At 43.7% G+C, this 1,130,773-nt stretch overlaps 3 protein-coding genes across 12 annotated transcripts; 2 read left to right on the forward strand and 1 right to left on the reverse strand.

The window, feature by feature from the left end:
• The first annotated feature begins 193,007 nt into the window (after nucleotides 1–193,007).
• On the forward strand, nucleotides 193,008–966,235 carry DAB1 (DAB adaptor protein 1). Of its 9 annotated transcripts, none has more exons than XM_037043158.1 (17): nucleotides 193,008–193,166; nucleotides 378,799–378,872; nucleotides 699,696–699,897; nucleotides 826,454–826,593; nucleotides 835,508–835,606; nucleotides 899,312–899,443; nucleotides 900,076–900,195; nucleotides 900,613–900,651; nucleotides 902,241–902,306; nucleotides 909,331–909,390; nucleotides 933,937–934,125; nucleotides 939,003–939,065; nucleotides 941,400–941,508; nucleotides 948,698–949,246; nucleotides 952,750–952,877; nucleotides 953,236–953,346; nucleotides 965,988–966,235. In XM_037043158.1, exons 3-16 carry the CDS (start codon nucleotides 699,831–699,833, stop codon nucleotides 953,329–953,331), a joined length of 1,857 nt encoding a protein of 618 aa, XP_036899053.1. In that variant the 5' UTR covers nucleotides 193,008–193,166; nucleotides 378,799–378,872; nucleotides 699,696–699,830; the 3' UTR covers nucleotides 953,332–953,346; nucleotides 965,988–966,235. The 9 variants fall into 9 exon arrangements, with proteins under 9 accessions (XP_036899053.1, XP_036899054.1, XP_036899055.1 ...); XM_037043160.1 differs by lacking the exons at nucleotides 193,008–193,166; nucleotides 378,799–378,872 and adding an exon at nucleotides 568,973–569,124 and having other exon boundaries at nucleotides 933,937–933,987; nucleotides 934,078–934,125; XM_037043159.1 differs by lacking the exons at nucleotides 193,008–193,166; nucleotides 378,799–378,872 and adding an exon at nucleotides 568,606–568,863.
• Nucleotides 966,236–993,383: 27,148 nt separating this feature from the next.
• C8B (complement C8 beta chain) lies at nucleotides 993,384–1,034,006 on the forward strand. The gene is made up of 12 exons (XM_037043167.1): nucleotides 993,384–993,614; nucleotides 1,001,213–1,001,369; nucleotides 1,004,319–1,004,460; nucleotides 1,006,396–1,006,537; nucleotides 1,008,999–1,009,131; nucleotides 1,011,507–1,011,704; nucleotides 1,015,190–1,015,430; nucleotides 1,017,448–1,017,576; nucleotides 1,021,698–1,021,861; nucleotides 1,028,444–1,028,597; nucleotides 1,030,893–1,030,961; nucleotides 1,033,113–1,034,006. The coding sequence occupies exons 1-12, from the start codon at nucleotides 993,502–993,504 to the stop codon at nucleotides 1,033,262–1,033,264; spliced, it is 1,794 nt and encodes a 597-aa protein (XP_036899062.1). The 5' UTR covers nucleotides 993,384–993,501; the 3' UTR covers nucleotides 1,033,265–1,034,006.
• Nucleotides 1,034,007–1,043,211: 9,205 nt separating this feature from the next.
• C8A (complement C8 alpha chain) lies at nucleotides 1,043,212–1,101,455 on the reverse strand. 2 transcript variants are annotated; one of them, XM_037043169.1, is made up of 11 exons: nucleotides 1,101,337–1,101,455; nucleotides 1,090,998–1,091,097; nucleotides 1,085,964–1,086,108; nucleotides 1,084,831–1,084,978; nucleotides 1,078,933–1,079,122; nucleotides 1,076,475–1,076,675; nucleotides 1,074,595–1,074,835; nucleotides 1,053,445–1,053,576; nucleotides 1,051,582–1,051,739; nucleotides 1,047,219–1,047,441; nucleotides 1,043,212–1,043,635 (listed from the first exon to the last, which is right to left on the reverse strand). In XM_037043169.1, exons 1-11 carry the CDS (start codon nucleotides 1,101,411–1,101,413, stop codon nucleotides 1,043,484–1,043,486), a joined length of 1,767 nt encoding a protein of 588 aa, XP_036899064.1. In that variant the 5' UTR covers nucleotides 1,101,414–1,101,455; the 3' UTR covers nucleotides 1,043,212–1,043,483. The 2 variants fall into 2 exon arrangements, with proteins under 2 accessions (XP_036899064.1, XP_036899063.1); XM_037043168.1 differs by having other exon boundaries at nucleotides 1,090,998–1,091,100.
• Between the last annotated feature and the right edge of the window lie 29,318 nt (nucleotides 1,101,456–1,130,773).

Here is a 1,130,773-nt window from a genome sequence, read left to right on the forward strand (position 1 = left end):
GTCCTTCATTCTGAGCTTGGGTCATCAGGTAGAAACGGCATTAGTTACTAAGATGAAAACCCCAGGAGTTGGTTTTAGCAGAACAGTAGGGTAAAAACAGGCATGCTTTGAGGAAACAGAGATTTGATTGGTGTAGAGGGCATGTCGGTGGGTTATGGTGAACCGAGACAGACAGGGACAGTTGTGATCACGTGTGTTCAGTCATACGTGGCACAGGGGGGATCTGAGGTCTGCTCTTTACCATCTCTGTGACCTTGGGCATGTTGCTTAAATTTTCTTCTCCGTGCTTCAGTTTCTCAGTGAATGAAATGGGGCTAATAACATAATCTTTGCAGGGATGAAACACAATGTGTATAGGAGCCAGCCACATAACAGGTATGACTTACTGGGATGCACAGGAGAGCTCTGGGTGGTGACAAGCTGAAGGCCACACCAGATTTCAGCCGGCAGGATGGCTGTGTCATGGTTAGAAGAGCAGAGGCTGGTGATGAGACACTCAGGCCAACAGTCACTGCTGAGGTCTAAGCCACAGGTGTCAAACGTCCCACGGGCTTTTGTGGAAAAGCAAGCATATTCAAAAGAGTAAATAAATAAAACTGATTTAAAAAATAAACGACAACAACAGAGCTGCTTAAAAGAAGAAGCAGGCAAAGAAGGGCCCCAAACGATCTCCGGCCCTCATCTTTGTAACTCCTGCAGGGCGTCCAGGGCGTGCACACGTCTCCGTGGGAAGCAGATGGGAAGCCGCAGACAGGAAGCACCGGGGTCAGTGGCTGGGGAGTGGGTGTGGCAGAGAGTGAGGTACTCAGAGAGAGCACCTTTGAGGAAGGAGGGGTTAGTAAATGTGTGAACGCTGAGTCAATGCATTCAGCTAACCTATTCCAGTCACTTTCTAGAGAACTCCTACTCACCCTTCAGAATATAACTCACATGTTGCCTCCTCCTGGAAGGCTTTCTTGACCAGATCCCTGGTGTCCTTTTTGCAGTGTCCCCCTCTGCCAGAGAAATTACCTCCTTGTTAGCCTGTCTGTGCTCCTGATTCTGAGCTGGCCTCTGTCTTCGTTGTCTGTGTAGACCCCCTTATCATGCCCAGCTCAGTACTTTATGCTTGTCTAGATGGTCCCGCTAAGTGAGTAGTGGGTGGCCTGATGGACGGGCCAGCCTGAGGGTCTGGAGGTAGGAACAGGGGCCCAAGGACTATAGGTAGGACTGGATACCCACTCCAAGGAAGTCGTAGTTTTGGTTAAGGGCAAGAGAAGGGGAGATGGGATGAAGACTAAATTTAGACCCTCAAGGACAGGAGACTAGTGATAGATGGAAGGGAACAGGGGCCTGATAGAACTGGAAGAGAAAAATAAGATACAAAAAGTACCGTGTGTCCAAGGTCCTGCAGGCAGGAGCCTCACGGTGGACCTCCAGCCGGGTCTTGGACTCACTGGCGGCAGCCTCCTTCCTATCACCTCTTCAGCCTTTTCCCCTTCCCTTTTCCTCCAGTGCCCTGTTGGAGAGAGGGCATGGGGCTGCCTCTCCAAAAAGACTTGTGGATTAAGTGACTGAGTGAAACCGTTTCGTCTTGATTCTGTTTCTAGATTTCAGCAGCTTGTTGAAATGGTGTTTTCCTGACCCCGCTTGGCATTTCAGCCAGGCACCATCTGTGGGCTACACAGTGCTACACATCACCACCGGCGCCTCCTCTCCTCCCCCGCCTCCCCCTTGCTGGTTCTGGGTGTCCCAGATCAAAGAGAAACATTGTTCAAACCGCAGATGAAGAAACAAGGCCGGCTGCCTTTGATATCGGGCAGCGGAGGTGCGATCCGCACCCGCCCCCTGCGTTTACTGCCGATGTCTGCGGCTGCAATATCCAGTCTAGGTAATCGTGTCTCCAGCCCCAATGCCGCTAGTATTTTTTATTTACGTATAAATTTTCATTCGGCTAGGTAAACAGTTCCAGGGTGCCCCCAGCGGACGGTGGCCGTGAAACGCGGGGTGCTGGCGGTCTTCATGAAAACGGAGCGCGGGTAATCAGGAAGGCCTGACAAGAGGCCATTATGCAGAGCACACCCTTCTTTAACTGTCCCTTTTATTGGAGTGGTGTAATTTCAGTTTCATAAATACTAAGCGGTGTACCGCTGGGCACTGGGGCGATCCATCTCATTCACCTTGGAAATTAAGGCGGCTGCCTTCCCTGCCTTGTTTCTCTTTGTCTCCAACATCACTGTAGCTGCCTTTAGGAATCAAGCCAGGATGTAAAGAATTCAGATCACTTTGTTTTTTACAAGGTCAGATTGCTCACGATTCCTAGTGGAGAACATTGAAAACCTTTTTATTGGGGGGCAGTCCTTCTCCTCGTAAATCTTTCCTTCCAGAAACAGTTGCAGTCCAAGGCATGAACTTAAAGCCCTAATCTTTGCTCAAATGATAAGAATAATATAGTAGCAATGATAGGGGCAGAAAATGCCAGGTGCTTGTAAGCACACCAGACCCGGTCCGAGGCGCTGCAGGCACCTCTGCTCGGCGGGTATCGCAGGCCCAGTGTTGGAATGAGCTCCCCGGTCTTGGGTTCTCCCCATGCCCTCTGCTTCACGGAAGAGGATGCTAAGACTCAGAGAAATGAAGCGCCTTCCCCCAAAATGACACAGTAAGAGAGAGGCTAAACCAGGTCGGGAGCCCTGATTTTTCTACTATGCTCTGGACCGTGCTGTTCCTAGGCTATGGTGGTGAAGATAGTGTGGATTTTCATAAGCCAATAATTGGTCAAATCGAAAGCAACAATATACGTGATAAGTGGTAAAATTATCACTTTGCTGACCCCATTTTGCTGTGTTGTGGCTTACATACATAGCACTGGAATGTGAAGTCATCCAGTGCCTCCTTCCTCTGCCCCAAATGTCCTCCCCACTGTGCTGTCCTCCTCCTCCTGCCCTGGGTTCCTTCTTGGGAGTCTTGCCTGACCCCATAACCAGTCCCTCCCATGTGCTGTTTGAGCTGCTTTTGCTGACTTCTCTCCTGATGCGATCACACTGTTCTGTAGCTTTGATGGCTCCACCAGGGGGTGGTGAGCTCCTGGAGGGCAGAGGTGGTGTCTTACTTGATGTCGTATCCCAGTGCCTGACCTGTGTTTGCTGCATCGATGGTGTTCAACACACGTTCATCGAATGAATGGAGTTAATATGTAAACAGATACATGAATAGCCTACTGTGTCGCCACTGAGGCGTTTCGTTTCCTTTCCCACCACAACTGGCAGAGTAGAATCCTAGAATCACGCATTTCCTGCAGTGGGTATCTCTGGCTTTCCTGTTTTTCACCCTAAGAGGGGTTCAGGGGGGTGCTGAACATTCCTCCCTGGTGCTCATTTCCCAAAGGGCACTGTTCATATATTTTTAACAGACCTCTTTGGGATGCAGGGTAGGGGTGCATCTTGCTCAGAGGAATCCAGATGGAAGAGAAGGATCTAAATTTACTCAGTGTCTGCTTTGTGTTAGGCTTTCTAGGTGTGCCACCATCTATAAAAACTCATCTTCCGACTAACACCTATGTCTCAATTTTTCAATGTATTTCAAGATACTCTGTATAAAAATATTAAGGCAAAGCCCTTCTTTAAATATACCTAAATCTTCTAAGGTTAGAGAGGAGAGGTGTAAAATAAGAAAGTCTTCTTGGAGAGAGGTTGGAATCCGTCATGTTGACTTCCGAGCTACGTGTGTTCCCTGTTATGTAATGGAGTTTTCTGTCCAGGAACCATGCTGATTTCACAGGTGATTCAGCCGGCAGATGTGAGTGGCATTCACTGAGCCCCAGTGTCCGACCGAGCTCCCCAGTCTTAGGTTCTTCCCAACCCCTGTGCCTTCTTTAAAAAGCCTGTCTGGCAGAGGGACCCAGCGGGCACATAATGAGAACTGATATGTAGGCAATGACGCTACAGCAATCCTTTATTTTCTTCACCTTCTGATGAATTGATTCGCAGTGAGGTTCCCCTCTTAAAATACTACTCCTTTAAGTGTTATTTAGTAACCTGGGACTTGGAAAAGTTACAAACTTCGCCCAAAAGTTACACACATGGCTAGGAGGTGATTGAGCAAGCATGTGGACCTGCGACTGTCTGATTCCAGAGCACTGCACAAGGACCTCACAGTACATTAGAGGCCTGGTCCGGTGAGCTGCTAGGGGGGAGCCAGGTGTCTAGTGCTGCTGAAGCCCCAAGGGGAATGGGGTAAAGAGCAAACAGTTTCTAAAGGAGAAGACAGTGTACTGGGCTTTGCGGAGTGAGTAGGGGGTTGCTGGCCAGAGAACAAAGGGAAGGGAATTCTGAGCCGAAGGAACAGCAGAGGCAGCAGCACAGAGGCAGGGGAGCGTGTGCCACATTCGGGAACGGTGAGTAGTTCCAGGGGCCAGGGAAACTTGGTGGAGGACGGCTGAGGCAGTGGGGACAGAGGTGGGGGACAGCGGCCTGAGGGAAGACTGGGGAGGTAGTAGGATGAGAGCTTTAGAAGCTCAAAACTTTAATCTGCGGTTAAGGAGCTGCCATAAAAGACTTCCGGTCATCATGGCAAGTGGCTGGATGTGTCCGTCTCCCACGGGCCTGACACTGATAGTGCCACTGCACCCCCTGTGACGCCTGGACAAGAGAAAGGGTGTAAGCTGTGGGACTTTCAGCAGTGGGCGTCAGGTCCCTGCAGCCACGTCCACTGGTGGGGGACTCCGCACCGAAACACTGCTTAAACCAACCAACCAACCAAACAAACAGTATATATGTGTGGTTTGTTATGACACACACATGCACACACGTGTGCACACACACATCATGACAAACATCAGTGAAAGGTTTGGAGACAGAAATTTGATTCCAGAAAGCGGCATTACCAGGGGAGGTCAGCCCACAGCATTCAGGGTCTCTGCTAATGAATTCCTTTCCCAGACCCCCTGTTTGAAATGGAACATAATGAGAGTGATGATTCCGCCCCATGCAGTGCAGACTTGGAAAATAATGCCTTATCATCTTCTAATTAAAAACACTTAAATACTTTAGTGGAAGTACATAATATACCCTAACAGGAAAAGTGGAGGAGGGTTGGAGGCATTAGGAAAAATAATTTCATTTTGCTGGGAGATTTTAGCACTTTTTAAAGGAGACTGGTTGTATTTAAAACATGAGGTTTTATATAGTGTTTTAAATTAAGAGAAATAAAACTATCAAGATCACCTGGAGCCCCTGGCTCTCTTACCTGCACAGAAGGCTGCAGCTTCCTAGTGTTTGCCTTGTGTTGTTGTTGAGAATGAACCTCAAACCCAGAGGGTTAGAGGGCAGATCTCTGGGTGGAGGTGGGTCCAGACACCTGTCCTGTCTGCCCAAGGGCCCACCACTCCGGGGTGAGAGGCAATCTCACACGCCAACATCGTCTATGAAAACAGATTTGTTTATTTCTCCTCCTGACTAAGTACCATTCTTTTATTTCACCGGCCTTCATTACATGCCCAGTACACAATCCCAAGTGAATTCTACCCATCTCCTTTCAGAGGTGGTCTCACAGTCATGTCACCAAACACAGCTACGCGGTTAACCCGCTTGTGTGGTGTGGCCCTGCGTTCAGGTGGGGTTTGCCAAACACGTTTCCCCAAGGAAACCATTGTTATGGATTCCATACTTTCCGTGATAATCCCATAATCATGCAACTTAAACATGTGTGTGTGTGCATATGTTTTATTCCTCTCTTTCTCTGGGGTACTGTTTATTTCTCCATTTTACGGACAGGAGAACTGAGGCTCAGAGAAGCAGAAGAGGCTTGCCCAGGGCCCCACTGTCCGGTAACTGGAGATCCCCAGGCTTAGACCCAGGTCTCTGAGGAAGCAAGCGTGAGCTTATCTGCTGCAACATGCTTGCCATCACATGCACTCACACTCGGAGGAGGGAATGGTTCCAGCCCCCAGCCTCTGCTTCAAGGCAGGAACTGCATCGCTCTTGTTGCAGCCCGATGTGCAGCGCTTGGCTCTTGCGTGTGGCTCATCAGTGGTTCGCTTTTTAAAATAGGATTGTTTCCGAACAGCTCTAAAGCAATCTCCTTTCCTCCTTGAAGCCAAAAGGAAGGCAGAGCCGTAGAAAGGGGACGGTGGAGCCAAGTGACATCCACGTGCATAGCAGGAAAGAAAGTCAGAGGAAGCCCCAGGCTTCATAGAAACCTTTAGACTCCGATTCTAAAGCAAAGAAATAATGACAATAATAATAATACCAGCTAACCCTTACTTGTGCCAGGATCATTCCATTTGATCCTTTCAATATTCGTATGAGGTACAATTCTTCCCATTTTCCAGATGAAGAAATCGAGGCTTGGAATCTCGAGATTTAAAAAAATATTTAAAGGTTTTAAACATGCAGTTCTTAAATAGGTGATTTAGGGTCCCCCTCTGGCCCCTGGATCTCCCCGACCTCTTTTTCTCCCCTGCTGCCCCTTCTCTGGCCACAGTGAACTTTTCAGTCTCACAACACAGGGAGTAGGTCGTCTTTTCTGGGGTCTGCCCCTGGTGATCTTCCTCTTTGGAATGTTTGGTTTAAACATGTGTTCACCTCTTGCTTCCTCTCTCCATGCTGGTCTGCTCCCAAATATCACCTCGTCAAGGAGAATTTCCCTGCCACCCCTGGTCATTCTCTATTCCTTTCTTATTGGTTGGTTTAATTTTTTTTATTTATTGACTTGAGAGAGAGAGAGAGAAAGAGAAACATCAATTTCTTTTTCCATTTATTTACGCATTCATTTGTTGCTTCTTTTCTGTGCCCTGACCAGGGATGGAACCCATAACCTTGGCAAGTCAGAACAATGCTCTGACAACTGAACAACACAGCCAGGGTCAATTTTTTTAATTTAAAGTAATTAACCTACCTCTCATTGTACACTTTATCTATCTTTTTCCATTTTTTGCACTCACACTAGAACATAAAAGCCGTAAGCAAGCATTGTGCCTAGTTTATTTCATGATGCACCACAAAAGACTGGAACAGTACCTGTCATGTTTGTCGAATGAATGATTTATTAAATGCATGATTAAATGTTACCATGGGCTAATCTCATTGTAAGAACGTTCACACAACTGAACTCACAGGGTAAGGACCAGGTCCTGAGTTTGCACTCCCTGTCCTTTCCACTAGTCAGCGCTCACTGAGCACCCCAGCACCGGGCTCTGTGAGGCATCCACCGTGAGGTGCAGCTCTGCCTCTGCGTGCAGAGCCTCGTGGTGGAGACCAGTCTGGGAAAAGAAGGAAGCATTATGGGTTAAGGAGCACAGGGTGTTGAGGACTCCTGAGCAGGAATATGTGGCCTTTGTCCCCAAGGTCTGGTGCTGAGTACCTGTCATGTATTTTTTTGTTCTTTAAGGTGGGCTTGCTTATTCCACAATTAAGAAAATAAAGAAATGAGCTGCTGGTGTGATGTTATTTTTTTTTTTCATGAGAAATACCCCTCCCACAGAGGCTGGAAAGGGGAAGAGGTGTAAGGAATCCGTGTGCCACCGCTCAGGGAGCTGAGGAGACGGAAAACGGGCTCATGCTGGTTAATTGACACCCAAGAACACCACTTATTGAAAACCACGACTTAGAGGTTTGTTGGAGTGGGTTCATTTTCTCCTCTGAGCCGCTTGAGTGGTTTGTGCTGGAGAAGAGTGAATTTCAACCCCCTTGAACGCCAGTCTTCCCACCGTCTACAAACTAGCCGCAACAGTAATAGGGCTCCCCACTCCTTCGAGCTTTCAGATGACGGGTGGCCACACTCCTTGGCTTAGCTCATCCAGGCCTGGAGATTTGGCCCCTGCCTGCCTCTCAGAGCTATCCTGTCCCCTCTGCACAGAACGATGAGGCCCAGCTGTCCCCTGAATGAGCTGTTCTGTCTTTCCTCTTTAGTCATCTGCCTGGAACCTCCTTCTGCCTGGACTGCCCTTCCTCTCTTTCACCTTTGACTCTCTCCCCACTTCGCTGCATTGTCTTTCAAAGGTTCAGCTCAGAAGAAGCCTCCTCCAGGAAGCTTTCCCTGACTGCTTCCCATTCCACCCCTTCTCCTGCCTCTACTCCCACTTTTGCCCTGCCACAGCACTGTCAGAATACCTTGTTCTTAGCCATCTCTATGCTATAACTTGTCTGTGTACTCATGTCTCCCCTCTCACTAAACAGGGGACTCTTTGAAGACAGAAATTCTGTGGGTTTTTTAACTTATTTTTTATTTATTTTTAACCTCAGATTTCCTGGAATCTTTCCCCAGGACCATGTAATTAGTGTGTATTGAATTAGGCCTTTGCAGACTGGTTGAAGAACTATAGATGACCCTTTATTTCTTCATACTTGATGTCTGAGGAATGGTTTGGGGTTATAGCTAGATCAATGGCTAAAGAGCTTAAAGAAAAATACTCTGAATGGGGCATAAACACTCCACATTAGAGTGAAAAATCCGGGGAAAGGAACCGACAGTGTGGTGTGGCTGGGAAACAGGAGAAGACTCTGGTCTTGCTCTGGTCTTGGCCCTGCCACTAATTTGCTGTGTGACTGCAAGCAAGTCATAACCCTTCTCTGGGCTTCTCTTTCCTCCTCTGAAAAAATGAGCCCATGGGCTGAGGATGGCCAACATCCCTTGCAGATTTAAAATCCCTGAGTTCTACAATCCTTCTCATGTCTTTAGTGCTTTTTTATGGCTTCAGACTTTGCATTACCATTTCAGTGTCTGCCCATGGTAAAAGATATGCTCGTTTACTGGGTCCTGAACTAGGGATAGACATGCAAGCCTCTGACCTCAGCAGGTAAACTTAAGAGTCCCCACCAGTCACATTTCTCAGAGAAAAGTGCATTCAAATGGGAGGAGAGAAAAGAGATGGGGAGTTATTTATTATGTTTTAAGGTTCAAAAATGTAAAGTTTATTCTTTATAGTACATTTTCTTACCTGTTTTCCCATTTTCTACCCATTTTCTCACTTAAGCTTATGAGCCTCCCTTTGAAGTAGCCATTCATGCAATTCACAAACATCCCAGCTCTCTCTTCTTTTAAGAGCGTAGTAGGAACATGATTTCTGTGCTGCAATGGTGGGGGGTACCAGGCACCCAGTTTTCTCCAAGGACTTGTGAGCTTCCAGAAGTAATGTCTGTGAACTTCAAACTGAGCATTTAAGTGCAGGTATCAGGCCAGCTTGGGTCTTCTGGTTCCTCTGCCTGGGGTGCCGGAGCGTTCCAGTCAGTGGCTATTCCATCAGCCTGGTCCTGGAGGAGGCTAAGACCGAGAAGAGCACTCAAATGCGCTGTGAGAGACACGGCAAAAGAAAAAATACCTTTGTTGCTTTAAGTCACTGACATTTTGGTGCTACTTCTTACTGCATCACAACTTAACATATCCTAGACTGTCACAGGCTTTAGCCCCATTTTTCACATGAGAAACTGAAGCTCAGTGAGGTAAAATACACAGACTTTCTTAAGGTCATATATGCCCAAGGCTGGGATTCGAACTCAGACCTTCCAGCTTCACATTACTGTTACTTTCCCTATACCACACTGCTGCCTTAATTAGCATTAAGTAATAAGTCTGATGTCATTTGAACCCATTTTTGGGGTCCCGATTTTCATGATGGATGTTTAGAAGATAAAAAAGAGATAGTGATAAGATCATAAGCTTTGGGGTTAAGCAGACAGAGGCTTGAGTTCCAGCTTTGCCCATAATTAGTTGAATGTCCTTGCTGTGTTGTTCAAATGTGGTCTCCTAGGTTTCTGATTCAACCAGTACTGCAGAGAATGGACATTCTTAACAGTAGGAAATTCTTACTGCTAATGGAATAATATCAAGCATCCGTGGCAGGATGGGTAGATATTTGGGGGTGGGGTCTGTCTTCTCAAAATTCCTTAGACCAGAGAGGCTAAGTGACTTGCCTGGGCTCATGTAAGTGGCAGAGCCTCAGTCCCCATCCGGATCTCTCTGATTCCTTCCAGTATGTCTCGCTCTCCTCCAGACAAAACTAGCTCGGCTAAAACCCCACCTCAGTGAGGAAGGAGAAGCACAGCCCGATTTTAATGCTTGGCTTCAACATGGAGAGCCTTCCCATTTCTGCTCTTGCTTGCCTTGGAGTGTCAAGTTGATTTACTCTTTGAATATTCCTCTCTTTTTTCATACTCTGGCTTAGCGCTGAGAACAGCAGGCATTGCCTTGGCAAGGTTACAGGATAAATTCGCTGCTTTTAGGACATCTGCATCCAGCAAAACCTTTATTTTCTCTCCCTTGGGCATAATCGTGGAAAAACACATCTGTTACTCGGGGTGCTTACCTAGCTGGGCTTATTTTCCTCCCATGGATGGCAAAACATTCTGTTAAGAGATGAGGAAAAGTTTACACACCCTCTGAAGTCACAGACCTCTTGTGTATTAAAAAAAATATCCCCAAGAATCTTGATTGAGTCATAAAATTTTATTGGAAAAAATGAGAGCACCACCTGTGTCCCAGAGCCCTTCAGTTCCAGGATGTCAAAGTCACTAGAGATGCTTTCGGTATCTTTTTTGATGAAGTCATACGGATGGTAGTTGGGAGTTTGACTGCACCCAGAAGACAGACTGCATCTCACAGATACCTGCCCTTCGACACATCTCCCCTCCCTTTTCATTGGCTAACCCATATTTACACAAGGATGTCTCCAACCTCATCCTCTCCAATGAGCCTTCCAGTGCCTGGGGAAGAGAAACAAAGACCAGGGTAAGAGTGAAAAGCTCAGTTCTACCTCATTCGTTCACTCATTCATTCATTTACCTCCTCTGTGCTGGGCACTGTGCTAGATACTGAAGACACACTGGTAATTCAATCCCTGACCTCACTGAGGTTTTAAATAGTGGAGATTTGAAGCATGGTGAGATAATTATATGGTGTGATTAAGTGATTACCTCATCATTTATTCAGCAATATTGAGCATTGGTCGTATGTTAAGCAGTGTGTTAAGTGCTGGGAGTACATACACCAGTGAGCAAAATAGACAGGTATGTCTGCCCTCATGAGGCTTACCTTCTGATGATGCAGGGTGATAATAAATGGAGTGTATGGTGCAGTGGCGAGTGGCCATGGTGCGCATTATGAGGCAAATTATGGTATAGTCAGTGGAGAGCGTGAGGGACAGCAGGCGTTGTTTAGCCAGGGTGTCCTGGAAAGGGTTCTCTGAGGAGCTGATGTCGGAGGGAAGCTCAGTGATGATAGCAAGGCCATGAGACTGGAAGCACAATGTCCTGTGGGGGACATCTGACCCAGGTCCGCTTGTGAACTTGATCAAGCTGCTTGACTTGTCTGAGCATTTGTCTCTTCGCATAGGCCTTGAGGAGGTCTAATGCCCTTCCTGCCCACCTCCTCCGATGAGGCACATAAACAGAGAAACTGTTCCTGAACAGGCTGCCTCACTCTCCTTACTTGGATCTGTGAATTATTTTCATTCCCCTGTTCTCCAGATGACCTAGACTCATGATAATCTCATAGCTTCAGTGGTGTAGATGAGAAGTCGAAGGTCCAGCTTTGAATCCTGCCACCAAGAAGCAGATGCCCTGAGTTCCCTGAGCCTGATTCTCTCTGTGCACTGGGAATGATGAGCGGAACCTGTTTCCTTCTGGCTATTGTCAGGACTAAGTGAGCTTGTGCGTTGAATGTCCTCTAGCAGGAGTTGCCCCGCACGAAGCACTCTGGCACCGTGTTTACTATACTCATGTCTCTATTATGATGTTTAGTCACATTAAAAATAACAGCAACACACGAGGAAGCCTTAACATATGTCTAGAATGTCATTGAGCCCTGGCTGGTGTGGCTCAGTTGGCTGGGCGTCATCCTGCCAACCAAAGGGTCACTGGTTTGATTCCCCATCAGGGCACATGCCTGGGTTACAGGTTTTGGGCCTGGTTGGGGCACGTTTGAGAAGGCAACCAATCGATGTTTCTCATATCAATGTTTCTCTTCCTCTCTTTCTCCCTCCCTTCCCCTCTCTCTAAAATTAAATAAATACAATCTTTAAAAAATAGAATGTCATTGATAATTAGCAGAATTTATTGCCCCCTCCTTTCTTCCTCTTGTCTCAGTTTCTTTCCAATGATGCTTCCCTGTGTTCTGTTTGATCCAAAGCCATGGTGGCAAGAGCTGGCATCTTACCTTGGGCTCAAGGGAGAGAAGACAATGAAGAAACTCTTTAACTTCCTTCTTCTTGGAAACTTTCATTGCACTTCTATGGAACTCCTGGCTCAATTCTAATCACGTTGCATATATATATATACATATATATATATATATATGTATATATATATATATATATATATATATATATGTATGTATTTGATCCTTATCTTGACACTATAAAGGACATTTGTCAATTGTCCCCATTTTATAGTCATGGAAACTGAGGTACAGCAATATGAAGTAACTTCTCCTTGGTCACTGAGCTGATTAGCCAAGAGGCTTTCCAATGGAAGCCTCCAGAACAAGAGTGGATATAGGTTCTCTAAGGAATTAAGAAGAAAATAGGTGCAAGTTCTCAGTGCTGTGTCTCTCTGAAGCCTGAAAGTGGCAAGTGTGGTACAGGGGGCAGCGAGCCCTGATGTAAGGGATGCTGAGCCCCGATACGTGCTGGAAGGCATGTGGGAGAAGGGTGGCCGCTGTCACTTGAGTTCTGCTTACTCTCTCTGATCTACCTCTCTCCTTCCCTGGGGCTCGCAAGCGTGTCCACAGACAGTTGTAAATTTCTGATCTCTGAGAAGGTGCTGCTGAAAGACAAAGTGAATCATTAAAAAGAAAAAATGGAGCCACCTGTGTCTGAACTCTCAGACTTTCAAGCATAGCGGTGCTTGGAGCCCTGCACTGCTTGTTTCAGAACCCCAGCATCCATAACTGCGAGCTTCCTACGCCCTGCCCTCTGAGAAGTGAGGCGGCCGCTGGGCCCCGAGAGAGGTAGCGTGTGGGTTCCCAGGTGGGGAAACAGCATGAGGGGGATTTGGTCCCCAGCCTTTGGAAACTGTTGATCTTTCCTCTCCCCTTTTCTTCTTCTGGAACAGCAGCTGGCTCTGAGGAATGGGAGTGCTTAGTCAATAAGACTACTGGCACACCCATGGATCTTTGGGGAGCTGAGGTCAGAACAATTACACAGCCCGTAATCCTTCTCCACCTTTCCCTGCTCTAGACCTGCTGGAATTATGTAAGATTGTCAATGCAAGCTTTGTTCTCCTGGCATCTCCCTCTTGGCATTTCTCTCCTCCTATCCATCCCTGTCCCTGTCTTTTTCATTCTCATTATTTTCCTAACTCTCCCTCTTTTCTCCTCCTTTGTCCTCACCGAGGGAGTAACGAGCCCATTTGATCAATATCAGGGCCATTCACTAGCATGCTGTGGATCATCTATTCACTCAGGTGACCGCACTGTGCAGGGGAAAGCTCGGGGAGTCAGACAGATGTGAATTCAAATCCCAGTAGGGGCTTATTTGCTATGTGATCTTGGACAACTCATTTAGCCTTTGTCTCCTCCTTTTTAAATATGAATAGAATCAGAAAATTTGTGTTTGTGATTGTCCCATGGCAAGTGATCTGCAGATGGTAATTATCACCATCCTTGTTGTTGGTGTTATTATTCTCTACAGAGAGGAGGTGTAGTGGTCTCTTCCCATCTGCCCCAGCCCCTCCAGACCTCGGCAATAATCATCGTTCCTTAAAGCTCTGCTTCTCAGGGCCTGAGCCAATAAGAGCAATGCCTGACGAATCCTGGGAGCTCTGTTTTCAGTGAAAAGACCTAGAAAAGTCAGGTGTGCAGTTACCCACAGTGAACGGGGCCAAGGAGGAAACCTCCCCATCCCCCCATGAGCAGCATTGGGCTACAGCTTCGCAATCTGACATCATGTAGTTCACTCTGACCACCCAGACTGCTCATGGTTCCTGGTTCCCCATCCAATTTCCTGCTGGATGGGAGGCCAGCCAGGAAGCCCCAGCATGGTGAGGCCTCAGTCCCTGGCAGTTCTGCATTCCAGAGCTCAGGGCCTCTTTCTTCTTTGGCTTGGGGTGCAGGTGACACTACAAAAGCCTGGTGCTGGCCAAGTGTGTTTGCAGAAGGCCTGGCATTTGGCTTCTCCGCTTGCCCAGTGCCACTGCATGAGAGGCACCTCTGTCGCTACCTTCCAAGCTATGGGTGATAAAATCATTTGAAGGCACTGAAAGAGAGAGGAACAGGATTTATTCGTAATTGTTGACCTCAGCAGAAATGTCCTGGTGCAGTAGAACTGAAAGAGTGCTGGATTTGGAATCAGAACACTTGGGTCTGAGTCATGGCTCTGTCACTTACTAATTATAAAAACTTGGGTAAGCCATTTAACTTCTCGAAGGGCATTTTCTACCATTAAATGTTAACAGTTGTTTAATGTGGATGCATCCAGCAAAGTGCTCAGTAATGCTGGCTCCTTCCTCTATTAAAACATTCTTATAGGAGTGGATATTTGTCATGGATTTCTGCTCTGCTTGGAGAGACAAGGTGTTTATATGATGCCAATTACAACATAAAAGGCAGCATGGCCATTGACGTTAGTGCAGGATTCCTGTGGGAGACCACTTGGGTTCGCATCTCAGACCTGCTTATTAACTGTGACCTTGGGCAAGTTACCTAATCTCTGTGTATGTCCATTTTCCCGTCTGTGAAATGAAGCTGGTGAATTAGCGCCTGCCTCATAGAGTTGTCTCGAGAATTATGAGAGCCAATAGACCTAAAATTCTTAGAACCTTAGCCATCAGTGAGGAGTCTTTGCTTCAGTGTTAGCTACTATTATAATGTGTCCAACTCCCCATAAGTGACCTTAAACTCCCCCCTTATCGAAAGACATTTTCTTTCTTTCACTCCCTGGACATATTTGATTGGACCAGGGTGGTCCTCAGAGAGTAAGTGAAGCTGATTAGAGTCCCTTCTCTGGTCATTTAGGAATGAAACCAAGTAATGATGTGTGTGTGTGTGTATGTGTGTGTGCAAGAGAGAAAGATTTGCCACAAAAGTGCACAGGAAGGGAAACAGAGAAGAGAGACCCACAAAGAGAGATGGAGACAGAGACAGAGAGAGGCAGCATCTTGTGTCCAGGTGCAGATCTGGAGGGAGGAAAAGAGAGACTGAAGACAACACATAGAGTGGGACACAAGTGAGAGGCAGTCAGGCAGCTTGATAGGCCCTGGTTCTTGTGCCTTCCAGAAGCCCAGCTGCATTTTGGACCTTGGCTTTCAGGGGATACTCCTGTGCTGTCATAACAGATCCCTCTGAATCAGTCCGGATAGGCTGGTTTATGCTGCGGTAATGGACAGCCCTGAAATCACGGTGGGTTAATGCGACACAGGTTCTGCTCGTCCCGTGTGCTGACTCTGGGCTCCCCAGGAAGCTCTTCCTTATGACCACCACTCGGGGATGGAGTCTTCATCTGGACGTGCTTCCACAACAGCTTTGGCTTTGGCAGCAAAGCACCTGTGACAAATGTGCACGGGCTCTACACCTTCCTCTTGGAAGTGACACAGGTTACTTACTTCTGCTCAGAGTTTCATCGACCAGACCAGTCACATGACCACACTTCCTGTACCACGTGCTAATAACAGATGCCCGACCTAAATTTAAACATTTTCCAATAACTGCCACCTCCTCTTTTCTTGTCAATCTACTTTCGATTAAGAAAGCAAATAAAGAAAAAGTCCTACCAAGCAGAAATGATAACAAAGGAAATTCTCAGTTTGCTAGGTGTTTGGAAGGTAGCTGGGACAAGCTGTCAGTGCTTTTGGTTCCAAGAGAAGGAGCAAACTAAAGGGGGAAAGCATTATAGATACTGGATGAGAGAGGTGGTGTTTGAGTTGGGCTCAAACTGAGCCCAACTATGGAGGAATGCACCTCTATGATTCCATTTTCAGAACTAAAAGTTGCCCATGATGTGGTAGACATTAGGGTCATGCAGGCTGGTGTCTGCATTCTTGCTTTTGGGGGACAACGTGAGCTGATGAGTGGCAAGCACTTAGCACATGGCATAGCACTGGCCAGCTGTTGAGGAAATGTTACTTGTCTTCCCTTATCTCCTTACACTACGATCTTCTTTTTTCAGTTAGTGCTGCTGCAAAGTTTTTTTCTTATTTTCCCTGGGGAATCTAAACACTTCATATTGGCAGTATCATTGAGAGCCATGTGATTGAAGGGTTTGCCATTTTACTGGGAAGACTAGTTCAATGGTTGGCATGACGTTCGCTTCCTTGGTGTTATAAGCCAACAGACTTGAGGCTCTGAGATACCATCTGTTTCTGAAAGCATTTTTTTTCTGGAATCTTCCCTGTGACTATCATGACTACTTCAGAGATACATTTTTTTTTACCTATTAGTAGAAATATGGAGATATTACTGTTTTTTCCTTAGGAATAGTAACTTGTAAAACTACAAACAAAGAGATGTAAGTGAAGGATAATGAAGCCTACTGAGATGGAGTTGTATTTCTAAAGCGCAGCTCTGAGAGCAGCTGCCCTCTGCTCTAAAACTACTGTGGGTCCCCAATGATCAGAGTGAAGTTCAGTGCAATCCCAGTAACATATCCCGTGGTGTTTTGTACTTCTCCACTTTTTGCTTTTGTCCATATCATTACTTCAAGTGGTGCCCTTCCTCCCACTAAAATTGACTGGACAGAAAAATATTTAGGAGCCATTTGGTTGCAAGTAATCGAAAACCCAACTCAAAGACTTAAATATTAGTGGAATGTATTGGCTCATGTATTTAAGAAGTCCAGAGGTATAGAAGAACTCAAGGTTGGTTTAAACCTGTGGGTCATCCATATCGCAAATGGATGTTCTTTCTGTCCCTTTGATTTACCTTTTATGGAGCCCAATTTTATCTCTTTGAGTTTTCAATATGGATGATAGTATCCTCATGGGCTACATGCTTCCTTCTTCCCTCAGGGAGCAGAGTAATATTTCTATTCATTCACTTCTGAACTAATTTCCAAGCTTCCTCAGATTAAACCTTTATAAATCAATTGCCCACTCTGGATTACTCTGGCTCGTTTAATGGGTTGCACTGACTGCCTTAAGCCTGGATTATGTGCACATTACTAAACAAATCACAGAGACAAGTTAACTTAAGCCAGTCACCCGCACCCTCACCCCCGAAATACCCACCTCAAACTCTACCTAAATTTTTCAGTTTGAAATTCCCAGGTTGGAATTTCCAAGTCTGTTAGAAAAGCCCCAGCAAAGTATGCATGCTAAGGCTGCAAGCATCAGTAAATCTGATACTGTCAGCACTCAACAAATATTTATTGAGGACATGCTGTGCTCTAGATACAGTCTTAGGCTTAAAGGGAGTCACATTTAGTGGAGGGGAAGGACAAATACAGAACACTTTGAGCATCTGCTCAGTTGCTATAAGGATGACCAGAGAAGAGGAGGGGACACGCATTATATATACAGTTTGGAGGTAGATGAGGTCAGAGAGGGCTTTCCAGAGGAGATGATGCTGAACTGAGTCTTGAGGGGAAAATTGGATTTAATTGGGTGAGAACACAGAAAGAAGGAAAAGGAAAGGATGCTATGCCAGATAGAGTGCCGAGTATGTGTGAAGGCAGAGCAATGGGAGAACGCATGATAATTTGGGGAATGCAACAAGTCCTCTATAGCACAGAGTCAAGAGCGTGGAGTCTGACATTGGAATGCCTGGTTCTTCCACTTAGTGGCCCGGGGATGGCTAAGTTACATGACCACTCTGGACTTTAGTTACCCTGTTACAAACTAGGTGTAATGATACTAGTAACTACTTCATTAAGACTGTTAGTGAGGACCAAATGAGTTATTATGTGTGAAGTACTTGGATAATGTCCTACCATAGAAACACTGGAAAAGTGTTGGCGATTATTACCATGGCCAGGGCTGTGTGTATGCATGGGCACACAGGCTTACTAGCTGGAAGAAATGAAATCTGGGAAGTAGATGGGAAACCTGTGGAAATTTGATGTTGTATATAACATAGTTTTGCTTTTCTTTTCAGCCCTGGAAGAAGTTCAAGGTCTGAGAACTATAAAGAATGTCATTGTTCTTTTCTAAATTGATGGTCTGCTGAGTCAGGGTTATTTTGCATGATCATGTCAATGCTATAATCTTATCATTATTATAATCACTGCTGCTTAGCAATTTCGTTAGCTCAAACAGTGAGTCAGGGTAGTTTGTACTTGAATGTTTGTGCTTCGGAATCAGACAGATCTATCTGGTTTGACTCCTGCCTTGTCATAGGCCTTTGTCTTTGGGTTCTCACACCAATTCTGGGAGCTAGTTCTTATCAGTCTCATTTTGCATGTGAGGAAGCTGAGACTTGGAGAAGTGAAGCCACCCACCTGCCGTCATACAGATGGCAGGGCTGCACTCCAACCCACGATGGTGGGAGCTAGGGATTTTTACTTCCGTGGTCTTAGTTTTTTCTTTTTAATCTTTAAAATGGGATAATGTTCATAACTACCCTCATATTAATGTGAAGATAAAATTGGACAATTAATTTGTAAACCAATCAACATTATGACTGGCCCAGAAATAGACCTTTTGATAAATCAGTTCTGAGGATGATGATGGTAATGATGACATTTGCCTTGATCATTCATGTATTTGATAAGAAGCATATTAAGGAATGGGTATGGAAACAAATGTAGGGAGGGAGGACCATTCATTAAGACTACTATGATAAAAGTTTATGATAATTAATTCAGTTAAAATTGCAAACCTCTAGCATTTTCCATTCCTGTCCTGCTATATTTTTTCCCCAGAGAACTTCTCACCACCTAATATACTATATTTTGTTTATTTACCTTTTCATTTTTTTTCATGTTTCCAGTATAAGCTTCATGAAGACAGGCATTATAGTCTTTTTTGTTCTTTATTATGTGCTCCACACCCCACCCCAGAACAGTGCTTGGAAATAATAAATAGTCAATCATTATTTGCAAAGTGAATGAGTTAACTTGCAAATTAATACATCAATTAAGAATTAGAGAAATGACATTTCAGGTTCCTTCCAGTTCTGAGATCCTATGATTTGGTGGGTTTTCATGTATTTCTCAATCATTTGTACTTTTGAAGGTTAGGATAATGAGAAGGTTTCTGTATCAGTTATTTTTCTGGAGAGGTCATTGGTACTTCATGAATCTCAACCCTTGTGTAGTTATTATTGTATAACCCTTGTATAGAGCATTATTCTCCAAGGGTTCATTTCTTAGGCTCAGGAATGACTACTGCCGTGTTTGGTTCTCATCACCTGTGTGTCACACGTTAATGTCATGTCCAAAAGCATAACATCCTGCTTCCTCAGCATAAACTCCCAGAGGGAAACCGCAGCCTGGGTTCTTGCACTCTCTTGTTAGCGGGCCAGCGGTTTGTAGTGGTTGACGCCACAGTCTTCTCACTTTCTCCTTTGATCTAGACAGAGTTCTGAATTGCTCTTCACATGGACTCCAGATCCTTCCCCTCATACTGTGTGGTTTCCCAGGACAATTCTGGTCACACCAGAGATGTTTTCTTAGCCGAATTAGCAACTGCCTTCAATCCTTAATGAATACCCTGCAGAAGAGGACTTAGTTTTTTATAAGCAAATGCAGATTCTTCTCATCACTCCCTGTCCTTCTGGCCACCTTTGATAAGACTTTGGTGGTGGTGGTGGGGGTGCTCTTGTTCTTAGTGTTTCCAGAGCTCCATGGGACTTCCCATTCACACATCTCACTATGCCCCGTCTCATGGCAATCCCATTCTGCCCTTGGCTTCAGCTATCAGCTCCTTGAGATGATGTCTCCACAGCCCAGCCTCTCTCCTGGGCTCCAGATCCTGCTTTTCATTGCAAGCTGGACATCTCCACCAGGAAGCCCCACAGTCTCAACATGCTCACAGTCGTCATCTGTGCCCTGAAGACTGCGTTCTTAGCCCAGTGAATGGCAGGCAGCACCATCCCTAGTTGCAGAGGCCAGAAACCTGTGCCACCCGTGAGTTTTCACTCCTCCTTTCTTTCCTACTTCTTGGCCTCCAGTTGGACTTCTAGGGCTGTGCCTTCAGCATCCCAATGATCCGCACATCTAGCCAGCCCCCATTTGTATATCTCAGTAACAGGCCCTCATCATACCTTTAACGTATACTTTTAAACCTCTTTGCCTCCTACCTTTACTTTCTCCATTCACTCAGTTCACAGCAACAGAATAATTTTTACAGAGTGCAGGTTCCACCATGGCACTCCCCTGGTTAAAACTATCTGTGACTTCAGCAGTCTAAGCCGCTTTATCTGGCTTTGAGCTACCCCTCTGCCCTGTCTGCCGCCACGCCCCTTAGTTTCCTCACCTACAAATTATAAATTGAATCCCTCTCTCATAGAGCCACAGTGAGGATCCAAAGAGCCAATGTATGTAATAGGTATCATATTTGCCAGCACAATGTCTGGTACATAGTAGGTGCTCAATAAATGTTCACTCTCTTCCTACCTTTTTTCTGAAACAAAAACCTGCCTCTCCTTTGTTGAAGCACAGGCTAAACCACCCCCTTCCATCTCTGTGATGACAGATCATCCAGTAATTAGGGCAGCAGGCAGTTGAAACTGTGTCAGCTCCCTAATGGTTCCGTTTCTAAGCACCTGGCCTAGTACCGAGTAAGGCATGTGCTTCTCTCCCAGCTCCTGCACTTCCTAAGAACCCTGGCCCTCTACCTGGGTTGGAAGGAAGGGAGGAAAAGGGCATTCCCGAGGTGCTGATGCTGTGGGCAAGGTTGGCTGCTTTCCATCTCTGCTCAGGAGGCTTTTAGGTGGGTATTTGGGCGTGGAGGTTAATGAGAAAAGCGTGAGTGTTAGAATCAGAGGATGTGGCTTTGAGTCCTGGCTCACACCCTTCCTACTCCTAGTCCCACAGGTTACCTAACCTGTCTGAGCCGGATTCCTCGGCTCTGAAATGGGGATAATACTGTTTATCTAACTGGGTTCTCAGATCAAATTAAATAATGGATGAATTACATAAGATAATTTCAAAGTGGAGATACTAAATATTGATATGAAGTTTGCTGTGCTGAACAGACATTTAGGGACAGAAAGTGCCATTCTCATAGCAGACTTTCTTTCCCACTTACTGTCTGGGTGAACTGTTAATGATCATCTCTGAGCCTTAACATATTTGTTTTTAAAAAAACAGGGATAATTGCCCTTATGCTTCATAGGATGAGCTACTGTATATATACATTGTTGGTAAACTGTAAGGTACTAATGATAGTTTTATTATTGTTATTCATGCTAATAGTAGTGGGTATACTAATCTATCTTTATTAAATCAGGACATGAATAATATTATTCTTAGAGGATAGTGCCCCATGGGAAGGTATAGGGAAGGGACTTAACTCTCTTTGTTTCCTCAAATACAAAGTTAAGAGGATGAGTTTGATGGACACTTAAAACAGGGCCTGGCACACAGTAAGAATGCAATCAATTGAAACAGAGCAAGTGCTTAATAAATACATGTTAGATAAATTAACGAGTGCGTGGAAAATGAGGGTTATTTCATGGGGTTATTTTGAAGTCTATGTGAAATGGTCAAGTGCATCCGATACTGTGAAGTGGAGCACGGGCAGGTCAGTCATATAGCCCAGTCTTCTCCTGTTGTTCCCACCAGAATAACTGCCTTCCGCCTGTCTCCGTGGGCCCTTCTAATGCAGCACAGATGCACTCCCCACACCCAGCCCTCTGGGGACAAGCCCCAGGCTGACTGTGAAGCCCGAGGAGACTGTGGTATTATGTGTAATACCAAGCAGAGTGATAGTAAAAAACACATTGGATAGTAAAAAACACTGTCTTACTGTATTCCTGCTCATTTCATACAGTCCAGTTAGGAAGGACACTGAATCCAGAATCAGAGGTTTATGATGGTTTAATCTACCATGTTCCTTTTTAGGTTCTAGAATGTTCAGCAATCTATGCAGACATCTTTTTAAGCTTTGCTATGTTTCTGATAAATGGTAATTGGATGTCTTGTTTTTCTACATGCTGAATTAAAGAAATAAAATACTCCTGCATAGAACTGAAAAGCATTAGGGAATCTTATAACTCACAACTTACAGACACAAGGATGCTTAGATAGGGGGCATCTACCACAGCCTCCCACCCAACTCTTTGACCTCACCCTTGGAAGGTCAAGCCTCTATGTGTACTTCCAGAGATGAGATACTGCTATTTTATTTGGCCTCTCATCTGCTGAGTCAGTATTGGCCTGCCCTGAATTTCACCTTCTTGATTCTAGTCTGCCCTGTGGAAGCTCACAGTAGAAACTGCATCCCTCTTTGTGGCATCCAGACTTCAAATGTTTGAGAACTGTGCTCTTGGCCCATTGTCTTTTTTTAATCATGCTAAGCCTGTCTTTAAATTCTTCTTTCTATATTCTTGTTTGTGATAATAATATACAATATTTGCCAATATAAAGGTTAATAGGCACCACACTCTGTCCTAATTGCTTTATGTATTTTTTTCATCCTCACCCGCAGCCCATGAGTATGAAATTTCCGTTGCCCCGGTAGTACAGATGAAGTGGTTGTGGCCCAGCCCAGCTAGTGAACAGCAGGGCTGGGACCGGATTCTAGGGTGCTGGCTGCAGTCTGCCAGACTCCTAACCCCTAGTCCATAGCCGCCCTTTTTTAGAATGTTGCTAATAAAATACTGTTAATATTATTATCATAGGTGTCAATTATTGATGCCTGCTAATTGCTGGAGTCTGCTAGGTGTTTTATATACATTAGTTCTGACCCCCACAAGAACTATGCAAGGAGATCTCCTTGTTTACAGGAAAGGCACCTGAGATGTGAGAAGCCAGTAATTACTGTGACCTCCCTCTTCTGTTTTATTGGTGAAACACTCATTCAGGCTTGCATTCCGCAGTATTAGACGAGTACCAGGCACTGAGATGCACAGTGTTAGACAAGACAGAGCCCTCTCCTCCTGGTATATTGGAGCAGGAAAATAGGCACTAAACCACTGGTTACACAATTGCTTATATCAGAAAGTTCACCTTGTGATGTTAACCACTCAAATAAGGAATTAACATTGTATTCAGTGCTATGGAGAAAAAATGAAGAGTATATGGAGAGGGGATCCAAGATTGTGGGATGAGAAGGAATTAACTATTCCAAGGAGGAGCAGAGGAGGGAGGGAGCACTGGGTATAGCATGGGCAAAGCCCTGGGGGTATAGGGATGCCAGGGGAGTCACCTGCAGGGCAAGGCTGGAGAAACAGGCCCAGCAGCCAGGCCCTGCTGAGGGCCAGGAGGGCCAGATGAGAAGTTTACCTTTTGAAATGATGGTCTTGGAACTTGCCTCAGGGGGATCCCACCAACCTGTAACTATGTCTACTGCTCCCTCTGAGCTGGAAGGAGATGACCTTGCTCCACTCTAACCCTTTATATCAATGCACTCGGTGCAGTTTCTTTATAGCACAAATCAGAGTCTATCAGGAGGTGGATTTGTTTAGTGCTTGTTTCCCCTCACACCCAGTTCTTTTTACTAAAATGTAAGATTGTTGTCTGTCTTGAAGGCCCTTAACAAGTATTAGGCGAGTAAATCTAGTATAATATCATTCTTAAAAGTCCACTCAGGCCCCGGCTGCTGTGGCTCAGTTGGTTGGAGTGTCACCCCATAAACTGAAAAGCTGTTTGTTTGATTCCCATGCAGGGCGAAAACCTATATTGCGGATTTGGTCCCTGGTCAGGGTGAGAGCAAGAGATGACCAATCCATGTCTATGTTTCTCTCATATGTCTATGATATGTTTCTCATATCAATGTTTCTCTCCCCCATCTCTCTCCCTGCATTCCCCTCTCTCTGAGGTCAATCAGCATGTCCACATGTGAGGATTAAAAAAAGGTCATTCAGCATTTGAAGCTAAACTTCATAGGTTTAAATCCAACCAGTGATCTTGCACAGCTTTGAAATACTGAGACCTACCAGTGCTTGGCCTACAGCCAGCATGGCTCAGAGTAAGTGCTCAACTAATGTTAGCAATAAAGAGTCAGTTCATTCCCGGGGTTCTTGTGAAGATTAAATGAGAGAATGCATGCAAATTGCTCAGTGAGCCCAGTGCCTACCTTAAAGTAAGCACTCAGTTTATTTATCTGTTCAAGTCAGCAATGGTCCAGGGTAAGCGACTGGAAAGCAAGTCTGTGTCCTCAGCCTCCTTGTCCCCTGCAGCTCCAAGCAACACACCGAGGAGATCAGAGGAGCAAAATACAGGATGGCCAGTCGGTGAGCAAACTCCACATCTTAGCTCTCTCAGACAGAGAATCCATGGCCTGCCTTCATGCTGAGTTTCTACACTGCCTGCCCTGTGCCAGCACTTCATACACACACTTCACAGAGGTGGCTTGAACCAAGTTCAGTGTCATCTCCATTGCTCTAATGCTGTCACTCCCAGCCCAGCAGTTTGAGGACGGCACTTCCAGATCTGGGGGCTGGCGTACTGCAGCCTCCAAACAGGTGCCATATTTTTTCGCCCTGCTCAGACAGATTGTGGGTTGCATGTTCATTAATTAAGATGAGAGTAATTGGTCCCAGCAAATAGTCTGCACATGAGCTTGCAAATTGTGCACACAACGAGGCCCCATGGTTGTTTCTCTCCCATCTCATATCCCTGTTGCTGGTTCTTTGGCTCCTGACTGTTTCCCCAAATCCCCAGGCCCTCGTTGTATTGTAACAGTTGAAGAATAAAGGGAGAGTAGGATTCAAAATGGAATTTCCTTGGCTTATTGGAAGCCTTTTTGTGCCCAGGGAGGAAAGAAATAATAAACCCCCGCAATTGTGTGTAATACTTCCTGATTTTTTAAAAATGCCTTCACTCATGCACTTTCATTTGCCCTTCACTTCATCACTGGGAAGCAGCTCTCATTATGCTGACTGTGAGAAGAACTCAGTCCATGGAGCTCAAGTCTTGCCTCTTCCACTTAGTAACTGCGGGAAGAGCAACTTGCTTGGGTTTATCGCGTGCCACTTTCTCAATGTCAAGTCGCAATGTAATTTAGGACCTGCTTCACAGGATTACATTATGGACCGTGAGAGATATGCAGGGGAAGCACAAGGTACACACGGGGTTCTCAAGGTTTTGGTTGCAAAGAGAGCCGCTTTACAGATGGGAACTAAGGACTCTGAGATGTTCAGTTACTTGGCTAAGATCTCTGGTTTGTAATGGGTTTGACAAAAGTTTAGACTTCAAGTTATCTAGTTCCTAAATGGACACTTAATACTCGCTACCGTGGACTGACTGCGGGCTAAGTGGCATCTGGGGTTTACACTGAATTTTGATGGCAGTGCTTCTCCTGGTCTACAGTGTGCTCTCTGAGAGGCTTTTCTGTGCAGGGAGCCCGGCTCCCCTGAAACATTTCCTCTGATTTTTCCCAGGATGAGATTAACTAGCAGCCATTGAAAAGGTGTCATTTTTCCCCTGGCACATGTTGAGATGACGTGTACCCTCCCATAGACGTTGTACCCCCAGGCCATTTTAATGTGCTGTGATTTGCAGCATTGTGACCCCAGAGCACTAAAAGGCTCAGCTGCTTGCCTTAGTTTCTGTAATTATTTTGTTCTTTTCTGTCCCTAAAGCAACTTCTTTGCTTCCAATAGAATGGGCCTCTTTTGACATTCTGGATCAAGGACCAGAGTCTCTCTCAGGCTGGGGACCGCCCATGTTGTCCACCCGGCTGCTAGACTGCGCAGCATAGCACCTATCACATGGAAATCCCTCAGTCGGGACCTGTGGCATGGATGAATGAACCAACTGTTGGCCAATAAATCAGGTTATTAGCTCATATGCTCAGATATTGGATTCTGGCCTTCTCTAGACTATTCCGAATGCCTGTTATTCCCATAAGCAGTTGTGTCCTTTTGGGTGCTGTCCTGACACTTCTTGCAAATGGCTCACCCAGATCCTGATGCAGGTTCTTCTGTAGTCATCTGTGGGAGGGTAAGCACAGTGTATGATGTCTCTTCATCTTGGGGTTGCAGAATTTCTCGAAGTAGAAAGCCACTACCTGACCAAGCATCAGGGCTGCAGTTCCTGGCAATATAGTGCGTTTCTGCCCTGCCCCCGGGGCAGAACCTGGGACCTGGTCTTGGCTTCCCAGGTGTCAACTCTGTGTGTTCGGATGTTGTTGAGCAGCAGAGCGGCATGGTGAAAGACGTGGACTTTGAAGAGGAATCTTAAGATGGCTCTGCGGAAGGTCTTTGAAGGAGAGAAGCCTGCCAAAAACCAGTGGAAGGCTGGTGGGAGGCCAGCGCCTTCCCTGGAAGCCCTCCCTGACTTTGCACAGGATTGCCCCATTTGAAAGTGACGGAGAGCCACAGGAAAAACCAAGCGGTAGAGAAGAAAGCCCTGGGTAGGAATTCGTAAGACTTGAGTTCACAAGGTCTGTGACCTTTGACAAGCTCTGTCGCTATTGGAGGCTCAGTTTGCTGATCTGTCCAAAGGGGACAAATTATTCCTGCCCTGAGTTACTATGGTGTGTTGTAGTAAAGCTTGAACAAGGGGATGGCTCAGGACGGAGTCTGAGAAAAACAACTTACGCTATGTGAGACAAACTGTTATTGCAGGAGAAGTCAGCAGCTATATATAGGATATATTAAAATAGAAAATGTTTCTCTGGACAAAAGGGCTTCTTATCCTGGGGACGAAAACCAGTTCAAGCCCAGAGCTAGTCATTAAATCAGTAAAATGATTTCCCTTTTGTTGGCCTCAGTTTCCTTACTATTTGAAATGGAAGTTAGATACAATGGTCTTTAAATTTTTACTAGGCACATGTAAGGATACTAAGTGTGGTTAGTTTATGGATAATAAATTGGCTTCATGGAAGAGAGGTCTCCCCCTGTCTTTGGGAAAGAGCATCACAGTTACTGATTCCGAACTGCTTTTTATCGGGTCCTTAGCTCTCTACTCACTTAGCTGTCATGTTGCCCTGTGAGGCAGGCTTTATTGTCCCCCGCTCCACGGAGGGGAATCAGCCTCAGACAAGGTGATGGGTTAAATTGCGCCCCCGCCCCAAATTCATGTGTTGAAGTCCTAACATCTACTACCTCAGAATGTGACCTTATTTGGAAATAGGGTCATGGCAGATGTAGTTAGTTAAGATGAAGTCATTGATAGGGGCCCTAATCCAGTATGACTGGCACCCTTATTTAAAGGGAACATTTGGACATGCAGATGCAGTCACACACACACACACACACACACACACACACACAGACTGCTGTACGAAGATGAAGGCAGAGATCACGGTGATGATTCCACATGCCCATAAATGCAAAGCACTGTCAGCTAACCAGGGGAGAGGCGTGGAGCGAATTTACCCTCACGCCCCTTCTGGTGGACCAACCCTACAGACACCTTGATCTAGGACTTCTAGCCTCCAGAACCGTGAGACAATAAATACCACTGTTGCAGCCACCCAGCTTTGGTGGGACTTTGTTACGGCAGCCCTAGGAAACTACTGCAGAGATGCTGAGAGTTGCAGAGCTGGTTTCCAAATCCAGATCTGTTTTATAGCAAAGCCCGTGGACTTGTCCTCGCAAACACCCTCTGTAGACTGGACTCTCAAATCCATGCATGTGAAGGAACGGGGCCAGTGAGGATGCTCTGGACTTAATCTCAGACTCTGAGCATCCTCTTCCTGTAGCCACGAATGGTCCTCNACTTTGTTACGGCAGCCCTAGGAAACTACTGCAGAGATGTTGAGAGTTGCAGAGCTGGTTTCCAAATCCAGATCTGTTTTATATCAAAGCCCGTGGACTTGTCCTCGCAAACATCCTCTGTAGACTGGACTCTCAAATCCATGCATGTGAAGGAACGGGGCCAGTGAGGATGCTCTGGACTTAATCTCAGACTCTGAGCATCCTCTTCCTGTAGCCACGAATGGTCCTCTGCTTGGCCTAAGGAAAAGGAGAGAGTCACTGGGTCCAAGGGTGCTGCTTCTGCCTCTGCCTTCTTGCTGGCAGTATTTGGGGAAGCAGACTGCCCCTGGCTTGGCCAGCTTCCCTGAACAGTGGCCTCTCACCGTTGGAATGTGGCCCCCTTCTGCTGAAGAACAAGATGCCCCACATTGGAATGTGATGTCACGGCAGGAGGGGATGTTCCAGCAAAGGTAATTGGGGAGAAGCTACTTAGGCTAATGGTGCTTTTTGTGTAATAGACCATGCGTGGCTCCTGGCTGGGGCAGTTGAGAATTGACAGTATACCCCAGGACTTATGAGCACTTTTGAAACCTGAGACGGGCTACCTGTGGGCAGTCCAGAACTAAGTGGGCACCTGGGCAAGGGGCCTCCCTTAAGCCCCATAGCAAGTGGGGAAAGAGTAGCATGGGACGGACCCTAAATTAGGAAAAGGAAAACAGTTAAGTCTACCTCCTGTGAGTTTTCTTTACTACTCACTCACACGGAACGCCACTTCGGACACTTCTGACCAACAGACAAGGCAGATTCCACAGGTCAACGAGACTGCCTCCACTCCAGGCCCGATGCCAGTCAGGGGTTACCCACAACTTCCGTTCAACGTGGCTACGCAGTCGAGGTTCCTGTGACCCCCCCCCATCCTTGGGTCCAATTAATTTGCTAACGTGGCTCACAGAGCTCAGGGAAACAGTTACATTTGCCAGTTTATTAGAGGACATGATAAAATATACAGATGAACAGCCAGATGAAAAAGTACGTAGGATGAGGTTTGGGAGGGTCCTGAGCATAGAAGCTCATAGAATTGGGGTGCGTTACACCCACCCCTACGGTGTGTATGTGTTCATCTGCCTGGAAGCTCTCAGAACCCTGTTTTGGGGGGATTTTATGGAGGCTTCATCACTTAGACATGACTGACCATTAACTCCATTTCTAAGCCTCTCTCCTCTCATCCCCATCCATGCGGATGAGGCAGAAAGTTCCAAGTTTCTGATCATGTCTCGGTCTTTCTGGTAACCAGCTCCCATCCAAAAGCCACCCGGGAGCTCACTCAGAGTCTCCTTGTTAGAACAAAAGGCAGTCCTATCAACCAGGAAATACCAAGGGACGTAGGAGCTCAGTGTCAGGAATCAGGGTCGACGGCTGCGCATTAGTACAAAAGGTGCTCTTAGGAAATAACGTGGATTTTAGGAGTCTTGTGTCAGGAACGGGGGGCAGAGACATGTTTATATTATATTATATTATATTGGATTATATTATATTATATACATATGAATATATGACATCTTTCATATAAAATATGTGTGTGTGTATATATATACACACACAAAAATGTGTGTCTGTCCAAAATAAGCCCAACCATTGTTAATATAATGAAAACAGTTTGCACAACATCAGTGTAACCTGGCAGGTAAGGAGAGTGGACTGGAATGTGCATCTGTGAACAGTGATGGCTTCACTGTACTGGTCAGTGGGGGCAGTGGCACCAGTTGAGTGGCCCTGTGTACTGTGTGGCCGTTGCATTCAAAATGACTGAGCAAGTAGACTAATGAATCTGCACCAAATTTTGCATTAAGCTTGAACGTTCCTCTGAGGAAACAATTCAGATGATTCAGAAGGTTGTAGCTATGGGCAACTGGTGATTGGCAGCTTCATCACGATAATGTGCCTGCTCATGCATCAGGTCTTGTGCAGACTTTTTAGCGAAACATCAAATCACCCAGGTGACTCAGCCCCACTACAGCCTAGATTTGGTGCCCTGCAACTTCTGGCTTTTCCCAAAACTAAAATCACTTTTGAAGGGGAAGAGATGCCCTGCATCAGACCATTGATGCAGGGCAGCTGATGGCGACTGGGAGGACTGTCTGAGGTCCCAAGGTGCCTACTTTGAAGGGGACTGATGTGTCATTGTCCTATGTACAATGTTTCTTGTCTCTTTTGTCCATCTTGTATCTTCTTCAATAAATATCTATTTTTCATATCACATGGTTGGATACTTCTGGACAGATATATATACATATATACTTACATATATATATATGTCTGTGTATGTGTGTATAATTTCCCCATCTCAACCCATGATCTCACAGACCCTCAGAAGGAAACTGTCCCCACCACGCACCTGCTGTTTCCAACTAAACCTTCCCACATAGAAGCTTTAACCGGTCCTTCTCTGTCCAGGAGAGGAGACAGGCTCAGAGAGACAAAGTGGTTACACAGCAGGGAGCAGGAAATGTAGGACTGAAAACCACTTTGTCTATAGGAGGCTGTGCTTTCCTGCTCAGCAGCACAGACCATAACACAGAGGAGCAGTGAGCATGAGTCTGGCTCTCTGCCTGCTTCTCAGCTCAGAGGGCTGGCAGAGGATGGCGAGAGAACTCAGCATCACGTGGGGCATAGTTTGAACTTTGGTTTTCTTCCCAAATCCCAGACCTAACCCTGTGCTTTAGCAGGGGAGCCCCTTACTGGCTAATGAAAATAGTCCGGACTCCTTAACGTGCACTCAGACCAGCTCTTAGCTCCTTTCCCACCCTCCCTCCTCCTCTGCCACTTTCCCCCACCACAGAGTCCACTGCCCCTGAATTGTGCTATCTCCACTCCTTTGCTCAGGCTGTTCTGTGCCCTGGCTTGGTGTGATTTCCCCTGCATCACATAGGAGTCCCTCTCAGGGGCCCAAAGTCCATCTTCTGTGTGCAGCTTTGCCATCCTCTCCTGGTAAGTTCTATCCCAGTTCTCAGCGTGGCAATGGCAGCCCGCATAGCCCAGGGACTGTGAGTGTGAGCTCGGGAGCCAGATGGCCTGGGATCAGAGCCTTGCTCTCCTCTTAGCTGTGTAACTGTGGGGAAATTTCTTTACCTCACATTGACTTTACTTTTTCTTCTGTCAAATGGGGATGGTGATGGGCGACTGTTCCACTGGGTTATTGGAAGAATGAAAAATGACAGGCATATACAACTGTAATTGAAAAACAAAATTTTTCATTAAAAATTCAAATAAATACATGGCAGGCTTATAAAAGACTCTATTTAGTATATTGGGTTATTATTAATTCTTCTTTGCTTGAATGCCCTGTTAGAACACGTGCTTCTGAATGGCAAGAACTATTCTTATTTGCCTCTGTGCCTCTTATACTTTCTAACACAGGGCCCGGTGACTGTTTTGATGGATACTGTTAAGCAAATAAATATATAAATAGTAGGAGTTAACTAGATGTTCAGTGACACTGCCACGTGTGTATCCAGCATCAAGCAGGTGATAAGAACACTAATAACAGAATTAGCTAATGTTTATTGAGTGGTTATTATGTGCCATGCACTGTTTTAACTCCTTTACCTGTGAACTCATTCAGTTGTCTTTATAACCCACTGGAGTAGTTACGATCATTGTCATTGTCATTAGATGGATAAAAGAACTAAGCCCCTGGGGTTTCCCTGACTTCCCTGAGACACAACAGCTAGCGTGTTGCAGAGCAGGATTCACCCTGGGTGCCTGGCTTCAGGACCCCGGCTCACGGCCACTGCGCTGCCCTGGTTCCAGGGAAGCAGAGGAGGGTCCTAGAGCAGCAGCCTGTGCTGGGAGGCAGGGCGGGGCAGGGCTGTGTTGGGAGCAGGTGGCCTGGGTTAAGTTCCTCACTTTTCTCTGCAAGTCAGTTTAAGTGTCTTTTTTTTAATATAATTTTTTAATTTAATTCTTGTTCACGTACAGGTTTCTGTCTTATATTCCCAACCCTGCCCGCCCCCCACCCCATGCCTCCTGCCTCCCTCCCCTTTCCACCCCCCACCCTTAGTTAGTGTCCATGTGTCCTTTATACTTGTTCATGTGAGTCCTTCCCCTTTTCCCCTATGATTCTCTCCCCTCTCCCCTCTCCCCTCTGGACCCTGTCAGCCTGTTCCGTATTTGAGTGTCATTGGTCGTATTCTGCTTGCTTGTTTGGTTTGTTTAGATTCCTGTTAATGGTGAGATCAAGTTTAAGTGTCTTAAAGGAAATGAGATAGAGCTGAGGCCATCAGGCAGCAGGTACGGTCCTACCTGAAGACTGGAAGGTGGATAAGAGGACTCCTTCCTTTAGTTTTGTGTTGCGTTCCTAGTGTCTAGTGGGATGCTTGACACAGAGTATGTATGTAATATGTGACAGTTGCATGAATGCATAAGGCTGCAGGAATTCCAAGGTTCGGTAGCAGGCACAGGTATCCAGTTTCCATTTATGTTACTGTAAACCGGTTCTCATCTGTAGGCCAGAAAGCCCAGGTTCGGGGAGAGGGGGCCTGGCCCATCTTTACCTGATGAGATTCTGCTTGTCCGAGAAGCCTGTCTCCCACCGTCCGTTTATGCAGCAGCCATTCTGACTGTTGCGCTTCTGGAGATCTGGAGGGTGGCATTGCTGTGAATGGCGAGGCCCACGCATGGTCTCAGCAGTGAGCAAATATTAACACTTTGAATCGGTCGCGCCTTCTTGGTGACTGGGAAAGCTGTCCAGAGGCCAGCAGAGAGTTATTACACCACAGCCGAGTGTGGGTGACAGAGTAGGAGCGGGCAGCATGAGTGAGTTTCGGGCAAAGATGGATTTGTACATGGAAACCGAAATCATATGGTGGGCTGGCTGGTGGAGTTGCAAAGTACACCTGGAAGAATGCCAAGAATAATGCAGATGGGCCACTGGCTGTGTCAGCCCGTGTTTTCTGTCATGGCCAACTGTAAAATGGGAAAATTAATAGTACCTACCTCATAGGCTAGTAAGGAGAAGCAAACGAGTTAATATAAATAAAGCATTTAGATCAGTGCTGAGTATGTTGTAAGCACTCAATGAGCTTTTCTAGGTACCATGAATAAAACTAAGACTAAGAGACTGGGTCATATCATCCTCACAAACCTTACAGGATAGGAACAACCAGGACATAACCGTTGTGCAATGTGATTAGGTACCATGACAGCACAAACACAGGGCAGCTCAGAGAAGGGTTTTCCTTGAGCTGGACTTGGAGAGTCAGGGGAGACCTCATGGGCGAAGTGGCACCATGGAAGAAATAAAGGAGCAGGAGGGGGCCAAGCAAAGGATGCTCCTAAGCAGAGGGAGTAAACAGCGTATGCAAAGACCTGGAGGCAAGAGAGTGTCCTTGTAGGAACTCAGATTTCCACTTAGCAAAATACCATAAACAGAGAGGCTTAAAACACTAGAAATTTGTTCTCTCACAGTTCTAGTGAAACCAAGGTGTTGATAGGGCCATGCTCTCCCTGAAGATTTTAGGAAAGAACCCTTGCTTTTTCCTGGCTTCTGGTGGTGGCCACCAATTCTTGGTTCCTTTGGCTTGCCGCTGCATGGCTCCAGTTTCTGCCTTGGTCTTCACAAGGCTGTCTTCCCTCTGTGGGCCTCTCTGTTTTCTCTTCGTACAAGTCACCAGACCAGGGCCCATCCTTATCCACCAGGACCTCATTTTAACTTAACAAATCTCACCTGCAAGGACCCTATTTCCCCAAAAGGTCCCCTTCTGAGGTTCTGGGTAGACATGAGTTTTGAGGGGACACTATTTAACCTAGCACGGTGGGGGTAGCCAAGGGGAGTGGAGGTGAATCAGAATAAAAAAGGGACAGGAGCCAGACTATGAAGCAATGAATAATAATAATAATAATAGTAATAATGCCTCACTCATGAACAGAATAATGTGTCGATCAAGCACCCTGTAAAGCAGTTTACACACATAAAAAGTAGACCTCCTTTGAAGGAGGGAGAATTAGGCTGACTGAGGCCAGAGGGAGAACTTGGAGCTCCGAGTTCATGAGGCGCACCATCAGTCAGGGTTCCGGGAGGAAGCAGATGGCACACTTGGCTTAGGATAATTCAGGGAAGGTTGCATGGAGGAACTGGTTATGGAAGTCTGATCAAGTTACAGGAAAATCACAAGAAACAGAACAGGGCACAAGGCTGTTACATGGGTCTGAAAGATGTAGATGAGGGACAGGTGAGAGAGTCCAGAGCCATAGCACTGTGTGAAGAAGGCCACCTTGAGAATAGCTGTGACCTTTGACTAAGGGAGATAGCCACCCCAAGGTGACCACAGAGGGAGGGAGCCAGGAAAATAATAGCCTGACTGGGTTCCTTCTTCCCTCTGGTCTCTTGTCAAGACCCCATTGGCCCACCCCAACTGGGAGCCAGGGGAATGGTGCCCACTGATGTAGTCCACATGTATCAGCTTCATGGGGCACTGAGCCGGGTGGAGAGAACTCGAGAGGCAGACAGACATCTTGCACAGGGACGTTGATGAAAATGCAGGGCCAGAAAATAGGCAAATCACAGTGTGATGAGAAAGATGACATAATCTAACATTAAAAATGAGCAAGCGATCTGGAGTGAGACAGGCTTACAGATCCCTAACTCATTCCATCTTCCAAGTATCTGTGTGACTTGGGCACACGACCCTCCCACCCCCACCCCGGCAGGGGACTTTTGAGACGATTATACACACCAGTGGGGCTGAAGTGCCTGCACAGTGCATGAGACGTTTAATAAATACTCAGTTCGCATCTGCTACTATCGGTATTATTATGAACAGCACTGAACACCTGTCTTCTGCCTTGGGCATCTCTTGAAGGCCTGAGGCAAGTCACTCCATACAGTACTAATGCATTAATTTGTACCTGGGTCCACTGAACTTGTACTTGTGAGCATCTGCTGTGTGCCCTTCACTGGCTGACATTGCAAACCAAGCTTCTCTTCCCACATAGAGCTTACATTCTGTTGAGGAAAACAGACAATAAGCAAAGAAAATAAGGTCACTAGACTGTCAGAGAATGCTCAGTGCAGTGGATAGGAGCAATGCAGAGAAGGGAGGCAGGGGGTGCCTGGGGTGGGGTTGCAATTGGAATACGGTGGCAGGAGGGATCGCTGAGAAGGCGATAGTGCACAAAGATCTGAGTGGAGTTGAGGGAGGAAGCCGGAGGGCCTGAGGGTGCTCGGGAGAGGGAAGGCCAAGGGCAGTTGAGGGAGGAAGCCGGAGGGCCTGAGGGTGCTCAGGAGAGGGAAGGACAAGGGCAGCGGTACCGAGGCTGGAACCCTCCGGAGCATCTGAGAAGCAGCAAGGTTGTGGCGCTGTGGGAAGTGGGTGGGAGGAGGTCAGAGAGGTCGCAGGAGCCAGACCCGCAGAGCCCGAGGTCTGTCAAGGATTACGTTCCACGGGACAGATCCTGCAACTCTGGACCTCTCCCATCAACTCGGTTCCCCCATCTGTAAAATGGGGATCTTTCAGTGATGGTAAGGGTCCAGGGAAAAGATAGGCTGTGATATTATACTGAAAATAATTATTAGGCCAGATAATGTTTTCATTGCTGGGTGGTTTTGCTTTAGGCCACCTGCCGCTGACTGCGGAGACTGACCCTGCCCTTGACGCTGTGGCCGTGTCGGACCATTGCTTGACAGCAGGCTGCCATCTCTTTTACCCAGAAACTCATCTTCTTCCTTTGCCTCTTTGACTGAGGGGCCTGGCTTTTAAAACAGCAGTTGCTTCCCCACTGCGTTTCATGCCTTGAACCCCCTCAGTGGAATTACAGACCAGTAATTCACGAAGGCCCGTTATTTCTTCTATATGCAATAAAGACTTTCTGTAGGTTATAGGAAATACATGTGCTTTTTACCGTCATCTGTGGTTCTTATTAAATGTATCCCCTCGGTGGGGGAATACCCTTGTGGTGCCAAGCAGTTTTATGTCCAGACGGCCAATGAGCTGATAATGGGTTTTATGTCTGGTTGTAACCAGCGGCATTGCAGGCAGCTACTCCTTCACTGCAGTCAGGACTCGTGGGGGTCTCAGCCCACAGCGTGTAAATACTTCTCATTAATGTGGTGGTCTGTGCTTGAAAAGAGAGAAGCTGGTGTCCCCGTGCACGTCAGCTGTTGGAAGTCTGGAATCCGAGAGGCCGTAATGCACTTGAAACCTGAACCAAGAATGAATGGCAAGAGGTGGTGAAAAAGGATGGAGTCGTAGAAAGGAGCACTTGGCACTGGCGGAGCCTTTAATTCATGAGTAGTTTTTTTTTCATTGTAGATGCAGACCTGCTCTGTTACTTCTCTTGGTAGGGGAATGGAAGGTGTGCACCAAGCACTGTACATATACCATGTTTTTGTATCTACCAGAAAATCCTTGTGACATTGTAACCCCCATTTAATAAATGATGTGAAAGAGAACTCAAGACTAAGAGACTTGCAGTTGATAAATAACTGAGCCAGGTTGAAACACAGGTTGGCCACACTGAGTCGGACAGACCAGCTGGTCATCCCAGAGAGCTTTGTAACACTTAGTGTCGTCATCTGTAAGGTTGAGATGATAATGCCACACCTGTAGGTCTGTGGCATAAAACACCTGCACGGTGCTGGTGTGTAGTCCGTGTTTGGCAAGAAGAAAGCCTTGACTTCTGGTTCCAGCTTTGTTCTTCTTTGTTACCTTCTCTCTCTTTCTTCCCTTCACTATTACATATGAGTGAAACTAACCCGCAAGCAATAGTGTGGGGCTGTGGCTTGGGTGAGACGATGGGAGGCAGGAGCCAAAGCTAGGTGGTGTCAGTAGAAAGTATGGAGACACCATGGGAGTCTTGGGCTTCATTCAGAATCACAGTGTTGGGTTAGCTTGCAGAGTGATTTCACAGAGAGTTATTGGAATGCAAATATAGAAATTAGTTTTCTTTTTAATCACAATTGGGAAAGGGAAGAGGGAAGTGTGGATAGTCATTGGTACTGACCGTGTGGCAGCTACTTGTATGTATTATCCTTACCATATTTTGAAGGGAATATAAGATCCATGAAGGCTGGAATTTTGGGCTGTTTTTGTATATACCACAGTATCTGTGGCACCTATGTCAACATGTGGCATGTAGTAGCTATCCAGTAAATATTTGCTGAATAGACTGTGGCTATTTAAGTAATAGCATAAGACTAGGCAAACACCTACCAGTCAAAGCCACTGAGCAACCCATGAAGATAAAGCAATCTGGTTGATTCTGTCTCTTATCCCCCAAAATACTACTTACATGAATCCTCTTCTCTCTGTTATAATACTGCATGTCACATCTAAAACCCCACCACATTTCACCTTTATTCCTGCTGTAGCCTTCACTTCATTCTCCACACTACAGCGAATCCTATGTCTTACTATGTATCCAGAAAGATTGTTTTTAAAACACAGTAATGTCTCTCTCTTGTTTAATATTTGTCAATAGCTCCCTGCCTTCCGAATGCTAGCCTACACTCGTTTGTGGTCACAGGAGCTTGCTGGGTCAGGCACACCAATCTTCATAGCCCCATGGGTCTCCTCTTTCTTTCTGGGCTGAACTATTTTCAGGTCCCCAAATAAGCCACACTCTTTCTTGCCTCAGGGCCTTTGCACATACTCTTTTATCTGCTTAGAACTGCCCAATCCACTCTTCATACCTCTGCAACAATCCCTGTCTCGGTGATCTCTATTCATTGTCATAGTCTCTATTTAATGTCACTTCAAGAGGCCTTGCTTGAAATCCACCTCATAAAGTTCCCCGGTTTATGACTCCACAGTGCCCTGCATGTCCTCTTTTCAAATATTAATAGTTTTTAAGTACTTGTCTTCTTCACCAGGCTTAAAACCTTATGGAGGAAGAGATAGAATATGTCTTGTTTACTCCTGTATATATTTTACCTCGTGCAATACCTGGCATATACTATGTGCTCAATAAATCTACATTGAATAGTCCTCATTTGATATTAAAGTAACCTGCAAAGCAAGAGCAATTTCATTTTCAGATAAAGAAACTGAAGTCCAAAAAGATTAAATTTCAAACTCATGGTAACATAGCAAATAGCGTATTTGAGTCAAATACAAGTCTGACTCCAAGAGCCATGTTTTTTCCTTTATTCCAAAATGAATTGTTCCAGAAAATTGAACATTCTGCTTACTAGAAAGTCGCAACATATATCATATGCTTGCTACCAATTTACAAAGAATCAAAATACACCAGACACAATCAGTTCTGATGACTCGAAAGGCCCTGCAGAGCCTTTCGGAGTGGCTGCTGAATGCGCGTGATTATCATTGGAAAGGAGAGTAAAATAGTCCAGGTTATTTATGTTTCTGTTTCTTCTTGGTTCTAAATAAATAGTCTTTGGCTAGACTTTCAACTCAGAGAGACGGTCTGGTTTACTTCCTGGCCTGAGACCCTGCCAGGAGAATAGCCTATATTTCTCACATATATGGAGTGCCATGAGGGCCTTCCATTCATTCTGCCATGGCTCACTTCAGCTCCGTCCCCTTCACTATCTAAGTTTCAGATTTGGACGGATGATAACGTGAGTAGGTCACCCAAGCTGAGGACGTCATTGCACGTGTCCCACCCATTCCGTGGGGTGCCACTCATCAGTATATCCACCAGGGGGCAGCAGCAGCAGAAAAAGCAGCCTCCCCCAGGCCACACTCCACACCACGCAGCCCACAGGGGAGCCACCGGCCATACGTGGAGCAGTTGACATACTGCACATGTTAAAACAATAATATTCGATTATATTTAGTTAAAGAATATAGATTATTTTTAAGTTTTCACCTGTTTCTTTTTACTGAAATGTAGCTACTTGAAAATTTAGGATTACCTATGTGGCTCACATTTCAGGGCCTGCACTATATTTCTATCAGATAACATTGCTCCATGCAACTGATAGAACAATAAAACAGCTTGCAAAATTACTAAAATTAGAACACAGCTTCAGTCTATAAATATTTTACACAAATCCTGTGATGTGGTAAGAATTAGAAGGAATTTGGAGCTTATCTAGAATGTCTTCATTTTGCAGCGAAAGACACTGAGGTGCAGTGAGATGAAGCAACTTTGCCCAAGGTCAGTAAGTAAGTGGCAGAGCTGGGCTTTGAACCCAGGCCGCCAGTCACTTTCCTCCATTCAATGAGCGGCCCGCAGAAAACAGGCACCATGGGACTCAGAACCCATCCATGGGAACCCCCCACCTTTCCGTCCCCAGCACCACTGCCTGGCATGTGGTAGGGGCACTTTTTAAATTGAATACCTACTTGGTGGGAGGTGCTTTATAATACTGCACAAAGGATACAAAGATCAGTGCCACTCACACTCTGTTTTCTAGAAATTCATGCTGTGGTCGAGAAGATACCTCATGCATAATAACCAGTTAAAATAATAAAACAGAGGTGTGGCGGAAAGCTAATATTCAACCTCACTAGTAATTAAAAGTGCAAATAAAACCCATGATGTTTCATTGTTTACCTCATTCATATTCTCTCTAGTTTCAATGGGATTTAAAGTAGTTCATAATCCTGTGTTAAAAAAATCAATAGAAAATAGAATCAATAGAAAAACGGAACAGTATTCTCTCTGTAAACATGGCCAGTGGGGGACAAGGCTTTAGCCTGAGTTAAGTGGTTTGGGCTCAATGAACTTTTCAGTTACCTAGTGTACCTTACCCCAGTTGGTGCGGCTTTGAAGAAATAAGTTAATTACATGCCATTGGATATTTATTATACATTGGACAAAACATTTATCTTCATTTAGTTTAAGGAAATCCAAAATTCCCCGGCTTTTCTCTAGTATCAACATAAGAGATTTCCTTTGGAGCAGAAACCAAGTCTTATTTTGAGCCCAGTGTCTTCCACAGGGCTTCGCACAAAATAAAGACTCAACTCAACAGAGCCTTGCTGATTATAGGAAAGGCTCACATTCCACTGTGTCAGTTATGGGTCCACGCACTTTACAAGCCTCTCTGTATGTGAGCTCATTTGCTAATCTCAAAACCCTGAGAATCTGATCTCAATTCGCAAATAAGAAACAGAAGCTCCCAAGGTTAAGAAGCGTGGCTCAAAGCCCTGTTTACCAGGTAGGAGAGCTGGGATTGAAACCCGTAATGTATCTGGTTCTAAAACTTGTGTCTCTGACCTGGCTGGTGTAGCTCAGTGGATTGAGCGCGGGCCTGTGAACCACATGATCGTGGTTTGATTCCCAGTCAGGGCACATGCCTGGGTTGCAGGCCAGTTCCCAGCGGGGGACTCACAAGAAGCAACCATACATTGATATTTCTCTCCTTCCCTTTCCCTCTAAAGATAAATAAATAAAATCTTTAAAAATAAATAAAATAAAACTTGTGTCTCTGTTTCATGTGAAAGAAGAAACATAAAGGGAAAGAGAGAGAAAGTATGCTAAAAAAAAGAGAAAGGGGGAGAGAAGGATGCAAGAGAGGAAAAACAAAGATGGGAGGAAAAGGAAGGGGTGAGTGAGTGTGAATTGAAAGACTTTTGGCTCCTAGTCCCAGAAGAAAGACAAAGAGAAGGGTCAGAGTTTCCCCGGAGAAAATGATTCCTGGCAATTTAGAGAGAAATTTTCTAAACCGGCAGGTTAAGAATTCAGCCACTCTTGGAGCCCTGGCTTCCCGAAGTTCCCCCAGGACGGCCTTCTCTCCTGCCTCCTCATTATTGTGGGAACAATCTGCATGGCCAGTAATGAGGGAATCTTAATGGCTGCAGTCTCAGGAGTGGGTAATGGCCTTGCGCGCGAGTCTCAGGTCACAGGTTCAGGCCTGGATGCTGTGGAGTGAGCCGTGGGGAGCTGCCAACTGTCCCCCTGGACTGACAGTCCATTAGCCCTTACCCCCTCAGCAGGGCAGTAATGAGAAGGGGAGGCCCGCTCTGCAGCTCCCTGCCAACAGATCATCGGGCGGGGGTGCGGCCTCCCCGATGGCCAGCATGGCCTGCTTTGACCCCGAGGAGCCTCCTCTCCTCACAGTTCTCCAGGTCTGCCCACCAGAACAGCTTCTGCCAGGAGTCGGCTCCTCCCGAACTCTGCTCTTAACAAAAGTGCATGTAAATGATTAGGAAGCCGATAGCTCTGGCTTTCCATCGGGACTGTCCTTTGTAGTTTCCGGTCGTATATGTCCATCTGTGCGCATTACTTCACGTCTATGAACCTCCGTTCCTCACATGTCATGAGGAATAGTAATACCAGTCTCATAGGTTTACCTGAGTTTTTGTTATTAGTAATCAGAGTTCACAGGGAGTTCTATGTGTGAGGTTCTGTGCGAGTGGCTTCATTCATGTTTTTTGATCATCTTCACAGCTCTACATGGAGACAGTACTTTTACCCTTAACTCACAGAGGTGGACACTGAGGCTGAGACTGAGGTAGAATTACACCTGCCAGAACTGGGACCCGAAGGCTAGTCTCTCTGACAAGATTTGTAACCCTAACCGCTATGCTACCTGAAGCTGTGGCTGAAAACACCGAGAACGAGAGCCTGACAGAGACTACCTTGTCAATGATATTTGTTATCCCCCCCCCTTTTCTTCTCTTTGACTAATATGTCAGCTGGAACACACTCAGAAAACAGAACTCTTTCTCAGTGTTTGGAACAGAGGGGATTTAATACAGGAGCTGGTTGCAGGGGTGTTGGAAGAGCTGAGAAGCCGAAGGGGAACATCGAAGTGACCCAGAGATCAGTGACGGGAAGAAGCCATTGTATTCTTTAGGCTGGAGGGAGGGAGAGAGAAGGTGGTGCCACCAAATCCCAAAGACCAGGGTCACCTTCAGAATCTAGAAGTTCAGAGAGAAGCCAGCCCTCCTGGAGATGTGATCCAAAGTCAGGAGAACTGGGGACAGAACTATCCTGACTTCTCCTTCTCTCTTCTGGGCACCCCACAGTGCCTTAAATTGGTCACCTGTACTCAGGAACTCCAGAGCAAAGAACTTGGGGACATATTATTTCCTGCCATCTTGACAAAGAAGAACAGAGATTTCAGAAAACAAAGAGGCAGGTGCCTGGTGCATCTAACAACCTTATGAAATAGGTGGGTCGACATTCTAACCATGGCACAGTAATGACCCCATTTTACAGATGAGGAAAGTAAAGGTGAGGCATTAAGCAGTACCAGAGATCCAAAGAGGGAATGATTAATCGCATGCAATTCAAGACATGCTTTAGAACGAGGGGGGCTTTGAGGATAGCGTGACTTCTGGGTGAGCAGGGTTTCACCAGACGGCTCAGCTTGAAAGTGCACTTCAGGCCATGGGAGCAGGAGAGAAAAAGGTCTGAATTCACACATTTCCTGCCATCTCTAAACATGTTTTGTTTTAACCTTACATTTCTCCTGGAGATTGAAGAGCTATGTGGTCCATGTTGTTTTCATAGTACCTTAAGGGAAGCGCTTTCAGTATTGAGTCCTAGCTCTAGACCCCCGGTTACACTGGCTTTGTGATACCCTTTCAGGGTGATGGAGAAATTGAGAACGTAGATGTTGAAACTGTTGCTAAGATCTGCCCGAAAGGGACTGAGAATTTTGGTTTCTCATTTGACCTCTTCCTGCCAATGTGCTGACACTGTTCGGTGATCCATCCCTTCCAGGGTATGTCGTCGGGACCCTGGACGTACATATTTCCATTACACAGTCCTTTGTACTGAGTTTGATGGGTAACCATGCTATTGATGTTACACCCTACATTTTCGCTGTTACTGTGCAACACCCTCTCTCTGATAGGTGCCTCTAGTTTCTCCTGGTTCCAGTCATCCCTCCACACCCCATGGATGGACTGCTTTTTTTGAAATGCAAATCTTATGGTAACAAGGCCTTCCTCATCCTCACTTAAAAATCCCTCCCTCAGTGGTTCCCCACACCTTCAAGATATATCTGAGCTCTTTAGAATATCTTGGCTTCCCCTTCAATTTCCAAACCCCCGTCCTTGAACTCTGACGTTCAGGTGTATTGAACTACTGACTGTACTGTCTCGTACTTCCATGTCAGCAGACTTTGCACATGCTGTGCCTGCAAAAATATCCTTTCCCAGCTTGTCACTGGCAATTCCATTGCTTCTGAGGGGATTCTTCCTGCCCCACCGCCTCATGTTTGCATGTGTTTGCAACACCACACATACAGCACCCGCACAGACTGCCACTCAGTATGTGTGGCCGGGATCTTTACAACCTCCTTGAGGGTCCGACACATAGTAGAAGCTGGTGGATACCAGCTACTGGGGGAGGGGGATGCTATTGCTTTGTTTTATCCATTTCTGCTTTCCTAGCACCTAATGCCATGTGTGGCACACAGTAGGTGTCAGATAAATGTTTGTTGGATGAAGAATTGGAGATTCAAAAATAGAAGTGAAACAAGACATTTTAAAAGTCTTCTCCAATATGCTACTGTTAGAGGACAGTTCTTGGCTCAGACCTGCTCCCAGGTAGGAGCACGCCTCCCACAGAGTTGGAAAGAGGCGCAATAGTGCTTCTGTCAGAGGGACACTGCGGGAGACGGCGTCTCTGCACGCCTGGCCCTGTCTCAGCAATTCACCACCCCTGCTCCTCAGCCCAGCAGCCACCTGGGACAGGGCCCCAGGTTCATGGGCAAACCGTCTTCCCAGGGCAGTGCTAACCTGGTCCAGGACAGAAAATAAGAAAGAACCTTGGCAAAGGATAATGAATATTTGTACTTTCTACTATTCAACCACCCCAAGGTCCGACCACATGGGCTTTTAAAACTGCCTCAGCTGGGAAATCATTGTGGGACACAAGCCCCTTTGTTAGCGCAGGGGCCCAGCTGACCACCCAGCAGTCAGTCCTCAGTGCCCTCTTGCTTCTCTGTCTCCATCTGGGAGTGGCTCACTGACCAGAGTCCCCTTTCCCCTCCAGCTCCGAGGCTGCATCCGTGCCCTACACAGAGCACCCCAGGAAGCCAGCACGTTAGAGGAAGCCTAGTCACCAGCCCCAAATTGTTGTCACCGGAGTCCCTTCTTTGTGAGCAGTGTCAGGGGTCTGTGCAGCCAAACTGCCTGGGGCTGGAACCCACACGCTGCACCCCTCAGTGCCCCAGATTTTGCAGCTGTAACATGGGGATGTTCTAGATGTAAGAGTAGCTTGGGTGTCAGGGTTTTCAATGAGTATGTATAGGTGATATACTATATACAGCTGTGCCTGATGTGTAATAAGCACCATATAAGTTTGTCTCTCATTAGCCATCCTCCAAACATATGCCGAGAGCCTGATATACATATGACAAATGTTGTTCTACATACCACGTAGGGAAACAGATGAAAAGATGGGCCTCCCTCCCCACAGTCTCAGCCTACACGGAGTGCGAGGCAAGTGAGCCAACGGTGGCCGTGGAGTTTGATGACTATGAACTGCAGGCTTGCAGAGGGTCACCAGGGCAGGACATCTGCCCAGAATTATCAGGGAGGTCACTGGGTGCTTCACAGAGGAGAAGGCACTGGAGCTCATTCTTAAAGGGGCAGCAGGAGTTTGGCAGAAGGAAGATTCGGAGCGGGGGCCCAGAGGAGCTGCAAAGTGTCCCCTGTGCCTTAGGGATGACAAAGCAGGAAGGGTGGGGGTGTTACAGGCGGGCAAAGGCCAGTCCCTGGGCCTCAGATACAACTTTGAGGAGCTTGGGCACAGTTTCTGTGGGTAATGAGGACTCCATCGGAGGAAGAGGGGAGAATTGCGAGGGACACTCCTGGTTGCACTTGAAGCTTTTATGTTTGTATTTAAGAGAAAAGAAATGAATACATCAAAAACAAAACTTTCATGAGATGGGTGTTAGACCTGAGTTTTAATACATTTAAATGGAATATTGGTTCATGAGCTAATAATCCTCTTTGGGCATGTGGTGTATTTTTAACTGTATGATTCTTCTGACCAAGGCTCTCAGTCTGAAGGAAACTCATTTAGCCTGAAGGTTCTGCACCAATTACATAGTTTTATAAGGTCAAAATAAAAGTTGGGAGTCATTTTATCTTCATCTGTACTCGTAGAAATTACACAGTTCCGGCTGCTTTAATGAGAAACAGCACCAGGAAGGGAGAAGTGAAAATGGAAGTGTCAGCACCGTGGGAGACGCCTCTGCGTCGGGTCGCGGGAGACGAGGCTGAGCGGGGCTGCGAAGGCCCCTGACGACCCTGCCGCTGCCTCCGAGCAAGTCGCCAGAGCTTCAAGGGGAACGGACTTGAAACACAACATCCATCCACCCTTATTAAGATTTAATCCTGCTTTCAACAGGATTGCAACTGTTATTAAATTAGATTTTTTTCCCCTTCTTTCTTAAACAGGATTTAACTTTTGCTTTCCTGACATCATAATCAACACGGAACAGACACAAAGGGGAAATTGTGTGACCACTGGCAATATGGACCTAGGCTTCACATGTAGCATGTGAAGTTATTAAAATGGAAATTAATTCTCTTTATTACAATCGTGCCCTATCAATTAATGTGGTTGGAGGTGCTTATGAATATGCAATTATTTCTGCTTCCTGCCTGCCCCTTATTCTCCGTGTGTGGAAAGCGTGGTAAAGGGGTAGGGAGGATTTTGGCTAGTTTTTCGAACACCGTTCCTCTCCGCTCCCTAACAACACTGATGATAATGGTGATAACTAGGCGTTCCTGGCTTCTTTCTGATGCCAAGCACTGTCCCAAGCACTTTACTTTCATGGCCTCATTTAATCCTCACAATACGATTTTAAGATGGGTATGTTTATTATCCCTGTATGAGGCAGAGGAAGACGGGGTGCACAGAGATGAAAGCAGCTTCCTGGGTCCTCCGGCATTCGGACTCCAAAATCTGGGCTCTTCACAGCTGTGCTATCCTGCCTCTTCCAGGCTCCAGGGAAGAGACTGAGGCAGGGTGTGAGTAGGCGGAGAGAGGATGTGGGGGACCTGGGTGGGATAAAGGGCTCTGAGTAGGGGGCACGTGTTTTAGAACATCGATTTTATTATTATTATTATCATTATTATTATTTGGCAAGGCCAAGAGATCAGGAGGAGACTACCATTAATTGTTATTCACAGATCCCAGTAAGAGAGGACTCACCATATCACAGGGGCCGTATGGGAAGCTCCAGGCTTGGTCAGAAAGGGGATTTGGGGGTGGGGAGAAAGCATGGGCAAAAGCCTTTATTGTGGTTTCCCCAGGAAGGAAAGAGAGGTTTAGGAATGGCTACTTTAATTATTTCAGCAGGCTCCATGGCATAGAGGCTATCTTCAGTCATCTGGTACCTGGCCGTGGGGTGAGGAAGGCAGACAGTGGCCTGGAGTGTGAGAGGTTAGGGGTACGGAATCTGGACTGGCTGGGAAGAGGGTCCCGGCAGTATTAAGACCCCAGATATTAAAGCACCAGAAATATGAAAAATAGAAGACATGTTTAGTAGAGCTCAGTGGGGGGGGGGTGCAGTGAGAGGCCCCCAGAGAGTGCCTGGGCTGGGAAGGAGGTAGGCAAGGTGGGGAGACAGGTTGGCCGGTAAGAAAGGCCTGACTGTACAATGATCTTTGTGAGGCCTGGTCAGGGGCAGGGAATTGGAGACATGGAAATTAAGCTTCAAAATATCTTTAGGTCTTTTGATATTATCCATAATGCATATTTAACATCATATAGGTATTAACTTTCAGGTGGGGAGGTGGTTATGGCTCATCTTTTCAGCTTGACATTTTTCTGCCCTGGGAATGCAGACACGGTCTGGATCAACCTTACACACGCAATCTACAGATTCTTTTTTTCAAACTGAATGTATTGGGCTTACAATGGTTAATAAAATTAAATAGGTTTCAAGTATACAATCCTACAACACATCATCTGTATCTTCTAATTTGTATTCCCCACCCAAAGTTCAGTCTCCTCTCATCACCATTTATCCCCACTTTCCCCTTTTCGTCCTTCCCCAACCCTGCTTTCCTTCTGAGAGTCACCATGCTGTTCTATATCTGTGTCCATAATTTTTTCTGCTTAATCCCTTCACCTTTTTCACCCAGCTCCCCGCCTTGACAGCTGTCAGTCGGTTCTCTGTATCGATGAGCCTGTTTCTGTTGTGTTTGTTTATTTGGCCCATGCAGATTCTCCTGTGAGACTCGCTCTCCTGGGATGGAAAGGCCTGGTTCACACCCTGTTTATACATGTTGGTTCCTCTGTAATGTCCCCTTGGGTTCAGTCTCTCTTCTAGTGCCATTTGCAAACTGTGGTTTTGGTGAGAGGGGCCTGTTAACCCAGGTGGGAGGAAACCTGGGTGAGGGGATCACAGTCATGGATGCTGTGTTTTCGTAGGTACGGGATTCCCACATGCGGAGGAGGGCCAAAAATCCAATCACCTTTTCAAAGGAAAGCCCCGAGGACCAGAATGGCTCAGATCAGCTATGAAGCGATGTCACCGAATTTCTTCTGTGGAATGCAAAGCGATAATTTGTGGGCTTCGTGCTTCTAGAACAATTGTAACCTAGAAACATTCAATCCTTCTCTCTGTGTATTTCTCTTCTGATTTTCCCTTTTTTTTTTTTAATTCTGGGATCTGGCACACTCGAACAAGAAACAGTCCCTGATATTCAAGTCGGAGAACTCTTGTATTCGTTTTCCATTATTGCCTAGCAGTCACTCCAAATTTTGATGTAACAGCACTTAATATCTCACAATTTGTGTAGTTCAGGAATCTGAGGGCGGCTGAGTTGGGTTCTTCAGGTTCCGAGTTCTGGGCTCTGGCTCACGTTGCAGTATTATTCAGGCCTGCTGTCATCCCAGGGTTGGACAGGGGCAGGATCCATCTGCAAGCTTATTCTGTGGTTATTGTCAGGATTTAGTTTCTGGCGGGCAATGGGGCTGAGGGCTCCGTTCTTCTGGCCGTTGGCTGGAGGCTGCCCCCTGTTCCTTACCAGGTGGCCCTCCTCCTAGGGCAGTTCACAGATAAGGCAGCTAGCTTTATCAGAGCTAGTGGACAGAGAGCCAGAGAGAGAGAGGGGCTGCCAGTTACATGAGGTCATTTTTTTTTATGAAAATGAGTCGTCAGAGCCATGTTCTAGCCCCTTGGTGGTATTTTTGTTTGTTAGAAGTGAGTGAGGAGGCCCAGGCTGCACTCAAGGACAGGAATTCACGCAGGGGCACCAGTACTGGGGGGCAGAGATGGTAGTGGTCCTTCCGGACCTCACACCGTCAGGGCTCCATCCAGCCATGTCCTTCCATTTCATGCCACCCCTAGACTTCACTCCGCCATATGCGGGTTATAACTCCGTGCCCGTGTGTCCCAGTTTGCCTGGAATAGGCCCAGGCCCTGAGCAGGATATTACGATTAAAGGGAAAAGAGTCACTCTAAATGTAAAATGACAGTACTGTGACTATAAAAGTGTCAGTAGACATCTTCTTCATTTTTATAAGGAAGAAATGGCTTGCTTAAGAAAATGTAACTTTGTCACTCTTAATTAATTTATTCAACAAATATTTATAGAGTACTTTCCAGACACTGTGGCTACAAAGTGGAATAAAAATATACCACTCTCTGTCCTTAACGGAGTCAGCGGCTCTGTGGAAGAATTGTGAGAGAGGCCAACCCGGAACATGGCGGGATGGGAGGTGGTGGTGACCCTTGGGTGTTTTTGGTGAATACACATCAGCTGGATGAAGAATGTTTAAATCAGGTTTCCAACAGGAAACAGGGGCCTCATTCATTCATTCACAATCAGAGCATTTATTTGAAGAAGTGTTTATTTCCACAGGTGAGGGTGTAAGGAAACTGGTGTAGAGTTGGGTGCGTGGCATTCAGCTGATACCTTCCAGGCCCCAGGCGATGAGAGGAGGCTGCAGCTCCCAGGATCGGGAAAGGGGAAAGCCCTGCAGCGTTGGGCTCCTTGAGAAAGAGGAATCTCCTGTGGAGGGCCATAGCCAGTTCTCGTCAACCTTGTGGGAAAGAGCCGACAGAATAAACACTCATTTCACTGCCTGTTTTCCTGTCATCCTCTGCCCACCCCGGCCAGGACCCAGAGGACCTGGCACAGGGGAGCTCTGGCCCATACAGATGAGCCTGCAGGGACACAGAGCTGAGTGGAGAGGTTGAAGGTGGGTCTGGAGGGGCAACTAGAAGCTGTCTGACATAATGGGGTCGGCCAAACCCTCTCCAGAGAAAGGGACAATGGTGAACTGGGGCTGGGGGAGGGGTTGTAATGTGTCCTGATGACTTTGGACTGAGAAATGTGACCCGAAACAAGAGGAAGGGAGGAGATGAGGCCAAAGAAGCAGGCAAGGTGAAACCGGAAGAGCTGGTGTTCGTGCTGCCTGTCACCAACGGACAGACCCAGGCGGGCCCAGGAGGAGGGGAAAAGCACCAGGCAAGGAAACATCTGTACCGTGGGAACCTGTAGCCTGGGAAAATGCCTGCCTACCCTGGACAAACAGACACCTGGCTAAGATCACAGTTTGGGGTGGGCCTCTCCTGTATAACAGGATGCAACTTTAACTTGAGCTTGACAAGATGTATCAAGAACAATGGTCAGCAGAAATGGCACCCGGCAACCAGCTCTAGCCAATCAGACTTTGACACCCTAACCTGTTACCCTTTGTGGGGTTTTGCTTAAAAATCCCGCCTTAAGAACAACGGAGCAAGTCCTAACCTCCCTTGGTTGGCTCCACTTTCTCCACTTTGCCCTGCAAGTGCCAACCTCTCTAGGTTGGCTCCACTTTTCCTCTTATTCCATGCTAATAAACCCTGTTCCTTAGCTCTCTGTGTTTCTCTGGTTTCTTGAGCGACTCCGACCTAACACCAACCAGACCCAATAAGCAGAGACAGGGATTGAATCTTTATGGTGCTTTATTCAGATGGCCAGTGATCTGAGAAGGTGGTAGGTTTGTACCCTAATAGACTGCTTTACCTTTCCTTTCAAGCCAGTCTTTTTTATAAGGCGGCAAAGGTGTAGGTAACGGGTCTGGAATTCGGGTGGGGGGGAAGTATAATTAAGGGATTTGGAACTCAGGAAAGAGGTTAATCAGATAAAAGCTGCAGGCTGCAATTTCCCTAACATCCTTTCATCCACTGACCGGTCATTTTCTTTATCTGTGTCCTGTGTCCTGGGCACTGGACTGTCTGTCCCTGGAACACAATGGCTTGGATACCGCCTTTATTGCTTATGTTCTCTTCTGGACCAGAAAAGTCAGTCGCCTGTGGTCTCCTGGAGTCAAGGTGGGCTGTACTGCAGTTTCTGAAACAATAGCTTTTTACATGCATTAACCACTAACTTTATTAACTACTACCTAAAGCTAAAATTTTCCAACTCTTGATTCCTTCATCAAAGGGTCAGGTCATGAAATCTCCCTGGGTCTTTTGCAACAGTGTCCTAACTGACCCAGCCTGTGCTCAGGAGACACCTCTGTAACATACATCCGATGACATCATCCCTGGTTAAGCTGTGCAAAAGAGCTCTTGACTTCTACCTGAAGGAGGTAGAAGAACTTTTGGCAGGGCACAAATGTGTGATCTCTGCATTATATACAGGGTGGCTGTGATGGGAAGGGTGGACTGGTTGGAAGGGGGCTGGTTCAAATTCCAGCTCCACCCCTATTGCCTTACGACTTCTTACAAGTCCTTTAAAATCTCTAGATCCTGGTTGGTAAGTGTAGCTTACAACTCCTGCTGTGTAAACACGAGGATTTGATGAGATAAGGGCATTTTAGAAAATACAAAATGATCGACATAAGTTATTAGTACACAGTTCAATGATTGATTTTAGCAGAATAGTAATGAGAGGAGAATTAGAACGTTAGACACCACCCACATGCCAGCCATTGTACTTGAACATTTTACGTGAAATACCCCACTTGCTTCATGCCATAGCCCCTGAGATAGCTGATATCTCGTTCTACAGAAGAGGAACCAGAGGTCTATTCTGATTACTACCTGCACACGCCGTGTCTATGGGATGTGAAGGTGAGTAAGAAATAATCCTGGTGTTTGGGAGGAGATCATAGTTATGGATGCTTAATCATTTTGATCTGTGCTCCTTACATTGTAACGGGCACTTGAATCACCCATCTGGCATCTAGTTACGATCCTGACTCACTAGTACTAGAGTCGGGTGAGAAATTCTGCCTTCCTAACATTCTCCTAGGATATTCAAAATACGTGGATGTTGCTGGTCCGTGGACAATGTTTTGAGAAGCAGAGTTTAGAAGGTCAGATTCAGAGTTTAGATGGTCAGATTCACACACTTGTATCAGCATCTGCAACCTGATACACTGAAACAGAGGGAAGATCTCTTACAGCAATTCCAACTTTAGGAAGTGGGGGAACTACAAAGGGAAAAACCATGTGCTCTAGTATTTGCCTGAATAGCAGCTGCAAAGGCCAGGACTTTTGCTTTAGAATTTAAACCTTCCCTTGTTTGGGCTGAGCAGGATATTGTTTTTCTGCCCCTTGGATATATCCCATTATGAGCATTGATCAAAGCAAACCTTTCCCTTTGAGGCTTAGGGCACATGTTAATGGCTTTGTTACTGGCATGTATCTGCATATATTTGCAAAGCAATTCAGCTGCTTCTAGGGGCAGGCAGGGTGGGGGCGGATGGCTGAGCCTGGGATTGAAGCATCTCTGAAAAGCGTGGCCCTTAGCATTTCAACTTCAAGGAAATCCAGCAGCAGAGAGCTGGTGTAGTCCTGGTGATGAGGGAACTGAGAGCTGAGTTTCCAGCTGCTGAGTAGGCACAGCTGTCCAGCGGAAATCTTTGCGGGGGAAGTTTTCCCACTCCAGCTCCTGCCACCCCTTCCCCATCTACTTTGCCCCCTGCTGCCCTTGTGTCTTCATAAAGCTTTCCTCCCAACAGGTCCCTTTCCCACTGAAAGGATTTCTAGTGTTCCCCTTTATCTATGGGAGCAAATAAATCCCTCCCTAAGTAACCAAGCCTCAGGTATGGTGCCAGCCTCCCCTCTACTGCCTCCTTAGAACTCCGTGTTCTTGCCCAACCGAAACATCTCTTGTTTTCTCTAAGCATTTAAAACTTTGCTTGTGTCATTACTTCTGTGAGATGCCTTCTCCTCACTTTCCTCACTCATGTTCAAATTCTGTCTATCCTTCAAACTCCAGCTCAAATCCTAGCATTTTATTCTTAACTGTCTCATTGCATGAATTCTTTGTTTATGTATTAGAGCTATCACAGGTCATTGTGTCTTCAAGGGCTGTGCAGGCCTAGTCATCTAAGGGTGGAACTCCCCTGCCCCCAAAATGGAATTTATTTATAAAAAAAGTGTACTTATTCTTACACCTTTAAACTTCAGTCACCTTCAAAGTACTCTCCGTTTGATGCAGTACTAGTGTGACATTTTTCAGCTGCTCAAAAACAATTTTTGAACTCATGGATATTGATGCTTTTTAGTGCTTCTGCCATATTTTGTTTCACCTCTTCCACATCAGCATAACATTTCCCTTTGAGGAATTTTTTCATCCAGGAAATAAAAGAAGTGTCACTCAGCATGAGTTTGGGTGAGTAGGGAGGGTGGGGCATCGGGGTAATGCCATTTTTTGGTAAAAAACTGCTCAATACTCAGCCTGGTGTGGGCAGGTGCATTCATAAATCACCCATCATGAAACGGGCAAACACATTGAAAGAGTCTTCAAAAAAATTTTACTGAAGCAGAATGCAGCCTCTTACAACAACACCAGCTGGTACACTGTTACAGATGGGTTCCTAGAACACTTGCCTAGGAAAGGGGGAAGTCTGTACTACAAGGGGCCCACCCTCCAGAAGACAATTCCTGTTTGGGGGGATATAGACATAAAACAAGTTCTTAAAAAACCTGTGAATGAGTGCATGAATGAATGAGTGAAAGATAAAACAGAGGGCTTCTGAACTGTGATTTTATAGCAACATATTTTTCCAGTGTATTCATTCTTTTAACACATACTTATTGAGCTCCCACTCTGTTGCAGGCACAGGGTTCTGGCAGTACGAAGGTGAGAGAGCCCTGGACTCGCGGGGGCTCTTCTGGGGGTAGGGCCATCTCATGTTCTTTGTTTAATTAAGTTGGCTACACTCCAACTAGTTGCTTAATAATAAATGATTTGAAAAATCTGAAAACATCTGATATTTTTACAGATCAGTGACCTGTTAGATGAACAGGCTAAATCTTGTTTAATCTGTGCTTCTGTTCATCAAAGCAGTCTTTTGGTGTGGAGTGTGACAGCAAATTGGATTGTACTTTCATTGTACTGTTTGCCTCCCATTTTAAAAATAAAAATGGCATATATTTATGGTAAAAACCTTAGAAATGGTAAAAATAAAGAAAAACCACTCAGTTTCACAAAAATAAAACAATGATTGTTAATATTTGGCATATTGCCTTTCAATATTTTCTTTCTGTTTTTAGAAATACAAACGCAAAGTTTGAACCATATTTTGTTTTTTTTAAACCTCACCTGAGGATGGGTTTATTCATTTTAGAAAGAGAGGAAGGGAGAGAGAAGAGAGTAACTGATCGGTTGCTTCCTGTTCATGCCCTGATGGAGGATTGAACCCACAACCTAGGTATGTGCCCTGACTGGGAATTGTACCCACGACCTTTTGGTGGGTTAGACAATGCTCCAACCACCCAAGCTGGGGCTTGAACCATACTTTTTGTATCCTGGTTTTACATTTTTTAACTCATTATTGCACTTTTAGTGTTTTTCCACGTTAAAAATTCTTAAAAATATTTTACAATTCCATTGACATTTTATTGTATGGCTATATCAGAGCTTTTAAACAAATTCTCTATTTTAAAAATTGCACACAACTCTACTATGCATCAGCATTTTTATGCATCAATATTTTTCCTGATCTTATCATTTTATTATCAATCCCGAAGTGGATTAAGTGAGTTAAAGGGGATGAAGATTCTTGAGTCCTTTCTTTTTCTCTTTAGTGATTCTTTTTATTAAAGATGGTTAATTCTTCCAGTCTTATTTGGATGAGTCTGGCCTCCATTATTAAATACCCCTTTGTAATGAACAGAGAGCCTGTGGGCTCCAAGCCCCCTCCCTCATTAAGGCACAGCAAGGAGCTTCCAAATTGTTTTCAAGACAGTGCTCCCATTCGTCAATATCTGCACTGCTGGCAAATGCTGCTGTTGTCCATTGTTTTGGCGATGGGGGGGGGGGTTGTAACAGCAAGGGTAAGTGGACTTGACATCAGATACACTGTTTTTAGTGCATCCAACCCTTATTTTGATCTTTCAACTAAAATATCCTGTACTTCTTTTGCTCTCAGCACCCGAGAAGAGTAATCCCACTGAGGCTGTGTTGAATTAAATTGAATCACCAGCTTCTTATTGCTTGCTGGGACAAGGGCTGCCCAGCCAAGGATATCTCAAGGTCCTGTTTCTCATCTTGGTTTGGTATTCATGCAGTTTTATAGAGTATAACTACTGTGAAAAGCAAGAATCGACTATATCTATTTTATGGGTTGCTGTGCGTAAGTTGTCTAGAGTAGGCGTGATTGTTATTGTGACTCAGAGAAGTTAAATAACTTGCTGAAAGTCATGTAACGCATAAGAAGAGCAAAGATAATAATCTGAGTCTTCCTGATCCCAGATCCCCCTTCTCAACCTTGGCTTTAGAGAGTCACAAACTCCGGGGGATTTTATAGATGGGTCAACCAACCAACAGCAGCAGCAACAACAATGTGGAGAAGGACATAGAGTTGTCAACTTTTATTTACCCGGGCAAGGACAGTAAAGGAAAAAAGTCTGTATTGACTATCATCATTATTTTATCAAGAAAAGTAATCTTTTTTGGAAGAAAATTAACAATTTTATTTTATATGAGCTAAGTCTGAGATACTTGTGAGTGATATAGTCAAAGATTTTATTTATTTATTTGTTTGTTTATTTATTTATTTATTTTTGAGCAGGATTTATTTTTTATTACAATTTTTAAATTGTTTTTAGAGTACAGTTTTCTGCCCTTTCCCCCCAGCCCTCTCTGCCTCCCTCCTCCATTTTCAATCCCCCCATTGTTGTCCATGTGTCCTTTATAATTGTTCCTGTAAACCCTTCACCCTTTTCTCCCTTTATCCCCTTCCCTCTCCCTTCTGATCACTGTCAGCCTGTTCTCAATTTCACTGTGTTTGGCTATACTTTGCTTGCTTGTTCACTTTGTTGACTAAGTTCCTATTAATGGTGAGATGATATGGTATTTGTCTTTCATTGTCTGGCTTATTTCACTTACCATAATGCTCTCCGGTTCCATTCATGCTGTCGCAAAGGGTGGGAGCTCCTTTCTGCTGAGTAGAATTCCGCTGTATAAATGTACCATAGTTTGTTGATCCATTCATTTACTGATGGGCACTTGGGTTGCTTCCAGCACTTGGCTATTGTAAATTGTGCTGCTATGGACATTGGAGTGCATAAGTTCTTTTGAATCGGTGTTTCAGGATTCTTAGGATATAATCCCAGCAGTGGAATTGCTGGGTCAAAAGGCATTTTTATTTTTCGTTTCTGATGAAATTCCATACTGTTTTCCACAGTGGTTGTACCAGTCTACAATCCCACCAACAGTGAACTAGGGTTCCCTTTTCTCCACATTCTGTCTAACGTTTGTTTTTATTGCTTTGTTTATGATGGCCATTCTGACCAGTGTGAAGAAGAAAAGTAACCTTAATATCATAAAAGTATGAAGAACTTAAGCTCAGATTTTTAAAAATCCAACTTATTCGACTTTATGAAAACTTACAACATTGTATTTCTTTTTCTCACTTCATCCAGAATAGGGCTGTGTTTCCAATAGATAAGTAGCCTTCAGCAGCCATAGCTCTGTAGGTTAGTCTAAGTTATTTCCCCTGATGCAGGCTTGAGATTTGTCACACACTCAGGGCAGAAGATTGGATCAAGTGGTATCTAAGATCATGTTCGAATTCCAAGGATGGTTTTAGAGTTTGGCCTATTTCTCCTTCCAGCCCAGAGACAAAGGGAAGGCCAGCCTCATGTGCCTTGGCTGTCAAGTCAGCAGCTGCTGGTCTCTCAACCTTGCCCTTGACAGAAGCAGGCGCCTTGCAATTGACTTCCAGGATAAGAATGAATGCTTAGTGGTGGCAAATAAGTGGCTGTAGCTATTGGGAAACAGAGCACACACATAAATCTCCTGTGGATCTATATTTCTTAAGGAAATTCATCAGGGAAGAGAGGTAACTCTGGCTCTGCCTCCACCCCCTCTCTCCTGCACCCTGCCCCAGGTGGATACCCTTCAGAAATGGAAAATTCCCATGAGATAAGTTAGCTTGAAGACCCTCCCACTTTTTACTCACCCATGAAACAGTAATCTTCCATTGTCTTGTCCTGGGCTCACTTGCTAATGCATAGATAAATTAATAAGCACAAGAACAATAAGGAAGAGCTAGTAACAAGTACAGATTACTAATGTGAATATGATACATTTGGAAGAGGTGCTAAACTCTTAGCATAGTTAACCTTCACAGCCTTGTGAGGTCATACCACCATCATCCCCAATCACAGATGAAGAAAGGGAGAACCTGAAAGAAGAAGTAACTTGACCCATTCTATCACGAATAAGTATTGTAGGAGAGGTATGAATTGAGCCCAGATGTGTCTCTCCAAAGCTCCTGCTTCTAACCAATACACTGAGCTGCCAGGCCTATACCATGGGCCCTCTTTTCTTACCATTTTCAAATTTTGTAACTAAATATTCAGCTTTTTCATTTCTCTCTCTTGGTAACCATGTAGGAAAATCGCCTGATCTAGGGCTTTGGCCACGCAGACATGAAGGGGAGACCTCTGCTTTTGAGAACCTGCATTCTATGAGGGAGAGATGCATACAGTGGCAATGATATAAAGCAGTCTGTAGGAGAGGTATTAGAGAGGTTGCATGAATGACATGCCCTCTGGGCTAACACTTGGAGGGTGAGGATGAGGACCAGCTGGAGGTGAACAGGAACAGTGCAGGATGTGAGAAGGGGTCCCAAGCAATCTTTGTGGTGGTTGAACCATGAGATGTATGTGAGCGATAGTGGTACGAGATGACCCTGCAGCTATCCAAGGGTCATATTTTGGAGGTGCTTGAGTACCATTCAAAGGAGATTGGATTTTATAAATTAAGTAGGCAATGGGGAGACCCTGGAGGTGTTTAGACATAAGAGAAACCTTATCAGAGATGAATTTGAAATAAATATATCCAAAATTTATGGTCCTAGGCCTTATACGATATCTCTTTAGATCATCTGCCTTTAACAGAAGGTGAGAAAGAAACCAAATCTATGACATGGAGGTGATAGAATTTCAGACTCCAGGGCAGGTGCATGGTTCTTAGTTCCCTCCATCAGACCACTTAGGTGGGTAGTTCCCAAATGTGGTCAGAGAGTTGAGGTGCTGGGAAGATCATTACAAATCCAGGTTCCTAGGCTCTGCCCTCTCATGGTCCTGATCTGGAATATCTAGCCTTAGGCCTGGGAATCCATGGCTTCAAAACTGGCCAGCTGATTCTAATAACCACTGATTTATACAACTACTTCTCACAGATGCACTGAAAATACTTCTAGCAATGTGAGAAATTTTATCTAAAGAGGATTGTCTCTAAAGCTCTGTAAGAGGTTATGTTTCTGTTGATGGGCATTAGTCAGGGTTGTCCAGAGAAACAAAACCAATAGGATAGACACACACACACACCCCTCCCCTATTGGTTTATGTTGATATATGTATATATTTTATTTTTATACATAGTTACACATAAGCATATGTTTTTCTATTTATATTACATGAAGAGATTTATTATAGATTTTGGCTCACACAATCATGAAAGCTGAGGAGTCTTAAGATCTGCAGCAGGCCAGGAGAACCAACAGTGGAGTTTCAGACCGAACGGTGGCAGACTTCAGCCCCAGGAGGATGCTTTAGTTGAAGTCTGAAGGCAGGGAGGAAAAAAACATGTCCACGCTAAATCCAGTTGAGCAAAAAGAAAGCCTCTTTCACTCAGCCTTTCTGTTCTACTCAGGTCTTCCAACTGATTGGGTGAGGCCCACCCATATTAGTGAGGGCAAAATCTGTTCTATTCAGTCCACCAATTTAAATGTTAATTCCACAGTGAAATACCCTCATAGACACACCCGATGGAGTTGTGTCTAGAAATAGCTAATTGCACATGACACAAAGAGGTAGGCTCACCTGGCCAGGGACACAGAGTAAGTGGCAGGGCCAGCTCAAACCTAGGGCTTCCTTTATGATCTTCCCACATTGTGACTCTGACTCGTGGCATATTAATTACTGGCAAAGGCATGCCGGCCTTCACGAGGTCTTCCCTGACCATCAGCGATTTTCTGATCTTCTGACTACATCGATTGGTATCTCTACATATAGGAGAGGCACACATTAACAAGTGAAAACCAGGAGATACGCTTGTACATAATGCTGCTAACAGGCAGCATAATTACAAGAGTGCTGAGAACCTTGCTTGACAAACAAATAGAAAACTCGTGTGCCAGCCTCAATATAAATTACACAGCAGAAGGCAAGGAAAAGCTGAGTTTGACAGTTGTGGGATAACAACCTTGAAATATACCCACACTATGTGAGGGGGCTTTGGAGGTTTCCTTTGGACTTGGTTAGAGACCATGCTAATGAACCATCGTAATGTTCACATTTTCGCAGGACCCACCTATATTTCTTTGAAGGCCAAGTTTTACCACAGTTGGGAAAACTGCTTAGTTAAGTGTGGGTTTCTAGTGCTTGATACACTTAAACCTTCCCAATTAACCAGAAGTCATTAGATTAATATGTAGTTGTTTGTCTTATAATATTTTCTCACAAACTTCTATTAATAGACTCATATAAATTATTGTTTGTATTTGTAATGTTTTGTAGTTCTCTCAGTTGACAACTATTTATTGACTGGTAAGCTTTGCTAATGACGAGAGTTGCAGAGACACACTATAGTCCATGCCATCTAGTAGCTCACCATTTTGTGCCATTGTTCTCAACTCTTCTGCCTATTAGATTGCCAAAGAGTATTTACAAAATTCTGGTGCCCAAACTCCCAACCCAGAGATCCTGATTTCCTCGGTCTGGAATGAGGCCCAGGAATCAGTACATTTTGAAAGCTTCCCAGGTGATTGTACCATACAGTAATTGTTCCTCTGGTGGAGGAACAATCGTACGACCAGGGAGGGTGTACTGCACTGAGTACAGGAAGAGAGACAGGTGCTCTCAATTGTGGGGCAGGCGTGCTGACTGCCTCTAGGGAGGACCTGGAGGTAATTTTATTGACATCTGAGGGTTTCAGAGAGGGTTATTTTTACTTTTTAATATAATTTTATTGTTGTCTTATTTGAGTTGCATTTTGGAGAATGGTAAATGTGAAGGGAAGGGGGAGAGAATAGCAGGTAGTGTATGCTAAGGCATTTGGGGGAAAGACATCAGTGTCTACAGAGAATTCTGAGTTGTTTAGTTGGGCTGAAGTATTAAGTGTATGTATCATCATTAATTTTTTCACTCAAGCAATGCTTATTGTGTACCTGTGCTGTGTGAGTCATAGTGTTAAGTACGGTCAAGGGTTCAGAAGTAAGACCAAAGAGATCCTACCCTGAACAAACTCAGGCTATTCAAGGACACAGGAATGATGATGAGGTTGGTGATGATGAGGTGATGATGGTAATACACTAGTAACTAGAGCCTAAAATGGAAACTTGACTAGATACTAAGATATAAAAGAAATGGGATTCCAAAGTGAAGTGTTATACTATATTGCGCAGATATTTAGAGGAAATGGCCTAAGGTTGAGAGACTGGAAAGGGAGGAGTTGAGTGATGGGATTTCCTTTGAGAATGTTCTTGCAGAGCCCTCTTTGAGTACAAGAGAGGCGCAGTGGGGGCAGTGGTCTACCTTCCGACCTCACACTGGGTGACAGGTGAAGAATTTACCTCCCACCTCCATCCCAGAGGGAACAGCCTGTGGTGGGAGCTTGGAGAACTGGGTTCTAATCTCTTTTCTCCCCAAAATATAGAGGGGAGGGGTCAGCAAACTTATTTTTTTTTAAAGGGCCAGGGAGTAAATTAGGCTTTGCAGGAGGCATGTTATCTCTACCATATATTCTTTGATTCTTCCTATCTTTTAAAAATGTAGAAACTCTTCTTAGCTGTGTGAGCTGTAGTTCGCTGACTGTTGATCTAGAAGAGAAAGAGCTTGAACCTTTGAGTAGGGAGCCCAGGAACAAAGATGAGGAAGGACCCACCAGCTCCCATGTAGGAGAGAGAAATATAAGCAGGGTGGCTATATGATTCATTATCCAAACAAGGATGCTTGGGAGAATGAAAGGGGGCACTGATAACCACCTAATTTAAGGAGTAATAGAGCTGGGGCAATAGGACTAATCCAGAACTCTCCCAGGAAAACTGGGATCTGGGGTTAGGTCACCAAGTACATGGATAAGGAAGCAGCAGCTAGAAGTCTCCAGGGCAGGGGGCCTTCAAACTCTGCTGCCCCACATAGTAACCACCAGCCACATGTGACTGTTGGGCACTCGAAATTTGGTGCTCAAATTGATATGTGTTGAAAGTGTGAAATATATCTGAGTCTCATATTAAAGGCTTACTATGAAGAAGAGTATAAAATATCTCATTAATATTTTGTATAGATTACATGATCATATTTTAGATATGCTAGGTTTAATAAAATATTATTTCAATTTCAATTAAGTCACCTGTTTCTTTTTACTTTTTAATATGTGCCTACTAGGAAGTTAAAAATGACATATGAGGACCCCCTTTGTGGTCCTCATTATATTTCATGGGACTGTCCTGCTCCAAAGCATCCTCAGAATTGCTCACTAGACCAAGAGGCAGTCTTCAACATTTGCAAGACCCAGAGATGCTCAAGCCAGATTGACTTACTATGGCAAGTACAAGTGAGGCCATTCCGGCAATTCCTGCCTCTTCTCCTTCCTTCTTCCTCACCTGCCACTCCCCGTTGGGGAAGGGAGAAGAGGGGAGTGGGGCAAGAAACAATATTTAGCTCACAGGCAGAGGCAGATCAGAGAAATAAATCAAAGAGAGCTTCAGCCAGCCATGCCCGATCCCCTTCTGTCTGTGAGTCTCCATCCTAACATGGCCAAAAAACTGAGAGATATAAGATAGGTACTAAATCTTGGTCAGGCTTTGATTTATCCCTGGGACTGGACGTTCTCATTTCTGAATTGAAACTGCATTCGTGACTTACAGATCTTGTAGCTGCCTGTTACCTGTAAGTAAGCAGGAAGGTCATGAAATTTTAATCTAGGGGCAGAGGGAGAGTTCCTCGCTGAATATATTTATTTTCTATTCTATTATTTATTTCCTAAGTTTTTACTATGGCCATTTTAAAACATGCATTAAGGCAGAGAAAATAGAATAATAAACTCATTTGCCCTTTATCCAGTTTGAACGGTCTCAACATTTTTCCCATTTTATTTTATCCATTTTTTTGAGCAGTAGAGGGAGGGACTCAAGTATTTTAAAGCAAATCACAGACATTATATTATTATACTCAGAAACACTTAAGTGTATACAGAATAAGGCTTTTGCTTTTAACAGAACTAATTTTATTGTAAGGGGACAGAAGGACAATAAAAAGTAAATATTTAAATATATCATGAATCATGCCTGTTAGCACACTGGTATAGATATTAACAATGGCAATAGACAAACTGCAGGGACTTCAGAGGACATTTAGTCTGGTCCTCTTTTTGAAGCTCATGGAGTACCTGGAGATTTGGGACTCAGGCCCAGTTCACTCTCACAAAACAAAAGCCTGCTTACTTGAATCTCACCTGGAGAGATTTGAACTTGGCTTCCAGGGGGCCTCAACTGTGTCTCTCTCTCACCTCCATGGCATCCCCTTTGCATTTCTGTTCTTCAAGCTGAGAATCAAAGAGGAGCTCCTCAAATGTAATTTTACCAGCAGATTAAGTTTGGAGGTCTGCGTGAGGCAAATGTCTCGGAGAGCCCTTAAATAATGCTTCAGGGAAAGGCCAAGAATGGGCAGATCCTCAAGCCATCAGGGTGCTTTGAGGTTAGAGGCTTGGCTTCTGAGGAATGGTTTATTAAGGGCTTTGGCCACGTGTGGACTCTCTTTGTGTTCCTCAGAGAGGGCAGCTAATGGCCTGGATTCTCTAGCAAGATGGACCTTCTGCCAGCCTCTTTGAAGCCACCTTTCTCAGACTGTCAGAGGAGGAAGAAGACAATCTAGACCACTGCTCTATGCCCCTGGTCCCTAGCTGCTGGTTCCCACAGATTCTAAGCGTGATGACAGCCTCACCTCCTGAGTTCACATCACCAGGAGGTGATGCTTCCTATGGCTCCAAACTGACACAGACCATTCTCCACTGCCCTTTCAGATCCACTGCTCCCTGCTTTCATCTCACCTGGTTTTCCAGTCGTCCCACCATACCTTCTCCTAAATTTGCCTCCAGACTCCCATTCTCTTAGGCCAGTTCTGCTCTGACAATACACATTTCCCACCTATCACCATCCTCTGTTTTGGTCCTTTAGCCACATTTCATGCTTTTCCCACTTTTTGTAGCTATGGCTATCTTATGCTCACATCCCTTTATTTCTCCACTTGATCCCTTGGGGTCTCAGATATTCTTATGAGTGGGTATTTCCCTCTCCCCATTCAGAAGTGTCCCTCCCAGTAGTTTTATTTGGAATATCTGGAGCTCTATCCTTGGCTCTACCACTTGCCAGCCATGTGAACTTGGACAGATTACTTAACTTTCTAATCTTTAGTTTCCTCATCTACAAAACAGTGATAATAAAGCAACTACCTCATAGGATGGAGGGCCAATCTATGAAAAACATTTAGAGCATTGACTAGCACATAGTGAACGGTCATGTAGGTTATATGCATGCTCAGCTCTTATTTCCAATACATGACAACCACAGCAGGAAGATTAGGCCTGGAGGGACCTCCAGTGTACATCACAGACTGAGGTCAAGCCACTCTTTCCCATGAGCCTTTAAGCTATGGATTTGAACTTGGGCCACAAGTTCCAATGATGTTTTTCTTATGGTAACTTCACTTCTGCAATATTTGATTTGTTGCTTAGCATCATTTTGGAACTAACAGGGTCTTGGTCTTTTTCTTCTCAGAAAACCTCATCACTTGAACAGTTTTACCCAATTTCTCAGCTTTGCCGTCTGGCCACCTTGGGAGAGGAAGGCTTTGTCTACAGGGCCTGCTATACTCTTTCCCTGGGAGGAACCATTCATAGGGGTCCTATTCTAAGTCGAGGTTGTTCATTTGCTGGAGATATAGGTGGGCTTTCTGTTATAGAAACAGTGATGATGGTGATGACAATGATGAGTTTGTCTCATGAAGCATTCTGTCACACAAACTTCTTTACATGGAGACACAGTCTCTTCCTCAGTTTATTGTCTGGTGAGCAAGCTCAAATATATTCAGAGCTCCTTACAAGAATTCTTGAGCTAACGGCTATAAAAAAGCAGAAGAAGGAGTGATTTTAGGTAATTAGTGGCCATGGCTTCATGTAGGAGTGGTATTTAAGCATCTTCTTGAATATATCCAGGAGAAAGGAGGGAGCTCATTAGTAAGCAGGGTAACCCAGCTCATGTTGCCTAGGACTACAAGTGGATATTTCCTACTCTATTGAATTAAATTTCACATTTCTCATTTTACCTCCTGGGATTATGAAGTCTTAATGCAGAATAATAATTCTACGGTTCTAGTGGGTCACCAGCTGAATGGAATGATGATAGCAGTTGGGGGGTGGTAAGTTTTAGAATCTTCTGAATATGAGAAAGATGTTATTTTTCCTGGAAGAAAAACATAATTGTAGGGAATATTAAAAAGAAAAAGAGATCACATATTTCAGCTTCTTAGGGGGGTGCTTAGTGATATTTGCTTTTTATTACTATTCTTGCAGTGACAAGGTTACAGAATCATAACCTTACCTTGTCAAATTTACCTTATTAGTAAAGGACACTGGACAAGTCATATCCTATTGGGTCTCAGATTTTTTATTTATAAACTAGAAAAAACAATGTCTACGTCATGATATGGTTATAGATATTAAATGAGGTAACATAAGAACTATCTCTGACCTAGTGGCTAGCTTATAGGAGTATTGAATAAATGGTAATTAATGACAGGCAGGCAATACATGTTAACTTATTCTCTTCTTCCTGTGCTAAATATTTTCTTATCTTCCAGAGCTGAGAAATGGACTACCTTATTGATGGCGTACAAGTTGTTAATAAGGCCATAAACACAAAAGCACGATTTTATTTCCTTTCTATTTTCTAAATTTAAAACCTAATGGTATAGCTTTGAAGTCATGGGCATTTATTCCAGCAGTGAATGGAGACTATATAGCTGGCCAAAGGAACTTTCCTGCAATTTAAAAATAAATAAAATATGAATTGCCCCAGTAGTCTGAATCACCCTTCGTTTTTTGACATCAGAATGCCCTGAGTCATTTTAGCATCTCAGAATATCAGAGCTGGGAGTCATCTTGGAGGTTGTAACACATGGGCCATTCATTTTATAGATGAAGTAACTGAGGCCCCAGAAAATGAAGTGACTAGTTCAAGGTCATGCAATGAGTTTGTGGTGAAGCTGAGATTTAAATATACATCCCCTAATTCAAAATACCATGTTCTTTCTATTGTATCACATTGCTTATCCCTAGAATAATAAAATTTTCTAATGATAACTCCATCTTACTGCCTAAACTCCAAGGCAATTATTGTACAACTGGATTTTTTTTACCTTCTTTATGTGTCATCTCTTACCCTGAATCTTGCCCAAGGATTTGGCAACACAGTTTGAGTTCCTCAGACAAGAGAGACTATAAAGAGTTTGGAGGAGGGGGAAATGGCAGTGTGGGCTTGGAAACTTGAAGTGATTATGAAAACAATTAACACCTTTTGATTCCAGAAAAGCGATTAATAAGGATTTAAATAGAGATTGAAGGTCGAATGAAATGAGTACTAACATGTTTGCAAAGATACATTGACTCAGATACACTGGGACATGTCTTCATCTCTTAGAGAAACAAACTACCTGGTAAGGCTTCAAACTCAGTGTCATTTAACCAGAGCAACCTGAGACCTTGCTAGTCTTGTGTGCAATGCAGTAAAAAGGAGCTTGATGAGGAACGTTTAAACGTTGCCTCCATTGCCTTTCAGACCTAGTCAGGCAGTGGGGGATTGGGATGGCAATTTGAAATGATGATGAAGACCCCATTGAAATGTGTTCTTGCAACATGTATTTTACCCGCTGTGTGCCAGGCATGGGGGTAGGCATCAGAAATCACAGCATTCTCACTCGTTTAGTCACTCAACACTTGTGTCATGTGTCCGTGAGATGCTTGAGATGAAATCCTGGGCTTCTTAACCATCTTTTATACCTTTATTTATTCACGCCATGAATACTTCAGCACCCTCTGGGTGTCAGGAGCTGGGCTAAGCCGTGCACATCAGATATTTTGGGCTTCCTGGATGAGATTGGAGGAAAGAAGAATCTATCCACCTAAGTCCTGTTTACCCTGGCTCTAACATTCTCACTGCCACCAAACCCAGAAGGAAGCCCCCTGGTAATACCATCAACTGGTTTGAAACCAGTTCCTACTGTGCTGCACGCACACTATCCCAAATTGGAATTTGTGACTGGTTTATTCTAGCTCACAGCACTGCCCTGCTTGCTCTCCAAACTCTTTTCATCACTCCCCAGTTTTGCCTCTCTCAGTAGACTGAATTCCCTTAGAATAAAAGTTGATCTTGTTCATCTCAGCATGCCCTCCTAAGACCTACCTGGTAAATTGTATACAGTTCTTCACTCTCCATTATTTCTCTTATCCTCCTACCCTTCCTGTATCTTTCGCTTTTCCAACTTCTTTCTTCTTTCTTTTTCTTCCTTCCTGCTTGCTTCTCGCCTTTCATTTTGTTTCTACTCCTCTCTCTATTTCTTATCCTAAACACAGTTACTGAGTCTCATTCATTGCACTAGGATGTGTAGAATCCTCAGTACTTGCCCTTTCAGAACTTCTAGACTCATAGAAGAGACAGCTGTGTACATAAAAATTCTAGTACTGACTGATGAGTAGTTGGTGGAAGTTAGGGCCTGGTGTAATAGCACAAAGATGGACTCAAGCCTAAGACTGGGCATGTGGACAACGTTTGTCATAGAAGGAAGTACCAACAGTAAGAGTTTGCCAGACCGAAAAATGCTGGGGTGTGGTGAGGAAGGATAGGCCTGGGCAGAGGGCATCGTATCAGCAAAACCCGTAGAGGAGCTACGAAGGTGCATTAAGGCTGGAGCCTGGATACCCAGTGAACATTGTCCCTGGTCGTGGAGATTCCAAGTCAGCTGGCCCCCAGGCCTTTTCTTGTCAGCTATACCTTTAAGGTAACTGGCCTCTGGATGAATGCCCATTCTGAGTCCCTGGCTTCAGTGGCCAGTGACTTCATACTAAATACATTGATTAAAATGACATCTGTGAAGGAAAATGAAAATGGCAAAAGTCTACTGCCTAGTACAGCCTGGAAAGGGAACACGGGCCTGTGGGAGGCACTAGGGAGGCAGGGCTTGTTACTAGGCAACCAGGCCCAAGGTTTGGGAACTCAGAGCACTTTAAGATATATGGACATTACCACATGCTACAACCAAGAGATGCTGACAGCTGGAGAGTATCCCTAGCTACTGAAGGGAAACCAGAAAGGGAAAGAGAAGGAGGTAGGAGGGAGGCAGGAAGGGAGGGAGGGAGACAGAGAGAGGGAAGGAATATGAGTTCTTAGATCGGTAAAAATAGCACTCAGAATTGGAGGCAAAGGCACAATCACTGTGATCAGAGTCTTACCTTTGAATTCCAACTATGCATGCAGGAGCCGTCATTTTCTGAGTCTTGGTTTGAATGATGTCTACCCTACCATTACTGTGGCGAGTAAGTAAGATAAGTTACACTGAGGTGCCAAGCATAGTGTCTAGCAATTTGTTTCCTATAAATGGGAGTCTTTTAAGTTTAGATAAACAGGTAGGCCCAGATGTTGGCTGTGACTTGCGTACCTGGCTGGGCGTGGAGGTGGGGCAGCTGACAAGAATGAGGAATGAGGCTCAAACTTGGGGGACCTGGTGAACTAAGCAGGTTAGGGAGACACATGGCATGAGACAAGAATTGCTCCTGGTGGCAATAGTACCGTCAACTAACCATCTGGTGACAATCAGAATGGGGTTTGAAGATGGGAACCAGAGTAGTGACATGGTAAAGGGGTTAAAATCTGAAGTGGGAAGCTGGGGCTCATGTCCTAACTCTACTGCTCGCTGAGCATAGGGTGTTACTTAATCTCTCTGAGTTTGAGTTTCTTCACCTGTGAGCTGGGGATAATTACCACATAGGGCAATGATGATTAAATGTAATATGCCTGTGAAGCAGTTGGCAGTGTGTTTGGAACAGAGAAGGCAGCAGCACTGCGGAGACTTGGGCCCCTTCTGCATGGGGCTGGGGCTCCTAAGCTACTGAGAGCACCTCAATACACCCTCCTCTGCTGGCAGTGCCTTGAGGGGCTGCTAGAGCCCAACGGGGGGTCTATTGTCTCCATGGCCACAGCAGGAATGATGGCTGCTGCTCGCTGAGCTCCACCTCGAATGCCAGGCTCTTCCTTCTTCACAAACTGCAGTGCCTTCCACCCCCTGGCAGGTGAGTAGCATAATTCCAGTTTAGAGGTGAGGCAGAGGCAAGAGGAGATTTGGGAACTTCAGCCGAAGTTGCCATGGCAGGATGTAAACGCTGGTCTTCCTACCTCCAGGGCTACATTCCTTCAATCAACCTACCTCTGCGTTGGCAGCCTGATGGGGAAGATGGCAGGACAGAGGCAGGCAGAGCATGACTTTGGAAAGAGCATCGTGCTGAGAACCCCCAGCACCCTACATCTGTCCCCACCCCTAGCACTTGTGTTCTCATTGTTTTCTGGGAGAAAGCCCTGCCTGAGCATAGGTGGAATTCTCATTTGGCAGAGAGCTGAGAGCCACTGATTTCCAACAGGGGTGTTTTAACAGCCTGTGCCTGATTGCACAGCTCTTGTGCTGATGAGACGTTTGTCATGGGCTTTCTGCCAAAGTGAGGCCCAAGTGTCATCCTGGGTACTCGCTGATCAAGAATTCCCAAAATGACAATGTGGTTCAGAAAGCACCCAGGTGCAAGGATGTACCAGAAGGGGATGGGGTAGTGTGGAGGGCTTGGGCTTTGGTGTGGGGACCGGTCTGCCTCCCATTCTGGTGCTGCCACCATGTGCCACTGTGACCATTGCAAGCGATTCAGTCTTTCTTAGCCCCAATCTGTTGATCTCTGAATGAGAGATAATGTGCACCAGGTCTGCCTTCAAGATCAGAGTTCTTTCATGACTCGGAATATGTCTTTCCAGCCCCTTCTTGCCTGTAAGGTCTCTTTTGAGAAATCAGCTGACAGTCTGATGGGAACTCCTTTGTAGGTGACTGTCTCCTTATCTCTTGCTGTTTCTAGGATTCTCTCCTTTATTTTAATCTTGGCTAATGTATTATGTTGTGCCTTGGTGTGTTCCTCCTTGGATCCAACTTCTTTGGGACTCTCTGAGCTTCCTGGACTTTCTGGAAGTCTGTTTCCTTTGAAAGCTTGGGGAAGTTCTCCTTTATTATTTGTTCAAATAAGTTTTCCACTTGTTGCTCTTCCTCTTCCCTTTCTAGTATCCCTATAATTCGGACGTTGGAACGTTTAGTCATGAAAGGCAAGGACCTACATCCAAGATTGCTCTATACAGAAAGCTTTCATTTAAAATGGGAGGGCAGATAAAGTCAAGTTCAAGGAATTCATCATCACCAAGCCCTTATTATATGAAATGTTAAAGGGACTTAGCTAAGCAAAAGAAGATAAAAAACATGTACAGTAAAATCACAGCAAACTCACAATCATTAACAACCACACCTAAAACAAAAAGAAATACAAACTAAGCAAACAACTAGAACAGGAAAGAAACACAGAAATGAAGATCACATGGAGGGTTAGCAACAAGGGAATGGGAGGAGAAGAGAGGGGGAAAAGGTACAGAGAAAAAGTGGCATAAATGGTAGGTAGAAAATAGACAGGGGGAGGGTAAGAATAATATGGGAAATGTAGAAGCTAAAGAACTTATAAGTATGACACGTGGATATGAACTAAAGTGGGGGGAATGTGGGTGGCAGAGGGTGTGCATGGTGGAGGGGAATGAAGGGGGAAAAATGCAACAACTCTAACAGCATAATCAATAAAATATATATTTTTAAAAAAGATCAGAGTTCTCCCTGCAAAGTAACACAGGAAGTTCTGAGTAACGGCAGGTACCAGCTATTATTTATTGTGCACATTGCAAATCCTTAAGCTCTGTGAGAGCAGGGACTGCATTTCCTTTCTGAATTTTATATTCTCACTTCCTGGTATTGTGCCTGATAAATAGTTTTGGATGGATGGATTGAGAAGTATTTTACAGGTAGGACCGACGGAACATGGTAGCTGGTTGACTAATGACAAGAGGCATAAAGATGACGGGGGGGAGGTAGTTAAGCTTGGGCAACTTAAGGAGATGGTGCCACTTGATAAGTGGGGGATGCAAGAGGAGAAGCAGGCCTAGTGATGGCTGTGGGGAAGATGAGGTCAGCTCTGAATATGTTGAATCATCTGTCCCTGTGGAACATTAAGGAGATGTTGGTTAGCAGATACATAAAAATGTGTAGAGTTCAGTAGGGTGGAGAGGGCCAGTAATGTAGCCCTAACTTTGGGAAATCATTCTGGCATCACTTAAGAAACCATTAGCTGCAAATAACAGAACACACTGACTCGAATGACAAAGTAGGAATGGCCAAACTGCTCTGCCAGCTCCACGCAGCCCGCTGCCTGTTTTTGCATATCGTGTTTTATTGGAACAAGGCCACACCTGCTTATTATGTATCATTATAGCTGCTTTTATATTACAAGGGCAGAGTTGCTGTTTTACAGACATGTGACCAGCAGAGCCTAAAATATTTACTCTTTGGCCCTTTACAAAAAACAAAAAGGAAAGAAAAGCTGAGCCCTGACTCGAATGATAAAGACTTACCCTGTCTCACTAAATGATGCAACTAGAGGTCAGGTTGTTTCCTTGGTTTAAGGATGTGATGGGAACCCTGGGCCTTCCAACTCACTGGCTCAATGTCCACCTCACTGTCCAGTTTCCATGTCACACTCCATCCTCCTGTGCCAGCTTTGGCCCAGGAGGTCCCCTTTCATGACTGCGAGATGACAGCAGCACCTCCCTGCGTCACATCTACAAATGACACATCCTGGTGCCCAGGAAGAGCTGTGTCTCTTTCCTGTGTCCTTCTTGTAAAAGTCCCCCACCTTCTCCTCATGTCTCTTGCTCCAGCATTTAATTTCAGGCCCATGTCCTTGCAAGGGAAGTGGTATTAACAGATTGGCCAAGGCCAGTAATGCTTAGTGCTGGCCATTCATTAGAATTACCCCCGAGACTTCTAAAAGAGAATTTGCATCAGTCACAGATACTGGGTTTTTTAAAAGCATCCTGGGTGTAGTGAGGATGGAGGGAACATTGAGTTAGGCAAGTCTTTTTTGAAGGGCATAGATGCTGGGAACACCAACATCACGGTTGACACAATATCCCTGGAGAAAACGCGGAAGACGTGGAGGCTGGGCCCTCACTCAGGCCATGCTTGTCAGGGGCCATTTTGGCAGCTGGGCTGGACCATACAATACGTTTGCCTGGTTGCAACATAACTGGAGGTATAAACTATGACCAAGAAGGAAAGCCAGACTTCAGAGACAAGACACGTTAAATATGAGGTCTGGGGGACGAAACGGAAATAGGAAGTAAGAAAATGAACCAAGAGTGTGAAGAGGTAAGAAGGGGGTAAAGAGGGTGGAGGCGATATGCTCAGTGGGGTGGATGTAAAGAGCAGGGGTGCCAGAGAGCAGGCCTGGTGGAAGGTGGGCTCCGAAGAGGAAAGACAGCTGTTCTGCAGAGTCAAAGGGACGGTGCTAGACCGGAATGGCCAGGACGCGTGTCTCTGCCTCAGGCCCACGGGCTCCATTTTGTGTTGGTCAGGCCAGCTGCGTCCTGCTCCCTCTCTTTTGACTCTGGCTCTCTTGCTGGAGTCACAAAAGGAGCCTGTAGCTTTGCTGATTAAAAACCATCAAACCCACAATAGGTTTATGAGGGCAAGCTCAGCACAGGCCCTTGGCAAAGGCTTTTCTGGGAAGAAGCTCAGGTCGTTCTGCAGTGACCACCGCTTCGCTGCTCCATGTCCCTTCACCTCTCTGTCTCTCCCTCTGTGTGTTCCCTCCTTCCTTGTGGGCCGGACGCCCTCCCGCCAGCCTCTGTGGTCCCTCCGTTTCTCATTCAGTCAGGCAAATCCCTTCCCTCAGTTCACTGACATCCATTCAGTCATTCATTCAACAAACATTAATAAAACATTCACCGTGTCTGGAACCAACCTGCTCTCCCCCTGAGGCACGGCGATGGAAGACCTCCGAATCTGCTGTCAGGAGACCCACATGGGATGGGCAGAGACAGATCTCTAAACAAGAGGTCAGAATTTGTGAGGACAAGATATGATTAGAGTATGATCTTTCAGGTTCTAGAACGAAGCAGAGGGCTGGAGGACCTAAGGCCCAGGAGCCGCCTCTGCACCTGTCCTCTTGGTGCAGGACAAAGCACCCGGCTGCGTGCATCCAGCCTCCCCTTCCACCAAAGAAACAGCGATGACCACTTAGACTTACCCATAGCGACCCCTAGTATATTAATATCCACAACATGTGAGTGTCCACAAAACTGTGTAACCTTACACAAAGACAGAGGTTTTGGAAGTATTTTATTATTCTTCCCCTTCTTGGCAGAAACACACTTCCTAAACCTTAAGCATACAGTTTTGAAGCTCAAACTCTCCTTTTAGCTAATGTAACAGGGTAGGAATAATATAAGCCTTGAGTCAAATAGTCAGAGCTGTGTTCAAAAATTGGTTCTTCCTGTGTGTTGCTGTATGTTTCTCAGGAATTTGCTTAACTTGTCTGAGCTGTTATGAGAAATAAGTGAAGTTACACGTGTTTAACATTTATTGAGTCTGGAGCCCTGGCTCATAGTGAGCATTCAGGAAACAATGGCTCCTATTATTATTATTAATTATATTATCGTCAGTGGTAATTATCATTGGTGTGCTGACAAACGTTCACACTATAGTCTTCTCACCAAAAGAAAGAAAAAGAAAGGACATGATTTGCATATTTGTTGATTTCTGTAGGGCAGCACAGCCCCCATGGCTAATTTCAAGCTAACAGGACATCACCAAAGAAGGACTTGGGGAGCAATGTGCACCCAGTTGAGCTGGTGGTATACACTGTGTTAAGCTGGTACAAGACAGCTCCAGGACACCATTGACTGTTATTAAACTATTCACATGAGACTTGGGCAATGGGACAGAAGCAAGGAGCCGCTGTGTGCTGGGAACAACCATCCAGACATATGGGGAGGAGTCTTAGCCTGACTGTGCCTGACACTGACCTTCTGACAGGCTCTTTGCTAGGGATGATCACTTGCATCTTCATTGAGGAATGGATACATGTGTACGGGGTTGTGATTAGTATAAGGAGGAAAACCAGGAAAAACTGTACTGTCTTTTGTGGGGTGTGTGGCTCAGGCCAGCACTTCAGTCTCTCCCTGGGAGAGACTGAACCTCCTGTTCAGCAGTTCTGGTCAGAGTGGGGGTGCTCGCTGTCTCTGCACAGGCACACCTCAGAGATGTTGCAGGATCAGTTGCAGCCCACCCCGATTCAGTGAGCTTTGTGATTAAGCCAGTTGCAATCAATCTCTTTGCTGGTGTAGGGTCCTGCCTTCAATTTGTAAAAAAATGCAACATCTGTGAAGCTCAGTAAAGTGAAGTTCCATGAAACAAGGCCTGCCTGGACTTGGGATCCCAACTGCTTTTCTAGGGTAAAATGAATCATGGTAACCACACTGCTTTAGACAACTTTGGAGTTTTCATACCCACTTTGTTATTTGATCCTCTTGGCGGGGAATTACGATTCCCATTTTAGAGTAAAGGAAATAGGATCTCTATTACTTAGAGTAATTTAGCAAAAGCTGCTGTAACAACCCTAACATCCCAATTGCTTAACACAACAAATGTTTATTTCTCACATCCCGGTCTGAAGTGGGTTCGGGGAATCTCCAAGGGGTGACTGAGGGCATGCCATTTGCCATAATCCAGGTGTAAGGCCCCAGGCTCTAAGGAAAGTTGGGGGAGGTTGTCTTCTTATGCACATGGGAAGAGGAACAGTAGGCTCTAATCAGTCTACACCCCAGAGGCTCAGAGGTGAGACTGGCGAGGGGGTCAGAGGCCTGTAGGATATACTCCTCTTCTGGGCCTGGCTCCAAATCTTCTCACACAATCTGCCATACCTCTCTCTTCCTGCTTATTGGGGGACCTGGCAGAAGACGCTGAACAGGGCCCAGGGATGGCAGAAGTACAATGGGAAAGAACCTGAGTCCCTCGATTGTCTCATGGAGCAGAGCCTTCCAACACACTTCAGGTTGTGATGTCAAAAAGCAACCTTTGCTGTTTTGAGCATCTGAGATTTGAGGGTTGCTTCAGCAGCTATATTAATTATCATAATTGCTGAGTTCTGGTTACTCAGCAGTAACCAGGCAATTAAATGTACATGGTCTGTCCAGAAGGTATCCAGCCATATGATATGAAAAATAAAGACATTTATTGAAGAAGATACAGGATACAAGAAACATTGTACATAGGACAATGATGTCTCGGTCCTCTTCGAAGGAGGTACCTTGGGACCTCACACAGTTCTCCCAGTCGCCATCAGCTGCCCCATCGTATTTTCCTGAATCTTATTAATGGTCTGAAATCTCTTCCCTTTCAAAGGTGATTTTGGTTTTGGGAAAAGCCAGAAGTTGCAGGTCACCAAATGTGGACGTAGAGGGGCTGAGTCACCTGGGTAATTTGATTTGATGTTTTGCCAAAAAACTACACAAGATGTGATGTATGAGTGGACAGGTTGTTGTGATGAAGGTGCCAATCACCAGTTGCCCATAGCTACTGAATCACTTGAATAGTTTGCATGGAGGGATATTCAAGCTTAATGCAAAATTCGATGCAGATTCGTTGCTCTACTTGCTCAGTCATTTTGAATGTCACAGCCACACAGTACACATGCTCACTCAAGGACATGTACTGCCCCCACTGACTAGTACAGTGAAGTCATTATTGTTCACCCATGCACATCCCAGTCCACTCTTCTTGGCTGCCAGGTTACACCGATGTCGTGCAAACTGTTCTTGTTATAGTAATGATGGTTGGATTTCTTCCAGACAGATCTCATATAAACATATAGTCATGTATTTGTTAAAAATACATTTGTGTGCTCAATAAAACTATTTTAGGAGGAGGCAAAGGAAAAAGGAGTTAAAAGAAGAAATAAACCATTGTGTGTTTCACCAATTACCTAAATATTTATGTTCTAAAGGGAAAAGAAAGAGATCAGAAAAAAATCATTAGATATTCAGGCTTATAAGGTAGAACGATTTGAGTTTGCCTCTTGAATGTCATTAAACTATGTGATCTTAGGCAAATTGCGTAACCGCTCTGTGCCTCAGCTGTCTCATAAAATGGGGATGGTAATGGCTACCTCAAAGGCTAATGATGTAAAGATTAAATGAGATGATGTTGGGCCTTGGTTTAAAATGAGGTGTTTAAAGTAGCTAATCACTTGGACTCCTTCCAGATCTCACATTTTCATTTACAAAGTACAGAGTAAAGGTTGCTGCACAGGCTGAAGCAAGAGCATTGATTTACTTCCCAGGGTTAGTCAAACCCAGTAGAGATTCTCTTCCCTACTCCCTTTGCATTACCGTTCAGAGGCCAGGAAAGCAGACCCATGATTGCCCAGGCCCACCGGTGATCATAAAGCAAAAGCCTGGCGAGTTTTACACTAAATGTAAGAGACCAGGGAGACTGCTCATATCTAGCCATTGGGTTGAACACTTTGCCTCTGGGAGCCACAGTTACCGCGTATGTAAAAATAGAGATGCCACAACCTTGTGAGAATTAAATGGGAAGGGGATTTGCAGGAGAATATCTAACAGCTGAATGGCAAATCATTCAGTTGGCAGTTGCCTGGAAAGCCTTGTTGAGGAAGATCTTGAGGTTTCCACTTCCCAGGCTGGGTGTGAAGTGGAGGAGGCGGTGGGAAGTGGGAGCCTGTGTGCTGTGTTTCCGAGGGCTCTGCAGGGCTAGGATATGATGAAACGTCAGCAAATGTTAGTTGAGTCGAGTGGAATTTGAACACAGTCATTGTGCCCCTCTCAATTTTTAAGCAAATAATTGAAGTGTAATATAAAGAAACTGAAATGGGATATGGGGAAATTAACATGGAAATCACATTGCAGGCACTTGACAAAACTAATTAAACTGGGAAATGCAGCTAGATTTTTTTTATTTTTGGTGCATAAACATTCTTCTTCTCTTGCAACAAGGGGGTAAAACCGACAAGTGTTCAAATTATGCTTTTATGTGTGTGTTCTTCCAAGCATGTGTGGTGCTTTGAAGTAGGCTCTGTTGTGTTTGTAGCAGGAGACTGTAATTGCTCTGAGAGTTCCTGGAATTTTTCAGATAGGTGTATTTTTTCCTGAGGTAAGGCAAAACATAATACTTCTTTCTGTGATAATAATAATAGTAATAAAATACAGCTGCTTCCTAATCAAGTCTGTGGCCTTGAGCCTTGGTATTTTCATCTCTAAGGTGGGACTCACCCTGCCTATGTTAGAGGCTTGTTATGAGGATTGTGTGAGCTAATGGATGTGATGGTGCTTGATGGTGCTTGTGATGAACAGTTCAGGACTGTTTACATATTTCAGATGAGAGTTACTGACAGGGGGAAGTCCTGAGGACACGTGCCAGGCTGCCAAACCTCAAGTACCAGATCTGCCACAGACTGGCTGTGTGTGCGGGCCCCATCACCTCCCTCTGTCTGCTACCTTTTTTGGAAAATGGGGGAACTAGCAGTAACAGCTACCTCCTTGGGTTGTTATTGAAATTACAAGAGTTAATAAATACCGCCCTGGCTGGTGTAGCTCAGTGGATTGAGCACAGGCCTGCGAACCAGAGAATCGCAGTTCGATTCCCAGTCAGGGCACATGCCTGGGTTGCAGGCCGGTTCCCTGCAGGCCAACTCCCAGCAGGGGACGCACAAAAGGCAACCATACATTGATGTTTCTCTCCCTTTCCCCTTCCCCTCTAAAGGTAAATATATAAATAAAATCTTTAAAAAATAAATTTAAAAAACAAAAAGAGTTAATAAATACCAGAACATTTAACACAATGCCTGCCACATAGTATGTGCTCAACCAATTCTAGCAATCATCATGCTTCTGATTATTAAACATGAGGGATTATAATTTAATTCACTAAACTTCTGAGTTCCTTGGAAATATCATGTGCTCTTCCAGGTGCTCCGACGATGTCAAAGAGAAGTAGAGCATACTGTTAGCCCTTAGGGAGTATGTATAACAGAGGAAAGCAGAGAAGAGTGTACCAAACACTTATTATCTTAAACAAATGTTTTTAAAAATTTTCCTCTATAAAGGGAACAAAGTTTTTCATATTATCAGATTTTCACATGCATTGTCTCATTTTATCCTAACAACCATATATTGTGTAAATTGGCACATATCCTTTGAAATAGGTAGGATAAGTCCCAGTGATATATGGTCCCCAGCAAGCTGTACACTGCAAAATGCCCTTGTTTCAGCATTCCTCCGACAGTATGTAGTGAATATTAAAAATGAAGTTGGAGCATTGTGCACTGTCCATCTGCACACTTCTGACGTGTTCCACAGCATACAGATTGAGGACCACCACCAGTCTGAATGGCTAGTGTGAGGCAGTCATAGTATATTGGAAATCCAGAGCACTAGGTTTAGGATAAATAGGTTTTTCTACTTTCTAGGGCTATGATCTTGGACTTTATTTGGTCAAATTCTCAGGATCTCAGTCTTCTTTTCTATACAGTGGGATAATCCTATCTAGCTTTCCAGAGTTGTTCTGGAGTTGAAAGGACAGAATCTTCGTGGATGTTTTTAGGCCGAGCTCACGTTAGGAGGCATGTGTGTGTAGTTTCTGGAATATATGTGCGTACATTAATACGTAACAGGCATTGTTTTAAAGTTTCTGCTATGTGATTGGCACGTGATGCTTAACCTGACCAACCCCTGAGACTGTGAGTCTTTCAGAACACTGTAAATCACTAAGTACCATGACATAGTTGTAATATAATAAGGGGATGTGCTCGGGGCTGTTGAGTGGATGCATTCAGGAACTGGGACTTGAACTCGTGTCTTCTGATCCCAAATGCCATGCTGGGACTTGAATACATTCAACAAAGTGGTTTGATTTTAGCGACATTGATATGCCTCAGACTGGTATAAAACTTAAGAACTTCTCAAAGTTTACTACAAGTAGAAGATGGAACTAATTTCCTTTCACTTTTCTTCATGAAAGCCACTTTCTACAAGGTCAGAAGTTCTGTGATCTGATCCCACACTTCATTTCTATCCTTATTTTTATGCATTTTCAGTTGCACTCTGAATTACTTTGATTTTCCTGAGCATAATCCGTGCTTCCTACCCTCCGTGTGAGAGAGTGTTCCTTATCCTGTAACTGCCCTTTTCATTGCTGACCAGTACATGCCCCGCCCCTTTCAGACTTAGTGTGATTCCTTGCTCCTCTAGAGATTTTTCTTCAACACCTCCACCCCTCAAGGTGGTCCGATTTTCTTTCCTCTAAGTTTTCATAATGCATTATATATTTGTATTTTTCTTGTCCTCATTTGAGGACATCCTTACTTTTTTTTTTAGAGAGAGGATTAGGGAAGGAGAAAGAGAGAGAGGAAGAGAGAGAAACATCGATGTGAGAAAGGAACATTAATCTGTTGCCTCTCACACACGCTCCAACCACAGACAGAACCTGCAACCCAAGCATGTGCCCTGACTGGGAATCAAACTCACAACCTCTCAGTTTACAAGATGAAGCTCCAACCCACTGAGCCACACTGGCCAGGGCTGTACATTTGTTGTTAAAGCCATTTTTACCTCCCCTCTGTATTATAATTATTTATCACATGATTCATAAGTCCTTAGCTTTAGTAATTTGGAGTTGGAAAGAACCCTGGATCAGGAGTGTGGCAGTTCTGGATTTGAATTCACTATTTTTTGTTGTGTGATGTTGGGTATGCCAGACATTCTGACTTATTTATTTCTTATCAGCAAATGGGAATAACATCTCCTTCTCAGGGTGTCAGGGTTACTGAGAGTTCTCTGTACAGCTTCTGACACATGGGAGGCACTCCATATGTAGGGGTTCTCTTCTCTTCTTCTGTCTCCTGAAGCACAGGACTTCTGTAGGTTACTAGCTGAAGTCCCATACACACACTTGCCACAGTAAGTGCTCAATACCTACTATACAGGTAATATAAACCAAAAAAATGGATGCACAGACTCATGAAAGAATACAACGTGGCTTCCAGAACAAAAATAAATAAACTTAAATGTGAAATGCCCAGTGTCCATGTACTTGGTATTTGGTTGTACTGCCTATTCTACTATTTCTCTTTCGGATCCACCTGGGGAAGGAGCACCTCTCAGACCCGCCCTGCTTTTACTCCTCCTTCAGCTGTCTCTTTTCCTTTGAGTGCACCTCGGAAGACACCACACTGCTCTGTCTGGAGTACACTGGCGGGGGGTATGCTAAAGACAGGCTACCTCCGGGAAGGATAACGCCACCCACGACTGACACAACTTCTGTCGCTGAGCCCTGCCAACGCCCCCCGCCCTCGTGCAGCCAACACCGAATGTGCCGCTGACATGCTGAACTTAAACAAGTTCTGTTGCTGACGCACTGAATTAAATCTACATCTGTGGCTATTAAAGTGGGAAAAAAAGATTAATAAAGTACATGTTGAAGCCTGAAAGAATAATTAGTGGAATGTTATATGTTTTGGCTGCAAAGCCGTCTCCACTTTTAGCAGAAAGCAGAACCTTTTTTCTAATCCTTCCGAGGATGAAGGATTGACTCGAACTAAATTGGTTTTCTTTGTGCATCTTGAGTTTTTTTAATGTTATCATTTTTAAAAATTATTATTTTCCAAATTTCAAGGAAGCTTTTAATCAGCCTCTTTGTGGGATCTCGTTGTTTCTGGATTTTCCGTCACTGCGGCACCCGATTAGCTGCCACTGGGGCCCTGATAAAAGAATGCACTTGAGTCGTGGGCTGCAAAGAGCTCAAATCACACATCTTTCACTGGGTGCATTCCATTGCTATCTGGGCTGCAACGGTGGCTGCTACCGGCCCAGCTTGCTGAGACGTGGAGTGAGTTATTGGTGTACATAATAAACTAACATCTGTATGGTGCATCTCAGAATGGGTGTCAGGGAAGCTGGAAGACAAAGCAGGATGGCATCATTAGGGCCAGATTTAAGACTCCAATTTGTGTAGCATTTGCATAACAATGCACAAGGGCAACTACTATCTGTTCCCTTTCAGGATGCACATGTTTCACCTTCCCAAGAACGTTCCTGAGGGAGGGGAGGCAGGGAGGAGGTGTTTGTGAAAGGCACTCGTTGAGGCCCAGGCTCCTTTCGGGAGGCTATAGATTCCCCTACCTTGCGGATCCCTGAGCTGCCCAGGCTGCCTCCCTGGCAGTAGTCATGGGTGCTCCGCGACCCGGTTCATGCCAGTACCTTCTCTTCGGGCTCTGGGTCAGCATCCAGACATGTTTTCAATCAACAAATATTTGTTAAGTATTTGAAGGTCAGGAGGTAAAAGCCATGGAGTTCCTTGAAGTACAGATAGGAACTCATGTATCACCTTGTCCACTTTTTACTGCTAGCCCTTCACTAAGATGGCTCCCCTTTGTGACCTGAAACCTCATTTTTCCAACAGGGACACTAATAATGCATATAAGTGTCAGCAGTCACTCAGTGCTGATTCTGTGAAGCAGAATGCTAGCATATTTAATCCTCACAACAGTCCTCTAAGATTGATGCTTCTTTCCTTTTTTTCCCTCTCTTTTTAACATATGAGGAAACTGAGGCACAAAGAAGTAACTTGCCAGTCACTCGACATCTAAGTGACAAAGCTGGGGTATTTCAGCATCTTGTTACCTCACATGACAGGAGCTCATCAATGTCAAAATGATAATATGGAACACTTCTGGGTGTCAGGCCTAGCGCCAGGTGCTGGGGATTCAGTGGTGAACAGAAGCAGACAGGGCCCCTGCCTTCACAGGACTCCCATAGGCTTAAGGGATGGGGATGGGCTCCGAAAACCCCCCTGTCACTATTTTGTCACTACAGTGTTGCCTGGAGAAAACACAGGCTTTGGAGCCAAACAGACTTGGTTTTAAATTCTGATGCTGTCACCTACTTACTGTGTGGACTTGGGCTAGTCTCTTAACATCTCTGAACCTTAATTTTCTAGTGGAAAAAACATAGGAACAATAAGTATCCCTGCCTCAAAGAGTTGTCTTGATAATTAAGTTATATCCTCATAAATGGGGCAAAGAGTTCTGAGCACAATGCATTGCCACAAGTTAATTTGTTAATTTCTAAACAATGGTAACTATTGTTATCATTAATCAACCAATACAGCTGGTATGCAGCCAAGCACCTGTGACCTGAGGAATCAAAGGGATCGGGCTACTTACGTCTTATTCAGTATTTTTATCTGGTGGTCTTGGATCTTGAGGCACCGTTTTTTTTGTTTTCTGTTGTACCAAGGCCATGCACACAGAATCCCTCCTGGCCACAGCCCGCTGTCTGGGCATCCGGACTGAGGGTCTCCACAAGGACATACGTGTTGCTGGTTTCTCTTCAAAGCAGCCCCCTTGACGTTGCTGTAGTAGCAGAATTACAGTGAACTCTGGCCACTTACTCACAGGCCCTGAGCAATGTGAAGGGCTGGGCTTTGTGTGTGCTGAATGACAATGACCTTCTCTGCAACCAGACACCAGCCCAAGGCTCTGAGTTTCCAACTCCGGTCTGGGCATTGGGGGAGACTCATGTATTTCTGCACTGCCTGTCAGGCCTCCCTCTGATCTTGACCCTTTCAACCCTTATATCATCCTCAATAGCTCACAAGGTCATGGACACTAGAGATCTTATGGGATGATGAAAATGTTCTGAACCCGATTTAGGGTGATGGTTACACAACTGGGTAGCTCCACCAACAATCATTGAGCTATGCCACTGAAATGGGTGAATTCTCCATGTAGAAGATGAACTGCAATGAAGTTATAAACACAAGTGGGACATGCATTTGGGGACACTGACGCTCTGGTCTGACCGAAGTTTCCGTTTCCTCACCTGGAAAACAGGGGTTCCTTATAACAAGTAGCTCACGTGTGGCTGAGAAGGCTGTGATATAAATTCTATTGTCAGTGGGAGGAAGGGTGACTGTGATAGTAAAGAAAAAATGGGGATGGGAGGCGGGGAGTTGGTGTGTGAATGTGTTTATTTTGCACTCCTCCAGAGGGAGGCTGGCTTTAGGTTTGAGATGCAAGTACATTTTTAAAAGAAGATTTATCTATTTATTATTTGCTTTTAGAGAGGGGAAGGGATGGGGAAAGAGAGAGAGGGAGAAAACATCAATGTGTGGTTGCCTCTCATACACCCCAACTGGGGACCTGGCCTGCAAGTCAGGCATGTGCCCTGACTGGGAATCGAACTGGTGGCCCTTTGGTTCACAGGCTGGAGCTCAATCCATTGAGCCACACCATCCAGGGCGTGGAATGTACATACACTTTTAAAATGTATGTACATTCATACATACCTTTTTTGAGCACCTCTCTGAGGCAGGCTCTCCTGCAACAACACTGTGTGAAATGCTAACGACAACGCAGCGCAGGTTTGGGATGTTTGCTGTGCTCCAGGCACTATGTAAAAATTTTTTAAGGATAATCTTATTCAATTCTCAACTCTCTCAGGAATGTTCTACTCTTTCATAGATGGAGAAACAGAGGCTCAGAGGTTAAGCAGGGACACCAGGTTAGGAGGAGGCAGACACAGGTCTCCCGGGACAGACTCTCTGCCCCAGCTGCTTGGGGGCCTCACGAGGGCACCTGTTAGAAATGAGGATTCTCAGGCCCCACCAGCACTACCAGATCAGAAGCTCGGGGAGCGGTGCCTAGAAATCTGATGTATGCGCCAGTGTGAGAAACACTGCTTTAGCCATGCTGTTGGTCTGGCCCTTTATCCAGGACTCTGCTACCAACCGGAGGAAATCGTGATGAGAGCCAGCTCCTGAGGGGAGTGAGTGCCTGACCTTGGAGCACCCTGATGCTGCCGTGCCTGTGCCCCAAGAGCAGGTCCTGTGCAGGCTGTGAGATGGCAGCTCTGCCTTAAAAAAACAGACCGGTTCTAAATGAAACCGTTTATACAAATCAACTCGATGGTAAGAAGAGTTGACCAGCTGCAGGGTCAGGCCAAGCAAGGGCAAGAAAAATGATAGTAACATTTATCCACGGCTCATGTTGAACCAGGCACTATGCTAAGAACTTTATATGTGTTATTTGGGGTAATCGTCCTGACAGGTCTAGGTGGACGGCACCATTATGGCCCCCATTAAAGAGAGGAGGTCACTGAGGTAGAGGGAGGGTGCGTGGCTTGCGTAGCTGGTTAGTGGCAGAATCAGGAGGTGAAGCCCTGCAGCCTGGCTCCCTCTGCTGCGCTGCCTCCACCCTGAGCACTGTCCCAGCTGGTGGCAGTTGCTTGGGCTGCTCCAGTGGCATCTCAGGGGTCTTCTCCTTTGTGCTTTCTGCAGAGACCCTCGTCCCTTACTTATAGGAAGCTGTGTAGAGAAACTACTGAGTCACCTCCTTCCTGCTATGTGTCCCAATGAGTCCCACCTACATTTTCCCCTAGATGGAGGCCAGGGACTTTCAGGTAAACCAAGAGTTTCCAGTGACAGATGGCACAGTGTCCCCAGCTCTGGTCTGCCCCAGAGTCAGAGCTGCATTTGAATCTCAGCTTTGCTACCAACGAGCTGTATGACTCTGGCCAGGGCACTTAGCCTCAATTTCTGCCACTGGGAAACATATTAGTATTTGTATAAATATGCATTATATACACATACTTAGGTATCATACATGAAAAATAATGCATATGATTACTGACCTCCCCGGGGTGGCTGGGAAGAAGGAATGTGAGAGTGTGAGAGAGCCTTTCAGAAAACTCTGAATCACTCAACCGCGTGAAGTGTTACTTTACTCTCTGCCTGTGTCTCCCAGCTTCTTGGTTCTGATTCCTTCTGTTACTCCTCTGCCTTGGCCTGCGTCTGTTATCTCAGTTCAAACGCAGAGTCCCGAGTGGCCTAGCACTAGGTCTGGAATGAATTGTGTGTGCTCATTTATTTCCCCAGCCTTCTCACCCCACCTCCCATCTTTCAGCCTTGAGCTGGGGGTGGCCAAGGAGGCAGAGGCTGGCAGAAAGGAGAAACGGACTCTGGACTTAGAACCAGGCAAGGCAGAACTGGACAGGGCCTCTAAGGAGGGGCTGTGTCACGTTCTGCTTTCCGCTTGTAAACTTCAGAACCAATAGGTGCTGAAAGCAGCCACCTGACAGGGATGACTGGTGACATTTCCCACGTGGCCACCCTGCCCAGGAAGCAACCACACATGCCAGTCAGAAGGCAATGACCCAGTGGACTTTCACTCTCAGCTGAAGGCCCTGACAGGGACCCAGGGGACAGGGGGGGCAGGCTGAAGGCTGAAGCCGACACGAAGGGCAGGGCAGGGCAGTCCCGACCTACACAGGTATCATTTATACAATACAGGGAGCCTAGCCAGCCAGGTTAATGAAAATCTCCTCACAGGGATCATATTTTAGAAGGAAGTAAGGACTTGCCTGTCTAAAGAAATCCTTGAGCACTATGGCTAAATGATGAATTGTTTGGGGAAATGAAGTCTGTCCCTACCCACAATATAAATTTTAAATAATGTGAATAATTTAAAGTTATTTAAATTTAAATGTATGTAATTAAAAAATTAAAATGTAAAAGTGCAACTTTCATCAAGTCAAAGGCCAGTGTCGAAAACATGTCAGCATAGAGAAGCCATCAAGATCGGGTGTGTTCTTTGAGGGCCCTCTTGTCCGTGAGCAGAGGGGAGCACAATATGCCCGACGGTCTGAGGATAAGGGACCTACTACGATGCCTGCTGTGCTGTGCCAGCCACTGTCACAGATGCGACGTCATCAAATCCCTACAATTACCCAGGGAGGGAAGGACAGGCCCCTGTTTCATAGGCAGGCCACTGGAGCGAAGCTCTAAGCATTTAAACAATTCCCTTGGGAAGTTACAGGTAATAAAACAAATACAATGTGATGTTTATTGATAGTACTTAGAATAATAACACACACTGTATGTCAGTCACTGGCACGAGCACTTCTGTCCATCCTCATTAATCCTTGAAACAATTAACCAATACACTGAAGAGTATCGTCCCTGTCTTACAGATAAAGAAAAGAACTCAGAGGGTAACTAGCTGGCCCAGAAAGGATACATGCCCAGTCAAGAAGTGGTTGAACTAGGATTCAAACCCAGATCTCTCTGGGTCCCAACTCTCACTTTTCTTTAATTTGTGTGTGTTGTTTGCTCCATACATGCTGTCTAGTGCTCTCCATACAGTTTGTGTCCTTTGGTATCAAGTCGTTTGTCTATTTAAGATGTGCGGGTCCACCTGTATCATACCCCTCACATTCTGTTTGCTGACTTCTTTGCCTTAAGTACCTAATGAGAAGCCGTTATCCCTACTTTATATCAATAGGTAATCATTCAAAGGCTTGGAGAGACATAATAAGTATGCAGGCCTCGCAGATGAAGAGCCATAAGCTAGGACTGTTAGACACAGAACTAGGATATTTTCTGTATCCCACTAGACCAGGGGAGAACAGAAGGTGGATTTTAGACTGATAGATATGTATAAAATGGCAGAAAACAGGTAATTTAGAAAGTTTACTATATTTAAAAACTGTAGAATTAACTGATAACCAACAGATACCCAAATGTGTAAAGTCCCCAGAAGTTTAAAAGAAAAAAAAAATCTTCTCAGACCATAACACAGGTCCCTGTCAGTTCTTCAGATAAGGAGGGAGTCGCAGACTAACAGAGAAAGAGAGACAATCTGAAATTCAGACCACAATGTTTTGGATGACTTAAGACTCAGGGTCAACATATTAGTTTCCTGTGTCTGCTGTAACAAATAACCATGAACTTAGTGGCTTGAAATAATAACAGTTTATTCTCTTGCAGTTCTGGAGGCCATAGGTTCAAAATCAGTATCACTGGGTCAAAGTCAAGGTGTCAGGAGGGCAGCACTTCTAGAGACTTGAGAGGAGAAACTTCTCCTCTGGCTTCCAGTGGTGGCCAGCATCCCAGTGCTTGTGGCCACACCCCTCCAATCCCTGCCTCGCTCTGCTCCTCACCTCCTCTCTGTTTATGTCAAATCTCTCTGTCCCCCTCTTCTAAGAACAGTAGTGACAGCATTTAGGGCCCATCGGGATCAACTTTCTATCTCAAAGTCCTCAACTTAATCTCATCTTCAAAGACCCTTTTTTCCTTAGAAGGTGTCATATGTAGGTTCCAGAGATGAGGACTCGATATCGTTGGTGGTCATTATTCTGTCCACCACAGGCACAGACGGAGGCCATGGCGCTCCTAAGCAACAGAGGGATAATCTCCTGTCTTTTTGTCCTTCACCTTTGGGAGCACCTCTGCTCTCCCAAGGGACAGCACTTCCTTTCCAAAATCATGCATCCTCACACCTGCTGGGAACTGAGGAGAGGTATGGTTCTTAAAAAAAAAAACCCTTTCTTAGAAGGTGAAGTGCTGGCAAAGGCTTAACTGAGACAGAAGGTGAGGTGGGTGGAAAGAGCAAGTAAGGGCCATGAGAAAGGTGTGGGTAGTTGAGGATATGAGGAGAGGACAGGGAGAAAAATTAAGGAAATGAAGAGAAAAGGGGAAGGGGGAAGTGATTAAGAGAAGAAAATGTAAGAAAAGGGAAAGATTGAGAATTTGGGAAGAAGACAAGGGGAGGAAAGAGAGGATAATGAGAAAACATGAGAGAGAGGAAAGGAAGGAGAGAAAGAGATTGACAGGCGGCAGGGAGAAAAAAGAGCAGACAGTGAGAGGAGAGGAATGAGGAAGGCTGAAAGGCAGGAAATAGGAGCGAGAGAAGTACTGAGAGAGAAAAGAGAGGCTGAGAGGTGCGAGGTGGAGCAGGCAGAGAGAGGAGAGAAAGACAGCAGAGCTGGAGCTTGTGTTGGGAAAGAAAATATTAAAGGCCTTTGGTCAGGTGACAAACGTCTGTATGTAAATACGCTGGAATAAACAGCAGCTGCAAGTTACAAATCACATTCATTGGCTGCTACAGTCTAGTAGTTGTCCATACAGATATTTTTTCTGGTTCCAGACCTTGGCTTAACAGAGGACAACATACTTTTGAAATGCCACATTATTTTGTAAGTACATTTCACGTCCAAAAGTTCCACTAAATATTATGTACTGAAGACTTATTTAGTTTCCATTCTGTGTAGCTCCCAGGCTTCAGCACCATGATTTTAAAATGGTCATCTCAATCACCAGTTTCCTGACATCCAAGGGCAGGAGAGACCTTCCCACTGACTGTTCTCCAAATCAGTCTTTCAGCCTCCCTTCCTCCTTTCCTCCCCTCTTTTCTTCCTCTCTCTTTTTTTTCTCAAGATTTCCTTTATTCTTTCTTCCCTTCTCCCCTCTGTCTTTCTCTCCCTTCTCTCCTTCACCTTTCTCCCCTTTTAAGTGTCTTTTCACAAGGAAGCATGACATCATGCGCTAGGGTTTCTCAACCTAGGCACTGCAGACATGTGGGGCTGCTTAATTCCTTGTCGAAGGTGGCTGTCCTGTGCACTGTATGGTTAGCAACATCCCTGGCCTCTATTCATTAGATGCCAGTAGCACCTTCATCCCTGTGTTGTGACAACAAAAAAGCTGTCAGCTGAGAGGCAAGATCACCCGTAGAGAAAGACCCTATTCCGTAGCCACATAGACCTGAGCGCCGATGCCACCCCCACCATGTCCTGGCTGTCAGACCTGCAGGTGCACAAGAATGGCCTGTAGGGCTTGTTGAACACGGAGTGCTGCCCCCACTGCTGGAGCTTCCAGTGCTGTAGATCTGTGGGCCGGGCCCTGAGAATGTGCGTTGATAACATGTCCCCTGACGTCACCGCTGCTGCTGGGCCACCTTGAGAACCCTGCCTCTAAACTTCCCGATCTTCAGGATCTTCTCCTAAATATAGAGTTAATAAGACTTCCCCTCTGGCTTATTCTTTGGATTAAGACAAATGTGCACCTAGATTCCCAGCATAGGATCCTGGACCATGGTAGCTGATCAAGGAAGCCCTCCTGAAGGAGGGTTGGTCTTTGACAGGAACTGTGAGGACTAAAAATGCAAGTGAATATGTTAACAGCAGCACACAAATGCCACCATTTTTTTAGAAAGAGGTTCAATGGCCTTTTAGTTATAAACTATGTGTGCTCATTCATGTTTTTCCCAGTGGGATCACTCCCCTGTGGTAATGGAAGATGAAGGAAGGAAGCCAGCATTACACCCAAGATCCTGGGAATCTAAAACTGAGACACACGCACGCATACAGGTACCAGAGGCACAGTGAGCATTGCTAGAAAACAATAGCAGGAATGAGCTTGGGAGAGGATCCTGAGTTCTAGACGGGGCTGCAATTGGCTGGCACCTTGACTTCAGGCTGAGCAGAGAGCCACTGTACCCAGCCAGACTCACAGACCGGGAGCTGGTGAAGAGGCATTGAGGTAAATTGGGAAATTCACAGTAATCTGTTACACAGCAGTAGAAGACTAACACGGCCCTGTGATTGGTTGGCACAATGGCTGTGACAGTGTGTGTGTTCCAGGACAAGGCATTGTGCTTCCACTCAACCTCTTATCTCCTTTGATGGTGTGAAAAGCCCATGGCCATGGAGCTATAGCCCCTTCTGCTGGGCCTGAGGAGCAGGCTGAAACCCAACAAAAACCTGCAGCCAACCCAGCCAGCCTGCACTCTAAGTGGTTACCCGCAGCTATGTACCTGGGAGTGAAGAAAAAGATGTAAGTCACAGAGTGCTGGGGAGGTTTGTCATGCTGTGATGTCGCAGTAACAGTAGGCTGTGACGAACACCTCCATCTGAGCAGCTTCCGGGCACAGGCCAGGACAAGAGGCAGGGGCTGTGTTGGGTCCTAGAGCAGCCCCCTGCCTATTCCTGCTTTGCTGTGCCTGGGCCTACGGCGTTCAGAGGTCAGCTCAGTGTCCCGACAACCGCTCTGGGCCTCTGTGCCCTTCCTGTTGGAGTCACCCCTGAGTGCTCTGTGCCCTGTCAGGCAGTCTCCTTGGGTAGGGTTCTTCCAAGAAAGCTGGCGCCCTGCCCCCTTCCTCCACCTTGTTCCTGGGGATATCCTCACCTTTGCCCACCCAAACTCTGCTGTTGCAGACACCTCCTGGGTGGTACATTCTCTTCTCTCTGTGACACAACAGCTCCAGCTGGCCTCTCGCCTTTAAACTTTCCAGGAAGATGCCAGGCACTTGCCCCCGAACTCAGAGGGCACAGGTTGTGTTCCCCCAAGAACCCCTCTGATGGCCTGGAAGCCCTTCCCCACCACTGGGGAAGGGAGAGATGATGACCAGCATTATGAGATCTCGCCAGAGAAATCCGGCTCCCAGGTCTTTCATCGGTGTCTGGCTTCTGTCTGTGCCCATTGGATGTGGTGACTGGATGAGGGGGCAAGTACAGAGCACATAACTGTCTTCTTCCCTGAACCTATTGAAAATAAGTGGCCACGTGTAGGTGATGCGCCTACAAAGAGGGGCATCTCCTGCGTAGCCACCACACGGTCAGCAAATCCACAAACTGATGTTGGCGTAAAACTACCATGCAGTCTTCAGATCCCACTAGGTCCCACCAACCGTCCAACCGTGTTCTTCATAGCAGAGAGGATCCGGGTATTTGCCTCTGTGCCTCATTAAGTCGCCATTCCTTTCGTCTCCTCCGACATGGAGCAGTTCCTCGGCCTCTCCTCACCTTGTCACTCTCGAGGCTATAGACTGGGTATTTGGTAGAATATCCCTCAGTTTGGGTTTGTCTAATGTTTCTCAAGGTTTGGTCCAGGCTCTGCGGTTTGGGCAGAGACATGACAGAAGCAGTGACAGGTTCTTCTCGTCACATCCAGTCAGATGGGGCACGGTTCTGGTTCGCTCCATGACTAACGTTCACTTTGACCACTTAATTAGTGACTCACACACGATTGGTACTCGGTGCTGGTAGGGCAAATGCATAAATAAAGAACTGTCTCGATCAGTCAGTCAGGAAACGTCACTGAAGTAACGTCAGATCGCATGGTGGGAGTTCTGAGCTCTGGTCTCAGTTTTCCACAAGTTTATTGTGCAGCCTTAGTGAAGAAGTCGTTGTGGACCAAATTGTGTCCCCTCAAATTCACATGTTGAAGCCCTAGCCCCTGTATTTGGGGATAGGATCTTTAGGTAATTACAGTTAAATGACTTTGGGGAGGGGACCTAACTCTATAGGAATGATGGCTTTATAACACGAGCGACAGAGATAGGGTTCTTTCTTTGTGTGTGGAGAAAAAAGTCTATGTGGGGACACAGTGAGAAGGTGAACACCCACAAACTAGGAAGAGACTCCTCACCAGAAATGGGATTTGCTTGCACCTTGATCTAGGGTTTTAGCCTGTAGAACTGTGAGAAATGAAATTTCCATTCTTTAAACTACCCAGTTTACAGTATTTTGTTATGGCACCTTGACCAGACTAATACTCTCCTGCAACCACATTCGCTTCATCTATGACACAGTAATAATCTGGATTAGATTAAGTACTTCTAAAGAGTTTATAGACAATGCCAATTTTTGGCACGGTGCTAATTGACATACCTTCCAAAAAGAGTTCTGTGGTTAAAAGGGTTGAGAAAACCCTAAATTTCCTATCTTCTTCCTGAAAATCTAAGAACATATATAAAGTTATAATAAACTCTACAGTGAAGCCCTGGCTGGTATGGCTCAGTTAGTTAGGTGTCACGCTGCAAAGACAAAAGTCGATGTTTTGATTCCTGGTCAGGGCACATGCCTGGGTTGGGACCTGGTTCCAGTCGAGGCATGTACGAGAGGCAACTGAAGGATGTTTCTCTTTCACATTGATGTTTCTCTCCCTCTCTTTCTCGCTCTCTTCCCCGCTCACTAAAGATAAATAAATAAAATCTTTTTTAAAATTCTACAGCAGAAACATAAACCACAAGCAAATCAATACATAAACCTTTTTCACATGTTTAAGTTTTCAGCCTTGCTAGATAGGTAATATATTATTCCCCCAATCCCAGCTTCTTTTCTTGTTGCTTGTTTTTCACAGATGGAGGAATTGAAGTTGAATCAGATCAAAAAGCCTCCACCAGGCATATAGCTACTAGGTGGCAAGCTCAAACTCCGGTCTGACTGTCTTGAAAACTCAGGCTCTTTTCAATGTGTGTATCATTTAGCATGTAATTTAGTTCATCCAACCCAAAAGCTTCTCTGTGGAGCTTTGGGGCAAATGGACAGAGTATTAATAATATTTGTTAACATTAGGCCCTGGCTGGCGTAGCTCAGTGGATTGAGCACGGGCCTGCGAACCAGACGATCGAGGTTCGATTCCCAGTCAGGGCACATGTGGGTTGCAGGCCAGTTCCCTGAGGGCCAACTCCCAGCAGGGGATGCACGAAAGGCAACCATACATTGATGTTTCTCTCCCTCTCTCCTTCCCCTCTAAAGATAAATAAATAAATAAAATCTTAAAAAGCAAAGCTAATCAAAATCAGTGGATTTAAAAAAAATAAAATAAAAAAATATTTGTTAACATTTATTGAGTATTAAGTATATTCTAGGCACTGTTCTAAGTGCTTTAAACATTAAGTAATTTGAAATTCACAACTAGTAAGGGGATTATTATCTCAGCTTTATAGCTGAAGAAAGTGAGGCACCAGGTATTAAGTTGTTCAAGGTCACATACAAGGTTAGAAAAGGTACGATCAAGATCTGAACCCAGCCTCATGTGGCTCCAGGTCCTACACCATCCTATATCTACATATCTTTATACTGCATGGCCTCTGGCCGTGTGCACAGCATTTCCAGAAGTACCGGGGAGAAGTTATAAAGAGGCAGCTCAAAGTAGGCAAAGGCTTTTTGAGGGAATTTTGAAAGGGCTTCACTCCCTTCCTAGCTTTATTCTTTCTTCATAAGACAGGCAGAATAGAGGGTTTTCCAAAGATACTATTACATTTTGTTTCTCTTTTGGCACTGATCATATTTAATACAATAATTGGTGCCAGATGTTTTCAGCTCTGTATTCCCCTACCTAGCATGGTGCCTGGCACTTGGAATATACTTGGAGTTGTTGAATTGAATTGGAGACCAATGAACTTCACCTTGTGGCAACAGTGAGGTCCTTCTCTAGGAACTAAATGCGATCTATATGGTCATGATTCTGCACTCGTTCAGTGCTCTCAGAATTAGATTCTTCTGCTGGTTGAAAATGCCACCTTTCCCCCCGCCCTCCCCCCCTGCCCTGTTAACACTTCCCCACCCTTACCCTCAACTCAGCGCTATTTCTCTAAGTTGTGGTTCATTAAGCTAATCACACTCCCCCACCCCAATTCTGGACACTCCAGAGTCAGCAATAGCACTTTTCTCTCCAAGAACGGCATGGCTCTAAAACAATTTTTTAAGGAAGAGAAAATTCAAAGAACCCATTACTTAACGAGTCATAAAATACTTATATTCACCATGGCTGGTGTTGCTCTTTTGGTCAGAGTATCATTCCATAAACCAAAAGGTTGCTGGTTCAGCTCTTAGTTAGGGCACATACCCAGGTTACAGGTTGGATCCCTGGTTGGGGGTCTTACAAAAAGCCAACTGATCAATGTCTCTGTCTCATATCGATGTTTCTCTCTCTCTCTCTCATCCCCCGCCCCCCCCCGCCACCACTTCCTCTCTCTTTAAAAGCAATGAAAAATGTTTTGGGATGAGAATAAAAAATAAAATAAAATTCATGCAAAATACTGAGAGACTCATAGACATTTTTTAATCCAACATGTAGTAAGACAGAAGCCCGGTGAGGTGGTGATTGGCTGAAGTTTGTGCACAGCTGGGAGAGGAGTAGAGTTTTCTTGAGCCTCAGATTTACGGTTTCCCACTCTTCTGTGTTGCTTGTCACCATCGGGAGTAAGATGTTGTCAGAGCGATCTGACATTTATGCAAACAGCTTAGGTCAACTAGAAAGGACCAATGTAAGGGCTCATGACTGATAGTCATAATTTTGAGAAAAGATGAAGAACCTGGATTTCAACCCAACACATGACTTACGTTTCCCATGTGTGGTATCCTCAGGAAACAAGGCTTACAATTCCCTCCACTATACTAATGGAACACACATTATTATTTATGGGATTAAGCCTGAGTTATCATTTATCAACCATCTACTATGTGTTAGGAGTAGCAGTAGGTTTTTAAAAAATACATAATCTCATTTAATCCTCACCACAGCTCTGAGTGGGAGATATAATTATCCTCATTTTTCAAATGAAGGACTGGGGCGAGGAGAAATTCAATGACTTTGCCAAGGTCATGCAACTTAGTTGTGGTCAAATGCTAGATTCTACCCCCTGTTGTCCACATGCTGGTCTGCTTGGGCTTCTAGACCCTTTTTCCTGAAAAATCGGATACTCTTAGTAATAGTTTGAAGACACTTGCTGGCCTCAATTTCGAGTCTTCAAACTGTTGAACTTTTCAAGGTTGTACTGTAACCGCCTTGTCCTGTTCCCCAGAGGGCCTCACTTTGATAACTGCGAGTTGGGGTTTGTTTGAATAATCTATTAATGTGGAGAAAATTACCTTCTCATTATGAAGTATTCTGTGTCACTTTAATACTAATTACTCTAACTGTATTTATTGAAGATTAATGACTGTGCAATATTTTATTAATAACTAACTGGCATTTATTATTGCATAAATAATAAATAGAGTGCCTCATTAAATATAAATGCATTTTTATTTGGGTACCTTCATTGCAAATGTTGCCAAAAATTTTTGCATTGATTAAAAATCTCATTAAAAGGGTTAGCTAATCTTGCCTTTGTGCCCCCTCCCATCTCCACCCCTCCCCAAAAGAGCCCCTGACAATTTTTGCACAATAGGTAGACTTGGAGGATTATTCATCAGCCTGTCAGGAGAAGCCCCTTTAACAATGCGTGGCTGCTGTGAATTCTGGTTGCCATGAGAACCTTAACTTTTTGCTCTTCTCTCATTTTGTTATGTTTACATTTTTAACCCTCACCCGGTGCTAGGAGGTTCCTACATTTACATCAAGCTCACGAGTACCTGTAAGTAGCTCATGGACCCAGAGGAGCAGAAAAGTACTGTTGAAATGTTCTTGCCTCTAATTTATACCCAAGGAAACTGAGCTCCAGAGAGGGGCGGTGACTTGCTCCACACCACACAGCTCTCAGCAAAGCGAGGCCCAGTGCTGGTTCCCTGACCACAGTGTTCTTTTTTTTTTTTTTTTTTGCACCACACTGCACAGCTCCAGTAGTTCTCAGCGTATTCTCGACTTGTGCCCTGGGTCTCATCCATCTCTCTCTCTCTCTCCTGAGTTCTTTGTGCTTTTCTTTCTTAAAAAAAAAAAATCACTAAAAAACCCAAAATCCCAAAGCTGCCTCACCTTGTTAACAGTCACATTCAAATTTTTCAGGCTGAAAACCCTGCCCCCCCTCCCCGCCCAACAATTGCATCATCTGTCCCCACCCTAAGAACCTATAGATTTGCCTAAGTGGTGCTCACCTAGTCTCCTAACACCCATCTGTTTGCTACACATATCATATCTGCCTCCTTTCTCTCCTTTCCTGACCCCCCTTTGGTTATTCTCCAGTTTCAAAACCTTCTGAGGGAGCTTCTCTACTGCCACCCCCGTCACACACATGAGAAGGCCAAGTCCATGCAGACCATGCAGCCCTCTGCCCCCCTGGTCTGCTATTTCTAGCTGGGATCTGTGAAGAAGTGAGGCCTTGCACCCCAGCTCCTGCAGCGCTCTGTGTGCCTGGGACCCACAGCGGAGTAGCCAGTGTTCCGGTCTCACGCTCTCTTACAGACACAACTGCTTTAGCCTCTGCAACCCAGACTGGACAGGAAGTGGAGGACAGATGTCCTCCCCTCCCATTCCTCTTTACTTCGAGGTCTCTCGTCTCAGATTTCTTCCTCTTTCAAGGAAAAGCGGAAGTCCTCATACACGTTATCCAGATACATGGATGACCAGCAGTATCTCCAGCCCATCGGTTCGGCATAGGGAAAACCTGTGCCTCTGTTTTGTCTCTGCTGGGTCACTGTGTTCTATGTACATGTTAGTCCCTTTGCTGTAAGTCTCGCCTTAGTAGTCTGAGGCCCTGCAGCCTCAGCTGTTACTCGGTCCCTTTACACCTGGAATGAAAGCATGCCTTCTGTAGTAAGTAATAGGCTTGCCTGTTTTCCCCAACACTGTGATTTTTTTAAAGGGCAGAGATTATTTTTTGTTTTGTTTTTATTTTTATAATTTAAATTCAGCAACTTCAACACTTAGGACAGGGCCTGGCCCATAGTAAGACTTCTAGTGATGCTGGTTAAATATTATCAAATGAATGACTACATGCCTGTTTCCGCTGGGATTGAGGTTGCAGGAACCAGTCAGTTAAGCTTTCTTTAGCCTATAGAATGGGGTAAGCCTTTGAATAGAGGTCTAGTCCAATTTCCAGCTTGAACCATCACAATGAGCTCTAAAACGTGACATTTGCATCTATTTCACGAAGACTCTTGCACTCTGTAACCCCACCCCCCCAATCCCGTAACAATAGAAGTCCTCATTCCACTAAAACTGTGTCATTTCTTTAGCGTTTTGAGGGTTAGAAACTAGGACAAGACTATCAGCCAAATGCAGCGGGTACCAGTGTACCGGCGGTATATCTTATCAGATATTCAAGAATGCAGCAAGAAATGTCACAGGGAGCTTTTGACAAAAATATTTAATTAATAGCAACAGCTACAGAAATGAATAACAGCATCCAGGCAATTACAGTGTTCAATAAACCGGCTCTCTGAGGATGGGGCGGCGGCAGACTACTGACTGATGGACTGCATTTAAATATGTTATCTGCTCATTGGAAAGACCCCGTGGGCCCCTCCCCTCCAGGACATGGCCAGCAATAGTATTATTGTTGTATCTGCTTTTTTAAAAAAATAGAGTAACAAATTGAATTATCTGGGAGAGAGGTCAGAGATTTCTGACCCTCTGAAATATTCAGGGTTTTTTTTGACCCTGCTGTACAATATTGGGAGCAACTGGAGGGATAGTGGAAAGTACCAAAATGTGTTCTGTTTCAGGGTAAAAGTGTTCATCGAATGTTAATTGAGGGTCAGTGGGGAAACTTATGACTCCAATCTTGGCTCTATGACCTTGGATAAGTTATGTTACTTCTGTAAACCTGTGGTGAAAGAATACTCCTGGCATATGACAGCACTTCAAAACCTGGCTGTTTCTTTTCTCTTAGGTAAGTTCCTCAGAGCTGGGGAGGTGGAATTTGACTTCCTGGCCACTGAAGGGTCCATGGTAGGGACACCAATACAGCTGAATTAAATGGGACTGGTGTAGCAAGAAGAACTCAGCACCCAGAAATATAGTAAAATACCATTATAAGGATCCAAGGGGAATCTAAAAATTGCATGTAAGACTCAGCGTTGCATTACTGTAAGGTTAACATGATGACGAAGGTGTGTGTCCTATAGGGAATAGAGCCAACCATCAACAATTTTATATCAAAATTTTGCATTCCATGGGACACATCATTGCAGGATGTTATTCTAAAGGAACTCATAACTGGTGGGAGTCCTAGAAATTAGCTGATACCCAGAGAATGCAGGGTCCTGCCTATCAATGTGATTCAAAGCAGCACAACATTTGGGAGACTGGTAAGTGTTTCACGGTAGGGACATGGACCCAGAGTACCCAGAAATAGTCTTTGCACTGAGCATGTTCATTTGTGTCTATGTCATCTGCTCAGCTGCGAGGCCTTTTCTACTCATTCAACAGATATCTAATGGGAAAACTGCGGTGTGCCAACAGAAATACTAGCCTCTGGGGGTGTGGTGGCAAGTAAGTAATGATCTAGCAGGAGTGGCTGACATTAAACACAACTCTGCACAGATAATTAAATGTGCCCTCAGAGCCATGGAGGAAAAGTAATGCATGCTGCAGAGCACGTAACAGGCAAGGGTCGAGCCTCTATCTCCGTCAGCCTCCTTCGTGACTCGGTGTAGTAAGTGCTCAGTGAGTTCTCATTGACCTGAATTGAATGGAACTAACAGTGAAGCTCCCCAGTTTTCTACCAGAGAGTAAACAGTGTTCTCCTAGAGTACTCTCTTATAGACATAATTCTCAGAGTTACAGGGGCGGTGACAGAAAACAGATTCTAAACAGGATATTATAAAAGAAATACAGAAAGGGGGCTAGAAGTGTATACTCCCACAGTAGAAAGAATCATCTGCCTGACATCAGGTTGACAGTGAGGGAAGTGACAAACTATAATAAGCAGACACAGGACCTATGAGCATCCTAGGGTTAGGTCACTGAGTACATGTCAAACCTGCTTACATACCCTAGTAGTTTCTAAGTGCTTCTCCCAGAATACAGCAGTTCATATTTATGATGAAAGCTCAGGAGGTTGAGCTACTTGGATTTGTTTGAAAGCATTTTGGGAATAAACACTGTAAGTTTTGCCCCGTTCCAGGTATTGCTAGTTACTCTTCATGTGGCCAGGTGTAAGACACTCATTCCCTCTGAACCTTGGTTCTTCATCTGTGGGGATGGACTTCCCGGTGATAGCCCAGAGGGTGGTGAGAGGTAAGTGCAGTGGCATATGCGAATGTGCTTTGTGCACAGTAAAACTTAAGTCCATCGCTCTATTCCAGAGCATTTCTCTAATCGTCAGATTTGGACTTCCAACTGACTTTTGTTCAGTTTCAAAAAGACGTCTCCCAAGTATCTCACATCACCACATTCAAAACCAGTTTCTGAGTTTCCACACACAGTGAGTTGTACTCAGCCTCTCCCACTAGAGTCCACTTAACTCCCTCCTGATTCTTTCCTGCCCCTCATCTCCCATATCCAGTCCACCAGCTAGTCCAAGCCGCTGTCTTGAATGTACTTTGTTATTTCCACCTCCTTTGCATCCACTTCAGTTTGAGTCACTGAGACTGCTTCCATCCGCCACTGCACCTGCACCCTGAGTGGCTTCTCGAACAGAGAAGGGAGAACAAAAGGGAGAACATCCCTTTTGCATCCTCCACCCACTCTTTACAACTACCAAGATGACTCTTTTTAAAACAAAATCCGTTTATGTCACGTCCCTGCTCAGAAACCTCCAATGGCTTTTTATTAGGCTTAAAAGAAGGCCAAAACTCCATGCCAGGGCCTCTGAGGGGCTAGGGAACCAGTGTCCTTCCTGTCTCCTCTTGGCTGGGTCGTCCCCCCTCCCTGCACTCACCTGGTCCCACTGACGGCTTCAACCTGCCAGGCGCACACCTATCTGTGCAGAGCTTCTGCACCACCAAAGGGGAGCTGCACACTATTCCGGGACAAGTTGGGACAAGAAGCAGGAAAATCCATTCAGAGGAACACGTCCCCTCCCTGGAACACAACTCCCTTCCTTATCAGGGAAACCATTTGGGGGCAAATCCTTAAACTTGGATGCTGGTTCTCACCAGTCCTTCTCGGCCACACTAAGAAGCACAGAGAGCAGAATATTTTCTTCCTTAATCGTGGGCCATGGAATTACACTTTCACTGCATCTTGATCCACACTGCCTAGTTTATTTTTCAATAACTTTGTATTCCTTTTTGGATGGAAGCTTTATTTTGAAGTATTAGACATCCATACAGAAAAGTGCACAGACCCTGTCTGTGGAACTAGATGAGTTTTCTCAGAGGGACACATCCTTGTAACCAGCAGCCAGATTAAGAAATGGAGCATTCCCGGCACTCCTGCAGCCGCATCCTGCCACCTGCCAGTTAACACTCCACTGAGGTAACCACAGTGCTGTCTTGTAACAACATGGATTAAGTGTGCCTGTCTTATATATATGTCTGGCACCTTTCACTCAACATTATTGTGTTACTTTTATAATCAGAAAAAAGGCTATTTCCTCTCTGTAAAAGGGACAGCGATCATGCACAGGCAGCTCAGGCTGACTGCTCGTAGACGCTCATTCTGCATTGTGCCCCTGTGTTTCTTTTGCCTGCTATTGCCTCTCTGCCTGCAATGGCCTCTTGTTTTTATCTTCCTAACCCTTGGGCATCCACGTCTCCCATTAGCCATCAGCTCCTCTGGAGACCTTTCTCTGGCTTACTGAGCCCAGTCCTGTGCCTCTCTCCTCTGGGCCTCCCTCCCCCAGCACCTGTATTTTCACTGTCACAGAGCTGCTCGCACTCTGGTGTCCTGGCTGGTACAAGTCCCCCTTGCCCACGAGGGACAACTTAGGGGCAGGAGCCATATTTTATTCTGTATCTCCAGCACAATACCTGGTGAGGGGTGTATATTAGTCAATGCTTGGTGAATGTAACTCATTGAATTAAAGCATGATAGTAGTGATATTTGCAAGACCAACTCAAATACAGAAATCTACTCATATCTTCTGTTATTGGAAAAGGTACTGATTGTCAATACTTTAGAGAATTCTCCAACTCTCATTGGAGGTAAGGCAATACTTCATTAAGAGCTTCTGCTTCTTTTAATTTCTTCCTGGCTGTAGAAATGAAAAGGAATTAATCCGCTCCACACATTGTTTTTATATGTGTGTATGTGCTAAACACTTTGCTGGGCATGAGGAAGCTGGGGAAAGGAGTAAGGGAAGGGGACAAACCTGCTTCACAGAGCTGCTATAAGAATTGAAGATGGTATCATAGAAAGTGTGTACTTGCCCACAGTAGACACCCCACTAATGCTATTTCTCTTCACCTCACCCACCACCCATACCAGTTGTGAGCTGGAATAGTACTATGACCCTAGAGTCCAAAGAGCATGGGGTGAGCCCTGGCTATGTACCTCAGCATCCTAAACCCTGATGTGTGTACCCAGTAAGAATGACTGGGCCTCCCATTTATCTCTTGGGAATTCCTCTTGGGACTACCTGGCCTGAGTCCACAGAGTCTGGCGCTCTGTTTCTGGGCCTCTTCTCTGGGGCCTGATCATTTGGGGCCATGACATAGCTGCCCCTTAGCTCCCATACTGTCTGCTACCTTCTCTTTTGATGCTGTCCCATTATCAGTCTGGACCTCTCAGGAGAAGCATCAGGTCTTGGAGACATAACACACCTCTCATGTTTAGAAAGACTGGGGGGCGGTGCTCTGCCCTCAGAGCCCCCCTGGCTGCCACAGATGAGAATAAGTCTTCCAAGATATTATCTGCTTGGGGAGGAAGGATGGCTAATCTCTCAAAGAAGAAGGGCCAAGAGCCTTTTCCTCAATGGGCTTTTATTAGATTTAATTTGCATAGGAATAAAGGATATATACATAAAGCTCATCAATCATTCTCAGACAGAAATGACTAAACAATAGAGAACATTCCAAGAACTCTGAGGGCTTATTTAGAGTCAGGGTCAGATAGACAAAGGGCCGTAAAATTTTGGGGAAACAAACTCATTTCATGCTTGGACCCTTATCATTTAAATTGAGGGTATTAACAAAGCAGGTTCCACAGGAATTTATGCATTCTTTCTTAGGCCTGATTGCCCTGGGGAACTTTCCCTTTCTAGCACAGGGAACTTTCCCTTTCTAGCACTCACCTCCAGCATTGTTTCAGGCTTAGGTTGAGCCGGGGAAGTAAGGCGGCCAAGAGATTAGGAGACATCTTACAGACAGGATGAGGATTCAGGCTATGTCAAAGCTGAGGGGCAAGGATCCATCACCCCTTTTATTATAGCCCCCCAAGCTCTTCCATGAGGGCCCCTTCATGACCGTGCCTGTCTTCGGTTGTCTCTCCTTTGTGGAATCTTACCCATCACTGGCTAACCAGTCATCCACTTGGGGCCAGGCAGGGTGAAGTAAAGAGGGCAGAGGCAGTGCCCCTGCCAGGGAGATAAACTTTGTCTCCTAAGTGGCTTAGGGTCCCAAGGTCTCTCACTGAGCCTTAGCCATGGCGGGTTACAGCTTCTAAAACCAGGCAGGGGGGTTCCCAACAAAAGACCTGTGTTGAGGCTCTTCCTCTGCCCCTTAGGGCTGGGTGCCCCTCCCAGTGAGTGAATTAACCTCCCTAAAATCAGTTTCTTCATTTGCAAATGAGCCTCTGTGTATAGTCCTACTAGGCTTGTTGTGAGGACAGAAACAATGTTTGTGTGTATGAAATTTAAAGTTGAACCAAGAAAGGGCATGGCAAATGCATGTTGTTATGCCTTGGGGAAAATTAAACAAAGGTGGACTTTGGTAATAGTAAGGTAACACCTGTGGAGTCGAATCCCATTTCTGTCAGTTACCAGCTATGCCATCCAGGGGTGTGCCACTTATCATCGCTCAGTCTACCTTGTAGGGTGGTTGTAAAGATAAATGTGATGAGATACGTATGATGTAAGAGTTTAACAAGTGCTAGTGTCACATCAGCCTCGCCATTATTTTGGACTCGGGTGATGTTCCAGCTTACCACCACCCTCAGATGCTAGCTCCTGGGAGCTGATGGCACCTCTGCCACCTGACCAGCTCCCTGTTCCTGACCTTGCCTTCCTCCCTTTGACACTCTCTCCTCGATGTGCTCTCAGGGTGCCCTGCAGCCTGGCTTGGCTGAATTATGACCGTCAGGGTTGCAAGTCACAAATAAAGGTCCTGACACATCATGGAGAAATGGTACATAATTTGTCTCATCCTTCCAATACTTTGACTTTCGAGGGGGAAGATAGTAGGGGTGGAGGGTGCAAATGATAATAAAATGTCTCAGAAATTAATGAGGTAATGGGTGAGCACATTTCTATCCAAATGAGCCGGGGTCATGTTCCCAGGAAGGAGTGACAAGGAGGAATAGTGAATTGAATAAGCTCCAAGTAGAGACCAAGCAAACAGGCTGCATAAATCCATGTCCAGTTGAGTCTTATTTCTGGCAATTACTTCTCTGAGCCTCCAGTCCCCAGGGCCCCATGTGCGTGGGCTTACAGATGCTCATTTAGCAGCCCCGGGTTTGACATCTTAATGTGTTCCTTTCCACGGTAAAAATGGATATCTGTTTTGAAATTCATACATGTTGTTAGTGGTTCCATCAAAACCTTTCTGTTCAAAGAAATGGAGTGAGAAGAAGGTCAGAGATGATGGCATCCTGGTGGGTTGGGAGGACAGCTCCCTAGAAGTCATGACACTGAGCTTGGAGTCCTGGCATCATCCTTTTATAGCTGTGTGACCAAGGGCAGGACATGCCACTTGTCTGAGGACAAAGAACAAAAGGTTTATTCATCCCTTTTTGTCATTTGTTTCTCAGATGGTTGTCAAAGTGCTTCCTGCTAGTGACAAAGTGAAGATGCATGTTGGAAAGTACTATAAGGGTGTGGGGGCTCTAGCCAGGGAAGGGCTGAGAGAACGACAACATGTCAAGTGCTGTTACATATATTAACCTATGTACTCCTCGTGTCTACTCTATGAGGTATTAGCATCTTTATCCCATTTTTTATACAGGGGAAAACTGAAGCATAGGGAATTTAAGAAACTTGTCCAAGGTCACCTAACTAGTAAGTAGCATAGCAGAAATTTGTCACACCTGACTACAGAGTCTGTTTTCCTCACAGAAGGAAGGCCTGGGGACTTCAGACAGCCTCTGAAAATGCATCTTCAAGTTGAGGAACCCAGGCTCCTGAGAAGTATGGAGGTGAAAGGGCCCAGAATGGAGCCTGCTGAGGTCTGCTTTGCTTCTCAGCTGCCCTCAGCAGAAGCCAATATTGGAAATGCCTGGTGATTTTGAAAGTACTTATATTTACTTCACTTTGTGAAGAGGCTCCAGAGTGCTTTGGCTGTTAAGTAATCAGAAGTCCCAGGAGTACTGACTGCCTGTGGTCCCCAACCCCATCTCTCCTAATTCCCCTCCACCATACCCCTGACTGACTTCCATCCACCCAGAAACTTGTGGTCTCCTTCAGCCCAATCAGCATTGTGCTGTGCCTGAATTGCAATCAGAGGAGGTAAAAGGCCCAGGGGATCCACTTTATTAGAGGCTAAGGAGGACTCGAGGGGAAAAAGAGTGTTGATGACAAGAACCTGTGTGGGGGGCTCCTCCCAAGAGGAAGGAACATAAGTTCCTTGAGTACTTGCCATGTGCCAGGAATTTTACATAAATAGTCATCTATAATCCTCAGAACCCCCATGAGAGATATATTCCATTTGAAGGAAATGAAACTCAGCCGGGTTAAGTGACTTGCCCAAGATGACCAAGATGACACAGTCATAGATACATCAGTGAGGATTCAGAACTGGAACCCAGGCTTGTATGATTGCAAATGCTCTACATTTTCTACCCTGGTGTCCTGCCTCTCCCGAGGTGACCTCAGGGCTCTTCTTCCCTGGCAAGCTCAGTCTGGATGGGGGCACACTTTCGGTTTTCTCACCATTCTTTCTGCTTTGCTGAAACAGACCCGTCACCTCACATATGTGGTCTTCACCCCTCCAGGGCACCTTCAATTTTAACACAGATGAGTCTCTTCTGCATGCAACTGGACTTGTAATACTCCCCTGGCCCTGAGCTCAGTGGGGCAACCCAATTGTCAGCTTTCTCCCATGTTAACTACTTAGTGGCAATTGCCAGAAGGAAAGGATAAGTGACTCTCACCCACCACATGCTCCAGGCATGCAGTCCCATTCCAAGTATTCTCACCTTTGTGGCTTCCCCTGCCCCATCAGTATCCTGAGTGTTTTTCTGTATAGAAATTGCTCCACTTAGGGGACACTTCAGCTCACTCCCTTTCCCTTCTCCAACTCTTCCACCAACAATTAAAATTTCTCTGGGTACCAGCAGAGGCAGGCAGGCATTTAAATGGTAAATTAGTGCAGTCTCATCAAAAACCTGGTGGTAAAGACATAAGCATCTTTCTGAGCTGAGTACCCTTAGCTTTGAACATCTCCTACGGCACTTATCACACTCTACCATGTATCATTAATTTGTTCCTTCATTCATTCACTTATTCACTTATTCATGTATTCATGCTTTCAGTCACTCATTCAGAAAGATTTCATAGCACAGGGGAAGGAGCTCATGCCTTTACTCTAGACATGTCTGAGTTTGAATCCTGAGGTTCTCAGCTCTGCTACTCGATTGATCTTCTATCGTCTCTATAACTAGGGAACCAATACCATCTGCATAACGTTGGGGTGAGGGTGAATGAGATCATGACTGTGACATGCATCATGTAAAAGGTAAGACAAAATAACCAACCACACGACTATAAGTGATACCATCATAGGAAATAGAATCCATATATGTCTGTGAGCTGGGTGGAATTGTCTATGCCGGGCCTGGAGCTGGAGCTCCCATTATCTGAAGGGCAGCATCTAAAAAGAGCAGACTGCTATGTGTGGTTCCAGGGGAAAGCCATGGCCAGTACATGAAAGTTCCAGAAAGAAAGATATAGTTCTCTTCACACAAAAAATTTGTAACTCTGTCATCTAATAAAAGGCAACACTGAGCAGTTTGTGGCAGAAGCTCAGCTCTACCCCTTACAAAGGGAGTGAACTTGAACAATTTATTTAAACTCTCTAACCCCCAGTATCCTTGTCTAGGAGTTAAGGATAATAACATTAACTCTCCTGGGTGTTTGGGTGAGGATTAAATAAGATAATGCATGTAAATCCCTATGCCCAGCATGTAGTAACTATTCAATAAATGGTAGTTAATTACAATGCCAATAAGAGTGCTAGTTGCTAACACCCTTTCAGAGGCATTAGGCTGCCTGAGCAGGGCCATGGAGAAGACATAGCTTGGGAGTCAGCCTCAGGAGGTGGCTTTGGAAGACAGCACCCTGATTCCTCCCTGTGTCGCAAATGGGAACTTTCAGAATTGGGGTGTCTCACCTCTGTGTACCCCATTCCCCACTAGAAGAGAAGGTGATGCAGCAGAGAACTTGGCCCACAGTCAGGGAGGCTGGAGAGAAGACAGTATAGCTGGTGAGGCTGGGCAGGTGGGGCCCTTCCCTTCCTCACATCTGTGGTTTTCAGGTTGCTGGCAAGCTGAGAGCAATCACAGTCCAGTGTGGCGAGTCCTCTGCTGGTGAATTAGCTCATTTAATGAGATCTTAGAGGTGTCAGGTGTGAAGGGCACCACCTGGAGGTATGCATAATACACTGTGTGTCAATTTGAACAAACTGGTTAATCTCTGAGCCTCAGTTTCTTTACTTATTAAAAAAAAAGGGTAACAATACCTACCTTACAGGGTTATGAGGATACAGCATGCTGATCCCCTGGTCATGAACAGCATTTGAGTTTCGGTGCTTGTGGCTGAAGAACACTGGCCACAGGTCTTTTCATATTCTCCCCTTTGGTCAGTGAACAAGTCTGCCCAGGGAACATTGACTTCTTCTTCCTCCAAGGCCTTATAAATCCTGGTGGAGCGGATACGCACAGCCACTTGTTCCTCTTTTCCTTTTGTTAAGAGTCTACTATGGGCAAGGAACCACACCAGAAACTTTATACGTATTTTGTCATTGAATCCTCACATCAGCCATTCATTCACCCATTTTTTAAAAATTATTAATTTCTATTTAAGATTCTTATTAAGTACATACTATGTTCCAGGCACAGTGGTAAGTAATAGAATATAGAGATAAATAGCACATACTCCCTGTCTTCAAGAAATACTACCTTGTATAGGAAGTTAATAAGCACAAAACTTGTAATGCGGATGTCATTATTTCCATAATACAGATAAAGAACAGAGGCTTAGACATGTATAAAGATACTGAAGCAGATTTTTTATCCCATTTCTACTATGCCTCCTTTAACCCTGAAAGCTATAGTTTCTAAAGTTGCTTTATTGAACTATATGCTTCACAAGTTGGACAGATGCATTTTGGTAAGAAAGGAGAGGGAAAGAGGGGGTAGACAAAGAGCAGAGAAATTGCAATTTAACCAGTTCACAGAACCTTTTAACAACTGGCCTCCACACTTCTTGCTGAACCTATTGAACTAATAGCAGGTTGGGGTGCCCAAATTATTAACATGTAGTTGGGAAATGTTCTTTCTCAAATGCAAAGTAAAAACACCTTGCCTCCCAACTCTAAGATCTCATTAAATGAGCTAATTCACCTACTGCTTAATTTGCTAGAAGTCCTATGAGTAATTAGACTGCTGACATCTTCCAAAATTATATTCTTAATTGTGACATTCTTTTGCATCACAATGAAGCTGCCCAGCCTTCTTCCTAGACTGCCTTTCTCCTCCCCCTGCCAGGGCTCCAGCTCCCTGCAGAAGAAAGGAGTGAGTTTTGCATTTTGCACACTTACTATCATGAACATAATTAGTGAGAAATATTAATTAGAAACACAAGACCACCCTGGAGATCCAGCAGAATATTTGAAGTAATGGATTTGGCTGTTTCATTTGTTTTTCCAAAGCTAATCCTGAGCCCTGAAATCCTGCAGCTGCTATTTTACCAGGGCAAGCTTCTCTTTCTTGATATTGTTTGCAACAATTTATAAGTGCTTACTGGAGCGGTGCTGTCTTGCTTTGGCTTGTAACCCACAACACAATATTTCACTCTTGAGATGTTACATCCATTTGTCACAGTAAACGTGTGTGCTCGTGTGTATGTGTGTGCTTGTGTGTGTTTGTGTGTTTATACTCTGGGAAAGAGCAGTGTTTTCTTTATATAAATAACGATATTCTGGGGGAAAATGTACACTGAGCCATTTCCCAGAGAACCACTGCAAACGCATTTTGGGCTCACTGTAGATAGACTCTCTAATTGCTTTGAATTTACTTTAGTACTTTACTGAGGATTGCTTTGAGGTGATTATGAAGGAATAAGGAGGCTTCTGCAAGGAGAATTTAGAAAGAAAATACTTAGGAGACATTCTATTTTTCAGGTTTCTGTGTGAGTGAGTCTCCAGTTGCTGATGAGTGACAGTGACATACCTTCCACCAGAACAGGGCCTGGAGTCCTCCTTGGAGACTCTTATTTTGGTATGACAAGTTCAACTGTGTCCTGGCTGCCCTGCTCTTCCATTGCCTGGGAACCTCTGTTGCTCTTACTTCCTGGCTGCTGGAGAGCTGTTTAGCATTCATGCTGGTACTTGGGAAGGCAGTTCTGTGCACAGGCCGCATTCTCTTCTGCTCTGCCCAGTGCACTCACTGGCCGTCTGGGATTCCCATCATTCAGTGCCCACAATATGTTGGCTGGATGCCTCCCCCCAACCTCAGTCTTTCCGTCAGCTTTAAATAAGGAGATTACTCCTGTGTTTGGGGAAAGACCCTTTCAGGTTCTCACTCCACGGCAAGCTTTCTGTGTGGGCTTTACTGTGGCATCTGAGCCTTCCAGGATCCTGTTTTTATTTAATATGCTAAAGGTAAGGCTTCTCTCAGCTACTGATTGTAGTAGATGTGTGTGCATCTGGGGTGTCAGAAATCTGACTCAGTGAGATAGAACGTTTGAAAGCTTATCTCTCCCTGTTTTGCCTTCCTCGGGAGGAAAGGCCAATGACCTAATTGAGTAATGAAAATGGACAAGAGGCCTCAGGGTGCACTGTAAGAGCAGGGATTTGGATTCAAGCAGACCTGGCTGCAAGCCAGCTCCACAACTGAAGAGCTCCATTGCCTAGGGCCCCTCCCCACTTTGAGCCTCCATTCCCTCTTTACGAAGCAGGACCATAAAGCCTGCTTAATGGAAATTAAATGGGAAAATGTTGGTGAAAGTTATAGACACAGTGCCTGGCGTACATAGGCTCTCAAGGAAGGTTAATCCTCATCTGGTATTCTGTTCCATCTTCTTTGAAGGGAGGACGTGCCCAAATTGAATCATAAAACAGAAACTAAAATCAGCAACCAGGAACAGAAGGCAATGAATGGGTGTAAGGAAAAAGGGGGAGCCGTCTGACTTCGTGATGATGGAGCATTCTGCTCTCTGGAGGCAGCTTAGGGAAGACGGGGTGCGTATCTTCCTCCTGGTCTGCCACTGGGCTTTTTAAAAGATACTGAATGAAACCACAGCTACAATACTAACCACTGTTTATGGAGTCCAGCAGTGGGCTTGTTAAGTGAGGTGCACACGCCAGCTCTAATCTTGACACCAGCTTGCTGCTGCATGTTACAAAGAGATAGCCACAAAGTCAGATATCTAAGAAAACATAGGGGTCAGGTTCGAATGGTTTGATTCTATATCTATGACTCCTGTTCTACCTCTGTCAAATATAGGCTAAAAAAGCACAGTGGTCTTTTAAGTGAACAACACAGTTGACCCTTTTGCTTAATATGGGTGCCTTACCTAAAATGGATTCTGGTCTAAATGGTGATTCACCTTTGCATCCCCCACCTCTAGTGCATGGTAACTGCCCACTTCAATGCGAAATAACTAAATAAACAAGGTGAACTGTAACTTAAGTTAATCACCAAAATAAACTCATTCCTCACCTGAGGAAAGAGCCAGACTCTGTATCCGGGACTTTATTACCCAGGAGAGCCTCCTGGTAGGTAGAACACAGCACCATCATCCAGAGTTCAGGGGAGAGAAATGAAGGTTGACTTCCCATCACAGAAGGAAGGGAATTTTCCATAAACCTCAATTTTTGGAATTGGATATTTACTTGCATGCCGGAGTTAGCTGCCAGAGAGGACACTGGAGAATTTTCAGAGAGCTGGTGGTAGAACTTGAATCATATCCTCCTCTGTGCTCAGATCTCCTAGACCCCGGTGGTGAGCATGGTTAGTCAGGAGCCTCATTTTGGGGACCAGTGTTCCTATCATCAAAGCCCTGTTGACAGTCGATCCACATGCACATTGTGGGACACTGTTCCATAGAACCAGCACAGAGCGGGCTCTTGGAGCCACTTCTATTTTCTTGCCAGCAAGTTGGGGCATTTGGAAACAGAAAAGTAAGCGAGGCCAGGGGAAGGAAGTCATCTTTATTGAACAGCATTCTGTTCAAGGCACCATCCTGGGCATCATGCAATATTCAGAAGTCAAGGGCATTTTTGTACATCGACAATGAAGTATCAGAAACAGAAATCAGGAAAAAAATCCCATTCGATATAGCAAAAAGAAAAATAAAGTACCTAGGAATAAACCTAAGCAAGGAGGTAAAAGACTGGTATTCAGAAAACTACACAATGCTGAAGAAAGAAATTAAGGAGACACAAATAGATGGAAGCATGTACTATGCTCATGGGTTAGAAGAGTTAACATCATCAAAATGTCCATACTACCCAATGCAATTTATAAATTCAGTACAATCCCTATTAAAGTACCAAGGGCCTATTTCACAGATATAGAACAAACATTTCAGAAATTCGTATGGAACCACAAACGACCCCGAATAGCAGCTGCAATTTTGAGAAAGAAGAACAAGGCAGGAGGGATCACAACACTTGATATCAAACTATATTACAAGGCCACTATAATCAAAGCAGCCTGTACTTGCATAAAAACAAGCACATATACCAATGGAACAGAACAGAGAGCCCAGAAATAAACCCAAGTCTCTATGGTCAATTAATATTTGACAAAGGGGGAAGAAGCATAAGATGGAGCAAAAATGGAATATTCAACAAATGGTGTTGGGAGAGCTGGACAGCTGGAAGTTGGTGGGAATGCAGGCTGGTGTAACCACTGTGGAAAACCGTATGGAATTTCCTCAGAAAACTAGAAATGAAACTTGCCTTTTGACCCAGCAATTCCACTGCTGGGGTTATATCCAAAAAACCCTGAAACACCAATCCCAAAGAATATATGCACCCCAATATTCATAGCAGCACAACTGACAAGAGCCAAATGCTGGAAGCAACCTAAGTGGCCCTCAGTAAATGAGTGGATAAAATAACTATGGTACATTTACACAATGGAATACTGTGCAGCAGAGAGAAAGAAGGAGCCCCTATTCTTTGTGACAGCATGGATGGAACTGGAGAGCATTATGCTAAATGAAATAAGCCAGGTGGTAAGAGACAGATACCATATGATCTCACCTTTAACTGAAACATAATCAACAAAAGAAAAAAGCGAGCAAAGTATAACCAGAGACATTGAAATTAAGAACAATCTAACTATAGCCAGAGGGAAGGGAGGAGGGGACAGTGAGAAGGGTTTTCAGGAACTACTATAAATGACACATGGACAAAACCAAGGGGGAGGGTGGAAGCAAGGGAGGGAGGTGGGTTTGGCTGGAGTAGGGGAGGAAGTGGTTGGGGGAAAATGCAGACAACCGTAATTGAACAACAATAAAATAATTTAAAAAATAAAATAAATCATGTAATCTTTACCAAGAGCCGATGACATACATTGTCCCTATTTTACAGATGAAAATATTGCTGCCTGTTCAATCAATACAGCTCATTGGCTCAGTATTGAATTCACATCAGGGACACCAGAGACGAAGGAAAATTATAATATGATTTTTGCCACATGTTTCAGGATATTGGTGATACTCTTTGGGTGGGGAAAGGCACACACAGACAAAATATACATAAAGCTAAGACGCTGAAGAATTACAGTCCCCTGCACACACATGCTCTGTCTCATCACTAAGATATAACTATTGCTAGCATTAAGGATGACTTCTTCCAGCATTTTTCTAAGATTTTAAATTTTTATTAAATTATTACTATACACAAAATTTAGAATCCTGTTTTTTTCACTGATCATTAGTTCCTTTTCCATATTATTAACTTAAACCCTGTAAACATAATGTTTAGTAACTGTATACTATTCTAACCGATGGCTGTCTCTTATAATTATTCTTTCCCTCCTTTTTCTTCTCCTTCTCCTCCTTCTACTACTGGTATTTCTTATTTACAGCTTATCTTTACTGAGAGCTTACAATGTGTTAGATTCTGAGTTAAATTCTTCCTTATAAAATCTCCTTCAATCCTCATAATAACTCTGTGAAAGGGGGTTCTCCTATTATCTTTGTAGAAACAAATATAGAGATGACGACTCTAATGCATGAAAGGTTAAATAATTGACCTAGGATAACACAGCTATTCAGAAGTAGTGGTAATTTTTTAACCATAAAGTGGTTAACACTGCCGTGTTTTTATTGTCAGGCCCCTAAGTTGATTCCAATCTTTCCTGTAATATCATCCTTGTGTACTGTGTGTGCGTGTGTGCATAGTTACTTCTGATTAGCTTTACAGAAGAGGAATGACTAAGTAAAAGGGTATGACTATTTCTCAGACTCTTAACATATGCAGCCAAATTGCTTTCCACTTACATTTCTGCCACCTGTATGATGTATGCGAGTGCTCATTTTATTACACATTTGTCAGAAATGAAAAGGGAAACAAGAACAGAAGTGAATGACCCTCTATGACTAACATTTCAGACAGGTATAGTATCTGAGAGTTCTGGGGCCCCAGGTTAGAATACGTCTATGAGGGTCTTAGGGAAGGCAGAGAGAAAGGTAGCCTAGGATGGGGGTGAGAATGTGTGTTGAAAACATTTAGAATCAGACACTTGGGTGTGAGACCCTCTCTACCAATTGCTAAGTGTCGGCTCTGAGATTTCAGTCTCCCTGTTTAACTTACTTCATTTGTTCCAATTGTAGGGTGGGGGGCATGGGTAGAATGGGGATTACGACAGACCTTGGAAATGTGGGATTGTTCAACTAGGCCTTAGATGTTGGGGTAGGATTTCAGTTGGTGAGGAGACAGCAGAAGGGCTTTCTGATTAGAGGTGACTCCTGAATCACAACCTAGAATCCATGGTTGGTTTGGGGACAATGGGAGCAATGAACACTCACAGAATGGGGCAGTGGCTGGCGTTGGCATGGCAAGCTTGGGTAGGATGTTGAGAACCTTAAATATCATTCCAGGGAGTTTGAACTTGATTTATAGATAACAAGACTCAGTGCTTCTGAGATAAGCAGCTTGATCAGATTTGTATTTTTAGGAGACAGCTCTGAATAAATAGGAAGCTAGAGAATAAATGAACAGAGAGGCACTAGTCAGGCAAGGTCAAAATAATCGAGGCAAGATACGAACAAGTCCAAATTCTTAGTTCGGAGAATAAGGTGACTGCAGCTCTAATAGAAATATACACACTTTAAGGGAAGCCCAGCAGAGGGATTAATCAATTTGCATCCGCAATAGGAGCCAAGAGAAAGAACTGAGAGAACTAACATGTATGGAGTGCACACACAACCACCTTGCAAGGAGGGTAATCTTACCCCATTTTACAAGTGAGTGAAATGAGACGCAGGTGTGTCAATCAACCTACTCAATGTTATGTGGATAGAAAGTGAAAATGTGGAAGTTAAAGCCAAGTGTATCAGACCCCAAATCCCAATCCACTCCATTACCTGTCAAGACATCTTAGAAGAGGCGGCCTTTCAGTGGAACCTTAAAGAAAACACAGTCTTTCTTCAAATGGACAATGATGGGTTGAAGAAAATTCCGGGCAGGGAAAACAACCTGGTGAGAGTCTGTGCAGACCTACTTTCAGGGGTATGTATACACTAGACTTAGCGCTCAGCTTGCTAATTGTTTATCATGTATCAAGCCTTAGTCTTAGTGCTTAACGCTTACTGGACCTTTGAATCTTGCCTACAGCTGACATGCAGGTAGGTACTCATTATCACACCCACTTTGGAGATGATCACATTGAAGACATGTAGCAATTAATTGAATTGCCCCAATTCGTACAGCTAGTGAGTGGCAGAGCCAACATTTCTCCTCAGATGTCCTAGTTCCTGCGCTCCTAACCACTTTGCAGCATGGCCCCATAAGTACAGTGTGGAGGCTAGGAGCCTTTCTTCCCTGGCCCCAAAGTGAAAGGACTCTGGAGTAAATCTATCTTTTTTTCTTCCCCTGAAAAGGATATGAATGGCTTTGATGAGGACAGAGGTCAACCAGGAAGAGCTGGGTATCACTCTATAACTGTTTTTAAATGAGTGCAACCATAATGACAGCTGTCGTTTCTAGACCATAGTGTCAACCAGGCCCTGTGTAGGAGGCCCCATAGATCTTCTTTCCTGGCCAGTCCCTGCTGGGTGTGTTGCATCAGGGGAATAATGACTGGCCAGGGCATAGGATACTGGTGTGGAAATGGAGGGAGAGATAAGCATCATAAACCATGCTAAGAATGTGGGCCTTGTCTTTAGGGCAGTGGGAATCCAAGGAAGGCTTTGAAGCCAGTGAGTGACAAAATCCTGTTGAGAGTTCAAACCCATCTCAGGTGATTGTTTAGCAGAGGAAAAGGAAACTGATTTAGGGAGTGTTAGGAGACCAGAGGCAGCAGAGTAGGGTAATCCAGATTACCTGATAAAGATCTAGACTAAAAGAGTGGCAGTGGAAATGTAGAAAAAAGAACAAATTCAAGAATAATGGTAGACTCAATAAGACTTAGTGTCTAATTGCATGTGAAGAGCACAAGAAGGCAGCATTAGGGATGGTACCTGCTTTCTGTTTTATCTTACTGGGATCCAAGGATTAAGTATCTCTTTGATTGGCTGAAAAACTGTATCTTAATAAAGAAAGTATATCTAATGTTGAGGCCAGGAGCAATACACTTTCTTTTTTCTGTGCAGAGAAAGCTAAAAGTGTCAGTGATATGCATGAATAATAAAAATCCAGATTCCTCTCACCTCTCTCCACTTAACGAGAAAAATTATTTTGTTCATAACTTTGATGAGCTTAATGACTGTTCAGAATCATCCCAAGCACCCAAACTGCCCAGGCACTGGGGAAATTATTAATAGTTTACTGGTGGACTTGGTTGAGCAAACACAATAAAAACAGGCTCGGTGTCATTGCATGCTGGAAAAGCAGATGGCAGTCGGAAGCAAAGCTACATCCGGCAGTTTGAAATTTCAAATTACATCGGTTTGAAGCTTTGCTCATGCCTCAGGCAAGATTTCCCCTCCAATGAAGGAGATGGAGTGGGGTGAATCCTTTAGTCCTGGGCTGGTTTGGAGAAGCTGCTGAATGGTGCCCTGCTTTGTATGATGCTGGGTGGCCTCAGAGCTGGAAGGGAGATGGGCTACTTCTGTCCCAAGTTCCAGACTATAAACCTGGAATGAAAGACCAAAGAAGTCCCTAGCTCTCTAGGACCTCATCAGCCCCACCTCTCTATTCTTACACGTCCTGTTCTCTTGGTCTCAGGTAAACTTTCCCTATTCCTCCCTCTCAACCTAGGACACAGGTCACTCACTGCTTGCTTCAATTTTCATGTGACTTTGTCAACCTGGCAAAGCCTCCTGCCCTCCCTTCTGTGTCTCTTTCACCGTGTTGCCTTCTCTCATAATACTTACCATCTTGGATTGCAAAACATACTTTGGTGATTGAAGGCTGTGAGATCTTTAGAGCTGGGAGTGGACCAATCTTCAGCACATCGATTATAGTACCTAGAATATAGTAGACACTTAATAAATGGTAGTTTTGTTGTAATAATAATTACTGGATAGTGATCAGCTTATGCTGTATTTGTATATGCAACATATGTAATACACACAGAAAAAGGGTGGGCATGTAAATGTGTACGTGATAGCCAGTATAGATGTGTGTGAAAGGAAGGTAGGTGGGGGGTATGGGCATGTATACAGGGGTTAGACTGCACATTGGTTAGGTGTTAAAGTCAGCTAAAATTCTAGCTATCTATCAAGTTACAAAAGGGTTTTTTTCAAAATATAAAGTCTGGGGCCCCACTGCCTGGAAATTCATGGAATTGATCATTTTTAAAGATCTTCACATATAATTCAGAGTGCCAACCAAGATTGTGAGCCTTTAGTTAAATTGATAAATATTTGCTGGTTGACCACTGCATGCTAACACTGTTGTAGATCCTGGAGACCTACTGGTGACCTAGGCACAGTCACTGCCCTTGTGTTGCTTATATTTATTGAGGGAGGGGAGGTAAAAAAAGCAAATAAATCAATGACTACCCAGAAGACTTTAAAATGGTATTGTTGTTAAGGAAATAAAATAGGACTTCCAGTCAATGTGTAGGTGCAGGTAGACATGCTTCACTTCCTTATGCAACTACAAAAAGAACTACAACTAAATCTCAAAATAAATAACACCCAGAACAGTCAGATAATTGAATTGCAGAGAAGTCTAACAACCGAGGATTTAAAGAAGCCACAATCATCCAGAAGGGGAGGAGGGGTGGAAATGTGGAGAGAGGGCAGAGAGGCAAGGAGACGTGGTGCGGTGCAGAGAGGTGGCAGTGGCAGCAGCATGGGCACAGGTGGTCCCACATGCACGTGCAGTGAATAAAAATGGGCAGGGATACCTTGGAAGCGAATGATCCAAGTCCCAGGCCAGAACTCCCAGCCCAGGGGACCATAACTTCTAGCTGTAAAAACCAGTTGGGATTGGGGCAGTGGAAAAATTGCCGGGTTTTCAGGAAACTTCACTGAAAGGGCCCACAGTGTCTTAAAACACACACAAACCCATCCATTCTGGGATCCAACACCAGGGCCACAGCTGAATGGGCTCCAGTTGCATACAGGGAGTGGGTGAAGTGACTGGAAATGGGGTAAGTGCTGGGAAAACCCCAGAAGCCAGGCAGTGGCATAGTGCCCTCTATGCCCCCCTACAGAGCCACAATGTGATGAAGTGAGTTGCCCCACCCTGGCAATTACCTAAGGTTCTGCCCCACACAATTTATAGGTTCCTTTTGCAGAGATTCAAAGCAGCTCTACCAGAGCAAACACAGGGAGGCTGCCCGATTGAAGAGACAAGGAAACATGGCCCAAATGAAAGAACAGAACAAAACCCCAGAAAAAAAAGAACTAAACTAAGTGCAGATAGGAAACCTATCAGATTCAGAGTTGAAAACACCGGTGATCAAGATGGTCAAAGAACTCATGGAGTGTGGCAACAACATAAAGGAAGAAATGAAGGCTACATGAAGTGAAAAAAAGAAAAATCTACAGGGAGCCAACAGTGAAGGGAAGGAAGCTGGGATTCAAATCAACAATTTGGAACATAAGAAAGAAACAAACATTTAACCAGGACAGAAAGAAGAAATGAGAATTTTAAAACAAATGAGGAGAGTATAAGAAGACTCTGGGACATGCCAATATTCAAATCACAGGGATGCCAGAAGGAGAATAAGAAAAGGAAGAAATTGAAAACTTATTTGAAACAATAATCCTGGCTGATGTGGCTCAGTGGATTGAGTGCCAGCCTGAGAACTAAAGGGTCACTAGTTTAATTCCCAGTCAGGGCATATCTTGGATTTTGGGTCACATCCTCAGTGGGGAGCATGTGAGAGGCAATCGATCAATGTATCTCTCATACATTAATGTTTCTCTCCCTCTTTTTCTCCCTCCCTTACACTTTCCCTAAAAGTAAATAAATAAAGTCTTTAAAAAAATAATGAAAGAAAACTTCCCTAATTTGGTAAAGGAAATAGACATACAAGTATAGAAAACACAGAGAGTCTCAAACAAGTTGGACTCAAAGGGGACCACACCGAGACACATCAAAATTAAATACCAAAGGTTAAACATAAAGAGAGAATCTTAAAAGCAACAAGAGAAAAGCAGAAAGTTACCTACAAAGGAGTTCCCATAAGACTGTCAGCAGATTTCTCACAAGAAACTTTGCAGACAAGAAGGCACCTGCAAGAAGTATTCAAAGTGATGAAAAGCAAGGACCTACAACCTAGATTAATCTATCCAGCAAAGATATCATTTAGAATGGAAGGACAGATGAAGTGCTTTCCAGACAAAGTAAAGCTAAAGGAGTTCATCATCACCAAGACATCATTACATGAAATGTTAAAAAAACTTATTTGAGAAAAAGGAGATCAAAACTATGAACATTAAAAGGGCAACATATTCACAACTCTCAATTGAATCTTAAAAAAGGACACAAAAGCAAACTAAGCAAACAACCAGAACAGAAACAGAAGCATAAGTATGGAGGTCACTTGGGTTATCAGTTGGGAGGAGGCAAGGGGAGAATGGGGGGAAAGGTGCAGGGATTAAAAAAGAAGAGTTGGTAGGTAAAAAATAGACAGGAGGGTGTTAAGAATAGTATAGAAAATGGAGAAGCCAAATAACTTACATGCACAACACATGAACAAGAACTAAGGATGAGATTGCTGGAGGGAAGGGGGTACTAGGAAGAGGGGGGCAGAGTGGGGAAAATTGGAACAACTGTAATAACATAATAAAGTATACTTGAAAATCAATAAATTTAAAAAAAATAGTCATGGAAATGTAAAGTACAGCATAGGGGGTTATAGTCAATAATATTGTATTGGGTTGGCCAAAAAGTCTGTATGCTTTTCTCCATAATATAAAAGACACATTTTTTGTAGCTCAGTGGATTGAGCATAAGCCTGCGAACCAGAGGATTGTGGTTCGATTCCCAGTCAGGGCACATGCCTGGGTTGCAGGCCAGTTCCCTGCAGGCCGTTTCCCAGCAGAGGAGGCACAAAAGGCAACCATACATTGATGTTTCTCTCCCTCTCTCCTTCCCCTCTAAAGATAAATAAATAAATAACATCTTTAAAAAAATAAAAGACACATTTTTCATTTTCATCAATAACTTTATTGACTTGGATATTTTGAGTATCTCGGCTATGTCCCACGTGGTATAATGTCTATTGTTCTCAATTAATGTCTTGATTTGATTGCTATCAACTTGAACTGATCTACCCACTATACCTTTCTTGAAATAGCAAAGCATAATATGCCAGAAATATTGCATATTTTCTTCTATCTTCAATATTAAAATGGCTACTCAAAAATTCACTAATCTTGGTAAGTCTTTTTAAATGCACTCTGATTTGACAGCTATCACAATACAATCTAACAAAATTCTTTCAAATGAAGTTAAAGACAAATAAGCACTCTTAGAGCCATCTTATGAGAAAAAAACAGACAAATATTTTGGTAAACCCAACAATAACTATGTATGGTGTCAGATGGATACTGGAAATATCAGGGGGAACACTTTGTAAATTATAAGATGTCTAATCACTAAGCTGTACACCTGAAAGTAATACACAAAAATACTGAATGCAAACTGTAATTAAAAATAGAATAAATTATGTAATGGCATAGGCAATGGTTGGGGTGGTCAGGGAAGTTCTCTTTGGGGATGGGACATTTGAGCTGAGATCTAAATGATGTGAAGGGAACAGTCAGATGAATACCTGGGGATGAGACTTGGAAGTAGCAGGAACTGGGAATGTGATGCCCCTGAGCCAGAAATAAGCTTGGCATATTTTGTGAACAAAAAGAGGTGAGTGCCGGGACTGTGAAAAACGAAGATATAGGGTGGAGTAAATGAAGTCAGAGAAAATGGCAGCGAGGTCAGATTATACAGGATATTGTAGGAAGGGCAAGAAATTTTATTTGGAATGATTGAGAAACCACATGGGGAGGATTTAAAGTGAGGGGGTAAAATGATCCCATTAGGGATTTTAAAAAGACCACGTTGGGTTGCTTGGAGAAGTCATTGCAGGGATGCAGGAATGGTAGTGGAGAGACTGGTGGTTAGGTGCAATCGTCTGAGAAAGAAGTGGTAATGACTCAGAGGACAATGGTAGCAAGGGAGGTGGAGACAAGTGAATGGTCTGGGGAGAGTTTAGAGGTAGAGCTGGCAAGATGTTTTCCTGGACTACGTAGGAATGAGGGAAAAAGGGAAACTGATGATAACACCCAGGTGTTAGAGTAACTAGATGGCGTGTGATGCTTCCTTTTGTAAGAGACATATAAGGGGGTTGTTTGGGAAATGTGTTTATTGTGTAGTAGGCTTTGTGCATTTAAAGTTGAAGTCCATTTGATATGCCTGTGTGTGTGTAGAATGTATATTTAGGAAACATATATTGTAGTCATGTCCTGAGGCTGCTGCAAAAATTGTGACAAATTTGGTGGCTTAAAACAACAGACATGTATTCTCTCAACGGTGTTTGTGGGTGAAAATCTGAAATGAGTTTCGCCGATTGGAAATCAAGGTGTTGGCAGGGCCGTGCTCCCTCTAGAGACATCAGGGGAGAATCTATTCCTTGTCGCTTCCTCTGGCAGCTGGCACTCCCTGGCTTGGGGCCATACCACTCTAGGCTTCAAGGCCAGCAACTTCAAATCCCTCTCTGCTGTCTCAGCATCATCTTCTCTTGTGTGTGTGTGTGAATGTTTGTATAAGAAATATCTTTTTGCCCCCCTTATTAGGATTTGAGTGATTGCAGCATTTAGGGACCACATGGATAACCAGAATAATCTCCCCATATGAAGGTACCTAACTTAGTCACATTGACAAAGATTCTTTTTGCAAATAAAGGCAACATTTGCAGGTTCCTTGGGTGAGGCCCTGTATACATTGAAGTGTGCAGATTATAGCTCAGTGGTGTGCAGGTATGTGTGTGCACACACTCGGGTCACATGTGTACCTGGCTTTCTAGGATTACATGTGTGTGAATGTGAGGACCTCCCTGTGTGGGTGCACCTCTCCTGTGTCCCCACACCACATGTAGAGACTCTGCTAGCCACATGGTTGCTACTGAGAAAGTGTTTATAAATGACATAGGTCTTTCTTGCTTACCCTGCAAATCCAGGTTAGCATTAGGTTCTGAGGCCATCCTAAAAAGAGTCCTCCTGTTTTGACTGTATAACTGGTTGTATTTATATCACTTGGATGGTCTATTTTAGTTTTGAAAATGTTTTAGATTTGTTTCCCAATGTTTATAAGTTTATGAAGCTCCCCTTCAAGGTAAAAACATGATGTGCCCTCCCCCTACTTACGGTGAAAATAGTTGTGCATGCTGAGTATCCATTGACAGAGGACTGTACACTAACAAAAAGTAATATGAATATCCTTATGCATTTGAATAAATGTTTATTTTATTAATTAATCTCAATGGCATCTACCTACACTTAAAAATACTGCTATATGTATGTACATGGCATTGTGTTTTAGGTGATAGGTAATGTTTGGTGTGTATGCATGTCCATGACACTTTGAAATAACTCAAAGAACCCTTGGGAAATCTGTATCCATAGTTTGGGAGATAGTATAGTGGAAACAAGATTTATAAATTAGTGTCCTACACACATAACTGACCAGCAGGTATGTCTGCATTGGCTAGCAGATTATTATTACTGCATAATGAAAACATAATGCCTTTGGTAGAACCTGTACTCTCATGTGAGTTCTAGGTACACCATTCACAGTTTTACTAAACCTTCATGCCCCACTTCTTTATAACCCAGTTGGCCCTGGAAGACACCGGATTTATGATCCCTGATATAAATGCAGCCATCTACAATTGGTAAAGTAAGCTGATATCTCTGATCTCATTTTGACTTCATAACCCCCACTACCACCCTGAGTTGGAGATAAGATATCATTTCTATCTTAAAGATAAGTTAATTGAGACTCAGTAGTTTTAACAATTTGTCCCGTGTCATCCAGCTGGTAAGTGGAATTGCTGTGGCTGGAATCTAAGTCTCTTGACTCTTAGAAAAATGCTTTTTCCCTCACAGTATACTGTCTTCCTTACAATTTGCCTGAACTCCAGATAAGCCCGATATTACTCTCAATGGATAGCCATCAAAATCAGATCTGAGGAAATAGTAGTAAATAACTGACCTTAAACAAAAGCAAGGGAGGAAATCTGCTCATTTCAGTTCAAGACACTAAAAAGTGGCAGTAAGTAATGTACAAGAAAGCAAATAATGGAGCTTGTAAACAACAGAGCAATTCTCTCCATGCTCAGGACAAAGCAGAGATTATTGAAGGCAGAGAGCAAACAGTAGAAACAATGCAACTGAAGAAGCCAGAGAAGATTGAAAGCTTGACTTGTGCGTGAACAAAGCCACCTCTCAGAGTATTTGTTCTGTTCTGTTTTGCTTTTTCATCTTCAAATAGTGTTGCTCACTCTTATAATACCCATTTCTTTATATTGCCATCATGAGGATTAAACAGAATCATGGAGACAAAAATGTTCTGCAAATAATACAATAAATAATAACTCTGATCTGAAGCCCAGGAGGCTTTCAGATAAGTATTTTTTTCTCATGGGGAATTAATATTTAATCTACGTGGTCATTGAAGTTTTTCTTGTTTCTCATAAAATATTGGGGGTTTATTATTAGGCCCTGGATATCTGTGGCAGACCTTAAGACAAAAATAAGTTGAAACTTGCACAGTGAGTGTTCATAAAGACCACTGGTCCAGACAATTAATATATCCAAGTTCCTGATGGATAAAATGTTGCAAATGTTTACATTAGGTAGTTAGATTTTTGGGTGGAGTTGAATTTAAGACCTAGTGAATGTCTTCATCTGTTGGAACTGATGTAACAAACCACCATAGAATGAGTGGTTTAAACAACAAACATTCATTTCTCAGTTCTTGAGGCTGGGAAGTCCAAGATCAAGGCAGTGACAGAATCATTGTCTGGTGATGGTTTACTTACTGGTTCATAGAAGGTTCATTTTACTGTGTCCTCACGTGTCTGAAGGAGTGAGAAAGCTCTCTGTGATCTCTTCTATATGAGTACTGGTCTGATTCATGTGTCCTCTGCCCTCAACTGCTAAAGACCCTGCCTTCAATTACCATCACAGTGAAGATGGGACTCCAACATATGAATTTTGGGGAACACAACATTCAGTCTATAGCAGTGACTATGGTCTTTGCATTTGAAATGCCTATATTTCTTGCAGATGTTGAGTAAGCACCAGCTTTTTCCAGCAGCTTCTGTGTAGTCTATTTATTGGTTTTAGCTAAAATGCTCTCCAAAGGTGACAAGTCACCAACAATGACAGTTTTCCTCAAGTACCATAGATATCCTTTTCTCATGCTCTGGTTTCTAGATTTGATTGTGACTTCTGAACAACATCTCAGTGAAAATCAGTGAGGGACATGGGAAAGTCTGTGGGTTGCACAGGTTTATGCGTAATCCCACCAACTAAGCTAAACCTCTGAAGGAGAGGAGCATTGGGAGGCTGTGATGTTCTCTGCCCATGCTTTTCTAACTGCTTCTGAAGCAAAGCTTTCTCACCTCTAGTTGGGATCTACTTTTCTTGACACTAGGGATTTATTGACTATAACCACCAGGGCACAAAACTGATTGAAAGTGGAAAGGTAGTAAACCCCCATTTTTTCCGAATCCAACTAGGCAGAAAGGTAACTAGAAAGAATTTTGGCTTCAGGGGTGCTTTCTGTGATGATTGTTGATTCAATTGTAAGAATTAAAAGAGAGAACATGTTTTTTAGAACCTTGTAATCTCATAAGAAGCAGTTTCTAACCTATCTTAGACTCCTATTTAACATTAAGAAATTTTGTGATGCATGGTTGTAGTTATACCTTGATATCTTTTAGATGAGAAAAGACATGATACTATAAGCTACAATCTGTAATAGTGTCAACAATAAAAACTACATATAAATAAAATAAAAAAATAAATAAAAACTACAATGAGTAGCATAGGGCCATCTTATAATAGGAGAAAGAAGGAGAAGGGTCAACTCGAGGAACATGTATAAAGGATGCATGGACAAAGACAATGAAGAGGAGGACTGAATGTGGGAGGTGGGTGGTGGGTAGGGCAGGGGAGAGTAGGAGGAGGAAATGGGGACAACTGTAATTGAACAATAAAGAAGAATTAAAAAATAAACGAGCTCAGATGTTAAGTGTACAAATATCACATAAAAAACACATTAACATTAATGGAGCTGTACCGGTACATCTGAAAAATTTTACTTGACATATACCAACACATTGTATTGTATTTTCTTTTCTTTTTATTTTTATGGTTGTTCAAGTACAGTTGTCTCCATTTTCATCCCTGCCCCACCCATCCTCATCTCCCACCCTTGAACCTACCCCCCCTTGGTTTTGTCTGTATGTCCTTTATACGTGTTTCTTGATGGCCCCTCCCCTATTACCCCCTATCATCCTTCTTTACAGACAATATTTGATGTATACACAGATTTGTGAACTCCTTGTAAAAATTTCTTGATTCTCCTGGGCTCTGTTGCCCATTGGCTCAGAAATACTGAATTCTTAAATTATTTTTGATTACTATTTGTATGATGATTAGGAAACCCCATTTTTCAGTTTATTCCTCAGTTATTCCATATAAATAGAAATTATGAAAAAGGTTTAAGAATTTATCAATGTCACTTTTTGGCCTCTGATCACCCAACAACTCAAAGATATGATAACACATATAGTAGTTGAAGGGGTTTTGAAGACATGAGGTCTTATGAGGCAGTGGAAGAATCCAGAGAGACCTAACTACATGAATGCTTGGGTTGCATTGTTTCTGGTCTTTGTATCTTTGAGGAAATTAAGCTTTCTAAGTCTCAGTTTCCTGATTTGCAATTTGGGCATATAGATACCCACTTTACAGCAGTGTTGTGAAGCTAAGTATATGATGGGCATTTGACAAATAGAAGCTATATTTTAACTCAACCCCATTTTACAAATAAGAAAATAATGGTCAGAAAGATCGAGACTTAGAGCACACACACACACACACACACACACACACACACACTAGTTTGTGATAGTGCAAAGCAAAAACCTCCTGACTCATACACCTGTATTTTCCTACATTTCTAAAATTTATGCTTTCTTCTCCCTGCTCTTAAAACATTCATACCAATTTTCTAGGCTGAAATTGGCAATTAGCCAACATATGGAGGTTTGTTTTTAAAAGAGACAAGGGAAAAACTCACAGCACCTTTTACCCAGATTCTCAGAATGGTTTTCAGTAGGTGCTGCTTTATCGCAGGAACTCAAACATTTGGTTTCTGCTTCTCCTTCCTTCCCTGATTCTGTTACCATTCAGAAAGCCCTGTGGTCCACAGCTAATTAAAGAGGGATGGAAGAAAATTATACCTCTGTTGATGCTGTTGTTTTAATCTATCTCAACAGCTTCTTAACAGCAAGGCAACAAGCAGTGGACTAAGAGGGAGTTCTCTCTGACAGAGAGGGCACAAGAGACCCTAGAACAATTTCCACAAATCCACTATTATTTCATTAAGTGACTTTTACACTTTCTATTGTTATAGATTCTCTCTCTCTCTCTCTCATACACACACACACACACACGCACACACACACACACACACACAGATAGTCTTCTAGGATTTGTTGAGTCTTAGGAAAGCAGGGAGCCCAGAAGAGAATAAAATACCATTTATGTCATGTATTTATTATATGCCTTGCACAATGTGTTTGCTCTCATATCCTCATTTACTCCCCACAACAAGCATGATCCCATTTTCTATAACAAAATACCAAAACTTTGTGCAGTCAAAATCACATAGCTGATTATTACCAGAGCTGAGATTCAGAACTATATTTTATCATCATCATTATAACCAGTCATTATAATTATCATTCACCATCTTCATTAAAATACCTAACATTTATTAAGCATTTACTATTGATTGAGCCTTCTTCTAGGTACATTGAATATATTAATTTATTTAAATACCTTTATATGTACCTCAACTGCTCATTATTCATAAAAAGCCCTATAGTAGGTATTATTATCATCCACACAATTTCCCAAGGTGATTCAGCTGAGGGCCCAATTAGTTAAATTCCAGAAACTGCACTCTTAGCTACACTACTCTGTTTGAATCCAAACCAGATACTTTCCAGCTCTATGCCTTGTCTCACTAGGGCTTTCAGGACTAGGGTGTCTTTCAGGAGCCTCATGGGACCAAGGTAACACATCTCCTGGAGAGTGTGACTCAGTTCAGATATACCTAGGTTAAAATCCTCTCGGCTATTGTAACAGTATTCATTGCAGCCTTGACTGTGGACAATGGTAGGTATGCTGTTCAGAATTAAACAGGTGAGCATTAGTAGATTATCTGAACTCCTTGGTGCTTAAAGGTGGTCTCCTTGGTGCTTCTTCTGCACTTAGAGTAGTGCTAATTAACAGGAAACGGGCAAGGCATGAAGGGAGTCAGCACCTTGGACAGTGCCAGTGGCTTCACAAACACTGCTAACTGCAATTGGCAGAAATTGACAGGGTCCAGAGGGGAGAGGGAAGAGAATCACAGGGGAAAAGGGGAAGGACTCAAATAAACAAGTATAAAGGACACATGGACAATAACTAAGGGGGGCGGAAATGGGAGGGAGGTGGGGAGCACTGGGGGTGGGGTGTTGGCAGGGCTGGGAATACAAGACAGAAAACTGTACTTGAACAAGAATTAAATAAAAACTAAAAAAAATACAGAAATTGCCCTGTTCTAAAGCTGAAACTTTACAAGCTCTTGACGTTCTTGCCCTAGACTCAAAACAGTGATAATTCATCTTTTGTGTGCACATAGTAACCTGAAATAACAACAATGCCTTATTTCTCATGATTTTGTGGGCTGGCTTGGGCAGTTTCTCTGCTGGTTTTCCTGCCCCGTTCATGCAACTGCATTCAGCTGCGGGGTCAGCTAAGATGAAATGTTCAAGTTGGCTTCACATGGTTAGTAGTTGGTACTGGATGCTGGCTGGCCCGCCTCATTTCCTCTCTATGTGGTTGTCCTATGGTAAGCCACACCAGCTTCCTTACCTGGTAGTGATAAGGCAACATTCTCCTCTTGAGATCTAGTTTGCAGAACTCACAAAAAGCCACTTCTCCCATGACTCTAATGGTCGAGAGGCCAGAAAATAGACTCCACCACAATGAAACAAGCTGTAAAGTTATTTGCAGCCATATTTAATTAATCACAGCTTCCTTAAAAAGGCTGATCAAGCTATATCATAGTGAGAAGTAGCAAAGTTCTTCCCTGATACTCAGTGCAATTCCACCCTAGCTCATTATGTATATAACGCTGCTGAATTTTGTTTGTTCTTCTTGATACTAATTTATCTGTGTATTGAACAAGCAATTATTCAAGATTATTTGTGAGACAGGCACAGTGCCAGTTTTCTAAATTCACATTAGCTTATCAAGTTATTACAAGAAGCTATCCGACTTTATCATTCCCCTCAACCCTCATTTAAAGAAGAAATCACTGAATCTCAGGAAGTTGAAGAAATTTGCATCAGTATGCTGTCAGCTCGTGGCAGTCTTCCACTTTAGTAGTTTATTTATCATTGGCACTTAATCTGCTGCATTGCAGTTCTCCATTTACCTGCCTATCTCCCCTAAAGATTATGATCTCCCTGAGGGCAAGGCTGTGTATTTCTCCTTTGTGCATTACCAGTGCATTGAATGCTGCTAGATAATTTGCAAGTTCTCAGTAAATGTTGGATGGAGAGATGAGTCATCTTTCAAATTGTGTACAAATTGTGTCTTTTCCTGATGAGTGTCTTCAGTTTATGTTACTTGAGCCCATGTGGCTTAGAATATCATTGGACATAATCAATAACATTTATCAAAAGCTTGTTAGATCCTGGAAATTGTTAGTAATTTTTTAAACTATCCTTTTTAACATTTATTTTTAATTTATTTTTAGAGAGAGGGGAAGGGAGGGAGAAAGAGAGGGTGAGAAACATCGGTGTGTGGTTGCCTCTCATCTGGCCCTCACTGGGGACCTGGCTGGCAACACAGGCATGTGCCCTGACTGGGAATCAAACCAGTGACCCTTTGATTTTCAGCCCACACTCAGTCCACTGAGCTACACCAGCCAGGGCTGTTAGTAATTTTTACATATTTATTTCATGTATTCTCACTATTTATGAGATAGGTATTGTCATTTGATTTTACATATGAGGAGCCAAAGGGTTAGAGAAGATGACTACACTGCTCAAGGTGATACATCTGCTAGGAGACAGAGTAGAACTTGAACTCAGGACTGTCTGAATCCTAAGGTCATATGTGTGATGTCTAAATTTTTTAATTCACTTGATTCTGCTGCTTTTTTGTGTTCTCTCCTGAAAGAAAAGTTTACAAGTTAATGTGAAAGGAAACTTAGATGAGCTGAAACCTCCCCATTCTCTACTGAATAAGATAGTAGGAAACTCCAAACTCTGTGTTCCAACTCCAGACTACCTTTCTGGCCTTACTTCCTACTCAGCACATCTATAGATTCACTATTCTGACAACATTACTCACCCTTCTATGATGTGGCCTCTGCAATCATATCTCTTTGCCTTTACTGATAACATTCCCTCCATTTTTCACACATTGAAAGTATTCTTAGTCTACATGACTAGCCAAAGTGACTCTTCTCTGGTAAAAACATTAAAAAAATTCTTTAGTTGCCATTAACCACCTATTGTCAATGTTTCTCCAGCAAATAATGTATATTTTTATGTAACCTGATTCCACCCCAGTTCACTATTTACATGACTATCTTCCACTAGAGTGCAACCTTCTTCATCTCTTTTTTTTTTCAGTAGGTGTGACATGTCTGCTAGGTCACAGGCACTATCCTACAGGGTAGGACTGTAGAAGTAACTAAGATGTCAGTCCCACTCTCAGGAAACTTATGGAGTTCAGCACAAAGAAGCCATTGAGTATTTTTGAGACTCAGTTATCAAAACAGCAAAAATAGTCAATAATACCTCATAGAGTTTTTTGAAAATTAAACATATAATAAATGCCTATAATAAGAGCTCAATATATTTTAGTATTATAAACTTCCCCCTAACTTAATTCCAGAAAGAATGTGTTTCAATTCAAAATACACTGTTGGGCTGTGGCCTGGTGGTTCAAGTTTGTTGGAGTGTCATCACCTACACAAAAAAGTTGTGGGTTTGATCCCTGGTCAGGGCACATACAGGAGGCAACTGATGGGTGTTTCTCTCTCTCATCTCTCTCTCTCTCTCTCTCTCCCTCTTCCCTCCCTCCCTTTCCATCTTTCTTCATCTCCCATCCTATCTCTCTAAAATTGATAAACATATCCTTTGATTAGGATTTAAAAATTACATCATTGAATGGATGGATGGATGAGTGAATGAGTGAAGCAAGACAACTGGGGTAAAATTCCTGGCCACAAGGCCAGAGAGCATCAAGTCCTTTCTTAGAGGCTCTGAGCCGCCAAAGCCCTGGAAAATATCCTCGCCTGCTACCCTAAACCCCACCCCAAATACCATGTCACCAGCTCCTCCCCTTCACAGGGGGCCCCAAACAGCTTGTTTTTCTCCTCTTTGTGTGTTGGGAGTATGTGATTTTACTGTCAGCATGGCGTTTCTAATGAAAGGCAAATGGTGTCCAATGTGACTTGGGAAAAAATGTACAAACAACAACAAAATTATATGTTCTTTTTTCCTGTAGTGTTCTCTGGGAGAACGTGTGACTTGTTTGCTGTCAATACGGCTTATAATGACATGGTGCACAGAAGTGCTGCCAAGTGTGCGCAGCATTCATTATACACATGTATTAAATGTAACGCGATATGAGTTTGGCAGCAGAGCAGATGAGAGCTGCCCTGGGGCTAATTTGGAGTTACGGCACCTCTTCCCACGGATGATTAAGGGGAAAGGGGAAGTGGGCAGTAGCATGGGCGTGTAGCAGGATGTTTAGAATTTTTGGGACGGATTCTGGGCTAGGTTGAAAGAAAAATCTTTGAGTTCAAAGGGTCCTCAAAGATATGTCTTTTTTTAGCAGTAATAAAATTATTATTAATCAATTCTTGAGTCTGAACTAAATTCCAGGCTTATAAAAGTTCCTGGAAATAAGATGCTTCACCAGCCTTAAAGAAGTTCTCAAGCTACTAGTACAAAGAGAAGTGGAGAGAGAATGAAAGTATGCTCTGATAAATGCACTGATAACTATGAGCTAAGGTTAGTATAGAACTACATAAGAGAATAACTAAACCAGCCTCATGTTACTTCCTCTGAGACATTTTCCCTGATCCCTCATATGTGACCAGGTCATCTTTCTATATGCTCTCATCACACTCTGGGATTTTCCTTCATGGTGCTTGGTCATGGTCTAAAGTTAGTTGTGTGTGTGATACTTTCGTCAATGTCTCTCTAGCTTCTAGACCGTAAGCTCCATGAAGGCAGGACCTCATTTATTGTGCTTACCTGATGTCTCCAGCACCTGGCACAGTCTTTGGCACTTAGTTCATGCTCCAATAATATTTGCATTTGAATACATGGATAATAAGATACTGTTGCATATGAGAATAATCTTGACGGGAATGGAAGAAGTAAGCCATATAAATGGGTGAGGGTAAAGGTGAGCCAAAGGTAGGGGCATGCGGTGTATATAAATGTATGTAAAACTACAGGAGTAAGAAAGTGCAGGATAACATTGAGAGAAAAGCAGTAACAATGAACAGTTGGGATTCTTAACTATATCATTCATGTTTTCTCTAGCAAGGCAAAAAATTACACGAGAGGCCAAATCTCACTGGTAGTTTCTGTGAGAAAATACACGGGAAACACTGGACTCTTGATGCAAATGTAATTTGGGAGGTAGATGAAGGTGAGCCAGACAGAAAAGTCACTAGTGTGGCTGTTGAATCAAACCATGTTCAAAGAAGAGTGTAGCTAAAGAATGTTTAAGAAATTTTTCTCTTATAGTGAGATGATAATAGGAAGGAGCATATCCATTGTCCAATTGATGAAGCTTATTGAAGGAAATAGCTCCAATGGAACCAAATTATTATAAGTGAAATGGGCTTATTAAACACACATTCCTACCCTTGGAAAAATAAGAGGAATAACATTAACAATGACTAATGGTTTTTGAGTAGTCATTATATACCAGCAAGGTACAGTGATAATTAGCTCACGTTCAATTAACTAATGAATGTGCAATAACATACCGTATTCACAACACCATAAGGTAGGCACTATAAAGGCCCCACTTAAAGATGACATAAGTAGAAGGAGACCTAGTGAGGTTAAGTAACTTGTTCAAGGTCATCTAACTAAGCAGAGGCATAGTCGTGATTTAAATTGAGATCATTTGACTCCTGAATCCACTTACTTAACTACCATGTTGCTGAACCAGGCTTTAAGACAGCCATGACAGACTGAGTCCCTCACTGTCTGGATTTAATCTTAAACACACTCGGCCCCCTTATCCTATGAATTCAACACTGAGTAACAAACCTGCCTTGCCCACTTATTGACCTTTCAGTAAAATGAATCGGGTCCTGCTGCCAACTCTTCATGGTCTTTTGATGTGCTTGCTATCACAACAATTCTCATAAATTTGGAGATTTGCAAATGTTTTAGGAAAGGATTCTTGGAAATAGTCAGCACAATAGGAGGGTGAGGGATTCAATTGACCAGAGATGTTGCTGGGGGGTGGGTGAGTCAGATCATGGAAAGTCTGATGTCACAAGGAATCTAACCCAATGGATACTTTCAAAAAGGAGGACATTGAAAACTTCAAAGGTTAAGGGCTTTCCACAGTACTCTGTAAAAACTATGTATATATGTGTATATATACACACTTTTTATGTATATATACACATGCACATGTATGTAACATAAATATGCACACTTAATATGTGTAATATATCTGCACATCCAAGGGTGGGCAAAAATAGGCTGATAGTTGTAATACAAATAAGTAATACAATAATTAATAAATAATATAAATATAAACTGTGTTCTGTATACTCACAACTGTAAACATACTTTTGCCCACCAAGTATTTTATATATATATACACACATACTATATACATATTAATATATTTTTATAATTAATGATAAGTATATAGAGAGATTTACCTTGAATTATATCAGCTGACATTTATTGACCTGTATGTACCTCCTATGCTTTGCCTTCTCAAGTATTATGCCATTTAATCTTCATAACAACCTGAGGAAGTAAAGTTATTATTTTTATGTTTTTCAGTGGGGAAAACAGTGCTCAGAGAGGTTAGGCCACTTGCCAAGGCCACAGTGTCACTAGCTAAGCCCATGTTTCCTTGTTTGTTCAGCTCTTCCGGGCGCGTTCCATTAACAGCCATGTGATTCTGTCTCTCTTGCCCGCCTCTACCTGTTTAGATAGCTCTGCAGACAGGTTCCTCTGTGAACTGGCTCATCTGTGAGCTTCTCAAGGTCAAAGCTGGAGTCCATTCATCTGTGTCTCCCTGGCTTAGCCCTGGTCCACGTCACCACCTTCAATGTTGCTGGGGTAAGTGAAGGAATGCATTGCCTCAGTGTACTGGTGTGTTAGACAATGGAGCTGGACTAGAACCAGGCTCCCTAAGCAGAGCATGAAGGATCTCTGCTCACCTTCCAAACTTCTCTGTTCTCTGAAATCTAACACTTGCAGCCAGTTCCTCTTTTTGAGTGAGTCACCAGATGCTGTCCTGGGGCATCTTTTCACAGTAGTTTCTTAATATTTAACATGGGCACGGATTTCTCTTTTTGTGAGTTTGCTTCTCTCTCTTACTGGCCCATAGCTCCTCAGGAGCTAAAAGGAGATAAAGGGATTTATATTTGTTGAGCTTGTAAAGCATGCCAAGTGCCACATCAAGGCCATCGTGTGCATGAGTTTATTTATCTTCATGACAATTCTTAGAAACAGTTATTTTCTGCTTTTAGGGAAGAGCCGATTTGAGCTCAGAGAGTAATATGATCTGAGTGCTAAGACACAGCAATCGAGGCAGAACTGGCATTTAAACCTGGGTCTTTCTGATGTCAATCCATGACGTGGGCACTGACTTTCTCACCTTAGCCTAATCACCACATGGCCTGGGCTTCCCCTGCCAGGGACACCAGCCCTCCCTCCTCTCCTACGTGCTCCCCCTGTATCAGGACCCGATGGCAGTGAGCCTGGCAGCACGGAGTGCTGCAGCAAACATGCGTTCTGGCATCTCATAATGTGGCTCAAGGTATGCCAGCGAGAGGAAGAACAGTTGGTGAACAGTTGGCGAATGGATATTTTTATGCAAGGGTTGCCTAGAGAAAGAGGGGGAAAGAGTGAAAAACTGTTTATAAAGAAGTGACAATTGATAAGGTCTTTGTTAGCTTTTTGGATTTAGATTTTCAAGTCCATTGCTTTGTGTTTGAAAGGGAACAGAAAGGTCCCTGAGGAGCCAAGCTCCCCAGCTTCCAAAACGTGAAGGCATTTAAGAAACCCGTCCAAGGCTGAGTGTGTTGAGTATTTTAATTATTTCAGCAAGGAACTCGAAGATGCTCCAAATTCCTGTGGACAGCTCCTCTCTGGGAACGTTTATATCGTGGCTTATCCATGTGCTATCTTATGAGTTATAGGATGACAAAGAGGAAAAAAAGGAAAAGAGAGCACCATGCATACCATATCTGGGAGAGTTGTAGCCACTTTAATCCCTTGCCTACCAGTCTGTGCCTTTCTCTGCACCTCAGTGTTCTCATCTGTAAAATGGGGGTAGTTGTATCCATCACAGTGTGTTATTGTAAGGATGTAAAATACACCCTTGAAACTTTCAAGCCATTTTGAAATAAGAATATTGGTTCTTTTTTAGAGCACTATTTTTAAAATAAAGGTCTCCATTTCCCTACCTCCTTTTATACATAAATTTATTCTGCCTGCAAATATAATACTTATAATAATAATAGCTGTGATTTTTCCAGTGCTTAGAATATGCCAGAACCACATTTTGATATATTTGATACTTGCAACGGTTCTGTGAGGAAGGTCCCATTCTTCAACTGAAATGGGAACTCAGAAAAGTTCGGTAGCATAGTCCAGGTCAGTAAGAAATTCCTGGACACTCAAAAACACTGGAGTGGGCAGGTTGGTCTGGAGTGTGAGCACTAACCACTCTTCCATGGTCCAGGAGCCCCAGAGTCACCCAGAGAGCAGACACTGGGATAGGTATTCTGTTATAGCTTGAATTATATCCCCCCACCATACATGTTGATGCCCTAACTCCCAGCAACTCAGAATTCAACCTTACTTGGAGATGGATTTCACAGAGTAATTGAATTAAAATGAGGTCACATTAGAGTGGGCCCTAATTCAATGTGACTGGTGTCCTTATAAAAGGCGGGTATTTGGATACAAAAATATAGAGGAAGGGAAGAGACACAGGAAGAAGACAGCCTTCCACCAGCCAAAGAGAGAGGCCTGGAACAGATCTTTCCCCAGAGACCCCAGAAGGAATTGACCCTGTATCACCTGATTTCAGACTTCTAGTCTCCAGAACTTTGAGACAATAAAATGCTGCTGTTTAAGCCAGCCAGCCAGTGGGTGACACTTTCTTGTGGTAGCCCTAGCAAACTAATGTATATTCTAGATCCCTTTTCTGGATGAGGCACCAGAAGAGGAAGAAACTAAGGTGACTTGCTCCAGTTGGTAAGTGGGATTGCTGAGATTTATACCCCAGTCCCCCTTTCCACTCCTGCACATAGACTGCTGGAAAGAAACTTCATTGGGGTCTGGAAGTCCTCTTGGCTTTGTTTACTGTTGTGGACCCAGCATTTATGAGGTCTGTCCAGAAAAAGTCCAGCCATTGTTAATATAATGAGAATGGTTTGCGCGACATCAATGTGACCTGGCAGCCAAGGAGAGAAGACTGCAATGTGCGTGTGTGAACAATGATGACTTCACTGTACTGGTCAGTGTGGGAAGGAGATGACATTGAGTGAGCATGTGTATTGTATGGCCACCACATTATAAATGACTGAGTGAGCAGAGCAATGAATCTGTATCAAATTTTGCATTAAGCTCGAATATTCCTGCATGGAAACTATTTGGATGATTCAGAAGGTTGTAGTTATGGGCAACTGGTGATTGGCAACTTCACCATGACAATGCGCCTGCTCATGCATCATGTCTCTTGCAGAGTTTTTTGGTGAAACATCAAATCACCCAGGTGATTCAGCCCCCCGAAAGCCCAGATTTGGTGCTCTGCAACTTCTGGCTTTTCCGAAAATGAAAATCACCTTTGAAAGGGAAGAGATTTCAGACCATTGATGACATTCAGAAAAATACAATGGGGCAGCTGATGGTGATTGGGAGAACTATGTGAGATTCCAAGGTGCCTACTTTGAAGGGGACTGAGGCATCAGTGTCCTGTGTACAATGTTTTTTCTATCTTGTATCATCTTCAATAAATGTCTCTATTTTTTATGCTGCATGGCTGGATACCTTCTAGACAGATCTTGTATATCATATCATAAACTAAAACGTGTTAACACAGTGAATGAATACTTTTCTACCAACTTATCTAGAGCCTCACCACAGGATAAGTGACTAAAAGCAACCAAAAGCAAAGCCAGGGGGATCACGTGGGAACAAGAAGTTCAACAAATCATAGTAATTATCAAGATAAAGTGTTTCATATCTTTTATCAGATACTTTTTAATCAGACACAATTATGAACAAGTTTTCAAACAAACTCATTGGAAGTCTTACTATGCAGATTGGAACAAAACTCCAAGGTCCTAATTCTTACTTATATTTGGAAGCCATTGACACACCTACCTTCCTTCCTCTCTGGTTTTTGCTTATGGAGGAGCCTAATTAGATGTTTTCTTTTCTGCCTCATCTACCTTTCTTGGTTTTCCTTTACTGATTTTTTTTCAGAAAAGCATTTTCCTTTACTTTTTTTTTCAGAAAAGCATTCTGTTTTTCTCTGTCTAGACTCACTCTTTTAGTAGCCCAATCCTGTCTTGTGGCTTTAAATTCTATCTATGTGTTTATAATACCCAAATTTATAACACCTGCCTAGACTTCTACACCGAACTCCAGACTTCACTATGTATTTACTACTACTTTACTACTTTACTATACCCAAGTAACTACTTAACATTTTCTCTTATCTATTTTGGTCAAATTTCATCTGAGTGAGGCTTACCTCATTTTTTATGGTCACACAACGATAAACACACTGCAATCTCTTTATCCTGTCTGTTTTTCTGAACTTCATGGTATGCTGGGTATCTTCTCTCAACTAAGTTGTCTCTCAACCATTCTCTACTCTGAACCTTCCCCAGGAGACTGACCTATATAAAATGCGTCAGTGGGCTCTGGTGCCCTAAGGATGAAGTGGGGAGGGAGGAGAGTGAGGTCAGGGGATGTTTTTTGTTGTTCCCTCCCTGTGATGTCACCTTGGACTGTCTGTGTCTCAAATGTTACTAACCCTTTAGTGGGGGCCACTCTACAGAACTCCCTTTCATTTAGTGTTCTGATATGGCTTTCTCCCGACTCTTCCATTCCAGCCCAGGGATATTAGCCTCCACTATTATTAGATCTGGGTTACTGCTCCATCCGTCAAGGTTTCCTTCCCTTGCCCACACCTCTATTAGTAGTCCTGCAGTTGTTCTCATTTAAATGTCTAACCAGTTTCTTGCTGGGACCTTGACAGATACACTTGATGATATATAAATGTTCTCCTGTTTTATTACATTTTATCTGTGGTGATCAGACCAGCTATATTTCCTTCCTTTAATATAGTAGACTTTTTTTTTATCATCACTAATACTCAGCTGAAGCCAAACTGACCCATCTAGTAATCTTGAACTAGACAATGGCCAAGTGCCTTAACTTCCTGGCATTTCTCTGTCCACCAGATCTTATACATTTTTATGGGATTTATATGACTGATATAGATTGATGCATAGTAGGCACACAGCAAATACTAATTAATAATTCCTTTTCCTTCTTCACCTTGGTGCATGTTTTTCTAGTTTCTTTTTCCTGCTTCATTTTGATTAATGCAATACCTTAATCTTCAGTGGAGCTTGTGGAGTAGCACAGTGTGTAATTTGCAGTTGGATAATTTCCTCATCAGTGGGAGTTGCTGTGCTGCTAATTTGGGCTGTATCCTCTATTTTAGTCCTTTGTCTCATTTGTAAAGAGCATACTGTATTGTTCCAACTTCCACATTTTTTTATGAGACTGTACATCGTGACTGAAATTGAGACTAGAAAATCCATTCCACCCTAAGAGTTGTCGATTACAGAGCATGTATGCAAAAAGGCACCATCATTAGGGAAAATCTAAATGTACCAATTTCTGCATAGAGGGGTCTTACTCTGCTCTGGGGTATAGCTTTGATTTGCATTCATTGGAGGCATTGTGAAAAGAACTAGACAAAATCAGGTTAACTGGGACCTCAGCTGCTTAACCTTCAGGGACTTGAGTCCAGTTCATAACAAGCAATGGCCAATGGACCTGATCACGGGAATAGTTTAGACAGAGATGGTGCATGGGAAGCAAGAAAGGTTAAATCAGGAGGGAGAAGATCAGCCACAAACCTCAATGCAATTGGCACATCAAAAAGGCTAAAAGCTGGAACACTGAGTGCCAGAGTTCAAGCTAGAGGTGGATATAGACCAGATTGTATATCCTAAAGTAGAGAGCATAAAAAACATCTTCAAATGTAGAAGTGGCAGTGGCAAAATAAGGTGTGGATATAAGCTGGGGCCTATTTGGGGACATAGTGTATGCAAACAGTCATTGCACCTCTCTAAGAGAAGTCTTCTTGTGGTTCCACCAAGTTAAAGACCAAAAGTGAAAGACTGCAAGTGATATTTTTTTTCTTCTTTGAGCCCTAGGAATCGTTTCAGTTAACAGGAAATGATGATCCCCACCTTGTCTGTCACCCAGGCCTATTGTCAGGATAAAATGAGATAGTAGGCATGAAAACATTTTATAAACCATGAAGCACTACTCAAAAGCAAGGATGCAGCAGACACTTCACTCTACGGAACTGAGCTCTCCTCAAAGAACTCACATTCCTGGTCAGTTGGAGTCAGACCAATTCTGAACTCCTTCTCCATGAAAAGTGTATTAATTGAGAAAGAAACTATAGTCAGAGGAATTTAAGCAAAAAAAAAAAAAGTCAAGTGAAGCGAACTGCAGGAAAGTAGGTTTGTGGTTGGGCTCTCAGGACAACAGCAACGTGGTCTTCAAACACAAACAACCTTGTTCGATGTGGACTGTCTTGTTCCTATGGTTCAGCTGCACTGGGCTCCCATCATCGCCCAACTTGCTCACTGAGGATGCAGCATGGTCACTGCACCTCCCAGACCTGCCACTTCCCAGCATTATTGCCCAGAAGGAATGGGCCCTCTTCCCTTAGTTCCATTTTAGAAAATCCCAAGAAAATTTGTACTGGCTTGGGTCACATACTCATTCCATGACCAGGGCAGGGGGTACTATGATTGGCACGCTACGTGTTTCAGGTCAAGGAAGAAGCTGTTCCTCAACTGTTCCTGGAAGGGAGGGTGCTGGAAGACAGAAACACAGATGCCCACCACAAGTATCTAATTAACACCACCTCCTGTGCACTAGGTTTTGAAGACCAAGACATCTGAACATTTTAGGAGGAACCCCACTCCACTATTGGAAGTACCTCAAGAAGATTGACTGATAGTGAATTTGTCAGAGTCCTGGTGGGGACCATGGTACACTCAGAAAGGGGATCTGAAGAGGCTTTAGAAAAGGGACTATTTACAGGGGTGTGGGAAGGGTTAAGAAAAACTAAAACAGAGTGGTAAATTATCCAAGGGCTATCATCAGTGGAAAGCCATTTCCATTCCTAAGCCTTTAAGGGAAAGGATGAGGGTAGGTTCTCTGAACCCACTAAGACATGTAGCTATAGGAAGGGCCTACAGACAAGAACTCTGGCCTTCGTATAAAGACCCTACCCTGCAACTGGCAGACCGATATAGAAGGAACTGGGGTACAACAGCCTTTACCCCTTTCCACTTGCCTGTCCGATGCTATGCCTCTCATTGGCCAGTCCCACCTAGAAGTCAGAAGTCAAGGTGCTCAGCTTGATGCAGTTCTTAATATTTAGATTCCTAGGTACAGGGCAAGGTAGAAAAGGTGATCTGAAACAGTGAAGGAAACATGTGCAGCACAAGGGCACATCTGCTCCCTGTGGCTTAAAAGTATGATGGGATTTTAAGACTAAAGGGGGCCTTAGGCTCACTCAGACCAGAAATCACCAACTTGTCTCTATCTGACGTTCAATTGTGTTTTGCATGGCTGACACAGTTTTAAAGAGAAAAACCAAGTTAACGATAGGCAAAAACAACCGTCAAATCTCAACTTTAACAGTCTTAAGTTGAGGATGTACTTTTCAGTTTCCCACAGTTGTCATCATTCCCTGTGCTCTAGTACCTGCCACTGTGTACATTCACATATCCTTAAGTGTATGTTGTGAGAACCTGTGATTAGAAAAGTCAACTTTCTTCATTTTTTCAGATGGAGAAACTGGGCCTAGAAAGGTAAACTCGTTTGCCCGTGGTTGTTCAGCTTTGGTGGGAATTCTGTCTCCACAGACAGGATTACAAATATGTAAATAAGAGGAACAGATAAAAAGTTATTAGTCTCCACCTTCACATATGGGAGCTGTTGTCATTTGAAGTGAAGCTTATGCAAGGATTCCACTTGCTCTGGGTGGTCCCAGGAGATGGGATAGAACAATGGGAAAGTGATTATGGTCAGTGCAAGTCAGGGCTCACAGACAGCTTTTCAGTGTGGACCAGGCTGCATCTATTCATTCCGGTTTCCCTTCTGTGCAGATGGTCCAGTAATAAAAAGTGAGTTGCCACTCAGTGAGGATGCATTGGTCTCTGTCCTTGGAGCCCTCCTCCTGTCCTGAGTGAAGCTGATGCTGAGTTGAACTGGAATGAGAAAAATGGGTCATCTTGGCTCTTTTTCCTGGATTATCTTTAATTTTTTATCCCATTTCTTTGGGTGGCCAGTGGACATGGTGGCTTTATTCTACTCCCAATATACGATCTCTACCCTTCCTCTTATCAGGAATCTAGAAGAGAAATGTGGTCTCTTTGCCTTTATCTGTTCCTCTCCAATACTTACCCACTTTCCCTCTTAGATTAGTCTCTTCTCTGTTTCTACACATGATAAGCTCCTTTCTATCTCCACATATTTTCTCAGGGTGTGGTTAGTTAAGATATTGGTTTGGTTACAATAATAGAACTCAAACAGCAGTGACTTAACAAGAAGGAAGAGGCATTGCCTTCTCATGTAAAATTAGAGCTGTGGGGCTGTCCACCTGGATAGGGTAGTTGAGTTCCCCAAGGTCATCAGGAACGCAGTTCCTTCTGTGCTATTGCTTCATCATCCCCCATTATCTTCATGATCAAAGATGACTCTTCTTTACCACAGCATCCTACCAGTTCTCACAAAGAGGGAAGAAGACATGCAGAACAAAGTCATCTTAGGGAGTCATCTACAATTCTTGTCATATCCTGTCATCCAGAACTTAACTGATGTGGTCATGTCTGGAGACGAAGAAGGGTGGAAGTAGCTTTTAGCTGGACAGCTGTAGGTTCAGTTAAGTCAAGGCAGGAGTGCATTAGTAAAAGAAGGAAGGAATAGATGGAAGCCGGGAGCGTTGGTATCACATGCATGTTGTGTTTTCTAGCCAAAAAGATCTTCTGCCTTCAGTGAAACCAATGCTCCTTCTCTTTTAGATACCAGTATAAATCTTCTTTCTTAAATCTTTTTCATAAAAACCATCCTTCAAGACTATCTTTAGCATTTGCTAAGAGAACCAGGTTGAATGTTGTGCCTGTACCAAGGAGTACATGAAGAGGTGGTTCAATGCTAATCCCACGGTCACCGCCTTTGTTATTTATTGGGCATCTATTAAGTACCGGGTGCTGTGCTGTGTTATGAGCACCACCCCATTTAGTCATTTCAACTGCTCTATGAATTACACTGTTGTCCACTTGCTAGATGAAAAAACTAATGCTATATGAATTCGCTTTTTGAAAGCTCTCAGGCTAGGAAGTGCCAGATTCAGAATTCAAATGCAAAATCCTTCTGGCTACGAGGTTTATTGCTCCTTGGATCACATTGCAACTTTTCTATAAAGAGCTTTGCAGGAGGAAGCTTCATAGAACTGAAACAACTGGGTAACTCAGTGTTGAGACGGTGGTCAGGCTAGTAATTCGAAGAAGATACACCAGGTAAAAAATTCCAGCGAACTTGTCCATTGTGCCAATTGAATTTCTAAAGGCAGTGCACTGCATTTTTTAAAAAATTAAATAGGCTACTCTTTCTCTATGATGTGTTTTAAGAAAATAATAGAGAGGACTTATTTCCCCCTCCACAATTCTTCCTTGGGGGGAAGGAGCGGTTTTAATTCTTCCTTGACCCCTTCCACAATTTTCTCTTGAGGGTTAGGAGCAGATTGAGCACTGTGTTTATGTATGTAACTATTAAAATAGATGCTCTGCCTATAAAAATGAACTTGTGCCAGGGTCTAATAAATTACGTGCTAATATGCCAGCTCCACAGTCTGCAGGGAAATTACAATCATTCTGATCAGAGTAACATAATTCCAAGACTCTCTATTTGTTTGTTCCTTAACTCAGCACAGCTGAGGACTTTATCCACGCTCAGTTTAACAAGCCTCCTTGATTAACACAAGGTGCCTGGTTGTGAACGGAGAATTGGAGATGACCAGTGGGGAAAACACAGGCCTTGCCCTCAAGGAGGCTTGAGCACAGAGGGAAAACAAAACGAGGGAGATAGATGATGTAGTGCCATGAGAGTTGCCCAAAAGGTGGCATGTGTTCAACATGCTGTTGATTTAAAGGAGAGAGGTTTACCTCTGAACTAAAATGATGGGGGTGGGCAATATCTGAGTTGAGCTTTGAAAGTATGAGCTAATCAGATACAGGTGAGATTCCAGGCTGAACGAACATAATATGCACAGACAAGGAGGCATGAAACACATTGTATATTTTGGGAAACACAGCAGATCAAGAATTTTACAGTATACATTGATCATGTCTATTTAAGGGCCTTGTTTGGTGGGTGACAGATTGGAGTGAGGGAGTTTAAGTAAGAAAGTGATCACATTTGTGTTTTAGAAATATCCCTGCTGGCAACGTTAGAAGGGCCTGGAGAAGTCAGGAAGGCTTGTTAGAAAGCAGTTGCAGTGATCAAAATGAGTGATACAGGGTACCCAATGTCTGGAAAGTGAAGCTGGACAGGGAGAACAGCTGACATTTCTTGAGGATTTACTATGCCAGGCACTGTTCTGTGTTGTTTGGTATAAGAACTTTTTTCATCCTCACAACACTGTAAGGAGGTAGATGCTATTATTGTCCCTATCTTACAGATGAGAAAATTTAGGCATTCTACCCACCTGAAAAATGGCAGAACCAGAATTCGAGCCCCATCTAGCCTCATAGCCTTTTCTTTTAAGCACTGAAAGAAGACACTTTCATATACTTTTCTTTTAACCCAGCAGAGCTATTGTTTTTTTTCTTTTAAAGGTCATTTATTTGTTTTTATTTTGGCTTCTAAGACCAATGCTGTAGTACATTAAATACTATTGTATATATGCCCTAAGGCCTGGTACTTCTATTTCTTTTTTTAAATTATTTTATTGTCGTTCAATTATAATTGCCTGCACTTACCCCCCACCACTCCCCCCACCCCAGCCTTCCCCCCTCCCTCCCTTGCATCCACCCCCCCTTAGTTTTGTCCATGTGTTCTTTATAGTTGTTCCTGAAAACCCTGAAGCGCTTTCTCCCATTATGCTCTCCCATCTCTCCTCTGATTACTGTCAGATTGTTCTTAATTTCAATGTCTCTGGTAATATTTTGCTTGCTTGTTTATTTTGTTGATTAGGTTCCTCGTATAGGTGAGATCATATGTATTTGTCTTTCACCACCTGGCTTGTTTCACATAGCATAATGTTCTCTAGATTCAGCCATGCTGTTGCAAAGGGTAGGAGCTCCTTCTTTCTTTCCACTGCATAGTATTCCATTGTGTAAATAATATGCTTTTCTTACTGACATATTAGGCTGGCTAAGTTTTCTTTGAAGGGCATTAGATATGCTGTCTGGAAGTGAATTAGGAAAAAGGAGAACAGAATCTCCTTGCACTTGACTAGCTCATTGACCTTGAAAACATAGTAATCCATGTCCTTCTTTTTGAAATAAAGCTGATCCTATGTACCTTATAGGATTATTCTGTGGATGTAAAGAACGGCATACATGTAGTGACAACCACAGTGCCTGAAACTTAGAATATAGTTCTCAAGTACTAGTTTCTTTTTCCTTCTTCCCTCTTGGAGGATACTAGCTCTTTTGTAATTCTTATTAAAGTTTTTTTTATCAAGATGAAAATTCTTAGAGTGTTGAAGATAAATGAACTACAGCTACCTCCAACAACACAGATGAATCTGGAGAAAATTAATGTTGGGTGAGAAAAGCAATTCTCAGAAGACCACGTATGCTATGATTCCATTTTTATAAAGCACATGCACAAAAAAGCAACCATATCTAAATAATGTATTGTGTAGGGATATGTGCATATATGGTAAAATTTTATAAAGAAAAGGATTGCTTTACACAGCATTAAAGATAGATATTGCTGCTAGAGAGGAAGGTGGGGAACAGGCTAGGGTGGCACATAGCTGGTGCAATGGTGAGGGTATGTTGATGGTGAGCACATGGATGTTTATTTTATTATTTTTCATCTTTTGTAGGTACAAAGTTTTACATGTATTTTATTTAAACACAAACACAATGGGAAATATATTCAAGGAGGGTAGATTAGGCTTTAGGCCTGGCTTGATTCAGGACCCAAACAAGGACCCAAAGCTCTGTCTCTTGCTTCTCCTCCCTCTAGGCTAACAGCTTCCTTAATCTGGGCAATTGTGCTTCCCTTGCAGCCCCAGACTCAGGTAGTTCTGGCACCCAGTTCAGCCAAAGAAAAAGTATGTATTTCTACACCAGATGAAGTGAAAGACTCAGAACTGAATCTCGTCTGCCCCAGCTGGCCTGTGGTGTCATGTCCAGTGCCAGAGGCAATCCCGAGACTGAAGCTTGCATTGATGGACTTAGTCTGGGTCTTATGATGGACTCATGGGTCCTGGGCTGAAATCAATTTGACTCAAGGCACATTAGTTAAGAATGAGGAAGACTCTGCTTCCTCCAAAGCCAAATTGGGATGTTAACACCACCCCAAGGAGTAGATGTCAACAGTAAAAACAGCAAATGCCCACAGGAACTGTTAAAAATACCTTATACATTTTTATTATGCAAGCAATGCATGTTTACTACAGTTATTCTTTAAAGTTTAGAAAATCCTGAAGACAAAAATAACAGTCAGCAGTAACCTTACAACTCTGAGAAAAACCAGTATTAAAGTTTGGACCTGTCTTCATTTCTCTATGGTGATGTTGCATTGGTGCTTGTGAATTCAATTATGTGAACTGTCTTTCTCTCACTTAAAAAATACATCATAACTATTTCCAACAGGCTATCAAAACTTTTGTGAAAATTTTATACATCTAGTTTTTACTCAACAGCTACTATTGAGCCCCTGTTTAGCATTGGAAATACTGAAATGATTGCCCCTGTTCTTGCCCTCAAGCTAAGCACATTGGTGGTCTACTACTGAATAAGCAGTCAAGGGGAAAATATATGTGAAACATTATTACAATACCATATAACAGGGCCTCCTACCCCAACCAGGGCCCCAGAACTGTGAGGACTCAGTCTCTAAGGAAGTGTAGGATCTGAGGAAGGTTGTAGAATAGAGAAGGATCTAGGCAAAGGGCCTGTCATGGTTAAGGGCATAGAGGTGAGAAGCACCACAGTGTTTCTTGAACCCATAGTACAAGGCACAAAGTGAAGAGAGACACAGCTGGAGAGGAGGGCATTCAAAAGGCTTGCACTTCCTGTGGGAGAAGCTGAACATTTCTCAGGGAGGCCACAGCTTATTCTAATTTGGGAATGTGGTCTGCATTTCTCCTCAGGCCACACCATGACTGTAATTGCCTTTCTTCCATACCCTCTGTGTGCCTATCAGCATCCTACACATTCTTTAAGGCCAAATAAAGCCTCCTTCACCCCCTAAGGGGAAGCCAGTTCCCTCCAGCCTCCACAGGCATTGGCTCCTCTTCTGCCACCATGAGCACTGTGAGGGTGTGTGGATACTCATTGCGTGCCCTACTCCAGATTGTCCTCCCTCAATGGAAGGTGCACTGAGGGCCTTGTTTAAATTATCTATGTGTGTCCAGCCACATCTGACATATGGTATGTGAGCCAGTAAAACACTATGGAACACAACTCTACCAGTGGTTTCCACAGAGATTTTTTTTCTCTCCATGGGATATTTGGAAAGGTTTTGGAAACATTTCTGGTTGTCATGACTGGTGAGGGAAGTGCTACCAGGCATCTATCCAGCAAACCCAGAGATGCTGCTAAATATGCTATAGTGTACAAGATGACCCCCACAACAAAGAAATACCCGGTCCCAAATGTCAATAGTGCTGAGGTTGAGAAAACCTGACATATACTGACTAAAGCATGGTGGCCCTTGGATGGATTATCAGAAACTCTCATTTCTGGTCTGGGCTCTGTGGACTTCCCTAGGAGACCACGGGCAGGTGTGCTCTCCCTGGGTGTCTGGGCTGTCATCTCTAGGAAGTCTAGTAGAAAGATCCTATGCATTGGAGTCCGATGAAGCCGAGCTCAAGTTTTCACTCAATGCTCTACCATCTCACAGGGCAAGTTATTCTTTGCATTGCAGTTTCCTCTTTTGTAAACAGGGATTATGGTGTCTACTTTGGAAAAGTATGAGGAATTGAAACAATTTGTGTAAACCATAACCCATGGGACCTGACACATGAAAGGTTCATGTGACAAAAGATGCTCAATCATCACCTTTGCTATGACATGACTACTGTCACTATCAATAGAGTAAGGGGCTTGGAAATGGATCTCTAAGGACTTTTCCAGCTCTAACAACCTAGGACTCTTTGATCTATTTTCTCTGCATATAAATGCTACATGTTTTCAACTCAGCTGCAATGGAAGTGGTAGCCAGGCATGTGTATCAGATGGGGTCTGAGCAAGTAACACATAGCACACTCAAACTGGGAAACCTGAACGTTTATGAAAAGGATTAGCATAAAGGTGTGGGCAATGTCTAGGAAACTGACAAGTGATAATGCAGGACCTCTGGGCTGCATCCCCTATGTCTGAGAGGATAAAGAGTAATCCATGTCCTTCTGTCCAGTGATTCTGTCAGTGATTCTCTACAGTATTGTGTCAGGCACCAGAATCCAGAAAACAGATATGTGGAGAAGGCCCCCTTACAGAGTAGTGTAGTTTTATGAAAAGAGCCAGGTGATAAATATCAGACTTCATCCTCTTCCTCCTCCTTCATCTTCTGGTGATGCCTCCCATTGTCTGAATTCAACAGGAAGCCAGAAAGCAAAAAGTCTGTTGGTGCAGACTTGCTGTCAGTTTCCCAGGACACAGATCCTAGTAAGAGGGTGGAGAGAGTGAATCTAAAAAGGCAAAGAAAATATCGATAACAGCATAGTCTTAGAGTTTGTGGAATAAGTAACAGCAGCCTGGGGTTGGGGCACTGGGCCTGCTACAAGAGTAAATATGTTAGTCCTCAGGCTCTTCTCAGGGGAGACAGAGTACCACATGTACTGTCTGCCCCACCCCGAGTGCCTCCAACCCCACCTTTTCCCCTCCCCACCCCAACAAAGACTCCATTCTGATGAAGACTTCAGGGACTGTTTTGAGTCATAGAAATCTCTAGGCTGGGAGGTAGGAAATAGCCGAGGCTGCTTTGGGAACGTGACTTGGTGGAACCCTGATGACCTGGGTCTCAGTTCTGACTTTATCACTTGCTGGGGTTAGGTTTCTTTACCAGTAAAATGATGTAGCATTCTGTAGCTTATAAATCTGATTTGTAGATTAGAAGTACTTGAAAAATATATAGTCCAGCCACGACCAGTATGGCTCAGTTGGTCGGAGTGTCGTCTTGTAACTGAAAGGTTGTGGGTTCTATTCCGGTTAAGGCATATACCTAGGTTGTGGGTTCAATCCCTGATCCAGGTGTCAATCCCTGGTTCAGGACATATGGGAGGCAGCCAATCAATGCTTCTCTCTTGCATGGATATTTCTCTTTCTCTTCCTTTTTAAAAAAATGTAAAAAATAGCCTTGGATGAGAATTTAAGAACAAAACAAACCAATGTAGTCCTGTGCTTGGCACCTTCTGAAACTAACACCATTTCATTTAATGAGGGGTTACTTAATGCCAGCCTTGTGCTGGGCCTTGGAGTAAAATCATGATGACTAAGGTATTGTCCCAAACTTTAAAGAAATCATAGTCCAGAATAACAGTTTCTGTCCTGGGACTGCTAGGGAGGTTATAGAGAGTCCATAAACCCCTTAAAATCAAATGCAGAAGTTTGTACACATGTAAGTATGCATATGCATTTTTCTAGAAAGATTTCATTGTATTCACGAAGTTAAGAATCACTGAGGGAGAAAATTTGAGGAGAATTCCTAAAAAAGCACAAGGTCATAAACCTCTGAGTCCATAGAACAGAAATTTAAAAAAAAAACAGCCAGTATTTGGTGCAGAGAAAATACTATTACAGGGTGATTCGTAGCAACCTTTTGTGGCTCTGCATGGAAAAATTTGGGCTAGAAGACAGAAGTTGCAAGAAGGAGATGTCAACTCTACACAATAACTTTAATAATCAGATTTGTCAGAAAATTGATTGGGAGGGACTGGAGAAGATGCTGACAGAATAATTAAAGGGCAGAATAAGTAACCTATAAAGTCCCTTTTAGCTCTCAGATTTCAGTATCTCACCAGGATCAAGTGTAAAGATGCTGGTGACTATGGTGGAGAATGAAGTATGCATTTCTATGCGTCTGTGCTTGCGCTGCCTTGTGTGGGGCAGCATGACTGAATGATTAAGTGAGATGTTGCTATGAGCTGAGAATCACTGGACCACTGGCCAGATACAGGAAAACAGATGAAATAGCACTGTTTGGAGTGTATTGCCAAGCTCATTGGTGTGTCCATGTGGAAAAGCTGTTCCTACCAACACAAGCAGATGTTATTAGACTTTTCCAAGCCAACTTAATAACCTTGGCTCTGACCAAGGCTAGGAACCATAAAAGCTTCATTTCTTGGAGGTACCCTAGTTCCAAGGAGTAGGGCCAATGATCAGTCAAATTTTAAAATACATTTATGTAAGAAATTTGAAATTCCAGGTGATGTGATTGATTCATTTATTCATTGAGCACATATTAGGTGGCAGAAATGCTACTAATCATTAAGCCACAGGCTTTGATGTTGGGGAGGGATCAAGTTACCATTAACTAGATGAGAGGCACTTAATAATCACTATCGGGTTTAATCAACCTTGCAAGGTGGGTATCATCTTCACCTTACATTTAGAGCAAACAGTAAGCAATTTGTCCAAGGGTTTGAAGATGTCAAGTGCTTGACTTTTGGATTCAAGTTTAAAGTGGAATCACTCCAAAGCCTGTGCTTTTCTCTACACTGAAGTCTGTGCCCTTAAGATGACTACAGTATTGTGTCAGACACACATATAAAGAAATACCTTCAAGCCTGTATGGAGTGTAGTAACAGGGTGGAGCAGGGGTTGTTGCTGAATGAGTGCTGAAGAGCCAGCCAGTTCTACAAGACTTGCTTGAGGAGTTAGCACTTGAGGTGAACTCAGAAGGAAGCACAGGTACAGACAGGATGGAGACCAGGAGGATAGAGCAGGGATTTCCAAGCCCAAGCAACAGGGTACCAGGCAAGATATGTGAAAGGCAGTCTCAGTTTGAGGAAGGACAAAGCCAGGATGGTGAGCATGGAACTTGGTTGTGGGATTTGAGGCTAGCAGAGTCAGTTAGAAAGAGATTATGAAGAACTCTGAGTGCCTTTGCTTGCAATATGAACTTTAATCTGTGCCAATAGGAAGTCTGAGAACCTGGCCAGCATTTGTCTGACATGCTTCATTTGCATGTTAGAGAGAATTACTTTCTATCTCTTAGAATGGTGGCAACGGAGTTCAGCATTACTGCCGTCTCTATCCTCTCCTCAGGCAGGAGCAGACTGGGTACCTATCAGCCTGTTCTTTCCATGGCAGAACTCTCTTTGGCTCTTTCTCCCATTCTGTATGTCTCCTTATAAATCAGGAGAAAATGCCCCAGGCCCAAGCATGGCTCTCTTGTTACCATAAATCGCTGTTGTGAGTGTGGTGGATGATAGGTTTAGGTAATTGCATAATATAAAACTGCTCTTGCCTTTCTCAAGTCTTAAGAATGGTTATCTGTGTATCTCCTTCTGCGATTTATGGCCATTCTGGAAGATAGGGAGCATTCTCACAGTCATTGCCTATAAATTATGTCCTTTCCCACTGGTGAAAACGCCTGATGGTTAATGACTATTATTTCTATTTCTATAGGCTACAGTCACATATACATAATAAATGTAGGCATGTTGGGTGGTGAGAGCCAGTTGAGCATGACGCCTTGTTCACAGGGCAGGGCCAATGGGGGTGAGGGGCAGGGGCAGAGGCAGGGTATGTGCTTCTCGGAATGGGCTCTTCCCAGGTGACACTGGCCTCTTCTCATGGAGCACCAGGAACCCTTTGCCCTTCAACATGCACCAGCCTATTATAAATTGGCTCAGCCATAACAGCTCCAATACAAATTGCTTGTGTTGATTTTTACCACATAATTGACTGTGCAATTAAGCTTACTCTTGCATTATACCTTCATTTTTTCTTGATTCTTAATCACAGCATTATTTCTTAAGAAGACACTGTTTTGTAATTTAATATCTCCAGCTCTTTTTTTGGTGCTATGTAGGCATCGTAAAAGGAATGTAACTTTTTTTAGAAAGGTATCGGGTTTTCGTTTTGGTCCTTGATCAGCCCTTCAGTAGCCGTGTGACCTCCAGCAAGGTACTGCATAACTTTGAATCACCACCCCCTCATCTGTGTAATGAGGGTGGCAGTAATCTTTGGTTTCACATTGTTGCAAGAATCAAATGCCTTGCACACTGCCTGGTACTTTATATTCTCAGTCGATATTTAATGAATGAATGAATGAATGAGCCATAATTGCAGGCTATTTATAGCTTAACCTATGATGCATCATGTTAGGGGCACAGCTAAGCCCAAAGTATAACGACTCAAGTCAAACAGAACCTTCTCTCTCACCAAACAAGAGTAAACAGAGCATTTAAGACAGGCGATTGCCCTGTCCTATGTCAATGGTCCTGATCCTTCCATCTTATTGCTCAGCCATTCCCCAGGGGAATGTTCTCTTCTGAATGGCTGAAGTTGTCTCAGCAACACAGCTGGAACCTCCCGGAGAAAAGAAAGAAGTGGAATGCAAGCAGTTTTTTTTTTTTTCAAAAAGAACGATGCACACACATCATTCCGTTTCTTTGCTGGAACTTAGTCTCATGATCATTCTGAACTACAACCTACCTGGGCGATGGAGTCTCATTTTGGGTGGTCATATGCCCAGCTGAAATTTGGGAGATCATACTAACAAATACAAGAAGAGGAAAAGGGATGTGGGGGATGATTTATAGTGTATATTGCATACAGTTACCAACACTTCCATTTGGAGGTCAGCTTTAACTCTACCTGAAGACAGCGTACTACCTTGTATAATTAGTTGTAGTTTCAAAGACATCTGTCTTATCTCTTCTCTAGAGTGAAACCTTCTTGGGGGTTTGGATCTTATTCCTTTTGGGGTATATTCCCAAACTTAGCATAGGATGTGACCCATCGTAGCTGCTCAGTGATTGTTGACTGACCAACTGATTGATTACAGTGTTCCCTGGAATGAGTGCTAAGAGGCTTGTGCGGAATGATAGGAATTTGGATCTATCATTCCATAGCGTGCATTCTACTTCCTCTTTCTTTGGCTCTATCCTGCACTTAGAGTAAAGCTGGCCCAGAGAATCCTGGTAGCCAACCAGCTCCTCCTTCACCGGTTACATATGAAACATCTGGGTAACATCTGCCCACTTTATTGCCTCATCTGCCCAGAAACACAAAAACAAAAATGACACTTGGCCTAGTCCATTTTTCAGGTGAGAAAACTGACTTTTTGAGTTCTTCAGTGACTTTCCTAAAGTTACCTAAAGAGTCATTGCATCACCGAGGTTGCTATCCAGCTCTCCAAACTCATCAGTACCCTTTTCATCATTCCATTGTGTTTCTTACACCAGATAAAAATAGTGTCAACGATAGCAAGTGTTTTGCTCTTCCTAATTTCTACTGTGTTTCACATCCATGGTCTTATTTAATCCTGGTTACAACCGTTTGAGTTAGTATCGTTATGGATATCTGTCTTTAACAGGTGAAGAAACAGAGACCCAAAGAGGTGATAAAATATTTTCTACCAGTAAGTGAAATTCTAGACCCTGGACTGAATTATTTGTAGCCCAATCTTGTTGGGTCTTTGCTCTGCAGATAAAGTGATTAGTACCAAAGCACATTGTAAACTGTTGAGCATCTCCAGCGTCAGGCACTGTTATTGATGTGTTATTGTTGGGAAACCCAAACCTGCACTTGAATCCACAACTTGGGAAAACTGCAGTATATTTTAATTATAGCCACTTGATAATCCTTTGGTATCGTGGGGCGGAGCGGGGAGGCTGTCCTATATCATGCCTAAGTGTCCCGAAGGAGGGAATTGCTCCAGGTCCATGAATATTCATCATTAGGTCAAAGCACAAACTGCATCTTCTTTTACTCACAGTAATCAGATGCTTACTGAATCACTGAAACTTTATAGTCGCTTTAAGCAGGTGAATGAATCATAAGCAAATATTAGGCATCTCTGCTATGGTTCTCTCTCCTCATCATGTGGTGATTCTAGCAACTAAAACTAACACTCCAGAAATGAAAAGCTACCATTTCTCTGCAGGAAGGCTGGCAGGCAACTATTTACAGGCCACCTCACACTGTCCTTAGAGCTTCTTGAATTGGGCCTTGCAAGGACACTGTCCATTTGTTTTTCATTTGCCTTTGATTTTCACATTAGAGGGAGTAGGATGGAGAAGAACATAACTAGGATAGGACTTTTCTGCTTAAATGCGGTCCCTGGCATTGGGGTCACTTGGGAGCTTGTTAGAAAGGAAGAGTCTTGGGCTCTACCTCAGACCCACAGAATCAGAATCTGACTGTTAGGAACTTCCCAGGCGAGTCCTTCACTCAGTAAGTGAAGAAGCACTGGACTCAGAGACTGCAGTTCCCATCCTACTCTCTGTCCCTCTCTGGGTAGACAAGGCACATCACCCTTCGGACCTCGGTGGCGGCCTTTTCTATGAAGTGACAGGATAAGGCATAGGCTTCAGCAGTTCTGAGTTGGGTTTCAGGAGGGTGGTTTTCACACAAATTCAGTGTAGCAAATATCAGCGAGAACGACACTATCCTTTGAATTTCTGAAACCTCTTCTTTTTGGAACTTGCTTATCCAAGAAATTATCTATTGAGTATCCACATGCAGCAGGCAGTGTGACCCTCAGTCTCCTGCAATTTGCTGCCCTAGACTTAGAAGGAACTGCCTCCTTCAATGAACCCAAGCCCAGAAACTCCAGTTTGTGTAGAGGAACCTCCAGGTGTGGATTCTATTGGAGAGTCATTTAGTATTTCCTGGACTTTTACTTCCTTCTATTGTCCTTTCAATATTTGTTTTTGTCATTACTTCTGTAGGCTGAGTCTTCTGTGTAAACAATAGTAATAGTTCAGCATTAAAAGGTGTTGTGTTAGACTCACATCAGGTAGACAAAGTTTCTTAAAATCTGTTGTGAGGCTGCTTGTTCATCCGTTTATGGAGGCCCCAATGTTTCTTCTAGACCCAGGGCTAGGTCGGCAGGACAGAGCAGTGGTAAGACAGAAGCCTGGCCCCAAATCAGATCATGGTGGGGAAGCTCGCCACGCTATTCACCAGACACAAGCTAGGGCGTGTTCCTTGGCCTCACATCTTGTTCTGCACATCTGTAAAAGGGGAGCGGGACGCTCTCTGAGGAACAGCACAAATGTGCTCACTACCCTCAAGGCTGCTGGGATGCTTGGGCAGCCGACTGGGGAGACAAGGCCAGGTTTGGGGCAAGGCTGTGGGTTCTGTCTTCCCTGGCCTGTGCTGCCCAAGCTTCCTGGGAGAAATAACTTCTAGGCTGAGACCCCAAGAATAAGGAAAAATGGACTAGATGAAGAGAAAAGTGGAGAGAAGGTAGAACAGAAGGGAGAATGTTTTGGGGAGGGTGAACAACATCTCCAAGTTGGATTTTTATTTGTTTGTTTTTTTTATTTTTTGGCTTTTCTAAACTGTCCTTTATAAATCACTAGTAAAGATATTAAATACAATTTAATTTGGGGGCTACCTTTTAAAATATATTTTATTTATTTATTTTTCTTTTTAAAAAAGATTATATTTATTTATCTTTAGAGGGGAAGGGAAGGAGAGAAGGAGAGAAATATTAATGTATGGTTGCCTCTCATGAGTCCTCCACCGGGAACTGGCCTGCAACCCAGGCATGTGCCCTGACTGGGAATCAAACCGTGATCGTGTGGTTCGCAGGTCCATGCTCAATCCAGTGAGCTACACCAGCCAGGGCTAAAATATATTTTATTGATTATGCTATTACAGTTGTCCCAATTTTACCTCCCCTCTGCCTGGTACCCCCCTTCTCCACTGATCCCCCTGCTTAGTTCATGTCCATGGGTCACCCGTATAAGTTAAAAATGAGAGAGAACATGGTGAGTTGAGTTATGCTGAACAAAACTCAATCTACTTGTACATCTGGCTTGTTAGGTAGTTCTTAGGACATTCTCTATAATGGGCTGAGTGTTTGTGTTCCCTTCAGCCCCAAATTCATATGTTGAACATCTCAGACTGCTGGCCCTTGTCCTATCATTTCTCCAGATCATCTCCCATTTTCTTCCCTCCACCTTCCTCTCTGCTTCCCCACCTGTCCCAGGGGATGCCGCAGGTACCGTAGATGCTGGTGGCCTTCTCTCACAAGCACAGTTTTCCACTCATCTTCTGATACAAATGGGATGCTAGCTAAGAGACTCCAGGCTGGGCTGGCTTGGCAGGCATAACTGACCAAATTGATTTCAGGGTGCTCTCATCACCCCTCACCCCTTTCTCAAGCAATCCAAGACCCATACCAGCTGGGGATGGTCAGGTAGCCCACACCTGGGCTCCTTCCCTGTGCGGCTGCATTACCACATAGTTCCACGATTAGTAGTATGTATTTTCCATCGATGTTTATGAAGCAAAAACTATGTGTCAGACCCAATTTCAAGAATAGGAGACACACAAGACAAGGCCTCTACTCTCCTAGAACTTACACTGTAGTCAGGCAAGGTAGCAATTAGGAAGTTAAAAAAAATGACTAACTCAAAACAGTATAAAATTGGGACAACGAGTTCTGGCTGATGTGGCTCACTTGCTTGCAATGGTTCAGTCCCTGGTCAGAGTGTGTACAAAGCAACCAATCGATGTTTCTCTCTCATGTTGATGTTTCTCTCCCTCTCTCTCTCCTTCCCTTCTCCTCTCTCTAAATATCAATAAGTGTGTCCTTGGGTGAGGATGAAAAAGTAGTGGTCATGAATAAATGAAACAGGGCATTGCAGCAGGGAGCAAGCTGAGGGACTAGTTGGCATTGGTCAGGGAGGGCCTTTCTGAGAACTTATTTGGGCCAAGACTACAAACAGGAGGGGACGGCCACATGAAAACTTGCAGGGAGCACGTCAGAGACAGAGAGAAGAGCTGGAGCAAGAGTCCTGAGGTGGGAACAAGCCTGGCTGTGCCACAGAAGAGAGGGAAGGCCATGTGGCTGGAGCACAGGGGACCTGCAGCAGGATGACGGGGGTCAGGTGTGGTTCGAGGGGTCAGCAGGGCCTCGAACATAGTAGTGTTTCAGGCCCTTCAAAAGAGTTTGCATTTAATTATTGAAGCAACTGGAAACCACTAACAGGTTCCGAGCAGGTGGGTGACATGATGTGCCCTATATGTTTAAAAGGGAAAAGGGTAATAATGAAATGAAGAGGCAGAGGAAGAGCAGGAAGAGTGGTTGGGTGGACATCACTGACTAGGCGAGAACAGATGGTGGCTTGGACTGAGAGAGGCAGAGGAGAGGGTTAACTCAGACTGTAGTCTGAGTTAAATGTGACTGAGGCCCAGGCTCCAACCAATGATCACAGATGGGAAATCAGTTGGCACACATGAGATATGGCTGTGAGAGCCGTACATTCACAAGGGTGATTATTACTTAAGGGCTTCTGTCTTTGGAATAATTTGCCTGTACGGCTTCATAGTTCACTACACAGTTGCCTTAGTGATTCTCTGAAAATACTCCCATTTTCTAGAAAATAAAACTAAGGTTCAAGATGATCAAGGTCACGCTTCAGGAGAAATATGAAGCCCAAGATTAAAAGCAGGTCTTTCAATGACTGCGACCATCCATTTCTTTCTACATCTTTGTTTAACATTATGCTCCATCTACTGCAAAAATAGAGATCTGTTTTGAGTTTCCTTCTCCACCTGCCAAGTCAGAGCTTTTCCCTAGAAAAGAACACTTCCAACAGTCATGGACACCACTCCCATTCATTATTTGCCTAGGGAATTTTTAAAAGATTTTATTTATTTATTTTCAAAGAGAGGGGAAGGGAGGGAGAAGAGAGAGAGGAACAACAATATGTGATTGCTTTTCACATGCCCCTTACTGGGGACCTAGCCCACAACCCAGACATGTGCCCTTACTGGGAATTGAACTGGTGACCCTTTGGTTCACAGGCCTGCATTCAATCCGCTGAGCCACACCAGCCAGGGCCATACCTACGGTAGTTTTTATGTGGTTATTTTTCTTTTTCATGGTGATCCTGACTCTGACTCCTTAATGCCCTTGGTAGTTACTTAACCACTTTGTGACTTATTTTTCTTGTCTGTGAAATGGGAATACTATTCATTATAAATGCAAGCACTATAAATATTACTGTAGTTACCTACACTGAGTTGCTATTGCATGTCAGATTTCATGCTCTGATCCTGACCTTGACCTGTAGACATTCACTGCTCCTGCAGTAGCACTCGTTTTCATTCGATAATAATCTCAAATGAAGATGGAAGCCTTAAACAACCATCTCAATAATATTTGACATTTTCTGAGTACTGGGTCATGGACTCTGGTGAATATTTCAGTCATTACCTCAATTAAGCCTCCCAAGAGCTCCACGATGCATATATTAGGGTTATCATGCCCATTTTACAGATGCAGAAAGTAGGGTTCAGCAAGATAATGCAATTTACCAGAACTTACACAGCTGGAATGTGATAGAGTCCGGAGTCAGCAGCAGGTCCCTCTGACTCCAGAACAGATGCTCTTCACCGCTCATCCCTCCTGTCTCCCACGGGACACCAGCTGTGCTTTTACGAATGCCAGGTTGTCGCTCTGATTATCCTCTGCAGCAGACATGAGACAGCATTGGGCCTGAAGCCGGTGGCAGGAGATGTATGTCTCAATTAGGCCTTGGGTTTAACTTCCAGAGAAGGAAAGGAGATGGAGTTTCAGAGGTTGCTAAGTGAATGAAATTGAAACAGCCAGAAATGGCTTGCCCTGGGGGAGACAGACTCATTGCTGCCTGGATCACAGAAAGTTTGTTTCATCTTTCAGCAGAGTGCTGAGCCAGCAGAGTCATGCCCCTGCCTTACCGACTGCTCAGATGGAAACTTTAAGGAGGCTTGGCAATTTGAACTAAATGAAGAGAGAAGGATCCATGGCACAATGTCTTCCATCTCAGGATAAGCCTGTCGCATTGAGACAAGGAAGGGCCATGTCCTGAGTGTGGATCTTAGTGTTAGACTGATGTGGGTTCCAGTCCTGGCCTTATTAGTTACTAGTCTGAGAAAATAAGATTCTTTGTCCATGAAAAATGACATTCCATACTGACTCAGCAGAGTTATAGAGAAGATCAGAGTATATCAGCAAAGTGCTTGATACTTAGCACCTAGTAATCATTCAGTACATGTTAGTTACTGGGGGTTATGCACATAAAGGGCCTGGAAGGGTCCCTGGAACAGAAGCATATTACATAAGCTATACTTTTTGACATTGACAGAATGTAACTCTTCCTCTCTCTAACCCTCTAGTTTACCAGACATCTGAAATAATACTACAACTAGAAATATAATTCCCTGAAAAATTCTGTGCCTTATAGAGGTTTCATTTAAATTATTGTCAGGTGACTTTAAGTCTTTTAAAAATCCACTTTTCACAATGAGATGCTCCCCCATCAAAATGGCCAAAATTAAGACTGAAAACACCAAATGTTGGCAAGTGTGGAGCTACTACCGTGCTCATGCATTGTGGGTAGGAGTGTAATGTGGTACACGCCTACCGCATTACGTAATGAGCACAAAGACTTTATGCTTTTAGAGCAGGTTTGTGTTCATAGCAAAATTGAAGGGAAGTTATAGAGATTTTTCCATATACCTCCTGTTTCTATACATGCGTAGCCTTCCCCATTATCAACATCCCCCATCAGAGTGGTACATTTGTTACAAGTGACGAACCTATCCTGACCCATCATTATTACCTAAAGTCTATGGTTTACAGTAGGGTTCTCTCATGGTGTTGTACATTCTGTGGGTTTGGGAAAATGTACAACGATTCACACCTACCACGGTAGAGTCATACAGAGTAGTTTCACTGCACTGGAGAAGTTTTTGCCACTAGTTTGCTCCTGTTGAACGAGGAGGTGACATTGCTTGCTTTGGATGGTTCCCTTAAGCTTGATGGTTGCTATTCACTTACTCATGTGTCAGTGAGGGAGACTGAGGATGGAGTTACCACCCTATGGAGCAGCTGTCCTCTGTCCCCAGATCTCAGGCTTCCCAGAAGAGAATGCTATTGTAGCTCTGGGGAAAGGTGCCTTCTGTATGCAAACAAAGAGAGTTAGCAAGTTCTTCAGGTGTAAGAAGGCAACTGTCCTCAGTGTAGTAACTTACTGTGAGCTTCATTTAATGGTCACAAGGTAGTCATCATCAGCCACATTTCACAGATGATGAGATGGGAAATCGGAGAAGTTAATTCATTTGCCTGTAGTCACGTAACTAGGTAGTAGCAGAGAGGAGACTTGAACTCAGCTTGCCTGGTTTCCAAGCTGTGACCTCTCGCTACCGAAGGCTGCTGGGAAGTGAGATGTCTTCTGGAGGACTTGAACTCTAGAATGCCTTTTTTCCTGAGAAACTATATGATCAAAAGTGATTTGCTATAATGAAAATTGTTCCTTTATCTTTATGGAGTTTTTTTTTTTTAAATTTGGGGCTAAGTAGGATTCTATAACTTGCTTTGGAGCCTAACCCCTATGAATAACATTATTTTAAGAGTTTATGTCCCAAGATTTCAGCCCATGACTTATAAACTTTTAAGATAAGCTTCCATCTTCAATGGTTATAGCTGATGCTCACACATGGCTTTGTTATTTGCAAAGTTCCTTTATGTCTGTGTTGCTGTGTGAACCTCGTGGCCATACTGCAAGACAGAGAAAATAAGGATAGCATCACTATATTCATTTGATACATGCCAGAGAGACAGAAGAGCAGTGCAGAAGTTTGCTCGAGGCCACACAGAGCCAAGGGGCAGGGCCAAGTGAAGAATCCAAACCCCCTGACACCTAGTTCAGCGTCTCTCATACCTCACTTGCTTTTTGTCCCATTTTGGCTCCAAGCCTCTAGGCCCAGGCTAATTTACATGTGAAATCTTGCACGTCCTTGGTAGGTGACCAATATGTATTATGCAGTTAATGAGATTAAGTACAATTTCAGTTTCGGTACAAAGGAAGGAGTACTCTTGAGGGGACCATAATAATTGTGCCTTTCTCAGAGGAACTCAGAGTTTTATGGGCATGGAGAAACAGTCCATCTGCACAGTGGACCAGTGTGCCTGGGAACTTCCACTGTCCTCTCCATTCTGTAGAGGAGGAAGGAACATTTAGAGATTTGATCCAGGGTCACCAGCACCCAGGCCGTCAATCACAGGGTCTTGGTGGCAGAGCAAGGAGCAGAACCGTGACTTCGCGTAACCATCCATGAGAATATGCTCCAGATATCACATTGTGCAATGTATTTTCAAATACCCCAAAGAGTTCTTGTCAAGAAGCAGGAATGGACATCCCATAGAACAGCCTTGAAACTCATCAGCAAACTCCATGTCCAAGGAGTTTCCAAGGTCAAAGGAAATCAGGGTAAGCCCTAGAGAAAACTCAGCCCTCTCTCTATCATCAGCCTATGACCATTTCTAAGTTTTTATCTGTGAAGGATCAAAACTTTGCCTTCTATATCTAGTGTATCAGAACTTTGCCCTCTATATCAAAACTTTGCCTTCTATATCTAGCCAAGCCTTCCATTAACTTACTTTGTGACCTTAATTGATTCTAGAAAAATTGTATTTTTCAAGTATGAAAGTCTTAGAGCAAGGATTCTGTCCTGTTCTCTGTGACCCCAGTGTCTAACCCAGCTCCTGACACGTAAATGAGGCTTGATGAATGTGTGAGTGAATAAAAATGGCACAGCCCCTTTGCTTAGGACGAGCAATGTTACCATAAATCCTGTACACTGCTTGCATGCATTTCTAGTGTGACCCATTTCGTGCTGAAAACGCTGGTTGTTAATCATCCCACAGGCCTGACAGAATGTAGTCACTGGCTCCAAAAGACCCTCCTGACATAGAAGGCCAAGTCTTTCTCTGTTACTCTGGAGTCCGAACAATGACTAATGGGCGAAGTTAGAAAGTGACAGTGGGACTCAATTCAAGCCATACTTCTCTAATTGTGACGGGTCCTTGGGTTAACTTTTAAAGTAGGCAGTAGGAGATCTTGATGAGAGACGGAATAACCACTAGTCACTAGAAGGGAAACTAGAGTTGAAGACCACTGAGTTCCTTCCACAATTCTGTGTTTATCAATCTACTATTTTATATGGAAAGTGTGCAGCTATTGGTCTTAGAGAATGTTGCTTTGAATCCGTTCTGAAGCTTATTAATCCTGTGACTTTAGGTAAATCTAATACTGGTACCATTGATAATAATGTTAGTAATAAAAATGATGGTATGATAACTGGCATTTATGGAGGGGCTGTATATGTCAAGTACTTTGTTAATGCTTTTTAGCCTTACACCAACTTATTGAATCCATTTGAAGGAAGGCCAATTACTCCTGTTCATCAGGTGAGTAAATGGAGGCACTGAGTATTGCAGGAACGTATCCCAGGTTCCCCACTGAGAAGGTAGCAGATCCAGCAATGTACACATCTGGTCAGACTCCAGCTGGAGTTCTCGGTCAACAAAACTCTGTCCCTCAGTTTATTAGACTGTAAAGTTGATACTATAATATCTGATCGTTTTTACAGGGTACTTGCAAACTTCAAATTAGATTGTTTTGAATTGACTGTCTCTTCCATCACCCAGTCAGATACTTGAAGTGTGTGGTTTACCTGGGTATCCTTCAAAGTGGCTGATCCACCACGGTGCTCATGAGCTGTTTTCTGAATAAATACACAAATTAATGGAGAGAATAATAAGAAACTGCTTTATGAAGAGGCAAGGTGTGATCCAAATGTTGAGATATTTTTTTGGTATTTCACACTTGTACTCAGCCTTGTTTAACAGGTTGTGAACTTGCCAGGTGGCCACTGAACGAAGAATGTACTTGTTAGTCCAGCGACTTTAACACCCAAATGTTTGTCTGTTATGAGTGTTCTTGCTAATTCTTCTCACCTCACTTGGATTATGTTTGATTTGCACTTGCATGAAATTTGGAAGTGAAAATTATGGCCTGTGTTTGTACTTTCTCCATTCCTACTGAAATTGTGTTTCCATATTGTGGAGGCATTTATTATTAATGCTATTTATTATTTATTAGTGCTATTTCTGGTAGAAGGAGAAACCAAAAAGTGTTTAACACTTAGCTAAATCATCAAAATCGCCCTGTGAGGTTTATGTTCTAGCCTGTTATACACAGGATGACTGTGAGACTCAAATTCATTCACTGCTACAATTTATTCATCCATTTACATTCATTCAACGTATCTCAGGGGCTGTAGGAGGGCCCGGCACATGACGTCACATCAGACTTGCTCTCTGTCCTAAAGTAATTTGGTGGAGGACACAGAGTTCAGTGAGGGAGAATTTTTACCTCACCTAATGAATGGCTATTGCCAGTCGTAGATGCAGGACCACAACAGATGCCTGTGCTTGACATTTGTCACTATTGATGCCCCAAAGTCATGGGTGCTTAAATGGAGAGGTGTGGCTTGCCAGCCTGATGCTGTCAATCTGTTTGTCTGAGGAGCTGGCTCCTGGGTGTTGGATCACACATGGCCAGTCTGTTTCGCCTATGCACATCATGCATCACTGTATGCAAAACAGACACAAGCTTAGACATCTGTCCCTCTCGGTCTTTCCGTTCCACTCTGTATAGAGAGGAGAATCGTGTGGAAAGCTTCAGGAGGTGGTGACCTATTGGACATGGGGTTATTCTAGGGTTTCAGCCTGAGTCTCTGCTGTCTGTCCTTGTTCTCTAGATTGTCTGTTTCCACTCCGACAAGGAAGGGCCGGGAGGAAAGAAAAGAAGGAAGGAGGAAAGAATAAAGGAAAGAAAAGGAAGAAAAGTTCTATAGTCAAAAGAAAGTTGAGGAATACAATGATAAACAGGGTCCTTAACTATAAAACTTCTGAGAACTTTTATCATGCTTGTGGGCGTCGTATGTTTAAATGGGGCTTTATCATCATGTGCATGTCTCAGCGTCCTTGTCCGAGGGTGTGTTTTTCATGGAACAAATAGAAACATCTCACAGGACGGGGGCTCTTCAGGGCAAAGCTGCTCTGGAAGTTTAGGCTCCAAGACTCTGCGCTCTACTCAGCTTCTGCTTCCCCTGTTTTCATTTCTTTCTCCTCTTTTGAACAGGGATTCCCAAACCCTTCCCTCCCTCCTTCTCTTTCTCCCTCCATCTTTCTCTGCCTCCTTCCCCACCTACATAATGGCAAGCCTATATTACCTGATGTGGAGATTAGTGTTACCCATTGATATTGTCATGGCTATGAATCTGACTAATCCAGCTCTTTCCCATGTATTCTGCTGGATACCCGTGTTGTGAGATGAACCACACACATGCATGTAGACACATACATGCACATATACACGTCTTCTGGGGGGGGGGATGTAGAAAATAGGTCAATTGGCACTGCAAGAAACGGAAAGACGTTTTTTACCTTGGGGTTCTTTATTTCTGGAGGAGCACGTGTTAGTACCCCACAGAACACATGTTAGGAAAACCGCTCTGACACCTTGAAATACTGAAAAGGGTGTCCCTATATCACAACCCCTAGGGACCGTAGGAGACCTGGAAATACTGGGACAGGACAAGCAGGTCTTGACTACCATTTGAGAGTCTATTTAATGTCATAGTGTGCAACTAGGTGAGAACAAGAATTCAGGTCTCCTTTTTCTGTTCCAGTTCTCATTTTATTATACTAGTAAATGGTCCCACTGAAGCCAACAGGGGTTTATTAGTGACTCCATGTACCTTCCTTTGTGCTTTGTACTGAGAATGATGTTGAAGTTTGCTCTCTAGTGGGGAAGGGGAGGACAGTACACAAACCAATGAATAAAATAGGTGGGCGTAGTGCCATGTAGAATAACTAAGCAAGATGAGGGCACAGACTGATAGAGACGCTGTGTCATAGAGGTGGGGAAGGGAAAGGTATGGTGACCTTTAAGGAAGTAAGAACCAGCCACAAGGGTTGATTCGAGAAGTACCTTCCAGGCTAAGGAAAATGCTGGTGCAAAGGCGGGAGAGAGTTCAGGGAAACCATGGGGCCAGTGTGGCTGGGGGAGAATGAGCAGAAGGAGTGAATTAGGTGGTGGGGTAGAAGGGGTGGCTGGGGCCTTAGGGCACATGGTATGGATATTTGTGCTATTCGGGGGTGGGGGGGTTGGGGATAGAATTGACCTGATTTCACTTAGGTTTTAAGGAGAGTTCCATTGGGCCTCTCTCTCTATGGGGAAGAGACTCCGGGAAGTGAGAATAGAAAGAAGCCTGGAGACCAGTGGGGAGGGTGGCACAGAGGTCTGAGTGAGATGATGGGGGGCTGGCCCAACACAAGGGAAGAAATTGGACCCTGGATCTGTGTGAAAAGCTCAGCAGATGGGAGGTGCTTTTCATTAGATGGGAGAAAAAGGAGAAACAGGGCAGCTCTGAGGCTTGGCCCTGTGGCTCAGGGGAGGGGCATCTTTTGAGATGAGGGGAGTGACATGCTTTTGCTCCCTTGGAACCTAATGTCTAGTTCGAACGTCAGCATTTTTACAGTGCTTTTATTTCTGTTGCTATAAAAGGAGCCCATGTTCTCGTATTAAAACAATGAAAGCAGTACAAAATACATACAATAAAAGCTCAGTTCCTCGATTTTTTTTCCAAGAGGCAACCGCTGTTACCAACTTCTCATGTCTTTTTCCAAACACAGTCTAAGAATATGCATGTGTGTAGGTGCGGGTATTTTATATTTACTTTACTTTTTTAATACAATGGTTCAGACTATATATTCCATGCTGTAGCTTCCATTTTCACTCAGTAATATATCTTAGAGATTAGTCCATACAGGCACATAGAGAAAGACTTCATTCTCCTAACAATACGACAGTGTACTTCATTGTACTGTCGTGTTATAATGTATTTAATTCATTCCTTCTGAAAGACATTAAGGTTGTTTCCGGCGTTTTGAGGTTACTGATGATGGGGTGATGAATAATATCTTTGAATGTGTATTATACACATGTGGAATTAGATATGTAAATTCCTAGAAGTAGAATTTGTGGCTCAAAAGGGATCTGTATATTTAAATGTTGGCAGAAGAAGATGGGCCGCTATGTCCATCCAAGATGCCAGTGTACGGCCCAGCAACACTGCGTGATGATGCCTGTCAAGGTGAAACGCCTTCATGATAATAACGAAACTAATGGTAACTACCATGTGTGTGATGCTTTATATTAGCCACAGTGCCTTGATAGATATCACTTATTTAGTCACAAAAACAACTTCAGAAAGTAGATATTTTGTATTCTAGTCTTTTTTGAGAGGATACGAAAACTTGGAGAGATTGACTAACCATTTGGCAGCTAATGAATAATGGAGCTGGGAATTGAACTCAAGTCTCTCAGATATCAAAGTCCAGAATGACTCCAACGTAGTGTTGCAGAAAAGAGCTTTCCCAGGCCACACTTAGGGTCCCCTCTCCTACAACGAACTCCCTGTCCCTGGAAATATTCAGACAGTGGCTGCATAAGAACTTGTCAAGAATGCTGTTGAGGGTGTGATAGCCTCAGCAGGAGGGTCAGACCAAATGATCTTCAAGGTCCCTGTTTGTACCAGAAGTTCATGGACTAAGCTAGGTCTCCTCTCAGCCTTAATAGCTGCATCAATAAAATGAAAATAATATTGCCTGCCTCTAACTATATTGGAATGTCATAAAGGTAAATCGGATAGTACACCTGAAGCACTTAGAGCAACTTAAGAAAAATAAACCCCGTAAATCCGTGCTGGCTGGGAGGAGGGTGGCTATAATGACGTGGAGTTGTTCGGTGCACTTGGCCTCCCCTGGACTTTGATTAGGAATAATTTTCTTCAAGTGGTTTTGTTTTAAATACAAATAAATACTAGTACACACACGTGCTTATTCACACACACACACACACACACACACACAGGAGCACTTCTTTCAAGTCACTGGCACATGATGTAAAGATTCACAGACTTTCACATTTTTATTTTTTACTTCTCTTTGCATCGGTAGCAGTGGGACCAGGTTAGCCATCTCACTGGGTTGTTGTGAGGACTGTATATGATAACCCCTATAAATTGCCATGTCCCCAGAAAAAATATATATTTTTTAAAAGTAGCTAAATTTCTATTTTTAAAAAGACTCTCCCTAATCTGACATCTAACCTAGTCCCTCAATTCACTCCAAGCTTTGCCATCACAACACTTTTGTTTATTATCTACTGTGAACTTCACAACACTGCAAGTTCAGTGGTATTTACTACCTCTTTTTTTCAGATGGAACAGATGCCAGAGCTCAGAGCGGTGAAGTTTCTCAGTTAAGGTCACCCAGCAATAGTGGCAGAGTAAGGATTAGAACCTTTCACCTGCCAAGGCCTAGCTCAAGCTTTGCTCCCTCTGGGCTCTGGGAAGACACCCTTGCCTGCCTCGCCCCCAGGGCTGCGTTTGCTGCCCCTTTCACGTGCTCTGCCAGCCCCTGTCCCATGATGTGTATATATGGCAATGCCCATGTCTACAAGCTGCAGTAAACTATGGAGCTGCTTGAGGGCAAGAATGGTGACATCTCTATTTTTGTATCCCCAGCTCTTGACACAGGGCTTCAGGCACAGAGCTGGAGTCAAAAAAAACCTCCTGATTTTGAGTGCTGATTATGTCAGGCATGCTATGAATATCTTGGACTTTGTCCCTCCCTACAACAGGGGTGGGCCCATCACTATTTCCTAGCAGTGGACATCGAGACTTGGGAGCGTAGTAACGTGTCCAGGCACACACAGTGAATGGAAGGACCCAGGACCCAAACTAAGTGTCGTCTCCCTCCAAAGTCTTGGGTCTTGAAAATATACCATCGCCCCACCCCACACTCTCAAGCTGTTTTCAGATTTTATGCTGTAATTAGCATAAAATCTGAAATATAATTTATTTGTGTAGATAGAGTTTTATTGGAACATAGCCACCCCATTTGCTTACGCATTATCTATGACTGCTTTTATTTTTTAAAACAGCTTTACTGAGATATAATTCATGTCATATAATTTACCTATTTAAAGCGTAAATCCGATTTTGAAAACATTGTGTCCTTGGGATGTCCTTGGGGACAGGCACCTCCCTCCAAGACTGGCTTACCCTGCAAGGGGGTGAATACCCCGGGCTCTCAGATCTGGCCATGGGCCTGGGGTCTGAGCCACACCTACTCAGTGGGGAGGAGAGGGTCACCAGGAGAGAACACAGGAGTAGGGCAGATGCGTTCAGAGCAAAGTGTTCAGACTGGCCTGGCTGGTGGGGGACCATTCCTTCCAGGGACAACCGGGAAGCCGCAGAGCTTAGTGCTCACTGGTGCTCCTGTGCGGGTTATGTCCCACTGCTGCCCGATGCCTTGCCCTACCTACCCTGTCTGTGCCCGTATCCTCCCCTGTAAAATGGGGCTCATCAATATTTTCACATAGGGTTATCTTGAGGATGAAATGAACTACACTTTTCAAAGCCCTAGGAATATTGCCTAGTATGTAGTGAGTACTCCAGACACACTGCTATTATCACACATTAAGAAATATTGGTTGGAACTAGGATATGGATGGATTTGTATGCCAGGCATTGAAAATCACCCTTGAGGTCGGAATTCTTGGGTTTTGGACCTGATGAAATCTGGGCTTCGGAGAGGTTTACCTGTGTTAAAATGTTTTAAAGTAGCAGGAAAACTGGAGTCAAGAGACCAGGGAAGGGGCTGCTGCCAAGGTCTTTATGGTAATCTCATTGTCTGGGAGAGACGAGGGCCAGCCCAGCAGACTGCACTGGGCTTTGTCAATGCCTGGCAAACCGCCTGCTCCCAGGCACTTGATTGGCTGTTGCAGCCCACGTTGCCCTGTCAGGGAGCACTTTTGCCTATTACTCTGTAGGAGGTAGGAATCATGCTCTCCCAGCTGGCTGGGAGAGTGTCTATCTTTATGGAGCAGTGAGGAAGGAGGCCTGGGGTCTGGCACAGAGTTGCCAGCTGAAGGACTGGCAGCTGGCTGGAAGCATCGTCCCCACCAAGCAGCTCCGCTGAGCGGGGCTCTATTTTTAAGGACGTCAAAGGGCTCACCTAAAAACCTCCTCCTGGGAGACAGCCTAACAGCATGTGATTATGCTGTTTCTGGGTAATGGTAGGCTCTGGGCTGGATTGCAAAGGCAGCCTTTCCCAAGATTAACTCCTGCCACACTTGCCATCCTCCCTCTTCCTCCCATGACAATAATTGTACAGTCTGTCTGGTCTTGGACTCTAGGGGCTCTGAGCTGATGGGCTGCTTGGTTCCTTTTCCCCCTCAGTGTCGTGCACACACCCAAGCCTGTAATACAGTGTGGGTGGGCTGGCTCCGACTTTGCCTCTTTATCCTGAGCGGGGCTTTGGTTAAATGTGATGCCCAATAACTTCAAGGGATCAAGTGCTTTTAAGAAATTTTTCTACTAAGAAGATGAGCTGGAGGAAATTGAAAGCAAGGCTGCCAGCTTTGATGTCTTAAGTATGAAATTTCAGTGGCTTACCAGCTGCCAAGCTCTGGTGTTCATGCAAGATGGGGTAAGACTTACAGAAATGATCACACCGTGTGCCCTATGGGTGAAAAGAAATCCAGGAGAGTAGAGGTCAGAGATCCTGACTTAGCGTTTTCAACCAGCCTGGGCAATCTGCTAAACATCTCTTTTAAGATGTAGATATTTGGTTTGGTATTTTTTCCATTGCAAAGTACATACTTATTATCAGAAATTTGGAAAATACGGAAAATCTTCAAGAATACAAAGTAGTAAATTTGCCATTCCCCAAAGAGAAACAGTTTGATCTATTTTCTTCTTTTTCTCTGATTAAAAAAAGGTTGATATATTAGTCTTTTTTGTTTATTTACCTTCCTACATATCTATCTGCATGCTTATTTAATTTAGCTATACGATTGCCCTTGTTTTCTGTTTATACGGTTGGTTGCTTTTATTTTTGTTTTTGCTCAGCAACAATGGCAATACACACTTTTCAAGTGAGTGCCAAATCTCTGCAATTTGCATGAATAATTACTTGTTACACCAGGGATTCCTCAGAGTTAGGGTGCAGGAAAGTCATCTGAAGAACTTGTGAAAATGTGGGGGTGGTATCTGGGAATCTAAATTTCAGCAAATATTCCAGGTGACTTTTGAGGCATGTGGCTCATGGACCACACTTTGAGGAACATTTACATCAAGCTAACTACTATGGCTATACTGCTCAGCTGAGTGGAGTTTTCATATACTTACCCATGTTTGTCATACTGGGTATTAAGGTCATTTATGTGTTTTTCATTATGTATAAACAGTGACACAATGAACATCTTTGACCATTCTTTCATCCATTTGTGTAGTAGTCATTTTTTGATTGCCTGGGCAAGGTAAGCATTTTTCCAGGTGCTGTAGAGACCAGAGATCAGACAGACGTTTATTGTTTCTGCTCTTATTGGCTTTTGCCTAATGGAGAGAAAGGCAAACTGAAGTGCAAACTTATATTATTGCAAATCATGACAAATGCTATGAAGGAAAAAAATGCTATGAGGAGGCAAGTCATTTAAATTCAAAGACTTGAAAAGCCTCTATGAGGAGCTAGCAGGTAAGTGAAGCTTGAAGGAAGAAGAGGAGTTAGCCCAGGTCATTTTTAAGACTTGCAGAAGCAGAATTATTGGATTAAACGGCAATGGCTTTTAATACAGCCTTTTTAATCCCCCCCCCTCTCAGTTTCAATGTGCACTTTCAAATGTACAGGATGCATATTGGTCAGGGTCCAGTCTGGAGAAGACACACCACATTTGGTATTTCATACTAATGAAGCTTAATGCAGGGGATTAGTTATAAAACAGTTTGAAAGTCTGAAAGAAAAATAGGGAAAGGTGAGGTATAGCAAGTATAGGAGGCAGGTACTACATGTACTGAGTGGACATAAGGAAATCCGGGGTGTTTCCAGTGCCCCGTGGCTTCCTCCTGCTACACTGCACTACTGAGGGTCTGGGGGACCAGCCTGCTCTGGAATCAGTGAGAGGGGCTTACCTGGGCAGGTACGGTAGGACTTGGGCTGGGATGTCCAGATGCTGTGCTGCAGGGTCACTGGCTGGTGATGGGAATGCTGTGCTAACACTACATGGCTGTTGCTGGGATTCCAGAGGCACCACCAGGCTGGTGCTGAGATTGTGCGGATGCTGCCAAGCTCTGGCCCTGGGATCTAGGAAGAGGCTTTGCGCTCTCAGGTGGGAAACTGCCCAGAGATGCCAGAGGTCCTAGCTGTCCCCTGCTGCTGGAAGCAGGAAGCAAGTTCCATCTCCTTTCTTCCTGTCCTCAACAGCATCCTCCCAGATGTCCCAATTGACAAACCCTAAGCAAAAGTTACCAGGCAAGACAATATGGGAAATGCAGATGTTGAGGTTCCCGGAAGAGCAGAAATGGGACCTGAGAATAAGAAGGCACATGACCAGTATACAGAGGTACCCTTTCCCCTGTCCCTCTTTGTCCCCTGGCCCTGTACACTGCTCTTGGGGACCAGCTCACTGATTATTCATTCAATAGTTCCTCTATCCTCAAAATATTTTCTTTTCTAAATGTGTGCATACATAAACTCGACGCTAAATTATCCAAGTCAACACTGTAAAAGCTGATTGTGCGTATGGATGATGTGTAGATGGACGGTGAATGAATGAGTCATGGCTGCTCCTAGGCATTGCTGCTAAGAATCTGGTACTAAGCTAAGACTATGTGCCTACAGTCACTTTCTAAACCAACCCTCACATTTGCCCCTGTAAATAAGCATTCTCACCCCCACTTGGCAGTGAAAGTGAAGCTCCAGGGAGTGAGGTGACTTGTTCATCATCATACATCTCCTAAGTCGTGACGAGACACAAACCCAGGTCTGTTCGCCCCCATAGCTGCTACTGCTTTAGGAACTTCTGTAATATAGGCCAACATCTAAAGGCCATTCTTCAATGATCCTCAGACGCAGGTGGAGAGTGGCTTGTTGAACATGCCTGAATTTCCATGAGGGTGTCTTGGTAGTAGCATGGAAGCTAATTGTCCCCGGAAGTCCAACGTAAGTGACAGCCTTGCCATTTGTGGCCACAATGTGGCTCCAGGCTCCTGTCTGAAAACCGTCTCCTGACCTTTTCCTAACACTTGGCATTTTAGTGTTCCCTTGATTACAGATCACTTACATGCAACACACCATTGACTATTTGTTAAAATGGAAAGTGGGGTGGGGGGAGAAGAAAAGAAAGGGCATGCTTTGCCAGAGCATTGCTGTGGAACAGTAGTTCCCTAGGTATTCATCTCAGTATGTCTAAACACCTATAATTAAACCAGCTTTGGAGCAGTGCCTCCTGGATAGGGTGGAAGAATCAATTCTGCAGCATTTGGATCTTGTTCTTTATATACAGTGCTCAGCAGTGAAGATGTTCAAAAAAAGATCAGATGCTGCAGCTCAAGAATGCAATTACCCACCTATCAGGGTGAATGGATGATGGTCTGGTCTTGAGGACATCCAAGCTCGGGGTAGCAAAGAGGGAGAGACAAGTGATGAATCTGGTGACCTCCACTTCTCTGTGTCTGTATCCCAGTCTCATTTCCTTGCTGGGAGGTTTTTTTTTTTTTCCTCCCCCTCCAATCTGGATGCAGCAATTGCTAGGTAACTTCCTGTTAAACAGCTAATTAATGGCAACTCAAGTCAGCTGTGCTATTTATGAGACTGAAATAGGCAGAGACACTGCTCGACGGGAAAAATAAGTTGGGATCAAGCTGCATCTTCTATATAAATATTTGAGCACGGCTGTCAGACGCCAGCAGCAGCCAGCGTGGTCTGCCTTCGCATGAATCACTGAGATGACCCGGACCTTCGTCGCGTTGACTGTAGCTAATGTGTGCCATATAATCTCGTGTGCGCGGAATGTCTTGTGAACCACATACACCATCAAGATACGGTTTTAATTAACATTTGCTTTTTAGATAATATACGCAATTTATTTTGGCAAGAGTTCATTGAATGTAAAATCTACATAATTAAGATACTAAACCTGCGATATTTTATTTTCTTTGCAGTTCTTTTTGCTAAATGACATGGATTCAGTAACAGTTATTACCCAGTAGATAGCTACAATGGGCGATCACAATTTTATACTTTCTTTCTTCTGTTTTTTTTTTTTTCATGCTTCTCTAACCAAAGGATCCAAAGTCATATAGTCAGCTTTTCTCACTTTTTAAGATTTAGGAATATCAGCTCTTTTTCTTAGTTTAATTTGACACTAAAAATAAAGCAAAGAATCTGTATTTATGATTCTCTTGCACAAAAATTAATACTATTTTATGAGTTTATTTTACTAAGTTTTTCACCACCATGATGGGACTCTGGGGCACGGCCACCTGTGAAGGGGCGCACTGAAAGAGACCTCAAAGATCATTAAGATAAACAAACTCCCCACTTTATGAAGACAGCCATGGCCACTGAGTCTGGGAGTGGACATGTGACTTGCCCAAGGTCATACAATAGGATGGAGCTGGGACAAAGACTAGAACCCTGGACTAACCCAGCTCATTTTCTACTGTTCCAGCTAGTTCCCTTTAAGAAACACCTGCCTCTACCCACTAGGTGCCTCTTCCTCCTCATCCCCTCTGTCTTCTAAACTTGGAAATACCTCTGTATCATGTAATATAGGAACATTTAAAAAAAAAGTGGAAAGTAGAGCTGGTTCCCCAAACACTTCCCACTATGATGAGCAGCGCAATGGCCGAATCCCAGTAGCTTTGTTCTCTCTGATAATCCGTATAACTGGGTCAGAGGGCTAATGACTTGGCCGCATGAATCCAAGCCATATGCCTCCATGATGGGCAGCATGCCCGCAGGGAGAGCCCTTTCCTGACGGAAGCCCAGAGCCTCCGCTGAGGGAAGCAGCAGCCAGACCAAAGCTGGGAGCGAGAAACTAGAACGGCCCCTGGTTAGGAGGCCATTTTATAGAGCCTCCCTCCACCCCTTGCAATCTGCTCTGTTTCTGAGCTGCCAAGTTCTTCTCAGACAGGCCCCTTGACAAAGGCCTTTCCTGAAGACTCGAAGGCACTCGGGATGCGGTAAGGCAGCGATGGCGCCCGTGTCAGCCTCTCCCCTCAGATCTGCAGTAAGCTGCTAATTAGTGTCAGTAATTGCTGGAGGAGAGGATAGCTGGCTGCCCGTCAGCATGGATGAGAAGGGGGTGCTAGCCCCCTCCCTTCCTCGCGGTTCCCTCCTCCGCAGCATTGAGCAATAAATCCATACCGGTTAAATCGGCTGCTGGGCTGCTGGTTGAAAAGGACGTCAGTGGAGTCGCATCAGGTTAATGGGTTTAGCTAATGTATGGGCATAAGGATGAGTAACTCGATCAGGCATCCTAGCCAAAGGCAGGAGCGCGGAGGTCTGAGAGAGTGCCGGAGCAGAGGGCGGCCCTGGTCTTCTGGGAGAGATAGCCCCCCAAATATGTTTCTTGGGCAGCTCTGTTTAAAGAGAAAGAAAATAGTGCTTTATCTCTGTGAGCCACATGCCAACAGACGGTGAGGAGGAATAGAGGGCTCACTTTCACGCAGACATAGGTCCTATAACTGCCACTAACATCCATAATCTGGGGCAGAGGATGAACACCAAGCCTCAGCTTTCCTACAATGGGCCACCCATAGGTTGAAATGAGCAAATACACATGCCATGCTCAGTACAGTGCTTGGTATAGAACTCCTGTTCTTAAAGTGAGCATGTACTAAATCCTATGGTTTAGGTTAGAATATATGCCGCACCAGGCATGTGGGAGCTTGTGCTAGTAAATTTCAGTATGCTCTCTTATAGATCCCGGAGGGCGCTTGCAGTCAGGGGAGACCTCAAGGGTTCTGATTATCCCACGGTCAGCCCTCTCCTCAACACCCCTCTCCTGTCTTTTTGGCATGGGCATGCGAGGGAAGCGTGAAGGGATGGTGGGCACCAGACATGTGCAGCTTCCTGCCTCTGCACCTCCACCGTGCGTGAGTGCCCAAGGTGGCGGGACAGAGAGCCCTGCCTGGGTCCTCCTGAAACATTCTGAAAGTACTGCAGAGCCTCCACAATATGGACCCAGAATATCCAATGATATGGAGCAGTTGTGCTTTTGCCTCCTATGCATGTACTGTAATTATAAAATAATGCTGTTGGGGGTGTGTGTGTGTGTGTGTGTTTCACCTTCCTCTTCCCAAAGATCCAGGTATTCTCTCTGTCTACAATATTCATTTGCTTAGTAACTGTATAATGTAGATTAAATTCTTACTTATACTATATGTTTGCTAAGAAAGTATGTATTGCCAATGTGCATACACATCTATTCATTTATTCCTTTGATAAATATTTACTAGGTGCCAAGTGAATTGCAGGAGTTTAGAGCTAGAAGGGACGTAGGCAGGCATCCTCTTCAGAGCTCCCAATTTAGAGAAGAGGAACCTGGGATCTCAATACGGCAAGGCCCACATTCCTGCTGGGCACCCTCCTCCCTGGTCTTCACTCAGAGCCCACGATCCACCAATATTATCCCTCCAGTAACAAGTCTCTCTACCTCTGTCCCACTGTGCTGCCCAGACCATGGTTCTGGATGGTCTGGCCATCTCCCCCTATCTGGCAGTACAGCAGCTGCACGTAGCTGAATGAAAAAGCACACAGCCAGGCAGCCTGATCATATCTCGTGACAATAAGCCTGCACCTCACGGGGTATGGCAGGGTAGTTAGGAGCTAAGCCACACAGCCAGGTTCTAACTGTGGGACCATGGGCAAATTACTTAACCTCCTTGTGCCTTAGTTCTTTTCATGTAAGATGCAGACAATGATCTTTACCTCATAGGGTTGTTTTAAGCTTAAAGAATTAAAAATACATAAGGCGGTGCCTGACACTATGCAGGCATGTGTTCACCATTATTGTTGGACACACTACACACTGTTGTGCAAACTCCTCTCCAAGCATGACTGCTGGTGCTCCAACCATTCAAACCACATTCCAGGCAACAGCCAAGGCAAGGGGGTTTCTGCCTGCTGAGTCAGCTCTTTTGAGGATCTTTCTCTGAAGCTTCTCACAACACTTCTGTTCACAGAATCTGGCTTCATGGACATACTTAGCTGTAAGAGAGACTTGGAAATGAGATTTTACTCCAAACAGTGTTATGCCCTAGTGGGGATACTGTTACTGAGGAAGAAAGAGGAGTGCAATATTTTCGGGCAATGGCAGACTGTATTATATCCACAAGCCCAAATTTAATGGACTCTTCTCTGCCCTCCTCTCACTTAACTGCCCAAGACCATTCTGCCCACCCTTCTGTATACATTTGCTTCTCTTGGCTTCTCCAACACCACACCCTCCTAGTTTTCCTCCTGCTTCTCTGGCCACCACATTTTTAAAATCAGTTTTGTTGTTTTCTCCTCCTCTTCCCAATCTCTGCCTGTTAGGAAGCCCTGGGTTTACTGCTGACCCTTCCTCTCTTCTCTAGCTACACTCACTGCCATGGTGGTGAGTATCCCACCCCGATGATGAACTCTGCACTCACACCTACTGTCACCTCCTCTCCATTTGTATATTGAGCAACCATCTTGATATGTTTTTAAAGCATAATTCTTGATTTCCTATCATAGGCGTTTCTCCTGCCACCGCCCCCAACTTGGCACATGAACCCTCCATCCATCTACACAAAGTCCGACTCTCTAGAAACCAGTCCTGATGGCTCCTTGCCCTTCAACACCCCCCATTCCCAACCGCAGCCCCCAAATAAATGTTGAGTCTACCCACCTCTTCCTGCCTCAGCTGTCACTGCTCCAGTGCAAGCCAGCAACTTCCCTCACCTTGACCACTGGGAGTCCCTCCTAATGTATCTTTCTATTTCCATGTTTTCTCCTGTGCTAGAGCATAGTAGTTTAGTGCAAGGACTCTGGAGCCAGAATACCTGGGTTCAAATATTAGCTCCAACATATATTAGCTCTCTGACTTAGACACATTTATTAATGCTTTTGTCTCAATTCCTTCAGCTATAAATTGAGAATAATAATATATCTATTTCAGATGGTTATTGTGAGCACTACAGGAGTTACTACACAGGGTTGGGCAAAAGTAGGTTTACACTTGTGACTAAGTAAAACAGTTTATTTTTGTATTGTTATTTATTAGTTATTGTCTATTATTTTTCAAGTGAACAACTGTAAACCCACTTTTGCCTCACCTTGTATGTATGTCAGTACTCAGAGCAAAGTCTGGCATATAGTAAGCACAATCAATAAATGTTACCTTATTGTCATTAGCTGTTATTCCATACATTTTTCATATAGTAGTCAGAATAATCTTTAAAAACATAATCATTCCTGTGCCTAAAACTCTCCAGTGAGTTCCCGTTTCAGCTGCAATGAAATTCTCACACACTCCCATGGCCAAATTGCCTACATTACCTAGCCCTTGGCTCCTCCCACCTCTGCTGGTAGCTCTCTGTCACTCACTATCTTTAGCCCTGCCTTCTTTATTTTAGTTCCTTTAATACTGCCTCTGCTCTTCCTCTGCCTGGAATGCTCTTCCCTCCGTCCAGCCATTCATAAGACTGACTTCTCTTTTTTCAGATCTCAGCTAAATTACCTCCCCCTTTGAAAGGCCCAGCGTGACCATGTGCCTACAGGAGTCTCCCTGACTTTGTAATGAACTCTCACCCTTTGTTTTCCATGGGGCTTACTACAAATTTCAGGTTTCTCGTTGGTTTGTTTGACTCTTGCAGTCTTAACTACAGTATGGGGTTTCTGAGAGTGCAGATCTCACTGAGCTTGTACAGTCATGGATCCCAGGATAGTAATGGCACATAGTAGGTATTCACAAGCCAGCTTGTGAATGAAAGAAGAGATGACCCCTGAGATGATTTTAAAGGATAAATGGGAAAGTCCCAGATACACAAGGAGAGGCAAGGATTTGAGGCAAAGAGAATAGCATTTGCAAATGCATTCAAATATGAAACAGAGTAGTGCTTTTCTGCTTAAAAAGTGTTGTGTAGCCCTGGCTGGTGTGGGCTTAGTTGGTTGGAGTGTCATCCCATACACCAAAAGTATGGGGGTTCAGTTCCCAGTCAGGGCACACAACTAGGTTGTAGGTTCAATCCCCAGGCTGGGTGCATAGGAGAGGCAACCAATCAGTTTTTCTCTCTTACCTTCTCTCCCACCTTTCTCTCTATCTAAAAGCAATACACATATTTTAAAATATTTTTTTAAAAATGTGATATGGTCTTCAGACCAGAAGCATCAGCCCAGGAGCTTGTTAGAAATGTAAAATCTTAGTCCTCAGCCCAGACCCACTGACTCAGAATTTGCATTTTAAGAAGATTCGAAGGTGATCCCTTTGAGAAGCACTGGTGTTGTGTGTTCAGGGAACTGGAAATAGCCATCGTGAGTGGAGCATAAAGTACAAAAGGGAATGTATCATCTGGGATGTAAATTCAGCTGCATGTGTCAGACCCAGGACAACAGTAGCTTAAAAACACCAGAAAAACGTATTCACACCTCATGTAAAAGTCCAAGCACATATGGCTGCTGTTTTTGCTCTTTCTCAGGGGTCTGATGCATTCTAAGCAGTCTGGAAAGGTGGATTTTCCTTTCCTGTCCTGCGATAAAGATTGAGATGCTGAGCTGCCGCTTTGTGGCTTGGTCGAAGCAATACTTCCTGGACCGCATCCCACAAGAACCATACTTACTACCTGTCAGACACCTGGCTAGAGACTGTGGACACAGCGTTAAAAAGGTGTGGGACCATCCCTCAAGGAACTCGGCATGAGTATTGATGTTGGGCTCTGTGTAACCGCTCAGGTTCCCCTCTCAGGAATAAAAGTCATCAGGGAACAGGAAGAGTGAGGGAGTGAAGCCATAAATGGCTGAACTTAGGGAGAAAGAGAATGAGGCGGGGGGTAGCTAGAAGATTTAACATTTTCTCCTTTAAGATATTCAAGTAAAAACATAATGACAGCAATGAATTCTAACACACTGAATAATACAAAAAAGAATCCATGAGTCTAAAGTGATACTAAAAATGGGAGAGGGAAAGCTCTTTTTACAGGAGAGACCAAGTAATACATGAGGAATGATAGAATTAAAAAATTACTATTTTTCAACCACTGATATAATTATTGATTTAGGTAAGCATGATTAACCAATGCTTAAACCATTGCATTAAAGTTTGTTTGGGCTAAGGATATTCATATACTCTCATATAGCATCCCACAGAGTACTGATTATTTATTCAGGAAAAAGGTACTATTATAACAAAGAAATCTAGTGAACACCATATTAATCATATGATAAACTGAATGTCACTAATTATGGGGTTAATTGGGAATCATATGACTCAAATTGAGGATCATTCTGAAGAATAACTAAGTGGCTTATGCTGTTCAAAAGTGTCAATGCTATAGAAAAAAAATGGGCTGAGGACCAGTTTTACATTATTGGCTCAAAGAAATAACAATTTAATGCAACACATGATTCTTTTTTTTTTCCTTTTTTTAATCCTCACCCGAGGACATTCTTTCATTCCTGAGAGAGAGACAGAAAGAGAAACATCAGTGTGAGAAATAAACATTGATCGGTCGCCTCCTCATATGCTCCCTGACCAGGAATCGAATCTACAACCTGGATCCGTGCCCTGACCAGGAATTCAGTCCTTGACCTTTTGGTCTACAAAATGGCACTCCAACCAACTGAGCCACACCAGCCATGGCAACACATGATTCTTGATTGAATTCTACATGGGAAAGAAATACTGAAAGATTATTGGGACATTTGAGGACACCTGAATACAGACTGTATATGAAATAAGAGTTCTCTAATGTACTGAGTCAGATTGCAATATTGTAGTTACTCAGGAATGTGTCCTTGTTCTTATAAGATACATGCTAAAGAATTTGGGGTTAAAGAGTCATGATGTTGCTAACTTATTCTCAAATGGTTTGAGGGGAAAAATAAAAATATACAAGGGAAGAGATAAGGCAAATGTGGCAAAATATTAAAAACTGGTGAATGTAGGTAAAGGGTAGTATTCAGGTATTAACTGTGTTATAACCTGACTGTTGAGCAGGTTTAAATTTTGTTTTAAATAAAAAGTGTTTTACCATCTCTAGCCGTCAATCCTACATAAACCAGGTTTGTATAACTAATGGATTCCCCAAAATTCACATTACTACTGGTATATTGGCTTTCAGTTCTTGAGTTTGGCAAAGAAAGAGTTCAGAGCCAAGAACTCTGACACAAGAGGACGTTTATTTAGCATGCAAAGCGAAAGTGCACTTGAGAAGCTATGAGTAGGCTGCTCAGAGAGCTGCCTTGGCCTCTTAGGAAAAAAGTCACGGAAGCAGAAGAAATGAGCCAGCTGGGCTGCATGGACTCAGGAAACAAGTTATACAGGCAGAAGAAGGGCCCTTGGAGACAGGACTAGCCCAGGACAACCTGCTGCAGCTGCCCTGGTCACAAGTCACGTGGGGACTGTTAGAGCTTAGGAGAAAGGAAGCAAAGTTACATGCCTGAAGCAAGAAGGTACAGGCATACTCTATAGAGAGAGAGTACACACTGGGTCCTTTGTCTTAAGAGTTTTTATCTGTTTTCGAAAGGCAGGAATTTTAGGGGCGGGGTCAGGTGAGAATTTCAATAGAATATTTATGAACTTTCCAGGTGTGTGCTTTAATTTGCTGATTCATCAAAATTAGCCTACAGGGTCAGGGTCATGGTCTCTACTAATTAGTAGGCATTAGGGTAGGAGGTCATTGGTCATTGTGTCTGGTCCTGATGCAGCCATGGCCTTTCTTTGTCTGGTTTTGCTGCTTTTCTGGACCTGGAGCAGAAACACCACTGAGGCCTAGATGTTATCTCTAGTTTTACCAAAACTGTGTCTATGGTCAAAAGACCTGAGGCTTTCTTCTCAGATTGTTTGATGCTGATCAGAGCCTCACTGTTTTGAGGGCTTAATGCCAGAGGGAGTGGTTGTACAAGGGAGTTGAGATCGGTTTGCATCAGCTGTTTGTCTCAGTTTCTCCATTTCACTTGCCATGGAATTTTCCTAGCTTTTTACTGTCCTGTCTCTACATTATTTGAGATTCAGTTGAGTCTGGCCACTTGGCTCTCAGCCTGAACCCCAGGAAATGGGGTTGGCCCCGAGCGGAAGAAACAGGGAAAGCTGGGGTTTTACAGCCTGAGGTTTAGCCTCTGTCTGAATCGTACTCACATCGTCTGCCTTCTCTTGGAGTGTCTGAACTAAAAAGCCATGAACACAGTGCCTGACAGACTGAGAAGCACTGATGATGAAAGACTGCTTTCCTTTTAAGCAAAAATTTGAGACTTAAAACTGCCTACTGTGTCTAGATCTCTTTCCTGCTGACTAGGGAGGGCCTGGTAAGAGGAGCAGATCAGCAGGCTGGGGTGAGAGTCTGGGGTTTTGTCTGCAGGGGTGGGAGTGTCAGTGTGGGGATGGGAGATAGAGATGAGATGAAATTATAATTGTGAAAGTTGGGAAAGGGTAGATTTCAAAGAACATTTTTAGTCACAGATGGTTGAAGAGAAACACAGAGAACAGGCCCCGGCACCTCGTCTTCCTGGCTGATTGCAGGGAGGGGGAGCTTGTTAATGAACACATTGATTTCCCAGCTCCTTGGAACAATAGCAAATGCGTTTTTGCAGTTATCAGTTGGGACCTCACAGCAGGTGTGGGGGATGGAAGGTGTTGGTTATTCTAAGTTTATCTTTGGGGGTTAGGCAAATACAGAGAGAATTTAAAGAGCAAGGAGGAAGGTCATATAATTGTAGCAAGAGAGCTGGACTAGGAGATCCCAACTTGACTTTCGGCCTTGCCACTGCACAGCTTACCCTCGTTAACTTCTAGTTTTCCTCATTTGTAAAAATGAGAATAATAATTTTCCTTTTCATGGATCATGTGAAACTGAACAAAAGAATTAGTACATATAAAAAGTACTTTGTCTAAAAAGTACCTTATCTTATTGTCTGTCATTTATTCAGAAAGTATTTATTAAGCACCTACTACACACCAGGGGTGTGCTGGGTTCAAGGAACATAACAATGAAGCAGAAAGTATTGCCCCTGCTCCGATGGAACTGGTTGTCTATCAAGGAAGAGGGGCATTGACCAAGTGATCACAAATGGGCTGAGATATACCAGCTGCTAGTGGGAGCATAAAACAGGCAACCCGGGAGGTCAGGAAGGACTTCTGAAGGAAGGACTGTGGTAAGGGAGGCCCATCATAAACAGTAATAGCACTATCCATGCCCATGGAGCCGGGTCAGGGAATGAAATGCTTACCCTGGTTGACCAGATGGACACAGGCTGGAAACCTTGTGAAGGAAGTATATTTTTTCACTGAGGAGAGGCAAGCCGATGTGTCCTCAGAGTGACCCCTGTAGTCTTGCCAAAGTTGCCCAGCCTTATCTGCTACGCAAACTCCCTGGGGACTGGCTGCCATCCTAGAGCAGGGCATTGTTCATTCTTGGAGGCTGACACCTTGATAACAGAACTCGAACTTTCTAAAAATGGTCAGGTAATTCCTGTCCCCACTCCCAAATAATGGCAGCAGGGGACTGAGGTCTTCGTCAGGGGCACCTAGCACCCTGCAGGGCACAGCCCGAGTGGCACCTCTCCGTGAGAGACTGCCTGTATCCCGATAGCCCAGTGCCTGCCATTTTCCCTAAGATCTTTGCCGCGAGCCTGTGCGCAGCGGCACTTGGGATATTTATCCTGAATCCTGGCTCAACACTGCCTTTTATTAAACCACCCTTGAGAAACAGGACTTCTGGAAGCGGGCAGGGTAGTCTAGGACAGAAAGCATGTGTCAGGGAGACGGAAGGTTTGCATTTGACTCTTTTGGGAATGTATTTTCTGAGCAGCCGCTGAGAGAAACTCAGTGCTGGGTATGGAGTGTCCAGAGGTGAATAGACTAGCCGAGTTAGGGAGCAGGATCATGAAACAAAGTCTGTGCATTGTGCCAGAGTTAAAATAAAGGTCGCATGAAAGTATTGTGAGTGTTGTGAAGAATCTTTTTGTCCTGTCAGTCACTCCTTGGGTGGTTTATGCAGATCAGCACGTAGTTGCCATTCGATGGTTCCTGGCTCCCTCCTCAAGCGGAAGAGCTGGTGGCAGTGGTCTGTGTATGTGAGTGCTTTGGGGTGGAAGGAATCGAACCCACTAACACCTAACAAACACACCTTCAGCTGCTTTGTGTTGGTATACCTTCATCTGCCCTAATTATTCACCCGTCTACAACACAGGTTGTGTTCTTTAGAGAGGTATTTCCTGAATACGACAAAGTGAGAGAATTTTCTAAGGACTTTCACATCTGACAACAGAATTAGATCATACACTTTTCATTTTGCCTGCAGGATCCAGAAGCAATTCCCATCCCTGTTGGTTTAGAACACATAAACTTCACACATAGATAAAATTAGGAAATAGCTTCTCTTTCATGAGGAAATTTTTTTATCAGGCACACTACTGGAGAATTCATATTAAAAGGAAGGAATAAAATCCCCACATTTATAAGAAACTGATGGTATCTTTGACTATCTTCCCCACAAGCAGGGGAATCTGGTATTTAAAAATCGAATTTTCTGTTTATGAAAGAATCCATTTGTTGAAGATATGGTGAATGAAACCATTATGCAAATATTATTTAAGTTAAAACAAAAAGCTCCACCCTTATTTTCAGTCTCTGAGACCAACCTACCCCCAAAGGGCCTGGACCAGGTGGGGAAGGATTTGAGTGGTTTTTTTGGAGTTAGTATAGTATATGCACAAGACATGTAGGTACATGCCAGGAATATCAAAGGTCCGCTGGTTATATGTTCTAAGCGCCTTATGTGCATTAACTCATTTAATCCCACAGCAAGCCTGTCAGTGAGGTGGCTGTGAGCATCCTTGTCACACCAGTGTGGAACAGAGAGGCCAAGTAAATCGCTGGGGATCACAAAGCTGAGAAGTGGTGGTGCAGGGATTTGATCCCAGGCAACAGAGCTTTAAGGTCTACAGATGAACCACTCTATGTACTGCTNAGTATATGCACAAAACATGTAGGTACATGCCAGGAATATCAAAGGTCCGCTGGTTATATGTTCTAAGCGCCTTATGTGCATTAACTCGTTTAATCCCACAGCAAGCCTGTCAGTGAGGTGGCTGTGAGCATCCTTGTCACACCAGTGTGGAACAGAGAGGCCAAGTAAATCGCTGGGGATCACAAAGCTGAGAAGTGGTGGTGCAGGGATTTGATCCCAGGCAACAGAGCTTTAAGGTCTACAGATGAACCACTCTATGTACTGCTTGACATCATTTTTCTTTCTATTAAGTCTTGGTCCAGAGCCTCCTATATGTGATAGAAAATCTTCATCGAAAAGTTGACTATTGCCATGGCTGGTATGGCTCAGTGAATTGAGTGCTGGCCTGTGAACCAAAGGGTCCATGGTTTAATTCCCAGTCAGGGCACATGGTCTGGGTTGCAGTCCGGTTCCCAAGTTGGGGGCTTGCGAGAGGACACCACACATTGATGTTTCTCTCCCTCCTTTCCATTATCTCTAAAAATAAATAAATAAAATCTTTAAAAAGAAAAGTTGACTATTATATACATGAGCGCTCAGTATCATTTCTTAAAACTTTGTGTGAATCTACAATTATCTTAAAATTTTATTTTAAGAAAAGTCGACTAGCACCATAATATCTATAAACAGTTTCTAATGTACAAGTGAATTAAAAATTAAGGTACAAAATGACCAATTTTAGAATTAACGCTACTCTGTAAGTGTTTAAAAAAATGGAATTATTCCAGCTGTTTTGTTGGTTGTGGCAGGCCTGGCAGTGAGATGGGTTGAAGTCCCAGTCACACTCTGTCTTAGGAAAGCCCGTTGTCTCAGCCTCCGTTTCCTAAGTGTGTAACATGTGGTCGTGATGCCTACTCTGCTGCAGGGTTAGGAAAAGGCAGATTTGAGGTCAGGCTTGTGTGATTCCAAGGTCGCTTGCTCTTGAGCCCCATGATGCCACCCTGAATGCAGGCAACAGGTGCCACCTGCAAGGAAGAGAGCCTAACAGGGCATGTCTTAGTCCCCTGTCTCTTATCCCTTCTGCCCCTGCTGCCGGCCTTCTGGGGATCTTTCTTCTTCTCTCTGCAGGGCCTGTTCTCAGATCGTGGTGTCAGCTCCGCCGGAAATGAAACCTGTTCTTTTCCCAGTGCCACTTGCTTCCTTTTCCCTGCCCAAATGAACTGGGTTTGAAGTCTGAAAATCTTTTTTTTAGACCGGCTGTTGTTGTGTGGCTTCTAGGAGGCTGCTGCCCCAGCAGGGTCTTGAGTGTCCGACGCATGCCAGGGAACTTCTCATCTACAAGTTGCCAAAGTCCCACCTCCTCTAATGTTCCTCCGTTTCGTACAAAGGGTAAGAAATGACTCCTCCATCGGTCTACGTAATCCCAAAGCTGCATTCTCATGCCATTTCTATGTCTATTTCCCTTAAAACTACTGGCCCAGGGGGAGGGAGTGGTACAGTTACGAGGCCACAGTATCTGTGAAAGGGGACGAGCTGGGCAGCCCAACCCTTACAGGGCCTGAGCTTCCCGCGGTGAAGGCATGTGGCAGGCTCTTGCCAAGCAAATCAAGATGCGATAATTGGAGAGACTCGGTGCTGCTAAACTGAAAAGTTTGTGAAATCAATTGAGAGAAAAATCAATATGGGATTTTTTTCTCCACAATAAAAAGACAAGATTCCCACACAATTAAGAATCGGGCCACGGTTTGCACACTCTGCCTGTCATGTTCTCTTGTTTCTGTGCCACAACTGTTCATCAGAAATAATTAAACATTTTCCCATGGGCAACAATTACTTGCTTAAAATATTATGAGTAAGGAGAATACATTTATAATTACCTAACCTTTCTGAAGGTGAAAATATATATTATCCTTTGATAGAGCAGAAAAAGGAGTTCCCGGTTATGCCGCACGGTGTGCTGTATATCTCCTGATTACACTAATTGCCTCAAGGAATGGAACGATAGTTTTTTACACGCTCAAACCTTCTCTTTCATTTTATGTAACTTTTGGGCATCAAATGATGGTCCCTCCTTCTTGTTGCTTTTGTAAGTCATTAGATAGCCAGCCTGCAGCAATCAGGATGCCAGACAGCATCTTGGGATTGCCCAGTGCTATACTATAATGAGAGGGGCAATGTCTCTCTTTTCTTTGGAGGTGGTTACATTGTTAGCCACATGCCACCAGCCCAGTGTTTCAGGCTTTTTGCTACTTGTCTGATTTTGCCTTAAACAGTGAGAAATAAAAATAATAATCACAGTAGTTAACAATGATTGAGTGCTCATGGACTGTTAGGCACTTCTAAAAGCGTTAGGTATGGTATCTCATTTAATCCTCAGCAGTTCCATAAGGCAGGTTACTGTTAATGCTCCCATTTTACAGATGAGAGGACTAAGGCCCAGAGATGTTAAGTAACTTACTCAGAATTGCACAGCTTGTAAGTGGTGAAGCTAGGGTTTGGCCCAAAGTCTGTTCCTTTACCCAGTACACTGTTTCTCAAACTTATCTATCGAGTCATTTTGGCTCGATATTTTCTGTTAACTGGAACAGAACATATTTCCTAAATTAATCAGAAAGCTGATTGTAATTGTGCTTTATGATACAGACCTTTTCATCCCTAACTTGTTTGGCCTTAACACTAGTTTTCACATCTACAAACATGTAATAATAGTAATAGTAGCAGCATTCATAATATTAGTAGTAGCAGTTACCACTTACTGAGTGTGTATCCTGGGCTGAGCATTTAACCTGGGATCTCTAGTCTGTGCCACATGTACATGATAAAGAGTCAGGGCAACTTCTATCATGCTTGGTTTACACATGGAAAAACTGAGACCCAGAAGGGCTCAGCAATATGCCCAAGGCCACATGGCTAGTAAGGTGTAAGGCAGGGGCTCCAAGGGATTTGCTTGTCTCACTCAGCCAGGTTTTCCCCATGAATTGCATTTCAGGCACTGTCCTCGGCTCTAGCAATACCATGATGAATTAGGCCTCGTCCCTGCTGTCAGTCAGGCACACTTGGTTGGCTCAGATACCCACCGGGTTTTTGGGTCAGCAGTTAATGTAGCTCCATGCATGCTCTCCTCTGAAATGCTCCCTGCTTTATTTTAGGTAACTCTTCCACAGGATCTAGAGCTATATAAAATTTTGCTCAGGTTCTGAGGAGTCTTTTTAAAAAGCAGTATGCATTTTTGTGTTTGCATACATCATCTGTATGAGGATGTTGTCTCGGAACTCAGTCCCTGTCTCTGATCTTATTTTCCTTTGCTCCATAACAGCGGGTAGTGAAGCTCAATACCCGGTATCAGCTCACCATCAGAGCTAGATTACTCGACGACAGGAATTAGGCTACAAGTACAACAAAATTTAAAATGTGGACCTCCCTCTCATTGAGTATAGTTATTTCTTATTTTGCAAATTCTCTAGACCGCACAGGTGGCAAACACAAGGCTGAATCCAGCCCTCCACCTTGTTTTCTCTGGCCGGCACCTTGTTTCAACTCAGCGGCAGCGCTGGGTTCCTTGCCTCTAGTTAAGGAGTAGTTACACTTATACAGTCCTAAAATTGCATTCAGCCCTTTGAGGAAAACTGAAAGACTGATGTAGCCCCCAGTGAAAATGAGTTTGACAATCCTGGGTCTAGAGGCAATGGAACAGTTGTCAAAGCCACAGCTCTGGAGCCAGACTGTCTGTCTTCAGGCCTCAGTTTCAGCACTTACCAGCTGTGTGACCTTGAGCAAATCACTTACCCTTTCTGTGCCTCAGCTGCCTCATTTATCAAATTAGCATGATAGAATCATAATGCCTACCTCATGGGTCTGTCCCGTGGATGGAAGGAGTAAATATGAGTCACTGCCTAGCCCAACAGGGCTTGGTGCCCGGTCACTATGTAAAAGTTGGCCATCGTTCTTGACAGTCATTCATAGATTTGAGTTTCATTTATATTTGACAAAAAAACTTATTTTAAGGGGAAAAAACAGTGCTTCTCTATCTACATTTATTCAGCTCTGAAAGGGCCACCATATTCTTTCCATCTTTCCTTCCAGGAATAATACCTAGCCACCCCGTTAGATACTTGCCGTGTAAGCCTTCCCTAGACGTCCAGTGTGCTGGAGTTCGGCATTGTAGCAACTTGCTCCACTTAGCCCAGACCCATCTGCCTGTGTTGTCTTTCTTCACACAGTGGGACGCAAGGGGGTAATAGGAACAGGCAGTACAGGTTAAATTGGTGGAGCTGATAAACCTCTCCTCACCCCCTGCTCCGAACTCCCCAAGCCATTAGGTGCTTCGTGTTGCCTGTCACATAGTAACAACTAACTCCGGACTGAGCCTTTCCTTTTGCTGTGGCCCCTTACAAACCTTTCTCCGGGGGCAGCCAGAGGGATCTTTTCCAAATGCACATCAGCTATGAGGCTTTTTGCGGGAACCTGTTGCAACGCGAGCATACAATCCAGACCCTTCCTGTGTATATAAGGCCCGCCTCACACCAGTGCTCCAGATGCCCTGGCCTCCTCTAGGTTCCTAAAATGTGCCAAGCCTGTTCCAAGACCAGAGCGTTTATATGTGTGGTTTCTTCCATCTGGAATATTCTTTTCTGGCTATTCATAAAGTCAGCATTTTCTCACTCTTAGAGGCTCAGTTTAAGATATCACCTCCTTGGAGAGGCCTGTACCACCCCCTACCTAAAGTGAGCACCACCCGGCCCCATTATTCTCTGTTTTAGCACATTGTATATTTTTGATGAGAACATCTACCCATCTCTAATTCTTTCATTTCTTTATGTGTTCCCCTGCATCTTGCCGGCCTTTTCTACTAGACTGCAGACTTCTTCAAGGCTGGGGCTAGGCCTGTCTGGCAGTCACCGAGTGTCTGGCACGGAGAATATGAGGGAAAAGTACAAATACACCCAAACTGCAGGGCTTGATTTAGTTGCCACTGGAGGGTCTAGAATGAAACTCTGTCTTGGATTTCGGCTGCTGTTTTAAATGTCATTTGCTAGTTCACCTTAACTTCTCTATTTTTCACCTTGAAAATAAGACCAGTCTCTGACTGCGCTCTTAGTAAACTACTATGATATTTATTTCATACTTTCCTTGTGCTCCTGAATTGGAGAGGCAAACATTCCCAGTGGCCCCAGAGTTTTCCATATCTATTCCTGAAATACGACAAGTTGAGTGGCTTAAGGTCCTTTGTGAAACGAAATTGAGACTAAAGGGGGTTAAGCAAAGCAGTGGTTCTCCAAATGTGGTCCTCAGAGCAGCAGCAGCATTACCACCTGGGAGCTGGTTAGGAATCCAGGTGTCCACGTGCCTCCTAATCTACCTAAGCCAAGTCTGGGGGCGGAGCCCAGCCCTCAGTGTTTTAACAAGCCCTCCAAATGATCCTGATGTAACTGAGGATGGAAAACCATTGCAGTAAAGCAACCTTTCTCACAGAGGAATGGGAAAGGTGGGAAGTTCTATGAATATGTATTCAAGTTCAGTAGTTTGGAAATATATAATTAACATCTACTACATAGCAGAAATGGCCAGTGTGCCTAGGATTCCGAGTTCCACCAGAAAGGGTCCCAATTTGAAGGAATTTACCTACCGTCTCACGGGGAAAGAAAAACAAGTAAGCAGTTTGGTGTAATATGTGTTGTGCATTGGAATAGGGAAAGCAAAAATAGCTAAGGCAGCTCAGGCAGGACTCTCTGTCAGTGGAGAGTCTTTGCGAGTAACAAAGGGGAGAGGTTAAGAAGTGTAGATTCCAGAGACAACGGGCCTGAGTGTAAGCCCGCCTCCTCTCTTTACCACTTGCGTGACCCTGAGTAAGATATTTAACCTGGCTGTGCTTTATTTTCCTATCTACAGAATAAAAGTGATCATACTAACAGCAACCTACTTTATAGGGTTGTTATGCTGATTAAATGAGTTAATAAATGTAAAGCACTTAGAACAATGCCTGGTTCAATGTGAGCACTCAGTAAGTATAAACTGATATTATTACCATCATCTGATTGCAAGCAAGGGCTCTCAGATGCACCTAATTCATTAGGGCGGATGAGTGAGGGGAGGTTATTTAGAGGAGGTTCCCACGGCAGCCAATAGCACATCTTGCTACTCAAAGTGTGGTCCCTGCACCAGCAACACCAGCATCATTGGGGTGTTTGTTGGGCGTGAGAGTCTTAGGCCTGCTCCAGACCTACCGAATCAGGACCTGCATTTTAACAAGACCCGCAGGTAATTCTTTTGAGTAAATTTAAAAAATTGAGAAACAGTTTCGTAGAATAGTGTTCCTGAACCCTGGCTACACACATCTGAAAAGCAAATATACAGGCCAAGGCATTGCAGGTTTGTACTGTGGGGCTGTAGGACTTGAGGCAGGAAGTGGTGGGGAGCAGAGGAGGTGTGGACAAGCCAAGGCTGAACCTCATCCATTGGCAAGTTTGCCGCAGCAAAGACAGGGCTGCGGTCAGATTGTATTTGAGAAAGCTCAACATGGAAGCCATGCGAAGGCCAGACTTAGGAGGTGAGAAAGTGGAGGAGGATATTAAAACTGCTGTGAAGGAAAAGATGAGACTGGGAGGCAGTAAAGGTATAGAGGAGGGTATGAACTTGAAAATTATTTGAAGGTGACTCAGGCCAGCAGAACTAAACATAGGAAATGAAGAACACAAAAGAGTCAAGTGTGACTCAGGCTTTGAACTTATGTAAGTTAAACCAGCTACTATCTGGAAGTTACCCTTCAAAACCCCTTTCAATGGTTTCTCTCTGGTGTGGTTTTCTAAACACAGTTGAATGCAGAATCCGCTATTCTTATCCACACTCAGGGATGTCTTGCAATACCCCCAACAAGCATTTGGTGTTACTTCTGCCATCATGAGGATTTGGGGACAAAATGACTTCCCAGATCCCAGGAATGATGGTGGTGGCCTTCCATTTTTTTGTCTGCTGTCTCTAGCTGGCTGTTCAATTATAGCAACACTTCAGTGCCCTGGCTCCCTGAAAGAATGAGTCATTCCATGCAAGCAAAGTCTTCAGGTACCTGAGGGCCAATCTTTTGTTTATGGAAATTTTTTATTTAAATATTATACTGTTTTTGAGGATATATGTTAATGCATTAGTTTTCAACCTTTTAAAAAAGCAATGAGACATTTTTTAAAGTAAAATTATAGAATTGCAATATAGAAAACAATAGAGTAAGTTATTTCAGTTGAAGAAAGGAGTGGGCAAAGCTGCTGACACTTGTTTTCCAAATCATTCTTCATTTATTTCCTGAGAGTCCTCCATGGACCCTGTCAGTTTGAAGACCTTCGTTTTAAAATGAATTTAAACTCTCCTAATTTCTTAAGTTGAATAATCAAATGTAATTTTTTACAACTGGGGGCTTTGTCATAAGTATCACTGTGATATTATTGAGTTGCATTCACTGCAAGTGACAGAAATCCAACTCTAACACAAGTAAAACTATGAGTTTATTGACACATAAAGTGCTTCTTGTGGATATCAGGCATGGTTGTATCCAGGTGCTAAAATGACTTCATAAGGGCTCAGCCTCTTTCTCTCCATCTATTGATTCTATGTTTCTTGGTTTCTAATTGTGTCAATATTTACTCATATTTACCCCTACCAAAGGGAGCTCTATGTTCATAGCAAGCAAGATAATTTTGGCAGTCTCAGGTAAAATCCTTACAGGTCTTGGCTCAGAGGCCCTCTTCCTTAATATCCATACATCAGCTCTTGTGAAAGAAATTACCCTGCCTGGGTTACATGATGACCTTCAAGGCCATTTCCTACAGAATGCCATAGGATGGGCCAGCTGTGAAAAGGATCTGTAGACGAAAGCAACAGATATTTACTATAGCACTGCAGGCTCCTTTCTAAGATACTGAATTCATACTTTGTGCTGGGCACTGGGGCAGAGACCACAGATGAAACACAGAAGAGCACTCAGAATTGAGCATGTGGGCACAAGGGCATTATGCAAAAACCACAGACTAATGTACTTGATGAGTTATCCAAGGGGAACTCCAAATATTTTGAGAGAAATGCTCATTGACTGAATCAGCAGAAACCAGGAAAGACTTCACAGAGGAGGTGATATATGATGGCATTTGCATGGTGGAGAAGGAGAAAAGAGTATTTTAGGTGGACGCAACCAAACGTTGTAAAGCACAGAGGTACGAGAGGTTGGGGCAGTGAGAGGTGAAAAGCTGGGGCCATAGGCCTGGCAGCAGTGATTCTCTTTCCTCAGTTTATCCACACAGCCCTCCCCCTCCCCCATCCTCCACTTTTCCCTCCCCCCAAGAGTGGTATCACCCTCTCAAAGGCTGGAGAGATGGCGTGTATGTCCGTGGAGGCTGTCCAGCTCTCCTCCCCCAGAACAGATTTGCTCTGGCTCCATCTGCAAGGTCCTCGGGACATCTCCATCCCTTGCCTTAATTACCCCTTAACCCTCTCCCCCACCGCTACCCTCTGCCACCAAGATTCTTCCTGCTTTTTTTCCTGTGTTCTGCTTTTCCAGTTGTTGCTTCCACATTTGTCAACCTTCTTGTGAAAAGAAAGGCCACCTCTTGTAAACCATCAGCCAATCAGAATACTCCTTTACTCAGTGTGTTTTTTTTTTTTTTTTTTTTTTTAACCTGGGATACACATTGCAGTGAGCTGGAGAGCTTGCAAAAAACTTCCAGTGTGAAGTCTCCACCCCCAGAGGCTCCGATTCTCTAGATATGGAGGAGCCTGAACTTCAGTGATTTATACTGTTCCTTCCCGAGAACCACTGCATGCAGAGCACCCTGTGTACCCATGGTGGCTTTGCAACCTTCTCTCAGAGGCCTGTCCATGGCCCCCCTGCCTAGGGGACCTGAGCTGCTTCACAGTCTGACGGCAGAAGGCTGGTCACTTGATGGCCACCGAGATTTTGCTGTAGTCAAGTTTAATGAGATATTCCCCAGCTTGTTATACTGTTGTCTTGTTCATAAAAATTATGTTTTAGCCCTGCAGACATCTAATTTTGCAAATCAGTGTCAGGTACAAAAAAGATCCTGTCACTTGAGAGCAGGGCACTCAGTAATTTTAAAGGTCAGAGACCCACACGGAAATTAGCTTTCAGCGACATTGACTTAAACACACAACAGAAAATTCGGTCTTCTGGCACACTGGCTATTTATGTATAAATAGATTAGCCCAATAGATCTACTGATAACCAGTATCCCAAGTACTACTCACTGATTATCATGGTAGTGTGGCAGGAAAACACTGGTAAACGCCGCAAGGTTTTCTGTTTTAAAGACATTGTAATAATAGCTCTCATTTATGGGGTGTCTACTGTATGACAGGCACGACACTGCAAGTTATTCAGTTCCCCTCAAATCCTCGCAACAACCCTGCAAGGAGGAAATGCAGGCTGGTAAAAAGAAGAGAACAGTTACTAGACCCCCTGGGCACAAACACTCCCAATGCTACTTCTTATCAAGGACAACAGGGGGTAGGGAGCATGCTCCGCACAAGGAGGCACCCAGGGCCAGGGCTTCCCCCAGGGCAGGAGAGTCACGCTGCCTGTTATTTCCTTTTTAAAGAGTATTGCTGATTTAACAAGTGAAATATGATGGCTCAGGCTAATTTTTTCAGATGTTGGTTCTGATTAATTTCCTAATTTTTGAATGATCTGACTCGAGTGGGTTGTATTGGGAGTAATTAAAAGACAAGGATGGATTGTTTTGTTTCGTTGAACCATTAAGCTGGGAGAAGGGGAAAGAATCATAAACTTGTGAGCCCGGATTTTAGTATTTATCCACATATCACTTATCAAGGTAAAGAAATACGAATACCCAGTCACCTACACCAAAAGGTGGCAAAGCACGTTTGCTCATTTTCTCTTTTTTTTTCAGTTGGTCAAAATTGTGTCTCCTAACTATTCTGTGCCTGGGACAAAAATTGAGCCCACTTAGCAAGATGTCTGTTTTGATAAATTGAGAACAAAAAGACCAAAACTAATGACTTCCACAAAGGAAGGTGCCCTGGGAAATATAGTACAGAATAGTGGAATCAGGGGCTTGTTTACTATGATTCTGTGTATCCATCTGATGGGGAGTATAAATAGTTTCTTTACACAAGGGGACCCAGGGAATAGTGAGTCAGGGAATAATTGACTTGTCTTGGTATGTGTGTGAATGTGCATTTTTATCTGATGGCAAATATGCTCTTGGCCTTTGAGTTCGTCACCCGCTGTAAAATTTCCTCAGCCTCACATGCACCTAGATAGTGTGCCCACCGTGGTCCTCAAAGAAAACATTTCAAATTAGCATTAATCAGCCAGTGTCATTTTGGGGGGATCCACGGTGAAAGCCGCCTACTGCAGCTGAATGCCATTCAGCAGGCATGAAGTGATTTGCAATATAATTTAAATGAAGAGTTGGCTTCCTTTCCCATTTAGAACATACCAGTATGGAAAACTGATTGTCAGCCATTCTAGTGATGAGCATCAACTTGGCTATTCACTCAGAAAATGAAGTTTCCTGAGACACCAGCACATTTAATTTATTTCCTTTTTCCTTGTGAAGTTAACTTCGGCTTGTTAAATACAATGACTATCCAAACCACAGAAAAACCAATACCATTAATTTTAATGCTCATAACATAATGGAAGGAGATTATATTCATTCGAGATTTTTTCCCCTTCTAATAGAATGTTTACTTGCCCCTCTCCTTATGAGGTAATTATTATTTCCCTTCCATAATGCTCTATTTATATCTGAGCAGCCGGTGTGTCTGTTAGTGTCTTGAGTTTATGAACTGCTGCTGATGCTATCGTTTTGCAATGTCTATCACAGGAACATCAGTAGCGTGGCAATGTGGAGAGTGCACACGTGCCTGATAGGAAGGCCCTGGGTCCCGGACAGAACCCTCTGCTCTAGTTTTATAAAACACTTATTTTAGTAGAGTTCCTTTTCTAAGCTTTGATGGGAAGACTGAGTCACTTTTCTGTGACTATATAGTAGTAAGCTAAGAATTGATAACTCTTCCTCTCTTATTATTAAGGTATTTACTCACTTAATAGACTCATTGTGAACACCCATTATGCTAGCAGTGTGCTAATGTAGTAGGAGTTGAGAATAATTAAGACATTGTCCCCATCCTCATGGGGCTCAAAATTCTAAGTGGGAATTATAACAAGGAATTGCAGCCCAGTGAGATGAGTGGTACAATGGACATAAAATAATAGAGGGGGCAATAGAGAGAGCTCTCCCTGGAGATGGTGCAGGAGATGCTGGGGCTAGATCCTGGAGATGGAGACCTAGGCCTTAAGTTCTTTGAGTTGGCAGTGAAATTATGGGTGAAGGTGGGAAAGGATGGTGCAGGCGGAGGGCATAGGGATGCCACATTGTGAAGCGAGGTCTTTGTTGGAAAACCTGTAGTATTTCAAGAAAGATCTAAGCTGACATTTCAATACCATTTGCCACACCTTGTTTCAAATTCTTATATGTGCAAACCCAATTAAGCCTTGTAAAAACTCTTTGAAGTAGTTATCAGCATTCCATTTTCCAAATTAAAATTGATGGCTGGAGATATTGGGTCACTTGACGAATATCGCACAGCTGTAGGATCAAGACCAAAACTAGAGCCCAGGTTCTTTGATTTCAAAGCCTATACATTTAAATGTTATGCTCACAGCCTCTTTGTCCTTTCAAGCCTTCGGTCCAACTGTGTAGAAAAGACCTGCAAAGAGTGATTGCCATTCATGACTATATCTAAGCGGGGATGATAACAGTACCTATCACTAGTGGAGGGGATTAACTGAGGTAGAAAATATATGAAGTGCTTAGAACAGTGCCTGGTCTTCACTAAACATTTATTGACTACTGGTATTGTGACGAGTAATGCTATAAAAGTAGTATAGTCCAATGATACTCAAGAATTCAATAGTACTTAGAACTTCAAACCACTGAGGGGCGGTTTGAAAGGGGCAGAGGGGTTTGGTCAAGAAACAGTTTGTATAGTTGATAGCATCTGATGCTGACCTACCTAGCTGGCTTCCTGGTAGAGTTCCTACGGATAAGACTTGGGGGAGAATTTGAGCAAGAGAGAGTGAAATGCAGAAATGCAAGTGGGCTGGAGAATTCCATCATGTTTAAGAAAAGTACATTGTACTAATTTGATAAAGGCAGAGGATCTATGAAGACAAGTGGGGGAAATAAGATCAAACAGGTAGGTAGAAATTCTTTACAGCTAATATTTATTACTTAATTGTTGTACACATTTTTTTCCGGGGTTATAGGCTCATTTTTCCCCCTTTGAATAAAATGATGTTCAGAAAGTTACGTAACTTGCTTCAGGTCATCCAGCTAAAGAGGCGCAGAATTTGGATTTGAACCCAGTTTATGCTACTTGAAGTGTTTATTAGATCACACCACACATTCATTTTTGTAGCTCTGACTGTTCTAATTTATCATGAACATTTGTAGAATAATGTTTACAGTGAAAGGTAAGAAGAAGGTAAGAAAAATATGGCAATGTGTTCTTAGAATTTTGTTTATCAATCACTGTAGCCCAACATTTTCCCAGGTAATAGCCTGTGTTTACGTCCATTAAAATGGAAAGACCCGGTCTCTCCGATTTCCTATACACGCACCCCCACCTCAGGTTTCCCATTTGCGTGTACTTGCTGTAACATATACTGAGATAACTTTCCACCTCCTGGAATAAGAGCAAAAGGTTAAGAGTTTGGACTTTGAAGAACTGCCAGGTCCAGGGTTAGAATCCCAGCTCTGTCCTTCAGAGGTGTGGCCGTGAACAAGATTCTTAAATTCTCTGCTTCTATTTCCTTATCTGTTTAATGATAATAACAAGAGTCCCTACATCAGTGGGTTGCTTCTGGGAATAAATAGATTAATACATACAGAGACTAAAAAACTGTACTTAAGATGCTGTCATCATTCATTAAATATTAGCATTATGGTGCTCATTATCATGCCTCACATCTCATGTCTGTCATAATAAAGGATTGTGATTGGCTGTATTGGTGAGCACATGGGAAAGTTATTCTTTCATATATTGCTGAAGAGAGTGTGAGATTGTACAGCCTTCGGTGATGGTAATTTGACAGTATCTATCAAAATTTAAAAGGTGTTCCTGTTACCCATTAATTCCACAAGTATTTATCCTACAGGTAGATTCACTCAAGTGAAAAAATGTATAACTTGTACCTTTTGAACATTAGCCTGTATATGTATAACCTAGTCCAAATTCTTAAACTAAAGACTGACGAATGCTCTATGCTCAGTTTGCACCTTCTACATTGCCCCACACAACGCCAGGCACAGAAGCATGGACCAATTCGTTTTTGCTCAGCCCGACACCATTCCCGTGGTCTCTGTGCCCCAGGCCCCCCTCCATGCATCCCAGACACTTCAGAATGGTGCCGCATCCTGGGCTGCTCACTCCAAACTCCACTGGGACAGCTGTGTGCTTCATCCACCTTTCTCCTTCATCAGTTTGCTTTCAAAACTGACATCTACTTCTCTCATCGCAGCTACGTCCTTGGCTTCTCTCAATGACGGTTCCTGACTCGTGGCCCTGTCCATCTTGGGAAGACATTACCCAGTTTCCACAATCCGGACCTCGGGGCCTGCCTTTCTCCAGCGTCACCCCCACCCAGCCTGGACACATTGACCAAATCATTTTCTAGGACACATGTGAGTAAAATGCTTGTTTTTTTTTTTTAATGAAAATAGTTTGTATCATCCCCTTCTCCCCTCACTGTACCTTCCACTGTTGAATATGATTTTGTATCTCTCAAAAGCTGTTCCGAGTCTCTTACTTTCTGGAACTAACTGCCTCTCCTATAATAGTAATTACTCTCAGTTCATTATTTGTTTAATTGCTGACTTATTCAGGGAGGTGGTAGGCAGTACCATCCGAGAACTGAGAGCACGAGTCTTTGTTCTCCTGTGCGGCTCTGTTCAGGGTTACTCGTCTCTGACTTACACTGGAGACTAAATGGATTAGAATAAAACCAATTTAAGGGAAAAAAGAAATATTCACAGATGTAGAAATAGAGATTCTTGCTATCTTGGCTGCCTAAGATCTGCCGGCCTCACCAAGGAATTTAAAAAGTAATGTTTCTTATCATAAGTGACAGAAATATGCTGCTTTCTGCATCAATAGATATGAAGATTAAAGGGTCTGACCGTATTAAACAATTTTGCACAGCACCAGGCACTCTGGGCTCTGCTCTCTGCCTTATTACCCTTCATCTTGTGGCTATTTCAGGCCCAATTTAAGAATACAATGCAGTCTGGCTTTGCAAATTGATGTCCTTTAATTTAAACTGTCTTGTGGGAGAATTAAGAAATTATGGAACAATTATTCTCCCTCGGTTGAAAGCTGGATGGCATCCTGAGATCCTTGTACATTAGCCATTTGAATTGATTAAGTCACATAATTGAATCACACCTTTGCCCCCATAATATCCCGTGGCAAATATGTCAGTGTTTTGTGTTGGGAAATGCCTCCATAAAAATGAAGTAGGAGTTGGTGTTGTAGGGTGGCCTGGGTGTCAGAGAAAACATCGGAGCAGAGAAGATTGACACTTGGGGGTTTTGTGGGGGAGGCTGGTTAGCAGAGTGAGCGTTCCATTTGGAGTTTAGATGGAAATTCACGGATCTAGGCAGTGTATGTGCTCTGCAGAGGCGTGCCTCCTCCCCTAGGCTCCTTTCCCATTGTCCTTCAGTGTTCATTTCAGGAGCCTGCCACTCCTTCTCAAAGCCTTCTTTATCCTCCCCCTGTGAACAAAAACGCCGGGTTTGAGGTACCTCCCTTTGCCCTGTGTGGTTCCCCATATACACATCAGCCATAGCACCTCTCATGTGAGGGCATCTCTACCAGGCACTGCGGCTGAGCTCAGAACCACGTCCAAATCGCCTAGGACGGTCACAGTGCCCAACAGCTGCTTGTCAAATGAGGAGTTACTTTTCAATCCCAATAATTTAGTTTCTAAGCTCAATTTTCTTTGGTGGGATGGGAATCAGAAGAAGGCAGAATCTGTTAGTAATTTTTAAAGCTTCATTCTTTTTTTGATCACTCGTTAAGATGTTTTATATTTCAGTGTTATTCTTTCTTAGAAAATTTTTAGGGAGATACATAAGAGTAAACATTAAGATGAACCACGGCAAAATACTGAAATAGTTTTTGTACATTTATTGTTTATATATGTTTCCTTTGGAGCTCCAAAGAAGACTTGCAGAAGAGTACTGGTTATTTAAATTGTGCGGAAGAAGCTTTCTTTATCATGCAGTTTCGTATGAGAACATATGCCTAGTAATATGGTCATAACCATGACGGCGATTAGACATGAAGGCCCTTTACTCATAAAGAAACATAGTTCCCCAGAAGGCTTCACTGTTTAGCAGGGGGTTTTGTCCCACTTACATCCTTACACCATTTTGTCCAGGATTTATTAAACACCAACTCTAATTAACATGTGTTTGTTAGGCACCTATTATAAACAAAAGCTAGGTTAGGGGGAAAAATAGCCAACACATGTTTACTGTTTCTTAGAGGAGCTGAAACTCGAACTGAGGAATGGGGACATCTGCACAGGAAATAGCCCTGGTGACTGAAAGAGCAGGCAGGAGGCTGGCGCGTGGTCCTGGACTCTGAGAAGGGGCGAGGGTTCATTCCGCTTTGTTCCTCTCTGAAGTCTGTACTGTCGCTGGCCTGCACTGCCCGCGCCCCCTCCCCCATCTCCCATTTGGGAACCCAGCAGAGAAGAAAACTCTTAGACTACCGTCCTGTGGTCAAGCTGGATGCGTGCCTTTCATTTGAAAATTCCTCCAAGGGAGAGAGATTTTAAAGCACTGCTCTCCGCCTTACCCCACACCAGCTCCCAACTCCCCACCATACTGAGAAGCCTTCTGAATCTTGAAATTCTTTGTCTCTTCTGTGTGGCAAGAGAATTTCTCTCTCTTTTTAAAAGCTCTTTACCTTTTCTTTACCTTTATCAAAGGATGTTCTTGGGGCTTTAAAACCCAACTATAGCTATCTTCCTGAATATTTGTGTAGAAAGGATTAATCCAGTCTGTCAAACACTGAGCCGTAAAACCTTTAATATTTCTAAAAGGTTTAAAGCTGGCATATTTATCACATGCATCATTGAGAATAATCCTTTTTTTTAATAAAAAATAAATAAACGCTCACTGTAAAATATTGTGGTGATGAGCACAGTGGGTGAAAGGCTCCTTGCAGGGGCCCCATTGTGATACTGGGAGAGAGATTCTGGCAAGATCTTTCTCTGACATCACTCCCCTAGAAACCAGCCATCTCTCACACATCTATTTATTTGTATGAACGTTTCACATTGTGGAATTTTATATTGTTGGTGCTGAAAAGGAAAGGACAGTAGGAGAAAGAGACTAATTTTTGTTGAGTGCCTTCTAGATATTGTGTCTGAATGCTTGAAGTGGGTTCTCACATTTTAATTTTCACAATAATCCTTCATAGAAGGCACTGCCACCACTGATTCATTGACAAGGAAACTAAGATTCGAAAAGTGAAGCAATTTTCTCAAGATCACATAAATATCCGCTTGCATATCCAGGACTTCCCTGGAAGCTTGTCCAATGCTTTCACTCTGTTTATGTGACCAGTGCCTCGCAAACACTTAACGCCACGTAGGTGCCCACGGAAGGGTTACAGTGCTGTCCCAGTCATTTGCCTTAGACCTCCTAGGGATTCCCAGTGAAAGACACTTACTCTACAGACAGGGAGGCCCTGGAGATGGTTGGGAGTGAGTCTCAGAGTCGGAGATGCATGTTTTAAGATGTTTGACCCATCAGTGGTGGTAGTACTCCCTGACTGGGGGGAGAGTCACTCACTCAGGCTTTTGTATTAATATAGCAAATACAAACATTGTATTTCATTATCTATAAACTGCTTTCACAGGCACAGCCCAGTGTAATTACCTCAGCAGCCTTGAGAAGTAATATCACAGATATTACTTCTGTGATATTACTCCATTTCACAGATAGGAGAACTGAGGCCCAGAGCCATGACAGGTAAGTCCTGCCCAGACCGTTCAGCCAGACGCAGCCTAGCTGATGCTCAGCCTCTTATTCTGGTGTTAAACCCACAACCCTTCCACTGTGCTGTTTTTCATTATTCCCAAGAACTCAAAAAATAAGCTTCTGAAACTTGAAAAGAGCTTAGACACCCACCAGTCTTGTTTCCAGGATTTGACAGAAACGGTAAGCAGTTGTCACAGAGGCCAGCACATCTTCCAGTGACAAGAGCGGGAAGAAGGATTCATTCAGATGGGGTCCAGGGTTAGACAGCAGGGCTGCAAATCACAGTTAAAACCAGGGAAGGCTGCTCAGAGGTGGTGACCCTTGGTGATGTCCTGAAAGGAAGAGAAGGATTTTAATAGAGGGAGGATTAGTACCAACAAGTGATACTAATACGGAAGGAGGGAACGATTGCATGGCAAAATGACAACATGGTGTTCCCACAGGCGGGGGCCCCTCAAGGAAGCTCAAGTTTGTTGTGTCAGTATAATTAGTGGGGTAATTGCATTCCCAGACTAACTCCACAGTGCGGCCCACATGTGTAATTAAACCCCGCCCCCCGCCGCCAGCCTGGCGGTGTCTTCTGCGCGCCTCCACTTCTGTTCCAGCTCTGCCTCGGAACGAGCAACCAAGAGAAAGGGTCTAACGGTCGGGTACCTTGGCGGTTTCAACCTCACTTTCTTTCTGAGTGTATCTCTCTGTGTTTACCAAATGCATCGGGAGAGAGAAAGATAAAAGGTTTAGAAGGAGGAACAGCGTTCTGCTCCCAGGTTACTGTGAAGACGACGGGCCCATTTCTGGAACTCCCGGTGGGCGAGATGTTTCCCCAGTTTACATTTAGCAAACTGTAATTAGCGTCAGTAGGAGAAGAGAAATGACTGTGCTGGGGAACACCACTTTCCTTTGCACAACAGCCTCTGTTCTGAAGGGCGGTCCCCAGCGTGGGGCTTTACTTGGGGGGAGGTAGTGTACAGAAGCCATGTGTAGTTGAAATGGGCTTGTCCTGGGGGTGAAGGACTTGCGTGCGGTACAAGGCAGAGGCCAGTTGAGGAGCCTTTTCAGATGGCAGAGTAAACCTTTCGTAAGTGTCAGCCAGTTGCGGTCACAAGGCTCTTGTACGGTTTCATTTATTCCGTAAAGGTACCGGAGCTCACACTCAGGTACGCCCTACTATCTGCTGAACACGGTTAGGTGCTAGGGGCTCTGTGAAAAGTCATGCTGGTCAAAGGCAGATCCTTGGCTGAATACACAAAGAAGGGGCTGAGGTTTTTTGATTTGGGGACCATTGAGTAAATCAGACACTCCCTATATCAGTTAAAGTAAGGGTGGTCGCCTTAATCCACAACTCCTCCCAACTAAGATTTGACACAATAGAAGTGTCTGGTTCTTAATGCAATCATCCAAAAACTCAGATATTTTTCTGTCTTATGTATGTCACCATCATCATTAACAGGTGGCTTCTAGGATCTCTGAGGGAGAGAAAAAGGGGGAAAGGTCATGCTTAGGAGATTTTTAGGGGCCTCTTCTAGACGCGTCATACATTCCCTCCATCCACGTTCTGTAGGCCAAAATTCAGTCATATGCCCCAACTTAATTACAAGGGGACTGGGAAATATAGCTCAACCCTGTACCCAGCCTAGATAAACACATTCATGTCTTGACATGATCCCTCCAATTCAATTCCTATTCAAACAAATGCACAATTGTCTAAAAGACTGCCCTTCACTACCACTTTGAGGGAACCTTCCAGGAAAAATGATTTTCCAACATAGAATTGAACACTACCAGTGAGAATTTAATTCATGTAAATTATCTGGAAAAGCTGAAATGACTTCATAACTTTGGACTTCAGAACTCCTTTTTCAGTATTTCACCCTAAAAATAGAAATTACAAAGATTCGTGAGCAAACAGCTTTCTTTCCATATGACTTGCAATTTTGAAAAAGACAACCTAAGTTTCCTAAAAATGAGGAAATTGTTTTACTGATGTTTTTCACATTCAAATAATATAGTCACTAAAGAAAATGTTTATAAACATATTTTAATGTTTTAGTGGCATCCACACATGAAGGTGGGCTTCAGAATATTGTGTATAACACCATTCCAGTTTTGCTTAGGTGTGTAGACGTAGACACCGAAAAAAGGCTGAAAAAATGCATCCAGATATTAGGGACAAAGATGGCTTTCATTTCCCTCTTTATATTGTTCTTCTAAATCTGATATCATGAGTATGCAAAGCTTTTATAGATATAAAAATCAATGAAAATGTTAAAACATGTGAAGTAGAAAGAAGAATAGCTTTGGATCAGGACTGACTCAGGTGGAGGGGAATGATCCCAAGTATTTCAGGAGGGGGATGAAGGATGTGTTCAAGCCATGCCCTAGAATTATGTCAAGTCCAGAGAGAGGACAGTGGGCTGGAGACCAGGGGATCTTCCAAACGTCAGCATTTATGCAGAGAATTTCCTCCACTAGGGCTAGAGAGCACAAACCTCAGCTTTAACTGGCTTTCAAAGTGGGAAAACTGAGTGGATCTAAAAGCTCAAGATGAAGGCAGTGATTTCGAGTCCTGATACTACTAGCTGTGTAGATTTGGGCTTGTGTCTTCTCCACTGTGCACCTCATTTTAAAATTGGAAGTGAGGGTACCTCCCTTATGGTATTGCCACAATGCGAAACATCATATTTTCAAATATTTGATGCTCACACACGGTAAGTAGGCCCCAGGGGTCAAAATATGAGGGGCTTTAACAGCTGGGTCTATGGACATACTCTCTATGAATGACCAGAAACAAGCTAAGGATGGACTGCGGTGTGCTATCACTGACAGTGTTGGACAACGCCTGGTATCAGCTGTGGTTGTTTCAGCATCTGAGGAAACAGAAGAGACAGAATCTAGCCTGGTTCACAAAAGCTTGGGGCAGTTACCTGTAGCACTGCAGTTTCTAAAGCCTGGCATGCCTTTCACCATGCTCAAAGGGGTGCACTTTGGGAGAAAGCCCCTGCCCCATTGCAAATTTCCATAATCCTCTTCAGCCTCCATTGTCCACCTCCATTCCTACCCCCACCAAACTATCACCAGAAGCTCCTGGAGCTTTGGCCCGGAGGGGGCTCTTTTGCTGTGACCCTCACTAGAAATTTGGGGATGTTCTTCCATATTCTGGGGAGTATCTTCCATTTTTTTCTTTGCATGTTCAGCTTGGCATCCAAGTAATCAAAGCCCACTCCATGCCCAGCCTGCATGTCAACTAGGAGAGGAAAATCAGCCCCAGAACCTGTGACTTCACATCTATCTCAGCACAAGCTGCTATAACAAAAACACCATAGGCAGGGTGGCTTAAATAAAAAATTTATTTCTTAAAGATGGGGAGGCTGGGAATTCCAAATCCACGTGCTGGCCCATCCAGGGTCTGATTAGGGTTTATTTTCTGGTACGTGGGTTTTCATCTTCTCCTTGCGTCCTCAGATGCATAGAGAAGAGAGAAGCAGCCAACTTCCTCTCTCTCCTTATAAGGGCACTAATCCCATTCCTGAGGGCTCTACCCTCATGACCTAATTATCTTCCAAAGTCCCCACCTCCTCAAACCATCACATTGGGGATTAGGATTTCAACATATGGATTTTGGGAGGACACAAACACGCAGTCCATATCAACATCCCTGCTGCTTAAGCAAGAGGTCTTGAACCGGGTCCTCAATTCCATCTGAAGACAGTCTCAACAAATCATCACAGCCAGCTCTTCTAGCCGAAGAGCTTATATGTTCTTATGAATGAATCCCTATAGGTTCCAATGTTGCACCCATCATTGTCACACCCGGTGCATCTGGCTCTTTCATTGTATTGCGCTTTCTCCATCAAGAAGAGTTTTGTTTTTCTCCACTGCTGACTTTCCCCCACCTTAACTCCTGGCACATCTTTATTTATGTGGCTGCTACACTGAGCGAAGATGGGATGAAAACTCCTGGAAAGGTGCTGTTGGGTTTTATTTGGTTCTCTATACCCGTTCCCTGCACAGTTGAAGAAGATAGATTTGCTGATGATGCTGCAGTGTCCTTGAAATACAGACCGAAGCTCTTCAGCTTAATTCAAATAGTGCTCAGTGACTTCTAAGAAAAAAGAGCATGAAAGGAAATTGCTCTGTTTGCAGCTGAGAGAGTCTCCCAAATTCTAGAAGGGCCTCTGATTTATGCTGCCAAGAAGCCTGTTGCTGATTATGCTGGATGCCCCCTAAATTAATGAGGGCTGGACTTGGAGTTGACAACGATCGCTGAGTCTCTGGAGCAGAAAATGCAACACTAATACATATGTTTCAAAAATGCTCTTTTGTCTACAGGTTTGGAGGACAAAGTGCTGATGAGGATCAATTTCATATTGACTTTAAATTTTTCAGTTGACCCAGAGCTCTTTTTATTAAGTAATGTGCACAAAAACATTTCATCCCAAACCAACTGGATGGCTTGGGGAATTCCGTTAGAATATGGCAACCCAGGTAGAATTTTAAAAGGTAATACCATCATTTATCCTTTTATTCATCCTTTAATAAATATTTATTGAGCACCTGCTATGGGCCCAGTTCTAGAAACTATGTTGGGCCAGGAGCAAGACATAATCTGCCTTCAAGGAAACTAACTTCTAATGAGCTCAACAGACACATCAATGAACAGTCACGGCCTAGTGTGTTAGATGTGTTAGTGCGTTAGACGAAATGTTTTGTTAGATGTCAAGTGCAGGGTAGGTGGAAATCCTAAGGAAGGACTCAGAAGGTATCCTGAGCCCTCGGGGCAGGGGTGTCAAACTCATTTTCACCCCTATTTTTGTTTGGAATAGAGGTCAACATAAAGGCAGTAGTTGTACGAGGGTTCACCTCCTCTGGACACTTTCCTGAAAAGGCCACCCAGTAGGACCAAAGTGCCTACTATGACAAAGGCCTGGTTTCAAGTCCCGATTCTGCCGTCCTAAAATGAGCAGATTCTCCCGCTTGCTACAAACCAGGCTACACCTTCAGTTTTGTCTGAATGCTGGGCAGCACAGTGTGAAATCTTCCTTTATATACTGCTGTCTGTACTTTTCTCAGCTATTCTTTTCTTTCCCGTATTCTTAGTTCCTATCTTTCTGCTGTTGGTGTTACAATTTTGTTTTGTTTTGTTTTACTCTTGTTTGAATCCTCAAGCCAGTCTGGGGAAACATGGGTGTCCCTCTTCTGAGTGTATTCCTCTGCGACATGCTTTCTGGGCTTTGATTTCTGGGTAGAAATTCTGTCATGCTCCCCTGAACTTGACTCAATGGCTGCAGTGGCCTGGCTGATTTATGGCTGTTTCTTCCCATGTTTGATCTTAGCAAACAGACAGCTGTGATGTAGCAGCTTCATTCTATTCACCTGCTGGCATCTTCATGTTTGGGTCTAATAGCTTGTTAACTGCTCTGAGGACAGGCACTGCCCTTCCTGGCTACCATTGAGAGTGGTCTCTATGGTAACCACATCACATGGGAACCATGCTCATTCTTCAAGGCTTTCCTTCTCCATTTTTCTCTGGTGGCTTCTGGGTAACCTGTAATGGTTGGAGCCCTGCCTCACCCTGCCAGGAAGCCACTGGTGATTTAAAGCCTCTCAAAGGAACTTAACAAGACACACTGCTTTCCTCTGGCCTTGTTGCTTATTCTGCATTGCACTTGGTCCAGGCCTGCAGGGAGCTGTCATTTCTCCTTTATCATTTTTCTTTTTGGCATTCCCCAGGTATTGCTCTCAGTCTGTCTTGGGAAGCTTTGACAGAGTTTCTCCAGATCTCTCTGCTCATTAATATCTTGGAACAATCCTTTCTGTATCCTGGCATTCGATATATTCTTATTTTCCTCATTTCCCTTTGTTTAGTCATTCACTGGGCTCTTCAGAGTGACTCCCAAGCTTTCTGGTCTCCATCTATATACCAAAGAGATTTGTGTCAAAAAGACTCATGTAGACACTTCAGATATAATATCTGAAGAAAGAACCAATTTATGTGTGATAGGACTCTAGAGTGTTCAGTCTTCTCATTGCATTCAGGGCCCAACGATGAAACTAGCAATAATAGCAAACATTTATATAGAGCACAGGCAGCAAACACAAGGCCCGCAGGCCGATTCCAGCCCCCCACCTTGTTTTATCTGGCCCAGCACCTTGTTTCTACCCAGCTGTAGAGCCAAGCTCTGAATTAACTGTTAAGGAGTAGTTGCATTTATACAGTCCTAAAATTACATTCAGCCCTTTAAGGGCAACCACAAGGTAGATGTGGCCCCCGGTGAAACTGAGTTTGATATCCTGGGTGTAGAGCTTATCATCTATCAGGCATTTTGATAAGCACCTTACAAGCTCAGAAAAATCCCATTTTACAGATGAGAGAAGTAAGACACAAGAGAGTGAAGGAACATGCTCTAGAGCCCCTAGGTATTAAACGGCAAATCTAGGACTTGAACTCTGGCCCCAGAATTCATGTCATTCTTCACCATACTAAACCGTGGAAAGTAACATTTTCTGTGTACATGTGTTTTGACTACCAGGAGTGGCTCATTTTTGCGAGGCTAGATACCATCTACAGTAGCAAAATTAAATGCCACCTGCTTTGAAACCATCCACCTTCCTCTGTGTTCAAGATGAGTTCATTTTTTCATTCAGCAAACATCAAAGTATAGCAGTTATAGCCCGTTCACTTACCCATTCAATGAGATTTTATCAAGCGCCTTAGTGTTCTGTGCTACATACAGTGGTGAGCAAGGGACAAGCATATACTGCTCTTCCCCTACTTATTGTTGAAAACAAGAAAATAAACCAGCAGATACATAGAAAGACAGCTTCATACATATATATTCCTGTAGACTGTATCTATATTTATACCCCTATGTTTATCTATTGGTCACTCAGTTCATTCACATTAGAGTTTATTTTCATTAATTCCTCCCACCTACGTATACTATAAAGCTCACCTTCTTAGCCTGACAGTTAAGATCCTCCACGATCTGTCCTCAGGTACCTTTCCAGGCTTATCTCCTACCAGTTGTTGCCTCCTGTTTTCCAACTACCCACTCCAGGCCCCATCTCCCAGAACAGGCTTCCCCATAGGAGACCATCCGGGAACAATCACACCACCATGCTTTATCTCAGCATTTTTTCCCTCTGTCTCAAGTACCCTGTTCACATGTCCCTCCCCACGCTTCTCCGTACCTGAGCCCTTTCTAAATGCCTGCAATGCTCAGTCTGAACTGTCCGTTTACACGTTTGTTCCCTTGACTGGCACTGTGAACCCCTTGGAGGTGAAAAACGGGCCTTATTTCTCATTGCATTCCAAGAACTTAGCGCAGTGTCTGGTATAGATAAGACCATGATATTATTATTACTATTAATAACAATGATAGCTGTTAAAGCATCTGATTGTAATCTCCACCCAACATTCTAACTATTTCAGCTGGTTTGTTTTTCCATCCTAAGAATTTTATAGTGTAGATTATTATATAGATATGCTTATTAACTTATTTACAGACGATAGGCTAAGGCCGAGAGTGTGCAGTGCCTGCCCCAGGTCACCCACCCTCCGCAGCACCGCCTGATGAGCTCACACACGGACTGGCTGCAGGGTGGTGGGAGCAGAGTCTGTCTGCTCTCCGCTCACCACTGTTGCTGCAGCACCTTGCACAGTATCGAGAAGGTGCCCGATAAAATCCCGTGGCTGTTCGTTAGCTATTACACTACGCTGCTGGTAGGATGAACAAATGAACTTGCACCCTGAGTCTGGAGGAAAGAAGGAATCTAGAAGTGCTTTCACTGCTGTGTGTAGTCACACAGAGATATGGGAAAGAAAACCAGAGAAGGATTCTATGACATTCTGATAAGAAGACCGCTGGCTGCAAGCTGTATCTTTTTATTTTTTGCAGAAGGTGGCTTTGCGTTTAGGTGAAGCTCCTGGCAGACCCAATACAGTCTTTTAGATATTTGTAGGCAAGAAGGGTCAGCCCCTGAACTCAATAAAACCTGTTTGAACTCCATCCTTGCCCTGACCTCTCTGTGACTTTGGGCCACACAGTTAACCCCTCTGAAATTCAATGTAGTGGTGACTGTGTGTGTTCTCGAATCAGAAGGCCTGAGTTTAAATAACCTGACTCTAAGCTTACTGACTGTGTACTCATGAGAGAGACACTTCTCTGTTTCAGTTTTCTCACCTGTAAAATGAGTATAAAACAGTATTTGCCCCATCAAGTTGATGCGATAGTTAAATAAGCCAACTCATTTGAGGCATTTAAAACAGTCCCTGACACCCAGGAAACTATTATTAGCTCTTGGATAATTGTATCTATTTCAGAAGAGTATAGCGAGAATTAAATGATCACTACATCCTGGAAGCACCTAGCCTTCTGAAATGTAGGCTTGGCATCACCTCCACCATTTACTATCGGTTTGAGTCACAGGCTAGCCCAGATACAGGGGCCGTGAAGGGGACCAAGCAGGAGTATAAGTGCAGGTGGGGTGGTGTATCGGGGCCATGAAGGAACTGCCTGCTGCATCATTAGTAGCAGAGATGACTTGGGCTGCAGATCTGGGTTGCTGTTAGTGGCTGGGAAGCAGTCAAAATAGCTCTCAATAATTTCACCCACTGCCACTTGGATATTCCATTCTTAGAAGAGCCTGCAGACCTTCCCCTCAAAGCCTGTTACTCATTTCTGCAACATTCTAACCAAGTATTAATGTATGCTTTCTAAAACAAGGAATCAGAAGAATGCTTGAGGGATGAAACCCTTCTAGAGAGACCAAAAAAAGGAAAAATATGACAAAAGACAAAACAGTAACAGTTATAGTGACATAAAAAAATTGTAAAATGGAGAGCAAACAAGGGCATTTAAAACAGACTGTCATACGCACAACACGTATATTTTGCACATATGCTGTTTCTGTCAGTAGAAGCTAGATCATGACTACAGACTCTAACCTTTCCAGCCCCTTCTCCAGTGCTGATGGAAAGGGGGTCATATTGTTGTTTCTCTGAGGAGGGGGAGGGGCGTGTCTCATTCATATGGAATCCCCATGACCGGCAGTTCATAGGGATTGTTAGCCATTTATTGAACGGTTTGCTATTTACAGGCACTACACTAAATGCTTTCCATATATCATGAGACCCCGGTTTACAATTTATAAATCCTTTGCAGCAATGTCCACCTTTTCTCTTCATTAGGAGGTATCTTCATTATCTCCTTTGACATAGGAGAAGATAGAGACGGGATGATGGGAGTTTGTTCCAGCGGCAAAGTTGGGATGGCTATTGTTCCTAATTCAACGTTCTTTTTATTTCCTCTGACATCCCAGGTTATGGTGAGCTCCTTCCAAATCATTACTCATCTAGCACATTTACTGTGCTAGGTGCCTAAAGGGTCTTAGACCAGCTTCTGCCTCATCCCCAGTGATTTACCTTCTATTGTGGACTGTGCATTCTTATGTGCATGATATAAATTATTTTTGCAATAGCCATGAGAGGCAGGGACTCTTGCCCATACTGCAGATGAGAAAACTGAGCTCAGAGAAATTGCATGAAGCTTCCTGAACTCCTCCACGTGGAATGTACCAGAGCTGTGACTCAAACACTATCTATGCAATGCCTAGATGCAGGGTCTTCCCATCATATCCCAATGCTCCCTCCATGTTCCACCTACAGAATGGCCTCTCAGCTGCACTCTAGTCATCTTCCCATCATGCTGGACCCAGACCTCTTTCCAGTCCCAAGTGCAGAGCCTAAAGTTGAGGCTGAAGATGTGTCAGCACTCACAGGCAGGGCCAGAGTTTTCTATGGCAAACACCTAGACATCCACATAGGTGGAAGCTAACATTCACAGAGCACCTGCTGCATGCCCCTGACATTGGACATGCCATGCACATGCAGGAATACATTTCATCTCCATATCAGTCTTACAAGGTAGGTACTATTGCCCCATTCTCTAGAGGAGGAAGCAGAGGCTCAGAAAGGACAAGTTCCTTTTCCAAAGTCATCCAGTCTGCCCGACTCCAAAGCACCATTTAGTCTCTCAGGCTGCCTCAGAGAGGGTTTGAATTACGAACATTGTCTGGAAAGACTTCATGAGAAAGATGAAATCCAAGCTGCACCTTGGAAAACCTACCACACAGCTAAGATCAGTCTACTAAGAACCAATGAGCACGTTGTTATAGTTATGATTAGGTTTCCATGTACTTCTCAAATCAGATGTGTAAATACAAGCAAAAACATTTCTCTCTGCAGTGCAGACCTCCAGCAGGTTCCACCCAGCATCCTTGTTCTGAGGAAAGATAATAAATTAGCTCTAATTAGCTTCCCACACACTGAAGCAAGTTTCTCCAGTCACCACTTTGCAAACAGGAAAAATAGGCTCTGCTGGACTTCTCAGGAAAGCGATCTTGGGGGGGATGGAGGTAGCAGCCCCGCACGTGACTTTCAGGTCTGGTTTACCTTGAGTGACTGTGGACAAGCTATTTGTGCCTTCTGGCCTTTGGTTCTTCCCTCTGTAAAATGAGTTTAGACTAGATTCTTTTTTCTATTATAAGCAAGAGTCCGTGACTTGAACGTCTGGAGAATTTCCCAGCCTGCAGCCCCAGCCCCACTTGTGCATGCTGTAGAGTTATTGAGTACCCATTCTTTACCAAGCTTTGACCCTGAAGCTGGGGAGACAACAATGAGTAACAAATGGTCGCTGCCTTTAAAGAACTCTCATTCTAGTAGAGAGAATAATAATAACCTCTGCCTACTCCTACATGCCAGGGACTTGGCCATGCCCTTCAAAAGTGTGCTCTCATTTAATTCCCACGAGAGACCATTGAGGTAGGGTAGTGCTATAGTTATCTTCATTTTAGGGATGGGGAAATAGCCTCAGAGAGGTTAAATCATTTTTCCACAGTTTGAGTGTTAGTAAACGATGGGATTATAATTTCAATTCTGATCTCTTAACCACTGTGGTATATTATTTCTCTTGGAAAGTGTTGGGTGCCGTGAAAGAAACAGATGGCCATAGGAAGATGAGCTCTGTGCAGGTGACCGGGGATGGCTTTGGTTAGAGTGGTGCTCGAATGGAATTGTGAAGGAAAGGCAGACTTTTAACACATCAAGATGGAGGATGAAAAGCATTGGAGGTGGAAGAGTCGAGCCATAGAGGAAGAAAAGAAAAACCAGACCTGGGTGAAGAGTGAGTTGTATGAATGAGGCCCAGTGGAGATTAAGACTGGGTTCCATGCCACATTCCTTCAATAACATTTTGTTATTTGGGAGCCTACTCTGTGTCACACACAGTTATGGCCACTGGAAATAGCACAGTGAGCAATATAAACTCCAATACTCTTGTGCAGTGGCTCTCACCCAGGAGCAGTCGCCCCCCAGGTGACATTGACAGTGGCTGGAGATAGTTTGGTTGTGACACATCCTAGTGAGTAGAAGCCAAGGGTGCTGCAAAATATCCTACAATGCGTAGGACAGTTTTCCCCCATCCTGCCCCAACGGATCATTATTTGGTCTTTTTATTTGTTTTTTTTAATTTTTGTTTATCTTTAGAAGAGGAAGGAAGGAGAGAGAGAGAGAAATATCAATGTTTGGTTGCTTCTCATGTGTCTCCTGCTGGGAACTTGCCCCTGCTGGGAATTGGCCTACAACCTAGGCATGTGCCCTGACTGGGAATCGAACCACGACCTTCTGGTTCGCAGGCCCGTGCTCAATCCACTGAGCTACACCAGCCAGGGCTATTTGGTCCTTTTAAAATGTCATTAGCTGTTGTAGAACCTTGTCACAGCTGGGGCCCACTCCCAGAGAACCTTCCAGGCCAGGCTGAAGAATTTGCCTATGCCTTTTCCAGATCAGGGGGCTGCGTACAACCAAAATGTAACAGGAATGACAACTGCAAACCATTTTTGTGGCAAATGGTCTCCCAGCACAAAAGAAATCAGTCCAGTTGCCTCAGCTATTTTATTACAGGCCCAGGATGACCTGAAATGCAATTCTACCACCTCTGGATTCGAACGACTCAGGGCTGATGAGAATATACGGCCCGCCAAAAGGGAATGTTAGGTGGCTTCTTCCTTCTTAATCAAATTAAGGAAACAGTGCCACTGCAGAAACTGCACAGCTGAGGAATTTATCACAAACTCCGTAATCACATGGTTTTCCCATGAAAAGGAAACCATGTCTAACCGTCTTTACCCTGAGCCTCTCAAACTACTGGAGCTGGGCAGGGTCCATTTATTAAGTTAAGCAATATTTACTGGGTCTAGCTTGTGAGTATCCACATGGCAGAACCTAACTGCCTTTTTCAATGAGAGTTTACTTTTCATGATTATCTCAAGCACCCCAGTGCTATCTAATGCTGGTCAAAAGGAAAACAGGGATTCAGCTGTGGCTTTGAGGAGCATTAAGGCCTCAGCTCAAGAAAGACAAGAGATTACTAGGGCACCCCCAGGCAGGCATCTAGGAAGAGTGTTGGCTTTGCAATCTGGCATGCCCACTTGTGCAACGGCTTTGCCTTTGGCTGTGCAATCTTGAACGAGTCCGTTACCTAACTTCTCTGAACCCCCATCCCTTTATCTAGAAAAATGGAGAGCCAGATGCCTCCTAGGATTATTAGAATAACTGTGAGGAAATGGAGTAAAGTAACCTGCCTGGCCCAGCACAAGCCCTCAGTCAATTACAGCTGCTGGTGTTGGGTCATTTCCCACCCAGATCTGGCTGCGGAGATGTGGGGTATGACAAAACACGGGGACCTGCAGTTGAGGCTTAGTTACTTTTCTTGTTAAGGGCAGAAGGGAGGGGAGATTTCTTATAGTCTGGAGGCTTCTTAGTAATTCCTGTAGTTTAGCCCAACACTCTGGGTCCAGGCAGAGGCTGGCAGGTAAGCTGCCTGCCAGGTCAGAGGGAATAAGAGGGAAAATCAATTAAAAGGGCCTTTCAGGGAATGAGGGGTGGCATGTGCCCAGGGTTAATCCCAAAGGGAGACCTGTATTTCCATAACAGGCGAGGCCTTTTCTTTAACCCACTGGCACCGCAAGTTGGAGTTTTCCCGGGTGAAGTCCATTACCGGCAATGGGTGTGTGCGCGTGATTAATGACCCTGGTTACGGGCCGGTTAGCAACGGAAAGCTCCATCCATCTCACTTCATGGAAGCATCACACACCATTTATTGTCTGCAGCCAGGATGTGTTCCTTTGCAATTAGGTAAATGCCTTCTTTTGGAGTAGATGTGGTAATTCCTCCATTAGTGCCCCCATGCCTCCACCCCGCACCCATAGGAAGGGGAGGGAAGGGAAGAGACGGGGGAAGGAAAAGAGAAGAGGAGACACCAAAGGGAAACAGAGATGGCGATGGTTCCGGGTGCTATTTCATGACCTCGAATAGATGTGGCCCAGGAGCCGAGCTTTTGCCTGCTTTCAGCTACCTCCTTTCAAAGGGCCATTCAATCCAGGGAGTCTGTGAGTGTCATGGCTTTCAAATCCCTCCAAGGGAAAGAAGCCAGGGCCCTTGCCCGTTAGATGGATCCTGTGCTCATTTCTGTTGCAAACAGAAACCCTCGCAACTAATTGTTTTAAATAACAACTCTCATTCACAGGGTGCGTCCTCTGTGCCAGGCACCGTGCTCCCCTCATGAGAGCTCTGTGGCTCATGCCCCATTGTTCTGTCCATCTTACTGTCAGGGACACTGCGGTGCAGAGAGAAGTAACTTCCTCTGGGTTCAATAGCGAGGCGACAGCCAAGCCCGGTCCCACAGTCTCACGCTAGAGCTGCGGGCTTCACCACTGCACAGTTCTGCCTCATTCACAGAACAAGGACCAGCTCCTCAACACTGACACACCACAGATCCATGTTTCTTCAAGAGAATGCAACATAGGCAAGAAGAGGGAGAACATTAATTTATTCCACTGTTGTTTATTGAATCCCGACTCTGGCCAGGTATTGTGTAAGTCCTGAGAATATATAGCAAGTAAGATAAATGGTCACAGAGCTCACCCTCTACCTGCAAAGAGAAATGGTAACAGTAACAACCGCATCCTCTAGGGGTCTTTTATGATACACCTTCCACTGTACCAGGTCATTAACATACATAATCTCCCTTAATCTTCGCAGTTACCGATGAGGAATGCATGAAAATTACTCATATTTTACAAATAAGGAAATAGTGGCAAAGAAGCTTGAAATAACCTGGCCAAGTTGTAAGGCCAGTTGTCAGTAGAGGACCTGGGTTTTCAAAGCTCACAGTCTGACCCTCACCTGTGCTTTTAGAAACTGAACAGGTCATTACCAACGTGTTGAAAGGTCCTGGGAGCTTGGTGAGGAGCAGATCGGGGTATGGAGGCGAGCAGCACTTAGAACAGGAGGCACTGGCCTAGTCTGGGATAAGAGGAGAGAGTCAAAGTGAAAGGAGCCACAGGAAGAGCTGGGAAGAAAAGGAGGAGGAGAGAGTTTATCACACCTAGTGAACCTGGAAGACCATGTGCATTTTTAGGCATTTAGAGGCCAGTGTGGCCGGAGCAGATTGGCATGATATGAAGTGTTGTAGACCGCTCTGCCTGGTTCTAGGAGTTGTATCTATACCCCTTGTGGCTAAGGGCCACGGACAACCTCTGGAATGCCAGCCACAGTAGACAAAACTTGTCTCTGGTAGCAAACGCTGCCTCAGTTCCTCTCCCTGCCCCCAAAGCTTGGTGGGAAGTCAATGACGGGTAAGACCCCTCACAGTGGGGGGCAACCTAAACCAGCCTTGATCACTTGAGAAGCCTTCATGGAAGGACTCGGGGGCTGCAACAAAGAATAGTGGACTCTCGCCCCCCAGCTTTGACAAAGCCCAAGTCCCCATGTTCTCTGGGAGAAGCGCTTCCTGGCTCCTCTAGTCCTCTTAAGCCTGAATACCTGATGAGGAGGGGTGCAGCTCCTTGCCATGCTAGAGTGTGTCCTGGGGAAAAATCTGGCATCACAAAGACTTGCTGATAAACCTGTGAAATCTGCTCTGCTAAGAGTGCTCTCATTCATATGATAAGGGTCTGAGAGGAAATGAGTATGTCTCCCAAAGTTTCTGCAACTCTCTTCCTGACAGACACTGACTCAGACTCTGAAGCCCTCAGAAACCTTTGAAATGTTATCTACTGTTTGATCCTTGCCGCCCTGTATTCCTGTGTATTACAACCCAATAAAAGGCTATGGAGCAGGGGGCTCAGGGCCTTTTTCTCCTCGGAGAAACTGGCTGCTGCTGGCCTTTGTCTCTCCAGAGAAACTGGCCACCAGCCCACTCCTCCTCCCCAAGCAGATCACATCATGAGTCGGCCATTATTCACTTTCGTCCGTGGCACTCAGGGGAGGGGGGGGACTCGAGAGAGAAGTCGCCCCACATCGAAGCTGGGTGTGAAGGCTGGGAGCCACCATACCTAGAGCCTAATAGGCTATGTTAAAGATATCTGAACTTATCCTATGGACCTTAAGCAAAAAATGGGGGTAAGGTGTTAGAGACAGCTAGTTATCCATCAAAAATGTATGGTCCTCATTCCATAATGTGGACTTGTTTCTGGGGGCAATTGCCTAAAGAGGGACTGCTTTTCCTACCCTACCCTCTCACTCTCAAGATGTGGTCACTTGATTATTTTTTGCCAAGGAATATGAATGGAAGGGATGTATATTACTGCCGGGCTGGGGGCTGGAAGAGTCAGTTATGCCTTCTCTGGGATATTTTTATATTTCCACTCCTGGAAGGAGGTGACTCTGAGACCTTAGGTAGGTGGTGGCAGGTGGAAGGAGCCAGGGTCCCCGGTTCACCATGTGACACATAGCTCTACATGGATGGGAAATTATCATCTAAAGGCTTAGTGACGTGTTGAACTTTATCTGTGGCAGTAGCTAGCATTAGGATAACTGACTAAAGAGACATGATTCCGGTTTTAAAGGATTGCTCTGATGGCGTCTAAAGAAGGGAGAAGAGCGAGGGGAGATGCAGGAAGACCCATGATCCAGGAGAAAAGTGATGGTAGCTTGGACCATTCCAGGGATCCAGATAGTTGTGTGCCTCTGCAAGAATTCCTTAAATCCTCTGTTTGGATGGTACAGGGAACAGAGGGAATGACTTGGAAAAAAAAAAACAAACGTCAAGTTCTCGATTTCTGAACCACTTCTAGGTGTTTTATCTTCATGTAGCACTGTCATGGTTCACGTGAAAGTGATGTGATAAGAAACCACCGCAAAACATAGTTTCACTAGAAATGAGCGAGGAAGCAGTTAGATACAGTGCAGATAATGGAGGCAAAGCAACTTATCCCAAATCGTACTGCTGGAGACTTCACAAACTTGTGCACTGGGACTTTCTCACTGGATGTTTCTGAGTTCAGGAATGAATGTCAGACTTGGAGGACTGGAGTCCCTTCCTCAGCTGATTGTTACCTCTGTTGTTTGGTTTGGCATGTTTGTTTGTTTGTCTCTTTTTTTGCAACTTACATAGCCACAGTTACTATTTCTTCAGCTGTGAAATGAGAATAACACTAGCACTTGCCTCATGGTGTTGTTATAAGAATAAATGCTCTTGGTCAAGACCATGGTGCATAGGAAAGATGCATATGTGGAAATAGTTATTACGTTATTGTTACCACTGTTCCATTAGGGACAAACTTACTTTAGATTCCCACCCTTGCATTGTGTTTCTTCTTAATAGCCCTTATACCTTCTTCTCCAAAGGGGATCTTCTTTCTCACTCTCCCCATGGCTTACCCTTGCTCAATCATTTCTACTGGAATGGCTCCTCAGAGGGTCTTTGCAGACTACTGATCTCCACAGTCCCTTGTGCTACCACTGCCTTCCTGCCCTGCTTTCCTTCTAGCACACACACCACCTCCTGACATTACACAGCCTCTTTTTATGTATTGATGTTCCATCTCACTCCACTAGAATGTGCGTTCTATGAGAGCGGGGATCTTACCTCTCCTTGACAACTGCATCTCCAGCATCTAGAAGGGTGTCTGCCATGGCGTAGGAGCTCAACACACATGGGATGGATAAACAGAAGAATAAATGATGATTTTATCACACACACTAGGTTCCAAGTCCTAGCTTCACTTCAGATCTCACTGTTTCTTTTTTTCCCTCTGTGATGTAGTGGATCATTTATCATTCCAAAGCCTGTGGACAAATTTTATTCTTTTTCTTTTCTCTAAAAGCAACCTTCACATATCTAGTTCCTAATCTGCCTCCATATAAACTTTTTGCCTGAGATTAAGGGTCTGTAGCCTGCCCAGAAAGGGTGCTGAATCCTATCTTCAGTGACCGTAGTTCCCTATGGCATTCATTGCTGGTGCTATAGGATATACACGACGCCACACTACCCTAGTTGTTAAAGCCTGTGGATTGCAATTATGACTCAGGAACGGGACTGTGCCCAGTCTGCTGTGGCTCAATGGGTTGAGTACCGGCCGGGAACCCAAAGGTACCAGGTTTGATTCCCAGTCAGGGTACATACCTGGGTTGTGGGCCAGGTCCCCAGTTGCGGGCATGAGAGAGGCAACCAATTTTTGTTTCTCTCTCTTTCTCCCTCCCTTCCCCCCTCTCTAAAAAAACAAATTAGTAAAATCTTTTTTAAAAAAGAAAACAAAGCTGACTGGACCACGGAGCCATCTTATTACTTGGTCACATGCTTCCACCAGGATTTTCAACAGTTTTATTGAAGTATAATTTATATATATATATATACACACATATATATATGTTATCTATGTATATGTTATAGATATATATGTGTGTATGTTCTATATGTATATATGTATATATAGGAACACATATTTAAAGTGTACAATTTAATGTTTTAACACATGTATACACCTGTGAAACCATCACCACAATTAAGAAAATAAATGTTTCCACCACACCCCAAAGTTTTTTTATACTCTTTTATAATCCAACCCCCTTCTCTGTACCCCGCCAACAACACACATAATCCACACCCAGGCAACCACAGGTATGCTTTCTGTCAGTTCAGTTACTTTGCATTTTCTAGAACTTTGTAGAAATGGAATCTTACGTCATAAAATCTCTGGATTCTTTCTCTCACCAAAGTCATTTTGACATTCGTCCCTACTGTCAAGTGTAATAGATTCTTTTTATTGCTGAGATTCATATTCCATTGTATGTCAAATTCTATTTGCCTGGAGCATTTCTAGGTGTTTTACTTTAGGTGTATGTCACAACTAGTTTGTCCCCTCACCTGTTGGCCACTTGGGCAGTTTTGACTTTGGGGTTGTAACAGAGTGGCTCTGAGCATTTGTGTACAAGTCTGCATATAGACACGTGTTTTCGTCTCCCCTGGGTAAATGCCCAGAGGTGGGTTTGCAGGGTGTGTAGTAGGTACATGTTTAACCTTGGCCTTGCTGGACTCCTCCCCAAAGTGGTCATACCGTTTCATATTCTCACCAGCAGTGCACGAGAGTTTCAGTTATTCCCTTTCTTTTTGCCGACTCTGGGTGTGGTTAGTCTGCCTAATCGTCCTCAGTCTAGTGGCTTATAGTCACACTTATTGGGCTTTTAACTTCCAGCTCTCCAATAACCAATGATTTCTCAGCATCTTTCTGTGACTTTGTCATCCCCATATTTTCTTTGGTGGAGTACCCATTATATGGGGTTATCTTACTTTTGAGTTATCGTCATTTCTAGATATATTGCAGATACTAGTTCATTGTCAGATAAAAATTCTGCAAGTATTTTCTTCTCGTCTGTGACTTGCCTTTTCAATTTCCTGTCTGAGTTCCCCGAGTGGAGAAGCTTTGCTGCGTTCCCCTCCACAGTCCTAGAAACTAGAATACAACAAAATCTCACACATCGAAAGTGTTCAGTAAATTTTAATTCTACAAATGGGACAAGCTCAGCTTTAAATACTTTAAGCCAAGCACATGAAAGGTGACTTTATTTCCTCAATGTAGCAATCTGTAAAATCAAGGTACTATCACCTAAGTCAGGGGGTTAGTGTCAGAACTGAGTGTGAGTAGGTTTCTCAGACCAGCATTAGGCATAGAGTGAGAGTTCAGTCATTTTTAGCATCACTCTGTTCTGTAATCCTAGGGAGCAGAAGTGCGGCCAAAGGTTTGAAGCCGCAGAAAAGTAGATCATCTCAATTCAGTCAACTTAGCGAAGGATTTCCCACTGCTGCCCAATAAATGGAGTGAAGGAGGCTGCCACACAAGCTGCTGAGCCCACCATCACTGGGAGCATTTAAGCAGAGATGCAATAACCACTTGATTAGGTTCTAGAAGAGATGATTGTTACCTTCAGAAAAATGGTGGATTTCTTGTGTCTCTCCTGTTTCTATAAAACATTTGGCTTTTTATAGGAAATAACAGCAACACATTATTTTAATATACTGTATTTTATAGTATACATATTGTGATATATAATCTATAGTGAGGCAAAAGTAGGTTTACATTTACTTATATAGAAAATAATACAATAATTAATAAATAATACAAGAGTAAACTCTGTGTTTTACATAATCACAACTGTAAACCTACATTTTCCCACCCTGAATATTATACATACTGTATAGTATATAAGAAATTCTTATTATAGAGGGTGTACTGTTATGCTAGGCACTTACACAGTATCAATCATCACCAGGACCACCTAAGGTAAGTGAATATCATCTGTATTTGAGAGATGAGAATAATGAATTCACAGGTAGTAGATAACTTGCCCAATGACACACAGCTTGGAGGAGCCATGCCTCGAGTACAGGCATGTATCTGAGTTAAATGCATGCTTGCCAGAGAGCACCTACTGTCCTTCTGCTCAGAAATAGCCTAGGAACACATACCGCTGAAACTGACCGTTACCCCACGCCTTGTATCTCCTCACCTGCCCCTACTCCCATGGCAGTCTATCTCTGAGTCAGTGAAGGTACGTATTTAGGTTTGGGTCCACAGCTGCAGGATTCCTCTGCTGTTGGCTCAGCAGGTCACCCATAAAGTGGCCGAAGACCAGGGCAGCCAATGCCCGAGGCCAGCCACCTGACGTGCCCTCCTCCCAGCACTCCCAGGTGGATCTCGGCTTCCTGGGAATGACATTCAGTGTCTCCAGTTGGAACAGGACTTGGCCATGCTTTTCTTTTTGGCATATGGAGTGTTTATTTGTTTTGGAAGTCCTCCGAAGTGCCAGCTTTCTCATCACACAGCAGTAGGAAATGTCCCCATTTGGTGCCTGTCCGTCCAGCACATAATATTTATGTTGTCATTGCAAAGCTGTTGGACCTTTGGATCCTAATCATCTAAAGATACTTCTGTGGCTTCTAAACACCAGGCCCAGTCTTCTGACAACAGGGGCCTGCCTCACCAGCATCCTGATTACTGGCTGCTGTTGGCAATATAACCATGACAATGTTCACCAGATTGCGCCAAAAAGATGTTACCTAGCAACCAGCAGGAGCACTTGGGATGAGTCCTTGTGTTCTAATACTGTGTATAATTCTCTAAGCATCTTGGATTTGATAGAGAGTAGAAGCACACAATAAGGAAGCCTTCAGAGAATAGCGTTGGAGTCAGACACCCTTGTACAACACTGACTCTGTGACTGTGAACTTGGGCAACTTCACTAAACCCTCTGAGCCTCAGTTTTCTAAAGAAAATGGAGAACAATAATAGTACCCACTTGAAGCTAATGTGAACATATTGGATGGGTGTAATCTATGAACATGGGATGAAGGGGATAATAAATATCCCGTATTAAGTGGATATTCAACATTTGTTAGTTCCCTTTAAAATACCTTTTCTGTACTTATTTGATAAAAATGCAAATGCAAACTTCTGAAGTACCCAATTTCCTCTGCACTATTTGGTCTGTGTTGTTAAATCACTTTACATCACTGTGTCTTTAAGTATGTCCCTTTACCTTCCTTTGACTTATTTTTCTTACCCAAAATATGGGGACAACAATAAATGTTATGGAGCCAACTTGAAATTAGGGACAATTCTGAAAATCAGAATATAAATGCTTGAGCTGATTACATTTATTGCTGATACTATTTTTATTTGAGGGAGGTTAGCAGCACTGGAATCTAACTAGAGACCTTTATCTGGTAGTAGTTTTTATTTTTATCCAGTTACGGCCCTAGTGTTCATACTGGTGAAACAGGTATTTGAAATCATGTCGAAGCCTGTCTACTTACTCCTCTCCCCTTTGCACTTGAACTTCTATGTTAGTTTCAGTTAATGTTTTCCATCTCTAATACCACCAGAGCCAGGGCAGATAAAAGGGGTTAAGGGGATGTGGTTGTATTAGGTTGGATAAACCAAGGGCAGAATGACCCAAATGAGAGAGATGAGTCCTGTAGCATCATGCAAAGTTACCAGCGTTTGAAGTGGAGTAGACATGGGTTGAAGTCCTGCTGGCCTACCACCTTTTTAGCTCTGAGGTCTAGGAGAAGTGACTTACCTTCATAAACCTCAGTTTTCTCATATGTAAAATGGGTAGGATACAACTTGTCTTGCCGGGTTGTTAACAATATCAGGACAAGGAATATAAATTGCCTATTAAGGTGCCTCATTATATGATATGTATTAATATAATATTAATAATAGCAGAATAAGTATAGCTAGAAAGGAAAGCAAAGCTCAAGCAGGAATTATTGCAAATATTTGATCCAAGCAGCAAATATGAACCATTAATAGGAAGTAAAAGTTAGGGGTCAAGAGGCAGGACGCTCCTGACACAGGGTTCTGACCAGTGTCAAGGGTGCATTCCGTACTTGGAATCACACCTCCTGAATGCCAGGGAGTGAGATTTCCCTTAAGAGTTCCCCATGTGACTAAGTACCCCTTAGGTTAGTGGACTGAACTGTTTCTCAGACTTCAGTTTCTTCTTAATCAGGTAAAATCTTGACACATCTAAGATGCCTTTTGGTCATTGTCTTGCTGACTTCTTACCACAGGGAACCCTGTTCAAAGGAGTTGCTGGAAGCAACAAGAAAATGCTTGAACTGAATTCCATCAGTCAGTCCATCCTAAGTTTCCCAGCTTCCCAGCTGGGCTGGATGCCACAGCCAGCCCCTGAAATACACCTGTCTGGCAGGAGTTAGGTCCAACAGCTAGGAGGTGGGGGTCTGTGTTAGTGAATAACATCAAAGAGTGGCGTTCTCCTGTTAAATCTGAGTACTCGTTATCTACCGCCTGTCCACCCCACGGAGCTCAGGTAACTCATGGAGCTGGAGACCAGTAGAGCACACAGATGCCTTACTTTCCAGGGGCTGGTCTAACACAAGTGGTGTGGTGTCCATCTGTCTGGACAGTTGTCTTTTCAGTGTCAGATAGGATATTGAATACTCTATCATAACGGAAATTCTTCAACCTTCCAGGAAACCTAGGGCATGCTATTTAACATATTGAGCCATGATTTCCTAATATTTTAAATAGAGATCTAAACAAATAATCCATAAGATTCCCTTAGATCCTAAAATATACATACACTTCTAAGGGAAATACATGTCAATCAGACTTGAATGGGTGGCCCAGCAATAGACCTTGGTATCTCCACAAAGCAGCCCAGGTTCAACTCCCTAGTAATGCAATATGTTTCATTCATTCTGCTTGGTTTGGAAAGGTGGCATGATCAACTGTTAACAGACCTAGGATCTTGTTCTTGTTCTGTCACTAATTAGCTGTATGTCAGTGGGTAAATCACTTTCCCTCTCTGGGCTTCAGTTTCCCCATTGATGAAATAAAAACCTTGAACCAGATGATTTCTAAAGCCATTTCCTGAATGAATATCTGTGAGTCCATATTATAGGATTGCAAAAATTTTAAATAATTATATCTCGACTCGTGATCTAAAGTTTATCAAATCTCAATCATTTCTTTATGAAGCCCAAAGGCCAACCTCAACCCCCGCCTGTCTGCCACCTGACTTCATACCTCTTTTTTCATTATTTGTTCTATCCAAAATGGCTTTTCTCTCGGTAGCTCCAAACTTTTTTACATGTATTGTGATCTAATAGCCATTTTTTAAGCCTCTGACATGTCCATCATCACAATCAGCTATTTAAAATTTTTCTTCATGGTGACCTGCACTTCTTAGGTTGCAGAAGAAAGAGGTTGTAATTAATTAAACTCTATTATTTTTTAATCCTATTTGATAAAAATAATAAGCTATGGCCCCAGCCCTCTAGTAGCCATCACACTAAATGTAGTGTAATAAATATTAAGATTCACCCATTCAAAAAATATTGAGCATATATTGCATGCCATTCACTTTTCTAGGTTCCGGGAATATTGTGGTGAATAAAACATAATATTCTCTATCATCATGGATCATTCTGGAAGAAGGAAACAGACTGGAAAAATATGTAAAAATGCGTATGTGTGTCAGATGATAATAAATAAATGCTTTGGAGCAAAACAAAGCAGGGGCAGGTGCTTGGGCAGGAGGAGAGGTTGGGGTTGCCTCATTGCCCATAAAGCCATATGGTGATTGGAATCTGTAGTCGAGCGATGGCCTAGGGTCTTGGGCTGATTTTTATGTGTGTGATATTATTCCAGATGGCCTGTAACAAGATGGCAGTGGTGAGAGAATGGATGGTGGAGGGAAGGAGAAGTGGGATCCATGGGTGAGCCTTGTCTATTTTCCTGCCAATGGTGATATGAAGGCTAGTGAAGAGGTGATGGGATCACGCAGGTCCCTGGGATTACTCATGAGTTTTACCAGTTGAGGGAAGAGGGAAGAACGAGAAACCGTGGAGATAAATATGGACGTGTGTGGAGCATAGGAGGGAGGAGGCAATTGGAAAGGAGTCCCCAGAGTAAGAGGTAGCAAAGGAGACAGATATCCATTTGTGGGGTACTAGGGAAAGACCCATTTTGATGGCCAGGGTGGGGGGGGCAGTACCTGTAAGGACCTGCAAGTGTCAAGGCATTTGGAGGATTTAAAGAACCGCGAGTGGTTCTCCTCGGCAGGAACCCACAAGGCCAAGTGGAGTCAAGAGAGGCAACTGAAGAGATGTAGACTGCTACGGTGAAGGAATTTGCATGAAGTGCCAGGGTTATAGCTCTCCGGCACACCTCCGGCATGGGGAGGCATTCCAAGAAGACTGCAATGACCAACTCTTAGGTTTCAGAAAGATTCTTGAGAGCCCATATATGCAAGAATGCAAGTCTATATATGCAAGAATGGACTATGCAAGAATGCAAGTCCATTCTTGAGAGTCCTTTGTTTTCCAGCCGAAGGACTCATTGGAAGGAAAGAAATGCTTTAACCAGGAGCAAGGGGAGGGGTATAGTCAAGGAGAGGTGGAGACTGNCGAGTGGTTCTCCTCGACAGGAACCCACGAGGCCAAGTGGAGTCAAGAGAGGCAACTGGAGAGATGTAGACTGCTACGGTGAAGGAATTTGCATGAAGTGCCAGGGTTATAGCTCTCACACCTCCAGCATGGGGAGGCATTCCAAGAAGACTGCAATGACCAACTCTTAGGTTTCAGAAAGATTCTTGAGAGCCCATATATGCAAGAATGCAAGTCTATATATGCAAGAATGGACTATGCAAGAATGCAAGTCCATTCTTGAGAGTCCTTTGTTTTCCAGCCGAAGGACTCATTGGAAGGAAAGAAATGCTTTAACCAGGAGCAAGGGGAGGGGTATAGTCAAGGAGAGGTGGAGACTGTCCCACGAACATGCAACACAACCCCAGTCCTCTTCTGCTCAGTGGCCTAGCAGCTATTCCAAGACATGCCCGGGGTCTTCCATCCACCAGGGAAAACCTTCCAGTTGCTACGGTCAGCCTTTTGCACAGGTTCACACTAATATTCAGGGCTTCACCAGCCGGCTGCAGATTGTGGCACTGTATTCCCTCTGTACTGCCCTGTGGTCCTCTCCTGATAAAACTGACATCAAACTGAACAGGTGTTGCTAATGGTAGTAGAGAAGAGGAGAATCAGAACAACTTCAAGACCGAAATAATAACGTTTTAATTGGAAATCTACTGTGAAGAGGCTAACCTATGTAGATATATGCAAATCCAATGCAAATACACATGTGGTCTTCTAACTATTGTCAGAACCTTGATTTGACCCATGGGAATTCTTAATGGTAGATGCTGGCTTTCAGCTGAGGCTCAGGGCTGTTGATGAACAATTCTAGGTTTTACCTACGTTTAAACCATAATTAAGAAATATATTGATGGCAACCTGAACTTAATTAGCTTAATTGAATGTTGGAATTGATTGTGTCTTGAAAGAGCCTCATCTGTGAAACTAAACCTTGGGGAGTTTGCAGGGGTGGAAAGAAAACCAAACTTAAAAGCACCTAGAAGATATAAAAAGGAATGGGCAAGGGGCCACTGAGAGCATTATTAAAGGGAAAAGATTTTTATCAGAGAGTTGAAAGAGGAATACTTAAGTTTCAAGTCACGCGTAGCTGTTCTAGGTCAGACCACTTAGACAAATGGGAAAAAAACTGACGTTGGGGCGGCAAGACTGCGTGAGATTGAGCAGGGGAAGGAGGCATCCTGGTGTGGGAGTGTGGCAGTTGGAATGCGATGGTTGCATCTGACTGGTGGAAACTGGCCCAGTACACCCAAGCTGGGCCAATGGGCTCCATCCAAAATCCTGAGAGCACATTCTAGTCCCAGGGGAGGGACCAGGGTGCCTCATCACTAAAAGCAAAGGATTTCGGCTGTCTGATGTCTTCTTTTGTCTTTATTAAGAACGAGTCATGTAAGTTATTCGTAATTTTTTGTCAATTATGTGAAAAAGTTACCTTTTATAATAAATGCTCTACTTTTTTCATGTGTAAAAACAACCACATTATGTCTAGAGTTAGGCAATCCTGAGATTAACTCCCAGCCCTCCCCTTTTACAGTGTGACCATGGCATCTCTGAGTTCAGAGTCCACCAGATCTGATAGTACACATCCATCCCAATGTGGGGTTAAAGGGAGCTAAACCCCTGAGGTGCTGACCAAGCCTGATCGTCCCCCCTCATGTTCCCATAAGCCTGTGGTTTGTAAGCAGTTGAGGTGAGATGCAAGCTCACCTCAAGTTTTTTCTATTAGACCTTTCTGCCTTCAATCTCTCTGATCATCTTAAGCATTCCATTCCAACACTTTACCTGCATGTGAAGCAAGCCCATTTTCAAGAGAACAACAGCTCGGATACAACATTGCAGCAGGAAGAGAACCCTCATTTTTTAGAGGATTCAAACATTCCCTTGAGGCAACACCTAGCTTTCCAGGAATATCTTCAGACATGACCTTCAATCTTGATTGGGCATTTTTTCCTTCTGGTGTTAAGGATTATATCTGGAGTGGGCCCTCCTGGCACATCCAGGCTCTGTTAAGTGTCAACCTCATGGGCATCTCCTCTGTAAAACTGTGATCATGTAATCATCTCCCCTACCCCTCACGGACCCACAGCCATCACTGCCACCTCCACTTCCACCACCCAACCCTGTCCTGTCCGTGACGACCACATGTAGCTGCAGGTCCAGTGTGAGGTCATGGACTCACCTTGATTTGGGGCAGTGTGGAAGCAGCTTAGAAGTTTCTTTCAGTCTTAGGTTGTTTTGCTGCTAGTCTGGCTTACACACTCCTGATCAGTTCTGCATAGTCTTGTGTTCGAGTCATTGTTTTTGGCAACTTGTGTGGTATAAGAGCTCCTTCGGTCTGGCCTGGGCCTCTTAACAACTTTCACCCTACCCCCCAGCTTCATAAGGTTACAACTCAGGAAGAACAAGGGATCTATCAAGATGGCCATGGGGTTTTCTCTCTTGAATTACAGATAAGAGGCAGTATATTAATATCATTGTCCCTGTGGCCCAGGATAAATCCCATTTGGTCCTGATAATGCTTCTAAATTAGTGGATGATATAGGTTTGCAAATGTTTGACGTAGAACTTTGGTATCTTAGATCTATGTTTGATCCCTGTGGTATGTTCACATGTGTGCATGTGTGTGCGTGTGTGTGTATGCACACACAAGTTCTACCTCGGTCGGGTGTTGGTGTCATTATGTCTAGATTTACTACATTGTGTTCACATCATTTCAACTATGCTTTCTGTCCCCTCTGATATTTTGAGGTATTCTTTATAGCCTGGAATACAAGGAGCTTAGCATGGTCAGTGTCCTAGTTTGCTTTTAAAATGGCATGCATTCTTCAAGGTAATTTAACATAATAGATGAAAAGGCAGGCTCCAGGGATGCCTGCCTTAGTTTAGAATCAGCCTTCATCTTTAAGGCAATGTGTCTGTTATAATCTTGGGTGAATACACCTCCTTGTGCTTCGGTTTTCTTATCTTTAATACAGGGATGATCATTTCCTAACTCGCTGAGTCACTGTGAAGATTAGATGAGCTGATAGCACATGTAAGTGTTTGGAACAGCACCTGGAACATTTTAAACACCATGCTCATTAGTTGTCAGCTACTGTTTTGAGAGGCACGTATAACTCAATGACAGTATTCCGTATTTTTATCATTTTTAGTTTTTGTTAAAGCCAAAAAGGTTATTTATCACCATCTCTTTATATTTCTGGGAGTTTTAGCTCCATATTTTGCCATTACGTAATAGTATTTCTCATTGCTTTATTGTAAAATGAGCCTTTTATCAATATAAAGTAACCTTCTTTGTCCCGTGCAATGGTTTTCACACTGAATTCTGCTTTGAAATGTTGCCAATTTCTGCTTTCCTTTTGTTTGCTTTGTATGTTTGATAAATATTTGTCCAACTTCTCTCCCTTTCTTTCTGTTTTTTTAAAAAATTCTTCATCTCTTGTAAGTAGCATAGAGTTGAATTTTGCTTTTAACGCAATCTGAAAGACTTTCTCTTTTACCAGGGCAACTTAAGCCATTTCTATTTACTGTCATAACTAATATGTTTGGTCTTATTCCTGTCTTTTTGTTTGATGCTTTCTCTTCCTCCTACTTTCTTGGGCTCCCTTTGTTTCCCGTTTTTTTCTGTATGACCTATTTTATCTTAGTACTTTTCTTTTCTTCTAGTGATTTAAAAACTGAGTATCTGTTTTTAGCCAGTCCTGGGTGAATCTTAAAAGAATGATCCCGCAGCTACACTGGTGACAGCAGTGGACTGGTGGGAGAGCAGCCGGGCCAGGGCGTGTGGAAGTCAATGAAGTGGGTGTTAGACCTTGGGGGAATAGTGATGGCTGTTCCTGAGCCACTGCGTCTCCCCCTATAAAACCCAAGCTCCTTCGCTCTGTGCGTCGGTCCTGTACCACACCCTGGGTCCAGGCCTACCTGCCCAGTCCTGTCTCCTACCACCTTAGCTAAGTCCTATGTGCCTCAGGCACATCAAACTACTCACCATTCCCCCAAACCAGACAGGTTTTTAAATAGCTCTACACTTTGGCCCAGGCTGTTTCCTCTTTAGCTGAAAGAACCCCCTGAAGGCCTAAAGCAGTGTGTGTTTCTGGAGGGGGTGGTTCTCTTCTCCTTCCCCATTCTTCTGTAGACAAAATTACACAGTGGGACGCATTGGACAAACCTACCTGACGTTGACTTCCAGCTGTGCTCCTTGTAGCTCTGCATGCCTTGCACACAAACTTTGACTCCGAGCCAGAGTTCCCTCATTTGTACAATGGAGACACTGACATTATGTCTCCCTTAGAGTAAGGACGGAATGAGGTAACAAAATCAGCATGGGAAATGCTTACCAGAGTCCTTGGCCCTGACTAGGTATTATTTATTTTATTTTATTTAATTTTTTAAATAAATGAATGAAAGAGAAAACAAATATAGAAGGGAGGAAAAGAAGGGTTGATTTTTAAATAGGTACAATACACTTTTTTAAAAATCAAGGTAAGTGATATCTTGATTTGCTTCCAAAAGGCTAAAACCCACATGTCTGACCACCACTCCCAGCTCAGGCTCCAACGCACCTCCCCCACACGCCCTGTGTCTCTGGGGCAGAACAGAGGCATGCGGTCCTCAGAGCATTCTCGTGCAGGCATCATCTTCATTTATATTGCCTGCCTGGTGAAGGCCCCCCAGGCCTAGGGCAAATTTATTAAAGTGGAGTCTATTTATTAAATTTATTAAACAGGAATATTTGAAGGGTTTTCATTTAGAAGATTTATTCTGCTTGGCTCTAGAAGGCAGGCCTAAGTTCACAGGGTAGAAGTTATAGGAAGGAAGATTTTAGCTCGACCTAAGACGTGACAAAAGGTTTGTTGAAAGGGGATGTGTGAGATGCATGTGTTCATTCATTCGTTTGACATGTATTCATCAATCTGTTCATCAATCAAGAACCAGAGAAGAGAAAACCACCTTTTTTTTAAATAGATTGTATTTATCTTTAGACAGAAGAGAAAGAGAAGGAGAGAAACATGGATCAGTGGCCTCACACACACCCCCAACTGGGAAAATGGTCCGCAACCCAGGCGTGTGCTCTGACTGGGAATCCACTGGTGCCCTTTGGGCAGTCTGCAGGCCGGCACTCTACCCACTTAGCCACACTAGCTGGGGTGAAAACTACCTTTGATATAGTTCCCTCTCTGTCCGAGACACTGTGGTAGGCTCTGCCACTTACTCTTTACTGTGTAAGGAAACACGGTGACGTGGCCCAGCTGAACAACAGCCAGCATGTGATTGAGTCTGGCTTAAACTCATATCGCCCTGTTCGCTGCACAACTCCTTCTCTTTCCACTTGACTGTGCTGTCTGCCAAAACAGATAGAGGATCAGATCTGCATGACCACCAGAAATTGGATGCAAGACTGAAAATCCATCAGCCCACTCCCCTCCCTCCCACCCCCTTCGTTCTTTCTCCTGCACCTTCCTCCTGCCTGTCTATGCATCTCTGCCAGCCCTCGAATCAACTCCAACATGCCCCACAAAATTAGACACTTCTCGGTTGTAACCATCACATTGTGGATGCTTATAGACCACTTCTTAAAATTATTGCTCATTACAGGGCCTTCCCCTCATCACAAGGTCTCACACGGAAGTGGTTCCCTCACTCAGATTTCAATGGGAGGTGCCCTGGTGTTCCCCAGGAAGGGGAGCTAAAGCAGAGGGGTAGGTCTTCCCCAGTGACATCGAAGGGAGGGGACAATTGCCAGGGCCCTGGGAGGAAGCAGCGTTAGTTTCAGGTGGTTCGAACAGAGATACTTTAATGCAGGAATCAGTTGCTGAGCTGTGGACAGGGTTCAAGTCCACATGGATCAAATAAGTGTAGTGAGGCATCTGGAGAGTCGGCTGTAGGAAATGATTTCCACTTCCAGAACTAAAGGAACAAAAGGAGGAAATCGTGTTCTCTGAGAAGGTGAGAGCCTGCGCTGTGGCAGAACAGCTGGCCCAGGCCTCCATTCTTGGACAGGCAGACCTTCTGCAGAAGAGGCTCTAAAGCAGAGAGGGAGACGGGAGGAGACACCCCACTTCTCTTTCTCACTGCCCCTTGACCTCATGCTAGAGCTTCCCAATGGCAGAACCCACCAAGAGCTAAAAGGCAAAGGAGCCTGCAAGAAGCTGTTCACAAGCATCAGTTTCCCGGGACACAAAACAGAGCAGAAAAGGGTAAAGAATGAACAGGGCAGGGACCACAGAGAAAACAACCAGTTCACCAGGAGAGACAGGGTCCTGGGCTGAATTAAGGGGAAGCCCACGTTGAATCCCCATGGTGTAGGCTCTCTTCGCTTCACCAGGGCCAGCTTTCAGAAAGGAAGGGGTTATAGAATTCTGTAATGAGTTCTTCTGGAGGCATTTCCCATGTATTTGCACTGCAGCGCCTGCCAAATGCCAGGCTTGCTTCAGTGTGTCTGAGTCTCTTGAAGGATTTCTCCTGGATGTTAAAGATTCATCATTCATTCACCAAAGATTTACTATGTGCCATACTTTATTTTAAATACTAGGAATACAAAGATGAAAAAGATATGACTCCCACCCTTTTGCAGGTCACTGTATACTAAGGGAAACAGATATGGGAATCAATTATTTCAACATGTTAGATGTAAAATAAGAGTATGAACGCTGGTCTGTGGGATTGCAGGTAGCAGGGGTAGCCTTCCCTGAGAGAACTGATGAAGATGATGCTTGGGCTTTAAAGGATAGATTGGAGTTTTATTGTGGCAGGAGTGAGCAGGACCATTCCTGGAAGACAGCATGACAAATGCTATGTTATATGAAATTTTAAAAGAGGCGGTGTGTGTGGGGAACAGCTAGAATGTAACCGAGGCTGAAGCAATGGGCACAGGTTTTCTAATAGGTTTGGGGATAAAGAGCTTCCTGGAAGGGTCAAACCTCGTCAAATTCTTGCTTCTTTCAATACACCAAGTCAGGAGGAAATGTTTCCAAAAAGGCCGAGCATTGCCATCCCTGCCTGTTCTCTCCCACAGCCTTCTACAAAGAAGGCAAAAAGGAAGGTGTCCCAGGGCCCAGCACGTTCAACTGTGTCGGGAGAAGAGCTTAAAGGCTCATCGTGGGAGCTCCTGGGTGAGCAGAGCACCAAGCTAATTATGTTTAGCTAATATTTCTCTAAAGCCTTTTGTGTGCAAAGTTCTTTTGGAAAATACCAATAAAGCATATATCCTTGCCCTTAGGTAATTTCTCCATTGCTGAATCTTGGAAGGCTTCCTGGGAGAGAAATTTTTACACTAATGTCTAAATATAGAAGGAAGGAAACCAACAAATTTGAGGCTCTGCTATGTGACAGATAATACACTAAATGCTTTATGTATGTTATGTAAGTCTTCTGGTAATCCTGTGAGGTGGGAATTATTAGTCCCATTTTCCAGATAGGATGCTGAGGCTCAGAAAAGTGACTTATCTGAGATCACCCACATAAATGATAACCAAAGCTGAATTCACAATTGACTGGACGTGACTCACCAGCCTACATTCTTAGCATTGGCTACATTTGCCTCTAAAAGACAATGTAGGCCACACACAGTGGGGGTGAAGAATTAGGAAAGAAAGAGGTTCTCTTCCGTAAAGGATGCCTTCCTCTTAGCAAGGTTGTTGGCAGGACCTCATGCAGTAAAATACCAACTTATTTCACACCTCTGTGCCTTCACATTTGCAGATCCCAAAGCCCGGGATGTTCTTCCTCCCACCCCCCAAACTCCCCATTGCTCTTATTGCCTGTGTTTTGTCTTTATCTTTCTAAACTTAGTTTAGGGCATCCTTCCCCTAGGAAGCCTTGCACCGTCACATTGTATTGGATGTACCTTGATTTTTTGCTTGCCTCCCCTGCCCAACACTGAACTCTCTTCTCACTCTTCCATGTGGCTTCAGATGAATGGACACTGCCTGTTGGAGAGAGCCCATGACATAACACATGCTTTGTGAGTGATACTTTCCCTTTTCTTTCCCTGTTTCTCTGGAGGCAGCAGACGCTTTGAATAAAGAATTAAAGTCCAACTGGAAAACAATTGTTTTATTTGAAATGAGCCTCTTCTATGAAGCCTTGTAACAAGGATGGCATTTTTCCGTGAAGGAGGTGAGCACTGAGATGCTGTGCTTTTTCTGGGCTGACTCTACACAACAGCTCTCAGGTCCCCTTACCCTTATGTGGAGAGACGGGGGCCCTGCCACTCCCACTGACTGCCTCCTACCTGGTAAGATGTGTCTGCTCTTCCACTTATGGGACCTGGGCAGGGCCGACTGATGGATTGACAAGAGCACAGTAGCACACAAAGTAACAGTAAAACAGAATGATAATGCATTTCCTAATGGCCTCCTTCACAGCTGTGTACACTGATTTAATCTTTGCAAAGCACTCTATTGTTTATGAGGCCTCTGGGTACAATTTTATGCCTGACTGAAGAGGTTGCTAATAGCTGCCATATTTGTGTTTAAGGACCTGCAAAGGATTAAACGAAGTATTTTAGAGCAATGAGCCATAATAAACTAATAATATATTATGAATAATAAATGTTTTTAGCCAATAATTGACTACACATCTAGTGAACTTTAAATGACAAAAATACTAATTATAAATGCTGTTTTTCCCTCATCTCCTTCCATCGGGATGGGAAACCAGAGACAAGGCAATCTGAGGCATTTCAGATCACTGGGGAAGGTGGCCCGGGCACGGAACTGTCTTTGGTGTCATGGCTGGAACTGCCGAAGTCACTTAGTGAAATGCTGGGTTTCATTTCCTTCTGGTGGGGATGAAGCCAGAGTCTGAGGACTGAGCCACACACTTAAGTACTTAAGTTTGTGGAGTGTTTTTTTTTCAACTTCCTCATTTCCATGCTAAAGCTTTCCAATGTTTGGTTTGCATTTAGGAGAATTGCTAGAGAAATCCCCCAGAGGATCTTGGAGATAGGGGCTGGGTCTTCAGAAAAGAAGTTCATGTTTTCTTGAGCTTCTGCACTAGGCCAGTTCATTTACTTATTTTTTTATGAGAAACCCGAGACACAGAGAGATGAAGTATTTTGCTCAGGGTATCACGGTTGGTAAGTGGCAGAGCTGCAGAGTCAAGGGCAGAACTCTAAAGCCCAGGCTGTTTTCACCAAATCTCACAGACCTCTCTTTTCTGAGCTCTTTGTGGGACATCAAAGGGAGGTTCTTTCCTTTCAACACTTTGGAAGAATGAATTTCTGTGCCTTCTATATCTCTCAATCATACCAGTGATTTTCCTTCTCTAGTGGGCAATATACGCACTTTCTAAATTTTAGATCATGTTTTTAAAAACTCAAGATGAAGGTGAAACTAGTCATAAAATTACCCAAAGAAAATACTGTCACATTTCTGTTTAACTTTTCTTTAAGGATAATGTTCTATGTAAAGATAACAGAAATAATAGAATTATATTTTATGACTCTTTGGTATCCTGTTGTTTTAAAAAAGTAACATTATTTGATGCCATTGTTATTCCATTAAAATATTATTTTATAATTAAATAATATCCCATGGTATACAGTCCCTACCAATGAATATTTAGATGAATACATGTAAAACTTTTGCCTTATCATTAAAAATTTAATAAATATTGAATCTAGCACAGTGCATGGCATCTGATAAACACCCATGTCTTGTATAAATGAGCAGATCAATTTTTGCATGCACTGCCAACCATTTCTTTTGAAAAAACTTCCCAAAGACTTGCTGGATCAAGTTACCTAAATACTGCCAGATTCTTAATATATGTTGCCAAACTGCTTTCTGCAGAGACAATGCCAGTTCCCAGTACATGATAGGCACTCACAAATTCTGTAACCTGTTTTTTTGATAACTTAATTATTAATATGCGTACACTTATCTTTCTTATTGTCATATATTAAATGAAATAGTTACCAAAATTTATTCCTGAGAAATTTAAGTATATATATATATCCCAATACAACATTTATTAAGGATTTACCATACACTGTGTACTTTTCTAAGTACTTTACATATTTTCATACTTTTAATCTCTCAATAATCCCATAAGACAGATACTGAAACTCTGAGATGTTTGTAAAGTTTCCCAGGGTATTATGATGGGGCCCACCCTATATTTTGTACCTGGTGGTTACAGGTATGAATGAAACAGTCAGATAAAAAGTTAGTTATGATACAGTAAGGCGAGTGTTACGGTAGAAGAATGTGAGCAAATCAGAAGACCACAGAGGAGTCTGAAGGGTTCAGGAGATTATTCATGGAGAATATTAAAGGATAAATTAGATTTTACTAGAATGACAAAATGCAAACACATAGTAGGCAAAAAAGAACAGCAAATACCAAACATGGACTATAAAAAGCAACCAAGGGAGAGAGGAAGGGGAGAGACAGGGAGAAAGCAGCCTAGGACATTCAAGGAGCTACAAGTAATAAAGAAAGGAAATATCAGTTAAGGTTCTAGGCTCTAGAGTATCAATACCTTGGCTCACATCTTGCAGTCATCAGGTGTTTGATTGTGTGATGCTTAATGTGACCAAGTGTGTGAAGGCTTAGTAGCATGCCTGACATCAAGTAGATACTCAATAAGTATGAACTGGCTGTGATGGCAGAAGACATGATCTGATTTGGAACAAGGGGGATATTTTAGGACAGGAATCCCTAAGATCCCAAAATTTGGGCATCTACCCACTCTGTGCACATTTAAGGTCTGATCTGATTTGGCACAAAGAATAACCAATTTGGGGGCCAAAAGCAAACAACCTGGAAGTTACCTTGGACAGTTCAGACAGAATGATGTGAGAACTGGGGAGCATGGCATAAGGGTGGAGAGATGAACATATTAGAAATGTTCTGCCTACAAAAAAAGAGATCTGGGGACACTCTGATGAAAAATCTATGAAAAACTTTTGGCCCTGTATTCGTCCTAGTACCCACTGAATAGGAATCAGACTTATGTTTCTTCAAAGATCCTCTGGTTACTGTATGGCCAGTGCATGGGGAATGAAGAGAGTGGGTGGCCAAAACAGAGCTCTCTTTGGTCAAGAGAGAAACACTACTACTTTGGACTAGGGTAGTGGCAATAAACATGGATTTGAAAAACATTCAGGAAGTAGATTTTTTTGATCCTCACCCAAGGCTATGTTTTTATTGATTGAGAGAGAGAGAGAAACAGATGTGAGAGACAATCATTGATTGGTTGACTCCCACAGGTACCCCAGCCAAGGATTGAACCCCCAAACCAGATATGTGCCTGACCAGGGGTTGAACCCACAACTTTCTGATATGTGGGGCAACACTCTCACTGAACAATCCAGCCAGGACTCAGGAAGTAGATTTTGATTTTTCATGGAAGCAGCAAAGAAGAGGGAGGAGCCAGGGGCCATTCCTGGGTTTCTAGCTTGAGGAGCTGGATAAATGGAGATACCTTTTCTGAGATGAGGAAACTGGAGGAAGATCACGTTTTGGGGGCTGTGATTGAGTGTTTTGTTTGTTGGATGAATAATGAAACTTTTCCTCGTAGGTCAGAATGTATTTCTGGCTCTTCTCCTTTAGTAGGGAGATGGGAAGGTTGTAGGAAGAAGGTGTGGGAGGCTTTGAAACAGGGAAAAAGACACGATCTCTGTTAGCTATTATGTGCGGCAATAACCCTTGCTGTGTTTATTGCCCATTTAATAGAGTGTACATTATAACCCACAGTGATAATCAAGAGATGGGGGATACGGAATGAGATGCAGAGATTCCATAGGTGGGAGATTTATTTCACTACGGAAAGGTTCTCATTTATGAAAATGGATTCTGGTTAAATCTCAGCCCCTGCCTCCTTCCTCTTCTCCTTCCCTCATCCCCAAAAGAGTGAGCACAGATGCTTTTTGAGACAGAGTATCTGGAGGCAGAGAACATTTTGAAAAGATGGGTACCATAGGAGAGATAGGGATAGTGAGATAAGATAAGGAGTGACTTAGTCAAGGGATTGTAGTGTTAGTGATTTTACCTGAAAGGGACTAACATGCTAAGTATCGAAAGCCATCTGTGCTGTTGTTTTCCTTGAAAGGGTACAAGCATGGAACCCTTCAGACCAATGGTCAAGACCCTTATTTACCTAAAATTAGCTATATTACATTTTGATGAGTTTCTTCACTCTTCTAGCCTTAGTTTGCTCATCTGTGAAATAAGACTGTAATAACTTCTTCACAGAGTTATTGTAAAGATTAAATGAGAAAACATTTATTAGACATCAAATACAACCTTGGAAATGCAGTAAATGTCAAACCCTCCCCTTTCCCCCCCAGTGTTTACTTGATCTAGTTTATAAATTTAGACTTGGCCTTGACTGAGGCATGACTTGCCTTGAGTTGGGTTTTGAGTGAGCATCATGAAAGTGGGGAGCCTTTAACATCTGGGATCACTTATCATCCCTTTATCTTGAGGCCCTGACCCAGATGGGTCGAGTGCCTATGTCAGTAAAGGGGCTGCTAATTGATGCCCTAGGACTTTGATAGTCTAGGTAGCCCTAGCAGCAGCTCAAAAGCTTGGCTGTTTTCAGGTGTCCTGGAAACAGCAGCATCTGGTGGCTGCCTGAGCAGTAACCCGGCTGCAGGCTTCAGGGGGAGCAAATCACAGCATCTGTGTTTCTCCAGCAAAACAGCAGGGCTATTAAAATAGCTCCTAGGCATGATCTATCACTGCACTGTCTCCCTTGTTTGCACAGGCTGTAACTGGAGAAGTGAGAGTCTGGAGACAGCCCGATGTACTGGAGCAGCAGAAGGGGAATTGGGAAGCTTGGGTTCATGTCCGGGCTTTGCCAACCATTTACTGGGTGACCTTGGACATGTCACTTGGACTCGATAGGTCTTTTTTTTATTATCTTAAAGTTCCCAGAGGCATTCTGTGGTTTATAAAGACAATTGGGGAGTAGGTAGGATTAATAACAGAAGGCTTCTTTGATATAAGATATTGGAAAAACAGTTGACTTTCTCTATGATATAGTTTGGTAATCTGAAATCAGGAATGATGATAGTGCCACAAAGGATTATTACAAAAATGGACAGAGATGCTGATTATACACTTTAGACATGGTTCCTTGCACATAATAAACATTTAGGAAATGCCAGATTCCTTTCTGCCCTAGTTGTGCAACTGATATGTTGCTTAATATTGGTGCTGAGTTACAGAGCCACTGCTGTCTAGTCTAAACATAGACTCTAAAAAGTCATGTGAACAGTGACTGTTATCAAATGTGCTATGTCTATTATCCCCCCCTACACTCTAGCCCATTAATTTTTTTATAGGTGCTTCTGCACATATTGATCCATTCACCCAAGAAATGTCCCTCCTTCAGTCATTCTTTGTGGTTGACACAAGTGGTTCTCCTTCATGATATTTTGAACCCTCTCTAAGGAGGTCCAATGGCTCTTTTCATGGAAGTTAGAGTCAGAACCCTCAACTTTAGCAAATGTTGGGGTGACTGTGTTATTCTGCTGCCCAAATGTACTTCTGTCGACCACGTAGGAGGGCAGGGGTCGGCCTCAGCCCTGGGAGACGTGCACGGCTGCCTTTCTGTGTCTTCTGCTCCTTAGTGCACATGCCCTTTGTATCTTTGCATAAACGGCCAGTGCCTGACACATAGGAGGTACTACTGAATGTTTGACAATTGAATGAAATAAAGTATATGTACCTAGTTCTATAATTATTATTCGTTGATCATCTACTATATTCAAGGAGGCAGTCAACATAAACTTTTTTGTCACATCATTTAGTTATCTTTTTAATTTCCAAAAGAGTTTATTTGATGACTTTTAATGGGATGATGGGAGCATAGGCAGCAAAATTTATATTTTTTAAAGCTCCATCTGTACTCCCAACCGGCATTCCTTACCTCACTGTGATATTGTAGATAAAACTGTGTGAATTTACTGCAATCTGAAATCACTGAATCACTATTACAGTGTTTATTATTATATTTGTAGTTGCTTAATGCTACTTTATATTTCCACATTTTGTGGCCTAATACATTAGACTATAAAATATTCCAATTCATCTTCTGTTTGTGATTTTAAATAGGTTAATAGGATGCAAATACAAGGCACATTTTTGCATTCTGTTACAAATATTATACAGAGATATTGCTATGCTGTTTGGGCAAAATGTAATGAAATGTAATTTAATATGATACTTTCAAGCACATTAGATTGTTCCTGAGGGCTTTATGGCCGTGGTCCTAAACTGTGTTAAACCATAGCTAAAACAGGTTTGAACAAAATGAGTTTCTTTCCTCATTTTACTGGCCTCTCCTAGTTTGATGACTTTTTGTCACCATGCCAAATGATGTTTTAGGTTTCATGTGCTGAGGCTAGGCTAGAAATGAGTTTGAAAATATTCAGTTCTCCTCATGAGAATATATTGCTGTTTCTACTTTTAGCCTGCTCCTCAATTCACCAACCATTCTATTTATTTATTAATTCACCAAACTTATTCATGTATTTATTCAACTCTGCATCTTGCTCTATGCTCCCACCATTAATCTTTCTGCTTGCCCAGATGTAAGCGTACGTGGTCTAGGGCAACCTGCTTAACTGGAGCCCAGGACAGTGCCTGGCTCTTAGAATGTGCTGAATGCATGAGAGCAGCAAGAGTGGCTGTGAGTTTTCTCTTTCAGATAGTGAAGTCTCTTTCATCATCAGGATGCAATGAAATGCAATCTATAAAGTACGTGATATAATGTAAGACAAGCAACACTCAATGGTTCATAGGGAAAATGCATAAAGAAACCCATTTTTAAATCTATAAAATAGGAAGTAAACATCCACTCATAGGTTTGTTTTCAGAATTCAGTAATAGACCAGTAGCCCCTAGAAGAGTACCTGGCATGTATATAATAAGTGTCTAATTTGATCTTTTTTTCTAAAGAAAGATAGTATGATTCACCACCCAGAAAATACAACAGCAATAACCAAGCAAACTCAGTGGGGGTAGATTTATAAATATCCTGGAAAAGGACCATGAGCACAGAGACTATCTTGGGTCCCAGACATTACTGATTAGGAAGTGTTTTCCAGGCTCACTCGGATTCCTTTGCACCCCGCCACAAGAGAGCTTCCTCCTTCTAGCCTTAGCTCACATGACTGGTAGGGTTAGGTATGTAATACCAGGATTGCTGGGTGAAGAAAAAGGAGAGGGGATCTTCACAGCTCTTTATGCCTCTGCCCCAGCCCCACAGTGAAACCCTAAGGCTGGTTTTGTATGGACCCCAGCCATCTGTAGCCCCTGTCCTATTAGACCTCTTCCCATTAAAAAAATGTCCAGTTGTCTGAGCTCAGTTCCCTCTGAAATGTAGAGAAATCTACCCCAGTCCTTCGAGGAACAAAAGGCTCAGGAGAGAGGACGGAAGCCACTTTGCCTCCCTCTATGCTTTCCCTCTTTGCCCCTCCACACATTGAATCCTCTCCATTGATTGCACATCTGCATTTCAGCAGGCAAACTGCAGTTATTCAATGACAGCTTGCCCTGATTCCCACCGTGGAAGATCTGGGGCTGGCTGAGGAGACCCAGGCGTGACCATCCTCTGTCAGCAGTGCTGGAAAGCAATGTCTGACTTAAAATTGCAGAGCAAGGGAGAGCATAGTTATTTACCACTCTTGTGAGTCATTCAGAATGCTGGGCCAAGATCTGCCCCACAAAGGGCCTGCATAAACTTCCTGAAGATTTCCCTTTTTTGACACCTCAGTAGCATCCCATTTGCGGTTCTTACAACCACCTTATGACAAGAATGACTATCCAGTGGTGTGGTTTTCACTTAACTTTTTATTTACTGGCTTGGGTTTTAAGCTCGGAAGAGAGATGAGAGGTAGCCCCCCCCCCAAATCTCACTCTTCTGTTCCCCACCCTTCCTTCACCTAGTTAACTGGACTTGTCCTTCAAACATGACCTCAAATATCATTTCCTCAGGGAAGTCTTCTCAATACTATATTTAAGTCAGACTAGACTGTTGTAGNTGCGGTTCGTACAACCACCTTATGACAAGAATGACTATCCAGTGGTGTGGTTGTCACTTAACTTTTTATTTACTGGCTTGGGTTTTAAGCTCGGAAGAGAGATGAGAGGTAGCCCCCCCCCCAAATCTCACTCTTCTGTTCCCCACCCTTCCTTCACCTAGTTAACTGGACTTGTCCTTCAAACATGACCTCAAATATCATTTCCTCAGGGAAGTCTTCTCAATACTATATTTAAGTCAGACTAGACTGTTGTAGTCATCAGACTACATGATGCTTTCTCCTTTTATCTCAGATCACAGTTTATTTTATACGTACATGTATGTATATGATCTATCTATCTATCTATGTGTGTGTATGTATATTTTATATATATACTATTTATTATTGTATGTTTGTCCTATTGTGTGGTTAATGTGTGTCCTGCCCATGGGAATATGTTTTGTTCTCCAGTGCAAAGTGCAATCCCTGGTGCAGAGTAAGTCCTTGATGAGCACTTACTGAGTGAATGATTGGACAAAGAAAGTGGTCAAAATAATAGTAAAGGAAAGTGTCAATGGTTACACATGTCCTACAAGGTCTGATGACATAATGTATAGCATGGCGACTATAGTTAACAACACTGTCCTATATTTGGAAATTGCTGAGTGCATAGATCTTAGAAGTGCTCATCACAAGAGAAAAATAATTGCAACTATGTGTGGTACTGGATGTTGGCCAAACTTACTGTGGTGACCATTTCACAATATACTCATCTATCAAATCATCAATTTGTGCATCTAAAACTATATAATATGATATATTAATTATATCCCATAAAACTGAGGGAAACATGAGTAATTTTTTAAATCTAGAAATAGAGAAATATTTATCATTTGGTTAATCTGAAGAATTTTTTCATAGCCTACTAATAAGGCAGTGTTTCAGGGGTACCCAAGACCATCCACACTCAGTGATTCAGGTGAAGGGCTCACAGCCCTCTACAGCTAGTCAGTCATATAGCTGAGATTGGTTACAGAGCTACAGCAAGAACATACAGCTAGATCAGTAAGTCAAAGACCAAAGTAGAGTCTGGAGGCATTCACATTCAGACTTTTTAATCTGTCTTCCTCCCATGAGGGCTCATGCAGAATGCACTTTACCCTCAACAGTGAAAAATAGCAACATTGGTAAGAAGTTTCTGGCCCAAGGAGACCCATTGGACACTAAGTGCCTGAGGAAGCACACTAGACATTTGGTGCCTACAATTTTTATTAGGGCCTGATCAGACCTGCACTCTTTCTAGCAAGTACCAGAATTCCAGTTTTCAAATAAGAAAGCAGGTGGTCAGCATGAACTTTATTGTTATAAATAGTCTAGGTACTTTGAACCAGTCTTATTAGGTAAGGACCATATGAAGAGCCAAGTTTTCTGTCATCAGCCAAGGACCAGTCTGTCAAGAAGATCCTATTAAAGGGCAGCAGCCTCAGACTTGGGTGTTAGTTCTTTCTTACACACAGGACTACACTTTATTTTTTTGTTGCGTGTGGGGAGACACACATACTCACATACATGTGTGCACACCGGCCAATAACCGTTGAGAGAGGCTGCTTAGGTAAAATGGCTCAGTTTGGCATCAAACTACTTGGATTCACATCTTAGCTCTACTGGAAATGGTGCCTTGAGCAAGTTTCCTAATCTATGCTCTTCACTCACATGTAAAAGTGAAAAAACTACTAGACGTGTTTCGTAGTATTGTTGCAGAGATTGAATGAGATCAGCTTTTATTCAACAGTGCTTGATAGGAAGTAGGCATTAACTGGTGGATGGTGTCATCATCCTTATTATTATTCACGATTTTCAGATATGTAATGGTCTTTCTCTTTTATTCATTGCTTTTAGAAAAGAGAAAGAGAGAGAAAGACACAGACAGACAGACATTGTTTTGTTGTTCTACCTACTGATGCATTCACTGATCGACTCTTGGGTGTGCCCTGCCTGGGTATCCAGCATGCAACCTTGGCACATTGGGGTGACACTCCAGCCAACCAAGCTTTAATGGTCTTTCCTAGTTTAGTGCATGTAGGCCGAGTGGCTGAAAGAATCTGCAAGTAACAAGCACCTGGATTCTAACTCTGTCTCCATCAGTCGAAACATAATAGTCAGCAGTTAGTTCTTCCCCTCGGTTCAGTTTCCTCATCTCCATGATTAGCAATCTTCACAAGACAGCAGTCTTTGGCCAATTCTCTCACCAGAGTGGGAGAGAACGTAGAGTGTCATGTGGGAATGTTGGACTCGTGGAATCAGATATAACTGGTCATCTCTCTCTGTACCCCAGGCTCCTAACTGGGAAAGTGAGGCCATAGAAACAGTAGCATACTTCTTAAGTGGTGGCTGTTGTTGTTACTAGTGTTGCAGTTATGTCCAAATGAGGTCATGGATGTGGCATGTTCTGCATTTACTCGGGTGAGGGATTATAGTATTATCAGATAAAGCAAGTGGGGGCTATAGTTGTTGCACTTTAAATAAATCTTACCAATTATTTATAAACCTTCAGCTTGTGTGGGAGTCTTTAGATGGACTGAGTCCAGCTGAGCAAAGAGATGAGAGAGAGAGAACAAGAACAGCAATGAGAACATCGTGAGCAAGACTGTCTCGGAGATTTTCTTTTTATTTTGGGTCCCTGGCACCTAGCACAGTGTCTATTACCCATCAGGAAACTCTCAGTAAATGCATCCCATCAGCTGAAATATATTACTCATGAGCGAACCATTGATTGTCTACTACCTACCAAGCACTTTGTGTACTATCTTTTTGCAGCATCACATCTGCCTTACAAGGTTGATACTATTCCACTGACCCCATGCAGATGAGAAAACTCAGGGCCCATGAGCTAAACATCAGAAAGCAGGTAAGGGACAGGACCAGGATCCAAGCTCAGTTCTGTGCGGCTCCAAAGTCACAATATACTTTCGGCTACCTCATGCTCAACTGTCTTGTTGTTTTACTTGGTTTATCTTAAGGGGGCTTCTTTAATTTTTCATAAAATTGCTGGTCAGTAATCAAAGGCAATCGCATAATTCACTTTTAAAGTTCTCATAATGTGCCTTGGCGGGAGGAGAAGCCTCAGTGCAGACACTGTCAGGGGACCTCTTCTCTGCCATATGAGGCTGCTACCCAAACAAGGTTATCCCTTGAAGGGAGGGGGTTGGGGGAAACATGAAAGATTTATTAAATTATCCAAAAGAGCGCTCTACTAGGCTTCCTTAGCCTGCGCTTTCAAGGTGATAGATTAACTGAAATAAAATTATTGAATTGAGAAGCCATTCATTAACAAGGGGATTTCAGGAAACCCAAACGATTCTGATAATATTCCCACCAGAGCTGCCAATTAAATTGAAGTTAAGTATTCTTCACAATATTTAGACCTCTGGTTTGTCATCCTTTCCTCTCAGCCACCTTTCCGACAGTGCAAAAACTTACAATTTACAACTTCTGACATCATTGGAAAGTTAATTAGTTGTTCTTAGACTTCACCTGTTTTATTCTGTAACCACTGTTTCCATAGCCCCTTTTTTCCTGATTGTCACTTATGTCACAAGTATGATACGTGTTTCTCTTTGTCTTCCCTTGCTGTCACTTGAAATCCAAGACGCAACGCGTCAGCCGTCAGTCTCTGCTTGCACCCGAGAGACTGAGCAGCGTTTTTTTTCCCTTTGACTCAATGCCAGTACCTCAATCAACAAGCTTCTATTGAGCATGCGCATGCTGTCATTGGAAAAGGGGAGGGGCAGAACACAAGGAAGGAGAAATGAAGGTCCAGCTTTGACCCCCCAAATTGCTGGCTGGGGGGAGATTAGGAAGAAATGCAATGGGAAAAAAACTATTAGAACGTACACCCAGAATGGTTGTACGGTACTATGAAAAAGCATGGGTTTTGAAATCAAATGGCCGCTGATCTACCATTTCTGAATGGTGGCAATGTTTGCATATGTATATATTTTATCCTCACTGGAGGACATTTTTTTCATTGCTTTTAGAGAAAGTGGAAAGGAGAGAGGAAGAAGAGAGAGAGAGAGAGAGTGGGGGAGGGGGAGAGAGAGAAACATCCTTGTGGGAGAGAAACATGAGCTGCCTTCTCCTATGCACCTCAGTTGGGGATCAACCCCCCAACCTGACTGCGTGTCTGACCAGGAATTGAACCTGTGACCTTTCAGTCTTCAGGACAATGCAGAACCACAGGGGACCAGACGTAAGCCTCAGTTTCCTCTTCTGTACAGTGAGGATGATCACATCCGAATCATTGGAATGATGTAACAAATAAGAAGGTAAAGCAAATGGAGCCCAGCTTAGGAGCTAGCCCTCAGCAACCTCTCAGGACCTGTCAGTGACTCTGTCGTCCTTGCTCCCAAATGAGTGCCACCTGTGATACCTACAGGCAGATCAAAGGGAGTGCAGTGGAAAAGCAAGCTTCATGTCTTCCAGGACAGTCAGGAAGGATGACAGTCTTGTGAACTAGACATTGAAATATTAATAAAACTATACTAGTAATAATAATAATTTGAGGAAAAGGAAGAGAGAAAGAATAGCTACTAATTATTGAACAGTAAATATTGTTTGATACTGTGCTGTATAGTTTATAATAGAAGATAATTTATTTTTTCCCGACAAAATTGGATGAGATGGATGTCATTATTCTAGCATGCCACAAACATTCATTGCCTAAGGCCTTAAAGCGCCTAAATAATATGGCTAGAATTCAAGCAGACATAGGTTGGACCAGAAAAGTAGGGGTGGGCTACATTTGAATTCTCCTAGGCACAGATACCACTTTTCTTCTTGTCTTTTTTCTTCCTGACCACTAGGTCTTGGTTGATTTTCTATAGTAGTGTGATCCCTCAACAATGGCTGGAGCCATCCATAGTCTGATGTGTGTTTGATGTGGTATAGGAGGAGGGCAGGGTCTGAAGGAAAAACAGGCATAAAATTTACCCCCCAAAATAAAAAACTGGGGCTGGCCCTTGGCAGCATTGATTTTTCTCCCAGTAACTTATCTAAGATTTAGCTAGTTTTATATTAAACAATAAGGAGTTACCATAGCAACCTCATTGCCATGTAATAACACTCACAATCCTTCCCAACTGTAAAATCAAAGCTAGAGAGGCAAATAGAAACCATCAAATTACCAAGTAGCCCTCTTCTTCGCCTCTCGTTTTCCTTCATAGAACGATTATTGATTGCCTTCTTTATTGCAGGTCACTGACACTATTGCTAATGTCTTTTCCCTGCCTCCTTTCTCTTACCCTGCCCACGAATGGGAGGGACCAGCAGGGAGCACTCCGCAAGTTCCTCCAGTCCTCTGCGTGGTAGAGCGCCTCTAATTCCAGGACAAAGCTTGAGTGAGTGCCATCCTTTGCCAGCTGCTGCCAGTATTGCCCTGGGGGCATTTACTTCTCTTGCTGGCTGCAGAATGCTTGATTAACTCTGTGCACTTGCCACATCTGCTCTGATGCCTGCTCACTGTATCCCTTCACCTTCTGGCAGAAATTTGCCGTCTATGTTCAAGCCTTGAGCAGCAGTGTCCACACCGGATGTCCCCTCCTTGGTACATAAAGTGGGATGACTTCTATCTCACCCCAACACCTCGACATACCTGCTCTTGTCTTTTCCTTCTCTTCCTATTGCCTTATTCTAGTTTCCCTTCAAGATTCAGGTCAGGCATTACCTCCAAGGACCCTACCCTAATCCCCTTGGCTTGGATGAGATGCCCTTTCTCTGCTATTCTGTGGGTATTTCTTTATATAAAGAAACTGTTTGTTTCTTTATATACTGCATATTCTAGCATGCCAAGCACATAGTAGGAACTTAACAAACATCAAACATCCCACTTCCTTCACTGTGAACTGCAGGAAATGGCTTAATGGCACCACTGTATGGATAGTTAATCAGACTGACTGGCTCTTTGGGTTTTTTTTTTTCCTGAGATTTTTACATGTGAATAAAAGTAGATGGACTGAGAAGCAAGTTTGGTTTATCTGCTGTATCTCTAGCAAACCACATCTTTTTAATTTCATGCATCGGTGGAATGATACGTCATGCTTGTTACAGTGCGACAGCTTGCTACCTTGTATAACCCAACATGCCAATGCAGCTGGGTGTGTGACATTATTCCAAGAGGGAGTCAGACCCAGGAAATCAGAAATGGTGCCAAGTTTCCCGAGATAGCCTTTCTTTACCTTTTCTTCATGACTTCATCCACTTGTAGCACCTGACCTGAACAGCATTCACACATAAACTCAGTGAAGGGCAATCATGCCCTTTTACTAGACACCAGATCCTACCATCATAATGCCCAATGAGAAAAATTTTTCTTATTTGAAACCAAATGGTCACTTGCTTGGTCAACAACTATTCATTGAGGCCTTCAGTAAGTATATGTATAATAAGTGAGTGACTGAATGAAAGAGTAAAGCATCTTATCACTCAATATTCCAACTTCTGCTTTGTTCCAGATATGTTATTCTTTTTTTTTAAGTTTGCTAGATTTTTTAAAATTTATTTAATTATTTTTCAAGTACAATGTTATTTTAAAACTCACTTAAGTCACCCCCTTTCTGGCAGAAACACTTGTGATAACACTTTATCCTTTACAGGCACTAAGTCCAAAAGTCTCAACTCAGTGAGACATTAAAATACTCTCAGAATCTGGCTTTGTTTCTGCTATTGCTCTGTGTCCTTCCTCTGAATAGCCCTGCCTCCTCTGATGTTCTCATTTATTTGTTCTGTGTTGGATGGCAATAACTCTCCGAAAGAGTGATATTCTCTGCTCCGACCAGTGTGGCTCAGTTGAGCTTCACTCTGCACAGTGAAAGGTCACCAGTTCCATTCCTGGTCAGGGCAGATGCCTGGGGTTGTGGGTTTGGTCCCCGGGTGGGGCTGTAGAGAGGCAACCGATGGATGTTTCTCTCTCATATCAGTGCTTCTTTCCCTTAGTTTTTCTCTCCATTCCCCTCTTTCTAAAAATGAATAAATAAGATCTTTGTGGGGGGGAAAGAGTGATATTCTTGAACTTGAGAGTTTACAAAATAAGTTTCTCGTGAGCATCCAAAAATCTGCTCTCTCAGGTTGAATGAGCATCTTTTTCTTTTACATTTTTAAAAAGATTTTTATTTATTCATCTTTAGAGGGGAAGGGAAGGAGAGAGGGAGAGAGATATCAATGTATAGTTGCCTCTCATGTGTCCCCTGCTGGGAACTGGCCTGCAACCCAGGGATGTGCCCTGACTGGGAATCAAACCGTGATCCTTTGATTTGCAGGCCCACGCTCAATCTGCTGAACTATGTCAGCCAGGGCTGAATGAGCATCTTCAAGGGTGGAGGAGATGTCTAGCTTCTTTTCTGGGCAAGCCAGGGGCTCTGAGCTCTGACTCAGCTGGGGGTTCCCAGGAGCTCAAGCTTTGGGAGTAGGCATGAACTTGAACAGCTCAGCACAGAATTGGAAAGGCCCTGAATGAAAATGAGCCAACCCCTTCATGTTACTTCTGAGAAAGCTGAGACCTGGACCAGTTAAGTACCTTGTCTGAGATCATGGGCTTCCATGACACTAAAAACAAGTCCAGGCCTTTTCCCAGTCCATTCGGGCTGACACTCAACTCCCTCGTGGAAGGCATCTCCTGAGGCCACTCATCAGCACAGCTTGAGGTCACCTGAGTCTTTCTTTAGGCAGGTCACTTGCCAGCTCCTCCTCCTAGGAGGCTGTGAGTATCTCCCGGAAACTTTAATGCTTCTGCAACCCCTGAAGCCTGATGAAGCATTCCCTCTGCAGACTAGCACCAGGGATGAGTGCCACAAATATTAGCTGTGGGCACCGAATGACTGGCACAGGGAAGAAATACTTGTTTTCCTTGTGTTATTGTAAACTTTCCCTGTGTTATTGTAAGCAAGAAATACTTGTTTTCCCTGTGTTATTGTTCCCTGTAAACTTTCCCTGAGAGTTTACCCTGTGTTATTGGTTAAGAGGAATATTCTACTGTTGGCTTCTGGCGAAACTGCTACTGAATATCTGACATACATCAGTCTCTATACATGTTATTGTTGAGATCAGATACAAGTCTTGAGCTGAGAATGTCTGCGTGTGGCACCCCAGTCAGGAACGCACCTCTCAGACTCTCCTCGAAACCCCTTTTGAAGTAACATGTCTTGGATGCCCTATTTCTCTGAGTCACACCCTGGAAGAACAGTCAAGTTTGACAAGCAATCAACCATAGTCACCAGTTCCAGGAAAACATTGTGCTTCAGTCTCCAAGGCAAATTCCTGTCCCACAACTTGATCTCATTCATAGCATATAATGCAAAACCTTCCCTGATAGGTACTGGGGGTGGGATAAAACTGTGCACTTTGGACCCAAACCACCAAGTCTTAAATCCTGGCTCAGCCGCTCATGGGCAGTGTGATCTCTAACAAGTGGCTTAAATTCTCTGCACTTCAGCTTCTTCTACAACGTGGCGATCATACCAACACCTCCCTCACAGGGTGATTGTATGGGCTAAGTGAATTAAGAGAGAATTTCTGTATTTTGCCGTGTATAAGGCACTCCCATGTGAAATGTGCACCCACATTTTTGGCCCAAATTTTCAGAAAAAAATCCTTCATTTAAATTTTTAAGTTCAATTATTTCTTTCTTTATATTTAGAAATAAAACTGATTATCATATTCCAGGGTATTATTTTGCATACAGAGATCATTATTCCCTTCTGGAGTTACACTTTTAATATATATGCACAAATAAAAGAATTAAAAACATTTATATAGATACAGAATTATTACTACCCAGATATAATGTGCATCCTTATTTTTCCTGCAAAAAAAGGGGGGGGGTAAAAATGTGTGCATTATACACAGCAAAATACTGTCAAGTGCCTGGAACTTGTTGGCAACTTGGAGAGTAGTTAATATGTATCAGCTGTGAGTGTCAACATCATCATCCCCTTTCCTATCACTACTATTATTATTTTTCTAGTCACCAACTGATGAGACAGCAAAGGTATGAGAGAAGGAGCACGGGCTTTATAACCAAACAGCCCTACGTTCAGATCCCAGGTTTGATGGTTACTTAGCTGGGAAGGTTTAGGCAAGTTACTTGACCGTGTTGGGTCTCTGCTTTTTCATTCCTCGGGTCTCTGCTTTCTTTCCTTAAAGAAAGACCAGTGTTATTCCCCACTTCAGTGTTATTGTGTTAGATGACAGTAGTTCACAGGGTGCTGGAACCTGGAGGCATCCCACAAATGGTTCCTACCCTCCCTTCATCCCAGGGCCAGTTTCCCTTTTCTCATCAATCCATGCAGATTCACCCCCCTACCAGTTACAAAGTTACCACTCTGCACCAGCCATACGCTGCAGGCTGGAGATACAAAGATGAATGTCCTCAGACCTCAGGGGGTCCACAGTCTCATCCAGGTCCTGTTTTATTCTCTGTTTCTTGCCTGGAACTATAGAGTTGTTCTCCTATCTTCCTTAAGTACATAGCCTGCTCCTCCTTCTCCAGAAGGCCTGGACTTGCGTTCTGCATGCAGAACCTCAGGCTTGCTTCCCAGGGCCCAGGTGCCACCTTCACCCTCTTCTCCTCCTCTGAGTCCCACCTGTTCACTCACCACCTTTCCTCCCAGCTCAGGGTTAGAATGCCCTCGGCTTGGTTAAACCAGTGTGCACTTTGTATGTCATTATACCTCAATAAAACTGGAAAAAAGTCACGGTTCTTGTTTTTTGGTTAAAATATTCTGGCATTGCTTTCATCATTATGTCTTAGAAGTCCAGAGAGTTTTTTTCTCTACCCTTCTCTTGGGAACCTTCCATCTCAGCACATTCAAAATCTACCTCTTCTTCAAGATCTGGCTTGGAAAAAAAGACTGAAAACTGTCCTATTAATAGTTTTTATATTGATTATATGTTGGAATGATACTGATAGGGTATATTGAGCTAAATAGAATATATTACCTAAATTAATTTCAATTTCATCTGCTTATGCTTACTTTTACATATGACTACGAGACAATGTAGCTCACATTGTTTCTATTGGATACCACTGATCTGAAATAATATCAGCAGTCACCTAACTCATATTTATTAGAATGACTAAAGACAGGGATACCTCTAAGATACTGCAGGTGTGGTTCCAGATCACTGCTATACAGCGAGTATTGAAACAAAGCAAGTATCGTGATAAAGGGAGTAATAATCTTTTTGGTGGTAGGGAGTCTTAATTGTCAATTTATTTTTAAAAAGCAACATTGTGAAGTGCAATAAAGTGAGATATGCCTGTAATCTTTCCAAAGTGAACTTTTCGCCTGTTCCAAGGGTATTATTTAATTAATTATCTGTACTTACATGCAACTACCTTATAAATAGAGTGATCCTGTTTCTGGATTTGTTCACGAGTGACTCAGTGTATGCCTACAGTGTGGGTATAACTTACTAGAACTGCCCCCTTTCATGATCAACAGTCTTGGTTTAAACTCAGGATAAATTACATTGTGACCCTAGTTGAAAAGATACACCTGGAGCTCTTAGTTTGCTCTGCAGGACCTTCTCTCAGAAGATCCCTTACCCATTGTGACCTTGATTCGAGTCTCTGTTCTGTACAGACAGCACCTCTTTTCTGTGGTCCTCATTGCCATCTCCTTGCCCCATCAGCACTCCCTTTGACAAGAAGAGACACTTCCTACTTGGAGGCTTAACTAAAAAACAGTCCTCCATTGCATGACACTTTCTATCCAGCCCTGGAAAACATTTCCCTGGGGTGGGGTGGGAGAGGGGGTCAGGTGGGTGGAAAAACCTTGCTTGAGTCCACAGGCATTATCATTTAGCTAGTTCATGTATATTCCATGTAGATTACACACGCAAACTACAAGAATGGTCAGAGACACATTCTACTTACAGTTGACCACCACATAACAGAGGCTCAGTTAACACTTTTTCTACTGCCCTCTGCTAAAGGCAAGTTCAATCTCTAAAATACAGGAAATGGGTTGCATATGATCTTAGTGGGTTTTTTAAAAACTTGTGATAGAAAGGCTGCTGGTACTTCTTCTTTTGTTCTTGATACAAGTAGTCTCAACCTCATTAGAGTCTTCTGTATCTAACCCGTGTTCTGTATTCCATCAAGTGAGAAAGTCTTGCTTAAATATTCTTAGTCAGTATACTACTCATACTTCCCACCTGCTTTCCAAGGCAAATACAACCCTCATGGTTCTACAACAGCAGCTGGTAAGCTTGATAACCCAGAGAGCTGCCTAAGGAATCTGTCCCTTTCGGTCATCTATGCCTCCTCAAAAATGGTGAAAGTTTTATTTAAACCTGTAATGGGAAAGGGGAAAATTCCACTCAAATACATAACCTATTACCATCACAGAGGTGACAAATGGACAACTGACAGTTTTGACCATGCCAGTGAAAGGGCTGCTCATGGCCTCTGCTTTTGGTAAACGGCAGTCGTCACAGGGGTTGGAGGAGCTGTTCCCCAGTCCTTTCCCCAGGGGCTTCTTTTTTTTTTTCATCCCTCCCATCCCTTCCTTCTTGAGTGTACCTTCTGGGACCAGCCATACATGCTGGCTGCATCATTAAGTGCTGAGACTTTACATCTTAATTCTGTGTGAGAGGTTTTCTCTGGGGGCGATGGTGCATATGTGCAATGGAGGTGATATGTTGGAGGATGTTGATGGCATATTTCAGGAAACAGCTGTCCAGAAATTGTTGTGGGTGGAGGAGGGGGCGAAGAGGAGTTGGCTGGGTTTGGTTGTCCACAGGCTACAATGGAATGTGTTGGCTTGGTTTAGAGGTTTGCTAAGGAAAAGCCTGGAAGTACTTAGATCAAGAAGGAAAAACAAGGATTAAGGATGTGGGATGATTTGCTAAACTTTTATTCTCTTTGTATCTGGGGGACCCATAAGCTATTGAGCAGTATTATCGCCCATTGCCACTTAGTGTGGATGCCTCTTAATGTTATTTAATACTCTTTTCTACAGAACGGGGCCTAACCCAGGATAAAATTATGGCTTTATTTTTTAAATGCAATTCCTTGGGAAACAAAAAGATGTCTGTGTTCAATAGCTGGATATATGTATGGCAAGTAGGGGAAAGGCAAACTGTGTAACATCAGGACCAGTTTCTATAGCAACAAAAATGTCAGCCATCCTTTTGGCGGATCCTATTAATCTGGAGTCGAAGCAATGATTCTGACACATTCGAAATGTATTTAAACCAGAAGGTGAAAATATAACCCAGCTGTAGATTTAAAAGAGGCAGAGTCATGATGCAACCGAAACAGGTACAATGTCAGGGAAAGTGAGGCATTCTCAGACATAGCTTTGGCAGTTTATTTTCTTGCAAAAGATTATTAAGTTGTTGGCCAGAAGTTGTACGGAACATTCTCAGACCCAAGTGGAAAAAATCAGAGAGGGGGAAGATCCACTGGGCTTTCATTAGATCAGAGCTGTCTTTTCAGCAGTGCTGGCTCAGAGTAAACCCTTGAAGTTGTTTTGAAAATGGTGAGATTTGTAACTTGGTGAGCATCTTTCCAGAAAGGAAAAACTAGCTTTCTGAGAAGAGAAATCTGGTCTTTGGGCCAGTGCATGTGGTTGTGGTTTCTGCATTTTTAAACACCCCCCAGGCTAGTGTGAGGCTTGTGGCCATCACTGATTTCTGTTCCTGTAGATGGCCGCCCTGGCCCTGTGTCCTTGGCAAGGCTGTTGTGAGGGCCGGGTGAGATCACAGATGTAGATGTTCTGTGACAGAAATCTAAAGTACTTTAGGGACGTAAAGAGATTATTATTAAGGAACGGCCAAAGAAATACTTTCCTAAAGAGCTCCAGTTGCAGACAAGAGTTCAGAAGGCCAGTTATAAATTCTGACAGTGTGGATCAGTGGCTTAAATTTTTTTTCCTAGGAAGACTCTAAAGCTATTATTCCATGCTCTTCCCCTTTGGTGTCTCTCTTTACTACAGAATTATTTAAAGGGCTAAATATTTTCCCACTTTGCAAAGCAGAATGCCAGTCCCCAGTATATTCTGCCAATGGAGCACAAAATAAATGGGGATGCAGATTTGTGTCATTATGATAAAACGCCATCTTCTCATCTTTATCTTAGAATTTCAGACTCTCTGGGAAAGATGACCACGTCTCGTTATGGAAAATGAATTTGCTGGGAAAGAAAGATCCTTGAATTTGTTCTTGGGTCTTCGTGTTTCCAAAAGCATAAAGAAAAACTAGCTATTTACTATTTTTGGTTTATTAAAACTGTTTCCCTTCCCCCACATACTCCCAAATCTCTAAATATGATTGTGGAACAACAGAAGAGAATGAAAACAGAAAAAAGCAAGGAAAATTAAAAGCGTACGTGGTGTTCGATAACCAAGATATCTTCAGTAAAGGGATAGAACCTGTTTTTAGAAATGAGTAGCAAAGGGTCCGATATTTCTGCCCGTCCGGGTACACTTCCTTACACCTCAGACATAATGAATGCTATCGAAGCAAAGGAGATGTGCCTTGAAATAAAATGTTGTTTTTGTGCAAATCGTGGCTGGGGAAATGTGGCTGTCACCTTCAAACCCTGCGTCATGACTGATGACCTAGGAGGTTCCCCAAATCTTAGATTTTGTCTACATCCATCAGTCACCAGTCAAGTATGTGTCTAACACTATGCTAGCCTCATGGGGATAAAACACAGAGAGAATGAGCAGAAAGACTCTAGAATTCTTTCTTTTTACACTTACCAAACTTGAGGCACCGAGTTGCTATCTCTGTGTTCATTCATTAAATAAAAATACAATGAACTTCATAACCTCATAAAACCAGAAAGGCTAGTTGATTAATTAAGAGGAATGCATTTTTAAATTTCTCTTTGTCTTTTGGCAATCATCTCATCTATGAATCTTTCATAATTGCCCCTTTATGCACTCAAGCAATTTTTTTATATTTGACTTGATCCTTTTAATGTTTGTTTCCAAGGGCCTTGCTCATGCTTTAATAGGTACTGATTATCATTATAACACTTATCACACTATATTATTGTTTTTAGCTCTGATTCTCTAATGATTAGCCTGTGATAGCTAGAGAGCAGAGCTTATATATTATAGTTTTTAAACTTACTTCTCTCAGTAATAAAGTACTTTTCCAGGGATTTAGAAAGTATTTGTTGGATGGCTAAAAGAAGCAAGTAATGGGGAAAAAACAAATAAATAAAAGTCCTCATTTTAAAAAAATTAAGGAAGCATTTAAGCCCCCGTTGACCATGTGAGAATGACTAAGTATTACTGCCTCTGTGCTTTGACTTGGTCAGTTTGCCACTGGGCAGACAGGCGGGGCACTGAGACCTGCTGGGCTATGGGCTCTGTCCTTAAGCGAAGAGTAACATTTTCCTGGCCTTGCGGAAAGCACAGACTTGTACCTTCTGAGAATGCGAACAGAGAACCCTCAAATCATACCATTTCTACTAGAGATGAGTAGCAGGCCCCTTGGCAGCTCTAGCCCTCATTTCTAATCCACATACACAAATCAATAATTTTGAGTGGGCTGCAGAAAAGCAGCCAGGAGATCAAGTATTGCCTGAGGAGACTTTCACCCTTGGCTGCCAAGAAGTGTGTCCCTCTCCCTTGACTTTGGCAGCCTGAGCTGAAAGCCTGAGGCAGCTCCTCTTGAGAAGCCAGCACAAAAGATTCCTTCAAGAGCTGGAGAGGGGAGGACACTCAGTGATGCCTAACACTTCATGGCAGCAGGTCAGAGCTTGGACTGGTCATCTAAAGCAATCAGAAGAATATTTCTAGCATTATCTTTTAAAAAAATTTTTTATTTATTTATTTTTAGAGAGGAAGGGAAGAAGAAAGAGAGGGAGAAAAACAGAAACATCAACATGTGGTTGCCTCTCGCACACCCCCTACTGGGGATCTGGCCTGCAACCCAGGCATGTGCCCTGGGAATCAAAACAGTGACCCTTTGGTTCACAGACCTGTGCTGAGTCTACTGAGCTACACCAGCCAGGGCATAGCATTATCTATTTTTAGTCCAAAACCACCTTTCACACTTGGCCCAGGAATCTACACATCCCTGATCTTCTGGATCTTCTCTTCCTCCCTTTGAATGACACACCTCAATGCCCAGCTCCCTCCCATCCTTGCTTTCTGCTCTCTTGTGTCTGCTCAGATGAAATAGGTATATATGCCAAATACAATATAGCAATAATATCATCTAATATTTACTTAATATTAATAAAATAATACTACATAGCTGGCACAATTTAAGTGCTTTACCTCTCTTTACTTGTTTTATGTTTTGCATATGGTAAGGAAACAGAGGCACAAGGTAAAACATAAAAAGAAATCAATGTAGCCCTGGCTGGTATGGCTCAGTGGATTGAGTGCCAACCTGTGAACCAAAGGGTCACTGGTTTGATTCCCCATCAGGGCATAGGCCTGGGTTGTGGGCCAGCTCCTTAGTAGGGGGCACACTACAGGCAACCACACATACGTGTTTCTCCTCATCTCTTTCTCCCTCTCTTCTTCTCTAAAAATAAATTTAAAATATTAAAAAAAAGAAATCAATGTATATAAGTACAGAATATGGCGAATAATGAATTAGCCTGTGAGGGGTGGCTCTGAAAAGGCATAATAGACTTTGTGAGTGAATTTAATCTCCAGATACTAGGAAGAGAGTGGGGAGCATATATGCCAATGGCCAAGTGCATGGATCTGTAAAGCATATCTCTGTTTACTGTTCGTAAGTAGTACAGTGCCTGGTACACAACAGGCACACAATGAACCTAGCCTGAAATAAAATCAGATGACATATTTGGGTGAACATTGCGAACATTGCAGAACAGAGCAGGAGGCCAGAGGTAGGAGGGTTAGCCTGGTATCCGTCGTTTTCAGGAGCAGTGGGTGAGTGATGAAGCTTTCTACAAAAGCGAGAGCAAATTTTATGACTGCAACTCAAAAGATTTCTCATCATAATGAATTCTCCATTAAACGTCCTCCTAATCCACATTGGTTGATGGATGAACCCCTGAAACAGAGAGTTCCCAGCAAGATCTATGGGAGTAGCCACATATCAGAGGAGATGAATGTAGTTGGAAATAGAAATTACAGGAGTCAAAAGGGAGATGGGACCATTTGCCTGGACTCTGTTTGAAAGCCAGATAACAAATGAAGACTCCAGCTGTATGTTGTCAAATGTTCTATTCATATTAGCTACTGCCTCATCCACCAATACCTTGGCAGGCTTTAAACAACTTAATGAAGGTGTTGGAGTGTGCCTGAGACAGCAGCACACTGGGAGTCATGGAGTTTTTGAAGGGCAGAGCTAGATGGGATCTTAGATATCACCTAGTTAAATGAAATCTTAAGGCAGAAGCTGAATAAATAACACAGGTGAAACCAGTGAGTGGATTCCTCTGGCAATTTAAATCTTCATTATTTGTCAGACAGGCACATTTCCTTGATTGTGAATTTCCTAAAAGTATGTATGGAAATACTTTTGTATTAACATTATAGTTTGAGTTCAATACTCTCATTTTACCAGTGAAGGATCAGGGGCACACAGCAGGGAAATGACACCCTCAATATCACCTAGGTGGCCAATGGCAAGTCTGAGCCCAGACCAGGTTCCAGAAATCTTGCTCTGCTTATTCACCCAACAGTCATGTCCTTTTGTTCAAGACACATTTATCAAGCAGCCACTATGTAGACACCCTGCCTGGAGGATGCATTGAAAGAAGAAGTTTCTGTTCTTAAAAATTTGGAGGAAAATTGCGAAGGCAATTCTAGTTCAGTGTGAAAAATGCAAAGGTATATACACATTATCCTTTAGAGGTATATACACATTATCCTTTACCCAGATGTCACAAATTCGGGAGCTTTCAGGAGTCAATCTGGTAACGTGAGTGAAGCGTGCTGAGAATACGCCAGGGTGGCCATGGGGGAAACTGACACATGAGTGTCCACTGAGTAATTTTTTAATTTTGAAAATTCCCTTGATAAAGAATATTGAACAAAGACCTACAACAAACATTATACATAATGGTGATCATCTTAAAGCTTCCTCACAAAGGTCAGGAACACGGCAAGGATGTCTCTTCTCACCCCCATGTTTCAACATCCTACTGGAAGTCCTATCTAATGCAATAAGACAAGGAAGGAAATAAAATGCATGTAGACTGGGAAAAAAGAAGTAACTTTTCTTCAGTTATAGATAACACGATCATCTGTGTAGAAAATTTGAACAAATCAAGAACTTCTGGAACTAATACACAATTATAACAGAGTTTCGAGACACAAGGTTAATATACAAAAGTCAATCACTTTCTTATATACCAGCAATGCACAAGTGGAATTTGAAATTAAAAACAAAATGTGATTCACATTAACATCACAAAAACCAAAATACCTATTTGTAAATCTAACAAAATATTTGCCAGAGCCATATAAGGAAAACTATAAAACTGCGGTGACAGAAATCAAACTGCTACAGAAATGGAGAGATAGTCTGTGTTCCTCCACAGGGAGACTTGCTATTATCCAGCCTCCAGTTCTTCCCAGCTTGATCTGTACAGCCAATGAAATGCCAGCACATAATTTTGTGACTATTGATAAACTGACTCTAAGGTTTACACAGAGAAGCAAAAGACCCAGAGTAACAGACACAATATTGAAGAAGAACAAAGTTGAGAGACTGATAGTATCCAACTTCATGACTTGCTACAAAGCTACAGTGAAAAGAGAGTGTGGTATTGGTAGAAGGGTAGACAAATTGATCAATTTGTCTATTTTGTCTATTCTTCTAGGAACAGAATAGAGATCCTAGAAGTAGACTCACATTAATATAGTCAACTGATTCTTAGCAAAGGCAATACAATGGACAAAGATTTTTTTTTTCAACAAGTGGCACTGGAACAACTAGACATGCACATGCATAAAAATGAATCTGGAGACAGACCTTATACTCCTCTTGAAAACTAACTCAAAATGGATCACAAACCTAAGTGTGAAACACCAAACTATGGAGCCCCTGGAAAATAACCTAGGAGGAATTCTTAGGTTTGGCAATAACATTTCAGATACAACACCAAAGGCATGATCCATGAGAAAAAAGAATTAATAAGCTGGATTCCTTTAAACTGAAAATCGCTGTTCTGTGAAGACTGTCAAGGGAATAAAAAGACAGACCACAGACAGGGAGAAAATATTTGCAAATGTGATATATCTGACATATCTGATATACCTGACATATCTGATATAGGGCTGTTATCTAAACTATGCAAAGGTCTCCTAAAATTCAACAATAAGACAACAACCTCATTAAAATGTGGGCCAAGGACTTTATCATATACCTCATCAAAGAAGACATATAGATGGCAAATAATCATAAGAAAGGTGACCAGCCTAGTAGTATGTCACCAGAGAGATTAAAATTGAAACAACAATGAAATGCCACTAAACGCTTAAGGATAGCTGAAATCTGGAACACTGACAACACCAAATGTCAACAAGGGTGTGAAGCCAAAGGAACTCTCACTCACTGTTAGGAATGCTAAATGGTAAGGCCTCTTTGGAAGACAGTTTGGTGGTTTCTTACAAAACTTACTCTTACCAGATGATCCAGCAATCATGCTTCTTGGAATTTACCCAAAGCATTTGAAAAGTTGTAACTACACAAAAATCTGTACATGACTGTTTAAAGCAGCTTTATTCACAACTGCCCAAACTTGGAAGCAATCAATATGTCCTTCAGTGGGTAAATGGAGAAATAAACTGCACTACATACAGAAAATGGAGTTACTCGGTACTGAAAACGAATGAGGTATCAAGCCATGAAGAGACATATATATGAGTAAGTGAATGAAACCAGTCTGAAAGGGTTCATACTATATGATTCCAACTATATGACATTTTGGAAAAGGTGAAACTGTGGTGATGTAAAAAGATCAGTAGTTGCCAGGGTTAGGGGAGGGAGAGAAGAATAGGCAGACAACTGAAGTTTTTAGGGCAGTGAATCTACTCTGTATAATATTGTAATGATGGATATACATCATTATATATCTGTCTAAACCCATAAAATGTACAATACCAACAGTGAACTGTAATGTAAACTATAGACTTTAGGACTGAATTGTAACAAATCAATTGTAAGGAATATACCACTCTGCTGGGGAATGTTACTAGTGGGGAAGCTATGCAAGCAAGTGTGGGAGGAACTCTGTCCTGCAGAATTCCTCCTGGCTGCCACAGATGAGAAATAAGTTGTCTGGGACACAATCTTGTTGTTCCGGCAGGAAAGGGGATGGCGATGCCCTCTAGTGAGGAATGTGCTGAGCCCTTCTCCCAAATGGCTTTTATTGGGAATGGTATGTGTAGGTGTATACATGCATAGCTCATCAGTCAATGTCAAAAGGCTATACTCGTACAAAAGCAGGTATTATCTATAGATAACAATGGTAGGAACACAGAGATTTGTCATAGGTCAGGGTCTGCGAGACATGCTGACGCCAGAGGCTCTTTAAGACATGTTTCATGAGATAAGGAGTTTATTCTTTATGCCTTAAACTTAAACATCTGGTTTATATCAACAGAGCCATATAAAGCAAAGCAGAACAAGCTTCAAAGGACAAAATGTACATTTTAGGCCTGAGTCCCATGGGAACCTTTGGTATCAGAGTCCAGTCATGTCTGCCACCTGCATTTTTACCTGGTTTTCCAGGGAGACTTACTAGCCCCTTTCGGAGCCTGCTCTCGTGGGGCTACAGTCTCCGAAACCACACAGAGCGGTGCCCAACAAGCAAGGGGGAAGGAGGTACGTGAGAAATCTCTGTACCTTCTCCATTTTGCTGTGAATCTAAAACTCTCTAAAAAATAAAATGTATTATTTTTTAATTAAAAACACTGCACAGGCAAAACAAAACTTTTGTAATCTCTAGTTTGCCTCTCTGGATACCACCCCCCCCCATAAATTTTACAAAGCTCTTTTATATACTATAGCCTTAATTTGCAAAACATGTATTTAACATAACAACCTAGTACATACATATGTACATACGTACATACATAAAAATGAGACAAAATATTGCAAAGCTGTACTTGCTCTATATGTGAGCAACTCTCCATTCTATTCTATTTCATTCTATTCCAATCCTAATGTTTTAAAAAATAGCAGTTGTGATTCACTCAACTAATTTCCAGACCCATGAATGGCTCTTAAACCACAGTTTGAAACCCACTGTGATAGCATCAGAGTCTCTGATAACCCTGCGAGGCAGGTGGTGGTTGTTCTCATTGTACTCCTGAGGGAACGAACACTGAAGGAGGTCCCGTGATTTGCCTGCCCTCAAACAGGGAGTAAGGCAGGCCCGGACTGGGACCAGAATCTCCCAGTGTCCTGGCCATGTGGTTCTGTTAGGAAATCACCTGCTTTCCCAGACTAGTGGACACTAATAAGCCTGGGTTTCAACTCAGACTCAAACCTTGATTTTTGCATTGGCCCCCGATGATGGGAAGTTTTTCCTTTTCCAATATGGATGACTTGTTCCCATATACCTGCTGGAGTTGCCTCCTCTGGAGTAATCAACTCAAAACAACTTTTCAGGAAGGCAGTCGATTTAACTATGGACTCGATGGCTTGCTCGCACATGCTCTTTGTTGTGCCCAGTGTGCAGTTTGAGAATATCCCAGCAAGCCATTTTCCTGATGTTTTTATGACATTTCCTGACCTGGCAAATACATATTTTTTTTTCTAGAGATTTCAGGCAGTTGCTGTCATGGCACGGGCCAAGGGAGTTTTCTCAGCCCCATATGTAAGTCCTGCTGCTGGTGTTCCCTGCAAGTTTAATAGGGCCAGGGCCATAATTGTAAATATTTAAAAACTTGATGGGTTGCCAGATGGATTCATTACACGACATCTGTATTATGACTCGTGTTTTCCAGTTTAGCACTGGGAACGTCGCATAGGAAGTCACACAGGATCCAGGATCAGATCCGCACCTACGTGCCAAAGGCAAAACGTTTATTTATGTCCTCACCTCCAGTTTTTCTAACAGTTCTTATTTAGCCTCACTCAGGCCGAGATGGGAGCCTGATGAAAAAATAATAGATATAAATTGTGCTTTGGTCACTGGCTGTTTGTCTTAAGAAGAGGAACTTTCTCTGAAAGCAAGCTGAAAATTGAACATCTAAAAAGTTGAATTTGAGAGAATGAGGCTGGGACAGTGCCGAGTGGCAAGAGCCCAGAATGTTTGTTTACTCTCCTTAGAGAGGAGGAAGAGGCTCCAATCCTTTTATTTTCCCCAAGTTGTGACTTTCATTGTTTATTGAGTATGACATTCACTACCTAAACAGTCTATGAAGTATCTATATATTCTTAAGGCTTCAGCACGTTTTAAATATCTCATATTTGACTCTGTGAAGAAGGTGGAGAGCTGCCACAGTGGCTGGGGGAAGGGACCAGAACCATGGGGAGAAACTGGAGTCCTCCATTCAGTTATTCATCCAGTGGTTGATTCAATACACATGCATTGGCCCCCTTTTTTTTCATTTAGCCAGCTAGTACACAGCGTGCTCCCTTGAGCCTAAGGATGAGCTCTGCCGGAGTCTCCTGTGAACTAAGCCTGAGAGAGATGTCCCCCTCCCCACCCCGCATGTTCCCAAGGGGTAGTGCAGTGGAAGCACCTGTCGCATCGTAGGATAATTGCTGGATTTACAAGGCTGCCTGTCACTTTGCTGTGAGCTCCTTGAAGACAGAGACAATGTCTTAATTTGCCTTTGCGTTTCCAACATTGTGAGTAGTGCTTACCACCCAGAAGGACTGTGATGTTTCAGATATTGGAGAACACGATGATGAATGAGTCCTTGCTCTGGAGGAGTAAGGCTCCTATCCTAATTAGCAGCTAGCCTTTCTACCCACCGTATATCCATGTGGTCTATATTGACCCATATGAATTTGTCATTATTTGTCTATTTCTTTAGTTATTAATAGTGAAGAAAGGCTTTCTTGCCATTCATATGAATATAATTCTTTTCTCTTTTCATTATTTCAATGCAATCTTAAATGCTTTCCTATTAGACCTGTATGTTATAGGAACACATAAACATTCTATGTATAAAATATGTAATATGTATTACACTCAAAATGGAAATGTACACATTTTTCCATATACACATTTTTATATATGGAAATGTATAATGGGCATGTGTTTTATATATATATATATGAATTCATACATATACATAGTAGAGCAAAAGTAGGTTTACAGTTGTGAATGTACAAAACAGTTTATTCTTGTATGATTTATTAATTATTGTATTATTTTCCATATAAACAACTGTAAACCCCATGCATGTGCACAAATGCACACACATACATGTAAAAATATAAGATAGAATCCTTCAAAAACAGGTAATTTGTCATGGTTTTTGTCATATAGTTCCCCAGCAAAAGGAATCTAATTCACACTTTCAAGTCAAGTTATGAGCTGGAAATTACCACTCAGTGTTACGTTTAGGGAAGTACATGTTTGTTTGTTTTTTAAGACACAAAGAAGGGGAACTTTTCCTGGAATTGCGGTACCAAGGGGGGCTTCTTGGAGGGAGTGACGTCTCAGCTGCAATCTGATAGCTGAGCGTGAGCAGGAGTTGTTAATCAGATGAGATAGGCAAGGACAGGTCAGGTGATTGCAGGCAGAGCAAACGGCATGTAGGAAATGTGCCACTTCACAACTTTCTGCCTTGCACAAGCTTGTTCCTTTGCTGTTTTCCTCTCCACCCTCCCAACCTACCCACACACAAATACATGCACACACTTTGCTTATGTACACTTTCCAATTTTTCCACTTAGCAAATTTCTGGTAATTCTTTTAGATTGCTCCAACACCCCCCTCTGTAGGAAGGCTCTCTTCCCATTCATTCTCTCTCGCCTCCTCAGCAGAGTTCAGCAACAGGCTCTCTTAAAGAAACCCCATTCTTGCTTTTTGAAATCATAGAAATGATGTTAAGAAAATGCCTCAGTAGAAATCAGTGCTGGCCCTTACTACTACTTTTCCGCCCTCTACTCCGTGGAGATTAAAAAGACCCAGCGTGGGAGGGAAGCCTTTAGCAGAGCCTTTGGGCAGTGGCAGCTGAGTTGGAAACTCATCGAGAAAGGCTTTGTGGTCTCCCAGCAAATCCTCTTAGGCGGATGAGTTCAAGTCCTTGGCACAGATGGCCTCCCATGGGAAATATGGAAGGCTCCAAGACACCCTTTTGGATTAGCTTGTTCTTTCAGGTCAGGTGGCATTTTTGTCAGCTAGAAAGCTCTGTAATCCTGTAAGGAGGAGAGGCACAGTGGGAAGTACAGATGTTCTGGTTGTATGATACCTAAGTAAGAAATTAGGCTAATTATCGCATTCTCCTTCCTTCCTTCCTTCCACCTAGAATGGAAGCAAACAACTGTGTGATCCAGGAAGGTTTTCTTTTCCTTTTTCTTTTTTAGTTTTTATTTTCCATCTGGTTGCTAGGGTATCATGTAGGGAGGACCCATCTGCAACCCTGAGTGTTTTATATTACGAGGCGACTGTCAGTCCTTAATTAATAATTCATGTTTTCATTAGGAACAATAATGAGAAACAGTTGACATGACAGGTCCCTCATCTTACAGGGAACCCTAAAATATTCATTTATTCTTTGATTAGCAAATGTTTTTAAGGTGGAGGGAGCACTAAATTTGAAGTCAGAGAGATCTCAATTCGATCCTAACAGCCACATAGTAGGTTGTAATGTAACATTTACTTTCTTTCTGTGAGCATTGGTTTTCTCACTTGCTCTTTGGAAATGACTAACGAGTCCAGATAATGAAGATCAAGCACTTGATGCAGTGTCTGATGCAATACTTGGTCCAAGGTAACTGTTCAATACATAGCCCCGGGTAGTGATAAAGCTGGAAGGGACGAAGTGCTCTTTCTGGTCAGCTTTGACTCTGTTCACGGGTAATCCTCCTGTTGGTTTTGGATGTTGGTGCTTCTGCTCTTGGGTACAGGAACACTTTGGGTATTTGGAGGTAAAATTACCAATCTGCAAATAGACAGGTTATTTGTATACAGGAAGTATTCATTGCAGTTTTTAAATCTGAGGGCATTAAATTACATTTACTAAATGCCCCTCTGCTTATAGGTTCATGTTTTCAGAGGTTCTTTCTTTTGCGATTTTATTGTTTTGTTTTGTTTTTCCCAAGAAGCCTGTGAAGTACCTTCAGTCCTTGGGAACACTGACCCTACGTTTCACTACATTTGTTGGAGAACAGAGAAGTTACACCTTCTCCTAAAGCTCACACGCATACCTGAGTAGCAGTCTGGTTCGCAAGCAACTGAGCTCAGCAGAGAACAAATGACCTGAAACCTGCTCATGTTACATGATTTGGCATAAGTGATTCTATGACTTCTTTGTCCCTATATAATTGGAGTCGAGTCAGATGAGATAATTCACATAAAAGCATTTAGAAAAACTAGAGTTTTCATTGTAATGGATCATTATTATTCTAATTATCACTAATATGAAAAACCTAATATGCATGGACCAATTATCAAGCTAAGAGTTTTTCTGATGTGAATATTTGGTACGCTTTTAGTATTTAGTTTTATGCTGTTTTACTTTGCTCTCTAATTGTTTTATGCATTTTAATGTTACCCCTCTACCCTAAGTAAATTTAAGTGTCTGTGAGCATCTGATCATTCAGTACAATTCACTATTTCAAAATCTTTCACTGAATGCTAAGCATGTGTCAGGTACAGAGCTAAGAACTGTAGCTGGAGAGGTGACTAAGATGCTTTTCCCACCCTCAATTAGCTTTCTCTCTGGCTAGGAGACAATCAAGAGATGACTAGAACACAGCGGGCTGAGTGTGCCAACACTGGAAAGCTCGGGGGGCTCTCAGGGCAGAAAGTGTGGGCCAGGACTGGGGGATGAGGTCAGCTCGGCAGGTGAAAAAATGAGAAGAGTACAAAATGGAGAGAGTAGCATATGAAAAGGCTTAGGGGTGTGTGTGTGTTTATGAGGGGGAAGGGAGGGAGGGGGAAGGAAGGGTAGAGATAATACATTTATAGAACTGTAAAAATTCAGTATTACTGACAGAATAAGTGGAGGTGGTGGGGCAATATTTAGGATGAAGCTAAAAATGTTTCAGTCATGTATTGCTGCATAACAAGACCCTCTAAAACTATGTGACAGAAAAAAATTAGTTTCTTATGATTCTTCAGTGGGGTCAAGGCTCTGGAGGAAAGTTTGTCTCTGTAAAAGTCGATATTGGCCTAAGCCCCAGGGTCACATACATTACTCCCGCCACATTCTGTTGGTCAGAAAAGTTACAGGACCCTTCCAGATTCAAAGTAGAGGAAGATAAACCCACCAGGAGCAAATGAGTGTTCAGGGACAGGAGGACTTGTGAACAGCCCTGACTGCGGTCTGCTACTACAGGACCATGAGTATGGCATGCCACGGAGAGCTTGTTTATCCCAAGCCTGCAGTATGACCACTGAAGGAGTTCTTGACCGGGAAAGAGAGGCCCTGGATTTTCAGAAAGCTGACTCCTGGAAGCATGGATTGGCGAAGCTAGGGCCAGCAAGTGGGAGGGCAGTAAAATGCTGGTATTACAGAACAGGAAGAAGTCATGATTTCATAGACTAGAACGGGGGCAGCTGGAATCGCAGAGGAGAGTAACAGTAGATTAATTCATTCATCAGTTACCCATTCAACATTTATTATTCATTCATCATTTATCCATTCAATAATAGGTTATCCATTCAACATTTATTGAGTGACTATTATAGGCATCTGTGCTGAGAATTCAGCACTAAGCAACTCCCCCCACATGAAAATTTTTTCTTTGCCCTCCTGGACCTGACATTGTAGTGGGTGAGACATAAAGCAAACAAGTAAAGTCTGCAAAACATATGTTTTAACAAATAAGTACTAAGGAGGAAAAGGAGAGAGGACATATTTGACAGTATGTGAAAACCCCAGATCAAAATCACAGTGCTCGTAGGCAGGCAAGAAAGGCTGATACACAGCAGTGACCATTAATTTTTGGTAAAGTGCCCAGAGAATGTTTTCCTGGAGACACAGCTAAGGGAGATAAGGAACCATGACATGTAGTTCTTGGAGGGAGGAGAATATTCCAGGAGCCTGGAGGAGCAAGACAGAGGCCCTGGGATGAGTGCTGGAGCTGCCAGAATGAAGTGCCTAATGGGGCAGCTCCAACAGTAGAAATGCCTTGTCTCTCAGTTTTGGAGGAGAAAAGTCTGAGATCCCAGTGTTCACGGGGTAGGTTCCTTCTGAGACCGCGAGGGAGGATCCATTCCCAGCCTCTCTCCGGCTTCCGGCGGCTTGCTGCCAGTGTTTGGCAGTCCTTGCCTTGTAGACACACCACCTCAGTCTTCACCTTAATTTTCACATGGTGTTCTTCTGGTATATGTGATGCTCTGTTCAAATGTCCCCTTTTTATAAGGGCTCCAGCCTTATTGCATTAGGACCCTGTCTCCAAATAAGGTCACGTTCTGAGGTGCTAGGGGTAAGCACTCTTATCTTTTTTGTGGGGACACAAATTAATGCATAATAAGCCCCAAAGTAGAAGGACCACGTAACTGGGGTAGAGTGAGCAAAGGAAAGAATAAATACTCCATAGTGCTTTCAGAGAGATAATGAGGCCCAGATCATTATCTGGGCTTTAGGTGGGGCCTTTAGGTTATAGGAAGAATGTTGGCTCTTTCCTACATGTGAAATCGAAACTGACTAGAATATTAAGGCAAATAAATGACACGATTTGTCTTACATTTTTCTGGGATTGCAATAGTTGATGTGTTAAAAACAGATGGAAAAAGGTGAAGGAAAAATAAAGAGACAGAGTTAGAGACTCAGTGATTTGAGAGAGAGGGGTTGAGAGTAGGATTAGTCATAACAGCAGAATTAGTGAGAAATGGTCAGATTCTGGATTTATTAGTATTAGCTGATGAAGCAGATGAAGGACTAGGCATCAAGGATGACCGCACGTTTGGGGCCCGAGCAGTGGATACATGGAGTTATATCAGCCGTAGACACGTACAGTTTGAGATGCCACTCAGATAGCCCAATGGAGATGTCAACTACACAGTTGCATATGCAAATCTGTCGTTCCGGGCACAGTTTAGACTGAAGATGTACATTTGGAAGTCATCCGTACATGAATGACTCTTGAAGACAAGGAATACAGGGGTGTCTTTAGTAGTAAATTAACTTCTCTGAGATTTGTATGCAAAATAACAATCATAAGTTTCCCCTCATAGCATTTCAGTGAGGACCAACTGAGATCTAAATAGTAGGGATTAATATAAAGGGTTTTCAATAAATGCCCATGATATGAATTAAAATTTTAAAATGTAGAATCATGGTGACTCTACTCTGAATATTTGTCTCTTGGTGCTTCCTTCTAATTGCTGGGTATTGTTCCTAAGCCCCTTGGGATATTTACATATTTCCTAAGGAAAGCCCACACCTCCTGCAAATGGATTTAACAACCTCATAATCCTTGCCCACCCAGGGTTCCGAGGTGATGCGGAGAAAGACAGCAGCGGTGTGCAGAGGGTTAACGCACACCAGTGGGGCTGTGCACACCAGGAGCACTTCTACATCTCAATACCACATGCTGCCTTAGGGACCATCATGTACTAAAGCCCAAGATAAAAAGGCCTGACAAAGATTATTGACGGTTTACCTTTTAATGAGCAGTTGGGATTGATTCTGTTCCCCTCTGGGATGGCTTTCTCTGTCCTTCCTCTTACCCAAGAGGCCACAAAGAACAACAATAACAACAAAAAATACAAATTTCCAATCTGAATAATTGCAAGGATCTGGTTTTTAGCAAATAAAGGGTGAGAAATGGCTTATGGCTTTAAAAATATATACTTAGTTATGATTACCATGATTATTATCAAGCACTCCTTGTACGCTGGGTCTTTTCAAAGAATGCTGGTTGCCTTTAATTGGATATTCCTTGCAGTTTCCCTCTGGGTAGGTCAGCCGTGTTAACTCTTAATCAGCCAAGGCAATTAAATGCACGCAGATCTAACTATGCACCAAAGACTGCTGAATTGTTAATATAATGATCATGGTTGAGCCAGGCTTAAGGGTGTTGTTCAGGAACAAGAAGCTAGCAACCAGTTTTCTGAGCTCTGGCACATCAGCTTTGGGAAAGGGGGATCAGACATCTGCAAATGGAAATGGGCAACAGTTCTGACAGTCCAGATATGCAGGCACAACCCAGTGCACTTCTCCCTGAATCTGATTCTTCCTTTAGTGTGGGGCCAGAGATCCATCTGAGCCTCTGAGTACTTGACTGAGGTAAGAGTGAGGCCTTGAAGTCACTTTTGGGGTGGGTATGATGGTTACTAGAAATAGTCTAGAGTAGGAAGAACCAAAGAGGAAAAGAAAGAAAATTTTGAGATAATCTTTTCAACCATTTGAGTATGTTACAAATCTTTTTCTAAAGTATATTTTATTGATTATGCTCTTAGTTTTCCCAATTTTATCCCCGGCTCCACTGTGCACCCCGCAACCCTCCAGCATTTCCCCCTCCTTAGTTCATGTCCATGGGTTGTACATATAAGTTCTTCGGGTTCTCTGTTTCCTGTACCATTTTTTACCTCTCCACATGTATTTTATGCCTATCAATTATCTTCTTCTTCCCTGTACCTCTCCCCCCCTATTCCTCCCTACCCACTCCCCACTGAAAATGCTCCATGTAATGTCCATTTCTCTGATTCTGTTCCTGTTCTAGTTGTTTGCTTAGTTTTTGTTTTTCTTCTTTTTTTTTTCAGGTTCACTTGTTGATAGTTGTGAATTTGTTGTCATTTTACTGTTCATGTTTTTATCTTCTTTTTCTTAGATAAGTACCTTTAACATTTCATGTAATAAGGGCCTGGTGATGATGAACACCTTTAACTTTTCCTTATCTGGGAAGCACTTTATCTATCCTTCTATTCTAAATGACAGCTTTGCTGGGCAGAGTAATCTTTGATGTAGATCCTTGTCTTTCATGACTTCAAATACATCTTTCCAACTTCTTCTTGCCTGCAAGGTCTCTTTTAAGAAATCAGCTGATAGCCTTATGGGAACTCCTTTGTAGGTAACTCTCTTCTTTCCTTCGGCTGCTTTTAAGATTTTCTCCTTATCTTTGATCTTGGGTAATTTAATGATGATGTGCCTTGGTGTGTTTCTCTTTGGGTCCAATTTCTTTGGGACTCTCTGGGTTTCCTGGACTTCCTGAAAGTCTATTTTCTTCACTAGATTGGGGAAGTTTTCCTTCATTATTTATTCAAATAAGTTTTCGATTTCTTGCTGTTATTCTTCTCCTTCTGGCACTCCTATAATTCAGATATTGGACAACATTTAAAGTTGTCCCAGAGGTTCCTAAATCTCTCTTCATTTTTTTGAATTCTTGTTTCTTCATTCTGTTCTGGTTGGATGTTCATTTCTTCCTTTTGTTGCAAATTGTTGATTTGAGTCCTTGTTTCTTTCCTGTCACTGTTGGTTCCCTGAATATTTTGCTTTATTTTATTTTGGGTATCTTTCATTTGGTCTTTCATTTTTCGACCAAGCTCAATCAAATCTGAGAGGCTTTTGATTACCAGGGCTTTAAACTCTCCATCAGATAGGTTGGCTATCTCCTCATCGCTTAGCTCTCTTTTTGAAGTTTTGCTCTGTCCTTTTATTTGGGCCCTATTTCTTTGTCTTTGGGCACCTGTTAAGTTGTAAGGGGGAGGGGCCTTAGGTGTTCACCAGGGCAGAGCAACCCTCCTTGCTGCACTGCAGTGCTCCCTGTGGGGAGAGGAACCAGAGAGGGAACAATGCAGCTGCCCTGCTAGTCTCTAGCCCCATTTTCCAATGACTTCTCTGGTGTGAGGCTGGGAGTTTCTCCCATCATGGCAATCCTGGCTGTAGTTCACAGTCAACTTTGAGTCTCAGTTTCCTGTTAAGCCAGCCCTGCCCATATGGTCCTCTGCCTTACTGGTCCGGTCATTCTGGTTGACTATTTTTTTAATTCCTTGGTTGTTGGAGTTCTATGCAGTTTGATTTTCTGGCACTTCTGGTTGTTTATTGATTTTTGGGTTGCTTGTTATCCTCCTTTTGGTTGTGCAAGGAAGTGAAGGGTTTCTACTTACACATCCATCTTGGCTGGAACTGCTGAATATGTTCTTCTTAAGAAAACCAACTATTAAGTTCTATACCAGCTTTACTACCCACCCAACCTTGAATCTCATACCCTCCCTGACCTTCATCCCTGCACCACCATTCCAGACCTAGTGCAGAAATTGGATGAGGATACCTGTAATAATATATGTTTCTTAATAATGAAGTTATTTTCCCTAACTTCAAATGCACTATAATAGTGGTATCAGACTTTTTATTGGGACTCACTTAAGATATATATTTTACATCTTTGACTCAGTACATATACACATGACCAAATTGAAGTTTCACAGTTGTCCTGGAAAATAATTATCTTGTTTTACATGCAGTGCCCTCTAATAGAATCTCTCCTATACCACTTTTTTAAAAGTTGTCCATGACAACTTGATTTCATAGCCTACTAATAAATCATAATGCATGGGTTGAAAAACAATGAAGTAGAGGAAAAAGCAAGGGGGTCTCTGGCCTCTGGGTCTCAAGAATCAGTAAAGATGTGGATAAAGTGGGCTGTCCCAAGAGGAGATAGAGCCAAGCCAAGTGAGAGACCCATAAAGCCTTTCTTTCTGTAGCCATTTCCACGATCGAGTCCTAGTCCAGGAACCAAGTCTAATCAACTAAAATGGAAAATGAAGAGGTCATAGGATTTCACTCTGTATTCTTAATTTTGTTCAGACTCTCTCTCTGTGACCTTGACCACCTTTGTCAGTCACCCGATGACACTTTAAATCTCACATCTGGTTCCAGAGCATGGTGGATGTTTTGTTGTTTGCCCTTCCAGATCTGCAATCTCCCCTTCCTCCATGCTCTGCACTGGGGAGAGACTGTATCAGCTGACATTGCTTGTCCTCTGGGTTCTGCTTGGATTCCTGCCCTTAGACACAAGCAGGGGAAAAAGGGTAGGAGGAAGAGCTCATAACCTCCAAGTCCCAGCCCCCTCCTTCCCCAGGCTACTGGCTGACAGCTTCCGTGTTCCTCTGCCTAAGGCTACAGCCCCCACAGTGTGGCTTCCTTTGATAGTTATAACCACTGCTGCTGGCCTCTCTAGGTTATGGCAGCTGCCACTTTGTCCTTGAGTTTTATGGGTACCGTTTAGTGCAATTTACAAGGCATAGTGTAGCACCCTTGAAAACTGTACCTTTTCTAAGCTCTCCTAAATCACTACACTGTGCTATCAATTTCCACAAGACCCAGTTTTGTGCTGGATCTTGGGAAAAACTCTGGCATTCCTTCAAGGAAGGATGTGTTGTCCAGCTATGTGGAGTAAGGTCAGCCAACAGCCTCCAGCTATTGGCTGCAGAGACTACCTTGTCCAGGTCATGCTCTTACCAGCAGCTCTCATCTGGTGACTGAGAAAAGCAAGAAAGCATGTATGGATCAGGCCATTTAGCACTGATTCAAGACAACCTTGACAGGTAACACTCACTTTACAGCTCCCTGCCAGGGTGGACAGTCTCTGTTGGAACTGCCTCACATTTCAATTCCTCTCACTATCCAATCCTGCCCTTCCCCCTTCTTTTTTAGCTTTTGGTCTCTATTTAAAATTTTGTACCCTAACTGTGTCTCTGCATCTTCCTCCAGAGAAACTCATCTGAGACAGAAAACTGAAAGCCAGGGTTATAGAAAGGCTTGTTTTAGCAGTAGAGATATTTCCCTATTAGTCTTTCCACTAAAAGGACAAATACAAAGTAAGTTAACTGCTTCACGTACTGGTCTGACATCCCATTCTTAGACTCAAGGCAAAGAAAGCTGTGCTAAGATTTAGAGACTTCCCAGGAATAGTGTGACTTTCAGTGAGTATTGAAATGTTAGGTTTTGGACCCTAATGCACCATGGCTTGATTTCTGCCAGAAACATCTTTCCCCAGCTTGTTCAAGAGTGAATTCAAGGAACTGACTCAAAGTATTATTTGAACCAGAAAGTTGTGTACCACAATAGCTCAATGTGTGGCAAGTGAGAAATGCTGTGGAAAAAGTCCCCAGACCCCATTCTGAGAAAGAAACGGACCTTCTCTTGGGTATAGCAGACCCAGGGCCTCACTTCTGAGGGACACAGCTGCTTTCTCCTGCTTAGCCCACAGGCTTAGTACCACTAAAGAGAAAGGATGATGCTATGAACAACTTCATCCAATTTCCTTCCCTGAAAGCACATTGCAAATAAAAGTATTGTCCACTTATTTTAAGACACTAAACTGTATTCCACAGGGTTCCTTTGTGAAGGGGAAAGGATGAGGAATAAGGGAGGCTGTGGTACCCTAAGCCCTCTCCCAGCCCCGTCCCCCCCATTCAACTAAACACCTCCACCTTTATTTTTTATACATAACTATGGCTAACCTAGTTCATCATCTTATAGATGAGCAATCAAAGGTCTAGATGAGACAAGTAACAGTTCATATGAGAGTCAGAAATAAACACAGGTCTTCTTGCTTTCTTCATTACTATAGTGCAGTGTGATATTTTCTTAGAGATTTTCCCATCAAAAATGTTGGCATATTCAGACCCAAAGAGTAGAAGGTACAGAGGAACACCATGTTTCAGTGTTGGAGTGGTTGGAGGTGGGGGCTGTTTTGATGATATGTGTGGGCTCTTCTGATCCTATTTAAAATCTGTGCTGAAATCACCACTCTATCTGCAGGAATGTGACTTACTCTCTTTTGGACCTCTAGCATCAATTTTGGGCCTGGCATAGAGCAGGTTCTTAGTAAGGTGTTGTCTATGGATCTATAAATGAATTTGTAAAACTCTCTAAAACCAGCAGCTCAGGGCTAGGGCATGGTCCTTCTTTAATAGCGGTTCTTATCTCAGCCGATGCCTGGTAGTTCAGGTGGACAGCAGAAAAAGAGTCAAATTATACTGCTAGCAGGTCACTGGATCTGATGTAAAGGAGTTGGGGTGGAGATGGAAATTAGACATAAGTTGTTATTAAGGCAAGTAATCATGCGATGTGATATATTTCTTCCTGAGACTGTAGCTTAAATCCCAATTACCTTCTTGTGACAAATGAACTCGCTGAGTAATTCATTTTGACTGTTGGAGCTCAAACCTTCTGTGTTGCCATTGCAAGGGGAAGGTGTATGACAAATTTACAGATTTAATTTTAGTGCTTGGGAACCCAAGTGGCACAATTACCAGATCAAGAGTGATGACAGAATACCAACGTGAAGAGTTCGTGTGAAGCTGAGTGTTAGCTAAGAATGCTCAAACCTGGACCGTGGCAAGCAGTATGCAGTTCCAACTGGCCCCAGGCACCTAGACCTTAGGATTTTTTCTTCTCTGACTTTATCCTGATCCCTGTCATTTAAAAGCCCTCTGAGTGCTGCTGATTTTGTCTCCAACGTACTTCTTGAATCTCTCCCTTTCTGGCTTTCCCCACCATCTTTCATGTTGACTGTTAAAGGTGGTATGCATAATGGTTAAGCACCAGTGAAAGTTCACATCATGCTTCTGCCTTGTCCTCCCTAAGCAAACTTGGCCAAGTTCCTTAGATGCTAGTGCAGGGCTGTCCTGAGTCTTAAGCATGCTTATACAATTGAAATACATGGCAGATGGGAAATGCACAATTGATTGTAGTTTTTATGTTAGCATTAGCATCCCAGTCTGGCCCTGTCTGTGGATCAACCACTCTCCTGTCCGGGGACCAGCAAACAGTTTCAGTAAAAGGTTAGATAGTACAGAGGTCCTCAAGTAACATCATTCCTTTCAACATCATTTCCTTATAATATTGATGAAAAGTGGTAGGAGCTTAACTCTTATTTATGTCAATTAGCTTATGGTAAAAATGGGTTTTGTTATACATTGCTTTGCTTAAAGTCACAGAACCTATCAACAATATTAAGTGAGGACTTAATGTAAATATTTTAGGCTTTACTGTTCACATGGTCTTTGTTGACACTACTCAGTTCTGCCATTATAGGAAAAAGGGGCTATGAACAATAAGGAAAACATTCNAAGTAACATCATTCCTTTCAACGTCATTTCCTTATAATATTGATGAAAAGTGGTAGGAGCTTAACACTTATTTATGTCAATTAGCTTATGGTAAAAATTGGTTTTGTTATACATTGCTTAAAGTCACAGAACCTATCAACAATATTAAGTGAGGACTTAATGTAAATATTTTAGGCTTTACTGTTCACATGGTCTTTGTTGACACTACTCAGTTCTGCCATTATAGGAAAAAGGGGCTATGAACAATAAGGAAAACATTCATACAGCTGCATTTCAATATAGTGTGTATATGAACTCTAAAATTTTATATCATTTTCTTACTGTCATGAGATACTATTCTTTTGATTTTTCTTTCCAACCATCTAAAGATGTAAAACCAGGGCAGGCAAAATGGGTGAAGGTGTTCAAAAGGTGCCCACTGCCAGTTATACAGCGAGTCCTAGGGATACAGTGTACAGCATGGTGACAGTAGTTAACAATACGGTGTTGCCTATTTGAACGTTACTAAGAGGGCAAATCTTAAAAGTCCTCACCCTAAAAACAAACATTCTGTAACTGTGTGTGTAGACAGATGATTTATTTAACTAGACTTATTGGGGTGGTCATTTAGTAATAGATACAAATATTGCATCCTGTTGTACCTCAATTAAAATAATGATAATTAATTAATTGATTGATTAAAATGTAAAAACTGTTCTTAGCTCGCAGACTAAACAGACAGTCAGCCAGGTTTGGTCTATGGGCTATAGCCTGCCGACCCTTGTTCTGATATATCATCTACTTGATGGCTAGCTTAATCTTTCTGAAAAAAACCAGGGCTGTGACCCACAACCTCAAAACGCTTTCAAGGCCAGACTGAACCGTTTTGATTTTAGGCAATACAGAGTCATTGGAGGATTTGAGAAGAAGAAAAATGATAGAACTGGGGAGACACAAAAAGCTGGAGGAAGATGCTATAATGGCAGCAGCCCAGCTTCTCTAGAACAAAGGAGTCCATTCACAGCTGTGGGGGTGGAGGGGACTTGGGAAATCCCTGCCCACCTGCTCCAGTAACTGCTCTACTGGCCTTGCTCTACTGTACCGAGGACTTCCCATAAGTTAAATCTCATCTCACCCTCACAAAGACCTCATGGTGAAACTGTATCCTCATTTTGCAGTCAAGGAAATGCATCCAGAGAAGTTATATAACTGGCTCAAGGTCACACAGCTAGTACATACAAGGCATACACATTGAAGACTTGAACTTGAGCACCAAGAATGGGGGAGCTCATCCTCTTACCCATTACATCACGTTGAATATTTTCTTGTATGACAGCTGGTGACCTTCTGAGAGGAGCTTCTTCAACTGACAAAAATAAACATTCCATTATGTGCAGGTATGTGTAGAGGCATATGTAATACCTTCCCCTGAAGTTAAATTTCCCCTTTCTGTCAAACCCAATGATAACAGAAAGAACATAAGATACCTTATTTACACTTACAAAACCGTACTGTTCCCTAATCCACACAGACAGTCCTGTGAGTGAGCCCAGACATGGAAGAAATGCTGCTTTGGATGTATGCTAACCTACACTGAAGGATTTCTCATCTTCATGCAGTATCATCATCAGAGGACTTACTTTAGGCAGAAAGGGAAAAGCTGCTAAAATGAATTACTTGCCTCATTTTTCCAGCAGAGAATGGTGAGACTGCATAAATGTAATGCACCTTGACATGAAATGGCCAACTTCCTTTAACAAGACTAATTTGAGCTGAATTGGCCTGTTGGTGGGGGGAGTGCTGGTGCTTTCATGTCTCTCCTCTGGACCTTGAGACTTCTGAGAAGAGCGGTTTGGCAGAACAAGCATAGAAGACAAAAATGCCCGAGGCTGTCTGTCTTTGGCTCCTGTCCCCCAACCAAGCAGGCACTGGATGCCGTAGAAAGCACCCCATGGACCAGAAATCACAGACATGCATCCTTCACTTGGATTTCCCCTCAACTTGCTGTGTGGTTTTGAGGAAGTTACTTCCGCTCTTGGCTTTGTTTTTCTTGGCAATATGGGTATCACCATCATCACACCTTCAGCCTTCTACTTTGCTCTGGAACAGGGGATCCCACAGCACAATGGATGAAGCGTGAACTACAAAGGCAAGCTATTCGGGTTTAAATATGGGAGCAATATTCATTGCTAGGTGACTTGGAGCCAAGTAGTTAGCCTCCTTGTGTCTTGGCTTCCTCCTCTGAAAAATGGGAAGAAGAACCAAGAGTACTTATTTCACATGGTGTTGCAAGGATTTAATGAACTAATCCACATGAAGGAAGCTCTTACCATAGTCCCTGGCACATGCAAGCACACAATAAGTGATGATTATAAGTATCAGTCTTCTGTGAGCCTCTAATTAGAGAACAATAACTAACAAATGTATGACCCTTTTTAATTTTCTATACGAACCAATTGCATTTAATCTATGTAAACCAATTTGCATTTAATACAGTATTATAGGTAAGTTTATTCCCAGTTCAGATTAGAAATCTAAGTGTGAGAATGGTTACATGACTTGTCCCAGGCCACACACATTGTTATTGTATATTATCGACTCAAACAAAAAACTCTTTCTTGTTTGGAAACTGTCACTTTCTTTTTATCCATGTAAAGAATGATTATTACTGAAGTAAGAATCGGGGATCTTTGGATTTCAACATTTTCTGGTATCTGTAGGTTTTCTTGTAGCTACTTTTTAAAGTGTTTTGCAGTTTTCAACTAAATAAAGGTAGGACAAGACATACATCTTGTCCTACCTGGACGAGACATACACCTGTTTGAGCCACAATTGGGTTAAATGTGTTACACAGAAATGTGAAGAGAAAGAAGAAAATATGAATCTGCTGACTTACAAAGTAGGATTATGCAGCAAGACAGGAGGCTTGCAGACCAGACTATTGTCTTCTGAGAGAAATTCCCAAATGCCTTCATTCTTCTGCTTTACATTATCTATGGGTGAGTGTCGAGGACTCAGTCTGAGCACGTGAAAGGAAAGGCTCAGGAGTAGCTGCTCATTAGTAGGAGGATTTAACTCATCGAAAATACAATAAAAGACTTTCTCTAACATGCAGGGTTTTTGGAAGGACGAGAGGAACAAGATGGGCAGCTATGTTCTGATATTCTTCTCTCCAAGCCGAAACCAGCAGGTGCACTGGGCACATATGGGTTGTATTGAGGACAGAGGACTTTTATCCCCATTCATGCCTTAGGAGTCTACAAAAAGAAAACCTTTGTGGTTACTGTACACGAATCTACAGTGGAGCGCAATGTACTCAGGTAGAGAGATGCCCCGGGGAAGTCACATTGCCCATCACTGAACTCAGCAGACAGAAAACAGCCCTATATCAGACTGGAGGAAGAATGATTGGTGGATTGGATGCAGGAAATGATAGACTCAGGTGTCTGGAGCAAGTGGGAACTGAGGAGCAAGCAACCAACCTTAGACCAAGCTGAGGGGGGACCACAGGGATAGAGGTCAAGTAGAATCAAGCAGTCAAAGGCCATGGCCCCAGAGACCAAAATGAGCAGTGATGATATGTCTGATGATCCCAACTCCTCTTTGCTTTTTCAAGGGCTTCTCAGCCATGCCCACCCATCTATATACATCTGAACACTGTACCAAGGGAGAAGTAGAGGTAGGTAGAGACCATCTGCAAACTGGAGCATTATTAGAACATTATTATTTTTTTAAATCAGAGCTATTGGGCAGCGCCAAAAATAGCTTACATTATTGAATTAGAACAAACTTAAACTGAATTAAGCACTTAGTTTGACTTAGATTGTATTTTTTATGCCAATCATTATGTAAGAGTTTGAGGGGGATCCCAGAATAGACTTAGAAAAAATTACTTTTTATCTGCGCATATGAATTCTGGAGTGAGTTAAATTTACCAAAAGCACATGCATATATTAAGATATTTTATTTAACTCTGTATTGTATTAGAGCACTTTATGTATGGATGACGTTAGATTCTCATAATATTTCTGTTACTTTTGCCACTGTACCAAGAAACTGATGATTCAACAAGGCAAATTATTTTTCCAAGAGTATAGCTATAAGTAATAAGAAAGGAGTGGACTTAAATTTATATTTGTTGAAATACTTGTGTATACTCTATATATCCAAGCATTATACTTCATGGGTGACTGTAATTTGTAGAATATAAAGAAAATAAAAAGTCATTTAGACTATGTGTAAATGGAAAAGACTTTTGGGGTGTTTGTTTAGGACTCTGCTATATCAAAGTTCTAAAATGAGGAAAATATAGAATAAACTTATCATAATTATACTTCTTTGGTCTTTAAGTCCTCCTCTGATTCATCTTCTACCTGTGCATCTATTTCTATGCTTCTTTGTCTAGAAATCCCCTCTCCTTAAGGTTTGCTTCTTCTACATACAATGGAATTCCTTAGTGTAGCATTTTCCAAAGTGCGTTTGACAAAACACTAGCTCCTTTGGAAGTTAGTTCATGGGTGTAACAAAAAAATAAGTTCCAATGATCAAATAAGTTTGGAAAACACTGGATTAAGCAATTAAATAGATGTCTTTACTCACAAATTTTTCAGAAACTTTGATGTGGTAAATGAGGTGTATGGCTCCTAGAGGGAAATAAAATATATTCCAGTCCTCATCTTATCTGACCAAGGGACCGTTTTTGTCAGCGGTCTCCTGTATTACCTGTGTGCTGTAAAGCATGTGTTCACACTGCCACTTTAATCAATAACTCTGATGGATGGGAGAGAGTCGAGCTATGACATGGGTCATTCCGTTGACCATTAGGGGTGATTAAGCTGACTGGCTGGATGGATAGTTACATCGTGGCACTGCACGCTCCAGCAAACATGTACTCTTCCCATAAGGGCCATTATTAGGTCAAGTGACTGTGGTCCCTTAAGATTCTGATTTCTGCTTCAGCACTACTTGCCATAATTCAGATATCTGCTACACTACTATAGATATCTGAGCCATGAGTCATGGTAGAAGAAAACCAGGTTTCGGTGAGAACTGTGCCTGGAAACTAATTTCACTCGTCAAAGCAACAACTATTTTTTAACACCTACTAGAAGCCAGACATTGTGCTGTGTGCTAGAGATATGGTTGATAAATAAAGCATAGTCACTGCTTGGCTTGCAATCTGGGAAGGGAGAGAAAATTGGGAAATGACATAAAATAATAACCTAATGAGGCGTTATATAAGATGTATATGTGTAGATACAATGGGGGCAAAGGGCAAGGACTACCCTGGTCTGACCAAAAGGTTTCAGGGAAGCATTGAAGAGGAAGTGATAATGAGGCTGGGCTGGTGAAATGAGTGGTGTTCTGTCTAATGAAAATATAGAGCATCCCAAGAACAGAGAGAGAGGGGTCTGAAAGGACATGGCACTGTCATCAATCAAGAAGTGGTACAACTGGGTGGAAGACAGAAACCAAAGGGTGGGTTGACATAGCTGTTGTCAGAGAGGTGACCAGGAGCCAGATCACAATGGGCTTGTGTCCCTACATTGCAATTTGAACTCCACCCGCTGACAGTGAGGATCTGTCTGCTACTTTCCTAGGCATTTTTTATTTCCTCTTGCTCCACTGCTGCTGACAAAAAGCTAGATTGTAACAGGAGCAACCAGTAGCTAAAATTGCACATTCCTGAGGATGAGAGGAACTGGGATGCAGTGAGTCCAGAAGGGACCGACTTGTATTTGCAATACAGGCCAGGGGTCGGGTCTATGGTTCAACAAGGATCCAGTACCATGGGGCAAATCAGTGAGGGACATTAGGACCCCATCCTAGCACCCAAATCTAGGTGGTGCTCAAGTCTTGTCAGGACATCCCAAGTGAATCAGGGCACTGAGATGGATGCTGAGTTTCATCAGGTAAGCAAACACTTTGCAGATTCAGAAATGGACTGCTGGTTATGGGCCACTCTGAGGACATGGTGACTCATTTCAGAGGTCACTTTCTATGGGGATTGAGTGTGCTTACTAACTGCCTAGTGATGTTCAATCATTTTCTCAATTTTCACAACAACCCTAGAAGGGGGTTTGACTATCATTGTTTTATAAAAAGAGAAGTTGAAGCATTGAGGTACAGTGAAACTTCCACAAGTATACACGGGAAGGTAGAAGTCAAGCCCTGCTCTATCAATCTCTGAAGTCTGGTGCAGTTCCACCACCATGCTAGCCTGGCTTTCTATTCTAACTCCCTGTCATTTTGCAGCCCCAGTCAGTGTTGGCCAAAGGACTGGTGGGCCTGATACTCCCTCGAACTTTTCTAGAGCAAATCCTGGCCTGTCATATTCACTGGCATTGTCGCTCAAGGCCTGCTTGTCTCTTCTTCATGGCCTCCTCTTTGCTTCCATGCTCACTCCTTGGTTCCACACTCCTAAGACACCTTCTTTTGAGGACTTCACCAAAGTATGAAAAGACTCATCAATCTGCAGTCATTCCTGTGAAGCAATAGTTAGTTCTAGTCCCTTGTTTCCAGGTATCCAAGGTAAGGTATTACAAAGTCACAGAGAAAATTTGTCACAAACCTGGGGACTCCAAGATGTATATATAGGAAAATATCCTGTTCATTTAATTTTTCTACCTACATGAGGCTCTGCACCCTATTTTATACCTTAGGGCTCCTGTGTAGACATTATGATTGCATCACTAAAATTGCATAATGAATTCATCAACAAATTCATACTAAACACCACTCAGTTCAGATAGTGGACCTAAAAGATGATTCCCTTGGGACTTCAGGTCCATTCCCCCTTGGAACTTCAGGTCCCTTATGTTTAAAGTGAGGAGATCTGCTTTGTAATCTTTAAAACCCTTTTCAATGCTGCAATTCATGTGCATTTGACAGATGATGAAATTGAAGATTGTGAGGTTAATAGTTGAACCAGGAAACTTCAAAACTGGAATTTCAGCCATTTGGCAACATATTATTTAAGGAAAATCAAGTGTTTAAAAATATTTATTGAATACCTATTAAGTACAAGGCACTGTGCTAGAAGCTAGAAGTATGTGAGTTAAGAAGGGTCCCTGCTATCTAGAGAAGTATCAATTTATTGAAAAAGACAGATGAATAAAAAAATTCTAACATGATTCGAAAAGAATTATAGGAAAATCAAAAATGAGGTTTCATAAGAGCAGAGACGAAAGAGTCATTACCTAGGCTTAGATGTTTAAGAAAACTTCCAGCAAAGGTGACATCTCAGCCAAGGAGGGAGAGTTGACTCATGAGCTAATCAAATGAACTAATGACCATTTGCCCTTTGACAGCTTGTAGAAAAAGACCTCTTAACTTAATTTTTTACTGCCTTGGAGTCTTAAAAACACCAGCAAATAAAGTCTTGGGATCTCCCCAGTAGAAAAAGAGGTATAAAGGACAAATAGCAAGAGAAGGTCCTCAAAGGTGTAGGGATATAGACTTTCAATGCCCACCTGCCACCTAGCAATAAAAGTAGGTATACAGTTGTTTGAATGGAAAATAATACAATAATTAATAAATAACAGTCCAGGAATAATTTCTGTGCTTTGTGTACTCACATCCATAAACCTACTTTTGCTCTACCCTGTAAATATGCCGGACAAGAACAAGAGGGAACAAAAGGAAAAGCCATTGAGAATAACAGGAACCTGCATAATGTCTAAGCTATGCACAAAGCCTGGCGAGACTGGAGTAATTTTAAGAGACAAAACCAAATCGATAAGGGAATGCCAAGATGCAAATAGAGGGGAAGACAACAGTAGGGACAGAGATAAATAATGTGTTTTGCAAGTATATGTCCAATAAATCCTCAAAGGGAAGGTTGGTGGGGCCTCCTGAACTCACCCAAAGTAATGTATGGACAAGAAGATGTAGACGTTCCTTTAAAAAATTAATTCTTTGCTTCAGTGATTGTTAACAGGAGTGGTTGGGAGATGAATGCTAGGAGCGAGCATAAATTCCCTTCTAGAGGAGAGACAATAGCATTTGGAAGAAATAAAGGTGAGTCCTGACAAGAGGAAGTTGATTAAGAACTAAGCGTGCTCAGAGATTGAGAGAGTGGTCAAGCCCGGAGAGATTGATTGGAGAGTCTCAAAAGACACACTCTACGTTGGATGTCTGAGGACCTCTGGACATTCAGTGGGGAGGGTTGGGAGCCCAGGTCTCAATGAACTGCTTCCTGCTGGGTCTGCAGGAGATTAGGAACAAGTGTTTGTTGAAAACAAATTACATGCTGGGCACTGTGGAAGGTGTTTCGCTTACATTGTCTGTCACATGGATGTCTCATCATACCCTGCGAGGTAGGCATTATTAAAAGAAAATAAATCAGACCCAGGATTTGAACTCCAGCCTATTGGATTATAAAATCTATGTTTTATTCATTTCCTATCAATAAAATAGTCATATCTTTATACAGTTGCCTAAAGGATGCATCAAACCTAGTAGCTGGTAGGGACACAAATAATAGTAGCTAGCAAAAATAAAAGTAGGAATAGCAAGAGAAGGAGGAGAAGGGGTATATGTAAACAGGTCATAATACATATCTGTCTGAAAGGGCTGTTATGAGAAACAAGATAATAAATGTCAAGTTCTACATAGATCCTGTAGCATAGTGAGAAATTTAAAAATTCCCAGAAAATTTTAGTTTAAAAAGGGTAGGTCCTTCTCTTGTACTAGATACTTTGTGTGATCTATTTCTGTATGTTTTCTATAGGTTTGAACATCTCTGATAGGCTTAAGCTACTTGAAGGGAGATATTTCCCTAATTAAACTCTATTTCTCACAAGAATTCACAAGTTCAAATGAATGCAGATCAGGGCTATACAGAACAAAAGTGTCACATTTCTTTTTACAATTATTGTCATTAATACCATTATGTTCATTATTCCTAAGAGTATATGCTGTAAATACACAAATGCATGTGTGTGAGCATACGTGAGTGTGCATAATGTGGTGTACCAGGTGCTTTATAAAGATATATAACCAATTTATTGAGGAATACAACCCACAGTGTGCAATATCCTTGTAAAACATTCTTTTCTCATTCCTTAATGGTGGAGTGGAATGCATAAATGTCCCATCATTTTCTGGTATCAAGTGTTCACCCAGTGTACAGCTCCAGTCTCATGCTGAATTTCCCATCTGCCCCTCTCCTATGCAGCCAGAACTGTGGTTTAAGGGACACGCTGAGGAGAGGGGTTTGGGGCTGGCTCTCAGATACTTCTCCCTCCCTTTTCAACACTCTTCTCTAATGTTGGAGACTGGAGGGGCAAACATTGCTTTCTTACTCTCTCTAAGTAGTAGTAGTTCCCCACTGGTTGGAGGTTGCTGATTCCCTGAGGACCCTCACTGTCCCTCAGCACCTCTCGTAGGGTGTATGTGTGGGGTTTCCAAGAGGGTCCAATGCAGCAGACACCCTGGCAGCCTACACCAAAGCCTCTTGCCACTGAGACCCCTTGCCTGATGAGAAATCCTCTTGGTCAGCCATCAAGACAACTTCCAGGACCTCTGGCCCACAGCGTATCATTCATCCTTGTCATTCACATCATGGGAGCAAGGGAGGATTTAGGGTTCCGCCTGTCTGCCCACCATTTCTCCCCAGTTTTCTTTTCCCTCTTCCCTCATGGGCAAAAGAAGCAGCGCAGCCAGTGTGCTGTATAATTAGCTATCTAAACAGAAAAGTCCAGGCTTCCCCCCAGCAGGCACCCCAGTCTCTGGGAAGGATCTTCTCTGCACATCCTCTGCCTTGCTTGGGGCCAGGCAGGTGTTGGCTCAGGTAGATGAAAAAGCTTCTGCATCAGACTCTCCAACCTGCCAAGGCCTCTAGCGATGTCTTTCTCAGAGCTCTCCAGGTTTTTTATTTTTCTTTGTTATAAGTGATGGAGGGGAGAACGTGGTAATGGTTGGGGAAGGGGGCAATAGCAAAGTCAGTTTTGCTGGTTTGTGGTAGGGCATAAGAGAAATCTCTGGCCTCAGTTGCTGATGCAGTCTTTAGGTATGAATCCTTTTCTCTCAGCTCTGGGTTTTACCTGCCAATTCTGAGGCAACATAAAGGGTCTCCATCAAAATCTGCTTGTTCATACTCACAACGTGAGTGTGCGATCCCTATGAAGTAAAATGTGTCACCTTCCTTTCAGTGAGCAAAATCAGGCTCAGAGGAGATAAAGTAGGTAGGTTGTCTTGAGTTACACACCATTAAGTAGCAAAGATAACATTCAGATTCCCTCTGCCTGAACCCGAAGTCTACCCACAGGAGCAAAGAGATGCTTTCTTGAGCAGGGTGGGAAATAGAGGGGGCACATGGGTGGTGGGGAGACACCGAGTGCCTTTCCTGCATAGCTGGAGAGAAGAGGAGAAATGATGGAGGGAGGCAGAGGGGCCAGCTCTCCGGCAGCCTCTTCCCATGGCCAGGGCTCCACTAGACCTTGACAATGAGGGGATGGCAGTCCCCTGGGACACAGTCACAGAGGGCCTGGGGAGAAAAGGCAAGCCCTGGGTGACTAAATCTGGTGGCATCATTGGCTGAATGAAGAAGGCCCAAGGGACCATTCCTAGAGACTGATGTGTTTATAAGGGACAAAGAGCCTACAGCAAGAGAGCCCATTCCATCCCAGGCACTGAGTGCCATGCCCCATTTTAGCTAGGACAGTGTTCCTCAATGTAGGGTCCCCCAACTAGCACCCTCCACATCACCTGGAGACTTGTTAGAGATTCAGAATGTCACCTGCTCCCACTCCCTGGACCTCAGACAAAATCAGAAGCTCTGGGGGTGAAGCCCAGCAATCTTTCAACAATCTCTCTAGGCGAGTCATTCTTGCTTCTTAGTTCTAAGTCAGGTTTCCTGAGGCATAACTTACATACAGAGAGCAATTTGTCTCTATTGGATATAAAGATTGAGTCGTTATGATACTTAGGTACAGTTGTGTAATAGCACCAAAATCAGCATGCAGATTATTTCTGTCACCCTACAAAACTCCCTCATACTCCTGAGCAGTGAATACTCTCCCCCACTTCTCATCTCTGGCCACGACTGATCCGATTTCTGTTCCTACATTCTTGTCTTTTGTAAAGTGTCGTGTAAATGGAATCATACAGTGTAGCCCTGTGTGTCTGGCTTCTTTCACTTGGCATAATGCTTTTAAAAGTATCCATGTTGTTACACATAAGTACAATCGTTCACTCACTCTTATTGCTAAGTGGTGTTCCACTGCATGCATGCCCCCGTTTTCTTTGTATCCATCTCCCAGGTGATGGATGTGTGCTGTTTCTACTTTGGGGCTTTTGTGAATAAAGTTACCATAAATATTCATGTACAAGTCTTTGTGTAGACATATGTTTTCATTTCCCATCAGTAAATACCTAGGGTGGGATTGCCGGGTCATCGGTTAAGTATATATTTAGCTTTATAAGAAACTGCTTAAACATGTTTCCCAAAGTCATGGTAACATTTGCTTTCCACCAATAATTTATGAGAATTCCACTTGTTCCATAGTCTCGCCATCAGTTGATATTATTATTATTATTAGGTTTTTGTCGTTAACTTATTCTAGTAGGTATCAAGCAGTACTTAATTATGGTTTTATTTTTATTTCCCTAATGATAAATAATGCTGAGCATGTTTTCATGTGCTTATTTGTCATTGACATTTCTTCTTTGATAAAGCATCAATTTCAATCTTTTCTCATTTTTTCAATTGTGTTATTTTCTTATTACTGAGTTGTAAGAAGTCTGGGGTGTTCTGGATACGAGTCCTTTGGTTTGCAAGTATTTTCGCTCACCCTGTGATTTGTCTCTTACAGTCTTCACAGTTTTTTTTTAAGAGCTAAACCTTTTCATTTTGATGAAGTTTAATGTATCATTTTTTCATTTATGGCTTATGCTTTCATATCCTATGTGAATAGCTTTTTCCTACCCCCAAATGACAAAAATTTTCTCCTAGAAGCTTTACCATTTTAGATTTTTAATTTAGGCCTATAATTCATTTTGAACTCATCTTTCCGTGTAGTATCAGGGTGTTGTTGTCTTTGCATATGGGCAACTAGTTATCCTGGCACCATTTGTTGAAAAGATTACTCTTTCTCCATTAAATTACCATTGTGCCTGGTCAAAAAATGAACTGGCTATCTACATGCAGGCCTATACTCAGACTCCGTCTTCTCTGCCATCAATGTGTCTGTCTATCCTCACAGAATCACCTGCCTTGAGTACTGCAGTCCTATACTAAGTCCTGAAATCAATGATCTGAGTCTGCTCATTTGTTCTTCCTTTTCCAGATCATTTTAGCCAGTCTTGTTTTCTATATTTTTATGTAAATTTTATAATTAGCCTGTTTATTCTTTTCTAAAAATAGCCAGTTCAAGAATTGCATTGAATATATAGATTAATTTGGGCATAGTTTATTTGTTAATGATAGTAGGTTTTCCAGTTTACTTTTTTCCACTTATTTATATTTTTAAAATCCTCTAAATTATTTTTTATAGTAGCAGCATACACAACTGCATTAGTTAGATTTATTCATAAGTATTTTATGTTTGTGTTTTGCTATTGTGGAGGATTAGCTATTAAAAAAAAACAGTGGTGGTATTTTATCCTTAATGTTTTCCCCAGAATCCAACCATGCCCTCCAATAGTCATGGTGAGAGCTTTGCTATCTGGCTGAGCTACAAATAATAAGCGAGATGACCAATGTGGAGAAGCAACCCAATGTAGTGTTCAAGAGCCCAGGTTCTAGAGTCAAGCTGCCTGGGTATGAAGCTGTACCCTACCACTTACTAGCATTCTCTAGGGTTCAGTGTCTTCATCTATAAAATGGGCCCATATTGTACATCTATAGTAACACCTATCTCATAGGTAGGGTTAGCATCAAGCAGTGTTGAGCAATATCAAGCACATAGAAATAACTCTAGACGTGGTAACTTTGATTATTTCTTGCCAGCTGTGTATCCACGGGCAAGCCTGTTTCAAGAAGCCTCAATCTTTATCTACATTTATAATTTAGGAACAATGAGAGTATTGGTAGAATTGTGCTAAAATTAAAATAAAGCTTTGCCAGTACACAGCACAGTACCTGGCACATACTTAAGCCCTTATTAATATTAGCTATTAAAAACATCTGTGTTAATACAGTGTCTGACATATTGACAATAATCAAATGAACAATTAAAAATAAAGCACCTTCTGAAGAGTGAACACTAGCATTGCAGAAAACTGTAGGGGAATTCTAAGTGTGCACAAGGGGCTGCTGGAATATTTAGATGATGCCCAGACTGACTGGTTGAACACTGGCTGTTTTCAACCGTTCGTGCTGAGTGGTTTTCCTTAGTCGTACACAGAGCTACTCGTCCTCTTGCACTGTCTCCAAATGCATTGAAGGTGGTGGTGTTCAAGCTTCAAACTAGAATCAATCTATTTATTGTAATGACTTCTCGTTACACACACCCAATTACCGTTGTCATTAAGAAAGCAGTAGCTGCCAATAGTGAGCAGCCATGTGACGTTAGGTGTCAATGCGTTAGCTCCAAACCCTGACCTTCCTACCAGGAAAAATGAAAAAGCACCTAAGATAATACCTTTTTTGTCTTTAACCCTTCTCCTATTTGATTTAAAAAAAAAAAAGAACTTGACCAACTTACAAATGTTGGGCAAGAGAGAGATAGGTAGGTTCTAGAAGGTGGAGGCAGTGATGGGGCCTTCTAGGTTATGGCATGCTCTTGGCGTAAATGGCAACATAATAATCTCCAGGGATCTTAGCCAGTTTAATCCCACATGCACCCTGGAAAACATGGAAAATCATACATCACCAATATATAACAGAAAATAGTGCCTTAAGATCTAAGCCAGAGGCTTGAATGTCTAGCTCTGCAATGAGATTTATAAAGCCGTGTCTCTTTGGCTTAGTCATCTGGCCTCTCTTTTCCTGTTTTTCATTGGTGAAATATGAGCCAGTGTAATGAAATTGATCACAACTTAGTGATTCCGATTTTATTTCTAGGTTTAAGAGAATTCTCTGCCGTTAAGCTTGTTGCCTTCTGGTTGGAAGAAAAGGAGTCTATCTGAAAAGGCAAATAATTACCCTAGATACTATTTGACTACCAGTGAGATTAATAAACTCCAAGGTAGTAGAAGTCTACAGTGTAGGGGAGATGAATTAAATTAACGTTGCAGAATGTTTTCTCATCTGTAAAATAGGTTTAATTGTAATTGCTTTGCAGTGTGTAGAATTAGTGAATTAATGCTTTTCAAACTCCTAGAATATTGAAAGTATATTAAAAGTTAGTCACTTTTCCCTCTGGACCTGTTGTCTATTTGAACTTCCCAAGACTGTGTATCTTGACATAATAAAGAAAACTGTGCCCTGGAGACATTTGGATCACAAACCTGCCCAGGAAAGTAAAGATCCGAATCAGTTCTACTGTCTTCAAGGGGCCAAATTACCCATTATATTTAATATAATCGATCTTCCCAGCTTAGTCAGCACCAAATCATCTACTGCATTTGTTCTTCCTTTATTCTACGCCCCCCCCCCAATTCTTTTAACCCAGTCCAAAGACCTAAGTGATATTCTGTGTCCAAATCTGGTAAAAAGCTTTGGAATCATATAGGCCTGTGTTTAAATCTCATCTCTGCTATTTACACAATTGTATAATTTAGGTAACATGCTTATTTTCTGGGAGCCTGTTTCTTCATCTGTAAAATAGGAATGTACTCACTTTAGAGGTATTTTTGAGTTTTAAAAGAGGTCAAGTAAGTAAAGATTTTAGCCAAATTCAAGGCATAAAATAGCTATCACCAAATAATACCCGTTATTAATATTTGCTTTGCACCCCTGTGAGGGGTGGTGGTGGGGTTTTTTAAAGTTGTTCTTTTATATCTCATTCTGTTGGTTATAATATTGGATTTACAAATAGCTTAAATGGAAGTAGGCTGAATGAAATACCTTGTTCTCACCTCCATCCACCATAGAAAATGTTTGTATCTACGGGATATAAAGTTATTCAGCTATAACAATAATCCAATAGTATGAGATGTATAATAAGGCAATTAAAAATAATTAGGCAGCAAAAATGTATATATGGTATGATCTCAAATATATAAAATATGCATCAATAGAGATACGCAGGTTTAAAATGGATAGTTGTGGGAATATGGTAATTTTTTTCCTTTTTCTACTTTTCAAAATAGGTACCAATTTCTATACTTCTTAAAATATGGGTATTTTTTTCCTCTTGGTACTTTCTAGTTTTTGAAATTTCTATTTTTTAAATAATGAATCTATATTAAATATAATATAAAATAGCAAACCGCATGTATTTGAATGCATAGTAAAAAGTAAATCTGTATGTATCAGTTGTTAAAGGAGATTTAAGCATAGTGAAGAACACCCCTCTGACAGGGTTATGTTACTTAGTAAACAGTTTTAGTTTGATGAGTATTTATCAAATTATTCTCATAATCTGTTTCAATTATTTTCCTTGCTTTTCCACTTTTGCCTTCTCCTCAGCGTAACTTTAATTTAAATGCCTCTGCTGTGTGTAGTTACGAAAGGCACAGAAGCTCAGTGGATCAGAAACGCACGAGAAATGTGACTGGCCTGCCGCTGACACGGGGCGGGGGCGGGGTGGGGGGCGGTGTGTGTGTGGGCAACTTGAGAAATGGAAACTCCACGTGTTCAGAGTCGCGGTGGTTCCTGCTTGGGTTCTGGTAATAGCATACTCAGTTTGGAGCCTTGGCTTCACACCATGATTGCTTGAGGATTATCTGGCCCTGCCCATTCCTCGAGCCTAAAATCCATTGAAGTAGGTGTGACTTTCTTTCTTTTATAATTTAAAACCTCACTCTCCTGTCTCAGGATCAGTGGCTGAGCCAGGTGACGAGATCAGAACTGTCAGGTAGGAAGAATGGAAACCGGTTTCCGTGGTCTCAGACCTGTCTTCCTGACACGGACAGACACACGACAGACACGTGCCGTCACAGGGCACCTGGAGAGGGAAGGCGTGATGCGGCGTGGAAACTGTCTCTGGGGAGAGTTTGCAGACTTTGCATTAATCTTTAGCCCACTGTCGATTTTTCTTTTTTCTTCTTGGTAATGGTGAAGAAGCGCCTGTTACTTGGCCCATGTCTGACTTCTGCACAAGGTTTTGCCATTCAGGCTGTCAGGGAAAATCTTTTTTATTTTGGTTCCCCAAATACCTGGCCTATAGTAGCTAATAAGCCAATATTCGTGAAATTTGATTTAAATTTTATCAACAGACCTTTAAAATTATAACATTGTTGAGAATTTTTATAAGGGAGATGGGATGATTTTGAAAAACCAGAAATCACATTTCATCACTACTCCGCTGCTTAGAAAACAAAACAGCAAAATTCCTATGATAGCATTTAACCCTTAACTTTGGCCTACAAGGCAGGTGTGACTTGGTCCCTCCATGCCTGTCTCTCCGAGGTCATCTTGTACTCTGATCTCTTTTACTTGCGCCCCTCACACTGGCCTTTCAGTTTATAGTAAATGTGCTCCTGCACACCCCCAAGCATTTGTCACGGGTGATCCCTCTGCCTGGAGCTCCCGGTGCTCTCCTGTCACTTTCCTGGTCCTTCCTGTTCAGGTCTTAACTCCAGGGTTAGCTCCTCAGAGAAGACCTTCCTAGTGGCCACATATAAAATTCTTTTCCTCAGTCACTCTCTGATCACATCACTCCTTTATTTCCTTCACAGAATTTTTCGCTAGCTGAAATATCTCCTTTATTTATTTGTTTCCGTATATATCCTCACCAGGAGGCCAACTCAGTGCCAGCAGGCGTTTTCCTGGCCTTTGCTATCCATGCCCCACCTGCTGGAGAGTCCTTGCTGGAGACAGGGAGGCAGAAAGGAAGGAGGGAGGACTTTTAGATCAGGCAGTCCTTACAACTACGGCCCTGTGTGGTAGCATCCAGGGTCTGAAATTCACAGACCGGTAAACTGAGGTCCGGAGAACTTATTCGTCTATGTAGTGATCACAGCCAGTGAACAGAAGAATTAGGGTTCAGTCTTTGTGCATAAAAAAATAGCCCCTGAGGTTATCTTAAAAGACATTCTGGAACCTCTATTCCAACCATGTTAGAATAATGGCTACCGACCCACCTTTACACTGCAAATCACTAGAAAACTGCACAAAGTATAAGAAACAGCTGATTTTCGCCGTGAGCAAACTGACAGCTCAGCAACGTGATTCCTGAGAAAAGGAAAACAAGGGAGGTGAAGGCTACGCTTGCTCTTGCTCTCTGCCTGGAGGCACTTTCTGGATGCTAGCAGAGGGAGGGGGAATCCGAGCTCCCCAGGGCCAGCTCAGGAGTTGAGGAGGTAATGATCAGAGTCCGGAGAGACTGAGGCGTTTGAAAGTAGCAAGACAGGGTTCCAGAGAAGAGGTTGGGAGAGAGACAGAGAGCACTCCAGGAATATGCCTATGCATCCCCCGAAGATTGTTGCTGAACACTACCCTATGTATGCACAAGGTAAAACCCTACTGGGTTAGGCAAAGGACTATGAGGGAGCACTGGGGAAACAAGTTCCAGAGCTCATGACAGAGTCTGAGCTCATAGTAGCAAGAGGAGAGAGATTTCAACACACACCCAAAAGGATCAATCCTGGGTGGAAAATCAATTATAGAAGAGCAAGGGTGGGCACAGGGAGGGACATCAGGTAACTATTGCAATAATCCAGGTAAGAGATGATGGTCACGGTACTGGTGATGGTGAAAAGGGGTTAGACTCTGTTCTGAAGGTAGAGTTGATCAAATTTAGAAGTTGTCCCCTGATAGGTGACAGGTGAAACTGGCTTAGATCACCTAAGGAGGGAGTCTTGTTGGGGAGAAAGTGTCCAAGGATGGAGACCTTCATTGCTGTGGTGTTTAGAGTTTGAGGAGAGGAGGAAGAGGAAAACCAGGGGAGAGTGGCATCCTGGAAGTCAAGGGCAAGAAGGTGCTTCCAGGAGGAGGGTGACCAACTGTGCCTCGTGATGCTGACAGTCAATAAGGACTGAGGGCAGACCATCGCATCCAGCAGCATGGAGGTCACCGGTGACCTTGACGAAAGCTGCTGTGCTGTGGGGGGAGAGAGAAAGCCTGAGGGGAGTGGGGTTAAGAGAAAATTGAGTCACGCCTGGATATGCTTCCCCAAGAGGCTGCCCTCCGAGTGGAAATGGAATCCGCTTTCACACTTCTCAGCAGCCAGACTCTTCTTCTTATGAAACCCAAGCTCAAAGGCTCAGGGCTTTAGAGGCAGCAAATAAGAAAGTGAAACCTTTGAACTTGGGGATACTATTAAAGTTGTCCTCTAGGCTTGATACGTTGGAGTCACAGCTCTTCGTTCAGGAAATAAAATGGACCGATTTGAGGGGAGTCGCAGGGGAGTATTCCAGTTCTCTGCCTAAGACTACAGAAAAAAAAAAAAAAAGCAAAAAACTCCTTATATATTTGCCCAGGGACTATGTCCCTTGACAGCAAAATGAAGTGTCCTTAAAAGTCTGGACTCTGAAAAAAAGTCTTTCTCGCTGATGAAAATTTCTTCCTCGTGGCTCAAGTCTTCATTTGTTGGTGTAGCATCCTCTGTATGCCTGGTGTGGTCAGTGTGCACATGGGGCTAGGATGTTGGGGAACTGAATTCTAATCCCTCCTGTGGCTAAATTGTTGCACAAGAAATAATCATGTCATTATATCCTTGCGTACCTCCATATTTCCATCTAGTATGGCAGGAGAACTTCTGGATTCCTTCTAAATCTTATACTCTCTGACCCATTCTAAAATTTATTTATGTTTTCCAAGTTTCTAATTTATCTTTTCCTTATACTATTCACAGTTCCCTCTCATAAGAGGAACAAGGGACAACCATTCAATGATTTTTACGAACAGCATTTAATCTTGGTGTGGCAAACATTCGGGACTGAGTAATGGAATGGCAGCTGGGACCTGAAGTCCTGACCCCTTCGGGCCTGAAGCTGGTCGCTTCCTTTGGACTAAACTCAATGAGGCCCCTGGTGTTCTTGGACACCTTTGCAGCCTTTGTCGAGGTAATTAACCTTTCTGTGCCTTGGTTTCTCTACTGAAGGGAAGTATCCCTATCACATGTGTTGAGAGAACATGTATGGTAGTCTTTGCAACTTACTTGAGAGTGGCAACTTACCTAGCTACTTACACCATTGATAACTGCTTACCGTAGTTATCTGGCAGCGTATCCCTCAATTCATATTTCTCTATATAAAACTAGCCAGCCAGGTTTTCTTAACTCAGCAGTTTATGGAAACAGCAAAGAAGGGAAATGAAAAGCAAACATGCTATCAGGAATGAAAGGCCTCCTAAGCTTATCTACAGCTCTGCGTACTGTACAGAGGATTCTAAAGTCACCTTCTAGTGTCCCTCACTTGAACTCTGTAGTCAGCAGGAGCATTTCTGTTTTGGTGTGGTCTGCACTTGTCCTCTAGATTCTGCTGGCTGTCTCCCCTTGTGCTGCGCTGTGCCTTTTCAATGTGTGCTGTGGCTCAGGTTGCTTCTTTTGGGCTATCAGGGCTTCAGTGAAGGAAGTCCCAGTCTCTGCACAGGCACATTTTTAGAACTTGCCAAAGCGTGGCTAAAGAGGCCTGACCCCCTCCTGGCTGCATTCGAAGTGCACTCTTTCTACACTGTGCTCTCTGTATTCTCTGCACTCACTTCTAAGAGGCATTTTAAATTGCTTTGGGGAGGAGAATTCAATCATTCGATGTCCGTTGGGCTTCCCCACATTGAATAGAAGTATGGATTATTGTAATACAGCCTCTGTATCATCATTCGTCATTTCCTTTGCTCATTTGGCAATGGGAGGGGAAGGAAGTGGGGTGGGTGATGGTGCCCACTTGGACCATTTCTCTTGTCTCTTCCACTACAGTGTGAGCCCGTCACAGGAAGGGGTAGCGCATTTCACTTCTTGTGTCTGATGCCCAGCTCAGGACCCAGCCCATGTGAGGGGCATAGTCAATAGCTCTCAGAATGAACTGCTGCACTGAATCTACTGTCCTTGCCTTGGAGTATAGTGCCTGGTGTCACAGCAGAGTGGGATCAGAAATAAAGGACGTCTTAGGGTAATCCGGAGACAGACGGGGAGCTGTGGACTCAGCTCTGGCCAACTCAGAGAAAGGCACAGTTTCCTAAAGACTTGCCAACTGGGCAAGAACTTCCCACTCTGACAACAGTGCATCTCAAATCCTTGTCCCCAGATTGGCACTGGTCACTCACTAGTGGAATGAAAATGGAAATGGACAATGTAATTATTTTTAATAAAGCTAAATATATGTTTTTAATCTGGGTCTATGGACTTCCTTAATTTTTTTCATGTCCTACTACACTGAAGTAATCTTTTTGAAATTATGGTGTTGGCAAATGGCAAATTTTTTAAAGATTTTATTTAGTTTTAGAGATAGGGGAAGGGAAGGAGAAAGGGAGGGAGATAAGCATCAATGTGTGGTTGCCTCTTGTGCACCCTCTGCCGGGGACCTGGCCTGCAAGCCAGGCATGAGCCCTGACTGGGGATCAAACCAGTGACCCTTTGGTTTGCAGGCTGGCCCTCAATCCACTCAGTCACACCAGCCAGGGCACAGATGTTTTTCTTAATGTTACTATTAAAGGGAAACATTTTTACCTTGCCTTGCCTCCCAGTTTAGTTTCAACATTTTTCTGCCCCATAAAATCTCTCTAAGGAGCACTGTTAGAGCTGAGGCTTCTAATGAGACATGGACGATTCTGGGAATTGAAACTAAAGTTTCAGATCCTTTCTGCAGGGAGACCCATGTACGTACACACACACACACACACACACTCTTTTACAGGTAAGTTTGGAAGGTCCACAGTCCCCTTTAAGACCAGCCATGGGCTTTTGAAGGAGCCACAAAATCCAGATTAGGCATTCTGGGACTAGAGGGAGCAGCACTGTACTACTGTGAAAAAAGAGAAAAACAATCTTTATTTACTTATTTGCTTTTTAATGAAGTATTCAATATACATATTCAATAAAAACTTTTCCATCACTGCCTTTGAGGACTATTAAAAGTCCAAGGAACAAAGGATAACAATCAAGGATTTAATAGATGTTTTGCAAAAGCAAATGGCAGTCTGTGTAAGACAGCTGAACTCAGCATCCTGTGGACTCGGCGGGTGCAGGGACCGCTCTTCCCTGTGGCATTTTTTGCTGAGCATATGTTGTGGCCCATCACCACTGACAGGGCTCTGTGCACCTCCCAGGCTGTCTCAGGGAGTCTTTCTGAAGGCATTTCAGCCATCTGTTAGGGTTTCCTGCTCTCAAGAGTGCTTTGATATCATGAGGAGATGTAACATGACATTTGGAATGTGGGCCCACATGTCACAATGCCAAGGGCAGGGGCAGCCCCAGGGTGACTGACTCCGGCCCGTTGTGTAGGGTTGAGCATGTCAATCAAATACATCTGGCTGGGTAGTTATATTGACAGCTGGTTGCTCAAATTTAGAAGGGAGGGCGGAATGAAAGGTCTAAGGAACCTTCAGAAGAGAAGGCCAATCCACTCAGTGATGATCTTCCTCTGGGAAAGCCTTGGGGTAACAGTGAAGACTGCAGCTGGAGCAGTGAAGTTGGCAGTGATCAGCACTGCAGAACCGCAAACATCGTCACATCCAGCATGTCTTAGACTTGAGTTATTCAAGCCCCATGGCTGTGATTTTTTGCTGTCTGCATGTCACCAGTAATCGACTTTTTGGTTTCTTTAAATAGGCTCACATTTCATTTAATACCCATAGTTTTAAAGAAACTCTACATAAATAAATAAAACTAGCATCCTTGCTATAAATACAATAGCCAAAATAAATAAAATGAAAACAAAGCAACCTTTGGAAATTGAAGCTTGACACTGTGTTCTGCTAACTCATGGTTGGAATGAGAGATCAGCAAGGGTCTTGGGGTGGTTAAAGGTATTAACTCAGACTAACTCCTCAATGTAGCTGGCAATATTGAAATCAAATTCAAAAGCAAATCTTCATTACTTTATGTGTTTAGTATTAGTTAATAATACCACATCCAAGAATTCACTAAATTTCATCTGCCACATAAAATCCTTTTGCGTGCTACTGGAGGTGCTACTATGGGACACACGGATCCGATCCCATCTTTTAAAGACTGAGGATACCCGGGGGTGGAGAACAACTTGCCCAAGTTAAGTAGGGTTCTATATCTATCCTCATACCTCTGCTGTTTGCCAAGTCGTTTTGCAAGTTCTTCTGCTGGAGACAGATTGCATGTACCTGTACCTTGGCTTTGGGCTCTGCCTCGTGACTTGTTTTGGCCAGTGGGGTTTAAGTAGATATGATGCAGACAGAGACTTTGAATTGGCTATGGAGCTGGGCTTGCTCTCTCACATTTTACTGTCCATCGCCAGGAGGAGGACATGCCATGGTTAGCCTGTTGGCGTGGGAGGACGAGAGGCAGGTTGAGCAGAAAAATTCTATCTGCAGAAAGATTTAGTGTTGGACTGCTGACTGCTAAACCCCCTTTATGGTGCAGTATGGGGAGCATGTGCACATGTGCTTGCTTGTGGGTGTGCATAGTGTGTGCGTGAGAGAGACAGGCAGGCAGACAGAAAGCAGTGGAGGAAGAAGAAAAGAGAGGAGAGGAGAGGGAGTGTAAGGGGAAGGGAAGAAACGGGGAAAGGAAAGACGGGTAGGGAAAGTCCGTGTCTTCGGGGCATGGGCCATGTCTTGTTCTGTCTTCTATATTCTGAAAGCCTAGCATAGGCTCTTAAAAATATTGATATGAATTAATGCTTATCTTTTGTTCAATAACTGTCTAAATTCAAGTACTTACTGAAAACTCTGTTATGTGTAGAACTTGGCTAAATATACCCAAGGGTAAATAAGTCATTTTGTGCTGTCCCACCAAAATGCACGCATTTTGGTGGGAAGGCCACACTTGCGTATGTGACTAAACACCATGCAAGATTGTATCGTTCCTGTGGATAAATGACAAACACAATATCCCTCAAATATGTGTGTCCTCTTCTGCCAAGCCTGATTGCGCTGGGTCCTCAGCCTACAATGCATTTCTCCAGCACTTCATGGGGAGTTTAGGTTCCCCACAAAGCTGAGTTATCTTTTTTCTTTTTTGTACAGATATTTGTATTTCTTCCTTTCTCCCTCTCTGATTTTGCACCAGAGTATGCACAGTTGCCTGCGTACCTTTCAGTGTGTTGATCCTCTGTCCAGTGGATCTGAAACCCAGGAATCGGCCTTCACGTTTCTCCCTCTGTGACTGAGTCCTGTGGAGTCCCCTGCAGTTTGCTTGATGGGTCCATTTTGCTTCAAGTGCATTGACTGGGGTGAGGGAGGTCAATGCCCTTGTCAGGCCTCACCTGGCTGGTTTCTTTGTATCACCTTAGCCTGGTCTATTCTCCAAAGGATGATTGTAGTAACCTTGTAAAATGCTGGTCTGATCACTTTACTCACCTGTGAAAAAGCACTTATTATAATTAGAAAAAAATACTCTCATCACTCTGCCTTATAATACTCTGCATGATGTGGGCAGTGAATAGTTGCATTTTTCAGATGAAGTTAAGGGGATTCCACGGTAAGTGACAGCATCTTCTGACTTCAAGGCTAGCTCTCATTCTTTATGCCAAATAATCGCAACCACAGTCATAGCCACTTACTGAGCACATACTGTCATGTACGCATAATCAAACTCTTTGTACATACTGCCTTCTTTTAGCCTCATAGTAATTCTACGAACTGGGTACTACGATTATCCCAGTTTTACTGTGTGGAATCAGAGGCACCGGGTGTTTAAGCGACCTGCCAAGGCCACGCAGCTGGAAAACAGAACCAGGACCAGAACCCAGGCAGGGTAGCCCCACTAGCCCTAGTAGGCCGTGGAATGACCCTCAACTGACGGAAGGGAAGGAATCTGGTCAGATTGCTACCTCTGCTCTATCACTGTCATTTTTCGGGCTATAGCAGGCTGTCCCTATCTTTCTATAGCTCAAGCTGGCGTTGCTTCTTCCCCATCAAAGGATAGCTGAAAATAACCACAGCATCAACAAAAACTAGGAATCAACTGTTAAAAATTGATAATGTTTCTGAAGGGCTGAGATGGTCTTCTTCTAAGGAGGTAATTACAAAAACTCAGTAAGGATGGAAAGCATTTTTCACAAAATGGAATATGAACAATCCTAACAGAAATGTCAAAAGGATAATGTGTTTTGCAAATGTTTATTGCAAACAGACAAAAGCAGATTCAATTACTCATTACAGCCTACACATTTTTCTTTTCCTTGTCTAGAAAACACTCAGGTGTTTTGTTTTTTTTTTTAAAAAATTACTTTCCAGTATGGCATGGAAGTATTTTTAGCTTTGAAATTTTGATGGTGAATTGCTATGACCTATTCAGAAAATGCCAAGGCAGCCTTGAAACTCAAGAAAGGATCACAAAAACCTTGTGGACGCAATGGGCCTGCAGGACTTCATGTACCGGCTGTCCTTTACCCCTCCCTCCTCCAATCCCTGGGCTTCCTGAACACCTCATCTCTGATGGTGGGCACTTTAAACCACAATCCATATTGGGCACAGGTGCCTACACAATAACAATTAATCATCCATCTCTGCTGTTGCCTCTGCAGGAAGGGGTTTGTAACTCCACCTCCTCTGCCAGTGTACCCTCGCAGGCCTCTGGAAGAAGAGTAAACCTCATGGGCTTTGGAGAAGGGTGGACTTTAAAAGTTAACAGTGTGACTTGGTGTGTGCTTCTTATCCTTACTGAGACTCAGTCTCTTCTGGTATCCAGTAGGAATGACATCGGCAGCGTCCCAGGGCAGGCAGTTGGGATTGTTAAGTGAAATGAGTTTGAAGTGGCTACTGCCTAGTAGCCTTTAACTATAATGGTTTGAGCCTTCATTATGTGCTAGCACTTTGCATTTATTATTTCATTTCATTGAACTCCGTAGAGTAGGTATCATTATCCCTACGAGAGAACGAAACCAAGGCTCAGAGACTTAAAACTTTGACCACTATGGGTTGAATCCTGTTCCTCCAAAAAGGTTGTATTGAAGTCCTAACCCGTAATACCTCAGAATATGAGGTGGGCCCCAATCCAACGTCACTGGTGTCCTTATAAAAAGGGGCCATTTAGCTACAGAAATAGACATGCACAAAAGGAAGACAATGTGAAGACACAGAGGGAGAAAACAGCCCTGCAACTGGAATGGTGCATCTACAAACCACAGAACGTCAGGGATTGCCAGCATACGCCAGAATTTAGAGGAAGCAACAAAGTATTCTCCTCTGAAGCCATCAGAGAGACCATGGCCCTGCTGAATGCCTTGACTTCAGACTTCTAACCCCCAGATCTGTGAGACAATAGCATTTTGTTTTAATCACCTGGTTTTGGGCATTTTGTTATAGCAGCCATAGGAAACAAACACATTCCTTAAGCTCATACCATTAATAAGTGCCAGCCCCAGGATTCAATCCCCGGTCTGCCCGACTCAAACACTGGACTGATAACCATTGCTCCACCATTCCTACTCCAGGTATGGTCCCTGGCCCACAGCATTGGCCTCACTTAGGAGCTTGTTAGAAATGCAGTCTCAAACGTACTGAGTCAGAATCTGCATTGTACCAAAAGCTCAAGGGAATTGTTATGCACTTAAAAATTTGAGAAACACTGCTGTAGACTACCTTCTATGGTTAACAACAAATATCGATTCCCTTCTCTTCCTCTCTCTAGCTATTGGAGAAAGGAAGGTATTGAAGGTAGGTCTTTCCATTTCTAGTATGTTCTCTTTCCAGTCCATTTTCCACTCTACTGAGCATACTTTCTTAATTGCCTAAGATTTCTTTGTCCTTTCCACATGGCAGCAACACTGGGTACAATAAAGAGAGGACCGGCTTTGGACCCTATTGAACTTCCTTCAAAATCCTTCTTTATCACTCAGTAGGCATATGAAAGGGCCAGTCACATGTCTTTTGGGAGCTGCAACTTTTTTCATCTATTTCTAGTGACATTAACCTAATAGAAGCCATTACCATCATCTTTTGCCTGGACTATTGAAGTGGCCTCATAAGTGGCCTTCCCTCCTTCCCACAGTGATCTCAGTCTGTTCTCCCTATTGTAACTTTAACAATCTCTCCCAAAAAGCAAATCTGATCGTGGCAGTTCCCTAATTAAAAATACCCACTTCCTGCCTTTGGGATGAAGCCTGAATTCCTGGACATGGCTTGCTGTTCCTTGCATGATGTGCCCGTGTCTATTTCTCTCATCCTGTATCTCTCCACGGACCACACTCACTCCTTTATGCTGTAGGCATACTAACCCTCCTTTACTTTCTCAACTTAGCAGTCACCTCTTTCAGGATCCTTTCTTGCCCCACAACTCCCTCCCTAATCTCCTATGTCTTGTGTGCCTTCTCTACACCCCTTTTTTTAATCACAAAATTAATCAAGCTGTTTATTAATTGCATGTTGACTTGTTTCTGTTCCTCACCAGACTGCCGAGCACTCAGGCATGACCATTTTTGTGACCTGTGTATCCCCACGCCCAGCACAGTGTTGGTGCTCAGTCAACCCTTAGTACGTTTGCTGAATTGATCAAAGGAACTGGGAGATGACCCAGTTTTTAGGCAAGCACTGTGCATTCGCTTTAAGAAGCATTTGTTTCCGAAACCCCTATTGCTGTTTTACAGATTAGGTGCCCAAGGTAGAGTAAGTACAGGAAGACTAGTCTGTTTTCTCTTTGTTCTCTCCCATATGATGAAACCTCCTAGATCCCACCTTGTTAAACAAAGCTAAAGTATTTACTCCTAATTGCTTTAAGCAAGGCCTGTGTGATCTAGCCGCTAATCAGAGGCTTGCATTTAAAAAAGAAAAATGACTAATTAACAGAAGCCAGTACCGCAATGGTCAGGATCAGAGCTCTGCGTGCAGTGGCACAGTGACGCAAGACACACAGTGAGTTTTGGAGAGTCTTCATGGCTTAAAGGACTTTTCCATTCCCAGGGCAGGTGGAACAGCACACCCAAACCTAGCAGGGAGGGAGCGTTCTGACAGAGGATGGACCTGCGGGGCCTGGGAATCTGTTCCTCCTGTTCATTGTCAGTAGCAAGGAATGCTGAGAGTTTAAAGTTAAAATGTTGGAAATACAACATGAGGCTCACAGGCCAATTGGCATGAGAATAATAAACAGGGTTAATGGTTGGAAAAAGAGAGATATTTATTCACATGGAGGGGGAGCAATTTTGGCCTTGTACACACCACATGCTCAGCGAATTTTTGTTAAATGAATTTCTAGGGTGAGAAAGTTACAAAAGAAGAAATATTTATAAAACTTATTGAAAAATTATAAAAGAAAACCTGAATAAATGAAGAATACAATACCCTATTCATAAGTAGGAAAACTCAGTGCCACAAAGAGGCCACTTCTCCCTAAGTTAACCTGTAGAGGCAAGGCTAGTTCCTTCAAACCCCCAAAAGGGTTCTTTAAGGAAATTGACAAACCAACCCTAAAATTCATGTGGAAGAGTGAAGGGCCAAGAATAGCCAAGTGTTTCTGAAGTATGAGATGGGGAAGAAAGAGAACTGACTTCCTTTAGTAGATACCAAGATTTGCCATATTTTGCTGTGGATAATGTGCTCCCATATATAATGTGTACCCACATTTTTGGCCCAAAGTTTCAGGAAAAATAACCTTTCATTTTAATTTTTTAACTCAAAATCTTTTAAAAAAGATTTTATTTATTTATTTTCAGAGAGAGGGAAAGGGAGGGAGAGAGAGAGGGAGAAAAACAACAATGTGTAGTTGCCTCTCATGCACCCACTACCAGGGACCTGGCCCCCAACCCAGGCATGTGCCCTGGCTGGGAATCCAAGCAGCAGCCTTTTGGTTTGCAGGTGGGTCTCAATCCACTGAGCCACATCAGCCAGGGATGGTGTGAATTAAATTTTTTAATTTAATTTTTTAATTCATTTTAAATTTTTTTATATTTAGATACTTGTGGTGTTTTTGCATTATAAAGTAATTTAGTATTTATTTTTGAACATATGGTCCAAGAAATTTTATGTAATAAATAATTACAAACCACAAGAACAGATACAAGGTATTTCAGGTATAATGCTCATCTTTGTTTTTCCCTCAAAAAACGTTGGCAAAAAAAGTGCGCATTACACACTGCAAAATATGGTAGTATGTAATTTGGAGGAATGGTGTTTTGGTGTTGGTTTGCTTATTTAGAAAGCTGGTCATTTGGGAACTAGTTTTATTATTATTATTATTATTGTTTATGCTATTACAGTTATTCTTGCTTTTCTCCTTTTCCCACCTCTACCCAACCCCACACTGTCTCTTCTCTCAGTCAGTCCCATGTCATTGTCTGTGTCTGCAGGTTGTGCAGAAACATTCTCTGGTTAATCCCTTCACTATCTCTTATCCAGTCTCCCTTTTCTCCCCTCCAGCATCTGTCAGTCTGTTTCACATATCTATGCTTCTGTTTCTCTTTTGTTCATTGATTTGTTGTGTTCATTAGATTTCACATATTAGTGAGATCACGTGTTGCTTGCCTTTCACTGACTGGCTTGTTTCACTTAGCATAATATTCTCCAGGTCCCTCCATACCATTACAAAAGGTAACCATTCTTTCTTTTTTACTGCTGCGTAGTATTCCATTATGTAAATGTACCCCTTTTTTAATCCACTCATCTACTGATGGGCACTTAGGCTATTGTAAGTAGTACTGCTAAAAACATAGGGGTGCATGTATTTTTGTTTTGGTGTTTTGGGGTTCTTAGAATATATTCAGGGAACTAACTTTTGACAAACTTTCCTGGTGCCTCTCTACCCTGAGGGACTTCCATGCAAAGTAAAGCCACGCAGCAAGAATTTGCTAACTTGGAGGTCACCTGTGAGCTGCAGCTCAGGGCAGCGGAAAGAGCAGGGGTCAGATACACCAGGAATGAGGCCCTGTTCTTGGCTCATGAGCTCTGAGATCTCGGGCAAGTTGCTAAGCTTCTCTGAGTCTCAATTTCTTCATTTGCAAAATTTAATTGATAAAAATCTAACTAGAAAAACTACTACCGAACTATATTCTGGTGCTTCTAAAATCTATTTATATATTAAAAACAACCTTCTGTAAAGTAGGGATTACAGACTCAAATGTCTGCAGGGGCCAGGCAGATTATGCCCACATGTGGAGCTTCCTTAGAGAAGACAGTGGGGGCAGTAGTGGGTGGAGGGTTGCTGCAAACTACCAGTGAGCATAAATCAAGGCCACAGCCAAATCAGCACCACGGCACCATGCAGCAGTTTCAACTCAGGGATGAGGAGACTGACATGGAGTCAGAAGAGGGACAAGAGAGGTCATCTAGCTCAGCCTCAGACAGTGGTGTGACCCACAGCAAGTTTTTTTCCTCTCTCTGGGCCTCATTTTCTTTAAAATGAGAACCTGGGCCTGTCTGAGAGTGACCGTAGCTCTATGTAATGCCTGTCCATGATTCTAATTTGTGGATGCATTTGCTAGTCGCACTTCTCAAATTGGAAGTCAGAGCATCTCACTTCTAGAATTGGAAGACCAAGGTTCAAACTCAAGCTCTGCTACACATTAAATGCCAATGAAGAGTGCCCTGAACATCACTGCAAATGTGTTTCTGTCACTAAGACTATAAAGGAAGCGTAGTAATTATATCTTCTTCACAGGGTCAGGAGTGACAAATGTGATAATTAGCTATTCAAATGTTTTATAAAAGAGGCAACGATGGGAAGGGATGTAGATAAACAGTTTCCCAAGGCCCCGACATCTAACAATGCCCACACTGTTTGAAAACCCAACTTTTCTGGAATGTAGGCCCTTCTATACTCAATTTTGCAGGTGAGAAAACTGAGATTACAAAGAGTGGGCCGGGGTATTGAGCGTTTTTTCTTTTTGGAGCCACACCCAGTGGTAGGAGCCTAGTACTTGTCTGCAGGCCAGAGGCCATGCCCAGAGGGGTTAGCTGAAGAGAAGAGCAGCAGGCACATTTCCAAACCCTCCGCAGGCAGGGCTTAGATTCCTGTAAACAGGACCATCAGCCACTTTTGTAGAAAGCAAGACAGGGCTTTCCCTACACCTGCTGATTTGTAGGTCAGGTTGGGGTGGGCAGCCTGAGACCTACAGTATTTGATGATGGGCAGAAGGCCGCAGACCCCAGGTGAACTCACTCCTCACTCAGGCAGAGCACAGTTGCTGAAAGGCATCCCGTCTTATTCTCTTTAGGAAACGAACTTGCTGTTCTTGCCCCGGGGAACACGGGTCAGCAACTTCATGAATTACCCCTTTCCTCGTAATCCAGTTGCAGTGGTGAAATATTATGTTGCCTAGGGCAGGGCTATTTCTGGTTCTTTAGTTATTTAAATTATGAAGTTTCCTTTCTGAAAGGGGGAAGGCTTTATTGAATGTCTACCAAGTGTCAGAAGTGGTACCACTCACTTTGCACTGATGATTTTGTTGAACTCTTACAAGAGCTGTATACACTCGTTCCCTTACTTCAGTTTCTCAGGTCTTAAAACGGAAGCTCAGACAGTACAAATAAATCAACCAAAGGCCGCAGGTTTAGGAAGTGCCAGAGCCAAGGAACAGGATCTCTGGCTTTCTGACTTGAAACCTAACTCTTTCCACATCCCAGTCTGCCCAGTGGTGTGACACCGATGACAAATATGCCTGTAAAATCCAAAGAGAGTGTCATTTACTAATGACCTGCAATGCAAGAAGACAGCTAGCCCAGCGAGTAGAAAGCTCATTTGTTTGGTAAACAGAATAATTTATGCATTTGTTCATGCTTTCTCCCAGCTAAAACCTGAGCCAGTTCTGCCTTTAATCTGTTATTACAACTTGCAAGCAAGGATGTCTCCACACTCCATGCCTTCGAATGTCCCATGTGGGACGCAGAGGGTCGGTGCTTCTTTTGTCTTGACATCAAAGCACAGTTTATGTCTTGTCAGGTGTAGATATGTGTTGAAAAATATAAATAAATACCAAAAAACTCACCCCCCTCAGGTTGTCTAGTCGTCTCATTTCCCAAGAAAATGAAAGAGAGGATAACTTAAAATGAATAAAAATGTACTCCCTATTTGGAAGTCTGAAATTGACCATGTTTACCTGAAATTATGTGTGCAGAGAACTAATGCTTCTATGTGACTGTGGGTTTGAATCCACACCTGAGCTCTGAGATCCTTCCTTTGTGAGCGATTGCTGCTGCTGGGGGAATTGGCAGTGTGACCAGGGAAGGCGTAAAGTGATTAGGTCCGAGATGTCCTTATGAAGCTCCTTCCTCTGGGGTTTAGAAACCATCTCTCTTTAGGCCTCTTCATGTTTCCTGAATATCATGAATCTTTCCAGGGTACTGCATGGCCAGAACTGACCACATTCAGTTCTCCAGGGGCAAAATAGGTAGGTTTGTCTTACTTACTTATTTATGCATATACTTACTTACTTACTTATTTAAAAAACAAAAAATGGAAATAAGAGTCCTCTTATCTTGATTGCTGTGGTTGAGGACAGTAGAAAACCTGAGAATGACTGTCTCTTAGCCTGAATCTCTTCTCCGTCAGACTAACTGCCCCCTACCTCACCATTCCTTGTCATCCTTTCCACCCCTCTCTTTCTCTCTCTCTCTCTCTCTCTCTCTTTCCTCTTCCTCCCTTGCTCTAATCTTTTGCAGCAGATTCAAACCGCTGCTGTGGTCAGCCTCTTATAGTTAAAAGTCACCAAGTATCTCTCAAAGTATCACAAGGAAAAAGTAGTTGCATGGAAAAGACTGAAATCATAAAGCAATCAGGGCTGAGAATGGTTGGTGGCTGAGATCCTTTGTCATCCATCTAGTTCTCAGGAGCTCTCTGGTGTCTCTCTCCAGATACATCAGTGGTTCAGCCCCTGCTCTTCCCATAAACTTGGACTTCCTGCAGCCTCTCAATGTTGTGACTCTTCTTCATGGCCCCTGTCCTCTTTATCTTTTTCTCTGGTTCCTTTCACTTTTATCTCCTTCTTCTAACTATATCATGCTCTTCATAGTTTCTAGTTCAGATCCCAAACAGGGAATTTGATTGCCTGTGTTAGGCTTCTCCATGGAAATAGAAGCAAGAGGATATATAGATGTGTGGATGGATGGGTGGATGAATGGATGGAGAGATAGATAGAAAAACATATATATTCCTCTGTTTATCTTCCTATGTATATGAATAAAGAGATTTATTACAAGGAATTGACACACATAATTGTGGGTGCTAAGTCTCAAGTTCTACAGTCGGCACGCAGGAAACCTAGGAAGAGCTGACATTTCAGTTCAAATCCCAAGGCTGGAAAAAACTGATGTCACAACTCTGGGCAGTCAGGAGGAATTCCCTCTTTCTTAGCTTTTTTTTTCCTGCTTAGTTCTTCAGTTAATTAGGTGAGGCCCATCTACATTATGGAGAGCAATCTGCTTTATTCATTTATTGATTTAAAAGATAAGCATCCCAAAATACTGTTTGACTAAATAGTTAGGTATCCCACGACCCAGTCAAGCCGATGCATGAAACTAAGAATCACAATTCGCCTCTCTGGTGCTCTCTCTTCTTTTGCTCCCTCCCTCCTGACCATGTGGCTGCTCCTCAGGTAGTTGGTCTGCACAGACTTGGGACTGGATGCCATAGGGCCAGGTATTTACCTCTATCCAGTTACCTGAGGCTAAGTGCTAAGCTCAGGGGCTATATCCATCAGCCAACTATGGCTCTCTCTTAAACGGGGGTTGGGGGGGGGGGATTTTTTTTAGAGGAGCCTGGTGGGATGATCCAATTGTTAAGAGCAACCCTGCAGTCCTAAGGCCTCTGACATGAGCATATGAGGGGAAGTTGGGTGGCTGGAGCCACTGAGTTCATTATGAAATCAGATATTTCATTTAACCACAGAGGTTCGTGTTAGGCACTATGGATGCAGAGGTGAAAGGGCATGATGTCTGCATACAGGGCTCCCCCAAGGGGTAGGAGAGGAAGATCAAGGATCCCACCTCAGTAAACGTAGAATACTTGGCTGCAAGGCATCTTGGAGTTCTCTTCCAACGTCCTCTTTTTCTAAGTCAAGAAATAGAAACCCAGAGAGGTTAGCTGACTTGCCTAGGCTCACACAGCTATTTATATAGGTAGAGATTGCTTTTCAACTGCTTTGTATGAAATATATGTGCTAGAAATTCGGCTAGGCATTTTCATGTTTATTTTTTTACTTAATGCTTATAACAACAATGTGAGGTGGGTTTCATCCATAGGAAACTGAATTTCTGAGAGGTCTGTTGACTCACTCAAAGTCATACAAGTGGGCAGTTGAGAAATGAAAGAAGGTCTGTGGTGTAAGTGTTGCAAAAAAGGCAGCATGTTAGAAACTGTAAGTATAACCTCAAAATAGCTTTAAGCAAAGCATCCAATGCTCACTAGTGTGATACTTCATGGCTCTTTGGGAGAACAGAAATTGAATGGATGGAAAAATAGCAGCAGGGAGGACATTTTGGAAAGACTGGATAATAAAGAAATGCGATAGAAGCACAAAAAGGGAGGTAGAGTGTACACCTTCAAGCTGATCAATCCAAAGGTGTTTTTATTGAAGGCTTTTGAATATCCCAGAAAAAGACCCATTTTACAGGTGAATAGGATGATTTAGCAACAAGGAGGACAAGGAAAGAGTCGAGTAAGGCAGTGCCCTAAGGAGATATTCTGTCCTTACTTTCCTTACCCGGAAGGACCAAAGAGCCTAGCCAAAGAGCTATTTAAAATATCACACACGTGAATTTTTTTCCCCAGGCTGGGTTTGGGATCTTTTCTGAAATAAGAATTTTCAGACCAAAATGAATAGTGAGCTACCAACTTCTGCAAAATAGGAAGGTCCTCCTGGTCAGCTGAGAGGAACGAGGAGGCAGGATAATGTCTCCAGTCCCAGGACTTCAAGGCCTCTTCTGGGTCTTGGACTTTGTCTTCCTTCTCTCCCCACTTCTACTCCCTTCTTCCCTCCCCTTTTCTTTCTTTCTTTTATTTCCTGCCCTTTATTTTTATAGCATAGCATATAGAGGAGGTATCATGACTAAAATGACCAACTAGGTAAATGGGCCACTAAGATTAGGGTATAACACTATACAGAATGTGTCCTACGCGGACAACTGAAAGCATACGCCTAAGTCATAAGGGGCAGTGTCTGCTCAGGAAGAACTAATCATTGCCAGGCTTGGCTGTGGACTCAGTATTGTCAAGTCTTCCAACTTTTCAAAAGAATTTGAAAAGTTAGATTTATCTTTCATGAAATATCCTGATTTTTAAATTTTATCAGTTAATTGTTTTGGAGTCTTGTAGGCTGGTAATGACCCGTAAGCCACCAACTTCTGACCACTGCTCTCCAGTAAACATAGTTGAACCCCTAGCTTCCTAGCTTCTACATCTGTGACTCTGAGCCTGTCTCCTAAGCTCTCTGAGCCTTAGTTCGATGACTCAGAAGTATGGAAGACAGTGTATTAAGTGTTAAGCTTACTGTCTCCCACAGAGTAGATGCACCATGGACAATAATTCCCTCCCCTCCCTTCCACTCCATCCCATGACCATGGTGTTTTAATCATGTGTACATATGGTTCCAGACAGAAATATACTGTCTACTACAAGACCGGGGGCTTCTGCAACATCAGCCTGAGTTCCTTCTGCAAGTGATTAAATCAGAAGAGTTCACAGTGTATTCTCTCACCCTGCTTTGTTGAAAGGCATTTTCCCAAAATGCATCTTATGGGGACAGTGAGTCTCTATTCATGAACAATTTCACATGAAAAGATTTGCCCTCTCCATTGTAGGCATGGCTTGAATCAGCCAGCCGGAGTGAAAATAGTTCTATTCATCAGCATGCCAAATGATGTCACTAGCCTGAAACTGGTGGATATTGCCATGGACTCATAGAAGGCTGGCCCTCCAAGGACTCACAGAGGAGGCCATCTAATCCAGCCTTCACCCAGTTGTCTTTTAAATGCAGCTTAAATATCTTCATAAGGTAGAGAAGACTCACTATTCTGAGAATCTGTTCTGGCTACTCTAGACATTTGCAATGTCTTCCTTATAATAAAATTAAATCTGAATTTCAGTAACTTCTGCCTATTGGTTCAGATCTACCCTACAGCAATACTGAGAGTATGTTTAGTCACAGCACAACATGATATCCCATGAAATAATCATAGTAGTGACATAACATACATGTCCGGACTGTTCTCAGTGTTTTACATATGTTTACTTGTACAACTTTCACAAAACCTCTGTAAGATAGATAATAATAAAACATCCTTATTTTAAGAATACGAAAACTTGAGACAGAGCATTCAGATGCTCAGAATCAGAATCAGAGTTAGGTGATATCCCCAAAGTCTCGTGGCTTATAAGTGGGAGAGGCAGGAAGGAAGCCATGGCAGTCTGGCCTCCAAGTTCATGATCCTTTTGCACCAAGCTCTAGGGAGCAGGAGCAAGAATTTTGATGTCACCCAGACTCTGAACCTGCCCCTTCCTCTCAGAGTAAACTTGAGAACGTACTCCATATCCCAGACCTTTAATAAGGATTAGACAACTTCTCAGGGTTCAAACCTCAGTAAATTATCTAGAATAGTGCCTGGCAAGTAGTAGACACACAATCCATTTCTGTTGAGTAAATGACATTTATTGGGATTGCAGATAATGTATCACTGTGTTTTTCATTTTTCTCCGTGGTAGACTTTCCAAGAGCTCTCCTCATACTTATTGCTCATCCTGCTATGGACACTCCCCAGTTTCCTTTGTTCTTTCCACAGCATTGAAGCTAAGACTCTGCCAATACACTTCTCTCTCAAGCATCTATTCTGTTCCAAGTACTAACTTAAGAACTGAGGCTAAATACATGAATTAAGGCAAAAGCTTTGCCCTAAGGCCCTTCAGATGGAATAGGATTCGTGATACAAAGACTTACAGAAAGGCTGAAGGGGGCATGAAGAAGGGAAAGCAGTTCTGCTCACGGTGGGGAGAGGCATAAATCATTTCTAAGCAAAAGGAAAGGGGGGACAAGAAAGGATATGTGAGGTTTAGAACCTTGGGAGAATCTAAATATCAAAAACTAACCTTAAAAGCACTACATGAATTCGTGGAAGGTTATCTAAATTCTTTTAAAATGGGTTAGGGAAATTTATAAATATAACATATAAAGGATAAGATTAGTACATTTTACTAATTCAGAATATAAAACAAACATATAACAAAAAAGGGAAACACAAAAAATTGGTGTGTAACAAAAGATGTAGGTTGCAAGATCACTCACTGATTCAAAGATACCTACAAAAGACAAGTACTCAGGGAAACACAAAATCAGTGAGTAAAAGCCAAAAAATATATATAGAAAAATAAGAAAGAAAAGGTACACGCAATTCACATAAGAGAAATCCTAAATGCCAGTAAATACATTTTTAACCTTAGTAATCTGAGGAATTCAAATAAAATATATAATAATGAAAAAGACAATTTTTCATCTATTAGACTAGCAAATATGTAAAGGTGTGACAAGATCAAGTCTTGGTGAAAGGATAAAGAAAGGAAAATTTTCATGAATTGCTGAAGAAATACACATTGATAATACAACTGCAAAAAGTAATTTGGCTCTTAGTGTCTGTATTTCCTGTGATCCAATAGTTTGCATATATACATGTACATACATATGTGTATATATATATATGTGTGTGTGTGTGTATGTACTCTACACAATATTATGAACATATAAACAAAGAGACATATACCAGATTTATTGCAATTTTATTTATAATAGAAACATATGTAAACCATCTACATGTTCATCATCTGAGGAATAGACGACTAAAGAATTTATATAATGGGAATAAGCTAAAGGTGAGATCTGAAACATATAATTTAAGTGAAAATATGCAAGATAGTACTTAGAGTATGCACAGTATGATATCATTCATGAAATCTCTTTTAAACCCACACAAACATAAAACAACTCTGTATGTTACTCATACATAAAACGTATAAAAATAGACAGGAAAAAGATATACACTTGATTCCTAAAGGCCAGTGACCACTAGAGAGGGAAGAAGAAATGAGGCCGGCAGTGAGAACCAGAGGGGACTTCAATTCTCTCTGAAATGTGAGATCTGTCTATTAGTCAAAGATTTAAAGCAACTATGATGAAAATGTTAACAATCATTCATTATTGGGGTGGGTCCACAGCCATTAGTTTTATATTTCATTATCATGTATGTTGCTTTTATAAATGTCTCAAACATTTCATGCAATCCCAGGAGAGGAAGATCTACTGTGAAGGTCGTATCTGGTTGGTGGGTGAGGGTGGGGGTGCAGGTCGGTTTCCCTGGGTTGCTTGCCCTCCAGTGGCCCTGGGTTAAGCTCCAGCTCTTGGAAAAGAAAAGGAACACAACGGGCCAGGTGATTCTGATCATGGCTTGCAGCTCTCACAGGAAACTATAGTGTGATTTTTTTTTGCTAAAAATCAAATATAAAAGATTAAGTGAAAGAAAATTTTACACTTCAAACTCAGCTCAAATTATTCAAACTCAATTAAAGCCTCAGCAAACATGGGTGAGCACCTTCCCCTGAGGCAGGCCCAGACCAGGCAGAAAGGACCCATAGGTAAACCGCTGCCTTGGAAGTGGAGAGCTAAAATGCAGCTCCAAAGCTGCATTTTACTGAGTGCATATCCTTGCCTCCAAATTTTTCCCTCAGTTCCACTTTTGTAAGTATTTCTCCCTGCCAAAATCCTGACAAGTAGGTATTACTATCCCCGATGTACAAATTGGCTTTATTGGGATTAAGCCAGCCCAATTGGGATTAAGCCAGTCAATACTAAGGTCATTGCCAATACTAAGGTCATTGCCAATACTAAGGTCATTGCCAATTAGTAAATGGCAGGGTGTATTCTCAGACTCATATTTTGTGACACAAGATTCTGTGTTGCCCACACAAACATTGGATATTTTCAGAGAAGTGAGATTAGTGCTTTTTAAAGAGATATACAATGTTCTATAAAATGTAAAGCTTTCCAACCTTTGCTGTAGTCCTTGAAACTGAGAAATAAAATTGTAGGTGGAACTAATAGCCTTTGGATGACAGGCCTGCCAACCATTTAGCTTTTGTTCCCACTGGGCAGGAACCATGTCATCAGCAGTGGTCAGGGCATGGACTCTCAGACGGAGCGTGCCCTCAGAGCCTGCCGAGCACCTGCCGGTGACAAATCGTCACCTGGGAGGCCTAGAGCGCCTAATTGACTCTTCTTCCTTCAGAGGACACACATTCCCAGTGTCACAGTTCCCTTTCAGCTTCCTTTGTGACATTAGCCAGAAGGAACTTTCTGATCCTTAAATCTCAAGTATTTAAAATAGTTCCAGTTCTTAGATCACCAATATAGGTAGGAGACTAAATGAACAGGACATGCTGGATAACACAGTAATTGTTGAGCATTCTCAAATGGTCTCTCTTGGTCCTCAAGACAGTCCTGTGAGGTACAAAGGAAAGTTCCTAAAAGCTCCACTTTGCAGAGGAGACTCGGAGAGGTAACACAATACTAGTGAGTGGCTCTCTGGTTGCCAGCTGTATTTTTAGACCCTAGAGTCCACATGAGCCTTGACAGACTAGCCGACACTTGCTATACTTATGGTCTGGCAACAGTCTCTCGAAGTTGCCCAGTGCCTTTGCCTGTTCTCTGAGTCGAGTGTGGCTCTCCCTAACACCTGTAGGCCCTGCTCAAGCGCTTTCTATAGAAGTGATACCCCGACAGTGCACAGGGGTGGTCACTAGAAGACCTCTCTCAAGGTACCCTTTCTTAATAACACCTGTGTGCTAATAGCCCTTTTAACTCAGGGCAGCAGAGCAATGACTGGGGCGGATATAAACAATGAGTCCACAATAGGGTGTGAATTACTTAGGTCACCAGTAACGGATGTGTGCACCAAGCATACCACGCATCCTCAGGTCTCCAGTGGCATGTGTTACGAGGGCGTAGCGGTACCATATTTGGGGTATTATGGCTGCCAGGCATCAATGCCCCTGCCCCTGCTTCCACATTTTCACACTGGTGGTTCTCTCCGCCACAAGTACCATCCTTGGTTACCTTGGCTTCCCACCCGCCACTCCCGTTTAAATGCCACCACTCCCCGGGGAGGTCGTCCTGGCCCTTCCACCTCTGGATTCGGTCACTTCCACAAATACTCCCAGAAAGCCCTGCTCTTCCCCTTTTGCGATGTGTAACTCATCATGTGGGTCATCATTGGCATTGTCCGTGCTAGAGAAGGGGCAATAAACCTAGGAAGAGCCCAAGGATTTCTCAAGTACATAGACCTACAGATGTATTTTTTCCACAGAACTGGGGCCCTGCCCTCAGGGCAGTTCCAGAGGCCTGCCCCAGGACCAGCTCAGCCACGGACTTTCCTGGTCATGTCATCGTCCTAAGGAGACTGCTTTGGAGCTCAATGCCAGCTGCCTGGTCCTTCCCTGTCACACCTCGCTGACACCAGCCAGTGTTGAGGGTGACTTGTCTGGGTTTTCACTCTTCCCTATCCTTTTCACCTTACACTTTGATATTTCCCTAGATTCATTGTTGTTTAGAATACCATGCTATCTAGTTTTATATTTTTTATCTTATAGTCCACCACCTGCTTCTCCCTGGGCCTTGGTTTCCCCATCTGTATGTTAAAAGTTGGAGAAGATAAATCTCCAAGGTCCCTCCCAGGCTTAAGTTCTGAATCTGTGAAGTAGCCCCTTGGTGGTGTGTGGAGTCCAAAGAAATATCTCCATTTTTAAGTGACTATTATCTAAGAGCCATAGAAGGCAGTTTAAATGAACACTCATTAATGTATACCAAGATTCCATTGTCCTACTTATTTTTCTCCCCTTCCAACCTGCTCCAGGTGGTTGAACCTCCACCGTCACGGGTCTCATAGAGGATTAGTGCTCCTGCAGAGATCTGATACATATTACTTGATGAAAACCATAACACAAGAAAGTTAAAAATTATTAGAATCTATTTGCCTTTACTTCATCTTATTATAGATCATACTTGTATTTTAAGTCTGTAGTCTTCTGATTACCAAGGAGTTCAGCTGAGGTCTTGGGTCTCTCCAGTCCTAATTAGCCTTGTCCAGCTGAGCTCGGGATGGGCAGGACCACCTCCGCAGCATTTCTCACCGGGCAGTGGAAGCGAGAATGATTCATTCTGGGAACCATGCCTCTGTTGCTGTAGACTATTTGCATTCCATGCGGACTTGCACAGACCTCACCTATGCCAGGTCCCAGAAGCAGTCTGCTTCCACTCCCCTCCCCCACTGCCACTTATCTGAGCAATGACTGTACATTATTCAGTAAATAGTCCCATCTGGAGAATTGACATCCTTTTCTCATGAAACAGAATTTAAATTTAGACATTTTTGAGAGGCAGCATGCCATAGTTGTTGTGTACACATTCTTAGGACAAGTGGAGTATGTTTTAGGCTAGTGGTTGATTTTGGAAGAGTTACCCAAGCTTTCTAAGCCTCAGTGTACTTATCTGTAAAATGGGAATGATGATAGTGCCCACTTCATGGGACTGTTGTGAAGATACAATAAATTTTAGCATATAGGAAACATTCCATATCTGTTACTTTATATTACTATTAATATTAATTAGCATTTTTTTCTTTGAAAGAATAGCATAGCAGCCACAGAAAGAGTAATATTTATTTTAATATATAAGGAAATAAAGACAGATGATAAGAAGTCATTCATACCTTTGATAAACTTTCGTGAAGGGCTTATTGTGGGCCAGTCCCTCAGCATCCAGAAATCCGTGTCCAACGCCAGTCTCTTCCCCTCAAACGATAAGTAGCCTTAACTGCGCCTGTGGGATCGGGGAAGGCTTCCCAGTGGAAGTGTCAACTGAACTGCTTTTGGTGAATCAATTCCATCTTTTGATACCCCACCTCAGTCTTTAAAACCACGCCCAATATCACCTCCTTCTTCAAGGCCTCCTTCACTCCCTCCTCCCTGCCTAATACTAGTTAATGACTTTATCCCCTAGTTGATTTCCCTACTTTGTCCATACGGACATGTTTGCACGCCCAATGCACGTAAACTGTGGGGATTTCCAACACCTTTGTCAGCTGTGTACATCACACGCACATAGCCTGTCGTCTGGGACACCGCAAAGGTGATTGTAATTGCTGACACCTGTGACGTGCTCACTGCTCATAGACCCTCCTCTAAGTGCTGTATTTACATCAACCCACTTAGCTTCCTGGCAGCTCTGGGACGATGCTGGGGCACTGAGGAGTTTAGTGGCTTTTCCAGGGTTCTTCAGCGGCCAGGATTTGAACCCAAATAGTCTGGCCCCAGAACCCTGGCTTCTAGTTGTTATGTGATAACTCTCCATAGATATTTGCTAAACTGGACGTAATCATGGCTATCAAGTGCTGGGTCCTCTCCCTGTGCTATCTTACTTTATTTTCACAACCACACTTTGATGCGAGTACTATTCTGATGCTCGCGTTCCAAATGTGTAAACTGAGGCCTATAGCCTTTTTACTTATTTTGCCTAAAGACCCATGGCAAGTAAGTGACTAGAGTTTAAATCCAACCCTATTGCCAAATCCTGAAATATTACCTACTATCCCAATAGTCCCTAAAGTATTATATGGAAACCTCCAGTAGTATGGGAGATTTTTTAAAGTGGTTCATGGTTTATTTTAATATCAATGTATCTATTTTTATGCATACCACCAATGATATGACTGGAATTTTACCCATGTTTTTATTGGTATAAATGCTTAGAATGAAATTGGAGTAGATATTGAAGATGGTGTCCTTTGAAAAACTGCTAAATGAATAATAATACTGTTGGCTTTAGAGATATGAGAAATCAGCACATAGATGACTGGGAAGCTCTGCATTATCTTCCCCTGCTTCCCCAGCATCTGACTAAGATGGTAAGAGAAAGACATGAGAGCGTTTCAGGTTGTAAAACATGAGCAAAGCTATAAAGTCAGGAAAATGCTTGTCAGTTGCACACAGGGTATTGTCTGGATTTGTCTGCCTGTAATTTGAACTTTATTCTGCAGAAAATAGAGTGTCTTCAAAGATTTAGGACTACGACATTGTCTATTAATATTTATCTTTTAAAGTTATTGTGTCTTTATTTTCCATCTGGACTTATAATAGCTTGATGATATCAATGGGTAAACACCCTCACGGTCTCTGTTAGCTGACAGCCCCTCGTAGAGCTCGAGGAAGCGCTGGAAAACCTGGACCACAGTGTCTCAGTGCAATTTGTGTGCGATACAGAGCCTGTCTCCACCATACACCTGCACGTTTTACCAAGGAGGGCATTACCCTCCTTTTAGAAAGTTGTTTCTAACCACCTAGAAGGGTAATCTTGCATCTTTCTCTATTTGAAATCGTAAAACAAATTGAACAATTCATTGAACCTAATGGCTTTAAAAAAATCAATAATTGCCTCCCGTTATTGATATAGCAGAAGCACATGGAAGAAATTACCCGATACAGAAATAAGCCAGTTAAAATAAATAATTTAACAAGCTGCCTGGCAATCTATTCAAATTTTGAACTTGAATGATTACGTGGAATTTCTTAAGTATAAATAATGGAAGAAATGAATTCCATGCTGCCAGGGTGTGGACTGAAGCTATGAACAGCAAAGATGCCAGTTCCTGGCATTTATCCCACTGCTCCTGGGTGTGTGTGGTCAGTGAATGGTCTGTGGGCTGTAAGGTGTGTGTGTGTGTGTGGTCAGTGAATGGTCTGTGGGCTGTAAGGTGTGTGTGTGTGTGTGTGGCAGAGAAGGGGGGAGCGTGTGTGAACACTGGCTTCCAATTAGTGTGATTAGCATTTGAGGTCAGAGTGTGACAGTAATGATATGTTGTTAAACATATCTAGTAATTTACAAAGCACTTTCCTACCTAGCTTTACATAGCTGTATCTAGCTATACGCCAGTTAAATATTTTGCAAATGGAAAACTAAGGGCCAGCATGAACTGACTTGCCCACAGTCACATTGCTAGTCAATACAAGAACTGCAACTGTAGCATGGATTTTTAAACTTTTTGTCTATTGCCCATTTTACTACTACTACTAGCTTTGACTATTTTCCACCCTTATAGTCAAAATAATCTGCAGAACTCAAGTCCCTGTCTTCTAAGGAACACATATAAAGGGCACATAGCTCAAACAGGGTAGAGCTCCTCTCATATACTCCTCAGTCATTGGTGTGTCTCTTCCCAAGGCAGCGGGGTGAACACAGTCTATGCCGAGAATCCGTGGTGTTCCCAGGTAGGGCACAGGGCCTGGGACTGAGGAGGACTATCAGCCAGGTCCTCAGGGTGAACCCCCTCCTCCACTCTGGTTCCAGATCAACAGGGAGGGAGGGAGGTGTTTGTCACGGACAGAAACCTGGGTTGTACATTTTATTGTGAAAGCAAAAATTGCAACAGGACTGTGTGAGGAGAGATTAAAATGGAATGACAATATTCCTCTTCCCTGACATTCTTTCCACATTATCTCACCTTCCCGAAGCCTCAAGGGGGTGGTCCAGTGTGAGCGGAAGTTCGAGACACTCAGACAGCCTTTCTCTAGGGTGTACCAGGCGCTGCTCTAAGTGATTAAGAATATTGAGCCATTTAATCCTTCCCATAATTTGTGGGTACATACTTTTATTACAACTACTTCACAGATGAGGAACTTAAGACATTAAAAGTACTCGTCCAAGGTACCACAGTCGGGGGATAGGATTCAGTCAGACACAGGCCAACAGGCTGAAGAACCCATGTTCCAAACTGCTAACCATAACCCGGTCCTGAATAGTCTGCTCTTGCTTCTTCAGATCCGGTCTCCATCCTTGTGCATGTGGCTTTGCGCCACCAGCTCAGTGCACCACATCCCCGGGCCCATCCGCTTCTGGCTCTGGCTCTGGTTTGGTTTGACCAAAGGGAAGCACCAACAGGAGACTGGATGGAAGAAAACAAGTCAGGGCAGTGAGTCTCCTGGCTCTGTCCCATGGCCATGGTTTCGTTAACCTAGGACCACAGATCCTATTGAAAAGCCCCCTCCTGTAGCTACAGCTACACCCACTGTTCTCCCCTGGCTAATGGGTTCCCCATTATTGTGGGCCTAGCATGCTTCACCATCCCTGGAGGCTCCCCTTACCCTGTCTATACCTACACAAATTGTCTCCTCATTAAATTACGCTACTTCATTTGAATGAGGGGGGGAAAAGAAGGGAGAAGGAGCAAGAAAGGGAGGGAAGGATGGAAAGACGGTAAGAGGAGAATTAAAGAGCCCTGTTAAAGAAATTTAGAATGGCAGCCCACCTTACCTCACCTGGATTAGTCACTTTCTTCTCTTAGGAATAATAATCACTTTGGTCATAAAGTTCTAAGAAATGTTATTTCATTTTTAGCATGCATATTATTACCCCCACTTTCCAGGTCACACCACTGATCTTCACAGAGTTCATTAGGCTACGTTCACATGGAAACTCTGATTCCAAATCCAGTCCATTGTCCTCTCATTTCCCAGCCACAGTTTCTGAGCAGTAGGTGTCTCCTCCCCAGTAGTGATCCAGGTGTTTAGGAGGTCAAAGCCACCTTGGAAAAAGAAGGCCCTTGGTCATCACAGGATTTTCATTTAGAGTCCATCACGTCATCAATCAGTCTGCCTGTATGTGTTTGCCCTTGGTCTCTGGCTCCTGAACACCAATCTTAACTTGATCTTTCTTTTTTTTTGGTGGTGGTCAGAGGAAGGTAGTGAACACAACTCCAGTGCCGAAAAAATATATTTATTCTGTGTTGTTCCTATCATCTCAGTCTGCCGAGGTAGGCCAAGAACCATTTTTATGAGCAGCATATAGTAATCAATGTAGGGAGGTACTAATGTACTTTTCTGATAGCCCACTTTGACAAATGTAGGTCTCCTTTTTACTTAGATATTGATATTTGTACAGATGGGTGGCATTTGAATGCATCACCATGAAATCCCCTGAGGACTTGGAAGGTCCCTCTGAGAAATGTTTATTTGAGAATCAAAAAGGCCATCGCTTCTCCACATCCCGTTGATTTGCTTCTCCCAGCAGTCCATTAATCCTGGACCCAGACAGTACTGTTAGAGTAAACTGGAATGCCAGTTATTAAGAAGCCACATATTTTTTCTGATAGGAGGAAAATTTATGATTATGTCTGGGAATGTTTAACATTCTAGATAAGTGGCCAAAAAATAAACCATAAAAGCAGTTATTTATGTGAGCGAAGGTGCAAGATGTGAGACTCAAAGGGTTGTTTTAGACTCAACCGAGCAGTTGCTGCATTCTCTATAGAAACTCTAAACTCAGGAACTTTCTCACTAAAATGGAAACAGCTGAACAGAACAGGAAAAAGAGCCCACATACCCCAATGGGTGCATTCATTTTTTTGTCTTCATTGCACAGCAAGTTTCTTACTAGAGAGGCCTTTTGTCTTTGTTTTCTATTTAGCTGCCAGAGTACTGCCTAGCATGTAGTCAGTGCTCACTGAATAATTGCGTAGTGATTGACTGGCTAAATGAATGAATGGTTTATGAAGTTCATTCTTATTCTTCACGTAACCCTCACAAATTCCAGTGTGATAATTAGGGGCAGGAATTGCTCTTCCTCCCATTTTATAGATGCAGGCACTGAGGTCCAGCCTGGTACTGCAACCTGCCCCAAGTCCCACAGCAAGTTAGTGACAGAGCCAGCAGTGAAAACTTGAACTTTTCACAACAAGGTTGGTGGTCTTTCCATTCTCTTGACCTGCTCTCACCTCTTTTCCTTTGTTTTAGACTTTGTGTGGTCTACCAAGTTATACTATGGAGTGGAAATGGCATTTGGAAACTGAAGGAGTGAAAACAAAGCTAGTTCCGAGTTGAAACCATGAAATCCCCAAATGAAATGAGGGGCTTTGAATTCCCTGATATAGAGATCAATGTACTAGAAAAGAAGTGAATGGCGGATATGAAATTAACGGCATTTAAATTTATGTACTTACAATAGAAAGCAGTTCTACTGGAATGCCTTCCTGAGGCTTTGATACATAGTGGTAATTAAAAGAGCTCCTTTAAATCATTTATTATAATTATGTTTTAAATGATCCAGTCCTGAATGTAGTTGACTTTTTGTTGTTTACTGGTAGCTGGTGACATTTGGAATTGACTAGAAATTTGCAATACATTGACTACTTTTCACGTACAGAGAACTGAACTGCCTCTTGCAATTGAATTGGGAAAGCATATCAGATCCCCTGTGGACCTCTAGCTTTCTACCCTACATCTGTGATCGGATCCACTCCCCGGGAGAATTATCAGCAACTGTTAAAGTAGGGACTTATGATCAGGCACATTTTGCAACTTTCAAAAGCAAAAGATTTTATGACGAAGTGGAGAACTGCTCACATGCTTTGGTTGGGAAATTTCACCCTCTTCAGGTCTGGCCTGATTGGAAGTGAAAGTTGCAGAGTTAGCTAAAACCTTGTGCTAATGGGATTGGGCTTAGAAATTAAACCACATGCTAGCTATTTCCTTTCCGTGGTTATCCCTTATCTTTTCTTCAGTCTGATACAACAGTGACTTACATCAAAGAAACGGAGGCTCAGAGAAGTTGAGAGTTTTGCCTATTGCTACACAGTTCGCAATGAGTTGGGGATAGCTGGAGCTACCTTTGACTCTGAGTCAGCCATGCCCTTTTACTCCTTTCTCCAGCTGTGCCCCAGTGGCTGGCTGCTCTGATGACTGTACAGTGCTTTACAAGCAACATCACAGTGTGACATTTGTTGTAAAAGTGCACCCCCATTTGAATAGAGGGGTTCAGAGTAGTGATTTGACTGATTTGCCCAAAACACCTTCAGTTGTGAGGACAGGACTTTGAACCAGGTTTCTAAGTCCAACATTACATCTTTTTATTAAAAAACAGCTTCTTGGCTTAGAGAAGTGAAGCAGGAATACAAAGTCTCTCTGGAAAAAGTCCAGCCATTGTTAATATAATGAGAATGGTTTGCTTCACATCCATGTAACCTGGCAGCCAAGGACAGTGGACTGGAATGCGCATGAGTGAACCATGATGATTTCACGGTGTTAGTCAGTGAGGATGGTAGATGCATTAAGTGAGCATGCGTACTGTGTGGCTGTCACATTTAAAATGACCAAGCGAGTAAAGCAATGAACTGCATCAAATTTTGCATAAAGCTTGAACATTCTTCCAGGAAAACTGTTCAGATGATTCAGAAGGCCACAGCTATGGGCAACTGGTAATTGGCAGCTTCATCACAACAGCGTGCCTGCTCATGTATCACATCTTGTGCAGAGCTTTTGGCAAAACATCAAATCATCCAGGTGACTCAGGCCCCCTTACAGCCCAGATCTGCCACCCTGTGACTTTGGCTTTTCTCAAAACGAAAATCACTTATGAAAGGGAAGAGATTTCAGACCATCAATGAGATTCAGGAAAATACAATGGGGCAGCTGATGGTGATTGGGAGAACTGTGTGAGATCCCAAGGTGCCTCCTTTCAAGGGGACTCAGGCATCATTGTCATGTGTACAATATTTCTTGTGTCTTGTATCTTCTTCAATAAATGTCTCTATTTTTCATATCACATGGCTGGGTACCTTCTAGACAGACCTCATATGTCCTGGGTTGTCGGGGGTGCTGAGTGAGGGTCATGTGGGTCAGTGGTAATTCATTTCCTCCAGATGTGGTAAGTGCTCATGTTTCCTGAGCACCCGAGATAACTTCTAGGACCTTCTTGGTTATTTCCCTTCCCTGAGCTTCCTTTTCCCAAAGCAAGCCACCTAGAACTCTCCTTCACTTTCTCTGCTTTTCTTCTTCTTTGGACTTTAATCCACTTGTGAGTTTTCTCTGTACTAATGTTTGGCAAGTGACTTGACCTCTCTGAGATTCAGGTTCTTCAATGTAAGGGAGTATCTCTAAGTTGCTACTATCTAAATTGGGGGTATATCCTCTGATTTATTTACATATGTGCCCTTAGCCGCCAACTTGGCTCTTACACCTGGTAAATAAATGACCAAATCTTGCACAGTTTCTGTAAGGGATAGATGAGGCGGGCTGCATATTGAATAACTAGGCTAAGCCAGATCTTAGCACTATCAGGTGCTTGATTCATTTCTTCCTCTGTAGAAAATCCACTGAGGGCCTGCAGGATGCTAAGAGTTGTTAGGCACATTGGATACAACAATGAACTAAACAGCTAAAATGTCCTGACCTCTTCGACCCCACGTTCTCAGAGTGCAAGATACAATAAATAAACACACCAAATGAGTAAAGTATGAGAGGGGACCTCTAAAAAAAGGAATTATCTTCTGGAGGGTGGGCCCCTTGCAGTACAAGCTTCCCCTGCTAGATGGGTATTCTAGGAACCCATCTGTATCATTGTATCAGCTGGCATTGTTGTGAGAGGCTGTTTGGTTTCAGTGATTTTTTTTGAAGACTCTTTTAACAAATTTGCCTATTTCATGATGGGGGATTTAGGAGCATGACTGCCCACACTGTACTGAGCGTTCAGCAGTTTTTAACCAAACACAGCATGACCCCCATGCCCTACCTCCCTTACTCCCCCAACCTCACCCCAAGTGACTGCTTTTTTTTGCTTCCCCAGATGAAAAAAGTCCTCCAAGAAAACATTTTCCCATGTGGAAGAGTTGAAACAAAAAATGTCAGAAGCACTAAAAGGCATCAAAATTGATGAGTTCAAAACTGTTTTGATCTGTAGAAGAAACATCTTTTTTTTTATATCCATTTCTAAACTGAGGAGAAGGGAGGGAGAGAAGGAGACATCAATGTGTGGTTGCCTCTCGAGCGTCTTCACTGGGGACTTGGCCTGTAACCCAGCATGTGCCCTGACTGAGAATCAAACCCAGTGACCCTTCAGTTCACAGTCCAGCGCTCAATCCACTGAGCCACACCAACCAGGGCTATGTGGAAAAAAACATCTTGATAGGTGCATGGCATCGGATGGAGAGTACTTTGAAGGTTCCTAAAGTTTAAACATGTAAAAATACTGATTTTGGACTTCTGGTCTCCAGAACTGTAAGAGAATACATTTGTGGTATTTTAACCTACTAAATTTTTGGTCATTTGTTATAGCAGCATTAAGAAACTGATATAAAAAGAGAATAAATACACACTTTTAATAAATAAATTGTTTTGGAGGTCCTCCCCTCATCTGTAGTATGTTAGTGGGTAGTAAATACTATGGAAATTTTTTTGAAATAGAGCTGAGAAATGGAGATCAGGAAATGGGCTGGAAGGTGCAGTTTGCAGTTTTAAATAGGGTAGTTTGGGGTAGGCTCATGGGAAAAGAAACTTTTGAGTTCACTACTCAATTTCCTTATCTGTCTTTCTCTTTTTCTTCCTCAAGCCAAGTTCTGCCTATATAGCTGTTGTCTCCCTGACAACATACTGGAGAACCTAGGTGCTTAGCTGTATTGTCCTGTCTGCAGAACTGGCTACATAATTTGCAGGGCCCAACACAAAAGGAAAATCAGTTCCCCTTGTTCAAAAATCATTACAGATTTCAAGTCTGCAACAGCAGAGCATTAAGTCAAGTGCAGGGCCCCTCTGCACAGATCACACTCACATGATGTAGCTGGCTGTGGCCTACGGAGGTCTATTATGTGCTGATTGAAATTTCATTGACTCAGGTCCAGTTCCTCCTCTAGTCTGCAGACTGAGGCAGCCTGACCCCCTGCTGTCTACCTGCACCTTGTCCTGGGGCAGGAGAAGCCCCATTTCTCACCATCTTCCAAGGGCGGACCCTGGTCTCTTCCACTGCCCTGCAGTGGGCTACCCTGACACACGAGTGCTGAGGGACTTTTAAAGCCAACACATGCACAGGGAGCTTCCTGCATAGGGAGCTTATTTTCCCCAAATTGAATGGCAAGGGAAGGAACATAAGTAGGTGGAGGAGTTCAGGATTTATTTTCTTCTGACAATCAAGAGTGCTCTCTCCAGTGGTGCCATTTACCTGGTAAATTAGGTTTCCATGCTGATGAGCCTCCGACCAGCCCAGGCTGCGGCCCCACCCTGACATTGAGCGATTTATTCCCAGCACTATGCCCAGCACTAGATTGAACTGCTGAATAATGGAGTTGGCTTCCAGGAGCCCAGCACTCCACAGTTTGCCCTTTTCCTTTGCCGCATCTGCCTCCTAACCCACCTTCTCACAGGTGAGGATGCTGAAGCTCCAAAGAGGTGACACAACTTTTACAATTCCTCACGGTAATTGTACCGGGATTTTTTAACCAGACCTTCTACCTCTGCTCCTGCTGTTCTTCCCAATATTGACTTATTGTGTGTGTTTTTGTTTCTGCATTTGTGCCTATTTTCTCGGAGTGGACTCAAGTGCCCTTCCCCCATGAAGGCCCTTTTCTTTAAAATCACGTGAGATCCCAGAGACCAGAGGTACTGAAATTCAGTCAGTTCCTTGCCATGGCCCACATTGTTGTAAAGATGCAAAGGTCACGTACCTAAAGCATATACACAGCCCAGTCTAAGTAAACAAAACAAACAGAAATAGGAAAAAAACTCTAAGAAGTGCCCTTATGATATTCATCCATTCAGGCATTGATTTTTTTTCTATTATGGTAAAATATATATGACATAAAATTGATCATTTTAGCCATTTTTAAGTGTATGGTTTGGTGGTGTTAAGTACATCTGCACTGTTGGGCAATCATCAACATCGTCCGTCTCCAGAACATACTCGTCACCTTTTCCAGCTAAAGCTGTGCCATTAAACAATAGGCCCTCATCACCCCCCGCATCTAGGCATTCAGGTTGCTTTCACCTTTCAGCTACTGTGAATACGGCTGCTGTGAACATAGTGCACAGATACCTGTTCAAGCCCCTGCTTTTCTTTCTTTTGGGCGTATATTGGAATTGCCAGATCATTTAGTAATTCCATGTTTAACTTTGCTTTTGAAGAACCATCATACCATTTTCCACAAAGGCTACAAGCACCACTTCACAATTCTACCAGCAATGCACAGGAGTCCCAGCTTCTTGACATCTTCGCCAACACATTTTCTTTTTCATTTTTAACAGTAGCCATCCTAATGGGTATGATGTGATTACTTATTGACTCTTTTATTCATCTGTTTATCTATCCATGTATCCATCCATCCATCTACCAGACTAGACTGGGAGCTTAGTTTGATCCTGGCCAATCAGAAGGAAGTAAGCCCAGTCCCTGTCCTCAAGGAGTCCCACCCCTCATGTAAGAGTCAAAGACATCAATACTCAAAGTTCTCCACCCCAGCCTGGAATCTATGGGTCCTTCCGCCGACCTTGGTTTAAAATGACTTCACATCTCTTTTCAAAACTCCTCTTCCTCACCCAACTTCTCTTTGGAGTCATCTGCTTTGGGTTTGAAATGGAGGGAAGGGAAGAGTTCTAGTTGCCTCCTGGCCCAGACCAGTCAGTCTTCACATATACTGGACACATCCCCTGATCTTCTTCTAGGCCTGACCCACATGGTGAGAGATTTGAGACCTGCTGCTCCGGAGGCCAAGGCTTTGGAGCTGTCAGCTCTGGCTGCAGGTTCCTGTTTTGCTATCTCACAGGTGTGACAGGATCCTAACAGGACAATTCACTTAACCTCTCTGGCCTCTTGCTTTTTCTCTTTCTGGCTTCTAAGGAAGATTGAGTTAAGGAAGGCCACTGCTAATGAGATGTCTGCCCCAGCCACATCAGTCTGCTGACCAGTGAACCTGTGAACCTCAAGGTGCTGACTCACACCCCGTAGGGTCTTGGTTTGCGAGGGAATCAGAATTTAGTGGCTGGTGCCTAGACGCAGGAGCACACACAGAGGATGAGACTGGGACAGTGACATTCACCAGAACCAGGCTTGAATCTCAGCTTCCCCACTGCCAGCTGGGTTACCATGTATAAGTTATTACCCTTGCTATGCCTCTATTTTTAAAAAGTGGAAGAAAATAATAGTGCTTTTTTCATACGTTTCTTACATAAAACACTTAGAAAACAACAAATGTGTTGCCCTCCCTGATGTCGCCCTCATGGTAATGTGCGCAGAGGCAGAAACACTACGAGCATCTAATTAATTAGCTGCCTGTCTCCTGCCTGCCAACATTCCTTTTTCTGTCTCACCGAAGGCCGTTGAAGCATGGGCTCCTGGAGACTGGGAGTTTTGTGAGCTAGGAATACAAGCAAGCCTTTATAAGTTCTTTGTCACTCCTGTGCCTCCCTTGTTTTCCCCTTCTCTGTCCCCATCCACCTGATTTATAAACCCGACTCCCTATCCCTGCCCAGACAGCTTTGGTCTAAGTCCTGTGCATCCGTCCTCCATCTTGTGCAGAGAGTGGGATGGGCAGCAGGGACAGAGAGCTCAAGCTACATCACCTGAAGCAGGGGCCGTGTGTAGACCCTGCAAGCTCAGGGATCCATGGAGAGGACTAGCTGCCTCCAAGCAGCAGGTGGGGCTGACGAATGGTGGGGAAATCGCGCAGCCATCTGCCTCTGGACACCAGATTTGGACTGTGTGCAGAATATATCCAAACAGCATTTAGTACAGGACCCACTGTCACACACCTGGGCAGAACCAGACTTAATCATTAAGACCACATTTAATACAGGGAACTGCCTACCCAGTCAATTCTAATTTGACCATTAGAAGTGCTAACGTTTAACTTCTTCCCACCTGATCTGTATCTCTAACAAAATGGGAGAAGTTATGCATTAGGTATCTCATGAAAACCAACCTCTGCCTGGTATAGAAAGCTATACGAGAATGTTGACGCAACCATCAGTAGTTAAAACGAGAGAAAAAACAGACTGACAACATTGATGGAGTTTTTACTATGTCTGGCATGATGCTAGATGTTTCCAGTGTGCCATCTCATTTAAGTCTTATACCATAGGGAGGAAGTACTATTATCAATCCTCTTTTGCAGGTGTGGACACTGAGGCATGAAGAGATTACATCATTTGTTCTTGGCTAGAGGTGATTCTAGGATTTAAACCAGCAAGTAGGCTCCCAATACTGTGCAACCATTGGCCTGGGCAGGCTCTTGGACCAACTCTGATGTAAGGCTCTGGTTTTTTCCTCTAAGGAACTATGGCTCCTTAGCCAGATTAGGCCAAGGCATCTGGTCCAGGCTGCTTTCCTGATGAGTGAAGTCTAGTGTCTGCTTACCTGATGTGTTCTCATTCCATTGCTGCGCTGGCTGAGAAGTACCTTTCTCATAACCAAGTGTTCATTCTTGTTTGGGGAGTTGTTTCTCTGCGTGAATGCTGATTGCTCGAAGTCCTGATGATAAATACACATCTTTACCATTCATGTATCTGAAGCAATAGGGCCTCCCGCTCAAGGACTAGGCAAAGTGCCAATAGTCAGCTGTTTCTTGATCTAAAAAATGACTGTTTTTTTTCTGTTTTGGGCCAAGTGTTCTCTGTCCTGTTCCTGGGCTTGCCTTCTGTGGTAGGAAAGACGTTCTAGTTTTCTCCTTCAAGTAGGAAGTGCAACTACTTGACTGTGGTTCATCTTGAAAACGGATTCCCCCCGTGAGGAAGAAATTTACACTCCAGGGCACATTTTTATGTCGCACCACTAAAGTCCCCACCTCCTCCTCGTACCCCGAACACTGATCACAACATCTCAGTGAGTGTTCCCTTTAAAAGGCTCCATGTCCAATATTTTATTTGCTAAGCTACCCAAGTTGGGCAGCAAACCAAATTAAGCAAGTAGGCCTTTGTTTTAATGCAGAAGAAAAAGACATGTTCTTATGTGTCCTAATGCACTCTCCTTACAGCACACCAAACTCAGTTTAGAATTCAGACCACCTCTTGTAGGTTAGGATTTCCCAAAGTGTCTTCAACGGACCAATGTCACCAGCTGCTCCACAAGAAAGGAAGCCTCTATTCAAAGAAATTTGGGAAGTGCTCCTGCCAGGGACTGGAAGGGGGACTCCAAGGGCATGCACAGGAATCCTACTCTGTTTCCACTACATGTGGCTTCCAGCCCCCAGCCTTGAAAATGAAACTTGGCTAATCCTTTTTTACCTGCTCCTCTGGACCATGCTAAACCTAGATGTTAGTTATTTAAAGGGGGCACTCGAGAGCTAAATGTAGTAATTTAGCAGAATTTTCCCACTCATACTCTGAGAGAGAGAGAGAGAAATATTGAGATTTTGACTGTCTCAGAGAAGCGCAGCAGGATTTCTCTGTATATACACATGACAGTGGCCCCAGGAACCAGCAGCCATTGTGGGGATACAGACAGGACTCCATCCATCACGATCATGGTGCCATTCCCGCCTGGCCTACCTGTGATTGCAGTGGATTACAAATGTGCCATCTAACAGCCAGGTGAGAAGGTGCGAAGGAACAGGTGACTCCCAGGCTGTCTCAGTGTACCGCACACCTCCACTTAGCACTCACTGGCTGCTATTCCTGTGGGTGTCCACAAAGTTGTGTGAACAGCTGCTGAGGTTCAACACGTCAATTATGGTCAGGAAACTCCTCAATAGAAGAGTTAGGCCTGACTTTTTTTTTTTAAAGCAGTGCCTATGTGCTAGCTTGAACTTCTGATCCTTCAGCTTAATTTGGGGCTGCGATGTGAGTACATATTTGGGAATAGTGAGAACCTGCATGCCTCCTCTTCTGGGTTCCGCAGTTGGATTTTGGGTGTAATCACTCTGGCTAGGGCTACTGTGGTGGTCTCTATCTTACGGGGCTCCCTGGCTTCCTGTCGTTTCCCTCTACCATTCATGCCTGTGGCCACCTTAGTGGTTTTTTTCATACATTCCCATTCAACTCTTCATGTCATTCTGTAAAACCTGTGGATAAGAAGTGCTACCCATTTTTTCCTTCTGCATTCAGTTTCAGTCCCTGGTATTGCTTACAACTCTGCTTCCAGAGTGACCTTCTCAAACAGAAACTTGACTCTGTCAAAGGTGATTGAGGACAGTGCCGAAGAGCATGGACGTGGCGGTCAGACCACCTGGGTTCCAATTGTGCCTGTCACTCTGGAGCTGTGTAATCTTGAGCTAGTTACTTTTCTGGGACTCAGTTTTCCTCATTGGTAAAAATGAAGTTACTCATCTCTATTTCATAGAGTTGTTGTGAGGATTAAATGAGCCAATATTTTTAAAGCACTAGAATAGTACTTGGTGCATGCTTAGTGTTAACTACTAAGTTTTTTATGACGACGAAGAGTCTGACACATGGTGAATTCTTATATATTACTCCACCTTTTCTTCTACATCCAAGTTCAGTGTTTTTTACAATTTGCTTCTCTGCTCCAAAGAAAAATATGTGTCCAACAATGTTGCATATGTCAACTCCAGGGAATTTCATTAGTTGTGGGATGTGGTCTCTGGCAGGATTTGGATGAATCACTCAACCCTTTTCTGACCCTCAATGAGCACATCCCTTGCTTATGGCATCACAGAACACCGCTGGCCCCATTTGACAAGGTGGATTTCCTCAAGGAAGCTGAATTGGAGGGAGGGTGGCCACAGGTCAGGATGAAAAGTTGTGGGGGAAGGCTGGGTGGGTGAAGAGTTGTCTAGAAAGTTGTAACGTCACTATCAGCAGACAGGCTAGTGAAGGACTGGAGGTCTCAGGTGGCCTGTCTTACACTTTTTCTCTGTTAAAGGGAGATGGCGTATGATCATCAGGATCCTCTAAGCCTGGTCCAGGATCAGTGCGAGCATTGCATAGGAGAGAGTACTGGGAGTATGGGAGGGTGACCTCCCTACTTTGAACACATGATGACCTTTAAATGTTTGAAACTTCTATAGACGAGCCACATGCACTAACAGAGGAAATAGAAAATGAGAAAGAATTGGTCAGAGACTGAAAGAAATGAGAACACAGGAGACAAGAAGGGAGAGAAGCAGCAAAATAGCTCAAATGGATGTACTACGTGACCCGCTTTCTGTTAAGCATTTATGATGAGCTTATTTTGCCTCAATACCACCCTGTTAGGTCAACACTGATACCCCGATCTTACAGATGAGCAAATAGGCCTGGAGATTCGTACAAGCACCACATGGCAATATGAAGATAAACTCCAGAGTCCATGTGACTCCATGCCCTGTAATCTTTCTCTCATACTGCACTGCCTTCATGGGATTAAAAGAACAAAATAAAATAACAAAGCCTCTTGGACATTTCTCTGTTGTTGGTATTGGCAGGATGGAGCTGTGGTCGAACATTGGGCCGCCAGAGTCAGCAGGACCTAGGCTAGGTTCAGTTCCACTTGGACTGCTCGCCACCTCCCAGCTGCCCCAAGTCCTCTCTCTGAGTACTGATTTCTCCGCAGGCACGATGGGCCCCGCAGCACAGCATCACTTCAGAGGTTGAGGGGAAAGGATGGAGAGTGTGATTGTCGATGAGATGATGGCACAGAGTGTGCAGTGCTTCCTTGATGCTCAATGCACAGAATATTGTTCCTCTCGGGATTTTTAGTTTTCCTATTTCTCTTCTTAATTTAGTTAATCAGCCTAGGTATGCCAGCCTCATCAGTGTTGTGTGACTCTGAGCTCCTTGAGGATTGCAGGCCGAAACAAGAGAATCAATGAGAGTTTAGAACGAGAGAAAATCTCAGAACAGCCATTCAAGTCCAACCCCACATTCCACAGGTGAGAGAAACTAGTATCAAAGGGAAGTAATTTGTTCGAGGTCACATATAACAGAATAAATCATACCTCTGATATCATCACACCTATCATGCTTCTAGATACATAGAAAATAGTCATTAAGGAATATTTATAGAATAAATTATGATGTTTTAGTATCCTTTAACCTCGGAGTAGCCCATGTTTCTTATTCATTAACTGGTTGCAGATCTTTCTAGGAGGCCACATCTGAATCTTGCGGATGTGTTTGTGGTGGTCTTGGCCGATCTGCCTCTGGCTAATGGCTTTGCTTTTAACCCTAAAAACCCTGCTTCAGTTTTCTACTGAGGAAGAGAGGAAATTAGCAGTCATGTGACCTCTGTAAACAGCAGAGCAGTTTCAGTAGAAAACAGGGAAGAGTTTTCAATGTTGTGGTCATTTGTGGCATTTCATCAGCCAACAATGTAAATTAAATTAATTTAAAAAGTATTGTACATTTTTAATCTCAACACTGAATTCACTCAGTGGCCATGGAAATTTTAGAATAATGGATAATAGTCATCTCTAATTTCTCAACATATGTTTTTTTTCACTTACACAGCTGTGAAAAAAATTATATTTATATTTCTGTTGATGCATAATTTCCAGCCGGAAAACAAAATTCATATTAGCATTAAACTGCCAACAGGTGTCGGATTTTTTTCTCTCTCTTTTCTAGTGAGCTGGAATAATCTCTTCATTGGCAGGAAGTCAGTATTTTTTCACAGTCATTTTTGCATCCTTAAGAATGCCTTTAAAATTATTTTCTACTTGATGAAACACATCCTCTCTAGGCTTCATTATTTTCACCCTAGTGTTATCTGATTGAATAGTTTAATCATAAAAACTTAGGATATTTGAGTCATTCCTACTCATGACTGCATAGAACTATGGCTGGGTGTGTGGATAACATTTTGAAGTTTTTTGCTAAGAAAAAACCACGACTTTAGTGATCTAGTGATCTAGTTGCATGTTAATCCTGAATACTATTTATTTTAACTGCTGATTACAAAATGCCCTTTAGATACAAGGCAATCAAGCCAAACACACCTGACTATGGCATGCCCTGAAAGATAGCCTGTAAAGAAAGACAGAATCCACAAATACCCATGACCCTGTCATTTTCTTCAAGACTGCCTCCCCACTCTCTGCCTCAGTTCCCTATCCACATATGGAAATTCTCCTGGACTCCAACAGAGTTTAAGAATTCAAAGCAAAGTGCAATGGAGTTTTGATAGGTATCCTGAAATTTAATCCTTTCCCCTGTGTATTCCTTTCCAGTTCTCATTACATCATCTACCCTTATCTCCCCAACCTCACCACACACACAATTCTAGACTATTTTTAAAGATTTTTTAACTGTTCTTCTTTCTCGCTCCCCTGACCTCCCTAATCCCAGGTGCACTGTTATGCTTGAGTACTTCTGCATAAAGGTACACTTAATCTAGATTGTGTTGCTCAGTACCCTATGGTGGCTCTCTTTGCCCTGAGGATAAACTTGGAATTTTTGAGATGTACCCACAAAATCCTTCATGCATGTCCTGGCCAGTGTGGCTCAGTCATGGGTCCAATTCCTAGTCAGGGCACATACCTAGGTTGCAGGTTTGATCCTGGTCAGGGTGTATATGAGAGGAAACTGATGTTTCTTTCTCACATCTTTCTCTCTCCCCCACCTCTCTCTGCCTGACCACCCCCCCTCTCCCGCCCTCTTCCTTCTCCCTTTTCTTCTCTCTTTCTCTAAAAGCAATGAAAAAAATGTCCTTGGGTGAGGATAAATAAATTTGAGAAAAAAAGGAAAACTAATCCTTCATGCATGACCTAGTCCCCTTGGCCCTTAACTCCTTTCCCAGTGTAATCCTCAGTTACTAACCTCTTGAAATTGATGTTGCAGCCATGTGGGGCTTCCTGGAGTTCCAGGAAACAGACATGTGATTCCATTTCAAGCTTCAGTGACTTTGTTCAAGCCACCTCCCCTTGCTGGTTGCCCCATGCTGCACTTAGTCACTGCCTTCAAAACTCAGCTCAAGGGGCTTCTCCCGAGCAAAGCCTTCCAGTTTTATCGCCAACACCACATCATTACACCCACACTGCAGATCGAGTGGCCTTCCCTGCTGATGTTTTGATCTTTTTAGCTCAAAAGGGAGTACGTCATAATAGTTAAGAGCTGGGGTTCTAGAGCCAGATTTTCTGAGTTCAAATCCCAGCTCTGCAATTTATTAGCGGTGTGATATCAGGTAAGTTACTTAATATATCTGTGCTGTGTTTGATTTGCCCATTGAAAAAAAATGACTAGACTTAGACTTAAAAAATGACTAGAAATAACTAGACTTACCTTACAATATGTAAGAATTAAAGAAGACAATATATGTAAATTGGGAGGTGGTAAGATAGTAGCTGACAAGTAGTAAGTCCATACCTAATAATCAGTATAGCTTGGTTCTTATCACTATAACTTTACTTATTGGTTTAGAGTCTTCTTCCCCTACTAGACTGAGAGTTCCTTGAAGGCTGGGATGCAGCTCTCTCATCCTTATCTTGAGTGTCCGGTAGTGTGCCTGGCATATAACAGGTACTCAGGAACAGATGTAGGCGGAAAGAATGAATAAATCAATGTAGACAGACAACCTGGAAATTCAGCAAAGCAAAGTTATACATTTCCCCTCCTCCTCAGGTATATAATGTAGTCCCCGATGTCCCTGACACATTGCCTTCTTCTTACTATTCTTTTAAACTAAAAAAAATTCTTCTTTTTCTTCTTCCATGATTACTAGCTAAAACATGGGATGAATGTTTTGAACATTTGCAAGAGGATCGGAGTCCAACATCCACACTCTGGTGTCCTGCCTTGTTCCATTTTACTTTCCTTTGCCATTGCCAAAATGAATATCCATTGATGGGATTTCTAGCATTCATCACATGCAGTCTCCAGATGGATCTGAATAGTTTCTCTAACAACCAATTTGCATTTGGACTCTGCTTCCATAATGCCTTCCCGTTATAGCTCCCATTCACCCTCCATGCATTCTAACATCTTCCACTGTGTTCTAAAGGCCACACCTTTAATTTTGGACATTACGGATCCATTTGGTACAACAAAGCTGAACCAAGTTCAAACAAGAATTGCATTTCATCACCAAATCATGACCTGCCCATATATTTCAACCACTACCATGTAATATAACAAAATTTTTTATTATAATCATTTTTTGTTGAGGGTCCCCAAGGTACTGTTGCAAGAGTGATTGCCCCCTCTCCTTCCCCACTCCTAAAGCTTCATCTTTTTGAGTTATATTGCTTGTGGGCATGGTTCTTGAGCCAAGATCTTCTTGTTATAGTCGTTATGCTTATTTGGGGCTCCGTTAGATTTTGTGAACTTAAATGAAGAGTAAGTAATAAATTCATAGAGAAAATCAGGTTAGCATGTGATTAACATCCCAGCTGATGCAGGCGGGTGTACCAATGATGGAAACATGTGCTTGTATCATGATGAAATGCAGATTAGAGGCCCTGGAGCCAACCCAAGGATATCTGCCCAAAACTGTTTTATCTCTGTCAGCTTTAATCTGATTGAACCAGAACATGCTTCAGTGCAACGAGAAAAACGTGAACTCCTAAAATAACCAAGAGGCACTTTCTTTTCCATTTAGAAGCTATTAAAATTCTCACTTTTCACTGCGGTATAGTAGAAAGTATGGTGAACTATAAATGGAAGAACCTGAATTCAAATCTTGTCTCATCCACTAAATTATGCTGTGAAATCCGAGAGAGCCTTAGTCTCTGCGTTGCTAAAATGAATGTGATGGGCTAGACTAATGGTTTTCAATAGGTTTTTCCTTCATAAAACAAATGACAAATGATATTCACACTCCCATGGGCAGCCCCAGGGTGATGCACAATTACCCATGCACCAGTGATAGCTCAGTGCCTTTCCTCCTGCTCAAGTAAGCATATCAGGAAGCAGATGAGATTGACATTTTAAGATGACCTTGAATCCTGGTCCGTCTAATTTACTTTAAAAATTAAAAATCAAATAATTTGGAAGCGTGGGTGCATCCATTATTAATTGTTAAGAGGTGATTTGCTGCATAATTCCCAAAAGGGGTGTCACAAAACTCGATTCTAACATCCCCTTGTGATGCTATCATTCTAAATCTGCGTGAGTGAATCAAGGTGTCAGTAGAGAAAAGTCCAAGGCCTTGGGCCTTTAATGCTTTGAAATAAAATAACGAGAAACACATTTTTGTAGGTGGACCTCACTTAGGTGTGTGTTCTTATTTCCTGTCGGAGAATTGCTAGTGGCAATAGTAGCTTCCTGATTCTTTTATTAACATGTTAAATAAACCTCTGTTTCTAAACGAGGTAATAATATCATCACTTGAAAACAAGATGAAATATTTTCTAAGATTTGAAAATATATAATACTTTGCTAAAACAATAGTGAGGCAATTTGGGGGATGTTTCCTTGTGGAATATTTATCTGCAGGGGGAAAAAAACCAAAAGTTTATAGTATAGTGGCTAGTAAAATTCTGAGTAATATAGAAAAAGGGTTAAGATAAAAGTTGCCAAAGTACTATTAAAGTTTAACATAAAACTTAAGTATGAAAATAACCTATACTATTTTTCATTTCCAATAATATGATGATCTAGATAACCTAAAGAGTTGTACACTAGCAAACACACGAATAAGGTAAATTCTGTAAATGCAAGACTGAGCTTACAAGAAATAAAGGGAAACTGCAGGAGTCCTAAAACAAAGAATGAACCAAACATAAAAAGAAACTGAAGTTGGAATAGTGACAATAAATACGTGGGGTGTAGAGAAAAGTTCCAATACCGATAACTTAGAGACATGGGTTTTATGTCCATAAAGGAAAAAAAAAAAACCCTAGTCCTTAGGCTGTATCATATTTAAATTAAGAAAACCTGCATAAAGCCTGACTTTATATTAAAATGTGGATTAAGAAAGTCCTACCTATCATCACAGGAAGACAATAGTAAAATTTGTACATCTTGTTTTGGGTCATGGATGGTGAAAAAAATGGCTTCAAGAATTAAGTACCATGGAATTAAATCGGAGACAAATGTGTATTATCCTTTCACATGAAACTCTAAAGCAAAACCATCATTGACCCCGGGTTACCTTGCAGAATTTAATAAAAAAGCCTCTGAAGGATACATCTGTAACACAGGCTTCACAAGATTTCCATAAAGAAATGTGATAAAATAAAAATCCAGAATTACAAAAGCATATAAGAAAACATACTTCCATGAGTGAGAGTCAGCAGTCACCAAACAAAAGGTTAAATGCCAGCAAAATATAACCAGAGACATTTAAATAAAGAACAAACTGACAGTAACCAGAGGGGAATGGGGGAGAGGGATAATGGGGGAAATAGGGGAAGGGCAATCAAGGAACATGTGTAAAGGACACAGGGACAAAGCCATAGGGGGTAGGCAGTGGGGATGGGTGAGGCAGGGGTGGCATGATGTGGTGAAAATGGCGACAGCTGTGCTTGAACAACAATAAAGAAATAAAAACTGAAAAGAAAAAAAAATACCAAGGAACTCAGGTGACATAAAATGTGAAAAAAGCGATGTTTAAATTGGTAAAATCATATAAATAAAAGTATTAGAAATGTAAAAACTAATGACAATACACAAAAAGAGAAAAGAAAAATCTTTGAAATTATCTAATGGAATTTCTACAAGTGAAAGATACGCTCATTAAAATAAACTTAATAAGTACACTAAACAGTAGTGCAACATTGTTGAAAATATAGCTATCTTACTGGAGTACAGAAATACCTGCAAATCACAGAGAAACAGAGGTAAAAAAAAAAACACAAAAAGAATGAAGTAGATATGGATAATAGGACCAAATGTTCCAACTTACAGTTTAATGGGATTTCCAATAGGTTAAGATTTTTTTAAATGAGGTATAAAAATATTTGAAGAGTTAATGGTTCCAAAATTTTCAGAATTAATAAAACTACATGAAACTTCAGAATCAGAACACATATAAATATATAAACCACAAAAGTCTCTACTTAGATATGTGGTTATGTGAATATAAAATGATACAGCAATTCTGGAAAATAGTTGACAGTTTCTTATAAGACTAAACAGACACTTGTCATACAAGTCATCCAGCACACTCATGGGTGCTCATCCCCAGAAAAACGAAAACTTCGGTCTACGCAAAACTTTCATAAGTTTTATTTTTACAGCCAAAATATGGGGCAAAGAACACTCTTTGATAGTAGAATAGTTATACAAGCTGTGGTAGATTCACACCATGAATTGCTACTCAGCAATAAAAAGAATATAAACTATTGATATATACAGTAATTTGAATGGATCCCAAGAACATTATGCTAAATGAAAAAAATCTAATTTTAAAAAGTTGTATACTGTATGATTTTACTTATATAGAATTCTTAAAAAGACAAAATTATATTCATGAGAACAAATTAGTAGTTTCCAGGGATTAAAGAAGGTGGTGGGATGTGGGGAGGTTGGGAGTATGTGAAAGAGGCATGAGGATGACTATGCCTATGGTTGACATAGTTATTATAGGAATCCAAACATAGGATAATATGGCATAGAACTATACATATACAGTACAACAATGTCGATTTTCTGGTTTTCATATTCTGTCAAAATCATATAAGATGTAATTATTATGAAACTGGAAAATGAAACTCCTCTATACTATTTCAAAACTTTTGTGAACCTATCTCATTTCAAAACAAAAATTTAAATTATAGTAGAAACAACACTGCAGACTAAGATGTAAAAAGTGACCTAGGAAAAAACAGAATTATTTATGAAGAAATAACAGACTAACAGGTAACTTGCCAAACATAATGATAGAAATCAAAAGGCAATAAAATATCTTCAGAGTTCTGAGAAGAAATAAGTATCAATTTAGAATTCTATACCTAGCTAAATTATCACTTAAAGTATGGGTAAAAAGGTGTTTGCAGGCAAAAATCTAAGAATGTTTACTAACAAATTTAAGCTGTATACTTGAAAATATACTTTTGACAAAAATAATATAAACCAGTGAAAGATGACATAAGAAGAAATAAGAAAAAATATAAACATCTAAGTAAACCTTATTTATTCATTTAGTCCAAAATTATGTATTAAATACCATATGTCAAACACTATTTTAAAAGAGTGTGCAGTGATGTTATATTTCTGATAGGAGAGAAATATGATATAAACTAATCATTTGTGGGTTTAAATACATATATGTAATACTAGGCAAAAATAAAATGTAAGACACAAGGAAGGTGATCAGAGTTAAAACAAGTCTAAACTCCTTTATTTTTGTTTTGAAGTAGAGAGTTTTTATTGAATTTAATTTAAATTTAAATTTAAATATCCTTATTAAAAATGAAAACTAATATTCTAAGCTGGTAGACAGAAAAACAGGGAGTAAAGAAAATGCAATCCAAAAGAAAAGAGAAAGGTAACTATTCTTTTAATGCATAGAATTAAAGAAGGTTCATAAGTAAGTAGAAAACACAAACTGTTGTTACAAACCCATAGTTATCAGTAGTCATAACATATACAGGCTAAACTTAGTTAAAATATATAAATCATATTGGATTAAAAACAACTATGTACTACTTAACAAAATGTACCTAACCTGTGAAACTGATGGTTTAAAAAGTGGGAAAATTTATAAACTGCTGAATGCTATGTAAAATAAAGTATCTGTACCTATAAAATATCAAACAAAATACACATTTTTACTTTTAAAAAATCAAGAAAATAGGTACACTACAAAAACAGCATTAGAAAAATTCCCCAAGAAGATATAAGTTACAACTTACATGCACTTAATAACAAATGCCTGAAATCAATAAAGCAACAACTGATAGAGAAGCAATGTGGTATAGTGATTAAGTGCACAGACTCTGGAGAGAAATTGTCTTGAGCACAAATCCAAATTTTGCCACTTACTAGGTATGTAAGTTTTGTAACATTTTTCCCATAGTCTTCTCATCTCTAAAGCGGGGTAACATTTTAAATACTGATCTTATAGGATTATTATAAAACATTTACATACATGTGGGTATATTAAAGCTATCAGGTAGGGAGTGTTGTTTATATTAGTGTTATCAAGTAGGAAAAAATTCAAATTTATGGCAGGAGATCCTTATACACCTCTCAGTAATTGATAAAACAATTAATTTGCTGATGATTTTAGTCATTCCTTGCCCTCATCTTGATCTATTCTTATTCCCTGCTCTGTATTGTGGTAAACTGTATTTCTAAGCTTTCTTGCCTATTGGCCTCTAGGAAAGCACTGGCAGAAAGAATAGAGTGGAAGGAAGAAAAACCACCAGTATGTCTCCACATGACTCTAGCATGGTGTCTCTTCCCTGGCTGAAGTTCCAACCTGACAACCTCTCCCTTTCTAGTCCCCAGTGCTGCTGGGATTTCCTGCTGGGATTCTGATTCCACTAGATGGCTCCAGCTTCTGGACCCTGCTAACAGTACCCTTTTCTCCTTGTTGCTTCAGGAATAGTTGCACAAGTGACTTTCTGCTTTTACTGTTCTCTGGTTTGTTTCACTGTTCTGCACGCAGTTTCTCAGCTCTTCCATAACTTACATAAACAATTCCCTGGTCTTAAACGACTAAAATGCTATCTGTTTTCTAGACTGAAACCTGAATGATATAATCAGTAAAACAAAATACTAAGACCACAGAAAACTTTAGTACCATATTAAGTAAGCTTAATCTAATAGATATTGAAAGTGAACAGTAGAGTGAATTCCAAATAATGTTCCAAAAAGTGACCAATTATAAAGTTGTTTCATACTTTCATGGGTGAGGGGAGCTATCTGAAAATAACTCTTCATTGGAGTGTAGATATTGTCTCAATAAGTACAGAGAGAAGAATATGATAGCTTTCTCATTTCACTAACACCTGATTTTATAAATTAGGATCATTTTGTCTCCCAGATGACATCTCAATTGTGCACTTATCTTTTCATCATCCCAGACCTCACCCTCAAACACAAACACATAAGCCAACTAACTGAATCAAACTGTATTTTTTACTCTCCAGGAGTTCATAACCTATGTGGACAGACATATGTTTACAAATAGCTCCAATGCCTAGCAAAGCATGGGGAGCTATGTAAAGAGTTAGAACCACAACTTACAAGAACATAGGAAGAGGAAACTTCCAATTGTGAGGATGTTGGATGGCAGCTATGAGACCTCATCTTTTCTGTGCATTGTTGACTACACATGCTTCCTTAGAATCATTTAATTTGACTTTGAACTGTATAGGCTGTTATTCTTACTATTTTATCATGAAAGATTCTGAGATATGACCAGAAGGCAAACCACTTAATGACTTGGAATAGAAGACCAGTTTATGTGGCTATTAGAGCAGTCGTGTATTTAATAGATTCACTGAGTACTCCCATGAGCAAAACACTATGCAAAGGACTAGTGGGTGACATAAAGATGATGGGCCACTGCTTGTGACCCCTCTCGTTTTATAACTTAGTACTATTTCCATTAACACTACACTAAACAGCTCAGATTTTTCTTTCCCAACTCACTTGGTTATTGAGGGAGGAAGTCATCCCCAGGTAATGAGTATATACCATTTCAGAAGTCATGTACATGGAGGTGTGAAGAAGGAAGAGGTGGTTTAACTAATTAGAGGAGTTGATTCTGCTCTGGAACTCAGGGGGAAAACAGATGGCACAGCCTCTTATAACCAGATTACCAAGTCCAACCCTCATTGTTTAAATTGGGGTGTTGAACAAATCAGGGCTCGTTTCCAGGCCCTTAATCTGGACTCTAGAAATTCTAGTTAATGTTTACATTTAAAAAGAAGAATAAAGATGGTCTTTTCTAAAAAATTGATGCATTTCAGAACCACACCAACATGTAAAATAATGTTTAATAGCCTAATAGATCTATTGCATAATACAATTAGTGACCATTAGAATTGTCCTACTTTTCACATTCTGCTTGCTATGTCAGACACACATACAAAATTGTATATTGATCAACACAGAAATAGAGTCTGCATTACTATCTGGAATGTGCTTCCTCACCAAAATAAGTTCTCATACACTTGCATTTTGACTTTTTTTGAAAGACCAAATAGTTAAAGGTATCTTGACTTACTCTGCTTTAGAAAAGAATATTAAACTGGAGTTTTCCAGGTTCCTTTGTTAATCATAGTTGCTTTTTGTTTGCAAATGGTACTGAGAATTATATCACCTAAAGTTGGAATAAACCATAAATGAGTCCAATAAACCATAAACCATGAGTCCAATTCTCATGCCAAATTGATGCTGCAACTTATATCACAAAACTAAAGGCCATCAGAGCCAGGCAGGTGACTTACATGAAGGAACCTAGCTGGAAGTGAGCAAGAGGGATTGGTGGGGACTACAGCAAACTGGAAAGGGCTTAGCCCTTAGGGAATATTTTCTTCAGTGGAGGAGTTTAGGCCTCACCTTAAGATATCTTCCTATTTTTTTTCCAGAAGAAGCTAGAAATCTGTATTTTATAAAAAATTATCTGACTTGTGAAAACTAATTCAAATAATTATTGTCTTCCATATCCAAAGCATTGCCTTCGTTCTGATGATAGAAAGATGATGAAAGCAGGTTCACATCCTCAAGGAGCTCAGACTATGGTAAAACAAGGTACATAATGAAGTATCTGTGGCATGTAGAGCAGAGAATGAGAGGGATGAAGCAGCTGGCAATAAGGAAAGTGCAACAGGTAGTAGCTAGGGTAGGGATGGGTTTATATTGCAAGGGAAGTAATTCGTTTTCTGGCCTGGGAGAATGAGACACATACATGATTGTATCCAGGGTTGGTATTTTTTTGTATTAGAATTACTAGTGGTAGTTTATTTGAGGAAATACCATGATGGTAGCTAGGAATAAAAGTTAGGATATTAAACTGCAGTCAGGAAACCAATTGAGAAATAAGATTTGAACTCACGTAACAACTGTGGGACAAAAGGACAGGTTCAAATGACCAATTTTACCTAAGAGACAAGGACAGAGAGAAGTTAAATTAAGTGGAAAACTGTGGGCCCACAGTTAGAAAAAGAAACAAGAGAAATTTAGGAGAAAAGGAGAGCAGAAAAATGGTAGACAGGGGGGTGATAATTCTATTAAAATGCCATGTTTTATTTGAAGACCAGAATGTTTCCTTATATCTTCTACTCAAGATCCTCCTCTTTGTTATTTTAAAATTAGAATTACTTCTTCTGTGAAACATCATCTCTCCAATTTGTGTTGCATCTTCCTCATCCGAACTCTCCATCCAAAGAATTCTTGATTCTGCATGGTAGCCTAGTTGGGGGACATTAAGTTTATTCATAAAATGGTGTTAACCAATTCAATGTGATGAGTCTCCTGTGGGGGCAACTCTTCCTGCACGTCCCCCCACCCACGTCCACCACGGATGAAAGTAAACACTACCAAGACATGATCTGCTTGGGGAGGAAAGGTGGCTGATCCCTCAAAGGGGAAGGGCCAAGAGCCCCATCCTCCAGGGGCTTTTATTGGGTTCGTTTGCACAAGAATACAGGTAAGGATCAAACAATAGGTATCATTCAAAGAACTATGAGGGCTTATTCTCAGTCAGGGTCAGATAGCTAACAAGCCATAAAACTTTGAGGAACAAACTTCTGGCTTGGAACCTTATCATTTAAATAAGAGCATTCTAAACAAGGCAGGTTTCACAGGATTTTTACATATTCTTTCTTATACCTGATTTACCCCGATACCCACCCTTTCCAGCACATGGCTGCACCGCCTACCCATGATAGGTTTTGGGGCTTAAGTGGATTAGAGCCAGGTAGTGCTTCTCCCAGATGGAAATGGGGACTTGGGCTATGTCACAATAGCCGGGGGGATGAGGGTCCATCACTTCCTCTTTGTCGCAGCCCCCCAAGTCCCTCCATGATGGCCTCCCAAGTGATCATGTCTGGCCTAGGTTGCCCCTCTCTGAGGGGTTGTACCCACCACGGACATTGTCCATGCTTTGGGGGCAAGGGATGAAGCAGAAGCAGTGCTTGCTACCAGAGACAAGCTTTGTCTCCTGTGGCCCGCATTCTGGAGGTCACTCACTTAGCCATGGGAGGCAGTTACAATTCCTGAAACCAGGCAGGGCAGTTCCCAACAGTTTCCTTTCTATTGGGGTCTGTAAAAATAATCCTGGAGAGGAGCCACTTTCTTGTTAGGTGATCGAGGGCAAGTTCCTAAACTTCTCTTTGTCTGAGCTGCTTAACTGTAAAGTAGGAATGATAGTAATAGCCCTTATTCCAAAAGTGTTGTGAAATCTTAATGAATTATTAGAAGTACTTACTATTGAGAACATAGAAAGTATTTGATGACTGTCAGTTTTTTGGTGATGTTATATTTAGTGAGTCTAATTGAGATCATAAACTAATATACACACAAAATTTGAATTTTGAAGATACCACATTGCTTTCATTGCCTTTTAAATTTGGGAAGGAGAAAGAGAAACTCCAAGTGCTAAAGATATATGGCTCATGGTCAGACTGTCTGGACAGCAGTGCAGAGGGAGCCGTGTGCTGATGAACAGGCTCATTCATGACCTTGTTCACTCTTCAGTCACTTACCTCTTCATCTGCTCAGGAATTCCCTCATTCAACAAATAGTTGTTGCAGGTCTACCACTCGCCAGTCACTGGGCTACACATTAAGAACCCCCAGCAGACATAGGCTTATTGGAAATACAGAGGAATGAGCGAACAGGATACAATGTAGCAAGTGATACAAAAATCCATAGGGAGCACAAAGGAGTGACTTATTTTAGCTGAGACAAAAGGACAAACCCATTTGAAATGGGTCTTAAATAGAGGAGAAGTTTTTCTGTCAAAAAGCAAAGGTAAAGTCTTTAAGCTAAGCAGACTCGTCTCTGCAGGCACAGAGGCACCCGAGAGCAAAGTGGTTAAGAGGAATGTCCTGCATGTAGATTAGTTGGGAGAGGCATGTAAATTAGTTGGGAGAACCGCTCAAAGAAAATGGAGGAGCATTTAAGAGATGGAGCTAGAAATCCAAGAGTTTTGAATACAATGCTAGAGAGGTTGGTCTCTTTACTGTGGGCAATGAGGGAATCCTAGAGGTATTCGAGTGACGAGCTGAAACCTGCTGTTTTAGAAGAACTTCCTTGGTAACACTGTGGGTAATAAGGAAGGACAGGCTAGAGACAGTCCTTAGACATTGCTCTGCAGCTCCCCAAGAACACCGGGAAGTGATCATTCACAGGGTATGCTTGTTGAGCCTGTAAAAACTGAAGGAATTTACTAACAACTCCTCCCTACCTTTCCCCCAAATCTTTAAAATTCAGTAAGTCTGTATTAGAGTATGTCTTGAGATGTTAATGACTTTAACTAATTGTCAACACCGGCAATTACAATGACTGATACCTTATCATTTCTTACAATGAGCAATGCTAATTAAAATTGATTGTGCTAGAGCTTTAACAGCAATTCTAACCCCCCTCTTTTTTTGTTTAAAACATGAGCTTATTGTGCTGATTTGGTGAACTACACAAGGCTTATTATCCCCGGTGTTTATTTCCCAGTTCTGCTTGTGAACCACATTAGCAACAATTATGAAATGTCAGGGAAACAGTAGGAAGAACTAAATTTGTGGCACAAGAAAGATCCTAAATTTTGATTGACTGATTGATTGATTCATTCATTCATCTGACAGAGCCTTATTAGACATCTCTTATGTGCCAGGAACAGTGCTAGGCTCAGGGGAAGCTATGACAAGCCATAGCTTATTCATTTGTTTCCCCTGAGCCTAGCACTGTTCCTGGCACATAATAGGTGTCTAATAAGGCTCTGTCAGATGAATGAATTTGCAGCTACTGAGAAAGACAGGCTCATTACAAGATAATTGCCTACAGTATGTAAATTCCATAGCTGGTAGACATTACCTCTGCCTGTGAGAGGCAGCTAGGGTTCGCAGAGAAGGTGCCTTTGGATGGGGCTTCAAAACATGAACAGGGACTTCTTTATTTGACTTTTATTATTACTGTTTATCTAGACCCAGTGAATTTGGTAGTTTATACAGTGCATAAAAAGGAGAGCATATGTAGTATCATAATCATAAATTAGCCAGAAAATTTTGGAATCATGATCTGGAAAGGAAATTGGCATGAAATTTGTAAACACCTAAAGAAGTTAAAAGGAATTAGTAGCATGTTCCAAGAAGGATGAGGGGGTCCCGCTGGAGTGCAGGGTGGCTGGAGGACAGGGGCAGGCAGTAGCTTGGGCTATGCAGTTCACTTAGATGGACACTGATTGGGTATCAAACAGGAAGTCAGCCGAGACGTCTCTTTAAGACCAAAGTACTCATATTCCCCCAGGTGCGAAGAGTGTTGGCCAATGATGCTTATAGCTATGTCCCTGCGTAGGCACTGCCCCTTGGCACAATGGAGTTGCTTTGACCGACATTAAGCCTAGGCCTTAACAAGTAACTTTTATTCAATGACTGGTCAATGGGCCTGGGACAAAAATAAGCCAACCCCTTGCCTAGATCTGGGACAAGAATGGAGAGTCATCCCAACCCCCAGAGTTCCCTGTAGGATTAGCTGAGACCACCACAGTTCAACACCTCACTCTGCCCAGTCCCATGTACCATATCGGTTACTGACACCTTTTCTGAGAGCAGTCCTTGGGAAGCCTTCTGCCTGCAGATCTCTGACTCTCAGATCTGTTCCCTTGGGAACCAGGCATAAAACAAGCATCCACTACATGCTCTACTTTGGGGATTCCCCAGTGAAAGAAGTCTCTGACCTCAAATGATTCACACTTTTTGTGAAGACAGAGTTTCTAAAGGCATTGCAGAGGCTTGAAAAACTGGTGAACCTGTGAAATACATGAACAAAAGGAGGAGGAAGAGAAAGAGAAAAGACTTTTGAGTACACTGCCTAAAATGGTACTCATCAGACATAGTTTTCTGAGTGTAAGGCTTCTCTCTGCATTCATAGTGTCTTAACGAATGTGGGGTTATTAGGAACCATAGTGGGAGAAAATCTTCCTCCTAAGAATACTGGCCATCTAGGCTTCATTTGACTATTTGGAGGACCATGGATTTATGACCTCCCAAAGCAGCACAAAAGAAAGGACTGTTCAATCAGAAAAGCTATTGGAGCATTTATTTATATATTATATAATATCTAATATGTAATTTATATTATATATTTATACATAACATTTATTATATTGTATACATCTATTATATATTCATATTATAAAATTATGATATAATTATATAAGTATATGATATTTATATAGTATATATTTATATAATATAAATATATTCATATTATATGAATATGATGCATAAATATAATATATAAATAATATGATATATATTCGTACACTATGTAAATGTTTATATATTTATAAATAAATATATATTTATATGTATATGAGCATTTATTTATGTATTATATATTACATAAATATAATATATAAATATGTAAATATCTATATTATTTATAAATGTTATAAATGTATGAATATATAGTATATAATATATAAATAATGTATAAGTATATTTAATGTATAAATTTATATATTTAATATATAAATACATTTATATTTATATATTAAATACAGTTATATATTTACTATATAAATATATTTATAAATAAATATATTCATGTGTGTTTGTGTGTGTGTGTGTGTGTGTGTGTGTGTGTATGAGCCAGTTCAGTTTGTATGACTGCGGAGAACAGAATTAGAGAAAAGTTTTCAGCAAAATAAAAGAAAGGACCGTCAATCAGAAAAGCTATTGGAGCATTTATATATATATGGGCCTTTTATTTGTTTGAAAACACAAAAAATGTGACTTACACCTTAAAATACTTTTTAAAATTTTAGGAGATAGTGGAAATTTGAGCATTTTCTAGGTATTTGTATTAAGACTTTTTAAAAAGATTTATTTATTTATTTGTAGCGAGAGGGGAAGGGAAGGAGAAACAGAGAAAGAGAAACATCAATGTGTGGTTGCCTCTTGCACACCCCCATGGGGGACCTGGCCCACAATCCAGGCATGTGCCCTGACTGGGAATTGAACCCATGACCCTTTGGTTCGCAGGCCAGCACTCAATCCATTAGGCCATACTAGCCAGTGTATATTAAGGAATTTTTAAGGTATGATAATAGTTTATACTTCATGTAATCATTTTTATATTTTAGACATATATATAAAATATTTACAGGGGAAATACACACTATGTGAGATTTGCCTCAAAATGATATGGAATAGGTGGGGACATAGATGAAACAAGATCGGCCATGAGTTGTTCATTTTTGAATCTGAATAGTGGGGGTTCATTACACTCCTCTGATACTTATTCTAAATGCTTGAAAATTTCCAAAATAATAACATTTTACTATATTTTTATCTTATTAAGATAATACATGTACATCACTGAAAAAATCTTAGGAACAAAAAGGTTTATAATGTAAAGCAACAGTCCTCTGTTTACTTGCTTTCACAGTCCCATTCTCTACAGGCAACTAATTTTAACATTTTTGGGGGTGGGGGGAGGAGGTGTCTTTCTTCAGGTTCCCTCCATGTGTCTAAATTAACTGTTCATCAAGTTTTTAATCATTTTCTCTATGTTGTTTGTGGACCAGTGAGGAATTTGTCCATTTTATAAACATAGTCCTCTCAGTTCCTTCCCAGGTCTTTTCTCCTCACAACACGCTTCCCACTCATTTGCTGTCCCATCACTCTTAGCCGGCCTCTGTTGACTCCCTGTTTTGTTGGGCAATGCCATTACTGAGCTTACCCTTCCGGCCATATTTCTCCCTTACATTCCCAATCAACAGCATTTGGTTTCTGCCCTGCAACCGTGACTAAGCCTTCAGTTAATTATTGGCAATTATATTCCAGAACTTAAAAATGAATGGTGGAATTTGAATTATTATTGAATAGTATTACACTGTCTAATAGTATTCATAGCAGAGCCAAGTATTATGCTCAGATGAGGCCTCCTTCTCTTCAGATCCCATGTCCCCAACCTGGCATCATTCACAGAAGAAAGACTAGCAACAAGTTGAAATGGAATTGCATTTTTCACAGCCAACCAGTTGTCTTTGTCAAGTACAGTATTTCCCAAGTTCTAGATGATGCAATGCAACCCTTCAAATCCCATCACCATCTCCATTTCTCCCTCCACTTGATACTACCAGGTGACCATCTTCCTTGGGCATGGCTGGACCCTTCTAACCTAACAGCTCCTGTCCTTTGACTTTCTTGGATAGGCTACTTTGGTGTGTGGGTCTCATGACATTAGATTTCTGGTTTACTACCTTGTTTTGCAAGATAGCTTCCTAAAAAAAGACAGAGGAGACTTTCTGTTTTAAGTCTGCCCTCATTGTTAATTAGCTGGAAAATAATTTAAGTTTGGACTTATTTTCTTTCAGAACATTTTGCTTTAGTCTAAACCTTATATTCTTACTTTACTATAGATTTTATTTTTTATTTCATTGTAATCACATTTTTAATTTTCAAAAGTTTGTTATTTTTACCTTTTAAAAAAATTGCTTTTTTAAAAACTGCATCTTTTTGTATGATGACAGTATGTTCTCAAATATTTTTTTTAAAATGATTGAGATGTGTTTAAATTCTCTTCTGTTGACTGAATATTTCTGTGCCTCCCTGTCATGACCTTTCTCTTCATTGTTACTGGTACCCCTCAGAGAGCTGATCAGCCTTGGTTGTCTACTCCTGTTTCAGAATGAGACATTGTGAAGCCCAACAGGGCTCTCTGGGAGTGGATGGGGCTTGCAGGCTGACAGGTGTTTCTGAGATGACCTGAGCAGACACCTGCCTGCTGGCTGCTTAGGGTATTGGGGGCTCTAGGGCTACTGCTCTATCTATAGGTTTCTGATTAATCTCCTGTTTCCATCCTTACATCTCACCCCATATATTCCATCACACTTACTTTTCTAGTAGGGAAACTCTTGGGAATTCAGTAGTGCAGGAGGGCTTTTTTTCATTCATCAGTCTTCATTCTCAGTTTTTCAGAGACCTTTTGAACTCGCTCATCTGCTGATGGTTCCCTTTCTGTGTCTGACATAGTTTTCAGTTTACACACTCTTTTTATTTCTTCTCCATGTTTTATTTTCCTGCCATCTTGGACCAGATGTCTCTCCTTTTATCTATTTAGTAAAGATGCCCAGTTGCTCCATTTACCTTTCCTAATATTTTCATTGGTCACTGAAGAAATACATAGACAAGACAACAAGAGTGTTGAAGTTCCAACCCCCAGTATTTTTGCATACGGCAATGCCTCACTTCTGAATGTGACCTTATTTGGAAGTATGGTTGTTGCAGATGTGACTAGTCAAGATGTGGTCTTGCTGGAGTAGGGGAGTCCCTTAATTCAAGATGTCCTTTAGTATAGTCCCTTAATACTGTCCTTTTAAGAAGACAGCTATTGAAGATAGAGAGACATGGGGAGAATGTCATGTGATGACAAAGGCAGAGAGAGTTACACACCTACAAGCCAAGGAGCAACAAGAGTTGCCTGAAAACCATAAAAAGCACCAGAAGTCAAGGAAGGATTCTCTCTTACAGGTTTCGCAGAGAACATGGTCCTGCCAACATCTTGATTTTGAACTTCTAGCCTTCCGAATTTGAGGCAATAAATTTCAGTTATCTTAAGCTATGCAGTTTATGGTACCTTATTATGGCAGCCTCTCAAAATTAATGCAAATGAAAAGAAACAACAATTACAAACATGATAAGCATTCAATTTAGAAATATGGCAGTAACCTGCAGAAATATGCCTACACCCTTCCCCAAACAAAGTTTTAAATTAGTCACCCCTGGAAAGTGAGACTGGGGAAGTAGAAAGTAGGCACAGGGCTATTGCTTTTCATTATAAGACTTTCTGTACTATGGTATTGTTTTCAGATGTTTTCTTGTTTCCATAGGCATCATTCTGATAGTGCTCTAGATTGTCAACATCTGTGGCAGGCAGATTAATATTCCTCCTGCTGATGTACATAATCAAAACCCTGGGACCTGTGAATATGTTACCTCCACTGGCAAGGGGGAATGTGGGTTAACAGAATTAAGGTTGCTAATTAACTGACCTTAAAATAGGGAGAGGATCCTCAGTCCATTGTAATCCAAGAGCTCTTCAAAGTGGAAGAGGGTTGTATCAAATGAGTCAGAGTAAGAGAGATGATGTCAGAAGCAGGTCATAGAGGGATGGAGTGATGTGCTGTGAGGACTCAACCCATAGTCGCTGGCTTTGAAGATGGAGGAAAGAGGCCACAATTGAGAAGTGTGGGTGGCCTCTAGATGCTGGGAAAAGCAAGGAAACTGATTCTTCCCAGGAGGACTCAGAAAGGAATGGAGCCCCTCCGATACCTTGATGTTAGCCCCATGAGATCTGTGTCAGACTTCTGACCTAAAGAACTGAGATAATAGAATTTTGCACTGTTTTAAGACAATAAATTTGTGGTCATTTATTACAACAGCTATTGGAAACTAATACACCATCCCTTTAGAAAAGTAGGCTCAGAGCTAAGCATAGTACCCCAGCTGGGAACTAGCCATTGCTCAGTGCCCTGGGATTCCTCTCTTTTGTGTCCCAGATCTTAATCTAATTATATAGGCCACATTTGCTTTTGAAGCTGCCACTGGGTGCCATTTTCTCACACTGAATTTGCAGAAAATGAGGACCCATAAAGCTGTCAATGTACATGGAGAGATGACAGTTACCACATTCCCATTTCCATCATAGCATACTGGCTAAGGACACACCTTGGAGTCAGGAAGTGCTGGGTTCTAATCTGCATTCAAATACTTACTAGTTGCATAACCTTGAACGAGTCAATTTTCCTCTTGAAGCTGGCACATAATTTAACATTAATTCTGTGACTAATGTATGATACCCACTCTTTTCTCCCTCATCCCATCTCCATGCCCTGTCCTGAAGCCTGTCAACAGTACTCTTGGGGATGGCTAACATGACAAAGTGCCTGCCCTGAGCTTCCACCGGAAACCCCTTCCAAAGCCCTTGCTCTCTAAGGTCTGCAGCCCATTCAGCAATTAGTAGATGCCTTTAGCTATCAGCTGCCTACTCATTCGGAAAACAATACCCATGGACCACCTACAGAGCTTGTTCTGATTTTAAGACTTTAAGAGGAACCTTTCTTTATCTCATTCTCACCAACTTGTCTTCCCACTTCATCCTCCCTTGAAAGAAGGCCCAATGTTAAGAGGACTGGCTATAGAGTCTCATTCAGATGAGACCTACCTTCCAAACCTAACTTGGCCACTTGGAAACTGTTTACCTTTGAGCAATTTGCTTAACTCCTCAGTGTACCATGTTCTTCCCCTATAAAATGGGGAAGATACTTGTCTCACAGGGTGACTACCAGAAATGACACATGAAAAACACCAAGCAAGATGCCAGACATTGTAAGGCTAAGTAATAGTAATAGCAATAGTAATAGCAATAGTAATAGCAATAGTAACAGTAAATAGCATGAATGCTATTTTATTGTTTCTGTTTTTCCTCCAAAGATACCCTGATGCCTCCCTTCAGGTCTCTTGTCCCATCCTGTCCCCTCAGGTCCCAGGTCTAGTGGCATTTCTCTGCTATGCTGAGTTTTAACCCATGATTATTGCATAGACGGACCCCATAGTTTCTGTTACATTTGTGATTCAAGTAAAGAATGTACTTTAACATGGCCTCATCTAATAAATGTCTAACGTGCCCCCTACCTGGCAGAGGTGATGGGAGTTTATTAATATAATGCCTCTCCAGTGTTTGTAGCACTTTGAAAAACATCCACCAAATAAACAGCAGCATTTGATTTTTGCATTGTTTTAGTTCTTAATGCATGCTCCCTGGATTGCATTAATAGGTGCTCTGCAGTGCTTCTCATGTGCTAAATGCAGAATGGTGCTGACTGCTGTTTATATGTGCCCTGCTTTACTCTTGCCTGCCTCCCACTCTCTCCTGTCCAATAAATCTGGAGTTAATCCCGCTCCATCTTCCAGGACCCTAATCCACTGATTTTCAACCTTGACTGCACATTAGAATCACTTGGGGAGATTTTTAAGACTCTTGACAGTCAGATCATACCTCAGACCAATTAAATAAAAGTCTCTAGAAGAGAGACCAAGGCATTCATGTTTTCTAACGTGTCCTAGATGACTCCAATGTGTAGCCAAGTCTGACTCCTATACATCCAACTAGACCCCAATCAAATGATACATGAGAACAGAAAAAGTAATATTTAATGTTTTATTTCCACGCCACAGTGTGTTCCTCAAGGACCAGTATGATCTTTAATTGTCCTTTCCTCCCAGTGAATAACAGTACCTGGCAAAGAATGAACACTCAACAAGTACTTTTTTTGGCTGCAAATATACCTTACCTACCCTCTGGTAGGATTTCCCTATGCCTCTAGTTTCTGTAACAGTTCATAGAAACACCCCTTATTAATTTTGATTATCAGTTTGGTCATTCAAATTTTCTCAGGTAAACAATTCTACCATTTAAGAGCAATTTTTTTTGCACTGTTTAGCAGAGAAGGCAGATCATTGCCATGTGGTAAAAAGACTGCTGTCACCCAGGGGTGTAACAGGTACCGCAGTGGCAGTCCAGAAAAAGGTCTCAGGTGCAGGGATGTGGAGTAGAAACCACAGGCCTTCCAGTCACACGAGCTCAGGTTCACCTCTCCACTGCACCATGTGCCTGTGGATACATGATTTCACCTCTCCAGAGCTCTGGTTCCCTTTCAGTGAAAAGGGGGAAAGGATGCCTACTGCTCTGGTGGTTAGCATCACTGCATGACATAATGCAGACACACTGACTGTCTAAGCTCAGGCTACCATAACAGTATACTTCTGAGAGGGTGGCTTAAACAACAAAATTTTTTTCTGACAATTCTGGAAGCATGGTACCAGCATGGTTGGATTCCCATGAGAGCCCTCTTTCTGGCTTACAAATGACCACCTTTGCTATGTCCTCACATGGTAGAGAGAGAGAGAGAGGGAGAGAGAGAGAGAGAGAGGAAGAATAAACTCTCTGATGTCTCCTCTTAAAAGGCCACTAATCTTATTATACAAGGGCCCCATCCTCATCTAACTTTGTCTCCTTATAGTCCCGTCTCTAAATACAGTCACACTGAAGGCTAGGGCTTCAATATGTGAATTTTGTGTCATATTATTGAGCTCATATTGAAAATAATATGAGTCTAACAATATTAGTATTCTCTCTCTCTCTCTCTCTCTCTCTGCCCCCTCTCCCTGTATCTCTCAGTTTGACCTTGGAAAATCAGAAAAGCATCAGGGAAGAAGAATCACAATTAGATCTTGTAGGTTGAGTAGGGATGTCTTAGGGAACAAAGGCTTTCCAAGCAGAGGAAAAGCAATATCAAGTCTGTTAAAAGACATGGCATATTTTGAGATCAGTGAAAATGTTTCTAGTTTTCACAAGAACTTGGAACTGGTGAGGGAGAGGTTCATAGCAGCAAATACGAGAAATGTCATTTGGTGGGCATATCATTAGTAGTTGAAGCCACCAAGCTGAGGACTTTAGATTTTTCCTTTGGGATCAAAGATGACTTCCAGTAGTTGTATTTCTCTAATGCTTCTTCTTTTCCCAGATAACTGGTTTGATTCTTTAGGGCAAAAGTCTTGTCAGATGCCCTAAGCCTAGGATGGTGCCTTAAAATTGTAACAAGAATTAACTGCTCCATGACCTTGACATATAAGAGCTGCCATGTATATTTTTTCAGTTGTTCCATTTGAGTTAATGCCAGCTGTAAGCCTCTTTCCTCCACACTGGTATGGAATCCTGTATTACTCTTTTGAGGCTTCATCACCTCCATTTGTTCCCAGACTGTCCAAGAACCCTGTGTCTTACCTGTTGCAAATATAAAGTCTTCTCTTCTCAGATGAGAATGTCCCTGCTGTCTGCTCACTGAAACAGGTTTTCCTCAGTGCCTTGTGGGTGGTTGTCAGCATGGGAACAGCTCTTCTTCTCCTTCGTCATTTGTCTGCAGTACTTCCCATACTGGCCTATGTTGCTGCTGGCTTCCTTGCTTCCCAGCACAAGAAGCTTCACTCCATCCCTCAGGGGCTCTGTTCCACCCAGAAAGCCCTGTCTCCGGTCCTTGGCCTTTGGTCTTTAGCCCTTGGTCCTTACATTCTCTAAATCCATGTTCTCCACCTCTTGGTGCTGCTCTGCTACTGATTTGGCTGCCTACCCTTCCAGTGCGAAATTTCTCCCTCTCTCCTTTTGAGACTTGGGATATTTTTGTTAATAATCTTCAAAACACAAGACTTTTCTTTCTCTCCTTCACTTGGGGAATCTGAATTAATTGCATCAATGGGACTGACCTCTGAAACACTAGCGCCTATTTAAGACAAAAGGCTGATTATGATATAATGAACTATATTCAGTTTACTAAATAGTTAACTTAAATGTAAATATATGTATATATTTATGCTGAATAGATGTGTAATTTATGCTAATGATAATTGCAAATAGTACAAAGGCGTAATAACTCCACCGAAGCTCTTGTGTTCATTACCAGTGCTTCATTTTGTTCCTGCTCAACAGCCATATTCTGACAATCTGACAAGCCTAGGAACTGTACTGGGCACCGTGGACATCGAGATGGCTATGACATTGTCTTTGTCCTCAAAGGGATTAGAGTTTAGTGGGGAAGTAAGACAAATATACAGCAATAACTATGGTTTTGGAGACACCCTGAAGGAATGATTAGGCTGACCTTTTTTTAAATCATGACTCCACACATGTGCATCCTTATTTGCTATGCTGTTTCTCTGTTGGCCTTGTGTTCATCTTCTCCATATCCAGACCTCTGTTGGCCCTATTTTCTTAGTCACTTCCTTGCGAGGTATGACTGTGCTATGCTATTGAACAAAATAACTCCAAAATCTCTAGATGGGGGGCCTGACATACCAGAGGTTTGCTTTCCTCATTCATAGGAAGTCTTATGTGATCAGGGAACACACACTGTGGTCACTCAGAGTTCCAGGATCTCTGGGCTCCTTACTTCTTACAGGGAGATGGTAAAGCCCCCATCTTAGCACGTGGTGCAAATGGAAGAGTGCGCCAGCTTCTAACTGTTGCTACCCAGAAAGAACACATATTACTTTTGCTCATAGGCCAGTAGTCAGAACCTGTAACAGGGCTCCAGACAAACTATAAGAAAGGCTGGACAACAGAGGGCAGCCTATTGACTATTTGGTGATTGTTACTGTTGCCACCACTAGAGTAGTGATTTTGGAGCACGAGCTTTGAAGAATTTGAATCCTGACTCTGTTAGTTACTTTCACAGATTCCAGGGGGAGGGCAGAATAAATAGCATCCCTTTTTTTCCTGCTGGGTACTGAGTCTATTAAGCAAAAAGAAAAAGAAAAAAGAAGAAAAAGAAAGATGAAGGGAGGACAGGTTGTAGGATATGGCTTTGTTAGCCAAGCGGTCTCATTGACAGGATTCCAGAAGTAGGCTGACTCCTGGACCAGGTAAGACTGATGGTGTGGAGAACTCATGTCTTCTACAAGACTACTGGCTCCCAAGAGAGGAGGAGGAAGAGTGAAGATGTACAGAGCATCCTTAGTTACTCTTTGCCTACTTACAGATTAGGTGAGTCATCACATGTCTCTAGGAGTACTATAAAGAAGATAGAAGAAACACTAACGTCATCCCTAAAGAAAGCTCGGAGGGAGGGAGGAGAGTTTTTCATTAACCCTTCTTACTTGTATCATTTGAGTCAGTCACCAAGTTGCTCATCAATAAAATGGCCCTTGTAATATCTCACAATATCTTATCTTGGGTCTTTTATAGGTGCTAGAAATTGGGAAATGAGCAGAACTTGTAATGGGAAGTAGTTCTTCAGATGCCATCTATAAAATGCTCTTGAATACTTGAGATAGAATTACTTACAAGTTTATGAGACCAGATGGCTTTCAATGCATCCCTCGCCCCCAACATGCACGTAACTTTTAAACTCGTCTGAGCTGGTTTACTCTGAAAACCTGCCTGCTTATTACTCCACAAGCGTGTCCTCAATAACCCTCTAGAGTGTTCCCTGTTCCTCACAGTAAATGTCTGAAACCACCCTTTTCTGGCAAAACTAAAACTATCCACTTAGTGTCTCTCCATAGAGAATTACATTTTAACTCTTTCCTGTTACTCTGTGGGGCTTGACTGGCACTACACGATGGAAAATACCCAAGTCAAAGCAGTCATTTTTAGGAAAGAGGACCTTTTATTTGCTTAGTGAGAGGCTAATTGGTCTATGGTCCGGATAGTCTGAGGTTGAGTCTTCTCAGATAAAAAATTACTTTTCCAAATCGAAAAGATTTTTTAAAGTTGAAGTGTTTTAAATGAAAGTATTAAATTATACAATTACATGTGTAGACTCTGCCATTGAGGGAGTTATTTTCATGGTGTAGGCTGAATCCAGCATCAAAATATTTACTGCTCTGAAATGTCAATATGAAATAATCAGAATCTAAAATTAAATATTTACTGTATAATCAGCCTGCATTCATCCATTCACAATATTCCCTGAGAAACACTGATTACACTGAATTTGACCACCTGGATTATCCTAATATTTTCAGGCTCAGGAAGAACTGCCAGAGTCTCACTGACAGGCATTTTCTAACAACTTTTCAAGAAAATAAAAAGACTTTGTAGAATAGCGGAGAATGCAATGATGATGACTTGAATTCTAAATAACACACTCCATGAGATGAGTCACCCTTATTGATCTCCTTTGGCCACATCTCCTAGGTCCAATTTCAATTCAGCATCTCAGCAAATCTCCACAGATCTTCACCAGCTTGCAACAAAAACTGAGCTGTAAGTAATGAGAATGTAAATGCGGTCCATGTTCTTGGGGAGTTCAGAATCTAGTGAGAGAGAAAGATAAGTAATCAAAGATAATTCATTGTGGTATCCTATGTTAAGAGTAAGCCTAGCTTTGGCTGGAGTTGCTCAGTGGATTAGATGCTAACCTGAGAAGCAAAGGGTCACTGGTTCGATTCCCAGACAGGGCCCATGCCTGGGTTGCAGGCCATGTCCCCAGTTAGCGGCGCATAAGAGGCAACTACACATTGATATTTCTCTCTTTCTCCTTCTCTTCCCCTCACTCTAAAAATAAATAAATAAAATCTTTTTTAAAAAAAAGAGTAAGGCCAGTGGCAAAGGGTGTTACAGGGGTCTTGAAGACAGCCATCAAGCCTACTTTACGATACAATTCCAAACTGAAGCCAAAACAATTGTGTTTATTTTATTAATTTCTAAGCAAGTGAAAGAACAAAACCCAGTTTTAACTATTATAAAGACCCTATTCTCAACATTTATTCCAAAATCAAGTCTACCAATTCAATGATATGAAATGAGGTTGACTACAGGTGACAGCTTTGTGGGTGTAGAAGTGGGAAGAGGGGGCCCAGGAAGTCCTAGACTGGACAGCAGGAGGTCAGCATTGAAGTTGTGTGATCTTGGGTTAAAAATAAGTGATTTCTCATTGCTACTGTATTGTTAACTGAAAAACCAGGGAGCTAGACCAGTTGATCTCTTAGGTTCCCTCCACTTCTCAACACTTATATTATTAACTGCCCACCATTATCATTTTTTTAAAAAATTAAAAACAGTCCTAGAAATGCTCCATCAGGGAACGGTATTAGCCTAATTCAAGTTACAGATTTAATTTGCTTAAATTAAACAATCAATGAGGCAATATAACAGGTCAAGAGCATGGACTTTGGCATCCATCAGGATTGGGTTTGAGATCAATCTTTGTCATTTTACTGGCTATAAAACCATGAGCAATCTATTTAACTTTTCTGGGCTTTTCATCTGTAAGATGAGGACATTAAACCTTATCTCACATGGGAGCTGTTAGAATGAAATAAGATAATGAGTATAAGAGCACAGAACCAGATACAAAAGAAACTCAATAAACAGTATTATTTTTAATGAGCACTTCTGTGGGGCGCACACTGTCCAAAGTGTTAAAGAAAGACTCAGTCCCTGTTTGTAATTTGAAAGAGAGAAGATGTGTAAATCTTCATGTCTTGTACACATGAAAAATATATAGTAGAGGCATGAACAAAGTAACATCAGAGCACAGGAAGAGTGGTATTGGAGGTAGAAGTGGGGTCTAGAAAAGGCTATACATAGGAGGTAATATGTCAACTGGATTTAATGTACACACAATCAGCCGAGCAAGGCAAGAGAGGTCAAAGAAAGGAGTGTGAACAAAGGTGCACAGGCCTAACCATATTTAAGATTAGAAAACCATGAGCAGTCTGAATGATCTGTAGGTGAGATCAACAATTCAGCCTGGGGTCACTTTGTGAAAGGTCACATGAAGGAATGTGGGCTTCCAATAAATGGGGACCCATCATGAGTTGGCTTATATACATATTTAATTTTAATTTTTTAGATTAAGGTTTCAGATTTTTTACTGAATCAGACACTTTAGCATTCTGTTGCCACATTGGTCTAAATCAGGGTTAGACAAACATCCTGTAGAGCAAATCTGGTTTGAAGTTTAAGCTAAGAATGGTTTTTACATTTTAAAGTAGTTACATTTTAAATGATTATGTGCACTTTGGGCTTTGTTGTTTGTTCTTTTTCAAGTTCCTTTAAGTGTAAAGTTAGTTATTTATTTGAGGTTTTTTGTTTCTTGACATAGGTCTGTAATGCTATGAATTTCCCTCTTAGGACTGCTCTCACTGTGGCCTATAGATTTTGGGTTGTTGTGTTCTCATTTTTATTTGTTTCATGGTGTATTTTGACTTCTTCCTTGATCTCATTGTAAACCCATTAATTACTTAGTAACAGGTCAACTAACCTCTGTGTCTTTGTGTGTTTTTCAGTTTTTTTCTTGTGATTGCTTTCTAGTTTCATAGTATTATGATCAGACAAGATACTTGATATGATTTCAGTCTTCTTAAATTTACTGAGACTTGTTTTATGTACTAACAAGTGGTCTATTTAGAAAATGGTCCAAGTGCACTTGAAAAGAATGTATCCAAAGTCTGTCCAGAAGGTAACCAGCTATGTAATATAAAAAACAGAGACTTTTATTGAAGAAGATACAAGATATAAAAAACATTGTACATAGGATGATGATGTCTCAGTCCCCTTCAAAGTAGGCTCCTTGGGACCCCACACAGTTCTCCCAATCACCATCAGCTAACCTGTCATATTTTCCTGAATGTCACTAATGGTCTGAAATCTCTTCCCTTTCAAAAGTGCTTTTAGTTTTGGAAAAAAAACAGAAGTTGCTGGTCACCAAATATGGGTTGTAAACCGTGGGGGGTGAGTCACTTGGATGATTTGATGTTTTGTGAAAATATTCTGCAGGATACCTGATGCATGAGGGGGCACATTGTCATGATTAAGCTGTCAGTCATGAGCTATGGGTATAGCTGCAGCTTTCTGAATCATCTGAATTGCTTCACTGGAGGAATGTTCAAGCTTTACACAAAATTTGTTGCTCTACTTGCTCATTTTTAATGTGTTTACCACACAGTACACATACTCACTCAACAGCGTCTACTGCCCCCACTGACCAGTACAGTGAAGTTGTCATTGTTCGTACATGTGCATTCTAGTCCACTCTCCTTGGCAGCCAAGTCACATCAATGTTGTGCAAACTGTTCTCATTATATTAACAGTGGCTGGACTTTTTCCAGACAGACCTCATATTCTGCCGCTTTGAGGTGAAATGCCCTAAAGATTTAATTGATATTATATCTGTTTGATCTAGTGTGTCATTTAAGGCTATTTCCTTGTTGATTTTCTATCTGGAAGATCTATCCATCAATGTCAGTATGGTGCCAAAATCTCCTACTATGACTGTATTACTGTCGATCTCTCCCTTCACTTCCATCAAGATTTGCTTTACATATTTAGATGCTCCTATGTTGGCTGCATAAATGTTTACAAGGGTTATATCCTCTTGTTGGATTGCTCCCTTTATCAGTATGTAGTGTCCTCTTTCTCTCTTATAATAACCTTTGTTTTTAAGTCAATTTTGTTAGATACATGTGTTTCTATTCCAGGTTTTTCCTTTCCACTTGCATGAAATATCTTTTCCACTTCTTTGCTTTTAGTCTGTGTGTCTTTCTGAGGTGGATCTTTTTTTCTTATCCTTTCAACTACCCTATGCCTTTTGACTGGTACATTTAACCTATTTACATTTAAAGTGATTATTGATAGGTATGTGTTTACTGACATTTTATTCTTTTAACTATATTCCTCTGTTTCTGTCTTCTTTTTTCTTCTTAAAGCAGGTTCTTTAAGATCAGTTATAATACTGGTTTGGTGGTAACAAATTCCTTTATCTTGTTTGTGAAGCTCTTTGTTTCTTCTTAAATTTTAAATTATAGCCTTGCTGTGTAAATTAGTCAGTTGTAGATCCTTGCTTTTCATCACTACGAATATTTCATGCCAATCCCTTCTGGCCTAAAATATTTCTGTTGATAAATCAGCTGACAGTCTTATGGGAGCTCCCTTGTAAGTAACTGTCTTTCTCTTGCAGCTTTTGAGATTCTCTCTGTCTTTAATCTTTGGTATTTTGTGATATGCCTTGGAGAGGGCCTCTTTGGATCATCTTCTTTGGGACTTTCTTAACTTCCTGGCCTTGTGTGTCTTTTTCCTTCACCATGCAGGGAAGTTTTCAGTCATTCTTCAGAAAGGTCCTTGATCTCTTGCTGTTTCTCCTCTCCTTCTCATACACCTATCATGCAGATGGTGTTATGTTTCATGTTGTCCCAAAGGTCACTTAACCTACCCTCAGTTTGGGGGATTAGTTTTGCGTTTTGCTGCTCTGAATGGTTATCTCTTTCTACCTTGTCTTCCAAATTGCTGATTCAATTATCTGCTTCATCCAAACTACTTTTTATTCCTTCCAGTATGTTCTTATTTCAGATATTGTATTACTCATTCCCAGCTAGTCCTATTTTGTGGTTTCTTTGAACGCTATAATTGATAACTTGCTTGGCTCCATTATAATAATTTATAATAATTTATAATTTAGCTTATTTTCTGGGGCATGTTTCTTTGTCTCCCATTCTGGCTGTCTCTTTGAGTTTCTTTCTATGTATTCAATAGATCTGCTATGACTCCCAGGTTTGGTGGGGTAGTTGTATGTAGTAGGTGTCCTGTGGGGTTCAGTGGTGCAGTCTCCTTGATGATCAGATTTGGGTGTTACAGGAATGTCCATTTTGTGGGCTATGTGGGCCCTTCTGTTCTAGTTGAGTCTGGATTGCCATTGGCCCAATGACGCATGGGATTGACCTTCAAGCTCATTGACTCTGAAACTCAACCTTGACCATGGAGTATGAAGTGCTGACCACATAAAGTGTAATTTGCCTCAGCAGTGTCTGGTGTGTGCTGAAACCTCCCTTTGGCTATGCCACTTGTGAAGCTTATTGGATCCTGCTCTGATGCTGTCTGAAGCTGGTCACTGGATGTTTTTGTTCTGGACCACTTGGAAGAGACTCTGGTTCAGACCAATGTCAGATGCTGCCTGGTGACTGGTCCACAGTTTGTGTCTGCCTCTACTGGGCCTGGGTACAGGAAAAACCCAGTTGTACACCAAGGCCAGCTTTTTACCAGTGTTGGGCCCAGCGCCAAGTCAGCAAAAGCCCCAAGGCACCTTGGGATCAACTTTCACCTGCCTCTGCTGGCTGGCTCCCTGTTAAGCTCAGTCACTGAAAGAGCCTCTGACAGTACTCAAGTTGCATGACTTAGGTTCACAGTGAGCCACCAGGTAGTGGAAAGTGGTGTTCATGAGGTAGATACAGGTCCAAACTAGGTACCAGTACTGGGTTCAAGGCCACTCAGCAATATCCCCAGGTACAGCAGGTCTAGATGACATCTGTTGAATGCTCGTACACTATGTAATATACTTGACTTTGCCTCTTGACTGCAAAGTGTAAGTTGTTGTTATTATTATTATTAGACCTTTACATGAATATTTTGCTGACTATTGGTCTAAATGATTAACATTAAACTCATAATATTTTCATCATAAAGCTGAAATAGCCATTAAATTTTATAAATATTTGTTTTGTGCTTACCATGTATTTGAAATTCTTTCTTCCTGGAAACATTCTTTTATGCCTAATGTACCTTTTGCATTATTGAACAGGTTTGGGATTGGGTGACTAGCTCTGTTCTTCCCTGAATTCTTTGATTTTTTAAAAATATATAGATCTTACGATAATTAATTAAACTTGGAGTTTTAGTTTTTCATCTCTTTTTCTAACAAGCAGTTACCCCAACAGTTCTACTACTATCTATCTTCTTTTTTTTCCTTGAAAATAATAATTTCCCTCCTTTCTAAGTGACCTAGTTTGCAATTTTGTACAGGATCTGCATTAGCAGGGCTGTACATGACTAACCCATATGCAAAAGAGATGCCAAATAGGCCTTGGCTAGTGTAGCTCAGTGGATTGAGCACAGGCCTGTGAACCAGAGGATCGCGGTTCAATTCCCAGTCAGGGCACGTGCCTGGGTTGCAGGCCGGTTCCCTGCAGGCCAACTCCCAGCAGGGGATGCACAAAAGGCAACCATACATTGATGTTTCTCTCCCTCTCCCCTTCCCCTCTAAAGGTAAATAAATAAATAAGATCTTTAAAAAAAACAAACACCAAGTTAAAAGAGATGCCAAATAACAGTGACTTAAGCAAAGTAGAACGAGTTTCTTTTCCTCACTTAACAACCCCAGGATATTTGGAGAAAGCTGGAACGGTGTCTCTGTTCCATAAGTGGTTGCAGGGACCCAGGCCTTTCCTGTCGTATTGCTTACCCACTGTTACAGGCTACCCTCTTCTGAATGGTGTAAGATGACTCACCTGCCCACTGTTCCAAACATTTGTATAAAAGGTGGTGAGAGCACGGTACCTATGTTGCAATATTCTTATAAAATTATAGATATGTAACACACCCAAGCAAGTGCTACAGCCAGCTCTTGTTACTAATAAATAACGAGTTGCAAAGGGTTGCTGAGGTGCCAGTTATTTAGTATGTGCTAAATAAAAATAATTTCAGTGGAGTCAAATTGTGAACTAGATATAATGATGCGTTTTTAATCCTCTCCATGGTTCTGGGCACATGACAACTATTATCACAGTGAGTGTATCCGTATAGACACTTGAGAGGAATTTTTGTTTTGTTATAAGCCAACGAGTGTCTTAAGGATTACAATTCTAGTAAATTCTGAATTCCATGCATAACTCAAAAGCAAATGCTTTGAATTCCTCTATTTTTTCAGACTTTTTGCCTTTAGCCAAATCCTGTGAAATGCATCTCCATGTCACATGGTGGTGAAATAATGTGGCAGAACAAGGAGTTGACTTAGAAAATGCTACCCTTCCTCCAAGGGGGCCTCTACCACAGCCCTCTCACACAGAAACCGTATCTTGTATTTTGCCTCTGTGGAAATGGACAACATGGTTAAAATTTTATTTTGGCTGCAAGACAATCTGATTCTTGGTTTATTGTGTCAAACAGGTGCTGGTGCGTAGCGCTGGGCAGCTGTCCAGCTGTGAGGTTCATACAAATTAATTTAACTCTTGGGTATATTCTGAGGCCGATTAGAATGGTCCCTCCAGATACAGCAGGGAGTTAAGAACACTTTTCAAAGGGGGTTGAGGGTCTAGATGATTTGATGATGCCAAAGTTACATTCTCCAAATATTGTAGCAATTTATCATGTAAAGTATATTTATGACAGCATATATATATATATAAAGAAAAATCATAATAATACTTATGCGTATATCAGTTTAAACAATGTGGTGTGTGTTGTGTATTTTCTGGAGCAATCCAAAGCATTTGACTAAAACTGGATTGGATTCTGCCATTGAAAACTACTTCTCCTTCTCTCTCATCATCTTCCTGTCTTAACACTGAGATGGAGTTGAGTTGGCTAAGTCTTGTGCCTTGACTTCCTTCAAAGTAAAAACATAAAATAAAATCTTGTGGACCTTTGATGGACCTACTGTGAGCCTTAATCCCTGGTTTGAGGAGCACTGAACTAAAAGCCCAGTCCTGCCATCCCTCTAGGTAATTAATGGAACCAGAGCGATCGTAAATGCAATCCAACGCTGAGTATGAATCTCATAGTTGACCTTTTAATAAAGTGTCTATGTGTATGATTAATAATATATATATGTCTTTGTTTAGGATTATAGTAAAATACTTCTTATGAGAGTTCTCACATACCCAATCACAGGTCCAAAGAATGCTCCAGGGGTCGTCAGACAGAGTTTGGAAAGCACTAAATCAAATCAACTTTTGAAGTTGCTTATCTTAAAGTTAAATAGACCCTTTTTAGGATCTGGAGATTCTCTTCTTAAGTTTTAAATTTTATTTCAATGGGCACAGGTTTATTCAGAGGAAATATCATATGATGGTGCAGAGCAAGGCTTCAAGGTCAGAAAGACTCAAGTGTGAATTGTGGCCTTGTCCTCTGCTTTGGGGATGCTCCAGCTACCACATCTTCTGCCAGCTTCTCCTCTTAAGATTTACTTAATCTATTCATAATTCTCCTTTAGAATTTATCTCAAAAGTGTTTCAGAAGGAAGCCCTTTCTTGCCCTGACTGATGTGGCTCAGTAGGTTGGCACCATCTCACAAACCGAAAGGTCACCTGTTCGATTCTCAGTCTGGGCACATGCCTGGGTTGTGGGCCAGGGCTCCGGCTGGCAGCTTGTGAGAGGCAACCAACCAATATTTCTCTCACACATCGATGTTTCTCTCCCTCTCTTCCTCCCTCCCCCTCTCCCTAAAAATAAGTAAGTAAAATCTTTTTTAAAAGGAAGCCCTTTCTTCACTCAAAGATAAGAACTTCTCCTAATATATATGCCTGTATGCTTTATATTCGTTAATAATGATAACAGTCACAACAACAGTGATGCACTAAAAATGATACCATAATGACTAGAATTACAGAGCAATTATTGTGTCCAGGCACCATGCCAGGTACTTTACCTGTGTTAACCCATTTAAACTTTTCAGTGCCCCGATGAAGTAGATACCATTACTGTCCTTTTACGGATGGAGAAACTAGAGCAGTGCCATTCAACAGAACTAAAATGCAAGCCACATGTATAATTTAGAACTTGCTAGTACCCACATTTAAAAAAGCAAGAAGAGTCTAACTTTAAATATCTTACACCATGCAATGGCTGAAATAAAATGTAGTCCCATAACACAATGAAGTTGAGTTTAATGGGAAAGATTTCATACTGCTTCCATTTTAAAATAAAAATAAAAATTAAAAATTTAATTTCTCAGTCACACTAGCTACGTTTTGACTGCTCAATAATCTCCTTGTGCTAGTGCCTACTGTAACGGTTAGGGCAAGGCTAGATGCTAAGTAACCAGTCATAGGTCATTCCTAAGGTTGCTAAGTCTCTATTACAAGACAGGTGCTGTTCTCATCTCTGGAGACACAGTAAACAAAACAGGCAAAATCACTGTTCTGGTGTAGCTTTCATTACTCAGTCTACCCTTGAACATCCTGAGTTGGAACTGCATGGGTCCACTTACACATGGAACTTGTATCAATAAATACTACAAATGTATTTTCTCATGTTATTTTAAAAAATGTTTTCTTTTCTTGAGCTTACTGTATTGTAAGAATACAACATATAACACATATAGTGGACTTCTGGCCAAGATGGAGGCATAGGTAGACACACTGTGCCTCCTCGCACAACCAAAATAAGAACAACAATAATTTAGAAACAAAAATACAACCAGTACTAACAGAAAATTGAGCTGTATGGAAATCCAACAACCAAGGAGTTAAAATAGACACATTCATCCAGACCTGTGGGAGGGGTAGAGTTGGGTGGCCGGGTAGAGATGGGACTCAGCAAAGTGGTGGCTGGTGGACCCAGTGAGACCATGGATTGTGGAGGGGCATGGCGCACAAGGCAGCTGGCAGACCAGGTGGTCCCACATTCACACACAGATACAGCAGGCAAAACAGGGGAGCAAGACAGGTCACACAACTCAGGGCTCCAGTGTGGGGAAATAAAACCTCAAAACACTGATTGAAAACACCTGTGGGGATTGAGGTGCTGGAATAAACTCTGGGCCTCACAGGAGAGTTTGTTGGAGAGATCCACAGGGTCCTAGAACATACACAAACCCACCCACACAGGAAACAGCACCAGAAAAGCCCAGTTTGCTTGTGGGAAGTGGGGGAAGTGACTGAAATCCAGCAAAGAGCAGAGCAAGCACCACTGTTCCCTCCCAGACCCCTTCCCCACATACAGCATCACAACTTAGAGGTGTGGCTTATCCCACCCTGGTGAATACATAAGGCTCCGCCCCTTACTACATAACAGGCACATCAAAACAAAACAAATGGCCCAAAATAAAAGAATAGATCAAAGCTCCAGAAAAAATACAAGTAAGCCATGAAGAGATACCTAACTTATTGGATGCACAGTTCAAAATACTGGTAATCAGGATACTCACAGAATTGGTTAAATTTGGTTGAAAAAATGAAGGTTATGCTACATAAAATGAAGAAAAATGCACAGGGAACCAATAGTGATGGGAAGAAAACTGGAACTCAAATCAAGGGAGTGGACCAGAAGGAAGAAATATCCAATCAGAAAAGAATGAAGAAACAAGAATTCAAAAAAATGAGTAGAGGCTTAGGAACCTCCAGGACATCTTTAAACATTCCAGCATCCGAATTATAGGGGTACCAGAAGGAGAAGAGGAAGGACAACAAGTAGAAAACTTATTTGAACAAATAATAAAGGAGAACTTCCCCAATCTGGCAAAGGAAATAGATTTCCAGGAAGTCCAGGAAGATCAGAGAGTCCCAAAGAAGTTGGACCTAAGGAGAAGCACACCAAGGCACATCATAATTACCTTAGCCAAGATTAAAGATAAGGAGAGAATCCTAGAAGCAACAACAAAAAAGGAGGCAGTTACCTACAAAAGAACTCCCATCAGACTGTCAGCTGATTTCTTAAAAGAGAAGGGGCAAGAATGGGCTGGAAAGAAGTATTCCAAGTCATGAAAGGCAAGGACCTACATCCAAGATTGCTCTATCCAGCAAAGCTTTCATTTAGAATGGAAGGGCAGATAAAGTGCTTCTCAGATAAGGTCAAGTTCAAAGAGTTCATCATCACCAAATCCTTATGATATGAAATGATAAAAGGACTTATCTAAGAAAAAGAAGATAAAAAATATGAACAGTGAAAGGACAGCAAACTCACAATTATTAACAACCATGCCTAAAGCAAAACAAAAAAAAAGTAAGCAAACAACTGGAACAGGAACAGAACCACAGAATGGAGATCACATGAAGGGTTATCAACAGGGGAGTAGGAGGGGGAGAGAGTGGGGAAAGGTGCAGAGAATAAGTAGCATAGATGGTAGGTAGAAAATAGGGGGAGGATAAGAATAGTATGGGAAAAGTAGAAGCCAAAGAACTTATAGGTATGATACATGGACATGAACTACAGTGGGGGAATGTGGGTAGGAAGGGGTGTGCAGGGTGGAGGGGAATAAAGGGGGGGAAATGAGACAACTGTAATGGCATAATCAATAAAATATATTGTAAAAAACACATATAGCATACAAACTACGTGTTAATGAGCTGTTTATGTTATCAGTGAAGCTTCCAGTCAAGAGTAGGCTATTACTAGTTAAGTTTTCAGTGAGTTAAAAGTTATATGTAGACTTTTGACTGGGGGATTTGGAGCCTCAACCCCCGCATTAAGCATCAACTGTAGTAAAGCTGGGAGAGATAATAAACAAATAATTAACTAAAAATCTATTTCTGGGAGAATATGTTGGCCAGTACATCTGATAAGGGGTTAATATCCGAAATTTATAAAGTACTTACAAAACTCAACACTAAAAATAAGAAAAAACATTTAAAAATGGGAAAGGACCTGAATAGACACTTCCCCAAAGAGAACATACAGATGGCCAGTAGACATAGGAAAAGATGCTCAAAGTCACTAATGAACAGAGAAATGCAAATTAAATCCACAATGAAATACCATCTCACACCTGTCACAATAGCTATTACCAATAAATCAATGAACAACAAGTGCTGAGGAGGATGTGGAGGAGGGAACCCCTTTGCACTGGTGGTGGGAATGCAGATTGGTGCAGCCACTGTGAAAAGCGCTATGGAGATACCTCAAAAAATTAAAAATGGATCTGCCTTTTGCCCTAGTGATCCGACATCTGGGAGTATATCCGAAGGAACCCCAAACACTAACTAAAAAGAACATAAGCCCCTCTATGTTCATCACAGCATTATTTACAATTGTTAAGATATGGAAGCAGCCCAAGTGTCCATCAGTAGGTGAGTGGATAAAAAAAACTATGGGGCATTTACACAATGGAATACTATTCAGCCATAGAAAAGAAAATTTTACCTTTTGCAACAGTATGGATGGATCTGGAGAACATTATGCTAAGCAAAATAAGTTAGTCAGAGAAAAGCAAATACCATATAGTTGTACTCATATGTGGAATCTAATGAACAGACTGAACTAACAAGGAAAATGGAGACGGTCTTATAGATTGGAGATCAGATGACAGCTAGTAGCAGGGGGGTTAGGGTGTGCAGGGATTGAGCAAAAAGGAAAAATAACTCATGGACAGACAGCAGTGTGACTGCTGGGGGTAGGGGCAGGTGGGAATAAGAGGACTAAATGGTAATGGGAAAAATAAAATAAAGATTAAATCAAACAAACAAAAATCTGTTTTTGTAGCACCAAGTACTATGAAGAAGAACAGAGCAGGGAGAGGCGCAGTGATGGACAGGGCTATTGCGCATAGCTCCTTAGGCTGTACCCTGCCCAGCTCCAACAAACACAATTTACTTGACTCTGATGAATGCCGCTCTCTGGAGTTTTGCAAAGCAGCAGCCCTGGGGATGTGGGCTGAAATTTTATGTAGTGTAATCAGGGAAATCTTTCCAATAATGGAAGATCGTGTTAGCAAAGATATAAGGCGGTGAGAGAGCAAGCCATGCGATGTCTTAAAAAAAAGTGCTTTTCAAACAAAGGGAACGGCCAGTGTGAAAGCCCTAAAACAGGAAGAGTGCCTAGCATGTTGGAGCAACAAGTGGAGCCTGTGTAGACAGAGCGTTAGAGCATGTTGGACAAGGGGACTGCAGCCGGAGGTGACGTCAGAGCAGCAGGCAGCAGCTGCATCAAGGCAGGGGCTTGCTGGCCACATGAAGTCCTTTAGCTTCCATCCATAGGAAAATGAGAAACAATGACATGAGAACACTCTCGTTTTTTAGAGAGTTAGCCTTGCGGCTTCATTGAGACTAGACGAAAGGGGATGGTGAGTTGCAGGAAACCAGTGAGCATACTGTTGTGATAATCAGGGTGAAAGACTATGGTTGTTCAGAATAGGGTCATAGCAGGAGAAATCGTGAAAGTTGGAATCTGAATATATTTTGAAGGTAGAGCCCATAGGATATGCTGATGGATTAGATGTGGGATTTGAAAAAAATGAAAAGAGGTCAAAGATTACTCCAAATATTTTAGCCTGATTGACTTGTAGAATGGAATTGCCACTTTTTGACAGGGGGAGTTTTTAGGAAAATGGGTTTTTTATTAGGGCTGAGCCCAAATGAAGACATTTCTTGGACATTTAAACTTGAAGTTGACTATTAAATGAATGGAGAGTTGAGTCTGAAGCTGAAGTGATATATCAGGCTAAAGATATAAGTCCAGAAATTGTCACTATATAAAATGGCATTTATGGTATAAATAACCTAAAGGGCAAGTGTAATTAGAGATGAAAAGAGGCCGGGGGTAGAGCCTCTGGAACCCTAACATTTAGAAGCACAGGTCGTAGGGAAAAAGACCAGGAAAGCAGCATGAAGAGGGAGTAGTAAGAGGACGTGCTCATCCAGAGGCCAAGTGATGGAAGTGTTTGAAGTGAGGGCTATAAGGGTAGAACTGGGATTTATCCCAGCACAATACACTACTCTTCACTGGGGTCTCCCCCATAAAAATGTAAGACAGAGGAGACACCATGGTCTGTCTTGTTCAAGTTGTACCCTGCTACCTGGTACAGGGCCTAATACCCAGTACATAGTTGATGAATGAATGAACACACTGCGTACGTAGATCAGAAAACCGAGTCCCAAGAAGGTTGGCAATGACTCAGTGACAGGTGGGATTAGAACTCAGATGTATTGTTTGCACAAATCAACCTGCCTCTCTCTTCCCATTTCTGTTGTCTGGCCAGCAAATATCCAAGCCAAGACTTTTTCTTAGGAAGCTCATTGGCCATTTCCAACTTTGTGGACCCCACACATGGCCCCACTTGTTCTACAAATCTAAACTAGATGACAGAAGAACAATAATGAATTATGTTATGCCTGCCTGCTTTGATATTCCATTTAATACCTTTTCTATTCATTCTGGTCACCTGCCTCCTTTTTGCCCTAAGCACACATTTAAAAGAAAAAGAAATATAACTTCTCCTCCTGTGTCCTTTGCATGGGTTTCTATAGATGAATATGCTCTCCATAAAATTGATTTAATATACCTACATGACTTTAAAGTGATTGCAGACTACCTTTAACTTCTATTGCTTTGTTTTCCATCTGGCAACTTTTTCAAATAGTTTACCAGGCAAGTATTTCTCTAACTCTCTTTACATTGAAGGCTGGCCCCTCTAGACTTTCCTAAGGACTCAGGAAGATCAAGAATGTTTCTCTTTTCCACAGAAACTGTAGAGGAGGGTTTCCACATGATAAAACTAACCTATACTCAGTAAAGGACATTTGACACACACACACATTAAGGAAAACACAAAGAAGAAGGAACTCAGTTCTACAACCCAAAGATAACAACTTTAAAAATAATTGTTGTGTTTCTTTGCAGGCTGTATTTCTGTACCTAAGTGATTGAGTATGCATGTATGCATGTGTGTGTTTAAGTATACACATACATATGTGAGTCATGCTTTTTTACTGAAAATATCATACACATTTTAATACCATGTAGCATTCTCAAATACTGCTTTAATAGCTGTATACTGTTCTGTGATGAAAACATCACTGTCTCTCCCACAGAATGGTGTTTGTTTCCAATTGTCCTGTCATAAATAATGCTACTCTGAACATTTTTGTCCCTAATGTAGATTCTGTGCTTAGAGGGATTTCTAAATCACTCCCAAAAGTAAGATAATCTCCAAATTCCCAAAGTAAAATTATTTATTTAGTCAAAATTTACAGATATTTAAGAAAATTAATAAACATTCCTCATTTATTTGACAAAAATATTGCACCATTTTAAACTTGTACCTATAATAATGTATGCAAAAATCTATTTCTTGCCTATCAACACTGATTATTAAATAGTTACCTCTTTTTATTTAAATTATGCTAATTTCATAAGTTATAAAAAGCTCCCAATTTTATTAATTTGCATTCATTTGATGGTTTCTAAACTTGAATATTTTATGTACCTATTTATTGATTATATTAATTATTTTATTCATATGCTTTCCTCATTTATTTATTAGACTATCAAAATATTCTTTCTACTAGTGTGCTTAACTTTTTATAGCAAAAACATATTGGATTTGTCAAATATTTCTATACAAATATGTTTTTTCCCCATAGTATTGTTTGTATTTTCAGGTTGTTTATGACATGGATTTTAATGTAAATTTGAGAGGGTCAGTACCCTATAAACTAAAAAATAAGTTATGGTAGAAATTTTAGGAAATACAAATATGGAACAAAAAGAAACATTACATACACAATAATTATTTATAATATTTAAGACATTTTTCTTCATCTTTTTCTTATATATTGAAGTACTTTTTACAAATGTAATCATATATCATACATTTTACTGCCCCATTTTTCACTTAGAATGTTAAGAATTTATTTTAATGGCATTAATGATTCTTCCTTATTATCCTTTTAATGGTTTTATAATGTGGACAGATAAAATTATTTTCCAGGCCATTGTTGTTGAATCTCTTTGTTTCCGATACTTCGCTCTTATAAAGATACATAGACATCTTTACTGCTGAAACTTTGGATGTATTTGTAATTATTTAGAATGAATTTCTAAAAGTAGATGATGGGCTTAACCAAATTTTAAGGCTTTTGTTGTATTGCCCATATTGTCCTTCAAATCTGTGTCTTATTTATGGCATAAAATTTATTTTGGCTTAAAGTTATAAATATTTACATAGTACTTGAAATAATTTAAAAGAAACAACTCACTTTGCTATGCATGTGTGTGTTGAAAAAGAAAGATAAATATATCTATAATATGCCAGGGGCCCAAATGTCCAGAGCAGATAGCTCACAATTTGTGAGTTTTAGAGTGACTCAAATACTTACATGTGACTTTCTTCCTAATATACTGTAGAAAATTTAGTTTCAAAAAACTTAACTCTTTGCTTTGTCTGCATCAACTTGTCTCTGCTCCCACAAAGCCAAATTTTTCAGGTCAACTAAAGATGGCAAGGCAGTGGCTCAGAGGTTAGTAACAGGTGTGCTGCTCACAGGCACCAAGCCCTTGCTGACGTGCACCCTTTCCCTTCATTCCGGAGCAGCCTTGTTTATGAGAGAGGATGCTGAGTTTCAGAGTGGTTGAAGTCTGGGGCTACGTTGCAGAACTGATACCTCCTTCACTCTAGAGGAGAGCACTTCTCACCGCTCCATGTTGCTTCCTCATGGACTGTAAGACTTTAGCATGGATTTTGCTTCTATCCCTCCGTTATCCATGAACACTTACATTTACATTTATATTAAAAATTGACCTTTGAGGATTGAACTCAAGTTCTTGTTGCAGCCTTTCATCTTGTTCTGCTTTTATTTATTTTAATTAGCCATTTAAACATTGTACATAGCACCCCAACAAAGAAAAATTTGTATTAATGAGGATGGATCACAAGAATACTTTAAAATAATATAAATTAACCCAGCAGTGGCTGTTCATATAGCCTGAGATATGTCCTCATATGCCTTTCATTCAACATTGGATAATGGATTGTGGGTTTTAAATCCGTATGATAGAAAATATTGGGAGAGAAAGCTATTTAATTCTCATTACCATAGGTAAATTAAAATATGTAGTGAACAAAACACAGCATTGTACAGGTAATGAGTCTAAAAACATAGGAGTCATAAATGTTCAGGTGTTTAATAGAAGAAGTTGATTATCTGAGATCTAAAGTTTTTTGAATCCCATCTTTACCTCTTTCTAATGTATGACTTTGGACACGATTCTTTTTGTCTCTGAGGATCTGCTTATATACCATTCAATATAATGACATATATATTTGTCAAATTTTTAGGATGCTTGAATTCAATGTCAATATGGTGGTTCAAACTGCAAAGTGATGCTAAACTATTGGCAGTGGGAAAACAAAGAATTTGGAATTTCAGTATAATGGTCAGGAATGAATATCAAATGATTTCCCCCAGCCTGGTGTTTTCCAGGGAGTATTTATATACATACCATGTCCTTTGACCCCTGAGCACACCCACCCTGAGCTCGTGTCTGCATGGTGACTGCACTGTTCCCTCTACCCTTTAAACTGTGCTGATCTCTTTCCCATCTAACAGCCTATAAACTGCTGCTCAAGAGTCACTCATACCCTTGTGAAGTCACCTGTCTCTCTGTCCCAGACCTACCACTTGACTTTCTATGTTCCCCCCATTCTGCTTCCATAACACAGTACTTCATACATGAGTCTAAACAGTGGCTGTCTCATTGCCCTACATGTTTGTATATTAAATGAATGAGCCATGCAACAATTTCTAAACAAAGCCTTTCTAGCTAATAAATCTGTTTCAATTTAACACAAAAACCTGGAGGAGGGTAAAATGCTTTAATTTAAAAAAAAAAAAAAACAAGCAAGCAAACAAAAAAACTGAAAAGCCAAGTGTCTCTTTGACTCCCTAGTCAAGAGGCTAGATCTTCTCCAAACCTCAGATTATTTGATTTTTCCAATCACCCTGAAGTCCCATCCTTTCTTCCATTCCTGAGGCTGTAACTCACCAGGACCTTTTCTTCTGTTAGGACTCTCCACCAAAAGCTCACTGCACTGTGTCCTAGTGAGTTAGGGACCAAGCAGGGGCTGCACAAAAGGGATGTTAGGACCCTTCGGATGAAATCATCACTGCAAAGTTGCACCAATTTCCATCTGGGGATAATTCCAGAGAAAGTTTCACTATGTATAGCGTGAAAGGTAGATGGTCAGAAAAGTCAATTCGAGCTAGAGATTATCCTCATTTTATACTTATGGAAACCAAGGCTCTGTGAAGTTCAATACTGTGGCCAGGGTTATGTAGGGAAAGTCAACACCTGACTGCAGCTCCATCTGGATCCAAATCTCGTGCCCTTTCCACTGTGCACCACAGAGCCTACCCCTGCCTTGGTAGCCGCCAGCCTTCCGGCCTTCTTTGATCCATAAACACTCGATTTCCCCTTCTAGAAGGCACCTTTAGACAGTCTTCTTTACCCACACCTGATTTGTGTTCAGACTATTTAAGGCCAGAAGTCTCGACATGAAAAATTATTTCTTTCCAAGTTTCTTATCCTATGCTAAGTAACCATTCTTTCTTACTATTTCTTTCCTTGAGTGGAGTTTTGGGTTGTAGTTTAGCTTTTTGAAGTGTCCCAGCGCTGCCAATTGACTTCTCCCAGGAAGCCAATGTGGCCCTAGATTTGCACGTAGGAAATTTACTGGAAAACGAAGGAGTCAGGATTGGTCAGAGGGGAGAGGTACACAGTGATGCAGTCACAACAAAGGCCTCAGCCCCTTCCATGGGAGGCTTGGCATCTGGGGTATCCCTACAGAATGGTGTGGATTTGAAGCAAGGGGGCTCCCCTCGATGACAGTCATTGGACGCAGGCTGACCCCAGAAGAAAAGGTGACCTTTGGCTCTGGGCAGCAGGGAAATCAAGTTCCAAGCTCTCAGAGGTCCACACTCCCAGCTTCTGGGAAGTGAGTGCTTCAGTCCTAAAGGGGGAACCTGTATACCCATCCTGCCCCTGATGCCTGGGAGGAGTCATGCGGCTGGACCGCCCCATCTCTGCTGCACTACTTCTCTCACCATTGTACTTGTGTGCAGGACCTACATAAGGGTCAGCACAAGGGGCCTCCACTCAAAAGACCTGAGAGCTGCCTGCAGCCCCAAGAAGATACTGGAAGATCAAACAGAGTTTGGTGCAAAAGCCTTTGCCTAGGGAATAGGAAACCCAGTTTTGTTGTTCTCTGTGTGGATGTGGCCACCTTCTGTTTGTTCTCTGAGCTTATGTTTTGGGGGGTTGCTATGTGACTATTTTTAGCATACTTTTTGGTATATAGTGAGTCCTCAATGATACAAGCTCTGTCCTCTTTTCGTTCCTTCATTTATAAAGTGAGTGTTGGATTAGATGTTATCTAAGATCACTCTGGGTTTTTAATTCCATATTAGAATATTATAATAGATTTTCAGATTTCATTGATATTCATTGTGCACTATTTATTGACTAAGTTCATAATAACCCAGGTTTGGTTTTCATTTAATTTCCAGAATAATGAAATTTCATAGTTGGAACAAACCTCAGAAATAGTCCAATCCTCTTATTTCACTTGTGAGTAAAGGAGCTCATTGGTGGGCTTAGGGGAGGAAATTGACTTATTTAAGGTCGCAGTGCAAGTGATGACAGAAGAGAGAATGCCATCCATGCCTTCTGACCCATCCCGAAGCTTACCACCTACCCCTTCTCCAACCCCCGGCTGCTGCTGGTACGTTCCAGACTGAAAAACAGCACAATTTGCCTTTCTTGTGTTAATATTATTCTAGCATGTAATGTCTGTGTTTAAGGCAATGACCTGAGAAATACTTTTATTTCCAGTGATGCACTTATTTTGCAGGGTTTATTAATTTTATTTATGTATTTGATCTCTCAGATGAAATAATAAACTAATTAGTGGGACAATTTACTGGTGTGCTCTACCAAGGGTGTTTTACAGCCTCCGTGCAAGCTTGTCTAACTGTAGTGTCAGCGGATCTGCTTTCTGCCCTGCTGGCCTTAATTTCAGCCATCAGACACACATGGCTGGCAGCCCTGCACTGGTGGGTTCTTGTGCCTCTGGGGGGCATCCACAGATGCCAAATCATAGGGCAAAGGAACTTTTACCCAGGAGCCTCCCAGAATTCATTCAAGACACAGGCTGCTTCATTAGGCTTAAAAGGGTGGGCACGGAACTCCCCGAGACTAGAATTGAGCCAGTGCACTACCTGAATTCCCAGAGAATCAGGAAAGCTAAGTGCTCAAAGTCACAGCTGAGGAGGCCCACAGTCTATCAAGATCAAGAGCAAAGCAAGGAGCAGGACAGGGCGATTGATATAAAGACAGTAGACATAGGAACACTGCAAGGTTCAGGAGCAAAGGTAGGAGAGATGCTGGAAGACCCAGAGAAACTGGAATAAATAGGGCAATAATGCCAAAGTTGTTTTTTTTCTTTTAACTGGCTTTGAAGTGAAGTCCATGGACTTCCCTCCAAGGTGGCCCCTGTGTTCTCATAACAGCCAGTACTTTGTCTTAGGATGAATTGTAGTACGTTGTCACTGTTTGCTTTTCTACACCTATTGGACTGTGAGTGCCATTGTATAACAGGGAGCAAACATTTGATGAATGAAAGAATGGATAGTTGGATGGATACATGGATGGATGGATGAAGGATGATAAATGAATAAATTAATCAGTCTGTCAAAGGTACTGGGGGTCTAAAACCTATGAAGTATATTATTTTCATCTGTCATCTCTGATATAATAAACAAATCCCAAACCGAGATAACATTTTCCAATTATTTACATTTTTTGTAGAATTACTCCATATAGCACAGAAGTACCCAACATAAAAGTATTTAACCTCTCTTGACTAAATTTTATTCTTATTAATACACTCCACACACACCAACATATTCATCGGAGGAAGAGGTAAATGGTCACAGAGCCCTAACCTAGGTGGTACCTCCGCTGGCCCCCTTCTTGCCTTGTGGTATGGATGCTGTCACTGCCCTGATTGCTGCTAAACTGTCTTTGTGGTTTCGGTCCAGCATGAGGGTTCTTGTCCTAACAAGTGCCCAAACCCTTAGCCAGACACTGACAGGGCCAGCGGCAGAGGGGAGTGCCAGCAGGCCCCTGCAGGGGGAGCTGCAGGAGCTCAGGATCCTCACACTCTGCCGTGGAGAACATCTCAGCAACCGACTCCCCTGGGGGTGGTTCTGCTCCCACCTCTGTTGTGATTGGATGGATATGTGCAAATTAGCATCCCCTAATGCACTGATCCTGGATATGATCAGTGTACATACTGGCTCTACCATCCCCATCCCACTGGCCACAGATCTGGGGGGATATACGAATGCAGTAGCCCTAACATGTTGCCGCTGTTTACACGCGGCCGATCCCACTGGGGCCCAGACAGCCCCCCAGTGTTGCCGATGATCAAGTGGTGGTGCCGGAATTAGAACTCCTGGTGCTAATTCATAGACTCACCTTCATTCTGCTCCTCTTTGTCCCACTACCTGTTTCTTTGTACCACGTACCCCCATCTGACACACTTTGTATTTGATCACTCGTGTCTGTCCCCATCCCCTGGACTGTAAGCAGGAGGGCAGGACTATCTGCGCAGTTTGCTATTAAATCCCCAGGGACTGAACTAGTGTCTGGAATGTTAGGGTATCAGCAAATACTTATGAATAGTAATCATGAGTGGATTTATGGATGGACTGACCCTATCCATTGTAAGGATAAAAGTATACACATTCAGGCAGTATGGGTATTTGCAAAAGGAAATAAATGGTTCTAAAAAGCTAGATGAATGAGATAAAATCTAGAACTGTAAAATAGACTATTCTGACTGGAAACTTTGTTTATAGTAGATATGCTATTACAAATCAATGTAGAAATCACAGACTAAGATAAAATAGTACCAGGAAAATGCATAGCTAGAAGAAAATTTACTGAATACTGACCTCACATACTATAAAGAATATTAATTCCAAGTGGATTAAAACTTCTCTGCTGCTGGCTTTTCTATGGCTCATATGACCACCTGACAGGTACTTTGTGTTATTTTTTTAAAGATATACTGTTTCTCCTCTGTAACAACTCAATGGAAAAATGGGTATATGAGGTATGTCCAGAAAGTATCCAGCCAAGTAATATAAAAAATAGAAATGTTTATTGAAGAAGATACAAGCTACAAGAAATATTGTACACAGGACAATAACACCTCAGTCCCCTTCAAAGGAGGCACCTTGGGACCTCACACAATTCTCCCAGTTGCCATCAGCTGTCCCATTGTATTTTCCTGAATCTCATCAACAGTATAAAATCTTTTCCCTTTCAAAGGTGACTTTAGTTTTGGGAAAAGCAGAAGTTACGAGGCACCAAATCTTGGCACCAAATATATGAGTCATCTGGGTGATTTGATGTTTTGCCAAAAGACTCTGCACAAGATGTGATGCATAAGCAGGTGCACTGTCGAGATGAACCTGCCAATCACCAGCTGCCCATAGCTGTGGCCTTCTGAATCATCTGAATAGTTTCTATGGAGAATGTTCAAACTCCATGCAAAATTTGATTGAGATTAGTTGCTCTATTTGTTCAGTCACTTTGAATGCGATGGCCACACAGTACACAAGCTCACTCAACAGCTAATACAGTGAAATCATCATTGTTCACACGTGTGCATTCCAGCCCGCTCTCCTTGGCTGTTGGATCTCATCAAACTGTTCTCATTGCATTAACAATGGCTGGACTTTTTCCTGACAGACCTCATACAAAAGAGCAAACTGCTGAAGAAGAAACCTAAAATCATAAAATAAAAATATTAAAAGAATGTTTAATCTCACTAGTAATTAGAGAAGAGTGTGTTAAAATGTAAACTACTTAATATCTATCAGATTGGAAAAAGTTAAAATTTTGACAATACCAAAGGCTGGTAATGAGGTAAACTAATGCTGGATTATATGAATTGCTAGTGCCACCTTGTAGAGCAATTTGTAACATCTAACAACTTTGAAGATGCATATACTTTATGCTGTGGCCCAACAGGTCCACAGAGAAATCTCACACATGTGTGCCCTAGGGGAATAACAATGTCCATTGCATCATTATTTGTATTAGCACAACGTGGAAATAGCTCAAATGTCCATCAGTATGGATGATTAAGTCAGATAAATGCTAAGATGAAAGAATTAAAGCTAATTCTGTGAAACTGGCAAAGACTTTAAAGTGTCTTTATCAAAATAAGCAGGGTTCAGATGGACACCTGCAATGGGATACTATTTAAACTAAGTTTTTCAACATGCAAAAACAGTCCTAATATATTAGTTATGGAAGCAAACATGTATTAGAAGCAGAAAAACATGCATGAAACTTTAGAAGAGTAGTTATCTTGGAGGAAGTAGGAAGAAATTCATAGGAGATTTGCTTTTATTCACAATTTTTTTTAAGGAAAAGTCTGCAGCAAGTATGGCAGATCATAATCTGTGGCCAGGCTGGGTGCCAGTACCTGGGCTTTTGTTATAATTACATCTATACCCAACTTCATGCTTGAAATATTTAATAAGAAAAGAAATAGGAGACTGTTTAAGTGTGACTACAAGGGAATAAGTTCAAGCCATAGCATATCAGATAATAGTATGTGTGAAATTGTAAACTGGATTTTGTTGTGAGTCAGAGACTGGGTGCAATTCCAGATTGGGTGCCGCCTTTTCACAACGATTGACAAGATCGGGATTTGAAACCAGACATTCTAGGTTTGTATCTTGATTCAGATAGTCAGTATTTTAAAACTGGGCATCCGTTTCCCTGTTTTTGAAGGGTTTGCGATTAAAGACACAATCGAGAATAGAAAAACAACAGAAAAATCAACAAAACCAAGAGTTGTTTCTTCAAAACAATCAACAACGTTTACAAACCTTTAGTTAGACTGATGGAAAAAGTCTAGAGAGAAGATATTCAAATAAGCAAAATCAGGAATGAAAGGGAGGATATTACTATTGATATTACAGAAAAAAATACTTACGTAAAGAAAAACAGTACCTCCTCATAACAAACACATGAGGAAAGAATGAGACGGTTGTGCAGTGCTTGGCATGCATCATGGCACACGATGAAAGGGAAGACTTGTGTGTGTGTAAGAGCCCTGGGTGTGGATGTAAACAAACACAAGCCTGAAGCCTGGTTTGAATGCCATGCTTTCTCTAACTTTTTTTTTTTTACAATAACCATACCAGATTGGTGTTACTTTTATGCCATTTTATGCATAAAAAACCGAGCCTCAGAAAAGTAAAATAACTTGCCCAAGATTACCCAGGTCTTAAAAGGCACAGATGGGATTCAAATCAGGTCTATCTCCAGAGGAATATAACTGTAAATTATCATGGCTATATTTCCCTGGTTTTATTAAAAACTAAATTGAATTTTTATAAAACATTACAATAATCTGTCCTATAGCTTTTTTTCCTTTGAGCAGGGAGTCATCCAGCCATTGCTGATTAAAAGTAATAACAAGTATCTACTACTTAGTTTATGTATGTACAACTGCTAACACATAAAATGACTGAGCTGCTGTAATGGAATATTGTTACTAGATAAATATTTTTGCCTTAAACAGATTCTTGGTTTTGGAATACACTGGAAGATCAGTAGGCTGTGATATTCCATTATGTTGAGTTTTGTGGGGGGTTTTAACCATAGGCTTTTTCTAGGTTCCACTGCCTTTCCTGAAAAATTACTCTGTCTCTGCTCGCCATCCTCTATCTTCTGTGAATCCAAATGGAACTTAACTTTTATTGTCACTGATTATTTTGAATGAACAGCTTTCTTAATGTAATTTTTGTCATGTCAGTTTCACTTATTAAATCTTTTACTCACTCATTCCTTCTTTTATGCAGCAAATATTGAGTGACAACTATGAGCTCATCTCTGAGCTAGGCTCACAGAACCAAGGGTTGAACAGGGTGTCATAACTTCCTCAGTGAAGCTCAGAACTAGAGGGGGGCAGAGATGGGGATGGACAATTTCAACATGGCATTACCTTCAGAGTGGAGTCATTGCTGGGGGCATGGAACATGGTGTCCCCAGTGAACGTAGGGACAGAAGGACAGAAGTGATAAGGTTGCAGCTGAAACTTCCATTTGTATGTATGTTTTCTGTCTAGGAAAATAATGCATGATGTTTGCAGAGAATTTGGAAAGCATAAAGAAGCAAGAGAAAACTAGCCTACGATCACACTATAAAGCAGCAACCACTATTAACCAGTGGCATAGTTTTCAAACCAACTTTTACATGGATGAGCTCAAACTTTACAATTTTGTTATATATATTTTCCCATATCCTGAAAAAAATCAATTATTTTTATATACGCATAAGATTACCCTATAAAGAAATACTAACATTCATTTTATCATTCTTATGTTGGTTGTTTTCCTCTTACAAATTACATTGGAATGACGGTCTCTGTGCATAAATATCAGCCTGAAATTGTCATTTCTTCCTCCAGAAGGAATCCTGGAGGTGACTTACAGATTAGAGGGTATGATCACTTTTATAGCTCTTACCATTTTTTCCAGTGCCCTCTTCTTTATAGATCTCAAGGCAGGGGCTCAATCCTTTAAGGGAGTCGGACAAATTAAAATACAGGGAAGTTCTTTCAAAATTCTTACATGCTTCTGTGTGTGTCAGGGTACACACACCTCTCAGGAAGAAGCACCCACAGACACACATACACATATATCCCGACTCCCTCTTATCTAACGGGCATTCTGCCCCATTTCTTGCCAATTACTTCCAAGGGACAATATTTGTTGATTTTTTTGTTGGTGGTGGTGGTAATTTTGTTTCATCCATCTCTGTATTTCCAGGACCTGGTGTATGGTAGGAACTTAGTAAATATTTCTCGAATGAAAGAGACAGGAGAAAAATAAAACCATTAAATCATTAATGTTTACTTTTTGTTTAATACTATATTTTGTTTGTTTTTCAGCCTTCTGCAAGATATGGTGGTAAATCTTGGCCCCAAGTCTTCATGATTGACGGGCTCTTTTGCACACCTCAGAGGTAAAGCTGGCTGTCTTGCTGGTGTAAGGAAAACCTTTCTCTCTGGAAAATTTACTCTCAAATGTCTCTGGGTCCTCTTGAAGTGGTGGCTCTCACACTTTGTGCTCCTCCCTAAAACACCCTGGGGGGGGGGGTGCATCATGGAGCCTTTGGGAGCTGGGGCTTAGGGTACCTTTTCTCTGGTCTATTATGTGTTTGTGGTTAAAGAAAGGGAATATTGATTCTCTTTCTTCTCTTTAAGTACCTGGTAAATGTCATTCGGAGCCTTACATTTTCCTGCCTGGATTTTAGCCTCACCTATTAGGTAGTCTCAGATTGGTTGGATTTTAAACACAACTCTGTTAGCATTCTTTCTTCAAATGCCCCTGTTTCAATATGTTTACCAGAAGGAACCATCCTCAGTTGTGCAAACTGAAGTCAAACCATATGTAAGATAAATGTTTACATAGGAAACAGACTTGGAGATTTATGAGCTTAAGAAGCAGGTGCTATTATTTTGAGGCCTTCCACTTTTAAATAATGGCAACACTGAATTATTTGGCTTCATGTGGGGAGCCAGGAAGGTACAATTGAAAACGCCTCTTCCTTTGAGAAATTAGAAGCATTCATTCCAGTATCTATTCCTTGCTTACCAGGGATGATGCTGAATGAATCACAGACTGGTGGATGGATGCCCCTTCCAACACTTTTCATTAGCAGCACTGCCCATTAGGATGAACAGAGTGTGTTTCCCTGCTGTAGATTACCCCACACCCCCTTAAATGAACTAGAAATCTTATTCTCCACAAGGTAATATTTATCTCTCTCCCAGCCAGACAAGCATAGAAAATTGAACAATGGTCCGTTAAAAAGCCCAGCTAATGTATTTATCATTTCCAGTTTACGTGAGTTTGCAAGGCAAATATGAGTGGTAGCTATTTGTTATGGGACCTTGGGGAACAGCGGAATTGGAGAGGGAGCTGGGAGGCTGGAGGATCTGAGACTTGTAAAAATTCATTAAAAATATGAGGAGCTATTGGAGACAGAGGAAATTAATTACTCTGAGGGACTCAAATGTCACTACTTATTTAAGTGACCTGGAGAGGAGGCTGAAAAACCCATTTTCTGAGGGTTTCTGTACAGGGGAAGGTTGGGAGCTGGGATTCCTCAGCTGTCAATTTTTGCATTTCCTTGGTGACTTATTGACATGTCACCCTGGCTTGTGCCCCAGCCTCCTCTAATGAGTAGAGTTAAATGAGAAGTGGGGGTGGGGGTGGGGGAGCACTCTCCCCTGTAGGCTGGCCAGGTCATTCAGAGGAGCCCACCAGGCATGTAACCGCCAGACCTGGGGGAAACTGGTAATTTACCACAATGGAGACAGAGGTGGATTGTTTGCAACTGGACTGAGTTTGGTCTTTTATTATTGCCTTTGCATCCACAAAGCTATTCTCCGAGGTGGAGTGAATTTGGGGAGACAAATGATGGTTTCCTACCTAAAGAGGACTGGGGAGCAGTAGCTTCTGAAAACAGTCATCTTTTCCAGATTGCTTGTCTAATAAATCTCTCTAATGCATTCTGCCTATAGACAGGGGTTGAAAATATATAGGTACATGATGACTTCAAAGTTCAAAATCGGTAAGCACCCAGAGTAATTCAGTAAAAGCTTTCTCACCTATGTGCCTTACTGAGATGGAGGAATTAAAGGTTTTATTCTGAACTCTGCTACTCCCCAGCTGTGTGACCCTCCCCAAGCCACCACAGTGCTCCGAGTGTCTGTTGTATTATCTACAAAGTGGAATGATCACGGGTATCTTCTGTGATTGTTAAGATCAATGCTCCCAGAAGAGGTTTGGGGAATGGAAGTGTGAGACAGGTGTGCGGTAGCCATGTCACGTGTTGACATTTCCTGTTTTCAAAGAGTCTTGGTCTTTAGACATTGAGGCTGTTCTGTGGCCTCTGTTCCTACCTGGGTTAAAGCGGACAGGCTCTGCAGTATTCTCCTGTCTTATTCAGTTAGGGCGAGTGAATCAACACGCCAAAGAAGAATCAACAAATGATACCCTGAGGACTGTTTTGGGGAGAGATGTCTCATAGTTCAGAAAAAAAAATAAAGAATGTGAAGCATAGCTTTGAGGGAGTTGAAATCCTGGGCGTTCACCTCCGGGAGTAGTCCTGAGCAGTGACCACTTCTCCAATTTGAAAAAATCCTGTCCCTTTGCAGTGGAGACAAATCATGCATTGAAGGTGGTGATGTTGGAAGATTATTCGTCTATTCCTAGAAAGAGGTGGTGATGAAGTAAATTCAGGCACGGTCAGTGGGGATAGAGAAGAGAGAACTTGGAGAGGCCTTGGAAAGGAAGCTTTTCAGTAGTCGGGGTGGCATGCGCTTAGAAGAGGGAGCAGTGAGGTGACTTTAAGCTGGAGAGTCTTCCCAAGGCACTTGTAATGTCGTTAGTAGAAACCATTAAAAAAAGCAGGTTACAATCCCTTTACTCAAGGAGCTTGGACTGGTAAACAATGACCAATCATAGAGTAGAAACATAAGCCCCCGGCTGGCTGAGAGGGAGGGGTTGTTGAGCTGGACCCCAGGGAGTGAGCAGCCCATGCTGAATGAGAAGGGGTTTTAGGAAGGACGTTCCACAGAGCAGCTGCTCACAGCAGCTCGAACCACAGCTGCCCAAGCGCACAGTGAGGATGCCGGTCTCAGAGCTGCACACTTGGCTTGCTCCGTTTCTCCAGCAGCCAGCGTTTTGCACAGCAGCATGCGCTCAGTGATTTTCAAAGGCCTCCGTGCTGTGGCTGTCTCCTGGAAATAGACTTGAAGGATTGCCTGCCTGGTCTCATTAGCCAGCCCTGATGCGGCAGCCTAGGGTCTGACCTGTCCTGAGAGTGCCCGGAAAGCTTCCCCAGAGACCCAATTCTGAAGAATTGCTAGAACCACTATTCCCATTCTTTCGTGTGTTTTTTTAGCTTCCACCCTCCCCCCACAACTTATGTTTTTAAATTGCTAGAAAGTCTTCAATTGGCATTACTGAGCTGTTGGCTATTTATTTATTGTGTGGATAGGATGTGTCTGCCTACATGTTCATTTGTATTCATTTACAGCATCATAGGTGAGACATCATTATGCCTTCCCATCTGGGTAATAGGACAGTAATAAGAGGAGAATTTTTCCTGCCGTTCTTCTTCCCTTCTCCTCCCTTCTCGAATTCATCCCTTTGGTGCCTTGTATATGCTTCCTCATTTGCTGCTGTTTTCTCACATTCTCTCTGTTTACCCTTCTACGTCTCCTGTCTCTTCTGATAGAATCACGTATGCTCCAACTTGGGAGGAAGTAGGAGATTCTAGACACCAGGGAGCTCAACTGCAAAACTTTGAGAAGGTTCTTAACCACATGGTAATGACCCCTATCTGTTATTTTTGGTGGTGGTGTTGCTTTTCAAAGCTAAATGTCTTGAATTTGAATTTCTGCTCCAACACATAACAGCTATCTAGCATTGAGCAAATCATTCTCTTTAAGCTTCAATTTTCACATCAATAAAAATCAAGTAGCAATAATACTCTCCATAGAAGACAGTTATAAGAATTTAATGAGTACATATGAAAGGGTCTGACGCATCACATATTCTTAGTGAAAAATGTTCTCTATAATTGGTGCTTAAAATAATAATACAAGCTATTATAAAGCCTTAAAAGACAAAAGACAGGTGTGTCGATCTTTGGCAACAAGGAAAGGAGAAGCTGGGAAGACCTTCCCACTCTTTGGCTGGTCTTAGAAAATGGACATCCTAGGGACAAAGGCGAGGGAAGCAGTGGAAGCCATGGGTGCACAGACAGCCCTTCCTGGCTGCGGGGTGACGTGGGTGCTGAACAGCAAAAAGGCCTGCCTGGTCCCCTGAACTGCTGCTGGGCCTCTGGCGAGCATCTAATCAACTGTCCCTAGGTATGGTATTCCTTTCCATGTGGTGCGATGGCTTAGTAATGTACCCACTTGGCTAGGCTGAATTGTACTATTCAGTTTTGCTGTTTTTTAATCCTCACTGGGGGGTAAGTTTATTAATTTTAGAGAGAGGGGATGAGGGTGCTGGAGGGAGGGAAGAGGAAAAGAGAGAGAGAAGCATCAATGTGAGAAAGGAACATCAATTAGTTGCCTCTGATACACGCCCTGACTGGGGGTTGAACCCACAACCTTTTGGTATACAGGACAATGCTCCAACCAACTGAGCCACCTTGCCAGGACTCATAATTCAGTTTCTTGAATGGTTCTAGTTAGTGTGGGCCACAGGGGCATTCTTGGGATATTTGGAAGATGGGAAGAAAGGAGCAGCAACTTTGTAGCTCACACACGGGTGCCGGTCTGCGGACTCACTGCGTGGGCCTGCAGCAGCATCTGGGCCTGCAGCTGCTCTCCTTTTCCCTGAATCATCCCCAGCTTCTCCAGCTCCCCGTCCAGATGTGTGTGTTTAGCTCCTTGAGAAAAACACCCTTGTTCCACGGGTCCTCCAGCTCAGCAGATGGGGAAGCAGTGCAAACCAAGGTTCCTGTTAGTCCTCAGGGATTTTCAGCTCATGCTCGTGGCTTCCAAGCTGCTCCTCGTCGGTCTCAGATTAGCTCCCCCTGAGGCAGGTGAAGGCCAATGCCGGTCAGATGTTGAATTTTAGAATTCGTAACAGAGGAACAAATTAGTGTACTCTTAGTTTTTTAATAGCAAGAAATATCTTGAACCAGTAATAACTTAAATTCTTACACTATTCACAGTCCACCAGAATAACTTTTGCCTAAATTATTTTTTGAAGAAGGTTTAGGTTGAAGAAATTGAGTGAATATCTGTTCCTTTAAAAATGGGTGTGTGTATGTGCATATGTGTCTTATAAATCAAATACTTATAAAAATTTTATAGAGCTGACAAAAAATGGTAAAACACTGAAATATGAAAGGAGGCCTAAAAATTATCTTAGACGAACCAGAATTTAAAGCTAACAAAAAAGCCAATATAGAAAGTAGAACATCCTATTATAGAGCTGACTACAAAAAGGAACTAAGAGCCATAATGAGGGGACTTTTAAAAGCCGACACAACCAACTGATGAAATTAAGCCCATGCAAATGAAATTGTTATGAATGGATAATGTAGATGTCCATTCAAAGAAAAGAGCCTCTGTCCTCTCCAGGAAAGGAAGGTGAGTGACTCTAGAAAGGAAGGAGTGACTCTAGAAACACCCTATTTTTACGTGTGAATAGGCAACCAATTATGAGCTCCCAAACCTGGTTAGGAAAATCTCTCTAATTGGCAGATGTGTAGCTCCCAGACGAACACAGGGAGGATAGAGGTGACAGCTGAAATTCACATTTGTGGCCAAGCTTCACCTTGCTCTCCTGCATACTTTTATCACTAAATAGCAGCCAAAGTTGAAGAAATAGCTGGCTGACCCCCTCCCCACCGTGCATGTGTACACACACACACACATACACACACTGCCCATCTCACCAGGATCAACGGAGTGCTCCAGCACAATGCCTGGCGCATGATAGGTCCTCAAAAAAAGTCTTGGATGGGTGTGTGTACTAATGAATTCCTTAAGGGACTGAAGGGGAAAGCCTAGAGTAGCAGTAGACACTATGACAGCATCCTGGATGAAATGGAATGGAAAAAATGCCCAGGAGAATTACTTTACTGAAGATTTAACATGTTGATGTTCATAACACCTCACCTGCCAAAGGTATCCTGTTCAAAACGAACGAAGCAACAGCACAGGATTAAATTGGCACAGCTGGAGGAGGTCTGCCTGTGTGTGAAGAGCTGAATGTTATCTCTAGGCAACGGATGGAGTTGTAACGTGAGGATTCTCATTTTTAGTGTTAGGGAAAAAATGATATTGAACCAAGAGACACCTAGGATTGATAAGGGAAGAGCAGAGCCTGAGGGAGGGAGTGGACCTATAATACGCTCAGACCAGGAAGGCTGAGCAAAGAGCTGGAGCAGAGGGGATTTCTGTGGAAGGGGGTCTTGTTATTTCAGAGTGGCACCGGAAAGCATACTGAGGTCCCTTAGGGCATCCGGTCAACTCAGGCCCCCAGTGCTTGGCACAATCTACATCAGTGTAGGCACCTAGAGGTTAGGAATCAGCTTCCCCTTGGTGAAGAAGACCAGTAACCCCTCTGTGTAGACATGTCTGCGTCCTTTGGGAAGCAGGGAAGTTCCTTTTGAAATAACTTCTCATGATATATTATAATTATGTACATTTTTCTCTTACTCTGTATGTTCTCCTATAGTGCCAGGACCATGATTTTTGTCTTGTTCTGTGTTTTTTTTTTTTTGAGGGGAAGTTGCTTGGAGGGGTTGTTGGTATTATTTTGTTTTTCTGCGTCTTTATTTCTAGTATTTATTTCTAAGAATGTTTTAAAAATCACGGAGCACCCCCATATGCTACTAATGATAAATCTCACTCAAGACATATAAGAAAGCTATTTTTAGCCACATTCATTAGTAATGAAAAAGAGGATCAGAGAAGTGAAGGAGTTGGTTCAAAGTCTAACAGCTGGTAATTGCTGAACGAAGAATTGTACCCAAACCTGTCTGGATGAAATCTGTGATCTGTCCATTCTTCCCCTAAGCCTCAGAGCCTACAACCAAGCAAGTAGGTGCTCCCTAAAGATTTCTTGGAAAGAAGGAAAGAGAGATAGAGGAGTAATAGATCATGAGAGGGTAGAGAAGATTTAAATAGACATGGACTTTTAGAAGATCCATTTTGAGCAGATCGGAGACGAATGTACCTGATGAACAAAGCACAAAGGGGGCCAAGTCAACTGTGAGAATGTTTGGTCAAAGTTGGGAAAGGTAATAAGAGTCTTAGACAAAACAGAAAACTCTGCAGACTGCCTCTTCCGCAAATAACTAACTCCATCTCATCTGCCTGACCTTCAATCCCCAGCCTCAGTTTGCTCAATTTGTCCACTAGCAATCTTAGAGGAAACCCTTACGGCCATGCCTTAGGAATGAGTAAATTAAGACTCAAGTTAAGAGTCTGTAGAACTCCCTTATCCCAGGAATGAGGCTGAAAGCAAGTGACCAGGAGGAAGCTACCCAGGCACCAAATATTGTGGGAGTGTCTACATTTGCCACATGACGACTCTTCCAAAGGGGAATTTCTGTGGGAATTTTGTCTTCACAGCCAACTTCATGTACACCAAGCCTGTCTCTTCTTGAGAGCATTACCAGGGGAAATAAAAAGCCCATCCAGAGCTTGCTGGCCCCTAGATTTTTCGCCTTTCTGTGTTTAACACGTGGCTCTAATGTTCCTCTAATGCTGGTGTCTTTATGTATCAGCGTCTCTTTGCTGGGGACACTGTTTGTTCTGTTTGCCCCATTGAAGGTAATGCTCCCAGATGGCTCACAAATTAGGTTCAATAAAATGTAGTCATTCTTCTCTTTCAGTGAGTCTTCAGTGCTGAACTCATTTAACTCACCTAATATCCTATTTCAGTTGTTAAATTCTAAACATGAATTGATTAGGACAGGGGACTACGCTTTCTGGTTAGTGCAGTGAGCTTTTTGAAGTGGATAGAGGACAGCTCTGGAACTAAAAACCTGATAAGCTTCACTTTGCCACTTGTCTGGGTAGGCCTGGTTCCTTCTCTCTTCTTTGTCGCTTATGTAGCATCAATTTCCTCACCTGTAAAAATGGGAGTCAGAGATAATTGGAAAAAGTAAGTGGTAGCATATATGTGGCAATACTTGGTAAAGTTTAAATAATTATGAAAAATAAGTTAGTATAATACATTTAAATATTAATAAAAAACTTGAGACTGGAAGCGTACCATTTACTTAAACTCTAAGGAGAAAAAATGGAATCAGGACATTCTAGTATTATAAGGAATCTCAGAGATTAACTACTTTAGTTCTTTTTTTGACAGATGAGAAACCTGAGTCTCCAAGTGTGGTGGTCACATGCATTAAATCACATAGCAAATGAAACTGAGCTAAGCCTACTTTCTTGTGACTTAGTTCTCCATTGATCTTTGGCCCAAATGTCCCTACCCCCACCTTTCGTGCTTCTGTACATTGTCTGTTGTAGCTCTCAATGGAACTGCTCAAACCAGAAGCTTTAAACTTCACATGCCCAGGGGACGCTAGTTCTGTTTGGCCCATTAAAGGTAATGCCCCCAGATGGCTCACAAATTAGGTTCAATAATATGTAGCCCATGCCCCTAGTGCTTGCCTTTTCCAATGTATTTACGAAAACATTTCTTCAGCTGTGATTAGGAGAATGAATGCTGCAGATTTGGTGAGGATGGTTTATCCAGTGTGATTAAAATCTCCTGGATTTTACAGAGTTCACCCTTTCAGCACTGACGGGAGTGTCTAAAGTATTTGTTGATTCTGCCTCTGAAATGTACTCAGACACTTCCTTCCCTCACCAACACTTTACTCTGTAAGCTCCCTGAGGGCAGGAACCTTGTCTGTTTTCCCTTTTGTAATGTATTCCTCAGTGCTCAGCACAATGTTTGGCTCATAGCTGATGCTCAGAAGGTATTTGTTTAATGGGAGAGTGAATCCCCACTGCCAGTGCCTTCGTTCAAGGTCACATTGGCTTTCTCAAGAGGCTTGGAAGTACTCTACCTCTAGTCTTACTTTTTCCAAACCCTCCTGAACCCTGCCCTCTGAGTATCCTACTAAATTACAAATATGAAAAGGCGACTCCTGTACTGAAAACTTGTTGATGGCTCCCCTTTGCCTGATGGAGTTGGAGAAGTACCTGAATGGAGACTTTAAGGTTCTTTGTGATATGGCCCCAGACGAACTATCCAGCCTCACCTGTAGGCTCTTCTCCCATCTACCTTTCAACACACACAGGAAAACACACACCTCTATTGATTGGCTTCTACCTGGAATGTCCTTTCTTTCCTTTACTACATAGTGGACTCCTCCCTATAACTCAAGCACCTTCCAGTGGCCCCTTCCCAGCCTGCTTTGGTCTCCTCAGCTGTTAGGCAGATTCCTCCAGAGGGTGAGCTGCAGCTTTAATCCCTGTGCATTAGGAAATAGGAGATAATCCTGAACTGTTGTCCCTCCCTCCAGAGATGCAGATGATTGAGGTGAGGTCCCACCAAAACCAAGTTGTCCCTTGGAGGAGAGCATTTGCACGAGACCCTGACGGAGAGCACGGGGAGCAGGATGCTCTGTGCACCCGGGACTGGAAAGGAGAGGAGGCTTGCTCACCATTGCAGAGGCTGCGCTTTCTCACCAGGTCCCAGTGACATGACCCCAGGCTCCCCACCCAGTGCCACTGGACAGGCACACTTCATAAAAACAAAATAACATAAACGCAAATTTTTATCTCCTCGCTTAACTCTAACAAAGTTATCACACATGATTTATTATTTTTATTAATATGAAGTAAGAACACTTATTCCATGTTTTAAAAACTAGACAAAAGACCAAAAATCAATCAATAAACAAACAAATAAATAACCACAATCATCTGGGTGTATTTCTTCCTGTCTTTATACAGATATATTTTATATGACTTATATCTTACATAAAAGCCTTGTTTGTTTGCTTCACTCATACCATAAACATTTTCCTGAGGTGCTAAGTGTTGTTAATATCAATCACTTTAAATGACTGAGTAATATTCCATTGAGTAAATGGACTGTTATTGCATAGATCCACCATAATTTATTTAGTCATTTTCCATGTTGAAGATTGGTTCCCTGTAATATTTTACTTCTGTCAGTAACATACAAAGATGATTTTATACACAGATATGTTCTATTCTGGAGTTATTTCCTTAAAATGACTCTGACATCACATCAATTACTCTTTTCTAAAACTTCCCCTTTTAAAAATGTTCAGTGCCCCCTCACATCCTTCCTCCCTGGGAGATAGAAGTTAATCCTTTACTCCAGTGTAAGTAATTTGAAAACCTGCAGACTATGGCCCTTTTCTAAGTCCCAGAACCATATCTTTAAAAATTTTTTTTTCAATCCTCACCCAAGGATATGATTGTTGATTTTAGAGAGAGAAGAAGGAGAGGGAAGGAAGGAGAGGGGAGAGAGATAGAGATCAATGTGAGAGAGAAACATCAATCAGTTGCCTCCCACATGTGCCCTGGAAAGGGATCAAACCCAGGACCTAGGTGTATGCCCTGACCTAGTATCAAACCCACATTTTGGTGTGCAGGATGATGCTCCAACCAACTGAGCTACCTGGCCAGAGCCCAGCATTCTATCTTTATCAGTCCCTGTATTCCATGTATCCCCAGCCCCCTGTCCTGCCTGTGGCTCTAACACACACCAAGCTGGGCTTGGAGCTCCGTGCTGGTGCTCAGGCTGGCCCTGCAACCTCACCCAGCCCTGCACACACCCTGCATACACTAACCCTTTGGCTCAGACTCATACCAGATGGTACCCACTTTGCTGGCTAAGGCAAGATGATTTAGGCACTCTTTCCCCATGATTCCCCAGGCATGTCTCTGTCACATGCTTATCGCACTCTGCTGAAAATTCATGACTCCCTGAAGCTGGGAAATGTATCTCTTTCATTGTTTGCCTGTTGCTAGCACAGTACTCAACACACAGTTAAGTGTAGAATAGCTGATAAGCAAACCTAACAATAGATTTGGCAATTGAGATGTCCTGGTAATAGGGTATGGAAAGAGTAAATTACTCTATTTGCAAAGTATTGACAGCTAGTAGGTGTGTCTCCCATTTTAAAATGGCACAATATATTATTAGTAAAGTGCAAAGAGAAGAAAAACAGCAGGTGGGATTGCTATAAAGGAACCGAGTACCAAAGACCCTGTCGATTAATACACATCCTTATAAATTTTCACATTTTAGTATTTAGAAATTTTATCATGCTGTGTCATGCCTTTAAATGCCATTTATATGCTAATGATTTCCACATTTTTATCTCTAACCCTACCATTCTCCTGCACTCAGGGCTTCTGACTCCATCCCTATCCCCAAACGTCTTCATTGGGCGTCTGCTAGGTAACTCAGACTTCAAAAATCTAGACCCAAATTCAGGTTATCCACCCCAGCTACTTCTTCCACAAGCTTCCCCATCTCAGTGAATGTCATTTCCAGTCTTGCAGTTGCTCAGCCCAAACCCCTGCACTCCCCTTTGAACTTTCTCTTTCTTTCATAATCCACATCTCCTCCAGGAGCTTTTTTTTTTTTTTTTGCTGGCTCTACCTTCAAACTCCATCCAGAATTCAGCCACTTCTCACCGCACTCTCTGCTGCTACTGTCCTGGTCTGATCAGCTATCCGCATTTTCCTGAACTACGGTAGTGACCTCCTAACGAATTTCTTATCCTTCTGCCGTGCCCCCAGGTTTTACATCCAAAAGGTGGAGTGTCCTTTCAAATGTCCTGTCCTTCCCTAAAGCCTTTTCATGGCTGCCCACCTCAGATTCCTAATGTGGCATAGCAGTCTTCGCAGGCTACCACAAGAAAATACCACAGACTAAGTGGCTTCAACAACAGACATTTATATTCGCACAGTTCTATTGGTTAGCAGATCCAAGATCAAGGGGCCAGCAAATTTGGGTTTTGATGAGAATTCTCTTCCTGACTTGCAGACAGCTGCCCATGCTCTGTGTCCTCACATGGCCTCTCCTCTCTGTCAGAGGAGAGAGAGAGAGAAAGGTTTTATTGTATCAGAGCTCTCGTTTAACTTTAATTACCTCCAAAAAAATCCATAGTTACCCCCAGAAAGGCCCCATCTCCTAATCCCATCACACGGGAGGCTGGGCTTGGAAATAGGAATTCAGGGGGCCACAGTGGAGTCTATAACATGTAGCCTGTAAATGTCCGTGTGATCCGTAACACACTCACCCCACCTTCCTCAGCTGCCCCCAGCCCAACAGGGCTCTTTGCAGCTTCTTGAACCTACCCAGCAGGCTCTCGTCCCGGGAGTATTACACTGATTGTCCCCCTGCCTGGTCGGTCCCCCTCGTGTTCCTCAGGCCTCTGCTCAAATGCCACTTTTGGCCTGTTTCTTCCTTGACCACCATCTGTAAAACTGCATGACTGCTCCATCTCAGTCACCACCTCTCACCTCACCTTTTCTCTGAAGCACTTCCATCACCTGACTTTACAAATGTGTTTACCCACCTCCTCCTCTTCTACTCTAGTGGTAAAAGTATACGCTCTACGAGGGCAGGAAGTTTATCCGTTTTTTGTTACATGCGTACTGCTGGCACTTAGGACAGTCTGGGCACACAAGAGAGACACAACAAATGTTTGATGACTGAATGAATAAGTAGAAGTTCTTTCATATGCGTTATCTTATTTCAGCCTCAAACCAAACCTGATACAGGGTAGAGTAGATTCTTATTCTATTTTTACAGATGTAGAAAACTAATATTCTTAAGAGTTAGATTTCATATATGTAGCAATAATTTCATTAATTGAGTGCTTAATATTGCCGAGGGACACCCATACTGTCATAGTTGTATTCATTTAATCCTTAGAGTCATCCTAAAAAGATTATATATTATTATCCCTATTTTAACACAATTACTTGTGCCTTAAAAAGGTTCAATTCCTAGCCCAAGGGAATTGCTACTGAGTAACAGCCTAGATATGAACCCTAATCTGACTTCAAAGAGCTTGTTTTTATCTAGAGTTCACATACTTTACCACAACACCATTTGCTAGATACCATGCTAAATCTTACAATAACACCACAAAGTATGAGCCGCTATTATCTTCACTTTGCAGATGAGGTAGATGTTAGCTTGTTCAAGGTCACACTATGCTGACGTAAGAGTCTGACTGTCACATGCTGGCTATCTGCCTCCAAGAGCTGGGTCTGGAGTGAGCATTTTTCGCTTTCCATGGTCCGTATTTATGCACAAAGGGCCTAAATTAACCCCCAGGATGCCTCACCCGTGACAGGCCTTTCAGTTAGTATTTGCAATTCTGATCTCACTAGACACTTGTGAAACAGGAAGCTTTGGCTGATAAAGCCAATTCATATGTTGATTAAATATACTGACAAATATGATTCCACCCAATCATTTTTTCCTAAAAGACATCTTCTTGTTCAGTATCTTTGGTTAAGTTGGCTATTTTTGTACCTATTCTCTTTCTTCTTAGGTACCTGGTGACATGTGTGTGTGTTTCGCTCAGCCTCTCTCCCAGCCTCTAATGGCATAGCTTCGGTTCAGTAGTGGAGAAGGATAATTGAATGTATTTTTCAGACTTGCTTTGGTGGGCTCTATTCTGGGCCCGTATTATTAGAATTGTGAGAACCAGACATTTCTTTAAAGTAGCGAGGGTTGGGCTGAGCCAGGAAGATTATTAAAAGACATCACAATGCCAACCTTCAAAAATATATAGGGCACCTAGATTCCTCGCTTTGCCCCTCCCCTTGTAGCACAAAGCTGTTCAAAGACCTTTTCAGGAACAGGTTTCTTCCCTCAGCCCTTCCTCTGTAGCCCGCGCTTGGTGCTCATTTGTCCACTGTCTATTGGCCCAGTGATTCTCAAAGTGTGGTCCCAGGACCAACGGCGTCAGCACCACCTGCGAACTGGTTAGAGATGCACATTCGCAGGCTCCTCCCAGACCCACTGAATCAGAGACTCTGGAGGTGGAGTCTGGCACCGCCTGTTTTTGCAAGCTCTTCAGGTGATTCTGATGCAGGTCCACTTTTGACAGTGCCTGTGTTAGAAGTGTTACTTCCCCAACCTGCTCCTGCCCCCGCCCTAGGCTGTCCTCTCCTCATAAGCCAGTCAGTACTAGAGGACAAGGACACAGCAGTTCCAATTCTTGTTCCTTCGTTACAGCCGCAATTACAGTGACAGAGTTAAGGGGGGGGGGGGGGGGCCNGGCGGCTCAGTTCTTATAGTGCTTGGTATATACCTTTGAGTCTGATTTAGGGAGCAGTATTTTTAACTGGAAAACATATAGGTAACAGGCTGGAGCAGGCATATTTACTGAAGAATTGTGCTGCTTTAGGAAAATCCCCTTACTAACCTTCCCCAAATTGATCATATCTTTGCTCTTATTTAATAGAGCAGAATAACTGTGTTTAGTCAAGTATATTCTGTTTGCTTTAATTCTAAAAAAAAATTGCACCCAGGTAATACATTTAAAACAAATGGCGCTACAACTCCTATTGAGAAACAGCAATCTCCAACTTTCCATATGCCCACCCCTCTGAGACCCTCATCATCTTAGCTTTTTCTTCTGTTATTTAATTCCATATTCTTAACAGCACACTTGTATCATCATTTTTCAGTTTGTCAGTTTCAGTCATTAGCTCTGGCTTCCCCTTATTGGCCTTGAGAGTCCAGTTCCCCTCCCCTTACCACCCTCACACAGTCCTCCCCAGGGTTTCAGCGCCACCTCCACCTTCCTATCTCTCTAAGTGCAGAACACCCAGGACAAATTGGTGAGTTTATCCATTGGCACCCAAGCTTCCCACCCATCCCATCCTACATACTTAATTCCCTCCATTCTGCTAAGGACCTACCACTTTTCCTTCTGCTTGCAGGTTCATGATACCTTGAAATCTCCCACCCGCTGTGGTTAATCCCATGTTAAACTGGAAATCACTCATGCTAAGTTCACACAAAGTTCCACACAAACACCATTACAGAGAAGATTTACTTCTCTGTTTTTTTTAAATAACACTTTATTTTTAGTATCTTATGTGCAAATAATTTGTACTAGAATAGTATTGCATTTGTATTATATTTTTATAAATTAGCATTTGTAATGGGTATTTTATGTTATAGTTATAAATTTTTGTATTTGAAATGCAAGTTAGATCCTGAAATTTTTGGAACTTTTGTCTTACCACTTTCTCACTTGGGATGTACTGAGTTCTTAGTTTTAAAATGGTTACTAATAATCACTTTGCTTTAGAGGCACATAGCAGCTTGAGTTCTGGACACTTACTAGGGATTATGCTGTACCCTTTACATGTATTAATCAATGTAATTCACTACCTTTATATTAATCAAATGTGTGCTACCATTAATACCACTTTACAGATGAGGAAACTGAGTCACAACAAGGTTAAATCAACTGCCCCAAGTTCCACAGCCATTCAGCACTACATAAAATCACCTGTAATAGAATTTCTTAGGTGTAATGCGGAGTCGTTCAGAGATAACGTCATCTTTAAACCTTACAGCAGGTCTGTGATTTAAGCATAACAGGTGCCTGGCCTCCCTACACCCCATAGACTCCCTGCAGGCTGTTGCCTCAGAAGCCCACAGTGAAATATTCATGGTGTGTGACATCACTCTGTCCCACTTCCCTGACCAACATGTATGACATCTCTCCTGATGCTACTTGCTTATGGGCTATCAGAGGCCTTTTTGCCTGCTAACATAAAGCAGGGAAGACGTCAGCCTTGAGCAAGAGAAAAGCTAGACACCTTTGCTTTGGCTTGTTTGGGCTGCCGCCTTCTCCTTTGGGTCCTGGTGCGTTTTCCCGTCCAATGTCCTAACAATTTCAAGTTCTCTAACTCCATGTTAGTGATTCCAATGCTTCAGCAAGATAGCATTTCTGTTATTTCAGTATTTATTTTACATACTATCAATATTTTATTTTGAAAGTGCACAGAATTTATAAACTAAAAAGCTCAAAGAAACTAAATTATTTAATGCACTTTAAATACAAGTACATATAAATATGTTATAAACATTGGACAAATGTATACTTATCAAACATAAATATTATAACTGTAATATAAATTATTGGCAAATAAAAATGCATTAAGATAAATATTTAAAATATAACCAAAAAGCACATAATAGGAAAATCTAATCAGTTACGGAAATTGAAGATGAAAATATTATTTGCTCCTTATAAAAATATGCTAAAGAGAAAGCACATCAGTGGCATCATTGAATTGCAAACATATTTTTGTGCAAACCTGCTGCTACGAAAGCTCTTTCTGGTGGTTTTCTGATTAGAAGGATGGGGAGGAGATACTTAGAAGCAAACCCTGAATATTTTCCTCTGAATTTCATCTTTCAGTGATTTCTATCTCTTATTTGAGAGTTGTGAGGAGCTCTTGTTCAAGCAACGCCTCCTCCTATACCCATGCCAGCAAAGAGAGCAGGTTTCATGTTGGTAAAACGCTGTATTTCCCACCCCACCCCCCACCCCAGCCAAAGACAACGTTTGATTTGTCTCTTTATCTTCTGCGTTTTCATCCTAGACATTTGGTAAATCTGAGGCAGACATACCTGTGTTCATTTTCATACTGTCGCATTCATATCTGCTCTTTCAGAAATTCTTTGAAGTGCAGTAGTAATTATTCCTTCAATAGGAGTTTTGCGAGACCACAGTAGAGTTGCTTATTGCAATTCACACAGGCCCAGAGCTGTCTAGACTTGTGGACCGCACCAGGTTGACTTTTTACATAATTTGAATAATTGAATCATTGGTTTTTCTCTCCAGATATTAATAACTTGAATTTCAGAATTTTTTAAAAATTAAAATAGCACACTACCAAATATATGGATATTTCAGTACTTAAACATAGTACAGTCTACCATAATCTCATGATTTGGTAATTACAAATCATTCCTCCTTCTATGGAATACGCAGCATGCTTTGAGGTCAGAGCTTCATTTTACAAATGATGAAAAAAGTGCTCAGGCAAGGGAAGTAAGTAATTAACCTGAGGTCATATAGCTAGCAATCACCCACAATGAAATTTGAACCCAATTCTTTCGGACTCCAAAGCCAGAGTAGCTTTTACTAACTCTTAGTGAGTTACAGGTAAGTCCCTTTTATGTAAATAGACTCCGTATTGCCTACCCTCTAGGTGAGACACGTGGTTGACGTTTTTCTCCACAGAAACAATCACTTAGCTGGGCTCTGAGAGACATTTTCCTGAGCTGAGCGCTGGTGAGCACCAGAAGGGGCTGTTGTGGCTGGTTATAAAATTTCCTCTTCCATCAGTCTCAAAAAAAAAAGAAAAAAAATAGGGATGAGGAGTTTTAAAATGTACATAGGTTCCTGATGACCTCCCAAGGTCGTTCGCCACTGTCTGATTCTGCAGGTCTGTGAAAGTGAGGACAATTTAAGTCTGAAGTCAGTTCCCCCAATTTTTGGCCCTTTGCTTTTCTTTACCTTACAAATGAAACATCTGAACGACAGAACTGAGTGACTTTCTCCCTCTTATTTCAGCTCCTCATGTAACCCCAGACTCTGTTTTCTGCTGTGCGTTATCAAAGCATCCAGGTGGAAGGGATAGCTCAGGAAATTGGAAATAATCGTGGTTGTCTTTCCTCTATTTGCTCCTTTCATCTCTTTTTCTGTTTAATAAGCACAAAGTAAACACAGAAATGACTTTTTTATTCTGAAATGTTATGAACATTAAGCTCTGAGTATTATCACGGGAATGCATTTCATCTGAACTCCAAGGAGGCTTAATGTAATTTTTTAAAGGGAAACCCCAACATTAGCAACGCTATGACAATTTCTTATTGCAGTGGTGGATCTAGAAGGCCTCCCTCTGGCAGGTCAAATGTTTCCAAATCAGTTCAGGTTTTTCTGGAACCTTGAGGTGTCTGCAGAGCTAAGCCTTGACGACACAGGCAGCATTGGGAAAAATTTGAGACTGCTTCGTTGTAGAAACTTCTATCATTTGTCAGTCGCCCTCTGTGCACGAGATCCTATAGTAGGCTCTTTACATGGGTTTCTTCATTTAACTCCAACACTCTTACCAACTACTTCACATTATCTGATTTCACTATTAAGAAAAGTATAATTCAGAGCAGTGAAATGATTTGTGCATAGCCTTTTAGCCAGTAAGTAGTGAAACTAGCATTTGGATCTAGACTCTCTGGTTCCTTAGTTTCTTCCTGCTACTGCCTGCTGTCTCGGCACTCCTGCTCCTGGCCATTAACCCCCTAGTCCCTCATCTCATAGCTGTGTGACTGGATTCTCGATCTGGACCTAAACCTGGTCAGACCTTTCCTTTAATTTGTTAGCCTGCCAGCATTCTGCTCGCTTGGCTTGAAGATACTGCTTCTTTTGAAAAACCCTGACACATCCCACTCTTACTTCATTGACCAGTCATTTTTGTAACCCTGTTGTGCCCTCGGCACCTACCCACCCTGGGTGGTGGGGATATAAAGGAGAGAGGCTCTTACTTGAAAGTCCCCAGGATAAGAGTCAGCACAGAGCATGAATACAGCCTGCAGAAAAGATAAATGATAACACAGTGTGGCATGTGACATAAAGAAGAATAAACAGTGTTGTATAGGAATCTCTACAGTTAACTTCACCTGGGAAAATCTGGGAAGGCTCTCCAGCGGGGGCGATATTGGAGCCAAGTTTTGAAGATGTTTGTGATGGGCTGAATTGTGTTCCCCTCCTCCAAACTTACATGTTGGAGCCCTAACTCTCAATGTGACTGCATTTGGAAATAGGACTTTTAAAGATGTAATCGAGGTTAAATGAGGTCATAGGGCAGGGTCATAATCCAATCGGACTGGTGTCCTTATAAGAGGAGGAAATTTGGACTCACAGGCAGCGGGAATGTGTGTGCACGAAGAAAAAATCATGTGAAGACACAGAGAAGAGGTGACCATCTGCAAACCAAAGAGAGAGGTCTCAGGAGAGAGAAAACCCGCTGACACCTGGATCTGGAACTTTAAGCCTCCAGAACTGTGAAAAGTAAATTCCTGTTGTTTAAGCTAACCAGTCTGTGATATTTTGCTATGGTAGTCTGAACAAACTTACACAATGCCCCCAAACTCTTACTCCTTCTTACTTGAGTTATGTTAGCTCCTTGACAGTATTTCACCTGTCACGCCCCTTGCTTGCCCCTCCTGCCTGTAGAGTACCTGCAGGACCCAGGCATGTCTCTGTAGTTAATGACAGATAGGTTAGTTTTTATAGGAACACTCCCGCCAGTGGTCGCAGGTAATTCTCGCCAGTTTATAAGTACTGGTGCTGGGCAGGGCACCAATAGCCCCTGGCCATTGATAAGAAATGCCTGGGTTTCCAGTGTATTTTCTGTAATCTTTTCTAAAATGAGCTCAGAATTCCCACAATATGTAACAGTGAATGGTCACGTTTGTGTAGTGCAATATAAGGCAGGGAGCGCTTCATAAGAATTATATATGTTCCTGAAAATGTAATCACTTACACAATTGCAGGCATTCCTACACATTTGTGTTTTTAATTAAAGGTTTGAAATTGTTAAGAAGTATAAGAACTCGGGAACTAGAAAAATGCTAAGGGGACATGTGTGGAGAGATCAAACAAACTGCTAATGAAGTAAATGTGCATTTAGTCTTGGAATAGTACTGGGCATGTCGTAGGCATAATATAAGTGTTAGACATAATTATTGCTTTAAGACAAAATTGAAACTATCCAAACACAAAGACCCTTGGAAAGCACTGAAGAAATTGAATTAAAACTGAAAATGGGAAGAGTAAACTTCCCAAAACTAATTTGATTAAAGTGCCAGATAAAATAATCAATAAGCTATAACATGTTAATACAAAATAAGAAGTATAGATTGCAAATGTGAGCATTGCAAAGATATCTGGTGATGAGTAAAATAGACTTTTTTTGAGTGCCTACTAGAAAGCTCATATACAACCATGTAAGATGGCTGTTTTGTAACAATTTTCAGTTTACCTCTCTGCCTCCCCAACAGGTGATGAGGTTCTTAGGGGAAGAGAATGGATCATATCCTACTCATTTTAATACTTTCATGGTCTAGCACCTGATGTTGAGTGACCTGATGTTTACTGAATGAGTGATAAGTCAAGGAATTTATGAACTCATGAAAGAATGATGGACTAAGCTCCATATGTCAGACAGGAAAGGGTGGGGAGGCGCTCCAGACACAGTGCAAGGGGTGGGGCATCGACTCGGAGACGAGAAACTAGGCACTGATACACTGTGGTTGCAAGCATGGGCTGTGGAGTCAGGCTTGGTTTAGACTCCTGCTTATGCTTCTTAGTTGTTATAAGATATTTGACAAATCTTGTCAATTAAAACTTTATTGAACACTTACTTTGTGCCATTCAAAGAATAGGTTGTAAAAAAAAAGGCATTGCTTTTCTCATCACTAGCTGTCCAATACCAAACAAGTTTGTAGTTTTATATGAAACACAAAATTTTTTGTAAGAAATAAGGTTAAATGGATAATGAAGCAAAGCCTCTAGGAGATACCTGGTACATACCAATGGCTCTAGCAACGGTGCTGAATACAGGTTCTTGGAGGCATGGGAATGCTCAACGTGACCACTCATCCCCTTTAGGCTCCTTGTGGTCCTAGTACCACCTGTCTGCACCCAACACCAAGTTTTAAGATGAGGCCACCCTCTAATATTAATGATCCCTACAGTTAGGTCTCAATACATCTTCAAATGCCTTCACATCTATTAGTAGTTTTAATTACCACCACCATCCACTGTGGTGAGCACAGTCACCCCCCAAGAATGCAAATGTAGGCCACCATAGTTTGGCACCCACAGAACACAACATGCTAGAAGGGAGCTGTCTGGTCCCCTGCGTGTTCCTACGGCCCCACGGGCGAACACTAGTTCTCACCTTAGAAACACTCACTAGCTCTTCACTGCTTCCAAACGCAATGCTGTGCCACCGCACACAGCATTAGCGCTTCCCGAGCACAGACCCCTGGAAGAGTGGTGACTCTGGTGGATGACAAAATGTTCCCACTAGGAAAGGAAGACACCCTGGGGAGCTTTGTGTAAAACTGAAGAGTTCATTTAAAACCAATATCCTTTATTCTGATTATTTACACCCCCTAGTGTTATCTATCCTACTAGTGTTTTAGTGTTACATATCATGTAATTCATAAAAGTATGCTCACAGTTGGCATTTGAGGGTAAATATCCCTATTCAGCAAAATAAAAGGTTTGATCCAGTCTTTCCTTTTTTTTCTTTTTTTTTCCTTTTTTTTTTTAAACTGGCCTGTGACATCCGAAAGACAGGACTTTTGTAGAGGGCCGGGACTGGTGTGCAGCTGTGAGCTTCTTCTTTGACATCCAACCCTCCCTCCCATCCTGTGTCTTCATCATTCCCTTCTCCCCCCTTCTCCCCTTCTCCCTGTCTGTCTTACTTCTTCTCTCCTCCTTTCTGACCTAGTAGCCCCTGACCTCATCTTTCTACTGTGCCTTAAACTCTGTGATTGTGTATATCTTTGTGTATACCTTTCTATTTAGCTTCCCTCCACTCACCAAGACAATGCTAAACACCATTCTACCAGGGTGTTTGCTGATTCCTCTTTCTTAATAGGGTGGCTGTTTCTCTACTTGACTCTCCCATGAGACTTGAGTCCCCAAAGGGCAGAGATGGAGCCGTGGCCCTACCTTTCATTCACTCCCGATGCCTGCCTGATGGCTAGGCTGTCACTGTAGACCAAGTAGATGAGACTGAGGAAAGGAGATGGAGGAAGGGAGAGGGGGAAAGGGGAAAACACACAAAGAGAAAAGAAAATACAGAGAGGCACAGACAGAAACACAGAGAAATGAACACTGAGAGAAAAGACAGAGCCTGGGATTGAGAGACAAGGAGAGAGAAAGGAAATTAAATTGAGATAAAGAAAGTGGGGGAGGGAAAAGAGAAAGGGAAAGAGAGAAGAAAAGAGGTATATTACCAAAAAGGGGATGGAGGAAAGAACAAAGGAGGCTGGCAAGAAGCAAGAAAGAGATGATAGGAGAAAGATTCCTGCTTGTGAATGAACAATTCCTGTCTACTGTACACTCCGGGTTCTCTAGCTGTCACTGCTTTTGAACATAGCAACCCTACCTTCTCCAGGGCCAAACGCCTGCCTTTCCATCATTCATCTTGAACACACAGAGCGGGCTTTGACTTGTCTATTTTTCATCCTATAGTTATTTGAATACATTTGTATTAAATTATATTTAGATTTTTATTATTTCTGTAGTTTCTCAAGATAAATAGAAAAACCTTCTAAAAATGAAAATGCTTAGAAAACTGGCAATTCATTCAAGAATTTTCTGCTTTAGCAAAAATATTTTATTCCAGAGACTAGTTTCTGCTAGTAAGGATGTGTGTGAAAACTCCCAAGGAAATCTTACAATGATGGGTCTTGACTAACTCAGCTCTAATTTAAAGGGCTTTTTTTTTTTTTTTTTGAGTAGGAAATGGGCATGTTTTTGTTAATGCAGCTTTCTAGAGAGTATCTTGATTTCATAAAATTGCAACATTACTGAAGTACATAATGTCATTGTTTCCCTAAGTTTTGACTTTAAAAAGTGAGTAAAAATGACCATCTCAAATTCAATTCACCAAAGGGGCCCAATGATAAATACGCAGTAAAGCACGTTCTTGAGTGACAGGAGGAGCTCTCATTTCAAGTTGGGTATGACCACTGTAACAACTGCTATATATGGATCATTGCCTTTTTTAAAAAAGCTATTTTTCAACTACAGTTGACATACAATATTATATCAGCTCCAGGTGGACAGCCTCATAATGAGGCATTTACCCATTTTACAAAGTGATCACCCTGGCAAGTCCAGCACCCACCGAACGCAGTAGGAAGCGTTTCTTAAGCACGTTGCCCCCTGGTCTCCCGGAGTGCACGCAGTCGCGACGTGTCCCTCTGCCATTCCTGTCTCGCCTCTGTGGCAACCAGGCTCCCGGAGTGGAGGAGGCTAGGGAAAGTCAAATAGCTGGTAAGGGGCCTGGTGATTTCCATCCTAATGTCAGCTTAGGAACCCAAATGTTCCTCCTGATATGACAAGAACTTAACATCCCATGTCACGGTTAACCGAGGCTGAGACCGATTGATCCACTGACCTCTTTCCAGCCTTAGACACTGGAAAGACAGGAAGAGAAAGTCATTGTGCTTGATTAAATGCATCCTTTTTATTTGACTTGGTCAGCAAACCTGTGCGATACAAATATTTGCTTACATATCGCCTTTGACTTCTGAGGAAACTGAGCCCCCGAGAGGTTAAGCAGCTTGCCTGGGGACCCCAAATTGCCTCCCCACTTATTCAGACTCCATAATAAGGTATGAAAGCCCAAAGTCATCAGAGCCTGCCTCATGAGAGAAGAGAACCTTTCATTTTTTTTTGTAAACTGTTTGAAAAGTTGAACTTTGTGGAATGCTTGCTACGCGCCAGTGTCTTTGTGAGTGAACCACAGATATTCGCTCATTTACCCCTCACAACAGACCAGTGAAGGAAGCTCAAGATGTCAGATCCCTCCTGGACTCTTCCCTCCAGAGAGACACAGAGACGGATGTGACTTCAGGGCACAGACAGGCGTAACGAGACAGCAATCTCAGGAACATACTGCAGCTGGAGAATGCAGGTCCAGCCTAAGGGCATTCAAACTCTGACTGCTTAAAAACACCACCTTAGCCAGGGTTGCCTGTCTGTGGGCTTGGTTTACTCCCTCGTGTCAGTTCCGTACACCTCTGCCTGGGGAGACCGTAAGGGACGTGACCTGTGGCATGTGCTGCTCAGTTTACAGAGCCAGGCAATGTCTTTCATACTCATATATTAAGACAATACCATTGATTCTCCCATCTTGGGTATTCCAGAATCATCCATTTTTCTTCCCTGCAGCTTCTAAAGTGGCTACACACAGTGCTCATGTTATTACAAGACCCTTAATTGTTATTAATTGCCGTTGGAGGTGATGATAATTAATGCCCTATAATGAAGTGCTAGCCACCATCCTGGTGTGTGTATTTAACCCGTGTTTGTCTAAGGACATCACCAGATTTGATAGAGACCTTCAAGAGGTCTCTGAAGAAGAGACAGGTGGGTGTGGGTTAATCTGGAGACCCCAAAGCCTGGGGCCACTTCTTCCATGGGAAGAGCTCACTGCCTGTGGCCTGTGCCTTCCTGTTTCCCATCAGCGTCTCCACCTCCCAGCTGCCAAGCTGGCTTCGCTTGATCAGAACAGCAGGTTCATTTGATGACAAGCCAGCATGGGCTTCAAACACCAATTATCACGCTGCCGATGACAAATAAGAAGGGAAAAAAAGCAGCAATGATTATTTAATAAATTTCTTATGAAGACAAATGGCCCTTACATAAATCACTGTGCCTTGTTACTGAAAAACCTCACTTATTCAGACGTGAGACGACAAGGGTTAATTTCAAAAATTGGGATCGCACAAACCCAGGGTGGCCTTAGGAAGACTGAGTAATTCCTGTGGCCTGAAACCACTGGGTTCCATAATGAGGGTTCCCAGAACAAAGACAGCTATTCGTTCAGCCTTGTGGGCTGTTTTCTGGACTGCAAGGCACTGAAGGTGAGAGTCCTTCTATGCTTTCGTATCATGTGGAAACATCTAACAGACAGGCTGAAGAGGGGCGGGTAAGAAGTGCATGGGAGCCCTGTCCATGTGCTTGGTAGGCATTGCTATACACTCCATAGAGAAAGTTTCTTCTAGTCCTCAAAAACACATGCGGACTGCGGTGGAGCAGCAAACTGATTAAGAACATCAGCATTGGAATTAGGTAGCCCCCATTCAGGTTCAGAATCTAGCAGACAGGAGCTGAGTGAACTTGGCCAAGTTACTTAACCTCTCTAAGTCTCATTCCCTCATCCATTAAACAAAGAATAGGAGCTACTACACAGATTTGTTGTTGTGAGAGTGAAACTAAATAATATGTGATAAGTACCTAGCACAGAAAACATTCCACATGTTATCATGAAGTTAGTTATTATTTCCCCAATTGACATATGAAAAAATGCAAGTTCATAAAAGTTTAGCATCTCATCCAGACACTCATCTAATAGTGCAGCCTGGATTTGAACCCATATCTCTGCCCCACTCCCCTGCCTTTGTTTAGACCCTAAGGTTTTCAGTGCACGCAGGCATTGCCAAGGTCTGTGGTGGCAGAATTTAAGGCGGCATGGTGGAATAGATCTTTCATAGTTACCTTCATCCCATTTCAGACCAAAAGTAAAGAGTCCCTCCTCCCTCTTTTAAGTGCCAGCTGTTTTTTCCTAATTAGTAGAAAGATTTGATAACCTCAAAATATATCATTAACAATACGAAAAGGCCCTGGCCAGGTAGCTCATTTGGTTAGAGCATTGTCTCGATACACCAAGGTTCAATCCCCAGTCAGGGCACAAACAGGAAACAACCAATGAATGCATAAATAAGTAGAACAACAAGCTGATCTCTCTCTCCCTCTCTCTCCCTCTCTCTCCCTCTCTCTCTCTCTTTCTCTTTCTCTCTCTCTCTTTCTCTCTCTTTCTCTTACTCTCTCTCTCCCTCCCTCCCTCTGTCCTGCCCTCCCATTTTCTCTCCCTTTCCGCCTTCTTCTATCAATAATTTTTTTAAAAATACAGAATTATTTCTGAAATTGATTATAAACACTCACTTGCCTTTGTTCCGTTTATGTGTTTTTGTTGCATTTTAATAGAAGTACTTGAGTATGAGTGCCGACCCACCAAAGCTCCTATTTCTTACCACGTGCTCTTACCTCACACATGTGGTTTACTCAGAGGACTGCTAAAGTCTCGTTCCACGTCTGTGTCACTGTGCAAATAGCTCAGGAATAGTATGCAAAAGACTGAATTTGGTCAAAGAACTGGGTAGTTCAAGAAATGTTGAGGAAATATTTGAGGACCTGTTATGTGTCCAGCATGAACTTGGCAATGAAACTGCACAAACAAGGGAAACGCTGCCATTTTGGAAAATGGTTTATGATTGCCTTCTGAGGCAACTCACTGTCAGCAGAAGATTCTCAAATAATGCCAAAAGCTGCAACAATTTTCTGTTTAATAAGCGTTTCCTGAGTGCCTACCAGTGCCAGGCCCCATGCCAGATGCAGGACCATCCAGAGATGGGTCACACACGAAACTTCCATGGAAGGGGTGTGGAGCTGCCGAGTCTGCCTCAGTCGGAGAGTCCCCAGACAAAGCCTCCTGAGAAGAACCTCACTTTCCCCAAAAACTCTCAGTGGAAATTGGGATTCCTGAGTAAGCCTGACCCTTATTCAGAAAAAAAAAAGTAATGGTGGGGTAGGAAGTGTTCTTCAAACAAGAGGCTACCAGGCTGTCTGTCCCTCACAAGAGAAATAAACTTGTCAAATCAAAGAAGGAACATTTTTTTTTTCAGGCCAATCCTCCCCCTTTCAAGACACACACACATTTACCCACAGGCTCAAGCGCAAACATGTTTTCCCTTTCACATACGTATATACACAAGGGTTCTCTCTCTCTCACACACACACACAGGCACACACACATAACTAAGCCTTTGAACCTACGACAGGAGGTGGGTATGAGAAACTAGGGCAGTCTGCACGTTGTCTTGTCAGCGAGGAAGCAGCAATGCGGAGCAGAAGGCAGTGTGAACAGGAGCCTTCTGCCGTCGCTAATGACTTAGAGCAGTAGGTGCGTCTGCTGCGCTGACCCCGTTTGGAGACTGAGAGCCTGTGGCATTGCAGCTGTTGCCTTGTCCTCCTCTCCCCTCCTGCCTGGCTCTCTCCGCTCTGTCTCGGCATCCTTTTAGCCTGCCCCTGCTGCTGCACACCTGAGAGGGAAGACATGAGGACAGGAAAACACACCTGCTGGGAGTTGGGGTGCCTTGCCCTGAGCCTCCTGCTGGGTGTGAGAGTCAGTATTTGGCCCCCACCACACCCCTGTGAAGACTGCACTGTTCTCTCCGATGTACGATGTACGGATAAGGAAACCATGACTCAGAGTAAGAGAATTCACAAGTCTTCCCTGCTCAGTGGCAAAGCTTGGATCTTGGCCCTGGCCTGGCTGGCAAAGCCTACTCCAGCCCTCCCCCATTCCAGGAGGAGGAAAGGGAGATTCCAAAACTTAAGATGCTAGTAGTGTAGTGGGGAGAGGGTTGGGGAGGAGAGGGCTGGCTGCAATAAACCTCACCCACTTCACAACTCCTTTAAAAGCTTGTCAGGCTCAAAGCCCTCTTAATCCCTCCCCTCCCCCTCACTGTCACTCTCTGGTTCTGCTAACATATGTATTTGGGTGTCTGTTTCCTTATGGGGCGCATTTCTTTTTCTGTGCGTATTTGAAAAGCCTGGTTCACTAAATCATTAGTCATTTGTTGGATAAGTGTTTTTGGAGCATTAACCTCATAAAAAACTAGCATTTTCCATGGAGTCCTGGAAACAAGTGTGGAGGGTAGGGACCTGTCATTCTTGTTCAACCCTATGAATATCAATTGAGTGAAGGACTCCTTCCTCCTCACCCCATATTTCTGTATAAGAGAATGGCTCGGGACATGAAAGCTCATCACTTGTTGCAGAACTGAAGGCCCTAGTGTGAAAATCCCAGGCCCCTTTCCAGACCTGCCACCTCTTCTGTAAGGGTCCCCCTGGCTCTCCTCTGAGGCTGTTTCATCTGGCACAGCAGAGAAACAAATTCCCCTGTGTTCCCTTTATTGCTAACCTTGAAGACAAGTACACAAACCTGCTTTTTGGGGACTACCACTGGTCCCTGTTGGAAGCAGACAGTAACAAAGTGAACAGAAGGATTCTGGGACCTGCAACTTCCCTGCCATTGTCCTGTTCACCAGCTCAGTCTTCCTTGGCCATGAGATGTTTGGCAGTCGTACTCTCCTGTTCTGTGTATCAGGGTGGAGTTCACTCATTCTAAACCCCTGGTCAGAATCCCAGCCTTCTCTGGACCCAGCTCTGGGTCCCTCCCTCCTCCTGAAAGCTCTCACCGACCTCATTCTCCAAGGAGGAGGCTTGGCAATCTGATAAAACCAGGATCATTCCACTGGCATGAAATGCATTGTGAGAGGTTTTTTTAAATCCTCATCTGAGGATGTTTTTTGATTTGAAAGAGAGAGAAAGGGAGAGAGACATCAATGTGAGAGAAACATCAATCGGTTGCCTCTTGTACGCACCCCAACTGGGGATTGAACCCACAACCTAGAGTGTATGTTCCCTGACTGGGAATCACACCCATGGCCTTTTGGTGTATGGGGCAACACTGCAAATAATTGAGCCCCCTGGCCAGAGCAACTTCATGAGAGATTTTTGACCACATTACTTCATCTCTCTGAAGCTCTGATTCCTTATCTATAAAATAGAGGGCTCAATAGCCTCATAAGACCGCGGTGAGATCCAAGGGGATAAGGTAAACCATGCAGCTAACACAGCACGGGCACGTGCCAAATCCTGAGTAGGGGTGAGTTCACTGCCTTCATTCCTCACCTCGTAGGGCCATCTCCTTACACCATGGCTTTGCTAATTGTTTTGGAGGTGCTTGTCCTGCAGGATGCTCCATAAAAAAAGGCTCTGGAACTGCTCTATGTTGCATTCCTGTGCTAAGGGAAATGAACCCTTTGCGTTCAGAGGAGGAGTCCTGCACTAAATGAGTCAGTTTAACCCAATTTTTTTCCATTAAACTTGACAGGGTAAGCATGTTTATTTAGCAAACAGGCTCTGTAGTTTACAAAGACTAGCTCATTTAGTTCGCATAACAACTCTATAAGGTGAGGCATTATTGTTACCCTCATCTAAAAGATGCTGGAGCCATAGCACTGAGCAGTGAAGTCATTTGCTTAAGGTCACACAGTTGTTGCATAGCCACAATTAGAACTCGTTCCGCCTCCACAATTAATCTGAACTCCTACCCACTCTGCTGAGCTCCCCCTTCAGTTTAAAAATAAATGCACACCCACACACAGACACAGGTATGTATAAGTATTGTCAATCCTGCAAACTAAAAATAATAATGCTATTATTCATGAAATACCTGTTAATATGCTACTAAACATTCATTCCAGGAGGCACCCTGCCATTATTTCTCTGCCATCTCCCTCACCTGGTCCCACCATCCAGCCCCCCCCACCCCCGCCATGTGACAGCTTCATTGCTGTACATACCACCTCCTGTCACAGGAGAAGCGACACGCCAGAGCTCCCGGGGGCCCCTTCCCTACTTCTCCTTTACAGAAGCATTTGTGGGAGAAGCCTTCCCAGCCAGTCTGCTACTTCTTTACTGTGGTGTTTTTCCCACTTCAGTGGGTTCTGCAGGGTAGGTGGATTTTCCCCCTTTCCCGAGGTAGAAGACCTCTTCCCTGGAGTCCTTTGTTCCAGAGGAGGAACCCCTCCATTGGCCCTCTCCGAGTCTCAGCTGTCGGTATCACACTCTATCCTTTGTGTCCAATCAGCAGGAAGTGCTTTTCTGGGTAAAAGGAGAAGTTGGGTGAGTGTGGAAGTCATCATATGTTTAGAAAGCATGTCCCAAGTGCTCAGTATTGTGCTAGGAGAATGGAATCTGGTTCCTGGTCTCTCATGGCGGGGGATCATTCATGAGCAAAGTAAATAAGCAAAGAAGTTGAGTCTTGGGGAAACCAGACTTTTAAATTTCTCCAATATGAGTACCTCTGACTCTCTGCTTCCCCACCTTCAGTCATACAACAAGTTCAGGTCACCTAAAAAGTGTCATTAAAGAAAAATGTCAGCAAAGGAGGGGACCTTTGAGATATTCCAGCTCAGGGTTGGCTAACAGGTTTTCTCTCTAATGCCAATAGCAATGGGCTGGAGGTGTTCTTACTGCTGTTGGGACACTTTTACAAATGAATCTGAGTTTATAGGGCAAGAGTAGTGTGATCAATGTAGTGATGTGTGTCCATGGATTGGTCTTACTTTGGGTTCCATAGAGGTTCGAGATAGGGATTCTTGTGGAAGTGATTTATTGAGGGAAGGCTCTCAGAAAAAGGGGAGAATGGAAAACAGACTGGAGCAGAGAGAGTAAGCAAAGCAAAGATGTGGATCAAGCTGAGAACTGGCCAGTTCGCTGGAGCATGAATTGAGGTCAGGGGAATGACATTTTGTATGCTGGTGGTCTGTTGTTTCATTGGCTGTAGCCAGCAGGGTGGTGATGGTGCACAACCTCCTAGTACTGTGGCCCTTCTCAGCAGAGAGCTATTCTTGGGAAAAGGGAGCCACTATGAGTCATTAGCAGCCACCACTCACAGTGGATGGGAATCGGGTCCACCAGTCCAGTGAGGGGGGTCTGGGCAGTGCACCGAGAACACCCACTACTGACACAGAGTGAGAGAATGGTGGCCCACCAGCTAGTTAGCATCCTTAGTAGAGCACAGACAGTTCACTTTACTGGTGATGAACCTGTACAGAGAGGAATCTGGTGTAGAGAGGTAAGGAATCTGATGTGCAGAGCCCTCCCTCCACGGTTTGACCTCATACTAACTTCACCTCACCTGCCAGGCTGGGAGCACAGCTGATATCTCCAGCTCTGCCTCTGCCTTGTTCCCCAGGATCCAGGCATTTGTCTTGTCCCCAGGCTCTTACTCATGCTTCTCTTACGGCAGTCGGTGAAATCCCTTTCCTTTCTTCTCTACTGAGTAATCGGAAATAGTCTATAGACCCACTTCAAAACATCTGGAATGGTAGACACATCACAGTTTGTTTATCACTTCATAGGGTGTTGTAGCCCCTTTAAAAACAATCCGAAAAGATTTGTATTCTCACAGCAGGTCACTTATAGGTGCCCATAGATTGTCTGTAACACCTGCACTGCCACTATGGATTTCCTTTAAGTCCGGATAGAACATTATAGATTTCTTGTAGGATCCCTCAGATTGCTTGTAGTAATTAGGCTATGGTCAATAGCCATCCATTTATCTATCTATTGAATACTTACTACATGTTAGACCATACTGTAGAGAAACCAGGTGAACAAAATTGACAAGGTCCCTGCCCTTATTCTAAGTGTAATGAAGACAGTCAATATACTGGAAACTAATAAGTAATTTCAGATGGTGTCACATGCCATGAGAGTGATTGAGACAATTCTTAGGTCAAAGAAAAGCTTTCTCTGAGGAGCTAACATTGGAACTGAGATCTGAACTGTGACAGTCACTGAGGAGAAGGTCTGAGAAAGAAGCCACTCATGCAAAAGAACAAGCAAATGTAAGGCCACCAGGTAGGAGTGAGCTTGCCATAAATGAGGAAAAAAGGTGTGTCGTGGTGTCCAGGAAATGGTCAGTGAGCAAGTGAGAGAGTGGTACAAGTAAAAGCACTGAGCAAGCAGTGGAGGTAAGGTACCTTTCCTCAAGAAATTCACATTATTCCCATAGCCACCTGTAGATAGTAACAGTAAGTACCATTACAGATCACCTGTGGGTATTTATGGTCCTATTTCACTACTTCAGCCCTCAAAGATCAGCTGTGATGATATTTCCCTGTGAATTGCCTGTAGGCACATGATGTGTCATCTCAAGTCATTTGAGTTGTTGGAGATTATGATCTGCACATTCTCCTAATCTCAGTATCGGTCCATTTGTGTGAACTTTTAAGCCAATAGTCAGGGATGCCAATGTGTGCCGACAGTAGTGTAGCAGATGACCTGAAGCCATGGCGGTTCCATTGCAGACTCTTTACAGACATTCCAATTGCTAAATTGGAATGTTTGCAAATCACTGAAGATTGCTTGGAGATTACTTCTAAACCCAAAAGTGTCCCAATGAACATTTTTCTTTGACTCAGTTTTCACTTCCTCTTATTGATTAACATGTATTTTGTACCCAAACAAGTATTTGGTACAAATGAGAGCACCCGGTTAGAAACCTTCCTTGATGATACCTGTAGGGATTAGGTACAGCTGCAAGTAAGAGGGACCCACAATAACAGCGATTTCAACAAGATAGAAGATGGACAGCTCTTTCCCCCATAGAAAAAGTCTGAACTCAACAATCCAAAGAACCAAGTTGGCAGTTCTCTCCTGTGCAGGGATGCAGGCTCCTTTCGACCTCCTGCTCCATCATCCAAGATGGCTCTCTGGTCACTATGCTCATGTTCCAAGTAGCAGGGTGGGGAAGGAAGGGAAACAAAGCAAAAGGTGCCTGCTAGTTATTTTTTGAGGGAAGTTTCAAGAAACTGTCTTAGTATACTTCTGCTTGTTGTTGACTAGAACTAAGACACATGGCCCTCGTTGCTACAAGAAGGCTATAAAATCCAGTCTTTATTCTTGGTGATCATGTTCCTAGTGGAATATTCTCTTACTAAGGAAGGAGAAATGGTAATGAAGAGCCATTAGCAACCTTCCCAGTATGGACACAATCCATGAGACAAAATTCACGTTAGTAGAAATGCCCCAAACCAGTGCTTGTCTCACCAGAGCACTAGGATTAAAACATAACAAAACAAAACAAAACAAAACCAGTAAAAGTAAATTTTAAAAGGAAGAAAATCCAATAGCATTACCAACTTTTAACTTTTCCTACAGAGGATTTGAAAATACTACTCATCATCATAATCATCTCATAATGAAAGGCTTTGTCACAAAAAGAAATAGAACTTTAAAAATATTTTCTATGGAGTAAATTTAGCTTTTGGTGAGAAGGTGAAATAAACTCTTTTTTTTCTTTTCTTTTTTCTTTTTTACCATGAGGCAGTGAAAACTTCATCACAGGCCAGTATTATTAGACGGTGCTTCAACCCGAAAGCACTTAAGACAGTATGACATTTTCCGTTTCTAAAAGTTTTCCGCAAGTTACAATAATAATGACCATCTATTTAAAGTGCAATCCATTAACTGATGGATCATAAACCAGATTCTATTCATAGATGTTGTATGACCTAAGCAGTAATTTAAAATTTTTTTTGTATTTATTGTCAACATCAAAAGCTTAAGAGATTTCATATTTTTTAAAAATTTAATTTTTGCTTCTGTTGAAAAGTTGGCAGCTCTGGTATGCCCAGCTCTTGTTTCCACATGGTCACCCCCAGCTGGAGGAAGCTAGCAGCAGCTGCCCCTTTCGACGGGGCACACACTTGCCAATTCATTACAGGTGCCACCTGGCCAGTGTCTCTCCGTTATGCTACCTGCTAGGCCCCTGTGGAAATCTGAGCTTGTGACTCCAAATTAAGGCTATGAATGTGCAAGTTTTTTGTATATATATATTTCTAAACTTCACATCCACCTGAAAGTTAAACAGTATGTTCCCATTTTTTGAGACTAAAGAATACAGAGGAGAGGTGACTTGTTCTAGACTGCAGAGCTAACAGCTGCCCATCTGGAATTTGGACTCAGGCCTGTCTGGCCCTGAGCATTTTCCACTGTGCTGCCCTGCCTTCCGGTGCATGGGCCTGTGACCCACATCTCTATCGGCCCTCTCGTAGGTAGAATTATTCACGCCATCTGGGTTGTATGACTTCATTAGAATTAACTGCAAAACACTGAATGTCCTGTTTCCCTTGCAGTATTATTTTGGATGCCTTTTTATATTTATTTTTGAGAGGGAAAAAAAAATCCTGAGGAAGGAATGGTAGTTCACAGGAGGCCAGAGCCATCTATCATGCAGACACAGCATGCATTAGACAGCTCTGAGAACATAAATTGGTTACTTAATCGGCCCTAGCTAATCCATGGAGTGCAGAAACCAATGTGCATTGTGGGAAACAGCTTCTGTACGTGGGGTGGGCACAACTAACAGAGCCTAGGGTTCTTTGGGCAGCTGATGAGTGAGGCTCAAGGCCTTGCTGACTCTCCCACCCCCTCTAGGTTCTCAGTGCCTCATGCATGGGAGTTTTGGGCCATGAGGAGGCATTGGGTCCTTTTATTAGATATGCAGTTTGGAAATGGAACGAGAATTAAAAAGTGCATGTCTTTTCATTCACAACTGGATTCCTTTACTCTTAGCTGCATGATGAGAACCTCCAGTCAGATACAGAAAAACATACAACCCCAGGTACCTGTTCTACTCATGCTCCACACAGTCCAGTTTTTCTTTCAAAGACTATACACATATAAAACATATTTGACCATGACTTTATCAACTATCTCCAGATCATTCAGTTTGACAAATGCAGTGCTACTTCTATCAGTTCATTGAGTTCAGGTGATGGCTGTGTGACAGACAAGAATAGCAATAGATGTGTGGATAGCAATGAGGTATGATCCTTGCCCTCAGGCCTCAGTCTGGTATGGAAGGCACATACAAGCACATCATCCATATATTCACTTACTGCCTCAACAAACCATTTTTTAATGCCTCTTATGATTTTCATTCCATGATAGACACTAATCCCTGTCTTCAAAACATTTCCATTCTAGCGGAGGGTGGGAGAATGTTATATCAGTTTCCTACGGCTGCTGTAATGAAACACCACAAACTCAGTGACTAACACATGAATCTAACAGGAGTATCTTTCAAGTCTACTATGTGTTCAAAAGGAAAAGATAACTGGCAAGCTTCTAACCTCAGAGGGCTCAATCCAGGAAGGAGGGTAGGGCAACAGCACCAAAGCGCTGTGGGTGAAGAAGGGATGCAGGGAACTCCTTCTAGGTGAGCACGTCATGGGAGGATTCTGGGCCTAGGGCTCAGCACTTGGTGGGTGCCCGTAAATATCTCATTTCTGTAGTTATTTTTTTTTAATATGGAACTTTTTTTTAAAGATTTTATTTATTTATTTATCTTTAGAGGGGAAGGAGAGAGGGAGAGAAACATCAATGTATGGTTGCCTTTCGTGCGTCCCCTGCTGGGAGTTGGCCTGCAGGGAACCGGCCTGCAACCCAGGCATGTGCCCTGACTGGGAATCGAACCGTGATCCTCTGGTTCGCAGGCCCACGCTCAATCCACTGAGCTACGCCAGCCAGGGCTCTGCAGTTATTTTTAAGTAACCTAATTTTGCTCCTGTCCAGAAGAATTCTGTTTGTCCAGAGTGTTATTTTTTTTAATACAACAGGACTTATGTTTCAAACAAATGGCTCATAAGTTTGAGATGTATGCTGAAGTGAATGAACAAGATGTTTTAACATCTGGAGTGTGAAAACACGGTGGGGCCTGTGTTTCTAAGTTTATTTCTTTGACATGCTGCTTAAACTTTTGCACAAGATGTTGTTTGTTAAAACAGTACTTTACATTTCCTCAGCCTTTTAGAATGTGCGAGGTGCTGTCATGTGTCTTGATTAAGTACTCACCACAAGTCCAAAGACTCTCCTGAATTTCCAGAGGAGGAAACCTGGACCATTTCCATAGGCCATTGGCAAAACATAGAAAGAGAAAATCCATATAGGAACACTGTCTAATGGACTTTTACCTTTCCTCTTTAAAGTGTATTTATTGTTTCATCAGCTTCCAGCCTCTAGTCCAGGGGTTGCACATACAAATGCCCGTAGGTTCCGAGCCGAGAGCAAGAGGTATGAGTAAGCTCGTTAGAAGGTCAAAGGGAGGAGGACTTTGCTGAACTACATACCCAGACATTCAAATTGCAATTTATAACTTGTATTTTTAGGACACATATAATTTTATCAAGGCAGGATTAAGTTCAGCACCTTGTATATACACAACAACTTAAGGGCAGTAGAAGTCGGGGGTTTCTTCCATTTGGCAGATAAGGAATCCGAGGCACAGGGGAATGGACTCGAAGCTAATAGAAGAGCTTAACCACTAGGTAAGTGCACATGTTTTGGAGTGTGGTAGACTTGACCTAGAAACTTGCCTTTGCAACTTGCTCAGCTGTGATGTTGTGAAGTCACTTACTTTCTCTGAACCTTAGTTTCCCCTTCTGTGTAATGGGAATGACAATGCTCACTTTGATGAGGTACTAGTACGCATACTGAATGGAATCATGTGTGTAAGTAGTTAGCCAAATATTTGCCTATCACAAGCATTTAATAAGTAATAGTTAAATGATATTAGTGATTTTAAAAAAGGGTTATAACACAAGTCTCTTCTAAGTGTACACCTTCTCCCAGAGCTTACCAAGCCCTCAGATTTGAGGACTCGGTGCTTTATTGGAAATTCCTTCATATTCTCCCAGGGATGAAGCTCAAGCCCAAGGGGGCAATGCATTCCTTTTTTTTAAATCTGTTCAGCAGGTTGGTTTAATGATCAGAGAACAGATGAATTTGCACATGAGAGAGAAAAATCATAAATTGTCAGAGCTGGAGGTGACCTTACTTTTCAGATGAAGAAATTTAACCAGAGAGTTAAATTACAAATATAAATAAAATACATTATAAATATAATTCTATAATATAAATTATATATTCAACTTTATATCTCCATTCTTTTATACATCACAGGTTCCCCATATTATATATGTGAACTGTGTACATACATACTTTTTTCGTCCACTTCTCAGCAGAGAATTTCGAGTGTAGAGACTTTATCTTCTCTGGGAACGTGTGCTTGGTTGCTGATGCACGCTCTATGCAGCCCATGGGATGGGAGGAGGGAGAACAGGTATTGGCTAGCAATCCCTCCTTTGCCCCAGGTCCCACACTCTTTGTCACCTGGCAAATCTGAATGCTGACCCCTCCATGGTTTTGCCTTGTCAGCTGGACCCACTCCTCTCACTCATAACCAAACTGCCTCATCAGTGCCTGTCACCCAACTGCGTTTAGACTTTCTTCAAACTGCTTACCTGTCTCAGTTGTTTAAATCACCCTCTCCCTTCTATTGCTCTTTCACCTTCATTTCAATGATCACATAAAGGAAAGTGAAACAGATACTCTTCACATGGACGAGGTTCATTCGAACAACTAAATGAAATTTGCACTGAGCAGAGCTAAGCCCAGACTAAGAAGACCTAATACAAGGGTAATGCAAGGTCAGTCCAGAGGTGACAAAAGTCTGATCTGAGGCATAGACTTTTGGAATGGACAGAAAGGAATACATTTTTTGGTTATACTCTCTGGTTGAATTCAGAATATTTTATGACATTAGGTTTAGATTTCAAGACTTATAATAACTTTTTAAAATAGGCAAAAGGAAGATCAAGTTCAAAGAGAAGATAATGAGTTCCAGTTGGCCATGTTAAATCAACTTGGGTGTTACAGAGCGTGAATGTTTGCACATGAAAACTGAAGATGTTATGAAGGAAGAAAAGTGTGGCTAGTAGGGGGTGTCATTGGGGAAATGCTCACAGTAGTAACTTTTAATCATTTTGACTATGACCCAGTACAAACATATGTATGTACACACACACACACACACACACACACACACAAAACAAACATAAGACTCAAAAACCTCTAAATTGGACCTACTATGATGTTTTCTGTTATTCGATTTAATTTAAATAAAATCTGGTCATAACCCACTAAATTGCTTTAGTGACTCATCAACATATCAAGCAAAATATTAGCCTACAAGGTATCGCTGACTGAAGATCTTTCGATAAGAATGCAAATCATGAATATGGTGTCCATAGTCATCCGTCAAGATTTGGCTTTAGGAATTAAACTGTGTTTAATTAAACTGTGTTTAATTCCTAGAAGAAAGCATCAGTGTTCAGGGATACTAACTGAAGAAAGACGTTACCTGTAAAGAGGCTGCGATTCAACACCAGGCTGAGATTCAACACTATAAATCAGGAAACAAGTAATTGCAAGGGAATGAAGAGCCAAATTCTTTAGTTTTTAAGCATCATAAAAAAAACCTGTTGGATTTGGGCAACAGTAGAATAAATCTTCACGCAAACACACACCATGGCGAGAAGTGGAATTTGCACTTGGAGTTAACAAACTGTGCCTGTCGAGTCCGCAAAGGCTTTTCCACTTGGAGAAGGGCTGCAGGACAGCATCTCACTGGAATCAACCCTAACAGCACCACCGTGAAGGACGGATAGTGGGTATAGTCCTTCCCCAGGCAGGTAACTGCACGCCCGTGAAGGGCGTTGACACAGCTTCCGGGTAAATATCTATGTGAAATAAGTCCTCTGGTTCACTCCCAACTTTATTCGCATTTTAGTTAGCACTCATTTACTGAACACCTGTTCTAGGCAAGACCACAGAAGAACATGGAGATAAATAAGATCAACCCTGCCCTCCAGGCTCTCACAATCTTGCTGGGGAACAGGAACACAAATAACTCTGGGAGCAGGCTGGCTGTGAGAGATGTTCCACTAGATACACAAAGGACAGTAGGAGGTCAGAGGAAGAAAAATTATTTCAACTCGGGGAGCAGGGTCTTTTTCTTTTCCTTCCGTTCTTTGCTCAAACATTACCTCCTCAGAGAAGCCTTCCCTGATCAGTCTAATGACAGTGTTGTGTACCCACCTGGCCACTAACTTTGTCCCACTGGCCTGTTTTATATTTTTGTTGGTGATTCTTACTATTAAGAATTACCATTATTAGTCCTGGCTGGTGTAGCTCAGTGGATTGAGCGCGAGCCTGTGAACCACATGATCCCGGTTCAATTCCTAGTCAGGGCACATGCCTGGGTTGTGGGCCAGTTCCCGGCAGGGGACTTCTGAGAGGCAACCATACATTGATGTTTCTCTCCTTCCCTTCCCCTCTAAAAATAAGTAAATAAGTAAGTACATAAATAAATAAATAAAATTTTTAAAAAATAATTACCATTATTATTTATTTTTGTAACTACACATTATTTGGAAAGATTTGTCTGAGGCACCAAAAATACAGCAGATAGGATGTTTCAAGTGAGGTTCCAAGTCTGGAAAATAGCAAAAGAATTAGGTAAAAATCAGTTACACTGCTCTAGTCACCAACATTAAAGGCATAAAATTGTCAGGTTATCATAAGGTTGGAACAGGATTTGGGCAGAGGGATTTTTGTAACAGGGAACCTAGTCCTCCTCCCTCCATGGGAGAGGTGGAGATGCCTCCCTGAAACACAGATCTGAGGAAATGTGAACATCTGGAGAAGAATATTCTGCAATAATTAGTGAGGCATCATAAGCTACCCCAAAACTTAGTGGCTAAAATCAACTAATTACCATATGTTATGATTCTATGGACCAATCACTCAGACAAGGTACACAGCGGGGAGGGCTCATATCTACAGGCAATGATGTCTGAGTTCTCAGCTAGATAATTTGTACTGCTGGGAGCTGGCCAGGAAATAGTCATAGAGTCTCTCTCTCTCTCTCTCTCTCTCTCTCTCTCTCTCCCTCTCCCTCTCTCTGTCTTTCCCTTTCCCATCCCTTCATGGCATGGATAAGCATGGGCTTCCTCTCATTTTCTTCTTTAATAGAACAAAAAATAAATACAAAAATATGTTACTTTTCTGTATATCTTCATAGTCAACAAAGTGCCTTCACCTACATAATCTCTTGCAGTCAACAAGACCGCAAGGGGAACTTGATCACGTTCACAAATGAAGATGCCAAGGCTCATTGGGTGGAAGCAACAAGCATCAAGGCAGGTGTTGGAGCCTAGACCTAAATCAGATATTGTGTGTCCACCTCCACTGTTCACCCCATGCCTGCTCATCCTACCTGCATGCATCCCATGTACACCCCCTCCCCTCATACCCACTGAGTGGGCAGAAAGCAGCATCAGGTGGCTTGTTCAGGGGAAGTGTCTATGTCAAATTCCCTGGAGAAATACCACCATGTACTGACCTTGAGAAAGGTATGGCTCCAGCTAGAGGAAGAGGTATCAACATTCATAAAGGGAAAGAGAAATGAGAAGTGCAATAACCGCCAGCTTTAATACTGTGCACATACTTCTGATGAATATGCAAATGTGGCTGGAACCAGAAGCAGGAGGCGGAAAACATTTACTAAACGGCAGTGTTAAACCACTTTGAAAGGGGTGTGTCAGGAGCATGGCAATGAAATTAATCCTCCTCACCTGTGAATTATCAGGAGCTTTGGGTTCCATCCAAAAATGCCAGATTTGAGTTTGTTCTGCTTAGAGCCTCTTGTATAAACTTAATTTTAATGGAGAATGAAGCTTCAAAAACCAATACAAAATAGGAAGTGGCAAAAGACCCAACTGCAAATTTGCACTGTTAAGGGGCAACAGAATAAGGGCACTTCAGTGGTGCCTGCCAATCCAGGAAGACTGTTCTGGGGCATCTGAAGAGCTGATGTGACCCCCCCCCCCATTCTTGATTGATTTATCAGACAAACAGATAATTGTGAAGATGATCTGAGTAGTTAGATCAGGTCTGACACCACCTGATAGAAAACTCTATACAGAAAGGCCGACGAAGTGTTCGAGGGAGAGTTCAATCTCTCCAGGGCTGATGAATATAAAGGCTGCCTCTCTGGAAATAATGCCATACTGCATCCTAAAATAAGTATGAATGAAGAGGATCCCTTATTGATAGGCACTGTGCCAAGTACTGGGATTCAGAAACAAACAAGTCGCGACATTCCAAGCACCCACTTAGTAGTCTGTGGTAGAAGTTTGCTGTCTGGGGCCACCCTGTTCGCATACCTTCTTCTCTTGGAACTAGCATTCAAGATTCCTCTGGGGGGTTCCCCTTGCTCCCCTTAGGAACAGTCAGAAGGACTGATGTTTAAGACACTCTGCCTTCCCTCTCCAGTCAGATGGTCTCACAGCATTCTCAGCTAGAATAGTATGTGCTAATGTTGGAGAACTGGAATGGATGTCCCTGACTGTGATCTATGAATACTTGCTTCTTACGTTCCAACATCTGTCCCGTTCTCCATCTGTCCGTGAGCCTCGTCCTCCCCCCTCATTGCCAGATTTTTAATTACCTGGTATCCTCTCAGTAGATTTATGTTTCCATTTAGGTTAGCCAAAATGCATTCCTGTTGCCTGCAACCAAGCTACCCGAACAGACACGTCACCGTCCGTTCACTATTCAGCATCTTGTTGCTGGCGTGGAGCAAAGACATAGTTCTGGCTGTCCCCAAGGAGCTCACCATCTGGGGGGGAAACAACCAAATCAGTGACTCACTATGTATTACAGGATCTGGGCTGAAATTGGAACAAGAACAAAGAAGTGTTATGGGGACAGTGTCAGAAATGAAATTCTCTTGCCAGGTGTGAGAAGGCTTCCCAGGGGTCATGGCCTGTATCCTAATTTTCAAAGGGTCAGTATAGGTATGACAGGCATATAAATGAGGAAAGTGCCTAGAGGGGGAAGTCACAGACATAAAGCCTAGGAAGTGTGCCTGGAGCACAGGAGATTTACGGAAGAGATGGAAAATAAAGGAAAATAATATCTGCACAGTGTTCAAAGGCTGGTAGAAACCATACTGTTGACCCTGCTTTCTATGTGATGCATTTTGAGTGCCAGAATGTTTAAGGACTCTGCCAAGGTCACAAAGCTACAACTCCCAACCTGATATCCTGCTCACCTGGAGTGTTTCTGTGAGGTTCAGATGGAAGCAAAACTGTCTGCTCTCCTGTCCTTTCCCTGTTGAAACAGGTCAGTCCTCCTGGAGAGAGATGGCATATAGTCCTTTTTCTTTTTTCTTCCTAATCCCTAGAAATTATCACAGTGCCTGGCACACAGAAGGAATTCAGTATGTTCACTGAGTGAATGACTGAACAAATATTTATCAACAACAAAAACAATAGTCAACATTTAGAGAACATGCTGTAGGTCACCTGATTTCATAGTGAGCATCCGTCCTACAAGGTACCAGTGGAAAGAACATCTCATTTTCCCAGGATACCTCTCTGTTGGCTAGCAAAGTAAATCTCATTATAATCATCCCCATTTTTCAGACAAAGAAATGCAAGATTCAGACACTTAAGGCACTGTGCTGGCTAAATTTTGAGGACCTGGAAAGGCAGCCTGAGGCCTTAGGACTGGCTCCCTCAGGGAGAAGAGAGACCCTGAAGGTGGAGGAACTGTTACATATTCCCTATCAAAATAAAAGGCATTCATATGTGTGCAGTATTTTCTATCTAGTAACCATGGAGAATGAAGGAATTGAGGGTCTGTTCAGGGGAAAAATACCATAGGAAACCAGGCACCATTTAAAAAAATATTTTTAAACCTCCCTTTTTAATTAAAATTCAATGTCCACTGTTAGGGGGGGAGGGGAGTGGTGAGCAACAAATACCCACAGACTTGTTTAATCACCTGTGATGAATTATAATTAGCATTTGAAAATTATTGAACTTTTTTCCCCCTGTTCACCTTGGAGCTCTGAAGGTGAATTTCAAAGAGTGCAAGAGAAATGAATATTAAAAAGTTTGTTTTATACTTGAACGCCAGAGCTCCCATCTCATTTTTCCATTAAAGCTCAACTTTTGAAAATTTTCTCCGCTTTGCAATAATTACATCTTCAACCTGACAACTCATTACATGACAATGCTTATGCTAATGCGATTCTATAGGCACTAGGCAAGGAAGGCTCTGGCGTTTCAGTGCAGGGATTTAGAGGGTGGCTTTCTCTCTGAGGTTCAAAGAGGCCCTGCTTAAACCCATTGCTACCTTGGCTGGAAGCACTTCGCTTTCATAAGCCTGGGCCTGGCTTCCTGACAGACCAGCACATCGACTCTGGTATTCCGCACCCAGACACCTGGTAGTTGGTTTATTTTATTTTATTTTATGTTATGTTATTTTATTTCACTTTATTTTATTTCACTTTGTTTTCTTTCACTTTATTTTACTTTAAATCCTGCTTTGTTCTGGAAAGGCCGAAAATGAAATTATTTGTGTGAAGTTTTGTCTCAACAATGGGACAAGCCCATCTGTCTTGCTCGCTCAGCCTGCAGTGGTGACATTCTTTATTTTTCTCGATACTCTCGCTTGCTCTGATCCATTCCACTTACAGCTGTTCTGGAGTTCCCACTCTGTGTTAGGCCCTGAATGAGGTGAGAAAGAGAGAGGACGGTGAACAAGGCCTCTCAGACGCAGCTCCTGCCCGCACTGAGCAGGCGTCCTTGCCGGCGTGCCGATGCTGTTGAAGAGCAGACAACCACAGGGCCGAGTACGATGGAGTAGGAGAGTATGATTGCTACAGGCACACAGGCTCCACCTGGGCTTGACGGTGCGAGTAGGGGGCGTGGGGGGGGGGGGCTTTCCTGGGAAGATATCAAAAGTCAGACCTGCTTAGAGATGGAAGGATGAGCTCTAGTGGGTCAGAAAAATGTGTGCCTTTGGAGAACGGGGGAGAGTGAACACTCCTGGCAAAGCACTGGTCCAAAGCAAGGGCCACAGGGTTCAGGGACTCTACTGGAAGTTACTCCGCGGGGTTGTATTAGAGATGCGCCAGAAATAGAGGCAGAAGGAAAGGGATGATCTGATCCAAGTGTCTTTATTTGATGCTGCGCTTGCAGGCATGCTGAGTCCGGATTAACTGCAGCCCTGAGCAGAGGCAGGACTGGGGTTTTTAAAAGAAAAAAAGCGAGGGGGTTGTGAGGGGATATGGAAGGGGTCAGACTCTTGTTCTTCCAGGTGGGTGCCTCAGGGTTCCAGGATGTGAGTCAGAACAATGGGTTACGTAAAGGGTTGGGCTGTTTCCAGGTACAGGAGGGTCAGTCTGACCACCAGCCACTGTGGCTGGTGCCGGATGTCTATTACGTGTGGTGGGAGAGAGTTTCAATTAAGCCTCGGGCTAACAAGTGAGTACGGATAAGTGAGTCATGGGCAGTCCAGTGGACTGGAAACTGGCCTGACTGGGTCATGGGTAGCCTGGCAAGCTGGGAAACTGGCCTGACCCTTTCAGGTTGTAGAATGGAACAGAAGGTGAGGAGGGGCTGTGATGAGCGCAGAGGCCCCGAAGGAACATGGGGTGCAGATTCTAAAGGGATATGTCCCAAACTAAAGACATCACACTTGCGTAGCCCATGGACAGCCAACCAGCCAAAGGTTTATCTTTTACTGAGGAGTGAGTAACTTTGTGTCAAAGCCGTTGAAATGCCCCAACACCAGCTGAGCACCTGCTAACCAGGTGTTGTGCGTGCATTATATTACCAAATGATCACAAGAAACCTGTCAGCAGGCATCAGTACATGTCACTTTTCAGAACACAGAGGGTCAGCAGCATTGGGTAATGGGCTCTAGTTCTTTACTGCTGCTTGTCAGGAACAGAGCCGTCTCAGGCCCAGGTGGGGAGAGCTAGACAAAGCAAGGTGTAGGCGCTGCCCCACACCGGCAATATCCAGCTTAGGGAGAGGATGCCAAATGCACTATCAACTTTCCCAAATTCTTTGGGGTTTGGGGGCAGGGTGTGCATCTCTGCCCTGTGCTTTTTTAAGCTGCTGCTCTAACAGAGTGTTGTAGGAGGCCAGAGCCCTGCTGGGCTTCAGGAGACCTGCTTCAAAAGTCTAGGCTCGGCCACTAGGTCATTTCACTTCGGCTTCTGTTTTTTCTCCATTATGGGAAAAATTGCTTAGGAAAGGAAGTTCAAATTAAAGGGAAGAATTTCAGTGGAAGCTTCAGCTCTAATACCAAAGGATTGCAATTCAAGCAATTCTCACTCTTAGCAGGTGTGAATAATACGGCAGGTCTTGGGGGCTGGACAGAATTTAGAAAGAGGTAAAGGCAAATGTGCACAGGAAGGTGCAGGAGGAGGATTTAGAGTTGTATGAACGAATGAACAAAGGGAATGAGTTGAAGGTTGACCCTCATTTGGGGCCCTGGAAGAGGAAACCCTGGGGGTTAAGGAAATCCTTGGTCAGGAGTCCTTCTGCAGGAATCGATGAGGCTCCTCTCGGATCCTATCTGCTCCTGAAGGCTTCTCAGCCCCTGGGTGAGAAACTGCCTTGTTGCAGTGTTCTGCAGTGACCATGCACTGACCGGAAATTTGCCTGGATTTACTACTGTCATATGCATTGCGGGTGGCAGAAGAAAAGACACTGTCTCCTGTGATTCCATGCCCAGGCTAGGGAGTTGTCTTCTGAGCTCCCTAGGCTCCTCTCACTGCCCATCGCAGCTCAAGTCTTACCCTCCCACTAGACCGCAGCTCCTTCAGGCCAGAGACCACATTTTCCCATCTCTGTCTCCAGTACAGTGGCTGATACAGAGTTTATGAATATAACAATATCTAACACTTCCTGAGTGTTTTCTCTCTTGCTGAATAGGACAGGGACTAAGCTAAGATTTTATATAGGGCACTAATTTAATTCTTGAGACACATCCATGAGATAGGTACACGTTCATCCATTTCTGTTTTATGGATGAAGAAACTGAAGCTTAGTTAGAGAGATGAAGTGATTTCCTGAAGGTCACACCACCACAGAGGGATGGATGGAGCCGGGCTTACCTGTGGTCTGTGCACTGACTGCATCACCTGGGAGCTTGTTGGAAAAGTGAGTCCCCAAAATCAGAATCTGTATTTTAACAAAATCTCCAGGCAATTTATGTGAATATTAAGTTTAAGTTGCACTGATCTGTTAAAAAAATGTTTTAATGTTTTCTAAGTGAACAAATGATGTGAGTTTGAGCCCTGGCTTCACTGCTTACTTGCTCAGTGGATAAGAAAAAAATAACGTTGCTAAGCCTCATTTTCCTTATGTGCATTAAGGGAAGCATGAAGAAATCTACAAAATAGAGGTGATGAGGGTGTAATGAAATCTTGCCTGCAAAGCCTGCCTGTTCTAAAAGTGCAACAGAAGTTTATATTATGCTTAATGTTAGTTATCCCGGTCTCTGAAGCTGACTTGCTCTTAAAATGTAAAAACTGTTGGACTAAAGGATCTCCGAATGTAACTTTATAGCCTTGTAGGTCCTGAGCATCAGAGGGTGGAAATGCTATTAGGCTCCTCCGTAGGTTAGAAATATGTTACTCTGTGGTCATTAGTTTTCCCTCCCACACCCACGGTTGTATCAAACTGCAGACAAAGCATTTTGCCCCGTTTCTTTCTTCTGGCCTTACACGGCTGGGAGGGAGCTTCCCCTGTGGACTCCTGCAGTCCTTGTTCACAGCTCTGACTCCTGCTCTCCCGTTTTTCTGCAGAAGATTTCAGAAAGAAGTGCATGTTGATTTGCTGCCTGGTTTCTTGATTAGATGGCAGATTTGTAACTGGGGTGGATGAGACAATCAGCCAGCCTTTGATTAGACCTTTCTGATATGTAAATCCAGGTGGATAAGATAAGTGGCATGGGACTGGAGCTGGCAACAAAGGTAGGGAGAAATCCCAGGTGACTGGAATTAAAGAACTGTCTGAGCGGGGTGTTGGTGCGAATGATGTGAATTTCAAAGAGCCCAGGATAAACATTCACTTTCCGATGGGCTAATTTATGCAGGAAGTCATTTGAGAAGCCAATTCTCTCATCCCACAGAGTTTATAGAAGCAGCAAAAAATGGTTAAGCACTGGAATGTAAACACTGGTAATTGGTAATTAATGGGCACACCTATGAGGAAGGCATATGCCAGATTAAATTGATTGCTTGAATCATTCATTGATTTATTAAATAGGATATTGGGTTTCTGAGCCCCTATTGCATCCAGGCAGTGCGCTGAGTGCTGGAGACTCAGATAATAGAATTGCAGTCAGCCCACAAATGCAGGCAATGGAGTGCCGCTTTAACATAAATAATTAACATTGCTCCCTCCTTTCTTCCTGTATTCATTCTTTTGATTCCGGCTCTGGGTGGAACATGGGGCTGGTTGGGGGGACACATGGGAGGAAAAGACAGATCAAATCCCAGTCCTCCCAAAGCTGCTGTTCTCACACTTGCGCTAGCCTCGGGGCCTCAGGCAGGAAGCACCTAGCAGACGTGCAGTAGGCTCTCAAAAACCATCTGTGAACCCGTGCATGAACAGAGAGACATTCAATGATTGCGTGGGTGGTGCATTAGCAAGTGCCCCAGTGCTAAAGAAAAGCGTGGTGCAGGGGGCCCTGAGAAAGCCAAACGGAGTGACGATCCCTATCTGGGAATCCAGAGGACTCTTCCCCAAGTAGAGTCCTTGGGGAAGGATTTAAAATGACATCTGAAGATGAGCATCAGTTAGATGCAAGAATTTGGGCAACACTTGGTAGGTGAAGACGGCACATGTGAAGACATGGCGACTAACTACCTGAGGCACCAAGATGCCTGCGGGATGTCAGGGCATGTTAATAAGGGGGAAGTGAGGTGAGGGGACGTCAGAGGGTGGACAAGAGCCAGACGACATCCAGGATTTGGAATCAATGCTGAGCTTCCTGTATGGGCACACACGCAGCAGCCTTTCAGAAGAACGTGTAGGGTTTAATGCAGTGATGGCTTCCGCCTCCCGACAATATCTCTGGTATCAGCCAGACACAGGCAGGACTAAGAACCTGTTAAAAGGACCATAAAAATGGATGTCTTGCACAGGAAAAAACAAAAACAAAAACAAAAACAAAAAACCCTCACACCATGTGCAGTCGGAGGAACCCATGTTTGAATCTCAGAACTGCCACTCACTCACTTTGTGTGTGACCCTGGGCAAATTACGGAATGTCGCGGTCTCCCAGGGAAGGGGAGTTTAAGTGACATAGCTTTGCCTGGCGCTTGCCGAGGTGCTCACTTTGCTTTTGTAGCTTTGCTCCGAATTAACCTAGAGACACACCCATGACCAGGGTTAGACTGGGATATTGGGGGAGGGGGTGAACACTTGATGGCCTCCAAAAATTACCTTTCTAAAATATTTATTTAGTATTTACTTAATGACAATGAGGAGAAAATGATTTTTTTTAATTAACAAAGAAGGTATTAGGTCTACTTGCAATTGTGTTTAAATTACGGTTTTCTGAACTTCCAAAATTTCATGGGTTTTAAATTTAGAATAAAACAAATCATTTTTTTTCCCCTGGGTAAATAGCACTGCACTATGGATTATTCGGTTTCAGGATTTCAGGTGACTTTGCAGCTGCTGTCTTCCGATGACTCAGAGGTGGCTTTTCCAGGGGTTGGTGGAGACTGGCGGGAGGTTTCTAGCTGCCTTTCACATGCAGATCACAGAAATACTGTACGATACAAGTGGTTGGGAGCACATTGTACACTTTTATCATTTTTAAAAAATATTTTATGCCATTACAGTGGTCCCATTCCCCCCCTTCACTCCCCTCCACCCTGCACACCCCTCCCCCACCATTCCCCCCTTTTGTTCATTCCATGTGTCACAAGCACTTCAGATTCTGTATTTCCCATAGTATTCCTGCCCTCCCCCATGTCTATTTTCTACCTACCATCTATGCTACTTATTCTCTGTACCTTCTCCCCCTTTCTCCTCCTCCGACTCCCCTGCTGCTAACCCTCCATGTGATTTCCATTTCTATGGTTCCACCCCAATCTAGCTGCCCTCTTAGTTTGCTTTCGTTTTAGGTGTGGTTGTTAATAACTGTGAGTTTGCTATCCTTTCACTGTTCATATTTTTTAATCTTTTTCTTAGATAAGTCCTTTTAACATTTCATATAATAAGGGCTTTGTGGTGATGAACTCCTTGCATTTGACCNGGAGGTTCCTAAGCCTCTCCTCATTTTTTTGAATTCTTGTTTCTTCCTTCTTTTCTGTTTGGTTGTTTCATTCTTCCTCTGGTCTACTCCCTTGATTTGAGTCCCAGTTTCCTTTCCATCACTATTGGTTTCCTGTGCATTTCCCTTCATTTCAATCAGTTTAGCCTTCATATGTTCCTCTAATTTGTGACTAAAATCAACCAATTCTGTGAGCATCCTGATCACCAGTATTTTGAACTGTGCATCTGAAAGGTTGGCTATTTCTTAGTCACTTAGAATTATAGGCTCTGTGGCTTTGAGCTGTTCTTGAGTCATAATGTTTGGTCTGTTTGCACCTGTTATGTATGAGGGGTGGAGCCTTAGGTGTTCACCTGGGTGGAGCAACTCAGTGGCTGGGTTGTGACACTGTATGTGGGGGTGGGGTTAGAGAGGGGAAAAAAAATGGTGCTTTGCCCCGCTCCACTCTCTCTCAGATTTCTGTCCCCTCTGTGGCTTCCCACAAGCAAATTGGGCCCCTCTGGTGCTGGTTCCTGGGTGCGTGGGCCCATGTACTCTCCAGGACCCTGTGGGTCTCCAACAAACTCTCTGTGAGCCTGGGAGCCTCTCTCGGCCCCTCGACCCTGAGAAGAAAATCTTTCCAGTTGGTGTTTTCAGGCTCTAATCCCTATCGCTGAGGCCATAGCCTGAGGGGGCTGTCTCACTGTTCGCTCCTTCGCTTGGTTTATCTGCGCGTGAATGTGTGACTGCAGTCAGCCAGCCGCCCTGCACCCTCACTGGGTCTGCCCGTCACCACCCCATGCCTGGGATCCACCAACCACCCCTGCCTCTGCTCCTTGGTCAGTCAGACCGGTTTTTCCAGCCCGATCCTGCTCAGCCGCTGACTCCGCCCCTCTTACCGGTCTGGCTGAGTGGTTCGTTGTTGTCCGACTTCTGTACAGTTCAATTTTCACTGTTATGGCTACATTTTTGTTACTAAAACTTCGTTGTCTTTAAATTTAGTTGTGGGAGGGGGCACAGTGTTTCCACCTATGCCTCCATCTTGGCCAGAAGTCCACTTTTATCTTTTTATAAGGATAGTATCCTTCAAGGAAGTAGGATAGCTGTACTTGCCTGTAGTTTTGGTCTGCCTTTCATCTTCTGGTCACAGAACCCCTTCTTCCGGATGGGAACCTATTCGTGTGGTTTTTGATACAAATCCTTCCAACCCATAACATGGCTGGGCTCCGTAGAAAGGAGCCCAGGATTGGCTCAGACTTAGGCCAATCACAGCACCAGCTCAACTTTCTACGGAACTTTGCAAAAGCAGTATTTTCTCTGCTCCGAGACTGCCAGTTGTAAAAACCGTGTTAGCTGAGAGCTACCCAAGCCCATCTTTGCCATCCCTTAGGGCAAGCCACCCTGGGAGAGTGCCCTGACAACCATTATTTGAAATCTTCATATAATTTGAGCCATCCTGAAGTTAGCTGCTTTCCTGAACTTCCCAGCGAAATATGCCATCAATAATCCTTTTTCGTGTCTATTCTTGTAGCTACATTGAAAAATAATTGCTGCACTATAGTCTCAACATGTTTAAAGTGTACCATCTGATAAATGTTGACATCTGTGTACACCTAGAAATCCATCACCGCAATCACAATAAATGGACATTCATGTGCTCTTCTTATTCCTGCTTCCATAGCAGCGTTTTGAGTGAACAAACAAAATGGGTGTAGGTACACCATGGAACATAACTCAGCATAAAAAACAGGAAGTTATGACACAGGCTACATACAACGTGGATGAAACCTGTGGGCATTAGGCCAAGTGAAGTCAGCCAGATGGAGAAGAATAACCACTGTATCATTCTCTTCACACGAGATAGTAGATTTCCAGGGGCTGAAGGGTTGGAGGAATGGAAAAGTATTTTTTTAAAACGGGTACAGCGTTTTACTGTTGCAAGATGAACAGAGTTCTGGAGATGGATGGTGGTGATGGTAGCACAACGGTGTGAGTGTACTTGATACTCCTGAACTATACACTTAAAAATGTTTAAGACAGAGTTAAGACTGACCTGTGGCCTTCCAAAATTCATTCGTTGGAGTCCCAACCCTGAAGGTGACTATATTTAGAGAAAGAGAGGATTTAAGGAACTAACTGAGGTTAAATGGGGTCATAACAGCGGGGGCCTAATCAGATACAGACAACTTAAGTGCTGGTAAAAAGAGGAGGAGCCACAGGAGCAATCTCTGCTTGCACAGAGGAAGGCCATGCAAGGACACAACAGGAAGGAAGCCACGTGAGAGCCAAGAAAGAAGCTCTCAGCAGAAGCTCACTATGCCGACACCTTGGCCTTGGACCACAGCCTCCGGAACCGTGAGAAAATACGTGGGTGTTGTGTACACTGCCCAGTCTGTGGCAGTTTGTTATGGCAGCCAGAGAGGACTAATGCAGTTGGTAGATTTGATGGCATGTGTATTTTACCACAATTTTAACACAGACAAACCCGTTTGACTTGGTTTTCTATTGCATGTGACCCAAAGACTCCTCACTAACATGCCAACCCACTTAAATTTCATTTGTCAAGTTAAAAAATCCTATGTGGCATCTTGTGTTCACTGGTACAGCATTTCCAAATATTTCCAGTGAGGTTTTGCTACTTTCTGTACTTGGGCACCCCAAGCAGCCTCCACACTGGCCAGCTCCTCAATCTGGCTCTGAATTTCTGGAGGAGAGAAGTGACCCCCCCCCAAACACACACCCAGTGGCTTTGTTAAAATCTGGGTGTTGTGCCTCTAATGTGTGATTCCTCTTCCCAGCGAAGTCCTCCCAGGAAGACATAGCCTAAGGCAGCCTTGCAAAATGAGTGCTGCTTCTCCTTGGAGCCTTCCTTTTCCATTTCCAGATGTTCATATTTGGAAATCTTCCCTTATCTGTCTCTTTAAGTGCCAACATTCAGGAAATGCCCAGCCCCACTGACAGCCCAGAGGCTTTCCGCTAAAGGGATTTCACAGTATCAGGACTAACACCCCAGCCTATTAGACTGCAGAAATCCTTTCCAGGCAAGTTGGGGCTTATTTGTAACTTATCTGAGAAAAACATCACAGCGTGTATTTGTAGCCAGGCATCCTTGGGCAAGAAGGTAACAGATGAAATAACTTATTAGTTCTCTTTTTTTCCCCAGGATTCTTGAAAGAATGAGAGAGTTCACTGCAACTACTCGTCAGAGCTTTTGTTCTAGAAGGATGCCCCACAGCCTCTGATGCTGCCAACATTTGCATACCTGTCTAAGGCCCTGGCAGTGACAGAAAGTAGATTCCACTCACTGAGCATGTCCTCCCATGTGCCAGAGAGTTTTATTTAGGCCTTACAGGAACACTGTGACGTCAGTCTGGACAATCCCACTTCAGTGGCGAGGGAACAGGCTCAGGACGTACTAGCGGCTTGCTTGGATTTCCTCACCTTATCTGTTGGCAGTCAGGGTTTGAACCCGCATCTTGTTGCCTCCAAAATAGACACTGTTTCCTCTAGGACATACTATCCCAATTCAGAATTCCAACCCCCGTAGCCTCTATAAAGTAATGTTGACCTGGATTGGCTGGCGTTACCTTGATGGATTGGCAGGTGCATTCGCTCTCCATCACTGAATGGCAGTGATGACAATCATGACGGGGGTCGGCCGTTTCCTGAACATCTGACAGTGGTCAGGCACCTGATGCCTTTTAAAAGTTATATCTAACCCTTATACAGCTCTGCAAGTAGGCACTATTTTCCTCACTATACAGGTAATAGACACTAAGGCACGGAGGAGGATTTGTCCAAGGTCACGCAGTTCATAAAGAACAGAGTGAATTCTAGCCGGGTCAGCCAGATTGCACAGAGAAAGTGCTCATCTCTGGGACCACCTGCTCTTTACCAAGAATCCACTCCATTCGGAGGCAAAGAAGCTTTCCCAGGGGTTACAGGTAGTCATGGCTTCCATCTTTTATGGTCCTTTACAAAGGGATTTCATCATCACTAGGATACTTATCAAAAGCATTTAGGGATTTAATTTTAAAAAATAAAGGAGAACTTCCCTAATCTGGCAAAGGAAATAGACTTCTAGGAAGTCCAGGAAGTTCCGAGAGTCCCAAAAAAGTTGGACCCAAGAAAGCACTCACCAAGGCACATCATAATTACATTACCCAAGATTAAAGATAAGTAGAAAATCTTAAAAGCAGCAAGAAAAAAAGATACAGTTACCTACAAAGGAGTTCCCATAAGGCTATCAGCTGATTTCTCAAAAGAAACCTTGAAGGCAAGAAGGGGCTGGAAAGAAGTATTCAAAGTCAGGAAAGGCAAGGACCTACATCCAAGATTATGCTATCCAGCAAAGCTCTCATTTAGAATGGAAGGGCAGATAAAGTGCTTCCCAGATGAGGTCAAGTTAAAGGAGTTCATTATCACCAACCTCTTATTTTATGAAATATTAAAGGGATTCATCTAAGAAAGAGAAAAAGGTCTAAACTATGAACAGTAAATTAACAACAAACTCAAAACTATCGACAACCAAACCTAAGAATACAAAATTCAAAAACAAACTAAAGAAATAGCTACAATAGGAACAGAATCACAGAAATAAAGATCCCATAGAAGATTATCAATGGGGAAGGGAGAGGGAGAGAAGAAGGTAACAGGTACAGGGAATAAGAAGCATAAATGATAAGTAGAAAATAGATGGTAGAGGTTAAGGATCGTGTAGGAAATGGGGAAGCCAAAGAACTTATATTAGGACCCATGGACATGAACTAAGATGGGAGAATGATGGTTGGAGGTGTGGTACAGGGCAGAGGGGCATAAAGGGGAGGAAAATATGGGACAACTGTAATAGCATAATCAACAAAATATATTTAAAAAATAAAGCAGGGGTTAGGGTGAGGAAGAGGGGTGAATAGGTAGAGTACAGAGCATTTTTTAGGTCAGGGAAATTATTCTTTGTGGTACCATAATGATGAGTACATGTCATTATACATTTGTCCAAATTCTTAGAACACACAACACCAAGCAGTACCCTAATGTAGAGTATGGATTTGGGATGACTATGTGTCTGTGTAGGTTCAGCAGTTGCAATAAAGTATCATTCTGATGGGGGGGGCTTTGGTAATGGGGGACATGCATGTGAAAAGGCAGGGTGTATATGGGAAATCTCTGTACCTTCTGAATTTTGCCACGAACCAAAAACTACCCTTAAAAAAGTCGTAACATGAGTAAATAAATAATGTATGCCCCTCCAACTCAAAGTATCTGATTTAGTAGTTTACTACCAATTTCACATAAATGGAAAATTAAGATTAGAAATCAGGGTACAGGACAAGAGGTATGTATACTTTTGGACTAGGAGGTTTTTAGGCGTATATTTTAGACCGAAGATTATTGGGTTGAAGAGAGAATATTTGTATGGTGTGGGTGTGTATGTTTGTTGTGGGCTGAACTGTATTTCCCCCAAATTTAAATGTTGGAGCCCGAAATCCCAGTGTGCTTGTATTTGGAGGTAGGGCCTTTGGGGAGGTAATAATGTTAAGTCGGGGTGGAGCCCCAGCCCAAAAAGCCTGGAGTCCTTAAAAGAAGGGGAAGAGATATCAGAGACTTGAGCATGCACATCGAGGAAGGGTGAGGTGAAGAGGCAGCAAGAGGGTAGCCATCTGAAAGCCGAGAAGCGAAACCAACCCCTCTGGGACCTTGATCTTGGACTTCCAGGCTCCAGAACTGTGAGATAATAAAGTTTTATTGTTTAAGCTACCCAGTCTGTGGTACTTTGCTCGACAGTCCTGACAAGCTAATGCAATATATCGTTTCCTTTTTTCTCCCAATTGCTTTCCATGAATTTGAGGCCAATTCATACTCTTCCGGCAGATTCTAAGAGGTCCCATCTATCTCCCTATAACTTCACAACTTGATTACTAGAAGGCTTTTATCATCATCACCAAAGTGAAAAAGATGTTATTTTAATTTGCATTATTTCCCTCCCACTGAGGCGGAAATGTTTCCATAGTTGTAGTTGCGTTGACTGCTTATGTTTCTTCTTTCAAGTCTTTTGCTCACTTTTTATATCAGAGACTTGGCTTTTTAATCTATCTATCTATCTATCTATCTACTACCATCTATCAAGGATATCTTTTTATATCCTAAAAATAATACCAAAGCCCTGACAGTGTTGCTGGGGGGGCTCAGTGTTGTCCTGCAAAGTGAAAGGTCGCCAGTTCTGTAGGGACAGAACAGATATCCTGTTCAGGGGCTGGATGCACGTGGGTTCAGTCCCTGGGCGCGGTGTGTATAAGAGGCAACCAGTCGATTCTGCTCACATTGATGCTCCTCTCCCTCTCTTTCTCCGCACTCTCCCTTCTCTAAAAGTAAGTAAATAAAATCTTTTTTTTACATAATATCAAAGATTTTATCTTTCAGATATACCGTAGAAATTTCCCCATGTTATTGCTTGCCTTTTGATTTAGTTTCAATTGTATCTTATCAAATCTAGCAATTTCTTCTCTTCTGGTTTCTCTTTTCAGACCCATGCTTTCTAATGTCTTTCCTACCTCAATACTAAAAATAGAGAAATATTCACATGTATTTTTATCTGGTTATTCTGCACTGGGATCTTTTTAAGGGTAACTTGCAAGGTAATTCTCTCCCCGTAATCAATGAGGGGGACCTTCCAGTACCTGTGCTTAGTGATCCAGCCAGTCCCCCAGTGTTATAATACCCCCCTGAATTTATGCTAAATTGGTGTGACATGACTGGATCTATTTTTGGCTATTCCATTCTGTTCCATTGGCTCTATTTTATTTAAGTAGCACATGAGCTATTTTTTCCCTCTTGTACTATATGTGTTGGTTCCAGGTGCTACATAAATAGGAAAAAGAGCCCTGGATTTCCTTACTTGTAAAGATTCCAATGGTTTTCTTTATTTGCTCTGTGTCTCTTCCCTAATGTAAGCAGGCAAGGAGGGTGTTCAGGGTTTCCTTGATGTAGTCTAATGATGATAATAAGACTTTAACCTTCTTTGTGTTCAGGATTTTAATTCTCTGGTATTTATTGGAATGTCATTAATCATTTTAATCACAATAAACTCATTTGATAACAATGTGAATGTCCTAAGAATTCAGATAGCACTTCCACTTTAATTCGCCAATAATTAACTTCACCATTGTTTGATAGGGTTATCAGTGCTGGGAATAGACCCTCACAGATGAACTTTAAGAAAACATCATTCCTTTCGGGGGAGGGGGATGGGAAGAAGCAGCGTGAAGAATACAGCTATTTCTTATTGGTCCTAATATGACTGCAGGAACTGTCTGTGCCAGGCTGGTGCTGCTCACAGACGGAGGAACAAAAGGGCCGGAGTGCTCGGTTCGCCGTGTGCCCGCCAGCTTCCCCGTCCCTCACAAATCGCTCAGCACCAAAAGCTTCTGAGAGAACTTTGCACATTGTGTAATGCAAATAAACAGGGAGGCAGCCGGGGGAAGATTTTAGGATGTGGGAGAAGAGAGCAGTGAAGTGGCCCCGCAACTCACAGAGATTGGGAAGAAGGGGATGCTCTTGACCTTGCTGGGGGCCCTAGGCCAAAAACCTCCCACTTGGGGACTGGAATGAGCAGTCCTTAATGGGGACTTTTCTGGCACGTGGTCAGGCTGTTTGCATAAGCACAGTCTAACAGCTAGTGTGTATGATGTCTGCACTTAGGTTTCAAGTGTTGGCTCTAATATGTATTTATTTTTTTAATTTTTTAAAAAATTGTTGTTCAGTTACAGTTGTCCCACCTTTTCCCTCATTGCTCTCCCCTGCCCCCAATTTTTAATTTTTTAAATTGCTTTAAGAGAGAGAGGAAGGGAGGGAGAGAAACATCAATTCGAGAGAGAAGCACCTATTGGTTGACTCCCATATGCTCCCTGACCAGGGACCCAACCAGCAGCCCAGACATGTGCCCTGACTCGGAATCAAACCCACAACCTTTCAGTTGCAGGTTGGTGCTCCAACCAACTGAGCCACATTGGTGAGGGTGGCTTTGGTAGTTATTACATGATGATCTTCAGCAAGTCTCTTGTCTGCTCTGAGCTTCAGTTTCCTCAACCATATACAGAAATGGTCATACATCTCTTGTGTGATGGAAGAATTGAGCACAGGTGGCAAACACAAGACCTGCAGGCCAAATCCAGCCCTCCACCCTGTTTCTACCCAGCAGTGGTGCCAAGCTCTCGCTTAACTGTTAGGGAGTAGTTACATCTATACAGTCCTAAAATTACATTTGGCCCTCTGAAGGCAACCATGAGGCTGACGTGGCCCCTGGTAAAAATGAATTTGACACCCCTGAATTAGAGTAAATTTAAAGTAAATATTCTTTAAAAATCAGCAGAGTGGCTGAAACAGAGTAAATCCTTTAAAATCGTATCTTCACCATTGAGATGATTATTATAATCTTGTGGTAAGAGACTCAGGGTAGAATGGAAAAGGTGGGAGAATTAAGCCATAAAGATTGGGCATTGAGTCTAAACTCTGCCCTTGATTAGCTGTGTGACCTGGAAAAACAATTTTTCTGAGATAGAGTCTCCTGATATGTAAGATGGAGCCCAGTAATCCCACATCAATCTTTGTCTCTAGAGTTTTTGTGAGAATAAATTACTAATGGTTGGGAAAGAGCTTTGAAAACACCTCAAGGTATCATTTGCCTTTCAAATGTGAGATAATATTATCCCTTAGAAACCTCTTAGTAAACCCTGAAACTCTGTAGATGTGGCTAGCCCTGACTCTGAAATTATCTGATGGAAGAATCCTCATGGCCCCAGCAAATCACAAGGAGTAGCTGGGAAGAAAAGGTGAGTGAGATTTTTAACCCATTTAAGGACTTTCTAACAATTTAGGATGTACGATGGAATTCATTTTGGAGAATTCTACAAATAGCCTGGGCTGCCTCGTGGGGTACTGAGCTCTACATGATCCAGTAGAAGGCGGAGAGACAGCCACCTGCCAAGGCCATGGAATGGATGCTGGTATTGGTGGGGAGTTTGCTTAGCCAACATTTAATATTTTGTCCCCAGAGCTCACCACATGCCATATTCTTTTTTTTCAGTCCTCACCCAAAGATATGGTTTTTATATGTTTTAGAGAGAGAGAAAGTGGTAGGGGCAGAGAGGGAAAAATATTGCTATAAGAGAGAAACACCCATTGCTTGCCTCTGCATGCACCCTGACTGGGGATCAAACCCACAACCCAACTGAGCCACGTGGCCAGGGCACCACATGCCATATTCTATGATCAGTACCAAAGTTCAAAGAAATTTGAATCCCAGAATCACTTAGGATCCTTGGTTTTAAGCAACAGATAGCAATGATTCTAACTTTAATTGATTGATTGATTAAGTAGCATGGAGACTTCAGTGTTGAAAAAGGATTAAACATCCAAGGGAAGAGGGAAGGACTAAAGGACAGGTCCCTGGATCTCAGAAACAGGAGCAAATGGACTCTGCTGAAAAAATGATTTGGTTCAAACACTTTCAATATTATGTCGCAGCATGCCACTTCCCTGAAGATTCAAATTCCCTCGAGAAAGGATCTGACCTAATTTTACCTGCCCACCAGAGGGAGAATGTGTGCATGTGTGTGACGGAAATCTTTATCAGCTATTCCATTGGGACCACGTGGAATGGGGTGATGGCGTATTTCTCTCAAAAGGAAGGGAGTGTTGTACCGAACTACTGAGGAGGAGACTCAGGGAAAGAAAAAGAAAAAGATATTTATTCCATTCCCAGCCCTCAAAAGTCACAACACAACAGGGGACAAACAAAGAGCGACTGTGCAGAGCTGCAGGAACCCTGTGGAGGGCAGTAGCTTACCCAGACTTCAGGGCTTCGGGTGAGAGGGGGAGGAAGCTGAATAGTATTTTCAGAGAATAGGGGTAGCTAGGTGAAGATGATGGTGGGGAGAGAAAATGTTCTTTTCTTGTTCTTTTTAAAATATATTTTATTGATCGTGCTATTACAGTTGCTCCATTTTTTCCCTCCTCTTCATTCCCCTCCATGCTGCACCCTCCTTCCTTCCTACCAGCATCCACCCACCCCCAGCCCCCTTTGCTCATGTCCAGGGGTTGTACATATAAGTTCTTTGGATTCCCCGTTACCTATACTATTCTTAATCTCCCCCTGTCTATTGTGTACCTACCATTTATGTTTCTTATTCCCTGTACCTTTTCCTCCATTCTGCTTCTGCCCCTTCCTACTGATAACCCTCCATGTGATCTCCATGTCTGTGATTCTGTTCCTGTTCCAGTTATTAGCTTTGGGTTTTGTTGTTCTTGTTGTTTAGGTTCAGTTGTCAATAGCTGTGAGTTTATGTCATTTTACTGTTCATAGTTTGGATCTTTTTGTTCTTAGATAAGTTCCTTTAACATTTCATATAATAAGGGCTTGGTGATGATGAACTCCTTTAACTGGACCTTATCTGAGAAGCACTTTATCTGCCCTTCCATTCTAAATGAAAGCTTTGCTGGATAGAGTAACCTAAGATGTAAGTCCTTGCCTTTCTGGACTTTGAATACTTCTTTTTAGTCCCCTCTTGCCTCCAAGGTTTCTTTTGAGAAATCAGCTAATAGCCTTGTAGGAACTCCTTTGTAGGTAACTGTCTCTTTTTCTGTTGCTGCTTTTAAGATGTTCTCATCTTTCATCTTGGGTAATGTAATTATGATATGCCTTGATGAGTGCTTTCTTAGGTGTAACTTTTTGGGGACTGTCTCGGCTTCCTGGACTTCCAAGAAGTCTATTTCCTTTGCCAGATTGGGGAAGTTTTTCTTTATTATTTTTTCAAATATGTTTTCAATTTTTTGCTCTTCCTCTTCTCCTTCTGGTATCCCTATGGTTTGGATGTTGGAACATTTAAAGTTGTCCTGGTAGTTCCTAAGCTTCTCCTCATTTTTTAAACTTTTTCTTTCTTCCTTCTGTTCTAGTTGAATCTGTATTTCTTCCTTCTGCTCCAAATCATTGATGATTTGAGTACCAGTTTTTTCCCTTCACTGTTGATTCCCTGGATATGTTTCTTTATTTAACTTTACACAGCCTTCACTTTTTCCTCTATTTTACAACCATACTCAACTGTTTCTGTGAGCATCCTGTTTACCAGTGTTTTGAACTGTGCATCTGATAGGTTGACTATCTTTTTATCGCTTAGTTCTATTTTTGGTTGGGCTATATTTCTTTGTCTGGGCAGGCCTGTTATGTTGTAAGGGGCAGGCCCTTAGGGAATCTCAGGGTGGGGCAACCCAGGTCTCTGCATTGTGGCACTGTATGTGGGGGAGAGGTCCCACAGGCAACAATGCTTCCTGGTCAGTTCTCGGCCGGCTTTCAGTCACTTCCTCTGCTACTCACAAGAAAATTGGGCCCTTCTGGTGCTGATTCCCAGGTGGGTGGGTTTGTGTACATTCTAGGACCCTGTGGGTCTCTCCAATGAACTGTCCTGTGAGGCTGGGAGTTTCTCCCACCACCCCAACCCTCACAGGTTTTTACAGCCAGAGGTTTTGAGGCTTCCCCCCACACACACACACACCAGAACCCTTGGTTGCATCATCTGTCTCGCTATGCAGTTGTCCTTCCCAGTTTAGCCACACACAAATGTGGGACGACCTGTCCACCAAATGCCACCTCACACGCCTGGTGCTCCAGCCACCACCTTGCCACAAGTCCTCTCCACTCTGTCTCCACCCCTCCTACTGGTCTGGATGAATGTTTCTTCTTTACCTCCTTGGTTGTTGGACTCTCCTACAGTTCCATTTTCTGTTAGTTCTGGTTATTTTTTGTTTCGAAATTTGTTGTCATCCTTCTTTTGGTTGTGCAAGGAGGCAACGTATATCTACCTACACCTCCATCTTGGCCAGAAGTCCCACCAGAGAAGAGGTTCTAAGGCTCCTTCTGACCCTAGGGTCTTATGATGCTGAGCATTGGGCCCTGGAACTCTGTGATCTCCCGGTGCTTTGTGATGCTTTCCATGGTGTCTGCTTTTGCTGTGTTTCCCCAGCTAAATCAGAAACTCCTTAAAGATGAGGGCCTATCATACTGCTTGGGTCAGAATCTATAGTTGTTGGGCTGAACTCTTGTAATTTCAGAGCCCTAGAATTAGGTCTGCCCTCCTCATCCCACAGTCGAGGAAATAGAAGTCCGTTTGGTTCATGCAATCTTTCCATAGCCCCATAGCTGATTCAAAGAGCAGAAGTGAAATGATGTGTTCAGGCACTCTTAGAAGGCTTTCGGAAGCCTTCCTTTTTATTTTAAAATATTAGTTGTACATTTTGACTGAATTATATAATTACCTGTAATATATTCTATATTTATACACTAATCATACTTTTATCAGGCCATAATATGTTATAGTTCCTGGCAGTGCTTAGCATGGTACAAGACATAAAGTGGAGCATGAAAGAGGTTTTGATCATAGAGCTCCAGAACTGTGTATGAGAAATGGATCTTAGAAAATTAAATGTCTCAGGGTCTAGAAAGAGAATGTAGGTGGATGAATCAGATGCAGTCAAGGTCCAAGGCAAAGGGGCATGTCCAGGCTGAAAAGAACTAGACAGTGCGTGCACCACTTAAGGGAGGAAGACTGTACTTAGCTCAAGCCAGTTACTATGCCGTGAAAGAATGGGAGTTCCATGTGGCTAGAGCTTCTGAGGTTTCAAGAGAAGATAAAAATCTGCATTTATATAGAGAGACTTACAGTTTTTTAAAATGTTGGCAACAAACTAAAAATGATTTTCAGTATAGTTCCATGATATAATGTGTGTTATCTCTAGAAGTTTCTCTTACTTGTCTGCCATTAAACCATGAGTCCTAATGGAGGAGGATTTGATGTAGAGGAAGTCTCTTCTAGAGGAAGTCAGAAAAAAAGATAAAGAAAACTTGGGCCTTTTGTCCTGGGGGAGTATAGAAAGAAAGAAGTTGATAAAGAGCAGGATTCTTATTAATCTCTCAACTCTACCATGTGTGATGTAATCATATCTTGACAAGGATGGGAGAAACTAGTAATGGAGACATCCAGACAGATATAAGGGGATGTGGGAACATAGGATGCCAGAGTCCATGCCTCTGTACATTGCTTGAAAAAAAAAACCTACAAAGATTTACAGAAAGCTCTGCCTGTGGCTTGGCACTATGTCCCATAGGAGAGCATAGTAGACGTGTGGATAGAGGTGTCTGTGACAATAGGTCTTAGTAATATTCCTGCTTCCCCAGTGCCTGTTCATACCCTGGATATTCCAGGGAAGAAATGTGGAGATGTCCAGAAGAGACAGCTGGAAAAGAGCTTATATTAGAGGTTGGAAAATACAGGGACTATGTTTAGGACCAAAGATGTCAGCTGTGGAAGCAGCACAGTACTCCAAAGAACCAGGGAGACCTGCTGTATCTTAGCAGATGCTACACGGTGTAGGACCACGACCAGCCCTGCATTTCTGCAGTAGAGCTGGAGGAAACCACACAGCTTTAAGGCCACAAGAGCATGTGAGCCCCACCCCTTCACCCCTGACGTAAGCATTTACATAGAGGAGCCAGGATGTTCAGAGACCCTTCACCTCAGAAGAGGTGGGGATAGGATTAACCAATAAGCTTCAGTTTTCACCACTGTCCCACAGGGCTAGAAGCAGTAAGAAAAGTTATAGGTTATAGGAAGTACAGGAGTCACGTTTTCCCTGTGTGATGCATAGGGAAACCCCGACACAACCTCGAGGCTGAATCTGGCCCAGGGCCTATTCATTTGCCAATATGAATCTAATCTAACCTTGTCATTTAATACAAGAAGAAACTGGGGCCCAGAACGGGTTACAGAATGAGTTTGTATTTGTATCCTTTAGGAAGCTTTTAGTGGTTAGTAATATATGACCTGGTAAAAGTAGCTGAGAACGTGGGGTTTTTTTCCTATGCCACATAACTAGAATTACAGAGTGGCAGTTCTAAGGTCTGTTAACTCAGCAGTTTAATAAGTTTAGCACTCTGAGTTCACTTTTCCAGTCCTCTTGGTTTTTCCCCTCAGGGTCACAGGAAGGCTGCCTTGTTTCAGGCATGATAGTCTCACATCCCACCATACAGAGAGTCAGGGAGGAAAGGGATTCTCATCAGAAAGGAAAACTTTTTCTTGAAGCCCTCCTTTTGTCTCAGTGACCAGAATTAGTTCATGGGCCCACTGCTAACGCTGTCACCTGCAAAAAAGCATAAGACTGCGTGGTTGGCTTTGACCAATCATAATTCACTCTCTAGAGCTGAGCCCACAGTCCCTTAGCAAACTGCCACTGGTCATCCAAACAAGGTCAGAATCCTATTAATAAGGAAGGCAGGGATTAGCACAGCTCTTGGGGTGGCATCTGCCCCTGTGATGAAGCCAGAGGCAGAGCCCACTCTCCTGATACCCATGGTGCCCCTGCCAGGCTTCCCTCCACAGTGCCCAGACACAGGAGGCTCCTAGTGTGGAATGGATATTCGTCAGGTTCTCAGGAACTTAGCCAAAGTGGCAGAAGATACTTTAATAGTCTTCCTAAATGACTTCCATTTGCTCAATTTTTAAATAAAAGCCCTGCCAATCAATTAAAGGAAAACACTTTCACTTTCCTTAGAAACATGCCTATCAAGTATTGCACTTTGCATTCATTCAATCAAATATAATTGATTTAATATAAATATTTATTATATTACATATATGTTATATTAAAATAAGGAGTAGTCAATATAAATTATATATATATATATCAGTTTTATATAAATCTCACTGCAATTCTGTGAGGTTAGTACCGCCTTCCTTACTTTATAGATTATGAAGCTGAAAACCAGCTAGATTTAGTATTTTGCTCACAGTCACTCAGCTCAAAAACAGTCAACCAAGCACTCAGGCAGGTGCATTTACCAGAGAGTGCCCATTGTATTCAAATCCTTTACAGATGTGGGGAAGTCGGATATCCAGCACAACCCACTCCTTTGAAGCTCGCAGTGTAAAAAATACATATTTAGGTCATTCATTTTATTTTTTGTTCCCCCAGAGTTTTCTCTGAAGTATTACACTAAAAATATGTCATTCTATTAATGTCTTTTTTTTATTCCCTTTCCCAATTCTCCAAAGCTTTGAAAGATTTTACCTTTGTCAAGTGCAGAAATTGCCTTGATTTCTTAAAGTGACAAAAATACTCCTGGTTGTTTGACAAGGAGTTCCACCAGCCTCACAGATAAAACCAGCAAGTATTCGTGTCTCTGAGGCACCTCTGCAGGGGAGGCCCAGAGTAGGCTCTGCAGACTGGTGGGCATCTCTTTGCTTTGGCTCAGAAACTGGTTTTCTCAGTCATGACCCAGGCTCACTAGGTCAGGAAATAGAAAGGAAGCACCCTCATCTGAACTCAGGCAGCCCTGCACTCTGGTGCCAGCTCCTGAAATACTGACTGCATGACCCTAGGCAAGTACCTTCACTTCTTTGAGCCTCAATGAACCCATTTGTAAAGTAGGCGCAACAATATCCACATCATAGGATTGTTATGCCGATGAGATGAGTTGGCTGTAAAGCACCACTGAGATACTTGCCTGGCTTAAAACTAATGCTCAGTGGTGAGTAGCTGTGGTTGTTATCATTGGATCAGATTCCCTGGCTACTCCCTGTACAGTCTGAGCATCTTCTCAAGTCACTGCTCTCTCCTCAGACAAAGGGCAAAAGCGGAGAGGGGACGTGAATCCCTGACAATTAAAGACCAATCAGAAAACCCAAGAAGGGAGAGGATGCTGGCTTCAAATGCTGGAAAGGTTGTCATTTTGTGGAAGAAGTGCAAGGCCAAGACTTAGTGTATATGGTTCTAAAGGAAAACCAGGACTAAGGAGGAGAAGCTGCAGGAAGACAGGTGTCAGGTGAGTATCAGGGAGAAGATTCTCAGTCAGATAGTTGGGGATGCATGCCTGGGGTGTCTGATGAGGCAGTGACCGCCATCTTCTTGGAGATATGTAAGCAGAGATGGAACAACCACTTGGAATAGTGTGTGTGTGTGCTGTCTGACCCACTTTTTATAATATTGTAAAATATCCATAACATAAATTTACTGTCTTAATCATTTTCAAGTGTGCAATTCAGTAATGTTAAATACATTCGCAATGTTGTATAACCAATCTCCAGAACCCTCCTAATCTTGCAAAACCAAAACTCTACCTACCAAACATCAACTCCACATTCTGCATTCCCTCTCATCTTTAGCGACCACCATTCTGCTTTCTTTTTCTCTGAACTGGACTCCTCTTTAAGTAACTCACACAAGTGGAATCGTACAGTATTTGTGCTTAGAGACTGGCTCATTTCACCTAGGAAAATATCTTCAACATTCATCCATGTGTTAGAATTCCCTTCCTTTTTAAGGCTGATTCATATTCTATTGTGTGTATATATCACATTTTGTTTATCCATCCATCCACTGATGGGTACTTGGATTGCTTCCAACTTTTGAATATTATGAATCATGCTGCTAACAGCATGGGTAAATAGATATGTCTTTGATACTCTGCTTTTAATTCTTTTTGGTATGTACCTAGAAGTGGAATGGCTGGATTATATGAAGCCTGTCCAGAAAGTATCTTTCCATGTAACATGAAAAAGAGACATTTATTTGAAGATGATACAAGATACAAGAAACATTGTACATAGGACAGTGACACCTCAGTCCCCTTCAAAGTAGGCACCTGGAGACCTCACACAGTTCTCCCAATCACAATCAGCTGCTCCGTTGTATTTTCCTGAATCTCATCGAGTCTGAAATCTCTTGCCTTTCAAAGGTGATTTCAGTTTTTTGTTTTTTGGTGGTTTTTTTTGGAAAAGCCAGAAGTTGCAGGGCACCAAACCTGGGCTGTAGTGGAGCTAAGTCAGCTGAGTGACTTGATGTTTCCCCGAAAAACTCTGCATGAGATGTGATGCATGAGTGGATACATTGTCATGACAAAACTGCCAATCACCAGTTGCCCATAGCTGTGGCCTTCTGAATCATCCACATAGTCTCCGCACAGGAATCTTTAAGCTTAACACAAAATTTGATGCAGATTCATTGCTCTATTTGTTCAGTCATTTTGAATGTGATGGCCACACAGTACACATGCTCACTCAGTGGTGTCTACTGCCCCCACTGACTAGTACGGTGAAGTCATCATTGTTCATGCATATGCATTTCAGTCCACTCTCCCTGACTGCCAAGTTACATGGATGTTGCACAAACCATTCTTGTTATGTTAATAATGGCTGGACTTTTTCCAGACAGACCTCATATAATAATTCTGTTTTTAATTTTCTGAGGAACCACAATACTTTTTCCTTTAGTGGCTGCACCATTTTATGTTCCTACCAACAATGTACAAGTGTTCTCATTTCTCTGCATTCTTGTCAGCACTTGTTATTACCTGTCTTTTGTTGGTTTGTTTTTTGTTTTTATAGTAACCATCCTAAAGGGTATAAAGCGGTTGTCTTGACCCAGTCTTGAGGCCTTAGCTAGAGCCTGCTCAGTTCTTGAATAGCCAGTGAAGTCCACACCCTCAGTCACTTCCTTTATTGGGGTCTCACTGTCCACTTGATTTAGTCATGCCAGGGCCAGGTACCAGACAACTGGAGTCTTATACCCCAGCGACTGCTGAAATTATTCAAACTATCCAACCCTAAACCTGCTGGCCCTGCGTAGCTCCTTCCTTCATTCAGAAACCACAATAAGGATCCTTGCCCATGTCTGCTCCTCTCTACCTTTTCGACTGGCCCTGGTGCTTTCCTCAAGTGTCCCTGTCTTCTTCACAGAGCATGATAAAAACCTGTACACTTTCCAGTTCTCTTTCTCTTCATCTGCACTGTTCATATAATGAGAACACCACCTCGTCTGGATGTTGCAAAGGCTACAAATGTTAAGGGACCAGAACAGCTTTTCTAAAACCTGGCTGCATTATGATAGGCTCCCTGTCTCTCCCCCAGGTCTGATTCTGTGGCCCAGAGGGAGTCTGGGTTTTACCCAGCTTTCTGATTGATTCCAACAAGAAAGCCCATGACTCTACTCTCCTTCAAGCCCAAGCTTCTGTAATTATATGGAGCAGAAAATAGAGAGAACTAGAGGAACAAAAATAGCCCTGTTAATTAGATCTATAGTTTACCAAGCACTTTTATAGTCTCCCCCTCAGTTCACCCTCAGAGCAGCCTTAGGGAGAGGGTGGCATTATGTCACCTAATTGACGGGCAATATGGGAGTGTCCCCCTCCCCAGGGTTGGAAGATCCATAAGTGACAGGGTAAGATCGAACTCTGGTAAGTCTGTCTTTAAAGCCCTTTCCAGCATGCAGAGAGCCATCAACTTTACAATCAGCAAAAGAGCTAAACTGCTAAAAACAAAACAAATATTCTGAATTTTAGCTCTCCCTTAGTCACTAGCTTGCTTGAATTTATTAATCACCTAGTTATTCTTTATTGGCACTCGGAGAATAGCAGTGATGGCAATATGGATTTCAGGTGGGTCCAGCCTTGAGGTTATTTCCAAAACGCTGTGAGAGATCTTGAAACATGATGACAGTGGCCATCTAGCCACCCACCTCCTGGGAATGCTGACTTTTTCTTCATTCTGGTAAATCCAATCCATCAAAGGGAGCTGGAGCTTTGAATGGAGACCAACTGCTTCCATGGCAAATTATTCATTTATTCAGGCAGTGATTCAGCAGCAGTAGCGATTGCTGACTGTCTCGCTTCAGAGAAGTAGGAATGGAGTCAGAAATTTAGTCCCATACTCAAGGGAAAGATAGATGCAAATCCACACACACCCTCCTACCACAAGCAAATGCATGTGTGATGAACGAGTGTGTAACCGAATGAAAAAATTAAGCATAATGTTGGCCTTTGACTATTCATCTATACCCCTAAAGCATCCACCCACTGGTAAGCACGTGTGGACTTATTCCAGCATATGCACTATGTGTTAACTACAGTGAGGAGGGCTCAGATGGTAAAGGGACTTGCCCAATGTCCCCTAGCTTATTAGTGTCAAAGCCCAGGCACGAGCCCCAGGAAGATAAGTACTGTGAAGATAAGTGTCCAGCCTGGAGCAGTGCCCCACACAATATTAGTAAAATCGAATCCAGGCAAGCCTCTAACCCCAGGGCCGTGCAGCTTTTTTTCATTGAACTCCTAGGGTGAGACCTCTGTGTTCTCCTGTCTGGGTTTAGTAGAGCCAGAAGGTGAGGTCTTGCTGTGAATCATCACTGTAGTTCCAAAAGACCAGGGCCATGAACGTTTCCTCATGCCAAAGAAGCCTGGCACTAGGAGCTCCTTGATTTGATGGAAAATTCAAAAACAAAAACACCTGAAGAATCTCCAGCATAGCCCTACTCTGGTGGTGGAAGGGCCTTCTGGCACAGTTTTGAGGTGCAAGTTCCTGACATGACCTAATTTCACTCCTTTCATTTGCGTGATAAATGCAAATGCCGGAATGGAGCCCCAGAGGGTGCCATCCCCACCCTGATAGGCACCTGGGTCCCCTGGCTGCCTAGGAGTGCTGGCGGGAGGTGACACCTCTGAGGAACCCAACCGAGACACCCTCAGGTGGTTCTTACATGAAGAAGCATTGGCCCAGAGCTAGCCGGTATGTATTTTGTCTGCTATTTGGGGGGTTATTTGTAGCTCACCTAAGGACCCTAAGGAAGGGAGAGTCAAGGAGCCCTTGCCTGGACTAAAGAAGAGGGAACACAGTGTTCCCTGGAGCGGATTAAGATATGGGAGGATAAACTCTGACTCAGTTTGAATCTCGGTCCCACCACCTACATGTGGTTTTAGAAAAGTCACATAATCTCGGTGAGCCTCTGTTTCTCACTGCCTCTCACAATACCTATTTCATAGGCTACTGTGAGAACTAAATGATACGGTGTTTCCTTAGTGTTCCCTAATCAATTGAAGTTTACATATGAAAAAGCTTATTAAAAACTTATTGATTTTTATTGATTTTAGAAAGAGAGGAAGAGGGGGAGAGAGAGAGAAACAATGATCTGTTGTCTCCACTCATTGATGCCCTAAGTGATCATTGGTTGCTTCTTGTACGTGTCCTCATTGGAGGGCACCTACAACCTTGGCGTATCGGGACAATGCTCCACCCAACCGAGTTACCTGGCCAGGGCCAACAACGGAATTTTAGAAAGATGTTTTGTTTTGGGGAAGCTTCCAGCCACACAGCAGATCTAGAGGCAGAAGCTTGAGGTTGAGGTCCACTGCTGGCATTCTCTGAGTCTATGACAAGTTTCCCAACCTCTCAAAGCTTCGGTTTTCTTCTGTGTACAGTGGAAACCTTCCTAACAACCACTATCCTGGGTGATTGTGAGGAGGAAGTGAAAACACACAATATAAGTTATGAAGCACTTTGTGGATTTGCTATTACGCATAACAGCAAAAAGAATCCGAACGGGTACCCAGTGACCTCTGTCAGTGGCCCCGATGGCCTGCTTTCCTGAGCATCACAGACTCATTTGCAGCTGCAGCATCCGTTTGCACACAAACAATTATTGTGCCGTAGGCCTTCACCACTGCTCCTGCACAGAGGCGCTGGCTGCAACCTCATTCACATTATTAATTTGCTTAGTAAACTTTTTCCAGTCAAGTTCCCATAGAGGTGAGCTGGAAAGCAGACACAGTAGAGGAGCTTGCATTGTGAGCAAGAGAAGCTGCAGGGCAAATGAGTTGCAGGCGGGCCCTGGAAATATACTGCTCATACAGAGCAAGAAAGTCACCAAATTTGTGTCTTTGGCAATCTTCATCCCAGCTCAAAAACAAAACAAAACAAAAATGAGCAGGCCTGTTATTTCAAATTAAAAAAAATTTTTGTTGTGGTTTGTTTCATTGCTCTAGGTACATATAAATTACCACCTGTATTACTTTCCTGGGGCTGCCATAAGTGAGTGGCTTAAAACAACAGAAATATATTGGCTCATAGTTCTGGAGGCCTGAAGTCTGAAATCCAGGTGTGGGCAGGGCTGTGCTCCCTCTGAAACCTAGAGGGGACAATCCTCCCTGGCCTCTCCCTAGCTTCTGGTGTTTGCCAGCCAGCCTTGCTGTTCCTTAGCTTGTAAATGCATCACTCCAGTCTCAGCCTCTGTCCTCAAATGGTCATCTTCCCCCTGTGCGTCTCTCCACTTATAAGAATAGCAGTCACTGAGTTAAGGGCCCACCCTACTCCAGTATGACCTCATCTGAACTTAGTTACATCTGCAACAACCCTGAATCCAGACAAATTTGCATTCTGAAGTACAAAGGGTGGAGGCTTCAATGTATTTTTCTGGTGGCACAGGGCACAACTTAACCCATGATACCACCCAACATACAGTTTTACTTCTTTGTTTATTGTCAGCACATAAGGTTCATGACAGCGGGGATTCTGCCCATTGTTTCCCAGTGTCTAGATCAGAATTTGCCGTGTAAAAGAACTTCCAAATGACTTTTTAGATGAAGGAATGATGCATAATCTGGCTTCAGGAATATGCATAGGACTTTTGGGCTTTGGAAGATCTTAGCTTCCTATCTCAGCCTCAGTGCTCTCTTCTTGTGCTAGTTTCTCAACCTCTGCAGTTCTGCTTAGGTTTTCTACAACAGACACAGCAACATCCCAGGGCATTATCACTCTGCTTGAACTGATCTCAGGCTATAGCTGTATCTGGCTCCATATGCGTTGTCTATAGCTTGTGACACCCAATCTCTAGCATCCAGTTTCGCCTCCTTCATCTTTTTGACACTGAATAAAATGCACCCTCTCCTCTCCCAGTGTTTGTTTTGCAGTCTGCAGAATGGTGTTGAGTAGCAAGACCCAACCCAATCATAACATTGTTGGGTGATTGGTCTAGGGCAATGTATGTGAACGAATTTTGGAAACTCACTAGGTGGAGGTTTCTTGTTATCAAGTCACAGGACTTATGAATACTATTGAACATTTATGTTACCTTTTCATCATGCTCAAAGAACTTCATTTTCATTTATGTCAGGGATTCCTTTTCACGGATTATTTGACTAAAGCCCAGAGAGGTTAAGAAATTTGCATATGATCACAGAGCCATTTGCAAGGCTAATGCTTAAAGTCCCCCAGCCCCTCTGCCTTCTTCACCCAGCTCCCCCATTCTTTTCCAGCCTGTGGTCATGTGGTGAAGACCCTGGAATGAGGCCAGGAGTTTCACTCATTTATGTAAATACAGGAAGGGATCTCTGGCAACCTCTAATTAGTGCATTTTACCTCCTCTTCCTCGTAAGGTGTCTTTTTATGGATGGGGAGGCAGAGATCGAATCAAGCGGCCAGCAAACAAGAACAGCAAACCCGGCCTACCAGACAGGAAGATTAGGGCTGTGTGACTGGGTTTCCACGTGCCATATGTGAGTCCCTGATCCCTGTCAGCTGCAGGTTCATCTGAGCCCAGTCCCTGAGCCAAGACAATTCAGAGTACAGTACTCATTAGGAAGAACCCCACCAGCAGCTGGGATCTAGTGTCTGGGGCCAGGGCCGTCGTCTCGATAGCTGCCTAGATTATGTGTCTACCCCACTGCAGCCTCTCCTCCTAATTCCTTCTTACCATGATTACCTAGAACACAAACCTGGAGAGGAACCAAGATTCCTGAAAACCTCATGGCCTTTGACATTGAATTAACCTAAATTTGAATCTTGGTTTGCTTGCAGCTGTGTAATCTAAGAAAAATGCTTAATCTCTTGGCAGTCATTTTCCTCATCTATAACATGGGAGTTAAAAGGGGATAGGGTTAAGTGAGATGATGTGTGAATAACACTTAGTTCCTGGCACAAAGTCGGAATTCAGCAAATGCTTGCTATCTAGTTTTGCAGTCTCTGCTTGCACTGAGACCCCCTCTAATTCACATCTGGATGAGTAGCAACACTGAAAGTGTTCAGTCGTGACCCATCCTCATGCCTCCTGCACACCCTCTGAACATGCCCTCTCTGTCTCTTGCCCCAGACCTTGGCCAGGGTCTAGGGAAAATGCTTCTACCTGATTGTGAGCATGGCTATCTCCCTGGGGACCTCTGCTTCTGGCTTTACCTCATTCTGGGTATCAGAATCCTATGAGTCGATCCCAAGTTTGGAAAGATCCCTGGGACCTTGCAATGGGGGTTTCTGACATCTCTAGTTACTGTCCTCCGGAATCAGTCTTCTCTTTCTTTCTGGACATCATTGAACATCTGGGCTGTTTCAAAGTACAAGCCAGGGGTTGTGGGATCACCTCCTCCCTACACCAATTGTCAAGGAGTACATCTATTTCCCATTCGATCATCCTACTACATGCTGCACTCATTAATTCAACAAACTTTTTTCTAGCTGGTGTGGCTCAGTGGCTTGAGCACTGGCCTGTGAACTGAAAGACTGCCAATTCAATTCCAGGCGAGGGCACATGCCTGAGTTGCAGGCCAGATCTCCAGTTGGGGTATGCAAGAGGCAACTGATTGGTGTATCTCTCACACATCAATGTTTCTCTTTCTTTCTCTTCTCTCTCTCTTTCTCCCTTCCTTCCCCTCTCTCTAAAAATAAATAAATAAAAATATTAAAATGCAAACTTTTGTAGAGCATACTATATGCTAAGACTTGCACTAGATACTGGGGGAGCAAAATGAACAAAGCTGTAGCCAGGTATAGCCTGTGGGAAGAGAGGAATGATGGTGGGGGTGGGGGTGGGGCAGACAGAATGACTGGGCGGAGCCATCTACTCCTTGTGAGGCCCTGGCTCCTCCCTGCAGCATCGCCAGCCACCTGGTTGCCCTGACGCAGGGAGGATCAGCAGCGGAAGAAATGCTTGTTGGGCTCCTTCATCGTGACAGGGGTTTAAACCACAATGAATATTTATAGGACATGGCTAAGAGATTATCCTAATGTATGTTTCAAGTCCATTGATGTTCAAATTCAGAGACAGACTCTGTTTGTTCAAGAGCAATAATATGCGCTCCAAGTGCCACAGAGCAAACTGCTGTGTGGGTCCTGGGGGTTGCTGCCTCTTTAGGTTTTATTCAGGTCTGAAAGTATTTGAGGGTTCTGACTCAGGCTCAATGTATATTCACTAATAATAATTAATGATAATAAACATGATTATGTAAACATTCCCATTTATTGAGTGCTTACTATATGCCAGGCGCCAGGTATTTATGCAGATTGACTCCTTTGATGCTTACCTACCTATGAGGTCACTTGTGCTCTTATCCCCTTGTAGAAGGGAAATGGGGCACAGAGAATGTCTCTGACTTGCCCAGTGTGGTACGACGAGAAAGCAGCAGAACAAAGGTTTGAACCCAGGCCTTCTGGCTCCAACACCCACACTCTTCAATTGAGTGCATACTCACACGGGCACCTTACAAAGATTAGTTCAATCCTCACAGTTCTATTGGGAAACAGGATTGTTTTCACTTTACAGATGAGGAAACAAAAGCCCAGTGGTTAATGACTCGCTCAAGACCCCAAAGCAAGTAAGTGGTAGGACGTTGGGTGAGGATTTACTTGCAGGAGGCCTTTCTGGAGCTGGGAGCTTGCCTGCCATGTGATGGAGCTTCATTCATGCAGCTGCGGCCCCAGCCTCCCCCATGGATGAAGCCTTTTGACTTCTACCTTTGTTTTCTAGAACCAATCCTGGGTCTTACAGGACCTCTGGGACCCCAGAACAAGTCACTGTATTTCCTCTCTTCTTTATTGCCAATACCACTCCCAGCTGGTCACTCCTGTCACTCTAGGATTTGCCGTGCGCTCTGCATTCTTAAAATATAACAACATTCCTTTCTATGTGGTCATTCACTTTGTTCTCTGAATCATCCTATGAGGATAAGAAGGGTAGGGATTAGTGTCTGTTTCACACTAAGGAGGAAGTTGAGGGTTTGAAATAGAACTGGGACTAGAATTCAGACCACCCATTTTCTTTCTTTCTTTCTTTTTCAGCCTCAACCTGAGGATAGGTTTATTGATTTTTTTTTAGGGAGAGAGAGAAAAACATTGATGTGAGAGAAACATCAATTTGTTGCCTCCTGGACATGTCCTGAATGGGAATGGAACCCACAACCTAGGTATATTCCCCAGCCAGGAATCAAGCTCACAGCCTTTTTGGGTACCCAATGGAGCCATCCAGCCAGGCCCATTTTCTTTCTTTTTTTTTTTTTACTTTATTTCTTTTAATTTGATTATTGTTCAAGTACAATTTTCTGTCTTTTTTTAAAATTTTTTAATTTAATTCTTATTCAAGTACAGTTTTCTGTTTTATATTCCCTGCCCTGCCCCCGTCAAAGCTCCCCACCTCCCTCCCATTTCCGGCCCCCACCTTAGTTATTGTCCATATGTCCTTTATACTTGTTCATGTGAGTCCATCCCCTTTTCCCCTAAGACTCTCTCCCGTCTCCCCTCTGGACCCTGTCAGCCTGTTCCGTATTTGAGTGTCATTGGTCATATTTTGCTTGCTTGTTTGTTTTGTTGTTTAGATTCCTGTTAAAGGTGATATCATATGGTATTTGTCTTTCACCGCCTGGCTTATTTTGCTCCGCATAATGGTCTCCAGTTCCATCCATGATGTTGCAAAGGGTAGGAGTTCCTTCGTCCTTTCTGCAGCATAGAATTCCATTGTGTAAATGTACCATAGCTTTTTGATCCAGTCATTTACCGATGGGCATCTAGGTTGCTTTCAACTCTTGGCTATCATAAATTGTGCTGCTATGAACATCGGGGTGCATAGGTTCTTTTGGACTGGTGCTTCAGGGTTCTTAGGATATACTCCTAATAGTGGAATTGCTGGGTCAAAAGGCACGTTCATTTTTAGTTTTCTTAGAAAATTCCATAGTGTTTTCCATAGTGGTTGTACCAGTCTGCAATCCCACCAACAGTGAACTAGGGTCCCCTTTTCCCCACAACCTCTCCAGCACTTGTTTGTTTCTTTGTTTATGATAGCCATTCTGACCGGTATAAAGTGGTATCTCATGGTGGTTTTAATTTGCATCTCTCTGATAGCTAGGGATATTGAGCATCTTTTCATGTGTCTCTGGATCCTCTGTATGTCCTCCGCCATTTTCCTTAACAACAATTGTTTTTCCATTTACTTTCTCTCCATATGTCAGAAAAGTGATCTTGCCTCAGATTTCTTTCCCAGTTTTGCCCAATACTTGCAACCAGAGTGTTTCACATCTCTCAATGCCTTTATCACCTAAAAATGAGGAACAGACAGCTGTTCATCATCTTCTATCCCAAACATACTTTTCCAGCCGGAAGGAGGGCCCTAAGGTCAATGGCTGTAATTTCAGGCAAAGACTTTAATGTACCTTCCTCACATTCCTAGCACAGCTTGAAACACAATTTAAAATAACTGGCCTGTGTCATTTCTGTGAATTCCTACCCCATTTATCAACTACTTGGGTGTAAGACCATGCTCTGTATAACTTATATGCAGTGACTCAGCCTTCTGGCTGAGTACATAGGCCTTCGTTTTCTCATCTGTAGAAAGTCGGTGATAATGACACCAGAGACAGGCACTGAATTGCACGATTAAGACCCTTCACATTGTTGTTCATTACAATCAAACATCATGCTTCTTACTCTAGAAAAATTAAGAGCATGTTTTATTCCACATGTCATCCCTTCTCAATTTGCATTGGAATCCTCACCCCCAACCCCAAATAAAATGATGGAACCTGTAACCACGATGTGACTCAACATACATAATTAAGTGTTCTGTAGACAAAGCAAACAGCTTAACTGAGAGTGGAAATGAGGAAGGGGTCATTTCTAAGTAGAATGGAAAGTAATGAAAGGGGATGTTCTTAGCTGAGAAAATGGATTGCATATTATGCTTGCCAACATTTATAAATCCCATTCCAAAGACCATGTTGCTCATTAAGGGTCAACAGTGGTGTGCTGGAAGTGGTCCTGCACTTGGACCCAGAAACCCTACATCGAAGTTGCAGGTCATACCCTTACTAGCTCTGTGACCTTGGGTAAACCACAATCGAAATCTCAAAGCTTTGTCTGAGAGAGTATTTTAAGGGAAGAAGCATGTCTTTTCCGCTCTCTGAGTGCAGAAAGCAAGCGCCTCACCCACAGTAGGAGTGAAATGCCCCTTGTTGACTAATGATCGGCAACGCATGACCTGTTCAAACTCCGAAGACTTCCTCAGGGGATAACTGGTAAGTTTATTGTTTAATTTCCTGTATTATGCTTTTTTCTTCACTCTTGAAAGAAAGAAAAAAGAAGGAAGAAGAAAAAGGAGAAAAGCAAAAAATGCCAAAGATTGAAAGCTCCAACAAGAGCATTTTATGTAAATGTAATCTGGCTCTGGCCTGTTTCACCCGTGATGTGGTGACTCCACAGAATGCGATAAAACCAGCCCCACAAAACGCTCTGCTCTGATGAATAACCTCACCAGTGAGTTTCCACATTCTAATACTTTCCATTTGGGAAAGCCTATTTAGAAGTTTTTCAAAAACTTTTAAAGCAAATACAAGAAAAATACAGTTAAAATCCTTACAGAGTAGTGTTTAATTAAAAATTCAAATTTATAAGAATAAAGAAGCTAGAGAGTCAACAGGAAAAAAATGGCAAGAAAATACCTCAACGCTATTTTTAAATATGTATACTATAATATATAATGTGTATTTAATACTAATATATGCATGATATGTGTATAATATGTGTATATAACACATGCATGTAACATAATATACATATATATTATAGGGTACAGTCCTTATTTAAGAAGACAATTCTGTTTTAAAAGAGTTGTAAGAATATAATTTAGAATTCAAAACATTTTCTATATTAATAAGGTGTTGGCAGTGATGTTTAGGTGTACTGTTTGGACACAAAAGCTTATTTTAATCCATAGTTGAAACTACATAATGATAAAACCAATGATTAAAAAACAACTCAAAGAGGTTCATTTATTGAGTACTTACTGTGTGTCAGGACCATGGTAAATGCTTTGCATACCTGATCTCATGCACCAATGACCTACCAGAGAGGTGCCATTAGCTTACTACACAGGTGAGGTAAATGAAGCTGGGGCGTTAGGTGACTTTCCCAGCTCACAGAGCTACCAAGCGGCAGAGTGAGCATTTGGATCCATGGCTGCCTGACTCGTGGTTTAAACACTGCGTTACACTTCTCAGTCCATTGGATTCTGTAGGATCGTCACCTCCTTTCCTCTGTCCAGCCAAGGAGCTGTTTTCCCTTTTGGAGGCCCCCCTTCCTCCTTACTTCTCCTGCATCCTTAGGAATTTGCTCTATCAAATACCTCCTCTGTCAAGTTTTCCCTTGACGCCCTTCTTCTCTACCAGCTATGTCCTCACAACCTATAAATCTGCTCTAGACTCTTTCATCCTGAACAAACCAGAAAATTACCTTTTGGACATATGCCTCCTTTAGCTAGTGTTCTCTCCCTTCCCTTCTCAGCCAAGACTCTTCACAGTGCCCCTGCTATTAACCTCCCATCATCCCCCACCCTTGCCATCTAGTTTCCATTGCCTGAGCTCTGGTCCCTCATGGCCACTGTTGCCCGCCCCAGTGAGCGTGCTGCAGTCCTCACCTTGCCGGTGCTGCACTGACCCTGCGCCCTCCCTGCTTCTGGAACCCTGTAGACCAGTAGCTTCTGAGGACAGCCCTGGCTTTTAAGTTTTCTTCCTAGCAACCTAACATCTTTGCGGATGCCTTTTCCATTATTTTTCCTAATCTGTTCCTACTCCTACTGCTCTTATCACTATAGGTATTCTCTCTGAGTAACTTCATTCAGACACTGTTTCAACAAGAATTTATTTTTCTGCTAAAACCCCTGAAATCTATGTTCCTAGTCCTAAGGGATACTAACAATCTGCTGGACAACCCAAGATAAATGACCCTCAGGCACCTCAGATTCAGAGAGCTAGACCTTAACTCCATACTCCCCGCCTCCCCAGCCCTACCCCATTCATCTCTGTTTCAGCTGACAACAGCATCCCCACCTGCCTGTCCAAGCTGGACTCTGAAATTATTCCAGACTCCTCCTCCCTCTCCCTTTCTCCACTTGCCTCTAAAATCGGACCTGCTAATATATCACAAATTTGTCACCTCCTCTCCATTCCTAAGGTAAGGACTTTATTGTCTCTTTCCTAAATTGGTATCACAAAGCAATCTTACTGTTTCGCCACCTCCAATCCTCCCTCCGTCCTGCCTCCAGGCATGAAACAAACCCAGATACTGAACTTCCTATGTAAAACCCAATTAGTACCTGTTACCCAGGGAGGCTCGCCTCGGTCTGGTCTCCTCCCTCCCTCGCCAGCCTCCTCACTCACCGTGATGCTTCTCCAGTGTGACTTCCTCACAATGACCTGCTCGGAGCATCCTGCACACAAAGCTCTGGTTCCCCAGGCTGGACCTTTCTCATGCTGTGTCTTCTGCCTGGAGTGTTATCCCCTCCCATCTGAAATTCACTCACCATCCAGTCCTTTCTTCAGCAATCCTGTCTTCCAGGAACTATAACCAGATTCCTCCCAAAGAGAGCTAGAAGCCCATCCCTTACCCTCTAGTAGCATCAGCATTCCCCCTGTATCGCCACACCCAGCGTGCTAGACTGTAGTTCTTTCTCTCTTTGCCTATACCCCCAAACAGCCAGTTCACCGAAAGTAGGTGCCCTTCCGTATTCATTTCTCTGTCTCCAGTTTTTAGCAAGGCGCATACCACTGAGTGGGTGCTGAGTAAATTTTCATTGACCTCAATTAGATATGTTAAGTTAACCTTACACTAGGGTTTTTAGAATGAAAACTGATCTGTGACAGGCACGTCCCTCTGTAGGGTGAGAAGAAGCTAAGCTAATTTTGGAATACCCCTATTGTGAGAAAGACCCCACCCAAATCCCCCTGGCTGAGACAGTGTCTGTTGTGAAGCCAGAAAATAGCAGCCCTGTCTTGACTACTCCGCAGGAAGAATACAGGAGGGGGTGACAAGGAGAAGCCTTCTTCCATGGGAAGGGCAGTGAGTCTTCACAGCTGCTCTGCATCCCTCCTCCATACTCTTTGTTTGAAGGTGTAGCACACAGGTCATATGGAAAATAATACAATTAATGAATAACTGTACAAGAATGAACTCTGTGTTCTGTGTACTCAGAGCTGTAAACCTATTCTTGCCTCACCCTACTGGAAGTCATTCATTGCTAGTCCAAAGCCTGCTTTAGTACATGACCTCAGTGTTTGGCCCCTTGGTTAATAATTAGGAGGGCCTGTTTCAAGTCTTGGGGAAAGAAGTTCCTTGCAATCACTTTTCTGCCACGTTTTGCCTATAAATTAATCCATCAGGAAGATGGCACTCCCTCCCAACTCTTAAGGGATTCACACCACTTATGCAAACTTCCAGAGACTGGAGTCTGAGTTTAGATGACCTAATGAGTTCAGGAGCAGAGCTCTTTAAATGGCAGGACTGCATTTGCATATAGAATGATGTTGGCGCAGGCAGCCCTGGGATCTCAGGTCCCTGGTTCCCTCAGGTCACCTCTGTCTCCTCACACCAAGAGAGGGAAGCTCAAGTGGTATATTAAATTGCCTGAACTCTGTATGCCGATTCTCTATTTTCATTTTGTAGAAAATTCCGGTGATTTTGAGTAGGTTAGACCCAACTCATCCTCCTTGTAATACATTTAATCATTCATTCATTTATTCATCCATCCTCATTACTATTATTCACCTGCTCTGTGCCACAGAACCAGCTGTCTCAGAAGGGCAGGATTCAACCAAGGGAGGGGCTGGCCTCCTGGCACTACCCTCTATCCAGGCAATGCTTACAGCGTATTGTTCACCAGATGAGGATGAGATGGTGGGAAAAACAATCCGTATTGACTGAGTGATGGAGAGCAGGAATGACAAATAGACGACATTCCTTCTGGACCTACCCCCACAGTGCTCTAGAAGGTAATGGTAGTGTCCTGCAAGTTAAGACACATTGCTGTTCCTAGTACAAATGGATAGAGTGTGAGACAGTAGACATGGATGGTCTTAGGGTAATCACATCTAACCCTACCACTTTCTGTGACTTTGAGCAAGACATTTAACCCCTCTGAAGGTCAGACTCCTCGACTACAAAGTTGGTAGAGATGGTGCCTCACAGCATTGTTCCTAAAGGGGCCTATGAAGTAATCTGTGTGACGTACCTACCACAGTGCTTTGTACCTAGTGAGTGCTTTATGAATGTTACTCACTTTTTCCTCTACACCGTAATTTTAGGTCAGTTGAGACATAGGAAGAAGTCTAAGACAAGATACTAAATCATGTGCTTTCAAACAGCTTACTAGATGCTTAGGTTAACAATAGAGGACAGTCTGTATTAAACACTAAGAAAGTAATGTCTTCAGGGAGTTCCAATGGAAACATGGGAGCAAAAGTAAAGGTAACTCTGCGGAAAGGAACTAGAACAAATAAGATACAGATAAGATAAATGGACAGATGCATGAATGCATCGGTGGATGGATGGATGGTAGATGGGTGAATGGAGGGTTGGAGTGATACACTGTTATATGATAGATAGACAAACAGTTCAATGCAGGCAGATAAGACTTGTGTTTGAAAGGCTCCTATTAGTATTAGGTGGAGGAGAGGGGAAGGTGGATAAGTTGTTTGTAAAGAGGCCTAAAGGCATAGATACTGAATCAAGAGTAGTAAGTCTCTATAGAAGGTATATGGATATAGTAAGAGAGACATAGTTGAAATAATAATTCAGCAGCAGATGGTATAAAATCAAAGGACTCTGTACCTAAGCTGTCAGCTAACCCAATTCCTGGCCCGAGTAAGAGTCCTGTTTGTAACATCCCAGCAACTAGTATTTTAGCCTCCGTGAGAGCTACTGCTCTGTGGATGGCATGCAATACACCATTTATTGACAATTTGCTCAGTGCTATGCTTTTCTAATACATTATCTCAAATCCTCTCAAGTGCCCTTGAGGAAAATATTATCCTCGTTTTACAGAAGAACAAACTGACGTGCACAAATCTTCCGGCTAATGAAAGGACCCAGAATCGGCACCTGGCCTTTAGGGCTCCAAAGCCTGCTGAGTCTGCCTAGCATATTGCTTTTCATGGAAGAAACAGCTCTTTAGGTGTCAGTCTTGTCCAGCCTGAGAACTCTCCCCTCAAAGCCTGTCATAGCCCTAGCCATAAAGAATGACTCTGCCCCCTTCCTACTGCTTACAGAGCTCTCATTGATTTTTTCCATATCTGATACTTAAAACCATCCATTCAAAATCTCATTTCCGTTTAAATTCGGTTTCGTAAATTCTTCCTTTGTTCTTTCTTTGAACTAGAAAGAATTACCAAAAGCTAATAGAAATTTTAAAGACTTGCTCTTGTTCTCATCCATGATGACCTGAAAAAAAAAGGTCTATTATCTGTCTCGTTGCACAACCTAATGTCTCTCCTCCAAAAGATGTATTACTGTCTTTAGCTATTCAAGGGATTCCACTGGCTGGGCATGGTTGGGTTATTAGAATTTGATTTATCGGACTCTTGAAGGTAGTCTTTGGTGGACCCAGGACCTGCCAGGGGGCTGACTAGGGAACTTCTCTGGATCCATGCCACTTGACCTTCAGGACTGAGAAGGCACAGGTGATGTCCTCAGATTTGGTGAGCAAGGCTTTGGAGATCAAAATGCCTTTGGCTTGGAGGGATTCGAGAGTATGACCTATTCTTCATGACTTTCTTTATAGACCTCTCTTGTCAAGCCAACAAATTACTGTATTTATCAGATTATAAAATGTACCTAGGTTTTAGAAGAGGATAATAGGGAAAAAAATTTTGGAGCAAAAAATGTGGTAAAATATTTCATAACGTAACATTTCACCAACGTAAATATAAACAGAACTCAACGGTAGCATCAACGACCATTATTCCTTCCAAATTGGGGGGTGGGGATGGGGTGTGTCTTATAATCCAAAAAATACGGTAGTTAAAAAAAGTTAATCAACAAATTCAGAAAATTTTTATCACAAACCTTCTACATTTCAGACATTGTGGAAGACATTTAAAATGCCAAGCTAAGATTCATGTCTTGCACTGAAGAAACTACAGTTGCAGGCAAAAAACTGACTATTGAACACCTGTACCTTATGGGCGGTGTCCATTGCTATTGCAATGAGCTGAACAGAGTGATGTAGGAACATGGCCAAAGCAGGAGTATTCTCTGTAACACCTTTGCCCTGGCTGGGTGGCTCAGTTGGTTGGAATGTTGTCCCATACACTGAAAGTCTGTGAGTTTGATCCCTGGTCAGGACACATGTGAGAAGCTACTGAGCAATGTTTCTCTCTCACATTGATATTTCTCTCTCTTTTTCTCTCTCTTCACTTCCCTCCCTCTTCTCTCTCTATCAATGGAAATATCCCCCGGTGAGGGTTTAAAAAATTAACTTCTATTTGAAAACCTCCAGTCACAGTGTCCTCGGTAGTCCACAAAACAGTCTATTTTTTTGAGGGGCAGTGTAAGATAATGGTTAAGAGTATAGGTTCTGGAGCCACACCATTCAGGCATGTTATTTAAGCTCTCAATAATAAAGTGGGGAATAATAGTACTTATCTCTTTGGGCTATTACAAGAGTTAAATAAATCAATGTACTTAAGGGACTTAAAATAGAGACTATCGCATCATAATCAATGAGAGCTCTGCAAGCATGTTAATGTTAGCTGCTGCTGCTGCTTTGAAGAAGAAATGCTACAAAACCTTCACACAGTGAGTCTCAAGCTACCTTGGTCCAATATCCACTCAATAGACCCAATGCCACACTCTCTAGGGCAAAGCCTGCACCAGGCGTGAGCACTGCAGGAGAACATTCCAAGCTGGTTGGCTAAGTTGTCAACGAAGGAAGGTCATGTGCTATTCTTTTCAGAAGGAAAAAAATGCTACTGACCCCTTATCTAATAACATAGTGATTGTGTAGACCGTCCTAGTGAAAGACTGGAAGACCCAAAGATGGGGTTGCTTATAACTTTACTTGGAATGGATTAGATTTCATAAGTAACAGACTAGATTTTTATTGAGCAAATTTCATAAGCAGAAACCTCTGTTGTTGCTGCAGCAGGAATTGGAAAGATGAGTAAAAGAACGTTTTTTTGGAGTGAGGTTTAGTACTTGAACTCTGATATGTGATTTAAATTTAAATCTCAGCTCTGCTACTTTCTAGATGCATGACCTTGAGAAAATAACTTATATTCACTGAGCTTAAAATTCCTCATCTGTAAAATGAGATGATAATAATAATACCTGTCACAGAATGTGATTGTGGAAAATAAATGACAAGATAGTTTTTTAAGTTACTTGCTACACAACCTAGAATATAATAAATACCAAGTTAACACTGAGTAATTGTTAGTATCTTACACACTCACAGTCTGATGGGTAGGAAGAGATAAAGACAGACAGATACATAAATAACCATGATTATAACTATTGTACACAGATAAACACAGATAAACACAGGAGACAATGGGAGAGAAAGAAAACCAGGAAGAATGCATGCCTGAGGAGAGAGTGCTGTATTACATAGTTGCAGACAGATGAATAAAAAGTTTTTTCTGTAATTCATTTATTTATTTATTCATTCAACAGTGTCTCTTGTATGCCTGCCACTGTTCTGGAGGACAGGGACTGACCTGCTCGTTGGGGAGGCAAAATTTCCCAAAGAGAAAATTACCGTGTGGTAAGAGAGTAAACAAAACGTCCGAGAAAGAGTAAGAATGCTGTCATGGGAGGGAAGTAAGGGGAATGGAGACAGCAGAAAACTGAAATGGCAGAGACTTTGAATGCCAGACTAAGGAATTTAGACTTCATTCTCTATGCCAGTAGTTCTCAGCCAGAGTGACTTCGCCCCAGGGGACATTTGGCAATATCTGGAGATACATTTGGTTGTCACGAGTGGAGGGGTGCTACTGGCGTCTAGTGGCGTCTAGAGTGCAGGGATGCTGCTAAATGCCCCCACAATGCACAGGCAGCCCCCCACAAAAAGAAATGGTCTAGTCTAAACTGTTAAAATGCTGAATTTTACGCAGTGGGGAGACAGAGCAGGTTGAGGGATGATAGTGGGATCAGCGATTAATCAAATTCCTCTGAGGATGCGGGTTTGTGGGAGATGGTGGAGTCGGGGAGATCAGGTGAGAGGGGTTGGGGATAGTTTTGGAAGAGGTACCGGCGAGGCACTGAGAGGAGGTGGCTACTGTGAGCGGCCATGAAAGGAAATGGACTCCCCACAGTGTCACAGGGGACCAGCTGAGGCAAAGTAAGGAACCACTGAGCACGTAATAGCCGCTCAGTAAATATCACTGCAGTTATATTTTCTTCCAAATATTTTAAGATAAACTTTCAATTCTGAATGTTAGACTCACAGAAATGTCATACAGATAGTACAGAGAATTCCCATATACCCTTCACCCAGTTTCCCCCCTTATATTTTCCATAACTGGGGTGTATTTGTCAAAACTAAACCATAGACTGTATTTAGATTTCACCAGTTTTCCCCACTCATGTTCTTTTTATATTTCAGGATCAACTTCACGATACCACATTCCATGTGTTTTTGTGTACCTGTTTTTTTCTTTTGTCGGTGAAAAATAAATGCATTCGCAATTGTTCAAGATCTCTCTCGACTTCTCCCCTGCAGACCCAGACAAAGTGAGATCTGGCGCTTGGGTACCATGGGCTGTGGGCTTTGCGCAAAGATCTCACCAGCTACTCCCTTGGCAGGAAATCAAACCTGCAACTGACACTTTATTCTGTAAAAGGAATTACTAAATTAAGCCAAGCTGTAGCTTTAAAAGGTTTCCTTTTAGAAGAATTAAATATCTCAGTTTAGTAGTATGAGATTCTAATTAAAAGAAGTTTCAAATTTCAGATGCTCTTAAAAAAAGAAATTAAAAACAATTAACTCGGGTTGTAAAAACAGGTTGTTGAGCCAGTTCAAACAATCCTCATTACCCAGTGTATGTGCTTAATGTTTGTGCAATAGCGCTCCAGTTTGACAGCTTTTGCCTCGTCTGCCCTTGCCTTTTTGCTGTGGTCAGCCCTCCGAGACGAAGGTCAGAGAAGCCGAGTGTGGGTAACTGGCGGCCTGGGGTCTCGGCTTTGACTGCTTTCTCTTCTCCTTCTCCTGTCATTTCTCCCTGGGTCTCAATTCGGGTTCCTCACTTTCCTGACTTCAGGGAAAATAATACTTCAAATCCTGTTACCCACCTGGGTCCCCTGTACTCATCTCGCTTATTTTTGTTTTTATATAAGATTATACTATTAATGTTCATTCTGCTGGAGAAAATTAGAACCTACAGATAGGCATAAAGGAGAATATTGAAATTATCCATACTTCTATCACTATTAATATTCTTACATTCTGTTTTTTTAAATACGCATAAATGCGCCTGTATGTTCTCTCTGAATAGGCTCAGATAGTGATAATAATATAATAAGATGTGGCATTTGTGCAGGTATCAAGTTAGCTAATCCTGAAAATGTGCCAGGAGGGGGACACTCACTATGCTCGTTTTACAGTGATGGCGCTCAGGCCCAGAGAATGGCTGCTCTACCTGGCGTCACCCAGCTGGGAAACGGAGGCGTGAGGATCAGCCAGGCTGCAGAACCTGCGATATTAACCCTGATGCTGGGTTCCACAAAGCATTGTTTTATTGCCTACTGCTTTCCATTTAAACTATGTGGCTGAGCCCTGGCTGGTGTAGCTCAGTGGACTGAGCTACACCAGTGGATTGAGCATTGCCTGTGAAACAAAGGGTTGCCAGTTCGATTCCCAGTCAGGGCACATGCGTGGGTTGTAGGCCAGGTCCCCAGTAGGGGACACATGAGAGGCAACCACACATTGATGTTTCTCTTCCACTCTTTCTCCTCCCCTTCCCACTCTCTAAAAATAAATAAATAAAATGTTTAAAAATAGTCTATAAAATATGTGACTGACATGTCAAAACCCACATTCTCCTTTCAGGCATTATTCATGTGTCCAATCTTATGTACAATGATTCAGTAAACATCCTTAACCCTTGTTGTAGGACCCATCTTGAATGAGGCACTTAATGTTTTCTTGTTTTCATGATTCCTTTGATCATCTTTCCTTCTGCTTCTTAGTCTTATCACCTTCTTCCTCCCCCATCCCCATACCCACCCCTGATTTCTATATACACACACACACCTGGTCCATTCCTTTGTTGGAAAATCAATAATATTCCTAGATATGTACCTCCTCTGACAGTTGCCAGGAGGAGACAACTATGTGACGCATTCACTGGCTCACAGTGCCCCTGGCGTCATGGATGAGACATGAGATAAATTTATAAGGACTACCAAGTCCTGTGGAGGAAAAGGAACCACATGGCTACTCCCTCAAGGGGGGAGAGCCTTGGAATGGCTTGGCCATCCTCTCAAGGGGAGAGCGCACTGACCCTAGCCTAGACAGGCTTTTATTGGGTTTAATTTGAGCAAAAATACAGGTACAGCTTATTAATCGTTGTCAGACAGTAAGGATCAAACAGATAGCATACAAAGAACTATTAGGGCTTCTTCTGAGTCGGGGTCTATTAGCTAAAAAGCTATAAAACTTTGGGGAAACAAACTCATTTTCTGCTCAGACCTTTATCATTTAACTAAGAGCATTTTTAGCAAAGCACGCTTCACAGGATTTTACATATTTTTTTCTCAGGCCTGATCACCCTGGGAGCCTGCCCTTTCCAGCAAAGGGCTGCACCACCCTCAGTCATTGTTTCAGGCTTAAATCAGGCAGAGAAGGCAGATAGCCAAGGAATTCTCCGAGGCTTCTCTCGGACTGAGGGGAGTCAGGCTTCATCAAAGCCGAGGGGTGAGGGTGCATCACCCTCTTTGTCCATAGCGCCCCTCAAGTCCTTCCTGGGGGCCTCCCTCCATGTGATCGTGCCTGTCTTAGGTCATTACCCCCTTGGGGAATCTTACCCATCATTGGCTAACTGGTAAAGCATTGGGGGCCAGTTATGAAAAAAGGAGCAGAAGCAGCGCTCCTGCCAGGGAGATGAGCTTTGTCTCCTTAGTCGCTTATGGTCCGAAGGTCACTCACTCAGCCTTAGCCATGGGGGAATTACAGATCCTGAAACCAGGCAGGGAGGTTCCCAACAAATATGAATTTTGATCAGAAGGCTTGAAGCAGGTTTTCAGAGGAGGTGACCAAATGACTAATTCTCATGTACTCATCCTGTCTTCAGTGGGTGTCACATGCGATGGCCTGACAGGCTGGGTCACCCAGAAGTCAGGGCCATGAGGCCAACATTTGAAGGGAAGTAGCAGTGGGTGACTAAACTTACTGGTTTGCCCAGGCAAAACTTTTTAAAAGATTTTATTTACTTACTTTTTAAGGAGAACTGAGGGAAACATCAGTTGTTGCCTTTTGTATATGCTTTAACTGGGGGCCAGGCCCCCAACGCAGGCATGTGCCCTGACCAGGAATCAAACCAGTGACATTTGACTTTGTGGGACAATGTCCAACCCACTGAGCCATGCTGGTCATGACCCAGGACTGAGAATTTCAATGCTAAAACCAGGAAAGCCTTGGGAAAACGGAGACAAGTTTTTCACTCTAAATACCACTGAACAATACAGACAAAACTCATTGCCCTCACTCAGAAGAAGGTTCACATCCTAGAGAAGAGAGATGATAAACTAATGAAGGAATAAAGGATGTGATGGCCGGTGGGTGAGTGTAATGGAGAAAATAGACAGAGTAAGAGGGTAGAGGACTGCAGTGCTAGGGTTTAGTGGGGTGATCTGCATTAGAATGAGTGGTTGGGGAAGGCCTTTGATCAGCTTTCTTTTAAGCAGAGACTTGAATGCAAGGAGAGACAGTCCCGCAGCTACCCAGGAGAAATCTCTCAGGGCAAGTACCATTCAAGTGTGGGAGAGGACAAAGTACTGGTGATGGGATCAGAGAGGAGGCCAGGAACCAGACCCCACAAGGCCTCGTGGATTGTGGGCTGTCCCTTGGATTCAGTCCAAGACAGAAGCTTTGGGGAAAGAAGTGGTATCATCTAATATGTGTCTTACAAGGACCACTTTGGCTGCTGTGTGGGAACAGTGTGGGGAGGACAGGGTGGAGCTGAAAGACTAATTAGGAGGCTATTGTAATAACCTAAGAGAAGGACAAAATGTGTATCAGAAAGTGCAGCAGCCCCAGACAAGCTGAGGCTTAACATAACTGCCATTATCACTAGTGCAAATTACTTCATTTCTGTTAGCCTTTAATCTTCTTATCTAGGAAGTGGAGATAAATGCAACAAAATGTACAAAAGTGCCTACAGTTCTATTATGAGAACACTAGAATGCCATAGGAATTAAAACGTTCAATCATTAATCTGATTCAAGGCCAGTGACAAGCCACACAAAAAATCTAAGTGATTATTCAGACGGAAATGTGTATTTCCCATGCATCGGTTGCCTTTCTCTGGTTCTGTTAGTGTATACATGTCCTTTTCTTATTGCAATCAAAACCATTAACAATTTCCTAAATGTACTTAGTTTTGTGCTACTGTATCTCTGCTCCTGCATTTTCCTCGGCTCAGGAATGCCAATTCCTCTCACTCCCAATCCTTTCCACTTGGCCTAAACCCAAATTCGCCTGCTCTGCGGAAACTTCTCCAGGTCTTTGACTCCAACAGAGGCAATTGCTGCTTTCTCATTCTTGTTCTTAGGACTGTGTGTTTAGTTCTTACTCTGTTACACGCTCCAGCCTTTATTACAGTGTTTTGTATGCCTACTTCTCCTATAAGAAAATTAGAAACAATAAAGGGCTCGGACAGTGTTTACTTCATCTTGGATCTCACATGAGTATGTCACTCACTGCATAGCTCAGTCTCTGGCACATAGCAAGAGCTTAAGAATTTTCTAACGAATTAGGCGTGAAATACTTGCGTTTATAATTTGGTTCCATGATATACCACCAAGGGAAACAGGAACAGCACGTTGCAAGAAGTGTGAAGTCAGCCGCCTGAGAACACAACTCAGGTCTTACATTGACTAACTCAGTGATCTTGCCTAACTCAGTCCATCTGCCTGCATCTGTGTTCTCTTCTTTAAGCAGCATATCAGTCATCTTCTGCTGCCTAGCACATGACCCCCAAACTTAGTATTAAACAACAATCAGTTATTATTTACATAGTTCCTGAGGGTCAGTTGAGCTGGGTGGTTCTGATTTAGGGTCTCTCCGGTTGCAGGAAAGATGTCAGCTGGGTCTGTCATCACCTGAAATCGTGTCTAGGCTGAAAGATCTGCTTCCAGCCTCACTGCCAAGGTTGTTGGCAGGAAGTTTGAGTTCTTTTCCATGTGGGTATCTGCATAGGGCTGCCCTAGAGGTAGAAGCTGGCTTCCTCCAAAGCTGGTGATCTGAGAGAGAGACAGAGAAGGAAGCTCAGGGTTTTTTAATTTTTTGTTTCTTTGCTTGTTTGTTTTTGTAGAGAGGGAAATGGAGGGAGAGAGGGTGGGAGAGAAGTATTGAAGTGAGAGAGAAACATCGATCAGCTGCCTTTAGCATGCACGCCAAATGGGGACCCAATCTGCAACCCAGGCATGTGCCCTGACTGGGAATCGAACTGGTGACCATTTGCTTTGTGGGTGGTGCCCAACCAAACTGAGCCACACCAGTCAGGGCACCGCTGAGTTTTCATAACCTGATCTCAGACGTGACATAACTAGCTCTTCTGCCACATCCTCTTGTCACACAGACCAACCCTGGTATACTGAGGGGCAGGATTAGATTCTCGTCCACAGTTTGGGCCACCAAGTTTTCACAGCTCCCACTAGGGCCACCTGAATGTGCCATCCATTTATTGGGGCACAACCTCACTGGCTAGGCTCTGAGCTGGAGAAGTAATCAGGCCTGGGTTTGTGTCAGCTGTAATCTTTCCTGTCTGCGGAAGTGCTGGACCGCCTTCGCGTACACGAATGTGCCGAGAACCTGGGCTTTCTTCTCATTACTCACCTCACGTAGCTTCATTATTTATGTACAGGTGGGAGATGATCTTTGGCCCTTTTAAATTACATTTATTTTTATTGTCTTCTGTAATCCTATCATATTTTCAATTATCCATTCATTCATTTAGAAGCAGATTTACCTCCTTTGGCAGGAAAAAAAACCAAGTAATTTTACCAAGGGCCTCAAAGGTTCCTGTTCCCATCAGAATCATGTACTTCAGCATCCTGTCCTCTGGTTTCTCAGAGAATTTGTGGAAGAAAGGTAATTTCTTCGTTAACAAAAGATACCCACTCTCCTCCCTTCCTTGTGGGTTACATACGCAGTGACTCAAAATAATTTGAAATCATATATTATTATTTTTGCCAGAGCTCTGAATAGTCACAGGAAATAGTCTTTATAAAATTGTGCTTGACTCAGCTACTTCATTCTTTCAGTGTTACAATTGAGTCCCCGACTTCAGATCTAGAAAACCAGCCCCCTCCTGCTTTAGATGTTGTTATTTTTAGGGCTTTGCAGTGATTCTTATTCGTTTGTTTGTTTTTCCAATTCATCTAATCATCCAAGGCAACAGTGGGGTGGCAAAACGTTCGTTCTAAAATACTCTTTGAAGAGACTCCGCATTCTGGTCATGAACGAGACGTAGTCCGTCTTTACAGGCTGAGCCGGTACTGAGTTCCCGCTGACTACCCCCGAGAAAGCAGATGCTTCCCCTGGAACCTTTGCAAGCAGCTTAGCCCACGAGGTCTGAGGACCAACGTGGGGGGAGGGGCTTCGGGAGGGTTCAAAGGAAGGAATGTGTTACAATTGAAATGCTAAGGCTGCAATTTCAAAGCAAGACCTTAGTAAAGGCATTCCCCGCCTAGTTCCCGGCTTTATCCCGAGCAGCAGCTGATTACTTGCGCAGGACAGATGCTAGCTCCTTAGGTCTGCGATGGAAGGATGGTGGGCCCAAAGGGAGGGTGGGCCCAAATGAATCTTATTGTCTCAGTGAAGGCAAAACTTCTGTTGTTTTGCTGGTTTGCCCCACCCGTGTAAATGGGCGGTGGGAGGTCAGGGTGGGGAGGGTGCACTCTGCAGGCAGGCGGTGGCAGGGCTAGGCACTGAAGAGACAGCTCTCTGTCCTGGAGTGCTGAGCCATGGAACTCGGACTTCAGTCAGAGGAGGTGGCTGAGGGTACATGCAGCCTTAAGTTCTCATTTTCATCAAGTCTTTCTTATCTGCCACTTGCATTTCTTCAGAATAAAAGGGGGCGGTGAGGCTAATGGAGTCCTGGGGGGCTGAGAGAGCCTGGTCCTAAATGCTGGGCAAAAACATCAGGGAGGTAGAGGGAGGAAGGCCAGCTTCTTAGCAAAGGTACAGGGGCCCAAAAAGTAAACAATGTAAATGCCGAAGGTAGAAACAGCAGACAAGCCAGGACAGAAAAGCCGTTGCCTAAATGTCTGCCCTTAAATGCTGAAATGCGATCCCCTCATTCAGTCACACTCCTTAAGTCACTACTATAGGCCTCAGGTTATACAGGATGTGGTGACAAAGAAGGTATCTTCAGTCTCGTGAAGGAGACAGAGAAGTACATGGAAAACTGAAGGTATATGATAAAGGCTGGGGTAAAGAAATGGTTTCTACCCTTGGCTGCACTCGAGTCACCTGCAAACTTTCCAAGAGAAAAAAAAAACAGCTTGAATTCTATCTAGACTAGTTGAATCCCACTCTTAAAGATGAAAAGTTATATATTTTTTCCAGTCTCCCCAGGTGATTCTGACACATGGTGAGGGCTGAGCTTCATTCACTGGTATAGAGGGAAGCGCAGGGTAATCCGGGGCCGTCTTCTCAGACTGGGGTGAGCATTATTGAAATAGCTGCTAGGACCCCATAGACCTACTAAATCAGAACTGCCGGAGAAGGGAGACCTGATATCTCATCTTTGGAAAAGCTTCTAGGGCGGTTCGGATTGTAAGGCAGGACGGATAGCAAACCGAGGCAGGGAGGAAGAGGGAGACATGTCCCACCCCCAACTCAGCAGTCCTGAGCCTGGTCCAATATTGTCAGGTGTTTCAGCATCGAAAGAAACACTATGAGAGCCCAGGAGGAAGGGGGTCCTTGAAATTCTGTATGTATTTTTCCCACTAGCTAGGAAAGAATGACTTTGAAACTGCATTCATCCTAAGGCCTAGAAGTGGGGAAGAGGAGGGAGTCCGTGGTGCCCAAAGAAGCCCATGAAACAACTTAGGTTAATTGCCTTCCTCTGGTCACTGTCTGTTTTAGAAGAGGGTCCCTAGTACTTACAGAAAGGTCCCACAAATAACTCTGGGTAACCGCCTCAACTTTAATTAACTACCTCCTGTCACACATCTGTTTTACAAGATGAACAAATGTGGTCTGGAACAAGGTAAGAATTCCGAGCTAACAGACCCTCACACCACCTAGGTGGGTAGTCACATCACCCCAGGGGAAGCTGACAAACCTTTACTCCCCAATCAATATGGAACTCCCTCACCACCAGCCTGCTATCTATGTAAGTCCTGAGGCCAAAGGACTGGATGCTTTTGCTGCCCTTGCTCTTCCTGACCTTGCCTTGTCCTGACCTGAGCCTGAGTCTTTCACCCCCACCTCCTCCAGGCCCAGTCTCTTCCAAGGGAACTTGTCACTAATAAACTCTGCTTACATACTGATAGACTTGCTGAGCTGTAATTCTTTGCTGAGTCAGCAAGAAGAACCGAGTTTCTCCCATAACAAGAAGACCAGGTGTGTCGGTTTGGGAACTCCCTCTGCTAGAGCAGCTCTATCCAATAGAAACGTAGTGTGAACCATACATGTGATTCTACATTATCCAAGAGTCACCTTTTAAAAGTAATATTATTTTAATAATTATTTTAATAAATTGAAAATACTATCTTTCCCCCAAAATTATTGCTTAGCTATTTTATAGTGGCTGTTTTTTCATACTCAGTCTTTGAAATCTGATGTACATTTGACACTTGTAGGTCCAGATCACACTGCCCACTTGCCAAAGGCAGGAGTATATGTGGTTCATCTCTGCCTCTCCAACACCTAGCTAGGGCCAAGCTTGGTCTGGCTCTCTGCATTCCAAACAATGGGAACCCAGTGAACAGAGGCATGGAGGTGTAGAACAATGTGATGGTGGAGTCTGGGATGGGGGCATGGGAGGGAATGAGTAGACAGGGAGAGGAAAGTGGTACAGGAAATGAGGCTAGGGAGGGAGGCAGGGCCCCACCCCAGAAGGGGAGGCCTTTCAGGGTACCCTTGGGTCTCCTCAACCCTGGTCAATAGCTTTTCTCATGTCCTCTGGCTGGGTAGTTTTTCTGTCTCATAAACTGATCAGCTAAGCTTTAAAAGTAAGTGGGAAGGGCTTCAAATTCACTCCATTACTTCTTCTTTTGGGACATCAGAGCTCTAGGGCCTCCAGGACATGGTGTTCGGTTTATTGATGTATTGGGTCATGCCTCGGGGCAGGGTGACTATGTGGGCTTCTTTTCCCTGGGAACCAGTGCCATATTGAGGGAAGACTGCTGACATTGAGGATCTGGTAAGCATACACCTTTTCAGTTTAATTTCAACCTCAGATTTATTTTGTCCTTAGAAGCCTCACTATAGGTGCATTAGGTATGTTTTAAGACAACAATAAAACTGATTTGAGTGATCCTATCTATTAGAATTCTTCCACAGATGTCTGTCCTCCTCTTTTGCCCCTCACAGGCTGACAAAGTTTGTTATGTCTTCATTGATGGATTTGTCACTGGCTCCCAGCAAGCTCAGACACCAATGTTTCAATCACAGTCTTGGTGATGTATTTGTACTTTGCAATGCAGCGAGGCAGGGAACAATTACAGTGCTGAAGCATGGCAGAAGAGTTTGAAGTAAGACCACAGCCAGCGTGGGGAGCTGGAGATCGGTGATCTAAGGTAGATAGGCCTAGTTGTTTGCAAAGAGAAGTCCAGTGTAGAAGGCAAATCTCAGAGCTGATGAAGCAGCTGTCGCACCTCAGGCTGCCAGGCCTCACTACAGGAGACTCCTGGTTGCTCAGAAGCACCAAAGGGGAACCGGGTGAAGTTCCAGTTTGCTTACTCCTAAGTCACGTAGAGCAGACCCGTTTTCATCAGTTTTATCTTTTGAACTTTATCACAAAATTGCATTGAAAATGAGTAAAAGGGCTCCACTATACCAACAGAAGCTTGAAAAAGCACTCTGTAAGCAATGGGTAGCATTATAGCTAAGAGCTACCGTTAAGAATGTCCACCAGTATCTGATAGTAGAATCCCATTGAGACAATAGGTTCTTCAATGGTAACTTCAGGCAGCCAGGTTGGTAGCACCAGGGATCGAGATCATTCATTAGTTCACGATTCAGTCATTCATTTGACAAATATTGATTTTTCACCTGTTGTAACCTAGACACAATACTAAATACTGGGAATACAGCTGTTAATGAAGTAGATATATGTTCCCTGCCCTCAGGTTATTTATATTAGTGAAGGAAGAGGAGAACAATAAACATGAACACAAATACATGAATATATCATACTTATTATAGCCTGAGGTTGGGAATTAACGTAATGACAGGGAATAGTGCTACTTTCGAAAGGGTTGGTTAGGAAAGGCTTTGCTTAGGAACGGCCTGTTAGCTAAATCCTGAAGGATTTAAAGAAGCCAGGTTCAGCGAGCTGGAGGAATGGTGTCCCGAAAATAAAGCACAGGTGGTGCTTTACCTGTGATGGGGTCTTAGATTACGGGAGGAATTTGAGAAGACCGTGTGGCTGGAACAGGGTATTTGAGTAAGATGAGTGTGGAGCACAGAGAGGAAACAGGCCTCACAAGTATTCTCTAAATACAGTGAGAAGACATTGAGAAGTTTCAAAAAGAGATTCATGTTATATCATTTATACTTTTCAAAGGCTACTTCCTAAAGCTGTTGGCATTAGGAAGAGAACAAGGGCAAGCAAAGCCTTTTCCTAGCAGTAGGTAGGCAGGTTACCAAGGCAGAGATTCTGGAGATGAGGAACACATCAGCATTCCCATTCTTAGAACCAGGGTCCTAGGCGAAGCGCCAGTAGTAATCCCCACTGCCCCAACTGGCACACAGGGTGCGCGCTCCATGATGAGTCAGGACACTTGATGCTCATGGTCAAGTGTGGCCGAAGCCACCTCAGGTCCCTATCTTAGGGCAGAACCGGTCCAGTTGCCTACAGTGGGGTAGAGATGACAGGTCAAGTTGTTTGGACAGATGGGGGCTGTAGGGGGAGGAGGAGGCCAGCCCGGCATTTGGAAAAGAGTGCTGCAACATGCATTGATCCACCTTGAGAGTGACTCCACGCTGGCAGCCAACACAGGCTCCCGTCAGAGCCACTTTCCCTACAAATTGCGTCCACATTTTTGCAATTTGGTGTTTATTGATTTTCTCTGAAGGACCTCTTGTTGAGTTATTTAACTGCCACCATTGCAAAGGGCAGCAAGTAATTTTCAGTGCAGACCCACTTCTTCTGAGCAACTCCAATCCAGGCCAGTCAGTCCTATAATTTCATTTCAGAGCACTCCTGGGTGGTTATATTAGCCAAATCTGGGCATTATTGCAGAATGAATGGTTCAACCATGAGGACAAAGAGAGCATTAGATCTTCTTCATCTCAAAATAATATATCAGGCAGGAGTGAAGTAACAATGGGCAGTACCAGAGAAATGGAAATAGACTTTATGTTTCTACCTTGGAGTAAAGGTGTAGTGACTGGTCTCCTCAATGTTTACAACAGAATAGGCACCTTTGATTTTATGTTTGCATTCCTCAAATCCTTTGACAATTCTTCAAGAGGCTGTGTGAAGCATTAGAATCATATCTGAAGCTGCATTTGCTCTATTGCTGTTGTCGACGACAATGGCCATTTCTTCTCTCCTTGCTTCCTACCATATACAAAATCTCAACCAGCAGGAGACCTACTGGGATGCCTATTCTTCCCCCGCTTTAAAACTAGTAATGAGCTCCGTGTGTGTGTGTGTGTGTGTGTGTGTGTGTGTGTGTGTGAGAGAGAGTGTTATTCTACATGCATTCTTCTTCACTTTGGCTGCCAGCATTAGACAGGTAGATAAGATAAGATATACATAGACAATACCTATGTTTTGAAGCTCAGTCATAACAATCATATGACCCTTGCGTTTTGTATATTTAACTACATATGATTTTTTTACCTATTCTAAATATTTCTACTTCTGTTTCCTGTTTAAACTCACATATTCCTGGTCCCAATTATTTTTTGAGATTTTATTTATTTATTTTTATAGAGTTGGTAAGGGAGGGAGAAAGAGAGGGGAAGAAACATTGATATGAGAGAGAAACATCGATCAGTTGCCTCTTGCATGTGCCTTGACCAAGGACTAAACCCCTAACCCAGGCGTGTGCCCTGATCAGGAATCGAACCAGCAACCTTCTTCTTTGTGGTATGATGCCCAACCAACTAAGCCACACCAGTCAGGGCTAGTCCCACTTATTGACCCTCATTTTGTTGTCTCATTATTACTGTAAATTTTAACTCATCCAAAAGATTTTTGGAAAGTAGTAGGAGGTAAATAACTAATAATTAAGCCTTCCTACCTTCATTCAGAAAATACAAGGCCGAGCACAAATAACACCCCCTTTTTATTACAAAATCTTTTATTACAAAATCATAAGCATGTAATTTTGTAACATAACAATATCACACTCAAGCACACCATGTGACACCTTAGGTAAAATGTTCAAATTAAAACTGTAAATTATTACACTTACCGATAATTATTACCCTACCAACCACGCTGAAGCATTTGTTACTTCTACCAGACCCTGTATCATGTGCAGTGCTGTAGATGCATATGTAAGGATCCACAATCCTGAATGAGACAGACAGTGAACGCTGAGGTTTCAACACAAGTCAGGAAAGCCTGGTGTCTGAGATAAGATTTGGGGCATTGGAACCACCATGGAGATTGGACAGAGAGTGGAGGCTGTACGCTGACAAGATAGAAACATGTTAGGAGGGGAGGCAGTGTGGTGCTGTGTGTCATATATTGTATAAGGGGGGAAACCCCCCCGAAAGAGAATTTATTTATAAAAATTGTGGTTTTATTCTTAGATGCTTAAATTTCAGTCACCTTCAAAGTACTCCCCACTTGATGCAATACACTTATTAAGACATTTGTCCTGCTACTCAAAACAGTTTTTGACTTACCAATTTTGATGACTTTTAGTGCTTCTGCCGTCTTTTGTTTCACCTCTTCCACATCAGCAAAACATTTCCCTTTGAGGACTTTTTTCATCCAGGGAAACGAAAAACATCACTCAGGGTGAGATCAGGTGAAGAAGGAGGGTGGGGCACCGGGGTCATCACTTTTTGGTCAAAAACTGCTGAGCACTCCGCACAGTCTGTGCGGTAGGCTCGAGAATCACCCCTCAGTAAAAGGGCAGATACGCTAAAGAGTCTCCGATAAAAAGTTCACTGAAGCCAAATGCGGCCTCTCACGAGGCTGAGGCCGGCTGGTGCACGGATCCAAACTGGGTCCTAGAACACTCACCTAGCAGGGGAAGCCTGCACTGCAAGAGCCTGCCCTCTGGACAGTAATTTCGGTTTTTCCTGCATCTCCCCTCATGTATTCCAGGGAAAGCGCTGTGCTCTGGGGTAAAAGCACTTTGATGTCATAAAAGAGAACTTGACCTCAGGAGCCAGACAGCCTGGATTAAAACCTCAGTCTGTCCCTTATAAATGCTATATACATTTTTGACAAGTAATTGGATATCTTGGGGTCTCTGTTTCCATATCTTTCAAATGGGGACAATGGTAGATATTGCCTTGTGGTCTTATGACAATAAAATGAATTAACACTACACATAAAGTGGTCAGTGCAATGAGTGGTGCAGAGTAAATAGTCAACAAATCTTTACTGCTATTACTGTTGTTATTATACTCTTGCTAGGCAGCATATATATGTTAACTTATTTTTCCCTTACAAGTGTATGAAGAGGACATTTTTATTCCCTCACTAAAATGAGTGTCAGAGACATTAAGTGAGCAGCCCAAGCACCGGAGTCAGGAAGCCAGAGTCAGGAAGCCAGAGTCCAGCACAGATAGATCTGTTTGAGTCCAAAGGCCGTACTGTGCCCCCTCTGACAAATCCAACACAGCCAAGAAGATCGAGTAAGTACAGAACTCTTACTGACACAGGCCACAGACTAAAGAGAAGCAAGTTATGGAAGTGATTGATTTCTTCAAAAATATCTGTGAGTGCTTTATTTTGGGCCATTCATATGCCAAACAAAAATAGGCTTCTTTGTAGGCTATGCCCTCAGGTGACCTCTAGATGAATGGGAAAGGTAGATAACCCAAAATAAAGTGTGGAAAATGCCAGATCAGGGGGTATACAATAACAAGAGACAGGGCATCTAACCCAGTCTTCTGGAGTTGGAATCTGGAAGAAAGACCGTTAGTCCAAAGTATTTTCTGCTATCCTACCAGCCCTTCTTTAGAGAAGTTGTGACTATAGAACATAATTCTTTCCCTTTAAGAATCCCCGCCCCCACACCACTATCACTTCTCCCCATCCTCTCCCCATCCCAGAGGAGGAAACTTAACTGCTTAAGAGAAATGATACCTGGATGCCTACCGATACTCAGTTTAAACCTAGATGGCTCCCAGGAACCTGACTCTTCAATTATTAGGAGTTTTGCAAGCCTGTTGTTGAAGTCATTGTTAACAACTAAATTACCTGAAACCACAAACCATATAAATCATATTAAAAACCAAGCTAATCGATACAACGCATTACTTCCTTGTTATTCGACTACATTTTACTACTACGTATGTACTTGCAGTAGCTTCTCTGGTGGATGCTTCTGATGAAAAGGTCATACAATGTGGGCTTCTGCACATCCCTTCCCAGCTGCACATTTCATCACAGCAAGTTGATAACATGGGATCAGTCATCCTGGGATTATCACCCTGCAGAAATAAGCAAATGTTACAAACCAGAGGTCTACTTTTCCTTACACAGCCAGTTGTCACCACGGGTCATCACCCTTCGTCTTCCTCCCGGAAGTTGCCTTCCCTGGCCCTCCACTTCCCTGAACACCCATTTCACGTCTTTCTCCTTCCATTTGTTTACACCACGCCACTTCAGCTCCTGGGTGGTCTCTACTTCGGTATTTCAACCCTCTGTTTCCCTGATCGAACCCCTCTTCCTTCCTCACATAGAATTTCTTTGGCCTAGAGCATTTCTGCCTAGTCTTGGTTCTTGATGTGCCGATTTACAAGCTTCCTTTGATTTAAGGAGGTCTCTCATCACCTAACTTACTAGGTTTGAGGACTGACTTGACAATAGTGGCTGACTGCATTGATGGTACGGATACGAAGTGATACAGATCAGTGAAAGGTCCCCTGGTCATCAAGAAACAATGGGAGCCTACACTTGACCCTGGGCCCCAGGACCCTGTCTTTGCTGTTTCCTGTTATGAAGGCACTCTCCAGGGAACTACTTAGTGCTTTTTAATGCCTTCCTTGAATTATTTAATCAGATTGCAGCACACTAAAATTTGAAAAGAATTCAAGCACAAGCTGCCAGGGCTCTCTCTTAATGAACATTCTGTATGTTATTGGTTGCCAAGAAAGTCATTCATTGGGTAGAAATCAGGAGGTTGAATGAAGAAATAAAAATAGATATTTTTCTTGTGTTATTCACGATACAACTGTTAGTTTCCACAAGTAATATTTCTGTCTCTATCCCGTTGTGTGTGGACTGTTTTCCAAAGCACAGAAGAGGTTAACTGCGTGGCTCTCCACAAATGCCATATTTAATTTCTTGCTATTACATTCTATCTTATGTTAAAGAGTGGAAGATCCTACTGGGTTCTGTTACAAGCTAAATTTTCACAAATCCTTCTCCTTAAACATACAGATGGCATACGTCTGTTTGTAAAATCCATATTGGTTCACGTGCCCAAAATGATGATATACAGAATGGAGCCAAATGGTCCTTTATATGTCACAATTTGCATAGCGTAACATAGGAAGGGGGGGGAGGAACACAGACTCCCGAGCTTTTCCTATAGCACACAAGAAAGCTGAAACCCAGAGAGGCTGGCATACCAAATGTCACAAAATCAGTTTCTTTGAAAGCAAATTTTAATAGTAATACCTTTAGTTTTGTAGGACTCAAGGCCATGTGGCTTTCCTAGAAACTGCACCAAATAATTTGTACATATTCTATTATTGTATGTATCTCAGAGTATAATATCACAGATTTATTGTGGATTCTCTACTTGTTTATGAAAACTTTAATGACAAGTGCCTGGGTTGATTACTCACTGCTTCCCTGGCACCTGACATAGGGCACGGCATAAAATAGATGTATACACTCATGTGCTGAATAAGTACCTAATAAGTGTGCACTGAATAAATAGATAGTTATGTATCTATTTCCTAGAAAGGTACATGGGGAAATACAGCTAGAGACACCCAAATAATAATCTATAGAAATAGCTCTCAGTGAATGAACAATGAAGAAGAGTGAGAATTACAGTCACAGATGAAGCTTAGAATTCCTTATTTGGTGATTGGATTTTACAGTGGACTAGGACAAACTCCAGAGTCAGTCTGTCTGCGTTTGGTATCAACCACAGGCCTATTTAAGATTGTTGTATCTTGGTGAATTGAATTATGTTATTATTATTATGAGATGTCTATCTCTGGCAATACTGTTTATCTTGAGGTCTACGCCATCGGATAGTAATACAGTTCACACCAAATGTCTTATGTTTAGTGTTTGCATTGTATACCTTCGTTCTTTCTATTTCTACCATGTCATTATATATAAAGGGCCTTTTTTGTAAATGCCATAGACTTAGGTCTTGACTCATTATCCAGTCAGACAATTTTTGCTTTCTACAGGGTGTTTAGTCTAATTACATTTAACATAATTAAGGTAGAGTTGGATTTAAATCTGACTGTTATGCTGATATTTGTTTTCTATCATTCTCTCTGTTCTTGTTCCTCTGTTTCACCTACACCAACTTTTCCTTTTCTTTTTTTGCTTAGCCAAGTACTCTTAGTAGAAAGGTCCCCTGGTCATCAAGAAACAGTAAGAGTCTAGATTTGAACCTGGCCCCAGGTTCCTGTCTTCGGTATTCTTAGTACCAAGGTACTTTCCATGGTATTCTTCTATTGATTTTGGCTACACTTTTTGTTTAATTTTTAAAGCTTGTTGTAGAAATGAGTTATGTACCTTGATTTATTACATCTTTCTCTCAAATAACATTATGCTACTTATATGATACTACTTTGTGAATAATGTCAGAACTTGCAAGTTTGTAATTCTGTTCACTCCCCTTGCCCTTTGTGCTCTATTGTTTATATCTTATTTCTCTATATGTTATAGACTCTACAATATGCTCTCATTATTTTTCATGTAAGATGTCAATCGTCCTTTAAAGAAGTATGTGTGTGCATTTTTAAATATGTCATCTATCTGGTAGCAGTCCCCTTTAGCCTGAAAGTCCCCTTTCTCTAGCATTTCTTATACTGTGCTTTTGCTGGCAACAATAGTCTCCACTTACCTTTATCTTAAAATGGATTTATTTTGCTTTCATTTAAAAATAGTTTTACTGAAGACAGAATTTTAGATTGACAATGGTTTTCTTTTTTTTTTGTAGTTGAGCACTTTAAAGTATTCTGTTGTTTGATTTCCCATGGTTCCTCTGTGAGGTCTGCTGTTAACCTTATATATTTCCTTTGCACATAACATGACAAAGTTTTTGTTTGTTTGTTTTCCCATTTGCCACTTTTAAGATTTTCTCTCTACCTGTTTTTCCAAAATTTAGCTAAGATGTACTTGGGTGTAAATTTCTCAGGAACCAGTTTCTTCTTTCGTAAAAGATTCTGGAATCTCTTGCCTCAAATGAGGCAAGCACCCAGTTAGTGATGTTCTCAGAACAGTCAGGGAATGGGATTAGGGGATGTCTAACACTTTAGGATACCAATTTTACTTAGTCCCTTTGTTTCCAGTGGGGCTTCTCCCGCTGCTCTTCACTGTAACTGATGTCCTCAAGTTTAGAACTTCTAGGGTGCAACTACTTTGCCAAAAGACCTTTATATCCTACACAGGCAAGAGAGTAATAGTCACCTGTACCGAGAATAAGAAAGAGGCTCTGGTTTTCAAACTGGTCTGTATAGAGTCTTAGCCAGATGTCTTTTCAGCCTGGAGCCTCCTGCTTACCTTTCCTGGGATCATGACCTCCGAATCCCAGTTCTTTCTAGGGTGGGGTTTCTAAGTCTGGGATTAATAGTCTGTCTTCACTTTGATATCCCTTCTGTAGCCATTCAGGGTTCAGCTTCTGCCCCGTTACCTCATTTCCAATCCATGTTCCAAAAACTTGAAGATATTCTCTGTATTAGCTACTTCTTCCCCTACTGTTCTCTGTCTTTGTGTTTGTTTCTTTATCTATACTATGTTGTTTAGGGCTAGTGTTTGGGGAGGGAATGGAGATAAATGAACCCATTGTTGTCCACTAGTTCTACCTGAAAACTTTACCAGACTGATTTTCTACAATGAAACTTTGACCCTTTTTTATTCTCATACTCCACATACTCCGAAGCCTGCTCATAACTTTCAACATGAGATGAATATGGTTGAGCTTGAAAGACAAAACACTTTATGATCAGGTGCCTCATTGCCTCTCAAGATTTATCACCAATTGCCTACGTAGATGAGACCAATAAGATTATCTATTTGACACTCCCTTTTGTGGAATTGTTCCTCTGTGCAATACTCCCAACAGCATGTTGTATGCAAATCTGTATTTTCCCTAAAATTGACCTTGTTCCTGTGATCACCAGTAACTGATTTGAGCTGAGTCACTTAATTTATTCCCTGGACATTCTGAGAACTTGCAAAACTTGGCTGTGGTGGCCATGCTGTCTATCTGTGGATAAGCTTATCTGGAGAGACAGAAGTTTAGGCATTCCTAATGGGAGTATCGATTTTCTGAGTCTAGTTCAATTCTGAGTCCTGTCTCTGCTCTTGCCCTTTGCTCCTTAGGTCTCCAGGCGTCCCTATAATAAACCCCTGCTTAGAACAGTGTGCAGCCCATAGTTAGTACTCAAAAGGTGTCAGCTACTATTATTTTTTCTCACCTCACTAAATGATTGTGATTTCTTCTAGTTTCTGGAAAACAGCTTTACATTTCATACCTCCTGTATCTTCCCTATGTCTTTTCTGCCTGAATGTCCTTCTGACAAGCCCAGATGACTCATACATAGGGTAAAACTTGGCTCAAGGGCCTGTTCTAGGAAGTTTGGTTTGAATTTGAAGCCCGTTCAAACATCTTTTTTCTGAGTGTGTTATTATAGCCTTCTTTACAAAAACTTGCCAAAATTATTAATTTAACTCTCCTGTCTTGATTGTGAGCCTCTAAGAAGAGGAGTTTTAGGTACTTTGACCTTGTTTCTGCAATATATACCCCCCCAAAAGAAAGAAAAAGACAAACTGCATTCATTAAGAGGATATACTGCTTGCTTTCCAATGGTAACAATAGAACAATATCTGATACACTTTCATAATAATATTTTTGTTCTCATTATTCTTATGTCAAAATTTACTCTAAAGACAAATTTTGAAAGTCATGCAGAGTTCCAGCCAAGATGGAGGTGTAGGTAGAAACACTTCCCTTCCTCACACAACCAAAAGAAGGACAACAACCAATTTAAGAACAAAAACCAACCAGAACTGCCAGAAAATCAAACTGCATGGAGGTCCGACAGCCAAGGAGTTAAAAAAGAAACACTCATCCAGACCTGTAGGAGGGGTGGAGATGGGAAGCGGGGCCAAGAGGACCTGTGACAAGGTGACAGCTGGAGGATGAGATTTCTCACATTCGCTTGCAGATAAGCCAGGAGGAACAACTAGGGAGCGAGACAAAACCATGCAATCCAGGGTTCCGGCACAGGAAACTAAAGCCTCAAAAACTCTGGCTGTAAAACTCTGTGGGGGGTTCAGGGGCAGGAGGAACTCCCAATCTAATAAGAGGGTCTATTGCAGAGGCCCCTGGGATCCTAGAATGTACAAAAACCCAGCCATCTGTGAGTCAGCACCTGAAAGGGCACAATCAGCTTGTGGGAAGTAAGGGAAGTGACAGAAAGTAGGACAAGAGCCGAGAAAATGAAAAAGCTGCATTTATCCCTCTCTGACCCCTCCCCCACATACAGCACCACACCGTAGCACGAGGATTGCCCCACCCTGATGAATACCTAAGACTCCACTCTTATAACATAACAGGCCTGCCCAGGCAAAGAAATATGGTCTAAATGAAAGAAGAGGTCAAACCTCCAGAAAAAGAACAAAGCTTTGAGGGGATAGACAACGTATCGGATGTAGAGTTCAAAATACTGGTAATTAGAATGCTCAAAAAATAGTTGAGTATGATCACAAAATGAAGGAAAAAAATGAAGGCTATATGAAGTGAAATAAAGGAATGTACAGGGGAAAACAGACAAGGGGAGGAAACTGGGACTCAAATTGATGATTTGAGAAGGAAGAACTAAATAGCCAACAGAAACAAAATGAAGAAACAAGCATTCAGAAAAAACAAGAACAGGCTTAGGATCCCCAGGGACAACTTTAAACATTCCAACACCTGAGTCATAGGGGTGTCAGAAGGAGAAGAGGAAGAACAAGAAATTGAAAACTTATTTGAACAAATAACGAAGGAGAACTTCCCTAATCTGGCAAAGTAAATAGACTTCCAGGAAGTCCAGGAAGCTCAGAGTGTCCCAGAAAAATTGGACCCAAGGAAGCACACACCAAGGCACATCATAATTACATTACCCAAGATTAAAGGTGAGGAAAGAATCTTAAAAGCAGCAAGAGAAAAAAAGAGAGTTACCTACAAAGAAGTTTCCACAAGACTATCAGCTGATTTCTCAAAAGAAACCTTATAGGCAAGAAGGGGCTGGAAAGAAGTATTCCAAGTCATGAAAGGCAGGGACTTACACCCAAGATTACTCTATCCAGCAAAGCTGTCTTTTAGAATGGAAGGGCAGATAAAGTGCTTCCCAGATAAGGTCAAGTTAAAGAAGTTCATCATCACCAAGCCCTTATTATATGAAATGTTAAAGAGACTTATTAAGGAAAAGAAGATGAAAAGCTATGAACAGTAACATGATAATAAACTCTCAACTATCAACAACTGGACCTAAAAAAACAAAACTAAGCAAACAAGTGGAACAGGAACAGAATCACAGGAATGAACATCACGTGGAAGGTCATCAGTGGGGATGGGGAGAATGGGGGAAAAGGGACAGAGAATAAGAGGCATAATTGGTAGGCACAAAATAGGCAGAGGGAGGTTCAGAATACTATAGGTAATGGAGAAGCCAAAAATCTTATATGTATAACACACAGACATGAACTAAGGGAGAGGAGGTGAATGCTGGAGGGTGGGGTAGTACAGGGTAGAGGGGAATAAACAGAAGAGAAAAAACTGGGACAACTATAATAACATAATAAATTATACTTAAAAAAGATTTTGATGCAATTTCTTTTTCCCTAGTATTGTAATAGATCTTATGAACAACAGATTTTTTTAATCCTGAGATCTTTCTAGAAAAAAGTACTGATATAAACTTACAGAAGAAACATTTAACCCCCAGGTCAAAGAAATTAATTTGTTCTTTAACTTCTTGAACCATATCAAAATAGAAACTGGTCTATTAGTGGCTAAACCCATCTGTAGAACAAAAGAAAGGAAGTGTTCATTGCCTTTACTCAAAAGATATGTTTGACTCAGAGTTAGGAAGGAAGGAAACAAAAAAAAATTAACCTTCATTGGGGATATACTATACCTCAGTGATCACACTAGGTGTTACTATATCTGCTTGTTTGAACACTAACAAATCATCATGACAATTGCTTTAAATATATTGTTTATACTTTCCCAGGGACATTTTTTAAATTGCCTTTAGAAAGAGGGGAAGGGAGAGAAAGAAAGAGAGAGAAGCATCAGTTGCTTGCCTTCTTGTATGTGTCCCAACTGGGAATTGAACCCACAACCTGGGCTTGTGCCCTGACCAGGAATTGAACCCACCATCAGTTAGGTTCAACCCACCAGCCCTCAGTTGCTTGTGGCTCAGCAACCGAGCCATATCGGCCAGGGCATGACAGGTGCTAAAATATAGGTGTTTACTCCAAGAAACTGAGACACAAAGAAATTAAATAACTTAAAGTCACACAGCTAGTTAGAAGAAAAATAAGAATTCAACCTAAAACCATGTTTAGCCTTACCAACTGTTACATCTTCAAAAAATTCTTCTTTGTAATAAGTAGTTATAACTGGATGATGAACATATGAGTTATTCACAGTCTTCTCATAGTTTTCTCAATTGTCCCAGTTTTCTACAGTAGGCATATATTAATATTACAAGAAAAAGGACTTTTTTTCAAATTAAAAAAAGCAATTCTCTTAGATCAATAGAAGTGCCGGGGGACTACATTCCTTTGAACTGCTAAATGTTAATTACAAGGATCCTATTTGTGATTAATGTGCAAGAGGATACAGGACTCAGGCTATCTCCCCAAATCCTTACTGTTAGTTATCAAACAAGCCTCCTGGAGAATTGATTTCCCAGCGTAGGTATCTGTTCTCCTGGGTTTCCAAGTTCACGGTCCTGAAGTCCTATGGGGTCTTTGGCCAACCTGCTATGTCCAGAGGAGTCCTCTAACCCTCTGAGCTATAGTTTCTTCAGCTGCAAGTGGAGGATAAGCTACTCACCTTGAAGCCTGTCTCAGGATTGGAAGAGATGACTATGGGTCCTGGCACATGGAGGGACTCCACACAGTATCAGCAGAACAGCAGTGACAGAGAGTTCAGTCAGGTGCTTAGAAGGACGTGCGGGACACCATCACCTCATGCTGATCCTGATTCTGCTGCTGGTCATATGATCTTGAGCAAATGAACTTCCCTGTGCCTCAACTTCTTTATCTGCAAAGTGGAAATAAGTGTTTATATGAGTAGAGTTATTATGAGGAATAAAGGAATTCATTTAAGCAATTAATTCAGGCACCAAGAATAATGTATGATACCTAATTTGCTGGCACTAGAAGTAATAGTAATGGAGTCATTATTCGGGGCCATTATAACGAGATCTACTGTAAGAATTTCAGAGTAATTTCTTCCTTCAACTGAGCCCGAACTTCAGGCAGTTACTTCTCTGTGCCCCGCAGAGATGATAGAAACTCAGACCTTTCATTCCAGTAGGAGAGAAATATACCAAAGAGATAAACACCTAACAAGTAAATGAAGCAGATATTGTCCCCACTTTTCAGGAACAGAATGGACTCCCACCAAACGTTGGTTCAGACATCAATCAAAACTGATAATGCCACACATACACCAAAGTGGTTTGAAAAGGTTTATTACTCACGTAGGCTTTCTGGGGCGATTAGGGTACACCTCCCAAACTGGACTGAAATGGCTTGAACAAGTCAGAAATGAGGTGGATTTGGAGTTGGTATGGTGGCTAGAGGGTAGAGATGGAATGAGGGTTCCCATACACAGGTGAAGGCTTGTGTGGCCTAAGCCTCCCAAGAACAAGGCTTTCTTATCAGCTGGCCCAGGTGTGGAGCAGAAGAGAGGGAGGTGAGGCTGAAAAGCTGTCAGCAGCCAAACCTGAAAAAGGGCAACGGGACTCTATCACACTGGACGGTTTCTGGTAGTTGTGGAGAAAAGTATCTGGAATTTGTAGGAGGAGATGGCATAAGACTGGTTCTGTGTCAGCTAGAATGGCCAGATGAGACACCTCTGAAGAGGGCATCTTTGAGTTGAGACCTGAATGAGACAATGGAAGAGGAAGTGGCACGCAAAAGTTGTCTAGGGAGCCCTAACTATGTCCCAGTACACAAAGATTCAGGGTTCGACCCCTGGTCGGGGCATGTACAAAAACCGACCAATGAATGCATAAATAAGTAGAACAACAAAACTCTGTTTCTCTGTTTCTCTCTCTCCCCTCTTTCTCTCCTCCCTCCCACCCCCTTCCTCTCTCTCTAAAATCAATCAATAAAAATTTTTCAAAAAATCATCTAAGGAAAAACGAACTCAGCAGATATGAATCTAAGATATGAATCTATCTCTAAGTGAAAAGAGATAACAGTGTAAGAGAATGGTATGCGACAGCTGAGAATCAGTACAGGGTAAAGATGTGCTGATGATGATAACAACTACTATTAAGTTTAGCAAGGAGAAGATTCAGATCGCTATAGGTAGGTGTCTGAACTGACGTTTTATGGTAGACAGACAGCAATTTGGCTCTATTCAGCTTCATTGGCAATGAAGTTACAAGGAGTTAAATTTATGTGCTCCATATTAGAGAGGACTTGTGGATAGTGAGAGCACCTTCGACAGGTAATGAGCTCCCTGTCACTGGTGGTATGCCGAGAATGCCACTACCAGAGAGGATTTCAGCCAAGAGATTGAGTGAGCTGGACCAAGTGCTCTGTAAGATCTTTAAGTTACCCCCCTGAAGAGTCCAATCTTCAGGGAAAGAGGCTCTGGAAGAGGTAAATAGAACACTTCAGAGGAGAATATGCAAACGCATGCCCTTTGCTGCTGTGGCTGTCATTGTCACTTCTCCTGGCTAATGCTAGCTTCTTTCTAAGTACTGGTCTCTGAATAGCTATGGGGATTTCTGTTTAAACACTACCGGTTAAAGCCCAGCTCTAGTTAGTGGCTTATTTGCATGTCAAATTAGGGTTCAAAGAAATGCAAATATGGAAGCTTATTTGCTCAGATAAATTTGCTTTAGTAACCTGGAGGAAACAGAAGGGTCTAAAACACTCAAACTGAAATTAGTGGACACCTTTGGCCTCTCAGATCTTCTTTTCTTCACCTTTTTGTCTTTTCTCTGTTTCAATGAACTTATTTCAGCAGATATTTAGGATACTCCTGTGTGGGAGGTTGTGTAAATAGAAGCCTAGGGAAGCACTTAGGTCAAGCTGTGGGCCTCTTCTTTATGTGCATGCAGAAAAACTAGTTCAAGAATGCAAAAACTCTTAAGTGTGATAATAGAAATACAAATAAATAACAAAATTATTAAGCAAACTAATACATGGTGCCTATTGTACATCTGCTATAATGGTGGGAATTTTTAAAACAAAGGAGATTTATGTTGACTATGGAAAAAATCAGAAGAATAATTTATCAAACTTGTGTTTACTTCCCTCTTTCCTTCACCTTTGACTACGTCTGCAAACTCCCTGAACAAGACATCATTTTTCATTCATTTTTCTACTACCAAGGGCTGAGACTTAGTGGGGTCCATGATATATAATTTTTTTTAATTTTTTAAAAATATATTTTATTGAATATACCATTACAGTTGTTCTATTTCCCCCTTCAATCCCCTCCACCCTGCAGACCCCCTCCCCCACCATTCCCCCCCTTTAGTTTATAACTACGTGTCTCAAGTTCTTTAGATTCTATACTTCCCCTACTATTCTTGCCCTCTCCCTATTTTCTACCTACCATCTATGCTATTTTCTGTACCTTCTCCCCCCTTCTCCTCCTCCCACTCCCCTGTTGCTAACCCTCCATGTGCTCTTCATTATACAATTTTTGAGTAGACGGATACATAAATGAGTAGCATTTGGGATGGAGGTCACATTTCCATAGGGCAAGGTGATGGGTAAAGCATGCGGCCAGAACTCCTCCCTGAGCGAGGGTCAGATGTGTAGAATCAAGGTGGGCATTCACAGCAGCCCGAACAGTCCAGTGTGGTGCTTTCTATGCTTCGTGAAAGGAGCAGCAGGAGAGAAAATGGGAAGAGGGCTGGAGCCTTCTTGAGAGACTTGAAGAATTATGGTGAGGACTTTGAACTTCATTCTGCAGGAGATTGGCAGCTGGTACGAGTTTTTGTGCAATCAGATAATAAAACCAGACAAATGTGACTTTATTGTTCTCTTCCTGTCCCTATATTAGCAGTAGCTGTCATTAGTGATTAAAGGACCATGTAGTGAGAAATCAAGTTTTAGAGTAAGTTGCAACGGCAGTTCACTTGCAGGGGTGTGAATATGCCATTTTTGTATTTGTGAATTTGGAGACTCTAGTTTTATGTCTCAGGATATCACTGGTCTAATTTTTCTTTTTTCTCTCTTTCATTGCCTGACTGTCACATCTTGTGTACTTCTTTTTTTTGGACTCTTAGGTGTTAATGATACATCCTAAGTGGCCTTCTGAAGGAGGTCTAACCTCATGCTATACCTAATTCGAAGTCTTACTCTTTGATCCTAATAGTCTGTCTCCGGTGTTTTCTTGAAGCTTCTCCTTCACTTAAAACACAGCTCTTGTCTGTGCCCCACGCTGAAGCCCCACACCTGCGTAAACTGTAACATATTAATGCATTTATATATTTACTTGTATGTATACCTCCCACTGCCATTTTAAATCTTGTGTAGAGCAAGACAGACTTCATATCGGAGAAATAACTCAGATAGTCTATCTAATTCTTAGCACTCGGGAGCAGGATCTGGCATGTTCTGCTCAGCAAATCTTTAGTGGATAGATAGATCATTAGATGACAGGTAGGGAGAGAGGAGAGAAAGAGAATTATACTTCCTAGTAGAACACCTAGTAAAACAAAACAAAACAAAACACCAGCCCATCACTTCAATCAGCATGAGAACATTTGTCAATAACTATGAGGGCAGGGATCTCTGCACCCCCAGTACTTAGCTCAGAGCCGGGCACAAGGAGGGTGATGCATGAAAATTTGTTGAAAGAAAGAGCAAAAAAAGTACATGAATGGTAGCAGGTAACCCTACTCAGGTACATGTATCGGGGACAGTAGCCCACAGGCCAGACACTTTCCAATAACAATCTGGTTAATTGTCCAGTTTTCCCTGTCTCCTAGAAGGCAACTATTGACTTTCAGTGTTCAGCTGGTACCAACACTTTGCTCTAAATATTGTATGTTGCTCTGGGTTATGAACTCCAGCCATATCCTTGGTTCTGAGGAAATGAAGGGAATTGCTGTGATAGTAATAAGCTAATAAGGCTCACTTGTCTCCCTAAACAAGTCAAATTATCCCAGCAGCATTGCCCTATAATTTCTTACCTTTTTAACATTCCGGGGTCAGTCTAAATTGCCTCTTACAATCAGTGTCTAAGTGTCTGCACATATTGCTACAGAGCTTACTTTTTAACCCAGGATTGATAAGAAAGCTGAGCTTTTGGTTTTGTTTTGGTTGTTTCCTGGCTTTATTTTATTTTCTGTTTTTCTTTTCCTTTTCAGGATAATTTCAGCATGGTTGAGTGCTTCCCTAGGTGCCTGAGGAGATATATACCTTGTTTTATGTCTTTTCATGGGAAAAAGGTACAGCATTATGCTTCAAGGGAACTGATACTTAACTAGATAATAATAATAAAGACAAGTAATTATGTATCACAATATGCCGGGCGCTGTTTTAAATACCTTATACATAATAACTCGTTAATTTGAAAAAAAAAAGCCCTATGTGAAAGGCACCTTTACTGTACCTATTTTACAAACGAGAAAACTGGGGGTCAGAGAGGCCTAATTCCTCACCCAAGGTGATGGACGCAATAGGGGTGGGCAGACATTTCAGCCCAGGTGGTCTGGCCCCAGCACACCCATTCTCTATGTCATTCACTTCGGCAGACCTTCGTTCTCACTGTCGTTGTCTTCCCAACGCTCCCCCGCACCCAGAGACATGAACTTCATGCTGATGTACATGAACTGCAGGTGTCCAACGTGTTTGCTAGTTAACACTATTCTTTATCTAATGCATATTTATTGAACACTAACACTGGGCCAGAAGCTGGTTTAGGCTCTAGATACAAATCAGTAAACAAAGGACAAACTCACTGATTCCACTGAGGTTACATTCTAGTTGGAGGGAAAAGATAACAAGCAAAAACAGCCAAAGCAAATGTAGATCTGTATTAGGTTAGAAGGTAATAAGTGTGATGGAGAAAAGCCAAGAAAAGAAGAAGGTAGAGAGTAACAGGGGAGCTGGCTGGGAAGGCTGTCACAGAGAAAGGAACATTGACATCCCAACTTGAACGGCGCGATGCAGCGGGACATGCAGAATCTGAGGGAAGAGGTAGGCAGGCATACGTACGAGCAAGCAGGAGAGTCTAGGGCAGGGTCTGTAGGAGGACTGAAGAGTAGCAAGGGCACCACTATGGCAAGAGCGAAGTGAGAGCCTAACCAAAAATGTGATGAGCCCTGGCCAGGCAGGTCAGTTGATTGGAGCGTCATCCCATATACCACAGGGCTTTGAGTTTGAGTCCCAGTCAGGGCACACACCTAAGTTGTGGGTTCTATCCCCATTCAGGGTGAATACAGGGGACAACCAATTGATATTTCTTTCTCACTTTGATGTTTCTCTTTCTCTCTCTCCTTCTTCCTCTCTCTCTCAAATCAATAAATATATCATCAGGTGAGGATTAAAAATAATGATAATATGATGATGATGATGAAAAATTGGCATAGGTTTTATAGTCAGAGAACACAGTGCTTACATCTGAACGTTATATCATCTGAATGAAACATGTATGCCTGTGAGGTCTCGTAGTTTTCTCATCTGCAAAATGAGAAGATCAATCACCTGTCAGGAACAATGAGAAAGTGTAACAAGCCTGGCACAGAAATGGGAGACACAGCCTTGGTCCGCATCCTGACCTTGCAGGTGTTCCCAGACAGTCCTCAGAAAGAGAGAGACTCCATTTTCACCATCTTTCTGGGTCACACCCCAGGGGGCAGGAGCCACAGGCTTCACTGTCTCCTGATCTCATCTAAACACCATGCCCCAGACATAAGCCGGGCATTTCACTTACCTTCTCATTTGTTTTCAACAGAACACAGCAAAAACTGGGGTCCAGACAATGCTTCGGGCAAGACTCTGCCACTGGCTGCCAAGTAAAAAATGACTTGAGCAGTTATACAAACAAATAAAGCCAAACACTTTCCAAGATGTAGGCCTTTTGTTCGTGTGAACAAGGACATGAGCAAACACCAGCATGTTTCAATTTGAAATAGCTTCTGGAGTAATCGTTGGCACTGTGTTCCCTAATTACATAATGTCTGTCTTCTTTGGCAGTGACCTTGGTATTGTCTTTGGTGTGAAAAACATAAAATCTGAGACTCCACACACTTAGGCTAGTTAGCTATTTTGTGAACCTATTTCTTAGAGCCATTCAACTGAATTTCTTTCTGTTGCTGTTTTTCTTTCTGGCTGTTAATATTTATTAATAGGTTTAGAAAGTATTCAGATAAACTTATGAATGGCAGATTTGCTTGTTCCATATTTCTTAAGCACCAATTCTGTGCCTAGCTGGGTGCCAGACCCTCAGGATGTAGGAGTTGTACAGAACCCCCTGCCCTCAGGAAGGTTGGGAGGGGCGTGTATAAGGAATGACAGTGCAACCAGATAGAAGATATAAGTCAGTGCTGAAGAGTATAACCTTTGGAATTAGACAGACTGGGGTTTAAATCCCTGGTTCCACCTGTTCTGTGACCTTGGGCAAGTTGCTTAAATTCTCAGAGACTTGGCTTCCTCACCTCTGCCGTGAAAGGCATAATTCCTGTCTCCTAGTGTGAGTGTGTGGATTGAGCTAGACAATGTTTTTTAAACACTCAGCACTATACCTGGCATAGAGGGGGTGCTCAGTAAGCAGCAGTGATTGTAGTTATTACTAGTGCCGTGGGAGAGGTAGGAACAAAGTATGAAGGTACAGAAGAAGGGGGGACCCATTCCTAGGGGAACAGCTGGATTTGGACAATGAAGAGAGCTTTACAAAGTGGAGAAAAAGAGGGGAGACATTTCAAACTGTTGAGTGGAAGTGTCAAGATGAGATTGTGTTGTTAGTTCATTTAACCAGTACTTATTGAGCATCTACCATATGCTAGGCATGGCACTGAGTTTGGGGACTATGCAGTAAATATGCAAGGTATTGACGTCCTGGAACTCATATTCCTTGGTGGTGGAAGACAAACCATCAACTGCTATAAAAATAAAAAGGTAACTAATAAACAAGGAATGGCTTGTTGTCACAGTGTCTACAAAGTGTTTAAACAGAATGATATCAAATGGAATAATCTAGCACTTATATCTATGCTATTCTTTTACATAAGGTCACGGGCAGTCTCTCTGAAGAAGGGATGGTTAAGCTGGGCACTAAGGGACAGAATGAGGCAGCCACGGAAAGAGTTGATGAAGAGCATTTCAGGCAGAGGAAGTAGCAGACACAGAGGCCCAGTGGTAGGAAATGGTTTGCTGGGAGAACCTTGTGGATGCAACACCATGAGCCAGAAGAGTGGCACTTGTTGGGGTCAACAGGGTAGGTAGACGCTTAGTTTTTATTTTGTTTTTGCTGTGGTTTTTGCTTTTGCCAGTGGTAAGCAATGGGAAGGGTTTCCAACAAGGAAGGGACACAATCACGTTCATCTTTGTAGGTGGTTAGAGTGTAAGTAGAAAACAGAAACTATTGCAGTGATGGTTTTGCTTTGTTTTTAGAGGGCAGACGTGAGAGCATGTTTGTTGGACAATGGTAATGATCCAAAGGGTCGGAGACTAATGATGCTGGAGAAAGAGGTTTTGTCTTAAGATTGTTACAAGCAACTGAGCTAGGCTGGTTTTGTAGAGTTGAAGTGGAGATAGATCTTGAAAGTTCAACCAACAGAGGTTGATAATGGATTAGATTGGGGAAGAGAAAGTCCAGAAAAAGGGAGAAATTGGGGACGACTCCACATGGCTTTGCTTAAGGAAGAAGATGGCACTTACTGCGATGAAGAAGAGTAGAAGGAGAGTTGGCCTGGTTGGCTATGAAGAGCTCCACCAATGATATATTAAATTTGAGACCCCTAGTAGAAAGCCAAATGATATCTAAGGCTCAGGATATTGGTTTGTGCTGGAAATATAAACTGGGGGATCATTAACATTTAAATGGCACTTAAAGCCTTGGTGAGCTCACGGGAGAAGACTCTGTAGACAGAACAGATATTTGAGCCCCAAGATTCAGGAGAGGATGAGAAAGAGCCAGCCAAGGAGATGGAAGAGGAGGAGAAGCTAATGAAGTATGAGGAAAACTAGGAGGAATGAAACTGTAATGTAAGCCATGAGAAGAGAGCAATTCAGGAAGGTTGAAGAGGTCATGTGCTGAATCCCAGTGACAATTAAAATGAGGATAGAGAGACGACCGTTGGATTTGGCAATATGGAGGGCACTGGACACCTTGAGAGTGGTGAGGATGGAAGCTAACTTGGAATGGCTGAACACATGAATGGGAAAGGGAACCTCACTTGACTTCATGGGGTTTTTAAGTTTAAAGTCTGAAGTTAAAAAATGAATAAATAAATATTTAAAATTAAAGAGACAAAATATCTGTGAATTATGACACAGTATATATAAATGTTTCTTTGTCTTTTCACTTTTCTGTTCTTTTGACTTTTGTTTTCTGAAAATCAAAAAGTAATGGAAGACTCTGGGAACCACAGCGCTAGACAGTCCACTGAGGTAATCTGGCTGCAGGAGTGGCAGAGACAGGGGGCAATAAACGGGAGTCAGATGTGGGAATCAGGAGAGGTTTGGTTTGTTGTTTTTGCTTTCGCACGGGAGCTATGAGAACACGTCTGTTGGGTGACTGATGGTGCAAAAGAGAAAGGTTATGTGTAAAAGACTAAAGTCTTTGTAAGGAAATAAGGAGGGGACACAGAGGTGAGTGGCAGGGTCTGCCTTTGGTAGGTGTAGGCACGCTGTGCCGAGGGAGCGGAAGGAAAGGTGAGGAGCACAGGTACAGAGAGTTGAGGATGGTTGTGTAGCATTGGTGGTGGAAGGTGACAGAGTGCTGCTGTGGCTTCTATTTTCACTGAAACATGAGATGAAGTCATCAGCTATTACAGTAAGGATGTGAGCAGGGAATATGGGTGGTGTGTGGATAATAAAAATGGTGTGGACAAGTATGGAAAGGCTGTCTCCAAGGATGGGAAAGTTAATGTACTGGGGAAAGAGTGAGTGGATTTGGGACTGGATTGCATATCTCGGACTCTTGAAATAGAATAGTTTCTACTTAAATACATTCTTCTCATTCGCCTCAGACTTTCATTCAGTTCCAAGCATGTTCCTTTAATATTGTAAGCCACAATAAATATCTGCTGAGTGCATTGTATAGGGGTTGGCAGTACTGTTTTAAGGGAAAAAGAGGAAGGAAGGTAAGAAATACTCAGCATGTGTTATAGATTAGGCACTATGTCAGGCACTCTATACATGTTCTATAATGTTTGAGTAATAAGAAAACTAAGGATCAAAGAATCTAAATATGCAGCCACACTCATCCCATGTGGTATGTATGTTTGTGTGTTTCATATATCTGTCTATATATAAAGATGTATATATACACATATGAACATCCATGCATACAGACACACATTTCTTTTCTAATAAGATTCTGTCCCTGACTCAAGGAATTTATAATCTAGGAATCTAGCCACAGAGAGAAATGTGATACACAAATGAACAGAATAAGGGTCAGCAAAGGATAGTTTATGGGCCAAATCCAGCCCACTACCTGCCTGCTTTTTAGTGAATAAAGTCTTTTTGGAGTGCAACTATACCAATTTGTTTAGATATTGCTCCTGACTGCTTTTGCACCACAACAGCAGAGCTGAGTAGTTGCAACAGTGGCTATGGGTCCTATAAATCCAAAAGTATTTATTTTTCTCTTTAACGGAAAAAGTTTGCCAATCCATGGGATCAGGTGCAAAGAAAAAGGTGCTAAGATTGAGAAGATGCGGCTATTTCTTTTGTGACTGATCAAAGTCTGCTTCCAGGAAGCAGTGACATTTTAATTCTCTCTTGTCAGATTCTCTCCTTCATTCGGAGAAGATTATTTTTAGCATCTCCGGTGTGTCAGGCACTATTCTAGGTGCTGAGGACACAACAGTAAACAAAATAGACGAAAGCCCCTGCCCTCATCAATCATTCATCCACGTGGATGGGTAGGACTTTGAGAGATGGGGACAGAAGGAGAGTTTCAGAAATATTGACCCAAAGGATATGCACATAAAGGGAACAGGAATGAAGGACTAGACTATAAAGTAGTGATATTCAAAGTGTGGTCCTCAGATCATTATGAGAATCACCCAGGGAGCTGGTTAAAAATATGTGTTCTTGGGCCTGGGTGGTCTAGACCTACTGACTCTGAATCTCTGTGGGTAGGACACAGGAATCTAACTTAATAAGTTCTTCAGGTCATCCTTAGGCTCACTGTATTTTTGAATCACTGTGGTAGCAGTTCATTGGAATCAGATTCAAAAGTGAATACGCACATGTATGTGTTTGATGGGTTGTCAGCAGAAAGAAGGAGGTAGAAAAAGAAGTGAAGAGCCCCATTTAAAACAACTTCGAATTTACTACTGAAATTCAGACTTTTCTGGGCACGTGTGAGAAACGAGGGGATGAGGTCACTTGTAAATGGGGGAAGCCATTTACGAAAAAGACCGTGGAGCCTCCCAGAGGAGAGCATGACCTTAAATTAAGGACAAAAGGAAAGAGAAGGACTTGGTTGATTCAGACACCCAGTTGTCTGAGGGAAAGCGTGATGCTGAGCACATTTGAAGGACAACTGCCAGTTTTGTCTCAGAGTACTGGTAACTAGATGTGACTGGGTAGCCAGGAATAACCTTGTGGGTCATGTGGGACATAACAGCAAACAGAGAAAAATAAATCAGTCTACCCAAATACCAGAGATCACTGGAGTAGAGAGGCCCATAGTCAGAGACATGCATGCAGTAATGAGTGGATCCATTTGGCTGGAATAGAACATTCACGTAGGGCAGTCATAGGAGGTAAGTCTGGAAAGGTTGTTTAGGACCAGATGGGGAAGGGCCTTGAATGCCAAGTGGAGGATTTCGTCATGCATCCTGGAGGCAGTGGGGAGCCATTTAACTTTTTCAGCAGTGGGGTTACAGGATGAGAGTAGCACTTTAGAGAAATTAAACTAGTGGGGAGATGGACAATAGATAATGGGCGTGGGGGACCGGAGGTGAGGAGACTAACTAGGGGACCATTGAAAAGGCTCAGATGAGAAGTAATGAGAACCTGAATACCGTAGAAGCGGTGAGAATGGAGAGGAAAGGAAAGATGGGTTCAAGTTGGAGGGCGGGGAGCAACCCAGGAACTAGCAATGGGACAGAAAAGTGGAGTATGCCAAGGGAAGGGCCCAAGACCTCCCTAAATGTTCCCACCGAAGTAACTGTGGAGACACTGGTGCAATTTACAGAAACTGAGAGGGCGGGGATAGGGAAGTGGAGAAAGTCGGGGGCCTGTTGGTTCCAAACGTCAGAGGGCCAGCGCCGCAGGTAGTTGAAATGGCAGAAGCTCCAGAAGGAGGTCAGTGGTAGTGAGAGAGGCGCACGCAGGCGCTCCCTTCCCTCGTGGTTGAACACGAGATTGTGGATTGAGTTTAACGTGGTGAACTGGATGTTGCTATTTTCTCTCTCTATTATCGCCTGTACGCAGAGTCATACCTGATTCAATATGGATACACTGGGAAGAAAATCTTAGGTTACATGTGTAGACAGAGACTAGTTTTCTTCCCTTCACCCCATGCGGTAAAACTCATGCCAGAAGCCCAGAAGACGTAAGGCTTGGAGGGAGGGAATGGGTGGGGAAACCTGAGGATAAAACAGTTAAAACAGTGGGAGTCCACCAGGAACTCAGTTTACTTTTTAAATATGGTACTTGAAAAAAAATGACCAGTGATGCATGGAAAGAATATAAATGAAATTGGAAAGTGATGTAAAATTTTCCCTTGTATTTTTCCTCCTTTTATTTCTTGACAGTACAATGCAGAATTGAACAATTGTGAGAGCCAGGCTCCAGGGGCTCTGCGCATCAAGAAGATGTGCTTCCCCTCAGGAGAACTCACCGAGCTGAAAACCCAGTGAAAGGCTTCCCTTCCATAAAAGCAGAATGGAAAATAAGTCATTGTTCCAAAAGTTATTTCTTAGAGTGGACCTGAAAGCTGTTTAAGGCATTAAATAGTTCTTTCTAAAGCGAAAGCATTGAACTCAGAACATCAGTGAGTCAAGAACCCTAGAAGTGTAAGAATTAGAGTGTGGGATGAAAAGTATTTTGATATCTACAGTATGCAAACACATACACCCACCATCTCCCACTCCCGTAATGACAGCCGCCCACTGCCTTCTCTGGCCACTCACGGTCCCCAGGGAGAATCCTTCTCATCCTAGAGTTGCAATAGAGTGTCATCAAATAATCCCAAGGTTTGGAGGCAGTTACTCCCAGATTTGAGTCCTGATTCTGACATTTAAAAGCTATGTGGGCGAATCCCTTCATTTCTTTGTTGTTCGATATTCTCATCTTTTGCTGAGAGAATTAAATTAGCTAATGAGAGAAAAGCACCTTGTAGAGTACTTCTCATGTAACGGGCACTTTAAAAAATAACATCTTTATTTTAGAGTCATTTTTAAAACTGCAAAAATTGACCATTGAGTTTCCACGTAACTCAGACCTAGTTTCTCCTATTCACATCTAACATTTAGGATATACACATCACATTCAATGGACCAATATTAATACATCATCACTGACCAAGCCCATTTTACTCCAATTTCCTTAGTTCTTACCTAATCTCCTTTCTCTGTACCTGAATCCCATCCCGGATCCTACATAGCTTTTTAGTCCTTGGGTCTCTGTAGGCTCCTCTTGGCTGTGACAGTTTCTCAGACTGACATGGGTTGTGACGGTCTTCGTAGTTTTGAGGAGTAGGGGTCAGTTATTTTGCAGAGTGGTCCTCAATGTCTCAGGCTTTGTCTGACGCTTTTCTCATGATTCAACTCAGGTTACAGGTTTTGGGGGGAAGATGATAAATGTAAAGCACCATTTCCATTGTTTCATATGAAAGGCACTTAAAATGAAGACTTACCCTGCCGATGCTGACTTGCTCGCCTGGCCGAGGTCACTCTTGTTCGCTGCCTTTTCTCTAGTGCGCTCTGGGGAAGGAAACGATCACACCCAGACCATACTTAAGGAGTATGGCATTTTGCTCTACCCCTTTGAGGGCCAAGTATTTACAGAAATTATTTGAAATTCTTCTGCATGAGGGATTTATCTGTTCTCTATCATTTATATATTCAATCACTTATTTGTATTATTATGGACATGGATATTAATTTTCTACTCTGTGTTAAAATTCAATACAATTTTACTTACTTTGGTGCCAAATTACAGGGTCTGACAAAAGTAGCACCTGCTCGAGTGTGGTTGGTAGAGTAATAATATAGATGTAATAATTTATAGTTTTAATTTGAACATTTCACCTAAATGTTATGTGGTGTGCTTAAGTGTGATATTGTTCGGTTATAGAATTACATGCTATGGCTTTGTAATAAAAGATTGTGTAATAAAATGGGAGCATATTTGTGCCAGGCCAGGATTTGTGCCAGTATTATGGTTTTGATCAAGGGAAGCTCTTTCAGTTTTGTTGTTATTGCTGTCTGTGTTTTTGCCCATTTGACATACCGCATGATTCTGTGCTTTGCTTTGTACTAGCACTTCCTTCCTTTCTGGTGCTCTAAGGTGCCTCAAGCTCATCTTGTATACTGTCTGTCTCACACCTAGAATTAGCTATTTCTCAAGGGAGTCCTTTTTTTTTTAAATTGAAATGGATACTTTTTCAGGTCCCTCTTTTCTCTTACTTGAACAACACACAATGAAGATGCTAAGACTTTATCATGGAATTTTTAAACAATGTCAACTGCAAAGGCAATTTGGTGCCCAACGTAAGCACATATTTACTCTAGTGCCTCCTATGTGGCAGATGGGGTAGGAGTTTCTGAAGATATTAAGATGATACCTAATGCTTACTTCCCACGAGCACTGCAATTATACACACCATTCTAAGTGCTTTATATGTATCAAGTCATCTAAACCTTATAGCAGTCCTATGAGGTGTAGATCCTATTTTCATTTTATGGACATTTCATTTTCGCTTTATGGACAACAATGGTAGGATGCTATGCCACTGGGGATCTCCTTGTATTAGACAAAATAGACAAGCAGAGGATTGATACTGAGAGCAGAAAAGAGAGACACCCAATTCAGCTCTGGGATTAGGGAAAGCTTCCTGGAGGAGGTGTCACCTGAGCTGAGTCCTAGTGGATTAAAAGGTAGTGTGAGTAAAATTTATGGCATACCATTCCAAGAAGAAGAAAGATCATAAGTCAATACACCAGTAAGTAACAAAGCCCCATGGGAAGAGAATGGTAACTGGTCAGATATTGTCTGGCAAAGAGTAAGTAGTGTTGGTGGACAAGGAAATCAAGGGACTTGGAGTGTTATGTGTGTTCTGCTAGGTAGCTTGGCCTCCCTTGTAAATGACAGTAAGACAGGGAGTGACATGGTAAGATATGAGTTCAAGACAAGTCATTTCGACACAGTGCAGATGACAGGTGGGAGGTACAAGACAAGAGGCAAAAAGACTAGTTAGGAGGTAACAGCAAAGGTCTATGGGGCAGATTTTAGGGCCTAAGCCCTGAACTGTCAGTGACAGATCAAATTAGAGAAATTAGATGTATTCAGTTGGCAGGACCCAGAGAAGCAATGCTCTTGCATTTTTTTTTTCTTTCTAGAATATGCACTCTGAGTCCTAGGATGATGCTCTGAGGAGTTCATGAATTTGATAACGCATCCTGTCCTGTTAATTTTGGAAACTTGAGTTTTACAGGAAAGGGACAAAGATGACAGAATCTTAACATTCATGTACCACTGTGGCAGCATTCACAGGCAATAGTTATTAAATGCAATTATTATTATGTTCAAATGAATATGTGATTTGGACCCAACCCAGAAATTCCACTGAGGTTGAATCTACTTTCTCTACTTAGCTGGACTACCTTACCTAAGTCTCTAAGTCTTAGTTTTCTTGTCTATAAAGTGGGAACCATGGTAGTACCTACATGTTGAGGTTGTTATAAGGACAAGAGTCAATGCATGTGATGCTCTTGACAAATAGGTAAGTGCCACCTATTGTTATTAGTTTCAAATTGCCCAGGATTTATTGTTTATTCTCTCATAAACTTTAATTAACTTTTCAGGTACTTTTGAGGGTAAATTTTAGCAATCCCTCTTCATAGCAAGAAACTTGTGTACAGAGAAGTGAAAAGACTTGTCTAAAATTGAAGAGCTCCCAGAACAGGATTTTAGATCCTAACACCAGGATTCTCTCCACTACATTTTCATCCTAAAGACTCATTAAATATAAAGCCAGTCTTTGGTCAGTTACCTTGTTTAGTCATTTAACAAATATTTGAAGTACTATTCTGTTGCAAACATCATTCCATGGGCAGGATGTAGCAGGGATCAGGTAGGTAAAGATCCCACCTCATGAACTTACCATTCTAGTTGGAGAGATATGCAAATGACCAAACAGACAAACAGATATAAAATAGGACATCAAGGAAGGCTGAGTACTATGAATAAAATTAAACTGGAATATGCCTAACCTTCAATGTAGTCTTTATTAACCCTGTTCAACTATTCTTCCCAGATTAAATTTTCCACAAGTGTCTGTCGTACCCTAATGGGCTTCTTTCACTTTAAGACCTGTGTTCTCTGCTGCTACTGCAAAGAGGCAAGAGCTGTGGGAGAAAGAAGTTAGGCAGAACTGTACAAATACAGGCAACAATCTTCCTAACAACACAAAAGTCCTCCCTCAATTTGGGACCCAATAAAAAGGCGTTCATGGTTGTTGACTTGGATGAAGGGAGGAGGCTGATATACAATTATAAAGAAAAAATAGAGGAAAGCACAAGTGAAAAGGTACAACGGATTTCACCATTAATAGCCTTTAAAAGGTTTTCGTGTCTTTTCTCCAGTAATATTCTCTGTCACTTAATAAGAGCCCTTTTTATATATTTCATGTTGCTTTTCACTAAGTGTTATGGCACAAGCACATGCCCACACCAACAAAACCTCTGTGCAAACATGTTTTTAATATCTGCATTATAGTCCATTGTGTGAATATAGCATAATTTACTACTATTACTTAACGTTGGAAAACATAAGGATTTTTTTTTTGATGTATCAGTTAACTTTTGCTGATCAGCTATCTAATCCTTGGGGTACACCAACCGAAAGCTTAACTGGTTTAAAACAGCATTTCTTTATTATTCATTACACTTCTGTTGGGTGGCCTGCTGGATTCCACTGGCTCACCCTGGGCTCATTCAGGCTGTTACTTTCAGCTGGATGGGAGGCTGAGTTTGAAGGTCCAAGACGGCCGCACTCACACGTCTGGCAGCGGTGCTGGCTGAGCGCTGGCAAGCCTCTATTCTCCGCCATGCCTCTCATCCTCCTGTCAGCCAGACAGATTTTCTCACGTGGAGGTCTCAGAGCAGCGCGCCGAGAGGGCCAAGAAAGCTCCAAGACCTTTCAAGGTCTAGGCTCTGACACCAGTAAAACTTCACTTCCACTCTATTCTTTTGGTCAAGACAAATCACAAGACCAGTCCAAAACCAAGGGATGGAAAAACAGACTCTACCTCTGGGATGAAGGACCATCAAAGTCACATGCCCAGAGAGCATGCGTGCCAGGACATAAGGGACGTGTGGCTGTTGGTCTACCACAAGAGATTCTATACAGTGTCGTGCAAAGAACATTTTAAAATTACTAATATAACATAAGTTAAGCTTTATGTTTTGAAGCCGAAAACATGATTTTGTTTGAATCAACCCCTAGAATTTGATTTATCAGGAAAAATGATAAGACACATTTTTAAGGCTCTTGCCTTCCAGAATGTACTTAGATAACCCTTCTCTGTCTCTGCTTTCTAAGACAGAGGAAATCCAATTGGTCAACAAGCCCAAATAAAAAAAGCTAATTATAATGTGCCATGAGAATTAAAGGCAGGATTTTTTTCTCTAAAGGAATAAAGCAGCTCAGTGGCAATTAGTTGGATATTTCTATATCTGATTGCATTCTTCTTGGCATAAATGAAATCTGAGGTGAGGAGTTGGAAGCAAACCAGATTTCAGATCCATCTACCAAACAAATCCCTTGTGATTTGAATGTATGAATTTGTTGAGATTTCCTGATGGCTAACAATATGCCTTCATGTTAGCAATGACAAAAAAACTAATAGCTGGGCATGGTATTAAAAAAAAAGGGCCTCTTTTTCATGTAATTGAATTCTTCAATCTTGCACTGCATTCATTGAGAAGAACTCATGGGATGAATTTCTTTGAAGTCTCTGCTACTGATTTTATTTTCTGATATGTTGACCTTCTTCATCTTGAGACATGTTGCAAGATTGGCAGGCTTCGTTTTCTGTGCATCAGATCCAGTGAAAGCTGTGTTAAGGCTCCTGCTGTTGAAATTTATTCAGTGTGGATGCTAATGAAGAATTTTAAAGCTATCTAGTCTGGTTCATTCCTCTTTTTCTCATTTCTCTGGAAGGGGGAGAAATAACATCTCCTCAGCAAAGAAAACTAAAAAAATAATGACCACATCTCTCATTCAGAGCTTAGGTTGGTTTTCATCTCATTCTGTTTATTCTATTTTGAGAAGTAAACCATAAACCTGTAGCAAGGGTGTTGGTGATTATTATTTTTATTGTTAGAGAATATATAAATATCTTACCGGAATTGCCCTGTCTAAATGTCTTCCACATGCATGAGTTTATACAACATATTTATTTACCACTTCTCAGTCATCTGCAATGAGAAAAATGCTGACCTAGGCATTGGCAATACAGACATGAATTAGTTATGGACTCTTCCTTCAAAGCAGCTCACAGTTAAATAGGAAGGGTGGGCAGGAACCAAAATGTCCCAGGCAAGCATAGAATCTCACCTGAAATAGTACTCTAAATAAGAATGAATGAAAGAGCCCTGGCTAATGTGGCTCAGCTGGTTGGAGCATAATCCCATGGACTGAAAAGGTCACAGGTTCGATTCCCAGTGGGGACACAGGCCTACGTTGTGGGTTCAGTCCCTGTTCAGGGAGCATGGGAGAGGCAGCCCATTGATGTTTCTCTCACACATCACTATTTCCCTCTCTCTTTCTCACTATCTTTCTCTCCCTAAAGTCAAAGGGCATGTCCTTGGGCAAGGATAGAAAATGAATGAATGAAAGAGAAAATCTCTGTCATCCAACTAGTAAACATAGTGAGGAATGTGTTCTTTATTTAAGACAATGTCTGTAATGCATTCACCACAATCTTTAACTCTTTTGACTCTCTGGTTTTTTATAACAGGTATCTGGAAAGAAACCGACCCAGAATAAACCAAACTAAACCTTTACTTGGTGTTTATACTTGCCCAGGTGACTAGAGGGTCACTTTAGTGGGCAGACCGGTATGACCTTCAACCTCAAAAAAATCCGCATCCTACTAGGTCTATCTGTTCAACTTATTGTCACACTCTCTCCATTAAGCATTTCCTCCTTTTTAAAAAAAGATTTTACTTATTTATTTATCTTTAGAGGGGAAGGAGAGGGAGAGAAACATCAATCAATGTATGGTTGCCTTTCGTGTGTCCCCTGCTGGGAGCTGGCCTGCAGGAAACCGGCCTGCAACCCAGGCATGTGCCCTGACAGGGAATCGAACTGCAATCGTGTGGTTCGCAGGCCCGCGCTCAATCCACTGAGCTACACCTGCCAGGGAAGCATTTCCTCCTTTAGCCACTATCCTCATACTCTGAACTCATTCCCAACATTTCTTTACCATCCATGACTGGCTCCTGTTGTACATGCAAAATAAATCAGTGAAATGAGAACTCCCTTCCCTTCTTCCCATTAAACATACAAACCTACCTATGTCTGCACCCGTTTCCTCCTGTTATAAGAGTGGTCTTAGTTCCTTTGCTGAGGCTAATTCCTCTACGTAGGCTTTGAAATATGTCCTTTGAAAGGACATTCCTTCCCATCATATAAACACACTTCAGTCTCTTCAGTTTTTAATCTGTTAAATAAGTAACCTTCCAGATACCCACACCAAACTTCTCCCACCAACTATAACCTTTTCTTTTTCTCTCCCCTAACTTAACATCAATTTTTCCTAAAAGATCTGCCTTTTATTGCCATCTCCATTACAAATCTTGTTTTTCTCCATTTGGCTTCTTCTAATATGTTTTTGTTTAATCATTCAACTTGAACAGACTTCACTAAAGTCAACAGGCGACCTCAGAGTCAATAACCAGGTGCCCACCTCAGTACATGTCTTTGGTCACCTGGCTGCCATGTTTAGCATTGCTGATCACTCCTCTTTCCATGGAACACCCGGCCTCAGTGGACACATTTCTTCTGAATTTCTCATTTATTTCTGTCTATTTCTCTGTACCATTTTAGATCCATCCTTTTCTACCTAGCTATTAAGTGTTCGAGTTTCTTAAAATGCCACTCTGATCCTCTTCTCAAACTATCCTCTACACTTCCCATACCTGGAGCCTTGAGGACCATCTAAAACTGTCCAGCTCTGTCTCCAATGCAGAGCCTTCCTGAGCTCCAGACCTATATTTTTTGCTATTTCATATCTGCACTTAGATGTCTCAAAATCATTTCAAATTCAGCGTGTCCAAAATAGCATTCATGACCTTGTTCCATGCCAGGATTGTCCCTCTCTCTGTTACTACCTTTCATCCAATTTTACAAGTAGGAAAAACAAATACCTTGGTTGTCCCTGACGCACCCTCTTCCTCAATCTTCAAATCTGATCCCTCATGAAATCCTGTGAACTCTAAGATCTTGGTCCATCCATTCCTTTTCACTTCCTCTGTCTCCACCTTAGTATAAGTCACTATCACTTGCCCTGTGGGTATATTATTGCAGTGACCTCCTGACTAATTATTCTGATTCCTCCCTTACTCTCTTCCGCTTCATTTTCCAAACAATTACAAAGTTGACCATTTAAAAACATGGAACCAAACATATCACCTCTGTGATTAAAATCCTTCAGTAGCTTCTCATGCCCCACGAGATAAAGGCTCAAATCCCTCCAGTGTCCTAAACAGTCTCACACAGTCAGACTCTTACCCACTTCTGCATCCCTCTGCTACCTGCCTCCCACCACTATCCCTCCTCGACACGAGAAGGGATTATTAGCGTTTTCCACATTGGCATACTCACCTGCTACTCTCTTTGCCTAGTTTACAACCAAAATGTTATCTCTCACATGTGTACACAGAAAATTACCTGCTCAGGGAAATATTTTCATAATCTCAGTACTGGTTCACCTCTCCTTTATTACATGCTCTTATCATATATTCTGTGATTATTTAATCAATGTCTACTACGTCCATCACTAGACTAAAACTACATGAGAACAGAAGAGGTGGATGGTTTCCTCGTGACTGTTTTCCCAGTGCCTGTTCCAGTGCTTGGAACATAGGTGACCCTCAAAATATGTTTTCACTGAGCACATCCTATGTGCCAGGCATTCTTCTGGTAGTGATGTGATGACGAACAAAACAAACACAGCTACTGCCCTTGTGAGGTCTACATCATAGTGGAAGAGACATGACACTCAATATGTAAATACATAATATTAGTGCTATAAAGAAATATAAGTGCCATAAAGAAAGTAGCAGAGCAGGGGAATTAAGAATGTTAGACAGTAGTGCATAGTAGTTCTCTTAGAATCTAAAAGGCAAATTTGGATAGAGAAATTCTCCTTTACGAGGTGACATTTGAGCAGAGACTTGAATTAAAGAAGAAAACAAACACGACAAAGTATCAGGGGAAGAGCTCTCTGCACAGAGGGAAAGCAAGCACATTGGGGAACGAGTGTGTGGGGGGGAGAGAATTAAAGGGATCATGTGAAATGAGAGAAAAGAGGCATATCAGTAAAAAGTGAGGTTCGAGAAGAAGGCAGGGCATATCCCATAGTACCAAAAAGTGTTTTCACTTAAGGATGCACTCTTCAGAGTTGGACACCATGTTGGGTGAACATACCAAAATGAGTATTTTTTTCCAGAAACGAGATGTCTGGGTTGAGATCCCAGCTCTATCAGTAACTGAATGGTACTGAAATAAAATCACTTACTCTCTGTTCTTCAGTTTCCTTATATGCTAAGTGAGTTTAGGATTAGATTATCTCGAATGTTCCGTCCAGATCATAAAATACTTTTTGAAAAATATGAATGTCATTTGACAAGGAGAACTAAAGTTAAGAGTCTTAGCCTGACACTGTGATTTTATGTAGGCTACTTTTATTTCCAAGTCTATATTAGTGTTTGAAAAATAGGAATAGAAGAGCCTCTTCTCAAAATTGCATAACAATCAAAAAACACAGTGGATGTGAAAGCTCCTTGTAGGTTGTAACACACATTATAAGCCTGTAGCTAAAACTCACTGAGTATGTACAGTATAGCAGGCACTGTGCAGGATCTGTATATGTGTTACTCCAACCTCACAGCAATTTAAGGAAGTAGGTCAATTCAACAGATCTACTGAGAGTAAATCTCATGTTCTCTCAGGCAGTTAAATGGCAGAATTAGATTTGCACCCGGTTAGTATCAAGGCTTAAAGGCTCTTCATTAGAACATAGGGCCAGACTTCTGGTCAAGATACAGACATAAGTAAACAAACTTCGCCTTCTCATACAACTACAGAAAAAATTACAACCAGACCTCAAAACAAATAACACCCAATACTGTCAGAAAATTGAGCTGTATGGAAATCTGACAACCAAGGATTTAAAAAAGCCACATTCATTCAGACAGGTAGCAGGGGTAGAGACACAAAGGTGGGAAGATAGGCATGGAGATCTGGTGTGACACAGACAGGCAGCAGAACAGGTGGTCCCACATTCATGTGTGGTGGATAAAAATTGGGAGGGAAACCTCAGGAGCCAAGGACCCCAGCCCCAGGCCAGACCACACAGCCCAGGGTTCTAGCACCAGGAATATAAATCCCCATAACTTTTGACTGTAAAAACCAGTGGAGGTTGGGGTGGTGGAAGAAACTGCTGGATTTTCAGGGTATTCTGTTTAACGGGTCCTCAAGGGCTTAGAACTCACATAGACACACCCCCTCTGGGATTCAGCACCAGAACAAAAGCTAGAAGGGCACCAGTCACATACAGGGAGTAAGTAAAATGACTAGAAACAAGGCAAGTGCCAGGCAGCAACATTGGCCCCCTGATCCCTCCCCCCCACCCCACATATAGTCATAAAGCCATAAAGCGGGTTGCCCCACCCTGGTGATTACCTAAGACTCCGCCCTGCACAAATTACAGGTGCCTTTTCTACAATAGGCCGCGCTACTAAGACAGGGAGTCAAAGCAGCTCTACCTAATACAGAGAAACAAACACACAGAGGCTGCCAATTTGAGGTGACAAAGAAATATGGCCCAAATGAAAGAACAGAACAAAACCCCAGGAAAATAACTAAATAAAATAGAGATAGCCAGCATAAGAGATGCAGAGTTCAAAACGCTGGTTATCAGGATGCTCAAAGAACTTATTCAGTATGTCAACAGCACACAAAAGACCCATGAAGAAATGAAGGTTATGTTAAGTGAAACAAAGAAAAATCTACAGGGAACCAACAAGGGAGGGAATGGCACTGAGATTCAAATCAACAATTTAGAACATAAGGAAGGAAGAAATAAGCATTCAACCAGAACAGCTAAAAGAAAAAAGAATTAAAAAACAACAACAACAGGGATAGTATAAGGAGCCTATGGAACATCTCCAGATAAATGTACCAACATCTGAATCATAATGGTGCCAGAAGGAGAAGAGGAAGAGCAAGAAAGTGAAAACTTATTTGAAAAAATAATGAAAGAAAACTTCCCTAATTTGGTTAAGGAAATAGATACACAAGTCCAGGAAGCACAGAGTCCCAAACAAATTGGACTCAAAGAGGACCACACCAAGACACATCATAACTAAAATGCTAAAGGTTAAAGATGAGGAGAGAATCTTAAAAGCAGCAAAGGAAAAGCAGAATTACCTACAAAGGAGTTCCCAGAAGACTGTCAGCTTGTTTCTCAAAAGAAACTCTGTAGGCTAAAAGGGACTGGAAGGAAGTATTCAAAGTGATGAAAAGCAAGGACCTACAACCTAGATGACTCTGTCCATCAAAGCTATCATTTAGAATGGAAGGGCAGATAAAGTGTTTCCCAGACAAGGTAAATCTAAAGGAGTTCATCACCGGCAAGCCATTTTTACATGAAATGTTAAAGGAACTTATTTAAGAAAAAGAAGATCAAAACTATGAACATTAAAATAGCAAAAATTTCACAACTATCAACATCTGAATCTAAAAAACAAACTAAGCATATCAGAATAGGAACAGAATCGTAGATATGAAGACCTTTGAAGAGTTATCAACTGGGACAGGGAAGGAGGGGAATGGGGGAAAGGTGCAGGTATTAAGAAGTGTAATTGGTAGGTACAAAATAGACAGGGAGATAGTATAGGAAATGGAGAAACTAAAGAACTTATATGCATGACCCATGGACATGAACTAAGGGGGGATTGCTGGAGGGAATGGGGGTACCAGGTGGAAAGGGGCAAAGGGAGAAAACTGGAACAACTGCAATAGCATAATCAATAAAATGTATTAAAAATAAAGAAGACAGCAGAGAAAGAAAAAGAACACAGGCTCTACATACGTGAGTGCAAGGATAGAGGAGGGATGTGAGGAGCTGTTCACAATCTAATCCTATAGGCATTGTTGATGTAAAACATTTTTAAATGATTTTATATGTTTATCTCAATAAATAAGACTGTTTGATCATCATCTACATTACAATAATGTTTTTAAAAGTTCTTTTTAAAGAAAACTGTTTTGTGATCTAGAGTTCATCATGGTACAAAAGTCATTCCTTCTTCTATTTATTCATTTACCTATTGAACATCTACTGTGTGTTAGGAACCATCCTAGTTGTTCATGGGGCGGAAATGAGGAAGGCTCCCTTGATCTCAAGGACCACACATTTTCTGAAGTGAACATGGGAATAAAAATGGCATTGTGCTACGAAAGCTGGTATAGGTAGAGCCATATGTAGTATTCAGAGAAAACCGAGGGGAGAGTGTACATAAATCAGAGAGAGCCTTGCACAAGGTATGTTGCTCAGAGCTCAGAGCCCTATCTAAGATACGGAACTTAATGGCACTAAAGAGAGCAAGGTTATCAATCTCTCTTGCTTTGAACCCTATACTATATTGCATAAATACTAACATGTATATTTATTCTACACTTTAATATCTGGAAAGTGTGGCTACATTGTAGAATTGCTGACACCTTATAATCGCTGTTGACTATCAGGCAGTGGTTGCTACTTCTGCTCACGCACTTGGTCAGAGCTCATGGCTTCCACTGAGTTATGCATATTGCTGTGGCTCCATAGGCTGAGTTGGGTTGACAGTTAAAGGAGCTTAACAAAGACTATACCATGATTTAGCTTTGAAATGTAAAGTACTCAGGAAAGCAGGGAACTAGAGCAGCATGATATAGGATACAAATGCACCCAAGAGATCGCTCACTAAGTATAAAATACAAATTCTGAATGACAAGAAAACATTGGCATAACTTTTAATCGGTAGCACTTTCTTTTCCCTAGGGGTGCATAAAATAATAGTATTCCTTGTAACTAATACCTGTTAGGTTAGGTGAGACGTTGAATTTCGATTAACTCAGGCAAATCTTGTACTTTTCGAAGCCATATTGACTCATGTTGAGCTGTGGGCCCACTCCATGTAATCCAATCTGTTTCATGAACTCCTGCCACCTGATCTCTGTGCAATTAATTTTTGAACCTATATTCAGGACTTTACTTTTTTTTCCCTAGTGAAATTGCACCGAGTCAAAGTCAGTTCCATGGTCTAAGATGTTAGGAATGACTCGAATTATAATTCAGTTATGCCATATATTAGCCACAGCTTGTGTCATCCAAGTTGACAGTTCCTGGTCACCCAAGGATGATCTTATTATCTAAGCGTGTTATTTATAAGGAATTTCACAGCTGAAGCAAGGTACAGAATGACCTACTCTAAAACAAGAGCGATTAACAAGTTTGGAGCAGAGCCAAACTCAAGAACAAGGTTGTTATTGGCATGATTTTAATCATGATAGACAATTAGCCAAGCTTAATTATATTGAGACGGAAAACCAGAATGAGTGGCAGTAATGAATTTCTCCGGGAACTCTCCTGTGTCTCCAACTCAAACTGGCTGACCTATAAAGGGTGTAAAATGATAAAAGATGTTTGCCCACATGAACAAGCTGTGTTTACCTTGAGGAGCTGCCTGTGTGGGCAAAGGGGTCTAAAGGACTCCCTTTCCTGTGGGGGACTCAGAACAGACTGCAAATGTAATTCTCCGGTTCCATGGGTATTTTCACTTCAGGAAAGAAATGCAGAAGAGAGGAAACATATTTTAGCTGAACTTGGGCACATTAAATGTTAATGTGATTGTGTAGCTGGGGATTCTTTACATGTCGCCCGTGGCTGAAATATTCCTGCAGTTGTGTTAGCAACTTTTTGGTGTTATGAAGGCTTACTCTTTCCACCAACTGTGTCAAGCCCAAACAGAATGTCAGAAGCTTCAATAGGAGTGATTAGAATGTAAAACTTTTAACAATTTGATTCTCCCTGCCTCTAAGTTTAGAAAGAGGATTTTAAAAGAAAGTCTCCTTAAGTCTCAAGTCTCTTTTCCATTATAGATTTTAATTGACTTATAATTAAGACACAGAAGAAAGAAAAATTCTGAAGAATTAAAACCTCTGTAGTTCTTATAGTTTTTTTTTTCCTTTTGAGTTCACAGACTATCCTGATAATCAAGTTTCACACCAAACATACATGCACGGGACTGGAAAGAAGGTAGTCCTATCCTGAAGTTGAGGAAGCTGAGGTTCCAGGTTTGTGACGACCTAGTCAAATGGCAGAAACATGCCCAAGGCTTCTGATTCCAAGACTAGGTTTTAAAAAATAATAAAGAAAGAAAGAAAGAAAGAGCCCTGGCTGGGTGACTTGGTCGGAGTGTCATCCTGAACAGTAAAGGTCAGAGGTTCAATCATGTTCAGGGTACACACATAGGTTGTGCATTTGATCCCTGGTCAGGGTGCCGACAGGAGGCAACTGATTGATGTTCCTCTCTTATATGGATGTTTCTCTTTTTCTTCTCCCCACCTCTAAAACTGATAAACACGTCCTTGGGTGAGGATTAATTTTTTTTTAANAGACTAGGTTTTAAAAAATAATAAAGAAAGAAAGAAAGAAAGAAAGAAAGAAAGAAAGAAAGAAAGAAAGAGCGAGCCCTGGCTGGGTGACTTGGTCGGAGTGTCATCCTAACACTAAAGGTCACATGTTCAATCATGTTCAGGGTACACACATAGGTTGTGCATTTGATCCCTGGTCAGGGTGCCGACAGGAGGCAACTGATTGATGTTCCTCTCTTATATGGATGTTTCTCTCTTTCTTCTCCCCACCTCTAAAACTGATAAACACGTCCTTGGGTGACGATTAATTTTTTTTTAAGAGAAACAGAAGGAAAGAAAGGAAGGAGGGAGGAAGGAAGGAAGAAATGACAGTATTGGGAGAGATTCTCTAAAATATCTCCCATGCTAATGGTCTATGAGTCATATTTTCAATTTATCTGCATTTATTTTAAAAAGTGTTCTGAGTGTAGAAGGAGGCTTGTATCTTAAATTAGAGTATTTAATCAGTGTAACTATATTAAACAACAATTACACAATTCCTTTTCACTCAGCCAAGTTTTCCTGGGCTCCTGCTAGGCAAAAGAAAGGCCCTGGCCCACACATTCTGGGACTTCAGCAATCCGTTAGACGTAAGGGCTGAATGTTGAGTGTAGACACATGTAGCTGGACCACAGAATGGATTGTGAGGTCATGGTTTCTGGAGGCTTTGGGTGTGTGTTGGGGAAGAAGAACCTGCCTGGGGGGTTGGGGTGGTGGGACTGGCTCCTGGGAAACTGTTTAGAGACCAATCTATCCCTCATCCCCAGTCCCTGCAGAGATGCTTACTGACCCTCTTTGTAATGAGAAAGTTTGAGAACCTAGTAGATATGGTGCAACAGCTGAGATCTGCCAAAGGCTGAGATCCCAGGGGGAGGATATGCCATCTATAGGAGCCAACTGTGTTTTTCCACCATGTATTTAGGAGCCTGGCCTGGAATGTTTATTTATTTTCTAATTTTCTAATCTTGCCTCTCTGTCTCAGTGCAAAGAATTGGTATAGATCTGAAAGTCCAATAGCTTCTGCCTGCTAATGCTCTGGAAGTAAAATAACCAATTACAGAAATTGCAGAATTGCAAAGGAACCTAGTGGCAGCTTATTGTGATGCCCCACTGTCAATAATTGTGGATTTGGAGTCCCAGAAGATTCAAATGATTTGCACAGCCTAACGCCAAGCAGAGGGAGAGCTGGATTAGCCTATGGGGCTTTTAGCCATGTGCCCTTGGTTTTTATTTTTCTGCTCATTGTAAGTTTAGGGTGTGCCTTTTAATAATAGTAAAATAATTTAAGAAGATGTAACTTAAGTATTAAGCCTCCATTTTGTGCCAGGTGGTATATATTGGTTACCTTTAGGCTTCAAAATATATTTTATTGAACCATTTTGTAGATGAGGAAACTGAAATTTAGAAACCAAAATAGTTTGCCCCAATCCAACAGGTAAAGAGTGACAAGTGAGTCTAGCTATAAATTTTACTCTCTTACACCTGGCAGTAGTGCACCTATCAAAATTTTAGATACACATATCAATACCCACGTACCCATGAACCCACTGGAATCACTGCATATCTTCAACAGAAATGAAAGTTGTAGCATGTGAGTCGCATGGGTACAAGTGTGTGTATTACAATATTACCTATAATGATAAAAGAAAGAATCAAACCTCAGTGATCAGTATAGTAATGGTTAAGTACATTATGATAATTTATATTATGGAATATTATAGGTGTTAAAGAATGTGTTGATTCTATATATATTGATCCAGAAAAATGCCCATGACCTACTGCCCACGTGGGAGAAAACAAGTTGCAGAGCCATGACTATTTTGCCATCTCATTTTCTAAATATATGTGTGTGTGCATGTGTGTGTGTGTGTGTGTGTGTGTTTGTGTATCTGCTGGTGTGTATGTTTAAAGGATAGATGAAGAAATGGAAGGAGAGTATTAATAACAAACTGTTACCCTCCAAGGGATGGAGTGGAGAGAATGTGACTAAGCTTGAGTCCTTGAGTGGATAACCAGGAGTGGAGAGTCAGAGACACCAAATACAAAATCTAGCTGCCAGGACTAGAGCAGACACTAATCCTGAGGCAGAATCAAGGCCTGAAACAAGATGTGGGTCCATACAGAACAAGAGCAGGGCCAGAAGCAGTGAGGTCTGGGCCATTGTCCACCTGGCAGTCTATGGCTGAAGCTGGAGACTGGTAATGAGTGTTCACCATGAGCTTCCAGTGGGTACCTACCCAGGCCAGAGAAGGGTGAAGAGGAGCCAGCATCTGCACTCTGCCCTGATGATTTCTATCTCCAGAATGGGCCACTCCCATCATCCCCAAAATTGAGTATACAGACTTGAGCTTGCAGGGATACTTGGGTGCCATTCAACATGCCCTTCTGGGCCTCTCCCGAAGAAGTCTGTGTTTTTAGTTCCTTGGAGCCTCTGCATTGTTCCTCAGGACCTGTTCCTGATGTTATAGAGCCACAAAGTACAAAGGCCCCTGTCTTATTTCTCCTCCCTTCCCATAAGTGATGGGGCTCAGCCGGTCTTATATTTTTCTTCATACAATACTATTGCATGAACATTTATCACATCTGTCCCCTCAGCTCTTCCTCTCTCAAGCCTACTAAGGAGTGGGGCCCTCCCCTCTGCTTTCTCCTTCGTTGTTATCCTCAAGTGAGCCCGTGGGTCCATTCCATGCAAGGGGCTTACCATAATTGATCAGGAGAGAAAAAAAGAAACAAATTAAGAAGAAAAATTCTAAAACTATTATGTTGCTCTTCAGTTTCCCAATTCTTTGCTGGTGTGAGTAAAATGTCCCCAGGCCCCTGCTTTTGGTATGCAATTTACAACCATTCCAGGAGGTTCATCCTTTCCATCACAGAGAGGCATGGAGGACTGTACAACAGGTACCAAATGCTTTGCTTGTCGAAAATCAGCTCGGCAGTCCACCTACCTCTGAGCCCTACCTAGCACAACCGTACTTCAACGTATTTCCTCCTTGAAGGCGATGAACACTAACGTCAGAGTCCCCTCCTTCGGGAATGTGATTGGAAATCCTAGAAGGGACAAGGCCTACTTTGAAGATTAGCAAAGCAACATTTAACATATGTGCGTTAAATAGCCTAAACCAAATCTGGACCTTAATTTGGGCAATAGGAATATTCCAGAGCCCCCGAGTGTTAATCAAATGTTTGTAAATGGCATGTGGTTCAACTGCACTTTGGGAGTGCATGATTTAAAGCAATTCTGAGAATCCTCTAGTGCTACAACTAATTAACCCTAATTCATCTGCTTGGCAAATCTGAATTTACTCCTAAGGATTGTGTGTTTGGAGAATAAAGAGTAGGTAGACACAGAATGATTAATTAGGGAAGGCTTCCTGGAGGGAGTGTGCCTGGGCCAAATCATAGAGGACACAGTAATCACAGATCCTGTGAAGGACTGAAAGGAGAAATTCAGCAAGTTTCAGAAAATGGCAGCCTCCACATATTCTCACAGCAATGAAACTTCCTGTGAATAACCATTGAAACATCTCCTCCAGGTGTGTAATCATTTACAGTTTATGAAGGGCTTGCTGTCTGCACATCATGGAGATGATCACAACAATGAGGATTTATTGAGTGCATGCAGTGCACCAATGTGAAGGGCTCAAGTGCATTTCACAGTTATCCTACCAACAATGACGTATTAGCTATGGTGTTCCTCTTCCCGCTTTCCAGAAAGGGAAACTAAGCCACATGAAGCTAAAAGACAAATGTGTGATGTGGCAGCCAGCTGGTAAACAGAGGGGTGAAGATCTGAAGTCAGGTCCACCTGACCCTGCGGTTCTAATCCTATCATCCTTCTGGGGCTCAGAGCAGGATGGAGAAGGGGAGACAATGGGTCATAGCAGAGATCCAACACGAATACTGATAATGTATTCCCTACTAGCTAATACCAAGCACTGTGCTAAGCGCTTTATGTGCATTATCTCATTCCGATATAGGTGTCAGGTCTCGTTTCCCCATCAGAAAACTGAGGCTCATAGAGGGTAAGTCATGTGTCCACAGTCACACTGCTAGTAAAAATATTGGAGTGCCCATCCTAGATCTGACTCCAAAGAGCAAGATCCGAACTCACACTAGACACCTAGGACCCACCGTACATCAACAGTGTCCTTGCTCCTCAGGCCGCTCATGCACTAGAAATGCAGTCAGACCTGGGAGCAGCACATTTCGATCCAATGTGGTGTGGGAAGAAGAGTCACGGGCAACCGTGGCACAGAGGATGGGTGCTTTGCTAGGCTTGTACATTAGGCTGTTGGCTGCTGTCCACCCACATCCCCCGCCACCCACTGGTAGTACAGATGTCAAAGACAAGTTGCCTCTGGTTTCTGATGTGTACAAGTTGGGAGAAGTTGTAAGAGTTCGGGTCAGGACTTTTTACCAAGTTTAGTCTCTCCCTTAGCAATCAGGGTCACCTTTCTTATAGTCTTCTCATGCTTTTCCAGGAAATGTTAAAATTTTTTTGAAGTAATTTGTTTATGGGCATCATAAAATTATTTTGCATATATGACACCAATGCCTAATACCAATTCTCTCTCTCTCTCATTCTCAAAGAAAACTTACAATAAATTCCCAGTTTACTTTTACCTTTTATTTCATGCCTATTCATTTGTAGTCTTCTCTTCTAGCTCCTTGCTCTTTCTTTTTAAAGATTTTATTTATTTATCTTTAGAGGGGAAGGGAAGGAGAGAGGGAGAGAAATATCAATGTATGGTTGCCTCTCGTGCATCCCCTACCGGTAACCAGGAACTGGCCTGCAACCCAGGCATGTGCCTTTGACTGGGAATCGAACCGCGATCATGTGGTTCGCAGGCCCGCACTCAATTCACTGAGCCATACCAGCCAGGGCTCCTTGCTCTTTTAGAGACTTTTAAACTCTGGAGAAGTCTAGGGCTCAAATCTGAGTCCTCTTCCACTGCCCTCTTCCTGGGCAATCTTAGTCAGGCACAAGGTTTTAAATGTCACTTACATGCCCGTGACTTCCAAATATATGTCTCCAGACCTGACCTCTCCCCCAGGCTTGAGCGTGCCTCCTTGGAAGTCCTCACTTAGAAGTCTAATGTGTCCTACACGGGATTCTTGTATGATTTCCTATTGTGTCCCCTCCCTAATCTTCCCCACTTAATAAATGGCAGCATCATTTGAACTCAGGAAAAAAAAATCTTGGATCAAATTATTTCTTGCCATCTCTAGGCCCCCTATACTAACCAAGCCATTGTCTGTTCTTGCTTTCACTGGAAAATTAGACAATCACCATCAGACCTAGATTTTTCTTCTTCCCCCTACAAGTTATTTTCTGTACAGAGTGCTTTTTGCAACATGTAAATTAGGTCATTCTTAATTCCTGACCCCAAAACACACATTCAAGAAACTCCAATGCTACTCATCACATTTAAAGGAAGTTGAAACAACGTTCTCAGTCCCTGGGGCCCAGCCTGATCTGGCCTCTGACTACGTATTTCCACAGTCCCCTTGCCTCCCACTTCGCTCTGTGACACTGTTCTTTCAGCCCTTGAGGTTCATTCCTACCTCAGGCTTCCATCCTCACTGGTTCCTGGCCTGAAATGGACAGGAAACATCTTCTCTCTGAGATTCTGCGTAGTGTGCTCTTTCACAGCCATCTCGAATTTACGCTCAAATTTCCCACTCTGCCTCCACTCTCACCTTGTACATTTCTATCATCTTATTCATGCCTTCCACTCATCACTACAGGAAATACTTTTGATTGATTGACTTGACTGATTTACCTACTTACTCTCTGTTTCACCTCTAGAATGTATGTTGTGTAAGGACAGGGGTTTCATCTGTCCCCTCTACCTCCAAAGCCCGGTGTCTTAGAACAATGCCTGGTATATAGGAGATCCTCAATGGGGAAGTTGAAGTAATAGATTATTCTTTTCAATTGTAAAAATAATATATGTTCATAACAGAAAACTGGGAAATAATGGTATAAAAATGAACATTTTGGTGTGCTTTCTTCTCGTCTTTTTCCCATACATTGTCTTTTTAAGTTGACATTATTAAGTAAAACCAATTTACTTCCTATTTTTTAGACTTAACATACCATAAGCAAGTCTCCACATTGTGTTCACTATTTTACATAATACATGCTCGGTAGTTATTAATTTCCTTCTTCCTATCTTGATTTTCTTTATGAAAAGCACACAAGTATCCATCCTGTGCTATAGTTTGTGTTTATGACAGAGCCATACATTTGAAAAACTGTGCAAAGGTGAGCAATTATTAACCTTCCTAGACCTCAATGTCTTTATCTACAAAATGGGAACAATGAAACCCACCTTGCCTAATTTATAGTATTGTGCAAAGGTCTAATGAGGTATTGGGGCAAACATCTCATTAGATAGTAGGGTGAGTGTCTTTTTTAGACACCATAGTGCTGTATAAGTGTAACATTTACAGGAGGGGATATGACGTCAAGTCATTTGTAAAGCAATTTGAAATTCATGACTAAAAAACCCATCAGCAATTGTTCTGTGCTGAGTGAGACAAGTCCTAATGTTTGTATTTAATATGCTAAACAGTTGCCAATCTCTAATTCTAGGTTCGTACCCTGCAATAGCTTTTGGGGGATTTTTTTTTACAACTTTCAGCTGTAAAACTGGGGTCAATTATTTTTAGCCATTTCTTTAGCCTATCTCATTAGCAAAGTACTTTGAGGTAATGACTTGGGCATATTTGATGATTGTTCATTTTAAAAGATGTCATTTAAAGACTTTTCTGGAAGTTTTAAATCTGCCTGTGGGAGATCTGTTTTATGCCAAAATGTCATTTGAAATTCAAGCCTACATACCGCCTTACACTCGGCCCTTATAAATGTTTCACGGCACCTGCATTTTTTATCGTGCAAACTTGGATTTCCTGTGGCTCACCTCCGCTCTCTGTCTGAAGGGGAGAAAGGAATATCTTGAAATGGCTTTTTTATTTTTTTGTCAGAGGAGATAAAACTCCCCAATTATCCCCTCTTTGTGCATAGATATTTATATTAATATTTTAAAGAATGGTTTCTTTATAGTGTTATTCATGAACCCATGTGTTAAATTTAAAGCAAACGTGTCCTAAAAATGAATATTTGATCCACGTTTAATGCCAGAGACTCAATTCATGTTGACTTAATTTCTTTGGTCATAAAAGAAGTTTATGAAAGGATTCAGATTCTTTCATTCATTCTACATTATCTCTTTCAATCTTTATGACAATATGGCCATGGAGGTGTCACCACCACCATCACCATCATCAGCCCCCAACGCACACACATTATGGATGAGAAGGAAGACTTCGGCAGTAAAGACACTGTTCAGATAGCTCTCGGCTGCAGCGGAGGGGCTGAGGTTTGGGCAGAGTATCCTACCTGAGTTAGATCCTTGGGGTAAGCACTTTGGAGAAAGTATAGTAGCAAGAATAAGGGGGGAAGGGAGGAGAGAGAGAGAGGCAGGACCTCATAGAAGTCTGAAATGGGGAGAGATTAGATGGGGAAGAATCTGGGTCACAGCTCCCTAACTTTGCTTCACATTGAGATCATCTGGGAATCTTCAAAAATTACTGACGCCTGGCTTCCACCCCCAGACATTGTGATTTAATTGCTATGGGATACAACCTGGGCACCAGGACTTTTTTTTAAACCTTTCCCTGATGATTCTCATGTGCAGAAAAGTTTGGGAGCGATTGTCTAGGTGGTGTCTGGACTGTTCTGTGTAATGAAACTGGAATAGCCCAAACACCACTTTCTTCATCACTGGTTCTCAGGGTTCCAGTGGGTTCTGCTAGTTTATAGGCCTTGGATTGGACGTAATGTTTACAAATAGAAAACACACAAGTCCCAGATCCCTCTGTTAGGCGGTGAGTTTTAATGGGAAGGGGGCAGCATTAGTCACTCAGCTTCTCTGAGCCTCAGCTTCCAGGCCCCTAGAGTGACTATTCTGTTGCCTATCTCCTAGGTTTGTTGTAAGAATTAGACTAGCTACAACAAAATCCCTCTTTCCAATGATATCAGAAATGTTTAATCAGTTATTTGAAAAAACAAAACAAAACAGTAAGTTAAAGCAGGTGCAGCAGATTGTATTTTCCAAACATGGCCAAAATGTACCTCGCATCGCTCATGTTCTTGTAATGTGATGCTGGCGCCCTTCCAGCTGAGACAGGGTCTGTGTTTCTTCCCCTTGAACCTACAAATGCCCCCATTGGTACGTGACAGTGGAAAGGACACTATGGGAGTGTCTTAGGAGAGTAGATCGTAAAAGGTAATGCTGCTTCAACCTGGCTCACTCTCCCTTGCCACATGTGCCTCAGGAGCCCAGAAGAGGCCTGTGAGAAGCCTGGCTGCCCCGAAGCCACCATGCTGGAGGTGATGGGGAGAAGGCACACAGAGATGGAAAGAGATGCCCAAAGGGTCCCTGTTGTGCCAGCCCATGGCTGTTGGAGTCTTCTCAGTATCACCTGCTAGATACGTGAATTTGTCAGCCTTCACATGACTCCAGTCCCATCCGTCCGGCTGCCACAGCTAGCCCAGAGTACAGCAGAGGCGAGCTGTCTCACCCAGTCCCGCCCAAAATGCAGATTCATGAGCATGATAGATATTGCTACTTTAAGCCACTAACTTTTGAGTGTTTCACTTTGCTGCATTAGGTAATTAGAATACCAAGGTATAATAAGGAGTATTATATGCAGATGTTAAATAGCTTATTTTAAATATAACATTTTAAAATATAATGTTTAAACATAAAATTTTAAAAAATTAACAAACTTCTTGGAGAATATGACCTAGTGACCAGATCCCTGGCATAAATCACACCTGTGAAGCATTTTATTATGATTTTCAGTGTCAGTTACTGTCAAGTACAATAACTGCTTAAAAACACTTTCTAGCCCTGGCTGGTATAGCTCAGTGGACTGTGCGTGGGCCTGCTAACCACACGATCCTGGTTCAATTCCCAGTCAGGGCATATGCCTGGGTTGCAGGCCAGTTCCCAGCAGGGGACTCACGGGAGGCAACCATACATTGATATTTCTCTCCTTCTCTCTTTCTCTTCCTTCCTCTCTAAAGATAAATAAAAAAAATCTTTAAAAAATAAATTTAAAAAATGTCATTTTAAAAAACCCACTTCCTAAAAAATTACTACTTCTCTTTGTCCTTATAGTTATCCTGTCCCCATTTAATTCAACATGTTTTAGGCAGTTTGTTCATTTACTTAGTCATGTCTTTCCAAAATATTCAACTTAGAATTCATTAAAAATGTTTGGTTTGTAAATATATTGCATCAATGTACATGTTACTTAGAAGACAGCAGGTAAAAATAACAAGCATAATGAATGAAAAATATATGGTGAGCATATAGCTGGCTCATCTGATGTGAAGAGAAGTACACAGTTAATCTAAAGAGAAGTCTACTAGCCCCTGGTTTAGATCTTTAAAACATCTGCATACAGTAGGCACTCATTAAATGTTAGTTTCTCTAACCATGAAAACTTAATTTGCAAAAAAAAATCTGCTTGCAAATAAATAGTCTCTGCCACCAAATGCCAGCAGAATTTTATGTACGAAGTAGCTTTTGGTAGCCAGCTAAATTTCATACTATTTCAGAAAATGCATTACATTTCTATTTATGAAAAATCATTTCCCATGGGTTAGAGTTCAGCTCAGGTGCATAATTTTTTTCAAATCACTTTCTAAAAATAAAATACATCATGACAACCTTAATACTGTAACCACCAAATACAGTTAGAAAGCAAATCTACTGATGCATCCCTGAGACGGAGCCTTCTCTGGCTCTCAAACACATCTTTGTACAACCATTAGTGGGATGGAGGGTTCAGCATCCCGGGAAGGGCGCTAAATTTTAGGATGAGGTATGTAATTTCCTGCAAAGTCCGTCACAGTAGAATCGACCAGCTATTCAGAGCTTTCATCAAATTCAGCAGAGCCTTCCACCTGCTGAGTCATCCTGCAGACACCACCAGGGTGATGCCCCAGATGCTGCAAACCCATCCCCTTGGAATCCCGCAGTTGACTCAGTGCTTGCCAATCAAGTTGGGCCTCTGTACCACAGCTTATGAGGGTCTGTAGGAAAAGAACCCTGAGTGTCTTTTCAGCCTCACTGCTAATCCTCCTCATTTATATTAGGGCCCAAGACCCAGCCCTACCACAATGCGTAGTGTGGGCAAGTTTTGCCCTCGTTATAGCCAGCACATCAGCACTTACAGTGATCTAAAGTCAGTGTTTTCCAAACTGTGGGTCCTGGTCCACTAAAGGGTTATGGAATCAACTGAATGGACTTGAATTATTATTTTAAAAAATTAGAATAGAAGGAAATGGTATGGCTCAGATATTATCATGTAACACACAGTAACAGTAAATACTGTTTTCTGAAACTTCAGTTTCAGTTGCATGTGCATGTAGACCAGACCATGATGTAAAGTGTACTTTTTACAATGTGTTGTAAATTCAAAACACCAAAACTCTCAAACCTCTCAACCATTTTGCAGGCTGATTGTTCCACCTGGAAGGCCTTCTGCATGGAATACTTCTCTTTGTCTCTCTGAAAAATGCCTAACGCACTGTCCAAAGATACAACATCTTCTGTGAAGTCTTTTTCAGGCCTTTACTGTGTGTTGGCAATGAAATAAATACTTTAGATGTGTGACATTTTCATCTTCAGAATAAATTTACAAAGTTTGAACAGTTATTATCCCATTTTATCAGCATGGAAATGGGAGGTAAGAGAGGTATTAAATAAACTGCCTGAAGTCACACGGGTGATGCGTGGTCAGGCTGGAATATGAATGAAGCCTTCAAACCCAGAACCTGTGCCCTAAGCCATTACACTGAACAGCTAGCTTCCCCCTAACACCTCAGGCTAAAGCCAGCAGCTTTCTTCTGTGTCCACCGTCACACAGAGCCTGCAGAATGACATTTCCTACACTGTGTTACAATTACCTGTTTGCATGTCTGTCTCACACACTAATTTATAAAATTCCCAAGAAAATCAAATCTGTCTTATTTCTCTCTTTTGCTTTAGGAGTATGCTTGTATGTGTGCCATATAGAAAGTGCTGGATAAATATTAAATCAATAAGTGTCAGTGTGAGAAATTATCATCATTTCACAGATGAAGAAACTGATATTTGTCTAAGAAGAAGGTAGGCCAATTGTTCTCTGTGGCCTCTTTCTATTATAATAAACGTGTTAGAATTTAGTAGGAGTGATAACATTGGACCAAGGTCAAGGAGATTTTTGCAAAGGTCTGAGAAAGTTTATAGATAGATAAAGGCACTATGGGAAATAATACACATTTTTTTCATTTTCTCTTCATGACCACACTTTTTATCAGCCTGTTTAAGAACCAAGTTGCCATTCTATTCAATCCATTCACTCATTCATTCATTCAGCAAATATATTTAAGCCAATTCCTGTGGTTGGTCCTGGAACGATGTGGGATAACAAGACAGTTTCTTCCCTCAAGAAGCTCCCAGTCTAAGAAGGAACTGAGCTAATACAACAGGTGATTAAAAAGTGGTGTTGGCCAGTATCAGCAGCAGGTCAAGGCCAGGACTTAGGAAGTAGTCAGTCTTGGACACAAAGCAGGGCTCCATCACTGAGGACCCACAACCCCTTAAAGCTATTTCAATTAGCACTTCAGAGCTCAGTTTTCTCATCTCATAGGGTCCCTGCCAGACACCATTCATGAAGCATGCGGCACTCTATCAATAGATATGGGGCAGGTTGATGACCAATGATAGCATCTTATATGTGGGACTCCTGGCAAGTTATTGACACTTCTTTCTCTCCTTGATTTTCTTTTACCCAAAGTATAAGCCTATGAATCTGAATGCTAATTACTACTCACTGGCTACTCTCCAAGTATCAGACATAGGCAGGCCTTGTGCTAAGCCTTTTCCATATGTTATCTCACTAAATCCTGATAGTAACACTGGAAAGAGAGGCAGGCTCTATCATCTCTCAATGCCAGTTTTTTCCTGGGTCGGGGGCCTGGACCAACATCCTCTTTACTTATTTTTCATCTTCCCTACCAAGCACCGGCCACAATTCTTGTCTTTTCAACCCAATTTCTCCCTGCTTAGTCCCCCAACACTCCCAGGTTTCTATTCCATATTTTTGAAAACGTCTAGCATCACTATATTACACATTAATTGACATTTTCATGTTAGCAAACCTTTCTGCTGACTCTCCCAAATATGCTCAAGAGTCCTTGTACCTTTTTCCACCTGAAACACTAAAGTTTCTAAAGGAGAATCATTTTATTGGAACATGCCCTTCTTTTTATGGAGAATACCCTCCTTTTGCCCAACAGTTGAATTTCTTTATGAGCACAGACACCTTTGTCTCTCACAATAGGACAGTTCTTTTGGGCTCAGTACTGTCTGGCCAAGCTGGGAGGCTGAGCTGCTTCTCCCTGACACCCCAGCCAGGACTTGTCATACCCTCTGGAACAAAGAATGGGGGACTGTGCGTCATACTCCCTAATGGAAGCAAAAAATGAACCTATATTCATCAAATTAACTCACTATATGCTTTCTCCTTTGGATTGAATAAGATTTAAGCTATTTAGCACACATAGATGGAGACAGTAGAATGAGGGGGGACAGACGTGTTTTTACATCTGTGAAAATGGGAACAACCCAGAAGCACTATTAATTTCTTTAACAAAAGTGTCCCATGAGTGGTGACATTGACTCATCAAGTGTCAGGATCTTGTTTAATTTCATTATGTATTTACAATAGCCTGCTCTCTGCTTCACAGGGAATTACACATTTTAAAGGTTCAAGTTCAGCTCTTTGAATTCATCAGAGCATATACTCAGTGTTATCATTTGAAAGACAAAAAGCAAGGAGCTACTTTAAATATGCCAACAGCCCATGAATGTCATTACTTATAAAACTACCACTTAAACTACAATCCTATAAACAGTTTAATGCTTTTCCCCTAAATACTTTCTAAAATCTATAAAAATATGCATTGTTTTTCAATTTTATGTTGATAGTAAGTCTGAGAGTAATTTATATTTCTTAAGAATGGGAAGTTTTTCTTCTCTCCACTTTGGGCATCTTGTCTTTAGGAACACCACAGATATTTTTATGGCTACTATGGTTCAAGGAAATATACAGAAATAGGTAGAGGTGGCAGTATTGTTTGGAGATGAGACACGGATCAGTGCTGACACTTCTATGGATATTCAAGGTACTCAGATCAGACACACAGATGGCAAGACATGATATCCTGTAGGCTCACTGTGTGTAACTTATTGAGTATCTCAAAGTGCCAGCAATCGGGATAAAGTTTCCGGATGTGTGGCTAATAATATGATAATAGCTACTATTTGGCAATGCTTCACCTATGTCAGGTGGTGTGCAAATTGATGCATCATCATTGGATCCTCACAACTGTACCTTAAGTTAGATCCCTAGAATCAGAGCCTTAGGGAATTTTTGTGCAAGTGATCAATCGGGGCATGTCACTAGGAAGAGGGGGCTGAGGGAAGCAGGGTAGGGCAGGAGGAAAGGACCAAGCAGGGAGGTGGTCTCTGGACTCTGCCCACAGTTGGCCTTGCCTCACATTAGCGGCTGCAGGGGAAACCTCCCGGGAAAGGGGCTTCCCAGTGGAGGAGGTTACCTGGGGATGGGTGCCCAGTCCTGGCGCCAGCAGCATCTACTACACACTGTTCGAGGTGTCTGTTATTCTTCCCATTTTTAGAAGAGAAAACAAAGGCACAAGGAGTTTAACTTGTCCAAAATCACTTCTAGTAGATTGAAATTTGAACCCAGATCTGTCTGACTGTAAGCTCTTGACCACTATAAATACAATCAGGGTGATGACTTCTAAGCTAAAGTCATGGGCAGAGTCTAGAACTAACACAGAGGAGAGGGTGATGAACTTTCCAGAGAGATTCAGTGCTACATAGAAAAATAAAGCAAATCCTTCCTGCTCTATACATTATATAGTAGATGACTATGTTCTTAAAACCCAAAGCCATAATGGCAAGGAAGAAAGATTTTAGTGTGTTTTTGCCGCAGAATCCAATCCCTTTGTGGACCATAAATATAAGGTATGAACATGCTTAGCAAAATGAGGGTAGAGTATTGTTTCTAAGTAAAAAATATGTCCCTAATTATATCAAGCTGGTAACAGCTTTGCTTCTCTTCCCCTGGAATGACCCTCCATAGATTTTAGGAGTTGAGATGGCCAATTCCCCTATAGATGAACTGTTCTAAAACCTCACAGGCCACAACCTGGCTGGAGACCAACAAAGTGCGCAGGGAGAGAACCAGCCTAAGAGTTCATTCTTAGCTGTCATCCTGGCTCTGACACGTATTTGCTGAGTGACTTACAACATGTGTCTGTGGGCTTCGTTATCTCATTTGTAGAACAGAAACAATGTTTGTTCCAGTCTCCTGCTTCCCCTGGTTTTCACTGCTGTCATCTTTCTCTCTGCAGTCCCCAATTTTCTCTTCTGCCTGGCTCGGTTTCCCCAGCCTACATGATAAGGCCTTCTCCAGCCACAGCTACATTTCTCATATACTAACCTTGACAGACACCTACATTTATGCTGAGCTCATCTAGAATGGCTGTTAGCTATGTGCACAGTGGTGCCCAACACAGACAGATATGGGACACTTTGGGAAGTGTCCAAACATGTTGTGGCACAGTTCTAATCCCAAACATGAGCCAACCATTTTGAAATGCACTATTGTGTGCATTATGAAAATTTTAACTTCATCTCCAGTTAGAACACTTATTTTTAAAAATCACTCAGAATATAGTCGTTTCACAGACTGCCTTGCACTTCTTGCCCGCCCTGTGGAAGGACTGGATTTGTTTCACAAGTAGTTTCAGTCTCCACCATCACAGACGGTAGCTTTGAGGGTGGCTGATAGACTATAATCCTGGGTGAGGATAGACTATCTTGCTGATCTTTCTTTGAAATCTGATTTATTACCTTCTCCTCAAATATCTGCTTTAGAAAAAGTACAGTGTGAGAAAGCAGGAACCAGTTGGCAACTGTCTGCTCCCTCGTCTCAACTCCAGTGTGGTGATTAAATGAGTGTTTGTCTTGCTGCAGATCAATTATTCCGAGGACTCGGAATTTCTTGCTGTGTCTTGAATTGTGTGGATGGTTTTTAAGTAGGTCATAAAAATTCCTGGGAATGATTTGCTTAATTATTGTCTTGCTCCTCATTTACATTTTTATCTCAAACTCTGAGCACTGAAATCTGCATTCAGTTCCATTTCCTATAGCTACCATTTGCCTGGTTGGGAGAAATAGCTGGGCTGTGCTTTAGGTATGGAATGACATCAGCCAGACAGAGTCTGCAATGATGCTCTGATGGCTACAGACATAGCTCTTTTGCTGAGTTTTCTAGGGTTAAGGGCGATATTGGATGGCTACTTAATAGCCTTTACATCAGCTGAGTAATCATCAGAGTTTAAATGTGTTCAGACTTTGCTTTTCGGGACCAGGCCTTCTGAAGGTGAGGGAGTATGACACCGCAAGACTGGTTTTTCCTGACTCTTTCAAGGGCTCTTCCCTCCAGGATGCATAAATAACCAAGTGAAAAGTAACACATTCAACCCATCCGAAAACCTCAGTTCTGAAGATACCTTCCCTACCATCACATTACTGTGGCAGACTATAGGGTGGTATACGGGAAAGAACACTAAAAATGGTGTATTTTTGCTTCATGAACATTTCTGTGCAGTTCAACACAAGTGCCTTTGACATTCTGGAGTCTTGACTGAAATAAAAACTGTGAAGTAGTAAAATTCTGGGGGTGAAAGCTGCCGTGGCAAAAGAAACAAAGCACAACATTCCTGAGATATTTCTTCCCAAACTGCCAAGATCGCTCCTGTTGATGAAAACAGTGTGAGTGTGCACCGGAGTCAGATTTGCATGAGGGGAAACAGGCGGATGCTCCAACGCCTCCCTCCGTGGAGACTGAGTCCCAGTGGGGTGAGGGCTCTGCCCCAGGTCTTCCAAGAGTTAGTGGCGGATTCAGGACAAGAAGTAGCAAATCTTGATTCCATGTCCAATGTTCTTTCGACCTCAAAGTGCTATAAATGTGACAAATTATCTTATTAGTTTAGCCTAGTTCAGCATTTCCTCAAGAGTGGAGTGTTAATAGGTGTTACATGAAATAATAGTTTCATGGTCAAATGAGTATAGAAAATGCTGTTAAATAAAATTAAACACATTTCTTCATTTTAGGCTTCCTTGAACCTTTAATATGTTAATATGTATCATGACTCTCAAAGAGGGAAATCAAATAGACAGTATTTTCCGAGTTCACTTGACCATAGAAACTTCTTTTTCACAGAATAACTCACGGAAGACACTTTTAGAAGTACAAGTAGAACTTAATGTCTTTCTACAAATCAAAGCACTGATAGAAATTATAATTCAACCTAGATGGTCCCAAAGATGAGGCTGATATAATATTGCATATCAGCTGTAATTGAAAACTAAAAAATAATTTAAATATAGAAAAACAACAACAAAAAGATGAGGCTAACAAAGGGACGACACGCAGAGATCTGAGCAAGGTTAGGGAATCCAGTAAAGGGTAGTGAATCAGCCAGGTGGGGATTGGCAATGCAGGAAGCAGCGCCACTGCATTGAAGGAGCAAGGAGAGGAGCCCATTACCAGCTCCCGAGTAGAGCAGGGGCAGTAGGTGGGACCTAGCATCTCAGGGATGTGGCTTCTGTCAGGGGCACTATGGTGAAGAATGCAGGAATAGGGAATGAACTGGAAAGAAATATCCCAGTTTTTTTTGTCTCCCCCCCTCTGATATTTTTGGTGTTTCCTGTTGGCCAAATGTGGCTGATAGCTTGGGATTTGAAGTTTACAAGTTAAACTTCTCAAAATCACAGGAGTTCCATGCACTTACCTGGGTTGTGTTGATCTGTTCCTTGAATTTCACAACAACCCTGTAACCTAGGGACTGTGCCCATTTCCAAATGAGAAAAAAGACACGCACTCAACATAGCTAGCAAAAGATGAATTCAGCCCCAGGTTTATCTATCTGCCTTCCATTTTGCTATGGTGCCGAGCCAGAAAATATCAAACTTTTACTGAAAGCTTCAAGAACTTGCAGAAGGAGTTTTTCACCCCCAATTTTGAGCAATTCCATCTTATCACTAACATGATTGCTCCTCCAGCAGCGTGAATAAGTTTAATTTGGAGGGTTCTTCCTCTGCCCCACAGGAGAGGAGACCTTGTTTTATTCATCTCTATTATCCCAGACCTTTGCGCAGTGCCCAGCACTGAGTTACTATTTGTTGAATGAATGCAAGAATGAACTCGTAAGTGAGTAAACTGTAAATCAGCATTCCAAGGACATTGTCTCACAGCTCTGTTGGGACAGATTTGGCCTATCAATCTATTTTTAAACGTTCTGGCTTATTTGAAATGGGAAATTTTCCATGTTGAGCATCTGCTCATGACATTTTTTCTTGGATGGCTATGATACCTCTTTCCTTACAACCCCCAAACACATACATTAAATGCATGTGTGTGCATGCACACCAATACACTCATTGCTTTTCTGCCTTCAGCTCTGCTGTAGCAACCCTTTCTGTTCAGAGCCATCCGATCTATAAAATTTACCTTTAGAAGTACCAAAGATTACCAACATATGCCAAATTGCTTCCATTTTTCTCAAAAATCATTGCACATCAGCTTAATTCATATTTGTTACACTTAACTGAAAAGTTCACTTTCCATTCTAACTATTCCAATTGTTTCTATTGTCTAGCTCCAGTGAACTCTGCTCCATCAACTGTTCTAAAATGAACCCCTCTTTTAGATCAGCCTGGGATTCTCTATCATAGATGCTGTGGTTATTCTTACCTCCATACCCTTATCCATGCATGTTTCCCATGCAACAACCTTTTTCTTTCTTGCATTTATTCACCTTTCTTGAATTTATTCATGCACTCATTGAGCTCTTACTATATGCCAAGCACTGTTATGCTGAAGCAAATACCAAGGAAAATGTAGCTTGGTCTCCAAAAGTGCCAAATCTTTCATGGGAATCTAAGACACTGAGCAAGAGCATACATTGCAGTGTGGTGAATGCTGCAATAAAGGCATCAGCCAGTGGGGAGACCCAGGGAGAGACAGCCGAGCAGTTCAGGAACCATGTCTATTTCCAGTGCTCCACACACTGTGGGAGCTGAACAAATACTTACTTAATGAATGAATGAAATAACATTTGAACTAGGTTTTAAACATAAATGTCTATAACCTTCAAGAAACAACTCAGAGTCTTCTCCCTGCCTACTTCGAAATAAAATGCCCTTAGAGTTCTCAGCTGGTTTTAAGAAATTTTCTGCCTTGAATTGTTCTGTATTTTATGCATCCAGTAATGGTGAGCTTCTATTAAACTCTGATCATAACTTTTAGTGATTTTTCATATATCATCTAGCACTGAGCAGGGTATAAAATAAATGTGGGAAAATGGTCTGGAATTCAATTGACTTGATTCTAATACAATTGAAATATTTGCATATAGGCACCAAATTGGAAATGGTAAGTTTGAATAGGTTTTCAAACCTATTCAAAGCATTTTAGGTTTGATGATATAGGTCCATCCTAGGAGAGCTTCCTAAAGCAATGTTACAAATGACCTGGAGAGCTTGTTACAGTACAGAGTCTGGATCTATAAGTTAGTATCAGAGTGTCTATATTTCTAAGATTCTGGCCTATGAACCATACCTTGAGTAGCAAAATGTTAGAGAAAAGGGGGTCAGAAAATAACACTTACCGAGTTACTGTCATATATCAGGCACTGTCCAAGGCTCTTTGAGTATATTAAGTTAATGACTTCCATGTACATTCATAGACTTGGTATGGTCAGATTATCTGAGGCTATTGTTAATTATACAAATTCTCAGGGCATATTTCTAGGGATTCTGATTCAGAGAGCCTGCAGTAGAGACGGAAAGATCTGCATTGTTTTAAAGCTCCAAGATAATTCTGAGACAGTGTAGTAGTCCAGATCCTCAGGATGACCTTCATTGGCCCTGACTTTTGGGTAATTTCTGCCCCCAAGTGTGGGAAGAACCTGTGAATATGATGAGATACTTCACTGTCATGGTTATGTTAGATTATATGGCACTGAGGAGATTATATGGCTAGTTTAGTCTAACCACACATGCTCTTTAAAAGAAGTGTTTCCTGTGGCTTGCAGAAGAAGAAGTTGGGAGGATTTCAAATGTGAGAAGTCAATGTGCCATGTTGCTGACTAGAAGATGAGGGGGTCAAAGAAGGAGGACTGCAGGTGGCCTGAGCGCAGGGTTCAGTGGACACCCAGCAAGGAAACTGTAACCTTGGTCCTACAACCACATGGAATTGAACTTTGCCAACAACCTGAATGAGCCTGGAAGCTGATTCTTCTCCAGAGCCTCCAGATAAGAACATGGCCTGGTCAACACCTTGACTTTGGTCTTGTGAAATCCAGATTAGAATTCTTACCTACAGAACTGTGAGAGAATAACAGGGTGCTGTTTTCAGCTGGTAAATGCATGGTAATTTGTTATGCAGTGATCAAAAGCTAATGCATACAGCCCTGGCTGGGTAGCTCAGACAGTTAGAGCATGGTCCCCAATACACCAAGGTTGTGGGTTCAATCCCTGGTCAGGGCACATATAAGAATCAACCAAAGAATGCATAATCAGTGGAACAACAAAACTGATCTCTCTTCCCATGCTTTTTAAAATCAATTTTAAAAATTAATGCATTTGAGAAGGACTAATTAACATGATCCTTCCTCAAAAGCTCTGATACAGAAGCATTATTATCCTCACATTGTGGATAACCAGATGGGCTCAAAGGGCATATGTTCATTTTCCACAATCTGGTACCTAACGGCAGAACCATAATTTGAACTTATATATGTATATTATTTTACCTGAAAAAAATTAAAAAGCGTGGGTGAAATTAAGCACATGGGAAATCGGAAGACTAGGTGAGAGAAGAAAGACTTTAGTCAGTAGACATTGAAAAGTATGAGTTCTCTTTCTTTGATATACCCAAAGATATTACAAACTCCAATTGGTCCCTATTAAGTTGTTGAATAGTTCAATCGAATTGGGTGGGGGGCTATTTTTACAGACCTAAGGTAGCTACCACTCATGGATTGGAGATGATTGTGCAGTCAGATTCTCCTGACAGTGGTTCTTAGGGTTGGCACTGTGCCTGGGGGCCAGGAACAAACAACTGGGCTCTGCTTTTGCCCAGGCACTCACATTCTCCTGGCTCACTAGCAATAAAGAGAACACTTACATCAGACCCTCAACAATGTTTCATCAGCCTCCAAGAAAGGAACTTAGTACATGGCGATATCAGCTGGGGTACAAAACATTTAGAATCTAGGAAGCTCTGTCCACTGGCTATTGATTGAATCAAGAGTGGTCCATCCAATGAAGACACAAAGTGTGATGCTGCTTGATTCAAATGGGTCTTTTCATTCATCATGTCTCTCTGCTTTCTCAGACTCTAAGGAACGTTGAAACAACAGGAAGACCTGTTCATTTACTCATTTGTTCATTCACTCCTCCTACAAGCATGTGTTAAGCTTCTCTCTCTGTGCTCAGTGGGATGCAGACACGACTGAACTTTATCAGATTGCAGTCTCTAACACAAAATTAAAAGCATCTTATCTTCAGAAAGAATAAAATTAAAATCTGTTCTCAATCTTGATTCTATCTTTTGAAAAGAGTTTTTAAACTATATTAATATGTTTGCATAGGCAAGTTCCAAAGATACATAACAGAAATGCTACAGAAATCCACCCAAGAATAATTGAGTTAGCTCTTCCAAGCAGGAGCTGCACTGGCTTCACTCATTAAATGTACATTCATGTCAGTCACTCATTTGCTTGGGAGATTTACAGTGGGTACCTTCTCTATATGTGACCCAGGGAGGAAAAGGTACAAAGGTGAATGAAACAAAGTATTGCCTTCAAAATCTAGCCCAGGTGACTCAGACTTATTAAAAATAATCACACATTTGATGTGCCAACTACTCTGATAGAAGAAAATCTATGTCTTCAGCCATAAACTGTTTTTAAAAAATGTTATTGTTGTTCATTATAGTTGTCCCCATTATTCCCCCATCATTCTCCCCTCCCCTGCTCACTCCCATCCCCTCCAGCCATAAACTCTTGTTTATAGAAGGAGAATCTGAAAACCAGAGGACTGTGCAAGGGGATTTTTCTGTTGGGCTGAATTTTTCTTATTTAAACTGCTTGTAAAACCCTCACTTTCCATTTCTACAGCCACTCCATCAGGAATTTTGATGAACTGGAGGACAGAAAGCCTATCTGTATGTAAAAAAGCTGAGGTATTGCTTAGCGCCTTTCGGATTTTTCTTCTGACAAGTGGTTGGCATCTGCTAACAACACTTTTTTTTTTTTGAGCTTTGTAATGTTGCCAGACTGAGAACTGAGCTTTGAAAAAGGAGATGGAGCTGTTAACAAACGCTTTTGTTATCTCTGCAATTGATTATTGTACAGTGGTTCACAGGAAAAAACTTGATGTGTATCTTGTCTCAATATTTACCTGCTCCTCCCAGGAAATATTGTGCTAGGAGAAATTCCCTGCAGTACAACAAATGTCAACGTGCCCGAGATAACGGGTGCCATTCACCAACTGACTGTCCTGTTCCCATCTGTGGAAACCATATGATAAGACCCCAGGAAGAATTTCTTAGTAGGTGCTTAGAGATCTTTAGAATTTGATGGCTGTTTGAAGTATTTGATACACCTCCCCCTTTCTTTCATTTGAGAAATATTTATTGAAACCTTCAATGTGCCAAGCAAGCCCTTTGCTGGCCTCTTAAATGTACTAATGAATAAAATAAAACCGAGTGAAATGGTGATCATGGAGATTATGCTGGGTGGAGAAGAGGGGCATTTTACAAGCAATTCCAGAGCATGGTGATAAGCAGAGATTGTGGAGTACTCGTGCTATGAGACAGTGTCATGGGAGATCACAGACTGCTATTTTGAAAAGCTAATGTTTAAACTAAAACCGGAAGGATGGTGGCGGTTAGGAGTAATCCAGGCATTTGGGGTGGGTGGGTAATGGGGACAGTGAAGAATAGAGAGGTGGCATTTTCTAAGCAGAGAGGACAGCACATAAGAAAATGTTAAGAGGTGAAAGAGTATGGTAAATAACCTTGGGCAAGTTGTTTAAATTCTCGAAGCCTCTGTGTCTGCATCTCTAAAATAAGGGTACCAATAAGACCCATAAGACAGCATTGTAGGATTAATTGGATAGTCCATGTGAAACATTTACTTTGGTGTTTATTACCATGTGCTCATGACATGTTAGCATTTTTTAAAATTTATCAAAGAGCTAAGATACAAGATCAAGATGGCTGAGCTTTCTGGTATTTCCTCCCAAGTTTGTATGCCAGGCTTCCTTTACAACTAGAATGTAGCCTATGTTGTACAGAAGAAGCTCTCCAATGTAAAAATATAGCAAACGTTTGTTATTTATGTGTCTGCATCTGACTCGAAATTATCAGTTCTGTGCAGACAAGTGTGAGGTCTTATTTATTTCTGTATCCATGAACATAATATAGTGCCTGGCACAAAATAGTGTTTCAATAAATATTTTGCGAATGAATAGAAGAGAATAGAAACAAAAGACTGGAATGGAATAGAATAGAATAGAATAGAATAGAATAGAATAGAATAGAATAGACAGTAAAGTAAAATCTCCTTGTATCTTGATGCTGAGCTGAGTGCTGCGGGAAACTCAAACTAAATTAGCTCTTGAATTCAGTCACTGAGATACTTACTGTTCAAGGGCTCCAAGAAAATTGCTGCCCAGGCCACCAGAAGTTCGGGGCAGCAGGGTAGCAAAAAGCATACTCATCCCACAGCTCTTCCCTCTTACGTCCAAGTATAAATTTTGGACATCTCATTTCTTCTCTGTGCCTCTCTTGAGGCTAAATTGCATTACGTGCTAATAAAAATTTAAGACCCTCAAGATGTACATTCTCGTATTGTTATTTCAAGAATTATGTGTACACCCTTTTATGATATAGGTAATTTTGAAAATATTTGAAATATGCCCACACATAGCAGTAACCTTGATGCCTTTGCACTTTATTATAAACTGCATATTCTATCACATACCAGTCACTAGCATTACTCCTGCTCTAAAGATGGTGGAGACTGAGGTTCATCACAGCCAAGAGAGCTGAGTGACACAGTCAGTAGATGGTGTAGGTGGGACTCAGACCCTGACTAGGTCTTGTGTATGCTGTGACAAGGGGACATGGATGCCCTTTAAAGACAGAATATGAAGCCCTTGCTATCTTTGGGTTTGGTAAACATATCTGCTTTATATATCATATTCTATTCTATTCTATTCTATTCCATTTCATTCCATTCACTTTCTCTTAGTCTAATGGTTCTCCCTCACTTACCTATTTCTCTGGGTCCCACTCTCATTTGGGAATTAAGCTAGAGTTTACCTCCTCTGAGCAGCCTTCTTGAACATGCCTGGCCAGACTGATCACAGCCTCTTCCAGACTCTGCTTGCATCACTGGCTTAGTGTTTTGTAAACACTATGTTACATACTTAGCTACCTTTTTATTGAAGCACTATATCCTCAGCTCAGTGATAAAATCAGCGGGTATAAGATCTGGGAGGCCCCTTACTCAGAGCTCAAATCTTGGTTCTATCACTCTGGAGCTGTGTGTCCCTGTTATTTAACTTCTCTGCGCTTCGGTCCCTCATTTTAAAAATGAGAACAATATTACCTTGATATATGATTGTTGTAAGAAGGAAACGAGTTAGTGCATTTAGAGCATCCGGCAGTTTTCTGTAGTTGTTCACTATTTTCTGAGGCCATGGTTAGAGATGTAGACCCTGTTCCTCAAATTAAGGTGAGCCTGAGGAAAGAAGGTACTGGAGTTCCATTTTACCCACCTTCCTTATTGGCAACCCTCATGCCACCAGAATTCCTGGAGCTCCAAAGATCATAATTTAAAAAACACCAATTTACCCAACAGTCTGTATGGACTAAAAACTAAAGGCCTAAAGAGGTAGAGTGACTTGTTTAAGCTCACACAGCCAGTAATCAGTGGGGAGTCTGTTTGGGGGCCAGGGTTCCCTATACTTGCACCACACAAGACCATGCCTTACCATCAATGATGTTTTATGTGTTCCCTTCTCCTCTACCCAGTCATGCCCCCAGCCAAAAGCAAAGCATGATTTTATTCTTCTACTGAGGATATAAATATGATTAAACCTAGTCCCTGCATTTACAGAGTTCACACTGCTGGGGGTGGGGAATGGAAACATTAATAATGATAACAGAAAAGAATCAGTGTGATGATACAGGTGTGCACGGGAGCACGGATGGAAGGTAATCAATCATCCTTGAGCAAAATGTGAATGCATGAGTAAAAGGTAACAGGCAAATTGAGCGATGGGTGACATTCCTGGGAGAGCCCAGAGCTTGGGTAAACACACAGGGGCAGGGAATAGCATGACATCCAAGAGGAACTGCAAACAATTTCCTTTTCCTAGCAGGGGTGTCCAACCCTGCTAGGAATAGAATAGAAGGCCACAGGTGGCTCAGGATGGCTCAGGATGGCTATGAATGTGGGCCAACACAAAATTGTAAATTTACTTAAACATTATGAGTTTCTTTAGTGGTTACATGTTGCTATGTATTTAATGTGTGGCCCAAGACAACTCTTCTTCCTGTGTGACCCAGAGATGCCCTGTTAGAGTATGAGGTCAACACCCCCGTTAGAGTATGAAGCCACAAGACAGGAAGTGGGAGAGATGGGCCTGGAAGAGAAAGTCTGGGAGGGGTGAGGGTGACTTACTGAGGAGGGGGAAAGGACATGTGTCGGGACATCTGTAGATTGATTTCAGAACTACATATTTCAGTTTGAAGTTGAGTGGGTTATACTTGTGGGGGAATGAAGAAAAACAACCCATGTTTTTGAAGGGGCATTAAAACAGAGCGTTACAAAACAAATGTGTGTATCTTCTAAAGCGATAGAGAAGGGAAACTTCTCTCCAACATTAGGCTGGTGCAGAAATGCTGAGAGTCAACAAAATAAAGACATTGACCAATAGCTCTGGGTGTTGCTGTGGTACAGATCCGCTTTGAAAAATGGAGATTCAGCCTCGAGGAGAGTTACCAAAGCTTGACTGTGCTCCATTTCTAACTAAGAAAAATTTGTTTCAGATCAGATAAGGTAGAAAATCTAGAGAGCTTGAGAAGAGACCGTTGACGTGCTTAACTCTGGCCAGATGTGAGAGCTAACGGTGTGAGGTGCACCCTGGCTGTGTCTGCAGGGCCTCCCCATTGAAACCAAGGGCTGGGGACAAAGGGCAGAGAAGGAAAGGGCCTCTGTGGCTACAACAAGGAGTCCTGGCAGCTAAATTCTATTTATTAGTGTCTCCGCTCCTCCCCTGCTGTTATATTAATATAATGAATTGTGCACAGGTGCATCAAATGAGGTTTAGATGATCGCTGGGAGCTTTGTTACCCAAACAGGCCAAATTGGGAAGAACAGATGCAGCAGGAAAACTACAGTCCCTCAGCAGAAGTACAAAGCTTGAATTAATGAAGGTCGGCGCTCACATTTGGCCTTGCTGGCCTTCGCAGCAGTGGGGTTCAGCCCTCTGTTTAACTCTGGCTTGCCAAGAAGTACTTTCTGCCTTCACTTTTGTGGGGATGGGACAGATGGGGTGAGGGTCCCAAGGAAATTGTGTTCTCCCCCCAGATAATGAGAGTAAGAATGACGGCCGCCATGGATCAGGCCTCGCTGTACGGTTGTGCAGATTTTATCCTGGACATGAAGGCTCCAGAACAAGGGCACAAATAAGGGCTGGCAGCACCCTGTGTTATGCTCCCTAACCTGTGTGCCCCGTGTGCCCTGTGAGGGCTGCATCCCCTGCAGGAGGGGAGCACATTTTTCTAACCATTTGACCATTGGCGTAAAGTTACTGTCTGCTCGGCCAAGGGTTCACTGTACGCTTTGCACCTTGTCAGAGGGAGAGATTCTTTCTAACCTTCTTAAAAGTGCCGGATGAACTACTGGTTGCCCACAAATATTACCCCTCATCCTTACAGAAACCCTGTGAGGTGGTCGCAGTGTTAGGATCTTAGACTAACGGACTGAAAGATTGAGCAATGTGATAACAGTGGCAGAGCAAGGGTTTGATCTGAAGCAAATGCCACTTCCCCGGCTGCCTTAAGCTAAAGTAAACAGTTTTATCCTCTTCATCGGTAGCTCCAGGAAGAGAAACGAGAAAGGAGGAAGTGAATACACTGGCCTGGTGGCATGAGTCAAGAGACCTAAGTCTGACCTTTGTTTTCTATGCAACTTGCTTTGAGACCTGGAGTCAGTGACCGCTCCGAATTTCTGCCTCTTCCTTTTGAATCAGAACTGCACGAGACGGCTGATCTCCAAAGTCTCTTCTAAAGTTTAATGTCTGGGAACTCCAGTGAGCTTTTCCTGTGGTTCCTTTTTTTCTGTAAGAATATATTAATAATACATAGACTCCATGTATTTTAGAGGGTGATCTGGACACATACCAAAAATCATAAAAATGCTTATGCATCCCCTCATGTATAATAATTGCCATTCTGGAGACTATCCCAAGGAAAGTATGAGGAGAAGAAAAAAGCCCTGACTGCAAAGTTGAGGCATTTGTCATTGTGACAAACTGACAACACCCAAATGCCCCACCGTGCGGGAAATGGGCGTATAAATTAGAGCATGTACGTGGATGGCGTGACTCACACACCGAATGCGGTACCTCTCCAAGTGGAAACGTGCACATGTGTTTATGAAGTAAAACTGAGTGGGAAACAGAGGATTTCAATTCAAGGATTTATAGCTATTTTTAACTGTAAGGAAAATGCTAATGTAAAATGCCATAATTCAAACACACAAATAAGCTGTAAAATATTTTTAAAAAATTGTATGTGAACTACATTATAGGTATTAAAAACACTTAAAGATTGATTGATTGATTGAAAGAGAACCCAACATAAAATAGTTTATTTTAATAAGTTTATGAGTAATTTACAAAATTTATAATTTTTAAGTCTCACCATCACTTTGATCAAAGTATTTCATCGAAACTTTTTAACTTACATGATTCTGTTGTGATTATAAAAGTGATGCTCATTATACAAATTTTGTAAATTAAGCCCTGGCTGGTGTGGCTCAGTGGATTGAGTGCTGGCCTGCAAAGCAAAGGGTCTCTGGATCTATTCCCAGTCAGGGCACATGCCTGGGTTACAGGCCAGGTCCCCAGTAGGGGGCACACAAGAGGCAACCCCACGCCGATGTTTCTCACCCTCTTTCCCTCCCTTCCCATCTGAAAGTAAATAAATAAAATCTTTAAGAAGAAGAAATGTTTTTTAAAAAGTTGTAAATTAAGAAAAGCATAAAGAAAAGGAAAAATACTCAATTTCTACTAATCAAAGCCAACCTATCAAGTTCAGATCTATTGTGGGGGTGGGGAGGTGGATGAGGCAGGGGAGAACAACAGGAAAAACTTGGGACAACTGTAATAGAAGAACAATAAAAAAGATTTTGATTTTTTCTGGTCTTTTAAACATTAATTTTAGTTTTCCTTTACATGGGTAGATTATTCTCTTTATATAAATCTGAGTCATCTCTTGTTTCTTTTTTACTTGTCTGTGTCCTATTTTTCCATGTCATTAAAAGTATTTATGAACACATAATGCATTATTTAATCCATCACTTAATTCTAACTTAAGGAATAACTGACAGTGGGCAGAGTGGAGGGCAGAGCGGAATAATGGTGGAGAGATGAGGAAGGGGCTGGACAAAGAACATGCCTGAAGGACACAGGGACATGGACAGCAGTGTGGGGATTGACTGTGGGGGCCAGGGGAGGGGATGGGTTGGGCAGGGGAGGGTAAGGGGGGAAAATGGCAGAACCATAATAGAATAACAATAAAAATGATTTAATAATAGAGATTATTTCCAATATTTCTAAAAATTCCAAAATGTTTTTAGTAATGTACATCACTGTCTTAATTCTGGATGAAGAGTAAATGCCTTTTAAATCAAAGCTTCTCATTCTTGGGCCTTATAGCCTATGTAGTTTGAAGTTAATAAGGGTTATTCTTCAGGAAATTTTAATTTTTATCTTTAGAGAGAAACATATAAGTGGTATATTATTTGAGCCCTTACACAGCTTATTTTTAAATTTTTTTTTACCTTTGCCTTCACACATTATAACAGTTTAGCTCATCATAAAAATCTTGAGTTGCAACTTTTTATCCTGAGAACACTATGGGCTTTTCTTCAACGTCTTCTGACTTGAAATATTGGGGAGGAGTTTGAGGCAAAGCTGCAGGTGGTCATCTTGAAGGTAACTGAAGTTTTTGTTTGGTCAGGGAACATTTAGGATTTTAAAGTTTATAATTCAAATTTATTGTCTGTATCATTTAATCTAGCAATTTAAGTTTGGCAAATTTGACTCAGGAATAAGCAGAAATGTGATTGCTTGTAGTACAGTTTATAACAAAGTTATATTTATAATTATAAATTAGAATTATTTAACCAACAATACAGCATTAAATAATTTATGACATGATGGACTGCTATAAAATATTTCAGAGTTCTTAAGGACTCTAGAAAAATGTGACACATTGTTAGCTAAAAAGGAAAGTTACAAAAGAATATGTGTAGGAAATAGATGGGCAGGCTACCCATAAACTTATGAAATATACTTACTATAAAATGTCTTAGTGGAAGGAGAAGACACACACAAGCAAACACCAAAATATTTGCCACAATTTATTAGTAAAGCTGTGTGTAAACCGCATTTCTAGGCCCTGCCTGGGTGTGAATCTGTTCCTAACTGATTTAACCTAAAATATAGTAAACCTGTCTAATTTATAGGCTCAAATTGTCATTTTTTGTTTCTCTCTCAGAAAAATTTTCCTTGATAATATCTTTGATTATTTCTTCTCTTCCTCAGTGATGCCTCCTTGTCATTTTTCCTTCAGTTGCCCTCACGCGGTCCTCGGACAACCTGTGATGCCTGGCTTGGATGCTGCTCTGTTGCCCTCTAGCATCTTCTTTGTGGTTTTTAAATCTGTTTTGTCCTTTTTCCCCCTCTGAGAATTTTCCAATCTATCCTCTTCCTTACAAATCCCTTTTTTCCCAGCATCCATTCTATTCTTTACTACTTCCCATGTAGACTCTGATTTTGTTGCATTTTTAGTTTACTTCCGTTTTTCTCTTCTTGTGGCTCTTGGCTCTTGTTTAAGGAAAGGCATACCTTTTTGCATAGATTGAGGTGGCTGAATAGATTCCCCAAATTATTTCTTCTAAAGTTATTGTAGTAAATAATTTTTGGAAGTCTTCTGAATACATAATTCCTTTTCCTTTATTCTAGAACACTTTTTATTACTGGACCCATGTCGATATAGTTGTTTCTCATTATTCCTTTTTTAGCTGAAAACTCTATGTTTGCCAACCAATGTGATACATAGATTGCCTCTGACCCCAATTGCTGTCAACTGGGAAGCTGGCTACTGCCTTTAACACATCTGCAGTCGGATGGCAGATGGATGCAGAGTTCTTAGTACAATTCTTGGGTCTACCTCACATTTGTTTAGGGCTGAACAAAGGCAGACTCTTCCCTCTTCACCCTCCTCTCCAGAATCCTGGACGCTCCAATCAGATGAAGGGTATTGTCCTCCGAGTGCATTGCTATGGGACTCCTTGTTTTCTCTTCTATCATCTCTGGCAATTTTAAAATCTCACTTGTGGAAATCATACCTCTTCAGACTCATTGCACCACCATTGCCATTTTGTCTTTCTTCCTGATTCGCCTCTTATGTGTTGGTTTTTACTTCTGGTAATTGTGGTTTGCAGTGGTTATAAAAAGAGCATGCTGGTATGGAAGGAACTCTAGGAGGAGGAGGTCTGCTCAGTGTTCAAGTTGAAACACAACGTCCTTTTGGGAATCAGAGTGGAGATAGCTGGGAAAGAGTGAAGAATCAATCCTCCTTTTTAGGGTCAGATGGGCATGATATGGTGAGAACATTGACTATATTCTCAAACAGTTCAATGCTTATAGTTAACAAGCAATCCTTGAATAATTTGTCACTATCTTGACACTAGTTATTGATGTGTTTTTATGAGTTTTGGATTTTCTGTCTTTATTGGAAGATTGAGAGAGGCTTCCTCCAACCACTTTCTAATGTTATTTTTAATCAAAGGCCCCTGATCACTAAAATTCATATAACTTTGTCTTAATATTTGGATTCAATATTTAATATTGAGCACACACTTTAAGGCATTCTTTGTTTTAAATTTACCCTATTACTTCACTTCTAAGACAGAGTCCATTTCTGGTGATCAGTTGCCTCAACATACCAACATCTGCAATCTTTCTGATTATAACTAATTTGATTTCTGTGTTGGTCTTGGGCTCTACTAATAGTGAGAGATTCTGTATTTTTTAATAATGTCTTCCAATTCCTTCATTACAAACTGAGTAATAGCCACTGGCAGATTTGACTGTGTTATATGAAAAACTGTTGAAGAAACTGTTCAGCTTAGAAAAGAGAAAGGTGAAGAAACACTTGAGCGCTGCCCTTTCAGTACTTGAAATGCTGCTCTACATAAGAGAATAAACTTACTCTGATTCTGGGGAGCAGAACTAGGGACAATTGGTGGATAGTATAGGGGAAGAAGTTTTAATAGGAGATTGCAAGTTCCCGTTTTTAATAAAATTATATAAGTTTCAGGAGTACGATTCTATGACATATCATCTGTTTATTGTGTTGCGTGCTCCCCACCCCAAGTCATGTCTCCTCCCATCACCGTTTACCCCCTTTACCCACTCCCACCTCTCCCCGCCCCTTTCCCTCTGACAAGTCCCTGAAGGGTTCTATTGGCTTTGTTCATTGTACATACGGCATCGAACACAATGCCTCAACCACAACAGATACTTAACAAATATTTACTGAGCAAGCGTTGTTAATCATTTGAAAGACATCCTATGATAATGAATTCAGGCAAAGAATGTACCACCATCCAACAGGGGTGGTCTGTAAGAAATAAATCCTGGACTGAACAGGATAGCCGTACTGAATCAATCTAAGGTTTCTTCCAATTCTAGGTTGTCTGCCTCTGGGACCCAACTTCAGATTATAATAGAGGGTCTCTACTTTTAATTTCACGTTTAACAGAATCACAGATAATTCAGCGTGGTGGGGCAGAGTCCAGGGCCCTGCTTTCTGGTCCCACCTTGGCTGACTGTGTCACCCTGGATAAATCACTTGGTAGTGCTGGGGAAACCATACCTCCTGGAGTCGTTTAGGTCTTTGCTGTATTACCCTGATGACTCATGGTGGTCTTCCAAGTGGTTTTCTGCCTCCAGGCAGCCTTCTCTGATCCATTCTACACCCTGTGGTTTGACGGGTCTTTGTTAAGCCTACTCTGAGCATAACATTTCTCTTTGGAACTCTTCCCCATGGCCTAAGGATAAAGTCCAAACTCTCATGTAATGATAAAGAGACCACGCTCCAGAATCAAATTAGACTTTCCTGCTGTTAATCCCTGGCTATGTAGCTTTGATGGGTTTTAGTGCCCTCTTCTATAAATTAAGGATAATGAATATTACTGCTTCAGGTTTATGAGAATTAAATTGTTCTCTCTCCATATGTAATATATTTAAAAGTTGGCTGCTGTCTAAACTGACTTCCCTTTTCCTATCCAATTTTAGCACTGCTACCCACTACGACCTACTTACAGTCCTCTGTACATACCAGGGAATGGTCTTTACCTTTGAACATGCTTTTCCTACCTACCCAAAATCTCCTTGGATCTGCCCCTGGATCCTGATGTCCTCTCATCCAAGGCCCAGTACTGCATCTTCTCTTCTTTCTCTAATTGTCCTATCCCAGCTCAACAAGTTGTCCTCTTTCTCCTTTCCTGTTCTTTTCACATATCTTTATTAAGGCACTTGCAATACAATATTAACATAATTTAATTATATTCTGCCCCCTCCACCAAACTCATCTCTCTTTGAAGACAGAGATTTTTTTGTGTGTATTCATCTTAGAATTCCCAGGGCTCAACTGAATTCTTGGTGCCTGATGGGCATCCAGTAAAGGTCTGTTCAGTGAGTGAAAGAACAGACAGAGTATCCCAGTCTGAGCTCTCTAACCACAAAGGTGGTTTATGGATAGCCACCTCATACCCCTCCTAACTCTACTTCTAAGACAGGTAGGGCTTAGCTCTGTCACTATGAAATGGAACAAGACAGGGGCCCCATTGGCCATTATTCATCTGAGAATCTGAAGAATAGCAGTTGTGACTGGGTGTAGTAAACCTGGCCCACAGATACCTTACCAGAGGTTTGTAACACAGGTTACAAAAGGCTCGTAAGCATTCTTTCTTCTAGGCTGTTGGGAGACCAGATGGCGGGGAAGACCGGTACAGGCGTACAGGAGGAGCTGCTTCGGTATCTGTTGGAGAACTAGTAGAACTGAAAATATTACCATCTTCCAATGACACCATTTCCTAAACCAATCAGCCAGATTTTCATGTTTTTCTTACATGTGTTTGGAGAAATAAAGTTATATCTGCCATCAGCAGCTCTAACTCTTTTAATGTGATCAACTAGAAATACATACAATACTACACGATGCTTTATATCTTATGCTGTAATTAATGCAAATTATGCAAGATTCATATACAATGTGATTAGACTCCTTTGGCACATAATTTATGGTTAAATTAACAAAGATGCTGATTAAATGAGAAAACTGATTTCTGTCATTATAATTTTGGGGGTTATGTTTTCAGTAAGAACATGTCTGAGGACTGGAAAAAATTAGATTACAATGTTGCAATTGTGGTTCATGGTACACATTCCAGTTCTTCTCACAGACCAGCAAGCCTACAGAGCTGTTGTACTTTCTGCTAATGTAACTGTGAGATAAGTTTCAATGGAATGACAGTGGGCTCTCACAGCTCTGAAATACAAACACAGGGGTGATTCCCTAGCTGATTTAATCAGGATACATTTTTTTCATAGCTTATTGACCAGGGGCATTTTCTTGAGTCTTATTCGAAGTTATTTCAGCACATTTTCTCAGATACAAGTATAGACATTTTTTGTAGGGTTCAATGAAATCATTTTCTTGCTTGTAATTTGAGTGCTAGAGCTGAATACAAACTTTGGAATAAAAACTAATGGGAACTCTTTCTCATTTATTAAAAGAATATACTATGTAAACGGATGATAAATATTCACAGACATAACTTTCATCTCCTAGACAATAAGATTCTTGATGGCTCATGTCTGTCTCTTCTTAGTTTTCTTTCTTTTTCTTTTTTTAACTCCTTCCCATGCAATCAGCACCCAAATTATACCAGTTTACTTTTACTTCTAAAATACTTTCCTTCCTTCCTTCCTTTCTCCCTTCCTCCCTTCCTTCTCTTCCTTTTTTCCTCCCTCACTCTTATGTTTATTGAGTGCCTACTCTGTATAAGACATCGAAAATACCATGATACATAGAACAGACAAGATATAGTCTTTATTTACAAGATGTGCATTACAGTGTCCTGGACATTTCGTATTTTCTTTAGAAGTACAATGAGATGTTCTTAATGTACCAGGGAGAGCCTGGGACATTGGATAGTAAGAGTCTATGAGCAGGAAGAGTACTTGCTAGAAATAGTGGTTACATAAATTTAAACTTTCTAACCTTTATAGGAGTTGTGAGCTGCTTGAAAATAAACATGAACAAGCTAAGCCAAGGGACTGCTGAGGTTCTGGGAAAGGATAGCCTTACCCTGAAATCCTAGCTCCAGCATTTACAAGCTACGTGACTCTGTGCTGGTTGGTTAACTTAATTTCAGTTTCTTCATCTGTAATTCTCACCTTGCAGCGTTGCTGAGTGGATTCTGGGGAATTATGAACACGTTTGCCCATCACAGGGGCTCAGGAAATGTTCAATACTGACCTCTGATTTTCCCTCCTCCCCCGTGAAATTGACAGCATCTTTCCAAGCAAGAGGAACATTTATTTGAGTTTCTTCTATCACAGTAACTGCCTGTACTGGCTTCTGAGCTGTCAGATGGATATTGTGGCTGGAAGTAATTGAATTAAAGGTTTCATGGGAATGGCATTTCAAAAACAAACACTCAGAAAACTCTTTCTTGAAATGTTTCCCACATTCCGTCTGCTAAACATGGATTATTCTGGCATTTGATCATCTGGTTCAATAGCAGATTTGAGGTCTTCACATCTGGGAAAGTGATGCCTTCATGAAAAGGGACTGGAGGGGTGGGATTGAGACCTCAGTGAAATGTTTATGTCCTTGGAGCAATCCTGCAGTGGTAGAAAGAGCATTGGTTTAGGAGCCAGACAGACCAGAGTTTGAATTCTTATTTCTGTACTACAAGCTGTGCAGTGTTGTGAATGTTATTTTGCTCACTGGGTTAATAATAATGCTGCATTGGAAGAATGTGAGGACCCCAGAGAGTAGATATAAAGTTTCTCCTTGTGTGGGACTCTTAGATTTGGAGGTTGAGCTTCCTGTCCCTTTATGAGACCCTGGTATGGTATGCTCTCCATTCATGAAACCTTCATCTGCGCAGGTGTTCCACTACACTAGTAATTGATGGGTAGCTATTTGCATTTTTAGAAGTTAGACAACCTTCTTTAAACCAGAATGAGACCTCAGTGTTGGAATATTAGCCTTGGTCCATAGATGAGAAAGGGACATTTTCCCAAGCCGAGACCTTCCTGGCATTCTCTGAAACTCCTCACGAGAAAGACAGGTTTTTTCTTCTGCTACCTGCAGGGATATGTTTAAGAGGACAGACTCTGGGGCCAAACTGTCTGAGTTTAAATTCAGGTGCCACTTACTCACTGGTGACCTTGAACTAGTTAGTTGGTTTCTCTATGCCACCATTTCATCATGTAAAAAGTGAAAATAGTAATCGTAGGAATTGCTTTATAGAGGTGCTGTGATGTTCAAATGAATGAGTACCTGGGAAGTATTTAGAACAGTGTTCATTGAACACCATGATTATTGTTATCCCTGGGCATTGGGATATAGTAGAAGCAGCACAAGACCTGGAGCCCGAAGTACAGATTCAAGTCTGGAACCTCTGCTTATAGCTGTACGATCTTCACTGGGCTATATAAATTCCCTATGCCTCCAGTTCCTCCTATGAAAAATGGGGCTAAGAATCATGACCTCAACCTACTAGAGGAGTCATGTCCTGTTAAATAGAGCAGGTTGCAGGGTGGTTGCTACCTTGGCCTAGGAAGTCAAGTTACTGTGTAAGGGTCTAACTTGAAACCAACACATATCAGATCAAAGCAGAAATACACAAAGTCACCTTAAAGTAACGGCTTTTGTCTTCCAAACCAGAAGGAAGCTGGAGCTACACCTTACTAATCTGTGGTGGGCATAGGCATCAGTCAAAGAAAGACAGTTAACAGAGAGACCTGAGAGCAGGTCTCTGTGGAGCCCATTCAAGCACTAACCAGGACAGGGACCGGGACCTAGCTCGAGGACCACTAGCCCCTCCACCCCTGTTCAAAGCTGTTTTCTCTAATTTCAAGGTGAATGACTTAGCCAGTTATTTCACCTCACCTTGAAAATCAAGCCATCTGATACCTTGGCTGTCTTGGAACGAGATGTCCTAAGCATGCCGATTTAACAGTCATCACCCACTGGCCCTTCTATTTCTCATCCTAAAATCCTCGGTTGGAATTCCCACGTGTTCACCAGTCTCTCATCAGGCTTGTTGTCAGGAGTCAATGGTCCCAAGCCTGCTCACTTCTAAGACAGACAAGATGTATTTTATGACTAAGTCTTAGAGTCAAATATTAGCTTTTGGTTGATGTCTCCAAGGTAAATGCCACCTTGCGATTCCTATGGGCAGCCAATCTGTCTTCAGATGATGGCCTGGAAGAATGTGCCACCTTTCAAACTTCTGCAGGTGGCCCTCCGAGGGCCACAGGCAATACTGAATGTAAAAAGGGCCTTGTGCACTGAAAGCACTTTGTGTGTGTAAAGTGGGGTGTGGCTGCAAACAGGGCTGGTGTTGGCAGGAGCATCTGCTTCCAGCTGCAAAGTGGTCTGGATGGCTCTTCTAGTATATGATAGATGCCAAAGTGAAGTGATAGCGTAGGGAAGGTTCCAGTTGGCAATTCTACCCCCTCCCTTCAGACTATGGAGAGAGAGAGAGACAGAGAGACAGAGACAGAGACACAGAGAGATTGCTTTAAATACCAAATTAAATCCCCCCTGCTGATTCCTTGAAGGCCTGGCAACAGCAGGTAAAAAGGAGTAAGTGACTTTGAATTAAAACTGAACTCTCTGTGTCCTTCCCTTCTCCCTCAAATGGGGAATGATTTGCTAAGAATTTAATTATCTAAGAACACAGCATCAAAGCTGTTAGACCCTTGTTAGTGTTAATTCAAACTTAATGTGCATGAGATTTAGAGATCTTGGATACTAGGAAAATGATTTCAATTTAAATAGCCCTCTTTGTCCTACACATCACAAAGCATCTTTTAACATAGTCTCTTTTGTTTAATAGTCTACTATAACCCAGGTCTCTCCCACTAAAAAAAACTGATTCTCGCTCTGCTGGGGAGAAACCAGATGCCCTATAATTAACAGGGTGTGGTAGAAAGAACAAATATGGGCTTTAGTGCCTTAGAAGCCCAAGTTCAAATCTTAGAGATTCACCTTTCTTCATGTGTAGAAAGGTTCAAAGAAGGGCAGAAGCTTACCTTCTTTGAACCTCAGTAAATTAACTTCTCAGCAAAGGCTGGGAGATGTTAGAGGGCCGGTGGGGAGGGTTACCGAGTGGGACAAATGCAGACGTGCCTCTGGAAGGGGCTGGTCCTGGTGGAGCCTGAGGGTCTGGAATTAGCTGATCCACCCCAAGACAAGGAGGAGGCGTGGAATGAGTGCTGGCGTGGAGGACTTGACAAACCCACTGGGTGTTGTGAGTTGCAATTGAATCATGGCTAATACAAAACAAGAAACACTGTCTTAGGAAAACATGACTGCTTTAAAAGCATTGTGGCATTTTAAACTGTGGCATGACTGGTCAAGGGCCGGTCCTACTGGAACACCTTTATTTCCAAAAATGAGAGAGAAGCTCTGTGATGTGTTAATTCCTTTGAAAGGCGTGAAAGAATCCTCTGTTCCTATAATCTGAAAGCATGGCTTTGGGTACATTGAAGTTCACTGTTCTAAAGTTTGAGATTAGAACATTGTAATTGAACCAACAAAGATGTGTGTGTGTGTGTGTGTGTGATTAATTTTAAATCAGTGCCCCCGCTTACGCTTCCTTCATTTGTGTTTTAGATGAGAAATAATTTGAGGTGTCCGCTGTGGTGGAACAGTGTCCCTGCCTTATCAACCCCCTACCTCTGGGTACCCCATGATCAGTGTTATCTTCCTAGTGAATTTGTAAGAGAGCAGGGCAGAATGTGTTATCCTTTTTAAAAAACAAATAACCAGTCTCAGAGAGAGTAGAGGCCTTTTCCAGAGCTACACAGTGAAGGAGTAGAGCCCAGACAAGAACCCAGAACTTCTGATTCTAAACTTAATATTCTTTTCAGCAAAAAATGTTGTAAAGGACCCCAAACTAGTTTATGATTTCTCCCTTGTCACACGGTCCCCCTCTGCCATGACTGCCCTAATTCGGGACCCAGTGTACCCTCCTCTGTGCCCCACCCCCTTCAAGAGCTTTGTTTGTAAAAAAATATCTCACTGTAGTGTGAATTTAAGCCCCTGCAGCCTCTCTCCTGTAGTCTTCTATATATTAGCCATTTTCTTCCAGTTGAGTAATGCCAAGGCTTTGCCTCCTATTCTATGAATTTTAGGAGCAGGAAGAGTTTTAAGAGTAAAGGCAACTAAAACTGCTGCCTCTGCTACAGGCCCCTAGTGAAAAACAATCAAATGAACAAACAAAAGACCTGGGATATGTAGCCATGAACCTGATGTATAAAGTGTCTTTTACCAAAAGATTGGAAACTACCTCAAGGACAGGACCATAGTAATCTTGTCGGCTCTTGTATCCTCAGTGCTTGGGTACAGAGGTCTGTCATGTACTGAACACTCTAAATGACTCTAGAATCAATAAAATCAATCTGACAGATGCAGCAAGTCACATCAAATACGTCACATTTTCATAAGCGGACTTAAAAAACAACAACATTAAGCGGCAGACATATGTGAAAAGAGCTTCATAGCCATTGGAAAGATCGGAAAAGAGTTTCTTAAGCTGCCTAAACAGTCCACCCTCTGCCTACAGACCACTTATGGAGTCGGGTCCAAAGGACCCTAAAATGGGAAGAGTGAGGGAGGGGCTCCAGAAGATATGGCGGCGGTCGGGACTGTCACAAGATGACACACCTAGAGTTTGGTTCTGATCACTGTTTTAATGTAATATTTGCGTGTTTTTAAAGTGCCACAGAAGTAGAATTCTGACTTAGGTTTTATGTTCTATCGTATTTCTTACATTTCCACATGTATTTTCTGAAAGGTGGGGTTATTCTGGGCTTTCGACGGGAGCTTGTTATTGCAGGGAGAGCAAGTTGGGGTGCTGTTTCTCCTCTTCTGATACTCAGCAGCGGCCTCTGGACCCCAGATCAGATGGGGCGAAATGTTGAACTGATATGGTTTGGGGAGAGTAAAAATCCTAGTTAGAATTTATATATATATATATATATATATATATATATATATATATGTATATAGTTTGTATATATATATATATATATATCTGTGTGTGTATAAACCTCAGTGTATATATACAAACTCAGTATGTATATATATATAAACTATATATGTACAAAGTTCCTATGGAAAATGAGCCTTAAGTCATAAATGGAAAAATGAGGACCAAACCAACATTTAGAGTATATAGTATATGAGGTTTACTCATTTAGAACTGGGGTCAATAACAGTGTAAAGCCTATTCTTAATCAGTGTTTTCAGTGTGTGTGTGTGTGTGTGTGTGTGTGTGTGTGTGAGAGAGAGAGAGAGAGAGGGAGAGAGGGAAAGAGAAAGGGGGTGGTTTAATAGCATGATAGAATGAGGCAGATTGAATTGTGTCTTGTACTGGCTTTTATTTTGTGCTGGTGAGACCTCAGAATAAATGGAAATGCTCTGCTCCTTGAAGGCAAGGCCAATATCTTGGACACCACTTTGTTTTGTTGGCTTTAATAGATGCTCGATGACCATTGATCGTAGTAATTAATTCATTAAAGGAGACAGATGCAGTGGTTATTTCTTCAGTGTAATAATACAACACTCCAATGTTATTAGTTGTAGATCAGACTATTTGAAATTTCACTATTCAAGTTGTTCAGGGTTTTTTTTCCCAGGTAACTAGTTTATTGTCTAGTAGAGAAGAGTGGTTTAGTCATGCCTCAACTGGTTTAAGATTCTTGTGTTTCGTATTTTATTTTCCACAAAGGAAGGAAATAGCTCTGCCTGGTGTGGCTCAGTGGATTGAGCACAAGCCTGGGAACCAAAAGGTCACCGGTGCAACTCCCAGTTGGGACAAATGCCTGGGTTGAGCCCAGGTCCCCAGTTGGGGGTGTGCAAGAAGTAACTGATCAATGTTTCTCTCACACATCAACGTTTCTCTCCCTCTCTTTCTCTGTCTCTTCCCCTCCCTCTGAAAATAAAATAAATAAAATTGTTTTTAAGAAGAAAATAACACTAACCTTTGAAATCAAGGCAAACTACATAAATGAGTGAGTAAAAAGTGCAACAATAACTAAGTATTCACAATAATTTGCACACACCCACATGCATGTGTGCATGGTGGATGAGGCATATAGAGTGCTATTTTTATTAACAATCAGGCAACTCAGGGTTTGTCAAGATTCCCAGTGATCCAAGACTACACAATGGATTGTCCCTGGGCTAACTCAGGGAGGCCGACTGTAAACCCTCCGGCTGACATGTTTACAGAAGTAATCATAGGTATAGCGGGGGTCCTTTGTAGTTGTATTTTTAAGGGAAGGTTATGTGAACATCTTTGTTACTTCATCTTCATTTTTTTGTCTCCTAATTTATGACCTACCTCATTAGAATGAGGGTTTTGAGGAAGGAAACTGAACTATATATGGATTTTCCTGAGACAGTTGGTTCATTCGGGGACTGCAGAAGGAGCTTCTGAAAGTGCAGACCTGCTCTCACGGCTTCTCCACTAAAGCCCCTCCGTGATTTGTCTGCCCACACCCTAACGGAGTTCTGCCTGGTGGTCTGCAATGTGGGAGGGAATTTTCACAAGCGAGGCTGCTGCAGACAATGCAAGTTCTCAGCTTGGAGAGCCCGTACATGAGATACACTGGATTTTATCCTGTAGGCACAGGGGAGCCATGAAATCCTCTGAAATAAGGGTCTGGTACAAGTGGATTTGGATTTCAGATTGTGTGGCTGTCATACAATATTGTTTTTCCTTTGGGAATCCAGTTCTGTATTGACTTCTTTGAAAACAAAGCCTGCAGAAGCAGTTTAGCTTTCTCTAAAAACTGATGAAATACATTGAGGCATTCACAAACTGAGCACAAATTTGAGCACAAAAGAAGTGGTGCCTTGGTTACGCCTTATTTGGGCAGTAGACACATGGTTGCCCAAAGACCTGTAAATCTTCACATGGGTTTCACTCTTTGGAACGTCTTTGAGAATTTTAACAGGGTGACTGGTGTCACTGGAAAGGAATTAGTTGGAGAAACCCTTTGAGAAGTGAGGAATCCGGTGGGTGAGTGACCTTTGTCCCAACAGACTCAGAAGTCGCCTTCTTTTGAAGCCTGCTGATCACTTTTTGGAGTGGTGGGAGGAGACATTTAAGCCTCTTGGTAGTTACCCCTATTATGGTAGGGGTATTTTGCAACACTACGTTATTTTGCAACACTACGTGTTTACTTATCTGCAAGTTGCTTTAAAGCTGAACTAATCTGTCATTTCTTTAGTACCTAGCACTGCATCATTCACATAGACAACACTCAGGGTTTTTTTAAAAATAAATGAACATATGAATAATAAGAACAGGGACTTTCTAAATGGAGTAAAATAGTTGTTCAGAGAAATAGATTTCAAGGAAGATTTTGAAAGCTCCAGTCCCAAGGNTTTTGCAACACTACGTGTTTACTTATCTGCAAGTTGCTTTAAAGCTGAACTTATCTGTCATTTCTTTAGTACCTAGCACTGCATCATTCACATAGATGACACTCAGGGTTTTTTTAAAAATAAATGAACATATGAATAATAAGAACAGGGACTTTCTAAATGGAGTAAAATAGTTGTTCAGAGAAATAGATTTCAAGGAAGATTTTGAAAGCTCCAGTCCCAAGGATGCTTAAAGGTCATAAAGGATACACTTACGCAGGTATGAGTAATTAAGAACAGATCTGCAGCTGTGAACTTGACTAAAAATGGCTTTCTGGATTCTCCAGCTACAATTGCGTTCTCCAAATTTGGTTGCATACAGTAACTCCCAAGGAAGTAATACGTCAACTTTTAGCAATTGTCGTTCAGTTCATTTTACAGACTGGTTGATGGTACATCTATAACAAAGATGAAGTACTGGGGACACAATGACAAAAATGAATCTGTTTTGGAACCAGATGATGTAGGTTGGCATTAATACTTACTGAATTGATGCCTGACTGGCTGGATAGCCAGGTGAGTGACACACAGATAGGTCAAGTTGCCTAGATTATAAAATTAGTCCAGTGAAATAAAAACAAATTCTGACTCCCAGAGTTACAGTGAGTGATCATTCCCATGTAGAGGCAGGGGATGGAGAGTAGGATTGATTGAAGAGATTCCTTTTATACTGAGAGAAACAGATGCAATCTTTTCTGCCATGCAGCAGGTAGTGTATGGAAAGGTATTGAATTTAAACCACAGTCATTAGAGTCTCCTCAAGTGGAATTATCCCTAAGTCAGAAATTAAGTGGGAAAGACCTTAATTCTGAAATGAGTTGGTTTATTCTATACATTTTAATATATTTGGGGGTAAATTCTTAAATGATGAAATGGTGCCTAATAAGCTGCTTAAATATTTGAATGCCAGTAATGAAATCATAACTAAATCAAGTCAAATGTAATAGTAAATGTCTATCTAATGTTGATATTCCCTATTGGATTCTTGGAATTTGAAGGGATGGAACTTTTTATCTTACAATTTGGGGGGATTTAGTTCAATATTTATTTTATTATTAGACCTACACATGCTAACTAGTTTAATGAGAATGAATGCTGGAGTCTTTGACCAAAGACGGCAACATATCAAATGGTTTTCATTAGAATTATAAAATTGTACTTGGGAAGATAGTCTGGTAGATGTTGGCATAGGAATTTTATAAACAAATGCAATTTCCCCCAGTCTGAACTTGCTGTGTAGACTTTGGTTAAGTCAGATAAGCTTTCTCAATTCTATTGTTCTCACTTATAAAACAAGGAATTTGCTGAGTTTAATCTGTAAGTTTCTTTTGCATATGGAAGCTCTAAAAATGTTATATGCCTGCATTTTATAAAATGCATTTCAATTAGATACAATTTAATAAACAAGTTCCTTTTAGTTCTAAAAATAAACTTCATTTCTTCTTTTTCTTTTTAAAATTGTTATTCTATTACAGTTGTCCCAATTTTACCCCCTTTGCCCTCCTCCACCCAGCCCACCCCTGACTTCCACAGTCAGTCCCACATTATTGTCCATGTCCACTGGGTCATTCATTCATGTTCTTTGACTAGTCCTTTCCCCGGCACTTACAGCGTTCTAATTACTGTGGTAAGTTCTGGTACATAACGATGACTGTGCATGACTTTTTTCGGTGAATGCTCACTCGTTCATTCATTTACTACATAGCTACTGATCAGCACTAGGAAAGTATAGGTGACTGTATTCATTTACTAGGGCTGCTACAGTTAATAATCACAAGCTAGGGAACCTAAAACAATACACACTTATTCTCTCATAGTTCTCGAGGCCAAACGTTCAAAATCTAGGTGTCCTCCTAGCTGTGCTCCCTTTAAAGGCTTTAGGGAAGAATCCATCCAGCTTCTCGTGCCTGCACGTGGTCCTTGGCTTCCGGCACATCAGTCCCATCACTGCCCCCGTGGGCACACTGCCTCCTCCTTTTCTCTGTGGCCGCTCTACGTGTCTTATCAGGATACTTGAAATTGAATTTAGGACTCACCTGCATAATCCAAGATTATCTTCTTCTCTCAAGATCCTAACTTAATCCAAAAACTGCAAAATTTCTCTTCAAATAGGTCATGATCACAGTTTCTGGGGATTAGAAGGAAAACACATGAGCATATTTTGGGGAGCCAGCATGCAGCCCACTGCAGTGACCGAACAAGCACAAGAACAACAAGCAAACAAAAGCATTGCTTTGCCCTTGGAGATTTTATAGTCTGTTGGGGTAATGGGTATTAAGTCAAAACATAATTTAAAAATATAATTAAACTTTATAGTTACACATAGTTATCAATTGTAATTGGGTGTTCAAAGGGAAACTATGGAGTGCTTGAAAACTTTAACCAGGGGACCTCATTAAAGATGGGGTCATGTCAGACCCCTGAACAACTGTCATTTCAGGTATCAGTGAGTGTGTAGGAGTTGGGGAGGCCATTCCAAGAAAACAACACTACTTGCAAAAGCCCTGAGATAGGGACTTGTAAAACTGAATGGAGACCATGGGGGCTGAACTAGACTGAGCAGGGGGAGAGTGGAGGGAGTTGAGGCTGGGTCAGATCATGGAGGGACTTCAAAGCCTTTGTCAGGATTTGTAGAAACCTAAATACAATGAGAAACCATTGACATGTGTTTTAAATGGGAAGATCTGATTTACATTTTTTTAAATGTTTCTGCAGCTAATAGTTGGAATAGGTACTATAGGGAAGCAGGAGTGGAAATGGGGGAAAGAAGTGCCAGGCGAGAGGTGTGTGTGGCTTGGTCAAGGGTGTTGCCAGGAGAAACGATGGAAGCAAATGGGTTTGGGTTACATGCTGATGGCAGAACTGATGTGATTTGAGAAAGGACAGACTAGTGGGAAGCTTCAAGGATGGCTTTCAGTCTGCTGGAGGAGTAGGCATTAAACAAATAACCATAATAGAGGGATTCATATAATGATTAAATAATATAAATGAGAGAAGTGAGAGCACCTGGAACAGGGTGGGATGTGGTGGGTAGGATGCCGAAGTTTGAGCTGGGCTTCAGGGAGTGTTAGTAACATTACATAAAGTGCTGGAGGGCGGTATGTCATAAACAGAGAGAAGAACAAGAGGGGGGAAAGCCCAGCAGTGTGAAGATGTAGGAGGTGGAGAGGGAATGGGAGGAAGTACCTGAAGTAAGGGTGAATTGGATCTGTTACTCTGCCTTCTTTCTGCCATCAGAATGCTGTGTCTAACGACTGAAGTTTGCCTCTATCACTCAAATGTTCAAAACCCTTTGATGGTTTTCATTCACCTGCATCAGTAGTTTCCAAAATACTTGCCACTGATACACATGTGACATTCACAGTGGCAGCGGTCTTCCATGGGGGACACCAGAGTCTTTGACACTTCTGGGCGTGCCAGCAGTGTGTCTACCAGTTCTCACCCGCTCAGAAACATGGAAATGCAAAGGCATGGGTAATATTTTCTGTAGGGATAACTTTGAATCCTACCTGCGATAATATACCTACCCAAGTACATGGCGGCAAACATGGGGGAATTTTCTGATCAGTGCCTATTGGTTGTAGAGAAAAGAAGCTCACTCAGATAATATAATACATACCAATGTCTTAATGCTTTTCTAGCATGGCCAAGGTGATTATTTTAGGAAGTTTCAGTATCAGGATTGACAGTGGTATTGCCAAAGCCATTCAAGGCTATCCACTGGAATACACGTGCTTATTATGCCAAGGGTCACTCTTCTAGAGACAGCTGAGTGAACCAAGGGGAGGTAGCCGTGTCCAAATTAGTGATTACACTGCAACGCCTACTGCTAACAGCCACTGATTTGTTGTTTCTCACCATATACCAGTACCATGACAAAAATTTACAGGAGTTGTTTTATTCAATAATTTATTTAATAAAACAGATACTAGAGCCAGGTATTATTACCCCCATCATACAGGAGACATAAGTGCAGCTGAGACTTGAGGAATTCACCCCAATTCAACTCACATCGTGTCAAAACTAAAATTAGAAATGAAGCTGTAGCTTAAAATTGTATGCTCTTAATCACTACTCATGTTTTGTTCTGTGATTACAAACATACAATGACGCTGCTACCTTCAGCCCATATAGGAGATTCTATACTTCTAGTTAGCCCGGAGGTATCTCTTGGTACTAGAGATAGAGGTGGTACTAGAACACTGTGGCCGAGTCTGACCCCCCTAAGATCAGGAAGGTAGGTAAGGACCATGGAGAATTTTGCCTTAGCATCCTCTGGCAACATTACCCAAACCATACTCCTCTCTCCCTTCCTTCCTTTTTTCCTCTCTTCCTTTCTTCTCTCCTTCCTACTTCTTTCTTCTTTTGTTCTGTCATCCATTCTCCTGTCTCTTGTCACAACTCTGAGTTAGACTGTGGTCTAAGCATTCCTAGTTCGAAGGAGTTTCCATTTTTTCATAAGGTGTACCTCAGATGCTTTTGTCTGATGACTGTTCAATGGTGGAATTACGACCACATTGGCTGAGTCATCCTTGATATTAGCGTAGTTGCAGATGTTGCGTGTATCTTTTTCTCTCTGCTGTTTATAAGGAGCATAGCATCTACTCTAACAGATTATAATCTTTATGGGGGATCCAGACATGTGAAAAATCCCCCCAACACATGGCAGTGGTCAAGATTATAACTAGGCACAATGTATAAAGGAAGCAAACGAGAGAATGAGGAGGGCAAGGGGCTTCATTTAAACAAGATCCTGCCGATTGGAAAGGATTTCAATAAATAGGAATGGGGAAGAGAAATGATCCTGGAATAAATAATCCTGGAAGAGGAAATCAGATGGAAAGGATGGAGGCAAACATGTAGAAGGCATGGTAAGAAAAACCCCCATCATCTGTTGTGATTTGACCAGAGGTCCATACAAGTATGCTGCTACAAGATTGTAAGATACATTGAGGAAACAAGAGGACATGAACTTTTTTAATCACTGAAGGAACCTTCTGATCTATGTGAAACGCCAGCACGGTATTTGTTCAAAGACACTCACCACCTCCTTCGCTTCTGTCCTCATTGTCATTGCTGTCATAATTACCGTTATTAAACTTTATGATGGTGTAACTTTTTTACAGTTTCCCATTCATTACTTCACTGCATACTTAAAACCTCTTCTCTGAGTTGATGGTATGGTTTTGGTGGAAAGTCACAAGTAATGCTGGCTTATATGATAGAAAGGATATATTGGCTCATGTTATTGTTAAGGTGATGCTGGGTGACTTTAGGTAGTGACTCAGTCATATGACAGGATGTGATTTCTTTTTGTGTCTCTGCCTTGACCTCCTTGGGTCCAGCTTCATCATCAGTTCTGTTACCTTTAGGAGCCTAGCTGTTGCTTTCTGGGCTATGGGCAATTTTTGTCTCAGGATTCCCAGCGTAAGTTTAATCAGACAAGGTTAACTTCTCTCACAACCTGTGAATGAGCCTCTCCAGCCAAGGGATGAAGTGTGTTGACTGGCTTAGATCTTGTGCTCCAACCCAGGGCTGAGGGTGGGGGGGAGTCAGCTTTTGAGAAACTACATACTTCCCCAAATAGGAATTGGGGTTTTTAAGAAGAAAAAAATGGGGCTAGGTAGGAAAAATGGTAAAGTAGAAACTAAAGATTATCTTTTAGAGAAAGGTAGGTACTTTTATTGCCGTTTTATAGCAGAGGGATGGAGGTTCATAATATTCTTGGTTGCACAAAAATGACACTTTCTTTAAGAACACCATATATATCAAGAGAAAATAATGACCTATACCATGTGTGTTCTCATAAAGTCCAGAAGCTGAAGGGATGTTCCTCTCTCCTCTGGACAGTTCAAGTGTCATGGGCTATGACCCTGATCAAGTTGTTTAATTTCTCTTAGCTTTTTCTTTTCCTTTCCCACACCCCCTCCTCTTTCTTCTTCTCTAGAAAACTAGAGATAAAAGGAACACCTACTTCACAGCGTCTTTGAGACATTTACAAATATAGGTGACCAGATGCTTTTCCATTCATTATGTGTTTAATCCTCAAAACATCCAGGGATGTAGCTGAGTACATCCAGTCTAAGAGATGGAATTACTGAGGCCTGGTGTGGTTATCAGCCACAGGAAATACCAAAGCGAGGTTTGTGAGTCCAAGCCTTACCCATTCTCTTCCCACAGCCCCATGCGGATTCTTAATGAGATCCCCAGGTCCCTGTGTCTTTGCCTTGCAGTTAACAGAATCCACATTGAAGGACCGACACATGCAAATTATTATTAGCATGAAAATGGGTAATTACTATCTTTTAAAAATATTTGTGTCATCACAGATGATCTTTGTGTTGGACATTCTTTAGAAATAAATACCTGAACTAAAGGGCTTGTGGTTCATTCAGATCGTCATTAATTCTAAATAAATTCATTTACTGCCACTCATGTTGCTTAAACAATGCAAAGCAGAGTGCCCACAGAGCGATCTTAGCCTGGAAGGGCCAGGGAGGAAGCTGGAAATCACCTAACCTGACCTTTTAATTTACATATGGGGGAAAAGAAGGCCACAGTGGGGAAGGTCTCACAATTAATTAGTGGCAGAGCTGGGGCTAGAACTCATATTCCTTACTTCTGTGCCAAACTCTTGTCATTAAAGCATGAATGCTGATCATTGGATTCCTATTTGCTTAGGAATTACCCGACAAGTTATACCACATTTAGGGCTTAGGGTAGAGAGACAATGAGCTAAAGATTCCAAAAGGAAAATATATTATGAATCCTTTACAAATTCCCTTGTGCTAGATCAGTTTTATCATATGATTTGCACAGTGTACTTGTGGGTGGGGGGTATGGGTATCTGTATATATTGAATGGTGTCATCTGAGTCCTGTCAATGCAAAGGTATGAACTAAAAACATTCTACATTAAAACAGAGCAAATTGCTTATGGTAACCACTGCATAATGAAGGAACACAATGAAGAATTACAGTTCAAATTACTTATCAGGTCTCTTCCATTTTCTAAGTTTTTAAAGTAGAAAATTGCAGAGTATAATTACACTAAGTTAATTTGCATTCATATTACAATTCAATGAGCAATTACATTTTTTTATTTAAAAAAATATAAAGTGTGATTTGCATCAGTATGTTTCCAGAAAGAGTGGCAACTTTTTTCCTTATGTGGTTTACATACAAATTAAACTGTGCAGGACTGTCTGAGACAGAGTTGTAGCCTCTTATTTGCTATTTGGAGTATGACTGTGTTTCTGTGCCTTTGGGCAAGAACCCTTTTAGGGATCAGGATATTGTGGTATGCAAGGAGAACTTCAAGGCCTTAGCACTCAAGATGCCTTTCTTTCACTCCCTTCCACCATCTGAGGCTGGAGTTTCTCTACTGAACTCCTGTCAGGCCATCACCCAACCTACATCTGATTAACTCCTCTGTCAGGAAATTCTTGACCTTCTAATGATGCCCACATCATCACTGGGTGGTGCTTTTATTTTCTGGGTGGTGCTCCACTTTGGTCTAACATTCTTTCCACCCCCCCCAATATTATTTTATATTAGTTTCAGATGTACAGCATAGTGGTTAGAAATTTATATAACTTATGAAGTGTCTTCCCTGAGAAGTCTAGTACCCACTTGGCACCATACGTAGTTATTGCAATACTGTTGGCTCTATATCCTGTGCTGTTCTTTACATCCCTGTGATGATTTTGTAACTGCCAGTTTGTACTTCCTAATCTATCACCTTTTTTACCCACTTCCCAACCCCCCTCCCACGTGGCAGCCATCCATTCATTTCCAGTGTTTATGAGTCTGTTTCTGCTTTGTTTCTTTATTTTGTTCTTAGATTTCACATATAAGTGAAATAATATGGTATTTCTCTTACACTGCCTGTTTTATTTCACTTAACACCCTCTAGACCATCCGTGTTGTTGTAATGGTAAACCTTTGTTCTTTTTTGTGGCCAAGTAATATTTCATTGTATGTAAGTACCACAATTTCTCTATCCAATCATCTATTGTTGAGCACTTGGCTTACTCCCATATTTGGCTATTGTAAATAATGCTTCAATGAACATAAACATGCATGTATCTTTTCAAATTGGTGTTTTATATTTCTTCACATAAATACCCAGAAGTGGAATTGCTGGGTCATAATGTAGTTCTATTCTCAATTCTTTTGAGAATCCCCATGCTGAAGAAATATTACCTCATGCCTGTCAGAATGGTTATCATCAATAAATCAAGAAACGACGAGTGTTGGTGAGAATGTAGAGAAAAGGGACCCCTCCTGCTTTGCTGGTCTAACCATTCCTGCATTAATGTATTTTGAAAAATACCTTTTTTTTTTTTGCTTTAGCAGTGCCATGCATGGCATAGAGTACTCTTTTTATATTGAAAATATAATATGCTCCATCTTTTCTGTGCCTACTTTTTAATTTAAAAAAAAATTAAGATAAAAGATAGCTAGTTGTGGGGAGGTTAGGGGGTGGAAGGATTGAGCAAAAAGGGAAAAGGATTCAGGGACATGGACAACAGTATGGTGATTGCTGGGTGCAGAGGGGTATAAGGGGAATAAATGGTAATGGAAAAAAACAATAAAGATTAGATTTTAAAAACACATTAAAATGCACAGTTGTTAAGAGTAGTTTGATCTGTCTGGCTTCTTTTACTCAATATCTTATTAAGATTCATCCATTTTGCTGTATATATCAGTAGTGTGTTTTGTTTCTCACTTAGTAGTATTCCACTGGGTGACATTCTGCAGTCTGTTCATCCATTCTCCTGAAGAAAGATGTTTCCAGACTGACCTAGTATGAATGAAGCTTCTGTCAAGTCTGTAGTGTGTGTGCGTGCACGCTTTATTTCTTTTTGGTGAATACCCAGGAGTGGGTGCCTGTAATTGCACGTAGGGTAGGTGTATGCTTAATTTGATAAGAAGGTGCCGGGCGTTTTTCAAAAGTGGTGATACTGTTTTACACTTTCATCAGCAATTTATGAGAGCTCTACATTCTCACCAGTGTTTAATATTGTCAGTCTTTCAAATTGTAGCCCTCTTAGTCAGTGTGAAGTTTAATCTCCTTATTGTTTTATTTGCACATTCTTTAGATGTTGAGCATGTTTCCCTCTGCCTCCTGGCCATTCATATAACTTCTTTCGTAAAGCACCTGTTTGAGTTCTTGTCCATTTTGATTAGGTCATTTATCTTTTCATTACTAATTACTAAGAGTCCTTTATATTTTCTGGACTTAAGTAATTTATTAGATATATGTGTTGTGAACAGTTTCTCCAGGTTTGTGATATGCCATTTATTTTCTTAATGTTGTCTTTGGATCAACACATAGTTTAAATTTTAATAAAGTCCAATTTATTATATATTTTTATATTCAATTATTTTTGTCTGCTCCAAGAAATCTGTTCATACCTCTAAACTGTGAAGAGACACTCTAAGATTTTCCTCCAGAACTCTTAGCATTTTAGCAATTACACCTTGTTCCACATATGGTGTGGGGTAGTGGTTGAGGTTAAAATTGTTTGTATATTTATATGGTTATTTTAGTACCGTGTTTTAAAGACTTTTATTTCCTCTATAAGTTGCACTGGCATTTTTGTAAAAGCAAACAATCAGACCAACAAACAGGTAACAGGTCAATCGACTACACATGTTCTGTTTCTGGACACTCTATCCTGATCAATTTATCTATCCTTAGTGCTGATACTAAAACCATACTGTATTAATTATTGTAGCTTTATGCCAAGTGTAGAAATCAGGTTGGGTAAGCTCTCTGATTTTCCTCTTCTCTCTCAGGATTGTTTTGGCTATTCCAGGTCCCATTGCCTTCCTCTATGCATTTTAGAATTAGCTCACCAATTTCTTCAGAAAGCAAGCTGAACATTTTATTAGGATTGTATTAAATGTATAGTTTATTGGGGGGAACTGACATCTTATCAGTATCGATTTTTCCAAGCCATGAACATGGTATGCCTCTCTATTTATTTGGGTCTTCTTTAATTGCTTTCATCAACATTTTGCAAATTTTGGTGTATAAACTTTGTACAACTTTTGTTCAATTCATTCCTAAGTATTTTGTGTTACACTATTGTAAATGGCATTTTAATTTTTTCTAACTGTCTGTTGGACAAGCTGTATAACTCTGAGTAAAATATTTAATCTTCTGAGTTTACTTCTAGCCTGTAGAATGTGAGTTCATGTTCTTCTTTAAAAAAGGCCTAGTATAAGTATACACAAATTGCTTTGGGGTTCTTTAAATATTAAATTGAATAACATATAGCAAGTTTCTTATGCAATATTTAAAATATTAAACAGATTTTTTGACTCAAAAGTAGAGCAAAAAAACCTCAAACTGGCTTAAGTGATAGAGGCAATATTTTGGCTGATGTGACTAAAAAATCTGTGGGGGGAATGTAGCTGGTTTCAGGCATGGCTAAACCAAAACCCTTCAACAATGTCCTCATAAATCTCTCTCTTTTTTAATCTCTTAGTCTTTTTTTCCCCTTCTCTGTTAGTTTCATGCTCTGAAGGAGTTTTCTTATGAAATGGGCTTCTGGGGATATAGGCTTAATTTCTTTCCTATGTCCAGTTTAGTGGTAAAGAGAAAGCACTTTTTCCAGTTGCAGTCTAAGAAGCACACAGGCCACCCATTTGACCATCCCTGAATTGTGGTCAAGAAATGCATTGCACTGTGCATCCCCCAAGCCAGGAGATGGAGTCAGCTCTATCAGAACTAAACAAAAAAATTATTTGGTGGGGGACTGGTTCCCCAAAGAAAGCTGAGGATTATTTACAGGAGGAGGAGGAGGAATGGCACCATAGAGGCGAGTGTATGACGTATCTGTCAGACCTTTAATGTAGTAGCCGCAAAATACACCGCACCTAGGTCCCATGGTGTGCCGCCTCTTCTCTCTGCCCCCTCCTGGGCCTTAGGCATCAAAACTCAGTCATTTCTCACAGCGTTTAGTCTACTTCTATTTTCAAGGACTAATACCACCTTAAGCTCCACTTTATGAGTGAAAAAAATGGGGCTTTATAATCGGACTTAAGAGCCCTTTGACAATCACTTTAGCTCTCCACTTGGTTTCTCCTGTGCATTTAGCTAAAAGGAGTAGATTGGTGGCATAAATGCAGTTGTGTCGTTGCTGCTCTCCTCCCCCTGCTCCTTGGAGAAAGAAAAGGGGTGCTGGTGCTGTTCACAGTGACCATAAACCAGAGTCAAGTTCAGCAGTTCTGTCACACGACTTTTTCCTGGAATCAAGCAAGGCAGTATCATGAAAGAAGGGACCTTCTGTTTTGATGAAGCCACATACAATTTTTTTATTGCTTTTTTGACCTCAGAAGAAAAATATCAAATGGATATTTTAGTGGGTTGGCCAAAATGTCCATGAGGGTTTTTTTCCATAGATTGGCTCTAGTCGTGCTTGGTTGTCTTTAACTTCATTTGGAACAAGGTTGTTGGATTGTATTGTGACAGCTGTCATATGTATGTGCATTAAAAAAAACGTATCAAAATTGGTGAATTTTTGTGCAGTCATCTTAATATTGATGATGGAAGAAAATGTTTTTAACATTTTATTATTTCAAGAGAGGTAAAAAATGCAACAGAAATGCAAAAAGAATGTGTCCAAAGTGGTTTGTGAAGTTTCTTGGAATTATTGATATTTGGCCAAATAATTATAATATATTATAATATATTATAATATATTATAATTATATATTATTATTAATATATTATATATTAATATATAATTATATATTATATATTATAATTATATTAAATAATTATAATACATATTATAATAATATAATATTATAATATTATATTATATTATATTAAATAATTATATTATAATTATATTATTTGGCCAAATAATTCTTTGCTCTGGGGCTGCCTTACACATTGGAAGATGTTTCGCAGAAGCCCTGGCCTCTACCCATTAGAAGTCAATAGCAGGAGATAGTCGACATACTCACACTATTCAAATCAAGAAAGTTATTGGTGAAAATGAAAAATTTGTCTTTTACTTCACAGGACAATCATAAGGGGCTTTTTGGCTAACCCAATACTTGTGTGTAGGGCATACAAGAAAATATCTGAAATGCAGTTAATGTAAGGTTTGCAAAATATTTTCTCTGTTTTTTTTTAAGTAGACCTCTTTATTTTTACACTAAATTCCAGAGTCCTAGACACTGCAAACCAGAACATTTACAACTTAGCCTTTTTTTTTAGAGTCAACTTTAGCCACCCACAGAGAAGAATCTCTTCTGTGCCTTCACACATTCTCTTTTCTTTGGCAGAAATATCCTTCCTTTCCTCATCTGGTTACTTGTTTCCTTTCAGGACAACATCTCTTCCTTTATGAACTCTTCTTAGCATCCTACCCTGGGTTAAATATCCCTACTTGGTGTGCCTCTAGCATCCTGTAGTTAGCACCATCATAACATTTGTCACAATGCAGTGTGTGAGTGTGCTTCCTTCACGTGGCTATGAGTTGTTTAAGCCATTTTTTATTTTTTTCCCTCTGCCAATGCCTAACATTGTGTCTGGCACAGAGTAAGCAATCACTAGACATTTTTTGAATAAGTTACTATAATCTGAGTTTGAACTTGAATGAAAGGGACTATGTCAGAGGCTTATGAACCTTTAGTATTAACATTTGATTTTTGTGCATTCTATTGTTAGTATACTTTAAACACATGATGTGTCTAATAAACTTTGCAGAAGTGTTCCCACTGAACATTATTAAAAATTTTATTAATTTGAGGGCCTTATATGTATAGAAACATTATCATATTCCTGGCATCTGCAAGCACTATAAACCATTTAATAAACAGTGGCTATATCGTAATTTGTGTTTGAAACCCTCAAATCTTATAGCACAAACTCATTTTATTATGCTCCATCCAAATGAGAGGTATATTTCAAACAACTGAAGAAAGAAACAGAATTTTAAATAATATGGAATACACAAAATGAGCTATTCTGTATTCCTATCTTTGGAAGAGGAGTTATTACTAGTTGGATTTATGATTTCTGACATTTGGTTTTGCATTCAATCATGGGTCAGCCTTCAGCAGCACTTAAATAGGTTGCCCCTCTGAGTGTCTTAAGAATCAAGTGCACAGGGATGAATTATGTGACGTTCACTTGAACTCCTTTTTGCTCATCTGCATGCTACTCATGTCCATGTTTTTTATTCAATTGACTGAGCTTCTCAAAGGCAGGAACTGGTTCTGATTTGTCATCATTATTCCCAATGCCTAGCCTAGTGCCTGAGATATAGAATGGACTCTGTAAATGTTGTTGATTTATAATGAACTGGTTTGGAATTATTCTGGAAAGAGAAGTTTTACATGTGACTTATCCTCTCTCCACCGTGTCCAGTGCATGATCTCACTTAAGGCTCACAGCAATCTCATGAAGCTGGTGTCTTTCCAAGCTGTTACGAGCATCATCGAGGAACTGAGAATTTTGAAGTTCAGAGACGTACGCAACTTGTCAAAGATGACTCAGGCCCATCAGATTCCAGCGTATATTTTATCCAGTCCACAGCAATACAGTGGGCTATTGAGAAGGTTAAATGAGTTAAGGTATGGAAATACCCAGAAAAGTGTCTGGAATGTTATAAACAATACATACAAGATCTGTCTTCTGACTGAGTCACCTGGGTGATTTTTTAGGTGAGTCACCTAAAAAACACTGCTGCAGATGTGACACATGAGCAGGCACTTTGTGGTGATGAAGCTGCAGCTCACCAGTTGTCCGTAGCTGCAGCCTTCTGAATCATCCGAGGAGTTCCCATGGAGGAATGTTCAAGCTAAAAGCAAGAAATGATGAAGATTCATTGCCCTATTCACTCAGTCATTTTTAATGTGATTGCCACACAGTACACACGCTCACTCAATGTGTCTACTGTCTCCACTCACTAGTACAATGATGCCGTCATTGTTCATACATGCGCATTCCAGTCCAGTCTCCTTGGCTGCCAGGTCACATCGATGTGGTGGAAACCATTCTCGTTTAATTAACAATGGCTGGACTTTTTTCAGACAGACCTCGTACACTTTTATTTGTTGTTTCTCAGGGTAGATGACAAGGGAATGCATATTGATTTTTTCCTTATGTCATACTTAACACAAATGACATTGTTACTCAAATGAGAAGAAACGAAACAACACCCTAAAACTTAGATGAGTTTCTTGACATATTTAGCATAATAAGCTAAAACAGTACTTTAAAATTGGGGTTGACTTAAATCAGTAGACCCTTAGGTCCTTGGGCAGCTGTATGCAGTTAGAATCTACAGCTATGCTCTTTTTCAGCCTGGAATTGGGAACAGCTGCAGCTTGTTGCCCTGTTGGATTTAATGGGAATTTGCTCAGTTTCATGGTGGACCCTGTCCAACACTGAATAGAGATAGGGTTTTACACGAGCTTCTTCCATTTCTATTACTCTGCCAACTCAGTGTCTCACACTCCCTTCAATTCTGTAATCATAATGTCAATTAAAAACACAGCAAGGGAGAGGTGTGGTGAGAAGAACAAGTCTCATATGCAGGATCTTAAAATGTACGTAAGGAGTTTTGATGTTCCCTGGCTTGTCCCCTAAAGCAGCGAGAAACTTCAGAATGTTTTTTGGTTGAAGCAGTAAAGAGCTGGGCTTATGTTTGATTACCTACGTTTCCATCTACCCCAGCCACCTGAAGTGCATAGTAGTTTTCTACACTCTTTCTTCTTATGCCAACCAAGTCTTCCTGATTTGTCAGTGTCCCCTGTTATCTTTGTACTGAGTTCAGGTTCCTGAGGTCTGTCTTTGTAGATGAGAAAACTGAAATGATTGATTAATCTTTAGTGACAGAGTTGCCTGGTGGGCCTGAACTTCCTACTAAACAAATCTTTGTTGTTTGTCGGCAAGTCTGGCCACTGTCTAAAACTTTGGAAAAGTTGCAGACTTGAGCCAGTTTTCTGGTCCTCACCATTAGATTCACTGGCCACACCCAGAAGTAAATAGAAACAGTCTATCAAGGGGGAGGAGGGGCACCTTGCTCCTGCCCTGTTGGGAGTTTCCTCTGATCAACTGTCATCCCAAGATTGCATCCTGCCAGTGACCTCACACATTTTTCTTGATTCTGTGTAAATTGCTATCTTTTCAGGAGGTGCATGACAGCCTCCGTTTGCTGGTGCCTCCATTTGTGCAGAAGCTGTTATTACGGAATAAGTTTAATGGGTCGTGAATTTTGTGGAGAAAGGGAGGGTCTCTCCATGACTTTGTGTGTACCAGCCACCGACCTATTGGCTCCGCAAGGAGTGCATTAGGCTAAATATTTTTAGCCCATTGACTCTGGAAGTAATAACCCTAGATGCTTCATTAAATTTTCATGGGTGAGTGACAAAAGCTATGAGGGGAAAAAAAAACAAAACTCAAATCCACCACATTAGCTTTATTATTACACAGCTGGAGGACAGAAATGTTGCCCCTAAAAAGGATGAAAATAAACTTTTTAAGGAACTGTCGTTGCCTGTCTCTTTTCTCCACTCCCTGCTCCAGTGGGGCAGCCCTTGATTTGCTTTTTTTTTTTTTCCTCCCACACCTGGCATTTTGGCCTCTGGAGGCCAGTATAGACAACAGGCGTTTACTGGAGTTGAATCTAGTCTCAGGGCACAAAAAACATTCTAGACAGACACAATGCTTTCTCCCATTTATTGGATCTTTGTAAATTAGGACCAGAAGTAGGGAGCTGGGGCCTTCTGCTCCTGTTTTCATCTGAGGCTTGTCCTCTCCCAGGCATTACACGAAAGGGAGTGGGGAGGTGGAGGGGAAGACGAAGAGCTGGGGTTTAACTGCATACCCTCGGGGCAAGAATCCCTCCTAGGGCCGCTGAAATCCTGACAGGCGCAGTCCTTCCCCAACCTCCACCCAATTTAGCCTGGTAAGCCTCAGTGAGGACCGGAGCTGCCAAACCAGGTTTGACCGCTGGGAGCTAGCGCCCCCTCCTGCCAAGGGGCGTGGGGGCAACAAGCCCTCGCAGGACTTCCGTTTTCGTTTTCGCCCTCTGGCATTCCTGATAGTTGGGTGTGCGTTTGCCGGGAGGCTTGGATAAAAGAGTAACCTTCAGAGGAAAATGAGGGCCCGGCTAGGGTGACGGTGAAAAAAACACGGGACACTTTGTGAAACCCGAGTCTGGTAGCTTTTCCCCTTCTCTCCCTTACACTCTCCCCGCCCGCACAGCCAGGGCGGGGACCTTGTGCTCTCTGCTTGGCTCTCCCTCTCCGGGGCGCCGAGATGGGCAGTCAGCGCAAGGGCTCCAGAGGGGCGACTGCGAACCGCGGCGCCCCCGCTCGCTGGCTGGCTCGCTGTTCCTCCTCCTCCTCTCCACCGTGACTCCGCTAAGCTCTCGGAGCGCGCTTGGCAGTGCAGAGAGCGCCCGGGCGGGAGCGGGAGCGGGAGTAGGAGCCGCAGGCCCGGGCGAGGGGCGCACGGCGGGAGGCCAGGAGGCGGCGGGCAGGGAGTCAGCAGGTAGGCATCTCCAAAAGGCCCCCGCGGTGTAGGGGTGGTTGGGGCGGGGGCTGCGGGAGGAGGCGGGTCTGCACGCCGGGCGGTCTCCTCCCCCTGCTCTGACGCTTGGCCCGTGGCTCTCGGGGAGGATGGACCCAGCTCTGCGCTCTCCCGGGCTTCCCCGGGCTGGAGAGCGCGCCTAAGTGCCGCCGCCCGCCGGGCATGGGGAGCCGCTTCCCGGGCGGCTGCGACAGCGGAGGAGGATGCTCGTGGCGAGCCGAGGTGAGCCGCAGCGGGGACAGGAGTTCAGCGCTGGCAGGTGCCCGCCGGGGACACGGTGCCCGGACACCTGAAGCCCCTAGGCACGGAGGAAGACTCCAGGGGCGCCTCTCTTAGGAGTTTGGCTAGGGGTGCCGCGGGGACGGTGACTGCAGTTTTCCTCCACTTGCTGGGGGAAGGGGCGACCTTTGCGCCTTCCTCGTTGGGCTCCCCCATAACCCCCGATCTCTTTACTTCTGACAACGCTTAGTACTCTCTCCAGACCTGCTCACCCCAAACGCCCGTCTCCAGGAGCCCCTGTACCCCTCTTCCTCCTGGGCTTTCGGCTCTACTCATCCACGTACCTTCCGTCTCCCACCTTAAAAGCTACCCGGTACTCCCGAGCCCTTCTCCCTGCCTCGCTCGCGGCGTTCCCGGGCCGGGCCCGCTTTTCACTTCCCTACACCTCGGCAGCGCGGCGGTTCTGCCCCGACTCGTGGAAAAGCCTCGCTGTCTCAGGAACCCCTATCCTCCCGCAGACACCATCATAATCACACCCCGCGTCTCCTCCGACCCTAGCCCTTCCGCGGGTCCTCCACCTATTCAATTCTCTGTCGCGCCCCTACCTCCATGCCACCCCCAATCGCCCCGCCACCCCAACAGGTCTCTTCCCCAGCCCGCCCCTCTGGCTTCTTTCTGCTCCAGACCAGACGCCGTATTTCGCCCGCAGAGCTCAGTTCCTTCCCCGCTCCCCCGCCCCAGGGAAACTTTGAAATCTCTGTGGTTTGGCCCACAAAGAAGCGGTGGAAAGGGAAAATCTGGAGTCAGGGAGTTAGAGATGGGGGAGGTTGCGTCGCGGCATCGGAAAGGGGACATTGGAGGAGTGTTCGGAGTAAATTTCAAAACGTCAGTGGCTGTTGCAGCCGGGACTCTCCTCCGGCTGCCTTCGTCCCACGAAGTATTATTGTGACCCCTGGCGGGAGGGCGCGTCTGTTCTGTGCACTTTTTAAAGGGTCTTTTTTTTTTTTTTTTGGTGGTGCCGGTGAACCTAGCCGGGAGATGGGGGACGCGAGGGAGTTGCGCCAGGGCATAGCCGACTCTCTCGGCTGCTCCCGCCTAGCTCCCGCTCAGCACCCTCTCGGACCCGGCGGACCGTGCGCGTTTCACTCCCTGGAAACTCCCCTCCACCCCCAACGGCACCAAACAAGTCTTCATTGTTGGGGTCTGCCCGGGCGCTTCCGCCTGGGCTGAGAGAGTCTAAAGGAATGGGGTGGGGGTGGGGAGGCCCGGGGCACCTGGCGACCCGGGTCCGACTCCCGCTGGATTCCCCGCGTCCGCTGGTGGGTGGAGCGGAGAGCGCCGCGGCGCGGGCGTCTGTGAGCTGCGTCGCGTGTCGGGAGGGTGGGGTGCGTGCCCGCCTGGGTCCGCGCTTGCGGGTGTATTTGGATGCCGGGGCACGCTTGGGCTTATCTCCATTAGAAAGAGAGGCCAGTGGAAAGCTTGTGGAAGCTAGCGCGCCTTTTGCTGGGGTCCGGGAGAGGGGCGGACGGGCGGGTCCTCGGAGAAGGAAGCTACGCTGCAGCTCTCAGCCGGGCGCTGGGACCCCAGAGCGAGGATCCTCCCTCCGTCCCTTGTCCCTCCCTCCTCTCCTCTCCTCCTGGCCCTTTCGATACACTTTCACAATGTTTATGGTTTTGAATAAAGGCCTTGTTGGGGTTCCGCTGACACTTCATAACACTTAACATGTTTTTAAGTAATCATACAAATTAAAGGTAGCTTACGTTCTGAACCCCCTAATTATCCTGTTCACGTTTGTGCATTTATGCGCCAATTATAGGTCTTTGGGAAATCCATAACATTATAAACCATCCCCACCCCCTGAATTAGCACCCATTGTTTTTTATTATCTCAGCGGCTATGAGTGATTCTGGATGGAACCCTGAATTGCAGAGGCTGGAAGATCGATGGGGGAGGGCGGGCGAAGTTGGCTGGCGTCGGAACGCTCCACCCTTCCACCCCACCCCGTCTCTTTCACTTCCTATCCTGACAAGGCCTGGTGACAATTCTGGAATCTAAAAGGGATCAAGGATTTTCTTGATTTCCTATTGAGAAGGGCGACCTAATCAAAGCTGTGTAAAAGTCAACTTCTGAGCAATCAGAAATTGTCTGCTGATGTCCTTGATTGAAACCCCAGCATTCAAATGGAGTATTGAAGAACTCGCAGACACGGCTTTTGAAGGGCTATTGTTCTCTTTCATACACAGAGGCCCTCTTAAAGGTTTAGGAAGTTCAAAATGCAGTGATTTGAAAGACTGACGTTGTAACTATTTGGCAGCGCTCGGAGGATCCGAAGGGATGAGAGAAAAGGCCAAGGTGTGAAGTACAAACGTGTTACTATCTTCTTGGGAACAGTGCGGTTATCAAAAGTGGGAATTCAGTTCCACACATCAAGTTGGCAATTAAAGCTCTTCCTAAAGCAGATTTGGAAGATGGCTTTTTCAGTAGGGTTTTTTGGGGGGCGGGGGGTGGTTTGCTTAAGGTCTGAATTGGCATATCTGAAACATTTAATCATGTTCATTGTTCTCAACAATAAAATCTGAATAAAAATTACTTATTGTTGATGAAGCTCATCTCTCAAGCTGTTTCACAGTATGTTTCATTTGCAAGACATACCATTGTGTGAGGCTGCCAGGAAGAGATGGTATCACTTATTGTTCATTTTCTCCTCCTGAAGCAAAGAGGAATATGCTGCTTCGCTCCTCTTTGCCCTCCAAAGTAGTTTTTCTGAGATGGGTGGGTGTTCGGCGTGGTACCTGATGGTACCCATCTTACAAGCTGCAGCTGGTGGATTTGGGGTGCCTGGGGCCACCCTGCAGGCAAGTGAAGAATCTAATTGAGGAAGCATTTCATTTTGATAATTCACTCAAGTCAAACATTTTGTTTTTGCTGGGATTTAATCCTTCTCTCAAACTAATAAAGCTAACAAAGCGAGAAAAATCACAGTTTATGTCTTTTAGATGGCACTTTTAAAAACTGCATAAATTGAAGGCTGCTGTCAGGGACTTTAAATGTTATTTAGGGCTAACAAAGAAGGTTCACTAGTTAAGGGATTGAGGATAAATCACTCTTAGAACGTGCTTCATCATTTGCAAAGCAGGGGCAATATTATCTACCTTGTGAGTCTTTGAGCAATTTTATGGGGGAAAATGTCTGGTTGGATGCTTTAGCACAGAGCAGAATTTCAGGAGAAGGGTCACTTTTAGCAACAGAGAGCATGGAATTCTTCTATGGAGAGACAATAGCATTTGGAATTGGAAGGCCAGGGTTGAATTCAGGTACTTTCTGACTTTGGCATGTTTGGCAAATCACTTCCCTTATTAATAAAAACAAGAATAATTAACCTTAATGGAGTACTTATTAATAGGTGCCCTTTTAAGCACTTTGCATGTATTTTTTAAAAATTAAAGTGGATACTTCTAATTCTCATCCATTTAATTGAGGAAACTGGGGAACAGAGAGAGTTGGTAACTGGCCCAAGGTCACTCAGCTAGGAAGGTGCAGAACTAGGATTTGAGTATAAGCATTCTGATTCCGAGGTCTGCCCTACTCACTGTCTAATGCTCCCTCTGAGTGGAGAGGTGATCTCGGCTGTCTCCCATGTGGGTTGTGAAGTTTGTAAAATTTAACGGGGAACAGTGGTGTAACAGGTGATTAGGAGTCTGGACGTGGGTGCTGGACGGCCTGGGTTCAGACCTCAGCTCCCCCAGCCCTGACAGCTGTGTGGCCAGGACCAACTTATTTACCTTCTCTGAGCTTCAGTTTCCTTTACAGGGACATGACAGTGCCCGCCCCAAAGATTGCTGTGGGGATTAGAGGACTTGACACAAAGTGCTTTGAATAGTATCTAGCATGTAATGCTGCCTAGCTATTAATATTACCTTCAAATGAGATAAAAATTCTTCCCTTTGACAAAGGGAAGAATTAAAAGCAACAACAAAATGTTGTTGCTTTGTCATGAATAACCTGAGCCTTAAGCATCCTAATAGTATCCTTTCCCCCCCACAACCAGGGGGTACAGAGTAAGAGATATATTTTGGCATTTCAGGCAAAAGTTTCATTTTGTTTAGCATATTGGAAATCTTTTCTTGGACACTTTTCCTCCTTGTGAAAGAAATTGTGGCACACACCATGCTTAAGTCTCCGTGCCATTCTACTTCTCAGCAATATTTTCAGGGAACTAAAATGACTGTTCAATGGAGTGAATTCTAGAAGCAGATTAGTCAACTCTCCCAATTTACAGATTGGAAAACAAACCGGGCTTGGGGAGATACGTAACTTTACACCTGAGAGGCACCATCAGAACACAGAATTATTGGACTCTTTGTCTAGTGCTCCTTCCTCAGGACCGGATGGCCTCTTAATACCGGGACAAAGAAGTGGCTTGAACATATAGATAAAACTTGGAGGTGGGGAGGTATAGCCAGGCTCAGAGCAGGAGCCAGCCACGTGTTCTGTTCTGAAAAGCGAATATCCGGTTGGAAAAGGAAACCCCCTTCTGGCAGTACATTTATATCCACGAAAACTAGCACTAAACTCAGTCTATGGAATGTGTATCAGGATAGGAACCTGTGTTAAAACAAACAAGCAAACAAACATTAAGTCAATGAATCACCTGAACGCTTCCCTTAGGTTGGAGAGCAAATGATCAGGTTTCTTCTGAGATGCTCTTTGTATATTTCTCCCATTTAGTCCTCAGCTATGAAAAGGTTTTGCTTCAGGAATCACAGAACTCCTCTGGCTTCTAGTTCATGAAATATGCAGCATATTCTATTGGAAAGAAATTGCTAGCTTGCTTTTATTATTATTATTTTATTTTATTTGAACCTGACATACAGCCAATCTACAATGCCAGTGGGGGATTCTCATAAAGAGAAAGGAAAACAGAAATAAAATTCTGCTGAATAGAACTCACAGCTAAAATGATAAAAGTTTTGCGGTGGTGAAGAAGGGTTGTTTAGCTTAGGGAGTAAAAATGAGAGGAGTGACCTCTTAGACAGAGGTGACAAGGTCAGAGTGAAGCCAGCTCAGCTGCGTTCATCACCTACAGGGAGTCTTGCAATGTTACCAACGCAGTGCGTTGGCTGCGAGCTTCATGCTAATTTCTTACTCTCTCTGATGGTCAGTCTTTCTGATTCTTCACTGGACTCGTGATTTACCTGTTCACTAGCCATCAGTTAGGCTACTCCTTTGTCTTGCTTTATCTCTCCTTGCTTCTGCTGCAGAGTTTGTCTCTCAGTCGTTGTTGTTGTCGTTGTTAATTGACAACGAAGACTGAAAAGTTATGAGGATGCACTGAGAGTATCGGGGAAATTGAGGAAGCCAACTTCAGTCATGCACACAGACATCACATCCATGCCCATCCCACACATGTTTACTGAGCCCTTACCTTGTGTCTGACCCTGGCCCTGGGCTAGGGCGCTGGACATTATGAGCGGTGCCAAAAATGCAACGATGCAACCTCTGCCGTCTAGGCACCCAGCTTCCTGCGTGAATAACTGCTCCAGTGTTCGATGTGCCACAGAAGATATCTACGCAGCACTGGAAGCTTCCAGAGGAGTCATTTGTTCCACCTGGAGAAAGGAGAGGGTGGGGAGGTGATTGCGGAAGAGAGAGCATTTCAGCCGGAAGCGGGAGGGTGACCAGGAGTTCCTCAGGGGCAGGAGGCATTTCAGACAGAAAGAATTGCATGGAGAAAGACAGGTGGGGCATGCAAGTTCATTATTTGTATGGAGTTGGGCCTAGCTGGGTGTGTCTAAAATGTAGAGTATGAGGCTGAAATGGATGATTTCGTATTTTCCAAAACTGTGTTCCAGGGAACAGGAGTGTTCCCAAGGTGGTTGTATTTCAAAGGAAGAGCATTCAAAGGGAAAAAACATTCTGTGCTTAAAAATACTCAGTGAAGTGCTGGGTTGTTATAGATCCTGTTCTCGGTAAGACCTGGTATTTACTGACCTGTTAGAGCTTCAGAGTTCCCCCAGTAAAGACACTCATTTCCCAAGCTTATTTGCCATAGAACCTTTGGTTTCAAGGAGCCCCCACCCCTGCAGTGTCTTAAGAAATAGATTAGAGGAAATGTTTGTAGGTAATCACTTATTTTTAGGAAGAACATTTAATTTTATCATGAAAGTAAGACATGTGATTTGTAGTATATTCAACACAGATAAAGAATATAAGTAGCAATGCTGTAAAAAGGAAGCCCCAAGCAAACCTCTGTTCCTACCACTTAGCCTAAGAAGTAAAGCCGTGTGATTGGCGCCCCTTAATAACCTCTCCCTGGTCGCATCTCCTTCCCGCCTGCCCGGGGTAACCACTGTCCTAAATTTGATGTCTGTCATTCCATATATTTTTCTGAACGTGCTTTTCAGAAGGACGAACTTGAAAAGAATCGCACTGGATTTAAGCTCATCATGACAGAGATAATCAGGAAAAAATAGTATTTTACGTAAAAAATGTAAGGACACTTATAAAAAGGACACTTATATGTTCTTTAGGGGAAGGAAATGTAGCTTTTAACGACAGTACCTGGAATGTAGTAGATACTCAATAAGTTTCTGCTGGGTTGGATTGAATTAAAGGTGTGTAGTCTGCTGCGGTTCATTAAGTTCATGTGGATAAAAAGATTGGGGTACATTGTTATCCATTGACAGTATTGAAATGCTCTGTGGTCAGTGATCTTGAAAACATATTTTTTGTTGCAGTTCTTTATTTTTTAATCTGGACTTGGAAATAAATAGTAACAGTCATCTGTTGAAAGTCACATCTGTGTTTTCTGGACATCTTTAGAGTCTTTGACAATAACTACTTATCCGAGTCTGTCCTATTGAATTGCTGATTCCATGGAGGTATTGACTTCCACTACAGAACAAGATGATAAATGTCAGTGCTTTTGATCAAAAACAAAAATTGTGAGTTACAATGCTAATTAATTGCTCAGTACCTGGACACAAAATACTTTGGGGGTCCTATCCTCAGGGTCCCTGAGAAATAGCTCATTATCAGGAGCAGAGCGTTACAATTAAGCACTCTCGTACCAACACAAGCATTTCTCTTGATACCCGTGAGGGACAGACGTCCTCTTGAAAAAGCTCATGTAATCTCAAACATATGTCATATTTGGGTGACATCTTCCTTTTCTGTCATCCTGCCCGATCATACATTATTGTGTACGTGTCAACATCTAGAATGGACATTTGATGATTGGTGAGGAATGCCTGGTAGAAAGAATGAGAGGAGGAAGTGGAAGACTTCCATGCTCACTATGAGAAGCCTTTTGTCCCAAATAAGGGTCATTCTGGGACACAGTAGACTCGCTTTTCCCACAGAGTTTGAAGTTGCTGGTGGCCAAGAACTTGCCCCGAGGGTTTCTACCCTGATTTCACTGGTACAGATTTCTCGTGTGTTTTGGGGAGTGGTAGTAAAATCCCAGCGAGAGCAGAACGAGCATTAAGTTTGTGTGTGCATGATCAGCAAACACGGCCCAGAGGGCGAGGAAGAGGAGCCCGGCCGGGCCACCCCCTGTGACTGCCCAGAGATGCCTGCGTCCTGACAGTGACATGTGCTGGTGCTGGTCTTGAGTTGTGGGACGCGTTCTGAGCAGCATCGCATGCCCATGAAAGTTCTAAATATAAAATACAGTCATCCACATACACTCAGGTTAAACTATCCATGTTAATAATCCAACTGTGGATGGGGTCGCAGAAGGGCCAGCCGTGTGCCGAATCCCAGCCGTGGCATGTATCACTGGAACGTAGTTCCCATGAATGCAAAAAGGTTGCCGTGATGTATTCCTTTGGGAAGCTGAATGCTTCTTCACAGACCACGTAGAAGTTGGATTCCTGCCGGCCTCTGCCATCTAACTTCCTCATTTTAATACCGTTGCATTTATCAGTCTTTTCTTTTATGGTTAGTACTTTTTATATGTCTTGCTTAAGAAACCTTTTTTTTTTAACCCTGATGTCTTAAAGATATTCCTTTTATTATCTTCCAAAGGCTTTATTGTGTGGTCTTTCCCTTAGGACCCACAGTCCCTGTGGGGGGGGGGCATGCGTGGGTGTGGACATGTGAGTGTTTGCGTGTGTGTGGCATGAGGCAGGAATGGGTTCTGATTTTCTCCCATGTGGGAAAAAATCATCCTCCGGGCACTTAGGGTCAGTTTCTAGGCATGTATTTTGTCTGCTTTTTTTGCCCGGATCACACTTCTTTGTTATAGCTTTATAATAAGCCTTGGTATTTGGCTGGACAATTCCTCTACAACATTCTTCAAACATGTCTTGGTTTTTCTTGACCTTTTGTCTTCCATATACATTTTATAACCATCTTTCAAAGTTATATAATAATACTCTTGGAATTTGGAGTTAACACCATTTGGAGATTAATTTAGGAAGAATGACGTCATTATGATATTGAGTATTTTTACTCATGAATACCTCTCCATTTATTTAGTTTTTATTTATAACAGTCTTTCAGTACATACTATAATTTTCTTCATAAAGGTATGCACTTTTGTTAAATATATTTCCAGGTGCTTTTTGTATTTTAGTTGCTCTTGTAAATGCTATCTTTAAAAATTATATTTCTTAATTATATGTTAGTTTTCCGCACATTCCACCTGTATTTCTTATTCCAGGTGGTGGGGTATAGGGAGGGAGGACAGAAACTCATGCTTACCGAGTGCCTACGGAGAGCTAGGTGCCTTACAAGCTCTCATTTGATGCTTAGAACAGCCTCCAGGAAAAGGTTGTGGGTAGCGTAGCACCGCTCCTGACTGGATCACTTCCTTTCTTTGTAGGCTGACAGTGTAGGGGTGATGTCCTTTGTCCCAGTGGGCCCATGGGAGTGCAGAAGTGACAAATGAGGCTAGTGAGGGTGTGATCTGTCCAAGTAGCAGCCAGTCACCTGGTTCAGTTCGTAGAGGTCTTTGAAAGACATCTCTGGTTCTCCCTGGGAGAGTGGGGAGGCGTGCAGGTGGCGCAGACCTCACCTGGTCGGACACCCTGTCTGACATAACACGGGCCTGGGCCTGGGGGCCAGAGTCTGGCTCCAGACACCCTGGTCCTGTACTGCAGGTCGGCCATAGTCACCAGGCTGCCTGAGGGACAGATTTTGGCCGGTAGCTATAGTCTAATTGGACTTTTTAGGCTTCTCTCTCATCAGTGGGTGTTATTCCCACTTTGACACAGGAGCCGCCAGTCTGGACACACGAAGACGCATCCAAGTCATTAGCTGGGCGGGAACAGAACCCAAGTCCCCTGTGCCCAGGTCAGTACCCTTTCCACCTCATGTTGACTTAAAGTCCTCAGATGTACTGGGATGACATTACAGTGGAGTACCGGAAGCACTTTTCACTTGAAGGAAGGACCGTTATGCATGGAAACTCTACCATATCTGTAAAAAAAGGATAATGGGAGGCATGTCCCATTGTGGCCTCAAGTGTTGTTGGTGACGACTTGCCAGTTGTGCCCTCTTCCCTCCCTCCTCCTCCTTCCTCCCTCCCCCTCTCTCCCTTTCTCTCTCTGTCTCATTCCTTATGGCACTAATTCTTTCATAAGCCCACCCCCACGTATTTCTTCTCATTGAAATAATATTTATTTTTCAGGATGTAAGACAGACATTTATTTCTCTCCAATAGTGACCCCTAGGAAGTCAATGTTGATGAAATTTCAAGTTGTCAAGTGCTCTGCCTCCATCCCTGTCCCCCCCGTCTGCCTGTCATCAGTGGGTTCCATTGTATTTTCCTGGAGTGGAGATGACACACACCGTACTAGTTTAGGTTGGTATAAAGGAGGCTCTCTCATCGAAAGCAAGATTAGGAGATATGCCCCTTGGTTAATTTGGTAACACTATATCTTTTCTCTTTGTTCTGTATGTGGGTTCATAGCTGTGGGGCCAGATGTCGTTCTGGGTGCATTCGAGGGCGGAGTCACTCAAAGATACACTCAAATGCATCAGTGGAGAGCTACGTCTTGACTGAGGAGCCATAAATCCACATGGCTGGAGGAAGTGGGTTGAATACTGGACTGACGTGGCCCTATTGAAAAAAATTAAGTGAAAGCCATCCACATAGGCTAAATCTAAGTTTGCTGCTTCCTCTGCCTGCTTTTTCCAGGCATATATGTATCTTAGGCTTTCTGAGCCCAGTGTCTATTAAACACCACACTTCATTACGCCTTCAATTGTTCTGCTCCTTGCCTGCTACTGTGCTCCCCTCTGGAGATTGAGGGTTCCTCAGGGGCACTGTGGACTTGTCCTTCATGCCCCGCCCCGCATGCTCGCTTTTTGAGGAAGTTCACCTTAACTACTTGCTGCCTTTAATGTTCAAAGCCCACCGTAGTTCCTTTGCAGTGGAGGTCAAAGGGTCCCTATAGTGAACTATTTTGAGTCTATGAAAACAAATTTAGTGCTTTCTGTTATAATTTTAAACATTTCCTTTGGGGACATGTTTTTAGGTCCTTTTATCCCCAAACTGTGTCTTTTCTGTTCTTTCCTCCCTCGCTTTATTCCTTTCCTCCCTTCCCTTTTTCCTTCCAGTTTTATCAAATCAGCAACAGAAAAAGGGTTCTCAGCGTAAAGGTTCATAGCATGATTTGACAGTTTCTAGAATGCGCTGCGGCCCCCGCATTCTCACATGCATCATTTCAGTGCAGCAGGAAGGATTTGGGGAGGGCCAGGAGGTGGACTTTGTAGTTCTTGTCAGATCCCATAGTAACAGAAGTGTTTCATGTGGGCGAGTCTTTGCATGGTGGACTGTCTGCAGCTGATTTAAAATTACATCCAAAAGAGGAAACTCTGCCAACCAGTGTGTGTCAGGTGTTCAGACTGCCTCTCCGCCCGCGCTGTCCCTCAACACACCCAGACCCACACCAGCCACACCATGGCGCCCAGGCAGAATGGAATCATTTTAATGATATACATTGTATCAGTGAGAGTCTAGTGGGGAGGCACATGCAGGTCACTTAAGAGGAAGGATTCAATGCAGGCAACTTGTTAGGAGGTGTTGGAAGAGCTGAGAGTAAGTGCGACAACAAAACCAAGGGTGGAGAGTGGCCCACCGGGTTTAGGTCTGCAGGCACTAAGGGAGGGTATGGTGTCACCAGAGCCCACCCCTGGGCTGTTGGAGGCCTAGCAGAGGCTGCAGGGGGAAACACAGGGATGGGCCGGAACCTCAGTGGAGTCTTGGCCAGTTCTGGGGATGATGTTTTGAAGCAGAAGGGGGAGGCAGAAGGGGAGAGAGAGACCTTACCTTCTCATCCCCTTTCCTTCCCATCTCCCACCAGTCTTTCTTACTGAGCACATCTAACTGGAAGTCATTGGCCAGGGAGCTGGGGAGATGTAGTTGGGCACGGCCTCTTGCCACACTCAACAGAGAAGGGAAGGGGCCAGGAGGCAGAGAACTAGTTCATGTGCCAGGAAAAGAAATCTGTGCCATAAATGTTTGCTAGTATTGCAGGGCTGAAGGAAAACAGTGAGGTGAAACACTCCTCCGCTCCCCTCTCCCCAACCCCAGCCCACCCCACTTCCTTTGCAGAAAGTCTAGAGGGACTCTGCAGGCAGTTATTTCCGTCCAGCCAGGGTGAGGCGTTTCCGTGTGGGTGCCTGGGGATCGTCTGTCGGAAGTGGGACCCACCCGTCTCTCCTGTTCTGCATTTAAAAAATCTGAAAGCCTCAGAGAACTCGGGGTGGGTTTTGGGGTTTTTTTTAGAACTCATTTAGTGGCAATACCTGACCTGATCGGACCTGAACTTTCATGAGACTACTTAAAATCTTTATTGATCTATCTGAGTACAAATAGTCATACATGTGGCTCAAGAAGCACTAGTGAGTTTGATTTCAGGGTGTCACCCCAAACCCAGGAAGGGATATTACAAATCGAAGGTAAGTGCATGGCGTAGGATATGCTGCCTTTCTAAGATGCAAAATAGAATCTGTGTTCTTCTCACATCAAATTCACGCATGTGAATGTGAATATGGGATCATGAACCTGTATTTTAACAGGACAGAGGGAAAGTGAATGGAAACAGGTCCTGTAAACATGTGGTTTGGAGCAATGCTTCTCTGGAATCAGGGGATGCTGAGCTGGACCTGTCCCTACAGACTGGCAGAACAGCCTGTGGTTCCATGGAAGGAGACTCTTGGCACAAAGGACATTGGGGCACCAAAGGGTTAATAGGGGAGCTGGAACCATTTCTTTCCTCTTTGCAGTGAATGATGTTTCAGGTCTGAATCTTTGGTTTCATTCAAACATGGAAACGCTCAACATTTAGATGGAATAAAGGAAGCCACAGGTGCATGTACAGGTGGATCTGCATTCTAGGCATCTCATATTTCTGTAGCATTTTGTGTGTGCGTGCACATGTGTACACACACATGAACCATTCAGGTATCTTCTCCTTTGATCTTTAGAAGGGTCGGATAGACAGGGTGGGTGTTATTATCCCCATTTTACAGATGGTCAAACCATTGCTTAGTTTGGCCAATAACTAGCTTTGCGGCCATTGCAGAGACCCTTAACTCTCAAAGTCTCAATTTGGAAAAGTGAGTTCTTCCAGGGTTGTTTCATAAATCAGAAGAAGTAACACCTGCAACACAATGAGAACTGTAGGGGTGCACACCGACAGGGCACAAATGGCGGGTCTTTCTGCCTCACCCCTCCACCTGCAGACACGTGAGGGGGATTGCAGGGGCTCACACAGGCATTCCCCTAGAAAGGACACACTTCAGTGCAATGAAGAGGATTCAGGCTTGAGTGCTGACATTCAAGTCTCCTGTGTCTCCTTTCTGCCCCCTCAGTTTTAGGAGAAGGATCTTAAACTAATGCCACCCTGTGCTAATTTTCTCTTCCTTCAGAACTTGGGTCATGGTTTGCTGTGACCTTGGTGGCCTCTCTTGTCTTCACAGGTCAGGATACAGTTTGCTATTTTGTTCACTCCAAATCTGACTGGAGGGGAAAAGCCAGCACCGCACACACACAGTTTGCTGCAGAAAGCAACTTTATTTCTTGTCCCCACGCTGGGGACTTGGTTTATCATAATTCACTTTAGATGGGCATAATAAAATATTTTCCTTTTCTGAATATTTTGTAAGATTAATAAAGTTGCATTCTTAGGGAAAGCTTATGAATCCATAACTTACAGAAAACTCCAGAGAAAGAAGATATGAGCTATGTTCTGGAGGTAAAGACGCCTGGCATGCCGGTACTGGGATTGAATTATGCATATGTTATTCCTCTAGCTACCTTCTAGGTGCATTACCGGTTGCTGACATGATGGCGACTTTGTCTTGCACATGATCTGAACAAGCAATGTTTGCTTTTACTTTTAAATTGGGAGAGTGTGAAAGAGCAGGCAGCAACGGGTGGAATGATGGAGGTCATCAGGATGCTGATCTTTTCCGTCCCCTTGGCTGCACCGCAGCCGTGGCGGACACACAGAGGCAGGCATGTGGACCCTGGCTCCTTGCAGAAGGCCGCGGGCACCGGGTTTCTGCTCTCCGTCTAATGGAGATGGTGATGCTGGTGGAAGTGATGGTGGTGAGGGTGGGGGTCCCGGTGATGGTGATGAGGGGGTAAGGGTGCCTCTATGTCTGTTACAAGGAGTAATCATTCATGGGAGAGGACTTTGTGCTCTATTATTTCACCCATTTATGCATTTATTGAGCCCCTTACAGGTACTGGAACTAGGGTGGGCTCTGTGGTTATAGCTGTTAGGAAGACACAGGCTCCCTCCTTAACATTTAGAATGAGTCTGAGAAGCACAAATAAACAGATAATCATGCGATGGCTAAGTATAACCAAAAACGTACTAGCTGAGGTAAAAAAAAAAAAAAGATAAATGTTGCCAGGGCAAGGAAGGGTCAGTATCTGAGTTAAATATTTTGAAGGCAACTTGAAATTTGTGGGTAAGTGTTTTTATGCAATAACTGTATTCTGGGTACTGTGCCAGGCGTACAGGGTGTGACGGTAACTATAGTTGCTGGTATAGTGTGTACAGTCTTCTGGGGAAGATGCAAAATAGATGAAAGCATAGAGGAGGCATGTCCTACCTAGATCAGGGGTCCATGATAGAAGTAGAAATGGGACTTCCGGGTGTGGGGAGTCCTTGGTAAGTAACTGTGAAGGGACCACGAAATGGTGGGGTGGCCAGAGCCAGAGAAAGTGAGGCTGGGAAGGTAAGCAGGGCCAGTTCATGGACACCTTGTCGCCCACTGTTAGCCCTGAGATTGTGGCTGGGTGAAATGGCTGTTTCTTTTTTTTTTTAAAGATTTTATTGATTTATTTATCTTTAGAGGAGAAGGAGAAAGGGAGAGAAACATCAATGTATGGTTTGCCTTTCGTGCGTCCCCTGCTGGGAGTTGGCCTGCAGGGAACCGCCCTACAACCCAGGCGTGTGCCCTGACTGGGAATCGAACCGCGATCCTCTGGTTCGCAGGCCTGTACTCAATCCACTGAGCTACACCAGCCAGGGTGAAATGGCTGTTTCTTAGTGCCACCTTTTCTGCAGTTCCCTCAGTTCTTCTATTGCCTTGGTCAAAAAGCAGTCTAAGGAGAAACATGGCTATTTCTGACTAGGTGGAATGAGGACGTGTGTGGTGCATGTTAAGGGCCTTTCAGGTGCCTTCAGTTCTGCAGGATGAGGTGCCTCCAAGGGCCATGCAGTGGACACTGGTGAGTGAAACAGTCAGGGGGTGCCGGTTGGGGAGCCCCTTATTCAGCTCAGCCAGTAGTTGCAATATGGGAATGTAGGACCGCAGTAGCCAGGTCCTCAGCTAGAAATCTTGATTTTTTAAATGTGAAATCCCTCTGTTTAAAGTTTGGGCACTAACATAACATTGAATGTCAGCTGTAATAGAAAAATTAAACAGGAAAAATGGCCACTAAATCAGGTAAGACAAGAAACAAAAACACATTTGCAGGCTAAAGATAGTTGATCTGTGGGCTTTGTTTTTTTAAAACTCAGGAACCACTCTTTGGTGAATTCTGGCCTATACTTTACAATTACTACATTATGCTTACATAAATCTCAGTCAAGTGGGAGTTCACCAAGGGGTATATTGGGCCAATTTGGGCAAAAGGAAGTTTCTGTGAGACAGTTGCATGTCGGCCCTCACTTACCTTTGTTTTGTGACCCCCCTGGTTTGTTGTTCTGATCAAACACCTCTGATACAGGCCAACACTACGGTAAAACGGCGTCCCGCGTGATTCTGGTGCGTCCTTAGCAGTTTGCCGGACAGCACTGAGGTTTGTTATCCGTCGATGCCTACAGCTGCCTTAGCTAAGCTTGTTTTGTGCTGCTCCCCAGACACATCCCTGTAGTGAGCCAAATGAGTAGTTGGGGGTCTGTAAATGACAGTGTTCTGTGTGGCTTTCTCATTTAAGGTGGAGACTCCCAGCCCCTGCAATATGCACAGTTCAAACCAGAGTGAGAACACGGGCAGCTTAGTAGTTATTGTGGAATTGAGCAAATGTCATAAATATTTATTTATCTTTTTCATAGCTGGCATAAAAATGGCAGGATATAAAAAAAGTTGTTCACTGTAAAAACAACAGAAAATTCATTGGCCATACATCTCCTGAATGCATGTGTCTCCTTGGGTTTTCATTAGCATCTAGCAATATACTTTGAGAAATTAGATTTGAGCAGAAGCTTCCACAGAATGTGAGAGCTCATCGTGTTCGTAATTAACCCCTTATCAGCGAGGACCCGCTGCAGACTGCAGTCATCTTTAGCCATAGTGATTGTAGTCAAACGCAATGAATTTTTCTTTCAGAATTTTTTTAAAGAAATAATCTTTTGTTTACTGAATCTGGAGAATACAAAAGAGTATACAAGAGAAACAAGCCGTGTATAGAGTTCCTACCCAGGGGCATCCCTGCTCCAGTTTGGCACCGCAGAGACGAAGAGGCTAGGGCCATTGGCCAGACTCGCGTTGGGCTCAGTGCGGGCTCATCCTTTTACTTCGCCTTGGCAAGTCTTACTCTTCTCACCTGTAAAATAGAAATAAGTACATTATCTATTTTATTCAATATTTTGAATATTAAACCAGGTAAGGCCTATTCAGCATTTAGCATATTACTGGGCACATAGAAAGCATTTTAAAAATGAGCTATTGTGATTATTTTTCTATTCTTTTTGTATAAACATCTTTGTGGGGTTCGTGTTATCAATACACTATTTTTTTATTTTGTAAAAAGCAACTTGCATTGTTCCCATAGCTTTAAAAAGGCGTTCTATAATATTTCTTTACATGTGTGTGTCATTTAACTCTTTTTCTGTGTATTTAAGGTGTTGCTCATTTGTTTTTAGATTTTAGTCTTTTAGACAAGAGGGGAAGGGAGGGAGGAAGAGAGGGAGAGAAACATCAATATGTGGTTGCCCCTTGTGTGCCCCCTACTGGGAACCTGGCCCACAACCCAGACATGTGTCCTGACTGGGGGTTGAACTGGTGACCCTTTGGTTGGCAGGATGGCATTCAGTCCACTGAGCCACACCAGCCAAGGCTCATTCTTTTTTACTATAAATTATTCTTTGATGACTATTTCCATTCCTTAATTTTGTGTGGCCACTTGATTTCTGGTTCGCAGAGTGACTGTGTTCCACGCACGGAGTGGGCAGAGTACTGCCAGCGTGCTCCGCTGGGACTTCTGTTAATGATGGGAATGTTCTGTGTCTGCACTGTCCAATTAGCCACACATGGCCAGTGAACACTTGAACTGTAGTTAGTGTGCTGACAAACTGAATTTTTTTAGAAAAATTTAACACTATTTAATTTTAGTTTAAATAGCCCCATGTGGCCAGTGGCCACCACATGGCACGGCGAGGGCTTACACTGTTCTCATTCAAAGTGTGGAGCGGACTCAGGCTGTGATTTTGCTTTTTATGCAGACATACCCATGGAACATGGAGCTTTTCTTCTGGTCTTTTAATCTTTGGTGTGCAGTCTCAATGTAGTATATTTCCCCTTTCTGTGTATGCATTCTGCTTTGGGGTGGAAGGTTGATAGAGGATGTCTCACATGCCAGCTACCATGTTAAGTCGGAAGTCTGAATTTAAACTGTTGACTATTTGAGGACTCTTCAGGGTGTCCTCAAATAGTAACCAGGTCTATGTGTGGTCTGGCTGCAGGAGTGGTTGGAGCTGAGGGCCCAGTCAGTCTTGGTTTTACACGCCAGCTTTACTTTCTCTGGTTGGCCATGTTCGAAAGCTCTCCCGAAGCAGGGACGAACACGGCCACCAACAATACAGGATTCCCTCCTTCTAGCTTAGCAACCCTGGCACAGGAGAAGGAGCTCTTCCCCAGTAGATCTACAGAATGGTGTTGAGCTGGCTCTCAGGAGACTTGTTCTCATTTCCGAGTAAGTCACTCTGGTCAGGACTGGGGAGGTAGAATTCATGCCTATTGGCCACCTAAGGTGCCAGATGGTGGGGTCAACCCCACTAAACTACATGGACTAAAATTGGGATAAGAAGGTGATACTCCAAAAGAAAATCAAAGTGGGAAATACTTGCTTGGCAGGTGGGCAGCTGCTATGTGATTGATGCTCACTGCAGTGTATCTTGGAAGCGTTCTTGGTTCTCTTGATTCTTTTCATAAGAAAGTCACTTCGTTGAATGAGGAGGACAATTTTCTGTCCTGTGAATTGCTATCCATTTACATAGCAGGCTTCTATCATTGAATCGGACCATACCCTTATCCAGAGGATGGTCCTGAGATGTGTCTTCCAATTATAAAAGCACCAGGGTGTTTGGAGTCTGTCTGGTCTTCCTCTGTCTGTGTTTGCGACAGTGTGTTTACGAACTCATTCCTCCTCTCCAGGAAGTAGGTAACTGTGCCCCTGAGAGGTAACAAGGTAAGTAAATCGATGCAGCTATTGTGATTATTTTTCTTTATGAATAAGGCAAAAGATGTATTGCCTAAACCCCTTCCTAGAAGTATTTGAATCAGAGCCGATGGGATTTGCATGTCAGAGTCGAGATAATCGAGGAATCTGTTAGAGTGGGCACTTCAGCCCCCAGCCGGTATATTGCGGCAGTGTCTTGGGACTTATGTGTGTAATTAAACCACCGCCATTAGTAATTACAAAAAGGGATTCACTGCCCTTAAAGGTGCCTGCAACATATCAGACCTTTGTAAGAGCATGAAGCTATGTATTTCATCAGCAAAATTCGTGTAAAATATTTTATTAATATTCCCATTTTCTGATTCAGCTCTTTGTGCAATAAAATATGGTGACTAAAACAGTTTCCTCTTTACTGCTCTTGCTCAGCTTCATGAGAGAGGTTGATGTTTCGCAGCACCGTATGTGCCCATTTCCCTTTAACCTCTCCAGCATAAAGCATGCCAGCAAATTAGTGTTCCCTGACTCCACGGTGAGATTGACCTCATCGGTGTAGGTTCCTTTCTTGTCCCAACATCCGCTGTACCATGAAATTAGGGGCCTTTTCTTTATCTAGCTATATATTTTGACTTCATTTTTGCTGCGGCAGGAGTGGTGGTAGGGACTTCAATTTAGATATTGGGTCACCCTAACGTAGTATAAGCTTTTAACTAGCCAGTCATTACTGTATAATGGGGTAGGCAGTGCCAGGAATGCCGCTTACTTTTTTTTTTTTGAGGCTGGTCCTGATGGCATTGCGGGCTCCCCAAATCATCCCCATACCATTGCCTTTCAGCCTTCTTTTTAAAAAAAGATTTCATTTATTCATCTTTAGAGAGGAAGGGAAGGAGAGAGGGAGAGAAATATCAATGTATGGTTGCCTCTCCTGTGTCCCCTGCTGGGAACTGGCCTGCAACCCAGGCATGTGCCCTGACTGGGAATCGAACCACGATCATGTGGTTTGCAGGCCCGCGCTCAATCCACTGAGCTCAACTCCAGCCACGGATGGAGTTGTAGATAACAACTGTAGATGGAGTTGTAATAAGCTCTCCATATTAAAAAGGGACTGAAACTCTGGGGTCAGCACTGCTGAGTCACCTGGTGCTGATTGGAGTTACCTGTGTCCAGGTGAAAGAAATGAACCGCTGATGGGCTGTATAGCAGGGAGTCCTAGGATGTGGTGGTAGAACCTGGGGATTCTGTTCTCAGGTCAGTTAGAAGACCTGTGTGTCCTTGAGCTACTTACGTGGCTTCTCAGGACCTGCATGTTCTCAACCAAGAAAGAACAGTTTGGATGAACGATCGGAAATCCTTGCTCTCTGTTACCCTCTGACTTTGTGTTCACTGTTACTTTGTTCATCTGCAGTCACACCTGGTGATTGGTATGCAGTTCAGAGCTACCTGCACATACTCTCCCCTCTTTCTTATTAGCATTCGCAGACTCCCTGGACCTAGGCTCTGTTCGTCTCTGTTGTTATTGTACCTTTTTTACAAGTGATTGTGTGTATCAGGATGGGTGCTTTTATGTGTCTTCTCCTTGAGGGCAGGTGCCTTTTCATATATACATATCCACATATGAAAAGTATTTTTCAGTGAGACACTCAGCACATATTTGGAAACCATAATTTAGAGATCTTACAGGGAAAGACAAAAACAAATACAGATACAGATATATCTGAAAACTCCTGCCTAGTTGTGGTGAAATTGCTTAGGTACTGACACCATGTAAAGTTAACTCTGTAGTTTCTCAGGGAGAGTTCACTTTAATGTATATGGCATGCCACATTTTTGCAGTTGAGTAGAGAGGCAAATCATTTCATGCACATAATGGAGTCCTTTTCTACATTTCTGATTATTCAGCGCCCTACGGTAGGGCCGTGCTATGTTACTTCCCATCATGTGAGAATGTGGCCTTTTGGCATTAAGGTCCTTTCAGTGCTTTTAAGAAAGAAAAGAGAGCTCCCACCGTCCTCACTGGTGTTTGGATGTTTTGGGATTGTTTTTGCATGGACTCTGGGAGAGCTAGTCTGCAAAGCAAGACAATGTGAATACATCTCCCCAAATCAATGAGAATTGTGCTGTTCTCTAGAAAATTAGGTTTGAGCCACATCAACGTCAGTGCCTGAGACTGAATAAATCCCATTTCGTGATTGCACTGTGTAAGAATTGTGTAATATGTCTACATGGGCACAAGCTCTGATTGCTTCTCTTTCCGCGGCATTACTAAATGGCAATGCGGTGGATTCATGTGAGAAGTGTCTCAGATAAACAGCCCGGGCTACGTGAGATCATCTAGAGCCCGGACTTGGGAGGTCTCTGTGGACCAGTGTAAGATACGTTGCTATTAACCAGAGATAATGGGAAACACATCCTCGGTGGCTCTTTTTAAAAAAAACTGATATTGGCATGAAGTATTTAAATAATCTTGGTTCGTACAATATCATGTGTACGTTCACCTGCAACCTGGTACTTCCAGCTCGGGAGTTCATGGGTAGGCCAGGGGACCTTTCATAACCTTTGTTCATTCAGCCTCCTAAGTAAGTGCCTACTGCGTGCCAAGCACCATTTTAGGTACACCTCCACAGACTGAAAGCCTGCTGTTTTTTCATTCTCGGCACCTCAGGTGTTGAAAATTAACCAGAAAATAAATGCTGCCGCATGATGCCCTGTTCACATCTCATGCGGACTTGCAGCCTCTCAGTGATGGTGTCTCAGGTCTCCGGCAGCCGCGCTGGGAGGTGAGCTCTCCAGGGCTGAGGCCTCGGGGCTGTCACACGCCAGCGCTGTTCTAAGTTCGGATGAAATTCAAATGATAATTTTAAAGGCCATCTTAATCCCCTGATCCTTTGGAAACTGCCCATAATTTGGACTCAGTGAGTGCTGTGCCTGGGCACCCGCACAGTCCATCCGTGAGTCCCCAAAGCCTCGGGAAGGTAGACCACACCCCGAGCATTCAGTGCCATCCACCTCAGAGCAGCTATCTTTTTTTTTCCTTTTTTTAAATATATATTTTATTGATTACACCATTACAGTTGTTCTATTCCCCCCTTCATTCCCCTCCACCCGCACACTCCCTCCCCCACCCTTCTCCCCCCTTAGTTTATAACCACATGTCTCAAGTTCTTTAGATTCTATATTTCCCCCACTATTCTCGCCCTCCCCCCTATCTATTTTCTACCTACTGTCTATGCTATTTTCTGTACCTTCTCCCCCCTTCTCCTCCCACTCCCCTGTTGCTAACCCTCCATGTGTTCTTCATTTCTATGGTTCCACTCCTGATCTAGCTGTCCTCTTGGTTTGCTTTTGTTTTAGGTGTGGTTGTTAATAACTGTGAGTTTGCTGTCCTTTCACTGTTCATATTTTTCATCTTCTTTTTCCTAGATAAGTCCCTTTAGCATTTCATATAATAAGGGCTTGGTGATGATGAACTCCTTGAACTTGACCTTATCTGAGAAGCACTTTATCTGTCCTTCCATTCTAAATGAAAGTTTTGCTGGATAAAGCAATCTTGGCTGTAGGTCTTTGGATTTCATGACTTGGAATACTTCTTTCCAGCCCCTTCTTGCCTGTAAGGTCTCTTTTGAGAAATCCGCTGACAGTCTGATGGGTACTCCTTTGTAGGTGACTGTCCCCTTATTTCTTGCTGCTTCCAGGATTCTCTCCTTCATTTTCATCTTGGCTAATGTAATTATGATGTGCCTTGGTGTGTTTCTTCTTGGGTCCAACTTCTTTGGGACTCTCTGAGCTTCCTGATATCCTGGAAGTCTATTTCCTTTGCCAGACTGGGGAAGTTCTCCTTTATTATTTGTTCAAATAAGTTTTCCATTTGTGGCTGTTTCTTTCCTCCTTCTGGTACCCCTATAATCCGGATGTTGGAACGTTTCAAGATGTCCCGGAGGTTCCTAAGCCTCTCCTCATTTTTTTTTTTAATTCTCATTTCTTCATTCTTTTCTGGTTGGATGTTTCGTTCTTCCTTCTGGTCCACTCCCTTGATTTGAGTCCCAGTTTCCTCTCCATCACTATTGGTTTCCTGTGCATTTCCCTTCATTTCAATCAGTTTAGCCTTCATATGTTCCTCTAATTTGTGATTATAATGAACCAGGTCTGAGAGCATCCTGACAAAAACATCCTGTCTTGAACTGTGCATCTGAGAGGCTGGCAATCTCTTGGTTGCTTAGAGTTATGGGCTCTGGGGCTTTGAGCTCTTTTTGAGCCATCTTTTGAACTGTTCGTGCCTGTTACGTATCAGGATCGGAGCCCTAGGTGTTCACCAGAGCAGGGCCACTCAGTTGCTGGGTTGTGATGCTGTATGTGGGGGCGGGGCCAAAGAGGAGCAATGGCGGTCTTGTCTGCTGCCTCCTGCCACTGCCGCCGCCTCCACAGGTGCCGAAGCTGCCACCGTCACCGGAGCCCTCTCGTTTCATCCTACTGCATGTGAGTGTACCACTGCCGTCAGCCCTCCACCACTGGGTTCGCCGCTGGGGCCTACATGGTCTGTCTCACTGTGCGTGAATGTGCAACCGCGGTCAGTCTGCCCCGCACCCTGAGTGTGTCCGGGCTGCCTGGGTGCCTAGGTCGGGGATCTTTCCTGCCCGACCCTGCTCGCTGCTGGCTCCACCCCTCTTACCGTCCCTGTTGAACGGTTCGTTGTTGTCAGACTTCCGTATAATTCAGTTTTCTGTTCTTTGGCTGTATCTTTGTTCTCCAAACCTTTGTTGTATTCAAACTTGTTTGTGGGAGAAGTCACAGTGTTTCCACCTATGCCTCCATCTTGGCGGAAGTCCAGCAGCTATCTTTCTCATTCCAGCTCTGGCCCCTACATCCTAGATTTGCCGGGTCTTCATTGCAAGGCAAGAACCTTGGGGTTAATTGAGTCCATTAGGTCTATTATGGCTGGAGTAGATGCATATTAGTTTTCTGCCTTGAATGTGAATGATCAGCTTTCATGGAGAAACAATAATAAATTCATCCTGAGCTATTCATGTGACTAGGTATGTGACCTTGGGCATGTTACCCTACATCTCTCAGCCTCGCTTTTCTTATCTGTAAAGTGAGGGCTTTTTACCTTTAACATTCTAGCATGTAGAGATGGGAATCTGGCCCTCAGCACTGTGCTTGTTAGACTGGTGAGCTGATGAGAGGCACTGGGGTCACGGGCACCGTGTGGGCGGCCGGGGTTCTCGGCCTTGGCCTGCCTGCTAAAGCATGTACGCCTGTGACCCAAGGAAGTATGCTTGTCAGTACCCTACTTTAGCTCACAAAATGATGCAAGCCTAGCATCTCAGGCTTGAATTAATATTACATTTTTACTTAATTAGGGCAGTCCCATTTTGAGATCAGGAAACGGTGCCACCCTTCCATTTATCATGGTATTCTTTTATTCAGTATTTATTAATATTAAACACCTGCTATAGACTTGGAGCTGCCCACAGTGCTAAGAAAATAAAGAAGAGTAAAGTACAGTCCCTGTCCACAAGTCCCTCCTCATCCTTGACAATGGAGAACAGCCCTTGCACGTCTCCCCATTTGCTCTCAATTGCTTTGCCTTTGGGGTTCTCTGTGGCTGGAAGTCTGTTCGTGGTGAGTCGGTGGCCACAAGCAGAAAAGAAGGGGAGAAAAATTCTCATTTCTGGCTCCTGCCATCATCTTTAATCATTTCAAGCTTAAATTGGAGACTGAATTAGAGGGAAGAACTGTGAAAAGTCTGTTTATAAACGAAAGCCACACCAGGAGTCAGAAAGCATTTCCCCTGATGAAAGACTTTAATATTGGAAGGACACACAATCAAAACTGTAAGCCAGCCTTCAAGTCAGTGTTCAAAGGAACTGACGGCGACACAGAAAGTGAAATGTAACAGGGCGCCCCGTGAGGAATGGAACGAAACCCAGGGAGCCTTGAAAGGCCTCGCTGTGGCCGGTCCCTGAGGCCAGAGCATTTGTGCATGGCCTGGCTGACATACGTGTTGGCATACATGTAGCAGGCATATGTGTTGTTGAGACATTCAGAGACATTCAGAGTGAAACAAAGGCTAGAAGCATTTGCCCCAGACTTGTAAACATGGAGAATTTTTTGCTTTGTATTTTATGATAGAAAAGAAATACATTTCCCTGTCAACTCTGAAATCAAAAGTTGAAAGTGGAATGAACTATTTGTCATTGAGGAGAGGTTTTGTGAGATTTAACATACTGACTCATTCTCAGGCAAGTTTCCAGAAGGGAGAAAAATATTCCGAAACAACCAGAGAGAAGTAGTTTTGTCACTTGCATCATTAAAAACCCTGTGAGTTTCTGTTACCTTCCTTTCCCTCACCACTGCCTGCTGGACTCCTGCTCCTCCATCAGGGCCTGGACCGTCGCCCTCCCCTCTCTCAGGCCTCGGCGGCTCGCCTGATTGTGCTCCACGGCACCAACATTAGGCCGCACATTCTAGTTATTCATCTACACACAGTTGCTTCCTTAAGGCTCTTGTGTCTCAAATGCAGTGACCATGTCCCCTTCACTTTATAATCTTCTCCCTTGCCTAGGGGCCTTGCTCAAAGAGGCACTCCATCATGTTTACTACAGGAAAGAATGGAAAGCCTTTCACGGGTGGTATCTCTGGTAAACTTGAGCAATTCTATGGAAGTGGTTTTGTTGGAAACGATTTCTCCAGGACTGGGTGTAAGTGGACAAAGTTTGCCTGCCCGACTGACAGATGGCACAGAGGCCAAAGAGCCAGGTTAACAGTCTTAGCACAGAACTTCCCCCATGAGAAGGGTTGGATGAGTCAAATACGGTAAAATTTAAAGGAGTTAAATGTAAAGTCTTGCACTAGGCGCAAACCATTATTTAGAGTGAACAGAATGTAGTGACTACCAGCTGCTCTTATGAAGGAGTTGGGGGAGGAAGGGAATTGATTTGAGTTAGTACAAGTCACCAATAGGTTATTCAAGATGCCCTATCAGCCTTAGGGTGGATTAACGGGACAATTTAGTACCTAAAGAAGCTAATAGTGAATTCTTGGTTCTGCCTCTGGAAGGCCAGTGAAAAGTTCAAGTATGTGTGGGCATGTCTGTCTCCCACACGGAGTAGCAACCCCATGAATGTGGTGTGGCGTTGTATAACTCGGCTCCTTTTCCTAGAGCCTTGCACTGGACCTGGAATGTAGTAGATTAAATGCATGTCAGTGGAATGGGAACTGATGAAACTAGAGTGTGCCTGGAGGAGTATATTTAGTTGAATGGTGAAAGAAAGGAAAGGGGGAGGGGAGAGGGGAAAGGGGAAAGGAAAAGGAAAGGGCGAGGCCTGGCCAGTGTGGCTCAGTTGGAGCGTTGCCACGCAAAGCGAAAGGTCATGGGTTTGATTCCTGGTCAGGGCACATGCCTAGGTTGTGGGTTCCGCCTCTATCAGGGCCTGTACAAGAGGCAACCAATTGGTGTTTCTCTCTTATATTGGTGTTTCTCTTCCTCTCACTCTCTCTCCCTTTTTCTCCCTCCATCCCTTCCCCTCTCTAAGCATGTCCTCTGGTGATGATTAAAAAAGAAAAGAAAAGATGGTCCCTCAAAGAATTAGAAAAGTCGTAGAAGCAACCAGAGACATTTGTACTTTGAAACATGTGTTTGTTGGCACAGGTGAGTGTACAGAGCAGGTGTGGAGTATAATCACCATTTTCAAACAGTTAAAAAACTGCCACGTGGAATGGGAATTAGAATTCTTCTGTTTACCATCCCAGATGTGGAGGTCAGAAAAAGCAAGGTTGGTTCAAAGAACTGTCTGTGTGAAATGCCTTATGTGAGGTAATGTGCCCCGTCTCCCAAATTTCATAGGCTGAAAAGATCGAGGGCCAAGGGTACTGTAGCAGTTTGCCATATTGGATCAGGGGATTGGATACAGCGATTGCTGAGCGTCCTTCTAATTGTAACATTTTATTATTTCTTTGGGATAAGCGGTTTTTTGTTACCTCAGAAAAAAAACATTTATTTTATTAAGAGAAACTATTGCTGTATTGCTTTACCTTCTTATTGCAAGTGAACATCATAAAAGAGAGACATACATAGAGGAAACATTATTTTTGCTATTCTGTAGATTTAAATCCCCACTGACTTGGCATGGACAAATGACTTGTTCAAGGTCTTAGGGGAGCTGGGTCCTTGACTTAATAGCAAGAGCTTACAGTCTGACTATGTGAGCAGTTAGAAGATCCCTAAGAGGTAGTAGATTCCATCCTTGTCCTAGCTTTGAGATGGAAAACCTAAGACATAGAGATGTTAAGTATGAGTACATCGTTAAGGTCACATGGCTATTCAGTGGCAGAATCAGTGTTTGAACCAGACAGTGTGATTTCAAAGCTCATCTTTTTAACCCCTGTGGTGGCTTGCATTTCTATAATCAGTGTGATATTTCTGATGATGAATTGTTAAAATTGTCAAGTCAAAGAGAAACCAATAATTTACTTTTCTATCAACCATTCAAATAATCAAGATACAAAAATAACAACCAAAACTGTGTTTCGTTTTATTTTTTTCCCCACATGTGGAGTCCTGGGATCTCTGTCAGAGTTTAGCAAGAAGAATTGAAAAACGCACGACGTCCAAAGGGCCCCAGAAAGTCAGCTATACATCATTCACCTTCCCTCTGCAGCATGAGGCGTTAGGTTGAGTGGATTTTTCTAAACCTGCATCTAATGTTTTGAGCATCCAGACCTTTTGTGTGCTTCAGCAACTGAACAGAATAACGGAAGTATAACATAGTGTCTTGGAGCCTATTGGCTCTTTTCTGCTTTACCTAGACTTCTGGGCGCTCTTGACCTTGCTGTGTCTTTTTGCCTAGCCCACCTGACAATTCATTAAAATGCTTTGGGTGAATTGGCCTCAACAATGCATACCCCTAGCTGTCTATGCTCCTTTAGTTTGTGCTGTGTCTCCCGCCCCCCCCCCTTCCCTGCTTTCACTTCTTTTATCTACTATATTCGCCATGCCCCATGTCCATTTTCCCTCCGATCGCTGGGACCTGTTAGCTCCTGGATTAGTAATATAAGGTAAAACTTAGGGTTGACAGTGGAAAACTGATAGCTTGGTGGTGTCTGTAAAACTGAGTAGCGTAGCCTCTGTATTTAAGAAAGGAATGGTATCAATCTATACTCTCCAGTATGGTAGGGATGGGCACCCATGGTTATTTAAATTTAGACTAAATAAAGTATAATAAAACATCCAGTTGCTCAGTCACTCTGGCCACATTTCAAGGGCTCAGGAGCCTCAGCTGTAAGAGAGGCGGCAGATAGCACAGGTGTGCACCATTTCCATCATTGCTCAGGGCTTTCTCAGCGCTGTTCAAGCACGTGGAATCGCTTCGTGTTCCTGAGACCTGGGTATAGATACCTGTGAGTTCAGTGCTGGTTATTTTGTAGTTGGGAAAGTTACTTTCTGGCCCCCACGTTCCTCATTTGCAAAATGGGAATAAAAAGTGATTCCGTGGCAGTTCTTGGTTTGCGTAGCGGCTCAAGGGACGTTCATTCCTTAAATTACTCTTGATACATGGCATCCAATTTGATAGCTTACAGGCGGTTTGTAAGGCTGAGGTTTGCAAAGACGGTCTCCTAGAACTTGTCTCCCTTGATGCTGAGTGATAAGATTTAATATGTAAATTAATAATTGTTTGCTCTTTTAATAGGCAGAATGACCAAAAAAAAACCCCAACTAATTTTTAATGAGTAGATGCTAAGAGATTATGTAAAGTAGGTCACGTTCTATCAGGAAATGCTTTCATAGTCAAAAGACTACATTTTCCAAGCTATATTTCTAGGAAAATCAGACCCATCATGGCTTCTTTCATGAAATAAATTTGGGAATCTCCGAATTTTCTGTTCGCTCTTGGAGATTCACAATGCACAAAGTAAAGGCTCTGAGAAGTCATCCTGGGAAGAAATATGTTTAGCCTTTTTAAACTCCAGTGTTTTGAGCTTTTATGGGCATGGACCCCCTTCTTGTTCTGACAGAGCACCTGTTACAAAAGTGTTCGCAGAAACCGTTTGGGAACGTCCTGCTCTAAGGGCCTGGACACCCCCCCCCCCCCCGCCATTTTCCAGAGGCCTCTGCAGCCAAGCCTCATTGAAAAGCACTAAAGCAGTTTCTTCTGCACTAACCCCGAATTCTAACGTAATAAAAGGGGTGTGGTGCATCCATGCTCAGTGTCTTTTGTGGTTCCTTAAGGAAAGGATAAGTCCGAAGCTAGTTTAGGACCTGAAAGTAACCTATTTTATTGAGGTTTAAGGTTCAATAAACAGCGATTGCCATCTCTTGTATTTCAGACAACCACAAAGACTGTTTTTGTACTTTGAGACTAGAGGCTAATGTAACTGTGTGTTTCCAGGGGAAGGCCAGCATCTTCGAAGCTCTCTGCCTTCAGCAGTTTGTCTTTGCAACACAATACCCATTGGGTCTGACGTTTGTCTGATAGAAAAACAGGGGAGTGTAATTGAACCTGTGTTAGTGAAATGCTTGCTTTGAATAAAGCTCTCCCTGTGCTAGCTCTCCCTGTGCTGGCTCCCACAGTCTGCTAAGACCTAAGGTAATAGTTTTAACTTTGTTCTCTGCTGCACCGCAGATGACACCGGCTGACAGGTGAATCCACTCGGGTAAGCAAGTCCCAGGGAGGCAGAACATTGAGAACTGCTGGTCCAAGCTAATGGCCAAAGCTGGAAAGGATAATGAGCTAATCCTTGAATCAAGTTTCTGGATTATAGATACACGTGTATATCTATTAATGTGTATGATACCTTTCTTTACATCATTGAGTCGTTTATAACTTAATTTATAACGGGGTCAGCAAACTTTTCCTGAAAGGAGCGTGATCATAGGTATTTCCGGCTCATGAGGCCGTGACCACGCTATTGTAGCTAAAAAATAGCCACGGACAATACACAAATGAATATGTTCCAATAAAACTCTCAGAAACAGACAGTGAACAAGATCTGACCCCCAGGCAGGAGTTTGGTGATCGCCCCCATGTCTATAATAATCAGGATAAGCACCAGTTAAGGGAACTGCCTCAAATGCTTGTCCGAAGTGGAACTTTGGCAAAACCAAAACTCCTTTCAATGAATCACTAGCAGTAATGACTTTGTTAGAGATGGATCATTACTGCAAACACTTCGTGATCAGGCATTATTCCAAATGCTCCTTTGGTGTCACAACACCCTTTGAGTTAGTTGCTGTTACCATCCTCTTCACTGTGCACAAGAAACCAGGACTGAGGAGTTAGTTAGCCTTCCCTGGGTCACACCCACTGCTGGAGGAAGTGGCAGGTCCTGCAAGGGCAGTGCAGGCAGTGTGGCGGCAAGGAATGTATCCTGCCCTCCCACCCCCATACTGCCTCTCAAGGGAATTTCAGTAAAAGCAAGCCTCCCTGGTTAACGGACAGCACAGCATGGGGCTCTGAGACTTGGCATTCTACTGGCTTTCTCTCTGACTCCTCGTACAATTTGGCTTGAACCACATCGATCTTCTGGTTATTCCCTGACCATGCCAGGCCCACTCACCAATCCTGGTTTGGAAATGCTCCTCCGTATAAAGGGATTACATTGTCCTTGCATTCTTTTACCTCCTTCACCGTTTTACTTACCTTTCAAGACCCACCCAGATTATCTCCTTTTCTGTTCTTATGAAACTTCTCTGGGCAGAGAGACTAGCTCTCTCCTTGTCATGCAGCTGCATTTGCTGAAATTTAACACACTAGTTTGGCGGTTTTCCTCTCGCAGATTCTTGAGCCCCTGGTGGCCAGGAGCATTGTCCCACCCATTACCCAGTGACTGTTCAATAGATACATTTTGAATGCAGGAATAAATGAGTGAATGAATTTACAGTATGCTCAGTACGTAGGAGCATTTATCACAAGCATGCCTTACTTTATGGCTCTTCACTGATGTTGCACTTTTTACAAATTGCAGGCAAAAGCCTCCATGCACTTCATGGTGCCGCTGGCTTATTTGTGGTGCTCTGGGACTGAAGTGTCCCTGAGGTGTGCCTGTGCATAGTTTATGTTAAATGACTAGGGAAGTTTGAGCTGACTTCTGTTTGGTGAAAGTGTCTTCAACATGTACTTCAAAAAGTCCGTCTGACTTATTAAATTTCATTAAGGAAATAAGTGGACCCTGATACAAACTAAACCGACTAGGAGAAGCAAATGAATGTAAAACACTGTGTTCAGCATTACTCTTGGCATTAGCACTGCATTTTTCTTTACTGATGCAACTTTGCAGCCATGCAAAGTTGCATCCTGTTATGTATTCATCTGCCCCTAAAAATACTGTGTAGATTGCACAGACAGGATGACGCTTCAGACATCTGTAAAGTTACATTTGATGGCATCAAGACACATCTCTGGGATCATGAACTGTCTTCGTCCTTTTTGATTCCTACAGCCTATCTTTCTTTGCTTGTAGTACATGGTCAATAAATGTTTGTTTTAAAGTAAATAAGTGAACCATGAAACACAAAGGACTCATGCTTCTTGGAGCTTCCAGCTTTGCTAAGTATATGAAAGCATTAAGTAATTGATTTAAAAAAAAGTTTTCTTTTAGTGTGTCTTCCGTGTGCCAAGCAGGGAGCTAGATCTTGGAGATCCAGCTGCTGACATGGCTTGCTGGCTCTTCCTGATTACCTTACGTATGAGAGATTCTGTAATAGATGCCTGGGATTTATTATTCTGTAATGCCTGTAATAAATGCTCATGAGTGCTACATCCTTCTGGCAAAATATATCATGAAGTAACAGGTGCTTCTGTTATAGCCGCTTCTTTGTTCATACCTCTCTGAGTATATTTTTTAATCCTTATTTCCTCTTAAAGAGTATCAGTATCCCCAGTACCGAGCAAAGTGCTGGCCTGTGAATGAATGAACATTCTTGAAACCCCAAACTTCCAGCTACTGTGTTACTCTGGAATGAGCTTTGGCTGTGGGGAGGGGACCTGGGTTCAAATGTCAGCTCTGTCACTGACTGGTTCTGGTGAGGATCAGGTGAGCTTCTCCCACACAGCTGGAGAAGAAGCATGTCTGCCAGGAACAGGGTTGAAGGACTTATAAACTATTTCCAAGAAGTGAGCATACAGATCCTTTGAGGAGGGAAGGATGCCCTTGAGATGGTCACGGGTCATACAGACGTCAAAGTGAAAATTTCCACAAGTGTAGGTTAGGTAATCAGATGTACAGAAAGCAGGATTCCTCTCCGGCATCAGCTGGACTCCGTAGTAAGCAGGGTTCAAGTCCATGGGTGGGAAGTTGGGAGAAGAGGGAAAACAGCAAAAAAATTTAAAAAACTTATGTGTATCATGATAGGTTGGAAAAATGAAAAGGGGCCAAAGCCAGCTAGCTATTCTTTCTTTCTCTCCTTGATTTCTCCTTGTCCCATTCTTGGGGGGAAGCTGCAATCCTGTCTGCAGGGCCCTTTCAAGGGAAGATTTGAGAGCAGTAACATTATGCAGCATAAGACTGATATAGTCCAGAAAAAGGGTATGTGCTGGGGCTCTGAGTATTCACGCCACCCGGATCCATTCAGGTCACACGCTTGCGGTCATTCCGCGTCCGTGGGTTAAGGAGTGTCCGCGGATCTTCGTGCGAGGAGAATAACCATGGTTGTTTTGGTGTCTGCCTAGAGCTGCTAGAATTGGAATGAGTACCTTTTGCAAATATTTTTATAGACATTATCTAATTTATACTTTAGAACATTCCTGTGGGAGTAGGTGTGATTATCTCCATTATAGGCAGAAATTGAAGTCCAAGTTAAATGATTTGCCTAAGGCCAAATGAGCTAATGAGTAACAGAGATAGAACTTGAATCCCATCAGGTCTTCTGATTTCACACTCGATTTTTTTTTTTTACCATGATGGGCTTCTGGAAGAACGTTACAGTCTTCTTAAGAGGGCCATGCAGGGCCCAAACTTTTATCTGTAATAAGATAGTGAGCATGCAAGGTATTGAGGACTTGTTGAAGAAAGTTGGGTGTGTGTTAGTAATACCACTTAAAATAGCAGAGCACGGGTGCAGTCAGGGGCGTTGGTTTGGGGTTGACACTCCGGTCCTCCACTAAACGCTGCTTGGCTGGGACCGAGTTAAGTGACGTGTTCGTGCCTTCCCACCATTTACTGAGGCATAAATGAGTTAATACAGATAAAGAGCTCAGAAATGTTCTGGAGTATGGTATATTAGGTATTATTTTTATTGGTGTAATTATCATGCTGGGTTTGTACTGAGGCATCTACGTTTCCAGATGACTGAGTCAGGGGCAGTACAGTAAGTCTTCATAAATGGCATCAGTAAGTTCTGCAACTTTAAGTGAAACACGTGTAATGAAACCGGTTCTACTGTAGGCTAATTGATGTAAACAAGAGTTAAGTTTCTACCGTATCTCATCAATGTTTTGATAAAACCAGTACCCAAACAGACCTTATTCGAGGACCTGCTGTATAGGGCTAGTTGCCTAGTATACCTTTCAGTTCAGAAATGAGTTAGTTATAATTGACCTAGAGATAGTTATTCGTCAAGAAGTAACTTGAGTATACCATACAGTTGGTTTCTCTTTCCTTGCCTCCTTCCCTCCCTGCCTGTCTTTCTCTCTCCATCTACCCTTCATTTCTTTTGTTGAGTTGAGGCTCAAAGGACCAATCATAAAGGACCATAGGAGTACACTGTGTCTGTAACGACCTGGGAAGGGCATTCCCAACAGAACAACGTCATTAGGGGCAGAGCAGCAGGAACAACCATAGTGTGTTTCAGAGTGGTACCCACGGAGGTGCAAAGCGGCCCCATGTTTCTGTTCTCTGGTGACCTCGGAGGGTGATGAGTAGAGGACCGTGAGCTTGTGGTGATAGGCGGGGATCAGATCATGAAGTGCTCTGCACTTCGTACTGGGGAGTTTTGACTTTACGTTGAAAGTCATGGGAAGCCATTGGAGCCTTGTCATCTGGGAAATCATTTGATCAAATTTGCTTTTTGAATCCATCTACAGTAGAGGGGGCGACGGGCAGAGGGAAATCAACAAAAACTAAATCGGGGAGGTGGTTGGGGGAGTCGGAGAGAAATAATTAGCTTCAGAGTCCAGACAGTCACGCCAGGAAGAGTGGATAGAAGATGAGTGTTTGGGGCACATAAAACAAAGTTCCAGCGATGTCTCCTGTTTAAAATGAGGTGGAGGGTTGAGGTATGAACTGACAGGTACCCTGTGGTGTAAAAGAAGATCTCTTTGAACGTTTTCCCAAAAGATGACACAGAAGGCAGGCAGGCACACCTGGAATAGCTTCAAGGGCCCTGAATGAAAGAAGCAATACAGAGCTGGTGACATGTTTTGAAATGATGTTGAGGCTTAAGCGTGGGTAAGAGAAGGGCAAGTTTGTGAGAAGATGCTGCATTCGGTGCAGATTAGAGACTTAGGGTCATGGAGAAGGAAGGTGATGAAATAATGAGGGAATAAGCGAGAGGCATAAGAAGAAAACCTGAAGGGGAAATGAGTTGTAGGGGTAGGAAGTTGAGCTCCTGTCACACAGGGCTGTCTTTGTCTGAAGTGCTCGGAGGAAGAAAGAAATGGGAGGGGAGGGGAGCTTTCAGAGAAAGAGATGGAGGCAGAAAGTAAAGCGGATGAACACAACAGGCCACCTGTACAGAAGTTACAGAAGGTGGAGACACAGAGAGGAGGGAGCATTGAGCTTGGGACAAAGCTGGGGAGTTGTCAAGGACAGCTGGAGAAGGAAGAGGGGGCTACAAAAGAGCCCGGAGGAGTTCAACGAGATCCCATCAATATGGGACAGCTCGGCCTACACAAGGATGGGGAAGCACAAATAGCCAAAAGCCCATGCCAAAAACCTGTGGGGCTCCACGAGAGGAGAAACCAGGGATGATTTCAGCATGAGGAACACAGCTGGCTAGGGTGACGGAAGTGTTGTGGGTGTGTGTGGACTGCAGGGCTAGGTAGTAGAAGGGTCCTATAGGACAGGATTCTTGTTTAAAAAACATCAGGAGGATACAAATGGCAAGAAATCTTTGTTGAGAGATGTATGATACCAAGGTTTATTCATCCAGAAGGGGAAATAATCATATTTATGAAAGCAGGTTCCCCGCCCTGGGATAAATGTGTGAGGGGAAGCGTGGGCAAGGTTATGAGGCCATAACTGCGGGAGAGGAGAGGGTGGTGACTGGGGGCAGATTCCAGCAATTCAGTAATGGACCTGGCAATGGAGAGGAAATAAACCTTTGAAGCTTTTGTCTAGAATCTGCTGTAGGACCCCAGGGAGAGCATGGGATGACTAAGACAGATGGATCATGGGCTTAGTGGCAGATACCTCGTTTCAAATATGTTTCTTGACTTTGTAGGGGAATGACCTTGTGTCAGGGATTTTGACCTTGGATCCTTTGATTCCTGGTGGGTCTACAGTGTTGCCCTGTGATTAGAAGAAGAAGAAGGATGATGATGATGGCGATGTGTGTATGTGTGTACACAGGTACACACCAACCATGATTTGGCAACAGTGCCTTTTATCACTAAATGCAAAAGGTATGAAGTTCAAAATCAAAGGAGGACCAGTGAGAATTTCATTTGTATGCTGTGGAGAAGATAAAATTCTGATACTACTACTGATGCTAACACTAACCCCCTCCTCTTTCTCCGGTCCCCTGGTGGCTGCAGTTATTGAGGTTTGCCCTTTCCCAGCCCCATGCTGCCCCATCACACACAGCCTCCTAGTTTTCCTGATCAGACACAGACATAGGTGGCACAGACCCATTTTCCACATGAGGGAACTGAGGCTTGGGTAGGTTAAGTAACATTCCTGAGGTCTCTCACCTAGTAAGTGGAGCGACAGGATTCAAACTTTTGGCCTCCTAAATCCAAAGCTTTACTCCCACCCTCCAAGTGGGAAAAACATGAGGAGCTGGCTAATATCGTTAGGAAAGAGGGTCAGACTGCTAATGCTGATGTCACGGCCAAGATCCCTGTGACTGGGCTCCATGCACCTCCTCACAACCACTGCAGGCCAGGGGGGAAGTTCATAGGTCTCCCTGAACCACAGAGCCTGTGTGAGCAGAACTAGTGGGCAGTTTTTGGTTTCCCCTCTTCATTTGAAAACTCTGGTATGAAGATAATGTTCTTGAGAAAGAGAGAGAGAGAGAGAGAGAGATACATATACAGAAAGAACAGATGATGAGGGACGAGAATGAGGTTGCGCTGTTTGGAGAGGGGTGAGAACACTATCTCAGGAGCAAAGACCAACTAGTGGAGGGACCTGAGGCGACTCTGGTCTTTTCAGTCTCATTTGCTCATCTGCAAAGTGAACAAAGAAATCTACTTGGTCTAGGTATTTTTCTTTTCTAGTTTGAACAGGCTCTGTTCAGTCTCTGGTTCTTTGGTCACCAGTTCTCCCCGGCCATTCTTGGTCCCTGTAGATGCCATTAAAACTGATAAGAATTCTGTCCCATCCCCGTTATGGAGATAAACTAGACAGGGCCCCCTTTTCAAGGGCCTGAGTAGCAGAGAGAGAAAACATATTGGCATTCTATTGTCCTGTGGTATAATTATGTCCATTTGACTCACTAGCCTGGGGGCTTCTTGAGGAAGAGGACTGTGCCATATTTATCTTAAACCTCCAGTGTGTAGAACAGTGCCCATTAAATCTCTGATGAAAGAAGGAATGAGTGGATGGATACCATTTATGAAGCGCTTACCATGTGCTAAGCCCTTGACATCCATTACTTCACTTAACCCTCACAACAACCCAGTGAGGTATAGGAGCCATTCTTTCTTCCCGTGTTATACAGTAGAAACAGCCTCTGGGCAGCTCAGTCGCTCACCTGAGACCTCGCACCTAGGGAGCGACAGACACGGTTGGAGTAAAAACCCGGGTTGGTGCTAACTCTGTAACCCCTGCTCTGAACTTACCGGAATGTGCATCTCTCAAGAGGCGGCTAAGGACATATTTAAATACCTCCCAAGGGGAGCGATCAATGGACCATCTATTTTTAGTAATCAAAATGAAATCAGCAGTGAAGTGAAGCACCATTTGGTGGTCTCCGTGGCACCATGCCATTTCAGGGACATTTTTTAAAATATGGGGCACACAGTCCTCTCACCAGAGTTCAATTGCACTTTGTTCTAACCCAGTAACTTCTCAGTCTCTTTTCTGGTCCGTGTTCTGTCTCGAAGCCCGAACTCACTCTTACTGAACTATTTACTCTTTTCTCTGACTGTGTCATGTTGACTTTTGCCTCTGGATTCTGCACACCCTGAAATGTAATTACAGGTTCGGGTCTCTCATTCCTCAGCTGGACTGAGTCTCCTCAAAGGCAGGGACTATGTCTTATGAATGTACGTGTCATCCCAGGGCCTGGCCAAAGGCCAGGAGAGGACAGAGGCTAACTAATTGTTTGCTGAGTGGATGTGTTACAGATGATCTTAAGGTGATTTTTCTAATGCCCAGCAACTGCACAGAGAAATGAGTGTGCGAAGCTCTTTTCTGCCACACATCTTGTTTTGTATAGATTAGGCCATGCCTCTGACTATGCATTTCTCTGGAATTCTGAAGAACAAAAAGGGGTCAACACAAAGCCAAGGGAAAGTTTTATGTAGAACACCCAGACTCAAGGCTGCCCAGTTTCTACCTTTTCAGCATGTGGCAACCTGCTTTGTTTGTGATGATGTGTGGTGTGTTTGAATAGTAGCTCATGCATCAGTTCTTCATTTGAGCAGGGGGTGCGTGGGCTGCCACGGGAGCCTCGAGAGACTCTGTCCTATGGCTGCTCTGACCCTAGGCAGACAGTTGTCCTTATCTGGGTGCTGTTCATTAAGCTCGAAAGTTTAATTGTGGTGAAATGCATATAACATGAGATTTACCACCTTAACCATTATACTTGTAACTGTTAAAGATAGTCACACGGTTGGGTAACCAATCTCTAGATTTTTTTTCTCCTGACAAACTGAAACTGACCCTTTACACAACTCCCTGTTTCTCCCAACCCCTAGACCCTGGCTACCACTTTCTGCTTTCTGCTCCTGCGAATACGACAGCTGTAGATGCCTCGTATAAATGGAATTGTGCTATATTTGTTGTTGTGGCTGGCTTATTTCTCTTAGCATACTGTCCTCAAGGTGCATCCGTGTTGTATCATACTTCGAAATTGCCTTCCTTTCTAAGGATAATTGGTACTCCACTGTATGCATATACTACCTTTGTTTACTCGTTCACCCGTCAGTGGGCACTGGGTTGCTTCCAACTCTTGACTATTGGGAATAATGCTGCTATAAACATGGTATACAAATATCTCTCAAGACTTTGGTTTTAATTCTTTTGGATATATACCCAGAAGTGAAATTGCTGGATAATATAGTAATTTTATTTTTAGTAGTTTGAGGAACACCATACTGTTTTCTATAGTAAATGAATCATTTTAAATTCCTAGCAACAGTGTACAAGGATTCCAATTTCTTCACATCTACTCTAGCACTTATTATTGTTGTTTTAATAGTATCCATCCTAATAGATGTGAGGTGATACCTCATTGTGGTTTTGATTGCATTTCCTTAATGAGTACTGATGTTGGCCGTTTGTGTATCTTATTTGGAGAAATGTTTATTCAAGTCATTTGCCCATTTTTAATTGGCTTATTTTTGTTGTTGTTGTTGTTGAGCTATAGGGGATCTTTATGTATTGTGCATATTAACCCCTTATGAGATTTACAATTTGCAAATGCTTCCCCATGCCTTTTTATTCTGGTGAGTGTGTCCTTTGAATGTAGTTTTGTTTATTTTTACTTTTGTTCCCCGTGACCTTGGTGTCATATCTGAGAAATCATTTCCAAATTCAATGCCATTAAACCCATGTTGTGTTTTATGAGTTTTTTAGTTTAAAGTTTAACATTTAGGTCTTGCATTTATTTTGAAGTGATTTTTAAATATGGCATAATGTAGGAGTCCAACTTTATTCTTTTGCATGTGGATGTCCAGGTTTCCCAGCACTATTTGTTTTAGAGATGGTGTTGGCACTCCTGTCAAAAATCATTTGATCATATGTGTGTGTGTGTGTTTTCTGGTCTCTGTTTTTTTTTTGTTTTTTGTTTTTGGTGTCTGTAGGTCTGTTTTTATTTCAGTACCACACTTACTGATCTTTAGTCTCCAAATAGCATAAGACTGCAGAGCAAGTGTCCATGAACCCATGAAACCTCTAAGGTCTGAGAAGGAAAAGATGTCTCTATGTCTTTCACTTGGTGGTGTGCAGAGCTGGTCCCCTGGACTCCTCTCTATGCTAGAAAGCCTACTCCATCCTGGGCCAAGATACCCCCACCTGAGAGTCAGAGGGACAAACTCTAACAGGCCATTTTTCATGGAAAAATAATTGCCCTTTGGAGGGACAAAAATGAACTAGCCTGTGCTTGGCTTTCTAAATACATGTTTGGAAATTAATGACCTTGTTACTTTCCAATAAATGTAGCCCGTTCACAACCCCAGTTTCACACGTTCCACCTTCTGCCCAGCAGCTCACTCTGTCTACTATACACTGAAACCATCTGCAGTGCTACAGTCTACTCCCCATACCTTCCTCTATTCTGTTCTTCTCATAGCACTCATTCCCTCTAACGTATGAATTCTTTGCTGATTTTTTGTTGCATCTGTTGTTTATCGTTTGCCCTAGAATCTCAGCTCCTTGAAGCAGGGATCTTCCTTTGTTCGCTGATGTGCACAGTGTGTGCTTGCCGTGGGCAGAGCGATGGCGCCCCAAAGATTCCCATACTCCAACCCTCTGAGCCTGTGACTATGTTACTTTACATGGCAAAGAGACTGTGCAGATAGCATTAAGGTTAAAGACCTTAAAATGAGGTGCTATTCTGGATTATCCAGGTGGGCCCAAAGATAATCTCACAAGCCCTTAAAAGTTAAGAATCTTTCCCAGCTGCAGAGAACCAGTGCTTACAGCATGAGAAGGACTTGGCCTACCATCGCTGCAAGAAGGGGCCACAAGCGAAGGAATCAGTGGCCTCTAGAAGCTGGCAAAGCCTAGAAGGTGGGCTCTCCTCTAGAGGCTCCAGAAAGGAATGCAGCTTTCTTGACATTTGATTTTTAGCCCCGTGAGACCTTCGTTGGACTTCCAACCCTGGAAAACCATAAAATTGTGTTGTTTCAAGCCATTATGTCTGTTAGGGCAGCAATAGAAAACTCATAGATCACTCCATAAATATTTGTTGAAGGAATGAATGAACGAGCCTCACATGGACCCTGGCAGGTAAGGACTCACCCTCCCTAAGGGGGAACAGACTCAGAGAGGTGAAGCAACCTGGCCGGCGGTGTGCAGTCAGGGATGAGCAGGGCAGGGTCTCTCGTCTGTCTGATGCTCAGCCATCGCCCCGCACTTCCTTCCTTGCTGTTGCATGAGAGACTCTTGGCTTGGTATTGCTCGCCCCGACCACACAGTGCACGTTGCCATGTTGGTTCACTTTCAGCTAAGGTGGGCAGCAGGATGGGTGTGTCTCCCAACTGAGGGAGAAAGAAGGAAAATGAACACAGTCTGTCCTGTATACTAGAAACGTATTGCAAAACCTCAGCCTCAGAGCACCGGCTCTGTTCCTTGTGCAAACAAACAAGCCACGCAGGAGTTGTTCTGTTGCAACCTTCAAGGAGCAGCCACATCTGTCTTCAGCGTCTCGACTTGGGAACCAGTTAGAGAAGCTCTCAGGGCCAGGCCATGCCAAGAGCAGAGGCTATCATGAGTTCTGGCAAAGCAGTGAGCTAGAAGTTTAATTTCACACCATCGGTTCTGAGATGAATCTCGAAACCCATGCTCAGTTGTTAACATTAAGGGCTTGGGATGGGCAGAGGAGCTGTGAAGTCATTTTCTTCGTGAATTGATTGTACGTACACAGATTTATTTCAGTGGATTTTGGAGCCGCTATGCATGGCAGGCTAGCCAAGGCAGATGGTGTGTGCAGGAGAAAATCGTGGGATACTGGTTTCCTCATAAAAATTTTCCATTGAAAGCTTTGCTCGGATGTGGTGGGGCTGCTTCCTGGACCTAAACAAAATAGAGACCATCCGTGTGGAAGGAAAGAGCACAAGTAAGCAGTCTGCATGAGTGACATACACAGCTCTGTGATTCAGGCAGTATTTAATCTACAGACATTGACACATCGGTACTTTAAGAGTAACATCTTCTATATAAAAATACGCAAGAGCCTTATGCTTTATGTTCTGGATGCCAAAATGATTGCACTATCTCCATGAACAGACGTAAGAAGCCTGGATTGATTACCCAAGGCTTGTTTCCTGCATTTCTGTTTCCCTCTCATTTGACAGGTACCAGTATCCATTTGTTATATTATCTTCTGAGTTTGAATTGGAACAAAATAAGCTAAATCAGAGTAGTGTTTCCTGAGTTATAAAACCAACCATGTGAAGATGCTTCGAATGCTGTTCTGCTTGTACATAACCAAGAACCGGCTCCTCGTGGTAATTTTGTAAGTGATTAGCCTGTCGTGTAGAAGCCTCCCTTTGGGAGTGACAAAGGAACGTTCGGTCGAGTTGCTTTAAAATAAGCAGATTACTCAAGAGAATTTCTCTTTCCTCACCACTCCCTGGCAGTTTCTGAGATGAAGAGATTGTAGGAGAGGGGTGAAGCATGATCTTGGAGGGGAGGTATAGGGAACTCATAATCATCACCTCTTTATATTTTAAGTGGAATCAGCATGCTGTTATGTGTGTGCTAGGGTTGGGGCTTTGAGGAGGGCTTAGACATAGTCTTTCTGTTGGGATGCCCTTTAAATTGTACTTGATAAACTTCTCTACCTCCTACATTCCTACATACCATAAATCAAAGGCTGCCTCCTCTGTGAAGCCTTTTGTGATTTTTCTTGCCAGACTGGGGTCTTATCTTTTGCTGTAACGTGTTCAGTAGTGTGCTTGGCACTGGTTTCTTTGTCCCCACCCCTTCTCCCTGCCACCAGACTTAGTCTTGCGTGAACAGAGAGACCTTTGCTCTATCACCTTTGTATCCCTAGTATTGGCCCACAGTAATAAAAATAGAAAAATGCGTCATCATCATCATGCCCATTCTTATCACCGTGTTCCAGGCTGTGGACTAAGCAGTTTATCTAAATTATCTAAAATGCTGGTCACATTAAATAAAATTATTCAGTAAGCAAAGACTCAGGTGTCGGATATGGTAAAAAAGGAAAAGAGAGAGGTGTTATGTTTGATATTTGGGAAACAATGTGTTGAGCATATGGTAATGTAAGTGACTGTGTTAATAATAGTAGGTGCTATGCGTTAGTACTTACTCTGGGTAGCTCGGTGCTTTCTTTACACAACACCATCTCAGCTTCACAGCAGCCTCAAGCAAAAAAGATAAAGCCTACTAGCTTTGGGTCAGCCAGTTTTAACATTTAGTTTGTTATTGCTTTTGTTAAGCCTCAGTTTTCATATCAATACAATGGAAATAATGACACCTACTTTGGTTGTGGGACTCAGGGACGTAAAGGACAGCGTCTAACGCTTCATAGGTGCTCAATAAATGATTGTTGGATGGTATGTTAAGACTTTGCCCAAATGCTTGGCATATATTAACTTGCTGATGATTAAAGTAGTAAAACCAACAACTAGTATTCATTGAGTGTTACTACTGGGTTGGCCAAAAAGTCCATATGGTTTTTCCCATAAAATAAAAACACACTTTTCATTTTCACCAATAACTTTATTGATTTGGATATTTTGAGTATTGTTGGCTGTGTCCCATGTGGTAGAATGTTGATTGTTCTCAATTACTGTCTCAGTTGATCACTGTCCACTTTGACGTGTCTGTCTGCTCATGGAGCATCGTCCAGTGAGAAATCTTCAGCACCCAGCTTCGCAGGCCAACCTGTGATGTGTTCCGTCAGTCATGGCACCTTCTCCATACACTGCAGAAAACTTTTTTTGCATTTTTACCTTCCTTGAGATAATATAGCATAATATGCCAAAATGTTGCTTATTTTCTTCCATTTTCAATATTAAAATGACTACACAAAAATTCACCAATTTGATTTTTTTTAAAATGCACACTGATATGACAGCTGTCACTATACATTCTAACAAAATTGTTTCAAATGAAGTTAAAGACAACTGAGCACTACTAGAGCCATCTTAAAGAAAAAAACGAATGAACTTGATGGCCAACCCGATATGTGCCGAATACTTGTCCAAGAGAGCCACATGGATTTACATATGAATCACTGTCACTGTTTCCATTTGGCGAGTAGAAAAACTGGGGTCAGAATAGTGCAATAATTTACCTAAAGTCATGACATTAATGAGTGGTGGACCACGTTTGAAAGCAAGTTCTTGACCTTGATTTCTTTCTATTATGTCTCAATATTCCTGCCTGCAAAATGCTAAGAGTAATAAATTATGTTGTGCATGCGACTTGCAGATGAGCTTTTATCCCATGAGTGATGCTGAATTTGTCATGTGCATCGTACGCGAGGAAGTTGTTCCAGCTGGCCAATGAGCAAACGGTCTTGCTTGTGTTACCTGGGTCACCCTCTTGGTTGAGGAATGGGGGCTGGCTCGCCTGTTTCCAACCGCAGACAGTTGCTAACATGTAATGATCAAATTATTGCTAAAGTAGCTAACCCATGCCTGGGGGGAGAAGACACAATCCACCTTTATTATAATGAATATTCATAAGAAACCTGCCGGTGAGCCATAGTATTAATTTCACTCTAAATAGATGATTCTTGCTCTGTAGCTTCATTAAATGCATTGGTTTGTGCTTTTGTAACTAGAAGGTAGGTTTGGTCAAGTACTCTTTATCGCTGCATTTCCTTATTGCAGTGGGATGCGGCTGACTTCATAAAATTACCTTACGTCACAATTTGAAGAATCTTAGAGACCTACTACAAAGTGGTTTTTGTTTGTTGTGTTTGAAGCAGTGGAAACCTGTTTAAAAGTGAGATTTCACATGTAACTCCACTGAATAGAATTGGTAGGAACTTGGGGATGGTTCTCAGCTGACAGCTTCTCCTGTTAGGCCCTGAGATGTGTAAAAAAAAAGAAAAGGAAGAAACCACCCCAGGGCCACCACCCACATCAGTTTGGATACTCCAGGTTAGTAGCTTCAGTCCCCAAAGTTTATAGCTTAGTTTGTGACAGAGGCAGTATCTCGGATCTAGGTCTTTCGACATTTCTTCCAGTGCTTTTTTTCTTTTTTATTCTACTACAATTCATTTACTTTAAAGGGGAGCCGATCAAAGGTAGGAAATGCTTAAAGTAGCAACAATTTTAGTAAGCAGTGACAGTCCTCACTAGTCTCCGTTTGGGGTTCAGGAAAAGGCTGTTAACATATGTTCTTAACCCACCTCCAAGTTGCTGAGGCATTCTCTGATGCTTTGCCAAGTTGCGTCCATTCCAGTGACTCCTTCTTCTCCCTGACGCGTTGCTAAAAATAAGAAAACTCGCACAGAAGCATATGTTGTGGTTTGCCTTTGATTTGGGCACAGATCATCCAAGTGTGAAAACAAAATTGGTCGCTCCATCTTCCAAAGGCACAGATCTGCTCATCTGTATTGTATTAGTTGGGGCAATTATAGCTTACCTTGTATAGGGCTCAGCGATTTCACAAAGACTCTTACTACCCAGTATCTCATGTAAATAAGAGTGGTGATAATGAACATTCCTGTCTTGTTCCTGAGCTTCCAGAAACCCATTTCAGTTTTTCCTGTTGAGTGTATTAGCTGTGGGTTTTTCATATGTGGCCTCTATTATGTTGAGGTTACTGTTTCCAGTTTGCTGAGAGTTTTTATCATAAATGCTACTGAATTTTATCAAATGCGTTGTCTGCATCTATTGATGTGATCATGTGATTTTTACCTTCATTTTGTTTATGTGCTGTATCTTGTTACTTGATTTGCAGATGTTGTACCAACCTTGCATCTCTGGAATAAGTGCCACTTGATCAGGTTGTCTTGTATTGCTAAATTGTATGTATTGTATGTATTGCTGAATCCAGTCTGGTAATGTTTTGTTGAGGATTTTAGCATCTATATTCATCGAGTATATTGGCCAATAATTTCTTTCTTTGTAGTGTCTTTATCTGGTTTTGGAATTAGGATAATGCTGGCCTCATAAAATGAACTTGGGAGTCTTCCCTTTTCTTGAACATTTTGGAATACTTTGAGAAGAATTATTAGTTCTCCTTTGAATGTTTGGTCAAATTCACTGGTGAAGACATCTTCTCCAGGACTTTTGTTCATGGGGAGTTTTTTGATTACTGCTTTGATTTCATGAGTTGTAGTTACTTTGTCCAGGTTTTCTGGTTCTTCTTGATGCAGTTTTGGAAGATTGTGTTCCAAGGAATTTATCCATTTCAACCAGTTTGTTGGCATATAGTTGTTGATAATATTTTGTTACAGTCCTTTGTATATCTGTGCTGTCAGTCGTTACTTCTCCTCTTTCATTTCTGATATTTATTTGGGTGCTTTCTCTTTTTTTCCATCTTGTTTATTTTTTTAAAGAACTAGTTCTTGGTTTATTGACCTTTGCATTTTTTTACACTCTATTTTGTTTATTTTTGCTCTGCTCTGCATTATTTCCTATCTTCAACTAGCTTGGGCTTTGTTTTTTCTTTTTCTGGTTCTTTAAGTGTAGATTAAATTGTTCATTTGAGAATTTTTTCTTGCTTCTTGAGGTCGGCCTGTGTTATAACTTTCACTCACAGGATTGCTTTTGTTATGTGCTGTAAAATTTGGTTTGTTATGTGTTCACTTTCATATGTCTCAAGGGGTCTTTTGATTCCTTTGTCAGTCTCGTTGTTGACGCCGCCACTGTTTGGTGACCTGCTATTTAGCCTCCATGTGTTTGTGTGGTTTTGTTTTTGTTTTTCTTGTAATTGATTTCTGTTTTGTACCATTTTTGTCAGAGAAGATGCTTGGTATGATGACTTCAGTCTCTTTAAACTTATTGAGACTTGTTTTGTGTCCTGACATGTGTCCTAGAAAGTGTTCAAGTGTTCCACTTGAATATATTTCTGCTGTTTTGGGGTGAAATGCTCGGGAAGAATCAGTTAAATCCATCTGGTCTAGTGTGTTGTTTAAAGGTCCTGTTTCCTTGTTGATTTTTTTTTCTGGAAGACCTATCCATTGATGTTAATGTGGTGTTAAAATCCACTGTGACCGTATTATTGTCGGTCTTATTGTCCCTTTATGTCTGTCAAGACTTACGTTAGGTATTTAGGTGTTCCTGGGTTGGGTGCATAACTGTTTGTTAGGGTTATAGCCTCTTGTTGGGTCAATACCTTGATCATTGTGTAATGTCTTTATTTATCTCTTGTTGTAGCCTTTTTAGAAAAAGTCGCTTTTGTCTGATGTAAGTGCTTCTGCCCTGGCTTTGTTGTTGCTGTTATTTGTTTCCATTTGCATGATGATCCTTCCCATTTCTTCACTTTCAGGCTGTGTGTGTCTTTTGTTCTGAGATGGGTCTCGTGTGGACAGCAGGTATAAGGATCTTATTTTCTTATCCATTCTGCTGCCCACTGTCTTTTGATTGAAGCATTTAAACCATTTACATTTAAAGTAATTATTAATAGGTATGTATTTATAGCCATTTTGTTCTTTATATCTATGTTTCTCTTTTTTCCCCCTCCTCTTAAAGAAGGCCTTTTAACATTTCTTGTAATACTGGTTTGGTGGTAATGGACCCCTTTAGCTTTTCTTGTCTCAGAAGCTCCTTATTTCACCTTCAATTCTGAATGATAGCCTTGCTGGGCCAAGTGAACTAACATAGTCCACTGAGGTCCTGTTGCATGCACATGTATGTGTGTGTGTGTATCGATGTATGTTCCACAAGGCAGATTTTGTTGAGAAGAACCATTAATCATGACAGTGCTCTGTTTTTTCCTTTAAGAAAATGAGGTGATGAAGGCAATTTCTCAGTGGGCTGTGTGTTATGGTGACTCTCTATCTTAGAACCAGTTTCTCACTCCATCTATTCACCCGTTTACCCCCTCATTCGTGAAGCGTTTATTAAGCATCTATTGTGTGCCAGGCGCTTTGCTAGGTCCTGGAGAAAATCCCAGGGTGGGGAGTAGAGAGGGCTCAACTACTGGGCTGCACATCTCGGGAGCACAGTGTTGCAGGGTCAGTTCTAGCACAGAAAGCGGTCTGGGGGAAATATTTGGGAGAAGTGCAGATTGGTTGGGTTGATGTGGAACACAAGGCAGTGGGGCCCTGGTAAAAGGAGACTGGAGTATCTGCTATTACTGAATCACTGGCAGCATATCCCCCGCGCTTTGCTCATACTTCTGTTAGTGCACTCATTGTAAAATTATTATAGAATATTGTGTCCCTATCTCTGTAGTTATAACAAACTTCTAAAGATAGGAACTCTGATCAGCTGACCTTGCTATCCCTGGAAGCTCACAGACAGTAATACAGAAAATGTTTGCTAAATGAATACATGGGTTAAACAACTCCTCATTACATTTCTGCTGTATGCCAGTTACTATGTGATTGGGAGGATATGGAAGTAAGATGTCTTGTTACATTCACCTAGCTTCAGCGTATGGTGGAAGCAGCCATGCACTTATGGTGCTACTGTGTTGTGCACTGAGAGTCATAACAGAGGGTCATAGCAGCTGTTGTCACCTCAGTGACAACCTGATATGGTGGCTGAGAAGAAAATGGGACTGAGAGGTTTAGCGTTTGGACTCCAGAGCCAGATGACCTGGATTCAAATTCTGCCTCTGACATTTCCTAGCTTTGCGGCCTAGGGCACATCTCATGTATTGTCTGTGTCCCACTCTCCTTGTCTGACCACCCTCACAGCGGTCTGCTAGGACTAAATGTGTTGATTTATTATGTTAGAAGCTTAGGGCAGTGTGTGGGGCGGAGCCAGCGTTATGTAACTATTGCCTGTTGTGGCGGTTACCGAACAAAGGGTGGTTAGAAGCATGGCTGCTGTAGACTGAATGTTTGTGTTCTCCCCAAGTTCATGTGTTGAAACCTAACCCCCCAATCTTGCGGTATTTGGAGATGGCGTTTTGGCAGGTGCTAAGGTCATGAGAACAGAGTCCTCATGAATGAGATTAGTACCCTCATAAGAACTCTGGAAAGATTTACTTTCCCTTGTACCAGGTGAGGATATGAGAAGGTGGCTTTCTGTGAACTAGAAAGTGGGCCCCACTAGACACTGAATCTGCTGGGACCTCCAGATTCTAGAGGTCCCAGCTTCTAGAACTGTGAGAAATACATTTCTGATGTCTACAAGGTACCTAGCATATGGTATTTTGTTAGAGCAGATCTGACTCAGACAATGACCTTTGGCATCAGAACTGGATTCAAGTTTCATCTCTGCTTCCTCCCAGCTCTGTGACTTGAGGCAAGGATATCACTTCAGTTTCTTCCACTACTTAAGCGGTACAGTAATGTTGCCTGACTTAGAGGGCAGTTGTGAGGGTTTGGTAAAAATCCCATTGATGAAGCACTTAGCACTGTACTAAGAACTTATCACCAAGCCTGCTTGGCTGTGGTGGAGGAAATGAGTGGGCAATCAGATAGCTACTTGCTTATGTAGAGAGCTTTTTTTTAGGGTAAGCTCAAAACTAGGGCCTTGAGAGTTCCTTTGTTCCCATCAGATGCTACATGTGCTGCTCTGTGGCACAACCTTGGGTATAGAAGTGTTGGGACCTCCAAATAGGTGGCAGAATGAGCCCTAAATGAAGGTATAGCATTGGGATTAGTGTCCCTACATCCTGGCAGAAGCTTGTGATCTGGGACAGGGTGGTAGGTCATAGCAGGACCAGCTATAGGAAGTGGGATGCTGAGCCCTGTAAGAATTAGGTAGGGACTTTGAGAATTCCAGTTCTAACTGGTGAGCTTCTGCTATACTTATGGGATGAGGCAGAGTCCCCCAAGCAGTGATTACTCATTAAGTCTTCTTTAATAATAAATACCTCTGCACGGGTCAATCGAGAAATTGCATCCTTGTCTTGGGGAAGGTGCAATCAGGTATTTTTATAAAAGATCCATAAATGATTGCAGTGTGCAGCCAGAGTTTGAGAGCTACCCGGGCAGAACCTGTAGGCAGGGCCAGGTTGTTCTCTTTTGAGATGAGACGTCGAAGTGTCCAAGGAGGGCAGGGAACCAGGAAGGACTTGGTTAGGTCGATCGGAGAGGTTAAAGGTCTCTGCAATTTAAACACTATATTGTTTTCCCCGAATGATGCAACTTTGAATTTATTCAGTGAAGTTGGAAAGGTGGTTTACTCTGGGATGAATTTACTTTTATGTCAAATATTAGTAGAATGGTAATTTGTAAGATTATTCAGTTTCATCAAAAGCTTGTTTCCAGGCAAGAAATAATGTGTTGCTTAATATAGAAGTCTTACAGAAATTAATAATGGTTTGCATGCTCTTGATTTATTTGGGGATAAGGCTTCCAAGGCAAGAAATAATGTTTTGCTTAATATAGAAGTTTTAAAGAAATTGATACAGGTTTACTTATTTTTGACTTATTAGCAGATAGGGCATTGAAATTACAAAACTTTTCCTATTAGGTGATCTGTATTATAAATGCTTTTGACAAAAATGCTCATTCATTCTTAGGACTTTTTTGTTTATGCTTTTCTTCTTTACTTTTCTGCCAAAACATTTAGCCTTGTCATCAATCATAAACTAGCCATTTGTTTATTTATTTAACAAATATTTACTGTTAAAACAAAAGTCTGCATTTGTTGATTGTTTTATGTGTTCCAATTTGTCACAAGTACACTTAGTGTATCTGTATCAGCAGAGTCCATTTCCAGCAAAGGGACTTGTCTCCCTGGCTGTGCCATGGGAAGGCTTTGCAATCCAGGGTTTTTCTGGTTTTAAAAAAAGCACCTACTTATTTTCCTCTTTTGAGATATGCTTCCTGGAGGGGTCAGAAATAAGGCCAGAAAAATTATATCCCATTTTCTTCAATAATCCTTTAAGTATCTTCCAATATGCATTTCAGAATGGTACCACAGAGACATAATTTTCAGTGGGAGAACATGAACTTGAATTTTATAAGAACCTAGGGATGACGTTCTTGCAATCTGTTCGTGTCTATGCTGGGGGGGAGGGGAACCACCCTCCCCCGTTCATTCTGCTGGACGAGGATTTGCAATTGCTGCTTTCTTTGCATTTACTTTCACTAATAGATTCAAGAGGTAGTAATCCTCAGATGTTCAAACAGTGGAACATAGATAATAAAGATAGAGCACAGACAATTTGGGAGGTGGATAAATTTGTGTACTTGAGATCCCTTCACCATTTTGCACTTGTAGCTGCTATGCATTATTGTCTTTTATCTTCCATTAGATAGAAATGCTTTCAATTAGGACTGGAGGGGCAGGGCATTGTACTAGACTGCTTTTGTCACGCACACACACACAATTTTTTTTCTGCCCTCAGGGAACTTGACATGCACTTAACTCCTAGCTTGGCTTATCCGTCCAGGTACCTGTTGTGAACCTTTTAGCACTGTTGAGCATCGTTGTGTGGTCATGGTCAGAGGAGGCAGGGGCATGGCACAAACCTACAAGCAGCTAAGTATGTCAGTCACCAGGCATCTTGCTTTATTTTTTTAAGGTAGCCATGGAAGGGGAGAGAGACTGTTTTTTGTTTGCACTGGGGAGAACCCAGAAGGTATAATATATATTCATCTTAAAGGTCACTTTTATAAGCGGAACGGTTTCTTGAGGACAGTGTCGTATTTAAGGTGACCTACTGCGTGTACTGTGTATGTAAAAGCAGAGAGATGTTTTTGTCCGGGCTCTGTAAAACAGGAACTTCAGTGCATTTTCTTGAAGGCAAGATCTGTGAAAACCCTCTGTGGGGCTTAGGTGCTGCAGCGTGACGTGTAAAGTCAGCCAGAGGCCGTTACTGTTTTTATTAGGTGATTACGTTATAAATAGGAGTTGGGCCTCAATCATAAGCAGATCCTCTATGTGTGCTTCTGAACATTCTGGCTCCAACGTGCTAAATTCCACATTGGAATATTGATCGTCTGATGTCTGAGTTACGGCCTTCTCCCACCCCTGAATTAGGCCTCAGGGCCCGCGCGTCTTTCTGGAGATAAGTTTTGCTTGTAACTGGGAGGTGGAGGGCCTTCAGCTGTGGGCCCCACGAGGTGGAAAACCAAAGGCAGACTCAGGCTCTGGCCTCCCCCTGGGGAGGCGGGAGGCGGGACACCATTTCATGGCGTGTGTTACATAAAGAAATTGTCGTAAGTTGTAAATGTCCCCGAATTTCCTCCTGGGGAAGGCAGACATTAATGTCGTCCTGCAAATGTTTATTATTTCCATGCAAATTCAATTGACTCGCTTTTCTTTGATTCTTCACATTTTTCTTTTTCACTTAGCCTCAGGCTTCTTCCCTTAAATTTTCAGAGTCGATAAATATCCCTGAGTTTTCAAGTTTAACCCTAGTATTTTGAAAATGCGCAAACATACTTCAATCAGAATTTCTCAGTCGCAGGACCGTGAACATTTTGGGCCTGGTGATTTTTTGCTACAGGACGGTTAGCAGCGTGCCGGGCCTCTGCCCAGCATGTGTCAGTCACACCTCCTCTCCCATGGAATGACAACCCCCAGGCATCTTCAGGCCTTGTCCCCTGGTGGGGACATTGGCCCTGGTTGAGAGTCACTGCCTTCAAGTGGTGTCCCATCAAGGCTCTTCAACATTCTAAACACAGAATGAAGAGAATCTCTGAGTTTAAGACAAGAGACAGAGGCAAACCCCAGGGTTATAAATATTGTTGGTATGTTGCCCTCTCCTCTAGGGCATGAGGGGAGGGCACGGCTGTGAGTTTTTCTGTGCCCCTATGGCCTGGACTGCCAGCCAGTATTTGCTGGATGAAAAGAGAGAACCCAAGTACTGGTCACTAAGTGTATCTTTAACTTGCATAAATGCCTGTCTTTATGTCTATGTATGTATATGTGTGCTGTGTATGTATTTTAAAAACTTAACTGAGCATCTTTATTATAATCTTCTCTAGCCAGTGTCTGAACAGTGGGCACAAAGCAGGTAGCAGGTAGCAGGACACAACAGCAGTAGCTGCTGGTTGAGTGGTCGCCTGGAATATAAAAAGTACGTTAAGATGACTCGTTAACAGAACATTCATGATACCGTGCCATCAGAGATGTGTCTTGGGGATGATCACCCGATGTGCCCTTGGGTGCAGGTGCTCCCAAATGGGCACCCTGCAGGGCCTGTTGGCTCGGTTTCTTTTGAGCCTCACATTTGACTCCCTGGGTGTCCAGGTCCAAGGAAGCCTATTGGGCATTTCTGGGTCTACACTGGCAAGATGGAGAATGTTCTGATTGGGCGGGGGGGGGAATATTTTATTTCACATTCCCAGATCATCCCGGTTGTGCATCTTGGTGCTCCTTGTTCCTCGAGCGCCCCAGGCCGCCCCGCAGAGCTGTGACCCGTCGTCCGAGGATGAGTCTGTTTCGAAGGTCTGCATTTAAAGCTCTGGAAAAGTCAGAGGAAAAGGCAGCCTTTCCCCCAAGATTTATGCTGAAATGGCACAGATGTTTAGTGTTATTGGAAGGTATTTGAAATCACTTTTTAAACTTTAGATTTAAATTCGTTCTCTAGGCTTTGACCACTTACAATGGTGTGAATTTTAAAGGGACTGTAAAAAAACATTTACAAGGTACAGTGGATTTCTAGGTCAGGACTCAAGGCTTGAGGAGGAAAGTAGAATTAAAAGGCACTACAGTTAAAATCAGAAAAGATGGTAGAAATGACCTCGTTCAACCTTCTCAGTTTACACATGGAGAAACTGGAAGTCACTGGGAGGTTAAATGACTTGTCCAAGGTCGCAGACTTTGTCAAACTTATCTTTTAGATCTCTGTCTCTCTCTCTCCCCCCCTTCTTTCTCTCTCTTTTCTTCTCTTTCTTTCTTCCCTTCTCTCTCGCCATCCCTTCACCAATAAAATGAGAAGAGATACACAGGTACAGATAAATAGTGGTTTTCTTTGACTGCCAGGAGATGTGGCGGTCCAGTACAGCTACATTATTTTGTTTGTGAGTAAACAGAAATCCAGAGATAAGGGATTATGCTGTTGGGGGTAAAAAAAAAGCCAGTGACTAGGAAAGCTACCACTTGAACCTGGGTGTTCTCTCTGTTCAGTTAGCCTTTCACTAAAGCATGCGACTTTCTTATTCTATTACACACTCTCCTTTTTGGAATGATTTATTTATTCATTAGCTAATATTTTCTGAGCAGCTGCTTTAGGTTGGGTAACAAGACTCAGCAGTCAGTGGGACATGATCTCTGCCCTTGTGAGCTCACATTGTGGTGAGGGAACTGAGAAACAAGCAGACGATGTCTGCTGAGCACAGTGTTAGAGGTGAGGAGCCAGTGTTATGGGGCTGTGAGCCTGGGCTGTCGGTGAGGGTTCCTGTGGAAAGGGACACCAGGAACGTGATGATCAGTGCAGGCAGAGTGCTGTTCATCACAGGGGCTGAGAGGAAACGCTGAGCCGGGCAGAAAGTCTGGAAGGAGAGGTAGCAGAGTGCCGTGGAATAACCTAGGCCCAGATTCAAGACCTGACTCCATGACTTCCTAGCCAGATAGTCTTGGTTCAATCAGCGTTCTTGTCCTCATTGCATATCATGAGGATGATCGTTATAGTAACACTTACTTTCATTATATCGTTTTCTGAGAGCCATGTGACCACATGAGGTTCCTCCATGTTCCAGAGGGGGAGGTTTCCTGTGGGTTCAGAGCAGAGCCTCGATTTCATCCCATGCTTGGCACATGGGCTGCCTCTGGGCATGAAGGACCATTCTGACATTCTGAGTATTCAACGGGCTGATATTATTACAGAGAAGTATACACTATATAAATGGTAATTGTTCTGTATAATAGAATTTCCTCTCTGCCCACTTTGTAGGCCCATGCCTGAGGATATATGTGTATCATTCATATTTCTTACCCATTAATGTTGCAGTCGTAGTGAATGGGTAAACTATGCAAAGGAAAATGCTTATAAAGAATACCAAGTGCTTGGGCTTGTGAAGGGAAAAGTATATAATTTTTCTTTCTTTCTTTCTTAAGTAATCCGTTGAGTTTGTATTCCCTTGAGACTACATGAGCACCCACCACAGAGAGAGAGATTTGAGATCTTCTTCCTGTCCCTCCCTCATCCCATGGTTTTTTTTTTTTTTTTTTTCTCCCATGTTCTAGCCTTTGGGGTAGATCCTCACAGTGTGTGTGTGTAGCAGGAATGAGGACATCAAGGCCTGGAGAGGTTGCCTGACCTGTGTTTGCAAGTGGAGGAGGCAGGGTACAACCTGGATCTCTCTAGCTTCAATGTCTGAGCTTTAAGCACTAAGCAATATTGCCCATCCCCTTGATTTGAGTTATTCTTTGGGACATTTTCTGGCACCACCATGAAGCAAATGAAATGTTCACTCTCCTAGAGTCCTAAGATACATCCTTTTCATCCCCACTCACCTACCTATTTCCCACCTTTCTATGTGACTTTTTCCTAGAGCTGTTCCTAGTGTAAGCCTTTTGTTAGTTCTGGGAGGTGAGATATAAGAATACCCCTTGGGTAAATTGACCCACATCCAGTGAGAGGGTTAGTGCATGGCATAATACTTAGACTTGAACTTACAAGGTTTCTTTAGGTGGCTGCCATTCGGGGAACATTTGCTGCTTTGCTGATTTCATTCTCACCAGTGTCATTTTACAGTGCAGGAGATGGAAACGTGCAAATACAAGACTGACACTAGTCCTACATTCTTGGAATTACTGGTGTCCGACCCCAGTAAGCCCCTGGAAATACATGGTGTTCACATCCCCGAATATGTGGGGCAACTAGCTCAGGCTGGAACTGTCTTTCAGACTCCAAGCCTCTTGCTTTTTTCCAGAGTACTACTTTCTGTGACCTTTACAGTCATTTTGTATTCCTGGCGTCATTCTTTCCATCTCTCCTAAGAAATGTTCAGGATAACGTGGGGGTTGAAAACGCAGGTACCAACAGCCTGGATCCCAGCCCTGTTGCTCCCCCAGCTGTGTGATATTGGGCAAGTGCTGTAACCATACTGTTTCCTGTCTTTGAAATGAGGATAATAATGATGCCACACTTTTGGTATTATTGTAAGATTAAATGTGTTAATGTAGGTAGGTATAATGTTTAGAACCATATCTGACACACAGTATGCTTTTTTTCTATATGTATTAGCTACTATAACTATGAGCTGTTATTACTTAGTCTTCAAACGTTTAATAAGCCATTGCCCTGTGGCTTATTAAAACACTGTGCTGGGCAACGGGCTTGGTTCCCGGTGTTCCTTTCAGCTCTGACGTTTAGTGACGGATGTAAACAACCAAACCCTCCATCGCGGGGGGAGGAAGCACTGGATGATTCGCTTCAGGGGACTTTCTGACTTTGCTTACAGATCGTTCCGTGTGAAATGAAAAATTCATTTAGCTTTTACTTCTTTTACCCATCTTCTTCACGTAGGTGGATTGTATTTTACTACCTAATTAACAGTGATGGAAAAAAATGGAAGGAAGCACATTTTGTAGCTTATGTGTGGGTTGAAATTTCCCGAGATGCGAAACAAACTCATAAACAGGAAAGATAATGGCCCTGTTTAAATGAGAAAATCCATGGATATCAGAAAATGGAGTCACGCCATTTTGCTGTTTGGGGCTGGGAGAAGCAAGGCATGAACATATTTGCACGTATTTGCACATAATGTCCTTGGAGAAAATTGGTCCCTCAAAAAGCAAGACACATTTGGATATTAAAATTATATTCAGACTGCCGTATTAGCATAGTCCCATCTTTCTGTATATCTTTCCAGTGTTGCATGTATTGGAGACGAAGTCCCCGACCTCATGCAAACCAGATCAGAGGGAATAAACAGGAGGGGCTTAGTATATTTTCTGTCTTTTAGGACTGGCTCATAAATACCAGTTTCTCCTTGCCTGCATTTGGCCAGACACCCTGCAAGGAGGCTGGACTTTAGGATCAGATTACGGACCTCTGCCCTTTTTTAATTTTAATTTTAATTTTAATTTATTTATCTTTAGAGGGGAAGGGTTAAGGAGAGAAATATCAATGTATGGTTGCCTCTCGTGCATCCCCTGCTGGGAACTGGCCTGCAACCCAGGCATGTGCCCTGAACTTGGAATCAATCCATGATCTTTTGGTTCGCAGGCCCGTGCTCAATCCACTGAGCTACACCAGCCAGGGCTGCCCTTTTAATTATAAATTCCAGGGCAACCTTGAGCCAGACACGGCATCTTTCTGGGACTCTTTCCATCCTGGTAGCATGGAGAAAGTAATTACAGTTACCCTGCCTACCCCAAGCCTGATATGGTGGGGTGGAAAGTACATGGGCTTTGCAGACAGAGAGACCCCATCTGGCTCGTGGCCCCTCCTCTTTACTGAACTGCTCAGAACCAGTTTCCTGGCCTGTAAAATAAAGACAGTGTCACCTTGTGTTGCCAAGTTGTGTTGGGGTTTAATGGTACATCGTGTATTTTGTTGCAGTGTGGTAGTCCTTTTTAAATAAAATATAGGGACCCATTAGACCTGCTGTATAATTGTGATAGAGCATATGTACAAAAGAACCTATGACCACATATGTATACAATTAATGAACAATCATAAGATAAAACTAAAATAAAAACCAAAGTGCCCACTCCTCAGGCCATGAAGTAGAATGGCGGGTGTCTCTGGAAGCTTCCCAAGGGCTTCTCCTTGATCACAGCCCCTCCCTCTTTCCCAGGGAACTTCTAGCCTGAATTTCATGTCAGTTGTTTCCTTGGTGTCTTTCCATGGCTGTCCCTAAACAACTTATTATTTAATTTTATTCTGCCTGCTTTTTTTTTTTTTAAAGATTTTTTTTATTTATCTTTAGAGGGTAAGGGAAGGAGAGAGGGAGAGAAACATCAATGTATGGTTGCCTTTCGTGCGTCCCCTGCTGGGAGTTGGCCTGCAGGGAACTGGCCTGCAACCCAGGAATGTGCCCTGACTGAGAATCGAACCGTGATCGTCTGAGTCGCAGGCCCACGCTCAATCCACTGAGCTATGCCAGCCAGGGCTTATTCTGCCTGCTTTTGAACTTTTAAATTATATTGTAAAATATTCTTATGACTTTGCTTCTCATTCTCTTTCCAAGATTTCTGGACATTTGATGCATGTAGACACAGTTCAACTGTTTTCACAGTTGTATAGTATTCCATTCTAAGAGTATCCTTTTATCTCATCTGGTAATGAGATGGTAAAGACTCATTTGGCTAGTTTCTGTTATGAAATGCTTGCTATGAATATGAGTTATTCTATCCCTTTAATCCTTAAAGTGAAAGAGTCTTTGTAGACCCTTTGGCCTGACATCTTGCTGCTGACTAGTTGTTTTACTTTTCTGAGACAGCCAAGACCTAAGAGATCAGGGCAATTCCCATAGTTGCTTGGCTAGTAAATGGCAGTGTGGGGCCAGTAACTTAGGTCTCTTGTCCCAGTTTGGCTCATCGCTGTCCCTAGACAATGTCTAATAGTTTGTCTTTTTATTTTAAACAGTTTTTCATGCTGTTGATATAAGTTGGGAAGTTTTGTTTGGAATAGCTCATCAATACTCTCATAGAAATATGCTTGACATTTGCTGTTGAATTGATTTGCTCCTTATCCAAATTTGGGGCCTGTGCTGGCTTTTCTTGGGTCCTGTCCCATGAATGCTGGCCCTGGGCACACCCGTGTCCGTGGGCCTGTGAGTGAGCTTCTACGCCTTTCAGCAGTGCGAGCCTCCGAGACATGTTTCAATCAGGGGAGGANGTTGCCTTCCGTGCGTCCCCTGCTGGGAGTTGGCCTGCAGGGAACTGGCCTGCAACCCAGGAATGTGCCCTGACTGAGAATCGAACCGCGATCGTCTGAGTCGCAGGCCCGTGCTCAATCCACTGAGCTATACCAGCCAGGGCTTATTCTGCCTGCTTTTGAACTTTTAAATTATATTGTAAAATATTCTTATGACTTTGCTTCTCATTCTCTTTCCAAGATTTCTGGACATTGATGCCTGTAGACACAGTTCAACTGTTTTCACAGGTGTATAGTATTCCATTCTAAGAGTATCCTTTTATCTCCTCTGGTAATGAGATGGTAAAGACTCATTTGGCTAGTTTCTGTTATGAAATGTTTGCTATGAATATGAGTTATTCTATCCCTTTAATCCTTAAAGTGAAAGAGTCTTTGTAGACCCTTTGGCCTGACATCTTGCTGCTGACTAGTTGTTTTACTTTTCTGAGACAGCCAAGACCTAAGAGATCAGGGCAATTCCCATAGTTGCTTGGCTAGTAAATGGCAGTGTGGGGCCAGTAACTTAGGTCTCTTGTCCCAGTTTGGCTCATCGCTGTCCCTAGACAATGTCTAATAGTTTGTCTTTTTATTTTAAACAGTTTTTCATGCTGTTGATATAAGTTGGGAAGTTTTGTTTGGAATAGCTCATCAATACTCTCATAGAAATATGCTTGACATTTGCTGTTGAATTGATTTGCTCCTTATCCAAATTTGGGGCCTGTGCTGGCTTTTCTTGGGTCCTGTCCCATGAATGCTGGCCCTGGGCACACCCGTGTCCGTGGGCCTGTGAGTGAGCTTCTACGCCTTTCAGCAGTGCGAGCCTCCGAGACATGTTTCAATCAGGGGAGGAATCAACATAGACCCAAAACGGCCAGCGAGAAAAACTGCTGAGGAAAGAGGATCTGAATCCTTACAAGGCACTTTCTTAGGAAATGTCCCTTTACTATAAATATGAATGGATATTCAATTTTAGGCCTACTTAAAAAAAAAAGAAAAGAAAAAACCTCTCTAGGGTTGGAATTAGATTTGAGGCTGATGGAATGAATATAGGATGGGGTGTTTCTGTGCCACGCTAAGACACGTCTGAAAGTTTTGAGCAGCTGGCACAGTGGAACAGCTGAGCCGCAAACAAATATCAGCTGATTTTAGCACTTCTTATTTCTAGATGCCCCGGTTTGTTAACTCCCGCATTTGGCCCACTCGTAAGTTCTATTCTTGAGCATTTCATCCCACTTTGCCTCTGACATGCTGGGCAACCTTCGGCAAGTTACTCCCCTTTCTGAGCCTCAGGGGCCTGTATCCCAACATGGGAATAGTAGCTACTATTTACGAAGAGCTTCTATTGTGGGAGCAGTGTGCCAAGCACTTTTCGTGGATCGCCTCTTTTAGATTTTGCAATACCACGAAATAGGAACTATTATTATCCCCATTGTATAATGAGGAAATTAAGCACAGAAAATTGAGCTGCAGTTGGCCCTCTGATCCCCAGAGGGGATTTGGAAACGTGTTCTCAGAGAGATCTGTTTGGGCCTCTGTTGTTCATACTTTGAATTGGGAGTTATCGTACATACTTTACAGGTGTCCCGCTTCCCACACACCCCTTTCGCCACAGACGCCTGGTCATCATATCGTCCATCAGCTGTGGAACCACAGAGGAGCATGTGGTGAGGACTCTGAATTCTTCCTTTAAAAAATTATTTATTTTTAGAGAGAGGGGAAAGGAAGGAGAAACAGTGGGAGAGAAACATCAATGTGTGGTTGCCTCTCATGTGTCCCCTACTGGGGACCTGGCCTGCAACCCAGGCATGGTCCCTGACTGGGAATCGAACCGGCAACCCTTTGCTTCATAGGCCCGTGCTCAATCTACTGAGCCACACTAGCCAGGGCTTGAATTCTTGATGTGCATTTTTCTGGGGAGAGTGTCCGAGGTTTCTGTCACTCTCAAAGGCTTTAGAAACACTCGATGACTTTGATGTTAAAGTCACTGGGACCGCAAACATTGCAACCAGCCTTTTGAAGACAGGAGATCTGTTTTGCCTAGGAATAAACTTTCAAAAGCTTATGTTGATTACTTTTTAATTTCCATACTTATTGATCTGACCAAATATTTTGGAGTTCTGAAAGTATAATGCAAATTCTTTATAAGGATTTTCATTATTTACCAAAGAAACCAGAAATAAGAAACCAGAAATAGTAACCTATCTAGTGAGTTATGCTGTACTTGGTCCAAATATTTCACCACTGTGTCTTTTCACTGGGAGGTTTCAAAGGATTTGAAAACGACTTTTCTTATTACTTATACAGATACATCGACAGAAGCTCTGTAAAGGAGAGAGTATTGTGTGCGTGTGTTTATGTGTTTGTGTGCAAATGGATACTGTATTTTGGGTGGGCCGTCAGTTTATGGTTACAGGATTGAGAAGGTGTAGGAGTAACTCCAGTAAGTTCTAACAAGTATTTGTTATTGAATAGTAATATTAACACTGACAATGGTTTACGTTTATTGAGCACGTATTGTGTTAGGCTCTCTTTGAAGGACTTCAAGTGGATTCACTAATATGATTATCTCAGCTGCTGTTTGAAGAAGTTATAGCGCTAGCTAACTATTTTACAGATGGGCAAATTGAGGTGCAAAGAGCTTAAGAACTTGCCCAAGGTAGGTACAGTATGAGAGTCAAGCCAGAACATGTTCAATTAATTGTGATGGCAGGCATCTCGTATGGAACAAATGAATACATTCGTGCTTCGGCATGACCTCCATTATAACTGCCTAACTCGGAGACTATTGTCTCTTCCTGGGAGGTCCCAGGTGAAGGAATCAAGCATTAATTAAATGCCTAATACGGAGCAAGTGTCTTACATATGTTATTGGTTCTTCAATACTCTCCCATGCATGTATTTATCATGGCACTTTTCTGATTCTTGTATTACTAGCTGCTTGACTTCCTCTTAGCCTATGAGCTATTCATTCATCTGTGTATTGGTGACCTTTTGCTGTAGTAACGAGCTTCCCTCAAATTTTGCTAGTTATTCAGGTGTGCTGCAGTTTTGCTCAGCTCTGTTCCAAGAGTCCTTTCATTCTAGGAACCTAGGCTCTGGGAATAGTCCCACCTGGGCCATGTGTTCCTCATGGCAGAGAGCAGAAGTACAACAGTCTGAACTGAACAAGAAAAGTGAGCTTCAGGTTTCTGCTCAGTTCTGGTGCACATTATGCCCACTCATATTCCATTGGCCAAAACCATGTGGCCAAACAATGGGGCAGGTGATATTCTCCCTGTGCTTTGAGGTGCTGGCAGTCACGTGACAAAAGGTGTGGATGGGTAAACCTCCCACTGGGAAAGACAGAGATAGCTGGGAACCATAACACAGTCTCCTACCATCTGGGTGTTCCTAGAACTCCATTTTTTAAAAAAAATATTTTATTTATTTACCTTTTAGAGAGGGAGAGAAGGAGAGGAGAGAAATATCAATGTATGGTTGCCTCTCTTGGGTCCCCTGCTGGGAACTGGCCTGCAACCTAGACATGTGCCCTGACTGGGAATCGAACCGCGATCGTGTGGTTCGCAGGCCCGAGCTCAATCCACTGAGCTACACCAGCCAGGGCTCCCTAGAACTCCATTTTTATTCAAGAGAAAACAGAAGCCTGGAGATGTTACATACATACAAGTTTACCTAATTATATGATTTGAACTAGCGCTCTTTTTCCATCTGGCTTCTGACTTCATCTTTTCCTGCTCAGAAACACATACTCTGTTCTTGGAATGCACTGGATTTTATGTAATTCACCAGAGTAATTCACGTATTTGTGATGTCGTGGATGATGTTATGTCTGCAATTGCATTGTCCTCTTTGTATCCTGTTAAACAAGCTTCTGAAAGCTTTATTGGCTTCTTCTGGCAGGGTTGGTAGCCCTCCCCATGGCTCCGTGGTGTCCTCTGTTGTCTCATAGTGTTTGTTTCTCTGTGTTTTAGTTGTCTGTGGACTTCTTTCTTTCCCCAACTAGACTTGGAGTTTTGGGGAGGCAGGGGGAGAGGGGCTGCTTTTCACCTGTGGGCCCCTACAGTGGGGTAGAGAAGGTTCTGTGAATGTGCAATTGAAGTAATGAGTAAATGAAGTGTTCCCACAGTAGAATGGCACTTGTCATTGCAGGGCCGGTGATCCTGTCTTTCATGTACATGTCAGGTCGGTTGGATTTGAATCATCCCAGGACAAAAGGCCTGGGAAACCGGGCCACTGTCATGACTTACAGGTGTTCTGTCTGCAGATCGTTCTTTCTTTTAGACTCAGCCATTTTCACACAATGTGTTTCCTAAGTGATTTTTATCCCTCCATTTTCTGGTGCAAAATAGACTCCAATTATTCTCTTTAATTAAGTGGTTTTATTTTATTAATTGTTTCTAACTTACAGAATTCCCTAGAGACCCTTTACATGTTTCCAAATGGAGCCAGGAAGAAAAGCGCATTAATTATACACACAAACTCCTTTTGGCGAATTAAACATGATGCACAGTGAACACGAAACCGCTCGCCCTCCTGAGCTATCACTCATGTCATTAGTGATGGCTTGTGTTAGTCGTATTGACGTGGGCTTATCCAAAGTGGATTCTGTAAAGAGTCATTTTAATTTTGCACAAATGCAAGAAGACAGGGTAGTTTGATGTGCTTTATCTGTTTAAACCCTCTCTTTTGCTGAGTGACTCGAACTTTTCTACTTGTAATTCCAACTTAATATTTTATAGTGCTCTAGGATTTGTAAAACACCAGATGTTACTTTATTAAGCCACAGGGCAATGCTAGGAGATAGGTGAGTTTCACAGGAAAGAAACTGAGGCTCTGCAGCTAAAGGTTATGCCTTAAATCACATAAGCAGAAAGGGGTGGAGCCTTTTGAGTCAGTGTGTGTGTGTATACACACTCATGCCTATATTTACATTTCTCTGAGCAGGGATAGGGGTTGAGTTGTACCTAAGCCCCTTTACTATCGTTTTTAATGGGCAACTAAAAGAAAATTTGGATGTGTTTATGTTATACCGTCAATTCAACAAGTGTTGTTCAGGTACCTGTTACATTCTAAACTGTATTGATAAGAAAATACAGCATTGTTTGAACACGTACTATGTGCCAGGCATTGCTCTAAGTGCTTCACAGGATCGACGCAGTGAATCCGTGCCGTGGCCTGTGAGACAGGGTCCTTATTCTTCCCCATGTGCAGTCAAGCTGCAGAGAGATTAAGTCACTCCCTTGAAGTCACACAGCTAGAAAGTGGCAGAGTTGGGATCCAGACCCAGAAGTTGGGCCCTAGATCACAGGCTCTTGGTGCTGTACACCTTAGTGCTCCCCTGCCCAGCAGTGGCCCCCTTCTGTGAAGATGTATGTGGTCTCCTGCCGGAGGCGGTCGGAATTTCAAAGCAATATTGTAAATTGCTGGGGTAGCTGTGCGATGATGTCATGGAAGATGATCATCAGCCCCCCTGGGAAGCACGGATACTCGGCTCTGGGGCCCTCAGTGACCCCAGCTGTGCATTGGTTCTATGATCTGCATTGTTTACATCTATGAACTACATTGATGTAAAATGCGCTACATCTCCAAGTCTCCTTTCTCTCTGAAAAGAGTGTGCAGGGTGGGGCAAAAATAGATTTACAGTCATTCGTGTGGAAAATAATACAATAAGTAATAAGTAATAATGTCAGAATAAACTGTTTTGCATACTCACAACTGTAAACCTATTTTTGCCCTGCCCTGTATTGTCATGCCTAGAATACTCAAGGGAAATGACTCATCTGCAGACCTAAAGAGTAAATCCTTTGGGTTAATGGTTCAGATGTCTGGTCAGTCAGAAGCCATTCATTGAGCCCCTAGTGTGTGCTGGTTGGCTAAGACCTGGTCCTTGTCTTCAAGTGCTTCCCAGGCAGTGAGAGTTTATATAGCAACAAAAATAGAAAACAGTTGTTGACATGTATGGAGGTCTTACTACAAGTCCATGATTGTTCAAAGTTTTTTTACACAACTTTTTATTGTAGCTACTTTTATTTTTTAAAGATTTTATTTATTTATCTTTAGAGAGGAAGAGAAGGAGAGAAATATCAATGTATGGTTGCTTCTCGTGAGTCCCCTGCTGGGAACTGGCCTGAAACCCAGGCATGTGCCCTGACTGGGAATCGAACCACGATTGTGTGGTTCACAGGCCCATGCTCAATCCACTGAGCTACACCAGCCAAGGCTTATTGTAGCTACTTTTAAAGTAGGCATGTCACCTGCATTCTGCAGGGAAATGAGACTGAGCAAGTCTAGGCCGTGTGTCCATTTTAAAGGCAAAGTCTTTGGTTTAAATAAAATGTTGAGATGATTGGGTTTTTCTGTCTTTGAAAAGACAATATTATTCAACAGTATTCATGAAAAGTCTACTGTGTGCTAAATGATATTCTAGGTCCCAAGGACAGAGCAGTGGACAGAACAGGAATCCCTGCTCTCAAAATGGACTTGTGTTTCAGTGGAGGCAGATAGATGATAAATAAAATTAATAAGCAAGACTTACTAACTTAAAAAAATAAAAGGCCTTTCAAAGGGAGAGGCAGCAAGCATTTATTTAGACCCCAAAAAGAGTAGCTGTTCAGGAAGCCCTGATCAGGCAGGAGCCCAAACAGTGCTCCCATTAGTAGGCAAAGGCAAGGCGTAGTTTTAGGAGGGAAGGGGAGCGATGAAGTCTACAGACAGAAGGTGTCTCTGTTGCTGCCGATAAGCTAACACAGTGGTGCTGTTATTTGAAACAGTGTTTTTAATTGTCAATCTCACGGCCATCAGTCAGGTAGTCACCATATCTGCTTTCTTGTTATCCTTGCAAACAGTTCTTTGGACATAGTGCTGCTTTAGGCCCAGTCCAAAGGTTATTTTGCTCAGTTTTAAGCCGTATTCGAGACCCAAAGGGTACAGCAATGGGCAAAACTCAAATCCCTGCTCTCAATTGGAATTTACGTTTCAGCAGAGGCAGACAGATGATAAATAAAATTAATAAGGTTTGGAGGCACGAGACATGCAAGGTAGTCCCTCTGCATGGCAGCTCCGACTCCATTTGAAAGCGGCCTGTTTATACTATTATTATTTTTTTTACAATCTGGCACTAGGTGGTGATAAGTGCGATGGAGAAAAATACGGTAGGGAAGGGGCATAACTAGTGAATTAGGTTGCTATTTTAAATAGTGTGCTGAGAGAGGACTTCTGTGTGTGTGTGTGTGTGTGTGTGTGTGTGTACTGAGGTTTAATTAGGAAGCTAGTCCCCGCCACCACTTCTGTTTAGGGCCTATTATTTCCCTCCATTGGCCCCCCAAATTCCTTTTGTACAAAGCTTTTCAATGACAGGGGTTTGTCTACCTCTCCAGAATCTTTTGATAGCCCTCCCCATAAACTCTGCCTCAACGTCACTGACCTAGCTTTCCTTGAGAATGCCCTGTCCTTTCGTTTTCATGCCACTCCATGTACCATATTCCTCTGCTGACAACACATCCCACTTCACCTGGGAAGCTTTGCGGAACATCACCTACTCCCTCTCCGTGATTCCACTGTTTTCTAGAGTACTACTGTTTTATTTCCCACTGTATTGGGGTTGTCTAGACGTGGGTGTCCGTCTCCCAGGAGACTGAATTCTTCCTTTAGGAAATGTTTTTATTTTTTTGTAAGTGCTTAATGAATATGGGAGGAAGGAAAGTGTAGTGATAAGTAGGCAGGTAAGAAAGGAGGGGAAAACAGGAAGATGAGCCAGAAAGGAAAGGAAGGAAGTTAGACAGAAAGGAGGAAGGGAGAAAGGAAAGAATGGAAGAAGGGAAAATAGGAGGAGGAGGAGGAGGAAAGAAAGGAATCCGTGTTTTGAATCAGGCATCGCCAACTCAGAATTGTAGTTATTTTAGAGACATTTATCTGAACATTGTGGGGAGGAGGCTGTTTAATCCCAGCACACATCTTCCTCTCTTAACAGGTCTTTTCGAGTTTCATTCTTCGGGTCAGTAAGACACGGAGTTTCCTGTGGCCCCTAGGACTTAACTTGGCTAATAGAAGGGAAGGCAGAGCTGATGGGGGCGTATGCCTTTACAAAATTCTCTGCCCCACACCTCCCCCACCTCTGATAGCATGATGAATCCTGGAAGTCCTGATTGAGAATTCTAATCACAGCTTTGCCATCCCTCAGACCCCCAACCGTTGACAGTTGATTCACTCTTTTTCATGCCTGCTGCCTTCCTCTAGTTATGGTAGCTCTTATGCATGAGTCTATCATTAGCAGACAAAGCATGATGGATTGGCCAGGGTTCCCTTCATCCTTAGAACCTGGGAAATGCTTCTTTTCTCAGGCTCTCGGGGCCCGTGTGGGACATCGTCATGAGTGAAAGGAGAAAGTAATACAATATTGGATGTGCCTGTTTGCCACCAGTATTTAGAAAGAGAAAGATGCATTATGGGGAAGGTAAGTATGTAGCGTGCATCTCCATCCCCACCCCCAACCTAACAGCAACTGATGCGGAAAATCATCGATCATAATCAATGCCCCAACTGAGTCTGGCGACTTCCTTGAAAATATGTAGCCCTTTCAAAATCAAATAGTAAACACTTTCTAAAATTGAATCTTAAAACAGAAAAATCAACCCACACAAAGTCTTTGGACATTTGAAATGATCTAAGATCCAAAAGGATTACAATTGATTGATTTTTATCTTGGAAGTAGGTTCACAATAATTCTCAAATCTGTGATCTCTTTGGATGTGATGCTATGAGTGTCAGCCCGATGCTAGTTTATTTTATTTCTAATTTGATTCTAGGACCCTGGGTCTGTATTTAATGTTTCAGTGCACAGAGCAGTTATGTTTGGCTCCAATGAAAGATTGATAGAAGCGATTTTTCAGATGTGGAATCAAAGCAGAGTGAAAAAATGTCACGTTTAAATAAAATGCAGTACTTGCAGGCATCATGTGGTCTCATAATAAATGAATTCATGGCACAGAGTTGACATATTTTGAAGGAGAATTTCTTTTAAAAATTTGAGGTGATTCATTTTTATGATTAACTGCAGTAAAAACAATTACTAGAGAATTTTTAAGTGAAAGGAAAAGAAGCTTTGAGGTATTTATAGATAACATTCCATTGCCTTCATTTTTTAATACTTTGCCTCCTGTAAGCGCTGAAGTTGGATGTTTGTGGGATTTGGCTGAAGGCCCTGGAGCTCTGGGGGGTGCTCATTCATGCTGGGCCTCATTTCTTATTTGGGGATTGGGCAGGGTAAGAGCAAGGAGCGGAAACAAAAGCAGTGATGAGAAGTCCACTGGCTGTGGGCTCAGATCTGGGGTGCGAGTCACCCTTTGTGACTGTGGGAGGGTAATGAATGCTGAGCCTCTAGCATGGGGCCTTGCACAAACTCAGTAAAGAGTAAAATAAGCAATGTCGAGCATAAATAGTGTTCATTTTATGAATATTGATGGGCATTTACTCTGTTGTGTATTTGAAGCTCTGTACTTGATGTTCTACAAAGACTGGTCCCAGATCTCAAGGGTCTTGCAATCCAGAGAGGAGATGGTTGGACTAATAGGGTGGAAGCCATGGGCAGAATGGGGCTGAACAAAGAGAGTCTTCTCAATCTGGCAATCGAGTCTACCGCAGTTCCTGGTTCATGTGGAGCACTGAAAAAACATCTGCTAAATAAATTGAGTTGAAAGATGAGGAATGGTTGGGGGAAGGAGAATAACAAGAAACCTACATATTAGTCAGGGTTCTCCAGAGAAACAGAACCACTAGGGTGTGTGTAGAAAGAGATTTATTATAAAGAATTGACTTGTACAGTTATGGAGTCTGGCAAGTTCAAAATCTGCAGTGTGGGTTGGCAGGCCAAAGACCAGGGAGAGCCAGTGATGCAGATGAAGACTGAAGGCTGTCTTCTGGAAAATTCTTTCTTGCTTGGAGAGGCTGATCCCCTTGGTTCTAACTTGACCTTCAGCTGATTGGACGAGGCCCACTCACATTATGGAAGGGCCTTCTGTCTGGTCAAATTTCACCAATTTAAATGTTATTTGCATCCAAAAACATCTTTCAAGTTGACGCATAAAATTAACCATCACACCCTGAAAGTAATGAATTCTAAACAGATGCATTAGGAAAGATGCTAAGTTGCTAGAATATCTGAGTTTAAATCTTATTCTTTGAGTTTTTATTTGTGTTATCTTTGGGCAAACTAGTTTAATTATTTCTGTGCCTAGGTTTCTTTGTCTGTAAAGTGGAAGTAATAGTAGTGCCTACTCCACACAGTGGTTTGTGAAGTTTAAACGAGATAGTTCAAGGCATTATTTTGAGTACTTCATAAACCAGAGATGCTGTGATTGGAGCTATTAGAAATATGCAAGCATTTAAACATAGGCATACCCAATTCAAGCCTAAATGCTTCTTATGGTTTAAAAACACACTTTAGGCAGAGGTATTTTTAAATATATTATGTTGATTATGTTATTACAGTTGTCCCAATTTTCCCCCCTTTTCCTCCCCACCCAGTACCCCTCTTCCCTCCATCAAGTCCCCCCAACTTTGCTCATGTCCATGGACTGTGCTTTGGCTTCCTAATTTCCTGTGTTATTCTTAACACCCCCCTCTCTGTTTTGTATGTACCAATTATGCTTTTTAATCTCTTCACCCTTTCCCCCATTCTTTCCCTCCCCCTTCCCTTTCCCAGCCAAGAACCCTCCAAATCATTTCCATACCTATGATTCTGTTCCTGTTTTGGTTGTTTGCTTAGTTAGTTTGTTTTTTGATTCAGTTGTTGAAAATTGTGAATTTGTTGCCTTTTTAATGTTCATAGTTTTGATCTTTTTATTAAATAAGACTCTTTCACATTTCATGTAGTAATGGCTTGGTGATAATGAACTCCTTTAGTTTTACTTTGTCTGGGAAGCACTTTATCTGCCCTTCCATTCTAAATGATAGCCTTGCTGGACAGAGTCATCTAGGTTGTAGGTTCTTGCTTTTCATCACTTTGAATACTTCTTGCCAGTCCCTTCTTGCCTGCAAAGTTCCTTTTGAGAAATCAGCTGATAATCTTACAGGTACTCCGTTGTAGGTAACCTCTGCTTTTCTCTTGCCACCTTTAAGATTCTCTCTTTATCTTTAACATCTGGCATTTTAATTATATTGTGTCTTGGTGTGGTCCTCTTTGGGTTCAACTTGTTTGGGACTTTCCGTGCTTCTGGACTGGTATGTCTCTTTCCTTCATCAAATCAGGGAAGTTTTCTTTCATTATTTTTCCAAATAAGTTTTCATTTCTTGCTCTTCCTTTCCTCCTTCTGGCATCCCTATGATTCAGATGTTGGCAAGTTTGGAGATTCCCTAGAGTCTTATACTTGCCTTGATTTTTTGAATTCTTGTTTCTTTTCTCCATTTGGTTGAATGTTTATTTCTTCCTTATGTCCCAAATCGTTGATTTGAGTCCCAACTTACTTCCTTTTCTTGTTGGTTCCTTGTAGATTTTTCTTTATTTCACTTAATGTAACCTTCATTTCTTCCTTTATGTCGTTGCCATACTCAGTGAGTTCTGTGAGCATCCTCATCACCAGTGTTTTGAACTTTGCATCTGGTAGGTTGTCTCTCTCTCTGTTTTGGTTAGTTCTTTTTCTGGGGGTTTGTTCTGTTCTTTCACTTGGGCCATATTTCTTTGTCTTCTCAATTTGGCAGCCTCGCTATTTTTGTTTCTGTGTATTAGGTAGAGCTGCTTTGACTCCCTGTCTTAGCAGTGTGGCCTATTGCAGAAAAGAAACCTGTAAATTGGGGGTGCAGAGCCTTAGGTAATCACCAGGGAGGGACAACTCTCTTCACTGCTTCATGGTTCTTCAAGGGGAAGGATTCAGAGAGGGGACTGTGCGGCTTCTTGGCTTCTGGGGGTTTGCCTGGTACTTGCCTTCTTTCTAGTCACTTCACTTACTCCCCGTATGCCACTGGCACCCTTCTGGTTGTTGCCCTGGTGTTGAGTCCCAGAGTGGGTGGGTTTGTGTACATTTTAAGACCTTGTAAACTCTTTAAGCAGACTCTCCTGAAAATCCTGCAGTCTCTTCCGCCACTCCAGCCCCCACTGGTTACAGTCAGAAGTTATGGGGATTTATCTTCCTGGTGCTAGAACCCTGGACTGTGCAGTCTGGTCTGTGGCTGGGATCACTCACTCCCAGGGCTATCCTCCAAATTTTTATCTATCACAAGTGAATGTGGGACCACCCATCCCATTTCCACCACCACACCCGCCCCCTCTCCACACCACACCGCATCTCCTTGCCTCTCTGCTCATCTCCACCCCTCTTACCCATCTGGATGAATGTGGCTTCTCTAAATCCTTGGTTGTCGGACTTCCGTACAGTTCAATTTTCTGACAGTTCTGGGTGTTACTTGTTTTGAGACTTAGTTATAATTCTTTGTGTTGGTTGCATGAGAAGAGGAAGCAGGCCTACCTACACCTCCATCTTGACTGGAAGTTTTCAGAACTATTTTTAGATTATATTTTTCATGTTGCCATGTGAGGATTGTCATCTACTGTGCTGAAGGACTTTTTTATGAATTTTATAGGAATTAATTTTTATCCAAAACATGGCATTAGGTATATTATTGAGCCTATTTTATGATGGTAAGCTGAGGCTTGGAGGGGTTGAATGATGTTTTCCACGTCATGTGGTTATGCAGTTATTCAGTGGCAGAATGAGGTCTCCAGCAGAGTTCTTCTTAAGTCTTCTTCATCTGGCTCCTTTTCCACTGTATCATGCCTCTGTGTAATTGGATGACACAAAGTCAGCCAGTTCCGTGTTTGCTGCCTCCTTGCATTTGGAAATACAGTTTGCATTTGGGGGGATGTACTCTGATAGTTTCCTTCATGTAAAAAGATTGTAGGTACTCACAGTTTACATTTACTTTGCATTCTTTCTCTATTTTGCTTCATTTTTGTCTTTGACTATAGCTAGGCCCTTTAGAAAAGGACAGGTGCAAAAGACACCACATTTTACATGTTTGGTAGCTGGCTACTTCTGAACAGGAAGAAATGATAGGTAAACGCATGTGGGTATTTGATATAAATTTAATGTCAGTAGACTGGGTTCTTTGCAGCTGAATGTCCCCAGGAAACTCAGTCATGGCCTTAGCAGAATTCTGCTTGTTTTCATTCATACCAGTGGGCTAATAAATCTCAAGTTTCTCCCTGCTTTGGAAAAATCACATAAAAAGGCAGTGTGTGTGTAATGTTTGTGCATACATGAATATGTATGACCCTTCAGCCTGGTCCCTGCCTGCATTTCAGCCAACTTGTTATCTCAGTCCCTAGTACCACTTCATGTAATTTCTGTACAGAATTCCTTGCAACTCCTTGTTGGATTGGGATCACTTATGCCTCTGGGCTACTGAGTTCCTCTTGCCTGGAGTGTTCAACTCCTTCCTTTATCTGCCTGATGAACCCACAGGTAGGCTTCAAAACCTGATTTGGATTTCAACCTGGGAACGGATAGTCTGCCTTTCCTTTGTGCCCCCAAATGAATTCCTTTCTCTTCGATGACTCCTCTTGGACTTGTGTCTATCTCTGCCGTTGCTCTTACGGTGCTGCAATAGAACTTCTTAGCATAGAGCTAGTACAACGTAGTGCTTAAGATAAAAGTCTCTGAGGTCTGAAAAGCCTGGATTTGAGTCCCAGGTCTGCTATTTACTAGTTTTTGAAACTTGAGCAAGTGACTCATAGATGCAGTTAACAGCCCGATGCTTACCAGAGGGGAGGGGGTTTAGGGAGCTGGGTGAAAAAGGTGACGGGATTAAGACGTATCCACTGGTAGTTACGAAATAGTCATGGGGATGTAAAATACAGCACATGGAATATAGTCAGTGATATTGTAATTACTGTGTATGGTGCCAGGTGGATACTGGAAATATTGGGGAAGATCACTTTGTAAAATATCTGATTATCTAACCATTATGCCGTACACCTGAAACTAATATAAAGTAATATAAAATGTAAGCCATAATTGAAAGGTAAAATTTAAAATAAAAAGGTAATAAACATGAAGCAGCTAGCACAATACCTGGCTTGTGGAGAGTATACAGGAATGGGATGTGGGTGTGGCTATGACATATATGCCACCTCTGTCTCATTCAAGCTCTTTGAGGTCAGAGGCTTTGTTGTATTTATTTTGGTGTCTCTAGCTCTAGCACAGAATGCTCAGGAATCTCTAGTAAATTGTATGTGAACTGAGTCCGTAGAATCGTTTTCTAAACCCACACACTGTGGTATACAAAGTTCACTGTAATCTTTCATTAAGGAGCCATTCATTTTCTCTTAGTATTGGACATGTGACTGGAGCAGCTATTCTTTGAAGACGCCTGACGCCAGATGTTTTGACTTTGTGTGGAGTCACCCGGAATTTGAGATTTACTTTCCTTTTCTTTCCAAGGTCATTGTCCCTTTCTAGTGTCAGCAGAGGTGTAGGCATTCCTTTGATTGGCTCAGCCAGGCAGGAACTTATAATTATTGCTTCTCTCCTTGAGTCATTCTACAAATAGAGAAAGCTTGTTCAATTCAGGTCTAGGGACCGCGTGGGGGCTGCACTGTGCTTTTCCTCAGTACTTTTCACTAAACATTTAATACAGTCAAACCGGCATGAGCACGTGGCTTGTTATTACATGGCTTTGAACCCATGGCAGTGGTCGGCTCTGTCTGTGGATGCTAAGGGCACATAGGGAAGTAGAAGAGACCAATGAAATCAAACAGATCTGTGTTCACATCCTGGCTGTGCCCCTTGGAAGACCAGTCCTTGTGCTCTGTGTGCCTCTGGGTCATCATACAAAAAAGGTTAATAATAATGCCTGCCTGATAAAGATGGAAGTTAAATGACTTGGTAGCTATTTAGTTCATTGCAAGGCTCAGCATATGGGAAATTCTCAGTGAAGGATTGCTGATCAGCACAGCCCTTCAGGCTACCAGCAAGTGCACTGGGCTCTTGGCAATGCGGCTGTTTAAGGAGTTAGTTCCGTTTATAAATATTTGAGCCAGTTGCAACGGTTTACTACTGCCGAGTTGTAGTATTCTATGCCTGTCATTCCTTGCCCATGAATAATTGTGTCTATCTCAGAATAGCCACTCAATGGGAAGATGCTACCGACATAATTGGTAAGCAAAAGAGGCCACAGTCAGCATTTTAGTCATAGAAGAGTGTATTCTTTTGGAGTCACCCTTGGAGAAAGTACAGATGACCAGAATTCATTTTTGGCCATCCCTTTATGCTTTGTTTCTTTCCCTTAGGAGGGACCCCCTGCACATCTTGTGAAATCCCCACATGCAGAATTGCTGGGCGGACACTCAAGTACCGCATGTCCCATGTCGCTTTGTCCTTGAGGGTGCCCAAGTGGTACGACTCCATGTTAATCATCAGTCCTGAAAGGTGCCATTTAACAGCAGGGGAAATGTGTTCCTCTTGCATTAATGGAAAAAAGATTATTTTCAAATATTTCGAAACCCCAAGGATTCTCTTCAGGGAATTTCCTTTCTTTCTTCTTCTTTCTTACCCATTTAGAGAAAAGGTACCACCACTCTCCGTAATTTAGAAATATGGTTTTAAGTCTAGTAGAGGAAGCTTAATGTCAGAAAAATTAAAGGCCCAATGTGGGATGGTCAGTCAGTTTGGGCTCTGCTATACCCCACACCACAGAGCCCTTCCACACACATGTAAATAATAATGATAATGATACAAAATAATAATTTTTTATCCAATGTGTGGTTGTTATTTTGCAAAAGCAAGACAAGGGTTAGAGAAGTGCTTAAAACCCCTACTGATGCCTGATGGTTTGGGACGGAAGCTATCTCAATTTGATTATGAAGGAGAGGTGAAATGGAAGGGAAATGAAACAGAGGGGAGCTGGGTCAAAGGTCTTGGGGTCATGGGACTAGTGATTACGACAGGATGAAGGAAGTTCGACCCTCTTTGGAATGGGGGGTGGGCGGGATCACTTGCCCAGAAGTTGCTTTCAGTGAGTGGAACACATTCTCAGTTGCCTTTAGAGTGAGAGGCTGAAGGGCTTCTGTTCCCAGGTGGGAAGGAGATGGGTCTGAATTGCAGGGGAGGGCAGGAATAGGGCTGCTGTTGGGAGTCCCCGAAGCATGGAGCGTATTCTTGTACTATTATTTATTAATCATTGTGATTTTCCATATGAACAACGGTTAACCTGTTTGCGCCCACCCCTCCCGTGTTGGTTCTTTTGGCCTGTTCTCGGGTGATTGGACCCACCTCTTTCCCCTTGTTTGGGAAGAGGAAGGGGCCAGGCCAAGAGCAGGGGTGGCCTCTTCCCTGGAGATCTTTGGAGTCTTCTGAGGGGGAGAGAAGAACTCAAACCACAGGGAGACAGCTAAACAAATACATGTTTCCAGAGGGGAAAACTGAGTGACGTGGCTCAATCTCTGCATAGTCGGTTCTGGTCAGACAGGCAGCAGCGCAGACACTGGGACGGTGTCACGGAGGGGCTTGTGGGAGTGGAGAAAGGTATTCCCACCCTGCTCATGGGCAGATAGCCCTTCAGGTCTGACTCTGGCAGGGGGCGTGGCGTGGGTAGAGTTATATCACCTCTGTGTCTGTCACTGTACCTGTACGATGGGGTGATAAAAACCTATGTCACCTGCACTTAGGGGCTTTAATGAGGCAATAGTTGTAAGACATGCGATACTGTGCCTCACACGTAGATACCAGTTCCTGCTTCTCAGCTGCCCTTCAAGTGTGTCGCAACCAGTTATTGACATTGTAAGCTATCGATCAAGGGTTGCCTCCTACATGAAGAATTCCCTTTCATCTGCTTCTTTTCAAAATTTACTTTATTTTTTACGGAACTTATTGGGGTGGCATTGGCAAATAAAATTATACAGGTTTCAGGGATATGATTCTGTAACACGTCATCTGCATATTGTACTGTGGGTTCACCACCCCAAATCAAGTCTCCTTCCATCACCGTTTACCCCCCTTTACCCTCTTTGACCTGCCTGCCAGCCCCCTTTCCCCCTGGTAATCACCTTACTGTTGTCTCTGACTGTGAGGTTTATTATCTCTCTTTTCTTGCTTTTTTGTGTGTGTGTTTAACCTTTCTCCTTTTTCACCCAGCCCCGCGACCCCGCTCCCTTCCCCCACCTTCTGAACCCAGACACGGGCACCTCTTCCCCGGCTCTCTCCTCACCCTCTTTGCAGCTTGCCTGCAGCCCTGTGCCAGCTCAGCAGTTTCTTCAAGTATCGGCTTTCTGTTTCCTGCAGTCGACAGTGAGCTTCCAGAGAGCAGGGAAAAGTCCTTGTGTTATTTCCTCCTTATCTTGGGTTTTGCTTGGCACAGATTTGGTTCCTTGTGGTCCAGCGAGGTTAGGCAGTGCATGTGCTGTTCCTGTCACTGAATCTCACCGAGCAGGGATTTTATCCCCTCTCCTCATCAGAGACGGGTGCACATGGCACAGTGAGGTGTTTTAAGAGCAAGGGAACACATCCCCATAACTTTTATTGCACTCTATTTTTACAGTTATTCTATTTTATTATGTGTCTAATTAATTAAACTTCATCATAAGTATGTAAGTATTGGAAAACACACAGTATATGGAGAATTTAGTGCTACCTGTGGTTCTAGGTATCCACTGGGGGTCTTGGAACGTAGGCCCACGAATAAGGGGGGCAACTGTACTTCTCTCTCTATCCCTGTCTCTCAGTAATTTGTCTGGCACAGAGGAAACACTGGGTAAGTTTTGAATGCATCAGATCGTCTCCTTTGGGCTCCTGTTGGTAGGTCATCTGAGGCGAGTTTTTGTTCCTGCTTGCCCCCAGGTACCCTCCCTGACTGATGGAGGGAACTAGGACAAAGGGCCAAGGGCTTCATTTAGGAGGGGACCTAAAAAGTTTTCAGATTTAATTTGCTTCCTTGAGGTTAGAAGAAGAACAAAGAAGTTTTGCTGTAGTGTCGGGGAAGTGATGGGCCCTGAAGCCCATCCCGGGACTGCAGTGTGGTGATGCCCTCGTTCTACGCTGATCTCTCGCTCACCTGAAATTGGCTCTTTTTAGCAGCCACATAGCCACACTAGCACTGGGAAGGCGGATCTGGTACTTTTAAAAAAAATCCTAAAATACATCCTAAAAACAAATTAGAATAGGTCTTTTGGATTAGCTATTTTTGTCTTTCATTACTGCTGATAATTAGCAGAATTAAGGATGGGCATTAAAATTAGGCTGAGACAACAAAAAATCACTAGTAATGAAATTACCATTCAACTTACATTTTCAGTGAGATCCTGAAATCACTTAAATAAGATGAGTCTGAAGAACGCTTTGATACTGGGGGCTCTGAACTCCAGAACCAAAGGGGGTCATTGGAATAATGACAAAACTCTTTGCGATGACCATCCTCTCACACATTTGTGCAGCAAATTAGAGTTTTTAAGGCTCTTTCATATCCGTGGGATCTTAGAGGACTAGGGCAGGAAGGGATCACAGAAATCATGTAATTCAATCCCTTCATCTTATGACTGAGGAAATGTTTTTTCTTTCCTCTTGCTTTAAAGCCACTTCAAAACGCCTAGAAAACTACAACTGTTACTTCAGAACAGCTTTCCTTGGATATTCTTATTACAGATGTTTTTTATGAATCATTTTGAACCTCACCATTTGTATTTTAAATCTAAGCGCTAACAATACTATGACAAAAACATCGAGGCATCCTTTTTTGATTGAGATGTAGTTGACACATAACATTGTATTAGTTTCAGGTGTACAACATGGTGATTTGGTATTTGTATGTATTGCAAAATGATCACCACAGTCAATTTAGTTAACAGCCATCACCACACATAGTTACAAGTGGGTTTTTTTCAGATTTTATTTATTTAGTTTTAGAGAGAGGAGAAGGGAGGGGGCAAGAGAGGGAGAGAAACATCAATGTGTGGTTGCTTCTCACACGCCCCCACTGGGCACCTGGCCTGCAACCCAGGCATGCGCCCTGACTGGGAATCGAACTGGTGACCCTTTAGTTCATAGCCTGCACTCATTCCACTGAGCTACACCAGCCAGGGCTACAAAATTTTTTTAATCCTCACCTGAGGACATGTTCATTGATTTTAGCGAAAGCGGGAGGGAAGGAGAGACAGAGACAGAGACAGAGACATTGATGAGAGAGAGAGAAACATCGAACTGCTGCCTTCCATATGTGCCCCAACCAAAGACTGAGCCCCCAACCTCAGTATGTGCCCTGACCAGGAATTGAACCTGCAGCCTTTTAGTGTACGGGATGATGCTCCAACCACCTGAACCAGTAGGGCAGGTACAACGTTTTTTTCTTTTGATGAGAACTTTTAAGATCAACTCCCTTAGCAACTTTCAAATATACAATGCAGTATTGTTAACTGTAGTAGAAGTGTGTACCTTTTGACCACCTTCACTCATTCCCTCCTCCTGCCCTAAGAACTGGGATTTTTTATTTGGTGGTCACAGCAGACCTGTTTTACAAGGTGAGCAGGACAAGGTCAGTATGCCAGATGAGGAAGCCAAGGATGGAAGATGAGGACTGTTTGGGCCTTTTAGACGCCGCGGAGTGGGACTTCGCCACTGTCCTGCAGACCCAAAGTCCTCTCTTGGTTTGAATAACCCATCTTTGTTGATAGATTCACCGGCTCTAGGGTCCTACCCTGACACTGACCTGAATTAGCCCCTCCCCTCCCTTCCTCCCCCATCCCTTACCCTGTTTGATGTCATTGCTCTCAGCAACCTCTTAATGTTATAGAGGGTGTATGTCCTTTTACTTGTTGTTTTCTACATGAGAATAGCATCATGAACTTCATCCATGTTGTTCACACATGGAGTCCACACACCTAGAACAGTGCCTGGCACACGATAGGCACTCACTAAATCAGGGGTGTCAAACTCATTTTCGCCGGGGCCACATCAGCCTCGTGGGTGAATTACATTCACCCCTTCAAAGGGCTGAATGAAATTTTAGGACTGTATAAAGGTAACTATTCCTTAATGGCTGAGTGAGAGCTTGGTGCTGCCGCCGGGTAGAAACAAGGTAGAGGGCCAGATTGGGCCTGTGGGCCTTGTGTTTGCCACCTGTGCACTAAATACTTGTTAAATGATTGAGTTAATAATTGCAAGAGGTAGGTGGCAATTTAAGTTGTCTGAGGGAAAGAGAATTAAAAAACACCTTACTGTATTTTGAGAACTTGACACATAGTTCAGTAAAATGGCCTGTTCGTTTGCTCCATTGTAACCTCAGTTTTCGATTCATTTGCTTGTGTATGGAACAGATATTTCACTTCAGCTTTCTGTGTTCTGTGCACTGTTCCAGGTATTGGCGGGGGGTGGGGGGGGTGGGGAACTGCAGTGACAAAATAGATTAGGAATTCTGGTCAGAGGAGAGCTTCCATTTTTGGTAGTCGAGATGACAATAAATAAATGTATAAATGAATTTATACATTTGCATCGGTATGTCTACTGTAATAATTAAAATGTAAGCAGACAAGCAAAGCAGAGCTGAGAAGTGTGGGGGTTTCATTTCATGTGGAGGGGCCGAGAAGGGCTCTGAAAATTGACATTTCAATATTTGATGAGTGGATGAATATTTTATCATTCACTGTTTGTTGAAAGGATGAATGTTTCAAAATACTAATTGTTTCCACATCAGATTACCTGTGAAGTAATATTGTTCAAGTAAAATTCGTACAAAGCTTTTAAGCTCCCACTTACAAAATCAAGTTGAAGGTGAAACATTACGTGCAGCCATCGACTGGAAGCTTTGATTTAGCCCTCACCAGCCTAGTTAGGTGAGCCCTTCTGTGGGCTAAGGGCAGGGTCTCAGCGACCACCTGGCAAGTCTCTACCCTCACTCACCTCTTCCATTTTCTAATTCTGTGACCTTGGGCTAGTTACCTTTTGAGGTCTCATGGTTTGCATTTCTTTTTAAATCTGATAATATCTACATTAGCGCTGTTTCTAAAGTGCCTACTCATTCTTGACCTCTACAACAGTAACTGAACAAATGTTCATTTCTTTCCCCCTTTGGTATCTGTTGGGCATTAAAATTGCCCTTGTTATCAAAGGATTAGAGTACAATGCAAGTGGGAAAAAGAAGCGATCCACAGTTTTTTTTTCCGGCACAGGCACCAGCAGTAAGCGCAGGGCTGTGACACATGATAACTATCTCAGCTCATAAATGGTGGCACGTCTTAATCAGATTTTAGATATTACGAAGGCTCTAAGTAATTACAGTTATTTTTGCCTTAAAATTGAACTGCTATATTAAAATTCTTTTATTAAACCTTTTTTTTTCCTTTGGTAGTTATGAAAGATTGTAGAACTTTCTGAGTCAGACGACTGGGCACCAGACGTCACTTAGATGTAAGCTTTTATTACTTAGATACAGAAATGGCTCTGTATCTAGGAGATGTCACCAGAAAAGGTGACATCGCTGACCATGGCCTTGCTGGCCAAGTGGAGCCCGGAGAGGAGGTGGTGGCTTTTCTGTCATCTCGGTTGGCTCTCCCTCATTCCTCTAGACGTGCCCCCTCGTGTGGTGCCCCATTTCTGCTTTACAGACTGTCCTCATGCCTGTTTTCTCTGAAGCACTTACCATTATTTTTATTTTTCCTGTGAGAAAATACTGGCTCAAATGTTGTTATTTGCTCACTGAAATCATTTACCACCGGTGTGCTGTTTATCGGGTGCTCTGCCAAGATAGCGAATGCTCTGCGTGGGCGCCCCAGGCCAGCAGCAAAGGCAGAGCCAGCGTGGGAATACAGGTGCCCAGGGCCGGCTCAGTTGTCCTTCTCCTACCCTCTGCCCGAGGGGCGGGCAGGACTTCTGACGCATTCAGAGTCCAACCTGTATTGTTGCTGGTGGTACTTATGAATGATAGTGCGAATAGTCATTCTGAAGAAGACTGGGCTCTAGGATAATACAAATGTGCCAGGAATGTCAAGGCCAACAGGACAGTGTCTCTGCCCTCGAGACGTGCACGTCCTATTAGGGTGGTAGTGGTAGACATCGTTAACAACAGTAAATATTGACTGGCTTCTTACCTGTGAGCGCCATGCTAAGGGTGATTCACGCATGCTGTGTAGTCCTAGCAAAGCTTTGTGATGACTGTATTGTTGTCCCCATTTTAGAGGTGACAGAGGCTTAATGTCTTACATAACTCACCCAAGGCCTTGTAGCTCCATAGGTGGCACAGCTGGGAATGAGACCTGGCTTGTGTTACTCAAAGTCCACGATCTGCGGGGTGCACTAGGGTCGGGGGAGGGAATTGCATCTTAACGGGATTACGGACTGGGACAGTACCCAGTACCCACCACAAACCACTTACTCTTCTCTATTCCTCCTTCTGCTGGGACTGTCTCTGACCCGCCCCATGGTTCCGTGGGGTGACCAAGTTTGAGAGGCTGCTGGGCATGCCTAAAGTAACAGCGTTGGAGCTAATTGTGTACCATTTAGCATTTCCAAAACGCTGACAGTCCTCATTCAAACCAAGTGTGAAAGTTTTTAAATTAGCTTTCACAGTTTGATTCACAAGCAACAAATGCAAAATGGCACGGGATTAATTTTCCCAGCCACCACCACGATGGCATAGCTGAAGGCGATCTCAGCTCATTTTCCTTAACAGTTCGAGAAGAGGCTTGGGCAGAGGCAGTATTTTAGGAGAATGGTGTTCTAGAGGAGATCTGCGTGCGCTGGTGACAAAAGGAATCCGATATGCACATCGTGCAGGCGCAGCAGGGAACAGTGCGTGTGAAGAGCAGGAGCCAGGTGGTTCCCTCTGAATTTGGATTTGGATTCAGGTGGCCTTGGCGTGCACTGGGGTCTGTTGCATCTTGTAGCATTTTGGTTTTGCCCACTGGCCTGTGATTCGGGGCAGGTTAATTACCCTTCTTTAGCCTCAATTTGTCTCAATGTAAAATGAGCATAATATGAGGGGGGACCCCGTAGAACTCTGGACTTATCTTCTGGAGAGTGGGCCCCTTGTAGTACAGGCTTCCCCTGCTAGGTGAGTGTTGTAGGAACCCATCTGTATCAGTGTGCCAGCTGGCATTGTTATGAGAGGCTGCGTTTGGCTTCAGTGATTTTTTTTTTTTTTGAAGACTCAAAGCATTTGCCCATTTCATTAAGGGTGATTTACAAGTGCACCTGCCTATACCATGCTGAGTGCTCAGCAGTTTTTCGGCAAAAAACAGCATGACCCCCTTGCCCCACCCTTCCTATTTACTCCATCTTGCCCCAAGTGACTTTTTTTGGTTCCCCAGGTGACAGAAGTCCTCCAAAGGAAACATTTTGCCTATGTGGAAGAGGTGAAACAAAAAATGGCGGAAACATGAAAAGGCATCAAAATCAATGAGTTCAAAACTGTTTTGAGCCCTGGCTGGTGTAGCTCAGTGGATTGAGCACGGGCCTGTGAACCAATCTCGGTTCGATTCCTAGTCAGGGCACATGCCTGGGTTGCGGGCCAGTTCCCAGCAGGGGACCCACGAGAGGCAACCATACATTGATATTTCTCTCCCTCTCTCCTTCCCTTTCCCTCTAAAGGTAAATAAAAATCTTTAAAAAAACTGTTTTGAGCAGAGGAAAAAACATCTCTATAGGAGTATTACATTACACGGAGAGTATTTTGGAGGTGACAGAAGTTTAAACATGTGGGAATCAATACGCAATTTTTGAGAAATAAGCCCCATTTTTGTGGGTTCCCCCTCATATCTCCAAGCATCTGGAAGGCTTCTGGTCAGGGGAAGGTGATGTCCTTTATGTCATGGCTCGACAGGGTGGCTGACACATCCTGCGGATCTTCGTCAGTCACAGCTTCTATTAGTGTCATCTCTGAACTTCGTTTTCCTGCACAGGCCCTTTACTCTCATAGACAGGAAGGTTTTTCCCCTAAGGACACATGTGAGGAGCACTCGCCAGGTGCTGTGCCCAGCCCCAGAGATAAGACCCACGGGAAGACCCGTGCAGACCCACGGAAGCGTCCTTGTCGTACGGCATGGTGGTGTGGTGGGGGTGCAGGGAAGGGGCTTCTGACCCACCTTGGAGGGACTGGAAACAGAACACTCTGGGCGCAAGCAGCGTCTCAAAAGTTATGTAGGAATCATCTCGATTAGAAGGGTAAAAGGGAGTTCCAGGCACAGCAAATAGGTCCTGACAAAGAGGGGAGACAGGCCCCGTTCATTCTGGGAACCTCTGGGTGGATCCAGATGGTTAGAACAAATTCTAATAGATGAGCAAGTGACTTAATCCTGCCTCAGTTTCCTCACCTGTAAAATGGGCGTAAGGATAGTAGCTGCCTCCTAGGGCTGTTGTCAGGATGAAAAGAAACAAGTCAGGGAATATATTTGGCATAATGCCTGGCACAAAGCACCGGAGAACATTCCCAGGGAGCATGACGTAGTGTGGCACAATGTTTAACGGAGGCCGTTACCTACAGGCTTCTCAGAGTCTCATCGTGTTGGTGTGCGTTCTGTGTCATGGGAAGGAGTTTCTTACATGTGCATCCCTAAACCTATGTGACCACGGGATGGGTGGAGAACATTCAGTTTTAGTGAAATTTTGGTAGTAATCTTTTCTCAGGACCTCTGTAACCACTGTCTTTCTCAAATTTTGAGAAAGACAGTGGTTAGCTATTGCAGATGGGATCTATTTTCTTGTCCTAAAATTAACCGAGTTAAGTGTCTACAGGTGAAAAGAAAAAAGAAAAAAGTCACAAGAGGTGTTTGTCTCCCTCTCCCTGTCTTTTAGGGACCCCTTGTTTCCTATATATACACCAATACTTGACATTTGAATAAAAAACTCACCCTCAGGGGCATCAGAACCTGAAGAATTAGGAGGAATCTCCCATGGTTATTTGGATCCATTTCTGATATTTGTCAAGTTACTAGTGTTATTGGGCAGGTGTCTGTGGGCATGGGGTGGACACCTGAAAACTCCCAGGGCACAGAAGGAAGCCCTGTGGCTTGACTGCTTTGTCCTAAAACCATGGTTTGGTAGCAGATCATGTCCCAGCCTCTTCCCAGCTGCAGGAAGAGAATAAACAGGCAGACTGCATTGATCTGAATGGAGGGAGGAACCGGGATGCAAGAGTAGGGGTTTGGACATAGGGAGCCCCCAGTCAGAGCTACAGCATGGGAGTCAGGAGCAGACACTCTGAAATCAGACAGCCCACATCAGAATCTCTGCTCTGCCGTGTGCCAGCTATGTGACCTTGGGCACGTTACTGATTACATGGGACCCAACTTCCTCATCTGTAGCATGGAGGCGAAGAGCAATAGCCACCCATAGAGCTGCTGAGTGTTGCTGCGGGAAGCTCTCAGAACAGAAGGGCTGTGTATGTGCTGAGGGCCAGGTGGAACCCGGTGCTGACTCTTCCCGGGTGAGTTAATCACCTTCTCTGAGCCTTCATTTATGTGATCATCATGCCGTCATTCAGAATGGTTGGGAGGATTTAAAGAGGTACAGTGCGTGGGTTCTCAGGTGCTCAGGACATGCCTTGGCCTGGGGGGGGGGCCCTCTAGTGCAGAGTTCAGGTGCTGGTGTCGGACTGCACCGTGTATTAACTGTGAGGACTTCCCTGTCTACTCAAACTTTGTGCTGCAGCTTCCTCAGTGCACACACCTTGAGTAGTTGTGAGGAATAACTAGTGCAGTGCCTTCACTTAGTACAAGGCCAGGCTGATGCTCAATGATATGACCTATTGTTACACAGTGAGCCCAGCTGGTCAGAGATGGCCTGCATACTGCAGCCTCTGAAGGAGCTGGAGCAATGCAGATCGTGTCTCCATCTAGTCTACCTAGTGAATGGTTACAGTGGCTGCATGTCTACAGTGGCCGCACCAATCAATACAGTTGGCTGCCTGATCAATTCAAGTACAGTGTATCTAATAGACAGACTTTACGGGCCATGACACACAGAATACAGAGGTTTTCCCAAGCCACAGCAGCAGGGTGGAGTTTCACTGTTTGCTCCTCGTTAGACCTGGAATACTTATTTTCCAACTCAGAACCCATGCAAATTGACAACAGGCCCATGCTTTTAAATGAAATCAAGAAGTATAAGCCCGTGTACAAGCATTAATTTGCTCTAGATCATTGTCAGAATTTCCAGAGTTTTGTGATATGCTTTTTGGGGGATTTCTTCTTCCTGGAAAGGGGCTTAAGGAATATGAGTTGTGTCTTAGCTGCTTAACACAAATGAGGGTTAGGTTGCAGCACTGTCTATTGAGCAAATTCCCTTCAACTTGGGATAACTTGAAGGACTCAGGGATTTTGCTTCTGCTCTCTGGCATCTTCTGTTCATGTCTGGGTGCCCAGCATTGGGAATTACCATCACTGGACAAGCCTGTTCTGAATTCAAAGTGTCCCAGACCCTGCTTGGTCTCCAGCGTTCCCACAGAGCTCAAGAGCTCTGCCTCCCTGGTGTTCATGTGGAAATTAATTAAGTGCTGCTTCAGAGTAACTTACCGTTGCTTAGACATTAAAGTCTTTTGTTGATACTTTTTGGCACTGAATGGTATTTTGTTATAACTGGGTTGTAAGGGCTGTGATAAGGGGCAATATCTTTATTTTTTAATTCAACACATTTATAATTATAATCCTTGAAAACTCTTTTAGCATCTAATGTGATAGTGCGTACCTAGTGTATATTTAGCAAATACTGGTTGGACTTTGATTAAAAGATGATTAAAATGAGACTATTCGTGCCTTAAACGTATCAGCTCAATTAATGCGTCAGCCTGAAATTGTTGGTCTGTAGTTACTTCTTCTCATTCCACTGTGCATTCTTAAGTGTACCCTTAGGAATAGCAATTTAGTAATAAGAAGTCCTTGGAAACAGTTACGAAAGAAAGAAGTCATATTTTTCCCAGGTCAGTAAAAAGGTGGGCAGAAACTGTATGGTGATGGACACGTCCTGAGTAGGGACAGTGTGTCAGCCTTTCTCATGCGCCTTCTCTCACCTAATCTTCACTCAGCAGGGAATCGTTCAGTACAAATGAAGCAACTGAGGCTAAAAAAAAGGTAAGTAACTTGGCTAAGATAATACAGCTTCTAAACAGAGTTTATAAATTACTTGCAAATGTATAACTCACTTGTTCATCTCAGTGAACTTCTGAAGTATAATGGGAGTTCTTAGTAACTTTATCATTGAGCCAACAGAGCTAAAATGATTGTCTAAGGTCCCTGAACTTGGCAGGGTTGGAGTCATGACTGGTACACAGGACCACGGACCTCAGAGACTGCATTTGAGCCCTATCACACTGGATTACCCACTGAGGGAGAATGAAGGGTTCCAGGCTTAGATGGGGTGCCAGTGTACTCTACAATGCTGAGCAGAAACAGATATCGTCCAGGCATGTGCTTGACTAGGTAGGTCCCTTTGCTTCTCTAAGGTTGTAATAGATGTCATCTTAGTTTGAATTTTTTAAGAGAAATACAAAACAACACCTGAGCCTTGGATCCAGATTCTTGGGCTCAGTAGATATGGAGAATGGCTAATGCAAGGAGGGCATTGAAATGGTACGGAAGGACATATAACTGTTGGTTTTTGTCTACCCACAGGCACCATCTAAAGTAAGTAAGGGGTCTGTGCATCTCTGATTATATCCCAGGATCTAGGTTTTTCAAGGAAACTCTGTTTTCCTAATTGGGACCCTAGGAAAGCAGGTAGGGAAGGGGATGGAGAGGAAAAAGAGAAGAGCATGAACAGGAACACCTTGGAGTCCCAAAAGTTCCTGGGGGAACATGGTTGCCTCTAGTCTGTGGTGGACATTCTCAGAAGCCCGAACAGGTGAGGGGGCACTTCCTCCTGTCCTCACTTGCTCACTCACACACATTTGTTAGCACCTGCCCACAGGACAGGCGCTGTTTCAGGCACTGAAGACACAGCAGTAAATAGAACGGTGTCTGCCACAATGGGGGTTACATTATAGTCAGGAGACCTGTACACTAAATTCGTGCGCAAGCTTTATGGTATATCGGAAACTCTGATGAAGAAATACACAGCAGGGGAGACAGATCAGGAGCTCAGGGTGGGGCTTGTAATTTTAAACAGGGAAAATGGAGAAGGCTTCCCTAAGAAAGTGAGAGTTTTTCACAAGGTCTTAGCGGAGGCTGTGGCTGCCTACCATTGTGATGTCTGAGACAGAGGGTGCAGCAAAGGCAAGAGTGTGCTATGTGTATTTGAAGAATGGCATGACAGCCTGTATGCCTGGAACAGGGCAAGATTGGTGGCCAGGGGGAAGAGATTTATTCACGGGGAGCTTTGTAATGTCTGATGCCATTTTGAAAATACGTTGTAGAGGAGTCTGAGGGGAAGCAGAGAGTTCGGTCCGTGGCTGCTGCAGTAATTTACAAGGAAGGTGATGGCGGTTTGCAACACAGAGTTAACTGTGCCGTGGCTGAGAAGTTTGGATTCTGGAGAGCCCTTCCAGCGCTTTCTGAGTGGGTGCCTAGGTTAGGCACTGAGACACAGGGCCGTGAACAGCGGGGGAATCACGCCCTTGAGGAGTGAGCAGGTAGTCTGGCTCCTGTATGGCGAGCTTTGGCAGGCTTGAGAGGCAGTGCTCCGTAGGAGGAGGAGGTTGGCCTACGGGGTTCCAGTCCTGCCCTGCCACCCATTGGGAGAGGGGCCTTGAACAGCAGTCATTTAACTTTCGAGTCTATTTTCTTTTTTGTACAATGGGAACATGACCCCTTTTTATATGTACAGTAGCCCCTCCTGATCCTTGGGGAGTACGTTCCAAGACCCCCAGTGGATGCCTGAAACCGAGGATCATATCAAGCCCTGTCTATACTGTGTTTTTTCCTATGTGCACATGCCATTCATGTGTATGAATTAGGTACAGTCGGTGATTGACAACAATAATGAGGTAGAACAGTTGGTCTGCCAGCTGAGGTGGCTGCTGGGTGACTGAGGGGCTGACAGCGGACAGTGTGGGAAGGTGCGAGATTTCATTGTGCACCTCAAACGGCATGTAGTTTCAAACTTACAGGTTGTTTCTGGGACTTCTTATTTAGTATTTTCAGACCACAGAGGACAGCCCGTACATAACCCAAACTGCAGAAAGTGAAACCTCAGACAAGGTGGTAGGGGATACTTCACTTACTACATATATAAATAACAAACACAAATGGCTTCAGGAAACCCTCTTCACCAATAGGCTAGACACAGAGAGGTAACACCTAGAGACACGCAAGTGCCTGAGTAATGTGGTGATTGAGACTCAGACTCAGAAGCTCCTGGTCTCAGAAGCCAAACCTCCTCTAACCCTTACAACTTTGTAATCATGGGCAAATTACTTAATCCTTCCACGCCTCATCTGTAAAATGGAATCGGCGATACCTGACTTACTAGGGCAGGTGTCTGGATTAACCGGGTCACTCTGCAAGCACGTGGGACAATGCCTGACATCCAGTAATCAAAACCAGTCCCCGGTGGTGGTGTGGGTTCCAGGGAGGTTGTTCGGAACATCCTCAGACCATCATTACCACGTTTGAGCTGCCTCGTACTGATTTCCAGTGGGTATTTTATTTCCGTGTTTTCTAAACCCAAATTTTAATGTTCAGACAGTTGCATGGAAACAAAAGCCTTGTATTTGGTTCCCTGTTTAATCAGAGCAGAAGAAATCTTTATTTCTTCCTGGAGTAGTCGTGTTTACCAACAGCCCTAAAAATACATTCCAGCCTTCAGAGAGAAAATGACAATAACTCTCACAAAGTATTAGAGGTTGTATAAACTTGGCTTCCTTGAAGTTAATGTGAAAAATGTGGAGAAGAGAATAGCAAGGGGAAATTTGGAAAATTGGGCAATGATGTTTAACCAAAATGACACGTGCGTCTCTGAATGTAAATGTACAACTGTGTTAATGCCTCGCCGGCTGCCTGCCATCCCGAGGTTTTATCACATGATAATGCGGTGATGAGGTATTTCTTTGCTTTTTTAGTTTTCCACGTGCAGATGCCAACAATGATTATTTGTAATTTCAGAAATAAAGATGCTCAAAAGCAACATCTGTGATTCCATATTTTTCTGTGGGATTCAAAATGCATGTCTTATTCCCATCCGTAACCGGGGAATATTTGCAGTCCAATGTAATTCCTGCATACTTGATTTAGCTCTGGTCCAGACGGACTAAAAGGTTTTAAAATGGGGCCCATGCTCTCAGCATCTCTGCGACGTGGATTCTCAACCTTTTAATCCCCATTTTCTTTAATACAAATAAAAGAGTTTTATCAGTTGATTCAGATGGGTGGGTGTGTGCCATGTAAATTTCACCAAATTAGGCACTAAATTACAGTACCCATTTGGGGGCTTAAATATTATCCTCCACTACACAAAACTGGCATGGATTTTTATTTTAACTGAAATGGCACACAGTGGCAGGCAATTATTTTTGTTATTGTATTTCCTATCCTGGCTTCCAGAACCTAAGGACAATGGAAGGGGATGTTCATTTATAATTTGACCTCCTGAATTGTTCTTGAAATGCAATTTAATCCTCATATCAAGCAAAGTCTAATGCTGTGTTTGCCAGTAAAATAGTCATTTGCATTTTTTATTGACAATACAAATTGTGTTTAATCAGGCAGTCGGCATGTTAGCATTTCCAAATGATTGAAGACCCAGTTTTGTTAAACTACATACCATTTTGGGCCAAATGTATTTCGTTCTTTTTAATTATTAGAGTACATAAAGTTGCTTTTTAACCTTGTGCTTTAAGAAACATTTAGCTCTGGCCTGGGGGCTAGGTTGGTTGGTGCGTCACCCTGTACACAAAAACATTGCAGGTTGGATCCCTGGTCAGGGTACCTACAGGAGGCAGCTGATCAATGAATGTTTCTCACATCAGTGTTTCCCTCCCCTCCCCTCCCCCCCCTCCCCTCCCTCCCTCCCTCCCTTCCTTCCTTCCTTCCTTCCTTCCTTCCGTCCTCTCTCTCCCCCACTGCCCACCTTCTTCTCTCTCTAAAATCAATAAGAACGCATCCGCAGGTGAGGATTTAAAAAAAATTATCTAGATCCCACAGAGCTGTATTCACCTGTCTCCAGAAGAAAGCCAGGAAAATCCTCAGTTAAGTTTACACATTTACAGATTTCAGGCCTGCTTAGAAGGAATAGTTAATACATATTTCTGCTACCTTACTTTTTATTGAAAAGACTGTGGTTCTGGATCACAGATCAAAAGGCTGTGGTTAGATAACATTACCAGAAAGAAACAGTTTTCCCGTTCCCAGCTATGTGGGCCTTAGTTTCTTTATTTATAAACAGAAAGGACAATGTTCCTTCACTCTCTGTAGGATTTTCATGAAGTTTTATCCTTTGAAAGGGTAACTACACTGGGTGAGTAATCCAGCTCCACTTTTACTAGCCAGAAAACCTCAGGCAGGTTCACTAATCCCTGCCTCAGTTTCCTCATCTGTACAGTGGGTATGGTAACAGTATTTACTTCACAGGGTTGTTGTGAGTCAGAGGTAATATATAGAAAGCTTTAAACAAGGCCTGGTCTGTGGGAAGTGCTATTTATATATTTGCTATTATATTATAATCATCATTCTTCTTACTCATAGCATTTCCTCACAGGGTTATTTATAGGTTAAACCAGTTCATATCTGTGAAGTACTCACAACAAACCCTAGCATGTGATTCAGTCCAGTGTTTGCTATTATTTTTTATTAGTTATCTACCTTTTATTAAGTGCTTACTGCCTGTAAGACATGTTGGGAATCCTTGTGGCAACTTTGGAGGCAGTAGGAGTTGCTCACGTCACAGATGAGGACAGCGTCTGAGTGGCCACTGCGGCGCGAGCACCAGTCGGGACTCGGGCGCCAGGCAGTCTGACGCCGAGCAGGCGCCTTCCACGTCCCGGCGGCCGCAGGTCTCAGAGTCCCGGGCTTGCAGTCCGCTCCAGACAGGCATCCTCTGAGCTGCATTCCAGGTTCTTTCCTCACATCCAGGGCTGTACAGTTCAGTCCGGATTCCAGATTCACCACAGTGACCTTGACCACATCACACTGCCTCATTCACACCCAGCGGGACAGCTTCCACTTGTCTTGATTTGCCTTGTTTCAAGGGAGCAGGAATCCAAGTCCCGGAGACCTCCTTCTGTTTCCTTCCCTCCCCTGACCCCCACCAGATACCTACCTGTTCCAGCTGTAGCAGCACCTCCTCTACCTCCTCCGACCCCGTCCCTATCCTGTTATTCCCAATACAGTGTGCAGTGCCAGCATAAGGGATTAGGACAAGGACAGCAACAGTGATGGATTCTAGTTTGTTTAGAAGTAGGCGTTCAATGATAATTGAAAATATCACATTGTTTAGATTAGTCCACCTATACACAGATTATAATACTAATACACATTTATTGAGAGTTTACTATGTGCCAGAACTATTCTAAGCAATTAATACATATAAATTTATCTAATCTCATGGCAACATTAGGCAATAGGTGCTAATACTGTCTGCAATTTACAGGTAAGTTAATGGCCACAGTCTGCAGGGAGCTGGGGTAGGTCTGTGAGGGGCAGAACTGACTGACCTCTAAATACTTAATTCTACACATTCTTCTCTGTGTTAATTAGTGGAGCGCACCTATCACCATGCCACTGGGGGAGATGCACGTGAGTGGAGGAATAGGAGGGGGAAGGAACGAGAGTTTATGTGTGTGCCAGGCCAGGGCTACATCCTCGACCCATGTTATTGCATCCCATGTTAACCACAGTCCGATGTGGTAGCCCATTGTCATGTTAAAGATGAGGATGTTCGGAACCTGCACCTTTAAATGATTTACTTTACGTCACTCTGTTACCTGGCAAAGCCAGGATTGGAGCTCAGGTCTGTTTGAGTGTGAAGCTCGACTTTTGCTTGGGTTTAAGTTCTTCCCTCTCTTCCTCCTTCTCACTTTAAGATTGTGGTGGTTAACAAAACAGGCTATATGTCTGCCGTAAGGTGTCTTACATTCTAGTTAGGGGATGAGTAAATAACGAATAAGCAGATCATTACACATATGAGTGAGGTCCAGAGAGTGAGGTGAGAGAGCCCCTGAGCTAACAGGCAGGTAGGCACTTTACTGGGGCCCCCAGGGAGGATATTTTGGCCCAGAAGATGAGAAGGAGGCAGCCATGTGAGGAGCAAGGCAGAGAGTCCTGGGCAGATGGAACAGCAAGGATAACTGCCCAGAAGCAAAAGAGAGTATAGAATATTGGAGGATGGGAACCGGAAGGGCAGTGTGCCTGGTGTGAGAAGGCAGAGCTCAGGTCAAGCAGGGCTCATAGAGCAGGCACAAAAATCTGTAATTTACTCCAGCTCTCATAAAACTTAGAATGCAATTAGCTGGAGCAGTCCCTTGATAGCAGTGCGTCTGCAGTTTTTAATCTGTTAGATGTGTGTGTGATAATCCTTGCTCTTTGTACATCTCAGGGATTGTCTGCATGTCATGTGACACAAAGAAATCGAGAGGCGTTCTTCACAGGCCAGAGGGAGAGGTGATCGACCTACCTGGTGTATTTAGGTGTGTAAAAGAGAGGAGTCTTTGGAAGACTTACGTTACTTTAAAAAAAAAAAAGAGGAAGCAGAGCATTGGAGTCTTGAGTGCCAAGTATCGCAGTGACGAGTAATCACGGTGGTGAGAATAAGTATTCAGTAAGACCTTCCTATGTGCCGGAAACCGACCTATGTTCTTCAAAACCATTCAAATTTCATCCTCACAACTGTGTGTAAGACACAGGCACCTAATTACCCCCATTTGGCAATTGAGGGACTGAGGTTAAGTCTCTGTATTCATGTTTTTTTGGTTGTGAATAACAGAAAGCTCAAGTGGCCTGAATAAGCAAGGTGTTTATTTTCATTATACAAAAAGAAGCAGAGAGAGAGAGAGAGAAAGTTGCCTCGTGCTGGTAAATCCTCTCCAGAATATCATGGAGAACCCAAGATCCTCTGTCTTTCTGATCTGTCATCCTTACTAGGCAGTTTTTGTTCCTTGAAAATGTGAAGTAGCTGGTGCAGCTCCAGTTTTCTTGTCTTAATGTCAAGGCAGGAGGAAGGGGGAGAGCCAGGGAGAAGAGCAATGGCGGAAAGGATGAAAACTTGAGTTTGTAAGGCTCAGTCTTTTGGGAGAAGAGGGATGTTCATCTACATCTCCTTTGCTTTCAACTGTGGTACATGACCAACCCTGGCAATAAGGGAAACCAGGTTCTGTAATCTCACTTTATAGTCCAGTAGGCAAAGGTTGCAGAGAAGGATGTTAGAAAGTATAGTAGTTACACCTGAAAATAATATATTTCATGTCAAATATAATTGAAGAATTTTTTTTAAAAATTAAAAGAAAGTGTTAGTGAGCCAGGTCCAGTCACACATCTAGTAAATGGTCAAACATATGGAAGCTGAGTTGTTTGGACCCCAGTCACATTTTTGTCCATGGTGCTGTCTGCCTCTCTCCTGGGGACAGGCTTGGGAATCTCGGATCAGTTTTTCACTCCTCTATGTCAACAATTTTTATTTATAAAACAGGAATAATAACAGTATTTAAATAATAGGGTTAATGGGAGGATAAAACAATGCATTCCTCTTAAATCAATTGCATTAGTGTCTGGTATATAGTAAGTGCATACTGTCGACAAATGTACGCTAGCTCTTCTCACTGTTGTTATTGTCCTTGTTGTTAGCGGACAGTTTCTGTGCTAGCGTTTATTGATAGAGTCAAACAAAACCTCACAGCCTTTGCTTTGGAGGAGCTCACCTGTCCAGACTTGTTCATCAATAATAATTTACAATGTTCAGTTTAATGATGGAGCGAGGGACAGCGGTAGCGCAGGTGACGGGAGTTGGAGGGTGCTGGGTAGTGAGTGGGAAGAGATGGGCAGGGATCAGGAGTCAGGGATGAAGCGATGGGTGTTTACAGAGCCGATGCTCTCTGGATGACCAGAGAAAGCAGAGTGGCTTCACAGGCAAGAGCGGGGAGAAGGACAGTCCTGACTGAGGGCAGGGCATGGGCTTAGCAGGTACTAAGCCCCAGAAGGGTCACACCTGTTGGGGGAACTACAAATATTCCCCACAGGCTAAGAAGTAGTGTGGGGTCCAGGCCATCCAGTAGACACGAGCAAGATTCCTGAGTGTCTCCTTTATTCCAGATACTGCCCTTGACTTTCTCCACACAGAGAGCAGAGGGGTGCAACCCTGCTCTCAAGAAGGTGTCTCCTGGACACTCAATTTGATCATTGGGGTGGGGGGCATAAATGAATTCTAAATTTTGTTAATTATCTACTCTGCATCAGATTCAAGGCTTGATGTTTTGTAGACATTGTCTCATCAAACTTCCAGGTCATTATTATTCTCTCCCTTTAACAGATGAGGAAACTGAGACTCAGTAAGTTTAAACACGTTGTCCAGATTTGCCCAGCTATTCCGACTCAGGGTTCTCTGGTTCCGTTGCAGAACCTGCGTGCTCTGCCCACGGCACCACTTCCACAGACTTTGCTGGTAATGATCCCACTCCCCTGGTGATGAAATGCAGCAGTATCCTAGCGCGCTTCAAAGCCAGATGCAATATAAACACCAGGTGCCGGGGTTTTTAATTCTATTTTAAGGAAAAAGGAAAGCCCCTCCTTTACTACAGTAAATTTCCACAAGCTTGTCAGTTTTTTCTCTGCCAGGCTGCTTAGCCAGAGTGGAGCTGTCCAGGTTGCTTAAGTGAAGGCAGATGACTTGATTGTAGTTCAATGCCTCAGCTGTCACCGAGCTGCGTTCCTAAATATGATCTTTATTGCCCTGCTAACCCCTCTATAAACACCACCACAATGAAAACATAAAACCTTCAGAACATCCCCTGGGTGGCTGCTATTGCCTTTTGAATTAACACTAGAAATGCTCATTTGAGAGATGCGGTTTAGCTCAAGCGGCATTTCTTGATGGGTTAATGAATATTATATGTTATACTTTAACCTAATGTAACACCATCAATTATTTACTTATTGATTGGCCTCTCCCAGATTATTTAACAGTAGATTTTCACTCTTTGGAGAAGATTTAATGCTGAGCACTCAGGCCCTTTGTTTGGTTGTTGTGAGTGTCCTCTGAATATACAGATATACACAGGTGTGTGTGTGTGTGTGTGTGTGTGTGTGTGTGTGTGTGTGTATTTTTTGAAAGACAGAAATTGCAGAGCCTCCTGGAGTTAATGCACTTGGTGCATACATAACCTTGCTAAGTCTAAGCACGGAGAAAGTTTTCACAGGCAGATAGTCAAGCCCACACAATTAGAATTGTCGTTTAAATATGCGGAAAGAAAAAAGGCAACCCTGGAAAGGGAGGGTGGGTTGCAAAACTAGTGGAAAGATAAAATAAGAGTATAGTGGCCCGTAAGGGTGTCCCTATNAGATTATTTAACAGTAGATTTTCACTCTTTGGAGAAGATTTAATGCTGAGCACTCAGGCCCTTTGTTTGGTTGTTGTGAGTGTCCTCTGAATATACAGATATACACAGGTGTGTGTGTGTGTGTGTGTGTGTGTGTGTGTGTGTGTGTGTATTTTTTGAAAGACAGAAATTGCAGAGCCTCCTGGAGTTAATGCACTTGATGCCTACATAACCTTGCTAAGTCTAAGCACGGAGAAAGTTTTCACAGGCAGATAGTCAAGCCCACACAATTAGAATTGTCATTTAAATATGCGGAAAGAAAAAAGGCAACCCTGGAAAGGGAGGGTGGGTTGCAAAACTAGTGGAAATATAAAATAAGAGTATAGTGGCCCGTAAGGGCGTCCCTATCAGTGGCTTTGTACCAGGGACCCAGAAAGCAGTGTGGAGCTGTGTCCATTTGGCGTGCATTATAGGACACAGCGCGCAGTTGCCAAGGGCCTCTCGTGGGCTGAGCGGGGGAGGGAGGGGGAAGGATCTGGAAGACAGGCTGCCTGCGATCCACTTCTCGTATGACACTAATTGCCTTTGTGACCTTGGGATTAGTTGGTCTGCTAAACCAGATCTCCCGGCCACAGTCCAGTTCTCCTTACGCTGGACTCTGGCTGCTTCGTGGCATGTTGATTCCGGGGGAAGTGGAGGTGGTGGTATGAACGCAGCATGTAAATTATATAATTACTCAAAGGTAGGATGCTGGGATGACAGCAGTTTACTCAGGTAGGTAGGTCGGGTTGGAATTTTGTTTCTTGAAGGGTTGTCAACATTAATAATTTTTCCTAAAGCCCTTGTTTCCTGTCAGCCTGGCAGCGTTCTTCATATGTTACTATTACTACTGAGAATTATATTACTAATGCCTGGAATTAGTCTAGTGATTTATAATTTGCAGAATAGTATTTGATATATTCTTTCATGTCATAAACTGGGTGGGCAGATGTTATTTCAAGAAGGTGCCTAAGTTTCCTCTCCCATGACTTTAAGTCAGTGGTGGAAATAAGAATGCTGTCGTGGCCTTCGGGTATGGACACTGGTGGACTGGAGAGAGAACTGGGGGTCAGGAGACCTAGCGCGGGGTCCTGGCACTTCCGGTTATTAGTTTTGTGACCTTTGTTGAATCATCTCAACTTGGTGAAAGCCTTCCTGTTCCTGTTTTCACAGCATTTGACATAAGCCTAACCAAGAAATGACATAGGCCTAGAGTTCAATAAGGTGTATGAAAGTACTCACTGTTGGGAAATACACTGGAAGTGTTTAGGATCCTTCTGGTCTCGGATGTCAAGTCCCTGGCATCTGGGAGACCACAGCCCACTTTGACAGTGGGTATCTCTAATCTGTCATGGTGTTCTTTTCTATGGGTTGATGCACAGCTCAAAATGCTCTTCATTTCAACGCTGCAGGTCGTCACTTACTAATTGATCAGGCCTGGCGAGATGAAAACTCACGTGCCACCCTAGCCCTGGCCCAGAGGTTGGACCCAGGACTTGTCTCCCAGCCTCCCTCCTTCTCCTCAGAGATGGTTACTTCTCTTTGCTTTGTGCTAAGGCCCGGAAAACTCACAGACCCACCCACCTTCCAGAAGCTAGGTAGTTGTGTTCTGTGCCATTAGGTAGGTAGCACCTGTGAGAAATATTGCCCTGAAGGATGAAACGGCCGTCATGGTTAACAAACCACCTGGCGATGCCCAGAGATGTGTATTTTTAGACCCGAGAGACTCAGTGACTTGTGCTCTGCAGTGACTCGATTCCTTCCCCAAAAGGTGACCTGTGGAGTCCTTAGAGATTCAATTACATTTAAAAAGATCACAGAGGGTTGATTTTTAAATATCCTCATGGTGCTGAGACCTGAATTTCAGATTTGTCAATCCTGTGTTCACATTTCATGTTTTTCTTTTCTTTTTTAAACTTTTTAATCTTTTTGGCCCGGAGTAAGTGACTTGGCCATTCACACCTCAAGGGGCCACTGTGGTACCACCTAGCCCATAGGACTGTAATCCTTTTCTTCCCATGTTGGCTCAGTTCCCTGGAAAGCTTAATACGACTTGTCTTAGCTCTTACATTTCCCCTCCCCTGCCAAGGCATGGGAGGTGTGTTCTGACACCTGCTGTCATTTGGGTGCTCTTAACCCTCTTTTTGCCGTGACGCCTTCCCTGGCAGAGCTTTGCCATGCCTGATTGCCAGGCTTGGTAGCAGGTGTGAAGGTGCCCCAGCTGGAGCCCTGGAGTGCTGGAAGCGGTTTCCTCATGGGTCGTGGAAAGATGCATCCACACTCGTGGGAAAATCACTAACAAAGTCCTCTGTGCAAGTCTTGGTGCTGCAGAATGGTGGCATGTGGGGTAACCCCGGGGGAGACCGATGCATGCCTCTCCCTCCTCAAACAGCTCCTGCTCTAGATTAACTCCGCCCAGGGTGACTCCAAGGGTGACCTGGTAGTCCCACCCAGTATTCCTGTTAAGAGGCCTCTGTGTGGGGAAAGATTGAGTAGTGCTGCCTGCTGTGGACTGAAGGTTTGTGTCGAAGCCCTTGCCCCCCATTGTGATGGTATTTGGAAGTAGGGCCTTTTGGAGGCAATCAAGTCAGATGAGGTCACAAGGGTGGAACTCTCATGATTGAATTAGTGTCCTTGTGCCAAGAGACATGCCAAGAGACACCAGAGAGTGTGTTCTCTCTCCCCACCAAGTGATGACACAGCAAAAAGATGCCCCTGCAAGGTAGGAAGAGGGTTGATGAGAGCCTTGTCAGGCTTTCATCAAAAACTATATCTGCCAGTACCTTGATCTTGGACTTCCCAGCCTGCAGAACTGTGAGAAATAAATGCACTGTTTAAGCCCCCCATTTGTGGGATTTTGTAATGGCAGCCTGAGCTGGCTAAGACACTGCTTGCTCCATTTTCTTCTTGGGGAATGTGCATCAGAACACCATGCAGTGGTTTCCAGTGTCAGGGAGACTCTCACTATATGGTGGAGAGCAAAGATGATCACAGTGCCAGACACTTCTGCCCGCCACATCTTGGTATCAGAGCCATGGAGGAAAACAATGCAGTCAAGCCCTGAGTGGAGCAAGCTGTACTGACCTGGAGAAGAGATAGATTAAGATCAGCTCCAATAGTGGGCTTTGGTCCCCTAAAGCTGGTAGCCAAAACAAGGAAATAGGCTTATGCATATCCCCTCCAATCCACCCCCCTGGGAAGTCTGAGACACTGAAAACTGGGGGCATACCTGAGGGCTGTTGATGTACACACCAGAACAAAGGATTGCACACACTGACTCTGAAACTGGGAAATATATTCCCACGTTGGGCAGTAAGTCCAGTACACACTGTATGAGCCCTTTATCTCTAGGTATTGAAGTGTTCCAGTCCCAAGAACCATTCTTATGTGGCTGGGGGTCATCAAAGAGATTGACTGCATGCAAGAGACTGCCTTTTCCAGGAGAAAGTCACAGTGTGCATGGAAACATCAAAGTCTCTGAGAAGCCTGCCTTGGAGAGAGGGATGAACACAGTGTTCCCCATTAGCAACTGTCCACAGAACCTATTGGCAAAGCACTCTGTGTCCTAGTGTTATGCAGAAGCCCCTTTGAGACCAGCTAGATTAGGTCATTGTTTGCCTGCTCTGCCTCCTGCTGTTTAGCATTTATATTTGGGTCAGGCAGAACACGAGCATTTCTTTTCCTTTTGATCTTGAGTTTAGATGGCCCAAAGTTCATGTCCATGTATGATCTGGCCATTTTGGAGCTAACAAGAACAAGGTGGGCCAAATACTGGAATATAAAAGGAAACCATGGAAAGGACTAGAGGACTAACTTCCAGGGCAGTGTTATCCCCAGAGAGCTGGCTGCTGGACTGCGGGCTCCTTGAGGAGAGGGAGTGTGGCCTATGTAGCAGGCCCGTGAAGAAGCAGCACATACACAGAGCCCAAAGAAATTGGCAGCAAAAGCTTGTTAAATAAATGAAATCATTTGTAGGTAATAACACAAGCCTTTAATGTTGGAAAGAAGCCAAGCAATTGTTTAGTCCAAATTTGTTTTAGAAACAAAGTAAGCAAGACTCGAACAAAAGTGTCTCATCGAAGATCAATGATGAGCTGGTGAGATGCCCCTGGTGAGATGCCCTAACGGGCAAATTTGAAAAAGAACGATGAGGTGCAATTAGTTCTTGATTTCTGGAAATCAGGAATGCCATTATTTAGAGGAGTATATTGTAGAGAAAGGAGCATGTACTCTGGGTTGGGGTGTTCTGAGAATGGGATGGTGAGGGAGGCCAAAGATGTTTGACACATTGAATTGGCCCTTTGTCTCAGCTGATCTTTCGTTGTTTACTTTATTGTACATAGTGACAATGACTGGCTTGTGTCTTAGCTATAATAAAGTACCACAGACTGGGTGTCTTGTAAACAGTAGGAATTTACTTCTCACAGTTCTGGAGGTCGGCAGTGTGGTATCAGGGTGCCTGCATGGTCAGGTCCTAGTGAAGGGCCCTCTTCAGGATTGCACCGCTGACTTCTTGGTGTTTTCCTATGGTGGAAGGGCAGGGAGTTCTCTGGATCCTCTTCTACAAGGTCTCTCATCCCATTCACGAGGGGGTCATCCTCATGACTAATCACTTTGCAAAGGCTCCACCTGCTAATGCCATCCCCTTGGGAGTTAGGACTTCAGCATATGAATTTTGGGGGATGCAAGCATTCAGCTGTAACAGCTTGGCTCCAGAGCTCTAGGGGGAAAGTGGTAAATAAGACATGCTTTATGTCCTTTAGAAGCTCACAGTCTCATAGATCGTGAAATAGTTAACATCTGGTTATAAGAGCACCTACTCAGTGCCAGGTACCATGTTAGGCCACTTTACTTGTAGTGGTTCATTTAGTCCTCACCAAACCTAGATTCAGGTGAAGTTCATCCTTGTTTTATAGTCAGGAAACCAAGGTTTAGAAAGATGAAGTGATTTGCTCCAAGCAGCAGGGCCGGATTTGACCCTCACCCTGTTTCTCACGCTGCCGCACTGTGTCCTGTGTGACACCAGAGCAGACCCACCCCTTTTAGCTGCAACACCGGGTCTAAGAGCCCAGAGGAGGGGCAGGTGATTTTTTGCCAACAGGCTGGGAGCTGCTTTTTCTCCCTCTTCTTTTCTGCCCGCCTCTGCCCAGGGGTGGAGGGAAAGGAACTTGGAATTGAAGCACAGGGAAATCAGAGTCTCTTCCCATTGGCTTCTCTGGAAAGTCAGAGTGAAAGGTGAGGAAGAACACTAAAGGCGCCAGCTCATGATCTACAGTGATACCCATAGCTTATGGGGGATGGGGCAAACATCTGTTGAGTACCTACTGTGTGCAGGGCATCAAAGATACAAAGAGGAAAAAAAACCCTTCAACCCTGACTCTCATTTAGTTCTGAAGAATCACTTAAATCCCAAACACACAGTGACTGGAACAGCCAGGATGGGAGTCATCTCTGCGTTGGGCAGGCATGGAGGATAGTGGGAGGGGACTGTGAGCCTTTCTGCAGAATGCAGAGTGGAGAGCAGAGCCCTAAGGAATAAATGGGAGGTTAGTGGGGGCAGAGAGAAGAGACATCCAAACCAGTGTGGTGCTTGAGCAAAGGCTTAGGGGCTTAAAGGAGAACGGATGTCCGGGTGGGGCTGACTAGTGCTTCAGGAAGATGGGGGCGGGGAGAACAGGCTGGTGGGGACCAAGCTGGAGGACCTTCAGAGCCCCGTCATATGGAGGCATCTAGATAGACTAGGAGCGGTTCCCATTTCTTAGCCATTTCCTCTCCAATATCCACTTCTAACGGAATGTTTTTTATAGACGCCAAGACCCACATGAACACCGCCTACTTTTAATTCCATACAATGAGGGAAAATCTCTTGGCTTTATTGACTGCTTTTTTTATCTGCCTTCACCTAATTGGAAAATAAACAGATAAAGTGATACCTTTACTACTAATGAATAATTCATGTTCTTTGTCTTTTGTCATAAAAGAAAGCCCAGCAGATCGGTCTTTAAATTAGGGTATCTGGTAGATGAGAGAAAAATGTGAGCGATTAACTCCAAAGGCAGTTGAGTACAGATTTCTGAGATGCGGAGTCCTCCTCGGTAATGAAGTGTGGATCGGTTCATGTTACGGTTCACCTGGCTCCGGTGGAGCCCAAATTTACAACATATGCGTGCTGTTGCCCTGTTAATTTGAAATGTTTTAATCTGCATGAAAATGGTTGTATTAATTGTTTTACATTAACCAGGCCGGACTACAATAATATCTGGTTGAATTAGGCTGACTCTCCTCTCTCAGCTGCTGCAGTTCCATTTGCTCCAAACACGGGTAGCTTCTTTCTCCTCCATGCCCATCATTTGAACAGGTTGCGCCACGTTGCTCTCAGATTAGACAGGAACCACTTTCGACTTCTGTAAATACAGATGCCCGTCATCCTCACACTGCCTGCGTTGCTTGACAGCCTCTCTCAGAAGCTTTCCTCTTTTCTAGTTACCCTGGGTAGCATTCCTTCACCCCAGTTGCACTGGCTTACACTGTTTTCAAAATGTCAGTAAATAACGTTAACCCTTTACACCAGTCTGTGCTTCAAACAAAACAAAACAAAACTGGAAATGAAAGACATATTTTTAAAACCATAACTTGTAATTATTTTATAAACCTACTCTAAGATCTGTAGTGGGCTGGACAGCTGTTTGGTACTGAGGGTGTATAATGTATTTGGACCTGGTTATGCCCTTGAGTTCATATAGCCTGGTTCTGGTTTAAATGTATGAAAAGTTAAGTAATGATTCAAATGAACTTTGAAGGGAAAATCCCAGGTCAGATATATGGTTAAATGGTGATGGGGACTAAGAAATACTTAAGTTTACTGAATAGGCTGTGTGTTTTGTTTTGGCACGTGCCCCTCCCCCCCCCATTTCTGAGGCTATGCCCAGCTCTTTGTTGGGGATGGAATAACCTTCTCTGTGTGATTCAGGGAAATCACAGCCTGTTCTGGGAAGCCTTCTTGCCTACCACCCCCTTTCCGATTAGGTGTCCTTCTCTGGGCTTTCACGGCTTTTCTCATAAATCATCATTATATTTATCTTACCATTTATTTGTCTGTTTCATTCAACTGGAAGGAAGGGTTCAACTGACAATCTTCTCTAAGGAGGCGAGACTGGAGAGGGAATTTAGGGAGACTTAGATGGCATATCCCAGGCTTCTGCTACTCAATGTGTGGTCAGTAGACCGGCAGCATTAGCATCTCCTGGCAGGGAATTAAAAATGCAAAATCTCATGCTCCACAGCAGATCCACAGACTCAGCAACTGCATTTTAAGAGATCCCAGGTCATTCGTGTGCACATTAGAGCCTGAGAAGTACTGGGCTGGTTTAGGCTACTGCTTCTCTAAGTTGGCTCAGCATTGGAGTCAGCTGGGGGGGTCTGTATAAAGTACTGATGCTTTGGTCCGACCCACAAAGGTTCTGATGTAATTGGTTGGTGTGTGGCTCCTTAAAAGCTCTCAAGGTGAAGCTAATGGGCAGCCAAATGTGCAGCCTGCCTCTGGGCCAGTGTTTCCCAACTGCTGTCGCTATCCTGCACTTACCAGGCAGTAATGTCATTTTAATTTTTGTGACTGCCCCTTAGGAGGGAGGGGACTCCCTTGTACATCCTGAGACTCTAATATAGTATCTCCCAGTAAATACTTGTTTCTTAAATTGAATGGAAATGGACCTGAGTGGAAGCTGAATTTGAGTGCTGAATTTGAGGACATTGGATTAAACTTACTGAAATATATTATCAATAGCTGGGGTGAAGAATTGAGGCATGGTTATCAAGACAGATATCAGAATAATGATTCAGAATGTTCTCACTTGGCCAAAGCCAGAGTGTCCAGCATAGGTCCAGTTGTTAGTGTCCATATTTTATGGAAATAGGGGAAGACTTAGCATGATCTTTTTTCAGTAGGGGGAGGGCAGACTTATAGGTTTTGTTCACTCCAAGCCCTGGATGATGCAACAGTGATATTTATCTGGCCACTAAGAAAATCGCAATGTGAATTCCAAATGCATTAGTGGAAATGTCGTGTTCACTTGTACAAGGTATTAGACTTCTGTGTCTCCTTTGGGTGGACTTCTGTATCCTGCTTTGAGGAAGTAGTGAGCATTGTGGATAATCCAGCAATCATGTCAGGGGAACGGTGTATGGAAATGAATCACTGGAGAAGAGAGGATGTGGTGAGGCTGTGATTGCTTTTTCCGGACTGACTGCTGTGTGAGAAGAGACAGAACTGTGCTGTGCTGCTCCCCAGGACAGAGCTAGGACCAGAGGAATTCACGGAGGCAGATTTTGGCTACACGCAGGAAAGACTGTGTGCCAGTGAGCGCTGTCCAATAATAGAACCGGCTGCCTGGGGAGATGGTGCGAGTGAGCAAGCTCTCTATCTTTGGAAATGTACTAGCAGAGCCTGCATGGCCATCTGTTGTGGGTATTGTGGAAAGATTTATGCATTTGGTGGATGAACAAAATTTTGTTGATGATAATAGCTGTAAATGTGACTACTATATGCTGAGTGACTATGAAGTGCCAGGTAAGCTGAGCAAGTTTTTAATCCATTATCATCTTTAATCCTTCTACAACTGTAAGGAAAATGAGAGTTATTACTCCCATCTTACAGAAGAAACGGATTCAGAGCTAGAATATGAATTCGGAGCTTTTTGACTTCTAAATTCACAATCTTTTAACTGTATCACCTGCCTTCTATGGTCCCTGCCATCTTCTGAGATCCTGGGATTTCAAGTGTATGCAGACACTGGACTTGAAGTAACCTTCAGTCATTTATGTGAAAAGTTTCTCTGGAGAGTTAGGTATGAGCGCTTGGGAGTTGAGAGAGTGGTCAGAATGGCACATGTAGACTTGAGCATTCCCGACCAAAAGGCGAGTGTTGATCCCCTCGGATTAACAAGATTTCCAAGGTTGCGACTACAGAGAGAAGAGGTCCTTGTGGGCCGACTCCTTCATGTGTGCTGGGCAATACCCAAAGCCGTGGGAATGGCTGTGAGGCCTACTTTCTAAGGAGGAGGGAGGGGACTCTCCCTGCATGTTTGAAGCTTGATTTTTTAACCCCAGTAAACTGTGAATTTTCAGATTCTAGGTTGAGGCTATGCAAGTCAAGTGCTAAAATTGGAGTCAATATTATACAGTGGCTCAAGGCAAAGCTTATGCCCGTGTAGAGATCTGGACACTGCTATTCCCTAGTTACGTGTTTTTCCACAAATCACCTTTATATGACTCCATTTCAGAATCTGTAAAGTGCGGATGATAACACTACCTATGTAATAGCTTTATCATGAAGCTGATCTAAAATAATGCAAATAAAGTACCTAAACAGTGGCTGACACGTGATAAGCACTTGGTGCTTATATCCAAATTAGTTATTAAATTTCAGTAAACCCTAAAGTACCACAAATGGAATGGTCTACTTGGATTGCTCAGTTGTACCTTTATTCAGATTGAGCCATACTATAAGAATTATTTATACACACCCACATAGGCACACAAATGATGCCCCTAGTTAATTAAACATTTTAGCTTAATATTTTAAGCCACTTTGTGGCTAAACTTTATTAATGTACTCCCTCACTATAACTGAAGCATTGTGTAGTCAGACTGCCTGGGTTTGACCTTTAACTTCACCGTTTACTAGTTCTGCGACCTGGAGCAGTTGACTTAGTCACTCTAAAGCGTCCGTTTCGTGTAAAGCAGAGACAACAGCAACACCTGTCTCGCAGGTTCAGAGATTAACTGAGATGACCTAGAATGTTTAGGTGTTTCCGGATCAGCCACACAGGAAGCGTTCGCCGGTAATGACGAAGGTGCTGTAGATGTCTTCTAAGACAAAAGAAAAATAACTTGGGGTCCTTCTTTTATGTATCAGTGTTGCTTGTATAACCCCACTGTGTGTGTACATAATCCATAGGTTTCTCTATGAGCAGGAGATTAGTGGGTTGAGGGATGTCCTCCCATGGGCTTGTGGAGGGCCTGGGATGCTCCTGAAATTGTAGGCAAACCCTGGCACTATGCATGTTTATCTGGAGAAGATGTGTGCTTTTATTAATTGCTCTGTGACCTTACAAAGTTTAAGAAGTGTTAGTGTGAGAACTCAGAGTGGAACACGACATGGTTAGTAAGAGAGAATTGAATACATAGCTAATAGTGACTTCAGGAATAAAGTCATTTTGTTACTTCATATAACAAAGAACCAGAGGTGGCTGGTCCCAGGATGGGTGCAGTAGTTCAGATTCGTTATTTGGGGACTCAAGATTTCTGCACTGTGTCATCTTTAGACTTATTGCTTCATGGTCCCAGTCTAGCTGCCATAGAAACAAGTACTGTGTCTTCACATAGCCACTGAGAACAGAAAGAAGCCATGGCAGCCGGGGTGGTCTGTTAGAACTTTCCTTATTTGCCTCGTATCTTTCATCAGAGGTTAAAAAAATTAAAAACAATTTCCCAGAAGAAATCCCCACAAAAAGAGACACCTCTGATCTCCCACTTACTCCTTATTTTCTAGAACTGGATCTTATGGCCACTTCCAGCCAGAAGGGAGGCCAAGAAAGCAAGTGTCAGGCTTTTTTTTTTAGCATCTCTAAGGAAAGTGGGCAAGAAGAAGAGGCAGTGTAGGTGCAGAAGCTTCCTAATGTCAGTGGAAATGCGAGACCGGTTGTGCCTCAGAGAGGTCACACAGAGTATTTGAATTTGGGGGAAGGAGGAGTAATTTGGTAAGAAGGGGAAAACGGCCAGAGAAGGGAGCAGGGGAATCAGTGGGGATTAAATGCCTTCAGGTAGCCTTCCCCTAAGCGGGTGTCTAATGTAGGTGGTCAATGTAAGAAAGGTCCAAACCTCTAAGCATTTTTATGAGTTAAATTGAGCCAAACTGACAAGAGTAGCTGGTTGCTGGGAAGCAAAATCTCAATGAATTGAGAAAATGCTCCAGAAAAATGGTACTTTTACCACTTATTTTATACATTAGAATTACAGGGGGAAGACTTAAGGGGGTTACATGAAATTCACATGATAGATTAGGGAGGTGGGAGAACGCCAAGTGGGGAAATCTCTGGGTTTGGATAAAACCAAAAAGGAAGAGGCACATACTTCTTTCACATTGGTGGGTTTAGGACAGTCAACAGTGAACATTTGTAGCATTTAGAGATAGTATGCTGGAGAACAAGATAACGATGAGGGTTCTGTGGTCTGTAGCTCCGGTGGGAGGTTGTTCCTGACAGGTCTGGAAAAGGAGGATTACTCTGACGTTCCAAAGGCATGTTATGGGTAGATGCAAAAAAAATAACAGAGAGGCTCATTAAGGTGCAGATTGACCTTTGTCAAGGAAGATACTGGCCTAGGACCTGTCGACCACCATGACCTGCTTTTAGTTAGGAAGCTTTAATTTCAGACCATCCAATGTCTTTACATTAGGTCCCTGCGTTGGTAAAGCTTCCCCTGAGCTTTTCAGCTTTAGTATGTGGCCCCTTTTGCATCCACAAGAGGAAGTAAGTGCCTGGATTCCAAATATGTGAGTAGAAAAACTGTCGCAGAAGAGTCAGCCAATTGCTTTTGTTTGCAGCTGCTGAGTCTGACCCAAATCTGCCCTCCCCCAGTCCTCAGCTGCTGATACTAGCTCTTGGAAGCTAGACGGTGAGCTCTGCCAGGATGAAGATGCCCATCTCCACCGCTCTCCCCCCACTCTCCAAACAAGCTGTTCCTGGGGGAGGGGAACAGCACACACAGTAGTAACAGGTCCTGTAATTAGCAGCAGCCCTGGGGCCTTGCAGCACTTCTAAGAAGACGAGGTGGTTCAGGAAGACCTGCGACTACCCCTGAGAGTTTCCCAGATGGAGAGACAGGTGGGGATCTCCAATGCTAATGACACGGAGGCTTTTCACCTGCAGTTGTCAGAGGGCATGGGCTGGGAATTGTGGGACAAAAACAAAACAGGTGGACATGGAGTCTGCATGTCTGTTGTTGATAGAAGAGACTATTTCTACATATGGTCTTGGCAAATTGCGCTGCCCTAAAGGATAAGAAGAAAATCCATAGAACGGTGATGATGCAGTCGTGTCCAAATAAACATGCAGAATGGGAAAACACTGTGTAACAAGCTCAGGCTTTGCCTCACCTCAACGCTCAATCTGAGACTCAGGTGAATATTCATTTTTTCATATCAACTGATAAATAGGGGTTTGAAATTTTAATAGAACATTAATCAAATTGAGGCAAAATGTCCTAACTTGTTACTATATACTTTTTTTTCCTAATAAAGAGTGGAAGAATACAGTAAGATCACTGAAGAGGGCATTTTTCCATCTCCCCTGGGAGTCAGGGAGAGCCTCACAGCGGAGGTAACTCGAACTGATTCCCGAAGGCTTGAGCGGGAACTTGCAAGGATTGTGGAGACAGAGAGAGTGGTGGAGGTGTCAGGTCATTTATGTAGAGTATTTCACGTGGAGGAACAGCACCTAAATGGCATAAAGTGACAAAATGCAACCAACATCTGACATTCTGTTTACTCAGTATTTCTCTCTTCTTCTTTAGTACTTCTCATGTTAACTGTATGGCTGGGGTGGAGCTACCATTCAGCTCCAGCTCTGTAGACACAATTGTCTGTTTGGGAGTATGCAAATGATATGTGAGGACCAATCAGAATCTTCCCTGGGATTTCTGGGTATAATTGGAAGAAAGATTTCAGTCAGCCCCTCACTAGTGACAAATTAAGAGGTGAGGTGTAGGATTTTTTCATGGCTCTGACCTGCGACTGTGGAAGGAGACAGAATCCTTGGTCAAATGAGCTACATCAAAATGGCATTGATTGTAGAATTTACCTAAGAGTAGTCCCTCCTCTGTGTCTCTCATTTCTGTGCTTACTTTTCCAAGGACAGACCAAATACCTCCAAATGGTGCATTGAGATCAGGATCATCCATGGCTTCCATATCTCACTTTTTGTTGGGGCTTGGAGGGAGGATAGGAAATAGAAAAAAATAATACCTATTTTTTTACAATGTTAAAAGTCTTTCATAAACATTGATGCAACTCTGAATTGCCTTCAGATCTTCCTAGCATGCAGCTGTTGACAGGGTAGGTCTGGAATGAACCCTAACATTTGCATTTCTAACAAGCTTCCATGGGATGTTGATGCTGCCGTTTCAAAGACCACACTTTGCCTAACAAAGTATTCAAAGACAAGGTTTAAGAATTAGGGAAATAGGCAAAGCTGGTGTAGTATGTGGTGGTATGGGAATGGGAATAGAAGTGAGTTGTAATTTTCCATGATGTGATTAGGACAGGCTCAGAGACATGACATTTGAGCAGACTTGGAAGAGGTAATTATATTGACATGACTTAGAAACGTATACCATTTTCTGTTCTAACAATACCTATTCATAAGTTAACTACCACTGTGTAATAAATTACTCCAAAACTTTACATCTTACAGCAACAAACATTCATTACTCCGCAGCGTCAGTGCGTTGCCTGGGCTGGGTGCTGTTGCTCAGGGTTTCTCTCAAGGCTGCACTCGAGGTGCCGGTCAGGGCTGCGGCATTTATCTCACGGCTCGTTCTCAGACCTGCCAGCAGTGCCCAGCTCCCCAGAGGCTGATGGCCAGAGGTCTTCCTCAATTCCTTGTCACATGGGTCTCCCCATAGCGTGGCTCACAAATATGGCAGCTGGATTCCATCAGAGCCAACAGTCAAAGGGACAGGAGATGGCTAGTGAGGAGATGAGAGTCTTTCTGTAACCTGATTTTTTAAGTGACATCTCCTCTCTTTTGCCATATTCTAATGATCAGAAATGAACCAGTAGTTTTAGCTCACACTCAGGAGGAGGAGATTACAAAGCCGTGAATACCATGAGGCAGGAACCTCTGGGGGCAGTTTTAGAGGCTGCCTACCAGGGCACGTCTTTGCCTATTACCTTGACATATGGGTGCCTTTCTTCAGATGGTTTTTAATACCAGTTTGTTTAGCAAAGAGGTTCATGGGAGTTTCTTGGCTTCCAATAAAATCCAGGATTGGCCCAAATGGTTCTGGTTGAGCAGAGTCCTCTTTCGCTGAGCTTTAACTTCTGCGGTGGGCTCCAGCCCATTTCTTCTTTTTGAGACGTTCAGGCACAGGCTGGTAGGCCACCTGAGAGCTTGCAGGCAGCTGAGCACTGACTGACCCCCTGGCCATTTGAACACCGCTGATGAAATTGCCCGAGGAGCCTGCCAAGGAGACAGCTGCTGCTGCTGCTGCAGAAACACCTTCTGTAGCCTGGCATTTGTGGGTAATTGCTCTCTGGGAGAAAAACTCTTCACGTGACCCGAGAGGTGGATGGTGCCTGATTGTCAAGTGTAGAAATGATTTAAAACAAGTTCTGTGACTAAAACACAAAAGATTTAATTTTTTTTTTAAGAATAGGAGACATTTATGTAGATCTAAAGGTAAGCTCTTTTAAAATCCACTGACTTGAGAAATGCTTCCTGTTTTCCAGGCCTAGACTAGTAAACAACCAACTCCTCATGTGCACAGTGCCTCACCCCTTCTCCCTCCTGCTCCTTCTGCAGTTGCGTTTCTTTTCCAACAGTGAGAGCCACCAGTTCCTTCTGACTCGTGGGTTTATAAGGTGGGAGAAACTCTGGCTTAGGACTGGGCAGTAGGCTGCACCACTTCCCAGTAGGACTTTAAGCTTTGGTCTACAGTTTTTTTCATCTTTAAGCTGGGATAGTAATACTTTTCTCATAAAGTTGGTTTAGAGATAAAGTTAAATAAAGTGACACCAGGAAAAGTTTCTTGCCATATAGAAGATAATTAGAGGTGTCTTTGTAGCTGCTGTGTATACAAGAACAACACTGCGAAGGGCTTTAATTATTAAGTCCTCCAACATAGATGGGGAAACTAAGGCCCAGAAGGCTAAAGGGGTTTCCTAAGGACCATATCATAGTTGTGTCCCACCCACCCACCCCACCCACCCATCCATCCATCCACCCAGTAATTATTGAAGTGTGTTCTCAGACAATGGCTTTCTCACTGGAGTGGCTACAACAATGAACAAGTTAGAGAAACTACGTGCCCCCAAGGAATTAGACAATGAGCCAACACATTCCTGATAGAATTTAAGTGAAGTAACTACTGTAAAACAAATAGAGGTAGTAACTGGTAGGCAGGACATGGGGAGGCTATTATAGGTTGGATGAGCTGAGGAGGCTACTTTAAAAAGTAGCGTTTGAGGGGAGTCCTGTAAGATTAGAAGGAACCAAGAGAAGAAACAATAATGGCAAAGACCTTGAAGTAAAAAAAAACAGAGCGAAGTACAGAATGGTGAGCATGTCCCACAGCAGATGAGGTATTTACAGTTATGCCAGGGAGAAATTTTACTTAAACAAGTTATGGAGTTTTTGGACATAAAGGTAAAGCAGATGTTTTAAAACAGAGCATCGTTCAAAGTTTTTAATATGCTAATATTATTATGATTTTTCAAGGTATCAGGGATCATTATATTTTGAAGTATTTCTGCAACTACTGAACATGTTTCCTTCCTTCCTTCCTTTCTTCCTTCCTTCCTTTGTTAATTAATTAATTTAAAAGAACATCCTTAAGGAATAGAGAGTTCTAAGGGGAGCCCTGGCAAACTGCTGAGGGAACTTCCCTTAAATCCTTTGAGCCTCACAGCGTCCCTGACTTAGGCAGGGCTGGGGCCCCATGCTATGGAGAAGGAGACGAGAGGGCTTGTCGTACAAAGCACCTGCCAGGTCTCTGATGGGAGTCAAATCAAGTCACATGTGAGACTCCAGGTTAGGGGTCTTCCCAGAACTCCACACCCTAGCTTCAGCTGCAGCTTACAGAGCCCAGGCCATTGTTTTTTTTTTTTTAAGTGCCCTGATGTTTTTGTATCTTTTTAAAAATTAATAGCAAATAAAAATAGCAAATCGTTTTGATGAAGTTTCTCTTTGGTGGCAGATACCTCCTTTTAAGCTCATTGTCATTATTTGGTATGTGCATCTGTTGAGCAACAGCCATGTTCTCACAGCTTTTGGGAGATTTGAAGAGTTGGTAAGCAAATCAGTTACATAGAGAACACACTGATGCCTCCTCTTCCCAAAGGCTCACAGTCTTGTTTTCTTTGAGTAATAATGGCCAAGTTACATTTTCTGAGTAATAACAGTCACATATCAAGAGCCACCGAGTGTCCTTCTGCTGGGGATCAGTCACGGTGCTGGGTGAATTAGAGATTAAATCGCTAGTGCTCACAATATACTCAGAGGTGCTGTTAATTCCACTTTTCAGTTAAGAAAACTGGCCGACTTAGCCATTAGCCAGTGCAGCAGCACAGTGCCCTGGGCCCTGCAAAAAAACAAAAAACAAAAAACAATGTTTTCATTTCTTTTAAAATCAGAACAAGGAGATGAACTTTTAGGGCCAAAGATTATGTTTGTCTTTGTGCCAACATAGTCATAGAATGTGATTTTTAATCCTTTTTTTTTTGAGAGGAAGAAGCACGTGGTGCCTCTGGGAGCCACAGCGTGGGGACCACGAGAGGGCTCAGAGAGCTTGCAGCTTGCTCACAGCCACGCAGGGAGGCCACACAGACAGCCCCCAACCTGCGTTCTTTCCCTCCCGATCCTTGCTTCCTCCTTCTCAGTTGCCTTTACCCCACACTCTCTTTTAGCCTAATCATTCTTTCCACAGAAACAGTAGGTGCCTGAAAACTGGGGCATTGCGTCCATAATTTTAGCACCCCATCTGCTCCAGGAAAATGAGTTGGAAAGGCCCAGAAAGGCCCTCCTCCCACGACTTCTGAGCGACAACACAGACCCACCCAGGGTCCTGAGGAGAGCCAGCACCTTGGAGAGTCAGACCCTGTTGGCCCTGCCTTGTGAAAGCGGGCAATTCAGTCCTGCAGAAGGGCCCCTCTCCAATTAGACTGGGCATGGGACTGGCCTTCTGGAACGCTTGGGTAATGAGTGAGTGGACAAAGCATCAGTCTGGGAGCCGAACACAGCCCACCAGCCGCTCTGAAAATTAGAACTTTGGAAAGTCTGGCCTTCGTTCTTCTGAGCAAGAGTCTAGTGTAAATAGGTTCCATTTTCCATTCAAGGCACGAGGTGCTCTCCTCCTTTCTCCTGTGTAAAATGAACTTAACATTCAGAGGATTCAGGACATCACAACAACTAAATTGGATCCTGGGCACATTGGTCCATGTACCGGTGATGTCCCCGTGGCATTTAGCCTGTGATGCCACTCTGTCTTTGGCTGACTTTGTCATCAGAAAGTTTCTGAATTATTATAGAAGGTAACTTGCTTAGATAAAAGTATATAATATGTCCTTTTTTGAGCCTCAGTTTCCCCATTGCTAAAATGAGATGCCTAGATTCCTATTTGTAAACTCCATCCCAGCTCTGGTTTCTAGCTTTTGAGTGACTACTGTGTGAAAGACCCTGAATTAAGGTCTGGGGATTGGTTGTAGGGATCAAATGAGATCCTGGATGGGAAAGTGCCTTGTAAATGTTGCTCATTTTTATTTTATTGAATAACAGCTCTTGGTTCCTGGGGAACTACAATGGACCGAGGGCTTTACATACATTTTCCCCAGTAATAATAGTGCAAGATAAGTGTTAGTATTTCCATTTCAGACATGAGGAATTCAGACTCAGAGAGGTTAAGAAACAGTAAAGTTTAAAGCCAGAAACGGCTTTACCTTATGGTCTCTGTTATTTTAATCATCATTATCATTACACTATTTGCTGCCATTTTTCAGTCATTTGAGGAGATAGATGTGAACGTATAGGCAGACAGCTCACTAACATAGTCGGCATTGAGTTCCATAGGCTGCAGTGGAGGTGTCCCCTGGTGCCATTCGCCTGGATATGGATTCTGTTCAGAGCATTCCAGGGACAAAAGCAACCAGAAAATGTTAACTTCTCCTGGTAGTCAAACTGGATCTTGATTTATTGGGAGCAATGTCCAAGGCCATAAACGCCTGCTGAGCAGAGCCACGGATTTCCCTTCCTCTCCTTCAGACCAGCTGAGGAATAACTAACCAACCCCCGTCACTCTGAGCAAGCTGCAGAGAGTTCAGTGTCTCTCTCTTTTTCATTTTTTTTTCCCCCTGGGGGACTTTATGACCTGGACGGCTACCTCAGTTTCCCAGCTCCCTCGGACTTCTGGAACCCCGGGCTTAACAAAAGAAGCTAGATAAATTTAATTTTACGACCCTCCAGTTGGGGTGTTCACACCTGGGACTGCCCAGCTCTCATGAAGGGAGAAAGCACGTAGTGACACTGTGTCACTAGGACGGTTGCAGCCGTCACCAGGGCATGTTGCCCCTTTCAAGCCGCGTGTAACTTCCAGCCATTTTTCCCGGCGCCATCACAAGCAACGCAGTGCTGCGGCTTTTGGAGTCACAAAGCCCTGTGTTCAAATCCTGGTTCTGACACTGCCTGTGTTTTCACGGGCAAAACCTTAACTTTGTGCATCTCAGTTTACCTGTGACACAGAGAAGAAAATGTTCAACCCATGTGGTTGTCCTGTGGAGGAAGAGAGATGACACATAGGAAGAATCCAGCATTTTGAAGTCATTTTAAGGAATGGTTAGGGAGCAGGATAGACAAGGTGAGCTGATGATTGTTCTTATTTTACAAATGAGAAAACAGAGCCTCACAAAAATTCTCCTTTCCCAGGGTGGCCTGGCTAGTGAATGGTGAAGTCAGCTTTGAACCACTAAGTCTTCTGGGCAGAATTACTCACGGTAGTCACCTCAGCAGTGAAGACCTTGTTGCTCTCTCTGCCCTGAGAACCGTGCTCTGGCTTCCCTCTCGGGGCCTCACCCTTTACTTCTTTCTGTCCCCTGTCCACACTAGTGTCTGCCCTGCTTTTTGGAAATATTTATATCTGTCTAAGCAATTTGTGGATTGCTGTTGCCTTGGTCTGACTGTTCTTCCCTCAGACATCTATCTGCATGGCATGCACCTTAAATATGCATGTGGGCATGCATACTCCTGTTTTTTAACCCTCATTCAAAGATATATTTACTGATCTAAGAGAGAGAGAGAGAAACACTGATCGGATGCTTCCAGTATGTGCCCCAGCCAGGGGTCGAACCTGCATTGTAGCTGTGTGCCCTGGCCAGGAATTGAACTCACAACCTTTTGGTGTATGGGACAACACTCTAACTAACTGAGCCAGCCAGCCAGGGCCACCTTGACCTCTTTAAAAGCTTTACTCCAATGTCACCCCAGTGAGGCTTACCCTGACTGCTCCTTTAAAGAACATACCCCTTTCCAGCACTTCTTAGTCCCCTCTCGTCCTTATTTTTCTTTATCTCACTTCCCAACATCTGACATACTATGTACTCGACTTATCCATCTGTAACTGTCTGCCTCCCTCCGCCAGGACATAAGGTACATCTCCAGAATTGAACCATGCATGACAAACAACCCGTAGTCAGGAAGGTTAACTGTGTGCTGATTGAATGAGCAGAGAAACGTGTTTGGAGTGGAGGGACCCTGTGTTTGGATGCCCCTTGCCCCGATGGTGTGGTCACGGCAGAAGACTAGACTGCCTCTCCCCATGCAGCTGTGCTTCGCCAGGCTCCTCCTTTGGTAATCACTGAAACTCCCTAATTGTGGTCCCGGCAGTGCACTTTGTCCTTCCTTCTTTGCGGCGTGACGCTCAGCTCCCACAAGGGCTGTGGCAGCTGTCTCTTCCAGAGCTCCGCTTTGCAACATGTTGTATCACAGGGGTAATGTGACACTGAATTTTTTTTTAGTCTCTGATTTGAGTTCTTTACTAGAACTTCAGTTGCTCAGAGTGTCGGGCATTGTCTGTGTTCAGCATGCTGAGGTAGGTCCCTGGGGAGGAGGTGGCTCTCTGAGCTCTGTCTGGCCCGTGCCTGAAGTTCTAGGGAACTGCTTTCTAGGAGGTCACTCTGTGAAGCTGAGTCTTGGTAAATTATGCTCAGAACAGAGGGCTCCTTCTCCAGTATGGGCAAAAGTCTTATTGTCCTGTAATTCTTTTAAATGTCTCTCTTAGGTTTTTGAAATGTTTCCGAAATAACTTGTTTCGGGGGCAAGAATCCTATAAAAGTGAATGATGTTAGAAATTGTCTAATCATATGAAATCATATGGAAGTGCTTTCTGTGACTGGTGTTATGAATGGAGCACAGACTGGACCATAGTGGTGTCAGAAATTGGCTAGGAATCAGGTGACCTGGCTAATTGTTCTACGTGATTAATTAATTGGGCAGCTTGGGGCAAACCACTCAACCTCTCTGAGACACATCTCTTCCTCTGCAACATGAAGACTCTAAGCGATTGGTCTAGATGCCATCGAAGGTTCTTTCTAGCTTTAAAAACTCTGGGCTGGAAGCCTAAAGCCTTTGAACTTCACTTAGATGCTGCCACTTACTGGTATTGGAGCTCTGGGTCATCACCTTCCTTTTCAGAGCCCTAGTTTCTCAATCTTTAAAATGAGGACCAAAAATTCCTATTTGTGTTTTCCAAAAGGTATCGAGAGAATTTTATTTGGCACACAGATGTGAAAGTACCTCTTAGCTGTAGAATCCTAATATTATTGGAAGCGTCTTCTTATTTTTTTGTGATTCATGGCAGTGTGCCAACAGAACCGTGGGATAAAAACATTGAGAGATAAAAAGTCATGGAATGTCATATTGACAGTTTTTAAATTGTGCTTTAAAAATATATTCATTTTACCTTTTACTTTTGATTTTTTTTTAAATCCCTGCCTGACATCTTAAGTTTTGACTTGAGCTTGGGGAAGGGATTCATAGCTTTCATGAAATTTTTCAAAGGAGTATTTGATATCCCATTTTTTAAACTCTGATTTTTCTTAGGTGTTTCCCCCTGGAATTCCTGAGGGAAGAGATCTTTTCATGCTTCTTCTGATCATATATCCCTTCCTCCTCGATGGGTATTAGCTGCGGATACCTAAGAGAATCGCTAATGTCAAGTGAATGACTTTTTGCAGGACTAGCTGGCAGCTTTGTGAAAACTGCCAATTAATGGGGACCTAATCAAGACTGGCACATTTTTTAGAGATAAACCCAATTAAAAATCTGGATTAATTCATTTACCAAGTTGGCTCTAGGAAGCCATTTAGTATTAATTCTGTTATCTTTATCTTGATCTTTTATCCCTACAGAATATTTCTAATTTAGATTGTAAATTCGAATGACCAAGGCTGAAATCCCTACCAGAGAGGGAAAAGGCATCATTATTGGGGTCAGTGGACCCACAGGCCTTGACCCAGGTGGCTCTGCAACAGTTTGGGGCTTCAGTGGGCAGGGGGGAGGAGTGGCCTTACCGTCTCGGGGTGTGTGGGGGTGGGGTGGGGGTGGCAGTGGCTGGTTAACCTATTAGCAACAGATTCTGTCCTCTCACTATCATCCCACCCCCACCCCCACCCCCATGGTATGAATTTTAACCTTAGAGCTGATCATCTATACGAAAGTGTGATGGGGGTTGGAGGAGACTGGGAGAGTGGAGGGACTGAGCAAATATTGCTCAATAAGGAAAAAAAAGAGAAAGAACTCATGGACATGGACAACAGTGTGGTGATTACTGATGGGGAGGAAGTGAGTAGAGGTGGAAAAGGGTATGGGGGATAAATGGTGATAAAAAAAATAAAATTAAAAAACATTGCAGAGAAGAAAGAAAGGAAGCATGATAAAGAACCAGGAGTCAGTTATGTGCAAAGTACAAGAAAAAAAAGACCTTGGAATCCAGAAGACTTGGATTGCAATCTTATTTTTGATACTTCTAGCTGGGAAACCTCTGGCTATAAATCTCTCATCTCCATATCCAGCTGTGGTAAAATAGGGATGGCGATACCTACCTTACTGAGTTTTCTTGACGACAAAATGACTGCACAAACAAGAAAGGACTTGGCAAACCTTGATGTCCTTAGAGAGGAAATGTCACACATGTGCATTGAGGGAAGGCGAGACCTGAGGTCACCTTCTCCGAGAAGCTGGAGATCCTTTCTGTTCCCCGTTGCTGCATTCCGACCAGGCCTGTTGTCTCCCCAGGACTTGAAAATGGGAGGTGAGTGCGGAATGGAAGAAGTAAGTCCGAAGGCCCTCAGGCCTCAACCTCCGCCTGGAGCTCACACCACTCTCCCCTCAGGGGAGGTCGTGGGAGTTAATGACGGAATGTCAGAAAGGCAAATGCAGAGCTGCCCTGCTTGTTGATCATCTCATCGTGTGTGTTATTAGTAATAAAGACTTTAACCAAAGAGTCCATTTAAAAAAATGTCGTTGGATAGACCTAAGGAAACAAACCTAATATTCCTTTTGAAACTTTGTATATAAGCAGGCTACTGAGAAGCCTCATACTTGGCAGGAGGCAGAAATTAATCTAAGCTGTTTTCCAAATTTACCAAGTGCTTGCCTAAATTGACAAGGAGCCTGGGGGTATTTCTTGTGGGAGTGATGAGTTGTGAATCCCCATATGAGATGTGTGTTAAAAAAGAAAAAAAAGGGGAGTTTGTTTAAAGAGGGAAAAGAAGTTTCTGAATATTTGGCACAACAGGTTATTTTTAAACTGAGGATTATGGGATTTCAAAGGTTCTGTGCTTTTATTTATTCAGCTCTATGTGGGACTTGCCCGCATCTCGTTAGCACAGGGGGAAAAAGAGATGCAAGGGGACTAGAAGACCATCTGTGCCCTCGGTGGTCTTCATGCTCATCGAGGGACACGACTAGACAACTTTTTAAAAGATGACAATTTGCCCTGGCTGGTGTAGCTCAGTGGATTGAGCCTGGGCCCGGGAACCAAGCAACCGCGGTTCGATTCCCAGTCAGGGCACATGCCTGGGTTGCAGGCCAGTTCTCAGCAGGGGATGCATGAGAGGCAACCCTACATTGATATTTCTCTCCCTCTCTCCTTCCCTTCCCCTCTAAAGATAAATAAATACAATCTTTAAAAAATATGGCAGTTTAGCCCTGGCTGGTGTAGCTCAGTGGATTGAGCGCGGGCCTGCGACTCAGACGATCGCGGTTCGATTCCCAGTCAGGGCACATGCCTGGGTTGCAGGCCAGTTCCCAGCAGGGGACGCACGAAAGGCAACCACACATTGTTGTTTCTCTCCCTCTCTCCTTCCCTTCCCCTCTAAAGGTAAATAAATAAAATAAAAAAATATGGCAGTTTATACAAGGCAGGGCTGTTTTATTGGAAGCACTGACATCTGGAGTCAGATGCTGTTGGGTTCTAGGTCTGGGTCTAGCCCAGAAGTGATGGAACCTGGGCTTGATATTTCATCAGTTCTGTGCCTCAGTTTCCACTACTATACACGGAGATAATACTTACCTTCCTGGCTTGCACAGATTAATAAACTGAGGAAGGCACAGTGCTTAGCATAGAACACAGCACATACAGTAAGTACACTCGCTCACAAATGTAATTGCACCTTCCTTTCCTCCTCTCCTTCTGTTTCATGCTCTGTCAAGGAGCCATCGCTTCGTCAAGTCCCTTAGGGGTGTTGAAGAATAGGGGCTGTGACAGAATATTTTTCATGGAGGAGGACCTTCCCTTGGACTTGAGGGGGCTGTCTTTTGCTTTCCCTTCTAGATGTACCGTCAACTCTTCTTCACGCTCCTTTCGCTGTCTATAGGACTCTCCTGTGTGGACTGTACCGGTGGGCTTCCTGAACTCTGGGCTTCTTCTCAGGACTAACCTATACCCTATTCCAGCAGGAGGCTAAAGGGCCGGGAGGAGATGGAGTGAGGTCTCTATGTTTTGACCTGCTTTTGGACTTTCTCATGGCTGGGTTGCCTTGGGCTTAATATCCTAAATTGAAGGTCACTACTCCTTGTTGTTTTTTTTTAATCCTTACCTGAGGTATAGTTTTTTTATTGATTTTAGAGAGAGAGAGAGACGGAGGGGCAGGGGAGAGAAGCATCTATGTCAGAGAGCCTCCCGTATGCATTGATCGGTTGCCTCCCGTATGCACCGTGGCCAGGGCTCAAACCTACCCTGACCGGGCATCAAACCCACAACCTTTTGGTGTACGGATGATGCTCCAACCAAATGAGTCACCTGCTAGGGCTTGCAGCTCCTTTTAAGGCAACTTTGTCTACAGGGTTCCCTCCTGGTTCAGGATGCCTTTCCCTTCTCTTACCCCTTCATTTATAGGAGAAGGAACAGCTCTGCTAGTTTGTCCCTGGGATACTTCAGTGGCCTTTAGGGTTTCCTTTCAACACAGCTCAGCCTTGTGTAAATAATCCCTGTATTAACTGTCCTGGAATACTCCTGTTTTGACTTCATCCTGCGTTTCCTTACAGGAGCGCAAAGGGTGGGCGGAGTTTGAGTAGGTGAGGAGGCGTGGCATTGGATACCTCCGGTGTGCTGGGGTGGCTGTGACCAACCCAGTGTGGCTGGAGCACACATTTCCTGTGAGGCTCAGGAACTCAGCTGTGAGTGTGGGGAGGCATGTTGGAGGGGAGCCTGAAGGTCCGGTTCAGTTAAGACCTTCAGTTAACGTAGATTTCATACTGCAGTAGAAATAAGTTTTAGGTAATTGTTTCCTGATTCATTCTGGCAGGTATGTATTAAAAAACTAATAGGTATGTGGTATAGGAAATAAATTTCGGAAACTTCTCTTTTTTCCTTCCGAAGAATTATGTACAAATGAAATAGAGGGAAGGGAAGGCAAACAGTCATTATTGGGGTCAGATTGTATGTGCACAATACAATTGGGGTGTAATGTATGTGTAACATTATTGGGGTGTAATGTATGTGCACCCCCTGTAGCACCAGACAACTGGCACGTGTTTTTTATCCCAGTCATTAACCATTAGGGGAAGGTACTGTTTTTCCACTCAGAGTCTTCAAGGGACTTGCCAAAAGTCACATATTTGGAACTTGGTGGAGCCTTGACTGTACAACCCAAGGCAAGTCTGCGAGTGTGATGTTCACGTTTGTTGGTTTGTTTGTTTTGTTTTTATCCGACACAGTATATACATAGTGATAAATTTATGAGTCCCAATGAGAGGTGGAGGTGAGTACCCCCGAGGAGAGCCTCAGGCCGGTCTCGCTGCCCCGCCCCTTGGAGGAAGGAGGGGTGTGGCATTAGGGAGCACATAAGGTGTGCTCCACAGTGAGGCAGAGCGGAGTGTCTATGGAGTCTCAGAAATAGCCCGATGGCCTGGCCCCACGGTGACTGAGGCATGATATCGTAACAGAAAGGACCCTGGGTATCTCCCAGGAGTGAGGTCATCCTGCCTCATGGCACAGGACTTCGTTCACTCCCTGCCGTTGTGTAGGCTCAGTTTCTGCTTCTGCTGAAAATGACCTCTTCCTCGCTCCTAATCATACACTTTTTCTCTGCCTGGGCTCTACTTCTGCTAACTCATAGCTTCTGCTCCGTCATCCCCTGGCCACCTCACTGCTCCCTGTGTGCCTTTGCACTTCTGGTCCCATTACCACTGGACAGGATCCATATTAATAAGTTCAGATTCTTGGGAGAGAGAATATGTGTATTTTCTCATGTGGCTACTTTGAATCTAACTCTTCCTGTTAGGCCAAGATGTGGCTGCTGGTCAGCCAGTGAATTGTCCTTGGGTAAGGAATCGACCCTGGTGTAGACAGCTGGGACTTGGGTTACGGAGTAGACATCTGTGAGGGCCATTATTTTGTCTAGTACAGTCCACCCACTGGCCCCTGAGATTCACATCCAGCAAAATTCACAAATGCAAAATATATTCAAGGTCTAGCTATGATCTCATTGGTTCAAAACCTCAGATCTTGTCCAAACAACATCAGTTCAAAAGTCCAAATGCTCATCGTCTAAATCATTCTGATGGTTAGGGCACGGACATCTTTGGAGGGCCATTTTCCTGTCTACCACCAGCACTGACCACTATGTGATAAGCATTTTATATTGATTATACATCATTTACCACACTCACGGTATTTGTCCTATATTCTCAGAGTCATCACATTTTGCAATGAATGCATTTGGCTTTGGGGAGTTTAATAATGGGCCCAACACTATGGAACTATGGAGTGGGGTCATGCTGGCCCTGAAGGTGCATGTGAATTCTCATAGCCCATGTGCTTGTTTCCCACACTTTGCTGCACACTCAGATCACCCAGGGGAGTTGTTAAGCATCCCAGTGCCCTGGCTTCACCAGTTAAATGAGAATCCCATTATGGGAAACAAGTGCCACTATCTTTTCCAGCTGCTCAGGTGCAGTTTGGAAAGTTTGGAGGCCTCTGCATTGTGCTACCTTGTGGCTCACTAGAGGTTTGTGTGCAAGGGGATGGGTGCACGTGAGGCTGGTGTGCAAGGGGGAGGGTGCGTGTGGTCAGGGAAGCCCTCCTGTGGAGGGGACCTTGAACTGAGATTCGAAGGAGTTTGCTGGGGCAACAATGAGGCAGGTGATACACTGGGAGGCAACAGTTCTTCGTGTTGGTGATTTGCGCAGTATTTGCCCAGTGTGATTGAATTTTTATGTTTCTGTAAAAAGGTTGAAATAAATGCATTCACAAATCAGGAAACAAACACAAGAAGTCCCTTTGTCAGAGTGCATGTCCCCATTTACGGCTTTAGGAGAACACGGCCCATGGTTGTCACTGTTGTGTGTGCTTTTCGTGAGATAATTGTGAAAACTGGCTTGCTTCCTGTCCAATAGAGATTGTTTTGTGGAGGAAACCTGATTTATCCGTGTATCCCGTTTTACAGTAACTGAGATTGGACTAGCAGATCATTAGCAAAGCAAATGAAGATGATAGGAATTTCCCCCCTAAATGAAGGTGGTAAAAATTAGATGTTTGAGAATAGAGAAAAGAATTCACATAGGATGTCAGTAATGAGAGAGAGAATGCCACCCATCTCTGGGCTCTGTGGACAGAGAGAAGGTGGCATCTCTTGGTGAAAACCTAGAGTTGGGGCCAATGGACATTGCAGCCTGGACTGTCCCTGGAATGGGGACAGCTTCAGGATAAACCCCTGCTCAGGGCCACCCTTGAAGCCAGGCTGCTTGGGGACATCTGTTGCGTCCTCTCCTGTCTCGCCACATGCAGATGTTGGCCTTTTGTTCTTTTTCCCATCATCACCTTTGAAGATAATGAAATGCAGCTTATGGAGAGTAAATAATGGCAGTGTATGTTTTAGGAAAAATCAGCAGATGAAGCTGCCAAATGTGCATTTGTTTATTTAAAATCCCCTTCAGAGGGAGGGCCTCATTAAATACTTGCCTTTGTTTCCTGCAAGACCCTGGGGAATACAGTGGCTCCCTGTTACTCCGAGACATTGTGGAGGGAGACAGCTATGCCTGTGGAGGGCACTCCGCTGTGAAGCGCACATCCAGTGGCTAGTGGGGTTAAAAGGAGAAATGGCCTCCTGACTAAAAAGCCGATGAGGGAGATGCCCTTCTCAGAGTAGAGTGGAGGGACAGGGCTGAAGGCCACCTGAGGTCAGTCCCCACCCCTGGGAGGGTGTAGCAGCCTTGAGGCCTTGATTCATCTGCCTCTGTACCTCCAGCTTGCAGCATGGGCTCCGCTGTGCACCCAGTGGGTATGTAGGAAACGTATGTTGAATTATTTGATGTATAGAACCTGAGATTTATTCGTTCTATGCTGAAGGAGTTGAGGATGTTTGTCTTTTCACTTTTTTCCCCCTGAAGATTCGTTTATCTAGAACATCTTTGGAAAGGAACATTGGAAAACAAGGTTTTATTTTAGTTTTTATAAGGTTTTAAGCTTGGTACCGTTGCTACAGCTGTGCCCCAGTGGCCTCCCCAGGCCCCATATTTCTGGTCCCGGTTGCATCCTGGGCTGACATCTTGAAGGAACCTGAACTCTCTCTGTTGCTGCCTATTAAATCACCATGGTGGCCCCTAGTCACTTGCCAGTAGTCACCCCCGACACAGGAATAATTCTTGAAGTGTGTATTATGCAGCAACATATGAACTTTTACATAGAAATTTACACATGTGCTACTGTTAATCTGCATATTAAAGTAGTAAGCTGTTTCCTGCTTTATTTAGGTAAGAATAATTATACGTACACACAGCAGCATTTGATTTCTTCACCCCGGTGGATTTTCTCAAGTATTCCCGGAGCTGCCTATTTCATTGTTTGAAGACTGTAGGGCCTACAGGATCCTTAGTTTACAGATGAGGAAATGGAGGCCGAGAGTGGCTACGGAGCTTAAGTGCCCTTTACTCCACGGGGAGGCAGTCAGTGGCAGAGTCAGGGTTCCGACCTAGCCCCTGGGACAGCTTCCTGCTTTAGGTTCTGCCGCCTACATTTCTGTCAAATCGGAGGTGAGGGTTGTAGAAGATTGGGTAACAGTGGGGCCCCAAGTGTTGAAAACACTCATGGAATTATTTTAGGTTTATATACTTTTTTTCCCTGATACTCTTAAGGGTTTATGTAATGAATTTTCATGGTGCAATAAATGCTTAATGAAACTGTGTGATCCATTAATGAAATGTTCATAAGTATGCCACGTTGCTGTCACATAAATTTTTTTAAAATTGCTGAAACTTGGTTCTGGCTTCTGTTAGCCTTGAGTTTGATTTTTAAAAAACCACATTTTGTTCCTTCTCTCATCACTTGCTGAAGGCTGACTGATACGTGAATAATACAGTGCCTGCCTTTGGGAACATGGCATTTTATTTCCCCAAAAGTACTTTCACATATCGTTCACTTATTCCTATCCTTTCAATTCCATGAATTATATCCAGTGTAATCCCATTTTGCAGATGGGTAAACTGATAAACTGCTTAATTTTTAAAAAAAATTCTAGAGCTTGCCCCAGAAAAGCCAGACTACCAGAGACCTGTACCCTACTTATTTATGTTTCAATGTAGTTCTTAAAAGAAAGCATGCATTATTCATACAGAATTTAAAATGACTTGGGTGGCATGTCTGACCCCACTTTAAAGCATTAGTACTAAATTATGCTCTCAACATAAGTGAAGGGACACTGAAAATTCTTTGTTGGGTTTTTTTTTGTAGAAACAGTTGGTTTCAATGCCCATGATAACACAGAGTGTTGATTTTATGAAAGCCCATAGATTCTTTTGGTTTCCATTTCTGGTTCGAAGAAAAAAACTTTGAACGCAGACTTTGTGAAAGCTGCAACCAATCATATTTCCTTCTTTGGTCCGGCCTCGAGGTGTCTCAGAGGTGGGTCTGTAGCCTGTCTTCTGCCACCGTCTGGATTTGGGGGATGCCCAGTCCTTGTTCTGCACTCGCCTTCGTTTTCACGCTCTTTGTTCCCTTTCACTTAAGTTTTACTCATTTATTAACTTTATCCTGTTATTGAAAATGTCTTTCCATACAGCTTTCTCCAAACGGCCTGAAGTTCTTTTTCTTTTTTCCCAATGTCAAGTAAGCACCACCAACAAACAATGTAGTGAAGGTGAGCTCTCTGACCAAGAGATGTCTTCTGAATCTGGTTTTTCTCTCCTATCTTGACATTCGTGGTTATGGCAAAACAGCGCTGACGGGGTCTGCAGTAAGGCTGTTAATCCGTCATCTCTGTGGGCTGCAGAGTTTTAGAGCCGGAAGTGTGTTCTAGCAAGTACTTTTTTTCTTGAAGGGTTTGAGCAAAGCTAGTGGTGGCTCTACGGTCACTATGAGGGTGGGGCACTGACCGTAGAGAGAGATGTAGTATTTTTTAGTATTATTCTGCAGCAGTTCCTACAGCATTTGGACTTCCACACCCCCAGCAGCTTGTAATAAATGTTGCCATTGGGTTCTAGCAACACCGTACTGTTTCTATTTTCTTGTCTCTGAAAGGAGCAAATAATGCAGAATGAATGAATTTTAGGCATTTTCCAAATGGGCTAGATCAGATCAGTAGCCCTTGACATATTAAAAATAAAGAAAAGCAAAATAAAAAGGAAAGAAGGAAGGAAGGAAGGAAGGAAGGAAGGAAGGAAGGAAGGAAGGAAGGAAGGAAGGAAGAAAGAAAGGAAAACAACAAAAAAAGAAAAACAAAAAAGTCTTGACTGGGTAGCTTTGTTGGTTAGAGTGTCCTTCCAATATGCCAAGGTTGTGGGTTCAATTAGGGCACATACAAGAACTAAGCAATGAATGTATAAATAAATGGAACAACAAATCGACATTTCTCCCCGTCTCTCTCTCTCTCTCTCTCTCAAACAAAAAAAAGTTTGACCAGTTAAAGCCATAGTCATAGGGATGCAGAGGGAGATGGTCCAGGAAATGCTGACTAATTAATTCCACTAAGTAATTAAAGGAGGATACTGTGATCTGTGGGGCAAGTAGCTGACAGTCTTAGTAGGCAAATTCCTGGCGTGGAGGCATAGAGTGGAGAGGAAGCCCAGAGCTCAGGAAAAAAGTCCAGGCAGATACGGGGTAAAGTTAGAATCTGTAATGAAAACTGACGAGCATGAACTCATTTTAAACTCAGCTGGCCTTGGGAACTGGGAAGCAGGCTGTCCAGGGAGCTGGGATGGGTGTGAACTGAAAAGAAAAGAGGCCAGAACTAGCTTTGTTACACATGTCTGTGTACTAGGGGCTGACCAAGGCTTTTCATTCCTTTTAAATATTTTTAAATGTGCAATCTTAAAATTACAGGAAAAAGCATAAGAACATACAAAAAGTACCCTATTCTCTCTACTTGGATTCACTTATTGCCTCATCATCCATGTATTCTCTCCCTCTTTGTGTATATGCATGTATACACGCATATGCATACATGGACATGGACATATGTGTATGATTTTCCCTGAATCATTTGAAAGTAAGGTGCACATATCTTAGCCTGTTAGTCCTAAATGCTTGGTGACTGTTCCTCAAGAAAAATGTACATTTTCTTATATAGACACAGGAAAGGTGTCAGATTAAATAGATTTAACGTTGATACAATATTTTAATCTAATTTATCCATTCATATCCAGATTTGTTAGTTGGCCCAATTATTACCTTTGTAGCATTTTTTCCTCTTCAGTACAAGATCCTGTACAGGTATTGCATTTAGTTGTTGTATCTGTTTAGTTTCTTTTAATCTAAAATATTTCTATAGCCTGTCTTTGTCTTTCATTACTAGATTTTTCAAGAATACAATCTTTTTCGCCCATTGTTAAAAGTATAACATGAATAGATTCCTGGCCAGAATACTACATGATAGAGATATGTTCTTCTCAGGGTGTCACATGGTACTCATCTGCCCGTCTTTGTTCATGTTCGTTTTGATAAGCTAAGGGAAGTGTCATTCAATTTCCCCACTGTATATCACAAATTTTTTCCTTGTAGCTATAAATAGTGAGTGAGAAGACACTTTAAGATCTGCAAATGTCTTGCTTTTCATCAAAATTTGCCCTGGCTTTAGCATTTTTGGTGATTCTTGCCAGGTTAAACTTTATTTTGATGGCTGCAAAATGTTAATTTTATGTCCCAGTCTTCCCTTTGTATTTACTGGGGTTACCTGTTCCGCTCTAAGTCAGCCCCCCTGGTACCGTATTTGTCTATCTGTCATCAGTATGGATTCATGGATTCCTGTTTTTTTCAGCAGTTTATTGTTTGATACCATCCGTCACTTACACTGGTGTTGAAAGTGTTCCAGGCTAAGACAGTGAGAGCCCCTCTGAGGGGCTTTTCCCCATCAGCTGTGTTTGTTCAGAACACACCCTCATTTTGGGGAACAAGATATTTCAGGATCATCTTATAGTTGTCCTGCCCCAGCTGTGGAATCACCCGTTTCTCCAAGAACCCCCCTGTTCCTTTACTGGGGAATGGTATTACAAACCCAAATCTAGGTATTAGGTTTCACATTGCTGCTGGGGTATCTTTGCTCCTAGACCCAGTCCATGGACAGAGCTAGTGGACACATGTACACACACACACAGATGCATGCATTTTTATGAACCACAAGTTCACCCTGAAATCTCCAATTTGCAGTCTACGCACAGCATTCTTTCCCCCCTTTCCTCTTATTTTAATGCCCCTTCTTCCAGAACAAGAACCTGAACTCTCAAGAGTGTCCAAACATTTACTTCTCTGCTCAATCCTATTATACATCTAAAATAGTTTAGTAATTGCTTTGTCCATAATACTCCTCAAAAAAGTCAACTGAGAAGAGATTGAGGTTTGTCTGTAGCTCCCCATGACCAAACCCTGCCCCCAAACTGCATGTAAATAGTCAAATTCTGTGTTTATAAATTATCTGGATTTGTTCTTTCTCACTCACCCCTTCAGGGACTGTGTTTAGGAAGTTCATTTGAGATACAATTGGATTAGTTTGCTTCAGTCCACTTCTAGTTTTAGCCTTCCCCCCACTTCCCATCCCCATTAACTTACTGTATTTTTCTGACTATGAGCCCCCCCCCCCCCCATCAAATTTGGAAGGTAAAATGCAGTGGCAACCCTGCTTCTGCCTCCTGTGACCCGGCTCCACCGCTGCCCCCCCCCACCCCCCCAGCAAGGCAGGTAAGCTACATTCAGACTATAAGACGTGCCCCCAAATTTTCCTCCCAGATTTGGGGGTGTGTGTCTTATAATCTGAAAAGTACTTTTCTCTTGGGCATGTGGAACATTAATATGCTTCCAAATGTGGCCTTATACAAAAAGCTACACTCTGGGCAGTGGCCGTATCCTTCTACCTTCTACCTAGTCACCCGGTCACTTCACCACCCAGGGTCTCCCCATGTACAAATCCAGCTTCACTGTCTTCTGGTTTGTGTGGCCTGTGTTTCTTTTTGTAAAGATAAGTAGAGTTATGTCTCTTCCTTTCTTACATGAAGGGTGGAATGCTGTAGATCAAGCTAGGTTTCTGAATTACCCAGAGCCCACCAACCTTCCAAATCTTCCCGTGAGAAAACCGAGAAAACTGATGAGAAAACTGAGGCTTCTTTCTCTTCTGCACTGTTGCAAACTTTTGTGCCATGTCCGTAAATGGTCTGTTTTGGGTGCTCGGTAGGTTGGATGAACCTGGTTAACGTGTCCCAACCACCGGATACGGAGGTAGTGGCGTGTATCCTACAAGCTATGCAGTTGCTGCCATTCAAACCCAGAGTCATGGTTTTGGGAAGACTACCTCCTTTTCATCTGTTTTTAAAGCTGGGTTGTCCCTAAGTTTAGATCGGAATTTGTAGTATTCTTAGAATATCACAGGAGGCTTAACTAAATCAGGGTGTAGGACCTGGTGAGAAGGGTCTTTTGGCATTTTTTTAAGTTCAGGTAAAATTCACAAAGCATAACACTGACCATTTCCGTGTGTCCCCTTCAGTGGTGTTTTGTACGATCATGGTGTTGTGCGACCGTCACCCCTGTCCAGTTCCAAACCATTTTCATCACCCTCAAAGGAGGTACTGTGTCCAATAAGCGGTGACTCCTCCTTCCCCACTTCCCCCAGCACCTGGCCACCACCGGTCTGCTTTCTGTCACTCTGGATTTATCAGTTTTGGATATTTCATATAAATGCTGTCATACAACATGTGATCTTTTGTGTCTAACTTCTTTCAATTTGCAAGATGCTTTTGAGGTCTCTCCATGTTGGGGAGCATGTGAGTGCTCCCTGCCTCTTTATGGCTGAGTAGCGCTCTATGGTATAGACACACCACCCGTTTGTTTATTTGTCCACCGGCCGGTAGACGTGTGGGAGGGTTTTGACTGAAGTTAGGGACAAGAGTGACTTGTACCCTACCCTGTGCTGCATAGGAGTCATGTGACCATGGATAAGCTACACAAAACTGGCTTGTGCCTCACTTTCCTCGTTTGTCAAATGGAGATAATACCTAACTCTCAAGTGGGTGAAGGATTGAATAATACATGAGAGGCCGATAGTGTAGTACTTGACAAGTCCTGGGCCCTCACAAAGCTTAGCTTTTTTACTGCAGAATCGTATGAGGGGAGGGCTGGTTGGAGAAGAGAGCAGACCAGTTTGTGTTCTAGTGTGCATTTGTTCTGTTACAGCTGCTGAAACCTTTGTACTTTCATTTTTAAAGCCCCATCTGTTTTCTCTGCTCGTGGGTCTGCGTTTTCCCCACCCCCAATCCTTGAACATGGGTTTTACATTTAGAAGCAGTTCACTAGATGAAATGTCTGTAGTGGAATGTTACATAATTCACATTTAGATTTGAAGAGCTCATTATAAAAAACCTGACACACTTCAGGAATATTAAATTACTGCAGATTGTGTGGGGCAAGGAAATATTATTGAAGCATTTCAAAATTCTAGGCGAGCCTGAACTTAACTGATAGGGTTTCACAGCTTTTGCTGGGGAAAAATGATTTGAGTTGTCACATGGTTTCTGGCCCTAGAGGACTTTAATCTCCTTAATTACAAAGAAACGAATTTCACAGAACTTCACAGCATTTGCCCAACCTCTGGCTTTTGGAAAATTAAAAGGGGATGCCAGGGTCCCGGCCGTGGTACGTTCTTTGTGCTGCAGCTTCCTTATTTAAGTTTTTATTCAAGATGATGCTGGTTTCCTTTCATTATGCTACGGGGATGTACTTCAGAAAATCACAAGTAATGCATATAACACTTGAACACAATCCCATTTTGTCAAACAAGTGATGCTGGAGATAGCTGCAGAATAGGGACAGGTGCTGTATTGTGGCTTTAACGCTGAAGAGGAGGGAGGTGCCCAAAGCCAGTCTCGCTTATACAGTGACTTTGATGGCTCTGGTTAGACCTGGCTGAAGGATGGGCCAGCCCCGCTGTCCAAATGCCATCATGGGGCTGCTCCAGAAACATGCTTTTGCTGTATTTTCTGGTGCCATCTAGAACTTCAAAATAAGGAATATGGAAAACAGGGTTGGAGTTTGCTTTTCCTGAAATTGTGTAAAATCCATATATTTCATCTTATTTTGTATTTTTGGATGAGGTACCTACTGTGGGCAAGGCCAGCATGATGCGACTAGCTAGATTCTGTTATTTCCTGCAGTTTGTCCTTAGAAAGCAGATTTAACCTTAGTCTCCACTTCTGTAAGAGGAAGGTGATGATAATATGGACTATGGGCATATACCAGCCACATGGTCTTCAGCCACTAACATTAGAAACTATTACTGCCTAATATTTACCAAGTCTTGCCAGGTAATGTGCCAGGCACTCTTTCAAGCAGGTTACACATGTGATCACACTTAAATTTGTACAGCAGCTTTATGAAATTGATGTTGTGATTCCCATTATACAGATAGAGAAACTGAGGCAAAGAACGGTTGAGTAACTTCCTCAGTATCACATTGCTTGTAGGTGACTCAAACTATAAAGCTGGGCAAACATAAGACCACAGCATAAATAGGGAGAGGTTCCATTTCACAGAGGGGTGAGAACACCTCTCTGCCTGAGATATCTTTGAACTGAAGCTTGAGCGGGTGTCAATAGAACGTCAATATAGACTTGAAACATTCTGCAGACAGGTAACACAGGAGAAAACTGGGGAAGATGAAAGAGTACATCACCTCCCTGCTAGACTTACGATTCCTTTTCTTAGTTTTGTTATTGATTTCAAGCCTCCTGGTACACACTGGTCCTTCTGCCTGAAACAACCATTCATTCATTTTACATGCATTTACTGAGAATCCATTGGTCCTTTTCCTTCATCCGCTGGGCAGAAGCATCCCTCTTCAGGATCTCACAGGGTAGGGCTTCTCCTCTGTGCAGCTCTGCTGACTCCTCCAAGCAGAGGTGAACAGTTGGTCCTTTGTGCCCCAGAATGCTAAGTATCTGCCCGTTTTCCTTCTCCTACCCTGTGTGCAGCTCTGCTGACTCCTCCAAGCAGAGGTGAACAGTTGGTCCTTTGTGCCCCAGAATGCTAAGTATCTGCCCGTTTTCCTTCTGGTCCCGTGTGTTGCAGTCCTTTACGTGACTGCCACCTCTGCTGGACTGAGCTTCTTGGAGTGCAGGGATCAGGCCTTGACACGGCAGACATGGCCTGCATGGTTGCTGGGCCTCAGTAGATAGCTGTTATAACAAAATGAAAAGTATTATTATTAACGTTGATTGTGTCCATGTATGACTGTTGTCTCTCATGGAATGAAGTCTTTTTGGGGATGGCAGAGGTTAGGCTAGTGGCGTGGGGCAGACAGATGGCACAACAGTGGCAAGAAAAGTCCTCATTTCCTGTAATTTTATAGACCTCATCCTGGGGAGATAATTTTTCATTTTCCTTAGATGTAACCTTAGGTCCTCTAGTGCAGGCAACTTTCATTCAGGGTTAGTGTCTTTAAAAAAAAAGCTTGTTAAAAAAAACAAACAAACCAGATATCTTTGGAGAAGGTAGCTATTTCCCCAGGTTTAAACCTTAGTGTAATTTTACATGGTTTTTATACTAGACGGCTAGTTAAGCCATCGTTAGTTATCACGATTAGGAGGTTTGAGCCTTTTCAGATGGAACAGTCCTTGGGTCTATGGGAGGAGCTCAGAATTGGCTGCACAGACTGAAGATCCATTTCTAGTAGCCTGATCAGCCAAACTTGATCAGAGCCTTGACAGCTTAAGCTATAGTACAATATTATCTTAATATTATTTAAAATTGGAGAACTAATGAAATGCTTATTTTCAACTAAACTCTCAGATATAACTGTCAGGTAGTCCCTGGGAAAGACTGTTGACTTGACACAGGGAATACATTCATTCAATTTAATGAAATCAAATGAGATAATGTATGTGAAGCTGTAGCTGAGGGCATAGAACATAGTAAGTGCATAGTAAATACAAGCTGTAATTGAAGTGGTAGTATTATCATTATTATCTCTTCCCAGCAAAGTGTCTGAACTTAATAGTACCCAGCAGTGTGTGATGCATATATATTAAAGGAAAAATGAATGAAATGTATGTCTGCCTGCCTCTTTTCTTTTTCCCCTCCCCTCCCCTCCCCTCCCTTCCCCTCTTCTCTTCTCTTCCTCTCCACAGTAAATGCTTATCTGCTCTTACAGCTGGGGGGAAAGCTCACATAAAAATTAGCTTACTGAAAGGTGCTCAGTCCCATTGGTCGCCATACCCTTGGAGCCCAATTGTATGTCCCCTCCATGTCCCCTCTGATGCTGGCCAGGGAGGGACAGATCACAGGTCGCTTCTCCAGGATCTGCTTTAGCTGCCCAGGCTCTGCTCAAGCGTGGCTAATGGATGGGTGCCCCAGCATCGGAAGGGCCTGCATGGGGAGGCCCAGGGAACGGGCCTTGGCTTTATTCTCTGGGTGGTATCTGGTGCTTGAAATTAAGAAACACGGAAAACAAAGATTTGGGTTTTGCCCTTCTTGAAAACCCAGACTTCCGAAGATGCATTTTGAGCTCCTAGTTGGAGAAACAGCTTTGCAGCTAGGCCTCTCCTTCCCTTGGCTGTGACCCCTATCAGCGAGGGGCCCGATGAACTCCTGCGAGCAGTTTGTACACGGAGACCAAGACTTTCTTGTTTTCGTCTGTTTGGACGTTTATCCCCTCCCCCGCCTCTCGATTTTAACTTCAAAGGGGTGATTATTCTCTTCCCTTGATTTGCAGCATTCGGAGGAGTGAATGAAATGTGCAGCTCGGGGCGTCATTTCTGAAGGGAGGAGTCATTCTCTTGGAGAGGAGTCCTCCATGAGCCTGGCCGAGGCCCTGGATCTGTGTGCAGTGGACTAAGGATTTAGTAGGATGTCAACTGAGACAGAACTTCAAGTAGCTGTGAAAACCAGCGCCAAGAAAGACTCCAGAAAGAAAGGTAGGGGTGACTGTGTTCTTTTTCTTTATGGCTGCTTGTCTGACAGGACAATGATTTTTTGCTTATGCCATGATATGTCATCTATCTTTGTGGTTGCTTATGTTTTTTAAAAAGTCACCAGCATTATTGGGTGTTTTCTTTTTTTACTCATAGTGTAATATGTTAATGGTTCTCCATTATTCTTTGGGTAAAATCCAAAATTCTTTTCATAACATATGAAGCCCTTCCTGATAAACCTTCTCTTTCTCCCTCCAGCAACATCTCTGTCTGAGCAACCGTGCCCCTCCTGCCCCTTTTAGCCCTGTTTACCCTCCTTCATTCTGTCTGTTGAAGTTGACCTTTGCATAGACCAGTGCTTCGCAAAACTCCAGCTTCACCAGTCACCTGGAAGGCTTGTGAAAAGACATTGCCAATCTCATTCCAGTTTGGGCTCCCTAGGTCCAAGATGGGGTCTGAACCTTTGCATTTATAACAAGTTCCAGATAATGCTGATGCCTTTGGTTCAGAGAACCAAAGACTCTGAGAACCATGGACTCTCGTTCATTCAGCCTGAAATCCTTTCCCCTCTCTCCATTTTTTCTAGCTGTACTCCTCCTTATTGTTCAGGTTTGAGCTTAGGTGGTATCTCCTGAGGTGGGGGTGGGGCTTTCTTTATGCCTTAAATCAGGGATTTGTTTTGCTTCAGTAGCACCTTGTTAGCATCTCAATTTATTGAAAATTTCCTGTGTTTTTGTTTGTCAACTCTGCTGTACTCCCCTCCAGACCTGGACCTGTCATTCACCCTTTCCCTCCCAACACTCAGAAAGTGCTGTCACTGGGAAGGCACGTAGATGTCTGGTAACGAAGACTGGCATGTGTTGTGTGATAATAACTCCATCCCTTTTCATGTTTCCTGAAGTATTTGGTCCGACTGCTTTATGACCATCCCTTTCAGTGTCTCCCTGTTGTAACTGGATCCAAGCAACTTCTCCGTGTGTGTGTGTGTGTGTGTGTGTGCGCGTGTGTGTGTGTGTTTTCTCCCATGGTTTCAATTCTTTTCCTCCCCTGTCTTCTCAGCTGCATGGAGGAGGATTGATAGAGCTCTATTTCAGGTCTTGAAATTGGCCACTATGGGCTTGCAAACCCAGATGCCCCAGGTTGCTTTGTATAGGCAGTGATTTGTTTGTGACTTCTGTGTCTGCCCTGTCATGTTTTGTGGTGGCATTGCTCTGACATTCTCTGGAAACAAGGGACGTAAATGTAATACATATGCCACTTTTGGACAGCCAAAACCCCAGGAAGGACTATAAATTTTGCTTTAGATATTTATTTGAAACACATATTTTTGAAGCAGTGTATTTTATTCCCTAAAACTTAATGTAAACCTTGTTCTTTATGCATTGTAGTCTAAGCATAATAGAAGCAAAGCAAGTAGGTGAGCGAACAGGTTTTGGGAGAACGGCTGCATGGAAAAAAAAATTGCAAATCCTGGCATGTACTAGAATTTAAACACTTTTTTCAGTGCAAACCAACAAATTATATTTTTTCTTCAAATTTAACCTTTCCACTAAGCTTGCGCTCTTGAATGCTTAATGCATTAAAAATTGTATCTTAGTGCACATCTTTCCATTCTTAATTTTAGCATGCAAAACCAGAAGTATTCTAAAGAGAGGATTTAGGATTTCAGGACATTGGCTTAATTGAGGATTTGGAATGGGAGTGTGAAGGTGACCTTTTTATATCCTTCTCATCTTCAGAGTTTAAGAAGCTCTAAAGTCAGCACAATATATATGCAGGGAGTGTCCTCTGGTTCATGGAGAACACCATGGAGTCTGGGGGGTCAATCTCAGTCATATTCTCACTGTACTAATTTCCTAGCTGTGCAAATATTAGAATATTAGAACGTTAGAATATTGCTTCCCACTCTGAGCCTCAGTTTTCTCTCCTATAGAATGAGAATATAATATAGACCTCAAAGCCTCACTATGAAGATTAATTGAAATAAGGCAAATAAAACACCCAGTATAGTCCTTGGCATATATTCAGGACTCAACAAAGTTTAGCTTGTTCCTCCTTTTCCCTGTTCCCTTCCCTCATTCTCTCCTTACCTCTTCTCATCCCCTTCCTTTTCTATCGTCTGTCTTCTTTTCCCTTTTCTCACTTCTTTTCTCTATTTCTCATTCTGTTTTTACCCCACTCCTCTTCTTTGTCTTCCTTATCTTCATCATCACCATCCTCCTCGTACATTATTTTCTCTTATCCCATTGTAGAGCCAAGGGATCTTAAAAAGGATACAGCTGATTGGTCCCAGAGCAAGATTTTAAAAATTGTTTGTAATTATGCAACAGTGATAAACCATCTTTATTCTTCTTTTTTTAGATTTTGTTTACTTATTTTTAGAGTGGGAAATGGAAAAAGAAGGAGAGAAACATCAATGTGTGGTTGCCTCTCATGTGCCCCTTACTGGAGCCCTGACCTACAACCCAGGCATGTGCCCTGACTGGGAATCGCACCAGTGACCCTTTGGTTCACAGGCCAGCACTCAATCCACTGAGCTACACCAGCCAGGGCATTTATTCTTTTGATATATGTGTCTGGCCCGAGGCACCATGAACATACATTGAAGCAAGAGAGAGAATGTTCTGGTAATAGGGTTAACTTATTTCTTATTCTTCAGTTTAGTCTATGGAGTAGTCAATATTCCATTAAACAGATATTGGTAGCTGGGCCAAAATAAGTGGAATTTTAAAAGAAAACAATTTATACATTGATCTTTAGTCTTGAATATAGTTGTTTTGCTAAACTCTTCCTAATACTTTCTTCAACTCTTTGATTTTCTGTGGAGGCAATACATAACCCTGTAAGTAAGTTTCTGTCCTCCTCTGCAGTCCTTCAGACATCTTTTTCGTGTCTTACTGCATTGGTTAAGTCTGTCAATACAATACTTAATGGTAGTAGGTGTCCTTATCTTGTCCTGAAACTAATGGAAATGCTTCTGAATTACCTGTGTGGTATTTAATTTTTTCTAAAGATTCTTCACTTATCATTTTTCAGGGAGCATTTTTTTATTTTAAATTTGCATGTTGAGTTTTATCATGTGCTTTTCAATATTTACTTCAATGCACATTTTTACTATTTTAATTTGCCTTGTGGTGGTGGATTTCACTGACAGACTTTCTAATCTTCATTTATGAGGTAAATTCTACCTCAGGTTCATATTGTATTATTTTTGATATGTGGGTTTGATTTTTTGATATTTTACTTAGAATTTTGATATCTGTATTTATCAACAAGATTAATATTTAACTTTTTTTTCTCTTGAATAGTCTTTGTGCCTGGTATTAGTCAAAGTTTATATAATGCTTTCAGTGGTGAGGAAACACTGAATAATATTGAGGCCTCTTTCTGGAAAAACAATATATATTCTGTTTAGTGATTTAAATTTGACTTTTTATAAAAGCTATGCATGCTTGTTACTAATAATTATAAAAGACACAGTAAGTATGCATAATCCTATTAATCAAAAGTAACCACTATTAAACATTCTAAGTTACCTCCCTCTGGACTGACCTTTTCAAGATGTTTGAGTTCCTACTACTCATACAATTTTATGTCCTGCTTTGTTTTGGACTTTATATCATACAGACATTTCTCATGTTATTCCATTGTGTTACAGACTAGAAGAGGTTTATTTTTCCCTTCTGGGCAAAATCCAGATAGTTTCTGGGGCAGATATTTTGTCTCCTAAAAGAAGAATACCTCACAACATGGGTCATGTATTGTGAGAAAGAGGCTTGAAGGAAGTTCGGAGGTCCTTTAGAATTTCCCACGAACCTCTCACCATGATTCTCAACCCAGGCCACTGGAACCAAGTCAGACCACTTTAAATGCAAGTCACACAGGGGCATGTTCCACCATAAAATGAGCTGCTAGACAGGCCACGTATGAGCCATAACTGCAGTGTTCACAATTTAAACAAGGAAAGGATGAAAGTAGTGAGAGATGAAGTTGTTTTCTTCATTTTGTTTTTATTGGATTGTGTCACTGCGCAGAGAGCTTGTCAAATGGTGCATATTCCAGGAGCGGAGTTAGACAGAGACCTGGAAGTAGAGAAAGTATTTTTTCAGGTTTGTTACCTGCCATCAAAGGGGAGACACAGTTGACACAGTTCTTGTTACTTATAATTCCGGCTTAGGCCGCCCTGCAGAAGCCCGTGCGGTAGAGGAATGGGTCCCGTCCTGAGCAGAGGCGGACGTCTCTGAGGGCAGTGCCTGGGCAGTTTCCGTCCGCACAGTCTGGCAGCTCAGTGTAGTGGAAAGAGCATGAACTTTGGAGCCAGACAGACCCGTTTTTGTTTGTTTGTTTGTTTTTTAAATTCAGTCCTTACCTGAGGATATTTTTTCATCGCTTTTAGAGATAGCAGTAGGGAGAAAAGAAGGGAGAGAGAAACATTGATTTGAGAGAGTAACATTGATTTCTTGCCTCCTGTATGTGCCCTGACCAAGAACTGTAGGTACCTGGACTGGTGATTGAACCTGCAACATTTCGGTTCCAGGAAAACACTGAAACCAGCTGAGCCACACTGGTCAGGGCCAGACCTGGTTTTTAATACTAGCTCTTCTCCTCATCTGCTCTGTAACCAGAGATGGGTGTTGCGCCTTTTCGAGCCTCGTCTTTCAGGGTGTGTGTAATACTTGTCAAGAGAAGAGCAAGGGATATTTCATGGGTAAAGGGCCAGCTTGGAATCTGTACCACAGCACTGGCTTGGCCATGTTAGTTTTTCAGCCCTTTCCTTCTGAAATCACCATTCAGTGTTGTCTCCTGATTTTCTAGAACCACCTAGAAATAAACTTACTTACTTTCTTTGTGTCCATTAGAGCTATCCCCAAGAATCGTGAGTTAACAACAACACCGTACTTCTTTGTTATCTCCTCCCAGAAAGATTTAGCTGCCAGGGTCAAGGCTCTGGCAGGCCCAGGAGACGCTGGCACTCCTGTGGTGGCCGCCTTCGCTTTGGGGCTGAATCACACTGAGCTGGAACCCTGGCTGTTGGCCTCAAAAGCTGTGAAACTTTTTGGAGGTTTCTTTCAAAATTTCGGTCAATTTTTGTTAAGGGATGGTTTTAATACTGCCATATGCAGGCTCTTGATCCTGAACTAGTCAGTCAGCCTGGAAAAATAATCCCTGTTCATGGTGGCCTTTCACTTAGGAGCATATGAAGTTTCATATATGTTGTTTCATTCTCCCATTGGATCCTTGGAGTCCTGGGAGATGCATTTAAAATATATACAAGGTCGGCACAAATAACACCTCTCTTTTTATTACAAAATCATAAGCCTGTAATTCTGTAATATAACAATATCACACTCAAGCACACCATATGGCATTTTTGGGTGAAATGTTCAAAATAAAACTGTAAATTATTACACCCATATCATTACCCTACCAACCACCCTCAAGCAGGCCTTACTTTTGCCGGGCCCTGTGAATTTTGATCGGACCCACGGTGGGGAGCTGCTGTGGCGTCTCTTCTGTCCACTGCTCTTGTGCTGCAGGGGAGGCAGCCGGCAGCCGGAGGTCAGCCCGGACCGTGGATTTGGGTGCATCCCCCAGGGCCCACCGCTCTCTTCACTCCTCGCTCTCCAATCACTTCCACTTCTTGAGCTTTAGTTTCCTCGGGCACTAAATGGATATAGAAATTATATTTGCTTGGCCAAATTTGAAACATAGAGGAGGCATTAATGACTCACTTAGTTCTTTTGTCCACAGATGTTTACCCGACCCCAGCCTAGAGCCCTGGCGGGAGTCCCCGCGGCACTCAGTGCTCTGGGGGGACAGCGACACCGGAAAGGGGTCGCTCTGACTCCAGTTGGTTCTTGGGCTTCCACCTCAAGAGGCTCAGGGTTTTTGTAGGCCTCCTCCTTCCCTGAAAACAATTGTGTCCTTTGGAACTATCTACGGACACAGTTCCTCTGCTCCTCTACTTTGCAACTTTTATTTATTCTCAATCTATTATTATTCATAAAATTGGTGTAATTTTGACCCCAAATTTATTTTTTGCATGTTTTTAAAGATTTTATTTATTTATTTTAGACAGAGGGGAAGAGAGGGAGGGAGAGAAGGAGAGAAACATCAGTGTGTGGTTGCCTCTCATGTGCTGCCTACTGGGGGCCTGGCCTAAGATCCACACGTGTGCCCTGACTGGGAATCTAACTGGGGACCCTTTGGTTCACAGGCCGACAGTCCACTGAGCCACACCAACCAGGGCCAAAATGTTTTTTCTTTTAAAAAGATTTTATTTATTTATCTTTAGAGGGGAAGGGAAGGAGAGAGGGAGAGAAATACCAATGTATAGTTGCTTCACATGTGTCCCTGCTGGGAACTGGCCTGCAACCCAGGGATGTGCCCTGACCGGGAATCAAACCGTGATCCTTTGATTTGCAGGCCCACGCTCAATCCACTGAACTGCACCAGCCAGGGCCCAAATTTTTACTTATTAATTAAATAGTACTAGTTTCTTATAATAAAGAAAGTTCTTATTTAAACCTTTTTCACTTTTTTTCTGACCAAAAGCAAGTAGTTTCCATCATAATAAACTTGAGTAACACAATACTCTGAAAGCCTGTATGCATTGAAACATACAGGCTTGTAGAGTGGGTTCTCTACAAGATGAAGTACATAAATGGTTATTAGAGATTAGTGTTTGCAGCTGGCCAGAACCTCTTTCTCACAGATGGGGTCTTAAGAGGACAATGACATGACGACAGTCACTTAGTTGTTCAGTGACAGAGTCAGGACTGGAACCCAGGGATGACTCCCTGGCTGGGGTTACTTCAGTTCAGCAGGTTTCAAACAACTTCTGTTCTTAGGAAGAACCTCTAGGTATGTTTCTTTCTTCTTCTTCACACTGAAGACTCTGGGAGGAGCTTGTGTTTTAGAAATAGGTAACATTAAGTCAGAGTCAAGGCTCAGCACATTTTCAACTTACGTGTCTCAGACTTGCTACTTAATCTTTCTGAGCCTCACATTCTACACCTGTAAAATTGGGATACCAGTACCTATTTCAAAGTATTGTAATAAAGATAACATGGGTCAAAAAGGTAAAACACCCATCACACTGCCCTGGCCAGGTGGCTCAGTTGGTTACAACCTCATCCCATACACACCGAAAGGTTGCAGATTCAATCCCCCCCCCACAGCATGTATGTAGGTTGTGCGTTCAAACCCAGGTCAGGACATGTATAGCAGGCAACTAATTGATATTTCTCTTTCACATTGATGTTTTTTTTCTCCCTTCCTCTCTAAATTGGTGAATATATCCTCAGGTGAACATTAACAAACAAAAACAAAACACCAACACAGTTTTCTGTACATGGACTCAAGATAAGGAAATTTTCTCTTTTTCCCCATCTGTCTTGCCAGCCCTGAGAGGCAGTACTTCTCTTAACTGCTAGATGGGAAGAGAGGTCGAAGGGACCCTTTTCCCCAGAGCTGCATGGGCTAATCAGCCAGTGAGAAAAAACTGGCCCATCTTCAAATGGCTGCTTGTTTCAAGAACAAGAACAGGGAAAGTGGACAGGGAATACTGAGGAAAATGGACCGTGTTGTCAAGATCCAAACATTAATTAATAGCCATCATTTATTGTGTGCTTCCTGCATGCTGGCCATTTTAGATAAATTGTCTCTAATGAGCACAAAGGTTACATCACTTTACGGAACGCATAAGAAAGTAATGTTCAGAGAGATGCCGAGATTTTCCCAGGTCACACGGCTTGTCTGCCTGAGCTAGAAAGCACAGAGTCCTCCCTGTATGAAAGTCTGTGCTGGTTCCCCTTAGTGCATTCTTTTGGGTCCACCCTGTGCTGTGATTGGGGTTGGAGCACATGAAAACAGTTATAGGGGCTCCACTGATTTTAGGGGGTGGGGATGGAAGCAGGTTAGCCACGACGTGTAAATTTATGGCATCATTCTGTCTTGGCTGGGGTTTGGAGCTCAGAGAGCTAATCACTCTTTACCCACTCTGTGATTTGCAGGCTTTGGGAATTCAAAATCAAGGATTTAATTACAAGGCTACATAAATTTCTCTGAGGTTGATCCATAAAGCTCTTGGGCTGAAGGGTTTGGGAGGGAAGGAGTCTTGTTTTAGGTCAAGAAGTTCTTACTTAATGGTAAGACTGGCTGCCAGATCTGTGGTTGGAAGAGACTTCTGTGTTCTCTCTGAGTACATGCACCTCACTCGTTGTGGTCATTTCATGAAGAGAAACTCATTTCAGGTTTCATTGATGATTTTGTTCAGGGCCTTGTTCTCATTGGTCTGACTCACAAGAGCTCGGCCTTTCTTCAAGTCCTGCTTCACACCTCGCTTCCCCCTTGAACTTGTTTTATAACTCCAGCAGCACACCACACAGGACAACACACCAAGCACACCTTTTGACATCTTGTCTCTGTCACCTTTTCGGTCACTTTGCCACACTGAGCCACACTAAGCTTTAGGTCCCAGGTCTTCCTCACCCTGTTCACTTGACTAACTAACTCCAGGTCATCTTTCAGTACTCAGCAACCATTGAGTTGGGCCATCATCTTTAACACTTGGAGCTTCAAAATGCCCTCAATTAATTAATCACCAATTATCTGCCCCTGAAATCTCCTAAATATCTCTCAAACCCATCATTCTCTCTGTCTCCGCTGCCCCTCTCCTGAAGGTGGTGTAGGTTGTCTGGCTTATCCTAGCACCCCCCTAAGAGGCGTGTCTTCAGTGTTATCCATCTCCAAGCTATTCTTGACACTTCTCATTAAAGGGAAGCTCCTACTACCCCCGGATAAAGTCCACACTGCTTATCTGGCTTCCGAGAAACCCTGTCTGGTCTGGCCTTTCCTTATCTTCCCTGTTACCCCTTTCGCTGCTCTTCCATGATGCTTCTCCGCTCTGTGGCTCAACTGAAGTAATTTTGGTTCCCTGATCCTACCATGTGATTTTTCACACTTGGAATTTTGCAAGTGCTTTTTTTTTCCTTCTGGGAATATGTTTTTTATTATTATTTTCACAGCTTATTCCACTTTTGCTTTAGTTTAAAGTTAATATGACTTTTCCCAGAAATGCTTTGGTGATTCATTGCAACCCACCTTTATGACCCCCAGTCACAGGTTATGACTGATCTGTGTGCTCTCAAAGCACCTCATTTTGCTCATGCCAACACATTGTCTTAACTATCCTTTTAGTCCTCTTTATCACTCACTAGGCTGAGAGTTCTGTGAATGCAGGGACCATGTCTGTCTTGTTAAGCACTTCACTTCCTTCTGCATGCTCCTCTGAGCACACTTAAAAGATGTGGGTATGCAGATGTGGGTTTGTTGAGTGAATAAATGAGTTAATAAAGGAACTTATGTTAACAAGGCCTCACCTGACTGGAGTTGTGAGGGGTCTATAACATCCTATACTTATTCAAATCATCACACTTGCCACATTTTTCCTATAATCGTTTGCTTAGTTCTCAGTGTTTGCAATTAGCTATGAATTCCTAGCACAGCACCCACATGGTAGATACTCAATAAACATTTGTTGAATTAATTATTATAAGGTATGAGGGAGAATGATTTGCACATAGGGAAAGAAAATTTAAAAACACTGACATCTCCCCTAAATGCTGGCTCTGGAGATTCATATCATGTTGCACAGAAAATTCCTCCATTCTGTGAACAATTTCTCATTTTGTGATGTGTGTCCAATCCCGTCTGGTGCCGTAATTCAGCATGATGTGGGCCATATTGGTGGTAAGAGCTGTAAGATTTGCCATATTAGTTCATCCCACTGCTTCATTAAGCTCAGTGTGCTGCCTCTGGAAGTGGCTGGGCCTGAATTTTGATGTTGGGGAGAACAAAGCCCTGCACAAGAGCCCTCCAAGTCCTGTGATTCAGGTAAGGCTACACTCCTTCATGGGGTAGGAGAGCTTCGTCTTTGCAGATAATCAGTGAGTGCCCCAGAGCAGGGGGTTCTATTATCTCTGGGTTTGCTGAGCAGATGATGTGCCCAGGTGTGCTGGCATTTCAGCAACCCCCTCCCGTTGCAACACAGCTTCTAGGATGGGCATGGTACGTGAGTTGCAAGCCTGAGCGTTTCTGCAGTCCATCAAGCGAGCACATGTAGATCAAAGGGAAAGGAGAGGGTGGAGTGGAGGTGAAAGAGGAAATAATGCCTGTTCATGTTATCTCCTCTAAGCTTGAAACCAGCCTTTACACGAGTATTCCCATACCGAGGCTCAGAGGGGTGAACTGCTTTCCCGAGGCCATGCAACTTGCAACTACAGAGAACTCTTTGCATCTAGATCTCTTTGACCCCTGCGCCTGTCCGCGTGCTTAGCCCTGGTCTAAGCTGGTCCCTCCTGAGTGATGTGTCCTCTCACCAAGTATGAAGTAGTGTGCACACTGAAAAACGTCTTCCTAGAGATTCTACTAATAGCACCACGAGGCTGAGATGGCCTCAGCAAGAGAAAGGAATGATGACAAAATATGGTGGATTAGAAGGGGAGTTAGTTGGACAAGCATAGGGGTCCTCTCTCTTCATCTCCCTTGTCTGCAGCATGTGGGGTGTTGTCACACACAGTGGCTCCACGTGATTGAGAAGGAACCACTTCCCTTCTCAAGGATGCCAATTATTCAGACATACAAAGGTAAATAAAGACTACCGTATTTTTCAGACTGTAAGACTCATCCCCCTGCCCAGCCCCCGTTTGGGAGGAATAATGGTTGTTAATGCTGCTGTTGAGTTCCGTTTACATTTACATTGGTGAAATATTATGTTATTTATGTTATTAAATATTTTACCACATTTTTTGCTCCAAATTTTTTTTCCTTTTTACCTCCTCTAAAACCTAGGTGCGTCTTATGGTTCGAAAAATACGGTAGGTGGATTGGAAGGATTTTGACTGGGAGTGAATCAAAATGCATTTCTAGATCTTAGTTTGGAACAAGCACTCCCATGTTGCAAATGCTTGTAATCTATGAATATTATAAGCAGCCTATTTCACCTTCCAGTTGGCAGCCCCACATCAGAAATGATAATGAAGATGCTGGCATCGAAGGTAGCTGCCGTCTGTCAGCAATTACAAAATATCAGGTGACATATTCAAATGTTTACAGTAATTTTTCAACCAGAACAACCCCTTGAGGTCGCTTCTTTTTTTAAACTCTCCAGTTCACAGATGGGGAGCTGGACATTGGAGAGGTGAGACAAAGTTGGTGCCGTAAGCCCAGAACCCACGTGTACGCCCGGAGCGGCCCTGCTGTTCTGTCTCACTCACCCACTCAGCCAGTGGGGCGTGTGCCTTACATGTACCTGGCCCGTTCTGAACACACGGATGTGCTTGACCCTCCCTGAACATGAGTGAGTTTGCTTCAGCTGTCCTCTCAACCTGGGAAAAACATCCCCCTGTCTGTTATCTGTCTGTCAAGGCCCCCACCCCCCAGCCTCCGAGACCCAGTTTAGATGGCAGTTGGGTGAAGCTCTTCCTTGGCACACCCTTCTGCCCATTTGATTTCAGCCTTCCTTTCCCCGTGACTGTCGGCATATTGTTTTAAAAAATATGATCCAGACAAAGCTTTTATTTCTTTCTCCCATCACTTAGGATTGTACTTATATACCTTTCTTCCTTGCTAGGTGAGTCTTAAGTAGAGACTTGATACCGGGGGCTGAGGCTCGTGCATCCTTATATTCTCTCAATGCTGGGAGGAGGAGAATTTAGAGTTGTCAGTGGGGAAAATGGGAAATGACCCTAATCACATGACTTCTAAATGCAGTCAGAGAGTACAAGAGATGTATGAGGTTGATAATACTCCCATTTTTCAGATAAAGGAATACACTCGGATAAACTCAAAATAAGTTTAAGGTCACCAATCTTGTAGATGGAAGAACAGGACATTTTAAACTCAGGTCTAAATGCCTCATGATGCTGTTTCTCAGCAGTGGCCACGGAATAAAACCTCAGCAAAAGCTCATTTCCTAGGTGTCTGGTTCCTGTTGTAAAGTAGTAGCTATGCATGCAATTTACTTTTATAAAGAATTTCTGTATCATCCTCGATTCACTTCCCTCAGTTTGGGGACTGTTGTCACTTGGGTCTTTCAGCCATCCCTGCCTGGCACTATTGCTCTCGGGAGAACTTGAAATCTGATCATTAAACCAAAGGCAGGAAAAGCCATGCAGGAGCTCGCGTTGGAAGAAGCCTAGCAGATGATGAATAGCAGACCTGAATCTTATCATGTATTTCAAAATGATGTACGGGACTGTGGGAAACTGCCTTTGACAAATGTGCACGGGAAGGGGAATTATCTCCAACAATGAAAAATGTCCTTATTGTGTGATCCTAAAAAGGATCAGGACCCCTATCATTGGGAGAATGATCATCCTCGTATCCCTTATTAACAGCGGTATGGAAGTGTGTGCTAAAGATGTTGGATGTCTTACTGAAGCGGTGATGGATAGCCACGAGTGCTAGAATCAGGTGGGACTTAGGGAAGTAACTTGATGCACGATAGCAGGTGAGAAATGTGCAATGGAGCAAAGGTCCCTTTTAGTCCTGGCTTTATGAGGCTCTGTGGAACTTGTACCCACTATCTTAGCCACATACCCCCTGGCTTTTGGTCCGGCTGAAGCTGTGATTAAATGGTGGAAGGCATGTGATATAAGTTTGTGCGAAATGAAACCATTTCTATAGGCAGAAGAAGACCTATGGTGTGGCAGGCATTTTAAATATTTAATCTCATTTTGTTTTCACATTTCACTTGTGTATGTGGAAACCTGGAATTCCAGAGAGTCAGTAGCCTACTACAAACGGACAGAGTGAGGTTTTGAGCCTACGGAGTCTGATTTCAGAGTCTCTGTGTTTTGCCATCCATAGTAGCTTTAATAAATAACCTCCTGGTGGAAGTTCAAAATAGCAGAAATAGAAACCAAATGCAAATGTGAAGGAGGGTGCCTGCTGCCACCTTTAGCCCATGTAAATATTCAAGAAATATTAGTCAAATCAAGAACTGTCAGCACAAATCAGTTTTGTCAGGGGCCTGGGTAATGATCGTGACGTTCTTTGAGCTCCTTCTTTTCTTTCCTTCTTCCCTCTTTCCTTCTTTCTTTCCTTCATTCCATTTTTTAAATTTATTTATTTATCTTTAGTGGGGAAGGGAAGGAGAGAAGGAGAGGAATATCAATGTATGGTTGCCTCTTGTGAGTCCCCTACTGGGAACTGGCCTGCAACCCAGGTATGTGCCCTGACTGGGAATCGAACTGAGAACGTGTGGTTCGCAGGCTCGCCCTCAATCCACTGAGCTACACCAGCCAGGGCTCCTTCATTCCATTTTTGAGCATTTTCTGAAACAATGCAGAGTGCTGGCCACAGAAGATTGTAAACATGTCCTGGGCTTAAGGAATTTAAGATCTAATATGAAAGACAGGCAACTAAGAAGCAATTATAGTTTGTTGCAATAAGTTGAAATCCCAGAGCAAAGAGAGCCAAGTATCCAAGGACATCCAGGAGGCTGTGAGATGTAAAAAATATAGTCTTGGAGGTCAGACTTATTTTATTTTTTTTGTTGTTGTTGAATGGATACTTTGTGAAATATCTTCTATCATTTACATATCGTCTGCCTATTAATTTAAAAACCTAGTTGTGAAAAATAAATTCCACCCTGTTCTCCAGTGAAAAGGAAGACCAGCAAATTAGAAATTTGCTTGGCAGCAACTTGCTCCCCGCTCTGCTAGAGTAAAAGCCCCTTCAAGTTATACACACATTTTATTTGTTTCCTATTATGCATAGGACCAAGCACACAGTGTGTGCTCATTAAGCATTTGTTGAACAATAGAATAGCCTATATTACTTAGGTAATTCTTTGGCCTTTGGCCTGTATTTTCCTAGAATCAGTAATTTATATTCCATTAGTTTTCCTTTAATGTTTTAAAATGATGATTACTGCGGCTTCTCCTCCTGCTCTCAGAGTTATAGATGGCAAATAGATTTCGTGTAATTTGTTAATGCTGGCCGATTTTAACGGCTGCTTCAAGTGCTATGTGGAGGATTCTGAAGTCATATTCTGGCTTTCAGTGAGAACAGTTCACGTTCAGGTATGCTCTCTTTCAATCTTTTAAAAAATGTTCCCGCCCATAAGTATGTACACACACGCATGCAAACACATACACTCTACTTTGATCCTACTGCGTATTTAATTCCGCATAACACATTTTACTAAACCGCACAGTTTAAGCTATTTCTATGTCATTATAAACTTTTATGAGTATCATTTTTTTAAAAAAAACCTGAGTGATCCAGTTTTCCTTAGCTTTTACTCACCAAACCTCTCTCCCAGCCCGTCTGCCATTGTTGCCAGTTTCAGTGGTCCATTCCCCAATGTGCCAGTTTTGCCTCAGCTGTGGCTTATAGAGCTGCTTTCAGTGGTCACTGATCCATTCTCTTTCATCCTTGCACTGCAGTCGCAGTTCCCTCCTGTATCCTGTGGCAGGGAAGATCCTGCCTTGCTTCCTGCAGCGGGCAGAAACCCAGGCTTTGGGGCGCACTCCCCTTTGTGGGTATTGCCCATGGGGGCTGCCGCTCTGCTACAGCATTAGAATTAGATTTGCTAGTGGGTGCCTCTGAGCTCCAGTGATTTTTTTGCAGTTCAAACCTTTTTAACCTCAGCTTATCAACTTTAATATGTTGTTGTGGTGCCTTGATTTTTTGGTTCATCTGCTTTAATGTGATGAAATGTAAAAGGGGAGCTCAGTTTTGTCCTCTCACAATGAGTTGGGGGCGGTTTCAGCTGATAACCTCTCCTTCATCTGTTAGGGTTCGAATTTTAAACAGCCAGAAATACGTCTTTCTGGTATCTGTCATCAAGTGATTAGTGCAACTATTTAGTTCTGGTCATCTTTCCTATTCTTGGTAGATTTATTTTCTCTTCAGAGAATTCTTCTTGCCGCCCTCTCTGCCTGGGAGACTGGAGATGTCATTTAAACATTGCTTATTAGGATTCCATTATTTGTCTTCCATATACAGTCAGCTAAATCAAAAAGCCAGACAGTGTTTTTAAATTGCAAATTTAAACGACAATTTATAGACCAGGTCTACTGGAAATTTTCTGTCCTTGGCATTCATCATTACCTGCGTGCGCAGAGTTTTATCCTTTCCCTCCCTTTCCCGCTTCATCTTCTTGAGAGCACAGCACATATATCCATCAGAAGGATCAGAGCTGCTTGCAATCAAACAGAAAATGCAATAGAGATCCTCAAAGAAAATGAAGACAAATACCTTACCCCAGACCTTACTTAAATATCAGTTCTCTTCTTCCTCCTTCCCTTTCCAGGCCTCGTAAAAAAAAGAAACTTACATTAGTCACTTCTTTTAAAGTGTTGAAGCCCATGGTTTTAGATTCAGATAAAGTAAACATTCACCGAGGGCCTGAAAATTTGCAAGATATTGTTACCAGTTAATTGGCAGGATAAACCAAATGATAATGACACTATTATTAGTAATATTATGAGAGTTAATGTTTATTGAGCACTTACGACTTACCAGGCACTGTTCTAGGTGTTTTCTTGGTCATAACTTATTATATAAGATGATAGTAAGTTGCATTCTCCAAGAGGAAGGTGGGGATCACTCACGCTCCAGGCCCAAAGCTGAGTGAGTGAAGGTGCTCCAGCTTCTGACTTAGAACTCTGTTCACCGCGCTAGCTTCTATTTTCAGTAAGAAAATTTGGGGTTTATTTCGTATCTTTATTTCCTAAGGAGGACAGGTTGAAAAGTCATCTCATTATGCATTGCTCAGTTTTAATTTTTAGCAGGTTGGGTTAGAAGGGGTGGCTTTACATCTTGAAATCACCTTCTGTTCTCAGTCCATTTTCTCTGGGATCAAAGTAGATTGGCAAAGCATTAATGATCTTCCATTTCAAAGCTGAAGGATTATCTGTCTCTGTGGGTAAAATCATCCTTCCAATTCTACTGAAGCCAGCTGCAGAGGTTGGTACATTTCAGAAAACGTCTGTGATACCCAGGAACTTCAGTGATGAGAGTTAATGGGGGGAAATTGGCATCTGGAGGACCCACATTTAATATGTGGTCCACTACATCCATTATGTCAGGCTTTTCCATGTCTAACAAGAGGCTGACCCTCTTTCTTTTTGCCTCTGGTTACCAGGCTGCAATGTCCAAAGCAGCTGGGGGAATCCAGTGCTGGTGGGATTCCAACCAGACATAGGCATGAGGAGTTGAAAAGTCTTTCTCCCACCCTGGAGAAGAAATGTGGAGGGAGCCGAAGGAAGCCAGGGAAGCCATCAGATAGCAATACAGGTTTGACCCAGAATGAAAGAGGAGGGGGAGGAAAAGTGTGGGTGGACGCATCTTAGATAAGGCCTTTGTGCAGTCCTTGAACCAAAGTTGCTCATCAAAGGAACCCTGTGTCTCATGGGAATGGACCAGCCTGAGTCCCTGTCCCGCTCAACCGTGCCTGTCTGGTCACAGCCTGTAGGAGGCATGGCATTGGTGCAGGCATGGAGATGGATTTCTGAGTGCAACATTCGGGGCCTTCAGCCAGCTTGTTTTTCTGCAGTCTGAAGTCTGCAAGATGCATTCTCATGCTCCCCACATTGAACCAAACTGATGAGCAAGATACCTAAACGTTATTGGGTTGCAATGAGATGTCCTCTCTAACTTCGTCAGGTTGCCGCCATTTGGTTCAAACTCACAGTTCAGATTCCTCTCCCCATGCTACCCTGTGTCCCTCAGGCAAAGGTGGGCAAATGTGGGTTAAAGGTGGTGTTTATTGAAGTCACAGAGAGTTAGACCAGCAATCCCCAGGCTATTTTGCCCTTTAACATCCTGCAAAGCCTTACAAAAGGAACCATAAGCAGCTATTGGGTTGATAGCTGGAGAAGGAAGCCCTCTTAGTACCCAGTGTTCTTCCCATACAAACAAAAGGGGAATGCCCACCCTGTGAAGCCCGCTCACCAATGCCAGGAGGGCCAGGGAGTCAGCAAGTCAGCTTTCTTGAATATCTTTCTGATGGCCACTGTGCATGGGTCCTCATTCAAGTCAACTCTGGGAACCCTCACAACCACCAGGCAGGCAAGTGTTCTTAGCATGTAACCTAGTGATTGTGTTACTGTCTTCCGAATCACAAATTGATCGGTCACAGGTCTGCCATTTAGTAATTAATCCATATGACTTTGGGCAACTTCTAACATCTGTAAGCCTTAACTTCCTTACATGTAAAACAGGAGTGATGGGATCCATCTCCTGGGAAGCAAATTCAGACCAAAGGACATTATGTACGTAAGTGCCCCAAGCATGGTGTTTCATGTATATGTGGTGAGATGCTAGTCTGCTGCTCTTGCTACTGTGGGAAAACCAAAGCCCTTGTATCATGGCTGACTCGTGTACCCATCATGGCCTGGCTCTGCTCTTGGGGTGGCGGTGGTGGGAAGACACCAGCTGTATCTTTCCTGTCCTCTTGGAAGCAGAATGCTAATACCACTTAGCAGTCTAGTATTACTTGATTGTCCTTAAACACACCATGCTACTTACAGCTCCGGGCTCAGTTGGCCTTCCTCCAAATTCATTCATTGCTTGGAATAGAACCCTCATAAAAGAAGCAATCTGGGAGGCTGGGCCTCCTGAGGACCTGAAGCCTGGCACTGGAGGGCCAGGCGCTGACACATCCCCCTCTCTTCCCTCCAGAGCTGTCTCCCTTTGCTTTGTCTAGACCTGCTTTTTGCCTCTCCCCTTCTGTAGCCTGTCTCGTCTTGGTCACTGTGCTCATGGGCTTGCTTTACTGGCTTCTCCATTCTGAGTTGACAAAGTCTCAATTCCATATTTGGGGGCAAAGAGAATCTGCAAAGCTCAGCCTAGCTCTGATCGTGGTCATTCCAGAATTAGGGACACAGACCATGACGGTAGGTGTTACAGCCCAGCCTGTGAATCACGGGAGGGGATCAGTCTGCAGAGGAGTCAGGCACGGACTGAACAGACACAATTACCGAAAAGATTCAGCTTAGATGTCACTTTCTCCATGAAGCCTTCCTGGACCCAGCTGAACAAGGATAGTTGGGCCTTCCCCTGGGCTACTTGGACTCTGGGCATGGGTTAGGGTTACAGTAGCTCTTATGATATGCTGCACTCTCCCCAACCCCACATCGGCCTCCCCACCCAATGGTGCCTTCTGAGGACAGGGACCGGATCCAGCTTCTCTTTGCAAACCTTGCCTATAGACCACTTCCTGCCACATAGTAGGTACTTAGTAATGTTTATGAATTGAGTATCATTGGGGAAACAGACAAATAATAGCACTGCAGAATGAGAAGCACTCCTGGTGGCAACAGGAAACAGATGTTTTTCCAGAAACCAGTTGTCCCCACCCCCCACCCCCACCAAGGTGTGGTGGACCGGCAGCAAGCATCAGCTTGGGACCGAGGCAGAGCTGGGCGGCCGCGTTTCATGTGCTGCCGTGGTCTGTGTCTTTGATCCCACACTCCTTTAGGTTTTGCATCTTAAAGAGCCTTCCGCAGCTACCCGCTTAATGGCCATCCGGCACCCCGAGCATTAATGCCAATTAGCCCGGGGAAGATGAAAACCTTGGGGACTTAATGAGCTGAGTTGGCACCTGTTCACTCAGCGCTTCAGCCCACGTCTCTGGAGCTGCTTAAACCAACGGGAAGGTGTCAGGTTTAACCTTTCTTGGAAAAGGCTTACAGAGGTGTTTTGGGTTTAGCTTTTTTTTTTTTTTTGCATTCAGTTTATTTTGGGTAAGTGGCCTGAAGGTTTTGGAATGAGAGTTTCCAGAGCCTGGGCCCACGCCATACCTGCACCACCAACCCCACCCACCCCTGGCACTACCCATTACAGTGGATGGTTTGGACACCTGCGACAGTCTTGGAGACAGCACAGGTGTGATGTTCCGACCGGCCTTCCACTTAGGAGCAGTGTGATAGGGCCTAGGGTGGTGCCGAGCACTGAGATACTCATTGAGTAGTAGTGCAGGGACTGTCACCCACACTGGTGTCATCACTGAGAGTGTCTGCTCCACCGGGGCACTGCTGTGACCATTGCCCTGCAATCTGCACCTCCACCAGTGCCTGGCACGTAGCATGAGCCCCGTAAGTATTTGTTGGATGAATGAATGAACGAGGATGAATGGTAATTAAGAGCTCTAGTGCAGAGAGACCTGGATTTGAATCTTGCTTCTGCCCCTTCTGAGCATGGCGAACATGGGCAGTTTACATGCCCGAGTCTCTCTCAGACTTGGGTCCTTCATCCTTGATTGTGAAGAAGCCTGTTGTGGTTTGGGGCTTAACTATGAAGCACTGACTTGGTACAGTGTCTGGCACATAGGAAGTAGTCATCGAATAATCGGTGGTCTTAGTAACTTGTAGTAGTAATGGAGTAACTTTAAATAAATTGCTTGAAACCCACATCTCAGACTCTTCCTTTATAAAATGAAAGTACTATGCCTTCTGTACAGAGTTCTTATGAGGAATAATGTGCTATGGTGTACAGAACACTGTGCCTGGCTGAGCTCAGTGCTCAGGGGCCGGTGGGGGAGGCCATCATCATTAGCAGGAGACTGTGTGGGCTCACACAGGAACCACCACCTCCCATGGGGGGGGTGGGGACAGCAGGAAGCGGGCAGCTTTGGGGAGGGTCTTGTCTCTAGCTCTGGGATGTGACGGCAGCTGCCACAGGCAGACAGACACACACACAGCTCTCTGGCCTTTCCTTTGCTTTCCACCCTGAAAGAACTCAAGTTTTCCCAAGGTATTCTGGGCCATATTATCAGACTTTCATCTAGCAAGCTGGGTTTTTTTTTTAGTAGACTGACTCTTGTAATTCTCATGACCAAATGCCAACCCTTCTTTACCCAAAACCTCTTAATCCTTTGATCTTGTCTCCATCACAAGAAATGATTGTCTTCTATTCCTTGCCATATATGATTTAAAGAGGATTACTGGGCAGCGCCCTTTAGTCCATCTCTAACCTTTCTCCCCAACCAGCTATTCTCTCTTCTAATATGAAATTCTCCTGGTCTCCCAGTCCCTGGAAAATGTCCTTGGAAAGAAAAGAACTGACTAAACAAGGTCAAGGAGCATCGCAGGTGAGAGGTTGAAGGGGATATTCTAAAGGGAAGGAAGGGGGTGAGTCTGAACGTACTATATTGTTAAGTGAAAGAAAACCTGTCTGCGAGGTTCCAGGTAAGCAGAAGCACCCCTGGCCTGCTGGTGGACCAAGCCCCATAGTGAATGCTATCTTGCTTGGTGCTTGGGTCGGCTCTCTGAGTGGATAACAACTCCAGGATGTTTTTACAAAACAGGCACAGAGTATGTGTGGCTTGCGTGTGGCCACACGGTGAGCAGGGGCATGTCTGAGAGTGGATCCCAGCTTCTTCTGATGGCCATAGTGTTCTTCCGTCAGCAAGCACGAGGGCTAAGGGGTAAGATAGGCCTGCTGTGCTGATCACTCACCTCTTTGCTCCCAGATTCACTCTCCACTGTGCTGGGTGGGGCATTATCCCAGAATAATCTCTACTTCCTGCATGTATCTTACAAAGGGCTTCCCACTGGGCTTAGACAATGGAAGGAGCCAGTGGGAGAGTGGAGGATGGGGCCAAGGGAGAAGTCAGGGTACTTCCCCGCCTCACTCTGCTTCTGGTTGTCATTGTGCTTCCTCTGTGGATACAGGCCCTGCCAGAGGGCTCCTCTCTGAGGGCTGCAGCCCTGCAGGGCAACCCTGCTAAAGTTCGGGCTGCCTGCCTCTCAAAGGATGGCTCCATCTCTTGGGTCTGGTCACAGCCCCCCCTCCTTTTCTTGCTCTAATCAGGGCTGGTAGCAGCTTCCTGCTCTCACTAATCCCTAGAGCACTTCCTTTTCCCCTGGCTTTTAGGCTTTTCCAACACCATTGTAAGGGTTCCCTTGCATTAAATTCCCTCTTTGAATAGCTGGCATGGGCTCATTTTGTCTGATTGGCCCTTGATTGAGGTCCTCTGTGTTTGAAATGTGGCTCCACAGTATACAAGAAATACAAGTTTGGATGAGCTGCTTAACCTGCAGAGCCTCTTTGTTCACCCATACAATTGGGATTTTAGAATTGGAGATTATATATATATAATAACAGAGAGGGCTTTGCACATAGTAGGTGTTGAATGAGTGATAAGTCTTGTTTTTATGGGACAAGTCATTTATGAAGAGAGTAAAGACTTATCGAGAAAAGAACAGGGTCTTTTTGGTCTTCAACTTCTCACAGGATGCCACACACTTAATAAAGTAACTAAACTTAATGAAGCTACTGAGTCTCCCAGCATCATTCCAATCATTCCAAGATTCCTAAAGATGGAGTTAAAGAGAGTTTGCTGGATTTTCTACTGCAATTCTATCAATATTTTCACACTGGAAGTCCATTTTAAATGCTAATTTGCCATGAAGTTAACAAATAAAAACTACAGCAGGAACCTTTGGAAGGCACCTGTTACATCGTCATCATCAGTTTTCTCTCCCTCCCTCCCTCTGCTTCTTCCTTCTTCTTTTTCTCCTCCTCTTCCTCCTTCTTCTCCTCCTCCTCCCCTCTCCTTTTTCTCCATCATCGCCATCATCACCATCACTGTTTCTTCTCCTTCCCCAAAGTAGTCCTTCGATGCTCAATCCTCTCACAGTTCTCAGTGATCATGGCTGCACCACACGCACACATACACTGTCATACACTGTCCCTGCATCAGAACTTCAGAGCAGTGGCCAGATGCTCCTTGCTTTGGGGTGGGGAATGCAAAGGTGTCAGAGTCCAAGTTGCTACAAGTGCGAAAACTTTGGTGGGCTTGTCGAACATGGGGACATCCCTACATGTAAATATTTATGGATTAGGAATCAAATGTTAAATATTGACCTCAGCTTCTTAGAATTACAAATGACTTAAGTCCAATGGGGAATTGAAATAAATGCCTTTAGTTTAGAACCAGCTCGTATATTTGTTTCCCAAACCCCAGTCAGCTCCTTTAAGACCAGCAGCATGGGAGAGCATGGGTTGCCAGTGGAAAAGATGGAGAGTTTGGCTTTTAAGTTGAGGCTAAGTTTGTTCTTCAAATGTTCCTTTCTGTGTTAGCGGGCATGTGTTTCAGAGTAGGCATTCCGATAGTGCTGTGAGAATGAAAACCCAGTCCTTCAGCGTGTAGCATTCGATGGCTTGGGGCAGCACAACCACCTAGAGCATTTGTCCAAAAATGCTCCCGGGCACCATGGCCCCCTCCAGACCCAATGAGCGGGCATCTCCACAGGTGGGGCCTGGGCATCTGCATGTGTCAGAGGCTTGAACTGAGAACCACTGGGGTTGTCTCTCTAAGTAGTGGAGGCTGCCCGTGGGAGAATCATGATGTCACAGAGAGCACAAAGGCCCCCGAATAAGATGGGTCGGATCTGCACCTCGTCTCTGCTGGTGAACAGGTGCACACCTTGCAGAAAATCTTCATTTCTACTTTGATTTCTCCATATTTAACAGCGATGAAAGGTAACAGAGATAAAAGTTCCTCTCTGTATTAATTTCATGTGATTTCAGTAACACAATACTATAAATTTGGTACTTTAAAAAACAAACCCAGAGGCCCTAGCTGGTGTAGCTCAGTGAATTAAGCATGGGCCTGTGAAGCAAAGGGTTGCAGGTTCGATTCCCAGTCAGGGCACATGCCTGGGTTGAGGGCCAGGTCCCCAATAGGGGACACATGAGTGGCAACCACAGGTTGATGTTTCTCTCCCTCTTTCTCCTTCCCTTCCCCTCTCTCTAAAAATAAATAAAATATTTAAAAAATAATAATGAAAAACAAACCCAGAAACTTATTCTTTTATAGTCTGGAGGCCAGAAATCGAAAACGAGGGTGTCATCAGGTTGTGGTCTCTGTGGAAGCTCTAAAGGAGAATCTGTTCCTCGTCTCTTCCAGTGTCTAGTGGCTTTGAACATTCGCTGGCTCAGGGCTGCATTTCTTGCTATTCTGTCTTTACATAACTTTCTTTTTTGTGTGTCTCGTATTACGTTTGTTTGCTTTTTTAATTAATTTATTTATTTAGAGAGAGGGGAAAGGAGGGAGAAAGAGAGGAGAGAAACACTAATGTGTGGTTGCCTCTCACACACGTCCCACTGGGGACCTGGCCCTCAACCCAGGCATGTGCCCTGACTGGGAATCGAATCAGCGACTGCTGAGTTCATAGGCCAGTGCTCGATCCACTGAGCCACACCAGCCAGGCCTTGTGTGTCTCTTATAAAGGCACTTGTCATTGGGTTTAAGACTCAGCCAAATAATCCAGGGTGGACTCTTCATCTCAATATTCTTTATTACATTTGGAAAGACCATTTTTCTAAGTAGGCTCACATGCACAGGACGCACGGATTAGGACTTGACAGTATCTTTTGGGGGCTGGCCTTTAGCCCATTATAATATCCAGATGGCTAATGCTGTCTGTCACTGACACAGTTCTGATTGGTCGGTGCCCATTCCATAAGTTTCCTTAGAACAAGTCCACTTTATGGAGTTGCTATGGACAATTGAAATAACATGCCTGTACCTGTGTATCTAGGACATGGTAACCATTCATTAAAGAGTAGCTTTTTAGAAGTTAACTTTTTATATTTTTAATGAATTTTACTGATTATGCTATTACAGTTGTCCCATGTATTTTCTCCCCTTAATTCTCCTCTGCCTTGTACCCCGCTCCCACCAGCATGCTCCCCCTCCTTAGTCCATGTTCATATGTTGTGCATATAAGTTCTTTGGCTTCTACATTTCCCATATTATTCTTAACCTCCTCCTGTCTATTTTGTAGCTACTATTTACGCTTCTCATTCCTTGTACCTTTTCTCTTATTCTCCCTTCTCCCCCTCCGTGCCGATAACCCTCCATGTGATCTCTATTTCTGTGAACCTGTTCCTGTTCTAGTTGTTTGCTTAGTTCATTTTTGTTTTTGTTTTTTTTTAGGTTCAGTTGTTGATGGTTGTGAGTTTGTTGTCATTTTACTGTTTATAGTTTTGATCATCTTTTTTTCTAAAGATAAGCCCCTTTAACATTTCATGTAATAAGGACTTGGTGATGGTGAATTCCTTTAACTAACCTTTATAAGGTATTTGTTTATGCATATTACTAATCATGTATTCATTAGTTCACTATTCATTTAAACAACACTTTATTGAGTACCTCTCTGCCGTGGGCTAGTCACTAGCCAGGCCCTGAGGACATAAAATATAAAACAGTTTATTTCTTGGGACACAGTTGGTTGTGAGGATAGACAATGAAATGTCTTTAGTCCCCTGTGACAAGCACCTCAGTGAAGGTCTTTACCAGGGATTAAAGGAACAATAAATGTAGCAGGGAGATAGGAGAAGGCTTCCTAGAAGAGGTGGCATTCAAGCTGGGTCATGACATTGATTAGAAGTTTATTAAGGAAAAGGCAGACGTGCATGAGCTACCTGGGATACTCCATGTATTGAGGCATAAGGAACCCCAGTGTTTGGAGGAAAGGTGAGAAATTCGGGATGCTGAAGCACAAGGCTCACGTAGGGGAGTGGCAAGAATGAGAGAACCACAGGAATAGAAGCCAGATTGCACGTGATGCTCACAAAGGCAGAGAATTATTAACACCATTTTACTAAGGAAGAAAGAGAAATGAACTCTCCCAGCATCACATACGTGGTTAGCTCGAGGCCTTGCACCCAGTTTTCTGCCTCCCTGGCTTTTCGCTAGCAAAAGCCCTGTATCCCTGAGTGCCCTCTTCCGTTGTCTGCAGCTGATTCTCGGCTTGTCTTCTGTTCCATCTATACTGGGGGCCCTTTGATTCCAGGGGCCATGCCTTGTGCCTGACACCCAACAGGCATGGAGCAAACCTTTGTTAAATGAGTTTTATCTCCACAGGAATTCTGGCATCAAGCCAGAAAGCGGGGTGAGATTCTTTGTGAAGTACTTCCTGACCTCAGGCTTCTAGATTCAGTTTGCTCACCTCCCTATGAAGGTGAGAGTTTCTTCTGGGGTCAAAGTCCGTGAATACCACCGGGGACCAATTGTTACTTATTTCTCCGGGGGTAGGGTGTGTTTCCACACAGAACCCCCTCTCTGTCTGTCACGTAGTTTTTAATTTGGTTTATGTGTATTTACATTTGCCATCTGCATGAGTGCTGCTTTTTCAATAATTCATAGAAACATCACACAAAATTAATCTACAAGAATGCAAACCTGACTCTAGCCAAAGCCCTTGCTTGCTAATGTCTTTGTTACTGTCAGCATTTCCACTGGAGCTCTTTTTGGTGTTTCTGAAGTTCCAAATACTCCTTTAAGAAGAGCCAGATTGAGGAAATCATTAATCTCTGACAGTTGTGTAGATATAATTAAAGATATATGAATTTAAAAATACCTGCTATCTCAGATTACTTCCTGAAAGAGCAGGGACGGGGAGAGAGAGAGATTTCTATTTAAAATGTCAGATACAGACACATTAGGCTGGGTAGTCAAAGCACTGTATGTCTGTCACTCATGAAAACTGACAATTAGGTCCATAAATAGATTTTACAGGCTTCCACACAAGAACGCACATCCTGCACGTCTCATCCGCATAAAGATGAGGAGCGTGGATGGCAGCCGCTGACTCACGGAACAGGATCAGGGGTTGGGACGGAGAGAGTGAGACGGAGGGAGCAAACCCACTGAGCCTGGGGGCTGGGCGTGGGGCTGGTGGGCGGAGGGGAGCCCACTGGTCCAGGAGAAGGGTGTGGCAGTGTGGCATCCATCCTGCCTCTGCCCCATAGTGCTCACGGGCACGTCTCCAGTGTCCTCACCTCCCAGAGTGTGGGTCTGTTTCCTCTTGTGCAGAGCGGGGTCGGTAACAACAGTCTAGGCTGTTCCCACTGGTCAGGAGGTTAGAGTAAAACTCCTTGGAAACTGGCCCTGCATATGAAAGTTGTTGATTTGTTATTAACTGAGATTACTATTGTTGTTGATATTGACAGCTGAGGTATTGATATATACACCAGGAAGTGATGGGATAGGTGATCAGAATACATGTTAAGACCAAGAAAGACGTCAGGGAATCAGACAAATGTGCTTGAGAGTAAAACAGAACTTTTCCATATCTTTGACAGCAGGAAGTGCAGCCACATGAGTGAGTGAGTGCAAGAGAACCTAGGAGGTAGGGGCATGGGGTCTAGAGGTCAGGAGACCTGCCCTCAAGGTCTGGGCTCCATGCTCAGGGGTCCTCGCTCTCGAGGCCCAAGATGTCTTGGACCCTCAGTCTCCCTCTCCACAGCCTAGGGCACATGATTCCATAATTACCTTCTCCACCAGACTGATGTGAAATCAGATAAAACCACAGATATACACTGGAAATTGTCATGCCAATATGAGGTTTATGATTGAAAGCATGATCATGATCAGATCGGGAAGAGGTCAGAAGCAGGTCAGGCATCCATTCTCTAGTCTGTCATTTGTTTATTCATTGGCCTCATCCAATAATCCTATGTTTAACTTATTTAATATGTTTCTGGGTTTTATTTGTCTCCCATTGATAGAATATGAGTTCCACAAAGGCAGGATTTTTTTTTCTGTTTTGTTCATCAAAGTGCCAAAGTATCTAGAATTCCCTGGCCCTAGAAAGCGAACACTAGATATTAATGAATTAAGTCTCTTATATGTTAGGCATTATGATGAGCATGGGTGCTGGGGTACAAAAAGGAAGAGGAGACCCATTGTCTTCAAAGAGTTTATAGTTCGGTGCTCCTCCGGCAGACGTGTGAGGGTGATGGGGCCCTCGGAGAGCCCATGTCCCCGACATCTGCAGTTCGCCTCTTGTGGTGTCGGCCAAAGAGAATGGGATTGGAATGGGGCTCACCTCAACTTCAATCCAGACTCTGCCTTCAGAGGGTCACCATTTGGAGTCCCATTTTCTTCTTTTGAAAAGCATTGTGAAGATTTAATGCACTAACAAGTGTAATGAAAATGATTGGCACAAAAGCTGGCTCTCAATGAATGACAGGTCAGTCGACTACTATTCCTTTGCTTTCCTCTCCAGCCCTAAAAGAGATGCAGCTTTTCCTTGTACCTTGCCTTTGATATATAATTTTCTCTCAGTTTCTTGTAGCGCTCAAGAGGTCTAGCACCTTGTCATTGCTACTCCTCTGGCGGCTACCACTGCGACTGCCACTGCGGCCACCATTGCTCCATACCTGTACCTTTCCTCACTCTCTACTCTTACCAGTTTACCACCACTACCATTACCATTACCACCTGCCTTCACTGCTATGACCAGCTACTGTTAATGAGCACTTACTTGTCTAGGTGTTGCCCAAAGCATTTTGTATGCATCATTTCATATAATCTTCACAACTCCATGACAGAGTTGTGTCTTCATATTCTACAGTTGATGAAACTTAAGACTCCAAGGGGTTCATTTAATTTTCCTCAAGTCATACTGCTCTTAACAGATGGATGCCAGTGAGAGAGAGAGACACTCCTAGTTCATGAGTTTTTTGGGGGAAAAGAAGGCCTCACACCACCCGATGCTTGCCTCACACCCATGTGGAGCTCATGAACTACTTACTGCCTGCCTGGGGACACCATGCTCAAGTCCACTTGTTCTGGGATACCTGGAAGGAGGGCCTGCCCTGGTACTCTTGGAGCCTGGGACTTACATTCCCAGAATCTGAGAGCAGTTCCCAACGACCTTCCCTCTTAGACTCTGGCTGGGAGCAGAGAGGTGAGGATGATGTGCTCCTGCCTGTTGTACCCAGAGCAAGAGGCTCAAGGATGCTTTTGATCACATTTCACATGACGGTTCAGTACCTTTCAGAGGAAAGCAGAGCTCCAGTGGTCAGACTGATGCAAATGAGTCTCTTAGAGATGCAAATGACTTTCCTATGCAGAGCTCTGGGTAATTGCTGAAAGGAAGTGTGACTAAAACCACTGCCGACTTAAAAAAAAGGAGGAAAAATTCCTTTTGGGACTTGCCAGCTAATTAGCAATGCCAGCCCTGCAAATGGGGGCAAACCTGTGGGTTTGGTGCTCAGTCTTTGTCCAGTTCTGGGGGGCAGCATCCAGGGCAAGAGTGAAGACCCTGGGCCCTGAGGTTCCCCGTTGCATGGCGCCCAGTGTTGCTAAGAGGTTTCTTTCTAAGGGTAACAAAACTTATCTTGGACTGTTTTGCTTAATGACTGTGTCTGATGTGGTTTCTGTCCTATAGGCCTGGTGCAAATGTGGCCCTTGCCACATAAAGCTGTGTGACTGTGGCTAAGTCATTTCATCTTTTTGAGCCTCAGTTTCCTTGTGGTGCCGCAGGAATAGCAGTGCTCAGTGACAAAGGTGATTGGGTAGTAAAGGTACTGGCTGCCTGGCTCGTTGAGTAGCATCTCAGGCCTGCCACGTGCACCCTGTCCTGCCCTCTCTGACATACATTTCCAGAATCAGCCTCTTTTGCAGGTTGCTTTCCCTGTTGACTGGCTGGAAACCGTCCACCAGCTCCCTCCACATCCTCCTTTCTCCCTCCGCGGCCAGTAACCTCCTTGAGGACAGTGGCTGCACCTCTTTGATGTCCACTTGCCCAATGCAAGTGCTGGTTAGATGAGGGATGGTGAATAAAGAATAAATGAGTGACTGCCTGTTGTTCCGTGTCCACACACTTTTCAAAATGGAACAGTATTTTTCATCCTAATCACTCGTGTGATCTAATCTGTAGAATACTCTGTGAGGTGAGTGGTGTTATCATTTTACAGGCAAGAGAGTTGGAGTTTTCGGAGGTGGGATGAGTGGCCCAAGGTCAGCCTGCTGGCATGTGGCTCGCCCGATGCTTCATTCGCTAGTCAGCAAGCATGCGTTGAGCACTTCCTGCGTGCCCACTGAGCTGAGTGATGATTTTCTTATTCCCCCTTTTTTTGTAGCTTCCTGTGGGGAGCAGGCCTGACTCTTGCTGCACCAACGCTTAAATGAGCAATTTCAGCTGCTTGGGATTCACCAACAGAGACGTGGATCACTAAGTCCCTTCATGTAGCTTACAGCCAATGGGGGCAGAGAGCAAACAACGCGTGTGTTAAATAAATAAATTACTGAGAATGGTAGAAGGTGACCCTAGATATTTAAAAAATATATGCCTTAGAGACTTCTGAAAAAACTCCTTAGCCTCTATCATCTCTTCTTACAAAACAGGTAATAGTCATTGAGGGTGTCTCTACCCACACTTTGAGGACATCTATGCCGGATAACAAGGAGATACAGTTCAAGGTGTGAGGCATTGCATTCAGGCTGAGTGTGTTTCTTGCAAAGGCTGGGGTGGCACTGTGGGCCCCAGCAAGCTACCAGAGCACCAGAGTTTGCCAGTGTGTATGAACAGATGAGGAGGGCAGGTGTAGTAATCATAAACATAGCTAACAGTTGTTGAGTACTTACTGGGTACCAGGCGCTGATTCAACCCATTGTACATAGTAACGCATTTAATCCTCAGAGCAACCCTGTTTGATAGCTATTATCATGAGCCCCGTTTCATGGGGGGGGAATCTGAAACTGTAGCACAGGTTGCCTAATAACTTGCCCGAGGTCACACAGCAGAAGGTGGCAGAGTGAGAATGTGAGTCCAGGCTGACTGTGTCTAGAATTAGCTGCTTTAGCTATGCTGCAGGCTAGAAACCAGCTCCTGCTGACTCAAAGAGGCGGCGTAGTGTGGCCTGAACGCTCCCCAAGTCCCGCTGCTGTGGGCCAAGGAGGGATGGGGGAGACGTGCAGTGAAACCACTCTGAGTGTGAGAAGCTGAGGCACTGGACACCTCAAACCTGCATTTTGACCTTAAATAATTCCCCCGACTCTTCTGTGCCTCAGTTTCCCTGTCTGTGCCAAGGTGGCTGGGATTGGGTTTTCTGTGCTGTGTAGTCTCAGGATCTATGAGGTTTATGTCATTTCATTGACCCTTAGCAGTCAGTCTCAGTCTTAGTGGTTAAGGTCTCGGGTTGTGAGTTCAAAAAGATTTAAGCTTGAATTGTGGCTCTGCTTGGGTGGAGGGGTTTGAGTGAGATGTGGTTTGAATGGTTGCTAAAGTTGTGCAAACTGAACCTCAGTTTCATCATCTGTTGAATGAAAATGGCAAGAGTTCCCTTTCACAGGGTTCTTATGAAGATTGAATTCGATCATGTGCCCTGGTTGGGTGGCTCAGTTGGTTGGATCATCCTCCCGCACATGAAAAATGTTGCAAATTCGATTCCCAGTCAGGACACATACCTAAATTGTAGGTTCAGTCCCCCGTCAGGGTGCTTACAGGAGGAAGCTGATCGATGTTTCTCTTTCACATTGATGTCTCTGTCTCTCTCCCTTTGTCCCTTCCCTTCTCTCTAAAGTCATAAATTTATCCTGGGGTGAGGATTAAAAAAGACATTAACTCATGTATGCAATATGCCAGCTGTACTGCCTGGCACTGTGTTAACACCCAGGGTAATGGTGGTTTTATCTAAGTATAATATGGGACTCTGTGCCTCACCTACCCTAATGCATCATCACCTTGAAGGAAGGTGGGGACTGTGTTGTCATTTCTGACTCTAGCCACCGAGCACAGAACGTAGCATGGAGATGGCCTAGGGCTGTGTTGATGGTGAATGAATGAAGCCTCCACAGCTGGGTCTGTCCATGTGGTCAGCGAGGCTGCCCCTGACCAGGTTCTGTGCACCTGGGGCTCATCACTGAACGTGTTGCAGAGTTCTGACGTCTTTCACGATGCCTTCAATCCTGAACGAACAATCAGGATCGAACTTTGAGGTTTACAAACTTGTGCCTTTTTGTTTTCAATGACCTCCCTCACGCCTCTCTTCCTCAGTATTTTAGCAAACAAGGAATGGAAGACAATGTCTAAAAAAAATCTGGAAAGCGGTGAAGTCCCTCTAAGAAGGTGCTTGATGGCCTGGCCTATTTTTAATCGTTCAGTTTCCACAGTAGGGCCGTAGAAACTCAGGACTTATTGGCAGCGATTGGCAGAGGGGAGACTTCCTCTAAAAACTGGGTAGTATTCTTTTCATCACTTCTTGCACACTAGTTTCATTGTGACCCAAGCGAATTACAAATCCCATACCTTCACGTGTGTGACCTGTACTCTGTGTGTTTTGCAGTTTCTCACTGTTACTCTGCTCACCAGGAACCAACAGGGCCTGAAGCCATCTGGAACGTTCCCTGCCCTGTCATTCTTCAGTCTTTGTACATGCTGTTCGCTTAGCCTGTGATACCTCTCTCTCCCTCTCTCTTCCTTTCTCTATCGGCCGACTCCTGCTTGCTGGTTAAGACTTAGGTCAGCTACTCCTCACTCTGGGGTCAGATACCCTGACAGACTAGCTCCAGTTTGGATCAACAACCTTCCTCTCTCCTCTTTTGGAATCTTCTGCTTCCCTCCCTACGGGCTTCACTTTACTGTGTTCCCGGTTACCTCTCAACTGGTCTTCCTTCCATCTAAACCGAGTCTCCTGAGGATCAGGGCGTTCATTATCTCCCCAGCTGGTGCTTAAACATATAGTATTGGAGAAATGGTTCATGAACCCAAAGAGGTCAAACAGGGTCCCAGGCACAAAGAGCACCTCCACAGAAAAGATGGGAACCAGAGGATAGAAGGTTGGCAGAGGCAGTTTTGACTTTAACTTCTGTTATACAACAGCTAAGTGTGGAACACCATCCAGATGTCAATTATCTCTGTCGTGTTGCTCTCCAAGGTGTTTAATCAAAACCATCTCATTAATCCTCACGAACATCTTCCAAGGAAGCAAGAAAGCAGAAAAAATCATTTTTTAAGCATGAAAAAAAATGAGACATCAAAGGTGCTGAACCTGCACATTCAGATACAATTGCCTCCTGGCTCTTGGGGGAGGAGGTACAGAATTCACTGTCCTCACCAAGCCCGCGCCTCCCGTTCTCTCCCTGACATCATTCCGACACGTCCCCCCGCCCCCAGGCACCTCCCACCTTCCCACTGCCATCTATTTATGACTTGCTGTGTCACATCCAGGCTTCCAGATGATTTTAGAAGGAGAGAGTGAGCAAATCCATTTGAACAATTTAACCAGATTCAAAAGGATTTGGATCATTTGCGTAATTGGGCTAGCAGATGGTGAGTGCAGTTCAAAGTACAAAAATGTAGAATAATTACAAGGGGAGAAAGTAACACAGTTTGTGGATGAGGACAGTGACTTGGGAGAAAGGCTCGTCGAAGTCATTATCTCGGTGCATTAGAAGAGAAGGACAGACAGCATGGCACTGGGTCATAGAGGCAGAGCGCACAAAGGACCCTGGTGACGCCCTGACTGCTGAGAGGACAGGTGCGAGGTTCTGTCTGTCTTCTAGAAGTAGGAACAGAAGTAGGTGGAGTAGAGAAGGGGCCTGAGAACATGATCGTTGTTCAGATGGAAAATCAGTCATGGTCACTTTATTCTGTTCACATTTCACCTGCTCCCTTCTTACCTTGGCCTCTCGGCAAGAGGTGAGAATTTATTTCTCCCTGAGCCTCAGTTTCCCCTGCTATGATATTAGCAGACTTATGCCTCCTTTCCTGCTACTTTGAAGAATGTATGAGATCATGGATGTGAGAAAAGCATGCATCTTGTTCTGGAAACTCAAGAAATTCACTCTTGTGAATATTAATTTTATGTTCAAAATGCCTAAAAAAATCCAGTGCTTTCAATGGATGAAAATTGGAAATGTGTCCTTTAGTTGTATTATAGTCTGAATAATGACACCCCCATTCCCCCTACCCCACCAAAATCCATGTCCTAATCCCCAGGTGCTGTGAATGTTACCTCATATGGGACTTTGCACATATGATTAAATGGTGTCCTGAGGTAGGGAGATTATCCTGGGTTATCCAGATGGGGTTCTAAATGCAACGTCCTTTTAAGTGTGAGGCTGAGGTAGATTCGATATAGAAGAAGAAGGCAGTGTGACCACCAGGGCAGGGGTTGGAGTGATGTAGTCACAAAGCCAAGGGGTGTTAGCAGCCAGGAGAAGCTGGAAGAGGAAACAATAGCGCTCCCTCCCCTAGTGCTTCTGAGGAAAGTACAGCCTTACTAATACTCTGATTTCAGCCGGTGAGACCAATTTTGCACTTTGTCTTTTAGAACTCTGGGAATACATTTCTTTTGTATTGAGACCAAGTTTGAGGTCACTTGTTACAGGAAACGAATGCAAGTAGAAAGAGAATCTGACCAGTAGAGAAATGATCAGGGTCAAGTGCCAGCTCTGATTCTCGCATCAGTGGAACCCTGGGTCATCTGTCTGTGATGTTCTTCATCTTCAAAGTGAGATAACAGTCTGCTTCTTATATTGACTATTGGGAAGGAGTAAAAGAGAAAATGCATATGTCTCATCCACCATAGATGCATAAAAAATGCCAGGTGCTGGGCATAGTTTTAAGGTTTGAATCCGACAATGTTTATAGTCAGCTCTTAGAATGCCAGCGGGGCTGACAGAGCACAGTTTTGGAGAATGGAGGTGATAGTCCTCTGGGCAGTTTGACACCTGGGCAGTTTATCTGTAGGAGGCAGGACCTTGGCCACCATAAAAGGGATCTGGCTCCTCTTCTAGAGACATTTGAGGTGCAAGGAAAGGCAATTGAGCATAACCCAAGAGCTGGCCCATAACCTAGAGAGGGGGGTACGTCGAGTTGGGAGAACAGGGTTTTGGGCGGTGAAGTCATCCTGGGGACTCATCATCCCAGGTGATGGCAAGGCAAGGAAACTCAGGTATAGCTGCTGGGCCTAGATGCTGGGTTTCTAAGGACAACTGAATGCCAAGCCCTAGATTTTGAAGCCTATGGTAAAAATCCTGCCCCCCTCAGAATGTGCCCAGGGCTTGGGTTGGTTCCAGTCCAGGAACAGTAGGTGCCAGACTATTGGAGGGACTGAAGTCTGCTTTGGGAATTAGGGTCACTCAGTCACAGAAGTCTCAGCATGACCGAGGTTCATCCAAGATGCTTCTGCAGAGGGCAGGGTTTATACCATTTCAGGAAACAGGCTAGCTGAGTAACCCCAACATATAATGAACAAGAAGGAAAACGAGAACAGAGAACTGGCAACATTATTCAAGGGTTTGAGTCTGAAGGACAAGACAAAATAGTAAAAGGAATTGAATGAAAACCGAGGTCGGCATCTGAAAAGATCAATGATGTCGGTGTAGCTGAGTGTCAGATGGGTACTAGCAAGTAGTTCTGGCTGAGACTGTGGTCAAAGGCCGGACCTGGTGGACCCTTGGTGTGTATGAGTGTGGTGCTGGGTGGCACAGGAAGGCTCTGATGGGCCTAGGACCTTGGTCTTTGCCAGATTCTTAAACTGACCAAATACTACTTTTGTATAGGTCTCTGAGACTCTTCTTGAATTTAAAGAGACTGTTGTAATGGTGATGTAAAGTACAACATTGGGAATGGAATCACCAATATTCTAGTAACTGTGTATGGTGCCAGGTGGGTGCTTGAAATATTGAAGGACTCAACTTGTAGCGGATGTGATGATCTCTAATGCCTACGCTCTCTGCCTGCAACTAATACAAAATAATATTGAATATAAACTCTAATTCAAAGACACATTTAAATTTATTTTGTTTTTAATTGTATTGCCATTGTTTATGCTGTTAGTTAGTTATTTTTTTTAAGGAAAAACATAAAAGAGAGTATGTTCCAAATTCCACGTCCGTCCTCGGAGCACCTGGTTTAACCCCTCTTGTGCTCTCTGGCTGCACCTCTAGTCTGCCCATCGTTCAGGGAGAGGATGTTCTGAGAGAAAGGGAGAATTCAGAAATCAGGAGTAATTAAGCATAATAAACCCCCAGAGAGTAGCCATTAATTTGAATGTGAAATGTAAAATTGCCTTTAAAGCAATAAGGGGCGATACCGAGCAATTGTAACATCCAGTGTGGCAAATGGCACAGGGCAGGATAATACGTGTGGCAGCCCCCTGATTCTTGCTGATTAATGATGTTGGTTTCATTTCACTGCTGATTTAAGGTATACATTTCATAAATGGCACATTAAGGCAAATGTATCAAAATTGCACCTAGAGAGATGAATAGCTGGGAAATGGCACCCCCTTGAACACAGCAATTTTACGTCTTAAGTTTAATGTTTAATCAGTAGATATTTACAACTGATTATATTTATTTTAATGCTGTGAAATGCCAGGTCAATAGAATTATCAGAAATCTTATGGAGAGGGACTTGTGACTGCGAGGGTAATATTTTGATTTAGTCAGTGGACTGAAAAAGAGACCAGAATACACTTTTTAAAACAAGACTTGGTAATTTCATTTAATAGAATGAAAGAGATGTGTTGTTTGGGTTTCGTAGAATATGTCTAAAGGATATAATAAAATGAGTTAAAATAATTTCCATCAAAACCAGGTTTGAGTCAGACCTTACTGACTCAGGAGCCCTCTTCTTCCTCACTGGTTTGCCGGAGTAGCAGAGTGGTGGACTGACTGTGTTTTCAACGGTTCTAAAAGGAAAGCCATCCATCCATCTACTCACTCATTCATTCATTTGTTCACTCATTTATTTGTATTATTTTATTAATCCATCAGGAATTTATAGAGCACCTACTCTTTGCGTGTTGGGGATTCAATTTTTTTTTAAGTAATATCTTACATTTTCTGTCGTGGACATTAGGTAGAGTATTGTGTGCTGTGAATTTTTTTAATGGCTAAGGACTTGACAAAATACTTATGATCCAAATGGAAAAGCAAAATGAAAGTCTCCATTTTCAATTTTATCTCTGCCTGTATATGTGTTTCTGGGTAGGAGTAGAAGAATTATTGGAGTGAAATTCACCAAATAGTAACTATGTAGCTCTGGTTTTGTCGATTAAGCATATATTTTGTCTTCACTTTTCTACTTATATTGTTTTCCTCAGTAAATACCCATGGCTGAGCCAGAAGAGAAAAGGAAAGGAGCAGCCTTGATGGCTGCTCGGCGGGTTAGCGTGGGTGAATGCAGGGTTTGTAGCAGGGTAGCTAAGTTCCACAGAGAGCTTCGTGTAAAACGGCCGTTTATTCGGGTTCTTTGTTTTCGGTCCTGACTCGCCCTTGCTTTAAAGCCCAGAGTGAAACGAGAGAGGACTCTCCTGTTTGGCACATTCTTACCTCCAGCAAGAGCGATGATTTTGCCATGATTAAGGGATTTCACGCTAGTGAAGGATTATTTTTAAAAACAGCCTCTTTTGGTAATTGATTATTTTGTGTGTGTTACCCTAATGATACTGTCTGGAGGATGAAATATCTTTTCTCCATTTCCCAAAGCAGCCTTCGGTAGGTAGCCCGCAGTGGCGGTGGGTTTTCCTCACTGGCCGTGATCGCTCCGTGCTGGGGCTCCTCTTTGGAGCCTGGTGTGCTTCCTGCACCAGGAGAGCCCGCCCATGAACTAGCCCAGGAGAGCATCCCGGGCTGGTCATGGAATTTGGAAACCTGGGCGATTTCGTTATTCATTGGCTTGAAATAATCCTGGGACTGCTTTCAGTGACATGGTTCCTTCAGCAAATAAAGATAAGCCAAATCCCTGGGCACTCAAAGAAGGAGAAGGTTTTCTAAATTAATTCCAGGCTCAAATAATTCAGCAGTATTTGTAATATTCTGTGCATAAATTGGCAATTTGCTAGAGAGATCAGGAAATGATAAAGGCTTTTCCCCCCCACCCCCATACTCATTTTAACAACTGCTGAGGCAGCTATTGGGATAAAAGAAATGTTTTATCCTTAATAAATGTCTTATCAGGCAATGCACTGATTAAGGGTGTCCAACGTGGTGCCTCCTCCCTCTTCAAAGCAATTATTTTTCGTCAGAGAGACTGAAGTGTATGGCGAGCAGAAGATGGTCTCAATGCGTTTTTTGACATGGGAAAATTTTATATAAAAAATAAATACACTAACAATGTTAGGGAATGCAGAAAAAGATAGCTAACTTACAGGGTTGTTTTTTTTTTTGTTTGTTTTTTTTTTAGCTTAGAGGTATTTTAGTTGTTTAGCTTTGTGGCGGTTTTGAAAGATCATATGCCCTTTATTACTGATGACACCACATCTTCTGTCCAAACTTCAAAGTGTCTGCCATCAATTTCTCCTTCTTGTGCCCAAGGCCATTTATTTGATTTAGATTTTATTGGGAAACCTTTGGGAGGGTTGGTGAATCACGCCCCTTGCCCTGTGCATTTGAGCCAACTGCAAACCAGACACAGAACCAGACAGAGATACCGATACTCTCATGTTGCTCCCAAAGCTGGGCTGGAACATGTGGCTTCCTCCTGCTTGCCCTCCAGATTTATACCCAGAGACCTACTTGAGTCGTAATGAGTTCTGCAGGGTTAACAGTCGCCCAGCCAGTCACAACGATGAGGACAGTGCCCCTCTCATGTCTACTCTGTGCTGCCCCTCCCAACACACACAGGCACAGGGCTTCTCCTGGATGGCCTGACAGCTGTGTGCTTGCTCCCTTCAGGAAGCAGCAGTCAGGGGGAGGCAAGAGCTGATGCTCCTGTCGCTCTGAAAGATAGGGAGGGTCTCCACTGTATGGGCTGCCAACCATCTTTCTTCCTTCAAACTTGATCTTTCCACCCATCTTTCTGCCTGGCCCTAGGCTGCCTGAAATCACCTGCCCAAAACACAAAACTGGCCCTGACGCTCTCCTGCTTTCTAGTCTTTTAGGTTCGCATGGATTTGAGCTCTTTCCTGGTGTGTTTACTGTTTGCTACCCCTATTTATAACTGTGTTATAACTGTGCTCCAACCATACCCAGCTGTGGGTTCATAGGGCCTTCAGCTGAGTCTGCCCTCTCAGTCTTGAACCTTTGCCTCTAAAACCATCCCTATTCTCCTGGGCTGGGTGCCCTTCTCGGTGACCAAAACATCTATGCTCAATTTACATCCTTTGTATTACTTATCACAGTGTATTTTCATTGTTAGTATATCTGTCCATCTTTCCAAGTAGACTCGTGAAACCTCATATTTGGCACATAGTAGCTACTCATTAATTTTTAGGGGGTACATACATGACTGAAAAATGTAGAGCAATAAACCTTACATTGAATCCATATGAAAGAAGGTTGTCAGACTGATTTTTTTCTTTTGTTTGGCTTTTTTATAGAAATAAATATTTCTTAATGCAGTTCTTCACTGTTTTAGATATTCTTAAATTAGGCATGAGGTTTATTATATTCATCAATGCAATCACATAGAACAAGAGCCCTCACCTCATCCAGGGTCCTTCACAGCAAGCTGCATGACTTCTTAATCCAGCACTTAGGTTGTGAGAACTGGTTTTACTTAGCTGAAATTGTATCCTCCTCACTACAGAATCAAATAAGAGAATATGGGCTGTGAGCCAGGTTAGCACTGAGAATTAGTCAGCGATGGATAAAAGTTTTCTTTTTTTTAAGTATAAGGGAAGGACAAATGAATGTATCTTTACATTGGATATAAATAGAATTTTCCCCTATTATTAAATCTACTCTTTTAAGTTATAGAGAAATCTTCTTTGAAGTCTTTGAGTCACTGACACCAGGGTAACAATGACTGTGATTTGTCCTTAAGGACTTAAAGGAAAAAGGAAGACAGCTGTGGGTGTGTTTTGCTTTCATCTTGCTGGGTGACTCTATTCATGCATTCTCAGGCCTCATGGAGAAGGCCTCTGTGCAGAAGGTATGCTGGAGGGCTGGCTCCTCACCACATGGGTCCTTGCCCATTATTGTTATCCCTCTGCATCAGCTCTCCCGGGCCCCTCCCCAGTCCTCTGCTCATACGGAAGGCCAGCATTTGCTGCTTCCAAAATCACTGTGTCCAAAGGAAGAAAGAAGATAGCTCTCAGCAGGTTTTGTTTGGAAGAAGAGGGTTGAAGGGACCAGCAAGAAAAAAACAAAACAAAACAAAAAACCTTTTATTCCAATAAGCACATTAAAAAGGAAGATATTTTTCTCTGCTTTCTGTTGAAACTGAGCTGATAAAAGTCCCCAAATGAGAAAATCAAGGGGACAGCAGTTATAATCACTTGTCTAATGGTGTCTCTTTTTGTCTCCTCAAGAGTGCCTTTAAGCTTCTTACTGGCTCTCCCAGTGTTCTCGAGGTTATTGGCTGTGTAAAACGCTAAACCTTTAAACACTTCGTTTACAAAATTATTCTGCTCTAGCAGGCTAGACAGTTTTAAAAGGTTGGTCTCTAAAGGAGCCATCTGGGTATAAGATGAAGCTGTGTTCATCCTCGAAAAATGTTCCATAAATATCAGCGTTTCAATAGGTTGTAAGGACACTTGTGATTAACAGTGATACCAAGGCAGTGTGAAAACGACTGGGTTTTCAGAAGTGCCCCGTATGTGGGCATTGCCAGAGCCATTCTTTTCCTTTTTGCAGCAAAACCTTTTACTTGAAAAAATATTTCATGTTTGCTCAGACAGTTGCCTATTTTATTGATTGATTGATTTTAGGGGTCAGGGGAGAGAAACACTGATTTGTCAGTCCACTCATTTTTGATTCTTGTGTGTGCCCTGACTGGGGATCCAACCTGCAACCTTGGCACATTGGAAAAATATTCTAACCCACTAAGCTACCCAGCCAGGGTGATGGTTGACTTTTTAAGCTAGCGTATTCAAGGGATAGTCTTTCATATTGGTAAGATCTAGTGGCTGTGTGTGTGTGTGTGTGTGTAGCCCAGAATAGTACCCGGACAACTAGACAGCTCAGTGTCTTTATTTAAAATAATGTTCCCTGGCTGGTGTAGCTCAGTGGATTGAGCACAGGCCTGGGAACTAAACAATGGTGGTTCGATTCCCAGTCAGGGCACATGCCTGGGTTGCAGGCCAGTTCCCAGCAGGGGACACACAAGAGGCAACCATACATTGATATTTCTCTTTCTCTCTCCTTCCCTTCCCCTCTAAAGATAAATTAATAAAATCTTAAAAAAATAAAAAAATATGTGTTAAAAAAGTAAATTCAATGATATCACATTTTGTTTTTCCAACCAATTAATGCTACCCACCCCCCAACCTGGAACCACCACACTCAACAATTTAGGGATTCTGATGTGGTAAAAAGAACATAAGCTTTGAATTCAGAAAAATCCAAGTTGAAATCCTGGATCTAACTATTGCTGTCCTGATGAATTTAGTCAAGCTGCCTCACTTCTATGGGTTTCAGACTTCTTATTTCTAAAAGGAGGAATAAAGGTACGCTGCTTAGAGAGATTGCATGAAATTGTGCATATAGAGCCATTAGTAATGTATTGGGGTAAAAAAAAAAAACTAAATCAGTGTATTTACCTGTATTAATCAGGCACTAATGAAAACCTGTTGACAGGTGAATGAATCGTAGCTATGGGCACATGATTCTGTAGTGGTGGGCAAGGGCAAATGATGAAAAGCTGTATATTCTTACTAGAATGTGAAGAAATGAAAAATCTTAGATTTGCTGGGGTGAGTCTCTGTTAAATAGACTGTATTGGAATCTGTGCTAGGCCATAGGAAAATAAAAAGAAAAAAGAGAAAAAAAGAAACCTCTCTAGATTAGCCTTTAAAGGATTTTAACATGGGGTAGAACAAGGAAGAGAAATATTATGGTTTTTAATATGCTTGCTGTCTCGCCTAAGTTATGACCTCCTTGTGAAGGTACTGCCTCAGTCTTACATATTTTTATTTCTTAATAGTTATAGTCTGGGCACAGAAGATATTGAGAGATGAGTAACATAAATAATTAGACTACCAAACGTAGACAGATTGGTGTACTGTATTCTGCCAACTGAGGTGCAGAACTAACATTTGTCTTCATACAAAACTCCTGCAAACCACATGGTCCATGGCAGAAAATTTGATTTATCTGGGCAAGGGCATGGATCTAATTTCAGCTCTGCCGCTGACTACTTCAGTGTTCGTGGGCAAGCACTTTTATGTCACTGGTCTTTCACTTCCTCCTTTCAAGTTGAGTCCAGGGCGGCAAAAGTTTGCTGAATTATTGTGTGCCTGTCCTGGTTTCAGCCATGGGGACCTACAGGTGAGTAAGACACTGCGGGCCTTGTCTTCCAGCACCACGTGTTAAGAGGAGAGATAGATCTGTACATTCCTAATTATATCTTGACAAATGCAAAAAGAAAATTACTGAAAGGCACACAGAGCAGAGCATGTTTTATTCTAAAAAATGGATGGTCAGAACAGCATAATAGAAGAGGAAGTGCCTGGGCAGAAATTTGAGTGGATGTAGTAGCTGTCAGAGGCAGAAAGTCGAATTGATGGAGTGGAGTGGTAGGAAGAGTATCGGGGCATCCTGGGGAGAGGGTTAGCCTGGGCAGAGTCAGTACAGGTTGTGATGTATTCAGATCAAATTAAAAGTCGAAGTATTTGGTTGAGAGCTTATTAGACTAGGGCCATTATTTTACTCACGGATATATCCCCAGCTCATAGAATAAGTCTTAGGACATGATATTCAACGGACAAATAAATGATGGAGTAAATAACTTGTCAAAATGCAAATATGGATGTTTTTCTCTATGTATCTAAGGTTTACATCAAAACTGAAGTATGTTTTTTTTATTATTTGTCTTACTTTGCCAACTAGATCATAAGTTCCTCACCAGCAAAACTCATGTGGAAGGCCTTCAGTAGACACTTGACAGTTGAATAATTGGTTCAAGTCTGAAGCGCTGTGTGAAGCCTTCAGGGAATGTCTGACTCGGCACTGCCCACATCTAGGGATCGTGAACTTGACATGCCTCCATTGTTTGAGGGGCAGTAGAAATCAGGTTGGGTAATTCTGAGCATTATCCTGGAAAGTATGAGAGTGAAGCCAATACAGTATCTACAAGAGACTCAACTGTGTTTCATAAGAAGGAGGAAAAGAATTCGGGAAAGATTCACTGGAGATTAAATAACATCCCGTGCACTATAATGAGGGCCTGAGTAAACGCAGATCCCCGTGGTTAAAGAAAATCACAGTTCCCACACAACCAGTACAGTTGTGGGCGTAGGGGACCTTCCTGCTTCATTATTCTGAGGAATAGCATTATCGGGGAGTTGCAAAGATTTAAGCTTCAAAATCAATATGTGCTGAGAATTACACGGTAGGAAAGCCAGAAGCTATAATACTTTGAACACTGTTTTTATAGTCAATTTTGAGAAAGTCCATGAATTCAAATTCAAGGACACGTTTTCAGCACTGGCACTTGTTAGCTGATAGATAGAGCCATGCATTTCTTTTCTTTCAGAAGTATTTAATGAGTATTTACTATTTGCCAAGCACTGTTCTAGTTCTGTCATGTGTTCAGTGCTGTGGATGCTCTCCTAAAGAAGAGTGCAGTTGTACTAGTTAGGGGACATCCAGCCCCTCTTCTACAAAATGTGTAGTCATTCAAGAAAAATTGGAGTTGGGTTCTTGCTTGTGTTACAGGGCTGGGCAGGTGAACCGGTTGGTGGGCATCTCTTTTCCATGCATTCAGGAACACAGGCTAAAGGAGGCCCTGCCATTTTCTACAAATTGATTCATGTCCTTCCTGGGGTTGGTCTCCACTCTGGACAATTAGAAGAGATACAGGAAAGGGAAGAGTGTCCACAGGTGGTCTTTAGGGTCCAGGTCTGATCACACCTTCCACTTGTATTCCATGGGCTAGAACCAGTCCCCAGACCGCAACTAACTGCCAAGGAAGCTGGGACACGGGGCCTGGCTGTGTACCCAGGGCTCTGAGAGCACCTGCAGTCTCTGTGATAGCAGTCTTCTGCAGAAGATAGGTGGGGCTCAAGATCCATGACAATACAAGAAAAAGGAGAACTATGTAAATGCATTGGCTACTAAGTAATCACCCCCTTGCTTTATACTTCCACATGAATTACAGCATTTTGTCCTCCAAATAATTTCATGCATTATATGGTGTTACCTTCATTTTACAAAAGAAGAACTAGAGGCTTAGGGTGTTTTAAGTAACTTTTGATGGTATACATTTGAAGCCACAGGTTGAAAGAGAAAGGAAATTTTGAAGCAGTTCCCACATCCCCAATTTACAGGGCAATTAATATTGTTTTTACTGGTTAAGAGCAGCAGTGTACTCCCCTGTCCTTCTGAAGACAGAGTTTCCGGCTAGAGACCATCAGACCTTGATCTAGTCTGTCCTTTACCAAGATTTCAGTGATCTCAGGCATGAGACATGGGACAGAGATTCATTGCTCAGTCAGTTACTGCCCACCTATATCCATCGTTCCATCATTGGTCCATTCATTTGTTCATTTGTCCATTCTTTCTTTTAGGAGGCATATCTAATATTTATCTAATATATACTGTGATCATTGAATGCACCTAGCATTATGTTAGATGTCTGGGGTACAAAAACAAAAAGATACAGTGCCTGGCCTTTGACGGGCTCACTGTCTAGTCAGTGATGAAACATGGAAAATGATCATTAAAATGTCATTAGGGTTTTAAAAGGGCCTAAGACAAAAAATGAAATTTGTTTAAGAGATGGGAGAGCCAACTCCACCAGCGAGCATCCCAAAAGAGGATGGGGAAAAAGGAAAACAGACTTAGGGAGATGAAGAGTGTTTCCACGTTAAGGAAGTAGACACAGAATATTCCAGGTAGAGCATACAGCAAAGATTAAGGAAAGGGGGAATCCGAAGCTGTTTTTTTTCTTTAAAGCAAACTAGAGGGTGAGATGGGCTGGATTAAGTACTTAAGGAAAGCACACCCTTGGTGTCCCTTTCATTTGCCTCTATGATAAGCTGGGCTCCTATGTGGTCATTGGGATTGGTCTATATCATTGGTGTGTGGAAGCCACCACCAACACTGCTTTTGTCACATGGTACACAATGCCATGATCCAGTTGCTCCCCAGAGGCCCAAATGGGGGACAAGATCTGATCAACTAGTAAACTTCCAGTGCATCAAAAACAGCCTGGTCCAGCAGGCAAGCCTGACACACAAGATGGGAGTTCTAGGTAAGAGTCCGAAGCTGAAGCTGGGTGGATGCAAGAACAGAGTAGACAGTGAGCAACAGAGCAGAGAAAAGGGAGGTGGGGAACCAAGGCATTGGCTTTGAGCATAGTTGACTCTCTCCTCCCCATTCTCCACATTCCTCCTTCCTCCCTTGGACTAAGCTAACCACATTCTTCCTTCCTAATGACTAAGCTAACCAAATTCTTAACATCCATCATGATCCCTCAAAAACACACTCAGAGAAACAGAAAAAGAGAGGAGGGCGGATTCTGCTTATAGGGATCTCGATGGAGGTTAAGAATTTGGTTAACTTAGTCATTAGGAAAAAATGCAGGGTTGGGGGCAAAAAGCACTGGGAGGAATTACTATGTAGGTCCATGCATGTTGAGTGTAGAAGACATGCACCATTAACCACTAATCCTCTATAGATTTTTTTCTAAGTACATCTCAGCAGTTACAGCCATTCCCAGTGATTTCAGGGACCACTCATAATTACATCAAGTAAGGAAGCTCTTAAGAATGATTAAAATAATAATAATAAACATGCTAAGTATTGATCCATCATGATTGATCAATCATATTCTTTCCCATTTAGCTGGTGAGTAATTAGTGCTGTTAACATGTGTGATGGCTGTCACATAAACTAGGGGAACTCAGTGAGGAAGAACCTCATAGCATCCACTTTAGGACACTCTAGCAACTGGTAACAACCCATTTCAACTTACTTCAACAAGTATTTATTGAGCATCTACTAAGTACTTGAATTGTGTTACCAGAATAACAATGGTCAAAGGATACTGATCTGAAATTGGTTTTCTTGAAATTTTTCCAGTTGCTGTAAAATGTTTGGAATTCCACAGGGGTGTCCAACCTTTTGCATCTCTGGGCCACACTGGAAGAAGAAGAGTTGTCCTGGGCCAGATATTAAATACATTGTGACATGTAATCACACACAAAAAAATCTCATGTTTTAAGTAAATTTACAATTTTGTGTTGGGCCACATTCATAGCCATCCTGGGCCTCAGTTTGGACACCCCTAGAGAATGACAAATGGAGACTGTCTCGAAACATAATTCTGTTTAATTATGTTTTGAAATACTTAGAATTTTAATTCTTTTACAAGTGAAAAAGGGATTTAAAAGTTGTTTTAAGAATGGTCAGTAAGTTATGACCTCTAGTATTTGCTGGTAAATATTAGAATTCTTAATAGTGACTTCAAAAACTGTTAAATAGGTTGGGGGTGGGGAACTAAATTGCAGAGAAGAACATCTAAAAATTGTAAAGCATCCAACAAAGGGTTGTGTACATACCCAAGGGATTATGTGTGTGCGTTTGCTCCCCCCCCCCTTATTTTTATTTTTTCCTTGAGAAGGGAGAATAAAGGATTGTAAGGGCCAATAGATTCTGAGCAGCTCCTTTAGAAATGCAGGGATCTGCTGTAGTCCCCTGATGTATACCCCACTCCCCCTCATCCCCCCCCCCCAGGAAAGGGTCATGGTGCTCTCTCCACTCCAGAGGAGTCTCTCTGTCTCTTCATGCCTTTGCCCAGGAAAGTCCTTTGTGACCCCTTTGCTCAGAGTTAGAAGATTAAAGGCATAAAGAGAAGCACCTGAAAACGCTTTTGTCACTGAAATGCTCTGAATCCCTGAAGGGCAAGAAAAAAAGAAGAAGAACTAAAGATGGTTTTAAGGCTTAGAAAAACTTCAGGGTAAGTTGAAGGTTGCTTTTTTTCTAGGACCTTGGAGTTGGGCTTGTAAAATACATTGTACTCCTACCAGTTTCAACCATAAATTCATAACCATTTGCTTGTAATATCTTTTCATCTATACTACCTAGAAAAAGATAAACCAGCTTTCTTCAACCGAAAACCGAATGGTTGTCATAACTCAAGCAGGCCCTTCCATAAGACGGTCTAAGACTTTGATGTGAGATTGAGAAATATTAGAACTAGGGGGATAACCTGATTGTTCCTGGAGACGTTAATAAGCAGTAGCCATGGGGCTCCTGGAAACCAGAGCTTTCCTTCAGCTGTATCAGAATGCAAGGGGTTAATACGGTAGATGGGGCCTCACTGCAGACGGTAAGAGTAATGGGTGTTTGAAACTGCAGGCAAGAAGAACAAACCCCATGGTGTCCTTTCTACAGCCGAACCCAGCCAAGAGCTTATAGTAAGGGAAGTAGCCTATTAATTCTCAGGACCTGGCAAGGGCTGAACTCAGTAGTCTATATAAATGGGTGGCATTCCTGTTCTAGATAAAGAAAAACATAGCAAACTGAGTTAGTGGTGCAAGTCCTATAGGTGCACTGGTGATATCTAGAAAGATAGGCACTCAGTTTTTACCTGGGTGCCAGACCCCACTCTGAGCCCAACAGATATTAGGTCTATAGCCACATGGCCAGTTCCAGGCCCTACTTGCTGGTAGGGCAGATGATCTGTGTTCTGCTCTGGGTGATAGACTGTTAAACTTGATAGACTGGAACATGGATGTTTCACGTAAAGGTCATTATGTCTCAATTATAGAGGGACTGGAGAAGGAAGGGACGAGTTGACAAAGGTCCTAAATATATGTAAAAGTGTACTTCTCAGTCTTTATCCCCACTCTTCTCCCTTCCCCCAGTTATGGTGATTATTTATGTAACCCCTTTTGGCTGTCATACAGCAGAGATTGTGTTGATTGGTAGTTGACAAGAAAAACCAAGCAGTGAAGTTCAATAATGCAGTATGCCTTTACCAAGTGACTAATCTGTACCGCGTACCTTGCTAAGCGCTGGAGATACAATGATGAATGAGATCATCTCTGCCAGATTTCTGCATCCCACCCTTGCTTTTCTTTCTTCGCGTGTCCACGTTGCTAGTAGATGCATATGTAGTACAGAGGTATGCAAATGTAGCTGCTGATCATTATTTCATATGCCCGGGTATGCACAGCTGGGAAAATCTTACCAGGGAATGCAAGAAGGGGGCAGGTCTACCTTTGCCTTAAATAGGGTCCTTTCTAGAACATAGGTGAATCCCAGAAGGAATGGCTGGTATAATTACCCAAGCCTTGACAGTAAGAACAAGGTCCTTGGGGTTTAATCACACAAGCTGAATCTGCAATAGTAAGCTCAATCGAATGACGAAAATTTTAGTTTTCATAGCAATGTCATATCGATCCTCTGTTTTCCAAGTCTGCACTGCTGAGCTCATTCCAGCCTGTGTTCATCATTTTTGCCTTTCATTAGTTGGCCGTAAAAACAGAGGTAGTAGTGTCTGCTAGAAGCAAAAGTGGGCACGCAATCAGAATACCTGCATTTGAGTTTTGGTGCCTCCAATTATTTGAGACTTTGGTCAAGCTAACATTTTTCTGAGCCTTAGTTTTCCTCATGTTAATGTAATGTAGGGCAGCAATGTTGGCATTTTCGGACTGGTGAGTTTAGTCACCAGTGTGTGGTGAAGACTTTAGCTGTATTTTCCCAATTAGCCAGCCCTGCATGTAACACACTGCAGATGGTCCATAACTGTGTGCAGTAAAACCATCACTTAGTGTGTGAGTTGCATGAGATTCCAGGTTGCTTTATTAAGTGCATTATTAATTATTTTATTAAATTTCAGTTGTTTTTAACTTCTCATCTCCCTAATCGGATTCTCGGCTCCTTAGGGAAGTGCCTTTTCCTTACATTTTTTTAAAATCCTTCTTCCTCTTCCTACCCCATGCAGGTCTTAGTACAAGGTTTCAAGAAATGCTCAGCAAATAGTAATGTATTGCTTCTCACTTTTTTCTATCACTGATTAATTAATGTTTATCATCAGTATGTACTAAGACATTACTTCTAAGCTTAGTGTGGTTGGGGTGGGGGCAGTGTGCCATAGACAAATGAAATCTAAAAGTGTGTAATATTTCAGTTCAAAGTAATCAGTGTCATGAGACAAGGAAGCTTCTTGAGAAGGAAGGCTGTTTCCTTTCTCATCTATGAATTCCCAGTGGAGGGACTGGCTTGAAACGGGGGCTTCTTAAAAGTTTGTTGGTTGAATGGATAGATAAATTAATTAACTGACAAATGACCTGACAGTCAGCCAGTAAAAGTCTTTGAAATGGAATGTTTTTACTTTCTCTGAAGAGGAACCTAATTAATTAATCTGGGTTCTTTCCGGGAGAAGTGATCTTTGGGGCAAATACAAAGAGAAAAAGGAGAGGCAGTGCTCCCTCCAGGCAGGGAAGAAGAACAGACAAAACTCACGTTTTGCCCGAAATGCCTTCCTCTTCTTCAGCTTGCTCATGGCGAAATCTAACCCATTCTTCAGGATGTACGTATAATACACCTTTATATTGGCCTAAAGTGTTTTCCTTACACATGATAGGTGGCTTCTGAGGTAAATCTGGTTTTCCGGTCTAACTCCACCTCTTAGAAGCTTTTTCTCTTTAAAAATTTTGCATCATCTCTGAGTCTTGAGTGTCCTCCTCTGTGAAATGGGAGTGGTGATTTGAAACTCACTCACGTGGCTGTCACTGAGACCAAACCCATCGGTGCGTGAGAAAATGTCTCATAAAGTGCTGTTAAACACTAGTTATCTTTTTGGACTGTTCTTTTTTCTTCGAGGATTTCTTATAGTCAAGATATTCAAAAAATTATAATTACTGTCTTTGCTTAAGCAGTAGAACATAGGAGCAATGTTCCGAGAGAGAAAGAAAATCTGCCACCTTCTTTGCCTAGAGCCCTGATAGTGGGAAGAAAGAAATTCTTTTAGATGAATGATAAAGGTAACAGGAATAATTTATTCTCCCATCTGGCTTACTTCCGGGCTATTAAAAAAAGTCTTGGAAGTGGTTGGTGTTTAACTGTAAAGCTTCTTTAGGAGAAGAGGAACCATGGGCACAGTCCCTGCTTCGGCTCTCCCAGGTGTCAGACCCCAGGCTGGGCTGGTTGGGCACACTCACATGGAAGACACACGGTCCCTGCCTGCCCGGAGTGGAAATCCGGTGAGCAACAGTCAGTGAACAGAGTGTCTGCAATGCCCCCGGAGGGACAATCTGTCTCGTCCCCAAAGATTGGGAGGCTAGGGCACTTGAGAGCAGGAAGAGGAGGCGGGAGCAGCTGAGGAAATTCTAATGCTCCACTCACCAGTCAGAGTCCCCACTTGCCACATGGGACAGGTTTAAATTTTAATTAATTTAAATTAAATTGAAATATCATTTCCTGATTGCACTCACCACATTGCACATACTCAAAAGCTACCCGTGGCCAGGGGCTCCCCTGTTAGACAGCACAGAACGTTTCCTCCACGGTAGAGAGTTCTGTGGGGCAGCCCTGAGACTCCAGCTCCTGTGCATCCTCCGGGGGGGACCTGAGGGCCTGGCAGGGCTGGTGAGGCCAGTGCCCTCAGTCTGACTCCCTCTCTACCCTGAGAACAGAGTGCTACATCCTACCCTCAAATATCAAAATTTCCCATTCTAGGCGAAAAAGAGTTCTTCATTTTCTGCTAGTGAGGAGAAGAGATAAACTCTTTAGAGTTGTCATTTGTGACGTGCTCCTCCCAGGCCCGTTGGCCCCATGTCCCAGGTGGATGCTGTGGATGCTCTTGCTATCTTGAACTCGCTATTTTTCAGCCATGCCTTGGAATTTCATTCTTCTAGCCCTTTGCCTAGAATGTGTCCCCTCCCTTTCACCCCTTCCCATGTGTCCACGTTCTTTGTGCTTATCCTTTAAGGCCCTGCCAAATGTCTTCTAAAAGCTGGCCCCTCACTTCCCCTTGTCCCTATAGCAATTCCTCTAGCACCTTCCTAGACCTGTTGTAATGATCTGATTTACATGTCTCTTCTCCGACTCCACCGTGAGCTCCTTGAAACCAAGAACTGGACTTAGTCACCTTTGAATGCCCCCTTTCTGATAAAAGTGACACGTTGAATAACTGGATTCCCCCATGAATGAAGAAACTGCTGTGCAAATGGATGGGTGAGTGAGTGAATGAGTGAATGAATGACAAGACAAACTAGACTGCCCAGGCCAAATGAGAATTAAAGACCTTTGTGAAAACCTTTTTGAATTCCCAGTTCAACTCTTTATTATTCTTTGCTGTAAAATTCTGGGTCATCGCTTCATGTCCAGAGCCAAGCCAAGTACCTTTGAACTCAGGATGTTAAGCTAGATACCAGGGCACTGCTCCGAAGTAGGAGCTAATCATCTTAAGAGTGATGCAGGTGGGGAGATAAGAAGACATGCTGGCTTCTATTTAGACAGAGGTTGCTAACAGCCTCTGTGTGTGCTCCTAATAAAGTAGTCATAAATTCTGAGCTGTGGACTGCAGCAAGGGGGTGGGGGCATTGGGATGAGTCTATATTATTCTGTGAGTTTAGTGTTACAGGGATTTAAAATGCAAGCCTTCAAAGTCTGCTCATTGTGGTGAATGCAACAGATGTGATTCAGATATGAACAAGGCGATTGATTGTGTTTCGAAAGTTTTGGAGGAAAGGCGTAAAAATGGATTTGAGCTTTGCCTCTGCTCTCATTTAATGAGGGACACTGAACAAATGACTCAAACCCTTGTGATTTGTAAAGCACAGGTAATAATAACTCATTTACCTGACACGGATGTTGTCATGCTCGAATGAGATGACACGCCACCATGTAAACCATAAGCTGCAGGAAGAAAGGAGGTAATGTACATCCGACACCTCCTATGGGCCAAGATTTGAGACCTTTCTTCTAAATTGCCCCATTTTGGTGGCTGGTAGTGTGAGCCTGACGTTTATTATACCTGACAGCTCTTCAAGTTTATGAATCAGCTCCCCAGCTCCCTACCTCCCCACTCACATTTAAGTATGTAGTTTCTCTCTTTTTTTTTTTTTAGTCTGCGGAGGAGGCCTTGCCACTCACCTGACAGCAGCAGGTTTAAAATAAGTTTGTTAAGAATAGGAGCAGAGACTGAAAGCCACGATGGGTGAATCCTTCCTGAGTGGGCAGAGCTTCTGGAGGAAGGCAGATAAAAGGCAGTGTCTAGAAGGAAACGCGTAACTCAGAGTGGGATCCCATCTCCGAGCATTGGCACTTGGTGTTTCTTTTAGTCTCAGGAGTGGATTCCGATGTCTTTCTGTTTTTTTCAACTCAGCTCTCCTTTTAGAATAGGTCCCCTTTCTCAAGATAGCCCATACAATTCTAGTGTCCAATATCATGCAATTAAAACCTTCAAGGAGACAAAAGAAGGCAACTGAAATGCCTCAAACGCCTCCACTCCCCGCTGAACATTCTCTACTGGACGTGGTCATGCTAATGACAGTCCCTTTCTAAGAAATGTATGTGGCTCCTGCTGTCTTTCCAATGAAATGACGCTACTACGCTGTCAAATTAGCTTCCACTGCTTCCGGTAGAGCTGCTGACAGTGGAGCTGAGGGCTAAAAAAATCTCCACTCCCTGAATGCCAAGCTTTTTGAAATGTCCCCGATTTCATGGCGCCTAATAAATGTCAGCTCACATGTTGCTCATCAGATGGGCGCCATCTGGTGTATTGGAAAGAGATTTCAATTGAGAATGGCAGAGAAACCGCCGTGTACTAGCTGTTGGATGTCTGGGTCCCAGTTTCCTCCCTGAAACTGGGAGAGTGTGTTTAGATCATCTCTAAGGTACATTTAATACATTGGAACTCGAACTATGTATTAAGAATGTAAGTATCATGGGGAAGGGGGCATCTGTTTTGTTCACTGTTGCATCTCCATTGCCTCACACTATGCTCGGCAGGTAGCCATTGTGTAGTAAATAATTGTTGAATAAATGCCTGAGTGAATGAATGAACAAAGTAATGTCGATAAAACTAATGAGGAAATCCTCACCTTGTATTATTGTCTTTTATGCCCATCTTGATGGGGTTTGTGCAAAACACACACACATGCACACACATGCACACGCACACCACAGCAGCTAATATACTGCCTTTGAATGCTGTCAATTGTGGTGGTGGGGGAGTTATTGTAAATTTGTAGCTCTTAGGCTCATTAGGCTCCTAAATAATTATTCTCAGTATCAGTCTGGCACATTATATAAAAACCTGGGATATAGACCAGTCCATGAAATACATGTCCTGATGGATGACAGTGGTGACAGTGGCCACCAAAGGTGCTGGCAGAACTCCGAATCCAAAGGCTTCCCCCAGACCTCAGGTTGCAGCTCCTAAGAGTTGAAATCTGCAGGGGTCCGCTTAAAAGAAGTGGAATCCACAGGTGGTATGCCAGGCTAATGAGTAAGAAACTCAGGAAAAGCTGAAGAAAAAAAACAAACAGGGGCATGGCATCTGATGTCACCAAGTGGGCTGGATCAGTCAGAAATAGATCCTTTGCTTCACCGGTCCCATACTTGAGAGTCTTCATGCTGATTTGCTTCCATTTTCCCCAAATAGAGTTTGTTCTATAAGGTGGGTGATATAGACTAGTAGACAGAATAAGAGTTTTAGACTTATATCAAAGTGAGTACCCCTGAAAGACTTGCGTCTCTGAGGCTCATTTTTCCATCTTTAATCCATGGGTAATGATTGTGTTTGGTTCACAGTGTTATTACGGGACTGTATCAGGTGCTATGTACGAGGGACCTAGCCCTGTCTCTGGCACAGAGCAGGCAATCAGTAAATATTGTTTTGTCTTTGCGTTCTCACTTTCAGTCTTACATTAAATATTCACAGAGCACCCAGAGTTCAGTAGGCACTGTGCTCGACATAGGGGAGAAAGATGTGGCTAAGGCCATCTCTTTCCTCCCGGAGCCCACAGCTGAGTGGAAGGAGCGGACAAACAGGGGTAAAGAAAACAGTAAATGACAACACAGTTTTTTTTTTAATATATATTAGAAATATCGAAGCATGAACTATGAGTGTCCAGAAGTACTGCCCAACTGTGTTGTAGAGTCAGGGAACACAGCCATTATACTCCAGCTCAAGTATTTTGAAGATGCCCACACTGACCTCAATTAAGGGAAATAAAATGTATGTTGTTGGGTGGGCTTTCTTTTAAAAAGTTTTAATCCTACATTTGAGTTGTAGGAATCAGGAACTCTTGATTGATGATCAACTAAAACTAGAAACAAGGTCTCACATGTGTCAACTGGGTGCACCAAGTGATGATAATATTGGGTTGGCCAGATGTCCACATGCTTTTTCCATAAAAGACACGGTTTTCATTTTCATCAATAACTTTATTGCTTTGGGCATTTTGAGTATGACAGCTATCTCCCATGTGGTATAATTTTGATTGTTCTCAATGTGTTGATTTGATCCCCATGAGCTTCACCTGGTCTGCCTGACCATGGAGCAGCAAGAAATCCCTAACATGAAACTTCACAAACCACTTTCGACAGGTTCAGTCACAGAACCTTCTCCATACACTGCACAAATCTTTTTTTTTGCATTTCAGTTGTGTTTTTACCTTTCTTGAAATAATAAAGTGTAATATGCTAAAAATGTTGCTTATACTCTTCCATCTTCAGTATTAAAATTGCTACGTAAAAATTTACCAATTTTGATAGTTCTTTTAAATGCACACTGATATGACAGCCCTCACAATACAGTCTAACAGAATTGTTTTGGATGAAGTTGAAGACAACTAAGCACTACTAGAGCCATCCTACAGAAAAAAAATGAACTTTTTAGGCAACCCAATAGCTAATATTTATGGCAACTAAGAATAGTACTATTAATTAATTCATCTTTAATATATAACAAGCATTTTTCTAAGTCCTTTCATTTATCATCTCAGTTAATTCTCCACAGATTTCTATAACACACATGCACTTTTTTAATACCGGAACATTTTATTATTCCCATTTACAAAGGATGAAACTTCGATTTCGATAAGTAAAGTAACTTCCACCAGATCACCTCTTAATAATTTGCAGGGTTGTGACTTGACCCTGGTTCTGTCTGATTTTAAACGTCATGCTCTGGTAGGAGAACATCTCTGAGTTGTAGCTTACATGTTTTCAGAGTCGTTTTTAGCTTTCATAAAAAAGGATAGTATAGACACTGTCAGAATGAGAGTTACAGAGCTCGCATTTATGTTACTAGAGAAATAACCTGTAATCACAAGAAGGATTACTAAGTATTCATTGAATTCAGAACTCAAATATAGAAGGCTATGCAAAAGTCACATATTTTCCATGTGTTAGGAAGGAGAAAGGTATACTTCAATGAACAAATCTTGATTATGAAGATCAAATAAGAAAAATGGGAACTGTGTCTAATTCAAATTTGCAGTCTCAGGCAATTTCCCTGCAGATGATTGGAGAAATGGTTTGGGCCACCGCGTCAGGGGCCTCCGTTCCAGATGGAGTCCACCTGAAACACACTCGAGTCAAAGGGGCCTCCACGGGGAAAGCAATGGCAAATCCACTCCTCTGACAGTGTAATACAGTCGGTCTACTTCTGCTTCCAAGCAGATACATGATTTAGGGAATATGCATATGGCCATATACTTCTGCAGATGGCCTTCAAAATGCTGAAAAGTCTCACTTGCAACCAATAAAATCATTTGGATGATTTATTGTTGCTGTTAAAATTAGGCATATTTTGAGCATTCAGGTAAGTGTAAAGAATAACGTAACAGGCATAAGTATACCCACTATCCAATGTTGACCAAACTTAAAATGTTGCCTTATTTGCTTCAGATTCTTTTCTTTACGGACTGAAGTATCGTACACATCAGTAAAACCCTTTGTGGTGCCCCTGCTTGAACCTGTTCCATCTTTCCTTCAGTGGAATCCAGTATTTAAAATTTGGGGTTTAACATTTCTGAGAGAACTTTCAGATAGTATATATCTAAAATGAAATGTACTTTAGGTGATAGGCATTTTAAAACTATACAAAAATGCATTCACACTGAACATGCGTTTTACTTTTCTGGCTCAACATTGTTTTTGAGATTTATCCCTGTTGTTCTATAGCCATAAGTAGTTCTAATGTTTTCATTTTAACTACTACTTTGTATTTGGTTAAATGCACATAACAGCGTTTATTTACCTAGCCTTCTGATGATGAGCATTTAGATAGTTTACCATATGGGATGCTTAACAGGAAAACTTTAGTAACTGTTCCTTTATCTATCCCTTTGGCCTCATGTGAGAGGAGGAGGCGGGGTAGAATAGCTAGGACCAGATTGCTGGCTCTTACTATGTGGGCACCTTCAATTTGAGTAGATATTGTCAAGCTATTTTTTAAACTGCATTTCCCAGTGTATATACCCACCCTAGGGTATGAGAGTTCCCTACACTCTGTGCAAAAAGCAATAATTAAATCATTTAGTGCTGTTAGACTTACAGTTTTTGCCAATAGGGTGGACACAGAATGATTCTTCATCTCTGTTCATTTGCATTTGCCTGAATACTTTGGACATTAACTTATTTTCATATCTTTATTGGCTATTACTAAGTTTTTCTCATCTGGGTTTTTGCGCTCACATCCTTTGCCCTAGTTTTATCTTGAGTGATTTTCTTTTTCTTATTGAGATGTAGGTCTTTGTGTGTTTTATATACAAATCTTTTCTTGGTACCTTTGCAAATATTGTTGTTGTTTTGTAGACTATGCAATAAATTCAGTGCAACTGATTTTATTCAGTGCAACCAGATCAAAATCTTAACATGTGTGGGTGTGCTTATAATTTGACAGAGTGTACAATTTATATCAGAATGCAGGTGCCCAAGAATAGTGAAGACTGTTTTGAAGGTGTATAAGTGGCAAATATTGTACTCTAAGATATTAAGACATCCTGAGCGTGTACGGTGTGCCAGGCATTGTTATAGACACTTCAATCTGCTGTACGATGAAAGGTTAGAAGCATTTCCTTTAATGCTTCAGGAACAAGCATTTCTGCTTCATCAGGTTACATGGCAGGTGCTGTGACTAATGCTTCTAACCTAACCATTCGCTGTTAGCTGAAATGTGTACTCCCACCAACTCACCTCACACTAACTCAGCTTCAGCGTAGCTGGCCTCATGTTCTTGGTTCCGTGCATTAAGAATATCTCTTTCTCCACTTCTTTTCACTAGTTGTTTTTTTGTTGCTCCCTATTCTTTACCCAGCTTTGTTACTCTTTATAACTTATTGCCACTTGACATTTTCTATTTTGTTTTATTGTGTGTCTCCCTCACTGGAATATAAGCTCTTTATTCATTGACAAATCACCAGGTCTAGAATAGTGCCGGGTATATAATAGATGCTCAAACAGTATTTGTTGAGTGAATGAATGAATGAACCTGTAATGTACTTTAGAGTTTTGTGTGTGTGAAATAGTATATTTCAATTCCACTAAGGCTTATGATCGAAATTTACTTTGCATTTAAAGCATGGAATGGTTTCTTTGTAGTATGGGCTTCTTGATGAGTATGGGCTTTGGATTCAGAAGGAGGTGGGTTTAAATCATTCTCGTTTTATTACCTATTGGTGGTGTGACTGTTTTCTTAACCTTTCTGAGCCTGTTTCCTCATTTGTAAACATTGACATAATCTTACCACTCTTGAGTTACAAGGTCTGGCTTGTTTTTTCAAAGATCTGCTCTAGTGGTGTTGAGAATCACTTGTGGTGAGGGAGCGCAAGTGAAAACAGGGAGCTGCGGAGGAGATAAGCATGGCCTGGATCGGAGAGGAAGTGATGGAGGGATTGAGAAACAATTAAATTCCACGTGGATCTTAAAGGTAGAGCCTGTGGAATTTATTAGGACTTTGGTGTATGAGAGAGAGAGAGAGAGAGAGAGAGAGAGAGAGAGAAAGAGAAAGAGAGAGAAAGAGAGAGAAAGAGAGAGAAAGAAATCAACAATATCTCCAAGAGTTTGGGGCCGAGAAACTGGGAAGGATAGAGCAGCCATTTACTGAGTGGGACGCACTGGAGGAAGAAAAGGTTGGGGAATGTTAGTTTGGACACTCAGTTTGAGATGTGGGGTAGACGCACAAGTATAGTTATGGAGTAGGGACTGGATAAAGGAACTTAGAGCTCAGGAGAGAGGTATGTGCTGAAGCCGAACATTTGGGAGGTTTTGTTATTTAGCTGATTTTGAAAACCACTTGAATGAATGAGAATACTGAAGTCAGGAGTTTGGACAGATAAGAGAAGAATTTCAAGGAATGAGCTATGGGGTATCTCAACATTTAGACGTTGGGGAGATGAGAAAAAACCAGTGAAGGAGACTGAGTAGGAATGGCCAGTGAGGGGGAAGAAATCCAGGAGAGAGAGAGAGGCCAGAAGAAAAATGTGTTTCCAGGAAGGACCAGTTATGTCCTTTGCTGTTGGTGTGTCAGGTAAGATGAGGGCGAAGAATGGATTAATATTAAGTTAAATGTAAATAACTGGTACATTTTATTTAAGGTAAATGGTGTCATAGAGCTTGACAGGGAAATTCTGAAAACCCTTCTTAAAAAATACACAAAAAGAACACAGTGTTATTTCTTCTGTGTTGATGCCTTTAAGATGTTAAAATAATTGTGCTTTTTGAAGAGGGTTGATTTTTAGCTGGACACACTAGAATTAGAATTAGCTATCATTCAGTTGTGCTTTTTTTTAGAGCCTGTCTCTTTTTTTTCCAGAAGTGCATAGAATGAAGAAGGTACTATAAGAATGAGAGAAGGGGTAACGTGGTGGAGTCCAGAATTGAAGCCAGGGTTTTCTGACTCCAAAGCTGGTTTTTCCACAGTGTCACACTGTCCCAACCAAAGAAGGAGAATGGTGGGAGGGAGAAAGGCTGTGGGGCATNGAAGAAATCCAGAGAGAGAGAGGCCAGAAGAAAAATGTGTTTCCAGGAAGGGCCCGTTATGTCCTTTGCTGTTGGTGTGTCAGGTAAGATGAGGGCGAAGAATGGATTAATATTAAGTTAAATGTAAATGACTGGTACATTTTATTTAAGGTAAATGGTGTCATAGAGCTTGACAGGGAAATTCTGAAAACCCTTCTTAAAAAATACACAAAAAGAACAAAGTGTTATTTCTTCTGTGTTGATGCCTTTAAGATGTTAAAATAATTGTGCTTTTTGAAGAGGGTTGATTTTTAGCTGGACACACTAGAATTAGAATTAGCTATCATTCAGTTGTGCTTTTTTTTAGAGCCTCTCTCTTTTTTTTCCAGAAGTGCATAGAATGAAGAAGGCACTATAAGAATGAGAGAAGGGGTAACGTGGTGGAGTCCAGAATTGAAGCCAGGGTTTTCTGACTCCAAAGCTGGTTTTTCCACAGTGTCACACTGTCCCAACCAAAGAAGGAGAATGGTGGGAGGGCGAAAGGCTGTGGGGCATAGCTCACAGACCCAGGGACAGAAGCAATAAACTCACTCCAGCCCTGCCCACTGGGGGATGGTGACAGGCATGTTGGCCGATTGAAGCTGGGAGCGCCACTGAAGAGCTTCTAAGTTGACAGCTAGTAGGGCTGCCCCCACACGATCCACTGAAGACAGCCCTGCTTGGTTACTGCAGTTCGCCTTAACGCCCCAGGTGTTCCCACCGCATCCGCCTGCCTCCACCCACTGCCTGCTGAGGCAGCGTGTCCTGGGACCAGTTTGGCCTCCGTCCACAGGGCTAACGAGGAGGAGGATGCCGTCCATGATAGACCAGTTCCTCTTTCTACTTAACGAGTGCCCTGCTCTGCCGAGCATATAGACTAGAGACATGGCCCAGGTGGTCAATTGTAGCTCCAAAGGGAAGTGGCAGACATGGAATTACAGTGACCTACGGTCAGTTTCTAAGGCAGCCAGGCCAGTCGCCAACATCCGGGGAAGGACTTGGACCACAGAGTCCTGCAGGTACGATAGTTGTGGACAAAAACTGGGCCCTTACCAAAGCACCTTCCTGTCTAACACCTACTGTTTAAAGGTCTCTAGTTGCGTCTGTTTTCTTTCTTTTAAAAATGAAATTGATCCACAAGGTGGTCACTGAAATGTGCTTTTGGAAACCTCCACTGTCCAGGATGATGTTTATTCCCTTGGGACTCTGTCCCTTCCCCCTGTTGCCTCTCTGATAAGTGACTACACCGATCCACTCTGAATAGCACCTGCCCTTGGTTTCTTTCGGGCTGACACAGGGGAGACATTGCTGTGGCGAAGGGGAGTTATGTGTGGAGCCCTACCCGTGTCAGCTGCTGGAGAGTTGCGGGGGCATCCAAAGAAAGAACAGGAGATTTCGGCCTGCTAGCAGTGACCCCAAGACTCCACGGAAAAGCCAGGCAGGTGCCTCGATGCCCCAGGATGCATCCAGGGGGTGGGGCTGTGTCCAGATTCAAGCGTGAAGTGTGTTACGAGTCACGTGATTAATATTAAAGTGTGAGCCACCGCAAGTGATTTATTTCCTAAAAGAAAAGTTAGACTGGGTATAGGGTTCTTCTTATCATTACCTCTCATAATACTTGATTTCCTCATTTCTTTTTATTTTAATTTTGCCTTCGCAGTTACAATTTACTTTTCATATTATTTTGTATTGGGTTCAGGTATATAGCGTAGTGGTTAGGCAATCAATATATTTTACAAAGTGTTCGCCCAATATTTCTAGTACCCAACTGGCACCATAAAGAGTCATCACAGTATTATTGACTGCATTCCCTATGCTGTACTTTACATCTCCCCACGGTGATTATTCTGTAACTACCAATTTGTATTGCTTAGCCTCTTCACCTCTTTGTCCAGTCCCCACAACCCCCTCCCCCGCCAACCACCAATCCACTCTCTGTGTCTGAGAGTCTGTTTCAGTTTAGTTTGTTCACTTATTTTCTTCTTTAGGTTCCACATATAAGTGAAATTATACGGTATTTGTCTTTCTCTGACTGACTTTTTTTTACTGAGTATAATACCCTCTAGGTCCATCCATGCTGCCACAAATGGTGGGATTTTATTCTTGTTTATGGCTGAGTAATATTGTGATTCTTTCACTTCTTAAATGGAGAATAAAGGGAATAGAGTCACAATTAGTGTGCACAAAATCGAGCATAATTGCATGTACACCTGTGATGGGGTGTTGCAAACATGAATGTCTTATCACTTTTGAGTCTATAGAAAAACAAAATGGGCTAGCCTGGGCTGTGGAGGACTCAGTCCAGATTCCTGAGCACTGCCTGCAAAGGCTCTAGCCTGAGCCACCCTGTCTAACTTGGTCACTGCAGTCTTTGATTCGCATTCAGCACACCAGGCATTGCCGACCACCGAACTGGCAGTGCTCTGAGCCTGCTCAGCCCAGGTACGTCTGGACCGTGTCACCTGAAGCTCACTGTGCCGTGCCCCTGTGCTCTTGGAGAACTTAGCTCAGCTTGGCCTTCCCCGACTGCACAATCTCAGTGACCTTCTCTGTGCTTCCACAGCCCCTGTATTTACCTTTGTTGCAACACTGAGCAGTTCCATATGGTTTGCTGCATTGAAACTCTTTCAGATAGGACCAGAACTTTTGGTCCCTAGGGGCAGAGATTTGTTCATGTATTTGGAATGAGGAGGGGAGGGAGGGAGGAAGGGAGAGAGGGGCAAGTACTTGGGTCCCATCCATAGCTTTTCTGAGTCATCTCAGGCACGTTTCTTCACTTCTTGACCTTCTCTTTCTTCAGATGGAAAAAAATAGCAATAACGACAATAGTAATAATAATACTTTCCTCATTGAATTGTTATAAGGTTTAATGAGAATACATTTATAAATGGTCTACCAGTGTTTCCTTAGAAGGCAATAAATAAGGGCTGGTATTTAGTCTGTTTCTCCCAAATGAGCAAAGAAAAATAGAAATTCGTGTGAAAGGAGTAAGGAAAAATTACAAAACAAAAAAAAATCAAAGTTTAACTATCATTTGTGTTAAGGTAGAAAATTTTTGTTCTTTAAATGTGAAGCAGAGATAGTGTTGCAGTAAGATGAAGTCTTGGGGCATTTTTGTGACAGGAATAAAAAAGATGTGCTTTTTGCTTATTCTTCTTTGAGAAAATTCACCCCACATGATGTCCCTCTTTCTCAAGGCCAAAGTAGGGGGCGATTCTATTGAACGGAGATTAAGTATTCTTGTGCCGTCTTCCTCAGAGGTCTGCCTCATACCTATTAGCGCAGGAGGGAAGGACATGGAGAGGAGGATTTCCATAAATTGTGGAATTAAGCCCCATGCATGCTGGACAGTCTGATTCCAGAGCATCATGGTTTTGTGCAAATAGCACTAGATTTGCTTTAAAAAAAAAGTCTCCTATGACTGATCAGGTGACCTTGGACATGTTTTGTAACTTTTCTAAACTTCAGTATCCCTGGTTGTACAACAGATGCACTGAGGGTACCATCTCATATTGTAAGAAAGGATCACATGTGATGATGAATAGGAAGTTTTCTGTAAAATCTGTATGTCGATCATAGAGATGGTTGGGTCCCCTACTTCAAGCATCACCCCATGCAGCCCTCTTGGGAATTTTTGTCTTGGACCTCAGGTGAGATTGTGCTGTTAAATGTCTACCTTACAGCTCAAAGCACACAGTCAACAGCTTCTAAGGATTTTAGCAATGCAATTGTAGCCCAAAGGGCTTGGAGGATTTTGGAACTATGAAGACCATCTTGTCACAGTTCCAACTGCACACTTTCCACGGTTTTGGCAGCCTGAAAAGCAGGGACAGCTATCTCCGACAGCCTTCAGCTGGGGTTTGTCCCATTCATCGTGAAGCATTTGCTCCCTAGCATTTATGCACAGACAGTTATTCTAAAGCCATGAGCTCTTCCCTCAAGAAGCTCTACGGGGCAGCAGCATGGGCCTAATTCACCAGGGTCCTTTTTTCAGGGTCTCACAAGGCTACAGGTTGTCAGCAGGGAGGGCCACGTTCTCTTCTGGAGCCCGAATTGCTCTTCCGAGCTTACACTGCTGTTGGTAAAATTTAGTTCCTGTGGCTGTAGGACTGAGGTTCTGGTGTTTTCTCTGACTGCTATCCAGGGGTTGCACTCAACTCGCCAAGCCCTGCAGTTCCCTGCCACGTGGCCCCTCCTGCCCCGGCAGCTTTCTTCTTCGAGGCCAGCAGGAGAACCTCTCTGTAGCCTGCTAAGACAGAGTCTTACAGAATTTATGTAATCGTGGGAGTGGGTGACACTTCCATCACCTTCGCCATGTTCTTTCGACTAGAAGCAAGTCACAAGACCTGCCAGCACTCACAGAGGAGGAAATTATTCAAGGGCATGACTCACTGTGGGTCACCTCAGGGTGGGCTGGCTCCACGTGGTGTTGGAGTGGGACTTACATAAAGACATTGAAAGTACCGATTAACCTTCTCTGAACTGGACTAATTTGAAATGAGAAAACTAAGAACAGATTGTGGGGTTTCCATAAAGCCATATTGATTGAATTTAAAGGCTAGCTTTCATTTTGAGATGATCCATCCATGTCTTGGTGTTGAAATGCCTTCCTTTTATGAAATGACAGCTATACAGCAGGTCCTTCAATAACATGTTGTGCAACACCATTTCATTACAACAGCAATGAGACGCTGTGGGAAGTTAACTATGGTTCATGTCAGTTAGCCTGTGGTCGACATTGGCTTCATCATATATCTTTTCGCTTAAAGTCTCAGAACCTATGGACCATGTTAAGTGAGGTTTCACTGTAATACATATATTTTAAAATATATGTATTATATATTTATATTGGGTTGGTAAAATATAAAGATAGGAACCCTGTAATGGTCCTTGTGAGTTTATTTATTTATTGGGAATGTCAGTAATCCGTAAGAGTATACAAATCTGAAACTACCAATTTAGTCTATTAGCTCCCAATTACTATTTACTGTAGGGCCCCAGACTATCTTATATCTGGCAATGCGATAAAGTAAGGAAAATTTAACATGATTTATTAGGTTATGTATAGGCCAAGCATATTTTTGTCAGTGCCTTTCCCCAACACATGAAGCTTTTCCTTCACTGTGCATAATTTCAGGCCAACGCAGGACAGTCTGATTTGGCTCAGTGAGTCCCTCACTCATGCCCCTGCTGCCATGGTCCCCAGAGGGAAGGGGGGCTGGAGCCCCGACACCCCCTGCCTCAGCCAGCACTGCTGCCTCAGATCAGCTCATCCCGTCCTGCCCAGGACACTCACTTACTTTGTGTTGTAGTCGCCGTGAACACAGAGCACACTGTGGAACGTGCTGACATGTGGATTGTGGGAACAAAAAGGAAGGACAAGATCATTGTGCCCAGGGTAGGAAACAAAGGAGATTACTTAAAAGAGATAATGTTTGAGCAGAGTCTTACAAAGTGGGCAGGGTTTGAAGAGACAGATGCAGTGAAGGCCACGCATTGCAGGTACACAAAGGCTTTCAAACCAGAGGGCACGAACCTGGAGAGCGCCTTTTCTCTCCCTCGGGCCTTTGCCCATGCTGCAGCTTCCGTCTTCAGTGCCTTTCCCCAGCCTGTCCCATGGGTGGCTACCGTCATAGACTTGCAAGACGCAGTTCGGACAGCTCTCCAAGACATCCTCCTCTGCATCCCCGAAGCACGGGTTTTGGTGCTTGTCACATTTCTGTAATTATGACTTTCCCTTGCTAGCCGGGGAGCTCCTGGAGGCCAAGGATTGTTATTTATGTTTTCATTCCCCGTGCCTAGCAGTGTCTGATACCTGCACCCATGTTTGGATAAATGAATAATGAGTTAATGTGTGATTTGGCCCATTTGACCTGAATGCAAGGTATATTAGGAGGCATAAGTGGGGGGATTGGTAGATGTGGTCATGTCTTAGAAGGACTTAGACTGTAAATTCAGTAATTTACTCCTTAGATTGTCTCTGAATAAGAAAGTAACACCATTAGAATGTGACTTTGAATAATTTTAGTGGAAAAGTACAAAATGACCACCTGCCTGCACATTCCTGGCCCTGTGCTTTCACGAACCTAGACCGAAGTCCTGCCTAGTGTCTCCTTCAATCTCTTTCCCATCACCTTGCTCCACTTACCGGGCCTGTTTGTGTCTCAGTGCTATGCTTCTGTGTTTTCAGAGTGTTTCTTCGTATTTTCTTTTTGAGTTCCTGTAGCTAACAACGCCACAGCATCTTTGAGCCCACAAGGAAATGTTATTCAGGGTTCAATGCCAGCGGGGAGCCTGGCTTGGCCTGGGCCGTTCCAGCGGCTGACGTTCCCACAGGCCACAGGAGGATGACCCAGCAGTACTAGAGTTCAGATCAGAATCTTTACTGCACTTCAGTATTGAATTTAAACACATCATTTTAATTTAAATATTCCTATCTTAGAGGAGCTTTAAGAAGCCCCATTAAGATATTAGGTCATTTAAGCATTGTGAAGGAAATAATAGGTATTTCAGGAGAAAATTAAAAGTGATGCTTTCCTTTATGAAGGCTATTTTCCTTTCTTTGGCATTCTTCCAGTATGAATTATCTGTGCCAACCTGACAGAGCTGGTTTTATACACCATGAAACAGAAGCAAACCCACCCAAGACCCAAGGACATAGCTGGGGGTGAGAGGAGAATTTCATCATAACACCAGGACAGGAAGACCATACACTGCCTGGAAACTATCTGGCTAGTGAATGGAGGAAATTGACACAGCCTGAACTTGTACTGGAACCTCTATGAGGAGGACATCAGAAGAGGCACTGGCTTTAGAATTAAGAAAATCTAAAAATCTGAGTAGAAACCCCAGTCCTGTCATGTATCAAGAATTCTGGGTCTTCAGGCAGTTTCCAGCCCTTTCTGATTCCTGGTTTTCTCATATGTAAAAATGAGGATAGTAAAATATTTTGCAAGGTTATCCTGCAAAGGAATATATATAAAAGTACCTTGTGAACTATGAAGTGGTATATAAATAAAAGGGGTAACTGTAAGTGTATTTACTGTATCTTATTATCTTGCACTTTAGTATAGGTGTTTCTGAGAATGCGTTTCCCCTCCTTGAGACTGTGCCTAAACCCATACTGAAAATCTTATCCAGAGCCACACTAAGGATGCATTTTTACAGTAAAACGAAAGAGAATATTGCAAATGGCAACATCCTAGAAACGCCGTACAGGGTCTGGCATCGTGCCATTACCTTGATAAGTGCTGGTGGGATTGGAGGTACACGGACCTAGATAAAGGAGTCACTTTTCCTGACACCTCATATGCTCTGGACACCATGCTGGAGGCCGTTTATGTGTTTAATTTTTGTAGTAGTTCCAGAGAAGGAACATTCACTTTACTTTGTAGGTGAGGCATCTGAAAGCACCAAGGAGGGTACGTAAACCTCCCACGGTCACACAGCTAGTAAACTGAAGGAAAAAAAAAACCCTAAACACACATATTAGATTTTTAATGATTATTGTTCAACCCCCACCGTCTTTTTTAAGTGGTCACCTCACCGCCTGCAAATAGCACTGGGGAAGTGTAAGATGCTAAAGATGAGTCAAGGGCATCTATTTTGGAATTAATTCTGATTAGTTCCTTTCCATCTACCAGTTCTAATCTGACTTCTCTGGTTCTCCATTCAGTTTGACACCGCCCTTCTGATCCCAGAGGGACCCTGGCTCCCTCTGTGGACATGCTGATCACAAACAAGGGGTGTTTCACCCTACCTACCCTTTTCACAGACAGCTGGTAGTCTGGGCTTGTCCTTGTCCAAAAAGAACTTTCTGAAACACACTGACGTTCCTCAGCACCCGTCTGCATTTGTGCAGAAGAAAGCAGGTAAGAAACCAAGTGTCTGCTTGGGGTAGAATAAAGGAGGCAATTTCTTACTTTCAGTGATCACTGTGTTTCCATTAGGAGTGGGATGACCTTCTCTCAGAAAGGTTATAGAATCATTATTAGAGACGGTCAGAGCTGACTAGACACTGGATTAATGGGGATTTGGTAGATTTCTATAAAGAGCACTTGAACTCAGAATTCATGGACCAACACAAAGACATTTCAAACTTCAGCGACTGTGTACTCAGAAAGTTTCTGGCTTCAGGAAGCTAATGCTGGTTACCATCAGTGTGCAAAGTGGTGGTGCTTCTGTTTCCTCTTCTCCCACAGTCTCAGTACGGTGTCAAATACGGAAACAGTGTGTTCCAGCAAGTCCTCATAGGGAACAAATGCTTTTTTGCTTTATTAAGCTTCTGTTTGTAGATTCTTCCCTGGTTGCCTTCACTCTGTACCTTATTTGGAAAACATTACTTTTTCCCTACTTTTTTTTTTTTTTTTTTGCATCAAGCTAATATATTCATCATGGCGTGGGAAGCTGCGAGATCGCAGGTCAGGGTCAACCTCCAACTATAACTGTCTCCATGGGGTAGCTGGACCTTCTGAGGGTGAATCCGAGTTGTGAGAGAGCTTGTGATTGTGTCTGGGGATGCCTGTGATACTCAAGTGAGTATTTAGTTCATTGTCTCTCAGTCTGAAAGCCTGCATTTCCCTCGATGCGGAAATCTAAGGAATCCTCAAACACTTTTCACTGTGTTTTGTTTTGTTCTCTGATTTGAAACAGAAACCAAGCCCTCTCCCTCTTAGGCTGGTTGGCCAACAGCAATGTCAAATTTCTTTGCTTTGGATTGGAATTTATCAACTCATGTGACCACACTGGATGGCCCTTACTTACTATACTGGTGAAGAAAACTGAGCAGAGAAATTATGACTTAGTTCAGTGTAACAGAAAAAATCCACCCCCTCTCTTTCTCATACACACACACACATATGTATCTTATTTATATATACGTGTAGGTATGATTTCTGGTCATATTTCCCTATAAACGTCCATCATTGTGCGTGGGCTGTAGGCAAGCCCTGTGCTAGGGCAGTTGCACAGTCTCTGCTCCCACTAGTTACAGTGTAGCGGGGAAAACAGATACACAAAAAGGTGATTGTAGTGCAGAGGGACACAGGGATCATGAGCTCACTGAGGGGAGAGAGAGAGAGAGAGAGAGAGTGTGTGAGTGTGTGTGTGCGTGTGTGTGTGTGTGTGTTAATGGAAAGGTAGGGTGGCATTTGGGTTCTAAGGAATTAGCTCACAGGACTACGGAGTCGGGAAAGTCCCAGGATCTGTCATTTGTTAGCTGGAGTCCCAGGAAAGCTGGTGGCAGTACAGCTGCAATCTGAGTCCAAAGGCCTGAGAACCGGGATCACCAGGGATAAGAGTCCAAGGACAGGAGAAGACCGGAGTACCTGCCTCTCTCCTGCAGTCAAACAGAGACAGAGAATTCTCCCTGTCTCCCCCCACCTCTTTTTTTTTTGTTCCAAAGAAAAAGGGCTGGCAGTGGAGTGGATGAGACCCACCTACATTAGGAAGGGCAGTCAGCTTTATTCTGTCTACTAATTCAAATGCTAATCCCTTCCAGAAACATCCTTACAGACATACCTAGAAATAAGGTTTAACCAGATAGCTGGGCACACTGTGACCCAGTCAAGTGGACACATAAAATTAACCATCACAGCAAGCCAAAGAAGGGAAAATTTGGTGAGATATGGAAAGGGTTCTCGGGTTGGTCAAGCCACCTCATTTATAAGTAAGATAACCCAGGCTTTATTCTGCAGTTTTTGTACTTTCTGCTTCCTCTCTAATTATTTACCTGAAGAGAGAAAGATGAAAGGACAAGGAGGGAGATGTAACTAATAGGAAAGGCGTTCTTTTGGGTCCTGGGTGGAGCCTGCATTTTATAAGATTGTAGGTCTGGGTGAACTGTACAAAAATGTTGTCTTGCTCCTCCTTTTGCTTCTGCCCAGGGCCCAGAGGTCAGGACCTTGTCCACCTTGACCCCAGCCCAGCCTCTGGATCTGCACTGATCAGAATGTTGGCCACTAGCCACGGGCAGCCAGGGAACACCTGTTATGTGGCTAGACACAACTGAGATGTGCTGTATGTGTAAATACACACCCCATATCAACGCCTTAGTGCACACACACACAAGGAATGTAAAATAGTTCATTAATAATTGTTTATATCGATGACCGATTGAAATGATAATATTTGGGATATATCGTGTTAAGTATATTAGTAAAATTCTGCCTCTTTTTACCTTTTTCCATGTGGCTACTAGGAAATTTTTAATCCTGTCTGTAGCTTGCCTTCTGTTTCTTTTGCACAGCAGTGCACTAGGTCATCCGTCTCAGGCCCTTGGCTGCACAGTCCACTCCGGACTCCGGCTCACTTCCCGCCTGCTGCCCTACTGCCCTCTAGTTCTCCAGGCTGGGGCAAGCCTCTCCCCGGCCCTATTTCTGCCACATTTCTCTGGCCAAATCCTCAGGCCTTCCATGCTACTCCTGCTCTGTGCCTTGTAGCTCAGTGGAGGATGGCAGAAGGTGACCTGGGATTGGGGCCAGAGCCAGCCTTGAGCCCAGACTCTGCTACTGATTAGCCATTTAACCTTGGGAAGGTCAGTGCACCATTTTGAATGTTGGATTCCCCCAGTTTAAAATGGAAATAACAATAGTACCTTACCCATCTCATTGGGTACTGTCAAGATAAAAATCAAAAAGAGTTAGTCCATCTGAATGGACTAACTTTGTAAATAACAATGGCATGCACGTGTAATATTGCCATAATAATAGTTATGTTTTAGTTTTTATGTCATAGTCATTATCATCATTATCCAGCCCCTGCTTCTAACCCTCCAATCTTACACCATGCGGTTTCCCTTACTGGGTGTCTGGTCATTTGTATGAAGGGCACCGCTGAGGTCTTAAGAGCTCGTGGCAGGTACAGGATGTTGTGATGCAGAGAACCTAGTTTCAGAATCACCAGCTGACTGCTGGAACCACAGCTAGGCCTCTCTCTGGGCCATCCACAGAGTGGCTGGGGTAGGTAATGTTCCTGGTGATATGGACATTCTAGTCTCCTCAGATATCACTCACTGGAGGTGGTCTCATCTAAGTTGGTGTGTGGTATACTGGCCTTTGAGGTGTGGACCAGGCAGCCAATGAAAGCTGGTAAAGGGGCTTCCTCCACAGCTCATGGTAGCACTCAGCAAGGATGCTCTGGGTACCTGCAGCACCTTCCTCCCCACCAGCCTGAAGCCCCACCTCTCAGAGCACTAGACAACATCCCCAAGGAACTGCTTCTATAGCCCACCTAGCTTCACCACCACTGGGGACCACTCCCCAGTCCAGAAGAGCCCTCTCAAGCTGGGAGCAGACTTGGCCTGGGGCCTCAGGCCAGCATAGAACAGGCCCTGGCCAACAGAGACCCTGGAGGGCAGGAGGGACAGAGGGCCACACACCCCATTTTTGATTTGACATTTCCACAACATTTTGAATAAGTGTTTCTGTAGCCTAGTTTGCAGATGACTAAATGGAGGCTCCTAGTGGTTGAGTGATGTCCCCTGGGTCGTGCGTAAGGTGGAAAGCAGGGATTTTGAATGAGAACTTATCCCTCCTCCCAACATGTCATGTTCTGTCTGATAGGATGAGAGGAGAAAAAAAAACGTGCTGTATTAAATACTTGCGGCATGGCTTCCGGACATGGACACCACAGCCTTTGGGTGAAGGTAGCCCCCCAGACTCTCCTGGGGTCCCACCAGTTCGCAGCAGTTTAGCTCTTGAGAGGCCTCGGCTCCTTCCTCCAAAAGACCCCTGGCTAGACAGCCTGAACAAACCTTGAGTGTTTTCATTGACTTTTTTGATCTTCCAACTCAAGTTAAAAGCATTATTTTGCTTCGCTGTCAGTCTATTTCACTTCTATGAGAATTTTAAAGATGTTTTAAGCCCCTAAGGTGACAGTCCCAGCCTGATGCTGTCACACTGAGCTGTGTCATATTGAATTCTGTCACTGAAGAGAAACAAAATGAAATGCACCCAGGTGTAAAATTCCAGGCCTTGTTCATTCTTATCAATACCGGATTAAAATGGCAGAGTCTAATATTATGAAATTGATATGATGAAGATTGATGTTTAAACTTTAATGAGTTGGTAGTAAAATGTACCCTTTGTATATGCATGTATTCATATACATGCATATACATGCACAGACAGTGAAAACTGTATCTTTTGGCCCGTTTTTAATTTTAGCTCTGTTTTCTTTTGGTAATCAGTCTCACTACCTGTTAAAATGTAAATACTCTTTTTATGCCCTTCTTTTGAAACCCAATGCATTTGATTGCAACCACATGGTGTTTTTATCAAATGCACCAAAGCCTATTGGCTTGGGATGAACTTTTATCTGTGTGTATTGTGTGTGTGCTTAGGAACATTTTCTTACAGCCTTCCTAGAAATTTAGATTATTTTTTGAGACAGCAAGTTGACAAATGAGGCCTTTGGTATACCACTGAGGAGACACAGCAGTCTAGGAGACGTGAGGCTTTTATAACATGTACGAAGAAATCGCTACCCCTTAATCTCCATGCACCCCAACGAGGGGGACTTCCAAGCTCCTGCTGACTTTCCCTACCAGGACATAGGCAGCAGTGTTGTATTTGTTGTTCTGGAGTTCTGTCATTATTCAGTACGACAGTTCATTTTCAGGAGTTTTATGCCAGGATAATATTCCATGACTGTCCTGTCTTAATGCCCCATTCAGGTATGGTTTTGGTGATGTTTCAGCGTCATAGTGATAGACATTATTCTCTAAAATATTAATGGAACTTTTATGTCTTTAAATCACACAGTAGTGATGACTGTGGCAACACAATACTTACTAATATTAATACTGGCACTAATGAGAGCAGCTGCCACGGGTCAAGTTTTTAAAGCACTGATTCAGACAGTTTTTCTGCCTTCCCATTTAATCATCGTAATAATCCTGGAAGTTAGACATGTTATCTCAGTTTTCTTAATGAGGAAATCGAGGTTTAAAGAGGTGAAGTCATTGGATTAGGTCACACCATTTGTAAGAAGCTCAACTGAGATTTCAATTTTAGCTGTTGGTAGTCCAAGCTATGAGATTTTTTTTATAATCACATACATACCTATTTTAAAAAATAAAACTGTGCTATGTTTGTATTAAAGTTGATCCGGTAGGTTGAGAGAGTGCCTGGTGTGTGTGTGTGTGCGGAACATAAAGGAGGCAAGTGTTGGGACAGGAGGCGAGGAACAGTGGAGAGCCACTGAATAAAACGATAGTGAGGGGGCAACAGTGTGGGAGCGAGACGTTATGCACATCGGTTCCTTCCACTTTGCAGTTGCTGGTTATCCAGTAAGAGTAGTCAAAGTTCAAGAGCAGATTAAGGTCAAATAAAGCAGCAAAATGTTAGCTGTCAGATCTGCTCAGCTCAGTGATGGGAGATGTGAGTTATGTTACGGGGTGGTCCCCTTAGCTCACAAACCAAAGGCATTGAGTGAAATTGAAGCTGACCATCAGGCATCCATCTTTCCTAGTGATTAGGTAAAGGGCATTATTGACAGCAATGAGCACACCCTACAGTAGAGAACCAGTTTTCAACAGAAGGTTTCGCCGTTGCACATATCCAGTTTGCCTTGCAAAGTACAAACTTTGCTCGATTCATGGGGCTGCCTTTACAGCCTAGAAAGAGCACATGTTTGAGCAGAAAAAAACACAGTGTAATTAAAGTATATGGATCGGGCCCTGGCCCTGGCCACTGCAGCTCAGTTGGTTGGGTGTTGCCTTGCAGACCAAAAGGTCAAGGGTTCTATTCCCTGTCAGGGCACATGCCTAGGTTGCAGGTTTGATCCTGGTTGGGGCATGTACAAGAGGCAACCAATCAACTTTTCTCTCCTCTCTCTTCCTCCTTACCCCTCTCTCTTAAAAAAAGAGTAATCAATAAACGTGTCCTTCAGTGAGAATTAAAAAAATAAACAAATAAAATAAAATAGAGGAATTAGGCTTTCCCAAATTTTGCTTTAAAATAGTGGTGTTCAGTAAATGTTGCTCGGAAGAATGAAAACCCGGCCCAGGATACCAAATGCAATAATGTCACTTCCGTGCTGAATCACCATCCTTCATGGCCTCCCCCCTCTTCTTGCCTCCCCTCAGTTCATTCTGCTGTTTACCTGCCGGTCACTTGCTCATTGCTCTGTCCAGTAAGCCTGCTTGCAACCCTCACTTTGTGCCAGGCACTGTGCAGTGTGCTGGGCGTGGGAGAATGAATCTGGAAGGACTCTGCCATTCCTGGAGGAAACAGCAGTTGTGTTGTGGCCCCATGTGGCCCCGGCAACACCCTGTGACACTGTGCATTTGTCTCTAAAGCCTATAGTGGACTTAAAATTCTTTGTAGCCTTGCCTGAACATCCCCGTTATGATTCCACAGGTTTCTGTTTCACAGTTTAGCATACAAAATAGACACGGATTTATAATCAAACAACCCTAATTTAAGTCTCAATTTTTGCCATATTTGAATTCTCAGTTTTTATCTCTTAACTCCTGTAGGCCCGAGTTTTCTTATTTATAAAATGGAGATGAAAATTAATAAATAGGGATATCATGAAAACTAGGAAAGCAAAATGCAATATAATCACTTGTCACAGTATATGGACTTCATAAACATTTATCACGTGTCAGATGCTGTTCTGGGTGCTTCATCTACAGGGATGGCTGAGGTGCAGGTGGTTTTCATGTAATGCTATAAATGAACTGTGTTAGAGAAGCTAAGCGAGGAGATTGCCACTGAAGGCTGAGAAGGGATAGGCCAGGTGAGAGGGCTCGGGCAGGTGTCATTCCCGCGAAGGGAGCAATGTGACCCGTGCATCTGGACAAGAGAGCTCAGGGAGTAGGACAGAGGCTGCCGGGCTCCACCATATCCTTCTGCCATTCCAGTGCCCACTGCCCATCATTGTAGTTCTGTGCCGACTTTACTGGACCTGAGAAAGGCCATTCTGCTGATCGCATTGTTGACTTCCCTCGGGAACAGCCCTTAACTGGGAGTTAGTGTGCAAATACCCCATCAGGTCCTTCACCCTCTGGGTGGAATAAATAAAGTTGTGTGTTTTACTCCACTCTCTTGAGCTCCCTGGCCTCTGGTCTAACAATGCCTCTCTCGTTGGCTGCCTTTTGTCCCAGGTATGACATCCCCATTCCTTTGACAGTGTTGCTCTCATCTCTGAAGTCAGTCCTTGCACTGAAATCCTGATTTCAGGACTGGCTTTTGGTAAACTCAAAGACAAGGAGTGTTTTTCCAGCTCGGCTCCCAAGAAGGTCGTGTGACTATTCGAAGTTCTTTAACTGTAGAGCCTTTTCATATGACCTGACAAGTCTGCCATCAACTTGTTTTCAACTGTGGCTTTATTAAATTTTTAAGAGCCGAGCCCTTTAAGATATAAATACATTGTCCATCCCAAGCCTTGAAGCCTTGCCAGAAGAAATAAATATCTAGCAAAGGCAGGTTAAGTTCTATTTGGAAAGAGAGAGACTATAAATTAATTATTTAAATTGGTTTTTAAATGTTTTTTTCTGCTTCTCCTTTGGGGGCAACTCATAAACGGAAGAGTTCAGAGTTTCATCATCTGCATTTCTATGATGTTTGGAGCAAAAACAATCTTTGTTCGTAATAGAAATCCGTGTGGCTGTCGTTAGGGGGTGCAGCATGCGTCCAACATCAGATGCAAAGCACGGCGCTTGTTTCTTGCAGTGCCCTCACTGACACGTAAGACCCACTGACTGAAGGAGGGTTTAAACTCAGGTCTTTCTGACTTCAGATCACCTGTGTGTTAACCCTGTTTCTATGTGCTGGCTATTGATAGAGACCTTTGCTTGGAGTTTGGTTCTGGTCAGAGACATGGGCCTTCAGAAGAACCGAAAGGAGGTTTGTGGATGTTCACATGTGGCTTTAGGAGCAAGAGAAACTATGGAATTCAGACCTGAGCTTCCACCCCATTTTTTTGAGGCAAAGTAAGAACCCTGAGTCACAGCCTGGCACAAAATGGTACTAATTTGTCTACTTCAAGGGACAATAAATGGGAAATGACAGACCTGTGGGAGGAGACACAAGGATCTTGAGAGTTTGGCTTAAATACAAAGGAGGGGCAAAAATAAGCCCCTTGGTATTGAAGTCTCTCTTTTTTGGGGGTAGGATCTTAGACTGTTCCCATACAGATCTCACCAAGGAGACAGAGTGAGGAATTTGTGGATGTGGAAATAGAACTTCCACCCTTTGACTGCCAAGTTCAGTGCTGTCTGGTGGATGGAAGTGTCATTCATCCTCCAAGTAGGGGAGGAGGGTGGTTGATAAAAGAGATCTTCTCCTGAAGCTTAGTCTCTAGTTGTAATCGCAAAGCACCTTCCTTTCCCTCCGCCTTCTCCTCTCTCCCTCACCCTTCTTCCCCATAGTCTTTCTGACAAACTGTTAGTTACCTAAATTGCAGAACAAAGCCAGCTCCCGGCTAACCCCTTTGGACTTCAATTAACAGCATATTCAAATGTGTTCCCTGCTCCAGCACCATCAGCACTAAATAGCACATAAGCACTTTTGCAGCACTTAATGTAAACTTGTTGAAAAATGTACATTATTTTTCATTGACTTGAAATTGGATAAATGCTCATCGAAAAGAATAAAGTGAATTGATATTGGAGAGAGCATTAAAAGAAAGAGAGAGAGAGAGAAGAGCCAATAAAGGCATGTGGTTTCTAAATGTAGATCCACTAATTGCTCTTTGTGGCAGCCATTCGGTCCGCACTGTTTAAATGTACTTGGAGATGTTGTACATATTAATGGAATTAGGTTTGGGAAGCCAGCGTGCTACAGATGCAAATTGTAGTGGAAAGGCATCCACTTTGAGATCAGGCAATCTCAGCTAGGCTAGTTAATAGTGCGACCCTGAGCAAGGGACTTTGCGTCTCCGAGACTCAGTTTTCTCATCTGTAAGACAAGAAAACTCTCCTGTGGTGGTTGTGAAAATTAAATGAGATCGCGTATTAATGTATCCTGCAGTCTCTGACACATGGTTGGTGATCAATCACTCTTAGTTCTATTTCCAGGTGAGAAAAGCTGTTGATTTCACAGTCAGAAGACAGACTTTTGGGGCTCTGGTGGGAAGACCTTCTGTACCCCATCCCCTGCTTGCCCCTTAATTAAGCTTAGAGAGGGTGGAGACCACACCTCTTTCTTTCACTGCTCAGTACTCTATGCCTAGCCCATTGAAGGTGCACAATAGATATTTACTGGAAAATAATAAGTGACATTAGGCTGAGCCAGCCAATCACTATTGAGACCGGACTGCCAGGAAACCCAATTAATTCTGTGGGAGGTGTGGGTTTCCAGTGCCCATGGGGACCCTGTCTCTCATCAGGTGGTCTCACAAATCCCGCTTCGTGTGGAGTGCAGGTGAGCTTTCCCCTGGTGCTTTAGGATAACTGAGGAGCGCTGCAATAATAATACACAAATACACAAAGGGCCCAGTGCCTTCAGAAAGGAGCCCCTTTCTCTGAAATCCCATTAACACCCCCAAATGGGTGTGCTTTAATTTCTTGCAAAGCAACCTTGTTTTCCAAGGGTGAGAGGCTCACATAAGAAATTTTCAACCATCTTTTTTTCTTTGCAGTGGAAGCTCTTTAAAATTAGTGTTGCTGTTTGTATTTTCATGGGGGTGGGTGTTGAAGAATGCTTGCCATTTTTCACAACCTTTCAGGCGTAGATCTGATGGCGTGAGTAAACGACCGATTTTGTCATCGTAAATGGCCAGGATAGATAGCACATCAGACTTCATCGTAAATGCTAATTCAGCTTATATTTGTTGCTTGTCTGTTATAGGAACTACTTTACATACATTTTATCTACTCCTCAAGGTAATTCCACCAAAGCCTTTATCATGATCCCTACCATACTTAGAGGGAAACTGAGGCTTTAGGAAGCTGAGGTGACTTCCCTAAGGTCATGTCATCAAATAAGGGCCTAGGCCATGAGTCAGACTCCAGCGACTGTAAATCTGCATCTTTCCCCTCAATGTTTCAGATCTGGATCGAGTGCCAACCTGCTAGACCCACTGGTACCAACACGTTGCACTTTTCTCCACTGATGCTTTCCTCCCTTGTTCTGTGGAACCACAGGTCTGTGCAGGTGCCTTATGAGTGGGAGGTCAAGAGGGAGCACGAGAAAATGGCAGCTGGTGTTTGCCATTCCCATTTCAAAAGAACTTTCTTTTTTATCTTTTTAGATTTTTGGATTTCCAAATACTATTTAATTTGAAAAAAAATGCTGGTATCTTCTTAAAAGCACTGCCCTACAACGAGGTTGAGACGAATCTAACAAATCATGCCTCCTTGCCCACCTAGTTTTCCAAAACTAGAACAGGTTGTGTAATGTCCTTCAAGGAAATAGGTATTGAGAGACATGGAAGATGAAACATGCACAACTATGGGCTTGGGTTGGAATGGAGACAGTGCAGTTCAATGCAAATGCCACAGAATGCAATAGCTTGCCATTGATGAATCACTCATGAGTCCTTTTTCCGTTGCCAAGTAAAGATTATACAAGAATCCCCACTGGTCAATTTATTCTTGGTCAGTTTGGTCTAAAGGCTGGCCCGCTTGGTCTTCTAGCTATCACTACCACTCACATGCACCATTGAGAGGAGCAATGTGGGCAGTGTGGTGACAGCCATTCTCATGGGCAGCTGGTTCCCACCTCACCAAAGCAAGCTTCCTGTCTTAGGCAGTGAGTCCCCAGCTCAGCTTATGAACAGACTTGTGCGTCAAGTCCCACACTTGCCCTCAGGGACCTTGTAGTCTAGTATGAAGAGATAGTTGTAGGAGAAAAGCTTCATGGAGGAGCAGAGAAAGCAGAGAAAGAAATAACAAGTGCTATGGAACTCGCAGAATTAACAAGAGTTTAGCTAGTGGACAAAGAATGAAGGGATCTTTCTGTTAGACTGTCCAACACTTGAAGATGTGGGATATTGTGGGGCAATTATTCTGTGTGGCTATGGGGGGGAGCAGGGGGTGATGCTCATTCTCATGTCCCTTGGGACCCACTGTTTCCTGTGCGTGAATACATCTCTGCATTACTACTTCAACTTGCTCTTCCAAATTTCATTCACCCGCTCAGATCTCAATTACTAGCGGTCCACGTAAGTTCCCTTTCTATCAGGAGTCCCTATTTTGGGACTTGTGCTTGAGTTGTCCGTCTTCCCTTGTCCTACTAGAAGATCTTTGTAAGCAAGGACTGTGCATGTATGTTTATTAGCAGAGAAAAAAGGAATGATAGAAGGCATACTGCAGAGGTGTTAAATTCAGATAGTGTCCCTTAATATTGGACTTCATACTGAAAGTACAGTCTCCCTCTGAACTTACGAAAGTAGAGGAATTACATGACCTGACTTACACACCAACAAAAATCTATCCTCATCAAAAATTCAGGAAAATAAAATAAAAAGATGTAAGGCCACATTTTCAAAGGAGTTAGCCTGACCCCTACGTATTTTTTGTGTATGCAAAATGTATTTTTTCGCACCTGCAAGCACAGTCTCTGAGCCAGCTATAGCCTCCAAATTGCCAAAGCTTTGAAAAAAATCTGCTTCTCAAATTCAGCATAGAAACCCAGTAATGAAATAAGGATGGGGTGGAGGGCTGCCTGAAACTATTTATAGGCATATTGGGGGAGATAATTACTACCTTGCAGCTTGTTCCGAAGTACCTCTGCTTGGCAGAAATGTGAGAACCGCACAGCAGAGATTGAAGGGAATCCGTAAAAATGGCAGATGACTTGAATTTGTGACAATGGCAGCTTGCTTGAACACCTTCCTTTTCCTTATCCTATTTTTAAAATCAGTCTGTATAAGATGCTTTGGAAATTTCAACTGCATTCATTCATTCATGCCTTCATCTTTCATCTGAACTCACTGAGCACCTGCCAGGTTTCAGGCTCTGTGCTATGCTCTACAGATTCAGTAGTGAACACAAAGACACTCCTCTCTTCTCGTAGATCCTCTAATTGAGTATGAAAGACAGCCAGTTAATGATCACTCAAATAATTAATTACAGAAATACTCTATTATTATTAAAATGTTATTGCAATCGCATAATAATTACAATAATTACTCTTGTGGTAAGAGTTCTGGGAGAATGTGCCACACTCCCCTGGAAAGGAAGTTTCCATGAGGGCAGGGAGTTTTGTCTGTTGTGTTCATGCTGAATTCCCAGTTCCTGCAACAGCCCTGGCGTGCATTTTTGGCAGGAATTTTGAAACATAAGGTGCACTATAAAAATGTATAGGAGAGGATGCTTATCCCCTTGACACAGTCAAGTCCAAGAAAGTGGACTTTCTCAGGGAAGTGACATTTAAGGTGAGACTGGAAGAGTGACTAGGAATCAATTAATTAAGAAGGGATACAAGTAGGGAACTGAGAGTGTTCTGGGGAAGAGTTTGAGAGAAGCCCACACAGAAAGAGCTCTGAGCCCTTGAGGCACTGAGAGCAGGCTATCATTTCAAAGAAGTGTAAAGGGTGATTCTGGAGATGTAGGCAGGAGCCAGATCGCATGGGATATGGGAGGTTATGACCTACATGCAAAAGAAGCACTGAGAGGGTTCTGATCTGGGTTAGTCCTGCAGATGGAATTCAGAAAGCTCTCATCGTGTACACTGGGTCTTAATGGACGGGCTCCTGGGAAGGATTTGGAAGTTGATGGATAATGCCATTTAGCAAAGATCATAGATACACTCACACACCTAAGGTTTTGGAGAGCATGACAGGCACATAGTGAATGTTATTTGACTAGCAGTGAATGAATGGATGCTTACTTATGCCTATCATGAATGCCTACTGTGCACCAAGCAGGAAGGGGATTTCACTGACAAAGGTACAGAAATGTGATGGCAAGAGAGTCTCTGTAATTTTTGCAGTGGCTTTGCAGAAGAAGCAGTGGCTTCTGGTTTAAAACTCAGCTCTTCCTATGCTTAGCTGTGTGGCCTTGAGAGAACCAGCTAAGCTCTCTGAATGAGATGTATGTGACAGATTGTGCTGTGGGAAACAGCAACCTCACATTTGAACCCGGGTGCTCTGCCTCCAGGCCACGTAGCACCACTATATAACACACAGCACCAAGATCAGCATTTTATTTCTTTATTAGATACATCATCGTTGAACACATCCCCTTTCCATCAATGGACTAAATTGCATATTACATGTGTGCTGAGACCATGTTGATTTTTACCCCCTATGCCTAGAACAGTGCCTGGCACATAGTATGCATTTAATAAAGATATGCTGAGTGAATGCTTTCTGGTAGATTAAGCACACTGTTTGATTGTAACAACTGACCTCAGGCCAGAGTGCAGCTGAACAACAACCATGACAGGGCTGAAGGGAAGACAGTCACCAGCAATTTCCCATGTGTTAGGGGACAGACAGAGGTAGACTTTCTTGCTTAGTTATTCTGATGGTTTAATTTGGAATAAGAACTGGATTAAATGAAGTATTGATTCACATAGTCCTCTTAGAACTATAGCGTTGACAGTGATGGCCACCCGGAGACCAAGACCTTTTGGTCCCCTGCCCACATGTTGCAGCTCTGCTCACGGGCTCCACGGATTTGGGTGGCCTACCTGTGGTAAATGGCAGAGGTGGGACTAGAACCCCGGGCATTAGTTCGGGGAATAAAGTGATGGTCTGTTCTGCTCAGCAGTTTTAGATTTACTGCTTTAGTTTGTGCTCATCTGTTTTTTTTTTTTCAGTTTTTGGACTTTGATTTGGAGGTCAGTTAGGTAATTGACATGGGGATTGATATGAGAGCGAGACATAACACCAAGCCTTCTCTTCTGGTTCCTGTTTGTTAGGCACCTTCTTGGGGGATTGAAGCGATCACATTATTCGCCTGCTTGAAACCCTCTCACTTGCTGCTTATGTCCTACAGGAAGATACTGCAGGTTCTCACTCCTGCCTCATTGCCTGCTGTGCCTGGTTGGTAGCATCCCTACGGACCTCAGTGTGCACCCCCACCATGCCTTTATTCTTGCTTCCCTTCCCTCTGGTCTCCCCAGCCTTATAGACTCCTCCTGCTCAGGTAGTGAAACTCAGTACCGACATCATCTGCTCTAGGAAGCCGTCCTTGAGTTCCCCTCCCCAAGCTTTTCAGTCTAATACCTTCTCTTCCTTCCGTCACACCACATGGTGCTTGAATTGGGGTAATATCTGCTGTGAGCTTTTTGAGAGAAGTTTTGGCTTGGATAATTCTGGGATGTCAGTTGATTTTGGTATATTACTAGGCACATAACACATGTTTGTTCAAACACATAAATAAATTAACTAATCTGTTAAAGGGGAAGTTATAATTGGGTTTGCCTCATCTTTCTTTTCCCTCTCTTGGAGACTCTTCAGATTAGTGGGCTTTCCCTGAGTCTCCTGCACCTTTTTTTTTCCCTTGAGCCCCGATGCTCCCCTGACCAGGTTCCCTCTCAGACTGTGCACTCAAGACGTCTGGAGTTGCCTGGGTCTGGCCTCTTGGCCTACTTTGGACTCCTCAATATGCTACTACTTATTAGTGCTTTATTGCTTAATACTGGTCTCTAGACCCTTTTTATGTACACTGATGTCACTTATTTCTTAAAACCATGCTATGAAAGACTGGTCACTCTCCTCGTCTGATAGGCAAGGAAACGTGGGCTTGGAGACATGAGACTCTTTGACCGAAGGTCATAGAGCTGGTAATGGAGCTGCAATTAGGCCTCATACTTCTGAGTCCAAATCCCATCATCCCCCACCCCTTTTTTTACATTGCTGAATCTTTTGTAGCAACAATTTTATTCCCCAAACATCCACAGGTGCCCTGTCAATGACCCATGATTTCACTGCAGTCAGAGTTGTTCTTGTACCAAGGGGACGTGGGAGAAATGATCCATGCAAGTCCACGGTCCTCACAGCTGGCATGGCTGCAGTTTCCTTTCCCCCCACAAGATGCATTTTCCCATAGTGGTGGCTGCTGGGTCATCAGCAGGCAAGCTGGCTCCGCTACCCTCTAAGCCTTCAAGTGAAGGTGACAAAGCAAACCCTTCTCTCTAGGCGTTGGCACATCTCACTGGAGCCCCATTTGTAGGGCCTGTGCTGGCTGCACAAGGCAGTTTCCAGTGCTCTGTTCATTGCTGAAAAGCCCCCTATATATATGGGTCTTTTTACGAAGTATACATTAGTTAATTCATCTTTTAAACAATATTGGTAGTTAGCCTTGGCTGGTGTGGCTCAGTGGATTGAGTGCCAGCCTGCAAACCAAAAGGTCACTGGTTTGGTTCCCAGTCAGGGCACAAGCCTGGGTTGCAGGCCAGTTCTCCAGTTGGGGGTGCGTGAGAGGTGATTGATAAGTGCATTTCTCATGCATCAATGTTTCTCTTCCTCTCTTTCTCCCTTCCTTACCCTCTCTCTCTCAAAAGAAATAAATAAATAATTTTAAAAATAAATACTGGTAGTTCGAATACTTGCTTTTCCAAGGGACGAAGTTGCTACAGGAGCCGCATTCTTATTTGGAGTCCATTTCTGAAGGGACTTCTTAACAAGGCAACCAGGAAGCTACCCAGAGGCTCCTATGGGGTCGGATGGAGACTCAGGTTGCCTAGTGGCTCCCAGTCCAGGCGCCAGTCTTCACCTTAGAAAATCTTTCCCTTCCCCCAGCCTCACTTTCCCTGTCTGGACAGTTCCAGTCTCTCCTCCACACAGCTGCCAGAAGCTTTTTCTTCCAACACCCACATTCATAAGATCAATGCTCTAATCCCCTTCTTGGGGCTTCAGTGGTACACATAACTCATTGCAGGGTACTGACCTCGATGGGCAGACCCTTGGGAACTGGGCTTTAACAAATGCTCCTGTCTTATTCTGTACCCCACACACCCCAGCACCCCATGCTTCCCTCCATCCTCCTACATGCCCTGCTTTTTTGTAGTTCAGCGCCTCCACCTACTGGATCTTCTGTCCCACCTTTTCCTCTCTTCTCTTTCTACTTTGAAATACCTCACTCCTCCTTCAGATTCCAGCTGACAGGTCAGTTCCTCTGGAAAGCCTGCATTCGTCCTCCCGGGAGAAGTCGATACTCAATGTGTGAGTGTGTGCGCACAGATGGGCAGGGTGCATTCCCAGGAGAAGCAGAGAGCATGCAAAGGTGAGAGATGTTAGGGTACTTGGGGAACTGAAAGAAGCTTATGTTCCTGGTATATAGTGAGTGTAATAGGAGATGAGTCTCTAAACTTATGATTTGGGGATTTTATTCTTAATAGAGTAGGGAGGTTTCAAGAGACTTTATTACATTCTATGTAATTATCTTTCCTTAGGACCGTGTCTGCCTTCCCTGCTAGGCTGTGACTTCCTTGGGGACAGCATCAGTCCTTCAACGCCACATTCACTGCTCTATAACATGGCGAGTGTCCAGTAGATGTTTAGCATTTAGTAGAATAGAGACGAGGCAGAGAGGGATATGTAAATTAACCCAAGCCTGCCAGAAGCTGCTTACATCTCTTCTCATTCCTTTCAGCTCATATTTAATAACCTTCCACAGGATTGGTGTAGGTTTGGCAGAGAGAGTTTATGCCTGTAGGAAAGGCAAGTTTTCACTTGTTGTAGTTTATGTTTATTATATGCACTATATCCTCATTACTTTATGTGCAAAGACTGTTTCTTATGTGATACTCTTTGGGGAGATAATATGCCGAGATCTTCTGTTTCATTTTTACTTACACCACTGCAGTTTGCTAAATCATCACCTTCAAACCACAGTTTAATTTAATTCACTTTATTGCTTCCCGAAGCATTTTCTATGTGTAAGATTAGGTTCCCTGGGCTTTAGAAATAACTGACTCTAAATTACCGAAGTGGAGTTGAACAGGGGTTTTGTCCTCTTCCTTAGATGGGTGTCGTGTGCCTGTTGGTGTCTCTCTCTCCTGTTGGAGTGACGCACCTTCCCGGCTTGAGAAGAGGAATATATTCAACAGGGACTGAAAACCATGTGCTCTGATGAGTAGTTGGTGGATGTGGATGAAGGTGAATCTGGTTCTGAAGTCTGGCTCTGCCAATGAAGAGTGTGAGATCTTGAACAAATTACATAGTATGCTAGAGCTTCAGTTTCCACATTGGTAAGATGGGCATAATTGGACTTAGTTCGTGTTGTGATTTCAACATCAGGTTTAAAAAATAAATATATAAGGTGCTTGGCAAAGTTCTAACACACACTCAAGGCTCAAGAAACAGTAGCTGTTATTGTTGATGGTTAAAATGCTGCTTCTTGCCGTGTGGCTTCAATCACGTTACTGAACTTTTTCTGCCTCTATATCCTCATCTCTAAAATGGGGATAGTGGTATCAGTCCATGTAATAGGTTTGTTCTGTGGAACCAATAAGCCACACAACAAGAAGTACTTTGGAAGTGCTTCAGAAGTACCTGGCATGTCGTAAATCCTCAGTAAATATCAGCTTCTGTATTACTATTACCAGTTATCATCATGTATGGCTGCTCTTTGCTTTCACATGACAAAAGTGAATTTTCAGGCTACATAAAGATCAAGTTTTGCCCAAGCAAAAGGACTTTATCGGACATTATTGATTCCTCACTTCCTGTAAAGCGGGCTGGCTCCATCAGAGGAAAGAATTGTATACACCTAAAATGTTAGTGGATTTCTTTCTTTCTTTTTTTTTTTTTTTGAACAAAGACTCAAAGAAGGAAAGGGACTTTTCCAAAGCAACACAGCATGTTTAAGGAAGAGCCATCTCTGGCCATCACAGAATAGGATTGATTGCTCTTTGCTCTTTTATCAGCCATCAAAGCCTTCCCTTTTACCACTTGTCTTTGAGGCATCAGGAAAAGCATCAAATAATAAAATATCCAGCACTTACTTTGGGTGCCAGGGCCTGTTCTAGGCGCTTTACATGAAACAACCCATTTAACCCTCACAACAACCCTTTGAACTAAGAATTACTGTTACACCCATTTTGCCGTGGAGGAGACAGGCACAGAGAGGTTGAGCAACTTGCCCGAGGCCATCTCACTAACATCTGCTGGGTCCGGGATCGGCACCCTGCTCTCCTCCACATTGTGGTTGGTGAGTCTCAGTCACGTGAATTTATTTGTGAAAACTGATTCATTCAATGATTATTTCAAAGAGGAAACGTAGCGGTCTTTCTAAAGTCCATACAGAAAAAATCGGTTGACACTTTCAAAAACTCACACAACAATGGAATGGAAGGTTTTTACCAAGGGCAGGCTCACCTGCCCTACCCTGTACAGCTCGGAGCCTGCTGTGTCCCTCGGTGGAGAAGGGCTAGGAAGGCCCCCAAAAGGGCTCTGCACGGTGCAGGTGGAGAACGTGGGAAGGCAGAGCTGTCGAGAGAAAAAGAAGTGGCCAAAGCACAGTGAGGAGGAGGAGGATGGTACGAACAGCTCAGCTCACTGAGCCCTTCCCGTGTGCCGGTCACTGTCCTCAGTGTGTTCTCGTAACTCTCTTTCATGGACAAGCGACCCTAGGCCTGGAGAGATTAAAATACTTACTCAAAGGCACATCTAGTATGTGGAAGAGCCAGGATTTGAAGAGCCACATTTGTTGGCCCAGGGCTGTGCACTAACCGCTGCACTCTTAGCCACCATGCTGCCCTGCTGGTTCGACACTAAGCACAGTTATTGTGTCTATGGGTTTAGCTCTTGCAGTGCTGCGCTGTTGTTACAGGATGGTTTTCTGTTCAGCTTCACGTGTGTGCATCTTGTCTTTTGATTCCCTCAACGGCTCTGGGGGATAGCAGGGTTAGAGAATGTCATCCACATGTTGAAGATTAAGAAATTGGGGTTCAGTGGCCTAAAGCAGAGTCACTGTCCCATCAGGACCTGTATCCTGTCCCTCTGCTCCACACCAGTGGTCTAGGCTTTTCATATGTGTGCTCCGGTATTTTGATCAGGATGGAAAATTAATTTCCCCCCATGGTTTTGGAGATATCTCTGGCATAGAACCTTGAGTGGAGCCCTTTGAGTGACGATTGTAAGGCCCCATTGAACTTTCTATAAGCAAGGGAGAAGAAGGGGGGGGGATGAGGTTAAACCATCAACACGAAGGAGTACATGGGTCTTAAAGCTTTGCCTCAGGAATATCTAAGAGGGCACAGTCAGGACAGTCCTCAAGAAACAAGACAGTGGTAGAGAAAGGACTAATGAACACTGAGACCCAGTATAGGCAGTACGGTGATGGGGCCATAATTATTGAAGATCTGTTCTGTCTTGAGCCTTGAAATCCACTCAAGCACTCCCTACAAATTCTAAGATCTGGGAGTTTGCCACAGTACAAGAAAATTGCATCATACTGTGAGGCCTCATAGGTGCCGGCATCTCCCTATCTCAGATGAGAAAACCACGACCAGAAAGCTGATGGGTTTTTTTAAAGATTTTATTTCTTTATCTTTAGAGGGGAAGGGAAGGAGAGAGGGAGAGAAATATCAATGTATGGTTGCCTCTCATGAGTCCCCTGCTGGGAACTGGCCTGCAACCCAGACATGTGCCCTAACTGGGAATCGAACCGTGGTTTTTTGGTTCCCAGGCCTGCAGTCAATCCACTGAGCTACACCAGCCAGGGCTTGATGGCTTTTGATAAAATGCAAAATCCTGAAGTAAGGAAGCCAGAATCAGGTCCTCAATGGAGAACACTGTTCTTCAAGTTTTATTTTATTTTTCTCATTAGCCTGCAGTTATCCGCCTCGTGATTCCTATTACTCGTTGTTGGTATGCCAGCTAGCAACTCACCAAATAGGTACCTAGTGGAATTATTTCGCTTCATGCTCTCATGAGTCCCGTGAGGTAGTACAGCTGCCATGAGTAGTTCCATTTTGCAGATGAAGTAGCTAAAACTCAAGCAAATTGAGGGACTTGCCCATTGACCTCTGGCAAGTAAGTACCTATTTATCTCCATATCTGAAGTCTTTAGATCGAATGCATAGTCCTTTAAACCAAAACAACTTGTAAGTCCAAACACTCCCCAAATCTGCACTTAGAAAGTTAAGTAAGGCGTTGGAGGCCCTCCGTGGGCGATGCTCCACGCCAACCCTAGAGGCCCTTGACGGAGAGTCCAACTTTGAATTGCATGTGCTTCTGCTTCCCTGTTCTCTCCCTTGGGGCTGATCTCTGAGCAGTGGGTCTACGTTGCTCTGTGCTTTTCATCTTACGTCTGTTGGATTTGGGCAATAAAGACTGCAGGGGGCGGGGCATTGAATTGCTGCCTATTGGAGGAACGTTTTGAAGAGGCATTTAACAGAAGACAGAGTAGCCTCATGAACTAATGGGTCTGTCTGAGATTCCCCCGGAGCTGGAGCTTTTTCTTGAGAACAATACGTAGAGAAATTTTAAGGTCTTGAAGACCTGGATACAAGAAGACCTGGCTCTTCTTCTTTCTAGCTGTGTGCCCTTGACCAGGTCACTTCACCTTGCTGTACCTCTGTTTCCTCATGTATAAATGTGGTTTACAAAGCCTGCTTTCATGCCTATTAGGAAGATTGAGTATGGTCATGCCTCTGGACTGGGAGGAAGTTTGCACATACTGATTATGGGTAAAGCTGATTTCTTTCCTAGTTTCCTTCCTGTCTCTGGAGCAGTGGTTCTCAAAGTGCAGCCCCTGGACCAGCAGATCAGTTTTACCTGGACACCAGTTAGAAACTCACATCTCAGGCACCCATCCCAGACCTGCTGAACGGGAACTCTAGGGATGCACTCAGATCCGTTCCTTAATAAGCCCTGCAGGTGATTTTGATGCGCACTCACGTTTGAGAACCACCAGTCTAAAGTGACCACTTTGGGGGGTCTGTTCTTGTTTCTGGCTTTGAGCAGGTTCAGACACTGATTTGAACATTGTGCCTCAGGCTCCTACACCTCCCCTTGCGCAGTCCTAGCATCACCCCTCTACACCCCCGGGTATCTTGTGGGATCCCTCGAGCCATGAAGGATCCTTCCAGTGGTTTGTTTAGTTGATTTTTGTCCCTTTACTGTTCTCTGCCAACAAATGTTGAAACACTTCTGAGAGCTGGCCCAGTCCCCTAGTTGTAGACAAACCTCTTTGTCTTTCTAATTGATCTCCTGTTTGCCTCACTGGGATGCCAGTGCCCATCCATCCAGTCTCCTCTCCAGAGGGTGGGTGGATGGGCCTAACTCTCCTCGTCAGTGACAATGGAGCAGCAACTTTGTATCTCCAGGATCAACATTGGGACCTGCCTGTCCTTTTACTGTCAGAGATGACAAAGGGCTCAGGAAAGCAGGTGGCAAGAGCTCCGCAGAATCTATTAGGGTTAGTGATTTCTGCAAAACCATTTGCTCCAGACAAGAGATTGCTTACAAATAATCATCTCAACAACCCGGGGTCTGTTATCCACTAATTATTTTTGGATTAGAAAGGGCTAACAGGACTTGACCTTGGAAGGTCAGAATAATTTGAGTAGATAACTAGGTTGCTGCGTCCCCTGGGGTAAAGAGAGATCTGCGAGACCAGGGTTTCAGCACTGTGATTGAAAGGAAACCATGTTCTTGCTTTTTCTCTGAGAAATGTTGATAAAGGACTGCATTTAGATGCTTTTTCAAATGTCATCTATTATGTCTTGTGGTCAAACCACTTACAGAACGTTGCTCCTGTGACATCAGCCTCCAAGTTCTTATGTTAGAAAAAGTGAAAGGCAAGGGGCAGGCGAGGGGACAAGAAGATTCATGACTGGGGGTTGATTGTGGTTATCTGGACGAGAGGTGACGAGGGCCTTGACTAGGGCAGCGGGGTGAGGCAGTCAGGTGGCATCCAGCGGACCTGGCTTGAACTTCTGTCTCCTGCACCTGCACCCCACCTCTGAGCAGTGAAACCACGGGCCAGTCACTTAACTGGTTTGATTCCACGTGCTGATTTTGAAGCTGAGGTAAAATAGATAACTGTTCATGTGGCATCATTAGGAAGACGAAGCGAGAAAAAATTTAAAGATGATCGATTATAGCAATATACATGGTACCTAGTAAAGACTCGACAAATGTTACGTCTGTTTTTATTGAAGTCGTGGTGCTGCATTACTGGGGTGGGTGAGGCAAAGAGTAAACCGTAGGACTACGCCCCAGGGTCTTTTCTCAAGGCACGGGCTAATGGGATGGTTTTGAGTGAAACTGGAGAAAATCCAAAGACCAGAAGGGAGAAGTAGTGGAGGTGTGATGTAAAAGCACTGGGGCTTTGAGTTTCTCAGGAGATCACACACATGCACACGTGCACGCACACACATGCTCACACAACACACTCTCTTCCTTGATGATATCAGCTCGAGGAGGTGTGAGAATATCCAAATGACAGCTCGCAGAGCCTTGTCTCTGGGTCGTGATGAAACACTCTCCTATTAGCTGTGAGTCAGATTCTGGTCTTGCTTGTTTTCTTGAGCCTGGTATACCTTTTTTTCTTCCCAAAATTCAATTTATAATTCTTTCCCCTCCTGTCTTCTCCTATAAGCCACAGACATTGAGCCATGATTACAGTGATGACTCAGGATGAAAATTTCCAATTCAGAGCATAAAGGGTGATCCATGCATTTAATTGGATGAGTTAAAGGAATTGGGAGGTGGATTATCAATGAGACAGTTTGCCTGAGAGATCTCAGCACCCTACTCCGGCAGGCGCAGGGCACACTTCCTAAAGGCTTCGTTGGAAACAGGGCCAGCCTGTGTGGTTCGGCATGGGCTGCCGAGGGGAGACTGCTGCATCTGAAGACAGCCTCTCTAAACGTTCTCTCGCTCTTTTTCTTGCTCTCTCTATCTCTGTCACACACGTGCATACACACACACACACACACACTTTTTCACACATTGGGAAGCAGTAATCCAGTCATTGCTGAGAGACCAACTGGAATCAGTTGTGTGCTTTTTCTTAAGTGGATGCAGAATAGTCCGGAAGATAAGTGGATATTAGATATTTTTTAAAGCACGTCTAACTGGCCCTTCCTTTTTCCTCCTTTTGGTGAAAAGCCAGACAGACACTTTGGATAGGATCTCAGCCTACCAGATATTAGGCAAGTAATGTTTCACTACTTAATTTTGTTCCTAGCCTTAGTTTTCTCTGCTGACAAGTAAGGATAAAAACATGTATTTGCAAAGTCTTCCTGACCTCCCAGGCCGTGCCTCCTCTGTGTTCCCACCATGTATTAAAGCGTAGGAGACGTTCTCTGTCATGGAGTTTGGCATGTTCACTGAGAACTGTTGAGAGTTTGTCAGCATTGGATAACCACATTGTGTATCACTGTTTCTCTAGCCCCTCTCTGGGTGCCCAGAGGTGGTAGATGCTCAGTAACTACTGGCTCAGTTGAGTTGAATAGTACATCCTTGAGAAATTACTTTGCCCTATGCTCAACGCATGACTATTAACCATTTAAATATCAAGAAGCACCCATGGAAAGATTTCCTCCTCTATAAAATGTTTCTGATAACAGTCCTTTCAATTCATTGACCACTTTGTCCGCTGCCCTGCAAACCAACTTGCAGGTTTCCTCTCCTGACTCGTCTTTCAGGGTTTGCTCTTAGGTTTATCTCCGTCGGTTTTCCTGCCAATACTCCTTACCACTTCTGAGTTGATTTCCCAGACCAAGGTGATGTGCTCTCCCGTGGTGTAGGAATGCTTCTCAACCTAAGGAGGCAAGGTGCCCCCTGACCCAGAGACCAGGAAGACCCACCTGTCTTCAGAGATAAACATATTCAATTTTGATAAATTTGGTCAAGTTTTTTGGTAGTGGCCATTATGTACTTGGGATTATGGAGAAGGACTTTTTTCTTTCCAGATATGTTTTTGTACTTCTAGTCCCTGCCCCAAACCTTATTCAGAAATTAACTCCATGGCTTAATGTGCTGCTGAAATGTCCCTTGTGAGTGTTTGTGGGGTATTGCCTACCTGGGCTTAGAGATAGCAAAAGAAAAGTTAGCACACAACTGAGGGCATTGTCCGCCTGCATTGTCCAAGCAGTGGCCGTGTGCCTTGGGTTTCCTGGGAAGGTCTCAGTTTTCAGTACCCTGTCCCATGAGCCCATGGCCATGCCCATCTTTGGCACATACATTTTTCAGAATCACATGCAACTTGGTACATGAAATGCGATGCCTTATACCCTGCTTGTTACAAAGATGATGTGAGGGGCTTTATGGAGATGCCTACATTATAAGGAATTTTAGTTAGAGAACTATGAAAAAAGCAAAATCATTTAATAACTCTTGGTGTTTATTTGGTGTGGGCTCTGGATTTGATTCTGAGCTTCCTAGTAGTCCAAGGAAAAAGCAAACACAACCAGTTTTAAAGTTCACCATGTCTATAAAAAAACAAACACATTTGTCTGGAAAATCATGAAAGTTATGTGCTACATTTAAAGTATGTGCATGTTGTAAAGTTGTATGTGCAGTATGGAGTTTTTATACTACTCCAAACTGGTAAATTTGCATCCTGGGATCTTTTGGACCACACTTTTTTGAGGGGGGTGGGAGGCATGAGAATAGTCATCCAAATTTGGCACTCTGGTTCAGAATGGAAATCGAGCAACCTTGAGCTAAGCTTCTAGGAATTTTCACAACCTCTTCAATCAACAATCTATTATTCAACAGCATATATTATTCCTTATGTAACTCAAACAGAGTAATTTCCTAGCAAAACATCCTAAGACTCCTGGCAGGCCTTCATCTGGAATCTAGTATGTCTTTACTGACTAAACTTTGCTAATTAAAAAATTCTTGAAGTTGGGTACTAGAAGAAAAAAAAATGTTTTGCACACATTACAAATGATGTGCCTCTGTGGGGTAAATGCTGACTCGTGCATTTCAGGTTTGGGCTTATTTGGATATTCATAAGGGTCCCTCTTTGCTGATTATGTCAGCACAACCTCTTTATTGAATTATGGATTGGGTATTTAATCAAGGCCTCTGCCCTATTATTAGCTATGTAACATTCCATTGTTTCAATAGAAAATGAAATGTGTAAAACCTGATTCACATGAAAATCTATTGGCCCACTAATAAGTAATGTTTTACAGTGTACTCTATTATATCCCTAGAATCCTTATCTGCCAGAGAAGTGAGAATAAATGAGCACAATTTGCACTGATGGATTGGGGCAGCACTTCCAGTGCAGGGGTGGCCAGCTGGACGCTGTGTAGGTTTTCATGAATTTGCTTCTCCTACATTAATCCTGGACTCCAGAGTTGGGGCTGGCTTTTCAGAAGCATTGTGTATATGTATTGGAGAAAATCTATATTCTAATGTGATTGCTCAGTGAGGAGATTCGACTTAGGTTAGTGATTCTGACCACTTGGTCACACCTTAAACTTATGTAGAATCATTCCTTAAGATACCATTACATGGGCCCCACCTCCAGAAACTTGGATTCACCCGATCTTTGTGGCCCAGGTGATACTCACATGCACCCAAGACTGAGGATCCCTCTGTTTAACAGCTGTGAGCTGTCTTAACTCCACACTAGGATCTTGGAGGATAGAATCCTTCAGGTTCCTTCTTCTGGAATCTCATGCTCAGGTAGTCTGTGAAGGCATTTATGACGCAGGGGAAAGGGCTCAACTTGAAGTTGAAATCCAGGTTTGTGTCCTGGTACTTCCTAGCTGGGTGAGCCTGGGAAATCTGCCTCATTCTGTTTTGGAAAATCAGAAATTCCCTTTTATTGTGAACTTAGAATTACTTCTATGGGAGACAGCATTGTAAGTTCAATGCCCAACTACCACCTTCTAGCTACATTAATATTTGTGAATGTAAGGTGATTCATTGCTAAGAAGGAGATGGTAATTCTTACTTCTCTGTGCAGATTTAAATAAAAGCATGTTGGGAAGGGCCCTTTATGTGTCAGGTTGTTCATCAAGGTCTGTTCCCATTCTCGTTCCTTGGCTCCCCCAGGATTTCTTCCCCTCATCTTTGTTTCTCTATCTTCTTATATAACTCTTGAATATTTTCCCTGAGAATCTGCTCACCAAATGTTCCTTTATCTGAGCCCAGGTGTACAAGTCAAAGGCATGCTAATGTTGACATTCTCCAAATTCTGTCCTCCTCTGTCCTTTGCCGCCATTGCCAATTATGTATAACTGGTCTTCAGGCCTCCAGACTTTCTTTTCTCCAGATTCTCCTTTTGTAGCCTGAGCTTCAGCAGTAAAATGGAGTAACAGTGTGGCCTGTGGAGTGGTTCCAGGAGAGGAAATGACCAGGGTGCTGTGGGATCACGATGACTCAGCGGGGGTGGGGAAGGCTCTCAATCTCAGAAGATTTCCTGGGAAAAATGCCATCTTAACCGTGTTCTGAAGGTTCATTTGGAGTTAGCCTGGCACAGAGAGGGGGAAGAGTGTTTGGGGGGGGGCGGTATGAGCAAAGACCCAGGGGTGAGCCAGAGCTTGGTGGGCCTGAGAGGAGAGGGATGGCGGCGTCCTGGGGTGGGACACGATGTCCGTGCCTGGAGAGTCTCTGAAGGAGACTAGGGAACCACTGAGCTTGCACGTGTTTTGTTTGCTGCTTATCTGTCTCTGTGCTGTTGAGACCAGTACATTCCATGTGCTTGGTCTGACTGTTGCATCGTTGCACTCTTGGGGCTCAGTGAGGGGGATCATAATTAGATGAGATGGGAGAAGAAACCGTCCTTGAATGGGTGATGTTTGAAATGGACCATGCAGGGTGGGTGGGATTTTAAGGAGCACCGGTGTGGGTGTGTGTATGTGATTGCGTGTTGGACTATGGCACCAGGCACCGAAAGCACATCACAAGCCCATGTGCATCCATGAGCACAGGTCCGGTGGTGCCCATGACCCAGGTACGGTCTGGTGAGGCTGGAGGGTAAATTACATATCAGGGAGAAGTGTCTCAAAAACAGTGAACTTGTGATGGTGGTAAGGAGAGATGGACATGCCCTCACCGTGCAGACTCATCTGGCCTAGCTTATTTTTGATCACCTTCATTCTTCAGCATGAAACCTGTAATGCCAAGGGTTTGCCAGGCCAAAGATTTGCAGTTTTATCCTATGGGAAGACATAGATGAATTTGAAGCAGAGGGCAGGGATGGGGGTAGGGGTGGGGTTTCATAATCTGATAGGTTTTTATTGAATGTTCTGTAACTATTTGAGCCTTTATCACTGTAATTCCTTAAGTACTGCAGTGCTAGTCAGTGTGGGAAGTACTTGATTAGTAATATAGCCTTTACTTGTTTACAGTCACCGCAATAAGGCAGTTACTACTCTCTTCATTTGGGAGTTCAAGCTATACTCCACCCCTAGGAAGTAGCTTAGCTGGGATTCAAACCCAAGTTTGTTTGAATGCAAACCCCATGCTGGACTTTCTCACACTACTCCCACATGTCTTTGTACTTAATTCAGGAAGCAATGCACATATTCAATTAACAAAGCAAACCATGAGAGGAAATCATTTTAACACAGCCCATGGAATTTCCCTGAACTAGTTGATTTGGGAGACTGCATGTTGCATTCCTTGTACAGTATTTCCATTCCCTGATTGCAATTTTTAGGTAAAGAGATAAGGAAACATTTAATCCATTCTCTCAATTAGGTTGTGTAATAGATTGTCATGGGCATTTTCAAGATAAGTGTTCCATGAGGGTGTTGTGAAGTGCATTGATCAGCAGCATCTCTGATGCTCATTGACTATCAGGTCTGTGTAAAGCAGAAAGGCAGCTAGGAACTGATCCTTGGAGAGTGTAGACCTCAGTGTTTGAAGGCAGCTCATAGAACCATCAGTTAGGAGCTTTGCTTTGCCAGTGTGCCTNCATTTAATCCATTCTCTCAATTAGGTTGTGTAATAGATTATCATGGGCATTTTCAAGATAAGTGTTCCATGAGGGTGTTGTGAAGTGCATTGATCAGCAGCATCTCTGATGCTCATTGACTAGCAGGTCTGTGTAAAGCAGAAAGGCAGCTAGGAACTGATCCTTGGAGAGTGTAGACCTCAGTGTTTGAAGGCAGCTCATAGAACCATCAGTTAGGAGCTTTGCTTTGCCAGTGTGCCTCGCTTTCAAAGAGACTCAACTGGGGCATGGGTTCTGCACCCTGTAACTGGTGCTTCTTGGTTCCTTCTCCTGCAGTTCCTCTTGACTTCTGAATGTTGCTTGCGTACTGCCACTTTTACAGAGTGTCTACTACATGCAGGAGACTGGTCTGGAAAGATACCTGTCACTGAGATAGGGCTAGATATTTGACATTTGATAGAGGACAAATACAAAATGTCCACACACAATCTGATGTCTTAGGTACTAGTATCCTCACTTTATAATTGGGGAAAGAGACACAAGGAGACTATGTACCTTGCCCAAGATCACATAGTTCATATGCGTTAGAGCAGGATTTGAACCCAAGCAGCCCAGCTCTAGAGTCTTTGCTCATAGCCACAGTGCTGTAGTGCCTACCCAATAGCCAACATGATGATTACAATATAAGATCGCATGGAATAAGTAGTAGTCTACATCACAGAATTACCCACAAAGCTTTTAAATAAAGACCTCTGCTGTATGTTACCCTAGGCTTACTGAGTCTGAATTTCTGAGAGTATCCAAAAAATGATATGCTTTAAAAATATATATCTAAGTGATTCATATGGGCAGCCAGGTTTGAGCATCACTCCTACGAGAAAAGAATGCACCAAGTGCTATGACATTGCAAATGGAGGAGTGAAAGCAAGGATAATTCTTCTGCAGAATAGTGGGATGGGAAGAGAGAAGGAGCTAAAGGGAGTTGCATTTGAACTGGGTATTAAAATCTGAACAGTGGTTAGCTTGGTTTCTCATGTGAATAAATTTTTATCATGCTTGGAAGGTAGTAGCTCTCAGGAGAGAATGGAGGGGCTGAGAAGGTGAGAGAGATAGAGAGACCCTGACTGACCAGAAAGACTAACCTATTACTTGAATTTCGATGGAAGTGTTACTAGTGATGTTGACTCTTGGTTCTTGAGTTCAGCAAAGAAAGAATTCAGAGCCAAGAACTCTACCACAAGAGGATGTTTATTTAGCATGCAAAGCAAAAGTATACCTAAGAGAAGATGTGAGTAGGCTGTTCAGAGAGCTGCCTTGGCCTCTTAGAAAAAAAGTCATGGAGGCAGAAGAAATGAGCCAGCTGGGCTGTGTGGACTGAGGAAACAAGTTATACAGGCAGAAGAAGGGCCCTTGGAGACAGGTTCAAGTGGTTAGCCCAGGATGAGCTGCCACCGCCCACTGCTCCCCTGCTCCAAGTCTCATTGGGACACTCAAAGCTTAGGAAAAAGGAAATGAAGATACATCCTGAAGAAAGAAGAGGCAGGTCTGCTCTAGAGAGACTGTGCACTTGGTTCTTTGTCTTAAGGGTTTTTATCTTTTTACTAAAGGCAGGAATTTTAGAGGCAGTCTCAGTGGAGGATCTCAATAGACTTTCAACTCTCCATGTGTGTCCTTTAATATGCCATTGCATCAAAATGAGTGTATAGAGTCAGGGTTATGGTCTCCACTGATTGTTCAGTGCTAGTGTAGGGAATCATTGGTCATTGATCCCAGTCATGGTGTCGCTTCATTTGTTTTATTGATTGATTGATTTGAGAGAGAGTGCTCAATTCGTTGTTCCACTTACTTATGTATTCATTGGTTAATTATTGTATGTGCCCCGACCAAAGATGGAAGAACCCTCAACCTTCTTGTATCAGGATGAAGTTCTAACCAAGCGACCTACCAGACCATGGTACTTCCTTTGGTTTTGCTGCTTTTCTGGGCCTGGAGCTGAAACACAACTGAGGCCTAGATGTTACCTCTAGTTTGACCAAAACTCTGTCCCTGTGGTCAACAGACCCCAGGCTTTGTTCCTAAGATTGTCTGATGCTGATCAGAACCTCATTGGCCTGAGGGCTTAATGCTTAAGAGAGTGGTCTTGCAAGAAGGAAGGAGGCGAGCCAGTCAGGGTGCTGGATGAGGCCTGATAGATCAGCTCTCTGTCTCAGTTTCCCCATTCCACTTGCTGAGGAATTTTTCTGGCTTCTTACTATCCTGCCTCAGAAGTGTATGTAGGGAGCTTGGTGACATAATTTCTCATTGTTACCCGGAACCTAATTTAGTGTAAAATACTTGGTCTTATATGACATAATTATGGGCTCTCCACAGATTTGCTTCAGAAAAGTTTTTTCTACCCATGCACAAACCTTGAAAAGTCTCCGAGTTCTGCCTCTTGGTTGAAGCCATTGTTCACAGTTGAACAAACGTCATGGATTTGCTGATACGTGAACACATTAAACGCTAACCTTAGCTGTGCAACTATTTTAGCCTGCAGGGCATATACCTCTAGGAACATACCAGAATTGGTGTGTGTAGGGGGAGGGTATGATGTGAAAATTCTTATAGCCAAACTAAGGTGTGGTTAGTTCAGAAAATGGAGAAGGTGTTTGGATTGGGGAAGGAGGAAGTTAGAGTTTAGGGGCAAGAGGACAAAGGCCAGCCCCCCTTGCTGTACTCTTGTCACCTAAGGCAGGCTGGCTTTATCATTCCCAAATCAAGCTTGCAAACAAAGTTGTTCTTGGAGTCCAGGGCAGGGCGGAAATGAAGATCTCTAGATGGCGGGATTAACACTTCCGCCAGGGTGTGAACAGCTTGTATTAGAGAAGAGGCTCTTGCAGGGTTTAAATTTTCTTTTTCTTTCCTCTTTTCCCCCCTCCACTGGGACAAAACAAACAGAAAAGAAAGGCTAATTCTAAAACACCAGAACTGGTTTGTGAAAATTGGCATGCTGCTATAATCCGCTGGTTGACAGATTAATATCCTAAGGGTCAGTGTTTACCATCTGTCCCAGTTCTTTTCTTGTTTAAATAAGTTTTCCTTACTCCATGTAAAAAACAAGCCACTGCAAATTACCGTACACGTACAGGACACCAAACCTCATGTCACCTGCCCCTCCACCCAAACCCACACAGAAAAAAGAAAAAAAGTCATTTCAGTTCAATAGCTTATCATTGCCTCACGTGCACACGAATGTTTCAAGTACAGTATGTATCTTTTTAAAGACGATATCACCATTTCTCCCCATGGCTTTTAAAGCAGGTAGGATTGAGGATTCAAGGTGATTTATTTTGACAATTTCAGTAATAAAACTCAAGGGGAAAATCAGCTTGTGGTGAACATAGCCACTTTTCATTAAATGCAGCTAAAGGGCCAAGAATGAATCTGAAACAGAGAGTACGTAGATCTGCTATTTGAATCCCGGACAAATATACAATTTGCATCTGACATAAATTTTCATTGGGTCCTGTTAAGAATGTGGCAGGCAGGGCATGAAAATTAAATTGACTCCTCACCCATTGTCGTCCCCCCCTGAGCTCTGCTCCTCTGGAAGTCATTAGTGGTTGCTGGTACAAAGGGCCCAATGTAGCCCCTTTGGGGTTTGCAGTCACTGAGATGTTTAGCAGATGCTGCTTTAGGCCTTGATCTTCTGCGCTAGGATCTCTTTTAAATAAAAGCAGCGGGGGCCTCTCTGAGCCTGGGATAGCAGCCCCATGTCATTAAACTCGGGGTCTGGACCTCTCTTCTAATCTGCCCCAAACCCCAGGTGCCCCCTTGCCCTGTGGGGTCTGAAGGTGGAATTTCAGGATTTCTAAATGATGTTGAAAAACGATGATACCCTCCTCCACACATTTTTTTTAAAAAAATTTCCCTTCATTAAAAGTAACCCAAGCAAGTTGTTTGTTTTTAGTTAAAGAAAACCTTTAGAATGTAATACGAGTATTCTGTGCTCTGTTCTCATCTGGACTTTATCTCTGAGAAGTGGAGATGGCTGGGAGCTGCTCTCTCTTTGTGTTTTTGCACCTAACAGGTATCACAGACTCTGTTAGGTGCATTATAGATGCGATCATATATCTTTTTTCCAGTTTTTATTGTGCAGTAGAATAATAATACAGAAAATATAGTAAACTGAATACAATATAAGTGGACAGTCTAATGAATGGTTATAAAATGAATAACCATAAAACACATCCCCAAATCAAGACATTAGAACATAACTAGCACCCTGGGATTTCCCTACATCCCCTCCCAACCTTAACCACTTCCCCCCTCTACCAGAAACTCCCACATTTTAAGATACGTCCTTTCTATTCTTCATAGTTAAATCCATCCGTGATAAGTGTCATTTTGCCAGATTTTGAATTTCATATACATGCAAGCACACAGCGTGTATTTGGTCCTGCTTATCTCCTTTTGTACAACTTGTGTCTTTATGATCTATCTACATTGTTGCCTTTAATAAAGTTCTTTGTACCGTAGTTCATTTATTTGTACCGATATAGAGAATTCCACTATATAAACATGCCAGAGTGCTTCAAATCCATTCTGTAACATCTGGGTTTGGAACAGTGCCAGCATGGCCATTTTTCCATGCATTCCAGTACGCATAAGCATACTTTTCGGTAGGATGTTTGGCTTGAATAGGGTATGCGTATTTTCAGCTTTAGTATTAATTACTAAATTTTTCCAAAATGATTTCCAGCCCTAGCAACCGTGAGATCATATTGGTCCCTGTCCTGTCAACCTTGCTACCTTCAGACTTCTCATTTTTTCTGGATTATAGTTATTCCTATAACATTCTTCTGAGGCACACAGAGCCCCATTTTACAAATGAGGAAGCCGTATTTTTGTTTTTCAGAAGACAGTGCCATGAAACACATAAAACCTGCTGGAAGCATAAAAAGGACTGAATCCCTAACTGAATCACCAAGGAATAGCAAATACCTAAAGTTTAATTTATACCTATATTGTGATTTTAGGGAAGTATATAATCTGTGCCCCTTTAATATCTGCTAGATCTTGTATTTTATTGCTTCGGAGGTAAACAGCTTTGAGGGGGAAATATGGGAATGGTGTGTTATTTGGTTGGGACAGGAAAGTAAACAGTGAAGTAAACAATACTGGAACAGAATAAAAATAGTGGTGGCGACACTCCCTCTACCTGCCTTTATCGAACACTGATGCTGGAGCAGAACACTGATGCCGGGCTGGGCGGTCTCCGTAAGCTGTTACCCGTGCACTTTCCCGTGATCGTGCTTCTAGTTGACCGAAATGAGAGAAGGCAGTGACTGCGTTGCTTTGCAGAGTCTTGGGAATGTCCATTATTGCTTTAGGGCCTGGATGTCTACTGCCCAGTTCTAACTGGACATTGTGGACAAAGTCCACATTAGAAAGATAAGCCCCCTTCCCGCTTCCTGCCCCGTGACCTCGTTACTTGTATATGTTTGCCCTGGGAGGTCTCCTTTCTTTCTCTTCTAGGCGAGATCTTGCAAATATGTGCCCACATCCAGAGGATTTGGACTTTACTGGACCTCTTGTCACTCAGCCCCTTCTCATGTCAGTGAAGTAGAAGAATAGTCATAATAATAGAGATCTTTACATGTCACCCACTAAAACAAGATTCAGATCATGGCGGAGCGCTTTTTGTTTAATATAGAAGAACACTTCTATAACATTGGTTAATTCTGAAACTAAAATGCCAGACCTCCAAGGGCAGCCGAGCATACTCCCACCCTCACGTACATCTTCTTGCTCAACCTTCACAACAATCCCATCAAATAAGCACTATCATAAGCACATTATAAATGGGGAAACATTGCGTTAGAAAGATTCCGTAACTTGCCCCGAATCCCACAGCCAGAATGCAGACAGCTTCTGCATTGGAATCCAGGGCTGTCTGCATTGCTCTTAACTGCTTTTCTATAATCTTCCAATCGGGGAGAAAAATTCAGGAAGGAAACTACAGCTCCTTCTAAACATCAGTCTGGAAGCTGGCTTCTCTGGAAATGAGGCTTTTCTGGGGCTGCCTTTCTCTGGGGTTCTGAGCTGAGTGTCTTGTGTCAGATGCGGTCTGCATTGTCCAATAGTAGTTAGGAGAATCTGTTAGCAGAGAGCCAGCGCCTGCACCACCTGGAATTTGTACAGCAAGACACTGATCCTTCTGAGAAATTCTCCAGGTTGGGCCATTGTTATGCTGCGTGGGGCCTTTATTATTTCTAAGCAAATATGCTATATAAATGATGAATATTTTCCTACTGTTCAGCAAGGAGCTAAAAGCAAAGGCTATGCTGGATGTCATTTTTTGTGATAACATAAATATGACTCTATTTGAAGCGAGTTGAATTAGAAAACTCATAAATAAGTGCCTTGACATGATCAGAATCATAGAGCAAAGGACTGACCTCCTTTGCAGGGAGACCCCCAGAGCTTCTTAGCTAATAGGATTTTAACCCAACAGAGAAATCTTCCTGGTAATAATAGCACTTAACACAGGAGATTGGAATGTGTAGTTGCTCAGGTAATCTTAAAAAAAAAAATTGGAGTCTGGAACCATGAAAAGTGGTTCATGCCCTCATTTAAATCTTATTTCAACTGATAATATATAATAAATGTTCATCAGTTTGTGGATCTTTTGATGTCCGTGTACGGACTTCTTGGCGTTGGAATAATTTTGTATTCCAAGTGCACAGCTAGTTGGAACGCCGTGTACTCACTCTTCCAAGGAAATCCACACCTATCAAGCACATCCCTGATTTCCAGCTTGCGTTTCCTTAAAGTGCCATGTGGATTGGAAAGCACTGGCAATCCTCAACCAGAATGTTAGATTCCTTCTGGATCCGTGTGTTTTCACTTCATTTTTTTTGGGTGGCACTTTCTTCTAATAACTTGCCATTTTTTATTATTTCCCAACATTAAACTTCATTTTCGTAGAAATAACTCCCTTTTCTTTTGTACTCATGTTCCTGGATACATGTGCTATGTAACTAATCATTGTCTGAATACACTATCAAATACAACTCTTATAGACAGGTTTGGCAACAAAGGTGTGGGATTCTCAGAAAACATCAAACATAACGGAATCAAACAGGACCCCAGTCAGCTACCTGGCGTTCGTGTTCAGGGGGAAGCCAGCATCAGACCATGTGACGGGTCGCTCCAAACCGCCAGCTAGCTTGCCAGGTCTTCTCCTGTGTCCCTCCTACGGAGTCATTCTGAGGACTTGAGATAAAGTAAAGTAAGGCGTATAAATAAAGCGACTACATTGAAAAGGACACAGATGTAGTAGGAGCTCAGAAAATTTAAGCTTTAATGTTTCCTCTTTTCTCACTCCCATTCAATCGATACATCTTTATTAGAAAATTATCACTGGTTTAAATCTCTAGTTTTTCTACTAGATTATGAGCCTGCTGGGGATAATCAGCAAGTCATAGTCCTCTCACTCTCTTTCCTATATTGCTCAGCACCTAATACGCCTTCTGAAAAATGTGTTTTAATTCCATACAGTCAGATGAGGACGGGGATAACTGTTGTGGGAGGGCAAGAGAATCCTGGACAAGGAGCCTGATCTGGAGTTAGGATGCTAGGAGCAGGTATTAGAGAGTGGTGTGTGGAAAGGGGAGGAGGGGCTCAGTCTATAAATCCCAATAGCCACCAAGTCTAAAAAGCCAGTTACAGAATCCTGATGGCGAGGATTGTGGGCCGAAAGTTTTCAGTTAGCCTGATCTCAAGCACCCCTCCGGGAATCTCCGTTTTGTTTCAGTACATTCGCCGACAGCTGAAATCAATGATCAAACTTCCTACGTAGACATTTGCTACCAGGTAAGAGGAAACCAAACGTAATTCCAATTCTGGGAACTTGTTAAGGGCTATGACCACTTCCTACTCATTTTTAGATCTAAGTTTCTGAAAAGACAAATTAGAGATTTAATTTGGAAATCCCCAGACTTGCTAATTAAATAGTTTCAAAAGCCTTATACTGCCCTCCACCATCCTCCCCCCCCCACCCCCCCCCACCGCCTTTCCAGGTAGACTGAAATTATTGCAATTCTTCCTTCCTGGTGAAAAGTGCATTCCAGTTGGCAACTCTGTTAATAAGAATCAGGTCTTCTTTACCTAAACCATATCTAAACAGGCCGATGTTTGCTGGGCCCTGTGCCAAGTAAGAAAGAAAAGCAATGAAATGGCCTTTATGAAATGCCTAGAGGAAAACCATTTTCGCTTTAGCTTGCTTTAATTTCGGAAAGCTCTCTGGTGTGAGCCACAGGATGTAGTCTCCTCTCTCATCGGCTTCCCTGTCTGGCAATTAGACTCTCTCTCCACCTCGGAGCTGTTTCTGGCTTTAATGACCCCATGATTTGGTATTCACACTGTTTCAGGGGTAAGCGGCTGGTACCTAGGGCTGCGTGCCTCTGATCACTGTGTCTGTGACATACAGCTCCACTCTTGTGATGCTTGGGGCTCATTATGAAGGACTTAAAATGCAGCCAGGCATCCATGGCAGCAGTGGACCAGGTACCTGAGTGTTGTACCGTGGCCTTGATAACCCCCGGCTGGAGGTTAGGTAGTGGAAAGAGCGATGTGTGGGTCATCAGATTCAGGTTCAAATGTTAGCACCATCCTTGCTACCCATACAATCTGGCCAAATCATTTCACCTGACTGAGCTTCTGCTTTTTCATTGGTAGAAAGGGAACCATAATGTCTTATTTTTCATAGAATAGTTTTGAAGATTAAATGAGCTAACATGGATAGAACACCTGTGTTATAGTTGGAGTTTTTGCCCCACCCCACCACAAAAAGCTCATACAGAGGTGGGCAAAAGTAGGTTTACATTTGTGAGTACGCAGAACACAATTAATAAAGCTACCAAGTGTGTTTTTCCATACGAACAGCTGTAAAGCTGCTTTTGCTCACCCCTGTATGTTGAAGTCCTAACTCCTAGTACCTGAGGATGTGACCCTTCCTTAGAAACAGGTCATTGTAAATGTAATTACTTTAGGAGAAGGTCATTAGGATGGGTCCTAACCCAATAGGATTGGTGTCCTAACAATAAAGGGGTATTAGGGAGAATGCCACATGCAGACAATGGTAGAGCTTGGAGTGATGACTTTATAAGCCAAGGAATGACAAAGATTACCCGCAAACGACAAGAAGCGAGGTGAGAGCCCTGGGACCAGCTGTCTCTCACAGCCCTCAGAAGGCACTAGTCCTGCCAACCCCTTGTTCTGGGACGTCTGGCCTCCAGAACTGCAAAACTATAAATATCTGTGGTTTGTTGTTGTTTATTTGTTTTTTATTCTTCACCCAAGGATATGTGTTTCTTAATTGATTTTAGAAAGAGAGGAGGGGGGGAGAATGAGAGAAACAGCAATCCGTTGCCTCCCATACATGCCCCATCTGGGGATTGAACCCTCAACCTGGGTATGTGCCCTGGCCAGGAATCAAACCCGCAACTTTTTTGGCACGTGGAACAATGCTCCCACCAACTGAGCCACCTGGCCCCGGTTATAAATACCTGTCTCTTTAAAAACCACTGCGTTTGTAGTACTTTGTTACAGTAGCCCTAGGACACAAACACACACGTGCCACTCAGTGGCAGTTCTTTTCTTTTTTTCTTGTCCCTTCTCCTCCTATAGCTTCCTCTTCAAATAAGCGTACACCTCCCCTCTGCAGGTGCGCACCGAGGTGTGCAGCACATCCCATTTCTGACCTTCCACACGGCATGTGGAAGAGCTGCCCCCCTTTTTGTGTGATATGTAATGTGTGTTTTTTAACCCTCTGGGTGATGCCTGCAGTGATCTTGTACACACACACCATGCTGAGGAAGATTTGACAGGGAGAACGGCCTCATGAGGCCGACCTGAAAAGGAACAGCAGATACAAACATGTTGCCGTTCTTGCCATTTTGCAGCAACATTTTTAAGGCACCTCAGAGAGTTGGGAAATGAGGGATTCTTTTCTTCTAGCCCTCCTCTTTCTCCCCCAGCGGGAAAAGATCTTCGCAGGGGTAGTGGAGGCAGCAGAAGAGCAGCTTCCCTAAAAACACCCCGAGTGATTCGTGTTGTGTTAAGTGAGCGCAAACCACTTCACTTAGTTCTTTATATTGATTCAGTATTTTTTACATTGAAAACAGAGTTCCATCTGGGTTCAAGTTCACGCCTCCGCTCCAGTGCTTCACTGGCATTTCCTTGCCACTGGCCCTGTTTGGGACAGCTTTGCTTTCTAGTCGATGTTACATGGAAAAATCCTCCGCCTGGCTGGGCAGTCCTATCAGCATTGCCACTCTGAGCACCTTTGTTGTACAGAAATTCAGACTCCAGGAACCAGCATCACCGATCCACCGGCTCAAAGGAGAGTTTTCCAGCCACAGTGTAAAGCACTCTTCTCTTTTCTACTGAGCCATTTTGAAACCTTCACCTTGATCTGAGAACCTGAGATCTTAGTGCCTTCAAGTGTTCCAGACAGCAGCGAGGGAGGCAGGACCCCACAGAGCGAGATGCCCGCAGGCTTCAAAATTCCAAGAGAGAGAAAATTTTTGAAGTATCAAAAGCTTCATACCTCTGGGTAATTTCCTGAAGAGACAGAGAGCAAGAGTAGCCAACCCGTGACTTCTCCAAAACACATCTTTGAGGGAAGAGCAGACCCTTTTTGTTTTCCAGGTTGCTGGAAGACACTGAAGGTGAGGTTTGTGTAGGTTCGGGAGAGCAAAGCCACAGTGGGGCCATATCAGAGGGCACTCACTGGAACTGGACTCAGACACGTGCATTCCAGTCATGCGCCTGCCGAGTTTCTAGGTGGGAAAGCATATCAAAATGCCTGCACCTGCCAGAATCCCAGTTTCTTTATTTTTAAAGCAAGTTAATAAATAGGAAGTTCCTGACAGGTCTATTGCCAAGACTTTGTGCAGTAGTGTATGTGAATGTAGTTTACACTTGTGTGTTTATCTGTCAGCCTGTTTTCTTTCTCTGCATCTATCATCTATCGTGTTTATTGAATGATTACCAGGTGTCAGGCATTTTGCTAAGTATATTATGCCCATTAATTACATATCTAAAGAAGACAGTATGCGGTTAATGGTTAAACTTGTTTATTAAAAATTTTTTAATTTTTAAAAATTACATTTTATGCCCTGGATGGTGTAGCTCAGTGGATTGAGTGCCAGCCTGCAGCCAGGTCTCTGGTTTGATTTCCAGTCAGGGCACACAGGCCAGGTCTCCAGTTGGGGGCACGCGAGAGGCAACCGACTGTTGCTCTCACACATTGATGTTTTTTTCTCTCCCTCTCTTTCTCCTTCCTTCCCTCTCTTTCTGAAAACAAACGAATAAAATCTTTCAAAAATCATATTTTATTGGTTATGCTATTACAGTTATCACAGATTTTCCCCTTTTTCCCTACTCTACCCATCCCCCCGACCCAGTCCCTCAGGCAATCCCCACACTATTGGCCATGTCCGTGGGTCACACATATGTTCTTCGGCTACTCTATTCCCTCTGCTGTACTTTGATATCCCCATGATTATTCCGTGACTACCAACTTGTACTTCTTAATCTCTTCACCATTTTTGCCCATCCTTCTGACCCCTTTCCCATCTGGCAACTATCAAAATGTTATCTGTATCTGTGATTCTGTTTCTGTTCTGCTTATTTGTTTATTTTGGTTTTTAGAAACAATTGTTGATAGGTATGTATTTATTGCCATTTATCATTCATATTTTTTATCTTCTTAAAAAAGACCCTTTAACATTTCATATAATACTGGTTTGGTGATGATGAACTCCTTTAGGTTTTTCTTGTCTAGGATGCTCCTGATCTATCCTTTGATTTTTAAATGACAGCTTTGCTGGGTAGAGTAATCTTGGTTGTAGGGCCTTGCTTTTCATCACTTTGAATATTTCTTGCTCATCCCTTCTAGCCTGCAAACTTTCTTTTGAGAAATCAGTTGACAGCCTTATAGAAGCTCCCCTGTAGGTAACCAACTATTTTTCTCTTGCTGCTTTTAAGATTCTCTCTTTGTCTTTAAAGTTTGGCAGTTTAAATATGATGTGTCTTGGGGTGGGTCTCTTTGGATCATCTTGTTTGGAACTCTCTGAGCTTCCTGGACTTGCATGTCTATTTCCTTCATCAAGTTAGGGAAGTTTCTTGTCATTATTTTTTCAAATAGGTTTCCAATTTCTTGCTCTCTTCTCCTTCTGGCACCCCTATGATGCAAATGTTGGATTGTTTGAAGTTGTCCCAGGAACTCCTTACACTATCCTCATTTGGGGGGGATTCTTTTTTCTTTTTACCATTCTGATGGGGTATTTTATGCTTTCTCATATTCCAAATTGCTGATTTGATTCTAAGCTTAATATATTCTATTGTTGATTTTTCTGTAAATTGTTCTTTATTTCGATTAGTGTATCCTTTATTTATGATTGGATCTTTTTTTAAATCCTGTTGAGGTTTTCACTAAGTTCACTGAGCATCTGTATAACCAGTGTTTTGAACTCTGCATCTAGTAGATTGCTTGTCTCCATTCGTTTAGTTCCTTTTCTGGAGTTTTGATCTGTTCTTCATTTGGGCCATGTTTCTTTGTCTCCTCATTTTGGCAGCCTCCCTATGTTTGTTTCTATGTACTAGGGAGAGCTATTTCATCTCTCAGGCTTGGAAGAGTGGCTTAGCATAGTAGGTGTCTTGTAGGGTCCAGTGGCATAGCCTCCTCTATCATCTCAGCTGTGTACTCAAGTTGTGCCCACCATATGAAATGTGTACACCCGCTTCTTGTAGTTGAGCCTTGATTGCTGTTGGCCCAGCCAAGGTCAACCACAACCTGTGCTCTCTCTGGGCCCACCCAACATGAGCTACAAAGTAACCTGCAGATGGATGCTATTTGTGCTGATTCAGAGGTGCCCAGGCTAGGTTAAGCTGTGAACCATGGCTGACTGCTGCTGGTGCTGAGCCAGGGGCCAATTAGCAAGAGGTATAGGGCACACTGAGGCCAGATGCTGCTTATTTGAGAGAATTTAGGAAAACCTGAAGCATAAGCCAAGACAAACCATTTGTATGGAAAAGCAACTGGAAACAGCTTAGGTGGGCCCTGAAGTTGGACGGGGTGTGTCCTCAGGGAATCACCATGGTGGGACAAACAGTGTGACCCAGGTTGGTGGAGTCTCAGACATGGTACCTGCCCATTGGCTCTATCTGAGGAGGGCTCAGAAAAGGAATAATGGCTTTTGCCAGCACTTCTTTCTGGGAGAAAGCTGCCTCTAGCTCTCATTTTGATGGTGGACAATTCAGTTCTTCTCTGTATGTTTCTGGTGTCTTTCAAACTGTTGCCCACATGCTGGAGCTCAGAAGGAGTGAATCTGAGTAGGTTTGTGTATGGGCCCTATAAGAAGAACTGCCTGGGACTCCAGACGTTTCTGTCTTTCACAGTATCAATCCTACTGGATTTTACAGCCTGGAGGTATGGGGACTTATCTTCACTGGAGCCCTCTGCTTGGAAGCCTAGTGTGGGGCTGGACCCCTCGTTCCTGAGATATCCCTGCCGACTTTTATCTTCCACATGCGGGTGTGGGACCAACCCATTCTGCATCTCCATCCCTCCTACCAGTCTCGATGTGGTTTCTTCTTTAATTCCCTAGTTGATTAGTTCTTTAATTCTGTAGCTGTAGGATTTCCATTCAGCTCTATTTCTGAAAGTTCTGGGTGATGGTTGTTCAGTAGTTTGGTTGTAATTTTGATGTGTTTGTACGAGGAGGTAAGCTGTATTTACCTATGCCACCATCTTGACCAGTAGTCCAAGATTGTTAATGGTAAAATTGATAATGGTAAAAAATGTTACTTGAGCTCAAATAAAGTCCAACTGTCTGTGTAACCTTGGTCAGGCCCTTTTATTTCTTGAGACTTGGTTTCCTCATCTGTCAAATGTGGATGATAACATTGTCTACATTATAGAATATTCATGACAATTGAATGAGGTACTGTTTGTAAGATATTTTCACAAAGCCTGGCACATAGTAAAGTGATCAATTAATATTAGTAAAAATAACTTGTTGAAGAGTGAGTTTCTCTGTGATTGGTAAAGGGACACACATCTCTCTCCCTGTAAGGCTGTTAATGACTCAATCTCTGACTAGATTATAATTACATATGTTTTGTAAATAAGTTGATTTCTGTGTGTGTGAGTGAGTTTTAGTTTATTTCTTAAAAACTCTCCAAAATGGACTAAAGAGAAAGGGGCTTTTAGTAATGTCTGGGAATAGAATTAATAGGTTGTCAGAGAGAGCAAGGAAAAAAATAGCACTTTGGAAGGAACTAAATTTATCACTTAAGAGAGAACTGGGAGGCGAGACTCCCCAAAATTTGGACTGGTGGGCAGAAGGTGGGAACAAGACAGTGACAGCTGCAGAGGTGGCCTGGCAGATGAGGTAGGAGAGGTTCTTGTTCCTGAAAGAATAAATGGTGCAGTAAAATGCACAGATGTGTGGACATGTAGGATATATTCTGGGACCTGTGTTTCAGTGGGCTTCGCTTGGCTGAAGCAAAGAACATATGTTAGAGAAAAAGGCAGTGAGGAAGAAGGAATTCATTTTCTTTCCAATTGAAAAGACTGTGATCTTCACGAGGGCAAGGAATTTGTCTATCAGGCTTTCCTCTAGCTCCCCAACGCTTAGCAAGTAGATGTGCAATAGATATTCGATGCAATATTGAGTACATGGATGGAAAATTTCTTTATTGTTTAAAGGGAAGTAGAATCATTGAAGATTTTTGAATAATAGAATGATATTATACGACTGTTCTGTCTGAGAGCAACCTTATAGTTCTCTATCAAATGGATTGAAGTAGGGAGAAATTGTGAACAGATAAATCAGTAGACCATGGAATTATCAAGGTAAGATTTGAGGACAAGAATAAGTGTGGTGACAGTAAAGGCATTTTAGAAATATTATTTATAATTCTTAGATCATGTGTGAAAGACTTTGTAAGGAAAATGGGAAAAGCAACTACAGTGTGCTGGGTGCTGTTGCAGATGCTGCTGTAAGCGAATTGTTAGATCGCAGAGCTGTGACTACACTCTAACTTGGCCTGTTGAGGCTTCACAGGAGAGGACGGGGGTTGTGGGGTGATGGTGGAACTGGGCATTGAGAGGGAAGAGCCAGTCTGAATAAAGGAGAAATTGGTCATCTGTGATCTGTACATATTAAATTTTGGTCATGCATGGAACTAAGATGCAAGCATTCAGAAAGCAGATGGAAATGTGGGCACCACACTCAGGACGGCATTGGAGCCAAATATGTTGACTACATGTCGTCTCAGAGAAGGGGAGGTTATCAAGTGTAAAAAAAAAGATCATGGATGGAATGTCAGAGAATACCTCCATTAAAGATCTCAAAGGAAAGGATGCATAAATCAGGAAAGAAGGAGAACCAATATAATATAAAGAAGCTTAGGAGTGCCACTATAAAAGAATAGGTATACCTATATAGGAATACCAATATAAAGAAGCTTAGGAGTGACAACTTCTCTAGACAGAAGGGGCAGTAGGATGTCCAGTTGTGTGGAGAGAAGAGTGAGCATGGGGAAAGGACCATTGCATGAAGCACTTCCTTGATGACTTTATCTGCATGAGAGCATGTCCTATAGCATCAATTTTCCACAGTGACCTTTTGTTGTGGCTGTCTCATTCTTAGTGATTTTGGAACAAGCTTTTTCAGGGTGTGGGCTGTCAAGGTCTTGGTTGCTTTTCAGATTCTTGACTTCTCATTAATCTCTTTCCTAAAAAGGGAAATTGGCAAAAGGGGCAAAAGATTCATATTCCTGGCACCAATTCCTCTTTCTTCAGCTGGACTTGCACACACTCTGCCCCTGAACAAAGACACCTTTAACATCCACATGGGAAATCTGAGCTGGCATTCACCATCCCCCCAAATCTGAGCCCAGACACACAGGTGTTGGATCATAGTGGAAAAAGCATGAACTCTGGAGTCAGACAGACACATTTGAATGCAGAACCCCTTCTTCCTGGCAGTATGACTTGGACAACTCATGTTATTCTCTGAGTCAGCTTCTTTTCATCTGTAAGTTCCTAGAACCATTCCTGGCTCATGAGGTATGCCTGTTAATATGCAGCAGAGTTAGATAAGGGCTCCTTTGCATCAGCTTTTCTGACCCTGCTCTTGCCTTTAACCCTGATCAAGGGAGGTTGTCAACATTCCCACTTCCTATAAATTGTGCATATCATTTGAAACCTGGCTCCAGTCCTACCTGTCTCTGAAAACTTTCTCTGAGGACCATGCTTCCAAGTCCCGTGTCTCTCCTGCAATCCCCTGGGACACTGCTCAGTGTAATATATATGCTAGTTATTCCTGGACTGACCTGGATCATGACTTCTATTGTTCCTACCTTGTTTTTCTATCTTGATTTCTTGTTTCAGTTGTCAGAGGTTTATGTATTACTTCCTTGTCTTGATTATAAATTCCTTGAGGGTAGAAAAAGGCTTTATAATTTATAGCTTTTTTCTTTTTAATTTTTTTTTGTCTTTCAGTTCTTTGGAAGATGTGGTCTAGTATAGGAAATACATGAGAGTCAAAGAGAAATGGGTGCGAAATAATTGGCAATGAAATGAAGATTGTGTGACATGGAAGAAGCTACCTTTAGAGTTTTAGGGTAAACTCTAAAATTGAAAAACAATAATATCTTCCTCCTAGGGTTATTGATAGCATTAAACATGGCATAATTGGTGTTCAATTATGATGTTTGTCACCTCTTCCCAGGGCTTACTGAGTAGGTGTGCAATAATGAATATCGCCATTTTGTCAGGATTCCTTTAAAAGACCTGCTCTAGAACCCTTTGCATCCCTTCATCTCCCATTGAAATGCCACCTCATCCTCGTAGCCAGCCCTTCCCCACCCATCAGAATGTGTGAATCTTCCCTGGTGCTCCCTTTGCACTTCGGTGGCAGCTTTGTTGATTATATATACGTCATTTTGCCTCTTAGGAAACTACGTTTCTTCCACTAGACTGAGGACTTTTTAAAAAGGAATAATTCCATTTTACTCATCTCCTCAGGGAGACAACTTGAGTAGAGTGGAGAACACACGGAGATGTGGAAACAAGCCCAACTGGAGTGAATCCTGGATCCACCACACCACCTTATTGGCTGTGTGAGTTCTGGGCAGGTTTCCTGACCTCAGACTGTCTGTTTTCTCATCTGCACAAAGTGAGGTCAAAATACCACTTTGGGCAATAATATGGGCTAAATGAAAAGCAATATAGACCAGTGTCAACCGCTGTACCGGAACCTGGTACGTGTTTAATAAATGGTAGCCCCACCCCTGGCACAATGTCAATCACATGAAAGATGCTCTTAAAGTATTGACTGAATTAAACTAAAATTTAGGAACTTAATACTTATTTCTGTTTTCCTTTGATATATTATATCCTACTCTTGCTGATTATCAAAATTTGTCTCACTTTTTTCCTGGCAATTTAGTACAGTGGTTTAAGAAGCATTAAAGTCATGTTTGTGACCATGTTGAGCTCTTTAGAAGGGAGGTGCTTATTGAAATCAGCAAGGCTGTGAGGTATTCACGATTTTGTTATTTGATCAGTAAGACCTGTGTATTTTTTTCTTGCTGGAAGAAAGGGGACCAAAAGAAGTTGTTTAGAAGGTAATTGCCTTTTATATTTTAAAATCATCAAAAGATACACCATTCAGGGAGATAAACTACAAAAATTAGACAGTTTGAGGTCTGAGATCTTTGTGATAAAACCAAGGGAAAGATCATCTCAATCCATTTTTTCCTCTTTGTATGGCTTTCTTAGCAGATGGGAATCTTGGGAGAGAACTGAGAATAAAGCAAGAGACCCTGGGGTGGTGAATTGGGTGCAGCCGTCTCCATCCCTTTCCTTCAGCAAGCATGTGGTGATTGTCCCCCTGACAGCTAGTAGTGGCCGAGGGACTAGATACACAGAAGTTCACATCCATTGCTAATGAAAATTTTTCCCATTACAAGTAACATAAGTCATCTTCAATGGCCTTAAGTACAACAGAGGGACGTATCATACAGACCCAGAGGCATCTCGCAGAGCTTCAGGAACATCATGCATGAGCTGAGCCTGTGGAAACACAACCCAGGAATTTGGAATCACATCTCTTTCCTTTGCTTTTTTGTAAGCTTGCCTTCTCTTATGGAGGCCTAGGGCAGGAAAAGATAGCCCCCAGAATTCTAGAGCCTCATGTTTCAATTCCGGTGACAAGGAGAGACTGACCCCTCTGTCTGCTTCAATTTCCAATGACAAAGCATGGGCCCCTGAGCAACTCAGCTTGGACCAGGTGTCAGCACCTGGTTCAGTGAAGAGGGGCCAGGGAAGGGGTCATATTATACAAACATGGCCACTGTGGCAGTGCCGGTGCATGGGAAAGGGCAGTGATCCGGGTGTGTAAGCCTAGAGGTCTGGGCGTTATCTCGAAAGGTGTCTACTCTTGATGAATGAGACAAGGCCCCAGCTCTCACACTCTCAGCAAGATAGAAACAAGAAAAAAAGCAGGAAGAGAAAAAAAGTGGTGCTTTTATATGATGATATCATGCCCAGAAGATGCTATGGGTTTTCAGCATTGACACAGTTCAATCTGAACTCTGGTGCTAAATTTAAACTGGAGGGGAAAGAACTCACTTTTATGCAGCACCTATGTGCCAGACAGGCCACTTTCCCATGTCCTATTTCACTCAGACTTCCGGGTAGGCCTTTGCTATTCATTTGTAAGTAAGGAATTATCAGTGACTTCATGAAGCCTGTTATTCTTGTGGCATAGCAGGTGTTTGGAGTTGTATCTCTCTGCTCCTGAATCTCATACTCTGCACAGCTGGAATTTACAAGGCCTTGAATGAAATATTAAGACGTCAAGGTCCATCAGCCAACTCCGTCTCCATCACTGTTTGGGATGACTTTGTGCCAGGAAGTGACTGCATTCCACTCAGGTCCCTAAGCCAGAACTCAAGAGTCACACTGGTTTCCTTCCACTTCCTGTTGCTTCGGCAGACACTCCGTGAATAAAGCTATATCTGCTACTCCTCCAATGTTGGTTTTGATTCAGTCCATTTTCTCTACCTCTACTGCCATCATCCTCGTCTCACCTGGATTAGTACAAAACTCCTGCTTCAATGTCGCCCCCCCCTTTCCCCCCAGAGCAGTCAGGAAAATCTTTACAAAATGTGGGTCAAACGCCTACCCGACGTGCCTCCCCACCCCACAGCCCAGTGCCCTCTCATTGCACTTAGAACCAAATCCACGCTCCTTATCTGACTTCTAAAGCAACACAAGAAGGAGCCCCGCCTCCTCCTGTGCTGCCCCTCCCACCTCCTCCCCCTTGATTTCTCTGCTCCGGTTGCACTTGCTTCTTTCTACTTCGTAAGCAGGCCACACACATCCCCTCCTGGCATGACTGCCCTTTTCTTGTTGTTCACATCTCCTTTCAAATGTCATTTCTACAGAAATGCCTTCCTGGGCCAGCCTGTCTAAATTAATTGTTCCCCACCCTGTCCCAGTCACTCTTCATTTCATCAAACTGTTTTATCATCCTCATAACACTTATCACAATCTGGAATGATCTTGTTCATTATTTATTTACTGGCTTATTATCTTCCTTTCGCCTTTAGATCTGAAGCCCTAGGCAAGGAGCGACTTTCTCTTGTTCCCAACTGGACCCTGAGACCTAGGCCAGTGCTACATAGTAGACATTGAACACCTGTCTGTGGCATGTGTGAACATTCAGCTGGCTGTGTCAGAAATCGCGGGGTGTCGGGCTGGGCCTGTGCCCTGGCATTCATTACTAGTGCCGTCTGGGGGCACTTAGTCACTGTCTCTCTCAGCTCACTCCGCTTAAACCCTCGATCACTGAGATTTATCTCTGAGTTTAATCAAATGTAATTTATATTGAAGCCTCCTCGGTAAATAATTGATTTGCCCTCTCTGTTGTCTTCATCACAAATACTTCTTTGTACTCTAAGGAAATAATTTAATCAGTCGATAGTACACACAGCCCTCTTGTTTAGAAGGCAGATGGAAGATAAAGCACGAATCTTGCTCACAGCAGGATATGCTGGGACCAAAATAATCTCCCTGAAAAAATAATCTGCAAACCAATTGACAGCAAAGATACCCAATTAAACCCTCTTATTTATTTAGTTTTTTTGAGTGGAGATGACCCCCGAAAGTTATAGCTGCCACGGAAGAAAGTTCTTGGCCAATTGCAGCTGCATGTGGAAATATAAACCCTTGTTCATTCATGGTTTAATTGACTTCTGTCAGGATCCAAGAGCAAGCTTCCAAATGTTGCGTGCTCACGCACATTCGGCAGGTCCTTCAAACTCAGGGTTTGGCTGTTCTCTGCTATACTGTGACCCAGCTCACTGAGGAAATCAATTCTCCTGCTTCTCTGTCTCTGCTCAGTCACCTGGCTTTCCATGGCCAATATATGCAGAATGGACAAGATTCTTCCAAACCAGACCGTCATCATCCCTTCACCCTCATGGGTTTCTCTCAATGAAAGACATGGGCAAAGATTAATTTTGCATTGTTTTTTGCAAATTGCCTACTCCACACTTTTCGGGAGTGGAGGAAGGGGAGGAGAAAATAAGCATCAACACTGATAAGTGTAGAAAGACTCCATGTGGGCGTCCTCACAGAGAAATTCTATCTTCCTTCTGTCTTTCCAAGAAATTCTCAGTATTGCCTTCTTTACGCTGTTTAATTGGAACATCTGGACTGTCCAATAATAGGGAATTGTGATACGTGTTTGTGATGGGATATTGTGCAGCCCTGAGAATCACATTACAAAAAATGCCAATATGGGAGAGACTATATAAGACACTGCCAACTGAAAGAAACAAGCTACAGACTGACAGTGTGAACACATTGTTGAGAAGTGTGTGCTTGTGTGTGTGTACACTTAGGAAAAAGTTGAGATGAGCATTTACTCTAATACAACCCATAGATATCCATAGAAGGTTTTATGGGCAACTTTCCCCCTTTTATCTTGCCTGCATTTTCCAAATTTTAAGAATTGAGCACATTTCACTTTGTAATTAGAAGAAAAAAACAGTTGTTTTAAAGAATGGAAATAGGAAAAGTTTTTTAAATGTCTGTTATTTTTTCATTTGAAAACAAGATTGTCTTCACTTGTCATCAGTTCCCAGGGCTTTGTAGATGCCTAGTATCTGCTATCATTGCATTTGCCAAAGGGAGACAAGTTGTGAACTGTAGAAAAGCAAACTGCACTAAACCTTTCACTTCTGGTGGCAGCGAGGATGCCCTTGGGTGGGTGATGACCCCGCTCGCCCCTGCAGACTCAGCTGCCCAGGAAGGCTGGCAAACACCCAACAGCTTTGCTAGGGGCCTCTGGGTTGCGTTTGTTGAGAAGGTGTTACCTCTAGATTTACTTTCTTAGTCTCAGGCTCAGTCTCATGGAGGATCAGTATCAGTTTTCAAGATTTGAGCACTGGGGCTGCCTCTGAGCCCTGCTCTCGTCTCCCTTAGATCACTGCAGGCGTGTGCTGACTTCATCAAGACCCTCTCTTTCAGAACACCGTCCCTCAAAGGCATTGACTTTGCACCGACTTTGATCGAGTTCCTGGGAAACCGGTGGCGGAGACAGGTTTCCTGTAGGAAGCTTGTTTGGGGTTGTGCCCTCCAAATCAACCCTGGCTGTGAGTGCAGGTAGCAGGCCTGGGCAGGAGGAGTGGAACGGCTATGCAGCTGCACCGAGGCCCCAGCAGATCCCCCTGTTCCATGAAGAGTTCTCCAGCTGCCTTTCAGAGTTGGCTCAGATAGCGGTGTGGGGCCTGGGCCTTTATACCTAAGCCCATCTAAGCAACCAGTTATTGGACGCCAGCTACGATGGGGAGAGGAGGTGAAACTGGGGGAACAGGGCCTTCGGTGAGGTGCCTCTCTTTGGTGCAGGGCAGTTTTCTGACATTAATTCACCCAGGAGCCTTCCCAGGCCAGTGCATTACATGCAGGGATGAGTCTTCTCCCAAAACTGGGCCTGGGGAGCATACTACATGGAGCGTGCAGTTCATAGGAAAAGGAGTAAAAATATTGTCAACATACGATACTGGCCAAGAGCTACACAGTGCTTTCCATATATGATTGCATATATGGAAAGTAATGAATGCCAGGGCACAGGCCCAGCCTGACACCCCTGGATTTCTGATTGCATATATGATTGCATATATGGAAAGCACTCGGTTTTTTATAGTAATCCTGAAAGGTGAGCATTATTATCCTCATTTACAGAGAGATGAAGTGACTTTCTTTGGGCCAAGAGGCCCCCAAGTGGCAAAGTCAGTTGAGACCCAAGATCTCTCCCGGACTTTGTTCTTTTCCATTCATTTCCTTGCCTCCATGTTCCTTTGACTTTAGATGCAATTTTCTTGCTATACTTTTTTTAAAAATTTCTTTTAGAGAGGGGAAGGGAAGGAGAGAAACATCAAGGTTGCCTCTCGTGTGCCCCCTACTGGGGACCTAGCCTGCAACCCAGGCATGTGCCCTGAATGGGAATCAAACCAATGACCCTTTGGTTCATAGGCTGGTGCTTAGATCACTGAGCCACACCAGCCAGGGCTCCTGTTGTACTTTTATATGCATCTTTCTCCTTTGACTTTCTCCATGCAGCCGCTAAAACCATAGTATGACCGTACTGGTTGCAAACAACAGAAACAAAGGTAATGACTAGAGTCAGACCTGTTTTTCCCCTGCCTTCTGCATTTCCCATCTCTTACCCAGTTTCAACTTTCAGATTCTCTTCCCTAAGGCTCCTTTTGGTTAAATTTCATTTATTTGCGGCACACCTCACTCTGCCTTTTCCTAGCTCTGTGATCTGGGGCCTGTCTTTGCCTCCTGGAGTCTGAGTTTTCTCATCTACACAAGAAGTGACTAATAGCACATGCCATGCTGGGTTGTTGTATGGAATCAAAGAAGAATGATGAAGAGCTTACATGTTGTTCAAAGCTGGTTCTGTGCCCTGGACTGTAACATCAGCGTGAGATAAAGCATTATACGACACATTTAGTGTGTTACTTTACACTTCATGGCAACACACAGTGGTTTTACCCCCTTCACCCCTTGGCCACCAGGAGAAAGACACAAGCCCAGCCATACAAAGACCAGGGAAGTGAATGGTGTGTGCTCTCCTGGCCCCTCAGAATCAGGCTGGAGAGTAGAAGGCAGACTGGCTGGGCCTTAATAGCCAAGTTAGGATGTACTGAGCTTCTCGGTTTCCATGGAGAGAGAGGTTCAGAAGAACGCAGCCACAGAGGATTACAGATGTCTTTACAGTCAAAACCAGGAGACTTCTGCTTTGATCCATCTTGCCACTGCTTCCTTGTCCACTATTGTATGATTGGCCATTTGTCTATTGTGCCTGCCTTCTATCTGTACAAAGTGCTGGGAGTTATAATGCCACCGACCATGATTAACAGCACCTGAGACTTTCCCTCTGGGACTAAAATTTAAACTTGGTTTTCCAAAGTTAGAAGACAATCTGTGTACGTGTTTTGGAAGAGGGGTGTTGGAAACTCTGAGTACAGACAGTGTTCCCTACCAAATATGTTTATTTAGTCAGCAGTTCTCACTGTATGCCAGGCACTGTCTAGTGATTGGGGGATTCACAGGGCGCACAGCTCAGCCCTCCGGTGGCGTACATTCTGGCCAGGGGAGAGTCCCAGCCCAGCTTTCTCCTACCTAACGCGCTCTCACGCACAAGGAGCCGCCACAAGGAGCAGGAAGCATGCCCCGGCGTATTTGGCGTGGCCATCCCTTCCATTTTTCTTCAAAGAAACTCGAGTGGGTGTTTGAAGGGACACTACCGGGAAATTGTTTGTCAGAGTGACAGGCTGTAGCTGATGATCATTGTCTTTTGTTATGAAGAGTTTATGAATGATACCATGCAATCTTTATAATAGATTTTTTAAATTAACATTACAAACACACAGCATGGGAAAATAAACCAACAAATAGTAGTAGATTTTTTCAAGGAAATGACAGGAGGACCAACTATCAGAGCATGGGGTTTGGGTCATCCTAGGGTCATCCCAGGGTCACCAGAGGACCCTGCCTCCCATTTCAGTGGTTCCACATCCGGCTCAGCCTCGGAATCGTGAGCTAAGCCTACAAATGCAGATTTCCAGACCCTCAAATTAGACTCTAGAGTATTAGCATTTGGCGTTGTACAGAAAAAGGGTACCAGTGGACCCCAGGTGCCCTTCATACAGAGCTCTTTTCACAAGTGCCAGTGAAGAACATTTTTATAGAAGCTGTGTGCATGAATCATAGGTTGAATATGATTTTAACTCTTTAATTAGTTTACCTTTTAGCATAATGACAGCAACCATGTTTACAAAAGCACATTTTAACAGCCCCTTAAGCATGCTGTTCCCCCTTTTCTTCTCACTACCCAGCTAGGTAATTACACCAAATCAGCATTCTCTCCGATGCAGCCAGCATACATAATTATTTGTCCACTGCAAATCAACACCTGGATAATTGCAAGTTAGAATTCTAACTAACGTACGTTATCTGTGCTGCTGGGCTCTGAAATCCCCCCTCCCCACCTCACACACAATCTGTTCTTAAATTGGACAACCTAACAGGTAATAAGATGCTTTCAGCAATGGACCAAATGATGTTGGACAGGCTGGGAAAAAAAAAAACTCTGAAGTTTTCTTCATCAAGATGGATGGACTGGTGATTCAGACAAATAAGCAGAAGGTGGGAGGATGTCTCAGTTTGGGTGCTGTGTTAATAATTCACAAGGTGATCTCCCTGTTGCCTCAGGAAGGAACGTTCTGCTCCTAATTGCACCCTTATTCCCAGGCAACCAAAAAAAAAAGTCCCTGACAGCTGGGACCATTACTTCCACTGCAACATGACTTTGCCTTGGCTAGCTTTGGGCCACTGGGGCTTAATGTGAAATATGTTATGTGGGAAGGAGAAAGGCAGTAAATAGTTACTGAATGACTGCTATGTGCCGGGGAGTGTGCTGAGCTCAAAACGTGTATTGTCTCCTAGAATCCTTCTAACTGTCCTACAGAGATGTGCAAATAACTAATGTATCATACAGGTGGCGAGTCCAACACTCAGGAAAGTCAAACGACTTTCCCATTCACACAAATGTGCATGAGAAATCATAGAGCGACTGCAACACCTTCCCACTCCAGAGATTCAGGCAGCTGTGCCCCCCTCACTCGAAGCGTGGCCTTGCAGCAGGGGCCTCCCTTCCCTGTGCTGCAGTGCCCCCTTCTGAATGGGTTGTAGCTTTATCCCCAATGTCGCTGTGAAGCTTCAATGAGATGCTTTCTGGAAAGTGGGTGTACGTGCTCATTCTCAGGTACCATCTTTTACTCTTCCTTCCTAATGCGATTTCCTCCTGTTACAGACTGAATGTTTGTGTCTCTCCTCCTTCCAAAGTCCTATATTGAAGCCCAACCCCCCAGTGTGATGGTATCAGAGGCTGGTCTTTCGGAGGATAGTTAGGTGTAGATGAGGTCATGAGGATGGGCCCTCCATGGTGGGAATAATGCCCTTATAATAAGAAGAAGACAGATACGAGCCCCCTCACGGGTTCCCGCCCTGCCATGTGAGGATACAGCCAGAGGGCAGCCATCTGCAAGTCAGGAAGCAGGGCCCTTACCCAGAACGGAATCTGCCTGCACCGTGATCTTGGACTTTCCAGCCTCCAGAAGTCTATGGTAGTTTGTTGCAGCAGCTGAGCTGACTAAGAGGCCTCCTTAGATGTTTAACTATCTAAAACACGGACGTGAGTATTCAGCTCGATAGGTCTATGTTGAAGTTGACCTCTTCTGGACAGAGGCATACTGTGACTGTTAAAAGTTAAAAGAATCCTCAGCCACATTGACCACATTAGGAAGAGAAATACTCCCCTTGGCTCCTGTGTGGGTTTCTGTGGCCATGCTCATTATAACCTGTGAGAGGGAGACAAAGAGAGAGCAATCTTGAGTGTGAAATATCTTTTATTTGGCCATTAGCGGGCTTTAGCGAGCAGCCTGGAGTGGGAGGCTGTTTATGACTCCAGTGGGTTCTGTGGGCTCTCTGCCTCAGGGTCGTAAAAATGCTAATCGCTGCTTCCTTCAGCCTGACTCCTGATAGAGGTACTTACTTGTTTTTGTAGAAGCTTCTGAGAGGTCATTCCCAGTGTGGGACCTCCACATTAGCAGTGCCCTCTGCTCTGAGACAGGGACATAGTGTAATTCCAGATGACATCCTTGTGGCCTGTTTAAAACCTGGGATGCACTCAGTGCCTGGGGACTGCCTGCCTCCATTTAAATTCAGAGGTGAGTCATTTCCCAGGTTATGGAGTGAGCAGGTTGTGATGAGGTTGAGAAGTGCTCTTCTCTAATGGCATAGAGCAAAAGCAACATTAGGTGGCCGTGGGTGTGACATTTACTTTATTCCACGAGGAACTGTATTCCTTGAAGACAAAGTGAACGACCCTCATGGCATGGATTTGAAATACGGTCTGTCTGGAAGGGGGTTTTAAGTGACTCCCTACACTTCCCCACAGTGCTCCTGACTCCTGGAGTCCACTAGCCTCTTTTGAATAAGTACGTGAATTCATCCATTCATTTAACTGTTCAGCAAAGCTAGGCACTGTGAACCTACAGGGTCAGAAGACAGAGACGGCTCACTCCAGTCCTTGCTCTTGGGGAGCTCAAGTCTAGAGAGGGAGCCACACATGCCGGCCACGGGTGCAGTGACAGATGCTGTGAGGGGATCGGATTTTAAAACTGCATCTGTGGAAAACAAAGCAAACCTAAGAACATATCTTTGTTGCATATTATTACAGGGGATTCTCTATCACACTAGAATTAGGAAATGACTGCAGTAATGTACAGACTTGACCACTGGGTTGTGAGCTCCGTGACTGCAGGGGTATTTATATATCACATATTTTGTTTGCTGCTGTATCTCTAGGACCTTAGAACTCACCGTAGGTACTTCACACACAGGTCCGGCAGAAGTAACGCCTGCTTCAGTGTGTTTGGTAGGGTAATAATATGAGTGTGATAATTTATAGTTTTAGTTTCAACATTTCACCTAAAATGTTATATGGTGTGCCTGAGTGTGATATTGTTATGTTACAGAATGATATGCTTATAATTTTGTAATAGAAAGATTTTGTAATAAAAAAGCGTATTTGTGCCAGGCCCCATATATCAAATAAGTCAATTAATGAATAAATTAATAATTAATCAACCAATCTATCAATGAGAGCCTTATATGTCCCCAAATGTTGCTATAATGTCTTTAAAATCTAATCTTCGCACCAGACCAGATCATTAATAGCTCACATGGCCTAAAGAACAAAGTCCAAAGCGGGGGTGGCCAACCTTTGGCATCTCTGCGTCACACTGGAAGAAGAGTTGTCTTGGGCCACACATTAAATACACGGAGACACGGAATCACACACAAAAACATCTCTTAATGTTTTAAGTAAATGCATGATTTTGTGTTGGGTCACATTCACAGCCACCTGGACTGCATGCAGCCCATAGGTCATGGGCTGGACACCCCTGGTCTAAAGGCTTCTCCTTGACTTCCAAAGTCCTTCATGACTCGGCCCTTGCAGCCTTTGCCAGCATCACTGGAGCCATGGGCTGCAGCACATTAATTGGCTCAGGCTCACCCCACACCAATCTAATAAACATCTGTGGGGTAGTATTTCATATATTGAATATTTTATATTATTGTTTAATTCTCACTCAAAGATATGTTTTATTGATTCCAGAGAGAAAAAAAGGTGGGGAGAGAGAGAGAGAAACATCCATTGGTTGCTTACCAAATGTGCCCTGACTGGGGATCAAACATGGAACTTAACGTAGGTGCCCTGACCAGGACCGATCCCACAACCTTTTGGTGCACCGAACAATGCTCCAGTCAACAGAGCCACCCAACAAGTACTGTGGGGAAGCATTTTGAATAGCTCCCAAGTGATTCTATCTTTACGAGGGCTGAGAAACATTTAACCTAATCCAACTACTCACTGTTCTCTGAATGTCATCATACCTTTTACTCTTCAGGAAAACTTTTCTCTTGCTTCTCTACCTGTTGAGTCCCTGCTTCCTCACCATGCCTTCCTTAGATGTCCTCTTACCTGTGCAGCTGCTTCTAATCCTTCCCCCATCAAAAAGAAACAATTTCTCCTCCCCTCAGTTCTACATAACCTTCACAGCCCTGGTTGTATTTTGTGTAGCTGTGTATGTCCCCTTCTAAATTGTGGCCTCGTCTAAACAGGAGAGGAGACACTTTTCAGTCACCTAGGTACCACAGAAAGCCAGCACAGTGCCTATCACAAAGGAGTCTCTGAGTCACAGTGGTGTACAAATGATGATAATGTAATTAGGGTGACCACTCAATGTATTAACCAGACCACCATCATTACTTTTGAGAGTAATGAAGGTGCAAGTGATGATAGAGTTGGCTGTAACCAGGGACTGTCTCAGCCAAACAGGAGTTATGTTCACCCAGATACAATGGCAAACATTGATTGACCTCTTCCTGTTTGTCAGTCACCATCCTGCATGCTGTCATTTATTTAACCTACACAATGACTCACGTGGGAACAAATGTTATTATCTGCACTTCACAGAGGAAGACACTGTGGTAGACGCAGGCAGGAGCTTACACAAGGCAGCATGATTAGGGCATGAGTGGGAGCATTGGGACCGAACTCAGGTCCTCTGAATCCCCAGCTCCTCTGCCGGACCATTGTGTCCTCTTACCTCCTAGTGGGAGATCTCGGGCCTTGGAGCAGGACAGGATGAGGTTCTGTTCCCAGCTGAACTTGAAGTAACTTCATCCACAGAATGATGACAATGCCTATTTTCAGTAACCCTGGAGGATTAGGCGAGATAAGGTATGAGAGGTTCGGGTATACTCTGTGTGCAGCGATGGCGTACTCGTCCTAGGAGTAAGCCATCTGCCAGTTTCCTACAGCCCCCACAAGACATCTACTCAGACAGCTGTGACACAAAGCAAAACGTGGCAAATGCTCTAAGAGAGTATCTAGTGAGGTCACCGGAGGGCCCACGCCTCACGGTTACAAGCGTGACATTCTGCACAACACTTGGGTTCAAACTCAAACTGTGGGATTTGAATAGACATTTCTCCAGAGAAGACATACACATGGACAATAAGCATATAAAGATGCTCAGGATTCATTTTCCTGAGGAATATGGGAAGCAAAACCATGGTGAAATGCCCCGGCCCATCAGGATGGCTAAGGCACAAAACACAGACAGTAAGGGCTGCTGGCCAGAACACCCAGCAGAGAAACGGAAACGCCCCTGCTTTGCAGGTGAGGTGGTAGGTAGACCGGTAGAACCACTTTGGAAAAACAGTAGATAGGTCCTTAAAAAGCTAAACCTGAGCTACCATGCAACCCAACAGTTTCCCTCTTAGGTATAATAGTAAGAGCATTGAAAAGTACACCCACATAAAAAATGACATGCCAATGTTCATAGCAGCATTATTCATAATAGCCAAAAAAAAATAGAAACAACCTAAATGTCTATGGATTGATATGGTATATCCATACAGTGAAATATTATTCAGCCAAAAAAAAGGACTTGAAATACCGATAAATGCTATAGCATGCAATAACCTTGAAAATGAGATGCTAAGTGAAAGAAGCTGGTCACAGAAGACCGCATATTGTATAACCCTATTTACATGAACTATAATTTGCCTCCAGAATAGGTGCCTCTATAGAGACAGGAATTGGATGGGTCGCTGCCTATGTCTGGTGGATTTGGGGGAGATTGCTGATGAATACAGGGCTTCTTCTTGCGATGATGAAAGTGGTGTGAAATTGGCTAGTGGTGATGGTTGTATAACTCTAGGAATGTACTAAAACCACTGAATTGTATACTTTCAAAAAGTGAATCGAATGGTGTGGAAGTTATGAGTGTCAGTAAGTGGTTATTAAAAAAGGTAGGCTCGGCTGTTGCTGTTGAGTGTTGGTGGCATCTTCTATAACAAAGGGCTCATCACAGACTCTAACTCAGAGAACAGGTATAAGGATTAAATGGAAGATCATAGCTAGAACTCTTGGCACACGGTCTGGTTTAGTGAATGCTTGATAATAGATACTGATGATGTTAATGCTTTTGCTGAAATACATGGCCTTTCTCTTGTCCACCCTGAAGCACAGGGTCAGTGATGCTTTCAGCGCAAGGAGCTGGAGATCCATGACGACTTAGGATGCATGAAAACTGACCCTCCCTTTAACACCCTCAAATAGCATGTGCCTCTGATGGTAACGACCTTATGGCTCCGATATCTGTTATTTATTTCTTGGCTAATATAACTGAGACCTTGCTGAAGATGTGCTCATGAAAAATTACCCTTTTAATGGCACAGCATTTAATGAGAAACTGGATTATCTACTGCATAAGTGCCCTTCATACAAATTAACTTGGCCCTGGGTCCTAATCTAAATTGGGCTCCCTACTTTCCTCTAAATGGCCTAATATTTTCTTATTAATCTCTGCCCTTGTTCACCTGATCTGGCTCGGCCTCCTCACAAGAAGCTTTCTCCTTGGGAGAGCTCTGTGCCCTGACAAATGTTTTTTAAGACTCTTCTTGTGTCGGACTCATGGACAGTTTTCAGACATGCGTTGTGGGCCAGAAACTTCCAGTTTTAAGCTGTTTTTCCAGTGAAGTTGTAATGCTGCCAGTGTATTGAGTATCAGCAGATCTGGGTCAGGTAAAAGACAGGCCTTATAGAGAATTGGGGGAGATGAGAAAAAAATAATCATAGTGGTGAAGAGAATAATCTTAAAAATGTAGAACACAAGCAAACCGTAAGCTTGGGCTTTGATCTCAGCTAGATCTGGGTTTAGGTCCCACTTAGTGAGTTTGGCCAAGTTACTTGGTCTTCATCCCTTCCATTTAGATCCTTGTCTGTAAAACCTGAATAATAGTACCCATCTATAGGATTATTTTCTGGGCCTAAACAATTTGGTGCATATATTCAATATATGTTTTGTACAAGATGTATAAATGCTACCAGTTATTGTGGTTCTAACGAACTGTTGGAGGAAGTCCCAAATAGTGAAAGGGATGTTAATAGTAACAAATTGTGTCATGTGTTAAAGATGCAGAGATGGCATTTATGATAGAGTAAGAAGACCTTCCCAAGAAACAGACCAAACCCTAGGTCACTCCTACCAAACAGTACATAATAATGCAGAGAAAGGCGACCTGCAGTACCGTGGACCCTGTTATTCAGCTGGATGTCCATAGAAGCAAATGTTCTTCTCTGTGTTCTTAGCTTTAGTCTCTGACAGCTGCTCTCCCTGAACCTGGGATACTTAATTTTTACATTGAATATATTTTCTCAATAATTATTCATGTGTTATATTTGTTTTATGGAATATTATTCAAAGACTTGGATATACTGGAGTCAGCAAGGATACAGTGGGAAAAGCACCGCCTGGGAGCTGGGGACCACAGGCCCAGGGCTGCCTCTGCAGACGTTTCTCCTGTGTGCCCTCCTGCCCTCACATTGGATCTTCCACGTGCTTCTTTTACTGGGCCGACCATACTGGTGGCAGCTGCTGTTTATAGAAAACCCAACATATGAATACATGCTTTGCACAGGCTACCTCATTTAAGCTCCTTTTACTATTCATGCAACAGGTAAGGAAATTGAGGCTCATCGGATAGTTTGGTTGGTTTAGAAGTGACGGAGCCATGGTTTAAAATGAGGATGTCTAACGCTTGTACCTTCTGTATACCCAGCACAACACATTTTTATTTGGACTCAGAGTCACCAGGAACTTGATCTTTGTGGGTCACAGACTTGGTCTCATTTGTCTGTGGTCAGTGCGTGAAAGCACCTGGCACAGAGATGCTCAGTAAGGGACGAGTGAATAAATGAATGAGTGCAAGGCATGTTTTGCCAAGCGAAGAGTGTTACACAGTGGTTAGCTATTGCTGTTGGTTTGTTTTTTTTTTTCTGTTTTACATATTTCCTCAGTAACTCTCAAACCCCGCATTACAGAAAGGCCTTAGTTTTGCACATCGTATGGAGATAGTGAAATACACTGAATTATCACTGATGTCCTCAGCTCTAAGATTCTGACTGATGGGGGAAGGCGAGACAGAGCATGTGTCAGAAGTTGAAGTTAATGATGTTTTAGGAAATGAATATCAGGAGCCTAGCACATTCCAGGTTTTAAGAACCACGTGTGCAATGCCCCAAACTATGACTAGTTCGAGGAAAGTTTGACGGGATCAGAAATGTGAATTCCTGTGTAGTCATATTTTTTCTGACTCTGTGAACTTGGACAAGTTCCTTGAATTCTCTGAGCCGCATCTGGAAAATGTATATGGCTGAGTTGTTAGGAAGAATGGAGATACAGTTTATGTAACATTTCATATGAAACACATACTCAATTCACTATAACTTTACTGTTCATGTTTTATGTGGATGTGTTTGAACTTCTGGTTTATGTGTTTTATCAGAACACGATGTTAATAATTTTGAGAAAGCTGTTGCAAGGTATGGGCACACAAGTAGTGTGGATGCCTCTTTCTGTACACACATGAGTCAGCAAAAGAGAGATCATAAAACCATTTTTTTAATAATTGTCCCCGGTTCATTACTCAATACAAAGCAATTACTGTGGAGTCTCACTAAAACAGCCCATGGAATTGGGTGTGAGGAGAGTCTTGGATCTTGGCCAAAGTCCCATTAAGTGCTAGAAATAGTAAAGAACTGAGTGCTAATACTGTTCTAACAAGAATGTCGGAGGGTGATTATCATTTATTGAATATCTAGTGAGTACCAAGCACTGCGCTGGGTACTTGACACCTGTTGTGTGCTTTATTTATCTTAATACCCTGTTGGGGTTAGTAGTTTTCAACTCCTTTTTTTCTGCCTTAGAAAAGAGAGGCTGAGAGAGGAGAAGTAATTTGCCTCGGGATTTAAGAGGAGAGAGCCAGAATTTGCATTGAGGAGTACTACCATGCGTTTTTGTTTTGTTTCTGTTTTCTACTTGGTCCAATGACTTGACTCTCCGAAAACAGGTGAAATAAAAGAAGAAACCTCGATGCTGTGGGCAAAGCTAATAGGCCCTGAACACCTACATATTGGAATCCTGCTTTCCTCTGTTTGTAGGTCAGGATCGCAGCGAAGCCACTTTGATAAAGAGGTTTAAAGGTGAAGGGGTCCGGTACAAGGCCAAACTGATCGGGATTGACGAGGTGTCCGCAGCCCGGGGAGACAAGTTATGTCAAGACTCCATGATGAAACTCAAGGTACGGTGCCCACATTTTACTTTGATACTGTGGGTTTAATGTGACAGAGAAAGAACCAATCACACGGTCATCATGGTAAAAAAATTTATTTACTCGTTTATCAGCACATTATTTACTCATTTACTGGGTCACTGATGAATCACTGTCCCTATTCATTGGAGGGAGATTTCAATCTTTCAGCAAATGTGGACTGAGCACCTCCTATATGGGCATGTCTTATTAGGCCTGTTTGATCATTCGATTGTCACATTGTATTCAGTTATGTCTGCTTCGTGCAATGCCTGCGGAATTAAAAGTAAAATCATCACACTGCATGGTCCTTGAGATTTTATTAATTTTTAACCACTTTATTTTAAATAAATTTTATATGTTTTACTATAGGGTAAATATGGTAAAAGATGCTATGTTAAGATAAAAGCAGATTTTGTTCTTTTACTTTCATGAATGTCCTCAAACACTTTATAATAAAGGAAAAAAATTTCAATTTAATCCTCACCCAAGGATGTTTATTGATTTTAGAGGGAGAGGGAGGGAGGGAGAGGGAGAGAGAGAGAGAAACATCATTGTGACGGAGAAACATTGATCAGTTGTCTCTCAAATGTGGCCTGACTGGGGACTGACCCCGCAACCTAGGTATGTGCCTTGGCCGGGAATCGAACTGGCAACCTTTTGGAGTGTGGGATGATGCTTCAACCAACTGAGCAAGCCTGCCAGGGCAAGGAAAATATTTTTAAAGTAACGTAACTAAATATTGGAATTTGGAAAAACCACAAAGAGGTTTCTTATTTTAAATCTCCCAAGAAACCTTTTCATTGAGAAATCTAAGAAAGAAATTGAAAAAGATTAATATTCAAAAGACAAATTATAATATTAAATGGCTACTAACACCATACAAAAAAGAAAATTGTTTTTCCTAGATTGTGGTCTGCATATAGTCTGTTTCTTTTTAAACAATTAGTGATATGAAATACTTTTTTAAAAATCGAAATGGTTTAGCAACAAATCTACAGAATACTTTTTAAAAAGATTTTATTTATTGTTAGAGAGAGGGGAAGGGAGGGGGGAAGAGAGGGAGAGAAATATCGATATGCAAGAGGAAACACTGACTGGCTGCCTCCCACCCGTGCCCCAGCCAGGGACAGAACCCACAGCCTGGCTATGTGCCCTGACCCGGAGTCTAACTGGGGACGTTTCGCTGTGCTGGATAATACTCAGCCACCTGAGCCATGCTAGCCACGGCTCTACAGAATATCTTCTGTGTTTAAAACATATAATTATTTTACTGAAATAAAATATTTCACTTAAAATATTTTGAAAATATAGAAAAGTACAAGGAGGCAAGTTGAAATCCTCCTCAGTCCCAATGCACGAGAAAATTAGTGTCAACACTTTAGAAGTGTGTGCTTCATGATCTCTCTCTGTATTGTGTATGTATTCTATGAAATACACACATAGGTGGTGTAACTGGAATGACTATTTTTTAATTTATTGATTATGCCATTACAGTTGTCCCATTTTTCCCCTTTATTCCCCTCCACCTTGTACTCCCCCTTCCACCACATCCCTCCACCTTAGTTATGTCCATGGGTCGTACGTATAAGTTCTTTAGCTTCTCCATTTCTCATACTATTCTTACCCTCCCCCTGTCTATTGTGTACCTACCATTTATGTTTCTTATTCCCTGTACCTTTTCCCCCATTCTCCACCTTCCCCCTCCCCTCTGATAACCCTCCATGTGATTTACATAATTTTATACACTACTTTTTTGTCACCTAACAATATATTATGAGCATTTTAAAGATTATCTTCAAATTGTCAATGTGGATACAGCTTGGTCAGTGTAATTTTTTAATGTAAGAAAAAGGAATTTAAAAAATCTCACAATGTTGGCCAAATGTCTAAAAGTATTATATGGGATAGTATCTGCAAAACACTCTCCACATTTCCTTACCTTTAATATTTGATTAATAAGTCATAGCTGTTATTTTTGCTTACACTATACAAATTTCCTCAGCAGTTTAACATGTATATCCAATACTAAGTTTCCCTAAAGTATGACTGAGGGAATCATCATTTTAAAAAATTCTTAATTTTCTAAACTATGTATCCATTACTTTATTTTTTTAGCTGTCACGTAAGCAAGCTTTATTTTAATAGTTATGTACCTATAATATTATAAGGTATACTAGAAAAAGGTGTAAGAGACATCGGAATTGTGATTTCACAGATTATTACCGTGGAAGAGGTTAATGGATCCTGTTTTTGTAATCAAGTAAGGTCATGAGATTTTAGCGTGGTCCAGTAATGAACCTCTTCTTCCACCAAGTTCAAATCGGGTTGACAAATGGAGGAGTCTGACAAGAAGAATTCTGCATCCCAGCTCTACAGCTGCCGAGGGCTGCTCTGGAGAAGGTGCTGTAGGTGCACCGTGAGGGCGGGCGTCCTCAGAAGAGCTGGGCTGTTCCACTGGGTTTATGGGCAGTGAGAAAACCGCAGCCGTCCCTGACTTCCTTATCCCCTTCCCTGCTCCCGGGCAGCACCTTGACTCACACAGGAGACCAGACCAGACTGCAACCTCACTGCCAGCGGGCAGCTTGCATAGAGACCCCGAAGAGACGGAGCCTTGTGTGCTCAGCTTCTCTCTGAGCTCCCCAATCAGAGAGTCACACCTGCTTCCCAAGCAGACTCTAATCAAAGGTGGAGATAAAGGCCAGGATCTTGAGTCTTGCTGACGTCCCTCCTTATTGAGTCTGAGGCCAGGCGAATAGAGATTTGCTCCTGACAAATGTTAATGAAAAGATGTCAAGAAAATTTCCAATAATCATTTCGACCCAGAGCCACAAGCCGGCTGAAGAGGAGAAAGGAGCTCCGATACATCTCCTCCCTGTCCCCCACACCCCATAGCGTTCTGATACAGAGCCATTTGCCGGCATCCATCACAGAGTGCCTCATTGTCCAGCTACCCACAGAAGCACCAAGGTCAACGTGGATATGAGGCAGGAGTTGGCTTTTACTCCCTGGAGGGTCATGTAGCATAGGGCCTCATTAGCTGGACCGGACCTGCACGTGTGCACGCGCGCTCCCTGCAGTGAAGTGTCCCATCTATCAACTCTCATAACCGTGGGGTTCCCACAGCCCTGAGAGTTTGTCCTACTCAAACACATTCTTTTCAGATGTGCCGAACTTGTTGAGGGGCTTTGCTTCTCAGACGGTTATGTTTCATTATTTGCAAGTTGCCAAAAAGAATGTTGACATTTCAGCTCCCAGCAGTTTTTCTTTAGGAAGCACAGAAACATAAACGATCGATTCTTCATTTGGCCTCCTGCCCAGGAAAGAAAGAAGCAGAGAAGTACAAAATGCCTTTTGGCCTTGCAAAAAGGCCTACTTGTTCACAGCAGACCATAGAAGAAATAAAAATAATCCTATTTTTCTTTGTTAGGCTTTTTGAAGCTGGTGCCTTCCCCTGTTTTAGAGTTTTCTCTTGGATTGGAAAGGTTTCAGATGGTGTTCATATTTTGAGTCTGAGTGAGCCATGGCCTGTCTACCAACAAAACACCATCATCATCGTATTTTAATTTATGGTCAACAAATACTTCACCGTATGTCATTTCTTGATTGTGTGAGGTGTTAACCCTCCCTGTTTTGTAAATAAGAAATCTGACGTTCATGGAAGTTAGAGGATTTGCTCCGGAACCTTCATTTAACCTGTGATAAGCCCAGAATTCAAACCCAGACCTTCAGAAGCCCTGTGTTCGACAAGACATAGGTTGAGGCTAAACGATATTCTGTTTTGATCTGCATGTAGTGTATCTTAGTTTCCCAGTTAGATGTTAAGCCCCTATCAGTAAGCTACTACCCCATAGACACAGCATGCACTTCCAAAGCAGTCGCCTTTCAGAGGCAGTGGGTGAGACAGTGGTGGTTGAAGCTGTGGGAGAGGCTGAGATTACAGAGCCCTAAACATGTCGCTCAGGTCCTGTAAGAAGCAGAGCCCACTTCGGCTGGGTCAGATGACAGCACTTTAATGAAGGAGCTACTTACAAGGGTAGACAAGGTTGGGGTGGCAAACAAGGGCTGGTGAGGCACCCAGAGACTAGGCAGCGTGGGAAGCTGTTATTCTAGGGAGAGATGTATTTACTGGAACCCAGGGAGAAAGGACAAAGGACGAAGTCCCCTCCCTCCTTAAACAAAGATACAACTACTGTCCAAGACGCGGAGCAAGGACAGGAAGGGGGTGACGCCAGATACCCTGACCTCTCTTTCTGTCCACCCTTTGATCTCCAGGCGGAAGCTGGAGGCCAGGAAGCTCAGGGACAGAGGGTACGTCTTCAGGGGCCAGTCTCTGGGCACAAAGCAGGGGGGAGGAAGATATTTTTATTGATAATATTTCTCCTTTTAACTGAGAAATATGAAACTTAGGAGAAGCTTTCATTCAAAGGTCTTACAGCTGGTAAGTCACAGGGCTGGAGACCAGGTTTCATTCACAAAGCTTTCTGGAATAGCATTCTGGGTTTTCAGTCATTCACGCCTGCAGCCTGTAGTTTTCGCACCTGCTTTATGTGCTCCGTGGAGATCCCAGTCATTCCGTCACGGGCATGCGCCATGCTGGGTGAGGTTTCTCACAGCCCTTTCCTCTGCCCCGTCTCATAGGATGATGCGCTGGTCGGGGCGACCTGTCAGTCGTGCCGGGCATGCATGACCCCTTCTGGGCGTGTGAATCCTCCAGTGAGATGCCGCCTGTGTGTGACTCCCGTAGGGAATGCCTGTGCCAATTGTTTTACGTGGTGCCTAACACAGGGTATTGCTTGATCATGTCAATCTGAGGACTAGTAATAATGGTAATTTAGTTACTGAGCTCTCCCCATATGCCATGTACCATGCAAAGTGCAGTATGTGCCTAGTCCATATTGTCCAAATGCCCTAATGTTCTTATGAGGGAAAAGTGTGACTATTCTCATTTTGGAGTCTCTTTCACTGTTGAGTCTGAAAGCGGGTGGTTCTGCCTACCTATTTGCAGGACATTTTTGATATATCTGTAGTATATTTCGTAGTCTATTTTTTTGTCACTTATGCTTTTCCTCAAACCTCTTATGGCATTTCATACTAGAAGGAACTCCAACATTGCAATCTGAAAGATCACTGTTTAAATTTCCTTGATGTCTTTTAAGTTCTTCGAGGTCTGGGGTGATCACTTGACCCTCTGACCTATGTTTCCTCATATGGAAAATAAGGGAGATGATTCTTACTTCCCAGGATTGTCATATGGGGAATATTATATAACATGTAAGAGACCTTGTAGATCATAGATGCCCGAGAAAATGTTTGCCATCCTAATTTTTGGGTGTCCAGCAGTGACTTGCTAGGTCAGGTTCATCTTGCTAGATGTGGCTCATCTTAGGCACAGAACCCCAAGGGGCACCTATTTCCTCATCTTCCAACTCCCCAGCCAGAGCTGTGCCCTGGACCTCCGTCAGTTTTACGGAACGGCAGTGAGTAATCTTGGGGGAAGTGAGAGCCTGAGGCAGCATGTGCTGTCTGGTGGCAGGCATGCTCGGACTTAGAGCGATTTTTCAGAGTTTGACTCAGGGCCTTGTCTCAAAGGAGGAACGTGTTTGATAAAATGGGAGTTTTATTTCCCCAAAGATAGCGCTGTGCGGATAGTCCTTCTTGCTTTCATTTGTCACGCAAAGCAACTGCCAGCAACCCCAAATAGAAATACTCCTGGGCCCTGCATGTTTGCTCTTTTCATGCTGTCTCCATCTTTTTGATTTTTAAGATTTTCTTATTTCACCCTTGCTGGTGTGGCTCAGTGGGTTGAGCAGCAGCCTGTGAATAGGAAGGTTGTGGGTTCAATTCCCAATTGGGGCACATGCCTGGGTTGTGGGCCAGGTCCCCAGTGCGGGGGGCCTGCAAGAGGCAGCTGATCGATGATGTTTCTCTCACTCATTGATGTTTCTGTTCCACATCAATGTTTCTCTCCCTTTCTTTCTTTCTCCCTTCCCCTCTCTCTAAAAATAAATAAATAAAATCTTAAAAAGAAAGATTTTACTTATTTTTTAAAGAGAGAGGAAGGGAAGGAGAAAGAGAGGGAGAGAAACATTGGTGTGTGTAAGCAACACCCATCGGCTGCCTCTCACATGCCCCCAACCAGGGGCCTGGCCCAGAGGCCAGGCGTGTGCCCCAACTGGGAATTGAACCGCTGACCTTTCCATTGGCAGAAAAATGCCCAACCAACTGAGCCACACCAGTTACACACAACTCTTCATCTTTTTAAATACAGGGCCATATTCTACCAGGGGATTCATCGATAGCTAGGTGGAACCAGGAAGCAAAGGAGCTCAGTACTATCTACATAGTCCGTACTACTATGTGCCTGGGATTATTGCTGTTTGATTTTGCAAATGCTAAGCCCTAGAGACTGTTAGGACATTTTTGGAGATGGAGACCTGGAAGCTAGTCTTCCTGACCAGATGTGTAGCCCTCCCTGCGCTATATCCTGTGATATCCTCACCTAGGAAGGAATCAGATAAGAAGAAGGGGCTCCGCTCCCTCTGACACAGCCCTTCCAACTCTCCCATTTTGATGGGGCTATCCCTTGCTCTCTCCTTTGTGTTTGTCTAGATACCTTTGTGTTTGTCTTTGGTTAGGCTGAAGAGGGATGGCAGCTTAAGTTACTTTACTTCAAGTCCAGCCAAAAACACAGTTTTCAAAGTCAAGTTTTCCTAGGTCAAAATCTGGCTTGTTCATTACCCAAGTGAGGGAAAGTCATTTCACCTTTTTGAGTGCCTGCTTTATTCCAACACTGTAATTACAACACTGGGCACACAGACTGAACAAAACAAAGTTTCTAAACAGTTGAGCTTTTGTTCTCTTGGGCAAAGGCAGACAGTCAGCAGATGAGTACATATGTCAGATGGTGGTGAGTGCCGTGAGGAAAAGAGACGTAGGGAGAGAGAATGAGATGCAGTTTGCCAAGGCAGGTGGTGGGGTCTGGAACTGTGTCTCTGATGGGGTGACATTGAACAGAAATAAGATTCCCCTGAGATTGCAAAGACACATACTTTGACTGTTCCCCCAGGTCCTTAACATCATCCCTCAGTAAATACATAGGAAAGCAAGCAGTGTATTGAGGAATCCAAGGACATCTGGATAGGGCAGGGGTGTTAAAGAGACAGAGGACTTGCTTTGGAGATGAGTCAGTCTTTAACTAGTGGGCAGTCACTGGAGGTGGAATCTTCTGTCAACGTGGAGCAGTCACGAGCGGCTGAAAGAAGAACACCGGGAAGGGTTACAGGAGGGAGACATCAGCTTGCTAGAAAGAAGACAACATGAAGAAATATCTTCTTCCTGCACCAAAAATCTCAAGAGCTGAATTGTATCCTATCAGCTTTTTTCCAACTCCCTGCTGTCTCTGGACATGCTAGGCATCATTTTCTCATCTGTCAGTGGGGAAATTTGGACTGATTAGTTTTCAGCTTTTCTCTGGCTCTAGAATCCTGTACGTCTGTGAATAAATTGTCATAGGCACTTCAGAGTGAGTGGGTGGCTTGTGAGGGAGTGAAGTTTCTGGTGGTGGGTACAGAGACAGTAACCAGAACATAAGCTGTAAGAAAAATCATTCATTTACTAGAAGTTGTTCATTTTTCTTACGGTGTACCAGACGTTGGGCTGGTACTTTAAATAAAATTGTGTTTCATTCTCTCAGCCATACAAAAAAAAGTCTTTACACTTGGGGAAGTGGAATTGAGAGTCAAGTAATTTACCCCAAATCGCAGAGAGCTAGGTGTGTTATCCAGGTGTTCTGATTCCACAGAGCAGTTTCAGTGCCCAGAGTGAGGCTAAGTGAACAACCTCCAGAAAATGAGCATCTCTTCCTGTGCCTTCTGGTTGTTCCTACTGCTCTCTAGCTCCAGTCGTTCTTGGAGGCTGATGCTGAGCCCATGCCATTCTGGGAACAGCACAAATGACTTTTATCTCATGGAAATAGGAAATCAGTATTATTTTTGGCTTTACTCTATCTGAAAGCCCATAACCATAACCCCTGAGAATTAGGCTTCATCCTGCCCTCTGCGGAGGCTAATCTGAGGAAGAGGCTGGAAGCCTTGGTATACCTAATGCAAAGTCAACTACCACCCTTGAGGATAAATTCCACAGCATGTCCTTACCCTCTGAGTTGTAGCCTCATGTGAAACCCATACTTTTGGTGATGTTTAGCTTTTAATCGGCTTATATACATACCTTTAGATTATAAAAAGTTTGGAAAAGTGTGGAAACAGATGTATTGATCAACAGAATACTTTTGGTAAGTACTTCTTTGAAAGCCCAGAGATGATCAGGAAAAGAGTAGGGGAAATACAAAATGTCTTTGGGTAAATATTGAAAACTATGATCATCATATTTTTCCAAGCAAAAATTGAGACATGCAATCTGGTAATAGTTTTTATTTTCTTTAATCTCTAGCTTGATTCATATGAGAACTTTTTTCCAAAAGCATAAAAATAAAATCACATGTAGGAATATATTCCATGACTCACCTTGGTTAAAAAGATTAAAACCATATGCAATGCAAAACCCAGCAAAGATACCGATAAGAGGACCATATTGTGTTTATCTCAGGATCTCGAATTCTGAGCCGAGTTTCTAGGCACGAAATAGGCATTCTATAAATTGCGGTTAGCCAAATGAATCGGTGCTCAGATATCTATTTGTACAATGTTAGACTAGCAAGGATGAGTATGCCCCCCAAACAGCAAGAAAATGCAAGCACATCAAGTAGGGAAACGTGGAAGGAGCGAAGAGAAAGGAGTGTGCGTGATTGGTGGCATCTGTTGATGGTGTCTGACATGCCTTTGGGCCTGGAGGGCATTTTCAAATGAAAACACTAAAGTAAAAACCCTGTCTTTCCTTTCAATAGGGTGTTGTTGCTGGCGCTCGTTCCAAAGGAGAACACAAACAGAAAATCTTTTTAACCATCTCCTTTGGAGGAATCAAAATCTTTGATGAGAAGACAGGGGTAAGTAAAAGAATCACATGGCATTGGGAAATTGAATCCATTGACAGATGTGCCTTCAGAAGCCTCTATTCACTGGGCAGGAATATCAAACAAGCATAAAAACACATAAAGCAACTGACAAACTTGATCAACTGAGATCGTCCATCAAAGAGAGGCTCTTCCCCGACTTGGCCACAGTGTGACTGCAGTGTGACTTATAGTGTAATTGTGATAAAAGTGTTACACAGGCCTGGCAATTGAATGGGTGATGGATGAGCTCTGAAGATCAGTGGGTAACGTGACAGTGTAAGTTAAATCTCTGTGCGCTGGCAACTTGAATGACGTGCGTCCTAGAGGGAGACACAAGGGGATCTTCTGACTCAGTCAAAGCATCCGAACTCTCTTGAGTTTAACCTGTGGAAACTTGTAGTTGCTTTAATCAAAAAGAATAAATGGAGTTTTCTATCTTAAAAAAAACCCTATTACCGCATGACCAGGAAATGTAAGGGCTGATATGTTCGTTGAGTGAATCAAAGAAGTAGTCTGTTTTTATCAACTTCACGGAGGCGATTAGCTCCCAGGCTCATCTCGGGGCTTGCTCGTCGTTCTCAGTCCTGCTCATCTGATGGTGAGGGAAAAACAGGAAAAATGCTCTGTGATCTGTTTTGTCAAGAAGGTGAGAGTCAAATGGACTTAGTTGTCCTTTTATTTATTCACCTCCACACATATTACCTCCTTTGAACTTCACCGGGTAATTTATCAAGCACTGTATAAACAATACTCTGCTAGCCAAGAAAATTAACCTTAGTCATTTTGCATAATTATTTACTCCCCTTTGTTCTGACCCATATTAGGATAAAATATGGCTAGCTGGGTGATAATTTAACAGTAAAAATAGGTTTTCTTGAAGAAAAGTTTCTCCCGAATGACTAGTGGGAGGACAGATACATGGACGCCCATGTTCACAGCAACATTTCTCACAATGGCCAAAGGGGGCAGCAACTGAAGTGTCCTTCCCTGGGTGAATGGATGGTCACGCACAGACAATGGAGCAATATACAGCAATAAAAGGAAGGACATTCTGCACATGCTACAACATGGGTAAACCTTGAGGGCGCTATTCCAAGTGAAATGAGCCAATCGCAAAAAGATAAATTCTGTAGGATTCTACTTACATGAGTTATCTAAAGGAGTCAACTTCAGACAGATAGACAGACAGTAAAATGGCTGTGAGGCCCTGGGTGCAGGGGGTGATGAAGACTTGGTGTTTGACGGGGACGGGGTTTAAATTCGGGAAGAAGGCAGCAGTGTGGGGGAGGGGGATGGATATACTTTCTGACACCGAACCACTTAAATATGGTTAAAGTGGTCAGTTATCTATATTTTATCACAATAAAAACAGCTGATGATAACTTCAATTTATTGAGTGTGTGCTAGGTAGTAGGTCACTTTACATACATATTGGTCACTTTACATGCATTATTCAGTTTTATCCTCACAACACTCCTGTGAAATAATAATAATAATAATAACTACTTCATCAAGCACATAATATGTGCCAGGCATTGTTTTAAATTCTTTGTAAGTACCAACTCATTGAATCCTCACAACAACCCTATGAGGTATGTAGTATTAACCGTTCATTTTACAGTTGAAAGTATCAAGGAGAGAAACGTTTGTTAACTTGCAAAAGTAAGTGGTGGTGGAGACAGGATTAGAACCCAGGCAGTCTAGCACACAAGTCTTTTCACTTAACTGTGGTGCCTGTTCTCTCCCAGGGTAAGGGACTTTCCCAAGTTCACCCAGCATGTCCCAGACGGAACTGGGATTTAGCCACTAGTTGGCCTGAGTCAAAAATCAATGTGACTGACTTCTGTATGGTGAGAAAGGTGCCTTGCTTGGTAGGAGAGAGTTTAGAATGAAGATATAGCATCTGTAGTAAAGGAGCTTGAATGCTGCAAGGGTAAGAGCCTAATGTAAGCCTCTCCTGCCTTAGGGAACTATGGTTTTCCTTTTCCTTTTCCTTTTCCTTTTCCTTTTCCTTTCCCTGGGAAAACTGTAGTTTGGAGACCTATGCTCAGTTTTGAACCATGCATTTTAAAAAGGACACAGGCAAATCCAATAATATTCTGAAAAGAGGGGTGAGGGCAGTTGGGGGAATAGGAAACTATGCTGAGTCAAGACTTGTCAATACACACGTGGCTTCCTGGGACCCTGGATAACACCCAGGAGGCAGAGAGCTTTGGGCTCACAGAAACTGGAGGATATGGATTCCTCGGCGTCCTTTAGGGAGCCGTGTAATGTGGATCAAGCCTGACTGATTCATATTCCCCAGTTTGATGTCGTCATCTCTACCTCCTCCCCATTGCATGCCTGCACATCACCATGTCAACTGATCTAACCAAAAGACAGGAATGAGGCAGAGAATCAGATGCTTCACCTCATTTGGGGGATGTATTTTGGGGCTTTGCTATTCCATCATGCACCCTACCATCAAATAGGCTCCGCCCAGGTAGTCAAAGTCCTAATCACCCAATTTTAACTAATGAGGACAGGTAGTTTATATTCTTTTTTAAAAAATATTTTATTTATTTATTTTTAGAAAGAGGGGACAGGAAGGAGAAAGAGTGGGAGAGAAATATCAATGTGTGGTTGCCTCTCATGTGTCCCCTACTGGGGACCTGGCCTGCAACCCAGGCATGTGCCCTGACTGGGAATTGAACCGAGATCCTTTGGTTCACAGGCCCATGCTCAATCCACTGAGCTACACCAGCCAGGGCAGGTAGTTTATACTCTTTACCTTTATCTAAATCCTCACTCAAGGGTACCTAATTTGGCCCCAAAGAAAGATACCACCAAACCTTGTAATACTAGTTTTGATTCTTTAGCTGCACACAAGGAAAGAACAACAGTCAAATCATTTCAGACCCAAGCCACCTGGCTTTTGGGAAAATCATCAGATCCCTAGTGGAGAATCAGGATGAAGGCAGATCTGAACGTTCTCTGCCTGGCTTAGTCTACGCTAGTTCTGTTTAATTAACATCAGCTGTCTGTAGCAGCGGCTCCTGCAAACTCACCTTGTCAATATGCCTGAACACAAGTCTGGAGAAAACTGGTAGAGTGCACTGATCATGTCTAAGTCAGAAGTAGAGACAGTAGGAGGCAGGGCACCCCACAGGAATAATGTTCATCTCTCCAAAAAGATGTGTAGTAGAAGGTGGGGATCTGTTCTGTTTGACTCAAGGAATAGAACCAAAACCAGTCCCTAGAAGTTTCTAGGAAGCAGCTTCAGCTTATGAATAAGAATTTCCTACTGGTCAGAGCTGTTGAACAGTTAGGTGGACAGCCTTCTGTGCAAGTGAGTTCACCATTGCTGAGAGTATTGAAGCAACAACCGTATGTTGGGGAAATTTCGAAAGGGAGTCAAGTGGAAATGAGGTGTTGAACAAAGTCATAGCTAAAGTGATAACTGGGACTAGTTTTAAAATTCTGTGTCTCCCTTAAAGTTATTCCCATAAATATGATTTATCTTCAGATGGAAGTTTTCCAAAATCCTCTTTGGAGATTATGAGCAGGAATAGTTTTCTAAACTTTAGTCATTGCCTAGCAGGGGGCCAACAGAATTGTGCAGGATTAGAGTCTCAGTGAAGTGTTCTGTCCTAAATATCAAAGAAATGGAAAACTGGGTCATTGTCATTGGAATGGCTAATTTTAGTTGTTTATCGTGTCTAAAGTATGTCTGCTCAAGCTTGACTGCACTTTTTTTTAACTAAGAAAAGAAACATTTGCAGAACGTGACAATAGCTAGAATTTTAAAATCCAAAAGCTGTCAAAAATGTTTTGATTTCAATTAAAGAGACCCGTTGCAGCAATTTACACCTTGTCTTGAATTTGAAAGGGTTCTTGATCCCAATCCTTATATGAGTAAATTTTGTTTTATTATTCGTATGTTGCAGAGAGTAAGTCAGTATTGAAAGCTGTTCATATTTTCAGACACTGAGGTATTGGTAGTATGTCACAGGAATCAGTGAGAATGCAGAGAATGGCATTTGTAAATTCATTGTGACTAGCAATAGGAGGTGCAGTAGCAAATCAGGAATGGTTTCATGTCAACACATTACTTGGTGTCCACGGGTCCTCAAATCAGACCCATGGACACCAAGACAGAAGTGATGTCATGTTTATTTTTCAGATAAGAGAACAGGTTCTAGAAGTGTCCCTTACTTGGCTCAGAATAGATCTTCCAACTCCAAATCCTGTGTCTCTCCAGGGGAACTATTGAACTTGCTTATCTCCCCATTTACAGTTTTATTCTACAGAATTATTATAATTTTATGCCATAAAAATCATAAATAGTACAGGGTCCTAAAGATATGTCTGTCTCTCAGAATAGGGGACAGGGGTTTGCATCAAATTTGCAGATGGTGAAATACCTTGTTCCCACAATCACACATGAGTTTTGTTTGTTTGTGTTAGCCAACACTGATTAAGCACTACTATGTTCACCATTCTACGTACATTGTTACGATTCAGTGAAGTGCAGGTGGTATTATTCTCACCATGGTACAGATGAGAAAACTGAAGGGCAGGTAATTTAAGTCACACAGCTAATAACTAGAAGAGTTGATATTCAAACACAGATGGTTGGGTCCAGAATCCTTGATGCTATCGGGATACTACTAATAATAACATACCCATCTTAACAAAAATACCATAAACTAAGTGGCTTATAAACAACAAATGCTTACTTCTCACCATTCTGAGGGCTGGGAAGTCCAAGATCATGGCCCCACCAAATTTGGTGTTTCGCGAGAGCCCAGTTCTTCATGGGTGGTACCTTTTTGCTGTGGGAGAAAGGTCAGGGTTCTTTCTAGGGCCTCTTTTCTAAGGGCACGTATCCCATTCATGAGGGCTCCACCCTCATGACCTAGTCAGTCATCCCCAAAGGCCCTGCCTCTTAATACCATCACCTTGAGAGTAAGAATGTCAGCATATAAATGGGGAGGCATCAATATTCAGGCCACAGTAACAACAAATTTTATAACTGATTTCCTTTTATGTACAGGGTCCTGCAGAGGTAAGACCTGCTTGAGTGTGGTTGGTAGGGTAATACTATAGGTGTAATAATTTATAGTTTTAATGTGAACATTTCACCTTAAATGTCAGATGGTGTGCTTGAGTGTGATATTGTTATGTTACAGAATGACATGCTTATGATTTTGTAATAAAAAAGGGGGCGTTATTTGTTCTGGACCCTGTATATTAGAACAGAGTCCCTAATAACCCTGTGTTATTGTCACCGTTATTCACTGTCATTCTGATGGGCTTTCCTGAGTGGAGATAAAAGGAATGGAGTTACGACTGGGACTGTCTGGTGGATGGAACGTTGGCAGTAGAACCAGTACTTGGTTCAGTGTTAGCATGTTGGATGCCTGTTCTGTGTCACATTATGCTCTGTTTTCTGGGGAGTCAAAGATCTATCATGTGTGGTCCTTGCCCCTGAACTGGTCACAGTCAGGTGGTAAAACCAGACTCGCAGGTGAACTGACAGCTGCTCAGACACAGCTGTGAATGGAGTTGTCAGGACTCGGGGCATCGGGACTGGGCTTTGCCTAGAATATCAAGGAAGGTTTTTACAGAAAAGGGCTCACTGATTTGGCAGTGAAAGAGTGACTTGGAGAGGACTGGATGAACAAAGCAGGGAAGAGAAAACTGTATTTCTAAATGCCTAGCTCTCTAAAGGAGAAACACCTGAGGGCTCATTCATTCTTCCCTTGAGCAACTATTACACTGAGTGCCTCTACAAACACACAGGTGAACAGGCCGTATCTTTTTGTTCATCACTGTTATCTATCTAGTTAGCATAATGATTTCTATATAGTAGATGCTCAGCAGTACCGCACAAAAAAATAGTGCTTAATAGTTAGCAAATATACACAGAATATGCAGGGCATAGTAGGGCAGAGGTAGAGGGTGGTCCAGGACTTAATTAATATTGTCCTTCATGATAGAGGGGTCTTAAATGCAATGGCTGTACTTAAATTGTAGGGCTGATTTAGTCATTTATTCTTCAATGAAAACCAGATGTCACCTTCTCTGTGTCTCATCAAGAAGAGGACTATGCTTCCTTCAGTTCTAAGTGGATGTTTTGAGTGAGCTCCGGGAGAGCAACAGCGGAAGAGGAAAGGGAACTGGTCCCAGGGAGGAAGATGGGGGGGGTAATGAAGGAGCCGTAGAGCAGCGTGCGGGGGCCTGGGAGCTGCTGAAATAATAATACAGGACTCTCACAAGACTGGTGACATGTCTTTTTGAATTAGTGTTTTAGATTTCTTCAGAAAAATATCCAGAAGTGGAAGCTCTGTGTTGTGTGGCAGCTATATGAATATTTTTAATTATTTGAGAACCGCCCCCCATACTATTTTCTGTAGTGGCTGTACCAATCAGTATTCCCACCAGCAGTGCACAAACATTCCCTTTTTTCCACATCCTTGCCAGCATTTGTTACTTTTTGTTTTTTTAATGATGGCCATTCTAACAGGTATGAGGTGATATATCATTCTAGTTAATTTATATTTCCTTGATGATTAGTGATGCTGAGCATCTTTTCATATGTCTGTTAACCTTCTATGTGTCCTCTTTGGAGAAATGTCTATTCAATTTCTCTGCCCATTTTTAATCAGATTTTTTTGGTATTAAGTTTCATGGGTTCCTTATATACTTTGGCTATTAACTCTTTATCACATGTATTATTTGCAAATATATTTTTGTTTTGTTTGATGGCTTTCTTTGTTGTGCAAAACTTTTTAGTGTGATGTGGTCTCCTTTGTTTATTTTTTCTTTTGTTGCCCTTCCCCAAGGAGACATATCCAAAAAGATATTGCTAAGACTGATGTCAAAGAGCTAACTGCCTGTATTTTCTTCTAGGAGTTTTATGATTTTAGGTCTTACATTTAAGTCTAACACATTTTGGGTATACTATTGTATATGGTATAAGAAAGTGGTCCAATTTCAGTTTTTGCATGTTATCTGCCTCATTTTCCCAACACAACTTATTGAAGAAACTGTCTTCACCCTATTGTGTATCCTTGCCTCCTTTCTTGTAAATTAATTGACCATATAAGTGAGGATTTATTTCTGGGCTTATTCTATTCCATTGAGCCGTATATCTGTTTTTATGCCAGTGCCATACTGGTTTTATTATGGTAGCCTTGTGGTATAGTTTGAAATTGGGACTCATGATACCTCCTGCTTTCTTCTTCTTAAAAGGTTTCTGTGGCTTCTTGGGGTGTTTTTTTTTTTTGGTTCCTACTTTTTCCAGATAAATGACTAGCCTGTAAGCATGACTGTATGGTTTATAGAAGCCCTTTTTAAAAAATCTTGTCTCATTTAACAGCCAGATAACTTTTGGAGGTTTTTATTAACCCCCTAAACAGATGAGTCAACTAAGGTACAGGTAGGGCAAGTAGCTTGCTCTTGACTACTATGTGTAGCAGAAAGTGAATTCAGATACACATTTTATAACCTCCTAAGCTTGTTTTTCTTTCTTTCACTCCATATTTTCCTCACTTGAGTGGTTCTGTCCCCATAATGGGTGTTTTGGAAATTCATGTAGGTGTTTTTGGTGGTTACAATCTTTGAGGGGAAAGGGTGGTGGTAATATGGGAATTTATTAGGAACCAAGGATTCTAAACATTCTGCAATATACAGAACAATCACACACAATAAAAATGTTTCCTTTGCTCTATGACTTTTTTTTTAGATTTTTATCTACCTATTTTTAGAAAGAGGGGAAAGGAAGGAGAAAGGGAGAAAAACCTCAATGTGTGGTTACTTCTCATGTGCCCCGCAGTGGGGACTGGCCCACTGCCCAGACGTGTGCCCTGACTGGGAATCCAACCAGCAACCCTTTGTTTTGAAGGCAGACGCTCAATCCACTGAGCCACACCAGCCAGGGCTGATCTATGACTTTTAGTCACACGCAACAAAAACATTTCCTTTGCCATATGACTTTTAATGTCCTAACAGATATTCATGTAGATGAAAAACCTGTTTGTAATTACCCGACTCGAAAATCTCACTCTATTTCATATATAAGCAAAGTATTTTTGCACCATATCTATAATACTGAATCTTCTATTCTACTTGGTGAATGGGGATGAACCAGTCTGAAACTTTTCTTTTGAGGAACTTATAGGAGGTAAGACATGTGTAAATAGCTAAAGTTTGTATCAAGAATAATGAATACAATAAGAAAAGCAGATAAAAGTATCAGGAGAGTTCTAAAGAAGAAATGATTTCTTCCATTTGAACAAAATATGGACTGAGTTAGGAAGAAAGGGCTGAACCTTGAAAATGGTCAGAGTATGAGTTTGGCAATGTAAAGGGACCAGTGGCCAGTAAAGGGAGTGTCGAGTGGGATTCTTCAGTGGGGAAGTCATGAAGGAGGGCAGGCCTGGGGAGGGGTGACATGCCAGTGGTTCTGGGTAGGAGGACGTGTGATTGCTCTCAAAGAAAGATAACTGACAAGGTAGGCCAAGGCCAGAGTGTAAGGCCTTGAACATCAAACCAAAGACTTTGGATTGACTCATGTTCATGAAAGCATCAGCTATTGTTCAGTCTACTCTGTGGCCCCAAAGCTGCACTCAGTATACAGAGAGATAGGTACAGTGATTGTAAGGTCACCCTTTGCTTTTAAGATGCCATTGTGCCAATGAAGAAAATGTTCCTTTCTTTGTGACTCATTGACATTTGCTGGGAAACTACTGCAATGCCATACACATTGTTGATGCCCGTTCTGTGACTATTTCCCCTTAGAGCTGTGAGCTCACGCCCTGCCCAGCTGCAGGTAGCAGATTGGGCCATTATCATCAGTGGGTGAGCAGAGTGCTGGGGATACTGTGCTGCTGTTTCCTGTGCATACCATTCATGGCCCAGCTTTCATGATTTGCTCAAGGTGACCCCTCCATTTTGAGCATCCTTTGCTCGTTTTACTCAGTGAACACGTCCTCCTTTCTAAGGGCTCAGTAATGTACAACAATGATAACAACAGCAACACAGCACAACGGTTATCATTTATCAAGCCCAGGTGTTTCATTAAACTAAGTGCTTACACACTTCATCCTCTGAGCAGGATTCATGCTGGGTCTGTCTGAATCCACAGCCCACGCTCCTCGCTCATATGGTGCGGGCACCAGAGAGTGGATGTAGTGGAAGGACCGTGGAGTCCAGATCAGCACTCCCTTGGCTTTACGCCTGACCAGCTGTATGGCTATAAATTAGTGTTTCTTAGTGACTTCGTGCCTCTTTTACTCTTCTATAAGATGGGAATAGCAAAAGTATCTATATTTAGGGCTAGTGCAAGACTAAATGAGTGTTTAATTCAATCCCCTAAGACTTAGAATAGTGTCTGGTATAATAAAAACTTTAAGTATTAAATGGCATTACATTATATGCTGTATTCTCTCCTCTCTGGCCCAGATATTCTCAGCAGAATTGAGAAGTCCTTTTGTAAGCATCCTCTTCTCACTTTTCTCATAGCACATGATCATCCATATCACAGTGAGTTCACTCACACTCCTCTCAGCCTGCACAGTCCCAGTGTACCTGTCTCACCCAGTGCTACATGTGCAAGGCATCGAATAGGGCCTGGCATGTGACGGTGATGCTAATTAGACGCTTAAGGAAGAAGAGAAGGCAGTCAGGGAGGGATGGGACAAAAGAGAGGAAAGAAGGCAGAGGAAATCAACTTACAATGAAGTGCTAATTGTCTTGAGCAGATCTGGAGCCCAAGGTGCTACATACCAAAGATGTTACCTTTGCTACCAGGGTAGTGAGTATAGAAAGAATTCGTACATGAATCAAAGTTACCCAATTCTAGGACATCAGGAATGGAAGGTCCCATGTGCATCCACTAACTCACTCATTAGCAAAGGTAGAAATCTCAAACCCAAAGAGAAGAAATGCTGCCCAAGGCTGGGAAGCAAATTGTATGCAAACTGCCTAGGCTTGAACATCACTCTCTGATGCTCACAAAACAGGAAATAGGAAGCATTCTCTTTCCTTCCCCCACTTTCTTATTTTGCTTTTCATTTCTCTTTCCAGTCTTTTCCTTCTTTCCCATCTCCGTATTCTTTGTTCAGGCTCCCACATGCCCGACACGAGCCCACATCCATTTGAATATCAAAAAGACTGAACATCTAAGGGGAAAAGTCAGGTCTCTGTATGTTTAGTGTCTTGTTGGATGATATTGGATTTTAATTTATCACAATAAGAAAATCAATTTATAGCTCAAAACCAACATATTTTTAGAAATTGAAACTGTCAGGAAGCTGCCTCTGTAAGATAATTTAGACAGGGGATAATTTATGACAGTGGACAAAGGAGGTTCACATTACCCTGGAAAGTGAGGCCATGACTATTTTCAAGCAGGTTCAGGGTAAACTCAGAAATGCAATATATGTTCTGTAATGAATCATTTTTTTTATCAATTTTGGTCTTTAAGGAGGTAAAGAGGGAATGTTTTCTGTGCCAGCTGCTTCACATGCTTGCTCTTATTAAATTTAATCCCCTGAGGACTCAACGAAAAAAGTATTATTATTCCTATGTAACAGATGAGGAAACCGAGACCCAGAGTGGTTATTTAAGTGGTTAAGGGACTTGCACAAACGTCCAGCAAATTGCACAGCTGGGCACTGAGCCCAGCGTGCAGGGTGGGTGGGTCCGTGTTGTTTACAGTCCTGGTGCTGGTGTCCCTCCCCTTCAAGGGCACAGTGAGGGCTTCTGGCAAGAAAGTGGCCATTCATTTGCCTCCAGGGGAAAAGTCAGACTGCCCTTGGGGTTGTCACCCTGCAGACCAGCCCTCTGACTGATGGTCTGTCAGCTATTATTTGGACCTCTGAAGGGGTCCAGGTGTGAGACACTTGGTCTCAGAGTTTCAGAGCCTGACTATGCAGTTTGACATTGGCTGTAGCTCATCTGCTTGTTCTCTGTCACTCTGTGTCCTCCTCTGGAAACTCAGAGTTGTCCTACAGGCTTTTTCTTAAATGTCCAGATAGTAAACGTCGTGAGCCACATGGTCTCTTGCAACTGTTTAATTTTGCTATTGGAATGGAGAAGTCACCACAAAGAGTATACAAGTGAGCTTGGCTGAGTTCCAATAAAACTTTATTTGTAAAAACACATAGCTGGCCCATGAGCTATAGTTTGCTGGCTCTATTCTGGATGATTACTGAGGAATCTTCTAACATTCTCATTCTGACCCCATGATGAGCATTCTGGGAGAGGATGCGCCCCAGCTGGAGAAGGTTCTTTATCTCTGGGCCCTTTGTAACTGCTTTTTGGTGGCTGACTTTTGGGATGGGTGTAGAAGTATTTTTTTAAGATTTTATTTATTTATCTTTAGAGGGGAAGGGAAGGAGAGAAGGAGAGAAGTATCAATGCATGGTTGCCTCTCGTGAGTCCCCTGCTGAGAACTGAACCCAGGCATGTGCCCTGACTGGGAATCAAACCGTGATCGTGTGGTTCGCAGGCCCGCACTCAATCCACTGAGCTACACCAGCCAGGGCTAGAAGTACTTTTTATAAATCCTGAATGTAAACACTCAGCTCTGAGGGATTGTATTACTTCTTGAGCACTGATTGCCAGACACTTTGCTAAGTGCTTCACTTAAATTTTTGTCTTTACATTCTTGCGATCCATCTAAGAGTTATATGTTATGATCTCCATCTTATAGATTAGTTGACTGAGACTCAAGGAAGTTAGGTCATTTGACTAGGACTACACTTATATTTGTATGCATTTATTCCTTCAACAAATAAATTTATTGAGTGCCTGCTATGTGCCAAGGAGTATTCTCAGGGATGTGCGTACACTGGGAAATAAAGAGAAGGTGCCTACCTTGTGGAGTCTGCATTCCAATGTGGGGAGACAAGGAAACAACAGACATACATAACTAATACACTGCGGTCGAAAGTAACAAGCACTCCGGAACAAGAGAAAAATCAAGCAAGGTCATGGCATTTCTCCACTATACTTTCAGTGTCCTTGCAAAAGGGCCTCTGACATACATGCATTGTAAATCACAAACATTAACGTGCTCTGGGAGCTTCCTGTAGTTTTGAGGGTCAGCTGAGTAATGGAGAAAGACACTTCTGAAAATTCTCATCCAAATTCCAGAAACCGTTACACTTGATAGATCAGAGCTGTTCGTTTTAGTGTCTCTGCTTTTATTTAGCCAACTGATTGCTTCATATGGGATCTACTGTTTATTATTTTTCTATCTCATGCATTTATTTTAAACTTTAATTTAAAACTCATTTTCCATGACTGTGTCTTGGTTACTTAACAGGTGATTCTGTTTTTGCGAAGACACTCCGTACGATAGCTGTCTGTGTCGAGATGTCTGTGATACAGTAATTAGGTGTAGCACTGATGGGTTCTCCATGTGCTTCCTTCGAGCATTTCTCAGGGGTGGCCTGGCATGCAGCAGCATTAATAGTTCTGGGGACAATAAAGGAATGTGTGTCATAGAAAGCGAGAGATTGGATCTAGACGAGAGCCTGGTAAAATTCACCTGGGGATCGCGTTCTGTCTGGGGAAAGGTACGTGGTGGATCCTGTGTGCTAGAGGACCAGTGTCACAGAAAGCAGTCTGTTCATGATGTCAAAAGGCCTGAATTTGAATTGTTAGTCAGTTACAAAAAAAGTGCAGGTTGAACTATAATGTTAAAAACGACAATGATAATAGTGATGATGATAATAATGAAAACAGTTACTATTGTCCCAGATCTTGTTGGAATTGCTTTACATATATCTTATCTCATACTTTTCTAAATCACTGAACCTCTTAGTGGCTCAGTGTTCTCCTTTGGAGTGTGAGAGCTGTAGTTAACTACCCAGTCTTTACAGTGATCTTGAAAAATAGAGGTATTATCTCTTTTGTAGGCAAGGTGGACACTGAGGTTCAGAGAGCAGTGGTGAATTGCCAAGATATCTCAGTCTGCTGGTCAAAACCAGGAAACGGGTGTGTGAGTGCACCTTGCATTGATGGTTGATGTTACCTGGAACAAAACGTTTCAGTGATTCCTGGCTTACTTTTTCATCATTTGTTACAGTGAATGATTATAAATCTTTAAAATTTTGGTAGGAACAGTGAGCTAAACCTACCGCCCACACATTTTTTATTGTATACTCCCAGTCACTACTTCTTTCTTGCATCTTTCCCAGCTTTTCTATTTTTAAAATTTTTTTAAGATTGTATTTATTTATCTTTAGAGAGCCTCTGGGGAGGCAATCATAACATCATCAATACGTGCCCCCTACTGGGGACCTGGCCCAAAACCTGTGCCAGGCCTGTGCCTTGACTGGGAATCAAACCTGCTACCCTTTGGTTTGCAGGCCAGCAGTCAAACCACTGAGTCACACCAGCCAGGGCCCAGCTTTTCTATAGACTAAGAATATCTGCATGCCCTGCTTACTTGCCAATATGAACACTGGGGAGAATTTTAAACAAACAAACACACAAAAATGCTAGGCAGAGTAATTTGCTGGCAGGGAGTTCCACTATTTTTAGTCATTCTTGCATCTCCCACCTTCTGGCACATGCCAAGTTCCCAGTAGCTATTTGTGCAATTACACCAATTCTCATTGGAGAGGTCAAGCAGCCTCTGATTCACCTCCTTGTCTAGCTGCGTCCACCTAAAACTTTTGGCTGCTGTGGCTGACATCTATGTTCTATCAATGTTCTCTCACTGAGAAAGAAAATGGCAGCTCCATCCCCTCTGCTGGTGGCCTTTGGTAATACAACCCATTTATTCCAGCCCTCTCTGTTCTTCCCTGGTTCTCCTTCAACTTCCAGATGAATAGGTTGTATAAAATGTGTTAAAGATTGCAAAGACGTATGTAATCTCACCTTCCAGGGTCACTGATGACCTTTAATACATATGCAACTGATTTCCCCCCATCTTTCCCATCCAGCTTGCCTTGACCTTTTCTACTCTCCTATGTGTGTAGATAGTCACTTCTTCTCTTTTACCACATGTATTTTTCAAAGACATTATAAAGTACTTACTATGTGTATAATATAAAGTATAACTTGCAATAAGAGAAGGATAGTATGTTATGTAAATTGAGGGGAAGGTAGGATCTAACTGAGGGGAAGAAAAGGAACTAAAGTTTATTAAGCACCTACTATGTTCCGTGCACTATACTGATATTACTGTATAAGTTCCTAGAGGACAGAAATTCTTGCCTCTTCCACCCATCCTGTGCACTGCCAGAACGGGGAATACTTCCCAAGGGTGGGAGTCCCTTCAGGGACTTGTGGGGTCCACCCCTCAGAATTTTGATCGTTGGGCACCCTAGGTCCTGGAGCATATGCAGGCATGTTGTGACCCAATGAGAGAGAGGTTAGCCTCCCAGAGCTGGCATGTTGAAGGAATTACACACAGTCTCATTCGGTCCTTGCAATCACACTATGAACTGTAGGTGTTACTAACCACATTGTACTGGAGGGAGCCTTGAACGTGGGGGTTGGAGGAGAATAGAGATGCGCTGGGCACTGAGGACAGGCTAGTCACTTAGTCTGAGTTGAGCCTGCAGCCTCACGGTCTGCGCAACAAGCCCGACGTCAGATGCTATGTGCAGCTGTTTCGGCTGCAGACAGCTCTTCGCCATGGCCTCAGCCGAGTGTTTCCACTGGAACCACCGCAGCACTCAGCCTTCCTCCAGCTGCCTCAGTCACACGGCTCAGGGATTTGGCTGCCAGACTGGATTTGACTTCCTAAGCTATTTAGAAAATCAGGAGATTTCAAATCTGCAAGAAATTACCAGGGAAGCATGGCCTTGGTATTTAAATACAAAATGCCTACACCTCCAGAGACAGAGGCCTGAATTTTTCATGATGTCTAGGAGATATGCAGACTGTTTCAAAATTATATATTTAAAATTTGGAAAATAAAGATTGTACTGTCCATTGTCTAAACTCAAGATGGTCATAACCTCACTTTTGAGGAGAAAATACTTCATCTTGTAGATAAATGGGTCCTAGGAGAGTGTGTGCGATGCAGATACGGAGATGCATCATCTTATGACTGTGCAGTGTGATGCATCCGCCCACATGGATAGACATGCATACTCTGTCATATTTATTTCTGTGCTGTCACAGTTTTGCTTGCGCCTGTTCCCACTCACCAGTGGCGTGTGCTACAACTACCCTAGCACTTAATAAAAACTTCTTCAACTCACACAACTTCTTCAACTTTCGTCACTGTGACTGACACAGTGATGAAAAGAATCTCGTGTTTGAGAGTGCCTTTGTAGTTTTGCAAACACTTTCACTTTTTTCCCTTATTAACTGGTTTTTCATTAATCTTAACAAGATACATATTGTACATGCAGTTTTACTGGTGGTAGACCCCGGTCTCACAAAGGTAATGGGTGGCCGCAAGTCACATCGTGTTAACTGATGGAACCTAACCTTTACTTATATTTGATGCTTTTCTATTTATAAAAGTAGTGAATATTTATTGTAGAGAAGTTGTAAAGAAGAAATACAAATGATCTGAAATGCTACCACTTAGACGTAAACCTAATCAGCATTTTGACGTACGTACCACCAGTCTTCTCTACACAACCGTAGTTTTTCTCGAAATTGAAATTATACTGTACATGTTGCCTTGTAACAGACTTTTTTCCTCACCTTCATCTTTTTAAAAGTATTTTACTGTAACGTCATTTTAAGTCACTGTAAAGCATTCTAGCATGTGAGTAAAACATAAACACCACATCGTAAGTACCTGCATTTTTGGACAGATCTTTATACTCATCTGTGAATATTTCCTTCAGTTAAATTACAGAATTAATGGGTCAAATCATATGTGTATTTTTATTTTGGTCAAAGTATTGTATGTTCTAGAAAGCTGTACTGCCACATGTACAGACACTATGTTTCACTATGTAATTGTCAGCATGGTAATACATTTATTTTGAAGAATAACATTTTAAACTTTTTGATAGTACACTTTAGTTTAAATGCCTCTGCCTTAACTTCTATATCTGCTCATGCTTACTCATCATAGGGTAGTGATGTAAGTATAGAGTCTCTTATACTGATGAGAATAATTATCCATTGGCTTTACCTATAAATCTGAACGATGCCAAAGAGCATTGAGAATGGGCGAAACTGTGATTTCTCATAAAGTCTGACTTATTAATTCTCAAGGTGTTACCTGTTTAAGCCACCATTTGCCCTCGGTCACACACTTTCTCTGGACAATATTTAGAACAATGTTACCAATACTCCACGTATGTATAAGTGTCACCAAGAAGAAAAAAATGTGACAATCATTATAATTTTAAGATTCCTGATCTTTGACTTTCAAGCAGAATAAGATGTGTTTCTATGTGCATCCCCCCCTCTCCACACACACACACAGCTCTACAGCTGGGGAAGGTCATCTCACTATTCTGACCCCATTTCCTTAGTTATTACACGGTCGTGGGGGGTCATGGGGACAACTGTGGTCTTCTTCGGAGGTTTGCTGGCAATAATTCAGGAATTAGAATGCATGTTAAAGTTCCCTACCAATGAATTCTCGCCGATGATGTGCAGTATTTTTGTCATCAGAGAAGAATAAAGTTAGCATTCAACAAACGTTTGTGAATGAATAAACTCCTTTGATGTTCTTCGCTCTAATAACTTTGTATAATTTCTGGAGAACAGGATTATTGAGCAAAGGAGTACATCCTAGGTGCTGCCCAGATTCCGAACCAGTGGGATCTGAAATGATGATTTTAGGGTGGCCTCCTTCAGGAAAGAAAGCTCCAGTTTNTTTCTCTGGACAATATTTAGAACAATGTTACCAATACTCCACGTATGTATAAGTGTCACCAAGAAGAAAAAAAATGTGACAATCATTATAATTTTAAGATTCCTGATCTTTGACTTTCAAGCAGAATAAGATGTGTTTCTATGTGCATCCCCCCCCCCCCTCCACACACACACACAGCTCTACAGCTGGGGAAGGTCATCTCACCATTCTGACCCCATTTCCTTAGTTATTACACGGTCGTGGGGGGTCATGGGGACAACTGTGGTCTTCTTCAGAGGTTTGCTGGCAATAATTCAGGAATTAGAATGCATGTTAAAGTTCCCTACCAATGAATTCTCGCCAGTGATGTGCAGTATTTTTGTCATCAGAGAAGAATAAAGTTAGCATTCAACAAACGTTTGTGAATGAATAAACTCCTTTGATGTTCTTCGCTCTAATAACTTTGTATAATTTCTGGAGAACAGGATTATTGAGCAAAGGAGTACATCCTAGGTGCTGCCCAGATTCCGAACCAGTGGGATCTGAAATGATGATTTTAGGGTGGCCTCCTTCAGGAAAGAAAGCTCCAGTTTCCCCAGGGCACTCGTCGGTTTGCTTTTCTGCCCAGAACAGCCCCTGTGTTCCTGCCACTCGGGTAAGGTCTTCTAGTAGAGAACAGGGTACACCTTAAATGCCACTTCTCTTAGCCTCAGAGTACTTCCTGCACGAATCTGCCTTGGCCTTTAGTTCTCTTTACGAAACATATCCTTGGGAAAGCTGAAATTCACAGTTCCACGGAGTGTGAAATTCCACCCTCAAAGACCAGAGCTGTGTCAGCACCTTGGACAAGTCTGTTTTTCTTTTCCTGATACTCTCATTTGTAAAGATTAAATTCTTCTATCAAACATTTACCAAGCACAAAGATGAAGCAGAGAAACCTCGTTCCTCCCCAGGACCCACAGTCTGCCAGCTGAGTAAACAACCAATTATGTGGCAATGTGATAAGCAAGATCATGGCGTGGTCGCCCTGCTTCAAGTTCATACCGACTTGCTTCCGTGTGAGTGACCTGAAAAGGAAAGCAAACAGAATCACTTTAATTAAACGAGCAGATGATTTTTAATTGATTCATACAAGGAGTGGAGGTGAAGTGGAGATACTGTGAGAGAAGAGAATCATAGTAATGATCAATCACCTCAGAGGGGGAGGGGGAGCAAAAATGCCCTGGGCCTTATCTCCCACTGACTCCCCACAACCCAAGGGAACCACTGTCAGTTCCAAATACGCCCATCTTTCTTGGCCTTTGCACACGGTGTGTTTTGGTGTTTCCTTTTTCTGCCTGGGGCTTTCTTCCCCTACCTCTGTCCTGCCCACTCTCTCTTCATTGGTCCCTTATCTTGCCGACTCCAGTTTATCCTCCAGGCCACTCTGCTCACCCACCTTTACCCCAGGGATTTAGGTTAGTGATCTTACCGATACTTGTTACAACACTTGTTAAAATGTGTTGTACAAAAGGTGGAAGAGACCCAACAGACCATCGATGGATGAATGGGTAAATAAAACATACTATATACACACAGTGGAATATTATTCAGCCTTAAAAAGGAAAGAAACTCTGGTACATGCTACTACATGGGTGAACCTTGAAGACGTTATGCTTAAGGAAATAAGCCAGTCCCCAAAAGACAACTGTTGTACGATTTCTCTTACATGAGATTCCTAGGGTCATCAGATTCACAGAGGCAGAGGAGAAGGGTGGTTGGGGGACGCAGTGGGGGCAATGGGGAGTGCATGTTTAGTAGGGGAGAGTTTCAGTTGGGGATGAGGACAGTGTTGCTGGAGATGGTTGCAGGACCATTGAAGTGTACTTCGTGCCACTGAACTGTACACTCAATAAAAGTTGAAATGGTAGTTTTTATGTTGTGTATCTCATCACAGCAAGAGTGTGTTGCGATGGGGTGTGTCACGACAGCAGACTGTCTAATACCGTATGCCTCCTGGAGAGCAAGGATCATGGTTTTTACCTACCGTCCCCAAATACTGTTTTCACAGTGCCAGCCTTTGTTTGCCTTCGCTTTCTACAGGTAGGTAGCTAGAGCCAGAGAAGGTAGATGCAGATGAGTGAAACTGCAATTTCACGCATTTATATTTGAAGTGATTTTAGAAAACAGAGAAGGTGGAAAAGGAAGGGCAGAAAACAAGGCTGATACAAGACTTCCCCTGCGATACTGTCACTTTTCATTGGCTTATTATTTTTTCCAACTTCCTTTTTTTTTTAAGATTTTATTTATTTATTTATCTTTAGAGGGGAAGGAGAGAGGGGGAGAAACATCAATGTATGGTTTCCTTTCGTGCGTCCCCTGCTGGGAGTTGGCCTGCAGGGAACCGGCCTGCAACCCAGGCATGTGCCCTGACTGCCCAGGCATGTGCCCTGACTGGGAATCGAACCGCGATCCTCTGGTTCGCAGACCCGCGCTCAATCCACTGAGCTACGCCAGCCAGGGCCATTTTTTCCAACTTCTTGCCACGTGACCAGAAGCGTTGGAACGGGGAGATTGATTGGGCAGTCAGTTCTTTCCCAGGGGCTGTAAGGGAATCCCAGTCTCTTAGGCAATTTAACCTGGAAGTGGGGTTTGCTATAGGGAACAACCCACATGGTTGGGGAGGAACAAGATTTAATAGGCCTCTTCCTGCTCTAATTGCTAATCTTCCTTGTGGGAACCAGCTTCTTATGCTGCATTAAAGACTCCATTAATTTGTTTATATATGAATTCGAGCTACTTCTGTTTTGTCACACTGCTAAGAGGCTCCCATTCAAGAGCCCCTGGCTTGTAACAGCCATTAGGATTTACTGATGAGAAAGGTGCATTATGTGTTTTATTACCTTGTCTGTGGAGCACATGTGACAACTATAAAGTACGTTCGTGTGTAGTATGAAGAACTGTCAGGGTAATTGATAAAGGCCTCTGTGATAACGGTAGCTACAATGGCGTTCCTACATCCTGAGGTCTCTCGGTGCTCCAGAGAGGGGGGAGAAAGGCACTAAATAAATCGAGCCTTTCAGAAATTACTGGCATTCAAAAAAAAATAGCCAACCAGAATCCTTAGGTCTGCATTTCACTTTCAAGTGTAATTATTTTATGTTGCAATTCATATCTGCTGACACATTGGAATCAACTCAAATAAAAGAATGCCATAAATCTTGCATTATTTGGATTAAGCCCTTGTTGGCCGCACTGGAACAAGTCTGGGGGGAGGCTGCCCCTGTGTGTAAATAGTTTAAGAGAATCAAGTGGCTAGAAAAGAGGGAGAGCCAGTTAAGACAAATGGTCCACCGGCAGCCACCCAGCCCATTTGCAATATCCAAAGAAGTGAGAGGCCCGCAGATGAATTGTGGCTGGCCATTATAACAATATCAATAACAATCAAAGCTGATGCTCTCACTTAGTGGGCTTCTGCTAAGTGCCAGCTACCTAAGCATAGTAGCTCTTATTCCTCAAAACAGCTGTACATGGGAGGTAGCTATGTTAACTACGACATGTTGTTTAACTTTTTTGTGACCCAGATTATTCATTTGGTGTTGGAATAATTATCCCAACCCTCGAAACCCTCAAAGGGCTGTTGAGAGGATTACGTTGAGTCATGTGTGTCAGTGCCTGGGTCGGTGCCTGACACATGGTCAGTGCCTGGCACGTGGTCAGTGCTCAGAACTATGAGCTGCCATATCGTTTTCACTTTACAGATGAGGAAACCAGTCACAGAGACATTAAGCACCTCGCCTGAGGTGATGGATGGAAGATTTAAACCTGGTTGGCTGGTTTGTTTTAATTCTCACCTGAGGATATTGATTGATTTAAAAGAGACACACACACACACACACACACACAGAAACGTCGATGTGAGACAGAAACATTGATTGGGATCAAACCCACAACCTTTTGGTGTGCGGGACGATGCTCCAACCAACTGAGCCACCCAGCCAGGGCTGAACCTGGGTTTTTTTAAAATTCTGAAGTCAAAATTTATTCCATGTTGGCTGTTTGTCTGCTACATTTTTCCCCATGTTAATGTCACACATCGTTCCTTGTTCTGACTTCTGACCACGGAAACCTGGAGCTTTCTTCTCTAACCCCCATTGGTCTCTCAGGCTGTTCAAAGCTGAGGGAGGGGATGGCTGGAGCAACCTCTTCACCTGGGATCTGCTACTACCTTAGTACGTGTTGCGTCCTAGCCAAATATGAATGAATGCCACTCCTTCACACTGCCGATCTATTCCGCAGTAGGATCTGCACTTCCTCCCCGACCATGGAAATCTGTTGGATATAGTCATAGCAGCTCTACACTCTCACTAGAGAGTCTGTGGGGATGATGACTAACCGGCCATGGCCATGTTTTTCTTCATCAGCTGCTTTGCAATTGAACTTGGCCTTGTAAGCTGGAAAAAGTATGAGAGAAGAAGACACATGCCACCACCCTCTTCCTTTACCTGTATTCCTCACAGCAGAAGATGAATGCCAACTCTTTCTCTGACTGACCCGTGCTTCCTGTTAAACGTTACCGGGCTCCCGTTTGCACAGTTGTGTGGGCTGCGTTCCTCAGCACTGACTGCACATCCACAGAGCCAGCAGGCTGTGGGTCACAGAGCGGTGCACCGCATTCCCGTCAGCACTGGTCTGTCACGCTCCTGCCCCGCCTTCTTGAACACCTGCCATCTTCATGAGACTTTTATAACTATGGCTGGGAGGGAAGTGGATTCTAACATTTAAGAAAGATTTTTACTGGGAGGGGACTATAAAACAGCGTAGAAACAGAACCAGTGCTTGACTCAGCAAAGCACCAGTGGAGGAAATTCAAGTGCAGTGCTAGTTCCATTGGTGAGCTGTGTTAGCTTGTCAGGTTATGCAAATGTTCTGGAACTCAGTTTTTTTCATACACACTGCACTGCAGATGGAATTACCATGTATACTATGCACGTTAGTAATGCCTTGAAAACTACAAAAGGCCCTGCAAACTGTCAATTACTGGAAAGAAAGTGTAAGAACTGAAGGTAGAAGTTTATGGTGTGGCTGTATAACTAATCAGCTGTGTGTTCTTAGGCACTTAACAACCCTGGGCCTCATTTTTTCATCTGTAAAATGGGAAAACTAGTCTTATTACCTCACACCTGTTTCACAGAGTGGTTGGAAAACCCCAATTTCATGTAACTGAAAGTATTTGTTTAAAATTGGACTCTGTGGAACTGCCTTTTGACCCAGTGATTCCACTGCTGGGATTATACCCTAAAAACCCTGAAACACCAATTCAGAAGAACCTATGTACCCCAGTGTTCATAGCAACACTATTTTACAACACTCAAGTGCTGGAAACAGCCTAAATGTCCATCAATAAATGAATGGATCAAAGAACTGCAGAACATTCACACGATGAAATACTACACAGCAGAAAGAAGGAGCTCCTACCCTTTGCAACAGCATGGATGGAACTGGAGAGCATTATGCTGAGTGAAGTAAGCCAGGCGGTGAAAGACAAATACCGTATGATCTCGCCTATAACAGGAACCTAATGAACAAAACAAACAAGCAAAATAGAAGCATAGGCCTGGAAACAAGGAACAGAGTGACAGAGACCAAAGGCGGGGGGGGGGGGGCGGGGGAGGCGGTAAGGGAAGAACGACAGGGAAGAGCCTAGTTAAAGAGCAAGTATAAATGACCCATGGACATGGACAACAGAGTGGAGACTAACTGTGGTGGGGGGCGCGGGATAGGAGAGAGCAATGGTTGGGGGGGATTGAGATAACTAATAGAACAACAAGAAATATAAACAAATTAAACGTTTTTTTAAAAATTGAACTCTAAAGCGCCGTGCAGATGTTAGTCACCATGCTTACTGTAGGAGAGGCCACCCTGGGGAGTCTCAGCTTGGTTGGTGCGAGTCCAAAGGGCACCTTTGTAAATGTAGCAAATTCTCCCCGGAAGAAACCCTTACTGTTCAGTACAAGAAGGTTTTCGGTTTTTGCAGCCAAATGACTCTTCTTGTAGCTTAGCTGGAGCGAAAATAGAGAGGACAGAGCAGTAAGTGCCAGGCGTCACTGGGCTTTTCCTGGGCAGGTACAAATCAGAAGAACTGTGACTGTCTCTGCCGCTCATTTCACTGTCGCCGGGCAGTGTTCGCACAAGCTGGCACGAAGCAAGTAAGGTTCCCTATTCAAGATAAGTGCTAGTTTTGCTTTCACCAAAAGATGTATGCCAGGACATAAAAAGAATTCTCTCCATGGTGCTCCTATTAATTCACAGTAGCTATAGAGAGTCGTAAAAAGCCACCTAATTACTTTTCCCTGCTGTATATTTCAAAGATGGCAGGTATCTTTGTAGATTCAAGGTAAGTCTGGTATTAAGACCACCAGACTCTAATCCCTCCCCACCCCCTTGTAACCATCAGCTTGATCTGTGAGAGAGAATATTGGCCCAAGAACCCTTTTTATTCCCCAGCTTCCTTTAGCCTTGTATGAGTGGACGAGACACTGAGTCATCCCCTTTGCCTCTGCTGGCATCCTTTTGGCCTTTTGCCAGCTGCGGGCAGACATTGGAATAGCTTCTAAAGGCACGTGTTCACGTGTGTAGTAGGACTTGCGAGGGTCCCAGCCTGCCTTCCGAGCTGATGTGTGTACGAGGCCCCACACCCACGATGAGAACTGTGTCTGCTGAGCTCTGGAAACAGTAGTTACACGTCATTGGCAGGTTCATGATACATTAGGTTATGGATGAGTGCAGGGAGATGGGCAGGAATTCCCATATAACAATGCAACAGTTGAGCTGTGCAGGCGGGAACTACCGTTTCCATGTCGCCTGTTCCTGCGAACAGTGTTCCCCAAGGCCTGATGAGGTTCCCTTCCCTTGATAATCAGGCTCTTTAAAAAAAGACTTCAACCCAGTCCCACTTAAGATGCCCCCTTACCAGAGCCCTAGCCCCTTGAGAACTGGGCCATGCCTCATCACCCAAAGCAACTCCAGGCCTTCCCCCAGTCAGACTCCCTACACCTTTTAAGAGACCAGCTCAGAGAAGACCCCAGCGCACGAGGCCTTTCCTCCGCTTACCTGAAAGCCCTTCATTGGATTCCCGAATCCTTAAGTGGTAGCTCCTGCCTCCACAGCTCAGCTGTTAGTGGGAATTCTTGTGCCCCTCCCTTAGGACGAGGCGGAGCCGATGCTGGCACTAAGGTGTGCTTGATGTTTGCCATCCATTTTGCCTGCCTTCCTTTGTTAGACACTGGTAAACACTTACCATGCATTTATTACGTTTAATTCTCCTAATAACTCCGTCATGCAACTACTCCTATTATTGTACTCGGTAGATGAAAAAATTGCAACTTAATAAGTCAAGCAACATGGTGGTTAGTAAATAGCAGAGTCTGAAATGGGACCCAGAGGGTCTGAACTCAGAAGCCTCTGACCTCTGTCTGGGTCTTGCAGCTTTGACTCACCTCAGTCTGATTTCAGTCTCACTCCCAGCAGAAGGGTTCTCAGCCTCTTCTCAAACCTGGAGGGCCTCGGTGAATCTTCCGCTTGCTTTGGGAGAGTAAACAGAGCTAAATATCTGAGTGGAGTGGATGCTTCTGCGTATAGGAGCTTATCTAGGCCCTGGGGAGCTGGCCCTGGTGAAGGCTCGCCCTCTCCCTCTGCCACTGAAGTGCTAATCGATGCAGCAAATACACCTGATTGACTTCTTGTCAGAGGCCCATTTCGCAACAATGAACAACATCTTCTGTAATTTGAAAACTGATTACAGACCTGCCATCCTGGCTTGCCTTCTTTGTTTAACATAGAGTTTCTCCTTAAAAGAGAGAGTAAAAAAATTTCTGGTTTACTCCATACATTTCCAAGAAGGTTTCTTTACCAACCGCCCTTTGTAGTTAATCTATTAAACTATAGTAACTGAACTTGAAGATGCAGCAAAGGAGAAAATAGTTCCATCTGCATTCTATTTTCATACATTAAGAACTCTGAGTGTAACAAAAAAAGATGACCTTCATAAACAGTGTTCATTCAATTTTCTGGTCTGTTAACAAATAAATTCTGTGTATAAAGTTGCTGTGTCTGAAATCCCAAATACATAATGACTCTACGTGCACATTTTGGTCAGGGAAGGAAACTTAAGGATCACTGAGGCAGGGAGACCGGGTCAGTTTCCATAGAAACTACTTCTCGCCCTGACTCTAAGGCACCACCGAAAGCAGCGGGAAGTGTTCCAGCCTTCAGCTGAATTCTAAGACTGTGTGCATTCTGAATTCTCGGCCATCCTCCTCAAATACTCCTCGAAAGTAGAAGCATTTGTGAGAAGCAGCATGTGCTTTGGAAAGACCGGGATTTGGATCTGGGTCTGGGCTACGTACCTAACAGTGAAGAGAGCAGGCTCTGAAGTCAAACTCGGTAGGGTCTAGAGCCAGATCGGCTAACTACCCTGGCCTTGCAGGCTAAATCCAGCCCACCACCTGTTTTTGTCCAGTCATCAGCTAAAAAATAGCTTTTCTATTTTTTAATTGTTGCAAGAAATCAAAAGAAGAATATCTCTTTTACAACCCATAAAAAGTGTATGAAATTTAAATTCCGTGGTTCATAAGTAAAAGTTCTTGGCGGTGCAGAGAGCCCGCTCGCGGGCTGGCACGCTGCCTGGGGCGCTTTCTCGCTGCAGCGGCAGAGTGGAGTAGTTGCCGCCCAGGAACAGCCTGCAAACACCAGAGACATTTGCTTACTGTCTGGCTCCTTCGAGAAAAAGTTGGCTGACCTCTACCCTAGAATCCGGACCCCTGTTCTCAAAGGTCAGCTTACCTGCGTTTTCTGCACCTCAACGTCCTCCTCTGAAGAGTAGGTTTAGTAATAGTAGGCACATCATAAGGTGGTTGTGAGGGTTAGGTGTGATAAAATAGCTAAGTCGTTTAGCACAATTCCTACGCGCAGTAGACACGCAATGAATGTCAGCTGATGACCACATGACTGGGCGAGTTACTTAAGCTCTTTTACCTTCAGTGACCTCATCTGTAAAATAGAGATAGTAGTACCTGCCTCATAGGGTTTTCTAAAGGATCAATGGGGTAGCCTGTCAGTCACATAATGGCCAACTTTTTCATTTAGCACTTACTTGACAGATGTGAAAACTGAGACAAAAAGATCTCTAAGTGACTTGCCTGACCACCCCAGGTAGTAAGTGGCAGAGCAGGGTTATGAAACAGGCCATCCCCAGGGCCCACAGTTCTAAGTAACGGTCATCTAGCCGCAGTGCCAGTGTGAGGCCGTATGTGTTCCCTTTCCCCTTCTCCTTGCTCCACAGTGTACATTCCACAGGCCTGTGTTCGACACCCCTCTCATTCTCCCTGGTAATACAGCTCTCTGTGTTTCCATCTCAAGCACTCGTTTATAATTGTATTATGATTGACCAAATGTGTTTTTGCCATCCTTTCTAGAACATGATTTTCTTAAGCTTGAGAACCATATCTTATCGTCCTTGTAATTCTGTGGTCTAGCCTGGTGCCTGGTTCATTGTTAATGCTAGGTTGATCTTTGCTAATTGTCTGAAGGAATGAATTAATAAGCAACAATATGAAGTTGTTGGTACTGTTGGGGAATTTGCTTACACTAATCCTGTTGAGCTTCCTTGAGTGATGTGTATTGTTATAACACAGTCGGTATGTGGTTGGTATGGGAGCTCAGGTGCAAAGGGGCCGTTTATCAGTGGGAGCCTTGAGCTGGCCCCTTGCGCTAAGAAGAAATCTGAGAAGACACATGAGCCCCTTCCTTGAAAATGACCTTTGCCACTTGCCTCTACCGCTGCTTGGCGGTTTCATTCATTCTTGCTCTTTGAAAGTCCGGCAGGGTTTCCCAGGAAGAAGATGGTTCGGGCCTGCTAGACCGGGAATCAGACCACCCCGTCTTGGTGATGATCCACCTGCCGGCTGCAACACAGGACCTTCAGGGAGCATGACTGAGTGAGGCCTTGATAAGCCACCCCGTGGATGTGCACTGGCTCAGGCCTGCAGATTCAAGGGGTGTGGCCGCAGCCCTCACTCAGAACTGTGCCGGCGGTCCTCTGTCTGAACGCGGGTCCCTGAGGCTCTTCTGTGCCCTTAGTCGACTAGACTGGGAGCAAATGTCTAGGCAGGCGGAGAGGAATGCTGAAATTCAACAAATAATTTTAATGTCCACGTTAGACCCTAGAATTAAAAAAAGGTGACAGCAAGACTATCATAAAGGCATCACGGACTTTTTTGTGGGGGAAATTTTTTAATTATCCACGCGTGTTTAATGAAAGTATTATTATTCCCATTTGGCAGACAGGGAAACTGAGGTTTCCGAGGCAGGAATTGTTTATAGAGAGCATTTCAGAGCCTGGAGCAGAATTTAAGTTTTCTCCTAACCCACCCTCCTCACAAATGCATCCTAAATTCAGGGCAGAGATCAGTCACTTATGTATATAACAATCATTTATTGATACCCATAGTAAGCACCAAGGACTCACCACTGAGTGAACAAGATAGATGAGGCCATGACACTTACCCTCTACGTTACTGGGATAGTCAGACAGTAACCATGTAAGTAAATAAATAATCTGAGATGGTGATAAGTACAGTGTGTGTGTGTGTATTTTAAGTTCAGGGTGATGCTATAGGGAGTAACTGTCAGGGATTACAAAGACAGCTAAGAGGGGTCAGAGAAGGAAACTCTGATGAGGGGACCTTTAAGCCAAGGCTTGAACTGTCGAAGAAAGCGTGAATGAAAATATGGGAGGGAAGAGCATTATGGGTGAGCAACTGAGAGCAGCTACTCATGCTCACAAGTTGAAACTGGTACAGGTAAAACCGGTGGCCTTTTCCTCGCTGGTGAGTGTAATCCAGCCCCAGTGGCATAAGAAGGACTGTATTACCGGCTCCAAAGGGGCTCAGGGTTCAGATTGGTCAAACTTTCCTTCCCCTGGAGACAATTCCATATCTCCCTATCCACCCCCCATCCAGTGGCCACCCATCCTTGGGGCCTGGGGCAGACAGCTTCTCTCTCAGAAACTTTCCCTGGTTCCATCCCCCACTTAGTAGTCTTCTTTCTCCCCTGCCCTTTACCTGCATTCTTTTCTTATCTGAAGCATAGTCTTCTCCGTGTTGCGTATATTTCTATCCATTCATTAAGACTGCAGCAAAGCATAGTAATCAAGACCATGGCAGTCGAGTTGGGGCAGGCTGTGAGTTTGAGTCCCAGCTTTCTAATGTGTGATTTGAGGCAATTGCTTGGTCTCCCTACATCTCAGTTTTATTATCCACATATGAGCTTCATTACAGTGTCTGTAAAAGAGGGTGATTCGGAGGCAAAAATGAAATGACACCCATAAAGCACTTAGTTCATAGTAAGCACTCAATAGATGTAAATAATTGTAATTATTGTTACTGTGTGCCTTACTGCCATTGTTTGCTCTTTATTAGGCAGATAACAGGGACTGTGTATGATAAATGTTTGTATTTACATGGTCTAGCCCAGTTCCTGGAACATAAGTAGTGCTCAGTAACTATTTTCAGTGAATTAATGGAATCTTCCTTTTCTTTGTAGATGTAAACATCATAACATTATAGAATTTCAGAACTAGAAGGAACCTTAGCTGTCACTGAGTTATTTCAGCTCCTTAACACAAACAAAAGGAAACAGAGGCCACAGACCTGGGAGAAGGCCCAAAGCTACCAAACCCATAACTGGCACACCTGAAAACGGTGTCCGGTTCCTCTCAGGACAGCACTGCACACAGAGGTGTGTTGCAGAGAGCGCTGAGGGGAACGGAGCTCCGATCGTCCGAGATGGACCCAATGCAGAATATGTCGTTCCATCAGAGCGCTGCTTCTCTTGAATACGCGGCCTGGTTTTTATATGGAAATGGTGGCAGAGCCGGGTCCCGTTCATCTTTATATCCCTGGCAGAGCACAGAGACTTGGACAGAACAGATGCTCTACAGACATGCGCGAGATGAGTGGACACGTGGCCACCCCACTTAGAGCTCAGTAACGTCAAGGTGTTCAGGTGCAAGGTAACCCGAGGTTGGCCTAAACATAGAGTTTGGAGCTACGCTTCCCCTGTGACAGAACCACTGTTATAACCTCAGCCCTCACCCTGTCCCCTCGGCTCACCTGACGGGGGATGCAGTGAATTCCCGCCTCCCTGGGAGGTAGAAATATGCATTGATCCGCCTGTGATTTGAAGGCTTGTGAGTATTTAAATGACCCCTGACCTGGGGTTATGGATTTCAGCAGCACGGCACATTGTGTTTAGAAATCATTTAATGAGGTAGGATTCTCATCATTCAACAAATATTGAGGATCACCCACTACGTGGCAGGTCCTTTTTCCAGCCCTCCTCAGGAATTTGGGGGAGCTGGTCCTGTCTCCCTCGTGGGGTGACTTTGAGGAGAGTTAAATGACACAGTGCGTGTGGGGCCCCAGACGCAAAGCCCAGCACACAGTAATCCCTCAGAATATTAGATAGTGTTTGTAAAGTAGACACATTCATAAAATTATGACACTGACTGCAATGATGAGGGAAAAGCAAAGTGACTAGAGTTGACCTTGAATTTCCACTTTCTAGAGCTGCTTCCCTTATTTATTTATTTGTTTGTTTATGTATTTGTTTGTTTGGTGTTACCTCACCTTCTTATCACATCACTTTATCTGCAAATCAGGGCTATCCGACAAGATGATGCCTTTTCAGCCTCATGGCAGCCTGCTGACCTCTGTGTAGACAGAGACCTGCTTCCCTGAGACCCGGACAGAATCAGTCTCCTTCTCTTTTACCTCTTACTTGGTGTCTGTCTTTATTTATCTTTCCATAATGTACACGCTCACTTGGTTCTGTCCTTCTGTCAAGAGTGAGTGTCCAGGGGAAAGACAGGATCTTATCCATCTGGTTCCCAACGACTCTGACACACAGACGGTGCTCAGGTTGTGAAGGGTCAGTGATCACTACTCCTTTAGTCCCTTAGCAACCTCATGCCTTTCCATGCGCCTCCCTTTTTCTACCGTTCCATCAAAAGGAAGCCATGCTGTATGTCTCCAGCACTTTTATATCTTTGCAGGCCTCGTGATATAAGTGAAAATTCAAATCTGTATGATCTCTAATCCTTCATGGCCCTCCCCAGACAAGGAGCAGACAGGAAGCTCCACCCCACCAACTGGATTGCTTTGGGACTGCTCCAGACCCACATTCCATCAAAGATGGGTTTGCCCGTTATTTTTCAAAGAGCTGTGTACCCTGCAGAACATGAGAAATGACCTAAAATTTGTGAGGAAGCGTTTAAATTGGGCCAACAGAACATGTGCACCTCCTACCCCCTGTGTGGAGATGGACTTAATGAGCCTGTGTCTTGTGGAGATTAAAGGGACTAAAAACCCACCAGCTCCACACCCCCAAACATTCAGCACACAGAGACAACACTGGGGGAAATAAATGAACAGGAGGAGAGGTGCCAAAACATCAAACAAAATAGCAGAAGCTCTATGTAAGATCTTGTGTCTGTTTTAGGAAAGGTGAACGCTGTGTGATCATTGTTGCCTAAAAGAAGGGGCAGGACACCCCCAGGAACTGAGCATCGAGGAGGGGACAAGCCAGTAGGGCAGGTTCTATTTTGGTCTTTGCATTTGACAGATCAAGGTACCAACGCTCATGGAGGTTAAGGGATCTCCCTGCGGTCACCCAGGTAGGAAGCACCTCAGCCTGGATTCGTATTCTGGGCTCCCAGCTCCGTGCTCATGCCCCTTCCTCCACGTCCAGTCCAACACGAGCTCTGGGAAGAGGACCCAAGCCTGTGTGGTTCCAAATCCTATATATGCCCTAGAAGGAAATCTCATTGCTCATAAAATCAGAATACGAAAATAGAGAAGGCAAGGAAGAAAGAAAAGTTGAAAGAAAATCAAAGTGGCACAGTGAAATTATGCTGGGTTTTAGAGGTTGTCTTTGCGCAGACTGTTTAATTGGCATCGTATTTTGAGAGTTAGATTAGAGGAAGAAGAAAAAAGACAGTGTTCAAACTGATTTACATGAAAATGAGAAGAAGGGGAAAAAGTGGGGTATTAAAATGTGTGAGTTGAATCCTTAGATCTCTGCCTCGTGAGTGGTGAATGGTAGAACTTTTAAATTGGCTACATTGCTTTAATTGAAATATAGAATTGTAATAACACAATGTGACAAGCACCTACTGAGGGGGACGTTGGCTGCTCCCGCCTCTCCCTGGAGTAGCAAACAACAGGGGGATGGAAAAAATATATACCAAGAAGCACTTGAAAGGGCTTTGTTCTTTTCCAGGCTCTTTGAGCTTTGCCTTTTGAAAAATGCATTTTTTCCCTCGTTCGCTCCGGGGTCCAATTAATCCATACCACGCCACCCCCATTTCCAGCATGTTCTTGCCATAGAGGCATTTTGCATCAGTTAGGGTGTTTGTTGTATACTGGATAGAAAGAAAAGGATTTTAAAAATATCCAGATTTGCCTACAAAGATCCCAAATGTGCTTTGAGCCGGAACCAGAATGATGAGTTGGACAGGCCGTCACTCCCCCCCAACCCCCCGCCCGGAAGCTTCCCGCCCATCCCTACATGGCTGTGATCATTTTAAAAGTGTACACAGGTGTTGAAGTTTATTGTAAGGGTACTTGACCTAGAGGCAGCCCTGGGAGATGGGTGCAGATGCCAAGGACACCTGTGGATGCGGCAGCCCGTGAAGTGACTGGGGACGGCCAGGCAGACCCACCAGCCTTCTCTCTGACCTGGCCTTCTCAAGTGCTAGGTCACCCCTCCAGGCAGGATTCACACTCTGGTTATGACCGTCCCAGGCAGCCCAGTTCCCCAGCCCCCCTCCAGCTTGTTCTGTGGCACGTTGCATGGTCTCCTGATGTCAGTCCTCTCCCCCTCCCACTTTTTAACCTGTCTCCCACGGAAATGCCGTGAGGCCCCATTGTCCCGGTACAGCCATCACCAGCCCCACCCGACAGGCAGCACATGTGCTCTGCTCCTCTCACTCCTTCCCCCATAAAGCTTGTGCCTGGAACATGCAGCCCTCCTGACACACACAGCTTTCCTCAACCACAGGCGGCATCGATTCAGTCAGCAGACTGTGATTTAAACCCCCCCTAAGCCCTCCCAGCCCTAATTCCCAGCCCAACTTCTCTTAACGTCAGCCCCCCTTTAATGTTGGAATCAACAAAAGTTCACTGGGAACATTTAAATTGTGAGGCTTAGACGAAAGTGGTGTTTCTTCTAAACTATTTGTGGGGAAGGACAAGTTATTTTTCCTTCCAGTCTGTCGAGGGCCAAGATGTGGTTCTACGGTGCACGCGTGGTTCTCTGTGTGGCCCACCACGTGAGCCCCGTAGTAACCAGCTCCCTCGTCTTGCTCACCAGAGTGGTCGCTGAGCACACATGGAGCCTTGCAGCATCATTGCCGTAGAAGACTCTGACCCACTGTTTTCATGCTTGTCTGGTCACAGGTCAGGAACAGTTCCCAGACCAACTCTAGTCTGCAGACCACAGAATGTGTGTTCAGGATGTTACTGGCTTCTCGCNTGGTTCTACAGTGCACGTGTGGTTCTCTGTGTGGTCCACCCCGTGAGCCCCGTAGTAACCAGCTCCCTCGTCTTGCTCACCAGAGTGGTCGCTGAGCACACATGGAGCCTTGCAGCATCATTGCCGTAGAAGACTCTGACCCACTGTTTTCATGCTTGTCTGGTCACAGGTCAGGAACAGTTCCCAGACCAACTCTAGTCTGCAGACCACAGAATGTGTGTTCAGGATGTTACTGGCTTCTCGCTCCCCCTGGCACATACTGTTAGGAAGTGGACAACCCTGGTGCCCTGCATGTCCCCTGTTTGTGGCACCACTGTCTATCCAGCTGCACAAGCCAGGCAGGATCCCCGTTTCTGTAACATCTGGTTGGATTTGCTGTTTACCTGTCTCAGATGCACCCACCTTTCCTCATATCACCTGCCACCATTATAATCCCCACTCCCACCACCTCACCTGGACTGCTTCAGGGGCCTCCTGCTGGTCTCTCTGTAGCCCTTCTGACCCATTTCAATCTATTCTCTAAAATCAAGCCACGTCATCCTCTTTAAATACATATAGAGCATGCCTCTCTTCTGCTTAAACCCTTTGGTGGCTTCTTACACGTTTCTGCTAAAGATCACAGAACTTGACATGCCTGTGAGGAGCTGGAGTCCCTGTCCTCTTCCCAGGGTCCCCTGACCCCACTCTCCTCCCCAGCATGCCTGGCCTTCATTCAGTTCCTTAGGAGTCCTCTGCCTCCCCACCCAAAGCTTCCTCAGGGCCTTTGCGCCTGCTGCTTCTCTTGATTACAATGTCTTCCCCATACTCCCAGTATATATAGCTACTCTACTCCAGGGCTCTGTTCTAGGTACTTTGCAAAGGGTAATCCTTGTATCCACAAGATATGATGAATCCTATTTTTAAAAATGAGAAAACCCAAAGCTCTGAGAGGTTAAGCCTGAGGTGGGATGAGGAGCTAATTAGTGAGATCCACACCTAGCTGGTGCAATTCTGGGGCCTGGATAGTCCCGGTCTGTGCTGCTTGATCCTCTGCTGAGCCTGAGAAGGCCTTGGTGTACTGAGGTTTGGGGGATTCTTACATTCTCTGTCTGCCCCTCACCACAGTGAGACCTTCCTTCCTGTGCTTCCCTGACTTTTACCACCCCCGCCCTCCAGCTGATCCTTCTCTCCTTTTAGCCTCTCATCTCATTTACTGGGTAATGTTAGCATCCAGTTGGTAGAACCCAGGGAGCCACTATTAGGCAGAGCCTGAAGAACAACTAAATATAGCACCATTTTATTCATTTTCTCCAGGGTTTGTGGGCTTCTGAGTCCCTGTTATAACTGTGTTGACCTTCAGCTCCCCTGTTTGGGCCCTGCCAGCTTGGGGAGAGAGCTGCCCTGCCCACAGATGGGGCTTGGTCCTTTTCAGCTTCCTCATAGGAGCTCTCTTGGGCACCAGGCCAAAAGCTACTGAACCAACAGTTTTGGGGAGGCCCCCCACATATCCTGGCCTCTTCACAAGTGAGAATATACAATTAGAAATCTACTTTTCAAGAGATGGAAAACATAATTTCCCACTTAAAATAGGAGAAAGGGAATCCCCTGAACTTTGCAACCCCATAATATCCTATACTCTGTGTCATTGGCCTCTGCTGGAAGCAAGAAAAGTTCTGAAAAGGTCTGAGAATAACAGGCCTCTCAATGCAAGTAGTTGAACAGGCACTGGCAATGAGGGAAAAGGTCAAATGCTGTAATTATGGATTTTTGTTTGTTTTAAATCCTGGTGCTCAATCTGTGAGCTCGTTTTAATAATGAAATATTAGAATTATGTGTGCAAGTGCAAACTTGCACTTGGTATCCTATCAGCCACGTCCAAACGGTATTTACTGAACGGAATCATTACAGTGAATTAATATAATGAAGACAGAGCATAGCCTATGTCAGTATCGTAGCCTTAAAACATTGCTGCAGGATGGTGGTTAAGCTCAAGAGTTTGAGCTTATCTCAAGCCATCAGCATCATTTGAGCTTCGTTACTTAAATGATGTGGGTTAGTCTGCTGTCAGCAATGTGTGAGACAGTTGTTTGTGATGAGAGAGAGAGAGAGAGGGAGAGAGAGAGAGAGACTGAAAGGCTGAGATTGAGATTGGGATTGAATATGAATCCCTGAAGGGAAGATCCTCTGGCCATGGTTTTCTGGAGACACGCCTTTGTCACTGCAAAGATCGCATTGCTTTGGTATCTGATTGCTTACATGTCTATTGCCTCACTGGATGGAGGGCTCATCGATAGCAGGGCACCTTGTTTACTTATCTCTGAAATAGCACAGCGATGAAAAGCCCTGGCTCTGTAGCCAGACAGCCTGGATTCAACTCTCAGCTTCACCAACAGACTAGCTTGGTGGCTTTGCATAGGTAATTAACTTTCTGCACCTCGGCCACCTGTCTCATGGAGTTGTTATGGGGATTAAGTAAGTGGAACCCTAGGAAGATGCCTGGCACATAGAAAGTGCTCATTGAATGTCAGTTGTTATTCTCATCTCTGTACCCCAGTGCCCTGTGTGGTGACTGGCGTAGACTGGGCGACCAGTCAATGTGTGAGGGGTAGAAGGCTGGATGGATGAATGGGTGAATAAACAGCATGGCTATCAGCCACAGCATGCATTGCTTATCTGAATCTATAGTGTTCTTTGTATTTCATTGGCTCCGGCAGAATCCAGGCCTCCTCTTTGTTGGGACTTGAGGCTGCCCGGAGATGATTGGACTTGGTTCAGATAGCTATCGGGAGAGACAAAGAGGTTTGCACATCAGGGACTGAAGTTGAGCCTTCACAAATGTGCAAAGCTGAGAATTGCGGCAGAAGTCATTATTAACTCACACATTTAACAGGATGTTTGCCTTTCCACAAAGGGTGACTAATTAATGTAACAGTTGATTATGTAGCTCCCTTAATTTGTTACTGGTTTTCCAACAGCAGAGTAATTACACCACTAAAGGAGGACAGTTGCTAGAAAGTCCGTGTACAAAAGAGATTCAAAAAGGATGGACTGTCTTGGTTCTAAGTCCCATGTGGACACAGCCTTTCATTTGGGTCTGACATGGCATAAGTTTACAAGTCCCCTAGGAGAAGTCCAACCCCATCCCATGGCAGGGCGAGTAACTGTGGAGTGAGAGAGACTGCCTGGGTTCAAATCCTGACAGTGCTGCTGATCGTCAGTGTTAACCGCACTCACCTCTGGAATGGGGTTCCTAATAGTATCACCCTCGTGAGGGAGTTGGGAGGGTTAAAGTACCTAAGACTTTCTGGCATATGGTCAGGACTGAAAAATATTTGATATTATTAGTCATAATCTACCTTCTGCTTTTCTCTGCAGCCTCATGCCCTAACCTCCTCCCCATGGGTCTTATTTCGCACACTCCCCTGCCCCTGATGACCCAGGCCTGTTCATGCCATTCCCTGGGTCTCAGGACTTCAGTAATTCAGTAAGCTAAGCCCCATGCCAGTCCCCCCCAACACACACACACTCACTCCCACGCAGCTTGGCATGCTCCTATTCACCCTGCCAATCTCAGCCTCACTAAACCTTCTTCTTTGGAGGTCCCCTGCGTCTACCAGACAGAAGCCACTCCTTTTTCTTTACTGCTTTGTTCCTTGAATATATTATATTTCAGTGATTTCAAGATACGTTTTTCTCTCACATTCTAACATCTCTCCAATGAGGGTCTGCTTTGTCTATTGTATCTTAGATTCAGTGCAACACAGCACCTCCACTGTAGCTTGTCCCATCCTGTATTTGGTGTCATTATTTGTGTGTCTGAGCAAACTGGGGGTGGAGACTTTGATATATGATCTTTGTATTCCCAATCCCTAGAGTAAACACTCAGTCAGTACTGCTAAACAAATAGGAGGATAAATGAACAAACAATAGGGCTAAGTACCTGGTTCTGTTGGGTAGCGCAGTCTTTTTGGATATAAGCAACCTCTGAAAAAATAACTTCAATGAAGCATTTACTATGTGCTGGGCACCATTCAAAGCAGTTACATGTATCAATTTAAGTAATTCACTTATCTTCATTATAACCTGATGAGGTAGATTCTATTTCTGTCTGTATTTCACAGATGAGGAGACAGGTTCAGAGACATTAAGCAATTTGCCCAAGATTCTATAGCTCGTGTTGATGGAGCTGGGGTTTCGACCTAGTAAATCTTCCCCTTAAACTCTGGCGTTTTATTGCTTGTGACTAGATTGATTCAAAACTCCTAATCGGGCATCCAATCTCTTTCCTACTCCCTCACTCACTACCTCTCTGCCTGGACCACCTGCGTACTCCCGCTCACATTCCCAATTCTCACATTCCCAGTCAAGACAGGTGCGGGTCTCTGTATTTTGCAAATACCACTTCTCTGCCTGGAATTATATCTTCCTTCCCTTTACCACCAATGTAAATACAGACTTGGCTTCAAAGTCCATCTCAATCCAACCTTCCTCTCATGATGTCCTCATAATCCAATCTTCCCTGCAGGGTAGCCCCTTTCCATTTAACTCACTGTGCCCAGTAGCCTTTGGAAATTATATGTGTGCCAACTTCTACATCTGTAATGAACCTGTGTTAGAGTTCATGTTGTGTTGGCTTTTTTGAATCCTGTTTTTACTTTTGACTGCCAACTATTTACTTGAGGAGAGGAGCAGGTCTTAAATATTTTAAGGTCCCCCCCCAATTTCTCCCTATTTTAAAGCCTCAGAAGTAATAAGGATGAAATAAGTGTATTGATAAAAATATCTTATGAGAAACTATAACTGTATTATGCAGTCTATTATATTAACATTTTATTTTGTCATTCAACGATGTTTAATGTTTACTGAGTACCCCATGGTGTTCTAGGAAGTGAGCTAGTCACTGTTACCCCTGCTGTTATTATTACTACTAATAATCTGACATTTATTGAGCACTTATGTTTTCTCAGACATTGCGCTAGATAATATATGCATCATTACTTTTACAAAAACCCTATTATCTTTAATTTACAGATGATGAAACGGAGGCTTGGAGGTATTAAATATTATGTCTTCTAAACAGCATAAGCACACAGACTGTGTTTGTTTTTGTTTATTTTTGTACCCACTCAAAAGTTTCTTCTTTTATGAGGTCTTTAATGAATATTTATCTGTTGAGTCAATGGGTGAACCAATGAGTCCTTTTATAAAACAGCAGAGTTGTCGGTCATAATTATTGTGCTACTTTGACTCTCTCGACCTAGATAAGGATACGTATAGACCGTGAGAAATGAGGGAACTGTCCCAGTTCATGCAAACTAAGAAATGGCAGAGTCGAGAAAATACTCAGGTCTATCTGACTCTCCTTGAAAAAGTGTATTTAGCCCAAAGGTAATTTTACTATGTGAACTCTCTATGAGGTAGAGTCAGAATATGTCCTTTCTTCTTTCTTTCTCCAAGGTCCCCATGGCAGTTGACATTAGAGATATTCAGTGTATAAGCCTGAGAATTGCCCCGATTTTTATTGATTACCATTTCGGCTCTCTAAGTGGGCCTCATGATTGCTCACGGTCTACTAGAACATCAGTCAGTAAATTGTAATCCTCTATTGTTTTTTACATCTTTAAACAAAGGAGAAGCCGTAACTCATGCATAATAAATCAGAGATTTTTATATGGTGCAATTTGATTTTTTTTCTACCACGGCTTATAAAATTCTTTCATAGGATGTTAGAGGTCAAAGGGACAGTAGAAAGAATCAGTCTCAGAAGTTCACTCCTCCGTCCTCCAGAGGCAGTGGACTCCGTTTAAATGGTAATGGATCCCGTGGGCTGTTTTCTAATGGACCTGAGTTCATATATCAGTTAAGTCTTTATGATTTCTACAAACTTGATCAAGAATTATAATCCCTCTGAGCCTTAGTTCCTTCATTTTTTAAGCTGTAATTACATATAATTATATCTTGCAAGGTTGTAAGGATTAGATTTTATGTAAATAAAGGACCAACCACACTGGTACCAAACAGACGGTAAATAAATGTGAGCTATTATTTTAAAAACCTGAGAGAAGCTATATTTGCCTTTAATAAAGTTGTAAAGAATAAGCCAAACGAAATTTTTTCCACCCTAGGTTGGAGTTCTGTCGACTCCATTAAGTCATATTCTACAACTTACTGAAGAAAAACAAAGCTCCAGTTGGTAGCTTTATTTGTATTAATCATGTATTTGATAAATACATAAAATGAGCCAATGATAAACTGATATATATTTAAAGTAGTTTGGGTGACACCTCCCAAAACCTGGAGCACACTGAAGTGTTAGTGTTTAGCGTGGCCCTTAGGAGCTCTGCGATCACCAAGCACGAAGAGACCTTTGCTAACCCCACCTGGCTAACCGTGGCTCCTCCGTATCTCCAGCTCCTGCAGTGAGGAGCCATGTGAAAATAACTGCCTGTGAACTGAAATGACACGCATCACTGCTAAGCTAAGTTCATAAGCCCTGGCTGCAACCCTCCAGCTCCTTCGTCTCCTGCCTTGACAACTCTGAGGCCCTTGCTTGTGATATGGAAACCTCCATCCCACGGGACCAGTGTGACTGTATCAGAGGCCCTGCCAACCCGGGTTGGACATACGACTCGCATCAGAGAGGAACCTCAGTTGTGACAAGCCATTGAAATGTCATGGTTAACCTAGCCTATCTTAATATATTAAGCCACGGGTCTTTAAAGGTACAATATATCAGTCAGTGTTTATAAATTTTAATTTCCACAGCCAGAAAAAATACATTGTCCATATATTCTTTACTTCCTCTATTGATTCTTCATCCATCCGGTCATCAGCAAACATATTCAACAGTTTTCTAGCAACTGCCCATCTCCAGATACCAGGCTGGACACTGAAAGTGTAATAATTAAAAGGCCCCACCACCCCTACCCTCCTGGGACCAGCTAGAGAAATAGACAAGAAACATCTGTAATTATGATAAATAGGATAAGAGCTGTGATAGGTAAGGGGAATGTTATGGGACACTGATCCCAGCTTGGGAGTGGAGGTGAGGGTGGGGAGGCTTTGAACAAAGCCTTGGTGGATGAATAGGAGTTTCATTGGTTCAACAAATATTTACTGATCAACTATATATATGGCAGATTCTAGGCACTAGGGATTCAGGACTAAGCAAGGCAGGCAAGGCAATAAATAACACAAACAGGTGAACAAATTAATTTTTGATTGGTAAATATTGTGAAGCCCATGAAAAAAAGTGACATGATAGAGATTAACTGAGGAGAGGCCCTTAGCTTAGGGCGTCGGGGAGGGCTCCTGCGAGGAGATTTCCAGGTCCACCTAGTGGGTTCGAGATCCGGAGGAGACACGATGGTAAATGAAGCTCTCAGAATCGACAGATTTGTGGAGCAGAAACATACAGGCTGAGTTTTATGTCAGGTAATCCTGGGGCACTCAATATTTTTTGCTGGATTTTTTAAGTCCCTTTGCTTAAAATGGAAAGATTAGATATATCCTTACCATAGAGGTATCTGTTACTGGACTCGTGCCTTTTTATTTTGGCCATTTCGGAAAGCAGTACTTGGAGAGGAGCCGGAAGAGAATGAGCAGTAGGCTTTTAAGCAAATGAATGGAAATAGGAGGTCTGTGTGCTTTGGGAATTTGGAAAACCCACAGGCTCTGGAGCCAGAAGGACTTGTGTGTGAACCCAAGTCTCACTACTTTTCCAGCTGCAGATCTTGGGCAAAGGACAACTTCGCTCTGTCCCCATCAATTTCCCCATCAATCACCTGGAGCTAATAATGGCGTCTCTCCCATAGGCTACTGCTGAGGCTCAAATGAGACAATGCCTCAAAGTTCTTAGCGTGATGATTGTCAAGAAGAAACATTCAGTCAACGGTATTATTGGTAGGATTACCATCAGTCTCATCTTTATCTTTACTGTTAGCATCATCGCTGTATTTATTTTGGTGGCAAGAATCCTCCCTCCCTGTATTTGCAATGATTTTTTTTGAATGAGGGCTTTGCTTTCATTTATTTAACAAATTACATTAGACTGCGGTCTCTGGTATTTCAAGTCTCAAATTTTCCTCCTGGCATTTGAGGCCCTCCTCCATTTGCTTTTAAGCAAAGTGGTTCCACCTCACCTCCCAGTGTTATTAACCCTACTTTTGTCCTCACTGCCCAGAGTTCTCTCCTCATAGTCCACCTTGCTACTTTTATTCAAGCCAGGACTCACCCAACTAGAATGGCTTCCTTCTTGACTGTAATAAAATACATCTAGTCTCTATTCTGTACTAGCCATTCAGATGGGCACTTAACATCAATAATTCTCACCTCTAAAAAGCCACTGAGAGTCCAAGAGGTGACTTTCTTGGCACATCCAGGCAGCTAGAAAGTAGTAGAGAAGGACTGGTGATAACTATGCAAATTCATGCAAATTCCTGTAAGACAGGACTGGAGAACTCGTTCCACCTCCCCGACCAGGGTAAGGTGTCCACAGCATGGGTGGGCCTAAGTCCATGTTGTCCAATGTAGAAAGACAGAACCAAGGGCAGAGAGACAAACTAGGAAGACACTCTAATGAGACTAAAACTCTTGCAGCAGGGAGTCCCACTCACTGTGAAGAGCCATTGGAGGTGACTGCTGAATCTGCTCCATTCTAGGCGAATCCAGTCTCTGTCCTTGCCTTGCTGAGACACCCGGGGTAAAGTCAGTGCATGGGCACAGGTGTTTTCACAGAGCCAGCCACGCCAACTCAGCCTGAAAGGAAGTGTGAATTCTAACAGACGAAGAAAATAGAGGTCAGTTTTGGAAAGCGGTGACCAAAGAAGGGCTTTGAACAGGAAGCCATCAGCAGGTCAAAAGTGAGGAAAATCTAAGCAAATGAGGATGAAGAGCACAAATATTTCATGGCAGGAGGTTGAAGTCCAAGGCCGTAAACAGTGCCAGCCAGGGTGGTTGGAAGGTACTTTACTGGGGCGCAGAAGTAGGGCAAGCCAGGTATGTTACTTTGTAGAAGCCAAATTGATCAAGCCCTGTCTCTGAGCTTCCAACCAGCTGGCCTCATGGGCCTTGCATCCAGGGATTTGGGGATGAAAGACAGGAATGATCATAAGCAGTGAGGAGGTCCTTCAGGAGATGATTGAGGAAGCCTGCCCACCAGAGAAACGTCCCGACATCTGTTTCAAAATAATTTTAGGAGACATGACAACGTGATCAAACTAAAATCCTGCTCATCCTAAGGAAGTGGACATGTGGTGATACTTAAGGGGTGGGATTGGCTGATTCCACCATGATTGCATCCAAAGTTCCCCCCTACTCTTCCTCCTCTGACCTCAGGCCCTCCAACCTTTGTTGATACTTAACCAAGAAGGTGCCTCTAGAAACAAAATCTCGGAATATGTGCAGGAGAGCGAAAAACAGAAGTTTGGATTTTGCTGCTAGAATTGCTCAGATTCAATGAAGAAAGGAGAGAGCTGTAAAGGTTTATAAGCTGAGGTTGGGCTCCACGCCTTCCTTTGAAAGCATCTGTGGAAGGGGAGACACAGACAGCCAAAGCTGCCCTGCTGTGAGCCTGCCCGATACCAGGGGCTCAGCACATGTTATTGAAGGGGTGAAAAATTAAGGAACGAGTGAAAGAAAGAAACTACTCTCAGGTAAATTGGGAATCAAGTTGGCCCCCTTTCCGTTCATGGAATAACGGTCCAACCAATTCAGCCACAGTGGCCAGGGCTCAGGTTCACAATTCTTGGCGTTTGAGCCCATCTGACATTCTGAACCCTGCTCTTGGTGCTTACGAAAGTCACCTGATTTAACTCACACCTTTACCATGTGCAGTTTATTATCCCCGTTTTACAGATCAGGAAACTGAGACCCCAGGAAGTAGTTATGGCCCAGGGTCACCCAGGTTATTTGAAGACTGGGATTCACTCACCACCACCATTTGTTGGAAGCTTATAATGATCCTGATAATGTGTTTTATATGCAATACCCATTTTATTTGTCAAAGTGACCCTGAAGGAAAGTGTTTTATTATCCCTATGTTGTAGATGAGGAAACTAAAGCGAGGCCTTGTGTCAGATGAGCAGAGACTGCTCCACTCCTGCACAGTGATTTCAAGACCCAGATCTAGGTCCACTGAGCATTAGAATCATTGCTTCACAAGGCGATATATGTTGTTTCTGGTGCTGAGAATGCTCACAGCCAACAAAGGAGCATCCTGTCTCCACCACAAGGTGCTGAACCTCCGTGGGTACACCTCCAAGACACAAAAAGGTGGCAGCAGGAAGCCACCTACCTCTACCTGGGCCTCTGTCTCACTTACATCATCTGTGCTGCTTACCGGCAGCTTCGGGAAGAAGCCTGGGTGCGGGTTGTCATTCTGACCCATCTCGGAGCTCACACCCAGCGTTGGGTGGGCCTCGCAGGCCCATGACTATGCACTGGTAGAGCTGCTGTGTGAGCCCTGATCTGTCTGGCTCTCTGTATTACATCTTCAGGCCTTTGACCCGTTTTTCCTTTTCTTCTGGGACTGACATGATTAAAGCCCCTCTGAGCACTCCTTTCTTGAAGAGGAAATGGACCGTTTATTTCGTGTCTGGGAAAAGGGAGGCTTAGGAAGGTTTCTTAACATTTTTTTGGCCATAGGAAATTAAACTGCATGGTTTTTAAATACTTGTCTTTATTCTCAGAATGTAGGTACTTAGGACTTACCCCACCCATCTACAGGTCAAAGGCACTCCCGTGGGTTGCCCTCTCACCCTGTCCTTCCCTCTTGCAGCACCTAGCATGCATGCCACATTGCTGTTGTTCATGCATGGTGCCCCACTAGGCCGTGTGTGCAGGAGGAGCAGGGGCCCTGTCTAAGTTCAGCATCGGGTCCCTAGGGCCCAGTACGGTGCATGAAGCATAGGACGTATTCGATGAATAATTTTGTTGAGTGAACGAATGCATATATACGATGATGAGAGATGATGTCCTCCTGAGAGGGTGTCCTTATCCCAGCATGGCCCTGGGAGGCACACTTCCTTTCTCTGGTCTAGGATGGAGAGACTCAGCCTAGGTCCCTTTCTGCATCTAATCCCAGAGGAGGAATGCAAGTAGGAGTCTCAGTGATACATCTGAGTGTGTCAGACGAGTCTGGGTTCACATCCCAGCTCGTCCACTGCCTAACTGGGTGGTGCTGGGCCAGTTCCAGGATCCTCTCAACTCTAGTGGTGTCTCCACAATAGGAGAAGGAGCACATTCAAAAATAAACAAAAACCAGATCAAATAAGTAAAAACTTAACACGTCTACGAGTTTACTAGATACCAGACACTGTTTTGAGTGTATTGAATATTATAACCTACTACATGATCACAACTTCAAGAGGTAAATACTATCATTATACTTATTTTTATAGATGAGCAAATGGCACAGAGAGGACACTCAAGGTCACACAGGCAGTGAATGGAAGAGCCAAGATTTGAACCCAGGCGATCTGGTTCCAGGGGGCACATTCTTGGCCTCTGCATTTACTGCCGCCATCAAGGTGATACGGAAAGAACTTATACTTGGGACTTGGAAGATCCTCTGGGGTGCTAATTTCGGATCTGCTGCCTACTAGATGTGACTTTGGGCAGCTTACTTAACTTCTGTGAGCTAAGTAATTTCCTCTTTTTTTCCATGGGGATAATAAAACAAGATAATGAATGAGATAAAAATTAGATAGGGTTTTAAAAGCTATAAACTCTGCATACATAAGTATGAACTGTACATTAACTGTTAATGCCAGAGATCCTTGAACAATATAACACCATACTTTATATGCTGTGGGCCTATTAAAGCAATGGAACCTTTTCATGCCACCAAGACGGGGTCCATATGGCATTGCTCTACGTTCTTGTCATAACTTAAAGGGAAACTTTCACAAAGTCTGCAGCCCTTAATCTCCTGCAAATGAAGGAGGAGAATGTCCTCAAATTCCTTGCAGCAGGAACCCACTTCGGAGGCAGCAGCCTTGACTTCCACGTGCAACAGCACGTCTACAGCAGGAAGGGTGCTGGCGTGCACAGCATGACTCTGCAGCGGACACGGGAGAAGCTCCGGCTGGTGGCTTGAGCCATTGTTAGCACTGCAAACCCGCTCCTGTCAGTGTCCTACCGTCCAGGAACACCCGCCAGCAAGCTGCGCTGGAGGTCGCTGCTGCCCCTGCAGCCACTCCCAGGGCTGACGCTTCCCCTCGGGAACCTGCACTAACCAGATCCAGGCAGCCTCCTGGGAGCCACAGCTTCTGGGGGTTACTGGTTCCAGGGCTGACCGCCAGCCTCCCACAGACACGTGTTATGTTAGCCTGCCTACCACTCCCTGTGTATCACAGACCGTCCTCTGCACTGTGTGAACATTGCCATCCCGGCAGCAACAAAGGGGCTCACTCAGCGGGTCTGATGTCGGTGGATGCTGGCCTGCGAAGTTCTGCGCATGTGTGGTACCATCGCCCCTGAACACCCATGGGAGGTCATGCCTGATCTCTACTTCTACAGGGACTCTGAAGAGACTGAAAGGAAGGATAGACCACTGAAAGGTCTGTGACTGAGGAGGCATTTCAGGGCGGATGGCTGCTCCAACTCCTGCATTCACTGCTGCTCAGCCTGAGGTCGCAGAATGCTCTGAAGGTGCGGTGCCCTCCGGCAGTTTCTCTACTGAAGCCCGGAGCGCTCAGCTGCACTGAAGACCGGCCTGCAGCCCCCACTGCTCAGGCCGCTGCTTGGAAGGAAAAACCAGAGACTGGTGTTTAGCTGTTGTTCATTGTATAAACTCTTCAACAAAATGGAAATAAAGTTGATAGGAAATAAAGTTTCAACAGAAGGAAGGAAGGGAAGGAGAGAGAGGGAGAGAAAGGAAGGAAAGGAAAGAAAAGAAAAAAAAAGAGAGAGAAGAGAAAAACAACAGGAGACCCTGGCCAAGTTAGTTCAGTTGGTTAGAGCATTGTCCTGATACACCAAGGTTGCAGGTTTGATCCCTGTTCAGGGCACACACAAGAAGCAACAAATGAATGCATAAATAAATGTAAAACAAATTGGTGTTTCTCTCTCTTCTCTCTCTCTCTTTTCTCTCTCTCTCTTTCCCCCTGCCTACCCCCCTCTCACACTCTCCCCCTTCCTTTCTCTCTCTAAAATCAATAATAAAAAGAAAGCAACGGGAATTTTTTTTTTTATCAAAACAGGGGAAGGAGGAAGGAACATGGATAGATGGATGAGTATAGAGATAGTTTATAAGAATTTTAGGAGACACACTTCAAGCAGAGGACACTTCGCAAAGGAAATGTGTAAGAAGCAGTGTACCATCAAGTTCTTGGATTCAGGAATTAGACAATTCAGGTTGGGTAGGGGTCCAATCCCAGGACTTTCACTTTCCTTTATTTGAATTATTTTATTGTTGTTCAAGGACATTTGTCTGCATTTACCCCTCACCACTTCCCCCCCCCAGCCATCCCCGCCTCCCTCCCCTGCTTCCATCCCCTCCATTATCCCCTCCCACTTCTCCTCTGGTCACTGGCAGTTTGTTCTTAATTTCAGTGTCTCTGATTATATACTTGCTGGCTTGCTTGTTTTGTTGATTAGGTTCCACTTAAAGGTGAGATCATATGGTATTTGTCTTTCACCTCCTGGCTTGTTTCACTTAGGACTCTCAGTTTCTATGCGTTTGGACTTCGGCTTCCGACTTCACCCCCCTGACCCTCGGGGTTCTTCCCTGTAAGACATAATAAAACCTTCCTCACTGGTTTGTAGTGAGAAGTAATAATCCTATAACCTGAGCACCATACACATGGGAGGGGGCATTCTGGTCACCTGAATTCTGGTGGGAATTCAGCAGAATGCCCACCTGAATTCTGGGCATTCTGCTCCAGAATGCCCCCTCCCACTGGCTGAGTTCCCTGATGTTCCCCGTTGTATCCAAAGGATAAAAAAAGTTTAGGGGTCTATTTATTGGAATCAGTGTCCTGAAGTGGGGACAGGGTGTTCAGAAGGAAACCCCTGTGTCCTCTCCGCCTCTTGCTCACCTGCTTGTAGTTAGTTGCAGCTGGTGCGGGAAATGTTCCCTTCAGCGAGAGCTGTGCTGCTGCAGTTCCAGACACCCGGCTAATCCTTCTGCCTCCCAGATGCTCTCGGAGCTGCTGTATTTTTAGCTCCTCTCTTTTATGTGCCTCACTCCAAAGACATCTTATTATTCATTTCAAAGCTTGACAACTCCTATCACGTTGTCCCCTCTTTCTATTCTGATACACAAAAGAAGAACGGAACGAAGCAGGCTTGAGCCCAGTTTCGCTTCTTCTGCTCAGCTGAGCCCAGAGCTTCAAGAAGTCCTGGTCACATCTGCTCATGGCCTCACTCTGGGTGTCCCAGGACTCACTCACATCCTCATCTACTCGATGTGCAGCTGGACACCGTGTGCAGGTGCACTCAGGGGTGCCACGGTGGTTCTGTAGAGACACCCGGCAGTCACAGCACAGTTCTGGGACCAGACTGAAAAGCCTGGAGAAGTGAATAATACAGCATGGAGAAGCGTTTCTAACATTAAATCATGGACTCAACAGGTATTTGTTAAGTATTGACTGTGCACCAGGGTGTGTTCTAGGTGAGGATTTATATTTTGCATAAACAGAAAAGATGTTCTATCACAGGATATGCTTCCATTGACTTTGAAGTAACAGTATCACATTTATTAAGCCCATCCTGTGTTCTGGGCACCATCCTAAGCATGCCATGTGTTCATTCATATAACTCTCTTAAGAACTCTTGTGAGATGGAGACAGTTACTCCCATTACACAGGTGAGAAAGCACCACATAGAAAGGGTAAGTGACGGGCCCCGGTGTCACAGCATGTGACTAGAGGCCAGTCTTTGACCTGTGCACCCAGAGCCTGTGCTCTTAACCACTGTTCTCTACTCTCCATGGGCTCCTCCCGGACTGCCCCCCATCCCAAGGTCGTAGTAACTGAGACTGTGCATATAATGCTCTCAGCCCAGGGCCCACCCTCGTACTAGTGGGGATGGTATTGCCAGTATGCTGTGTATCAAGGATACACACAGCTGGACATTAGAGCGGTGGACACCAATTTTATTCAGGAACTACTGACCATGGGTTGGGGTAAGAGCTGAGCTCCATTCAGATTTATGCAGTGGTGACGGTCATTTTGATGGGAGACTGAGTGAGAGGGAATAGCACGAGCTTGTGCAGAATCAGCCCAGAAGAAAAATCACAAAAGGTGGGCAGGTGAGGTCAGTCCACATGAAACTCATCCGGGTTTACTAACTGGCACTTGCCCAACCTGCCACGGAGACAGGGAGACAGGGGCCCTGCCCTCAGGTAGTGGCTGGGCAGCCTTGAGTTTTCTCAGACAGGCACTTTAAGGGGCGAGGGTTATCCTAATGATGTGGCCTCGAGCTGCTAGAAACTGTTGGTGTTTTCTTGAAGTCTCTATAGGCCAAAGTTGAGGCCTGGTAAGAAAGAGAGTTCAGAGCAGCCTGGCTACAGTTTGGTCAAGGAGAGCCCGTGTCCATGGTGCACCTTGCTCTCCATCGCTGCTCTCATGATTCTCACGCCAGCTCTGCTGAGTGGGTGAGCTGCTGACATTTGTACACAGATTCATGAACAGACTCCCAGACTGGTTAGAGATAGGCATATAATAGTAGGTCATTGCAAATTGGAATAGTGAGTGTTCTGAGCACAGGGACAGCAGAGGTTCAGGGAACACAGAGAGGGGAGCAGCTAAGCCAGCTGGGAAAGGAAACCCTGTCAGAGATCCTGGGAACCAAAATCACAACAAAATCCTGAAAACGACACAATGACAATCCTCCACCCATTGCTGCTGGCCTGTCTGTCCTTTAGATCGCACTGGGAAGTTGCCCTGGACAGTGCATGCAGAGAGTCCGTGCAGATAAGCTCACACCTGCACCCTCTGAACACCCAACCCTAGAAGCTGCCTTGTTCTGCTCTGGCATTTGCATATGCTGCTGCCCTTGCCTTGGAATGTCCTTGTCCTGCTTCTTGCACTGTAACTCCTCATACTCTGTGAATCAGCCTGAATGCCTCCTCTTCCTGGCAGCCTGCCCTCGTGGGGTTAACTGCCCCTGTTACGTGCTCCCTTGGCCCTGGCCCAGCATCTCCTTCTGCCTGAGAACTCACCACATCCTATTGCAGTGGTCCATGCACCGGCTGTGTCCTGCAGACTGTGTTCTCCAGGAGGGCAGAAGCTGCCTCCGGTCCTGCACACTTCATGTGTCTCTGCTGCCACAGCACCCAGCCCACTGCAGGCCCTTGGTGACTGCGCTCTGAAAGGACAACCGATGCAGGCAGTTTAACCACATGCCCGCAGTGCTTTCTGGTTCCCCACGTCCCCCACCACATATGTCCACCAAGCACAAGACAGCTAACAATCCAATCTTCGCAGTGGCCGTCTGAGACAGCATCTCCTCAATAAACATACCAAGGTCCAATGCTGGCCTGTGGCTTTCCTAAGGTCATGCAACGGAGAAAGCTGCAGAGCCAAGGAATGACCCAGGCCATCTGACCCTGGCACCCAGACCATGCTTGCTTATAGGGTTCACCATAAAGTGACATAACCCTTATACTATGATGTAGGAAACATGCCCAGTTGTCTTCAGAAACTTCCAGTGCAGCCAGTTCCACAGAAGCACCCCACCATCACCACTGCCACCATCAGCACCGCCATTCAGGTTTTTTCATAAGACAGAACCCTGTCTTCTGTTGCCAGGGAGCTTTAATAAACTTTTTGAGGGGTCATGGATTGTAGGCTGGGAAGGAAGAGTGGGAGAAGGGAGGGTGGGTTCATCTTTGGCTCACAAACTTGTCAGACTGTCCCCACACTGGAGGGTTTGCCCAGGGCAGAGTGTGGTTCTCCGAGTCCAGCTGTAGTCTGGCCAGAGCCCTCAGGCCCGCCTCACCAGCAGGATAGTCAGGTTCACTTGTAACCAGCTGTCACCTGTGAGCCACCCACACTGACACTTCTACTACACATGTCCTTGGCACACCGTGTTAGTGGCTCCCATGCCTACACATCCAGGCAGAAGGGGACGCTCAACTTCTCCAGTCTGAGGACGAGTCCCTTTGCAGCCTCTTCAAAGGACCTACTGCAGTTAAGATCAATAGCAGAGTTGAGTACAAAGGAGCTAGACAATTTCACCCACCCCGATTTTCTAACCACGACTTCAAATCCTGTGTCCCCTCACCCCTGCCTACCTTCTCTCATTGTCACTTTCTGCCTGGCATGTGTGGTCTAGTAATCCCAGACTGATTGCAGTTCCCAATCTGTAAAGTGCTATTTATAGCCTACTGTGGCTTTGTTATCCCTGTAGATGGAGCATCTTGGTTCCTTCTACCCACCCCGCCCCCAGTGGCTAATTTTTACCTAGTCAGATCCTATGAGTCAAGTCCATTCAGGCCTCCATGCCGACCCTCTTCCTACCTTATTATGGCACGAGCACATTCCCCTCTTCCTTCCACAAATCACTCCTGAGTTCCCACTAGTGTCAGACACTGTGCTGGTGCTGGGGATGCATTGGTGAGCCAGGAGCCGACACGGGACTGCTTCCCTAGTCTTCACAGACTAATGGAGGTGACAGATATTAACCAGGTAGATCATGCAGGTGGAGGGATAATTACAGACTATGATACATGTTTGGAAGAAAGGGAATGGATTTCTTGGAAAATGTTAAACAAAGGCACCTGACCTCTTATCTCCAGAGAGAATATGAGCTCCTTAAAGGTAAAGATCTCAGAAGCTCTAGTGATGCATCACTAGCACCGTGCCTGACACAAAAGAGCCCCATTACTAGAACCAAGTTGGGGGGGGGTGGGGCATGACAGAGCCGGGCCAGCAGCTAGTGGTACTTGATATCGGAAGTGCTGAGCCAATAAGCCAGACCTCCTTACAGGTGCCCTGGGTAAGCTGCCTCGGGTGCTGCTGTCTCTGAGTCTGCCACAGAGATGAACGTATATTCCAGGAAGGAGGGATAAGTGAGCAGAGAGCTGGGCAGAACCTGCCCATCACTGCCCTTAAGGAGACAACCTGATGTAGAAAAATGGGCCCGAAGTGTGCCATCACACCGACTTTTCGCCCCAGCTCTGAACCCGCCCATTGATTAAACATTGATTGGCAAGTTGCGCAACCCCTCTGAGCCTCAGTTTTCTCATCTCTAACAAGAAAAAGATAGAGCAGCAGCAGGTTAGAATATATTCGTTCATGCCAATTCTGCCCTCTGAGACCCTGAGGTGAGTTGAAGGAGATGGGGTTTGGAGCCTTTTCAACGAAGGGGGCAATTTTGTGCTAATTTCTTTTACTGACAGTTCATTTTCCAAGGCAACAAGCCAACAAATCATGGGGCCAATTAGTGTAAGAAAAACAATTGATCCTGGTACTCAGAGAGCTCAGCCTACCACGTCGGTGGTTTGGCCGTGTATTTGGGGAGATGCTACACAGCACTAAATGGGAAATAATTGGATAGATGCAGCTATAAATTGCACAGTGCTGCACTACCCTCAGCTTCTGATTTAAGTAGCACAGTCTGACATTAACAGGAAAACTAAAGGGTTTTGCTCTCCTGCATGGAAAAGCAGAGCAAAGCTGGCAGCAGCCAGTCCTGCCCCCTCATTTTAGAGATGGGAAAATAGAGGCTCAGAGGTGGGACAAGAAGCCTAAGAGGTTGCTTCCCCACTGTATTTTCTTGGCAAACTCCTCAAACAAAGGGACCCAGGGAGAAAACTATAGAGATGACTGCATTCTTTAACTAGCACTGCCGTAACATGATCACAACCGAGTTTGTCTCAGGGTTGTGAGAAGCTAGGAGTCTGAGGTCAAGGTTTGGCCACGTTGATTCCTTCGGAGGACTGTGAGAGAGGGTCTGTTCCGTATCTGTCTCCTAGTTCCTGGTGGTTTGCTGGCCACCTGCGGTGTTCCTTGACTCTTAGACACATCACCCAATTTCTGCCTTCATATTTGCAAGGCGTCCTCCTTTGTGCATGCGGCCGTGTCCAAATGACCTCTTATCAAGACCCTGGTCATACCGTATTAGAGGCACACCCTATTCTAGTAGGACCTAATTTTGACTAATGACATCTGTAAGGACACTATTTGCAGATCAGGTCACATTGTGAAGTCCTGAGGTGAGGGAGTTCAACATGTGGATTTGGGGTGGACACAATTCAACACGGACCAACGACTGGCAATTTAGAGAACAGAATCCTTGGGCTGGAGAGGAACTGCCACTTATTAAGCGTCCCTAGGGGCCGGGCAGGATGTGAGGAATTTTAACAGCCCGATCTTATTTAGTTCTCACCCCAGTCGAATGGAGTGACACCAAGGTTCAGAGAGGCTGGGTGATTTTGTCAAAGGCGACACGAGTAGTAATAATAGATCTGGAGTTCATAGGCTGGCCAGCGTCTGTCCAAAGTCGTGTGTGTGCTCAGGACCCAAGTGTTGTAGTAAAATGAACTGTAGGAGCCGTGTTTACCCCCACGGGCTGCCTACCTCCGTTTATGAATGAAGACAGCCTGACCCGGAATCCCAGCCTTCTCACTCGTAATCCAGCACTTTCTATTGGCTTCATTGTAGTCCATTCATTTTCTCCTACGTCTCTGTCTGGCATGCAGGACTTCACTGTGACCCAGGCAGAGGTTAATGTTGGACCGGTTATGGTACAGAAAGCAGTTTCCCATTAAATATAACAACCTCACTTCTGCGGTGACTGCTGGCAACACGTGCTGTTTCCTTTGTATCCACTCACATTCATTTACCTACTTGTATAGTCATTTTACACCGTAACCTGAAATGTTGAAATCATCGGTTACATTACTAAACACCTACAATGGTTATCAGGCCTCTTCATGCAGAAAGTAACAGAAATAAAAATAAGGATTTTAGGAGAATGAAAATATAGGCAGTTAAAGCACATTCAGAATTGGATGGAAGTGCACAAGAGGACAGCCAGGGTCTGGAGCCACAGCAGGCAGCAGTCCACCTTATCAGCAATGTGACCCGTGCAAGTTACTCACCCTGAGTCTCAGTTCCCTCAGCAGTCCAAGTCGGGGAAATGACATGTAAGGTTTTTGGAGGAGTGAAATAAATGAAGATTCCATTTGTCGTGTACTTGGCACAGTGCCTAGTGTATGATTGGCACCCTCTGAGTAATACCCATTCTTTTATCCTCACTTGAGGACATTTTATTCATTGCTTTTAGAGAGAAAAGGGTGAGAGGGAGAGAGAAATACATAGACATGAGAGAGAAACGGCAGTTGGTTGCTTCCTCGTACACACCCAGACCAGGGATCAAACCCACGACCTTGGGTGTGTGCCCTGACCAGGAATTGAACCCGTGACCTTTCGGTCTATGGGACTACACTCTGACCAACTGAACCACACTGGCCAGGGTAGTACCTTTTTTTAATATAATGAGAATAAATTCTGAACTCTTTTGCATATTCGTAGAATCTTCCAAGGTTGGGGTATTTTCCCCCAGATTTTCAGAAGTGTGAATTTTTCTCATATCTATTCAAGCTCAACTTTTCAAAATATAGTTGTAGAAAACAGAAAACTGACCTATGTTTATTTGTGCCATGGGAATGCAGGGATAAAGGGAACTGGCAGCTCTGACTTGGAGAACCTCGAAGCCGCTAACAACGCTCTGTGTTCCAGCCCAGTGGTTACCGGAGGGGGACTCCGTAGCGCCCTTTTGTCCACGGCCCACTTTCACTTCATCATTGAGGGCCAGGGCCTTGGATTCCCCTCCTCTCAGAGGAGGAGTTGGGAGGTAGGAGGGGAGCATGCTAGGATTTCATTTTTTCTCCAACATGTTTTTATGAACATGTTTAAATAAATAGAAAATTTTACCTTTTGCCATGTTTGCTTTCTCTGACTCTAGAGAAGTTATGAGACCGCTAGATGGACAGCTAGATAATAGAAAGCTACATTAGGTGTGCTCATTGGTGCCAGGGTTTCATTGCTTGTAGGCCCTTTCTGTGAACATTGCTGGGGATATGCTGAGTATATTGAGTGCATATTGACTATTTCCAATTAAAATTTTAAGTTATTGGGTTACTTCTTAAGTTGATATTTGTATCTCATTTTGCTTTCACTGAAAAATCTTGCTTTCTTCTATCTCTGTATTTATCTTATGCCAATATATACCCAAAACAGATTCAAAATTTCAATCTCAACATTAATTACAACTAACAGTAAAGCAGGCCTAGACATGAGTGTCAAGGAGACTTTCTAAAAGCCCGAGTCAGCCTGACAGTCCTTGGGCAAGTCACTTCCTCCTCAGACTGTTTCCTGCCGTCTCTGCATCAGGGATAATGATGGCTACTGTATTGTGACAAGGAGTATAAAACTCACTTCAAACAGTCTTCAGCAAGAAAAGGAATTCACTAAGTTATATAACAAGAAACTACAGGGTTAAATTTCCTGGGATTGGGGATCCAGGTTCTCATCACGAAGTCTGAGACTTTCTCACTCTCCATCTCTCAGTTCTTCTCTCTTTCCTGGTGACATGATTTCCCAGTAGATTCTTTCTCACCACCCTGTGACTACTCCAAAACTAGTACCCCACCTGTCCTGTCAGCTCTCAGGAAGGCCTCACTTGAGGGAACCGTGCTGGGCGACTGAACACTTTATAACATGGCCATTAAAATGCTGATCTTAACCTCAGTTGCCTGGGATAAGATCCATGGTGTTAAGAGCCTACCATCTACCAGATACACTGCTGGGCACTTCAGGTAATCTTCCTCACCTCCCTATAAGGGAGGGGCAGTTCCCACTTTTCAGATGAAAACACTGAGGCTCAGTGAGATAAGGTGACTTGCCCATGGCCTCAAAGCTGAGATTCACATCCTTCCATTGCACTTCACGCCTTTTGGAAATGGGGACAGAACAACACAATATGCAAACTACTCTGGGTAATTAGCAGAAAAGGAGCCCTCTGCCTTACACACACACACACACACACACACACACACACACACACACACACACACACACACACACAGTGGAATTTTGGACTTCTGAGAGCCCTGATTGCATGTTACCCATCTCAGTGTTGCCGGGGCCCGCGGACCCTAGTACCAAAGGGCTGTGGGGGATGAGTGTGAGTTGAATGAGAGCAGGCGGCCAGGGCAGCCCACCAGCAACTGTGGTTATGCTGCAGCCACACCCTTGGTCCTGGGACACGGAGTTTTGGTTGAACTCCAGTGACAGGAAACTAGTGTTCCCCACAGAAGCCAGTTTTCTGTTTACCGTGGTTTTCACATCTCCTGAGCTGAGACCTGCTTCGTCGTCACTTTGATGATTGCTAATGGGTTAAGCACACCTGGCTCCACTTTGCCTATTAAACAAATTTAAGCTGAAATCATAGGACCAGGATGCTCTCCGCTAGTTGACTAGTTCATCTTCCTATTTTTAGAGCAGGACTTTGCTCATATCTTCCAGCGTTCTGTGTTTATAACACGTGTGTAGAGAGCCACTAAGAAGCTGTCTTTTATAGCTGTCATCTTGTTATAAAACTTAAAAAGGATTTAAAGGCGTGCTGAGAGCAAATAAGCACATGAGCATTTACCAAACCCAATTTTTGTAGCTAAGGAAAGGAAGGCTAGAGAGGGAAACAGATGCACAAATAAGTAAAAAGTCAGTGGGGTTGGGGGTGGGGTTAGGGGGAAGACTTGGACTCAGGATCCTGCTGACAGATTCATTCATTCAGATTATTCATTTAAAATATGTACTAGCAATCTCATAGGGATAGAAAGTAGAATGTGGTTGCCAGGGGCTGGCGCAACGGAGGAATAGGGAGTTAGTGTTTAATGGTAGACTGTTGATCTGGGGAGATGAAAAAGTTCTGGAGATGTCCCTGGCTGGTGTGGCTCAGTGGATTGAGAACTGGCCTGCAAACCAAAGAGTCGCTGGTTCGATTCCCAGTCAGGGCACATGACTGGGTTGTGGTTCTGGTCTCTGGTTGAGGGCATGTGAAAGGCAGCCAGACATTAATGTTTCTCTCTCTTTTTTTCCTTTTTTCCCCTCTCTAAAAAATAATTAATTTTTTAAAATTCTGGGGATGGATGGTTGCAGAACTATGTGAATGTACCTAATACCACAGAACTATAAATTTAAAATGGTAAAATTATGTATATTTTAACACAATAAAAATATGTTAAGTACTGAATTCTTACTGTATGTTGGGTACCACACTTAATGCAGGTGCTCAGGGTCATGTCCGCTGTGTTCTTCATAAGCATCTTTTCTATAAACTTCTTTGCCCCAAACATTTTCGTGGCACAATTAATTTCCTTAAGATGATTCACTGTGGAGGATAAAATAACCACTTGACAGTTTGGTCTCCATTTGGCAGATTTAATGTATTTAAGCTAGTTGTCAGTTCGGTATCATGTCTCTGTTATATTTTATCAATCTGAGCCTCAGAGTAGACTTAGTGATCTTAAAATAGTGCATGGTAACAACTAAATGTAGAGCCAAATTGCAAACCTACGTATTGGGTGCTATGCTTGAAAATGATAACATTGTTTGCAGATCCTCTCATGAGTGCATATTATCCTCTCCCGCCCATTAAAACCAAAAGTTTACTAAGCTGTGGAAAATATAAAAGAGGAGACTGCTGATCCTCAACAGGCTGTGAGAGCATTAATTATTGATTCTTTAGTTGGAAACACATACCTCTCTTAATGAAGGAGGAAATCGCAGCAAAAAAGAAGCATATTCCCAAACCAAGACATGAATCAACAAGTCAAAAAAATGTATAATGCTATGCACAAAAGACTTTAAAGATTTTTTGCAATAGCCTTTTTAAAAATATTGTCATTAGTAGTTTGTGTTTCATTATGTCCTTTTTAATGTTCCTCTTTTAATTTTTTTGTTAATCTCATCTTTTATGACAAAATTGCCTTCTGGCCAATTAGTCGTGCAGCAAAAGTGCTTATGGCCAAATCCCAAGAACCACTCAGGGTAAAAAGATGAGAGAAAAACGATGTTGTTGTGCCTGCCATCCTGGAGCGGACTATTCTGTGTATGTGTTCATATGCGTAATGACAAACTGAAGAGGCACCCTGTACGGAAAAGTCCAGGAAGCCAAGGGGACTTGTGGCTTGGGAACCCCTTCTCTACTGGCAAGTCCGGGATGCTTTCCAGAACAGACTCCCACACTGAGGCCTGAAGGAGAGGGAGTTGAGCTTTCCAGGCAGATGGAATTACGTGCAAAAGCTTGGGGTGGGAACATGATGCTTTCAAGGGACTGAATTAATGGCCGGGTGGCTGTGGTGAGAGGTCAGGCAGGTGGAGATGCCCTTGCAAAGGTTTCAGTCTTTCTCCGAAAGACAATGGGAAGACTGGGATGTGTTTTAAGTATCAGATAGTCCTAATCAAATTCAGCAGGTTTTGTCTTAATCCTCTTGTACTCTGCTGTAACTACTAGACCAGAGGCCAACAAAAGTGAATGAGTAGCCACTGAGGCTACTGCATAAATCCATTCTGGAAATCATGCCCGTGTCCTGGGTCTGGTGGTGGACAAGGGGGAATGGCCAGAGCGAAAGATGTCTGGGAGGTGAGACTGGCCAGGCTGCTTACGGGGGTGAGCAGGAAGGAGGCTGAGTGGGCTCAGGGTGGGCTATGAAAGTGAACAGCAGTGCGTGCCCTAAACTCACTGACTTCAAATATGAAAGACAAAGCTTTTTATGTTCTTCTTTATTTTAATGTTTATTAGCTTTTAATATTTATTAGTATTTTATACAATTAGTATCAATAAATGTGATTCTTTACAAATCAATATAAATAAGAAGTCAGCTTTTAAAAATAACTACTGTATTCTTTAGACTATAAGATGCACTCCCCTCAAATTTGGGAGAAAGTGGGGTGCGTCTTATACAGCGAATGTAGCTTATCTGGCTCGCTGTTGGGGTGGGGGGTGGTGGCAGTGGAACAGGTTACAGGTTATTAAACATTTTACCACATTTGTTGCTTCAGTTGTTTTTCCTATTTCCCCCCTCTAAAACCTAGGTGCATCTTGTGGTCCAGTGTGTCTTATAGTCCTGAAAATATGGTAGTAATTCCACCACTTAAGAGAGAAGCTTTGTTAAGATTTCATTGGGTACCTCTCCAGACTTTTCATACACACGTATTTATGGAAATGCATACTTTTATTTTCAAAAACAGGATCACATTAAACATACTATTTGGTGATATGCTTTTATTTATTCAACAGGATGTTGTGATTATATTTCTATTACAAAAAAATACGTATGTTCCCAAGATGACTTTCAGTTACCGCATATTATTTCATCTTATAGAGAAATGCAATTTCTTCCACCAGTCAGTTAATGTTCAGTATCTCTAATTTTTCCCTGTTCTAATAGCACTTCAGGGAATATCTTGCTTCCAAGCCTTTGCCCACATCTTACATTATTCACAGATTGTTGAATTTCTACAAGATTCATGGGGTCAAAGTTTATGCCTGTCTTCAAGGCTTTGAAACGTACAGCCAGGCTGCCCTCCAGAAAAGTTGTGCTAAATCACACTCCCATAAGTAACAAAAATAACCATAATGGCTAACACTTACAAAGCTCTTACTGTGTGCTTTGTACTGTTTCAAGCCATTTACGTATACTAAATCATTAATTTCCTAACGGGACAAGAGAGGTGCTATTATTACCCCCACTGCACACAGAAAACCAGGAGCCCCCAAAATATCTGTTTCCCATACCCTTGTCAACACTGGGTGTTAATCTTTTTTCTTCTCATTCTGGTAGAGAAAATACGGCATCTCATTTATATCTGGTATGTTTTACATGAATCACTGTGGAATTCCCAACAACCTTGGGGTTCTGTATCATTCTCTGTATTATACAAGAGAGAAAACAAAACTCAGAAAGTTAGAGTGATGTGCCCAGAGCTACACATATAAAAAATGATAGAGCTTCGATTTGAAGTGTGTTCTCTTTGGTTCCAGAGTCCATATTCTTTCCTGTGGTTACCACAGGAAAGAATACCACTCTTTGCCTGGAGACTAGGGTATTTGGAAATTCGGTCTTATCCTAAGTAAACTCTGGGGGATTTCAGGATGGGAGCTCAGGGATGAATTTACTCTGACCCGCTCCATTTAGCATTTGACGAGGGGGTGCCTGGGGGCTGCTACGGAGGTTACGTCCCAGCTTCATTGGCGCCGTGGTGCAGCAAACGTATCCAAAAATATGTTAGGAGAGAGAAAGGCCTTTGTAATGAGCCTGGGCCTTCCTTTGTCTTGTGAGATTTTAACTACTGTAATTGCCTGTAGTGTGAAGTGGTGTATTTTTCTATGTATCTATTTTTATTCTGTGTCTATCTGCTTATCTGCTTTTTTTGTTTTGTTTTGTTTTTTTTGTTAACTCACTTGAATCCTGGTGGGTATTTTTCTGTAAATAGTGTTGCCTCAGAAAAACACACATTCTCATACACACACACAATAAAAATATGAAGGCTAAATGGAGTAGAATTTATTCTTTAAAAAAAGCTAATGGTAAAGTCTGAGCAGATGACTTCCTAATCCATACTTTATTTAATTGGCTGTATTGAGCCATAGTACAAATTAAGTCTTCTCTGTAATTTATTCTGTCAGATGGTAACCTTCCAAGCAATTTGATACTTCATTTAAACATTGGTAAATGGCTCATGGAAATGCTAAGGAAAAGAAAAGATTTAGTGATGATCAGATAAGAAACCCTCAGTTCTCAAAATGGGTCCTGTGTGGAATGTCACGAATTAGCCTGATTCAATCAGTCACTGAACATTTACTGAGCAACTACTTTGTGCATTGTATGTCTTCAGATAACTTGGTTCTTCCTTCCTTCTTTCTTTAATTTATCAGATATTATTTAGCACTTCCTATTCAAAAAGAACAAAATTAGGAGCTAGAATAAAATTGAGGAGAACCAAACGTTGCTCTTTCTGTTAAGCAGCTAACTAACAACTCTCAAGTGGAGGGAAAAAAACAGTTCTTTCTGCCTAGAATGCTCTTTTCTCCCGAGTTTCTGGGTACTCCCCCTCTATTCTTTGGGGCTCAGTCCAAGGTCAGCTCCTTTGTCAACACTTCTCCAAGGCCCTTCCTCATTCTATGTCACAAGCTATGTACACCTTGAACAGAAATCTGGTCTTGTGATAGTACCTCCCTGCCTCAAGCAATTGCGAGATCCTTAAGGGAGGGACTCGGTTTTAATCATCTGGATAAAAGTAGCACTTAGTATGAGACCTGGTTCAAAGCAGGTGCTCACTAAATACATATGGTGTGAATAACTCAAGGGATGAGTGAGGGTGAAACGAAATTGAGAATTGTGAAGCATCCTGGATAGAAGAACAAACACAGTGCCCTGAGATCTAGGGACAAGTAGTACAAGTAAGGGAAATGGGGCAATCGGGGAAGGTTCCTTGGATGATGAGCGGGATGTTGCGGCCAGGCCTCAACACACAAGTGTATAGTCATGTGGAGTCGACGGAGTGTGAGTCAGGATGAAGAGCTACATCAGCAGAGAAAACAATGTGACCCATGGCACAGAGATGGGCAAGTCCAGACCCTAAAGTGTGAGTGATGAGTTCTTCAGATTATCTGCAGTCCAGGTTAGCTGAAGTTCACCCGGGACGGAAGGTCCAGCTGGATTGAGGAGTTCGATCTCTGAACCGTCCTTAGAATTGTTCAGTAAAAATTTGATCCGCGCTGTAATAAACAGGGTTTAGAATGAGAGCAATAAATGAAGATGTTGCCTAGAGATAGGGTGTTCTTAAAACCTCTAGTTTTCCAACCAGATACCTGCTTTGATTTTGGGGAGTGTTTTAATATCTAGAATAAATTTTCCCAAGACGAAAATTGTTTTCCAAAAGTGTGGAGGAAGGCCGTGAAGAACCCGTCTTCCCTCCACCCTCTCCCTCCCATGCCAGCCCAGGATTCGCTGCCACCCCCAGAACAACCCGTGAGGCCCCAGGATCTCCCCACAGAAACACTCTCACCTCATGTCTCCCTCACCTCATGTCTCCAGCCTTTGCTGCTTAACAGATACCCCAGATGGCCCAGCTCCTGAGAGTTGGCCTCCAGTTCCTGCCACTAGTCCTTTTGTCTGAGATCCTGGTAGCTGGCCTTTACCCACCCCTGATTTATGACTCTCTTCGACCTCGGATACCTGCTGGAAGCCAGAACAGATTCAATTCTGCCTCCTGACCCAGCAGTCCCCTTCCTCAGCCCAGCCTGCCCAGGGTTATAGTTTTGTTGTGGGACTAGGGAGCCAGGAGTCTAAGGAAAGGAGACCTTGATTCTGCATCATCTTGTTTTCCTTTTTCAAAGCTTTGTCATCCTGAGTGGAGAGAATGGGACCTGCATTTAGTACTGGTCCTGCCAGAACTCTCTCTGACCGTCAGTCCTTTTATGAATAAAGTCAGAGTTGAACTAGGTGATGTTGAGTCATCTTCTGTTCCAATTGTCTTTGCTTACACTGATAAAATCTACTTGAAGACCTGGAGCAATTTTGAGGCTCAGGGAACAAGTATTTGCAAGATCCTCTGAGCTGCCGAGATGAATGTGATAATGCGACTGTGGGATTAGCAGGGTTCTAATATATTTGTACGTCCAAGTATCTATATTATATCTGCACAGTTGAGGTCGTAGAAAGTGGAGACACATCCCCTCCCTGACTCTTAGTTTCCAAACGGCTGAGCCACTTGCTGAGCAGTCCTCCTTAACATGCCATAAAATGAACTATGGGAAAAGGGAATATTACCAAGATCTTTAAGCACTTTGTGCACACACAGCTACACTTTGCCAGGCCACATTAGGTATCCTCAGGCATTAAAAATGTTTTGATTTTAAGACACTTAATGAGGACTCTCTGATAAGTTACATCTCCATCTGCAGTCTTGCATCATAGGCGATGTTTTACCATTGCATAGTCATCTCCACATTTAATTCCACCAGGAAGACGTCAAATCGCAGTTTAATTTTAGAGCAGTATGCCACTTGGCGATCAATGAGGTACTGTCGTCAAACTTTGACTTAACAGGAAACATGGATAACATTCTTCACATTATGCAGAGAGAGAAATACTTTCAGGAAAGGGAGAGGAGAAAGTCTTTGTCTCCCACTTCCCCTGCTGTCTACCATTCAAGCTCACAGAAGCCTATAAATCAATACCCACACGTAGTGTGAATATAAATCTCATCAATTTTGCATCATTAACATCGTGAAAAAGCTATTGCTCTTTGAGCAGTTTTCCTCTGCTAGCTAAATATGTACTCTTAATAAAACAAGAATAAGTGGGTCCTGATTAGTCGACTAACAAACACTTCCTTCTTCACCAGCCTTACTTGTGTTGAAATCCACTTGAATTATATCCAGTTGTCTCATACCCATTTGAGCAGCCAGGGTGAGTGGGTACTGGCAACAACCTCCAACCACAATGTCCAGTGGGCAGTGGGCAACCTGGGCGGGGCACGAAGCTTTAGGGAGTCCCAGTGGGAGTAAAGAGGTTAGTGAATGATCAGACCCTGGAAAGCTAAGGTGTGGCAGCAGATTCTGCAGAGATGATTGCTAAAGTTGGAAGCCTGGAAAGATGGCAACAGGCTAGAAATGGGTATTTTGGAAGGCCAGGACCAATGATGACCATCCTGAGAAGCAGATGTCCACTGTTCTCAGACACCAGCCATGCGATGTGAGATCCTAATGTCTAAAGGATCCAGGGAGATGGAATAAGACCTCAGACATCTATTCCATTGGTTCTCTGTTTTCATAACCTAGTTCCCATTGTGTTACGTGTCTCCCTCCCTGCAGGGACTCAGTAAGGAGTAAGATTCTGTCCATAAAAATGCATTTATAATCATTCACTTTCCTATTTGAATTCTTTAAACCCATAATGAGTTTCCAAAGAGATTCTGCTCAAAGATTAGCTAAGGAGTACAGCAGTAACCTGATACAATTCCAAATAAACTTGGCATTTTCATTTGCAAGCACAGTGAAATGTGTAGATTTATTAGCAATAATTATAAATCTCTATTTAGCTTTTTAAAATTTTGAAAACTGCTTGGGAGTTATTTTTATTACCTTTAATGACCCCAGTAGATCCAGTGCTTCAGATTAGGAGTCACTGATCTCAAACATGTCATTTGAGAGAGGAATGAACTGAGGTCCAGAGAGATACAGTGAGTGCCTTATATTCATATAGTGGCTAGAATTGAAGCTTCTTAATAGCCTGTATAATGAAAAGGCCCTGAAAGTTATAAGGATTTTAAGCAGATCATAGAATGCCCAGATACATGAATAACCCTTTACGGAGTACTGTTTAATGAGGGTTTCTTTAAGTAGATTTAGTGTAGGAAAATGGCTGTAAAGACCACTATCACCAACAGGAGCTTTATTTGTTGGAGCTTAGATAATAAAGGCAGGAAGGTCGGTTTCAAAAGATTTTCAAATTACTGAGCAGCCATCCCCATTTCCCTGATTTACAACTCTGGGCCAGGCACACAGCAAGACGCTGGGGTGTCAGAGATGAGGAAGACAGAGCCGGGTGGGGGAGGCGGGCGAGGAAGCAATCCAACAGAGCAGTAAGGTCTGGGAGAGCAGGAGCCCAGGACGCTGTGTGTGAGGAGCCCAGTGCCTCAGGAGTTTTGCTGTTGCTGGAGACCGGACTCCTGTGGAAATGCAGGAGGGAAGGATTATCTCTTTGGGGAGAGGGAAGTGAAGCCTTGCTCGGGAGGTTTCACAGAGGTGGTGCTATTTCCAGCGGCCTTTGGTCGAGGAATAAGATTCTGGCAAATGGATAAAAGAGTGGGCATTGCAGACAGAGGGACCAACTCATGACCAGCCTCAGAGGTGTGGGGAACCCCACCTGTAGTCCAAACGGTGACTTTGCCAAGTTAGAGAAAGGGGCTTGTCGCCATCTGTCAGAAAACTTGTAACCAGGCAAAGCGTGGTTCTGTGAGTGTGAATGGCGCCCCCAGTGGATGTACGGTGTACATCTTCCACCGCGGCAGCCCACACAGACGCTGGGTATGTGAATGTATTAAGTATGAAGCCAGAACTTAGACTAGGCTGAGTCATGAAGAAAGATATAGCAAAAGCCACCGCCACAGACGCTCACTCAGCATATGAGCAGTCCTGTTTATCTCTCGGTCACCGCACTAAGACCTCGGAGGGGAGCCTCCAATTCTCAAAGGCAGGCACAGCGCGCTTTCCTTCCATCTGGACCCAACAGCTTTTCCAAAGCCCGTTGGGCCTGTTCTCACGGAGCTGAAACACATCTCTCATTGATTAACAGCTCCAAGGGAAAGTCCCCTGAAATATGCTCTTCCTTTCGTCTCCCATAGGCCCTTCAGCATCATCATGCTGTTCACGAAATTTCCTACATTGCCAAGGACATCACAGATCACCGGGCCTTTGGATACGTTTGTGGGAAGGAAGGGAATCACAGATTTGTGGCCATAAAAACAGCCCAGGCGGTGAGTACCCCATCGAAGGAGGGCGCCTTTCTTTATACCTTTAGAGGACCGCACAGTCCCGCTGCTGGTTTCTGAACACCCGCGCTGATGTGTGACTAAGCGGTGCTGGGACTCAGGCTCCCTTCTGGAAAAAGATACACAGCGTTGAAGCAAGGGAACATGCTCACACTCATGCCCATCCAGTTTTGCTGTGGTTTTTTCCTAATGAGTATTTTGTAATGACTAATTATTTTCCTTTCTGATTATGCCGAATGGAGGTACAGTGTACCAATAAGTTTCCTTGTGTTCATAGCCGCATTTAAAAAGAAAATAAGAGACAACAAATAGCTGTTTTGCAGAAGGCCTACTCCAATTTTACCATATCCGAAATTACTAATAAATAAAAGCATTGCCTCTTATGCTTATGATTAGATTATTATGAATTTACAAATGTAATTAGTTGAAGAAATGAACTTTAGCCTAGTGCAATTTGCTAAACCAATATAAACAAGGTAGAATTAATTAAAGATGGAATGCTTCCCATTTAATAGAAAAAGAAAGAACTGTGGGTCATAGTGAAAATAAAAATTGATGTCTGCAGCTCTATCCCATTGCCTTATATTAATGCTTTTTTTCACCCCATTTTACTCCAGGCTGAACCTGTTATTCTGGACTTGAGAGATCTCTTTCAACTTATTTATGAGTTGAAGCAAAGAGAAGAATTGGAAAAAAAGGCACAAAAGGATAAGCAATGTGAACAAGCTGTGTATCAGGTACAACTGTGAATTTATCCTGGTACCGGAGAAGATGGGGGCTTAAGGAAAACAGATGTGAAAACAGGAAGTCAGGGCTTCTCCTCCTGCTGCCGAGCAGAAATAAAGATGAAAGGTTCCCCTGTAAATTACTGGCACAAAAGCTAGGCATTAGAAATGATCCGTTATTCTCCGAAATCTTGAGTCCAGAGGAAGATTTCAGGGGAGGACAACGGAAGAAACACAACTGCTGTTGCTGTTGTTACAAAGGGGTGGGGTGGTCGCAAGGGTTTTGATGTTTTTCAGTGGATTTTCTGCCCTAATGACCCACCAGCCTCTCCTTCCCAAGGCTGGTTTCTTTACTGTCCTGTAATACAGTCTCACATCTCTCCTTTATGTCCTCTGCTTTGCACCCTCCTTACCCTCACTCTGCTGTAGACAATTCTGGAAGAGGATGTTGAAGACCCTGTGTACCAGGTAATTTCTGAAACCAGTTGGGGTTTTAGGGGCAGGAATGCCTAGGCCTGTGGTACAGACGTTTAGTCCGAAACCTGAAGCTTCCCCTGCCTGCAGAGCCTGGAGAGGGCCCAAGGCGATTTCTGAGAGTGAGGACCGCCAGCCCCTCCAAGAGTGAATTTCCATAAACACTGACCGAAGTTTGCCCAGCGTCAGTGACCTGGGCCTTGGAGATATGCTTCTTCCTCCTTGCCCCTGCATCCTCCCCTCCACAATCTGTAAAAGTCTGATCCCAGAGCTGCATGTTTTCAAGAGTCTTGACTTTCTGGGTTCATTAGATAGACTAAGTAATGAGGTGGATCCTCTGAGCTAAGAATTGCAGATGGGGACTGACATTTTGACGACATTTGAACGCAGACCCAAAAGATGGTTTCTAGGCTTTAGAAAGGCTGCGAGGAGAAGTCTCTGGAAGCCCCACGCGGCCAGGCCGCTCCTCTGAGTAGCTGGCTCACGCCACAGGTGCTGTTGTAAGGAGGGAACAGGAGATCCCAGAGACTTCCCAGCCCGTAGCTTTCTCTGCACTCTCGGCAAGGTTGCAGCCCAGGTGTGTGTACAGAGGTGACTTCCCTTAGCTCAAGTATGTGCTCTGTTCAAAGATGCAGAAAAAAGGGAAGGGGAGGCCTCCCCCACCATGCTTATTCCCAAGGGGAGAAAGAAGCCCCCAAATGGACTCATTAGACACCAAAGAAAACCAACGTATTTCTAACTGGGACACACGTGTGATAGATGTGCATGTGTCACATAAGCATGTATGTGAATGCATGTTTTCGCACAGAAAACTTCTATGACAAAAGTAAAATAATGCAGATTTGAAAAGGTAAGAAGATGTGGGTCTCTTTCAGTGGAAGAAGAATCTAGCATATGAGGCAAAGTGAAGTCACAGGTGCATGTAACAGCCTGACTGCCCTTGCTTTACACCGAATGCCGAGGGTGAGGGTTTGTTTATTACGTGAGCTCAGCCCCGGCTCACCGGCTCACAGAGAATGAAGAACATGGGCCATTTTCAAATGGCCCGGTCCTTTAGCGTCAGGAACATGCACGTGGAAAATTTGATATCCAGTATTTAAAACTGAGAATGTAAATTAAGGTGATATTTCTGGGATGAAGGAGTTTGGGGCTTCCAAGCACTTCGAAGTTGGCTTAGGAACCTGAGCCTTAAAGAGCGAAGGAAGGCGATCACTATAACCCGGAGTTTACAAAGCTGGGGTCCATGTAGTCCCAGGAGACATCATTCTCACTCAGCAGGGCCAGCACAAGCAGGTATTACTAAGATAAATGCCATTGAGCCAGGAGGTTATAGCTCCAGAAGGCTCCGCTGGGCTCCACGCAGTCATCACTAAGGACTGGCTGTTAGACGTTTGTAGTTGTCCTTGGAAGAGACAGAAATGGGCAAGGCCCACTGGTATTGCAATAATTCGGTCATCGCTTTAGCGTATTTTCACTTGTGCCTGTTTCTTTCATGCTCACTGTGATTTGTACCTTGAATGCCAAATGCTTTTTTTCCTCTTTCTTTTCCCTCTGACCTTTCCTTTCCGGCTGCTCCATAATAGTACATTGTGTTTGAGGCTGGACACGAGCCAATCCGTGACCCCGAAACAGAAGAAAACATTTATCAGGTATAATAAAATCACTTCTCTCTCTCAGCATTACAGCATCACCGATAGGTGCTCTGATGGGTCTGAAGGGCCAAGGGCTCTCCCCCACACGCTCCGCTTGGCCATTCCAGGCTTGTTAAAATACCTCTGCATGAATTGGCTTTTATTTTCCCTCTAATTTACTAGTAGTTTTCATGCCTGACCATTGAAATGGTTAATGGCCGGTTGAGTACAGTGTTTTAACTTTGAATGGCTCTTAACTATTTTCAGTTGACCCCAAAATCAAATATTCCATTTAACGACAGTAATCCATTGGAGGGTTATTGTCCATAATATAGCAGAGCGCTTTGTTTCTTGGAAGAATATGCTCGTTGAGTTTCTTTAAGCTAACTGCACTACTGAAAATGAAGTGCAGATTCAAAAATGCTGCTTGGAAACAACGTTGGGAAAATTAGTTGAATAAAAGAAAGTAAAGCTAAAGGTTTTACCCCTTCTGAAAGGAAGGTAAATTAATGGTCTTAAATGTCCGCTTATGTGAAAAACCATAAACACACTTCTAATTCATTTAGTTCTCACAAGTGTTCTACGAAGCAGGCACCCGAATCCCTCTTTTACAGGGCAGACTGAGACTCAGAGAGGTTGAGTGGCGTTCTCAGGCTGCACAGCTATTTAGAGCTGAGAGCAAACCCCGGCCAGTGTGGGGAAACCCAGCTTCGGCCCCCATGTTTCCCCGCCAAAGAGTCTGAGTAACAACAGCCCAGTAACACGCCCAACACACACCACAGCCTCTCATTTTTCACTCATTAGAATTTCAGTCCTAACATGAATATGAACATTATAGAAGTAGGAAAAATTTTAATGTATTTCCTAAGTGATTTTAATTTTCTTAATTTACTTAGTTGTGTGGTCTGTTATTGTGCCTTGGGCACGCATTACTTGTGTAATAAAAATAAAACAGATTTTCAGTTTTCATCAAATGTGCAGAATTCTAAATGACCAAAGTATAGTGTTAGCTCCATGAACAGATCAGTTTAAACCAGCCCCGTGGAATAATAATCTAAGCACAGTTGACCATTGAACAATATGTCCACTTCCACATGGATTTCTTTCAATAAATACCTGTTCTGGTTCCTGTCTTTGGCTGGGAATCCGCAGATGCAGAGGACCGACTGTTAGGCAATGATCTGCACCATTTTATATGGGGAACTTGCGCATCTGCCAGTTTTGGTACCCATGAGGGTGGAGGTGGGGTTTCCTGGAAGTGGTCCCAGTGACTACCCAGGGACAAAGGAGCTTCAGGGAGTCAGAAGTCATCCACAGGTTCGCACCTGTGGGGCAGTTAGGGTCCCTTGTATTTCTGTCCATTGAATCTGCTGGGACTGGATTCAAGTGTGAGGTTGTGCCGCTCGGTTTTATTTAAAAACATCACTGACAAAGTTTCTGCCTTCAAACAGATGAGTTGCGTATTTATCTTCAGTGTCAGATTTTCGAGTACAATCTTGCAGGGTCTGAATATGAGGCCAAGGGGACAGTTAACCATTGTTCCTCTGGTTACAGGAACACCTTTCCTCTTTCCTTTTTAAAAAAGAAAAGCGAGAACAGCTTTTCTTTTTCCTTTAAAAAATGTTTTTTGAATTACAGTTTATATTCAGTATCGTCTTATATTAGTTTCAGGTGTCCACCGTAGTGGTCACACAGTCATGGACTTTATAAAGTGGTTCCCTGGTGTTTCCAGTACCCACTTGGCTCCATACAGTTATTACAGGATTATTGACTGCATTCCCTATGCTGTATTTTACATTCCCATGTTTATTTGGTAACGGCCAATCTGTACTTCTCAATCCCTTCACCTTTTCCACCCAGCACCCCCATCAATGGACAGTGGATTTAAAAAAACTGGGTGGGGTACATATAGACAGTGTATAGAGCACCTTTTAAAATAATAGTCCCTTCAGTATAAGAGGTTTCTGAATTCAGACGTAGCTGTAGTCGGCAGGATTCCCACGGTGTCCTATGGAGGGTTGTTGGGGGGCGAGGTTCTAGGTGGGGGGTCAGGGGGAGACGTCAGGTGAGTGGAGAACTGGGTTCTAGCTCTGGCTCTGTCACCAGCCACCTTTGGCTGAGCGGTAGTGGGCAGGGTACTTGCCTTCTCAGAGACTCAGCTTCCCCAATGACAAACTCAGAGAGCAGTATCTCCCTAACTGACAGGTTGGCATGGAAACGAAACAAGCTCACATGGAGAAAGTACCGAAGAGGCTTCATCTAGGTCACACTTTGAGTCCACCGTGTGTGGATTCAGGATCTTAGTACAAGTCCCACTGACTCAGCCATTATTCCACGTTGTCAAGTTCCTTTCCTTCTCTGGGCCTCAGTTTACTCATCTGTAAAATGAGTAAATGAAACTGAGGGGTCTCTCTGGCAATGCCTTGTTCTTCTCTTTGCACCTAGTTGCCTCATCGTAGGCCTGTGGTTCTTTAGAGGGGAATGTTGGCTTGCTCTGCAGGGCAACAAGACTCTTAGAAATGGTGAATGTGCATGTCCGTGGGTGTGTGTGCATGGGTGCACACATAGTTTCCATAGCATTTATGCAGGTTGTGGGCCGCTGTGTGAATGAGGGTTTATGTGCAGTATCTTACTATCCCTCACAACAGCCATGTTATTGCCACATGGAGATGAGGGACGTGAGGCTCACAGGATCACAGAGCTAAAAGATGGAGCTCCCCACTCACACCAGGTCTCTCTGACCTCTATCTATAAATATTGAGTAGATTAATCCCGAGACTCTTTTCAGCACTGAATATGCTGATGCTGAGCTTCACAATCAGGTTCTGTGTATGTTTCAAGTCACTATCTAAAAATCACACTCGTTTTTGAGCAGTTCTGACCTCCAGATCTTGCTGTCTGTTGATCATTAACAGAAAAGTAGCATTTAAGGGAATGAGTATTTTATCGCCCTCTGTTGGAAAGGCCTCTAGTAATTTTCTTCTCCTCCAATTGCCAGGCTAGGCCTCAATTTGCTTAACAAAAGCAAAGCTCTTGGGCCTAAAGATGTAGCTGAGCTTTTAGGAAACTGCTATTGGGAGCCTTGTCATTTTCTTTAAGGGCCTCCAAGTGCTTTATATCTATTCCTCCTGGGTCAATTGCAATGTGTTTCACAGGTCAGCTCAGTTCAGGGTGGACTCGGGTTTCATGTCATCTCCTGTTTTCTGGAATGAAGTAAAGGGACCTGGAGCCTAATTCTTTACCTATTTTTTCCTATAAAATATGGATACGGTGTTCTCTGCGCCTAGAAGTGATGTGCAGATGTAAAGTGAAAAGGACAGCACTTGGGACCTAGCGGGTGCTGTGTAAACGTTAGTTTCCTTTGCTTCCAAAAGTCGTCAGTGTCAGGTGCTGCCCAGGATGCCTTACACTTCATGTATTAACTGAAGTAGAACATGACTTGCTCACCTCCTCTTGTCAGAGAGCCCAATAGAAAGCTGCAGCCTCTCCTGACTTCGCCATTTATAACTCCAGCCTAGGGGAGGCAGAGGCTCTTGAGTAAATGTAACCTGTCTTTGAGGTTCACCAATCTCATTTTCCAAACTGGATTAATAGTAGTGATTGTCTTTTTTTTTTTTTTTTTGCATGCCTTACAAACAGCAGCCATCCATTTAAAACAACACGGAGCTTCACAGCACAAAGCATTTTTACATCTCACAAGTTTGACCCTTCCAGTAACTCTGTGAGATAAAAACGGCTGTATGACAATCATTATAAATCTAAGAAAAAATCAAGTCCTCCTATTTGAGTAATCGGTCCATGGCCAGAGCCTCTGATCCCAAGCTCAGTACCCTTGAGTTTCTTAACAAGCTCCCTGCGTAAGTGAGATCACAGCTTTCCAGGCAGGCGTCTTCCAATTCTGCTCATTCAAAAGTCACTTTTAATTGCCCATGATATGTGTCAAGGGCATCATTTTTAAATGATAAGTCTCTAGTCCTCTGTCACCCAAGCTGAAACTGCTTCTCTGTGCCATTAGTGTGTGTTGCTGAACTCAAAGCGTCTTCTGTATGCACAGTACTAAATATATAGTTTTTAGAGTCATTTCACGTCTATTAACTTGTTCATTTACAAAGTAATTGTGTATCGAGCCCCTAGCAAGTGTCCATGGTCCCCACACTCAAGGAGTTTATAGACAACCCCTGGGATGGTCACAGAAACCAGACGAGGAAACTGAGTTCAGGAGACAGAGTGACCTCTGAGGTCACACAGCCTGCGGCAGAGCCAGGATTAGGAATCAGATCTCCTGGGGTTTTCTGGTCCAGAGCTGTTCTCTCTACAACATCGGTTACTGAACTGGTCTGCAGACTGCACAGACCGGCGGGGGGCGGGGCGGGACAGTAGAGCCTGACCAAGGCTCTGTCCGGTCCTCGTCCCTTTAGCGCCTCTACCAGTGTTCTGCCCTCAGCACACACGTGGTAAATGCTGGTTAGACATTTCTTGTTTAACCAGCATTTACAGATGGGAGAACAAGGATATGGAATCAGTGGTCTCTTGCCCTCAGCAAGCTTGCAGAGCAGTGAGAATACAGAGGAGGACCAGGCAGCTGCCGTGTGGTTTCACAAGTCCTCCGTACAGTAAAGCACCTTTTACACTCTGCCTCAGCTGCCTGGTTTCTTCCCATCTTCCCAGCGGGACAAGGGGCTCCGTTCTATCAGGGGCCGTATTCCTCTTGTTTCCCATCATTGTTCCAGGCAAACCACAGTGCGCAGCACCTAGTAGGTACTTGGCTACTTCTATTTTTTAATGACAGGATGCACCAGAGGTTGCAAGAGTGACGAGAAAGGTTCACCCTGGGCCTGGAGAGTGAGGCAAGTCTTCCAAGAGGATGTCCTGGCCGAGATAAATCTTAAAGGACAAACAGGCAGATTACTGTCTCGCCCATGGGAGAGCCGAGCAGAAAAGCTTTTTCAATTATGCACAGTTTGGGTTTATCCATCCCACCCCATTTCCTCCGTCTGCAGGGATGATTGAGAGTCAGCAGCGGTTCAGCTTGCTAAGTGCCTGCCGTGAGCAGTGAGTTTCGGGGAACAGAAATGCTGTTCGTGTTTCTAGGGGAAGGGTGAGCTGGTAGAAATAAAGTGAGGGCTGGTAATTTATCGGCCCTCATCAACAAGGACTCTGTGCGCATTCTCAGAGGATTCCTATTAGATGGGACCCAGTTATCAGGAGCAAAGAAACTGCGTTCTTCATTGGCTACTGCCAATGAAGATTTTCAAGAGCTGCTCTAAAGTGCATCTTTTGCACAGCCGTGCTAACGCATAGACCGTTTTCTGCAAGCATGTGCACCAGCTCCTGGGAATGTAGGATGTGATGTCAGAGAGACAGAAGCTCCCCAAACAGCTGTAGGAACTGTGGGAACGGGTGAGATGCAGCTGTCTGTACAGTGCAGCAGTTAAAAGGCCATCTGCCCAGGCTCAGACTCCTGGTGCCCCTGCTCACTGACTGCGGGACCCTCTCCAGGTTTTATTTTGCTCCTCTGGAACACGGGGACGATTGTCATTCTTCCCTGATTGACTTGTCTGGAGAATTACATGAGAGTGTACATAAACAAATGTGTAAAATAGCCCCTGGCCTGTAGAAAGGGCCTCGTGGGTGTTAGCTCATACTTTTAGTAATGAATGTCTTGTTTGGTAGCCAGGAAGAGCTGGATTTGAATCTGATCACTTCCTCGCTAGGCAGCTTTGGACAAGTTGCCCAAACATCTCTGAGTCTGACTTTCCGCTATTTAAAGTGGAGGCTATACTACCAACTTCTTAGGGTGAATGTAAGGGTTTTAAAGTTAAATGATAGTGACACGGACACAGGAACTCAAAGAATAAGCCCGAATTCTTTCTTGTCTAAGAATGGTGTGGTTACCTGGCCCAAGCCTAAAAGATATTTTTTTCTTCACCATTTCCCACATTCCTCTCGGGAACATTTACCCGGCAGACATACACTGAACACCTGATAGGTGTTCGGCACTGCGCCTGCCCTTCAGAGGTTCCCAGTCTGATGAAAGACGTGTGCGCAGACGAGTATAAAACAGCCACTGGCCGATCCCCCCAGTGAGGGTGTGAGCTAAGCTCTGCCAGGTGCTGGAGAAGAACAACTGTGGGTGCTTTCCATATGGAATATTTCAGGACAGAGTCCTTGATTGACAAATAAGCACTCAACGCACCGTTCTTCCTATCATACAATGCGTTCATGTATATGTGGCACTGATGATAAAAGAAGCTGTCATTCTAACATCTTACGGTACGACGATACAAATTGCTTTTGATTATTTACTGTCCTTTTTCTCATTTGCTCCTCACAATAAACTGAGTGAGAAGTAGAGCCAATCGCACCCGTTTTATGAGTGTAGCTCAGAGGAGCTGTGACCAGTGTAGGGTGGTCTGGCCACCACGTGGCCCAATCAGCACAGGTGGATGAGAAAGAGAAGCGTGTCTTTTAAAAACTGAGATTTTCCTGGATTCTAGTCTCATGATTTTCATACCATTTCTGGGTCCTTTCCTTGAACAAAGCCTCTGACAATCATCTACTGACTTGGATGTGATCCCAACAGAAGTGGTACTTTGTACTGGGACCTTGGAACTTGCCCTATTTCACATAGCCTGGATGTCAGTCTTAGTGTTGAAGCTGAAAAATGTCTTCTAATCCCTTTGGGCAGCTCAGAGAACCTCCCTGAGTCTCACTTTTGTCTTTGGTGAAATGGGGATTTTTTTTTTTTTTACCACATGATTGCTGGGGTCTCTGTAGCTTCCTCTTTTGTGACTCTGCGAGGAGCCCAAAGGCAGAGACGCCTGCAGACATTGGTTAAATGATTCACACATACCCCCTCCTCATCCAGTTTTCCTAAGAGAGGAAGCCAGGCTCCCTGCTCTCACAGCCCCTTGGGTCAGCCCTTGGGGCCTCAGGGGCAGTTCTCACACACGCATACCCAGACTGGCGTTGAGGTCTGGTTGGTTTGTCCTTACAAAATGGAGCACCAGTGTTTTGACTGTTGGATTTGATTTTCCCATAGGTTCCCACCAGCCAAAAGAAGGAAGGTGTTTATGATGTGCCAAAAAGCCAACCTGTAAGTGTAAGTATATCTTCGTTCTATTGCTAGGTTCCCGTGACCTGGATCCCTGTGTCTACAACCTGAGAAAAGGAACCCCTCTACTGGGTGTGTCATGACCCCTATGACTTTGCCGGGGCTGCACGCTGGGACCCCTCGGTGGTCAGGGGGAAGGGAGCACAAGGGACAAGAATGGTGGGGCTGAGGAAGGGGTCCCAACTGGGAGAAGGTCTGGCTCCACCAGTGGGAGTGAGTTGAGTCATGCCAGCCACCACGCTCAAGGTGTCCCATGGCAAAAGGCTTCAGCCAGAGATTTTGCGATACCTGGTCAGGTAGGGGCAGTGTCTTGTTCCAGAAAGATTTTTGTCTTTTCGAGTCGGAAGTGGTTAGAAGTTTCAGATGGACGACAGAAGGAGGGCTAGTCGGGACCTTTAGAGTACGTCCAGCCAGAAAACTGGAAAAGGCCATGTGCAGAGGGCTTACGGAGGACCCAGGGAGCACTGTGCCCGTGTGCCGGTGGATGGACTCCGGGAAGTGTGGGAGGGAGAGGAAATTTCAAGCTCTGTGGTACTGCCCCAAGGCACCCTAGGCCCAGACGTACATTTAGGACTTCCAGTTGGTGCTTCGCAGGCAACTTCTCCGTATAGTGCAGAGAGTACTGGGGAGCCAGGGAGGGCTCTTGAGCAGGGGACCTGAGACTCTGCCATGGCCTATGTAAAACAAACCAATAACAACAGCTACAAAACCTATGATGTTTAATCACTGTTGATCTTGATCAACTCAGTCATGGGCGGAAAGAGTGCGGGCTTGAAGTTATGCAGACCCTCAGGAATCCCAGCTCTGGCCCTAATGAGCTGCTGGAAGACTGGGTGACTCTGTCTGGACCATTGTTACCAGTTCTGGGCCCCACACGGTGGGAGACATAAAGACACACGGGCGAGCTTCAAGATCAGATTGAACAGAGGGTTTGAGACCCCGTCCCATGGGGAGTAGCTAAAGCACTTGGAAATGTTTGGCCTGGAGATAAGGGACCATGGAAAAGAAAAGATGGAGGTGATCGCTCAGAGGGCTGTGCACGGAAGAGGGAATATAGCGCTCTGTGTCAGCCAGCTCACGGAACTGACATTAGTGGGGGCACCATGAGAAAGCCAGGCTTGCTCCCTGTGAGGGTGACGTTCCCATGGGTCGCAGCTGTGCAGGTCCGGGGAAGCCGAGCTAAGAGCGTGCACTCCCCATCACTGGAGCCTCGCTGGGAGAGACCACCTGTCAGAAGACTGGGGGCAGGGGACCCAAACATGGAATGGGTAGAGGGGCCAGTGAGCTCCTGATGTCCCCTCCACACCTGAGCTGTTGGGTTCTCTGAATCGGGAGTCTTTCTGGTCTAATCCTTATGCCGTCTCCCCCAGTTCCCTTGGTCCTTGTGACATTTCTTTCTGATGAGTGTCCCTTTCTCTGTCCTACTCCACCAGTATCTTTCTGAAACCCACCATAGCCCACCTAAATGCTGCTTCCAAAACCCAATGCAGGTAAGTTGTAATTAAAAAAAAGTGCCCAAGGAAAACTCAAGTCTGGAAACACAGTAGAGGATATACAATGGGGTGCCACTCAGAGAAGAAGCCATTTTTCTCCCCAAGGCCTTCGCATGTAATCAGTCCTCCCTGTCACTGAGACGCTGGTCTTTCCTGTCTCTGTTTGGTGAAGCTCCCTAAAATTCAATTTGTGCCTAAATTGCCTCACTGGCCCCTAACAGGTTTAGATATGTGGAGAAACAGGCTTCATTTGCCACCTTTGTTTTCGCAAATTTATTAACCAGCTTGGCCACACTATCTCCATGCTTAACGGTTGGAAAAAAAAAAAAAAAAAAAAACCCAAGCTCCTTGGCCTGTACAGCATACCTGGCACTTGCGTCCTAGATACAGCCTCTATCTCTATCTGCCTCTTCCTGGCCAAGCTCTACTGAACTCTACAGTTTCCTGAATCAGTCGTGCGCTCCCCCACTCTCTCTGCAGCCCACCGGAACAGTCCTTCTTGGCTTCCAGCTCTGTGGTCTCTGGGAGACTCTCTGGGTGTCTGCTTCACACTGGCAGCAGAGCGCCCCTGCCTCTGTGGCCCTGTGCCCTGTCATTCCAGTACTAATAGCCTTTACTAGACGGCGTCAGATTGCTGCTGCTTCCCCATCACGTCCAGGAACTTCCTGAGGTCCTTGTGTTTCCAGAAGCAAGCCCAGGGCCTGGTCTGTGGAAGCCAGGTACAACACAGCTGCTCTGGGGGTATTTAATGAGTGTATGAATGACCCTAGCCTGCAGTAGGAATTAGTAAAAATCCCCAGCACTTTCTTTTCATGGGAATTCTCTGTCTGTCTGACTCTGAAAGAGTCATTCAAAGGAATAAGGCTTTGGTGGAAAATATCTGGGCCACCTGAATGGCCTGCAGTGGCTCCCAGCCTGCTGTTCCCACAGAATACTGGGCGCATCTGATGGTGATGGTGGTTTTGGGGGGAATGATTTCAACATTTCTAAATGTCTAAAAGAGGCAGCAGGTAAAAACCTCAGGTGCTGATGGAGAGGCAGATGGATGCATTGGGAATGTCAGCTCCTGTTCTTACTACCTGTGGGACTCCTGACAAGTTTTTTTGTCCAAGTCTCAGTGTTCTCATCTACCAAAGAGGCTGGTGCATCTTACTTTTGAGGTGATTCTGAGGGGAAAATAGTATATGTATTGGAAAGTTGGTCCCACTTGCTTAAACCTCTCAGAAGTACTTTAGATACCCTGTACCTTTCCCTGTCTGGGATCTTCCTGTTCTCTAGGCTTCCTCCCGTAGGCCTGCCTCCATGGTGAGGGACCTTCGCTAGGACACCTCTGTGCTGTGGCAGTCCCTGCCACCGTCTGCCTTCTTGCTTCCTCACTGCCTGCTCTTTAGCCAAAAAGACAAGAACAGCCAAAGTAATGCATGTGAAGCAGGAAGTCCGAGGCCTTCCGTAAGTTCCCCACGAGAAGGGACACTGACCAGTGGCCCGTTGCTCTAGCTAACCTCCAGTTCCTTCTTCCACATCTACACAGACTCTGGTAAGAGACTCAGCTGTCTTTAGGGGAAACCTCAAACCAGCCCAGGAAGGAACAGCCTGATCTTCAGAGTCAGATCTGGGTGTGCTCTCGTCCTGGCCACCACGTAAGGGTCCTTGAGCAGCTTCTTACATCTCTAAGCCTCATTGTTGTCCTCCGTAAAAGGAAAGTAATGCCTACCTTGTGTGTTTATTTGGAGGATTAAACGAAACATTTATGTAAAACCCTTAACAGGGGATATGGATTAGATTAAATGAGAGCATTTCTATTTGTTGCTGTTCACAGCAATGCACCAGCAAACAGTTCTCATCCAGCTGGAAGTGCCAGGCATTCTAGCTGATTACACCTCTCCTCTGGGAAGACTTCCCGACTCCAGTGTAACCTGCCCCTCTGGGATACCCCCGTGCTCCTCTTTGCAGTGATCACAGTGGATCGTTGTTTTCTTTTCCATGTCCGTGTGGGCCATTGGTCTGTGGGCTCCTTACAAGCCTTGGCTTTGGGGTTAATGACAGTACCTGCCTAAGAGTTTTTGTGTCAGGACTAAATTAGCTTAGGTGTGTGAATCAGCACAGTGCTTGTGAAGAGGGAGGATTCAGTAGCTGTGAGATATTATTCTTTATGTTTTCCCTACTTTGCGGGGAGTTCCTTGAGGACAGTAATACCTTTTTCCTTAACTGAGAACATGCTTATTGATCTCAGGGAGGGAGGGAGGGAAGGAGAGAGGGAGGACGCAAGAGACAGAGAGAGACATCCACGTGGGAGAGGGAAACACGGATTGCTTGCCTCCCACCTGCGCCCTGAACAAGGATTGAACCCACAACCTAGGTATGTGTCCTGACCTGGAAATCAAACCTGCAACCTTTGGGGATGCAGAACAATGCTCCAATCGACCGAGCCACCCAGCCAGGGCAAGAATAACTTTTCATCACCATTATTTCTGAAGTAGCTCTTAGGATTTCTGATCTCTGAGATTTTGATGGTGGACTCTTCCCCACCCCTCAAAAAAAAATATGTGCACATGAAAATTATTGTAGGACTTGAAGCCAGTGGGATCGCTCAGTATCATCACTTAGGACGCTGTCCTAAAGCCTCACCCCTGGTTCATCTTCACTCTCCCCTGGACAGTGGTGGCCTCAGCAAGGTGGCGAATCTGACCTACTGGGTTCCAGAGTTTTAGGACAGCAGAAGTTGGAAATCATTGTTTCCTTTCCATCTCACCTAACCTAGTGCATCAACTCGTGGGAGCAAAGTATTTTTCCCGAGTGGCTAGCCCTAGGTCCAAGGAGAAAGCCATCTGCCTCTCTGTACCCTCCCCGCTCGTATTCACTGGTCCCAGTGATGGTCTCAAAAGCCCCTTAACTGTGGGGCTCAGCTGCACTGGCTCCTTTCATGTCCTGCTTTCACAAATAACACGTTAGGATGCTTTTGTTTGCTTATTTTCATTCGGACCTGTAACGTCCCCTTCTCCTAGCAGATTTGTTTTTAGGATCATGCTAGGCTCCCCTCCACTCTTTCCTAGGAACTCTGGGCCAAGATAAGGCTTAACCCCACTCCCTTCTGGGTATCTGGGTACATTTTAACTCCTGGTCAGGGCAGCCGGAAGCTCTGCACAGGGGCTGATTTCTCCTATATTTTAAATAAACAAGTATAGTTTTTATGTCAAGATCTCTGAAATCCAATGGCATGAATGCTGGCTGACAGGAAATGTTAGACAGCTAGAAAGACAAGGACATTCAGGCAAAAGGGTGTACTTTGGGCAAAGCTTTGAAGGATGGGCGGGATCGGAATACACGAAAGAGAAACAGAGTACCTTCTAGGCAGCTCATTGAGGTCCCCCTGCTCTTGGGTTTGTACTGCCCATGCTTAGCAGCAGTCAGAGTTGATTACTTTATCCCCAACTTTCATCTTGAAGAAACAGGGCCATGTAAGTGGTCTTCCTTTCTGCCAGCTGATAATGCTGGTGGTGTTGTTTAGACAAATATCCTGCGCCTTTGGGCTGTCAGAAATGCACATTTCTGAGCGGAGAGGAAGGTGTGTGCTAAGCATCCCATCACTGCATTCGTTACTTAGTGCTTTTTGCACTGTTAGCCTTTGCACGTGATTCCAGTTCCGCAGTGGGACCACAGTGGTGCAGCCACAGGCTGCTGAAGTGCCTATTCCAGACCCTTTCATGCCCGGACAACACTGAACTTGGTTAAAACTTACTGTGAAGGTAAACTGTTTCCATGACACAGACCTTAACCTTAGTATGCTTCATGTGATTTTTGGCGTGAGACATGCTCAGTGATTTTCTTCTCCCCTCCTTACCCCCTCCCAATATTCTTCTGGCTGAGAATATCTTTTATCCTTTACCTTATAACTGCCTGGTTTAAAAGTCTTTTATGGAGTTGTGTTAGACATTAAAAAACTTTCTAATTTTCAGTAATACCTTTGGGGGGCCTTCAAAAGAGAGATTCTTAAAAGTTTGTCATAGTGGTAAACAGGAAGGACATAGGCTTTCAGATTGGTAAATTGGACTTGACATTAACTTCCTTTTGATGAAACACAGATTCAGAAATTGAAAGGAATGATCAGATCCCCCCCCTCCAGAATTCTTTCCTCACTTTGGGTGTGATCTTCATCAATCACTTTGACTTTCTGAGACTCATTTTCCTGAATGAAAATGATGAGCATCTTCTACTAACAACTCAGGGCTTTGGTGAGATTCACGAAGCAATGTGAAAGCATCTTCTGTAACAATTCGGGTTACCTTTATAGACTCTGAGGAAGTACAGATTGAGGAATGTTATGTACAGGTTGCCTCCACTTATTTTACGGGATGTCCTATGATGAAAAGAAAGGCCCAAGTCTTCTGACAAGAGAGGACAAATCTGGGTGCAATGTAAGAAAGAAATGTCAGACTCTCTGAGCTGACTTTCAGAGGAAAGTACGGCCTCTCAGAGCAGTGAGGTCTCTGTCCCTAGGAATATTCAAGCTGCTAATAAGTGGTTCTATTAGGGATTCCTATGTTGTGGAGGTGACTGCAGTGATGGACCTCAGAATGAGGTCTATGCATCTACTCTCTCATTTCATTTGCCCCCATGTTCATTATATCTAGTATTTATTTACCTCACCATTGTTCCCAGTATCTCAGCTGCCAAGCCACATACCCCAAAGACCCTATTGCTACTGTCATCATTACCACCTTGGACTTGAAAGACACCCACTGTGAGTGCACAGAAGTAAGTTGTGGCTTTGCTCTGTGAAGTTAGTACGCTGGATGGAAAGACGTTTACCAGGTATAATAGCCAAGTCATCTCACTGAGCAAGCATTGGACATAAGCAAGTGCCTAGAAAATCTGTTTCTCCTTAGTTACTTTCTAGAGAGCTTGAAATCAGGGCTTTACGTCTTTCTGTTCTGCTTGAAAAGGAGCCACACTGGGAGAAACTGATAGAAATCCTGAGTGCATTTTAAGCCAAGGCTACCTTAGCTGTGGAAAAAGCAGATAGACTTAATTGAGCATCTGCTATGTGCCATGGACCAACTTGATTCCAGTCTTGGCTTGTTTCAGTAATCACGATTGTGGGAGGTTGGTGTCATTTTGATAAGGAAGCAGAGTCTTCTAGAGGTCACATAACTTACCCAAGGTCACAAAATTGGTGAGTGGCAGAGCCAGAATTTGAACCCTAGGTTGTTCTGACTCAGGCACCTACACAATTTCTACTAAAACATACCGCTTTTAAGATTAAAGAAAATGCAGAGCCCTTCATCTCCTCACTTTCTAGCACCTTAGTCAGAATCAATGCTCATGCCTCAGTTCCCCTCACCCATTACTCATTGTTTTTGAGTCTTTATAGCAGCACTTAGGCCTCAGAGGGCCCAGCACTCAGTTGCTGGCTTTGAACACCTCTCTCCCCCGTTAGCTTGAGTTCAGTGAGTCACGGCCATGTCTGATTCATTTCCAAATCCTCTGTCTTTGCCTGGCACACAGCTTTCATCATCCTGATATTGAAAAGGTATTTGTGAATCCCAAAGAACAAATCTCAGTGCAAGCTGCCCATCTCTGAAGATCAGAAAGCTCCTCGTTTTGCCTCTTCTGTCTCCCACCCTCCAAATGCTGGTGTGTCTCTTTATGAGACCCCAGTCCCCTCACAGTCAGAACTCAGTTGATTTTCTTGGCTCTAGATTTAATTCCGTTTCCCTGCTGCAAATGTGGGAAGAGTCAATCCATTAATGTGAAGAATTTCTCTGGACAACTGTTCCCTACAACCCCCCCATCCATTTTTCATGGCAAATAAATTTTCATTCACAATTCAGCAGTTGGTTTTTCCTTTCGTTTGAAATCTGGATCAAGATGTTGTATAATTGGGTTAAATCTAGTCTGAACATTTGTCAGTTTCACTTCCTCATTAAGCACCACATTGTAGAGGAATTATAATTATTGTGACACAGTTAACATCCTGTCACACCAGAGGAGCCTGTCCTGAAGTAAGGGAAAGGAATCTGAATCTACGTATGCCCACAAATGACACAGGATTTTAATGTTTGGATGTTTCTTAAGTGGGCTTTCTTTTAGCTGCACTTATAAATTGTCCTGAGATAGAATACTGAGTTCCTAAAAATCCTCGAGCTTGCAGGAACATTGCAAGGTACTCACTGGTTCAGCCTCCCAGCAACACAAGAATTCCTCAAGGATGTGTGTGGTCAGCGCCGCTGACCATTCCTGACTCTTGGGCTTTGGCTCACATACCTGCAGTGACAGGCGCTTGTAAAATTCTTCTTTTTATTTGTTTGTTTATAATTTCTATTTATGTATTCATTCATCCATCCATTAGACAAATATTTACTGAGAAGTTTCTACTTGCCAGATAGTGTTCTAATGACTAGAGACAAAGAATAAGACTGGCTGCCTAAGAATCTTGATGGTCTCAGGAAGAAGGTAGCTGTATCCAAATAATTACAATCACAACCAAGGCTGTGTATGAGATGCTCTGGGAACAGAGTAGAGGCAAGTAAACTTTGCCTAAGGGAATTTGGTGAGATCCTCACCCAGGGGATGGGGTTGGAGTAGAGTCCTAAAAGATCGTGGGAGTTTGGCACTGGAGAAAGGGTGGACAGCATTCAGGAAGAAGGAACCGAATGTTTAAAGGCACTGAAATATCCCAGGGGCTTATGAGAAGTCTGGGGTAGCAGGACCATGGGATGACTTCGTGGGAGGAGAAGACAGTGGTACCGAAGGAAGCCAGCCCCAATGAGCCAAGGGCCTGAAAGGTGGTGCTTAGAAGCTGAAATTTGTTAGGAAGCCACTGATGCTTTCAGGTGGAGAGACACTATTAGAGTTGCATTTCTCAACATCACTCTATTGGCCTGTGGCAGGTGGCTGGACAGGTGGGGAGACCATTAGGAAGCTCATGGATTTATCTTTGTGTACCCCTCAGGATGGAGTCAAGAAAACAGAGTCTGCACCACTGTAATACAGGGAATTAAATGTGGGGAACTAGTTACAATGGTGTTGGAAGAGCTGAAAAGCCAAATGGGACAGTGAGACAAGCATCATTAGTAATAATTGGAAGTCACTACCATCCCTAGGATGTGGGAAGGACAAAGCAACAAGGTGGCATTAGCAGAGTTCAGGAGCTGGGGCTGCCAGTATCCCGTTGCTGGCCGTACTGGGGCCATGGGGCTGTCCAGTGGGGCCCAGACCATGGAGAGATGGACTTTCCGGTAGAAACTAAAACCATGGAGGACATTCAACCACTTCCCAAATACTGCCCAAAGAAAGCTGGGATGAAATCCACCCCTCTCCTTTCCTCCCACCATCCAATTTCCAACCACTGCCTCCTGTTGGCCAAGTCTAAGTGGAAGTTTGTTGGCCAGGGAGCCTGGACACTGTAGTCTGCAGGGTTCAGCTCAGAGTAGGGAGATGGCAAGAATGGGTCTGAGGGCAAAGAGGTCAAGGGGTGGACACGTGAGGACCACTGTGGATTAGGACTGGGGTGAGGCCCTGCAGAGAGAAATTGAGAGAGGACAAAAGAGAGAAATACATTTGAGCAAATGACCAGGGTACATCTGGAAAAATCTTTCTGACTTGGTGCAGGGTGAGACAAACACGAGGTCTAAGCTACCCACCGGGTGGCAAGCTTCAGGAGGTCAGGTACTAGTCCACGTGGCCTGGCCGCCCAGTCTCCTCTCCGCCAGCTCTGCCATTTACGTGCCTGCTGCTGTACACCTCCAGCTTCTGAGAGTGTTTGTGCATCCGCCTTTCCATCCGTTGGATTTGGGTTCTTGCCAAAGAGCTGGAGACCTTTCATCTTCCCTCTGTTCTCAGCCCACATCTCTCCACTGGGCAGTGTCATGTTATTGCTTGAAATGATACCTGGCTCTGTCTCCCAGGGTTGAAAAACTGAGCTGCCATGAGTGGAGTCAAACAGCACTGTAGATGGCTTACTGTCAAATCATTCCAGAAACTTGTTTTCCACAAATGCAAATGCAGAAGGGACCAGTGTTTGCATAAGTAGCTGCCTGTTCTGCTGTGTGCTCAGCTACGTGTTGGCAAAAATCATGTCTGAATAAAAATAATGACCACCCCATTCTTCTGCTAAAATACCAGTGGTTTCCTAGAGGAATGTCTTCAACCTTTTATAAAACCCAGGAAACTATTCAGATGAAGCATGCCTGGTAGCCTTCCATATAAAGAGAAGAAGGAAGAGAAGTGATTGAAACTGGGTTGAAGTCAACACACCAGGAAGCACCCCACACACACACACACACACACACCCACTCTGAAGGACTGAGAAGTTTCTGGAAGGGAAGAGATCCACAGAGGGTAGCGTGAAAACCTCTGTCAAAGGAACCCACTAGTTAGTTCGGTGGGTGGGAGAGGGAGCAGGTCAGGTGAGCAGATCCTTTACATCGATCCTCCCATCAGAGGCGCTGTGATTCTAGAACTGAATGTGTGAACCCAGATGGGAGTCAGTAAAACAGCAGGAAGAGCATGCGGTGTGAAGCTAGTTGGAGCTTTATCCTTCTCAGCTGTATGACTATAGGTAAGGTGCTTTTATTTTTAGATTCTTCATGACAGTTAACGACACAGGGAGAGCTACTTCCCTGGGTCTTGTGAGGATTAAGTAACAGATACGACTTCTGTTGTGTTGGGCACAAAGTACTCAGTAGGCAACATGGTATTGAAGTTAAAAGTGTGAACCTAGCCCTGGCTGGTGTAGGTCAGTGGATTGAGCACGGGCCTGCGAACCAGAGGATCGCGGTTCGATTCCCAGTCAGGGCACATGCCTGGGTTGCAGGCCAGTTCCCAGCAGGGGACTCATGAGAAGCAATCATACACTGATATTCCTCTCCTTCTCTCCTACCCTTCCTCTCTAAAGCTAAGTAAATAAAATCTTAAAAAATAAAAAAAAGTGTGAACGTTATGGCCAAACTACTCAGGCTCGAAATTTTTCTCCTTCAGTTATCAGCTATGTGACCTTGGATGGGTTATTTAAACTTTTCTCTGCTGGAGTGTGTTTGCTTATAAAGTGAGGATAGTGACTATGATACCTGCCTCACAGGGTTCTTTAGAGGACTTGGATAAGGTATTACATATAAAACCTTTAGAACAGCACTTGACACACAGTAAGGGCTCCAGAAATCTTAGCTGTAGTTGTTTGTATGAACTATTTTGTAGACAAAGGACTGTACCAAGTGCTTTAAGAGATATGAGGATGAGTAAGACCATACATAAGACCTGGTGCAGCCACAAGGGTGTGTTTAAGCTACTAGAAAGAAGAAGATTGGTGTACAGTGCAAGGGGTTGGAGTGCCTTCAATTCTCCATGCCCGAGCAATGATGTCAACAAGATCAAGTTTAACCCAAGGACCTGGGCTGGGGCTGAACCTGCAGGAGAGTGCCATGCTATGGGGCAGGGATAACACACCATCGTAATTGCCAAATGTTGAGCACCCAAACGAGGGACTGTGATAGGCACCTAGTTCACTACTTCGAGACTCTCCCAAACAACCACAGTGTAGGTCTCTGCTGTAAAGGATATTGAAGATCAGAGAAGTTAAGTCACTTAGCACAGTTAGAAGAAGCATGACTAAGAATCTAATCCAGCTGTCTCTGGCTCTAAAACTAGCGTGATCTAGTTTATCATCCAGACTGGGTCAAAGTGAAAGGGGGGGGTTCTTTCTTAACAATTACAGCAGGACACTAGACATGAATAGGACCTGTCTTAGATTAACCAGGGTGCAGGGCCACCCTACCCAAAGCTAGTGAATGCTCCGCCTGCTGGGCTAAGCTGTCTCTAGACCAGAACACAGTGAGAATTCAAGCAGAAGGAAGGAAGAATCTATCCACCTTGTTCTTAAAGCTTATTGCCAATAGTGCTACCTGTGCTGAAGCAATGACAGTACTGTCCCCGAGATACAGGTGCACTGGTGCATGCTTGCTCCGTCAGAGAGCGTGAATCAGGTTACATGGAGATCTGTTGCACGGTGCGAACGTGTGATTCAGAGGTATCTGTTAACTGCCGCTGCTGTGAGTCTATCATTATCCCTCCAATACAGATCATTGGCATGCACAGAACCTTAACTACAGCATCTCTAATGAGCTGAGCTATAATATGCAGTTTCCCCATAAATATCCGTTGATGGTGACACTCTTCTCTCTTGGTGCAGTGATTCTGCTTTTCTGGATAAATCATCACGTTGAGGCTCTTTCTTTTCTCCCTAACTGCTGTTATTAGTGGTTGCGGAAGAATAATGAACAAACTCTAGTCATAAAAAAGGAGAAAGAGATAAATGAACAATCGCGGAGAATAAGGAAATATATATCGGTGACAGCCCCACCCCAAAGCACACAAAACCTTGTTTTTGCGATGATTTAGAAAGGAGGCAAGAAACGAATATTTGTTGAGCGTGTACTGGGGGCCAGGGAGGCAGCTCGGCAAGCCGAATCTAGTTCAGGGATTCTTGAAAACCGAGTCGCCGAGTATTCGTTTGTGAGGCTTTTAAAAACACAGCTCCTTGGGGCCCACTCCAATAAACCTGCTTTTATAAGACTTTCGTATCTTTATATATAAAGGGAGATTTATAAAGCTCCCCTGATGGATTCTAATGCGTGACTAAGTGTATCTAGTTTCATTAGCATGACAAGTATTATTTTTCCATTTTATGGGTAAGAAGATTGAGGTTGAGACGCATAAAGAATAGCTCCTGTTATGGAGATGTTCACTCTTACCTTTTTTTCAAATCCTCGCCCAAGAATATGTTTATTGATTTCAGAGAGAGAGGAAGGGGAAAGAGAGAAAAAAAAAGAGAAACATCAACATGAGAGAGAGGAACGATTGCTTGCCTCCACATACATGCCCTGACCGGGGATCAAACCAGCTACCATTTGGTGTATGGGACAATGCTCAAGTAACTGAGCCACCCAGCCCGGGCCACTTTCACTTTTCACAGCCCTTCCTCCCTCTTCCAACCCACCCCCGTTTCCCCGACCCTCTAGTGTTCTGCCAGCGGGTCATCATGTTCCTCTCCAGCAGGGCAGCATCTACCCTTATCTCCAGTGTTACTCATTATTCCCGCTGTTGCTGGCTACCAGCTCAATACTCTGAGGCTTTCCCCCCTTTTCCTATCATTTTAATCTCATAGCTTTGTCTCTTTGGCTATTTCTATGTCATTGTCGTTTTTGTCACCTCGGAAGTTCTAGTCCCTTACCCCTATCATTGTTAGAGAGCTGACACTGAAAGTGAGATCTGGCCCTGGCCCTGCAGAGAGGATTGTGGGGTAGGGGGCAGGGGGTGTTGGCAGGGCAGGCTCCTAAACTTCCCACTGTAGCTGCTCCTTCCGGAACCCTTACCTCTCACCCTAGTCTTAAAATTCATGTCATCTGACACCCGTTGCTCTCCTCACCACACCATATTGGTTCAAAGCCTGTGCTCCAGAGCCAACTGCCTTGGTGAAAATCCTACTTCTATGATTTACCACCTGTGTGCCCTTGGGCAAGTTAATTAAGCTTTTAGTGCCAGAGTTTCCTCCTCTGAATGCAAGAATTGGAGTAATAGTCCCTCCATTTGTTGTGGTAATTAAATGAGTCAATACATGGAAGCTCTTTAGAACAGTGTCTGGTACATACAGAGGAAGTTCCCTTGGAGCATTACCTATTACTATCCTACTGACCTTTGCTTGGCCAAGAAGGCATGAGGTTTTAATATTACTATTAACCCAGTTCTTCCTTTTTAGACCAGAGTCGGCTCTTTGGGATCCATTCTAGAAATAGAAGCACCATTTCTTAACGAATGATGGGATGTCAGGGTGTGGAAAAGAGTAGAGGCAAGAGTAACAAGTATATTTGGGGACTTTATGGATCTACCAAAACCAAAAATAGTGATCTCAGCCGCTTGTGACCTCACCAAGGAGATGCTGACTACTTTAAATCAAAAGGGTCTTTCATAAAGAGACTCAGTGAGCATGTGGGTGAAGAGACCTCACCTGTGGAATCTTTGTAAGATCTCATTGAATAGACCATCCTCTTGCCCTAACTGCCTGGTCTTCAAAGATGACTTGTCCATCACCAGAGAACAAGCAAGAAAAGAAGCCAGAGTCAAGAGCACTTTTGTCAAAGTGACAGCATTGGAGTTCCCTTGTCCCTGTAGTAGTATGCACCAAGTGTCTCTTTTGTTTTAATTCCATCGTTTCTGCAATAGCAGGAGGTACTTCCTAGAATCAGCCTCTGGTCACTCATGCATTGCTCTGTTCAAGCATTCCTCCCTTCGTCCATCCCACTGTCCAGCGTCCACTGTGTGTCAAGCACTGTGTTAGCCACCTGTGCCATACAAGTCAGACCAGGTCCCATCTGTTGCCCAGCTCACGTTGCATGCAGGAGGGTTGCTCACACACAAGTAGATAGACAGAGGGTGAGTGCTAGCCACAAAACCAACCAAGGCAGTGTGACAACAGCTGGAGGCTGCTACCATATATACGTAACTAGTCAGAAGAGGTCTCTCTAAGGAGGTGACACCTGAGCTGAGATCTGAATTATGAGAAGAAACCAGTCAGGTGAAGAGTGGGACAGAAACATGGAATGACAAGGGCAAAGGCCTTGGCACAGGAATGTTCCAGTTGTCCATGAGGAACAGAGAGACCAGTGTTGGCCAAAAAGCGTGGTGGGAAAGGGGGGACTGATAGGAGATGGGCTCAGACACAGAGGCAGCAGCCAAGCAGGGACCGTCTTATAGGCAGCAGTAATGAGTTTCCGTTTTATTCCAAGTGTAATGAAAAACAATTCAGCCTTTGAAGCAGGGGAGTGAACCTGATGTGTGCTTTTTAAAAAATACTACTCTAGCCACTCTATGGAAGATGAACTTAAAGGGACAAGAATAGAAGCAGCAATCTAGGCAAGAGGGAATGCCCCAGGGGAGATGGAGAGAGGAAGACAGTGTTGGGATATGTGTAGAGATAGAATCACCATTTACTGAATGATTGGGTGTCAGGGTGTGGGAGACAGAAGGATTAAGAAGAACGTACATTTGGGGGCTTGAACACCCAGATGCGAGTTGGTGGCCTTCACAGAAATCTGAAGACAAGGAAAGAATGGGTCTGGGGAGATCAAAGATTCTTTGGACATGCTAAGTTTGAGAGGCTAAATGGTGTGGGATGCAATCGCTTCACCAATTGCTAGCAACTGAGGGAGAGAGTGATAAGATCAGATATTGGCTAGGATTAAAGTAGCAAAGAATGCCACAGATTGACTGCCACCCTTGAGTCACTGATGGCTCTCAGTAATGGGAAGGACTTGCACTCAGATGAAAAGGCCATCCAGATATTGGAAGGGATAGAAGAATAAATAGCATGTCTCTTTTCTTTTCTTTTTTTTTAAATTTATTTATCTTTAGAGGGGAAGGGAAGGAGAGAGGGAGAAAAATATCAATCTATGGTTACCTCTGCTGAGGATACACAATGTATCGTGTGTCCCCTGCCGGGAACTGGCCTGCAACCCAGGTATGTGCCCTGACTGGGAATCGAACCGAGATCCTCTGGTTCGCAGGCCCGTGCTCAGTCCACTGAGCTACACCAGCCAGGGCCATCATGTCTCTTTTCTTATAACTTTCTTCCTGGAGGTCTCCCTAGTATTTCTCTGAAGTTGGAACCAGGGCCATCACTCTAATTACAAAGCCTCATTAGGTAAATGACAGAGTGGATATGACATCTTTTCTGGAGTTTATAACAACACATGCCCAGTCTCTTAGTGAGTGAGCGTGTGTGCGTGCATGTGCACATGCGTGCACACACATGCTGAGCATTTGACAACACCATATGGGCTCCCATACCCTCCACTTAGTAAGTCATGCTATCACCAAGTTTTTTCTGTTCCATTTTCTAATCTCTTATATAAGCAAGTTTATCCATCCATTCATTCTGGTTTTTTTTTAAATTTGTCAGTTGAATGTAACTTCCTTCTGTGTGCTAGCCACTGGGCTATCTAGATATTAGGAATAATAAAGGTGAAGAAGATACCACTTCCCATACAAGGGACTTGCAGTCTCTCCAAGGTCATAGTCTGTAGTAGAGAAGAGAGAAGGTAATCACCCATTTTAACTGGATGTGTGTGGCACAGAGAGGAGGACCAGCTGGTTCACCCTGGGGGCCACGGAGGAAGGCTTGGGAGAGGTGACGGTACTCAAGTCTCAAAGGATGTGTTACAGTTCTGATGATGAGTAAGGATGGGAAGGGCAGTCCGTCACATGGAATAGCGTATACCAAGGCCTGACAGGGGAAGAAATATGGAGAGACCTGTTAAGAGAGCATCTGAGATTATGACACATGGTTGCAAACTATTTGTAGTTGGACAACCAGAGACAGTTGAGTATAATGCTTTTCCAGGTTTCCTCTGACTTCCAACCCTTAGGCTGCCTTCCAAGCCTAGCTTGTTGGTGAACATCATCTCACCTGATCCTCAGAGCTCTGTGAAGAAGCCATTTCCCTCACTGTTTTACACAGGAGCGAGCTAAGTTTTCCATGTTGTAAAATGTGAGCCAGGCTTCTCTGTTCTGACTTACAGTCTCCTCTTACTCTGTACAATGGTGAAGGGAATTGCAGTCAGGTAGAAAGGAACTAGACTAGGACTTGAGAACTTAGAGTTTTTTCCCAGTTCTCCCACTAAAATTATTGTGATTTTGAAAAAGTTGGAGGCCTCTGTTTCTTCATCTGAAAAACAAGTAGGGTTGTGTTGGGTTAGCACTCTCTATAATCTACTCGGCTACTATGCAATTCTGCAATTTGTAAACTATTCAAAATGCCATCAAACAGGTGCTACAAAATCAGCATATATTCCCAAAGGATACCCCACTGAATTGTTGGCTTAATATTTGACCCAAATAAACAAACACTAATGGAGGTCTTACTGTGTCAGGCTCTATGCTACTTAAGCTATTACCTTAACTCTTATCCAGGGTAATCTCCACACAGTCTTGTGAGGTGGACATTTCCCTAATTTTACAACAAAGAGAAATTCATGAGATGGGTAAACTGGTCAAATTGCATTTACACAGAAACAGATCCCTTGGTTGGGTTGTTTGCAGTGGAGTTGGCCTCGTCCTGGGGATGGCATTGCAGCACTGGAAGTGGAACACGCTCTGTGAAATGCTCAGTGTGGTACCCGTGTTGTGACACCTTCATGCTCCAACCTGCATGGGTGCCTTCCCGTTCCCTAACTTAGCTGCTACAGCCCAGGGAAGGGACAGCGCCTCGGTCCTCAAAATATTGGCACAGTGCCTTGCTCATAGTGGGCATTCAGGAAAACTTTGTTAATTATTCATCGACTGCCTTGAGAACCGATCCAGGAATGGGGAAGTGGATGAGGAAATGAATGCCTAAGCATGTAAAATCTGCATTCCTCCAGAGAAGAAAAGGGAAAACATGTTGCCCAGAACGGCTGTCAGAGCAGCAGGCAAAGCCCTCCTGACTATTTTTTCCTCTGCTGTGACATCTTTCCATTTGTGGTTTCCTCTGATTTGCTCCATGCTCAGCCTGCACCTCTGCCCCTCTTGCATGATTTCTACTCCATCCAGTATTTCTTACTGTTTGGTGGCCATCTGGACCCCAGGAGTAGCCTAAGAGAGACACCAGCAGAGAGACGTGGCTGTCGGAGAAGTTCCCCTGTCCTCGTCCCTGAGAGTGTGCTGAGCTCCTGTCATCCTGCTGACGGAGGCCAACTTCTCATGACTGTGATTCTCATTCACTCCCTTTTCAAAGCACTGAACTGATGCCAACTCTTGTTAGGGGGTTTTGAAAAAGCCTTGAGTTTTTGCTAATGTGGAACTAGAACAATAGATTTTTCAAAGGAGAAGAGATAAAGGACGAGATATTTAAAAACAAATAATTATAAGCCTTGGGAAATAATTTCCCCTTGGTTTCTAGTTTCCTCTGTACATTTATACCTGTGCAGGCCTGTCCACCTGCCCCCGCTTCCCTGTCAAATGGCAGGTCTTTAGGGTGAGGCCACGCGTTGGGACTGAGATCTAAAGCCCAGAGCACTGCTAAGTGTGTGCCAGCATGAAGAGAGAGAAGCAGCAGCTCAGTGGATAGGATGGTGTTTCAGTGTTTCTTCTTGACTCCCCTCACTGGCCCCATTTTGGCTGTCTCTGTAGGAATAGCTGTGCCATCATCTCTCTTCAAGATCCCTGCCCACGATCCTCATGACCACACCATTGCCACCAGCGAATCCCCAACACCAGCACTGCCACCATCTCAGACTGTGGGCTGCTTCCAGCTTCCCTGACCCCTCACGACTGGGTTGAGTACCATGTGTTTAATGACAAAGACAGTAGTCACAGTTATCACTGGCATGAGTCGCTTTGCTGGTCTGGACCAAGCACTGCATACTAAAGGCTTTGTGTGAATTATCTCGACACCACTTACAATAATTGTTTTATTTTCCACCTCCCTCTTGTGATATAAGGGCAAGGACTGTGCCTCAGCATAGTTGCTCACTAAATAAATGTGGACTGAATGAGGGACTAGTTATCACAGTCTTATGATAGCCATTACCCCAAACACTGGCATTATCATTTTTCAGGCATGACGGTCATCTCCTTCCCTGTGTCACTGTCACTGAGATCGAACTTACTTAGCTATTAGTGTCTCGTTGTGCAATCATCATTATCAGCCTGCAAATTGCACCAGCAACCCCATCCATATATATATATATATATATATATATATATATATATATATAGCGCCAGGAAAGTAATGGATGTGTTTTAGAAAATCGGTGTGAAAGCATGGAGTTGCCATCGGAGTTTTGAAATGAGTGTAAGGGATGGAAAGGACGAAGAGCAGGGGAAAGGAGGGTGGAATAATGGGCTGACTCCAGAGCAGTCCCGCCTTGCCCGTGTTAAATATGGGGGAAACGTGGGAACAGGAATGGCTTGGACACAGCACCTGCTCTGGGAGGACTGTGTTGCACCTTCAGCTTCCCCTCCAGGGCTCTGCACCCCTTCCCCAAACCAGAGTTTCCCAAGCTTTTGCAATGGCCTGAAATGTGCCTATCCTCACCTACCCAGCCAGGAATTCCATGGCTATGTGACTCCTTCCTCCCTCTCTCCCTCCCTCCCAACTTCTTCCTTCTCTCCCTCTCCCTCTTTTCTCCCTTCCTCCTTGTCTCTGTCCCTCTGCCTCCCTCCCCCACTTCCTTTTCTGCAGTTTGGGAAAGGGCACTGACATCCATTGAGATTTGACGCTGCCAGTTGTTGAGCTCACTCTTTTCATATACATCGATCCTCTGACTGCTTCTCCTTGGAAAGCCCATTCTGTAAGCATTGTGATTCCTCTTGCACAGAGGAGGAAAACTGAGGCTCAGAGGGAGGGGGGAATCTGCCCAAGGAAAAGCCAATAATGGAGTAGCAGTCTGACCTCACAGCCGCTGTCTCTGACATCTCTGCCTGCCCCCACCCTGCATCTCCTAAAAACATCAAGCTTCTCACTTTAAACTATAAATTGCTTTCAAAGGCAAGCAAATTACTTTTCTTGATATTAAAGTTGGGAAACTCAAAACCCAGAGTCAGATTCCTTAGCCACAGCTGTCCAGTCTGCATTCATGTTGGCTCGTCCAGGTCCCCTTAGGGGCCTGACCTCTGTCCAGGGGGTCTGCCTTTCTCCAAACACCTGAGTAGCGCACCCACAAACTCCTCTCACCTCAGTCCCCATCGCCGCTCTCCCTTTGCATTTTAAGAAAGGCAGTTGCAAGGACCAGCTTAACTTTTAGGAAGCCCGTTGTAAATATTTTATTGCCCGGGGATTTGTGAAGATAGTGCACTTATGTGCAATTCAAAGGGAAGATGTAACTTTCATCCTAAGATCTAAGCATTTTCCTCCATCCTCTAACCTTCTGGGCAACTTTGGAGGCCCTCCTGAAACGGTAGCTGGGGGAGGAAGGGCCCTTGGCTGCGAAAATAAGGCCCAACTTTGAGTAATTAGAGGCAATTTTTAAAATCATTATAGAGACAGATCCTCAAAGCATCACCAAGCCCTCTCTTGGATCAAGGCTTCGCATCCATCGAAACCATCGAGCCCAAATCCCAGCAGGCCAGGATCATTTTGCCGGAATGATGATGCGTCTTCACGGAGCTGCACTTGAAACATGACTCTTAAGAGTCTTTAAAAAGCCCTACAAATATCTTGCTCCGGCTTAGCCTAGACAAGGAAGAAAATGTTCACATCCAGGAGAAAGCTGCTCTTTGGCACACTGAATTTGATTTCCTGGTCCTGTCTAGACATAGCAAATAATTCAGCCCTCCTCGGAGAACCTTTCCAATCAATGCAAAGGTAGATATTCTTTAGAAGAAAAGAGACTCTACAAGGAAGAAACATGTCTAGTATTTAGAAAGCACCCAGGCAACTGGAAGGCTTCTTTTTAGGATAGATAGATAGATACTATCTAGAACCGAGCTATTCAATACAGTAGCCACTAGCCACATGTGACTATTTAAATTGAATTTAATTATAACTAAATGAAATTAAAAATTTATTTCATCAGTGAGAGTAGCCATACAATAGCCACAATGCAGCTACTGGCTATCGTGCTGGACAGTGAGAATACAGAACTTTGTATCGTTAAAGAAAGTCCTATTCCACAATTCTGCTCTTGAGGGAGTTCATTTGTTAACATCACAGTTTCTGTTCCCCAGTCTCAACTCCTCCTCTCCACTCTCCTTGGTTCTTCAATGAGGAAACAGGTTTTCCTGTCTCTCTCTGCCAAGGAGGAGGAAAGTGGCTGTTTACTCTTGGCTAAAGGTGATAGAGAGCGTAAACTCCTAGACACCCCAGAGGGAATTCGTCTTCATTAGCATGTGTCTTGTTAAATCGTTCACTGAGGAAATGCACATGCATCCAAATGCCTAGAATCACCAGGTGCCTTAATGGTACGCGCCTTGGTGCTGTTACAAATCACTTAAGTTAATCCATTTCTCCTGAGCTTTCTTAATGGGTAATTGAATTCATGCCTTTGCAACACTGGCCCGAGTTCCGAGTTGAGATCTAGAAGCTGTGCATTTTCCCTGTTGCCCTCCTACCCACCCCACCCACAAGCTAGAATGATTGTGTACCCTGGCTCATTCTCAGCTTTAGGAGAGCAGGGGCCCTACGTCATTTCTTGCGGTAGTGCCGGTGCCTAGCCAGGGCACAGCCTGTGGAAGGTGCCCGGCAAATGTTTGTTGAAGAAATTAATTCATCAATTACATAATCAATGCGGATATCTTCAGTTTTCCCAGTAGGATTTTCACTAATTATTCCTGCAGAGAGTTCATTCCCCAGCACAGTGATTAGCGAATCTGGCAGCACATTAGAATTACCTGGGGAGCTTTTAATACCTGCAGGTGCCAGGGCCCCACCCCAGACCAACACATTCCCAGTCTCTGAAGGTGGGGCTCAGGCACCAGTGGTTCAGTAAATCACCCCCCCCTCCCCGAATCAGGTTGCTCTGTGCCATCAGGGGTGAGAAGCACTGTGGGTTTCTGATGCCACGGCCGTAAGTTTTCATCCCACCGCATCCACTGTCACTCTTCCCGCAAGAGTGACGTGAATTCAGTCTCAACAGTTACCTTACTCACTTATGGGCAGTGGTGTGTCCCCACTGCTGCAGAAAGGGATTGTGGGACGATGAAACTTCCCGAGGAAGCTTTATTTTAATGTCTTAATGACAACTCAGGCTAGGACCGTGTGGAAACGGAGCGGGAGACTCTTCCTTTAAATCCTCCCTGGAAATTTAAGTGGTGAGTGAAAGTTGATGTCATATGTGGAAAATATATCTTAAGAAAAAAAATACTTGGGGACAAATAAAGTAAAACTCTAGTCATAATTGTAGATAAGGCAAGGGTTGGGGGTGTGTGGAGACTGGGAAGTGGATTCCAGGCCCTGCCCTTGGGAATCGACAGGGAGCGAGCTGGAGGGATCTCCATCCCAGCTGGATGTGGGGCCAGGGTGTGTCCAAAGGCTTGCCCTGCACAAGAGGAAAGAGCACTGAGAAATGACCGAGCCTTGGTCAACCCAGGAAGGGAGCCACGGTGCCCGGGGCAAAAGGCTTGAATGGGGGAAAGATGGTCAGGCAAGACGGCGGCCAGAACAGAGATGAGAGGGAGCAGATGGGGTCAAGAAGGGACAAGGTGCCCTGGCTGGTGTGGCTCGATGGATTGAGCACAGGCCTGTGAAGCAAAGGGTCACCGGTTCAATTCCCAGTCAGGGCACATGCCTGGGTTGCAGGCCAGGTCCCCAGTGGGGAGCACATGACAGGCAGCCACACATTGATGTTTCTCTCCCACTCTTTCTCCTTCCCTTCTCCTCTCTCTAAAAATAAATAAATAAAATATTAAAAAAGAAAGAATGGACAAGGTATTCAGAGGTAAGGCCAGGAAGGGTTGGGGATCCTTTGACACAGAGCATGGCCTGTGCCATCAGGTAGGGGTGATTTCTAATGAGGGACTTCTGGCAAGATTTTTGTTTCTTCTTCCTCTTTCTTTTTCCCAATGTTACATAATAACAGTTTTCTATCCTTAAAAACCGTGTGTACATGGCAAAAATGAGTCAAAAGAAATGGGATGAAAGGATAGTAATGACAGCTACTACTCATCGTGCACCTACTATGTGCCAAACACCAAACAAGACTTGGCAGCCACATCTCAGCTGATCCTCTCATGTGATGTCATCATTGTCATCATTATCATCCCCCATTGTCATCATTGTCATCTTCACTTTAAAAAAGAGAAAACTGAGGCTAATTGACTTGTCCAGGGTCACACGGCCAGCATGTGGCACGGCCACGACTCCGTCTATATCTGTGTGACTCCGAGGAGGCGCCTTTGCTCGCAGGCCCGGACCACACTCCGTCTGGATTTGTGAAATCGCCTCATCACAGCGCAGCTGCACCCCTCACCAAAGGCCACCCCTCTGTCACCAGGAAAGTGACAGGCTCGTGCCAACACTGGTTATGCTCACGCATTTTCATTATGTGCTGGGGGTTTATGAGACTCTACCACAGGCTGTTTTTCAAGTTTATTTAATTCATCCATCATACTCTGAAGCCATTTGCTCTTTTCTATTGGACAGACGTAATGAGATTTTGGACACTAAAAAATGTTTTTATTAAAAGTTATGACCCAGAGCTAGTTGGTAGGGACTGTGCCATAAATCCCTAGAAGTGTGCCAATTTATAAAGGATGCAGCGACATACCCCTACCCTTTCAGGCCACTCCATAGATTACAGGATCACTTAAACTAATATTGTCTCCCCACCTCTCCCCACCTCTGGCCAAAGAATAATAATAATAATAACTTCTGCGCTTATCCAACATGGGGGTTCATCCTCTTCTCTCTGCCACAGCTGACTCTCCGGGAGCCAGTGCCTGGTGGAAGCAGGAGGGTGCAGGCGGGTGACGACAGGGCTCGCTGGTGGGTGGCCGGAGGCCCTGCCTCGGCGGCACATTGGTTCTCCGGTTCTGCCTTGCAGCCTCGTATCTGGGGCGGAGGGGCATCCACTCACGTTTCCTACAGACTGAGCGCAAGTGATTCTGACTCATGAGTGTTATGAGATTATTGGGCAATAGTTGCCCAGTCCTCTATTGCCAACAGGCCACTCTCCTAAAAATTAGGAAATGATACAATGATTTCTACTTATGCACAATAACTCATTTTAATGTCAGTATTGTCAGATTTATATTACTGTTACACTGCTTGGAAATCACCCAAAGAATAATTAGCTTGTATTATAGACCAAAACATAGTCATATATCTGTATAGATAGATATATACTATATATTATCTATAGTAAATATTATTGTTGTGACTTTGTTAAATTAACATTTTTTAAGTTGAGCCCTGGGGCATCAGACGGTGGGCCACAGTTCAATAAAGACCACAGGGGAATCGGAATAAAGTCACTGTTCACAGGTCCTGGGGGAGGGGCGGGGGAGCCAAGGCAGGGTGCAGGGAAGACAGCAGCAGGACCCAAGGCGGGGGCTTCATTAGGGCCGTGGGTGGAGTGCCTGGAGCTCCTGGGCTAGGCCTGCACTGGTGGTTCAAACCGACAAAAGTCAGAGTTTTGGTAAGATTCCAAAGGGTCTTATCTAAGGGGTGGTGAGGGGAAGGAAGGCCCCAGGAGGTGGGGAGGCCGCAAGCTGTGGTCTGCGGCACGCCTCACAGGAGGGCTTGGTGCCAGTTCAGCCGCTGCAGGGCCACGTGGCCGCACAAAATGGGTGCTGATGCAGCAATATTTTGGAGTGGTCTAGTGAAACTGTCAACAATTACGAGCAAAAAAATAAATAATTAAAGCCATTAGATCTGGTCAACAACCAGCTGCTTTTGAGGCACGCATTCATTCATACATCCGGGGCTCTGCTGTGCGCCAGACCCTCTGTTCGCTCCCGGGGATTCAGGAGTAAATGCAACACAGTCTCGGGTTCAGGAAGCTCAGTACAGGACTGGCACAGACAATGGGCTGTTAGTTCTCAGAGGGGGATTTTCAACTCAGAAGATCAAGGAAAGCTTCATGGAAGAGGTGGCCTTTCAGCCAGGTTTGAGAATTTAGATGAGCTTTGAGCTTGCAGGGATGAGGGGAAGAGCATTTCAAACGGAGGGACAGCATGCACAAAGTCACTTATAAAACCAGCTGTTTATTACAGGCTAAAGATTTAAGTTTGGCTAAAGCCGATAACATTTTTTGTTCTTTTAAAAATCTCCGGGGTAAACATTAGGCTCTTATCTGTTGCCACTGTTGAGACTGGCTGGGTAATGCCTGTCATGGCAGCAAGATGCACTTTAAACCAACACGCTTACCATTGCTGTGTTTCCTAATCAGGCCCATATTTGATCACCTGTTATGTCGGGAACATAGCGCAAGGTTTTCACAGGACGCTGGCAACAGCTCCCACCACGGAGACCATGCGAGCGTAAACCGTAGATACCATCCTCATAAAACTCACTAATCCGTGTCATTCGTGTGTCACTCACTTCATCCTCATTCATCACCCCTTCCACTTTCAGAATGGCCAGCCAATTGAGGACTTTGAAGAACGGTTCGCCGCGGCCACCCCGGTAAGAACGAGAGGGCGCTCTCTGGCAAGCTGTCTCTTGTCATTGTTCATCCTCCATTTCATGCTCATAAGTCTTGCCTTGTGGTTGCAGAACAGAAACCTGCCAATGGACTTTGATGAGATTTTGGAGGCAACAAAGGTAAGGCCTCCAGGCTGTTGTTGTTAAGTCAGGGGCGTTCTGGTCATCCTCGCGCATGTTTTGCTCTGTTCTGATGTTCGCAGGAAGACTCCTGGGGGGGTCCTGCAACAGGGTCACATAGTCACTGTGTGTGTGTGTGTGTGTGTGTGTGTGTGTGAAAGAGAGTGTGTTGGAGAGGAAGTGACACTCCTTCATTTCACTCAAGAAATATTTTTCGAGGTCCTAATGTGTCCCAGGCTTTCTGATCAATGGCTGGAGATGTAGCGGAGAGGAAGAAGCTCATAGGATAATAGTGCCACACTGCACAGAATAGGATGAGCTAAAGTAGGGTACGGTGGGGTACGGTGGGGCAGTCTAGAGAGGTGTACTGTAGCACAACGCCATGATGGGGACTCACACACCGAAATGGAATGTGCTAAGTGCACCATTGGGAATAAGAGAGGCAAGACTGCTATTCAGCCAGCATACTCTGGAATAGATATACTGGCTTACAACCAATATTTAAACAAGTTGGCTGATATATAGGCCAATGAATATGCTCACCCCTGGTCAGAGTGTTTGGTTGGTAGGGGTGGAGAGGTCTTCTAAGGGCTTTTAACCTTGACTACAAATTAAAATCACCAGGAGAGCTTTTACAGTTAGAGGTACTAGGCTGTACTTCAAACCAGGCATCGATATTTTCCTCCTGGTGACTTCAGTGTGCATCCAAGTTTGAGGACCACTGAAATAAAAATTTCACATAAGCTGGTCTGAGTAGTGCAATGGGGTAAAAACTAAGTTAGGGAACATTTCCTGGGAGGTGGGGAAAGTCCACAGATTCGTGTCCTGATGGATGGGTGGGAAGGCAATGAGGGGAAGAATGAGTACTCTGGGAAGGAGGAAAAGCACGTGCAAAGGCCCTGGAGCGGCCCTTTCTTTTCTAACCCTCGTACTTCTCTGCTCCATGACACTGCCCTGATTGCGTCTATAGGCCTGTCTTTCCATCCGATAACCAGCTCGTGAGAGTAGGAAAAGGAACGTGCCTAATTCTTCCCAGTACCCCCACCCTCGGCATAGTAGCTGGTAATACAGTAGGGGCTCCATGCTTTTCCTAAATGAAGGTGCTCCCAATGCCAAAACATAGGTAAGTGGGTCTCTGAGAAGGGACCTGGGGGTCAGCCAAGGCATCTCGGCCTTCACCAGCAGTGCCTTCAGAATTCCTCTGTAGGAGGGGCCTAGGAGTCTAGTTGAACAGAGGATTAGTTGGTCAGGGACTAACCCTGAAACAGCAGTCGCGCAGTGTAACAGTTCAGATATTCTTATGAAAACATCACTCGTTCATATTCAGGAGTGGATAGGGAGGGACACACCTGATGGAGATACTGAGAACCCCACATAAACAGCCAAGGTATCCCTCATCCCCCTCAGTGGCCTTGGCAGCTTCCACCGACCCTGCTGACCCCCACTCTGCTGACCCTGGAAAATGCCCTGGACTCAGGAAGGGGCAGAAATTGCCATCAACGGCCACATCTCTCTTTCCAGGAAGACATCTGGAGTGCTCATAGTGGAAAGGCAAGTAGGCACCTGGAGCCGGCCTTCCAGATGAGTTCTCTGGGCGGGCGTGACTCAAGCAGACCTTTCAGGAGCTCGACTTTGGGCTAGAGAATAGGGTGGAGCTGGACTTCCACTCTGTAGGAGGGCTAACCAAGGCTACGTAAAGTGATAGACAAACGAGATACCACTCTGCCTGCGGGTCAAGTCCAACTGCTTTTAGCTAACTGGTCAGAGCCAAGTCACTCAGCCTCTTGGTCTCAGTCAGCTCATCTGCAAATCGCAGATGGTGAGACACCGGTGCTGCCGACGTCACGGGGCTCAGGGAGTGTCAAACGTGATGATAATGGATTGCAAAGTGTATTGTAAACTGTCGAGAGTTTTACAAATGGGGATGGTTAGCTTTATTCTCTTTGGTCCCTTAAATAATTAATTACGACAGTCGCACTCAATGGAACATGGCCTGTGAGGTTACAAATAAAAGGCCTAATGTTATCATAGAAAGGGAAGCTGTTAAAATAGACATTATTCCAGATTCTCAGTCACATAGGGTCATTCGAATTATTTTTAAGCATGTGGCCTCAGAATCCATTTTTTCCCTGTGAAATGTAACTCAAGCTTTTGTTTACACAGCAAGTCCAATGGAATGAAATCATAATCTATGTTTTATGCCTCTGCGTGTTTTCCTCATTTAATCCTCAAGTGAAAAGCATCAGGCAGGAGGGAAGACTGTATCTCAAGAATGAAGGGTATTTCAAAAGTGGTGTTTAAGAAGAAAAACAGCCAGTAAGTCGTGTTTATGGTGTTAGTGAAAGTGTGCCACGAGTTCAGCACATTTGGAATGCGCGTTGTGCGGCTTAGTTATTCACTTCATTTTAATGTGTTCCTGCCACTGAAAATAGTTGGGGACCATCTTAAAAGTGTTGAGTTCCAAGTGCAAGGAGCCTCAGAAGCCCCACTGGGGTTAAGTAGAGGTATTACTTGTAAGAATTTGGGAGACAGTCTGAAGGATTAGCATAGTTTCCCAAGTAATATAACTTACTGGAAATAAGCTAACAAGGAGGTGCTTAGGGGCCAGCCGGACTGGGGAGAGCACCCTGTGTGCTGGGCATAGCACTGCCATCCAGGAAGTGTCTCTGTTGTCCTCAGAGACACGGTCAAGTTAGTAAAGAGCTGATGGAACCACCGTGAAATGCACCCACTGCGACCTGGTCCCTGGCCACTTCACTGGTCTCCTCTCCTGCTCCTCACACTGGTCATGCCAAGCTGCTTGCTCGCCCACCTGCTCAGAGTCCCAGGCCTCTCTCCTTTTTGCTCATGTATTTCCAACTGCCGCTCCTCTTCTTGGCTGCCCGGCTAACTGCTTCTCTTCTTCAGCATCCAGATCAGGGCTATTTCTTTGAGAAAACTCTCACTAAGCTTTGCCAAAAGCTGGCTGGGTCCCTGCTAGGTGCTCCCATAGCACCCATAGAGACCTCTGTTGCCAGTCCCACCGCATTATATTGAAATTATCTCTATCTGTGGATTGTCCCCACCAGACTGTCGGCTCCCTGCTGGCAGGACCTCGGCGTTTCTCATCATTATGTTCCCAGCACCTAGCACTTGTTCAGTGTATATGGAAAAAACATTGTGTAGTTGGGAAGGAAATTAACCTGTACAGGATCCTGCTTTGTACCAGGCACCATTCTTCCATCCAAAGGCTCNTGGGTCCCTGCTAGGTGCTCCCATAGCACCCATAGAGACCTCTGTTGCCAGTCCTGCCGCATTATATTGAAATTATCTCTATCTGTGGATTGTCCCCACCAGACTGTCATCTCCCTGCTGGCAGGACCTCGGCGTTTCTCAACATTATGTTCCCAGCACCTAGCACTTGTTCAGTGTATATGGAAAAAACATTGTGTAGTTGGGAAGGAAATTAACCTGTACAGGATCCTGCTTTGTACCAGGCACCATTCTTCCATCCAAAGGCTCAAAGGGAAGAATTGAAAGTCAATAAGACAGGCTAAGCTTCTTTCAGCCAAAAGAGCCTTTTGTACCCTTTAAACCATGCTTAGCCAAACTTCAAAGAAAGCCCTGCTATTAATATTGTCAATAAATCCACAAAGGAGGTATTACCATCTCCATTGTCCAGGTGAGGGAACTAAAGCTTTGAGATTGGCAGAGATTGGAAGTGGTATCCCAGGCGAGGGAGCCTGTCCAGCCACCAGAGCTCCCTCACTTGTCAGCAGGAGAGAAGATCCCTTTCTTCAGTGTGAATTGCAGAGATCCAGAATTCAAGCAGGCAGGCAGGGAGAATCTGCCTGCACGGTAGGCAGGCGGAGTCTCCCTGTGTTTCTACTGAGTGGTGTTTTTAGGTTCCCCCAGTGGAAAGCTATCACTCAAAATCCGAAGAGGAGCAGAGAGTATCTTTTCCTCAGTGGGCAGGTTTGCATAAAGCATGTGATTATATACTTCAAGTCAGGCCATTGGAATCCTGGCCATAGACTCTCTACAGTCTCTGAAGCTGGGAGAGTATGCAGATTTATTTCTAAGTGTATCTTAAAGGTCCTCTTCCACAGCTACAGCTGGTGTTGCTCAGATACTCCTGCGTGATGGATGGGGAATATAGATGATGTGATGTCTGCAGCGATGGAGTTCCTAAGAGTGATTAATAGTGTATACGCTGGGCTATTTCTAATGCCCTTCCTGGTATTAAATATATTTTTTCTTTTCCTCCAACTACATTTTTTATTCTGAAGACAGACTCTTTCAGGGACTTTATATGCTGCATACTCTGTGCAGAAAATTCAAGGCATAGCTTGCGTGACCGTGAGGTCACCTCTGTGGCTTAGTTTATTCATCTGTAAAAATGGGGATGGCGATGCCCTCCTCTCAGAGTCATGGATATTGGGAGCATTAATGGAGAAGTGGCCGTGAAGTCATATCCTGATATATTTAGCATGTGAGCGGCGTTTTGTGTGTGTGGACGCGCTCAGAAAAGAAGAACCAATGATAGGACTGCCCTCTTGCCTTTACCTTCCCCAGCGAATAGAGCCAGTGCTGGCGTTGACTGGAAACTCGCGGGAAGTGGCATGAGCATTATTTATGGGAGGTGGGCAAGCCTCCATCTCCTGGACTGAGCCCAAGTAAACAGCCAGACACACGGAAGCAGGAACCCATTCTGGCTGCATGGCAGAGGTCGTCTCTAGGATCATGAGGCCTAGTGGTGACCAGCTGGGCTCATGGTTTATATGGCTGTGTCAAGAAAGAGAAACGCTTGTCCTCATAGGACACTGGTTTTCCAGCCGGGCCCAGCAGCATCAGCATCATTCCTTGTGGTTACATCATTATCTTTTATGTCTTTGCAGGCTGTGACCCAATTAGAACTTTTTGGGGACATGTCCACCCCTCCTGATATAACCTCTCCCCCCGTAAGTATGCACTGGCCTCTGAGCCTGGCATCCCTTCCCTTCTCTTCTTCAGCCTCACAGTGGCCGGAAGAGGGGCTTGGGGCAGAAGAGTCCTCCCGCTGGGTTTCAACTTTGACTCCTTCAAGCTGTGTGATTCAGGCAAAATAACTAGTGATTCTAAATCTCAATTTCCTTTTAAATTTTAAAAGAAATTATGATGCATGCTTCTGTTTTAAGAAATCAGTGAGGTCATTCATTAGCAATCACAGATCCCCTGGGTACTTGCTATTATGCTGGGCAGTGGAGAGACACATGCATGGGAGGTGGTCGCCGCCTGCAAGGAGCACGTGGTCTAGTTGGGAATATGGGCAAGAAACCCAGCAGGACAAGAGACACGACGAGGCGTTCAACAGCACCGACCCAGAGCCCGCACTGCCAGGTGGCCGGCCCTGCAGAGGAAGCAGCTGTGCCCCTGCCCCTTTCGGCCCTTTCCTTCTTCTCTTCCTGCCTCTGTCCCTCCTCCTTCCTCCCTTCTTCCACCCTGCCTGCTAGCTTGCCTGAGCTCCTCACAAAGCTTTGGAGTCCCAGCTTCAGGTTCAGCTAGTGTATCTCGGCCATTGCGTGCAGGGAGACAGAGATTTTAGGAAGCCCTAGTTTGAAATGAAAATAAGAAAAATAGGTATTGAAACCAAAACCAAATAGAAACGCAGTGTATTGAGAACTGGATGCATTCAAAGGCCATCCTGTAGTTGCTGAAAACAGAGCCAGCCGAGCTGGCCCTTTCAGCATCTCTCCCCCGCCCCCATACCCACGTACCCACTCCCCGGAGGCAGGTGGAGAGCCGTCAGCCACAGCTGCACCAGCTGAAGCTGCTGGGAGGGGCAGCTCCCCTGGGCACTGCGCAGTTGTGCAAACCTAGGGCTGGTGCTATGGTTCATTGGCGAGTTGTGCCTCACAGAGGGAAGGCTGTAACCTCACCACCGAAGACAGATGGCACGAGACCTTGCTGCCCACAGCTGCCACCAGGGAATGTAGGCACAGCTGCTCCATTCCCAACACCTGATGTCCAGAGCAGCTGTGAAGGAGGGGACAGCAGCTCCTGTCTCCAGGGAAGCTGGGCAGCTCTAGTGCATCTAGTCCCCTCCTCTGTCTCCGGGCAGAACAGCTGTGTCCTGGGCACTGGGAATCTCAGAGCCATGGGACTGGGAAGCCTGAATGGCCTGAAGAGATCTTATAACCTTTTCCCTTCATTTTACAGAGGAACAAACTGAGTCCCAGAGAAGGCATGTGACTCACCCAAAGTCACGTTGTGAAAAAGAGAATGATGATGATTGTGTGTAAAACTTCTTAATGCAGAGTCTCATGGCTGCGTTTCTGGCCCTGAACCCAAGTGCAGTCCGAATGGGTGTCTAATCATCCTCAGAACAGTGCCAGTCTTCCCACGGGCTGCTGGTCTAAAATGTTCTTCTCTAATTGCCCTGGTTTCAGAATTAATTACTTGCCCCAGTCTATCCCAACAGGGAAAAAGTAAGAATATTATGTCATCGAATAGACAGACTCTGTGGGCAAAGGGCCTCTGTAAATAGGTAGGGGAAACTGCACACTGATGCTTTTCATTCAGTGCCCTTCACTTTACCCAACGGCTCCTGCAGCCGAACTTTCTGGAATTCCAACATGGCCCCACTGTAGAGTTTACAGGCCAGGCATTTTTTAAAAATCATCTTCTTGAAAATACTTACTTCTTCTCGCAAGAAGACTCAGGCAAAATTCTGGGTGGCACCAGGATACAAGGATCTCTGCTCCAGTTGCTAAGCTTCATTGGTTCATTTAGTCAACAACTGTTCATTGACTGTGTTTTGAGTAACAAGCCCTGGGCTGGCTGCACAGTAGGTCCTGAGTGGGTGAGTGTATGTCAGTTTGAATTGACTGTGTCTCAAAGAGGAAATCCAGCTATTATGGAAAGATTTGAAGGCCTGAAATCACTCCTAAGGGGTCAGGACCCCAACTAAATAGTCATGATACTGGCCTTTGTTTGCTGAGCACCTGCTATATGCCTCAGCCTGATACTCAGTGATTCAAATGCATTATCTCATTTAATCCTCACAGCAGCTCTACAAGTAGGTATCATGTTGCCCATTTTACAGATGATCTGTGTAACCAGTTCCTGGTTTGCGTACCACCTAAGTGGTCTGGACTGTGGTTTGCTTCTGCAGCATCCCCCGCCCCCCCACCCACGCACACCTGCCCCACTCCACACACGCCCACTTCCTGCACCTGCTGCCTCTCGTGCTTGATGATTGCTGAGCCAGGTCTCCCAGGAGCCTCATGCACCCTCCACCTCTCTCTGTCTGACAGACTCCTGCAACTCCAGGTGATGCCTTTATCCCATCTTCATCTCAGACACTTCCAGCGAGTGCAGACATGTTTGGTTCTGTACCTTTCGGCACTGCTGCTGTACCCTCAGGTAAGCCCCCTTCCACCTGCTCCCCTTCCTTTGGAGAAAGGGTTGGCTAAACCAGCTGCTAGATTATGTCAGTGCCTGTGGGACCACCATTCTCCCCTTGTAACTCTTCAGGTGACATTGAGAAGCTTCCATGGGGTTGGGGGTGAGGTTTAAAAAGGTCTGATATGCTGTGGGCTGGAATTCAGGGATGTCTTTCACCTGGAGTGTTCAAGATTCGAGGTTACTCAGGTGTATAGCTTTGGGGAGCTTGGTGCACACACAGCCCTGCAAGTGAGTTCAAGTCTATTTCTTCCTGTCCATCTCAGCCAGAGGAGAAAGGTGGCAAACTGGGAGCTGGTGAGTTTGTTCCCCAAAGACCTCTTGAGATCTGATTGATAGATGCGATCTGACTCATTTGGTTATAGATCCAAGTGGGGGGAGGCGCCCCATACAAGAAACCTAAGGAACCAAAGCAAACTGCCTACCAGTGAATTGAGAGGTTAATGTGGCTCTTCGTGGTTTAGAAAGTATTTGTTTTGTTTTCCCAGTGTTCTTTAAAATACATGTACTACTTGCACAACTGGGTAAAAATACGGGGTCCAGCAGAAGTAACGCCTGCGTGAGTGTGGTTGGTAGGGTGAGCATATGAGTGTAATAAATTTCAGCTTTAATTTCAACATTCACCTAAAATGTCACGTGCTATGCTTGAGTGTGCTATTGTTATGTTACAGAATCACGTGCTTATGATTTTGTAATAAAAAGAAGGTGTTATTTGTGCCAGACCCTGTATGTAGTAACGGTGCTGCTGCAGGTGAGTCACAAATTGGTGGGACCTCAGGCATCTAGTTTCCATGGCATTGGCTGCTCCACGTAGCCAACCCACACTATTTGGGCACAGCCAAAGGTGGTATTAATTCTGCTTTTTACATACAGGGGAGACTCAGACTTTTTTGCTTTCTCTAACCACGTATTTGAAGTTTGTAGCTTCATCTTTCTTTTTCTACTCTATTCTTATAAATAGCAAATCTAGTTTAAGTATTCTAGAATACAAATCTTCTTGCATATTTTTCTATAAATAATGACTTTTAATTACATAGTGTTAGAAGCAAATTCTTGCCACCAAGTATAAACCTTGTTGTTATTCAAAGGGAATTAAAAATGTATCCCCTGTCCTGAAGTAGTTACATGTATTCACCATGAGCTCAGGGATCATTATGAACTTTTAGAAGCAACAGGCAGCCTAGAAATATATTCAGTTGCTAAGTTTCCCAGTTGACTCTTTTTATCCATCTTTAAAATGGGCTAGTGGTGATGAATACTTTTCCTTACCTAACATGGATCTTCACATTTCCTTGAGGATCGTATATGTCTTTTTAAATAAGAATAGCGGTTTTCCATCAGAAAGACTCTGCCTTCCTGTGCTGTCTCCCTTGTGTTCAGAATACCCATGCTTTGTCCTCATTATTTTAATATTTTATTTATTTATCTTTAGAGAGGAAGGGGAGGTGAGAAGGAGAGAAATATTAATGTGTGGTTGCCTCTCATGAGTCCCCCGCTGGGAACTGGCCCACAACCCAGGCATGTGCCCTGACTGGGAATCGAACCGCGATCGTGTGGTTCACAGGCCTGTGCTCAGTCCACTGAGCTACACCAGCCAGGGCTTGTCATTATTTGGTTCATGAAGATATGCTGGGACAGGCAATAGAAACTCTAGGCACTAAACTCACTAATTTGTAGGCATGTGCATCCCCCACAGACAATCACTGAGTGCCGCCTGTGCTCCAGGGTGGGGTCGGGGCGGGGGGGGGGGGGGNGGGGGGGGGGGGGGGGGGGGGGGGGGGGGGGGTATGTGTGTCAGTGACTGTGGTTGGCCTGCCTGCCAAGAACTTACTTCCTGTTAGGGACGTAGACAATGTCATAACAATGACTGGTGTACTGTGTTAGAAAATGGCCAGTGGTAGGGGCAAAAAGAAAATGTGGAGCAGGATGTGGGGGCTTTGGAGCAGGGGAAGGGCCGGTGTAAGCACAGGCTCTAATCAGAAGGGGCTTGTGCAGGATGAGCTGTGAGCAGACTGGGAGTAGTAAGGGAGGGGCCAGGAAGGAATCGGGGTTGGGGTGCTCCAGGCAGGGGAGGAATGCCTTGGCCCCTCCAAGTCACCGTTCCCCGCCCTGTGAGTGAGAGAGTGGGACTGGAGGCAATTTCTTGTGTCTTCCAGCCCTAACATTTAATGAGAAAATTAAATCCCCTGAGGACTGGCCCGTGGGCCTGTTCCCCAGCCTGTGCCCAAGAAGGGCTTCGAAGGCCTAGATTTCAGTCTTGCTGGTTGACCAGCTGTGCTGCAAACTATGGGCACGCCACTTCCCCACACCAGGTTTGGTTTATTAAGCTGCTGAAAAAAAAGTGGTTAGTTACTTCCAAACTTCCAAGTTTTAGAACATAAGTCCAAAATTAATTATTATTAGCATATTTTGCTTTCTTAGTCTACTTAAAATATGATGAGGACCAAAACTAAGTTTCAGTCGGTATTAAACTATCTGCCCTTTTTTCTCCCTTAACTGGCCTTAGAAATCTCTGCAGCTATTGAATCTCTGTCTACCCACCCCTGGCTGTAGAGCCAGGGACAGGTGCATGGGGAAATGACGTGGGGTGTGCTGCACAGTGGACAGGCTGTGGGCGGCTTTCACAGCCAACAGACTGGGCTTAAATCCTGGCTCAGCCATTTATTGAGAGGCTTTAGACTTCTGGGCCAATTACTTAACCTGTCAGAGCCGGAGCCTCTTCATCTTTATAACTGAATTTAAAATGTTATTTACCTTGCAACAGTAGCTTGAGGATTAAATGAAAAGTTAAGTGCCTTGAAGAATGCTGACATTTTGCAGATGCCTCATGTGGAAAATACTATTATTATTATTATTATTATTATTATTACTCTGATATCTAAAGTGGAAGAAAATATGTCTTGTCCCACCTAAGTTATTTTCCTTTATCTTCTTGGAATTTTTTTTAATGCATGCAATAAAGTTTAAGACTTTGGCCTTCTGACTGTGTGTGTCGATGCTGGCCTAGGGGCCCTGGAGAAGGTAGACCCGCCACTAACTGGCAGTGTGATACTCAGCTAAGTCTCTTCTGGGCTTCAGGACACAAAGCTGTAAAATGGGGGCAAGGTTGCAGCTTACCGAGCTGTTCTGAGGATTGCACCTGTGAATACATGTAGTGAAATACTTAAAGCAAGTGCCTGGCAGCATTTTCATAAGTAAGCGCTGCCCCCATGTTTGCTACCTGTTCATCAGGAGCCCTGGCCCTGCTCCCATGCTCTGGGTAGCTACATCCAACCTCGCCCATGAATCTGCAGTTACTCTAAAAACGTAAGCTCCACTGGTGCAAGGGTTTTTTAAAACTGCTTTGTTCTTTACTCCATCTTCAGAGACTAAAACAGTGCTGGCACCCAGTAGGAATATTTCCGAAATGAATGACTCAATCAGTCAGTTAAATGCAATAACACAGATAAGAGGCACCACGTAAGTTCTATACATGCTGGGGAAGTCTCTTTATTTTCAGTGTTTTTCTTACATTTTAGTCTGATTTTTTTTCTTTTTGCAGATAATGAATGTATCCCCAGGTACAAGCATCTGGTTATAAATTGCAATTTTCAACACTTTTTAAAAATCTAACTGCAAGGCAGTAATGCAGGTGTTTCCTTTCACCTCACAGCGAGGAGGTGCGTGATTGATCTGAACTCCGTGGCATCAACAGATGCTCCTTGGCACCTCCCCACTCCTAAGGAGTAAACGTTAATGAGTAAACAATTACTAAGTGGTTATGTGGCTGCAGTGGTAGCCCCCAAGTGGCTTCCTGTGTCCGGGGCTACCGCACCCCTGCCACTGAGGTATCCCATCAGGTATGCACCATGCTGTGTGCTCAGAGAAGCTTAGCTCACTGGTCTGGGCAGACCCTGTGCTGCCGGAACTGCCCCCACCCCCTCAGGCAAAGCAAGTGAGACCTGCAGGTTCCCAAACACGGTGTCCAATTACCCTGTGCTCTTTTTTTTCCTTTTGAATATTGTACTTTGATCTGAAACAGGTGGTGTGAAGCCAGAGAGACATGTTAACAGCTCTCTCCAGAAAAGTGTGCACAGCCCATCTGTTGGTTCCTTGTAGGAAAAAAGTGACAAGGAGGGAAAATCCCTGCCACCAACAGTAGGTTCATCAGAGATCACAGCACTGACAGATCTTGGAGTTTAGTTGTACACATGGAAAAATTCAGTGAAAGTGTTTACTCTACTGTGACTCATCCACCTTTGCACCGAGCCTCTCTCCAGTCTCAAGCATTTATGGAGCAATCAACGTGTGCCCCAAACTGTGCTAGGGGCTGAGCGGGGAGAAAGGAAGTAAGGGCTTCTGCTAGCGGGTTGTTTCCAGTCCAATGAGGGAAGATAGAGTAACTGGACAACTGCAAGGCAGTGTGACAAGTGCCGTGACAGGCATGCACATGGGGACTGTGGAAGCCCAGAGGAGAACCAACTGAGTCTAGGGGTCATGGAAGGCATCCAACAGAGGTGAGGCTGGGCTGAGTTTCAAAGAGAAAATAAGGGGTAGCCACGTGAAGAAGTAGGGGATGGCTTTCTAGGCACATGGACCAGCAGAGGTGAGGGAGAGCAGGTTGAGTGTTGTTTGCAGTGGCTGGAGGAAAAGGTGTCAGTTGAAAATGGGCATGAAGAGGTAGAGAGAAGGACCTGGCTGATGTGGCTCAGTGGACTGAGTGCCAGTCTGAGAACCAAAAGGTCCCCAGATTGATTTTTGGTCAGGGCACATGCCTGGGTTGCAGGCCAGGTCCCCCCGTTGTGGGCATGCAAGAGGTGACCAATTAATGATCTTGTTTCTCTCCCTCTTTCTCCCTCCCTGCCCCTCTCTCTAAAAAATAAATAAATAAAGTCTTTTTAAAAAAAGAGGTGGAGAGCCCCCAAAGGCTCATAAGCTAAGCTAAGGCATCCCAGCCTGACACTCAAGAAAATGAAGCACTGTGTTTGCATTTTTGAACAGTCCTCTGGTGACATCGAGGGGGATGAAAAGGAAACAAAGCAAAAATAGGCTTGGGGGAGGCGGAAGCCTTCCACCATTCACCAAGATGGGCCAGTAGTGCCTCACCCCCCAACCACCAAGTTATGACAACCAAAACACACCCCACAATTCCCTAATCCTCTAGGGGGCAGTAGCACTCCCATTGAGATCCAGTGAACCCCATCAAAATAAATCAGAAGGTAAAAACAAAGTTGCGGAATTCTTAGTCTGTTGCTAGGTTCAAGTTTTGACATTATTAAATGATGGGCAAGGCAACCGGCAATGTAAGCAATTTCAAGTTTGAAATGTGTCATAAGGGTATTGTCTATTTTGTTTGTTGATACCCCTGTCTCATTTCATAAAGGCGTTTAACACTGTTCAGTTAATCATCAAGATTGACTCATCTTTGTATCCCGTCTCAGTCCCACTGGAGCTTCCTACTACCTTGCAAGGAAATGAACTAGCTTTCAATGTTGGCTCCATCCCTTATCAATCAACTCAAGGACAGGCGTGTTGGAGCCTGGGGCCTGACAGGGGCACCTACACCTGTTTGCTCCGGACTCACCAGACTCACTGACATGACCCACGACGTGACCAGTGCCATGGCGCCTGACTGTCTTTCCTTTGGAAGTTGCTGTGATCCTCTGTGCCCGTCCCTCCTCTTTTCCTGATGTTGCTGCTTTGTACCTGCAAATTCCTCTGGCAGCCATAAAAATGCTCATTTTGAGAGGGCAGGCAAAGCCAGCTTCTCTGCTCTGCCTGGCCTGGTCATCTGTCTCCCCAGCTCAGCTGTCTGTGCATATGGCCACTGGAAGCACATGGGGGGTTCGCCAGGCCTCCATTATGCTAAAACACTCGATCATCAGGGGCACTGACTCTGCAGCCTCGGCGATCTGTCTTGGCCATCAGGGGGACACAGTCTGATACAGAGAAAGAACACTGGTTCAGAGACAGATGACCTTAGTTCAGATCCTGATGCCACCTCGTGCCAGCTGTGTGACCCTGTATGAGGCATCTGTCCTCTCTGAGGGCCACTTTGCTCGTCCCCAAATTGGAGCTAATGCCCACCTTACAGGGATTCTGTGGAATGTAAAGGACCTAATGCTGTAGCTGGTACATTGTAAGCATTTAATAAGTGGAAATTGTTATTGTTACTGTAAAAAGTGTCACTTACACTCCTTTTTAAAAATGACTGTGTCGTATCACAGTAACATATGTGAGTATGCGCCTTGGATGTTTGCAGCGCCCAACCAGTACTGCTATGAGGTGCTCCTGAACAGACAATAGCCTATATATGTAATCTCTAAAATTGGCATAGTAATAATTCAGAAATGTATGACAATACTGATAGCTTATTTATTGCATGTCTGTTACATTCAAGCAAGCTATTAAGTACATATTTATAGGTTCTGATTAAAATCATAGTAATTGCTAACATTTACTAAATGTTCACTCTTTGTCGAGTGGAAGACTTCGCACCTTAAATTTATGAACTCAACCTTTAAACCATCCAAATGAGGCAGGAGGTATTTTATGCCCATTTCGCAGAAACGGACATAGAGCCCTAGAGAGCCCCCTAAGCCCTTCCCAAATTCCATGGATAAGAAGTGGCAGTCTGAACTTTCACCTTGGCCTCTAAAACTCCAACATTCCCATTGTTATTCACTTTGCCCACAGCTCTGAGGCTGGGAAAGAAGATGTTATAACCGGGCTTCCCACGAAAGCGCCCCAGCAGTGGAGAAGGCCCTGGGTCTAGCAAAAGCGGGAGGCAAGATCCAAAGCCAGATGTGCCTGGTTTCTCGCCCTCTGCCCCTTCCACTGAGGCGCACCGGCTGTGGAGGCCGTGCGATGTCAGAAACCCTCGTCTACTGCAGCAGTATTATTGTCCCTGCCCGCACACCTGCCTGGCTTGCTCCCTCACTACAGTCTAGCTTCGGCTTGCGAGTCGTCTCCTTGAAAGAGGTTTCCCATGACCCCTGCTCTGGAAGGCAGGTCCCATGAGAACGGGCCTTCTGTCATATTCATCCTTGCATCCCCAGGCCCTAGCACACAGCCTGACACTCAGGAGTTTGCTCAGTACCTTTTTGCCCACCACCTGCCTCTATGAATTACTCTTTCCCAGGATGCCTGACTCTTCTTTTTCACCTTCCAGGTTACGTTGCAATGGGCGCCGTCCTCCCATCCTTCTGGGGCCAGCAGCCCCTCGTCCAACAGCAGATTGCCATGGGTGCTCAGCCACCAGTCGCTCAGGTGATGCCGGGGGCTCAGCCCATCGCATGGGGCCAGCCGGGTCTCTTCCCTGCCACTCAGCAGCCCTGGCCAACCGTGGCCGGGCAGTTTCCGCCCGCCGCCTTCATGCCCACACAAACTGTTATGCCTTTGCCAGCCGCCATGTTCCAAGGTCCCCTTACCCCCCTTGCAACCGTCCCAGCCACGGGTGACTCCACCAGGTCAAGTCCACAGACCGACAAGCCCAGGCAGAAAATGGGGAAAGAGATGTTTAAGGATTTCCAGATGGCCCAGCCTCCACCGGTGCCCTCCCGCAAATCCGACCAACCCTCCCTCACCTGTACCTCAGAGGCCTTCTCCAGTTACTTCAACAAAGTCGGGGTGGCACAGGATACAGATGACTGTGATGACTTTGACATCTCCCAGTTGAATTTGACCCCTGTGACTTCTACCACGCCATCAACCAACTCACGTGAGTGCCCTTCATAAACCCAGTGAGACTGGTGCCCTCTTTCCAGGGTCGGAGAGCCCATGATACTAACATTCAACAGGGCCCTTTGTGGATGGTACTCTTACTGCTGGTAATAATAGCTACCAATTACTAGGTGCCAGTTATAACTCACCTGTCTCCCCAGTGCTTTATGTTTATTATTTTTATACTCATAATAGTGTTTATGACAAGTTTTCTTGGACCTGTTACAGGTAATGAAAGTGAGAGCCAAAGGCAAGAGAACAGACAAAGTGGTAGAATTGATACAAGCCTGCTGTTTTCCCACCATGTCACTCTGCCTCTTCGGTTTTTGTTCCTTTGCCTATTCATTCATTCATCCATCCATTCATTCACTTATATCCCAGCTATGGCAGAGATGTTTGTATGGCTCATTGAAATAAAAATGAATGTTGTATGTGAATGGAAAAAGATTTAGGAACAAGGGTAAGAAATTAGAAAATTAAGGTGAGAAGAAAACTCAGAAGCAACCATAAGGCCTCCTGCAGCCGGTAGAGCCGAGGCGAGATTCTGACCCGAGCGTAGGCCCGTCGGAAGGAAGAACGGTGGCGGAGCAGGAAGCTGCGGACTGGGGGCCTGGACGGCAGCTTTATGACTTACTCGTTTTGTGCCTGCGTGCAAGTCGTTTTACCTCTATGGGCCTCCACCTCCTCATCTGTCTTAGGCTCAGGGTTATGGACAAGATTCAGTGACACACACACACTAAAACCTTACACACCTCACAGAGTTTGAGGTGGTTCTCTTGTCACTGCTATTGCGTATTGAGTGGTTCTGTGCAGCGTTCTGGCCCAGCGCTGTGATCTGGGCTCCTCCACCACAAGCCGTGTCGTTGGGCAAGTGTGTGACTTGTCTTGCCCTCAGCTGGGTCATGGGTGAAGGAAGCAGCGTGCCCTGTTCCAGTTCTGATACTCGGTGGCTCTACCCCAGCTCACCTCTCTACTGCCAACATCTGGAAAACCAGAGCGGTGCAGCCAGTGAGAATCCGGGCACACTGGAACCCACATGTGCTTGGCCGACGCCGTTCGGGGAGGGCGTCTGGTGATCCAGCCCGTGCCCTGGCAACTGGTGAGGGGAGAGGAAAGGCTCACGGAACACCAGGTCTGGCGTTTTCATTGCTGTCACGATGACACGGGTCACTGGTTGGCCAGGAATTGTCAAAAACAAAACAAAAAACACCCTAGTGTTAACACAATTAGATAGTGTCTCCCACTCAGGGCAGATGCTCTGCAGAGGGGCCTCTCTAGGGATGCCACGCAGGGTTTCAGTGACAAATAGCGAGTAAAAAGACTCAACGCTGCAGACACAATGGTCGTGCGTCAGTAAGCAGGCACCTTTTGAAAATAAATACTTCTCTCTCAGTGCACCAGCTACAAAGAGAAGAGGGAAGTTTAAGTTCTTCGAGGGCAGGGACCGGGTCATAATCACACCTGTTCTTCTCGGACTGCTAGCACAGTCTCTAGAACACGGGAGGCATTTGGGGAAAGGTCGCAGAGAATGAAACAAACAAGACAGAGGTCACGCGTTTACTGCCGTGTTTTTGGAGCAGGGTTTTGCAGTGTAGGCGCTACTGGTGTTTGGGGCCGGATGATTATTTGTTCGGGAGGCTGACTTGTGCATTGTAGGACTTTTAGCAGCATCTCTGGCCTCTGCCCACTGGATGCCAGGGGTATACATCTGCCCCCTAGTCGTGATCCAAATGCCCCCTGGGAGTGGAACAGCTGCGGACTGAGAATCGCTGTTTTAGACTTAGAGGTATTCCATAAAACCTTCTAAAGGTTAGAACACTGGCGTAAATACACTCCTAGTTATGCTCCCTATTGATTTCATTTAAGGAGTATGAACAGTATGCCTCTCAGACTGGGCCGCTCAGCTGGGGTTCTTAGCCTTTAGTAAGCAATAATCCACATCAAACACCATTCAGAATTGAATTATAGTAACAATTATTGAATGCCCACCACTTATCAGGGTGTTTCCCTGTCGCTTATCTCACTTCAATCTTCTCTGACTAGTTTGCTGCATAATCATCTCAGGACACAAAACAGACTTCCTTCTAAATTAGAGAAAAACACCATGTTTTTCTTTTAAAGAAAATGCTTGAAACCGACCTTCCTGTCCTCTTCTCCATCAGCATCATCTTTCAGATGTTTTAAATGGAGGGCCTATTAGACCCAAAGTAAACCCTAAGTAGGAAAGCTCAGTGGGACAGACAGCGTCCGTCAGACAGTGCTGAATCCCAGCGGTCCCGTTCCGCAGCTGCGTTAACCCTGAGAAAGTCACTTCCCCTCTCTGAAGTGTCCTCGTCAGAAGAAACGACTAAAAACAACGGCGGTGTTTATCTCAGAGAGCATAATGAGTACACGGTGCCCACCACAGTGCCTGGCTCGCTGCACACAGTGAGCTGCCTGGTTATTCTAAATGTAGGGAGCTTCTTCAAGGCAAAAGGGACTCCCCAGGTTTTACATTCACTCACTCACCGTCTGATAAGCAGCCAGGTTTTGGAAATTCTGCGAAGTTATTACAGGGAAGCCGTATCCTTGGTGTTTGAAATTCAGCTGCTAACTCAAGCCACCCTACCCCTCCCTTGGGTCTCGGGCAGTGACTGGTATTCTCAGTGGCAAATTAGGACTTTTTGAGGGAAGAGTGGTTTGGAATGGCACATTTGCTATAATAAACCTCTGGCACAAGTGAGAGGAAAATGTGGGACGCTCAGGAGAGGAAATGCACGATCTTACAGAACGAGGAACACGGTGCCAGCTGTGGGGCTGTCCTCGGGTGCAGGCATTGCTCAGGTCGCTGAGACACTCTGTTTAGCATGTGTTTATCGGACACCTACTATGTGTCAGGCTGGGAAGCCCGGCTCTCCTGGTTGCCGACTCTGTGGCCCGGCGCAACCGAGCAACCTCCACTTGCCTCATCTGTGTAATCACCATACGGCTACTCCAAGGAGGCCTTATGAGGGTTACAGATGTTACCTGTTTAATTCCTGACAGTGTCTGATACAGAGAAGGCAGTCAATGTGTATTATCGTCCTCTGATTGACTTATTCTTATGGAATTAATTGTATGATGTTAAGAAATAGAGAAGGAAAATTTTTGAAAAGTCTGGTTCTCAACGTGAGTGTGCAGAAAAGTGGAGTTTCTGACTCAGCAGGTGTGGAGTGGGGTCCAAACACTGGCACTTCTAGCAGGTGCCCAGGCATGGCTAATAACAGTAATTCAGGAACCATCCCTTGAGAATCACTGACCATTTCATCCACGTGGGCCAGCGGCTTCCCGTCTGCCAAGAATGTGAGCGGACAAGATAAATATGTACAGAAGAGTGAACTGTTCTGCCAGTTTGACTCGCGATAGAAAGAGGAGTCCTATGATTTGACTCAAGTATAAGCTGACCCCTGAGGTCTCTGTGGGGCGCGGGAAGCCGTGGCCAGACCCTGACGATGCGTCCTGTCTTTGCCGGTCTCTGTGCAGCTCCGACCCCGGCCCCTCGACAGAGCTCTCCGTCCAAATCATCTGCATCGCACGCCAGTGACCCTACCCCAGACGACATCTTCGAAGAGGGCTTTGAAAGCCCCAGCAAGAGCGAAGAGCAAGAAGCTGTAAGTGGCGGGTGTATTCTTTCCGGTTTTGTTTTCCTTAAAGTTAAAATCTCTGTATTTGCCATAGAAAATGCATGAGGAAACTTACTTACATAGGAAAGAACGCTGGCTCAGGCACTTAAGTGCTTAAAGGGTCCCTAAGGGGCTTTCTTTTCTGTTCCAACGAGCAGTGAAAAACAACGCCTGTTTATTAAGTTGTTCTTACAAGGTCTGGCGTTGGTGGGTGTGGCGTCCTCTGACTGAAAGTTGCTGCCTCCATTAAAATAACCGATTATTTGTGTGCATGAAAGTGTGCGCTGCTGTCTTGTATTTCTGGTTGTTGAAAAGAAAAAAAAAGTGTTATCTTCTTGTGTTCTAGCCTGATGGATCACAGGCCTCATCCAACAGTGATCCATTTGGGGAGCCCAGTGGGGAGCCCAGTGCTGATAATATAAGTCCACAGGCCGGTAGCTAGATAGCGCAGGTCTGGGTAGGTATCTGTCCTTTTATCTCCTCATCCCTAAGCTATTCGCTTTCCCTTTAGCTTGCTTTCACTTCGAAATTTACATCCCTGGTGTTTGTGTCATCTTTCCTTGCCTGAACATACCTCTCGTGTTTGCACAATCTCTGCTTGCCTGGTGTCTGTCTGTCATCTTATTTTCCCTCATGGATGCATGACCTTTGACATATATTGGGGGTCGGGGGAGGGACGAGTGGGGAATGGCCATGTTATTTTATTAATGATATGTTCTCAGTGAGTGGTGATGATCGAATGAGGCACAGTCAATACTACTTCATGTGGATTCAGTGTCTGAAAGCATCAGTTTTGAGATGGACATGTTCTGCACCCCCCCCCCGATCAATTTTCAGTGAGACGGGGTTCAGATGCTTTACTCTTTTAAGCAGAGTGTCGCTGCTTTCGTCTACACTGCACAGATCTGAAGAGGTCACCAACCAAACACACAGAGAAGCCAGAGTAAGAAGCAAAAATAAGTAGTGCTCGACATAAGATTGACAGCGTGGAAGGTCGCAGCAGCCCATGTTGCCTAGCCGAACGAGGCTCCTGCCCCATTTCCAATGTGAAAGGGGAATTCAAAGCCCAAAGACATGTACCATTTGCTTCTGAGGCGCCGCCGTTTGCACCTGTGCTACGGCACGTGGCTTGCCACCCACCCACTTTAGATTCCATCAGCAGCTACTTCCAGAGAAGTGTACTTACATTTCCTACAAGTGGCTTTGGGCACTCAAATTTCAATACATCTGATTTGATCAAAAGAAAGAGTTGCTGATGAAGCGAACCTTGTCAGGAGACAGGAGTACACCGCGTTGCCCAGACATGATTTCTAAGGTCACTCCTTGTCAAATGTGTTCAATTTTCAGATCCTTTCCTCATTTTCCATGGACGTGCAAGGCTGGACCCACAGAGCGTCCTCCTTGTTCAGTCCCGAGCAGCGGGGTCAGACCATTCACGTGGTGGATGGCGCTCACTCTTCACAGGGGGATTCTGAGGCTACCTCACTGGCAGTTCATGTGGAAGTTATTCTGATGGTTATTGAAAGCTAAAACAGTGTTCTGGAGCAAATACAATAAAAGTAAAAAAGCAATTAAGATTAAAAAAAGAAAGAAAAAAGGAAGTGCATTTTGTTAGCAGATTTCATAACCAAAGAACTTAGTATGCTGTATACTTTGCAGCATCATATCAGTACAGCAGCACGTAACAGCACGTGGTGCCCGTCTGAAGTGTTAGTCTGGCCGAGCTCTTTGGGGAGCTGCTGAATTAAAGGCGCAGTCAATGTTCCAGGAAAGAGAAAAGTTGAGGATCCTGGGGGGACTCCTTTGGGAAGAACCCCCAGGAGGTTCTCTACCCCTCGCATATGTTTTATTTCACATGCTTCATCTTGCCTTAAAATGTTTGATGAATGAACTACAGGCAGCAAGAGCCATTCATCAGGATAGCAGCAAACATCATCCTAAAATTGAAGTTCTTCTAGAAAACAAAGATGACTTACACCATGTGCAGATCAATGTATCAAATCCTCATATTTATGAACCTGCTCAGCTTGAGACAGTCATTCAAGCTGAACTGTTCCGTGGGGCTGTAGCCTGTTCCGTGTCTGCTGCTCCATCCAGAACCCCACGCCATGGCTGCATTGTAAGTGGATGTAGCATGGTATCGTGAGAAGAGCTCAGGATTTGGAACTTGAGTTCAAATTCTAGCTCAGCAGCTACTTAATAGTGGGAAATCTTGGGCAAGGACCATAATTTCTCTTGAGTCTTGGTTTCTTCTTCTGCTAGAAAGGGATTATAGTGTCTGTTATGTTAACTGAGGGAGCAGAATTTGAGCCTCGGGCATAGAGGTGAACACTCCCAGCTGAGCCTAAAACTCGGCTGTGAAACGTCTGTTCCACAGTAAGGCTCTCTGAGTTGAGATGATGGCTCCACCACTTACGAGCTGTGTGGCCCGGAGGAGATTTTGTAATAAATCTCTAACTTATTTTGAAAAATAAGGAAAAAATCATGCTTCTTCATGGGGTTATTGTTGGGACTGGATGAGGTGATGTATGTGGAGCTCTTGGCGCCGCATCTGACACACAGTGAGCACAGGTAGGTGTTAGCTGCCACCCCTGCCACCACCACCACCGCCACTGGCGTCGTATGTGCTCTGTAGTGTCCCCACTGCCTTGGGTTATATACATACAGTAGGACTTAAGTTTGATACATTCTACCGTAAGGACCTAGGCCATTGGCTGGGAGATTTTGCTTTGTGCTTTCTATCTTCAGATCATTAATTTGTGATACACCTCAAAATAGCTTTGAAGTGGGGAAGAAAAGAAGGATCCACTTCTTGGTTCTCTGACTGGTGCTGTCCCGTAATCAGAATGACCCTAGTTAGGGCCTTATGGGCCCCTTTTCACCTCCAAAACAATGAATAGTCTTGGATTTACATGTAAATCATAATAAGTAGCTCCCGGGTCTCAAGGAAGGCTGGACTGTAATCTTCGATGACGTGCTTTTCTCCCTTTGAAATCAAGCTTAGCCTGGCCATTTCACAATTGCAAGCCAGGAGGCTGAGGCTAGCCTTGCACAGGTAGCCCCTGGACGCCCGCAGGGGGGTCCGAATGAGCCTTTCCAGACGCCCCATCAACAGCAGAGAGGCTACATTTGACCTTCCTGCCTCCCTCCCATTCACGCACCCAACCAACTGGAAGGGACTAAGATGGCAAGTCCCCAGTGCCCTTCCAGGCACGCAGAGGGATGACGAGCAGGACATGACATGTCCGTGGTTTTAATTTCCCCTGTGCCAAGAGTCCTGCCTTTCTTATCGCCCTTACAACCCATTACCTCCAGCTGTTTGTTTATTAGAAATACCTGCACAGTTCTGAGGAGGCCGGGGTGACATCTGCTGATGAGGTAAAGCCGCCGTGGTAAGAGGAAGCCAACGGACTCAGCCCTCGACAGTGGGAGCTGCAGGGCTGGTCTCAGACAGCATTCCTGTTTTAGCCATAAAGGGAAAAATATCTTCAATTATTTTATTTTCCCCCTGCCCTCCCGCCTGGGAAAATCCCATGTCTTTGAAAGACTGGGTCAACAGGGGCGAAAAAGAACCAAAATAATATTATAATGGCTGGTGTGGGAATGGCAGGTAATTTGTACTTCACTGCTGTGTTGCTGGACCAATTTTAGGGGCAAAATGTTAGCTTTTGAGGAGATGAAAGAAAAATGAAAACATTTATTTGGTTTAATGGCTAAGTAAATAAACTGCCTATCAGACTCCCCAGCTGTCAAGTCAGAGTAGCATCTGTAACAATAGGGCATTGTTTGGTCTGTCCGCTTGCTAACAATAGACACCACCATAATAACAAGTAGCTGTCATTTTTTTAATACTGATCTTCATAGTGAGAACCCCAAGATATATAAAATATTACCTGATGGATTTCTAGTGTTCGAGGGAAAAGAAAGCTGAACTTCAGATGCTCTGGGAGGAAGAATCTTACACACAAACAGGCGCGCGCCGCCCCCCTCCCCCCCAAAAAAAAGAAGAAAAAAGAAAGAAAAGCACACAGAGTTCGGGGGACTTGGGTCTGAGTTCTGGTTCCAAAACACATGACCCTCGGCAAACCTGTAGCCCCTCTAAGCCCTGGCCCCCTCATGCAGATACACAGGGATAATTAGACCAGCTCCCTCCCAAGGCAGTCTCAGAATCACAGGGTATCATGAATGTGGAAGTGCTTCGTAAGCTTTGAAAGTAAAATACATATGTTCAGGATTATTATTACTCTTCTGTTTTTTAAATAGAACCAAAAGATAGAATCTTAGAGCGAAAAGCAGTGAGAACAGAAACGTATCTGTCCACTTCATGGGCACGGCACTCAGAGGGAAGTCCAGCCCAAGCTGTTGGAAAGGTTCGGGCAGGGGATATGCAGGGTCTAGCTGAGGGCAGGGTGGGCCAGGCTCTGGGGCTGGGCTTCGAGCCTAGAGATACTTAAAAGATGAAATCGGGGGGGGGGGGGGGGGGGGGGGGAGCCAAGACTGAAGGCGGATGGGAAGGAGGGGACATACCTAGGATTGCCCTCCGGTTCCTGATGTCATGCTCCAGGTGGCCCCAGTCACCATGCTGTGGAGCACACAGCAATAGGCCTGAGCAGAAAGAAGGCAAGTTCACTCTGAGAACAGTGGAACCTGAGGTAGGCATGAGACGGCCAAGTGGAGATGCCAGTAGGCTGCTGGCTATGAGACCCCAGAGGTCAAAAAAGAAAACCGAACACCATGATTTTAAGGAGTAGTGGGCACGACTAGAATACACTGATAATTTAGATCAGAGGCTGGCAAACTCTCTCTAAATATTTATATTTTCCAGGCCGTACGATCTCTGTCACAACTGGTTTGCTCCACTGTCGAGGCAGAAAAGCAGCAAAGTGTGGCCAAGTTCCGTAGTAATTTACATACAAAAAACAGGCAGCTGCCAATACTGGCCAAAAGGCTGACCTCTGACCTCTGACTTGGATCTATCTCGCTCACTGCTTCTAAAGTCACTCTGCAGGGTAATTACAGTGCCTTTCATTTACTACCACTAAGAAAATGTATTTTAAAGTTAGTAGCGTGTTTATAGCACTTTTATAAACATCACCTAAATCAATCCTCAGAGGAACACCGTTCACTATTTTTATTTTTCCCATTTCACAAATATGGTAGAAAGGTAGAAAGGTAGAAAGGTTAGTGACCCACTAAAATCAAAAGATTCTCATGTAACGGGGCTGGGGTCTAAATCTAGACCCAGGTTAAGTAGCTCAAGAGCACACAGACAGGACCAGGACGCCTGGGTCTGAGCAGCTTCCCTTGGGCTTAATCACTGTGTGACCCAAGGCAGGTGGCTTCACTTCTGGTTTTTGGTCTTCTGTAAAACAGTGCCCACAGGCCCTTCCAGCTGTGACATTCTAGAACCTTCTGAAGTTCCAAAGGTCACCCAGTTAGAAGATGGAAGACCCAATCTTCAAACAAGATCTTTCAACAGCACTCTTTCCTCAGGATGTCCTTATTCCCAGCTAATGAATGATAGAACCAAAATCCCTTGAACACACTGACTTCATTAGGGTTTCTGGAGACCATTGGCCTGAGATCTAGGACCCACCTCTCACAGCAAGGGGCTTACTCTGGACAGGTTCTCCTGCTGATGGCAGAGAATTGGTGTCAACAACTTCATCGTCTTCATCTGCTGTGTGACAAGGTCAGAATAGATGATGTGCGTGTACAAAGCAGATACCTTGTGTCCATCATTATTACTGATGGGAAGATGCAAAATTGATCAGAACATGTGCAGTTCCCCAAGTGGCTTTCACACCCCCAGACCCCAGAAGTGGGTGCATTTGGTAGCAGCATTAATCTCTGAGGTATCATCGTTAGACACATCCTGTTTTAAAGACTTCTTCCCTGAAGGACAAACTTTTCAGAATGAAGGCAGCTACAAAGGTCTAGGCTTTTTCCCTTCCCTTTGCATAAATAGGAAGACTCCCACCACTTGTGAAAATTCATTTGCAGATGCAATATCTGAGGCCCAGGAGAAATGCTTGCTGAAGCTCATACAGGTAGTTAGTTTGCCGGGATCTTTCTGGCTCTAAAATCTGTGCATTTTTCATGACTCTATTTATGAACTTTAAGTTATTTCAGTCTCCTTTGCATTCCCTGGCGACCACCACCCTCTTCCATTTGCAAGTCCAGGAAATGTCAAACCCCATGGAGCTAGCCTCCAGCGCTGGGACTAGAAGAGACGAGACAGGAGGCATTGCCTTAGCAGGACAGCGCTGAGCTTTAGCTTGCCCCCCAGTTCCAGTCCGAGCCCTGGCTTGGCTCAGTGCTGACCTCTCAGCCTGGGCTCACTCAGCAAGTACATGGCATGGTATCTGTCAACCTCATGTGCAAGACCCCCTTTCTCAGCATGCTGTGTCTTCGCTCCATGGCAATTTGGGGGGGCATACCTACGCTATATATAGCCAAGCTTTCTAGAAATAAACACAATAAAAGTTAAATGTTTGCAAAGTAATAAGCACAATTTAGGTGTCTTTCAAAAGGGTCTCGTTATAATGCGGGATAATCTTGGCCCTGTACTATAAGCCAAAGATCTAGGCTAGGTGGGGAGTGAGGAAGCCAGCCCGGAAATGGGATGCAGACCTGGGCTGCCCCGCCGGCTCTGCACCACTTCCCCTGGACTGTGGGAGCAACAGCACTCACATTCGGGGCTTTGGTTTCTTCCTGCAGAATAGGAACTGTCAGGCTGAGGGCCTTTCTTGCTTTGACATTCTACAAAAGGCAACACGGGGTAGTGGAGAGGACAGTGGGCTGGCTATGTTTACATGAAACTCTAGAAAGCGTTTCTCGAAAGCAACAAATCTAATGGGGAGGGTGGAAAGCAGATCAGTGGCTGTAGCATCAAGTGACAGGGCGACCGAGGAGGGATGTGTTTAGGATGAGGGGTTCTCCTGTAGCCTGTCGTGGTGGGGAAGGCCCACGGGTGTATACATTTGTCAGTGTCATCAAACTGCACACTTAACGCGGAAACATTTCATTGTGTGCAAACCCTAACTCAACGGAATTGATTTAAACATCAGAATGGGTAACTTCATAGAGATGGGAAGTAGATTAGAGCTTACTAGTAAGGACTTGAAAATAAAGGAGAGAGGGAGTTCCTGCCAAATGGCTACGATAAAGGAATTTTAAAGATAGTGGGGATGGTTGTACAACATTGTGAACGTCATTCATGCCATTAAGTTGTATACTGACTGATTATAATGGAAAATTCTATGCCAAATATATTTTACCACAATTTTTAAAAGCTTTGAAAAAATAACAACCCTGGTTATATTCCAGACCTTCCCTGTGCTGACCGAGTGAGTTTGGGCAGGTCACCAAGCTCTGGGGAGCCATGCTGCTTCTCTGTCAATGGAGATAGCATTGCCCAGGGTACAGCCTCCATGCGACGCCCGAGTGAGACCATGTATGTAATACAGGAAAGCCCTTTATAGCCTGCAGATGTTTCTGTCAAAATAAGCTATTATTAGTCTGTGATTCTGCTTGGCTGCTGTACGCGAGCACATAATTCATACTTCAAGTGTTCAGCACATGTGTCCCTTATCCATGGGGCTTGGCAGACAGACTCCTTCGACGAGCCCCACATTCCTTCTGCAGTTTCCCCGAGCTGACCCATGGGCATGATTAGGTTCTACAGCCGAGCCCAGTTGTAGCGGCACTTACGTGCTGTGAAGGAGAAGCCACCTACAGGCGATTTGTAAGCCTAGGATCATCCTCTGGAGAGGAGGGATAAAGCCACGTGCCCAGACATGAGGGACCTAACCGCCCCAGAGTACCTCCTCGGGGCCAGGCCCTGTGCTAGGCAATCAATGTGTGTTTTGTCCTGTGAGGCTCCCTGCACAGCTGACAGAGAGGATTCCTAGCTTCATTTTACAGATAAGGAGACTGGCTCTCAGAGCAGAGAAGGAGCCTTCACAGAACCCCACGGTTACTACGTGGGTTAACAGTGAGCAAGAGAACAGCAGCCTGACAGCCAGCAGTCCGCAGCCCTCACAGCTAGACTTCGGTGTCCAGTTGAATATGAACTGGTTCACTGAACATCAGTGTCGGACAAGGCCACCCAGTGACCATGATGGCTCAAAACAAATCAAAACCACTCGGTAGACATGGCCCAGCACAGGCAAAACAGGAGCACTGCCCACATTACAAAAATGACGAAGCACTCTTCTCTCCTGCCTTTAATTTTGCTCTACTCTTTCTGCCCTCAAGATAAGATTTGTTAAAATAATCATACTCCCGCTTCCTGAGGACTTCCCCCTGACGTTCTTGACCCTCCCCAAATTGTCTAACATACGCCCAGTGCGGTAATAAGCCCTTCCCAACGCCCTGCTATGCAGGTGCCCTTGCTCCCCTCACTGGACTGAGTAATAAGCCCAACGTGTTCAACTGCCAGTGTGTCCCTGGTGGACTCTGGCTGCAGGAGATTGGCAGACTTCAATCTGTGTCCTTTCGTTTTACACCACGCCTCCCAGCAAACAGGGTTTTCAACTTAACTCAAAGGTTGGGGGTTGATTTTGTTTTCATTTGCACTGTATGCTTTTCCATCTACTTGGTTGTCCTCTAGAAATGAAGGTATTAATGTGTCAAGCACAGGTAGGCTTAAAGTTCATGAGTATTTGGCAACTCTCAATAGGAGAAGAATCATGCATTCACTCACTCACATCTTCATGCCTCCTGCTGTTCTCAGGTGCACCTCCCGGGCTCCAGGCTCTCACTCGGCATTTGGGTTACTCATGTGAAACGTGCGGTGGAGCTACTGTGTAGAACGTGCGTGGCAAACACAAGGCCCGAGGGCCGAATCTGGCCCTCTACCTTGTTTCATCCGGCCCAGCACCTTGTTTCAACCCAGCAGCAGTGCCAAGCTCTCACTTAACTGTTAAGGACTAGTTACATGTATACAGTCCTAAAATTACATTCGGCCCTGTGAAGGCAACCTCAAGACTGATGTGGCCCCTGGTGAAAATGAGTTTGACACCCCTGGTGTAGACAGTACTAGGGGATAACATAATGGCAGTGTAGACAGAGGTCTGCACAGGGCACTACAGAGTCCAGGAAGCCATTATACTAGGGCTGGTTCTGAGAGTATGAACTTCCAGGTGTAGGACAAAGAGAGACCCCAAAGGCAGAAGTTATGTCAGAGCCGAGTCTCAGAGATCAGAAAGCCTGTCTTGTCAGGTAGACCAGAAGTACCACACAGAAGCGGGGGCATAGGAGAGAGAGGAGGTTGATGAGTCTGGTGGGCAGGTAAAGCTGTATTAGAAAGGCCTCTTGTGCCACCCTGAGGGGTTTGCATTATCCTTGAGGTTATAAGGAGTCAGGAGGGTCGTTCCAGGCAGCGCACTGGCATGGCCAAATTCATTTCAGAAAGAGGAATATTGAGAAAAAAAAAAACCTTTTTAAAAAGCCTGATACACCTGACCTGAAAGTTGACTTTTGATCCTTGGACTAGAAGGGGCATTTGTTAGGTCTAATGGACTGTCAGACTAATGGGTCTCATGTGCCCAGGTAAGGAGTTGTGACCTTACCCTGTGGGTACAGGGGAGCCTTTGAAGGAGTTGAAGAAAGACAGAAGTGTGGTCAAGTCTGCCCAGAGAAAACAAACAAACAAACAAAAACGCCCAGTGTGCTGTGTCAGTGTGTGATCCCAGTTAGATGTGTTAGAATATCAAAAATAGCCTCAGGACCTCGTCACCACCTTGCCAGAAGTCAGGTCAGAAATTCCTGGATCAGAGGATATCCAAGCTCCCCTCCAGCTCTGACAGTCTACATTTCAGGAACCAGGAAGGTAAAGCTATCACCACACAGATAGTGCATCACAGTGTCAGACTTTGGGATGATCTGCTGCACGGGGGTTTCCACACCAGCGATCCCCTTCATCAGTGAGGATAATGGAGAGTTGACTGCACTCGTTACTGCTGCTGTGATGGGCATTTGAAGCTAAATTCCGGCGAGCAGGGGATGTGTGAATATTTATCTCAGCTGCAGAAAGTTAATGCAGTGTGGCATTAATTACCCTGTCTGAGCCTGCTGTCTTCTTCTGTTTTTAGGTGTCATTCTCAGTTGAATAAATTAGTTCCAAAATTAGAAGAGAACACATTGCAGGGTGAGATCGAGACAGCCTGACGTCTGAAGGCATCCGAAAAGGAGAGTGGGCGGAGCAAGTCTGCTCAGGGGAGATTCAGCTGCATCCTTGCAGCCCAACACAGGACAAGGAAAATGGCTTTTTCCAGGATTTGTACTTTGTAACTCCACCTTGGCTTCGCCCACCCCATCCCAGAACACAAACACACAGGAAAGTTGCAAGTTAGCCTTACAACAGGCATTTGAAATATTTCAAGGCATTGGTAGAGAATAGATTAGCTGCTTACTAAATCATCTTGCTACCGATTTTGCTAGATTAGATTTTGAGAGAATTAAAGCCAAATCGGAGTACTTTTGAGGACAAAGGGATCAGAACAGCAAAGAACGTACAACCTGCATCATATTCATTTATTCGACAAACCTTTATTGAGCACATACTGTGCTAGGTCCCCATGTACAAGGGCAGAAGGAACTGGCAAGCTGTAACCAGAAGCATGATGTGGAAGAATAGGCTTCCATACTTTCTGTCATTGAACAGCTGGAAGAGGAATTACTTGTTTTCATTATGTTTAAAGGGCAGTGTGCAGTCCATAGGCCGAAAGCAGGAAGGGACAAATAGGTGCTGATGCATTGCAAAATAGGGTGCCTGGAAGGCTAAGTGGGTCTTTCTCCCTGGCAGAATACAAACATGATGAGTTCTAGAAGAGAATATCCTGGATCCTTTTCATGGCGTGGTCACTCAGTAACCTCAGGACTTTGATGAAATAAGAGAGCTCTCTTCTCGGAGCTTCAGATTGCTCATCTGTAAAATGAAGGATCTGGACCAAATTATCTTGTAGTCCATTTCAACTTTACAATAAAGACGAGCCATGTGATGTATTAAATACATGAGAGGCAGCACAATGACCTTGAGATCACACACCTCTCTGGCCTTCAGTTTTTATCAGCAGAATGAGGGTGGAAAGAATAAAAGCTATTACTATGACTCTTAGGCAGATAAAATAAGATATAAGGGAGCTTTATAAACTCCAAAGCACTCCACAACACTGTAGCTTGAAGAGGCGGCCTTTTCTTTCTTTCTTTCTTTCTTTCTTTCTTTCTTTCTTTCTTTCTTTCTTTCTTTTTTTTTTTGTCAGCTGTTGTAACAGACTAGGAAAAGCACTGGCCCCTACTTTTAGGTTTCGTGTCCCAACCTTACTAACCGTGTGACTATGGGCAAATTACTTAACCCCTCTGTGCTTCATTTCTCATTTGCAAAAGAGATAATGCATCTGCTTTCCATGGCCATTGTGATAAGTTAAAAATATCAGTGTGCTAGACACAGTGTGCTAGACCCACAGCAGGGCTCACAGAATGCCATTTTAATCTAATGGTTCAAGAAAATAAGCATATAAAAACATCTATACTCCCATGGCAGGAGGCAGGCTAATATATAAAATATGGCCGAGTTGATATGTCACTATATACGTTTAATTCTGGCACAAACATCTAAGAGTGACAGCATAAAGATCAATTTTAGTGGAAGGGCCTGTGTGTGCTGAAGGCCAGCGTGTTGATCTAATCTGCTTGGCCAGTGCCTCCTAGGCCTTTTTGACACGATGTCCTGACATGCTTGCAACAAGGCCAAATAGCATTCGCCATCTGTGTTTGGGGGGAAAGCTTGCTGTGCCATAGATCGGTGAAAATCCTGTGTGTGTAAGTCTCAGGACAGCCCCATGGGTGCGGGCAAAAGACTGGCCAAAGCTGAAACAGCAGATTGAATGGAAACAAGTCCCAGGAGCTTTCCACTAAGAGCTAAAGACCCAACGGCTGTTTCTCTTGCCGTAAAGTGTGCCCGGCTGTCCCCTCTGCTTGAAGAAACCAATNGCCATTGTGATAAGTTAAAAATATCAGTGTGCTAGACACAGTGTGTTAGACCCACAGCAGGGCTCACAGAATGCCATTTTAATCTAATGGTTAAAGAAAATAAGCATATAAAAACACCTATACTCCCATGGCAGGAGGCAGGCTAATATATAAAATATGGCTGAGTTGAGATGTCACTATATACGTTTAATTCTGGCACAAACATCTAAGAGTGACAGCATAAAGATCAATTTTAGTGGAAGGGCCTGTGTATGCTGAAGGCCAGAATGTTGATCTAATCTGCTTGGCCAGTGCCTCCTAGGCCTTTTTGACACGATGTCCTGACATGCTTGCAACAAGGCCAAATAGCATTCGCCATCTGTGTTTGGGGGGAAAGCTTGCTGTGCCATAGATCGGTGAAAATCCTGTGTGTGTACGTCTCAGGACAGCCCCATGGGTGCGGGCAAAAGACTGGCCAAAGCTGAAACAGCAGATTGAATGGAAACAAGTCCCAGGAGCTTTCCACTAAGAGCTAAAGACCCAACGGCTGTTTCTCTTGCCGTAAAGTGTGCCCGGCTGTCCCCTCTGCTTGAAGAAACCAATAAGTAGGTTGGAAAAGAATTTCAGCCACATCAAGTGGACATTCGTAAAACTGCTGAAAAAATCTCCACTTGACTCACGATGGTTGTTTCCATTCTCTGAAGACCTGTTATTGCTGAACACTGTGCTAGATGCTTTATATGTTATCCCTAATCCTCTTAAGAACCCCGTAAGATAAATAGTATTATTCCCACTTCACATGGGGGAGCTGAGTCTCAGAAAGGATGAGTGTCTTGCCCGTATCCCACAGCTCGTCTGGCTCTCTTTACTGTCCCACACTACTGCCCTAAAGGGGGCAATCAGTCTCACTTGAAAACCAAGGACAAAACTGAGTGAGTAGTTCTTGATGATAAAAAAAAATTGCCAAAATGATATGCACCATGATCAAGTCATCCAAAAATCACCTAAGGTCATCCATCAGCCACTGTCACCTTTCTGTTAATCCCAAACTCTCCTCCCCAAGCTGTCTCAGAACTTCCTGTCTAGAAAAGAGCAGGTCTCACTTTGTCCCTCTATCCATAGGAGCTGGAGCCTCTCTATGCGCAGATCAACAGACCTAAGAAATAGCATCCGCGTGGGCTCGTGGCGGGCGCTTCACGACTGGCATGGAAATCAGCATCGCGACAGGCTCTCTCGTATTCTTTCACCTCACTTCACCCCATGAAGAAATTCACGATTGCCCAATGGAACTCGATTGGAAGAGGGAACTAACAGTTTTTGGCAACCAATGGCAGATATCTATGGCAGCACAAAAACAAAAACACGCACGCGAAAGTGTAACAAAATCATACCCATGTTAAATCACAAATCAAGCGAATGCTTACCTGACCAATATTCTGAGCTCACTTAGTGTGACTTGAAGATGACCCAGAATGCAGAATGATAATTCTCTTTTTATTTCTCCACCTGTTGCCCACTGTAGAGATGTCAATTTGGAGTGACAGGCCTCCGAGAGGTACAACCAGGTTGAGACTGACCTTTTTAGGCAAAGCAAGATGTTCTCGGTGACCGCCGTCTCCTTATTCATAGGCCTCTGGCATATGGTGTTTGTTCATCACTCCACAGGGCCTGGCTGGCCATTTTCGCCCATTCCTTCCCTTGTCATGATTGAAAATTCATGGGTGTACAAATTTTTTGTATTGCTTTTGACTTTTTTAAGATATTGAGGAAGAAATCTAACTGGAAAAAAAGTCTCATATATAATGAATTAACCGGAAATCACAAGACAAGTAAGTGGTTGATTATTCTTTATGATCAAGAACATGGCCAAAACAACCCTTTAGCTATTTCTGCGTCCTGGTGAAGAAAGACAGCTTCCAGTTTGAACCTCCATTTTGTGAGTAGGAGAAGACATCAAATCCCATTGATGAAAAAGATGAGACAATACATGTGGTTTCCTAAGAAGCCCTAAATTCTAAGTACAATAAAATGATATTTTTTATTTTTCCGATCTCTTGCTGCTGTGAGGCTATGCAGTCAAGTGTCTCCTCCACATGCCATTTTCAAAGAAAAAGTCATTTGCCAAATAATTCTGGTAAAATCCTGGTAATGTGGTAAATGTGGTAAAGTCTTAAAAACTGACTTTCTAATGGAACAATGGTGACATGAATATTCAGAATAACAAACTGATTCTGTGATCACAATGGTTCATCTCTATCTCTTTTTGTACATCAGAAAATTCAAATGGGATTTTTATTTTATAACTTGAAAAAAAAAACCTTACCATTAAACTCTTTAAATATTTAAGGGAAATGGCTTTAAGGAGTTCTAATGAAAAAAAAATCGCCAGGTTTTTTTTTGTAAATACAAATGTTAATGAAAATGCTTTTTAATAATGCCATTACACTGTAGAGAAGGTAGCAGATTGAGTGCAGGATGTGACGAACTTGATGGATGGGGCTTGCTTTCCAGACGTTACTCTGGAGCACACAGGAGGAAGCTGGGGTTCAGGGACAGCTGGCAGCAGCAGTCGGCCAATCAGCAGCTAGGGAACAGAAAGGGAGCATGTGACTCCATCATCTAATCTAGCCTTTCCACAAAAGGACCTGCCCCCTGCATCAAACAAGAAAAAGGCAATTCATATTTTGAAGTTCTGTCCTTCAGGTTCTCAACCTCCCTCTGACCTCTACAGTCCCACCCCCCCCCCATAGAAATCACCGGACTGTTTGTACATGAAACAGAAGAATTTAAGCTTCCTTTTTTTACATTTACGAGACAAAAAGTGCAGTGTTCGGTTCATATGTTTAGCACATGATTTTCATAAAGAATCTATATATTTTTGCCCTACAGAGAATTGTTCTACAGGTCAAATGTGTTTTCCTGATGTTCCTATGCAGTTACGGTATGTTGAATTTAGTGGTTTAACACTAAAAAGAAAACTTAAAAGAAGCATGTGATTAATTGGATTTCAGGGTGATTACTATGACTTGGTTTTAAAATTTGAAAATTAGAATTTACATTGATATGATTAACTTAAATAGGCCCGTGTACTTTGGTTCTTCATATCAATAGAAACTAAAATTATTTGGAAAAAGGTATGCTTGCTCACAAAGAGAAAATTGATAAGTCCAAATTTTACATTACTAGGTCACTGGAATTTAACTTTTTTCCAGATAGGGAAACTGACCAGATGTCCATTACAGAATATATGTAAATGTCATGCTAATGCAGAAGGTCTGAAGAACCCAGAAAATAAGAAGGGCCATTTACCTCCCCCTGTAGCTATCACCTGTGTGTCCCCATGCTTTGTCCAGGAACGTGCATACACTGTATGATTAGGTCATCTTTTCACACGAAGGGGGAAATGAGAAAGGTGTGCTAACCATAAGAGTTGTCCCAAAACCAGCTTGATGGTATGCTTTGGGGATTCGATGAGACAGGCAGTTCCCACTAACAAATGGTTGAAATGATGATGTTGTCCGCGACTCTGATTCTAAACAAGTGGTGCTATCTTCTCCCTCACTGTGGCTGTCTTGAGTGTATCTGGCAATATCACACCCTAGTACTGATTCTTGGGGTTGCTTCTGACACGTTCAAAGTGAACTGTGGTGGATGTCGCTCTATCAGGTAAGCCGTGTAGAGCTAATTTCACAGCAGAAGGTGACGACGGCCTGGTGGACTTGACCATTCCTTGAATGTGACTGAAAATGTAACTGGCTCAGAACCTAAAGAAGATGGCTCATGTGATGCATTCGGTGAGGGAACTAGAGGCAAGATTCTAAACTGCCATCCCCGTTACCACTGGCGGAATTCTGATTTTTAACAAGCTCAAAACCACTGTATCGTATGCCAGGAGTACCGTGGAATGTCGGAATGAGAGCTGAGGTGCCCAGACCGAAAGGCCATGGGGAGTCTGCACAGTTCCAGTTAGACTGATAGAAAATACATGTGTACAGCTGTTAATTTCTCATCCTTCACTAGCACTAAATTTGTCACTTTAAATTTTGAAACCAGGGAAACGCCACCTGTCATTCTGTCCCCATACCCCATAGCTCTTAAACCTTTACATGCCGCAGACTTTTTGGGTAATTCGTGCTCCTCCCAGTGTCGGGTGGAACCCATCCGGTCATGTACCGGGCACCTTCTTTTAAAAAAAGTTTACTCTGTGGGTTTGGTTCATTTCAATCTCTGTGTTCTGACACATATTTTTTTAATAAAGATGAGAAAGAGAAAATGACTGTTGCAGTACATTTCTAGACCTACTTTAACCTTACCTCAGATGACAGTTTGTTAACATATATGGACACATTATTTTTAACTTTATGTACGATGCATTCAACAGAACAGCAAAATTTTTAGAAATTTTCCATTCATTTCTGTAACACACCATGTAAAACTTACAAATAAACATGTTTGGGAACAACAGCTTAGCCTGGTTTTATTCCACAAGTTTCTGCTGGATATTCAGGCGAGGGATTGGAAGAGGAAATTGCTTCTGTCTCAGCTTCCACCTGACCAGGTGAAGGCCTGTTTTCCTGGCACCGGGCCAGACAGAGAAAGCGTCTTTCAGGAGTTGAGTCAGTCCATCTTCATTTGAATTCAGGCAGTTGATACGCTTGGAAAATCAGCGATGGTGAGGAATGAAAAAGATGTTGTCAGGACAAGCACATGCTTCGCAGATGTGTGGTGTTTGGACCACATTTAGCATGAGACTTTCAGAGTTTGGGAGGACCCAAGGACTAACCCTATGGGTTTATGAATTCTCCTTAAAAAAAAAAAAAACCTGCTAAACTGTTGGTTTTTAAGCCAAGCTTCACCTAGATTGTCAAAGAGTCCGCCTTCGTTCATTTCAAAGCCAGTTGCTTTAAGGGACCCAAAGAAGGAAGCATTTATTCCCCTTCACATTCCCCACCCACTCCATGCCCCAAAAACACAGAACAAAAAGAAGTCTGCAGCTGGACCTTGACTTTGATATGTAGTGAAGAACAGAAAAATGTGTATATATGTTTATGTATGTATGTATTTATGAGCCTATGTGTATGTATGTGTGTCATTTCCATTTCCTCTTGCTACTAAATCAGTTAGTCTAGCCAATAACCGGGCAGATTACAGATTACAATTAGGCCATTGAGATGCCAGACAACACCTCTGCTGAGGAATGGTTATATTAATGGTTGCACACCCATATGCCTGCAACCTGGCCTTCTTATACAGAAAGTATTAAACAGATGTTCCCCCAACTTTGCAAAGATGAGAGAACAGGCTTAGATCCCGGCAAAATAAATTCGAGGCAGCTAGAAGGAACAACTTCCATACCGTGAGAAATGCCCACTCCTGGGTCAAAGGGCTAAGCAGTGTTCCACCCGTGCTTCTGAACCACAGCAGTGGCGCACGCCTGAGCAGCTAGCGTGTGCCTGCTGGGTGCTAGACGGTGGGAGCCAGGGAGTTACTGTGCCCAACGTACAGAGAAAGAAACTGAGGCTCGGAGAGGTCGAGTGGCTGGCTTGGTAGAGCCGAGATCTGAATATTGAGTCTTTACTCATAGCTGATTTTTATTTTAAAAAACAATTGGACGGTGACTCTGTTAAATAGTTCTGTGCAGGCTTGTTGCAGACCACTGACCTCCTGTGCCTCTCCCCAGACCTGTCGTTGGGCTTGGTAGTAAGTCAGATGTCTGAGTTCCTCCAGGTTTGAGGAAAATAAAAAATCTATTAGGTGTTACTTGCTGAAGTATGTTGCTGAATACACAGTGTCCCCCTTAACGGGCACTTTTGAAAGGCAGTGTGTCTGAGGGATAAAGAATACCGCGTTTTTGCCCAGCTAGTTCGCGTGTACCTGGAACCAAGTGCGGCTGGTTTCCTTTTCCAACCCAAGTGAATCTTAACCGACAAATTAAAAGGTGTCCTATTTAACGGGTAGTCGGATGCCAAAATAAATCAGGCAGCCGGCTCTGCTTTCATTTTGTGCTTGCGAGCACACCCTTGTTGTTTTGACAGGAAATGTTTTTTGTTTTACTCAGAATGACAGTAGGAAAAAACGCCTGGAATAAAAACAGGTTTCATTGAAATCAACCTTCAAAGCTTTGAAAGCTTTTAAAAGATGTTTAAATTCAAGGATAATGTGAGCAATGGTGCCTGAAAGATTTTTTTTTAAAGGAGGTAAGTGACTTTCAAGCCATTTGGTGGCCAGTCCTCAGGACTCATGTTGCAATGTGAATAACGGCTCCTCCCTGTAGGCACCACGCTTTTTCTAACTGCTAATTGTAAGTCTGTATGCAGACCCCAGGAGGACAGAAGTACGCTCCCCGTTTTACAGCTGAGGAAACAAAGTCAGAAGTCTTATAAAACAGCTGTCAATCAACAGAGCCAAAGAGCTCCCCCAGAGGCTATCATAGTTCCTGGGGCCTGACTCCCAAGTTTCTCCTTTACTCCACGAATGCTTCTGTCTGCAGGGTTTCTGTGATGTCACATTGCTCATGCACCTTCTGTAAAACAGTTTGAGTCTTTTCGATATTCAGTTCCAAGTAGTGTCTATTATATTTAAAAAATCACACCATGCGTTCCCCTGACTGGTTAGTACAGAAATTGATTCCTAAGTGAAATGACCGCAGGTATTTTACAAACAAAGGAAAAACCCAGTTTTCTTCTTAAGAACAGTAACAGCTCTAACCCAATCTAGCGAATATTTAATTTCAAAACAAAATCCTTGCCCTCACTGTATCTTCCAAGGTACAGAGATCTGAAAAGGGAACCTTTTTAAACAGGCTCTCTGTTCGTCGTTTGCTGAGGAATATGAATGACTGCCTAGTGGAAAATGTCTAAATATTCTTGCAAGAAGGCAGCCTCTGGTGACTTGGGTCTTTAATCTTCTGAACAACCTCTTGCTACTTTTATTGCTCGTGCTGGGGTCACAGCCTGGAGTAAGAATGAGAAACAAGCAGGAATGGCTGGGGAGGGAATAAGCGGCAGTCCGGGCTCACAAAGTGTCCAACAGTAAAGCACTAGCCTGTCGGTCAGACGGGGCCCCAGTGACCCTACCCTGCCTTCCCTTGGGGGCGGGGCAACCCCGACATCTGTCTCGTTTCACACTATATAGGTCAGAGTCACCTGTACCTCACGGCCATGAGCTCATAAAGCTATGAACTTGGTTCTTCAGGGAAAGTCGTTTCCTCTTGCCTGCCCTGTGCCCTCTCAGACGTCCCCAGAAGGAAAAAGAGAGGGGATCCACAATCACACAGCCCATGTTTATCCCTTTAGGATAAATCAACATAAACTAAACGGCATAAACTAAAAATAAAGGAGAACTTACTCGATGGTTGGCTCACTTTCACCAGAAGGAAGATGTAAAAGCCAAGCAGGTCGGTAACTATTCAGTTGTTTCCTTTTTCCCATGCACTAAACAGGCAGAGGCTGGAAAGTAGAGAATTTCACCAAGTCTTCACCCTTTACCAGTCACCTGTCACGTCTCTCACGCAGGAAGAGCACACTATCTTTACTGGTTAATATGGAGCCACTTCCAGATGATGGACTCAATTCAGAAAGTGTCAGTTTGGGCTCTGGCTCCGCAGCGTGTGAGCTGTTTGACCTCAGACGAGGCGCGTAAGCTTGCTAACACATTGCTCACTAGCATGTAAAATTGAGGTGATACTCTCTACCTCATAGGGCTATTACAAGAAATGAATTTGATAATTCCATACCTGGAACATAGTAAATGCTCAATACAGGACCTGTTAATACCAAAGAAAGTCTGATTGCTATTGTGTGTTTTCATACTTAATTCTTTCACTGTACACGTTGTGCTTTCACATCCGTTATCCCCACACAGTGTCTCTACCAAGTGTGCAGAATGTCAGTGAGTGATTGTTATCTCTATTTTATCGTCAAAGAGAGGCAAAGAAGCATACACATACCTCTTTGAAATGTTTTCACCGGCAAAGTTTAAAGCAAAACTGTGTTACGAATTTATTCATGTAACAAAAGGGTTAAGAAGCACAGGCTATAAGCCACATAACAATGATAGGCATTGGAGATTCAGAAAAAAAAACTTACAACATGTGTATATTACTGTCCTCATTTCAAGAAATTCAGACTCTAATGGGAAAAACAGATTCATACATGAATAAATTATGGTAGGAATAGGGCTGGAAGCAAAGCATGTGCTAATCCTATGGACATGGCGGCAGAAGGCTGGAGAGCAGCACTGATGGTTAAGGCCGGTCTGAAACGAGCAGAAGTGCACCGCGAGGTGATGGCGGAAGCAGGAAGGGCATTAGCAGACCCGGCAGGACCTACGAGCACCATGTGCCTGAAGTGGCTGTAAATGAAGGGGGAGTTGACACCCTTATAAGCTATTGCATAGCACAGGAAAACCAGTTTCTCAATTCATATTTCAAAGCTAGAATAAGGAAACATCAAAAAGCAGTCCAAATTATAGCCTAAGCTTTCTAATGAATAATCAGAAATTCCCAAATTAAATATTAGCAAATTAAATACAGCTGTAAACCATGACTAAGAGAAGTTGATTCTTGGAATGCAATTAATACATCAAGAGAGACTGTCTCATCATAGCAGACACCAAAAAGGCATCTGATAAAATTCTTCTCCTCAAAAAAAGAAAAAAAGGAAGCTCGAATTAGAGAATTTCCTTCACAGATAAAGTACATCTGTCTCAAACCAACAGCCAATATTAAATGTAGCATGAAACTTGAGAGCATCCCCAATAGAATCAGATGGAGGTCAAGGCTGTCAGCCATTACTTCCATCATTTAACATTTCTGAAATTTGAGGCAAGTTAAGAAAAAGAAGTCAAGCATTTAAAATGAGAAAACTATCAATGTCTTCATATAATATTATAAGAAATACCTGTCTGAAACTGTAAGAACTAATAAGACAATTAAGGTAAGTAGCTTAAAAATAAATTTCTGGCCAGGTGGCTCAGTTGGTTAGATCATTGTTCGGATACATCAAGGCTATAGGTTTGGTCCCTGGTCAGGGCACATGTAAGAATCAACCAGGTGATACATAAATAAGTGAAACAACAAATCAATATTTCCTTCTCTCCCTCATTCTCTCTCTCTCTCTCTCTCTCTCTCTATATATATATATATATATATAAATTTATATATATATAAATTAATATTTCCTGTATTGCTAATTAATGTTTAGAACAGTTAATAGAATCATTGACTTCATTAATAATAGCAACAAAAATAAAACACCCAAGAATAAACTTAATACTGAAAATGTGAAATCTAGATTTTAAAAAATGACAAATCCTTGTTGAAGAACAAGAAGTAACTGAACAAACTGAGGAAGGTTCAACATTATAAAAATGTCTATTCTTCCTAATTAATTTATGATAATGCAATTCCAATCATAATCTTACTTCTACAACTTCAATCACATACTAATATTTAGTCATATTCTAAAGCATATCTGAAATAGAATAGCATGTGAAAATATTACAGAAAAATTAATGTAATGAGGATAAACTTATACTATGAGATCTCAAAACCTAAAGCCAAGATAATTTAAAATAATTGGTACAGAACAAAGAAAGGAATGATCAGTGGACATAATATAAGATACAGAAATAAGCCTAAGAAATTAATGTATAATTAATGTATAATTGAAGGTATTCAGACCAGTGGGGAGAAAGATTATTTAATAAATGGAACTGGGATAATAAAAACTGCTAGAAAAAGTTAGATTACAACTTTATACCATATAGTTAATTAAAACTCATATAAATTAATATCAAGTATATCATATATAGACATGAAAATATATAGGCAAAATTATATATATTAGGGTAGGAAAGGCCCTCAAATAAATTACCAAATGCAGCAAATATATATTTATAAAAATATAAATAGATTTCTTTTCATGAATATTTATGTTTAAAAAACACCAGAAACAAGATGAAAAAGCCATAGAAAATTACCAAAGTATTTGTAGCATACATTATAAGCAAAATTTTATTATCCTGAATGTAAATACATCTCCTAAAAGCTTATAAAAATGTTTATAGAAAAATTGATAAAGAATACGAACAAACAGTTCCCAAAGGAGATGTACAATGGCACACAAATCACAGGTAGAGGTGGACAACACCAAGCTGCTTCAGTAGAGATCACCTTAACTAACGTATAGTATTACACAGCGTTTTTTAAAAATAAAATGAATGTAAATAAGTTTATATGAAACGATGCCACAGATATGTAAGAAAAGTGAGTCTAGTAAATTCCAATTTCCATTAATGGAAGAAGTATATATGTTATTGTTATAAATTCATAGAAGGTTTTCACTATGGTGTTCCGGACACTGCTTGGTCTTTCGACAAACGTCTACTGAGTGTGTGCTGCCTGCCAGGCACTGCGCTGCCTACGGGGAAGCGAAGTCCCGGCCCTCGTGGTGGAAGTCAGGCACACGCCGGCCCTAAAGTGAGTAAGCTTCGGAAGGGGGTCTCCAGAAGGAGAAAAAGAAATTCTGATCTAATCCTAATTGTACTTTGTGAAATTTTAGGTTACTACATACTTTCTGTTTCCATGATTGTTAAATGGCCACAAAGCATTTGTTTAGATGCATAAATGTTTGTAGTCAAAGAAATTCAGATTAAGATAATTTTCACCTCTCAAATCAGCAATGATTTAAAAAGTAATAAACCCTGTGTTGGTGAGGATATGAAGATACAGGCACCCTTTAACACTTGGAGTGTTTCATTCAAAGAGAAAATTCCCTGATTCAAAGAATTTAATATTTTTACATCAAATTATTTTGAAAGGTGCATAATCTGCACATTGTAATTCTGTGTCTAAAACTGGAATTTAAAAGATAGAAATTCCCATGGTGGTGAACAAATAGGTATTAAGATGTTTATTTGCAATATGCAATACATATTGCATATATTGCATGTTCATTTATTATATGCAATACAGAAATACCGAAAATCTAAATTTCCAATACTTAGGAGACTGTCTACATGTTATATCTGTAGAATAGGATGATAATCAGGGACAATCCCCCTGAAGACAAAAGACTGTATCTCTCACATTTATCCTCAGCATCAGTAAGCATAAGTTGATGAATGTGGTTATTTGGTCATTAAAATAATGTTGTAGAACCTCTATTTTATCCCAGGGTTTCCCATGCCACGTATTAAATTAATAGTTCAATGTAGCAGAGTTACAATCATGTATACATTGTGATCCTAATTTGAGTGTATAAATATATACATTTATAGGAAAAAAACTGCAAAAATCCAGGTGGTACAATAGGATGATGTATGACTTCTCTTATTCTTTGTGCTGAATTTTTTAGTCTTCAGTTTCTCTGTAATGAATATCTATTACCTTTTCAGGCAGAAATAAATGTTATTTTAAGAAAGAAGGCATCATCAGACAAAGGTGTAAAATGCTAAGCAGGCACCATACTAGGAGGTAATATTTACTGAGGTTTTTTTTAAAATAATTTTTTTATTTAATTCTTGTTCAAGTACAGCTTTCTGTCTTCTATTCCCAACCCTGCCTGCCCCCCGCCCCGTGCTCCCCACCTCCCTCCCATTTCTGCCCCCCACCCTTAGTTATTGTCCATGTGTCCTTTATACTTGTTCATGTGAGTCCATCCCCTTTTCCCCTATGATTCTCTCCCCTCTCCCCTCTGGACCCTGTCAGCCTGTTCCCTATTTCAGTGTCTTTGGTCATATTTTGCTTGCTTGTTTGTTTTGTTTAGATCCCTGTTAACGGTGATATCATATGGTATTTGTCTTTCACCGCCTGGCTTATTTCACTCAGCATAATGCTTTCCAGTTCCATCCATGATGTTGCAAAGGGTAGTAGTTCCTTCTTCCTTTCTGCAGCATAAAATTCCATTGTGTAAATGTACCATAGTTTTTTGATCCAGTCATTGACCGATGGGCATCTAGGTTGCTTCCAACTCTTGGCTATCGTGAATTGTGCTGCTATGAACATTGGGGTGCATAGGTTCTTTTGGATTGGTGGTTCAGGATTCTTAGGATATACTCCTAAGAGTGGAATTGCTGGGTCAAAAGGCACGTCCATTTTTAGTTTTCTTAGAAAATTCCATACAGTTTCATTTGTGTGTGAAATGCTTTCCCTAGATCGTCACAGGTCCTCATCCTCACCCTAGCTCCATGAGGTTTCAACTATTATTATTATTCCCATTTTGCAAATAATGACCTGGGAGCATAGAGAGGAAGTATGCAGGTCACAGAAGCAGCTGTTGGAAGGGCTGAGAGTCACACCCAGTCCAACATCAGAACTTAGGTATTTCATTAAAGAATGAGTCTTCAATTAGCTCCAGGATAAAAAGTACCCATTGAGCCGTTCATTAGAGGTAATTTAGTGCTCTTGAGTGATATATGTCGGAGAAAAAGAAGACAATTTGGAATCAACAAAAGCAACTCAAACATGTAAGCGATTTCTCTAAGCTCCAAACCATCCCAATGAAGCAGCCAGTGGAGATCCATCAATCCCCTCTTCAAAGGAAGTTGATCTTTGCACAGAGTGGGAATGACTCACTATCATCCTCCAAACAGGTGTGAAGAGACCATAAGGAAGATCAAGCAGTCTCCTCAGCACCACACTTCAATAGAGGAGAGGACAGTTTGGGGAGGGCGGGACCCGTTTAATCGTTGCTCAGCCAGTGAGTCTGCTGGCATTTCAGAAATGGTGGCATTCAGCGAGCTGGAGGACGGAGGAAGAGGGCCCAGAAACGCCCATGGCCGAGCACCCCCACTTAGTTGCCTTTCTTCTCTTCCTGAGAAAGTCATGCTATGATCAAAGGTGAAAGACCTAAGTCACTCTCTGAGTCACATTGTCATTTACAAGTTATAACAACAGCACTCTCTTTTACTTAGCATGCGCCCTTTCTTTATTTTAGTAAATATAAGAAAAATACAATGCTTTTATAAGCTTACCCCTAACTGTGCTCTGTCAACCCTATTTTTCCATTACTATATTTAAATGTATCTTTTTTTAAAATATTTTATTTATTTATCTTTAGAGGGGAAGGGAAGGACAGAGGAAGAGAAACATCAATGTATGGTTGCTTCTCGTGCATCCCCTGCTGGGAACTGGCCCCTGCTGGGAACTGGCCTGCAACCCAGGCATGTGCCCTGACTGGGAATCGAACTGTGATTGTCTGGTTCACAGGCCCGCGCTCAATCCACTGAGCTACACCAGCCAGGGCTTATTTAAATGTATCTTAATACACGTAAATCACAAATACATTCTTAATATCAAAATTATTTTAATCTTGGAGAGAAAACTAAGCTTTGACTGGGCTCTTCCATTCTTTCACAGAGAAAACTAGTTACCTAGTCTACTCTTCTAGGCATTTACATTCACAAATGTTTACTTCAGAGATCATTTGCTCTTGCAGGTGTACGGTTTTTTTAAATATAAATAGTATCACAGTATGTGCCCTTGTTTTTCTTCACTGAACCATGGGTTTGGAGTATCACCTTTCCTGTACACATAGATCAGCAGAGGTGAGTGTGTGTGTGTGCGTGAAATTGAGGTGCAGTGTTCCCACAGTAGAGTACACAGACTCCCGTGCACAGTTCGCATCCCAGCTGCCCAGCTCTGTCCCCTAGGAGCCCTGTGCCCCTGGGCGAGGTAGCCTCTGAGCTGCCATATCCTCCTCTGTAAAACAGAGATGAGAGCATCTTTGTAATGAGGAAAAAGTGAGCTGGCATTTGGAGAGTGGGTGGCACATGTAAGCTCTACATCCGTGTCTGTTCAATGTTAACAAAGGGTCTGAGGTGCACACCATGATGACCCTCTGCTGGAAGCACGGTGGTCATCGATCCCACCCTTTATATGATGGGAAAGCAGAAGCTCAGTGGGGTAGTGGCTTGAAATTCGGCTGTAGAATGAGCCACAGAGGCCCTCTCCACCCCTCCCCTCCCCTCCCTTGTTTATAACCCTGAACTTTCTGGGCTTCTCCATTTCTTTTTTTTAAAAGATTACCCATTTGTTTTTACATAAGAAGGGAAGGAGAAAGAGAGAAACATCAATGTGTGGTTGCCTCTCGTGCACCCCCCACTGAGGATCTGGCCTGCAACCCAGGCATGGGCCCTGACTGGGAATGGAACCAGTGACCCTTTGGTTCACAGGCCCGTGCTCAATCCACTGAGCCACATCAGCCAGGGCAAGCTTCTCCATTTCAAGGGAGAGTGGAGCAGGTGGTCTCCCAGCCTTTCTCCGATAGAGGCAGGACATCCTCAGGGGGGCAAGGGAAGACGTGTTGCCTGACCGCCAGTTTTTACAGGAGAGCTCTGACAACTTCCCTTTGTTTACTTGTGTCCATCTAGCCCCTATTCTCTCTCCCATTACCCCTCCTGAGTGTTTGCCATGTCTTTCCTTTTATACAATGTCTGATAAATCTGTAACAAACTTCTGTTCATTGACTCTGTTATTCTAAGACCTTCCACAGCTCCATGTTACTTTGTAGAGTTGTGTGGGTGAGTCTAATATTTACTTCCACCCAGGTTTTCAAAGGGACAAGGAAGAATTACAATTACAATGAGTGGCAAGGTTTCTGGAATTTTGCCGTGAAGTTATAACCTGAGAAGTTGCTGATTCTCTTCCTTGGGTATCCTAGAAGTCTCAGTGTGCTCTCTTCTTGTGAAGACGAGGAATAAGAGAGATTGGGGAAGAAACCCACTCTGTAGGTTTCTTCTTCTATGCCTGTGTCCCTCTGCCAACAGCCCCACTCTGCTCAGTGCGGAGCCAGTCTGCCCATGGAAGTAGTTCATTAGCAGCCCTGCCCCCACCAGCAGGTAGGGTTTGGAGCTGGCTTTGCTAAGTCAGAATGGGTCTCCCCGTGGACCCAGAGCCTTCTCCTTGGTCCCTGGCTGTGAGTGCCCAGGCCCAGTAATCAGGTCTTGGTTCCAGGGTTTTGAGTCTGGTCCAGGCCTGTGAGGGGCCTGGAGACCTGCTCCAAGTCAGTCCTCAGTCTCCCAGAAATCCGTTCTGCCTCACTGCCAGGCTGGGCCAGACCCAGGTGTCCTCTACCTCTAATCACGGTTGTTTGGCTTATGATCAGCAGCCCCTCCCACTTCATCACCCCCAAATGACTGGTCCAGGGGTCTGTCCCTTAGCCAGCCTGTTAGTGATCTCCACAATTCAAGTGTTTTCCTTTGCACCGGGCTCCTGCCCCACCTCCTCCTTACCACCAGGCCTTCTTTACTGTAGAAGATGGTATCTGGGATGAGGGTTAATGTATCTACATTCTTGGTTTCTATCTCACAATGGACCTATGAGATGGGTATTCTCACTCACCTTTTATAAAGGAAGAAACTGAAGATCAGCGACAGGAAACAGCCTCTCCAGATGCATGGGGCAGCCAAAATTGGAATCGTGCCTGACAAGACTCCTGGTCTCTTGGTCTTCCGTCCCTCCATGCTTCCTGGGGGAAGTAAGAGCAAGCCGACTGTCCCTCTGCTTACACTGGGATCCAGCTGGCTCTCAGGAAGCTCCTGGGCCATGGCCCGTTGTGTTACCGTTCCCCGGCTCTTTCCACGTTCACCTGGGCAGAAGATGGAAAGAGCTCAGCTAATATCTGCTACATTAATGCAGGAGAGTCACCGCTGACAATGCCATGTTATCCCAGTGGAAGCATCTGGCTTATGGATCATTGGGAAGAGGTTTTCTCAAACTACATATGAGATTTCTCAAAAAATAATAATCTACAAAGCCATGCATCCCCTCTGCTGATGGCATTTTATGCAGAACAAGGACTGTATCTTGCAAATGTGCTATAATTTGCAACCCAAAGGCTGCCCTGGAAACCATCATCTCAAGGAAAATGTGCTTTAGCAGATTTGCTCTCCAAAAAGAACACTGGCATGCCAGGGGCACAGGGAGCGTTGGCCAATGGAAATATCTCTGTAACGGTGCCAGAATTAAGTTAATTTCACTGCGAGTGTTGGGACTAGCCTGAGGGAGAGTGGGGAGGCTGGCGGTGGGGTTTCACGGCATTGGAAACGAGAGCAGGAGTCTTTATCAAGACAGCAAGAGACAGATCGGGAAGAGCCTCGAGGTCATGAAAGAGAGCCTGGATATACAATGCCGGAAGAAAGGGTCAGACAAACTCCAGAACCGATGATCAGGGGACAGAATGTGGAAAAGAACTGCTGTCAGAGTAAGAATCAGAGTGCAGCAAGAGGGGTGGGGGGTCGGCACGAGGCAGCTCAGGGGCAGGCGAGCCTGGGGCAGCGTTCCTGAAGGAGCATTAGCTGGGACCTGGGACCTACTGTTGAGACGGTCAGTACCACCGTGGACCAGTGGGGCATAAATCTCCACGGTGCTTTGGATGATGTGGGTAAACACCTTTGCTTCCCTACTAGACTGTACACCCCATGAGAGCAGGACCACGTCATGTTCATTCCACGTCTCTATACATTGCTTAGTGCCCCACACATAGTAGGTGAGCGGCGAAGGTTTACTGAACACACAGGACTGAGAGGAAGACATGGAGTTGGGTCAGGGGCCCTAGAGCTCCCTTGCACTCTGCTTCTGCATAGCTGGGTAGCCTGCCACCAGCTTCTTTACCCCTCTGCGCCCCAATTTCCAATGAAGAGGTTAGATGATAAACAATGTCTGCTATGGAGTTATAAATTATCCTGAGTCTATGGATAAATGAATCCGTGAACAATAAAGGCTGTTTGACAGGGTTATTAGCATCCTTACCAGCATGGCAGTATCATAAAAGGACAATCCTACAAGTGTTCAGGATGCTGAATGAGTAAGGGCCTGGCGCTCTCCTTGAAGGAGTGCACAGGTGGAGGGAGATGGCAGTTAAAGGACTGCCATCCACTGTCAGAAATACCATTGCACAGGCGGTGCTATGGGGCCAAAAGAGGAAATGGGTGCTTTTGTCGGGATAGTTAGGGAAGGCTTTGTAACGGAGGCGACAGTGGAGGTGGACAGGAGTTGAAAGGATGGACAGGAGTTCACCAGATGCAGGATGGGGGGCCAGGTGGAAAGCCCATCCAGAGAGGGTGGGTGTGCCGAGCAGCACAAGTCCCGACATTTAGGATTTATCAGTGGAGACCCAGACGTTCACCCAGAAGGTAAAGAATTTCTGGTGGAGAGGAAGGAAAGGAAAAGAAGGGAGGGGCATGAGAAGAGGGAGGAAGGGACAGGAGAGGAGAGAAAATGCCATTCGATGCTAGGAAGAACGAACAGAGGAAGCAGTGAAACAGACAGCAAGGCAACGGACTCGGGTCCAGAGCGCTGAAGCCGTGGACTCTGAGGTCCGGGAGAAACCCAGAAATCAGCCAAGCGAAAACTTCCTAGTGTGAGCGTCTCTTCTTTCTCTTGCGTGTCCCTCTCCTGCTGCCTCCTTCTTCCCCACCCTCATTGATGGGGTGGGAAAAGGGGGGCATTAGAATTTAAATTGTTTGGGGGGTTCCAGGTAAATTTGGGCTGGGAAACACAAATGACAGGTGAACACTTTCATTTTAAAGAGAAAAACCAAGGCCTGGGTAAAGGAAATTAATTTCTCAAAGCCTTGGAGCTAGTGAGTGGCAAGGTGGGGAATAAAGCACCAGCCCCTTGGCTTTCTTGGTTCAAGTTCATGATTCTTTAACTTATACAAGCTATGGTGAGAACATCTGTGCACCCCATCAGCCTTTCTTGAAGCAGGACCCAGATGTGGGCAGGATGCCTCCAGCATCCAAAATGCACCGTGGGTACCCATTAATTCCCAGACCACTGGCTGGAATCCTGATCCCGAAAGACTCAAGGGCATTGCTCTCTATCAGATGGCTCTTATTCTTCACCCCCAGCACCAACAGAAACTTCCAGGTGTTAACCTGAAGAGCCCTTGATGTATTGTCATTCACCGAAGTTTTAAATATTAAATAATGAGAGACAGAGAAAGAGAGAAGATTCTAATTCCTCTCCAGCAAAGGAGAACTGAGGTTTGATGTAAAGCCTATCTTTGTCAAATAATTAATATTGCTATTTTAATGAATAGCTAACAGTAGTTGGTCCTCTCTCTGGTGCCACAGGTACTGCAGTGAAGGTGGTTTATCCACATCATCCTTAATTCTTGCAAAATCCTGGGAAGGCAGCAGCATCCTTGTTGTGTTGGTGAAGAAACGAACCATGGAGAATTTAAACCCCTCGTCCAAGGTTATACAGCGACAACTTGGCAGGCTCAGGATTTGCGTGCAGATCACCCTGACTCCAAAGCTAATTTTTAAGAGCTGTGTGACCTTGAGCGATGCAGGTTCCTCATCTGTGACACAGCGGATAGTAATAAAAATTCATGCGGGGGGAAGACTCACAGAACAAATAAATCAAAATAAAAAAATAACTCCTACCTATCAAGATTGCTGTCAGGATTAAATGAGTTGATATGGGAAAGTGCTTTGTAAACTGCCATATACCATACAAATTTTATCATTATTATTATTTCAAAAAATATGGCTCCTCCCATAAAATAAAACCATCTGTGGCGTATATTTGTGACAACAGGCCTCAGAAACAATTTCCATTCTGATGGCTTTCCTGACTCTCGTGTTATTAAAAGAAAGGTTAAGGAAAATGAATGATGGAGGGTTAAGATTAGATCTTTCACACCTGAAACCACAAAATCAATAGAGCCCCTGTAATCCATCCGGGGAGATGAAGAAATACACCGAGGTGCCTGGAACGATTACTCAGGGAAATGTCACCAGGTATCGACAAGAAACTTGGCAAGACCGCTGTGGCCCAGGCTTGGCCACTGCCATCCCCGCCCTAGCGCCCTCCTGGCCGGCAAAGGCTCCTGTTTGAGAACTCAGAGCCACGAGGGGGCTGAGGAGAGGGGCTCTTCCCTTTCCCAGGGTTCTGCAGAATTTGTTTTTTTAAAATATATTTTATTGATTATACCATTACAGTTGTTCTATTCCCCCTCTTCATTCCCCTCCACCCGCACACTCCCTCCCCCACCATTCTCCCCCCTTAGTTTATAACCACGTGTCTCAAGTTCTTTAGATTCTATATTTCCCCCACTATTCTCGCCCTCCCCCCTATCTATTTTCTACCTACCATCTATGCTATTTTCTGTGCCTTCTCCCCCCTTCTCCGCCTCCCACCCCCCTGTTTCTAACCCTCCATGTGTTCTTCATTTCTGTGGTTCCACTCCTGATCTAGCTGTCCTCTTGGTTTGCTTTTGTTTTAGGTGTGGTTGTTAATAACTGTGAGATTGCTGTCCTTCACTGTTCATATTTTTCATCTGCTTTTTCTTTGATAAGTCCCTTTAGCATTTCATATAATAAGGGCTTGGTGATGATGAACTCCTTGAACTTGACCTTATCTGAGAAGCACTTTATCTGTCCTTCCATTCTAAATGAAAGTTTTGCTGGATAGAGCAATCTTGGCTGTAGGTCTTTGGATTTCATGACTTGGAATACTTCTTTCCAGCCCTTTCTTGCGTGTAAGGTTTCTTTTGAGAAATCAGCTGGTTGTCTTATGGGAACTCAGGTAACTGTCTCCTCTTCTCTTGCTGCTTTCAAGATTCTCTCATCTTTAATCTTGGGAAATTTGATTATAATGTATCTTAGAGTGTTTCTTTTTGGATCCAACTTCTTTGGCACTCTCTAACCTTCCTGGACTTACATACATGTCTAGTTCCTTTGCCAGATTGGGGAAGATTTTTTTTCCTTCATTATTTGTACAGATAAGTTTTAAATTTCTTGCTCTTCCTCTTCTCCTTCTGGCACCCCTATGATTTGGATGCTGGAATTTTTTAAATTGTCCCAGAGGTTCCTCAGCCTCTCCTAATTTTTTTTGAATTTTTGTTTCTTCACTTTGTTTTGGTTGGATGTTTATTTCNCTGGGTTCGCCCCCTGGGGCCTGCGTGGTCTGTCTCACTGTGTGCGAATGTGTGACCGCGGTCAGTCTGCCCCACACCCCGACTGGTTCCGGGCTGCCTGCGCGCCTAGGTCGGGGGATCTGTCCTGCCTGACCCAGCTCCGCTGCTGGCTCCGCCTCTCTTACCGTCCCCGTTGAACAGTTCGTAGTTGTCGGACTTCCATATAATTCCGTTTTCTGGTCTTTGGGTGTGTCCTAGTTCTCCAAACCTTTGTTGTATTCAAACTTGGTTGTGGGAGAAGGCACAGTGTTTCCACCTATGCCTCCATCTTGGCGGAAGTTCCTGCAGAATTTGTTTTTGAGCTCCCCAGCTACGTCCACAAACATCTACATGGAAAAGCCGTCTGGGATGCCCCAGGCCCAGCAGATGTCGCGTGGAATGGAGAGGACCACCCTGCTCTGCCCTATTTGAACTCTTGGCCTGCAGAATTGTGAGTACTGGTGGAGTTATTCATGTTTAAAGCTGCTGAATGTGGGGGTTGTTCTTTGTGGCAACACCAGATAGCAGGGACACTGTGGGACACTACGTAACATCAACAACAGCCTCGGTGATTCAAAAGCCTAACTGTTCAACCACCTCACCCTTTGGTTTGGGGCTTCCAAGCCCAGGGGACATTTCCCGTAGCTCCTTCTGCACTCCAGCCACTACCCCAAAGACATCCGGGAAGTGTATAGTTTTACTACATCCAGTTACTCAAGTCATCATGACAGACATATGTGATTGCTCCAGTTTATTTCCTCTCTGGAACTGGAAGCTCTGTGTGGGCGGGGAGTCGAGGGTGGTAGTCACTGCTGTGTCACCCACCCTAGCACAGTAGACACTGAGTGCGTATATTTGTGTGAATAAAAGAATTGGTATAAAATTCAGAGTAGCTGAGGCACACTGATTGAGAAATCATTCATTTGCCAGGCTAAGGAGTAAGAACTTGATCCAATAGTGGGTGAAAGAACAGATGAACAAGGTGACTTAGATTTCACTATGTGCCACAGTTAATCCACAAAACAAAAGCAACTACGTAATCCATCGAGTTGTTTTCAAGTCCCCCAGGGGATTAGTTTCCTCGTACATTGCCAGGTGGAATCCCTTTTTCCCTCCTCATGTGTTTCTAGCATTTCTGGAAATAACTGAAATAAGACAATAAGTATTCAGTATTTGATTTTTTAAATTACCCTTACTTTAATATCAACTCATTTACAAAAATGAGTTGCTCTGAGTTAAGTTTGAGATGCCTTCCTGCCTAGGCTGATGTCAATAGGCATCATGAAGTCAGTCAATTACTGTAAGACGGCATGAGGTACTGTGCTCCTATATTAACATGTAATCACCCACCTTGGCCGCATGTGGATCCCGGCCACACCACTGCTTCATGATCAATGACTTAGAGTTTACCCCAGTTTGGGGACTTTATTACAAGCATCATTTTTACCACTGTCATGGCCTACCTGTCTTCTAGTGTTTCTCCTTTACCCCCTCTCCTCACATGTACAGTTGGGTCCCCTCAGATTGACACTCTGTTCAATGACCATGAGCCAAACCCACCCTAACTCAGAAATCTCTAGCATCAAATCATATTGTGCCTTAAGGGCTCTCTCTTTCTGATCTTCTCGTTTGTGTCTGGCAAGGGCATCCCAAATGATGAGGCAAAGCCTGAAAAATCACCTTTTCTCTCCGCACCTTGGCCAGCACCCACCTTGGAGCACACCGCTGGCCTCTTCTGTCCGCCTGGCCTTCACAGTGCTGACCATCATCGGCAGTACTGACCAACTATTTTTGATACACTTTCTGTGTTTTCCTGACCTGCATGGCTTACACTCAGTATCCTCTCTCTTACCCCTCCCCCTGTATAGCCAGAGAGAATGCACATCTGTATTTTCTAAGCCATGCACAACAGAAGAAACAGAGCACTTGTGTGTGTCCATGGAGAAACACCTACATACAGAAATATACATAATAGTGGACACAGAATTCCCTTATCTGTCAACACAGAAGACAAACCAACCCTGGAATAAGCAGCGAGCCTCCTCTGCTAAGCACACACTGCCTCTCTGCCCCCACCGGCACTGTGTCAGAGAGACTGCCTGCATGAATTGTCTTCAACCCACGGCTCCTTTTCAGTGAATACTTGTCAATGCTGTGAGGTAGGGAATGGGAATTGTGGGAAGGAGGGTGTATTCACTTAGAGAATGCTAGCCACCATCACAGAAACACCCTGAAATCTCAGCAGCTTAACACAAGTGGGTTTTGTCCTCAGGCACAGTCTCACCAGCAGGGGGTGTGGAGGACTATGCTCCATGCGGTCATGCAGGAACCCAGGCTGCCAGAGGTTCTCTCCTCTTCAGCACTGGCTTCACCCTGCGTGTCCACATTCATCTGGCAGACAGGAGGAAAGAGAGTACAGGACAGTATGGGTGAGGATAAAATGGTACGCCTCACTTCTCTTTATATTCCACGTGACTTTGGTCACAGGACCAAAGAAAATTGCAAGTGGTGCTGGGAAGTGAGTTGTAACTGGAGGCCTCAGGAAGGAGGTGGGGATTCATGAAGAGTTATTCTCTTTGCATGAAGGAATGAGATTTTTAATTCATTTTTCTGGCTTTTTCTCTTTTTATTTTTCTATTTGGGAGCAGAGCTATTTCCCTTTCTCCTTTGGTCCCCCAATCAGTCCAAAGACTTCTCTACCCATCCAACCTGCCCCTACTTCCTTCTGGTCCAAGTTTGAGCCATGATGGTGATAATACCCCTGCCCTGGGTAAAGAGTTCAAGTGTGCAGAACCACCTCCAGTGGTGCAGGGACCACAGCCATCTGCCAGGGGCTCCTCCACGTCAGGCTCCCCAGGCCTCCAGGAAAAACCTACAGTGAGGATCAGGGGATCTCAGACACTTGATATGGGCTCTGGAATAATGGACTCATGGGCCAATCTAATTTGTTTGTTTAACCCACCTCCTGCCAGAGCAAAGGGAGAGCAGATCAGTGTACTGGTCATCACGTGAGCAAGGAAAGGAGGCCAGCTTAACCCCCCACACCCTTTTCTGGTCTATGTGCAATGTAATGGTCCAAACCAGAGCTGTGGTCCCCAGTGGGGAGTGGTCCAGGCTCTCGTCATTCATGTTCACAGCCAGTCAGAAGCAGAGTTACGTGAGCGTTATGGGATAAAGCATGATTGCTGTCTCCTCAGGGAGAGGTCTTGGAGCTGATGCAGAGATGGAGGTAGGCCACAAGCTTGGGTCTCCCGCGCTGTCCGTGGTGAGACTTCAGGAACACGTTCCACAGGTTTATCCCACCCTGGGGAGTGCGACACAGTCACTGAGGGCCTCCCACCCACGGGCCCTGCCTTCCCTCCACGATCCCGGAGAGACGAGCCTGGAGGACAGGGAACTCACCCTGCGGTAGACCAGGCTCTACACTTTGGTCCCTGGGACCACAGGTAGGTGACAGGCAAGGAAGCGTGTGCTTTGTGGAGCCACGCTGCTTTGAACAGCTGCCAAGCTCAGCCAAGGGGACTTAATATGCCTTCCTTACCAGAGAACCGCAACCTCAGTCATAATAACCCCACCTTTGTGCAGAGCTGTGTGGTTTACAAAGCCTACCACAAGCAGTGTGTTATTTACTCCGCTGTACACCCGCAGACAGATATTATGTTTATGCCCTCCTCTCCATCCCAGCTACCACTGCCCTAATTCAGGCCATCATCATCTCTCAGTGAACTATTGTAACAGCCTCCTAACTGGTCTCTCCGCTCCAATTTGCCTCCTTCTAACCCATTCTCTACAGGGCAGCAAGAGTAATCTCTCTTACAAAGAAAGCTGCCCCCTTCCTCCCCCTCCTAACACCTTCTAATAGCTCCCCCTTGCACTTAGAATAAAACCTGTATCCTTAGCACTGCCCATCAGTCCCTATGTGATATGGTTCCCACCTGCCTCTCCAGTTCCATTTCTTCCCGCTACTCAGCTTGAACTTGTGCTCCCACAATGCAGAACGGCATACAGTTCCCCACAAATACTATACAATATCTCACCTGTGTCTCTGGGTTTTACTTGTGTCTCCCCCATAATGCCATGCACCCTTCCTTTGGTTCTGTGGTCTGCTAACTCCTCCTCACCTGTAACGGTAAGCGGTAACATCATCACCTCTGAGAAATCTTCCCCAATGACCATGCACACACAGGCAGACACATGTACACACATTTGGCTGCAGCTAAACTACACTGCAGGTTTCTGTGACTGAACTCACCACACTGTGCTACCCTGATGTGTTACTGTTTCCGCCCCTCTTGCCAGGCTGTCAGCTCTGATAGGGAAGGTCTATTACATACTCATCTTTATACCCAGCCACCTAGCACTGTGTCTGGGATCTAGTAGGCTCTTAATAAATGGTTATTGAAGCATTATTTCAAGAAGCCTGCACTTTAAACTAGAGAAATCACTGCTCTGAGAGATTAGGGGACTTTTCCAGGATAGAAAATAAAAAATGGGAGATATGAATTGCTAAAGACTAATCCCCACTACATTCAAAGGGACCACAGATAATTTTGTGAGAAAAAAGCTTATATCTCTTGAGGTAATTTTTACTTTTTACTTTATTTTATTCCGACTTCTTTTGAATCTCTGAGCCTTTCGAGAATCTGAGGAAAGCTATAGATTTTTTTCCCAGGAAAAGAAAAGGTGAACACACACCAAAGTTTGTATGTAACACAAGAGTGTGTCAGTCAGGACAGGTTGCATGAGTGAGCCTGGGCAAGACCAGCACAATCACCCAGCTTAGCCCAGACTTAACTGATGACCCAGTGAACTGTGAGCTAAAACATGGCTGTTGCTCTAAGTGTCTAAGTTTGAGGATCATTCGTTATTCAGCAAAAGCTAACTCATACAAAAATAGGGAACAGGAGTGGAATGCTGCTATAACAAAGGCCTAAACCAGGTGGCCTTCTGTGATTACAGAACTTGGTGGGGACTAGACAGTTAGTCATCAAAGGCTAGAGAAACAATGAACTACTAGGCAACCCATTGACTTAGAGCTTCTAATTGTAACATACACTTTGAAGGCCTAGAGATGCATGATCATTTTAAATCTGTGTTATAGCTAGAGAAGGTAGTGACGGCCTTTAGTGAGAGCAGCTAGACCAGAGGAGTGGTGAGGCTGTGCTAGGCCCAATAAGTCCTGAGAGCAGGTAATGTCTCGGGAGGAAGGAAGGAAGGGAAGGAAGGAAGGAAGGAAGGAAGGAAGGAAGGAAGGAAGGAAGGAAGGAAGGAAGTTTAGGAATCAAAAAAACAAATCTTGTACTTGATCATAGACTTTTGGAACCCCATCTCAGAAACGTGGAAGACGATACTTAGTTTGTTGGATTATTGCCAAGACCAAACAAGATGATGGGTGGGAAAAACTGTTAAACTGCTAAGAACTGCCCTTGAAAACTGTTTGCACTGCATCCTGAGGCCGCCATCCTCCTGGCGTGACCTTTAGGTGAGTGGCACCTGACAGCACCAGGGGGCGCTATGAGGTTGGACTTCCGGGAGACCTTTTGTAGCCTGGATCCAAAGAACCCCAGGAGAGTCCATCAGGAGAGCTCTTTTGAGAAAGCGACATTAGTATAAAATCTAAGTAATGAGTCATATTTAGCTAAGTGACACATATTTGGGGCAAGAGAAAGAACGTGCACAAAATATCTGGAGGTGAGAGAGAAGGTTCCTGCCCAGGACAGGTGACTCAGTTGGTTGGAGCATCATCCCACACACCAAAACGTTGCAGGTTCAATCCCTGGTCAGGGCTCACACCTAGGTTGCGGTTTGATCCTCAGTCAGGGTGCATACGAGAGGCAACTGATCCATGTTTCTCTCACACGTCAGGGTTTCTCTGTCTCCCTTCCCCCCTCTAAAAAAAATCAATAAACACATCGTCGGGTGAGGTTTTTTACAAAATATCTAAAATTTGCAAGTCTGTCCTTGAGTCTATCAGGTCAAAGAAGTGGAAAGGGGGCCCTATCTTGGGAGGACGTGGCTTCCCTTAAATGCAGGCAGACGTGAGAAGGGGCATGTATCTATCTGGAAATGCAATTTTTCTGCTTGTTTACAAATGATTAACTATTGCAATCAATTGGGTCAAAGTTCAAGTCACTGCCTCCTTTGGGACAACAGTGAGATGGTGCCTTGTGCTGGGGCTAATGATGACTGGATGCACCCAGGGCGGGCTGACAGCAGACCTCGTGTGCCGGCGGGTTCTGGCACCGTTGATGGGAAGGGACTCCTCCCCTCTGAGGCTTTCCGCCCACCCCCTTCCCAGCCGCAGCCCAGTACTCGGGCAGACATGCCTGGACAGGGGCGCAAGCTGCACTCGAGAGAATGCCCACCTGGGTCAGGAAGGAAGGGCCTAGAGTGTTTTATATAGTCAAATCTCAGAGCAACCTGACAGAGTGGGCATGAATGCATTCTTATCCCCATGTCACAGATGAGAAAAATGAGTCTAGAGACGTTAGAGAGCCTGTTTAAGGAAGTCAAATCCAGTCTGTGTTCTTCCAGCCCACCCACAAGTTGCCTGCTGCTCTTCCCTCTGAGGCTCCTCGCTATCAGCCGCCCACCAAGTTCATACAGCCCTTTAGGAATCACAGATCACTTTCATAAATGCCAGGTGAGTGCAGGTGGGACTTTAGTTTGCTGATTCTGAGGAGTCAGTGATGGTCTTCAGGGAGGTTCATTGGAGAGCTTCCTTCACACCAGACCCCGGCGCCTCACACAGTCAGGGCAGGTGCCGTCTCCAGGCTGGAAATCAGGGCTGACATCCCCGTGCACACGGGAACTGAAAATGGGAAGACACCCATCCCACATCTGGTTACAAGCAATCTGGAACTACTTCAAGAGGCACCGAGGGGAACATTTGCTTGGATTAAGGCATTTCAAGTGAGCCTTAGTGTGACATTCCGTTTAAATCCAGGTTGGCAGTGAGGCCACACAGCATGGACGAACTATGCAGAACAATGAAAAGATGAGGGAGAGGCACACTTCTAGGCTCAAATACAGCAAGTCCACTCACCATACCTGGGTGGCACCTGTCTTTGCTATGTTCAACCCAGAGGAAACACAAGGGTCTCCCATGACCTTTAATGCGGCTCTTAGAGTGATGAGCAATTACTGGCGACAAATTTTAAATTCATCAAATACCACTCCTTTACTACGCTTCCCAACAAGGTCAGGGACGTGATCTGTTTCTCCCCGAACACAATGAAGTTCTACCTAAGTTATAGAATAACAAAAACCCATATTTGGTCATTATTATCTTATGCTTTTTGTTTTTATAATACCTGTTTGCGGAACATTCTCACGTTTAGCATCTTGTATGACCCTCCCAACTCCGAGTGATAGGCAGGCACAGCCCTTTCAGTTTTACTTGCAAGGAAACAGAAGCACAGACAGCCCCTTACAAAGAGAGCACAGAGCGGTGCTAGGCACCCTTCACAGTGTTTTAAGTATTTAGATTCACCTGACCCTCACAGCAACCCCATGAGGTGAGTACGTTGTTATCCCTGTTTTACAGACGATGAAGCTCGGGCCCAGAGAGGTTGATAATGTGCCTCAGGTCACACAGCTGGTGAAACACAGAGAATCTGAACCCAAGTCGATAGACTCTAGAGCTGCTCAGCCCCTTGCCCACTTGCTCGAAGTCAGCTGGAAAAAGGCAGGAGTGGAATTCAAGACTGGGCCTGATGCCAGCCCTGCATCCCACCTGGCACTCACAGGAATCCGAGTGCGCATCCCCGGCCTGTTGTGAGCTCGCTGGGTGCATTCACTTACTTAATCCTCATCACTTCTTTAAGTGAGGAAACTGAGGCACAGAGCAAAAGCAACTTGCTCAAGGTCACAAAGTTAGTAAGTGGCAAAGAAAGGGCTTGATGCCTGAAAAGCAGTGGTACGTATGCATGGCGGAATACTTCTTGGCCATAAAAAAGGAACAAAATCTTGCCATTTGTGACAACATAGATGGAACTCAAGGGTACTAGGCTGAGTGACATAAGTTAGTCAGAGAAGGACAAAGACCTTGTGATTTCACTTATATGTGGAATCTAGAGAACCATATAAATGAACAAACAAAACAAAAACGGACTCATAGACACAGAACACAGACCGATGGTTGTCAGAGGGGAGGGGTTGGGGGACTGCCTGAAAGCAGTTGGGGGACGCCTTGAAAGCTGTACAAGTGAGCAGCTACGAAAGTCACAGGAGTATAAAGTACGGCATAGGGAATATAGTCAATAATACTGTAATAACCATGTATGTTGCCGGGTGGGTACTGGAAATACTGGGGGAACACTTTGTAAAGTATGTGACTATCTAACCACTATGCTAGACACATGAAAACAATGGAAAATTATATTGCATGTAAACTGTCATTGAAAACAATTTTTTAAAGAACGGATTTGAATCCAGGCAGCCTGGACTTCGAGCCCATGGTCCTTGCCCCACCGGCAGCCTGTCCTCTCAGCTGCTTCCCCAAAGTCCATACATGCAGATAAAAACCAAGCTTCTGCAGAGTTGGATGTGTTTTTGTCACTGTCATTGCTTTCTGGAGTTACAGGCAGGTTTTCTGTCTGTGCAAAGTCTAAGGGTTTCTTGTCACGGGTCTGTTTGCACTGCTTGCTGAGCTGTTTGCTCTGTGGGGACGGACGCTGGCGGCAGCGCTGCCTGCACAGGCTGTTCATGGGTCCGGGCGCCTCGGCTGGATGTCCCATCACAGAGAGGAAATGAAGACACGCAGGACGTGGGCTTGTGGGGCGCCGGCTGGGCTCTTCCTCCTCTGGGCTGCCCTGGGATGTCTCAGTTTGCCTGGCTGCAGGTAAGCGACGGTTACACACGATTCCCCGATCGATAATAGGACAGGGACTATAAAGCCACACAATGCTGACCGTCTCTTTGTCACATGCCTATTGAATGAGGAACATCCCTTGCAGCAATGTGCACGCATCCGATAAAATAACATCAACTCGCTTCAAAGTATTGTGAAACCAAGCGGCTGACTTCAACAAAAGTTCCCCCAAGAAACTGACATGTTTAAATGTATTTTGTCATGCTAAGAATAACAGGATACTGGTTCCATATTCTGAACAAAGCCTTGGTGCAATTTGTTATGCAAAAGAACATTTGTTGTATGTGGGGGGGAAAGCAGTTCATTCCATCAGTGATTTTACTGTATGAGGGTGGCCTACTCTTCCTGCTCATCAACTCAGATTTGGGGGGTTTTCAGCCTCTCTCTCTCTTTCTCTCTACCCTCCTCCCTTCTCTGTCACACACGCACACACACTCCAGATGTTCCCAGAGTTAAATGCTAAATGGTATATTTCATCATTTTTGTATCCATCAGTAAGATGCTAAAGACAATATCTGAGTCAAAGCTCAAGCTTAATGGAATAGAAGTTTCTGAATGGAAGCTCAAACTTGGGCTCCAGTAAAAAAGGGGGGCAGTGACTTGGCAATTTGGGGGTCTCCCTGGTGCACGAGAAGCCCCTACCATGATATGTCAGGCCTCCCAGGCCTCCCTGTGGGCACCTGTGAGCAATATGATAGGAAGAAGGATTGTTAATGCATTTATTCATCCCATAAATGCTCTCTGAGCACAACCTCTCATTTAATGCGGGGAGCATCTAGTACCCCCTGGACTCACCTGGAGACCAGCACCATGAGTATTTTCTACCCAATGGGCTCTCAGTAAATAATAGCTATTGTGGTTATCAAGAATCTCAACTTGGCCCTGAGAAGAACCAAGCTGCCAAGGCCTCGCCTGCTTGCACTGTGTGTATGCAGAGAAGCATTCAGGATCCAAGGAAATGTGTCTGGAATGGAGGGTTTGAAGGGGTCATAGTGACCCTACCCATAACACTGACCCACTCCCACACAAAGGCCCCCTGTCAGGCTCTGAGGACACAGAGATGAGTAGGGTATGGAGAGCTCATGTTCCCATGGAGCAAGCCAACACAAGAGTTCATGCTCTGTGTGCTGTTGTCAAGAGATGGTACAGGGGCAGGTGGGAGGCAAAAGAGGGAGTGGTCAGCTCTTCTGGGTATGGGGTCTGGAAAGGCTTCCAGAAGGTGTAATGCTAGAGCTGAATTTTTACCTATCAATAGGGATTTGCTGAATGGCCAAGGGGGTTATGCGTGTTCCAGGCAGAGGAAGCAGCACAAAGACACAGAAGTGAGAGGGAGACTGGCTTGTTCCTGAAGCTGCAGGTCTACTTCAGTAGCCTTGAGCACAGACCAAAGTGGGCAGCTCCCAGAAACAAGATAGAGAAGGAGAGTTGAAGGACAGAACTGAGGGGGCACTAGAGCGCTGGTTAAGAAGCTTGAACCTTGCCCTGGCTGATGTGGCTCAGTTGGAGCGTCTTCCCATAGACCTAAAGGTCGCAGGTTTGATCCTCAGTAAGAACAAATGCTCAGGTTGTGATTTCGATCCCCCGCTGGGGCGAATGCAAGAAAGCAACCAATCAATGTTTCTCTCCCTCACTGATGTTTCTCTCTCTCTCTCTCTCTCTCTCTCTCTCTCTTTTCCTCTCTTTCTAAAAGCAATTTTAAAAATGTCCTTACCTGAGGATAAAAAGAAGAAGCTTGCAGGGTTTTAAGCAAAAGAGCAACACGATTGTACTTAGATACGTTGGGAAGTTCACTCTGTGGTTGGCAATGCACGTGCGGGTGGGTGAGTACAGTGCAGGCTGGGAAACCTCCTTTAGTCCCCCAGCAGCGTCGTGAGCTGGGGGTTGTCTCTTACTCACACTGTAGCAGAGAAAACTGGTTGTGAGAGATGAGAGATTTCATTCACGCCTGTTTCATGAGCCTCAGACCCTGTCCTGAATCCAGGCTTGGTGCTCTGGCCTCCACCCCGGACTCCAACGGGGCAGTCCTGAACACGGCATGTGTCCCCACACATGGAGTGGGAGAACAGCCTTCAGCGCTGGGGCAGAAAATGCTGAGACCTCCTTCATATCAGCCAAGAAAGCTTTCGTTTCCAGTTACTTCTGTAATCAAGTCAGATGATGTAATCGTCACATTGTCCCCCTAAGAGCAACCGCGCCTTCATGGCCCCTCGGTGCCAGGCACTAGGTACTGGAGCTCCGCCCCTCACAGCTCTCTGAGGCAAGCGCTGCTGCTTACAGTTCACTGAGAGGAAAACAGACCCGGAGGGAGGATCCAACTGCCACGAGGCTACTCCCTGCACACGTGACAGCACGTGGATTCAGATCCGGGTTCTTCCTGGCCCCAGAGCCCGTGTGCATCCCTGCTCATGCATCGCCCCCCTCCTCCTGCATCTGCATCTGCCGGGCTGGGCTCCTGTGCCACTTCCCTGTCTCCGGGCCACACGTTTGCTGCCTTGAGATGCTGCATTAAATTTCACATCCTCAACAGCAAGGAGCAGAGGAAGCAGAAATTGAAAATCTGCCACCCAGAAGCTGTCCCTGTGAGCGAAGAGGAATGATGCTATTTGCAAAGGAGAGGCAGTTGCCGAACAAACTGTGTGTGACAAGAGAGTTGTGTCGGGGCATTTCCAGCAGCCAAACCCTGTTGACACACGGCGCCTGCATGCGCTGACGGCTCGCCATTCACTGCTGACCTGATCCTGCAGTACCTGACGCATCCACCTTTATTCTGATCACAGACTCCTGTTAGAAAGAGTGCAGGAGACGGGGACCCGGTGAAATACGTCCTGATGCTGGCCACAGCATCCTGTGCACTGGGGGCAGGGACAGTCTTGCGGGTGTTTATGTGGAGGGATACGTTCCAAGGACTTGTAGAAGCCCCTGGACTTCTACAGGATGATTTGCAGTTGCTGTAGAAGTGTTACTTGCAATTGCAAAACACTGGGAAAAAGTAAATGTCCTTCAAAAAGGAAAAGAATAAATTGAATGCGATGTAGGCCTTATGATAGAACATCTAAGTAAAAGGAAGGAACTAGGTCTCTGTAAACCGGTGTGGATAGGCCTCAGAAATACAATGTTGACTGACAAAAGCAAGTTGCAGAATAATGTGTGAAGTACACAAAATAATGAGTGAAGTACACAGAATAATGAGTGAAGTACACAAAAGCAAACTATGTATTGTGTATATGTGTGTGTGGTATGTGTGTGTATGTGTATATGTATATGTATGTATATGTATACACACAAACACAGACACACTGTTTCAAAGACTGGAAGGATACGTACCAAATTCATGACAATATTTCCCTCTTCAGAGAAGAACAGGAAATGGAATTGGGGCAGGTGTAAAACTCAGGTATCAAACTTATAGGGTTATTTTTTTATTTAAAATGAACTCAAAGTATACCACAATGTTAACAATTGCCAGTTCTGGGCTGTGAGTTCATGAGTGTTTATTGTTGAGTTTTCTGTGCTCCTCTGTCTAATTGCTCAGCATTGAAACCACAGAGGATCTGGAACGACAGCAGTCAGGTCGGCCAGTCTAAATGTGCATGCAGTTTGTTTCTGTATGAACGCACAGGCGGGAGCAGCGTGTGTTGTGACCACACACTGAGGCCTGATGGCCCCGCCCTTTCCTACATCCACACTATTCCCGGGAATTAAAGATGCAATTTACTGCTAGCTTTCAAATTTGCATTTTGTAGTAGTTATAAACCACACACATCTCGCCCAACGTAATTGACAAACATACTATTTATTCAGCTGATTACTTCTTATATTGCCACCTCCATAATGAAAATTGGGTGCAAAAACGAGAGATCTGCTGTTTAAAACCACTGTTTACCAAGTTCCTTCTATAAGCGATCATGTTGCCCATTAACAGGCCTTCAAATGTCAGAGAAGGAAATAATTGCGACTCATAATAACAAGTGTGCACATTACTTATCAACTCAGTCTCAAGTATAGTCTGAAATTGGATTGATAGTTGCTAAAACACAATGTGTTTCTTTTTCTAACTGATTTTTTGAGAGCGAGAGAAAGGGTGAGAGAGAGAGAGACATAGATTTTGTTGTTCCCCTTATTTATGCGTAGATCGGCTGCTCCTCATGTGTGCCCTGACCAGGGATCGAACCCGCCATCTTGGCACAGTGGGACGACTCAGACTCTAACTGACTCGCCTACCTGGCCAGAGTCACTGCTTCTCAGTTGAAACAGGAAGAGGACACCCAGCAGCGCTGTCAAATACACACTTAGGAGCAGCCAAATCACAGACGGTGTTGCTTCGTCAAACCTGGGCAAATGAGTAGAAAAACACACCCTGAAGTGCCCCCTGCATCCCGCTGGCTGGCGTCCGGCATCCTGCCTCAGGTTACCATTTTAAAGTATCCACCTGTGGTTTCTAGTGGAGTCTTTGACCTTTCATTAAAGATCTAACTTTACTAGGCAATTGATTTTTGCAGGTCTCTGGGGTGGTCATGGAGACAGATTTCACTGTAGTTAATATTATCCTCTTTTTAGGACTTTCGCCAAGTGAGAATGTCTTGGTTAATGACCTTGTCTGGAGTGATAGACTGTGTTTCTGGGACAGTGGGAACTGTGTGATTCTCTTCCTAATGACTGAGTCTTGGACACAGCGATGGAAGAGACCGTGGGGACTGGTGGAGTGGACGCTGGCCAGGTTCACTTCCAGGCTGTGTGCAGCGGAGGCGCAGCACAGACTCCAGAGTCAAGCCGACCACCCCACGGCCACACACACCAGCTGCAGGGCCCTAGGCCACCCCCCTGCCCGGCCAGGCGGCTGAGCTGCAGGGCCACCACGTAGCACTGCCGCCAGCGTTCAAGGACAGCACAGGCTAAGACTCCTCACATGGGGTTGGGCAAGCCCTGGGCACTCAGCAAACCTCAGTGCTCTTTCTCCTCTCTTCACATTCTTTTTTCCTCTTTGTGTCTTGAAAAGATACATCAATTACAAAGAATCTTACAGTGCTTACACGCTCTTTCAGATGGAAGAAAAAGAAAATTCATCATATACCCATCATACTCCACGAGGAAGCTGGAGGCCTAGTCAGATTAAGCCATTCATTCACTCTCTGACTGAGTGTCCCCGGCTTGTGTCAGGACCTTAGCCAAACAGCACGGCCTTGTCTTCTAGACGTGCTTGAGGCCTCACGTTGCCTGACTGCTCTGCAGATGTAACACTGTCTGCCTGTCCCTGTGCAGCCCCCTCCCCAGGTGGCCCCCATTCCCCTCACTTCTGCACCTTTGTGGCACCTGGACTGCAGGTTGCAGTCTCTCCTGTCTCCTGGCAGGGCAGAAGCTCTCCAAGAGCTTACCCCGACCTGATCGTCCTCACGAAAACAGTCGTATCCTCTCGCACCACTTTCCATGATCGGATTTGTGCTGTATCTGTAGCACACATGTTCTAAAACCACGCAGGGGCCATTTACTGGATGACTCCCCCTGGGTGTTCCGTGGGCAACTGGGACTCAGCATGCTCCAGACACGTCTCCCCGGATGAGCTCCTTTGCTCCTGTGTTGCCCACCCACCCACACACTCAGACTGAAAAGCAGCATCAACCTAAACCCCTCTCTCTAACCCAGACCCCATCCAATTACCCATCACTGTCTATCTGTTCCACCAGAGAAACATCTCACATGTCTGTCTACCCCCATTCTCTAGCCCCCACAGGATCATGTCACTCATCAGGCCGACCGCACACGCCATCTACCTGTGTTTCCTGCCTCCAGCCTCTCCCCACTCCTCTGCAGCCTCCCCTTGGCAGTCACAGTGAGGTCCTAACGCACAGCTGTGGCTGTGGAGACTGTAGACTTTACAACCCTGCCTACTGGGAAAATTCTGGAAGAGCCAACATATGTTTCTCCTTTCCTACTTGGAGGCAGACTCTGAGTTCCAGAAGGCAGAACCCATGTGGTATATGTAGTTCTCTGCATCTCCTATAGCACAGCGCCCCAAGTACAGTCAGTTCTCAGTAAATGTCTCATAGACTCTTACTGTGAGAGGCCCTCTGAAGACCACCTTGTGCACACCTCTCCCTCTCTGGGCCATGAAAACAGGCTCAGAGCTGGGGGGAGAACTGCTTAAGATCTTACATCCAGCTGGTTGTATTCCCTGCACTGTCTACACAATGCTCTCACATACATTTAATTTGATCCTAGAAACAGTCTTGTGAGCTGGGTGTGATTTTCTCACCATACAAATGAGAAAAGGGAAGCTCACACAGGTTGCAAAACCAGACCAAGATGACCCAGCTGCTGATGGACTGTCTTCTCTTCTCCTGTCTTCATAGGAACTAGTGAATACTCAACATTTATTTTAAATATATATAGCCTGAGAGCTGGAGGTGGGGCAGGGAGAAAGAAGCATTTCGTGCACACTTGGTAAATACCTATTCCTTAAATCCGACAGTTACTTAGAATATTTGATGTTAAGGTAATGCACTAAGTAGCTAATTTATCCAAAATCACTAGCTGAAGAAATATTTTAAATTTATGGAGTTGTGCACAGGGGTTCATCGGCTTATACTGGGTAGTTCTATTCCAGATAGAAGTACTTGGGTAGCTCTTACTTGGAAAGCCGTATTCTGACAAAAGCAATGGAAAGCAACTTATTTTTGGCAATTAGGCTCTGAGAGGAGTCATGTGCCTAAACTGAAGTTATCATATCAAAGTTTATAGTACATAGTCTAGCAATTTAAAAATGTTATTTTTTCTGTTTTAGACTATAATTTTGTCTTTTTAAAATACCAAGAAGTATGTGGTTGTAGCGGTACATTAAGTGGGATCAGGGCGGGTTAAGGGAGATACAATGTTTCTGAAAGTTTAATTCCCAGTCTTCCCCCGGACGATGGGACGATTCTGAAACAACCAATTCGTGCATCTTAATCCCTTCACCTTTCTCACCCATCCCCCCAACTCCCCCCCATCAGGCAAATGTCAAAACGTTCTCTGCACGAGTCTCTTTCTGTTCTGCTTGTTCACATATCATGTTTTTTAGATTCAGTTGTTGATAGATATGTCATTTTGTCATTTTATTGTTCATATTGTTTGTCTTTTTCTTAAAGCAGACCCTTTAACATTTCATATAATACTTCTTGGGTGGTGATGAACTCCTTTAGCTTTTTCTTGCCTGGGAAGCTCTTTATCCACCCTTCCACTCTAAATGATAGCTTGGCTGGATAGAGCAATCTCAGTTGTAGGTCCTTGCTCTTCGTCACTTTGAACACTTCTTGCCAATCCCTTCTGGCCTGCAAAGTCCCTGTTGAGGAATCTGATGGACCGTCTTCTGATACAAGCTCAATACACTTTCGACCACAGCTGGCCATAATGTCGGGCACTCACTGGGTATTCGATAAATATTTGTTAGATGAATTAACCTGTGCTTGAATGACAGACTAATAGCTTTGCACAAGTGAGCAAACATATATTTGTTGAATGGATGGATAGGTGGTTGTATGTATATTTAATTCCCATCTGATATTTGACTTCCTTCTCTCACGATGACTTTTTAGAGGTGCAAGGCCACCCTCTCTTGAGTCAGATGCAGTCAATGGGAGCCTCACCAAGAGCAGGCACACACGGAGTGTGGATGTCGCACTGATACCTGTTGATTGTGAGCTGTCCAGCTGGTCCTCCTGGACCAGGTGTGATCCCTGTCAGAAGAAAAGGGTAAGTGCCCAGGCCTTGAGAGATCGCTGAGCTTCCAGGAACCTTAATCCTCAGCAAGACTTGCTGAGGCGCTACTGATGGTACCTGGCACATAGTAGGACCTCTGTAAATGTTGGTTGATTTAATGAATTAATTCCATTTCTCTGTGCTGCCGAGTAGCAATTACATTCTTTCTTTGATCTTTCAGGGGTTTTTTCTAAACTTTTGTGTCTTTGCTCATGTTAACAGCTTCCTAATTAGGCTTCTTGCCTCCAACCTTGCCCTTTCAATCCACCTTTCCTCATGCAGCCAGAGGGAGGCATCAAAAGTGCAAGTCTGACCTGCCTTTCCCCAGCCTGAAACCACTCAATGCCTACCCATGGTCCTTAGGGTCAAGGCCATGCTCGTGGTATTAGAGGCTAGACCGCATGACTAGGCCTGGCCTGCATCCCCGTAAAACGTCCCCCACTCCAGCCCACCGAACAGTGGTATTTCCCTGACCGTTACCCCTTCTCTCTGCGCCTTTATTCGTGCTCCTTCCCCAGGCAGGATGACCTTTCCCTCTTCCTTTACTGGCTAACACCCACTCACAATTTGAAACCTTGCTCAGGGACCAGTTTTTTGAGGAGCCTTCCCTGATTTTCAACCCCACTTACAGTTAGAGAGGCGCCCTTTTATGACATGTAATAGCTCCCTCTCCCTCTGTATCCTTGCATTTATCACGTACTGTTCTTTTATTATTTAGCCTCCCATTAAACTATGAGCTGTTAAAGGCTTACTCCATTTTTTTATCTTCATTATGTAGGCCAACTTCTGCCACATGACAGGTGTTCCATAAATAAGTGTTGTTTGATCTCATTGTATTTTCTGATATCCCTGTAAGGAAGGGAGAATAGTTATCACACTCTCTATTAAGCAGATGGGTAAACGGAGAGGTAATTGCGATCTCAGGTTCCCCTAGTAGCAAATTCAGGCATTGAACTCGGGCCACTGGCTTCTCGTCTAGCGTTCCACCCATCAAAACCGTAGTCTCTGCAGCCTTGTCGTTCCTGCTCCCTCGTCGCAGGAGAGCCAACCCGGGATCCCGGCGCTGAGAGCAGCAGATGTGTCAGAGAATGGCTGCCGTGTCCTCAGCTCCCTGGGAAACCAAACCGACCATGGGCTAGTGGCCCGAAACAATTACACACTTAATTGGATCGATGTGGAGAGCCAAGCCGGATCGTTTGGTTCCCAAAGTAGGCTTTATTGCTGAAGTTATCAACATTGATCCAATTATCTGGATAATTGCTTCATCTGCACCGTAAACCAGGAAGACTCAGCACGAGTCACCCATTCCCCCAGCCGTCCAGAGCTCTTCACTCGGAGTTCACGTCCCTCAGCTGGCGTCCCTGCTGTCAGCGGGTCACTGGCTGAAGGAGGAGGAGTCGTCAAACCTTCCAAACTGGAGTTGGGAGATGTCTTTCCTCCAACATTTCCACACTCCTCAAACCAGTTTTCCCTTCAGTGGCTGCGGATAGCCTTCTCACAGTCTTCTCTTCAGACCTTAGCCCCGTCCAGCCAGCCTCGGCCCTCCAGGAAGAAAGCCCCTCTGGACGTGCAAAGGAGCGTCGGTGAATAGTTGTCTACACCTTTTAATTTTTTTCTGGATTTCCAGATAGTGTACAATTACTAACTGTGGCTGGTTAGTGCGCCATTCGGCAAAGGGGCTGCCGGCCTGGCGTCCCCTTTCTGTTTCACCAAAGTCTGGACTGTAACTGGCCGGTGCGCCAGCTGGGAAGCCACCCAAATCGGATCCCTCCCTTCCCCTGCCATGGTTCCTCATGGCCCCACAACGACACACTGAATCCACCCTCCCCGGGGCCCGGAGAGCCCTGCACTGCCTGCTGCTGCTCTGTCTTCCCCCATCTCTGGCCTCTCTCCGTCTCGCACTCTTTACTGCTGCCATGACGAATTTCACTTCCAGGAAGGAGACCGGTTCTCTCTGGTCTCTCGGCTTCGGCACAGCAGTTGCCTCTACCCAGACTGCTTTTCTCTCCCCTCCTCACAGCGCTCTCCACACTTGCCCAGCCTTTCTGTTCAGCCCTCGGGGTTCAGTGTAGATGACACTTTTCCATCTCCTAAGTGTGCATTGGAAATGCCCCTACGAGTCACAGAGCACTGCCTACGTCCTCTGTCAGGCCACCCACCTCACAACCTGGCGCCTACCACCACCTGCAACCTCCCTGAGGGCAGCCCAGGGGGCACAATTATGATTTAAAACAGACAAAGCAAGCAAGCACAAATAATACCTACCTTTTTTTCCCAACCATTGGGTGGTTCAGTCAATATTTCGGAAATTCAATCAATATTCCTGAAATGAACAAACTGGAAGGTAGAGATAAAGACTGACTGCTAAAGGTTATTAATAATAAAAAAGAAAAGTAAGTACCCGAAATTGAGTGCCTACCCTATATCAGAAAACACAATGAGATTTCATATATACATCACATATGTAATTGAAACTTCACAACTGTCCCTTTACGTACTCAATTATCTCCATTTTAAAGATCAGTAAACTGAAATCATAGAAGTTAAGTAACTTGCCCAACATAACTAGAAAGTATCAGAGTCTGTTGTGGCTTCCAAGTACAGGCTTTTGCATTTATAAGATACTGAAGTAAATAAGAATACTGAGTCAGCCCTGTGCAGTAATCAAGCTGAGAGACGGTGGCTTCGTGCTGTTGAACGGGCCCCATCAATCTGCTCATCACCTTTGGCAACTCCAGAGCCCATGGGTTCCCCACGTCCAGCAAACCTCTATTAATCACTGCAGATGCAGAGATCCGACAAGGTCCCTGCCTGCAGGAAGCTCACAGCACAGTTGAAATAGGCAAGCAGCTGACGGCAACGTGGAGCCCTAAGCACATATCCCTAAGCACCCGAGGTCCGTGAGCTTCAGCCCTCGGCTCACCCTGAATCTCTCTGTTCCAGTACCGACATGCGACCTTGCTGCGACCCTCTCAGTTCCACGGGGACCCATGCAGAGTCTCTGACAAGGAAGCCGAAGACTGTGTTACCACTGCACCGTGCCGAAGTCAAGTGCGATGTGAAGGCTTTGTGTGTGCACAGACAGGTACAGAGGGGCACAGGGGTGGGAAGGGGAAGCTGGCAAATTAGGCAGTGGCAGGCGGTGATTGTGGTGCCGGCTCTTGCCTATGCTCAAGATCAGAGCCGTGTGTCAGGCAAGGAGGCCACCTTATCTCCAAATCTCTACCTCCTCCTACATGTATTGTTTCATCAAACAATCCTGTGAAGTTGGTGTTAATTATTATCCCCATTATACACATTAAGAACTTGACACTCGGAAGAGTTACTTGCTGAAGGTTATACAGCAGGTGGGTGGGAAAGCCGCAGTTAGAAATTTGGGGATTCTGATCACATTCACAGACACTAAGGACACCCCAAGGCTGTGTGCAGGAATCGGAAATCCCGAGTTGTCTCTTTCTGACTTTGTGCCTTGGGAGAAGTCCCTTAACCTTTCTCAACAGAAAATCCAAAGTGACATTACTACCTTACAAGTTTGTTAGGAGTTTCAAGCGACGCGGTGGGTGTGGGAGCTCTTTTCAGACCCTGAGCTGAGCTGGCTCTGTCAGAGGCAGAGCCTGAACCAGTTAAATAAGGGTGGTCAGCGTCGGTGAGCTCTGAAAAATCTTTGGAGGGTCAGTTCCTGTCTTCTGCATTTGTGCGTCACCAAGTCCAGCATAACCCCTAAGGCATGCTGTACCAGCAAAAACATGTTGGACAAAAGGAAGGAAGGAAGGAAAAAAAGGACACATGGATGGACAGACAGAAGGAAAGAAGGAGCACACGAATGAATAATCATCACCTGCAGGACTAAGTAATCACCTGTCTTTTCAACCCATTCATCTGGCTCATTCAAGCAAACAGATGCATCTCTATTTCTGCAAGTGTCCAGCAAAAAGGAGAGTATTTTGACTGACCCAAATTATCTAGATAGGAGCTATGAGTCTCTACACTTACTGTAACCATGTGGGCTATGCTTTGGGATCTTTCAAGAAAGAGTTAGGGATTTGTAGAACAATTTCTAAGGCTCACTGCAAATGCAAAACTCCATCCAATAAATCTGAAAGACTGTTTTACAGTGTGTCCACAGACTCATTACAGCCAGTGTTCCGGGGTTCTGACCAAAGTCATAATGGCCATTCGGGCAGGCTTTTGTTTAATGCCTTGTAAGAAACATTTGAGGACCAGATCATTGTTCTTCTGCCTTTCACACCACAAGAACATTGGTTAAAATTGACCAGACACGTCTAAGGAAATAGGGTTGCCTGTGTTATGGGCTTCATCCCCCAAGAATGTACAAATAATAGAGGAGGTCAAGTTAGTCAAGTGCTGCAAACAAGTTCAAACATGTAGTCCAAATACTTTTGTAGTCAAAAATAGTTCACATGGCAACAGTCTGAAAGGCAGTCTGGTTTCCTGGAAATAATTGTGATTAGGCAGTTATAGGTTCTGATCTTGCAGCGAAAACTTACCAGCAATGTGCCCTTGGCCCACACAAAAGCACTAATTACAGTAATAATGACACCTAGTGGGTACACACCCTGAGTCAATACTGTTCTATTTGCTCATTTAAATGCCCAGCAACCCTAGGGGTAGGTATGATGACTTACCTATTCTCCAGATGAGTAAGTTGAGGTGGGGGGGTTAGGTCACATAAGGAAAGTCACACCGCTGGTATGATTTGCAGGACCCACCAAACTCACCTCTCTCCCCAGCCTCAAGGAGAGAAGTCCACTCAGCCTCTGCCTACCAGGCACTTACCCTTTCCTTCCCTTAATAATCCCCCCTTGAAGTGCTTACAGACATACAGCACTGGCCTCTTTGCGGGGGGGGCAAAATGTAAAAGCTGTTACCAACCCACCGTGATATGTGTCAAAGAAAGTATTAAAGGTCTAGAAGGTACCTGGTGCCCAATAAGTGTTCACAGCATGAGTTCCCCTCTGACAGCCCTGTAACTGTGTGTGACATCATTTTTCCATCCCAGGGAGGTGTATAAACCGCAGACTTCTTTGCAATGGGGACAACGACTGTGGGGACCAGTCAGACGAGGCAAACTGTAAAAGGATTTATAAAAAGTGTCAACAAGAAGTGGACCAGTACTGGGCAATTGACAATCTGGCTAGTGGGTAAGTTACTGTGTTTCTATGATACAGATGGAGAGGCAGATAATTAAATGTAGTTCTAAAGAAGTAGAAACCGGTGTGCAAAGAGTTGTTTCTTTTCACCTTTCTGACAAAAGGCTGAGGTGTAAGTGGATGTAAATGGCTGCTCTCCGAGGACAGTTCCAAGGAGCCGCAGGAGCACATCCCATCGACACACAGGGGCCACAGGGAGGGCCATGTTGGGAACACTAGGGACAGAGTTGTGCATGGAGACCACAGAGGCTCCTTGTGAGCCTCGGGGACACGTGTGCATTTAGCCCCTGCTCTGTGACCATGTGAGGAGTTTTCTAAGCCTTACCTTCGAATCCCATCTCCAAGTTGCATGGGAGGTTCTATCTGCTTCTGTAGCCCTGGGCCCCAGGGTAGGGTCTGGCCCAGAGAAGAGGCTCCTAAGCAGCTAGGGAAAGAATGGATTTCCAGGCTGGGTCTGCCATCAGTCTGTGTCACAGGCTGCTGGGGGTCTCTAAGTCGGTCCCGTCCTCTGGCACGGTGAGAGGAACCGGGTTAGAAGGGACCAAACGGGCCTGGTGTTTGCCCTGCTTGCCTGCTCTGTTCTGCAGTTCCTCGGCCTCTGGGGGTCAAGAGTGAGAAGCCCCCCTCACGGGCATTAAAAATCACCGTATATGACACAGTGTGGGGAGGAGAGTAGTGGCCCTGCTGGGATGCACCCTCTTCCTCCACAAAAATCGAATCACAGTCTTAAAAGGCTGTTATTTGAATAGGAGAGAGAGAAAGCGACTCCTCACATGGGGAAGACATCCTCTCAAGGCCACCGTATATGCTCATTATTACAACTGCCACCTCCTCTGTAAGGAAACTGAGGCCTGGAAAAGTTAAGACAGTTCCCAGGGGTCCATGGCCGTCCCAGGGGACAGAGCGAACATTCAGAGCTGGCAGGGGACTCTGAGTGGAGATAGTGGAGGTCCGAGCTCCCCGGCCACAAGACCTCAGGTGAAGCACTGGTCTATGGGAGGCTTCGGTTTTGTCATCAGTAGCAGAAAGTCAGTAAACCCTTCCCTCAAGTTCTGGGAGGACTGAAGGAGCTCATGGGATTGCAGGAAACTAGCGAGTGAGAGGCAGTTTGTGTGGTGGAAGAATGCAGCCTCTGTTCTTGAATTAGTCCCTCGGGCAGAGTCCTGGCCCCACTACTTGTTTCTCTGGCAGGTCAATTGCCTTCTCTGTGCCTCACTTTCCTCGTCTGTTAAGTGGGTGTGATAATAATAATCCCTATCTCGTAAGGATTAAATGAATCAAAGTGTGTAAACTGACTACTACAGTGACTCCACAAAGTAAGTGCCACGTTATATTTGTTAAATAAAATAAATAAATATATAATTTTTTAATGACACGTGACATTCTGCCTTAGGGAAAAGAGCTTGAGGCAGTTCTGTTGGGAACAGAACCGAGGCCGACGGGTAGAAGCTGAAAGGAGATACAGCTCCTTTCAGCAACAGCCAGAAGAACCTTCAGCTGCAGTCAGGCCTGGGCCACAGGACGAGTGAGCAATAACGTCTAACTATGGACGGCATCTCCGTCCACTCTAAGTGGACACGATGCTGCGTACCGCCCGGGGCTTCGGGGACCCTGAGGTGTTGCACTGGGTGCTGAGTCACCACGACACTCCTGTGTCTGTTTCAGTTAGACCTCAGTAAATGCTGATTATTTCGCTGTCTCGTGATGCGGGTCATACAGAAATTCAGGAGAAAAACCCCCTCCTCCAGGGGCACGCAATCCAGTGGGGACACCAGACACAGAAGTAATAACAAGCATTTATCATGGACCAAGCAATGTTCTAAACACTTAGCAAATAGGATGTGTGTGTTCCTCCCAACAGCCACATGAGGTAGGTATTCTCCTTGTTCCCATTTTATAGATGAGGAGACTGAGGTATAGAGAGGTTAATGGTGTGGCCAAGGTCATGTAACTCATAAATGGCAGACCAGGAATTTGACCCCAGGCTCCTGGCTGCAGAATTTGTGTTCTCACCTATTACACTAGACCACCCTTGTCAGACAGCTGTAACAGTACAGAACAATAACTGCATGAATGGGACAAGCACAAGGTCATAGGAGGGCCTCTCTCCCAGCTTGGTACAAGTGTCAGTGAAGGCTTCATACAACTGGCAATGGCAGAGCTCAATCCTGACAGATAAAGAAAAAAAAAAACAGTAAATGGCTGGAAGGGCATTCTAGGCATAAAGAACAGCACTTACACATAAGAGAAGGAGCGGGGGATTAGGGCAGGTCGTGGGTGGGAGTGTCCAGAGATGAAGTGGGAAAGCTGGTTCCTACCAGCTTTCAGGGGCCTTGAATGCCATGCCAAGAAATTCTGTAGGACCATCTGCTGTTTGGTGGATCTACCAGTTAACATTGCCCAGCTCACTGCTTACCCACACCTCTTCTTCCTCTCTGTGCCTTCCCTGCAGGGTTAATTTGTTCACAAACAGCTTGGAGGGCCCGGTTCTCGATCACAGGTATTATGGCGGTGGGTGCTCCCCTCATTACATTCTGAACACGAGGTTTAGGAAGCCATACAACGTGGAGAGCTACACCCCACAGGTACGTGGCAGCCAGGAGGTCCCTCCAGGGCAGTGAGCACTCAGGGGGAAGCCGGCCAGCATGGCTGAGAGGCCAGGCCTGCAGCCTGCGACTGGGCGAGCTTGGGGCATCCCTTTATCTCTCTGAGCTTCAATTCTTCATGTGTAAAATGGGCAGTTCCTTCCTCACGCCATGGGGTGAGGCCGATGTGCTGCACACAGTAAGAGCAATAGCTGTGGTAGCAGTAACTATACAAACGACAGTATCAAAAGCTACTAGGAAAACAGAAGAATAGCTCAGGGTGTGGAGTCTTGCTGACGTGACTGACGGCTCTGCAATTTCCCACTATGTGATCCTAAATGCCCCGAGTCTCCCTCTTCTTGTCTGTATTTATTTATTTATTTTAAATATTTTATTGCTTATGCTAGCACAGTTGTCTCAATTTTTCCCTAATTGCCCCTTCCATCCAGCCCAGCCCCCACTCCCACAGTCAATCCCCACACCTTTGTCCATGTCCATGGGCCCTTCACATGTGTTCTTTGGCTGATCCCCTCCTCCCATGGTTAAATTGGGAGTTACAAAGGCTCTCCCCTGCGGGGAGAGGACTACTTCAGGAACGCGTGAAGTGCTCAGCACACCCGCTGAGCAGTGGCCCTCGGGGAAACGTTAACTCTCAGTGTTACCAAGTCCTTGCCTGTTAGAACCGGGCGTTGCTCTAAGCATTCGAAGTCGTAAGAAGCTCTACCGACAGAAGCCGTTGTGAGGCACGTGCAAACTGGAAAGCGTTCTCACAGAGAACAGGGCTTCGAACAGACTGTGTTCCTGTGAGTGACACACACTTAAGGTCTGAGGAGACACTAGGGCCGAGGCCTGGCTCTGCCTCCAGTCCCAGTTTTGCTTCAGCCTCAGCTCCTTTCCCACTCTGGGCCTCACTGTCCTCGCTTGTGAAATGAGGGGTTGGACTAGATGACCTTCACGGTGGTTTCCACTTCGAAAACCATGCACTCCTGGAGGTCAAGCCACTACCCCACCCACCACCCTTTCTGCTCACATTGTCCCCACATGGACTTACTGGCCAACAAAGAAAAAGGGAGCCTGGAACAAACACCCTGCCCATGGAGCCGGCGCCCTCTCCACAGCCTGTACTTCCCGGAGAGGATCCTAGGACAGCCATTCATCAACCAGGCCCAGGCAGGGTATATGGAGGGGGCAAAAGTAGGTTTACAGTTGTTTGTATGAAAAATAATGCAATGATTAATCAATAACAATACAAGGATACACTCTGTTGCACATACTCACAACTGTAAACCTACTTTTACCTGGGTGTCTCAGTCTCTCCTCTCTGTGGCCGACTTTTTTTGAGTACTGTGCCAGGCACTGCACAATATTTTACCCAAATAAACACAACTTTCGGAACAAGCCCAATGGCAGGAATAATTATTGTCTGCATTTTACACTTGAAGGAGCTAAGACATGGACAGATGAAGTCAGATGTTCAAGGTCAGCCAACCTGAAAATGGCAGCCTTATTCTAGGCCCCAACAGGCAACTGGAATCATGTCTCCCTCTCTGTACTGGCAGCTGAGGTGTTATGGAAACTCAAGTGTCTAGAAGCTGATGATTGTTGGGGTAGGAGTGGAGGCAATTTGGGACTGGTCACTCCAGAGCCACCAAGGCAGTACCCCTGGCAGTTCCCCCAAGCACAAAACAATCAGCCCTGATTTCTAAGCAGGGAGCTCTTCTGAGGTCTCTCAAGGGCATCTTTCCACTCTTGTCCCCTCATTCCCACTGTACCACCTTTGGTCTGACCCTCATTTCCTGCCTAGCATTCCTCATACAGCCTCCTCATTGGCTTGCATCTCTGACCCCAAATTCGTCCCTACCAATCCAACCACCATATTGTCCTAGAATGACCTTCCTGAGGCTCGGCTCCTCTTTGGATTAAGTCCCACTTGAGAGCAAGTCATCCAGAAGTCTCAGCGTTTGTGTATCAGCACATTCTCTCACAACACCGCTCTCTTCTCCTCACTCCTGTGTCTTCTGAGGCAACCACACTAGAACCTGTGCAGTTTTAAACACATTCTGCCCTTTCCCACCTCCGTGCCTGTGCCTAAACCAAGCGCCCAGCCCAAACGTTCTCCTACCTTTCTGCCAGTTCAAATCCAAACCAAGCACTCGGTTCGAATATCTCCCCCCAGTATTCAACACCTCTGTTTCTTCTGCTGGATCAGGAGCCCCGGGAGGGATGGGGGGGTGGAGCTGGCTTTGAGTTTCTTGTATGCAGAGCCCCCGGTCCAGTGTCTGGCACATAGGAAGAGTACCGTGGATGTTTGTGGACTTTTACTGAACTGATGTGAATCAAATGAAATAAAAACATGTTCTTTTTTCTTTCTTTAGACCCAAGGCAAATATGAATTTGCCCTGGCAGAATATGAATCATACTTAGATTATGAAGGTAATGTTTCAAAGTTGGAAACCAGCAAATCTAGTTCCAAGTTTGGTTTTGCAATACCTGGAATATTTGAATTTGGCGTGAACACGGCAAGTGATGTTAACAAACATTTTATTCGCAAAACCAAACGATTCTCTCATACTGTAAGTACCCTTTTGTTGCTCTTCAATTTCTCTTTTTTTTTTTGAAAAAAAAGTATTCATTTTGACTTTCATGCCCACTGATGTGTTTATATTCCACATTACTACCAGTCCTAGCAACCAATTACGTTTCTGTTATCTTGAAAATCCTTCATACACGCAAAAAATACCATGGTCTTATGTCAACTTACTTTTTAGAAGTACCCAGCCAGGAGTGGCCTTCTCAAATTATTTACCCTTGTTTTCTAAGAAGCTTTCCCCCTTGGTTTTCATTAATTTAAGATTATAGCTGTGCCAGACCAAATTATCTCTGATTTTTCAAACCCAGCAATTTGACTTCTACCTCAAACATTCAGCCGACATTCCTCTCCAGAAATTCACCCAAGACCTATTCTCTGACTTTTGGGGGGCCTTTGGTGGAGCTGACCTCATATCATACACCCGTTTCTCCTGTATTCTTCCTGCTCCTTATCAGTTCCCTTCCTGGGGTCTAATATCTCTATATGTTCTTCTTTTTAAAAAATGCGTATATTGATTTGGGGGGGGGCAGAGAGAGAGAGAGAAAAACATTGATTGGTTGCCTCCCATACATGCCCCTACTGGGAGCTGAACCTGCAGCCAAAGTCTATGCCCTGACCAGGAATTGAACCCCCAATCTTCTGGTGCATGGGATAACACTCTAAGCAACTGAGCCACCCTGGCCAGGGCTCTCCGCCTGTTCCTTAATTTGCAGCATCTTCTTTTCTTCCTCTACAGCCAGTCTGGGTGACCCCTTCCGCTAACCTCCCTCCTCTATGTGGACAAACCATGAGCCTTCATCATTACTCCTCACCTTTCTTTAAGCTCTCACCAGCTCTCACCTACTCCTCCGGGCATCACCCTGGGTACCCCACTGACACTCCAAAGCATGTTCTTCCTCCTAAATTTTCTATGTGAACTATTTTTTTTTCTACTACTTTCCTTGGCCAAGAATTTCAGACTCATATTTGATTCTCTTTTCTCTTTAGTTCTACCATTTTTGGCCACCAAATCCTCTAATATAAATAACTCTTTAATATTTTTAAATCTTAACTCTGATCCCATCTTAACTATCCCAGGCCCTGTCATCTCTTGCTCTGCCCTTGTAAGGGGTTTCCTGTCTTCCAACTTGCCCCTTCAAATGTCCATGCTGCCAAAAAATGTTTCTATGATACCAATCTGATCATCTGATCTGCTTCCCATTGCCCATAAGGTGAAGGTCAAAGCCTTCCTTGACGGAAGAGGAGTAATAGGAGTGGGAAGTAATGGATGTGTGATGTTGGAGAACACGTAACAGGCAGACGTGAGGAACCTTGAATTCCAGAGTGAGGGTGGTGCATTTTCTTCTCTGAGCCTTTTCACCCTGGGTGTGACATAACAGAAGATTAATCTGAGAGGTACATGGGGAGACCGAGACTTCAAGTTGACAGTGATTTGTGTGAGAAGAAAGGGTGAGGCACTCAGAGAGATCTCTGCTGCAAAAATACCAACCAGTGGAGAATGGGTAGTAAACCTTTATTAGGACTATAATTATCTCGGTTTATTTTTCCTCATCTTCCAGGCTGTAGGCTCCTTGGCAGCAAAGGCTGCTTTTTCACATTTTTAGATTCAGGATGGCGCTTTGTAGGTGCTCATGATGAAGGAGAGAATGGATTAGAAGGGACTTTCCTTGCTAAGAGAGAAAACGAAGGGTACTACCCACTTACTCCCTCACTTTCTTCTTCTCTCTCGCTCCTTTTCTTCTCCCCCCCGCTCCCTCTCTGTCTCCCTACCTCCATAATTCAAATAGCCACTTAAGGCTGCTGATGTTGTGCGAGGCACTCAACTAGAGACATGGGACCCAAAGACGAATATAGCACGATTCTTGCTTTCACACTCACAGTCAGTACAAGAGACAAATGTGTATGTAGGTAACCTACTCTTAATCTTCAAGTAGCAGTTGTAATACAGAACTGTGTATGCTATGAAGGAAATAAAAGCAAAGTGCAATGCAATCATGGAAAACAGAGTATGTGTACAGGAAATTCAGAGATGATATCAAATAGGCGGCAATAGCTAAGCAAGGATTGAACATGTAAGTAGGCGTGTGTCAGGCAGAAAAGGGAGGGAAGAGCAGTTTCAGCAAAAGGAACAGTGTGTGCCAAATTATAGTATGAAATAAAATGGCAGGGCGGGGAGCAGTAAAACGTGAGATGATGCTTGAGGTACGGTGTGGGTGACGGAATAGTAAGGTGAGCAGAGGAAGGCCCGAGGGCGGTAGGAGCCGAGGCCAGAGAGGCTGCTGGAGCACAGATTGTGAAGCTCCTGCATCCAAAGTAAGGGAGCTGATTTTATTCTGGAGGCAACAGCGAGCCAGTGCAAGGGTTTGTTTCCAGCCCAGAGCAGCATTATAATAATGCGATCAGAATGTAAGGATGTCAGTTCTGATTAGAAAAAGAAGAGAAGTGGGTAGGAAAGCTTTTATAATAACCCAAGCAAGAGATGAAGCCTCTGATACTTGGGAAGATCATGAACAGAGCACCCAGTGACAGCTTAGTTAGATTGGAGGGGCAAGGAAGGAGGGAGTCAGGAGTCACTGGGGCAGGACTAGGGAGGGTGGGAGCCAGGCAGACAGACACCGGGAGGGCCCTGGGTGGGGGCACACCCAGAGTGGGCGTGGCTTTCTGGAACTGATCTGCCAGGCTGCGGAAGTTTTAATATTGGGGTAGAATGTACCCGGTGGACACTTCCTTCCCACTTTTCCCCTTTTTCTCGGCGTCCACAGCAGTGTAGCAGCCTCCGCCCTCGGGTTATAGGAACAGCTCCGGGGTGTCTGCACGTCACCTAGCTCGCCACCTTTCAGATGATCCCACAAGCCAGGGTCACCAAACTTTCTCTGAAGGGCCAAAGGGGCTTCGTGGGGCCGTAGAGGCCCTGTTGACACTACTCAACAGCGCCACTGCAGTGTGACAGCAGCCTTGGACATGAACGGATGGGCGTGGCTGTATTCCAATGAAACTTTATTTGCAAAGCCAGGCATTGATTTTGGCGTGCAGGCGATGGCTGATTGTGTCTTGCTGTACACGATGATGTCTCCCTAAAGCGCTGCTTTTACTTTTTCTCGAGCAGTTTTTCTTCTGAAGAACATAAAGCAGTTGCCTTTGGGGGTCAGCACATCCTGTGTCCCAACACTGTTGCCACAGGTGCCCCTGCTGCCCCCTGCCATGTCTTGCTTCTGGTTACCTCCCCTTCTCATTCCGTATTTGCTACTTTAAGGAGGCGAGTGAAGAGCTTGCTCTTCCAAGCTGAAAAGGACATCAGAATATTTATGAGACAGGTCAGAGAGGCTGTCTTCCTTCAGATATCCTAAAGGAATCATAAGAGTGATGACCCCAGACCGAGAACATCGGCTGGTATTTGTAAAGTTCATCTTGCCGTTCCAGGTTCCTAACTTGAAAGGTCTGGTTTTCCCATGTTGGCACTTCATTTAGGGAAGCAAATTTCTGCATGCGCGCTCCGACCTTGAAGTGGCGCATTACAAGCTCAAATCCCGAAGCCTCATGCTGCATCACGAATTCCTTCAGCGGGTCAAGCAACTCCCCCTGGAGTACGGCTATGGGGAATACAGAGATCTTTTCCGCGATTTCGGGACCCACTACATCACAGAGGCCGTGCTTGGGGGCATTTATGAGTACACACTCGTTTTGAACAAACAGGCCATGGAGAAAGCAGGTGCGTGGCCCAGGGGACCATGGCTCTCCTCCCGGGGCCTGTGTGAGCTGTGTGTGGTGACAGGAAGGAAGGGCTTCCATTAGTTGCGGGGAGAGTTTTAAGTCGTGCTCCTTGCTTTCCTTCTCCTTCCCTGACTGTACTTTTACAGTTTCATTTGCAGATTCTTCCTCATTTTTTTTTAACTTGCAAGGCTGGTTCTTTACCCAGCCCTCATTCCAGGCAGTCCTCCTTCTCCAACTCCTCTGTAGACAGGAGCACCCAATCTCAGAGCTTTCGATGTCTTCACCGTGCAGATAACTTCCAAGTTTCATCCCTCCTGGTTCTCTTCTCTGTCATAATGCCTCCTTGATATCTCCATTTGAATGCCTAACAAGCATCACAACTTTAATGTGCCCCCTAAAGAAAACGTTTGCTTTTCTTTCCCAAATATATTTCTTCCATAGTCATCCACAGCTCAGAATAGTCCTGTCATCCAACCCAGAGACTCGGGCAAAAACCTAGGAGTCAACCTCAATGCTTGTACCTTCCTTTCAACCTATCAGCAAGTCCCATCATCCCATCAGCTTAGCCCCCAATTGCCTTTTATCTTTGTCTTTACTGTTAGCATCTTACATTCACGCCAGGACGGGTAATTCTCAAAATGTGCATGTGGATTATTTGAGAATCTTGTAAGAGGCAAACTCTGACTCAGTAGGTTTCTGGCGAAACCCAAGATTCTGTGTTTCTGGGAAGCCTTGACATGAGGTCAATGCTGCAGTCCCATAAACACACTTTAAATACCAAGGTTGCAGATTGTTTGCCATAGCCTGCAAACTAATATTCAGCTCCCATCCCTCCTCTATAATCCATTCTCCAAACAGATATTGCCAGTCTTTGCACTCGTAATTAACTACAAGTCTAAGGCGTGATTCCTGCGTTCCCAAACCAGTACTGTGTCCAACAGCGTGGCACTTGTCAGACTAAATGACTTGCCCTCCGCCACAGAGTTCACAGTGGCAGAACCGGGGCTTGGTTCCAAGTCCAGAGCACTTGCTGGGAGCCACATGGTGCACGATGTAAGCTTACGTCACGGTGGCCCCAGTTTTGCCAACATCGAGGGTACCTTTCTCCATACCAGTCGTATTAAAAGTGAGTCTCATGGTTTCTCAAATGGGCTCTGGGATAAAACAAATCGGGGGGGCATGACAGATCCCCCTTCAGGCATTTCCCAAGCATGCCGCCGTGAGGCGACCCTCCGCCTGTTCTGACATGGCATCGGCTGCACTTACTTGACCACAGAAGTCCCTTCTTTTATAACACTTCCTAATACAAGAATTGTAAGAGATATTATCAAGGAATTCATCTTCCAAAAAACATGCTTTGGGGAATCTGCACCAATACCACTAGACAACCTGAGTAGTCAAGATTCCGGGTCTTGCACTGGCCCTGAAGTGCAGCAGAAAGGTGCTTCCAGGGCGTACCTGAGATTTCAGCTCGCCCAGGGGAGGAGGGTGCCTTGGGGAGAATTAGGGTGGGACAAGTGAGAAATGATCCAGAATCGAAGAAGGAATTGGAGTGGGCCCCTTTGCCAGGCATTATACCAGACACTTGATATGCATTACCTCATTTAGTCAATTAACAAGCTCTTTCTACTACATCAAAGATGAGACAAGGGTGGGTCACGGGAAGGGAGATGACTGCAGCAGCCTATATTCATCGGCTCAATCCCTCGAGAGCTGAGAAGGAACCACGTTTTTAGAAAAGGGCTCTCTGATCACTTCCCCTCTTTGGCGGGAGGCAAGAACCCTCAGAGTCTTTCAGGAGGCTGCCGGGGAAGCTGACAGCTGATCTCTTAGGAGGTCTCTGCCCTGGTGCAGTAGCTGCTTGCATTTCTTGTCATCGGGCTGGCTACCCATTTATCTGCACCCGAGTCCCTGTGTGGCCCCATGATATCCAGCCAGGCCTCTAGAATCAACACAGGGAAAGGGACAGGATGAATCACCTTTAGGTCAAGAGCCTCTTTTCTTGCTTCTTTCAGATTATTCTCTGAAGGATGTTCATGCCTGCGCCCAAGCAGGTTTTAAAATTGGTGCTGCAATAAAGGTGGTCTACCTCAAGCTTGGCGTGTCACTGGCCACGTGCACGGATATTCTGAGGGAAATAAAAGGTGAGTGGCAGGGGCCTGTGACTCCTACGCTTAGCCTCTTTCCCTCTAGAGCACCTCCAGGGTCTCATCTTTCTTTATGTTAAATACCAGATATTCCAAGACATTTCAATTTAAATAATAGTAATTTATTCAGTAAAAATTTGCCTAGGCCCTACTATGTGCAGGACATACAAAAAATGGATAAAATTGCATTTCTATCCTCACGTGAAGTAGGCAAACAAAGAACCAAAGACAAGTCAGTGATGAGCACCAAACCCAGCCTGAGGCATCCGGGAGGGCTTCCTAAGGGAGGCATCATTTGAGTTGCCACTGCAGGAGTCAAGTATCAAGGCTGTGTTTTAGGCAGGAAAAAAAAATCTAACAATGGAAAGTTAGTCCAGGGGCTAATTTTAGCTGGAGCTGGCTGGGCTAGAGGTAGGATACTGGGGTCAGGGAGGTAAGCGAGAAGACTAGCCCCTGCCTGAGACAATCGGCTTTAGAGAGACTAGAAGAGCAGGCAAAATCAAAAATCATGCAGCAGAGTCCTCGTGCCAGGAGAGGCCAGACTGGGGGTGTGTACTGAAGCCAGGGTGTAGAGCCAGGGTAGGAGCAGGAAACTCAAAGGCCACGCAAGGGAGCTGGGATACACCACGGCCAGTGGAGGAGGAAAGAGAGGTTGGTGGGCAGGGCTCCAGTCCCCAGCCCCTTCTGCACCTCAAGCCGCCCTCCTTCATCTGCAGGACTTACTAAGCTTACGTGAGAAAGAGTTCCACAGCTCAAACAAAACAACAACAACAAAAAGTAACTGCTTCTCTAGAACGATCTCTCACACTGTGGCTGATGTGGCTTATTGGTTCCTTTTGGTGGGGCTGGGTTGGAAGATGTGTCCTACATATGGAGGCATACATAAGATACAGGTGCTCTTTAAAGACCGCTGGCAAAGCAACCCCCCATCCAGGTCGTGAGAGAGAACATTGCTCAGCACCCCAGAACCCTCACCAATCACAACCGCTTCCTTCCCTTCCAAGATCGCACCCTCCTGACTCCTGTGTTAACCATGCTCTTCCTTTCTTAGTAGTTTCACCTCCCATACGTATCGCTGACCCGTGTGGATCAGTGTTGCTTGTCTTTGAGCCATGGGTGGATGGAATGTAATCTTTTCAGTTCTGTGGGGTTTCTTTTCATTCAACATCATGTCTTTGTGTACAATCATAATTAGTCCATTTCCATGGCTGCGTAGTACTTCATTGTTTGAATACAACACTTTGTCTGTCCTACTGTAAGTTTGGGTCTTTTGCTACTTCACACCCTTGGAATCAATGCCACTGTGATCATTCTCACTCAGGCATCTGGTCTACCTGTGCAGTGTCTCTCCAGAGACCACACCTAGGAATGGAACTGTTGGGGTTTTTTTAAAATATATTTTATTGATTATACCATTACAGTTGTTCTATTCCCCCCCTTCATTCCCCTCCACCCACACACTCCCTCCCCCACCATTCCCCCCCCCTTAGTTTATAACCACGTGTCTCAAGTTCTTTGGATTCTATATTTCCCCCACTATTCTCGCCCTCCCCCCATCTATTTTCTACCTACTGTCTATGCTATTTTCTGTACCTTCTCCCCCCTTCTCCTCCTCCCACTCCCCTGTTGCTAACCCTCCATGTGTTCTTCATTTCTATGGTTCCACTCCTGATCTAGCTGTCCTCTAGGTTTGCTTTTGTTTTAGGTGTGGTTGTTAATAACTGTGAGTTTGCTGTCCTTTCACTGTTCATATTTTTATCTTCTTTTTCTTAGATAAGTCCCTTTAACATTTCATATAATAAGGGCTTGGTGATGATGAACTCCTTGAATTTGACCTTATCTGAGAAGCACTTTATCTGTCCTTCCATTCTAAATGAAAGCTTTGCTGGATAAAGCAATCTTGGCTGTAGGTCTTTGGATTTCATGACTTGGAATACTTCTTTCCAGCCCCTTCTTGCCTGTAAGGTCTCTTTTGAGAAATCTGCTGACAGTCTGATGGGTTCTCCTTTGTAGGTGACTGTCCCCTTATCTCTTGCTGCTTCTAGGATTCTCTCCTTCATTTTAGTCTTGGCTAATGTAATTATGATGTGCCTTGGTGTGTTCCTTCTTGGGTCCAACTTCTTTGGGACTCTCTGAGCTTCCTGGATTTCCTGGAAGTCTATTTCCTTTGCCAGACTGTGGAAGTTCTTCATTATTATTTGTTCAAATAAGTTTTCCATTTGTGGCTGTTTCTTTCCCCCTTCTGGTACCCCTATAATCCGGATGTTGGAATGTTTAAAGATGTCCTGGAGGTTCCTAAGCCTCTCCTCATTTGTTTGAATTCTCATTTCTTCATTCCTTTCTGGTTGGATGTTTCGTTCTTCCTTCTGGTCCATTCCATTGATTTGAGTCCCAGTTTCCTTTCCATCGCTATTGGTTTCCTGGACATCTTCCATCATTTCAATTAGTTTAGCCTTCATATGTTCCTCTAATTTGTGACTATAATCCACCAGTTCTGTGAGCATCCTGATAAACAGTGTCTTGAATTGTGCTTCTGAGAGGCTGGCAATTTCTCGGCCACTTAGAGTTATGGGCTCTGGGACTTTGAGTTCTTCTTGCGCCATCTTTTGCGCTGTTCATGCCTGTTCTGTAGCAGGATCGGAGCCCTAGGTCTTCACCAGAGCAGGGCAACTCAGTCGCTGGGTTGTGACGCTGTATGTGGGGGCAGGGTCAAAGAGAAGCAATGGCGTCCTGTCTGCCATCTCCTGCCGCGGCCCCCACAGGTGCGGCAGCTGCCACCATTGAGTTTTGTCCCACTGCACGTGAGTGTGCCACCGCCGTCAGCCCTCGCCCCCTGGGGCCCGTGTGGTCCATCTCACTGTGCACGACTGTGCGACCTCGGTCAGTCTGCCCCGCACCCCGACTGGTTCCAGGCTGCCTGCGTGCCTAGGTCGGGGGATCTGTCCTGCCCGACCCTGCTGCGCTGCTGGCTCCGCCCCTCTTACCGTCCCGTTGAATGGTTAGTGGTTGTCGGACTTCCGTATAATTCAATTTTATGCTTTGTGGCTATGTCTTTGTTCTTCAAACCTTTGTTGTATTCAAACTTGGTTGTGGGAGAAGGCACAGTGTTTCCACCTATGCCTCCATCTTGGCGGAAGTCCTGGGTTGTTGGTATGTTCTTTTTCTAGACTAGATAGTGCTGAGCTGTTTTCTAAAATAGTAGTACCAGTTTACCCCCACTACCAGCAGTATGCAAGGCTCGCTTCATATGGTGCTCAGCTGTTGCAGGCTCAGAGCTGAGTAGTCACTTTACACCAGTTCTTTTGGCCTTGGGCACATAGATCAATTAGAATGGAAATGACTCACTGATGTGACTGAGAGCATTCTGGGGAACTCCAAGAAACATCAAAATAATAATCAGCCTATAGTGGACACTCTTTTGTAAAGCCCAGCCTTTACAGATTTTCCCAGCTTTGTCATCCCACACAAAGAAGCAATGCAGCCTAGAGCTTGGGCAGAGCTATCTGCATACATTCCTTCACACCAGCACCTAAGATTTCTCCTCTGCTAAGTAAGAATTACATATTTTCTATGTCATAGTGAAGACATGCACAACACTTAGAGTGGTGACTGACATGTGAATGATCAATACTTACCTACCAATCTATTTACCTATCTATGATCTATGAATCTATTCCTATGTATAGACAGATTTATATATCTATCTATTTACTAATTATTTACCTATGAGCTATCAACTTAGTCATATGAATTTATATATGTATGTAGGTATGTATCTATTTATCAACTATCTACTAATCTCTTTACATACCTATGAGCTGTTAATCTATCTATCTGATATCTATCTATCTTGACTAACTTAGTGACTGGCATTTATAGGTGCTCAAAATAAATGTCCCTCTTGTTCTGTCCCCAACTTGCGTTGCATGTGATTGGGTGAGCTGCCTTTTGCCCCTTGCAGTGTGCCCCCCTTGCTGGCAGGGATGTGTCTTCTCTACCCACTTTTCCAGGGCGAGCTCCGTGAATATCATGGTATCCAGGCTGTTAGCTGGGTTGCAGCAAATTCTAAGGTGCAAGAGTAGACTCCCTGACATTTCAGGTCTCTGTGTCCATGTCAGACAGAAACAACAGAAACAGCATGGTAGAGGATTTGGTGGTCCGAGTGCGAGGAGGAGCAAGTGAGCACATCACCGCCCTGGCTTACAGGGACCTGCCGACGGCAGACCTGATGCAGGAGTGGGGCGACGCAGTGCAGTACAACCCAGACATCATCAAAATCAAGGTAAAACTTGGCAGCCTCTCTACCCATCCTCTCTCTATTCAGAAAACAGCCATGAGGGGCTACTGTGAGCCAGCAGGTAGGATACAGAGCTCAATGAAACCCAGCCCCTAATCATGAGATGCATACCTTATAGTGGAAAATACAGCTGGAATGAACCAATTACGAGATACTGCTCAGCACCGGTTAGGAACTCCTGACTCCCTCTCACTTGGGCCCCCAAGTTGCTGAAGAAAATGAACCATCAGCTTCTATTCCAGCCTTGTTACTATTGCTTCCATTTCATCAGAGAATTGCTCATTCACTTATTCATTTAAATATTCATCCAGGCAACCAACAAATACCTGCTGTGTTCCTGCAGTGGGATAGGAACTGAGGCTCTGGAGGGAAACAGAGGGACATGCAAGGATGAGCAATCTAGTCTGCACTGAACAGTAAAACACATCAGGCATATCTTGCAGGGCAGGATAATACATCACCGTGATCGCTGACATCTTTGGGGCATGTATTCATGACACTCGGACAGGGGCTTTAACAGTCTTATTGGATTTAATCACCACAAGTCTTCAGATTAAGTGTGCTTATCTCCATTTTGTGGCTGATAAAAACCAAGGTCACAGAGGTTGCACCCATCTGTGGTTGCTGGGGAGTCTCCGATAGGTCTGGACCTGAGACTTGCACCTTTTCCCTCCCCTCCAGAGTTTTAAAAAAATAATGATCCCAACCACCTGTCACCCAAACAAGAGCGGTTTTGCAAACTTAAACTAAAAAGACATTTGCTGGAACGAGACTGTCATACACATCAGCAGCGGTAGGTCCTTGCCTGTGGGGCCTTCAGGACGGTGTCCATGTCATATCTCACACCATCCTCTTCTTGCCTTCATCTTCATCAGTCACGGAGCATCCAGCCTCCGGCCCCTGGAGATTTACTCTTGCAGAGGAGGCGGGGAGCTGAGGGGCTAGCGCTCTGCACTCCTGGCAATTTTCTATAGGGTCTTCATTTGTATGTCAAATGCCTAGTTTCTACAGAACAAGAAGGCTGCCATTCAAATCCTCTCCTCTGCCACTTGTTCAGTAGTGACACGTGGGCAGACATCGAGAAGGACAGCATTGCAGGCAGCTCCAGAGAAATCTAGGATTGGCTGATGGCACAGCGACATGGGTTAGTATCATATATGGGCATAGGAGAGAACAGAGTTCAGGGAAAAATAGACCCCTGGCACTTACATTTTAATTATCTCTTATCTGAACCCTTTATTTAAAACTGAGAGTTAGTGGATTGCCTTGATTACCTATCTAAACAGGTCGGATATGCTAGCCTGGGCATTGGGAATGCCAAGTGCCAAGCATATGATGTGATATGAGATGTGGTGTATGGGGGCCGTGTTTGCATGCTAAGCATCTCAAACAGGCCTACAAACAACCTCAGATAGGTGGCGCTTTCCTGAGGCTTCTCAGCACACATGGCACGTAGTAGAAAGTCATGCCCACCATCAGTGTAAGGCTCTGCAGGCCTAAGTGGGCTGAAAGAGGGGAAGAGATTGGAGAATCAGAGATGTTTTCAGGAGCTGCGGGGGCAGGATTGTTGAAGGTTTTTAGGCACTCCGTCTGGACATTCCTAACCTGACTTGGGAACATACGTTCTGGGCATCCCAACCCTTCATGCAGTTTCTGGCAAGAGAAACCTGCAAATGGCTTCACACGATCTCTGACTAATTCTCCTCTGCAGAGTCAGCTTACTAGGCAGCTGGAGCAGTGCTTGCTTCCCAGGGCCGCAGGGCCCACTACATGAGCAATTCCTAGACACAAGTGTTAGCCAAGGCCGGTGCTGAAGACCGCGACCTGAGAAAGGATTCCTGTAGAAGCCAGGTGGGTGGGGAAGAAAGCCACAGAAGAGCCCCATTCCTCCTATTCCCTGGTGAACTTCAGGCACAGAGAGAGGCCTCTTTGTTTGCAGGAGAGTTCAGTGAAAGTGATATAAAGAAAGTTCTGAGCACAAAAGATTGACATGACACTCAGGATGCAGCAGACAAGCATATGTCAAAAATATAGAAGAACAAGTAAATTTAGAATGCATTTGCTTTGTGGTTATAACAAAATTCAAGAAAACGAGGAATGTATGAAATAAAAAATAGGAGCTGAGATGTTTAGACATGAATCAGGCGAAAAGGGACGTCGCTGAACACAGGAAACCAAACTCACAATAGCAGAATTAAAACCTAAATGGGAAACTATAAAGAACAGAATCGACACTGCAGAAAATTGAGCCAGTGATGTGGAAGGGGCTATAAAAAATGTTCTTAGAATGTAGGAGCGGAAGACAATGAGATTAAAACAATTACATGAAAGAAGTATGATGGACAGAGAGTACAGAGTTACAATCTAAAACTCAGGCACTTCTTCCTGAGAAGGAGACAAGATTAAGTGTGAAGATGCGTTAATCAAACACATAATGAAGGAAATTTCCCTGAGCTGATAGTGCAAAACGAGCAGCTTGTTGAAAATTAGGCAAAAGTACTGGGGGGAAAAACTGTACTGAAACACATTCTGGTGATTTTTTTTTTTTTTTTTTACTTTTAGCAACAAATATATCCTATACAAATAAAAGTCATACTGGCCACAGAATTCTTTGCGACACTAAATGCCTGAAGATAGTAGAATGACAACCACAAGGTCCAGAAGGGAAAATCTTCTGGTGCATTGAATGATCCTTAGTGGCTGAGAAATCCCAAAGACATTTTGAGATATTAGAGGAAGTATGTAAGGGGTGGCCAACTTTAGCAAATGCAGGATGTCAGATTAAATTTGAACTTCAGACATATAAGGAATCATTTTTTAATATCAGCATCTCCACGGTATTTCACCAGATATACTTACACTAAAAAAATTATTTGGTATTGATCTAAAAGTCAGTTTTAACTGGGAATTCTGTATTTAACCGGCAACCCTAGTTACCAAGTCCGCCATCCACGCACATTTCCGTAGTCGTCAGAGCAGCGAGGCTGGGGTCTGAGATCCAGGCTGCTGGAAGCCATTGAGTGGAGCGTGGGCATTGTCCAGGGTAGAAGGAAAAAACACAGTCGCAAATGGTGCCCAGAGAGATGCGAGGACAGCCTAGGTTATGCTGCGGAGAAACAACCCCCAAACCTCAGTGACACATTCAAAAGTATACTGGCCAGGGGGCTTTCCCACCATCACTCAGGGATCCCAGTGATGAAGGCTGATGATGAAGGCTTCGCCTGGGTATGTGCCCCCAAGATCACCAGCAGAGGTAAGGAAATAGGAAAAGCCGCCTCGCTCCACTCCAAAAGCTTCAGTCTGGAAGGCTCACTCCCTCTACTCACCTTTCAGGTCTTCAGACAACTCACAATACAAAGATGCCCTTAGGGATGGCAGGGAATGGCAGCCCTGCCACCTGCCCAGAGAGGAAAGCAGCTGCTGTGTTTGGTAAACAGTGGTAATGACCTCCGAACCTTTCGACAGCAGCTTGCTCCCTAAAAGCAAGTTACTCGGGCCAAGGGAACGTTTTAACATGCGGATGTTGTGTTAGCATGGCCTGGGCAGATGATGTTGAACTTGGACCCACAGGACTGACAACATCACCCTCAAAAATAAGTTCTGAATTTCAAATAAGGAAACCATGAATATGATTAAATGGCAGGTTGCACACCTACAAAATAATTTCGCCACACGTGAAATTCTAACTGTAAAAGGAATGATGTGATTTCAAAGAAAGACGTATCTCAAGGAAATAGGCAACAGCCAGAAGAACTCAGATGGATAAACATGCAAAATTTTCAGCTTTTCTAGGAATTAAAAACTAAAGTAACAAAGCAATATTGTTTTACATATCAAACTGACAGTGATTAAAAATCTATAAGTCTTAATGTCCATTGAGAGCGATGAGATGAGCACTTTCATAAAATGAGCTGGGACTACGAATCGTTACAGCCCTCCAGGAAAAGAATTTAACCATACACACCCCAGACACTGAAAAATGTTTATAGCTTTTGATTTAATAATCCTAGGTGCAGAATCAGCTAAAGAAACACTTGTTAAAGTTGGTAAAGATGTGTGTATAAAAACATGCCTTATTTTATATAATTTATAATAGCAAAAGAGAGAAAAAAGGAAACCTAAAGATTTAATAACAGGGCCAAAATTGAATATGTTCTTATTCACCCATATCACGGGATACCATGTAGCCACAAAAAATCATTTTATGCTCATAATATGAGGTGAATGCAAAAAGTGGAATCCAAAACTATATTTGTCTTGAGCCAGCAATTTGGTGTCACTACGATTTTTGGCCGTCTACCAACCCAAAACAGATGCACTGAGAGGAAACAGACCTTTCAGTTCAAGTCGGTGACAGTTCAAGTTCTTTCCAGCTACTGTGTGGCTCCGGTCAATCTACTTAACTTTTCTGTGCCTTAGCCTTTTCATCTGTAAAATGGGAATACAGAGGACCCCCTGACTCATAAGATTGTTGTGGAGGTTAAGTTAAATAATGTATGTAAAGTATTTAGTTTAACACCTAATAAATACCAGTTATGGCAATAAGTGTTATCATTTAAAATGTCAATCACCAGGGTCCATTATAGAGAATTGCATGGTCTTTAAGAGATAGCACCCATCATCTCTTTGCAAAAATACAATAAATAAAATTTTATAAGGCAGTTTTGCTAAGGACCCAATAATCAATGTGAGTGGTTAGGACTGTGTATTTAGAGAAGAGATGGGAATAAGGAAGAAAGGCGAGAGGGAGGAAGGAAGCAAAAGAGAAACGAGAGGCAGGAAGAGAGGACCAGCAAACCAAAGAACAGACAGATGAGTCATATTAATTTAATTTACAAAGGAAGCCGTGAAGTTTTGAGTTGCTGCTCAGAATTCCGCCATGATCCGCAAAATTTGGAGAACCCCGGGACAGAAGTTAGAAATAGAAATATTAAAGCCATTTTTCTCAGTAATCATCATGAACTAGTAGGAAACACAAGTGCTATTTTAGGAGTTACTTGATTTTGTCCGAGTTATTTCACCTCACCTGAAAACAGGGCTAGTGGTGGCTACCTTACAAAAGTGGAGCGGGGCCACGTTTGTGAACCACCGGCACAGCCCCCAGCACACAGTGTCTGTGGAAGGGTTATTCCATCTGACTTGTTCCCTCTCCTGGAGCAACTCTGTAGCACCGGTAGGACAATGCCTGCGTGGGTGAGGGCAGCCTTTCGGGCTACTCCGTAGGGAAAGCTGACTGTTTGGAAGAGCTCATCATTGGTGTCTAGCAAACCAAACCCACCGTCTTGCCTCCTGATCCTCTGCGCCCCCCCCCCCCCCCCCCCCCCCGCCCCCGTGTGCGCCAGCAGGCTGGAAGCTTCTGCAAACAGCCTCTGGATCAATTCATTGACCACAAAACAGTGAGACAATGAGACCACCAAGAGGCCTTGCTCTGCACACTGGGGCGAAGGTCAGCATCAGATGCATTAAGAAATGGAAGCAATTTTCTTCTCACTGGAGGCTTCTATTAGGCCTGATTGCCTGTATTTAGACAGACCCTAAACTCTCCAGGGCTGGATTAGGGCAGGATCACTAACAAAATCTGGAGAGGAACCTGGCCTTGGAGCTGAAACGAGAGCCAAGAGAATGAACATTTTTAGCTACCTTTTGGGGCTTTGCCTCTGGTTTTCCTGACCTACAAATACCGCCAGTTCCGTCGGTGGCTTTCAGTTCTCAGACACTGCCGTGCCCTTCAAGCAACCAGCATCACTTCTGCTTCTGTGGTTCTGCTGTCCACACCTTCTCCTCCACACCTGCTGCTACTGCCCCGATGATGAGGTCTTCAATCCGCCTTCAATGCACCTATCCACTTTATCAGTGGTCCTCACAGTGCTCAGGGCTGGATGCTAGAGACAGCTGAGCAGTTCTGGCCCTGATCTCCAGGAGTTTACCGTCTACCTGGAGAAGAGAGAGATTTCAACACAGAAAATGTAACCACCACAGGGGAGCAACAAGAATGTGTATCAGAGGAGCAGTACAGAGTGTTCTGAGCATTTCCTGGTGGCGAAGTGATCTGTGAGCGTTGGAGCCTGGGAAAGGCTTTCTGACAGTGGTTCTTGCATAATGTGAATGCTTCTGATAGACTTGGAGGAGAGTGATGCTAGGGTGAGGTTCCTTTAAGACTTGAAAGACCTGTTTGAAAATCACTGCCTCCCTCACCTCAGACAGGTTAACCACCTGCTCCTCTCTATCCATTACAAGTTTCCACTGTTACCTGTCATCACTGTGTGGTAAGTATCCGTTAGCACATTAGTCTCTATCTCTAGACTCTGAGTTACTTGCAAGTGGGGATTTTATTTTATTCCCTACTTGTGCTGAACTCCTGGTACCGAGGACGTATTCAGTAAGTACTGGTTGACCTGAACTTGAATGAGCTTATCTACACACTGTGGCATTTATCCAGTTCCATATGAATTCACTTTTGGTCTCCATGCATGCACTAACCCTTTGCCCATCCCTGCAGAGCCTTGCTTTATGCTTCTGTTTAATGAACGCTTCCTGTGGACATAAACGCCTTGCCTCCCTTCCCAGGCAGAGCCTCTGTATGAACTGGTGACCTCCGCAGACTTTGCCTACTCCAGCACAGTGAAGCAGAACATGAAGCGGGCCCTGGAGGAGTTCCAGAGAGAAGTCAGCTCCTGCGTCTGTGCTCCCTGCCGTGGGAATGGAGTCCCCGTCCTGAAAGGTACTACTTCCAGGCGCCTGGGGTCCCCTGTAGAAGCCTTCATCTGGAGGGGCTGATTCTGGGGCCAGAACAGGTTGTCAAAACCACATACTCTCCAGAGTAGCTCAAGGAGAGTTTCTAGGTCAATCCCCAGTCCTCTCCCTCAGGCCACAGGGTCCATCATGAAGTTCTCTTCATTATCTCAAAGGGGGAAAATGGCCCCGCGGTCCTTTGGAGCTACTTAAAACTGAGCTTCTTCAACCTAACTCATTCAAACTACAGGCACGCCTGGGAGACAGTGTATTGTAGGTTTGGTTACAGGCCACCGTAATAACGTGGGTGTCGCAATAAAGCCAGTCTTAGTCTTTTTGCTGGTAGTCTTGCCTTCCATCTGTAAAAAACCACAACACCTGTGACGGGCAATAAAGTGAAGCACAATAAAATGAGGTATGCCATCCCTGCAACCGTCAGAACTACTGATGCTTGGGCACCAACCTGAATCATGATGCGAGTATCTCTGGGGAAGGGCCCTGCAGCAGGATAGTGAAACCCTCTCCAGGTAGTTCTAACCTGCAGCCTGGGTGTGATTCAAGAGTGCCAGAGACCCTACCCCTCCTGGATTGGAAGCAGGAAACCCCCGCACTCAGGTGCAGCTCACGGCGGAGGGCACCACGTTCCTCTAAAGCAGCAGATCCCGGCCCAGGCAGCCCGTGAGAATCACCTGGGGGCTTTTCACAAACACGAAGCCACGGGCCTCTGCCCAGAGCGAATCACTGGGGTTAGCTTTTGAAAAAGCCGGCCAGATGCTTCCACTGTAGAGTCAGGGCTGAGACGCTGTTCTGCAGCTTTCATCCACGGCAGAGAGGGCCAAGGATTTCGCTGAGCTTGTGGACTAGCGGGAGAGCTGGACGGGACTGAAGAGTTGCACTGAAAACACGAAGTGGTGGTAGAAGAGTTAGTCCAGCTCCCAAGGACTCAGAACACAGGCAGCTAGGACGAGCTGCTCTGGGTGTCGGGGCGCCTGGGTTCCAGCCACAAGGGGCACAGTGGGTGACAGCAGCACTGAGCTGAAGACAGGAGCAGACTGAGGCTGCGTGGTGTGTAACAGAAAAGATCGGAGATGGACGCAGGAAATCTGGTCAAAGAAGAGGCCCTGGGCTGAGCAGAGGAAACTGTGCATTTCCTGGCCGAGACACAGTGAACAGATTGGGGTACTGGGGAGCTGTGGAAAGGCTGGGCCACTAGAATTTGATTCCTGACTCTGAGGGTCACACTGGGGCCACTGCAGTGAGCAGGACAAACTTGGGAGATGCTGGGGCCTGGGATCTTATGCTCTCTTACAACGGGCGAGCAAGACTCTGAGAAAGTGCCCAGTCCAGCCTGACGACAAAATGGGGCGACTGGTTCCAGGACATCCCAGCCCAGGGAGCCAGCTGTAGTGAGCAGGACAAACCGTGTGGATGGAGCAAGCTCACCAGAGGGGATGTGGAAAAGACCTGTTCTCATGGGGAGAGATCCCAGCTACCCAGCGGAGATTGAGGGGGTGTGTCTAACTCGTTGGACAAGATGGATGTGAGCAAAGCAGACACAGTGAGAGTATAAAGCTGGGAAGATCTGCCTTCAGGACAAGGACACCTAAGTGAGGCTCAGTTCAGCAGGAAGGAAAACCGCTCAGCAGCTCAAGGATTTGATCTAGGGTTGCTGAAATTCCTCTTGCCTTGTGTGACATTGGGACCTAGAACCTGGGACCCACCTGAGGTGTTCACTGGAGGTGGGGAAGAATATGAAGATAGGGGCTGGGATGCTCGCAGGGCCTGATTTATGGAGAACGGTCCTGTGAAGACATTCAGTGTGATCTAGATGAGAGAAGCTCCAGGCTGACATGTTACAGAGTAACATAAGGAGTAACTGGCCAAAGGGAGGATGAGACATCTAAGGTGGTGAGTTCCCCACCACTAAAGGTGATCAAGCAGAGGCTAGGTAATTACTTGTGGAAATGACCATTGGCCCCACTCATCACAAATGTACCTTCTGACTCTGAACTCATAATGCTAGGTCAAATTTGTGCTAATGAGTAGTTTTCCTCAACAACTCCATATAATTCTCTGTGATGGCAATAAATGTGTTCTATTATGGGCAAAGGGCCATGAAGAAAGGAGAAGGTATTCTTGGCACTGAACCATCTTATTTCAAGCCATGCAGCTGAATATTTGCGCTCTTTTAACCTAATGGTAAAGCAGTGATGTAGAGAAATGAACTCCAAAATCTCCTTGTGCCACATGGTTATAGTTCACATTTTCTCTGTTGTCTTTCCAGAATCACGCTGTGAATGCATCTGTCCTAATGGATTTCAAGGCCAAGGCTGTGAGATCACTTTACGGAAAAGTAAGGAGTGTTTGAGGGTTGGTGGGAAAAGGGAGATCTGAGGAAGTTCAGAGAATAATTCAAAAGAGCAAGAGCAAAGTGGGGGTGTCTGGTGGGGAGCTGAGCACTGTGAAGCTGGAGATCCATTCTGGCTCCAGGTTGTATATTTTGTTATTTCACAACTGAGAGTGCTTCCTGTGATAGACTGACTAATGGCATTTTCAAGTCATCTCTTTGGATCATTCTGGAATGCTTATCTTTTTTTTCTTTTTAAATTTAGTAGACTCCTATTCGGTCCTCAAAATCCAGTGCAGGTGCCTCTTGTTCCATAAACAGTCTTCTAGCTCCTCCCCCTTCCCAGGTAGAATTAGGTAATTGCTGCTTTGGACTCTGAGTAAGAGGATCATGTTCACTGTGTCTCTGTGTCCCCGTGTCCCACTCAGTGGTTATGTGTTGAAGTAACAGATGAAAGACTCATTAAGTTCTTAACTCTCATTAAGTTCTCTCCCAGCTCTCAAATTCTTTGGCCAGTGTATTATCTGGGAATTCTCAACCCGCTGCTCCTCCCTCCCTTTTTTTTTCCTTTCTGTGACTTTTGGTGATACCATTAGAACAGGAAATGGCACATCAAATGGAAGCAGTAAACATCTATTAGGCACCTGACTGTGTGCCAGGCACCTTGCGGAATGCTTGAACTCAACTGGGTTCAAATTCCACCTCTATCATTTAATAACCATGACCTTGAACAACTTACTTCACCTCTTTGTGCCTCAGTTCCCTCATCTGTAAACTAGATGTTGGAAACTCAGATGTCATAGAGTTGTCCTGAGTTTCTCATCAGGCATATAAAGCACCTAGGTGATGCTGACCATGTTGTGAGAGCCAAACAGATATCGGTTTGCTTGTTTTAGAGCTAAATAAATATTACATCCTCTTGTGTTTTACATACATTAATTTTACATCCATTTTATATATTTTGTGTTTCACATATATTAAATGTAATTCAATATATATTGAATCTTTTACTCCTCACAACCTCATAAAGTGCATACTGTCGATATCCCCATTTTAAAGATGAAGAAACTGAGGTTTAATGGGCCATGAACTAGCTCAATGGTCACACAGTTAGTACATGTGGGAGTCCAGGTTCATGTCCATTGGGTCTGACTCTACACTCTTTGATCTTGACTCCTGCCTGTCTATACTATTCCCCTCCCCAGCAACAAGGTCAAGGTTGTCTTCACTCCCTCTTCTCCCACACTTCACCCAGGTCCCACACAGTAATCTGCCAGGGAACGTGCAATGGGATTTCTACTGGTTGGAAGAGACCTTGGAAAACTCCTACTCCAGCCTTCTCATTTTACAAATGGGGAGGCCCAGGGATACTAAGTAGTGTACCCAGAATTACACTGTGAGTCAGAAGCTCGGCCAGACACATGATATATCATGGTGGGTATAATTGATTATTTGCCAGTCTCATCAGCAAAAAATCCCCAGGGGAAAGGCAGATGTGAAGGAAGAGAGGCCCCAGTGTTGTTATATCATTTAACACACACAAGGCTCACAACAGACCACATAGCCCCTATTCTATACAATGAAAAGCAAACTACCCAGCATCCTATAGCCGAAACGTGTCTAAGCTGGAAACCATTCATTCAACAAACATTCACTAAGGGCCTCCTATGTGACAGCTTGGGTGCTGGGACTCCATGATGAGCAAATCAGATACAGATCCTGTCATCCCGGAGATGCCTCTCTAGAAGGAAAGGCCAACATTATTTGAATTATGCCAAAAATATATTTAAGGTTTGAATGGTAACTGCTGCAGAATGCTCTGAGAGCTTCGAATATGAAGAATTGATAGGGAGTTAAGGGTCAGGGAAAGTGTCCCTGTAGCAATAATGCTTATCCTGGGATCTGAAGGGTGAATGGGACTGACTTAATAAATAGAGGAAGGAAGAATGTACTGGGCAGTGGAACAGCATGTGCAAAGGGCCTGTGGTAGAAAGGAGCATGGTGAAAACAATGGCCTGAAAGAAGAACAGTGGACTGAAGGAAAAAGATCAGAGATTCAGACTCCCAAAGCCTTCTGGACTGTACGCTCCACACCACCTATAGGGCACCACAGTGTAATCAGGGTTAATTAATGTTCCTCGACCTTCTTTCTTATAGATGTCCCCATTGATGGGCGGTGGAGTTGCTGGTCAGACTGGTCTCCGTGCTCTGGAGGACAGAAAACAAGACAGAGGCAGTGCAACCATCCACCTCCTCAAAATGGGGGCAGCCCCTGCGTGGGACCCACTTCAGAAACACTCACCTGTTAGGGAAGGGAGAGCGTCTGGCACTAACAGTGCTGTGGGATGCACACAGCGGGGGTTGCACCCTAGGGTCTCAGGCAGCTCACCCCACACTAGCTCCCCGCTGGGGCCAGCTCAGGGCTGAAGGGCTGTGCCAGTCAGGATGTTTAAAACAAAGATTTGTAAAACACACATTGATTGGAACACATAATGAGCTAAACAATTATTATAGGTTCCTTAAAGGCTTAATCATGTTGGTAATCCTCACTTAGTTCATCTCTACAGTTTTCTTTTACTCACATGTACCACCCAACCAGGAACTGTGCTGAGAATTAGTCACTTTGAAGTCCTGTCTAGCAGTGACTGGTGCAAAGTAGGTGTCCAGTAATGAATCAATGAATAAATATTCAGTCACTCCCTCCTCGAGGAGTACACTGTCTCGGTCAATGACAATGGCAGTTAATATTTATTGAATGATTACTTTGGACCAATCACAGCACTTAGTTCATCAGTAGGTTAATTCATTTCATCCTAATGGCAACCTTAGACCGTGGATGCGATGTATCAGCCCTGTCAAACAGGTGGGGGACTGAGGCTTAGAACAGTTAAGTGACTTGTCCAGGGATACACAGTCAGGAAGTGGCAGAGCTGGGCTGCACACCCAGGCACTTGGGTTCGGGGTTTTAAACTCATAATTATGATGTTTCCTGCTTTCAGTAAACTTGGGCATTTGATTAACAGAGAATATTTTATGAAATAAAACCTAGGAGAAAGTGCCATGTGTGAATGTGTTTGTGTGTGGGATTGACAGACCTTCACCCAGGCACCCCGAGGGGACTGGATTCTGGTCCCTCAGCCCCCTTGGATGCTGAGCACTAGAAGGGTTGGTTCTGTGTGTTGCAAGCAGGAGTTCTGGGGCAGAGCTGAACTGTTGTGACGTGAGTGGGAACCCAGACAAGGTCCTCAGTTAGAGATCACAGCCAGGGAAACTGATCACTGAATGGGAGACAGTTAAGAAAATAATGGGGAAATAGAGGAGAGGTGGTGTTGGCTGGAAGAGGAAACATGTCAAGGAGAAGTTCAAGTTGATGGCTGGGAGGCAGTGAGCAATGTAAACCTTCTACCTCTGTGCATTCTACTTCACTCAGTCATGCTTTTGCACTAATCCCACTCGGGGGAGGGAGGTACTTGAAGAGGAGAATAAGGGGGCAGTTAACCTTCAGGTTACTAAAAAACAAAATATTTTTACTATTTAGATTGAGCCACATGATCATGTAATCTTTATTGCTGTTATTCTATGATGTTAAAATATCCCTTAGTATTTTTGTGTGTCTCTTGGGTACTTTCAGTCTGAATTTGTAACTTAATGTGAATCTGTTAAAATCAGATTGGTAGAAAAAAACAAGTTAGTGGAAGGTGAATTGATTCATCCTATTCATTTCCAACCAGGTTTTTATTGTTTTGTTTTTGTTTGGGTTGTTTTTTGTTTTTTTTTGCCACATCATCTGTTTGAGTTTGCTGTTGGGCTGAGTCCCGGCACTTAAGGCCTTAACCTGTCCATGACACAAAAGCGTGGGGCACTACCACCCCCCATTCTGGGCCAACCACCCACCTGGAACTGACAACCCGCGGAGGCAGCCAGTATCTTACTGCTCAGGGGTTGCTGGAGCAAGCATGTTGGTTCTTTCCTGCATCCCCCTGTCCCCTGCAATTGAGCTGACAGGTCTGGCCCTTTTTTGACTTAATATTATTTCTTTGCTGTCTGCTGTTATTTCAACAGGCTAATCCAATAATGCTTTCTCTCTTTCATTATGCCAGGGCTGTATAATTTTCTTGAGTTATAATCTATCTTCTTCTAAGATCCCCCAGAGATGGGGAAGAGCGGCTCCGTCGTTGGTGGAGGGGAGGCCCCCGCGAAGCCGACGCCAGCACGGCACGCGGAAGCCAGCGCCGCCAAATTAAATCCTGAGTCTCAATCACAGCCACCGCTTCTGATGGGGAATTCGAGTTGATTGCGGAGATGCCAGCCCAGGTTCACATTTATTGCGTTTAACAGAAATTGTTTATCCTATTAACTATGGTCTTGAAGGAGAGACAATTGAATTGCAGAGCACTGGCGAATACCCCGGTGATGCCCAGGCTCTGCTAAACTGTGTAATAATTATATTCTTATTTGTGGGCTGAACTTCCCCTTGTGGCTCGTCTTGCAAACAAATGCATTTAGGAGGAGGCTCGAACATAATGTAAGAATTAAACAAAATAAATGCAAACTGTGCTTTTGGAAAGCCTTGGCATCTGTTTGCAGCCGTGCGCCCATGTAGGAGCTGCGGTATCCGTGAGGCACAGTCTAGGCAGTGGCTTGGCAGTGGTCCTGGAAGCCTGGACACAGCACAGGATACCTGGATGTGGGAGGGTTCTGCATCCCAAAGCATGCATCTCTGAGATTCTGGTAGCTCTGCTGTGTGCTTGATTGGGTGGGGGGGGGGGAGGGGAGATGGGGGTGGAAGGTGATCTGTATCTATGCTTCCTCCCCGTATGACCTTGGCTAATAACATAACTTCTATGGGAATAATAATTATAATAGCTGCCAATTAGAGAGTGCTTTTCAGTTTATGAAGTCTTTCAGCCTACATTATCTCATTTAATCTTTCTCTGAATTTGATGGGGTCGATGTTAATGCAGTCACCAGATGACATGTGAAGAAGGCTTCAGAGAGAAGCCAGTCCTCACAATGAATGAGCCAACTATGGAAATGAAGGTGGGACGGCGGAGATGTGCAGGGAGGCCCGAAGAAGGACCTGCTGCCAGGCAATCCAGAGGAAAATGCCGTCTTGGTTCTAAAGAAGAAGACCCTGGCCTGCTCCCAGGTGCTTTAAAAAAACACAGGAAGAGAGTGCGCCTGGAGCAGGAAGCCCTTGGGACACTGGCCAGGTCTCCCTGGGGACCTTCGTGATTAGCATCTTGATGGAGAAATATTTTGTTTCACAGATTGAAGATGTCCTATGACAGTATGTATATTTGCCAATGTGTTTAGGCTTGGCAGACATTGTTTTAATTTGCTCATTTATCAGTTCTTATCCCTTCTCAAATATCATGTCCACGAAGGCAGTATAGTATCTACCTGCCATACTCTTGTATGCCCAGCACCCAGAACAGTGCCTGGGATGATTAGGCAACAATGAATAGTTGCTGCGTGAATTCATGAACTAGTAGGAAAAGATGTGAGTGCAGCCGAGGACAGAGCCTTCCTAGAACAGCGAGAAAGTTGTGCATTGGTGGCCCGTGGTGGTGGCATCGTGAAGTTTGAGGTACAGAGGCCTGATACAGGGACAGCCCACACAGCAGTGGCCAGGAGAGGCACCTTCAGCCAGCTTCAGGGGCACACTGCAAACAAAGAGCCAAGGAGGAGAGGCAGAAAGCTGATGTCAGATAGGGACTGTTAAGACTTGTTTAGGGGTGTTGGAACATCCACTCAGGACCATCGGAAATTTTCCGGGAAACGTCATGGAGGAAGAGAGCAGAAAAATCTGCAATCATGGCATGGGAGTAAACCCAGCTGATGAAGAAAACAAAGCTTAACAAGGGTAAGAGTCCTGCTCTTAACCTTGTGGCAGAGGCAGGAAATGATTCAGACTCCCTTTAAACATTGTCTTCCAACATGTTGCCTCCACTTTCATTTTCTCATCACAGATTCATCGTAAACCTAGAATGCCCACCTGAAACCTAACAGCAACATGTTGGAATGGAGCACTTGAGGTCTTTGAGATTCCCTGTTTATCGAATGTGAAATCAGTTTTCCACGTGGTGTGTTCCTCCCTGAGTTGTGTCTCTTAAGTGGTTGGCCAGATCCCAATACTGAGGTTCTCAGGAACCCAGAGGCGGGCTTACCTAGACACCTCGGGGACGGCACAGCCTCTCAAGCAGAACCACAATCACAGAGGCTGCGTAGCGAGCAAAGTGCTTAGACGTGGGTGCTGGGGTGCTGGACTCCCGCATTTGTGACACGACCTGGCTCTGTGACTCACTAGCCCTCTGGTCTTGTTCACGTTATGCACGCACGTGTGGCTCTGGTTCCTCATTGGTAAGCTGGGATGGTGACAGGAGATACTGTTCTGGGAGCATTATGTGAACTGCTGCAGTCAGGGGAGCGCCTGAGACAAAGTGGGCCCACCACCGTCAGCTATGTCATTGGCATCGTTGTTCCTAGGGATTCTCAAAGCATCAACAAGGGCTATGCTTGGTTTGTTTGACTTTTTATAGTTATTTAAAACTGCTTTAAAGACATTTCAGTGTGAAACCTACTACAACACAGGAGAACAAGAAAGACATTAAACAGCTTAATACCTAGGAGATGTCTTAATAAAGGACAGAGAGAGCTTTTATATCCCAAGCTCTGGGTTATTAACGGAAAATGTAACAGCATAATAACTAATATTTGCAGAGGGCATTAATAGTTACAAAGAACTTTCATAAACCTAATCCAGCTTAATCCTCTCAATGCCTTCGAGAGGAAGGACTTCTTATCTGCCTCTGACACGTGATGAGAGACTAAGAGATTTGCCCCAGAAGACAGAGCTAGAAAGAGGCAGGACCACCTGAGTCCGAGGGCGGCCACTGCATTGTGCCCCTGTTCCCACGGCAGCAGAAGCACATCCGGCTCATTGTACAGCCGGTGCCTGCTCACCAGCCCACTTGCATAGAAGAGGCAGAGAAAGGCCCCTGGTGTGGTGTTTAGTAGGAGAAGCAGAGCCATTTCAAGGGCTTTGGGGCAGATAGACAAAGGTGCAAGGCCCAATGCTACCACTTCCTAGCTGAGCATCCTCGAAAAGTCATATGTCTTCTCTGTGCCGCAGTGTCCTCTTCAGAAGATGTGGCCAACACTCTCAGTGGCCCAAGTGTAAGGACTGAATGGCCTAACATATTCCCAGGGATTGCTATCACCCCAAAGGGCCTGGCACGTGGCAGGTGCTCAGTTGCCTCCCTGTTCTTGAGTGCAGAACAACGAACCCTGCCTAATGTCTGCCTTTTAAAAAAAAATCCTGCCTAGCATCATAAGACTGTATTTTACAGGAAGAAATAGGGATTGTGTCTGCCGTGGGGAATCCTTGGAGGATTGTCAAAGGCAGTCGAGTGGCTGGTCTGACATTCACCTCTGTGCAGGAGGCTGATCCGGGGCTTGGGTGCTCTCTTATCAGTGGCCACGTCCACCAGTTATCTCGTGTCTACACCTTGCAAGCCCAGGTGTTCCTTCATCCATCACTGACCATTGTCTGGTATCCACTCCTCCATTCCCCACCACCTCCTGCCAGATAGGCCCCCTGGTTAATAAGCCAGTTTGTTCATATCCTGAAAACTATCTGATTCCGGCCCCTTTTATCCCAAATACCATCCATCCATCAACTTGCTCCATGGGCTTGGTTAGGAAAATGGGAATGAGGAAGGGAGACAAATAATAGATAAAACTTCATAGCCGCTATCACTGAAGAAATAGAATGGATAAATAGATCCGTCAGACATGTATCATGCCACTGGACAGCAATGTCCATTTGTTAAAAATAGATTAGGACGGAAGAATTTATCTCACATTTGAAGCTGTTAATATAGAAGGAAAACATTTTCCTTTATCTCTCCTAGGGATGGGGGAAGGGGGAACCCCAAGGCCATGATTGGGGAATTTTTAACTCAGTTTGATGGACTTGCCTTCACTGAGGTGGAAAAGGCAGGCTCACTCTCACATGTGTGCAGCTTAGAGGGATGACGTGGGCTCTCCCCTGACGCACCGAGAAGGCTGCAGGGTCCAGGGGTCCTGAGAAAACATCTCCTGTGGGCTTCTGTCTTGCACACTCTGGCACACCACATGCCAAGCCTGTTTCGGAGCCTCTCTCTCCTGCATAGGGGGACCAAAGAGAGAACAGCAGCCAACAGACTTTTCCTGGGCAGTTTCAAACACTATGCTAGGTGCTGGGATTCCAAAAGTAAAAGTGAGTCCTCATCCAGCCTGCCGGAAGTCACGGGATTGGGGGGGGCAGGCAAGTTGGCTACAGGGATGGAGGATGTGAAATGCTGAAATACAGAGCCACGTGAGGGGCGTCACTTGAGGTCGTGTGGGAGAACAGAAGAGGTCCATGCTGGCTTTACGGGTGAATGGACGGGGAGAGGGAGGCGCTGGCATGTAGGGATGCTTCCGGGTAGCATGCACAGCAGCCTGGAGGGAACAAAACGCCTAACCTATTCAGGGAACTAAATTGGAAATAGTTCATTCATTCGACAAATATTTATCGTATCCCTATGAAGACCAAATACTACTCTAGGTACTGGGGATCTAGTCGCAAACAAGCTTGCATATTAATGGCAGAGGCATACCAAGGTGGGGAGGAAATAAACAAATCTATAATCTCAGGTAGTGATAAGTGCCGTACAAGGAAAGTAAATGAAGGTCAAGGATTTAGAGAGTTAATATTTGAGAGTTAATATAACTTGAATGAAATAAGGGAGTGAGTCTTGGGGTGAGCTCATTTAGGGGATGAGCATTTCAGAGGAGACAGCAAGTGCAAAGGTCCTGAGGCATGGGCGAGCTCGGCAAATGCGAGGAACAGACCAAAGACAAGTGGTTGGAGCAGCATGACAGAGGAAAGAGTCAATGGAAGGAGAGAGCCAAGGACTGGTCATTACAAGGCTTTATATGTCGTGTTAGGGACAATCGATTTTTAGTACACTGGCTCAGAGTCAGAAATGGGAGTAAAGATGGGGCTGTACATTGTGTCATGTCAGAGAGAACCTTGTGACTTCAGTTCAAAATGCATGGGCTTTATAACAATGACTGGGGTATTGAACAACCAGGACACCTGAGGTGAACAGGGGAATGACTGGAAAGTGTCTCCCTGTGTAAAGCTGCCCAGGACCAAGCAGCAGCTGCCCTCAGTGACCAAACCCAGGGCCCAGACTCAGCTGTCCCAGCCTGAGAATGGCCAGGGCCCATTCCAGGAGCTGTGCAGTAACTGCCCCCCAATGTTCCTCCTTATGTTTCCCCTCTTCTGTGACTTTATACATGTTATTCCCTCTGTACCTTCCTGCTCCTCTTTCATGCCCACCCCCCCTTGCTTGTCTACCTCCTGATCCTTTCCTCATCTCCTCTGGCCATCCTCTCCTCCAGGCTGCCTTCCCTGCCCCCACAGCCCCCGGGCTTTCCGCTGGTAGAAAACCCTCCTGCCATTGTTCACAGGCCTCCCCCCAACCAAGCATCCTTCCAGGGCCCCAGACCACGTCTGATTCACTCCTGTGCCTCCAGCACCCAGCAGGGGGCGTGGCAGAGGAGCTCACCCACTCCCAAGCCAAGGGGGAGCAGCCCCCACTGTCCTCATGGAAAACAAGTGCCCTTTGCTAATCTGTACCAAAGCCCCTGCAATGTGCTTTTGGAAACCCGCCTTTTCTCCCTGTCCATTTTCTTCACCCTAAAGGCATATAGTTCAGAAGAGATTCATTGAGTGATGAACGCTTTAGATCTTCCTCTATCTCAAAGGGGGGGGGAAGAGGAAAGAGCACCTTCTTATTGCTTTTCATTCTATCATTAATTTACTTTCCAAAAGGCGCCTTGTCAAGCTCAAGATTATATCTTTAAAGCATGTTTTTACATCCACTACCTATAAAACCTTAGATTATAGCTCTCCTGAAAGGACCTGAGGGAGAACACATCTGATGAGCGTTTTGCTTTTTGCTTGGAGAGAGCCGGGTGTTCTTGAAGAGGGAAGGGCGCAGAGGCGGTGAAGGGCTGCTGCTTCTGAAACTGCCTCTCCTGCTGTATTTTAATTTCTAGAACTGCTGAGAGATGCAGCATCTTCAGAGGAGGGAGAGAGACAGGCACTGGCCTTAGTTTTCTGACTCGGGTGACAGATAGGTAGTCTTGGCTCACAAGTGATCCAGGCAATTGCTTAATCCCAAAGTTCTCCTCTCCCACCAAGATTCCTGCACTTACCTCCTAAGGGGCTCCCTTGTCGCTGGTTTCTTTCCTCTCCCCTGTAACCCACACACCAACCATCCTACAAGCCCCTCCACTAGCAGACAGCACAGAGCAAAGATAGGGGAGCATGTGCTTGATGTACTGCATTGAAACCCTGGCCAGCTGGCCAGGTGTGTGACCCATCAGGTTCAGCCTTGCCGAGACTCAGTTTTCATAGCTGTAAAACGGGCCTCCTAGAACAAATCTTAAGGGGTCCTTTAAAAGACTAGATAAATTGGCACAGACAAACCTTACTGTGGCTGCCATTTTGCTTGGTCACATCCCCCCTGTCCCCCCCACACGTAATGACTCCTCGACTCTCAAAGGTTCTCAACCTTGGCTGCATTAGAATCACCTGAGCAGCTTTTAATAAAACTATTGGTGTGTGGGTCCTACCTCCAAAGATTTGGATTTAATTAGTCTTGGGTGCAACCTCTGGACAGCACTTAAAAAAAGCTCTCCAGTGATTGGGATGTGCAACCGAGACTGAGAGCCCCCACTCGATCCCACTTTCGGATCAAGCTTGTGCACCCTCTGGACACTGCCCAGTCGGCCTGGCCAATCTGGCCTCCCATCACACTCCAGCACGTGACTACCACACCCCAGTAAATAATGAATGAAAATTAATGATTAGTATAACTTAACTTAAAATGTAAATTAAAGACAGGATGAGAAGCAGTAAGGGGGTCTTCTTTTTTCCCCCTTCTTTCAGATAGAAAATCTAAAGGGCTCAGAAATAAACCTTTAAACTATAAGCTTTAATGAATAATAGTAACAATATTATTAAGGGTGATACCAATAATTTGGTATGAGACAGGCATTGTTTTAAGTATCTTATATTATTTTATTTACATTCGCCATCTTCCCTACTCCCCATTCCCAACACCCACACCTACACACACCCCCAGAATCCTCTCTTACCTTCGAACTTTGTCTGTCTTAAAGCGCCCCCCACTTTGTGTGATTCAAAAATCCTTCAAGGCCTGGGTCAAGCCCCATTGCATACATAAAATACAGGTGAAAAAACCAGTCTCTCTCCCACCCGGCCTCCCTGGGCACTTGGGTGCCTCATATTTGAGCCTCATTCACTCAGCAATTGGTTTCCTGTGTCCCTGAAACTCCTTCTAATTGTATCATGTCTATATAGGTCTTATTATTACACTAAAAAGATTGATGATTCTGGGAGGATAAGGAGAATAATTATGTATATAATCAGTCAACATGTTTCTTGTACTGACTGGGAATACGATTTCAACTGTTAAGGAGCTCACAGTCTGGGGAAGAAACTTATGGGTGAACCGAAAAGCCAGTGTAACACAACACCTGACAGGGACACTGTGGGACACTGAGGCGGGCAGGTGTTTCAGGGAAGATGCACTGATCGTTATCAGTCAGCCCCTCCAATCTGTGCTCCCGTCTGGGAGGCTGACCAATACGGACGCCATCTTTGAACCATCTCTTGAGCTCAGTGCACAGTGAGCTTGTTGGGTCCCTCCCAACTCAAGGCACAGCCCTGGCCTCTGGGGACACAGTTCTGAGCCAAACAAAGTTTATCCCCACCCTCAGGTTGGGGAGGTGGGTCATAGGTAGTCACAGGAGATGTGGGCACCGCTATGTAATTACTAATTGTTAAAAACACAATGAAGGAAGAGACTAGTGTGAGAAAATAATTGGGAGAAACATGATATTTGTGTTAAGAACTTAAGCAAACGAGATTAATTGAAGGAATAGAAGAAAATGTTGAGTCAAAATGAAGGAAAATTGAAGGAACTCAAGTTAATCTTTAATTTTTTTCTCATTTCATTATTCGCTTATCTTACTAATAATCCTTCTATGATTGAACAAATATTATTATCAAAGAGCCAAGATAATTCTCATCATACTTTGTTTTATTGGCCATTGATTAAGAGCATCTGTCTGCTTTGTATCCCTAACCTCCTCTAATACATGGGTTGAAATTTCTCTCTCTCTCTCTCTCTTTTCTTTTTCTTTTTTTGTTATGATCCAGAGCACTGTGAGCAGGACCGAGACTCTGGTTAACACTCAACACCTGGTTGGTGGATGGCTGAGTTTTGTGGGGAATAAAACAGTTGGTTGTAGATGGCACAGCCTGGTCTTAGGCCTGGGAGCTGGCAGGACAGAGCAGTCCATGTTGATTGGCGTTTTCTCTCAGCTGCAGGAAGTCACTATCCCACGGTATTGCGGGTGGTGGTAGGTGTTGCATGTGCCCCAGCCTGTGCCCAGAGGTCTTCAGCAAGCCTGGGTCTGCACTGCCCGCCCTGGACACGGGGGGCCTTCATTCTTGGGTGGGGGGTTGTTGCACTCTCTCCTCCTTTCCTGAGTGCCTGATGTGCACGCAGACCAGGAACTCCAGCAGCTCCAGTGACCCTCCGCCTTGGCTCCTGCACAGATCATTTCCCAGGGGAGAAGGAATTAGCATATGAGAAGCAGCTCGGACAGTATGAAGGGAGGACTACCTGTTACCCTGCAGTGGTCCGCAATCCCTCCATGGGGCAGTGCCTTGGTACAGCCAACCAAGACCTACGCTCTCCACCTAGCACTTAGTTTGAAACTCTGGATGGAGCGAGAAGAGGCCCCTGAGAGTCCATCTCATGACATTAGAGTCTGTGGTTCCACGGACGATGGAGAGCAGAGTGAGGCAGGGAGGCATGCCCCTCTGGAAGAAAAGACGCAGCCACCGGAGGGTGGGAGGAACAGGGAACACAGCCCCTCCCCCCCACCCTGTAAAAAGGATTGCTGGACTTTTGAATGAGGGCTTGCAAATCACAGCCCCTCAGACTCTGACAGTGGGGCCAGGCTGGGTGACAGGTTCTCCCTGCACAGAGCATCAGAACATGCACTGACCACGTGCCTCTGGAAACCCAGCTCATAAGACGCCCCCAGCCTGGGGCTGCTGCCTCTGCCGGGCGCCATGCCTGTGTGCAAGCTCATCTCCTCTCTCTCTCAGCCTGAGTTTTCAGCTCTGTGAAATGAAAAGGGGAGACTAATCCGGGAGGGTTTTATCAACATTATTATTTTTTCTTAATTTTTTTCTAAAATGAAATCTTGCATGGGCCCCAACACAGAAGTCAAATGAGAGTGGAACTGTTCTATTTGAAGCTGGGGTATCTATCAGGCTCACCCCAGTTCCCTGGGCAGACCCTAAACCCTCAGTGTCCTCAGATCCCAGTGTGAAAATCACTGGATTACATTATCTTCAAGTTCCTTCCAGCTCTGCAATTATACCCCCTGGTGGGGCAGCCGCAGCAGGTTCTCTGTCTCTGTTTCTCCCACCTCTGTGACTCAGAGGCAAAGGTTTGCTGGGAAAAGCCCTAGGGTCATGGGGTCTCCATTGTGGCTGACTTCTCAGCCTTGGGTGTTTTTTTTTCCAGATAGATCTCTGTCTGGTTGAAATACCAGTCTGATAGCCCCAAGGCCCCCTGATGTCCACAACCTATTTGGTACAAGGTCAGTGGAACACCATGAGCTTTCTACAACTGCCTGAATGTAACTGCAGGAGGAATGGTGCTGTGAGGAGCAGGACCCAGCCCTTTGTGCCCTGCCTCCACCCCCACAGCACTGGCATCATGCCCCCTTCTCCACTGCCCATTGTGTGTACATACGACTCAGCACGGACCATTGAAAAGGCATGACTAGGTAGTTCTCACTCCCCGTTCTGTGTCTATGCTGTGTGGACAGGGATCCAAGTAAGTCACTGGTTCTAAGGGACCTTGATGTACTATAATTACACTTACCCAGGCGGGCTCACATTTGTCCCTTTAAGCCAAGTCAGGCTGACAACTGTGAACGGGGACCTACCCTCCCTCCCCATTCCCCCAAATGGTAGTCAATGTAATCATCTCAGAATCTCTGCCTTCATTCCCCACATTTCCTGACTCTTAGGATGTGAATCAGTAGAATGGAGCAGTTAAGAGCTTGGATCCCAGCGTCTGACCACTTGGGTACAAATTCTAGCTCTGAAACGCCTCAGCTAGATGACATTGAGAAAGTTATCTCATCTCCCTCCTGCCCCGGTTTCCTCATCTGTAAAGTGGGGCGAATGTTGTATTTATCTCATAACATCCTTGGAATAAACAGTTCGTGCACATGAAGTGTCATGAGAGGGCTGGTACAGAATAAGAGTGCGGTGTTCTTTCTCCTCATTGACCTTTGGTCCCTCTGGGAGAGCTGCCTGGCCACTGGGACAAGTGGGGGCCAAGATCCCATCCACACTCTGCTTGAAAAGTCAAGAAATCCTTGGGCCTGGGAGCGGGGCAATATTGGCCCTGAGTGGTTGGTTTTCTTGGCTCCTTTCATTTCCCCAAAGGTACTGTCAGGCAGTACCTTTTCCCAGTTCACATGAGGAAACTCTATCAGGTTTGGCCATGGTAATTGGTCTGCCTGATTTTTGTTCTTGATATCCCTCTTCATAAAGACTCTGGAATTCACTTACCATTGTGACTCACCCCTCTCAGGATTTCTCCTACACCATAACAGGCAGCTTGTTGGGCTTCAATCTGTACACCTTCAACCATCACAGGAGTGATTTAAGCCCAGCACCAACCCACGACAGACCTCTACCAATGAAGCTCTCTCTTCCTCTTACTTATAGCATAGCCTGCCACACGTGTTGGCTAGTTTAACCCTCAGCACAACCTGTGACGAACGTGCTGACATTACCCCCACTTTACAGGGGTTCCCAGATGAACATTGGCAGCACTGGGTTTCAGAGGCCTGGTTGACCCCAGAGCTATGCTATCCTGCCTCCCGATGAGGAAATTATGACCCATCATCGCCTCATTTAAAACCCAGGCCCCATCTCAACTATCCTGTGCTTCAACAGTTTGTTTTATGGACTTAAGAGCAGAACCTTAGATACACCTACCCAGATTTTTTTAAAACCTTTCTCCATACACTGATTTGGTGGCCTCTGTTTTTGCCATTATTCTATGTACTATACAAGCAGTTTAGGAAGTTTAGGGATGGGGTTACGTATAGAGATTCCTGAAGCTCAAAGAAAACTTAAATGAGAAAGGCGAACCCCAGAAACAAGAAGTGATGAAGTCTCACAGTACGTGAGGGATATAGTTGGGATTCACGTCGGGTCTCCAGACTCCTTCCTCTGTAAAGGAGACGGACTCTTAGCCCGTGTTTGAGAACCACCTTCCCTGGTATCAGTGGGCTCATGCTGCAGCTATAAATGCCTACATCTTACTGGCCCACCTTGTTTATCGTCATAACTCCTTGCACTGGAATGGCCACTACTTAACCCTTATCGTGAGTTGAACTGTGCCTCCTCAGAAGATATGTGCAAGTTCAAACCCCCATCACCTGTGAACGTGACTTTACTTGGAAATAGGGACTTAGCAGATTAAATCGTGTTAAAATGAATTATTGCAGAATTAGGGCGGGCCCTGATGTAATGACTAGTGTTCTTATAAGGAGCAAAAACAGGGGTGAGGAGTGGAAAACACCATGTGAAGACAGGCAAAGACTGGTTCCTCTCCAAGCTGAAGAACGCCAGGCATCACCAACAACCGCCAGAGACCGGGAGAGAGGCATGGGGCAGATTCTCCCTCAGAGCCTCCGGGAGACGGAGGCTCCAGCACGTAGACCTGGATTTCGGGCTTCTAACTTCCAGAAGAGTGAAGCAGTAAATTCCTGTTGCTCTAAGCCACTGAGCTGAAGACAACTTGTTGTGGCAGCTCTGGGAAACTAAGGCATCCCTCCAAATTGAATTCTTGTTCTATTCACATACACGTTGGTAAGAAAAAACAGTCCTCATCTGAGAGGCGGTCTTAATGGCAGAGAGGAAGGGTGAGAACCATTAAGTGTGGGGTCAGCCATAGAGCTCAGTGTGTGGGGTCTCAGAGTAGTGAGCAAGAGGGCATAGGACAGAGAGAATGGGAACCCCAACGCCCTTTCTGCGCTGGCCTCTCTGAGCTGGGCCAGGCTGGAACCCCAGTGAGGACGCGGGAGCCTTACTCTTTTCTTCCATTTGCTCACAGGCAGGGCCCTTGCGACCCAGGGGACACTGACACTTGCAGCTGGTGCCCTCGAGGATGGGCACCCCGTTGTTGAAGCAGGGCCCACAGCGGCAGGGGTTGAATTCCAACAGGTACTGATCCAAGGCCCGTTGCAGGTTCCGGCGTTTGGTCTCCAGGGCCCCCAGGGTCGTGTGCCGCAGCAGCTCATGGACAGGCTTCGTCTGTGGGCACAGAGAGAACAGAGGGTCCCTCCCTAGGCTCTGTGCAGTTTCCCAGCGCCCAGGAACTGGCCATCGAGTTCCTCAAAGGCCTGGTACAAGACAGGCACAGAGCCTGACACCTACTTCATCCCACTCTTGATCCCCCCAGCCACTCTAGGAAGCAGGAACTAAATCAGGCCCAGCCCCCAGATGAAGAAGTGCAGGCTCAGGAGTGTTTGAGTGACCAGCTCAGGTCAAACAATTCAGTGAAAGAGTCACTTTGGACCTGGGCACCATCAACTGAAATCTGTGGTCCCCCAAGCTCAGAGTAAGAGAGAGCTCAAAAGCCATTTGTATCAACTCATCTGCCCTCTCCAGGCACTTTTAGAAATCAGGAAGGGTGTAAAAGTTTTGTAAAAAGGTTTATAAAAGGGTGTCGAAGGGTGTGTGCATGTGTGTGTGTGTGTGTGCGTTGACTGTCAACCTTCAACACAGGAATGAACAGAGTCCTTGATAGGTACTTATGTTGTCATTGCTAAGCACATCCCTTAATGGTATCAGGGTGGTGACGTGTACGGGGAAGGGTCGGCATCATTTACATTTGAGGCAGCCCATTCCAGGCATGACTGTAGTTGGCCAGGGTTTCTCACCCTTGGCACTACTGAATTTCCAGCTGAACACATTGTTGTTATAATTCCTGTGCATCGCAGGATGTTTAGCAGCATCTCTGGCTTTACCTACTAGATGCCAGTAGCACATTCCAGCTGTGAAAACCACAACTGTCTCCGGACATTGCCAAGGATCCCCTGGCGGACACAATCAGCCCGTCTGGGTTGGGGAGTTGGATGTAGCAGAGACAATGGATGCTGAAGGCAGGAAATCTGGCTTTGAACCCCACCTCTACTGCTTCCAGCTGTGTGAGCTCCATCACATTACACATGGGGCCTCTCTTCCTCATCCATGATGTAAGAAAAAGAGCCCTACCTTCCACCTTTATTGTGAGGATGACAGTCGATGGATGTCTCATAGTAAAAGCCAAATGAATGCTGCTCAGCTCCTAGCTTTGTGGCCTAGGATGCTTAACTGCCCCTCTCGAAACCTGAGCCTCATTATCTACAGAATGGAAATAATAACTCATTTCCTAGAACTCTTAGGAAGATTTAAAGAAGTAATGAATGTGAGATACCACTGCAAAGGGAAGAACAATATAAAATGAAGCACCATTTTTATTAGTTAGATATGATGGTAGTAAAAAAGTATCTGTTTTTAGAATTGCATGTATGTATGGTTACCTTCAGCATGCTTAATAATGCTGGATATTTTAACATGCAATCAGAAAATGAAAGCTCTTTTCCAGTTGCCTCATTTTATAGGACAGTCACCTGAGGCCCTAAGAGGGAGTCCTTTGCCAAGGTCATTGAGAAATTCGGGGAGAGGACTGAGTTGCCTGGAGCAATCTGACTTCTCTAGAATCAAAGTCAGTGGATGGTAATCTCAGTAGCCTTGAATGGGTTCCTGGAAATGTGTACAGAAAGACCTGTGGCAAACAGACCTTGGCCTGTGGTCAGGGGCTGTGGCTGAGGTCATCGACTGGTCACGTCAAGACTGGCTGGGCCTGCAGCCAAGGGAAGAACACAACTCCCTGGAAATTCAGGGAGTATGGCCCCATTGATAAGAAGTCAGTGCAGAATGGGCAGCCCTGTGGCCATGGTTAAGGTGGCTCTTAGTTCCAGGAAAAGCCCGGGACCACTGGGCAACTTCCCTTTGACCTTCCAGCAAAGCTTAGCACTCCATCTCACATCTCTCACTGCTCCCGCCTAGAACCCTCCGTAGGAGGAAAGGGAGCGCTCCTTAGCGCAGCGGGGGACTTAAACTAAATGGTGGGAGAGTAGAGGAGAAGAACCTTAGAGAGTTAGTGCTTGAAAAGATACTGGCAATGGTCTTGTTCCCAATTTACAGATGAGAAAATAGATTCAGAGAAGGCAAGTAGTGTGATATGGCAACACAAAATAACCTAACATAATATAACAATATGTAACATAACACAACATCGGAACGTCACGTCCCATGACATGATGGCTACGTTCACTCCGAGTACCTAACCATAAGTAAGTACTGCTACGTTCTGGGGATGTGCAAGCCAATAACTGTTTCCGCTCTGATCTTCAGGTCCCCTTGTCTGTGCTCTCTCTCCCCTTTGACTCACCCTTCATACCTCTGGGGGCCTTCTCTTTTTAAAGCGCAGCTCTAGCTGTGTCATTCCCTGGCTCTGGAACCAGCAGCAGCGTAATGTATGGAGTGCAGACCATTCAGGGGGCAACGTGGGTTGTGGGTGTGGGTGTTACAGTCTGTCACACGTGGCTCCAGTGGGCTTGGCCGTTTACCAGACAGGAGCCTCGGCCAGCCCACTTACCCTCCGTGAACCTGTTTCCACAACCGACATTTCCTAAGTACCCCCTTCTCTCTCCCTAACCTTGTGGCATAGCGTTCTATTATCCCCACGTGACAGAGCGAGAAAATGGGACTCGGAAAATTAAGTAACTTGTCAAAGGTTACACATCCAAAGTTGCCAAGCCATGAACCAAACTATATCTTTCTCACCCCAAACCCAGACTTTCTTCCCTAAAAGGTAGCATTTAGTCTTCAAATCAGGAATGAGTCTTTCCTCTGGAAGGTGTGCTCAAGGCAGGTGCAAATTTCACCTCTTGCTCGTGGAAGTTTATGTATCACTCCTGATATCAGTTCTGTGGGTTTTGCCCAAATCACTAACAGCTTGATGATACACGTTTTCAGACCCCGTGTGAATTACAGGTATATGAAAACGGTCCCTTTCTTATTGGAGAAGAAATAAAATCAGGTTAATTCATTGGACCTCTCTCTTCATAGAGAGCAGGGTATTATAATAGGCTTTTAGGTTTAACTATTGGTGTATATTTTAAGAAGAGGAATGTATCTACACCTGGAATTTTAATTATATATATAACATTGGCGAGGATGAGGAGAACATTGGAAGGAAAACAATAGTATTTTATTTAAAAGCCCCCAATATAATTCTCTTTTAATGGATTACTCTTGCATATGACTAGAAGTAGTTTGACAACTGGTAGAACCATTACTTATTTCCAGTATGAATGCTATTTACTCCCTTTGTGAGGTGAGGGATTTAAGGCAGGGTTTCCCAATGCCAGCACTATTGTCATTTGGGGACAGATATTTGTTTGTGGTGGAGACTGTCCTTTGCCTCGTGGGACGTTTGGCAACATCCCTGGCCCCTACCCACTAGATGCCAGTAATACACTCCCAGTTGCGACAACCATAAATGTCTTCAGACGTTACTAAATTTCCCCATGGGAGCAAAATTGCCCCCGGTGGCTGATAACTGTGGCTTTAAGGAAGGTGCTACGATAGAGGGAAATGAGAAGTGGATATGAAACCTGGAGGCCTGAGATGCAGGCACTACTACCTATGAGCTCTGTGATCGTAAACAAATCAGTTGAGTATGTGGAGCCCATTTCCTAACCTTCCCAGTGGGGTAGTCGTGTCCTTGCCAGGGCTCTGCTGTGGTGAAGACAGAGGATCACTGAGAGCAGGGCGGCAAACTGCAGTTACAGTTCGGGACCGCACTCACCCCATCGCTTGTTTTCCTATGGACTTTGAGCTCAGAATGGTTTTCATGTTTTTTATTTTATTTTTTAAGTATATTTTTATTTTATATTTTAGAAGGCTGTAAAAAAGAAGAAGAAGAAATAAAACTGGTATAACAGAAATTGTACGTGGCCCACAAGGCCTGAAATATTTACTGTCTGCTCCTTTACAAGAAAAAAGTTTGCCAACCTCCAATTTAACAGACTTTTTAAAAAGTCTTGTATGTACAAATAAAAATGATTGTTTTTGAAATGTCACCCGAGCCTGAAGAAACCCCGGGACTGTGAGTGTAAAAGTAGGACACTGACCAGATGTTACATTTCTGAGCCCAGCTCCCCTACAACCTGGGTCTGAAGTCACATAGAGCCAGGCGTGGGGAGGGCCACCAGCTCGGTGTGCCGTTAACATTTAATCTTGTTCTTTGATGGGCTCATAATAAGAAATATGAAAGGATCTGGTCTGTTTCACTTTCATTCCTCACGGACGTAGAGTTTCTTCAACTGCGAAAAGACTTACCTCAAAATCAATAACAGCAGGACTGTACTTCAGTGACCTCCCCCAGGAACGATACGAAATGGTGCTCCAGTTGTGAGCTAAGCCGAAGCCCCAGCCAGGGTTGCCACCTCGCACCCGAGAAATGACATCTTCCACAGCAAAGCTATTTTTGTTGGGCTCTAACAAGAGGATAAAGGCATTAGCTAATTTCCCAAAAAGCCAAAGGATGGGTATGCAAGCATCACTAATGAGATTTGGGACAACGTTTATGCGCTTTTCTAAGAGTTGCCTTTCGTTCTTTTACCTTGCTTGGTTAACTAAGAGGACAAAGGAGAATAGGACAAATACTTAGAAACAGGCTCAGACTCTGGATTAAAGCAGACAATGGGAGGACCACCCAGCCCAACGCTGAGGAGAGAGAGAGTATGATAATCCATACCCTCGTAGATGATAAGTCATTCATTCATTTATTCAATCACATGTCAAGTGTTTACTCAGTTCCTGCCATATGCCAAATAGGTCCAATTAAACAGTGAAGGTCTCTATAGGGCACAGTAGTGGGGCAGAGAAAGGCAAAGTCAGATCTCCAGGAGGATGGGAGATGGGCTGGGAAGAAAAGCAAGTTTCCTAGAAAAGTGAATGAGTCTCTGCAGGGAAATGGAGAGAGCTGGGAAGGGCATCAGAGAGAAGAAATCACTTGACTTAAGGCCCTGAGACATGAGNTGGGCTCTAACAAGAGGATAAATGCATTAGCTAATTTCCCAAAAAGCTAAAGGATGGGTATGCAAGCATCACTAATGAGATTTGGGACAACGTTTATGCGCTTTTCTAAGAGTTGCCTTTCGTTCTTTTACCTTGCTTGGTTAACTAAGAAGACAAAGGAGAATAGGACAAATACTTAGAAACAGGCTCAGACTCTGGATTAAAGCAGACAATGGGAGGACCACCCAGCCCAGCGCCGAGGAGAGAGAGTATGATAATCCATACCCTCGTAGATGATAAGTCATTCATTCATTTATTCAATCACATGTCAAGTGTTTACTCAGTGCCTGCCATATGCCAAATAGGTCCAATTAAACAGTGAAGGTCTCTATAGGGCACAGTAGTGGGGCAGAGAAAGGCAAAGTCAGATCTCCAGGAGGATGGGAGATGGGCTGGGAAGAAAAGCAAGTTTCCTAGAAAAGTGAATGAGTCTCTGCAGGGAAATGGAGAGAGCTGGGAAGGGCATCAGAGAGAAGAAATCACTTGACTTAAGGCCCTGAGACATGAGTAGCCTAATGCAATGGGAATCATTGGAACCTGTTTTCTCTGTACCTCACCCACTACACTAGAACCCGTTCCACCACTCCTGCTTTCTCCATTGTCTCCCACCTAAAAAAACACTCAATGCATGTGCAATGAATGAATGAATACATGGGCACACATGTTCTCAGGAAATATCACAGACTATTCCTGTATAATCTTTCTCTAGTATTTATTCTTTCAGCTTAAAGTTGGTAACCAAATTCTTCCCTCTCAGGGACTTCTTCCCTCTCTTTGGACTGTATCCTGATGGGCCTTTATCTCAATAGTCAATTTTCCAGGTTCTGTCTACACATTTCTTTCATCTTAGGTCTTACTTAGACCTTTATCTAGTGCTTAAAATCTAAGCGCATGCACCATACAAAATCAGATATTTCTAAGGTGATCGCAACCCACAGTTGATTCAAAAATAGAGCCAACACAGGTCATTGGCTTGCTGTATTTATCAGCTCTGCAGTCGGACCATCAACTGAAATGAATCTACTGGGGACGTGAGGGGGTGGAATCGTTTTCATGTCCTGCGTGTGCATCCCCGGAAAAGTCTGGCCTTTCTTTTCAGGAGTCTTTTAACTAAATACTTACCAGAAAAACCACCTCCATGTTTTTTACACCGTTCTCCTGATAAACCTCCTCCAACGTCTAGGCTCTGTGAAAACAGATAAGAAATGCCCAGAGCCGCTCCAAAGCACGTCTGGATATCTGCGAAGGTAACATCTGCAGCAGGGAGACAGAAAACAAAAGTGCGGAGGTGCTAAAATGCTGCTCACAGGACACCACCAGCTCACAGTAGCAAAAGCTGCTTTGGTTTTGGAGTCTCAGACATCTCGGTTGAAATCCCAGTTCTTTAGCCCAATTTCAATGTTCTCTTCTGTGTGGTCCTGGCCCAAATAATTCTTGAAATGAGAAGGAATATGTATGGCACATACCAGTTGCTGAAAAACGTTAGTTCCGTTTCCTTTGCACATTCTTTCTCCCTTGGGCCTCCCTGGGGCAGTGGTTTTCATTCATCTCCATATACCCCTGAGCTCAGCACAGTGCCTGGCCCACTTTCACTCTGCAGTGTTGCACATGTTGCCCCTTCCTCCCTCCCTTTCACCATCTTTCCAAAGTCTCCTCAAGCTCCAATTCAAAGGTCATTTACTCCATGGAGCATTTGGGGATTAGATCAGAATCATTTCCTCTTTCTTCAGAGCTACCAACGTGCTTTATTTGCACCTGAATGATCACAGTTCCTTTGGCCTATGATCTTTTTCACCCTGCAGAGACCAGAGAGCTGTGAGAAGGTGGAGGTCTCCCCAAGGGGAGTCTGCCTGCCTTCCAACGTCAGGAGAACTGGGAGTCCCACTTTAGCAGTCTCTGTATTTGCCCCACTGAGGAACCTGAATTTTGCAGATGAGGAACAGAATTCGAAAGCAGTAAAGTCATTTTGCCTTCGCCCCACAGCCTGTAGGTGAACAGAGCCGGGTCTCCATCCCTTGGTCTGCCCTGCAAGATAAGGCTAGAAAAACAGATTCGAGCAAGACACCAACCATTGCTGCAGAGTCCAAGTCTTTCTGCAGCTACGGTCTTCTGAAGATTGTGAATTGGAGTTTGTGCTTTTGAAATATCGTTACTTTTCATTAATTGCAACTATATAATAATTATTATGAGTTATTATATTATTCTGGCAACCACAAAGGAAAAGTCATTTAGGGCTATAACTCCATTGAGTTGAGGATTAGACTGAATATTTTCAAGGGAGCGTTCGGCAACAAATTTTACCTGCCTGCATCCCGAGTAAACTGCACACTCTATATGAGTTCAAGGACTTTTATCTAGCTCACCACTCTCTTGTCAGCAGAGCAGTGCAATGTTTGCCACGGAGGAGTGCAGTAACTATTTTCAGAATAATGGTTGGCTTAGGAAACAAAAGAGAGAGTAAGTGAATACCATGAGTCCTTTGGTAAGGGCTTCTGATGGGAAGAATCTTAGAAGTCAGAAATCCTGAATTGAAATCTCAGTCACTCAGATTAGAGGATAAAAATTGTGAATCTATTATATATATATATATATATATATATATATATATATATATATATATATATAATTGAATACCATTCAGCCTTAAAAAATTAAGAGATCCTGCCATTTACAGATTTACAGCAACCTGGATGAACCTGGAGGGCATTATGCTAATCAAAATATCAGGACACAAAAAGAAAAAGATAGTATGACCTCATTTCAATGTGGCATCCTAAACAGTCATGTATGTAGAAGCAGAGAGCAGAACAGTGGTCACCAGGAACCGGGAGGTAGAAAGGGGGTGTTGCTGGTCAAAGGGAAGAAAGTTGCAGCTCTGCGGACTGAAAATGTGCAGATTGCTAATTGGTGGACAGCCTGAGGACTACAGTTAACCATGTTGTATTGAGTTCTGGAAATCTGCAGAGAGAATAGTCTTCAGGTGGTCTCTCATACGCACAAAAAGGGTAACTACCTGAAAAAATAGGTAAATTATTAGCTTGACTATAGTAATCATTTCCCTTTGCATATCAAATCATCATGTTGTATATCTTAAATACATACAAATTTTAGTTCTTTTTAAAAAAAAGTAACACAGAACAGAACAAAATCCCCATCACGCACACCCCGTATGAGCTTAGAGCCCATGACCTCCCTGGGCCTCAGTTTCCCCTGTGCGCAGAGAGGCAGTTGTACTGGTTCATCTCCAAGGCCCCCGTCAGCCACAGCCCTCTGTGACTCTGTGCACACCAGTCTCTGAACAGCCCCGCGCGGAAAGTGCCTGGGAGGAGTGGTGTTCTAAGCAGCAGCACTCGGCACTAGGCAGAGGGCTTCTTCTACCATTTCTGTTCAAGCACTTTTAATTTTTAATGCATTCCTAATTGGGGAAGAGTTAGCATATTTAATTGTTTTGATTAAAAAATGCTTCAACAGTGGTAAACAAAAGTGGATGAAAGGAATTCACGGGCAGAAGCCAGATTAATTACTTAGGTGAGCGGTGGAGTGCTGCCGAATTACAGTGACAGGACCGGCTGATTAATGGGGCTTGAGGATACCTGTGGAGGGGCGATGCCTGTGAGGGTGTGCTGACAGCCCGCCACGGGCTGCTGGGCGAAGAGACTCCCAGCAGCTTGATCTGAAAGGCACAATCGGACTGCAAAGAATTACCTTCCGGGGACCCCGGAGTAGGGTAGCCATCAGAAAGGGTGGGTCTGTGACTTATTCATACGGTGTGAGAGCTAAAAACGTCCTTAGACATCTAGTCCACACGTGTCATTTTTTGTTGTGATGCCCTATGTTCAGAAAGATTAATTATCTTGTGTAAGGCCATACAGCTAAAAAAAAAATCGTGGGCCTGAGGTGCAAACTCAAGTCTGTCTTGCCTGGAAGCTTGTGGTATTTTCACTAATTCCAGTGAGTGCATCAGCCTAAAGAATTCTGCAGTCAGACAAAAAAATTTAATAAGAACCTACTATGCACCGACCCAGCACACTGTATGCTGGACAATGTGAGTACAGTGAGAACAAAATTAATGTGAAAATGGTGCAAATCCGAGTAAGATCCTAGCCTGGAGAAGCCAGCAGGTGGGACCATATATTAAACGAGGGCTAAGTTATACCCAAGAGTTGCTGTTTCAGTGTACCAGGGTGAGAAGAGGAGTCACTCCAGCAGCCACGGGGAGGCCAAACCAGAGCTCTCCACAGAGCACCCATGCATGGGAAGCCACGACCAGTGAACTGGGCCAGGAGAGCCCCAGTGTGGTTCCAAAATCTAAGACACAGCCAGAGAGGGAAGCCAGGAGCAGAGGAGGCAGAGTGGGGAGAGAGCAGAGAATGATCTGGAGCAACTGTGCAGCACTTGTACGGATGGGTGTGTGGCAGGGTAGACTGACCACAGTCACAGAACCGGGCAAGGCTCTGTCATGGCTCTGCCCCGGTCTCATCAGGCTGGACACCTTAGATGTTGCCTTTGGATCGGATCACGCTGGCATTTGCTTTGGCTTTTGAATGCAGTGAAATCTGGAGTTGATGATTCCCACACCTGGCTGCACATTGAGATTATCTGAGTGCTCATTAAAAATACAGGTTCCTGGGCCCCACTTCTACCGAAGCTGATTCTACTTCTGAGTAATCAGCCATCTGGTTTTTAATATGATTTATCACAGGTGATTCCTATGCAGAGCACCTGGGACCAGATTTTGAGTACCCTGGCCCTACAGAGAAGCTGCGGAGGCCTGCTGCAGAGCTCTGACCTCTGCTGGTCTCAGCCAAAGCCTGTGCCAATGCCTTCGATATGGACTTAGCAGCCAGGCTTATTGCATCTTACCCAGAAGAAGAAACAAGGAAAAGCTAAGGATAGTTCAGATAAAGAATCAGGACGTGAAAAGCCCTCAGAAGGATGGATGGATGGACAGACCAAGCATAGCAAAATGAGATTCAGTGGGGAAAGCTGTAACATCCTACTCTGGCGGGAAAATACAAGTGCTTGAGCTAAGTAAAGAACAGTCACTGCTTAGCAGGAGAACAAGACGAAGGACCCTAGTTTTAGAGAACTTCCAGCTCCATCGGGGAATGAAGCCAGCTGAAAATGACAATAAAGGAAAGGAGATAATCTCACTCTCTACATGGGTTAGGGAAATGCAGAGCCTGGTGAAAAGTTCTGGGAGCCACACTTTCAAAAGGAAATAAGAAAAAGGGCATTCGCTGGACATGACTCAGCCTTAAAACAAAGAGGGATGCACTTACCCATGCCACAACATGGCTGAGCCTTGTGGGCACTACGCTAAGTGAAATAAGCCAGTCACCAAAGGACAAAGCCCACATGATTCCACTAAAATGGGGTATGGGAAACAGTCAAACTCAGAGAGCCAGGGCTTGGGGAGGAGGTTGCAGGAGGGATTGCTAATTGACAGGCCTAAAGTTTAAATTATGCAAGATTAGTAAATTCCAACTAACAATAATGTAGTGTACACTTAACACTTTGTTAACAAATAAAAGGAGGGAGTGACTGGAGAAGAATAAACCCAAGGATAATGAGGACATGAAGGAATTCAAGGCCATTTCCTTTTGGGAATGTTGCAGGGGTTGCGAGATATGCCCATGAAAAGGGAGGAAGGATCTCTCTTTGAGGTCAATAGACCTGCATTCAACTCTGCAGAGAATTGTCTTGAAGAAAAGGAGTTAGGTTTGTTTGTGAGGTCACAAGGAAGAGAACAAGGGCGAGAAAGGTCAGAAGCTACAAGGAGATGGTTTAGGCTCCACATAAGGTAAATCGTCATGATGGTCAGGGGCCAAAGAGACATGAGTTGTTTCGTAAGACAGTGAGCAGCCTGTACCTGGAAGGTATCAAGCAGAAGTGGGCTGTTGGCCTTTGAGAGGCACAGTGGAAGTGTTTGAAGAATTGACCAGGGGTCTTTTGAAGTCTCCTCTAAAGCCAAGTGTCTGCAATTTTAAGAATACACCAGAACACCTGGAGAACCATTGAGATGACTTTGCTGAGTACTGAATGACTTCTTTCTGTGTGCCAGGCATCTGGAAGTGGAGGACTAAGGGGAGTCCTCACTCTGAGTGGGATTACAGCCAAGTGTGGAGCAGAAGACAGACAACTGCTGTACTGTGCGATGAGGACTCAGGAAGAAGGCAGCAGGGTGAGGAAAGCCTTCCTTGGGGATCAGAGGAAGGACACCAGGGTCAAGTCTGAAAGGATGGGTAGGGATTGGGCAAAGTGAGGAGGACACTGAGACCATAGGGATTCCACTAAGAAAGGCCAATATGACCCAAACTCAAGAGTGAAAAGGAGATGGAAATCAGTCAAGAAGTCCTGGGAGACACCTGGGTCACCTCCCACTTTCATCTGGTCCCAAGAGAAGCTGCTTTTGTACCTGCCTGGCAGGCCAGGAGCCCAGAGGACTGTCTCTGGCCACCATGTCTACTGCTCATTTCCCACTTGGTCTTGGCCGTGGTGCAGGTTGGGAGTTGTCCTCATGCCTCTGTGGAGATGCTGCACCGAGGTGGCTCTGAGGCAGAACCGGGCAGCTTGACTTCTGAGGCAGCAGAATGCACCAAGTTTCTGTCATTCCTCAGATTAAAAGCATCAGGTGGAAAACAGCAGGTGTAATGCATTATTTATCTCTTTGCAACAAACAAATGCCAATCTGGATGCCACGATTTATCTGCTATGTTGCTTTGCTACCTTGGTTGAGCCCAAAGACAGCCTCGGAATGGAAAGGAAGAATCATATGGTCTATTTCATGTCATAACATTGGAAAGGATGACTGCGTAGTCTGTGGCTGGATGAGCCGGGAAGTGTTAGCTAATGTACGTGCCCCCTCTGTGCTCTGTTCACCCACTGAGTCATGCTTCTTCCCAGCCACCTGGAAATAATAGTACCACCTGTGCTTTTGCATGTGCTGTTACCTCTCTCTACAAAGTCCCTACACCTCTTTCACTGAGCTTCCCCTTTCAGCTCTAGCAAATGCCCCCTCATTCCTAAGGATCCTATCTGTGTCCCCACGATACCCCTGTGTGCCGTCCACAGTATTCAAAGCTTTTCTCCAGCATAATATTTAGCATGCCCTAGTAATTGCCAATTTCTTGGTCTGTTCTTTCAATTACACTGCAAGCTTAGGAAGTCATCTCCTGAGTTTACAGGGCTCAGCACAGAGCCTGGCATGTGACAAGCCTTCAGAAGTGCTCCGTGATGAGCTGGATTCCAACCTATCTCGACAACGTTTGGGACTCACAGGCCTTCTTTTGGTTGACGATGCAAATCACATAGTTGTAATATCTCATGCTTCCTTGATCAAGAGTCAATATTTTATAAAGCACTTTTATCTGCATTACCTCATTGAAGGCTTGCAACAATCCTATGAGGCTTGGAAGGCTTACCCACTTTTACAAGATTTCAGGTTGCTAAAGGCAATAATTATGGGGGTTAGGGGTGTAAAGTCTGGAGTCAGAGTTCTACCATCACTCACAGTTGGTGTGGGGTAAGTTACTGGATCTCTCTGGGCCTCATTTTCTCTGTGAGAAGGAGGTGATAATGGTTTCTACACATGAGTCGCTAAGAACAGTGTCTGGCACAGTACAGTGTCAACACATCTGAGCTATTATGGGTAGATTACCTGCCCAGAGTTCCATGACTAAAAATTCTGAGAATAGGGGTTTGATGTCAGGTAGGCCACACCCAAACTCAGTGCACATTCCATTTCATCACATTCATGTTACTCTGCCAAGGAATACTCACCACCTGGCATGAACAGCCGTGGCCTTACCGAGCCCCTCGGTCCACGGCCGCCTCACTCCACAGAGCGGCTTTGAGATAGGAATGGGCAATGCTGGGACTGCCCTATCAGCCCTCTCTTCTGCCTGACCGGGGGCCATCTTCAGGGACGCTGGCCCTTCCAGATGATTCTGGTCATGACAAGAGGCAGTGTAGCTGGGGGCCAGGCTCTGAAATGGAGATGGCCTGAGCTGGAACTCATCACACTCACTATCCGGGCAAACTGGTTAAGGTCCCCATGCCACAGTTTTCTCCTCTGTAAGATGGGGATTTTAACCGTGTCTACTTCCTAGGGTTGTTGCAGGAGGTAAATGAAAGAAGCCGTGCCAGGGATGGGCTAGAGATAGTGCCTGGATCAGATCTAGCCATAATGGTCAAATAGTACTATTATTACTGTTGCTAGAAATGCTGCAGCATACAGACACGGGTTCTTCATTCCAGATTCTGAGTCTGGAAACTGAGAGAGGAAGGGAGGCTGTGGAGTTCGATTCTGCAGTATGAGCTCTCGAGCCCTGAGTGAGTGAAGAATGGCCAGGGAAAACCCACCTTTAATAAGCATCACCCTGTGCTAGGTAAAGCTTTTCCATGTGTTCTCTTATTGAGTGGCTGTGTGCCACTCCACAAACAGGTACAATTTACTCACATTTTAGAAATGAGTAAATAGAGGCTTAGATATTTTCAGTCACTTGCCCAAAAGTAACAATAAGTAAATAGTAGAACTGGGATTAAATGAAAGTCAGTGTCTAAAGCCCACTTTCACCAGGACACATTGCATCACCCACAGGAGGGAGCATTAAGGGTAGCTCTGGGAGTAGTTCTGACATCGTCACACCTTTTCTCCTTTAAGGCTGAGCCTGTTTTCAGTGATAGAGGTGAGAATTCAAAATCAAGACAAAATCAGAGGGATGGTACTGAGTATCTCTCAATTCCATGTGTATGCAAATGACTTAGGGGAGCGGGGACAGAGCCAAGACACCAGGAGCCTGTCAGTCAATCAATACCATCCATCACTGTGAAGCCTGGTTGTCATGGTAACTGGGGATAAAGCCTGGAGCCTGTTAGAATCTAGTGCCTGTCTGTTCAGGGTGACTGGTTGGTTAGCCGGCATAGCAAAAGACCTTCTGGGCAGCTCAGACTCCTTAGCTGTAAATATGACTATTCACAATCAGGCTCCTGCTCACACCACTGTCTCATCTGGTTCAGACTTTTTAAGAATCCATCCTTGACTCTATAGGAAAGCACCAGAGGATGTCCAACATACATGGACTTGGATTCTGAACCATCCCTGCTAGAAAGACACTGAGCCTTCATTGTGGGCAGCCTCAGCCTCTGGGCAAAACTGTGGGACATGCCATTAACAAGATGCATGATGGAAACAGGCAGTTGCAATAGTGTGATACGTAGAGCGAAGTCCCAGTGCACTAAGACTGACTCCCCACCTAGAACTTGGGAGATAGAAAGACTACCTGGAAGAGTCCTGTCTACCTAGAGACCAAGTATAAGTAAGCACTAGCCAGATAAAGAGGAGATGGAGAGGGAAAGGGAATATAGTTCCAGGTAGAAGGAACAGCAGGCTCCTTTCTGTAAAGCCACAAAGAGAAAGCAAGTATGATTCAGCTGAAGAGCCAGCAAGTAGCTCAGCATAGGAAGCTCAAGGTGAGCAGCGGGATGGAAGGGCTAGGCAGGGCTGGAGCATGCTCACTTGAATGCTGGCCATTTGCCCAGTGCCAGGGCCCCTCCTCTCCTTAATGCTCACCTTTGCAGAGCCCCAGCAGCTTGCCATGCTGCAACCTGCCATCCTGCCTGTGACCCCAGGGAGGCCAACCCTGGCTCCCTGCCACAGTCCAGCCACAGGACTGCTCTCACTTAGACACTGGCCTCCCGGTCAAGCCCTCCACAACAGGGTCTGACCTTGGGGCGAGCCTGGGCACTTGTCCCCTACTCCTCACCTTGCCGCCTCAGCTACTTTCGCAAAACTCTGTCTGCTTAGAACGCCCCGACTCCCTTCTCCATCAGACAAGCCCGTACTCCTCCTGGTGTTGGAAGATCAGGTTTGAATGTCTTTGGAGTCTAGAAAAAGGGAAGGGAAACGAGGTGGTTGATCCCTCCTTTGTGCTTCTACTATATTTATTTCTATTTAAGCATTTATTACACTATATTGTTCTTAGCCCCCAATTCACTGCACATTTCTCCAGGGGAGGGGTCTGTGTGTCCCCAGAAATCAAGGTTCTCAGTGAATATTTACTGGACAAGTAAATGGATGCCTGAACTAATGGGTGGAGGGATAGAAAGTAGACTCTGGGAAGGCTTTCCTCAGAGATTGATGTTTCCTACCTCCTACTTTGGGTAACAAGGGAAACTTCTTGAAAGGGAATGATAAGCAAGCAACAGCAATTTTACATATAAATGTGATGGAGAGTATGAGAAATTCAAGGGATTTAAATTATACATCTGTCCCACCCCATTACTCTCCATACACAGCTTAATCATCTGGGCTGCTTTTGTCTCATCCTCATAAAGGGATAGGAAATACACAGCCCAGAGGCCTTCATTCCCCGTCTCCTGCCTCTGACAGACATCTCCAACTGATCACAGCACTCTCTGGCTGAGCCCCTCGCTGGTGACATAATCCTCGATTCAGCAGTCCCGGTGGCATTTGCTATTAAAACCACCTGATGTCACTGGCTTAGACACTGTTTCTGAGGCGCACCTCTTTTCATGTCCCAGGTGCCAGCACACTGTGCTTTTTCCTGAATCTCTGACTGTACCTCCGCTTCAGAACAGACAGCCACAGCTGGCCAGTTTTACCTTTAACAATTCTCCCAATTACAGTTTCCAAACAATGGGCTTTCCAGCCAAGATGGAGGTGTAGGTAGAACCACTGTGCCCCCTCCCACAACTAAATTTAAAGACAGCTAAGTTTGAGAAACAAAGACACAGCCAAAACAGTGAAAATTGAACTGTACAGAAGTCTGACAACAACAAACCACTCAGCCAGACTAGTAAGAGGGGGGGAGTCAGCAGCAGAGCGAGGTCGGGCTAGAAAGATCCTTCTGTCCTACTGACCCAGGAGCGGAGGCGGAGGCGGTTGGTGGATCCCAGGTGTGGGGTGCTGATGGGCGGACCCATTGAGGGTGCAGGGCAGAGGGTGGCTGGCTGACTGCAGTCACACATTTGCACGCAGATGAACCAAGCAAAGGAGCGAACAGTGAGACAGACCCCTCAGGCCAGGGCCCCAGTGACAGGAATTAGAGCCTGAAAGCACCAACTGGAAAGACTTTCTTGGTGTCGAGGAGCCGCTCCCAGAGAGTTCGTGGGAGAGACCCACCGGGTTCTGGAGGGTACACAGGCCCACACACCTGGGAACCAGCACCAGAGGGGCCCAATTTGCTTGTAGGAAACCGCAGAGGGGACAGAAATCTGAGAGAGAGCGGAGCAGAGCAAAGCGCCATTTTTTCCCTCTCTGACCCCACCCCCAAAACAGTGTCACAACCCAGCCACTGGGTCGGCCGGCCCTGGTGAACACCTAAGGCTCTGCCCCTCATACATTACAGGTGCGAACAGACCAAACATTATGCCTCAAGAACAGCTCAAAGCCCCCGAGCCTATAATTCTAAGTGACCAAGAAATACCCAACCTATCAGATGCACAGTTCAAAGCACTGATGATCAGGATGCTCACAGAACTGGTTGATTTTAGCCACAAATTAGAGGAACACATGAAAGCTAAACTAATTGAAATGAAGGGAAATGCACAGGAAACCAATAGTGATGGAAAGGAAACTGGGACTCAAATCAAGGGAGTGGACCAGAAGGAAGGGGAAAAAACGACCAAACAGAAAAGAAGGAAGAAACAAGAATTCAAAAAAAATGAGGAGAGGCTTAGGAACCTCCAGGACATCTTTAAACGTTACAACATCTGAATTACAGGGGTACCAGAAGGGGAAGAGGAACAGCCACGAGTGGAAAACTTAATTGAACAAATAATAATGAAGAACTTCCACAGTCTGGCAAAGGAAATAGACTTCCAGGAAATCCAGGAAGCTCAGAGAGTCCCAAAGAAGTTGGACCCAAGAAGGAACACACCAAGGCACATCATCATTACATTAGCCAAGATTAAAATGAAGAAGAGAATTCTAGAAGCAGCAAGAGATAAGGGGACAGTCACCTACAAAGGAGTGCCCATCAGACTGTCAGCAGATTTCTCAAAAGAGACTTTACAGGCAAGAAGGGGCTAGAGAGAAATATTCCAAGTCATGAAATCCAAAGACCTACAGCCAAGATTGTTCTATCCAGCAAAGCTTTCATTTAGAATGGAAGGACAGATAAAGTACTTCTCAGATAAGATCAAATTCAAGGAGTTCATCATCACCACCATCATCATCACCTTATTATATGAAATGTTAAAGGGACTTATATAAGAAAAAGAAGACAAAAAATATGAACAGTGAAAGGACAGCAAACTCACAGTTATTAACAACCACACCTAAAACAAAAGCAAACTAAGAGGACAGCTAGATGAGGAGCAGAAACATAGAAATGGAGATCACATGGAGGGTTAGTAATCAGGAAGTGGGAGGAGGAGAAGAGGGGAGAAGGTACAGAGAATAAGTAGCATAGATGGTAGGTAGAAAATAGACAGGGGGGAGGGCAGGAATACTATGGGAAATACAGAATCTAAAGAACTTGTGACACATGGACATGAATGAAAGGGGGGAATGTTGGGGGAGGGATGTGCAGGGTGAAGGGGGGGAATGGGACAACTGTAATGGCATAATCAATAAAATATATTTAAAAAACAAAAACAAACAAACAAAAAACGGTTCTCAAACAATAGGTCTGACTAGCCCAAAAGTGTATTTAGGGGTCAATTTGAATATACTACTCCCTTAATTATCTTTAAAACTCAATTTAACCATTTCCAAAGCTATCACATGCAGTTTAATTTAATGGTTTTTAAGGAGAGGTAAATGAAATAAAATATCCAGATATACCAGAAGTAGCACTGAACTGGGAAGTAGAAGTCCTCATTTCAAACCTCACTCTGCTTCTAACCCATGGTGTCGCCTTGGACACATCATTTACCCTCTTCAGTTCCTGGTTCGCCTCATTCAGGAAGTAGGGTGAGCTGCAACACACAGCTCAGGGTACTGCCAAGAGGCTTGAATGAGATGATACGTGTGTAAAGACTCAGCAGCTGTCTGCCACAGAGTTAGAACTCATTGAGTGCCCTGTCACCCATTTGCATAAACTATGTCATTGCACAAGACTTCCTACACCTGTCTTGACAGTTTTTACTTACATCTGCCTCTAGCTTTCCCCGCCGCCTACCTTCCTGCGGTGCTTACTTTCATACATCAATTTGAGCCATGACTGTGTCCAGCTATTTGGCCCAACATTACCCTGAGTGTCCCTGCGAGGGTGTTTAAGGATGAGATCAACATTTAAACCAGTACACGAGTAAAGCAGATGTGAATGTATTGTACTTTACCTATATTAGGAGTTATTATATGTAAATATATTTTATTAAAACCAAATATTTCTGTTAACTCTAGTTACAATGAAAAGCAACTAAGTTGTTCATTCATTTTAGGTGGTAACCATTTGGCTGTCCTTGTAATAAATCACCCGACCATAATCCAGATAATTATGGCAAAGAGGAACCACTTTACCTGCCATAAACCCTCAATGAGAGGAACCTTGTTGGTACCTAGACAGTGCCTACTTACCATGTTGCGAGTGCTTAATAAGTGGGGGTTTTTTTGCATGAAGAGCTAAATAAATCAGTGAATGAATGAAGAAAGGAAGAGAACATAGAATTGTACTTAACACAAACTTTAGCCAGGTTTTGTGTCCCTGTGGCCTTTTCTGCCCTGTGTGTTAGGTGGTAGACCAGCTGGTTCAAGGGCCCTGGCTGGAATGTAACAATAGCTGGAAGGGTCCTTCCAGGGTCACTGTTATCTGGCATCTATCAAGGAAGGAATGATGGAATGTAGGCACAGATTTGGGCAGAGTGGTTAACACGTTGAAAGATAGTGATGAGAATTCAAAGTGACCTTGATAAATGGGAAGAGCAGTCCCTCCAAAACTGGATGAAGCTCTAGAGGCAGAAATGAATGACCTTGATCAAGGAAATGGGCAGGTGGGGAAAGAGGCATGATTGCTGAGGCTCCAAGTCTACAGCAGAACTACTGGCCACAGCAGGCCAGACACAATGCTAATGGTTTCCCTTCCATCTGAGCGCTGTTTCTGAGATGACCGACTGCAGGCCCCTGTGAGAAAGGTCATCTTACTATCTCCACTCTATGGATGAGAGGACCGTTAATATTACAGAGAAAACTGGAATGCTAGGAATAAGAAACACAGTGACAGTAACACCAACATAGCACAGCAATAATAGGCAGCATTTTTCACTCTTACTGCATGCCAGGAACTGGGCCACATGCTCACATAGACTGATTCATTTCACGTTCACAACAATCCTATGAAGTATATGTTGTTGTCACCTCATTTAGAAGAACACGAGGAAACTGAGGCATGGAGAGGCTAATTAACTTGCCCATGGGTCACGTGGGTGATATGTGGTAGAGGTGAGATTTGATCCAGGCAATCTGATTCAGAGCCTTTTTTAAGAGCTGACATTTATTGAATGCTTATTAGAGTCTCCCCTAAGTATTTTCTGTAGATAAGTTCACGTATCCCCTATGAGGTGTCCCCTCACGTACCCCCTCACGTATCCCCTGTGAGGTAAACATCATTAATATCTGCAGCTTAACAGGCAAGGAGATTGAGACTTAACATCATTGAATAACATGTCTATGATCACACATCTCATGACAGAAACTATGCTTTTACCAAATATAGCTGTACTAATATTCTGCACTAACAGGAAAAATCTGCTTAAACATTTATTATGCAAAATGTACATTGACTTATTCTCAAACAAACCCTTGTTATTGTTCCATTTAGGTCTTAAAGAAACTGTGGTTCAGAGAAAGTAAGCGCCCTGACCAAGGTCATGCAGTTACTAAACGGTAGGACCCCAGGCCCCCACCCAGATGTATCTGACCCCAAAGTCTGGGTGTCTTGCTATCACATCACCAGCATATTTCTCATTTCACAGACCCCAATCAAATTGACTTTGCTACCTACTGACCACGCCTAAAACTGTAACCTGTAACAGTAACTACTGTTTAAACAGTGGTTTACTTATCACAGTGCTTTTAAAAATACCATCTTGGTTAATTCTCATATTAGCCTTTTGAAGTACCTTCTTATCCATACATTACTTATGGGAAAAATGAGATTCAGAGATGTGAACTATTAACTTTTAAACAGCAGAGCCTATGTGAAAAGCAAAGAAAAGAAAGCACTAGGCATTCTTTTCACCGCCAAACTGCCTGCTAGCTTTTATGGGGCCACCAAATGCTACTGGTTTCCTTCAGGAGAAAACAATCAATAGAAGTCATTTTCTGTAAGGTCTTTGCACAGCCCTTTTAATGGGGCCAAAAACTATAGAATCATCAACTTTTGGTGTCTTGAGGACTATTAGTTTACTTTATATTTCATGCATTGTTTCCATTACCTCGTTTCAGTTAGTGGCGTCCTATCAGACTTATTTAGATGCTTTAACTGATAGGAAACTATTTTATGTTGCATTTTGAGGGACCAAGGGCACAGAAGCTGAAACAAATGTGTCAGGACCCATCTACATTAGCAAAAAACAGCTGAGGGTGGGGTATGGTTCTAACAGACCACCACCATCTTTGTCTCAAAGGTATTTATAGCATATGCATCAAAGCTTTGATACTTTTCTCATTGCACATGCCTACTTGGCTAGAGGGAGCCTGCAGAGAGAGCATGACACAGCATTGTGAGCAGCAGTCACTATGGGAAGGGACAGGAAGGGACAGGTTGTGGACACCAAGGAGGTGACTAACAATGCATGTGGGAGGAGAGAAGGAAAAGTCAAAATTATTCCCAGGTTGTGGGTCCTGACAAAAGCAGCTGGAATACAAAGGAAAGGAGCCTGGACCATAATTCAGACCATCAAATGTATGTTTCATGTGCTAGTGATAGGACTTTTCAGCCTTGGTTCCTTCATCCATCGAAGGAAAAAAAACCTATCATCTTGCACAAAATCATAGGAAGATTAAGGAAGAAGATGTACAAGTAGCCAACGGGTATATGACAAGGAGCTCAATGTCATGAGTCATCAGGAAAACAAATTAAAACCACAGTGAAATATCACCTCACACCTGTTAGGATGTCTATTATCAAAAAAATAAGTGGTCACCAATGTTGGCAAGAGAAAGGGAACACTTGTGCCCCCTGTTGGTGGAAATGTAAACTGGTGCAGCCACTATGGAAAACAGTATGGAGGCTCCTCAAGAAATTAAAAATAGAACTGTCATGTGACCCAGCAATCCAGCTTCTGGGATAACATGCAAAGGGAACAAAATCCTTATTTCAAAAAGACATCTGCACTCTCACGTTCATAGCAGCATTATTCACAACAACCAGGCTACAGAAACACCCTAAGTCGACAGATGAATAAAGAAAAGGCAGCGTAGATGTACAGTGGAATATTACTCAGCCTTAAAAAGACAAGGAAATCTTGCCATTTGTGACAATGTGGAAGGCATTACACTATGGGAAATAAGTCAAACAGAGAAAGACAAATACCGCATGGTGTCACTTACATGAGGAACACCCCCCCCCTCCCGCCCCCAACGCCCTAAAAAAGTCAAACTCATAGACACTGAGAGCAGAAAAGTGACCGCCGGGAGCTGGGGGCGGAGGCTGGTGAGAGGTACAGACTCTGGGCTGTAGGATGGGTGAGGTCTGAGGGTCTGATGTACAGCGTGGGGAGCACAGCTGAGAGCACTGTATTGTTCAACTGAAATGAGCTCAGAGAATAGAACTTTTATGTTCTCACCAAAAAAAAAAAGGTAAATACACATATGTGGAGTGGTGGATGTATTAATCAACTTGATAGGAGATATCATTTCCCAATATGTACACACATCAAATTGTCATGGTATATACTTTAATAATCTTACAGCTATATTTGTCTTATCAGTTCATTGTTATCTTTAATTTGTCTTTACAGTTATGTATAATCTTGCCACTTATAGCTCAGTAAAACTGGAAAAAAGTTTAAAAAGGATGAAGTGAAAAGATTGATATGAAAGCATATCAATTATGGAAAGATTAATACGGAACTCAGCATGTAGTGGATTGTCAATTATTTTTCCACTTCTCTCTATCCAGTAAACAGGGGGGGGGGGGGGTGTTGGTGCGGTCTCTGACACAGAATGAAGTCTGGGAGAGGAGCACAGCGGGGGTGGGGTGAGGAGGACAGGATGTGAGTCCCAACTCCCTAGCAGAGATGCCCTCGGGCATTTGCAGTGTGGGCAGGGATTGAATGGGGATGGGAGACGTGGAGGACGCCCCCATTGGAGCATCAGGTGGAGGGAGGGAAAACCGGCTATCGAAATGATGGCGCACTAGCAGCCTGAGAAGTAGGGTTCATTTAAATCAGCTCAACCAATATTCCTGGTTGACTCACCCTGGGCCCAGTCCTAGCTGGGTGCAAAAATACCAGAATAGGCATAGAACTTGTATGTAGACATTCACCATCCAGCAGTAGAGACAAATATGTCATTGAAATTGGCCTAACGTATGCATTTCTAAAATATGTCTTCTGGAGCCCTCTCTGGGCTACGGTGACCCTGCTGTGGCATCATTCTGAAGCCTGCAGGGTAGCTCTAGCAGGAAGCTGGCACCCCCACGCAAACGCATCATGTTCTTCTCACCCCAGTGTGTGTGCATCTGTGTGCATGCATGCACACGTGTGTTTGTCTATGTGTGTACAGAGGAAATATAACTGAGAGAAAGGAGTAATTTACTCCTCACAACCCACACCTAAGCCATCTACTCATTATCTAAATTCTCCTTTCAAAATCTATCCCAATTCTGTCATACTCTCTCCTCTCCATTGCTTATTCCTCACATGGACATCAGCAAGAGGCTTCCAGCTCTCCTTCCTGAGTCCACTCTCACCCCACCCCATCTGTGCTCTGTGTAGCAGCAGGTTGACCGGCTAGTGCATGCATGGGCCCGAACTCTGCCCTGCAGATAACTGCAATGGCTTTTATCACACAGCAGATGTGGTCCATATTTCTTCCCAGTACCAGCGAGACCCTCTGAGGCCCATCTGGGCTTCTTCCAACCCTAGCTCCTGGCATTCTCCCCTTATCCACAAGCTTCAGCCACACATTCCTTCCTTTGGGTTAGGCTGTCCACTGTGCTCAGGACACCTCCCTTGTTGTCTTTGGTGTCTCTTGCTTAACCCTTGGACCTCATTTCAGTCTGAATTTCATCTCCTCACACTCTCCCAGATCGTCCTAAGCTATGTAAGCATCCCCTCCCCATGCCCCTCCCCCAGCAGTTAATGTCTATTTACACAACCTGTTCATTTCCTACATAGCTCTTTTTACAGTCTGAGGTTACATATTGATTCGTTCACTCAACAGTAGTTATCAAGGCCATACTATGCTCTGCTCTGTTGTAGGAGATGAATATATAGTGATGAATAAGAGAGATAAGGTCTCTGATCTCATGAGACATGCTTTCTAGAAAGAGGGGGTTGATCATAAGCAATGGTAACCATCGGATAAATAGTGATTTTTGGAGAATTAAAAAGGAGTTCTATAGAAGAGCGGGACCTGACTACGTGATCAGGAAAGGCCTCTCTGGAAAGGCGGCATTTCATTCGATATCCAAATGGTGAGAATACAGCTCCGCAAACACCAGAGGGAAAGGGCGACCCAGACAGAGGAGACAGCTAATATCCAGCCAGAGGCTAAAGTGAGCTCGGTGTGTTAGAATGTAAAGGAACAAGAATGATGACACCAGTAAGGGAAGAAAAGAAGGAAGAAAGTAAAGAGGGCAAGAGGGAGGGAAGGAAGGAAGGAAGGAAGGAAGGAAGGAAGGAGGGAAGGAAGGACAGAAGGAAGGAAGGAGGAAAGGAAGGAAGGAAGGAAGGAAGGAAGGAAGGAAGGAAGGAAGGAAGGGGTCCACCACACTCCAGCAGTGCCCAGGTGAGAAATAGGCTAGCTTAGACTAGCTACATGGTAATACAGGAGGGAGGACAGTTGCCACATGTGTTTTAAAAGTAAAGTCAACAGATATTATCAATGAGCAGGAAGTAAAGAAGGAACCAAGATGACATCTGGGCTGTGAGCTGTTTATTTTGTTTCCTATACTAGATCAAGAGCTTTGCAAGGACAGGAACCATATTGATTTTGTTCACTTGACATAATAAAAATTCAATAAACATGGTTGAAAGAATGAATGTATGAAAAAACAAAACTATAGGAGAAGGGGTGGAGGGACGTCTGGGCAGGTATCACAGAGATGGAGATGGCCATACAAGGTCCATCTGAGTTGACTCTGCCAGTTTGGCAAGAGAGGGACGTGCTCTGGATGCTGATGGCACAGCATGTGCAGAGGGAGGCAGGGAACATACATGGCCAGAGCAATGTCACTGGAGTACTTGACCTGTCTAAGGCAATTATCAGACTCCAGAGAGGCCAGACCAGTGAATACGCTATTCTCTTTGTCATACCTTGATACCAAAACAAACAATAAGATCTCCGAAGAGAGGATAAAGAAGGGGGAAAAAAATCAAAATCCAGAAATTCAAGCCCAAAGCTATCCTGGTTCCTACAGAAGGTAGAAAGCTGTCAGCCACAGACACTGAGGAAACTGGGATCCCACTGAAGTCTAACATCACCTCCCCAACATCCAAGAGTTCACAAGATTTTTGATGCCTGGTGTCATGCTGTCTTTTGGGGGAGAAGCATTGTATCTAAAGAACACAGTAGAGCTACTGCTTTGTGCATTGTCTGGGACGGACCCAGGGAGGATCTGAGGCAAACCCAAAGACCAAAGATGCCCTGACAGTGAACCAGCCAATGTGTTCACTTAAATCCTCCCATACCAAGCCCAGCTCTTTGAGAGCATGAATGTATATACCTCACAAGAATTTCCTTAGAAATAAGAACATAGTAGACTAAATATTATTAAAGTCACATAGATTAAAGGTACACAGAGAGAAAAAAACAGTGACAAAGAGGACAGAAAGAGAAATGGGTTGAGAGAAAGAGCAAGGCACTGAGAAAGAAATGCAGTGAGAGAGAGGGGGGGAGCAAGAGACAAAGCGAAACTAGACAAACATCAAACATGGAGAGAGCATGTGCATGATTCCATTTGTCAAAGGGAAAGAAGGTAGATGTCTTTGTTCTTGGTAGGTTAATATGTAAATGACATTCTGATTTATTAGCGGTCTCCAGCAGATGAGGTGATGATTAGCACATTTCCATATTTATAGAAAAGCAACACTAACTTTCCAGATTTATAGAAAATCAGCTCTTCGCAAATAGCAAATTGTGCTATTACCGACATATGGTTTTCTATAAACAGAGCTGAGGTAATTATCCCTGGGACAATTTGTTGGTGGGCTCCTTTTGAATATTAACCACACCGAAAGCCCATTCCTGCCTCACAGATTGTAAAGAGGAGGGACCCCGAGATACCCCAGGCAGTTAATTAGGAATCCAACACCAAAGACAGGGGCCCGAGCCCAAATGAAAGGCTTACCCGTGACCACATGGTGGAAAGACCATGGGTCCAAGGGCTCCCACGCCAAGTTCCTGCAGCCCTGGGCAGAGTAATTGACCTCCCCGAGGAGCCTCAGCATTGCTCAGGGCTAAAACTATCACAACACCAACCTCCAAGTGTTGTCCAGAAATTTAAATGAGAATATACGCAAAGGCACCTAGGACCTGATAGGTGCTCAACACATGTTAGCTCTTTTTCCTTCCTCGTGTTTCTGAATTATTCTAAAAAGACCCACTTGAATTAAGTTTGTCAAACTCTTTTTTACATTGATCCATACTAAATTGTTTATTTTGTATTGTGACTCTGTGCACATACACACATCTATGTTTAACTGGCAAAAGTTTCTTGAGGCAATAAGTTACCTTCATGGCCTATAATCCACGATGACATTTTCTGTTCTATCCTTTGTTGTTCAGTATGTTGTCTGGGATCCGTACATTGATTACAAGACCTACTGTGGGGTTGCACCCTGCAGTTTGAAGATGACTACGCTACAAGAGGGTAGGAAACATACTTCGATGTGCTCACCATTGTCTCCCTAGCGTGAACATACAGTAGATACTCAATAGAGTGTGATTTATGAAAGAATGAATATATGGATACATGACTTAACTAATGAGAGACCCTAGCCAGGAATCCAAATGAATACCCCTTTCAAACTCCATGTCTTGTTTACACACTCACTACATACTAAGTCCTGTGTTGAGTAGAAAAGCATGAGACATGATACTTGCTTTTAAAGATCTTGGATCTAGATGAGGAAAAAAATATTAAACATTTGGAAAATTGGTTGTTAAAGACTATGCAGTGTGGAATTTATAAGAATTTTTTGAAGAAAAGAAGTGGCCAGCCTGGGCTGGTGCACTCAGGAAAACATCTTGAAACCAAGAATTTGACCTTGGCTTTGACATATGGGTAGATCTCTCCCCCTTCTACTCATTCATTGATTAGGTCAGTGGTTCTCAAACTCATGAGCATTGGAATCTCCTGGAGGGCTTGTTGTAACACCGCCTGCTGTGCCCACTCCCAGAGTTCCTAATTCGGTAGCTTCGGGGTAGGCGCCTGAGGTTTTGCATGTCTGACGGGTTCCCTGGTCAGGCCGATGCTGCCAGCTGGAGTCCGCACTTTGAGAACCACTATTGCAGCAGTTTGGAGGTACACTGAGATGATCCCATGCTAAGAAGTTTAGACTTTATTCCTAGCCATTCAGGGTATTAGGCAAGAAAGTCATAACGTCTTGTCTGTGAGGTAGAAAGATTCTTCTGGTGGCAATAGAGGAGAATGGGTTGGAGCTGATGCAGTCACTGGTGAAATGTGGAGAACAGCAGGTAGACCAGAGCTGTTCAGGAGAGAGGCCTGAGGGGCCCCAGAGATCTATGGGGGGAAAGAGATGGAGGGATCGGGGTGACTGCAGTTTTCTGGTATCACTGATGGGTATGGTAGTTCCATTAATCAAGAATCCACATTTAAAAGAAATTTTGATGTTTTGAATAACAAAATTACCTCTTTATTACTAAAGAGGCAACCATGGTGAAACACATAATTTTAGGAAGCCAGACAAGTATGAGTTAAAATCACGTTTGGAGAGCTTAATTAGTAAGTCATTTCACCCTCTGGACTTCAACCCCCTGAAAATAATACCAGCACCTCATGGGGTTGTCACGAGGAGTAAACAGGACCGTGCACGGCTCACAGTCAGTGCTCCAAAAAGTGCAAACCAGGCTCTGGTGCAGGCACCGGCCACCGTGTGCATAAACCTTCCACTTACCAGATGATTCCATTTTTTCTCTGTTAATCACCAGGAAGTACTCGAAAGTGCCACCCATTGATCCAGACGTTATGTAATGGGTGCCATAGTCATTGATAAACTTGGCGTACATGCCGTAATGGTACTGCTCCGGAAGCTCCATTAGCGACTGCATCATTCCTTCATCCAGCACAATGTTGTCCCTCCTCATTTTAAAGTGAGCGGTCTGCACCTTTGTGGAAATTCTCAGGAAGCTGTATTTCTGCCCACAGCAATACCAGCCATGGAATGAGGGAAAAGAACAAATGAGATACCCTATGAGATAATGCAAAAGGTCTGTGTTTAGCAGCTATGAGAAATATATGCATTTACATATAAGCATATGAGCACAGAGATACACGTAATTGAGTGTTCATGTATTTCACACACACATATGAGACGCCATGACTTCGTCTCTGATCCCACTGCCCTGTCCAGGTCAAGTTCTCATCAAGGCTCACCTGGGCTACTTATTACAATGTGCTCCACTGAGCTTCTCACCTCTATTCTGCTCCTGGTCCATGGTCATCTCCACATAGCTCCCTGCCCTAATTAAAGCATTGTGTTATGCAACCTCCTATACAAGTATTAGGTGGTGAACAAAAAGTATGCTTAGAAATATTGTCAAAAGCCAGGATTATTTATTTACTTTATTTATTGAATAAATATTGAAAAGTGCCTGCACTCGTGGGTACTACACTAGGTGCAGTGGACATACTCGTGACTGAGAGAGGCCCCTGTCCTCACGTAACTTGCATTCTAGTCAGTGATGATCTGGTACTGTTGAGTGATAAAGAAAGCAGGAACCCGATATAGTAAGAAGGAGAATAAGAAACCAGGACCAGGGTATTGCTGAATGGGTTTAAGAGGAAGAGGGTCATGCACAGGCATTACTTTTGGGTAATGTGAACCTTGATCCGAAGTGATACTGAAAGCTTGAGGAGGTCACCTGCTTATAGAAAAGTCCATATCCACACGTGAGAGCCAGACAACAGGACAATAGTTCCCTCCTGAATCAACAGCTAATTTGTGGCAAAGCTCCAGGGTATAATTAACATTAGATAAATTCATTTTTATAACTGTATTTTAGATTCCCAACAGAATCCGCAGTCCTGGAAGAACCAATGTTATTGAGACATTTTTGTAAATTTCTAACCAGTTCAATACTATTTCCCTGGCTGCTGATTGCCTCTCCATCCCCCTCACCCCCTCTTGTTCCCTCCTACTCTGTGCTTCCGCCAGCTGAAGAACTTTCAGTCCCAAATGTGTGAGGCATTCTGTCACCTCCCGACCTTTGAACCTGCTGTTTCCCAGTCCTAGAACACCCTCCTGTTAGCTTCCGCCTCCCTTCCTCTGGAGAACTTGAACTAGACTTTAAAACTCAGTCCAGGTAGGTGTTTTTTCTTCAAAGAAGCATTGCCTGGCCCCTTGGGATAATAGTCAGTTAGTAGTGAATGTTTGATGAATAAGTGAAAAACTGATTCAGCAAGCCAGGCCTCTGATCTATTTGGAACAGTAAGGCTTGCTTTAGAATTCTCCCAGGTCTAGTTTAGAGGGCCTGGTGATTTCTCTTTAAGACAATACCATTCTAGGTATTTCCCTCTATGCTCCAGGTAGCCAGGAAAAAAGATGGGGTGAAGTGATATAGGTTCTAGTCTCATCGTTCAATTTATTTCCTTTGTAGTGATTCTGTGTGCAAAAGCATAATAAGAAAAATAAACGTGATTACCACTGATCAGACATTTCCAATTACACAAGCAAATGAAGGTTCAATTACTACTGTACTTTTTAATACCATTAAGGTAATACATATTTGGTACACATTACGGAGTACTGTGCAACACAGGCATTATATTTAATACCTTCTCGTTGTACTTGCTTAACTCCTTCAAGAACGAAGAGGCGTGTGATGCAGACACACCCACATCCACTGTGAGAGGGATGCGTGCAAGGCCCCCACCAACGGTGAACCCACCTGACACAGACAGGCCATCTTTTAGTTTAGTAAAAAGTTCATTTGTATTGTCATACAGCTCTGAGGAGAAACTAGTATCTGCCAGGGCCTGTAAAGAAACAAGTGGATGTTAGATTTGTGCACGTAGAGTTTTATTCCAATTCACCCATAATATTTAAATCTTTGCTTTGAAAAGTATCTACAGAGCTTAAAGTTATTAGAAATAAGGCTTTTAAAAGGCTAACTGGGGTATCATATTAATACTAAGATACAGAAAATAGGCAGTGTGTAGTGGTACTGCTAAAATATTTAGGTAAACACACACACACAAAATTCTGGTAAAATGCTGTCTTGTTCTGAGCATAGATTTCTTTAATGACCCTTCCTGTAGAGAAGGCCGCTTGGCTCTGCTATGGAAAGATACAGAAAGCCTGGTCTGGGTACGGACCGGGGCGGAAAGGGGCAAAGGAAGCCATGCAGATGACGATCATGCTGCCCATGAATGTTCAGTTATTTCATTCCGGGTACACAGTAGGGTTGCACTTCTCTGCCAGCTTGAACTGAGGCATGGTCTTGCGCCTTGTTTGAGCCAAGGAAGCAAGGGCTAAGGCCTTTGGATGGACAAATAGCATAAGTAGGGCACTGTTGCCTCAAAGCGCTGAGATTTCAGAATCCTGTGTTGCCAGGATTCTCGTCCTGTCTTGCCTGATACATAGGCCCTGAGTTCCAGGGATGTCCAACCTTTTGGCATCTCTGGTCCACACTGGAAGAAAAAGAGTTGTCTTGCACCGCACATTGTATACATTACAGTAAATGATCACAAAACAGTCTCATCACGTTTTAAGTAAATTTACCATTTGTGTTGGGCCATATTCGTAGCCACTCTGAGCAGCATTTGGCCTGCGGGCTGCAGGTTGGACACCCTGCGCCCTTGAGTTTAGAAAAATAGCACCATCCCTGCCTTCCAGCTTGGCGTATATGAGGCCTGATGGCAGATGTGGAAGTGGGTTGGGGAAGCCAAGTCCTTAAACACAGATTCCATAAGCCTGGCTTTAGCCTGGGTCAATATTTTTCCCTTCAGAAACTTGGAGGAGTGGGGAATATGCCTTGAAAATTGTTTAGAGTCCTAGGATTCTACCATCTCTCTCTATAGATAGAAAGTATATGGATACAATGTGTACGATTCATCCTCTCTTCTAAATGACACATTCCCAGGCTCAGTTCCGATAGGTCTGGGTTTCAATCTCATCTCTGCCACCTACCACAGTACAGCTTTGGGCCTGACACGTTATCCTTCTAAGTCTCTGGGGTTTTAGCATCTAAAATGGGAAAACAATAACATCTACCCCATTGTGCTGTTCTGGGAGAATGTGTATGCAAGCAGGATAACTGACACATAGTAACCATCTAATGAGATTTGTTGTATGGACATTCTCACCTGGAGGGTGAAGCTTGAGGAAGTGAATGGTCAGGGGCAGCCTGGGCTATGTGCTGCTACGAACAGCCAGGACACCAAGGAATTTTAGCAACGGAGAGAATCTCAGATCATCGGCAGTGGGCAAGCATTTTTCCTGTCCTGCCCCTGCTTTATAACAGGAGACTGGGCCCCAGGGCGGGGCAATGGGCTGCTCACGATCTTATACACCTTTGCCCCTCGGTGTCTGTTGGGGGTGGTTCCAGGGTACCCATGGATACCCAGATCCACAGATGTTCAAGTCCCTTGTATAATGGCATAGGATTTGCATGTAACCTACGCACGTCCAATCTCCCGTATACTTTAAATCATCTGTGGATGACTTCTAATGCCCAGTACCACTTAAGGGCTACGTAAATAGTTGTTATACTGTATTGTTTAGAATAATGACAAGAATTTAAAAAGTCTGTCCGTGTTCTGTACTGATGCAACCACCATAGATAGGCTAACCTCATAGTAGATGTCAGCAACAACGTAACATTTATGTTTCTGAATATTTTTGACCGATATTTGGCTGAATCCATGGATGCAGAACCTGCCGGTACAGAGGGCTGAAACTCCTTATATTCTACCAGGTCCACAACCTGGAAAGAGGTCTTCTGACTAACAACCCAGATAATAGGCCCCAAATATACTTTATCGATTTGGGTACGGAGCCGAGATGCAGCAGTCAGGGAGGTCACAGGTAGCTCACATCTCTCCCCAGCCCTGCCCTGCCTCTCAGCGCCCTGGAGCACTGAGCATGCAGCGGGCAGGCGGAAAGGGGCCTTCGGCCCCCAGCCAGCTCTACAAGGAACAAAAGCTTCCAAGCAACGCATCTGTCTCCACCAACATGCCTCTCCTCTCTGCCCCCAGCCCACTGTGGCCTGTGTGTGTCCCTGTTGAGACTCACTTCAAAGCGGTACATGAGGAAGTTGTAGGGTTTCCGGAAGTACTTCTCATCGTCACCGTAGTACAGACGCTCACAGGCGGGGTCATATCGAAGTTCCCTCCACTCCCCATTATACACCGTCTCACACTGGCCCCCGTAATACGTGGCATCGTACACACTCTGAGTTTCTTTCTGGGTCAGGATATTATACCTAAATCGAAAAGGCAGGTCGGTTTTGTGAGAGAGCACTGGAAGGGCAAAGACAGCACAAGGTATTCTCTGGAAAAACAGAGCTGGAAGTCTGAGCAGTGGTTTCTCAAACCGTGTTCCGTGGAACCCTTGAAGTACTTTCAAGGTCACTTTGGGTAACCATGGGAAACCAAGCAAGCAAGACCTGGGCCCTTAGATTCTCTTTAACTAAAGCAGCCAGACAGTCCTACTTGGCATCTAGAACAGTGCTCCCACCCAGGAGACATCCCTAGATGCTTACTGAGTAAGTGAGAGGAAGATATGCACAATTATCGAAAGTCCAAACACAGGAACCAGAGAGTCTGGTCCAGTTCCTCATCTCTGCCACATCTGGCTGTGTGACGTTGGGCAGATCACTGAACCTCTCTGTGCCTCAGTTTCCTCATTTGTAAAAAGCAGTTAATACTACTGCCCTCATAGAATTAAACATTACCTCTATGAATCCAAAGGAATAAATTTAAAGGAATAATATTCTACATGTACAGGAATCCTAAGAGTTTTTAGCAAACATGCAGCACTAAATACATGTCGCTGACAGTGTTTTCAGAAAAGGGATTTGCTGATTTTTAAAAAAGCAGGTGTGAAATACTGGGTGTCAGTCAGAGTGCTAGGCTGAGAATGTAATAATCCTCAGGCCATTGTCTGCGCGGCGGCACGAATGTCAGAGTGTGCACTCTTTGGAAGTCGGGGAGACCCCTGTTTAATTTCCAACTCTGTCATTTACTAGCGGTGCGATTTGGGGAACATTCTAGAATCTTCCTGAAGGTCCTTTTCCTCTTTTGAAAACCAGACATAAATAAAACTACCCCTCCTGGTTTTTGTGAAATCTAAGGGACAGTGGCAGAGTAAAACAGAAGGAACACAACGGCACATCCTGGTCGCTCCACAGTTACGCTCCCTTTCCCGGGGCCAGTGCCTTTCCGGGACTATTTTCCCAGGCCTCTCTCTCTGGGGAACTTCACATCTATCTGCTCAAGTACTGTTTTGTATTTTAGGCTATGGATGGTTTTACCATATGTGGGTAGCGATAATGTCAAACAGATGAAATACAGCTTTAATGATCTAAAAGAGAAAGTTAACTGAACAAAAGCATTCAGAGTTGGCTAAGCTTTCCCAGACGTGCCCATCAAAGCCTTTTGTGTTGCATAATAAAATGATCGCCTGTTGCTGCCTCTCAAACTCCTCTTCAGCCTTAAAGACCCAACTCAGATGTTGCCTCCTCTGTATGGCCTTCTTTGATTATCTTGCACAGACAGTCATCCCTCCTCTGTGGTCCGATGGCATTCAGTGACTGTCCTGTCACATTTGTTTTTACCTCTGTAGAAAGTCACAAAGGCGGAGAGATGAGCAGGGTAAAGACTGAATAAAACCTGCTCAAGGAATAAGTGGACAGTTATAGAGCGCCTGGCATACCGCAGCAACTAAAGGGAAGTTAACCTCCCTGTTCTCTTCCTTTCTTAATCTCTGTCTTCATATTAGTGGAAGCAATGCAATAATAGCTCCGATGAACTGAATAAACACTCTACCAGCCACTGAGCATACATACATTAGCTTTCAACCTCCTGACAGCTTTGCAAGGGCAGAAATCGAAGCTCAGAAAGACTAAGTAAATTGTAATCACGACTGGACTTTTCTTTACAGAGTTCTTAGAGGACACAAACCTGGGTTTTCTCCCTGTACTTCACCCTGCAGTTCCTACCTTTCCCCTATTGGACATATTTCTGCCTAAAGCTTATAAATACAAGCCCTTTAACAGGGCCAACAAAAATGCAAAGGAATGATAAGCCCCAAGATTGTGCTGTAACCCTAAGCCTACATCAGTTTTGGAAATGAGGTTGCAAAAGTAGCAGTGAGAAGAAAAAGACATAGTCAAGAAATTCCACTTTGGGGGAATCTGGGCAGCAATATTCACACAAGAATACAAAAATATGTGTATTAGCCCTGGCTCGTATAGCTCAGTGGATTGAGCATGGCCTGCAAACCAAAGGGTCACTGGTTCGATTCCCAGTCAGGGCACATGCCTGGGTTGCAGGCCAGGTGCCCAGTACAGGGTGCACTAGAGGCAACCACACATTGATGTTTCTCTCCCTCTCTTTCTCCCTTCCCCTCTCTCTAAAAATAAATAAAATCTTCTAAAAATATGTATAAGGATATGCATTGCAGTGTTTCTTTATTAGAGAAAAATGGGAAATAATCTAACCTTTCACTAGGAAGTAGTTACATAAGTTATCATATAATTATACTATAGGAGAAGAGTTGACAGTATTTTTTAACAGAGAGCCAGATAGCAGATATTTCAGGCCTGGCAGACTGCAGGTCTCTGTAGCAACTACTCAGCACTGCCATCGCAGGGCAAAAGCTGTGCTCCAAAAACAGACAGCAAGCTGAAATTGGCCCCCAGGCCATAGTTTGCTGCAATGGAGCACTACGGTGCTTCAAACGAGACAACGAAAGTAGGGGGGAATCTTCAAAATGCATTATGAAGTGAGAAAGGCAAGTTATAGACTATATATGGTATGATTACTATATATTTATGTAAACTATACTTATGTCTAGAATGCACAAAACATATTATAGGCATGTTTTCCAAACAATGTGTATTGTCAGTGCACTTCTGCATGACCTGGACATGCCTACCCCACACTGTTAACAGGCGCCAGCTCTAGGGAGGGCTGTGAGAGAGGGTGATTGGGTGGGTGCAGGCCCAGGAGGGTGAAGGAAGACTTTCAGTTGTTACCCTAAACATGTGTGACTTCTGTAACAATAACTAAAAACTAAAGTCTGGGGAAGGCTTCAATGAGAAAAACATGTCAGGGAAGGCATCCGAGATCTTGAACAGAAAACCCATCCGGATGCCAGCTGTTGGGAGTGGGGGTGGGGCCATGCCACCAGTTTGAGTGCCTGGTGTGGGCAAAGCCCGTTCAGGACTTTGAAATGCTCCTGACTGAATCGTGTGGGACCAGATCAGGGCCTGTGATCTTTCTGCCAATAAGCAGGTAATTCTTTTTCAAGTCAAACCTCAATATTTTCTATTTCTCTCTTCACCCTACAGTCACTTTCAAAATCTACATTAACCATGTTTTCTTGGTGTAAAGGGCTGAATTGCATTCCCCCCTAACATTCATATGTTGAAATCCTGACCCCCCGAAAACCTCAGACCTTGACCGCGTTTTGGTGGTAGAGTCTTTATAGAAGCAATTAAGTTGAAATGAGGTCAGTAGGGAGGGCTGTCATCTAATAAAAAGGGGAAAATTGGACCCAGACACATACAGAGGGAAGACCATGTGGACATGCAGAGAGAATGTGGTTATGTACAAGCCAGAGAGAGAGGCCTCAGAGAAAACAACCCTGCTGACACCTGATCACAGATTCTTAGCCTCCAAACCTGTAAGAAAATAAATTTCTGTTGCTTAAGCCACCCAGTGTGTGGCGCTTCATGGCAGCCTGAGCAAACTAATACTATTAGTCTGAAAGAAAATAGAATTTTATAGTCCTTTCATGAGTGTGGGCCTACATGCACTTATAGGATTTTACCCTATCTGGTGGGTGGGCTGTGGTATTAGGGCAATGAGGCCATCGTGGACGAGAGCTGCATTTCCCAGCACCTCCCCTGACCCTGAGTGGGCTGCAGAGTGGCCAGTCACTCTGTGATGATTACTACATTTCCCCGTTTCCACATCTGTGAAGATCAAGTTGATCACATTGATTTGTTCCGATTCAACCAATACTCGGTGAGCAGCTATTATGAGAAAAGCTCTGACATCACGGCTCACTCGGTAAAAAAAAAAAGTTTATGTTCAAGTTAAGGGACAGGATCCAAGACAAATACAAAGTGCTAGCAAACTAACAGCACTGAGTGTCACTATGGGCGGGTGCTAGAGAAGCAGAGGTGATGAGAGCTACTTTCATAGGCAGAAGGACGTTGTAACAGATGTCCCAGTCTGGGTAAGTGCTGGAAGGGCAGGACACACAAAGAACTCTGGGAGCAACGAGAGAGGACCAAGCCAGAAGAGTATGTGGAGCAGGTGATGCCTAGGGGTCTTCGTTAGCTTGGGCTGTGTAAAGTACCACACATTGGGGGACTCAAAGAACAAACATTTTTTTTCTCGAAGTTCAGGAGGTTGGAAGTCCAAGATCAAAGCACTGAAAGGATGGGTTTGTGGCGAGGCCTCTTCCTGGGCTGCGGGTGGCCACCTTCTTAGCATCCTCACGGGGCCTCTTCTCTGTGTTTGAGACCGATCTCTAGGGTTTCTTCCTCTAATAAGGATCTGAGTACTATTAGATGGCCCCACCCTATGACCTCACTTAGCCTGACTGACCTCTCCTAAAGGCAATGTCTCCAAATATAGACACACAGAGGTTAAGGATTCATGATATGAATTTCAGGGGGACAGAAATCAGTTTGTAACACTAGGTAAGAAATTAGCTTACCCTGGCTGGTGTGGCTCAGTGGATTGAGCACTGGCCTACAGACCAAAATGTTGCCAGTTCAATTCCCAGTCAGGGCACATGCCTGGGTTGCAGGCCACGTCCCCAGTAGGGGGCACATGAGAGGCAACCACACACTGAGGTTTCTCTGCCTCTCTTTCTCCCTTCCTTCTCCGCTGCCTAAAACAAATAAGTAAAATCTTTTAAAAAAAGAAAGAAAGAAATGAGGCAGGTTAGAAACATGGGGAAGGACATTTCAGAAAGAAGGAGTTAAACTTATTAAAATTCAGAGCAAAAGAGTGTGACGCAGTCCAGGAACTGAACCTGAGCAGAATGCATGTGATAAAGTTAGAATCAGGGTTGACAGCAGATAAAGACAGTATGGCCAGGGGGTGTGAGTAAGCGCTGATAGAGAGTCAAACCCCTCCCACGTCACCCCAAACCCATTTTCTTCACACTGTGCCATCCTGGTCTCGTGGTTATACCAGCAACTACAGTCCAAAGCAGAATGTCAACAGGGCTCCTGGAGAGCGGCGTGCACTTGGGTCAGAGGTGAGCTGTCCTCTTCAGACATCGGGGAGCATTCGTGGAAGACGTGGCTTCTTAGATGGGCCTTGGCAATGGAATTGGTGTGAGAGGAGTGGGCGGTAGAGTGGGCAGAGGAGAAAGGAGAGGAGGACGCCCGGGCAGACGTGGAGGGAGAAACGGAAAGCAAGCGCGTCGGGTAGGCAGGACTGGGTAAGCCCCCTGTTGTGGACTGAATGTTTGTGTCCCTGCCCCACCCCCACCAAATTTCTTGTGTTAACACCCTAATCCCCGCTGTGATGGTATGAGGAGGGGGACCTTTGGAGGTGCTTAGGTCAGGAAGCTGTAGCTCTCGTGAACGGTATTAGTGTCCTTCTAAATAAGATGCCACAGAGTGTCCTAGTCCCTTCCAGTCTGTGAGGATACGAGACTTGCAAGAGGGCCCTCAGCTGACCGTGCTGACACTGATCGAGAACTTCCATCCTCCAGAACTGTGAGAAATACACACATTTCTGTGGTTGGTAAGCCACCTGGTATGCGGTAGTTTTTAGAGCCCACTCGGACGAAGACGGCCCCTTAGACGGACAGTGACACCTGCCTCCTAGGAAGTACTCCATAGGACCCTCGAAAAAGACCCTCTTCTGTCTCCCAAACTGACTTTCATGATTGGAAAAAAATCATTCTGTGCCCCCAGATGGCCAGAAGGCAGCAACTCACCCAAGAGCTGCCCTCTCAGATCCTGGAATAGGGTCATACAGGCTGCAGTCGTTTTCAGGGACCCTGACATCGTCACAGTTCTCCTCGTCTGAGCCATCGGAGCAGTCCTGGTCTCCGTTACACACGAGGTGGCGTTTCAGGCAGCGACCTGAGAGAGGAGGGGCTGTGGGTGCTTCTGGAGCCTCCCAGACCCGCCCCCTCCCCATGACCCACATTGGTTGTCACCAAGTCCATGGCACATGTTATCTCCCCTAAATTTCCCCTCAGCTCTCTCCAACCTATTTCATCCTCTTTTCACCCTCCCTGCCTCTGCCCTCCTTACAGCCTCACTGTCTCCTACCCACAGCCCCCCAGCCCAGGCCATGATCCAGGCCCCTTTCGAAAATCTAGCTTCTACCTTACAGCCCCAGTGATCTTTCTAAAATGACGATCTGGCCCTGTCATCCCCATGATCTTTATCCTGCAGTGGCTCCCCATTTCTCCTCAAAATGCTATAGTCTGGCCCCGGGGTTACCTGCTTGGCCCACGCCCTGCCTCTCTTCTCAAGGGCCTGATCTGCAATTATTCGAACTGATGGAAAACCCCTAAATTCCTGTGCTTTTGCACATTCTTTTTCCTAGGAACTCTTTTTTATTCTCTAAGTCTCAGTTCAGGTATCATTTTGAAGACTTCTCTGACTCCCCAAAGCAGATTCATGTACCCCCTGCTAGAGAGTCCTACTCAGCCTTGTACTAATGCCCACCCACTGTTTACCACACATTATTGTTGGCTCCTTGTAGGTTTTTCTCCCAAAGACACTTGGGAGTACCTTGAGGTAAGGCACGTTATTTTTTCTTCTCTGTACCAGTAGTAGGTCATACTTCCTGGCACGTAATATGTGCCTAATTAATATTAAGTCAATAAAAGGATGAATGGGTGAATTATATCTTTTCCAAATGAATCAACAGATTTTCCTACAAACTTCAAAATTACTTGGCTTAAAATGCAGATTTCTGGGCCCCCTCTTAAACCAGCAGAATGACAGTTTCTAGGGTAAAAGCTCAGGAGTCTGCCTTTTAACAAGCTCCCGAGGAAAGTGTTTTGCATGTTCAGTTTGACAAGCACATCTGTTATCCCACTGGAATGCTACTCACCTGTCTCTTTACACTGGAAATCCTGTCCACACTGTGCTTGCCTTACACAGGCTGTGGATCTGTGACAGCTCATTTCACCCCAGACATCACCACTGCAGATGGCTCCTCCGAACTTGTTGGGCTGCAGCAGGCTCCGGTATCGGTACTAAATCAGAGTTTGGAACCAGACACATTGTCTATCAATCAACCAAGAGTGGTGCAGGCAGGTCGCAGCTCAGCATACGGAATAACTGTCTAATAATTGAAAGCTGCCTAAAAGGCTGTCTTTTAAAGAAGAAATCAGTGTTCATAAAAAGTGATGTTCAACCAGAGGTGGCACAATCACCAGCTGGAATATTGAATAAGGCCTCCAAGCACAAATGAAAGGCTTGAACGAGATATTTCTAGGGTCTTCCTATTTGCTAGGAAGAACCACCTTCCCCTCCTTTTCACTGAGTTCGTTCCCACTTATCTTTCAAGATCTGTGGCTTAGCTCCTCTGACAGCCTCTCCTAACTAAGTAACATTGCACACTTCCCTGTGTGGCCCTCTCTTCCTAGATCTTGTCTTATACAGTTGTGACCAATTGTCCACTTGTTTGTTTACCTTTCTCACGAGTTTAGAAACAGTTTGCATGTGGAAGCAGGGGTGGAGAAAGGGAGGACCATGTCTTATTTGGCTTTGTCCACTTGACCCTTTGATGTGTAGTCAGGTACCCGGGAGGCACTTCTACACGTTTGCTGCTTTTCCTTTGCAGCATTTCTTCTGGCCACGGCAACCTCTTTCCTTGAGACAAAGCTCATATGGTTCAGTGGGGTTAACCTCTTCCGCTCAGTCACAGGGATGTCTGGGTATGAGCCAGGCGGGGCAACCTGAGCACCATATCTGACAAGTTACAATGATTGATTCAAGGATCAGTTCAGGGCTCAACCTTAAGGCAATCAGGGCCCTGTGGAGGATTTTCTTTCAGAACTGTTGGAAAAGACCGTTTCTTTTTACTGAAGTTACTGGGAATTGTGGGCCTCAAGTGGGCATCTTGCCTACTGTGTAGAAAGAGCCCATGCACGAGATAGACAAAGAGCTCCAAAGACATCGTCTGAGGCCCTGGGTCCAGCTTTGACTGCAGAGGAATAATGCTTATTGAAAGAAGGATGGGAAAAACAAAAATACACACCAAACTTAGAGCTCTGTGATTTCATGACACCGCAGCAGGAGGAAGCTGCACGTCCCTGCCTTCCCATTCCTGCCTTCGAGAAGCTTGGGGTCTAACTAAGGAGACAAAATACATAACAATACAAAACAGGCTGTATGGAGAGTTCCATACAAAATGTTCAAAAAGGCAATGCAAGGCCCCACATTTTCTACCGCCTCTGACCTTGAATCAGCTACTCAGGCCTCTCCTTCAAGAATGTTAGTGAGTAGAAAGGCAATGATTTGGTGGCAAGATATATGGGTTCCTGACCAGAATCTATTTCTTGCTTGCTGTGTAAAGTATCAGTGCTTGATGCTCTGTGCCTCAGTTTCCAGTCTGTAAAATGAGACGGTCAACCTAGTTGACCTTACTAATAGTGATTACCAGAAGTTCTTTTACTGTGCCCTACATCTGAAAGAGCCTGGGCGTGAGAATTAGACTGACTTGGGTTCAGATCCCAGATTCATTTACCAACTGACCCTGAGCAAGTCATTTACTTCTCTGAACTTCCGGTTTCTAACACGTAAAATGGGTGTAACGACACCTTACCTTGAAAGGGTTTTGTGAGAACCAAGGGAGAGAATGGACGAGGAAGCCCCCAGCCCTGGGCCTGGCATATCACTGGTGCTCAGTAAACAGAAGTGGTCTCTACATCATCATTTTTATCATGCAGTCTTTCCCCCATGACTGGCGGGTCGGTGTGAAGCAGCGCAGCTTCGCATCTCTTTCCTCTTGCCCGCTCTGCCTACTTAACTACTCATGGGCAGAGAGGCAGAGGCAGCAGCAAGAGGCAGAGATCACACCCCCCATTCGCCTTCCCTGCTGCCTTCCAGGTGACAACAGCAGCGAAGATGAGTGAACTCTGTGCAAGGATTATGGTTAGTGATCAATTTGGAGATACGAGGATATCTTCATTCTCCACGCACATCTTGCCCCACAACGCAGTAAATAAGGGAGCGCTCAGCAAACCACCTCACAGCCAAGTCTCTTCTGGACTCTTTAACAGGTTCACCGGCGTTTTCAGACTTGCAGTTACTAACATGCAGAAAATGGTGCTGGTAGCTACCACAGACTGAGTGCTTATCATTGGCCAAACACTTCACATTCTTTGTCTCACTTAATCCTTACAAGTTTGGGAGGTTATGTACTGTTATTAATCCCATTTAAAACTCAGCTGAAATTCCAGTTCTACCATTTACTATATATGTGTTACTGGGTAAGTTGCCTAACGTCTCCGACCCTCAGTTTTGTCGCCTGTAAAATGAGTGCTGTGGAGATTAGTGACAATACATGTAAGGAAATTAGCACTGTGCCTGGTTGCTGGCATGCAGTCAGCAATCATACTTACCAACATCACCATCCTTCTCATAGCCAGCTCTTGGGCTACTCCAGAAGGATTTATGACTGAGTGGGAATTGGATCAGGTGACCTCTAATATTTTTATTCTCCCTACGGTTCCGGGAGTGGCTGTAGAATGAAGTGGCCACGCACATGGGCACGTTAGAATCACACTGATCACGTTTTCTATCTAGGCTCTGACACTTTCTTAATGGGCAACACAAGCAAAGGGCATGATGCCGTCTATCCCGTACAGCTGGCTGTGAGAGTCAAATAAAACAATTTATTTAAAGCATTAGCACAGTGCCTGGTATGTAAAAATGATTTAATAAAGTGGCCGCCAATGCCATGACAATGGATAACAAGGATAACATCCTTTCTATGGTTCCTTACTGGGAATAATGGTGCAAACATGCGGTTTGTTCTGACCCGCTCCCTATTTTCGGGGTTGTTATCAAATAATGAAGACACTGTGTTGCAGAAGGTTGGTACAGACACTCCCCGAGGGACTTCGGGCGGTAGCCTGTGGTTTGTATCATTAAGACATAATTTCCTCTTTTTAACTAGTAGATCATGTTTCTTTCCAGAAATGCACATCTTTGTGTGGTTTTGAGAGGAAGAAACATATTAATAAAGGGAAGCTGGAGTGTCTTTTACTTAAGTAACAGGATTTAATTAGTTGAAGAGTTGCTTAAGGAAGTCATTCAATTCTGATTTAACCTATAAGTTATTCATCTGTGCTGTATGTTATGTCATCTGTAAACTGCAACATGTGAAAAAATGCAGCTTGGGATCTACAGTCGGTTAAATAATGGCCGTACAAAGAAATCAAGTCCTGACCCTTGAAAGTCGTAAATGCTACTTTGTTTGGAAAAGGGATCTTTGCAAACACTGTTCAGGTTTGGGAGAGGAGATTACTCTGAAGTACCGCGGTCGTCCCGGCAGGCCTTCGCAGTGGGAGCAGAGGGAGCGCACGCAGACATGGAAAGGAGACGCAGGGGGCAATGCGGCTGCAGAGGCAGAGTGACGCCGCCGTACGTCAAGGATTGCCCACAGCCACCAGAAACTCGAAAAGTCAAGAGACAGCTTCTCCCCTGGAGCCTCCAGAGGGAGTGTGAACTTGCCGACCAAGTTTCTGACACCCCGTCTCCAGAACCGGGAGAGAATGGATTCCTGTTATTCGTGGCAATTTGTTACAGCAGACCCAGAGAATGAATAGAGGATCTCAAAGCAAAATGAGCATTTGGAGGACAGTCTAGGAGTTTTCAGCGTATCTCCAAGATGGGAAAGGCAGAACAATGAAGTTCAGGCTTTGATGTTGAATAAACTAGGTCCACATTGTGTTTCCATCACGCTGTGGTTTTAAACAGCTCGTTCACAAGCATTTTCACATCTAGTCAAAGAGTGGGTTTGGAGTAAGGAAGACCATCAGCCACATCAGCAAAATCTCACGCAAGAGAAGGACAGGGCTTGACTCAAGCAGTGGACAAGGAGGTGAAGAAGAGGGCACAGAGAGAAGTGGTAAAAACAGTTAATGTGCCAGATGCTATGAAAAGCACTTTGCATGCATTACTCAATGCTTATAATAACTCTATGATGTGAGCATTGTTACTTTTCTCACTTCTAGATAAGGAATGGAAAACAGAGAGAAGTTAAAAAATATGCCAAAGTAACACAGCAAATAAGATACAAAGACAGAATCTAAGCTGTAAAATTGGAGCCTAAATGTTTACACTGGGCAGTAGAGTGCCAGTTAGACGAGGTTCAGGCAGCGGTGTGCAGGTGTGTGGGGGGCAGGGGCCTCGGTGCATCCCGCCCTGGGTGCATCCAGCAAAGGCGTGTGTTGTCTGTAGAGAGTTGAAAAACTAATAAAACAGAATAGAAGCTAGTCTGCATTTGATCATCACATGAGCCAGGGACTCTGAACAAAGTCAGACTTTTAATATTCCTCCCTGCCAGAATGCTGTTGAGAAGTGCTCCCCACATCCGCCCACCCTTGGTGTACCACTGAGTTCACCCACCATCGTGGACCACTCAGAAACACTTAGACATGCAAATAGAAGCACATCTGTTCATTGGGTGCGTCAGCCTTTTCAATGTATAGAAGTGGAGTCCTTGGGAACACCCTCTGTGGCATGCTCTGGTTTATTTCAGCTCACCGTAGGTCACGGACAGCTAGGCACGTTGGTATTGCTCCATTGGCCCCTCCAGATGACCCACACTAGAAGGCAAGCGATTGGCCAGGACCCAGAGAAGCCATCTGAGATCAGTGTGCCCCAGTCCAAATAACCACTTCTCTGCACATAAGCCATAACATACACACCGTTTGCAGCCTCACCTAATAATGCCTCCCCAACAAAATCAGGAGAGGCGGAGAAAAGTTCTACTATCCAAGGCTTCCAAGCACCTGTTTCTAGACCCAATTTCTCCCCGGGCCTCCAGAATTGTAGACCTGGCTGCTTATCCCCATTGGGACGCCCAGGACACAGATATTAAACGCCCCAGAACTGGTCAGCCAGGCCTTACCTTTTTGTCCTGGCACGGAAAACAACCCGTCCACTCTGACCAGCTGCTCAGCTGGCAGTTAACTGCTGTGGGCGTGGAAGTCTCAGCAGCCCGGCTCACTCTGCTGAAGGGAAGAAGACCCCTGCTTCAATGTAAAACATTTTTATTATGGCAATTTTTATTTTTCATATTAAAAATGCAAAATGCTTTCTTGTATGAAAACAGATGCTGAATTTTTCCTAGTTTCACTGAGATATAGTTGAAAAAATTATATATATATATATATATATATATATATATATATTCAGGTGTCNCTGAGTGTATATATATATATACTCAGGTATACAATGTCATGGCTTGATATACATATACATTGTGAAATAATTACCACCATGAAGCCCACCAACACATCCATCCCCTCACAGTCTCCTTTTTTGGAGAGGGCAAGAACACAGTATCTACTCTTACGGCAAATTTCAAGTACACAAAACAGTTTTATTAACTACTGTCACCACACTGTGCATTGCACCCAGAACTTACTCGGCCTATAACCGAACGTTTGCACTCTCTGACCCTCAACTCCTTATCTTCCCCTCCTTGGCCCCTGGTAACCACCTGCTGTTGCCTACTTTCTGGGTCTGTGACCTCAACTCTTTTTAAGTTCCATGTATAACAGATCATACAAAAAAAGAGATCATACAGTTTTCTCTTTGTCTGGCTTTAATCGCATAGCATAATGTCCTTCAGGTTCATCCATGTTGTCACAAATGGCAAGATTTCCTTTTTTTAATAGCTGAACATAGGTTGAATTTTCTAGGTTTTAAAGTTTGCCCATTGATTTGGGCATCTGGGTCCCGACAGCAGCAGAACTCGACACAGCTTATAAACTGTTCCTTTAACCTTCAAGTTTCCCGGAGGTGGGAGTGGAGAGAGAGCAGGCAGAGGAGGGGCATGTCCACCGCTGCTCAGTTACTCTTACTTGAAATGTTCGGTTCTAAGGGTCCTTCCAACACTTGAATGATTTTATCTTCCTTGCCATGAATGACATGTGCTGTTTTTAAAATAAAAACACATGGCCTGTTGCCCTTTCTTCTTTTCCAATTTCTTCTATTGTGGTAAAGTACAAACAATATAAAAGTTACCATCGTAACCATTTTTCAATGCGTGGCTCAGTGCCGTTAGAAACAGTTGTAGCACTCTGCCACCATCACCACCGTTGATCTCCAGAACTCCTTTCATCTCCTGGCGTCACTTTGGAGATGCAAATTTGGAGCCAAGGAAAAATCTGTGCATGTGTCCCTTCCAGTCAATCACACTTTTGAAAATGAAGAGTGAAAATTTTATCATGCTCCTATTGTATGCAGGTATGATGCTAGAGGATTTATATCAAAGCTCATTTTTAATTCTGTGTGAATCCTACTTTTAGAGTGACAAGCACTGAGGAAGTGAAGGTTTTTGAAGAGTCAGAGTAGCAGAAAGTCCAGTAGTTAAAAACACAGGGTCTGAGCCCTGGCTGATGTAGCTCAGTGAAGATTGAGTGTGGGCCTGTGAACCAGAGGATCGTGGTTCGATTCCCAGTCAGGGCACATGCCTGGGTTGTAGGCCAGTTCCCAGAAGGGGACATGCGAGAGGCAACCATACATTGATATTTCTCTCCCTCTCTCCTTCCCTTCCCTTCTAAAAATAAATAAATAAATATTTTTAAAAAACAGGGTCTGGGATGAGAGAACTGAGTTTGAATTTTCGCCACATGCTGACTTTGAAAACTTGAGCCAGACATTTCACTTCCGTGAGCTACAGCTCTCCCATCAGTAGAACTGTGTTAAACATAATATTACCTAATAGGGTTACTGGAAGTACATTAAAATATGTATGAAGTGCTTATTAAAGGTTGGCTTTCATTATTACATGCTACAACATTACATGGATTATCTCATTTAATCTCTATATGATCCCAGTAGGCAAATATTATCAGCCCTATTTTGCATACAAGAAAGTCGAGATTCTTCAAAGCTAAGCAACCCCTGAAGTCATAGCCCAGGGGTGACAAAGGCAGAACTTGAACCAGTTGGCTTGACAGCAAAGCCCATTTCCTGTGCCTCATCCTGTCCGCCTGCTCCAAGCCTGAGCTTCTTCCCATAGCATCACCACCTGCTCCCGTAGCTTCAAAGCCTGGTCAGTCCACTGGGCAAAGTCGGAAGGTTGTCTGCCACCACCAGAATTGCCCAGCCTCTGAGAACCAGGCAGCCTCTGCTGCAATGAATGGAGCACCTGTCTCCCTAAGGTAGGGACAAAAGAAAAGAGTGGCCCCAATGTCATGCTACTTCTACCATGCTGCTACTCATGATGAACAGCAAGGGGTAATTCTGAAATGTTAGTAGCAGTGTGGAATCTGAAAACTTATCAGTGAATTTTATTGGGCTCCGTTACATGAAACCCATTAGTCTGTGTACACTTTGAATGCATCTAACACCCATACAGGATGTTTGTATCATTGGGCACTTGGAAACTTGAAAACTAATGATTCACTAATTATACATATTTTTTAATATTAATACATTGTTATGCAATATAAAAAGACAAATTTATTAAGATTGCCAGTGATGTTCTCAAGCTCATACTAGTGGATATGTGTGTCAAAATCTTAATATTTGCTTAAAGGCTCAACTTTCGTCTTTGGTAACAATAGCATTATTTGATTTACTTGAAGTGCTGGGCTCTCTGCTCACTTTTGAAACAAAGCCTGCCAAATATCTGGGCCTGAATAGCCAGTGTGACGGCTATTCTGCTGAGTAAAAGCGATGTCCCAGGAAAAGGTGGCTACTTTCCCCTGCGGCACAAACGCCTGCTTTTTCACAAGACAGCCGTTGCACTCCAGGGCAGCAGCAGGCCTGCACGCATCCCTCCCGTTTTGAAACATGGGATTAAAAGAACATGTGGTTAAAGACTGAGACCTAATACAATCGATGAGTTTCACTGTTTCAAAAGGGACTTTCTCAAGTACAACTTAACTTCCTTCCTGCGAGCTTGGCGCTGATTCCCTTGACTTGTACCAAGGCCACAGTCGTCAGACCTGCTGTTGCTTGTTCACCATCAGCGCAAACAGAAGCACAGTGAAAGGTCAGACGTCTTAGTGTTTTTGTGAAATTGTTGTGAACTCACAGGATCCCCGTACCCCCACCCCCAACTGAAAAGATCTCAGGGACTCCTTGAGTTCTACAGACCACAGTTGGAGAAAATTGTGATCTATGAAAAGTTGCTAGTGTGTACAGAACACCACCCCTACTGTCCCTTTGAAGAAAACCTCAGGGCTCAACTTGAAATATCCATCTCTGTTCCAAGTTCTTTCAGGGTGCTGGAAGCCCTTGTCATCTTTGTCAATGAGCCATCTGACACTCTGGCCTCTCTGTTATTTTTTCTCTTCTTCAGGGGCCTTTCTTTTTCTCTCCACTCTCTTCCATGGTCACATCCTGGATCTTCTCACTTTCTGAGACAGTGTCTCCTACAAATCGCTAACTCACAAGTCATCTGAGAATTAGTTCTCTGGGGCTCCACCGCCTCTTCTCTTCTCTCTTACATACTCGAGAACTCCTACCACTCTTGTTTGGTCCTCATTGGGTCTCCATTCTCTTGACTCCTAAGCTCCTTCTCTTTCTATTTTTCTTTATAACAAGTTTTTATTCCATGACTTATAATTCCTAGACACAGTTCCCTTGACCACACCCACCTCTAGAAGCCAATCCTGGATGAATCCAACTGTCCACCTCAGTCCTTGGTTAGCTCCCAGAATTCTTTGTCTCATCACAAATTTCTCAACCATTTCCCTAATGGTTCCTTAGGGAAATATTGCTCACTACCCAGACTATTTAGATACCTCAATTCATATGATTTAGTCAAGCTCTGTGCATTTTCTCAACACTTAATTATCACACATGTAATATTTGTATAATTTCTGTTTTCTCCATCAGATTGCAAGCTTGATGAAGGCAAGTACTGCCTGTGTGTTTGCTACGGAAGTCCCAGCACCTATCATGGTGCCAGACCCAAGTAAAGTACTCAGTAAATATTTAGGAAAGGAAACAATGAAGGAAGGGGAAAAGGGAGAATTAAGAAGGGAGGGGGAGGGGAAGGAAAGGAAAGGAAAAGGATAGAAGAGAAAGAATGAGAACAATTTACGAGAAATAGATTGCATTATTTTGAGATTTACTTAAATCTAATTTTCAGTTAGAATCTAATTAAATAATTCTGGAATCTAGACATTCAAATGGCTCGAGGTTTGGTCCAGGTGTCATCTTGCCAATAAATTGTCCCAATAACATAAGTTTGAAGCATAGGAACATGGAGAAAGACAAGGGTTCTAACCATTGAGAGGTGGGAGGGAAGGTTTAGGAGCAGAAAACGTCTCCAGCACTAGTTCTGCACCTCACTGTAGAATTGTCAAGATAATGTCATTGGAAGCCCACAGAGACTGCATTATGATGTCAAAATGGAAGGAAACAGTATTAATGGATGGAAGCCAAAGCCTAGACAGAGTAGAGCTATGTTGCCGCAGTTTTAAAAGCTTTGTGACATGCTGTCTAGACAGAGGCGCACACAGTAATGCTATCGCCGAAGCAAGAGCACAAAAGGTGCACGGGATGGTTCATTACATCATTTCAGGACTCCAACCTTCTAGCCAACAGCAATATGACCAGCCTTTGCTCTTATCACTCCAATGAATTTTTTAATGTAGTTTATTTTTTTGCTGATTATAAAAGTAGTACATTCTCCTTAAAGAGAACATAGAAAAGATAATGAAAGAAAAAAATGCCCCAGTTCCTACCAACATTAATATTTTGTCCCAGTTCCCCTCACTCTGGATTTTCATCGCCTAGTTGAGGTCGTATCGAGTATTGCATTTTATATCCTGATTTTCTGCTTGATGGTGCTGCAGAAATGTAAACTGTTTGTGATGGCTACACATTGTTTCACTGCCCTAATATCAAGCAATTAGATTATCGAGCACCTAGGTTTTCTGTAGTCTACGTTACATATTGAAGATATAGCCAACACAATGGGATGGCTGAGTTGAAGAATAGAAGTGATTTTAAAGCTTATGACACTTATAGCCCAATGGCTTTCCAAAAGAATTGTATCCATTTTTCAATGACTTAGGGAACCATTAATAAGTCTGTGGATGAGTAAATCTCAGCAAATGGTTTTAAAGCATCTCCCAGCTACTGAAAATCTACTCGAGCAATAAGACACTTAATAGAGAGCCCTGGGACTGGAGAGTCTTTGATTCTAGTTTTCAGCCTGCATGTACCTTGCTGCGATGCTATGTTCAAGCTTATTTAACTATCTGGCTTTTAGTTTTCCCTCTGTAGAACTGCACAAGTCAATGTAGTGCTACCAAGGGCCTCTCAACGTGTTCTCTCTGGAGCACCAGTTCCCAAGAGATGTACCTGAGCTGGGGGAGGAAAAGGAAAGTCACACGGCCAGCTACATTTGGATGAATTGCACACAACACCCTACCTTTGGAGGTTTAAAGTGCCCGATGACATATTAAAGGCTCTGAGAAGTTCCCATCTTAGTTTACTTAACCTAGCATTTATGCAATTTTTGAACACAGGTCATTTCTTCAAGTAACGTCTGTTAGACTATGTAACACAGTTGAAGAAACATTGATGTAACAGAAAGGGGTTTAGAGTTCAACAGACATGAATTGAAACCCAGCTTCTGCTACTTAATGAACTTCGATTTTCTTTTTTTAAGAGTTTTTGAATTTTTTAAAAGATTTTATTTATTTATCTTTAGAGGGGAAGGGAAGGAGAGAAAGAGAGAAGTCTCAATGTATGGTTGCCTCTCGTGAGTCCCCTGCTGGGAACTGGCCTGCAACCCAGGCATGTGCCCTGACTGGGAATCAAACCGCGATCCTCTGGTTCACAGGCTCGCACTCAATCCACTGAGCTACACCAGCCAGGGCTGAACTTCAATTTTCTTATAGCTAAAAACAAGGGTAATCAAAACTTATAAAGCTGTTTTGAATATAGAATGAAATTATGTATGTAACATACAGAAGATCCAGAGACACATGAAAAGATGTTCGATATCGCTAGCTATCAGAGAGATGCAAATTAAAACCACGAGATACCACTTTACACCAGTCAGAATGGCCATCATAAACAAAGAAACAAACAACAAGTGCTGGAGAGGTTGTGGGGAAAAGGGGACCCTAGTTCACTGTTGGTGGGATTGCAGACTGGTACAACCACTATGGAAAACATATGGAATTTTCTAAGAAAACTAAAAATGAATGTGCCTTTTGACCCAGCAATTCCACTGTTAGGAGTATATCCTAAGAACCCTGAAGCACCAATCCAAAAGAACCTATGCACCCCGATGTTCATAGCAGCACAATTTACAATAGCCAAGAGTTGGAAGCAACCTAGGTGCCCATCAGTAAATGACTGGATCAAAAAGCTATGGTACATTTACACATTGAAATTCTATGCTGCAGAAAGGAAGAAGGAGCTCCTACCCTTTGCAACAGCATGGATGGAACTGGAAAGCATTGTGCTGAGCGAAATAAGCCAGGCGGTGAAAGACAAATACCGTATGATATCACCATTAACAGGAATCTAAACAACAAAACAAACAAGCAAGCAAAATATGACCAATGACACTCCAATACGGAACAGGCCGACAGGGTCCAGAGAGGAGAGGGGAGAGAATCATAGGGGAAAAGAGGATGGACTCACATGAACAAGTATAAAGGACACATGGACAGTAACTAAGGTGGGGGGTGGAAATGGGAGGGAGGTCGGGAGCACTGGGGGGGCAGGGATGGGAATATAAGACAGAAAACTGTACTTGAACAAGAATTAAATTAAAATTAAAATTAAAAAAAAGAAAAAAATCCCTAAGCATAACCCTAACATACACATTAGTTTCTTATCTCCAACCTTCTCACCCTATATGTGCTCATCAAACTCTCCATCATAGTCAAAATGTATTGCATGCTGAAGCTTTATAGAGCCATGGATTGGTGAGATTCTTCCCATCTGCTTTTTTAAAGAGAGTGGCACATTGGGCAAAGGATATAAAGCCTGGAGATGAACATAGAGCTTGCAAGCCCAGTGCTCAACCCCAGATTGTGGCCACTTCATCAATTTAGATCACAAAATAACTAATTAGCTACCAATCCTAAACTAGAAGGTCAGAAACCCTAACCCTAATTATTGCCAGAACAGGGCACCTAATACATTGGCGCAGCTTATATTCAAAGCTAATTGTCACTAATTATATCATCTTGAGCCAGTTCCATTCAGTTATATGGAAATTACATCATGAAACTGACGTATTTTAAGCTTGACTTTGAAAGTGCTGAGTCTCCAGTGACCTTCCTGCTGCTACATCCAGCGGGGAATTCTCTGGGTTGGTTTTACTTGCTCTCTGTTAAACAGTTTCCTTCTTGAAATCTTTCCCCTTTGGACTCCATTCATATTACACTGCTTTGCTCCCTTCCCACCTCAGTGGCCAGTTCCCTTGGACGTTTTTAAAATCTGAAATTCCACTGTGTGTAAGTCTTGCCTTCCTTCTTCTCTCTTTCTGCTTTTCTCCTTCTTGAGAAAGTGAGATCCATTTCCTGAGCTTCGCATACCATCCACATTAATGCCTCCTAAATTTGGATCTTCCACTTGGACCACTGCTCCAAAATCCTGTTTCGCTCATCTGACTGCCCATGTAATTCCTCCATGAGGTCTCTCAGGTGTGGCAAACTTAATGGCTTCAAATACAAACTCTTAATGTTCCCCTTTTAACTGGCAGGAAGTTCAACCACCACAGCACACGGTTGCTCAAGCCAGGTACCCAGCAGTGGTCTTTAATTCCTCCCCTTCCCTAGCCCCCACATCCAGCCCTTGGGAAATTTCTGTCAGTAATATTACCTTCAAAATGTATCTCAAGTGTCTTCCCTCCCATCTATCAGTACTGCCCCTGTCCTGATTTAGGTACCATTATCTCTCACCTAGATCATTGCTGTGGCCTCCAGGGAGCCAAGACCTTCCACATCACTTTCCTCCAGTCCCTTCTTTGCACAGCTACAAGGATGGTCTTTTTCAATCAGAAATCAGGTAATATCGCTCTTCTACAAGACCATCTAGTGGCTGGCTGTTTTTCACTACGCATAGACTAAAGCCCAAATTCCTCATCACGGTGCCCCGGGCCCTCTGTGATCTGGCCTCTGCCCACTTTTTGACATCCTCTCATGGCACAGTCCCTGCTCTTATGCTCCTCGCATCCTTCAGGTCCGCGAGCATGACCAGCCCTCTCCTATGGTAAGGTCTTAACCCGTGCTGATCTCTCCATACGCCCCTCCTTAACCTCCATGGCCTCTCAGGTTCAATGCCAGCCCTACAGAAACCCCGCCCCCTACCGGCCTACCTTCCGATCGCTCTGAGGTCCCGCGCCCTCCAACGAAGGGCCCTGTTTGTTCCCTTTCCTAGCAGTTATCACAAATGTCACTGAAATGTTTTGTTTACATGTTTACTGACTGACTCTACCACTATACTATAAATTTCTTGAGTGTGGCAACTCATCTATCTATGTAGTTCACCACATAGCACCTAGCATACATGGAATATTGAATAAAATCAGTATGAACCCTAACATTGAAAACATATGATATGCTTCTACATTTTAATGATATACTTTTCCTGTTATTAGTTCATGCTTACCATTTGCTTATTATAAAATCTTAATAGAAAAATAGTTTTTTGAGAAAAATATTTTAAAACAATGATGATGATGTAAGATTTTGTTTGGGGGGAAAGAAAAGGTGCCATTATTGAATTTTTAAAGTTTGAAATCAGTGGCCGAGCTAACAGATCCATGCCAACTGGCACATCATAAATTTGTTCTAATTTTTCTCAACCATCAGAGGGGATGTAAATTACCAAATGACAACAACATTCACACAGCCACTAGCAGCAGTTCACTGAAGGCTTACTCAGGACCAGGCATTGTTCTAAGTCCTTTTCATGCATTTAATTCTTCCTCTTGCTTTTCTCCCATCTTCTAACTCAGAAAATGTACATAACTGGTCTGAGGTCACACAAACACTAAATGCCTGTGCCAGAATCTGAATACAGAGTGATGTCACCATGCAGCTCTCCGTTTTCAAAGCCAGGGTCAGACACCCTGGCATTAGACGCAAAGACCTCATGATTTCCTACTTCAGCACTTCGTAAATTATTTAATTGGTTCTCTTTTGCCTTGACTTCAAATTTGCCTCTTCACTGATTTGTCTTGTTTGATAAGTTCATCAAACATCAGGATTTTTCATTCATTTTCAAAAAAGATTACAACGATAATCTTCCATAATTAAGAGTATCTCAGCAGAGATTTCCTTGACCATAGTTCCCTCGCCTTTATCTTCTAATTATTAGAGATGGATTTTCTGATTTTGTTCAAAATTGTGTTTGCTTTAAATACAAGTTGCAAATTAACAGCTTATAAAAATGCCTTCCTCCCTTCCGAGCTGCTACCTAAAAAAAAAAAATCTCTCTTGCCCCAGCATTTAAAAGCAATAATGATTTAAAATTGAGTCATCCAACCAGAATTTGAATAAAATAACTCTAATAAAATAACTTTAAAATAACGATCTCCAATGTTGGGCAGATAAGGAGTGCTTTAAAACTGTCCCAGTGGTGAAATAAGGAGATGCTTAAGCGCCACAAAATACTCACTGTTAAGACATAAAAAACATGACAGCAGGTTAGAAAATTCGGGGAAGTGGACTTGGCCAAATGCGATGTACATGCGAGAGGACAACTTCCATTCATTACCCCACTGCAGAAGGTACACCTGTTTCTACCAAATGATCTAGCATCCCCACAGTCTTTTGCTTTTTCCTGTAATTTTATGTACATTATCTAATTGTGTTCTCCCCAGACACCATGGGACACATAGTCTTATGATTCACAAACAGAGAAGTAGAGGATGACTGTCCAGCAGTACTCAAGACAACTATCATTTATTGAGCTGAGTATATTGTATATCCGGGATCTTATTTCATTCATTAACTCTCATGAGAGAGGCGTTAGTGTTCTCATATTACAGATAGGAAAACTGAAGCCCAAAGAAGCGAAGAGATGTGCTCCAGATCACCCGGTGCCCGAGTGTTAGAAGTGTGATTTCCACACAGGCCCATCTGCCTCCAAGTGCCCTCCCTCCCCACTGCCGGCCAGTCCTTCGCGGGATTAGTAATGGCACTAAAAGAGGCCACATTCTAACCTAAAATGGCCTATTACAAACATGACAGTGTCTTTGTTTCCCCCAAGGTGCACCCTGCATGCAAAGAGAAAAACGGCCGACTCACCGGTTCACCTCCTTTTGTGTGGTCACCCCAGGCTGACAAGCCATCAAAGACAACATGAAGAAAGCAAGAGCAAACATCTCCTCCAGAATCTGCCAGCCTCTGTCACCTGAAGGAATGAAATGATCTACTCGGGGAGCTGGAGTCAAAGATGTCTACAGGCTGGGACCTCGAAGATCCTATGTTTGAAACGAACAGAACTCCCTTGGTTCTCATTCAGATGCTGTTAATTAGTTACTATGGTATTGATTAGCCAAACACCCTAGAACCCCTGACACCAAAGGCCACTGTCCTTCAGACCTATTGAAAAACGATCCCCATAAGATATTCATTTAACCAATACCAGCATAGCAAAGGGATCTTGTTTTCAGAATAAGGCACAAGTCAAATCAAGACACAGTTCCAGAATTCGTGGTCTTTTTAAGTGGCTCTTGGAATTGGTAACTGTGGGTCAGTTTGCACTGCAAGACTGAAAGAAGGTTGATGCTGGTGTATCAGCTTAGCCATAAGCAGCCAGCAGGTCAAAGAAAATGCCTACAGGTACGCGAGGGTTCCGCGATGTACCGCCAAACTCATTTTCCTCCTTTCACATGTAGACCGTATCGCCTTCCTTCATAGCCCAGCTCCTTCCTGAAGTGTCCCTGATGGATTTCCCTGTACCCAAGACCTCAGCAGCACTCGGCTCCTTAACCTTGATGTGCCCGTGCCATCCTCCACCCCATGGTCACTTAAATTCTAGTGCTTCCTCTGTAGTGGTTTCCCTCCACGCTTCTCCTTCTCTATCACCCCCTTTGATCCATTTTGGGGCCTCAGCAGTCTCTGAGATATCACAAGAGACTCCCAGTGGGCTTCTGTTTCTCTTCACTCCAGATCTCCCTGTACATTGTTGCTGAACTTGTCTTCAAGAAAATTACCTCCGATAACATCACTCTCCTGCTCTGAAACCTCCGGTGGCCCCCACCGTCTGTCAAATTAGAAGTCCCCTCCATAAATGGGTCCAACCCATCTGTGCAGGCTTATAGATCCCACCCCACTAAGTGTCCCCCACATGGCAGCGCAGGTGCCCCTCGCCTCCTCACACACTCTCACTGTTTGACTTGTCACACGGGCCCCTCCACCTGAGCTTCTGTTACCTGCTGTCCCTTACCCTTCCGTCAGGTGTCTTCTCAAACAGCAGGTCCATCTCGGACCCTTGACTGACGGCTCCATCTGGGGGCTAGCCCTCTGTTACTTTAGCCGTATAAACACATTACCAGTGCTTTTCATTTTGCCTGTTATATTTTTCTTAGGAAATAAAGTATATCTTGAGAATGAAATTTCCTTTAGGGTAAATTCTGTGTCTGGTTCTACTTTATAAACACCCATATCACTTAATACTAAATCTTTAATAAATATGTCCTGATGGAGTAAATTAGCAAATGAATATACTTTCATTTATATTTGCTCATTTAATCCTCAACAATCTCGTAAGGTAAATATCATCATCATGAATAGAATCCTGAGAGTCAGAGAGACAGTGACTAAGCCAGGAAATGGAAGCAAGACGGATAGCTTCCCTAGCCCTGTGCCTGCCACGTTGCACAATGAAAAATTTTTAATATAATCTTCACAGTAATTTTTCAAGGCCAGTAATAATAGTGTGGCTTTGAATATGAGGATATTGGCCTTCCGAGTGGTTAAGTCACTGGCCTGGAATCACACAGCTGGTGAGTCTCAGAAGCATGGATTCATGACTTGTCCAATTTCCAAACCTGAGATCTTTTTGGGTCTGGTCATACAACTACCACGTTACTACATGGTACATCGGGACTGGGGCCTCCTGGGTCTTCTACCTCCAAGTCCAATTGTCTGTCTGTTATGCTTTAGCTCAGAAATATCATTTCTAGGGGACAAAGAAAGCAGAAGAAAGTGAACAGAGAGATCATCACAGAATAGAACCAGAAGAGAGAAAGCTAAATCAGATGAGATTATCCATGCCTCTGTGACTAAGTGCACCTGGGTTGTGTGGGGCTGTGTGTGTGTTGGGATGGGGGGAGCACTCATCTGCTCTGAGCCAGAGTGTTCTAAGATGAATGGGAAATGCCAAAACATTTTTAGGTTTGCATATGCGGATTTCACCTTAATTGTAGCATTCTGTTATCAAAGACAGATAGTTATAGAATACCATCCAGAATAGGCAGCAGGATGCCAGTTCATTTTGAAAATGCATTGCTTGTCTCAGGGAAACATTTTCCACCATCTAAATCAGCCCGTGAGTTATGGCCTCGGAGTGGAAGGAATTCTGTGTCGTCCCAGGATGCCACTGCAGGGCGGCACTCAGGTCTGTGCTCTCTGGGAAGCGTTCAGGATTCTACACACACTCCCCCGGCGCTGAGCCTGTGACTTGCCCAGTGCAGGCGGGAGCTCAAAATTCTGCCAGCCTAATGCAAAGGGAGGCAATTTGCTGGAACGGAAAGAACACAGCTCTAGGACAGAAAGTGCCACTAACCAATTGTCTCCTTGCTTCAGTTTCTTTACCTGTGAAATGGATAAAATAATACCTGTCAGGATAGAATTGAAGAGCTGAAGACTAAACGAGGAAATCTATCCTCAACTGGGAATTTTGAACAGTTGTAACTAATTTATTTTCATTTTCCCTTCTGTCTGCTCCTCCTTCCCCGTAGCTACTCATCTTCTCTCATAAGCATGGGAGTGGAGAGGGAACGTAGAAGAAAGAAGGGCCTGGTGAAGAGGGCAGTGGAGAGGGCAGAATGTGGGAGGACCAGGTCCAGGTGCCCCGGGCTGATCCTGAAGCCTTCGGGAGGAAGGGTGCTACCAGGAGAAGCTGAGAGAATGGCTTCAGCTGTAGGAGCTGGGTGACAAAGCAGTACAGGGCCCACTTCTCCACGTCTGCCCAGGTTCCTGCACCCCAAGCATTGAAAAGTTGGGGAGCAACCCCGTGTTACAACTTTAGCGTGGATGCAACCAATCACACAATCACCACAAGCAAACAAAGCATCTCCAAGCAGCTTAGTGGTTGGCAATCCTCAGGGATGGCAGAGCAGAGTGTGTCAGCTCCAGAGCGTGTCTGTGTGCGTGCGTGCACGTGTGTGTGTGTGTGTGTGTGTGTGTGTGTGTGTGTGTGAGTGAGGCCTGCTCTCTCGCTGGAAGAATCTGTGAATGTTCCACACAACACTGGGCACCAAGTCGGCAGACAGTCAATGAGCATCTCCCGCCCACTGCTCTGCCTTCCCCACCTCCTCCCTCACACTTTGTAAGGCTGCATGTCTCCGATATCTGTGTTTCCTCCTGATCACGTTCATCAGTGCCAGGCCGTGGCCAACAGAGAGCAGTGGTGGATTTTCGGCTGAAAATGAAGTGGGCTGGTTTAAGGAACTGGCCTCATCTCAGGGCTTTTCAAGGATGGGCTTATGCACACCAACTACATGTTGCAGCTCTGTATTTGCATTGAAGCGGGGAGCTAAAAGGGGTCCGTGTCTGCCTCATTTCTACATTAGCAGAGAAATTAAAGACCTTTGATCAAACAGGGCATGGAGCATTATAAGCAGCTCTGACCAAATCTGGGTGGTCCCAGGAAGTCGCTCCTAGAATTTGGTGGCAATCATTCGGAGTCCATGTGACACCGAAGCAAGCTCTCCAGGTTCCATCAATTCATCCGTTTTCTAACCTGCGGAGCGTTTGCTCACAGCTGTGCACGCACTTCCTCCTCTGTTCCCGCAGCACCCTGCCCACAGCCCCCTCTCTTTAAAACGGTGAGGCCATGTTTTAAATCACCTTCGTGTCCCCAGTGCTAGCACACAGTAGGTGCTCCGTACTCATGTTTTATGTAGCACAGTAGGGAGATTGTAATTTTTACAGCTAACATTCCTGGATTGAAATCCCACCACCCCCATCAAGTAATTGTGCAAATTCAGACAAGTCCTTTCAGCACTCTGCCTCACTGTCCCTCCTGTGTGGTGGGTTTGATGGTACTGTCACACATATGCATTTCACACACACACACACACACACACAGACATGTGCATGCCTAATGACTGGTAAATGTTTGTCGTTGAACTTACCTGAGCTAACAGGCATTTCCAGGCAAGGTCATGATGGGTGCTGTTTCTCTTTGCAATTCCCACATCCTGCCCTCTCTGCCCTGGCCCTCGCTCCAGAAACACCCTGCTGGGGCCATACAGGCAGAGGCTTGTTTCACACTTGTGCCTACAGTGCTGTTTGAGGAGTCAGGAAGGGGTTAGGGTCACTGAGAAACTGATAGAGTAGACCTACATGTATGCCATTTACCTGTGTGTCTTAGGCAACTTTGTGTTATCAGATCAGAGGTATTTACTGGTAAAATGATGCTTCTGAAAGCTATCATGGCCTTTGAGCCTCTAACAGTGACCCAAGAGATTGGCTGGTCAAACATCAGCTCTGGGAGGCTGACCAAAACCACCTTGATCACCATTATGTCACAAAGTCGCTGCACGTCGTAACTATTCGGTTATTCTATTCATTCCATCAGGGGTTGGGTGGTGGCGGGCACTAAACCCTCAGAAATGAGACCCCAGGCCCCGCCGTCACAGTGTCAGGCCCCAGGTGGAGTGCCCTGGAGATCGCAGGGGCCAAGCTGAGAGCATCCTGCTGCTCTGTGATTGGGGCTTTGAAGGAGGCAGGTAGGCAGATAGGTTTCTTTAGAGAGTAGGGAAGATAAGACATTTCTGACAGAGGAAATAGCATGAACAAAGCCACAAAGATACGAAGAGACGTGGCCAGTTTGGGGAGCACCCAGCTATCTGGTGGGGAGGGCAGAAAGGACAGGTAAAGGCCACAGCAAAGGGCTGATCTTGGCCAAGACTAAGATTTAGATTCCATCTCTGAGGACGTAGAGGGGCTACTGAACAAGTTGAAACAGGAGAGTCCTGATGAGACTTGAACTTTGCACTCTGGAGGACACCTGGAGGAGGGACCAGAGAAGGCTGACACTGGAGGCAGAGAAACCAGCTCAGAGACGGACTCCCAGCAACTGGAACTCCATGCAACTGACACACCTGGGAAAATGCTGGGGGGGGGGGGGGCAAGAGGGAATGGTGGACACTCAGAAGCTCCAGAGTCAGACCTCTGGATTCACAAGCCAACCTCTAATGGATTGCACTGCCTGACCTTGGGACAGTCAGTTGACTTCTCTGGACCTCAGTGCCTGTGCCTAATGGCTGGCTCATTCTCTAGCACCTCTTCCAGTCTGAAATCTTAACCTTCTATCTTCTGGATCTAAAGCACTTCCTTAGAACTACAAGACTAGGAAACAAATAGACAAGTATATATTTCTAACTGTTCAAGTCTCTCTCCCTGCTTTCATCCAGGGCTTGTATTCTCATGAGACACTCTGGGCTGTCAGTCTGTAATTAGACTTTCTCCCCACTCAGAAAGCCAGGCTGTGTGGAGTGAGAGACAGAGCCGGATTAGCCCACTGTAAACAAATTTGGTCCGTCCCCTCTCGCCTGTCTCGGTTCTGGTTGAATGGATTTCAGCAGCTCCTGGGTGAATGCTAATGCCTCCTACATACACATTTGCAAGAAAATAATCATGTGTGCCTCCCTTCCTGGTGAATGCCGTGGGTTTCACTTCTCAAGCATCTCCGTGACAATGCATGGGACATGGGGGCGAGGGGGGACCAAGAAGGGGCGGGGGATGCAGCAGGGAAGCAGTGCAGAGAAAGTAGAAAGAGCCTGAGGCTGGACACAAGGCCCCTGGGTGTCAAGGCAAGCTCAGCCACACATTTTCTTCATAACCTTGCAAAAGTCACTTCAGCTCTCAGAGCCCCAGGTATCTCAACTGTAAAATGAGGCTGAGAACACCTACCTCAGAGGCCTGCTGGAAAGAGTAATTGCTAACGTACAGAAGGGCCTTTGGCAAGGCTCTGTGGGCACGGGGACACTGTCAGGGATCACTGGCTCAGCTCTCCTGTGCAAAGGGTCAGAGAGTCAGGGCAGGCACCGAGCACGCAGGAGAGCTCGGTTCAAAATTCTCATCAGCGTCACAGTCCAAGAAAATGGGAGGGAGATAGACCTGACCCCCGGACAGCCTTCGGGGTGAAACTGCCCCGAAACAGGACAGGTGTTCCACCTGTGAGGTAGGAGGAAGGACACAAACACGTATGAGCACTTGTGCTCTGCTTGTGATCTGTATGGTAGCGTTAGATGAGAATTCTCTTTACCTCTATTTTTAAATTCATTTTTACTTAAAGATGAGAATTCTTATACTCAGTTCAGAGATGAGGAAACTGAGACCAGAAGAAGGAGGTAGGAGAGAGAGAGCACTTCAGGCCCAGGCTTTAAGGTCTGCCTATGCTCCCTGTCTTTGGAATTACAAGCACACTAAAGTCACGCTTAGGTGGGGGCCAGATACATAGCAGGTGATCAAGAGAACAAATGATACGGTTAGGGGACCTCTACTCATCTTTTTCTAGGGCGTCATGGAGGACGAGTCCAATCATGAGCTGTGCAATGGGAAGGCAGGGCCATACTCACTGCAGTGTCTCTGGGGCCCAGAACACTGCCTGGGGAGCAGCAGGCACCCCAGAGATTTGCCTAATGAAGGAGTGAATCCAGGAGGCTCACAGATAGCCCCTTAGATTTTCTGGTTGACCACAAATAATAAGAAAAAAGAAGAAGGAATTTCTTCATGTAAAGTATCTAGGGAATTTGCACACATATGTTGTACCAAATGTCTCCATTTCTTTTGTTGTGTGACAAACCACCTCAAAACTCAGTGGCCGAGGACAACTTTGGTCTATTACGTCTCAGGATTCTGTAGATAGAAGGTCATGCATGGGCTCAGCTGGGGCTGGAGCGTGAACGGTGGCCTCCCCTCCGTCAGGGTTTCTCTCTCCACGGCCTCTCATCATGCAGAAGTCCAATCTCAGCTACGTCCCAGCCCAGCCGCTAACTTCCAGGAGACAACACTTCTGCTTATATTACATTTGCTAATATCCCATTGGCAAAGCCGGCTTCGTGGCCAAGCCCAGGATCAGCGTGGGAGGGCACCGCACAAGGGTATCAGTATCGGGGTGCATGGTTCATCGAGGCCAGCTGGACATATCAATCTTCATGAGCAGCACATATAATGAATTTATATATGCAAAGCAGTTAGAAAAGTGCCTGGCACTTCATTTGTACTAAAGTTTTAGTAATCGCCAATTATTAGTAGTAGCTAATTGTAACATATTATGATAATTATTATTAAGATCCTCACTGCAACTGCCTTTACTTTATTGAATATAAACCCCAATACTAGGAAAGCACTGGTATAACCTTCAAGTTCTGTGCACATTAACCCTCTGTATTACTGAAGTCATACAACTGCATTGGAATAGCTGAGTCAACAATAAAATATGACATGGAGTTTTTCTTTCTCTTCCTTTCTCCTTTTTTTTGCCATTTCCATAAACCTATATATACTTTCTGCGTATTCCTAAAAGGGATGTTGGAACCTAGAGGAGGATTACGGTAAGAATTCATTTCCATAAGAATACACTCACTCCACAAGCACCTTCTAGGTCCATTATGGTTGTTTCTTTCCCTTTCCCAGGGAGTCGCTTGAAGACACACAGGCAACCCAGTTCTGGCCGATGAGACGCTGAGGCTTCTGTCAAAGCTTGTCTACTCTGGTGAACTGAAAAAGGTACGCCAGGAGAATCCTTGTTTGCCTTCCTGCTTTTGGACATAGTTGGATGAGGGCATAACACTTAGAGGTGCCTTTTACACCTCCTTTATCTTCTCGTGGATATACCTTCTCATGGATATGCTCTGGGTGGCCCTCTTGTCCCAGAGGAAAAGTGACACCTGGGACATGTCAACTCAGCCAGACTGCACACCTTCAGGTGGAGCAGAGTTGCTCAGCCAGATCCACACTCGGTCCAGCTGCCATGACCTGAAACAGAGCTGCTTAGTAGACCACAGATCCATGAGGGAGAAAATATGGTTTAAGCCAGTAAGTTTGGGGATAGTTGTTATGCAGCATATACAACAGCAGCCAAACAACACAGCATTTTATTCCCTGGTCTGCCACTGAGTTACAGGACCTGAGGTCTCAGCCCAAGGCCGTGCTGATATGCATGGGAACATAGAAAGTTCTTGAGAGAGGCACCCTTGGGGTTCAGGAACTTAGGAAAACATGGAGGCCAAGCCTGCTTCTCTCCTGGTTTCCTACGGCAGGAGACTTGCTGTAGTGACACAAACATAGCTAAGTAGGGACCAGAGAGTAGTATGGTTGGGACAAGGGGATCAGAGTAGATCAATTAGGATGCATCTATCCTAATTGCTGAAAGCAGCCAAAATAATGCATTTGCCAATAAGATGTGGGTTTAAACAGAGCTTAGCTGAAGACAGTGACTGGAAAACATATGGTTTGTACCCCTAGTTCCAACTGTTTAGTAATTCTACTCAACCTAGTATTTCTCTTTGCCTAAAAACTTGGGTGTCACCTGCAAAACGGGAATTTCATTATGCACTCTTTCACCTGGACCATTGATAAAGGGTGGGTGCTGGGCTCACTCTGGCTCCTTTCTCTCTCTCTTTCTGCTTTGCTTCCCCTGCTTAGTGCCAATCTACTGCTTATATACCTGGTTTTGCAGGAGAAATCTTTCAAATGGCATTTAAATGTGTATATATATACCTAATTTAAACCTTGTCTTCAAGCCTCTAGAAATTTTCAAGGAATATCAGGAATTTAGTCGTGTGGTCAACACTGTTACTGCTAAAGTTAAAATTAGCAATGGCGGCAGCAAGAGAGACTCCCATTTCTGGAGCGCTTTCTACACACCTAGCTCCGTGGAAGTGTTCTGCATGCCCTTTATCCAATCCTCATACCAGTTGATTAGGTGGCTGTTATTATGCCACGTTCTTCCAATAATAATAAAGCAACATCTGTTTGGCAAGGCTTCCGCACCAAGCATTGAAATGAGCTCTTTACATGGCCTTGGAGCCATCTCACGGTAACTCAGTCAGCTGGAATGATCATCTCCCCATTTATCAGATGAGATAGCTGAGGATTCAATGGGTGAAGGAACTTTTTCCATATCGCTCAGTCAAAAAGAGACAGCGCCAGAACTTGAACCTGGTCTGCTTGATTCTACACCCATGCTCACTCTGCTCCATCAATGTCTCCCAGAAAAAGAAACCATGTCACCACCCCTGGTATCTGCCTTTTTGGCCCTAATCCGGATTAGTCCGCTCATCTGTCTGGAAACCTTCCCTGAACCAAAAGGCTGGGTTACCAGATGTGCATGCAAACCCATGTGAATGAAATCTGGTGACTTCAGGGCAAAGGCAAGCCTAAAAGGAGAGGAGAAGTCTAAACACTTTCAACTAATGTCCCACCTATAGCTCCCTTTCCTAGCTCAGCCTCAGGGACCAAACTGTCACCAGCCCCAGGAAGGGACCCACTCTGCTGATGCTGGGGCCTTGACTGGGGACCGGCCAATGGGCTTCAGGAAAAGAAACAAACATACACATTATCCTTTCATAAATCTTCACGGTTTACAAGTCTCTTTCATACACTCTGTCTTGCATCCACTCTGTGAAATAAATATCATTATGTCCAGTTTATTAGCAGATCTCATATTTCAAATTCCTTGTTTGAAGACCTGGTACATGCCAGTCTCCAGCACTCACATCATCCCAATGGAGAGTGTGAGTCCCACATTGAAGAAAAGGGAATTGAGGTTCTGATGAAGGGAGCCACCTACTCGTTACCACCCATAAAACCAGGGTGGAGTCTAGATTTGAACCCGGATCATCTGTCACGAGACCTGTGCTTGGTCCATGGCATGAGGCTGCTACAAGCCGTCTTCTGCCAGACTCTGACCCAGCAGCCTGGCCTCTGCTGCCTGTGGCTGCTCTGAAGGTTTGGGACGGCCTGTCCCATTATTGTACTAGGAAGTAGGTGACTTGTCTCTTTAGCTGATAGGGCTTCTGGCCAGAAGGGGCTGTATCTGAGGAACTGTGTCCAAGGAGCGTCACGGACACCTGGGCCTGCTTGCATGACAAGATGCTGACCCCCAAGCCTGAACCTAACACCATAATGGGACGAGAGTCTGGGGGCTAGTGGGAGTTGCTGAGAAGAGTTAGTATGGAAAGTAAATGTAAATAATTTGTGGCCCAAGGGTGATAGTGGCACAGCCATTTTAAAACATGACCTCGAACTAGTTGATGCTCTTCCCGTGAACAAGGTGGGGCTGTGTCCCTGGCTCTGGAATCTGGACCCTGGGACTGCTTGGCCCGTAGAATATGACTGCACTGGGGCTGTGCCAGATTCAGGCCCAGGACCTAATAAATTGACAAGTTTCATTTCCTGTCTGTTGGGACATCAGCTCTTTCCACCTCGCCGCCATACTGTGCGGAAACCCCAGCCACGCTGTGGAGGGATGCACGTGGAAAGGAGCTGACAGCAGCCTTGTCGGCCATGTGAGAGAGCCGCCTTGAAAGAGAGTCCCCAGATGAACCACCAGCCAAAGCTGCAGAGACCAAGGATGAGACATCCCTTCTGAGCCCTGACCACATTTTTGGTTCAGAAGCAAAAGGAAAGATTGTTGCAATTTTCCACCAGGTGGTTGGCTACCCAGCAATACAGAATTGGATGGGGTGAGCGTGAACCTGACATCTGTGGAGCCTTTACCATAGGACAAGGCCATGACCTGACAGCCATCTCAGCAATCCACTTACGCAGATGAAGAAACTGAGGCTTTTGAAGGGTAAATGACTTGCTTGAGATCCCACACTACCTCATAAGTGGATCGGCATGAGTTTGGATTCAGTCCGGGTAAAGTCTCCAGTCCCTTCCAATTCACTAAACCACAAGGCGTTGAGATAGTCGACTCTTCTCCAGCTCCTTGCCTACCTGTCAGCTTTTCCAAGCAGACCCCGCATGGACTGTGAGTACCAAACAAATGTACCAGCTAACTCTGTCTTTAGGATGCATGATGCTAACATGGAATAATAAATGCTTCCAGGTTTGAATTCCTGGCATAAATTCGGGAGTGCCCCCTAGGCTGGGGGCTCAGCTGAGTAACTTTCTGGCTGTGTGACCTTAGACTTACCACTTAACTTCCCTGAGCTTCAGCTTCCTCATCTGCAAGATGAAGACAGAAATACCAACCTCATACGTTTTTTGCGATACTCTAATGAGGGCCTATTAAGTAAATGACTTAACACAGTACCAGGCCCCAAATAAATATTCAATACATTAAGTGTCTCTCACATTGAGAGCTTAGAATCAGAAGCTTTCTTCACTTACCCATCCTCTCCCCCAATGCCAAAGATCTTCCTATGATTGCAGTGAAACAGACGCACCCCCCCCCCACGATTGCTGATTTTCACCTGCTCGAAGATGCAGCCCTTTTTGCCTTTCCATCTGCAGCCCCATTAGGCAAGAGTGAAGCTCAAGCCACAGCCAGTAAGCTTTGCTCACAACTTTCTCCTTCACTATGAACTGAGCTCCAGTGCTGGAAAGAGAGGTTCCCTTGAGTCGTGTACACTCTCCACTCATCTCCAAGCTGGCTGCTGGAGTGCCTCAGGGAAGTGCCTCAGATTTTACAACCTCGCTGACTCCAGCGGAAGTAGGTGCCCATTGCTCTTGTGAGATAACCCAGCCTGCTCCTGGAGGTCAGACCACGCAGGCGCTCCCTCCCTTCCAACTAGAGAAATGGCCCCCTGAGCTTCCAAAAAGAGACAGTCTTCCCAGGGAGGCAAGAGAGAGGTCTTCAGTGGCCTGCCCCCTGCAGGCCTCCCTACGAAGTGCAGGTGGAATTCAATGACTCCTTTGGTCACATGCTCAGGGGAACGAAGGGTCTCAGATCCTGGAGAGGAAGGCGGCGTAGAGAGATGGGGTCTGGAATCGGAGGTCAAGGTTGCCTGCGCTTTCCCTCACAACTTCCCGGCTTTCAGAGGAGGGTAATGTTATGATGGGCCCAGCCACTCTTGCATCTCTGTGCAAGAAAGTGCTTTCTAGCCTGCTGTGCCTCTGGGGAAGACTTTCTTTTCTCGTAGTACTGCTTTAACAAAAATCATTTTCAAATCTGCACCTCACAGTCGATTATTCAACCCCCACCAAATGGGCCCAGTGAAGTACCCGGCCGGCCCTGTCTAACCCAAGATGCTGCGGCTGCCTCATCATAGAGAACAGGTCAGTAGCCCCATCAGTTATTATAATCATAAAAATTACCATCTGTTTTTGAGAGCTTAGTCTTCAAGGACTTATCAGCCCCAAGAAGGCAGACCTTATTATTGTCTGCATTTCCTATCTGCAGAAACATGTTCAATAATCAAGTAATTTGCCCAAGGTCACACAGGTAATATGTGGCAGAATTAGAATTTCAGTGTTGCCATCATTAATCACTCTGGGGGAAGTTCTGCTCTGACGGCTGTCCAGTTGTAGAGGAATACACCACCCAGACCAGCTAAGTGACAGCGCTTGCTTGCTGCAGCCTCACTGCTCAGCCAGAGGGCCCCAGAGTCCCCATGTGTAGCTCACCTTCTCCATGCCCCGAGCCAGTTCAGTCCAGGCCAGAGTTTTGCTCCATCCTCACTGGCATTTGCCTTGCAGTCTTGAGCTCACTCTCTGCTGGACTGGGGTCCAAAGCCCTAACCAAGCTCAAATGCCTGTTACCCAGACCATATTTCCTCTACTCTCCAGGATCCTGCTTCCAGGGCTGGAGCACGGCAGCACAAGGATTCCTGACAGGGGGTGGAGTCATGGCAGAGACCCCCAGGGGCTTCGCTGGAGCAGAATCAACAGAGGTCCACAGATCATCCGTGATCTCTTATGAAGAGCAAATATGTTACAGTGTTTGGCTTGTCCACTGCCCTCTTCTGAAAGCAACTTCCCCGGGCCACATACACCACAGCCTCTGAGCCACCATGTTCGGCATGTCCCTCCTTGATAGCCCCTGATCGCACTAGATGTGGACCCCTGAGCAAAGGCCAGCTGCGATGTGGCCCAGCGTGGAGCGCTCTGCCAATCGGACTTTCGTTCTGAGGATCCTGAATTGAAAGCTATAAAGAAAATCCAGCTATTAGCAGAAACTGAGGCCGGTTAGACACCCAGAGAAAGTCAATGAGGTAGAACAGAGACTCTGAGTAAGCTGATGTGCTGTGCAAACAGAAAGCATGAAATTGTGGAAGCCCGGGCAACCGGAAGCTCTGAGGGAGACCGAAGGCATGTGAAGAAGCCAGCTGCTGGTGGAAAGAGGAGCAGAGAGAAGCCAACACTTGGCTATAGCTCAGGTGTGCTCATGGCAACACGAGGGTGCAGACCCAGCAAGCCCTTCCGAGGAGGTTCCTGGAGGGGCCCTGGAGCCAGGAGCCCTCTGGTGCCGCCACCCACTCCTCATTTCTGCCACAGCTTCAAAGTACATTCTCGGGAATCCAGGCCCGGGGACTCAGAACGTGTGAACATGCAGAACCAGACCTAGTTTCAAATGTATGTGTTGCCATCTTTAAGAAAACAAGAGAACTTATCAAAGAATGGTCACACTTACTGACCCCAGCGGATGGACTAGGTACTTATGTAAACAGTTTCAGTGCATCTTTCCATTCATTCTGTGAGACGTGTATCGTAGAAACTGAAGATCAGAGAAGTCAAGTGAGTTGTCCAACGTCTCAGATTTACTGCCTCACAGAGACTACCACCCTCTGGTTCCTGCTCTTAGAGGCCTGGGACCTCCCCTCCTCTCTCATTGCCAAGGGCATCACTATGGTGACACCCTCCCCCCCTCCTTCCTTTTCTTGTGCCTTGTGCGTAAGTCTCTTTTCATTACAGCTAAGAGAGTGCTGCTAAAACACTCATCTCTGCCCAGTCGTATTTGTGCAGGGTAATTGGCTTATTTGTACTTTATAGACTCTGAACTTAATAGATGCTATACTTTATCTGTGGACATCTGGAAAACAAGGGCTGCACGTATGGCCTGCCAATAACCAAGCAGAGTGGTTATGAGGTGATGTGATGTTCTTAGTGTTGGTTCTAACATATGCCTTCGTCCCCATGTTTTATTTCCACATTTAACTGTGGTGATTTTATATTTTATATACCTTTATAAGTTCCTTCTAAAACAAGATAATACATAAATGGATGTTTACAAAGGGATGATACATGTTGGGATTCAGGTAGAAAACAGTTCATCTCTGGTAGTTCACAAGGAGAGGTTTTAATGGCAGGACCTCTCACAGGGGTGCGGACAGGGTTGAGGGGATGGACAATGGGTGGTGAGGTGCCCAGAGAGACCGGCAAGAGTGGAAAGCCATTAGCACCTGTGTGGCTGGGGAAAGAAGGGGAGGAACGGTTACGACAAGAGCCTATGGGTATGGGGCCATGAGGTGGGCGGTGGGAGCTACCAGGTGGCAGAGTCGGTGCAGGTTGGCCTCCAGGACACAGAGAAAGACTAGGCGCTGGAGGAGAAGGACCGAGGGGGGAACTGAGAACTAGAGGCAGTGATGAGCTTGTGGTCTTGGACTTGAGCCTGACTGCAAACAGGAATCAGACCAGAAGGAGTAGACATGAACAGATACATGTTCAGGACCAGTTCTGTAAGTGGAGAGCTGATGTCGGGCTCACCATGTGGCTTGATTGTGGTCTTTCTGGGATCATCAGTTTTCTTTCAGTTCTGGAGCGCTGACCTGGCCCCCAGAGTCCCGGGAATCTGCAAGTTGGCTGCAGCACACTCTCCTTCCGAGCCCCACACCTTGCACTTCCAAGCTCCCCAGATACTAGCTGAGGCTGTCAACCTTATCAGGTCCTGTATTCTGCTTTCCACACAATCAGGCGAAGGGTTCTAAGCAGTCACTGCAGCTGATGGAGAGCTTGGGGTTTGTACGTCCTCATTTCCACGGTCCACTGCTTTGTCCCCGGTCCTTGAGAAAGCATGCCTCAGCTCAGGTGAGTGCCAGAAGCTCTGGGGAACACCCCCCTGCTCCGCCTGCCTGTTTCAGAGCTAAGGGATGCAGGAAAGATCTCCCACACCCGGGGACCCACCACCACCCACTCCTCAATTCTGCCAGAGCTTCAAAGTACATCCTCAGGAACCCAGGCCCCAGGGCTCGGAATCTGTGAAAATGCCTAATCAGACTCAGTTCAAATTTATGTGTTGCCATCTTGCAGGAAACAAGAGAACTTATCAAAGAAAGTTAATATGTACTGCCCACCACTGATGTGCTAGGTATTCATTGCATATCATATCCCCGTTCATTCTGTGGAAATTGTAGAAACTTACGTAATCGGACAGGTTAAGTACGCCGTGGGAAGTCTCACCTTTACTGCCTCACAGAGGCGAGGTTCAAGCTCTGTCTCACTGGAGCCTTTCAGAGACCACGCCTGCCCCATTACCCCAGGCTGCTGCTCAGCACAAGAGTGCTGCTCACGGGGCTGGTTGGGGCGGGAGGAAGGGATCTTTTTTTTTTTTTTTACAGAGAGGGGAAGGGAAGGAGAAAGAGTGGGAGAGAAACATCAATGTGTGGTTGCCTCTCGTATGTCCCCTACTGTGGACCTGGCCTGCAGTCCAGGCATGTGCCCTGACTGGGAATCGAACCAGTGATCCTTTGCTTCACAGGCCTGTGCTCAATCCACTGAGCCACACCAGCCAGGGCAAAAGAAGGGCTCTTTTTAACACAACCACCTGGTTGTGAAAACCAGGATCTACTGAGCTCCCTGATGTTGTGTGTCTTTAGAGCTGGCAGTGATAAAACTGCGCTTCCTCAGAGACTTCTATAATGCTCACTGTTCAATAGCTTGCACAAAATTATCCTGTTCCCCTCCTTGGGCCGGGGAAAATAAGGGGTCATATTCACTGTGGTTGTGCGGAGACACACACACACACAGACACATACACACACACTCCCCCTTCCCAAGCCCATCAAATTCCAATGCCTCAGGGCACATCTTACGTGCCTACCAGGGCCGGAATTCACATCCTCTGATTTGAGTTTTAAAAGTAGAGATTTACACAGGATTACAATCTTTTTTCTTTGGTTGTGGTCACTCCCAATTTCCATTGTCTGAATCATAGTCATGAAATAAATTGAATCTTTTTCTAACACACAATATATGACTCTTGAAATAGTAGGAAATGTTGATAATTGCCTTTTATTGGACTCACAAATAATTTATAAGTTGGTCCGGTTTGAAAAAATATATATATCATAGTCTTTTATATCTTTGGCCTCTTCCTTCGGGCTAGAAGCAGCCTCTAAAAATAGCTGACTATGCAGGGATGGGCCTAGCACTCCTCCTGGTGGCCATTTCCAGGATTGCAGGCTCAGTAAATGGACCCGAAGCGGCAGACACAGCGTTTGAATAATTCTTTTCCGTTAAGTACACAGTGCAATTTGATTTATTCTTCACAGTCACGTATGCATTACAGAGCACTTCTTCCTATAAGTAAATGATCAATCCCTGATGCATTATTATGCAAGTGAATAGTTCTCCGAGGTAGTAACACCTTCTGTGGTCTGCCAAATGTCAGGGAAGCTGAGAGTTTCTTCTTTCCTCACGCAGATACTGTGGGAAAAAGACGAACTGACCTTTACAGAAGCAGGGTAACTGACTACTGAGGGGATTAACACAACGTAAATGTGTGTGGAGCGGGGGACATCGGTGGGGAGCAGGGAACAGGAGCAACAGAAGGCCACGGAAGTGCAAGGCTTAGTTTAGCATCCTGGTCCCACGGAGACGCCAAGTTACCCGGCGTCCAGAGGTGGCCCTCCACAAGGGAGACGGATAGTAACCCTGGGAGACTGTATGGCCCAGCCTCCCTTGGACCTGGGAGCCACGCAGTGAGTTCTGGCCAATGGGATGTGGGCAGGGCGATCCTGCACTTTCAGGCCGCACCCCTGCAGCATGCCTAGTGAGTTTTCACACACTGTCTCTGTGTGCACAACAACGGAAAAGAAAAGGTGCAAGGTGTCACACAAAGGAAATGAACCACATTCACTGGTCGTCCCTTAAAGGACACCCACCCAGGAGAGCCACCTGATTCTCATCAAACTGTGATGTGAGCAAGAAACAAGCACATGCTAAAGCCACTGAGAGTTGAGGGCTATTTGTTTTAACAGCCAGCCGTTGATTATTCTATTAAGGCAAGTTGGTTTACCTCTTTGAGACACAGCTTCCTCCACTAAAACTAGAGATGATATATGAAGATTTAATGAAATAATGTGTGTGAAAACATTTGGCACAGGCTTAGAGTGCAATAAATGCTGGTTAAAAAACAATTGTGTCTCCCATAAGCTATATTTTCATTCTAAAAGGATATTTTACTCTTATCACCAGGTTTCTACTATAAGAAAAAGAAGACCCAACTGCAACCAGCAAGCCAAATAGGAATTGTATTGGCTTCCAGAGCTAGGGGCTCCAAGTGTAGACAAAGCCTTCGGGCTGGTTTAATCCATCCAGAAGATGGTGGACCCAGGTTCTTTCTATGTCCCCACCGCATTTCTGCCTAGTAAGCTTCCTTCCAAACCTAACTGGCCTAACAGTCGAAGACAGCTGACAGCTCCTGCTAGTACATGTTCCTAGTCTGCTTTAAGAGTAAGAGGAAACCTCATCCAAGTATTCTAAATGAGAATCCTCTGATTCTTCTGATTGGACTGGCTTAGATCACATGCCCATCCCTGAACCAATCACTTTGTTGAGGTGGAACTCATGTGCTGATGACCCGCCAATCAGAAGCTATACATGGAAGTAGGCATGGGCTCAGCTTTTATTAAATCATTTTGGCTTGTGCGGAAAGAATGAGAACATACTTTTTTTTTAAAAGAATGTTTTTAAGCAGGAGAAAGAGGGTGCAAGAGAAAAATGAATGCTAGATAAGCTACTAAAAGCATGTGCTACAATTGGTATGTTTATTTTCCTTAAAGCAAAAAACAAGCTGTAGGCATAGATGATAAATGTATTCTGTGATCACGCAAAGTGACCACCCAATGTGTCAGAAATCTGTAAGTTAACTGGACATGATAGTTTTCAACTTCCTAACCCTTAACAATGAGTTTCCTAAAATATCCTCAGATATTGACTTCTTGAAATGTACTCCGATATTGATTTCGTCTCTCTTGACAGTGCAGCATTCAAAAAGTCTCTTAAGAATAATTCAGTTTCTTGCTCTTCTGCTTCCTTTGCCCGCTCTTCATTTCTTTGTACTTCCCTTTGCTTGTGTGCGTCTTAGAAAGCGAAAGATGCTACACAAATGGGAGGGACTGTTCTTTTCATTTGCTCTTCATGTGCCTAAAGTAAATCACGTGATGCTTAATCACAAAATAACGCAACCTATTTTCCAACAGACTGCTTAGACCTCTGAATGAGAGCTGCTCTTCTGAGCAGTCACCTAGCGAGGTGATGTTCAGACTCCAATGACAAAGCCATAGCTGCAATGGTCTTAATGATACCTCATTTTAACCAAAAAAGTGCACTGGCCCAATTAACTTCGGCATGCATCCGATTTGATTCCCAATCCCCTGTAAGGTTTCAAAAACAAAAACAAAAAACCTGAATCTATCTTCCAAAACAAAGATTTATCTTTTCAAATAACACATCTTGGGATCTGAAGAGAAGTGTTAATGAAGAATTCCAAAAATATTTTGAATAAATGGTAAAGAGTGAACACTCAGGAGGGTTATATTTGCATAGGAGAGGAGAGGATCCCAGGGGCTTATGCTCCCTCTACAACAGAGACGACCTGATCCCTGCCCTCACCCTCGTTCAGCCTCCCTACAGCTGAATGCCCCCGGACTGCAGGCTAAATCTCAACCCCTCGGCAGGCCCTCCAAGCCTTCAGCCACCCCTCCTGGCTGCTGTTGCCTCTTTGGGGCTCCTTTCCAAGGGCCCACACGCCCTGCACTCCCGCCCTGCTAAAGCTCTCTCTGCTCCCCTGGGGATGCCAGGACCCCTCTGGAAGCTGTAACTCGGCTCACACCCTTGCCTCTCCCGAAACGCCTTCCTGCCTGCTTTCCCCTCACGCTTTCTCACCTCACTCAGGACCCAGCCGACCTGTTATTTCCTCCAAGAAGCTTCCCTAACCTTCTCCTCCACAAAAAAAGAACTTGGTTGATTTCTTTTATCTTGGAACTTAAAAAGAAAGAAAGAAAAGAAAAGAAAAGAAAAGCCTATTCTAGCATTTACTCTTTTGCAATCTTTCTATTTATCACTCTGCTCACCCAGGAGAGACCGCACCCAGCTCTGTCCTTCAGCCTGGCCCCCTCTCTTCCCTGTGGAGGGTGTCTGACCCTGCAGGCTGCATGCTCGGGCTCCTGTGTCAGCTGCTTGGGCGGGGCTTGGCCCTGAGAGGCAGGGAAAGGAGGCAGGAGGATGGGAGGAAGGCAAAAGCCAGTGTGTTTCCTCCTTTCTCCAGAAGCCTCAGGAAATTCATGTGCCAGTGTCCATGTCTCTCTCAGTGGTTCTAGTTTCCTCTGAGCGATTCTAGCTCCTGGGTCCTGACACCATCACCTCCTCACTGTCCCTCCCATCTAGTGGCTTCCAGCTGTTGCTAATCTCTGGGTTTCCTGACAGTCCCTCCTTTGGTCCCTGGGCTCTGTCATTCCAGGTATTACCAATTCTTTGTACTAAAGCCCCTCTGTTCTCCAGTGTTCAGAGTTCTGCTTTCCTAATTGGACTCCGACTGCTCCGTCAGCTCATTCCCTCACCCAGCAACGAGAAGGGTTGGATAAATAGACAACCATGTTTAATTCTCATACAGTTTTTTTTTTTTATTTCCGCTCTCTAAGAAACGTGCATGGCACTTCCTAGCAATCTCTTTTTCCTCCTACAGCCAAAATATCTTTTTTGAGACCTAGTCACTTCTCTTAGCTGGATTCCCACCTCCAACCCGTTGTTCAGGTTGACCCACTCTCGGGTCTGGCGTGGCGTCTGCGTCACTGACAGATGGCAAAGACACTGCGTGTGGGGCGAGACCATGCAGATCAGAACAGTTGCCGGATCCAAAAATTGGGGCTGTTGGCCGGTACCCACAGCACGATGGTGAAGGATTCATTATATTCCCACTCCTCAGGCCTGATACACGACTTAAGCCAGGGCCAGGCCAATTTACAGTTATTCCTGGAGCCCAGTGCAATTTGCAGATAAAAGGAAAATTCCCATCTGTGGCCAAAGTGGAAGACTTGAGTATTAGCCTGGCTGCTAAAATGTTCCCGTGCACGAGGCCAGCACACGGCCGGATGGTCTCCTCCATGCCGCCCAAAACATTACTTCGTTTCCATGGTCTGGAGGCCAAATAAATACATTTGGAAGGGATCTGGGAATGGCTGGAGGTTCAAGCTTCTGCTACATACAGTAACAAGGATGGTGCAGTCCACCTTTCTGCCCCTCCTTGCCCCTCACATCTCTCAAATCACTTTGACCCCTCAGGGGTGTACTGTAAACGAGGGGAACTAGCTATCGATAAGAAGCTCAGCACGAAAGTGGGAAAAGGAAAACAGGGCTGGGTACTGAAACCTCCTCTGAAAGGTAACACACTTATTGAGGCAGCATCTGTTGCAGGCCTAGCGCTGAGCGAAACACAGACGATAAGGAGGAGCAAGAACCAATGCCTGCCCTTACAGGCCTCACTGTCCACTTGGGGGAGAAAGACACAGAAACAGAGGGACAAAGGGAGGATGATGGGCTGAACCAGAGCCCGGAGGCTTCATGTGTGGCCCATGCACAGCACTTTAGGATACGTGGTCTGGACGAGGAAGGCCAGGGGACAATCCCAGCTCACACATTTCTAGCCTGGTGACCTCGATCTGGGTGACATCTCAGAATCTCAGCTTTCTCATCTGGAAAAGGGGACGTAGTGCCTACCTCAGATTTGTTGTGAGTATAAAAGGAGTTTATGCACAGAAAGTGCTTCATACTTTGCCTGGTGCAAGGTCGACCCAAGGACACCAGTGTTGCCATGCTGGGCACCCTGAGTGGTGACAGGAGGGAGGCTCCTCCGCTCTCTTTGTGGGCCCTGGACATTGCAAGGATGAGCCAGCGCCGGAAAGGGAGACCCCAGAAAATGTCTTGAGGTGACTCCAGCTGACAGCCTTCTTGGTGGGCACCTGGGAAGCCCTTTGGAAGATCCTCAGAAACCCCAGGGTCCGTGATGAGTTTATGGAGGGCTCAGAGGTGTTATCACACAGGTGTAAACAGGAGCATTGAGTAGTCACAGCCAGGTTAGGAGAAGAAAGATGAGGGAAGTAGAGGAACAGAGGATTGGGTAAACCCCCTGCCTGTGGTCCACACCAGCCTCACCTGCACAGCTCTGGAAGGTTAGGGGGAATGCACAGATGGATGGCAGGTGTACCAGGGACAGCGTGCCAGGTGAAGGGAACAAGATAAGCAAACACCCAGAGGGAAAATGGAACTGTGAGCCCTGGAATGATGTTCAGCACAGCGATGGTAGGCAGCTGAGTGACAGGACCCGAGGCTGCAGAAGCTCCCGGGGCCAAGCCGGAAGATTCCGTGTGTCCTGGGAAGGCTCTGGACTCTCCCCGAGGCATTAGAGGGCCAGAGGAGGTGTTTAGTGGTCAGCTTTGTCTTGAGGAAGACCATCTGGGTAAGAAGGTTCTTTAGGTGTGAGGTGGGAGACTGGAAGCAGGGGCACTGGAAGCCTAAACCTACGCCCCGTTTTATAAGCCCCTGGATGGTAATGACTGTCTCTCTTCTGTGCCAGGGAATATAAAGTGCCTAGCAGAGGAATGGGCACCGAGCGAACACGTGCTCCATGTCACTGAATGAGGCACCGTCAGCTGCACCAGAGACGTGCAGGGTCGATGGGAGTAAGGAATGTCCAAGGCTTCTGCTTGGGAAAATGGGTGTACCCAGTGCCCCTTGAGTAGGTGTGGGGGATCAGGCCATCGGTTCAGTGATGGCCTTGTCAAGTGCGAGGTGTCCATGGAGACCCAGGTGAGGCGAGCAGTCCAGCAGGTAGTTGGATCCGTGACTAAAGCCGCAGGACCGAGCCTCGCTCTGGCTGAAAGAATGAGTGGATGGGTCTGGAATTCAGGTATGAGCTAGACTGTTTGACCACCTTCTATGCAGCAGGGCTCCTTGTTAATTCGCTCCCTGTTATTTTTCTTCATCACATTTACGGGTGTGAGTAATCACACCGTGATTCGCCCGTTTAATGCCCGACTCCCGAATACCAGGTCCTGCACGTTTTGTTCTTCTCGGCCTGTCTTGGCCTAACCTGACCCTGAGGAGAGCCTGGCAAACGTTTGTTGAATGAATGAATGAATGAATGAATGGATATGGATGTGGTTGTGGGCGGGATTAGGTGGAAGCCGAGAGAAAGTCTGGGTCTTGGTGAGCTGGCGGACCAGGTCAAGCATGGCGCTTCCAGGTTCAGAGTTCCCTGTTTTTAACGCTCTTCCTCAAACTTCCCAATTCCCTCCACACCCCTCGGTGCCATACCCCAAATCTTAGCTCTGATCAAACCCTTTCAAGGACTTCTCTGAGCTGCCGCTCCCTCGTCTGTGACTATATTAGGTGCCCTGTCTCCTTCATTAGGGGGTTCCAAGCAACCCATGAGGTAATTTGAGTCAACAAATGTTTTCCTGGGTGATAAATTCCACAGTGACGAATGCCTTTGAATAAATACATTGACGGGGTTCAGTGCTACCTGGCCTGAAGCAGCAGCTACCTGTGGGGCGACAGAGGACGTCCTCCCACCTGCTCTGGAAACACTGGGAAACAAGGTCTCTTTGACACATGCCACCGCCACCACCCCCCGTCCCAGGAAGCCCTTCACTTCCATGATAAGACTCCCATCTCGCAACCTGAACCAGGCCCAATGGCATGTCCCATCCCGACCCCTCACTCAGAGTTGACCGAGATCTGTCGTAAGGGGCCATGGTGGCGGGGCCTGGCCACATCCCACCTCCCTGCATGCTGTCTCGCCAGCTCTCGGCAGGGTGGGGCCCAAGCGGCTGGCCACTCTAATACTAGCTATTGAGCCCAGAAAAGAGACAGGAAAGCAGAGAAGGCTGTACAACGCGTAGAGCTGCTCTCAGGATGACCAAGGTCAGAAAGAGCAAGTCCGGTAAGCAGAGACCAAGCTTTGGAAAACTTTTATCCTGCTAACAGCCTACGTGAGGGACTTCGTTGCTGAAGGCAGGTCTTTGCACATTGTCCTGTCCCCCAAACTGCCGCATCCCTTATGACTTTCGGACTAAGATCAAGCCTTGTGCCCACCGTGAAGCCTCCCTTCTACCCCTGGGCAGAGATAGACATGTCCTCCTCTATGAGGAGGAGAGAGGGGAGAGATCTGGCCCTTGCTGCATGCAGAGCAGGTGTCAGTCTCCATGTGCGATTCTTTACAGACCTTCTATCCTTTCCTACACAGAACCGTCTAGGGGTCAAGTTCGTCAGCCCCATGCTATAGATCAGGAAGCTGGAGGCCAAAGACACAAGTCACCTGGGCAAGGGAACAGCCAGTAAAGGGTTGTCCTGGTTCAGCAAAAAATCACAGCACTTTCTCCACGTTTCTAATAGAGAATTAGTGTGTGGGTTTAGATTTATCTGGCTACTGGCGAGAGCCTCCAGGGCAAGGAGCCCCTCGAATCCATCTCTGCCTATCTCTTCTCTACAGGGACCAGGTCTGAAGGCCCCGACCAAAAGGCCCAGCCTGCTCAGACCTCCTGACCCTCTAAGTGGGAAGCTTGGTAGGGGCCTCCTTCCCCAGGGTGAGGTTTCTGTCATCAGGGCACCGTGTGCCTCATCTGTCCCCCAGCCCTCCCTGTGTGCAGCTGGCTCTCCTGACCATCCACCTGCCTCTATTCCTGACGTTCACTCTTCTTTCTCTGTGGGGCCTGAGATCCTAGTGTGTGTGCCGGAGGCCCTGAGAGTTTCGACGCGCTGCCTGGTTCTTTCCCTGGGTGTTGCGGTCCCTCCCCCAGATGCGTCAGTTCTCTCATTAGTGGACACCATCCCCCGCCTAAATGGCAATGACGCCACCCCTGTGAGAGTCCACTTAGTCACCGCCCGTAGCATTGTTGTTAACCGTACTCGACTTCACCCCTGTCAGACGGATCTGAATTCAAACACAGTTCTATCTCTTACGGCCTGTCTCGTCTTGAGGGGAAAAAAACTTGTGATCTCTTTGTACCTTAGTTTCTTTATGTATAAAATGACCCCTCCCTGTAAGATTACAGAGAAGATTGAATGTTCTATATACTTAATATATATGAAGTGACGAACTGTTATGCCTACCACAAAGGAAGTACTCAGTAAATAAAGGATGTCTGCTGTTACTCCCAGCAGCCCAGAACACGTCATTCAGACATAACAATCCGGTGTTTGATTCAAACCTCCAGAGACGGGCCAAACCCACATCAGGATGAGTTTCCTCATCTCCTGACCCCACCCTTCTGCTTCCTCTGTTTTCTGTCAGCCAGCTGTTTTACTATAGCCAAAGTTTTGCCAAAACCACAAAATTTTGCCAAAGTTTTACTATAGCTCACTAATGATTTGTAAGGAAGCTGTATTAATCAGCATAAGACAGTCTATGCTGCAGTAACAAATAAACTCTGTATTTTAATAGCTTCATATAATGAGATTTATTTCTATCAATATCTGATGACAGATCTCTTTACTAGTTCTCTTAGAAGTAGGGACTCCAGGATCCAGGCTCCTTCCATTTTGTAATTATTATCTTTTTTTTTCTTTTCAGATTTTATTAACTTATTTTTAGAGAGAGGAGAAGGGAAGAAAGAGGGAGGGAGAGAAACATCAATGTGTGGTTGCCTCTCACGTGCCCCCTACCAGGGACCTGGCCTGCAACCCAGGCATGTGCCCTGACTGGGAATCAAACTGGTGACCCTTTGGTTTGCAGCCTGCACTCAGTCCACTGAGCTACACCAGCCAGGGCTATAATTCTGTTATCTTAAGAACATGGCTTCTGAGACTCCTTCAAAAGGAGAGAAAAAGCAGGACTAGAAGCAACATTCATTACTTCTTCCCACATTGCATTGGCTAGAACTTCCCACGTGCCGAAATCTAATTGCAAGGAAGGTCAGGAAATGTAGTTTTCTCATAGAACCAAGAAAAGAAAAAGGAACTGGGATTTGGTGAATACAAGAGTTTTCTCTTACCTCCCAAGGTGCATCTTCCCTCCCCTAATAAAATAACCTCCATGCCTCACAACAGGTGAGTAGCGGGAGCTATATCTCAGAAACCTGAGTGTCCTCACCTTTCCTCCAGGCTCATCAGCCCTGCGGCGTCTCTCCCAACCAATACTGCAGCCATGCTGACCTCAGAGGACACTGTTCTCACTATGCCAGAGTGAGGTTAAACATCTCACTATACTACGTTTTACCAAAGACTGGGGGGTCGATGCATGTGCAATAAACAGAGAGTTGCTCATTTTTAATGGAATTTATGCATCTTTATCTTGAGTTTTCCATTGAACCACCTCCCTGCCACACTCCTGTCCTACAGTGATAAGTCAGAGGTCATCTGACACCTGCCACCCAAGAATGATGACACTCAGGTCTTAAGCCCACAAAATATAAGTTTGGCTTGTAAGGGGGAGCACTTAGAGAGAGAAAGGGATGTGCACATGAGCAGAGGGGAGACACCATCCCCCCAAACTCCTCACAAGGAAAGCAGTTCTAACTCTTATACTTTAATAGAACTGACAAATACATATGGAATCAGCTACCCAAATCGGGATTCATAATCACATACCATTTGACCGATAGACTTTATGGAGAGAATTGCCTCTCCTACATCTTTGTCCTCTGAGCCCCCAGGCACATGGCACTGCTGTGGCTTGACATCCAGACCCAGGAAAACAAGGCTCAAAGAGAGAAAGCGTGTTCCCGGCTTGACTTTTCCACCTGAGGGGCCACGTTTCTGAGTGTTGGGGCCTGGGAGTGGCTGATGTTGGGAATGGTTCCCTACTTGCAGGGAAACCCACCTCCTTCCACAGGGGAGTGGTCATCCTTTGATCTCAACAAAATGAGCAGATCAGAAAACATCTTAATAATTCATCTGAGTGCTTTATCCATGACATAACTGATGTTAGTAGACAAAGACATTTTCCTTGTAAGAATCTAAAGGGTCGCTACATCCAAGCACAGCTTCTGGCACAAAGTAGGTCCTCAGATTCTTGGTGACAGGCTATGAAAAGGAAAGCAACTTGCCTTGGTCATGTTGGCTTAGCACCCTTCCAGAAAGTTCTTACTAAATTATGATATACCATTAAGATGATTACTTAGATAAGCACAAAATTGAGATGTGAGCTTCCTTCAAGGCAAAAGATAAACAAGCTGGATTATGGTTTTTACAAACTGGTAAAAAAAAGGAAGGAGACCCTTTCTTGAACCCATATAATTTTATCCTTACATAATTCTATCCTTAAGTAATTTTATCCTTAAGTGATTTGTCTTTAAGTAACTGTATACCTTGTGGTAATCACACCCTATTTCTGCACTGTTTATCCACCCCTCTCGACCTTCCCATCGCCCTGTCCTCTACGTGCTACTGTCTTTGCTTTTGACCACCCTGCTTGACTTGGCTTTGTACTGTTCACTCCCTCACGTCCTTCTGGAGAAGGCATGGAATGGGGGAAGGAACAACAGCCTGGGGTAGAGCAGAGTCCAGATGGAGAGCCAGGCGTGTATTCTGCGTGGCCAGGGCACTTGTCCTGACCTTCCTGAGCCTCATTTTCCTCACCTGTCAACTAAGGATAACATCTCTTATCTCACCGTGTTGGCACAAGGAAAAGAGGAAAATACAAGCAAACTGTGTAGCTCATTACACAGTAGGCTCTCAAATTTAACTTCCTTTCCTCTTCTCTCTCTTTTGAAAGTAGTCAGGATATAAATTATACATAAATAAATTGCCTATTACGCTGGAAATCCTCAGAAAGGATTAATGTAACCAACCATAATTTTGATATTAAGAATAGGGTACTCCAGCAGCACCATCCTAATTCCGACAATTACCTGCTCCAGTTTTGTCATCGAGTAAAATCTAATGCTTAAAGTTTATGCTAGAAAGAGGTGAATGCATATGATTTCCCATTTTCAGGTATTCTTTTTAAAAATATATTTTATTTTTAGACAGAGGGGGAGGGAGGGAGAAAAAGACAGAAATATCAATGTGTGGTTGCCTCTCCTGCGCCCCCTACTGGAGACCTGGTCCGCAACCCAGGCATGTGCCCTGACTGGGAGTCAAACCAGCGACCCTTTGGTTCACAGGCTGGCATTCAATACACTGAGCCATACCATCCAGGGCCCATTTCCAAATATTCTTAAAATCCTTCTTTTCACATCACAGTATTCCGCTATAAACCATTTCTTATGGTGCAAAGGGTAAACAATATGTTTCCCAAGACATGAACAAGTGAGACATGAATGGAAACACTGAAAAGCTACAAGCAATATCTAAGGCTGAAAGTAAGGTATGGAAGCACCAAGGACATGCAGGAAACACTGATTTCTACTGCTCAGAATGCCAAAGCGTGGACGGGACCTTCCTGGGGAGTGAGCCCCACCATCCCCAGTACCAGGAGAAGCCAACTGAAGCTAGGGGCTTGAAAGACAGAAAGGTCTAGAAGATTTTGAGCCCAGCTATCTGGTAAGCTTTCTCACTGACTGTTTTCAAAATTGAACCTGGGGAGAACACATATCATGTTCTCAGATCCTGAGTTTATTATTCTGCATTTCTGTAAGATTTAAAAGGAAGCGACCGGACTGGTTGTGAGCGTGGGCTCGGGAGCCATACTGCTTGTACTGGAGTGTCTGCTGGTCCGCCTGCTGTGTCACCCTGAATCCGTGACTTAACTCGTATGTGCCTTTGTTTCCTTACCTGGAAAATGAGGACTAAGATAAGGACTAAATAAGGTGATGTTTGCAAGGCCTGGGGCACTGTCCCCAGCAGGCAGCGCACTCGGTCAGGCATTTCTGTGTCCATGTTAAGTGCAGATCACAAAGAGTCATCTGGACCTGAACTGTCAGCAAGCCACCAAAGCACCTTGTGGATGGACGGGATCTCATACGTCTTTATCCAGTGAGGTCCAACCCCAAATTTCACATACAAAACTCCCCACCACGCTGCGTTTTGCAGCTGCCTGTTCTGCCTCCACCCTCCCAGGGCAGCACGCGCAGGAGGGCTCCTTACATCAAGCTAGGTGCAAGGACGGGGCTCGCACGCAAATTGGGGTCATTACAGGGAAATAAACCCCTGCTACTTCATTTGCACATCCAAGCGTGGTATGCGCATTTTGACCTTGACCTAGCCACCACCGTTGATGGAGGAGGAGAGGGAAAAGAAAGAGGAACTGAATTTTTGGTGCCTGTAGAGATTTTCACATGGCACATTAATCCTTAAACCAACACTACCAGCCCTCTTCTTCAGTTTTACAGAGGAGGGACATTCTCTCAGAGCGGGTTGCTGACATTCCCAAGGTCAACAGCTCGTGGGGAAACTGGGTTTACCACCTAGAGGATCGTAAGGTAATAATAGAGGATCCTGCCAGGTTCCAAGAGTCATGGTTCTTAAGCCTACTTCTTCAGCCCTGAGAGCCAACCAGTAATTAGTGCCCACTGTATCCTGTGACCTTCCATTGTCCTCTGTCCTGAACCGAACCAAAAAGCACAGAGCTCCCAGTCCTTCCTGGTCCAGGGAGGTGAGAGCCCTCCTGGCCCCCTCCCGCCCCCTCCTCGTTTGTATGTTGGCTGAGGCCACCAGGGGGAGCCCTTGCATTAACAGCAAAGGGAATTTGACCACCTAATTATCAATGAGGCCTGGGAGGAGGGCTCTATGCTCTCTCTGAGAGTTTCTGCAGAAGATTCCTCATTATATAGTTTGCAAATGTATGCAAGACATTCTTGCCTTGGACTAGAGTGAGGACTGGGGTGTGAGGGAAAGTGACAGGGGTGCCTTTGGTCCCTCGTTTAGCTTGGAGGAGTGGACTGCAATCTGATTGTGTGCAGAGCCCACAAGGCAGAGTGAGTCAGACTGTGAGTCATGAAATCAGTGTAGTGGTGTGCGCTATCCACTGATTTTTTTTAATTCAGTGGTACATCATAGCTTAGAAAAGGGTGGAAAACATCAGTGTGTCACACACAAAGGAAGAATGATCATTGTTTTGAGAAATTTTTATTTTAGAGTGTATGTCTGTGTACCTAGTCACGATGTAAAAGCTGTATGTTATTGCAAGGCATTAATTATTAAAACACACTAACCTAAGAAGCTTATTTAAAATCAATCCAGATTCCCAGACCCCAGACCTAATTTTTCGTAGATTCCCTGGCAGCTGTAATGATGAGCCAGGTATAGGAACCACCTCTTAGAGGAAATGGGTGCATGGGTGGGCTTTCCTCTCCTGCCCTCCACTCCTCCCCCCTGCACAGGGCAGGAGAAGCTTTTCACTGTACGAGCTTGGCCCTAACAAGCAAGAAAAGTCACACAGAGGACAGCTGTGGCA

Source organism: Sturnira hondurensis, unplaced genomic scaffold, assembly GCF_014824575.4.
Source record: "Sturnira hondurensis isolate 20B ecotype Veracruz unplaced genomic scaffold, ASM1482457v3 Scaffold0004068, whole genome shotgun sequence".
NCBI lineage: Eukaryota > Metazoa > Chordata > Mammalia > Chiroptera > Phyllostomidae > Sturnira > Sturnira hondurensis.

What these genes read in the sequence shown, in the direction of transcription:
- C8B (XM_037043167.1), top strand. Translation starts at nt 993,502, where the DNA reads ATGTCCCATCACAGAGAGGAAATGAAGACACGCAGGACGTGGGCTTGT. An exon ending in ATCCCTGTCAGAAGAAAAGG is followed by an intron (nt 1,001,370 to 1,004,318) that starts GTAAGTGCCCAG and finishes TCTCTGTTCCAG; the next exon opens with TACCGACATGCGACCTTGCT. An exon ending in CTTTGTGTGTGCACAGACAG is followed by an intron (nt 1,004,461 to 1,006,395) that starts GTACAGAGGGGC and finishes TTTCCATCCCAG; the next exon opens with GGAGGTGTATAAACCGCAGA.
- DAB1 (XM_037043158.1), top strand. Translation starts at nt 699,831, where the DNA reads ATGTCAACTGAGACAGAACTTCAAGTAGCTGTGAAAACCAGCGCCAAG. An exon ending in CCATAAAAACAGCCCAGGCG is followed by an intron (nt 899,444 to 900,075) that starts GTGAGTACCCCA and finishes ATTTTACTCCAG; the next exon opens with GCTGAACCTGTTATTCTGGA. An exon ending in AGATTTTGGAGGCAACAAAG is followed by an intron (nt 934,126 to 939,002) that starts GTAAGGCCTCCA and finishes ATGTCTTTGCAG; the next exon opens with GCTGTGACCCAATTAGAACT.
- C8A (XM_037043168.1), bottom strand. Translation starts at nt 1,101,413, where the DNA reads ATGTTTGCTCTTGCTTTCTTCATGTTGTCTTTGATGGCTTGTCAGCCT. An exon ending in TCCTCATGTACCGCTTTGAA is followed by an intron (nt 1,076,676 to 1,078,932) that starts GTGAGTCTCAAC and finishes GTTTCTTTACAG; the next exon opens with GCCCTGGCAGATACTAGTTT. An exon ending in CTGCTGTTATTGATTTTGAG is followed by an intron (nt 1,047,442 to 1,051,581) that starts GTAAGTCTTTTC and finishes CTGTGCCCACAG; the next exon opens with ACGAAGCCTGTCCATGAGCT.